The sequence below is a fragment of the Tursiops truncatus genome, chromosome 20, assembly GCF_011762595.2.
Source record: "Tursiops truncatus isolate mTurTru1 chromosome 20, mTurTru1.mat.Y, whole genome shotgun sequence".
In the NCBI taxonomy this organism is placed as follows: domain Eukaryota; kingdom Metazoa; phylum Chordata; class Mammalia; order Artiodactyla; family Delphinidae; genus Tursiops; species Tursiops truncatus.
Window position 1 is genome coordinate 30439353 of NC_047053.1, and position 1057876 is coordinate 31497228.

The 1057876-nt window shown below is 40.1% G+C and overlaps 6 protein-coding genes, 1 long non-coding RNA gene, 2 other non-coding genes and 1 pseudogene across 24 annotated transcripts; 4 read left to right on the forward strand and 6 right to left on the reverse strand.

Annotated features, from left to right (window-relative positions):
• Nucleotides 1-5417: 5417 nt before the first annotated feature.
• Nucleotides 5418-576939, reverse strand: BCAS3 (BCAS3 microtubule associated cell migration factor). 13 transcript variants are annotated; one of them, XM_073797376.1, is made up of 26 exons: nt 576786-576938; nt 574991-575078; nt 570545-570599; nt 564769-564844; nt 556607-556713; nt 529664-529745; nt 490707-490779; nt 450749-450856; nt 448674-448750; nt 432660-432736; nt 427400-427483; nt 417450-417620; nt 404961-405054; nt 384561-384694; nt 367649-367913; nt 340986-341136; nt 330938-330982; nt 323054-323178; nt 320897-321062; nt 318841-318941; nt 294267-294367; nt 291344-291540; nt 285050-285147; nt 129968-130024; nt 28063-28230; nt 5418-6219 (listed from the first exon to the last, which is right to left on the reverse strand). In XM_073797376.1, exons 2-26 carry the CDS (start codon nt 575059-575061, stop codon nt 6071-6073), a joined length of 2832 nt encoding a protein of 943 aa, XP_073653477.1. In that variant the 5' UTR covers nt 575062-575078; nt 576786-576938; the 3' UTR covers nt 5418-6070. The 13 variants fall into 13 exon arrangements, with proteins under 13 accessions (XP_073653477.1, XP_073653478.1, XP_073653479.1 ...); XM_073797377.1 differs by having other exon boundaries at nt 576770-576920; XM_073797378.1 differs by lacking the exon at nt 330938-330982.
• On the forward strand, nt 122417-135417 carry LOC141277327 (uncharacterized). The gene is made up of 3 exons (XR_012328509.1): nt 122417-122458; nt 125408-125512; nt 135253-135417. It is a non-coding gene; the product is annotated as an uncharacterized lncRNA (long non-coding RNA).
• A 3244-nt stretch (nt 576940-580183) lies between the features above and the next one.
• On the reverse strand, nt 580184-580289 carry LOC117309824 (U6 spliceosomal RNA). The gene has a single exon (XR_004524115.1). It is a non-coding gene; the product is annotated as a U6 spliceosomal RNA (small nuclear RNA).
• Nucleotides 580290-587022: 6733 nt separating this feature from the next.
• On the reverse strand, nt 587023-641307 carry PPM1D (protein phosphatase, Mg2+/Mn2+ dependent 1D). 2 transcript variants are annotated; one of them, XM_033847079.2, is made up of 6 exons: nt 640635-641307; nt 623616-623841; nt 612701-612825; nt 599257-599447; nt 592977-593219; nt 587023-588509 (listed from the first exon to the last, which is right to left on the reverse strand). In XM_033847079.2, exons 1-6 carry the CDS (start codon nt 641104-641106, stop codon nt 587952-587954), a joined length of 1815 nt encoding a protein of 604 aa, XP_033702970.1. In that variant the 5' UTR covers nt 641107-641307; the 3' UTR covers nt 587023-587951. The 2 variants fall into 2 exon arrangements, with proteins under 2 accessions (XP_033702970.1, XP_019801041.1); XM_019945482.2 differs by having other exon boundaries at nt 623616-623844; nt 640635-641306.
• A 50086-nt stretch (nt 641308-691393) lies between these two features.
• Nucleotides 691394-761532, forward strand: APPBP2 (amyloid beta precursor protein binding protein 2). Its single transcript, XM_019945450.3, has 13 exons — nt 691394-691747; nt 718562-718650; nt 722569-722720; nt 727530-727653; nt 741915-742083; nt 745828-745917; nt 747155-747222; nt 747303-747408; nt 748110-748234; nt 750874-750959; nt 752627-752817; nt 754147-754312; nt 756537-761532. Exons 1-13 carry the CDS (start codon nt 691610-691612, stop codon nt 756788-756790), a joined length of 1758 nt encoding a protein of 585 aa, XP_019801009.1. The 5' UTR covers nt 691394-691609; the 3' UTR covers nt 756791-761532.
• On the reverse strand, nt 728294-728366 carry TRNAW-CCA (transfer RNA tryptophan (anticodon CCA)). The gene has a single exon. It is a non-coding gene; the product is annotated as a tRNA-Trp (tRNA).
• Nucleotides 761533-768273: 6741 nt separating the features above from the next.
• CHCT1 (CHD1 helical C-terminal domain containing 1) lies at nt 768274-777375 on the reverse strand. The gene is given in 7 exon segments (XM_004325682.4): nt 768274-768527; nt 771786-771981; nt 775060-775159; nt 775593-775768; nt 776035-776105; nt 776699-776722; nt 777239-777375. Coding segments are annotated over 7 exon segments (792 nt in total). The 5' UTR covers nt 777300-777375; the 3' UTR covers nt 768274-768363.
• A 77756-nt stretch (nt 777376-855131) lies between these two features.
• Nucleotides 855132-1005923, forward strand: USP32 (ubiquitin specific peptidase 32). Of its 2 annotated transcripts, none has more exons than XM_073797726.1 (34): nt 855132-855381; nt 870032-870159; nt 907847-907952; nt 912125-912243; nt 918382-918541; nt 931033-931164; nt 932802-932909; nt 934748-934863; nt 935462-935524; nt 936728-936811; nt 942382-942443; nt 958313-958415; nt 962134-962329; nt 963857-964032; nt 964671-964811; nt 969739-969898; nt 973016-973170; nt 974361-974442; nt 975464-975538; nt 976013-976151; nt 976415-976520; nt 977592-977765; nt 978562-978736; nt 979270-979421; nt 980702-980813; nt 982072-982283; nt 987516-987700; nt 991733-991819; nt 993269-993389; nt 998007-998198; nt 999854-1000142; nt 1002060-1002484; nt 1002942-1003034; nt 1003649-1005923. In XM_073797726.1, exons 1-34 carry the CDS (start codon nt 855147-855149, stop codon nt 1003820-1003822), a joined length of 5037 nt encoding a protein of 1678 aa, XP_073653827.1. In that variant the 5' UTR covers nt 855132-855146; the 3' UTR covers nt 1003823-1005923. The 2 variants fall into 2 exon arrangements, with proteins under 2 accessions (XP_073653827.1, XP_073653828.1); XM_073797727.1 differs by having other exon boundaries at nt 969739-969856.
• Nucleotides 1005924-1020621: 14698 nt separating this feature from the next.
• On the reverse strand, nt 1020622-1029217 carry CA4 (carbonic anhydrase 4). 2 transcript variants are annotated; one of them, XM_033848041.2, is made up of 8 exons: nt 1028996-1029215; nt 1024695-1024748; nt 1023564-1023719; nt 1022708-1022853; nt 1022490-1022588; nt 1022159-1022222; nt 1021873-1022039; nt 1020622-1021479 (listed from the first exon to the last, which is right to left on the reverse strand). In XM_033848041.2, exons 1-8 carry the CDS (start codon nt 1029051-1029053, stop codon nt 1021285-1021287), a joined length of 939 nt encoding a protein of 312 aa, XP_033703932.1. In that variant the 5' UTR covers nt 1029054-1029215; the 3' UTR covers nt 1020622-1021284. The 2 variants fall into 2 exon arrangements, with proteins under 2 accessions (XP_033703932.1, XP_073654467.1); XM_073798366.1 differs by lacking the exon at nt 1024695-1024748 and having other exon boundaries at nt 1028996-1029217.
• Nucleotides 1029050-1042361, forward strand: LOC101323476 (large ribosomal subunit protein eL31-like; annotated as a pseudogene).
• The last annotated feature ends 15515 nt before the right edge of the window (nt 1042362-1057876 follow it).

Consider the following 1057876-nt stretch of genomic DNA (forward strand, 5'->3'; position numbering starts at 1 on the left):
CGCTACCCCCCTACCCAGCGTGCAACAGGGCGCCGCCCCCAAAGGGTTTTTCTTCACGACCTCACTCTCTACTGGGTCGCTCCTCTCTTAGTGCCTCCTCTCTGTCCAGAACGAATCTTCGACTCCGCGCTGCGCAGTCTATGCAGCCGGGGCAGGATCCGTTGCAGCTTTGCACAGGCGAAGTCCTGCCGGCTCCGTCTTAGGCGAGATGTTGCCCCTGGGGATGGATGTGTGTGGACAGGTTTGAGCAGTTGGTGAGGTGACCAGATAATAGCCAGGGCAGCGTTCCGGAGCCAGGAATCCGGGCACAGGCCTGGGAATCCGTGCATGCACTCGCAAAGTCGTGTGTGTACACGTACTTTCGAACTTGCAAGAATGGCGTGTAGTACACCTAAGTGTGTGCGATTTGGACATTTTCCTGGAGAAGGTCTGTAGCTGGTCCGGGGTCCAAGGCCCAGGCAGTCTGAAACACGCTGGTACGGGTTGTTCGCCCAAGAAACCCCGCGGAGACGATGCAGCGGCTGCATTTGGGGACCACAATCCCACCTGGCCACAAGCACTGGGCCACGGACCTGCCCTCCGGCGGCCACAGGCTCTTTCCCGGCCCGGACCCCATCATCTGCCCTGCCCCGTCGTCCCGCAACCAACCCGAGGTCGCTACAGCCGCTCTTAATATTCCGAATTTCCATCCCCCTATACCCCTACCCCCAACACCTCCAGCCAAACTCTCCAGCGAGGAATATCCTTGGCTCAACGAAAACCCGCGAAGGGGAGGCCCGGGAGGCCCTGGTGCTGTGCCGTGCGGCGCCCATGTCCCGCTCGGCCCCTCCCCCACCACCCCCCGGGTCTGACCCTCCTCTTCCCGGGGACAGGCGCCTCTGGGGGGTCCCCGGGGGCTGAGAGTGCGTGTCTCTTTAAGAGGCCCTGGGGGGCGCCTCGCGAGCCGCCCGGGGCTGGAGGGGGAGGGCACGAGCGGGGGCGGCTGGCGCCAGGCGGCCGAGGCTCCACAGCAAAGCTCCGGCCCCTGTCACTTCGCATCGGCCGGGCCCCGCAGACAGGCGGGGGACGCGCGCTCAGCCGCCCCTCCCTCTCCTAGGCCGTCCAGGGCCCGGGCGTCGGGCGGGCTCGGGCCTCGGGCCTCCGGCCCGTTGCACGCGCTCAATTAGCTCTGTGCTTCCCGCAACCCGGAAATCGGGCGGGGGCGGCCTGGGCCGGGTGTGGCCGTGGTCCCGAGCCTGGCCGGGCTGCTGTCCGTCCTTGGCCCCCCGTAACCTTTCGCGGGGTCAAGGGCCAGTGCTGGGACCTTCCCGGAATTGGTCCCCGCCCGGTGTCTTGGTCTGTGTGACTGGGCGTGGATCTGCGTGCTCCTGCGTGGAGTGATGGCTTGGTGTGTACGGTCCTGTGGCAGAGGGGACGTGCGTCCGGGCAGCGGGGCGCTGGCGTGAGACTGGTACTGAGTGCGCGGTGGTTCATGAGTGTGCCCGGGCTAAGCTCGGGTGCCGTGTGTGGCCCTATGCCGGTGACCAGTAGTGGAGGTGCCACTGGGCGCGTCCATCCTCGTCTTGGCCTGTGTGTGTAGGAAGAAGGGGACGGGAGAATAGACAGAGTTGCTCCCCATCCCCGGCTTCCCGGCCGGACCCGCGCCTCCCGGAGCCTTGGCGCCAGCCAGCCCCGTTTAGTGGCCGGCCCGGCTCCCCCGCAGTCCCGGGTCTGGCTGGGGTGGGGGCCGCGGCCTCGATGACCCCGGCCCGCAGCGGCCCGGCCTGTCCCGTCCACTTAGACAAATTGCGGCTGACAGGCTCGCAGTCTCTCTGGAGTCGCCGCCCGTCCGTCGCCTCCCTCCTGACCCAATTACCCCGCGCAGGGTCGGGCCAAGTGGCTGGGATGGGGCGGGGGGCTCGGGGAGAGCGGGAGGCGCGACCTCTTCCCGGCTGCGTTGTGGCCCAGGCCTTGCGCCGGGACAGGCGGCGGGGCCACTTCTTCGGATCATGTCCCTGGAAGTGCCTGGGCAGCACGGCCTCTGCGGCCCAGTCCCCAGTCTTCCAAGCTGACGCGAAAGCAAGGCCCACGCTGGCAGCTCTGGCGCGGGACAGCCCTGGCCCTTGAGGGTCGTCGCTGTGCACCTGAGGGCAAGCAAGGTCACAGGGCCCGGCAACCCAAGACTCATCCCCGCCGGATTTGGGACGACTTCCCCAGAGTTTTGGGGATTCCATAACCCTGAGAGCTCCCGACTACTCTATGCTCTGGGGTCGAGGTCCTCGGTTCGCAGCAGTCCGCTTGGGACGCAGGGGTCGGTAAAAGTGAGGTGCACATCTGTGAAGCTGCCAGTGCGTGGACGAGCACGGGTGTGAGGTCATGGGTGTGGGTGCCTGGGATCGTGGCAGAGTGAACAGGCCACGCTGCTGTGTGGCTTGAGAGGGGGGCAAAGCACAAAAAGGACCCCCCTAGGACCAGCCCACCTGCGAGAGAGGGGCGGGGCTGGCCTGCGCGCGCTCACCAGGCTCTTGATTAGCTTTCGCAGAAACGCTTTCGCCTGGAGCAGGGCCATGATTCCCTGGAGCAGCTTGGGGGTAGTCCTCGACAATCCGGGCGGGCTCCAGCGTCGCCTCACCTGCCCTCCCCCTCCCCGCCAAAGAGCTACCTGGCCTCCGGTCAGCCTCTGGGCCTCCAACCAATCTTTCGCTTTTTTGACCTGCAGCTTCCTCTTTGCCTCCTTGGACCTTGTTGCTTTTCTCCGCTGGGTGTGCTCCCCTCCCCCCACTTTACAGATGAGCCCAGAGGTGCAGTAATTTACCCGAGGCCACACAGCTACCGGTGGCAGAGCTGGGATGGGACCCAAGGACCTTAAGAAACAGCAAGGCCACTCCTTAGAAGCTGGTGATGTCATTGCTGTCCCACTAGCTACACCTGCTCCTGCAGCAATGCAGTACTGAGACTCCAGGGCCCCACCCTCAGGCTGGGCTCTGGCTTTGAATACAAGACGGTACAAGATGCTCTTCCCTTTTGCCCCCAGAGTTCCCAGCTCTAGGTCTGCAGGAGGGGGCTGCCTTCTCAGTTACACGGGGACAAAGGAGCAGCTATAAAGCTAGCCAGGGGCCAGGGCTGGACGCTCTTAGGAGTAGGGAATGGGGGTGAGTGGCCTCAGAGTCTTGGACTGTGTGCGGGCCCAGGACAGGGAGGTCAGTGCAGAATGCAGTTCCTCTAAGGGAACTGGTCTGGGCATGTGAGGCAGCATGGAGCAGACAGGGGTCAGCAGATTAGCTGTGTGACTTCTTAACCTTGGGCGAGGCTTCTTTCAGGCTCAGGCTTCTCATCTGCAAAATGAGAACCGAATAGCGCTCTTTTGGGTGCGTTCTAGTTTAGAGATTCCCTGATCTGTGAAAATCAGAAAACTCAGCAGTGAGAAACCATTTCCAGTCTTAGACCGGCAGCTGCCTGCTCTGGCCTCTGCTTGCTTCCAGAGGAGCCGACACTACTGTTTGACAGAGCGCCGTGTACCTGAATTTACCTTGGGACCACTGGGCCATTTCTCCAATCAGTCCCAGACAGTGCCCTCCCTCCCTGAGCTGCCACTCCAGCTCCCATCAGCCTCCTCGCAAACCATGAAGGTATTTTTTCCTCCATCAAGTTGAGAGAAAGTCCATAGTGATTGCCTGTTGAGCAGGTAGGGCTGTAAGAATCAGGGAGGTCACATGGCTTCCTCAAGGTCACCTGGTCAGGCCACAGTTAGATGCATGTTCCGATGGCCTCCTAGGGTGATGCCATCATGGGGGTCTGCTGGGGCTGCTCCGGGGTGAGGTGGACCTTGCCCTGGGTGTTATCTCTAGAGGACAGGAGGCTGGCTGCTCCCGGGCCAGTGGGCAGTAAAGCCCCCCACCCTGGGGCCCAGTCTCACTTCCAGCTGATTACAGGCTGTGGCAGGGTCTATAACCTCTCCAATTAGCCGGGGGCCAGACCCGAGGCCTCTCTGATAACCCCAGCTCCAGTGGCAGCCGCCATGGGGCCAGCTTATCTGGCCTCTCTTATCCTCCCCCTTCCCCCACATACTCAAAGAGTTGCCCTAGCTGTGAGCAGATGAATAACCAGATTGTCCTGCAAGCTCAGCCCTACACCCACCACTTTCCCCGACTGAAGGAGGCCACAGCTGTTTTGCACCCCCTGGAGGGAAAGGGCTGAGCCAGGGAGGACTCCTGGCTCTAAGCTGCCAGCCGGTCCCCTGTGTGGTTGGAGAGCGCTCCTGGCTGTCCATCTTTGCCCCATCCACGTGCCCTAGGGTGGGTTCAGAGGGCCTGACCCTTCCTTGAGCTCCTTCCGTGGCCAGTGTGCATAGGCAATCTGGTGGCACGCCCCTCCCTCCCTCCCTGTCCCCTTTTGACTGAAACACTGCTCTGGCTGGGGTGGGGGGTATGCCAGGCACATCAGTGTCTCCAGGTGGGCTGGAACGGGAAAAGCTGCTGTTCCTCCCGCAGCCCCGACTGGGCCCAGGCCTCCTTCCATTCCCAGCATGCCTCACTCTGGCATGTGATTCCTCACCCCGCAGGTTCCCAGGCAGGAGGGACTGGCTTCAGCCACCCTATGCAGGGCCATCTATTCAGCCTTCAGAGCCGAGTGTGATTCAGGTCCCCCTTCTGCTAGCATGCCCAGCTGGTCGGGTGGAGGGCACTGAAGATTTAATCTCTCCGCAGGCGCCAGGGTTGGATGGGGTGCGTGCGAAGAGGGCGGGGGCCCTGGAGCTCCCCCGCTCTGGCTGGACGGCTGGATGGGAAGGCCTGCTTGTTTGTGAACTCTTCTGTGGCTGTTACATTAAACTTCACCCCAAACCACACCTGGATCAGTGGGTTTCCTTCAATCCTCCCAGGCCTCTCTGGGGTCTCAGGGAAGGCGGGACTGGGGCTACCCCTTTTCACTCCCCTGGCTCCTGTCTCCTTCCTGCCATTCACTTTAGGTCCAGAATTGGGAGGTGGGAGGGGAACCACATCAGGAACTTGTCATCCAAGGTTCCAGCCAGGTTTCCTGGGAGACCCACCTTCACCTGACCACCCGTCACCTTCTGAGTCTGAGGAGAGGTAATGACAGGGAGCCTGTCCCAAAGACGAGGCCAGAGTCTTCATCAGGCTCTCCTTCCCACAGCAGCCCAGAAGCACATGCCAAGGACCTGACCAGCCCTGATGGCCACAGCCAGGGAGGGTCCGGGCCTGGGGTGCCCCCAGAACTCAATGGCTCTGGTAACAGGCAAGAAGGTCAGAGAATGGATTTAAGTCAGACCCTGCCCCAGTTCAAGAGTAAACATCCTCATTCTCCTTCCTCCCCCCTCCCTGACTCCCCCTCAGCTGCACGTGTGGAGCAGGGACACACGGTCAGGCCCACAGGACTCTGCTCAGCGCTTGGAGAGGACCCTGACCCCAGCAACTCAGGGATGGACACCAACTGCAGCGTGATTTATTGAACAAGACGTGCACTTTTTGACAGGGCCTCAGTAACCAGGGTTTCCTTCACTGAACAGTACAGGACCAGGGTAAAAGGGCTTACAGACAAGAAAGACAAATCCTTTCCATGAGCCAAAGGGGAAAGAAAAGAGGAAGGGGGGTTTCTTCTTCCTTCCTCCTTCCCTAATACGCTGGGCCTCAGTTCAACGCCAGAAGCAGGTTGGCCAAGGGAAGCTGGGCAGCGTGTGCCGAAGCCAGGAGTGAGCTGGGGCTGTCGCTCAGGGCCAAAGTGCCCGCCGGACCACCCACCCTCGCCCCACCCAGGCCCCCGAAGGGTTTGGTTAGAAAATACAAAAGCGGGTCCAATGCAGGACATCATGTGCAAACGGAGGAGGGGACGGAGCTTCTGCAGAGTCTCTCTCAGCCACGGCCCCGTTGATGGGGGGCAGAGGTCATGGTGAGCCAAGGTGCTTTGGAGAAGGGTCTCTTCTCAATCCAGGGAGGGGGGGCGGCTGTTGTCACGAAGCTTGGGGAAGGTGGTGGTAAAAGACGAGCAGAGTCCGAAGGGCAGGACCAGGGCGGGGACTTCTCCCCTCCCCCCAGCAGGTGAGTGGGCCAGCCAGTCAGAAGCAGGTTGCTGGTACCTACGGGAAGCTGGTAGGGAAGAGGCTGAGGGGCTGACTCTCATTGGTGGGCAGTGGGGATCGGTAGCCATCGAAGTTTCTCGGGATGCTGCCGCTGGTGGAACCTGAGCTGTTACTCAGAGTCTCGATGCTTCCCTCTCGCTGTAGTTCTGCAAGACAGAAGGGCGGGCCAGGCCTGGTCAGAGTGCCGTCTTGGGGAGGCGGGGGTAGCCCTGGGCCGGGCTGCCTGCCTTGAGGCACCAATCTGGGTCCATTTACATCCTTCTGCGGGGGGAAGGACGGGCCGGGTGGCAGCTCGGGGCACAGGGAGGCTCCCCCTGAGGAGGGCGAAGCCCCCTTGGCTGGCGGGCTCCAGTTACTCCCTCATTGTGGGAGCCCCTTTAGCCAGAAGTACGGCCGCCCTGATGATTTGTCAGGACCACACTGCCATACATGGGGCATGTGCTCAGCCAGCATGCTCCCCCAACTCCATGAGAGGCTCCTATCCTGGAGCTACAAGTCTGGCAGGAGGGGAGAAGCCAGGACATGGGAAGGACCGACGCTTCCCTACCTGATCTGTCTCCCTCCCCTCCCCTGCCAGGGAGCTTCAACCCTGGCTTAGCCACTCGCTCACTCGTTCTCACCCACACAGTCTGCCTGCTGGCCAGGCCCCGGTCCATCTGCGGCACCTCCTGGAAAGTGACCTGTTTCCCTTCAGGAGGGAATGCCAGGTTTGAGAGGGGCCTACGTGCCTGGAGTGCCTCCTTTCTCCCTTCCTCTGGGCTCCCAAGTGTCCTGGAGGCCCCCCAGCATTTCTATGCTCAGAGTCAACCCGGGAAGCAGGCAGGGAGGCTCCCATCTCCTCCTCTGCCCCTTCCCTGGCGTCAAAACAGCCACGCTACCATCTTGGGTATGGCACCTGGCTCCCTCTCGTTCAACTCTGGGCAGCTTACCCAGCTGCCCACCATCTCTTGATCCAAGACAAGTACTGGGGTAGGTGGGCTGGGGATAGACTTCCTGGCGTGCCGAATGCAAGGAAGAGAGAATTACTTCTTGGCTTTTTGAAAGTGGCCAGTTCCTATACCCTCTCCCTCACAGTGGGCTCTGAGATGTGGGCACACACATCCCTGGGCAAACTCTGGGCCCCAAGCCGAGATGTGGTACCCGCAACCTCTCCTTCCCCAAGGTACACCTGCCCGGGACTGAGGGGGTCTTGCGTGTCCACCCCAGGAGCCCAGGACCTCAAAGCAGTCATCTGAAACGGCAAGGTGTGCTCGAGTGTTACACTTGTCTGGTCTCTTTTATCTCCAGCCTGCACCTGCTCCCTGGCTCCCTGCCACCGTACACATGCAGCACAGCTGGCTTTGGTTAGGGAATGGGTCATGGCCTTTGCTCCTGGGCCGGCCATCACCAGTCGGCCAGGAAATAACCACCGACCCCCCCCCCCTGCGGGTGACCCCCAAAGCATCGTGGTGACCCAGCAGAGGCAGCCACAGAACGGGCTGGGGGAGTCTGTGCTGCCCTCCTTCAGAGCAGGCTCCTGGTCCTGTGTGAGGCGTGAGGGGCCCTCAGGCTGGAAGGGTGTGTGTGCCTGGACACCAGAACCCCTCAGCAGATGGGGGCTGTGGACACAAGCTACAGGCTTGGTGATGGCCCCTGATCTCCAAGAGACACTGGCTGCCCCGTTGGGCCCAACCCTGAGATAAGCCGAGAGTTATCTAGATGTGGATCGCCCTCTAGCCTCACCCTCATCTGGGAGTCCAGGCCATTGTGCCGAGAGAGGGACAGGACAGGAAAGCAAAGAACAGGCCCCGGGATTTCTGTATGGAAGCGTCGGGCCGAGGAGTCTGTGGGAGATCTCTGATTCCAGAGGCCCTGGCCCTGGTGCAGGCTGTCCCAGCACTAGGGGGCGCTGGCAGCAGGGCCAGGAGGGCAGGAGACAGGAGCAGTGGCCGCAGCAAGAGGAGCAGGGGCTTCCTGAGCCAAGGAAGAAAGCCCCACGTGGAGGAGCAGAAAAGGCCACCGGCATGGGGAAGGTCGGCACCTCTCCAGAGCTGGAAGCCATGCCTGACGTTCTGGAGACCCAGTGCCGGCACATCCCCACTAGCGAGGAAGCCGAGGGGCCGGGAGCCCAGGACCGAGCGTGGCACCCCCTCTGCCCCTCAGCACAGGCCCGCAGGGACCCCACCCCGCGAGTCTGGGCGGACGCCCGTCATCCCATCCTGTGACAGTGCAGGGACGGTTGCCAAAGGGACTTACAAGATGAGTTTGCTGCTCTCGGGGGCCAGGTAGAGCCTGAGCTGTCCTGCTCGTGTTTTCTCTTTACCAGTGAGGCCTGGGACATGAGGGAAGTGGTCCCATCTCCCAGGGCGACCGAGCTCTGGTGAATTTATGTCCCGTACGTCTCCCCGGGCCTCCTCCCTCCTCTCCATGCCCACGGCCACTGCCGGGTTAGGCCTGTGCTTCCTGCCTGGATAAATTCCAAAGTTCCCTACTGGTCTCCTGCCCTCCAGACCCCCCTCTCCAAGCCACCGCATCCCAAAGCCGGGGTGTTCTCTCTGTAGCACAAACCTCATCTTGCTTTTCCTCTGCTTAAAAATCTTCATCGACTCCTAAGCGTCCTCAGGATAAGGTCTAAACCCCTCAGCTCTATCGAACTGCCTTCCGTGACTGACCCGCCCCCCGCAAGACCTCACTAACCTCTCCTGTTATTGGATTTGAGGAACCAGTAATGAGCTTGGGCAGTCTGGGGGCCTCTCCAGGCTGCCTTAGGCCTCTGGGCCGGTGCTCATCCAACTTCCTCTGACGGAAAAGCTCTTCCCAGGCTCCCTAGGCCCCTAGGGCGCCTACTCATCTTCAAAGCTAAGGGCAAGCACGAGCCTGTGCTGGCGGAGCCGGCCAGGCCCCACTGTGCTGTGTACCCACTCCTGCCCCGGGCCCTCTAGCACACTGTGCACCGCCTGCTCACACGCGTGTCTCCATCCAGGTGGAGGGTCTCTCGGGGGCCAGTTCTGTGCTTTCTCTCTGTATTCCCTAGTGCCAACCGCAGGGCCTAGAAAACAGCTGGTGCTCAAAAAACATTTCTCGAATGAATGAGTGAACGATGTGGGAAGGAGATGTGGCGCTTTTTCTGCGCATGACTACCAGTACAAGAAGCAGGGGCCCGGCTGGGCCTGGGCACTTTCCTACATGCCTCTGTCAAGTCCCTCTCTCTTCTTCTCGCTGAGACAGGATGAGCGTGTGCAGAAGCGGATGTGGACGTGTTCGAGGGGTGCACACACGGTTGCCCCTCAGGCCACCCAGCCGCCCAGCCCTCAGAGCAAGCGGCAAACGAAGTGTGTGGCCTTACCTTCCTCCATCCTGAACACATGCTTTGTGACTGTTGGGTTGCTCATGGACGCTGGGCTGTTGGCATTGTTTTTTTTTTCCCTTGTGAAAAGAAGAGCATTGAGGAACCTTTTGGGAAAAGACCCGGACAATGATGGAGAAGTACACTGATCTCTGCAAGCAGGAGGAGAGGGTATCGGGAGGTGTGGGGAAGTCACACTGGGAGGAGGGTAAGCTTGCAGCAGAATTCTGTAGTGACATGCATGTGTAGGGGCCTGGGGACCAGTCTTGGGGGTCCCAGAGATGGAAGTGTCGTGACACAGCCGAGACCCCCTTTGGTGAGGGTGACGGGTGGTGGGGGAGAGGGAAGGAGCCTCTGGCCCATGCAGTGCCGGCTGCGCCCCATGCACGTGGGATGCCAGGAGAGGAAGAGGAGACAGACAAAGGCTGAGTTTTCGGGGACGCCTCCGGATGTTCTGACTCAGTGGCCCAGTTTCTGGCTGCCACCCTCCTCCCCCAATCCCCAGATCCCTGGGTCTGAACAGCTCTCCTGCAGCTGAGGTGGACCTGTGGGGAAAGCCCACCAGAAACCTGCCAGGGCTGCAGGAGAGAGAGCTGGGGGCTCTGTGGTGGGGGACTAAGCAAGCATCCCTGGCAGCCTCCCCACTCAGCAGAAGTAGGTGGATTCTGGCCGGTGGGAAAAAGCTAGCTCTAAAGGAGGCTGCTCTCCAGGCCTCAGAGCGAGGTAGGGGATGAAGAGTAGCTCCTAGACAATGGACTGGACTTGGACAGAAAATCCTATTATGACCTCACTTTCTCCAGCGCCTTCGTGCTCCTGGGACGTGGGTGCTGGTCTCCCCACCTTGCAGGCAGCAAAACCAAGGAAGAGCAGGAAGCCATTGGCTCTGGGTACACAACCCCCCACGAGAGAGAACTGGGCCGCTGCAGGCCCCAGGACGGTGATGTGACAACTCCAGAAACCGCTAAGACTGGCTCCAGTGCTCCCCACTGGCTGTGTCCACCCATTCCCTGCTGGCTCTTTTTGGAAAATGGGCCTGCTGCCCCTCTATGCCCTGGGCCAGGATGGGTCAGCCACAGCGGGTAGGGGGGCAGTGGAATGAGCAGCAAGCAAAAAGGAGGCGCCTTGGCTCTCATGAAGTAAGCAAAGGACAGAGAAAGCTCAGCCCTCGTGCTGCCCTCACTCTCTGTGGAGCCTGGCAAATTTCGAAGGTGTCAGAGGCGGACAAAGAGGTGGCTGGCCTTGTTAGGGAGAAGCGAGCCTGGTTCCCTGGGCGTGTGTGCCAACGGAGACCCAGGGAGCATGTGAGGAGGCAGGAGCTTAGCTGCCCCATCTTGGGCTGGGCCACGCAGGATGAGGGAGCCTGTCTTCCGTCCTTCACTCCACCATCACCCCAGCCCCTCATCTCCCAGCAGGATTACTGAGGCCCCTTTGCAAAGGCAGGAGCAGCAGCCTGGCTCCTGCGAGCCGTGGGTGGGTGCCGATGAGCAGGGCAGGGCTCCACCCAGGGAGAGGCAGAGGATGAGGCAGGAAGGGGACCTTACACGGCACAGGAGATGGCACGGGGGGCAGAGCATGAGGAAGCCCCTCTCTCTGGTCCTCCCCGCTGGACTGCTGGTCCCCAAGGCTGCTTCACCATGGAGGTTCTTCTCCCTGGGACCGTCCTCTCCCCTGGGTACAGACCCTTCACTCCCTTGAGGCCGTGCAATGCCTGGTAAGACTGGGTGCAGGTCTCTCTTCACAGGAACAGTCACTTTACTAAGCGCTATGGTCTTGGTTCCCTGATCCCTGGGGAGGGGGTGAAACGCTGAGGACACAGGGTCTATGTGAGCTTTGGGAGGAGCTGGGGGAGCCCAGGAGGGCAGGAGACCCCAGGGGGAAGGTCAGGAGTGAAGTCCTACTTTGGGCTTGACCTTCTCCAGGCCTCCTCCAGGCCGGAGGGCAGTGAGGGTGGCTGGCCAGAGACCCCGAGGTAAGCCCCTTTGGCTTCTGGTGGGTGAGGGCCCTGTGGAGAGCCCATCTCGGGACTTGGCTGAGGAAGGTCTGTTTCCGGGACCCGATGGGGTCAGTGAGGGCAGTTCTGTGTGTGTGTTTGGGCGGAGGGTCCCTGGGACCCCTGAGGTTCAGTCCCCAGGCCTCCCTGGCACTTCCCTTGCCACAAAAGGAGTAGCATTTACTGCCGGGCCCCTCTGGTGTGCTCAGAGGCTCCAGCCGGCCCAGCTCTGCACACTCAGCCTCGATGCTGCTCATTAAAGGGATGAGCAGAGCACTTCTACGGGGCCCTGGCTGCAGCCACACACCCCCGTCCCAAGCTTGCGGGGAGCAGGATTAGGCCTTGGGGTGGAGTCTTAGGTGGTACCCACCGCCCACTTCCAGCAGAGAGGAGGGAGAATGCCCCCCACCCTTACCCCTCAGCCTCAAGGGCCTGAGGAGTGGGGGGGGGGCAATGTCGGCCCAGGCTGGGGAGGCAGATGAGGGCAGTGGTTAAGAGCACAGGCCCTGGGCCCTGCTACCTGGGAGATCTGGGGCAAGTTACTCAACCTCTGTGCCTCAGTCTCCTGCGCAGGAGGGTAACAGTGTCTCTTTCATAGTGCGGTCGTAGAATTAAATTAAACAATGCATGTAGAGCGCGTCATGAAGTGCTTAAAGCTTCCCGTCAGCAAATGTGAGTTACTCTCATTGCTGCAATTGTATTAGCGCCTGTGATTATCCACAGGACCTCGGGGTCCCTCTCCATCTTCCCTCCCCAGCAGGTGTCTCTGCCATCCAGGCCCCACCGGTTCGCGCTCCCCCTTCTCCACTGGATCTTGGGAAAGAGTCTTTCTTTTTAATCAAGAAATGGCCTGAAGAGGAAGATGGCAGATATGTGTTTACAGCTTTTCATTTCCCTCCTTGCCTCTTTGAAAATACCTTCTTCCGAGCTGGAAAATAAATTTCCAACCCTGTTGACGTGCATTGATTTTTCCCTCCTGCGTCCACCTCCCAGTTCTTCCCCATCAGCGGGGCCTGTGGTTAAGCCCCGTGTCTGGGTTGGGCTCAGTGGTACCTCAGGGGAGTGGGTGGCCCCAGAGCACGGAACTGTCAGCCAAACTGCCCCATCTTGCCCAGCGCCTGGCTCAGAGGTCTGCAAACAGAAATGGCTTCCATCCCCTTCTGCCGTGAGGGTTCTCGGCTGAGGGGTTGAGGTCAGGGAGTGGGGTGGGGGGAAGGAGGTCCTCTGAGCAGGAGATTAGTGATTTTTAGCATCTTCTCCGAAAGGAATATACAGAGAGGAGACCAGGGGACCACAGGACTGCTTCAAGCTCAGCAAGTGGATCTCAACGGGGTCTGCCCCAAGCAATCGACTTTGTCAGCAAGGGGCCTGCCAACAAGGGCCTGGGACCAGCTATGCAAGCTGGGGCTCGGAGAGAGAGGCGCTCAGGAGGTGGGGGGCTTGGCTGCATCCTGCGGGTTCAGGAGGGTGGTCAGCTTCCTGGTGCTGGAACCCGAAGAGGTGATCCGGAGGCCAACTAGGGGGTGGACACGGCTAGGGGCTGCTTGTCTTACAGCAGCCCTGGGCCTGGAAACTACTGCTCTCTCTTCCAGAGAACAGGAGTGGCTCACAGAGGTGGGGGTCTCTTCAGGGAGACAGAGATGGAGTTGCCTGAGATGGCTTCTGGAAACCCTGACAGCTCTGTCACAGACCACACTCTGGGTTGGAGCCAGCCTCAGCCCCAGGGCACTTTTTAGGAGGTTAAAAGGGCAGCAGTTAAAGGAGGCAGCCTGTAGGGAGGCCTTGATTTTCCTCCCACCCTGACACACCGAACTGAGGCTGCACGGCCCCCCTGCACCTTCCCTTTTCCTGTCCTCTCAGCCCTGCCGTATCCCACCCTCAGGCACCCTCCGCAGGCTCCAGAGCCCGCAGAGAGGCCAACAGACCAGGGATCCTCTTCTTCCACCAACACCAGGTCTTGGAAGGATGGGGGCTGGGGGGTAGGGCTGAGAAGGTATCACTTTTCTCCTCCAGCAGGGGTTTTTATTCCCCTCCCGGGCACACTTGTGGAAGGAAGGAGGGCAGTTTCTCGAAGCTGAGGGGCTGAGGATGAAAAGGGCCTTCGGAGTTCAGATAATGGGAATCCTGGTCTGGGTGATGGAATGAGGGAGTGGAGAAGATAGCTAACAATGGCCTGGGTATCTCCAGGGCTTCACACCTGTGTCTGAGCACAGAGCCCTGGCCCACTGATTCCACCCGACTTCTGGTCATCTCACTGCACACCCAGCCTGGGGTCCCTAAGAGCTTGTGCCAACGGCCCGAGTCCTGCAGCCGGTGGGCAGGTACATGCCTTCCCTCCTGGCAGGAGTCTCTTCCAACCCACAGGGCTCCCACAAACACGCTTTCTTATCTCCTTGCCCAGCTCTTGTTCCTGACCCCCGCAGGTACCGAGACCCAGAACGTCACAGAATGAGGCCAAGGCTACGTGGCCTGCTTTGCCCCTCGCCAACCCCTCCCCCGCTGCCAGCTCCAAACATGAAGGGCAAATATCTGCTGCTCATGGCTCAGGCACCTGGAAGTGTGTCCCTTGGCCACTGGGGCCACGCACAGCTGCCTAATAACCTCAGGGTTTTGGGGGGAGACCTGAGGCCTCAAGGAGACCTCAGACCCTTCTGGGCATCCACTGGCCCCTCCCTGGAAGGTGAAAGTCACGATCAATACCTGGAAAGGATGGTTGAGAAAAACTGGCAAGTGGAGAGCCCTCTCTGTGCCTTAGGCCCCACCCAGAAAAACTGGGGAAAAGGCACATCACCTTTCTTCCCTCCAACAGGAAAGGTCCTCAGGCCTCTGGAAACCCTATTCGTGACAGCAGGCCAGTCTGGCATTAATACATGAGACAGGGGCACAGAGGTAGGCTAGGTCCAGGGTGTGTGTGTGTGTGTGTGTGTGTGTGTGTGTGTGTGCGCGCGTGCGTGTGTGTGTGTGTGTGTGTGTGTGTTGGGGGTGGAGAAGGGAGCAGAGCATCTGAGTTCCAGGCAGAGCAGCTCACAACCCAGCCCCGGATCCCTTCCCAGACTTAGGTGGTATTGGCCACAGGGTAGGCTGGCCTGTCTGGGGCTGGAGCCTTCCCCTGGGTCCCTCCTACAACAGCCATGATAGGGCACCAGCCCCAGCCAGGGAAAGACCAGGAAGGCTGCCACAACCCGCTCCCAGGCAGCCCATGTGACCCAAGCCCTCTCAAGTCCTGGCTTAAGGAGAAGAGAGCAGCATCACCCACCCAGGTCACCTCGACCAGCACCCCATGTGTGGGGACCCTCTTGGTGTCACTACATCTGTCTAACTTTAAATCCTGACCCAGGCAGAGTATGTCCTGTCACAGCATATTATACTTGGGGATGGCAAAGGCTGAGCTGACCTGGCTCACGGGTCCCTGCTTTTGAGTTATGTGATAAATCTGGCTGAAACCATGCTTGAGATCAGCCAGATGTAGGAGCAGCCTTGAGCTGAACCTCCCTGTGGGTGTCGAGGAGGACTCGCTCTAGCCCCAGTCCTGCCGCCAACGTGCTGAATGACCTGGGCAGGTTGCTTCACTTCTCATTTGCATCACCATCTGTCAGGCAGCAGGGGAGGGGCTGCTCTGCAGACCTCACAGGGCGTGGGAGGCTCTAAACAGAAGAGGATGTGAAGGTGCTTCAAGAAGCAGGATACGCCCGGAGCGCGTGGGAGAGACCACTCTCACTGCAGTGGGGTCCTGGGTAGAAAGCTGGGGTTGCCATCTCTGATGCTTCAGCAGGCTGAGGCCCTTGGAGAAGCGGTCCTCACCCAGGAGGGCCCAAAATGCCCCCTCTAGCTCCAGGCCAGCAGCACAACACGGGGGGCAGAGCTGCGGCAGATGCCATCTGAGGTAGATGCAGGGGGGCGGCGTGGCGGTAGAGGACGCCCAGCCAGGTGCTGGACGGGCCTCCTTTGTGTGCGTCTGCATATGGGGCCCCGCGACCATGCCCACTCAGCATGGCTCTGGGGAGGACACAGAGCTTGGAAGCTGTCCCAGGGAACCAGGTGTCCGGCAGCCAGCCTCGACTTTCCTGCCTCCTGAAGTCCAGCCTTGAAGCTCGGAAGACCCCACCGAGCTCCCGGGCGGGGTCTTCCCGAACCGCCCTCTGGGGCTGTGAGACAGCGCAGGGGCCCATGGACCACAGGAGAGATGCTGCTCCTTGAACACGGCCGGCCTGATGGGCTCAAGCCACATCCGGTTCTCATTCAAATGTCCAAATGTAATTAAATTCTCTCCGATGCAGCGGAAGGGTTTGGTAAGATGTGGCTCTCCCCCTTCCATCAAGGTTAGGAAATCGCCATCATCTCTCATTCCATGGCTGACCCAGTCTGCTCCCTGCCACTGATCTGTCCCGTTCTGTACAGTTAAGGCCTGTGCTCTGATCTGTTTTCTAGAGCTGATGGGGCTGGGGCCCATGCCGCGCCCTCTCCCCCACCATCCCACTTACCCACCTGAGAGGATGGCCAGCTGAGGCCCAAGCAGCAGGCTCGCTTTGACTGAACAAGTCAGTGCACTGTGGGCTGGGCAGGGGCGGGGAGGTGAGCGGCCCTGGGGACACGGCTGCCGAACCCAGGCTCGCCTCGGGTTGTGTCCTCCTTCCACTGCCTGGATGTGTCTCGTCACGCCCTGCTGAGGGATCTCCTCTCTGTAGTTTCTCACAACAGGATGCGCTCGAGAGCCTCTGGCCTGGTCCCAGAGCCCTCTATGGGAAATGGAGCCTCTCACAGTCCGGGCAGGGTGAGGCAGCCTGCCTGCCCCTACGCACGGAGAAGAGGAGGGAGGCGTGAAGGAAGCAGAGGAGTGGAGAAGGCCTGGGAGCCGTCTCCGGGAATCCCTGGGACCTCCACGTCTCACAGGATTGCTGGTCATTTCTGGCCTGTCAGGGCTCCGAACGGGTTAACGGGCAGCACGGTCCAAGGTGCCGGCCTCGGTGAGACGAAGGGTGGCCCACTCAATAGAAAGGAGGCGCGCTCACCCGAGGCTTCGGTGCCTCTCCCCAGCCTCCCGTTCAGGACTTCCCTGAATTCAAGCATCCCCTAGACAGGCTGCCTTTTCCAGCTTCCCTTCCCAACTGAGTATCTCCAGTTTACGGCTTATTTTTACTTAGGGATTTATGACTTTCATGGTAATGGGTTCCATTCTACTTCCTCTATGTCTATTCTTCTAATCTTTGTGGTATAGGCTTTACGAGACTTTCTTAATAAGTCGGGGTAGTATTCTTTTTGAAACAAACTGTCCTGCAAGTTAATGACTTAGAGTGGGTGTGGATGCTCCCCAGAGACAAATGGGGGCTGGGGAGGGGATAACCAGGGTGGGGGTAGATAAGACTCTTCTAGATTGAATACAGGTCCCTTTAAGGCTCTTGGTCAGCTCCTGGACCAGAATCCCCCAGGCTGCTCACCAACATCCCCATCTGAGATCTAGGACCACTTTTAGGCACACGCGGCACTTCCACACCAAAGAGTGCTCACCCTGGAGATGGGCACAGCTCACAGCAGCCCCAACACTGCTGACCTGACTCTAAATAGGAAACATTTTGTATATTTGTTTCCAAATGGTAAACATTAGTTTAGTAATGGATTTAATTTAATTGCTTGGTGGCATTACTGCCAAGGCCATAGGGCTGGTGCCTTCGTATCAGTGAAGGTTTTAAGGAAATGAACCTAGTTCTTAGTTCAGTTGTCCTAGGCCAAGCTTAGCTAGGACAGTGGTGATGGGGTCAAGGTCTCTGTTGCCTCTGTTAGGGTCCCCAGCCTATGATCTTGACCCCGTAGTCACGAGTCTCGATTAATTGCTGCGGTGCCGCCCGTCCAGATGAAAAAGCTGGGCGGATACACAAAGGCGGATGCTGCCTTTGTGCTCTGTCCACAGACTGGCTGCTGGTGCCGGGCCTCTATTCATTATTCAATTCAGCTCGCTCAGACGAGCCTTTCCATTTGCTCCTCCAGGAGAAATAACAAATCTAGAAATGCAATTCCACTTTGCTGTATTACAATATTGATTTGCCCGTCGAGTGGGAGTGCATTTGTTCTGTCAGTCCCCCTGTGGGCAGGAAGGGGTTAACCAAATGTTTATCACAAGGCTGGCTTCAGAGTTGAAAGTAATGTGATCAGTAATGAATTTTGTGTTACATTAGGTTGTATAAATGGACAGACAAGCGCAGACAACAAGTGGCCAGGAGTCGGGGCTAATCTAATGATGTAAAAATAGAGACAGCACCAATTATACTAGGGGCCAGCTCCAGGCTCCTGCAGGGACTGCAAATGAATAGGTACAAATCAAATTACTCACTAATAGACGCACTACAAGAGGGGCAGTCAATGGTAAATGCATTAGAGCCTAGTGACCTCTCTGCTCTGCACAGCAGAATCCGAAAATTTGACTTCCATCTTAAAAGTGGGGGGCAGGGAGTGAGGTTCTCAAAGAAACTCTTGTTGGGGGAAGCACGGCAGCTACTCCCCACCCCAAACCAGTCCGTCGCCAGAAGGTACCTCCTGTCTGAGCCGACCTCTTGCCCTCACTCCAATGCCTCCTGAAGCCTGAGCACCGGGGGCAGGGGCGGGGGGCCTCTTGAGGGACCAAAAGAGCAGTGGATGAAGCCCTGCACGTAGGCAAAGACAGGAAGTTACATACCAACACACTTCACAGCCATGTGCCTCTCAGGGGTGATGGTTTTGCTGCTATGTCAAGGGCTGTGTCCGTATTGAAAATAAAATATTTCTTTAAAGAGGATCACAACATGGACCTTTCAGAGAGCAGCGGTGCCAAGATCAAAGGGAGTAGATACGAAAATCTGGTTTGACCACTGAGCGCTTTGCGGGGAGTGCTAGTGCTCTGTTCCGAGGCACAGCACAGGCAGGGTTTTTTTTTTTTTTTTTTACATCTTTATTGGAGTATAATTGCTCCACAATGGTGTGCTAGTTTCTGCTTTATAACAAAGTGAATCAGCTATACATATACATATATCCCCATATCTCCTCCCCCTTGCATCTCCCTCCCACCCTCCCTATTCCAACCCTCTAGGTGGTCACAAAGCACCCAGCTGATCTCCCTGTGCTATGCGGCTGCTTCCCACTAGCTATCTGTTTTATGTTTGGTAGTGTATATACGTCCAGGCCAGTCAGGCAGGGTTTTATCTATTTCTTGCCAGCCTGAACTCGTCTGTCCTTCCCTCTGTTCCTTCTCCCAGTCCTGCCTTCGCCCTTACAAGGGAATGGGAGCAGAGAAGGATGTGGAGTTACCACTGGCACCGCAGCCCCTCAGGTTTTCTTCCTCCCTCTCGGGCTCTATGAATGTGGAAACCAGGCCTTAAGTTCCAAGCTGCTTGGCAGTGCTGCTGGGCTGCTCAGAGAAGGCTCATGGAGATGTGCTTAAACGCATGAACCATATGCTTAGATTCAGCTCCCAGTGGCTTGGGGAGGGATAAAGTATGAAACCAAAGGACCCAGGCCCATGCCTGGATGGAAGCGGGGGCGGGGGGGGGGGGTCTGGTAGGCTCGGCCCACCTGCTCCTCCCCACAACCCACCCCTAAGGCCAACACCAGTCACATACATCAAAGTGGAGATGGCAAGCTGGTCCTGGCCAACTGGAGATGATGGGAACTGGCCAGAAAAATGAGCCCCCTGGCCCCAACCTGGCGGGGGTGGGGCGGGCAGGCACAGAAGGGAAAAAATCATCCTGAACAAATGAAGCAACTGGATGTCAATTCTCCCCAAACTCAATTAAGCACACAGAGGGGTGCGACTGCAAGCTATCGGGCTACACTAAATAAAACATATGTGGGGGGAATCGGCGTACGTCTGGGAAGCCTGGTGCCGGGAGATTCTACCAGGACATTTAAGAATGCTTTCTGTGGTGGGCCTGCAGGTCCCTGGGGGCAGGGGTGGGGTTCAAAGAGAAGTGGGCAGGAAGCAATCACCAAATGTCAGAGGTTAGACAGCTGACTCTGGGGTGGGTGCTCGGAAACGCCTCCCTCTGTAAATTCAATCTGATGGGCACGGCTTGGCTTCCTTCGTCCAGGACTCTTTTGCTTCAAGAGCCCAGGCTCTGGACTCCTAAAGGGTCAGAGGGCCACTTCCAACTTTCATTTTCTGTGTGTCTGTTTGTCTTTCCTCTGTCGCCAGCCATCCCGCCTGGGGTGGGGGCAGATGGTGGTCGACACCTCAGGCCACCTTCCGGGGCAGTAGAGGGGCAGAGGCAGGGGCAGAAGGGAAAGCTGGGTATTTAACCATCCATGACTGTGTTCAACTTTGTTCAGATCTCACACCTCGCAGAAAGGTCAATGGTTAAAGGTGAATTCTCTGGCAGAAGAGGAGGAACGGAGAGAAATCCTCCCGTTTGTTAACCATTTACCCATGTTCATGTCTTCAGAGAAGGCCCCTTATCTGGGGGTCCAATGGCCCTTCTCCACCCCTTGTCCAAGCCTGTCCGTTTTCCACAGGAATTCCTGCCCATGTGGGGCAACACCTGAAAAGGGGACTCTGAAGATTCACTGATGAGGTCACATGGGCACTTCCTCCTTGTCGACAGGAATCAGTGTGCTTTGGTTAAAGAATTCAAAGAAGACTTTGGGCAACTGAGAAATGTGCAGAGGAGCTTCTCAGCCCTAAACTTCCATTACAGCTCTGCCTTTGCCTGGGGCTTCCAGCGGCCTTAGGGGAAAAGGAGAGAGGGATGGAGGAGGCAGAAACTAACTATCTAGAACTGGCCAGAAACTGACAAGTGTGTCTTTTAAACACAATTCTTCTTTCCATTGCTCCGACTGGCTTTCATTTACCTCTCAGGAGCCACGAAAACCCATCCAGTCATTCAGCAAACATTAACTGGGGCTCAGCTTGGCTCCTGTCCCAGTGCTAGATGCTGGGCAGGGAAAGGCTGGTGGTTAGAGGTAACAAAGACGAATCGGACTCAGTCCGAGGAACCGGAGTTGGGCTAAGACACACAGTATGGCTGACGGAGGGGCTGAAGAGACCACCAGAGTTGAGCCTTGCCCCAGTGGGATGGAGAAGGGAATCCGCCATTGCTAGTTAGTGGAAATGGCAACATGTACTACCTGCCCAGGGCCAAGTGTCAAGTGAGTAGGCGATGCAGAAATTCAGAGAAAGCTTCAGACAACGTGAGATTTGAGCTTGGTCTAAAAAGGTGACCGGGCAGTGGGTGAGGGCAGCAGGCCCTTGAACAGAGCCAGGTCAGCAGTGCCACGTGCTGGGGGTGATGGGTGAGGGTGTCTGCATGGAATATGAATAAGGGGCGACTGTGGAAGGGGTGTGGGGGGAGCAGGCTGGAAAGGAAGGTGAGGAAGGCCTGTAAGAGACTTGAAATATCACAGCAAGGAGCCCAGGCTGTCATGTGTGGGCCCTGGGCTCTTGTGAAGAGGGAAACAGGACAGGCAGAGGAGGCCCTGACAGTAAGGATGCCTTCCTTTTCTGGGTCTCCCTTCTCGGGAATAATATGTAGGAGTGATTGATAAACCCCTCGGACCAGGTGACAGGATCTTAAGAACTGGAAATTCTTCCTCCTTTTTTTGTTTTTTTTATAAATTTATTTTATTTTTGGCTGTGTTGGGTCTTCGTTGCTGCACATAGGCTTTCTTTAGTTGCGGCGAGCGGGGGGCTACTCTTCGTTGCGCAGGCTTCTCATTGTGGTGGCTTCTCTTGTTGCGGAGCACGGGATCTAGGCATGCGGGCTCAGTAGTTGTGGCTCACGGGCTTAGTTGCTCCGCGGCACGTGGGATCTTCCTGGACCAGGGCTTGAACCCGTGTCCCCTACACTGGCAGGAGGATTCTGAACCACTGCGCTACCACGGAAGCCCTGGATATCTCCTTTTAATCCCACATGTTTTAGTTATGATTTCATTTCAAAGCTTTAATTTTTCCTCCTTTGTACATCGCAGAGAGGAACGTCTACCCGGCGGTGGTGTGACAACTGTAGGATGCTCACATGGTTAGCATGGATTTGGAGGCGTAGAAGCCGTTTGGGAGGTGGCGGCCGTGAGGACAAAGGAGAGGAGGAAACAAGGCAACCAAAGCGCTTGGCACAGGGAACAGCGGCCAGGACATCATGGGAACAGGAGGCCAACATTTCCTGCACCTCCTGTCTTCCCTCTCCCTTGGACTTAGAGAGGAAGAAAGTGAGCTGAGAGAGGGAAAGCTTTATTCCCTGGAGGGCCAGCACCGTGCCCAGGGGTACCTCCAGAGAGCCCGCCTGCCTGCAGCGGCCCCGGAGAGAAGGTGAGGGCCTACTGAGGAGGTGGCTGACAGGAGCCCCTGAAAGCACTGAAGAAGGTGAGAAAATCCAGGGCCCGACTAGGTGAAGCAGAGGAAAGTACCTAAGGGACTGGCTAAGTTGCTTCCATGATAGTGCTTGCCTGAGAGCAGGGACGTCTAAAAGGTAAGAGAATTAATTCACTGCCCCATGCCTGCAATTACTGTCACGTGATCATGTGGCACCCTGAGATGGAAGGGGGCTGACACGGGTCCTACTGGAAATGCAGCCTTAGCACGAAAATGTTCCCAGCCCTCAGCAATGAGGCAAGCAGGAGTTCCAAGGCCCATTGGAAGAGCTAATCCTAGAGGGAGGATAGAGGGTCCAACATGGTCCAACATACTGGGTTATTTGTTTTGGGGTGCCCATCTGGTCAACTCCAGGAACAATAGCTAACATTTATTGAGATCTTAATTCTCACAGTCCTGAAATGAAAGATATTAGCGCGCATACACAAAAATAGTGCTTTTAGTTCATCTTTTTGCAAAACGTAGGTAGTCGATGGACTTTGTTAATGGATATTTGTTAATTCACTTATTGAACCCTTCCTATGACCATTTAAAAGCTGTGTCTACTGTTCAAAATGTGCTTTCCATATTAAGGAGGAAAAAAGGTACAGCCCTTTCAAAAAGTAGAAGTAGTTTCTGACAGAAATCTTTGGAAGACCTTTAGCTGAAAAGAATCTCACAGCCTTTTCTGCTGAGTAATTACTATACACACAGGAAAACTCAGAGGATTTAGCAGAGTAAACTAGAGCACTGCTTTCCAAACTGTAGGTCACAATTCATTGATGTATTGTAAAGTCAGTTTAGTGAGTCATGACTGCATTAAAAAAAAATGTAGACAGCTGATTCACATCATTGTACAGCAGAAACGAACACAGCATTGCACAGCAACTATACCCCAATTTAAAAAAAAAAGAAATAAAATAGTACTAGGGTGTACTGCCTATACTATTGTTTTCTGAAAGTTTTATATATTTGAGCAAGGAAGTAAATGTATTTCTCATGGAAGGTAAGAGGTAAAGATTGAGCCCCCAGTGTGATACCCAAGAGTAGCTGCTTCTGGACTAGGACAGAATCTGTTAAAGAGACTCTAGACAGAAAAGGATGAGCCTCTTTCCTACCCTTAGTGCTGTGATCATAAAGGAGAGTGAAACAGCATTCCCAGGACTGAAGGAAGCCACAGTCATGGGGAAGAGTCAGTCCCCCTTGACCTTGACTGCTGACTTAGTGAGCTCTTAAGAGTCAACAGCAGCAAAGGGAGGCTGCCTGCAACAGAGATGTGTCAATACTTTAAACAGCTGCTCAGGACCTGTGAACTAGGCCTAGGGCTTTTGCTATTGGATGTGGGAGAAAGCCAAAAAAAGAAAGACAAGGTTTAGCTAAATAGTGATTGAAAGAGTTAAAGTGAAAATAAACTTAATATGTGTCCAGGTGTTTATGAAAAGTTGTTTGGTTTTAGGTTATACCTTTACTTAGACACAAAACAACTGGAATAAGTAAATGTTTTGCTTATTGAAAAAAATCCTATTTTTCTAGAAAAGGCAATATTGAAAGGCTTGTCTACTAAGCAGGAATTAGTCATGTTATTTTGAGGGGCTGAGAGAGGAGGGGCTGTAGGAGACAGCATTCCCGGCAGAAGGAGAAGTTTGTGCAGAGGCCCAGCAGGCAGAGGGAACACGTGTGCTTAGGGACCCTCCGGGGACTTCAGCTCGGCTGGAGCTCGCCCAGAGCAGTGAGAGAGGAGTCCGCAGACAGGGCAGCGGCTGGTCATGAAGGGCTTTGTACGTGATGAGATGGGGTGAATCCGGGAGAAGGACAGAGCTGGCGGGAGAGGAGTTCAGTTTTTGGACATGTGGAAACATCGACAGGTGACTGGTCTGGAGATCAGGAGAGGAAGCCAACTTGGAGAATCTTTGGAAATCATCGGTTTATGGGTAGTAACTGAGGCCGCGGAAGCAGAGGGGATGGCCCTGTTCGCACTGAGGGAGAGGAAAGAGGGCTAAGAAAGGGCCTGGAGAAATACATTGAAGGCCGACAGAGAAAGCAAGCCCAGGGAAAGGACGGACAAGTAGCAGAGGCAGAAGAAAAACCATGAGAGTGTGGTGAAACAGGAACTACAGGGAAATCACTCCGAGATTACAGGGCCTGGCTCACCGGGCCAGCGCTGGGGCAAAATGGACATTCGGTGGTGACTCTGGGTACTGTGGCCGGGCAGGCTGGGGGTAGGAACTGCTCCTCCTCTGGACAGCAGGGGAGGGGACGTTGCTGCAGGGACGTTTAGGGTCTGGGTGCAGGAGGCCAAGGGATTGCTCAAATGGTGACCAGCATTTTCTGAGGGTGAGAGACAAGCTGGTGGGGTAAGAGATTTGAGGGGAACGGGAAGTTTGACATAGCGTCCATGAAGAAGGAAAGAGACTGATTTCAAGATGCCGGGTGGACAGAGCACAGGTCCCATACCGAATAAAGCGCAGACTAATTCATACCAAATAAACAGCAATAATATGGAAAAAAATAATAAAATACACACTCTTAGAGGACCAGAGATCTGGGGAATCTCTAAGAGAATGAAAACGGGCCAGAAGCCACAGCAGTAAAGCAGGGGCTGCAGCAGAGCTGCTAACACCTAGGTTAAATGTACAATCCATTCACCCAGTAGTTACTGCACACCCCCTATGTGTCAGACACTGTTCTAGGCACTGGGATCTGCTGCAAAAGATGAGTGCAAACTGAGAATCGGAAAAGGGGGCACTGGGAAAATGCAGAAGGACTGCCAGGGCTCACTGGACAGTAGAGGCCGTATGTTTGTAGAGGTACCGATCTGAACAACTTATGATTTTTCTTCAGCAACCTAAGTGTACGAGCAGAGTTGACTTGACCTGGATTTTGTTTTCTTGACTGGGGACAGGGGAAAGGTAACAGGGGCAAGAGGTGTGAGGATATTAGAAAGAAAGCAATGCAGTCAGTTATTTTTTAGCTGGACTTTCAAATTTAATTTTGATCCAATTAGAGTAACTGGTCACAGCCATCCTGGAGGACAGAGCTAATGTCCGCCTCACAGGTCAACTACGTTTTAAAACGGGCCTTCTCAAACTTTAATGTGCATAGAGATCTTGTCAAAACGCAGGTGCTGATTCAGTAGGGCTGGATGGGGCCTGAGATTCTGCATGTTTAATCAGCTCCTGGATACAGACAGCGTTGCTGGTTCACAGACCACTCTGCGAATAGTAAGGTTTTGAAAGGTTTTGCTTTACTCTGGGGGAGAGTTGTTTTGCACTATGGTACGGCTTACCGGTGGGGTGCTGGGGCTGGCTGACTGCTACATTTTCAGGAATTCTGCTAGGTTGACTGACATCATGCTGATAGCTTGAAATTAGCTGCAATGGGAGGTTCTGTCCTATGGCAATGCCCAACTGCTATAAATCAGGGTTTTCCTGCTTCCCTTTGGAGAGCTGGTTGTTAAACATTTACCGGCATATCACTAGGTAAACCTGTATAATAGTGAAGCACGGATACAATGGGCTTTGGTGTCAGGGGTCATGGAGCACCCGTCCCGGGTACTACACTAAACAAAGAGCCTGCTGCAAGCATTACAGAAACTGATCATCTCTGGTGCCTCGGAGGAACCAACAGAGGCACATGCTTGGGTCACCCTATCCCATGAGCACCTAGAGGAGCAGGTTGTGGAAAGCGAGAGCGGGACTGACAGGCTGCTCTGAGCAAAGGGTGACTTGCTGGAAATTCTCACCCACGTTGCCTGGCTATCTCTGGGCAGCAGGCTGACTCTGGTGTGGGTGTGTCAGGCTGCCCTTTCAAGGCCCTGGGCTGCACGACCAGGCTGATACTTTATCTGGAGCTGCAAAATGCGAAAACTGATTCTCAACAAAGGCAGGGGGGAACAGGTTAACTTCCATGATATCTGCTTAACTTACTGGCCTTTAAAATCGAGGCAGAGTTTAAAAACAACAACAAAAACATATATATGTGTGCACACATACAGACTGATAGATTTAATTTGGTCAAAGGAAACCAAATGAATCCCATTTGGTGACAGTTTGGGGAGGAAAATGAAATCCCTCTGCTCAAAAAGGGCATCTCCTATTTTCTGACCTATGGGTCATGCAGTTTTAATTTCCTCTCTCTCTCTCTCTTTTTTTTTAATTTCATGAACCTGCTTAAGGCCACAAAGACTCTCCCGAATCCTTCAGCTGTCTGGCAGATGAATGGCTGCCAGCTTCGCTCAGGTTACTAATGGTCTGTGCCAGGCTGAAGTTCCCCAACTCTGCCTGAATGCGCCTTCCAATCTGTTGCTGACGACACGGAGGTGCTCTAAGCGGCTTCTGAGGAAGGCGGCTGGGGAGGAGAGCTGACCCAGAGCTGCTCTGGTCCCTGGAAGGGTGGCTCCTTGGGAGTGTGTCTGGTGCCACCGGCTCTGGTTTGTGTGAGCTGGGGCTGGCCAGGGCCCAGAGATGTAAGGGAAAGCTGTGCTACGAGCAAGGTTCAGAAAGGGAAAAGATTTTCTCCCTTCGGCCAGCTTCCAAGCAAAATGGGGTTAGAGCCCCTGTAAATGGCAGAGCTGCTTCTCATCTCCGGATCCAGGTGGGAGAACAATGGCATGATGACCTGCCATTCACTAGTTGGATGGCTTTACAATGGGGGTGGAGAGGTGGCGTGCCCATGTCTGTGCTTGTGGGAGTCGAGGGGGTGGGACATGGCTTGTTGCAGCTTCCATGGTGCACGTCTTCCTTTCCAGGGAAGAAGGGGGCACGGAGGGGGCCTGGTCCTCAGAGATGGCTGTCTCCTGTGGCCAGATAAAGCACCTCTCCATCTCTAGCCAACTCCCTCTCTTGCATCTATTCTGTTCATTTGCCAATTATCACACGAGAGCTATGGGCAGGCATGAAGCTAGTGCTGTGGAGAAAGAGATGAGGACAATGCATCTCTATCCTGTTAGTGTAGGAACAGAGGAACTGAATGGGATGGGAAAGAAGAGAGGGAAAAGGTTAACTGCTAAACCCAAATATCTAAGAGACCTGGAGGATCTGCAGGAAATTGGGACTGTGTAATAATGTCAGGCATTTTGAGCCCTGTCAAAAATGCTTTTTTTTTTTTTTTGCAGTACGCGGGCCTCTCACTGCTGCGGCCTCTCCCGTCGCGGAGCACAGGCTCCAGACGCGCAGGCTCAGCGGCCATGGCTCATGGGCCCAGCCGCTCTGCGGCATGTGGGATCTTCCCGGACTGGGGCACAAACCCGTGTCCCCTGCATCGGCAGGCGGACTCTCAACCACGGCGCCACCAGGGAAACCCTTTTTTTTTTTTCCCCAAAAATGCTTTGACTCTCGATCTTGCTTGTCCTGATTCCTGCCCCAGGGTTGTAAGTTTCTCCTCCCCGGAATCCCCTCTTCAGGTAGGCACGTGGATGGAGCAGTTCATGGTAAGGAATAACAGGCTTGAGGGGACTCAGGCAAGCAAGAGTGAGAAGGCCTGCAGCCAGGATTTGCTCCATCCCCGAACAAAGTTCCTGTTGACCTCAGAACACTGGCAAGAGGCCTGTGGGGCGGTCTTCCTCAGGGATAAAAGCCGGGCTAGAGCTGGCACTAACAGCACAGATGTCTAGAAGGAAGGGGTACTTTAGAAAAAAGGAGAGGCAGAAAAAAAAAAAAAAGAAAAAAGGAGAGGCAGGCTGTACTGTAATTCTGCAAAGATGGAAGGGTTGTGGGCTTTCCTAAGTGCATACCAGTGTGTGTGTGTGTGTGTGTGTGTGTGTGTGTGTGTGTACACCTGCTTGCCCGGGGCAGGGCTTACCCATCATCTAAGGATGTCTCTGCTCTGTGGATGTGAGAAGCTACCCCAGGCCCCAGTTGCTGCACTGTCTCAGAGACAAGAGTACAGAGGCAAAAGGCAGCGTGAGAAAAAGCTGTCTGGGGGATCACACCAGCCTTGCCTGCTGCATCCTTGCTCCCTCCCCGGCTGGCAGGGCCCACTGATACTCTCCAATCTATAAAGCCTGCAGCAGGGCAGAAGAAGGTGTGCTGCCTCAGTGTTCAGTGCTCAAGGGCTGCTGAAACCTTAGGGACACCAAGGCTGTCCCTTCCCCTGGAGAAGGTGTCCTTCTGGGAGCCACCTATACAATACAATTGTGTAACCACAGCGTGTTCGTACGCATTAGTCCATGTAGGAGGGGTCGGTTCCCTGGGAACCCCCCTCTGCACGGGGTTTCCCAATATCAGAAGCTTCCAAAATGGATGGCAATCAGAGTACTAACTAAAGAAACAAATGGTTAAAACACACACCCTCTCTCCCACCAGAGAAGCTCCATACCCACAGGAGCTATTCACAACCAAGCCAGGCTAGGAGTGTGAGGCCGCCTTTACCTGTTCCGGATCCCACCACGTCCCGGCTCGGTGACTCGGCCATGGCATCGGCCAGCCGCTCCCGCAGGCCCTCCTCCGTGTGCTCCATGGAGGCCATGTGCCGCAGCCCGAAGCCCTCCGGCCAGCTCCCACACACCTCCAGCAGGGTCACGCTCCGGTCGAAGGTACCTGCAGCGCACAAGGGACACCTGACGCTGAGTCACCTTGCAGAGAGCGGGCCGTTCTCTATGTCTGCTCACCGCCAACTCCCCTCCCTGCCCAGGGTCCATTTTAGCCCTTCCACAGGACGGATGAAGGAGGGAACGCCACGAAACACGGATGTGCAGGGCAGAACGAGACCGCTCATGCCACCAGATCAGAGCGTGTAGACCTCTGCGGCGTTGGGCTAGTGGTTTTTGAACTGTTTTCTTTTTCTGTTATTGTTGCATGGCTTGTAGGATTCTTGTTCCCCCACCAGGGATTGAAACTGGGCCCTCAGCAGTGAAAGCACAGAGTCCTAACCACTGGGCCGCCAGGGAACTCCCCCGAACTGTTTTCTGAGGACCTACAGGGTTCTCTGAAGTCTTCAGGGACTGCTTCAAGATCTAGGTCAAGGGTAGGAAACTTCTTTCCCAGGTTCAAGCAAACTGCCCTCCCCACTTTTCTCTGTTTGAGGCAATAGGGCTTCGCCTAAAGATTCTTTTTTTTTTTTTTTTTTGCGGTACGCGGGCCTCTCACTGTTGTGGCCTCTCCTGTTGCGGAGCACAGGCTCCGGACGCGCAGGCTCAGCGGCCATGGCTCATGGGCCCAGCCGCTCCGCGGCATGTGGGATCTTCCTGGACCGGGGCACGAACCCATGTCCCCTGCATCGGCAGGTGGACCCTCAACCACTGTGCCACCAGGGAAGCCCTAAAGATTCATTTTTAAAAGGGGTTACATAGCTTAAATTTTTTTTAAAAAAAGCAGTCTAAAAAAAAAAAAAAAAAAAAAAAGCATTCTAAGTCACTATATCCTATCACCTATATCAAATGTCCTCAGAAAGGTTATGTCCCAAGATCCAACGGCAAGTTTGTGGCAGGCTTGGTTCAAGAACTCAGATCTTCCGACGGCTCAGTCTAGAACTCATTCTACTCCACCGCATACAGTCCCCCAGCTGCCCCAGGACATGTGCACCACTGGGGCACCATTTTCAGGACGGCAGCACGAGACTTGGGTGATAGCATCTTCAGCAAAGACCTTTCCTCGATCTGAAGCTGCTTCCCAATTCCAAAAAGTACACGGTGCTCTGCTGAATGCCAAGATTAGATTTTACATGCAAGATCACTTCAAAGGCTAAATTTAAATTATTCTCCTTTATTATACAGCAAGTCTTCTGTGAAAGCTTATTTCATCCACTCTCTCTTGGAAGGAGATTATAGTCATGCTCTGTTGCTTTAAGCACATACCATTTCCCCAGCGATTAGGTAACTGAATCCACTGCATTTATTGGGCTTGGTTCCTGCCAGCACCAGGAAGATGGGGAAAAAATGCAAATGCCGATGTTTCCCAAAGTTAAAAGAACACCACCACACACTCTTTTTATCAGGTCTTGCTTCTTCTCTTTGATCAGCCGTCAGAAACTATCTTCCCTCGGCGGTCAGGACTGAGCAGCGTCAGGGCACACTCTCTGCCAATGACAGGTGGTAATAGAGAGGGTGCGAGCCCCAGCCCCGGCAGGCGGCCCTGCCTCTGATAATGGCCAAAGCACTGAGGTGATAACCGTTCGTAAACACTCCGACAGTCGGTGACTCCATACATCAGCAAAGAGGGCCAGATAATCCTGAGCTCTCCTGACCAGACAAAGGCCCCTGGCCAGCCCGCTGGGATTTCTATGTGTGGCAAGGGTCACTCCTGGTTCCTGGATGTCATCAGCCAAGTTTGGCTTTGATTTATCTCTTGCCTAACTGGAGGGTAGATTCCTGGTGCCGGGGTAATGGGCAGCGTCTATAAATGCATCTCCCCAAGAAGAGGCCCACCTTGGGAGTGCGTTGCTGGGGATCAGCCTGTCAGGTGGGACTCAGGGACGGGGAGCTGCCCTATACCACCTTCTCTCTCCATCAGGTAGGGTCAGGCGGTGGGTCTGGGGAGCCAGGCACTGGGCAGTGGGGGAGAGGTGCTCTGAGTGTCAGCCCTCTAAGGGCCTGGGCTGTGCCAGTGTTGCCCTAGAGCCCACACTCAACCGGCATCAGCCACGACTCAAAGGTGCCCAGTCCCCAAGGACACACAAGGAATGAAGACACACAGTGGACTGCTGATTCCAGTGCCCACTCACTAAGTGATGTGAGGCAAGTCCCTCCATCTCCTTTTTCCATCTCTGAAGTACGGTTGGTAACTCTTTGCCCTGTCTCAAAGGAGGGAAGAGATTAAGTGAGGTTCCTGCCGGGAGTCTGAGTTCTCCTCTAGCGCCACTCCACTCTTAGTTGACAAGATCAAGAGCTACAGCACCAGCGTTCCTGGTCTGCCTGGGGTCTGCCTGGGAAGTCTATGCTTAGTAATTTCCAGAACAGAAGATCAACAATAAAATGTGGGCACTCCTCCACCCTGTGCGCTCAGGGCCGGGGCGGCAACTTTTTATTTTATTTTTTTTTTATGGACAGAGATGTCCCAGAGCCTGGGGAAGGGAAGAGAATGATCTCACTTCACAGGAGCAGGGTACCTGCCTCTAGAAAGGCGCTCAGTCAAGGATTGTACGTCCTGTGTTTAGAGGTCAGGGCAGGTAAGCTGACAGCAGGGCCAAGAGGCGTACCAGAAGCCAAAGCAGGAAGAAAACGAAACAATCCAGCAAGACGTTATGGCAAGAAGCGTGCAGGTAAGAGGCCCTGTCCATGAGAGAGGGTAAAGGCCAGGGGAGCACGTAATATTGTAAGGGACAGAGTGACAGTATACAGGAGAAAAGGATCATGAGCTAGTGTTACAGTGGAGAATGGAAACAGAAACACAGGCTCTAACACATATTACTTGTATGCGTATAGCTCTGGGCAAGCCCTTTACCTTTCTGAGCCTCTGATTCCTCATCCATAAAAATGGAAAAACGATACAATCTTATAGGGGTGTTAGGGGTTTGCATTAGATAAATAGCATATAGTGAGTGCTCTGCACATAAGGGGTAATGCTCGTGTATATGTTAATAATAACAAATACGTACAACTTTATACCACTTGAAGCGTCATCATAAATGTTGACTATCACAGTGATCCTGAAAGGCAAGATGGGTACCACTCCAATTTACGGGAGAGGAGCTGGAAGCGCAGAGAGATTCAGTGGCTTGCTCAAAGTCTCCAAGTGACAGATCTGGAACACAAGCTCCTAACTGTCATCTTGGAGATCATTCTATCAGCTGCATCTGGAGCTGCATCTGGAGAACTGTTATGGGGAGAAATCACCTCTATCTTTCCTAACTTGCTCTGAGAACTCCTGTCACCTTCAACCACGGCCTTTTAAAAATCTTTCCCACACCCAACCAGCCCAAGTTTCTTGGAGTATCCTGGTAACGCCGATGAGTCATCCTGTCGGATGGCACACAGGAGAAAAGAAAAATTGATAGAAGATCTAATCTGTTCTCTCTCAGCACGGGCACTGCGAGGAAGCTGTGAGTACGAGGCTGGGGATACAAAAAGTGCTCAGCAAAGGAGCATTTGATCATTTCGACAGTCCTGAGAGGTCACAGAGAGCACACGATCAGTGGTCCTGCTTATAGTGCTAGAGGGAGTCCCAGCAGAGGCCCAGCGATGCCCCCCTTCCTGCCCATCCTTCCACCCCTGCCAGTGCAGATGAGGGCAGCAAAGGCGCTCACGCGGTCCCCTCGTCTTGGAGGGAGAAAAGGGCTGCAGGTGTGTGCGTGTGCCAGCAGGGGCTGGGGTTAGAGGCTAAGCCCTCGGAGAGTGAGGTCACCTCTGGGCTCTTAGGCAACTGCGCATCTTGTCAGCGTGATCGGCATCGCTATCATTCATCTGGCCAGCCTAGAGACACTCCATCAGATGGGCTGGCCCTTTGAGCCCCATTACAGGGGAAAGGGTCAGTTTCAAGGGGGAGAAGACACTTAGTGCAGGTTGCTTGCAAAGCACAAAGTATATGTACTTAGCAAAAAACATCTTTAGCTGAAGCAATGCTCTGCTGTTTACCAAGCCCTCTCACGTTTATGATTTCGGTTAACTCACACATTCATCAAATATGGATTAGTGTCCACTGTGATATGAGTCAGGCCCCGTGCGGAGGGATGGGAATACAAAGTGAGAAAGAAAAAAAAAAAGCTCAAGGTCCACAAAACTCTGGGAAGCAGCAATGGTCACCATTTTACAGATCTGCATTTTTCTGAGACTGAGGGACGTGAGACAACTTAAGGTCACCGGTCCTAAGTGCGACAGTCTGCCCATGATGCTCCCTGGGGACCCTTTCCTTCAGGGCTGCCTGCCACCCCACTATTCTCTGAATATATTTTCTAAGATTCAGTTCAGGTCTCATTGGCTCAACAAAACCTTGTTATAATGATAATCTAAGTTATCATGAGCACTCTTCTACAAAGTCTGACTGTACGCGAAGTTCTTCACCTCTTGGGATGAAGCTGGTGAAAGTTATAAACTTACCCCCAAAATGTGTATTGGCAAACATGAAATGATACGAACAGTTTCAGGGTGCTGAGGGATGCCTCCGAAGCCCATCCTCAGATCCCAGGTTAGTGAGATCAGTGTCCTGGTGTTCTCCCCACACTGCCTTCTATGATTCTCATGATCTGCTCTTCAACCTAGTTTAGAAGCTGCTTTAGGGCATGGATTCCTCCACAAGCCGTAAGTCTGTAATAAGCACAGGACTTTGTGCATTGTGCTTGCTCCAAACATGTTTATTGACTGATTATGAACATCTGAGAAATCTGACAGTCACTCTGGAGTCAGTACCCTTTGGGTGCATTGCCCCAGAGACTAAACATCTAGGGCCAGGGCTGGGAGGCGGAGATGGAGGAAAGCAGAAAACGGAGCTAAAATTAAATAAGAGGAAGGAGACAAATTGTAAGTGAGCAGAAAACAATGTTGCGATATCATTCTACTACCCCCTGGAGACTTATTTTACAGGTGAGATTCTGGGAATTGGAAGAACCCGAACAATCTGCCTCGGATGACACAGAGAGCCAGGTTCATACAGGTGAGCTTCCCGAATCCTGCTTCCCAGCTTGGCATCCTGCATTACACTCTCTCCCCAGAGGAGAAATGGGTCAGGTTCTCGGGTTTCACGAACGCATTAAAGGCATGCCATGACAGCTGGCGAGCCAGCAAGCTCCAGGGGGAGGTGAGTGGCACACGTGCTCTGTCTTTTGTGCACCACCGTCAAGGGGCAGGGAAGCCCAGCGGTGGAGGCAGCGTGGGGGAGGTGGGATGTTCCTCTGAGCTGATAGCGTCTAATCACACCCTCGCTATTTAGGAGATTGTGGCTCAGCCTCCGCTTTGCATCCATTAGATTCAGCCCAGGGTTTGGATGCTGATGAGAGCCTGTCGATCAGATTTCCAGCCACCAGGGAGGCCAGGTACCAAGAGCAAAACTTGTCATTAAACAACGCTCTTCAAGACAGAAGCCTTCCTGGGTGAGAGTTTGTGATGATAACGATGGCCACGGTAACTAAGAAATGATCCCAGGCACGATGAGCGCGGCCATTGGAGAGTGTCCCCACCTGATCTGCAAACTAGGTCACCAAACTGAGCTTGAGACTGGTGCTTTCTCTGTGCTTACATGAACAGGTTGCTTCATATCAGCACAGGCTGAGGACATTAGCTTTGTGGTTATTAGATGTGGCCACAGGCATGTTTCACTGTCTCAACATGTGCTATGTCATGGCTAACAGACATGGGAGAGGGAGGCTGAGAGCATATGAGGACCCCATCTGTCCCTCTCAATCCTTTACGTTGGTTCCCAAGATAACAGTAACCCACATCCACAGACGTAGTACAGAGCAAAGAGGCCTAGACCCCAGCAATCTTTTATGACTCCGACTATCTAATGCTCACCAAACTTGTGACCGTGTACCATGTTTGTCCCATAGTCATCCGTTTGGCTGCGGGGTTTAGATTCGGCGGTTAGGTAATTAAAGGATCTACTATTCCAGTTCAGAAGTAAACTTAGCAATAGAAAGGAAAGGTACCAGCGAAGTACAGAAACACCCTTAGCTAATGGTGGCAAGCGAGGAGATGCTGGCGAGCCAGATGTGGTGATGCCACATCTGTCCTCACAGGCCCTCGGGGCCACTAGTGGGAAGGGATTAGTCACTGTTCATCAGAGGTCCATGAACAGACTACCATGTGGGGCACGTCAAAGGCACCTGAGACAGGGAAGAGAAATTCAACAGTAACTGAGACACTAAGAATTTATGTGCTATTTAAAATAGTCATTTTGACAACGATTTTAACTGCAATATATGATCACAACTCATACTTTAAAGCTTAGGATATAGATTACAAATCCAGACATCCAGGCTATAATTGGAATTCTCCCATTAACTTTTCTGGTTACTCTAGGTCTTAATTTCCCCACTTACCACATGGAGAATAAATGAGCAACTCTCATTTAAGGGGTTTGCTAATATTTTCAATGTAATGAACAGTAATACACTAACAGAGCAATGGTGACATGATGTTTGAGGTTCCTAGGGTATCCAAGGGCAGCAAATTTCATTTTCTATGAACCAGTTCCATAAACAAGCAGCCACCCTGTAAAGGAGTCTTGGCTGGAAGAAGCAAGGAAGGATTCTCTCGTGGAGACTTTGGTGGAAGCGTGATGCTGCTGACACCTTGATTTTGAACTTCTGGCCCCCAGAAATATGAGAGAATAAATTTCTGTTGTTCTAAGTTACCAAGTTTGTAGTAATTTGTTACGGCAGCCCTAGGAAAATGATACACCTATAAAACAGGGAAATGAATGTTTGCCTTCCAGGGCTGTCATGAGCATCTGATCAGATAGGACATGAAAGAGTGCTTTGTAAAACTGCACGGGGCCACTCCAACATAGAGGACTACCCCAGGGCTCTGTGAGCAGCTCTTCTTAGGGGCAGTGGGATTCTGTGACAGGCTTAGAAAGTGAGTAGGGACACCTCTAGGCCAGAAGACAAGCAGCTTGAGGAGGATACTGGGTGGGAAAAAGTCACATCAGCTCCCAGTCTGGGCAACTCCATCGTGAAAGCTGAGTGGCTCTGTGTCATTACATAGCCGGAGCCTTTGATAGGGAGTTACAGCATCTACGTTGGGTATGTATCCTCCACTTCTCTGAGGATGACTGCAGAGGGCCCAGGAGCGCAGGGGAGGTGGTGTCTTAGCTCTGAGGTCAGGTCCCTCACATCCCCTGATCTCCCCACATCAGAGGGTGGGGATAGGACATTTCTGTTCCCTAAATTCTTTAATGAATAAACAGAATCGTACTCAACACAGGTAAGGATGGAATGAAATAGGCTGTTGCTAATGGGAATATTATTGTTATAAACTATCTAAAGGGCAATTTGGCAATATGTATAAAGAGCCTTTTAAAAACATGAAAGGCCACTTCTAGGAACCTAACCCAACCTAACCCTAAGCTAAGATGCCAACAACCTTCATGCATAAAGATGCTCACTGCTACTTGAATGCAGCCTTACAATAGGGTATTTGTTAAGTAAACTATGCTTCGTAGTGGCAGTAGAATATTAGGTAGTCTTGAAAAATGATACTTATAACAGGAGAAATTCTATAAGAGATGATGTTAAATTATTTGGGATTAACAGACATACACTATTATATATAAAATAGATAAACAACAAGGACCTACTGTATAGCACAGGGAACTCTACTCAAGATGTTTCAGTATCTTGTAATAACCTACGATGGAAAAGAATCTGAAAAAGAATACATATGTATGTATAAAAATATGTAAATTTATATATACATATATATATATATAACTGAATCACTTTGCTGTACACTTGAAACATTGTAAATGAGCTATACTTCAATTTTTAAAAAAATAAAACAAAATTGTACAGTTAGTATTACTGAACAATGTAAAGAAAGCATTAAAAAAAAAACATTTTAGGGCTTCCCTGGTGGCGCAGTGGTTGAGGGTCCGCCTGCCGATGCAGGGGACACGGGTTCATGCCCCGGTCCGGGAGGATGCCACATGCCGCGGAGCGGCTGGGCCCGTGAGCCATGGCCGCTGAGCCTGTGTGTCCGGAGCCTGTGCTCCGCAACGGGAGAGGCCACAACAGTGAGAGGCCCGCGTACCGCAAAAAACAAACAAACAAAAACATTTTAAAAGAGTCATGACAAAATGTTATTAACCACGGTTGCCTCTGGGCAGTTGGGTTATATGGAACTCTCCTGTTACTTTAAACCTTTCTATTTGTTTCTTATAACTTCCGTAATCAGCATAAAGCAAACCAACAAATACTAAGAAAAAATTGGAGAGAAAAAATGCCTATGGCAGAAACAGTCATGCTTGGACCTGGATCACAGGTGAGCCTGTGAAAAGCATTGGAGGGGAAGCCCTGACTCTGCTGAGTTGACTCCCTTGCCAAGCTCTGTGCTTGACTCAGCCCGGGCAGGTGAGCCTGTGGCTCCAGGGCCCATATTTGACTTTTCTCCCAGTGGCTGTGGTTGGCTACATGCGATGTTGACCCATCCCTGTGTACCTTTGGCATATTTCTTATTAATTCATATCAGGAATGTGCACCAACTTGTGTGTGAAAAATGGCAGAAACAATTCCACCTCTGTACAAATTTCATACATCAGATCAGAAAGGGCAGGTAGAGCAACTCTGGAAGGAGCCGATTTTTACATCAAGTCCCTTTACCTGTCACCTTTGTCCCCACCCTGCCCTGCCCCCCACACTCCCACTATCCTAGGAGACACCCTTCCATGACTGTCAAGGAAGGTCTGAGCCCCTCGCACATCATTAGGAGGTCACTGAGCAGGGCCCTGCCTCTTGCCTGGGAGCCCAAGAAATCAGTCATCACTGCAGGTCCCAGGGGAGTTACCACTGGCTTCACACTCAGACCAGACCCGAAGGTGCCTCAAACAGGAGAGCTTTCTGGGTCAGGTGGACATGGGCATTTCCCAGACGGGATCCCAGAGACCCTTTCCTCCTCTGCTTGAAACGTGGCCCCATCAAGATTTCTCGCCGTCTAGGTGAGAAGAGAAGAATCATTTTGCAGCTAGGCTAACCCTCGGCATGCTTGGCCTGCTTCTGAGGGTGGAGAGGAAGTTTACACACAGCCCTCTGTCACAGGATTTCTATGGTAAGGCTCAGAATACACTGCAAGACAAACGGTATCCTCGGAAACCTAACAGCTCCTTGAATGGAAAAACTTCACGGAACTGTTATCTCTCCAGACAGGTAAGCGCACAAACTAGGTTTTCCAGGACAGTCCCGATTCCACATAATTAGTTCTGTGATCAGATCAGGTATCAGGAAAGGCAAGAGAACGGACATTTGTCAAGTGTCTATTTTGATCCAGGCATAGCCACTTCACGTGCATTACCCCATAGGAATCACCCCAACAAGTCTGATGTTGGTATCAATATTCCCATTTTACGGATCAAGAAACTGAGGCAGAGAGACCTAACATTTTTGCTCAAGATGACAATATCAAGGGTATGGTCAGGATTCTGATTCTAGGTTCATCTGCCTCCAAAGCCTGTACTTTCCCTGTGAAAATCCAGGCTGAATTTTGATTTTGAAAATATGGCTGCAGGACCAGGAAGGGGGTTTTCAGCTCAGTCTTCCCAGTCTCGAATTATAAAGTGGTTCTTGCCATTCAGCTGTGGTGGGGTGGGGGCAGCAACCCAACTAAAACCCTGTGTTTGTCTTGAAAGAGATTACAGTGCTCCACAAATAGGCCAAATTTGAGGCTCTCAACTGAGGAGAACTTTGAAGTCTGAAACCTGGGGCTAAGATGTCCTGTTTTTATTAATTAAAGAAGATGTTTCAAAACCATCAGATTCATCACAACCGGATTTCAGATGTGAAACCCAGTATACACATAGACGAGCATGGCTCGCCCTTTTGGGTTGTTTTCGCTCCTCCCTGAGGATCTGCATTTCCTCAGATGAGAGTGCTCTGCTTCCCGGTCTGGCTGAGGCGAATGGAGGCCCAACTTTGCAGGCCTGGGCCCTGCTGGCCTCAGGAGTTTTCAAAGGCCAGAGAGGGATGAGTGGGCAAAGTGGGTCCTGCTGCCATTTGCTCCTCTAAGCCCCCGGGGCAGTGGCTGTGGGGAAAGGGAGGGCCACCCTGTGCCGAAGGAGGGTCCACCCTGTGCCGAAGGAGGGTCCTGGATGTGCGTACGGACCCCAGAGCTGACTGGTTTGATACCCTGCCCATTTCTGGTTTTATTACTCTGGTAGACCCCTAACTCTGTGGCCTTGAAAATGGCGCCCCCAGCTTGGGAAACAGGCATTTCCATCTGTAACGTGTGGTCAAGCCTTCTACCAGTCTCTGCCACCAAAACCCATCAGTACTGACTCCACGGGGTAAACCTGAACCAGATTTTCCGCCGCAGGCATCTTGGGATGAAGATCTGGGCCTGGCCTGCCATTCTGACGTGGGGTCTATTATATAACAGGATCTCTACTTTCCAGGCCCTTCCAAAGAAGTTGTTCGGCAGAGACTTGGCCTCAGGGCCTGCAAGGAGGAAGATGAAAACCAGCACTGTTTGGACAGTGCGGGACCCCCACTGGAGCTGGGGTGCCTGGGGATGCTTTCCATCGGGCGTGGAGGTTGAGGTTGGTGGAGGACAACGCACACTAGGGAAGGCGGCGGGCGGGGAGGTCTGAGCACAAAAATGAAAGCAAGGATGTTCCTCACGTGGGGCTGTGAGTCAACTCCACTGGAGCAGGAAGTCTCTCATGAAGAATAACAGCTCACATAATTCCGCAGAATCACTGCATATTTTCACACAGTTATTTCACTTTGATTCTAGGATCACAGCAATTTGTACCATAGGCAGGACAGACACTGTCGACTCCATTTTACAGATGAGGATACTGAGGGTCAGGGAGGGTCTATGACTTGCCTCAGTCACCTTAGTTTCTTGCCTCACAGGGTAGCTGTGGAACCATCTGTGAAGGTCCTCAGTGGACAGACCAACACACTTCAGAAATATCATCGTGGCTGCCTGCGGTGGGCACAGAAGTGGGATCACAGCGTGGACTGGTGACCCACCTTGCTGAAAGCCTGGCTAGTGCTTTGCTTGGGTCCCTTGTCCTACAGGGACCTCCTTGACTTCTGGCCTCATTTCCTGGCCTGGCAGCCATGGGGGAGGGGGTGGGGCTCAGCTTGGTATCACTTGAATTTATCACACAAGGTGTGTTTGGGGATTGTTCTGCACCTGAAACAGTGGGGTGCCCGGGAACTGTCATTTCCTGCCTTGACATGTCCAAGTATTTGTTTAGCCCTGGCTGGTGACACTGACTAGCCGCCCAGGCATGGAAACAAAGGAGGATGTAGGGAAAAGTTGAACCGCTGCAGGAACACACAGGGGGGAGCACCGAGGCATACAAATCTTCACAATGAAAATAATCCCTTACACTCACACTGCCTTACCCTTCACAAGGTGCTTTCACAGGCCTTTCTCCCCTTAATCCTCACAACACCCCTAGGGAGGAAGGCAAGGCAACTATTGCTAGTCCCTGTTTCACAGCTGACGAAATAAGTGCAGGGAGTTAAGTGGGGGGCAGAGCGTAGACAGGGGAAGCCCATCCTGTGCTCCACACCTGTGCTACTCAAAGTGCGGGCCCCCAACCAGCAGCAGCAGGAAGCCCATTAGAAATGGAGCCTCTCAGGCCCCACCCGAGAGGTGAATGAATCGAGATCTGCGTTTAAGTCGGATCCGCAGGGGATCCGTGTGCGCAATAAAGCCGGAGACTGCTGCTGACGCCGCCCTCCCCTCCCCTTGCCCTGTCCCACCAAACGTTCTTAGAGCATGCTTAGAGAAGCACCTTAAGAGATGCTTCTATCTACTCATTTCAGACAAGGAAATTGGTCCAGGGAGGGGACGGGTCCTGGCCCCCGACGGCAGCAGGAATAGACAGAACCTTGATCTTGCTAATCAGTCCTGGGTCCCTTACATCCAGCTGACATTCAACTGGTACCTCCTTTGCCTTTCCATCCCCCTCCACACCCCACAGGTCAACCCTCAGACCACCCTCATCTGCCAGTCACTCAGCCTCTCCCCTTGGTTCCAGCCTTGTGCTAAGTGTTGACACAAGTTCTAAGGTCCAGGGTTAAAGCAAACAGAGAAGTTCATACCTCGTGCTAAGTCTAGGAGCCGAGTAGAGGTGTGTGTCTGTGTGTGTGTGTCCTTGTTTGTGTGGTGTGTGTGTGTGTGTGTGTGTCCTTGTTTGTGTGTGGTGTGTGTGTGTGTGTGTGTCGATGTTTGTGTGGTGTGTGTGTGTGTGTGTGTGTGTCAGGTGGGGAGGGCCAGGGCTTGGGTTGTCTCTGCCCTTTCCCCTCCAGCCTTCTTGCCTACAGGAGAAGGCTGGGGAACTCTTGCTTGCCTGTGAAGGAGATTCTGCTTAGGCTTTGTAAAATGCCCACTTCATTAGTTAAGTGTGAAAATGTCCAAAAACTGTGTTAATCTGCTTATGATTTCCCCTCCACTCACTGGTCACACTCTGTGCCAAGTCTGGCACCTGGGTAAAGTGATTCGTATGCCGTGGCTGGAGCTTGGGGCCAGGATTTCCCCTCCTTTTCCTCTGCTTCTGCTCCACTGGGGCCAATCAGGATGTTATTCATTTCCCTAGTTGAGAAGCAAGTTCAAAAAGGCCAGCACAGCCTCCTCTACCCCTTCCCTGTGTAAGCGATGCCAATCCCTCCCACGAGGAGGAAGCGACATATTTTGTTTCTGCTACACTCACGCAAAGAGCAGGTTTACAGAGTTAGCCCAGAACGAGTGTGTTCGCGTGTTTGCTGAAACCTATCTTTTTATCTTTGGACCTAGGGTACACAATGAACTAGAGGAAGAGCAGAGTCATCCATAAGGGGAGAGAGAGAGAGAGAGAGAGAGAGAGAGAGAGAGAGAGAGAGAGAGAGAGAGAGAGAGAGCCAAGGCGCCAAGAGGCCCTTAGGAGGGGCCTGGATACCTCCTGTTGCCGTGTCAGACAGACACGGCCCTGTCATCTAACCGTGAGTTAGAGCTAACAGCTGAACGGAAGAATTAATTTCTCATTGTGCTTCATTTGAGTTTTAGAAATGCCTTCAGGGTAGAAAAGTTACTAGAATAGCTTTCTCATATGTCTCAGACTGTTAAAAAAAAAAAAAGGTAAATAAATAAAAACGAAGTCATCTTTCTTATATAAATACCTACCAAACAACTCAATGAACTTGCAAACTCACCAAAACCCTCCCGGGCAAGTCATTAATGAAGAGGCCTGGATATGAGCTCTATCATCATCTTCTAATGTAGGAGGTGACTCTCCTGCTCTCGAGTCAAGATGGGTGGTGGTACATCCCAGACTGGGTGAACCACCCCTCCTTCTCCTACCCCTGCCCGCGGTGTCTATCTTCAAGGCCCGAGTTGCTTGTACCCTTTGAATCTAGCTGCAATCTCTTCTCTTCACCTTATATCTTATTTTTTAAAGCATTGTGAGATGGGGCTGGGGGTCAGATCCTTTAGACAGACAAGGTGCTTATAAGGTCGACGAATTCTGCTGGTAGAAAGAGTACGTGGTAAGAGTGGGAAACTAAATACTAGCTTTGGCTCTGGTCTGTTCTGTGTGACCTTGTGCAGGTCACTCAGCCTCCAGGCACCTCAGTTTTCTCTACTGGAAAAGAGCAATAATAATGCTAGCTATTCTGGCTAGTTATTCGTAATTCTCAAAGTTATGTGAAGATTCAAATGACAGGGTACGAGATAGAACCTTCAAGATTACGATGTGTAATCTGCATGCAAAGTACTGATTTTGCCCTGAGAAGCCAGATGGCCCTAGGCTGGTGCTTTCACCACTTCCCTCCAGCTCCTTTGAGACATAAGGAGGATGTCTAAACGGTGTGGCTTCCTGCGGCATGGGAACATCCACATAGCTTAGCTCGCTGCTCATTTCTAAACCGGGAATGTGAAAGTCACCAGTAACGTCTTTACTGTAGCTTTCGTGTTGCACAAGATCCTCCACTGCTGCCCTCCAGGATCAAACAGGCTCCCCCTGAAGTTGTTCTGATGTCCCAGAGATACCTGAGAGCCAAGAGCCTGCAGCACAGATCTTGCCATATAATAGGTGCCCAGTAAATATTTATTGAATGAATGGATGAAAGAACAAGACTTCATTATCTTTCAGTCTGAAGTATGTACGTGTCATGGGTATGAAGGGAGCTCCTAAGGGCATTTCTCAGCCACCCTCCTACCTCCAGGCAGCATCAGTCTTTCATTTTAAAATAACTACAAAAAGAAGAGGTCCCCACGCTCCTTAGAGGGACACTCCCGAGTTCTCTACCTCAGCAGGTACCTTCTGCCTGCAATATTAGCATAAGTCTAATTAATATCTCTATTTATCCTGGAAAGATAATGTCCCAAAGCCAATTGCTTAGGAAAGATGATCTATCTTGACTGTTCATTAAAGACAATGTTTGAATTTTATAGATTTGCAATTTCACACAAGGGGTGCAGGCCCTCTGAACAACTTCTATGCCTAATAAATACCTATGGTAGAGTCAAAGGCCTTATTTACAAAGACGCTCCAGAGAATAGACGTTTTAAACATACCTCATGAATTTCACTGCTGGGACAGTGAGTGGTCTTAGCTCCTAAACATACAAATGGGTAGAGTCAGCTCCTGCCATGGCAGTAACTTTAAAATCTCTTCTTTGTCTACATGTGGTGTCTCTTCCAAACTACTTTAATAGTCAGCTTTTTAACATATGGTGGGTTTTTTTGTTTTTTTTTTTCATGCTGGATTACATTCAGTTCCATTATTCCACAAAGTGGAATAGGCAATGAGACTGTCTACACCAGAGGGCAGTGAGGGTGTTCCAGTCTAAATGCTTTCAGAGAAGTAGCGCTAGATCAATTATCTGTCTAAACGCACGATTTCCACTGGATTCCCGAATACTCAGACAGTTGTTCAAAAACTCTCCATTAGATCAGTGGGTTAGCATTTCCATTTCCACACATTTGAGGAGTTCTACCAGTCACAGTGGCTCATAACTAACTCCAGGGGTTCTCCAGAGCCTTAGGTTAGAATTTGTGTGTAGGGTGGGAGGGTGGAGGTATGGCTGGTGGAGTCACAAAGAGCCCCCAGGTTATGACGGAAGAACCTTCGGCCTGGAGCATCATTCTCAGACTTCCCTAATGAGAAGAATCACCAGGGTGCTTATTGAAAAACAGATTCTCAGGCCCGTCTCCAAGGTGTCCTAATAATAGAGTGGTTCTGGGATAGCGTCTGATTCTGACCTGGGAATTTTGGGAACCACGGTTCTAGAGCAGCCGGTGCTCAAATCTAGTCTTAAGAATCTCTCAAGATTGAAAAAGCATGCGACTGTCCCCCCATGACCGTGGTAGGTCAGTTACAACCATGTGGCAACTCAGATGCTATAAAGGAAAGCTGAGTGCGTCGGGAAGTTGCAGACTGCTCCCACTCTTTCCCAGTTTCCTCTGATTCTCCTCCTCCCTCTCTGACCACCCCCAAAGCCTCTCCCAAGGCCTTGCTCGGCCCCTTCTGCTTCTCAAATTTTGGCGCTTCTAAGGGTTTCACCCTTAACCCTCTTCCTTCTCTGCACACTGCACCTGGGTGAGCTTATCAGCTCTTAGTCACAACTATCATGGACATGTGACTTGACTTCCAAACTGCACTTCTAACTCGGTTCTCTCTTGGCCTCCAGGGCCATTTGTGTCAGACTAAACACGTTCCCCAGGCACCTCCAAGTCATGTCCAAAACCAATCCATTACCTTACAGCTCCAAAGTGTGTTCCTCCTTCTCTAGTCCCTAAACCAATGGCCACACTGTCTTCTTGGTGCCCTCTGCCAGACCCCTCCTTTCCCTCATCCCATTCTCAGAGCCAGCTGGTCAGGAAGTCCGGTGGATCTGACTTCTCAAACTCTTTTTAAAAAATAAATAAGTAAATAAATAAATAATTTTGGGGGGCTGCACCGCGAGGCTTGCGGGATCTTGGTTCCCTGACCAGGGATTGAACCTGGGCCCCAACAGCGAAAGCACCAAGTCCTAACCACTGGATCGCCAGGGAATTCCCTTCTTAAACCCTCTTGAATCCGTCTCCTCCTCCATAGCCACTGAGTTCAGTTCTCACAGGGTCATTCCAACAACTTGACACTGGTCTTCCTGCTGCTCAGTAGACCTTCCCCCTTCTCTTCATTCTTCTTAGTGCCACCAGAGTGATCTTCTCTACAATGCAAATCTGAGTATCTGCCTCATCTAGCCTCAGGATAAAGCCCAATCTCCTTAGCACCACTGTCATCACCTGGCCCTGGCCGGCTCTCCACACCCTCCACACCATACTCGCCCTGGCGCTTTGCCCCCTGTGCCACTGAAGCTGCGGCTCCCTCTGCCTGGGATGTGCTTCCCTGGCTAAGTCCTATTTATCCTTGAAGACTCAGATCAGCTGGGGAGTCCAGCGCTCTCCTTCTGGGGCTGATTCAGGTTTTCCAGCAGGCACCACAGCACCCTGGGCTTCCCTTCCCGAGAGCCCACATGTAGTCAATTCCACAACAGACCCTTACCGGGGGTCTATTACGGTCCAGCTACTGTGCTGAGCGCTGGGAGTTTTGGTAAAGGTGACAGGCTACAAAAAAGAACAATAAAGTATTTTCTGGTCTATCTTCTCACTAGACTGTACGTTCCTGGAGGGCAGCATCTGCTTCTTCTTCTTCTTTTTTGGCTGTGTTGGGACTTCGTTGCTGCACGTGGGCTTTCTCTAGTTGTGGCATGCGGGCTTCTTATTGCAGTGGCTTCTATTGTTGCGGAGCACAGGCTCTAGGCGCACGGGCTTCAGTAGTTGTGGCTCGTGGGCTCTAGAGCGCAGGTTCAGTAGTTGTGGCGCACGGGCTTAGTTGCTCCGCGGCATGTGGGATCTTCCTGGACCAGGGCTCGAACCCGTGTCCCCTGTGTTGGCAGGTGGATTCTTAACCATTGCGCCACCAGGGAAGCCATTCTTTTTAAAAAAGATCTCTGTATCCTAAACGCACAGCACGGTGCCTCAGTTCCTGGCACCCAGCAGGAAGGAAAGAGGGAGGGAAGAAACTGAGGCTGTTTAACCTGGAGAAGAGGTTCAGAGAGCTGAGATTCTAGAACTCAAACATTTGAAGAGCAGTTTTACAGAAAAGGGAATAGACGTGTGTGTGGTGTGTGTGTGTGTGTCTCACCAGGGGGCAACACAGGACACAGAGGGAGAAGACAATATGCTGCCACGTCTCAGACCAACACGAGAAGAGGTGCCAGCCAACACACAAGCTGCCGCCTGCAGCTGACACGACACGAGGCTCGACCCCAGCCTGAGCTCCTCCGGGAAGCCCTCCTGGAGTCACCTGCAGGGAACGGTCCTCCTGCTGCATCCCCACAGCACACGCACACCCTCCGTGGTGGGACTGTGGTCAAGTGAGCTGTTTCCATGTCTTTCAACAGCACTGTGAGTGTTTTGTCTTATTTTTGTATTCAGAGCCCAACAGAGGTAGAATGGGAAATGGTGAAAGGCTCAGACTTCTAGGGCCCTTCTTCTGTCATTTATAATAGTTGTATAAGTTGGGGAACTTAGTTATCTCTCCTGGTTCAACTTATACATCTATAAAATGGGAATAATTAAAAACAGTAAGGCTTAAACAAACGTGCCTTATACACAATACATGCTTAAAGGGACCACTATCCCACCGATTGTCACAACGACCCTGCATTATTCCGTTCTTCTGAGAAGTTCTTCTGTTTCAGAAAGAAGCTGAGGTATAAAGACACTCTGTACTAGGCCACAGAGCTGGACCTCGGGGCCAGGATTTGAGACATCTCATACAGTATTCCTTTCAGGCACTACAAAAACACTTTCTCCCTGATTTTTCAATCATACTAAAATGATCTGACAATAAAAGGAAGCACTGTCTTCTCCAAGGGAATGCAAATATTCTTTGTGAATGACATCACCTCTTCCAAAGGAATTATCTTACCAAGCAGGGGAGAAGCTCAGAGCTCACACAGCCTCTAGCATAGGGCTCCACATCCCCGTCACTGGACTCTACAGACCAAAGCAACGATCCCTCGACTTCAAAGAGGACTGTGGTGTTACAGCCCTGTCACCTTCTCAATTCCTGCCAAATGCTGAGAAAGCGTGGCGCTCAGGTGCCCGATCAAACCACCCCCCTTGGCCTCACGATTCACCAACCTCCACACACCAGTGACCTTCCCCTTCATTCCAGCCATTCGCTCACCTGGATCTTGCAATTGGCACTTGTAGTATTTGAAGCAAGAAACCCCACATTTTGATCGTGAAACTTCCTATTTGTCTCTCCCTCACACTTCCTCATTTCTACCAATGATGATTTTCAACTTCACCGAGACTGCCAGCCTCTGGAGCCCTCCACAATATTCCAAGCCACCAGCTCCCTCCTGCTGGCAGTTCTTCACCATCCATCCCAGCTCACAGGTCCAAGAACACTCTCGCCGAGCCCCCGTCACCCCCCTTCCTGGTCTATACGCCCCCCCGCTTTGCCAGACGCATCCGGGATGGTCCAGGCAACCATCGAACTTCTCTGCTCCTGGGCTGCTGAGCTGTGCTGGAGAAAAACCACACACTTGTGTCATCTGGCGCCACGACAAATTTATCAGCCAGGCCCTCCTTGTTCCTCAATCTTTTTTTTTTTTTTCCTATTTGTTCCTGGTCAGTTTCCTCCTGTATTTTCCCCCTCTTCTCAAGCTCCCCAAACCTGTCACAGCTCTCTCCCTCATTCTCAGCAGATGACCTGCCAACTCACTGCCTTTGGGATTTCCTTTTTAGTTCTTTCTTTTAAAGATTCAAAAGTCCATGCATCTTAAAAGCAACCTGGTATGGAGTGACAAGCCCAAAACACAGCCCCTGAAGAATCGTCCAGCCAGCCAGTCAGGCAGAGCAGAAGCGGAGTCTCCTCCGGAACGAGAAAGCGGGAGCGGGGGGTGGCGGCTGGGAACAAGAGAACCGCTCTTCCCGCCTTTCCTTTCCCACTGAATACGTTCTGGAGAGTTTTTCATTTTGCCCTTGTCACTTCTATTCTTCATCAGCAGGCTGGTGCTGTGTGAGGCTGAGTGCCATCCTAAGGTGGAAGGAAAGATGATGACAGCAGGCGGGTGAGCCCCTGCCCCAGGCGGACGGTTTATAATCCAGATTACCCTGTGGCGCCTCCAAATGAGAAGGGACACAGCAGTAATCATTCCTGAGAGATTTGTGTGCACATGCGCGCGCACGCGCGTGTGTGTATCCATTTCAGAGTCATCCCAGGAGTCAGAAAATACCTGTCCACAGTGGCAGACAAGGGGCTAGAATGTTGCCTCAACTGCTCGCCATGGTGGCCAAGTTCCTTGATGACCCGGCCCTGCTCACTCCTCCAGACTCATCGCTCCCCCCGCTCCCTTGTCCCTTGTCCCTTGTGTTAAGCATAATGAACTTCTTCTTCTTCCTCCAGTGGATTGCTCCCTCTCACCTCTGGGCCTTCACATCTTCCCCCTGATGACAGCTTAAACAGAGCTTCTTCTGAGCCTTCCCTGACCCTCTATAGGTTAGCTCCAATGCCCCTCCTGTGTGCTTCCCACAGCAGAGACCCCTGAACCTACCTTATCACACACACTCCATGGGCACTGCTGGTTTGTCTGTTTTCCCTTCTACAATATAAGCCCATGAGGGTGGAGAGATCATCCGTCTTGCTCTTTACCGTATCCTCAAAACTTAGGGCCCACATTCCTAACGTCTTGATACCGATCCCTGAGAATCAAGGGTTCTAGAGGATAACAGAACACTAATATCAGTGCACAGAGGGAAGAAAGTCCCAGTGGAAATAACGCTGGGCCTAAAGGGGGAACCAGTCTCAACCAGAAGACCCAGAGTCGACCGTTGCTCGTTTCATGGTGCAATGGCTCCAACTTTCAGCTCAGGGTCTTGGATGAACAGGCCCATGTCTCTGACAAAGCAGAATAAACTGGTGAGAGGTTGGCCCTTTAAGACCCAGGGGATTTGATGTCAAAGGATGACGTAGGCAGGTGAACTCAGGTTCCTCTGTGTAAAGAGGGTTCCTGTGTTCCAGCTCCTTGTGGGTTATCGATGAGCCTCTCTCAGACTGGATCGCGGGGCTCTTTGGGATCAGAGTTGGGTGCTGGTCTGGTCTGCACCCTCAGCCTGCTCTCCAGGCCCCTGGCCCCCGTCTCCTGATCTCTGATTTGTCTTAGCCCACCCAGGACCTTCTTGCCAACCAGATTTCACCAGGCCATCTATACCCGAGTCTGTATCCAGCCAGGCGCCCCGTCCTGCTAGAACGACCTGACTTCACCAACCAGGCACCAAACGAAGCACTGGACTTTGTGGCAGGAAGAGAAAGCGGGGAGGGGTACGAACAGAGAGGGTGCCCCGTGGCGCTGCAGAGCTGAGTCGAGCGAAGAACACCGCCACAGATTTGCTTCTCTCGTTCCAGGCAAAATGCCCGACTGGCGCTGTTTTCAGAGAAATTAAGCTGCTTTTGCCTTAGACTGAGGATAATCACAAGTTCCTGGAGGATCACGCTGAGGAGGGAACTGTCAGGAGAGACATGTGATCACGCTGAGACCTGGGAGAGGAACGGCAGTGGGATGTCTGTTGTCCTGCCGCCCAGCTGTCTGGCACAAACCCCTGCATACGCTTCCTCTAACAGTGCTTCTCACCTGGGGCGACACATCAGAATCCACTGCGGAGCTTTTCAGATATACGGAGGTGCGAGCCCCGTCCCAGATCATAATCTGAATCTCTGGGGCATAAGATTGGGGCCTGGGCATCTTTATCTTTGAAAAGCTCCCCTAACCCTGACCCTCACCTTCACCCTAACCCTAACCCAGGTGACTCTGAGGCACTCCCTGTTGCCATAAACCACGGCCAGGTCTCTACTGCTGTCTAAGTCAGTGCGTCTGCCTGAGACCATTACTACGTAGAGAGCAGGGCACACACCTGCATAATTCTCTCTGCTCAGACGCCACCCTGGTGCCATTTCCAACATGAAGCTCCATGAAGGGGCTGTGCTTCTGCTCCAGATGACATTTGTAGAAACACTACCGTCCCCACCCTGCATGGCAACAGGCTTGGCCAATGTGCCCATGAAGGCACACATGGACTGACGGAGGGATCTGGTGCCAACCCTCCACAAACCAACCCTCCTCCGTGGCCCAGCAAGCTGGGAAACTAGGGTGGGGTGGCTCAGAAGAGGTCACTTACTAGAGTATGAAGGAATATTCTCCTTTTCCTTCAGAAGAAAAATTTCTTCATACAGTGCATGGAGGAGAACCTCTAGCCCTCCACGGCATTCATTTCTGTAGTGTGCTGTTGACTGCTGTATGCCCAGAACTGCAACAGAGGTGATCAACACACGCTTGCTAAGTGAATGAGCAACAGAGACCCCTTCATCTTGGGCTCTCTGGCCCAGTGAGGGAGGAGGCACGGGGTAACTCGGCAGTTGGGAGATTCCTCAGCGGCGATACTGCCCCACTCACTCTGCCTGAGAATCGAGAACGAAACATTTTTAAGAACCAAGCTCTGAACCACCACCCTAAGTTCATGATTTCCATCACGGCCAACTGCCTGTCTACACGTCATAATAACTTTTCTGTCCATTGCTGCTAAAAAGGCACTTTCTAGGACACCTACATTCCTTAACACTAAAATATTGTGTTATTCCTATTTGGAAATTGTTTTCCAAATCATCCCTGAAAGGGAATGTCCACTTGTGTCTCACTGGTGGCTGCTAAGTTTAAGATATTTGGGGTACTACGGAGAATGGTCCTTAATATCTAGGTGGATCTGAGAGGGCAGAGTATAGGCCAAATGATCACCACTTCCCAGAACCTGTCTCTGGGTGCTGAATCTCAGGCTACGGGGGCAGCACGGGAAGAACAGTCATGACTCTGGATCAAGTGTGATTTCCTGGGTTCAGTGATAGGACTGCTGGCCTCCTGAAGGAAGGCAGAACCGTGTGGTAAAAAGAGCACTGGACTTGGAGTCAGGAGGCCTTGGGTCCATCACCAACTAGCTGAGTGTCACTGCACAAACCTTTCACCCCTGTAAGCTTCAGTGTCCTCCGGTGTGAAATACCTGCCCTCCCTACTTGAAGCGTTGTTGAAAGGATCAAATAAAATAGGAAGTGTATATACACTCGTTCTCTCTGTAAATTCTAAAGTGGTATATTTTGAGAAATGCCAGGCTCTCATCTGAGGACCCTGCCCGCCCAGCAATCCTCTCCTGATTCTCTCCCACGTCCCTTAGCCCCCGGGGTGGAGCTGGCGTCCTTCCGGCTCCTCACAGAGGCAGACGTCTCTTCTTCGTTTCATAAAAGCTCCAGCTTTGACTCTGGTGCCATGAGACTAAACGGCCCCTCACCCCTCCTTCTCCAATTCCTGTCCCTCCATCACACCCCCCACTCCTCAAAGATTTTAGCTCCTGGTTGGTTCACTGCCACTCTCTCCATCACGAATCCTGTCATAAGTCACACAGATGGTCCTTCCAACAACTTGGCCTCTCAGTTCCTGAACTTCACTTGTAGTTTACCTCCGTCACTCAGTCTCAGCCGTTTCTTTGATATAATTAACAGCAACTGCGAACACTGTCACACTCTCAAAATCAAATATCCCACTCTGACCATCACCTCCTGTCTTTCTGGGTCTCTCCCTCTAGTACCCCAGCTCCAACAATCCTTCAACACCCCTCCAAGGTCCATAATCTGCTGGTTCCACTTGCTTTTCATCGCCCCTTGGTCCCCTCTGTCCTCTCCTCCCACATGTGCGCTGTATACTCACCCCCTCGGATGAGTATAAGAGTGCCCCTCTCTCCCTCTGCTATACTCGCCTGGTGAAACCACGATCTTGTTAAACCCACTCTCCACTTACTCCCTGGCCCCATGCAATTACTCATAGCTGGAAAAAAAAGCTCACTGTGCTAACCAGTCTTACTTTTAACTTGATGATCACTACCTTCAAACGGGCCTTTAACGCTGCCCTCTAATCATATTTCCTCAGTCCATCTGCTCTCCACTCTCTTGACTGATGCCTTCATATTTGCTCCTCTAGCCTCAAACCTCCAATACCTTCTCCATCCTTCTCACCTTCAGCTGAGGACGTATTATGACTTTGCCAAGAAAACGGAAGCAATGAGAAGGGAACTGAAAGTCCCTCTGCTGTATCTATCCACCTACCTCCATCTGAGTGTATGTGCTCACTCATCAAGGCCAATCCCCCCACCTGTGCGCTAGAGCCCGTATCCTCTTGCCATCATTCTGCTAGTTTTTCTTCCATTAAGAGAAAGGAAGACCCGGGCTTCCCTGGTGGTGCAGTGGTTAAGAATCCACCTGCCGGTGCAGGGGACATGGGTTTGAGCCCTGGTCCGGGAAGATCCCACATGCCACGGAGCAACTAAGCCCGTGCACCACGACTACTGAGCCTGTGCTCTAGAGCCCGCGAGACACAACTACTGAGCCCGCGTGCTACAACTACTGAAGCCCGTGTGCCTAGAGCCCACGCTCCGCGACAAGAGAAACCGGAGACGAGAGAAACCTCAGTGAGAAGCCCGCGCACCGCAACGAAGAGCAGCCCCCGCTCGCCGCAACTAGAGAAAAGCCCGCACGCAGCAACAAAGACCCAATGCAGCCAAAAATAAATTAATTAAATAAATTAATTAATTAAATTTAAAAAAAAGGAAGACCCTGTTGACCCTCCTCCCTCCTCTAGCTGCCTCCCCATTTCTGTCCTTCCCTTAAAACTCCTTGAAAGAGAGGTCTGGACTTGCTGTCTACAAGATCCTTCCTCCCGTTCTCTCTTCGAACCCACTCCAATCAGGGTGTTGCCCCCACCTCTCCACTGAAAAGGCTCTTCCACAGGCGCAACCTTCACGTTAGCATCCCACGGCTGCCTCTCAGTTATCATCCGACCTGACCGCTCAGCAGGTCAGGTGTGCATTTGGTGCAGCTGATCCTTCTCTCCCCTCGGCTTTGACAGCACACTCACCTAGTTTTCCTCCCATCTTTCTAGCAGCTACTTTCAGTCGCTTTTGCTGACTCTTTTACTCTCCCCCTCAACCTCTAAATGTTGAAATGCCCAAGTTTACATGCAAAGCCACGGTCTGGTCAAGGAAGGATTACAGGGCAAGGGAGGCCCTCGTTTGAGCTCCTTCCCCGTCTTCCCACTGTGTCCTTATCACGGGGGCTGAAGGGTGCCAGTGCCTGAGCGCTCTCCCTCACTGCACCAAAACCTCTTCTTCGTTAGCGCTGCAGGTGTGACCTGGGGATGAAGGGGAGGCGGACACTGGAGGTGAGGCAGTAAAACAGACCGAGGGCAAGGGCAGCGGCCACTGTTGAATCAGTATTCAGGCTGAGAGCTGCGGCCCACGACGGTTGCCAGCCATCAGTTTCTGCAACCTCCACCGAACAACCTTCCCAGGAGGTCACGTGTTGCTTCTTGAATAGGCTGATTGAGTAACAGAGTCCAAGAGAACATGAGAAAATGGGAGAATCAGACAGGTTTTTGCAACCTTTCTTTTTTAAACCAAGATGTTAAGCTGTGGCTCACTGAGAAACTGAATACGAAGAGGGACGTGACTGCCATGAAGGAGAGAAACAAGGGTTCATTTTGTTATTTTTCCTTTTTTGGGGTGTGTGTGTGGGTAAGGGCACCAGACAGGCTTCCCATTTGAGGACTGGTAAGGATTTGCTTTGGGACACTGAAAAAAAAATAACTTTTCTCAGTGTCACAGGGGAAAAGGCATTCTTCCTGGGAAATGGAAAAGGCATTAGTCAGGGTGAGGGCAGAAGGATCTACTCCCACACGGGCCTGATTTGCCAGAGCCAATGGTGTCGGGCTGCCTCCTACCCCTGGGAGGGGCCTTCTCCTTTCAGGCTGGGCTTAGCTTGACTCACAGCTCAAAAGCCCCTACCTCCACTCAACAACAATGCCAGAAAAACATCTGCTACCCCTAACTCTCCACTTCCCAAAAGAAATGATTAAAAAGTTAGAGAAACACTTCCATATGGAAGAATCCACTCCCAACAGGTCACCACAAAGATACTTCAAACACAATAAGACAGGAAGGGCTAAAAAAAGCAGAGAAGTTCACAGAACCCACACAATCTTTTATACAGGAAAAAAAAAAAAGCCACCCTGGTAACTTTACACAGTTCAGAACACCATTTGGCAGTTAAGTATGTCCTTAATCTGCTCAATTTGCTTATTATAGTAAAGGGTTAGAAGAATTTGAGAGTGGTGGCCAAAAATACTGCCATAATCTCTATTCCTAAAGTAAACTCACAAAGTGAATTAACTTCTTCAACTGAAATATTTCAAAGGTGAAAGTCTCTCCCCTCCCCCGCCCCACCTTCCGACATAGAGACTGGCCACAGGGAAGACACGGTCACTTAAAATCAGAAGCACGTTATTCATCCAACAAACATTCATTGGGCATCTAAATCAAACAAGGTCCAGGACTAGTCACCGGGATACAAAATGAAGCATGACATTCAACCTACCTTTGAGATGCTTACACCACAGAAGGGATGCTGCAGTTTCCAAATCAGAACTCAGACCTTCCAGAGGAGAAGGGATCGAATGCAAGCAGCAGGGGGAGAAGGTAGACAGCCCTGGCTTTGGAGTCACACTGATCTAGCTGCTAAAACCTTAGCCCCGCTGTGGCTGTGTGATACTGGACGGGCCCTCACTGAGCCTCGGCTTCCTTCACTATAAAACAGGGTTAGAACTAGTTTCCTTGCAGGGATGATATAATGATTAACAGAAACATACACAGGCACGCCACTGACTGTTGATACGAGGGAGACTTTTTCTGTCTCTAAAGCCCTGTGACGCGCCAAAAGGCTTCGGCTAAGAACCTTGTGGATCTATAAGGCCAGAGGAGAAGGAGTGGACAAAGAATGACTTTTAACGAGTGAAAGCAAAAAAGAAAAAGGAAAAAAATAACACCACAACCACCAAACAAAAAAGAAATTCCACCGATACTCAGTTTAGGTGGACTAGAGATGGTCATTTTCTTTGGAGAGAAACAAAACCAGAGGCAGCTCACGCGGAGCTTGGCAGGACGACGAGGGGGCACTCTGCTGCTCTGAAGGGAAGACGGGGACGGGAGGCGCTGGGCAGAGCCGGGCCTCCTTTCCAGGAGGCTGCGAGCTGACTTCTTTGACCACCTCCCCTGGGCCTTAAATTGCTTCCTGAGGCGAGGACCTGGCTAATGGTTTATTTACAACGGGAAGAAGCAATTACCTTGGAGAACACGGAGTCATATACCCCCCATCAGCCAGGAACACGGGCACTCTCCACCAATAACCCCGAAGATATACGGAGCAGCGACTGCCCCCATTTAAAGACACGGCCACCGCTCTCCTCCCCACGCCACCCCGGTGAGGTGACTGAGAATCAAGTATGAGAAGGGGAGCCCGGGGAAGCAGGACCAGGCTTTGAGGTGGGGAAGTATAAAGTCATTTTTGGTTCTGCCGCTGCCTTTTTGTGTGATGTTGGGCTTTTTTGGTGAGACCCTTGCCCTCTCTGGGCAAAAAGACATGACACATTCATGCCCCAAATCTAGCTTCCCCCAAAGAATGCCATCGGTAACGTTAAAACAAACAAAAAATCCTTGTGGGTGAGTGGAACGAAGCACTAGGACGAAGTCCTCAGGCCTGGGAGCGTGGGCAAGCCAGGCTTGGAATGAACGCATTGCACCTTGAAACTAGAAGGCGAGATGACCTGCTAGGGAAAAACTGGCAAGGCTGCCGCCAGGGTAGCTTACCTGCGGGGTGGGCATAGGCGGGTAGGGTTTCTAGCAAGCCCCAGAGAGAACAGGAGGAAAGCTGGAAGCTCTCTACGGGAGGAGGCTGACAAAGACAATGAGAAAGAAGCCTAAGGGAATGCAGGTTGTCTGTTCTGATATTTAATAACCAAGGACGAAAAAGGCAGAAGAGGTGCAAAAAGCTTAATAGTATTTGTAGTTCAAATTAAAGTGTTCAAAGCCCCATTATAGAGCAGGGTAACGTATGCAATGACATCTGGGACTGTAATCAGCAAAGTGCTTTCAGGAGCTGCCAAAGCAAACAGCCAAATAACAAATCCACTTTACAGATCATCAATCTGGTCCTGGACTTGCCAAGGTAAATAGTACAAGGCTGAAGTTTGCTTTGCAAACCAGGGAGCTGGGAGTTTAGCGAGGCCTTGATCCAGAGCAGCATCGTTGGGGCAGGGCCTCTGGAGCTTCCCTCCCTCGCGTCAGGGAAGTTCTCCAAGCCCTGCATCTGAGCAGAAGGCAGTCAGGAGGCCGGCAGAGCCCTCTGGGCCGGATGTGAACACCTCCGTGGTCTGCAGGCCGCTACAGCTGCCAGGCTGGGCTGTGCCCTCTCAGGTGCCCACTCTCCAGCCCAGACTCTGACCAGACTGAAGTTTGTAGATTTCTGAGAGAAAATCCAGCCTAGAGATGCTTTTGCTCCTGTTTCCCCTGTCACTGTGAACGGCCCTGAATTCCCAACGTGAGTTAATATAAATGAATGAATTGATGCATGTGTGCTGACCTCATCTCTCAACTAGGGAAACAACGACCAGAAAGGTTCAGGAACTTGATAAAGCTGTATAGCTAGTCTAGCGGGCACAAAAGGGGCTCTTGGGCTTGGAGAGGAAGCAACAGCTGGCATGATTGCATGGTATGCACGGGGTTGGTGAGAGCTGGGGGCAGCAGAGTGTGGGCCGAAAGGAAGGTATGCTATTGGTGATGGTGAAGCAGAGGCCCACCTGGCTCACAAAATGCCTCCATTCTGACCAGGGTCTGGCTTGAGGTCATGGCCAACTATGGCCTCATGAGAACTGGTGCCCGCTGAAGATTACAGGTGGAGATTAGCAGTCGGGCACAAACCCCTTTGCAGATGGAGCTTCCCTAAGATCAGCAACCACAGCAGCAGTGGCTGACACAGTCTGAGGCCCTGGGCAGTAACTGTACTTGTTTTCACAGGGATTTCATCTTTCTGCCCACACGGGCTTCTCTCCTGGCCCACATGCCAACCAAGGTCCAGAGACAGGCCTGAGGTGGCACCAGGGAGACAGGAAGAGCCTTGAAAGAGCCCTTGATGGGGTCTGTGCAGAAGGGGTAAGGAGCCACTAGGCTGCAGCCTGTAGGTCTGGGGAGGGCAGAATTCTAGAAGAGAACTCTGAACCTGGAGTTAGGAGGCCGGGGTTTGGTCCTGGCCCTGCCTCTTACCGGCAGCAAGACTTCTCTGAACCTGCGGGAGGTTAATTCCCACTTCAGAGGGTGGCTGTAGGGATTAATACAGGTAATGACTTTGAAAGAACTTTGGAGAATTGCAACATTACCCTTCACATGAGGTTTCTTTTTCTGCTGTCAAACTGCTTCCCTCCTTTCAATCTGCAGCCATAAATCCTATGGATCTATTTGCCTTTCAGAAACATGGTGAGCAGGGGCTCCATCCAGCGGGGGAGGGAAGCTGATTTCTAGGATGGCGAAGGGAAGCGAGAAGAGGACGTTGGTAGTCAGTGCAGGGAGTTCAAGGCCTCGAGGACTCCTCACCTGAGAGCCACACAAGGTCTGGCCAACAGCCGGGCACACCTTAGGCCCACTGTCCTGGCGACACTCTGCTCTGGCTGGGTCACCAGGCAGTAGCTGTTCAAAGGATGCCTTCTTCTCATGCCCCACTCAACCCAAAAGAGAAGCCCATCTGGGTGCCTCTCCACAGAGCCTTTCCAGAGAGAAGAGGCCTAAGGGGGGCTGCCCTCTTCAGAGAGCCAGACAGTGGCCGAGCTCCAGAGCCTGGCGGGCTGGGCAGCAACTCTCCGCGTTTGTCTGAGGCAGCCTCGCCGTCTCATGGGAGGTCGAGATGCACATGCCAAACCAGACACACATATGGAGAAGATTAGCCCAACGTGCAAAAGAGACAGACCAGCACAGGATGATCCATGGAAAAGGCTGGTTTGGTGCAAACCCAAAAAAGTACACCACCCAAGCTCATCGTAGGCTCGGGTATGGACAACGCTCTTGTCAGCCCCAGTGATGGGCTGAGGGTTCAGAACGGTAGTCGTTTCGGGCTAATAAGCACAAGTCGTACACCTGCCGTGTGCTGAGTATACACTGACAAGCCCACACGGGAAAAAATGACAGAAATGGCACTGAAATGTGTTCCTTGTTCATGGTTCTCTTGACAGGAATTCCCCTTTCATTTTCCCTTAGGACTAAGAAGGGTTATATTAACTGGACCTTTTCTTTCTGCCAAGGTGGGCAGGCAGGGCATTCTAGAACAAAGGGAGAGGGGCGTCTCACTGCTTTCCAGCCCTCCTTCACCCCTAAGGAAATTTCAAAAGCTCCAGCGTGCGTTCCCCGTCACAAAGTGATTCAGAGAGTAGGATGTTCTGGAATAAAACAAGACAATGGGATTGCCACATACCTTAAAAAGGGGCAATTTCTCTGGAGATCAGTAGGAACCTTTGAAAACTGACCAAAGAACCCACCTCTCACTCCCAGCCTCCACCATTTCCACCCCTCCAGCCCTTTGTCCTGAGGGTTCTAGGGGTTGCTACTGTTCCACGGATACTTCTCTTGCCTTTCAGAAAGACTGGAAGCTCCTAGAAGGCAGGATAAAGTCTTACAGGCTTCTCTCACCTCTACCACACCTAGCACCCGTAGTAGGCTGGCAACAACAAACACGTGTGGAATACCTACTGCGTGCCTGACACTGTGGCTTCATGTGACCCATCGGGGAGATGGCAGAATTGTTTCACCATGATTGCAGGATGTCAAAGTTAGCAGGGACCACTCAGCCCCAGCTGCTGAGCTTGCAAATGAGGAAACCGAGGCCCAGAGAGGGAACGTCATCTGTCCCCGGTCACGCAATCAGCAGAGTGAGAGTGCCGTCCTTGCACTGTGCGTCCCCGAGGGTCCTTGTGCACATTAGGTGTTCCCCTGGGTGCTCACCAGCGTGTGTTGCTGATGGACGAGCAGGCAGGCTGGGGGACGCTCCTTGGGCCTGAGGTCTGAGAGGCTGTCAGGTCATCCACTCAGCCAACTGGCCACTGACTCGTGCGTCTGCCTCCCACACCAGGCCTTGTGCTGAGGGCAAGAGCCTGCTGCCCAGTGAATGAAGGCCCGCATCTGGGGGCCCAGGACAATTCAGGGATGAACACTGCTCACAGCACATTCCTCCCAGCCTGTGAGAAGAAGCCAGAAATTTTGGGGACTTTCTTCATTGAATTGCAGGCTTTTCAACTTGGAAGAGACCCCAGGGCCTCTGGACTCAATTCTGTACTGCAATCGTTCGTTTCCTTGGCAATCTCTGCCCCTCCGGAGAAAGTTTCTTAAAGGCAGAGACTATCTTATTCACTCTTCTCCATTAGGCATCTCCAGTGCCTCATGAGGGCTGATAAAAGGAAATTCTCAATAAATGCTCATTAAACCGACACCCTGAATTTGATTAGCAGGAACAGAATCCTGGAAGAGCTGGCATTTGCGCATGGTCTTGCAGGATCCATGAGCAAGTGCAGCTGAGTCACACAGGTAAGCCCCGAGAAGGAGAAAGTAAAGAGCCCTTCCCCCACCTCATCACCATCGTCCAGGAGAGCTTGTTCCCAGCCAGTAGCTATTCCTGCCCCCTTACTTGTGTTCTCTTGGTAAAAGTCTTTACTGTTATTTCTGATTAGAAAAGTAACATATGTTAATTGCAAAATATATTAACTATAAAAGACCATGTAAGAGTGAGAATTCCCTTTTTTAACTTCCCCAGATAGCTACTATTCACTGAGTTTTGTTTTTATGCTAGCAATAGAATTATATTATACACATTGCTTTTCAACTGCTTTTTTTTAATCTAAAAATGTTCTTTTTAATACCTACATGCTATTGCTATGATATGGACATACCAAAATTTACTGTTACCCGTGCCTCTATTGATTGACAGTGGTGTTACTTATTATTAGTTTTTCTTTGCTATTACAACAGTGCTTTTCCCTATACCTTAGAAATTTTACCTATATTTTTATAGAATAAAGTCCTAGAAGATAAATTACTGGATCAAAAAGAATGAATTATTAATATATAATGGTTACTACCAAACTGCCTTCTAGAAAGGGTTACCCAGTTGACACTCCACTGCCAGTGTCTGAACAAGCACTACAAGCATTAAATAAAGTCAATGCCTACCGCTGACCTGCCGTGAACTGAACCGCTGCCCTCATCTGCACAAGTCCTTGGTCAGTTCCCTCATTTTCTACGGGTTCCACCTCTTCATTGCTACACACGACACACTTGGCTGTCATCTAACTCTCAACACAGTCTCATCACACTTCTAAAAAATCATGAACATTTACACTTATTATATTCATTTGTAAATGTCTCCTTGCCTCTCAAAATAGATCTGAGGATGCCTCAAGGGAGAGGGGTATCTATTCTACCTTTCTGTCATCTCCCTTCCCTCTCTCCCCATCCCTCTCTGAGGAAACACCTAACCCAAACATCTCTTCTGTGCCGAAGACCCATAGATTCAACCCCACAGATGTGGAGTTTGCATCCTGACATCTCAATGGAAACTCAACGTGTCCAAGCCGCCTTCTCCACAACTGGCGACTCTCCGTGAATGAAGTGAATAGAGAAAAATAGGTCAGAAACCTGGGGACCACCCTCAACATCTCCTCCTCTCTCGCACCCATATTGATTCCATCACAAAATCCTTTGATTGTACCTCCTAAACATCATTGGCATCTGTCCGCTTCTGTTGGTTATTGATACCAACCTAATCCATTCCATCACCTCCTACTGGACTTCTGTAAAAGTCTGTCTTCCAGAGTGATCTTTTCAAATCTCAAATATGATCCTATCATTCTCTGCTGGAAATAGATTTCCCACTGCTTTTAGGATGAGACTAAAATCCTTCACAGGAGCAGCAAGTCCCCACAGCCTCACCCGTGCTATTCACCGCCCCTTCCTCCCCTTGGGCACTGAGCTGCAGCCATGCAGGCCCTCTTTCACCTTGACCACTCCCCTGACCTCTTGCACCCCTGCCCCCCTGGCTGACTTAACTCACCCCCTAGGGCTTAGCTTCAATGTGACTTCTCAGGAAAACTCTCCCCAAATAGCCCTTTCAGATGCTCTCATACCACGTGGAATTCTTCCTTCATAAGACTTCACACAATTTGTAATCATGTTTATTTGTGAGACTATTTGATTAATGTCTTTCCCCCTCCCTACACCATAGACTCACAAGCCCCACTGTGTTCAAGCACAGTGCATGTAACAGTACCCACAGCAGCACTGAACAGCTATTTGATGGACGCTGAACTAACGAATGGCGGGCGGGTGCTCAGGAATGTATGACAACACGATTTCTCAATTATTCTCTGTCAAGGTTTCCTTGCTGGATATTTTAGCCAGATTCAATCACACATAGTGAGTCTTTTGGTGGGAGAAGCCTTCAGCACGACTGGTTCCCAGCTGACAGTCCCTAGGGACCACCCTATACTGTTTATCCTGCCACAGAGACCAGCAGAAATGGAGACACTCTTTTCAAAAACACGTCCTTTAAAGAGCCCCAGCTTTGGAGAGCTGGCCCATCTCTGTCTCTCTCTCTCTCTCTCTGTCTCTCTCTGTCTCTCTCTCTCTCTCTCTCTCTCTCTCTCTCTCTCTCTCGCCAGTCAGGCCTGTTACTCCTGGAATCCAGCCAGTCATTTTTTGAAAAAGAACCCCTGTCACTTTAGGATTTGAGTCCCTTGCTTGGGCCATATATCAATGTTCCTCGCTGCAGTGGCTCTGCGGCCTGCTGTTCAAATTTGTCCAATTAGACACAGCCCCATGGGGTGGAATTCAGTGTGAAATCTGCCTGCCACTGACCAGCAATGAATTGGTCTGTAGCTCCTCTGCTTTGCAAGGCCTTCGGGGAGCGCCAGCACAGGTCTTCCCGGAGACGGCTCACCACCCCCCAGGCAGTGCCCAGTGCCTTGAGGCTGAGGGTCACCCTTCCCACCCCAGCGGGGCCTGAGGACTGCACAGGGCAGGGCAGGGCAGCACGAGGCTGCCCAAGCAGGTTTGGGATGGGGTGGAGGTTGGGAGTCAGTTCCCACAGACGTGAAAGGGTCAGGGCACCGCTGGTTCTGCTCAGAGTTCCTTGTCATGGTCGCTATTCAAACAGCACAGAAACCAGGATTCTCTCGCTCCCTAAATGCAACTAAGCTAAAGCCTGTGTCCTGTGCTGTGGGCCGCGGAGACACAGTCAAACACTCAAGCTCTCCGACCGGTAACTCAGCTGGCGACGGGAAGAGGGCCGGGTGCGTCTAAAGCACAGGCGAAGTGCTCATGATGGGACCCTCGTGGAAATGGGTCTTAAGGAAAGAATTTTTAACCAAAACCCTCCTTTGTAGTGACTCTCTGATTTTTAAAAATGTTTTAAAATTTCTCCTCAAGAAGCTAAAACTTTTAGAAACTCGTGCAATTCTTAGAGCATTAGACTTCTGAACATGGAGAGACTCAAGAGGTCATCTGGTCTACATCCTTATTTGATAAACTAGGCGACTCATGTGAGGGAGAGGAAGTGACGTCATACAACGTCCAAGGTCATACAACCAGTCACTGGCAGGGCGGTAAGCCAGGCTGGTGACTCCAAGCGTGGCTCTTGCCTTCCTATTCGGTGCTGCCTTCCTTTCTGGGCTATTTCAGTTTGCTTTTTAAACACATGGCCAACTCTGAGTCAGGACATACATAGATATACTAGAGTCAGGCTATGGTACAACTGAGATTACTTACGGGTATCATACACAATATATAAATATATGTATTTGTTATAAATACATATTTAATCCCAGTTCTAGTTTTCTCTGCATGATCAATTCACATAGGAGCCGTGGGCTTTGGTTTCAACAGTGTGTACAGGGAAGGAAGCTGGGGGCTGTAAGTACTCCAAGGTCTCCTATTCATTCATTCATTCATTCATTCATTCCCTGAAACATTTACTGTGTGCTTAGCATGTGTTGGGCACTGGGAACACAGAGGTAGAGAAAGGAGGAGTCCTGACAGGAAGAGAGAGCCACAAAAGTGCTCTAGCAGACGCTTGCGAGGAGTGCCCTGGGAACACAGAGGAAGGAGGCCCGAGCTGAAGCAGTGTGAGGATTCCAGCTGGAAGCTAGGGTGAGCGTGATGAAGGGACCCCAAACACCGCACAGACACTAGCAGCTCGAATCCTGTCTCCCACCCAAGCTCTGACAGTGAGTTATCATTCTCCCCCAGGAAGAATGTACAAACGGGAAGGGAACAGGTAGTCTAGGAAAGAGGGGAAACAAAGAGGCAGCTAACCCGCACGGGGACCAGGGGGCCCAAGGAAAAGTAGGGCTGCCTTCTTCTGCCGGATAGCTTACGAGCAGTGGAGCACAGCAGATGGGCCGCCTGCTTCCTGGGGATTCTGCACCGTGGTGATGAATGGTCTCTGGGTCCTCGGAGGGAAGTGGGGGCTACTAAGGAAACAGAGACCCAACTTTTGACTGAGATGCCATATGGAGGAAGGAAATGGGAAGCGTGTTCACCATTCTCTCCCCAAGTTCACCCCCACCACACACCTTCAAGTGTGTAATTTTAAGATTTTTTTTTTTGCCACGCCACGTCGCTTGTGGGATTTTAGTTCCCCAACCAGGGATTGAACCCAGGCCCACGGAAGTGAAAGCACAGAGTCTTAACCACTGGACCGCCAGGGAATTACCTAAGATATTTCTTTTTTTTTTTCCCCAAGATATTTCTGAAAGCACTTTACATTATCAACTAATTTTCTCCTTCAAACCAATCCTCAAGGTAGGAAGGATTTGTTTTATTGCTTCATTTTACAGAACAGAAAACCCAAGGCAGCTCAGGGCCATTCCTATGGCTACACAGCTTTCTAGGGAGTGTCAGAGCTGAGACTGGGACCCAGGGCTAGAACTCCCTGAGGCCAAATTCTCACTGCATTACTTATTTTCATGTTGCAGCAGAGTGCTCCACATATATTCATATTTAACCAGTGAGATTTCATAGGAAAAAATAATCAGAATGGGTTATAAATGAGTCCTTCCCCCTGGGGAAGTTTGGGCTCTAGACAAAAGTCTTCTCATCTTTAAAAGACTCCCTTTTGTGAAATGAACAATCTGGCCCGTGGTCATCAGCTGTCTAAAAGACCGCTGGGTTACAGCGAATTTCCCCATGTGATGCTAAATCCATGTGACCATTATCCTTTTTCTTTTTCTTTCTTAATTCCTTTCTTTCTTTCTTTCCTTCCTTCCTTCTTTCTTTCTCTTTGTTTATTTGTTTCTTTCTTTCCCTGTCTCTCCCTTTTTCCTTCCTTCCTTCTTTCTTTCTTTTTTAAACCAACTGCTTAGCAGCTCAATCAAATTAACTGTGGTGCTTTCAAAAGGCATCAAAATAGCCACGACTCTCCCTGAGAAAAAAAGGAAGGCGCCTTGTTTTCAGGAAAAGATGTAAAGTCCTCACTCTAGAGTACTCAAACAGATATTCATTCCATGACAAATCCTCCCTTTCTCCCAGAGCCTTTTTTTAAAATTTTTTATTTTAAAGAGAGACTTAAAAATATCAACACCAATAATGAGACTATATTCTCAGCTTACTTCTGGCCAAATTTTATTTTCAGCTTTGAGTAACTGGGAGTTCTTTATGGTCAAGGACAAAAAAACAAGAGGCTGGAAAAACCTCATTAAAGAGCTGAGCAACACAACTCACTTGTTCGAAATGAAGTGGAGGCCGGAGAGGGGGAGGAGGAAGGGAAGAAGAGGGGGAGGCACGGGGAGGCCATGCACTCGGCCAAGCCTCGGGCCTGAAGAAACGTCCCAGCTGAATCGTGGCTGAGTTACAACCTCACTCCCAAGAGGCTGGCGGAAGGCTTGCAGGGATGGGTACAACCCCAGGAGGCAGTCCTGGCCCTCACCAAGAATGAGGAGAGGAAAGAATTCTTTCTGTTCCTATGAACTGCTCAGTTCGGCAGCTCCCCTAAAACAGAACGTTCCAGAGACTAGCACCTTCCCTCAGAGTGAGACCCTTTCATTTGGGTGGGCTTTACAATGAGCAAGGTGCCTTTACACGTGAGCTCATTCATTTTTTTTACATATTGGAGTATCGTTGATGAACAGTGTTGTGTTAGTTTCAGCAAAGTGAATCAGTCATACATATGCATGTATCTATTCTTTTTCCAATTATTTTCCCATTTAGGTTATTACAGAATATTGAGCAGCGTTTCCTGTGCTATGCAGTAGGTCCTTGTTGGTTATCTATTTTAAATACAGCAGTGTGTCAATCCCAAACTCCCAGTCTAACTCTTCCCCCACCCCTTCCCCCCGAGTAACCGTAAGTTTGTTCTCTAACTCTACACATGAGCTCATTTTTGCCTCATCACTGTAACCTGAGGAAATAAGCGGGAATTCACGTTATCATCCATGTTTTACTGATGAAGAAACAAAGCTGAAACTTAGAGAGGTTGCCTAAGGTCACACAGGCTGCAAAGCCTAAATTCCAGCCGTCCGGGGTTCTTCATGCTACTCTCCCTTGTCTCCCAACCAAATCATAGGCCAGAGTGGAGAACACCAGGCCAGGCTGGTTCTCATAGTCTAGAGCGGCCACAAGGACAACTCGCTGGTCGTTCTTCCTAGGGCTTGCTCCAGCATGAAGAATTTCTGATGACAAAGGCCCAAAAGCCAACCTAAGTGACAGCAGCGTGAGGTTCCCCAAAAGCACAGGGAGCCTAGTGGTCCACAGGGCTACCCGGATGCCCGTCAGGAGGAGAGGGCTTCCTGGCCAGAGCCTCACACCGCCCTAGGCCAAATGGCCTCTTCTTGGGGGTCATCAGCCATGCACCATCACTGAGTTTGCCCGTGTGCTTCCTCCTGGCCTAGGACCACCACAAAGCTCTTTGAAAATGGAGGTCATGAGCTGCCCAAGAAGCCAAAGGATGGATGGGTACAGGGAGAGGGGGTGGGAGAGGAGGGGTGTGAGTCCATCTCTTAGTCAATTATTTGTTTTTTTTTTTTTTGCGGTAGGCGAGCCTCTCACTGCCGCGGCCTCTCCTGTTGCGGAGCACAGGCTCCGGACGCGCAGGGCTCAGCGGCCATGGCTCACGGGCCCAGCCGCTCCGCGGCATGTGGGATCTTCCCGGACCGGGGCACGAACCCGTGTCCCCTGCATTGGCAGGCGGACTCTCAACCACTGCGCCACCAGGGAAGCCCTCTCAGTCAATTATAACCAGCATCTTGCTTCTTCTGCTACTGCTCTGTCCTTCCTTGGGTTAGTAAAGGGTGACCATTTAATTTCATGCCACATCTTTCCAAAGCACTGGATGCTACAAGGAACTGAGAGCCTACTTTAAACAAATAAGCCAAAAAGGGAAATCGGAGATTTTTAGTTATGTTTGTAAAGCTCATAAGAAAACAAAGCTAGATTAAGGATTCAGAAGACTTGAATTCTAGTCTCTACGACTTACTAATTATATGATATGGGAAAATCTTAAATTCTTGAGGCCTCTTTTTTAAAAATCTGTAGTATGAACTGATAGCAATAATCCCTGCCTATATCACCGCATACTTAAAGGTTCACCTGGGATAAGGTATACGACAGCTATTTGTAAATGTTCCAGTATTATACACCTGTGATGTATTATTATTTTTATTACGACTGAAGAGCTTATTACACATGTTTCAGGCAGATTGAAGAAGTCCTCTTTGCCTGTTAAGAAAACATATGGAACATCCAAAGCAAATATTAGAGAAAGTCTAATTATATCCTCTGGGTCCTGTCACTAAAGCAGGTGAGTGTTTTGTGACGTTAGAAAAGTAAAAGAACTGCGCTGAAAAAAGAGCTTGCAGTCAAATACCTTCTTTCACCTGTGTCGCCTGGCTGAGAGTCCAGGGACAAGTGAGGAACCCAAGTCTTTTTGGCTTGAAGCGTAGCTCTCTAGGAAGAAATTGCTTGGTGCAGAAGAAAAAACTGGGTTTTAGAGTCAAAGCGACCTGAGTTCAAATTCTAGCTCTGCCAAAGTCTAGCCATGCACCTGGAGCAATTTATTTAACCTCTTTGGGCTTCAGCTGCTGACCTGAAAAATGGGGATGAGAATCTCTATTCGTGCAGAGTTGCCATAAGGATTTGGAATTATGTATGTAAAGTGACTGGCCTGTAGCAGATGTTCACTGTAAGTGATCTTATACCTTATCTCCTTATCTCCTAAAATGTTATAAAATTCTAGTGACTCGCTGAAGTAGCTAGATATGAGAGAAACAATGTAAAGACAATAGCATGGTAGCATGGAAAACCCAAGCTTTGAAGACCTGGGTTACTAGCTGTGAGACCACGGGCAGGGAACAGCCCAAATGTCCTCATCTGTAACAAAGGAAAAATACTGTACCGTCAATGTAAAGACTACAAGATGCAAACTAGGAAGAACTCTAGAATGTCAAGCATATAATAAGAGATCAATAAATATCAATTACAGGGCACAATTCATTTTCTCAATTTACCCCTTTTCAGTTCACTATGTCTGAACTTTCCCTGGGCAGGTATCATCATAACATATTACATGGACTTCTAAATTTCATTTGCTAATTGTTTCTCTAGATCTATACGGAAAAGCATATATGTACAAAAGTGGCCAATTTTTTTTCCGGGCCCACCACGTAGAAAATGTCTTGGTTTTTCCTTCTTTTGGCAAACATCTGGGGTCTTGGACTTAAAATAATGGATAGCTTTATAGGACAACAAGAGTGTAACAAGCATTTGAGGATGATTCTAGAGAGTAAACATCAGAGATATAGGTGTATCTTGTGTACCTCAGACGTTTTCCCGTCTCTCATTTCCTATTCCTCCTGTTGCCATCCTTGGCCTCTTGTGCTCTTGGACAGCATTACATACACCTTTGCTGCCATATCTGTTCTCATAAATCTAATCCAGAAATGCCTCTTGTCTCTCAATTCCCATCTTGCCTACTTATCATCTTATTAGAATCCATCTCCTTAGCTGGACCAGGTCTCATTTCTAGTATTCTTAGAAATATAGTAGTTGACAAATAAACGTATGCTTATTTGCTATTTCTGTATTGGAAGAATGGAACTAAGGTCTAGAGAACCAGTAAAAATACACTTTTCCCTATGGAAAATTTCTCATAATAAATGCATAGAAAAAACAGACTTCTTTTCTGAAAACTATGAGTTCACACTGAAAAAGACATTTGAAATCCACCTTCAAAGATACACACTACTTTTCATTTTAATGGAATTATAGCTATTAATCTGATTAACGGCTAACAGAGATAACAATACTGCACAAGAGAGGAAAAAGAAATTACTTTAGTCAATGTCAAAATGACAAGCCATCAAAAATTTGTGGTTTATTAAGAAAAAAAGAGAAGATCTCTTAAACAGACCTAGATGGCCTGGCAAACTTTTTAATTTAATCTTGTGATATACTGTAACAACAAAAGGCCTCTATAGCATATCAGGCAAATTTATAAGAATATGATCAATACATCTGACATATTATTTAATTATAATCTCTAGTGACAGAGACAATATGAAAACCTAGCATCAATATTCTGACAGTGGAATAAATAAATAGATATAATTATTCCTCATACCAATCCCAGCAGAATTGTAAATTATCAGGCCAGACTGTAGATCTGAGTTCTAAGGTTTCCTTAATATGATAGAGTTTGATGTAGGGGGTGTCATATCTCCAATATCATGCCTTTTTATTAGAATGTAAGGGTCTCTGAGGATTTCAAATTCAAACGGTCAGAACGACCCCAGGTTCTCTACATATTACTAGTATTCCCAGATCGTGGCTTCCTACTGGGATACGCAGATGGGGGAGAATTCTGGGGAGGGAAGAAGGTCACAGGCAGGGGCAGAAGCAGGAGTTGAGAATCACTGTGCACCCTCTGAATCTTGGAATCTAGACTCAGAGGCAGGAGCCCTTACCCATCATTTCACGGAGCATGACAGTGAGAACCAGAGAAGAGAATGGACTTGCTCAAGGTCACACGGCCTCCTGGCAGGACCAGGTCCAAACCCAAGTTTCACGATGCACAGTACAAAGCTCTTTCTATGTCACCATGGGAGAGAAAGCAATTGCTGAGGTGGTCAGCTAGAACACGGCCAATATAGCCATGGCTATTATCATACCGACAGAAGGAATGCACTCTTCAGCGAGAGCCAAGAGAAATTATAGTTAACATTTAACATTATGGGACCAACTTCAAAGGTACTCCAGCTGGACTCTAATAATGGGAGATGAAACTGCTAACACTAGCAGAAAGTTGCAGGTGGACAACTTGGGCTGGAAATAGCGCACGTCCTTGGAACAGGAGTGCTCTGCAGAAACCCCACACGAGGCTGTCGCCTCACCGCAGGGCGGGGAGAAATACGGGAATAAACTTTTGTCTGTTTGTGGTTCAAAATGTTATTAAGCTGTTCATTCCTTGTTAATGCTACAGGACACTTAGAAATGGCCACACTTGCCGTTTGGGGGAGCAGGGCATGGCTGCTGATGGCAATGGGAAAGGGAGATGGTGCTGCCTGGTGGGCGTCAAGAAAGACTACATTTTGCTACAACTAGAGGAGAGGAGGAGAGGAGACAGCTGCTGCTTGGATGCCCCCAAGGAGTAGAGATTGGACACTGCAAATCCTGGAGGCTGAGAAGGGAGGTTCCAATGTAGAAAAGTCAGTTAATTCTGGCACCTCTACTCCTGCCTCAAAAAAAGGGCAGAGTTCACCTGCGGAACCCTTACTAACTTTTGGCCACAGACAGTCTCTTAAATGAAGGGTTGATTCCACCTGGCAGGGAAACTGTCCATTCTTTTTCCAGCAGGTTCTAGTCCCTTCTAGCCAGGGGTTTGGTCCCCAGTGTGATGATGGAAGGGGAGGATGGGAAGGGTGGGACAGAGCTCTGGCAGCAGAGGAGGTCTCTGCCCCAGCGTCCTGTACATCCTGGGACGCCCAAAGCACAAACACTGCCCTTGTTGCCCCTCCACCACTTGGTTTGACTTGTCAGGCCTGCAGAGCCATGTCGGTCAGGGCAACCTGGCACGTTCTACCTGGTTCCTCCCACCCTCAGGTCTCACCCAGGTTCTTGGTCCAAGTCTGCCATCAGGTGGGTGGAGGGGAAGAGATCAGCATCTGGCCCCCCATGGCAGGCTGTGCCTCTGCTCTAATAACTACGCTTCTGTTCCCTCCCTGAGGATGAGTCCCAGGGGTATCTGTGCACTGGATCCCTGCCCCGAGCAGCGTCAGCTGTCTAGGAATAAGACCGTGCCTTACCCTGCCAGCCACCATTCTCCCGCCCCACCTAGGAGAGTCTTGCTGGAGTCTCAGCCTGCTACAGGGCTCCACTGCCAGCTGTCCCTGCTGCTGTTACCAGCCCACCAGGTCAGGCCTAACTCTCAGCACAGGCCCACAAACAAGCAGGTGTTTGAGAAAGGCTGTTTGCTGATAAGGAAAATAACATCATCTGTAGATGAATGAATGAAAGCATAAAAGCATCTGACCTGGGCTTCCCTGGTGGCGCAGTGGTTGAGAGTCCACCTGACGATGCAGGGGACATGGGTTCGTGCCCCGGTCCGGGAGGATCCCACACGTCGCGGAGCGGCTGGGCCCATGAGCCATGGCCGCTGAGCCTGCGCGTCCGGAGCCTGTGCTCCGCAACGGGAGAGGCCCGCGTACCGCAAAAAAAAAAAAAAAAAAAAAAAGCCTGGCAATGGAATGCGCATATCAATCGAATACCTGGGAGGAAACAGCTAAATATAATATAATGGATATAATACATACGTATATTAAGTTTAGAGAGAAGAGACTACTCTTTGGAAACCTGAACTTTTTAGGAAAATAAAGCAACGAAAGCAACTTTTATACCTGCTGTACCCAGCTCAGACTTGCATAGGGAGTCTCCCTAAGTCTGATGGCATCTTCAGTGTCTGCTGTGAGGAAGGAATTTTGGTTCCCCCAGTAGCAGTTCCACGGAAGGACTGGCAATGGCCGGAGTTTGCTTCTTACACCAGCCGATCGAATGCATGAGGAATTCCTTAGGGGAAAACAGCTAAACGTAATTTAAGTTGGAACTGTTAATTCAATAAACCCAAATGGCAGGAATTGGTGGCTATTACCCTGAGGAATCGAGCACAGCATACAGAGTCTTGGTGAGCGTGAGTAGGTGTCGGGCTTGAGAAGAGGGCCACGCCATTCAGAGGGCCTGGGTTTCTTTTCTGAAGAATCTGCCTCTTCTTTCTATTTATTTCCTCTCCCTCCCTCCTTCCCTCCCTCCCTCCTTCCTTTATTTCTTGGATCAAACACTAAGTATATACACAGCTCCATGACCCTATCTTTGTTGCTCTGAGAATGACATCTTAGGCTCCCCTCCCAAACAGCCCCCATTCAGTACACATTTGCTGAGTTCCTGCTGTAGATCAGACATGATTCTAAGCACCAGAGAATCCCAGATGGAAAGATCAAGTCCCATCCCTGAAGAAGTACAGTAACAGACGAGGGGGGACGATGAAACAGATGGGGGGACGATGGAGGTAGAGTTGAGATACTGGCCATGGGAACCACTGAGCTTACTTAGGGGTGAAGGACAAGGTTGTGCAAAGGTGCTGCCACTTGAGGGGGCTCCTGAAGGAGGAGCAGGTGGCATCTGGCAGATGGGAGGGAAGAGGAGGTGAGGCGAGGGGACATCCCAGGGACCGGCAGGAGCAAAGGCAAAGGGGCATGAGACGGGGGTCAGGGAACGACAAGCCATCTGGCCTGTTCAGAATCCAGGTCCCACGTGGGGGAGAAGTTAGGGGTGTGGGTGGAGAGACTCGAGGTCAGAGAGGATCGCTGGAGCTCACTGGCCTGTAATCCTGGGGCTGTTATTAACCTGCGACACTGTGCTGCCCCTTCCATGGGCTTCCCTGCTCTGAGGTGAGAGCACAGGCGCCAAGGCTGAGGGTCAGGTTCGCAGTTGTTCTTCAGGTTCTCCTGGGCCTCGGTACAGGGAGTGCAGGCTGAGATGGGCAGGGGTGCAGAAGGGCACGCCACTGGAATGTTTGGGAGAGGATTAAAGGCATTTTCTAAGCAAACAGTTGCTCAGATGGGTGAAGGGGAGCTCCAACATCAGACAAATGCGGTGCTTGCTAAGAGCATTCAAATCTGGAATTCCCTCTGGTGGCTGAAATCAACATCTCTAACAAAGGCAACCTGGACAAGCCGGATCTGTAAAGAGCATTATCCACTCCCTGGGTACGATTTATTGGCCCAGAATATCAGGTTAGCGAGCTCAAATAATTAAACATCAGGCCAGCTGTTTTAGGCAATTAGGTAACATTTTTCATTTAGGAGACCACACAACAGAGAGGAGAGAATCGAGAGATAAGACCTGCGTTTTGATTTACGGAGTCTCTGCTGCAGATAGAGCCCAGATTTTTGGAATCCTTCAGGCAATTACTATTTCAGGCCTGGCAAGAAATGGAGGCTGAAAGTAACTATTGGGCTTGTCTTGGCAAGACTCAAAGTCACTGTAGTTGTACGGTTGTCCCGGGCAGCGGCGGAAGGGAAAGTCAGTGGCAAGAGGAAGCCAGGAACCGTAGGGCCATTAGGAGGGTTGTTGCAGGCTGGGAGCTCAGGGGAGGCCAAATCTAGCCTCCCACAACACGTTCTTAGAGAGGGAATGTGGTCAGATGGAGAAGGCCCAGCCCTGCTAGTCGGGACCCTGTGGTTCCCTTTCTGGCATCTGCTCTTGTCAGTTCTGTGGGTACTGCTGACACTCCCTGCCTTAGCATCCTCTGCTGTAAAAGAAGAGGAGGGCTGAGCGCACTTGTGTTTCGGGGGGGAGAAGGAAAGAAGTGTGACTGGCAGGTTGCCCAATGGTGCTGGCTTGGGACACTTGGAGGAGGAGGGGCGGGGGTGGATACAGACATCAGAAGACCTAGACTTTAATCTCCTCTCTACCCCCCACCTCGCTGGCAAAGAGACTTTGCTCAAGTCACTTCCCCTGTCTGGACCTCAGTTTCCACAGCATTAATCCAGCAGCTGGATTCGACGACACTCCTTGTTCTCACAGCCTACTCTTCTAAGACGCCAAAGAAGATAAATGGCTGGGCTGAAGGCATGCAAGTTTTTCTCTGAATGGAAAAGAGAAAAGGCCTGTGTGCTCCAGCTGACGTTCCCCACAAAATCCTGGAGCCAACGCTAAGTATGGGGCGGGGAGCGCGGGGCCGTCTGAGGAGACAGTGGGCCCGCGTGTGGTCACTGGCGACACTGGGCTGAAACGTCTCTTGCGCGAGCTCTTCCACTTAATTGGGAGCTTGCCTTTCCAGTTGTATATTTTTATCCTGCACCCTGGAACCCAAACCATGAGGTCTGCTGCCAAGGGCTGCTTCTTGTTTAATCGTTAACTGCCTCGGCCCCGCCGAGCTCTACCCCAGCCGGAAAGGCCGCCTCCAGAGGCCGCACCTCCTCGGCAAGCGGGACTCGAGGGAGGATGCAGCGCTGGACCAGAATCCCAGCTCTGTCCTGCAGCTCTGGAAGTAAACCCCCTACACTGTCTGGCCCACACAAATCCCAGTTCAGCCGGGCCTCTCCGGTGGGGTTATTCTGGTAACAAAATGCTGGAGATCAGCAATTCTTTTCTACTCTTACCCACTCTCAGCAAGGAGCCAACTGGGCTATTCCTCAGGCTCCACTTTCCGTGTCTGAAATGTGGTTGAAAACTAATATTCCAGATGTTTCCTCGTATTTTAAGTGGAGCCACAGATTACGCTTCCTGCAGGAAGGCAGTGTGGCACGGTGGGAGGAGGACAGGCTTTGGAGTCAGACAGGCATCCGAATTGGGGCTCTGGCCTGTAGAGCTGTATGGCCCTGAGAACCTCTTGATTCTTTGAACCTCGGTTTCCTCTTAATATGGAAATAACAGGATTCCTGTCGACTCGGTGGCAACCTCCATGAGCACAAAGGCTTGTCTGATTTGTTCATCATTACGTAGTCTATGCCTCACACAGAGTAGGTTTCTCGATTAGTACATAGCAAGTCTGTGATTAAAAACCTCACAGGATTTGGAGGAACCCAACAGGATTAAAGATATGAAGTGCCTAACCTAGTACCTGGGCTTGGAAAGTGCTTATTCACTAGTCTGCAGTGCCTGGAGACATATTCCTTCTACTGAGTGAAGTGGATGCTCAAAGAAGAAGACAAGTCCTTGGTTATGCTCATCGAAGTAATAATGAAGAGGCCACCTTCCCTTGTGGGAGAAAAGACAGGCACTTAGAAGCCTGTAGATTTGGGGATCTTTTGCTAAAGCTCACTCTCTGACCATGGAAAAAGAAGCCAATCTGATGCAAAGCCACTGATGTCACGGATGGCGGTAGGAAGGCATCGGTAATACCAATGGCTTCCTGGCCTTAGGGTCTTCCAAGGAGATTCACACAGGCATGGAAACCAGATTTTCAAGGGCCCTGGGTACACTAGACTATTGTTCCAGGACAGAAACGACTCAGAACAAAATGATGAGTGGGATTTTCCTTGCATTGGCCACAATACATATGTTTGTTCAAGAAAAAAAAGTTGGAGTGAGAAGACACGAACGTCTGCTGCTAAAGAAAAGCCTGTTTGTGCCAGCCACAGTGGTGAGATTGTTCAGGGAGTTCATCTTGAAAGTCCAATTACCCCAACAGCATGGCCAAGGTCAGTGCCATTTTGGGGTGTGGCAACACTCCAGCCTCTTCAGTATCAGATGTGAATTACACAGGGTATCTGCCTTGTGGGAGAACTGGCATCTGCTAGACGGTCCAGCCTATCTGGCTGATACCACGGTTCTCCTTGCTCCATTCCGTTTCCTTGGACAGACCTGTCTAATGGATATGCCACAGATTCTGTAACATGTAGGATCCTGGACTGGGATTTGGAGCTACTGTTCCTAGGGGGTAAATCAGGGAGAACTCTCCCAAGGGCCAGCTCCTCTTAATGATGACCCAGGGCTCACATTTAAGGAGCAAGAGATCAAAAGATCTTCCAGGGCTTCCCTGGTGGCGCAGTGGTTGAGAGTCCGCCTGCCGATGCAGGGGACATGGGTTCGTGCCCTGGTCCAGGAAGATCCCGCATGCCGCGGAGCGGCTGGGCCCGTGAGCCATGGCCGCTGAGCCTGCATGTCCGGAGCCTGTGCTCTGCCACGGGAGGGGCCACAACAGTGAGAGGCCCGCGTATCGCAAAAAAAAAAAAAAAAAAGAAAAAAAAGAAAAAGATCCTCCGGCTTCATTTCTAACTGCCAGAAACCACGTCAGTTTGGAGAAGTACAAGTCTCAGGAGGCTGAGATGTGAAATGACCTATGTGCCCTAACAGCTGACTTAAAAATGTATCTTTTCGATACAGGATGCCAAGGTCCCTTCTGCCCTATATTTCAGGGGGATATAAAAGCAACAATTTACCTACAAATTCTTCAAGCAGCCTAGGAATTAGTATACGGTGACTCCTTCAAATAGTGGATAATGTGTCCTGATGTGGATTTAAAAAACAAATATCTAAAATTTTCACAGACCAAACAGTTTGAATAGAGATCTCAAATTTGATCACTGAAGAATATAATTCCATCAACCAGAAGAAGACCCGATCTTAGAGAGGTGCCACCTCGTAGAATCTCCAATCTCTGAGGGGTTAGTTATAAAATTTCCCCAAAGAAAGTTAATTTTAAATCAATGTCATAAGATAAATCTGTATGTGCTGATATGGAAAGCAAGTTAGGCTCTCTGTAGAGTAGGAGCTTAAAGAAGAAAAAAGGATAGGTATACATATATCACATTTATATACATTCACACAAAATATGTGAAAATAGTAATAACAGCTAATAATTATATACAGCATTTACTGTCAGGCAGTATTTTCTGTGTGGTGGGCAGGCAGTATTTTAAGTGTTCTGCACATATTAACTCACTGAATCCTCACAACAACCCTCGGATGTAGGTATACTATTTTATGGATGAAGAAATGAGGCCCAGAGAGGTTAAGTAACTTGCCCAAGGTGACACAGCTAGTAAGAGGCAGAGCTGGGAACTGAAGTCAGAGCAGACTGCTCCAGAGCCCATGTTCTAATCCACTGAACTGCCACTAACGTCCTGGAAGATTCTCAGAAGCCATCTGGAACACAGTCTTCCCTCTTCTGCATTCTAGCTTCCTGCCAGCTGCCTCCCCAAACACACACAGGGCAACAGAATTGGGAGTCCTTTTTCTCTCACAGTATTTGCCACTAGAATGATCTGTTTATACAGAACAAGACGGGGAGCTCTCGGAGGGCAGGGCGTGGAGGCAGGATCCTCATTATGTCTCTCACACCTCTAATTTTTTGTTCATAGCTTGGTTCGGTACCTGGGCTCGGGGGAAATACTGGTTTCTGAGAGATGGTTCACATGCGGGCCAATGAGAGAGATTTGGGAGTTCTTTCAATGGTCTCATTTCTGATTATTCAAAAGACCCATCAAAACAGAGATGGGTGAGTGGGTCAAAGAGATGGGAGCCCAATACATATATGCATAACAGGGAAGAAGGGCTGGAAATCTGGAAGCTGGGAGAAGGAAGAAATGTGATCTCTTTTGGTCCATCCACCCGGCAAACCTCTGGCAATCTCCACTGATAACTGAGAGCCAGGACCATGTTCATTAACCCCTGAATTCTTATATTTATTACTATGAACCATATGGACGGCAATGACTAATTCCCACCACATGGCTGGGATTCGGCTTCCTTACTAAGGAAACACAAGGTGGTAGCCTAAATGCTGTAGGTTTTTATAAGGAAAACTGCATTAAGCATAAGCCTTTCCTTTAACTTTATACCTTCGTCTTGAACCACCAACGTTCTCATTTGCCAGTGTTCACGGCTTACTTTTACAAATTACCATTTGACCTCATGAGCTGCTTCTTACAAGGGCGTGTAGATACATGGGAGCCTCCTGGTCTCCCTCTTGTCATCCTGTCCTTCCTCCTTAACCCATGAACCCATAAACAGGCCACTGCTTTCCCACAGAAGCTACTTCACAATCCAAAAGCGCCTGGGTCACCTCTCCAGCTCCAGACGTTGCTCAGTGTGCCTCACATATGGGTTTTTCTTGGGAAGGATGCAGCTCAGGGAGAGGAGGCGAAGCCTATCTGAGATGGGACTCGTTTTTTCTCAGGGAGAACAAACACACGAAAGTGTTTTTTCATTCTATGATGAAGCTGGGATGCAGAGGGGTAACTGAGGCAGGGAAGGGTCAGGGCAACACTGGCCACGCCACGGCCCATCTGACACCCACTTCGGGTCCACTGATGCCCCTGTAAGTGGCTCCCTGCTATGTCTCCTACAAAAGGGCAATTTGGGGAGTAATGCTCTAGAGTGTAGTACCCCTGAGTTCTCCCCACACCAGTTCCCTCAAAAAATTTCTATTACCTCTACCTAATCCCTCATTATCAGAGAATGAATGGGGAGGAAAAAGGAGGCTCTGGATATCTCTTCCATCTTGCAAAATTTGAGATGTTTGCAAATCGGTGGAGAATTATCTAATTCCCCTATAAACATTCTCACACAGGCTAAGGTTCTTTTCTTTCCCCCCTATTACTAAACCCAGGGCTGAAAGGAACATTACTCCTTGTGGGGGAAAAATATTAACCCTTGTTTGGGGCAAGCATCATGGAATCCAAAAGGAAACAGGATTCCGTGCTTAAAACACTCAGAGGATGGGACAGATAGGTCCTCAGCATCTCTGCCGGAGGAGTCCATGTGGCCGGATGGAGGGGACACATATAATACTCCCCCAACCTACTCATACTTTGGTACGTAAACTTTATAAGTACAATGTTGCCAGATTCCGGTGCATAAAAAAGTAGCTGAAAAAACTCAAACCATAAATAATGCCAAGTAATAAAGGAGGTGAATGTTTCTGTTATTAGATTCTTTCATTGTATAAATCTGTTTAATAAGCTGGCTAGGAATCACTGATAGAAAACAGACTCAGTATGGTGTTACAGACCAACCCGTTCCAAAAGGCCAGCATGGAAACTCGTGCCAAGTTATATTTTTCTGTTCTTAACCAATGCAACTTAAAATGTAATTGTTGTTTCCTTGTTCAAAAATGGAAAATGTCTTATGAGGCTGTGTTTGGAGGGAGCAGATGGCACGCGTGCGTCGTGTCACACACACAGTGCTGGCTCCCCCCCCCCCCAAGAATACTCAGCATTTGAAGGCACTTTACCGTATTTATAGATCGTGCTGCCTTTTGTCTTACTCACTGAGAGGGACTGGGGTCTGTGTATAACTCCTACTTTTTAGAGTCCTATTTCTCAACATTTATATGTGTGTGTTTAGAAAAAATCCCTCCAAATATCCTCCTTTTGACCCAAGAACCATGGCAACCACTTTGGCTAAAGAAATTCACTGAACACTGAAGGGGGTGGGATGGGATGGGGGTGGTGGATAGAATGGAGGTCTCTGAGGTCACATTCATCTTCCAACACGATGGTTTCTAACGGCTTGATGTTTTTCTGGGGTTGGTTACTATCATCACGATGGGCTGTAAAATGAAATGTTATAAACTAGCTGAGGGCTTGAGGGGAAATATTTGCCAAATGGCATAGATGACAACACCGGGAGTCCCCACGCACTCAGCCACGCTCACAGGGCTGGGCCACCTGTACCCCCTCCACCGCTGGCCTGTCTACTTTCTGACCCTCATTCCCAGGTCCCTTTTCAGGAGGTCCACATACAGCTAACTAGATAAAACAGAAGGTAATTGGATGAAATAGGTATTTATCTGCCCCACTTAATTAGTGTTTGGAAAATTTGAGTCTCAACGGTATAAAGGTACATCATCTGAAGATGCTCATAAAACGGTGTTACATTTGTAACTCTGTATCGGATGTTTTGCTGTTAATTTTACACAGGTCATATGGAAGTGCCTAAAGAAGGTGTTCCCAGCAGTTAGTTAAAAGTTAGAGTTAAACACTTTTAATTTGGTTATTTCCCAATGAGTTGGCCATTACGTTCTTAGTCAGGAATGTAACTCCTTCTAGAACACTGTTTACGTGGGAAACAGTAATTCAGTGTAGAGCACTCGGACTGGAAATTAGCTAGAGCCTTCTCTGTAGTTTCTGGGATTTGTATAGTTCTTTTTGTTCTGAACACTATTTGGTGGGGGGTGGCAAATCCCATTGAGGAAGATTGGGATTATTGCTGTTTTACACAGGTAGATGCCAAACACAGAAAATAAAGTTTAAAGGGGCCACTTAGTAATGTACAACATGACAACTATAGTTAACAATGCTGTATTGTGTATTTGAAAGTTGATGGAAGAGTAGACCTTAAGAGTTCTCATACAAGAAAAAAAAAATTGTAACTATGTGAGGTGATGAATGTTAACATGTATCAAATCTTTATGTTGTACACCTTAAACGTATACAATGTTATGTGTCAATTATATTGCAATAAAACTGGAAAAAAAAAATGAAAGGGGCTGCTCGCATGTTGGCTAGAGGCTAAAGAAAGATAATTCCCTGCTTATTATGCTTACAGTGTGGGAAATGCAATGGGAAAAAGAAAGGGTGGGTACGATGCTCCTCTGAGATTACTCTCAAAGAACCTGAGTCAAACTCTAGTAAATGCTAGTGACAGTAAGGGAGAAATGGGGAAAATGACAGGTAGTATTCACTGTTCTCCAAAGAGCAAACTAAAAACTGACAGAAAAATTTCCTTCTGGGAATAGTCCCAGAGGAATTACGTGGCTGAGGAAGACTGGAGTGTACTCTTCAGACAGATGGGAACCAACATTAGGTGCCAACCCAAGCGCAACAGTAGGCTGGGCTCTTAGCTTCATCCCTCCTTTTCTAATTCTGTGGCTCATGGGGAAGAAAAACCACAAGGACTCAGCAGAAATGACTCTCTGACGAACACTGTCAGACCTTTGAGAAAATCACAGAAGCTGAGGAAACTGGCCCAGAAGCTCTGATGCCAAATTGGCCAAGAGACCCAGAGCTGTTCCTAGAAAGATCTGACGCCAGGAAATAGCAGACTTAGAAATAACCATTCTACTTAAGCCTGGGGAAAAATCCAAAGTTCCGTTACGGAACGATTAATAAAAGTGAAGATCTACGGGCTTATTTTCCAAGAAATGTTTTAAAGAAAAGAGCTTCTTGAATTATCTTTGAAAATTAATACTTGGTGATACTGATTATGTTCTACTTCTCAAGGTGAGTTTTGTTTTCATTTGAAGACAAAGCAAAGCCTGCTCATCTCTAATAGCTAAATATAAGGCTGAAGTCTGGCTCCTGTATAGTTATAACCAAACCACTATTACAGTGCTGAAGTACTTTGACTGTGAGCAAAGTGTCCACAAGGACGTTAAAAAAGCACATCCAACAACAGAAAGTTCCATGTACACTTTAACCTCATGGGATCTTTACAACTCAGGGGCAGAGACTCTAAGGGTTCTGTCCAAGATCACACAGCTCCCAAGTAGAGAAACCAGGGCCAGGACCTGAGTGTACCTCCTTTTTTATACCACACTGCTTTCCCACATATAGGATTTGGGGCTGTATGATGCTCTCACCAACTGTTTGAAAACTGGAAACACATACTAGGGTGTTTGAATCGAAAGCCACCCAATGACGTGGAATTGGAAGTTAAGCCTCAGGGCCAAGTTAAGTGAAACAAGAGGAAACACACATAGAGCTCAGAGATTATGGCGTTCTCATTACACAACAACCTCTGTCTGGCAGGAGTGAGACAGGGAAAGTAACAACAAAGGCAGCCATCATTATTGATCACCTACTATGTGCTAGTGACTCTTCAAAGCATATAACATATATTTACTCACTTAATCCTTATCGCAATTCAGTGTGTACGCATGTTCAACAGAGGAGGAGGGGGTTTAAGGAACTTGCTCAATTTTCCACTGTTACGTGGCAAACAATGGATTTGAACCCAGGCTTGTCAATCTTTCAGAGACCATGCCGTTTCTACAATGCCAGGCTTTTTTCTGGTTGGGCTCAGCACTGCTTTTGGCTCACGGCCCCCCTTCGCGGTATGTGACTGGCGCTCCACTGCATTCTCCATTCCTCACTCTGTAGTGAGTGCAAAGGCAAGTGTTAACCCAACTGAGCAGGCGGGTCAGAGTTCAACGGATTCGCCATTTTCCTGGGATCATCTGGCAACCCCAAGAGATGCCTCCTCATTCACTAAGGCCAGTATCCCACCTGTAGAGGAGTAGGGCTCTATAGAAATGGCAATCCTCCTAAGAAAGGTCACACATACCTGTCACTTTGATCCTAATGTGAATAAAAACTTTAGAAAAGGATTGGGAAGGAAAATGGAGAGAATTTGAGGGTATTAAGCAATTGGAAGAGGCATGTTGGAAGTTCAATACCCTATGGAAGTGACTTCCTGTGCCTGGGACATTGAGGTGTATGTACAGAGTTCTGTAAAAGCCCCAGAGGAGATGCCCACTCTCTCCCTCTCCCTCACTCCCTTCCTTCCACGGGGAGACAGGATCAGACGAGCAAGTGGCATATGTCCTGAGCTTCACAGTATGACTGAGAATGGAAAAAGCAAAAGTGAGAGAGGCATCCTAGGCAGCAAACAGTATGACTCATATGGGGAACCATAAGAATTCAGGTGCCGCTGAAACATAAAATTCAAGGCAGGAAGTGGTCGGAGCCGTGGATGTAGAGGCAGGCAGAAGCCAGAGCAAGGAAAGGCTCTGCAGACGATGCTAAGAGCCGCTGTGGGCAAACAGGGAGCCTCAGACAGACCTCAGGCAGGACAGTGACAAGGTCAGAGCAGCAGTGTCACAGGACAGATAAATGGAAGCCAAAGTGAAGGTAGGAAGAGCAGACAATGACAATACTGAGGAAATAACCAGGCGGTGGTAATAGGAATGAAAAGGAGAAAGGACAAATTAGAGCAATTTTAGGGAAAAAGAAAATCAGCAGGAATTGGTGATTTATTTGTGTGGAGAAGGAGGCAGCAGTGAGGATGACCCCATATATTTCTAGTTCTGTTGACATGATGGGTGGTGGGGCTACCCGCCCCGACTGGAAAATAATGACAATGGTACTGTTGGAAGTGGAGCAGGGGTAGGACGGGTTAGGCTAGGAGAATGATGCCCACCCTTCATCCAGCCAGCCAACAAGTATTACGGAATACCTCTTTAGTGCCGGGCACAGAACTCGGTGCTGGGATCACAGAGATGACTTTTCAACCTCGACTGTTCAGGAGCTTACAATCCAGAAAGGAGTCAGAAATGTTAGCAGAAAACTACAGCACGTTGTGATACATGCTCAATACGGACGGAACAAAAGAGGATAGGGAAACACGGATTCCACCTCAATCCACGCAGAGCCAGACACAGGCGGCGGAAAAAGGGAAGCACCGTCCCGTACCTGGGCCCTCTTCCTGCGGGCTGGTCACTCCCCATTGCCCCCATACCCCTAAAACGAAGTCAAGGACAGAAATGAGAAATGACAGCAGGAGGAGAAAGCACCAAAGTCCAATTAACAACAGGTGGTAAGGCTGTCAGCTCAAATCACGGTCCTGGAAGCCAAGCAGAGTTGGGGCTGAATCAGACCAGGGCTAGATCAGAATTCAAACTCTATAGAAACCGACGGCACCGATCACTCAGTGAAGCCCATGTGTTCCTTCTCACACACTGTACGTTTCTCTGGCAGCTCAGAAGTTCCGGGCGGCTGCTGTGTGCCCACACACAGGCGCTTGTTTACATTTTTTCCCCCACTCTCATACATGAGGGACTATTTCTTTCCTTTTTTATTTTTAGGCCTCCTGCAGCAGTGTGTGGCTCTGCGTCCCCATACATTCTTTTCATTTTGTCTCAATAAGATGATATTCAAATACTATTTGAAAAATCAATAATATCCCCTGCTTTGCTGTATCAGTAGAGCTGTTCAGCACACAGGACGGTGGCTACGGTGCTTACGAATCCATCTCTGAGGTCCCACTGCTGGACCAGCCTTTGCCTTTAATGACCCACCTGAAAGGCAGGCTGGGAACTCATCACAAGCTGGGCTTCCTCAACATCCTTTGCACTGAATATCCTAGAACACAGATGGTTAGATGACACTGGAAGGGGCCTTAAAGATGGTCTCCCTCAAAGCCCTGAGCGCCCAGATGAGAAAACTGGGAAATGATCTACAGCCTAGATCCCGAGTCTACAGTCAGAACTATTCCATTTCACTGTCTTTCTCTACAGTGTTTGAACTACTACAGGATTCTCTTAGATAAAAACACACCCAGGGGCCACAGCTGATCCTGAAAGTGAAGGGTCATATAAAGTAACGTCTTTTCTCTCCAAGTTGGAAAAAGAAATACAAGAATTCTGGAATTCTGTCACTTACCAGTGTAACCTAAACTCTCTCTATATTAGTTTTCTTCACAGTAAAATGGGAGTAACAATGACATGGACTTTCTGGGTCTGTTTATGTGTGGAACCTAATTTATGGCACAAATGAACCTATCTACAAAACAGAAACAGACACAGAGAACAGACTTGTGGTTGCCAAGGCGGCGGGGGTGGGTGGAGGGAGAGGAACGGACTGGGAGCTTGGGGTTAGTAGATGGAAACTATTACATGTAGAATGGGTAAACAAGAAGGTCCTACTGTACAGCACAGGGAACTACATCCAATCTCCCGGGATAAAACATAATGGAAAAGAATATAAAAAAAGAATGTGTACATGTGTATAACTGAGTCACTTTGCTGTACAGCAGAGATTAGCACGTTGTAAATCAACTATACTTTGATTTAAAAATATTAAATTAAATGAAGTGTAAGAAACTCTGTACCTTTATTTCTAGTTTTCAATTCATAATAAAGAGGATATTCCATTCCTCAAGAGTCTAAAAATGACCATACCAGAAAAAAAAAAAAAAGAAAAAAGAAACAACCCAGAAAAATTTGCATTTCATTATTGGAATGGTGTGGTTAGCATGTTGAAGATTCTATTAGATGGTACCAATTTTCACATTAAGTGGACATGAGTTATTGCTGAATACTTGACGCTATCTCTGGAGAATAAGACATCATAGCCACACAAATGGTAAAGTCAGATCCCATGGCGTGTCTTGATGTGACATTAAAAGACAAGATGAGAAAAGTCAAGGTATGCACCAGAGAGGACGGAAGAAGCATAGGAGTGGGGGAGGGGAAGATTCTGGCTCTTTCTCCTGTCAGGGTGGGATGGGGCAGGGGTAATGAGCTGATTGTGCAGAGGATCTCAAATTTTTCTTAGCATGAGCTGACAGAAATAACCTTTCCTCAGCAAGACACTGGGTCTTTACAGAATGGTAATGAGAGTCCAAGGTGGCGCTGGAGTCCAAGGAGTCACCTAATTCTAGGGATGATCTAGCTTCTTTTTCATTTATCCCTTAAAAACCCCTTATATGAAAATATGAAATTACAATACACAAATTTGTGAGAGGGGGTAGAAAGGGAGAAGATTTTTCACACTGCAAAAGACTGATTTCCTTCTGATGAAAGGTCTTTTAAATTTTAATCCCATCCAGAGGTTACCAACGTGGGGTCCACAGGTTCCCAAGGGATCCATGGTTAACATTCAGGTGGTCTGTGGAGTTGGAAGGAAAAAAAGTTCCACCTATATTTTCAGTAACCTCTAACTGAAATTTAGCACTTACATCAATTATGAATGTAGGCAGCAAACATTAGTAGCGCCTACGACTGTCGTCAACAGAAATCACATTTTTATTGCACATTACTATTATTGCAATTTACACAAGGGATTGGGAAACTTTTTCTGTAAAGAACCAGATGCCCAATATTTTAGACTTTGAGGGCTATATGATCTCTCTCCAGCTGTTTGACTCTGCTATTGCAGCATGAAAGCAGGCAGAGATGACATGTAAATGAATGAGCATAGCTGTCTTGCAATAAAACTTTATTTACAAAAACAGTCTGTGGGCTGTAGTTTGCTAATCCCTGGTGTACACACATTATGACTTTATAGTAGCGATTAGTTCTGGTTATTTAGTATGCTAAAATATAAGTATTACTATATCATAAATGTGTAGGCATATAAAATATGTTAATAATTATGTTCCTATACATTTTATGCATTGAAAAATATCCTGTGAAGGGGTCCACAGGCTTTACTAAATTACCAATAGTCCATGGCAGAAAGATTTAGATGCCTTGTCGTAGATATATGTGCTTGTTGACAAATGACTGCTGGGCAGACTAGAGGTACTGGGGAAGAGGAAAGCTGGAGGAACAAAGTCAGCGTGGTAGAAGACACTGTCAACTTGAAGCTAATCAGATATGAAATAAAAACCTCCCTGGTCTTTCCATGGTAGGTGATGAGAAAAAAAGGAATTCTTTTCCGATTTTCAGTGACTACATAAAGTGAGTTCCACTTTCTGTACATTTCTTCTCTCTCAGTTTAAGAAGCACTCACGGACTTCCCTGGTGGCGCAGTGGTTAAGAATCCACCTGCCAATGCAGGGGACACGGGTTCGAGCCCTGGTCCGGGAAGATCCCACATACCGCAGAGCAACTAAGCCCGTGAGCCACAACTACTGAGCCTGTGCTCTAAAGCCCACGAGCCACAACTACTGAGGCTGCGTGCCACAACTACTGAAGCCCGCGTGCCTAGAGCCTGTGCTCCACAACAAGAGAAGCCACCTCAATGAGAAGCCCGTGCACCGCAACAAAGAGCAGCCCCCGCTCGCCACAACTAGAGAAAGCCCGCACAAACCAACAAAGATCCAACGCAACCAAAAATAAAATAAATAAATTTATAAGAAAAAAAAAAAGAAGCACTCACTATTCCCATCTTGCCTCCCCACGCCATCACTTCTTGCTGCCATGAATTTTTCTGAAGAGTTTACAGTGAAAATCTGTTCCTTAAGCACAATGGGTTTATACACCTCAGGTTGAAACTTGCTTTCTGATGATTTCTTTCCTCAAATGTCACCAGAACAATACCTTCTGGATATTAGGGAGCACGTGTTCTCTTAAGCTTTTTTTTGGCCATGCAGCGTGGCTTGTGGAATTCCCGGACCAGGGATCCAACCCTGGCTCTGGCAGTGAGAGCACCGACTCCTAACCACTGGACCACTAGAGAATTCCCTAGAATTTTTGATTTAGAAACTTGAGGTTGAAGGGACAGGGAAGCTGAAGGGAAAAAGGGGACAAGAGGACAAGGCCTCTCTGTGCCTGATCAAGGTCAAAGCTCTAGGAAAATATCCTTAGAGTCTCAGAACAGTGAAACCGACTGGGAATACACATGGCAAGTTACATACTTCTCATAAAAGACAGGCTGTTTTGTCCTTCAAGTATAAGCCGTATTTACTTCTAATAATGCAACAGCAAAATATAATGTGAGTAGAAAGCACCTTCTGCTTAGTACTGTACTAAACAGCTCTGGGTTACATTTACAATTTTAATAAACTGATTTGTCAAAACTGTCAGAATCAAGGGAGATCATCTGGATACCAGATGAACAAAAATATCTGTAATTATAAGCTGTCCATTTTTCTCTTTCATCTTCTATATACGTATCTGTGAGCAGCTACATATTTTCATGCACATACATACACATAAATTTTAAATCATTTTTAAAAACCTGTCATAATAGAATTCAGGAGAGTAGAAAATACAGTTCTCCTGGGAGAGCAATGGGACTTGAAGGCTGAGCTACACTCCCCATTTTAGGACTAACATCCTTTTGCTGAACTATTCTGTCAGAGCCCAAACATTTCAGTTTCATTACCACCTGGATTGTTCCTCATCTTTCCTGAGCACTCACTGTGTGACCACACGCAAGTAACTAAACCTCTCTGGCTCTCTGATATCTGCATGTGAAATAAACATTTTGATAGATGTTAACTGCCCTACAAAAGTGGCATGAGTACTAATGAGATTCTTTTGGTAAAGAAGCCCAAACCCTCTGAAGAATGCTATGAAATTGCCACGAATTTGTTATGACATCATTAATTCATACAGATACTTAACCCAAGTTAAATCAGAATCCCATCTTTTGCCATGTGATTGTTAAATTATATGTGACTACTGGGCTTCCCTGGTGGCGCAATGGTTAAAAATCCACCTGCCAATGCAGGGGACATGGGTGCGAGCCCTAGTCCGGGAAGATCCCACATGCCGTGGAGCAACTAAGCCCGTGCGCCACAACTACTGAGCCTGCACTCTAGAGCCCAGGAGCCACAACTACTGAGCCCACGTGACACAACTACCGAAGCCCGCACACCTAGAACCCATGCTCCACAACGGGAGAAGCCACCGCAATGAGAAGCCCACGCACCGCAACGAAGAGTAGCCCCTACTCGCCGCAACTAGAGAAAGCCTGCGCACAGCAACGAAGACCCAACACACCCCCAAAAAAAATTAAAAATAAATAAATAAAATTATACGTGACTACTCTCAACTGGAAGGTAGCCTGTATTTGAGGGCACTGAAATCTCTATTCCCATAGGAGAGGTGAGATGGATGAGTGGAAAGATGGAAGGATGCAGCCTGAGACACAAAAATTGGAGGAGCCTGAGTGCCATTCCCTGTGGGGGCTTGGATCTGACTCCCTTTTGGAAGTAGTTTGGAAAGACAGTGGGATAGTCATCAATGATCTTTTTCATCATTATTCTCGGGGCAGAGGATTTGAGCTGGAGAGTCAACTCACATGGAGAACGAAGTTGCTGAAAAGAGCCAGTGTTAACAGGGACAGAAAGATCAGGACATTTGGGAGAGCTTCCACATATTACAGCTCAACTTCCTTTTCATTTTAGTTTGCTTTTATTTGAAGATCAATAAGGAATGCAGCCTCTAGATGAGGCCAGCTAGGAAGCTGACTTTTTTAGGGAGAGGGACGCATGGATAGTGGATTTTTAAACGTGACATTCTAAATCACCCCTGCTGGGTTAAGGACTACAGTGAGTGTCTCTGTGGCAATTTTCCAGCCTTGCTACACATCAGGCACAGAATGTGCTGGGAAGTACCATTTACTGAAGTATTTTGCTGATGTCCAAGCCTGTGTCTTCGGTGAGTGAGAAGAACGTGCCATTCTAAGCAAGACGTGTGGCCTTTCCAAATCAGAAATGGACACAGATATAGAATGCTAATGCTGGAAGGGACCCTAGAAACAAGCTGGGATACGATACTTAACTTTCTGAAGGCAAAGGCTAAGGTCCAGAGAGGGTGAGTGATGGGCTCGATGCTCTGCAGTGGGCTGCTGACGAAGCTGGAGACGGGGACCCGAGTCAGTCTCCAGCTGCTGGTCCAGCGCACAGGCAATGGCAAAACGTGAACCAATGGTCCTTCTCTGAAACTATTCTCTCTGGATTATTTAGAAACAGTCTTTTTGAGGGCTGAAACACTTGACTATAGAGAAAAGTGGAATGTATTACCAACAATGGATAGAATAAAACATTTTTGAAAGCCTAGCCGTTGGGCAGAAGTTTCTCAGAATGAACGCAAACATCTGTACTTTTTCTAGACCGCCTGTTTTACCCTCTCCATCAGACTCGGGTCGCCTTGTTCTCTCTGTCCACCAACCCCTGGGGACCCACATCACACCGATCTTTCTGGCAAGAACACCTGGGCTTGGCTTTCTCCGTAGCCTTTGCTCCCTTGCCTATCCCTACAGGGGTCTAGGTGTCTGCCGACTGCCGCTTTAATCATTTGTTTGTTCATTTGCTTAAACATCTGGTCAAATTTTGGAAATAATCTCAACAGGAGGGTTTATGCTGACTTCTCTTGGATGTTGAGAGCTTCTACATGCCCCCCTCTCCCCTTCCTCCCGCCCCAAGCCAATCACCAAGGGCAGTGAGACAGTCTGAGCCAAGAAAGAGAAAGTCAAGGAGTATGACTTGCCCCTATTTCTCCTGGCTGTTTCTTAGGTTCCTTAAACTCAGTGTTACAAAGTAGATGTATCTTCTCTCCTCCCTCCCCACCCTCAATCTCTATGAGTAGTATTGCTTTCTACTCAGTTGCCCAACCAGACCTTGAGTATCACCCTGGACACTTCCCTCTTTATTACATCCTGGGCGCAAGATGGCATTTAACCCTCATAAAGCCCTCTAACTGTCTCTCATGTTTTGCATCTCCTCTCTACTCCCACTCCCACTACCTTACTTCAGGCATTCCTCTCTTATCATTTAGATTAATACAGTTACACTTGATGGTCTTCCTGGATCCAGCCTCACCCCACTTGAATCCATTTTCCACACTGTAGTCAAAGTGGTTTTTCGGAAACACATATCTGATCATACTGCCTTGCTTAAACTTCCACGGGAGCTCCCCAAAGCCTTCCGCCTCTCTACCGTGACACACCTCAACTCCTCATGTTCAGCCTTCTATTTCTCCCACCTCATCTCTCGTTTATGCCCTACAGCCTGGCCTTCCTGAACTAAATGAAGCTTGTGCTCTGGCCTCTCTTGTCAATGGACTTTGTCCCTCTTCACTGCTGCATGGCTAATTCCAACTTGTTCTTCAAGACTTGGTTCAAGCAATCATTCCTCCAGAAAGCTTCCCCTGGCACCTGGTGGGTGCTTAATAAATTTGTTGAATAAATGAATAAACTGAACAGACGGTAGGAAGATGTTCTGGTAAACACACCTCTCTCCTACAGAAGCCCAGTAATAACTGCAAAGGGAAAGGAAGGAATGTAGGCTGGGGAATAAGAACTTTGGCTAAATGTGATGTCATTATCATGGCTGGGGCAGAAGCATCCTGTTTCAGGTACCTTTGTCAGAATTGCCTTTTCAAAAGTGAGATGGAATCCTAAGGAACAGTCTCTCCTCAGAAGACCTGGAACTTAGAACAGTAACATAACTGCCTGCCTTGGAAGCATTAGGAACCATCGAATCAGAGTGATCATGTTATTTGCCTTCACTGACTTTGCCAGCAATTGTCCTATTAAACTGTCACTAAGTCTAACTCAAGGTAACCACGAAGAACTTGGAGTATCCAAATGACCTCTGGGTCGAGGCTATATAATCTGATTGGGGGGATGAGGGAGTGGTGGAGGCAGATACGGTGATGATACACATCTAGATTCTGTTTCCCTAGGAAATATTTTTGGGAATATTTTACTAAATAACATCAGCAAGACAAAACTCATGTTCAAAGAAGAAAGGGAAACTTTTCAGGATCCCCTTGGGCCAGTGCAGGAGCTGTCTGAGCAACTGTTAGTGTTTAAAATTGTAATGATCTTTGGAAATTTCCAATGCAACAGACATCTCAGTAAGACTGGTCTTGACCTGCGTGGTAGCAGAAACAGGCTTTACCGTAAGCACGGAAAGAACTGGACAAAAGAACCTTCACCTGGGAGCCACTGCCTTGGCTCCTGGAGGAAACTCACAGAAAAGCAGCTCCCCCATGGCCTCAGAGACAGAGAGGCAGCTACTCTTCTAAAAGACACTCTCAGTCTGCCCTTGTGCCTTGGGGATAATGCTGGGCACGGTTTGTCTCGGAGATAGAGGTTCTCTAGCCCTTCGTTCCCCCCAGGAGCCAGACTGCTCTCTGGTAGAAGTCTCCATCACCAACACCTCCTTGCCGCCATCACCTGCTCGTTGTAAACCACTTCACTTGAGAATTCAGTTTCAGGAAAGGAGAAAGGGGTTGCTGGCTAGGCTGCCTAGTAATCCAGCACGACCATTCCAGATGTTGTGACTCATTGAAAGGGAGTTCCTTGTCTGCATTGCCCATCTCAGGCAGCTTATTAGGGAGCGTGCCCTCCAAAGGTTTAGAGATAAGTCTCAGGGGGAGCACATTCCCCGATCAAGACTTCATCACCCAGCAGGGGCTATTTAGAAGCTGGGCTTCTCAGCTTGTCTCCTCCATAAAGTGACACCAAGACCTTCCTGTCAGCCACAGTCTTGAGTAGTGATGTCATCAAAGGCTTTGGTCATGTGGGTGGAGGCGGTCTTGGTTTTCTAAATTAGTGAGGGGGCTAAATGCTTAACTGACCTGCCCCACTCATAGCACCGCAGAACCAGAGAGAACTGTCTTAGGGGCAAAGACCTCAAGGGTAAGAAACGAACCAGAAGTCTCAAGAGAAACTGTTTGTGAAAGACTGAGCTTATCCCCAAGCCCAGCTGTATCAAATGCAGGCTAGATCCCAGTGACGGCAGCTGGATGGAGCCTGGCAGAAAGGAAAGGAGCTGCCCAACTGCGTTTAAGTAACAACACTGTCTTGAAAAATCTGACAAATATAGGGACAGGAGAGATGGAGCAGAAGAGTTCCCAACGGGATCAGGCATCTCTGCCACTGAGCCTAGGCCTGAAATCTCTTCTATACATTTATTTCATCACTTTGGATTTCTCTATTTCGTTCGTCTCTGGGTATCCTTCAGTCTCCATTCTAAAACTCTGGAGGGGCTTCCCCGGTGGCACAGTGGTTAAGAATCCGCCTGTCAATGCAGGGGACACGGGTGTGAGCCCTGGTCCGGGAAGATCCTACGTGCCGCAGAGCAACTAAGCCCATGTACCACAACTACTGAGCCCGAGCTCTAGAGCCCGTGAGCCACAACTACTGAAGCCCACGTGCCTAAAACCCGTGCTCCGCAACAAGGGAAGCCACCGCAATAAGAGGCCTGCACACTGCAACGAAGAGTAGCCTCCGCTCGCCGCAACTAAAGAAAGCCCGCGCGCAGCAAGGAAGACCCAATGCAGCCAAAAATAAATAAATAAAATAAAATAAAATAAAATTCTGGAAGAGGATTTCTCGGACTCAGGCATTTCTGCCCACCAGTACCTGAAGGAGTACATTAAAACAGCCCTAGACAAAAGCTCTCTATTTCTTATCCCTCCTCAGGCTTCCTGAACTCATACTACCAGTGTGGAATTTTTTAATAACAAAAGGAATTCCAAATACATGCTGTAGGTAGCATAACTCTGCTTGTTCCTTGTATGGCTTAATCAGATACTTAAAGATACTCAGGATGGGTGATTCTTCCTGGGCTGGTGAGAAGTTCTGTGCCCCTCAAATACAGAAGCACAGGACCAGTGAGCATGGGGACATGACAGCGCTACTATCCAGCTGGGGGCCTGGAATAAAAACATAGGCTATTCCATTCCAGTCTCTTTTCAAACGTAATAAGTAACTCTTTTATGAGTTTAACTATAGTAGCTGGGCATCTCTTCTATACATTTATTTTCTTTTTTAATAACCACTTATGTTGGTGACTGCAAGATGTAAGAATGAAATGCTGTAATCTATCACTCAACTCCGTGGACTGCAAACACAATGTACTTTCTAGCAAAATGGTTTGCTACTTCCAGTAGCTCTCTTGAATCCTGCTGCACATAATGGAATTTGAGCTTATGACCATACATAGTTCCTCACCAGCATCTCACCAGCAACATGGTCTTTTCTCTTTCCTACTTGACCATTGTGGATCCCCGGTTACCTGGTAACTGCACGAGGGTTGTGACGATGTCTTAGAAATGCCCGATTTGAGTTATGACAGAATACGAAGACCTTGTTCTCTTTTTTTCTATAGGAGTTTTCTGAGTCCTAGTTTTCTGATCTTAAAAATGAGTCAGTCTGGGACTTCCCTGGTGGCACAGTGGTTATGAATCCACCTGCCAATGCAAGGGGCACAGGTTTGAGCCCTGGTCCGGGAAGATCCCACATGCTGCAGAGCAACTAAGCCCATGTGCCACAACTACTGAGTCTGCGCTCTAGAGCCCACGAGCCACAACTACTGAGGCCACGTGCTGCAACTACTGAGCCTGTGTGCTACAGCTACTACAGCCCGTGCGCCTAGAGCCTGTGCTCCGCCACAAGAGAAGCCACTGCAGTGAGAAGCCCGCGCACCGCAACGAAGAGCCAACGCAGCCAAAGATAAATAAATAAATAAATAAATAAAATTAAAACAAAATATGAGTCAGTCACAGACATAAAAAACAAACTTACGGTTAACAGATACACACTACATAAAACAGATAAACAACAAGGTCCTACTGTATAGCACAGGGAACTATATTAATATCTAATAATAACCTATAATGGAAAAGAATCTGAAAAGGAATATATATAGGTATATAACTGAATCACGTTGCTGTACACCGGAAATTAACACAACATTGTAAATCAACTATACTTCAGTAAGAAAAAAGAAGCCATGAAGCTTCAATTAGTGGTTCTTAATTTGTTTGTCTCCATCTCAACATATCTGAGAGACATGCATATCTCAGAGGAAGAGAGGGAATGATTTTTAAATTGGGGTGAGGAAGGTAAGAAACAAAAGTTACCAGACTGGAGGGGCAGGGGAATTTTCTCAAACTGTAAGTGAGATTTTCAGCTTAAAGGATTTCTAATATCCCTTCTCATTTTAAAACTTTGACTACCTCCACATCCCCTAATTTTCTCTTCACTGGGTCCCCAATGAGGTGAGGGTCACATCTCTTTCAAAATTGCATCAGTAATATTTTTTGCTAACATACTAGTGATCCCTGAACTTGCCCACAAAACACGAGTTCAAAGAAACTCTTCTGGTTGCCAAATTTTAGCCGTAATTGACATTTACACTTTGAGAAATCTTTATCAAAAATCTCATAAAAAAATCTTATACATATATCAAAAAATGCATTTGTCAAAAATAACTCCCCATAAATGATTTTTTTCCTGGCGTATACACTCATAGGTTATTGCTAAAGTTTATATGATTTAATTGGAGATTTTTAATCACCAACGGTTCAACTTTGCAAATATTCTGTACGTACTGATGAAAAACAGACATCCCGAGGCTGATTTTTAGAAATGAAATCCACATACTTTGTTACTCGCATGACATCATGTAAGTGATAGTTTGCAAGCCTATGGTAACTCATTCATCAAGGACAAATACTGGGCGCGTGACTAAGAGACCCTCTGTCTTCTCCCACCCTGGCCTCACCTACCCAGTCCCCAAGCATGCGGGACCAGCCCCACCCCCGCCGATCTCTTTTCAAACTAGGGAACTGTCTTTTTCTTTTAATTCTCTGCAAACCTACCTGAAAAAAAAAAACAAAGGGAAATACAAGAACTGCTGTGAGAAGGTTCAGTGGCAAAGAAGGCAAGTGGGGGTAGGTGGGATTGGAACTCATCTAAAGAAAACATTGGGGTGATCCTCGAATCCTTTCTCCCGGAGGGGTCAGTGGGTGCCAAGTTCTGCATTTCTCCTAAATGATCCCAGCAGCTGCAGCACATTATATGTGGCAACTCTTTTAGGATCTGAAAGGGTTTTCAAAGTCATGCTGGCAGCTGCCTCCTGTCGCCCCACTCTGTAATCATTGGACCTCTTGTTCCTTTTATAGAGTTGTTCTCTCCTAATAAAACACTAAATGCTGGTCTGAGCAACTGTTCCCGGATCACTAGCTGCACTCCTCCCTCCCTCTTCCTCCTCGCCCGACGTGCCTTTTCTTCTCTGGCCACAGTGGAGCCCTGTGTAAATTGCTCCAGCGCGGACCTGTGGCGGCACTGGCACTTGCATGGCTCACACAAGCACCACCAAGCCCAACTCCACCGGGCCTGAACTCACATCCATTTCCAGCTATTTTCTGAGCTGCTACTTTGAAACTGGGCAACCATCCTAAATATATGAAGGCACACGAGAAGCACAAACTGCCGTAAGCGAAGAGCCGCAATTCACTGTGTCAGGAGCCTGGGGAGGTGACAACTCCAAGCTGTTCGTCAGAACCCAAAGCTGCGACCTCTCAGCTTTTGGATGACAAGCACTACAAAATAAACTGGTTTTGTTGTTGTTGTTCTTGTTGTTTTCCTGGCCAATATGAACCATATTTTAAAGGTGTGAACTCCTTCCAGACTTCAAAATGCGGGTGGAAACAACACCGTCCCAATCTAGGAATCAGCTCAAAGAGGGTTCTCTGCTCATCTCCAACCTCACAGTCCTCCCAGCTGTGACCTGGGAGCCACAGAAAGCAAGCACGACTCCCTTTCCCACATCAAGTACAGCGACATTTAAAAGTGGCCTTGGTTTTCAAGGTTTCATGCCTACTTTACATTTGATCTGGGTTTTTACATTCCCGTTTAAGGTCGTAAGCTTCTCAAGAGTGGGAACCCAGGTTATTCAGCTTTTTAGCACTGCCTGGGATGTAGCAGTTGTTCAGGAAATGTTTGCTGAATAAACAAGTGAAACCCTGAAAACAAAATTGACTTGGCTTGTGGGTGCTTGGTTAAAATAGGCAAACCGAAAAAGTCCCTTGATCACATTTGTTCCCAAGATTCTGAAGGCTTTTGGCTGAGCTTTTAAGTGAGGAAATCCCACCTTCTTGAAATAATTCTATTTAAGGAAGGGCCATTTGACTATAAATGAATATAACAGAATGAATCTTCAATCCCTAATGAGTAGTAAACAAATTACAGGCGCCCAGATTCTCTGTGCAGCTTTTCTTTATCTTAAGATCTCTCTGAAAGTATAAATAAAAAGGCTGTAATTGGTGATTTAATGCTTTAGCTCATACTGGTTAGCACTTTTTTATTCTTTACATTGAGTGCTGAGCATTTTATTTAAACTGATTTATTTGTTTTCTATTATGAAAAATTTTTTTAATATATAAGCAGAGAAAATGGTGTAATGAACCCTACATACTCATCACCAACTTTAATGACTATCAGTTCATGGCCTCTTATTTCACTTATATAAATTAGTTTTTAACGTAAGTTTTTTGACAATCAGACTTTTGCCTAGAGCTCCCCAATTAGTTTATAATTACTACCAACTTTTTAGTTTTGAGAAACCTCCCACTCAGAAGGTGGAAGTTTTGAGCCAAAATATGACATTTGACTTGGGTGCAGCTGCTTAAAATATGTCTTCATTAAAGTCAGATGAAGGAGATAAGCTTAGTCTTGGCCTCCAATGGAACGTAGTCAAAGTTTGCATTTTTTCTTTTAAGTATAAAAGTAGAACTGTTTCCACCACCACACTCCCTCCCATGCTCCCTTCACACACACACACACACACACACACACACACACACGCACGCACACACGCACACGCACACACACACACACACACAACTAATACCCTACGTTCTGAACAATTCCATGAAGAGCGCGTTCCCAGACCTCTGGGTCATGAGCACACATGTCTCCAGTTCCCAGGTTCTGTGCTCACACTTTGAAAGAACCTGAAGGCAAGGACACGGGGCAAAATAAATGCTCAAACAAATTGATTTTAAGGAACAGACCTTTATACATCTTTTCATTTTTATGGCTTAAGATGGTGCAAAAATGTTACTTACTCCCTAAACAGTTATTAGTCTCTGTAATGTAACATAGCAGATACTTTCTAAATCCTTTTAGCCTTCTCCCCCTTACTGGAAAGATCATCATTTTTTTTTTTTTATTTCAAAGTGGATTTAATAAAGAAAAGGAGTGTGCTGTTAAAGTAATACGTGAGGCTTTGACATTAAGCAGTGCAACCCCAGAGAGTCGGCAAGAACAGGGTCTCTAATCTCCAGTGATTTATAGAGGCTCTTCCTTCATCTCTGTACTTGGGGAGGGCCAAAAAGTTTAGAGACAGCCTGGCGTCCCTCTTACTCCACACCACTAACTCCTGCTGGCCAGTCGGCCTGCTAAAACTTTTAACCCTTTAGCTGCCAGCTGCCAGCGCATGCATTAAAGCCAGTTTATTTGCTTTCAGAGGATGGAGGGGTTTCATATTGCAGTAATGCACATGGAGGTAAACATCGATGTCTGATACTGAGACATGATAAGCCAAGAGCAGGAAAAGAAGCTAAAAAACAAATTTGGTTCATCTTAAGATGTTTGGAAAAGGTCCGAAGAGGAGCCCCTTTTCGTGGGTGAATGAGAATTTACTGGGTCACATCCACACCCCAATCCCACCACTCTGAGTGAGCCCACAGAGTCATGGCGGCTGCATCCTCTCCTATGTAATGCTTAGTACTTGGAAACATAACTCAAGGTCAAAGTTCTAGAACACGATTAGAAGGAGACAACATGAAGAGTCTGAAACAAGTTGTTCCAACAAGTGGACTAAGGGGTGGGAAGGAAGGGAGACTCCTTGGCCCTTTCGGAGGCCATATTCGGTGGCTGCCTCAGGCTTGGTTCCTAGTCTCTGTCACTCAGACAAGGAAGCAATCATCCTAACCCACCAGAAGTATAGGAGAAGTCAAGGTCTTGGGCTGAACTGCATCTTTTAAAAGATCAGAGCACAGCGTTTGCCAACAAGGCCTGACAGGGATCTGTGGTAGAAAGCACATGCCGATCTAAAGCCAGGACCGTCTGCAGCAGAGACGGCCCTGGGACAAAGCCCTTGCACTCCCTAACCTTGGGACCCTGCCGCCCGGGCCACTCCTGACAAAGGAAAAGAGACTGAGCCCTACTTTAAGGGGCTCTCGGGAATCAAGTACCCAGGTCAAGAAGACTAACAGAGATCAATATCACTTACTCGAGGGCTGGCAGATGGCAAGTCGAGGCCACAAAATTCACAACTGACGGCAGCAACAGCAAGCAGCAAAAGACCTTCCTCTCTCCCTGGCCACAGCCCACGTGTTTTCTGTGACTCAAGAAGCTGGTTGAGCATCTCCCTTGATGGTGAGGCTCGGGAGGGAACTGAGGCAGAGACAGGAAGCAACTCGCTCACGAGCTGGCAGCCAGAGGGGGAGAGTCAGGACCGGAGCCCAGAGTTCCCGACTCTGATGAAGAGGAACAGGGGTCAGCGGGCTGTAGAGACGTCACACCCGAGTTCAAGTCCTGCTTCCTATCTTTGGCATCATCTCAAGCTTCAGTTTACTCCTCTTAAAATAGGAATAATAACTGTATCTATCCAATGCTGTGAAGATTCAACTGAGAGCGTGAACTAAAAGCCCTGAAATGGTACCTGGTATATGGTGCACCCTGAAAACGTGTTCTTAATTATTGGAGTTGTTGTTATTACTGGTTTTTTCCTTCAGAAATTCATGTGCTGGTCCCACTCAAGTGAAAAGGATAAGAAATGCATTTCTGTGGGACAGCACGTGGCCCAAGTTGCTCTGAACCAATGCAGTGTGGCCGACAATCTCCCCCATGACAGCCGTCACCATATGCTTCCTTACTGCTGCCATGACACACACCACATTTGGTTGTAATTTAGCTCTGTGCGGATCTGCTCCCCAACTAGATGGAGTTCTCCTGGGGTAGAGTCCATAGCTTATTCCTAGTCACATCTCTAGGGTCTGGCTCCGTAGGTGGCCCACAAATGTTTATCGAATGAATAAATGAATGAATGTAGTTTAAAGGGCCTAGAAACCCTTCTGTCTTTCTTTGCTCTGGCCAGAGTGTAGCCTGTCTAAATGGTCTGCCTTCTCACTCAAGTGGGCCCAGGGCAGAGCTCAGATACCACATGTCTTTGCAGTCCAACCTTCTCTGAAGGTGACACGTTCAAGGAGTCCCTCTGTGACTCTTTCATCAGGCCGGGAAGTGAGCGTTGAACACATCACGCCTCTTAACAGCATCTCTCGGATCCTAGCTCACTGTTAGAGGTTAGTGTGGAAGTCCCTATTTTGTCATATTAGTTTCTGGTCCCACACCAAGTAGCAGCATGCTAATGTGAGAAAATCTGGAGAAACCCCTTCTAGGTTGAACTGTCGATGGCCTGCAGGGTCATATACACCACATCACAGTCCTTTTCTGTACTCGCCAGACACTTCACCAGCCCAGGAGTAGGTGCCGACATCAAGACAAACCCAACCACTGTTGCTCCATCTCATATGATGACTTTCAAATGCAGATTCAGCGGATTTATGAGCAAGAAGGAATTTGTCACACTCCCCATCCAGGCTCACCAAGGGCCAATGGCAAAGACCTTCCCTTCAAATATTGCAAAGCAATCCAGGAGGAAGATGTGTGTAGAGTTAAGCTGCTCTGTAAGCAGTCTTTTGACTCACACCCACACACTGGGAACTCTTTGGAGACAACTTCCCACCAGGTGTTTCCTTTCATGAAACATTTCTGGTCAACGAGTAGCCAAGGTGTCACAATATTCTGACAGCCACAGCCTGGCGCTGGTTTTAGGTCTAAGATTCCACAAGGCAAACTCCAATAGTCACTTGCCTTTTTATTTTTTAGACAAGCTTCCCAAGTTTTGAAAATCAAAAAGTTAAGTGGTGGAGCTCTAGAATTCGGAGGACTAAGCTGATTCGCCCAAAGTAGGGCCCAGAAACGGGGAAGTAGGTGGCAGAACTCGGCATGGGGGTGGAGGGAGTCTCGGCCGCAGGCTCTTTACCTCTGGAAAACTGCAGATCCCCAGCTCCGAGCACTCTGGCACCCTGAATAAACAGCCTGCTTTATCGGCCACCCACACTCCTTCAGTGAGTAAAAGGGCTTAGGAATGTAAATCACACCGGAGTGAAGTGTGATCCTAATTTGCACTTAATCAAAGCCAATTAGAGGGACATTATTTACACAAAGCCCATGCATCTCAATTATGCCTAGCACAGCCCAAGACAGTTTTGAGTCCAGACCTTAATTTTGCTTAATTAGAGATGTAAACATTTTCACTGAGTCAATCCCCCAGTCTCGTCTACAGCCTATGGGTAAACCGAACCAAACACGCGGAGCTCCGCACTTTAGGGCCAAGAAAATATAACTGACACCTGTTGGAAATCAGCAGAAAACAAAGACAAGTATTCAGACCTGGGGGCTCCTCTGGGCCGGACAATGGCACTGGGTTCTCTCTTTAACATACACGTTTTAGCACCTACTCGGCCAGGTACCAAGTAGCATAATTGTGTCCCTTCGTTTCTGCATTTTAGCAAGATAAACCACAACCCAGGAGGATGGGAAAGCAAAGGACCCCAATTCAACTCTCAGCTGATACTTTTTTTCTTTTCTCTGGTTCTTGTGGTCCCTGGTCTACTGTGGTGGAGGCAGATTCAGGGTAGTTGGTTTGAGTCACCAGGGGACAGAAGAGGCCCCAAGGTCAGAGCCAGGCAGTAGGTCAGGAGAGAGCAGCTTCGTCTGAGTAGAGAGTGAAGAGAGGAATTTAGGACAACAAGCCTTCCAGAAGCCTACAGACCAGATGGCCTGGAGAGGGCCATGGTGACAACTGCTTGGGAACATCACTCACCCATCCATTCTACAAATAGGTGCTGGGGAAGCTTCTACTGCTCTTTCTGAGGAGGCCTCTCTGTGGTCACTGTGCTATGCCCTGTCCTATCTGGGCAAATCCCCCTCACTTTTTGGTGAGCGGGGCATGGGGACTCTCCCAGCAGAGGCCCTGGCAGCTCATCTGAGGGTCCCTTCTCTCTGTGTTTACAGCCATCAGCACGGCCTTAAGGGAACAAATCAACGCCCAGGCAGGTTGAAAAGCCGGTAGAGCTGAAGTCTAAACGGCATCCTCCGAAGCTCAGTTGGAGAAAGCAAAAAAGAAATGCAGCGAGAAAAGAAATGCAGCTGCATACTGCACTGCTGCTTCCAAGGAGCCCAGAGGCAGCAGGGGTCAACAGATCATAATACCAAAGGTATGATTAAAGCTGCCCAGGTGAGGGAGTTCAAGTTCCAACTTGAACTACAGTTCTCAAGTTCTAACCGCTGAAAGCCAACTTACTTTTTTTGAACCTCATTTTGGTACAAATCCCCTCTAAATTCACCTGGCCATCCCTTTGCCACCTCTGCCTCCTTCCAAATAGGGACAGAGAAGGAGTGAAATACATATAAAGTACCTGGCATGAAGTGGGTGCTTAATAAAGATCTGGTGGATCAACTGTAGGAGACCAAGACTAATTAGATTCATGGGTACTTTTCCAACACTAATGGTCATATTAGTCCTAAAAAAAAAATAAAATAAAACGGTAAAATCTCTAAAGGGACTGGGCAGCATCACTGAACATCCCAGCAGCCCAACTGTTTCCACCACATAAAAGAGCAAAGTGAAATAGCCATCACAACTTCCAGTGTTATAACATCACAACATTATAGTATTACGTAGATATAAGATGTCATGAGTTGCTTTATTTTAAATTTTAAAGAGGGAAAAATCATAGTCAAATCTACGTACATAAAATTTACCTCAATATAAATGTTTTAAAAATTCACATTTTAGGTAGATAAAGGGATAACATAATTTGTCCAATTCGTTAAGCCAGGATAGAACCAAAAATAATAGTGTTTAATTCTTCTCAAACTGAAGTATAGCAACTTTGGGAAGAGTTTGGTCCACAGCTCTCTGTGTTCACAGGCTTCCTTCTTTTTCATTCAACCCAACTCTTCTATTTTATTAACAGGGACCAATCTAAACACAACTCTCTATAACTTAGGCATTTAACATGTCCTTGGAGCCTTCATAGGTCAAGCAAGGGAATTTTCCCTTGCTGACACAGGAAGTCACATCTAAGAGTAAACCAACTTTAGTTCTCCAAAGACTTTGCCTTTGAACTCTTTGAGCACGATCCCAGTGACCTGCATTCTCTGTCCTTGCATATTAACCAAATGCCCCACCCACTTTTTCTAACCATCCAACTCTTAGAAGTTACCAGTTTGGACACTTGGGGAGAACCTCTTACCAAGGGCTCAGTCCTCCCCCTCCTTTGTCAGCTCCCAACCAGGAGGCTCAGGAAAGACTTCAGTTTGGTAAGATATTCCCAAAGAAGCACTAAAGGAAATTTCAGATTTATGAGGTTTGCTTTCTCCTAGAGACAAGTTTTATTTCAAACCTGAGACCAATTAGGGAGAAAAATAGCAAAAGCATGTATGGACGTGTTCACTGAAATTAACCCAAATGATTCCTTTACGGTTTAAAAAGTGCTTTCTCACATATGACTTCATTTGATCTTATTAGATATTTACAAAAATCTGAGAGGCAGGTACACAGTAGATAACTGGTATGTGTATGTTACAGTGAGGCAATGAGGTATTCTGAATCCAAATTCAGTGTTTCTTCCACTAGATACAACAGCCTAAATGCAAATAGGTGTTTAGGAAAAATGTTCCTGAGCATCTATTATGTGTGCAACCTTCTTGCAGAAAGGGAGTGACAGAGAGAAGAATGTGAAGATTTATCATGAAAACATAAGAGAATTTTGTAATCAACAGAGAAGGGGAGAAAGTTATTCTAAGTATAATGCAAATTCCCGAAACTGTTAAAAATTACTGATAAATTCAAACACATAAAAACTTAAAATATTATATGGCAAAAAGTATCAAAAACATGTTAAAAGATATTGACAAAATAAGAAAAATATTTACAATACACTCACAAAATGCTAATTTGCTTAATATGTAGAAAGCTTCACCAAATCAATATGAATAAAACCAATCCCAATAACCAAAGAAAAATGAGCAAAGAACATGAACAGAGAATGCACAAAATATAGAATGTAAATATGTGAAAAGATACTCAATGCCAATCTAAGAGAAGTTCAAATTAAAATTACAATGAGGGCTTCCCTGGTGGTGCAGGGGTTGAGAGTCCGCCTGCCGATGCAGGGGACACAGGTTCGTGCCCCGGTCCGGGAAGATCCCACATGCCGCGGAGCGGCTGGGCCCGTGAGCCATGGCCGCTAAGCCTGCGCGTCCGGAGCCTGTGCTCCGCAACGGGAGAGGCCACAACAGTGAGAGGCCCGCGTAACGCAAAAAAAAAAAAAAAAAAAAAAATTACAATGAAATATCAATCTGAATCTATCTGATTAGCAAAACTCAAAAAATTTAATAACATGCTGTTTTGAAAAGGTATAGAGAAGCAAGCACTCTCATATATTGTTAGTGGGAGTATAAGTTAGTATAGCAACTATGATGGAAAATTAGGCATTAGGAAATAAAATTGCTCACAACACTGAAACTAACACAATATTGTAAATCAACTATACTTCAATAGATATTTTAAAAAGAAGAAAAACAAACAAAATAACCCAAATGCACATACCCTCTGATTTGGGAATTTTATTTCTAGGAACTAACTGTGTAGCTACAATTATACAAATGCTCAAAGATGTAAAAGGATATTTACTTTAGCTTTAGTTTATAATGAAAAAAGACTGAAAACCATCTATATGTCCAACAATAGAGGTTCTAGGTAAATTATGGTACATCATTACAATGGAAAACTATGTAGTCTAAAAATAATAAGGAAATTCCATAAATACTAAAAAGAGAAAGGAAAAATATCTGAGATATATTGACATATAAAACTAATGTACAAAAGAGTGTGCATACTAGGGTGTCCTTTTGATGTAAAGAAAAAAGGATGTTTGTATGTGCACAGAATATCCTTGGAATGACACACAGGAAACTGGTAACAGTGATTACCTCTGGGGAAACGCTAGAAGATAGGGGTGCGAGACTTTTCACTACATACCATTTAGTGCCTAATATCACGTGGTACATAATACTGTTCAGAGCTGTGACTGGGCTTCCCTGGTGGCACAGTGTTTAAGAATCCGCCTGCCAATGTAGGGGACACGGGTTTGAGCCCTGGTCCGGGAAGATCCCACATGCCGCGGAGCAACTAAGCCCGTGCACCACAACTACTGAGCCTGTGCTCTAGAGCCCGTGAGCCACAACTACTGAGCCCGTGGGCCACAACTACTGAAGCCTGCACGTCTAGAGCCCGTGCTCTGCAACAAGAGAAGCCACCACAATGAGAAGCCCGCGCACCACAACGAAGAGTAGCCCCCGCTTGCCGCAACTAGAGAAAGCCCACAGCAGCAACCAATACCCAACGCAGCCAAAAATAAAATAAATAAATAAATTTATTAAAAAGAAAAAAAGCTGAGGTACCACGTGAATAAAGTAGGCCAATGAGTTGAGACTTGCTGGAAAAAGGCTTTGACCTGTTAAAAGTCCAGAGATACACATATGGCTCCATCTTTGCTGCCCAAATGAGCAGGCATGTGTGAGAATAGCTGGCAGAGCCCTCGGCACTGGTGCTGCCCAAGTAAACACTACTCTGTCATAAGAACGTACTTGGAGGGGCCGCGTCTTAACTGGGCACAGACCCACAGACCCACAGACCCCCTACCCCCGCCCCCCACCCTCGAATGATATCAGTCTTTTCATGTGAATATACCTTTCCTTTCAAGTTACAAGAAGCTTGTATACCCATCATTTCATCAAATCTTTACCCATTCCAAGGAAGGGACATTTTTTTTTTTATACAGCAGGTTCTTATTAGTTATCTATTTTATACATTTTAGTGCCCTCCTGATATACAGATCTGTACACTGAAGCTCAAAAAATTTAAGTCATTCACCCAAGTTGCAAAATCTAAGTGGCAGAACTGTGACTCAAACCTAGATCCCCTGATCCAAATTAGATGTTCTTTCTACCTGGTCAACTACTTCACATTCCCTTCTGAAAAGAAATCAGTGACGACTCCTCCATGCTAAAGCTGTGGAAATTAAAAGCTATGAAGTAATTATTTTGCCTATACAACTTCCTGGATCCTGAGGCATCCAATAGCCTCCTGGACTTTAACAAACTATAATTGCCTTTCTCTGGGCATCCACGGTGCTCCAGGGTAAAGTAAGGAGATTGGACTATAAGAATTCTGAGATCCCTTACAACTCTACCCTTCAGTGAAATGGAGGATTTCCTGAGTTCTGCTGACAGTGGGGAGAGAATTACCCCAGGGGTGAGCGTTTAACTACAAAAAAAAGTACTCAGAGCTCTGGAGCTAAGGTAAACAAAGAGTTAACATAGAGAGAGACTGGGGGAGGGAGAAAGAGGGAGCCATATAGGTGCTTTAGCAAAACTCACACCGTCTCAGACATCCAGCCGGTCTGAAGAAGCCAAGTACAATGTGGCTTGTGGTTACCTGGCTGGCTTTTTTTACTCAAGCAGAGGAATCAGGGCCACCTCACCATGGAAGCCCAATGGCTTGGCCCACTATTTTAAACATGGTTTGTGGTCTATACCAGGATAGACTGAACAAGTCTGTGTCCTCCAAGGGATTAAGACTGAATGTAACATGTGCTTACCCCAATGGCAGTGATGGGGACAAGTGAAGAGACATTGGGCAACATCAACATTAGACACAAATTTTTGCTAAAAATATCATCTGCAAGGCCTCAGGGAGAAGTCTGCAACATACAAACAATGCCTAGTGAATCGTTAGCCACGACAGGCTAGGCAGAAGCTGCCATTCAAGAAGAAACCAAATGATAAGGAACAGAATGGAATTCCCCATCTGCTCACATACCTGCCCACAAAGGGAATCATTGAGAAAGAGAGAAGAAATAAGCAAGAGCTTCTATTCTGTTAAGAGTGTCAGTCCTAGGCCGCACACATTTTAAAAACAACACAGCTTTACTGAGATATAATTCACCTACCATACATTCCATCCATTTAAAGGGTACAGTTCAACAGCTGTTAGTATATTCATAGAACATGTAACCATCTATTTTAGAACAGTTTCATTACTTCAAAAACAAACCCTGTACCTCTTAGCCATTACCTCCCAAACTCCCCATCCCCCAGCCCCAGGCAACAAGGAATCTACTTTCTGTCTCTCTAGATTGGCCTATTCTGGACATTTCATATAAATGGAAACATACAATTGGTGGTCCTTTGTGACTGGCTTCTTTCAGTCACAAATGTTTTCAAGGTTCATTTATGTTGTAGCACAGATAAGAACTTCATTCCTTTTTATGGCTGAATAATAACCCATTGTACGGACATACTACATTATGTTTATCCATTAATCTGTTCATGACACTTGGGTTGTTTCCTCTTTTAGCTATTGTGAATAGTGTACAAGCATCTGTCTGAGTTCCTGCTTTCAAGTACTTTGGGTATATCCATTAATCAGTTGATAGACAGTTGTTTCTACTTCTTGGCTATTAATGGTTATTAATTACTACTTGAGATTAATGTTGCCATGAACATTCGTGTACAAATTTCCATTTCTGTTGGTTTCATTCCCTTTTACCTAGGTGTGATATTGCTGGATCATATGGCAACTCTATGTTGAAAAATCTGAGGAACTGGCAGACAGTTTGCCAAAGAAGCTGCACCACTTTACATTCCCAAGGGCAGTTCCAATTTCTCTACATCCTCAGCATCGCTTATTATCTTTTTGATTACAGCCATGCTAGTGGGTGCAGAGTGGTATCTCATTGTGGGTTTTTTTAAAAAAATTTTATTTATTTAGTTATGACTGTGTTGGGTCTTCGCTGCTGCGTGCGGACTTTCTCTACAAGCAGCGAGTGGGGGTTACTCTTCGTTGTGGCGCACAGGCTTCTCATTGCGGTGGCTTCTCTTCTTGTGGAGCACGGGCTCTAGGCACACAGGCTTCAGTAGTTGTGGCATGCGGGCTCAATAGCTGTGGCATGCGGGCTCAGTAGTTGTGGCTCATGGGCTTAGTTGCTCCGAGGCATGTGGGCTCTTCCCAGACTAGGGATCAAGCCTAGGTCCCCTGCATTGGCAGGTGGATTCTTAACCACTGCACCACCAGGGAAGTCCTCATTGTGGTTTTGAGTTGCGTTTCCCTGATGGTTAATAATGTTGAGCATCTTTTCACATGATTATTGGCCATTTGTATATCTTCTTTGGAGACCTGTCTATTCAGAACCTTTGCCCATTGTTATATTGGGTTATCTGTCATTTTATTGTCGAGTTGTAATAGCTATTTACGTTGTATAAATAAAAGTTCCTTTTTGGATATATGATTTGCAAAAATTTTCTCGTATTCTGTAGGTTGTCTTTTCACTTTGTGATATTATCCTTCAAGGCACAAAAGTTTTTAATTCTGATGAGGTCCAGCTTATCTATTTTTTATTATGTTTCTGCTTTTGGTATCATATCTAAGAAACCATTGCCTAATCCAAGGTCACAAAGATTTACACCAATGTCTTCTAAGAGTTTTATGGCTTCAGCTCTTGTATTTAAGTCTTTGATCCATTTTGAGTTAAGTTTTGTATATGACATAAGGTAGGGGTACAACTTCATTCTTTTGCATGTGAACCTGTAACAGTCCCATCACCATTTGTTAAAAAGACTATTCTTTTCCCAAAGAATTGTCTTGGCACCCTTGTTGAAAATCAATTGACCATAAATGAGGGTTTATTTCTAGGCTCTCAATTCTATTCCATTGATTTATGTGTCTGTCTTTATGCCAGTACTACAGTGCTTTGATTACTGTAACTTAGCAGTAAATTCTGAAATTGGGAAGTTGATGCCTATAACTTTGTTCTTCTTTTTCAAAATTGTTTTGACTATTCTGCATCCTTTGAATTTATATATGAATTTTAGGACCAGCTTGTTGATTTCTGCAAAATCAGTTGGGATTTTTAAAGGGACTTAGTCGAATACAAAGATCAATTTGGGGAATACTGTCATCTTAACAATATTGTCTTCCAATCAGTAACATAAGATGTCTTTCCATTTATTTAGGCCTTCTGTAATTTCTTTCAACACTTTGTAGTTTTCAGAGTATAAAGTTTATACTTCCTTTGTTAAATTTATTCCTAAATATTTTAATCTTTTTGGTGCTATTATAAGTAGAATTGTTTTCTTAGTTTCATTTTCGATTTGCTCATTACTACTGTATAGACATACAAGGTCTGGTCCCTACAATGAGACCCTTATTCTATAAAAGTGGTTCTGCTTCTATGATCAAAACCTATTTATGTTATTATAAACAATACCACTCTGTGTGGGATCTTGAACATTTGTTGGGACTGGGGTGTACGGGAACTCTCTGTACTGTCCACTCAATTTTTCTGTGAACCTAAAATGGCTCTAAAAAATTGTCTATTAAAAAACAAATTAAAAAAATTTTTAAAGGATAAATACTGCATGATTTTACTTACATGAGGTAGGTAAAGTAGTCAAACTCGGAAACAGAAAGTAGAATGTGGTTACCAGGGGCCGGGGATAAGGGGAAAATGGAGAGTTGTTCAACGGGTAAAGAGTTACAGTTTTTTTTTTTTTTTTTAAGAGTTACAGTTTTGCCAGATGAAAATTTCTAGACATCCGTTGTACAACAATATGCATAAAGTCCACACTACTGTACTATACACTTAAAAACAGTTAAATTGGGGGGAAATTGGATGAAGGTGGTCAAAGGTACAAACTTCCAGTTATAAGATAAGTAAGTACTGGGGATGTAATATATAACGTGATTAGTATAATGAACACTGTATGTTATATGTGAAAGTTAAGAGAGTAAATTCTGAGTTTTCATCACAAGGAAAAAACATTTTTTTGTTTTTCTATTATTTTGTATCCATATGAGATGATGGATATTTACTAAACTTATTGTGGTAATAATTTCACGAGGTATGTAAATCAAATCATTATGCTGTATATCTTACACTTATCCATTGCTGTATGTCAATGATATCTCAGTAAAATGAAGAAAAAAGGGGAAAAAAATTGTAATGGTTAAAATGGCAAATTATATATATATATATATATATATATATATATTTTTTTTTTAACCATGCACACAAAAATAATTTGAATCTGGTAAAGGGAAAGCAAAAGAAAACTTTAAAATGTGGTGGGGTGAGAGAGTTGGTGGTGGAGATACTATCATTTACTATATAATTCTGTCTTTCCATCTAGAATGAGGATATACCTTGATGATAGAGTTCATGGCTTATTCATTTTCATGTCTGAGTAGTCAAGATTACCTTTAGTTAGGAAAAGTACTTGAATGAATGAATGAATAAATAAATGCAGAACAGGCAGGGATGGAACAAGTAAAGGTGTAAACAGTGCCCAAGGTCATAAATGACTGGGGAGACTGACTCTTTAGTGAGTGACAGAAGATCTGCGGCCTGAGGGACATCTACAAGTGAGTAACGGTTTCTCTCCAGGCACAAAATGTAGGACATGATATTAAATATTCAAGAGATACATGACCTAGTTTTTTGGGGGGCTGGGGGTATTGGGTTTTCAGTGAGCTCTGAGCATACACAGACCTATGTAGGACAGGTCCGTGGACACAGAGGAGAACAAAGCAAAGGAGAGCAGCCTTTTACCCCGTGGTCATGTTTCAGGTCAAGCAGTCCTCTCTTACATAACACTTCCTGGCTATGCTCTGGAAAATTCCATGTTTCATTCACCTCCTTGCCACCTCCCTCTTTGAACTCAGAATCAGACTGTAAGCCTGTGGGCATCTCATGCTTCTTGACAAGGATAATACATTTTGGCAGCATGGCATTCATTCATTTATTCACTCACTCACTCACCCACCCACCAACCACGGCTAAGATAATTCCTACCACTGTAGCTGTTGGTCAGGCCCCTGAATATTTTTGAGGGACTGGTCAATCTCTTGTTTAAGTTTCCAAAGAAATAAAAGCCTTGACATCACTACTTATTATCTCTGAAGGTACCAACCACCGTGGAAATTTAAAAACTAACTTTGCTATCCTAGTAGAGATGAGACAAGAAGAAAAGAACCTTACTCTTGGAATTCTGGCTTTATAAAGAAAATATGGAATGTCCCCATTTGAATGCATCCCTGGTGGGAGATAGTTAATCTCTGGCAATGGACGATATGCGTGTGTGAGGACACTGTTTATTCTAGACTTTCTGCAATTTACAAACTGAAACAAATAATGGTGGAGACATTTGCAACTATGGGAAAAAGGGTGTTTACAAAGTGGGAGAAAATAGACTAAATAGGCTTCAATTACAGAAAATTTCTAACACGGCAAGGGATGGACTCCATAACAGCAGAAGGTGCAAAGGGTTATGAGTCATACTTGTTGCAGCAAGTATGTCAGTTTCAGAAATGAGCATCTACATGCAAGGTCATGTTGGTAAACCCTGGGGACACCAGACAGGAAAATTTTCCTAGGCCTCTTGTTTTATCTCTCCAGCCTTAGATAGAGCTTCTCAAATACCAGGTCTTAGTTTAGTGTTAAATCATTCAAGCTCAAGGGGCTTCTCACACTTTCCTTTGGAAACTAATTCTCCTTTCCTAAATCTTTCCTTAAATGGCATTGCTCACAGCAAGTCTCCTTGTGAGAAGCCTGCAACAAAGAAGATCTCCTTTCAAAATTCCCACACAGGTCATTTTCTTTGTCCACTTAGGCTTAGGTCTCTCTGTCTCCCTCTTTTTAAAGCCATCTGTCTCCTTTGCCTATTGCACTGCTTCCATTTTTAGCACTGAATGTCATATCTAACTCCCCAAATACTAGAGTCAAAATGAGGTCCAACTCCAAAGCACAATCCCTAATTTGCTATCTTGGTTGTTACAGAAGTGTTCACATGAAAAACATCAAATTGCTTGTTAATGGTCAAAAGGGGTCTGCCTAGAATAGAGAAATTTTAATGAAAGTGAGGACAAGTTTCCCCCATGTAGAAACTGATGTTGACTACACGGGCTTTCAAATGGATTTCATGTCTTTATAAAAACAATAATCAAACAGCAATTCATTAGAGATGAGGAAGGGAAACAGTTTAGTATCCATACTGGTTTTCACGAGAAAAAGACACTTATCTGTTATGGGGGGAAAGAATAACTATTCTCCAGCTCAGTTAGCAAGAGAAGGTGTAAGTTCACAAGTGCATAATAGTCGAAGATTTTTTTAGGATAAAGGGAAGGACCATGGTCATTTGCTCTTTTTTATATAAAGCTCAAGACAGCAGTGCACACCCAAACACTGGGAAATATACCACTTGATGGGAAAAAAAAAAAAAGAATGATGATTTTATGCAGTGAGATTCTGCAGTTCATTTCTTTATCAAATGAGCTTGTTTCACTAAGTTTGGTTATGACTTGGCAATCCTTACTTAAAGTCAACATGAATTTGAGCCAAGAAAAGATTGTAGAAACCAGGCCCACGGAAGCAGAAATTTGGTCTAGAATATTTTCCAAGGAAAATACTGATTGGACATTTTTCTTCCTTGTACAAAAGTAAAAAGAATGGAACAATTATTGAATATTATGTATCAGGTCCTATGCTATATTATATACAGTATCTCATTTAATCCTCAAAATAGCCCAGTGAGATAACTAATGTTAAGTTGCTCTACGAAGTTACACAGCTAATTAAAAAAAAAAAAAAAGTGGAATGGAACCCAGGGCTCTCTGCCACCAAAAACTAGATCCCTCTACAAGGTGGTTTCTTTCTATCATATTTCTAATAGCCCTTTTATATTTTTAAAACCTGACCATAACTCACCACATAGCTCTCTCTCCCTCTTGTTGATTCAGATTTTTAAAAGTGTTTTAAAAGATAAAAATATTACAGATACAGCTGAAATCTCTGTGTACCTTAACCCAGTCCCATTTCTCCTTCTATCCCAAGTGTCATACTATTCTTATTCCTCTGCAGTGTTTTTCCCCCACGTTTTTAAGATTTATCTATGTTGCTACATACAGCTTTAGTTCATTCATTTTTACTCTATATAAGGAACATATCATGATTTTTTAAAAGATCGATTCTTTTGCTCATCTGCAATGAACATTATTGTAGGAGTCTTCTTTTACATGAGTCAGAACTTTCCCTGGATTACATACCTAGGGATGGAACTGTAGGATCCTAGAAATAATAATGATAATAACTGACCCTTAGTGCTTATTTTGTGCCAAACATTGTTCTAAATGGCTTATATATACTAAGTCATTTAATTTTCACAATAACCTTATGAGGATTCTGTTATTATCTCTATTTTACAGACAGGAAGTAGTTTGACTCTAGAATCTATGCAACTTTACTAGACATTGCCTAATCTACTCATTACCTCCTAAAATGATTACATCAATTCATACTTCCACCATCAGTGTATGAGTTTCAACATCCTTGCCAACACTTTTGGTCAAAGTTTTTAATTTCTGCTATCCAAATATGAAGTACTAAGTTTTTCCTATATGGAAAACCATTTGTCCTGGCACAATTTATTGACTAGTCCATCTTACAGCACTGATTTGTAGTGGTATCTCTATGATATTTCAAGTTTCCACACACATGTGGATTCTGTTCTACTGGTTGCCTCTGTAACGATACCATTCTACCTTAATGATTATAGTTTATAATACATTTTAATATCTGGTAGGACAGAAATTAATTGAGATTCGAATGAAAATCATAATAGTCTGTTGTTCTCCAAAATTGCTCTTTGATGATTTCAACCCTTTGGTCTTCCACGTGAAGTTCAACACCACCTTGAAAATTTTCATGGAAAGAAATCTGTGCTGGATGTTCTGATTTCTCCTTCAGATCCCCTTTCTACTCTTCACCTTGCTCCATCCCCATGAGGCTGTCCTCCAGATGGACAGCATCAACTGGGTCCCTTCATCCAGGATTCAGCCACTGAGAGTCAATGACAGGAGAATGAAGAACAAGAAGGAAAACAGGTCAAGGCATTTTCCCCCACTGGCTTTCTTGCCACAGGGCCCAATCAGCAGTGGCTGTTCCTCTACCCAAGGCCTGGCAGATTTCTCCTAGATCTACAGCTACAGCACTCTCTGGGGTCTGACAACTGCTCCACCTCTTGCTGTTTCAGGCCGGGGGATGCTAAGGACTTCTTGCCTTTGATAGCTTAGGATGCTTCACCTTCCTCTGTTGGTTTCTTGGTTGTCCAGACCTTTGTAAATAAGCCCTTTATTGCCTCTTTTCAGTAAACGCTTTGGTGTGTGCCATTGGTGTCCTGCCAGGCCTTTGACTAATTTAAAATCTATTACGACTTTGATTAAAATTTTATTTAATTTCTCAATTAATTTGAGGATAATGGACAACTTTTATATACTGAGTCTTCTTATCCATGAACATGCTATATCCATTTATTTAGGTCTTCTTTCATCCCTTCAATTTCCTTTTTTTTTTTTTTTGCGGTACGCGGGCCTCTCACTGTTGTGGCCTCTCCCGTTGCGGAGCACAGGCTCCGGACGCGCAGGCTCAGCGCCCATGGCTCACAGGCTTAGTTGCTCCGCGGCATGTGGGATCTTCCCCAACCAGGGCACGAACCCATGTCCACTGCATCGGCAGGCGGACTCTCAACCACTGCGCCACCAGGGAAGCCCCTTTCAATTTCCTTTTATAAATTTTCTGTAAACATTCTGCATATCTTTTCTAAGGATTATTCCTAGCTTCTTTGTGCTTCACTGCTTTGGCAAAAAGGGTTGTTTCTTTAATTGGTTATTGCTGGCCTGTAGCAACACCATCAATTTCTGTATCCAGCAACAATTCTAATAGTTTGTTGATTCTCCTGGACTTTCTATGCAGCAAATCCTATCATCTACAAATAAGGTCAGCTATGTCTCTTTCCTTCCAAATCTTACATTTCTTATTGCTTGTTCTTACTTCATTGCATTGGCTAGTACTTCCATACAATGCTGAATAGAAACGGTGTTAATGGGCATCCTTGTCTCATCTCTCTTAGCTCTCTCTCCACTGAGTAAAACCACCATAAATCCTAAAGCTATGCCTCCCAGCTTCCATTTGCCTTTAAATAATTATATTCAAATTAAATAAGTCATATTAGCCAAAAAGTCATGTGACTACCATATGCCCTGGAGCATACGATGTAACATTCTAATATAGAAATGACAGTCGCAGTCTACACTGAAATAGCCTTATGTGAGTTGTAAGCCTTGGCTTGGGTATAGCTAATTTAAACAATAGGGTTCAACCAATTCCTGTATAAGCCACCATCAATTCATATACTAGAAATTGCAGAGGTGATCACACCAAACATCACATGATTTACCATGTTAGCTTTTGAAACTGGGGGGAAAACATGCAGAAAAGAAATAAACAGCTCTCTCTCTCTCTTTTAATGGATGTAATAACAGAAGAGTAATGAGGTTGGAAAACAGATGTGGACAAAAGAAAAGCCCATGCTACAGTGTGGCCCACACAATCTGGAAAGGAATTATAAAAAAAAAAAAAAAAAAAAACTTTACAAGCTGTTTTGAGTCTTGAATTAAAAGGAGTAATCAAGCAAGGCTGACTTATAAAGGGTCAGAGGGTAGCATCCTGCAGCAGAGAATAAGCAGAACCCCTTTTCCTGAGCCGTCCCCTGCCCAGCTGAGCCCAGGAAGGAGGATTTTCCCGTGTAGCAGCCTCTCTGAACACATTCTAGATTCCGGGTTTAATAGCTGCCATCTAACCTCTTTCCCCTGCCCACCCGCTCCCCAGGGAGGTACTTCCTAATGGGTTGGCCCTTTTCAGTCTGGTTTTAGTCTCTGGCTCTTTATATTCTGAATGGGGACACCTCAGTCTCTTTCTATGACTTCCAGGCAAATTGTGTCAAATTAGATAAATGTGTTTGATGCTGCTTTGGGAGCTCTCATTCTCTGATTCCTTCCCACACCCTGTTCACCACGTTTGCCTCCTAGAGTCAATTAGAATGTGTATAATCAAAGAATTCCAGCTCAAATAGAGGGTTTTTAAAAAAAGAAAACAAAACTTTACCAGTATACATATAGTAAAGCAATATCAAGAGGCAGATGCAGCATATTGATAAAAGGAAGATAAAGCCTCATCCTGTTTCCAAGGAGATTAACCACACGAAGATAATTTTTTTTTCTGCTCCTATGGACACTGTTATTAATGGTGTTTTATGGAAGAATTGTCAGACGCTCATCAGTTTACCAAACTATGTTAGTCTGTACAAAGCGTCTCTCAAAATGGTCCTGTGAGAAAGCAGTCTGCTGCAGTTGTCTGACTGGGCCTCTGAAAGCTTTCAAACTCAGCTACTGAAGTCCAGCCAGCATCTAATTTTACCCGTGAGTTCCAGGAGAGAGGAAAGCTGGTGGGAAGATTACAGAGTTCCTTGAAGCTCTGACCTACAACAGGAAGAGAGTTGTCAGCCTTCATGTCTCTCACCCTAAATCCCAAGGCAAACAACAGTGGCGGGGCGTTTTATAACACGTTCCCATTGTAAAATTGCATATTTCAGAAACACGATGCTGGCTCCCTCATTTTCCATAGACCTCGTGTCAGTATAAATAGATGACCTTCAAATGAATATTTTTACTTAAGCTTTTCAATTTGAGTTTTTCTAATGTACTTGGGCTTCTCTGGGTTTTCTTATAAAACGGTAGACATCTACTGCTTTTGAACTGGCTAATGCCCCTACAGATTCAAGTCTGATCACTACATTAACGTCCCGGGAATTTCTGGTAATGTTAGTGTGAAATGCCACAGTGATTTCAGAGTTTCAGGGGCATTTTGAGCTTTTTGTAAACAGAGTGGAAAAATGGGGCTTTGAAGTTAAGTCTCGGCTTCTGCAGTTAGTAATTTGACCGAGTTACCTAACTTCCCCAATACATATCTGTAAAATGGGTGTAATAATACCTTCCTTAAAAGGCTGTATGGGGGACTCGTGACAATCAAGGTTAAGCAACCTGCCCAGTGCTTAAGTCACACAGTTCAATAAACGGTAGCTACTGCCAACCCGAAGTGATAGACGGCAAATCCACAGTTATCTACAGTAAAGATGGCACAGAGTGACACCTCCTAAGGAAAAAGATGACCTCAGGCGCCCCTAAGAGCACGTGGAGGATCAGCCAACAGGAGAGCAGAAGCGATAGCCAGTGTCTGGTGTCAGGGAGATCTCCAATATGATTGTCCCAGGCCAGTAATGGACAGCTGCCTGCTCCAGGACTGGTGCCCTGGGAAAGAACATGAGCCTCTTCTTGCTGGTAGGCTGATGAAAGGGAAATAAACAAGAGAACCAGCTCCCATGGGTAGAAAACTTAAATGGCTTCATTAAAATTCTTATGCTGATAACTTGTCTTCTGGAGCAGCAGTTCACACAGTAGCCAGTAACCTAAGGATGGACCATGACTTAGGCCACCCTCAGCTTCTCCACAGTTAAACAGATGATCTGATGTTCTCAGCTTCTGTGGATAGGAACTGACAATTGCTATGCTATTAAAGTCAGAGCTGGACTCTAATCAGAACAAAGCACAAACCATACCGGAACGCTGACCATAACTCTGGGTCACTATCTGGCTGAATTTCAGTGTTCTCAAATTCTACGTGCCCTTGAGAAGAAGAGATATCAACACAGATTAGTTCTGTGAGTTCTGCTTACTGCCCCCAGCCTCTTCCGATGTAAATAAAAAGTAAAGATCGTACTACTGTTAACTAAGCAACTACAAAGTACCAGGAACTACTGCTAATCTACCCCCATACCACTCTTCTGTCTGCTAGAAAGAAACATTTTAGAAGGGGCTCAGCTACCAGAAATCTTCTTCAGTGTCCAATAGACAATAACAAGGTTACTCCTGACATTCAAATAAGCTGTTTAGGAGAGAAGGGCAGTGTATACTTAGACCCTTGGGTTTAAGAAGGAAACATCTTTTAATCAGAAATGAAATAAGAATCCCCAAGAGCTCAAGGCTTGCTGCAACATCTGTCAGTTTAGAATGGATTAATAAAATTAAGAGGGACGGCAAAATCTTATCTAGAGGGAATTACAAATACAAATCCATATGCTGGAAGGGGACGGAAGAGTCAGTTAATATTTAGCTAGTGTTCTGTGATTCTTCCAAGAGTAACACTTGGCTTCCCAAATAAACTAAAGAGAGCGTATACCAATCCTCGTTACATTAGATGAGCCAACTAAAATTATTATCAATAAATCCCGTTTAGAAAATCATGGCAGAAAGGGTGAGCAGCAGAAAAGGCTACGAGGAGGAATGGTATTTGATCTAAAATTGGAAAGATGAGTAGCGCTTCTATAGGTGTGTACAAAGGGATACTGATGACAGAAGGGCTTTTCAGAGGAAGGAGACAATGTGCACAGAAATATGAAGGTGGCAAGGTGGAAGGCATGCTCAAGAGATGATAAATATTGGGTTGGCCAGAAAGTTCACATGAACTTTCTGGCCAACCCATTAATTAAATTCGGCACAAGCAAAGGGTTCATCTAAGCAAGGAGCAGGAGGTCAGGTAGAAAAGATCGGTTTGAACCAAAGTGAAAATGGGAAGGGAGCCTCCAGTTTCTCATTGTGAATATGAGGCACTGTGCTGTCATTTCATCTAGATTCATAGACTCCTTTGAGGTGGTTTGCTATTCACATTTGTATAGAAGAAGAAACAGGCTAAGTGAAAGTCCCACATTCACAGCAGAATAGAGTCATATTTTTGAATTATTTGATTGCTCCCCAATTCCATGTTCCCCCCACTACACTGTGTTACCTGCAACAAGAAATTAATGAATCTGGATTTCTATTATTTGAAGGTGACAACACTCAGTAAAGTTTTTGAGGGGAAAAATATTTTGACATGATCAAACTATTTGCTATTTGGGGATACATAAAGACTCTCCTGGGGCCACTGAAGTCTTCCATTCAAAGGAAGGTAACTTGGTAAAAAGTTTTCTTGAAGGAATGACTGAGAATATGGGTTGAAGGCCAGGGTTCTGGCCTTTTTTAGCAATGTGATTTTAGATGAGTTTCTTTCTCTAAGCCTTATCGGCAAAATGGGGATGAAAACATCCATCTCACAGGTTTAGATTTAAAAGGGGGAAATGCTCTATAACTAGAGCATAATGTAAAATTTTTAAAAATCCAAAATTCTTGAGTTGGTAGAGAAAATACCTAAACAGAATTTGAGTTCACCCCCAGAAACGGTTCAGAGACACACATAAGTGCAGTAGTAAGGCCTACTCCTTACTTGTAGGCTGTTCAAAGACCATCTGCAGGGGTTTCCCTGGTGGCGCAGTGGTTAAGAATCCGCCTGCCAGTGCAGGGGACATGGGTTCGAGCCCTGGTCCGGGAAGATCCCACATGCCACGGAGCAACTAAGCCCGTGCGCCACAACTACTGAGCCCACGTGCCACAGCTACTGAAGCCCACGCACCTAGACCCTGTGCTCTGCAACAAAAGAAGCCACTGCAACGAGAAGCCTGTGCACCACAACAAAGAGTAGCCCCCGCTCGCCGCAACTAGAGAAAGCCCGCACGCAGCAACGAAGACCCAACACAGCCAAAAATAAATAAATTTATTAAAACAAAAACAAAGACCACCTGTAGCGTTTGGGGGTTGGGTTTAAGGCTAAGGAAATTACTTTGGGTTCCTGTGCCACAGGATACAAATAACCCTAAAAACCCTTAGGTCCCTTTTTTTTCTCTTTAACATTTTTCTTTTTTTTAATTGGAGTATAGTTGATTTACAATGTTGTGTTAGCTTCTACTGTACAGCAAAGTGAATCAATTACACATATACTGTTGTTTTAGGTTCTTTTCCCATATAGGTCATTACAGAGTATTGAGAAGAGTCCCTTTTGTAATGGTTATTTTTGTGTGGCCCTGTCTCTTGTTCACCTTTGTATCCTACTCATCTCTCTCCGGGCCCCAGACTCAATGGTTTTAAAGGCAAGAAGTGGGCATCAACCTCAAATGCATAGCACTCCATGGACAAAGACATTGTGTTTAAAGAAATCATGAAAAAAGAAACTACCTCTTGGCTTGAAGAAGGAAGGCTTAATGACCCCATGTCGTCTGGTCCAGCTCAGGGTCACTTTGAAGGCACTTTGAAACACAGCACTTCCATGTTAAAAAAGAAGCCTCAATTATGAGCCATTAGCCCGTTTAGCCTATGACTATGAGTTAGAGGTTGACAATGGGCGGGAAACATTTTATTAAGTGTAAAAAGTAAAGATTAAAGTCAGAAAATAAATATGATATACTTGTGACTTGGAGTTTCAGAAAATAAGCTTCTGGTTTGATCAGACTCAATTTTCAGGGGAAAATGGATAATGTGGCAACTCCCATCCCTCAAGTCCAGGAGCAAAGTTGCATGTAAGTAGCTTGGCAAGGAAACTAGCAAGGCCCCCAAATTCCTGAGAGCCAAACGCCATCCACTTATTATTTTATTAGGTGTTTTTCGCTGAACGTATAAACAAATTGCCAGGACTTTACTATAAATAGCTCAGGGAAAGAAAGCTGTGGTAAGGTTCTCCACGTGAGCAGGTCAATCAGGAAATCTTTAGTCCCCAAACTCTACACACGGTGTGGTCAAGCAAACACGTGTTTAGAAAAGTCTTCCCCAAAAATGATCATTCTGATGGAAAAGCTTCACTCAATACATGCAGTTGGCACTTAAGCCAACTACCAAGAAGCACAAAGTCAAGTCTACTCTGATTCCAGGGCCCTCACTCACACCACAGGGTGCAATGATATGCCCACTGGGGTTCTAGAGAAGGATGGGAAGGCTTACGGGTGCTGATGATATTCAAAATCTCTGACCACTGGAAGTCACCACCAGTTTCCCACGATGATTTCCAGACGTTGTCAAACTAAGAAGAAACGTAGGAAAGTGGGATGTGGAAACTAAAGAAAGTGTATCATGGATGTCTTTTGGAGGCTATAAGGGAAAGAAACTTGGGCGCACTCATCCAAACTCTCTTCTTACCTTGTCAGATGACCTTGAGATGAAGAGTTACCTCTTGAGATTTGCTTTTGCTCTTTGGAAAATTAGGAACGTGATTAGCTGCTGGGAAGGGTATGTTCGACAAGCATCAGAGAAGGGAAAGCTTTGATATTTTCATCCAACTCTGGGGCAGAGATGAGGATGGAGAATCGGTTCCAATCTATGGTAGCTCCAAACAGAGCAAAATCTGAAACTTCAATAAGTCTTTGTGCTCTTTCTGTGACAATTACAGCTCTTAGAAAAGCTGCTTCAGTGCCGTCAGAACAAATTTAGATTAATGAAACTAAAAAGAGTCCCAAAGAGGAAGGTACCAGGTGTTTCAATGTAGCCAGGCAATCCCAGAGCTTAAAACCTTAAAAGCGAAAAGCTAAAATATTCTTACTGAGAGTTGGGATGAATTTATGGTTGATTTTTCTAGGTAAATAATAATCAGTGTTGTTGTAGTATTGTTGTTGCTAAGTATGCAAGACCTTTCCAGCAATCAAATACTATACTTACCTGCTATTTAAGCAGTGTAGTTAAATTTTCTAATCTTACCAACTACTTGGTCAATCATTTTAGAAAAACAGGAAAACTGATTTGACACAAGGGCGAAGGAGAGATAAAAGCTCAAGGAGGGCTTCCCTGGTGGTGCAGTGTTTAAGAATCCGCCTGCCAATGCAGGGGACAGGGTTCAAGCCCTGGTCCGGGAAGATCCCACATGCCGCAGAGAAACTAAGTCCATGTGCCACAACTACTGAGCCTGCGCTCTAGAGCCCATGAGCCACAACTACTGAGCCCACATGCCACAGCTACTGAGCCTGCACTCTAGAGCCTGTGCTCTGCAACAAGAGAAGCCACCACAATGAGAAGCCCGCGCACCACAAGGAAGAGTAGCCCCCACTCGCGGCAACTAGAGAAAGCCCGCGCACAGCAACAAAGACCCAATGCTGCCAAAAATAAATAAATAAAATAAATAAATTTATATTTTAAAAAAAGCTCAAGGAAAAGACAATTGATGCATAAACTAAGAAAGTAATTTTACTTTTAAACCAGTGAGCCTATGTTAAGGACAGAAATGTGCTTCTCACAGTTTTTAAAGCAACTGGGAAAGTAAGTCTTCTTTCAGGTAGTACCATATGAGGCCTCAAAGGACAATGCTTGGGGTGAGGCAGTAGCAGCCCAACAGGGTTAAGTCTCTTCAAGGTTTTAAATAAAAAACAAACATCCAAAAAATAAAAGCATGAAGCACAAAAAATAAAACACCTCCCCCCCAAAAAAATCCACTTAATTTTTATAGGGATTGTTCTCTAATACCTAAGGAAGGGGTTGGTTCTCTTGAATTTTTCTTTAGGGTTGTCTCTGTGCTAAGGAATAAGGTCACAACTGGGGTTTTAATAGGGTCTCCGTGGGCCTAATGTAGAAGAAGAGCTAAAGGACTGAGGTCTTGTGGGTATTATCCTCAGGCTCTTTCTCCTCCAGTTTTCTTTTATATATAAATAAGACAAGAGTTCCAGGCAATTGTGAAGTTAGGGCAGCAAAACGTAAGGCAAATTTTATCTCTCTGAGCCTCAGTTTTCCCACATGTAAATTGAGGAGACTGAACTGTAATATATAATCACTCAATCATCCCCAAAGTCCCTTTCAACTGAAAGTACATAACAAAGATAAAAATGCAAAACAAAAACAAACATCAACAACAATCAAAGAAAAAAAAAACAACCCACTTCTAAACCTCTACTCCTCAGCTGGAATCTGATGGTAGGACTTCATGAAACACCAGCCCAGAGGTATTCATGACCCCTCAATCCTGGGTCTGACAGCCTCCTAGTGATAGAGCTCATGTTCCATCCCCCCCAGGTTCAAATTCCTGAGGGTGACCGTCGAAACAATAGGGGTAACAATGACATCACAATGATAGTATTGATAATAAGGCCAATAAATGCTATTATTAATGATAATAACAGCTAACATTATTGAGCTCTTATTAAGGGCCAGCCACTAGAAACGTCACATCTATTTACTCAGTCAATCCTCGTAACAACTCTATGAGGAATTAACCCTGATATTATCTCCATTTTGCAGATTAAGAAACTGAGGCTGAGGCACAGAGCAGTTAGGCAAGTAGCAGGAGCAAATGATGCAGCAACAAATCACTGAATCGCCAAGATCCAAGGGGGAGGGGGTCCACAGGGCTCCTACACAGCACCGCAGGACGCTAAGGACAGGACAGAGCTCCCAAGAGAGAAGACTTAGCCCACCGAGGTGGAGCCAGTGGGGTTAGCCGACTGAGAACTGAGAGCTACGGGTTGCATCTTGACTCTGCCACTGCAGTTAATCCAAGTCAATTTCCTTGTCTGTAAGACAAGGGCAGAGGATGAGATAACCTTTAAGGCCCTTTTCAGCTCTGACATTCTCCATGAGGGACCATGTTCCATAAGGACTCAGCAACTGTTTGATTCCCAGGCTTTTTTTTTTTTAAGTTCTTCATTTCTATTTTAAAAAATTGCATGTTCCCGTGGCCCTGGAATGCCTGCCTCTGGCCCCTCTGGAGCCCTGGGTTATGTGAAAGCAGCCGTGCCAAGCTGGCCCATGGGCGGGGCCGAGTCTTCCTGGCTGGCCTGTGACATGTTCCTGACGTACTGTGTGGTCAAGGAGCTGGAACTGGGGGGGGCTGAACAAGGGCCAAGCCTTGCACTTCAGCTTCCTGACCTGGCAGCCATTCAGAGAGACCCTGCTAAGTGCTATTTCCTAAATACACTCTCTTTTCATAACAATCTTACCACATTGCTTTCCTTTACAAGCGCTCTTAAAAAAGGGAACTGGACTCCTTCTGCTTAATCTACACAGACTACATTTGGAAACCATCAGAAACTGAACTCTAAACAAAACGTTATTAATGTGTTGTAATCTGCCCTCTATGTTGCAGATGAAAAGAAAATGTTTTATAGTTTCAGAGCATACGTTTTAATTGCCTTTTAAGAGTGCATATACTTTTAGTACTTAGTGTTATAAAACTGTAGTATCTGTTTCTTGATAACTGTTGAGTGATCTCAGCTATTTTTATTAGTTTTTTTTCCTTATCCTTTTCTCCCTTTTTCTCCTAAACTGCCACCCATCAAAGTTCCTCTAGATCAAGCTTGATAGAGGGCTCACATATTTGAGATCTTCCATTATAAATAGCTTCTTAACAACATCCACCTCACTATAAAACACTTGTTCCTGAAAATGAGTTCTATAAACAAAGATGGAGTGGGTGGCTTTGTCTAATAAGCCAGTATAGCTGGGAACTGTGCAGTCTAGCCTTTTCCCAGTTTGCTATTGCTTTTTTATGGGGGCCAGATGACCCACGGAGATCTGATGCTCTTGCTACTTTTCTCAACTGTACAGGCCTGTCCCAAGAGACTAACATATCAGTCATCAGCCCAGAGGTTTCAAGGGCAGAGTCTTGGACATACCAAGATCCAGTTTGCTTTTCAGCAAGGAATCCCAAATTCATTAGAATTAGGCCTGAAGTTAACAGAGGATTGGGCTCTCCACCAGCTTGTCACCAGGCTGACAACTCCCCGGAAGGCTGGGTCACTTGACAGAGTCTGAGGGGCTGAGGTCTCCATTGTCCCACCCTCCAGATGGACAAATGATGCCCAGCTCTTGGACCAGTGATATAAACCTGAATCACAGGCTCACAGGAAATGAAATGACCTTTCTGAGCGAAGGGTTTCTTGGGGCAGGGCCGGGGGATGGGAGCATTTGGCCATCTGGATTCCTGGCCAGGAGGAAACTGTCTCTTGAGTGGTCCAAGTATTAAGTACTCCCAGTGACACAAAGCACCACAATGGCAGCCACAAATGATAAAACCTTTCCAGGAACATCTAATATAACACAATGTTCAAAAACCAGATTTACAGAGACTCCTTCGACCAGAAGGATCCATGGAGATGATGTAGTCCATCACTCATTTTCAGGTGAGGAGCTGAAGCCAACACGGGCAAGTTATTTACCCAAGGTCTCATGGCCTACGGGAGCTCAGAAACCTGGTTTCTAGTTCTCCACCTGGCTCTTCACCACCTACAGGATGACCATCGGTGAGTAAAGGAAGCGTCACTGGAAGGAATTCCCTTTAGTCATCTGAAAATGGGACCATGTGCCCTTTAATTTCAGTTTCTTTTCAGAGATAGCCATCTTCCTTATCTCAAACATTAACTCAAATGTTTCTTATGATGTCTCCAGTGTTTCCCTAATGTCTTCATGACTCACTGGATATTATGGCTTGATACAGTACAGAGCAGTGCTCAGTTACAACCTTAGTTTCTAAAGCAATTTTTTTTTATGAAAAACAAGCCTTCCTCTCAGTTCCCTTGCCATCAAAACTTGCACAATATATTGAGAATTCTTGCAATGGCTCAGCAGGGCCGATTTTCATAATGTGTCAGAATCCACAATGTGAAGGAGCAGTTGTTTATAAATCTATCAAAACTGAATTTTTTTTTTTTTTGTCTGCATTGGGTCTTTGTTGGCCGTGTGTGGGCTTTCTCTAGTTGCAGTGAGTGGGGGCTACTCTTCATCGCAGTGCTCAGGCTTCTCATTGCGGTGGCTTCTCTTGTTGCGGAGCACGGGCTCTAGGCGCGCAGGCTTCAGTAGTTGTGGCATGCGGGCTCAGTAGTTGTGGCTCGCAGGCTCTGGAGCGCAGGCTCAGTAGTTGTGGCACACGGGCTTAGTTGTCCTGTGGCATGTGGGATCTTCCCGGACCAGAGCTCGAACCCGTGTCCTCTGCATTGGCAGGTGGATTCTTAACCACTGTGCCACCAAGGAAGTCCCCAATTTGTGATTCGTAATCTCTGGGGCAGGTGACATTTTAATAACCGAAAAAAATCGGCTCAAAAGAAAGCTTTGAAAAATTGGGTCATCCTATTTTCATACTCCAGGGGTCTACAAGCTAGATATGGCAAGTCTTTCTCTTTTTTGACAGATCATAGGTCAAGTGGTTATAATTATAAAAAGATTGGACAGAGAACAGCTACTTAAACATCCTGGAAATAACTTCTTCTTATAAAATAACCACCATTTTATAACCACTTCTAAAGAATTCTCTTCTGGGATGAAACACTGTGAAACCAAGAGTTTCCCTTAGACAGGTTAAGGGAAAGCCCTTCCATTCAGTCATTTTTGCATTCATTGGTGCTCCTAAAACAAACTGCGTTTTTTTTGTTTGTTTTTTTTCCACCGTGCCATGAGGCATGCGGGATCTTACTTCCCCGACCAGGGATCAAACCCGTGCCCCCCGCAATGGAAGTGCTGAGTCTTAACCACTGGACCGACAGGGAAGTCTAAAACAAACTGTTTCTCCACCCAGGGAAATAATTCTGTGTTGGGATACTGGAGTCCATCTCTGCTGCTGAGATCTCTCTCCTTAAGATCTCAGCAATATAGTTTTTGGGTGTGTTTCATGACCTTTTGTGCTAGCAAATAAGCCTTTGGAGGATTAAAATTAACTTTCTCATCCTAGTTTAAAGAGTGCTCTGCTCTGGGAACATGAAAAAAAAAAAGCCCAAGTCCTGTGCCAAATACCCAGTCTAGCAGTGCTGATATTGCTTTCAAGGCTCTTACTTTAAAAATAAATTTTTACAGGAGTAGCAGAGAAAGTAGCAAAAGAATATACAAAAGCTCCTCTTTTTAAGACCAAAGAAGAATCAAGTTTTGTGTTACAAGTATTTGAGAATATACTACTACTTTAAACTACTCCAAGTGGTCTAAAGCATTAAATGTGCCTCAAACTTCCTGACCTATAGATCTAAAAGTAATCACTCACCTTGACCTATGTATCCTAATATGGACTAAATAGAATATTCAATGAAGTCCTGGTATCATATGTGTTAGGAGCCTTAAAATCAGGCTATCAGAACTGGTCATCTGCCCACAGAGCTGGCTAGATAAATTTCCACAATGACACACTCCTGGAATGAACATTGAGGGACTCAGGTCAGGGCCACTTCCTGTTACGAAAGCACAAGGCAGACAAATTCTCACCATATGGCCTTTACCCTCTGATCTTATATCTTACCTGTCCTCCCTTCAGCTTCAACTCAAAAATCTATTCCTTTACCTCTGGACAAGCAACACAGGGAAACTGTATTAAATCAGCCAAAGCAAAATACAGGCCTTTAAAGCGCTTCAACTTTCAAACTCAAACAGGGTGCCACCCTTGATACGTACAATCAGAAGAAGTTCCTTTGGCTGCCTTCGTGGGGCAAGGATTCAAGAAGTGTTCAGGAAGGCAGAAAGCTCTCCAAAAGAAGCTAATTCAAAAGAGATTTCCAAGTCAACATCCAAACCGAAGAGATGTGGAAAAATTCAGAAAAGCATCCTAACAAAACATCCCAACAAAGTACCCTAACTCCTTTTTGCAAACCCACAGCTGGTAGGAGCAAAGTTCTAATGTGACAGCCTTTTAAAGCAGCAAGTTGCAACCACAAGTGTGGTTGCTCTTCCAACATTATTTTCTTTGGGAAAATTACATGGGTGGGTAGGGAAGCAAACCCAAGAGGACTGCAGTTTACAAGTCCCCAGGCCTGGGAAGTAGGATGCACAGAACCTGGGAGTGGGGACCTCATGGTAGGGAGGGGAAATCTAACCTTCTTGTACAAGGTGGCTAAGATCTCTGGCCGCTCTTCAGGCAGAGTATACTGCTCTCTATGTGCAAAACTGATCAATAAAATTTTACTGGCAAGGCAAAAGGAGAAACATCTGCTCTAGTCAAGAGCAGCTGTGGTCAGCAATAAGGCAGCTGGCACAGGGTCAAGGCTGTTCTTGCTGGTAGGTGGTATTGTGGTCACCAGTAATTACTTTGGAGAATTTCACGGAGTCAAGGATAACTAAACAGACAAAGAACATTTTATTTTATTTTCTATCTTTAGCCCAGGAGCAACAATCGTGACATGTTGTATAGAATTCAGAAGCCCGATGCAGTCCATATTTTTCATGGCAGAACTTTTTACCTCGAAGACTGGAAACCCTTAAATGTAAGTATTTCAAAAAATATGTTCTTGACAAGTGACCTCTCCACTCATTATTTCTGATTGAACAGTTCCTGTAGATTGCATTACTCTTTAAGTGTTTCCTTCTGAAAGATATAGTATAGAATACTTTAAAGAAAATGTGAAAATTATATTTAGCAAATCAATAAATGGTACAAGTTTTTAAAAACCTCATCTTTATCAAATTTCCATGATATCTTCAAAGTTAAATAAACCCTACAGTGAATGGGAATTTGGAATGTAAATATAAATCTGTTCAATGCATGCAGTTGATAATTTTTCATGGAATGATGAATGTGAGAAAGTAGCAGTTACATTAATATACACTGTACTTAAAAAATTAAACACTTGGGAAATAACCTCTTCAGCTGCTGGAAAATGACAAAGTCTAAGACATTTCAATCAAGTTAATTTCAGTAGGAAAGCAATGCATTTTTCCCACCAGAAACTATATGAAAAAACAAATTAACCAAAATGGGTCTCTGAATGATGGGATAACATCAGCCTCAAGGAGAACTTCATGACTGCTTGTCAATTAAGTTATTCTACACACATATTCATAGGCAAAACTAGCCACATTCATTTTAAATCATGTCAAGGCTGAATGGTCGATATTATATTAAAACGAAAGCATGATTTGCATTAAAAAAGAAAAGGAAATTCTCTTGCCAACCAAGAGAGCTCACCTGCAGCAGCTGGTATAATTCAGGTATTCAATCTCCAATCAGGCCATGCCAGGTAGGTCATGTCCAAAATATTACTGGATATACAATACTACCCCTAGTGTACCCTCTGACGGCTGGGGCTCCTCGAAATCCTTAGACAGTTTTGGAAGTGGAGGGAGAGACCCAGGGACCAATTTCAACCTACTTTAGACCTATTCCTAACTCAACCATCTCTAGAATGCCACCTTAGACCAGGTCTGGGGTCATGATAGGTCCAGGGTTCTCCCAGGACAGAAAACAATCCTTGATCAGTATGTAAGGAAGGCCAAATCCAGGTGCTAGAAGGCTGGGATTGTAAGTATCAGCCCTGTCAATCGCTGTACATAGATCACTTGAACCCTCAGAGTGTCAGGTTTTTCACATGTCAGAGTAGGAAGCCTTCCAGCTTTGACATTACATTGAGTCCACAAAGAACAGGTCTCTAGACCTAAAGAGGTGTCCCATCAGCTCCATATCCCTCAAGACTAGGCAGTAAGAGATCCCCTAACAATCTCCTGTTGTTTTTTCTTTCAATGAGACTTTCACTACCATTAAAAAGAAGTACTAAATTTAGGTGTTCCCTGAGGAACTGGTTTTTATGATAGCCCAACATCTCACAGTTGTTACGTTAAAGCCTACCATCTGAAACCACTGAATAGTAGGCAGAGGACTTCTATGACTTTGAGTTTTACATATAAAATTTCGACCAGAGAGAAAAACTGATTGACATCAGATAATATGGGAACAACTTTTACATCTTCTAAAATAAGCAACTTTAGGACTTCCCTGGTGATGCAGTGGTTAAGAATCCACCTGCCAATGCAGGGGACACGGGTTCGATCCCTGGTCCAGAAAGACCCCACATGTTGCGGAGCAATTAAGCCCATGCACCGCAACTACTGAGCCTGCGCTCTAGAGCCCACGAGCCACAACTACTGAAGCCCGTGAGCCTAGAGTCCATGCTCCGCAACAAGAGAAGTCACTGTAATGAGAAGCCCGCGCATCGCAACGAAGAGTAAGCCCCCGCTCGCCACAACTAGAGAAAGCCCACAGCAGCAACGAAGACCCAATGCAGCCTAAATAAATAAATAAATAAAATAAGCAACTTTATTAATTTATCAGTAATATTTGCTTAAATACTGCCTAAAATTATAGTCTATTACACTGCGTTTAGGAGGATGAATAGTGAAATCACAAATCCTATGGAGTTTCAGTTAAGTCTTAAAAAACATTGCTCCTTCCCTGTATATCCCATTTTGTAAAATGTAGAATAAATGAAGTCTGTGAGCATCAGGCAATTTTAATAATAAAGTAAAAATCTTCTGAATTTTACCTATTGTTTTTCTTTTATGACACATTTTTGCTAACTTCTAGTCACACTGTTTTCAAACTGATGCCTTTGCCGATGCTATTTCCACAGACTGAATGGACTTTCCTTAGTTTTTTTTTTGCTTTTTTTAGCGTGTTGAAAACCTACTTATTTGTCTTGTAAAGACACTATCTTCTAAAGAACTGGCAAAATAAATCCTGATATATCCAATAATGAGATAGTATGCACCCCATTATATGAGATTATAAAGTTCTCAATCTGTTTGGAAGAAACTGGGATTAGGGATTAGTTCATAAAGGCAGCGCGGGACATGACAATCTTTGGAAAACTGATCAACACTATTCCTTCTCCTAAACATCGGCTCAGAAGTGGGATAAACCTCTGTAAAAAAGCAGGTTGACTGGCAGAAGTGAGGCTCTGAAGGTGAATTTTTCCTTTAGCTTCCTGAATTCCAGGTTCTTTTCATCTCAGGAGATTGTTAACTGCAGGTTCTGTACAGCAGCTCTTTGCTATAGCTTGCAGTCAGTGATGTCTTTCTCATCGGAGGAAGGGTCTAAGCGTCACGGGCTAGTCAGTGAAGAAGTTCTCATCATGTCTAAAGCATCAGATATAAAGGGAGGATAGCTAGAATCTGGGTCTGGCAACATTAACCAAATATGGACTGAGTCCAAAATAGACATGAAAGTTATTAAAACACCACTCTAAACGTCTTTATGTGTTTTAGGTATAGTGACTTAGGGCTCATCGGGACATATCTAAGAGTCTCTTTTGGGTTCTGATATTTATACTGTCTTCTTCATGTTCTTGGCTTCTTCATCTTGAATAACAAGAGCCATTCTGGTCCTAGATATACTTATCACCGAGAAACCATTCCCCTTTAATTAAAACATACACACACACACACACACACACACACACACACACACTGAATCTTATTCTATTATCCTGAAGGCTCTTAGCCTTCTCAGAAAACTTAAGCATTTACTCAACAAACCTTGTTTCAACCCCTATGTGTCATATGCTATGAGTAGGGGAGAAAGTACAATTTTAAACTGGTTTTATCTCAAAATTATTATTTTATTAGGCTTATTTACTTTCTCTTCTCTTCTGTTATTAGCATAAGGAGATGGCTAAGTCATTTGGGGTGTGTGTGTGTGTGTGTGTGTGTGTGTGTGTGTGTGTGTATTAAATCCTGGCACAAGACAACAAGTAGAGAACAGCAGAGCCAAAGGGAGATACAGGCGCTCGGTGGTCAAACAGGCTGGTTCACTGGCTTTGCCACTCTCTCCTGTATACCAACCTACAAATCGGTAGAAAGAGCAAACTCCTTATTGACTTCCGGAATCACCTTCAAATAGTCAAACCTGTAATGTCAAATCTACCTAATTCAGTGTGTCTATCGTATTGAGGGTCCCCCAAAGAAAGCCTAATTGGATTGTAATTTCAGGTTGGCCTCTTCCGAAGGGTGAGAGACAGGGAGTGAGAGTTGTCGGGGAGGGAGCAGACAGTTTCTCATGGCAAGAGTCCTCTCCTGTCCAAACAGAGGAAAGTTCCCAAGTAAGGGTGGCATATTGAAATCTAATCAAATGGCTAGACTATTTTTACCCTTGAATTCATCAAAATCCTCTCAAGAACAACCACCCTTGGTACTATTTAAGAATGCTTCTTTTGGGGGAAGGTTTTAGTTAAGACTTACTTCAGTGTTTTTGAATTTAATTTAAAAGAAATGAGCCCTTTATAGTCAGTCACAGGGCTGAAAGACACAGGTAAATGAATCCAGTCTACTGAGTAAGATAAGATCGGTCTTGAACTTCTTAGAGTATGTGTGCTAAAATGGATAAGTTTTAAACGAGCATCAACTACAACTCATTCCATTGTAATATCATGGTGCAGTGGAAAGAATATGGACTTTGGGGTCAGATAATCCTGGGTTCAAAGCCTGTCCCTATCACTTATCTTAGGCTCAGTTCTCTTAAAAATATAAATACTATTCTATCTGGCAGGATAGTTGTGAGGATAAGAAAATATGCACATAAAGTGTTTATCACACACACGCAAAAAAAGTGTCCATCACAGAGTAGGCATTCAATAAATGGTAGTTACTGCTATTATTATTATTATTATATGAGGTGACATGCTTACAGTTCCCAAACATCCAAATACCCACACCAAAATGCAGGTCACAAGGAGAATGTAACTGCCCTCACAGAAAATCCCAATCAAAATATTTTTATCATATACATATTTAAAACTCAAGTATAAGACTTTTAGGCCTGCGAACTTCCAATACAACAGTATGGCTTCACACACCTGAGTGTTCTTTTAAAAAAATATATTCACATTTAAAAGGTCAAGTTGTAAAGCCATTTGATTAAAATAGTAATAAAAGAGTAAACATTAACTCACAACTTCTCCTTTGGTCTTTACTATTCCAAGCGGTATCACCTCCCGAATAAGTTGCACCTTAAGACATTGTAAGATTATCTTGATTAAAATCTTTAAGTTCTTAATTTTAAGTAGGGAAAACCTAATCTCCAAAAGCTAAGTTTAATACTTTTAGCATGATCTAGATCTTAACAGTAGCATGTTATCCTCTGCTACTCCTGAAACATGACTGCCCAAAATAAATGAAGTTCCCTTTTTATATTAATTTTAGAGCCACTGATAAAAATACAAATGATTAACATCAGAAAGGAAGAATTGCTCATCGTTAGGCCACCCAAATTTCCAAAAGCATCATAAGTTATAGAAAGCTTGTCTCTGGAATTTCAACAGTTTTCTCAAAGGTGTCAGAGCTATCTACTAGAGGCCTTGCAAATTGAATTAAATAACAAAATAAAGCAAACAAATACCCACCCCCCTAATCTGTCAGTATTTCAAACCTAGGCTTTCCTCTTGGGTATGTAACTATCCTTGATGATAATTCTGTTCAAGCTAGTATTTCCTCTCCAAATTCACTTTTAACCCAAGCTAAATAAGGATGTTGGTGCCAATCAACTCCCACTATCTACAGTATGGTAACCCATTTTATTCACTCTTGCTTTTGCTTCTCAAAAATAAACTCACTAAATCAGCACCTGATCTTCCCCTAAGAACTGTAAACCCATCCTATACGTAGGAAAAATTGACACAAAGATAGGTTATATTGCTTCCGTTGTTAAAAATATCCACTAGTAAAGTTAAAAATCTGAAGCATTCAAGCATTTCGATTTCTTATTTGCTTGTCTGGACTATCTGCAATACGCATTTCGATTTTTGCTATTTCTAGCCACAAAGCCATCACAGGAGTTGGCCTCAGGGCCCGGAGAGGAAATCTGGCTTCCACCTCTGGGACACACGTTTCAGCGCTTATGTCTGACTGACCCTGCCAATCACCCCTGCCAGAAGCCACAAGCCTGGCTTACAATAACAGAGTATATCAAAGAGGACAGGAAAGAAAACAAGACAGTGGCAGGGTCAGCAGAGGATAAGAACACGGTGAAGATGCCCTGTGGAAGCAGGGAACAGGGAGCCATATATTCATCGTATCGACTGTGTTTCTCAGAAAAGGCAAAGTCATAAATGCTTTGGACCTTGACTGCCAAAGTCGGCCCTGTACTACCATAAAATTACTGCCAGATGTAACTAGGAGAGCAGATTGTCTCGTTATGTTGGGATGGGTCAAGAAGAAACACTCTTGTTCACACGAACTTGTAATTACAACCCATATGCTTAAACCAACTCAGAGTGGTGATCGTGGTAACTGTATATTGACCTCTGATATAAAGATCATCCATGTAAAGTGACTCTTTTCACTAGAACCATCCAGTTCAAGAACAGTGGTAATCCATGCTTGCCTCCATAGAAGAACATGCCTAATCCACTGTGCACTGTGATCATAAAGTCAGCAAATTTAAAAGGCGTAGAGAGGAGAACAGAAAAGTCGTTAAGAGTCGGGGAGAGGGTTTATAGTCAGTCTGGGTTTGACCTTGACTCTGCTACTTATGAGCTGTGTGATCTTGGGGAAGTTACTAGTTTCTCTGAATCGCAGTTTTCTCAGAGAATTATTATGAGCACTCAATGTCCAAAAAAAAAAGATAAACTTTCAATATATGTTAACTTATTATTAAAGACAGCTATGTATTATAAAAACAGAAGATAACTTTTAAAGGCCGCTCTCTTAGGCCTGACATTCCCAGTCTACTTTTAGTCTCAATCAACTTTTTCAGCCTTCGCTTCTACTACTTCCCTTCACATCCACTATCCAACCTTCCTGCCTCTACTACTTTATTTGTGTCGTGCCCTCTGCATAAAATCACCATTAGAGTCACCTTTGAAGATTCAAGCCTACTGTTCAAATAACACCTTCTTCAAAAAGCCTTTTTTTTATCTTCCCCATCTCTCTCCACTAAATTACTCATAATATCTTGTAACCTTCTGACAACTATTTTATGCTGTCTGTTATAGGCATTTGTACATAAACAGAGTACCTAGCACAGGGCTTTGTCCACAGTAGCACTTAGTAAAGGTTAATTAGAGGAATAAACAAATAACAACAATTCTCTCTCTAATAAGAAAATGAGCAACTTGCCTTCACACTCCCACTTCCCTACAGAACCCCACGAAAACGCCGATGCCTCATTAACTCCGGCGGGACGGGAGAGACAGAGGTTGCCAGGAGCCCAAGCTGTGAGAGTTGGCACTTCTCTCTTTGCATCCAAGGAGTTAAACTGAGTCCCGGGGAGATAAAAATCTCCGGTTTTATTGTTTAGTGAGGCTGCCTGACAAACGAAGATCCAGCTGCAATTGTAACATTCCAAGCTCAGAAGGCGCCAAGTTTTACTAACTATAATTTGACTGGTCCGACTGCTGCAGTCCAAATTCTTGTTTGGATAATCAGTCTTTGTTTGAATATGTTCAAAAACAGCACAGACTAGCATTAGCCTCTGGGTATGTCATGTGAGCTGACTACCCTGTGGCTCCCAGTAGCAGAAACTCATACACAAGAGGAGGATTATTTTCCTAGTATTACTGTTACGCTAACATATAATCAGTCCTTTTCTCCCAGTCTCCACATCTCGTCCACAGCCTCCCCCAGCCTTTTTTTTTTCCTCCTTTCTTTTTTCTTCTCTTTTTTCTCCCTCTCTCTCTTTTTTTTTTTATAATTCAAAAGTCTTCTTTCCAAGTTCAACCAAAGTTTAAAGGTGAAAAGGTCAAGAAAGTTTCATGGCTGTGGCTGTTTAGAAAAGGGTAGGACTAACTGTGGTCTCTAGCTCAGCCTCTACTAAAGGCTCAAGAAGCTCATATTTCACTGTACTTCTGCAGCGCCCAGTTGCCTTGACACAATCTGTTTGGAATGAAATTAAGCCCTTGTTAATCATTTTTAACATAATAGAATAATAATAACTTCACCTGCCAAACAATCATTTCATACTTAAGCAACTCAAGTGGCTCATTTGTTTGTTAAAAAAAAAAAAAATCCAAATTCTCCAAGTTGTACGTTTTAACTGGAGGACACTCGTTTGGGATCTACCCACCCTGCCCGTCTGCAAGTCATTCGGCTCTCTCTAACAAGCCAAGAAGGATTCTGGAAACTCTGCACCTATCCTGTCACTTGGGCCTTGCTCTGGCCATTCTCAAAGAGCCCAAATGAGTTGACAGTGCCTGGCTGACAGAAAATGCTAGACAGTATTTGCCATTAGTATTTTGGAGGGGAAATCCTGACTCAGAGGTACAGTTCTAGCAATCAGTGGAAAAACTGCTGGTGGGGAAAAACCATGGCTCGGAAAAGGCTGGAATGATTAGCCATTGGTACATGGGTTGGCGAAATGCTGCAAACTGGGAAATTGAAGTGGGAGCTCTCAACTGGTCTGGAATTGTAGGTGTAAATCTGGTCCCAGCAGCTCCTGTATTGCTAGAGGGAAGGCCACCAAAGGAGAAGGAAACTCTGCTCCCTGGGAGGGATACCTGTTTATTTTACAATTAACAACAGCAAGGGAACGCTTTCTGAAATTCTTCCTGGAAGGCACAGAATTTAATCCTATACAACAGTTTGAATCTGCAAGGTCTTAGCTGAGATGACAGGTAGAAATCAGAGTACTTCAGGGCTGGCTCCAGTTACAGAGAGAGACATAAGGAACCAAGAAAAGCCCCTTCTGGGGCCAAAATTCTAAACTGTGCAGTGATCTAGGATTTGAGAGAGGAGGAGAAGAAAAAAGACGGCGCTGTGCATTAGGGCGCAGTGGGAAATGGATAGGAAGTGAGGTCTAATGGTTGAAGGTTTATCATTTATCTACTCCTCTGCATCCTTGCTCCATGCATTCTGGGGCAAAGGAAGAAGGTTTCTATTGTGAATTTCCACAACTTCTAATAGTCGTATGTTAGACATATACTCATCTTTAATATCAATGAATTACACCTTCTACTAACTTAAGTCATGCTGAAATTTAAGACCATGTTTTTCCTCCCTTCTGTGGGTACTGAGTGAAAAAAAAACCCAGGCCCACTGATGTTCATAGTGTTCAATTCACATTAATTAGAATTATAGAATGCCACAGCCGGAAGAGCTCTTAAAGAAAGGTTAACGTAGAAGTGTCTCAGGGGCCAGAACTGAGGCCACACAGGGATTTCCCCTGTACCCTCCATTAACAAAACATCTCCACCTGTATCTGTTTTATATATTGGGGTCCTGCAAAAATTTCACTAGAAGAAAAGGCTCTGCTGTTGGGGAGGAACGGGTAAGAGGGAGGTTTGAAAACCAAAGAGCTGGTCCAATCTTTCATTTTAAAGTTAACGAAACACGGGTCTGTGAGGCTGTGACTTGGCCAAGGTCCCCCAGTGAGTAGAGAACAGGGTTAAGACAAGAATTCCTCTGCAGCCCCCAGTTCAGTATGTGCTCCATCTCCAAACCATGTCTGTCTGCTCCACCTTTCAGGGAAGCCCTGCCTCCATTTACTGTGTTTGCATCAGAAGACTGCAACCTAAAAAGAAACACTTTTTAGAAATATTTAACTGGCACAAGAAGTCAAATTAACGATCATTTTTTAGATCTGGACAATGAACTACGGCAAGCCTGGTTGATGGCCATCTTTAGTTGTAAAATCACTTCTGCTAAAGCCATTAGCCACGAAGTGTTCTGGGCAGCTCGGATTTTACAACAAAACCTGTAAAAGCTAGGGGTCAAAACTTTTCCCTGGGGCTTAAAGGTGTGAAGCTTCTGAAATGAAGCTTGGGTACTCAGAACCTTCCCAATCAGCTCTAATCTTCACCACCTCCTTTTGATTATCCCTTGAAGAGTGTTGCTAGATAATATGGAGGGGGAAAGAAAAAAAGCCCAATAAAAAAAGGAAGTATTTTTAGCCTCTTTTTAAGCGGTGACAAAGTTTATCACACTCCTACTCAAATTAGTCACACAGGTTAGTCCCAAGGGAGAGCAGTCTGGCTACAGATCATTGCAAAGGAATGACTTCTTGGAGGCCTAAAACAAACACTTAGGCACATGGTTCCATCTGGAAATATAGTCAAATAGAAGCAAATTCCACGAAATTCCCAACTGATGCAAGCAACATGATTTTGTATCTTACAATACTAGCTTGGACTAGCTGCTGTGGTCTGCTAAATAGATACATGACTCTAAAATGAGGATAAAGACAATAGTTACTTTAATAATGATAATAATAATAATAATTATTTCCAATATGCTTATTCACAAGGGTTGAAGATGTCAATACAGCAGCAATGGAGAAGAGAGAGAACAACTGAGGAGAAAACAAGACTTGCAAAGAATTTCCCACCATTTTGGTTCTTTCTCCTTTTAAGAAAGAGAAAATTGGTCCTGAATCCTCACGATGAAACTCAGGGACTTGAGGTTTTTTAAAGTTTTTCTTCACAAGCAAGAGGGTTTTCAGGGAAGGACTAGCACGTGGGCCATGCAATTGGTTATCTTCAAGGGTCTGTCAAAGTGCCATAAATGCAGCAAAGATTCCCACATGAGTCTCTGTTTCTCTGTTCAAATATGAAAACCACCCCTTCTTACCCTGCCAGATAAAGCCCCCTATTCTTTTTTGCCAAAATGCATTAGTTATGAAGCATTACTGCCAGTAGGTACAGTTACATAAAACATGCATGCTTACCCAAAATTAATTGTTTCCAAGCTATGTGGGAAACTAAGCACCCGGTACATGAATAACTCATAGTCACTAACTTTGTGGAATATTTTAAAACTTACCTTCTTATTTCTTTTGAAGACAGGGTTGCCTTAATACCCAGCATGGTTTTGTATTATAGATTTGTACCTCGAGAAATTTCTAACACGGGTTAGAAATGGCTTTGCCACTCATGAACTTCATGAGTTTACGACCTTGAACAAGTAGCTGAACTTTATAAAACCTGTTTCTTATCTGTAAAATGGGAACAGAAGAGAGCAATAAAAAAATATAACCTTTATCAATGTTTGTGTTATTGTAGAATTTCTGGGGTTATCTCGTGGTGGGCCAGGGAGAGCTGCATTGCTTAAAATTTTTAGGGGAAAAAGTTAAGTAATTTGACAGACAAATAATTCATATGTTAAAACAAACATATACATTGTGGAAGAGAATACAATATCAACACTCATTTTAAGATAAAACCCTAGCTTCAAGAAAAATTTTAAGCCAGTAGCAGTCAAGGTTGTGGGTCCAGAGTTGGGGAATGAGCAAAGGGGACACATAAGCATCCCTCTTCTGCTATTCGAGGTACTTCAATGGAAAAGTTTTAGAAGCACAAGAAGGTGGTTCCCCAACTCAGACTGGGGCTGCTGAGGAGAAAAATTACTAAATTTAGACAGAAAATTGATGTGTGACTTAAAAGGTGACAGCTTTCATCCTTTAGGATAACATGCAATGATTTGGGAAAATACTGTAATTATTGGACCTATTACTTTAGTGCTTTTAAATCCTTTTAAAATACACTATGGGGGGACTTCCCTGGCAGTCCAGTGGTTAAGACTTTGCCTTCCAAAGCACGGGGGGCAGGTTCGATCCCTCATCAGGGAGCTAAGATCCCACATGCCTCGCGGCCAAAAAAACAAAACATAAAACAGAAGCAATATCGTAGCAAATTCAATAGAGACTTAAAAATATATATACATTATAGGGCTTCCCTGATGGCGCAGTGGTTAAGAATCTGCCTGCCAATGCAGGGGACATGGGTTTGAGCCCTGGTCCGGGAAGATCCTACATGCCATGGAGCAACTAAGCCCGCAGGCCACAACTACTGAGCCCGTGTGCCACAACTACTGAAGCTTGAGTATCTAGAGCCCGTGCTCCGCAACAAGAGAAGCCACCGCAATGAGAAGCCCGCGCACCACAACGAAGGGTAGCCCCCGCTGGCCGCAACTAAAGAAAGCCCAGGCAGCAACGAAGACCCAACACAGCCAAAAATAAAATAACTAAGATAAATAAATTTAAAAAAATACACTATAAAGTATGCTTTCTTGTTAAAGGCAGCTTCTCTGGTTAAAGAGTTCAACGTGTCTAGTCTCCTTCACAATTTCTCAACACTATTGGGGCTTAAAGGAATCTCAAAGCAAGATAATAAAGTGCTCCTGAAGCCGTTCAAGGCTTCTTTAGCGAAGAGCCAGGTGACTGGTCCCACACACATGAGTCTCACTTGCCAAAATGAGGAATTTCCTACTGCTGGATTCTACTGGGCCTGGGGGCATGATGTAAGAATTTGTGGGAATGAGCGTAAAAGAACAGGTAGAACAAGATGCAAAAATCTTTAGGGCTAAAAATCTAAAAGGAGAGTCTCCAGGTGGGAAGGGAGTCTGTGTCTACACCTGTGGCTGAGGCTTTGCACTTTATCTCCCTGGGGTTCACTCTCAAGGAAGAGGGAAAGTACTGCTAACGCCACTGCACGAGCTGTTATTCCCTTTATAAAGGCTCAAGGATTTATTTGCAAAACTCCCTTTCTATATTGACCTCAGTGCAAATTTTACATAAAGCCAGGGAGAGAGAGAAAAAAATCATTAGAGAAAAAATGAGCAGCATAAAAAGCTATGTTTCCCAAGGTTTCTTTTTTTCTTTTTTTTAACATCTTTATTGAAGTAGAATTGCTTCACAATGGTGTGTTAGTTTCTGCTTTATAACAAAGTGAATCAGTTATACATATACATATGTTCCCATATCTCTTCCCTCTTGCGTCTCCCTCCCTCCCACCCTCCCTATCCCACCCCTCTAGGTGGTCACAAAGCACCCAGCTGATCTCCCTGTGCTATGCGGCTGCTTCCCACTAGCTATCTGTTTTACGTTTCCCAAGGTTTCTGATCCTGAAAATCTCTCCTCAGAGCAGCAAGGGCTTTCCTGACATGGCGCCAGGTGCTCCGCCCTGCTGGACCCGTATATCCGTACAGGACCTTTGCCTGGTTTCTTCTCTTCTGGGTGCTGGCCCTTCTCTCAGCCAGGTGACCTCAGGCACACAAGGTCTCACCAGTATCCAGGACTGGCTCTACTGTCCACCTGCTCATCTCACCTTGTAATATTCAAGGGCAAACACAAATTCTCCCCTTTTCTGTTTCAAATCTCCCACAGTCCCAAGGGTTTCTCTGCCATCATATCGTTTCGGGTCTGAGGGACATGTTCAGGTTATAACAGCATCAGTGACAACCACCCACCTGCAGAGGCCAAATCAATTATCTTAATCTGGGGTCCAGGAATGGATGTCAGAGGATCCCCAAATCCCTGAAAACATACAAGATTGTGTGTCTGAGAGTGTCTGCACATTTCTTCTGGACCAGACTCACAAATTTCACTAGCTTCTCAGTGCTATGACCCCAAAATATTAGGAACCACTGACTTAGCTTTTCCATATTTAGGTGGTGGAACTTGTGCCCCTCTGGAACAGTCTGTGAGGACTCATTCATGTCATTCCACTACCCCTAGACAAAAGACAGTCTAGTCAAAATGTATCCATCCTGGCTAACAGTGTAACATTAGCTTAACATAGAGCAACCATAACCTATATGAAAGGGGCATTAGCACCCACATAAAACACCTCATAAATAGCCAACCTGGAACCCCTCTCCCAGTCTTCATCATTCTTTCCCTGAAGGAAAGCATATTCTATTTTATGCATAATCTAGTTACCTGGATTTCTGGTCCTCAGAAGTAGAAGCAACACATTTAAAAAGGAAAGGGATGATATAAGTAGATGCACGGATAGCAACAAGAAAAACTTGGTCTCTCTAAGACTCAGTTCCCTCACCTGTAAAATGGATACAGTGAGAGCTCTCTCAGAGGGTCACTGTGAAGATTAAATGAAGTATCCAATGTAACACTATGTGCACCTGGCATATATTAATTACACAGTCAGTAAAAGATTTCTGTCTTTCTCCTAAGGTTGTCAGTCTTGATGGCAGAAAAATAAAAGTTACAGTTAATATACATCAGTGCTGGAGCTATTTTGCATCTGAGCAAAGAATATGACATAAAAAACCCTCAACCTTTAATATGCAAGACCCAGTACAACATTGTACGCTTATAACAATGAGTCATTCAATAACATACACGCAAATGTAGAAAAAGTATGAAATCATGAATAAATAGGATGATACATACCAAATTGAGGCTAATGATTACCTCTCGTAGCAGTAATGAGTTAGGAGGCTCTAGCTGTTTATTTCTTTTGGGAAAAATATAAGAACAAATATTAAATTGTTATTAAGTTTTAAAATTTGCACAATGGGTCCATGGGATGGTGGATACACTGCTGTTGTTACCATTATGTTCTGTACTTTTCTGTATGTTTGGAGTATTTCATAATTAAAAATTAAAAACAGATAAAAAGAAAAAATATGAGTCATTCAACAACTAAGAACTGCATGTCTAGGCCCTGTACTAGATCAAAGGGTACTCAAGAAGTAAGCAAGCATGAATCCACTTGAGAAAGAGCTCCATACAAAGGGTTAAAACATTAAAATAATTATCTGAACACTTTCTTCTCCAACTATGCACAAAAAGACAGTGTTAATATAAATGCTTCAGATATTGCCCTTTTTTTCTGACATGCTGGAGTCACCCGAAAAGTTGATATCACAGGACAAATTTTCCCAAATTCTCTATAGAAAGTATTATGGACGTAAACGCAAGAATGTTAAAACGCATATGATTGACACTCTTGTGGTCAGCAGGCGTTTTAGAAATCACGCTGTATTTCTGAATGTATAAATATTAACTCAAAATGAGCATGTGATAGAGAAAAAGGTGAACCTTAATTTGCAAAAGGACAATCATATATTCTGTAGCTGAAAATATATGAGTAGTCTCCGTAATACCATATGTAAAGAAAACAGACCCTCTGAACAATCACTAATAATTAAGCTCTCACCCTCCCTTCCTTGGCTGTGCCCACTGGAAACAGGAATAAATATCCCCTTCACCACTACACTAGATCATGCTAAGGTCTTAGGTGGAAAAGAAGCGGGGAGAGTAAACTGATTACACTGCATCAAGTACCAGCACATATAAGTGTTTCTGGATTGTAGGGATAAGATGCTCTGGGCTTATTACTGCTCCTTGATCCAGAGAAATTTAAGGATCTGGTTTCAATTAGATGCTTTAAGCCAGTAAAACTATATCCATAAAGACACACTTATAGAAGAACTTTAAGATAATTAGGATGCTGAGGAAACTGACGAATTCCATTCCTTTTCCTTCTCCTCCTTTATTTGCCATCCAGTTGAAAGAAGAAAAAAAATAGCCGTATGATTTTATGAATTAACCAATGGTGGCAAAATTAAATAAACGAATCCAGAGGGATCTTAACAAACTGAGCACTGATACAGCGAAATCTTTGGGGAGGAAGTGTACAAGTTCATGACCTTTGACACAGTGTCCACTGGCTAAAACCAGCACAAGTGTAAAAGGTAAACTTTAGGAGCAATTGGAATTAGATCAGTGCTGGGAATTCAGACGGCCACTTATTAAGTGAAAAAGGGTAACTATTATATTTAGCAAATAATCTGTGTTCTTCTAAGGTTGTTAGACCTGAATACAAAGGCAGGCTGAGTCAAGAAAGAATAAAAGGAGAGATGAGTCTTATTTCTTTAAACAAATGCCTGAGCAAAACTCACATGTCGGGACTTCCCTGGTGGCTCAGTGGCTAAGAATCCGCCTGCCAATGCAAGGACACGGTTCAATCCCTGGTCCAGGAGGATCCCACATGCCGCGGAGCAACCAAGCCCGTGTGCCACAACTACTGAGCCTGCGCTCTAGTGCTCGCGACCCACAACTACTGAGCCCGCGGGCCACAACTACTGAAGCCCGCACGCCTACAGCCCGTGGTCTGCAACAAGAGAAGCCCCCACTCGCCACAACTAGAGAAAGCCCGCGTGCAGCAACAAAGACCCAACGCAGCCAAAAATAAATGAATAAATAAATTAATTTAAAAAAATAAACAAACAAAAAAACTCACATGTCCACCAGAATGGACTTGCTACCAGTGATTACTTTCATTCTAATCATCATTGCCAAATCTCCTGTGGCCAGCTAAGAACAAAATTTATTTGGATTAACTTCAGTCATGTCAAAAACATCTGTAAGTGGTAGCTATGGATATCAGCATGGCATGACTTTTGAGTTCAATTCAAATGTTTCACTCTTTGTGTTCATAAAACCCAAGGTGGTGGAGTAGAAGAAGGGGTTCTACATGTTGCAGATCTGTGCTGACAAGGTGTGACTGTCGAGCACGGGAAAGACGGCTACTCCGAATCAAAATGTGCTGTAAGGATGAAATATACAGCAGATTTCCAAGACTAAGCATGGGAAAAAAGAATGTCAAATACTCTGTTAATCATTTTTATACTGATTAAACCTTGAAATGGTATTTTAGATATACTGGGTTAAATAAAGCATATTATTAAAATTCGTTTTAGCTGTTAGTTTTTACACACCAGGAAACCGAAGTGCAGAGAGGATAAGGAATTGCCCAGGGTCACAGAGGTTAAGAAGTGGTGGAAGCAAGATTCAAATCCGACTGGCCAACTGACTCCAGAGGTAACATTCAAAACCCTATACTCTCTAGTCTAATTTACTTTTCAAACATTCTCTCCTTCTCCTCTCCTTGTCACACCATGTCCTACAGGCAAACCAAACCATCTACTTTCCCTGTATGTACATCATGTTTTCTGAGCATTGTTCTCCCTGCCAGGAACGACTTCCCTTTCCTATTTCCATATAACGAAACTCATCTCAAATGATACCTCTTCCAGGAAGCCTTCCCTGAACTTCCAGTAGAAACTTACTTCCCTTTCTTCTGAATGTCCCCCCCTATTTCACTTGTACTTCTGGTATTACTTGATAGTTACACGTGTACTTATAGTTTATCTTCCTGCTAAGAGGAACTTGGCATTGTGCATCTTTAAATCGCCTATGGTTCCTAGCACAGAGATGCACATGATAGGTACTCAAAAATTCCTTTTATAAATGAATGAGTAAATAATAAATATATAGGATGAAAATTAAAACCGCTTTCTATCCTCAATAGGTTTATGATTGAGTACAGAAGGAAAGATGGACTGCCCAAGTGATATAAAGCAAATGCCTTTTTTGCCCCCAATTAGAGGTGGCTGAAGGGAATTGAAGAATGGCAACTTCACTGTCCCCTACGTCCTTCTATTCAAATCCTAGCACGTGATGATGCTTGGCAGACATCCATCAGACATGATCAGGCTATAACTGAGTTCTAGCTATAATGCCTGGTTGACATCTGTAGAAACAACTTTACACACCACAAAGAACCCAGGCTTAGGAAATCAGCTGTTCTGAAAATACCTGCGCTAACTCTTTCATCATCACGTGGCCACCTCACCAAAGGCTCTCAGAGATTCAAATATAAATTACTCCATATCGTGTTCTAAGAAATCAAGATATTCCTCCTTTCAAGTGTATCCTAATTGCTAGGTTTTTAAAAAATTTAATTAATTAATTAATTTATTTTTGGCTGCGTTGGGTCTTCGTTGCTGCGCGCGGGCTTTCTCTAGTTGTGGCGAGTGGGGGCTACTCTTCGTTGGGGTGCTCAGGCTTCTCACTGAGGTGGCTTCTCTTGTTGTGGAGCACGGGCTCTAGGTGTGCGGGCTTCAGTAGTTGCAGCACGCGGGCTCAGTAGTTGTGGCTCACGGGCTCTAGAGCTCAGGTTCAGTAGTTGTGGAGCATGGGCTTAGCTGCTCCGTGGCATGTGGGATCTTCCTGGACCAGGGATTGAACCCGTGTCCCCTGCACTGGCAGGCGGATTCTTAACCACTGTGCCACCAGGGAAGTCCCTAATTGCTAGTTTTAAATTTTTAAAAACTTGACATCATGAAAAGACACTATGCAGCCCTTCATAATGACTCACGGTTAAAGACATCTTTTAGCTAGATGTTGGCAGGTGGTATATAAAATAAGGAAATGCATGAGCATGTAGAGAGACAGTACCCAAGGCAGAGAGGAGAATGACTAGATCAGGCAGCTTGCAAGCCATCCAGGACCTTATTAGAGGTGTCTCTACTAAGTGACATTTTAAATATCTATAAAAAACAGCTCTGAATACTGTCACATATGGAAAGCAAAATAAATATTTCTAAGAAATCTATTCCACAATTACCATCTGCAGTTGTGATTAAGGAAAGGGAGATACTGCATTGGCATTCTTCAAATGTGGAGGATTAAACTACTGAATTTGAGACCAACCAAACTGGGAAATGAGAAAAGCTCAAGGTGGAGTACTACTATCACTGGGGGAAACCTAAAGGGCTAGTTTTAGGTTATGCAGCCCACAAGTTACATTCCCATCTTTCAGAGAGGGCACAAACATGAAAGTAGAGGAAGCACAGGGAGCAGCAAATGGTTCTACTCAAGGCAGCCGAGTGAGGCAAAAGGGAGCTTCAAAGTAAACGTCAAAGCCAACAGGCATAGGAATCAACCTGGACTTGTGGACCGGCCAATGGCCCACCTTGACCAAGACCACTCATCGCATGATGTAACTTACAAAATCAGCCATAAAACAATAAGTTAACCACGTTGCCTACTGGTAAGCTATAGACATAAGGCAGGAGTCTGAAATTTCACAGAAAGATCTATCAGGGCGGATCCACAAAACATCTTTACCTCAGGGAAAATACAATTGAGCAACTGTGAAAAGAGGAATGCCACTATTCTTTCTTTTTCAACAAACCTATAAAATTTTAGACCAGAAAATTCTCTGGAGACCATCTATTCCAATCTCCCACTTTAGAGAAAACTGAGGCCTTAAAGAAAGGAAAAACCATCCTAAGACCACAGTAGGTAGTCAAGCCTAATCTTGATTTTAGACTATAAAAGAGAATACAGAGTCTCAAAATTGAAATCTGTACTTTGACAAGTCGAGGGGTGCTCTTTCTTTCAAAGGTTTGTGCTGAGTCTTTATTTTTATCATTTATTTACAGCTCCCCACCATTCTTTCGTATCTTGGTTAACTGATTTCATTCTGCCATTCTATGTCCTCTACCCCTGTATCTATATCTGATTGTATCTATGACTGCTAATAAATTCCCTAAATTAGGCACTTTGAACATATGCAGGGATTATTTATTGAGTACATTTATTGAGTACCAGGCATGTGTATTCTTAATAGAAATAGTAATATCAACGCCTGTTAACCAAGCACTTACCTATGTGCCAGGCACTGTGCATTTTCTTATTTAATCCCTAACAGTCTTATAAGTAGGTTACAATTCTCATTATAATTTTTATTTTATAAATGAGGAGGCTGAGGCAGAGGGAGGTAAATCCACTAGTTAGTTAGTGATGTGGTTAGCTTTCTCCCCGACTCTAGAACTTATACTCTTCATAATTACACTCTCCCATAGGCCATATTCTTGTGGTTTTTCCCTTTATATTATGTAGCCTCCTGCAGTTTTCTTTATTCAGGGCCTCGCAGAAGATCCCAAACACAGGCACATCGAATAAAGCCTTTTTTATGATCTTAGTTGGAGGAGCAGTCCCAATAGCAACATATCCAACGGCAGCTTTAGGAAAGGTAGCCAGCTGTAAGAAAGCAAATGGTAGACAGGCTTGGGCCTTCCCAAGAATCCATTTCTGAATGTGTCCCAGAGGTGTACTTTTTTTTCCTCTTACAACCTTGATAATCAAATTTATCCCTTAATAGCTAAAATCATGCCTCTGCTGGTGACAAGAAGAATCTTAAATCTCTGAAGGACAGATGATAACCTAGTACTATCAATTTGATTTGGGAAGAGAAGGCTGTGAAATGGCCTTAAGTGTCTGATAGGAGATTTTTCTCAGGCAGCCTGAAAAAAATCTGTGGAGGGTGATAATGATAAAAACCAATTCTAAGCAGGTAGAGCTTGAAGTGAAGGCAGTCTCTCTGTGACATTAGAAGGAAGTATTCTTAGATCTCCTTTAGAAAGAGCCAGGCAAACTGTTTCTATGTCCCTGAGAAGGGAAATGATGGAGAGAAACAATCACAGCCGCTGATGTCTGTACTGATACTTCCAGACCTCGGGATTCTACCAGGAACCACACTTTTAAAATGAAACACAGACATATTTTCCCCAGGGGTGGGGACTGGGGGTGGAGGGAGGAGTAGGACACGTGCCCTCCTGATTAGACTGAGTTCTTGTATCCCCCTAAAAACTTTATTATTTCGGCCACTCTATTTTTTCTTCCATTTTTATCACCAGTTCCCTTTTGGGTACCCTGTTGACCTTGGGCACAGATATCAAGAACTTTCTTTGGTACCACAGCTGGGAGGTCAATGTCATATCATGTTTTCACCTCACTGTCTCTGTAAAGAGAATTCTTGGAAGGGTCGTTTTCCATTCCCTTTCACCCTAAGATTTGAGGTTTTAAGTTACTAGTTGGGAATTCAGTCACTTTGTTGCACCTAAAGGTCAAGTAATAGAACCCAAGCTGATATGTCATTAATTCACTCTGGAGATGTATTTCATAAAAGCCCAGAGTATCATGAAATAGTCAAAAATTGTCTTCATGTGTGGAAAGGTGTTTTCCTCTTTCGTGTGCCTGTCAGCCATTAAATAAAACTCTAAAATGTGGGAAAGCTAAGAAACAGGGGCTCTGGGCATGGCATTCTCCAAATAGATTCTTGTGACTCCATCAAATGAGGACACTTTAGTTTTAACGATGCACCAGGAATTTTCTCTGAAAGGTTCTGGGAATGGCAGACTCATTCCTGGTTAGACCCCCTCTCTCCCTGACTCCCACAACCCGCCCTGTTTCTCCCTGCTCCCAACAGGATGGGAAGAAAACGTCCTTAGGAGACCTTTCCTTTTTTATATTACACAATCTCATCTCTGGAATTCAAGTCCTAGTACTGCTCAGACCAAATAAGAAGTGCTTGTCACCAGGAAGGCGGCCATCTAAACAAGCAGCAGCTAGATGAGAAAAGAGGGCATGTCAGCCCAGAGCAGCAGAGAGGGTTTCTCACGGCAGCTATTTGCAACCCTCCAAGGAGCTTCAGAGGCTGCCCATTAAAACCCTGTTAAAACACTTCTGATGTTGTCAGCAGCAGAGAGCTGAAATAGCACAGTGATCACTGAGATGCTATCTGCCTTGAGCAATTCAATGGTACTGTCAATACTATGAGCAAGGAGGTACAACATAAAGCAACAACCTAATTTCTACATCAAAATTTCATAAGCTCCCTCAGCTGGCAGCACTCGTCATGGGGGCACATAGAGACCAAGCCAGTGGACCACCCTAGGAAGAGAAAGACCTCTATGTTCAGATCTGGCCCCAAAGTCCTGAACCTGCACACGACTACTGAACCTGCAATACTCCCTAGGAACTTTGCCCAGAAAGGAATTACTGGAATGAATGTTCCTCTCCAGGGCACCACTGGGCACCAGTTAAGGCATGGGATTTCTGGATCAGGTTCCTTTCTTGGAGGTTGTATGTTCAGAAGACAGTTTGTTCCACCGACATCTACCCATGTTTGTTCCTCACGAGAAAAGTCCAATTGTATTGAAAAGGCTATAGAATTTGCCTGATTTCATACTTCACTGCTCTGTTTCTGATTTCCGATGACAATAGTAGTTACAGAGACCAGAACCCTAATTCTAGAGCACCTTCCCTTGTCAGCAAACGTAAAGAAGAAGGTATCTTACGACTGTTTTGGATGCAAGTTGAAAACAGCAGGTAATACAGGCGAATTCCCCTGCTTTAGAAGCACACAGCCTGGTATCGTTCCATTTGATGGCTCTTTCTTTTGGCTAACATAGGGTGATAAATAGGGAGGCTGTCACCCACATCAGTGCACTTTTAAGGGTGAAATGAGCACCGCTAATTAAACTGACACGTGCAAGCAGGAGCTGGGTAGACTGGGACCTATGCTTAGCCGAGCTAAGTCCTCACAGTAAATTGAGACTTGAAAAGTTATGTGATGGGATAGGAAATGAATAAGTGGCTATTTCCTCACAGAATGAACAGCAGGATGGAATGAAGATGCTCAGCCCACCAGCTGGATGTCTTACTTGCCTAATAACAAACGTCAGGCTGTTTGATCCACGGTGTCCATGCAGACAACTGTGCCGACTCAGCCCTGACCCCCGCTTCCCCGGCCCCCACCCCACCCCACCCCACCCCCAGGTGAGAGGAAGGAGGCGTTACCATGTGACTACAACGCAGTTACAATTATCCACTGCAACTTCACACGCAGGGTGCTGGGACAGCTAGCGAGCCGTCTCCAGGAAATTTACCTGAAGCCAAGAGCAGGCTGGTCTCAGGGTCCTTTTCTCTGGCCCCAAGGACAGACCCAAGAGGACAGGCAGAATGGGGTTTGGGCATTTTCCACTGTGATAGAAGTTAAGGTAATCCCAACACACTAAGGAGAATTCAGACTGTAGTCTTTCGGGTAGAGTCTTTGAGGGAAAGGAGTATTACCTAACCTTCTGGATGCTTCTAATCACTGTGATAATGGGCTCACAGGGTAATGGGGTAGGAGGGGGAGACTTCAGACGGAGAAAGCCAGTAAAGCAAGCTCCACAAGGAACGAGAGATGGGTGCTCGATTCAATTTCCCATGACGCAACACTTCGCATTTCTTCTTTTAACCATCTCAGTGGGTGTTCTGCCTGAAGACCATGATAGCATAACCAGACGATAAGCAAAGCAATATTAAGTGAAGAACTACTCGGAAAAGATCAGATAATCCCAAGAATTCTGGCAGTAACTAGTCGACTTAAATTATCAGTGGCCAATTATAATTGTTCATTCAAAACACGAAGGCCTCTCAGAGCAATAAACTCAGTAACCAAGACTTTTCAGAGGAAGTCTGACAGTTTTCTTGTATAGTTTATTTTGTGCCTGGCATTAACGCTTTTTTTAAAAAAAGCATTAGGCTTTTTTTAAAAGGCATTTTGAGGAAGGGAGAAAAAAAGGCTTCAAGGAGTTTAAGCAAAGCAATATGGGTCGCTACATGATGAAGAAAAATATTTCTCAAGCAAATTGACAAGTCAGAGGAATCTGCCTAATGATATCAGATGTGCAAAAGTGAACTTGGGATAAAAGGGGGGTAATTTTGGAGGGTGCCTAGGTCCTGGGAATATGCCCTTCATTTATTTGTCCATTCTTTCAATAGCTCCAAATAACCACGACAGGAGGAAAAGCACTTCTGCTCTCAGTTCCTGTTTATCTTTTTCAGGAAAGATTTCCTATAATTTACATTACTAAGGCAAGCCAAACTAAGCCACAATGATTCCTGGGTCACAATATCCTCACCAAACACTTCCAAACCATTGTAAGGACTGGAAATCACCCAGGTGGGAAAAGAATCTATTCTTTTCAGGAATCCAGATTTTTCACTATCACAAAAGGCAGAGGACACTTTAAAACTAGCGTTAACTTTAAACTCTACAAGGTAGGCAAACAACTTTGCAGACTGAGGACTTGATATTTAGATAAAGGAAAACCTGCACAAGACTGTACAGACTAGGGACTTCCCTGGTGGCACAGTGGTTAAGAATCTGCCTGCCAATGCAGGGAACACGGGTTCGAGCCCTGGTCCAGGAAGATCCCATATGCCGTGGAGCAACTAAGCCCGTGAGCCACAACTACTGAGCCTGAGTTCTAGAGCCTGCGAGCCACAACTACTGAGCTCACGTGCCACAACTACTGAAGCCCGCATGCCTAGAGCCCGTGCTCCACAACAAGAGAAGCCACCGCAATGAGAAGCCTGTGCACCGCAACAAAGAGTAGCCCCTGCTCGCTGCAACTAGCGAAAGCCCGCATGCAGCAACAAAGACCCAATGCAGCCAAAAATAAATAAAATAAATAAAATTTTTAAAAAAGAGTGTACAGACTCACTGTTAACAAATGCACATTTTAAATTCTGTATCTTAGAAGAGTGTGTTGGAAAATTATCTTTTTAAAAAAATTTTTTATTGAAGTATAATGGATTTACAATGTTGTGTTAATTTCTGTACAGCAGAAATTAACTTTGCTATACAGCAAAGTGCCTCAGTTATACATATATATATTCTTTTTCATATTCTTTTCCACTATGTGAGAATTCTCTTACTTCATACAAAATCAACAAGTATTTATTGAACTGCCTAGTTCATAGATACGATGACACAGGCTAGAATCCTACATGTGTTTCAATTTGGTATCTCCTTTCTGAACTGTTTTGTTTTGTTTTGCTTTGTGCTTTAAACTTCTGTTAAGCGTAGAGTCAATTCTGGAAGAAAAAAGCTTCTCCCTCAATACTTTGTAAACCTGAGTTAAGGCAAATCTGACAAAACAGTGACATAAATCCCAATAGTGGTATCTTCTGTAGTACATAAACACATATCGACACCACTCTAAATCCACTCATATGTCCCAGACTATGCTCAATTTCTTGACATCCCATGATACACTAAGGAATCTCCCTCCTCACTTACTTAGAGTTTATTCCTAGGAAATGGGAATAGACAATTTATGTCATGCTGCCTAATCTGAAACGATGCTATACCTCCAAAGGAAGGGAAATGGCTATCAGAGAGATTAGTATGGAATAAAATATACAGTAAGATATTCAGCAAAATGTTCTGGAATATAAAAGACCTACTACTGGGGAAACCAACATAAATATATATTTTAATAAATTAGAAAAGTGAACTTATATATTACACTCTGAAAAGCAAAAGAGATCCAACGAAGACAGAGGTTTTCAAGTTCGGCCGTACACTGGAATCATCCAGAGAGTTTAAAAAATACTGATGTCTGTGCTTCAATCTCAACTGATCTGAGCGTGGTCTGGAGATAGGAATTTTTGGAAAGGTCCCCAAGGAATTCTAATGTGCAGCCAAGGTTGAGAACCACTGCACAAGAGCTGCTGGTGTCCACACCTAATGGAGCCTGGATATGGTGTGCTGGGGGGGCTAGCAAATTAAGGAGGTGAATTGGAAAGAGATGGAAATTGGGAGAGGCTAATGTTAAACTTTCACTCTTCTTGTAAAAGATTACAGTTTACTCTGCAATTAAGTAGCTTTAAAAAATATGTCAAGGGCTTCCCTGGTGGCGCAGTGGTTGGGAGTCCGCCTGCCGGTGCGGGGGACACGGGTTCGGGCCCTTGTCCGGGGAGATCCCACATGCCGCGGAGCGACTAGGCCCGTGTGCCACAACTTCTGAGCCTGCGCTCTAGAGCCCGTGAGCCACAACTACTGAAGCCCACGCGCCTAGAGCCCGTGCTCCGCAGCAAGAGAGGCCACCGCAATGAGAAGCCCTGGCTCAGCAACGAATAGTAGCCCCCGCTCGCTGCAACTAGAGAAAGCCTGCATGCAGCAACAAAGACCCAACTCAGCCAAAAGTAAATAAAATAAATCTAAAAAAATATGTCAAAAGATATTCCTCTGTATTCTAGAGTCTGCAGTGTAATGGACATTGGTTCCCACTTTATGCAGGGGGAGCAATGCATACACGTTTGGAGACATATTCAAGTGTCTGCATGTCTCAAGTGATGAAGCAACAGAATCACTACAAATCTGGGGGGAGGTCAGGAATCATCTAGTTTAGATGTTTCACAAAATACCAAACTGAAGTATAGAAAGGTAAAGTATCAGAAGAGATAACTAAAAACCAAAGACATCCAGATTCCCCATCCAGAGAAAGAATCAGCCAAGCAAGTTCTTTTCTCTTGTACTATGATGCCTGAAATATTTTCTCTAACCAATGGGTTTCAAGAGACTTTTGTTTCCCTCTCAAAAGGTTTAAAAGCATTAGACATTGGTGAAATGTATCCTTGTCCATTCTTTTTTTTTTTTTTAGCGGTCCGCGGGCCTCTCACTGTTGTGGCCTCTCCCGTTGCGGAGCACAGGCTCCAGACATGCAGGCTCAGCGGCCATGGCTCAAGGGCCCAGCCGCTCCGTGGCATGTGGGATCTTCCTGGACCGGGGCACGAACCTGTGTCCCCTGCATCGGCAGGTGGACTCTCAACCACTGCACCACCAGGGAAGCCCCTTGTCCATTCTTAAGAAGCTAGCTCCCTGAACTGAAAAATATTAGACCAAGCCAAGGAGTAGACTAAGAAAAATCATAATAATAGACAATATGTGAAATTAATCCTGGTTAGTTATATTTCCTGCTTATCTGCTCCAGCTATCAAAAGGGAGAGCCTGATTGGTTCCTTAAATTTTATCAGGTGGATGTAAGAGAAATGTAGGTTGTATTTACAGGGTAATCCTGTGCATTAAGTATATGCAAGTGGTTAATTTTCTGAGACGAAACCCCCAACAAACTTGTTATCACTAAATACTGCTCAGCGTCTGTATGGTACATTCATAGCCAGAGAATACCCTTTTGAATAGTTATCTTTCAGTATTTTCCAGGAAAGCCACAGTTAATTCCAAGGAGTAGTTCCATTAGTATATTCCTTTACTTGGAATGACCTTTGAAACCGGCCCTACAAGGAGTCCTGTGAGGTTAGTTAGCATCTCCAGCCCACTTTAAATCAAGCAACAGCTCTCAACAATCATTCTCTTGCCTTTCACTTTAGGAGGCATTCGGCTGCCAGAATTCCTCACTCACCCCTTTGCACTACATTACCATAGACCTTTCTCTGCCATCCTGGGACAATTGCAAAAGGGCAGAAGGCAGAGTTTAATATCTCATTCAGTTCCTCCTTGCCTGCCTCACATGCTGGGAGCTGCCATGGTTTGGAATTCATGATGGACTAAACCACATCCAGAAGACTCAAAACCTGTGAGTTCTAAACAGCGACCTAGGGACTTCCCTGGTGGTCCAGTGGTTAAGACTCCACGCTCTCAGTGCAGGGGTTCCAGGTTTGATCCCTGGTCAGGGAACTAGATCCCACATGCATGCCACAGCTAAGAGTTCTCATGCCACAACTAAGGAGATGGAGAGCTGCAACTAAGGAGCCTGGCTGCTGCAACTAAGACCCAGTACAACCAAATAAATAATAATAAACAGCTGCCTAGCACAAATGTCTGTCTGTCCATCTGTCTATCTATTCATCCTCCATCTTTCTTTCACAACTTTCAAAACAACTGTATTTTTCAAAAAGGAAAACATGTGAATATAAGACAGTTAAAGGTCAGGAAGAGAGATGAGCTACAATGTAGGGGTGGCAAAAGAAGATCATCCTTCTTGGAACTTGAGGTAAGATGGTTATTGTACTACTTTTGCTTTAAATTCTCATCATGCCTTACTTTTCTCATACGAAAAATTTATGGATAAGAATTAAACAAGGGAAGGAAACTTACACTTACTGAGGCACTGAACAGTTGGCTAGGTTCTGAGGAACACAGAAAAAGTATTACATAGGTCCTGCCTCAAAGAAGTTAACTACCTTGTTGGAATTCAATTCTAAAACATAAAAGCACTTGCACACAGTATAATAATAAAAAAAAAAGGTATTAACTAAATAAAGGAGGAACTCTCAAGAAAGACTTTTAGAAGAAAGGACCAGAAGGACATATAGATATAGGCAAAATTTGCCAAGGGAGCCCATAGATACAATGCTAATCAAATGCCATTGCCCAAAAATGGGACCTCCACAAAGGCCACTTCATTTTCTAGTGTGGTTTCTAAGAGAGGCTGAAAAACGGAAACTGGAAACTAACACCAGTGAGTCTAATAATCGCCCTGGTTATAATTAAGGCTGGCATAGTCTCTGCCTAAAGCAAAGCAAATATGAAGGCATCTTGGCTAAATCCACTGATTTGCATAGACACACATACTTATATTTTATATACTTATATTTATTTATACATATATTATTATATATAATTTTTATATATTCAAGTGTACATATAAAAATAAAGTGGTAATGTGTGTGTATGTATATATAAAAATTTTATTCCATGCCTTGTCTTTTGCTGATATAGCAGACTTCAGATACCTCTTTGAAGGTATAGACAAATTCTTTGCTATAAACAAAGAATTTAGGGGGTTAGTACACATATCCTCTTATTTTTAAACTTGTTGATCTTCAAAATAGGATATCCTTCCAATGGAACAGATCTTTTCGCAGGTAGGCTTTTTGTAAACAGGATATGTATACTCTTTAAGGAGCAACAAGTTGAGGATATAAATCTGTCAAGTCTAGAATATTCCTACTGAGTTTTACAAATGGCAGAAAACAATAGTGTACCAGTTCTTTCTAACATTAGCTGCTTTGTTCCTCTCACAGCCTTACAGAAAAGTTGTTTGCAACTCTTCACATCCTTACAAAGTATTCAGATTCTTCAATGAAATGAGGTTCCCACATTGTGGATACACCCACACAGCAAACTGCTACAGTGAATGAAACGGATTATAGTCAGATCTTTGACGATACTAACTTTACGCTAAGGCCCTACTCTGGTGGGCAGCCTTCCCTCCAAATCTATGCCTGAAAAATGTTACCCAAGAAACAGACCCTAGACCTTCAGAAGAGCTGTCGAGTGGTTATTTGAGTTGAAACATTTCCTGTGTGGGAATAGACTGGTATAAATACAATGATGGTTCCCTGGCTGAAATGTCAGACGCATTTTTTTTTTTTTTGGATGGAGAAACGACCTGGATACAAAGAAAAGATCCTGAGTCTAATGATGCATAATTCCTACTAGACCAATGCACATCTGCAAAACCAACCTCAGGAGAGCCTGCCTGCCTTATGCAGCCACCTCTGCTGCTCTAGATAGCACTCTTTTCAGCCAACAGCTCTTCCACGGAGCAACACTCACTTTAAATCAGCTTCCAAACAGCTATTCATCCAAGGGAGGACAATTCAAAGGGATCAAATTGGGCAGCTCAGAAATCTGTGGCTAGAGACATGACAAAAGAGGTCAGAAGGGACCCAGAGGGAGGGTGGCTCTCAAAAAGGGAGGAGAGTCTCTGGATGTTTACATTCTTGTTTGAAAAGTCTTCCAGGGCACAAGTACAGTCAGTAAGGAAGCACAACCACCTGGTGGCCAACTGGGCTGTCGTATGAACTAACCAGGCAATGATTACTGATGACAGAGGGGAAAAGTGAAGGGGGGCTGGTTCCAGCAATTTTGAGGGGAGTGGGGAGAATGTTAATGTCATTCCATTTCTTCTGAAGAAGTGAGAATACTCTCCAGAACAGTTCCTCCCACCCCCACCCCAGGCTTTTTCTCCTTTCCTCCACCCAGGGCAGAGATCCTGGCTCAGAGAAGGCTGTGGGCAGCTAAGACTCTGGCTCACTTCCACCATCTCTGGGGGTGTGGGTCAAGCTTGGCCTGGGATAGACTGGAGGGAGAATCCTTTCAGTTCTGCTGAAGGAGGCTTACACAGGCCTTCATCTCCCCATGATAACCTACACCAACCTGTGGAGAGTAGATTCCCTGCTTCTTCTGCACGATTCCTGACTCCCTGAGATGGGAGAGTGAGTTAGCAGCTGGAAGAGTCCCTTCCCTTTCGCTCTCTGTTCATGTCTGTTATAACTCAGAGTTAGGCAACCACTTTGTGATCCTATTTAAAAGCTATCCCTGAAATTGCCTCTGCTAAGTAGTTTACTACTACTATCACCACACAGGGAGGATTCTATGCTTAGCATCTGGTCACAGAGCAATTTCAGCAATAGGTCCTATATTAGAACTTGGTGAACCTGAGGCTTTCACTGGTATTATTCCTAGCCACCAGGTATGAATCAGGGAAGAAATTCAGAACCCTGGCCCTATCTTTCAAGACTTTACTTCAACATTCACTCCCTTAGGATTTCTGGATATCATCTAACAGACCATAAAGGTAAATCTCTAAACGGCTCCAAAGGGAGCTTTCAGAGTTAAAAAGCCACTCCGCCACAAAAGCTACACATGTCCTTATTATACAACAGGAGCAAATCCACTGGGTTACTTCACCTGCCAAGGGGTAAATTCGTCCTCTGCCTGATGGGAATGACATTAACTTCCACGGCGGTGACGTTGTAGTCACCTATCAAGTCATAGGTGCCAATATTCCTGATGAGAGCTGGCTCAGTTTTAACCTTCCTCACATTCTATCCTTTTGTGAACCCTGACACTTCCTCTCTGCAACTGATGGAATCAACTTCCAAACCTGGTGGATTTCATGTCTAATCAGAGCATTCTCCTGACCTTTTTCCTGTATAGGGGTGAAGGCTGGACCACTGTTCAAGTGGCTTTCTGTTCAGCCTCTTTAAGAAGCAGTGGCAGCAGCTCTCCTACAAAATGGTCTAGGGCAGCCACCTAAAAGGGTGGGTGATCTTCATAAATGGACAGGAAACAGAAAAGACGAATATTTGGGTGGATGACAGATGCCTTAACTGGCCTTCAAGATACGAGCTGTTCTATTAAACATAGGGCCATTATGCTGGCCGGCCATCCACTTTAAACCCCAGAGTGATTAAAATGCTGGCAGGAAATGAAAGCTCTCTATTGAAGGTCCTTCCCTGAGGTCCTAATTTCAAACCAAATTTTACAGCACCGCACAGGAACAAAGGAAGCCCAGTCTTCCAAGTCTTCTTTTTGTCACTTTGGACAAAGACACCCCCTCATACTCTTCAAAGAACAATGGCCTCTGCAGAGCCACAGCCATGCCAAGAATGGGCACAAACCATACAGAAACACATTTTAAAAATACATTTTACACTGCCCTTGACATTTCGGATAAATAGAAACCACTGCACTGAAATTCCAAATATTTCATCCTTTCCCTCCTCCCTTTGCCTCTATAATGAGAATTTTCCTATTCTCCCAATCTACTTGATCTTTGACATTTTGGCCTCTGTGAATGGAGGACACAGTCGAGTAGCCAAATAAATTAATTATTCAGATAATTGCGTTTTATTAAAATAATCACTGTCACTGAGGCAATCGCATGATTTTCACCGTCAGAAGACAACATGGATGGCTACAAATCTTTTTTAATTGAAACATCGCCAGAGCCTTTCCTGTTCCACAGTCCACTACAAGCAAGCCAGGGAAAATATGTTATCAGGACAGGATTTCTTATTTCTTTACTAGCTGTTGTTTCGGGGTGGCCTTTTTTTTTTTCCTCCTTCTTCTTCTTCAGCAAAAATAGCTTTTATGTTTTTACTGAACCACTTCAGATTCACTCTTCCACACAGTGGATGTTTACTTGGATTTGGCAGGCTGAGAACAGCTGGTTGTTTCCTAACGAATGGAACACGAGACCATATGTTTCAACATTTAAGCAATTTTGAACCAGAGGTATAATTCTGAGTGCCCTTTGTTGAAACTGTACATTAAATACCCAAAGGATCCAAGCTATACAAGAGATATGGCACCCCCCTCCCCTTCCTTTTTTAGCACATTTCCCTTAGCAACAACACCACTCCACACCACTTATATCACACACCCGCACCACAAGTTTGCAGGAGCGCTGGTGAGCTGACGACGGCTCTGCTTCAGGGGCAGCTGTATTTTAAACAGGGAAAGACAGCTAAGCAGACGTTTTCCTTCTAATTCTGTTTGGGAACGAAATGTGTCTGAGCCCCTCTGAGGGCACATCAACAATATGGATACCTATTTTTCTTCACAGAAGCATGGACCTAACAGATGTATAAAAGAGGAGGCTCTGATATTCGCATTTAGGATGACCAGACGCTTTGTCTCTCCCCTTTCCGTTTTAGAACATCCTCACGTGAAGCTGGGCTAGTGAGATTCAAGTTAAACTCACACCGAGGATGAGAAATGTCCTAAACAGAAGAACTTCTCATGAAACTTACTATCTCAGCTCTCTAATGAAACTTACTATATTTTTTTAAAAATTTGGTGCTTCAATATTAATCATTAAGAATGTTAGAAAACGAAACTATGGCTTTAAAGTCAGGCTGAGTCAGAGCATTAGCAAGGCATTAGCGGTGCACCAAAAACAAGATTCTCTTGTTCCTGGAAGATGAGAGCTCAGCTTCAGAAAAAAATGAAATACTGTGAGAAGTCAAATATATGTAAATAGGCAACACAATAAGTAAAATAGCAAGTGCAGGGGAGTGGGACAGGAAGCCACCAGCCTCTTGAAAGTCTGAGAGTTCATGCAACCTCCCTATTTTGAATTTAGATTTTGAAATAATAAATTGAAGTCAACACATTTTTAGACACCATTTTCTAAAATACTAAATGAGTTATTTATTAAGATATAATAGGTAAGAGGTAAAACTAAGTGAAAACAGGTTATTTCTACCCTAGATTCAGAGAGGCATTTCTTTAACTTCTTTCTGAGTTCCTAAATGTCCCAGTCTCTGTAAGTTTCTGCACATGTGGTTGGATGTATTTTTCGAAGGGGATTTTTAAAATAGCCCTACTTACTATCATTACTATACACTTTAAAGATAACTTAAAGAGGTGATCAATATTACCTCCTAAGATTTTTCTTCTCCATCCAGGTTCTTATATGAAAGGAAGATTAGTAATACTAACAATACTTTTCTTCCTCTGATTCCACTTAAGTGCAAGAATCCTACTGAGAGTTTTACAAAGCCATGTTACTAATAAAATCTCAGCAAAACCAAAAACATTATCCCGCCCCACCACTTTCACCAAACAAGACACAAATATGCATATGCATTGTTTCTACCTTAGTTTAAATCTCACAGCTCCAAGAAAACTTGGGAAAATGGACCCTTTGACAGCTGAATTTCCTTGAGCCTTGTGACAGGGCAGATTTTCTCCTCTCCTGGGTTTTGAAGCAACACAGGGATTGCTTGGGGTAGGAGTGGTTGGAGAGGGCAGTTATATCCATGCTTTTAAGATGCTACTCAGTACACAAGGAAATAGGTACAAAGATGTTCACTGCAGCTTTGTTCATAGAAGCAAACATTTTTAAACCACTGCCACAGGGAGGCAGTTAAATCGATTATAATACCGCCATACAGCAGAATGCTATTGGAAAGAGCCCAATGAACAGGAACACAGGCCAATGAGCCAGAATATCTTGGTTTGAATCCAGCCTTGGCTTTTGCTGTCTCTGTAACCTTGGGCACATCTATAACCTTTTTAAAACTCAATTTCCTCATCTATCAATACTTGTATCCTAAAGTTATAGTGAAGATTAAATGAATTAATACACAGCTGCCTCTAGAAATATTATCCATTATTATTAATATACAGACAGTAAAAAGAATGAGGTAGATCTATAAGTACAATATATACTGACAGGGAGACGGTATCTACCACATAAATTGGTGAGAGGAAAAACACAGGCTGGAGAGCAGTAGATATAGCAGTATGAGAACAGGGAAGAAAATTGAATTTCTATGCTTTTACGCATGTACAGATAAAAGGTTAAGAAACATCCCTGCTCCACTGACAGATGAATAGATAAGGAAGATGTGGTAAACATATACAATGGAATACTATTCAGCCATAAAAAAGAATGAAATAATGCCATTTGCACCAACATGGATGGACTCAGAGATTATCATACTAAGTGTAGAAAGTCAGACAAATATCACATGATATCATATGTGGAATGTTAAAAAATGAACTTATTTACAAAACAGAAACAGACTCACAGACATAGAAAACAAACTTATGGTTATCAAAGGGGAAAGTGGGGTGGGAAGGGATAAATTAGGAGTTTGGGATTAACAGATACATACTACTATGTATAAAATACATAAACAACAAGGACCTATGATATAGCACAGGGAACTATACTCAATATCTTTTAATAACCTATAATGGAAGAGAATCTGTAAAAGAATACACACACACACATTACTGAATCACTCTGTTGTACATCTGAAACTAACACAACATTGTAAATCGACTACTCTTCTGTTAAAAATTTTTTAATAAAATAAAATAATTAAAAAATAAGAAGAAACATCTCTGCTATCTTTGGCATACTGCAAGAGTTTATATGCAGAAAACTTGAAAAAGGTCTAAGAACAAATATTAATATTGTGTCTTCATATAAAAAGATACTTGAAAAACATACTCCTTTGTAGCTTTCATGTCAGTTGTTCCCCTAATACCCCTGTTCTTTCAAAACAAAATTATTTTGGATCTACATTGAATTCTTCAAGTTAAAAAAAGAACTAGATAGGGACTTCCCTGGTGGTCCAGTGGCTAAGGCTCCACGCTCCCAATGCAGCAGACCCGGGTTCCATCCCTGGTCAGGGAACTAGATCCCGCCTGGCGCAACTAAGACCCGGCGAAGCCAAATAAATAAATATTAAAAAAAAAAAGAAAAGAACTAGATAGAGCCAAAGTAAAACCTGCTACATTCATAGGGAAAAACCACCTCATGACTTTCTAACATTAAAAAGTAGTTTTAGTTAATATTGTAGTTATTCGTAGTGCCACAAAAGAACTAGTATAATGTATAGATCTATATATACAGATATACATACACACACAAAGGAAGATAAAATATGCCTACTTTTTGTAAAAATAAGTTGTTCCCAGAGCTCAAGAATCATCCAGACAGCTCTGATTCAGAATATGGGGAAGGCTGTGCATGCGATGCCCAAAAAATGCCCCAGGGTGCCACGAGCATCCCAGCTATTCCGACAGACAGTCACTCCAGTGTATGTGTCAAGGCATACGGCACTGCAAAAGCTAATGGATCGGTCTTAAGCTAAAAATCAAAGGTGTGATTTGATTTTAAGGTCCTGTTTCAAAGGTGATGATTTGATGGTACTAGGTAAGGCTTTTGCCTAGATTATGACTTACCCGACACATCCTGAATTGTGCAAGACTCACTCATTCAGCAACATTTATCAAGTGCCTATAACTAGAGTGCTAGAAACAGTCCTCTAAAACTTAGGCTAAAACCTATGTTACCCAGATACATGAAAAACCTACAGAAGTAAAAGAGAAGTATAATTCAGGAATATGCTCATCTCGCCCTTTAGGTGGGAAGAGATATCATTGTTTTTCCTTTAAAAGCTCAAATTCTACTGATCTGATGGACACAAATAGCATAAAGGCCTTTGGGGCAAAAATTATCTTCCTAATTGATAAAAAAAGCTGTCCTTCTGATTGTGTCTGCCTGAAACTCTGCTCCTGACACAGTTCACACCCTAAGAATACCAAGACTACTCGTCTGTTAAGTACTCGGGTAAAACTAGGTACACTCCACAGGTCCTACAAAGCTTAGGCCACTTTATTTATTTATTAATTAATAAATTTATTTATTAATTATTTATTTTTGGCTGCATTGGGTCTTCGTTGCTGTGCGCAGGCTTTCTCGCAGCGAGGGGGGGCTACACTTCCTTGCGGTGCGCGGGCTTCTCATTGCGGTGGCTTCTCTTGTCGTGGAGCACGGGCTCTAGGCGCACGGGCTTCAGTGGTTGCGGCACGTGGGTTCAGTAGTTGTGGCTCACAGGCTCTAGAGTGCAGGCTCAGCAGTTGTGGCACATGGGCTTAGTTGCTCTGTAGCATGTGGAATCTTCACGGGCCAGAGCTCGAACCCGTGTCCCCTGCATTGGCAGGCGTATTCTTAACCACTGCGCCACCAGGGAAGTTGCTTAGGCCACTTTAAATTAGCCATTTTCAGACTAACCAGAGTGGGAAAAGCAGCTGAACAAGGGTCTAGAGAACATAAAAGAAGCACATTCTCTGATGAGCAGCTCTCTTTCCTGCCCACTTCCCTTTAGACCAATGGCGGTGTAAGAAAGCACGACAGCATGTGGTAGCAATCACAAAGCCCAATTTGTTCTGAGCATGTCAAGGTCAATGACATTATGGCTGAGGAGACTGTCTTGAGCATTGGAAGTCTGCAACAGTTCCTGAATGTCACACAGGATCACCTACGGTGTTTGTTTGCCATTTCCTCCATACTAGCTCTCTTAACAGCTATCTTTCCTGTAGACTTAGAAATACGCAGAAATGGAAATACCTCATTCTGGTGGTCTTCTGTTGGTCAACAGATAAATGCTATTGATGTTGACAAGGTGGGAGGCCCACCAGGAAGTCCAGCTGGATTTGTTGAAATAAAACAAATTTTCCTTCCTAAAACACATTTTATCAGGAAACTGGTCTCTGCCTGTATCCCTCTTAGGATATACTGTCTGTTCTGGCTCTAGAAGACCGAAAAGGAGGAAAGAAATGATAGATGTTTGGTTTTTTTTCTTTCACTTTCAACCTTTTTTTTTTTTGACAGGTAGAAAAGAGAAAAATAATACTTCTTGTATTTCCCAGACAGGTAAGTTCCAAAGAAAGTCACTTTTTTTATAACAAGAGAGTCTTAAAATTCTCTCAATTTTAACAGTGGACTGGAAAAATGAGCAGAGTAGGAGTAACCCATTGCATATTTGTCAGAAATTGCTACTTACTTAATTTCTTCTTAGTGTGAATCAGAAGTTAGCCTTTGATTTCAGATGGAATTGGACTTCCTAATTTTTTATCCTATTACTCTTTAATTTTTCTTCCAACTATTCTTGATGTTTAATAAGTTCCAAGACATTTTTCCATTCTCAGCCAACGCAAAGATTGAATAATACAATGGGAATCAGATTTAAAGAAAAAAGCCCTGGTACTGTGTTTTCAAAGGTAATCGTATTCCAGAAATACTTAATGTAAGGGCTATAAACTCTGTTTTAAAGAAAGTTACAGTGACGAAGCAACAACAATTTTTGTTATTTTTAACATGGGTATTTTAGTTTAAAAAAGATTCCACTCAATGTTTCCCAAATTCAGTGTTTCACATAATGGTCAGTCCAATATGAATGTGGGAAAAAAAGACAAATCCAAACATGGAATATTATTTTCAAAAAATAGTTAACTAAATGTAAAGGTCCAGTAAAATGTGATATTCAGATTTTTCTGAACTCGTTCACATGACCTTCATTCTATTTATAGAAATGCAGCAATTCCCATTTGAATATAGAGCAATACCTTGTAGGAGAACTTGGTTTAGCCAAATAAACTTGGGGAAAGTGTTGACTTAAAAATAAAACACTGGAAGAGGAGGGAGGGGCTTCCCCCACCCCCACCCCTCCGCCCCTGTGAAAATTTCCGGAAAAGTTGTAAACAAAGGCAGGTTTGGCTCAGACCCTGAGTGACTCTGGTGAGCTGAGGAGGATGAAGAGTATATCAAACCTCCCAGAGTGAGGAAATGTTTGTAAAACAGTTAGTAAATCACAGGCAGCCAGGGTCACCATGCTGAACAAGCCAAGGGACACGCAGCCAAAACCCCAGCTGTGAAAGAAGGGGGCCGGCATCCTTCACAACTTGAACCCCACTTTAAATGATCTCTTGGTTCCATTCTCTGCCCTTTCCCCTCTGTCACTTCAGAGCTTGGAGGGCTCTGCGATTAATTAGCTCAGGGCCAAGGGCAGGGCTGACTATCCCCTACTGACTGCCAAGGTGAGGAGACTAGTACATTGAAAACGGAGTGATACTGATGGAGCCTTTGGTCCTAGGGACAAAGCTGAAAGTTCCAGCTGGAAAAAAAGAATCACACTCAACCTGGAAAAAAAAAAGTTTACAAAGATGAACAGAAAGCAAAATATGTAGCTGGAAGTTTCCATGTATTTCGAAATATCTTTTCAAGCCCTTTTGATCACTATTCTCCCTAACTATTCTGTGGTACATCTGTTAATTATTCTTTCCCTGATTTTACACAGATGACAATGTGGAAATTGTTAAGTTCTTCATAAACTGTCTTTTTTGTGCCCCATTGTCCCCCAGAAGTCAGGAAGACAAAAATAAAATAAAAATAGTAATGAAGGGAGAGAGAGAAAGGAAAATACACTCTGCAGGACTCTTCTCAACTACTCAGGGCAGAAGCTTCTTCCTGGCTGGACTGACATTTAGTTCTCTTCATTAATCTCTACTCTCTAAAAATGACTCTTTAAAGACTGCCTATTCTTTCTCTACACCAAACTCAATCTGCCCACGCAGAAACTGTTACTATGCACTTAAACTATGGAATGATTGAAGGATAGTTATTAATGGTTTTTAAAAATTCTTAAAGTGAAAAGTGTGATGATAGATGAAAATGTTTATTTTTCGAATACTGAATGAAAAGAAGGTGGAACAGACAAAAGCATGTACCCCTGATCACAACCAGCAGAGACCAAAGATGGACAGAGAAAGGTGCTTACATTTAAAAAATAACTCAAAAAAAAAAGAAGTCTTGAAATTGTAAGAAAACTGTTCCCTTTTAGATTTAGCAGGCACCAAAAAAATTTTTTTTGAAACGAGAGGTAATAAGCACAGGCATTAGAAAACTTCTCCAGCAATTATACATAATTTAATATGAGCCCTAATTCACAACAGAGGGCTAAGACCACCTTCGTCATGATGCTGATACTATAAATATAAACCTGCTCAGAGAAAATTCAGTATCTTGATTACCTAAATTGAAACAAGACAGATACAAAAGAGTCAGCTTTACTGTTGAAAAGCTACCGACTTGGTATAAGTTATTCAGGCTGTTTATTTCTACTTCTGATGCATTACTTTTACTCCTTTTTTTTTTTTTTGCGGTACGCGGGCCTCTCACTGTTGTGGCCTCTCCCGTTGCGGAGCACAGGCTCTGGACGCACGGGCTCAGCGGCCATGGCTCATGGGCCCAGCCGCTCCGCGGCATGTGGGATCTTCGCGGACCAGGGCACAAACCCGCATCCCCTGCATCGGCAGGCGGACTCTCAACCACTTGCACCACCAGGGAAGCCCTCTTTTCCTCCTTTTAAATAGTCAGACCCTGTGAGAGCAACAGGACATGTGCTTTTGAGTTGCTTTTCTGGGTTGCCATTGAGTCAGACACACTCTCAGCTCATCTCTCACACTTTTGTCACAACAGCAGCCCAATGGTGATGCTATAAAATCCTCAGCTTTGCTTTATAAAAAATTCATTTGGCCCATCCAGAGATCAAACAAGATTTGGGGCCCGATGTATTCTTATTCTAACTAATGGAGTGATTAGCCCAGATAGCCTAGGGCAGAAAAACAAGGAAAATCAGAAGGAAAGTAAACTCGCTGTTGAGAGTTCTAGTGAATGCTTTGAATAATATTTCCAGGCAACTGAGAAAAGTATGGGTTTCGGAGCCAGATCTGGGATCAAATCCTGACCCCCAAACTTAATAGCTCTGTTGGACTGGGCAAGTCATTTCACGTATCATGTTTCCTCCTCTGCAAAATGGTGGTAAAAATCACTACCTACTAAGAGTGTTAATAGAACTAAATGTGACACTTCTGGAATGGCATCCAACACATAAAAAGTACTCAAAAATGTGAGCTTCCTTTCCCCTACCACTCTCCTACCTCTCCCCTGCCTCTCCCCTCATTTCTTCGGAGTCTACAGAAAGCCTTTACAAGTCCCTGGCTTTTTTTGGATTGCACATGGACTGTACGTCATGTACGTGGAGCTGCACCATTCTCTCTCACCATCCACCACAACCTGGGCAAACTCTTTAGGCTTTCAGTCCCTCACCTCCTCCAGCACCACATCTGTTATACTCTAAGTCAAAGGGACTCCTTTAAGCCTCAAAGAAGAGAGTGTACCCCCCAAAATAAATGGACTTGACTCAAACTTTGGATATTTAGCGATTTAAACATGTTGCTCACAGCTCATGTTCTCAGCTTGAGGAATTCCTCTTGGATCCGTTCACAGTGGCAATGGATAGTTTCCACATTACATTCTTTGCCCCCTATTCAGCTGGCAAGCCAGATAAAACAAAAATAAATTCAGAATACACACACACACTTCAGGGCTATTGTGAGACAGACCAGTAGGTGATTAACACAGTTTGGAGGTATGATTATTATTCACAGGCCTCCTGGTTCTGATTTTGCTACTAGTAGATATTTGCCAATGTTAGGTAGTCTGCATTTGAGAAGAAATATTGCTGTCATTGTTTGATTTTAGGTTTGAGTTACAATATATCTTAATGTTTTTTAAAAGCAAGATCTCATTTTTTTTTTTTTGTGGTACGCGGGCCTCTCACTGTTGTGGCCTCTCCTGTTGCGGAGCACAGGCTCCGGACGCGCAGGCTCAGCGGCCATGGCTCACGGGCCCAGACGCTCCACGGCATGTGGGATCTTCCCGGACTGGAGGACGAATCCGTGTCCCCTGCATCGGCAGGCGGCCTCTCAACCACTGAGCCACCAGGGAAGCCCCAAGATCTCATAATTTTAATGGGACTGAAAGACAACTGAATAATGACCTATAAGTTTACTATTTGTCCTCTTTTGCTCTGTCTGGTGGATGGGTGAACAATACTTCCTAAGGATCAAAGACAAACATCTGTCCTGCTAAAAATGTCTCAGAGCTTCTAACTTGGCCTCAAAATCCTTTGTGAGGGTTCCTTCCTCCCTCCCTTCCTTCCTTCCTTCCTTCCTTCCTTCCTTCCTTCCTCCTTCCCTCCCTCCCTCCCTCCCTCCCCTCTCCTAACCTTTCCATTCCTTTCCTTTCTTTCTTTTTTTTTTGGTGGTACGTGAGCCTCTCACTGTTGTGGCCTCTCGTTGCAGAGCACAGGCTCCGGATGCGCAGGCTCAGCGGCCATGACTCACGGGCCCAGCCGCACGGCGGCACGTGGGATCTTCCCAGACCGGGGCACGAACCCGTGTCCCCTGCATCGGCAGGCGGACTCTCAACCACTGCACCACCAGGGAAGCCCTCCTTTCCTTTCTAATGGGGATATTACTGGGCTCAGGCAGGGGTGGAGAGAGGTATCCCATCAAAAAAGTGCATTTTCCAATTCTATTTGTAGTTTCAGTACTTGGTTATTAGGCTCAAAGAAGTTTCTTCATTTGGAGAATTAAAAATTCAGTCCAATCGTACCTGGCACCATGGGTGTGGCAAAGAAACAAAACCCAAATATTGGTTGGAACAAAAGCAAGATAATATAATAGTAAATAAAAACATATTAACAAAATGAGAGAGCCAGCTGGGCAGCCAAACAACTGAAGATATCTTACCACCACCCTAGGTGAGAATCAAAAGAAATTTGCTCCACTCCTAAAGCCTCTCCAATAGGAACGTTTGGTTGGCTGCAAAGGATGAGGATCCAGGAGGCTAACATTCCATACCAGCTTTGCCATTTATTTTCTATCTGGCTTTGGGCAGGTCAAGGACCTTTTCTGAAGCTCAAGTTCCTTTACTGTGAAATGAAGATAATCTCTCTCTCTCACTAAATTGATATGGCTATAAAATAATAAATGTGATAATGCTCTGTCAACAGTAAGTACCATATTGATGTTAGTTATTACTATTATCAAACAGCATACTGACCAGTAGGGCAAGAATATTAAGTTAACCAACCAATTTTATTAATCTACTTCTTAGTCACTCAAACCTTTCTGAATCTCTCTGATGTCTCAAGCAAGTTGTGTTGTGACCTAAATAAAAATTTTACCTACTAAGTCAACAGTAAATTCTAAGTTGTTGTTGCTGGTTTTTTGTTGTTGTTTTGGAGGACAAGAAATGAAGGGGCCAATTCAAACTGGCTTAGACAGGATGCTGTAGTTAGTTTTGTTAAGTTTTTTCCCAAGCATGTTTCTATTTAAAATCATCTTTTTGCATTATTCTGGAAGAGAGGGTAACTCTTATCTCATCCAAAATTGGTGTTTCCAATTTCCTTATATAACAAGGCTTGAATGTTGTGGAGGAAGTAGGCAAAAACTAAGGAACCAAGAAAGATCAAAAAGCAAGAGACCTCTAACCTGTAAGGTTAAGAGGTTATGACCCTAGGGCCCTGAAGTAAGGTGGAAGTCTAGAGAGATGTTTTCAGGTCCTTTTGGGCAACTAACTTTACGGGGCTTTTTGAAAAGTGATAGAGATAGAATCTAATGCTTAGGACAAGATTACAGGCATGAATACACTTTACAAAGATCATAGGGATCCATTCAAAATCAACCAGTCACTGTTTGAGAAAGGAGCTTCCCCTTCTGTGTATGCTGTTTAAAAATCAACATTTGTTCACCCTGAAAGTCCTTCTTTTGACTTGTTCGTCATTGTCCTAAACCTTTGATAAGGCACAGTCAGACCACAAATTACAAGGAAAAGTATATATGATTAGATAACCACACTGAATCACATACACACCTAAACTGGTATTAATCGCATCCTAAATTTGGTTGTGATAGCTAGTATTCACCTTTAAACTAAGAGAGGAAAGTTCAGTCAATATATTGTCATTCATGTAACACCACACGCTGGTTTCCTCCCTCTGTTTTTCTAATGTTTGGTAGAGAAGGGCTGGTAGCTTCTCCACAGGCAGCTTGGAGAGGAAAGAGTAAGGCCGGCAGGTTGCACATATATTCTATACAATAGAATAGATATAAACACATGTATTATGTGGTTGTACATGGTATACAAATGGCTAAAAGAGGGAAAGAAAATGGAAGGAAGAAATATCTTTCTTACATATCCCAGGAAGGCTGCAATGTATTAGAGATTGGGAAAGTTTTAAGAAACATAAAAATAAGATGCAGAGCTGCATTAACTAAATTCAGGAAGGATAGCCTCCACCAAATACTTTCATTCACTAAGAATTACAAGATATAGAAAATGTTTGTTTCAGTTGTATATTACTAGTAATCAGAGTATGGTAGAATATATTAAAAGTCTTTGGAGCTTGTAAACATCTATTAAAGACATTAGTCATCAGGGAAGAATCAGTGATTTCTAAGCATCATTATCTTAAAAGCTTTAGAAACATGCACCTTTCAAACCTCCAATTAGGTTAAACTAATCTGCACCAATCTAAGGAAACATTTAGACTCTCAGACTCAGGAAATTAAGCCACTAGTTCTTGAATTCTGAGCAACCTCTAAGCCTGTCTTGCTTTTGTACTTAATGTTTGTAGATAAATGCTAAGAAAATGTTCGAGACAAATTGAACAGTATATTAAAATCAAATAGAAGATTAACCAAAAGTAAGTGCACAGGAACTAAAAAAGGGCCAGGTTAATGGAACTGAAGGTGGCAGGAACAGCAATGATAACTTGTCAAAAACAAATTTTCCATACTCTCTCTCCTGCAAAACATAACTAATTGATCTACTATATAAATTAAGGTAATAAATAGTGCCTATCCTCCCCCCAAAAATTTAGCATAACATGGATGCAGATATTACAGGAGAAAACATTTAAATGACTGAATGATTTGGAAATCAGCATTTCCTACACTTTAATTTCACAGCAGCAAACATCTACTGGGTACTTTCATACGTGCAAGACTCAGTGGATACAAACGTGAATAAGACCTAGTTTTCTTGCCCTCAAAATGCTTAAAAGCTAGAACTACCCAGACAGAGAAGACAGACTCCTAACACACGCCTAACACACCTAACTCACTCACCTTATTAGTTCTCCAAGGAAATAGGACTAAAACAATCTAGAAACCGTCAAAATATCTAATAAAATGTTGATGCGTCAGTGACACTTGCTTTGACACTATAAGGCTGTAGTAAAGTAAGAAGTAAGGACAATTACACAGCAGATGTGGGTAAATCTGGGATCAACAGATAGAGCTGATAATTCAGGTCTTCTGCAGGCCTTTGTCCAGCCTGGCTTAGCACTATTCTTCCTCAGAACAGGGTCCTCTGTATAACTGCAGCTGGGAAATGCATAGCTGATGAGGGGTCCACATCACCCTCCAGTCTCACATTCTACCCTTGAGATTTCTACTACTCTGGCAGTAAGATGAGAGGAGGTATCTGAGATGATCACTGAAGTTCCTTCTAGTTATGACATTCTATGAGTAAAGCTAAAATGTTTATTTTAGGCCGATCATTACAAGAAGAAAAATACATTATTTAACTTCTGTGTCGGACCAGCACATTCTCTAAGACGATGCCTCAATTTTGGCAAAAGACCCTAATTTATGTCTCTTTATGGATTCCAATATCATGAGTTCATCCTACACCTAAAAAATGTATTCATTATGTAAGCTTTCTCTTAAGCAAACATAAGGCTGGAGAGGAGGAAAGTGCTGCTTGCCATTCAATTTGGCTTCAGCAGAACTTTCCATTATCAGGAGGAAGCTGCCCATTTCTAGATAATGAGGACAAATTTTTCATCATCACTGTGGTGTCTTTTATTTCACTATGTCCCTCTGGAAGAGTTCGAAAGTCATATACTCTCCACCTTTGCCTCTTGTAGCATCAACAGGTTATAAAAATAATACTTTGTCTCATGGTATGCAACCTTAAGATGAACTCAGGAAAATGGTATTCGTTATTGTGTAGGATATATTAGATGTGCAATAACGATGTATTATAAAGTAAATCAAATTACAAAAATGAACCCCATCCCTTGGATAAAGTTCTGGGAGTGAGCCAACACCACAATTATTATCTTCTCTAGCACTGAATGTTCTACGTAAGTGTTTGGAAGATGTAAACAGGACATAAATCTGAGATCGGTTCTTCAATCTGTCTACAAATAACCATGACATTATATATAAACTATGCTTTAGAGCATATATGCTTTCTGTTTAAGCAGTTAAGAAGTGTATTAGACACTATGATAAACAGAAAAAACGGAGCGTGAATACCGATAAATGCAAGCCTTCCGTCTCGGAAAGTCTTCACTTATTTGATTAAGTTAGGTGAAAAACAGAGCAGTCATGCTTGTAGCCTTTCTTCCTTTTCCCTTTCCTCTCCTCTTTTCATTTCTAATGCGAATCGGAAGTCTATGTGGAGCAGTCTGGCTAGCCCCAGTCTAACCTCCCCATCTGGAAGGGGACTAACCAGCCTTGGGGCTACTTCCAACCCTTCCCAGCTGTTGGGTTGGGGTTTTTTGTTTTTGTGGGCTTGAGAAAGCATATTTATATAAATGATTGCCATATCCTTTGCCAGCTGTTGACCCTGCTCTTGTCCCGGCTGGGGCATGGTTTTCATTTTTAGCGGCCACAGACTGGAACTGACCCTGATAGAGTTAGCACGCTACACAAACAGCTTTACGCGCTATTGCTGTGACAGTTCAGACAATGGATGCACAGTGTAATCCAAGGGACCGGTGTTTCCCTTTGGGCAAATGTCACAGAATCCAGAGCTGGAAGTATCAGTTGAAAAAATAAATTCTGAGATTCACTGTGTTATGGAATAGCTTCTCTTTAGTTATTCAGACTGCAGTGATTTCAGCTATAGTCACAGCAAGGATGTATCAGCAGCAACAAATGAGTTTTCTCATTTACATGTATGAATCTGAAAAGTGCCCTAGATGGATCTGCAGAGGTAACTGTCCCTACAGTTATGTGAAAGGTTAAAAAAAAAAGCTGTATTTTCAGTTTCAAAACTATGTATAAATACTTCTGAGGCTAATGTCCATAAATTTTAAAAAATGAGATCCTTGTACCTTAATAGGACAAAAAGATAAAAATCAGTTTGGGCTTTTGATCATTATTACAGCCTGCAAATAAAATCATTCCTAAAGATCCAATCAGATCATTTCTTATGCACATTACCAACCAGAAAAAAAAAATCTATGTTTAATCTGTGGATAACTGTAGTCACAGCAAACTAGAAAGTTTAGAAATATTATTAGGGAGAGTACAGTTGGGGGAGGGGCCCCACAGGGATGGGAGGGAAGAATATTCCATTAAGGATAATTCATCCTGAACAACCAATTTTCATCTGTAGTTAAATGGGAATAAGAGCGTAAACAGCAAATTTTTACAACTTTCATAAATTTTAAGTCCTTCTGTCCATAAGCACAAACGCATATGTGAAGAATAAAGAAATTTAATTGAAAAGAAATAGATTGCTAATGCTTAAAGTGATACACTTCCAAAAAATGAAGATTTCTAATATTTGATAATTTACAGGGTCAGTCACTGCAACAGATTATTATTTAGAGAGTCTAATTGTAAAGGGAAACCAGCAAGATATCTAGCTTGTCAGAAAGAAGTCCTGTATTACATTCTCTCTTTCTCTCTCTGCAAGCCTGCACGCTGACTGGCTATGGCAGATGGAGACTGCCATACACATAACTGTAATTAAAATGTGAACCCCATCTTAGAGGTCAGAATAGAAGAGTTGACAAACAGGGAAGCCGGGAGATGGAAAGAGAAAATATTTCCTGACATAAGCATTTTCAGTCTTTGAAAAGTAATCCAAAAGGAAATTTAGCCTATGAATTTAAGCGTCACATACTTAGTATAACTTTAAAAAAATCCTCAGAAGCTTGAGGTCTGGAATTGCTGTAAAGGCAGCTCAGAATTTCAATCAGCTTTAGCACAATGAAAATTTCAAGTGCTGGGGGAATTAACTGATGGGATATTTGAAGCTTCTGTGAACTCTGATTGATGACAAAATTTGTGAAATTACAAGGCGATTTTTTTTTCTCTCACGCAAATATATTTGTAATAATGAGGAAAAGAAAATAAAGCCATTTGTTGCTAACAGTAGATTCTGACTGAAAATTTCACACCATTGGTAAAGCTAACAGCACAATCTCCAGATGTACTTTTTTTTGGTAAGCAGAATATGATTAGATTTTTAAGTTTAATATTATATCCCCTTTTATATTTATTTTGATCATTGATGTATTGGGGCTTATTTCTACCATCTTATTTTGTAAGATCTGTTCTCTCTTGCCTTCTATGGCACTGATAGTTTTCTATAATCATTTTTCTCTATATGTTTGGAAGCTATAGATTATGTTTCTGTTAATGGTTTACCCTTAATTTTTATCCTAATATATACAACTATAAAAATCCCTAAGTTACTCAATATCACAATATTTGTCCTAAATATGCTTTAATTGCCACCGAACATCCTCACAGCTTCTTTGTCATTATTGTCTAGGATTTAAGTTCCATGAAACGTATTGTTATTATAACATTCAAAGCTAATTGCCAAAATAATTCTGTATCTTGCATATCACTCTTTCCCTCTGCACTCACATTTTTATGGTGAAGTACATCTTTAAAAGATTTTTTTTCCAGCAAGAAAAAGTTGGTAGTAAACTCTTACTACCCCATGAAAGTACTGAATGATAATTTTAGCTGGGTATAGAATGGTAATTTAAGAGTTATTTTTGCTCAGCACTTTGGTGTATTACTCCATTGTCTTCTAGCATCTAATGTGACCAAACAGAAGTCTGCTAGCTATCTAATTTTCATACCTGTGTAGGTAATATAGCTTTTCTCTCTGCTAACTTTTAAAAATCAGGGATCTTCAATTTTACAATAAAATATGCAGATATGAATTTATTTATATATTCAGCTCAATACTCAAGTTATACTTTCAATCTGAGGACTAAATCTCTTCAATTCTAGAAAACTCTTAGTTATTATGTGAGCATCACTTCTTGGTCATTTTCTCTATTTTATTTTGGAACTCTTACTAGATATATATTGAAGTTTCTGAACTCCTTATTTCTTAACTATTATTTCTCTTTTTTATATCTCTGTACTGTTTTCTGAGAACTACTACCAAAAATACAGTCTAAAATTGTTACTGAGTTTTAAGTTTTCAATGTCTTTATTATTTTATTGTTACTACTATTGTTCTTTAGCTTTACCACGTCTCCTAAATTTTCTTTTCTTTTTTTTTCCTTTTATTTTTCCAGTAGTTTGTGATCAAAGTATAGACTTACAACATCATCTTTACTGAAAGAATTCTCCCAACCAACTTGTTAGTAATCTCTAAGTCATTCACCTTTTGATTTTCCTTGAAGCCAAACCGGCCTTATTATTGCTATGTCACAGATACTTACATACGCAGGCCATGCTGAAAATTTCTTATACTCAAAACATTTCTTATAATTCATAATTATAATTGTAATTAATTTCTTATACGCTTAATTATTCAAGTAATGAGTGAAAGTACTCAAAAATATTCACTTAAATGATCAAAACAAATGAAAAATAATCAGCATCAAAGAAATGCAAACCTAAAGAGAAAGATACCTAACTTTTGCATATTGTATTATCAAATTCTCGCTTTAAAAGTTGAGAGTAAGAAGAAATCATTCTCTTATATGGCAGTGCAAACCTGACAATCTGAAATGTGATTAGGCAAATATACATCAAAGCCCAAAGAGAACCCCTACTCAATAGACAGCATTTCTACTTCTAGAAATTTATTGTGAGGAAATGAACAAAAATATATGAAAATGTACAAGGAATTCATTGTTTATAAAAGCAAAAAAACAAACCAACAATATCATAACAAACAAAAGCAAAGGAATAAACAAAATATTCATTAACATGAGACTGGTTAAATAAATTATGGAATACTACATAGTCACTGTAAAAATGCACCCATATACACAAAAGAGAGGTGAAAGTTTATACCAAAATGTTACCTCTGGAAGTATGTTAATGGGTAACCTATATTTTCTTTTCTTTCTTATTTTTTTTTTTTGGTAGTTATGGTATTATTGCCACAGGACTATGTACGTATCTCTCTGTAAAAAGTAAAAATTAAGTAGAGATGGGGGGAATAATTACTCTTAAATGCATAGAAGGCAAGAAAAGAGTGATAATATGAGCTTGAGACCAAGGAACTTAATCCCTCAGCTGATTGTCTATAAATGCAAATATATCCCCACATGCCTAGAGCTATTTCTTCTTATTACACAAATCTGAGCTCTCCTTCCTTCTTTTCAAGGCCTCCAAACCAATCTTCTCCTCCTTGTTTGGGATCTTGCTCTGTCAGGCATCCAATCTCTCTTCCATTTCTAACTCATTCCTTATTTCTGCATTTTCCCCTTCAGACCATGAGTATGCTCAAGTCTTTTTAAAGGAAAATAAAAAATCCGCTCTTTAAAATGACATCAAAACAGACACACCCCATGTCCTGTTTTCTCACCTCCTACTAATTCCTATTCACTCCATAATTTGTGGTAGTGTGGTTCTCACGTTTACTGCTATGTTCAAATTGCTCTTGCTAACACCTCTCGTGATTTGCCAATTGCTCAATTCAATATATACTTCTATTCTTGTCATCCAGGACGATTGCACGATCCTATATTTAATGACACTGCTGATCGAAACCCCCACGCCCACCGCGCCACGACTTCTGGTGGCACTGCACTTTGCGGGTTCTAGTCTTGATTCTTTCTCAGTTCTTTCTGAACAAAGCATCCTTTGTAGGCCTATGGTATTTTGCTGATTTTCGGGGTCTGCCCTTGACCCACCATTTTTCTCACTCCATACACTTTCTCTTTCGTCTGCACTGATAACTCCCAAATTTTTACTCAGGGCCAGGTGGTCTGCCTTGGTTGTCTCAAAAGTACATCAATTTCAACATTTCTAAAACTACAAGTATTAAGTTCCCCATTAAACTGCTTTTCTCCATTCAGTTAGCACAGGTAGAAACCTGGGATTCATATTAAACTCCTCCCTCTTCCTCATGCCTAATATCCAATCACCATATGCCTGACAATTTTTACTGTCAAACACTTCTCAACTTTCTATCCTACATCTCTCCATTCTTCTCCTTTCATTTGCATTTACCACTGCCCTAGGTCAGGTCAACACTCTAAGTAGTTTCCCTGACTCTGGTCTTAACATTTCTTCAAATCTGCTTTCTCTGCAGCTACCAAATTGCATTTGAAATGCAAGCCTGACTATGTCACTCCTCTTCTGCTTAAAATCTGTGTTCATACCTTATAAGATAAACTCCAAAATCCTCAACTAACACACACACTGCTCTGGATTCATCTCTTACAACTCCCTGCCTAGGAATTTATATTATGGTGACCTCTGTATGAGCCCATGGAACGTACCATGGGTTTTCTTGCCTCTATACCTTCACTTAGGCCATACTGTCTACCTGGATTGCTAACGACTCAACTCATCCTCATCCTGGGTGTCATATCTTTAGAAAGCTTTCCTTAAATATTCTTTCCCTTCCTCAACTCCAAGCACAGAAAGGAACTTAGCAACAAAGACCATACCCTTTGAAGTTTGCTGTTCTTTAGAGTATAATATTATTAGAAATCCAGTTGATTTTCATCTCTCCCTTATCAAAGGTTTCATATGTTTGAAATTTTATGTATATACTTTACTTTCCTCTCCTTCTTTTACCCACTAAGCTCAATACTGCACTCTGAGAAGTCTGCACTAAGGACTTTTCCCTGATTGTTTTACATTGTACCCATAGGGTATTCATTATATACTTATTCACAGGCTAAGGCCGACTGAGAAGGTTAGAGACAAAAAGAAAGCGAACCACCGACAGACAGCAATTGTTTGTTTGTTTGTTTTTTAAAGGTTTTTGTTTGTTTGTTTGTTTCGGCTGTCTTGGGTCTTCGTTGCTGAATGCAGGCTTTCGTTGAGGTGTGCGGGCTTCTCATTGCAGTGGCTTCTCTTGCTGTGGAGCACGGGCTCTAGGGCGCATGGGCTCCAGTAGCTGTGGCACGTGGGCTCAGTGGTTGGGGTGCATGGGCTTAGTTGCTCCGTGGCATGTGGAATCTTCCTGGACCAGGGCTCAAACCCGTGTCCCCTGAATTGGCAGGTGGATTCTTAACCACTGCGCCATCAGGGAAGTCCCAGCAATAGTTTTTTAAAGTTAAGTAAAATCTCCTTCTAGTAATTGAATGAGAAACAATTTTGGTATAAAAGACCTAACATCGACTTAGCTTCTAGAGAGGGCTTGTGGTTCATACCAGAATAAAAACTAGGAATTGTGTGGAAATTCTCATGGAGACATTCCACAGGGAACACTTGCTACTGATACATGATGACTAATGAAACTACATTATAACAGGTGATTCTTTTTGCTGAAGAGTGGAGAGAAAAAGAATGTTTCAGATATCATGGCACCAACTAAATAGATACCTAAAGTTAAACAGCAACAAGAAAACTTGCTGGTTTAGGAGTTAGGTGTTGTTTATTAGCAAGATAGCAAAAGAAAATCAACCAACCAACCAACCAAACAAAAAAAAAAACGGTTTAGGGAAGAATCCAGCCCTGAAATCCTAAAATTCTGCTGTGTATTGGTTTGTGTATTTTGGGTTTTTTGGTATGTATATATGTGGGGGGAAAAAACCTTAAGACTTCAAAAATAGAAGAAATAGCTGTATTTGTACATTGGGAAATGGATCTTAAATATCTGAAAAATTTTAAATCTTAGAAAAAGTTCACATTGCTTCATGGACAAGGAAAAGGGACTAGAAAGAGATCTGAATGCAGAAAAATATCTTTAATAAAATTTAAGAAAAAACTCAGATCAGAAAGGAGAAATTCTAAAAGTGGGCAAGATTAATTCGGCATGTTATACAAATAGGAGGAAATCTGCTAAAAAGAAAAAAAAAAGAAAAAAAACTTCGCTGCTAATCTTAGGTTAATAGTAAATGACCCCATCCACTCTTAACCTCAAAGACTGACCTCTTGACCCACAGCCAGTGGCCCTGTTCAGAAACATGTTGCCGCCAGAATAAATAAAAAGAGAACATAATGTGCTGAAATTGTTACTGCTAATGACAAGTGACACACACTTTATACTGCCAATGAGCAAGCCACCAATAAATAACCCTAAACATGTTTACAAATATTCTTCTAGGTTTTAGTTTCCTGTCCTGAATTTTTACACATTTATTTATTCATTTATTTATTACGGAAGAAGGATGGTAAAATTATTATTCTTTTATTATTATAAAAGTAAGGGAAGGGCTTCCATGGTGGCGCAGTGGTTGAGAGTCCGCCTGCTGATGCAGGGGACGTGGGTTCGTGCCCCGGTCCGGGAAGATCCCACATGCCGCGGAGCGGCTGGGCCCGTGAGCCATGGCGGCTGAGCCTGCGCATCCAGAGCCTGTGCTCCGCAACGGGAGAGGCCACAACAGAGAGAGGCCCGCGTACAGCAAAAAAAAAAAAAAAGTAAGGGAAATACCACATGGGTAGATGTGTCGTTGATCAGCGTTACACAATAATTCATATCCATGCTCTTTCTAACTGCCATGGTCCATGCTAAAAGACAAGTGGTAAAAGATGTATTTCAGACATTCCAGAATTCTAGCCTAGAACACAGGTCATAGACATAAAGTCTAGAGATAGGAAACTCTAAAAGCCTGATATTCAGAATATTTTGAATAAGTTCTTAAAATCTCTTAGTGAAAGGTCTGTCATGATGTCCCTGATAACATTTAAGTCCCTGAGAGTTGGGACTTCCCTGGTGGCACAGTGGTTAAGAATCTGTCTGCCAATGCAGGGGACATGGGTTTGAGCCCTGGTCCGGGAAGATCCCACATGCCACGGAGCAACTAAGCCTGTGTGCCACAACTACTGAGCCTGTGCTCTAGAGCCCACACGCCACAACTACTGAGCCCGCGTGCCACAACTACTGAAGCCCACGTGCCTAGAGCCCACTGCAACAAAGAGTAGCCCCCACTCGCCACAACTAGAGAAAGCCTGCGCACAGCAACGAAGACCCAACGCAGCCAAAAAATAAAATTAAAAAAAAAAAAACCAAAAATCTGAGAGTTGATTGATGTTGGCAAGTTGATTGTATAAAAGCCAACATGTGGGGCCTCCCTGGTGGCGCAGTGGTTGAGAGTCCGCCTGCTGATGCAGGGGACACGGGTTCGTGCCCCCGTCCGGGAAGATTCCCACATGCCGCGGAGCGGCTGGGCCCGTGAGCCATGGCCGCTGGGCCTGCGCGTCCGGAGCCTGTGCTCCGCAGCGGGAGAGGCCACAACAGTGAGAGGCCCGCATACCGCAAAGAAAAAAAAAAACAAACAAAAAGAACCCCCAACATGTGGAAAGTGACAGCACTTCAATAGTTTTGAAATTTTGAACCCCCCAATTTATAAATAAATTTTGCTTCAGTTTTTTTTTTTTCCTCCACCCAAACAGATATTGTGTAAAACACTTCTGGAAGGATAAAGAAACTGATAATATTGTTGGCCTCCAAAGAGAGGAATTAGGTGACTAAGGGACAGGGGTAGGAGAAAGATTTTTCAATTTTGTATCTTTTGAATTTTGAACCTATTAAAAATTTAGAAATATTAAAAGTAAAACAAAAATGCAAATGGACAAATAACACAAATTATGAGCATAACTATGGCCAAATTCAGAAAGCAGGAAAAAACATATTCAAGTGTAAAAAGATATGAATTACGAATGGGAAGTAGGCTCTAAGTTAAGCAGTATAAATTTGCATGTGTATACTAGTGAAAATAGAGGTAAGTGTAGGGACAGATAACTAATATTAATAAAATAAACCTTAATACACAGGTTAAAAATGATTGTATAGAATGTGTATGAATCCACACATAAGATACAGTACAAATAAATAATAATTTAAGGGAGTAGAAAGAGCCGGAAAACTACATTTTTCAAAGTAGTTGGATATTAGCTGGAGAAATAAAAATTATACTTCATCCTACATCCCACTCCCACACCTCTCCCCAAGACATACTATTTAGTAAGTGTACAGATAAAACCAAATTGTGTACACACAACTGTGAATTGTATATTTTCTTACATTTTGTACTTTCTTGTTATTAGGAATTTTCAACTTGAAGATGAAATGAAAAATTAAGGCTTTTTAGCACAAAGTTATAATCTGTAGCCAAACAAGAGCATATAAAATAATATAATCCACAATTCTCATAAATAAAATTAAACTGTATTTAACTGTAAAAGGTAACCAGTTTCTCTCAATTTCTCACTCAAATTTTTTATTTCTATAAAATGTTTTCTGCTTTAAAGTTGTTCAGGAGTAAAAGATGCTTTGACATGCTTTTAATTGATTCGTTTTACACTCAGAGGGAGGATAACAGTGATTTGTGAAAGGATTTTTTTCTGTCTTGCACACATCTCTCATTTGTCCATCTTAATTCAATTAAAGGAAATAAGGACAGTTTGACCGATGAATGAACCATATTTTAACCGAGGACACTTCTATTTAAACTGGAGTGTATCAACCACTGTAATTGTCAGTTAGTTACATCCGATCTCTAACTTTTGTTTTGAGAGGTCACAGCATGGTCATGAAAGAAGAACATATTAGAATATGGATAAGCATTTAAACCATTAGTCCATTAGCCATTTTAAGAAAGAGCATTTTTAATTCTTACTGGCTTATATGGTGATAACTCAACCCCACTAGTAGCTTTTGTTGTGCTGAAGGTCTACGAATACAAATACAATAAACTTTTATACTTGTAAGTTGAAAAATTAGGCACAAGTTTTATTATGCTAGGCCTTATAGGTTTTGGTAAGGGGTTTTGCTGTTGTTTTAATTAGCTTTACAGGGGCATTAATTTACCTTTAATTAAGCCTACCCATTTTAAGTGTTGCCTTTGAGGAGATTTTTGTTTGTTTGTTTCTGTCTTTAATGTATATAGTATGTAATCATCACCACAATCAAGATATAGAACATTTCCATCACTCCAAAAGGTCCATTCACACATTTCCTTGGAAATCAATCTCTTTCTTCCAACTCCTGGTCCCCGGCAATCACTGATCTGCATTCTAGCTCTATAGTTTTGCCTTTCCTAGAATTTCATGTAAATAGAATCATGCAGTATGTGGTGTTTTATGTCTGTCCTTTTTCACTAAGCACAATGCTTTTGTAATTCATCCATGTTGCTATGTGTATCAATCAGTAGCCCCTTTCTTTTTATCGCTAAGTAGTGATACAACGCAATTTTTTTTTTCTCTCTTCACAAACAGATGAACGTTTGGTTTGTTTAAAGATTTTGGCTATTATGAATGAAGCTGCAATAAACATTTGAGTACAAGTCTTTGTATAAACATATGTCTCCATTTCTCTTGGGTAAATACGTATGAGTAGAATGATGGAACCATATGGTAGGTATATGTTTTAACTTTATAAGAAACTACCAAACTATATTACAAAGTGGTTATGCCATTCTGCATTTCTAACAATAATGTTTAAGGGTTCCACAGTTTTTCCACATCCTCATCAACACCTGGTATTATTAGTCTTTTAAATTTTAGCCATTCTAGTAGTTCTAGTATCATTTCCCTAAGGACAAATGTCAGAGCATCTTTTCACATACTTGTCACTTTTTTATCTTCTTTGGTGAAGTCTCTGTTCAAATGCCCATTGTTTAATTGAGTTGTTTTTCTCTTTACTGAGTTATAAGAGTTCTTTACATATTTTGCACATGATTCCTTTATTAAATAGAGTCAATTCTTGTTATCTGTGGTACTTATGTTCTATAAAGTCACCATGAACACTGAATTAATGAATACTGAAATTTCCTATGGGAGAAACAGAGTGAGGGACCTGTGAGCCTCTGGTTACAACATTTCCAACAAATAAATGAGAAGAGGCCTGTAGTGACCCTTCCCCATCTCGAACAGGCAAGGGAACTGAGTTCCTTTTGTAGCTATGCCACTGTGGAGAGTGTCTCCTGGCCCCATATGGCCAGAAGGGATAGAAGAACACCTGGAAGTTGCATAAGTCCAGCAACGCTGGAGCTGAGAAATGGCCAGGCAGAGCTGATAGTCTGCAGAGCTAACCCAGTGGCCCTGTTCAGACAGGAAACTTGGGGTGCAGGTCAGCTTGAGTTAAGACAACAAATAAACAGATTTACCGGCTTTAGAGCTGCTTCTCCCACCACATCTGGGCAGGGAAACTAATTCATAGCCCTGCTCGTTGCTGAAGATAGTCTTCAGCCCGCCCAACCAAGGAACCTAACCAGAGTACACGGGAAACTGCGTAGCCCATCGAAAAGCCCCGCTTAACAGTGGCACTTGAAAAGAGAACATAACCCATGGCTTTCCCCATCTGCAGGGCAAAACTGGTGGCCTCACCTGACCAGGGAATTCAGTGCACACTCTTGCCTGATTCCAGTCCCCAAACAATGAGCCATATAGGCCCTGGGTCCCATCCTGTTGTCCTGCCAGAGCAGGGAAGCTCACTCATAGCCCCATCTACTACTGAATATAGTACCCAGTCCTGACCATCTAGTAATCCTGACCAGAGAAGCCAGGCAAACATTGAGCCTCTTACAGCCTCACTTGAATAGGAAACCAAGCCAGCAGTCCTATCCAACAGTTCTCAGACAGCAGAACACCTGCCCCCCCATCCCTGACCTCAGCGCTCAAACGGCCGCTGCCCCCAAAACAGACCATAACAGCAGGCCCCACCTGCCCAAGAACATTACCAGCAGACACACCCAGAAACCCAAACTGAGCTGACTAGTAAAGATCTGTCTCTGCCAAAGTTAACCTGTAAAGTCTAGAAGAGGAGACTGATTACTCCAATGTGCAGATATCAACATAAGGAATGAAGGACAACAAGAAACAAAGTACATATGAGACTGCCAAAGGAAACTAATAAAGTTCTGATAATTGAGCCTATACAAACAGAAATCTACGAACTGTTAGACAAAGAATTCAGAATAATTCTCTTAAGGAAGTTTAGTGAGCTTCAAGAACACACAGACAACTAAACAAAATTAGGAAAACAGAGGATGAACAAAATGAGAAGTGTGACAAAGAAACAGAAACCACCAAAAACAAACAACAAACAAACAAAAAACCCAAATAAACAGAAATCAGAAATCTTAGAGTTGAAAAATACAATAACTGAACTGAAGAATTCAGTTTTTGAAACTCTCTAGAGTTTCAAAAGTGGACTCAACCACACAAAAGACAGAAACAGCAACCTGGAGGATAAGACATTAGAAATTATCCAGTCAGAGAAGCAAAAAGAAAAGAGAATGAAAATGAGTGAAGAAAGTCTGTGGGACTTACGGGACACAATGAAAAGAAGCAATTATGGGAATTTTAGAAGGAAAAGAGAAAGAGAAGAGACAGAAAGTATATTTAAAGCAATAATGGCTGAAGACTTCCCAAACCTAGAAAGAGAAATGGACATCCAGAGCCATAAGGCCCAAAGGACCCCATGTAGGTTGAACCCAAATAGGGCTACACTGAGACATATGATAATTAAGTTCTTAAAAGTCAAAGGCAAAAAATGAATTTTAAAAGCATCAAGAGAAAACAGAGAAGTTATATACAAGGGAACTCCACAAGACCATCAGTAGATTTCTCAACAAAAACTTTTCAGGCAAGGAGAGAATGGGATAAACATCCTCAAAATATTGGGGGAGAGAACTGCCAACCAAGAATTCTATACCTGGCAAAGCTGTCCTTCAGAGCTGAAGGAGGAATAAAGACTTTCTCAAACAAACATGGCAAATCCATACTTTGTCCTGATCTTCTTAGAATCCTTCATTTGACCACAACCAATGGGCCTGCAATGTTTCAGGTCTTACCATAGAAGCATAGGCTCAGGTTAGGATCAAATCATCTCTTGCCCCTCACCAGTCATGCCAATTAATTAATTAAAATTTTATATCAAACTGCCATTTTCTGCCAGGCACTGTTCCAACTTCTGGAAATTCAATGACAGAAGATAAGGCCTGGCCTCATGGAGCTTAAATTCTACCCTTGGGCTCTACATGGCTATGTTATTTCCCCCTCATTTCAAGGGCTGCATGGCTAGGATGACTTTATCCTGTGCCTAAAGCACAAAGTCTCCTGCAGGCAATGCTGTCTGTGAGGTTGAACTGCTGCTTTCTGTTCCACTGCAGAGACACACAGAATGGGGCCAACGCCCCCTGGTAAAGGCAGCAAGTATGAGCCCCCATTTGCTATCAAGGCCCATCACTTGCTATAACAGTCCCTCTGAGTTGTTTCCTCACAGGTGTAAGGCACACCAGTTCTCCAAGTGACCTGACAATCAACTCCTGAATACCCTGGAGGCAAGTGACAACTTTCACTAATTCTTTGACATCCTCTGACACCACGGGGTCAAACTTTAAGCCAAATTATTTCTACCCAGTGGCTCCCAGTTTAATAGTATATGGGCTCAGTATTTATCACAGGCTTATTGGCTGAATAGCTTAATCGCTTATCCGTGGCCATAATCATTTTCTGTCTTGGCTTATCTGCCAAGATATTTTTAATGAAATGATATATCATCTCCTCAAACCACTCATTATAAAGAGAAAAGGGAATATGGTAAAGCTCTTGGGATTAATATAAAAACGTACAAGGGCTTCTCTGAGCTTTTAATCAGTCCTTCATAACAAGTCCCCAAAGCTAATGACTTAATGACGTTTGGCAAAACGAGGAGCTCTGAATCTGGTCTCAGACACTAGAATATCTTTAATACTGAAAATTAATTACATAGCAACTCTTTGCTAGTATCTATCTCTTAAAAAATCCCCAAGAGCAAGAGCTTGCAAACATATTTTTACAAAACATCATAGCAAACACAAAGGGCTCTCCATGATATACGACTGAATATCCTGCTGAAAGTATCTAAAGGGAGTTTTTCTAGAAGATAGATGCTGCCAGGCCTTGAACAAGTTGGGCTACATGAAAAGAACAGTATCATTTCACCTGCAAATTTCTAGTAAGTACAGACATTCCCGGCTGCCCTCTGGAGCTCATAAGGATGTTCTTGTGTTAATGACCTCACACAGCAGACAGATCCAGTCTTTCTGCTTTTCTTTCTTGTAGAATGATTTCCCTAAAGCCAGTGTTGGGCAAAATGCCACTAATACTGCCATAAAGCTCCCACAGTGCTTGAAGGGGGAGGCAAGAGATAGAGGGGTTAGGAGGTAATCAAGCTTACAGATTAAAGCTTACTAAAGCTACAAGATGAGCACAGCTCTTGGTGTTTATTAACTCTTCTAGTACTGAGGACTCCTCCCCCACCCTCATGGCACAAAACACAAAGATCTTTTCATCAATGGACCTCAAAGGCAGGTCTGCTTTAACTTTCAGCTTCCAAGTACAGCATCTCTACTGAAGTGTTCTTTGGTATCCATCAGTCAGGCAACAGTTCCTGCTTTTCCATGTAATATTGGAGTTATTCACACCTGAAGATGGTGAGATTTTTCTATACATACACTGACATCTGTGAGGGCTAAGTATTATAAGCAGTATATTCTAGACTTCTTTTGAAAAAGGCCTTTTTCTAGACACACAGACACACAAAAAGCCTTTTTCTGTGACAACAGGAGGCTGCAATAGGAAGAAGTTAAAATAACAAAAAACAAAAATAGTTCAGAGCAAAAAAAAGGACTAAATTTGATTATAATTCAATGGTCAGGACCTGCTCTACTAATCCACTCAGGTGGAGGTGTTCTCAAGATTAATTCTTTTTTTTCATAAAACATCCTGACGTTAGGCAGATCAGCCCACTTTACCAGTGTCCCATCTCAGTCTCTGAGTGCGTTAAAACAAAAGGCAACAACTCCTTTCTCCCTCCAATTCCACAACCTGAGCCCAAGAAAAACAGTCACATAATTTTTAGAATTTAATCAACTATGGGATTTCTGTAATAAGCTAATGCTTCTTATTTTGCAAACCTCCAGCATCTTCATGTAGGGTATATAAACTTCATTTATTATTTCCACTTGTGACATCTTGAGGGCTATACCCAGGTTGTTGAATTTGGGGGTACTAATTCCTGAGGGATATTTATTTGATTTGAAGCCATGAAAAATCTCCCACCTCTATTTGATAAATTATATGCCTTCATCCTCCCAACTAACTTAAAAGTTATGTAAATTATCCAGACGAACAAAAACAATTTACGATTATAACATTGTTAAATGAATTAGATAACAATGACTACAGCTTCCCAATTATAGTTTGAGACAGATAAATTTATACTTTATTGATAGCAGGAGCAGAAAGCCCTAATCACTAAACACCAGCACAGCCTGGTTTCTGTAAGGTAATGACCCATCTCTATATTCATAACAAGAATCTCATTCATCATAATTCACATTAAAAAAAAAAAGAAAAAGAACTCTAGTCAAGCTAATGGAGGAAACGTGTGAAAAGTGATTGGCTGGGAAAAACTCTGTATGCAGCTGGAGGGTCCTAATTGATTATATTGTGCTGCAACTAAGCCTTCTGCTAGTACAACAGATCTTTATCTAACCGCATTTCAATTGATTTTCACTGATAGCCTTCTTTCTTATGTCTAAGGCTTAAAGTACTAAACTAATAAAAGGATAAAAGACTTTGTAATACAGATTTCAAAATATAATGTCCAAGCAGGACTTCCATGGAGTAAGATGGCAGACAGGGTGTGTATAACCCACCAAACATCTAAGAGCCAGAACCTGTGAATTTGGGAGGTAATTAAAAAAAGAATGTTTAGGATTTTAGTCTGTATTTCAGAGTCCAAAAGCAAAACACTACCCTAAACATTCAAAGATACAGCAAGTGTCTAATGTTCACTTTATTTTAGGATGTAGACATGTAGGACATTTAGTAGCTGTTATACGTGTTCTCATGTAATATATCCTTTCTGTTGGTTTAGTACGGTATCAAGAGTTGGTTTCCTCATTAAACAGTGGTCAGTTTGGAAACAAGTCAGGTACAATGACTAGACAATGTTCATCTTTCAGATGAAAGACCTACTGGTTAACTGGAACGCTAAACCAAAAATCTCAAAATAGCATTGCTGTACAGAATTTAGAATGAGAGTGTAAACTGTCATCCTTGAGAATTTAACATTTTAACTGACATGCAATAAACTGTGTATGTTAAAGTGTACAGTTAGATGTTCTGACATATGTATAAACCTATGAAACCATCACCACAATTATCAAGATAATGATCACGTCCTTCCCTGCCAAAGGTTTCCTCCTGCGGTAATCCATCTCTCACTTTGCCCGACCTCTAAATCCAGGAAGCTGTTTATTGACTTTCTATTACACAGATCTGTTAGCATTTTCTAGCATCTTATGTAAATGAAACTATATAGTATGTATTTGTTTGGTCTGGTTCCATTGACTTATTTTGAGATCCACCCATGTTACTGCATTTATCAAAACTTCCTTCATTTTTGGGGACTTCCCTGGCAGTCCAGTGGTTAAGACTCTGCACTTCCAACGCATGGGGTGCGGGTTCGATCCCTGGTCAGCTGGTCAGGGAACTAAAATCCCACATGCGGCACAGCCCACCAAAAAAAAAAATTTTTTTAATTCATTTTAACTGCCGAGTAGTATTCAATTTTACAGATAAATGCCAATTTGTCCACTCATTTGCAGATGGACATTTGAGTTGTTTCCAGGTCTTGACTACTACAAATATGGCTTTTATTGAATTCTGATACATGAAAAAATTAAGGAACTGCCAAATTGTTTTTCAAAGTGTTTTGTAAGATTCTATATTTCCAACAGTAGTGTATGAGAGTTCCAGTTGCTCTATGTCCTTGCCAAGACTTGGTATGGTCAGTATTTTTAATATGAGACAATCTAATAAGTATGTAGTAGTATCTCATTATGGTTTTATTGCAATTCCCTAACGAATAATGATGTTGAACATCTTTGCATGTCCTTATTTGCCATCTGTGTTTCTTCTTCAGTGAAATCTGTTCAAATCGCCCCAATTTTTATTTGGTTGTCTTATTACTGAGTTTGAGTTTTTACATATTCACATATTCTGGATACAAGTCTTTTATCAGTTATGTAAATTGAAAATATTTTCTCTCAATGTGTGGCATTCCAGTATCAGCATCAGTAAAAGAACACATGTTCCTGATTTTGATGACGTCAAATTTTAATTTGTCAATTTTTTCTTTTACGGAAAACACTTCTGTTACCAAAACTAAGAAATTATAGTTTCATTGATTTTCTCTATTGTTTTCTGTTTTTATTTGCTTTCTACTTTGATCCTTACTCTAGTCTAGGATGGGAGCTGAAGTCATGGATCTGAGACCTTCCTTCATTTCCAGTTAGGCATTTAGCACTATAAATTTCCTTCTAAGTACCACTTTAGTGCATCCTACAAATTTGTATATTCTGTGTCTTAATTTTTATTCAGTTCAAAATAATTTCCAAAAACAAAAAATTCTTCTTAGAACCATGAGTTTTTTTTAAATGTTAGTTTCCAAATATTTGGGGATTTTTCCAAATATCTTGTGGTAATTGATTTCTAATTTAATTGCATTGTGGTCAGAGAACAAAACTGTGTATGATTCAACCCTTAAATTTATTGAGGCTTGCTTTATGGTGCAGAATATGGATCATCATAAGAAATGTTTTCTGTGCACTTAAAAAGGATGTGGTTCTGGGGACTTCCCTCATGGCACAGTGGTTAAGAATCTGCCAGCCAATGCAGGGGACACGGGTTTGAGCCCTAGTCCAGGAAGATCCTACATGTCACGGAGCAACTAAGCCTGTGCACCACAACTACTGAGCCTGTGTGCCACAACTACTGAAGCCTGCGTGCCTAGAGCCCGTGCTCCACAACAAGAAAAGCCACCACAATGAGAAACCCACGCATAGCAAGGAAGAGTAGCCCCTGCTCACCAAAACTAGAGAAAGCCCACGCCCAGCAACGAAGACCCAAAGTAGCCAAAAATAAATAAAAATTAATTAATTAATTTTAAAAAAGTGAAGGTGGTTCTGGACTTCTCTGGTGGCTCACTGGTTAAGAATCCGCCTGCCAATGCAGGGAACACGAGTTCGAACCCTGGTCCAGGAAGATCCCACATGCCGCAGAGCAACTAAGCCTGTGTGCCACAACTACTGAGCCTGTGCTCTAGAGCCCGCGAGCCACAACTACTGAGTCTACGTACCACAACTACTGAAGCCCGCACACCTAGAGCCCATGCTCTGCTACAAGAGAAGCCACCACAATGAGAAGCCTGTGCACCACGACAAAGAGTAGCCCCCGCTCACCACAACTAGAGAAAGGCTGCGTGCAGCAACGAAGACCCAGTGCAGTCAAAAATAAATAAATAAATTTATTAAAAAAAAAAAAAAAGAAGGTGGTTCTGCTGTTGGTGTTGTTTTTTTTTTTTTAAATAAACGTATGTTAGGTTAAGTTGGTTATTAGTGTTATTCAAGTCTTCAGTATCCTTGCTGATTCTCTGTCTATTGGTTTATCAATTATTGAGAAAGGAATGTGGAAATCTCCAACTATGTGTTTGCCTAATTCTGCTTGTAGTCAGTTTTGTCTCATGTGGCTTGAAACTCCATAATCAGGAATATAAACCTTTAGAATTGATATGTACTCTTTATGAATTAATACCCTTAACATTATGAATGTCTCCTTATTCTGTAATATTTCTTCTGATGTCTATTTTGTCTATTAATATAAGAGTTACTGCTTTTTTCAATCTTATACAGTATATTATTTCCATCCTTTAACTCTTTTTAAAATATAATTTATTTTTTATACAGCAGGTTCTTATTAGTTATCTATTTTATACATATTAGCATATATATGTCAATCCCAATCCATCCCTTTACTTTTATTCTATTTGTATGCTTATATTTAATTGGATTTCTTGTAGACATCCTATGGTTGAATCTTCCCTTTTTATCCAATTAGACAACTTCTGTCTAATTTTAATTGAGTCTTTTGGCCATTTACATTTAATATGATTTTTGTTATGTTGGGTTTAAATGCACCATTTTGCTATATGTTTACTATTTGCCTATATATATATTTTTTTGGGGGGCGGGGTTCCTTTTTTTTCTCCCTGACTTCTTTGTCATTGAATATTTTTAGGATTCCATTTTATCTCATTTGTTGGCTTATCAGCTATATAATTTGTTATTTTAGAAGTGGCTTTAGGGTTAATAGCATATATTTGTTACTCATCAAAGCCTATCTTTTAGGAATATTATACCACTTCATGAGTAGTATAAAAACCTTATAACTTTTAAACACTGGCTTAAAGCAATTTAATTATGACATGGGTCATGCTTTTAAGTTATGTTAGGCAGAACTGGAACAGTATAGTGTAAGAGAAATTTTGCCCCACTGTGGAGGAAAAAACTTTCTGCATATTATCCCCATTTGCCTGTAAATTATGAGATTTTCCACTCTTGCTACTGGGAACAGAAACTATTCCCAGCCCTGTGTGAGTTCTAGTGAATGTCTGCTCTAACCCTTGTTGGTGGTTCTTTCCTGGGCCTTGGGTAGTTTCTCATGTGCTGATCAGTACTCAGCTGAAGGCTTACAGGATATCCTCTGCAGATCTCTAGAGCTATTTATCTGGACAGCTCTCTCCTCTCTGGTACTGTGCCCTGTGACTACGAGACACCTTGGCCTCCCCAAACTCTCAGCTTCGTCTTTTCCACTCAGAGAGAGTGCTGTGCTCTATGTGGATTCCCCTTCCCTACAATATGTCCTGGTAATGAGCCAGGACAATTGTAGGACTCACTTCATTTGTTTCCCATCTCTCAGGGATCACTGTCCTTGCTGCCTGATACCCAATACCTTGAAAACCACTGTATCATACAATTGTCTTGCTTATTTTTTTCAGGTGGAAGGGTAAGTCTGATGCCTGTATTTACTGAAGGCCTTGTAAAACTCCATGGATGGAGTATCCAATTAATGTTTATAAAATGAATGTTAATTATTTCACCTTTATGAAAATCAATTTACAGAAATTGAAAGGAACAAAATCTATTTTAAGTTAAGTTAGTGAAGGGACTTCCCTGGTGGTCCAGTGGCTAAGACTCCACGCTCCCAATGCAGGGGGCCTGGGTTGGATCCCTGGTCAGGAAACTAGGTCCCACATGCCGCAACTAAGAGTTCGCATGCAGCAACTAAAGATCCTGTATGCCGCAACTAAAGATTCTGCATGCCACAAATGAAAGATCCTACATGCCACAACTAAGAGCCGGTGCAGCCATATAAATAAATAAATATTACAAAAAATTAAAGGAGTAAACAATGATCCAACGTCCACAAATATCCTTAGCTTAAACTCTAATTCATTATCTTATCACTAACACCAATTTCTGCTTCTCAAATGGTCTTTAACGTCTATGTAACAAATGAAAAAGTAGATTGATTTTTCTGATTTTGTGTCTATTTATGAAGATTGGTGTTGAGAGTTTCTAACGTATACTGAGGAATCCTTAAACAAAAGAATCATCTTATAGCAGTTAGGTTATCCATGTGCAAAACCCCAAACCAAGTTATTTCACTTCTGTGCAAAGGACTGGGTACACAAGATGTTATCTTCATTCTAGACTTCACAAAAAAATCTGCTAAGCTTAAAATGATTTGCTATTCTGCTTCAAGTAAAATACTTTAAAAGTCACTTAAAAGGAGGCTTGGGCTTCCTTGGTGGCACAGTGGTTAAGAATCCGCCTGTCAATGCAGGGGACACGGGTTCGAGCCCTGGTCCGGGAATACCCCACATGCTGTGGGGCAGCTAAGCCCATGCTCCACAACTACTGAGCCTGCACTCTAGAGCCCGCGAGCCACAACTACTGAAGTCCACGCGCCTAGAGCTTGTGCTCCGCAACAGGAGAAGCCACCGCAATGAGAAGCCCACGCACCGCAACGAAGAGTAGCCCCCGCTCGCTGCAACTAGAGAAAGCCCGCGTGCAGCAACAAAGACCCAAAGCAGCCAAAAATAAATAAATTTACAAAAAAAAAAGTAGGCTTATTAGCAATTTATGGTCAAAACAATATATGGTACTGTCTAAACACAGAAATGAAATTGGGTATTAGAATTGTTGAAAAGACACATATCTTGATTGTGAGGTCTTAAAAATTATCATGAAATACATTCCAGGGACTTGCCTGGCGGTCCAGTGGTTAAGAATCCACTCTTCCACTGCAGGGGACACAGGTTTGATCCCTTGTCGGGAAACTAAGATCTCACATGCCCCGAGGCGCGGCCAAAAAAAAAAAGAAAAGAAAATACATTCCAATTTTCAATGATGTGTTAGCTGAAAGCACAATAAGAATCCCTTATATTGCTCTTTAATATAGATGATGGTTTTAGATGATTAGGTTAAGAACAGGCTCCTGCCTATTGTGCTCAAGGATGGGAGCATATTTATCCACACTAATATCTTAAGAGGTGAGATTTTCTGTTGTGGGCACTAAGAAACTAGGCAAAATGACCAGAAATCAGCTTACACTACTCTGGATCTTTCAACATTCTATATTACTCTAGGACATTACTGAAGTGAACATAAGTCATTGCAAAACCATACTATATTGTAATTAGAATATAAGGTATAGGCAGTTATATGTATAATGACTATAAGCCCTCAAAAGAAGTTAATGAACTGAGGCTGACCTTGATCACTGACTCAGATCTTGCAGCACAGGGCATTACCTGCTCCCTCTCCCACATTGGCCAACCTTTGCTACAGCACTAATCAATTTGCTGTCTTGATCTCTCAAGCATATCATACATTTTTTGATCCATCATTAAGCCTCAAACTTGTGGCCTAATTAAATTACTGAGGAAAGACACTTTGGAATTCTAGACTTTGGCAGGAGAAAAAGTAGAGATAAGATATTTGAATACAGTGAGAAAATTATGACCTAATCTCCATGCAGTTATTAATATTCAAAGTTGCTGTTCAAAATAAGCTTTTATTTGACTGCATTTTTTAAACACAAAATGATGTCAAACCATTTGTAGCATGGTAATTAAATGCCAAATATAAAACGTAGGAGAAGGAAGAAATAGAAAAGGCTCAAGGGACAAGGCAGCTCCACATGATAGGTGTGAACAGATACGGAGGGGCCGTCTGAGAGTCATCAAGGTGATTTCCAGAGTGTAGAAGTTACATGGGAGAAACTGTGGAGGGACAGAAAAAAGCCTAGAGATAGAGAAATGAAAGACAGAAAGACAGAGACAGATCGGAAGAAAGAAAAGTCAAGCTTGACCCAGCAAATAAAATAAGCTAATGATGAATTTTGTCAATAGGCATTAATTTCAATTGTTTCCAATGAATGATAAAAGCCAATGGGGAAGTCAAATTACTTCTAGAATCAAAAGACAGGCAGTGCCATTTTATGCCAGAGAGGAGAGAAAACAAACCTGTAGTTACGGCAAATATCAAAAAGTAGGTTTTAGCAGCAAGGTAAAACCCCACGTAGACGTGGCTAAGATGGTGAAAAACAGGTATGGGGAACAGAGATGAAATTAGAAAGAGTAAAGGGGGGATTCCCTGGCAGTCTGGTGTTTAGGGCTCTGCACTTTCACTGCAGGGGGCACGGGTTCCATCCCTAGTCGGGGAACTAAGATCCTGCATGCCCCAAAAATAAATAAATAAAAGAAAGAGTAAAGGAAAATAGGAACTAATTGTGAAAGCACTAAAAAACAGAAAATAAACCCTAGCATTTCCCTTTGCACCTAATGCCCTTCCAAACACTGTCGCACATTCAAATACATCCCCTACAAGAAGCCCTAGTCCCCATTAACCCGATTTCTGCCCCCACCGCTGGGCACCCACAACATTATATTCATGTAAGGCTCTTCTGTGGCACTTAAGTTTATCTTGTAGTCCAGTTAACTGTATATATTCCTGCCCCAGTAGACTGTAAACTACTTGAGTCAAGGACCTTTTTTATAGGACCAGTACCTCCATGCCCAGGACACAGCAGGGTGCTGGATAAATATCCACTATATCATGTTGGAAACTTAAAAATACTGAGGGTGAGGTTTCACTTCTATCTCAAAAAATCTAAGTGATTACAGGTCAGGGAGGGAGTATACTTCCGGCAAGAGACTGGCAATGAAAAGATATGAATTTGAATTCCAGATATGACAATATCTTGCTGTATAAATTTATGCCTGTATATTAATCTTGCTGAGTTCTACCTTCTCTTAAGGTGGTAGGATTACACGTTCTAAGACTATGATTCTCTCTTCCCTGAATGCAAAGCATTTACTATCTGTACTATTAATTTTGCAATTGATCATAGAATGTATTTCTTCATCTTTTAAGTAATTCAAGTGCTATGTCTCATCTTTCCCAACTACAGCTCCGTGAATTGAGAAAAGGAACAAAGTTTTCTCATCTCCCACACTGCTAAGAACAGAAAGACAGAGAGAGACAGAGAGCATTCAATAAATACCAACCTATTTCACAAAATGAATCGATTCTTTAAGAAAATGCTCAGAGTGCTGTCACCTAGCATTTGGAGGCTCTATTGCAAGTTGCCTTTTAACTGGAAGGAGTTGGGAGGCAAGACTAATGAAGCCATCAGTTACAGAAGCTTCTTTATAGGACAAAAATATGCTAGGAAGGAATTCAAGGCTTTTTGCTTGTTGATAACCTGCCAAAAGGAGCTCCTGGGAAAGGTGTTTTGTTTTGCAAGGATGAAAAGGAACTGAGCAGGGACATCTCCTGAACCAGTAATAATAGGGGAAAACTTATCATGAGACTTAGTTTCCTTTGTTCATTGATAAGCCCAAGTAGCAATTACCTACTTTAGCAATGATCATTACCATCACAAAGAATTAGGCAGTGTCACGTGGTGGCAGTATTTGGATTTACAGGACCTCAGTTTGACTCTCAGCTCTAACACTTGGTCACTATGCTGAAATTACTTAACATCTCTAAGCCTCAGTTTGCTCATTTATAAAATATAAAATAATAATTCCTGCCTGAGTCCATTCAAGCATCGAGGATGCAGCAACATGGATGGACCTAGAGATTATCATACTAAGTAAAGTAAGTCAAACAGAGAAAGGCAAATACCATATGATATTGCTTACATGGGGAATCTAAAAAAATGATACAAATGAATTTATTTACAAAACAGAAACAGACTCACAGACATAGAAAACAAACTTATGGTTATCAAAGGGGAAAGGTGGGGAAGGATCAGTTAGGAATTTGGGATTAACAGACACACCACTATATATAAAATAAACAACAAGGACATACTGTATAGCACAGGGAACTACTGTAATAACCTATAATAGAAAATAATCTGAAAAAGAATATAGATATATCTATAGATATATATGTATCTGTATAACTGAATCACTTTGCTGTACACCTGAAACATTGCAAATCAACTATACTTCAATTTATAAAAAATGAAGGAAATGTAAGTGATGTAAGTGAAGAGTTCTCTATAAATTACAATGTTTTTTTAAAAATCACACAAATGCCCTCAGAGTGCCTGACACTCTTGAAGTAGGTGTGGCCAAGCTAAAGAATGGTGGGCAGTAGGCTGCTACTTTCTAGAGAGCATCTGGGTGCTTAGGTGGGTTTGTTCTAATTCCTTCGTATCCCGGGGCTCCCTTTGAGACAAAAGTCTCTAAGTACTCAGGGCCCTAACAAGGCTTCCTTTGCAACAAAACAGATAACTAAAGAAACTCTAAGAGACAAGGGCAATGAAAGTGAACAGGTAGAAACTGTCACTGCAGGCACTCTCCTGGGAGTTCTGCTCTGCACTCTGCTTCCTGGATGACACCTAAATGGAGAACCAACTAGGGTTCAATACCTTTCAATCTGAATGCCGCTGGCTGTGGGGTCTCTTTGGTTCAGCTTTCTCATAACCGACAAAGAGAGTGGTCTAACCAGGAAATTCCACGTTGGGGTTAACAGAACATTCTTCTTAATGAAGAGGTATCATAGCTATCATATACTATCAGTAAGATATTAACTTGTAAGGAACTAGAAAATTATGAAGCATGTTTAATACAAAACTATACTGAGCATAATTTTTCTTTGATGATTTAGAAGACAGTTCAATATCTTGCCACTGTTTCAGAATCACTATATACACATGATTCCACGGTACTTTTGTTTGTTTATTTATTTATTTTTAATTTTATTTATTGATTGATTTTTGGCTGCATTGGGTCTTTGTTTCTGTGTGCAGGCTTTCTCTAGTTGCAGCCAGCGGGGGCTACACTTCATTGCGGTGCGTGGGCTTCTTATTGCTGTGGCTTCTCTTGTTGCGGAGCACGGGCTCTAGGTGCGGGGGCTTCAGCAGTTGCAGCACGTGGGCTCAGTAGTTGTGGCTCACAGGCTCTAGAGCGCAGGCTCAGTAGTTGTGGAGCATGGGCTTAGTTGCTCCGCGGCATGTGGGATCTTTCCGGACCAGGGATCGAACCCGTGACCCCTGCATTGGCAGGCAGATTCTTAACCACTGCGCCACCAGGGAAGTCCCGACTTTTATTGCTTTCTCTTAAGGGTTTTATAAATTTTCCAATACCAACATCTCCCCCACCCCCTTCCCCAAAAAGTCACGTCTTTATCACTGATTTCTGTGACTAACTGAAATATGATCACTTCAATTAAGTCTTTGGTTTATTTGAGTTTTGTTTGTTTATTTTGTTGACTCCTGGACAAATGGAATATGACCACTCCTTAAGCTATATTCCAGAAAGATTATGGAATGAAAACTTTAAACTGCTGAAGAATCTGAGCAATTCTGCATTGGAAGAACATACCATAGTTATTCCTTCATACATAAAATACCTTGGCGTCAAGTGTTAAAAGAAACTATCCCATTTCTTGAGAGTTTAGAAATGTTGACCCCCTACATTTTAGTAAGAAATGTCTTAGTCAGCAATATTTATCATGTGTGCTGCAGTGCTTTGCTCTTATAATAGAAACACCACCACCTACTCTGGCAGTAAACACATTCTAAGTATTCACTATTGTATTGCCCAATAGGTGTTCAACCAAAATTTGTTGAATGTGAATAAAATGTTGCCCTGATCTTTCACAAAGTAAGACTAAACTTACAGACCTATGACTACAACTTGAACAAGACATGTATGTATATAATTTTTTATACCATGTTGATCCTCTTGAATGTCTCAAATAATAAGACCTTAAGAATGTAAGTAATACCGTCTTTTCTCTCACATTCCAACATGAGTGGCTCCTTAGGCTCCAGCCTTGGCTAGAGAGACAGCTCCTCCCCAAGGAGGGCACTATGACAGGGAATCAGTTTCAGAAAGAGAAATATATCCCTAAACTGGTTTACTTATTATTTTTGTTTTCAACAACAAAAAGCTGAAAACTGCAAAAAGCTATCGGAGAAGTCTACTAAAATAAATGCAGAGTCCAAAAAAATCAGTGAACCATACCCATAAGGTTTATTACTGGGATCATCTTGGTCTTGCTGCTGTATAACAGACTGTAACATGGAAAAAGGCAGGGAGGAATTCTGTCAGGACATCTCCAAATAAAATATGGTGTGTGTATCTGTCTAGAAAAATGGTACAGATGAACCGGTTTGCAAGGCAGAAATAGAGACACAGATGTAGAGAACAAACGTATGGACACCAAGGGGGGAAGCAGGGGATGGGGGGTAGGGGTGGGGTGAACTGGGAGATCGGGATTGACGTATATACACTAATATGTATAAAATAGATAAGTAATTGAAAAAAAATGAAGTTGCTAAGAGAGCAGATCTTAGAAGTTCTCAACACAAGAACAAAAATTTGTAACTGCGTGGTAATGGATGTTAGCTAGACTTACTCTGGTGATCATTTTGCAACATATACAAATATCAAATCATTTTATTGAACACCTGAATCTAATATAATGTGGTATGTCAATTATATCTCAATAAAAAGTGGTAAATTAAAAAAAATTAAAAAAAATATGGTGTGTGTATCTGTCCTTTCTCTATAACCATATAATAGGAGAAAATTATCTTTCTGTGGAGGCAAATGCATTTGAAACATCTCCTTCTTGGGAATTAAAAAAAAAAAAACAACAGGTGTCAGGAACACTTCCACAATTCCATTGCAAGCCCTCCCTCACAAAATGATTCTCACCTACCCCCATCCCACAGAGAAATCAAAATCTTCCTGAACCAGCCTCTTCAATAAGTGGTGCTGGGAAAACTGGACAGGTACATGTAAAAGTATGAAATTAGAACACTCCCTAACACCATACACAAAAATAAACTCAAAATGGATTAAAGACCTAAATGTAAGGCCAGACACTATCAAACTCTTAGAGGAAAACATAGGCGGAACACACTATGACATAAATCGCAGCAAGATCCTTTTTGACCCATCTCCTAGAAAATGGAAATAAAAACAAAAATAAACAAATGGGACCTAATGAAACTTAAAAGCTTTTGCACAGCAAAGGAAACCATAAACAAGACCAAAAGACAACCCTCAGAATGGGAGAAAATATTTGCAAATGAAGCAACTGACAAAGGATTAATCTCCAAAATTTACAAGCAGCTCATGCAGCTCAATATCAAAAAAACAAACAACCCAATCCAAAAATGGGCAGAAGACCTAAATGGACGTTTCTCCAAAGAAGACATACAGATGGCCAGCAAGCACATGAAAGAATGCTCAACATCATTAGAGAAATGCAAATCAAAACTACAATGAGATATCATCTCACACTGGTCAGAATGACCATCATCAAAAAATCTAGAAACAATAAATGCTGGAGAGGGTGTGGGGAAAAGGGAACACTCTTGCACTGCTGGTGGGAATGTAAATTGATACAGCCACTATGGAAAACAATATGGAGGTTCCCTAAAAAACTAAAAATAGAACTACCATATGACCCAGCAATCCCACTACTGGGCATATACCCTGAGAAAACCATAATTCAGAAGAGTCATGTACCACAATGTTCCTTGCAGCACTATTTACAATAGCCAGGACATGGAAGCAACCTAAGTGTCCATCGACAGATGAATGGATAAAGAAGATGTGGCACATATATACAATGGAATATTACTCAGCCATAGAAAGAAACGAAATTGAGTTATTTGTAGTAAGGTGGGTGGACCCAGAGTCTGTCATACAGAGTAAAGTAAGTCAGAAAGAGAAAAACAAATACCGTATGCTAACACATATATATGGAATCTAAGGAAAAAAAAAAAAGGTCATGAAGTTCCTAGGGGTAAGATGGGAATAAAGACACAGACCTATTAGAGAATGGACTTGAGGATATGGGGAGGGGGAAGGGTAAGCTGTGACAAAGTGAGAGAGTGGCATGGACATATATACACTACCAAATGTAAAATAGATAGCTAGTGGGAAGCAGCCACATAGCACAGGTACATCAGTTAGGTGGTTTGTGACCACCTACAGGGGTGGGATAGGGAGGGTGGGAGGGAGGGAGATGCAAGAGGGAAGAGATATGGGAATATATGTATATGTATAACTGATTCACTTTGTTATAAAGCAGAAACTAACACACCATTGTAAAGCAATTATACTCCAATAAAGATGTTAAAAAAAAAACAAAAAAAAAGGTGTCAGGAACACTTCCACAATTCCATTGCAAGCCCTCCCTCACAAAATGATTCTCACCTACCCCCATCCCACAGAGAAATCAAAATCTTCCTGAACCATACATACTCCTATAAGAATGGCAGCTCCATACACATTGCAGTCACTGTCAGTTTACTTACCCAAGATATTTTCCAATGAGAGGTCTTTAATTTTTACTTAAGAAAAAAATACTGCACGACCAGGATACATACATATCATTTGGGGGAGTAAAACCATCTACATACCAACCAAATTTTATATTCTGTGAACCAAATCTACAATCAGCCTGTAAATGTAAATCAGCTCTACATTTATCTGGCTATTAAGCACAAATTTAGGATTTCTTACTAGAAGGAATCCAATTTGGTTATGGCATTAAATGTGTGCTTTTTTCCTCTCTGAGAGACAGTAATATAATTGAATTCTGTCCATCACAGCAGATCAGGACTGCTCATCTTTGTGCAGCAATCATGTCTGTAAAGGCCAGAGAAGGCAGTACTGATACTTTTCCAGCACAAACTACTAGTTAAATATCAGCTGAGGAGAATGAGTTCAACCAACCAAACAGCAACTCAGGCACCATGAAACTGGATTTGCGGAGGCTGGTGTGTGTGTTGTAGGCGAAGGAGCAGATGACTACCCTCAACCAGCAAACACCCTTGCCCTCAGCTGACATCACCTTTCCAGATGGCTGGCTCAACCAGTGCTAGATTGTTTAAAATAAAGACATCGTCTGTGTTTTCACTTAGAAATGTGTACACTGAGGTGCAGAAGGAAAGAAAAAAAAAAAAAGTCACGGATATAATCACGTGATCGATCAAATACTGCTTAAACCTATAGCCACATTTGGTAGCACTGTCTCTGTCTTTTAAAGAATTGAAAAGCACTGTGCTCTGGGATAATGATATAAGAACAACTGCTTTAAATTAAATGCAACAAGTAGACCTTGTAACATGACCAAAATCCATCCCAGGCTTTTTCTAAATTCCAAAGGCACCAAATTCCTCTTTAACAGTATTTGATAAGAAATGCTTAACACTTTTCTTTTCATATATTTCCTGTAATTACACATTTATAACAAAATGTGGATTTACTTGGCAGCCAAACCAAAGTGTTTCATATTGCTCTTAGATTGCAACCCTTGCTGCTGAAATACAGTATACTAAAAATGAAATAACTTTTCCATTTTAATGTGGTTATAAGCTTCCTGCTAGGCAGCAACCTAATTGATACTTTTGATGTTAGCTTTTTTTAAGACACGCTATCCTTCATCATCTACAGAGTATTTTAACTATAGATCTCTTGCAGTCTTCCCAAAGTTGACAGAGAGAAGGGGGAAGGGGTGGGAGGAGGAAGGCCACTTTATCAAAGTCATTGGAAATACAAGGTATTAATTATGTTAAATGAAGAAATATGGGCATTTGGTTACTTTTGTGGGTCAGAAATATTTTAATCTGACACTGCCAGCCAGCTGCCTCTCCCTGAACAGCCCCCCCTGCATTTATATCAGTTGCAGGGACACATCAAAGCTCCAAAAAGTGAGGAAAGCCACCACCAGTGGGGCTTTTCTCCCTCCCCCCACCAAGGTCACAGTTTTAACTAGAGCGACCGCAGTGTTATCCACTACAATGAGTAATAAGGCCATGACCTTTTTTTACATTTTGGAAGTATGTATAGATGTTAGAAAAATTGGTAAACCCTTAGCCCAAAGGGTGGGGGGGAAGCCCCAGTGGATGGAAAATAAAACTTTTGTGATATTTAGAAAAGAAAACAAATGGTGTTCTCAATTGCTCCCAGTCAAAGCAGAGTTGGCTCACACAGATGCAGCTGACTTCTAAGCTTTGCTAAATCGGCCAAGCACACGGTCCAGGAGCAGAGTTACAGGGAGGGGAAACATAGCCCCGGTGCCCGAACGCGCTTTATTAAAGCGACGCATGGAAACTTTGGATATGAACAATCAAAGAAGCCAATAGCAATTACGTAAATGCAACATATCTCTTGTATGACCAGGGCAGGGACTTCTACAAGGTCACCTAGTAACATTTTAAAAATCCATTCTGACTATTTCATAAAAGTCTTCTGATCGAGGGATCAGATAATGTGGTAAGAAGTCAGGTCACTACAACGTGTAATAATTGTGCAAAACAAAACAAAAAACAACAACCCTGCTTTAGACGATAAAAAACCACCTTTTCGTGAACTGTCCTTTATTTCTATTTTTGATTCCAGTAGCATATAAACATTTTGGGCAAATGTATTCATAGATGATTCTACTTTCAATAAATTTTTTATTTGAATCATAGATAAGTACCACATTTTTTCTTCTTTGACTTCAACTGCAGAAAATTCTCAAAGGAATTAATTGAACTACGGGTACTAATTTTAAGAAACTAACCCTTTGCATGTAATATTCAGGCAAACAGAACTTATCTGTTCTAGGATTGGGTTTTGAGAGTCCTTATGGTAGAATTTTTTAAAAATAGGAATTAATCAGCATAAAACAAGAATACACCATGCTTGTCTTGAACCTTATACATCACAGGTAGAGAGTGCGGCATCTTTTAGGTAAAAACACAACAAACAAAACACAATAACTAAACCCCACAAGAGACAAGTGAAAAGATAAAGGCCCTCCCTTTCCCTGCCTCTGAAAAGGAACGGATGAAGCCAAGGGCCTTTTCACTCTTGTTGACTCATTTCAACCTTACCCACATGTTTGTGTTTCACTGTAGCTCTCCCACCTCCTCAAGGATGTTAAAAGTGCACAAGATCTCTGTATAAAGATATTCATTACGGAGCTGCCTGTACTTTTTCTAATCTTAATTCGATAAAAATCCACATATCATGAGTCAGGCTTACCAACTAATTTTAGGTCAGGAATAAAAGGATTTAGAAATACATTTGCCTGCAATCACTTTACAGTTTTCTTCCTTATTTCAGATACTACTTCTTGGAATAAAAATGGAGTGATAAGAAATTTCACTTCTTTTGATAGTTCATTGCTGTTAGAGGTGACAGCTATCAGCACAAGGAATTTAAAACTAAACCGAACAGAACCTCTCTCAGCTGACGCTGGGTATACCTTCTCTGAAATTAGTACAGAGCAACGTTCAATTTTGAAAATAAGCAGAAGTAAACATATTGATTTTCTGTTCCTATGTGTAATTCTTATTAAGTAATCAAAGGCAGCAAAAAAAAAAAAAATCCTAGCTGAGACAGTGAGGACTGTAACGTTATTCTCAGGCTTTTAAAGGAGAAAATGTATTAATACGTATGGATTCATAAGTTTGTGCTTTAAATGAGAAAAATTATGGACATATATTTGATTTGTTGATGTCACATTGTGTCAAGAAAATATGCAAGCTGATATAGAAATAATTTTCCCTTATATACATACAAGAAAATACATTTCTGACAGTGAAACCTGTGAACTTCATATCAATTTTCTGAGCTTTTAGCATTTTCATTATTTGCTAACTTCTACATTTTGTAAATACGTAAGACCTTTATTTTAAAGAAATGTAGTCAGACTAGTCTGGTTTTTCCACTGATGTCTAAATAAAATTCCTTTACTAGAGTTTCCTACTGCCTCATGTACTATGCCTCTCTCTCTTTAAGCAAATATCAGAATCAGGCTATTACTGCAACTTGAATTTCATTGTTAAGACATGAATGTGGAAATTATTCAAAAGTCTGGATGAAGACAGCCTGATATCTGATGCAGTATTAATGCAATCTGTCTAATCTCAGCTAAAGATTCACTACCAAAATTACCAACAATTATAATAGCTACATGAATTCAGTAAAATACTTTTGAAAAAGTTACCAGCCTTGTCGGTCTAATCTGATTTTTCAAAATGACTCAGAGATTTAGCTTAATTACATGAAAGCAGTCGATGTTGGATTAAAACAAATACCAACCACAAAAAGTCATGTACATATTCTAGCACGCTTTCTAAAAAATGACCGAAACGCTTCAAAAACTTGGCATAAAGGTGCAGGTACTAACGTTACAAGAGATTTGACGGGTCACGTAACGAATAAGAAATCATCTCCCAGAAATTTGAAGGACGAGAAAATAAAGCTTTCTGTGAATGTAGAAAAAAATATCTGACTATAAGCAAAATATCCATGATTAAACAAATTGTAGGTGATTGAAATTGACTAGCATTTTACAATATTAATGCTAATGGTTCTTCATAGTCTTGTTTGCACGTTTAACAGCTCCCATTAAAAAGAAAAAAAAAAGACTTGTGTGCAGGGAGAAGCGAAGGGAAAACTAAAGCCATACATGGTAAGGATGGAGATAGAAGAAATATCGAATCAGCTAGAAATATACAATAGCAGTTTCCAATGTTGAGTCAGGAAATAAGGTAGTTAGAGAAAAGTTGCAATCCAAAGAGAAAACACTTTTAGGAAATGGCAAAATTAAAACAGAAGTAGATATGTAAAATAGATGAATGAAGACAAGGTCTTCCTGCACCAAGGGAGTTGTTTAGGAGAAACAGTGTCCGTTTGTGGCCAGCGATAATACTTTCCATTCAATAGAGTTTGCAGCTTGCTGATTCATATGATTGCAGGCTGGCGCCCTGCTGGCGAGCCTCTCCACTGAAATTAAATCCACTCTCTTCAGTTATAAATTATAATGCTCTATAAACAACACTCCCATTGGGAATGGGGAGAGAGAGAAAGAGAAGAAGAGAAGGAGAGGGAAGAGTGGAAAAAAAAGAGGAAGAGAGGAAGGCAGAGAGAAAAAAAAAGAGCCGGAGAGGGAGAGCGTTTCTGCACAGTCCACTCACTGTTTAATGTTCTGCTCTTCTGCAACAAACAAGGGGAGTAGCTCTTCCCCAGATATCACTCCTGCTGTAATTCCTACACTGTTTGATGTAGAGCCCAGGGAGGAACGTGGGACAGTAATGTGAGTCTATAAGGAAAAGCACTTAGGAATCAATGAGTATGCAAGAAGATAAAACCATAAAATAGATTTTATACATGGATTTTTCAAATCCATTATTGAATATATCTTTGGAGTCCCAGGGGAGAACCAAAATAAAATAAAGTTCTTGATTCTATTTAGATAAATTAGATCTACACGTGGCACATCTTTTGATATCCAAATCAATCAGAGATATTCCCTCAAAATGCCCGGGCAGGCAAAGGAAACGTAGGAAAGCAAAGATAAAAAGAATCATGCCCAAACGGCCACAGACAAGGAGTCCAGGACGAAAAGAAAGTTCAATGATTTGATCACCCACAGCACGTAGAGATTAAACACATTTTTTAAAATGAATATCTATCTCAGAATTCAATGTTAAATTTATAGGAAAGTGAAACCTCAATTGTTTAATGCTGAAGAGTTTCTTCGTTTTTTTTTTTTTAATAAAGGTGGTTTCAGAAGGAAAAAATTAGAAAATATTCAGTTTTGTCAATTTCCTAAATAACTCTTGAAAGAGTCCATCGTAGAGTTGGTTTGTATGCATCAGTTTCAGGGCATTAAATTATATCTATATTCCACATTTCTTTTGTGTGTCAGTCTTTCTTAGGACTGATTTATGCCCCAAAGTGGGGTAGAAACAATTATTGTCATATGCCAATTAGTATTCCAAAGGATCACGTCCACAGGTTACTCATCAACTACAAAAGGACACAGTTCCATATGAAAAAACACCTTTGAAATTTCTTACTAAACGATGAACCTGCACATAAAAAATGTCAGGGGAGGCAGGGGTTGGAGGGGATGAGAGAGAGAGGGACGGAAGAGGCGGGGAGAGAAGCAAACCCGGTCAAACCTAGGTTTGAATGTGATTTAGGAAAGCAGCAAACCTGCAAACCCAAGATGCGTTTCCAGTGAGGAAACTCAAGGCAAACAGAATCCTCCACAAACCCCAGATTCCCATTTCTCTTTTATTTACGCAGACCCAGTATTACTCCCATTTTCCTTCCAAAGTAACAAGATGAAAGACAACTCCAGTTTCCTACTTTAGTCACAGAGAGAAGAAAGAAAGGAAAGGGGACTGAGATTTCAGTTTTAGACCTGAAGGAACTGTACCAAGCTAAATTCCAAACTGTGAAAAAACCCAAAAACCAAAACTTTAAAACTGAAACATTGACCCAAACCTTAACCAGAGAATTAGGTTTAGGAACAACTCTGATTTTGCTCGCGCTCTCTCTCCTTTTTTTTTTTTCAAACGTGTCTGGCTGACTGTCTCTCTCTGTCTCTCTGCTTTTGGTTGTGGTGCATACCAAGTAAATTATTTGCTGATAGGTGAATCTCAGCAAATGCTTTTCTTCCTTTGAATGCCTGGTGAGCTTGTTGGGAAAAGTCATTTAAGTCACTTAAAACAATCCCATGAAAAGTAAAACTCAATTCTGAAATAAGAGTATAACTTAGAGCTTAAAAATAAATTAAATAAAGGAAACATTAAAAGATAAATGGAGCAGGATGCTCTGTGGCTGAGGTAATCTGAGTGGAAAGGGAAGAAGGAGGGTTACGTTAATAAATGATTAAAAGGCCTTAACAAGGGCCTATCAGGTTGACCAGGAAAGCATTCTTCTCTTGGGCTCCTCCTCGAGACCACCTTTTTTACATTTGTTCTCAATGGTGATCAATATGGTTTTCATTTGCTGATTTCCATAATGCCATATGTGATCTGCCAGCCTGACATAATGAAGCTAGAAAGAGCTGAAGTCATTTGAGCATTCTCGCTTGCATGACTGTCGCCAGTTCACCAAATGCCTGTTATCTGAAAGTAAGTATTTTTCTTTTGCTTATTGACAAATACCAGCAGTGTTTGCCCCTAGACAGATGTAAAACCTCAGCATTGGGTGACAAATTCAAGTTAAGATTCAAGTTAAATAATACACTTTTTCTGGAGGGTTTTTTTTTTCTTTTTTTTGCCACCACTCAACCTGTAATTTAAGTTGGATTAAACACAGAAAAACAAGATTTAAGTGTGAATTATCCATTTCTGAACACAAATGCTCACTTCTGTTGATAAAGCAATAAATCACGAAGAATAAAGCACACATACTTGATGATGCCACCAAAGCCTCAGGACATATTTATTGCCCCAATTCAAGCTTTCCTATAAAGATACCAATTTAGTTGGCCCACTACTACTTGTCTCTGATAACGTTCACAGAAATTCATATCGAACGATGTTTATTAAATTTTTACTCCCTGTTAAAGTTTCTTTAATCTATGCTCTAGGATGGAGAAACATTTTTTTTTTTTTTTTTTTTTTTTTTTTGCGGTACGCGGGCCTCTCACTGTTGTGGCCTCTCCCGTTGTGGAGCACAGGCTCTGGACGCGCAGGCTCAGCGGCCATGGCTCACGGGCCCAGCCGCTCCGCGGCACGTGGGATCTTCCCGGACCGGGGCACGCACCCGTGTCCCCTGAATCGGCAGGCGGACTCTCAACCACTGTGCCACCTGGGAAGCCCCCTGGAGAAACATTTTTATCACATGTAAGCCTCTCACGCCTTTTTTTTTCATTGTACAGCAAAATGAGTTTGTTGAGGTCATCTCACATGAGGGAGCTATGCAAGAACCTTCCATGATGCCTGAAATGTCTCATTACAAATTCTCTGTATTGTGCATTGGTCACTTTCCCATATTCAAAAGACAATTTCAAGGAAAAGTGCCGACAGGAACACATTTCTGAAATGATTTCTTTTGTCTTTTGCAAGCCAAAAAAACCCCCCACAAAAAACAGTTGCATTCAATCAAAAGAACACTTCAAGTTTACATTTTAAAAACAAAACTATATTTAGTGACAGTAACTTCATTCACAATAGATTTTATTCCTTTTTACATTAAACACATTAAATAATGAATAATCTGGTGATTAACTGATAAAGTCATGTTTTAGTTCTCAAGAATGTGAAAGTCTGTGGTGGTAGTTTTGTCCCGGAACTATGAAAACAAAGTTACGGAGTTTTGCCAAAAAAATCTCCCTGAGTTTTCCCAAAAAGGTGAATGTGTCATGGCTGAGTCAGCGCCCAAAGTTTTATAAATAGTTCTATCTCCAAATATTGCATTTGCTACAACACGCAGTTCAAAATCTCTGCTTTATTACATGGGTTTTCTTTTTCCTTCCTTCCTTCCTTCCTTCGCTCCTTCGTTCCTTCCTTCCTTCCTCCCTCTCTTCTGTCTGTCCTTCCTCCCTTTCCTTCCTTCGTTCCTTCCCTCCATCCTTCCTCCCTCCCTCCCTCCATCTCTTTTCTTCCTTCCTTCCTTCCTTCCTTCCTCCCTCCCTCCCTCCCTTTCTTCCTTCCACCCTCCCTCCCTTCCCTTTTTATACATGCTTTTCCAGCAAAGGACATAACTGGCTCAAAACAAAACAAAACTGAAGGAAGGCAGTGTGACATATATCTATAGGAAAAATCCTTCGAGAGAACCAAGCAGTCCCAGGGGATGAACACCAAGCTTACTTACTCAGCCCTTGCTTCCTTTCTTTAAAATGGATTGCTGTCTGTTTATTCTCCTTTCTCATAATTCCTTTATCACCAGTAAAGGGATACTTAAACGATGAGATCTTTAAAATGGCTAGTTGCAGAACATGGACTGTTCTGAAATGTTTGTTGTTGTTGGTGGTTGTTTGTTAATTCCTTTGGAAAACACTAGCAGATTCTACCCACAAATGGGAAGATAGGAGTTCAGATATCACCATGTTACTAAAGAATCTTATAAATGCCGTTGCGTTCTGATAAAGTTGATAATGAAGTTAAATAGTGAAGTTTAGCAAAAAATTCAGAAAACAACAAGCCAATACAAGGATTCTAAAGGCATACAGAGGTGGAAAGAATGCATTTCAGGGACCTTTCCCTGGGACTCTGAGATTTGGGGCTAATGAAAAAAGCAAAGGCTAAAGAACACGTGGTCTGTCTAAAAGTACCAAGCTACCTTCTCTTGTGAATTCCAAATTAAGTAAATAGGAGCTGTCACATTACAATGGGGGGGTTGGTGAGGTCAGATCTTTTAAGCACATTGAGTCATCTCTTTCCTTACGATAGTCATAGTAAAAACCGTAACCAATAGAAAACCAAGAGAAAAGGTAATTTTGCCTAGATGTGAACCAGGGTGAAAGGCAGGAGTGATATTCTTAAAGTCTAGTGGAACTGGTGGCAGACTACCCTATGGGGTATTTGGCCACTAACCTTTACGCTTTCCTTGAACATGGCCTCAGTTGCCTTAACTCTAAAATATCAGCCACCAAATCCAATTATGAGAAGTTATACAAGTAACTGCCACACTGAGAGGTCAGATTAACACTCCTACCTCATAACACGATGATAGCAAATTAGTCAGAATAGTTGAAAAGACTCACAAAAGATGGAATCATAATCAGAAGAGACTTCTAACGTGAGGTAATGAGGTGGAGGGCATGGCAGGAAAGGGCCACTCTTATTTGCAGAAGCAACAAGAAGACAAAGAAAGTTCTATGGACAAATGGACAGATGAGAAAACTATCAAGGTTCTTCCGAGCTCTAGTGAACTCAGGAGGATTAGGAGAAAAACTGTTAGAGTAAGATGATGGAAGAAAAAAAATTTTTTTATAACTGTATATTGGTTTTTAATTAATTAATTAATTAATTTTATTTTTGGCTGCATTGGGTCTTAGTTGCTGTGCGTGGGCTTTCTCTGGTTGCGGCGAGCAGGAGCTACTCTTTGTTGTGGTGCGCGGGCTTCTCACTGCGGTGGCTTCTCTTGCTGCGGAGCACGGGCTCTAGGTGTGCGGGCTTCAGTAGTTGAAGCACGCGGGCTCAGTAGCTGTGGCTCGCGGGCTCTAGAGTGCAGGCTCAGTAGTTGTGGCGCACGGGCTTAGTTGCTCCACGGCATGTGGGATCTTCCTGGACCAGGGCTTGAACCCGTGTCCCCTGCATTGGCAGGTGGATTCTTAACCACTGCACCACCAGGGATGTCCAGGAAGAAAATTTTTAAAAGAAGGACCAAGGAAAGGCATTATCTCCTGCAATGTCAAGACAGCATAAATAAGAAAGTTCAATAATAAGTGGTTCACATATAGAAAAAACTCTGTGAGGCTGTTGGTAGTTCCTCTGCCATGTGGGGCAATCCTATCTTTCACTGCTTTGTAGAGGGAGGTGTACCCACCAAACTCAAGGGCACCTTTCTCTCCAAAAGGAAAATGACCAGGAATCTGCAGTACTGGGATAGTTTTGGTTGTTTTTTTTTTTTTTTTTAATGTAACCTCAAGATTTTACACTCTTCATAATAAAATGAAACATGAAGTTTAGAACTGGATCACTTGATTCTCTTATGTCCTTCCAGTTCAAGGAAAGGATAACCTAGTCTGCCTACTATAGCCTCTGCTTCTTGTCATAATGCTGCTCTCTGTGGGCAGAGGATCCTTGCCCTTCTTGTACTGGGTCACATAGTGGGGTTGGTGCTTGCCACACTTCTTACAGGAAGTTCGCTGGGTTTTAGCAACGTTCGCCACACTCGGGGTAGCATGATCAGCTCGGAAAGCTGTGGTCTACTGTCATCGCCACTGTATCCACAGTACTTGCAAGAGCCCCCGAAATGGGGCAGTCATTCAAAACGTGGATGCTGAATGATGGAGATCTTCAGAAGCAACGAGAGGATCTGCAGAAGTCCTTAACGTGTTTTGTATTTTTTTAATAGCAGTAGCAAAATTAAAGAAGCAGGAGAAACAGGAGGCAGTAGTAGCAGCAGCAGTAGCAGCAGCAGTAGCTGTGGTCATCACGGCCTGAAGTGACAAGCTGGCAGTGCAGGTGAAATCTGGTCGTCTAGATGTGGCTCCCCAGAAATCTGTGGCTCCCCAGAAATCTGTGGCTCCCCAGAAATCTGTGGCTCAGGGCCTTATCATCAGTAGAGATTTATGCCCCTTCAACCGGGCTCCCAGGAAACTCTGAACTACAAAAGAAGGTTTGAGCGAGGGTGGAAAACCAAGATCTTGAGTAACGGAAGGATTTATAGTCAAGTTTAGCAAGTGAGAAATGAAATGATGAGGTTAAGTACCTTATTAGTGATGCTCGGGTCAGGACCAGGTCAGGATGGGTTAAGACAGAAGAGCCATGCCACAAGCTCCAGAAGCAGTCTGGATGGTGCAAGTCATTTTTAAACATGGCCTCAGTTTCCTGAACTCTAAAACAGCAGCCACCAAATCCAATTATTAAAAGGTCTACAAGAGCAAATCCAAGTGTAATCAAGGAAGGCAAAGGAACGGGGAGAGTTGAGAAACCTGTCTGTGGAAGGCAGATAAAAGAGAGGACTGCATTATTTTATCTCGTGATCAATGGGAATTCTACGCCGGGAGCAGAATTTCTATTTCTAGAGCAGGTAGGGCTCTATCACACAGCTTGTCCAATGGTTCCCACTTTTCAGTCCACGCGGGTGGTGGTGATTATTTTTAATGTATTCCTCCTTCAATAAGTCATAAATAAGCTTACCTATTCAAATGACCACAATAAATGATGAGAAATAGCACACTGACCCATAAGCAGCAAAGACCCAGAAGGCAACACTTAAAACATAAACTGCCAAGAGCAACTTGATCGGGTTTCATAAATCAGAGCGACCACGGCCCTAAAAAGTGGGAATGAGAGCTCCAGTAATTGCAGCCTTCTCTCTGGAAGCATACAGTAAAAATAGCCACAGTAAGCACTCCTCCTGACCAATCAATAGACTCCTATTAGCCTCCCGGCCAATTACAGGATGATTGGCTAAGCAAACAAAGAATTATTGGCTGTTTAGCTGGGACTTTATTCAGGCCTCCCTCTTCCCCTGTTTCTCATTCTGTTCCTCTCCTCCCCACCCCCTTTCCTGTGAGGAAAAAAACTTCTGCAAACACCTGATATTCATCTAAGTCTCTGCAGTTGTACAGTCTTGTTAAATTGTTACCACCTTTTCCACAAGCAGTTTTGGCAATTAACCTCATGGCCAGGGACTTCAAAGAAAACAACTGTTGAGTTTAACCTCTCTGAGCTACCATAGATTCTTTTATGATTTTTCCTGAAACACTTTCATCCAGAGAGGAAAAAATGCAGACTGATAAAATGAATGTTTATTTTAATATTTGGTTAATTAAGGAGATGAACGCCTCAGACATGTGCCATAAAGTGGTGTGCTCGCTTCTCAAAGTCTCCACAAAGTGAGGTTTTATTTTAATTTACATTCCCAACACATGTGTGCTTCTCTGCTTGTCCACAAATCCTACATTTGCTGGAATCCAAGGATTTGATACATTTGACCCTCTCTTGCCCCTGTTCACAAATCTCTCATATGTTTCTCCAAACTGTTTATAAGTTCAGAATGAAAAAGGCATGTAAAATTAATGCTAAGAACCAAAGTTGCCATTAAAAATCTATTTTCATTTTATATTTTTACCCTCATAGATACACTTTTTACATTAAAAGCAAGGCTAATCCCCAACTCTCAGGAGAATAAACTACTAGCAATAAAGATCAAAATATATGACTGAACAAGCAATACAATTCTTCTTGAGTAATCTTGTGGCCTAAGTGTTTCAATGCAATTTATGCTATGTAACCAGCTTTTTACAGCTGTATATAATAATAATCACGGGCCTGATCTTACCAGCTGAAGGCAGGTTTGTGGAGGTGTGTTAACTCCTTCAGGCCACAAAGTTCATATTAGAATTTTAACAAAAGTGATTGAATATTTAGTAGATCCTGAGAACTACAGATTTCTCCTCTGTCTCTGTCAAGGTCAGGCCTTGTAAAATTGCCACTAACACTTTTGCCACTCTGTGAAATGAAGAACTCTACAAACGGTTTAGAGTATTTGTGTAGCTCTTCTAGAAGTACAATGAGGTTGAAATAATAAATCTGCAGCAAAGGCAACAGAGCTTTTGTTTGATATTTATAGTCACCAATACCTTCTTGTTATAATTAACTCCCCTCAAGCCATACATAACTGTTCTCTGGAAGATGACACTCTACGGTACAGTAATACAAGATGTGATAATTTTGTTAAGGGCCTGGCTTTAACCAAACAGCACTTTTCTGCCAAAACTATCCCCAGCTCCATCCCCACAAATCTAGGGGAGAAAGGAGAGAGCCCAGTAACACCGTAGTTTTTGGAGATAGGCCTGGGGGTAAAGCTCTACTTTTGCTACTTATTGGCTATACTGAAAGTGGCCAGATACAAATAACTATCCCTATCTTGTAGGGATGTCGTGAGGATACAACGGGGTTGAGTATATAATGCAAAAGTCACAAACTTTTATTTGGCCTGTACTGGTTTAAAAATCAGGAAATATCCATAAAAATGTGAATTTCCTGTCTCTCTTGACTAAATGGAAGGTCTGGCAACAGCAACATGGAACGGAGTAGCGACAGAACCTTAAATGCAGGTAATTTGCTATATACAGTTCCCCGGCTTAAACCTGGCCATCGGAGCATCTGAGTTTTTGAACCCTCCATGGATAGCTTAAAACAGAGTTTGGAACTGTGTTTGGCGCACAGTGTTTGGTACATAGTAAGTACTCAATAAAAGAACTACTACACCAAATAAAATCCGTTGACTCCAAAATGGAGAGAGGTTTCACAGGTATCAGCTAAACATTTTACGTGGCACAGAATACATCAAGTGCTGGAAATAATTTTTTAAAACGTCCATGTATTTTGTTTTTATATATATATTTGGAAAGTTTTTTGAAAGCAGCATATATATGTATATGTGCTGTCTTCAGACCTTCCAAATATCTCTACGATCTAAAGCTCCTATAGCACTTACTTTTTATCAAGCTTCTTCTGGAATTTAGCACATACGATTTTGTATTGGTATTTGCATCCCTAACCAACTTGTAAGCTCAAGTGTGTATTCCCAAAGCATTGTTGAGAACCTAAAAATACCTCTAATTCAGGCAACTCAGGAAACCACTAGTCTCAAACAAGGAAACAGGTGAGTGCTACTTCAGAAGAATACTTGCTGAGAGGTAGAAGTCTGTTAGATCTACGCTGATAAAAGAAACACCTGTAATTAGGAATGCTGTACACAGCTAACTGTATCAGCAGAAGTGTTTGAAAAGTTTTCGTTTCTTCAGTAAACTAATATTTAAGATACCAATTTGTATAACAAAATTTACTTCCAGATAGTTCAATTCTGCATCAGCATACATTTGGAATTAGCGGGATCCAAATTAGGGACTTGATGGTGTTATCACCCTTTCACTGGGATCACGAGGATTACAAGGAAAAAAATTGAAGAACATAGTGGAAGAGCGAAGCCTAGAATTCAAATCTGTCTCTCTAGCGGCAGGATTCTCTCATTTTTACTTTAATTACAGTCCCATACTCAAAGCCAGGCAAACAACCTACCATTTTGATTAGGTTGTCTCAGACAGCTGGGGAGGGAGTGGGTAGAAATAGGCCTATGAGGTCAGTCATTATAAACAATCTGTGTTCAAAAGCAATTTTCAGACCGACCCAAACTGGTTCACAAGTACATAAGTGATCCTGTGCTACAAACAGTAACGCACCAGCTGTCTGTCTGGGGTAGACTGTGCAGAGAGGGATGAGTCCTCTGTAGAAGAGCTGAGGGGCTGCAGGGAAAAAGACAAAAATATGTCTCTACCAAGAAGAAGACAAAAGGCAACCTCAAATTTCAGGAGCATCTTAGCAGCAGCCAGGGAAGGCTTGGCAGTTTCTGCAAACAAGTGGCCTGGGTTGAAATTTGTGAAGGAAGAAAAAAAATGAAATCTGTCATGAACATGAAGTTCAGATCAAACCTAAAACTTCCTCTGTCCACTCTTGTTAAGAGGACTTTCCTATTCAGCAGAACTCTCCAGAGAGCCAAGTGATTTCTGGTCATTCTCACGGCGATAGTTCGCCTTTTCTTCCTTTTTAATTTTTATATTCTTTGTCAACTTGAGTCAAAGGGGGAGGGATATTTTTGCTGAACATTTAAGAACGATTTTAAGAAGGAACATTAAATGACACGAGGCTCTGGTGCTATGCTGTACAGTTCAATGAACTCCCGCGCAGATCAGCAAGATGGTTGGAAATGCCTCTCTCCGTCTGTTTTTCATCTCCAAAGTCTGTGTACTCAGTAGAGTGTGAAGAGAGCCTCTCTTTTCTTCAGAACATTCTCCCAACGGTCCTGCCCCCACCCCCACTCCCTCTCCGAAGCCCCTGCAGCAGAGAACAGGAACTAGAGCAAATGCTTTTGTGAATTAAGAGATCTTGTGAGCGTAAATTTGGTCAGGCTGCTCCTTTCTGCAGGCCAGACCCCGCTGCTGCCCCAGGATGTGAACTGTCAGTTTGCATAGCTGGTGATGAGTTGCAGAACCATCAGCAAAGGTGAAGACGGCAGAAACAAGAAAGATTCAAGACTGGTGGAAATCATTTCACAAGGAAAATTTCAGCCATCAGTGGGAGGAAGCTTTGAAAAATGCTGCCATTTCCGAGTCAGAATGAAGGAAAAATTAAATTACTGCCGGTGAGGCGAGCCAAAGTTGCATCTCCCTCCAGGGAGAGTTTTGATAATGGTAAACATTTGACAGCTGGCCTGGAGTTGTTATCTTGTTCTAACAGTTGTTATGGTCTAAATGAATATTTCTGATAAGGAAAGAGAAAGAAAAATTTAAACACTTTTATATTTTTTCTGTTTTAAACCTTAGGGGGTAAGCCAAACAAGTTTAGAGCCACCGAGAACGTACTCCAAATGCTGGAATGATCCTGGTCTGGAAATCTCACCAGTATCATTATTTCCATTAATCTAGATGATGTAATTCTTTGATGTAAATCAACTTACTAAGAAATTATCTTTAACCTTTAGCTTCCTCCGCCACTCAAAAACCATTCCAATTGTTGACTTGAAGTCAAGAAAATAAAGCGTTAATAAAAGCAAATGTAAAAGTCCAAGAACGGAAGCTCAAGACCATGCAGAGAAATGCTGTATTGTTACAGAATCGATTTTTTAGCTACTGAGGATCAATCATCAGAAAATTTTAATCTCTCACAGATTTTATTATTTTATGAAAACTATTGGGCCAAATATTTCAGAAAGGTAACAGAAATAAAGCAGCCAAAAGAAAGAATTTTAAACTTAAAAAGGACTGTTTACTGGGTGTCTGAGGGTTTTGCATCACCAGGAGATGCAGAGTGCCTGGAGGGATATTTCATTATAAAACACTTGCTCAATTCCTATATATAGCATAAGAAAACAAGTCTGAGTTATTGTCTGAAATGTTCCAGGTCTTCACAGGCACTGGATCTATCACGGTATCTAGACATGAGCGCAGAAGGCTCGGAGGAGATGGGAAGCAGTCCGGCTACCTTATATGGATCTGCTGATAGTTGTGTCCTCAGAGAAAGCATTGAAGTCCTGAGAATACTATAACCCTCTCCATCTACGTTAAAAAAGAACATCTACACTCCTAAATTTATTCTGCCTCTGACATGCTACCAGATGGGAGTTTATCCCGGGTCAAGAAAAGAGGGACCATGGCAAAAAGCAAAGAGAAGGAAGGAATCAGAACACTGTCCTCCTCTGGAATGAACAGAAACGTAGAAGTTATTTTCAGCAAATTTTATAAAATTGGTACTTTACTTGCCTAAAGTATAACTGGCGTGAAGTCTGGGAAATTTAGTATAATATTTAGCATTCAGAAACAAATTCTTCGAGCATCTGCTTGGGGCTACAAATTGAGCATTTGGTCTCCCATCTTCACACACCACGGGAATCAGCCCACCTAATCTGTAGGTATCCTATATTTCTGTCGCTTGTATACTCAGAATGCATTTTTGCAAACATCATGCCCTAACCAAAGGAAACCTTTACCCAAAGTCTTTCCCTATTTTTCTTTAAAAAACAAAACCAGAAAAATCTACCTTGATTCTTGTATTTGTGGGAAGTAAGAGTTTCATTATTTTTTTCCCCAGGGACCCTGCCCTGCCTTAGTAGGAAAGTATATAAATCGATATTAAAGTATGGTATTTTGAGAATGTTTCAAAGTAAGGTCAAACTGGTGTTAAAAACCTTACTAGTGAAGGCTAAAATAACAGTCTGGCTGAACAGTCTTAAGTGCAGCTGACTCCAATTACTAAGTACATCCTAGCGATTTTTTTTTTACTAACAAGAACAATGCAAGCAAGTCTTTGAGTTCAAAAATAATGTCAAAGAGAAGTTACTCATAAGAGAAATTAGATGAATTATCCCAACACTGCAGCCATATAGGCAGCTGACAGTTAGCTTCAGCACTGGAAAAGTTGAGTCCTTTCTTTAACAAATATTCAGAAAAAAGAGAGGAAGGAGATTCTAAGAGGGAATAAACGCGAGGAAAAAATGCTTCTCTTGACTAAAACATCCAAGAGACTTTTGGATAAGAAAACATATACATAATCTAACCACTACAAAATCATGAAAACAGGGCTTTCAAATTAAATTTCTAAAACATTTTATTATGAAGGATTTTGAACATACACCAAAATAGACAGAAAAATATAATAAAACCCAAGCATCCTTCACACCACCCAACAACCATCAAGCCATGGCCAATCCTGCCCCATCCACATCCACCTCTCTCCTCCTGTATTATTTTGAGGCAAATTCCAGATGTCATCAAATCAGACACAGTACATGTAAAAGCAGAGACCCTTCAAGTACACTATTCCACAGTGACGGCCTCTTTCGGCCTTCACGTCCACCCAAAAATCATTTTTTTCTGATGATAAACTTCTCCCCTTCCCCATAGGTCGTTGTTACTAGTACTAACTACCCAGGGCACTACCTGAATCTAGTTTGTTTTTTGTTTTTGCCATGTGGCATGCGGGATCTTAGTCCCCTGACCAGGGATTGAACCCCTGACCCCTTCAATGGAAGCATGGAGTCCTAACCACTGGACCGCCAGGGATTTCCCTACATGAATCTAGATAAACCTAGCATGTCTCAGATACACAGGACTTTTGTTTGACATGAGGGCTGATGACCTCCATATACCCTTCCATTCTTAAAAGTCTATGACTCCTCTATGCAAACAGATATTTTGGACCAGTGTTCCTCCATTACCAAAACTGGGGTCACATCGTCTGGCACCAAGGAAGACACTCTACAGTGGTCAAGGAAGTACAGAGGTGAAGACATCAGCTTCAGTCATACAGACCTGGTTGTAAATTTGGCTCTGCCAATTACTAACTTTGTATCCTTGGGCAAGTTCCCTGTCTCCTCATCTCTAAAACTGGAATAATAATTCCCTCATAGAATTGTTGAGAAGATTAAATGAAATAATATGTGTAGAGTGCTTAGCCAAGAATAATAAATGGTAGCTTACTTTTAAGAATTAAGTAAGAGAATCTTACATGTGATAAATACCAATAAAGAGAGGAGGTATGTATAAGGTGGAAAGGAGGAAGTGAAGGAAGAAATGGGGGTAAAAATATTCCATTTTTGTAAATCATAACCCTCAACAAACTTCTTTTAAGAACTTAAGTATTTCAGTATAATTGTTTAATGGGAACTTTCAATAAGCTCATAATCTAAAACAAAGGTGCTTCAACCTGTTTATAACTGTCGATCCTTAAAAAATCGAATGTCACATACACAAATGTAAGGAGCCTTGGTTGAAGAATGTAATATTAGGGCTTCCCTGGTGGCGCAGTGGTTGAGAGTCCGCCTGCTGATGCAGGGGACATGGGTTCGTGCCCCGGTCCGGGAAGATCCCACATGCCGCGGAGCAGCTGGGCCCGTGAGCCATGGCCACTGAGCCTGCGCGTCCGGAGCCTGTGCTCCGCAACGGGAGAGGCCACAACAGTGAGAGGCCCGCGTACCGCAAAAAAAAAAAAAAAAAAAAAAAAAAGAATGTAATATTAATATATTACATTATATTACATATAATTATATAATTAATTATATTAGTATTAATATATCGGGGTAAGGACTCAGGATAGAGGATGAATGCTTGCTGCCTGATCTAAATGAACCAGCCCAGTGCATCTGTACAGGTGAGCCACAGCAAAGCCAAGAAGTGACAGTACTGATAATGGAAAGTAGCAGTGGCGGCAATGGTCTCTCACTTGGCTTCAGCCTGCACCGTTTCAGTATTATACTTTTGAAAAAAATCACTCAGATGAACAAAGGGCATGGGGAGGCATGCTTTTCGTTCACTTAACATTTGCCAGGACACTTGCAGATTGGGACAAAATGTATCTTAAATCATGCACTACCAAATAACTACATTACAATCTGTAATGTGCCCAATGTCATACAGTCATTTAATAAGGAAAAGAACGGACATCCACATTTTATGTAAGAACAGTCTACCTACTTATTAATTAAAAAATCACAAACTAGAAGCTTTTTGCTGACTTTATAATGAGTATTCTTTTCTTTCTCTCTCTCTCTCTCTATTTTGCATTCCAAAGTTGTACAAAAGTTATCCTAAGATGGCCAAATGCCAGAGCACTGTTTCTTGGGGTCGAGGGGCGGGGATGGAGAGGAAAGATTAGCAACCTTTTTTTCCGAATTTTATTTATTTTTATACAGCAGGTTCTTATTATTTATCTATTTTAAAAATTTTTATTTATTTACTTTTGGCTGTGTGGGGTCTTTGTTGCTGGGTGCGGGCTTTCTCTAGTTGTGGCGAGCGGGGGCTACTCTTCGTTGTGGTGCTCGGGCTTCTCACTGCAGTGGCTTCTCCTGTTGCGGAGCACAGGCTCTATGCGTGCGGGCTTCAGTAGTTGTGGCACGTGGGCTCAGTAGTTGTGTCTCGCGGGCTCTAGAGCGCAGGCTCAGTAGTTGTGGTGCACGGGCTTAGTTGCTCTGAGGCATGCGGGATCTTCCCGGACCAGGGCTCGAACCCATGTCCCCTGCATTGGCAGGTGGATTCTTAACCACTGTGCCACCAGGGAAGTCCTAGTTACCTATTTTATACATATTAGTGTATATATGTCAATCCCTATCTCCCAATTCATCCCACCACCACCACTACCACCCCCCACTGCCCCACTTTCCCTCCTTGGTGTCCATACATTTGTTCTCTACATCTGTGTCTCTATTTCTGCCTTGCAGACCAGTTCATCTGCACCATTTTTCTAGATTCCACATATATGCGTTATGTGGCTTTACAAATCAAGCCTCTCTTGGTGTGATTACCAGGTAAATGGCTGACTGTGATAACCACTTAACAAGGTTACTTTTCTTTAGCCTTTACCACACCTATTCAATCCTGCTGCTAGGACAGTCTTCCTAAACAGATCACTCATCACCTCAAACACTTTTCATTCCTTGTCCTCTATTCCAACTCTTCTACCAGCACTTTCCTTTCACTGTCTGGTCATAACCTCCCTAGACAGCTGAAGCTCCCAAACTTCCCCGCACATATCCCCTCCTATATATTCAAAGCAGACTCCAGGTTGTCCTCAAATTATTATGTGTCTGACTTGGTGCCTTTGCTTCTTGCCAATAGGAGTCCATTTCTTGAATCTTTACCTATCAAAATTCTACCTATTTCTCAAAATTTAGCTCAAATGGCTTTTTTTTTTTTTTTTCACACAACTGTCTCTCATCGCCCCAGTTAGAACTCATCTTTCCCTTATTTGTACTCTGAGAGGACTTGATTGGTCTTGTACTATGGTCACTAGAGTTTGATTTTTATCCCCTGAATTGCAAGTTTCTAAGGGTCAGGGAGCATACCCTTTTCATTTTTTGTACCCCTTAGAGCATGGAGCACAGTGACTTTTAATCACACTGAACTGTGCTGCATATTTGATATCTAGGAAACCATCAGTAATAACATTTACATCTTTTCTGATAAGCAGTCCACACAAGGAATTCTTTGAGGGAAATTTCCTAACTGGCTCACCAACTCCTGGACTTTATGGTTTCTGCTACAAAGCCCCCACTGAGCCCATCTGATATACGCACAGTACACAGAAAGAGCAGCCAATTCTCTCCTGACAGAGTGAGTAAGAAACTGAAGAAGGAAGACACATGTGTAGGAGGAAATACCAAAACCACAAATATGGAAACAGTGTTTGTGAACCTCTTTCAGCCAGATCACAGACATCTTTAATTTCATCACACTTCCTTAAAAGGAGCAAGTCGGGAAATGGGGAAGGGAAAAAAATATCTTTATGCTTTTTTTTTCTTTTAAAGTCTTCCAAATTTTTAGATTAGGTCATCTGTAACTCTAAGGAGAATAATGTATAATCTTTGAGAATGCACCTTACGTTTCTTGGCCTTTTGGCTAAGATCAAGTGAAGAATGCACCTAGACTTCAGAATTTCAACCACTAGCAATTAATACAAGGTACATGCCAGGGCAAAATAAACATAAATAAAAAATTAACAGGAACTCTTGTTGGTTATCCATTTTAAATGCAGCACGAAATGCACATACTATTACTTTTAAAATATAACCACGGGACTTCCCTGGTGGCTCCGTGGTTAAGAATCCACCTGCCAATGCAGGGGACATGGGTTTGAGTCTGGGAAGATCCCACATGCTGCGGAGCAATTAAGCCCGTGTGCCACAACTACTGAGCCTGTGTGCCACAACTACCGAGCCTGTGTGCCACAACTACTGAGCCTGCACACCACAACTACTGAAGCCCTCATGCCTAGAGCCTGTGCTCCACAACATGAGAAGCCACCGCAACGAGAAGCCCGTGCACTGCAACGAAGAGTAGCCCCCACTCGCCGCAACGAGAGAGAGCCCACGCACAGCAACGAAGACCCAACGCAGCCAAAAATAAATAAATAAATGAAATAAAACTACCCTCGGGGGAAATCTAAGAGTTAGTACTACAAACACACATATGCCAAAGCACACGTGCAGGCCCCAGTCCTTCCAACACCACGGACCCCTTTCTGTCCCCACCTCCCAGTTATATTTCTAAAATGGCACTTGGGATTGACATATACACAGTGCTATATTTAAAATAGACAACTATGGGACTTCCCTGGCAGTCCAGTGGTTAAGACTTCATCTTCCAATGCAGGGGGTGCAGGTTTGATCCCTGGTTGGGGAGCTAAGATCCCACATGCCTCGTGGCCAAAAACCCAAAACAAAACAGAAGCAATATTGTAACAAATAAAGACTTAAAAAATGGTCCACATCAAAAAAGAAATAGTAATACAAATAAAAAAAATAACATAGATAACCATCAGGACTTACTGTATAGCACAGGGCACTCTGCTCAATATTAACAATAGTAACAATCTATTACTAGGGAAAAGAATTTGAAAAAGAATAGATACAAGTATATGTATAACTGAATCACTTTGCTGTACACCTGAAACTAACACAACATTGCTAATCAGCTATACTCCAATATAAAATAAAAAGTCAAAAAGAAAACAGTAACTCTTGAAAATCCAAAAATAAAACTCATCTCTGTCTCCTTATAATTGAGTTGTTTTTTTCCTAGATCTAATAGACGTAATGAACACACAAGCAAAGGCAAAAAATGAGTTTAAATATAACTTGTCAAAGATAATAGCTAATTTAGGGTGGCATTTGAAATAAAGTGTTTCTCTCCTTTTTATGAATGTGTTGCTGATGAAAATTTTACAACTTAATATTTTTATACTCATCATAATTAAAATATTATGAATACGAAAAGTATTCCAAAACACTACATCTTCTTTTCTTTTTTTTAAAAATTTTTACTGCATTGGGTCTGTTGCTGTGCGTGGGCTTTCTCTAGTTGTGGTGAGCAGGGGCTACTCTTTGTTGTGGTGCACAGGCTTCTCATTGTGGTGGCTTCTCCCGTTGCAGAGCACGGGCTCTAGGTGTGCGGGCTTCAGTAGTTGTGGCACGTGGGCTCAGTAGTTTTGGCACACGGGCTTAGTTGCTCCGTGGCATGTGGGATCTTCCTAGATCAGGGCTCGAACCTGTGTCCCCTGCATTGGCAGGTGGATTCTTAACCACTGTGCCACCAGGGAAGTCCCCCAAAACACTACATCTTCTGAAAGCAATATCCCCAAAGAAGAAAAATTTTGTTAGTTTTCTGCTGAATTCCTAAATATAGCTGTCATTTGGACCAAGAGCCAAAAATCAAATGTTATGGTAAGAATTCCTAGCATTTCAACAAAGTAAGACTCTTACTCCAACAACAATTCTTAAACACCTAAAACAATCAAATACACTACATTCTCCATTTTATTTCTCAATGTCTCAACATTGCCCCTGGATGGATAATTTATTTTATCACTATAATAATCAAGTCAACAGAAAAATGCAAAATTGCTTACTAGAAAATGTTTATAATTGTTGAAGTATATCCCCTACAGAGTAAGTTTGTCCTTCTACAAGTCACATAGCTGTAGTATAACAATAACTTATTCAACTGTGCTGTGAAAGTAGATATTCCTACACTCTCCATATGTATTCAACACTGGTCATTTATTCAATCTAAGACTGGGCTCCCTTTACTCAATCTGAAACTGGGGCCTCTGACCCCTAAGATATTTTCTGGGGTTAAGCTTAGATTTGTGGTTTTATCAAAGTGAAGACTTCTAAAGCTATGCTGTCCAATCTGATTGTCAGTAGACGCAAATGGCTATTTAAATTTCAATGAATCATAATTAAATTTGAACTATAGTTCCTTAGTTACATTCATCACCCCTCCAGTGCTCAAAGGCTACACGTGGCTCTCATATTGGACAGCAAAGATCTAGCACTTTTCCATCATCACTGAACGTTCTATTGCACAGTGCCATTCTAAGGCTGACCGGTCTCATAGGTCATATTTGCTTTAGTGCCATGGCTTCAAGACAAAGTGAAAGATAGAACTGATAATGCCACCTATCAAGTTTGTTCTTTTATTTCTAGGCTGAGAATCAAATCGTTATGATGTTTCAGACTAGAGTCCCCACCACCTCAGGATCTAAAAACATGAAAAAAAAAAGTGGTCCCTTGGCAGACTCAAAGAAAACAAACCAACCAAAACAACTACAACTACAACAAAACAAAAACTCCACCATGGTCCATAGAGCATATGGGCTGTTCTACCAATGAGAAACTCAGTGCTAAGCATTTTGGACAAAAATAGTGTTCCCCTTATTTAAAAAATCCTCACATCTGCTATATACACATATTGTCCTTAGTAGGTATGTGCATTTTCGCCTAACCAAGAAGATAGGCTTCCTCTGGCTAATAACTGGCTTGCGGAAGCAACATGGTCAAATGATACAAACAAAGGTTTTGAAACCAGACAGGAGCTAAGTCCTGTATCCCTTCATACATGCTCACTAGTTACATGACTTTTGAGCAAGTTACTGAATCTCTCTACATCTGAATTTGCCAAAAAAGAAAGAAGCAAAACTCAGGTCAACTTCCCAGGCTTGTTCAGTATTAAGAAGATAATGTATGTTTGGCATCAACTAGCACAGTATGTGACACAAGGAGTTGCACCAGCAACTATTCTACAAGACAAAAAAAACACAAAACACTCATTCACAGTACACAATAACAGTGCCACTGGTAACAGCTATTAGTAAACCAAATCTTTTTATTTAAAAACAGCTTTATTGAGCTATATCTGACTCATCAAACAAATCACCCTTTTGAAGTGGAAAACTTCCCTAACATGGGAAAGGAAATAGTCACCCAAGTCCAGGAAGCACAGAGAGTCCCATACAAGATAAACCCTAGGAAAAACACACCAAGACACATGTTAATCAAACTAACAAAAATTAAATTCAAAGAAAAATTATTAAAAGCAGCAAGGGAAAAACAAAAAATAACATACAAGGAATCCCCATAAGGTTATCAGCTGATTTTTCAGTGGAAACACTGCAGCCCAGAAGGGAGTGGCAGGAGGTACTTAAAATGATGAAAGAGAAAAACCTACAACCAAGATTACTCTACCCAGCAAGGATCATATTCAAATTCGAGGGAGATGTCAAAAGCTTTTCAGACAAACAAAAGCTAAGAGAATTCAGAACCACCAAACCAGCTTTACAACACATGCTAAAGAAACTTCTCTAAGCAGAAAACACAACAGAAGAAAAAGACACACACAAAAAAACCCCAAAACAATTAAGAAAATGGTCATAGGAACATAGATATCAATAACAACTTTGAATGTAAATGGATTAAATGCCCCAACCAAAAGACACAGACTCGCTGAATGGACACAAAAACAAGACAGCATATATATATATGCTGTCTACAAGAGACCCACTTCAGAACTAGGGACATGTACAGACTGAAAGTGAAGGGATGAAAAAAGATATTCCATGCAAATGGAAATCAAATGAAAGCTGAAGCAGCAATACTTGTATCAGGTAAAACAGACTTTAAAATAAAGACTGTTACAAGAGATAAGGAGGGACACTACATAATGACCAAAGGATCAATCCAAGAAGAAGATATAACAATTATAAATGTTTATGCACCCAACACAGGAGCACCTTAACACATAAGGCAAATGCTAACAACCATGAAAGGAGAAATCGACAGTAACCCAATAATATTAGGGGACTTTAACACACCACTTACACCAACGGACAGATCATCCAAACAGAAAATAAATAAGGAAACACAAGCTTTAAATGACACAATAGACCAGATAGATCTAATTGGTATTTATAGAACATTCCACCCAAAAGTGGCAGAATACACTTTCCTCTCAAGTGCACATGGAACATTCTCCTGGATAGATCACATCTTGGGTCACAAATCAAGCCTCAGAAAATTTAAGAAAACTGAAATCGTGTCAAGCATCCTTTCTGACCACAACGCTATGAGATTGGAAATCAATTACAGGAAAAAATCTGTAAAAAAAAAACAAACACACACATGGAGGCTAAACAGTACGCTACTAAATAACCAAGAGATCACTGAAGAACTCAAAGAAGAAATAAAAAAATACATAGAAACAAATGACAACAAAAACATGATGACCCAAAACCTATGGGATGCAGCAAAAGCAGTTCTAAGAGGGAAGTTTATAGCAATTCAATCGCATCTCAAGAAACAAGAAAAATCTCAAGTAAACAATCTAACCCTACACTTAAAACAACTAGAGAAAGAAGAACAAAGAAAACCCAAAGTCAGTGGAAGGAAAGAAATCATAAAGATCAGAGCAGAAATAAATGAAATAGAAACAAAGAAAATAATAGCAAAGGTCAATAAAACTAAAAGCTGGCTCTTTGAGAAGATAAACAAAATTGATAAACACTTAGCCAGACTCCTCAAGAAAAGAGGGAGAGGATGCAAATCAATAATGTTAGAAATGAAAAAGAAGAAATCACAACCAACACTGCAGAAATACAAAGGATTATAAGAGACTACTACAAACAACTATATGCCAATAAAATGGACAACCACGAAGAAATGGACAAATTCTTGGAAAGGTACAATTTTCCAAGACTGAACCAGGAAGAATTAGAAAATATAAACAGACCAATCACAAGTAATGAAATTGAAACCATAAGTAAAAATCTTCCAACAAACAAAAGTCCAGGACCGGATGGCTTCACAGGCGAGTTCTATCAAACATTTAGAGATGAGCTAACACGGATCCTTCTCAAACTCTTCCAAACAATGGCAGAGGGAGAAACACTCCCAAATTCATTCTACAAAGCCACCATCACCCTGATAACAAAACCAGAAAAAGATATCACAAAAAAGAAAATTATAAACCAGTATCACTGATGAACATAGATGCAAAAATCCTGAACAAAAAACAAGCAAACAGAATCCAACAGCACATTAAAAGAATCATACACCACGATCAAGTGGGATTTATCCCAGGGATGTAAGGATTCTTCAATATATGCAAATCAATCAATATGATACACCACATTAACAAATTAAGAAATAAAAACCATATGATCATCTCAGTAGATGCAGAAAAAGCTTTTGACAAAATTCAACACCATTTATGATAAAAACTCTCCACAAAATGGGCATAGAGGGAACCTACCTCAACATAATAAAGGCCATATATGACAAACCCACAGCAAGCATCATACTCAATGGTGAAACACTGAAAACATTTCTACTAGGATCAGGAACAAGACAAGGATGTCCATTCTCGCCACTCTTATTCACCATAGTTTTGGAAGTCCTAGCCACGGCAATCAGAGAAGAAAAAGAAATAAAAGGAATACAAATTGGAAAAGAAGAAGTAAAACTGTCACTATTTGCCAATGACATGATATTATACATAGAAAATCCTAAATATGCCACCAGATAACTACTAGAACTAATCAGTGAATTTGGTAAGGTTGCAGGATACAACATTAATGCACACAAATCTCTGGCATTCCCGTACACCAACAATGAAAAATCAGAAAGAGAAATTAAGGAAACACTCCCATTTACCCCTGCAACAAAAAGAATAAAATACCTAGGAATAAACCTGCCTAAGGAGGCAAAAGATTTGTACTCAGAAAACTGTAAAACACTGATGATAGAAATTAAAGATGACATAAACAGATGGAGAAATATACCATGTTCTTGGATTGGAAGAATCAATATTGTGAAAATGACTATACTGCCCAAAGCAATCTACAGATTCAATGCAATCCCTATCAAACTACCAATGGCATTCTTCACAGAATTAGAAGAAAAAATCTTACTATTTGTATGGAAACACAAAAGACCCCGAATAGCCAAAGCAATCTTGAGAAAGAAAAATGGAGTTGGAGGAATCAGGCTCCCCAACTTCAAACTATACCACAAAGCTACAGTAATCAAGACAGTATGGTACAGGCACAAAAACATAAATATAGACCAATGGTACAGGATAGAATGCCCAGAGATAAACCCACGCACATATGGGCACCTAATTTATGACAAAGGAGGCAAGAACATACAATGGAGAAAAGACAGCCTCTTCAGTAAGTGGTGTGGGGAAAACTGGACAGCTACATGTAAAAGAATGAAATTAGAACACTACTTAACACCATACACAAAAATAAACTCCAAATGGATTAAAGACTTAAATGTAAGACCAGACACTATAAAACTTTTAGAGGAAAACATAGGAAAATCACTCTTTGACATAAACCACAGCAAGATCTTTTTTGACCCACTTCCTAGAGTAACAGAAATAAAAACAAAAATAGACAAATGGGACTTAATTAAACTTAAAAGCTTTTGCACAGCAAAGGAAACCAGAAACAGGACAAAAAGACAACTCTCAGAATGGCAGAAAGTATTTGCAAGTGAAACAATAGACAAAGGATTAATCTACAGAATATACAAACAGTTCATGGGGCTCAATATCAAAAAAACAAACAATCCAGCTAAAAAATGGGCGGAAGATCTAAATAGACATTTCACCAGGGAAGACATACAGATGGCCAAGAGGCACATGAAAAGATGCTCATCATCACTAATTATTAGAGAAATGCAAATCAAAACTACAATGAGGGGCTTCCCTGGTGGCGCCGTGTTTGAGAGTCCGCCGGCCGATGCAGGGGACACGGGTTCGTGCCCTGGTCTGGGAAGATCCCACATGCCGCGGAGCGGCTGGGCCCGTGAGCCATGGCTGCTGAGCCTGCACGTCCAGTGCCTGTTCTCCGCAACGGGAGAGGTCACAACAGTGAGAGGCCTGTGTACCCAAAAAAAAAAAAAAAAAAAACTACAATGAGGTGTCACTTCACGCTGGTCAGAATAGCCATTATCAAAAAACCTAGAAACAAAAAATGCTGGAAAGGGTGTGGTGAAAAGGCAACCCTCCTACACTGTTGTTGGGAATGTAAGTTGATACAACCAGTATTGAAAACAGTATGGAGGTTCCTTAAAAAACTAAAAATAGAACTACCATATGGGGAGCTCCCTGGTGGCGCAGTGGTTAAGAATCCACCTGCCAATGCAGGGGACACGGGTTTGAGCCCTGGTCCGGGAAAATCTCACATGCCGCAGAACAACTAAGCCCATGTGCCACAACTACTGAGCCTGTGCTCTAGAGCCCGTGAGCCACAACTACTGAGCCTGAATGCCACAAATACTGAAGCCCATGTGCCACAACTACTGAAGCCCGCACGCCTAGAGCCCGTGCTCCATAACAAAGAGCAGCCTCCGCTGACCACAACCAGAGGAAGCTGGTGCGTGGCAACGAAGACCGAACACAGCCAAAAATTAATTAAAAATTATATTAAAAAAAAAAAAGAACTATCATATGACCCAGTAATCCCACTACTGGGCATATACCCTGAGAAAACCATAATTCAAAAAGAGACATGCACCGCAATGTTCACTGCAGCACTATTTACCATAGCCAGGACATGGAACCAACCTAAATGTCCATCAACAGATGAATGGATAAAGAAAATGTGGCACATATATACAATGGAATATTACTCAGCCATAAAAAACAAAATTGAGTTATTTGTAGTGAGGTGGATGGACCTAGAGTCTGTCATATGGAGTGAACTAGGTCAGAAAGAGAAAAACAAATACCGTATGCTAATGTGTTCATATGGAATCTAAAAATATATACGTATATATATGTAGGTTATATTCTGTTGGACAATATATCCTTATAGCTTATTTTTTTTTGAATTTTAGAATTTTATTTATTTTTTTATACAGCAGGTTCTTATTAGTTATCCATTTTATACCTATTAGTGTATATATGTCAATATAGCCAATATTTTATAAAAACTATAAATGGAGCATAACCTTTAAAAATTGTGAATCACTATATTGTATACCTGTAACTTATATAATATTGCACAGCAACTATACTAATAAAAATTTTTATCCCAGAAAAAGAAATGGTACTGATGAACCTAGTTGCAGGGCAGTAATAAAGAGGTAGATGTGGAGAATGGACTTGATGACATGGGGTGGGAGGGCGAAGCTGGGGCGAAGTGAGAGTAGCATCGACATATATACACTACCAAATGTAAAACAGTTGGCTGGTGGGAAGCAGCCGCATAGCACAGGGAGATCGGCTCGGTGCTTTGCGATGACCTAGAGGGGTGGGATAGGGAGGTTGGGAGGCAGACTCAAGAGGGAGGGGATATGGGGACATGTGTATGCATATGGGCAATTCGTTTTGTTGTGCAACAGAAAGTAACACGGTATTGTGGAGCAATTATACTCCAATAAAGATCTATTTAAAAAAAAAAACAGCTTTATTGAGCAATATCTGACACATCATACAAATCATCCTTTTGAAGTGTACAATTAATTCAATGTGAATCAAGCCTTTTTTAAAAATTGAAAACTTTTGGCTGTGTTGGGTCTTCGTTGCTGCGCGTGGGCTTTCTCTAGTTGAGGTGAGCGGGGACTCCTGTTCGTTGCAGTGCGCGGGCTTCTTATTGTGGTGGCTTCTCTTGTTGTGGAGCACAGGCTCTAGGCATGCGGGCTTCAGTAGTTGTGGCATGCAGGCTCAGTAGTTGTGCTTCGTGGGCTCTAGAGTGCAGGCTCAGTAGTCGTGGCCCATGGGCTTATTTGCTCCGCGGCACATGGGATCTTCCCGGACCACGGCTTGAACCCGTGTCCCCTGCATTGGCAGGCGGTTTCTTAACCACTGACCCACACAGAGAAGCCCCTGAATCAAGTCTTTTAACACATAATTCAACATTACCCAGTACCCAGTATGGGCTACTGACTCTGTAAGGTTCTAGAGCAGTGGCTCTCAAATGGGGACAATTTTGCCCACCAGGACACATTTGGCAACGTTTGGAGACATTTTTGATTTTCATGATGGGTGGAAGCTATTAGTATTTAGTGGATAGAGGCCGGGGATACTGCTAAACATCCTACAATGCACAGGACAGCCCCACAACAAAGAATTATCCAGTCCAAAATGCCAGTAGTGCTTAGGTTAAGAAACTTGTTCTTGGCATACAAAGATGAACAAGAGACAATATCTGTCTGCCCAAAGCTTACTGTCTGGTGAAAGAGTGCAAGGTGGAGACAGCACAGGATGCTAGGGTTGCAGAGAGAAGAGGACGCTTAAGCCAAAAAATATTGGAAGACAAACAGGAATTTGCCAGGGGTACTCAGGATGGAAAGGAGTGATTTCATGCAGAGGGACTAACGTGGAAAAATACTGATATGCAGAAAGCATGTTGGAGTCTAAGAAGTTCCAGGAGTTCAGAATAGTTACAGCTCAGGAGAGAACAAGAAAATAGAAGATTACACAGGAGCCCGATCATCATGGTTTTGTATGTCATGCTAGGAAAGAACTTGGACTTGATCTTATAATCAGTGGTCAACAAACATTTTCTGTAATGAACCAGATAGGAATATCTTTAGGCCATATGGTCTCTGTTACAACTACTCAACTCTGGGATCATAGTGAGGAGAAAGCAGCCATCGACAATCCGTAAGTGCATAATGAATGTGGCTATGTTCCATTAAAACTTTACTTATGGGCACTAAAATTTGAATTGCATGTAATTTTCAGGGTTAATAAAATACTCTTGTCCTTTTGATTTTTTTCTTCCGTATAAAACTGTGAAAACCTTTCTGTACCTGTGGGCTGTAGCTGTACATAAGCAGATGGTGACAGTAGTTTGCCAAGCCCTGCTATAGTGAATACACAGGACTTCAAGGTGACAAGTCAGCTGATCAGATAAAAAATGAAGCGGGGCATTTTTCTTGAGATCTCTGGAGGGACGGACCATCTTCTAGCCATTCCTGCTAAAGAACAAATGGACTTGGGCCTAAATTTTGTCAATACCTTGCCTGTAATACTTACAATGAGGTGGTATGCTAACTAAAGGAAAGGAAAGCTCATTTTAGGCTACTCTGGTGAAATGACATTTACCTAATGCAGATATAAATTTCTTCATAATTAGTGGGCACTTGACACTAATGTAATCTGATTACTGCAGCAAAGTCATCTTTAAACTAAATCCCCAGTACTGACAGAGTATGTCCTTGAATTAAGCAAATGAGGGCTAAGTGACAAAAAGTACCAGCTATTAAGAAACAACTCCATATTTATAATCATCTGTTATACTGAAGAGAAGACCAAATACCTCATAGTATCAATATGAGAAGTATGACACAGACCGCTTGACACATAGGTAAGGTGTCCTCACTATCTTAGCCCTGATATTATCCCAATTCAAATTCTAGAAACTTCAAGCTACTGGAAACCTCTTACTTTTAATTTGGAACTATTTTCAAGAGAGAGGTCTGATAACATGGATTCAAATTGTGAAGACAGTATGTCACTTTTACTCAATTTAAAAATGTTTTATTAAAAAATAAACTGTGTAAGAGAAAAGTACAAGAATACTGATCTAGAGAAACATTTCTTTAAAAAACTTGTTTCTTCCTGATTCCAATTTTGTATGATTTGTAATAGCCACAATGGTGTACTATTATAACTAAAGCCATTTCAAATCTAAACAACTGTCTTTTACATCTTTGATGTGGCTGACTCTTTATGAATAATTATGATCTTTCTTAGGGACAATAAACATACGTCAAAGGGATTGTTTTGAGGATTAATTGATCTGTTTGTAATTTAATTACATAGTGTCTGGTATAGAGTATATGCTCCATCGAGGTTAGGTATCATTAAACACGAAATGTATTACAATCACTACTTCAACTTCTCTCTAAATGTGTCACCACGACAGAGTTCTCACGACTTTAAAATACTTTTCAAAGAATTCAAGAATCGAAAGAACCTAGAAATTGCACGGTCCAGCTCTCATATTATATAAATGGATTGACTGACCGAAGTCACACAGGGAGATGATGTATCTTGGTATAAAGAGCAAGGGCTCTGTAGTTGAACGTGCCTGATTTTGAGTCCTGGCTCCACCAGCTGAGTTAACTCAGCCAAAACCTCAATTTTCTAATTTATAAAAATGTGGATTAAATGAGATGATGCTCACAAAGTACTGAAGACAGTGACTAACATATTTTTTTAAATCAATAAATGTTCACTATTATTTTGATCTTAATTTCCTACCATGAAATTATATTTCCTCTGTCCATCTTTTGAAGAAATGTGTGTAAATTGCTCCTGTATTTGTTCTGAACTTGACTCCTAGCTAACTATACTGACAGGCCACACCAGACTAAGGCAAATTATTTAAAATATTTATTTTCCAAATCCAGCAAACGCTACCTCTCCCTTTCTTTGTACAATTCCTTCGTTAGTATATACCTCAACTTCAAATTATTTTAGTAAGTCTTCCAATGCTTCAATTTCTCCAACTCTGCTCCATGGGTCCTGGGAACACATATGTAAAAACTGTGCTAAATATATCTGTGGAATGCCTTGTTAAAGATTACACAATAAGGAACAAAAGATGGTGTTTCTGGAGATTCCAAGCAGTTGTGGGCCAATGAACATCACAGAAAGTATCCTTCCAATTCATTTGCTTAAAAGGCTAAGGAAATAATCTATTTCCTTTTCTCTGTTTTCTATCTGGTTTCTCTGATGTGTTCCCAGATACTCAAAGAAAGATTCAGATATCCATGAAATCTTAATATGCCTGTTTGAAGCCAGGAAAAATAAAGAATAGTACGCCAATATTGAAGACCAGAAAAAGTCCATCAGTACTTGAGGGGGAATTTTGTTCAGTCTTGGAAATTACTGAAAGAGTCTACTTCCATGGTAACTGGGGAAGAAAATGCCAAACGGTTTAAATTTACACGGCATTCCACGACCCTGAAGCATGCTCCTGAAGTGATCCTACAAACTTGGCAATTACTCTAACAGCCTAAGTCTTCATCTGTTGCCAGATGAGCTGCAGCAATTTTTGGCCTTGCCTTACAGCCCTTGCACTTGACATCATTTAGCCTAGACTCAGCCCTTGACCTTGCCTTTATAGTTGGGGAAGAGTTCAGAGGGACCAAACCTCGATAGAAACAACCTAAGTGTGAAAGGTTTTACCCCAAGGCTTCTCTCAATGAGTGCTCTTTAATATTTAACGTTGATCTTTAATCTCATATGTTCATCAGAATGGGATAAGTGCAAACTCTCCCTTCTATCTAAGAAACATTAAGCTCATAATTTGTTGTTCTTATTTGTTTCTTTGTTTTTGTTTTGCCTTAAGGCAGAAGTAGAAGGCCATAATGGTAACTTGAAAGGCTCCTCTCACACTAAGGATTGTATCTTTTTTTTTTTTTTTTTTTTTTTTGCGGTATGCGGGCCTCTCACTGTTGTGGCCTCTCCCGTTGCGGAGCATAGGCTCCAGACGCGCAGGCTCAGCGGCCATGGCTCAGCGGCCCACATGCTCCGCGGCATGTGGGATCTTCCCAGACCAGGGCTCCAACCCGTGTCCCCTGCATTGGCAGGCGGACTCTCAACCACTGCGCCACCAGGGAAGCCCGGATTGTATCTTTTTATCAGCTTTGTTCATCTGATTGGATTCTATTTAAATTTTCCTTTAACCTTGGATGTTTGAGAGGTTCTTGAGCACACTGAGACTTTCTCCACAAAAAGGAAACCCCTTGATTGGATTAGAAACCACTACCTGCCTCTGGAAATCAAACCTTTCAGTAGGGTCAGATCAATCTGAACTTAAATTCTTTGATGTTTTCCTGTTAACCCAAGTAGATCTGCTCAGGAGCTTCTTATTAAGAAGGGCAGGGCTGGGGCTATATCTCCTACTTTTTGTCTTTCCTTCTCTCCATCTTGCCTTCTCAACATTGAACAAAGTATTGTGGGCGCCATGAAGTATTCTGGTGAACGAGAGCAGACTGTTACGCATGTACCTGGTTAAAGTGCTGCGTACTTTCTTCAATGTTGAGAAGGCAAGATGGAGACAAGGAAAGACAAAAAGTAGGAGATACAGCCCCAGCCCTGCCCTTCTTAATAACACTAGATTTGGAACTTTCGACCTAGTTGTGATTAAAATTACCAAGGGAGTAGGAATTTGTTCTTTCTACTGGCATTCTGTCTTGTAAAAAGAAGAAGAAGGGAAGGTGATTATAGGTACCTAACATCAAATTTAGTAAAAATCACTGAATAGAAAACCAGAAGTGTGATTTAATGACCTAAGAAATTAGGCAAAAGTGTCAAGTCTAAAGAATTTTAAAATGGTTATAGGTCAAAGCATTAAAAACTTCTCTGGGGATGGAGTGGCTATAAGGCGAACCCGGTTAGGAATCTGCCAGGGGTTAATTGCAACCCTGCATGAAAAGCAGTTAACAAGTGAGAATTAGAACACCCAGGAGGAAAAGAAAAATGTTTCCAGTGCCATAAGAAATAAACAACAAAGGAGAAATATTTCCTTTGGCTACCACTGCCTCCTTTTCAAAAGCTCAGAGGAGCTATGGGGAATGCCAAGGACTGGTTTTCTCTCAACTCCCTCTGAAACATTTGTCTTCATTACCACTCTTTTTAATCAGGGCTCCTTCATGAGTGTTTCTGCTCAGCCCCTAAGGGGCAGCTCTGGTCTGCGATAAATCAGAGTCCACACCGCAAGTCACTAATCAGCACTCCCAGGGAAAGAAAAACAGAGAAGTGCAGACCACTACACTGAAAAGGACTGGCGGCTCACAGGCCTCAAGGAAGAAAGGCCTTTATGTAGAAATAATAAATTAGTGGAGGTGGAATAGCACTCCAATGTCTAGGACTTATTTTAAAATCTCAAACGCAAATTGTTCACACTTAATCATAAGAGTTTAGAAGATAATTTCGTTTTAGCAATGTAAGGCAGATTATGAGTTTGCTTAATGAATCGAATTTGTACCCCCAGCTCAATGATTTTGATACCTAACTCAAAACTTAGTAAGACTCAGAGATGTCATTGAGAAATAAAACAAAAAATTCCAGGTGAGGACTCTAATGTCTATAATATGACTGTTACTTTGCTTAAATGGAACTAGGATCATAAAATTACGAACATATTGTATTTTTTCTCTGGAAAGGATCTTAGAAATAATCTAAGAAAAAGACTAAATGGAGTGGCTAGAAGTCAGCAGAGCTTGTTAGTAGCACAGTTTACTCTAGAAACTAGGATTCCAAACATCTTACACAACTATAGATCTCATGCATGAGTCAATACTGAAAAATCACCACTTAACAGAGAAAAGTGAAGAGTAGAATATGAATCAGGAAATGTGGGCTACAGTCCTATGTCCACCACTTACTCGCTTACCTTGGCTAAATCACTGAACACTCTGAGTCTCAATTTCTTCACCTGTAAGACGGGGTTTACATATTTCCTGCATATATTATAGGGCTGCTGCAATATATATACAAGGTATTATTAAATTATTATAAATGACTTTTCTGAGAGGTAGAATGGGCTGAAGAGCTAACGGGATTCAGGTGAAGTAGAGAAAATTCACTTTTCAGAGGAAGACAGATACAGATTGTAGCAAATACTACTAGAATCCTAGGATACAAGCTTAGGTATGAAATCACCCCTGAGACACAAAATCAGACCATAGTGTGGAATGCAAATTAGCAAGCCAAGAGTTGAGTCCATGGCTTCCAAAATAGATGCTAACTTTTCTAATGGCAAACCTAAGACCTACTTTATATCTATCTGCCTATGACAAAGTGAGGATGGCATGGACTCCAGAAAGAAATCATAGGAGACACTTAGCCAAATACATGATGCCGTGTGGCAGTAAAGGCAACACGCCTGCCTAGGAGCCAGGACGTACTGCTGTTCCAGCTTTGTTGGTATGTTATTGCTTGTTGTCTGTGAAAGCTGAAGCATGATAATGTCACCTCACCATGGCCTGACAGATATGGATATTGTCCTTACACAGAGCACAGAGGAGCCCCCCTCTGAGGCAGAGTCATAGGTATGCAAAAATGCTAGTTTTCCTACACTCCAATATTATTAAAATATAACTAAGGAACTAGCATCCGTCAAAGTGATGAACACTTCCTGAATCTAACTGCATAAAACAGCCTCCTGTTTTTCCTAATGTAACCAGAACCTTTGTCTGTCATTAACTTTATGAAGAAAAACTCTCATAAGACCTCAGGAGAAACACTGTTTGATACTGATCTTAGGAGCCAGGATCTGACCTGCTTGGAGCCCAACTGAACTAAAAAGAAGGACAATTTGATTAGACTGCAGGTGTTTATAGAAGGGATATACAAGAAGCATGGCTAGAATTTTGAATCTTCATTCAAAATACTAGACTTCATATTGTAAAACGGGAGCAATGAAATGATGAAAGCAGTATTTGAGGAAGAAGTTTCTATCAGCATTATGTAGGATAAACTCGGGGAAGTGGCAGGTTCAGACAGACTGACATTTGGGGGACCAAGGTTGACACTGCTGCAGTGCTCCAGGCAAGAGGTAATTAAGAATCAGTTTTGTGGTCATTCTGATGAATGGGGGCAAGGGGTTTCCTTGGCTTGTACTGACTATTCTCTTGGATATAAGAGAATTAATCACACTGTAATAGGGAAGAACAAATCCAACTCCACATTAGATCTGTTTCTTTTACTTTAACCTCTGTATTCTATTGCTTTAAGAGTGTTGCCTATAGCCTGAAATATACAGAATAGCCCATTCTCAAGGCTCTGATCTTTAAGAGTATAACACTTTTTCATTCACATAGAGATAAAAAGTTGCAGAACAGAGAATAACATTTGTCTTGTTGGAGTTTTACAGGAACATTGAGACCTGACCTACCTAGACAGCTGCAAGAACAAAGGATTCCAACACCAAGAAGTGTGCAATAACCAACCATGCCCCTTCCCTCATCTTGCCTTTAAAAATACTTTGCTGAAACCCTTTAGGGAGTTCAGGGATGTTTAGGGCATAAGCCACCCATTCTCCCTGCATGGCCCTGAAATAAACCTTTTTCTGTTCCAAATGTTGACGTTGTTTCGGTATTGCTTTGTACAGACTAATTGCTCATAGTTAACTGGGAAGATATTTTATATTTGTTGGTTTTTAAGGAGCTCTGAAAGTTAGAACTAAGAGGAATACTTATGCAATTATTATTAAATACTATTAAGAATTTGAAAGAGCTTTAGATTAAAAAGTATTGACAGTAAATTTAGAGTTAGTCATATAAGCTCAGTAAAGTTGAATGTGGGTCTTTCAGCTGTCTACCAAATATGTGATTAGAACAGCTGGGCAGATGCCATTAGGGAATCATCCATATGCTCTCGGGGACCTGCCAACTGTCTGAGCCACAGAAGCAGAGTGTGGGTGATAACGCTGAGAATCCAAAATGGCCTTTACAAACAACAACACACCAAGAATCACTCACGGTCTAAAGAAAAGCACCAGCAGATTTGTCAAGTACAGATACGGATTTTATTTTGCTTTTAAATGTTGGAATTAAACCAGATACAATTTCATGATGTGCTATGAGAAATGAATAAGTCTACCTTATACACAAAAATGGCTTCCGTAGACCCTGAAGAACAGCTCAGCAGAAGAAATAAATCGAGGTGTAGTTCCTAAATATGGGCAGAGAAGAACATAGAGAAGTTCATGGGACAATGAAAGGTGTCCAACAAAGGCGCTAAAACTGAGGATCTGCACCTCCCTGCACAGGACCTCGGGGTCTCCTCAACCTCACACATGAGAGCAAAGCTCCTCCTCTCTGTTTTCCTGAGTACTGTAAGGAAAGGAGGCTCAAAGTCTTGGAGGTTGAAAATCAAGTCTGGCTGCTATAAAGCAACCCCTCTCAGATATATTCTCATTCCTGACAAATACCCACCCACCGGCAGGCCTGGGAGACACATGGCGACCAGAGCAAGTTGTCAAAACTTATCATTATAAAACGTCCATCTTCCCAAAGTACAACCTTTGCTCAACGCAGTGTTTTCCTTGGAAGACAGCTCTTCTGAGAGCTATAAAAAGGTGGTTAGAATTGATGAGGTAAGCTCTTGTAGTCAAGCTAACCATCATGTTAAAAATGTAAAGGTGAATAATGATGGTGGAATGCTTAACCAAAACCAAAAACTAATAACAACAACAAAATTCATTAATTATGTCCCTCTACTTCAAAGAATTTCATAATTCTTAGCATTCCTCTTTTGAGAAAAGAAAACTGCGTGCAAATTTTATGGCCCTCCTACTTTAATTTCCTTTCTTACGCCATACCCTCAGATGGCTAGCCTGGTGCTACGTGGCCTAGGCTACATACAAAGTTCACAGCTCTTTGCCTGATCTCATGATCCTCTATCAAAAAACAGCACTTTCAAAAGTGTTTCCTGTCTAGTTCTGCCATTGCGTGAGTATTGCCTTGGCTGGATCCGCTGCCAAATTGAGTCCCTTTGGTAAAAAAAACTGCAGGGAACTCAATACAGCCCTGTCCCCCCTCTACCTTAGGTTTGACATCCAGAAGTGACTTAGGAAGTACTCTAATGGTTACCAAATTTTTGGAAACTGATTTAACTTTCCTGAGCTAAACATGTGTTTAGGAGAGACTACATCACTAATCATCACTTGACCCTGTGACAGACCAAAAGTTGCTGATTTTTTTTTCCCTTAAAAAAAAAAGAAAGAAAGAAAAAAACAACTTTTATCAGCTAGCACAATGATGTAAATGCAAAATCATGTTGTGAGATGACTGCAAACATGCTGATTTCCAGATGTTGGACAAGATAGTGCAGAAACACCGAAAAGGACGGTTAACAGTTTCTGTCACAAACTCTGCTGGGTTACTTGCTTTCTGGGGACTTTACACAGCTGTCAAACCATTTAGGATAGAGAAGAACTGAAGGTTTCTTGTCAGTTGGCAAATTCTAATCCATCGACTCTGGGTAAAAAGAACTTTGTCTCTGAAAACACAGACAATTTTCCAAATCTATTATTATTACTGTGATCAGAAATAACTACAGTGTGTAATTTACTCAAATATATATTTATTGTTGCCATACGTTTTATTTAAATAAGCTTGTACACCAATCATAGAAGGTACAAATCTAGAGCAAAGCTCTGCACATTCCACTAAATATCCCCTCCATATATCAGCCATAGATAAAATCATGTCAAAACAGAATAGCTCAGGCTGTCCCTGCTGCATGGGCTTCTTTTTTATGGACTCATCCTTGACTCACACTATTCCTGGTGGGAGTCTTCCCCAAAAAATCCAGATTTAGTTGTCAGATTTACACTATCAAAAAATCTCTAAAATGAGTGGGTTCCTTAAAAGAAAAGCCAAACTCTGGGTAATTACATTCAAATTCCTTAATCACATTTTCTGAGCTCAATGGGAATTGTGGTGTTTCTTTCCTGAATATCTTCTCCAAAGCCACATAAATGCAATACAGATTCTTCCTCCAAAGGGATATGGAACATAAGGAGTCCCCCTTGGCAAAATGTTAGTTTCAAGTGTATGCTTCTTGTCTTTTTCATGCAGCTAGAAACAGTATATGTGTATGTATATATTCATGTAGGTGTGCATTTTTATCACCCTCCTCACATTTCACCCCCCCCAAAAAGAAACAAGGGGGAAAAAAAGGATACAGAGCATCTCAGGAATATTTGCAAGCATATAGTTTACCAACAGTGTTAGACATTATTGCAAGTCAGTAATATTTGCTTCTTTCCCACCTCTGGGTTAGTAAGAGGATTGTACTTCCCCATCCCCTTAAAGCTCTAGTCCATTAGTCTCAAACACAACTTTCTGTGATAATGGAAATGTTCTGTATTTTGTGTTGTCCAGGATGGTAGATTTATAATGCAGCTAGTGCCACTGAGGAACTGAAGGACAAATTTTGTTTAATTTTCATTAGATAGAATTTAGATAAGCAAATGCAGCTAGTGGCTACTGCACTGGACAGCACAGTTCTAACCCATGAATTGTGAGCAGAAGTGACCAGTGTGAGACCTCCAGTGTCCCCCTCCCCTTGCCATGGTCACCTGCAATAATTTGATGATGACGCTTTAGTTAATTGAGGTCCAAGAGTGGAGACAGCATGGAGCAGAGACTCCTGCAACCTCTGATGGACAATAATTTAGCCAGAAAAGTCACAAAATATACAAGAAAAAGCGTAGAGCAAGTACTGATCTTTGTTAAAACCCTATGGGTCAAATATTACCCACGAAAAGGTCAAGAAGCTCCTACTTCGCATGTGCAGGTGGTGGTGGAATGAGGAGGAAATGTAGCTGCTCAAGCAAACTAAAACTATTCCTTAAGATGTAACATAATATAAAACCTGTGATATAAAGGTAGAGATGATCTTTTGTACCTTACTATATTTTCATAATATGATGCCTGGGATAAAGGGTGGCTGATTTACGACATCGTACTAACTGCTCAGAAAAACAACCCAAGAAGAAATCTTAACACATTTTATGTTATTGTTGCCATGGAAGACATTTTTGTATTCCAAGTAGTAAAAATATGTTTGTGAGTAATATTTTTCCCACAAAGAGAAAAATCCCCTAGTCATGGAAGAGTTAAAAGAGACCAAAATTAGACACAGTTCATGTTAAAGGTTAGAAGAATAATCAGTCATTTGAAAAACACTACATAAACATTTTTCCGGATGCAATTTTCAGTCCAAGGATACATTTCCCAGTAGAAATCAGCAGCTAAAAAGGAAATCATTTCGTCTCCATAAGTGCCAAATTGTATCCTGATTTTTCCTGGTCTGGCTCAACTTTCAAAACTAGTGGTTCAACTTCTGCAATCTTTCACCCAATGACTATGTAAACACATCTTTATAAGACAGACATAATCCTTGGGTGGGCCAATTTATGTTGGATTATGAAAATACTTAAAATACAAAATCATATAATGACTGTTGTCCTTTGGTTTTTCACGAAAAGGAAAGGAAAATCCAGTTAACATAGGCAGCGGTTACTGTGAAGATAATATGACACATATACGTTGCTTTCTCTTTTTCCAATATCTTTGAAAATAAATATTACTGACAAATCAGTAAAGGACTGCATCATATTTTGGGAAGGTGGTATGTAAATTAAGAAGCTGCAAACATACCTCTGATGTGCTCCATCACATGCCACACTGTACCACACAATTGGAATGAATTAAACTACTCACACGAGGCCAGGAAAAATTCTCACCCTTGGAAGTACTTTGGATCTTCTGTATTCGGTCAGAGGTTATAGAAACATTAGTTTTAAGGATAAAGTAATCTTAAGTAAAAACCAAAGATTCATTCAGAATTTATTACTGCCTCTGATTCATATATATCTCGGATTATTCAGAACTCTCCACAACACAATTCAAGCAGAATATCAAGCCTATAGCTCGGAAAAATCATAAATTTAAAATCTGCATAGAAAGATAAACTCTGCTTTTTCACTTCCCCCTTGAAATTCTAGAGCTTTTATAGTCAACTACAAAATGCATCATGAAAAGCCTATCTTCAATATTTAGCATGTGGTGGGGAAGAATTTTAACTTTTCCTCCAATGAATAAAGTTATGTAAAAGAAGACATTTGGGGAGTCTTCGGAGAGTGCAGAATAAATTATTGCTGTAAGATCTGGAAAAGTTTGGTAGGATGTTAAGAGATTTCCACATCTGTGTCTATACATTCATGTCTTGGGAATAATGTATCTTCAAAACCATTCACAGAAAAATGTTGTAAAGTACTCCTCCCTTCAGTAAGCAAAGCTTATGAGTTGCAATCACAAAGATTTCATTTCACCATACGTTATTGAGAATTAATCAAATATCCATGATTATACTCACAAAAATGATTTCTGTAAATATTGTTAAAAGTTATAACAAAGCAAAGAATTTTAAGTAGCTTAATTCTACAAATTTTTGACAATTTATAGTATAACTCTATGAATAATCTTCTAACGGCTATATTAGCCCTTCATCTTTGCTCCTGAGAAAACAAATAAATATGTCACTGAAGCAGCATGAACAGACTATAGAAATGAACACAGCACAATGCACATTTTCTTTCCTGTGCTAGGAGAGGCTGATGAATGATATAATTTTTTAATTCACAAAATTTTAACTGAATGTAAGAACATATTAGAGTTGCATTTTCCTGTTCAAATGACTCATTCTGTCCAAACCAGCATGAAGCATTTAATTAAATATTTTCATTTAACTCTAATTTGAAAGACACAAAAATTTTAACTTGTTTGCCAAAATTAGAAAATCCTTAGTTCTTCTGAAAAGAATATACATATATAAACGTTCAAAACTAAAAATTAAAGGTTGATTATTTAAATCTTGCTTTTAAATTAAAATATTTTGCATTCCTTTCTGATTTAAAACACTCTCCAATGAAAGCCACCATTATTTATAAGTGAAGAAAGAAAAGGGAATTTGTCTTACTTCTCCCCACTCCTCACTTTGCCATTGTCACCTGTATCTATTTCCAGGAAGCCAATATTCATTAGGGTTAATCTGCCTACTAAATGAATAAACAAAGGATTTCTCTGTCACTAAGAGGCCAGGTGAGCCGATAGCATCTTCTAACACAGAAAATCATCTGTACCATACAGCTCAGGAAATTACCTGCTGCAATCCCACACCTGGGATCATTTGGCAGGTAGATCTCTAATGTTGAGTAATACATGGAAAATTGACTATAACGATTTTTTCAAAGGACTGAAAATCTTACATATTTTAGAACAGAAGAACATTTTTATGGAATTAACTTTATAAGTCACCAAGGAAAACTAGTAAAAAAAAAAAAAAAAAAAGAAAAGTTTTCCATGATTTTCCCCTAAATACTAACAGTGGATATAAGAACTAATGCCAAAGTGCCAACATGCAATGAAATAAGAACCGATACAACACCAATATTTTCATGAATCACATGATCTTAAAAATATATATACATAATAATTCTAGAATAGAATGCAGTCAACAAACTAAATTTAAAAAATACATTATCATAATCCCTACCTGTACAAACTGATAAATTCAGACCAAATAAAGCTACATGAATGCAGTGGTTCATCAAGATGCCAGGAAAAGAACCCAAGGCCAATTATTTGTTAATACATTAAATTGATAACATTGCCTCTCCATGTTTCCCTTTATGGAGTAGAATCCCAGGTCTTACTTCCGTAAAGAAATCATTTTTCCAGCTAAATAATCCAACAGGAAACCATTGGTAATAAATAAGCAAAACAAAAGTAAAAGAAATGAGGTCAAAGACACGTGACCTCTCTCCAAATGTTGGGGGTGGGAGAAGAAATATATCCTAGATATTACTTTTAAATAATATTTGATAGCTTAAAAACCATGTGGTATAAGCAGATAGAAGAACCAGAGGACTGATTTGATTAGGTACAAGACACTGCAGCAACAAAACTCATTTACAAAACATGAAAACAAATAGTGGTTAGGGATTATTACCCTCTCACATAGGTTCAATCCTACAAGTGGGCCTAGCTGTGATATAGAATGAAATAAGACTAAATCTATCAGCTTTTGTGCCAGTGAGAATCAACCAATGTGCGACCCTTGGCACAAGAGGCCATTACGTAGCTGAAACTGGTGCTATATTTACTCAAGTTTTAATAATACACTCGCTGAGAAAAGGAGCCAAACTACTAGGCAGATAATATATCATTCTCTAGAGGGAGTAGAGACTGAAGAATGAAAAGACTTAGGAAAAGGGTCAGTCAACATTTAATGAGTACTTACTGTTTGTCAAACCCCATAGGAAACAGGAGTGGGTTTGCTCAAGGGTGATAAAAAACAGATACAGTCTTTGTACACAGTATGTGTTATCAATATTATTATCAATGCATTTGAATTTCTTAGCTTCACAAGCGTTCCCTGGTTGTTTTTTATACTGTATGTGTCCGGAGAGGTGTCCATATAGGCTAGCAGTGCTATCAGTGGGAAACAGTGACAATGAAGACTGAGCCCCATGCACACTGCACCTAAGGAAGTGCAGAGTGGAAAAAAAGAAAAAGGACTTACTCAAAATGTGGGATCTTTCATAGTTTTTTATCTGTTGGGCCAGGTTTTCTGAAATCAGCCATTTAAACATAAGTCAAAGTAAATGCAAACTGTCTGCGACTCCCAATAGCCATCAGCTTATACTGTTGTATTGACAACAGCTGCAAAATATATGAATGTCATATATACATATTCCTGAATTTATTTTTGCTGAGAGGGTTTTTTGGTGTATGTGGGAAAATTCAGCATGTCAGTTTAAGGAAATGTATATGATTTCCCTTTCAAGATCCTACAAAAACATATGGGAGCAAGATAATGTTTGTCCTGACCTGCCAAAATCCTGGGGAGATCATCTCAAATCCACATCACATTCCTGAGTACTAATGCTCACACTGGGGCTTTTGCATTAGCAGATGTGTGAAAATGCATGTACTCAGAGAACTCCCTCATGGCTTCACATCTAAAGAAGCTCTTCTACAACAGCTATTCCAGCCAAAAGCTGAAATGATATTTCCAAGTTAAGTATACCTTCATTTAAGCCAGTGTCTGGACAGAAAAATTCAACTGAAGGGTTTGTTATTTGGCTCAGAACCAAGAGGAGCCCGAGCGAATGTTAGACAGATTTTCAGGAGGCCTCCCCCGCTCCATTCCCAGTCCTTGAGTTGCATCAAAGACTCTGGGAATTTTCCTTCACTCATGTAACAATTTCCCATTTCAAACCCATGCCTGAAAGAGGCATGCACTAGATTTTCGTTGTGATTAAAATAGGGGGCAGGGTCTGTTCGATACTGTCACTAGTTCATTATTTAGGCTGTGGCCAAAAACATACTAAGAACATTAACAAAACCAAACTACCTTTGCATACTTTCTTTAAAATTTTCCCTTGTAAAAAAATAACAGATTTTTAAGCCTTATATAAGTAACACAAGCTCACTGTAGAAAACTTTGGAAAAACTTTAAAGAAGAAAGTTAAAAATGCCCCATATCCCACCACTCAGAGGTTAAATACTATTTATATTTTGCTCTGTTTCCTTCTAGTTTCTCAAATGTATAAAATACAGTTCTGTTATCCTTCTACACGTTTATAATGGCAAAATGAAAAGCAGTGGTCACAATCTGAGTTAGAGAAAAAGCATTAAACAACAAAAAAAGCATTAAATCTAGAAATGTTAAAAAGGACACCTAGTACATTACATTCTACAATGAAGCCTTAGCAGTTACGCATATTTGTATATCACATAACATGGACATTATATGGCAAAACTACAGAAGTAGAAGGAGAAATAAAGAGAAAAGTGTTAGTAGCATGAGAGTTTAATTCACCTTTCTAAGCCCAGGATAGGATACATACGGCATCAGAAGACACAAAAACATAATTAATGAGGTAAATCTAACTGATATAAACACAACTTTATATCTTGAAAACAGAGAATATATCCTTTTTTCAAGTGCGCATAATAAATATAAATTCACAGAAAGTAAGCATTTTCGCCACAAAATAAAATCTGATCTAAACAATCTTCCAGATCTAATTAACAATTTACAGGAAATTTCAGGGACAAAAGAACACCATGGGGATATAGTCAGCAAAATCCTATTTGTGGGAAGGGAAACACTACAGGATACATGTTTCTTTAAAAACTGATGGACTAGAACCCTATATTTTAAGATACTCTTATGAGAGATATCAACCAATTGGAATGTATGGGTCTTATTTGGAACATGATTTTTAAAAATGAGATAATCAGGGAAATTTAACATGAATTGGAAATTTGATATTAAAGCATTATTGTTATTTTTTTCAGGAGTGATAGTATTTTGCTTTAAAAGAAGTTTATTTTTTGGAGATACGTGTGGATATATTTACAGATGAAATAATGTCTGAAATTTGCTTCAAAATAATCTGGTGGGGTAGTGGGGTAAGATATGAAACTAGTCTGGCCATGAGTTCTTACTTGCTGAAGCTACCTGATTGTTAGGGGGTTTGTAATGTTATTCCTTCTATGTTTGCGTATGTTTGAAATTTTGTATAATAAGGTGTTAAAGGAAGAGAGCGTGTATGTGCGCATGAACGCATGCATGCGCACACATGCGCAGACCCACAGAAACTGATGATAGCAAGTGTAGATAATTCTTTTGAGGAGTTATACTTTAAACGAAAGAAATGGGTCTGTAGTTGATATTGCTTTTAAAATGGACCTCATGGTTCATTCATTTTTATTTAAAGTTCTACTTTGTGTAGAGAGATATCAAAAATAATTATCACTTCTTGAAATCTAGTGACTGTTTAGATATTTGCTATATTATATATTTATTTAAATTTTTTCTATAAGTTAGAAAATTTTCACAATAAAAAGTTATGAATTAAACTTCCTACTCATTGCCAAGACAAAAAATTATCTTAGCAATTCTTGCCTGCTGATACTTGTTTCAAATGCAGTGTTAAGAGTCAAATAAAATCCACTGCTAGGGCTTCCCTGGTGGCGCAGTGGTTGAGAGTCCGCCTGCCGATGCAGGGGAGATGGGTTCGTGCCCCGGTCCGGGAAGATCCCACATGCCATGGAGCGGCTGGGCCCGTGAGCCATGGCCGCTGAGCCTGTGTGTCCGGAGCCTGTGCTCTGCAACGGGAGAGGCCACAACAGTGAGAGGTCCGCATACTGGGGGAAAAAAAAAAAAAAAAAAAATCCACTGCTATTTTGACTGGGATTGTAAAAAAGTTCAGAACTAATTTTGGAATAACTGCAATTTTTACAATACTCAGTTTCCTTCTTCAGAAACCTGATATATTGTTAGTTTATGCAAATTATATTACTCTGAAGAGTTTCACCCTTTTTTTTTTTTTTTGGTACACTTTCTATATTTCTTCTTAGGGTTATTCCTAAGTACTTTATGTTTTCTGGTATTATTATGAGTACATTTTTTAAAGAATTAGATTACTTAATTAGTTTTCACTGTTTTACAGAAAGAGTATGGATGTTTTACATATGAACCAAGTATCTGATCAGTGTAATAAGTTCATTAAAACTTGATGCTCTTGAATTCTCTGTCAAAAAAAATTATATTGTCTGAAAACATAATTCAAAATCAATCTGTAAATGATTTTGTAACTATATCTCTTCCTTATGTTTTATATATTACTGCATTGTCTGGAATTTTCAGAGTAATTATATAAAAATGGTCATGGCATGATTGCCTTTTTCATGATTTTAGAAGGAATGCCGATAATATTCCACATTAAATATGATGCTGCTGTTTGGTTTAAGATTTGGTTTACGATTCCTTATTATTTACAGAATTTACCTCTCTATTCCTAGTTATCTCAAGAGTAAATCTCATAAATAACTGCTGAATTTTATCAAATGCTCTTTCCGCAACTAGTGAGATTATTATGTTCTCTTATTGGACCAATTAATATTATATATTACAACAACAGATTTTTTAATATGGGAATAAATAATATTTGGTCATTGCAGATGACTCTTTTATCGTAGTGTTCAATTTTTTTTTTTTTTTTTTTTTGCGGTAGGCGGGCCTCTCACTGTTGTGGCCTCTCCCGTTGCGGAGCACAGGCTCCGGACGCGCAGGCTCAGCGGCCATGGCTCACGGGCCCAGCCGCTCCGTGGCATGTGGGATCTTCCCGGACCGGGGCACGAACCCGTGTCCCCTGCATTGGCAGGCGGACTCTCAACCACTGCGCCACCAGGGAAGCCCCGTAATGTTCAATTTGGTTGGTTGGTATTTTACTTGATATTTATGAATCTAAATTCAAATGTAAGAATGATGCTTAGTTCTCTTTATTTTAATGCTATGTTTGTTAGGTTTTACTCATTCATTTTTAAAATGCTCTCTTATAGGGGATTAGAAAACTCCTGTCCTCAATAGGTGTTAAAAAGTTCCTGAATGCTAATGCTACTTATTATGAAATAGGAAAAGGCAAGAGGCCACAGTCTACAAGCACAAAGATGAGATAATGGCTTCCACATCACTTAACTGTCAGCCTTCCTTAGTGTGAAGTGTTGTATCTAGAGACTCCCAACCAAGCAACTGTTTAAAAATATTAAAGTAATTGACAAACAAAAGAGCTGTCAACTTTTTGGAAGATAACTTAAAAACTTTTTTTTTTTGGCAAGGTCACTAAGGAATAAGAAACGAGAAAGCCAGATTAGAAACAAACAATATTCATTTCAAATTGTAGCACCAAAATCTTGAGAAGTTAGTGCTGATTTTGGTAAATGTTACTGAACATTTCTATAACTCACTGGAGTCCTTAGTACTAGTTTGCTACAGTTTATGATAGAATCTACATAGTGACCTGGAGAAAGGATAGGTTCTTTATTTTATAAGGTGCATTACATCCCTGAGTAATGACATTTCAATTGCAAGATATTCAGAACACAAAGGAACTAAATGGAGGCAGTAAGTCAAGTCACCTACCATATGAGAGACAACAGTAGCTTATTGAGCTATGTGCTCATCTCTGCCTCTCTCTGTAGAGAAGCCTAAGTTTGAGGTCTCTGCAGATTTACTAGTAAGGTCTTTAGCAGAGAAGAGATTGGTCTACAAATTCTATTTGTAAATGAATGAAGCCAGGTAAAAGAGATGGAGGGGAAGCAAAGCTGTGCTCCTACTTAGCAAGACTCAAGATTCCAAAGCCCATTTCATATTCAGTCAAGGCATATTCTATGTCCATCAATGTTTCAGTGTTTTTCCCTCCCAGATTTTTGCAACATGTTTCAAAAAGAGAAACAATGTTGACAAATTTTAGTTTAATGTACATGAAATGTCTAGCTTGGCTTTAAACTTGTGTCATATTGAACATGATGCTCTAAAAATACTGGTAAAGTAAAAGCAAGCAAGGAAGAAATGAAAAATTCAAATGTACCTACCATTACAGTATGGTCTTCAAAGTCTAAAATATTTACTGCAGAGGAAAAGCTTATTGACTCCTGATACTGACCAAATCGGGGACAAATTGTTCACATAAGATATATTTTCATACACATACAGACAGAAAAATGCATGTATATTTTTGCTGAAAGATTTGAGTAAATTGCACAAACTGATTCCACTTAGTGGAAAATAGAGTAGATGTATGTTTCTCTACCTAAGTACAACTAAAAACCCTGGACATTAATTACAGCTGACCCTTGAATAACAGGAGTTTGAACTGGGTGGGTCCACTTACAGAGGAATTTTTTTTTCAACAATAAATACTATAATACTACGCAATCTGCTATGCAAAACCATGGGCATTAATTGCAGCTGACCCTTGAATAACATGGGCTTCAATTAGGTGGGTCCACTTATACGGGGATTTTTTTTTTCAACAGTAACTACTACAATACTATGCAACTTGCAGATGCAGAACCGGAACCGGGGGTATGGAGGGCCAATTTTAAGTCATACATGGATTTCCGACTCCGCAGAGAGTAAGCACCCCTAATGCCCACGATGTTCAATGGTCAGTTGTACGTACAAAATAAACATAAGACTCTGGAGGGTGAAGAAGAGGCGGCAGGACAGCTAGGATCTTCAGGACACGAAGAATAACACAAGGAACGTGAGGTCCTTGGGGTTTGTTTTTGCCTCAAATATCCCAGCTTTGGAGGTGAAGAGGCCAGCAACCTGAAAATGCCAATGGAAAAGGACAAAAAGAAGTCTGAACAAAAGCCTGATCTCTCTAGCCAAAGGAATAGGAAAGGGGCAGCCTTGCAAGGAAGAGACTTTTAGAAAATAACTGCTTTACTCTAGACAAACACCCAAGGAAAAAACTGTGGCTCCACCACCACCCATGCCAGCAAAAGCCAAGTGGGGAGGCTGGACTTCCGCCCTCCTGAGACTATAACGAGATGCCCAACACCCAACTGAGGCGGTGCCAGAAAAGGCTAAGTAGGTTGTCAGGACTTGAATTCCTTCCAGCCATTAACCAGAACTAGCCCCCAATCCATGCAGTGGTGGTACAGAACAAACAGGGAACTTGGACTGCCCTCACTCGCTGCTCCCAGCAGTAGAGAGGCGCCCCTGCTCCTTCCCACTCGTGAGCTGTGAGTACAGGCCTAGAAGAGGGTCAGGAGGACTTCTGTCATCATTCAGCAGTAATGAAGCCACATGGTGAGCTGAACTACCATTTCTGCCCAATAGTCCCCTGACCTTGAAGAGTAACGTTGGCCAAGCAAGACTTCTACCTCCACTTGGCAGAGCGAGGCGCAGTGCTCAACTTCCCCTGCCACGGTGGTGTCAAGAAACCAGTTAAAACAAAAGCTTTAAATAAGATCCAAATCTTAGGAAAATGCCTAGGTTCAAACTGAAAATCACCGGACATACGAAGAACCTGGAAGATGTCAAACTGAATGAAAAAAAGACAATCAATAGACACTAACACCAAGATGACCAAGATGTTTAAATTATCTGTGAAAGGTTTTTCAAATGCCGTGATAAAAATGTTTCAAAGAGCACCTAAGAACATGCTAGAAACAAATGTAAAAATAGAAAGCTTCAGCAAAGAAAAAGAAACTCTCAGCAAAGAATTAGAAGATGTAAAGAAAAATCAAATGGAAATTCTGTAACTTCAACATACAATAAAATCAAAAGTTCAGTGGATAGATTCAATAGCAGAATGGAGGGACAGTAAAAAAGAATCAGTAAACTGTAAAAGAACAGTAGAAATTACCCAATCTGACAAAGACAGGAAAAACAGACTGAAAAATTAACAGAATCCCAGGGATTTGTGGGATTATTTTAAAAGATCTAACATGTGGGTCATAATGGGCCCAGAAGGGAAAGGGAAAGGAGATGGGGCTGGAAAAGTATTTGAAAAAACAATGGCTGAAAACTAACTAAATTTTGCAAGAGACATAAATCTACAAAATAAAGAAGCTGGGTGAACCCATAACAGGACACTCTCAAAGACACCCATGAAAAGACATATCATAATGCAACTTCTGAAAACTGAAGACAGAAAGATACCTGAAGGCAGACAGAGAAAAGTGACAGTTTACCTATAGGGGAAACACACCTCAAATGATAGCAGATTCCTCATCAAAAATACACAGAGGCTGGAAGAAATGGACACGGTATTTTTTTGAGTATTGAAAGAAAAGAACTGTCAACCCTGAATCCTGTACCCAGAGAAAATATATTTCATGAATGAAGGGGAAATCCAGACTTTCTCAGATGAACAAAAACAAAGAGAATTTGTTGTCAGCAGACTTACTCTAAAAGAATGGCTAAAGGAAGTTCTCCTAACAGAAAGAAAACAATAAAAGAAGGAACTTTAGAACATTGGATGGAAGAAAAAACATAGTAAACAAAAATATGAGTAAATATAATAGGTTGCGCTTCTCCTCTTGAGTTTTCTATATTATGTTTAAGAGTTGAAGAAAAAAGTAACACTCATGGATGTGGCTCTAAATATATAAGATAATTATATTACAAATAGGGAGTGTAAAGGGACATAAAGGGAGGAAAGGCTTCACTCAATCTGGTAAAATGACACCAGTAGACTGTGATAAGTTATGCATAGTTAAGGTAATACACCTACAGCAACCACTAATAAAGCTATATAAAGTGGTATAATAAAAACAGGAAGGCAAGGGAAAGAAAACAAAAAACAAACAAACAAAAACAGAATAGAGAATAAAAAATAAAAGAGCAGACTTATGCCCTAACATATAAATAATTACATTCAATATAAATTGTCCACAAACATGAAATAAAAGACAGAGGTTGGCAGAGAGAATTAAAAACATAAACTGTATGCTGTCTATAAGAAACTCATTGTAAGACATAATGATATACACAGACTGAAAGTAAAATTTGGAAAAAGGTATATGATCTTAAAATCAATGAGAACAGGAAAACTCCAGAAGGTAACAATGAATGGCTAATTAACATTTTCTCAAAGTCCAACATCAAAAGTAATCAAATGAGTATAAGTTAAACTTACTTCCCCCCCCCCCCCAAAATAGAATGTGTTTACTTTTGATCTTTTAAGCATTAAATCATTTTTTAAAACTGAGGTGGTCAAAAGGTACAAACCTCCAGTTATAAGATAAATACGTACTACAGATATAATGCACAACATAATTAATATAAGTAACACTGCTGTATGTTATGTATGAAAGTTGTTAAGAGAGTAAATCCTAAGACTTCTCATCACAAGGAAAAACATTTTTTTTTCATTTTCTTCTATTTTGTATCTATATGAGATGATGGATGTTCACTAAACATATTATGATAATCATTTCATGTAAGTCAATTATGCTGTACACCTTAAGCCTATACAGTGCTGCATGTCAATGATATCTCAATAAAATGAGAAGAAAAAATATTTTAATTGAAATATAATTGACATATAACATTACTTTCAGATGTACAACATAATGTTTTGATATATGTATATATTGGGAAATGATCACAATAGTCTAGTTAACATCCAACACCAACTTATAGTTACAATTTTTTTCTATGATGAGAACTTGTAAGATCTACTCTCTCAGCAACTTTCAAATACACAATGTAGTATTTTAACTATAGCCACCATGTTTTAACATTCCCAAGCCTCACTTATTTTTAAATTAGAATTTTGTACCTTTTGACCACCTTCACCCATTTCATCCATTTCCCTCCATCTATCAATACATCCCCCCACCAGCAACCACCAGCCTGTTACCTGCATGTATGAGTTTTTGTTATTGTTTTTGTTTTTACTTAGATTCCACTTATAAAGTAAGGTCATATGGTATTTGTCTTTCTCTGTCTGACTGGCATAATACCCTCAAGGTCTATCCATGTTGTCACAAGGGGCAGGATTTTCTTCTTTTTATGTCTGAATATTACAGTGTGTGTGTGTGTGTGTGTGTGTGTGTGTGTGTGTGTGTGTGTGTGTGTATCATATTTTCTTTATCCATTTATCCATCAACAGACACTTAGGTTGTATACATGTCTTGCCTACTGTAAATAATTCTGCAATGAACATGGGGATGCAGATATCTTTGTGAGTTAATGTGTTCCCCAGAGTGGACATTGCTGGATCATATGGCAGTTCTATTTTTAATTTTTTGAGGAACCTCCATACTGTTTTCCATAGTAGCTGCACCAGCTTACACTCCGTAATCCTAGTTTACAGTACACAAGGATTCCCTTTTCTCCACATTCTTGCCAACACTTGTTATCTCTTGTCTTTTTCATGACAGCCATTCTAACAGGCGTGAGATGATATCTCATTGTGCTTTTGATTTGTATTTCCCTGATAATTAGTGTGCTGAGCATATTTTCATGTACCTATTGGCCATTTGTATGTATTCTATGGGATTTCTCTTCAGATCCTCTGCCCATTTTTTAATCAGACATTTTTTTCTATTGAGTTGTATGAGATCTTTATATATTTTGGATATTATTCCTTATCAGATACATGATTTGCAAATACTTTCTCTCATTCTGCAGGATACCTGTCTTTTGTGGGGGGGTGGGGGGGAGGGTTCTTTTGCTGTATAGAAACTTTTTAGTTTGATGTAGTCCCACTTGTTTGTTTTGCTTTTGTTGCCTTTGCTTTTGGTATCAAATAAAAAACCCAGTGTCAAGGAGCTTACCACCTATGTATTCATGAGTTCAGGTCTCATTCTGAGGTCTTTAAACCATTCTCAGTTGATTTTTGTGCATAGGATAAGATAGTGGTCCATATTCTTGGCTTCTTTGTTGTAAATTAATTGACCATATATGCGAGGGTTTATTTCTAGGCTATCTATTCTGTTCCATTGATCTATTTTTTATGTCAATACTATATTTTTTTGATTACTATAGCTCTGTAATATAGTTTGAAATCAGGAAGCATGGTGCCTCCAACTTTGTTCTCCTTTCTCAAGATTGCTTTTGCTATTTGGGGCCTCTTGCAGCTCCATACAGATTTTAAGATTGTTCTCTTTCTGTGAAAAATGCCATTGGAATTTTGATAGGGATTTCATTAAATCTGTAGATTGCTTTTGGTAGTATGGACATTTTAACAATATTAAATCTTCCAATCCATGATCATGGTATATCTTTCCATTTATAGGCACACCTCGTTTTATTGTACTTCACTTTATTGCACTTTGAAGATACTTTATTGCACTTTGAAGATACTGCATTTTTTACAAATTGAAGGTTTCTGGCAAACCTGTGTCAAGCAAGTTTACCAGCACAATTTTTCCAATAGCATTTGCTCCCTTCATATCTCTGTGTCACATTTTAATAATTCTCACATTATTTTAAACTCTTCACCAGCAAAAAGATTACTATTCCTTGAAGGCTCAGGTGAGGGTTAGCATTTTTTAGCAATACTTAAAAATTAAGGTACATACATTGTTTTTTTGGACATAATGTTAGTGCACACTTAACAGACTACAGTATATTGTAAACATAACTTTTATATGTACTAGGAAACCAAAAAGCTCATGTGAAACACTTTATTTTGATATTCACTTTATTGCAGTGGTCTGGAACTGAAGAAGGTATGCCTGTATTTATGTCTTCTTCAGTTTCTTTCATCAATGTCTTAAGGTTTTCAGTGTACAGGTCTTTCACCTCCCTGACTAAATTTATACTTAGGTATTTCATTCTTTTTCATTTAATTTTAAGTGGGATTGTTTTATTAATTTCTCTTCTGATAGTTCAGTATAGTGTATGTAGTATATAGAAATGCAACTGATTTTTGTACGCTGCAACTTTACTGAATTTGTTTATTAATTCTCACAGTGTTTTGGTGGAGTTTTTAGAGCTTTCTATATATAATGTCATGTCATCTGTAAATAGTGACAGTTTTGCTTCTTCATTTCCAATTTGGATGCTTTTTATTTCTTTGCCTTGCCTAATAAATGGCAAGAGTGGGCATCCTTGTCTTATTCCTGACCTTGGAAGAAAATCTTTCAGCTTTTCACCATGTTGTTAGCTGTGGGCTTGTCATATATGGGCTTTATTAGGTTGAGGTATGTTCCCTGTATACCTCCTTTGTTGAGAGTTTTTATCATAAATGAATGTTGAATTTTGTCAAATGCTTTTTCTGCATCTATTGAGATGATCATATGATTTTTATCCTTCATTCTGTTAATGTGGTGTACCATACTGATTAATTTGTAGATGTTGACTCATCCTAGCATCCCTGGAATAAATCCCACTTAATCATGGTGGGTGCTCCTTTTTGTGTACTATTGAATTTGGTTTGCTAAATTTTGTTAAGGATCTCTACCTCTTGTTCATTAGGGATACTGGCCTGATTTTCTTTTCCTGTTGTGTCCTTGACTGGCTTTGGTATCAGGATAATGCTGACATCATGAAATGAGTTTAGAAGGGTTCTCTCTGCTTCTGTTTTTTGGAATGGTTGAAAAGTATTGGTATTAATTCTTCTTTAAGTGTTTGGAAACATATAAACCAAAGATCTCTATATAGGAATTTTATTTATTCTTAATTAGTAGGGCAAAAAAAAATTAGAAATCGAAAAGTTTAAGGATAGAAGACTAGACAAATAAATGATTCAGAGAATATAACCATTAAAATATCTATGCCTTGAAAAATATTTAATGATGTGAAGGAAATATGCTGATGATAATAAATGAGGTAAGTTACAAAATATCATTTAATATTTTGTCAATTTAAAAAATATTACAGTTTTTAAATTTTATTCTTAATACTTTTCTGTATTTCCAAAAATTTCTAAGTCTAGGACAAAATAAAACACCAAATGAACTCAACCAAGCTTCCCTCATCTCCTTTCTTTCCCAAAGCGGACCACTACTAAAGCTCTTCCATCTTCCTTGTTTTTTCTTTTCTCCCCAACACTGAAAGCAGGAAGTATAAGAATTCTGTAAGTTTTTCCTCTAGTGTCAGCATAAGCATGGCTTTTCATGGGTCTGGTTTTCTAGCCACACTCAACTTTTACTGAAAACCTCACAAACGAAACTAGGTTCATCCTAAGTTTTTGTGTGATCATTTGGTTTAAAGAAATTAAAGGTCTGAGGAAAGGAAAGTCCAGGTTTTTGGGTAAACCACGTCGGTGGAAAACTGGGCTGGTGCAAGGCAGTTTTCAAAGTGCCATGCCCTGTGGCAGCATAGTTTTCAATAAACGTAAGTAGGAAATATTTAAATAGCACCCAATTTACATTTTAGTCTCATAAAGAGAGAGGGTTGAAAGAGTAGAGGTGCAGATATAGCTCCAATAAAAGCCCTAGCTGAGCCAAGAGCAGGGAGGAAACCCATGGAGGCTGCCTGGAGTTTGTGTTATTCAACTTGTGATGATAAATGATTCACAACTTTTCATCTTCTCAGCTATGTCTAGGTTTATGATAATCTGGTAGCCTACTGAAGGACACTGCTTGCTTTGGACAGGAAATCCTTAAGTTTCTTCAGTGGTTCCTTGTAGAACCATCAGAAGCTAAGATTCACTGGCTCACATTTAAGAATGCTCAGGTCCAGGTATGGGCAAAGCTACTCTGATAAGCAAAACTTAAGATAAAAGTTTTAAGTATTGGGCTTCCCTGGTGGCGCAGCGGTTAAGAACCCGCCTGCCAATGCAGGGGACATGGGTTTCAGCCCGGGTCCGGGAAGATCTCCACATGCTGCGGAGCAACTAAGCCCATGCACCACAACTACTGAGCCTGCACTCTAGAGCCTGCGAGCCACAGCTACTGAGCCTGCGTGCCACAACTACTGAAGCCCGCGTGCCTAGAGCCTGTGCTCCTCGACAAGAGAAGCCACTGCAATGAGAAGCCCGTGCACAGCAATGAAGAGTAGCCCCCGCTCGCTGCAACTAGAGAAAGCCCGTATGCAGCAACAAAGACCCAACACAGGGACTTCCCTGGTGGCACAGTGGTTAAGAATCCGCCTGCCAATGCAGGGGACACAGGTTCGAGCCCTGGCCCAGGAAGATCCCACATGCCACAGAGCAACTAAGCCCGTGCACCACAACTACTGAGCCTGCACTCTAGAGCCCGCGAGCCACAACTACTGAAGCTCGCGTGCTGCAACTACTGAAGCCCGTGTGCCGCAACTACTGAAGCCCGCGTGCCTAGAGCCCGTGCTCCGCAACAAGAGAAGCCACAGCAATGAGAAGCCCACACACCGTAATGAAGAGTAGCCCCCGCTCACCGCAACTAGAGAAAGCCCGTGTGCAGCAACGAAGACCCCATGCAGCTAAAAAATTTAAAAATTAATAAATAAATAAATTTATAGAATAAAAAAAAGACCCAACACAGCCAAATATAAGTAAATAAGTTTATTTTAAAAAAAGTTGCAAGCCTCAGAAGAGGCACACACTTAAAAAAAAAAGTTTTAAGTATTATTTTTATGAAGAGGGCAAACATTTTTCATTACAATGAAACCCTCAGATACCCAGCAAAAATGAAGATGCTTAAATAAAGTCCTGTAAGGAAGGAGGGCTGGAGAGGGGCAATGCAGAGAATCTCTTACAAGGTGACATATAACAGATAATTTGGATTTCAAGGTGCTGACATGGATCCTAAGTAAATGAGACTGCTATTTGATCCAATAAATGATGAAATGCAAGATTAAAATAACAGCAGGAAAGTGTGTCTTGCTTGCTCCTTGGTAAATGATTTGTCTCCTAGAAGACTGGAATTATGCTTCAAGCTCTTGGCATCTCTACCAACATGAGTGTGTGGGTGGGGAGGTGGAGTGGGAGAGAGGACATCAAGCCCACCCAACTCCTGGAAATTTTAAAGAAAAGACAAAACTTTCCAAGAGTAATAGTCATTTTGGTAAGTGAAACCATTTGTAACTTTAGAGGAGTTTTTTCTTTCCCTCCAACATCATAAAAAAAAAATCCACACTGTGCTGTAATAGGCTATAAAGCTTTGGTTTAAAGAAGGGTCAACAAGAGCTAAAACCACTAATGTCATACTTGAAGAAGGAAGAGTGGAGGGCAGTGATGCCTCAACACTTTCATGATCCCAATGAAAAGTCTCACCGAGGTTAAAAACTATCTGCCAAATTTATGCCAAGGACAAATTTTACAGCCAAGCTAAATTCTTCTGTGCATATAAGGAGTGTTATAAAAAGAATGAACTATTCAGCATCCCTGGGAGAGACTTGCATTTAGAGAAAAAAAGGGGGGGCGGGATTATCAAAACAAGAAGATAGAACCTAGGAGGGAGAAACTGAAACACAAGACAAACTGAAACAGAGACATAGGGAAAAAAGAGTGAAAGGGAGACAATGACAGATCAGGACAGAGCCAAAAACGTTTAGGAGAGTGACTTCTCCTCTGGCAAACAGAACGGCTCCGTGTCTTCATCTTCTGTAGGCAGAACAAAATGTATTCACATGCAAAAACTAATATGACCAAAGTCAAATCCAACTGGGCAGAATTATTTTAAGGAGATGAAGAGGCTTGAGGAGGTAACTTGCATTCTGTTGTTCCCACCAAAAACCCCATGAAATGGTTAATTTCAGTTCACTATTGAAGTCAACATCTTCCCTATTTGGCCACGGTGATGAATACCTTTCCCTTAAAGGACTGTCAGAGCTGCCTCAGAATACTGCAAATGTATCCAAACAGTATAGCATCACAGATTTTAGAATCAGAAGGGTCTTTGTGAACATCTAATCAAACAAACTTATGGTAGGAATCAACTGAGGATCAGGAAAAGAATTGTCACACTGTCACATCTAAACCTGGAAGACGTGGATGAGGGAGAAGGAGGGGGTGGGAGAATAATTTCTAGGATTAAGACCTAAAATATCAGAATCTCATCTATTGTTATTGGAACATATCCTCCAAGAAACTCATATATTAGTTAAGAAGGCAAGCTCTTTTATAAATCAACTATACTTCAATTAAAAAAAAACAGGGGAGGAGTCAAGATGGCAGTATGGGAAGACACAGAGTTAGCATCTCCCCACAACTAGGGTACCTGCAGGCTACTGGTGGGGGACTCTGACCCCAAAGGAGACGGTAGGAACCCTAGAGTGAACCGGTGGGACGCAGGGAGACCGAGGGGGGAGGAGAAGTGGAGGTCAGACAAGACTGGCACCCTGCTGAGCTCCCAGGCCGGTCCCCTGCCCTCCAAGGCACCCCATTCCCCACCATCAGCTGCATTGGTCCTGGGGGCATAGGAGGGAGGCCCGGGAGATCAGGAGAGGCAGGCAGGAGAGGCCCTCCCAGACCACAGACTGGAGGAGCAGGAGAGGAGAAGAGGGCATTTGCCGTGTCCACTCGATCCCAGGAAGCCTGCTGGGCTCCCAGGTGAGGTCCTGTGCCCTCTGAGACCACGGATGGGGGGCATGCCTGGGCCCCTTCTGTTCCTTGATCCTACACCCCACCCCCCCGCAGACCCTAGGGCCTTTTCCAGTCCTGTGGGTCCTGAGCATTGGACCCTCCCACTGCCCAAACCTCACCATTGCTTAGGCCCCGTCCTCCACAGTCAAGGCCTTCCCCCGCTCCGCCCCCCCGCTTTTTTTCCCCTCCTCCTCTTTTTCACTACTGTGGTACTGATGCACCTTCCGGTTGTTGATTCATATATATATATATTTTTTTATTATTTATTAATTAATTAATTTATTTATTTTTGGCTGTGTTGGGTCTTCGTTTCTGTGTGAGGGCTTTCTCTAGTTGTGGCGAGCAGGGCCCACTCTTCATCGTGGTGCGCGGGCCTCTCACTGTCGCGGCCTCTCTTGTTGCGGAGCACAGGCTCCAGATGTGCAGGCTCAGTAGTTGTGGCTCACGGGCCTAGGTGCTCCGTGGCATGTGGGATCTTCCCAGACCAGGGCTCAGACCCATGTCTCCTGTACTGGCAGGCAGATTCTCAACCACTGCGCCACCAGGGAAGCCCCCCGTCTATATATTTATTTTTTACATTCTTTCTAAAATATCTGTTAGTTTCCAAGTTTAATTTTATTTTTTACTTTGTTATTGTTCTCCCTTTTTTTTTTGCTGCCCCACGCAGCTTGTGGGATCTTGATTCGCAAGCCTGGGTCGGGGGGAAGCTCCTGCAGTGGGAGCTCCAAGTCCAAACCACTGGACTAACAGAGAGGCTCAGACCCCAGGGAACATTCATCAGAGTGAGGTCTCACAGAGTTCCTCATCTCAGCACCAAGACCCAGCTCTACCCAACAGCCTACAAACTCCAGTGCTGGAAGCCTCAGGCCAAACAACCAGTAACACCAGAACACAATGCCACTCATAAAAAAACAAAAATGAGACACCAAAAAACTATGTCACAGATGAAGGAGCAAGGTAAAAACCTACAAGACCAAATAAATGAAGAGGAAATAGGCAATCTACCTGAAAAAGAATTCAGAGTAATGATAGTGAAGATGATCCAGAATCTCGGAAATAGAACGGAAGCACAGATTGAGAAAATACAAGAAATGTTTAACAAAGATCTAGAAGAACTAAAGAACAAACAAACAAAGATGAACAACGCATCTGAAATGAAAAATACACTAGAAGGAAACAATAACAGAATAATGGAGGCAGAAGAACGAATAAGTGAGCTGGAAGACAAAATGGTGGAAACAACTGCCAAGGAGCAGAATAAAGAAAGAAGAATGAAAAGAATTGAAGACAATCTCAGAGACCTCTGGGACAACACTAAAGGCACTAACATTCGAATTATAGGGGTCCCAGAAGAAGAAAGAAAAAGAAAGGATCTGAGAAAATATATGAAGAGATTATAGTGGAAAACTTCCCTAACATGGGAAAAGAGATAGTCACCCAGGTCCAGGAAGCACAGAGAGTTCCATACAGGATAAACCCTAAGAAAAACACAACAAGGCTCATGTTAATCAAACTAACAAAAATTAAATTCAAAGAAAAATTATTAAAAGCAGCAAGGGAAAAACAAAAAATAACATACAAGGAATCCCCATAAGGTTATCAGCTGATTTTTCAGTGGAAACTCTGCAGGACAAAAGGGAGTGGCAGGATACACTTAAAGTGATGAAAGAGAAAAACCTACAATCAAGATTACTCTACCCAGCAAGGATCGCATTCAAATTCGATGGAGAAGTCAAAAGCTTTTCAGACAAACAAAAGCTAAGAGAATTCAGAAACACCAAACCAGCTTTACAATACATGCTAAAGAAACTTCTCTAAGCAGAAAACACAACAGAAGAAAAAGACACACAAAAACAAACCCAAAACAATTAAGAAAATAGTCATAGGAACATAGATATCAATAACAACCTTGAATGTAAATGGCTTAAATGCTCCAACCAAAAGACACGAACTGGCTGAATGGATACAAAAACAAGACCCATATATATGCTGTCTACAAGAGACCCACTTCAGAACTAGGGACACGTACAGACTGAAAGTGAAGGGATGAAAAAAATTATTCCATGCAAATGGAAATCAAAAGAAAGCTGGAGTAGCAACACTTGCATCAGATAAAACAGACTTTAAAATAAAGACTGTTACAAGAGATAAGGAGGGACACTACATAATGACCAAAGGATCAATCCAAGAAGAAGATATAACAATTATAAATGTTTATGCACCCAACACAGGAGCACCTCAACACATAAGGCAAATGCTAACAACCATGAAAGGAGAAATCGACAGTAACCCAATAATACTAGGGGACTTTAACACACCACTTGCACCAATGGACAGATCAACCAAACAGAAAATAAATAAGGAAACACAAGCTTTAAATGACACAATAGACCAGATAGAGATCTAATTGGTATTTATAGAACATTCCACCCAAAAGTGGCAGAATACACTTTCTTCTCAAGTGCACATGGAACATTCTCCTGGATAGATCACATCTTGGGTCATAAATCAAGCCTCGGAAAATTTAAGAAAATTGAAATCGCATCAAGCATCCTTTCTGACCACAATGCTATGAGATTGGAAATTAATTACAGGAAAAAAAACTGTAAAAGAAAAAAAACAACCCAAATACATAGAGGCTAAACAGTGTGCTACTAAATAATGAAGAGATCACTGAAGAAAACAAAGAAGAAATAAAAAAATACACAGAAACAAATGACAACAAAAACATGATGACTTTAAAACCCTATGGGATGCAGCAAAAGCAGTTCTAAGAGGGAAGTTTATAGCAATTCAATTGCATCTCAAGAAACAAGAAAAATCTCAAGTAAACAATCTGACCCTACACTTAAAACAACTAGAGAAAGAAGAACAAAGAAAACCCAAAGTCAGTGGAAGGAAAGAAATCATAAAGATCAGAGCAGAAATAAATGAAATAGAAACAAAGAAAATAATAGCAAAGGTCAATAAAACTAAAAGCTGGCTCTTTGAGAAGATAAACAAAATTGACAAACACTTAGCCAGACTCCTCAAGAAAAGAGGGAGAGGATGCAAATCAATAAAATTAGAAATGAAAAAGGAGAAATCACAACCAACACTGCAGAAATACAAAGGATTACAAGAGACTACTACAAACAACTATATGCCAATAAAATGGACAACCACGAAGAAATGGACAAATTCCTGGAAAGGTGCAATTTTCCAAGACTGAACCAGAAAGAATTAGAAAATATAAACACACCTATCACAAGTAATGAAATTGAAACCGTAAGTAAAAATCTTCCAACAAACAAAAGTCCAGGACCGGATGGCTTCACAGGTGAGTTCTATCAAACATTTAGAGATGAGCTAACACGGATCCTTCTCAAACTCTTCCAAACAACAGCAGAGGGAGAAACACTCCCAAATTCATTCTACGAAGCCAACATCACGCTGATACCAAAACCAGAAAAGATATCACAAAAAAAGAAAATTATAGACCAACATCACTGATGAACATAGATGCAAAAATCCTGAACAAAACACTAGCACACAGAATCCACCAGCACATTAAAAGGATCATACACCACGATCAAGTGGGATTTATCCCAGGGATGCAAGGATTCTTCAATATATGCAAATCAATCAATATGATACACCACATTAACAAATTAAGAAATAAAAACCATATGATTATCTCAGTAGATGCAGAAAAAGCTTTTGACAAAATTCAACACTGATTTATGATAAAAACTCTCCACAAAATGGGCATAGAGGGAACCTACCTCAACATAATAAAGGCCATATATGACAAACCCACAGCAAGCATCATACTCAATGGTGAAAAACTGTGCATTTCCACTAGGATCAGGAACAAGACAAGGATGTCCACTCTCACCACTCTTATTCACCATAGTTTTGGAAGTCCTAGCCACGGCAATCAGAGAAGAAAAAGAAATAAAAGGAATACAAATTGGAAAAGAAGAAGTAAAACTGTCACTATTTGCCAATGACATGATGTTATACATAGAAAATTCTAAATATGCCACCAGAAAACTATTAGAACTAATCAGTGAATTTGGTAAGGTTGCAGGATACAACATTAATGCACACAAATCTCTGGCATTCCTATACACCAACAACGAAAAATCAGAAAGAGAAATTAAGGAAACACTCCCATTTACCCCGCAACAAAAAGAATAAAATACCTAGGAATAAACCTGCCTAAGGAGGCAAAAGACTTGTATTCAGAAAACTATAAAACACTGATGAAAGGAATCAAAGATGACATAAACAGATGGAGAAATATACCATGTTCTTGTTTTGGAAGAATCAATATTGTGAAAATGACTATACTACCCAAAGCAATCTATAGAAATCTACAGATTCAATGCCATCCCTATCAAACTACCAATGGCATCCTTCACAGATTTAGAAGAAAAAATTTTACAATTCGTATGGAAACACAAAAGACCCCAAATGGCCAAAGCAATCTTGAGAAAGAAAAATGGAGTTGGAGGAATCAGGCTCCCCAACTTCAAACTATACCACAAAACTACAGTAATCAAGACAGTATGGTACTGGCACAAAAACATAAATATAGATCAATGGTACAGGATAGAATGCCCAGAGATAAACCCACGCACATATGGGCATCTAATTTATGACAAAGGAGGCAAGAACATACAATGGAGAAAAGACAGCCTCTTCAGTAAGTGGTGTGGGGAAAACTGGACAGCTACCTGTAAAAGAATGAAATTAGAACACTACTTAACACCGTACACAAAAATAAACTCCAAATGGATTAAAGACTTAAATATAAGACCAGATACTATAAAACTTTTAGAGGAAAACATAGGAAAATCACTCTTTGACATAAACCACAGCAAGATCTTTTTTGACCCACCTCCTAGAGTAACAGAAATAAAAGCAAAAGTAAACAAATGGGACTTAAGTAAATTTAAAAGCTTTTGCACAGCAAAGGAAACCATAAACAAGACAAAAAGACAACCCTCAGAATGGGAGAAAATATTTGCAAGTGAAACAACAGAGGATTCCTCTCCAAAATATACAAACAGTTCATTGGGCTCAATATCAAAAAAACAAACAATCCAGTTAAAAAATGGGCAGAAGACCTAAATAGACATTTCACCAAGGAAGACACACAGTTGGCCAAGAGGCACATGAAAAGATGCTCAACATCACTAATTATTAGAGAAATTTAAATCAAAACCACAATGAGGCATCACCTCACACGGGTCAGAATGGCCATTATCAAAAAACCTAGAAACAATAAATGCTGGAAAGGTTGTGGTGAAAAGGCAACCCTCCTACACTGTTGGTGGGAATGTAAATTGATCCAACCACTATGGAAAACAGTATGGAGGTTCCTTAAAAAACTAAAAATAGAACTACCATATGACCAAGCAATCCCACTACTTGCATATACCCTGAGAAAATCATAATTCAAAATGAGACATGCACCACAATGTTCATTGCAGCACTATTTACAATAGCCAGGACGTGGAACCAACCTAAATGTCCATCGACAGATGAACAGATAAAGAAAGTGTGGCACATATATACAATGGAATATACTCAGCCATAAAAAGAAACAAAATTGAGTTATTTGTAGTGAGGTGGATGGACCTAGAGTCTGTCATACAGAGTGAAGTAGTCAGAAAGAGAAAAACAAATGCCGTATGCTAACACATATATATGGAGTAATAATTTTTAAAAAATGGTGGGCTTCCCTGGTGGCGCAGTGGTTGGGAGTCTGCCTGCCGATGCAGGGGACGCGGGTTTGTGCCCCGGTTCGGGAAGATCCCACTTGCCGCGGAGCGGCTGGGCCCATGAGCCATGGCCGCTGAGCCTGCGCGTCCGGAGCCTGTGCTCCGCAACGGGAGAGGCCACGACAGTGAGAGGCCCGCGTACCGCAAAAAAAAAAAAAAAAAAAAAAAAGGTACTGATGAACCTAGTTGCAGGGCAGTAATAAAGAGGTAGGCGTAGAGAATCGACTTGATGACATGGGGTGGGAGGGCGAAGCTGGGGCGAAGTGAGAGTAGCATCGACATATATACACTACTGAATGTAAAATAGTTGGCTGGTGGGAAGCAGCCGCATAGCACAGGGAGATCAGCTCGGTGCTTTGCGATGACCTAGAGGGGTGGGATAGGGAAGTTGGGAGGGAGAGTCAAGAGGGAGGGGATATGGGAACACGTGTATGCAGATGGCCGATTCGTTTTGTTGTGCAACAGAAAGTAACACAGTATTGTGAAGCAATTATAGTCCAATGTATTAAAAAAGAAAAAAAATAAGCTCCGGAATTAGACTACCAGGCCTCCAACCTGGCATCTACCACTTCTCTTTTTCGTCAGTTATAAAATAAGGACAATAGTATGATCATTCTCCATAGGGAGACTGAGGAATAAACATAATATACTAAAGAGCAAAACAAAAACATTGGGACGTAGTAAAAATTACCCCTCCTCCCCCTCCTGCTCCTCCTCTTACTGAAATAAAGTAACAAGGAGAGAACTAACATTTAATGAGTCCTTGTTATGTATCCAAACAGTGGCCAGAAGATATACAAATGTTACGCCTATTAATTCTCACAACAGTAGACAGGTATTTTCATACTATTCTTAAGGACAAAGAGACTGGAGGTAATAGAGCTGGCTGGCTACAGAAATGGAAATCAAACCTACATTTCATCACAAAGTTCATACACTACACACCTGTCTATCCCAAAAATGCATTTTAATAAATATCTGTGTAAAACATGTTCATGATAAAGAAATTCAGATGGCACTGTCAAAATGGGAAGTAGTATAGTGTCCACAATTTCTCTTGAGCCATAGCTCCTTATTCTGAAAAAAGGAAATTATAACAATATGTTTATCTCACAGGATTTCTGTGAAGAATACAGAAGGTAATGCATGTGAAACTCCTAGCACAGTATGTTAAGCAACGAACTGTTACCAAAAACCACTATTATTCATTATATATGGAATTTAATATGCAGCACAGAAACTATATGGGCTGCATGTAACTCAAGATTTAAGTAGAGATGTTAAATATCCTATTTATTTCCCTTTACTTCTATAACTTTCCTAGAATAGTGTAGTTTGGTTTTCTTCAGAAGTAAGGAAGTGCGTAATTCAAAATTATATTAATTTACATTGATTTTGATGATCACAACCTCAAAATAATTTTGTCTCAGCTAAGTACATCTACTAATTTACAGAGAGCTATTTTTGTGAATGTAAATGGTACTATATTCATTGAGATATTTTAGTAATTTTTTATTCTTAAAACCATATTATTAAAATTAAACCATAATGAACCACTGTTTATTCTTGACACCATAGTATTAAAGCAAACTACAGTGAAAATTCCACCATCAATAGCAGGAACTGATAGAAGTATCATCTTAGTACCTTTCAATTTATCAGTATTTCGATCATATTAATGAAACAGAAGGCAAAATTTAGTTACCATTTTGCACACGAAAATACAGAGGGATAGAATCGGTCAGTTTAAGACCCTGTAGTCCCTAAACATTAATGGACAAGAAAAGCAAAGCAAAAACATTTTTCTCTCTGGTATACTTTCATATCTGAGCTCTACTTTTTAAGTTTATTGAAAAGCCTAATATTATTATTCAGAATTTGACCAGTGTGGTACTTCTGAATGAACTATACTAAACAAACCAGAATAACTTTAACATGTAAAAACACAAGTCCAGTGGATGGGATCTGAACAGCTCTTAGCAAGTTTCAAAGCGACTAAAAACTCTTAAATCTTTATAGGAATAAATATTGTAGTGTGGAAAGGTCCATTGGGAACCTCCACTCATATGTTATGCCATGATAGAAGATCAAGGTGTCAGGTCCATTAGAACCAGAGGGGTTTTTTTGGCTTCTTTTATGCTTTTACCCATATTTTGAAAATGTAATTCACAATATTTCCAAGAGAAATATAATCACTCTGCCTCTCCCACCCCTCCCCCGCAAATACAGAATAAATTGTGAGTTTCAAACACTAGTATTCCTTTAGTTTGTGTTTTCCCACAAGTAGATGGGTAACGAAATGTGACCTTGGGCCATCACCATTCTTCAGTGAAAGCCTTTTTCAGCTTGAGAAAACATTACCTGATTGATGGTGGCTTTCCTAGCTGAAAATAAATGTTTACTGCTTGAAGGGTAAGAGTCTGTGAGCTGCAGGGATACCTAGGTGAGTCATGAGCACAACAGTCTTCAATCATCAAAACCTCATCAAAGAGGTTGGGCCAATGGCCTCTTAAAATAGAGGTGCCACTCAAAGAGTGGAGCTGCTGTATTTTGTGGTTTCTGTGATGTACACAGTCCATGTATAAGAAGTAAGTAAGGATAGTTCCTAGGTCAGACACCTACCCTGCTCCCTGCTGATTGTATGAACAAAATCAAGGTAGGCTATTGTGGCCGAGAATGGTATTCAATATCCTGGAGAAAGTAAAGATCGTACTGATTCATACTTTGCTCTATCACCTACTAACTAGGTAACAATACACAAGTTATTGAACACCCTTTAATCTCAGCTTCTTTATTTGTATAAATAAATAAACAATAATATCTTGTTGTTGATGGTAACCTGTCAAATTCTGGAAAATATGTCAGGTGTTAAGAAGAGCTTCATTTATGTTTTGCAAGAATACTGCACCTTCATGTTCTAAAAGGCTACAATGAAAAGAAAGTCTTCTTTTCACTTCTGTTCCCTAGCCATTCAGTTCCCCTCCTAGGAGGCAACTACTGTGCCCACTCAAATTCAAAAGTTTGGTTTCAATATTCCATGCTAAAACGCTGAATTCACTAAAATTTATTGAGTGCCTATTATGTGTCTGAATGATTCAGGGTGCTCCAGGGAGTTCAAAGATGAGCTCACAGTTTTGAAAGGGAAATGGTTCCCAACGAACTTTAATATGAGATGATAAACACAATAGTAAAAGTTTAAGAACAGAGGAGAAAGTAATTAATTTAATCAATGAGGTGGACTGGAAGAAAAAGTAAAATTAAGAACATGTTTCAAGGCAAATGAAAAGTTTCAGCCACCTCACCAACATTTTTCTAAAGTCTCTCTGGCGTAGGCCCTCTGATTCAGGAACTGGGAACCTACCACAGGGATAAAAACTCTGATTAGAGGTATTCACTTATGGCTCAAAATGTCTGACATAGGAAAAGTCAGCCTGACAGGAGAATTTCAAAGGGATTATTGTGGATGTTCTAAGTGTCCTCTTTAGGTAGAGAGAAGCAGAAGGGTGAAGGAGTCTTTTCTCTTCCCAATCATACAAACATTCTTTACTTGAAAACTATATAAACTCATCTAAAAAATGGATGACTAAGTGGAGAGTTCAAGTTTCAAGTGCATCTTTTGGTATTCTCTACAATCATAACACTGAGCATTTATAGTATAAATACCATCTCTCCAGTATTCTTAGAAACCAAAGTAAAACAGGTTTAAGACTCAAGATGGCGTGTTGCATAGGACTGCCTAGAACATAAGTACAAGCCACTGGACTGTAATGGCATTACCAAAATGGTAGCAATTCAAAACAAAACTTTTTCGTTTAATGGAATTTAGGTCAGATCCCTATATGCCAATATCCTGGGCCCATGTATAAGATGGGCTAGACTTAAAAGACAGTCCCAAATATCCACAACACCATTTCTGGAAGCTAGCCTAGTATGACCAGAAGACAAAAGCAAGTCCATTCCTTTCAGTGGATGTTTGTCAGGCTTGACAACAGATCCCAGGAAGCAGGAATTTGCCAATTATTGCTTTATGAAGATAACCTTCAAACACAAATTTCCATGCCAGCCTAATAAGACTAAAGCATGACTGAGTTGAGGGCCATAATTTCTTTATTTTTATTGTCCAGTTATGTAAAAGTATCAAAGGTGAGAAACATATCACTCACACATAATGCTGCTTTTAAAAAAAATGACACGAAAGATCATTTGAAACGCTCTACAAAATATTTCAACTGATTACACAGTTTACCAAGGACCCAAACAAAGGAATAGTGACCATAAACATAATAGCAACCTAATAACAACCTTAATAATGGACTCTAGGTCAAGATTACATATTCTAGGTTTAAGTGAGGTAATGTATACACAAAGATGTAACATTATTAAATTTAAAACATTCTGTGGTATATTTAAAGACTTAGGGACTTCCCTAGTGGTGCAGTGGTTAAGAATCTGCCTGCCAATGCAGGGGACACGGGTTCAATCCCTGGTCCGGGAAGATCCCACATGCCAAAGAGCAACTAAGCTCGTGCACCATGACTACTGAGCCTGCATTCTAGAGCCTGCGAGCCACAGTTACTGAGCCCATGTGCCACAACTACTGAAGCCCGTGTGCCTAGAGCCCGTGCTCTGCAACAAGAGAAGCCACTGCAATGAGAAGCCCCCGCTCGCTGCAACTAGAGAAAGCCCGCGCACAGCAACGAAGACCCAATGCAGCCAAAAATAAATTAATTAATTAAAAAAAAAAGACGTTTTATCAGAAATCAACAATGTGACAAATACTGATTATCTGCTCTGTGGCAGACACCAATACCAGGCATGTGGAAATACAAAGACAGCCCTTGTTTTCAAATAGCCCTCTATTACAAGGCATTACTTTTCCCCTCTTTTTCAAGGCATCCTACGCATAAGGTAATCTAATAATAACGCCAGCCAGAGATATCTTAAGCCAAGCAGTGACAGAGAAATCAGGATCCACATTGACTGTTAAATGCTTTTATAACTCCACTTCTACTATTTTCTCATGGCAAGTTAATCTCTATCACAATATACTTAAACACATTGGAACGTAAAGTAACTTAAGATTTGCTACCAGTGTCACAGCCTTCTACTCACTCCCACCCATGGATCATGGATGCCATAACATCTGCTTACCCAATTTCTTTTTTCAGCATACACTTAGCTTCAGGAAAAGATCAAACTCAAATGTGTTATTATTTAAGCTGCACTTCAAATCCAAGTATTTGTTTTGTTTTTTAATAAATTTATTTATTTATTTACTTTTTGGGGGGCTGTGTTGGGTCTTCGTTGCTGCGCGTGGGCTTTTTTTAGTTGCGGCGAGCAGGGGCTACTCTTCATTGCAGTGCACAGGCTTCTCATTGTGGTGGCTTCTCTTGTTGCGGATCGCGGGCTCTAGGTGCGCAGGCTTCAGTAGTTGTGGCACACAGCTCAGGAGTTGTGGCACACGGGCTTAGTTGCTCCACAGCATGTGGGATCTTCCCGGACCAGGGCTCGAACCGGTGTCCCCTGCATTAGCAGGCAGATTCTCAACCACTGCGCCACCAGGGAAGTCTCTCAAATCCAAGTATTTAAATCAATGAGAAGAAATTCTACTTTGGAATTTGAAAAATCACAATCACAAGCTGCAAACACTGAAGACACGACTTTCGCATCAGAGGTAAAATTTAAACTTCAGCACCCAAAATCCTAAAGATACAATGTTCTAATCCTTTAAGAATACCCTGATCTGTGATTATTATGATAGCCTCTTAAATACTAGGAAGTAGAAAGAGAGGGACAAAGCCTCTATTTTTCTTCACTTCATTCACAACTTAGTCCCAAAGTTCTGAATATAAGCATTTTCTTTAACAATAAGCCACCTTTACAACATACAGATAATTACAGGTTCAGGTCAAGAACTCTAGACCATATTGATTACATCTCTATGCAATAAGGACCCTCCAGCACTGTCTGTATCCACTCTAACAGGGACAGCTTTTAAGTATCTGTGACACTAAGAATTTTCAGTCCTATCAATGCCAGAAATGGAAAGCCAATGACCAGTCAGGCCTGTCAGTCGTTGCCTGAAGCAATAAGGACAAGCTGGGAATTCATCACGCTGGAACTTCATCTGCCAGCTGCATTCACACATTTTCACCACCTGAATGGTTGATTCTCTTCAACTCCCACGTGGCTCATTTCAGCATACAGTGTTTTGAAATGAATATTTGATCAGGCAGGGTAAAAAGAGGTCTGGACTTATCTGAGGTGTCACCATAATGCACTTTAAGTATTTCTAAGTATCAGGAACTAGGTGTCTCGAAGCCCACTCTTTGCATATTTCTGAAATGGACCTGTGATCCTGATTAAATGAGATAAGCCATGTGAAAACACCTACCACAATGTTGGGCACATAGCTGTTTATAAGTAAATACTGGTTCCCCATTTCTTTTACTTCTGTCTAATGGCAAATATCCTGAAGATTCCTCACAGAGCACTGGGAGACAGGGATCTCATACTGTCAAAGAAACTTAAAATCACCCTAATTTTGTCAAAACTTTAGATCCTCACCCAAATATGAACCTAAGAAATAAAGAAACATGGTAGGCTTGTTAAAATTGCTTCAAGATTTTGGCTCTGATATGCTAAGGTATGGTTTTCTTTATATTTATCCTACTTGGGGCATGCTAAGCTTCTTGAAATTTGAGTTGATGTCTTTAATTTTAGAAAATTCTCAGCCCTTCATTTATTTCTTTTGCCTTATCCTCTCCTTCTTTCCATCCATGTGTAACAACTGCACATATGATAGACAGTTAAACATGACCCCACACACTTCTCACACTGAGTTCTGTTGCATTTCATTATTTTCTTCTTTCTCTACTTCAGTTTTGATAAGTTCTGACTTGTTTTTGAGTTTCTAATTCTTTCTTCCTATGCATCCAGTCAGCTGTTAAGCCCATTCAATAAATTATTTATTTAATAAATTATATTTTTCAGTTTTAGAATGTCAGATTGGTTCTTTTATGGATTTTGTCCATCTTTTTGCCATTCCAATGAAGGAAAGATATAAGAATGTAGGAGTTCCAATATAGGAATAATACAGTAGAGGAATGTAGGTTTTCATTTGTAAAAAAAACACCCAAAACAACTACATCTAACATTACATTTAATAGTGAAATATTAAACACTTCTCTCTAGGATTAAGAAGACAAGAATGTTCAATATCATCATTTCTACTCAGCATTGTACTAGAGATCTAAGCAAGTACAATAAGGGAGGAAAAGAAATAAAAGGTATAAAGATTGGAAAGAAATAAAACCATCTTTATTTGCAGATGACATGACTGCATAGCAGAAAATCCAAATGAATCTATTAGAATTAATACATGAACTTATAAAGGATTCTGGATACAATTTAAACATACCAAAAAAAAATCATTGTATTCTATATACTATGGAAAAATCCTGAAAAATAAAACATGCTATTTATAATAGCATCAAAACATCAAATAATTGAAATAAATTTTACAAAATATGTATGACTTTTACATTAAAAGTTAACAAATATTAGGAGAAATTAAAGAAGGGCTAAATAAATGGATAGCTAAAGAAGATTCATGTATTGAAAGATTCAATATGGTTACGATGTCAAATCGCCCAAATTTGATCCACAGATTCAATGAAATGTGAATCAAATCTCATCTAAATTTCTGTAGAGATGAATATACATTTAATATGCGTGTGTGGGGCACATATATATATACACACACATATAATCTGTCTCTCTGTCAATAGTTTTCAAACATTTTTGGGAATCAAGACCCCTTTGTGCTCTTAAAGATTTAGGATGCTGGGCTTCTCTGGTGGCGCAGTGGTTGAGACTCCGCCTGCCAGTGCAGGCGACATGGATTCGTGCCCCAGTCCGGGAGGATCCCACATGCCGCGGAGCGGCTGGGCCCGTGAGCCGTGGCCGCTGAGCCTGCGCTCCGCAACGGGAGAGGCCACAACAGTGAGAGGCCCGCGTACCGCAAAAAAAAAAAAAAAAAAAAAAGATTGAGGACTCCAAAGAACTTTGGTTTATGTGATTATATCTATCAATATTGAAAATATTTATGTATTAACTCATTAAAAAACAAGAATCACTTTATGTATTAAACTAAGTGACATTTTAATTTTAAGCCATTACAAATAATGACATTCTTTCTTTCTTTCTTTGATGGTATATTACGTAAAATTTTATCAAAGTATAGATGATTTACAATATTATACTAGTTTCGGGTATACAACATAGAGATTCAGTATTTTTATACTCCATTTAAATTTATTACAAAATAATGACTATATACTTGTTGCTTATTTTATACACAGTAGTTTGTGCCTCTTAATCCCCTACCTACCTCTATCTTGCCCCTTCTTCTTTCCCTCTTCCCACTGGTAACCAGTAGTTTGATCTCTATATCTGTTAGTCTGTTTTTGTTTTGTTATATACATTCATTTGCCTTATTTTTTTGATTCCACATATAAGTGATAACATGGAGTATTTGTCTTTCTCTGTCTGACTTACTTCACTAAGCATAATACTCTCCAAGTTCATCTACATTGTTGCAAATGGCAGAATATCATTCTTTATTATGGCTGAGTCATATTCCATTGTACATATATACCACATCTTCTTTATCCATTCATCTGTTGATGGGCACTTAGGTTGCTTCTATATCTTGACTATTGTGCATAATGCTACTATGAACATTGGGGTTCATATGCCTTTTTGAATTAGTGCTTTTATTTCTTCAGATATATACCCACGAGTGAAATTGCTGGATCATATGGAAGTTCTATTTTTAGTTTTCTGAGGAATATCAATACTGTTTCCCATAGTAGCTGCACCAAATTACAATCCCACCAACAGTGTACTAGGGTGCCCTTTTCTCCAACATCTGTTATTTGTAGACTTTTCGATGATAGCCTTTCTGACAGGTGTGAGGTGATATCTCATTGTGGTTTTGATTTGCATTTCTCCTTTGATTAGCAATGCTGAGCTTCTTTTCATGTGGTTTTTGGCCATCTGTATGTCTTCTTTGGGAAAATGTCTATTCAGGTCTTCTGCCCATTTTTTAATTGGTTTTTTTTTTTTTGGATGAGCTATGTATATATTTTGGATATTAACTCCTATGGTCATATCATTGGTTAAGTTTATTTTATTCTTTTTAATCCAATTCTAAATTAACTGTTTCCTTAATTTCTCTTTCCGATAGTTCATTATTAGTGTATAGCTAAGCAACATATTTCTGTATATTAATCTTGTATCCTGCAACCTTGCTGAATTCATTTATTAGCTCTAATAGATTTTTGGTGGAAACTTTAGTATTTTCCATACATAATATCATGTAATCTGCAAATAGTGACAGTTTTATGTCTTCCCTTCTAATTTGAATGCATATTTATTTCTTTTTCTTGTCTAATTTCCGTAGCTAGGACTTCCAATACTATGTTAAATAGAAGTGATGAGAGTGGGGATCCTTGTCTTGTTCCTGATGTTAGAGGGAAAGCTTTCAGCTTTTCACAGTTGAGTATAATGTTAGCTGTGGGTCTGTCATAAATGGTCTTTATTATGTTGAGATATGCTCCGCTGTACCCACTTTGATGAGAGTTTTTATCATGAATGGACATTGGATTTTGTCATGTGCTTTTTCTGCATCTATTGAGATGATCATATGGTTTTCATCCTTCCTTTTGTTAATATGGTGTATCACATTGATTGATTTGCAGATACTGAGCCATTCTTGCATCCCTGGAATAAATATCAGTTGGTCATGGTGTATGATCCTTTTTATATACTGCTGAATTTAATTTGCTAATAATTTTTTGAGACTTTTTTGCATCTATATTTATCAGAGATATTGGCTTCTATTTTTCTTTTTTTGTAGTGTCATTGTCTGGTTTTGGTAATGATGGCCCTATAGAATGAGTTTGGGGGTGTTCCATCCTCTTCAGTTTTTTAGACTAGCTTGAGGATAGCCCTTATATGTTTGGGAGAATTTCCCTGGGAAACTGTCCATTCCTGGACTTTTGTTTGCTAGGATTTTTTTAAAAAATACAAATTAATTTCACTACTAGTGACTGGTCTGGTTCAGTTTATTTCTTCCTGATTCAGTTTTGGAAGGTTATATGTTTCTAGAAATTTTTCCATTTCTCCTAGGTTGCCTAATTCGCTGGAATAGAACTGTTCATAGTATTCTCTTACGATTTTTTGTATCTCTGTGGCACTGGCTGTTTAAATAGTATTTTTATTAAAAATAATTTCCAAACTAATAGTGAGAAGAGTGACATTTTTATTTTTTGGAGAGAAATCTTTATAATAGATAACAGGTAGATTCTCCTATCAGCTTATGTATTTGATCTGTTGTGATATGTTGTTTTGGTTGAAGTATGTGAAGACAAGTTGGCCTCGCTGAGAAATGTGATTGGAAAAGGATGTAGCATATTCATATTCTGAGCCTTTTCAGAGTCTGGGGATATTCGTCTTTGATATTACACTTAACAAATTAGTTACAATGATATCTGAAACCATACCAATTAACTTTTGTACTCTGTCATATTAAAATCCTTTGTCCTATCTTGCACTTGGAATGAATCCATTACCCAGACATAATTTTATCATATCATAAGATTGGTCATTTGGAATATATATCAGACCTTCCAAATGTTGATTTATTTTATGATATAAAATATCACACTAGTCAATATCACCACCTATCTCATCAGAAATGTGTTTAAGTATTGGGAACGTGTTAAGCAGACTGGTTGGTACATGGTTTCCAAATTTCCAATCTTCAGTTGAAGACTAGAATTTCTACCATTGGTAGTAAATACTGTAAGTTGTCTTCTTTGAAATGACAGGCTTACTTTATTTTTGAGAAAATTTCTGCCAAATACCAATGTCTGAATAAACATAGTTTGTCAGCTGTTCTTTCAAGTAAAATTGCATTCCATGAAAACAGTTGCTAGTTCAGTGCACAACAAACACCCAAGTGCATTTCCTCAAGACAACATTGTGCATTAATTTGACTGTGATATATAGAACATTAAAAAGAAGTATACAAGCATGAAAATTTAATAAAATGTATTAGATTTTAAAATTTAGTAAAATTAATAATGTTTACTATATCAAAGACAGCCTTAAGTAATTATATCTTTTTTTTTTTTAACTGTGAGTGAGTTGCATTGGCTACAAGCATAGTTTGGTGCCACTGCTTTTAAGTATGCTAAGATGCCATCAGTTTTATCTACCATTGCTTCAGCACAATCTATACTAAATGTCAAGACAGTATAAAAAAGACAAATAATGACTTCAAATTTATAAAAATAGTTTTCACGCACTGACCCCTTGGAAGTGTACTGGGGACTTCCAGATGTCCGTGGACCATACCATCCACCAGTATGTATGTACATATGCATGTGTGTGGAAATGCAAAGATAAACTGATACATGAATTTATATTCTATATTCTAGAATAGCCAAGATATATTTGAAAAAAAAAGTAGAGGGCTTCCCTGGTGGTGCAGTGGTTGAGAGTCTGCCTGCCTGCCGATGCAGGGGACACGGGTTTGTGCCCCGGTCTGGGAAGATCCCACATGCCGCGGAGCGGCTGGGCCTGTGAGCCATGGCCGCTGAGCCTGTGCATCTGGAGCCTGTGCTCTGCAACGGGAGAGGCCAAAACAGTGAGAGGCCCGCGTACCGCAAAAAAAAAAAAAGTAGAGACATTAATCTGCTACATTTCAAAACTTACTAAACAGCTCCAGTTTTCAAGATAGTATGATAGTGGTATAAAGACATATATATATATATATATATATATACACACACACACACATACACACACATATGTGGAAGAAAATAGAGAACCCAGGAAAAATATGATTATTTTAAAAGGCATCATCGGGACTTCCCTGGTGGTGTAATGGTTAAGAATCCGCTTGCCAATTAAGGGGACACGGGTTCGAGTCCTGGTCCAGGAAGATCCCACATGCCGCTGAGCAACTAAGCCCGTGCACCACAACTACTGAGCCTGCGCTCTAGAGCCCGTGAACCACAACTACTGAAGCCCACACGCCCTAGAGCCCATGCTCTGCAACAGGAGAGGCCACTGCAATGAGAAGCCCACGCACCACAGCGAAGAGTAGCACCCGCTCGCCGCAACTAGAGAAAGCCGACGCAGCAACAAAGACCCAACACAGCCAAAAATAAATTCAAAAAAAAAAAAGAAAAGGTAGGCTTCCCTGGTGGCGCAGTGGTTGAGAGTCCGCCTGCCGATGCAGGGGACGCGGGTTTGTGCCCGGGTCCGGGAAGATCCCACATGCCGCGGAGTGGCTAGGCCCATGAGCCATGGCCGCTGAGCCTGCGCGTCCGGAGCCTGTGCTCCGCAATGGGAGAGGCCACGATACTGAGAGGCCCGCGTACCGCAAAAAAAAAAAAAAAAAAAAAAAAAAAAGAAAAAAGGAAAGGCATCATCAAAAGGCATATATTTTCAATGAACAGTGCAGGAACAACGAGACATTTGTACGGAAGAAAGTGAACCTTGAACTTGCCTCATATCGTAATAAAAAATAATTTGAAAAGGATAATAGACCTAAATGCAAAGGCCAAAACCATATAATTACTAGAGAAAAGCATCAGAAAACATAAAAGGGAAAACAATGGAAAGTTTGGGTTTCTGCTTTGTCAAAAAACACCAATAAGAAAGTGAAAAGGCAATGAACTGAAAGAACATACTGGCAAAATATCCAATGAAAGACCTTACCCAGAATAGTTAAAGAACGCTTGAAATTCAATAAAGACAGCAGACCCAACAAAAACTGGTGAAAGACTTCACAAATACATTGCAAAAGAAGATATCCAAATCGCCAGTAAGTATATTCAAGGTGCACAACATCAGTATTCATCAGAGAAAAGCAAATTAAAACCACAGTTTACATTCACTAGAACAGCTCCTACATTGCTGTTCAGAATGAAAAAATGGTATAGTCATTTAGGGATACTTTCTTGGCAGATCCTAATAAAGCTAAACACATGCCTACCTTGTGAGCCAGCACTTCCAATCCTAGGTATAGGCCCCAAAGATATGAACGTATATGCACCCCCCCCAAAAAAAACAGACTTATACAGAAAAGTTTATAGACGCTTTATTAATAATATGCCAAAAGCTAAAAACAACAGGGTAATGGATATATAAACTGTGTTACATTCAAACCACACTGCAATGTAGAAAAAAATGAACTAGTGACACATGTAATACCTGGATGAATCTCGAAAACATTAAGTTGAGTAAAAGAAGCCAGACACAAAAGAGTATGTACAGAATGATTCCATTTACACGAAGTTCAATATAGGCAAAGCTAACTTATGATGATAAAAGTCATAGTCTAGGCCAAAGGTAGTCTTGACTGGAAGAGAAATAAAGGAACTTTCTGGCGTGATGGAAATATTCGAACTTGATCTGCCTGGTGATTACACGGGCATAAAAATTGATCAAGCTGTATGCTTAAGATATGTGCATTTTTGCTATATGTAAACTGTACCCTAATTTTAAAAAATTCTTCAAAGGTGATCTGAAGTACGGATGTATCAATTTTTCAAGCTGGAAGGGACTTTGCAAATAACCTGCTTCAATTCTTTTCTTCATTTTATAGAAGCAAGCCTTGGGTTTTGAAGCAAATTCTTAAAGAGGTAGTTCCAAGCAGAGCTGAGACTAGAACCAAAGATTCGTAAGTGACTAGCCACTATTCCTTCCACTGCACCAAGCTTTGAAAACAAAACTGTTCCCGGGAACAATTATTTCCACTTTGATTATTTGCTTTAGTTTTTCTCTGACAGTTTTCAACAATATCCAGGGGAATATCAAGAGCTCTGGTTCCGACTAGTTGTCCGGGTGAGGTCCCAGGCTGCTTTTTAATTGCTCACTGGGCTTTCATATTCAATGGAGAGAGGCTCTTTTGTTTGTTTCTAAGTTTATAGATGGCACCTATAAGCATAAGCCTCAGGCTCTTGGACACAATTTAAAATAGTGTGGCACTAACAGTTTGACACTAATGTCACTAAGACAGATGGAATTCCCGGTTCAGACTTAAACAAATTCTAATACTGCCCCCAATATTGTCCCTCTGCCACCACAGTCTCAGGCAACAGACTACATAAACAGTCCAGCCTTCTGTTAAAGATGTAGTAATAAAGGTACAAAAAAGAGATGTTGGGTTTTTTGGCCCAAAAGTCCCATGTAAATATGTGGTAACCTGGTATATCAACAGTAGGGAGAATTCCATCAATTCCTTCTCAAAATGCTTAGGAAAGACTTAAAGTCATGTCAAGGACTTGGTGCTTGCAACAGAGAAAGCAAAGGCGAGGTTTCAGTTGACACAAAGATTTATTCAAAGAAGTAATGTGTCATCAGAAAAAACTTTCCCGGCAGCTTCTTCTACTTCTGTTTACAGTTTCTTCATTTTCAAGTGGGGCAATGATTTTTTCCTTAATTATGCTGAGCTAAAATTTTCCACATTGTTAACTTGAATTTCATCTTCTAACATCCTATAAATATTAGAAAGAAGAATGAGAGGAATATTTAAATCAGAAGGAGAGAGATGTGACTGAGCACTTTTCTGATGAGAAATCTAGGTCTTTTCCCTATATTCTTAATCTCTAAAATTTATTTTTGATTCTCTACAGGCAGTAGGTGTTCATTAGATTAGAGCTGAAATAATGCACAGACTTCCTCATTTCTAATTAAAAAGCCAATCTTAGTATCTTAGTTTGAATATTTACTGTTTAAAGTATAAATAGTGTCAAAGTAAAAGTACTGACCTCTTTCTTCCCCTCTGAGGGACTCTGTTCACAGGTCAGGACTAAGCCTTCTTTTAATTTCACCCTCATCCATAATCCTCTTACTGATCCCACATAGGCTTTGAATACCCAAGGTACAAGTATGCCTGGAGTTTTCGTCACCTTATAATCACAAAGAATATCTGGAACTCTATTAAATGAAAACCATATTGTTTATTCAAAGAAATATCTCAACATTTCAAAAGAACTTTATATCCTTTATATCTGGGAATTATTTTAGGAAATAATTTGAACACATTCCTGCCAAAAGAGGTGAAACAAATTTTTACATAGGGAAACTTAAATTCTTTTTACAGATGCAGAGAAGAATGGATAGGTAGGAAACATGACTTGTTGAAGGTTTCAGCAAAAGTTCAAGACCATGATTATAACATCATGGCTTCTGTCACTCAGTTCTAGTTTTAAAATCATGGAGCTGGATTAATCTCCCAAATATATAAGCAGCTCATGCAGCTCAATATCAAATAAACCAAACAACCCAATCCCAAAATGGTCAAAAGACCTAAATAGACATTTCTCCAAAGAAGATATAGATTGCCAACAAATACATGAAAGGATGCTCAACATCACTAATCATTAGAGAAATTCAAATCAAAACTACAATGAGGGGCTTCCCTGGTGGCGCAGTGGTTGAGAGTCCGCCTGCCAATGCAGGGGACATGGGTTCGTGCCCTGGTCCGGGAAGATCCCACATGCCGTGGAGCGGCTGGGCCCGTGAGCCATGGCCACTAAGCCTGCGCGTCCGGAGCCTGTGCTCCCCAATGGGAGAGGCCATAACAGTGAGAGGCCCACGTACCACAAAAAAAAAAAAAAAAAAAAAAAAACTACAATGAGTAATCACCTCACACTGGTCAGAATGGCCATCATCAAAAAGTCTACAAACAATAAATGCTGGAGAGGGTGTGGAGACAAGGGAACCCTCTTGCACTGTTGGTGGGAATGTAAATTGGTACAGCCACTATGGAGAACAGTATGGAGGTTCCTTAAAAAACTAAAAATAGAATTACCATATGACCCAGCAATCCCACTACTGGGCATACACCCAGAGAAAACCATAATTCAAAAAGAGTCATGTACCACAATGTTCACTGCAGCGCTATTTACGATAGCCAGGACATGGAAGCAACCTAAGTGTCCATCGACAGATGAATGGATAAAGATGTCGCACATATATACAATGGAATATTACTCAGCCATAGAAAGAAATGATACTGAGTTACTTGTAGTGAGGTGGATGGACCTAGAGTCTGTCATACAGAGTGAAGTAAGTCAGAAAGAGAAAAACAAATACCGTATGCTAATGCATATATATGGAATCTAAAAAAAAAAAAAAAATCATTCTGAAGAACCTAGGAGCAGAACAGGAATAAAGACGCAGACATAGAGAATGGACTTGAGGACATGGGGAGGGGGAAGGGTAAGCTGGGACGAAGTGAGAGAGTGGCGTGGACACATATACACTACCAAATGTGAAACAGATAGCCAGTGGAAAGCAGCCGCATAGCACAGGGCAATCAGCTCGGAGCTTTGTGACCACCTAGAGGGATGGGATAGGGAGGGTGGGAGGGAAACGCAAGAAAGAGGGGATATGGGGATATATGTATACATAGAGCTGATTCACTTTGTTACACAGCAGAAACTAACACACCATTGTAAAGCAGTTATACTCCAATAATGATGGTTAAAAAAAAGAAGTCACGGAGCTAAGTGGCCTCACCATGGTAGACCAAATGGTGTTTCTTATAAATCTCTTGCTTCTTACCACCAGCAGCTCTTGTGCCTCTGATGGCTTTAAGATGCAATAACTAAGTTTGTCTGCCTCAGATTGAAATGGCAACTGTAGATACAGTGAAATACAGTCCTTAGAAATATGCTTCCCCCAGCGCATCAGAAAAATCTCTGTAAGATAAAAGCATGCCTCTATCAGAATGTCCCTCCAGCAGAAATTTGACTCCTCAAATAATATCCTTGTTGCCTACCCAACCATACTCTTCTAATGAGTATTATTTGTTCTATTAAGGGTCTGATGCACCAAATGCCAAAGACACAAAGTAGGCACAGGTGATCATTATAAAGTCAATCAAATCAAACCAGTTTCCATTTTCTTCAAGCAAACATATTATTTCGCTTTCCAGAAGAATTGGTGCTGGAAGGCTGAATTAATTAATTCCTTAGAAATCATTTAGATGACTGCAATTGTACAACAAAAATAACATTTCTCTTGAGTCAAGAACAACAAATACCAGGTCTGCAACCCTGTCCCTATTTAGTGGAATGCTTGAAGTAGCACCAATACCTTATGTACCAAAAAGCCTGCTCTAAAGAATAAGAACTCATTTTACTTATCTGTCACAATTTTCCCTCTCCTACTGTCATCTGCCTCAGGAATGTACATCAATGCTGCTCTTACCACTTCTAATAACATTTTCTCTATAAAATGTTTACTTTGGTAGAGTTTGACAAAGATGTCTGCTCTTCATACAAGTCAGGCATAAGTTTGTCTTTAAATCTCAGTTGCTTTGAGTTCTTTCTTGGTAAACACCAATTTCCATAGTAAAACTACAAACGAGGACAAACAAACTTAGGATGAACCAGATCTTTCTAGGCTCTTTGTGTGGATGACTCAAAAGCAATTAGGGTTGTTATTAAGTTATCCAACAAGTACAGCCTGCAAGGCCTGGAACAAGTACTTCAGTCACCAATGTGGGAAACAAGTTTGAACTGGACATTGACAGTATTTTTTTTTTCTCTTCAGGTCCTACACTTTTATCAAAAGAAGGGCACATGTTATAAAGGACAAAGGGAAGAAATTCTTAGTTACCTAACCAGGAATGTTAGGGAAAAAAGGAATGTACAGAGGGAAAAAAAAAAAAAAAGTAAGTAATCCATGCATTGCTTTGTCTAGATTCCAACACTGATGTCAATCAGTTGGACCGGAAAGATGGAGTTCATTCAAATCCCATTTGTTCTGGGTAGCCCTTGTGTATGGATAAATTCTATAAAGTCCATTTCCAGAATGGTCTTCTCCTCAGTCAAGAAGGGAACCTCATACAATTATCTAAACTCAAAACCTGAGGTAGGGCAGTATCTTTTGAAACTCCAAAGATCAGATGAAACATGTCATGGGAAGCAACATCTACATATAAAGCAGTATAGATCTGCTGAGTCTAAAATACACATATAGAGAGAGAGACAGCAAGAAGCTGGTTCATAGGTATCTAAAGGCATGGAATTTACACTGTGCCTAAATTATCAAAGTTAATAAGTGAAAAACATGTAGTTTAGGTAATATATTTCCATGTGAAGGAGTGAAGCACAAACATATTAGATGATCAAGAAAAAAAAAATTTGCTAGCAAGAGTGGCACAATGCCCTGCTGATCTCTTTTAGTTTCAGTAGAATAACACTGCAAGATACACATATACCTAAAACAGAACATACAGACCCAAGGTTTAAATAATATTTTCACGTTGAAAATTGTCACGGCCATCAAAAGATGTGATAGTGTCACATTAAACTTTTAAATACTATGCCTCTGAAAAGTAATTAGATGAAAAATAATTATACTACCACTGGTTTAGACAGACAGAGCAAGAGCTGCCACTAAAATAAAGGTAACCAGAATAAGGGTTACCTTTCACAATTGAAAGGGATTATAAACACATGAAAGTCTTTTCCCAGGAAGGTGATGTTGTTAAAAGAGAGATTCAAGAATATTTCAGATAACTTAATTGATGGCGGATGCATGTCAGGCTGTCAAAGGAAGATCTTCAGTGTTAAGATTTTGAGACAACACTTACTGGAATGCTTAAATGATTGAGCTGCTCCAGGGTGACATTTTTCTCATATTTTTTACACTTTTACTGGTAATGGAGAAAAAAAATATGCCATAGGAACAATTAAAAAGACAATACATTTAGTTGTATAAATTGCTTGACGGTAAGACAAAGCAATGAACCCTGATAAGAGGAGATGCCACACTAGTCATATCCCTCTAAGCAAAGGCAATCAAAACTCCAGATTAGCATCTTCATAATACGCAGCTGCCTCCAATGCATGGGTCATAATCAGAGACGCACTTCCTGGTTTAGGAGCAATTATAAAAATATGTTATACTCTTTTTAGTAGAAGAATCTAAAACGGAATTTTCCCATAAACTTCCTTTCATAAAGAACCCAAATCAGAGTTTGAGATTAGCAGATGCAAACTATTATATACAGAATGGATAAACAATAAAGTCCTACTGTATACCACAGGGAACTATATTCAATATCCTGTGATAAACCACAATGGAAAAGAATATGAAAAAGAATGTATATATGTATAACTGAGTCACTTTGCTGTACAGCAGATATTAACACAACATTGTAAATCAACTATACTTCAATAAAATAAATTTCAAAAAGAGAACCCAAATCATCTAACCTCTATCTTGTTATCTCTATCTTTTCTCAATAGAAAGTAAGACTGTTAAATAAGTGGTCCTACTAGATAGAAGTAGATGAAGTTTCCCCAACAAAACATCATTCACCCACTTAAAAAACATGTTCAACAAAAGGGATGCAAACCATTTGAGAGGTAGAAGATAATTCATAGAAGTCTAATCCCTCATTTATGGGGTTTCTTTAGCTCAGCTAGAGAACGTAGCACGCACATTTCATTTCTCTGCCTGTCATTCTGAAAGGAGCTATAGTTTTCTGGAATGAAAAGAGGCTGAGAAAAATAATACAGCTTGGTCACCAAGAAGTCCTTCTCTACTCCAAAGATTAGTACTGTCAGGCAGAGGCTCAGAGTTGGAGAACAATATCCTAGAAACTCCTACATGTTTTTCTGATGGAAATCTGAGTAAATCAAAGGCAAAGACTGAATCCCCTGCTCAAACATCAACTTAAAAACTCTTCTTGCAACAGAGTAAAACAAAACTATGGTTGCAATAGTTCACTGAAGTTCCTTTCTGTGGCATGAGAGAACTTTACAAAGAGCTAAAATTGAGATAATGATATGTGATAAATACAAGTCTTAACCCAGAATTGTGCACTGAATATGGCACATTTAATAACACACATGGGAACTGCTTTAGTGACATGTGTTTCACTTGACCAATAGCTAGTTACCTGATGCTAAAACATTAATAATATGGCAGTTTAATAACGTAAAAAAACAAAAAACCAATACCCCCAAACCAACAAAGCCTACTACTGAAATCTTGAATAAAATACTTCAGGTTAAAGTACCTCATTTCCAGGATTCACAATTGTAAATGATAATTTCATATGAGCAGGATCTGTTAGCATTGACAGACTGAAACTATCAAAAAGATTTATTGTTTAAGTCACCTATCTCAATATCTCATTCAGTGCAAGGCTAGAGACCTTAGATATGTCTGTGCTTGTTTCCAGGGGACTACCCTGGTTGCCAAGTTAAAGCAGAGGAACAAGTACGAGTTCTCCAAAGTAAGAGTTTACATTAAGAATGAAAGCACAGCCCTGGAAGCGGATAGCTCAATCAGACACAAGGTACAATCCACTGACAAATAGTTCAGAAAGCCAAGAAAACGTACGAAACCCATGAGCTTTCGAACTTCGAAACACATCCAGAGACAGAATCAGAAACAGAAGCTTTGGTCTTTTAAAAGAGACCTTCACAAATCAGGTTTGTGTTTGTTTCTTTTTTCTTTCACATTTTAAGCCTCAATCAAGTCAGCTGTCTCTAGGGATTTTGAAATTGCTATAGATTAAAATCCTCTCTGACTCAACTGTCTGACTAATGCCGAGGGTTTAATAATTCTACTTATAAGAGACTTTTTTGATGAAACCCTGCCGTATGCTGTCTTCAGATGCGCCACAGATGCACCATATATAAAGCATCACTGTCCTTATTTTCTTTATGACTGCATTTAGAGATGAGAAAATGTATTATTACGAGCAGTTCTATTATTTGGCAGACCTGGCAGAAAACAGTTTTACAATACTAATGTAGCAACTATCACCTATAGAGACAAAGACCTACTTCCAGGTACTGATGACACATATTCATGGCTTGCTTCCAAGGATAGGAAGTTAATCATTGTGATAGATAGAGTTAAGTTAATGAATTTCTAAACTTTATGCTTTCAATAATAAAACCATTTAAGCTATAGCATTTGGACTCTCTACTTCCACAGATCAGGCACTTTGATACTCAACAGGTTGAGTAAATTGAATCCATATATTGTATTTACGTTCTCTGTCAAGGTTGCTTCTCCACATTTGAGAGATCAAAGGCAAAACAGTCATCAACCTGTAGCCTTCAATACTGTGTTCATGACATTTAATCAAGTGCCAACTCCACCGCATCATTCACCAACCTTAACAATATTTAAATGCATGGCGTCGTTTAGCAGCAAATGTAGGCACAGTACTGTTTTAATACACACACACACCCCCCTCACACGCACACGTGCACACACAACTGCATGTGCACACGCAGCCATCCCTCCCCACCACCCCCGAAAAAAGAAGAGGAAGATGGCAAAAAATATATACTCGCTACATTGTGCGAGAAAAGAAATTAAAAATGCACAGAAATACCCAGTAAACACTTTGGAGGTAGTTTTCTACCTGAGGCAGCATCAATCACGGTGGAAATTCCCCTTCGATCAGACACTGGACGGGATGACCCTGGCATGCTGACTGGGTCAGAGCGGACTGGCTGGATCCTGCAATGCAATTTAATTTAATTCACGTATGTTACTGGCATCAAAACTGTCGCTGGCTACAACAGATCTTAAATCAGGAACGCTGGAATAGCCCAATCCATTAAAGAACCATTCATTCTAAAACAAGGCAAACAGGGGAGCTGCAGTCCCTTATTCTCACAGAAGGCTAAAGCACAGCATTCTCTACACTCTAGACCTCTTCTTCTCTTTGTATGTTTTCAATAGGTTTTAAGCAAGGGACTGAAAAACTGAAATTAATTTAAAGGGATAAATTAAGCAGCATGGGAGAGGACACAAAACACATTATACTGAAAACTTTGGCATTTGCAAAGGAGATGAAAAGTTTTGAGAATCTTCAAATTCATGAATAGAACCATGCCTTCCTTAAAAGATAGCATTAATAGATACAAATTTTGAGTCACTCCCTTAAAATCCTTAATGAAAGTTACTTTATATATGACAACAAGCATAGGATAACAAAGCTGTGCTGGGATCTGGCTGCCAGGGGGTTAGCTAGGATTACTACTATCTAACTGAGTTACCTCCATAAAATCATCAATTAGCATTGAAGAATCAATTAGAGTCTCAGCAAAATTGCAATTTACTACATACAATTTCAAGTTGCTTGGGAATGGCAAATCTATAAATGCCAAGAGTCTATTTCCAGTTGTATTAGATTAATACTGTTCACACAAAAATTTCTGTATGGCTAAAAGATTGGAGAGGCCCAGGCAACTTAAAGGACTAAAGACTTGTTATAACAATATAAGCATGCATTTTTGGCGATTCGTTCATTCAGTAAGTATTTGCTGAATATTAATCATGTGTCAGTATTATTCTAGGAACAAGCAGAAACAAAACACGAAATACAAAGTCTGTGTGCAGATATATAGTACAGCATATGGACTTTCAGGACTGATGCAAAAGAAAACTGGAGTGTGAAAATGAATGAAATAGGTAATGAAAGCTCAGAATGAAGAAATGGGGGGAGGAATGTACAGTCCATAGCAGACTGAGATGATCTTATGGCGCTACAACAGAAATTGGCCTGGAGGGGTGGGATAGGGAGGGTGGGGGGGAGGGAGACACAAGGGGGAAGAGATATGGGAACATATGTATATGTATAACTGATTCACTTTGTTATAAAGCAGAAACTAACACACCATTGTAAAGCAATTATACTCCAATAAAGATGTAAAAAAAAAAAAAAGAAATTGGACCTATATACAGTCTTAGGATGTGTATATATGCAAAGGGGCAAGAAGTGCCCTTTAAACATAGAACTAGAACAAGTGAACCCTTGGAATTGTGACCAAGCATGATAAATGGAGGGCATCTTGAGGAGCATGATTAGGCTTAAGCATAGGGTTTATAGTGGATACTGGTGGAAGATAAGAATCGATAAGCACCATGGGACAGATTATAGAAGCCTGACATACCAATTATGGACTACAGAAAAAGAGTCCTTTTTTTTTTTAAATTTTGCTTTTTACATTTAGATCCGTGATCCACTGAGTTAATCTTTGTGAAGAGGTATTTTTGTATGTTTTTTAAATAAATTTATTTATTTATTTTTGGCTGCACTGGGTCTTCGCTGCTGTGCGGGGGCTTTTTCTAGTTGCAGAGAGTGGGGGCTCCTCTTCGTTGAGGTGCGCGGGCTTCTCATTGTGGTGGCTTCTCTTGTTGCGGAGCACGGGCTCTAGGCGCACGGGCTTCAGTAGTTGTGGCACATGGGCTCAGTACTTGTGGCTCACGGGCTCAGTAGTTGTGGCTCACAGGCTCTAGAGCGCGGGCTCAGTAGTTGTGGCACATGGGCTTGGTTGCTCTGTGGCATGTGGGAATTGACAGGCGGATTCTTAACCACTGCGCCACCAGGGAAGTCCCAAAAGAGTCCTTATTGAAAGCACAGCTCGAATGTATATGCATTTGTTGTATGAAAGAAAGAAATGGGGCGGGGGGGATGAAAAATGATGCATTTGATCTAGTCCTGGAAGTTGGAAATGTTGATGATCACTGCTGTAGTGGACGATAATGGTGCCCTAACCAGTATGCCTTCTGCCCCAGGTCATTTTCCCAAGCCAGTCATGGTAATCCCATCATCTCATGGTGAGATTAATTAGCTCAGGGATGGGCAGGCCGAAGCAAATGAGGGCCAGTGAGAAGAGAGGAAGAGTTTATTTGAAGTTTCTAGAAGAGATGTTTTCTGGGTCTTATAAGAAACAAGAAGCTAGCCTGTTAGACATGCCCAGTGCATGCAAATCAAAGCTCCTTCCCGATCTAAATAATTTATGTGGCCTAATAATTTTCCTATTATTAATCCACTTTATAGCACTGGAGTTTCTGAATCATCCAGAGTTGTGGGTGGGGTATGGACTGGGCTATAGATGAAAGAAGATTGGCCAAGAACTGATGTGTTGAAGCTGGGCAACGGATACACAGGGGTTAATTCTATTATTCTCTTTAACTTTACATATTTTTATATATGCTTGAAATTTTTCCATAATAATAATTTTAAAAAGACCAAAAAAAAACTGGTGGGGGTGATGGAAATGTCCTAGAATTAGACTGTAATAAAGCCACTGAATTGTACAGTGAATTTTATGTTATGTGAATTATATATCAATTAAAATAATATGATTAAGGTGTGAAGATCTAATGTATCACACGGTGACTACGGTTAATAAAACTATATTATATAATTGAAGTTTGCTAAAAGAGTAGAAGTTAAATGTTCTCACACACAGAAAATTCACAACATACATATATAAAATACATCAGTTGATGGATGTATTAATTAACTAGATGAAAAAATAAAATGATAAAATGAAACTGATTTCTTAGGAGCTAATCTTGAATGGAAAACTAGGTTTTATATTTCACTTTCTTTTACATTATCTATTTCTTAGGTCTATTAATAAATATTTCATTGACCTTTTTAATGAATTAAATCCCTATTCCAAATAAGGAACTGGTATGAAGTTAGCCATGCCTAACAGCCATGCCTGTTATAGATATGACAGCCACCAATACACCTGACTGTTGCCATTTTGGTTAGGATACAGGGAGGCAGAATACCACAGCATCAAGTAATCCTTAGCAATATGAGGTATAGGACAAGGTACCAGGTGTAAAGGGTCAGTTGAGCCAAAAAATCTAAACAAGTCTTCACAATTTAAAGGAGAAGGTACGGGGCCGCTTCCCTGGTGGCGCAGTTGTTAAGAATCCGCCTGCCAGTGCAGGGGACACGGGTTCGAGCCCTGGCCCGGGAAGATCCCACATGCCGCGGAGCAACTAAGCCCATGCGCCACAACTACTGAGCCTGCGCTCTAGAGCCCACGAGCCACAACTACTGAGCCCATGTGCCACAACTACTGAAGCCCGTGTGCCTAAAGCCCACGCTCGGCAACAAGAGAAGCCACCACAACGAAGTGTAGCCTCCGCTCACCACAACTAGGGAAAGCCCGTGCGCAGCAAGGAAGACCCAACGCAGCCAAAAATAAATTAATAAAAATAAAATAAATAAATAAAGAAGAAGGTAAAGTCAACAGACATACTGCCATTGTGCATAAGCCTAAAGAAATGTAGAACCAGAGGTGAGGAGCTGGGATAAAGTGATAGTGGACAGGAGTGAGGAGAATATAAAGAGTGGGATTTCTAACTGGATGCTGGGCAGGAAATGGTACTAAACAGGACACATAATTGAAATGATGTGAGGTAAATCTGAATTTTCCACCCAAACTGTGTTCTAATGGGGTTAAGGTCATAACCAAGGGCCTATATGCTTAAATGTTTAAATATAAACTACAAGTGAAATAAAAAAAAAATTATAGGGCTTCCCTTGTGGCGCAGTGGTTGAGAGTCCGCCTGCCGATGCAGGGGACACGGGTTCGTGCCCCGGTCTGGGAAGATCCCACATGCCGCGGAGCGGCTGGTCCCGTGAGCCATGGCCGCTGAGCCTGCGCGTCCGGAGCCTGTGCTCCGCAACGGGAGAGGCCACAACAGTGAGAGGCCCGCATACCTCACAAAAAAAAAAAAAAAAAAAAAATTATAAACCTGGGACTAACATAAAGGTTTCTAATATTTATTTATTTATTATTATTATTTTTTTTTGCTGTACGTGGGCCTCTCACTGTTGTGGCCTCTCCCGTTGCGGAGCACAGGCTCCGGACGCGCAGGCTCAGCGGCCATGGCTCACGGGCCCAGCCGCTCCGCGGCATGTGGGATCTTCCCAGACCGGGGCACGAACCCGTGTCCCCTGCATCGGCAGGCGGACTCTCAACCACTGCGCCACAAGGGAAGCCCGGTTTCTAATATTTATATGTTCCCAACAAATAGGACAGAAACAATTTAAATACCGGGAGCTCTTTAGTATAAGAAAAAGAAAAGTCCCTGAGGAAATTTCTGGAAGGATTTCAGGAATAAAGCTCTGTCTGAAAAAGCAAGTTAGAGAGCTTTTAAATGAATAACTGTATCTGAAATAAGGGGTAAGAAAGCTAGGGGAGGTCAAAAACAAAGGAACAGGGGACTTCCCTGGCAGTCCAGTGGTTAGGACTTCACCTTCCAGTGCAGGGGGTGCGTGTTCGACTCCTGGTCGGGGAGCTAAGATCCCACGTGTCTTGTGGCCAAAAAACCAAAACAGAAAACAGAAGCAATATTGTAATAAATTCAATAAAGACTTTAAAAATGGTCTACATCAAAAAAAAAACCTTTAGAAACAAACAAAAAACCCAAAGGAACAGAGCTGTGTATACAGGAGCTGAGGATGTCCTCCAAAGAAAAGGGACAGGGTCTTATCAGAGTAGCGGGTGACAATCAACAGAAAGAAAAAAAGGTGGGGGGAGAATCTTGTGAATACTTTAGTAAAGAGAATAAACATAGTTTTATGGGTCTATTTTATTAACATTTAAGTAACAAAATAACCTATAAAAACATTTGAATATGCACTTATTCATTAAGCTGAGGACTGACTCTACTTGACTTTCTGAAACTGGATCATATTTTATAATTAGTACCTATGAAAAATGGTCTAGCACCCACTGTATTGTCACTATTGCCTCACATCTTAGGGAGAAGTGCCACTTCTAGAAAGCTGAAGAAAATATACTGAACCAAAAAAACCAAAAATGTATGGAAGAAATAAAATACAAAGAATACTAAAATAAAAAACTAAAATAGTGGGCTTCCCTGGTGGAGCAGTGGTTGAGAGTCCGCCTGCCGATGCAGGGGACGTGGGTTCGTGCCCCAGTCCGGGAAGATCCCACATGCCACGGAGTGGCTGGGCCTGTGAGCCATGGCCGCTGCGCCTGCGCATCCGGAGCCTGTGCTCCGCAACGAGAGAGGCCACAACAGTGAGAGGCCCACGTACCGCAATAATAAAAAAAAAACAACACAAAACTAAAATACTTAGAAAGGTATTACAGGAGACATGCTTCATTATATGAGTTATTCTTAAAGAAGAAATATCTAGGCCTAATCCACCTCTGCAACAGCTTTTGCACTGTTATAAAGATTTGTTATTAATGTTGACAAAGAAGTAGAATAAAAACATATTTCCAACATAGGATTGGGACACATTTTTCCACAATTTCTAAAAAAGAGATGCAAGAAAAAGGTCAGAGGGCTATTTTAGATTCAAATAAAAATACACTGTAGAATTCTTTTTTAAAAGAACACAAGGAAAGGGAGATTATATTGCATTAGACTGAGCCCTTCACTGTCTGTTGTGTCCTAATGTGTCAAGTCTTGGTGTAACAAATTAAACTGCTAAGCAAACAGAAGAGCACAAAAGTCAAAAAGTTCTCAATTACATTAAAAAAATGCTAATAATAAAAAGCATACTCTGTAAACTACTGTGATTCTTACAAGTAAGAATCGAGAATATATATGATGAAAATATAGCAAGACAGATAAAGAGATAGATATTAGAAATATGAGAGAGGCATCATAAAATAAGACGGCTTTAAAAAGTACACTGAATATTAGATTTAGGGAAGTACAATCCAGAACACAAATATTTATTGGATGTGATAAGATCTCACATAAGATCCCCAGTGATAATGATGAACCACAAGTTACACTGCATGTATTCTGCAACGTGATACAGCGTCAAAAGGGGAAATGCAAATATTATCTAAGATGTTAATGACAAATGAACATATTAATGTGTTCAAATCACTATCTAGTTCTTATTTCTTACCTGAGACTGTTGAGATCAAGATCATCTGTATCAAAATCCGAAAGGGGCTGTGGAGTATCACTTGGACCATGAGACTGCAACACAGATGAACTGGATGATATGACTGTGGTTTGGCCTGAGGGATGGATGGTTTTGAACTGGAACTGTGGACCCATCCACAGACGTCTGTGGGGTCCGGTGTGCGTTACAATTTCTACCTGGAACAGATTAGGAATCATGATTGAAATGTATTAGGCTCTCCCTTTGAGAGCCTTTCATGATCCACCCCCTCACCCCAGTCTCAGCTCTGAACACTCACATTCTCCAAGAAGCCCATCTTAACCAAGTGGAAGAGGGACAGGGCATCTACAATCAAAAGGTGATGACAGGGACTTCCCTGATGGTCCAGTGGTTAAGAATCTGTCTTGCAATGCAGGAGACACTGGTTCAATCCCTGGTCGGGGAACTAAGATCCCACATGCTGCAGGGCAACTAAGCCCACATGCCGCAACTGGAGAGCCTGTGTGCTGCAACTACAGAGCCCATGTGCTCTGGAGCCTGCACACCGTAACAAAAGATCCCGTGTGCTGCAACTAAGACTAGGCACAGCCAAAAAATAATAATAATAAATAAATAAATATATATTTTTTAAAAAGGTGATGACAATAGCAACCTATAGAGACATTCACTACATCCCTCTACAGGTTCTCACCAAAATATATCAATACCAGAAACTCGTTTTGTGTATGTGTAAATATATGTGTGTATATGTAAACATAAATACACACACACACACACACATGCACCCCACATATATAACACAAAAATCACATGAGAATAAAAGGATCAGTTGCCTGCCTCATATACCGAGCACTGGCTCCCTAGGGACTACGTTTTTCACTCATTCTAGACAGTACTTACCACTTTGTGGGCATGCAGTGAATACTACACCTATCAATCCACAGATTAAAAGTAATTCCTTCATTGAGGACCAAGCTCATGACAAATGTGAAGTTGTTCTTGAACTATCCAAGGAAAAGAAAAGGTCTGAAATAATTTAATACCCAAAGCCAGTTTCTTTCCACAATTAAACACTATAATATTTACTGTCCTCAAAATCCTCCAAATTTCATTTTTAATGTAAGAGAGGACTATATATTTTCCCTCAAACTAGATTTGTCTTCAAAATACCATTTCTTAATTAGATTGTTTTCTCAACTACCATGAACATTCACATAGGTATTTTAAATGCTGCAAAACAGTAATAACAGAATGCTTTATGAATTTCATGCTCTAAGGAGGGGGTATGGAATGTTGCCAATACTAGACAATGCAGAGAGTAAGACACAGGGTAAAACCTAAAAATAAACATGTGATTTTACAAATGAGCGACTTGAATAAGAGACTAAATATGCAAACCTTTGGTAAAACACTATTTCTCAATGTCTTGTAATTGCTACATCCACGTCTGTATACATACTTTATGGAACTGACTTGCCATGTGCCTTAGTTTTGCCCTGAGTTCTTTTATATTTAATCACATTTCTCTGATTGCAGTGATTAATTCTTAACAAAATGTAACTGAAAAGGTTCACGGAGTGCAGCTCTGTGTTTGCAAGTCCTAAAGGGCAAAAGCATCACGGTCTTGGAACAATATTCACATTCCCACTAAACACAGGGAGAAAACTACTCAGATTTAGGACAGTGATTTCTCATTCAAGAAGTTGTATTCAGCAATGTAAATGAGGCCACAGATAAAGCATTCTGTGTATTTTAAGCTCAAAACCATCAGTGTCACAGAGCCGAGAGGTAAACAGATGCCTGTGCAATTTCACTGAGGCAATGGCCAGATGTTCCTGCTCACTCTCCTGTTGTATGCAGTACAAACATATTGTAGATACTTTCACACTGACAGCACACATTACCCCTTTTTCTAATTGAAAAGTGGAAGTGAAGGACAGTGGTTTCTTTGCCAGCATTCTTTTTTTTTTTTTAAATTTATCCTGGTATCCTCAAGAAATGATGTATCTCCATATGCATCAAGATCCTTCAAGGATCTTCCTGGGAGTATTTTTGGTGTGATGAAATGTATGTCACCTAGAAACAATTTGATTCTCCAGTTCCCAGATTCCCTTTAGTTTTTCGGGCTCCCTTCCCTGAGAAAGCAATGAAACTGCACCCGGCCTCCACTGAGGCACCTGTCTGATGAAAAGCCGCTGGATTGGTAATCTGAGACCAGTCATTAACTTCACCAAATGATGTCAGACTTGAGACAGACATAACAGCATTTGTAATGAAGTCACTTGTAATCTCATCATTTTGAAATCTGCCTGAGTATCTTTTATGTCAAAGCCCTTGAGATGAAGACAGCTTCACCTAGCACGGAGAGGAAGGGTCAGTCGAAGCTGTTACAGGACTGGTTTTGAGACCGCTAGAAGCGGCATTACAGGAGCTTAGGAAAGGAAAGCCAGGCGGGCACTTGTGTAGATTAGAATGCCTAACTTTCCTAATCAAAGTATGGGCCCAATCTTCAGAAATTGTTGCCTCCACAAAAAAAAAGCCCAAAGACTGTTGAAAGGCTTCACTGTTTTAACAAGGCCCATTCTTATTTTAATCCAAACAGTCCATCTGAAATCCAAGGTCCTGGGGGATATGAATGGATTGTTTGAAAGGTAGCATATTTTATGCTCTCTGTGTGAACGCTAATGTACACACATATATACATATGTATATGTGTGTGTATAAAATATATGTATCCCTGCAGCAGTATTTATGAGAAATTCTTAATATGGAAAGACAATTGATTATTTCTTGGGGAACCTAAAAAAATCCCAATTCTGCCCATTTTCCTCTAAGGAAAATAATTTTTAAAATTCAAGAAAAAAAGAGCTAATGGATCTCTGTTTTCTGTCACTTTAATAGACCCAGTGTTTCAGAGTCTTACCTGAGACAGCCACTCTTCATCTTCCTGTCCACTATGGTCAGAAGCTAAACTGTCATAGGACCCATGCCGAGTAATGGGCCCAGGACTTCCAGGGGGAACCACTGCAGGAGAAAGAAAATGTATTTAAACAACTTTAATCCATTCAGTGAAAAAAATGAATGTGGGCATGACCATCCTGAATACTGTGGTAATTTATAAGCTAAAATAAGACATTCAATGCACAATTCAAATAATTAACGAACAAGAAAGACTGAGTTTCTGAGGAATAAGAAAAATCTCCAAATAAGAGTACACTTTAAAAAACATCTGCAGGAATTTAGTCATTACATATATCACTGTTAAAGAAATACACAACTAATTGCATCTTAACAGCACAAGTACATTAAGGAATAGTGACAATTCGATTGCCCATGCACCAATATAATTCCTAGCCTTTAGGACACTTCAGTTCTCTCCATCTAACAATGAAATTAATTTAATGCAGTTCCTATAATTCAGGAAGGGGTTTTTAAAACAAATATCAAATAAGATTCTTTAAGAGTTTATTTAATAGTTCATATAAAGGGAAGGCATTAAAATATTTTTAATTTTAAAACACTTTTAGTTCCTAAAACATTTCATTTATCCAAAGAAATGTTTCATTTTTTCTGGATACTTCAGTAGTTTCCCTGATTCTTAGGTGGTAGGATATAGGCTTTAAAACACAAAGAGGCTGCTTTCTCATAAAAAGAAGAACCTTTGCTTAGTCAAAGCAATAAAATGATTCAGCAAACATTTATTGAGTTCCTAATGAACCAAATACCATCCCAACAGAAACTTATTTAAAGTCCCATACTATTTTTTTAAATTTAATTTAATTTATTTATTTTTGGCTGCACTGGGGTCTTTGTTGCTGAGTGCAGGCTCACTCTAGCTGTGGCTTTCAGGGACCACTCCTCGCCACGGTGTGCGGGCTTCTTATTGCGGTGGCCTCTCTTGTTGCGGAGCACGGGCTCTAGGGCGCGCAGGCTTCAGTAGCTGCGGCACTAGGGCTCAGTAGTTGTGGCTCCTGGGCTCCAGAGCGCAGGCTCAGTACCTGTGGCACACTGGCCCCGCAGCTCCGCGGCATGTGGGATCTTCCCAGACCAGGGCTCAAACCCATGTCCCCTGCACTGGCAGGCGGACTCCCAACCACTGTGCCACCCAGGGAAATCCCTAAAATCCCATACTATTTATTTGCTTATTTTTATTATAAAATAGACTTCATTTTTAAGGACAATTTTAGGTTCAAAACAAAATGGATGAGAAGACAGAGATTCCCCATATATTCTCTCCCTCTGTATACACTTTAATACTAAGAGAAATAAAGCAATAAAGTACTGAGGGGAAATAGAGAAAAGAAAAGGAAGAGGACAGAAGAGGATGGAAAGTTGGTGAGTATTAAAGAAATCTAGAAGAAACAGAAAAGAATGAGAAAAAGAAAATAATCTCAGAATTTCTACCACCCAGAGATAGGTATATACTTCAGTATGTGCATTTTCCTTAGGCTACATTCCTAAAAATGAAATCAAAGGATATGAACATGTCTAAATTTCTTAATGCATATTCTCAGAAAGAGTTACACTTCCATGAGCAGTGACTGAGAATGCTAATCTCACAGCACTCTTGCCAGAACAAGGTATTTTGAAGAACTAAATCTCAGTGAAACAGATATTAGTGAAGTAGACAGAGCAGAACACAGGACAAGATTTTAAAGAAGAGGTACTCACAAAAACCTTATCTTAACTATCTGGGAGAGGAGAAATGATACCAGTCAGTTACTCATCAGAGGGAGATAAACAGTATTAAAATACAAGATTTGCAGTGGTTAAAACTATTAGCTATCAGTTCTTCAGATTCATAGTTCTACAGCTGAGAGGCATGCTGGCATCTGGCACAAAACACAAGTTATCACCAAAGCATAACACCTAATTTCTTAGGATTTTGAATATCATGAAGAAAAGAATACCATAATAATCAATTATTATTTAAGCATCCTTAATAATTTTGGTGTATATTGCAAAGATGATAAGTAAATTTATGTTTGCAAAGGCTGAGTTATTCCCTAACCATTTGTATTCTTTTTAATAAATAAATTTGATATTAAATTCTTAATACAGAACAGAGCAAGAGTATGCCTCAAAACCCCACTCCCTAAATACTAGTCAAGAAGGCAACTATGGACAAATATCTAGAGGTCAGGACACACTTTGGAACGCAGTTGAGGTGAGAGAAGATTTTAAAGAGGTGAGGTATGAATAGGCCATGCAGATATCTGAGGGGAAAGTGTTACAGAGAGAATATCAATTACAAACATTTTGAAGTGGGAACATAAAGGAAATGTTTCGGTAATGTCAGGAGGCCAGTGTGGTTGGGTGTGATGAGGCAAGTTGGGAGTGGAAGAAGAATCAGGAAGGCAAACGGGGCAGGGATCAGCAGATGGTTTACGGCTTTCTTTTTTTAAAAAAAATAAAGCTAGGGTAGACAGAAAGATATTGGAAAAACTTAAGAAGAAGTGAGAAATTATACCCTTGTGTTACCAACTAGTACCTAATGTGAATTTTTTCCAGGAGTTTACAATGTACTCTACATATGCTGAGCCTAGGCTACTACCTGTTGCAGAATAAGCATTCCATAAGTATTACGTGAATAAATGGAGTTTTGCATTCTGGAATAAGTAATGATATCAGAATGGTAGAACACTTATTCATCCATCATCAAAATGGGATAAACCTGGGAATTCCCTGGAGGTCCAGTGGTTAGGACTCCATGCTTTCACTGCCGAGGGCCTGGGTTCAATCCCTGGTGGGGTAGCTAAGACCCTGAAAGCTGCAAGGCACAGCCAAAAAAAAGAAAAAGGCAAGGGGTGGGGTGGGAGGGGGGATAAACTTAAAAATAATCCAGGGCTTCCCTGGTGTCGCAGTGGTGGAGAGTCCGCCTGCCGATGCTACTCTTTGTTGTGGTGCGTGGGCTTCTCATTGCGGTGGCTTCTGTTATTGCAGAGCACGGGCTCTAGGCGCACGGGCTTCAGTAGCTGTGGCTCACGGCTCTAGAGCCCAGGCTCAGCAGTGTGGCGCACGGGCTTAGTTGCTCTGCAGCATGTGAGATCTTCCTGGGCCAGGGCTTGAACCCGTGTCCCCTGCATTGGCAGGTGGATTCTTAACCGCTGCGCCACCAGGGAAGTCCCATTGGATTATTATTATTATTTTTTTTTTTTTGCGGTACGTGGGCCTCTCACTGTTGTGGCCTCTCCTGTTGCGGAGCACAGGCTCCAGACGCGCAGGCTCAGCGGCCATGGCTCACGGGCCCAGCCGCTCCGCGGCATGTGGGATCCTCCCGGACCGGGGCACGAACCCGTGTGCCCCGCATTGGCAGGCGGACCCTCAACCACTGCGCCCCCAGGGAAGTCCTTTATATTCATTCTTGGGTAGAGTTCAAGGAAGTAGCAGGAGATTCCACATGTGCAACAGTAGAGAAGCTGTGCACATAGTGGGTCTGCACAGCTGAGCCTGTAACAACCTCTCTAAGTCCCCTATGGATGGGATGATGACTATTTACTATGTGTCCAAGAGTAATATGGACAAGGTCCAGGGAACTGTCAGACTTTGAAAAGGCTTTGAAACAAGGACGGATGTTGCAGAGATCTATATGAACCAATAGCCAATGATCGGGCAGGGAACTGGGACATCTCAGTGGTGAAAATAAAGAAAAAATGATCCCTGGTCAGGGAACTAAGATCCCGCATGTCACGTGGCCAAATAAATACCAGCTATTATTTAAAAAAAGGTTATAGTTGATGAGATTAATTTTTCTGTACTTGTCAGGATGGAGGCACAAAAGAGGACTTAAGAGAGTTTATTTATAAAAAAAAAGTTACATATATTGCAAGCCTGAGTTTAATGGACCAGTATACCTACCTTCTATCTAAAGAAAAATGGTTAGTATCTTTTACTTTTACCAACTGTTTTAGATAGTTAATAATCTTGGGTTAGGAAAAGGATATGGAATTTTGAAATAAAAATCTCTGCCATGTTCTATCCCTACCTTTAGTACAGTAATTTAAAACAAGCCTATCCATCTAACTAAAAAGGAAACACTGTCAATTTTCTTTAGAGAATACAACTTCAAAAGTACTGCCTGTACACACAGGCATTTGATAAGTATAGATCAACAACCAAGGGCAGGATGAGCAGATCGTTATGAGGTAACTGTGAGGTAGACTTTGTTTATATTGTGTTCTCAGGAAAGCAGATCATGCTTCTAGTGAGTAAATAAAAGCTAAGAAAAAAATCACTAAGTGTATTTTGCTGTCTTACAGTGATATATGAGTGTGTGTGTAGGTATGTGTGTATTCCTATGAATATATTTATATATTTTATATGTGTTTATGTACAAAGCAAACAAAAACAAATCTGCTTCAGCACTGACCTTTGCAAATCAGTCCTGTTAATCAAAACTCCCAAAAAACTTCCAAGTCAGTAGAACAACCTAAGTAAAATTATGAACAAAAAGATTAAATGGTCCTCTGATAATACCCCTACGTCTGAATCCCACGTAACAAAATTCTCAATTTGAAAATGGAAAATGTCAATTCATAATATAACATCTCAAATCCATAAGTAGTCAGGAAGAGGATCAATGAGTATAGAATTTTTACAAATTACCCACATAAAATATAGTAATTAAATAGAGTTTTATAAACATTGTATTAACAGGTATCTAAAGTGACACGCTGAAATCTCCTTTTTTTTAAAATTTTATTTGTGGTATGTGGGCCTCTCACTGTTGTGGCCTCTCCCATTGTGGAGCACAGGCTCCGGACACGCAGGTTCAACGGCCATGGCTAACGGGCCCAGCCACTCCGCGGCATGTGGGATCCTCCCGGACCGGGGCACGAACCCATGTCCCCTGCATCGGCAGGCAGACTCTCAACCACTGCGTCACCAGGGAAGCCCAGAAATCTCCTTTTTAACACTAGTTAATGGAATATTTGAAGGTTAGGATATGTAGGTTTGAATCAAGGTTCCAAGAATGAGTTATTACTAGTCCTGGAGAAATGTAAAACTCTCGACATTTCAGGGTGTTTTACCCGAAGTAATAACAGTGTACCCTCAATTCCAGGGAATCAAATTCTTTCGAAAATCCCCAGAAAGTAACAGCTAGATCTCAATAGCCTAAGTTCATCCACAACAAATCTAACCTTCTAGTTGAAAGAGAGAGATACATTTTTACCATTAATATATTGAATACACTTTATATTAGAGCAGGTAATTACTTTTCTCAGTGTATTGGGCATGGTTTAGATACTCCAGAAAAAATCAGATCTCCTAACTATGGAGTTTATAACAGGGCACACAGGATCTAGATATTCCATTAAGATGAAAGAATAAAAGGAATAATTATTTGCTCCCAGCACCATCTGTCCTTAAAACAATGAAAGAAAAGAGTTGACAATGCATATGAAAGTTAAAAGACTAACCACATACATGTTATAAGCATCCTTTTTATATAAACTGACACAAAGCATAATGCTGAACAATGAGCAGTGCTTATTTATGAACCCAATGAAGGGAAAATCTATTTGGTTCTGTTATGTTCTTGTTCTAGTCTTCCCTGCATCTCTTGAACTCCCAGTAATAAATTCTCTTAGCTTCAGAGGACACAGCTGCTAGTCAAGCACAGGCTCTCCTGGAGCGAACTCCATGCTCCCAACTTTAGGAGATGCTAAAAAGCTGCTCTACTCCCTGAAATGAATCTTGGTAGTACTGGAATCAGGGAAATCTATTTCTCAAATAAGGGGGCAAATGTTGATCCAAACAGTATCTCATTTTTTATGTGAGATGTAGCTCTCTGCTTTAGCTTCTATTGCAAAACCTAAAATATGTTCATATGCTGAATAAACAGCTCTAGAAAGAAACGTAGAGAGTCTTTTAATATGAAGAAACAAAAATGGATCCAAAGGTTTTTATTGGGAGAAGTGAGTGAGAGCTGGGTCATACCGACAGCAGAGTGGGCGGTAGAATAAAATATTCTTCAGATTCAGGACCAGACACAGCTTTTGTTTTCTCCTACTCCATACCATATCCCCACCAATCCTCTGTGAACAATAAAACCCTTACCATGCTGAAGTCTTTAGTGGAGACCTGAGAGGTGAATAATGTTGTGCCAGCATTATTCAGTCCTTTAAGTCATTTAGGGGAACAACATTCCTTTTTCTAGCAACAGAGAAATTTGTGAGTTAAATGACATCATGCTGCCTTGAATGAAACAGCTCAGGCTCAAAGTTCACCCAAAGGCCAACAGTGATAAACTCTCATCCAAGGACAAACTTCAATATATTTTTGGTACTTATTAAAAACAGCATTTATATAGCAGCCATACAGTAAGAGAGGGTTCTTTACCAAACTCTGTTTCTGATCAGAAAGCACTCAGGATCTTAGGAAGAAATTCTGCTTGGGAATGTAGTTTCTTAGTACAGAAAATAAAATTTGCCTTTTAAGAAGAAAGGCTCAAATAGAAATAATCCGAAAGCAAAATAGTCTAAGGCATTTCCTAACGAACAAGCAATTCACAAAAGAGGAAATACAACAGCCGACAAACACACATAAATAGTAGTAATCAGAGATTTGCAAAATTTAAGAAGTTATGCTTTCATACTATCAAACTGACAAAAATTAAACCCTGGTCTTTTTAAAAATAATTTTTTAAAAAGGGAGAAGGCTCTCAGGTCAAAAATACCACACCTAACTACCTTAAGATAAAGGTACCTACTTATATTTATTGAGGGAGTGACTCTTACCTCTACTGAACTCTGTAAGTTTTCTCTGTAATTTATAAATGTTTCCATTTAAATGTAAAGGAATTCACTGGATTTCACACACAGAGTAATCAAGCAATAGCACGATATATTACTGGCTGATCTGTTTATTAGGAGCCATCTCCTGTATCCGTGCAACAACAACTGAAGTGTTACAATACATAAAAGGGAACAGGCTTTACCTATGTTATATATTAAACGGATCAATGATCTTCCTTGCACCCTGACCCTGCGGTACCATAGATGTTCTCTAATTAATTATTAAAGTTTTCTAACAGTCAGTCATTGTACATCTCTGGTTTCACTTTCCTTTCATTCTACATTCCCAGAAGAACAGTCACAAGCAATATATAATTAGAAAAATGACATACCCTCATTGTTTATGAGATAATAGATTTCACTGGATAACTGACAACCCAAGGTGCATCTCCTCCCTACCGTGCTCTGTCTCCCTTGCCCTACCCCTAAAGCATCATATAATATTCCCACAGAAGACATAAACTAAGGAGCTTTCATTTGTTATTCTTCCTACCATAACGGTCATTTGCCATTTCGTATCTGGACAAGTTGTACCTGGGGATAGACTGGAAGGGGTCACAATTTAGTTTTGCTCCTCAGTGTAACTCTACATATCATAAAATGAACAGAAGGAATAAAACACAATGGCTTCAGGCTGTCAGCAAGATCAGCTACTCCCCTGAAAATTTCGAACTGTCCCAACTTAATAGGCTGCGACAGTCCCTTCAAAACATCTGCAATTAAAGTCACCTGGAAAGATGTACAAAATTTAATGTGTATTATGGCAACTCAATTCATAGTACAACTATATTATATATACATTAAACCAGTAGCAGGATAACCAGAAAAGTGAGTCCACCCTGACTATTTTAAAGGATGGTACTATGTCTGTATAATACCTTGCTTGCAGCTTAGAGATAACAACTTTGTCTTACCAAGGGTTAGATAATCTATCCAGAAAAATAAGTCTAAATAACAACAAAACCATTCTTATCAAAGCTCACCTTTACATAACTGTTACCTCACGGGAGGAAATGAACATGGCTGGGGACAGGGGTGACTCAGTTTCCACTAAATATTTCTTGGTACCTTTTAAATTGTGTATACCATGTACCTATTTAAAAATTTATAATTATAAAGTTGTGGAATAAGCACACTACAGTTAATATGGTTAGCGAAGTCAATCCAAGAAGTTAAGAAAGGAAAACAAAGAAATAAAATGTGTAACAATAAATGATGGAAACCAATGCATGAAACAAAAGTTGAGCTTATAGCATATCGAGTCATACATTTCCCCCGTTTTCTTGGGTTTTGTGGCGTTTTCTCTAAAAAGGGAAGTAGAAGTGCTTATATACACTCTTTCTCACACTCACTCTACATGTATCTGTTTATCATTATCTCTATATTTACACACACATATCAAATATAGGACCAGCTTTTAGCAACTGCTCAAGTACACATGGTAGTGTATGTTTCTGTTGAGGGAAATGACTGTTTGCTGGAAGCTAGAAGCTCTTTGGTGCTAATTCTCTGTAGAATTATGAGCTGTAATCTTTCAATAGTGGCAACTGTATTCTCACAGCTAACCCTGTACGTTAGAGGCAGCTCTTTCAGGAATAATCAATTCTCTAAATTCAAGGAACACTCTAAAATATAATATCCTCTATGAGATTGAGATGAGTAGAGGTTAGGCAGAAAGTATTGCAAATTGATGTCTTGAAGGTAAAAAATCACTGTTTTGGATCATTAAACCACATTCAGTCATCAATGTACCAATCTGTACAAGTAGGCAATAGGCCAGTTATTGCAAACGTATTGTTACCGATCTAACCTACAATGGCACAGTTGAAGGGCAAAGAGTCTAATGTACTCAGTCCAGCCTCCACAACAAGGTCTTACAAAACGAATATAAAGGGGAGGGAGTCGTTTGGAAATGTAAAAACGGCAAAGATCATTTTTTGCAAAGAGTTAATGCAGCTTCTTCCATGCTTCCCTTATTTATTATCTAGTTGCATACCAGATAAGGCCAGATCATTATACAGCAGGAAGAATTAAGTACAGATTTTCTCTTGCCTAAGCAAAAGAGGCAAAGTTCTCTTGGCATGGAGAGTTAAAAGCTTTTAGTTGTGGAAGACATCAACATTTTCAACCTATACTTAAGAACATAATTTAAAATCTTTCCAAACAATCATTAAGGATCCTTGATATGTTCCATAAAATAGAGAAATTGAATGTTTAAGATTTTTACCTCTAAATAAATCAGAAAAATCATAGAGCCAAGAGGACTGCAAAAAGAATGAGATGGAGAATACTACCTTACAACCACCGTATGTTTTTCTCTCTTTCCAAATGCAGGAGAACATTTTCCAAGGCTTGCTCTTCCCTCTACTGCTGCACAATGTACAACTACTAGAAAGAGGTATCTCCTTATTATTAAGTCCTTGTCATTAGATACATACTAAAGTATTAATAGGTAAAAAGACACAAGAGTGGGTGGCTTTCTCACAATACTTTTATCCACCATACGTTAAAAAAAAAATGATTTTAAGAGAATGTAAGAAACAAGAGTGGCAGAATGTTGTTAATTCTTCAAGCTGAGTAATAGGCAGACTCATTATACTATTCACTGTACTTCTGTGAATGTTTCAACATTTCCATAATAAAAAAATTTTTTTAAGTCTGTTGCATGAATGAAAAAAACAGCAAACATTTCTTGACCCGCAGTTGGACACAGAGCCATCTTGATTCTTTTCTTGGCAAGACTAGGAGATCTATGAAGTATTCAGGACTATGTTGTTTTCCCACAGCACCATACGTGTGAGGATCATCCATGTTAATACCTTTAGCCTTAGTATAACATTTAATTTCTATGCTCTATAACAAATTGCAATATAGTCTGTCCTTCTGTCTCCCCTTCTTTCCCTCTTTCTTTTTTTTTAAAGATTTTTTTTTTTGGTTGCGTTGGGTCTTCGTTGCTGTGCGCGGGTTTTCCCTAGTTGCGGCGAGCGGGGGCTACTCTTCGTTGTGGTGCACGGGCTTCTCATTGCAGTGGCTTCTCTTGTTGTGGAGCACGGGCTCTAGGCATGCAGGCTTCAGTAGTTGTGGCACGTGGGCTCAGTAGCTGTGGCTCGCAGGCTCAGCAGTCGTAGCTCGCAGGCTCTAGAGCGCAGGCTTAGTAGTTGTGGCGCACAGGCTTATTTGCTCTGCTGCATGTGGGATCTCCCCGGACCAGGGCTCAAACCCGTGTCCCCTGCATTGGCAAGCAGATTCTTAACCACTGCGCCACCAGGGAAGTCCCCTCTCCTTTCATTCTTTTCCTTTCTTCCTTTTCCCCTCCCTCCCTCTCTTCCTCTCTCATTGCCTTTAAAAAAAAAAAATCACCTAAATAATATTATATGAACACATGTTCACTATAAACTTCAAAAAATATGGAGTAAAAAACAAAAGGCTCACTGGAATAGTGAACAATGATTCTAATGACAAACTCAGAAAATCAAATGCCCTTCTGGCATTTCAGAAGTCTGGGGGTTGAGAATCTTACCTTTTATGTAAAAGTTTCAGAGTTTTAAGGCAATTATCCAGAGTAAAGCCTTTCAGAATGCAGTGGACACCAAGAAAAATCCCAATTCCTATAAATTACTAAGGTATTGAAGATGCTCAAAACAAATAGATCTAAGAGAAATTTTCATTTGCATCAATAAATTAAAATTGCTAAGAAAAATTTCTTTCTGTAGGTTTGAAAATGCTCAGGTTAGAGCCATACTTGTCCAGATGACCACTTAAAAACAGAAGAGATAGGATTTACCACAAATGTTTTCTCTTCACTGTTGTTTGTTAACAACAAAGCTGTGCCGACTAATAGTATCTCAGTCATAAAGCTCTTGGAATGGATAGAGGCAAGAAAGACCTCAAAGGAGAACAAGAATACTATTTCTGTTAACACCACCTACAAACAAAAGCTAATCTTTGCTAAGTTTTTATTCTATCCAAGATAATGTGTAAAGCTTTTTGGATGAATTAGCTCATTTAATCTAACACAATCTTGTAAGGTAAGTATTATTCCCATTCTAATGGCAGGTAAACTAAAGCCCAGAGAGGTTATCTGCCCAATGTCACCCAGCCAGCAAACAGCAGAAATGGAATTTAGAACTGCAAACTCCAAAGACCATGTTCTTAACCTGAAGTATAAACTGTTTCAATTCATGATGTCTCTACCTGGTAAGTTCATTATTTTAAATTAAAATTTTCATGTGAAACATCTGAGAATTATTTATCCCCAAATATAAACTATATCACCGATTTAGTCTCCATGATTCCTTTATTTCATGTCTTAATATAATCATTTTTCTCATCTTAATAAACATCTATGTATACTGATCAGAGATACCATATAAAGCTATGGAATAATGGGAAAAAATGACTGTGAACAGAAGTCCCAACACAAAGAAGTTACAGACATTCAAGGAAGCCTTACATGTAGTAACAGAAAAGAAAGTACTTTGAACCACACTTTACATTCTCTATAATACCCCTGAGGAATTAGAAGATTTCATTTTAGAAAATATTGGTTTGGTTTTATACTTAAAGTATAAGTGACATAACCATGGGAGGACCACTGGTACCTAGGAACAGCCTTGGAAGGCAGCAGAGTGCCCAAGAGAAGAAAAAAACAGTAAACGCAAAATATTCTTAAAAATCTCAGCTCTGGAGCTTCCCTGGTGGCGCAGTGGTTGAGAGTCCGCCTGCCGATGCAGGGTACACGGGTTTATGCCCCGGTTCGGGAAGATCCCACATGCCACTGAGCGGCTAGGCCCGTGAGCCATGGCCACTGAGCCTGAGCGTCCAGAGCCTGTGCTCTGCAACAGGAGAGGCCACAGCAGTGAGAGGCCCTCGTACGGCAAAAAAAAAAAAAAAAAAAATCTCAGCTCTGACCCAGACTTGACACCATGTAAGGGAGGTTCTGATGCTCTTCATGTGGTCATAAAATACAAAGAAAGCATAGTAGAAAAGGCAAGAAACTAATGGTATAAAGGCACTCCAGTGTTTCTCGTCTCTCCACCAACTTCCACAAAATCACATGGCAGAAAGCCTCCTGTCATATGTCAACAATAAGGAGAACAGAGTCAAACTGGAGAGAGACAATCCACGGCATTCACCCACCTCCCTTCTGCCTTGGTCATTCGGTTGGTTACCTTCAGAAAGAAAGACCATGAGAAAAGGAAGAAATTGAGTGATGATAAAAGCTTATACACCATCAAAGCAAAAAGTAAAGCTTCTGACTTAAATGAGACTCCAAGGGCAAGATGGACAGACAGGGGTGCAGCTGAGAACCAAGCAGAAAGGCTGAGTTTCCCTGGTATTTTCTACTTTTCTGGAATAAGAACTAAAAACTATTATGCAGTCAGGAGGGCCTGAAACATATAACAGAGCAGAAATTATTATTTTTTTATGATTATGTAAAGGGCAGTGGCCAAGAGCAGCCCTTCTGTTAACAACAAAGAGGTGTAGGTAAACACATAAGCAATGCTACCATAAAGTGGAGATTTTTGTTTTAACAAAATCTATATTTATATGATTATATTTCCCATGGTTGAGAGCGGCTATAATTAATGGATTTCCCTCGTTCTCCTAATGCAGCCATTTGTCAATTCAAATACAGAATGTCCAATCAATTTTGATGTATTTAGTAAGCAATTTGTCAAATGGTGCTATAATCCAGTTAATATATTAATTCTTGTCATGGAGAGAGTTCTGACAACTACATGGTTTTCCATAACTGGTTTGGAGAGAAAAATCTGAGCTGGAACTCAACGGTCATTCTTTGGAGGTGACACCTCTGTGTCCCGGGATCCGAGAGCATGCCACAGTACATCATTTAATAGGAAAACTGCTTTGCTGAACTAGACATCTGGGGTCTACTGGACGGTGTGGCTGCCAGTTCATTGTAATACTGGTTTTCTTTGAATGCCTGTGTGTTTCATATATTTTAAATAAATTGATCAAGCCAATATATGTGACACAAAAAATGCAAAGTATGTAAGCTTCCAAGAGAGGAACAAGGCTTTACCAATGAAATGTATGCATCTTAAACTTAAAAAGTACTCTTATAAACACTTTCCCCTATTCTTAATGTTTCTTCATATGAACTGCTAAAGAAGTGGCTCTCAATCTTTTATTTTCCTATCCCAACATCCTTCAGGTAAATGACTGACTCCTAGCAGTACTTAACAGGGCACTGTACTGTTAAGGCCACATAGTTAGTAACCATTAGACAAGACTCTTAGAAGGCCACCTTCAGCTTACACAGTGCAAAGCTCCGGACATGACAGTTTTCTTACTTTATATTTCATCCAATAATCACTATGTTATCTCCATCTTTTCCCCAAGTCTATCTACGCACTGGGGGCTGGAGAGAGAACCACGGAGATTTCAAGTAGGTGGCCTAAATTTATATCACAGAAGAAATCTGGACTATAGTGATCAAGGAAGTATCAAGTTCTTTCTCAAACTTTTCAGTGGGATATTTAATCACTACCAGTTTGGGCACAGCAGGAAACAGAAGATAGGTTTTTAGTGTACCACAGATAACCTCCATGGGTGTATTTCGCAAATACTTTCCAAAGATGATGGCTCTATCCATTCACTATGTCCAAATCTTTCCATATTTCTCTATCAGGAAATGCGAAAGCAGACATGAAGGCAAATCCTTTCTAGAAAACAATACTGAAAAACATGGCAAAAAAAATTTGTTTTAAACAGAAGAAAAAGAAAGAAAGAAAAGAGGAAAGGAATATTACATTCATCTTCCAGACATTAGGCTCCCCTTAGTACATTTATGAACCATGCAAGAGCAAACTGTCAGAGTGATTTGGCACAAGGCTGTGTATTTAAAAACCTGCCATGTGCACTAGTCCTCCAGACTACCAGACGTCCCATTGTTTGATGTGTCTGCTGAGAAAGGTGCCCTATGTGTCAGAAGAGCACACTGAATATTTTTCAATGACCCAGGGGGCAGAGGTCGCTTATTATAAATGGATAATGAGACCTAATGCAGTGCTCTGAGTATGGACAATGAAAGGGTCTATCCATAGCCCCTGGTGGATTGGTCATTCAGGCTTTTATTTCCTCTGCACACTTAATGGAGTCAAACAATTGACAGAAATTCTATAGAGAAGGCTGAAACTGAGAGAAACAACTGTATTCTAACTCTGATAGACAGATACAAATAGTGACCCTGAAATGGCGCCAGAACTCCCATCACCACTAACATAGCAGACAGCTGTAGCATTCCCCCTAAATTCCCATTTAGTCATTTGTTAGCAATTAACCTTACTGATGGAAGTGATGGCACATCAAACCACAAGCTCCTGCCAATATCAACCCATTACATTATTGCAGGTAAGCAGACACAGACCATTCTTTTAGTTCCTTATTTTTGGAGAAAAAGGCAAACAGATATCCCTGTACCCTCCATCCTATATCCCCACTACTCAACTGACAAAATGCATATTCAGGGGTATCAGTATCTGAATATAAGAACCTTAAACTCTGGTGGGTTAGAGTAAATGACAGCAGAAGCAGAGGTACTCATGGACTAGAGGCTTTATGACCAATAGATTATTTTTCTTTAATCTATCAGAATCAATGTTCTATCCCAGCCAAATCTGCCAATCTGATGGCAATGAATATTAATAGCATAAATGGAAAAGAATATACTGTCAACTGTACCTGAAAAAAAAGCAGGTCATAAAGCAACCTACAGGGCTTCCCGGTGGCACAATGGTTAAGAATCCGCCTGCCAATGCAGGGGACATGGTCCCGGAAGATCCCACATGCCACGGAGCAACTAAGCCCATGTGCCACAACTACTGAGCCTGCACTCTAGTGCTTGCGACCCACAACTACTGAGACTGCGACCCACAACTACTGAAGCCCACATGCCTAGAGCCCGTGCTGCGCAACAAGAGAAGCCACTGCAATGAGAAGCCCGCTCACCACAATGAAGAGCAGCCCCCACTCACCACAACTAGAGAAAGTCTGCACACAGCAACGGAGACCCAACGCAGCCAAAAATAAATAAATAAATTTATTAAAAATAAAGCAACCAACAGGTACAGTAAGTTGTGATGTCACACAGTTGTGTAAAATAAAGTAAGCAAGATATTTAAAAGTACCAAAAAACCCTCTATAAAAATGTTTTTGTTTCATTTCAATTCTAAGAACAATTATGACAGGAAGGTGGTTTGACATGTAATTATGACAGGAAGGTGGTTTGACATCATTTCTCCAAATGATAAATACTAAAGCAAATGACAGAAATGCCAAGACTTACTTCAGAATGGAGTATAGGTCATTATGTTGTAAAAGAGAGGACTTTTGATGGTGAAACATCTCAACAATAAATCAACGATGACAGAGAAACCCAATGAACTATTCCATAGGTGTGAAGATCTATGTAAAGATACGGGTATCAATAAAAAGCATGTATCCCATTAAACACAAAGGGAAAGAAGAAGGAAAAGAGGGTACTCTAATCTAAATTTTTTGATTAACTATATGATATTTTTTCATTGAGGAAGACAATGTATTCAATTTCATAATGTTCCCCAAATTATACAACATATATATGGCTAAATTCAGGGTCAGTATGTCTCAAACTTCTAGTCTCCTGAAGAAAAACACCATTCATTTCACTAAAATCATTTCTCTATGGAAGGACATGTCAGTGGATAAAATTAACTATAAATAAGAGAATCCATCAAATATAACTCAATATGAAGTGGTTTCTTAAGTACCTCAGATATTCAGACCTAGATAGAGCAGTATGACACACCCAATGACCAACAATGGACTATAAATACTCTATAAATAAGTCCTACATTACAAGTTTCCTCTACAGGAGAAAAACATTTCTTTCTTTCCCCTTCCACCCTACCCAATCTTGGGCAAATATTTATTATGGACAATGCAAGGAAATAGTGTTGAGTACCTCCACCATACTTGGTACATACCACAACAACGATGCAATCCAGGATGTTAGGTTAAATCTAATGTGACACTCCAAAGAGAGCAGCTCAGAAAACTGCTGCACATTTAACTGCTTTGCCAGGGTACTGATAATGACCCTGGTAGAGGAGAGCAATACTTTTTTCTTCCTTTTTGTATCAGTATGTTCAAAATAGATCACCACTGTATTGTAAAACCAATGAAACAAGACAGTAAAATAGGCTAAAAATGTCTTCAACTCTAAACCCCAAAGTGTGACTTTATATTACAAGGAAAAATATTTCCTATTTTTACACTCACAGTTGTAGCCGGTAGGCCAGCAGCACAAAATTTAGTTGGGAATTAAGATCTCTAGAATCTAACCTTAAATATGCTGCCTACTTGTGTTTTTCATACTTCTATGGGTAAGACAAATTCAATACTAGCTTTAGGTATTATCTACTTCATTATAGATACAGATTTAAACAAAAGTGCTAGTAAAGTCCAAGTGATCAGTAAAGCAAAAACATTTTTAAAAAGCCGATACTTCAATAGATAGCCCAGCTATTGAAAAGTAAGGTTTCAGGTGGAGCTTTTAGAATGATTAACACTGCCTTCTTACATGTTATGCTGTCTGTACCATAATGGAACCTCATCTCTTCTCTCTAAATTGTCTCTAGGATAAAATTATTTCAGAGAAAGCTTACATCAATTACTAATTACATATCCAAACAATCTCAGAAAGGAGCTCAAATCTATAAATACACACATGGAAGGTTCTGAGTTATTTCCAAGAACCTACTGAATATTACCACCAGGATATATACTGCATGCACCAAAACAGATGCAACACTGCAATCAGCAATTCTCTCTCCTACTCTAGGCAACATATTTCTCTTTAATGTTTCAATGAATGGCATAACCTAGTGTTAAGCTAGTTATCCATTCCTCCTCACTTTTCTTCAGTAACCTCATATAGTCCCAAATCCTACAGAGGCAACTTGCTCAATTTCTCTGAAATTCAGCCACTTCTCTCCATCCCACTAACAATTAACTTCTTCCTTCTTTGAATTTCTTTTTTTTAAACTTTTTATATTGGAATATAGCCGATTAAAAATGTTGTGATAGTTTCAGGTGCACAGCAAAGCGACTCAGCCATACATATACATGTATCCAGTCTCCCCAAGACTCCCCTCCCATCCAGGCTGCCACATAACACTGTGTGTACATGTCAATCCCAAACTCCCTAACTATCCCTTCCCTCTACCCTCCCACCGCTGGTAACCATAAGTTCATTCTCTAAGTCTGTGAGTCCATTTCTGCTTTATAAATACGTTCATTTGTATCACTTCTTTTTAGATTCCACATATAAGTGATATACGATATTTCTCTTTCTCTGTGTGACTTACTTCACTCAGTATGACAATCTCTAGATCCATCCATGTTGCTGCAAATGGCATTATTTCATTCTTTTTTATGGTTGAATAATATTCCATTGTATATATTACCACATCTTCTTTATCCATTCCTCTTTCGATGGACATTTAGGTTGCTTCCATGCCTTGTCTATTGTAAATAGTGCTTCAATGAACACTGGGGTGCATGTATCTTTTCAAATTATGGTTTCCTAAGTCATTTCTGTCCCAGCAGCTATGGCTTGAATTCTCTGTACCTCCTTCATCCTTCACCATCCTTTCTATACCAATTAATTCATGCTATTAACAAGCACTCATCACAATGTGTTATAGATACTCATATACATGTTTTTTATTTCTATTTATGTTAGGGAAGGTAATGAGTCAAAAGTAAAGGCAGCAGAACTGGTATAATGTAATATCAAGATAATACATAGGATTTAAGGACAAGAAATGTAAAAATCAATTAGGGTCACCCATATTTACTACTGGCCACATAAAAGAGACTAGATTTACATTATCTCCTAAAATAATTAAATTAGTCCTAAGCAAAAGGTTATTTTGAACCCTCCATAACAAAGCTTAAAAATAAACAAAGAAAGAATCAAATTTTTTCCAAGTAATTTGACTACATCCTAGGAAAACAGAATAATCCACCACTCAAGAACATGAAACCAAAAATGCCCAGCATCCTATCAAAAATCATTAGGCACATAAAGAAGCAGGAAAGCACACCAAGAAGAAAAATCAATCAATAGAAAAAAAACCCAAGCAATACCAGGGTGAAAAGAATTAGCACACAAGGACTCTAAAACAACAATTACAAAATATATGTCTCGTATGTTCAAACAGGTATGTGATGTGGAAAGAAATGAAAGATATAAAAGAACATCCAAATGGAACTTATAGATGAAAAATATGGTATCTGGAATGAAGAATGTGTAGAATAAAACAGCAGATTAGACAGCAGAAGACAATATATATAAATACATAGAAATATAAACTATACAAAATCAAACAGAGTGAAGGAAAGAGAATTTTTTAACTGAACCAAGAATCAGTGAGCTGGGAAAATATCAAGTTGTCGACAGACATATAATTGGAGTCACAAAAGGAGAGAAGCAGAGTGACAGAAAAAAATGTGAAGATGTAACTGTATTAAAATTTTCAAATCTGATGAAAATTAAAACTTCACAGATTGAAGAATCTCACAGACTCCAAGCAGAAGAAAACCACACCACAGCGTTATGGTTTAAATACTTTTTCCTATTTTTCTATATTATTTCTATTGTTTTTATGTTTTCTATTTCCTTGATTTCACTCATCTTTATTATTACCTTTTTTGTGTTTTAATTCCCTCTACTTTACTAGTTTCTGAATGTGAAAGCTGAGTCATTGATTTCATTTTATAACATGGGCATTTAGTCCTATAAATTTCACCTTGAGTAGTAATTTAATGCCATCCCACAAATGTTTCATTTTTCTATGAAGTTTTTATTTTGAAAGAATTACAGATTCATAAGAATTTGCTAAAATAGTAATCAAGATACAGAACGGTTCCATCACCATAAAGATCTACCGAACCCTTTATGGTCATATTCAAAACTCTCTGTCGTACTCTGTCTCTCCGCACGATGTTCTTAAGAATCATCCAACTTGTTGCATGTATTTATACTTCAATCTACTATTTTTTTCCCTGAATAGTAGTCTAAGATAGGGATGTGTTCTGTTTTCATTTTCATTCAGCTAAAAATAATCCTAATTTCCCTTTTGACTTTTCCTGTGAACCATGTATCATGTAGAAGTGTATTGTTTAGTTTCCAAATATTTGTAGATTTCTCAGAGACCTGTTAATCATTTCTTATTTAATTCCACCGTGGTCAGAGAATATACATACTTTGTATAACCTGAAAGCTTTTAAACTTATTGAGACTTGTTTTATGGCCCAGAAGAAGGTCTCTATTTGTCAATGTTCCCTGTGCACTTGAAAAGAATGTACGTTCTACTGTTGTTGGGTGGAGTGTTCTACTTAGTCTTATATTAATGTAGCAAGCGAGGGTTTAAAGCGGGTTTCTCCAGACTGGTGGTTGCCACCACCAGTGGCAAGGGGGAGGAGGTTGGGGTTAGCAGATATAAGCTTTTAGATATAGAACAGATAAACAACAAGGTCCTACTGTAGAGCACAGAGAACTATATTCCATATCCTATGATAAACCATAATGGAAAAGAATATATAACTTAATCACTTTGCTGTACAGCAGAAATTAACACAACATTTTAAGTCAACTATACTTCAATTAAAAAATGCTGATTAAAAAAAAGTGGGGGTTTCCCTGGTGGCGCAGTGGTTGAGAGTCCGCCTGCCGATGCAGGGGACACAGGTTCGTACCCCGGTCCGGGAAGATCCCACATGCTGCGGAGCGGCTGGGCCCGTGAGCCATGGCCACTGAGCCTGCGTGTCTGGAGTCTGTGCTCCTCAACAGGAGAGGCCACAACAGTGAGAGGCCCGCGTACCGCAAAAAAAAAAAAAAAAAAAAAAAAAGTGGGTTTCTCCTAAGCAGCATATAGCTGGGGTTTATTTTTTGATCCATGACTTGTTTAGATGTTTAGACCATTTATAACTAATGTGAGCACTGACATGCTTAGGGTTACATCAACTTGCTTATTTGTTAACATTTTATTTCCTTTTTGAGCACTTAGGTTTTTTTAAATTTCATTATATACATCTTTAACAACCTTCAAATGATGCTGAAGTCACATATACTATAAAAACTTACAATAGTATAGTTCCATTTCCCACACTCCTGGCCTTTATGCTACTGTTGTCTCACACAGACACACACACACACGTATGTATGTGTTTTAAAGACCACAATACATTGATACTATTTTTGTGTTAACAGTGAATTATATTTGAAAGAGTTAAATAATTAACAAAAACCCACATATATGCTTTAACCATTTTCAGTGTTCTTCATTCTCTTCCATCTAGTGTCAAAGGCTTTCCCCACCTTTCCTATAATGCCTTTATAAGTAGAGAAAAACAATTATATCCCCAATAAAACATTGGGAGGGGGTTCTATGGATCCCAGTCACCTTTCTATTGTGTATCAAAGCTATATTTCTGTTGAGTGATCCTTTGTTACCATTTAACAAAGAAAATTCAGTAAGCTTAGGGAGGAACTTCTCACAAACCCATGGATTATCTCGGAAGTTCAAAGTCTGACCTACCCCCAACAAAGCTAGTTAATGTCAGCAACTTAAAAAATACTGCTGCTGCCAAATTACCTGAAAGAAAAGGAGGAAACATTATTTTTGCCCTAAATAAAACGTTCCCAAGTAAGCCCTGTTTCTAATTTACAATTTGGGAAGCTCTGAAGCAGACTAAAGAAAAAGCATTGTCTACTCTGGATCACATTCAAAGCTGGTTGATATTTGTTAGTCTCGTCTAATGTTTATCTTTGTTTTTGGCAAAGAAATACACTGAAATAAAAAGCCTATTTTAGAAAAGGTAACTATAGCATGCGTTTTTTTTTTTTTTCAGAAGGAAGAAAATATACCGTTAGCACAAAAATCACTAATCACCACTACTATAATCTTTTTATAAACGATTCCCAAGATTTCGACCCAGGCAAAACTTTTTTTTTTATATTAGATTCTTGACTTTTACCTTTACTGAGCTATATAGCAAGATTAGATTACCATCTGCATATCCACTTTGCACACATAAACTAGTCAATCTACTCAAACCATATGACGTTTTTTGCTTATTCTAAACAGCAGTTTCTTATGGCTTATCCTCCTAATGACAAAGGAGTGATTTCTATCTCCATAGTGAGGAGCTCTTGTAAGGAGCAGGCTACTATAAGTCAATTTATGATACATCCAAATTGCTCAATTTTGTATCATTCCATTCATTTAATATGGGTAGGAAGTGTGACTACAGTTAATACAAAATTTGGAGTTTTAACTTACTTCACTAAATTTAGGTAAGAAGTCTTTAGCGTTCAGGCAGGTTTCCCTTTCCCTTACCACCAGTCACCCTTTTGCCACATGTGCAGAACTTTGTTTACAACTAGTGGTGTATTTATTATGATTACAGGGCTGAAAGGGGAGTGGGGATTCCTTGCTAAACATCCTGCTCTCCTACTCTCCTCTCCCTGAGACAAAGTCTCTTTCGCATTTCCATTTACATCATTCTTTGTCCACTATTATTATAATTTCCGGAGTTTGAACAAGTCTGCTTCACTTGATCCACAGATCCAGATACAACCAAAGAAAATACTGACAACGTTTGTGAAGGTTGCATTACAGTTTTACTCCAAATGGTTATATTTGAAAATACCTTCAGTAATATATTTATCAACAGTTTGCAGGTTGGGAAGTAAGAAGTGATTTTCAATATGGTTGAATAAAACAAAAAACTTCCTGCCACCAGGTACAGTATACACGTCATCTTTTCAAATGGCTTCAGTAAGGGAAACCGGAGAGAAAGTCAAGCAAGAAGGTAATAAGAAAGTTTTCTTAATGAGGCTCTAACTTACAGAGGGCTCAACAGATGGGTAGGCAAAGGCATTCTCTCTAAACTGGCTCCAGCATTGCTTTTACCAATCATATTTCAGCTCTTACTCCTCTGATGCAGATGCCCATGTTTTGCATATTTAATTGCTTCAGTCATGAAATATACTACCTTGTTGAGGACTCTCAATCAAATAGCCTTTCTTTTTTTCTTTTTTTTTTTTTGCGGTACACGGGGCTCTCACTGCTGTGGCCTCTCCCATTGCGGAGCACAGGCTCTGGACGCGCAGGCTCAGCGGCCATGGCTCACGGGCCTAGCTGCTCTGCGGCATGTGGGATCTTCCCGGACCAGGGCACAAACCTGGGTCCCCTACATCGGCAGGCGGACTCTCAACCACTGCGCCACCAGGGAAGCCCCATATAGCCTTTCTTTATGTTGAAAACATGACTTTAAAAATTCAGGCTAAATCTGTGTCTCTACTGTCAATGTAAAGAAGCAATATAATAATTATTACAGAATTACCTGCCTCTTAGGTATTTTTTAACTTATTAAATTATATCTATACTAACATTTCACTAGATAAGAGGAAACATAATAATTATGTCAGTTAGATATATCACAGACATATTAAGTCTATCACTTAGATGACAGATCTGGCAACATCGTCAAAATCACATATTCAGAATAGGGATTCCATTGTTAAGTCCCTGAAGTCTATTATTTGAAGATACGCACTTCTGAGATAAGAAACAAAGGTTCAGAATGATGCTTAAATGTATAGATTATTTTAAAGTTTTTAAAGGACTTTAGCATCACTTCACTGACCATAGTAACACCTTCGTAAGAGCAAGTATCATTACTGATACTTTACATTTTCCAAGTTATTGAGAGGTGGTCTAGAACTGGAAACTAGGCCTTTTCATCCTTATCCCAATGCTAGTCCATCGGGAATTCAAAAGGTCTCACATAAAATGCATTATATTATGTATTTTATTTAGAAACCACAGAATCATCAGTGACTACCTTTCTTTCAAATTGTCTAATTCTGTTCTAGTCCGACTGTGCAACATCTCACAGGTTTGTCCTGTCTTCTCTGTAAACAGCCTTAACTAAAGCCCTCTCATCTTGCTCCAGGATCACTGTGACTCCACTCCCCCCACCACCCCCACCGAACCTCTTATTACAACACTGCCAGGGTGATCTTTCTAAGATGCAGTTCTGATGGTGCCGTTCCAATGCTTGAAAACAACTGATGGCTTGCTACTGCCTACAGTGGCGGTTCTTCAACCGTGCAAGTAGAGCTGCTAAAATAAAGTCATATCCATCAGCTCAATTCACTGGAACAAAAAAATTAAGGAATAGAGACAGTTGCTTTTTTATTATTTTTCCCCCCATATCTTTTTCTCACATATTTGGGACTTGCTACTGTTTGTCTACTGAGCAGACCTATCAAAATAACTAAAAAAAGAAAACCAATATCAATTCTGAAAAAGTTACCTACACTTAATCCAACAATTAGTTATTTTCACCCCTATTGAGAAGTAGGGGGAAATGTTCTCGTGAACATCGATATTACATAAATGTCATGTATTTTCCAAGTCATATGATAGAGTTAAATATATGCTTAGATGACCTAGACCCTAACAATTTTTATGTACTCTGCTTCTTGGAACCAGAAAACCACTTACCTATTATCCCCCTGTGAAAGCTCATAATTCAATGAATAACCCTTCACTGATGCACCTGCCTCATTTCCTTTTATCTTTTAAAACCTGTCTCCTGAATTAGATACTGAATTCATTGAGGACAGAAGCAACATACTATTCTCATTTAAACCACAAGTTCCTGACACATAGAAGTCACTCAATAAATACATGAAGAAGAAGAATCAGTGAGTTCTATTATACAAGAGAATGAGACTGCCAACTATTTGTTACAATTATAGAGTTTCGTAACTTTAGAGCAAAGTCAATATACTGTCTCTGTTTCCAGTATAACATATAACACACTATAAACATAAAATAAAATTGTTTCACAAATATTTTACTTCATGCTGCATAATACAGCTAGGCAAGAAATGAAGTCTGATTCAACAAAACTCCATTAAAAACATGTCTGTTGATTTTTAGAAAGTTTCTTAAAAACATGCAGTACTCAGAGCCATCAAGTAAAATTAAGGATCCAGTGAATTCTACAAAACTGAATTATAATTGTAAAGAATTTTTAACTCTATGACCATAAACTGGATAATAAATATTAAATTATCTTTTCAGGCCTCACCTACAAAGAAGGCTGTTTCTAGTTCAATCTACATTTTTTCTCCTTAAGTAAAAAAAGAATCGAGATCAATCTCTACAAATGTTAGGGCTTAGGTATAGAAGTAAACAAACAAAATCCTGATGGAGCTGGAATCACTACTTCATTATTGCAAGTAAAATTCTACAAAGCGAAAAGCCTGCTGATACAATTTTCACAATGAAAAGTGCTTAACTTTTTTCATGTCAGAAACAAATTCCAATTTCATGAAACTTTATTATATCCTAGTATCCTCATTTTTTAAAAGAAATTTTGAGCCCACCAGATATCTCATGGCCAGGGAATGTGAACAGCTAGAGGCATACTTAATGTGTGCTAAAGCTTATGGTATACATTTGTATTAAATATCTTACTTGCCTCAGTCTGATTACTTATGGCCTCTGGCCTATGGACCAGTGGTAATATGCATGGTTGCATTAAAAGTCAGCATTTTAAAATGAAAGCTCAAAATACTCTATGGAAGGAAAAAAAATGAGAACTACTCACGGCCAGCAAGCAGAAACTGATAATACTGTACTGCATCTGCAGCGAGGAGCAGAGGGTGGTTTGCGTTAAATGGTGGTTGCAATTCATTCCATTGAGGAGTTCTAAGGAAACAGCAGAAGAATATTAATATTCAGGCTTAATAGATGGGATGTAAATCACCATCACTGTCACCACTTACAGACATTGATATAAACTCACACTATCTTTGTAATCATTAAAATGAACTTGTTGGAGTGCTGAAACCTGAAACACAAGGCCATCTGCTTAGAAAGAATAAAAGGTGGCAGTGAGTCATACAAATTACATACAGCCAATATTAGTTTAAAGCAGACGACCCTTCAATACGATAGACAAGACATTCAAAACACTGAACAGAGAGGAAGTGTGGAATTCAAATGTCACAACTAATTTTTACCTAATTTCTGACACTTGTTAGAGCTCTCTATTCTTAGAATATGTATACATTTTAAAATAAAATAAAAGCAGATAAAAATGGCTTAAAAAAACACAGTTAATGGTTGGCTTATTAAAGACCTAATTAGCATCTGAATGCCAAAATAAGCCACTTATTTCAATGATGGTGCAGTAATTTTAATTAGATCTGCCCATTCCTAAATAGCTTGATAAATAAGATATTGATCAGATCAATCCAGTGCAGTAAAGTACTAGTAAAGAATGGTAGAGCCTCCAAAAATCAATATAAGAATATTTTAAAATGTCATAAGAAGAGAGATCATTTTCATATCCATTTTTGTCTGTTTCCTTCCATACATGTCAGGACCAATTTTTTCTGTCTCTCCTATACTACTGTACACTATATTGAACGGATTTTATCCTAGATCTTATTTCTCCATCTTTATACTAGATTACAAAGGTTCTAATGATTATGTTCTTTTGAGAAGGACTCCAATTGTTAATAAACATTTTTATAGTGATAAGCCATTATATCTTGGGGAATCACTTTAAAGGAAACCTTCCAATCTATATATATTAGTTTCCATTCCCCATAATGGCTATCTCAATGTACTTTCTACTTGCAGTGAGCATGAGACTGGAAATAGGGGAAGCACTAAAGCTCTTTATGTGGGATAGGAAAAAAAAAACAAGTCCTAGAAAAGGTAACTCAAAGATGTGAGGAGAAAGAAGTTCAAAGGGAGGTCTTCTCCAAGGCATATACCAAAGACAACTGAATACATAGGACCACACAAAAATTTGTACATGAATATTCTCAGGAGCATAATTCATGACAACTAAACTGTGGAAATGCCCATCAACTGATGAATGGATAAACAAAATGTGGTATATCCATGCAATGGAATATTATTTGGCCATAAAAAAGGAATGAAGTTCTGCTACATGCTGCAACATGGATGGACCTTAAAAACATTATACTAAGTAAAGGAAATCAGATGCAACAGGTCACATTTTGCATGATTCCAATTATATGAGATGTCCAGAGTAGGCAAATCCAGAGACAGGAGATAAACTGGTGGTTGCCTAGGGCTGAAGGGTTGAAGAAAAATGGGGGCAGGGAGGGGATGACTGCTAATGGGTACGGGATTTCTTTGGGGGGTGATGAAAATTGATTGTGGTGATGGATGCACGACCTAGTGAAAATTCACTTTAAGTGGGTGAATTGTATTATATGTATTACATGTAAATTATATCTCAATTAGAAAAGGAATGGATTATAAAAAAACACAACAGGGATAAATCAAAATAATTTTGCTGGGAGAAAAAAGACAAAAAGACTATGCACTCTGATTCCATTTATATAAAATTCTAGAAATTATAAACTGATCTATAGTGACAGAGAACAGACCAGTGGTTGCCTGGGGCTCAGTGGGTGAAGTAGGGATAAAGGGGGGCAGGTGAGAGATTACAAAGAGGCATAAGAAAACATTTGAGGTGATGGATATATATATAATGTTACTTATGGGGATGATTTCACAGCTGTATACATACGTCATCAAACCTTACCAAATTGTACACTTTTAATATTTTATATCTCAACAAAGCTGTTAAAAAAACCCCAAAAAACAAAAAGAGATACTACCTAACCAGAGTCCAGCTGGCTCGGGGAGATGTCATCATTTCCAGTGGGGTGTCATCGCTGATCTTGGGTGCAGTGCTAAGCGGTCGTGGCTCCATCATGTGCTCCACTAAGTTCCCGTAGCAGCTAATAATGTAGAGGGATTCAACTACAACTTGTTTGGACTGATCTACAAAACAGGAAAACAGATCCTGGATATGTGATATTGGCATAAAAGGAGCACAGCATCATTTTTACAAGTTATTGACCCTTCAGTCCGTTCCTGAGGTTGCTGAGAGAAAATAAGAAGGCAGGGACTTTTTCACATGGTGCCTGCTCCTTGCCTAAAAATTGTCTCTTATAAGTAGACGCTAACGAATATGAAAAGTTCTATGCTATCAAAATATTTTTAAATTTAAGCAATTTATTTCAAGAACGACATAAATATACTCAAAATTCTAGTATGCTCAAACAATATTATAGTCTTTTGTATTTGCCTGAAGTGTAGTAATTTGTCCCACATTACGAAAAATGAATGGTATCAGGTGGGACAGGGAAGGACTGACAGAAAAGGAACCCTGTATGGACTAAGATTTAGTTACACTGGATGCACCAACTCAACTGCAGGAGAGACCCTTTGCCTAAATCAGCCTAACTTCTCATCTACTCTCTCTCAGAAAACTTCCTCCTTTAAACTTCTGGATTAAAACAAACAGACAAATGAAAAACACACACATGTCCTCCTCCCCCAAATCCTTGTCCTTCTTTCCTCTCAATCCTCTTCCTTCTTTCCTCCCACGGCAAATGAAGACCAGTCATACTTTGAGGTCAGGTGCTGAATATGGATCTAATCAAATGACTTTATAAGGAGTACACATGTCCTCACTACCAAACCAGGTTTAGTCCTCTATCTTGGGTTTTACAGTAAACCTAGGAGCATATAAAATCCCTCATGAATGCTGGGTGGGTTACCTTATCTCTATGCCAGAGGACTGGATTACAGCTGCTTTGAGAAAATGGCTAATGACCAGTAGTGGGACATAAAGGGGTAGCAAGTTAAAAGGGTAATTAGAACAGAAGCGAGAAGCATTTGAAATCGAGCTTCACAGAGGGTTTTAACTAGTAACAAAAAGTCATTTCGATAGCATCATTAAAGCTGAGGAGGTAACAAAAAAATAAAGATGGGATAAGAAAATGGAAGGCTTGCATACTTTACTATATCCTCTCCCACTTAGGTAAAGAGCCTGCTGTGCCTGGGATCCTATTTCCAAGGAAAGGGCCACTGAAAGGCGATAACAAGGGAAAGGGCTGACGTCTGACTGCCAGTATTAAGCGTAAGGGAGAGCCATTTTGCCAAGAACAATACAGCCTGTGGAACCTGTCAGAAAAGTGCCTCACTAACAACTCAGTTTCTGACCTACTTTAATAGTATCACAATAATAAGAGGAAATTTTTAACACTCAAAATTAAACACTTGGTCCACGAATGCAGGCACTCTTTTCTAAACAGAAACAATGAGGAATCACATACTAAAAGAGTAATTATACAAGTTGACTCTGGTGGTCAAAGGAGAGATTTAAAAAAAAACAACAACAACACTATATAAATTCAAAGGGACAACGGTCACCATAAAAGATGATTCTTATTTCTGAGTGGGAGCCTGTTTTTATCTTTTAATTTATAACATGGCAGAGCTGTTGTAGATTATTTTTTAAGGACAGATTTAGCATTAGAAAACCTGGGTTCAAACTCTGATACCATAACCTACTAACTAGTGATCTTAGCTAAATTATTTAAACTTACTGATCTCAAATTCTTCATCTCTAAAATAGGGATAACAACGTTTTTCCTCTCCACACTTTATAGACAATGGCATGAAATTAGTTTGAGAAAAATGTAAAAGTTACATATAATGGTATGGAATTGACAGCACTGAGAACACCTGTATATTGTCACCAGCAAAACAAAATAAAAACACTCAGTGGCCAATTTATTCCACATTTACAGTGAGAGGATAGCCTGTCTTCTTGAGACTTGAATAGTTGAGGAGAGACATGCTAACTGAGTGGGAAAATTTTTTTCTATTGTTGGGCTCAAGATTATTCAAAGAGAACTGCTCTGAATTTTCCTCAAGAAACAAAAATTACAAATGGCAAGTTTAACTTCAATAAAAATACGTACCTTTTTCTCTTTTCAGACCTGCATTATTTGCAAACCACGATCGGGATGTCCCAAACGTCGCAGCCACGCAAAATTCTCCGCCCATTGATTTGCTGGGTGAAATTTGTGGAGGTGGTTTAACTTTGCTTAAAAAATAAAATGATAGTAAAAAAAGAAAAATTACCATGATAAAATCATGGTCCTTGATAAAATGACATATTTCCCTTAAAATTTGCCCCTAGGTATTCAAACGTTCCCACGTGGACATGCATTTTGCCGTAAGTATAACTGGTGGTTGTGAGACTGTGATCTGCAGTAAAAGTAAAACTAGTTCAAAGCTCCAGAGTATTATCGGAATAGCAACTTAGACCAAGAAAAATTAGCTTCTTTTTGAAGAATGTGCTGGCAAAATCCAAGTCAACCCATTTGAGATAGATAACATTTCCCTGGATATTTCAAAGTGGAACAGTAGAACCAGCAAAAACATCTCACGATAATAGAATAGTTTATCAGTTCACTTCAATATGTAAAATGTGGGACTGACAATACAGTTGAATGGAGACAGCATGTATGAAAACACGAGATGATACAGAATGGAATCCTGACAATGCTCTCAGACATATATGTATGGTTAGACAATGTCTGGTGAGTAGACCTAAAGATCTAGGGCGATTACAGTCACTGATCTTCCTATTTCTTGTTTATTTTTTCTTTGTGGATTTGTGAAGATGATAGGTCAATTTTTATTCTGCTTCTCCTATGTTTGAAGACACATTAAGTAACTCCTGCTACTTCACATAATTACCATAAAAAAGTACTTGCTGTCCTCTTTGTTTTCCCCAAATCAGCTTTCAGCTTCTAATACCATTGACTTCTGATATCAACCTTTCATCTTCTTGCAAATCCTATATCTCTCTTCTCTCCCAATTTGTCAAAGACTGCCCCAAAGTTCCTTAGCAATTTTGTCAGGCACCTTAGAGAAATGGTGTATTATTGTCTCTGACTCGTAGACCAGGAAATAGCCCCACTGTACACTGGTCAAGATCACAGCCCAGTCGGAGCACAAGAATAATGTTTCGCCGCTGCTAGTCAGTCTCCAATGTCAAATAACATTATTTCTACCTTCGTTTGCTCACTATCCTTTATCTCTTTATCTTTTAATGAAGTACGGTTAGACAGAGAAAGACTGGGTTTTGGAGTCAGGTGGAAACACAAATCCGAATCCCAGTGCTGCCACTTTTTTATCTGTGTGAATTTTGATTAGGTTATTTAACCTCTCAGTGCTCAGACAACTAATATATAAAATATATAAAACAGAAAGACAGCAATGCCTACCTCTTAGGGTTATTTTACGGTTTACAGCATTTTATTTGTTCTCAAAGTGTGGTCCCTGGCTAGTAGCACTGAGAACCTCTTAGACATGCAAATATTCATCAGGCCACACCTCGCTCTGGAGGTGGGGCATGACAATCTGTGTTTTTAATAGCCCTCCAGGAGATTCTGGCACACGTTCAGGTTTACGAACCACTGTATTAGGTAACGTGTAGAAAGCGCTGTGAATTCCCGTATCACAGAACTCAACGCTATCTCCTGTATAGCACACAGCCTTCAACTAATTTTCAAAAAATCAGACTTCACTTCGGCAATCTCATTTTCCAGGTGTTATGACACCTGAAATAGTCTCTCACATATTTTATTTCCTGAGCCTTCTGTTTTGATGTCTTCCTTGTAGGGAAAGCAAAAAGTCTGGATCAGAAACCACTCTGCTTGGTCTCTCTGCCTTTGACCAAATTCATGTAATGCACATTGCCGTATATGCAAAGGCCTCGTCTTTCCATCATTAACATTTCTTAAACACAACAAGTTATTACCCATAAAAATCACATCCATGCCTAAATCACCAACACTAGTCACAGTCAGACTTCCACTGATAGGGAATAAAATGACAGTTTTTTTATTTTTAAGTTCTGTAAGAAAATGTATCTGTTTCTACCAACAATTTCACGTTTTCCTTGCTGCATTTGCCACAGCTGCAATAACCTTTGCAAAACCAACAGAAGAGAAGACTCCCCTCCACCTACACCTGAACAAACAAGCACCTTCCCTTGGTTTCTGGGTAACCGGCACCAGAATTGTTCTTTCTGGTTATGATGCTCTCTGTTGTACTACCTTAGAATGTAAATTTTGCTTCAAAGCCTTTATTTCCATCACTGAAATGCTGTAAGTTCCTGTAACTAGCATCTTTTAACTTCCATTGGTCAGTTTTTGGAGGCTGGAAGGCAGAGGAGAGAGGAAAAAAACATTCCAAAATTTTTTGAAAGGTGTTTCAACTGTGTGACTACGTTTTTACTAGAATCACCATCAAGCAACAATGATCCCACAAAATGTACGAGTTCAAAGTTCTTTGCAAATTAATGAATGCTATTTTTGTTTTTGTTTTTAAATCACGTGGTAAAAGCAACAAGACAGAAAACAAGTAGCATGCCACTTCTTAAGAGAGTCTATGGTGCATCTACGGAATGCATCCTAAATAGATTTTAAAAGTTGCTACTGGGCCACTTAGCTACCTTTGTAATATAATAATCAATTTAGTCTTTAGCCAAGCAAATATATATATTTTGTATGTTTATTAGCTTACAGTCTAATCAGTTAATGTCAAAAGCTAAAGTCTTTTAGGCTTCTTTAATGTTATACATAACTCAGCTTCTGAACACACAACTAAAAAGCACCAACACAGTATCAATTTACATAAACTCATTATCTCCTGCAGAGAATAAGTATCTTAGGTTAAAAGTATTCTTAAAATTATGAAAAAATGTTCATTTTTATTCTTATACTTCATTATTTCTTCTTGTTCTTCTGATAGGGCCTTCATAAATCACATTAGTACAAGTTTGTGTTTAATAAGTAGTTAAAAGGTTTTTATCCCTGAAAATAACTTGCTACCTCCTGCATGACACAGTGCTGTGTATTGGGTATTTAGCATATTTGGTGAACATATTCATAACAAGTTATTTCTATCATCAACCTACCTTTGGAATGACTGTGGTATTTAAGCAAAATAGAAATTTAAAATATGTGCTATGTGTACAAGATTTTCAGAAAAATAAAAAGGAGAAATAATCTAAAGATTATTATTATTAAAGTATTTTCTATACAAAATACCCAAAGGGAGAAAATTTAACATTGATTCAATTTGCCCTTTATCCTAAAATTTTAAAAGACCAAGACCAGGAATGTTGGGTGGAAGCAGAACTGAACTTTTTCCACAATGACCCAGAATATTTCTATTGCAAAATCACCTTTTGTCGGCAGAAAGATAAAACATTGAAAAATGATACATACGTGAAAGGAACAAAAGAGAAAAGTGCTAGCCTTGCAAATCATGCTCACTTATAGACTGGTGACCCAACCATTTTAGGAAAGCATTCCAGTACTAGCCTTTTTTTCTTTCTTCCTCTCAATATCTCCCTTTATCCTCTGAAAGAGACAATAAATCCTATTACAAGACATTTGCAAGTATAAACGAATACCTCTGGGTGTTTATTAATTTATTAAATTAATAATTGATATAAAAAATAAAAATTTTCAATGTATATGGGGGTCCAGAAATTCAATTGTGTTGTGGTTATAAATGAGTACAAAACATACTGATAGTGCTGGTGGACTCCTTTCCACTGAGAACTCCTGCTCTTTACCCTCCTGAGCCATACATAACCCCATGTTCAAAAATTAAAAGAAAAATTTGCCTTAACTTGTGAGCAAAACATAAAGAACTATGGAATGAATTCAACCTTCACCACATCAGAAAACATCACATTTACTAAACTTGAGACAAGAGACAACATAATCAAAAGTAAAATTAATGTACGATGAAAAAAACAACAGCAAATAAGGTGCTGAATTAAAACTCAGGAGTTTAACATTTTGTCATTTCTTCTGGGAGACCTAACCATCTAACCATAGAATGAGAATCATTTTTAATGCCATCAGATGTTCTACGGACATTAACATGATGACATCTTTAAAAATATTTACGAAGACTATTGAAGTTACCCATTGGCTTTTTCTGTATTATATAATTCAGTCAGAGAAACATATTGAATTTCTCTTGCCTGTTTTCTTTTCCTCCACACTCTACTGCAAACAGAAAAGAAAAAAAAAAAAAGCAAAACTCTAATGATATCGGCTTTAAAATTATAGCAAAATTATGTCTATCTGGATAATTTTACTATGTTCTATAAAATAGGATACAAGTGGTGAATCTGTGGATGGCATGAAAAGCAACAATGAGGTCCAGTGCCTTGTTTAGGACACAAGCATGGAAAAGAGCTAAACTGAGATAGAAGCACCGTTTTCTTTCCTTCTCTAAAACATAAGGGTACAGTCAATATTTCAGTTTAAATCTTAGACACAATATTGATGTAAGAATTACAAGTGGTATTACGTCTTTGTGTTAAGGAAGAAAAACTTTTCTTTATGCTCCTCACTATGACTGGGCTTTCAAAAGGAATTCAGCAGTTTTCTCTCATTCTCAACTGTGTATTCTAAAATAAAAACTAAGAGGGAAAATGAAAGTATTTATTTTTAAAAAAGATATTGATAATATATCTAAAATTATTCTATCACAAATTATTCTTAAAGATATGAGATTTCTGTAAACCTGCCAGATAAGATTCTCCTCTCCATATAAGTCTTTGCTTCTAAAAAGGAAATTATATTATTTTTTTCAATATTCTCAGAATAACAAGATTAATTTAAATTAGCTATTTATAAACAGATTGAAGACTCGGTGCTAATTAAAACTTTAAACATAATTTGACATGTAAGTTTTAACTCTTCTTTAAAATTAACCTTATACACTACAAAGATATATTCAAATGGACTACCTCTTGTCTACACTGTTGTGCATATATTTTTTCTTTTGCTAAGAAAATCAAAAATAGCAATAGTTTAAACATGATACTACATGCCAACTAGGAGCTCGATAAAAACTTGTTACTTATTTGTAATATTGAAAGCAAAATTCATTTTTAAAATTTCACAATGGCTATTTCTCTTAAAATTTCTGCATTAAAAACTGTATCATGTGTGTGATTCTTACATCATTTTATGCCATTATTTAAATTCATAAATCTTAGAGAATACATAATCTCCAGAATGTAGAAAATGGCTAAAGTGTCGAAGATGGTCTGCATAGTTAACTTTCCAACAAGCTTATTTGGTTGTCAAAGGAAAAGATATTATTATAAACTGACTCATCTGAAACTGCCTGAATTTAAATAATTAAAACAGTTTATCAAAGAATGAAGAATTAGTAGAAACTGTGATCAAACAAAAGTAAAATCTTAGCTAAATATAAATGTTTCAAATGAAAATTTATAAAAAAAATTTGTATGAAACTTACATAACATTTTAAGAGGAACTATAAAATTTTCATATTCTTCCAAAATACAAATATTATCCTATATTGGAAGTCCTATAACCTGATGAAATAAATAACTTTATTTAGCATAATGTTTTATTTCAAAACAGTAAATAAAAACATTCTCAGGTTGAATGCTAAATAGCATGAAAAAATAGTAAAAACTCTTAAAACAAAGAAGCTCTTATAAACAACATGGAAGAAGTTGTCAAATTTATATTCATTTTGCTGCCTTAATTTGAGGTTTCATTAAGATCTTAATGGGAAAAACATGCACCACCAGTAAAGGAACGTATTTTAAAGGAGGCTCTTTTAGGCTAGTATAAGTGACTAAAAACGAGTTTCTTGTGAGCTAACGATGGCATCAAACAAACCACAAAGCAGTCTTCTAAAAGACAAGCAATGATTTAAAAGTCTACTATATTTCATATATCCCTTTCTTTAATCTGGCTCTTTTAATCTTGTTTCAACCTCAAATCATTTCTGGTTGACAAGTACTTTTGCTTAAATTTGAGGAGCACATAAGCTGTTGAAGGCATGGGCTTTTCTTATTTCACATACAATGTTCGTCATTCTATCTTTACTTCTACGCTAAAACTTCAATCTTTATTAACATACTAAAACTTTTTTCTTTGTACTTAGAATGAGAAATTTATCGGAAGATGGAATTTAATTCTAAATTGAGTCTACAAAGAAATGTTGTCATATGTTGAATCTGGCATTTAAAAATCAACTGTTCACTACGAGCTCCTGAGTAAGATCCATGTATTTTATTTGTTTTGGAAGAAATTCGGTTAACACAAAGAATGAAGGTTGACTTTCAGGGAATTTTTATTCCTGTATACCCTGATTTTGTTTACAATAGTTTCACAATCTATATCCTAATTTTGATGCTGCATTTCAAAGAGGAAATTTTTATGATGATTTATCACCCTATTCTAATATGACAATGAAATTTTCAGATGTTCCTGTGGCATATGAACACTGAAATTAGTTTGTGTCAAATTTTTAAGTTTCTTTTTGTCCGAGAGAAAAATGATTGGAAGGTTTTCTCCTAGTATAATGGGACAGTATGAGCAAGTCCCAGGAGCAGTTATGAGAGCTGCACATACATGTATTCTGACTAAATTTATAAAATTGATATAACTTACATTAACCAAAACTTCTTTTTGGGCTCACTCACTCTTAAAAGCAAAACAGACAAAAACAAAAACGAAAAACAAAACCATGATCTAACTTAAAGAAACTAATTTTCAAAAATGGAATTTTCCCCTTAAAGCAGAAAAGAAATCATAGCAGTAGCAGCGAGCATTTACTGAGCTCTTATTATGTGCCAGGCACTGTTCTAAGCAATTTATATTGTCGGTTCATTAACTCCTCATAATAAATCTAGGAGGTAGGTGCTACTGGTAACTCCATTTAATGGAGATAAGGAAACTAAGATAAAGAGAGGTTTTAGAAAATTGCCCAAGATCATATAGGCAGTAAGTGTGTAAGCTGGGATTTAAGACCTAGGCAGTCTGATTCTGGAGCCCTCTTTTTTTTTTTTTTTTTTTAAGTTTTTTTTGATGTGGACCATTTTTAAAGTCTTTATTGAATTTGTTACAATATTCTGTTTTATGTTTTGGTATTTTGGCCACGAGGCATGTGGGATCTTAGCTTCCCGACCAGGGATCGAACCTGCACCCCCTGCACGGGAAGGTGAAGTCTTAACCACTGGACCACCAGGGAAGTCCCCTGACTCTTAACTATTGTGCTAAACATATTATACCAGGTTCTAAATATATTCTATTTCATACCTTTACATAAAAGTATTAAACATACTGTTTCTTTTCTATGATCACCATGTCTAAGACTGACAAAAGTTGTATTTTATGCAGTCTTACATAAGAGTTTACTAAATAAGTTATGGTGGGGAGGTGCTAATAACTCGAAATAATAAGTTACGTAGGAGGTTTTATACGAAATACAAATTTCCTCATGTAGCTCCATAACTACCTAAACTACTCAAAACAGAACTGACTCTTGTTCCTTTGGCACCAAATAAAATGCAGTAAAAATTTATAGGGTATTTTTAGTATACCTTAAATATATTTACATTTCAAAATAAATCTTGTCTGCAAATGTTCAGCATGTCATGTAGGGAATTTCTATCACTAAAATACTCAAAGCTTTAAACTTGGGTGTTAGCCTTTGTCTTATGACATATACTAGCATTATTATGAGAATTCTTCTAATTTCTATTTTTTTAAATATTAATCTATGATTTTTATGTGACTTTTCAAGAAATGAAGTGAAACCAAGAAAACTAATCTTTGAAAGCTTAAACACCAACATTCACATCCCATCTACAAATTACTCAGTAATTCGGTGCATCTATCTGTGATCAGGCCATGCAACTGAAAACAAAGTACAAAACAGAGTTACTTTCTGAGAGTACAGCAAATGAATTAGGCATGCTGGACTGAACTGGGACTCACCATGGAGCTTTTATGGAAAAACACCCCGCTCCAAACAGATAAGGCCTTCATGGAAAAGGGGGGAAAATGCACAAAAAATTAGAGGAAAACTCATGTAACATTAACAAATACATGTTTATTATACTGTTAAAGAGTATGGATAAAATAACTTTAAAAATTAGTAATCGTTTGCAATCCTGCCATAGATACTAACAAGTCTGATATAACCAATAAATAGAATGATGTGCAGTAACAAGGCCCTTAATTTTCATAGGGTTAGAGATTTCAAAATGCTCTATTTCTCCCCCTTTTCTGGAGCACCCCTGTAGGGTTCCTAAGGTAAAATAAAATAAAATCCACTTCAGAGGCCCTTTAAAACAAAGTACAAGTTAAATGGAATAATTGGATGGAGAAAAGAGTGGGACCAGTAGCGATAGATGTGTGGTTGTGTGACACGAAATGTTTAAAACTAGCGAAAGGGGACTCAATAAAAATTTGATAAGCATTGTTTGCTGTTCACCAGTTGTAGTCTCAGAGCCACAGAAAGAAAGTACATATTTTCTAAGCTGCTTAATTACAGTAAGTTGAACTGCATATTGCTGGTCAAAGGAGCTAACACTAAAACCAAGTCTGTGGTATGATTTACTTCCATTTTAGGGTCACATTCCAGGAAATTAGCATTACTCTTAATAATGATAGAAGAGGTTAGCTTCCTCTATCTGGCCTACACTGGGCTAGGTTGGAATACAGGAAACTAAAGCTACAACTGCTTGCTTTAAATACGGCTGGGGATACAAAGGCAGACTTCAATGTTACACATACTTCTTAATATTCTGTTCCCAGCATTTAAGACATGCTATGCATATTTGCACACAGAACAAAATATTGCTGTTGCATCTGACATTTGGAAGGAAGACATAATAAACTGAGAAGGAAAGAGCACTGCATAACTTGGTAATTTTCTTCTTCAACTTTGGTGCTAGGAACATTAAAAAAGAAAAATCATGCTTATTAGCACCAATCTCCCAGTGAACTGAGCATATTCACAAAACTGAGTACAATTCTGAGGACTGAAGAACAGAAGATATGAAAAAGGGAACAGAAAAGCAAGATACTATTAGAAGAAAGAGTGAGTTGGAAGACAGAAATATTGGAAAAGAAAACTTTAGAGATGATGTCAATACAAAGCAAGGAAATCTCTCCCACAGTTAATGATAAGACCACAATCAGAGAAATGTCATCATTCAGATGTCATCATCCACATCTAAAACAATGTATTTCAAAAATTTTTTGACTATGACCCACAGAAATATACAGTTGGCCCTCCATATCCATAGGGCCCACATCCACAAACAACTATAGATCAAAAAAAAAAGAAAGTTCCAAAACGCAAAACTTGCTGTGCACCAGCAACTATTTACAATTTAGAAATGATTTAAAATATATGGGTAGATGTGTGTAGGTTATATGCAAATACTAAGCCATTTCATATAAGGAACTTGAGCATCCACGATTTTGGCACGGGGTGGGAACCAACCCCCTTTGGATACTGAGAGACAAATGTATTAACGTGTAAGCTGGTATGTACATGAACACACGCAAATTGAAACAATTTAATGAATGTGGGTTTTTTTGGTGTGTAATCAACTTTATTATTCTCTATTTCAACGTTTTGTAAACATTAATGTTGGGATTTAGTTACAGTGAAGATTGTTGCATATAATGACAGGGTAGGTAGGTCTGAGTGGGGCCTTGGATTCTATATTTCTAACAAGCTCCTAGATAATGCCAAGGCTGTTAGTTTGCAGAACCAGTAGCGAAATTACATTCTATTATATTCTATTTCATTAATGAAAAAAAAGTTAGCCATGATCCCCTTGTCTTGATTTCATGATTCACTAATTACATCAGAAACAAAATGTTACTGGAGCTCACCCGGAACTTTGAGAAACACCATTTTAAATAAGTGTGACCACGTGAAGACTCCAATGTCTCAACAGCACCGTGACGCCATAAAAAAAGGATCAGAAAATGGAAAGTTCAACACGTTTCCGTATGCCCACAAATACCACCAAAATGAAGAAGTTATTGTTGGCACATACTACCCAACTCCCTTTCATTTTCTTCCTTAGGCAGACACCTGAATTAATCAAATAGTTCAAACGATTCTGACAGAAGCACTTGTCTGGAACGTCTGGGCATGAGTTGCTCTTTAGCATATATTGCATAGAAGCTAGACAGTCTCCCACCTCATTCCAAACATCAGAATACAACTGATTCACTGTAAAGAATTTGAAAGTTTTATCTTAATCCTTTACGACTTAAAAGGCTTCTGATTGACCCCCAAAATCAAACAAAAATGAAACAAAATTAAGTTTCTACATTTCGAAAGACCAGCTGATGTTCCCACCTACAGAGCTAGTAAATACCTTTTTCCAACTTTAATAAATTTCCTTATATATAAAAAAGAAACATATTAGCCAAACAAATTAAACACAAGTTTTTGGTGTTTTTTTTTTTTTTTTTTTTTTTAAATATCCTAGATTTTCCTTCCCGGACAGTAGCAGCATGTTCCCAACAAGATTTCTACAACCCCACAATCTCAAAATGCACTGTTAACCCTCCAGACACTGTAGCAAACAGGCCTGCACTAAACAGCAGTGTGGTCAAGTTTAAAGACAACACAGTCCTCACTGTTCACAACATAACTCGGTTGTGTGAGTTACAAGCCATCCTTCTTTAGCCAAATAAGGATCTACAGGCTGACGCAGCTCAAGGAGAAAACAGGGGTTGGGGAAACAGGGTGAGGACCCGTTTCAGCACGTACATTTGGCATGGTCCCAATCTGTACTCACCCGCTTCTTACTCGTTCCGACAAACTGGACCTCTGCCACATACATGTAAAAGAAGAGCCACAAACTCCAACGAATTAGAGGGACTGACGTAACTACTGACTTTGCATGGGTGGTGTCAGCTGTTCTTTTGAAATGTGCCCGCTTCATCTTTCCTCAGTAGGGAAAGAATGAAAATATAAAGTCACAAAGGCCCAGTCCATGATCCAGCTGTCTTCACCTATGACTTTCCGCTCCTCTCCAAAATCTCGCAGCTGTAGTTTTACAGGGCGTGACTCAAAGGAGGAAGAGAGCGTGTGAGTGAGAGTGTATAGGGAATTTAAATGGTCTGAATTAACAAATGCAACTCAAATTATCATATTCAGGTATTAAGAATTTGTGTGTTTTCCAAACACTATTAAGTTTCAGCAGGTTGAACAATCCATATAAAACCTATCCACTTAAGTCATGATTATGTCCTTTTTAAGCTGAATTCTGATTGAAAAACATCAGGGCTGGCCAAGAGACTAAAAATACAGAAATGCTAGTCCAGCACAGAGTGACTTTGCCTTTGGCTCTCAAACGGTTTCTTCTGGAGACTGTCAGAAGACAGTTAGGAATTGTGCTTTATATCAAATCATTAATGCTATGTAACTCTTTAAACTCTGATTCATTTTTTCAAAGGCCACACAGTACCACAAAAGCTTTGGTCTTACTAGCTAAAAACAAGACAAATGTGAAGACTTTTTTTTTTATATGTAAGGGAAAAGTAAATCTAGATTTGATTTGAACATGGTAAAATCTTTTATAACTTGACTCTAGTGCTGAAAGGCATTAATAATGATTAGATTTCATCATCTTCAGAGTTATGGAAACTAAAAAAATCTCTGAAAGTCCTATTTTCCAATTGATCATGTCCTATGAGAATTCAAGCACTATCACTTAACAGACATCAGAAAGAGCCCATATAAATATTAAACATAATGAACAGAGAAAGGGCTATACAACATTATGTGTAAATTGTAAAGTAAAGCCGTATTCTCTAACAAAATATTCCAGGAACCCTAATGACTCTGCTACACTCTCTATGCCCCCTGTTAAGCAGCATCTTTGATAGACACACATTTCCTACGTGGATGCAAGCAGATCAGTCCTCACATCATTTTCAAGTATTACTTTAAATTTTTCATTAATTTAATTTTAACCACTCACTATTACAGAGAACTATGGCATTACTGGCTCTCAAATTATTGATCTGAAGGCAAATTCAAGCTGAAATATACAGATAAATTGTCTAATCTGAGGTACGTTCAACATGCAAATTTAAATTACAAGGTCAAGATTTTCATTAGAAAAACACTAATGCTCAAATTCTGCCAGATGTGGCAGAAGAGAGACTAGAATAGTACACACAGATTGTCAAATTTCTATAGAAAGTAATGCTTACTGACTTGTATTACAGTATATAGGAGACTTAATCCCCTCACCGCTCCCATCCCCCCCAAATCCACAGATTTATGGTAAAAGGGAACAAACTATGGAGTGGTTTAAGGATTCTACTGATTTAGTACAAAAACTGAAAACTCAAACTATACATGTATATTGCACATGTAGACATATCCACCCTAATGAAAATACATTATCAATTACTTTATATCTGGAACCAAACATACACAGCTTAGCTATCAAGAAATAACACATAGGGCTTCCCTGGTGGCACAGTGGTTGAGAGTCCGCCTGCTGATGCAGGGGACACGGGTTCCTGCCCCGGTCCGGGAGGATCCCATATGCCGCGGAGCGGCTGGGCCCGTGGGCCATGGCCGCTGAGCCTGCGCTCCACAACGGGAGAGGCCACAACAGTGAGAGGACCGCGTGCCACCAAAAAAAAAAAAAAAAAAAAAAAAAAAAGAAATAACACATAGATAAGACAGGGCTGGGAGGTGGAGAATTACCATTTGCTACTGTATCTGGGGAATCTTTCTCCAAATCTTACCCATTTAACTCTTAGAACTTCACCTATAACATTTGGGGCTCAGGTCAAAGCATCTAAATAAGCCAAGGCAGACCTAACTGAATTAGGAGGAATAGACCTTCCTCAAGGACTATATGCCAATGTCATTTATTCACTTAGCAAGCTCTGACGGCAGATTTAGTCTACAAATTTCAATTACAGATAATCAAATAAATGCTATTAAATGCTTCCATTTCTAAATAAGAATAATCATCTATGTCTTCTAAATGGAGCTCTTGCGAAGCACTGGCCTAGGGCACAGCAATGAATGAGGCTTAGAAAGTAGGTAACAGGATCAAACACCTGGTGGGAATTCATACACTGTAAGTAAGACAGATAATAATCCATACATACAAACTTTCATTTTTCAGATGAAGAAATTTACCTAGGACAACCAAGATGTGAAACCAGAGCTTCAGACTCCTAAGTCAGTATTCTTTTCCTACATTATCTACTTCTACAGGGTCAGGCCAAAAGTTCCTAATACCTAGCTCGAATTGCTCACACAGAAATGAATAAATACAAAAATGGGGGGGAGGGAAGAAGGAGCAAAAAGCTGCTCGATTTAAGAAAAAGGAAACCTACGAAAGACAACAAGTCATACCAGGTTTACTTCACCAAAAACCTCAGCTAGTTAAGGGCAAGGAAGTAACTTCATTCCCAATTTCTATATTTTTATTCCCATGAAATTACTCTGACCACTCTTTTTTTGCACATTCCACATATACTGTTCTTTTTATTAATTAAGTAATTATTTATTTATATTTATGTATGTATGTATGGCTGTGTTGGCTCTCGAACCCATGTCCCCTGCATTGGCAGGTGGATTCTTAACCACTGCACCACCAAGGAAGTCCCCTGACCACTTTTTGAAATGTACTGTTCCCTGCTTGTGCCCACAAAATGATGTGTATATGTTAATAATTTTAGATTTGATGTACAAAAAATTAAGCATATTGATGAAAATTATCTATTTAGTAAGTTTTTACATAGGAAGCATTAAAAATTAACGCAACCAAACATCTATGGACTATTGCTTAGTAAATCCCTACTACAAAAACTTTACACTCCAAAACAATGAGCAATCCCTGAGCACCCAGTTTCACTTTTAATAGATGAAAACTACACTTATTCACACATGATAAAAACATGATGGAGGTCCTTCCAATCCTCCAGTCTCAGACTGGAAGAAATGGGTTTTGTTTGAATGAGTGACTGTTAAACCAAAAGATTCTTAGCACGTCTTTTGCCTTCACCAGTGTGTACTACAGTCGGGTTAAGCAACAGCTGTTGCCAAAACAGGCCTTATTTCCTCCCAGTGCTGCTTCAAGGTACAGAATGTGAAGGTGCAAATACATCTGTCTTTTGCCATTTGTAGTTCTACTGGCCTTGCAAATGTCTTCGAATAAGACAGATGGTCCCTGACACCGCACAGGCTTTCAGGGATCTATATTTCCAAAAATTAGAGGGCAGACATGAAACACGGTAAGTACACGTCTATCCCCTGAAGGTCTGAGTTAAGGCTTCCATCTAAATTTGGTTATTTAAATATAGGATCCTAAGCAATCCTTGGAAATCTCTATGCTAGAGATATGATTTTTAATGTTTATTTCATGCCATTATGCCAAATATCTAGGACATGGAACAAATAATATATATTTTACTAGATATATTATCAGGTATATTTGAACTTACATGTCTATAAATGAGTCAGCTCTGTGTTCTCTTTCTACATAATTCATGTCAAATACTTCTGTTAATTTTATCTTTAAAATGTTAGGAAAGGCATTTCACTGAAGCACAGAGTAAATCAGGATTTCCACAATGACCTGGAAAATTAAAAGCCTGTTTGCTCCTCACTCTGGTGACCTTAATGTGGCAATCAAAATTCTCAGTGAATATATAAAATTTGATGGAAATAACGCAAGTGAGCTAAGGGCAGCTTGCGAACTGGTCACAGTAAAAAAAAATTTGTTTTCTTAATAAAAATGACATAAATATAACCTTACTATCTAATGGGAGAAATCTAATGATATAAAAATATCTGGGATGTGCTTCAAATCTCAGCATATGTCAAAAATGGAAATTTAGGGAATATATCTTACTCTCCCCCAAAAAATATTACTTTTGGTTAGGCAAAATACATGTATTTCAATGAAAATGCTAAATGTTAAGATAATAAAACCACAAACTATATTCTAAAAATTCTATGACCAAATGTTTGGGTGACTTACAGTAGTACTATAAGAATTATAAGTAAAGTCACAATAGCAATTTCTAAATATAATCAACAAACCCTTCAGAAAATGGCTTAAGGGTATTAAGTCTTGTAACCTAGCCATAGGCAAGCATAAGTTATGAATACTATCATCAAGGTGTTTTTGGTCACTGTAATCTTTGTTAATAGGAAGGGGAAAAAAGAATAGTAGGAGGGGAGGGAAAAAAAGAAGAGTGGGTGGGGTAATTTATGGAGCACTAAAGCTCTGCCATAGTAGAGAATTCATTACAGAAAACAACCATATAGAAGAAAAAAATACTAATAAAATGAGCTTTTGGTGGATGTGTGTGTGCATGTGTGTATGTGTGTGCCGAGTGAGAAAAGATAAATGATAAGGCAAATATGTTAAACTGCTAACATTTGGGAAATGTGGGTATACAGGAATTCCTTTTACTGGTCTTGTAACTTTTTTTGGTAAGTTTGAATGAATCTCTATCAAAATGTTTAAACTTTTAAAGCCAAGCTTGTCACTGTGGGACAAGCAGTAATTATTCCTTCTAAACACTCCAAGATAGGGGACATGCCAAAAAGAATTCAAAAATTTGGAAAAAATAAAATGGTATGAGATCTGAGATAAAAAGCCCAGTAAAGAGGGAGGAGATATGGGGATATATGTATATGTATAGCTGATTCACTTTGTTATAAAGCTGAAACTAACACACCATTGTAAAGCAATTATACTCTAATAAAGATGTTAAAAAAAAAAAAGCCCAGTAACTAATAAGATACATGTATCTTGAACTAATATTAATTTCAAAGCACACAATTCAAATTCCTATCACTTAATTCATTAATAAATAATTATTAAACTGTCTAGAATATAAGGGAACATAATACACGTGCTCTGAAAATCTAGGAATTGTGACCAAGTTTTTTTTTTTTTTGCCTCTCCTGCTGCGGAGCACAGGCTCCGGACGCGCAGGCTCTGCAACCATGGCTCACTGGCCCAGCCACTCCGTGGCATGTGGGATCCTCCCAGACCGGGGCACGAACCCGCGTCCCCTGCATCGGCAGGCAGACTCTCAACCACTGCGCCACCAGGGAAGCCCTGTGACCAAGTTTTTAACAAGAAAAGGAAACACAGAAGTTATCTAAGTTCATAAAGTATGGTAGTACAGGAAGACACCAGATGATTAATAGTTTCTACCCAACTAAAGACAGAGAGAAAGAGTAGCAAGAGAGACAGTGAAAGAGTGTGTGATACAGTTTATCTTTTTATTATGGAAAGTTTCAAATATATATAGAAGTAAACTCACTTTTCAACCTCCCCACAAATATTTTGAATTAAACTCTAAGATCACGTGATTTCAGGCATAGAACTTCATTTAGGATCTTAGTGGTAAAATTAAAATCAAGAGGAACAATTTTGAGGTTAGATTCTTAGATTCAGGAAAGACTGACAAACACTTCGTAGAATTCTACAATGCTGGGTTGGATCAAGAAGGTATATTTATGTACTGACTGACTTCTGTGAGTGAAAAAATAACTTTTAAGATTATGATTCAAGATTTAGTCTCATTTTTATTTGATTCTACATCCCAGAAATGTATCATTACACAAAGAAAACAATGAGCCACCTGTAAATATAAGTTCATAACCCCTTTACTATCCATAGCCACTCTTATTTAACTTATTTTAAAATAAAGAAACTAAATAAGAGGAAAGGGAGGTAAAAATTCTATTTAAATTACACTACTAATGAAGAGTTAAAAAGCTGATATCAATTTTTAAAAATACAGGCAAATGATATGTATCATAAGATGTCTGATTTGGGAGCTCGGTTTGCTGTATTTTTCCCTTAATACACCACAACCTCAATTTCTGCATTCAGAAACAGGAATTTATAGGCAAACACAACTCCACTATGTAGAGGGTCAATTTCAGTGTAATGGTGAAATCTGGAGCTAAAAGGCCTCATCCTGGAGAATGAGTATTTCTTCTTACAAAAGCAGCTTCTGTAAACACTTCACCACCTAGCACAACAATATTAAAACATAATGATACAGCAGCCACATAATTAAGTCTATTCCTCTTATTGGAAAGACCTTGAAGACTATTTGAAGCCAAGATGGAGTTTTCTCTTGACTACCAAATACAGAATTTTAAGACAGTTGTTCCATTTCAAATTAGGCTAAACCTCAGGATTGCTTATTGATGAAAATAGGTAATTTGGCTATAGACATATATATTTTGGGGAACATAATGGAGTTTCACAGTTGTTATACAATTGAATATCTAATAATCTTATATCTTAGACACAGCACTTTATTTTCAGGAACCCAAAGAAGTGATAATTTTATATTCCTAACAGGTAGGAATTTGAAAAATTTTTAAATAGCTAAAATAAGCACAAAGATATCAAGTGAGTCATCAAGAGTCTCTGAGGATGTTAAGGACCAATCTGAGTAAAGCCTAAACCCTAGGACTCTGGATTTTGAAAACTATCCATAATATCACATTGTCCTGATACTAACAATAGATTATTATATGTAAATTGTACCTCAATGTAGATGATTTTTTTTTAAAGTATTAGAAACATGGTTGTCATATTAAGTTCTCTCCCTAGTATTGGTGTCAGTCAAAATTTGGGGGTCATTATAAATCCAGATCATGTCCACAAAAGCAAGAAAATGCAACTGCACTACTTTCAGACAAAGCCACAAGGCAGCAACTATAAGCCTGAGTAAATGGATCTGGTTTTTATTAGCCAATACTAGTTTTCACAACTTGTCACTGCTTTGTTTTTTCTGTGAATGTGTGTGTACATGGCTATGTATGAATGTGTTTGTGTACGTTCTATATTTTGTATTTAATCTGCTGCCATTAAGTCTCATGTGGGCTGTAAATGAAGAACATAATCAAAACCACCCAAAGAAAAAGTATGTTTTATTTTTGTGTATTTAATCCTCTAAAACAGCTACTAAAAAAGCATCAAGCCTGAGGCCTTACCCTGTTCGTTTGGTGATGGTTCCCAATGTCATTGGCTGCTTGATTTGTGCAAGAGGCATCAATACCATCAGGCTGGGGAGAGGAGAAAGCCGGGGGTTGCCAGGGTTGTTGTTGGCAAAATTATTGTAGGAGTCTTGGCTGTTGAGTTTCCCTACAAAGAGAAAAAAGAAAAGAAAAGCATCACCAAGCGAAGTTTCCTTCTCTGATAGGATTTGCACTGACTCCACTAATCTTTTAAGAAAGTTATTAAAGGCAGAAGGGATTCTAAAAGAATCATGGCTATATGGATGGAAGAAAAACAAAGGACTCTGGTAATACCAAATGTGCATTGATTATAAACAGAGACTGTAGTGTTTGAGGATGGAGGATTGGAGGATACAGAATTGGATAGATGTTACATGGTTATACAAATAATTGGTATAAAACTTAATTATAATTTTATGGTGCTATAAAGAAATATAGGATAGTAAAAGAAAATAAAATGGCAAGATCTAAATTAGTCTAGAGGAAGCATGGAACATTTCCCTAAACAAGCTTGAGAGTAAGTGGGGAGAATATTCCAGCCATGGCGACCTGCAAAGGCTCAGAGAGCAGAAGAAACATGAGTCATAAGGATGTGTATCCATAGAATGCACCACAGTAGACATAGGGTGAGACTGACAAAAGTCAATAGGCAAAAACATTGCCTTACTCCCAAAATGTACCACTCCCCACCATAAAATTAAAAAACATAAATCAACCCTTTATTTTATGATGGTATTAATACCAAAAAAAAAAAAAAGAATAGGCATTATGGCTCATTAACAACCAGGAAAAACAAGCTCTGTGAAATAAAATCCAATCTGCAGTGAGAGTAATTACTCTGCTCTCACCAATAAGCCAAATTCCTCTCATGCACTTATCTTTTCTCCCTCTCCATGGCTTTGCATTTTCCGGAACATCCTATAAATGAAATCACAAAGTATGTACAGTATTGTCTTGCTTCTTTCACTTGCCAATAAGCATCTGAGATTCATCCACTCTACATTTTCCTACATGTATCAATTCTTTCCTTTTTATTCCTGAGTATGATCACATTGTATGGAAGTACTTCAGTTTGTTTACCCAGTCATTGGAGAAAGGACATTTGACTTGTTTCCAACTTTTAGTTATTACAAATAGAGCTGCTATAAACATTTTTGAACAGGTTTTTGTATGAATGTAAGTTTTTAAAAAACATATAAATAATCTAGGAATGGAGTTGCTGATCATAGTAAATGAATGTTTGCATAGACATAATAATTGTATGTTTAAGGTTATGAGAAAATGCCAAACAATTTGACAAAGTAGCTGATTTCATACTCCCACCAGCAAAGTATGACAGTTCCAGTTCTTCTGCATCCACACCAGAATTTGGTATTGTTACTCTTTTTGATTTTAGCTATTCTGGCTTTTATTTGGATTTCTCTAATGGTCAAAAATGTTTAGCTTGTTGTTGTTATTGTTCATGTACTTATTTGTCATCCATATATTTTCTTTGGTAAAGTACCTATGTAAAGCTTTTGCCAATTTTAAAAACTGGGTTAATATTTTTGCTGAGATATAATTCATATACCATAAAATTCACCCTTTTAAAATGTACAATTCCATGGTGTTTAGTATATTCTACAGAGTAGAATCATATACTATGATCACTATCTAATTTCAGAACATTTTCATCACCCAAAAAGAAAGCCCATACCCATTAGTAGTCACTCTTCCTTTGCCCCACCTATCGGCTTTTGATACAGGAATCTTTTCTGTTTCTGTAGATTTGCCTATTCTGGATGTTACATATAAATGAAATCATACAGTGTAGCCTTTTGTGAGTGTTTCTTTCACTTATTATGTTTTCAAGGTTCATCCATGTTACCAAGTATCAATAGTTCAGTCCTTTAACTGGTTGAGTAATATTCCAATGTATGGATATACCACATTTATACCAGTTGATGACTATTTGGGTTGTTTTAACAGGCTACTATGAATAATGATTCTATGAACATTAGTGCACAGGTTTTTATGTGGACTTGTGCTTTCAATTTTCTTGGGTATATACACCTAGGAGTGGAACTGTTGGGTCTATATTTAACCTTTTGAGGAACTGCTAAACTGTGGCTGCACCAGTGTATGAACGCTCCAAATTCTCCACATCCTCAACAATATTTGTTATGGTCTATCTTTTTTATTTTATCTATCCTAGTGGGTGTGAAGTGGTATCTCACTGTATTTTTGATTTGCATTTTACTAATGACTAATGATGTTGAACATCTTTTTCATGTGCATTTTGGTAATTTGTATACCTTCTTTGGAGAAATGTCTATCCAAAATGTTTACCCAAAATTGAGTTATCTTTTTATTGTTCAGTTGTAACAGCTAATTATATTCTCAGAATGTAAGTCCCTTATCAAATACATGATTTATAAATATTTTCTCCCATTCCATGTGTCATCTTTCACTTTCTTCATGGTATGCTTTGAAACATAAAAGTTTTTAATTTTGATGAACTCTTTATATTTTCTTTAGTTGCTTATTCTTTTGTTGTCATATCTAAGAAACCACTGCCCAGTCCAAGGACACAAAGATTTAGAGCTATGTTTTCTTCTAAGAGTTTTATATATTTTTAGCTCTAACATTTAGGTCTCTGACCAATTTTTTTTTTTTTTTTTTTTTTGCGGTACGTGGGCCTCTCACTGTTGTGGCCCCTCCCATTGTGGAGCACAGGCTCCAGACACGCAGGTCCAGTGGCCACGGCTCACGGGCCCAGCCGCTCCGTGGCATGTGAGATCCTCCCGGACCGGGGCACAAACCCGCGTCCCCTGCATCGGCAGGTGGACTCTCAACCACTGCGTCACCAGGGAAGCCCTCTCTGACCAATTTTGAATTAATTTTTATAGATGGTGTGAGGTAGGGGTTCAACTTCATTCTTTTGAATGTTGAATATCCACTTGTTCCAGCATCATTTGTTGAAAAGATATTCTTTCCCACACCAATGGACTGGCCTGGTACCCTTGCTGAAAATCTAACGACTATAAATGTAAGAAATCATTTATGGATCTTACTCCCATATTTCAAAAGTTCTTTATATATTCTGGATATAAACCTTTTATAAGATACATGATTCTTAAATATTTTCTACCCTGCTGCGACTTGTCTTTTTCTTCTCTTACAGATCTTTTAACAAGCAAAATATTTTTTCATAAATTCCACTTTATGAATTTGTTTCTTTTGTACATTTTTTGCTTCAAAAATTCAATCTAGGGGCTTCCCTGGTGGCGCAGCGGTTGGGAATCTGCCTGCCAATGCAGGGGACACGGGTTCGAGCCCTGGTCTGGGAAGATCCCACATGCTGCGGAGCAACTGGTCCCGTGAGCCACAACTACTGAGCCTGCGCATCTGGAGCCTGTGCCCCACAAGAGAGGCCACGATAGTGAAAGGCCCATGCACTGCAATAAAGAGTGGTCCCTGCTTGCTGCAACTGGAGAAAGCCCTCACACAGAAACGAAGACCCAACACAGCCATAAATAAATAAATAAATTTAATCTAAAAACTTTTTAACTTTTATATTTTACACTTATTTACCACAACCTTACAAATACGCATTTCGAATTTTTTTGTTTTTTAACCAGTGTCCTCAAAATAGTACCTATAATGTCTATTACTTCAATACTCTGACACTTGAAATCTGAGGCAAGTCAGGATCCATGATCTCTTTTGCTTTTTCCATTTAATGATATCCTGGCCTAATGACAAACTTAAAGCTAAATTTTGTTAAGCAGACATGTTATGTCAATTTGTACTGCTATCTGAAAATAAATAGAAAACACATATAGTCACTGAAAAGAAAGAAAGGAGAATAGCAGAAGGGAACACACTATACTGTAGAGCAGAAGCACCCATTTGGACATTTACTATTTCTATATTATTTGATGTCACCAGCTTGTAAGCCTACCACTACAAAATTCAAATAAGTTACACATCTCCCAGAGAGAAGGTTATGAAATATAAAGACAGAAGTTGGGATTACATTATCAATGTCCTCTTCAGATACAAGCCACATGGAATTAGAAAATTTAGATCAGTGTGTTTGTTGTTTTTCATTTCCAAATTGTTTTGAAATTCTGCCATATCAGGATGACTTCTAAAATAGCCATTACATAAACCCTTACCCAAATACACACATACAGAACTCACTGAAGACAATACTTTCAAAACTCCTATAACACTTATTCACTTTTTTCCAGGAAGAATAAGGACTGTGAAGCATCTCTGTCACTGCAAATAACGGTTTTTCAGAGGAACTTAAGATAGAAAAAAAAACAGAAAAATCATGCTGAATTCCTTTTCTTTCTAAGACAGTCAGTGGTCTGTTACGCTTCTTTGATGGATCATTATATCCAACAAAACTTGCTGCTTCCACCTATATTTTGTCATTATCTGCAAAAATGCCAGCTGGGATTTTGACAGGGATTGCACTGAATCTGTTGATCAGTATAGGGAGCACTGACATCTTAAGAATATTAATTCTTCCAAGCCAAGAACATTGGATGTCTTTCCACTTATGTAGGTATCCTTTAATTTCATTGAATACTGTTTGGATCTGAATCTAATTTGGATCTGAAATCAGACCACAACCAAGCCAAGAACATGGGATGTCTTTCCACTTATGTAGGTATCCTTTAATTTCTTTGAATATTGTTTGGATCTGAATCTAATTTGGATCTGAAATCAGACCGCAACACGAAATATGTCACAAGCTAATGAAATTCAAGGACTATGTTTAACACACACATTTCACAATGAGCAGTCAAATATTTGTTGAGTGCCTTAGCCTAAGATCACACACTGTGAGGACTGCATTCTTCGCTGTCACAAAGCTTACAGTCTAATATGCATGAAACAGGAATAATTAAGTGCTAATTGCCTAGCACTAAAGATAAGTACACACGGGATCAATTATTTGGAGAAGAGATCATAGAGCAGATGAGACATAACCTAGGCTTTGAAAGATGGGTATAATATGGATAAGAGCAGAAGAGTAGAAATATTCTGAGGATAAGGATAACATGAAGAGGAGAGCATGTAAAGTGATGCCACAGATGTGAGCAATAGTAAGAAATCTCTAACTAGGAGAGAATTATAATGGAAAGCAATGGGAAGATAATATATTTCAGTTTTAGAAGAATATTTCAATTGAGGCAGAGGAGTAGGAACTTAGGTACCTAAATTATTCAGCAAGGGAACAGAACAGATTTTGAGATCACTGAACTTTACGGATAGGATGCTTAGTCTAGAAAAAGGAAGTGATTTCACTGAGAAGCTCCAAATCTTGTGGTTTAGTTAGCCATAACTTAAAACCCTTCGCTGGTTCACCAAGATAAAACCACCTAAAGGGAGCATACAAAGTACATCACATCTATCCCTCGCAGCCTTCTATCTTATTGTCAAGCAACACTCAAGTATTTATGAGCTTTTATTCTTGGTGTCTGTGTTCATGGTGTAGCCTGTGAAACCCAGTGCATCTGAAAGAGTAAAATAAGTTGGGTATATTTCATAAGAATTCATAAGTGTCTGACATATTTTACTATGTGGTAAGCAATTTATAAAAATAGCTTTAATTAAAGAATAAATAAAATGGCCAACAATGACAAGGTTCAGAAAGGCAAACATAGAGAGAAAACTAGTAACTCTGGTAATCTTCAATAGGGTAGCTTCACTAAAGAGGTGACAAATCATATGGAAAGGGATAAGTAAAGGGAGCGTTGATAGGAAATGATTCCGGTAATGGATACAGAACACAAATTTAAGGACTTTGGAGCTGAAAAGAAGCCGTTAACAAGATGAGATACTGTACCAGGCAAAGGTTTCATTCAACATTCATTCTTTCAACTCACACTTTTTGAGCCTTATTGGTATGAGGCCCTGTTCCAGTCCTGGATAAATAAGTCCAACGGACTCCTAAAGAGGTCATAACATAATGAGACAGAAATACTACAGGTCTTTAAAGAATTTAATGGGAGAAAAAGTGCTAATAAAGATATCTGCAAAATGTCTCAGGAACAAAAAGGAAGGAGACGTTTTTCATTGTTGTTTTAAAGGGACGATATGCAAATTTTGAGTATAGAGGAAGGAACTTGGATCTTCTCATCTTCACTCTTCTAGTAGAAAATAAAGGATGAGAGCTGTGTGAACAATTAATTCAGGAATTAGTAAAATGAGGGAACTAGCTTAGACAAGACATCTCATTAACTCACACGTAATGATCTACGTATAAAAATATATGTTAAAAGCACAAAATTTAAAAATGAATACACAAAAATAGTATAATGATCCTTTCTTCCCTTTTCAATTGTTCAAAGTCTTTGTTTAAAGACAATTTTCACTATCTCTTTCTTGTGTCATGGATTTTCTTTGAAAATGAAGTTAGAATCTAACAAACCCCCAGATTTACCCTCCACAAAAACTGTTAAGACTCCTCCAGAGTAGGAGCAGTATCTTACTAGTTGTTGACGGCTCAGTAAATGCTGAATGAAGGGAGGAAATATATTTTTTCTCATATCCAGGAAGTATAGGAAAATACAGCCCTATGATCTATAGAAAAAAAATTAATTTTGGAGGGGACACCCAAAGTCCTTCAAAAGATAGCCAGGTGCTGGAACCCATGGCTTTCACTAGTCTCCTTAGTCTTAGGTTGACTCGGCCAGGAGCCTAGACTTGGTAACTTTAAGAATAGATCCTCAGGGCTTCCCTGGTGGTACAGTGGTTGGGAGTCTGCCTGCCGATGCAGGGGACACGGGTTCGTGCCCCGGTCCGGTCGTAGTATCCTAAGTCTTGGACGCGGATTAAGCCTGTCCCTCCATTTTACACTTCAATTTCCCTTTGGACAGACAGGGAGAGCAGCACTTTCTTTGCTCCACCTTCTAGGCATATATATGATTGTAACAGTAAAATTAAAAATTTCTGAGATCAGTGAAGAGTCACTACATCAATTCTAAATGTCACCTTCAGCAACCATTCTTTACTATGCTTTTCTCTTTATTGTATGAGTGAAAACAGTAGAGGCTGTTTAATTGCAATTTCATTAGTGGGCTTCATAAAACCTTAAAATACATATAATATTTCACACAGCATTATACTTACAAATTCCAGCTGGGAAAAGACCTGTAAGTGACAAATGCCATGAGAATGGATATTCTCACAGTATTTCTGGCACATCCAAACAGAGGAAGTCTCAAAAATCTCATGAGAAAATAAGCTCTTCTAAAACTCTCATCCCAGTTTTTTGGACTTACTCTATATAGATAAACTTCCATAAGCCTTCAGGCTTTTGGGTCTTTAACCAAATCCACCAGAGCTTTGATCCTTTAGAGGTTTACCAGTCCCCAAGATAGACAGAGCTCTCTTGGGGTGGGGGAAAAATCCCAAGTTCCAATAAAATGCTTTCTCAATAAATTAAAGCAGGAATTCTATTTGGGAATAGAAAATAATTTAAAAATCAGAATTTTCAAAACATCCTTTGATGTTTAAAGCGATATTTTGTTTTCAGTTGTTTATTTGTTTACAGTTATTATTGTTTTTAATGTCACAATACAAAGCCCGAAGCCAGAACAGTTCACATCGGGGTTTAACCACTGACTTTTTGTATTTACTTGTACAAGTTTGCATTTTTGAAAAAGGAATTATGAAAACAATCTCATGTGCTCCTTTTTTCTCCCCCGTTCTGCCTTTTGGATGAAGAATACCTGCAGGTACGTTGGGGAAAGAAACTTTCAATCTCCACATTAACACACAGCACCTCTGTCTGTGTGTGAGGCTGATGTGATGTAATCTCTGCTTACTAAAAATGTTTCTAACTTCAAAATGCCACCTTATCATGTATGCACTGTCCCAAAGTATGTTTTCCCAGACTTTCTATACTATAAACACACAGGGGGAAAATGGATGAAGTTGAGGATAAAAGAGAGAAAATAACAATGGGCTTTGTTGCTGTGCTGGAGGAACAGCCTGTCAGGTCAGCTTTGCAGAGGCATATTCCCAAACCAGTCATCATTAACGGACTCACTTCCACAGGAAAAAAAAAAAAAAAGACAGAGTCTGAAAACTCCGGACAAAAGAAATCCCTGCAGACAAAGTAAAAACAAATTAAAAGACCCATTATAAAACACAGATGCTACAAGGAAAATAAACTTTCCAAGATTTACTGGGCTTTGACAAACTTGAACATTTGTGGAAAAGACATCAGCAACAACTCCCAGGTAATGTGGCTGCAAAGCTAGACTCCTTTCTGTTTTATCTTTACCCTCCCTGCAGAAGCTGCCAGGTTGGTATTCTTAGCTTCTGAATGCATGATGTGAGAACATGTGAATGCGGCAAAGTGCCAGCCACAAGAAATCTCTAAAAGCCAGCAAGGTCCTGAGATTACTGCCCATTTCAGATTATGCTAAATATTAAAGTTAATACCAGTGTATCTGTGTGTACACCTTCATTTCTTCTTAAATGCAAACCAGAAGAGGAAAAATAAGACGTAAATGCAATTATAGGCCTCCTCCCTCCCCTTTAAAAAATTTCCCTATCTTACCATACAGCGAAGTAAGATGAATGAGTTCAGTTAAAATAACATTAAGCAATCAAGGGATCAGAGTTGTAGGTGAGAAAGTACCTTAAAACGGTATCACTTCAGTGAAAAAGAGAAAACTTTTTGTTATAGGATTCTAGAGGCACAAGCTACAAATTACTGCTAATGAGGGTCTGAGGAAGATTCTAGGAACAGAGGTGTAAGAAAGTAAGAACTACAATGGAATCAAGGGGACCAAATGGAGAGTGTGGAGGATAAAGAAGCATTGTCTTTTATTGTCATTAGGGATGCAGGGATAAACATAAAAATGGCAAAGGTTCATGTGGAAAAAAGCAAAATGACACTAGGCAGTGTTGATGGTGTCCTAAGGGAGAGCACAGCTTTTAGGAGGTCTGCATTATCTTCTCACTTTTTTTTTTTTTTTTGTGGTACGCGGGCCTCTCACTGCTGTGGCCTCTCCCACCGCGGAGCACAGGCTCCGGACGCGCAGGCCCAGTGGCCATGGCTCACGGGCCCAGCCGCTCCACGGCATGTGGGATCCCCCGGACCGGGGCATGAACCCATGTCCCCTGCATCGGCAGGCGGACTCTCAGCCACTGCACCACCAGGGAAGCCCATCTTCTCACTTTTTGACCCTTAACATGGACACAGACTTCATTCCTTTGGGCACTCCATTTTTTCTGAAGGTTTACTAAAGAAACATATAGAAACGAGACTCCTACAATAGTTTCAAATTCTGTTCTCATCACCCTTCCACACACCTGTCCACAAGATCCACTCTTGTTCTAGGATATAAACCTCTCAGTCAGTGTCCTTGGTCTGCTAATATTTTGAACCCTTACATTTTGAAATTGGAGTAACGAGGCACACTAAGAGGCAATGTGGATGTGACAACCTGGCACCCCTGAGAAGATAAATATATAGGAAGAACCCTATTCCCAAATATCCCATTATTATCCTACTTCAACCAACTTCTTTACTCTAAGACCTCATGTAGATGGTCTACTCCCAACATCATGTCTTTCCAAAATAAAAATCAGGTAACAAGTTCATATGGGGCTTTTTTGGTGCTTTTTGCTTTCCACAGAACACCAAAACGTTCGGTCTGCTTTTAGTATCCTGCTGTGGAATTGACAGGGATAAAAATCCAAAATATACCAATGAGTTTAACTAAGTTAACTCTGTAGTTGAACAGCTCCCGACTTCTTGACTCTGTCAAAAAGGGTACAATGGTAGCTTGTTTTGTAACAATCCCTGGAAATGTAGGCTCTGAAAACCTAAAAACACTGCTTAGCACTTGCTTGCCATCTAATTTAACATTAAAGCTTTCTCAGCCAAACACTCGATAATTATTTAATCAAAACCAAATAGAGTCCTTTTGGAATATATAAAAAGTATCCTGTGCAAACAGGAATTTCTTGAATGTGGGTTGTTTGGGGTTGACATTGGAGTCTCTGTTTCTCTTTTTCTTTCTTTCTCTCTTTTTTTCTCCTTTCCTAGATGAGAATGACAAGCTTCCCAGCTGCAGTTCCAGGACTTTCACCCTCCTTTTTGACCTTTTCTCAGGCGTATTCCAGTATAATCTGTAATCTACTCAAGTAGGAAGAGGAAACAGCAGCGCCCTGGTGAGAAACAGTGCCTTCTGACCCACATACCAAACTGGGCGGAAGCAATGCTTGTTCACAGAAGCCAAGGAGAGCAGAACACACACAATTAAAAGAAAATGAATAATACATCCCTATTTTTTGAAAGACTGTTAACAGAACAACCAAACAGTTTTGGTGACAAAGTACAAGATAGGAAGCGTTCAAGGACAATTCTGACTAGGCACTGACTTGTTTCTCCCTGTAAAATTTTTGGAGAGTAATAGGTGGTGAAGCAAAGATACTGCAAAAACATATATGCATTTCAAGCGAAACATTTGTTGCTTTTTCAAGTAAACAGTTCACAACACAACAGACAGGTACTTTGGGGGAGGGATGCGAAGGTAGAAAGATAAGAAATATTCCCCACAAAATTAACTTGAAAACAAGAACCCAATTTTTTTTTTTCTTTGCAAGATGGGGTTGAGGTTTTTAATGATACTGTCATTACTCTTCCCACTACATACAAAGTAGCTGCATGGAACTTTGCACTAGTACTAACTAAATGTCAGTAGAATTAAAACTTCACATTCTGGAGACTTGAAACTGTACTATTTTTCAGATATTAATCAATATATAAATTTATAGGGGCTCCCTGGTGGCACAGTGGTTAAGAATCCGCCTGCCAATGCAGGGGACACGGGTTTGAGCCCTGGTCCGGGAAGATCCCACATGCCACAGAGCAACTAAGCCCGTGCGCCACAACTACTGAGCCTGCACTCTAGAGCCCACAAGCCACAACTACTGAGCCTGCGTTCCACAACTACTGAAGCCCGCGTGCCTAGAGCCCGTGTTCTGCAACAAGAGAAGCCATAGCAATAAGAAGCCCGCGAACCGCAACAAAGAGTAGCCCCCACTCGCTGCAACTAGAGAAAGCCCGTGTGCAGCAACGAAGACCCAACGCAGCCATTAATTAATTAATTAATTAAAAGTATATATATAAATTTATAAATATTCAAATACACAATGTGCTAGGTAGTTTCCTTTTCTAGTCTGAATACTTTTTTACCAGTTTATTATCTTAATGTGTTCACGACTGTTACATGTAAATGTGTTTTTCTTTCCTTAATCCAAAACTAAATAAATTTAGAAAATTTACACATAAAAATTAAAAGTCAAAAGGAACTAACTAACTGTTGCTAAAACTATATGTAGAACAAGATTAGTCTACACTACTCCAAAAAGATACTAAAGCTGTCTGAGAACAAGGATCCTTGGACTGCAAAAATAAGCCTAGAAGGGGAGATAAGTCAGAAACAACATTCAAAAAAATACAAATAAGAGGAAATAGGAAATATTTCCAAAAAGTTTCAGAGATAAAAAGTGTATGGGGACAAGCACTGAAATAAACTGCATGAAAATCTTCTGTCTGCATCTCCTCTCCACTATACTTTTGGCACCATTTGTTCACACAGCCAACCCAAATTTACAAGATGAATTTTAAAAATCTCCTCCCATAAGTGGGAAGTTCATTACCTTAGTTTATTATTCTTGCAGCATTCCAAGATTTGGGATGAAGACAATTTGTAAGAGCTGGTGCTCTTAATATTTAAGAAGTTTCAGCAATTTTTAATTCATTTTAAACCTTAGGATTGTAGTTTACCACTCTTTCCACAATGAAAAATCAAGGAAGACAGTCAATGGACTATATTTAACAGTAGAGGGAACAATGCAAACTGTTTGTATAAAGAAGGAGAATAAATGAAAAAGATCTTGGGATTTTACTTTAAGAATCAAGTTATTAAAAAAAAAAAAGAATCAAGTTATTCCTAAAGACGTAAGCAACCTCAAAATTCCCCACTCTTCTGAATCGAAGAGTAGAGTTTTGGGACTAAGTGCTCAGAAGTGAAGACATTTAATAACCCTAGTGCAAAATCCCCAGAATTAAAAATCCCATAATCTAGCAGCACTTAGACCAAATCTGTGATTAAATGAGTTCCCCAAAGTATAAATAAATCCTCATTAAAATTATTTTTTGAAAATATTCCACACCCATATCTCCCATGCTTATCTCGCAATGAATTCTGTATCATGTCAACAGATCAAACAGAAGCACTTCACTGTTCAAGGAAAAAAAAAGGAAACTTATCTGCATCATTCAATAAACATAATGCTATTAAAACTGTTGAACCTATAAGATATGGAAAAATGGGAGCTGGTACTGAAATAAAAAGAAACACTGTAACAAGATAAAATACTGAATAAGTTGCAAGATTTAAGGTGTAACGTTTTTAGACTTGGAGGACTCAAAATAATTTAACATTTGCAGAACTGGTCTTTTTCCAGTACATTAAACACTGTATACTAAGGAAAAATTAAATATTAAAATCAAAGTATTTTCTGCTGAATAACAACGATCGTAGTAAAATGTAAGCAACTTTCATAATAATCAAAAAGATATAATTCAAAATAGCAAAGATGCTCCCCACAACCTCCTTCCCGCTCCCTTACCCCCACTCCACAGAAGCCTTCCTTCTTTTTACTTATGACTGTTAAGGATATTTTCTGGCTCTATTTCAGCATCATGACTCAGGTCATGAGAAGTGTCAAAGATGCATTTCCTTCAGATGGGAAAGAGCAACAGATTTTAACAACCATACAAAGATGGGAGTACTGTGCAAAAGAGCCAAATCAGCATTTTTGACAGCAGGGAAGATAAAACCTTTTATACTCACATATATTTTATTTCCAGCTTAAAAACATTTAAATATCATTCTATCAAAATATGCTCACATGTTCTGCTCAAGAAGAAAACAGGAAACCCATTCTCAATATAGCTGCCTAAATTATCAACAATTTGTGAGAGTATTGTTCACCGACAAAAAAAGAAAAAGAAAGAAATCAAAGTACACATATGAACATTAATAAATAGTTCGAGTCCTTGTCTTCCAAACTTATTTTTCCAAAGGCAAAACCATGAATTTACCTGTATGCATAAAAACTCCTTTGACAGAAAGTCCTTGAGAATGAAAATCACAAAGAGGAGTGATACCATGACCATATCTGGGCACCTGAGAATGACGACTCTACTTCTTTCCCTGTAATTCTTCTGCCTTAGCAGAAACACTTATTCTTAATCAGCTGGGTTATTGCCAGAAAACCATAATCATTTATCAGTACTGTTGTTTTATATTTTCTTTCATCCATGATTTTTTCAAAAGCGTACACATTTCAATCCATTCCAAATTGGACAGGAGTGAAATATTATTGAACATTTGTTAAGAATTCCCTACTCATGATGCTTCTCAACACTGAAAAGGGAATGGCCTGTCTCTTCTGAAGCTGCCAACAACAACAATGCCCACACTAAATCCACTCTATCCATTTTGAAGTAGTTTCACTCTTGTGCCTCATTCTAGCTTCAATATTCTCACCTGCAAAAACACATCATCCAATGTTAATACCTCTTTCAATGAACCTTAAATCCCTTTCCTTTTCTCATCCTCTTCCAAATTCTAAATGTCATTTTATGCTAAGAACCTATTATGCTAAGAACCATAACGGTTTCTATTTCTCAGTATGTGTAATGCTGGCACAGCAGCGACTTCACTCTCCGTACCCTTTCGTAGTTTACAAACTATAAGCCAGCAGTCATATTTTTACTTCCTGCTCAGATTTTTAAGTTCAAGACTGCTCATGGCTGCTACTCCCAAGTCTCATAATTTCTAAATCTGTTTATTTGGGTCACTCATGAAGACACTGGTCATTGTGTATCCTAACAAGCCCAATTCCTTCTCTCTTCTCCCCCTCCAATTTTTCTAAAACCAAATTTTGAAAAAATATTTCAATGGAACCTGACCAGAATTTTCTTACTTAATCGTCTTCCTCACTGGAAAAGTAAGGCTAACTTAACATGCAAATAGGTAAGCCAAATCCTCTTGTAATTAGTTATTCTAATCACCAGACTAAAACAATGTTGAAGGGTCAACTCCCTGAAAATTAACTTGTAATTCTATTGCCAGAACGTTTCTAGAGAATTCCTTCGTGGGGAAACTGACCAGTCAAAGTGAAAAGATCTACAAATACTATTGATTGGGGGGTACCCTAATAAAACTGATAGACCAGTTGGACCTATAAACTGGTATGAGCTACTTGTGCTCAAAGAGCTTCCAATCAGTTCTTTAGTATGAATGTGTTGATTAGGTGAATAAATATGAAATAACAAAATAAATCAAATAATAATAAATTTTTTTAAATAAAATAAAAAATAAGAATGATCAGCCAAGGATTCCTACACATTCCGGCCAGTATTTTAGTTTAATCAGTCTGAGATTGGGCCTAGGCATCAGTACTTTTTTAATCTATCCAGGTAAATTATAATGTACAATCAGGGTTGAGAGTCCAAGATGAAAGATAATGATGACCACAAAAAAAATTGAAAAAGGAACTCAGAGGAAACAGAGATACTACCAGGAGCAAATAAGTGCATCCAAAATTATAACTATCTTTTAAAGAGATAAACAATTTTACATCTGTGAAATAAGAAAAGGATGTGAAAATAAGAGAAACATTCATAGGAAAGGTTATTAAAAACATACTGCACAAATAAAAATCTAATAAGAAGGTTAGGAGATAAAGTTGGGGATATTCTCTTAAAGTAAAACAAAAAGACAAAGAGACAGGAAATAGAAAAGAAAGTTAGGGGTTCAGTGTAGGTGATCCATTATCCAACCAAAATGATTTCCAGAAAGGGGCAAAAAAAAGAAAACAGCAAGAAATAAATTATGAAGAACTGAAAGAAGCAGACTCTGAGTGGGAGAAGTGGGTGCAGGAGAGTGCAATTTTTCTTTATAAAATTGTGGCATTATTTGACTTCTATAATAAATGTATGTATTGCTTTGATACAAAAATTATATATTGAATAGGTAAACAAAAACAATAAAACTACAATGAATGTTAACAGAAAAGAGAAGCAGAGATTAAGTATAAGGCCTAATGATGCCTCAGTAGTAGAGTGTAATCACTCTGGTCCCATAAAATACAGAGATAGGTCCTTGAATAGCAATGTATAGAGAAACAAAGAAAGGATCTTTTAGAACATACAGAAACCACTTACTCAGATGATTAACTAAAAGAGTTCCCTCCATTCATTCATAGGAGCTAGGTACCTGGACGGGGTACTAAAACTAGATAATAATTGATAGTAATATATTTCAAAAGTCCAATTCTCTAATAAGACTTTGAGGAATAAATCATAGAAAACATCATGAAAAGGAAGCTAGGTTATTATAAAATCTTAGACAACATCAACAACCATAGTACACCAAGTTCATGCCAGGGTTGCCATGATTGCCATCACAGGAAAGTTTAGAAAAGATCGCCCTCTAGAGGCATGTCTCATTAACCATTTAAAAACAAAACAAGAAACCTGGAGTCTATGATGTGCCAGTGTTAAAAATACAGAGAAAACACAAAATATTTCACGAACAGTAAAGAGGAAAACAAAACATGACAGTTTAGCTCCAACTGCTAACTACCTGAGCCAGCATTTATTTTAAGGAATAAAAACGAGAGAAAAAAGTGTAGCATATTCCAAATAATAGACAAGAGATAAAGTATTCAAATAGACTTTAATCAGTTTTTATAGTATTAAATTTAACATAAAGTATAATTTAGAGACAATATAAGAGTGTTAGAAGATACTCCACAGGTAATTTTATTTTCCTCAAAAACTATGTTATCTGAAACTTCCTCTCAATTTTGCTGTGAACCTATAACTGCTCTATAAAACCGTCTATTAAAAAATGATGCTATCTTTACTTAGTAGATGGTTTCTCCAATTAGGCCTTCTGAAATAAAAGAACTTTTCAGGATGGTATTAATTATAAGGCTTCTCTTTTCAATCCACTTTCCCTAAAGAACTCATCTGTTCTGAGAAACAATAGGAAGTGACATGAAAATATTTTAAATATGCATGATTTTGGTGTATAGATGTAAAGACACAAATTCACTAGGAAAACTTTAATAGACTTCAAAACAATAGATTAAAAACTTCATCTGAACTACAAGAAAGTACATGCAACCAGTAAAAAACCCAGGTACTAAACTAAGATAGCCTAAAAGAAGATTTTTATCCATTTACATGTATATACTGTATATATATATATATATATACGCTGTGTCATATGAGGCATAAAATTTAAAGCAGAGCTACAGTGCACATGATTGATTTTTCTTGGCAAAAATTAAAACATACAAATGGAAACTTCAATCCACAAGTAAACAGTGATGTGGAAAGAGAAGTCAAAAAACATCACATTATTATTGATTGTCTTAAGTAGGTGAAACTATATAAGGCTGAAATGGGCGGTTGCTTTGTATTTACAGTTGTGATGTGGTCTGTATCAAGAAAACTACTGATCAACAAAAGTAATTACAATAAACCAGCAAATGAAAGCTATAAACACAGTTTCTGAGTGGTAAAAAAAAAAAAAAAAAAGAATGCCTCATACAGATGCTAGGAAGAAAAGTGATGCTACCAGTTACTTAGAAGCAGTTTATTAAAATAGTGAGGCTTCAAGCCCAAGAAATCAGAGGCCCCCTCTACAGGACCCAGAGTCTCATCCATTCCTTCCATTTAGAAGAAGTAGAATCTGGAATTCAGATGCCTAAAGCTGTGACTCAATGATGACTCCTTCCTTCAGGACCAATGAGTTAATGGGAAGGCGACACTTCCAAGAACTGCTGAAGTAAATCCAGAATCCCTCTGTTAACGCAATGGAAATAGGAAAAAAACAAATTCCTTAAAAGCCCTATCACATAGTGACTGTCATATTCTTGAACCTAAACTGGAAAACTAATTTGCAAAATAAAGAAATGCAAAGGCTAGAGAATGGGTAGATTAATTTATACAACTATATTTCCTAATGTATGGTATTACAATGAGTAAAAACAGATGAAAAAGAAAAAATAATACTACCTTCACTTTCAATTTTGCGTTGGGTGTACCTTCATTTCAGAAACAATGTCAGACGTCAACTCATCAATACTGAGTCTAATAATGCTACAAAAGCCTATGCACAATAAGGTCACGATTATATTTCAGTCACTTATTATTTGGTGAATTCTTCATTTATTCTCTTTTCTGCATAAGAGCCACTATACAAAAATATGAACAATGAATCAGTCCTACATACCTCCTTAGTAATAATCAGTATCAATAATGAAATTAATCATAGCAGCTAATCTTTTCCTGAGTTATTTCATGTGTGTCAGACACTATTCAAAATGCTTTGATCCTCACAGTAACTCTCTAAGGTAGGTAATTTTATTATCCCCATTTTACTGACAGAAAATTAAGGCACAGGTAGATTAAGTAATCTGTCTAAATTTACGGAGCCAGAAAGTCACAGAGGTTCTACCACAGGAAGTCAGACTCCAGGTCCTCCAACTGCCTCCCCAAGGAAGTTACAGTTAAAAATGGAGATCATCGAAAATAATAGGTAGAAGGCAGGAAGTGATAAGTATGGATAAATAGCTTACAGAAGAAACAAATACCAAAGTTAGACACTTTATGTTAAGAGGGAGAAAAGCACACTGTGAGCTGAGCTGAGCTGAGCTTCAAAGATTCATTCCACGTTTACCTGAAGAAATAAGCGGAAAACAATTCAGACGCAGGAACAAGGTGTTGATTGAAGCTGAAAAGCAAAAGCAAGTAATTAAATTTGCTTGGAGCATAAACAATAGTGGCAGAAATGGTTTCTTCATTCAGCAAAAATTTACTAACTGGTAAAGGGAATGCCTCATCTCCTAGAGGACTATTCGCCTGCAAACATGCTCACCTCCTATTTCTATGAGAAACAGAGGCAATCTCCTCTTTGCCCTCTAACTTTTCCCCATTTTCCTGTTCCCCTTTACATCAATGCTCATTGAAAGGCCTGTCAATACTGGCCTCCAATTTCTCTCTTCCCGTCCTTAATAAAATCCTCTCTTATCAGGCCCCTACCGCTTCAACAAAACTTGCTCTTATCAAAGCTACATGTCCTCTACATGACTAAATTTGATGGTATTCTATCTTTTTCTCAGTCCTTATCTTAATTGACCTATCAGCAGAATTTAACACATTAATCATTCCCTTTTCTCAGGGAAAAAAAACCAATGTCTTCATTTGGCTTATAGGATTTCTCATGTGTGGTTTTCCTTCTATGTCACAGGCTCAGTCCTGGGACATCTTCATCTTCTTTTCATACTCATTCACTTACTAGGTGATCTCATCCTGCTTTGGCTTTTTTTATCTATGCCTCCCCAACATTTATTCTCAGCCTATTCCTTCCCACTGAACTCCAGATTCATAAAACCAACTACCTACCTAACATCACTAGGAGGTCAAGACACATCTTAAACTAAACATGTCCAAAAGTCCTGATCTGTCTCTATCCCCAGAGCTGCTTTATCCTCGTGGTCCTCATTTCATGTGATGGCAGTCGCACCCTTCCAGCTGTTCGGAACGAAAGCCTTACTGGTCACCCTGACTCCTCTCTTTTCTCTCCTGGATTTCTGCAATGCTCTCCTAACTGGTCTCACTAGACTTCTACTCTTGTCAGACTGCAGATGGTGCGTTCTCAATACAGATCACCATTCTGCTCCTGTCAAACCACAATCTGACCCCGTCACCCAAAACCCTCCACAGCTTTTCCACTTTACTCTGAGTAAAAGTCAAAGGCTGACATGATCTGGCCGCATTCCCTCTCCGACCTCATCTTCTACTCTGCACCTTGTACACTGTTCCTTGGCCACATGGGCCTCCTTGCCTCTCCATGAACACTCCAGACACATTCCCAGCTCAGGGATTTTACACTGACTGTTTCTTCTGCCTGGAACATGTTCCGCAGACATCTGCATGACTTTCTCCCACACTTCCATCAGATCTTTATTCAAATGTCATCAACTCAGTAAGGCCTGCCAGGAGCATCCTAATTTCAAACTGCAATCTTCTCTAGGCATGCCCTATTCCTCTTCCTTTACTTTTCTCCATAGCATATAAAACTACCTGTTTATCCATCCATTTGTCCATCCATCCATCCATGAATCCATGAATCCATCCATCCATTCACCTATCATCTATTCTATGCATCACATATCCCGCCACTGGAAAGTCAGCTCCATGGGAACAGGGATGTTTTCCTCTTTTATTCACTGCTGTATCCTAGAGCTCAGGAACAGTGCCTGGACATAGTAACACTAATTAATAGTTCTTGAATAAAATGAAAGAATCTTACAGATGTTAAAATGAAAAGCAATGTTACCATGAATGAAAATCTCTTCATTCTGACAAGTAATAAACTGTTTTTATTAGAACTTCTAAGTTCTAATAACTTTGAAAACTTTGGTTTGAAGCCTTAGAATCTACATTTTACCAAATACTATATGAGGTGCCAAGATACAAATATAAACAAGAAAAAGACCCTCTCTTCATGGAGGTAAATCTACTGGGAGACACAGGCATGTCAATGAACATATTAACATATGTTAATATGAACAACTAACATTAAAATATAATAAAATCACATTCATAGTGCCAATACCAAGACTGATACAGAACATACAACATAAAGAGGTGTTTAAAAGAGGCTGAAGAGGAACTTCCCTGGTAGCACAATTAAGAATACACCTGCCAATGCAGGGGACACAGGTTCGATCCCTGGTCTGGAAAGACCCCCACATGCTGCAGAGCAACTGAGCCCATGCGCCACAACTACTGAGCCCGCGGTCTAGAGCCCACAAGCCACAACTACTGAGCTCGCACACCATAACTACTGAAGCCCACACACCTAGAGCCCATGCTCTGCAACAAGAGAAGCCACCACAATGAGAAGCCTGAGCACCGCAACGAAGAGTAATATCTGCTCACCACAACTAGAGAAAGCCCACGTGCAGCAACGAAGACCCAACGTGGCCAAAAATAAATAAATAAAAAACAAACCAAAAAAAGAGGCTGAAGAGATGAAGTGATACTTTTAGCTAGATCATAATGAAGTAGGGTTTCAGCAGGCATCCAAGGGAATAAAAATTATTTTGAGAAGAGTATGCAAACTTAAAAGGTGCCAAGAAATGAATACATGTGGCATTTTCAGGGAAGGGTACAGAAATGTAGGTGTGGTGGAACAAGAAGCTGAGAGTGAGATGGAACCTTCCCTAACATCCTAAAAGCATGGTGAGACACTGAAAGACTGAAAGCAGAAAAGTGGAATACTATCCTACTTACGGTTAACAAAGAAAATGCTTGCGATAGTTAAAAGAAAAAAAGAAGGCTGGAGGCTACAGAAACAGATGAGGTAAGAAATGATGATAAGAGGTTCTTAATCACTTTTGTCATGGACTACTTGGACAACCTGGAAAAGCCTGTGGACTCTTTCTCAGAATGATAATTTAAATGCATGGGATACAATACACAGAATTACAAAGAAAACCATATTATTATACTGAAGTATAGCTATCAGTTTATTTTAAAAATTAAGTTCTGCTATAGTAATATATGTAATATTAAAATCAGTAATATTATTACATTATATATATATATAAAATTTCCAAGCAATGGTGAGCATAAACAATATTTCAAAATACATCTCGACAAAACACTTCAAGATTTCTTTGTATATAATGTGATACAAAAACATCTGTGTTTTTATTGGTGACAATGTCACAAGTACTGCTGCTATAACTGTCATGTGTTGTCTATATTCATAATGAAAGAAAACATTTACTTTTGGGTAGAGGATAGTAATCCTAAAGATGAAATATTTTCCTATCCATGTTCACGGATCTTAAGAACCCCTTAAGACTACGGTCCAGGCAACAAGACCAGAAATGAAAGAGATATTTAGAGAAAGTATATTTCAAATAAATAAACATCCTCTGTTAAGTAAAAATGGCAAATAGATAAAATAATCCTAACCTAAACTGGATTGCATCCAGAGAGTAAAAAGGAAATATCCTTATATCAACTGTTATTTAACAGTTTCCTTTACTTTGCTAAAAAGAGCACAGACAAACAACAGCAATAACCGCCAAACGATGATTCATTTTCAAGATGAATCCCTCCCTGTTCAAACGTTTACATTGTTTTTGACTAGCATCAGATTGTTTATCCACACAAACTGTAAATACATCATTTTTAGAACTAACCAACAACAATGCCCATTTTGTTTTGACATGTAAGGTACAAAAAGAACATAAAGAAAAATGACCATCACTCTAATGTCTGCACTTTAAAAATGAAAAAACTACAGAAAAAGCGGGTGAAATTCCAACATAATAAAAATTTAGCATGTGTTATCAGGAGGAAAACGTCTCCTGAAATTCCTTGCTTTCAAAAGGGAATTTAAGAACTGCAGTACTGCTAAACTGTCTATAATCTCCTCTCTGAGATGCCTTCTCTTAGCTTTATGGAAAAATATGAAGAAAGCTGTGAAAACAATAATGCTGAGAGAAAATAATATATTTTGACAATATTACTCTTCAACTGTTTGATCTTTTACAAATGACAAATCCTTAACTGACTGGCACTTTGCACCCTTCAGCAAAAATATATTGAAAGGTATTCATTCAGTCATTCAATATCCGTTTTGTTCCCTTAGACAAGGGCAGAGATGACCTTAATTTCTGTGCACAGTATGCCCAAAGCCTAGCACAGAACCTGGTATGTGGTATGCTTATTAGAGAAGGAAGAAGAGGAAGAAAAAAGGAACTCAAAAGAATGCTCTCTGAAGATGTATAAAGACTATAAATTCTTCCAAATTCTTCTACTAATACAGCTGGTTCTCTGGCCAACCTAGCTGCCCAATGTGCACACTAAATCTCGCTCCATAAACTGTATGGTGAAATTCAAGTTAAGAAAAATATTTAACACAAAAAGCAAGGCCCTCAAAGAACCTATACTACCATTTAGTTATATGACAAAACAGTCACACCTAAGAATGTAAGTAATTATTTCTGAAGTAAAATTTCTTGCAAATGGCTGAAAACATGAATATCTCATAGCTTTCTAAACTTTTTTTTTAAATTTTAAATACTTTTTTATGATTTTTATTTGTAAAAATATTTATTTATTTATTATTTATTTCTTTTGTCTGCACCGGGTCTTAGTTGCGGCACACGGCATCTATGTTACGGCCATGGTATCTTTGTCGTGGCATGCATACTCTTAGTTGCGTCATGCAAACTCTTAGTTACAGCGTGCATGCAGGATCTAGTTCCCCGATCAGGGATCGAACCCAGGCCCCCTGCAATGGGAGCGTGAAGTCTTACCCGCTGGACCACCAGGGAAGTCCCAATACTTTTTTAAATGACAGTTTTCACCCAGGACTTATTTCAACCTCAAAGATCATGGATCACTAGTTAAATATACATGAATAATAACTGTTCTTATAAAAATAATAGGGCCAGGGACTTCCCTGGTGGCGCAGTGGTTAAGAATCCACCTATCGGGCTTCCCTGGTGGCACAGTGGTTGAGAGTCTGCCTGCCGATGCAGGGGACACGGGTTCATGCCCCAGTCCGGGAAGATCCCACATGCCGTGGAGTGGCTAGGCCCGTGAGCCGTGGCTGCTGGGCCTGCACGTCCGGAGCCTGTGCTCCACAACGGGAGAGGCCACAACAGTGAGAGGCCCACGTACTGCAAAAAAAAGAAAGAAAAAAAAGAATCCACCTACCAATGCAGGGGACACGGGTTTGATCCCTGGTCTGGGAAGATCTCACATGCCACAGAGCAACTAAGCCCGTTTACCACAACTACTAAGCCTGCACTCTAGATCCCGCGAGCCACAACTACTGAGCCCGTGTACCACAACTACTGAAGCCTGTACACCTAGAACCCATGCTCCGCAACAAGAGAAGCCACCGCAATGAGAAGCCTGTGCACTGCAACAAGGAGTAGCCTCCGCTTGCCGTAACTAGAGAAAGCCCACGAGCAGCAACAAAGACCCAACACAGCCAAAAACAAATAAATTAATTAATAAAAAAAAATACTTCTAAATAAATAAATAATAGGGCCAGGGACTTCCCTGGTGGTCCAATAGTTAAGAATCTGTCTTCCAATGCAGGGGATGCGGGTTTGATCCCTGGTCGGGGAACTAAGATCCCACACGCTGGGGGGCAACTAAGCCCATGTGACACAACTAGAGAGCCCAAGCGCCACAACTAGACAGCCTGCGTGCCGCAACTAGAAAGCCTGCACACAGCAACTACAGAGCCAACGTGCTCTGGAGCCTGTGCGCCACAATGAAAGATCCTGAATGCTGCAACTAAGACTCAATGCAGCCAAACACAAATAAAAATAAATATTAAAAAAATTATAATAGGGCCAAAGCACAAAATATCATCTAAGCAGAAAACAAAGGTCCCAAACTGTTTTGAGTTGCAGAATTTCTCCCCAGGATTCTATTTACCAATATATTTTTTCAGTCTATCTTAAAACTTCCTCCAGAAAAAATACATATGTTGAATTGATTAGGTATTACAAAAGGATGTGTGTTCAAGCAGAAGCATTTTAGCTTCTTTAACTTCTTAGGGATATAGCCAGAAGAACTGCAAAGATGTACTCAAACAAGTACTTGTACACACATGTTCATAACAGCACTATCCACAAAATCAAAAGGTGGAAACAACTCAAATATCCATCAATGGATGAACGGATAAAAAACTGTGGTACATACATGTAATGGAATATTATTCAACCATAAAAAGTAATGAAATACTGACACATACTACAATGTGGCTATACTTTTAAAACATTATGCTATGCAAAAGAAGCCAGAAACAAAAGGTCACATATTTTATGACTGCAGTTATATGAAATACCCATAACAGGTATAGATTGAGATGGAAAGCAGACTGGTGGTTGCTACGGGCTTGGGGACAGAGGGGTGGGGAGGAACTGCTTAAAGAATATGCAGTTTGGGGGATTTCCCTGGCGGTCCAGCAGTTAAGACTCCGCCCTTCCAATGCAGGGGACACAGACTAGATCCCTGATTGGGGAACTAAGAGCCCACAGGCCATGCTGTGCAGCCCAAAAAAAAGAAAAAGAATATGCAGTTTTCATCTGGGGTGAAGACAATATATTTGGAACTAGACAGAAGCGGTAGTTGCATAATATTGTGATGTAATAAATCCCACTGAATTGTTAACATCTAAATGGTTAATTTTATGTCATGTGAATGTCAAATCAATTAAATAAGGGTTGTTTTCTGTAGGAACCATAATCTCGCTCTATAAAATTCCCTATACTTAAAAATCTAAATTGGTCATCTGTCAAGGAGAAACTGCAATACTCCAAAAAACAAAGTGTCATCTAATGTCAATGAATATCTTCTCTCATTCTGGTGGGTACAACCATTCTGGTATTATCAAGGCCAAGATTCACATACGTTGTTATCCAGCACTTCAATTCAAAAATAAAACAAAGTGAGAGAGTGGCATGGACATATATACACTACCAAATACAAAACCAATAGCTAGTGGGAAGCAGCCGCGTAGCACAGGGAGATCAGCTCGGGGCTTTGTGACCACCTAGAGGGGTGGGATAGGGAGGGTGGGAGGGAGACGCAGGAAGGAGGAGATATGGGGATATATGTAGATGTATAGCTGATTCACTTTGTTATACAGCAGAAACTAACACACCACTGTAAAGCAATTATACTCCAATAAAGATGTTAAAAAACAAAAACAAGACAAAAATAAGCACACATCTGCACTAAGAAACAAGGACAAAAATTTTCATCTCTTCATTATACATAATAGCTCCACATCAGAAACCACCCAAATATACATCAACAGTAGGAGAAAGGATAAATAAGTAAAAATATATTTGTACAATGGAATATGTAAGAGCAATGGAAATAAATGAATTAAACCTACATAAAAATACATGAATTAATCTCACAAACATGTTAAAGAAGTTGAATATATGAATATATACACACTCTGTTTTTAAAAAAAAGTGAACATTTCACTTTTTTAAAAAGTAAGGAAGTGATTACCCTGAAAGTCAGAATCACAGCTTACTTTTATGGAAAAGGGGCACAAATATGGAGTTCTAGTAATGTTTCCTTTATTGGTTGGAGTGACGGTTACACAACTATTTGCTCTAGATAAAATACTGACTGATACGTGGGTTTTTTAGAAATCCCCCAAAGATGTATTGGGTTGGCCAAAAAGTTCGTTCGGATTTGTCCGTAACATCTTACGAAAACCCAAATAAACTTTTTGGCCAACCTAGTATTTTAAAATAAAATGCAAATGCTGCTCTAAAATACATACGACTCAAGATTATTCCTCTCCAACAATAAATATTTCTTAATGAACTACAGCACTGATTCTGGTTAAAGCCAGAGTTTTCTGGAAAAGATCTATAGATATAAGATTCAATCTCCAAATTTATGAAAATAGTCTTGAACATCATATTCCATACATATGACATCAAGTAATTCTTATATACTGAAAAAGTTAGGGAGTTAGCTGAGTGCGGCAAGTGAGCTGAAGAGATCTGGTGCTTCCCCTGGGGCCAAGGAGAGTGGTGTGGCCTCTGCTAGGGTGGGGGAAGGGGGCAGTCATTGGGGAAGAAGGAGAGAACTTATCAAAAAATGCAAGGCAGAGTTCCCAGCACAACGGGAATGTTGAAGCCTGGGGACTACTGTTTCCATATTCGCTCACTCACACACTCTTCCATCCATCCATCCATCCATCCATCCGTTCATTCATTCAACAGATCTCCATTTACTCTGCGCCTGGCAGGCACTGTAATAAGTTCTGTTCATACAGAATGGGCATTTAATAGAACTAATAGCCTGGTGGCAGAGACATATTTAAAACATAATCACATAAATAAATATTTAATTTAAAGTTGAAAAAAAAAGTTAGGGAGCTAATGTAGTATGGTAATGGTCACCATTACTATATTAACTTCAATTTATTAAATGATTTAATAAATTAAGAATGTTCCCGGGCTTCCCTGGTGGCGCAGTGGTTAATGACAATGCACGAGACATGGGTTCGATCCCTGGTCCGGGAAGATCCCACATGCCGTGAAGCAACTATGCCCGTGCACCAGAACTACTGAGCCTGTGATCTAGAGCCCGTGAGCCACAACTACTGAGCCCGCACAACACAACTACTGAAGCTCGTGCACCTAGAGCCTGTGCTCTGCAACAAGAGAGGCCACCGCAATGAGAAGCCTGTGCACCACAACGAAGAGAAGCCCCCACTCGCTGCAACTAGAGAAAGCCCAGGCACAGCAATGAAGACCCAACACAGCCAAAAATAAACAAACAAAATAAATAAATTAAAAAAAAAAGAAGGTCCCCAAATGAGCCCAAGATCTTATCTTCATATGAATGAATTAGAAAAATGGGTTAATTTTATTCCAGATCTCGAAAATGAAAGATAAAGGGAAGAAGTACTGTTGGGAATAGTGGAGAGAGAGAAAACTGGGTTTACCATGCAGAGGAGATCCAGAAGGGCTGCTGGATAGACCTGGAACAGGGCTACAGCGACCTCCTTGCTTAGACGTCAGTTCCTGTTCAATCTCTTCCAGCCCAGCACTCTTCTGGAAACGGCTCATACGATTTACCACTCGTGGTGACATATGTGTTCGAACACAAGGCTGGCCACCATAAGGGTTGATTGGGAAAACGTGGGAAGTCCCCCGGAGTGTACTGACCACAACCCAGCGACAGTCATGGCTGAAGCATATGTCTTGTACCTAGAAATGAAACAAGGAAAAACAAAAAAAAGATTGAAACTATTTGGGTTTACCTAGGAATATCACAAACATATTACTAAATATGAACAGAAATGCCTGCCTGGGGACTTCCCTGGTGGTGCAGTGGTTAAGAATCTGCCAAAAAAGACCCAAAGCAGCCAAAACCAACCAAATAAATAATAATAAATAATATAATTAATTAACTAATTATTTTTAGAAAAGAAATGCCTGCCTGGTTACCAAATTTACCTAACACCAGATTATATTTTCAAAATGTTTCGTCTAAAGATCAGATTCATGGTGAATACTGATCAAAACTCCACATAAGGGATTTGATAAGATTTACAAGAGGGAATTCTGTCCCTTGCTGTATACAGTGCCAAGTCAGAAAATAGGACCTAGGTGGTTTTACCCTATAGAGCTATATTAAAAAAAAAAGATATATGGATAATGTTCATTTCTTTAAAGGAATTTACCTTCCAAAAAAGCATAGAAGAGTAAAAATTAAAACATACATTATACAAAGCAGGTGAAGTTATTAATCCAATCATTCACTCAACGAATACTCACTGGGTACCCTGCTAATAAACACTAGGAAAAGAGGTGGGTAAGAAATCGTCCTTGGGCTCACAGCCTACCAGGAAGAAAAGACATAAGAAATTTGCAAAAATATAACATATAAAAATGAAATAACTGTCTTACATTTGAGGCACAGTGGTAACAAAAAGGAAGGAAAATATGAAATCTGCTTCTGAGAGGTGAAAAGGAGATGTTCAAGAAGGTAGAGGGTTAGGAGTGGCACCAAAAACACATGATCTGAATAGCTCTGGGTTCTGGAACTGAGTTTTGAAGTAAGATATACTTACAAAGAAAGGAGCGATGGACATTCTAATTTAGATATATGCAGATATTCTACTTTTGATATAGATGCATAGACATAAGATGGAAATGATGAGCAAGTAGTTCAGTATGTCAGAAACAACATGAGAGTGAGCAAAAGCCAGAGCAAGAGGTGTCTGGATTTTATTTAAGAAATAAGGAGTCAAGATTTCAATTCTGGAAGGATGATTGTGGGAGTGAATGCAGGGGAATGGATGTGCAGTGGAGATGAGGGTAACTGAAGGAAAGTTAAGTAGAAGTTTCTTCAACAGACACAGATATAGGACCCTAAAGAGAGGTGGGAAGAGAAAATGTCTCAAAAACACCCAAATGACAATCCAAATGTCCATCAACAGATGAATGGAGAAAAAAGATGTGGCATGTATATATACACAACAGAATATTTCAGCCATGAGAAAAATGGATATCCTCCTAACTGTGACAGCATGGATGGACCTTGAACACATAATGCTAAACGTGGTAAGTCAGACAAAGAAATAACTTTACAGTATCACTTATATGTGAAATCTAAGAAAAGCAAACCTGTAAAAAACAGAGTAAAATATGGTGGTTACCAGGGGATGTGAGGCGGGGATAAGACTGACAGTGTTTAAGAGTACAAATTTATAACGAGTAGTAAATAAGCCATAGGGATCTAATGCACAGTATACTGATATAGACAATAATATTGTACAGTTATATAATGTGATAAATATGGGTACAATGGCAATCACATTGCAATGTATAAATGTATCAAAGTAACAAGTTGTACACCTTAAATTTACACAATGTTACATGTTAAACTTATTCAATTTAAAAAAAACCACTCTGATAACAATGAAAAAAAAAAAGAAAAAACTTACGTATTTGCAGTGGTTGGCAAACACTACAGGCCATACGGTCTCGCTCAGCTATTTCCCTGCCCTTCCAGTGACAAAGTAGCCATAGAAAATATATGTAAATCAATGAATGCAGCTATGTTTGTAGAAAAAAATTTTACAGAAAAACTGACTGGCCACAAACTTGATCTAGGTAAAGTTAGTCACCAAATTGTATGACATTTATCAGGTACTGAAATACAGAAGTCCCAGTATTTTCAAATTAGCAAACTGAATTTATTACTTTCATCTTCATATCAATCTAATGATGACAACTTGAACAAAAATGTCTCTGTAGGGCTTCCCTGGTGGCACAGTGGTTGAGAGTCCGCCTGCCGATGCAGAGGACACGGGTTCGTGTCCCGGTCTGGGAAGATCCCACATGCCGCGGAGCGACTAGGCCCGTGAGCCACGGCCACTGAGCCTGCGCATCCGGAGCCTGTGCTCCGCAACGGGAGAGGCCACAACAGTGAGAGGCCCGCGTACCGCAAAGAAAAAAAAAAAGTCTGTTTACTTTTATACTTAAAAAAGACAGCTAAGGGCTTCCCTGGTGGCGCAGTGGTTGGGAGTCCGCCTGCCGATGCAGGAGGCGCAGATTCGTGCCCCTGTCCGGGAAGATCCCACAGGCCGTGGAGCGGCTAGGCCCGTGAGCCACGGCCGCTGACCCTGCGCGTCCGGAGCCTGTGCTCCGCAATAGGAGAGGGCACAACAGTGAGAGGCCGGCGTACCGCAAAAAAAAAAATAAATAAAAATAAATACATAACCCAGACAAAAAAGTATAGTAAAATAAGATAAGATGTTTGTGAATAGGATTTAAAACTTGTGAGTAAAACTCCTCAAGCAGTCAAAGAAGCCGATTTTCAGTGTATTAAATCTTCAAATAAGCCTAAATTCTGCTTAAAATCTTGACTAATACTTCAGAAATATTCTACAAGCAAAAGCTATACGTATTCATCAAAGTACAAGAGCCTGGAATCTTTGAAATAAAAAAGAAATTTTAGTCTTACATCAAAACAGGATATTTAATTGCTAGACAATTGACAGACCAAAATTATCAATACATGGATAAACCCCAAACTGAGCCCCATGCCTGCCCATTTCAATTACTGTGACACATCCAAATGACACATTAATGTTATAATTAAAGAATCTCCTGATTCTTTACACTGAGAAATTTAACTCCCAGCAATTCTAGAATTACGAATAAAAAGTCATTCCTCAAGTGCTTCACCTCTCTACTTCACTTACACTGACTTTCAGCTAAACGACTTACAGAAAAGCAGGAGAAAAGGAAGGGGTAGGACAAAGGAAAGTGTAAACAGCAGAAGCAAGAGAAAAGAAACACAGTACCAGACAAATTTAATATTATAGTATCAAATGCATTAACACAAGCCAGAATCAAACATCTAAAGAAAACTATCTTTAGGCTTACTGAGTAACTTATGTTCCACCCACAGCGGAACTAAACCATGTCATCTAAAACCTTTTTCCAAAACACTTATAATCAAGATGACTTCCTGGTCTGTCAATGAAAAGAAGTTTCCTAATTTCATTTTAAGAATACTTCTGATATGAGGTGGTACTAACAAACAGTATCAAGGCAAGAAGACAGAATTCTACCTAAAAGCTTACTTAGAAAACTGCTATTAGAGAAGTAATTCTGCTCTGTGACCTTAAAGACACATCAGGATACATAAACGAGCAGAGAAGAGTTGCTAAACACATCAGCTGTCAAGAAACTAGAGAAAGTTTAATCCTTTAAATAACATTACGAAGGATAACAAGTTGCCTATCCACAAAATGCAAAATGATACAACTGTTCCTGTTATCAAACAAGTTGGGTGGTTTTTCATACATTATTAAAAATAAGAAAGACTGGGAACCCTCATTAGGACACTCATTATTATCAATTTAGAGCTTTTAAACAAGCAAATGTCAGAATTCTTAACTAATGAGATATAAATAAGAAATACAGAGTGCTTAATTAAATGTTTTGCAAATTTCTATTCAGTTATATAATTTATTGCTCTTTAAATGTATTATTTGGCATATTTATAACATCTCACACTTGCTTCTTATTGTAATGATGTAAAATTTGGCTATGAGAAACCAATTAGGCCTGTAGAAAGCTGAAGTATTTTTCCTTAAAACATACTGCAGCTATGTCAGTAATTCTAGTTTATACAAGTATTTTTTTCAGCAATCTAAAGCAATTTCATTGATTTACTCATCCAAACAATATTTGGGGCAACCAAAATCTAATATAGCAGACATATATGGCATAATTACGTCCAACATTTTATCAAAACAAACAACCAAAAAAAAAAAAAAAAAAAACGTCGAGTGTATATTTCATTCACAGAACAGGCTGAATTCAAATTACATATAAAACAAGAGTAATTGAGCACTAGAATTAAGTGTTACTACATTTAAGCATCTAAGATACAGAAATGAGCATCGCACAAGCCTCCAAATTTATGCCGCAAATTTACCCCCAATCCCAATTAACTAATAATAGCAATTTTAAAATTCACTGTTATTTTAACATACTAAAATCTAAAGCAGAGATTCTCTAACTTTTAGTAGACTAAGAAGCACCTAGATTATTTGTAGGAAATACAGATCCTTTGGTCCCACCTTCAGAATTACGATTCAGGAGGTGTTGGGAGGTCTTGGGGGAGACGTGACCAAGAAATCTGCAGTTTTAGAACTCAGATAATGACTCTGATACTGGCCTGAAGTCTTTAATATGGAGCTAGAAAAAAAAATAAACTTACCAGAAATAGCAGTCCCCCAGCCCCACACCAAACCTTAGAAATTACATAAAAGATACTCTTTTTTAAAAATGAAGTAATGGCAATGATTTCCTAGGGTGTGAGTGGGGCAGAAGACTGACTGAAGAGGGCAGGAGGAAACTTTCTGAGATAATGAAAATGTTCTATACCTTGATTTGTGGTTGTACAGATGTAACTAGTGGATGGCAAATAGAACACCCAGCCTCCAACCTTCACTCCCTCACCTGCCACCACTACAGATACTTCCTATGTGCTTCCCAAAGCCTCTCTTACAGCAGGTGTTGAAAAGTATCCACTTTCTTGACAAAAGGAATTAACATCACTGAAGCTGTCCTTACTCCTTGAATTCACCTTACTGCTTTGAATTCAGAAATGATGCCCACTGGAGTGGCAATTATAAAGCGATCACAAGAAAAAGAACAAAAAAAGTCACTGAGACACTGTACCAAAACTGGCAGCAGCCTTCTTGTAAAGTGAGAAAAATAAACCCTGGGTTGTTTTTTTTTTAAACCATTGTTTTTGGTTCTGTAGGCAAATACATGCCTAATGATTCAATTACTAATTCCCTTTCCAACTCTCTTTTAAAAAGAAAGAAAACCCGAAAGCAGAGAGTACTTGGATAAAAAGTCTCAAATCCCAGAGTACTATTCTTTCACAAGCCTGTAAGAATGGCAATTAAAACCGTACAGACAAGTCCCATATCACAAAAACTAACTAGCCAAGGTCCTAGCCTTCAGATGAGGTTATGTTAATGGCAATAAGTTTGCTTGAGAATAAGATGCTTAGAATGGAGATGTGGTAAAGACAGATAATCCACACACACCCTCTATCTCATCTGTCTACTCCCTCCCCATATCAATTCTTCAGATTCATTTATTTATCCAATAATGCATTCATGGGAACCCTATTACATGTTTTGCACTCTTCTAGTTGCTAGAAATTTGAAAATGAGCTATCAAATAAACAGCATGCTGAACTCTTGGGCATCTATGCCAGAGAAATGAAAACTATGCTCACGTAACATGCTCATAATATCCCCAAACTGTAAATAGTCTGGGTGGATGTTTAAACAAACTGTAAAAGTTAGGTTACTTATAAAAGGGTAACATGAGGGAACTGTCCAGTATCTTGACAGCAGTGGTGGATACACAAACTGACACGTGATTAAATTATAAACACCTAAACACACACACATACACAAACACACACACACAAGCACATCTGGTAAAATCTGAAAAAATCAGTGCATTGCGCCCATGTCAATATGCTGGTTGCCATATACTCTAGTTTTTCAAAATGTTACCATTGGGATAAACTGGGTAAAGTGTACATGGGATCTCTTAGTACAATTTCTTAAAAGTGCCTATGAACCTATGATTATTTCAATAAAAATCTAAAAGTACAATTTCTTACAAGTGCCTATGAACCTACAATTATTTCAATAAAAATCTAAACAACAAAAAAAGCGAATGTGACACTTTGTAAACACCACAGAGCCAGCAGTGCTAGTGCAGCCGGCTCCTGCTGCAGCCTGAACTTGAGTGGAGACAAGGATGATGGGTGGCCCAAAATGCCAAGGAGTGCAGTGTGAACCGTGGCAGTGGGGGCAGAAAGGGGCTGTGATGCCTGGACACTCGCTGGAAGCCGGTGAGCAGCACCACTGCTCATCGGGAAATAACTGGCACCAACACTTGGCCAAGTGAGGAAAAACGGCTAACGCTCCTGGCTGCCCCCATAGTATCTACAGACTAGCCTCCCCTGCCACCAGGACAGGGGATAATGAGATCCCCTGGCAGCCGTCACTGGAAAAACTGGCATGTGCACCTTAAACACATTCGTCCATGTTCTTGTGTAGGGGGAAACAGCCCATGCCCTCGTAGGAGGAAAAATACCCTGGAACGAAGTGTAAGCACAGTTCACAGTAGGGAAGAGGAGCTAAGATGACCTTGCGGGTGTACTATTGTTGTCGTTTATGTTGATAAATGTATAACTAGTATTAATGGCTTAATTGATTGTACTTACATGGTTTTAAGTCAGGGGGTATCCTCTGCCATGCAGATCGAGGTGACAATGCGACAAGCCCACAACAGCTCACCTACTAGGCTTCCAGTTCCTTCCCATGTTATGTAATAGAAACAACAGAATCCCAGTAGGAAAAAGTTGAGGTAGAGACTTAATGGCTGCTGAAGTTCACAGCGGTGTTATCCCAGTACAACATCGCCACCTGCCTGATCCAGCAACCAAGTACGCTCCCTTTTTTTAGTTGGCAGCTACTAACCTGCTACCAGGTTCTTGTAACTGAACTGACCCATGGAGGCTGTGTGATTTTCCAGACCCACACTGGGATGAGTCAACTCAAATCTGATGATGAGCACGGTGGGAAGGGCCCGACAGGGCTTGCTAGTCAAGTGGGAATGGTATATTCCAGAATATGTTCCAGAATGGCCCTAGGAACACCTTGTTTTTACCACTACTTTATCACCCACTCTACTGCTTGAAGCAATGCCACTGGTTCTATAAGCCCCTGAATCACAGAGTTTCCTTTAAATGCCTGATTGATGGTTTGGCTAAAATAAAAAGTGATGGTGTCCGCTGGCCCAGGGCAGCTGCACAGCACCAACAAAAACTGTGGATGGACAAATCTAAGTACCAGTCAACACAGCAGGATAAAGGAAAGCTGTCACCTCTACTTTGAGGGGTCACTATAACTGTGGACCAATCATGCCCATTCATTAATGTATTATCTATGGATGTTTTTGCACTACAATGACAGAGGTAATACATGTAGAATGCAGAGTTATTTTACAATCTGGCCTTTTAAAGAAAACTCCTACTCCAAAGGACTAAAACTGTTATATTTATACCGAAACTTGTCATCTGCCGATGGCCTTGCCAATGGTCTGTTTGCCATGAAGTAGACTACATACTGGCAGATTGCAGATGTCCCTGTTGTAGGGCCATGAGCTGTGCAAGCAAATCATGGCTGGTAACTGAAGAATCTGGGTCACTAATGCCCAAGGTAAGAATCCACCCACTGATGAGAATGACTGGAATCAAGCCACTGATCAGGCCTGCTTTTTGCCCTGCCTTGTACAGTGATTTCCATCTAAATCCATCAATTATAAATCTTTGCCCCATCTATTATCCATTGTTTCATATCACTCAAAGTATACACGATGTCATAATTTAAAAGCATAAATATACTACAGGTGCTGGGGTTAGTTGCTGAACTTATCTATTAGGACAACATAGTTGACAGGATTGCTCAGATATTTGCCCTTTTTTCCTTATTTGTTCTATCAAATGTTGAGAAAGTGTTATTAAACTCAGTTTTAGGTGCATAGACATTGAAATCCTCCTGATAATTTGACTCGAACATTATGAAATAGCTCTGGTAACAGTCTTTGTCTTAACCTCTATTTTACTTGATATTAATATAGTCAAATCTTTAATATTCTTATGTTTATTATTTGCATCACATACCTTTTAACATGCTTTTACTACCATCATATTAAAGATTCAAAGAAAATCTTTAATAGATAACTTGTTCCTTTAGTTTGAAGTTCTTTAGATTGGAATATATTAAAATTTAATATAATTATTTATATGATTCAACTTTGATGTACCATTTAATGTTGTTTTCTGTTTATCCCCTCTGTTTCTTGTGCCTCTGCTCCTCCCTTTCTGCCTACTTTTGAATTAATTGAACATTTTTTAGAATTCCATTTTATATGAAGTTTTGTCTTTTTAGGTGTAGCACATTGAACCTTGAAATAGTAATAGTTCCTTGCTCCCACAAAGCACCAATGGTCCATTATGCTACAGTTATATGCATTACATGTATACAATATAAACCTGAGAAAATGTTAAAATTTCTTACATATAAAAATTATTTTAACATTAAATTTAAAATTTTAACATTCCTACATATTTTAAATGAATTAAAAGAAAGAGAGAAAAAATGCTCTCTAATAAGAAATTGATCATTTCTCACATACTTCATTACTTCCAAGATATCTAAGTTTGCTCTGGTATCATTTCCCTGTGCATGATTTCTAGTGTGGATGTGCAAGGTTTATTGCTCACTCCTTCATTCTTAAATGATACTTGTGCTGGATGGAGAATTTTTGATTACCAGTACTTTTTTCTCTCAGTCCTGTAAACATGTTATTCCACTGCCTTCTGACTTCCATAGTTTCTGATGAGAAGTCAACAGTTTGTTCAAATGTTATTTCTCTGTATGTAATGTGTTATTTTCCGCTGGCTACTTTCAAGATTTGCTTTGGTTTGCAGAAAGTTTACTATGACATTTTTGTTAAACTTGTGTTTTGTCATATTCAATATTTTTTTTCAATAAATTTGGAAAGTTTTCCATCTTTATTTCTTCTTTTTTTTTTTTTTTTTCCTGCCTCATTCTCTCTGTATCCTCTCCTTCTACACAGATTGAGAGGAATTTTGCTCCAGGATGGATCATACGCAGAGTCTCAACCATACCTGATTTGTATGATTTTGATGAGGAGATCTGAACTTTGGAGCTGATGATATTTTAAAGAAATTTGAGAGTTAGAGGAGATGTTGTAATGTGCTGAGATCTTCAGGGATGTTTGTATGGAGTAAATACATTTTACACATGAAGTAATCCTGAATTTGAAGGGTCAGAGGGTGGACTGTAGTGAGGCAAAGAGTGGCTCTAAAAAAGACACATCCAGATCCTAATCCCTGGAACCTACATACAGTACATTATAGACCCAAAGAGTGACTATTACATTATATGACAAAATATGTGATTGATTTCTAGATCTGGAGAAGTTATCCTGGATTATCAGTGTTGACATTAAAAGGAATCACAGGTACCCTTATAAGATACAAGGAGGAAAAGACAAAGAGAAGAGGAGGAGGAAATGAGATCATAGAGGCAGATACTGGAGTGACGCAGCCAAAAGGCAAGAAATGCTGAGGGTCACCAGAAGCTGGAAAAGGCAAAGAACAGATCTTTGTTAGAATTCTAGAGGGAGTGCAGCCTCACCAGCACCTTAATTTTGGACCTTTGCCTTCCAGGACTGTGAAAAAATAAATTTCTGTTATTTTAAGGCAATTTGGTTTTGTTCTGTTATTTTAAGGTAATTTGTTATGACTACCACAGGAAAGAAATGTGGAGTAAATTTGTATATCGTCCAGAACAATGTGAATTTAATGTTGTGGACTGCCTGTAACTGAGGTTGCTGGGTGGAATGGCAAGCTTATGTTAAGATTTTCATAAACTGCCAAACTATTTTCCAGAGTGGCAGCACCATTGTACATTCCCAACAGCACTGTGCGGAAGATCGAGTTCCTCCACTCATTGACTTTTTGAGAGTTCCTTAAAATGTGTTGTAGATACCAGACAACTTGTATCTAATCCAAAGGGTTCCTCCTATGTTTTCTTCTAAAAGCTTTATAATTGTAGATTTTATATTTAAATGTGATCCAATTTCAGTTTATTTTTATATATGGGATGAGATATGGATTAACACTTTTTTTTTTTTGGCACATCAATACCCAGACAGACAGTCTATTACCATTGTTGACTAACTTGTCTCCACTTTGCACCTTTGTCAAAAATCAATTGTACATATGTATGGAAATGTTCCTGAATGTTATTTAGCTTTAATAAGTCTTATTATCAGGTAGTGGTAACCCTCCAACTTTGTCTTTCTTTTTCAATATTATTTTGCCCAGTATAAGTCCTATGTACTTCCATATGAATTTGAGAACTAGCTTGTCAATATCTATCCAAAAATTTTTTTAAAAATCCTGCTGGGATTCTGATGGAGATTTCAATGAATATATAGATCAGTTTGGACAGAAATGATATTCTAATAATATTAAGTATTCCAGCCCAAGAATATGGTTTAACTCTTTTATTTATTCAGGTCTTTACTCTCAGCAATGTTTTATAGTTTTAGAATATAGTCTTGCACATGGTATAGTCACTATTTTAAAATTTTAACTAATTTTTTTAAAATCACCAATTATTTTTTCCTAGTATGTAGTACCCTGAAGTCTTATTAAAATCACTTATTAGTTCTAACTTTTTTGTAGTATCCATTAGATTTTCTATATGTCATCTTTAAATAAACATAATTTTACTTCTTCCTTACTAGTATGATGTCATCCTTCCTGTGGCTGCAGATTTCTCTGCAGATCTCAGGGGTTCTTTCTTTGCAGCTTTCATCTCTCTGGTGCTCTGTCCTGAGAACTCGATGATGTTTGTCTCCCTGGACTCTCATCAACAAAGGGAGTCTACTAGGCTCCATCTGGGTTCCCCCTTCCTGCATCATGGACTCTTTTTTCCTGAACTGAACATCAGCTACTATCAATTAATAATATTAAATAGCTAGATACTTTCCCCCTTGAGTATTAAACATACTAATCATACCATTTTGCAGAACTGCTCTGATAAAGTAAAAGTAACACGTATGCAGAGGTTTCAAAGGCAAGTTTACCATTTATCAAAATTAGCATGTTAAGTACAAAAACTACTTGTGTCTGCTTCAGTAAGACTTTACAGAAGTATATTTTTTAAATATTGTAAGGTCTTACTATATACAACTTCATTGATGAAAACTAAGAATATTTTTCTAACTGCATATGTACTTTATGAGGAAAATTACTGTCAGATGCAGAAGATATCCTAAGTCACAGATCACAAAACAAGTTAATTCAACATAATTAGATCCACATATTTGATTTTTTTTCTTGCCTGATGAAAGTGCCCTCAGAATCCTTGGAAGATTCCAGAAGGACATGATTTTAAAATACTCAAAGACAGATAGATCACTTGCCATACAGATTTCAACATCGGTGTTAAATTTTATATATCATTTCAAAATTACTTTCAGTAGAAGTTTATAAAAATTAATTTTATGGTCATTAATTGAGTTTCCTTAGATCTTGATGTTTGATGTTTAAAATTTCCAGTCTCCTAAATTACAGGGTGTGAAATAGAACAACATAATTTTAATAATGTCTATTTGGTTTTCCTACCTGTTAAACAGGAATAGCATTGTCACTAGCAAACATGATTACCTACAAACGTTTGTCCATGTGCAGGGCACTGTTCTACAGATGAGAGACACCAAGAAGCTTAAGCAAGATCTCTATTTCTGGTTGGATGTAAAGGTGAATTAAGTGACAAATAATTCTAATGCAAAAGAGGTATCAAAAATAGGTGTAAATTTTTTTTAAAGGTGTGGGTGCTTAAAATAATTCTAGTAGATTGTAGCTGAGGTACAGCATATCAGTAAGTAGGGAGGGCAGGACAGGGATTAAAAAACCAGAATTAAGAAATAAAATGTGCCCTGTATTGTACAACACAGGGAATATACCCAGTATTTTTAGTAACTATAAATGGAACATAATCTTCAAAAATTGTGAATCACTGTGTTGTAACATATAATATTGTACATCAACCATACTTCAACGAAAAAAAATTTTTTAAAAAGAAATAAAATGTGCCCAGCAGCATGTAGAAATAGTAAATCTTTACCTAAAATGCTCACCTAATTAAAAACTTCCATGCAAAAGAAGCAAAAACAAATGGTTACTAAATAAGAGTAAGCAAGTTCATTGTACCAGAAAGTTAAGGACAATGTCAAAGAATAATGGAGATAGGTCAAAAGTACATAGATGTCAAGCTAATAGGCTCCAACTGGTCAAATCTGGGATATTTTGAGTATTAAAATAATTATTGAATGACTATAACTCATTTAATAAAGAATCTATTCAATCAAATGATATATGTAAATAAAAGAAGTAATACAAAGCTTGATGAGGAATGGGATATTTACATAGTTTTAACTGACTTCCCTTAACCCGCTATCCGCCCAGGGCACAGCATAGAGGCAGCAGACTAAAATGTCCTTCTCCCAATCTTCCCCTGAAAGAAGTACATTTGCGTACTTTAAAGACCACTGCCAGCTTCCTATCCGTCTGCATCTAGGTGCTGAGACACACACCACATTAACAAAATGAAATATGATCATCCCAATAGATGCAGAAAAAACATTTGACACAATTCAACATCCATTCATAATAAAAACTCAATAACGTGGGTATAGAGAGAATGTACCTCAACATAATAAAGGCCATATATGACAAGCCCACACCTAACATCATACTCAATGGTGAAAAGCTGAAAGTTTTTGTTTTAAGATGTGGAGCAAGACAAGGGTGCCCATTTGTGATTCTTTTATTAAACACAGTACTGGAAGTACTAGCCAGAGCGCTTAGGCAAGAAAAAAATAAACAAATAAAAGGCATTCAAACTGGAATGGAAGAAATAAAACTGTCTCTATTTGAAGATGACATGATCTTATATATACAAAAACCCTAAACACTACACCAAAAAACTGATAAAACTAATAAACAAATTCAGTAAAACTACAGGATACAAAATCAGTTCTGGTTCTTCACACTAATAACAAACTATCAGAAAGAGAAATTAAGAAAGTAATCCCATTTACAATTGCATCAAAAAGAATAAAATACGTAGGAAAATTTAACCAATGAGGTAAAAGACCTGCACACTGCAAACTATAAGACATTGATGAAACAAACTGAAGACACAAATAAATGAAAAAATAATCCATGCTCATGAATTAGAAGAGTACTGTTAAAATGTCCATACTACCCAAAGCAATCTACAGATCCAATGCAATCTCTATCAAAATTCAAATGGCATTTTTCACAGAACTAGAACAAAAAATCCTAAAATTTGTAGGAACTACCAAAGACCCCAAATAACAAAAGTGATCATGACAAAGAAGAACAAAGTTGGAAGCATCAAGTTTCTTGATTTCAAACTATATTATAAAGCTAAAGTAATAAAAACATCATGGTATTGGGGTAAAAACAGAAGCTAGCAGTACAGCAAAATAAGAAGTAAAAAAAAAGGAGGTATTATTAACAAAGAAAAGACTACAACTATCACTTGTATAGGTATACATTGTTTTAGAGTTCTGATCTAATGTAACAAGAAAAATAAAATTGAAAACAGTCAAAAGTTATCATAATTGTCAGAAAGTATGTTCTACTTATAAAATCCAAGAAAATGGTACAGAAGAAGTATTGGGTCTTACAGTAGAGTCTAGCAAAGCAGGAAGATACAAATTACAAATCTAATACAAAACAATCTATAGTTTATGATACCTCAGCATTAAATAACATTGGATGCAAAAATTCTACATTTAATGATGTGAATTCTAACTGTATTAAAATGTAATTTCAATGCAATCCAAATAAAAAACTTCAAAATATTCTTTATATAACTCAATAGGGTTACTCTAAAATGCATTTCAATGAGAAAATGCCAAAGAATAGCTGGGAAAGTTTTTGAAAATGAACAATAAATCTGCTAAAGTAAGTAAAACAGCATAAAGTTGGTAAAAGGTACTGATTTATTTTTACTTTCTATTTGAGGAATTTTTTTGTTTTTTGGCCACGCTGCACAACTTATGGAATCTTAGTTCCCCAACCAGGGATCGAACCCAATCCCCCCGTGGTGAAAGTGCTGAGTCCTAATTACTGGACCGCCAGGGAATTCCCTAGAAGAATTTCCTGATATACACTAAGTGCAGAGATTGCTTTAATGAACCACCAATATCAGCATCACCCAGCTTTGCATATTGTGTTCAATCTATCTCTTAGTTTGTTTTGTTTTACCGGAATATTCAAAGGCAAACTAGAGATATCATATCATATCGTTTCAACAATAACTACTTCAGCATGACTTCAGGTTATATGCCTAACAGATTAAGGCTTTAAAAAAAAAAGTAACACAATTACAGACCCAGCAAAATAAACTGGTTAAAATCATGTAACTCCCAGTTCAAGGTCAATTTTCTCTGTCTCAAAAATGTCTTTTTTATACCTTGTTTAAATCAGCCTCTAAACAAAGTTCACATATTGAATTTAGTTGGTAAATTGATATGTCTTTTAAGACTCTTGTAATCAATATAACCACATCCCTACTTGTCATGTATTTGTTCTTTTATCTAACCAACACTCCCTTATGTCTAGATTATTTTAAAGCAAATTCCACACTCTTGTATGAATCACAAAAAAATAAGGATATTAAATTCCTTAATGGTATCTACTAAGCCAAATGTTCAAATCTCACCATTTGTATGAAAAATGTATTTTCATACTTGATTTGTATGAAACAGGATTCAAACAAGGTCCACACCTTCTACTTAGACATTATTCTCTAAAATTACTTCTAAGCCCTGCCACACAGCCTGGTTTTTGTAATGAACTTCCCACATTTTAGATTTCACTAGTTGCACTCTCATGGTATTTAACTTGTCCCTCTATCTATGTATTTTGTTTAATGTGCTAATTAACAAAATTAATTAGCCGGTTTGCAAGGCAGAAATAGAGACACAGATGTAGAGAATGAACGTATGGACACCAAGGGGAGAAAGTGGGATGGGGTGGTGGTGGGATGAATTGGGAGATTGGGATTGACATATATACACTAATATGTATCAAATAGATAACTAATAAGAACCTGCTGTATAAATAAATAAATAAATTTTTTTTAAGAAGTGCTCATTGTATCTAGTGGCTGAATTAAATTCAGGTTTAATTTCATAGATGATGTCATATACATCCTAATTACATCATATTGGGAAGCACATGATATAGGTAGGACTGATCCACATTGCTAACATTAAGACTCATTAGCCAAAACCACAGAGATGTTTGTTGCCTAGGTACATTGTTTCATTAGAAATAGCAACACAGTGATTCTTATATTTCTACGTTTTTTAAAAACTGAGGTACAACTGACAGTGACATTAGTTTCAGGTGCATACCATAATGTATATATTATAAAATGACCAACAAAATAAGTCTAATTTCCAACATCTTTTATTCTGAAATGCTTCAATAAGGAAAAACCTTCCCTCATCAACTACTTGGTCATCTTATTAAATTGATACAAGAAAGGCAGGGTACTTTCTCTTTAATTATCAATTTTTAGAATAATGAGTTTGCAAACAAGCAACATACAGTAATGTCCAATACCTTGTTTTTAAGTATCATTATAAATCATGGGTTTACATATATTAAAGATGTTTCATTCTATTATAGAAAATTTAATGCAAAGTCATGAAAAACAACATTTTAGACTACTGGGAAAGAATGGACTAGTCAATAAATGTTGCTGGGTCAATGAGCTATCTTTCAGAATAAACTATATACAGAAGTGTACTGGTATATGCATACCCACAGGCTCTGTGAAAGAGTATTTGGGATTTAAGGCTATTAAAAAACATCTCAGTATCTACCAAGTGATACTAAGAGTATTAAATACATGTAATACACTCGGCATGGTGCTTAATTCAAATGCTCATTAAATTATATATATGGATGTGTGTGTATGCGTGTGCGTGCGCATGCACGCGCATGCATATGTGAGCAGTGATGTGCTAGTAAATGTTAAAAACTGGCTCCCTAAAGAAAAAACAGCCCTGATTTTTAGTGTTGCTGATTTCCATTGTGTAACCACTCCTAACGTGGATGATTTCAATCTACCAATATAATGTCACTACATCCAGAACTGGGGCTAGATGTGCATAACTGATCCTCACTAGCAACTGTGAGCTGGCTCCAGCATACCACTGAATATTATGCATATAAGTTATATACATTATAAAACTCGATTATTTTCTGGTATATGTGAATATGTATGTATTTACATGTATGTGTGTGTGTATGTATGCATGTATAGAATCAAAATGCCTAGGAGAAGGTCTGGAGAGATGGCTATCATATGGATGACAGCGTTTCCTCTGAGGCTAGAAATGGTATTATGGTAGGGGGAGAAGGATAAATGGAACTTCTGTCTTATCAACATTCATTGAATTGTTTACCTACTGCTTATATATTTACTGGATCAAAATAGGATAAAAACTCTTAATTATCTGACCCAGTCCAAAGAACAATATGAACTCACTAACATTAACGTTAAGCTCCTATATGATACAAATAACCAGCTGGATTAGATGTCGTATTACACAAAGAAAACATCTTCTGAAAAATATAAAACTTACTTTGGCTTCAGTTTCCCCCCTGTGAAGAGTATACAGATGATGGACAGCACTTTGTGATGAGGACCAAGGATGAGTCAAAATTTGGAAGACGTGGAAGTCATGGCCAAGGGTATCTGTCGTGACTAGAAGCATTCCTAAAGGACACACCAAAAAAGGGTAAAAATATAAACCATTATGTATGTGGATGAAATATTTTCACAAAGCATTAATCATGATTTAAAATATTACCAAAGGGAAAAAAATGACCAAATATATAAGAAACTTCCCAAAATAAAAAAATTAAAATGCAGGGTCTTTTTCCTACAGGAATACAAAACCTAGCACCACATCAGTATACAAGCATAGTGACATACTACATATCCAGGTTTTGTGATGTTCTCATATAACTGGTAGAGAAAAGTTTAAATGCCTGAATTTACAGAGTTCACAAGCATTTTCAGATAGCAAATCTGATAACAAAGAATGCAAAAGACTTTCCTCCATGGAATTAAACCCACTTCCACTTTTTCCATTTCTCAAAACCTGAATTATAAGTTCCAATTTATCTACTACTACAACTAGTAATATCCTACTCAATTCACCAGTTTAAAACTTGTTTCTACTCTAGCATAATATTTACCTAAATTCCCAACAGTGTCTTTCACAAAGCAAATTTTGATGAGATGTCATAGCTAAGAATTCTGTGCCCAACACAAGGTCACAAAAATTTTGTTTTCCTGTCCAATTTCTCAGTTTTGTATTTAACCTTTAGGTCTATCATCCATTTTGCGTTAATTTTTGTATAAAGTGTGAGGTATAAGACAAATTAAATTTTTTGCAAATAATGTCCAATTGTTTCAGCAGGATTACTTGAAGAGACTATTCTTTATCCATTAAATGTTTAATCTACTCTAAATCCACTGTCAACATGCCAAAGATCAACTGGCTATATTTGTGTAGTTCTTTTTCCGGAAGTTCTACTCTGTTGCATTGATTTCTATGTTTATACTTTCATTAATACCACATTTTCTTAATTTACGGTAACTTTGAGGGAAACTTTGAAATCAAGTAAAGCAAGTCCTCGTTTTCTGACCTTTTTCCAGATTGTTTTAGCTATTCCAATTCCTTTGCCTTTCCAAACACCGATTCAGCTTTTTGATATCTACAATGGCGATAATGGACATCTTAACAATATTGATTTTTCTGATATATGAACACCTCATATTTCTCTAATTTTTAAAAAATTTATTTTATTTATTTTTGGCTGTGTTGGGTCTTTGTTGCTGTGCATGGGCTTTCTCTAGTTGTGGCAAGCAGGAGCCACTCTTCGTTGAGGTATGCAGGCTTCTCATTGCAGTGGCTTCTCTTGTTACAGAGCACGGGCTCTAGGCATGTAAGCTTCAGTAGTTGTGGCATGTGGGTTCAGTAGTTGTGGCTCGCAGGCTCTAGAACGCAGGCTCAGTAGTTGTGGTGCACGGGCTTCATTGCTCCATGGCATGTGGGATCTTCCCAGACCAGGACTCGAACCCATGTCCCCTGCATTGGCAGGCGAATTCTTAACCACTGCACCACCAGGGAAGCCCCAGCACCTCATTTTCTTGATATGTGTGTTCTCTGACTTTTTTTTTTCTTGTTCAGCACATTGATTACAAATATATTTTCTTAGAGCTACTATAAATGGTACTCTATTTCAATTATCAATTTTTCCTTGTTAGTATATAGAGATATAATTGACATTTATATATACATGTGTGCATACCTATATAGTCTGCCAATTCTAGAAGTTTTTATGTAGATTACATGGAATTTTCTTTCCAAACATATAGTATGTGAATAGACATAGTTTGATTTTTTTCCTTTCCAAACCGTACTCCTTTTTTTTCTTTTTCTTGACTTACTACATTTGCTGAGGTAAACAGGAATGGTGAGAAGCAATATTCATGCCTTGTTTCATATTTTAGGAGAAAGTATTCAATCTTTAAGTATGATGCCAGCTGTAGATTTTTTGTAAATGCCCTGTATCAAGTTAAGGACATTCCTTTCTACTTGTAATTTGTCGAGAGTTTTAAATAATGAACAGATGTCAAATTTTTCTAATGCTTTTCTGCACCTATGAGATGATTACCTGGTTTTTCTTCTTTGGTCAATTAATATGGTAACTTTTAATAATGAAAAGTTATCAAATGTGGAACAATCTTGCATTCCTGGGATAAACTCCACTTGGTCAAAATCCTTTATTATATGCTGCTGCATTGAATTAGCTAAAATTTTGTTGAAGATTTTCGTGACTGTGTTCCTGAGGGATATTGATTTGTAGTTTTCTTTTCTAATAATGTGTTCGTCTATTTCTGGTATCAGGGTAAAGCTGGTCTTGTTGCAGAATGTTCCTTTAATTTTCTAGAAGAAATACTTAAATAAATTTCCAGTAGAATTTGCCAGTAAAACTATTTGGGCCTTTGTGTGTGTGTGTGAAGATTTTTAGATATTTATAATAATTTAATTTCTCTTTAATTTAAATTTTGTTAATGTAAAATGTAATTTTTCTTCTTGGAGGAATTACTCTCTATAACTCAAGGATACCGTCTGTAGGGTCTTTAGCACACTTTTTCATTCACGATAACCGAAAATTTGTGTCCTTTCTCTTCTTTTCTTGACAGTCTAGCTAGATCTTTTCAATGAAACCATTTTGGTGTCATTGGTTTTCTCTTTTCCATTTCACTGATTTCTCTTATCTTCCTCCTTTTGCTATAAAGACCTTCTACTACTATATCCTTCATTTTACTTGCTTTAGTTATATTTCCTCTTTCTTTTTTCAAGTTTCTTAAGGTTGAAGCTTAGATTACTGTGTCAGGAAGATATGTTTTTTAGTTTCCAAATGTTTGGGTATCTTCCAGGTATCATTCATATATTGATTTCTAGTTTAATTCCATTACGACAAGAAATTAGTTTTATGTCTCAGAATGATATATCTTGGTAACTGTTCAATGTACACTTGAACACCTGGTGTGTCTTATCAGTGTCAATTTAATTTAATTGATAGTGTTATTTGGATCTTCAACATCCTTACTTATTGATTGTCTGCTTTCGTGTTCTATTACTGCGTAGAAGTCAACATCTCCAAGCATAATCATAAATATGCTTTTTTCCCAGTTATATAAGCTCCCTAAATACCAGACCTTTTTTTTTTTTAATATAAATTTACTTATTTATTTATTTATGGCTGTGTTGGGTCTTTGTTGCTGAGCGCAGGCTTTCTCTAGTTGCAGTGAGCGGGGGCTACTCTTGGTTGTGGTGCGTGGGCTTCTCATCGTGGTGGCTTCTCTTGTTGTGGAGCACTAGGCTCTAGGCATGCAGGCTTCAGTAGTTGTGGCACGTGGGCTCAGTAGTTGTGGCTCGTGGGCTCTAGAGCACAGGCTCAGTAGTTGTGGCGCACAGGCTTAGTTGCTCCGCGGCACGTGGGATCTTCCCGGACCAGGGCTCAAACCTGTGTCCCCTGCATTGGCAGGCAGATTCTTAACCACTGTGCCACCAGGGAAGCCCCAGACCTACTTTTTTTTAAGTCCATACACACTTAGGATTATTATGAGTTCTTGGTGAATTACCTCTTTTATCATAATGTCCCATTTTAACCCTAATATTTCCCTTGTTCCAAAGTAAACTTTTTCTGATATTGATATCACCACTTCTGTTTTGCTTTGATTGGTATATGCATGGTATACACTTTTTTATTATTTTGCTTTCACAATCAATATATTATAAAATGACTGTGTTTTGGACAATCATCGGGATCTAGTTCTGGGGTTTTTTATTCCAATCTCAGACTTTTAATTGCTGTTTGTACATCATTCACATTTAGTGTGACTTATGGGTAGGGTTGAATTTACATCTATCATTTTGTTATTTTTTTATTGTACCCTTTTTTCTGATTATACCCTTGGGTTTCTTTCCTTTTTTTAAAATTTTTGTTTTATATTGGAGTACTGTTGATTCACAATGTTGTGTTAGTTTCAGGTGTACAGCAAAGTCATTCAGTTATACCTATACATGTATCTATTCTTTTTCAAGTTATTTTCCCATTTAAGTTATTACTGAATATCTAGCAGAGTTCCCTGTGCAATATATAGGTCCTTGTTGGTTATATATTTTAAGTTGTACCCTTGTTTTTGTTTATTTATCTGCTCTTGCTTCCTTCCCATTTTTGGATAATTTCACTGTTTTTCATATCCAATTTTAATTTGTCTATTGGTTTTTACTAGTTGTTCCAGAGATTATAATACACATATTTAAATTTGTGTGTGTTTGTTAATATTTTGTCCAGAATTTTTATTTGTTTTCTGTGGGAAACAGAAGCAGAATCATATTTTTTAATTCCTAAAACTTTTCTTTGCTGAAAGAAAAGATTATGAAAGAATATTAAGCACCTGTGGAAAGATAAAATAGGCATTTATATGGGAAGATGAAGTATATTTGAGTTTGCTATTTATTGGCTAATATAAGGTATAGCTCTAGTCATTACATTAGATTAAAACATAGCAATATTAGATGACAGTGTCTTGGCTATTTCCAAGAGAATACATTTGAGATGATGAAAGTGTCATTTATTGAGATCTCCTTCAAATCTCTAACATTTTATATAACACTGCCACCCACTCTATGCCTAGCTATCATCATGAGGTCACTGACATACTTAATATTCTTTCCATATTGTTGTTGTTATTCAAACAATAAATTTCTAAGATGGGACATGTTCTTTCTTGTGGACAGTATTTGACTCCTACTTTTTGCTTAGTTATGGTAAGTTTGTATTATCACAATTCTACTTCTATGTTCCAATTCCACATTCCCACAAAATTATTTTCTGCATATGACAAACAATTCAGTGGAAACATTCTAACAGCAAATGTGATGAACTTATATTTATATATTACTCATCTACTGAACATAAACTTCACTTGGTTTCTTTTATTAGCATATCAATATTTTACTCATAATTAGCATTCAAATAGTAGTCCCTATTAAGCAAATCAAAACTATTATTGTTTTGCATATGAAAAATCATGACAGATGGAAACTTTTCAACGTACTCCTAGTTTTTCAAACTGACATCAATATCTGTTTGGTTTCTAATATGCAAAACAAACTGAAATTTTTAGAGAATTAGTCCTTTGAAAATTTATCCTTATTATTGTCTGTGTATCCTGTCTGAAAAGTTTTCTTTTTCCACTTCTCCATGCAAATGTGGCTTCTATAATCCAACAATGAGCTCACTTTTTTGACAAAACTTTAAAACAATTTTTTTTTAATTTTTAAAAAGTAGAGAGAAAAGGAAGAAATAGCTAGTATAGTACTATACCAATAACATGCTTTCTTTTAATTTATAATTTCCTCTTTTGCACATCTGCTGGGAGAAATGACAAGCTCCTTTTTTCTAGAAAACAAGTTAAAAAGCAGATATACATAAAAGGAAAGACTTGTACAGAGTAGACTGTGGCTTGAGAACTATTTATGCAGCATCAGAAGACTAAACCAGACTCTAGCCTGGCCATAAACTAAACCCACGCCCCAGATGAGGTGCCAAGCCACAAAAAGCATTTGCGTCATCTGGGAATACAAGGAAAAGAAGGACTTCTAATTATAGGGCCTGGAAGCGGAAGCCTAGAGTGATTAGCTGTTTAGGCGCTGCTGTATGTTTATCTGGAAGCTTCCTCTCCTTCACTCTCAGCCTTAAGTTTGATAGATGAGCGTTAGCATTAGAGGGTGGGGACTAAAGCTGCTGATGGTACATGGTGTTCTCCAAAATCTGAGGTAGCTGGAGACTGAACATTAAGGCTTTTGCGGCCTCATAAGAACATAAGTCTTTTCAACTGGGCGTCAGCTGGTTAACCCAAAAGGCAAAATTAAAGAGTAGCAAACCTTGACTGGGCATATGCTATAAAATCTTGGAAACATGAGTAGGGAAGCCTTTTTTGCTATATACTATTTATAACACCTACCTAATTGTACGGTTCTTTATCAAATACACACATATGAACTGGAAGACAAATTACCAGCTATTCACACTCTCTCCAAAAAGAGACATATGCTGGGTCATATAGAAATCTTTACAGGAATTCAGATTATTATCACTCATAAAATAATTGTATGTTTTAGTATTAACTCTTGTGAATTTAATACTTCCCCTTCAATATTTATACAGATGGAAACTTAAAAATTATTAAAGTTTGTAATCTTTAAATGTCCTAACATCTTCATTTAAACAATTATTTTCTTCCTTTCATTTTGCATCATGAAATTGTTAAGCTTCTAAAGACATCTTTGGCCATATCCAATAGGTAAATATTCTAGTATTCATTACTTTCAACAGTTTATTCATCCAACAGACATAGAGGAAAAGTGGTAAATGTCTATGTATATCCTTATTGTTCCAAGTGGCTGGATATATTTCTTGTCACAAGCCAGAATAATTTTTAAACTGTATTAACCTTTATTAATGTGTAATTTATATAAAACACACTCATTTAAAGTGTACAGTTTGATGACTATGACAAGTATGTATACCTCTGCAGCTACTACCATAATCAAGATAGAGAACATGTGAAAAAATTCCCTTGTGTCCACTTGCAGTCCATCCCCTCCCCATTGCCTGGCCCCAGGCTACCACTGATTGGCTTTCTGTCATTATGAATTAATATTGCCTACTTGAGCATTTCATGTAATGGAATCATGTAATATTTTGCTAAACCTATTCACTACAGGTAAGAGTAGTCCGTGCACTTATTTATATTATTGAGTAGTGTTCCATTATATGGATATATGACAATTATATATCCATTAAGCAGTTGATTCTTGTTTTTGGCTGTTGTGGAGATTCAAGTACAAGTCTCTCTGTGGACATATGTTTTCATTTCTATTAGGTGAATATTTAGGAGGGGAATTGCTGGGTCATATGTACACTTAACTGTATAAGAAACTGGGAAAACGTTTTCCCAAAGTGGCTGTATCATCTTACCTTCCCGTGAACTCCATAATTTTGCAACATTTGGTATTGCCACTCTTTTTAAATTTAATCACTTCAGTGAGCACTTGGTGGTTTCTTGTGGTTTACATATGTCATGTTCCTTGGTGATCAGTGATGTTGGGGTGCTAAGTGGCTATTTACATATTTTCTTTTGTGACATGATTGTTCAAATCTTTTGCCCATTTTAAACTGTTTGGTCTTTATTTTATATACATTTAAAGTATATTTATATTACATTATAAAATACATATAAACTTATATATGTGTATATTTATCTCAAATATTTTCTCCCAGTTTATGGCACCCCACTTCATTTGCTTAACCGTATGTATCCCAAAAGGTTTAATGAAGACCAATCTGACGGTTTGTTTTTTTGGCGTCCTATCTAAGAAACCTTCCCCTATCCCTCCTGGCACAATAATATAATCCTTCTGTTTTCTTTTTGAAGGTTTATAGTTTCAGGTTTTAAATTAAGTCTATGATTGATTTTGAGTTAAATTTTTGTGTATGGTGTTAAAGAAAAGTTTATTTTTTCCTAAATGGATATGCCAGCTGCTCTAGCACCATTTGTTGAGAAAACTATGCTATCCCTAACAAATTACGTGACACTTCGGTCTAAACTCAAGTGACCATAAGTGTTTGATCAATTCCTGGATTCTATTCCATCCATCTATGACTATATTTACCCAAAACCATCTTTTCTACATTACTGTAGCTTTATCAAGTAAGTGAGAAATTTAGGTAGTTTCAGTTTTTAAAATTTACTCATCTTTTTCAAGATTGATTTGACTATTTTAGATCCTCTGAATCTCGATATTATTTTAGAATAAGCTTCCGTTGATTATTTTTGGTTTAAACATTCGCTTTTAATAAAGCTAACTATTAGTGAACAATATTAACACAAAACACTCACAGGATATCAAAGCACAACAGTGATAAAACATTTTTATGAAAACATGGTTTTCTACCATAATTGAATTAATGAGTTTTCTCACCATATAATTAATTGTAACATCACAACATAGAAGGTCACTAGGATGGCAAAAATGTAAAATTTTTAGATAAAGCAGTTACCTTGAGAACATTCTTATGTACCAACACAATGCTACCATCCTCAAAGAAAAATTGTATACACAGATACAGATAAACACACACGCACACACACACACACAGCAATACTAAATTAATGTCACAGACAATCATTGCTACAAGTTCATAATAAAATACATTGCGAACTGAGGTTAATAGGATTTTGGTAGACAGATCAGTCTGCTTAGAAGACATATTTTATGTATTAAGCCTGTAAGATATAAATTGAAAGGTAAATTTGGAAATTTAGGAATTTCCAAAGGAATGCCATTTGATGTACTTCACAGATGTATGAAACAGAACTTTAAAATTTTCTGGTTGGAGTTTATGTGTGTGTGTGTGTGTGTGTGTGTGTGTGTGTGTGTGTGTGTGTGTGTGTAGATATATATATAGTTATAAAATCACCAAGCTATACACTTAAGATTTGTACAATCTGTACCATATAACTACAGTTCAATAAAAATGAAGACGAACCAAAACAATAACAAGGGTGAGGAAACAAGATAACATTGGTGGTTTTATCTACAGTGAAAGAGAGGGAAAAGACAAAGATGCTAAAGAGAGAAGTTAGAGAGTTAAAACACTAGCCCTATGGGGGAAAAAAAAACACCAAAAAATAAAGAAAGAACATAGCAGTCACAGAGAGATGTATAAGAAATACAGATACATAGTGAGGAGTCAAGAAAGAGGTCTACAAGTCTCAGATGTTCAGCATGGCCAAATGAGTGGTCAAAGCACCATTATTCATGAATTCCACTGTGTATATATGAAAATATAACAGATTTCATTCAGGGTTCTAACAGGGGAGATCAGAAACGATGTAACACATAATGATTAGATGGAAGATAAAATCTGGTCATCACTTAACACTTTTATTTTGGGTATATTTGCAAACGTAGCAAATATTAGAAAATAGGTCTATATCTACATAGACAAATACAATGGCTTCTTAGCCCATCAAAAAGATATGACTTAAAAAGAAAAAAAAGATATGACTTGAAAAAAAGAGAGACCAATAACAAGAACAATCAAAAACCTCCCATGAAATAATGGAGGTATGGGGTTGAGGGGAGTGAACTTAGTTCATTTTTAATTAAATAATAATTTTATTTTTTCTATGCTATTGGTAAGACTTTGTTAAGATTTATTAATTTTGAATAGACTGCTGCTTTCACGTTTTCCTTCTCTTCCTCCATTCCTGCACCCACTCCCATCCTTTCCCACAATAGGCACCCACCATACTGAATTTAATATATGTCCTTTGAAATATGCTTATCCTTGAAAAATACTTAAACCGTTTTCAGAGTACTGTTCAAAATGTTGAATAAAAAAATATTTAATATATGGCAAGAATACAGACCAATCTGAAAGAGGAAACTGAAACAAGCCTGAAGCTAGGGGAGGGCCAGAGCATTCTAGAAGAGTGGAAAGGAGAAGGGACAACAATATTCAAGTACTTTACTGTTTTAAAGTTGTCCTTTAAAAAGTTTAATTCAACCTTGGCTACTTTGCCTGTATGTACTTGGTTACAGATATCCTTCTTTACCTTCTTCAAAATTTAATACTGGGTCTATATTGTTGTTGTAGCTATAGTGTTACAGGCATATATATTTACTTCATGTTTTTACACAGTATGCCACTGTATGCATTCACATCTTTCATTAGTTCATTCAGTATTAATTGAGCATCTTTGCTGTGGCAGTGGTGGCAGTGAAGGAGCAGGGCCCCTCCTTACTAATGGACATTCAGGATTCCAAAGCTGGATTAGCACTTTCGTGGGCTCTGGACAATTTTGCCTTCGTTGACCCCCCCCAACCCCTCCAGGAAAAAAATATTTTATGACTACTGTTGTTGGTTTTAAACGTGTATTAAGGCATTCTATCAACCTAAAAGTTTATATATATATATATATATATATATATATACATATTTTTTTGGCATTTAAAAGGAATGAAACGTTTTGGTGGGACCCTAAAATTATTGTGGGCCCTAGGCATGGTGCCTACTGTACTTTATGGCACATCAAACCTGAAAAGTTTGACTCTCATACAAGCCTAGCACCACAATGAACAGAGCGAAGACAACAAATTCTCCAAGGAGCAATCCATTACATGAGTAAAAGACATCACTTCACAAGATGAAAAAACAGGAGAGTAACTACAGACCTCTAATGGAAACATCCCCTTGTTGGTGGGGGGGAGGGGTTGGCAATAAACTCTTCAAGCTGCTTTTGCATTGTTAATGATATAGTATGACTGACTAACAGTAATAAACCAAAGCTGTCACATGAGAGGAAAAATCTAAAGCCACATAATTCTATAAATCTACAAGGCATACTCGTTAACAAAAAATCAAGACAAGGTATTTTTCTGACAACTTGCTATGATCAATGGGGAAAACTGCGCAAAAAAGAAAAATCCAACTTTTTAAATGATTAACCCAAGACCACCATCACCTTTCGATATATAGCATTTAAGTAACCAGAAAAATTTCAAGTCTGTTAAAGATGCAGTCAAGCATCCAAAGGGGTACATGTTTAATCTACTTTACTAGAGACCCAATGTTCATTTTCCTCTTATTAATGGATGGAAAAGCAATTTCCCTGCCAAGGAAGGGTAATTATTTTAAATGTAGATGTGGGGGCTTCCCTGGTGGCGCAGTGGTTGAGAGTCCGCCTGCCGATGCAGGGGACACGGGTTTGTGCCCCAGTCTGGGAAGATCCCACATGCCGCGGAGCGGCTGGGCCCGTGAGCCATGGCCGCTGGGCCTGCGCGTCTGGAGCCTGTGCTCCGCAACGGGAGAGGCTGCAACAGTGAGAGGCCCACGTACCACAAAAACAAAATAAAATAAATAAAATAAAATAAAATAAAATAAAATGTAGATGTGTTGCCCTTCACAGCTCTAGGCTACTCAGTTGGCAGAAGTAACGCCTCTGGAAGGCAGATCAATTATTTGCCGAATTAAAGACAATAGGTCTGTTTGAGAAACGTCAGGCTGACTGCAAGGAGTTGACAATTTCTTCCTTACATCTCTAATTTCCAATTTAATTAATAAAGAAATACATATCTTCTTTGGTGTCAAATGCCATACAATTAATAATATGCCAATCTAGCGTACCAAGTCACACAAATATGATGTAGTTTCCGCAAGATATTTTAAATTTAATTTCAATATTAATTACATGTGATATGCATCTGCATTTAATATAACTGGCATCATGGAATAATCCCACAATTGAGGGAGGGAGACAATTCTTGATCAAATCACAAATTGGAAGTAAGTTGGTTTTATTCAACAAATGACTAATTACATTAAATTAATGCCTTATCTCTGCCCTGCCAGAGTTTTCCCATAATTACTATGATAGAAAAAGACAATTAATTAATGTAATTATTCAATGTGCACTTACTCACTATCAACTATGTGAAAATTACCAGGCTAATAATACCTGGGGACGAAATAAAAGTTTACCTCTAACAGAAAACATGTTGAAAGGATACTCTTGATGGATATAAATAAAAACTAGGATGAGGGAGGTTAATAATAATGAAAACAACAACAACTGAGACTTCAATAAATGTCTCAGTATATTTTAAGTATTGTTTAAGATGCCAGTATAGCCCTCATTTTACTTATGAGGAAACGGAAGTACTGTGAGTGATCCAAGCAGATTAAGTAGCTTGCCTTATTAAGTAGCAGGATGAAGGGGAGACATGATATTTTACATAGGGTCAGGTAAGTCTTCCCAAAATGATACTTAAGATGGGATTCAACAGATAAATAAGAGCCAGGGAGAAGAAGCTTCCAGGCAGAGGTAAAATGATGTAACATGTTTAAGGAGCTGAAAAATAACTAGAATGGCCAAATATGGGAAGAAAAATGTTGATCAGGTTGAAGCAGTAAACTTGTACCAGGCTGTAATACTTTTCGACAATACACTCAATAATAAGGAAGTTGCTGAAAGACGGAAGTATCATTAACATTTAACATTTCTTACAAAATATGTGAATATCTTAAAATGGAAGTAAACATGGAGTATGATACAACAATCACAGTTGAACAGAATAACCTAGAATTGGGCTGTGATCAAACAAGACTTTCTAAAAACAAGAATAACTGAACGATTCTCATACATACTGTTATAGACTAAATGTCTGTACAGCCCCAAAATTCCTATATTGAAATGCTAAAAACGCAGTGTGGCTATATGTGGAATGGGGGGTGTGGGGGTGTGGTCTCTGTGGAAGTAACTAAGTTTAAATGAGGTCATAAGGGTGAGGCCCTGATCTGACAGTATTAGTATCCTGGTAAGAAGAGACACCACAGAGATCGCACTCTCTCTCTCTCTCTCTCTCTCTCTCTCTTTCTGTCTGTCTGTCTCTCTCCCTGTTCCCTTGTACCAAGGAAAGGCCATGTGATGACACATCGAGAAGGTGGCTATTTCTTAGCCAGGAAGAAACACCTCAGTAGAAACCATCAGTTGGAAACTTGATCTTGGACTTCCTGCCTCAATCACTGTGGGAAAAGAAATTTCTGTTGTTTAAGCCACCGAGCCTACGGTATTGCATTCTGGCAGCCTGAGATGACTAATACATGTACACAGGCTATTGTCTAAACCTAGTATCATAGAGAACATTTTACATGTCAAATGACCAGTGAGCAGGATTTGGGGATGGCTTTATAACACCAAAAGAGGCTATTGTTCTTGCTCTATAACAAACCGATGAAGAACATAATAAAGTTGTAAAAAATACTATTTGAAAGTTCAATAAGTAGAACTAGCTGCTCTCACCTTGAGCAGAACAGCAGGAGAAGAGGGGTCCAAGATAGGTGAGGATAAGGAGAACTCAGCAACCTTTTGAAAAATTTTCAAGGGCTCAATTTGAGCTGACACGACAGATTAGAATACCACCCCCACAAAAGTACAACTCTGTACCCAACTAATCAAGAGGATTAAGATTAATAATGTCAAAAGCTGTGAATAAAGAAAGAGAGCTGACAGTTGCTGAAAGAAAAAATAACCACTGAACTAAACTATCATATCTAGTTGACATATTCCTCAAAATTATGAGCAAAATACAGATACTTTCAATCAAAAAAATGCTTTAAAAAAGTAATCTTTATCAGAGAAAGCAGAAATAGCCAACAGAAGTATGTTATTGAGGAAAGTACAAAAGCAATTCAATGGGCTTCCCTGGTGGCGCAGTGTTTGAGAGTCCGCCTGCCGATGTGGGGGACACGAGTTCGTGCCCCAGTCTGGGAAGATCCCACATGCCGTGGAGCGGCTGGGCCCGTGAGCCATGGCCGCTGAGCCTGTGCTCCACAACAGGAGAGGCCACAACAGTGAGAGGCCCGCGTACCGCAAAAAAAAAAAAAAAAAAAAAAAGGGAAAAAAGAAAACAGCGATTCAATAGAGGAAGGATAGTATCTTGAAAAAATTATGAAGTAGCAAAGAATAGGGGAAAATCATGACCTAAACCTGGTCATAAACCTAAAATAACACAAAGGGGATCATAAATTTAAATATAAATACAGAGACTTCCCTGGTGGTCCAGTGGTTAAGAATCCGCCTTCCAATGCAGGAGACACGGGTTCGATCCCTGGTCAGGGAACTAAGATCCCACATGCCACAGGGCAACTAAGCCCATGTGCCACAACTACTGAGCCCATGCACCACAACTAGAGAGGCTGCATGCCCCAACTACTGAGCACGCACGCTCTGGAGCCCACAAACCACAATTAGAGAGAGCCCTCACCACAACAAAGCCCCCATCCCACATGCTGCAACAAAGATCTTGAGTGCTACAACTAAGACCCGACACAGCCAGGTAAATAAAATTAAAAAAAAAAAAAAAAAAAAGAATGGGCTTCCCTGGTGGCGCAGTGGTTGAGAGTCCGCCTGCCGATGCAGGGGACACAGGTTTGTGCCCTGGTCCGGGAAGATCCCACATGATGCGGAGCGGCTGGGCCCGTGAGCCATGGCCGCTGAGCCTGCACGTCCGGAGCCTGTGCTCCGCAACGGGAGAGGTCACAGCAGTGAGAGGCCCACGTACCGAAAAAATAATAATAATAATAATAAAAAAGTTCACAAATGTATAGCACAATCCCAAATTTACGAATAAAAAATTATTTTAAAAATTGGGCTTCCCTGATTGTGCAATGGTTAAGAATCCACCTGCCAATGCAAAGGACACGGGTTCAAGCCCTGGTCCGGGAAGATCCCACATGCCGCGGAGCAACTAAGCCCATGCACCACAACTACTGAGCCTACGCTCTAGAGCCCGCGAGACACAACTACTGAGCCCGTGTGCCACAACTACTGAAGCCCACGTGCCCTAGAGCCCATGCTCCGCAACAAGAGAAGCCACCGCAATGAGAGGCCCACACACCACATTGAAGAGTAGCCCCCACTCGCCACAACTAGAGAAAGCCCGTGCTCAGCAATGAAGACCCAACACAGTCATAAATAAATAAATAAATAGATAAATAGATAGGAAAAAATGGATTTCACAAAAAGTAAAGAATTTTGCTCTGCAAAGGACCCTATTAAAAATACAAAAGGAAAAACTTCTTACTGGGAAAAAAGATTTCCATATCACATATCTTACAGAGGGCCTATATCTAGTGTATATATATACAAAATAGAAAATGATGAGACTACCAAATCCTAGCAAGGATACAGAGAAACCATGTCTAGAGGATTAAAGGGAAGTATGAGAATGTCTCACCAAGTAGGGAAAATCAATAAAGAGATAACATTATAAAAAGAAACAAATAGAAATCTGGAGTAGAAAAGTATTTACAATAACTGAAATGAAAAATTCAATAGAGGGGCTGGCTTGAAAAGCAGCTTTAAACAGCAGAAGAAATCAATTGAGAGTATCCAGCTTAACAAAAAAAGAACGAGGAAAAATGAAGAGCCTCTGAGATCTGTGGGATACTATCGAGGAGGTGAATCTACAGGAGTCCAAGAAGGAAAGAAGAGGGGAAAAGAGGCAGAAATAATGACTGAGAAGTCTCAAATTTCATGAAAAACATTAAGGACAGTGAAACTACTTTGTATGATACTATAATGGTGAGTACATGTTCATATTAATTTGTTAAAACCCATAGAAATTACACCACCAAGAGTGAACCCTAACGTAAACTGTGGACTTTGGATGATAATAATGTGTCAACATGGGTTCATCAACTGTAAGAAAATGATAAATGTGGTGTGGAATGCTGTTAGCGTGGGAGGTTGTTGGTGTGGGCCTGAGGGGTGGGGGGGATGGGAGAAAGGTGGAATATGAGAGCTCTCTGCACTTTCCATTCACTTTTGCTGTGGACCTAAAACTGCTCTAAAAAATAGTTTATTAATTTTAAAAGAAGTTCCCTAGAAAAGGTTGAAAATACAATATAAAATATACTCATCGTGTATCTAAATAATTGAAAGCAACAAACTTGCACCACCCATATTGAATCTGCCTAGATCTAAGCATGATGCGTCTCCGGTTCTTCTAACCAAATCATAAATGTTGCCATTAAAATATTTATTTTAATTCAGGACTCACTCATAGCTAATAAACAAGAATGGGAAGGAGAAACTGAAAAACAAACTGAATGCAGCTGCTGAACTGAAGGTTTCACGGCTCTATTTAATGGTACCCCTTAATTTCTTTTCTGAATAGGTCCCATACAAGGCTGAACTGCATGCCACCCAGTCAAACAACCTACATTTTCTCCTTAATTCACTTTGCAGTGTTATTCCATCATGTACATTGTTTTTAAAATTTCTCAGGAGATGGACAGCATTCCTGGTTTGTTCTTGAATTTTGATACACAGGACATGGTAATAATTCTGGCAGTTAAAAATAGGCCTCTCTAAATAAAAGTAAAACAGTGATACATATATACAGGGAAACCAGTTAGAGAAAATCAGGTTTAAAAACAAAAAACAGGCAATCAACTTTTCTTATATGTTTTGTTAAACTTATTTTTTTAAGTGAACTTCCCTATGCCCATTAAGAGTACTTCAACAAGCACTACTGTTATTATTGGCCACATTACATACCAAATGAAAATGCCTTTAACCAAATAGAGATTAGAGGGTTAGTTAAAACTTGAATATAAATAAATTTTGAAATATATATTGGATACATGTAAGGAAAAACTGGGGTATTACTAGAGGATTTACAAAGTTACATTTTGAAAAGCTACTATTTAAACAACAACAAAACAAGTGCTATGGCAAGGGCCTTTTAAATTAGATGCCTTTGTACAAAATAGCAATTAATGAAAGTTCAGAAGCTAACAGAAATAACTTAGCCAGAGAACAGAAAAGTGCCTCATCTTATAAGTAAATTCATAGAGAACTTAAATTTTGATAGAAAATACATTTGATCTCCCCAAAATATTTTTAAGTATTACATAAAAAATTACAAGGAAAAAAAATAACTACTACGGTATTCATGCATTTACAAATGGCAAAGAAGCCTCTTGCCTCAAATATTTCATATGTCTGTGTGTATGTCTGAATCCAAGAATGTTAGGATAAAACGAGAAACGTGATACAGAAACTAGACAAGCAAAATAAAATGTCCCCTAGTGATAGGAGCTGATAATAGTTAGCAGCCATAGCTGAGCGCAATACCTTTCTCTAAGACGTTGTGCAGCTACTGAATAGCTAAAATAAAATCAAGGTTTTCAAATCATTGAGAATTGAATATTTTATGTACATACTTGTTCATACTCAAACAATAAAAGTCATATTCTGAATGGCAAAAATACTCAGAGATGAACAGTAAATAACTAAGATGAATTGTAAGCAACTGCACTAAATCTGTGTCTACCAGCTTCTATAAAAGATTTTGCAAACCAATTTTGTGAGTGCTTGCTGAATTATGAACCTTCCATTTAATTCAAATTTTTACAGAGATACAAAGCATTTTATAAAATTTTGCAGAAATGTTGACACATTGAAAAATAAATCTGCCACATAACAAACTGATGAGTCCACTGTATAGCCTCTGCTTCAAAATCTATGTCAAATGTGCCATATTTTTTTTGCCTCATTCATGCAACTAATATTAATTTATATACCAGGCACTGAATCATTATTTCCTAATCATCTTTTGGTTCCAATTTAGAACTGGCTTCCTTTTTAAGAACTTTCTCCAAAAGCAGAAGACCAAGTTAACATTCACCTCCTAGCACTCTGTCCTTACTCCCCAAAGGATTTATCTTCCTTTTTTAAAAAAAGTCCCTATGCCACCAGCAGACTCCATGGGTAGGGACTGAACCAGGCACTGTGAATGAAGTCTAGCTTCCAATGTGTTTAGTTTAAACAGGTGAAATCACACCAAGCATGAATAGGCTCATAAACATTTTAGTGCCATGAACCTTTTCGGCAACATGGTGAAGCCTAGGAACCTCTTTCTCAGAATAATATTTTTTTAAAGACAAAGTAAGATACTTAGGGTTATAAAAATTGATATGTGGTAGAATATGTTTTTATTAATATATTAAAATATAGGCTCTACCATGATTTTGAACCATAAGCATTATTTAGAGAATTATATAAATAACATCAAAATGATATGAAAATATCCATTATTTCTATTACTCACAAACTCACCAGCAAGCTAGTATTTCAGTGGTTTATTGTACATATTCATAAGTGAAAGAAATTTTCATTACAGGTTAAAGAAAATAAAGATGAATTTTTTTCTTTCTAGGTTCACATACTGTCTAAATATTACCCATGGACCTCTCAGACCCAGGTTAAGAAGCTCTATTTTAGATTCAAGAAGAACTGTAAGAGATCCTAAAACTCATAAAATAGTTCTCATAAAATTCTCTTCCCTCCAAGAAATTATAAGATTTGGTGTGAGACCAAATTAAGAATACAACAGTACAAGAATGTCAATTTATATGTATTGAACTGTTACATAACACACCAAAGGAAAGATCCATCAAAGAAATAATTGATAAGTTGGATTTCATTAAAATTAAATACTTTGATTTTCAGAAATTTTCAAGAGAATGAGAAGACAAATCACAGACTGGGAGAAAATATGTACAAAACACATATTTGATACAGGAGTGTTATCCAAAATATACAAAGAACTCTTAAAACTCAACAATCAAAAAATGAACAAACCAATTAAAAAGCAGATGAAAGATACAGACAGCTCAATAAATAATATATACAGATGGTAAATAATGTATGATACATCCATACAATAGAATATTATTCAGTGCTAAAAAGAAATGAGCAATCAAGGCATGAAAAGACACAGAGGAGATTTAAATATCTGCATATTAGTAAGTGAAAGAAGCCAATCTGAAATGCCTACATACTGTAATATTCCAACTATATGACATTCTGAAACTATGAAAACTGGTACACAATGACACGATGATAGAAGTAACTAAAACATTCTTTAAGTTATATAAGATGTTCTGGTAACAATGGAAATTCATAGACAGGAGAAAATACAGCTTCAGACTTCTGCAGCACCCTAACTACGGCAATATGAAATATACATTAATACAAAGGAAATCTGACATAACAGATGGACTATCAAAATGAGTCATGCTGGTTACTCCAAGTAGAGTGCTATAAGTGACATAACTTCCAGACTGTTTCTTCAAATTTAACTAAATTCCCACAACATTCAGATCATTTCAATAAATCTTTGTCTTCATTAATTAAATCAACCCTAATGATCAACAATTACTACAAAATCTTCCTCTCTATTGAAAATACCTAAGATAATCAGAGGAAAAGTATTCAAAATACTTTATATTATCCTCTTACCATCATTCTTTATCTGAAAAGATGAAAAGAAGGGGGAAAAGATGGGCCTTTCCATCAATTTTACCTAATATTCTGCAGAATAAGATAAAAATGGCAGTCTCTTCAGACTCACCAAGCAAGGAAAAGATTGCAAACTTACGTAGATTGTTTCAGCTCTGAAAGCATAAGAGCAATTTTATCTTCTATTCATAATCAAAGTATTTTAAAAATAAGTCCACTGAAGTGGAATTCCACCACTGGACGTATTAAACCAATTCCTAACTATGAAAATTGGTAAAGAGAAAGTATTACATTTTTGCCCTGTTTTTTGCATACAGGAGAACTATGGTTCATTTATGGTTGATGAGAGAAAAATCTTTTTTAAAATACAGCAGTTAATCAATACAGAAAATATGATAGAATTAGAAAAACCACCATTCTATAGCCTTCAATGTAACAAAACTATTTAGTAAAAAGTTGTTTCAGAAATGAGGCCAAAATAACATTCTGCACTTGCTAATCTCCACAAGACAACCTATTTGCAAAATGTAGATGTATGATGGGTCACTAACTTATTCTTGTGATCAAACATAGTATCATAACTTGCAAGAGAGCCTGATATAATGTGTCTCCTGCTGGGATGAAATGATGTAGACAGCAATACTTAGGAAGTTTAAAAAAAAATCTTTAGGCCTGAATGTATTTAAAAGCCTTTTAGGGAATAAGGAAAACATTATTATAATGAAAAAAATATGTGACAAATGCAGAGTTTGGATAAGATAACTGCTCTGGACACTGAAATTTAGGGGGAAAAAGGTGAAAGTAATAAATTGGATTAAAAGGAGCTAAAGAGACATAAAATGTAAGGAGTAAACTTTAATTAGACCTTGATTTGAAGCAGTTAGAGAACCCATTTTTGAGACAATTGGGAAATTTTAAATTATGACTTGGGTATTAGATAACATAATGTGTTACTTTTCTGAATATAATATTTGCCTATAAAGTACAAGAAGGGCCTTACTCTTAGAAAATGCATGCTTAATTCGTAATGGGTGAAATGTCATCACGTATGTAACTTACATTCAAACAGTTCAGCAAAATACAAACACACACACACACACACTACATTAAAATGTGAAGACCTGTTTAATCAGGGTGACAGTACATCTGTCACTGTATTGTTAAAAAGAAACTTGAAGTTACAGAGAAAATGCCATTCACATACATATGTAGTTTCGAATATTGAAGTCCTTACCTTACTAATAATACAGAAATTAATGCAGTTCAACAGCACTGTTTATCTACTATTATTTATCTACTGCTACTACTTAATCACAACTTTGCTCAGAGTAAAACTAATCTTTAGGGAGTTTCTAAATTTTTATTATAAATTCATTCATTCAATAATCACTTACTGAAAACTATTTACTTATCTCACATACACTAACACATATATTTCATATTTTCCATTTCCAAAAAATTGGTTGGAAAACCCATAACATAAATGGGGGGTGAAGGGGAGGGAAGGACATACCGCTTGTATTAAAAGCCATACAGCACACTGGTTTTTCATGAGCAGGGAAATGGGCCACGATGCCATCACTGTCAGAATCCTCACTCACAAGCACCTTTACAAAAAGGAAGAAGGCAAATGGAAGTTAACCAACTACTGAGCCTGAAGATATACACAGATACACCACTGCATCCCTGACCAAATAACATGAGAATGTCACTTCAGAAATAGGAAAAGATGTAACATGTCCCCAGCAGATCAATCATATAACCTCTAAAAACAGTTGGTTGACTTGACTGTACATGACAGAGACAATAATTTCTTGACACGTAGATTCAGAAAAAAACGAAAAGCATAAAATCAGCTATGCAGAGCTTCATCTAAGAACAGGAGCAAGAGTTCTTATTGTGTTATGGCCTGCTGAAAAACTCTTGGCCATGACTGGAACAGAACAGTGAAAAACAACATAAGTTAAATACAAACAAACAGCCATATATTAGAGGAATTATCGAAATATTTTTTACTTAAAGTACAAAAGTTATGGTCTTTTGTACTTTAATCTAACTCCTAGATTTTAGATGGACACATCACTTCTTTGAAAATATCACCAAGCAAAAGTATATTGGAACAGGCAGTTTTGTATCTCAAATTTTTTCCCCTTAATTTTCTTACTAAGCATATTGAAATACAATTTACATTCCATAAAATTTGCCCATTGTGAGTACACTGTTCAATGATCCCTAAGGAAAAAAGTTTTAAAATAACATGTATTCATTTTACAAAGCAAGTAATTAACTCAAGAAACAAAAAAGTTTCACATATCTAATGTTGCAAAGGAAAAACCTACTGTACCAATATTGGATCATGATCGACATAAAGAATTTAATCTGAAGTAATCCAGGAAGCAGTCCTACACTGGCAAAGTTAATTTTTCTTTTAGAGTAAAAAGCTTTACAGAGGTGTAATTTACATTCCATAAAAGTCACTTATTTTATGTTTACAATTCAATGATTTTATACAGTACTACAACCATTACAACAATCCATTATATAGAAACATCTGATTTGTCACCCTTTCCTATCTTAATGCTTTAATCTTCTTGCCTTATTGTTCTGGCTAGAACCTGCAATTCAGTTAAGCTGCAGACTGATCATTTTTCTGTCTGTAGATTTTTTTCATTACCACTTAAACCATTTTTAAGTATTCACTTCAGTTCTGTTAAGTATACTCATATTGTTATCTAACAGATTTCTAGAACTTTTTCATCTTGCAAAACTTAAATTCTATACACACTAAACACTAATTCTTCCTCTTCCCTCCTCCCACCCTTAGTAACCACCTTTTAATTTTGTTTCCATGATTTTGACTACTTAAGATATTCAAAATAAAAGGAAGAATTTAGTATTTGTACTTTTGTGACTGGCTATTCCCTTAGCACAATGTCCTCAAGGTTCATCCACATTGTAACATGTAAAAAGATTTCCTTCTTTCCTAAGCTTGTGTAATATTATTACATTGTACGTATATACCACATTTCTCTTTATCCATTTATCTGGCAATGGACATTTGGACTGCTTCCACCTCCCGGGTACCGTGAATAACACTGCAAAGAACAGGAGTGTGTAAATATCTCTTCAAGATCCTGATTTGAATTATTCTGCATATAAATGCCGAAGTGGGATTACTGGATCACATGGTAATTCTATTTTTAATATTTTGAGAAACTTTCATACTGATTTCCATAATGGCTGCATCATTTTACACTCCCACCAAAAGTTCACAAGGGTTCCAACTTCTCCCCATCTTCTGTCAACACTGTTAAATTCTGTTCTGTTGATAGTGGTCATCCTGATAGGTAGGAGGTGGTATTTCACTGTGGTTTTGATTTGCTAATGATTAGTGATGTTGAGCATCTTTTCATATGCTTATTGGACATCCCTACATCTTCTTTGGAGAAGTTTCTATTCAAGTCCTATGCCCATTTGTTAATCGGGTTTTTTTTTTATTATTATTATTGTTGAGTTGTAGAAACTCCTTATTCATACTATATATTAATTCCTTATGAGCCATATGATTTACAACGATCTTCTCCCACTCCATAGGGTGCCTTTTCACTTGGTTGATTTATTCCATTTAGACACAGAAGTTTTAAAGTCTGATGTAGCTCCATTTGTCTATTTTTTATTTTGTTACCTGTGCTTTTGGTTTAATATCTAAGAAATCATTGCCTGATCCAATGTCCTAAAGATTTTCTCCTATGTTTTCTTGTAGGAGTTTAATAGTTTCCAGTCTAATGGCTGGGTCTATAATCTATAATCATTTTTGTATATGGAATAAGGTAAGGGTCCAACTTCATTCTTTTCGCATGTAGCTATCCAGTTTTCCAAACCTCATTTGTTGAAGAGACTGCTGTTTCCCCACTGTGAGCTTTTTCCAACCTTGTCAAAAATCTTTTGGATGCATATGCATGGTGTTATTTCTGCACTCTCTATTCTGTTCCATTGGTCTACATATCTATCTTTACACCAGTAGCACATCATCTTAATTACCATTGCTTTGCAATATGATTTGAAATGAGGCAGAGTTGTGTTTTTCTTTTTCCAAGATTATTTCAGCTTTTCAGGGTCCCTTCAGATTCCATAAGAAAATTAGGATGGTTTTTTCTATTACTGCCACAAAATGTCATAGAGATTTTCATAGATATTGTATTTAATATCACATTAGGTGCTATGGATATTTTAACAACATTGTCTTCAAATCCACAAGTACGAGATGTTTTTCCCATATTTTGTATCTTCTTTCACTTCTTTTAACAATGTATTATAGTTTTCAGTGTACAAGTCTTTCATCTCCTTGTTTTTGTTTATCCCTAAGAGTTTGTTTTTTTAAAAAAATAATCAACAAAATTGACAGCCCTTAATTAGACTAACAAAAAAAGAGAGAAAATTCAAATAGCTAAAATTAGAAATGATTATTTAGTAACGTATTGTTTAGCTTCCATGTGTTTGCGTTTTTTACATTTTTTTCCCCTGTAACTGATTTCTAATCTCATAGCATTGTCGTCAGAAAAGATGCTTGATATGACTTCAATTTTCTTAAATTTACTGAGGCTTGATTTGTGAACCAAGAAGTGATCTATCCTGGAGAATGTTCCATGCGCACTTGAGAAGAAAGTGTAATCTGCTGTTTTTTGGATTGAATGTCCTATAAATATCAATTATATCTATCTGGTCTATTGTGTCATTTAAAGCTTGTGTATCCTTATTAATTTTCTGTTCGGATGATCTGTCCATTGGTGTAAGTGAGGTTTTAAAGTCCCCCACTATTATTGTGTTACTGTAGATTTCCTCTTTTAGAGCTGTTAGCGGTTGCCTTATGTATTGAGGCGCTCCTATGTTGGGCGCATATATATTTATAATTGTTATATCTTCTTCTTGGATTGATCCCTTGATCATTATGTAGTGTCCTTCCTTGTCTCTTGTAACATTCTTTATTTTAAAGTCTATTTTACCTGATATGAGTATTGCTACTCCAGCTTTCTTTTGATTTCCATTTGCATGGAATATCTTTTTCCATCCCCTCCCCTTCAGAATGGCCATCATCAAAAAATCTACAAACAATAAATGCTGGAGAGAGTGTGGAGAAAAGGGAACCCTCCTGAACTGTTGGTGGGAATGTAAATTGATTCAGCTATGGAGAACAGTACGGAGGTTCCTTAAAAAACTAAAAATAGAATTACCATATGGCACAGCAATCCCACTACTGGGCATATACCCAGAGAAAACCATAATTCAAAAAAGACACATGCACCCCAATGTTCACTGCAGCGTTATTTACAATAGCCAGGTCATGGAAGCAACCTAAATGCCCATCAACAGACGAATGGATAAAAATGTGGTACATATATACAATGGAATATTACTCAGTCATAAAAAGGAACGAAATTGGGTCATTTGTAGAGACGTGGATGGATCTAGAGACTGTCATACAGAGTGAAGTAAGTCAGAAAGAGAAAAACAAATATCATATATTAATGCATATATGTGGAACCTAGAAAAATGGTACAGATGAACCGGTTTGCAGGGCAGAAATAGAGACACAGATGTAGAGAACGTATGGACACCAAGGGGGGAAAGTGGCGGGGGTGTGTGCGATGAATTGGGAGATTGGGATTGACATATATACACTAATATATATAAAATGGATAACTAATAAGAACCTGCTGTATAAAAAATAAATAAAATTCAAAAATTCAAATAAAATAAAAATAAAATTAGAAATGAAACAAGAGCCATTAAAACTGATGTCACAGAAATAAAAAGGATTATAACATATAATAAGACCCTCATTGTCCTGAGACCAAAACAAGAGAAAGACAAAAAGAAAACTACAAATCAATATCCCTGATGAATAATGATGCAAAAATCTAAAAGAAAACAGGATCAAACAAAATTCAACACATTAAAAGGATCATACACCAAGAAAAGTGAGACTTACACTTGGAATGTAAGGATGGTTCAACATACAAAAATCAATTAATATAATATACCACATTAACAAACTGAAGAACAAAAGATGATTGATTGATCATCTCAATCAATGCAGAAAAATTATTTGACAAAATTCAACCACTTTCATGATAAAAACACTCAATAAACTAGGAATACATGGAAACTACCTCAATACATTAAAAGTTACATATGCAGAGTCCAAAGCTAATATTACATACAATGGGCAAGACTGAAAGATTTTCCTCTAAGATCAGTAAAAAGGCAAGGATGCCAACTTTCAGTACTACTATTCAACATAGTACTATAAGGTCTAGCCATAGCAACTAGACCAAAAGGGGGGGGAAAAAGAAAAAGAAAGAAATACAAGGCATACAAATTGGAAAAGAAAGAAAATTACCTCTGTAATAGATTTTGCAGATTACACACACACACACACACACACACACACACACACACACACACACACACAATTCAACAAAGTTGCAGGATATAAAATTAGCACTCACAATCAGTTTCATTTCTATACACTAACAAAGACCAAATTAAAAAGGAAATTAAGAAAACAATCCCATTTGCTATATCATCAGATTTATCAACTTTGTTAATCTTTTCAAAGAACCAGTTTTGGATTTTCCCCATCATTTCACTGTTTGTTTGTTATTTTGTTGACTGCTGGTCATATTTCTATTATTTACTTCATTTGTCTTGCTTTGGTTATAATTTGCTGTTTTTGAAATCTCTTAATGGAGAGCTAAGATTATTAATTTAGGACCACTTTTCTACTATAACCATTTAAAGTTGTAATTTTCCCATTATTCAATAATATAGTTGCAATTATAATTTCTGATATGTTCTATTTCTATGTTCATTGCATTCAAAATATTTTCTAATTTACTTGAGACTCTTTCATTTCATAATTTCATTCTATTATTGATTTCCATTCTTTAGATTTGTTTTATGGTCAATCATATGGTCTATCTTGGAAAATGTTCCAGATGTTCTTGAAAACAATCTTACGTTTGTAGGTTTTGGGGGAAGATTTAGGTCATGTTGGTTGACAGTCTTAATCAAGTCTTCTGAATCTTTAAAAATTTTCTGTATAGTTTTTCCATCAATTATTGAAAGCACAGTATTTAAATCTCAAACTGTAAATGTTAGTTAGAATTTCTTCTTTCAATCTGTCAGATTTTGTTTAATGCTTGCTGCACTATGTTGTTAGGTGTTTACACATTATTAATTGTTTTATCTAGCTATTACATTGACTCTCTTATCATTATGAAACATCCCTCTTTTCCTCTGGCAATATTTCTTGACTTAAAGTCTTTTATCAGATATTAATATAGCCATTCCAATTCTATTATGGTTATTGTTTGCATGGTACATTTCTTCCATCCTTTTACTTGAAACAATTATGTCTTTGAATCTAAAGTGATTCTGGTCTGACAATCACTGTCTTTTAACTTGAGTCCATTTATAGTTAATATAATTACACATATAATTGGATTTAGGTCTGCCATTTTCCATTTATTTTTATGTCTCAGGTGTTTGTTGTTGCTCTGATCCTCTTCCTTTGTGTTAAACAATTATTTTTAATGTTTACTATTTTTATCTTCTGTTAATTCTTTGGATTAATTTCTTAAGTGGTTACTGTACAGGCTATATAAGGTGCTGTATAGACAACAAGATTACATGTTAATTCCACACTTAATTGCAATAAATTATAGCTCCTTGCTCCAGTATAGCTCCATTTCCTCCCCATTCCTTTGTGCTATTATTATCATGGGAATTATCAACTGAGAAACATCATTATTCCCTAAAACAATCTTCCAATTACATATATGTTGACATGTTTAATGTTGCCCCAAAGGCCTCTGAGACTCTATTTTTTTTTTAACTTTTTATTTTCTATTGGATATAGCAGATTAACAATGTTGTATTAGTTTCAGGTGTACAGCAAAGTGATTCAGTTATACATATACATGTATCTATTATTTTTCAAATTCTTCTCCCATTTAGGTTGTTACATAATATTAAACAGAGCTCCCTGTGCTATACAGTAGGTCCTGTTGGTTATCCATATTAAATATAGCAGTATGTACAGGTCAATCCCAAACTCCCTAACTATCCCTCCCCCTGACACTTCCCCCGTGGTAACCATAAGTTCACCATAAGTTCGTTCTCTAAGTCTGCGAGTCTGTGTCTGTTTTGTAAATAAGTTCATCTGTATCATTTTTTTTTTTAGCTTCCACATATAAGCTATATCATACGATGTTTCTCCTTCTCTGACTTACTTCACTCAGTATGACAATTCCGTCCAGTAATGTACTTATTTTCTGGGGAAAAGATTTGCTTATCTCTTCACTTCATCATAGCTGGGAGTCATTCCCCAATGACCACAAAATTCATACATACAAATCACCCCATATAAGTGGATAATGCTTAGTAAATTTATACAGTTGTATAACCATTACCACATTCTAGATTTAGAATACTTCCAACACCCCCCAAATTTCTTCATGATGACTTTAGAACACCAACCACAAGCCCCAGACAATCCCTAGTGTATATTTCATCTCATCTGCCTTTTCTAAAATTTTTCAAAATATTTCAAATAAATAGAGCCATGCGATTTATCTTCCATTTCTTTCTAAACATATAATTTTTTTGTTCAATCATATTGTTTCAGGTATCATTCATTTCTTTGTATTGCTTATGTGTATTCCACTGGATGGAGGGACCACAACATGTGGGTTCACCAAAAAATTCTTGGCAATTTGGATTATTTCCAATTGATTGCTATTATGCATAACGCTGTTATGAATATCTGCACACACATCTTTTTTGTGAAACATGTTTTTATTTCTCTTGGGGAGATACCTAGAAGTGGATTTTCTCAGTCATATGGTAAATATATACTGAACTTTTTAAGAAATAGGAAAAACTGTTTTCCAAAGTATAGATACTTTCATATGTCCACCAATAGAGTGTAAGGTTTCATCTCTCCACATCCTTTCAACAGTTTATACTGTATGTCTTTTTAAGGAAGGGCAATCTATTGGAGACAGAAATTAGAATGGTGGTCAACAGGGAGTGTGAGAACAGGGGGATGGGGAGTTACTGTTTAATGGGTACAGATGATGAAAAGTTCTGGACATGGATAATGGCAATGGTTGTACAACATTGTGAATGTACTTAGTATCACTGAATTGTAAACTTAAAAATGGCTGAATGGCAAATTTTATGTTATATATATTTTACCACAAGTGGGGGAAACATGGGTTATAAATTATTTCTCTCATCTCTCTTTTCCATTCTTCCATTTGACTTTCAAAAATGTTAGGTAAGGAAAACAAGAAAGAGAGAAGAAACTTATAGGAGCAGTCTCCAGGAAAGTGTGTTAAACTTAGTCTGCTAAATAACTGATAGATTGCTTTAGGAAATATGGTATACATACAGAGTTGTGCAACCATTATGACAATCCAATTTAGAACACTTTCTTCACCCAAAAGAAACTTCATAACCATTAACAGTCACTCCCCACCTGATTCCCTCCAAACTCCAAGCCCTAGGCAACCAATCTATTTCCTCTCTATGTAGATTTCCCTATTCTGGACATTTCATATAAATAGATTCATACAATATGTATTCATTTGCGACTGGCTTCTTCCACTAAGCGTAAGATTTTCAAGGTTCATTCATTTTGTAGCATGAATCACTACTTCACTTCTTCTTATTGCTAAACAATATTACACTGTATGTATATACCACATTTTATTTAACCATCCATCAATCAGTTGATGTACATTTGGGCTGCTCCTATTTTTTGGCTATTACAAATTATGCTGCTACGAACATTCATGTACAAGTTTTTACATGAAAATATATTTTCATTTCTTTTGGTAATATATCTCCTAAGAGCAAATCTCTTCAGAGACAAATTGCTGAGTCAAATGGTAATAACTCCTTTCCGAAGCGGCTGTACAATTTTATGTCCCCACCAGCAGTGTACCAGGGCTCTCATTTCTGCTTACTGGCCCCTGGCATATCATATTTGGAAAGATGGCTATTCAAATCCTTTGCTCATTTTAAAATAAGGCTATTTATCTTTTTATTATTCAGTTATAGGAGTTCTTTCAATAGTCTGGATACACACACAAATGAATGCAAGTAAAACAAATGGTGAGAGCTGAATATGGTCTGTAGCCTAGTTAACAGTAAAGCGTCATTGTCAATATCCTGGTTTTGATATTTTACGACAGTTATATAAGATGTCACAGTTTGGGGAAACTATCTTCAACTTACTGTGAGTCTACAATTATTTCAAAATTAAAAGTGAAAAATGTAGAGCAGGGACTTCCCCGGTGATCCAATGGCTAAGACTCCATGCTCCCAATGCAGGGGGGGCTGGGTTTGATCCCTGGTCAGGGAACTAGATCCCACATGCTGCAACTAAAGATCCCGTGTGCCACAACTAAAACAAGATCCTGCATGCCGCAACTAATAAAAGATCCCACATGCCACAACTAAAAAGATCCCGCATGCCAGGCACAGCCAAATAAATAAATATATTCTTTTAAAAGAGTATTAAAAAAATGTAGAGTATACTGCAAGCTTTTTGATTTCTTTCATGCTGATAGGTGACAAGTGGTATCTTAGGGTAGTTTTGTCTTTCTCTCATAACAAGTCAAGTCTAAAGATTTTACACCATTTGTAAGTATTTTATTTTTTCACTGAAATATTTTGTCCTTTGCCCACTTCTCTATTTTAACTCAATCTTATGATTCCCTTTCCTTTCATATATTATAACCCTATACCTCTCCTTCCAATACAATTAGCACTGAGTACTCTACTTGATGGTACTAATACAGAAGCCATCCAGCAAAAAGGCTCATTAATCTTGGTGAATACCAAAACCTCATGCCACTATATAGGATTCTTCGAATGTTCTCTTTATGAACTTCACAAATATAACAACCAGATACGTTTGTAGAGATTGTCTCCACTGCATCATCATCTTGCCTAAAATATCAATATCAAATCAATACCAGCGATATCCCAATACAGTTGTCCTGAGACATTTAATTTTTACTCACTACTTAACTAAACAGTCTAAACCCCCAAGTATATGTAGCAACAACTTGCGTTTGTTAAAACAAAGCAAAGCAAGGTGGATACAAGGTGGATAAGGCTTTATCATATGAACAAAAAGATAGACAAACACCATAGGAACCATCAAATTACTATGAATAACACTTGTATTTGCAACCAGGGCAAGAAATAGCTCTAGTTTATGTTATCATTCTGGAGCGTTTTTCTTTGATTAGAGACTTTGCCACCTTGTTAAACTAAAATTATATAAATTTATAAAGGCAAATTTTATCGCTTAACTTATCCTAGCCACGAAATGCTTTTAAATAAAACATGAAAGTAACACAGATAAAAATGGACAAAGTCAAGCAAATACATTCCCCTTTAATGCAGGCACCATACAGTGATCCTGTCACCATCAAATCAAACTAATCAATTCAGCATCAGAAAGATGGTGAATCAAATTTTATACACTATCCCTGTAAACATGAAAATATATTTATTAAAGGCTCAATGGCTTTAAACAGCAAAAGTGCACATAATGTCAGCTTTAGTTCCTGATATGTATAGGGACAAGAAGAAACACTACAGCTAAGGTCAAACATCAGTGGGAAAGGGCTAAAAGTGATAAATCCATGACATTAACCACTGCAGTCTTTCTAATACAATCCAGCATAACCTAAAAACAGCTTTGTACTTCAACTGAACTATTTATTAGAGACAAAAATGTCTTCCTGACAAAAAACAGATTCACATTAATAAAAGAAGACAGTATTATATTGAGGAAATTTTATTGCTTAAAAAAATATTTATAATTCCTTAAAAATGCACATAGCAACTTATTATTTATTTCCTGTCTTTTAATAGAATTTTTAAATCAATCAAAACTGCAGAATATGTTGTAAGTAGGAATGAAAAGAGATTATGCTCCCAACAAATAATAGAAAAGATAAAACTTTTCAGGTTGAGCAACACTTTCACTTTTTTAACTTTTAAAAGCTAACATTTCTATGATTCTTATTTCCTAATGAACAACTTTACTTGTTTCCAGGGTTAACAATGCACTTATACAGAAAAATGAACTTTTGTACAATCTGCTGTTCACTTCCATATTCCAAATGTGAGAATTCCAATTTAAAGTTATAAAAAGTTAACAAAGAACTAGGGGGAAAAAAACCCCAAAGAAACCACATGTGAAAACACAAGACCAAATTCTATGCTTTTCGTATAAATTAAATTTTTCTTTTTACTCATTACATAAATTAATGAGTTATAGCTCTATTTCATCAAAAATAATGAGATAACATTTTCAACTTTTAAATTACCACAAATCAGTCTGTCAACAAATGCTAGATTCTTAACAGATTTCAATCCACTCACCAAACTAGACAGTGTTGAGGAGGGTTGTTACTACTTAGTAAATGTGGGTGGCCTTGGAGGTGAATTAATTAAGAATCGAAGGACAAAAGAAAATATTTTTTACTTTAACACTCATAAAACACTAAGGGTTTATATATTTAATTCCAATTTAAAAAGAGAACATCTGTATGTGTCTATCAACTTGAGCTAATTAACACAACTTAAAAAAAAAAGTCATTACAGTCAACTGAAAAGTTTGCTAGCACTTCATTAAAATGAGTTTTAAACAGGAATACAAGTCTGTAACATATCTGATTAACCACAAAGTTAAGATGGGAAAGGCAGAGAATTGTATTATTCAGATTTTAAATAAAATATAATAGCCAGATTCAATAACCCAGAAATTCAAAGATTTTTGGGGGTGTTTTAATTGCAGCACAGTCCATATTTTTTTGAAATGCCACTTGATCTTACTATAGGAATTAGTATATGAGTACCAGCCAAATGTAATCTTTCATCAAGATGTAGAACCACATATACTGGAAGCAGATATTCTCAAAAGAACATGCAATATTTAGGGTTAATATTTTAATGGCTCACATACTTATGTTCTGAAAATGGAATTAAATATAAATTCTATATAAAATTAAAATAATTTCTATTTCCAAATCTTGCTCTACTCCTATCTCATTCTAGTAATCAGGTTTACATTGTGTATTTATAGCAAGGATCACAAACCATGAAAATTACCTTCCTTTCAGAAATGTATTTTAAAATTCATGACCATGATTCAAAAGAAAATACTGTCTATGAATGTATGAGGGAGAAAAACAAAACCCAACTGGTTTCTTTCTAGCAAGACTTACATAAGCATAACGTATTTCTCCATGTTTATAATCACTCCTAAATGTTTCTGAACATAGGCTGTAAAAATCTATTTTATGTGAAGATATAAGATCTTATAATAAGTTATTACCATTTATATATTCTAATACACTCTTTGAGATTTTTTTATATTTTTCCATATTTATAAGGAGGTACCTGTAATAAAATTTGTAATACAATTTATTAATATTATTGTCATTTATTACCATCATAATTAGTCATAATTAGTCTAAGTTATAACAAGTGTCATTAAAAAAAAGAAACAGTACTAAACAGTATAAATGAGATATATAATTATTTATTTATGGAACAAATGTCCTGATGAAGAGATAGCAAGAGATTTCTATAGAACCTCAATTTTACCTTCAGGTTTGATACATTAACAATGTCTGAAATAATAGGTTTTAACAAGTTACTCATCATTTTTTAAAAGGGTCTACACCATTTATAGTTTTTATAAAATATTGGCTATATTCCCTGTGTTGTACAATAATTACTCATCATTTTTTGAAAAAAACAAAATTCTAATCTGAGATAACCTTAATTTTCTACAATTCCAAATTAACACATCTCCAAATACATTTTGTATGATCTTGATCCCAAATGATATTGTTAGTTACTCCATCCTCTGCACAAAATGAACATTACATGCATCACATGTTCTTACCTGGCCCTCTCCAACTGTCTCAGTGTCGATTACTGTGATGATGCCTGGGACCAGAGGACTCCGCCTTGAATTACTATGGATGGCGACATCATCTTCTGTCACACCTGAAGGCAGCGTGCCTGTCAGCTGAGTCACCACCTTCCCAACCATTGTCAGGCCAGTTTTCAATGTCTATACAATGAAAGGTAAAATGTATGACTTCACATCAGTATTTGGATTCTAAATAGTAATACATGTTTTGTTAATTCACATTAAATTCTTTATTCTCTAACAAGCTTATATGTAGCAGTGCACTGTCACAGAAATTCAGTCTGATTTTTTTTTTTTTTTTTTTTTTTTTTTGCGTTATGTGGGCCTCTCACTGTCGTGGCCTCTCTCGTTGCGGAGCACAGGCTCCGGACATGCTGGCTCAGCGGCCATGGCTTATGGGCCTAGCCACTCTGCGGCATGTGGGATCTTCCTGGACCAGGGCATGAACCCGTGTCCCCTGCATCGGCAGGTGGACTCTCAACCACTGCGCCACCAGGGAAGCCCCAGTCTGATTTTTATACGATCTTAAATTTTAGTTAGAAAATTGGTATTAGATTGAGTGAATCAGTAGATTCCCCAAAGCCAGCATGGTGAGAATAAAGCTATCCAAAGAGTTTGTTTCACATGAGGATACAATTATACTTTTATTAACAATATTTATTTTTCCCCTCTCCTCAATGCATATAACTTAAAATATGTGAAATATTAAGAAGTAGCAACTATGTGATGTTCTATTTTTTAAACAGTATAAATCTAATACTGAGTCAACTTTTTAGCAGGAAAAAGACTGAGATACTGGTAGAATTCATATGTGAAAACAACTTTGATTCCAAAGTAAATCTATAATATGATGTTATATAATATTGTACACCAAGATTTGGCATGTAGAAAATACAGTCTCCATCTAAGATACTTTTTACTAGATGAATGAAATGTCATATAAAATTAACCAAGAAGGTTCTTTTCTCCCTGCTAACAGAAAACAATTTAATGTAATGGTCCTAATATATTATTTCAATTAAAGACAACTTAAGACGTTTCAGAATTACATTTTAGTTCCATTTCGTTGAAAACAAAGAGATGAAACTAACTCATGTGCATGTTTTCTTTTATGTGAATCTCATCTGATTATTCTCATAACCACTAACAAACAATCATGTTAAGTAACGGGGTTTTCTCTTTTTGTCCGAAAGGGAAGAAAGTGAAAACAAAGAGAAAATTATGTGATTCATAAGCACATTAACATATCTAATCATTAGAGCCAAAATAAGTTGTTTAGATTACATGGACATATCAGAAATTATGTATGATACAATAGACACATATCCTCATACTGTGAGGAAAAGTTTTTATTAAAATACTTCAAATTAATCTTCAATACCATGACTTGCTCTTTTTAAAATAATTATGGACCTATATTCTAGCATATGCTACAGCTAAATTTTAAAATGTATATTATATATACAGCATTTCAAATATTAATTTATAAATGCTACTAGGCAAAAAAAGGTTGTTTATAAAGGCCTAAATGTAATTTAAACAACAACCAGATGGAACTAAAAAAAAAAACGAAACAGGGCTTCCCTGGTGGCGCAGTAGTTGAGAGTCTGCCTGCCGATGCAGGGGACACGGGTTCGTGCCCCAATCCAGGAAGATCCCACATGCCGCGGAGCGGCTGGGCCCGTGAGCCATGGCCGCTGAGCCTGCGCGTCCGGAGCCTGTGCTCCGCAACGGGAGAGGCCACAACAGTGACAGGCCCACGTACCGCAAAAAAAAAAAAAAAGAAACATACATAATATATGTATTATTTTACTGTAGCTACGTTCCACGGAAACTTGATTATGAACTCAGAAATGGTTAAGGCTCTTTAACAAAAATGATTTGGATAGATATCCTCAAACACCTCTACTCTTTAAAGAAGAGAAAATTGAGGCTACAGAAGTTAAAGAAAATGGCAGCTCAAACAGCCAGCCAACGACAAAGCCAGAACTCAAAACCAGGACTATCTCCAAACCACTATCCAGTATTGCCTTGTAATCTATTCCTGTTACTACCTGTGATCTCACACACTTCATGAATTCAGTACACAAATGCATACTGGGAAGGAGAAATGAAAACCGTAATAGTGTATCCTAATAAATACTTAAATAAAATAATCAGCAAAGCCATTTGCTGAATTCAAGCAAAATGATATAACTTACAGCTGACTGAAACCAAGAAAAAGCCACAAATCAATTGTAACTGTTTTGTTTAGTGCTAAAAACTCAAACTGCAGTGATTATAAAACACATTAGTGCTCCTCAATTAGCAGCCAAACATTTATTTCAATAATTCACAAGAAATGACTTACACAAAGTCTGTTAGAGTGTTGTCAAGAAAGCCTCTGAAGGACCAACAAAACCAGGCGCCACAGTATATTGATGTCAAAGCGGGCCAGGAAGCCTGATTAACCTCTGAGATGCTTCAGCTGATGTACTTACTCCATTAATGCTAATGGAGATGCTCCCACTTAAACGGAGCTATCCCTTTATCAAAGGAATGCCTTTCAGGTTTAAAGTCTTTAATTGTTTATCCTCCCTGTTTGCCCTTGAGCTAATTATTTCATGCTCTTATACCAATGAAAAGGAATAAAACTAAAATAACTGGAGCACACAGAAAGTGGAAGTAACATACCAAAGCAAACCACAAGATAAAGGGAAAAGTTAATAGAAGAGAACTAGGAAAAAAACTCCAGAAAGAGGGGAAAAAGAGTAGTATATTTCAGCATTAAAGGCTAATATTACAGAAAGAGTTAATGATGCTTCTAAAAACAAAAAACAACAACTTAGGACTATTGGTTGGGTCTTCTTATCAGTGGACAAAAAATTAAACCCAAAATTTAACAGTCATCAAATCTTTACTTTGTATAGTAAGTAACATGACGGTACTATCTATCATAGCTCATTAACTTTCAAATAAGGTCTAATGCAGGGTGTGAGAGAGGGGTGCTGGAAGCTTTCTACATTAGTAAAGACCTTTGCCTCTAGGAGAAATTTGTTTCCATGTTAGAGTCATATCAGCGAGCACTAGTGTCCTCACAATCTGAAGAATATTACAAGAATATTCACATAACTAATCTGTACTGTAAAGTGCTGAACATAAGACTATAACGAATGTGTCAGATAATCTACTGTGACCAAGAATTCAAATGAGCATGGTTCTTATTCTGTTCTGTTGCAGACAGATTTGCCAAAGGGTCACTAGTCATCTTTAACCTTTCTCAGGCCATATCAGTTGTCCTCCCTATCCATTAGGACTAATGGTGCTGCTTTCACAAAAGCTGTTAGTTGTCATTAAGAAGTTATCAGATAACAGGAGAAAACAGAGGCATTTTTATTAAATCAATTTACAACGCTGGGGTTAAAACACATTAAAAGGAAAAATCAAATAAAACAGTTATAAGGTAACTAGAATATATGGACCAAGATTTAATAAATATTTCAAAATAATCCAATTTGAACAATTTCAATATTAAACTTCTTCCTTCAATACGACCTCAGAGAATTTTTCACTATTATATTCTTTATAAGGAAAGCCAAATTATTTGGAAAGATGAATTTTAAGTGCTATTTGAAAATCCAGGAAAAAAAAAAGATTATTTCCTCTGAAGAGATCCAAACACATATACAATTAATATAATTTATACTTACAATTGTAATGTAAGACATAAAAGAGAATTAAAAATTTAATAATTATTCCTTCTATATAACAATGTGGTTAACCTATATGAAGCCACATGAGAAGCTATCAGAGAGAGAATATTAATGATTACTCTGTCAAAGGAAGTGTAGCATTCTTTTTTTTCCCAAATTCATTATTACATTTATTCCATTATTGAATTCATTTATTGACTGCTACATATTGGGTTTACAGAAATGAACAAAATATAGTCCCCGACCTCAAGGAATTCACCATCTAGTGGGAGAGACTAATAAACTGACAATCATAAACAATTATACACACACACATATGTTACCAAACCAGGTTCATCTTGCCCAACACACAGCAAGCCAAAAAGCTGAGACATCGAGGTTTGTAGCAAAGAGAAGTTTTCTTCACAATATAGCCAAGCAAGAAGACAGGAGAACAAATCTCAAATGCACCTCCCTGAAGGCAAGGGGCTCAGGGTATTTATGTGATAAAGAATAAAGAAGCAGGGCGGTCTGAGGTGTGGGGAGTGTGGGAAGCGTGGGGGAAAATGATTGGGAAAAAATGTACAGGCATAACAAAGCTACAGGTCTCTGCACATTCAAAAGATCATGGAGCAGACCCTTGCAAAGGCCCAGGTGAAGGGTAGGTGGCCCCATCCAGTCTCTTTTTCTTTTTCAATAAAAGTGTTTGTTTCATTTTTTTTAACTTTACTTTTTTTATACAGCTGGTTCTTATTAGTTATCTACTTTATACATATTAGTGTATACATGTCAATCCCAATCTCCCAATTCACACCACCACCTCCCCACCCCACTATCCCTGTGTGGTGTCCATCCGTTTTTTCTCTACATCGGTGTCTCTATTGCTGCCTTGCAAACCGGTTCATTTGTACCATTTTTCTAGATTCCACATATATGCATTATTTGTTTTCCTCTTTCTGACTTCACTCTGTATGACAGTCTCTGGATCCATCCACGTCTCTACAAATGATCCAATTTCGTTCCTTTTTATGGCTGAGTAATATTCCATTGTGTATATGTACCACATCTTCTTTATCTATTCATCTGTCGATGGACACTTATGTTGCTTCCATGACCTGGGTATTGTAAACAGTGCTGCAATGTACATTGAGGTGCATGTGTCTTTTTGAATTATGGTTTTCTCTGGGTATATGCCCAGTAGTGGGATTGCTGGGTCATATGGTAATTCTATTTTTAGTTTTTTAAGGAACCTCCATACTGTTCTCCATAGTGGCTATATCAATTTACATTCCCACCAACAGTGCAAGAGGGTTCCCTTTTCTCCACACCCTCTCCAGCATTTGTTGTTTGTAGATTTTCTGATGATGGCCGTTCTGACCGGTGTGAGGTGATACCTCATTGTAGTTTTGATTTGCATTTCTCTAATAATTAGTGATGTTGAGCAGCTTTTCATGTGCTTCTTGGCCATCTGTATGTCTTCTTTGGAGAAATGTCTATTTAGGTCTTCTGCCCATTTTTTGACTGGGTTGTTTGTTTTTTTAATATTGAGCTGCATGAGCTGTTTATACATTTTAGAGATTAATCCTTTGTCCACTGATTCATTTGCAAATATTTTCTCACATTCTGAGGGTTGTTTTTTCATATTGTTTATAGTTTCCTTTGCTGCGCAAAAACTTTTAAGTTTCATTAGGTCCGTTTGTCCATTTCCATTGTTTATTTTTGTTTTTATTTCCATTACTCAAGGAGGTGGATCAAAAAAGATCTTGCTGTGATTTATGCCAAAGAGTGTTCTTCCTATGCTTTCCTTTAAGAGTTTTATAGTGTCTGGTCTTACATTTAGGTCTTTAATCCATTTGGAGTTTATTTTTGTGTATGGTGTTAGGAAGTGTTCTAATTTCATTCTTTTACATGTAGCTGTCCAGATTTCCCAGCACCACTTATTGAAGAGGCTGTCTTTTGTCTATTGTATATCCTTGCCTCCTTTACTGAATGTAAGGTGACCATACGTGTGTAGGTTTATCTCTGGGCTTTCTATCCTGTTCCATCAATCTGTATTTATGTTTTTATGCCAGTACCATATTGTCTTGCTTACTGTGGCTTTGTAGTATAGTCTGAAGTCAGGGAGTCTGATTCCTCCAGCTCCGTTTTTTTTCCCGCAAAATTACTTTGGCTATTCAGGGTCTTTTGAGTCTCCATACAAATTTTAAGATTTTTTGTTCTAGTTCTGTAAAAAATGCCATTGGTAATTTGATAGGGATTGCACTGACTCCGTAGATTGCTTTGGGTAGAACAGTCATTTTCACAATATTGATTCTTCCAATCCAAGAACATGGTATATCTCTCCACCTGTTTGTATCATCTTTGATTTCTTTCACCAGTGTCTTATAGTTTTCTGAGTACAGGTCTTTTACCTCCTTAGGTAGGTTTATTCCTAGGTATTTTATTCTTTTTGTTGCAATGGTGAATGGGATTGTCTCCTTAATTTCTCTTTCTGATCTTTCGTTGTCAGTGTATAGGAATGCAAGAGATCTCTGTGCATTAATTCTGTATCCTGCAACTTTACCAAATTCATTGATTAGCTCTAGTAGCTTTCTGGTGGCATCTTTAGGATTCTCTATGTATAGTATCATGTAATCGGCAAATAGTGACAGTTTTACTTCTTCTTTTCCAATTTGTAGTCCTTTTCTTTCTTTTTCTTCTCTAATTGCCATGGCTAGGACTTCTAAAACTATGTTGAATAACAGTGGCAAGAGTGGACATCTTTGTCTTGTTCCTGATCTTAGAAGAAATGCTTTCAGTTTTTCACCACTGAGAATGATGTTTGCTGTGGGTTTGTCGTATATGGGCCTTCATTATGTTGAGGTAGGTTCCCTCTGTGCCCCCTTTCTGGAGAATTTTTATCATAAATAGGTGTTGAACTTTGTCAAAAGCTTTTTCTGCATCTATTGAGATGATCATATGGCTCTTATTCTTCAATTTATTAATATGGTATATCACACTGATTGATTTGCATATATTTAAGAATCCTTGCATCCCTGGGATAAATCCCACTTGACCATGGTGTATGATCCTTTTAATGTGTTGTTGGATTCTGTTTGCTGGTATTTTGTTGAGGATTTTTGCACCTATATTCATCCGTGATATTGGTCTGTAATTTTTTTTGTTGTATCTTTTTCTGCTTTTGGTATCAGGGTGATGGTGGCCTAGTAGAATGAGTTTGGGAGTGTTTTAATAAATGTTTCAAAATAATCCAATTTGAACAATTTCAATATTAAAATTCTTCCTTCAATACGACCTCAGAGAATTTTCCGCTATTATATTCTTCATAAGGAAAGCCAAATTATTTGGAAAGATGAATTTTAAGTGCTATTTGAAAATCCGGGGTGGGCAAAAAAGATTATTTCCTTGAAGGAGATCCAAGCACATATATAATTAATATAATTTATACTTACAATTGTAATGTGAGACATAAAGAAGAATTAAAAATTTAATAATTAATCCTTCTATATAACAAAGTGGTTAACCTACATGAAGCCACATGAGAAGCAGTCGTCAGAGAGAGAAAAATATTAATGATTACTCTGTCAAAGAAAGTGTAGTATTCTCTTAAGGAGCACATACTACATGGCTTTTCAAATATTCTCCATGTTATATATCTCATGGTAATATATCATATTACCTAGAAATTATTAAAATCGTAAGAAATAATAAGAAGAAATTTTATTTTCTATTTTCAGTAATGACAGGCTAGGTAAATCAGATCAATCCTACCAATGAAAACAAGTAGGAAAACCGGGGAGTTTATTTTTCTTTAATTCTGCTTGAAGTTACTGAATATTGAACAAAATAGTGATGAGTTACTAGGTCAAAATCCAAGAGAACAAAGAAATCCAGACATGTGAGCTGGTATTTAGGCCTAAATGCACAGGATGATTCTAGAGGGGGCTTCTAAGAGACTGAGTAGTGCTTTTGATAGACTTGTGGAACTAGGTAGTCATGTTCAAGGGGGTCTACTTTCCCTGCATGCTTTGGGTTGAAACATAAAGGGACATACAATAGAAATAAGAGTGAACCTGTAGTAATCAGGATCTTACAGCTATTTCAGGTGACCTTTATTTAAATAATTTAAGTAATTCTCAATCTGTGAAATTGGATTAAGATGATCCAAGCCTAGATCTCAAACTCACATCTGTTTCTACAAATCTTTTTTAAAAATTCTAGCAAACAAGGAGTCAAGACATCATAAATGAGAACTAACAGTAAACAACAAAAACACAACTAAAAGGGAGCCAGATAGTGAAATGATCAGAAACAGACCATGTCTACTATGTTTAAATAGTTTGGCAATTTGAGAAAAACTGAATTCTAGAGAACCAGAAACTATCACTATTTACTAAAATGTTTTATCAATGCATATATGTTCGATTTTATCAAACGCTTTTGGTGCATATATTGAGATAATTTGTATCATTTTCTCCTTTATTCTGCTAATGTGGCAAATTACACTCACTGATTTTGAGTAGTAAACCAGCCTTAATTGTGGAATTATCCCAAATGGATTATGACACATCATCCCTCTGTGTATTTTTTTTTTCTGCTAGTATTTTGTTTAGGATTTTTCCTATCTATGTTAATGAGCAAGACAGGACTATAGCTTTCCTTTTTCATAATGCTCTTGTTAAGTTTCAATATCAAGGTGATCTTAAATCATGAAACAAGATGAGGCATAACCTGACCTTTTTATTCTATAGAAGAGTTTTCATAATATTGCCATTGTTTATTTTTTTTTAACTGAATTATAGTTGATTTACAAGATTGTGTTAGTTTCAGGTGTATGGGAAAGTGATTCCACTACATATTTTTTTTCAGATTATTTTCCATTATAGGTTATTACAAGATATTGAATATAGTTCCCTGTGCTATACAGTAAATCCTTATTGTTTATCTATGCCATTGTTTATTCATAAACATTAGATAGAATTCTCTGGAGAAGGTATCTAAATATGACAGTATCTTTGTGAGATTTTTCTTTCCTTAGCAAAGTTCTATATCCACTTAGACAACAAAGTACAGGAATTATAAGTGTACACCATGATAAATTTTCACAAGTGAACATACTAATATAACAGGAGTGTAATCTATAATATAACAGTAAAAATTATAAAGTAATATATTTATAACTACACTACTTAATTATGGAAGTCATTTTTATGTTCTTATCATGGAAAACTGGAACTAAGTCGGCTAAATAACACTGATGCTGCCTAATTACTCTGTTTCAGATTTCTCTTCACTGAAATAACCATAATTTTTTCATACAGAGGAGAAAAGTAAACCATTCTTATAAAGATTCTGAAATCTAAAATATATAGGGCTGTAAGCAAAAAGCCATTCAATAATTCCCTTTGAGTGAAAAATATGTAATGCTTCTCTCATCAAACCACATCATGTAAGCATTTGTGATCAGTCTTGAAGTATTTTTGTATTTGTTTTACATAAAACAGTGTGACCTTTGATTCCCTCCCTGTGGTTTGTTTTAAACTGTTGTTCTTTTCTGAATAGTTGTGCTTTCTATTACATGCTGTCATTTAGATTCACTATGTCATCCCTATTATTAGAATTGTTTTGTTGTATACTTCACAATTCAAAAGGATGGTGATTATAAGGATACCTTATAATCAGCATAAAGTTTACGAGCCATCATCATAATTAACCCTCGCACATACACAAAAAGAACTCACTTGACAAACATGCAGGGGGCAGCTCTGTGACATGAAAGGATCTTTGAATGCGCCAGGGATTTCGCTCAAAGTTTTGTTAAGGAATAATATTTTTTTTTATGTCAAGAAGATTCATAAATGTTCAAAAATGCAAAGGGATGTCAGTATAGGTAGAATGATGCAAATCACACACACACACACACACACGCACACACACACAAATCCAGAAGTTACTACTTAAAACATGTAAAGCTTCTTTCCAAAGTAATTAGATTACAGACTTTGACCTAGCTAACAGACTTAAATATTTTAAATTGGATAAATACAAACCTTATAATCATTACAATAGAATATAAAGTATGATTTAGGAAACTTAAGAGATTAAATACCTAATCATTTTAAGTCACCAGTTCTCTTGAGTGACAAAATAATTCTGACTTACTTAAGTTTGTTCGACCTTTGCAAATGAAAAGGGAACGTGATAATTACTCCACAAAATCGTACCTCCTAGAGACTACTGGATACTTACTTTAGCAGCACTAATGACTGTGGCAGTATAAGACTGAATGTTGTCTCCACAGGCTCCACCACGGGACTGATGACATCGAATCAACTGGAAAGAGAGAGAATGACCAGAAAGTTATTTCTATTAAACTGTTTAACTCTACAGGCTCTTAAGATAGAGCTTATTTACCATGCAGAATGATGGTGGTGGGTGGGAATGTTTGCATGAGTGTTTTCCAGACAAACAGCTAAAAGCCCTGCTGAGACACTTTTACCCCTTTTTATAATCTACTGGTGCCACTCAAGCAGTTTCATGCTCAAATACGATTTTTAATTACAAGATGAATAGTCTTTAAGAATTCATAAACTCTGAAATGGTAGGATTTGAGATCTGGCAGGCTTTCCACAAATAAATTTTAGAAACATAATCAAAGGACTTAGCCATGACTTCCTAACATTAAATATTTAACATGCTAACAAACTGGAGGTTTTGTCCTCTTAATTCCTACATAAAGATTGTAAAAGGAAACTTTAAAAAACAGACAAAAGAATGTGCCGTATTTCCATTTTCAATTGTGTTTGTGGGGAAGTGGCACAAATTATGCATAAATCAACTATGACACATAATAGCTGTCCACTTCAGAGGGCTCACCAGTTTTAACATTAGAATGAAAAAGACATGCCCTTATTCATAAATAAGTAAATCAAACTGTCAATTTCCAAAGTGAATCAGTAGTTTGACATGCATGATTCTCTCATGAGCTGAGCAATTAACCAAGACTAAATTCTCCACTGCTCCTACACTTCTAAATTTAAAGAAAAAATAGAAAGAAAAAGAAAGAAAAGAAGAAAGAGACAGAACGAAAGGGAAATAAAAAATCATTAGCCAGATTTTTACACTTAAAATTTTCAATAAAACGGCAATAGTAGACTATTAGAACAGCTCCACATTGTGATATGAATATGAATTCAGAACAAATCTTCCTCTCCCAAAATATAAAAACAAAAAAAATGTTCTATATAATTTAAAACCAGGTCACTTGATAAAGATTAATATGTGAAACTTTTATTCTTTTATTATAAAATCAAACTTTTCTTCATCACTGATTTGTATTTAAAAAAAAAAATCCCTTAAGACAATAGTGCTGTGGAATTTTCCAAATCGCAGGTGACTGGCAAATGTAGTTTCACACGGGAAAAGAGGGAGCTTGAAAAGTGATCACTTTAGCTAATAAAAAGAATCTCTCTCACTTACTCACCCAGTCACTCATTCATTCATTCACAAATACACATTTGAAGAATTATGAAAATTATCCCCTCTGCTGCCTTCTGAAGCATGTGCAAGGAAAGACATATCCTAGAAACACTATCTTTTCCCTGCTTCAGGTAATTAAAATAACCAAGGAAAACAAGCAATACTATCACCTTTTCAATTCATCTAAATCTGAGTCAGCATTTCTACATAAACATAACTAAGCCAGAAATTTCTTTAAAACTTAGACTCATTACAAAAGTTATATTTGCATCTCAGTACATCAAAATAAAAGATAAACCAGAAATTTCCGTAGTGCAAAAATCTATCATGCCCAAATCCCAGGAAATAATGGTAAGTGAAAAAAGCGACGTATAAAAGACCATGTATATAATGTTATCTTTGGGGAAATAAAGGGAAATATAAATATATCTATATAACATATGAGAAAATATATACGCATATAAATAAATATAAAGACAAATGTATACAATTATGTATCAGATGAAAACTGTAACAATGAAGGAAGGCAGAAAAAGGGGGATAAAGGACAAACTAACTAAAATAACCTATGAACACAGTATTTGATTGCATACCTTCCATTTTAGGCAGTAATGAAAGCAGAGAAAATTGCAAGAAAATCCTGAACTCTTTGTAGTTGGTTTGATTTTTGCAGTGGTATGAGCAAGCAACTCTGTAATTACTTTTTGGCATTATAGGATTGAAGAAATGAAGAAAACGTGCTGATGTCATGGTCTCCTATCCAAAACAAAGGACATACAAATAGGAAACGGGGGACAAAAAGAGAGAATCCTGTGGAAATGCCAATATGACCTCTTCATTTCCAAAATGTACATGTGTATATGGGTATACATGGGTGCACAAATATGCATATATGTATATTTGCCTCTTTATGTGTATAATAAGTGTGTGTGGATATATAACATGCATATTTCTAAACTTTGTCCACTGAAAGAGTCTAGAAGCAAAAATACGCCAGTAACAATGAACACATCTACTGGACAACAGCTTAGTATCTAATACCATTGCCCATTAAAAAGAAACAGTAAAATCAGAAGAAGATGATTCCAGGGCTGGGACAAGGCAAGTACAAGATGGACCTGGACTTATTCTTATGATAGCAAGTAAGGAAATTATTTTTTTTTAATTTTGATGAAGCCACAACACAATGTCACAAGAAGCAGACTAAAGGGGCTCTCATTGGTCAACTCTGGCATAATTTGAAAACCAAAATAATTAAAGACAGAAAAAAATTAAAAACTACTTAAAAAATAGGAATCATTAACCCCTATCAAAAATATAGAAACAGGAAGATTTAAAAAGAAGGGAAAGTTCTTGATTATGATAGAAAGCCAAATGCCTACAGGTAAATGTGTAGTGGGAAGTGGAAAACCATTAATTTGAAATCCTCATAGTAAAGACTGGTTCAGGCAGGAATCATCAATGGATGCTAAAATTAGGTAGGCTAAGATTTTGATAAAATGCAGGATATAAGCATGCTCTTTCCACATTATTAGTTACAAGAGGAAAAAATAGTACTTATTCAGTACAGAAACTGGACAAGACCTTGACAAAATTAGCATCACCAATGAAGGACAGACATATACCATGTGCCTCCAGATGTGACGCTGTGGGAAGTCCAGACCAGCACTCATACAATACTATAGTATTCCAGACAGAAATACATAACCCGAATATAATCAAGAGAAAACATCAAAACACTGAAAATAAAAAGCATTCTACTTAAAAGAATAAGGGGTAGATGTAGGGGGCTGTAGTCTTCAAAATTACCAATCCTGTAAAAGATAAAAAAAGAAGGGACACTCTTACAAGATATAATACCTGATCCTAGACTGGATCTGCACTATAGGAAAAAATTTTCTACAGATGATATGATAGGGTTAATTGACAAAATTGGAACATGGATGCTATAATAGATAAAAGTAGCTTATCAATATTAAATTGGCAGACTTCCCTGGTGGTGCAGTGGTTAAGAATCCGCCTGCCAATGCACGGGACACAGGTTCAAGCCCTGGTCCGGGAAGACCCCACATGCTGTGGAGCAACTACGTCCATGCACCACAACTACTGAGCCTGTGCTTTAGAGCCCGCGAGCCACAACTACTGAGCCCACATGCCACAACTACTGAAGTCCACGTGCCTAGAGCCTGTGCTCTGCAACAAGAGAAGCCACTGCAATAAGAAGCCCACACACCACAACGAAGAGTAGTCCCTGCTCACAACTAGAGAAAGCCCGCGCGCAGCAACGAAGACCCAACGCAGCCAAAAATAAAATAAATAAATTTTTTAAAAATTAAATTGGCTGATAACTTAAGTATTCTGGGGTAATGTGATATATGCAACTTACTCTGAGATTGTTCAGAGGTCAACCTAAGTAAAGAGTACATGGGTGTACTTTATAACATTTGTACTCTATTAATTCTTGCAGGTTTTCTGCAAGTCTTCCAAGTTAAAAGTACACTTAAAAATAGGCACTGAAAAACAAACACAATCAAGATAATATGGCCTCTTGGTTAAAACTGTAGTCAAAGAGCATTTTCACTGAAAGAAACTGTTGCTCCAAAATTTAATTTCTGCAGTTCCACACTCAGCCCAAATGCTACTACAATCAGAAACTGTTAACAAATACTAGCTCTTATGTAAATACCATGGAAACACATTTATCTGGAAATATTTCTTCCAAAGGATGGTACAACCATCTGATTAGTAAACTCCTTGTGAATGCCACTACACGTCCTGGTCTCCGTATATAACACTAGATATTACTGACACGTATCTCTACAAAGGCAAAGGCAAGACAAAGGCAAGACAACTGGCACACTTTGATGCTATGCATCTATGAAGGAAGTTTTTTCCATAAGAAAATAATATGTAACTCTTTGCATAATACCTACAATCCTAAATGAGTAGTTTCCCACACATCACAATAAATCTGCAAGAGCCAAGGGACAATGTATTTATCTTCCTCTTGGAAGTCTTGGATGTCTCCGGCACTCAAAGAAATTTCCTACAGACATAATCATTAGAAGATACCATGATGTCAGCACACTGAATTGTATGCCTCTTGTCTTATTTGAAAAGAATGAATTTGAAAAGTGATATACTGGATAATCCAGAGAAAGAAGAGGGTAGAGTATAAATACAGCATTCACTAAAATGCAAAATACCTATATGTAGCGGACAGAATTCTGGAAAAAGCATCAAGGGATTCATCCAGAAAAATAAATTCCTCCAGTAGTTTCTTGATTTTGTGAATTCCAGAGGCTAGAGATATACTGTGGTTTCACCAAATAATTGTTGTACTTACCATATCCAGACTTGTGTCAAGAACTCTTCAATACATATTATTTCATATTATTCTCAATATACAGTAACCATACAAACAAGCAAAAAGGGAACAAAAAAATGATCTTCTTTGAAGTCTGTAATATTTTTTTAGGTTTCGTTCTATATTCATATGCAGGGCACTAAATGGCATAAAAAGGGATTTGCCCTTTGCTTTGAACTAGACATAAAAAAAGTTTCAATGTATAAATATAATATCTTCATTTACTATGATGACCTTAAGAGATAAGTGAGATTGATAAATAACAACAAATGGCAGAATGTTTGTTTAGATTTAAATGTACACATACAGTTGAAGTCCATTAAATTATTCTATGCCTCAGGTTCCCAACCTACTACTAAAGACAGAAGTCATTCCTGCCTCCTGATTTCTAGCTCCACAGAAACTCCTGTGATGATATCAATGCTGTGATTTAAAATTAATGGAGTAAAGTTCTCTATATAAAACTAAGCCTGGAAAAGTAAGGCTGAGTCCAAATATTGATCCTGAGCAATAAGATCAGACAACTGGGTGCCCAATTAAAACAAAAACCAAACCAGAGAAAACAAACTAGTAAGTTAAACATTCATTATTGGTTGTTAATTACCTTTGGAAAACTCTTCAACACTTGCTCCATTACAAACATTCCAACACGGCCCTGCTTACCTTGTTTTCTGCATAAGCAAGCCAGCGGCTCCCAAGAGCAATAGGATTCATGTTGGGCCCGGGACAAGGGTAGCAGCCTGAAAATTTTTAAATGGCAATGTAAGAAATTTAATAATTTCCGTTGGTGCATCATATTTTGATGCCATAAAAACAGAATAATCAAATGCTTTTATTTTTTCAAGTCTCACATAAAATTCCCATAACCTAGTCATTATTTTAATAGCTAAAAGAGGTTCATTTTTTTCTCCTCTCCAGTTTCCTTTGGGTTTTGACTCTGTTCCAATAAGAAATAAATCTGGGAAGAACTGGTATTCACTTTTCGCAAAAATTGGGCATTTTATACAGTTATTCCTGGAACAAGAGAGAGAAGCCAAGAAGAATCATTTAAAAATCATAAGCCTACAATTTCATAAGTCTAGCAAAACTGTTTAGAGAAGAAAGAGAAAGGATACAATTGGCTCAGGAATTTAAGGGCAAAGATAAGAAAGACATAACCCTAAAATAAAATGACAATAACAGGGGCAGGGTAGAACAAGTAACTTAGGTGTGGAGCTAATGGGGAGAAGTAATCCACAAAGGGTGCATCAGGAGATGATGGGGAACTAATTTACATAATCCTATGCATTTACATTAAGCATTCAATTTCATTCTTCTTACTTTCAGCCCAGCCAAAAACAATCTAGTAGGTAGGATTATTTTGTGGTTCTCCAATTTCAAAAAAAAAAATCACACATTCCTGACAGTGGTCACCAACACCATGGAAACACCAATGCCATCTTCCCGAACTCCACTAAACAAGACACAACACAGTTCAGTCAAGTAAGTGATATCTGTCATCCGTGAGGGTCTCATCTCCCCTTCTGACTATACCAATAAGGTCTCTGAGTATAATGTCCTCATCTGTCAGCTACACAAAATAATATTACAGGGTTTCACAAAACTGCTTTTAAGGGACTACTCAAAGGAGACTGCAGAATCAAAGAACACAAAAAGCCTAACCTACAGAATTCCTTGTTTATCATTCCACAAGTATCTGGTTAATATTTTCACAAATGTTTTTCCCTAAAATGTACACTAGCGGATCAAACTGAGGTTATCTATTTCATAGTTTAGGTCTCAATTTGGAATCTAAACTTATACGAGACAGGTTTTTATAAAAATAACCTTTTCTTCCCATGACAAAAAAACAAAACAATACAAACAAAGAAAAACAGCCAAACTGCATGAAACACATGAGCGTACCAGGAAAAAATAGCTAATCTGAATAGCATGAACAGCACACCTGAAAATACCTTACCCAGCAGAAAGTCTCAGTCTAGGGCTGATCCTAACAGGAATAGAGTTATCAATGAATGAATAACTACTTTGACAAGTACTGTCAAAAATAAAAATAGGCTTCCCTGGTGGCGCAGTGGTTGAGTGTCCGCCTGCCGATGCAGGGGACACAGGTTCGAGCCCTGGTCCGGGAAGATCCCACATGCCGCGGAGTGGCTAGGCCCGTGAGCCATGGTCGCTGAGCCTGCACGTCCGGGAGAGGCCACAACAGTGAGAGGCCCGCGTACCGCAAAAATAAATAAATGAATAAAATAAATAAAAAATAAAAAAAATTTATATGTTCTGTAATATATTTATTTATCTTTTTGCTTCTTTATTTTCTGTCTTCCTCCCACTTGATTAAGGTCGTGTTTGTGTCTTTTGTTCACAGTTAAATCTATACTGCTTAGAATAATACCTGAAAAATAGCTTAATAAATGTTTGAATAAATTAAACAATGCACCTAAATTAATCAAAGCATATGTATAAGACACACTTGCAAAAAAAAAAGTCATCTACAGAAGAAAAATTTTCAAATATTTTTCAAATATTGTGCTTGCCTATTCTTTACGTTAGGCTTTTTGTGTTCATTTTAAAGCCATTTTTTAATAGAAATCTTCCTTAATTGTACATACATGCTTGCCTGAATTCAGAAAGCCTTTGAGTAGCAATCGTGGTGATTCTGAAATAGTAATGCCGTTGTGTTCACAGCCACTAGAGAAGCGCAAGTCGCTGTTGCTTTTGTTACTACTAGTTTTCATTTCAGCTCCTTCAACTCCATCTACTTTGAGTTTTCTTTTTTCTTTTTTTTTTCGCCACACCGAGCAACCTGTGGGATCTTGGTTCCCTGACCAGGGACTGAACCCGGGCCCTCGGCACGGAGTCCTAACCACTAGACCACCAGGGAATTCCCTGAGTGTTCATTTTTAAAGAAGATGAAGATAATAATCCTAAGAGAAAATCCATATGTCATACAAAATATAAGATGTAAGTTTTCTAATGTTTCACTCATTGTTTAAAAACTTTTTTTGTATTTCAGGGTTTAAAGTGGTGTGTTTGGAATGTTTGGATTTCTGGAAAATCAGCTTCTGGGTAACTGTGATGTTACTATAATCACTGAAGGCATATTATGGACACATATTATGGACATATACATAGAAAAAAAAGGTCCACTAATATAATACAAAGACAACACACTCTAATGTATATATCACACAGTATTTACATAATAGATTTCATTATGACACCCACACCTAAATGTACTTTTTTCACACCAAAATGTACTTTTATATAAGTGTATATACATAGACCATATATACTTTCAGAACTGGAGAAATGAGCATAAACACTGTCTATAAGAAAATTTCCCCTTTTAAAATGTCATAAAAAAATAACCAAATAAAAAACAGAAATAAATACCTGTGAATTGTGGCATTACATTAGAGGCAGCTAATCTCCTGAACTTTAAAGTCAACATAATCTAACTCAACCAACTCCGATAACTATTTTGCCTCAACAGATCCTAATAATATATAAGTATACCTGCCTTCCAAATACTAAAGAATACTAAGAAAAGATGTAGTTTACAATTCTCCATTTCACTTTTTGAGTCAATGTTTTTAGAAAGCTAGTGGATCTCAAGAATTATAGTGTATTGGAATGAAAGCAAATTGTTTTTCTGCTCTCCAAAAAACATTTTACAGCTGGAATCAGCAGACCATCAGCCTCTCAGCACTATCCCAACTTTATAAGCATGACTCCTTTAAAGATTAACCATTGCCTCCAGCTAAACTCTGAAAACAAGTGAAGAAAAAAGAAACAAAAAACAACAAAAAAAACACAACCCAAACCTCTATAATACTGGGACTAATTCTAACAAGGTTACAATGTTTGTGAACAAAGTAAAAGAGAGCTGGATATTTTAAAATATCAGGTTTCCAAATTTAAATAAAGGTAAAATCCACAAAAAGCATGCTACATGAAGATGATTCTATAACTAAAAGATTCTTGAGACTGATGCAATTTTACATGGCATCCGCCCAGAATGTTGGTCCTAGTGGGGAGAAGACCTGAACTCATTTTGAAAAACAAAGGATTTAACTACTCTCTGTAACACCCTGCCTTATTTTTCTTGGAAAAGACAACTCAAAAGATTTCAGACCTTTTTCGAAAAAAAAGATGTCTGCATTTATGGTCAATTGGCTTTCAACAACGCTACCAAGACAAGTCAATGGGGAAAGAATAATCCTTTCAGCGAATGATGATAAGTCAACTGATATCCGCATGCAAACGAATGAAACTGAACCCTGGCCTCACACTACATACAAAGTCGAAATGAATCAAAGACTAAAGCTAATGTATTAACCTCCTGGAACAAACCATGGTAAATCTTCATAACCACAGGCAATGCTTTCTTAGATATGACACCAAAAGTACAAGTGATAAAAGAAAAAAATAGATAAATTAAACTTCATCAAAACTAAAATCTTTGTGCTTCAAACGACACCACCAAGAAACAGAAAAGACAACTCAGAGAATGGGAGTTGGGCAAAACATATATCTGATAACTGACTTGTATCTAAAATATAAACAGAACTAGTATAACTCAATAAAGACAAATAAATCAATGTAAAATTTGACAAAGAAGATAGAAGATGAGCATACGAAAAGATACTCAGCATCATTAGCCATAAGGAAATGCGAATCAAAAAAAAAATGGTACTGATGAACCTAGTTGCAGGGCAGGAATAAAGAGGTAGATGTAGAGAATGGACTTGAGGACACGGGGTGGGAGGGCTAAGCTGGGGCGAAGTGAGAGTAGCATCGACATATATACACTACCGAATGTAGAACAGTTGGTTGGTGGGAAGCAGCAGCATAGCACAGGAAAATCGGCTAGGTGCTGTGCGATGACCTAGAGGGGTGGGATAGGGAGGATGAGAGGGAGGCTCAAGAGGGAGGGGATATGGGGACACGTGTATGTGGCCGATTCGCTTTGTTGTGCAACAGAAGCTAACACAGTATTGTGAAGCAATTATACTCCAATAAAGATCTATCAAAACAAAGTATAAGGGACACTCTTGCACTGCTGGTGGGAATGTAAATTGATACAGCCACTATGGAGAACAGTATGGAGGTTCCTTAAAAAACTACAAATAGAGCTACCATATGACCCAGCAATCCCACTACTGGGCATATACCCTGAGAAAACCATAATTCAAAAAGAGTCATGTACCAAAATGTTCATTGCAGCTCTATTTACCACAGCCAGGACATGGAAGCAACCTAAGTGTCCATCATCAGATGAATGGATAAAGAAGATGTGGCACATATATACAATGGAATATTACTCAGCCATAAAAATAAACGAAATTGAGTTATTTGTAGTGAGATTGATGGACCTAGAGTCTGTCATACAGAGTGAAGTCAGAAAGAGAAAAACAAATATTGTATGCTAACACATATATATGGAATCTAAGGGAAAAAAAAAGGGCATGAAGAACCTAGCGGTACGACAGGAATAAAGACACAGACCTACTAGAGAATGGACTTGAGGATATGGGGAGGGGGAAGGGTAAGCTGTGACAAAGTGAGAGAGTAGCATGGACATATATACACTACCAAACGTAAAATAGCTAGCTAGTGGGAAGCAGCCGCATAGCACAGGGAGATCAGCTCGGTGCTTTGTGACCCACCTAGAGGGGCGGGATAGGGAGGGTGGGAGGGAGACGCAAGAGGCAAGAGATATGGCAACATATGTATATGTATAACTGATTCACTTTGTTATAAAGCAGAAACTAACATACCATTGTAAAGCAATTATACTCCAATAAAGATTTAAAAAAAAGTATAATCAGATACTACTTTGTGAGATACCAACAGGATGTATATAACCTTATTAACAATCATTGGTGAGAAACTGGAACCCTCATACACTGCTGGTAGGAATGTAAAATGTGCAGTCACTGTGCCCAACAGCTCTTCAAATAGTTAAGGATAGAATTACCATATGACCCAGTAATTCGACTCCTGGGTACATACCCAAGAGAAACGAAAACATATCCACACAAATACTTATATCCAAGAGAATCAAAAATAGATGTCCCTATAAAAACCTTTCATTTATGAAAGCATTATTCATAAAACCCCCAAAATGGAAACAAACTAAATGGCCAGCAATAAAAAGAAATGACGTATAATATTCCACTGTCAGGATACACCACAGTTTATCCATTCACACACTGAAGGACACTTTGGTTGCTTCCACTTTTGGCAATGTGAATAAAGCTGCTATAAATATCTGTGTGAAGGCTGTGTGAACATAGTTTTCAACTCATTTGGTTAAATAACAAGAAGTGAGATTGCTGGATTGTATACTAAGAGTAGGTCTAGTTTTGTAAGAAACTATCAAATTGTATTCCAAAAGTGGCTGCACCATTTTGCCTGCCCACCAGCAATGAGAGTTCCTGTTGTTCCACAACTCTGACAGCACTGGTGTTCTCAGTGTTTTGGATTTTAGACGTGTGATGATTATCTCATTGTTTTAATTTGCATTTCTCTGATGACATATAATATGGAGTATCATATCATATGCTTATTATTCTTTGGTGAGGTGCCTGTCAAGAGTCACTGGCCCATTTTTTAATCAGGTTGTTTATTTTGTTCTTGCTGAATTTTAAGAGTTCTTTGTATATTTTGGATAACAGCCCATTATTAGGTTTGTCCTTTTTTTTTTTTTTTTTCTTTGTGGAGTATAGTTGATTTACAATGTTGTGTTAGTTTCAGGTGTACAGCAAAGTGAGTCAGTTATACATACATATAACCACTCTTTTTTTAGATTCTTTTACCATATAGGCCATTACAGAGTATTGAGTAGAGTTCCCTGTTCTACTGTGTTGTACAGTAGGTTCTTATTAGCTACCTATTTTATCTTATTTTTGGCTGCGTTGGGTCTTGGTTGCTGTGCATGGGCTTCCTCTAGTTGAGGCAAGCAGGGGCTACTCTTCGTTGCAGTGCGCGGGCTTCTCATTGCGGTGGCTTCTCTTGTTGCAGAACACGGGCCCTAGATGTGCGGGCTTCAGTAGTTGTGGCTCACGGACTCTAGAGCGCAAGCTCAGTAGTTGTGGCACATGGGCCCAGTTGCTCCGTGACATGTGGGATCTTCCCGGACCAGGGCTCGAACCCATGTCCCCTACATTGGCAGGAGGATTCTTAACCACTGCACCACTAGGGAAGTCCTAGTTATCTATTTTATATATAGTAGTGTATATATGTCAATTCCTATCTCCCAATTTATCCCTCCCCACCTTATCCCGTTAACCATATGTCTGTCTTCTACATCTGTGACTCTACTTCTGTTTTGTAGAGAAGGTAAGTTCATCTGTACCCCTTTTTTCAGATTCCACACATAAGCAATATCATGATATTTGTCTTTCTGTGTCTGACTTAACTTCACTCAGTATGATAATCTCCAGGTCCATCCATGTTGCTGCAAATGGTATTATTTTGTTCTTTTTTTATGGCTGAGTGATACTCCATTGTATATATGTACCACATCTTCTTTATCCATTCCTCCGTTGATGGACATTTAGGTTGCTTCCATGTCCTGCCTATTGTAAATACTGCTGCAGTGAACACTGGGGTGCCTGTATCTTTTCAAATTATGGTTTTCTCCAGGTATATCCTAGGAGTGGGATTCCTGGGTCATATGTTAGTTCAATTTTTAGTTTTTTAAGGAACCTCCATACTGTTCTCCATAGTGGCTGTACCAGTTTACATTCCCACCAAGAGTGTAGGAGGGTTCCCTTTTCTCCACACCCTCTCCAGCATTTATTGTTTGTAGATTTTTTTGATGATGGCCATCGTGACTGGTGTGAGGTGACACCTCATTGTAGTTTTGATTTGCATTTCTCTAATAATTAGCAATGTTGAGCATCTTTTCATGTGCTTTTTGGCATTCTGTACGTCTTCTTTGGAGAAATGTCTATTTAGATCTTCCACCCATTTTTTGATTGGTTTGTTTTTGATATTGAGCTGCATGAGCTGTTTGTATATTTTGGAGATCAATCCCTTGTCAGTTGCTTCGTTGGCAAATATTGATTTGTCTATTACAAATATTTTCTCTCAGTCTGTGGCCTTTCTTCTCATTTTCTTGACATTGTCTTTTGCAGAGCATAAGTTTTTAATTTTAGTGAAGCCCACTTTATCAGTTATTTCTTTTGTGCCTTTGGTGTTGTATCTAAAAAGTCATCACCATACCCAAGGTCATCTAGGTTTACACCTATGTTATCTTCTATAAATCTTATACTTTATGTATTACATTTAGGCCTGTGATATTTTTTGAGTTAATTTTTGTGAAGGATGTATAGTCTGTGTCTAAATTCAGTTTTATGCCCGTGAATGTCCAGTTGTTCAGTACCATTTGTTAAAGAGACTATCTCTGCTCCATCGTGCTACCTCTGCTTCTTCATCAAAGATTTATTTCTGGGCTCTCTATTCTGCTTGTCTATTCTTTTGCCAATGTCACACTGTCTTGATTACTGTAGCTTTATAGTAAATCTTGAAGTTGGGTAACAACATGGAGGAAACATGATATTATTCATTGAAAGAAGCCAATCAGAAAAGGCTACGTACTATGATTCCAACTATATGACATTCTAGGAAATGCCATGGTTGCTGGGGGGAATGGGAGGGCAGAGATGAACAGGCAAAGCACAGAGGATTTTTAGGGCAGTGAAAATACTCTGTATGATATTACAATGATGGATATATGTCATTATACATTTACCCAAGCCCACTGATGTACACCACCAAGAGGGAATCCTAAGATAAACAATGGACTCTGAGTGATAATTATGTGTCAGTGTAGGTTCATCAAGTGTAACAAATGTACTACTCTGGTGAGGGATGCTGATAATGGGGGAGAGGGAGACTATGTATGTGTGGGGCTGGGGTTATATGGGAAATTTCTGTGTCTTCTGATTAATTTTGCTGTGAACCTAAAACTGCTCTAAAAAATATAATCTTCTACTATGTTCAGTGAAAGACACAAGTCACAAAAGACCACACACTGAATGAAGTTCAAAAAGGACTATGAAACCCTCTCCAGAAAGAATAAGCACATAAAATATTAAATATCATTTCAGAGATTTATTTGACCATCTGATTAATGACCCTCTTAAGGTTCCATGAGCTTTGAATTTAAAACTTGATTTTATTTTTGCTTTATTTTTTATGTATATGAAACAGAGTAATGCCATTCAAAGGCTCAACGGGTTCAATGGGTGGGAATTATGTGCAGAAAATATGAAAATCACGTTAGTTCATGGCATACATGTTATTTAGAGTCCACTTTATACTGAACACCTGCCTGGGCTCTGAAAACACCATGGCAGCCTAGTCTGTTGTATACAGATGGGAAACCAAAAGAACAGGGTTTTAACTTGAACTGGTCTTAGATGCCACATTAACCTGCCAATCTCTTCTTATCAATGTTACAAGCTTGCTTAGAAACATAAAAAGAAAGGTTCCTCTTCCCAAAATTAAAACTAATTTTACATTTTAAAGATCCTTAAAATACATTCCTTATTTGTAATTCACCATTAACATAAATGAAAAATACACATTCTAACCCTAAGAAATAACATTAGGATTGTAAGGAATAAATTTTCCTCCTCAAAGTAAAAACAGAAGCCAGTGGAAAGAGTTACTTCCTATACAATCCTTTGGTCTCTCTGGAGACTTCATATCTGCATTTAAACTTAAGCACACTGGAAATGACTGCTAATGACATCTATCAGTCTTGGTCTTTTGTTTTCTTAATCATACGTGGGTTTTGGATTTCCACATCAGACAGCTGCTCAAGGCCACCTTTTCTGTACAGCCAAATACGAAGGTGTCTCCTTTCTCATCATATTGGCTGTGTTCCCTTTCCAGTTCTCTATCAGCTCTCTTTACCTGCCCTTCCACCCTTTGGCACAAATTCCCATGGTGCTTTCTCTGATGGACACAGCTGTCTCTACTTATTTTACAGTCTCATCATTGTATTCATACACAACTTAGGCAATCATGATTGTATTACACAAGAGCTTTTCAAACTCTTTTAGAAATTAAATGCTTGCATGAACAAAACAATATCCTCATTAAGAATCTGTCATTCTACATGGGCTTTAGTACTAATTCTTTAATAACTAGAAACCGCAAGAGGGAAGAGATATGGGAACATATGTATATGTATAACTGATTCACTTTGTTATAAAGCAGAAACTAACACACCATTGTAAAGTAATTATACCCCAATAAAGATGTTAAAAAAAAAAAAAAAAAAAAAATAACTAGAAACCAATCAATGGGGGAAAAAAACTAAATGGGCTACCACGAATGCTATTCTCAGTATGCCTATAAGCTCCCCTGTCCTCCAATCCCTATATCCTGTACTTCTCACTGTCCCAAGCAAAACTGGCTTACAAGCATGGAATAACCCAAATTCAGAGAAACACACATAACTTATACGATGCTTCTTTCCACCTGCCAAAAGTTTCAGTCTGTTTAAAGGAATGGGGATGGGGGTGGGGGTTGCAAAAATTAGGGGAAAATAAGCTTATTTAAAGTTAGGAAATGGCTCCATGTGTTCCTTGATTTTAAATATTAAGTCTTGCTCAATTTTGTTCAAAATGTTGATAAAAATCCCTTAAGGTGAAGTTGTATTTCAAAGAAAAGAAGCTAAATTTCTTCATACAAGCATGCGTTAAATATCATCAATATCACGAACCTAACAACCCTTGAATAAATCTGGTTTATAGGGTTTTCAAGTAAAGTAAAATAATATGTAACTAAGAATGGTGAGAAAATGGAAGTATGAAATGAGATATATAACTACTATTGGCCAGAGTATTATAGATGAAGGGTTTGGGGAGATCTGCTGTGAAATGCTACAATGAACGGCATTCAGAGTGTGAGGAGAGAAATCACAACTTTTGTTGTTCTTGATGCTTTCTGGACTCTTTTTTTAATGTAAACTATGTATTTAAATATAATATAGATAAAGAAGTACCCAAGTCAACAAAGTAAACATATGCGTGCATAAAAGCAGCATCCAAAACAAAAAACAGGACATTATAGAATCCCAAAAGCCCCTTCTCATACCCCCTTCCAGGTTACGCAGGTGTGTTCTGACAACGATACTAGACATCTATCTTCAAAAGATATCACTGGATTTTAACACATAGTTTATTACACTTATTTCCATCATTTATCACCAAGAAATGACAGTTGTACTTTTATACTACCTCATTTTTCAACATTTAACATACATTTCAGACTTAAAGAAATCCATACTAAACAGACTTCATGGCATCCTCAAGCCACGAGACCCATTTTACAAGCAGTACAGTCACAGAATAAGTGATAATCCTAATGAATCAGAAATTACTGAAAATTCACTATTGTGGGCTCCACTCCACTTGACCAGGACTTGCTGCATGCCACTTATAAAGCACCTGACTGCAACACTAGACACACTAGTGATCCTTCCAGATCTCTTCTTCCTATCATGAACAATTCACACAATATGAGACTAATATTTTAATAATACTTGTTTCAACTGTTCAGTAGTCCAGCAATACAGAGGGAAGCATTTGGGACTATATGGCAAAGATCCTAAAACAATATTAACGTGTAAAAAAAAAAAAGAACACTCATTTTTATCAAACTCAATTGATATTTTGTGCTTCCTAAAGGCTTAAAAAACAGAAGCTCCTGCTCCTGAAAGGGGAAACAATACTCCAGATACTGGAGAGATACTCAAGAGCTAATCACTACAAAGGTATAATTTTCAAATAAACTCACACTTCAGAGAAGCTGTGTACTTAACTCCAACATGAAAAAGAAACTTTGTTCATATATGCATTCATATATTCATTTCTTTAAATACCCACCAAATTTATAATTCCCAGTTTAAACCTATATCACTTTCTCTAGAGATGACTACTGATCCTATATGAATAACGTTCTTCCTTATCTGATAACTTTTGATACAGTTGTACTACATTCTCAACGCTTTTGGCTAGCTAAACATCTTGGAAAAGAACCACTGATGCTTTGAAAGTAGAAATAGTTGTGATAAATGTTTTCATCTTTAGCAAATTGAGTTTTATTATTGTAAGAACCAAAAATAAGCATCAGAAATATTTTTAAGTTAGCTAGAACAAATGGATATATTATACCTTGCATGACGGACCTACTTCCTTAATCCAAGTCAAGATGAATAACTTCGCTCTCAAGGAAATTACTATATAGCGGCAAAGACAGAACAAGTAGACAGAAGACACATACAATAACATAGAAATTAAGTGTCTTAACAGAGGGAAAAATTACACTATAAAAGCATTCCCAAAGGGTATTCGGTACTGTAATCTAATAAATCTAGGAAATATTGAAATATAGTAAATAAATTTAAACAGATTAAAATGCTAATCACCACTGGCATCCTCCAATAGAAGGCAGCATTTCCTAAGTTTATTTGACCAGGGCATCCTGATTTACACAGCATGTTGAAGGTCTACTGTTCTGTGGATAGATTTTGGGAATTGCTATCTTTGGGGATTTAGAAGAAGGAGAGGCTTCCTTAAACTAAGGGGATCAGGAAATACATCATATAAGAACTAACATCTACACTGGGGCTAGAAAGACGTGTAGGATTAAGTCACTGTGGAAAGAGAGACTACTAGTGAAAAGGCCATTTCAGGCAGGAAAACAGAGCACTTGCAAAGAACTGAGATTTATGAGTGGCTCAAAGAAAATGCAGCATAAGCAGCATGAAAATGGGTTGTAGAGATAAAGATTTAGCAAGGACACTGGATTTTGATAAAGAAGGTTTTGTATGCCAAAAACCTTGAGAGTTCAGTTGGAAGGAATGTACAAGTTTACACTTGTTGACCACAGTTACATCAAGTAAGGCCTTTGTTCCAATCAAAAGACCTCAGAGTTTAGACGATAAATTATTTGATCAATTGGTAATACAGAAATAATGATTTTGTAAGTTCTTATCATTTAAATATAGATAATAGATTAAATTATATGTCAGGGATATGCTTCAAAATAATTTGGGAAGGGTATAAATGAAAAAGATTGTCCACGAGTTGGTACTTATTGAAACTAGATGATAAATACATGGTGGTTCATTATACTACCGTCTTTAAATAATTGTATATATTTCCCCAAATAAATTTTTTTAAAAAAATAACATTTAGGGACTGTCCTGGTGGCACAGTGGTTAAGAATCCGCCTGTCAATGCGGGAGACACGGGTTCGAGCCCTGGTCCAGGAAGCTCCCACATGCCGTGGAGCAACTAAGCCCACGAGCCAAAACTACTGAGCCCACGTGCCACAACTACTGAAGCCCGCGCGCCTAGAACCTATGCTCCACAACAAGGGTAGACCCCGCCTGCCGCAAACAGAGAAAGCCCGTGCGCAGAAACAAAGACCCAACACAGCCAATAAATAAATAATTTTTTTTAAAAAAAGAAAAAAGGCATCAAAAAAATAACACTCATAGGAAATGAAATGGTATATCTATGGCTTTAGTAATTTAATAAAATGCAATATTTTTGCCATATCACTAAATGACTAATGTTTATCAAATAAGCAAAATGACTGAAAATCAAAGGTTCATTTCACCATTTTAACGTGACTAAAAATTCACCTTTCTACAAGAACTTCATGATTTCAAGTAAGACTGAAAAGTAAGAAGAATACATACTATAGTCTCTCATCTTCTGCTTAAAGGTATTTTCACTCTTATTTCCACTATAAATGGTTTAATTGAGAAAATACAGTAAAATCCCATGAAAATATGAAATTTCTGTAATGTGCCAGTTTCTATATTGATCCTGCCAATTGACTCAAGGCCTTTAGGTACTTTCTGTAAGTTAACCCAAGTCAGGACATTCCAAAAACAAATTCTTCTATCGCAAAATCTCAGACTGCAAAATACTCTCCCAGAAAAGCTGCAAAATCATCAATGTGCAAAAACAAAACTCTCTTAAAAAATAAATTGTAATTATAGCCTACAGTGCATAGGGTTTTGTTTAAATCTTCTTATTTGTAGGTCCTTATTTGAAACAAATACATTTCTATCACCCATTAGTTAAATAACAGACATGCTGGTTGAGACAAATTTCACTCATACATAGATATAAACAATTAAAGATACAGGTTATATCTACATGATTTTATGTAAAATTTAATTAGATCATCTAAGCTTAAAAATTACTATTATAATATAAATATAATATTTACTATTATAATATAAATAATACATTGCCCATTTTCTCCAACAAAACAGAGTATTGTGAAAAGCCTATTCTGATTCCAATGTATCAAAATTATTACAAAGCCTATGTCCTTTGACTCTAACTATGAAATACACAAATCTAATTATTTTAATTCTTTCTTTATAATAAAGTTTAATTTTTTCTTTTAAAATTCTATAGTGGGTATTAATCAATGAAAAATCTATAAGGTTTATTTATCCACTAAAAAAAACTAGCATTATTATTTATGCTAGTTTTTTTTTAGTGGATAAAGAATAATAATAATATTATTAACTCTCCATTAGTAACTTACTTACATATATTAACTTCTCTTTAGTAACTGTGACAACTGACTTTATACCCTACCATTTATTACAGAGAAGAAAACTGAAATCTATTAGCAAGTGTAATATTACTTTCAACATGCACAGCGCAGTAGAGCCCAGTGTTTAAATAAGGTTTAAATTTCAAAACATATATTGTCATTTAAATAAACTATCTTAACAAATAATGATTTGAGAGTTCTCCCCAATTTAACACTCAGCTGAGGCAGCAAGAGCTATCTGTGAGTATAAAATTAAAATGGACCTGCAACAGAGATGTCTAACTTTGCAGAAGCCAACACACACATATCTTTGATTAACGATAAACAACAGAAGACTACTGATAAGATGTAAAGAGAAATACTCAGGAAAAACTGGCATCTAAATCTGGCTGAAATATTCATACTCTGTTCTAATTCACTCCTCTGTAGCTCACACACCTGGAAGAAATGGAAAGACTCATACATGATTCCTCTATTTCTCTACTTGTTTCAATTTTAATAGTGAGTGATATAATTATAAGGTAATATATTAACGCATAAGATCTGTAAGAATTAATATGCTAAAACAGGCCATGTAATTTTCAAAGCTTACTATATTATATATATACTACATTTTTGAATGAAGATGTTATTAACAAATGTATGCTCCCCCAAAACTTTTAATTTATAGATAAAACAATAAAAGATCCTTCCTGGTAATCTATATTTAATCATTATTAAAACATCAGTAAAAAAAAAAAAAAAAAAAAAAAAACAAAAAAAAAAATCAGTAAATTTCTGATCAGTATGAAATAACTGACTGATAAGTGGGTTAATGTACTCAGTCATTCAAGAAATAGCTAATGAGAGCCTACATTGTGCCAGCCAATGTCCTAGGTGCTAGAGATACTAATGTAAATTTGTAAATGGTGTAAACTTGTGATAAAACAAAAATATGTCAATGAACATGATCTCCATTATTATCTCTGTAGATCTCTGAGAGAAAAGATTACAAGATCAAGGAGGTGAGTTGTATTCTTCTTCATAGGCTACAAAATGATAAACTATATATTACAATGAATTATTCATGTGTTATATATAGTATAGTATATATTATATAATGTATGCAATAACATATAGATTGCAAGATATTAACAAGAACATGAGCTCTAACCAGAAAGGAATAATGTCTCCTACTCAGAACTTAATACATGGATTAACATCTGATGAGTAAGTGTGTAAATAGTTCTGATATTTCAGGAGATGCAACAGTATGATTGGGATTCCCTACACATAACAAAAATGAGCTCTGTTCCAACAGAACTATTTCTGCAGCATACACATAACAGATTCTCTGAAAAAACAGCTATAGCTTTGATGGTGAGTGTTAAGAGTTAAAATACGAAAGAGTGAAAACTATTGTTTTACTAGGCTGTAGTAAAAAAAAAAAAAAAAAAAAAAAAAAATGTAACTCCAGACAAGGCCCCTGTTGGAATTTCCAGCTTGCTGGACTGCCTTGCAAATCTTGGACTTGCCAGCTCCCACAACTGCACGGGCCAATTTTTTAAAAAATAGATCAACTGATCAAACAATCACTCTCTCTGTATGACTGTGTGTGTGTGTGTGTGTGTGTGTGTGTGTGTGTGTTTGGATCCAGAATCTAGGCTTATTTCTGCAAATCCAGGCAGAGTTGTGACAGGTGGGGGAAAGAAGGAGTGAAAGACTGACACATTTCCCTCATGAATGATAATCCAGTTATGTCCACAAGTATGTTATGTTAATTAAGTAATTTAACAACGTAGTTACACAAATCTAAATTAATCACAATGACTCAAGGAAAATATATAAGGAAAAGCTGAGGTATACAACAAGGCTTCCTCAGTAATATGAAGAAAATGCACTGTGGGTTGAACACACATACCATAAAATTATATTACTAAATAAGACATCACAGAAACATAAAAATACAGTAACTGAATAAGCATGAAATACTGATGTTATGATTCCAATTAGTCTGCTGATTCTATCAAGTAAGTAGTATAAACTCAATGCATATGATAGGAAATAAATCAAGTTGATACGTACTTGTGACAAAAAATTTTTTTGTGAAAGTACAGCTATCAAAGGCAGCAATTTTCTCCTGCAATACTACGACAAGGATCCTAAAATTAGAGGGAAAAAACCACAAAAGAAAATGTTAATGTGAAATTCTATAAACTGAACTATAAATAAGTTAAATCATCTAGATTTAAGTAAGTATATACCAAAGGAATTTTTAAAAATCAAACGCTTCTTAAAGCATATAGGCTAGAAACATCTGCTTATTAAATGTCAAAATACAGTCACAAAATCCTTAATATGATCAAGAGAGACAAGATGAAAGGAAGAAAAGTCACAGGAGAACTACACCTCAAAATAAAATTTCATTTTCATTCATTATAAATCAAATGAACCTATCTTCATTAAGAATGTATGAGATCAATAAACTGCTGGCTATTTACTAAAAGTGTTTTTCCAGTGCTGGCTCAAAGTCATGGAATTAAACATAAAATGGATTTATACAACCTGGCACTTAAAATGATTGCTGAATTTCCCAACACAAGAGCCAAAATGAGAGCAGGAGGAAGGGAGAAAGGGAGGGAGGGAGGGAGGGAGGGAGAAAGGAAGCTCAGATAACTATTATTCAGTGTAAATGAGACATTTCTGATTATTGAAATATTAAAATTAATCAGAATCTGTATTTCTCCCAAAGTTCAAGATTTATAAATAATTAGGGAAAAGTTATAAATTTTCAGAATTAAAATGTATCTGAAATGAAGTTGTTTTATAAACTGCATTTTAGAGTATTGCTCCTTACAACTGTTGTTAAATCTTTAACTACTAGATCCACCCATTTAAAAATGTTGATTTTTTAAATTTATTTTATTTATTTATTTATTTATTTTTGGCTACAGTGGGTCTTCGTTGCTACACATGGCTTTCTCTAGTTGCGGCGAGCCGGGGCTACTCTTCATTGCGGTGCTCGGGCTTCTCACTGCGGTGGCTTCTATTTTTGCAGAGCAAGGGCTCTAGGCACACGGGCTTAAGTAGTTGTGGCTCGTGGGCTCTAGAGCACAGGCTCAGTAGTGGCACACGGGCTTAGTTGCTCCGCGGCATGTGGATCTTCCCGGACCAGGGCTCAAACCCATGTCTGCTGCACTGGCAGGCGGATTCTTAACCACTGTGCCACCAGGGAAGCCCCAAAATGTTAACTTTTAATAATTTAATATATCACTGAATAATTACATTATCCCAGAAATAACATGAGTATACCTCCTATGTCATATATAATTTTGTTTGATGTTATTTTAAGTTTAAATATACATAATAACTAGTTCTTCATTATGAATTACACACTATCACTGAACTTTGCTTTGTTTTATTTCATATTTTTGTACTGAATTCAAATATTTTTATCATTAATATCAAAGTCTTGGTCTTTTAGTTTGTATTTGTCAGGTATGTGTTTACCCTTCCTTTTACATTCAAACTTTCTGAGTCACTTTTGAAATATCTCTTTAAAATCTAACCTGAGAGTCTTTTATTATAAAATTTATTTTTTGTTTTCCATGTTCCATGTGTTTGCTCTTTAATGAGATTCATAATTTGCAGCCATGACCTTGATAAGACATTTAGCATCATGGGGCTAGGAAAAATCTAGCTGGTCCCTCTTTTAGCTCCATTGTGAAGTGCAAAAAAATAAGAATATTTAAAAGCCTTTTTTACATTTCAGAAATAAGCTTTGTTTTGATGAATGCTAACAGGAAAATTACATTTCCCATCATAAACCAGTAAACATATAGAAGTACATATATTAAACAAAAAGTTATATATAAAATGTTATGTTATACATATAAAAAGGTTCCTCAAAGCAATATTTAACCTTCATATGTTTGCTCAGGCACTTTTATTCTTTTCCATTTCATTATTTCACTAATGGGTCAAGACAAAAAGTTTGAAAACATTAAGAAATCTTAAGAGCTACTTATATTTGGCAGAATTCCGAAGACATATTTGTGACTTTTTTATTATTATTATATCAAAGTCAATGATAATGGAAATGCACTACGTGCACAGGAGGTATGTTATCTTGCACAAGAAACACCTGAAAAATTGCTTACCTTTTGTTGCAATGGAGATCATAGATAGGTGTTTTAAACTGAATGGACTTGACCATCTCCCCAGTACGAAGTGAATATAAATCCACACAACAGTAAGGTGGACTTGTGCTAAAAAATAAATAAATAAATACATACATACATACATACATAAATAAATAAAGACAAAAGCCATTATGTTTTAACAGGTGGGAGGGGCAATAAATTTTCTTACTAACATAATACAAGCAATTGATTTGGACTTTAATCAACAAAATTAGCAATTGCATAATGATGAAATACTGAAAGCTTTCACCCTAAAATCAGGGATTAGAGAAGAACACTTGAAGAATATGGCCACTCTACTCAACACAGTATAGAAGGTATGTGCATAAGAAATTACTACAAGAAAGAAATAAAGCTGCAGTTATTTGTGAGAATTTGATTGTATAAGTATAAAACCTAGTAACACAAATTGCAATATATACACAGACAAACCCATAATAAAAGACAAACCATTAATATAAGGGTTAATATGTAGATTGATACAGTTCAACCCTAATCAAGAATCTATCAGAAACGAGACCTCTTTCTAAAATGTACATAAATACGCATTCTAAATGATAAGATTTAAATTATAAAGACGTGTTCCTTCATACTAGAACAGATGAAGAGATCAATGTTTTCACCTTAAGAAAGTAGGAAAAGAGCAAGTTAAATCAAATGAAAGTGGAATGAGGGAATGAATAAAATACAACAAATCAATGAAACAAAACTTGAGTAAGCAAAGAAAAAAGTAAACCCAATTCTTTGAAATAGATAATTTGAATATTCCAGTATCTATAAAAGAAACCAAACTCATAATTTAAAACTTCTTACAAAGAAATCCTTAAAAATGGCTTCATTTGTAAATTCTACTAATCATTTAAACAAAAAAGTTTAGATATTCTACACAAACTCTTATAAGATAGGAGTCACCAACTTATTTTATGAGGCCAGTAACACATGATCCCAAAAATAAATACCTCACAAGAAACTACCGATATATTTATATGTCTCATGAATATACATAAAAAATCCTCAACAAAAACATTAACAAGTTGGGACTGCCCTGGTGGCGCAGTGGTTAAGAATCCACCTGCCGATGCAAGGGACACGGGTTTGAGCCCTGGACCAGGAAGATCCCACGTGCCACAGAGCAACTAAGCCCGTGCACCACAGCTACTGAGCCTGCGCTCTAGAGCCTGCAAGCCACAACTACTGAAGCCTGCGCACCTAGAGCCTGAGCTCCGCCACAAGAGAAGCCACCACAATGAGAAGCCCGTGCACCGCAAAGAAGAATATAGCCCTCGCTCGCCGCAACTAGAGAAGAAAGCCCGCGCGCAGCAATGAAGACCCAACGCAGCCAAAAAAAGTAAATAGGAAGCAGATCAGTGGTTGCCAGGGACCAGAAAAGGAGAGAAGCTACAGAGTACAAAGTGGCATGATGGGTGCCACTTTTAGGGCGACAGAAATGTTGCTGTGTCTTGATTGTGCTAGGGACTTACACAAGTGCATACAATTGGTGAAAGTGGAGATGGGAGAGAATCTAGTAAAACTTGAACTTCAACCTCTAAAATTGACACAAGGCAAAAATTCTTTTCTTAATGTTCCCAACTAATTAATCCAGTCCTCTGCTGAGAAGCAATGAGTTAATAATGAACGAAATCTAACATTTTGCCAGACCAACTGGGAAGGAAAAAACAGCTTGTCACCTTCAATTAGCAGCTCATTATAGCCACGGTACACTAGAAACTTGAATTCTGATCATTTCACTGGCATCCATACAATGTCACAACTGAGATTCTTCCTGCAGAGAGCCTTCAATAGAAGTAGACAAAACAAATGCTGTGAAGGCTCAGTTTAGAGTTGAATGAACAAGATTTGGTAGATCTAAAAATTCTATTTATATATGGAAAAAACCTCTTATTCAATGCCTAATAGAAAAAGATAATTCTTTTAAAATCAGAATTTTCAGAAAGTCACACATTCATAAAGGAGTCATGCTATCTGCCAATTACACAGTTGTCTACACGCCTGACATATCCTTTTGTTCTCTATTTTCTCTCTTTTTAAAAGCCTTGACTATTTCCCTGGGACACAGCAAGACAATCTTAATTTTCCTCATGGGTAGGCTGATGAGAAAGCTTTCTATAACATCAGCAGAATGCATGCCCCATAACAGAAAGGACGTGTGTTATTCTAAAATATAGAAACGAGCTTTTACTTTGTACTCTAGTATACACCAAGCAGTGTCAAAAGCTGTATACAGAAGTCTTCATTAGATTTCTAGAGCTCAAATGGGTTAACATTTTTACAGGTTTGCGCCTGACATTTAAACCTAAAATTGTGACTTCACTTTAAGATAAAACCTAATTAATACTTTAAGGAAAAAAAGTTCGCATAGAAATGCAGAGAATCTAATTTAGAATGTAACTGAATCTATTGCAAGCAAAACCAGAGTTGGAAAGAAAAGCAGAAATGACGTAATTTGTATTATTAAATCGTTGGTTAAAGGACTCTAAACTGTGCCCAGGCACCACTGCCTTTCCAACACATAAATATCAACAGGGGTAATATAAAGTTATTTAGTACTTTTAACGATAAATATATAATAGAAATGAATGCAAATTCTCCTTAACTGACCTTCCCTTTACCTATGTAACTTGTTTTATAGTGAGGAACCAGGACATATATTGAAAATTTTTGCATTGCAGCAATCTGTTACCTGCTGTATACATAACCTATACACATAAAGGAAGTTATAAAGCTTTTATTAGCAAAGGACTAGTCCTCCCAGAGCCAAAGGTATGGAATTTACAGTTCATTTCCGTGAAGAGAGTTGACTACAATTATTTAAAGAGTAAAATTTTTTAAAACTTCCATTACTGAAAGTGAAAAGGTTAAATTAAATATAAAACACAATAGTTAAACTGGATTTCCTAAAAGCAAATCCTGAAACTATAGCATAGAAGATAAACCCAAGAAGAAAACACTAAATGTTTTCATCTAGGTACGTTGCCTATTTCATTATTTCTTACTTTCTCTGTAATCCTTCCCATCACATTTTTTTAAAAGTTTTAATATGCTTTATTTTTTAGAGCAGTTTTTGGTTCACAACAAAATTGAGAGGAAGGTACAAAGATTTTCCATATAGCCTCTGCCCCCATTCATGCATAGTCTACCCCATTATCAACGTCCCCTACCAAAGTGGAACATTTGCTACAACCTATAATGACACAATATAATCACCCAAACTCCATAGTTTTCATTATGGTTCACTCTTGGTGTTGTACATCGTATGGGTTTTGGACAAATTTATAACGACATATATCCAACATTACAGTAGCATACAGAATAGTCTCACTGCCCTAAAAATCCTTTGTTCTCTGCCTGTGCATCCCTCCTGGCGAACTCTGATCTTCTTACTGTCTTACTGTATTGCCTTTTCCAGAATGTTGTTTGGTTGGAATCATACAGTATGTATACTTTTCAGATTGGCTTCTTTCACTTAGTAATACACGGTTTTTTGGGGGTTTTTTGGGTTTTTTTTTTGCGGTACGCGGGCCTCTCACTGTTGTGGCCTCTCCCGTTGCGGAGCACAGGCTCCGGACGTGCAGGCTCAGCGGCCACGGCTCACGGGCCCAGCCGCTCTGCGGCATGTGGGATCCTCCCAGACCGGGGCACGAACCCGCGTCCCCTCCACCAGCGGGTGGACTCCCAACCACTGCACCACCAGGGAAGCCCAGTAATACACTTTTAAAGTTTCCCCCCTTTCTTTTCATGGCTTGATAGCTTTTAGTCCAGAATAGCATTCCATTATCTGGATGTACCACATTTTATTTACCCATTCACCTACTGAAGGACATCTTGGTTACTTCCAAATTCTGGCAATTATGGATAAAGCTGATATAAACACCTGTGTGCAGTTTTTTGGGCAGACGTAACTCCTTCGGGTAAATACTATGCAGGACAATTGTTTGACTATGGTAAAAGTATGTTTAGTTTTGAACAAAACTGCCAAACTGTCTTCCAAAGTGGTTTTACCATTTTGCATTCCTACCAGAAATTAATGAGAGCTCCTGTTGCTCCACTTTACCAGCATTTGATATATTCAGTGAACTGAATTTTGGCCAGGTGTGTAGTAGTATGTCCTTGTTGTTTCCCTGATGACATATGATATGGAGCACCTTTTCATATGTTTACTTGACATCTGTATATTGTCTTTGAGGTGAGGTCTTTTGCCCAATTTTTAATCAGGTTGTTCATTTTCTTATTTTTGATTTTTAAGAGCTTTGTGTATTTTGGATAACAGTCCTTTATCAGATATGTGTTTTGCAAGTGTTTTCTCCCATCCCAGTCTGTGTTTTTGAAGAGTGGGAGTATGTAATTTTAATGAAGTCCAAGTTTTATTCAGAAAATTGAAACTGTATAGGACAAACCTCGAAAAATTTCCAGAATGAAGAAGAAATAAGAGATGAAATGAAAGATAGCAGATTATAAAACTGAATATAGAGATTCAATTTATAAAAATTCATAATCCTGAAGAAATTCTACGTCAAGACTGCAGTATCAGTCTCTACCTGACAGTTTCCAGCCTGCTAGCCTACTCTACTTCTTACCTGCCAGCCCAGTCACATAAGCCAATTCCTTGAAATGAAAATCACATGTGTGTTTCTGTATATGCGTGTGTGTACACTGAATGATATACCAGGGAATCTAGAATACAGCACACATGCCCAGAGCCAATGCCGGCTCAACAAAGAACTGTGAAGACATTAGTCTTGCATCTCTGGCTGAGCTTTTGACTGCACAAGCCAGAGGTAAAGGCTACAGCAGAGCTGTAGATGGTATCACTACACACTCAAAGTAGTGTCCCAAACACAGTCTTTACAAAAAGAGTTTGAAAAAGTCAATAAACAGTGTGTGGCTGCAGACCTCAACAAGCAAAACAGCAAACCCTGGGGAGGGGAGGACAATATGACGTTCAAAGTTGCCACATTATGATATTCAAAATGTCCACCAGGGCTTCCCTGGTGGCGCAGTGGTTGGGGGTCCGCCTGCCGATGTAGGGGACACGGGTTCGTGCCCTGGTCTGGGAAGATCCCATATGCCGTGGAGCGGCTGGGCCCGTGAGCCATGTCCGCTGAGCCTGCGCGTCCGGAGCCTGTGCTCCGCAACAGGAGAGGCCACAACAGTGAGAGGCCCGCGTACCGCAAAAAAAAAAAAAAAAAAAAGTCCACCATTCAACAAAAAATCGCAAGGCACACAAAGAAACAGGAAGGTATAGCCCATACAAAGAACAAAAATAAACTGAGAGGAACTGACACTGAAGAACCTATATAAAGAATTTAAATCAACTTGTCTTATATATGCTCAAAAAGCTAAAAGAAATTATAGACAAAGAAATAAGGGAGAAAGATGAATTCACAAATTGAAAATATCAATAAAGATACTGGTTCGTTATGAAAAAGGAACCACATAGAATTAATAAAACAGAACAGTACAATAACTAAAATAAAAAAGGCACTAAAGGTTTCAAAAGCCTATCTGAATATCAGAATAGACCAAAGAAAGAATTCACAAACTTGAAAATAAGATGAGTGAAATTACACATCAAAGTAGCAGAATGAAAAAAATGAAAGAAAAAAAAATGAACACAGCTTAAGATTAACAATATAAATCAACTAAACTCAACAAACCTATAGAAGACTCTACCCAATAATGGCAGAATACACATTCTTCTTCTACGTTAGCCACAAAACAAGTCTCACTAAATTTAAAAACAATGAAGACAATCTCTCTAACCAAGCTGGAATGACATTACAAATCAAAAGCAGGAGGAAAACTGTAAATTCATGAATATGTGATATTAAACATAGCATATCAAATAATCACCATGTCACAAATATGTGGAATTAAATAATAAACTCTTAACAGTCAACATCACATTAACAGAATGAAAGGGGGAAAAAACAACATGATCATCTCAACCAATACAGAAAAAGCATCTGCCAAAATTCAACACCCTTTCATAATTAAAAAAAAAAAAAAACCACAGCAACAACAAAAAAAATACAGGAAACTAGGAACAGAAGGGAACTTCCAAATATGATAAAGGGCATTTGCAAAACACTATACTAAGTGACAAAAGACTGAATGTTTTTCCGCTAATATCTGAAACAAGACAAGGATGCCTACAGTCAACACTGTGTTGAAAGATCTAACCAAAGCAATTAGGCAAGAAACTGAAAACTTCTAAATTGGAAAAGAAATAAAACTATCTCTATTCACAGACAACATGATGCTATATATAGAAAATTCCAAAGAATTCATAAAATAGTACTAGAACTGATAAATTCAGGAAAATTTCAGGGTACAAGATCAACATACATAAACCAGCAATTATCAATCCAAAATAAAAAGTTAAGAAAGCAGTTCTAGTTACAATAGCAATGCAATCTCTATCAACATTCCAATGGCTCTTGCAGAAGTGAAAAGCCAACCTAAAAACAAATGAAGTTGTAAGAGGTCCCAAATAAAAAAGAATTGGAGGACTCACGTTACCTGATTTCAAAAATTACAACAAAGCTACATTAATCAAAATACTGTGTTACTGACATCAGACATATAAACCAATGGAATAAAATTCAGAGTCCAGAAATAAACCCATACATCTATGATCAATTAATTTTTGAAAAAGGTACCAAATATCTTCAACAAATGGTACTGGGAAAACTGAAGTCCACATGCAAAAAAGTTGGACTACTATCTTAAATCATATATAAAAATTAACTCAAAATGTATTAAAGACCTAAGTATAAGAGCTAAAACTATACAAGACGAACATATAGGGGTAAATCTTCATGATCTTGGATTTGACAATATTTTCAGATGTGACACCAAAAGCACAAGCAACAGAAGAAAAAAAATTATATTACATCAATATTTAAAACTGCTGTGTACCAAAGGGCATTATTTTAAAAAGTTAAAAGACAATAGAAAATATTTGTAAATCATATATCAGATAAGGGTCTAGTATCCAAAGTATATTGAGAACTCTTACTATTCAACATCTAGAAGATAAACAACCCAATTACAAAATGAGCACAGGATGTGAATAGACATTTCTCCAAAGAAGATATACAGATGGCCAACAAGTATATGAAAAGATTATCAAAATCATTGATCAGTGGTGAAATGCAAATCAAAACCACAGTGAGATACTACTTCACACCCACTAGGTTTGTTATAACAAAACAATTGAAAAGGAGCATGTATTTGCAAGGATACAGAAAAAGTAAAACCCTGATCCATTACTGGTGGGAATGTAAAATGGTGCAGCTACTGTGAAAAACAGTCTGGCAGTTCCTCAAAAAGCTAAAGATAGAATTACCATATGATCCAGCAATTCCACTCCTAGATGTATACCAAGAAATGAAAGCATGGGGCTTCCCTGGTGGCACAGTGGTTGAGAGTCCGTCTGCCGATGCAGGGGACACGGGTTCGTGCCCCGGTCGGGAAGATCCCACATGCCGCCGAGCGGTTAGGCCCGTGAGCCGTGGCCGCTGAGCCTGTGCTCCGCAACGGGAGAGGCTACAATGGTGAGAGGCCCATGTACCGCCAAAAAAAAAAAGAAATGAAAGCATATGTCGACAGAAAAACATGTACATGAATATTCATATCAGCATTATTCATAATAACCACAAAGTGGAAACAACCCTATGTCCTTTTTTTTTTTTTTTTTGCGGCACGCGGGACCCTCACCACTGCGGCCCCTCCCGCCGCGGAGCACAGGCTCCGGACACACAGGCCCAGCAGCCATGGCCCACGGGCCCAGCCGCTCCGCGGCACGCGGGACCCTCCCGGACCGGGGTACGAACCCGCGTCCCCCGCATCGGCAGGCGGACCCCCAACCACTGCGCCACCAGGGAAGCCCCATATGTCCTTTTAAATGATGAATGCATAAACAAACTGTCGTATACACATACAATGTAATATTATTTTGCCTTAAAAAGAAATAAGTTCCAACGATATGACGTCTGGAAAAGCAAATCTACAGAGACAGTAAAAAGATCTACTACTACCTTCAATAACATTCAGTTGCCTTTTCACTTACTTATTTGAATATTAAATTTCAGCAGTGTATGCTAGAGTCATGATTTACTGTTTACTCTTTCAATCTATCAAATTAATATCTTTCCTTTAAGTACTATATAGACAATTATGTTAAACTAATACACTTTTAAATAAATTTTTACTATTATAAACTATTCTGAAACAAATCTGAGTGGGCTTCCATTTCTCAGGTTCTTCTGTAACACACTAAAATTGTTGATAACCTTTTATTAAGCCAACATACTTTTATTAGGACAACAGAGAGTCTCCAAATAATAAAACTTCTAAAATGCTAAGCATTAAGTACTTTTAATCAAAAAGTTATTTTAATTTTCATTAGTTATACCAGTAATTTTTTCTTAATCGGGGTTACACAGTGAAAAGATTTGACCAACAATACATAACCACATAATTTGGTTGAGTGACTGTCGGAACTCTCAATCCATGACTTCAGTTAGTTTTATACACAGATAATACTATACATGTTGTAAACATTGGGAAATATTCTGACAGTGTGTTTCAGATCCAACAATTACTATTTAAGGGAAAAGTCAGCAATACAGTGAGACCTAATCAAATGAACCACTAAATGGAGCAAGGAGCATGAAATGGTCAAAGAATAGAAATTAAATAAGATCTTTAGGTATGTGCAGTTAAGTATTCCTATTGAAGTACATATTTCCATAGAACATTCAATAATCCCTTTTCTAATGTCAAATGCTAGGTTATTAGCATGTAGAAAATGAGGAATGACCTAGGTATCTTGGGCTTTTTGTGAAGACTTAGAATAATGGAAGAATGATAATGGTGACCTTACACTTTATCTTTGAAATTTAAACACTGATTGAAAATGTTGTATTAGATAGATGCAAACTATCTTTTATGCCTGATAGAAAACAAGAATCACAAATAATATATATTAATCCCCTAAACTTATAACTTTCTATCACAGAGTCACAGAGTCTACTTTTAATTTTTATACTAATTTTTTTCTTAATAGTCATATATTTTTTTAGAATCATAGCCATTTCTTACCCTGGACAATGTTTTCAAAATAGTTTTGGGGGGGACTTTCCTGGTGGCACAGTGGTTAAGAATCCACCTGCCAATGCAGGGGACACAGGTTTGATCCCTGGTCCGGAAGATCCCATATGCCATGGAGCAACTAAGCCCGTGCACCACAACTACTGAGCCTGTGCACCACAACTACTGAAGCCCACAAGCCTAGAGTCCGTGCTCCGCAACATGAGAAGCCACCACAGTGAGAAGCCCGTGCACCACAGCAAAGAGTAGCCCCCGATCACCACAACTAGAAAGACTGCACGCAGCAACGAAGACCCAACACAGTCATAAATAAATAAATAAATTGAAAAAAAAAGTTTTTTTCTAATGCAATACAATAAGCATCACATTAAAGCAACGTGAGATATGGCTTTTATGACTTGAAAATTCTGAACATTAATAACATTTTCCTTTACAAAGACTTTTATTATTTTTATTCATGATATTTAACAGATTGAACCAAAATTAGGAAAAGCGGAACAAAGTATTTGAGAAAGTGACATTTTCCAAGAATATGCATGTATAAGTGAAACACAAAATAGCAAAGACATCTTAAATCTACCACAAATTGCAAGAAGCATGGAAACACTTATTTTTAAATGGGAAAAAGCTGCACAACCTTCAACATGTGTTACTGAAGCTAATCCTTTAAATATAAGAGGAAACTTTTTGATAGTATTACATTATTTGTATTCTTATCCAGCTGCTAAAGAACAAAAGCCAGTTGGTGGCGTTTTTTTATTAAGTAATTAAAAAGAAAAAGCCAAGAAAATGGAAACTTAACCATATTAAAGACTAAATTTGTGATTAGCCTAGTTAATAATAACATTTTTCTTTTGCAAAGTTCAGAATAAACACTGGGTATTTAAACCCTCCAACACCACTACAAGTTGAGAGAGTGGTACTAACAATGCTTTTACATGGGGAGGTAACCAGGCAAGAAGAAGTAAAGTCTCCACATGAAAACAGGAGGTAATGTAAAATTGAGGTTGGAATCAGGTGTTCTTCAATAGGGTCATATACTACATAAGAAGCAAAGAGGTAATACACTGTATTTTTTAAATGTAAGATTCTATTATTTTCAATTAAATATGAAGATGACTTAGAAATAGTCTACCTTCATGGAGATATCAAAAAATATTAGTTTTTTTTTTTTAAGGATAGAGAATAAATTTATAATACAAGTATGTTTAATATACCACAGTGAAGGGCTTCCCTAGTGGCGCAGTGGTTCAGAGTCTGCCTGCCGATGCAGGGCACACGGGTTCGTGCCCCGGTCCGGGAAGATCCCACATGCCGCGGAGCGGCTAGACCCGTAAGCCATGGCCGCTGAGCCTGCGCGTCCAGAGCCTGTGCTCCACAACGGGAGAGGCCACAACAGTGAGAGGCCCGTGTAAACCAAAAAAAAAAAAAAAAAAAAAAAAACACCACAGCGAAAAACAAATGCAATGGAAATTCAAATTATGGAAGACATGTTACAGGGAACAAAAAAAGTCTGCAGGTTAGTTCATATATCCATATATAAACAATATAAACATTACACAGTTTATACATTTATGATACTGTTTTTCATTTATGCCTAAATAATCTTTGTCCACTAAAAACTATTCCTAAATACAATACTTAAAATTTTAAGGGACTTCCCTGGTGGGGCAGTGGTTAAGAATCCGCCTGCCAATGCAGGGGACACGGGTTTGAGCCCTGATCCGGGAAGATCCCACATGCCACGGAGCAACTAAGCCCGTGCACCACAACTACTGAGCCTGCACTCTAGAGCCTGCCAGCCACAACTACTGAAGCCCGCACACCTAGAGCCTATGCTCCCAACAAGAGAAGCCACCACAATGAGAAGCCTGCCCACCACTACAAAGAGTAGCCCCCACTCACCGCAACCAGAGAAAAGCCCACGGTGCAGCAACGAAGACCCAACGCAGCCAAAAATAAAATAAATAAACTTATTAAAAAAAAATTTTCAAAAACTTTAGGGTATGGTAGAGATCAGCAAACTATGTCCCAAATCCAACACCAACTGCCAGTTTCACTGGAATATAGCCACACCCACTTATTTATTTTCTATGGTTGAGTTGAGTAGTTGCCAACTCAACCACAGAGACCACATAGTCCGCTGAGCACTTCATACATGGCAAAAACAAAACAAAACAAAACACCTTTGGGGCTTCCCTGGCGGCGCAGTGGTTGAGAGTCCGCCTGCCGATGCAGGGGACACGGGTTCATGCCCCGGTCCAGGAAGATCCCACATGCCGCAAAGCGGCTGGGCCCGTGAGCCATAGCCGCTGAGCCTGTGCGTCCGGAGCCTGTGCTCCGCAACGGGAGAGGCCACAACAGTGAGAGGCCCGCGTACCGGAAAAAAAAAAAACACCTTTACGTGTTGAGGAAAGTACAAAAGTAATTCAACGGATTAAGGCTAATATCTTGAAAAAATGATGAAGTAGCAAAGAACAGGGAAAAACCATGACCTAAACCTGATACATTATACAAAAAATAACACAAAGGGGATCATAAATTTAAATATAAATGTAGGGACGTCCCTGCTGGTTCAGTGGTTAAGAATCCGCCTTCCAACGCAGGTGACATGGGTACGATCCCTGGTCGGGGAACTAAGATCCCACATGCCGTGAGGCAACTAAGCCCACGCGTCACAACTAGAGAGCCCACATGCCGCAACTACTGAGTCGACATGCCACAACTAGAGAGAAGCCTGCATGCTGCAACGAAGAGTCCACGTGCCACAACTAAGACCCGACACAGCCAAATTAATCAATTTAAAATGGGGCGGGGGGAGACACCTTTACTGACCCCTGAAATATAGTTCTCCATTTCTAGTGTAACTGGGTTGCTTTACACTTTCTCAGGGGTCTTTTAGGTATGTGCTTCAGTTGAGGGGGATATGAAGTGAGCCTGAGTTCCTGAAATATAGGAACTCTACAATAATATATCTTGGGATTAAACATTCTGATGTTTGGCATTTCCTCCATTGCATTACTTTGCTTCTCTTATTTGGGAAATATGCAAATGTTCTAATTTTCTTCCCATTTTGCTCAAGCTCTCATTTTATTCAGTTTTCTGTCTAGTCTTCCTTCTCCACCTTCTAATTTCTTTGTCAGTTCTACGATGAATTTGTGGAGCTATGTCCTTCTGGTTCTTCCCACAGGTCATGTCTCTCATATTATCTCACCCTGTCTTCCCTAAGTTCTTGTATGTCTGTTTTGTACTCTTTCTTTATAGAAATAATTGTGAAATATCTATTTACAATTATGAACTACTCCATGGCAATATTATTCTACTGACTGGTCTTTACTTACCAATAACTTTTCACTAAGTTATTTTCCATTTGTCCATTTCATGTAAGCTTTCAAAGATAAAGGTGATCCTGATATTGCTTACTATCTTTAATGACCATAAGATCTGTAGTAATGCCCACTCTTAATATTGGTGATTTGTGTGGTTTTCAATCAGTCCTACTAATGATGTTTTCAAAGAACTAGTTTTTGACGTAACTGATTTTCTCTGTTGTTTGTCCATTTCCTTTCATTAATTTCCATTTATTATTTTCTTCCTTTTACTTATTTTAGGTAAACTTGCTCCTCTTTTTTAGATGCTTAAGGTGAAAGGTTTTAGACCTTCCTTCTTCCAAACATGAGCATTTAGCACTATAAACATCCCCTGTCTCTGCTTTAGTTACATTCCATTTTTCATATGCTGTGTTTTTTCAGTCTTTCAATTCAAAATCTGCTCTATTTTCTCTTGATCTCTGCTTTACCCATTGTTTAATTTCCAAACACTGTACAGGTTTTACAGAGAGATGTTTATTACTGAATTCTAACTTAACTGCACTGTGATTATAAAACATACTCTGTTTTTGAGACTTGCTTTATCACCCAGCATATGGTCAGTCTTGGTCAATGCTGTATGTACAGTATGTGGATATAGTATTCTATAAATATCAGGTGAGTCAAAATGATGTTGTAGTTGATATCTTCTATATCCTGACTGATTTCCTATCTCCTAGTTGCATCATTTACTAAAAGAGGATTCCTCATCTCTAACTTTAATTGTTGATTTCTCTATTTTCCTTTCAGCTGTAATAGTGCTTCATGTATTTTTAAAATTCATATTTTTTCAACATATTTGAATAGTCATTTTTTAAAAGACTGAACATATTCAAGGAAGAACAAATGTCTGTCAGTCATCTCCCCTAAAGAAATAAATATTAAATAATAAAATACTCATTACACATGAGTAGGTATTTTTATAATATATAAGTATGGTTATCTAAGGCAATTCCAAATAAATTGGATTAAAGTTCCAGTGAAGTAGGAGGTATGGTACTCTGCTGGAAATAAAAGAGCTTTAAACAAAGTTATGAATGTTTGGAACAGCTAATCTGTCATCTTCTACTCCGTCTGTTTATTAAATATATACGCCTTCTAATACGAGTTTACCATCCAAATCTAAATAGTTCAACTATTCTGACTTCTGCTAAGAAAAGTAAAATTTTCAGTAGATAAAAGGTCAAAGTGCAATCGTTCAAGAATAGAGCAAAATCCTCTGAATCTCCAAGAGATGAGATGATCAAGCCTCATTTCCCAATAACACAAAGGACAAGTTTGCCAACCTGTCAAATATCTCTTCAAAATGCAAAATCTAAGGATCTACCTCCCCCAAAAATAAATATCAATAAGAATTAGAACATTTTAAAACCTCTCAACTGGTTTTAACTAGACTAATGAGGTACAAGTGAAATATATTCTAACAAATAAATCTGCCTCTGCTATTCACAAAGTAAATATTATAATTAGCCATAATTGCAGTACAACTATTATACTGTATTCTTTGAAATTAATACTTCAGGATACTAAAATGTTACTTTGGGATTGGGGGAGGGAAAGATTGGGAGTTTGGGATTAGCAGATACAAACTGTTATATTTGGATGGATAAACAAGGTCCTGCTATACAGCACAGGGAACTAGATTCAATATCCTGTGATAAATCATGATGAAAAAGAAATATGTATAACTGAATAACTTTGCTGTACAGCAGAAATTAACACAACATTGTAAATCACTACACTTCAATAAAATTTTTAAAAAATAAATAAAATCTTACTTTGTAATTCCCAATGTAAAAGAAGATTAGTTTTTCTTAATAGCAGAAAATTAATAAATTGTTCATTATTTTATAATTTTTGAAGATATATGAATTTAGGGAGTCTAAATTCTACTACAACCTGTTGTTTCCTTTTCAGGGACAACATACTCCTCCATAAGGGAAACCACTGGCAGAGGGATACCGAAAAACAGAGGCAAAAAAGTTAAGTTAAAAATTAAAATTTTACTTAATGGTTAAGAAATGGATCATAAATACAGTTCCCTAAAAAAAAAAGTTAATTTTGAGTCATGATATTGTAAAGAAACTTTGAAAACTAAAATAATATACTAAGAAAAATTTGTATATTCTTTAAGGCAGAAGCAATAACACTCCAAACAAAAACAAAGCAAAATCTTGCTTGAATTTATTTCCCTAGAAAGCAAGGTAATTTGTGAAATGCTCATCTGTCATGATAAACAAAGTATATACAGAATCATTTGCATATTAACAGATAAATATAACCATAGTTTAACTGAAAAATACGGGATACTGGAAATGAGAGCACTAAGTCTGGTTCAATTCACAAAAAAGATGTTAATTATACCAACTTCTGCCAAGCAAGCACAGACATCAAATATGCTCTACTGCATAAAAGCGTACCTGGTTTTATTATTCCAGTGTTACCCTAAAACTTCACCAATGTGCATGAAGTTTGCGTATGAAATCAATACAAACCAACATAATAAACAGGTCAAAGAAGCCAACAGATCATTACAGCATTTGAGACACACTGAGAAATTTAAACAAGCTAAAGCTAATAGATTATATGCAATCTATTTCTCAAAATCAAGGAATACCAAAACTTACCAAAAGATATTTTAGAAAAGGATATGTGTAAAAACTTATTACTTCTGATATTTCCCTTCTTCATACTTAAAATGACAACAGAAAATCTGAGCGCTTGCATTTATATATATTTTTAGAAGGTGCCTATATTGTTCTAAATCAATTCTTCTAATTTGACTTACTAAAGCACAAGAAAATCATTATTTGTACACTGTAGAGTATGTCTGTTTGAAACTTGTGAGGAATATTTACATTCCATAATACCTGATAAAGCCACATGATTGTCCTTTCTTTTTCCTGTGGTATCAGGTTTAGAAAAAAAAGCAGATGACCCTTTAAATACTTATAATAATATGCAAGGTTATTTTATAGTGAAGTATAAACTGAACTGCAACAACTCCAAATGCCATATAGATATGGTTAAAACTTAAAAGTCATTTTCCAGTTTGAACAGTATCATTACTATGAAAGATTACTTTTCTTAGTAGTTAAAACAAAAACGTTTTTCTAATTTGACTGCTCTTATAAAGGTAGGTGGAATGGGGCAGGGGGTGGGGGGATGAGAGGAATCAAACAACAAACAAAAGTTGTGAAATACACATATTACATCCAAAGTGGCTAATTATAATTTTGAAACAATATGTTAGAAGTGAAATGTATAACTGCCTTCCACTAATTAAAAAGTTTTTATAAAAATATATAGGGGAAGAAAGTGAAAATAAATTATTTGTAACATAATTTTGAAACGTTGGTAATTCAAAGAAATAATCCTCATTCACAATTTACAAATAAAACTACTATATGAATGGTCACAGAGGCAGATATACAAAATGCAAAATACTAAGGTTATACTGGAGCAATCTGTAACCACAGCTTAACCACAGCAAGATGTGAATTTTTGATCCAAACTTGTAAGAAATTTTATATTTCATTATGAGGAATAAAAATTCTCTTTCTTGCCCAGGATCAAGAAAACTAACAACATACTAATTAAAGCTATCTATTCAATACCTAAATAAAAGACTGCCTAAATAAATTTCTTCCCAAGTGAAACCATGAGTATATTTGCCTTACAAAACAATAGTGCATAATTGTGTTTTTCAAGAACTATATAAAAGGTTTTAAGAAGATTAGTAAAGGGCTGGAACTGGAGATACAAGTTAGTACAGACGTTCATATGACACAAGGGCAGACTAATTGAAATTCAGATTGTTTTAGAATACATAAAATGCAAGGTCAAAGTATTTATCCTATATATAGTATAGAAACACTAACTTTAAAAGAAAAGGATGAAAAGCAGGTGGTGACAGATGAATGGAAAGAAGTTTCAGAGAAATTAAAGGGAAATGTCTCTAAGGTTCTGGTCCCTGTGGGATGGAGAGTTAAAAATGGAAACTGGAAATTCCCATTTCAACTTCCAGGATTAAGCAGTTTAATAGTTATCAGTCTGATGCTCCTAAAGTGGTTAGGCTTTATTTTGAAAAGCATACTTTAAGATCTAAATTCTCCTCAGAAATGGGCAGAATGTTTCTTCTCCCTCACCAAAAATAACTTCTTTACATTTTGAACTTAGATTTTTAAATAAAGGAGAGACTTAAAAAAAAAAAAAAGCATATCTCAGGCAAGGCTCAGTTCACTGGATCTATGTCACATTGATTTATAACAGTTATTTCTTAGGGGGAAAAAAGCACACACAGATGCAAACAATTACTCTATTTTTGTAGGCAACAAGTGAGGTGGGTGGTAACTGAGAAATTTTTTTAAAATCCTGTCACAACATTCTGCTTTTTCTTAAGAAACCCTCCTCACACAACAAACGTTTGCCACATCAGAGAATTTCCAGGGCCCGAAGCACCACTTTGATTCCAGACCGCTGCAGGCATTAGCAGGAGGTAATTAGGGTAAAAAGTTCAGCCACAGTTCCATGTCTAGAGTCCTGCCAGAAATAAATTTCCTCTCTGTTCACTGGTTTCTACTGTACCCTCCCTAAGAATCATATTGAAAACACATTTATCTTTGTGGAGTTTGTTCCTCTTCTAATTAACGTTATGGCGTTTACAGTGTTTAATAATTTAAAACGTCCCCCATCGCGGCAGTTTTGTCTTTAACAGTGGAGGGGTGCATTATCATTTTTCCTATACTGCTGCTTCATTTGACAAGTGACTCACAGAAGTATGCAGTGCAGCTGTTCTCATCAAGCTCTCTGGTCATCATAAACTTTACTTTTATTTCCTTGTTTGAAAAAGGTGCATGGACGAAACTGACAAACAGATGCATTCAGTATGTGCTCGCTGAAATTTTTTAGGGAAATGAAGACTAACAAGTAAACAGTTAGAATAAAATAGGAAATGTTACTTTAACACATACAAATTTATTATATTTCATATTTCCACAGAGCTAAATACAAACTGTATATTTAAATAAGTGATAAAACCTAAATACACCACATGTTTAAGCACTTAAAAGTTTTTTTAAAAAACTCCAAAGGGACACTCAAAATACTGTCTCTTGTTCATTCCCCTCCACAAGCACATTTACCCACCCCACATCAGGAGGCTCTAATTAATATGCCAGTTATTGTAAAATAACTGTTTTAACCTTCCTTGGATATTGTGTTTGAAAAACAAGATGTTAGTAAAATTACTTGAATGCCAAGAAAAAAGACTCGTTATACCAAAAGTTACTGACAAAGAACAAAATCAGTTAACATTAAGATATAACATACTCAAAAGACTAAAAAACAAAAACAAAAACAAAATCTTGCTTCTAGGGTATTACATTGGTTGTGACAACCACCTTGAGGCCAGGAAATTTAGTTTTAAAATAACAATCTGTTTCTAAACATAAAACAATAATTCAAGTCATTTGTAATTTTTTTGAAGTTTTTCAGCACAGTGTAAGTCCAAAGGAGTTTTTGTGTATTGTGCCTCTGTATCCTAAGGTATATTCATCTTTACAAACTGAAATAAACAAGAAAATTGTGGCCCTCTGTAACATCCTGCACAGAATAAAAAACCAGGATCTTATCGCCTTAAAAAAAACAACCAATCTCCTCTACCATTGCACTTTCCCACCAAGTAATTATTCAGGACTTCCTACTTGTCCTTTCCCCCCCCTTCATGATCTGGATGGCTTCAAGAATTTCTGCCATCTTTGAGGGGAATTTTCCAACTAGACTTATAGAGCAATATCATGTTTTGTACCATTATAGTTGGATTTACATTTCTCGAACATTAAAAAAAAAAAAAAGAAGCTATTTAAAGGTATGCTAGGGCTTCCCTGGTGGCGCAGTGGTTGAGAGTCCGCCTGCCGATGCAGGGGACACGGGTTCATGCCCCGGTCCGGGAAGATCCCACATGCCGCGGAGCGGCTGGGCCCGTGAGCCATGGCTGCTGAGCCTGTGCGTCCGGAGCCTGTGCTCCGCAACGGGAGAGGCCACAACAGTGAGAGGTCCGCGTACCGCAAAAAAAAAAAAAAAAAAAAAGGTATTCTATCATTGGAATTAAACTAGGAAGAGAGACTGGGATTGACATATATACACTAATATGTATAAAATGGATAACTAATAAGAACCTGCTGTATAGAAAAATAAATAAAATAAAATTCAAAAAAACTAGGAAAAGAAATTAAGAAACGAAATAATATTTAAATGACTACAAAAGGAGAAAAAGCAAACCTAAGATTTCAAATCCTAATTTTTTAAGGCAGCCTTTATAAAACCCACGGTATCATCAACAAAGGAAATGATACACAGTTACTATATTGTTCCAATTATATGATAATTCCATATACTGACATTAAAGGCTCACAAAATAGTAAAATCCTGGTTTTCATTACATGTACATAACAGAATATCATATATAAGTCATACACCACCAAATCAAGCAATTTTCTACATAATATTGAAGCCAAAAGAATACAAATGTTTTTCTTTACAGTGAGTACATATTATGTTTTGTTTAGGGAATACCTGTCTACCTTAAAGTCATGAGGGGGACTTCCCTGGTGGTCCAGTGGTTAAGAATCTGCCTTCCAATGCAGGGAATGCGGGTTTGATCCCTGGCCAGAGAAGTAAGATCCCACATGTCACGGGGCAACTAAGCCCGCAAGCTGCAACTACTGAGCCCCCACGCCACAACTAGAGAGAAGCCTGCATGCCACAATGAAAGATCCCTGGCTCCACAACTAAGACCCCATGTAGCCAAATAAATAAAAAAATAAATAAATAAAATTTTTTTAAGCCATGAGATATTTTCTTCATCTTCAAAATATTTTGTTTTTTCTCTCACCTTTAGGTCTACATCTTAAGTTGATTTTTGCATGATATGCAACAGGAAACAAGTTTCTTCATTTTCCATATGAATACCCAAATGACCCAGAACCATACATGAATTGCCTTTGTACTGCAGTGCCATTTTTATCATAAAAATATGTGAATCTGTTTCTGGACGCCCTACGTATTCCACTAATCTAATGGTCTCTCCTTATGCCAATGCAACTTTGACTATTGTTTTATAAATATCAAGTAGTATAACCCTACCAACTTTGTTCTTCAAAACTGTCTTGGCTATTCTTGGGCCTCTGTATTGATAACCATATACATTTTGGAGTCAGCTTCATGACCTTGAGGTAAACAGGATATAAAAAGCACTAATCAGGGACTTCCCTGGTGGTACAGTGGTTAAGAATCTGCCTGCCAATGCAAGGGACACGAGTACGATCCCCGGTCCGGGAAGATCCCACATGCCATGGGATCTTCAACGAAGCCTGAGCACCACAACTACTGAGTCTGTGCTCTAGAGCCCGTGTGCCACAACTACTGAGCCCACGTGCCACAACTACTGAAGCCCATGCACCTAGAGCCCGTGCTCTGCAACAAGAGAAGACATCACAATGAGAAGCCCGTGCATCACAACGAAGAGTAACCCCCGCTCGCCGCAACTAGAGAAAGCCCGCATGCAGCAATGGAGACCCAACACAGCCATAAATAAAAATAAATAAATAAATATTAAAAAAAACCAAGCACTAATCATAAAAGCATTGATAGGGGGCTCATATTAAAACTACTCCAACAAATGAATAAGAAAAGGACATTTAAAACAAAAGAAAGCGCTTCCCTGGTGGCACAGTGGTTGAGAGTCCACCTGCCAATGCAGGGGACATGGGTCCGCGCTCTGGTCCAGGAAGATCTCACATGCCATGGAGCGGCTGGGCCCGTGAGCCATGGCCGCTGAGCCTGCGCGTCCGGAGCCTGTGCTCCGCAACGGGAGAGGCCACAACAGTGAGAGGCCCACGTACCGCAAAAATAAATAAATAAATAAATAAAACAAAAGAAAAATGGGCTTAAGACTTGGTCATGCACTTCAGAGGATGTTGAAATAGATTAAAATATATATAAAAGTATTTAAATTCATTAGCTGTCAGTAAAATGAAAACAAAAACCACATGAGATACCAATGCATGTTCACCAGAATGGCTAAAATGAAGACTATCAATGCCAAACTTTCACACAAAGTACTGCAACTGGAAGCCTTATGAACTGCCGGTAGGAAGGCAACTGGTAGAACCACTTTAGAAAACTGCTTGGTAATATCAAGCAAAGCATAACTTATGGCCTTGCAATTCCACTACTAGGTACATATACCAAACAGAAATGCACACCAAAAAATGTACTCCCATGTATACAAATGTTCATATCAGCACTGTTCACTATAGTCCAAAACAGCCAATTATCCAAATGTCCACCAACACCACATAGCATTGCCTTGTCCAACATTCTCTAACCACCTTCCCTAGTATTTTTTACACATCACTTGTTAACATACTATATATTTTACTTATTTGTTTCTCTCTCCCTGCTAGAAAGTCAGCTCAATCAATGCATAGATTCTTTGTCTCCTTAGATCCGAGTGTCTCAACCTTGGCCCTATGGGCATTTTAGGCTGGAAAATTCTTTGTTGTCAGGAGCTGATCTGCACATTATAGGACGTTTAGCATCATCTTTGACTCTGCTACAACACTAGCACCTCCCAGTCCCCAGATGTGACATCCAAAAATGTCGCCAGGCACTGCCAAGTGTCTCCTGGGGGTCAAAACCACCTCTCTCATCTCCCTCTCAGCTAAAAGCCACTGCCTTGGATTACTACTGAATTCCCACATACTATGAGAGCAGCTGAAATATAGCAGGTACCCATAAATAATACTGGTAGCTATAAACATTTCTTGAAAGAATATAAAATTCTTTCTTACAACAAAAGGAAGAAAAACATTAAAATAAAGCATTTTTTGAGATAGTAGCATAGGTAACCTATAGCAAACATTTTAAAATCATACACACAGGTATGATTTACCCAGTAGCAAACGAGGATTCCTTACTTCTCACAGAGGTGTATAGTAATTAATTTCCTATCAATTAATTAACATACTCTTTGACTATAACATACTTAAGTCTTAGTTAAAGCAAATTACCTTTCTCAATTCCCAATACTTTTTTTTTTTTTCCTGCTATGCAGGCCTCTCACTGCTGCAGCCTCTCCTGTTGTGGAGCACAGGCTCCGGACACGCAGGCCCAGCGGCCATGGCTCACGGGCCCAGCCGCTCCGCGACATGTGGGACCTTCCCTGACTGGGGCACGAATCCACGACCCCTGCAGGCGGACTCTCAACCACTGCGCCACCAGGGAAGCCCTCCCAATACTTTAGATTCAAGAAAATCATCAAGTAACACAACTAGTGAGATTTAGCAAGATTTTTATTCTGGCTAAATACCCTACAGCTACATCATGAAAATATTTCCCCCAAAAAATTGTGGAATAATACATGATTTGGAAACTGACGTGGTTCTTCATAATGAATTCCCTAATTTTCATCATCAATTTTGTCTTTGGGATAGGAAGAACATAACAGTGATCTCTTCTTAAGGCTTATTCACTGTGTACATGCCCTGTTGCACCAGCAGTAGAATAAGCATGCCTGTACGGAATTCCACAAAGTCAGAATCTATACAGATGTTCTTGCCCTTTTGGTTTTCTTTAATTTGCAAATCTTGTAATCTAAGCCTGAAGTTGACTGAACCAACATTTAAACCAGTTTAGCAGTATCAGCCAAAAACTCAATCTGTTTTCTATTTATATGTCAAGACTGCATCCTTTTGGTGGCTGAAAAAAATTGTTGTTTTGAAATGATTACACAGAAAACTGCAACCCCTTTAGCTGTTTTCTGAACTGGTTCTAGAGGGAAAATGTTTCTTTTAAAGGGCCTTTAGTTTAAGATACAGAGCAGAAGAAAAAACAACTTTGAATTAAAGACTGCCACCTTTTGTTTCTGTTTTTTAAATTTATTTATTTACTTATTTATTTACTGGCTGTGTTGGGTCTTTGTTGCTGTGCGCAGGCTTTCTGTACTTGGAGCAAGTGGGGAATACTCTTCGTTGCAGTGCGCGGGCTTCTCATTGCACTGGCTTCTCTTATTGCGGAGCACAGGCTCTAGGTGGGCGGGCTTCAGTAGCTGTGGCTCACAGACTCTATAGAGCGTAGGCTCAGTAGTTGTGGCACACGGGCTTAGGTGCTCCGTGGCACGTGGGATCTTCCCGGACCAGGGCTCGAACCTGTGTCCCCTGAATTGGCAGGCAGATTCTTAACCACTGCGCCACCAGGGAAGCCCCCACCTTTTGTTTTTAGCTATATAATATAAAGTCATATTAAACTACATGACAGCAAAGTATCTCCCCTCAAAAAAGATCTCAGTGATACTGAGAGAGACTTATTACGTAGAAATGTGCTTTTATGGAGCACTGGGAGGGGCAGCAGAGGTGCATTATAAAGGGGCATGAGAAAACTATTGTGCGTGGTGGACATGCTCATTATCTTGACTGGAACGATGGTCTCATGGGTGTGCACATACGTCAAAATTTATCATACTGTACACTTGAAATATGTGCCATTTGTCATGTTTCAATTATACCTCAATAAAGATATAAATAAACATAACATGGGCTTTCTTGGGGAATATAAACAAATTACCATTTTCCAATGAAAGTAAAGGGCTCCAGTTCATCAGAGACAATATAAATACAGCACTAGGCTAGGGCATGAAGTCAGACAAACCTGTAGCGTGGATACTGGATAAACTGGGCATAGCCACACTCTTCCAAGAGTCATACAGGCAACACTTCAATTTACCTATACATTTACAGATAAATATATATTATATATATATAGTTCTTCATATATATATACACGAAAAGAAATTCCTAGTAAAGAGTGTTCCCTGGATACCCTTCGTATCTTTCTGACCAAATAATATGAGGTGCACCTAATATGGGCTTGACATTGTACTAAATATCTGAAAATACTGTCATATTCAATCCCCACAAGGACCTAGCACGAAGCTGTGTATGAGCACCACATTACAAATAAGGAAACTGAGCCTGAGAATTGTTGGATAATTTCACTCTAGTAATTCATATCTAGGTCTGTGTGACCCCCAAATCTCTGTTCTTTCCAGGGTTCTATACTTCTATCCATGGATTCAGGAGTGTCAATGAACACTACAGAGTACCTACCTTAGGCTAAATGCATTCAGAAAGGAAATGAGAGAACCCAAAATGAAAACCAGATCCATTAAATGTAAATATCACTATAGGTAGAGTTTCTTTTAGATTAACACAACAAAAGCTGCCACTGAAGGCCCACCATCATCCAGAATATCATAATGTCAAAATTTCTTTTTAATAAAGGCCTCCTTCTTCAACTATACATTACAGACTACTATTCTCTGGCAATCTTTGCTTTGTTAGATTTTTAGGAATTCCTGTAAAATTTCCTGGCTAATAGCGAAGGATTGATGAATCTATAGATCTGTACATGTAATAACAAATCATGATAGTTTTCCACAAAGAGGTAATCAGAAAGAGTCCAAATGTATACCCCTAGCCAAAAGCAAGGTGAGAGCAACATAGTCCAAAAGAAAGACAAAATGAGCTACACGTGTAATTTTTAATTTTCTAGTAGCCACGTTAGTAGCCACGTTAAAATATATTAATTTTAATATATTTAACTTAATATATCCACAGTATCAGCATTCCATCGGCACCAACCATGTTTCAAGTGTTTAATAGCCAAATCTGCTTAAACAGTACATGAAGAGAATTTCTAGCCAGCTAATAACTTAGGTGTACAGATCCTAAGGAAAAGTGATAACACATATAACACATCCCAAGAAAAGAGACATCATCATCCTCCCAGGTCACTGTAATGATGGGATTTCAATACTTACTTTCTGAATAAAGGTTCAAAAATTGATGTGGATTCATTCCCTAAGAACCTCTATTAAAATCAGGTAAAACCATACAACAAGAATTAGATGTACCTCTTGGAAAACACACCTCTTTGCAACGTGGCCACAGGAAACACATGCAGTAGTTAAATGGCGGGAGAGATGGTCCCGTTTTAATAAAATCTGTGGCTAATTTCTGTTCTCAACAAGTTTTGAATCAGACAGTATAGGAAACAAACCTTTCACAAGTGTTTTTTTCTTCTTTGCTTACCAGCATTCTCTGACACAAAATCTTAAAAAGCTGAACAAGAAATTCTTAGATATGGTGGCAGCACATGATGGCCTATTTTAAGCTTTAAGTTCTTTCCATTTATAACTAATATTTTAAAATATGTATATTAATGGAATATGTATTAAATGGGATAGTATACATAATAAGGTAGCACCAGTATTCACCATTAAATTAAAATATGCCATAATATATTAGTAAGAGGTAAAAACAAGCAAGGTGCAGATAAGAACAATGCAACTCAAATATCTTTACAAATGTGTTTGTGCATGTATATAAGGCCACCTAACTCTGAATCTCCAAATGCCTTTGAAAAACACCACCTATCGACAAGAAAAGCAAATGAAATCACCCTGAAATCACACTACATCATAACTATGAGAGGGAGGAGAGAGAAAAGCCAAGAACTTTAAATAACATTTACGGGGCGGGGCGGGGCCACGGGGGCCGCAGGGATCATGATTCAAAACTGGCAAAGCCTTCTCTGCTGGCTGGCAGCAAAGCAGAGATTACTTGGAAAACAAGGAGAGAATGCAATAGTCCTATTAGTGGTGGGGCATAGATAAAATCACCTAAGATTTACTCCCAGAAGCAAGTGGGTCTCACCCTGAGTAGGGAAATGCTACAAACAGGTCTAAGATCAGTTGGCTCAAAGCCTTGGCTACTAATGAATCAAAAGTAGGAGGATGAGGGTGTGTGCAGGACCAGAGATGCTTGTCAGAGGGAAAGCATCTGAGAGGAATCACATCAGACATGGGATGTATCTGTGGGAACTTAGCAGTGAAGGAAAAATAGAAGAAATGAGCTGAAAGTAAGGGTATTACAAGAAAACCACAGGAAGGACTGAAGCCATTGCACCAAGATGCCACTTATTAAAGAAACCCTGTACTTCCCTATACCTACAGAAAAAGACGCACTCCCACTAGGAAACCAGGTAAAGACCCAAATCCCTCCAACCACAACCCTTAACCTCTATGAAAATGATTATTAATACTGACCCAGAAAAGTCATACTGAATATATCATGAAGGAAAAAAAAAGTAACAGCAACATTCACACAAAACTACCAGAAGAAAAACCAGAATTTCATCTTAATGAAAATATTCCCCCCAAGCCCCACAAAATAGAAAACTATAACCCAAATATGCAAGCCTCACTTAGTGACTTTAATTTGTTCCTGAAAGCTCTGCCACTAAATGAAAAGGCATTAAGTGTAAAATCATTTCCATTACTTTTAATGGGAAAAACTGGAATGAGTTCTATCTCAAACCGTATCTTTACAGAGAGAGAAAAATATATTAATTGAATATGAAAGTGTGTTTACATGAGAAACACTAATTTGAAAATATAGATTTTCAAATCTATATTTAATTAAAATTTATATTTTAATTAAAAAATAATGAAAGTTTATCACACTAGTCAAAGTAGAAAGACTTTATCATAAGTGGCTGTTGATAAAGAAGGGTGCCAGAGGGTTTTTTCTTTCTTTCTTTCTTTCTTTCTTTTTTAACATCTTTATTGGAGTATAACTCCTTTACAATGGTGTGTTAGTTTCTGCGGTATAACGAAGTGAATCAGCTATACGTGTACATATATCTCCATATCCCCTCCCTCTTGCGTCTCCCTCCCACCCTCCCTATCCCACTCCTCTAGGTGGTCACAAAGCACCAAGCTGACCTCCCTGTGCAATGCAGCTGCTTCCCACTAGCTATCTATTTTATATTTGGTAGTGTACATATGTCCATGCTACTCTCTCACTTCGTCCCAGCTTACCCTTCCCCCTCCCCGTGTCCTCAAGTCCACTCGTTACATCTGTGTCTTTATTCCTGTCCTGCCCCTAGGTTCTTCAGAACCTTTTTTTTTGGATTCCATATATATGTGTTAGCATACGGTATTTGTTTTTCTCTTTCTGACTAACTTCACTCTGTATGACAGACTCTAGGTCCATCCACCTCACAACAAATCACTCAATTTCATTTATTTTTATGGCTGAGTAATATTCCATTGTATATATGTGCCACATCTTCTTTATCCATTCATCTGTCAATGGGCACTTAGGTTGCTTCCATGTCCTGGCTATTGTAAATAGTGCTGCAATGAACATTCTGGTACATGACCCTTTTTGAATTATGGCTTTCTCAGCATATATGCCCAGTAGTGGGATTGCTGGGTCGTACTGTAGTTCTATTTTTAGTTATTTAACGAACCTCCATACTGTTCTCCATACTGAGAAGATCTTTTCTTGAAAGGCGAATCTACTTTCAGGTGATCTACGTTCAGATGGATATTCAATATCAGAATCTGACATGTTTGACAGGAAGTATCTTTTCCTTGACACTATAACTCTATAAAGTTTTTAACAGACAATCTGATCTAGCCATAAAAGAAGGATCTTTTAAAGGAGGCAAGAATATACAATGGAGAAAAGACAGCCTCTTAAATAAGTGGTGCTGGGAAAACTGGACAGCTACATGTAAAAGAATGAAATTAGAACACTCCCTAACACCATACACAAAAATAAACTCAAAATGGATTAAAGACCTAAATGTAACGCCAGACACTATAAAATTCTTAAAGGAAAACATAGGCAAAACACCCTATGACATAAATCACATCAAGATCCTTTTTGACCCACCTCCTAGAGAAATGGAATTAAAAACAAAAATAAACAAATGGGACCTAATGAAACCTAGAAGCTTTTGCACAGCAAAGGAAACCACAAACAAGATGAAGAGACAACCCTCAGAATGGGAGAAAATATTTGCCAACAAAGCAACTGACAAAGGATTAATCTCCAAAATTTAAAGTAGCTCATGCAGCTCAATATCAAAAAAACAAACAACCCAGAAGCAAGAGGGAAGAGATATGGGAACATATGTATATGTATAACTGATTCACTTTGTTATAAAGCAGAAACTAACACACCATTGTAAAGCAATTATACTCCAATAAAGATGTAAAAAAAAAAAACAACCAAACAACCCAATCCAAAAATAGGCAGAAGACCTAAATAGACATTTCTCCAAAGAAGATAGACAGATTGCCAACAAACACATGAAAAGATGCTCAACATCACTAATCATTAGAGAAATGCAGATCAAAACTACAATGAGGTATCACCTCCCACCGGTCAGAATGGCCATCATCAAAAAATCCACAAACAATAAATGCTGGAGAGAGTGTGGAGAAAAGGGTACCCTCTTGCACTGTTGGTGGGAATGTAAATTGGTACAGCCACTATGGAGAACTGTATGGAGGTTCCTTAAAAAACTAAAAATAGAACTACCATATGACCCAGCAATCCCACTACTGGGCATATACCCTGAGAAAACCATAATTCAAAAAGATTCATGTACCAAAATGTTCATTGCAGCTCTATTTACAGTAGCCCGGAGATGGAAACAGCCTAAGTGTCCATCATCGGATGAATAGATAAAGAAGATGTGGCACATATATACAATGGAATATTACTCAGCCATAAAAAGAAATGAAACTGAGTTATTTGTAATGAGGTGGATGGACCTAGAGTTTGTCATGTCTTACAGAGCGTAGTAAGTCAGAAAGAGAAAAACAAATACCGTATGCTAACACATATATATGGAATCTAAAAAAAAAAAAAAAAGGTTCTGATGAACCTAGGGGCAGGACAGGAATAAAGACACAGACGTAGAGAATGGACTTGAGGACATGGGGATACAGAAGGGTAAGCTGGGACAAAGTGAGAGAGTAGCATGGACATATATACACTACCAAAAGTAAAACAGATAGCTAGTGGGATGCAGCTGCATAGCACAGAGAGATGAGCTCCGTGCTTTGCGGCCACCTAGAGGGCTGGGATAGGGAGGATGGGAGGGAGGGAGACACAAGAGGGAGGGGATATGGGGATATATGTATACGTTTGGCTGATTTACTTTGTTTACAACAGAAACTAACACACCATTGCAAAGCAATTATACTCCAATAAAGATGTTAAAAAAAATGCTTTGTGGCTTCGTACACAAAATCTGTATATGCAAAAATAAATGGAGCACCTTGTCCACAAACAAAAGAAAAAAAAAAACAGAAGAAGAAGAAGAAGAAGGATCTTTGAAAAAATGTCCAAGGTGGAAGACTGGCAGCTGCCTCATAGTTTGATAATGTTAATCCACCATTGGTTTCATTCTCCATTTAATGTATTATATACATTTATTTTTAAGTTTCTCAAAAAACATGACTCCTTCTCACAACACAATGCAATTTTCTAGAACATACAACCAGTTCAGTAGAGTGAGCTAATTCTAAAGAAAATATACTTTTTAAATTCTATGTCCATTTTCAATCCTCTTTATAAGACCGTCTTTTGCTTAATTATTAAAGCTTTTTTCCTTTGCTTCCCTTGTACCTGCACCATCTCTTCACCAATTTTTCAACCTTTTGGGGACTCATAAAGCTCTTGCTCTCAAAACACACATTAAAAGTTGTAGCAGAAGGCTTCCCTGGTGGCACAGTGGTTAAGAATCCGCCTGCCTATGCAAGGGACATGGGTTCAAGACCCGGTCCGGGAAGATCCCATATGCCACGGAGCAAGTAAGCCCATGCTCCACTACTACTGAGGCTGTGCTCTAGAGCCCGCGAGCCGCAACTACTGAGCCCATGTTCCACAACTACTGAAGCCCACACACCTAGAGCCCATGCTCCACAACAAGAGAAGCCACAGCAATGAGAAGCCCATGCACTGCAATGAAGAGTAGCCCCTGCTCGCCGCAACCAGAGAAAGCCCGCATGAAGCAACAAAGACCCAATGCAGCCAAAAAAATTTTTTTAAGTTGTAGCAGAGAAAAACTGATTGGGACAAAATAAAAACTAAAATCAAGAATTCTCCAAAAGGGACTTCCCGGGCAGTCCAGTGGTTAAGACTCCACACTTCCACTGCAGGGGGCATGGGTTCCATCCCAGGTCGGGGAACTAGGATCCTGAATGCTGCGCAGCATGGTACGGCCAAAAATAAATAAATAAAATAAAAAAGAATGCTCCAAAACACATGGAAGTAGTAACCATAAACAACAGACTACAGTCATTAGGTGCTACTACATCCTTCTCACTAGGTATACAAAGGAAGAGATAATATGGTTCATGCATCTAATGATGTATGCCAAGCCACTAGAAATCATACTGGCTTAGGACAATAACCTATTTCTCATGAAAGAAGAGTTAACTGAATTGAGGGTTGAGAATAACAAAAAATGGGGGACGTACAAATAGAAACCATAATGAGAATCCATTACATATTTATTAGAATGGTTAAAATTTAAAAGGCTGATAAAGTCAAGGGCTGGTGAGGAAGTAGAGGAATTAGAAACCTCCTATATTGATGGTAGGAATGTAAAATGGGACAACCACTTTGAAAAACATACATCTAACATGTGATTCAGTCATTCTACTTGTATATATTTGACCAAGAGAAAAGAAAGCATATGTCTATACAAAGACTTGAACATTAGGTTCAAAGCAGCATTACCTGTAAAAGCCAAAACCTAGAAACAACCAAAATACCCATCAACAGGTGAACAGATAACCAAATTATGGTACACTCATATAGTACGATACTACTCAGCAATAAAGGTGAATGAGCTAATGATAAATGCAACAACATGAATGAATCTCAAAATAAATATGCTTCGTAAGAGAAGCCAGACCAAAAAAAGTACATACTATATGATTCCACTTACATAAAACTCCGGAAAATGCAAATTAATTTACAGTGACCGAAACCAGATCAGTAGTTATTTGAAAAAAAGGAGTTGGGAGGGAAAAATTATAAGGAGACATGAGGAATCTTTGGGGGTGATAGTTATATTCATTATCTTGTTTGTGGCAATGGCTTCATAGGTGTATACATATGCCAAACATATAAAACTGTACACTTTTAGGGGCTTCCCTGGTGGCGCAGTGGTTAAGAATCCACCTGCCAATGCAGGTGACACAGGTTCGAGCCCTGGTCTGGGAAGATCCCACATGCTGCAGAGCAACTAAGCCCATGGGCCACAACTACTGAGCCTGCGCTCTAGAGCCTGCGGGCCACAACTACTGAAGTCTGCATGCCTAGAGCCTGTGCTCCGCAGTGAGAGAAGCCACCGCAATGAGAAGCCCACGCACAGCAACAAAGCGTAGTCCCTGCTCGCCGCAACTAAAGAAAGCCTGCACACAGCAATGAAGACCCAATGCAGCCAAAAATAAATAAATTTATTTTTTAAAAAAGAATATATAGTTTATTGCATATCAATTACACCTCGTAAATCTGTTAAAAGTGTATACAAACACATCAGAGTCTGCTAAAATTTATGATTCTGAATGAGGAGTGACATCAGTAGTATTAATAAAGGAAGTGATATTAATAAAATTGACAGCACTTAGTCGTTCGTGTTACAATACAACATACAAAGTATATTTTGAACACAGAGTTCACTAGCTCAGTTGAATACAGAAAACCAGAAGGGACCAGGTTTGTCATGGCTCAGTTTGACCATGTGCTTAGGCAACAAGAAATGTTATAGCTTATTTCCACCTGGTCTTCGTCCATTTTGTTCTTACCGCTCTAACTTAACAGTCTCAACCCCTTCTTATACCCCCATTCCATCAAGGCTCCTTGGCCTTCTTTTTAAGGTAAAATTCCATATTTACTAGTAATTTTTAAATTAATATTAACATTCCTTTTTAAATTTTAATCAGGACTACTGCTCTGATTACACCATTGTATAAACTTTCTCCATATCTGTTTTCCCCATAATCTCAGTTTTAGGGTGCAATTTTGCAGAATATAATAAGCATGCTGCCCCTGTAAATACTCTGCTTTCAAGGGACCCAGCTCCCTGCCTTGGGAGACTGGCACATATCAAACGGATTGCATCCATGGGCTCCCTGAACTTTCAGAACCTCCAGCTTCTGGCTGGGCTCAGCCTGAGAGAGTCATCTGGAGAAATGACAGTAAGGCGGGGACACCCTGGCTGCTCCGCTGTCAGGTTATTGCAGATGGACCGAATCTCTCCACCAGAGGCCACAGCTCCTGTCAGGTAAACATCTTGAAAGGGCTCTCATTGGAGGTTCTGCTAATGGCTCTCACCCCTTGCTTAGAAATGGTAAAGGGTCTCAGCTCCTATTCACTTTATTTAAACTCTCCTCAAATTACCCAATTTGAGTATATCTTCTGTTTCTAGCTAGGACCCTAACAGGACAGGTTTTCAGGAATACAAATATCACGTAATAGCAAGAAAAAAAAAAGTTCTTCAAAAAATTAAAGCAGGATTCCTTTGGTTTAGTCACCTACATATAACCATTTTGGTGGGCCATTTGAAATTTGTACCAATTTCAGGCTCACAAGGAAATATACAACAATGTCTATAAAAACAATCTTACAACAACCACTAACTGGTGTCCATAGTTTAGATACTATATTTTTAAATAAATACATAAAAAAACAACTTTTACCTGTTACAGTAATGTCATCTTATTTCCTTAAGGTTTTATTACATCCATAATCAGATAAACAGGGTGTGCTCTATCATGCTCTGAGGGCTCTGGTGGTTCTAAGACAACACTAAAGTCAAGAGGTCTATGAACAATCCATGATATTGGATACCCCACTATCCTGACCCATCTCATTAAAAACCTCTGTGCCAGGGTGGTAGCTTTCAGCATAAATGGTATATCAAAGATGTAAAAGCCCAGTCTTTGAAAGCAGTAAAGAGAGTCACAAGGCCATGCAGAGAGCTAGAAGAAAACGCAGAACACCCACAGAAATGTAAAAGACCAGTGAGATGAACAAGCGAAAGACTGGGTACTTGAAGGAAGGCCAAGGAATTACTCAAAAAGCTCATGTGTTAGAGCACCAAAGACTGGAAGAATGGCATAAACCTCTTTTTTGTATCTGCACAAGTAATGCCAGCCCAAACTGTGATTCCATCAGACCTCACAACACAACAGGATGAAAATCAGTTAAAACAAGGGCATCGTATGTAACGGCTCTGTGACGTTTCATTACAAGAAGAAATGTCAGATACTTAGTATCCCAAGCAACCTACCTTCTAGTTCTATTTAACATAACCCTTATTTATTTTAGACACAAGTTGAAATAAACTCTCTTCAGCAACACTTCAGGACAGTGAAACTGTGCTTAACCTCCACCTAAATAACTGCTGCTTTAGATCAGTGTCTACCAAACACCAGCCCTAGTAATGTCTCTATGTGTATAACTGAGTCACTGTGCTGTACAGCAGAGAATGGCACAACACTGTACATCAACTATACTTCAAGAAAATTAAATATATAAATAAATAAATAAAAACCACTCCCACAGAATTCTGTCAATCCAAAATGACCTTTTTTAGCAATTGGTAACAAACTGCAAAACTATTAATACTGTGAACTAACTGTATCATATTTAATGAACAGTCCTTAATTTTGAAATTAAGTCTTCATTCCTATGCACCTATTAAAATTAATCAGCTTTTTTCAAGGTAAATTTAAGATGTCTTTGGTTGCCAAAATCTTAATCTCTCTGATTATTAAAATTCAATCTTGGAAATATGGCCATAGAGCGCTTATTTAATAAGAGATAAGGGATTCCTATCAAATTGAAATAAAGAAATTTTCTCACACTTTCATTTTATTTTATTTTAATATTTATTTATTTATTTGGCTGCGTCAGGTCGTAGTTGTGGCACGCGGGATCTTCGTTGCCACGTGTGGGATCTTCGTTGCCATGTGTGGGATCTTCGTTGCCATGTGTGGGATCTTCGTTGCAGCATGCAGGATCTTTTCTGTTGCAATGTGCAGAATCTTTAGTTGAGGCAGGCAAACTCTTAGTTGCGGCATGTGGGATCTAGTTCCCTGACCAGGAATTGAACCTGGGCCCCCTGCATTGGGAGTCTTAGCCACTGGACCACCAGGGAAGTCCCTCTCACTCTTTTAATTGAAGCATAGTTGACTTTCAATATTCGTTTCAGGTGTACAACACAGTGGTTCAATACTTTTATAGATTATACACCATACAAAGTTATTATAAAATTTGGACTTTATTCTGTGTTGTATATTACATCCCTGTATATATGATGTGATATATGATGTGAGTCTCTGGATAAGACTTCCTTTATCTGTAGCACATATCTTACGTGGTTTCAAGGTTCTTTCCACTACCAGCATTCTATGATTCTCTCTATGTAAAGATCACATCTTCACTCCAATAACGTGATGATATTATATTGGATTAAACATTCTTCAAGGTCTGTAGTCAGCTGTTGAATAACGTTACTCTTTTGCAATTATTCATAATACCCAACAAAATCCTAACCACAAAAAACTGCATTACTGGAACAGTTTAGCATGTAATACACAATGAGCTTTCATTTCCTAAGAAAGTGTATATTCCTTAGTATACTGTCCATACTTCTCCTCCCTCCCTCAAATTATTACACAAGGCACTGACTTAATCCCTGGATCAGTAGCACAATAAACATTATGTCCCACCAAGCACTTAAATGGCTTATCTGGAATGATTATGAAACAGTGTATCTGTCTCTCTCTCTCCCCTTCTCCCTCTCCCTCTCTCTTTCTCTCTACATAGACACATACACACAAAAAAAGACAACAACACTAGAATATAAAAAAAAATGAAAAAAATGAAAAAAAAAATTTAAAAACAAAAAAATGGCATTTTAATGACTGTCATGAATGCAGTAACAGCCAGTATTAAAAATTGTGGGCTAAGTGTAATGTGTGTATACCTAAAGGATAAAAAATGAGGAAGGACTGCGATTATTTCCATAGTAATTCCCCCCCTTTCTTTGAAAAGTTATTATAAATTTAATATAAATATGAAAATTTATACATCAAAAGGAAATTTTACTGAACTTTCCTAAGAAGAACTAAGTGGCATTAATTGTGAATATAAGCAACTGACAGTGTCCAAAGCACCTTGTGCTCAATAAAGCATTTGCCACGGAAATGAACAGCAACAGACATGTCTTGTACGTCTCCAAAGGGTGAAGGGGGTCCTAAAATTTTGTTCACCACAGGCTCTGAAGAAGACATCAACACCCAGGTTCAGGAGATGTGGTTCCTCAGATTAAGACATTTTCTCAACCATAAAAAAGTGTTACTAAGCAAGCTTACTAAAATTCATTTAGCAAAAAATAAATATTTTTGAGAGCCTGCTAGTTAGAAGGCACTGTGCTTAAAACCAAGGAGGACTTCCCTGGTGGCACAGTGGTTAAGAATTAGCCTGCCAATGCAGGGGACACAGGTTCGAACCCAGGAAGATCCCACATGCTGCAAAGCAACCAAGCCGTGTGCCACAACTACTGAGCCTGCGCTCTAGAGCCCATGAGCCACAACTACTGAGCCTGCACACCACAACTGAAGTCCACGTGACCCAGAGCCGTGGAGCCACAACTACTCAAGCCCACACACCATGGGGCCCACGTGCCGCAACTACTGAAGCTTGCGCTCCTAGAGCCTGTGTTCCACAACAAGAGAGGCCACTGCAATGAGAAGTCTGCACACCACAACGAAGAGTAGCCCCTGCTCACCACAGCTAGAGAAAGCCCATGCAGCAACAAAGACCCAACGCAGCCAAAAGAAAAAAGCAAACAAACAAAAACAACAAAAAGAAAATATCTTTGCATTTATTTATCAATAACCATTCTTTTTTTTTATAAGACTTTTTTTTTTAAGATGCTGGTAGGAGTTTATTAATTAATGTATTTATTTTTGCTGTGTTGGGTCTTCGTTTCTGTGCGAGGGCATTCTCTAGTTGTGGCAAGTGGGGGCCACTCTTCATCACGGTGCGCGGGCCTCTTACTATCGCGGCCTCTCGTTGTGTAGCACAGGCTCCAGACACGCAGGCTCAGTAGTTGTGGCTCACGGGCCTAGTTGCTCCGCGGCATGTGGGATCCTCCCAGACCAGGGCTCGAACCCGTGTCCCCTGCATTAGCAGGCAGATTCTCAACCACTGAGCCACCAGGGAAGCCCAATAACCATTCTTAAAACAACCCAGCAAATGATACAGACATATAGCAGTCTCTTTCCAGAATGATTCTCCTACTAGAAATAAATTAATGAGCAGAAATGGGACAGGGGAAATGAGTGCCTACAATAGACTTTTTTGAAATAGGTAAATGCTATTTTTTTTAATAAATTTATTTTTGGCTGTGTTGGGTCTTCGTTGCTGTTCACGGGCTTTCTTTAGTTGCAGAGAGCTGGGGCCACTCTTCATTGCAGTGCATGGGCTTCAGTAGTTGTGGCACATGGGCCCAGAAGTTGTGGCTCGTGGGCTCTAGAGCACAGGCTCAGCAGTTGTGGTGCACGGGCTTAGTTGCTCCACGGCATGTGGCATCTTCCCAGACCAGGGCTCAAACCCGTGTCCCCTGCCTTGGCAGGCGGATTCCCAACCACTACGCCACCAGGGAAGCCCAGCAAATGCTATTTTTTTGGGGGGGGGGGGTGCTGCATTGGGTCTTCATTGCTGCCCATGGGCTTTCTCTAGTTGTGGTGAGCAGGGGCTACTCTTCGTTGTGGTGTGCAGGCTTCTCATTGCGGTGGCTTCTCTTGTTGTGGAGCACGGGCTCTAGGCACGCGGGCTCAGCAGTTGTGGCTCGCAGGCTCTAGAGTGCAGGTTCAGTAGTTTCGGCACAGGGGCCTTGCTGCTCCACGGCATGTGGGAATCTTCCCAGACCAGGGCTCAAACCCGTGTCCCCTGCATTGGCAGGCGGATTCTTAACCACTGCGCCACCAGGGAAGTTCCGCAAATGCTATTTTAATCAGAACTATATTCATCGCCCCTGTGGTCATTAATGTGTCAACTTGGCTAAGTCACAATAACCAGATTTGGTCAAATATTATTCTAGATGTTTCTCTGAAGGTATTTTTTATATAAGACTAACATTTCAATCAGCAGTTTGAGTAAAGCAGATTATGCTTCATAATGTGAGTGGGACTCATCCAATCAGTTCAAAGTTCTAATAAAATTTTAAAACATTGACTTCCTTGGAGGAAGAGGGAATTCTGTCTTTGGATTGAAATTGTAACTCTTCCTTCAGTCTCCAGATTTTGGATCTGCAGCCCTCACAATCATGTGAGACAATTTCTTAAAATCAATCCCCCACTCCCTCCCTCCCCACACACAAACATCCCACATCCCACTAGTTCTGATTCTCCGGAGAACCCTGACTAATATAACCTGCATAACATCATGGTCATCCCTCAATAAATCATCTCATCACCTACTATATACAACCCTTCCTTTCGTGTCTTATTTTTTGATAAAGTGATACCTCAATAAATGAATCCTGTAAAAATAAAAACAATCTCCTTAATCATACAGTTAAGCAGGGTTGCTAAGGAATGGAAAATCTTTCAAAACCTGCAAAGCAAACTCAGTAGGTAGCTGAGCACCTTCCGTAAACACATCTTTTCGTGGGGCTTCAACAGGACTGGGTGCGCCTGAATTACAGGGACCTAAACACCAGGAAGAGTGAAATCAACAAGGTTTTCTTTCACCACAGGTGTTTCCCCTCTTCTGCTTGGTTCCCTTTCCCTTTCAGCTCACTTGTCAACACACCAGTTCCCTGATACTTGTGCTGACTTGAATATGGTGTTGCGTTCTTCCGGAGAGTTTATTTCACCTTTCTTCTCTTCAACTCCAGAATTTCCATTTGGTTTTTCTACAATTTCTAATTTCTTATTGAGATTCTCTATTTGTTCAGTCACTGTTATCATACATTCCTATCATTCCAGAAACGGTTCATTTAGTTCTTAGAACATATGTAGAATAATGGCTTTAAAGGCCCTGTCTACAAATTTTAACATTGGAAACAATCAGGAACACTTTCTATTGCCTACTTTTCTCAATATATCACACTTTCCTATTTCTTGGTATGTATCATAATTTTATGTTGAAAACTAGACATGTTATATAAAATAGTATAAGAATTCTGGAAATCTCTCTTCCTCCACAATGTGCAGTTACTAATGCCTCTGTTGAGTTTTACTTTTCTTTAATTCTTGTTTTCATTTTAAAGCCTGCTTGCCTGGGGGTTGCCCCTGTGTCTAAGTAGCTTAGTGATTTAGCCAAAGATTCGACAGGGAATTTGCTCAAATACCCTAAGTCAATAAAGGTTGTCATCCTTTCCAAAAGGATCTATGTGTGGGTAGAGGAACACGTTCAACAGGCAGACATTTTCAAGTCTTCCAGATTTTAGCTTTCCCTGGATGCTTTCATGGCTCCTCTGCCCCTACATGAAGCCTCAGCTAACCATGACTTTAGGCTAAAAGAGCCATGGGCCTGCACAAATCTCATGACCCCAAGACCATAACTTCCAGGGACAATGCTGCTGGGCATCATCATGACATTGCACACCCTGGAAAATCAAGCAAGTTGGAAGGGAAAAGGGTGGAGTGTGATGGGAGCAGCTTCCGGGCATGAATGTGACAGATTGCCACTGTTATGGCTTAATATTTACCGGTTTCTCAAACATAAACACTTTCCACATTGTTGGAAGCCTTTGGTTGAGTTCTAGAGCACTGAAATGGTTGTTATTACCTGTTTTGCAGACGGACTTCATTCTAAGTCACAAACCTCCATCTTTCCTAAGTATATTTATACCAGTGTCTGTTCCCCTTTTATAGCTTTATAACGTACTTTGGAAGTCCTTAGTCGTCTTCATGTACTGCCAAACTTTCTTATTCCTTTAGATCCAGCATAAGCTGTGCCTTCCTAATGAGGCCATCTCCCATTAATCCATGCACACTGATCTCTACCTTCTTTGAATTCCTATTACACATCATTATATCACAATCATTTTCTGTGTGCTATGTTTTTGTTTTCAGCAACATCCTTAAGTCTTTGGGACAAGGAATTCGGTTTTCATGCTTTGTATCCTCATCCCATACCTGGCAGAGTGATGAGCACAAAGTAAATTTTTGCCCACTTCAACCCAAAAATTTACACCGGAAGAAAACTGCCTTGTAATGCATGTATGTAGCCCAACCATTTCCCCAGAAAGCAACGATTAAGATTCCAAGACCTAATCATGTAACACCACTAGCACATTCTTCCCTTCTGCACTGCATCCATGACCTAGAGTGTACACTATCAGCTGAAAGTACAAGGCAGGGACTACTGGTTGCCAAGCCTAATATTCATTTTGATCCTCTACCTTACTAACAAAACCATAATCATATCCCTGCTTATCTTGTAGCTAGGAGTTCAAGTGGAGGAGAGGCACTAACTGAAAAGACAGTAGCCTTCTTGAGATCATTAGGGGAAGGGGTCAGATCCTAAAAGATGTCAAAACTAGAAATGGAAAGAACCTAGGTCATTAATGACATATCACAGAAACACTTCACTAGCCCTGGACTGCCTACCCAGTAACTTTCAATTACATGGTTTGTATAGGCCATTGAAATTTTACCAGCAGCTGAATTGGAATTACATAGTGAAAAGGTCACGACAAACCTGATAACTAAATCACCACAAGCCATTAAGAAGCACATATTCTCATTTATCATATAGAGAAAGTAGGGGAAAATCTGACTTCCTGAGTAATAACCATTAATCATCTTTGTCCATAGTCCTCTCATGGTCACAAATGTAACCAGCATGGAATTAAGAGAATGCTTGCTTGGGTTTGAATCCACAGCTCCACTGTGTGAATTCAGCGCCTGAGTGTTTCTAAACTGCAAAATGGGACTAAGAACAGTATCTATTTCATAGTATTGCTGAAAGAAATGAAAGAGAAAATTCACGGAATGCCTTTAGAACAGTGTCAGGCACATGCTAGCTACAACAACAGTAAATGTTAATGGTGGTGGTGGCAGTGGTGGTGGTGGTGATGATGACTGATGATGACGACGATGGCGACCTAATAGTAAGTTCTAATCCACGGTAGAAGGCCACTATAAATAGTAAATAAACACATAAACTGAAACACATTTTTCTTAACGATGCTAATCTTTTATTTCAAGACTGAAGTCTGAGGTACTGCTGGCTTGCTTTCATGTTTTGCTATCACCCTACATTTGAGAAAACAGTGAGCAGAAAAATCCCAAGGACTGAGTGACAAAAACCCTAAATATGTTTTTATTTCCTTTCCCATCTGTCTTGTAAGAGCATACTCTTATGGTAAACAAAGATTTGAAGACATCAAAGTTCCCCCTCTGAAATAATACAAAATTTTAATAGTGGTTCAAAGAAATTTTTTTAATTCCTTACCCAGAAGATCCAGTGCTCTTACAAACACCAAGGAGGGGCCTTTTTTCAGCAAAGTTGTCACACTTTTGAGCACCTGATGAGGAACATGAAATAAAATGTAAAATAAAACTTTGAGAAGTATTCTTGTATATTTCCCATTATTTCCATTCTCTCAAAACATTTACAGCTAAAGAGATAGCAAAACATTCATTTAAATTGATATATTTATACAGTTGACTGAACAAAAACTAGAAGAGCTATAAATAAACTTATAACTATTTTCAAAATTGAACCAACATTTAAAAACCTTTTTTTAAAATTAGCAACGTCAACCTTATACACATTCACCATGAAATCAGAAAACCACCCCCAATTCCACCAACTAATTACCTAAGAGTTGTATAACCTTGATTTCAAAACTAAATAAAGGAAGGTCACAACAGAAACTTTAAAAACTTCAAAATTTCAGGCCATTCTCAATACACAACAATGCAAAATCCTGAGAAAAGACTAGTAAAATGAATAGCAATGTATTAGAAAAAAAATTAAATCAGTCAGTCTGTGAAGAAAGACTGAAAGACATTGTCAACCAGAGAGCTCCAAGAAACAGCACACCAAAGCACCCTCAATAAAGTTAGAGGTTGGCAAACACATACACATTGCTTGCAATCAGCTTTTTAGTTTGCTGCTTACAAACAGGTACAAGCACCTGGAAAAGTGGTTAACTCTGTACAGGAAGAAAGTATCAAAAATTTTGAAACTATCATTAATAATTTTAAAAATATGAGAAGATATTTCAGGCATGAAGCAATATAAGAATGCAATGAAAAACTGACGCTTAGAAAATAAAAGAGCTCTGGGAAGTTAAAAACAAGGTAGATATTATTTAAAAACTCAACACAAGCATCAGAGAAAGTTTCCTACAGAACACAGCAAAAACACCGAAAAAAAAAAAAAAGAAAAACAGCATTAATTTATACACACACACAAACACATACACAAGAGAAATGTTAAAGGACAGCCTCAAAGTTCCAGTACGTAGGTAGGAATTCCAAAAAGAGAGAAAAGAGAAAAACAGAGGAGGAAAGAATCCATGAAATGTTTCAAAATTTTTCACAGAACAAACAAGGACAAACAAGAATTTTGCAAGAACGAGGCAAGGACTCCACTCTCACCAGTACTATTCAGTATAGTACTGGAAGTTCTAGACAAGGCAATGAAGCAGAAGAGAAAGGGGGAAAAAGTCATACAGATAAGAAAGGAAGAAATAAAACTCCCTATTTTCAGATAACATAATTGATACATTGAAAATCCCAAGGAATCAACAACAGCAAAAACTTCTACAGCTAGTGAGTTAGCTCAGCAAGGTCACCAGAGTCAAGATCAACATACAAAATATCAACCGTATTTCTATATACTAGCAACAAGCACACAGAATTCCAGATTAAAAATACAATACTGTTAATAACTTCTCAAAAGAACATTAAATACTCAGGTATAAATCTAAAATATATATTCAGGACTTAGAGACTGAAAACTACAAAATGCTGATGCAGGAAATGAAAGACAATTTAAGTAAACGGATATATAAAGTTGACAGAAGATGCACAGATTAATGGAACTGAAGACAATCCAGAAACAGACCCAAACAAATATGGTCAACTGATTTTTGAAAGACGTGTAAAGGCAATTAAGTGGAATAAGACCGTTTAACCATTTCAACAAATGGTCCTGAGGCAGCTGCATACCCATAGGAAAAGAATAAAACTGGAAATAAAACACCTTACCTAAAATTAACTCAACATGGATCAGAGATTAAAATGTAAGACTATATAACTTTTAGAAGAAAACAAAAGAAAATCGTAGGACCTAGGGCTTGGTGAAGAGGTCTCAGACATGACACAGAAAATATGATCCATGAGACCGAAAAAAGCAATAAGTTGGCTATAATTAAAATTAAAAACAAGCTACACATTGGAAAAAATACTTGTAAAACACATATTTAACAAAGGACCCATCTAGAATATATGAAATAATCTCAACATACTCAAAACTAAAAAACAAAAATCCAACTTTAAATGGGCAAAAGACATGAGATATTTCACTGAAAATAAGATATGGAAAGCAGATATGCAAATGAAAAGATTTTCAACAACAGTAGCTACCAGGGAAATGTAAAAAGCAAATGCTGACAAAAAGTGCAGAGAACTTAGATCTTTCACACATTCCTGGTGGAAATATAAAATAGTACAGCCCCTTTAGAAAAGAGTGTGGCAGTTTCTTTAAAAGAGCAGAAACAAAAAACCTAAACATACACTTACCATATATCCCAGCAATCATACTACTGGGCATTTATCCCAGAAAAATAAAAACTACACCCACACAAACTTGTACACAAATTTCACAGTAGATTTATTTTAAACAGCAAAATAAGTGAAATCATCCCTGATGTCCTTCAGCAGATGAATTTTACCTCCACACCATGAAATATTAATCAGTAGTAAGAAGGAACTAATTATTGATACACTAAACAACTTGGATACACCTCAACAAACTTGTACTAAGTGAAAAAGCAATACTGTGTAAATCCACTTATGTAATACTCTTGAAATGACAAAATTAGTACAGAGATGGAAAACAGACTGATAAATTCCCAAAAGTTAGGGATGGTGGACGGAGATGGTGTCAGGGAGATTACTGTAGTGATGAAATAGATCTGTATCTTGATTATGGTAGTGGTTACATGAATGTACACATGTGATAAAATGACATGGAACTATGTGCACACATCCCACCAATGTCAGTTTCCTGGTTTTTATATTGTATATAAGATGTAACCAGCTGGGCAGAGGGTGCACAAGACCTGTCTGTAGTATTTTTGCAACTTTCTGGTAAATATGTAATATCTCAGAAGGCAGGTTATTTTTAAATGGAAGGTAGAATAAAGAGGATAAATATTTTCTTTTAATATTATGTAATTTAGTTTATGCTCTTTAAAAAGGTACATATGTCAAGAGTGAGACGAAAAGCCACAGACTTGGAGAAATACTTGCAAAAGACACATCTGATAAAGGAGTGTTATCCCAAATATAACAAAATACTTTTAAAACTAAACAGTAAGAATACGAACAGCCCAATTTAAAACTGAGAAAAAGATCTGAACAGACACTTAACCAAAGTAAATATACAGATGGCCAATAAGCATATGAAAAGATGCTCCACATCACAGGTCATCAGGGAAATTCAAATCAAAACAACAATAAGATACCACTCCACACATACTAGACCAGCCAAAATGTAAAACAATGACAACACCGGATGCTGACAAGGATGCAGACCAACAAGAACTCTCAATCATCGCTAGAGGGAATGCAAAACGGTACAGCCACATCGTAAGACAGTGTGGCAGTTTCTTACTAAACTAAACATGCTCTTACTACAAGATCCAGCAATCATGCTCCTTGGTATTTACCCAAAGGAGTTGAAAACTGTTTATACAAAAACCTGCACATGGACATTTATATCAGCTTTGTTCCCAGTTGCCAAAACTTGGAAGCAATCAAGATGCCCTTCAGTAGATGAGTGGATAAATAAACTGTGGTACCACCAGACAACGGAATATGACTCAGGACTAAAATGAAATGAGCTATCAAGCCATGAAAAAACACGGCGGAAACTTAAATACATACTGAATGGCTCTGGAAAAGGCAAAAGACAGTTACTGAGACAGTAAAAATACTGAGACAGTAAAAAGATGAGTGGTGGGCTTCCCTGGTGGCGCAGTGGTTGAGAGTCCGCCTGCCGATGCAGGGGACACGGGTTCATGCCCCAGTCCGGGAAGATCCCACATGCCGCAGAGCGGCTGGCCATGGCCAGCTCAGCCATGGCCGCTAAGCCTGCACGTCCGGAGCCTGTGCTCCGCAACGGAAGAGGCCACAACAGTGAGAGGCCCGCGTACTGCCAAAAAAAAAAAAAAAAAAGATGAGTGGTCTTCAGGGGTTAAGAAGGAGGGAGGCATGAGTAAGTAAAGCACAGAGGATGCTTAGGGCAGGAAAACTATTCTGTTCAGACACTACAATGGTGGATACATGTCCTTATGCATTTGTCAAAACCTACTGAATGTACAACACCAATAGGGAACCCTAATGAGAATTATGGACTTTGGGTGATAATGATGTCAGTGTGGGTACCTCTGTGGTGCAGGGTATGAATAGTGGGGGAAGTTGTGAGATGTGAGGGGTCAGGAGATATACAGCAACTCTGTACTTTCTGCTCAATTCTGGTATCTATAAAATGCTCTTAGGGCTTCCCTGGTGGCACAGTGGTTGAGAGTCCGCCTGTCAATGCAGGGGACATGGGTTCGTGCCCCGGTCCAGGAAGATCCCACATGCCGCGGAGCGGCTGGGCCCGTGGGCCATGGCCGCTGAGCCTGTGCGTCCGGAGCCTGTGCTCCGCAACGGGAGAGGCCACAACAGTGAGAGGCCCGCGTACCGCAAAAAAAAAAGAAATGCTCTTAAAATATTAACTTTAAAAAGATGTAGCAAGCTCTTGAACACCCATGTTCACTAAAGAATCATTCACAATAGCAAAAGGTGGCAGCAACACAAATGTCCATCAAATGATGACTGGATAAAGAAAATGTATATATTAAAAAGGAAATCTTGTCACATGCTACACACAGATGAATCTTGAGGACATTATGCTAAATGAAATACACTATTCATGAAAAGACAAATACTCTATTATTCCACTTGTATGGGGAATCTAAAGTAGTCCAATTCCTAGAAACAGAAAGAAAAATGTGATGGGGACTAGTGATGGAGAGAGAAATGGAGAGCTGGTGTTCAATGGGTACAGAGTTCTTTGAATGCACTTAACACTGCCAAGCGGTACAATTAAAAGTTTGCCGGGAATTCCCTGGCAGTCCAATGGTTAGGGCTCTGTGCCTCCACTTCATGGGACCACGGGACACGGGTTCAATCCCTGGTCAGGGAACTAAGATCTCGCATGCTGCGCGGCACAGCTGGGCAGGAAAAAAAAAGTTTGTAAAGATTTAAAGATGGTAATTTTTTTTTTCTTTATGTTTGGCTGCCTTGGGTCTTTGCTGCTGCATGCAGGCTTTCTTTAGTTGCGGTGCGCGGGCTTCTTACTGTGGTGGCTTCTCCTGTTGCAGAGCACAGGCTCCAAGCACACAGGCTTCAGTAATTGTGGCTCGCGGGCTCTAGAGCGCAGGCTCAGTAGTTTTGGCGCACGGGCTTAGCTGCTCCACAGCACGTGGAATCTTCCCAGACCAGAGCTCGAACCCATGTCCCCTGCATTGGCAAGCGGACTCTTAACCACTGCGTCACCAAGGAAGCCCTAACGACGGTAAATTTTATGTTATGTGATTTTTACCACAATTTTGAAAAAGGTACAAGTTGTGTGCTTGAACAAGTGTGTGCCCACATGAGTGTGTGTAGTTAGATGTATAGACAGATATTTAGTTATCTTAAGTGCTAAACACATAAACACCAATTTCAGGATAGGAATAGTCCTCTTAGGGGTTTAGGATGAAGACAATATTTGGGGGAGGTAGCCAGGGGACTTCAGCTCTCTTTTAATAATGTTTCATTTCTTTGCTAGATGGTAAACAGCAACTGTAATGTTAATGTTAATAATCCTCGTTAATGGATCCCTCCAAAAATAATGAAGTTTAATCCAGAGGAGGACAGGTTAATGGTTACACATTTAGATTGTGATCTGACATAATATACTTTTAAATTGTTATAGTAATTATACTAAATAGGTTAAGACAAGTTCTATGATCCACTAACAGACTGTATTATCACACGTTAAAAAGAGCAAAACTATTAAAAAAAAAGGATCCAAAACTATAAACAGTGTTGATGAATAAAGTTCTCCATAACTAATTTAAATTTTGAGAAGCTTATAAAGATCAGTGACTACATCTTCACCAAACATTAATTTACTACGGATTGTGTGCTCCTACCCCTGCTAAACAAATAAATCAGATTTCAGAATTAACAATATGACTTTCGAGCAAAGCACAAGTTAAAAATTAACTGGTCCAAAGCCCATAACATTTATTTTCCAAATTAATTATAATTGAACTTCAGCTATACAAGGCCAATTCTTCACTCCTCCATATTTCACCTTCACCTTTAACAATACCTATTTTCCCTCTGCATCCTGGTGTTCTGACAAGGTCTTTATGGTTTGTACCTGTATTATACATACCAATTTGATATTTTGATGAATGATACATCATGTCTTTAAAATGCAAATAATACTGGCAAGAATGGTTTGATTGTTTTTGTGTTTCTCAAACCTGAATTGAAGAATTCCATTGGTTTCCGCTGACCTACTGGGTTACAACAGTCCTACTGAATCTGTTCTCTAGGTCAGTCACCTGACGCTTACTAAAGATAAGCGTCATGGATATTCAGAAAAGGTAACCAAGCAAAAAATTTAAACTACAAAATAATGCCCTCACTTAAGAACAACATAAAGCCAAAAGCCCCCACTGTACTACCAAAACCTTGTAACTAGAAAAGACGAATCTTCAGTAAGCAAACAAACCATAACAAATCCTTCAAATATCTTTGAGGCACACTCTATATTAAATTTTTTCAAAGTTGGAAAACCATGTAACAAAACCTTAACTCTGCCTTAAATAATTTCTTTGTGGATGGTTTGAATAAATACAATTTTTTAAAGTGTTGGTATAAAAATTCTATAATCTCATGAACACCGTAGCTATTAACCTGATTTTTCTTGCAATATAAATAGCATGTACTCTCCAAGATGCCTAACGGAGTCATCACCCTCCCATAATGTAATCCTCCAAATTGTAGAGGATTAACTTTTTATACATAAAATTGTGTTTATTTGCATGTACAATAGAGAGAATGACGTTACACACACCTGTTCTACAGCATTTAACAGAATGTAGCATGATGATTGAAATGAAAAGCCGTTAGCTAAATCCATCAAATATAAAAACTATTGCAATCCTGTTGCAAAGTCCTTTTGTTAAACTCCTTTTATTCTAAATCCTTTTAATTCTGTCCTGTAACACTAAAACATTTATAAAAAGCTTAAAATCCTAATAAATCGCACAATTAAAGTAATGAAAATGTGCTTGCCCGCCAAGTCACCAACTCCTCTCCCCCTCAACAAAATTCAAGACAGTTTGCATGTCAGAAAATGTTGAATAACACCCCCCATCATACACACTATTGTAAACTCATTAACTAAAGAGTTTAAGTTCATGGATCAGCCTTAAGGATTTCAAGATATCAAATAGAAACCACTCCTGTATGGATCCAAATCATATCCAGAGGCAAATAAACATCCAACTGATAATAAGATATTCCAGCTCTACTCTTTTGATGTTGAGGATGACTGGAAAACAGAGATTTTACACAAAAGTGTATTAAGTAGGTACTAATTTTAACTGAGAGTGCCTTCTGCAGAAAGATTCCATTGAACAATTTAATTCATTTTATCAGTTAAACTGTTTCCAAGTCTTCCATTCCATTTGTTATTTTATTGAAATAATTCTTTTAGAAAATATTTAATTCAATGAGGTTGTCCAAACCCATTTTCATCATAGATTCTCTCAATGTGAGCTTCAAGTTGTAGTCATATCTGCAGATCTAAATTTTAGCTAGAAAGTATGATTCCACCGTTAGTTTGTAGTCAATACATTTTATTGTGTGTAATTTTAGATTCTGTGTGGATATTTTCCCACTAAAAAGTTCTATTTTATTACGCAATGTTCTATTTTGTGCTACAAAACAATCACCATTATGAACTGAATACTCTTCAGGTTTATTTCTCACCTAAACAGAGAAAAATGTGAGGAATTTTTTTAGGACAAAGAAGACAGAGATAAAGTGGAAGATGAGATGAAGAGAGAGAAATGGGAAACAGACACATAGGCTGCGGGTGCCATCAACCAACCCCAAGAAAAACAGGACAGAAATCTTATTGCCTTGAACAGTTTTATCAAAACATAATCACCAGGTGGCGCACTGGTTAAGAATCCACCTGCCAATGCAAGGAACACGGGTTCGAGCCCTACTCTGGGAAAATCCCACACGCCACGGAGCAACTAAGCCTGTGCGCCACAACTACTGAGTCTGTACTCTAGAGCCCGTGAGCCAGAACTACTGAGCCCGCGTGCCACAACTACTGAAGCCCGCACACCTAGAGCCCATGCTCTGCAACAAGAGAAGCCACTGCAATGAGAAGCCCGAGCACCACAACGAAGAGTAGCCCCAGCTCGCCGCAACCAGAGAAAAGCCTGCGCACAGCAACAAAGACCCAACGCAGCAAAAAAAAAAAAAAAAAAAAAAAAAAAAACCATGAACATCAAGTACATCTTTGCATCTGCCTCAAGTATCCAAAACATGAGTATACATTTTAGACTCCACCGTGACTTCAGAAAGTTTAAAATGTCAAACACACCATTTTTAAGTTATTGCTCGCTTTATTATCTTCCTCCATAAGTTAAAATGTTCAGCATGTGAGGTATCCCTTAATATTTAGTGGCATCACATTATTTCTCTTCAAGGATCAGGCCTCTTGTGCTCTTTCACAGATTTGACTCACCAGACCTTAACAAACACAAAGTACAAATCATACATTTGACAAAGGAGTAAAATGAGACTTTGAGAGGCTAAATAATTCTCCCAAGTTATTGTGGTACTAAACCACGTGCGAACCAGAATTTGTTCCTCTGTTACCCTGGCTCACTGAAAAATCTACTGTCAGAAAGTTATGACCAAGAAGAACTCTGTTGGAAAATAAATAAATGTACTGATAAAGGCTAATGTATCTAATTCCTTAGTGCTTTAATTCTCTCATCTGTAAAGTGGAGATAAGTACCAATACCTCACATAGTATTGTTGTGAAGTTTAAAAAATATAAGATATGGATTGGACTAAACAAGGTGCTGCAACATGTAAGAACTCAATAAACTTTATGCAGTTATTATTGTTGCTGGCAACCATCGTATTGTGAATCCATTCATTTACTTTCCTCGTAAGAAAAAAACACTGTTCATGTCCTTAACTCCTTTCTTGCTCTTCTATCATGGTATCAATATCTCTCTGACCTAGCCCTCTACCCTGCTCACCCACATTGGAATATGCCAAGCACACTACTGCCTCAGGAACGCTCCATTTTCTGCTATCTCCTTGGAATTATCAAGTTATACCCTAGTTATCTCCATAGTTCTCTTACATACTTTTTTTAGGTCACTGCTAAAATATTTTCCGATCAGAAAGATCACCCTCTATCATGCTTCCGCTCCTTTTTTTTTTCTTTAAATCACTTAACAGAGCCTCATATTATACACATTCGATTGACTATCTGTCTCAGCTCACCCAAATGGTGACTCAAACTCCATGACACATAAAAACTTGTATTACAAAGTTCACAACAGCTTATTCATAATAGCTCAAAAATATATATTCAACCCAACAGGAAAATGAATAATTAAATATATTCATAAAATGGAACACTACTCAGCAATAAAAAGGAAAGATACACTGATACATGTAACATCGTCAAGAACAGGGAAGACTACTCCTCTGAAGTGAAAGAAGTTGGAACAGTATATGCTTCCGAGGGGGTAAGGATGACTGGGAAAGGGCATGTAAGAACGTTCTGGGGTAACAGAAATAATCTTTAAGGAGGTATGGGTTACATAAGTGTATGTATTTGTCAAAACCCAAAACTGTAACAGGTAAATCTCTGCATTTCTCCACTGCAAATTACACCTGCATTAAAAAATTGAAGCAAATAAGAAAGTTGTTCAGTGGCAAAGGAAATAAACTGTGTGCATGACATTAATAGTGGTTGATTAGAGTGATTAGAAGCGGGCTAAAATGTGACCAAAATATTAGTAATTAGTCTAGGGCAAAGGTATACAGGAGTTTATTGTCCTACTCATTTCACCATTCTGGGGTTTTATGCTTTTGGCAAAAACAAGTTGGAATATGCATTCTAATATGCATTAGAATAAAAAGGATAATGGGATAAACATGAAGATGTAAAATATGATATCAAAAACACAAAGTGTGGGGGAGAGGAGTTAAAATACAGATCTTTTAGAATGTGTTAGAACTTAAACGATTACCAGTTTAAAACAGGAGAGACAATTAAAGATCAACATATATGAACCCAATAGTAATAACAAATCAAAAACGTACAATAAATACACAAAAAAGTAGAGAGAGGGCTTCCCTGGTGGCGCAGTGGTTCAGAGTCCACCTGCCGATGCAGGGGACGCGGATTCGTGCCCCGGTTCAGGAGGATCCCGCATGCCACAGAGCGGCTGGGCCCGTGAGCCACGGCTGCTGAGCCTGCGCGTCCGGGGCCTGTGCTCCACAACGGGAGAGGCCACAGCAGTGAGAGGCCCGCATACCGCAAAAAAAAAAAAAAAAAAAGTAGAGAGCAAGGAACACAAGCATACCACTAAAAAAAAAAAAATCATCAAACCATAGGGAAGAAACTAAAAGAAGAGGAAAAGTACAGAGAAGAACTACAGAAACAACCAGAATACAGGGAACAAGATGGCAATAAGTACATACAAATCAAAAATCACTGGGTCTTCCCTGGTGGCACAATGGTTAAGAATCCGCCTGCCAATGCAGGGGATGTGGGTTTGAGCCCTGGTCCAGGAAGATCCAACATGCTGTGGAGCAACTAAGTCTGTGCGCCATAACTACTGAGCCTGTGCTCTAGAGCCTGCAAGCCACAACTACTGAGCCCACGTGCCACAACTACTGAAGCCCGAGCACCTAGAGCCCATGCTCTGCAACAAGAGAAGCCACCACAGTGAGAAGCCCGCGCACTGCAATGAAGAGTAGCCCCCACTCGCTGCAGCTAGAGGAAGCCCGTGTGCAGCAACGAAGACCCAATGCAGCCAAAAATAAAATAATAAATTTTTTTAAACATCACTTTAAATGTCAATGGAATAAATGCTTCAATCAAAAGACACAAGGAGGATGACTGGATTAAAAAAAACCAAGACCCATCTATATTCTGCTTAAAAGAGCTAAAGACACACACACAAACTGAAAGCAAAGAGACGTAAAAAGAAATTTCTTGCAAATGTGGGGGGGAGCAATACTCATATCAGACAAAATAGACTTAATAACAAAGTCTATAACAAATGACAAAGAGGGCATTATTTAATGATAAAGTGATACAAGAAGAGGATATAATACTCACCAACATATATGCACCTAATACAGAAGCACCTAAATACATAAAGCAAATATTAACAGACATAAAGGGAGAAACTGGCAATAATACATTAATAGTAGGGGACTTTACGCCTCACTTACATCAATGGACGAAGCATCCATACAGAAAATCAAGAAGGAAACAATGGTCTTAAATGACGCATTAGACCGGTTAATCTTAATAGATATCTACAGGACATTCCATCCCAAAAGATCAGAATACACATTCTTATCAAGTACACATGGTATGTTCTCCAGAATAGATCATATGTTAGGCCAAAAATAACTCTCAACAAATTTCAGAGAATAGGAGTTGTTTCAAGCATTTCTTCCAACCACAATGGTATAAAACTAGAAAGCAATTACAGGAAGAAAAATGGGAAAAATGAAACAATATGCTACTAAAAAACCAATGGGTCAATGAAGAAATTGAAAAGGAGATCAGAAAATACTTCAAGACAAATGAACATGGAAACATAGCTTTCTAATACCTATGGGATGCAGCATTTGACAAAATTCAACATTCGTTCATGATAAAAACTTTCATCAAAGTGGGTATAGAGGGAACATATCTGAACATAATAAAGCCCATTTATGACAAACCCACAGCTAACATCATGCTCAATGGTGAAAAGCTGAAAGTTTTTCCTCTAACATCAGGAACAAGACAATGATGCCCATTCTTGCCGCTTTGGTTTAATATAGCATTGGAAGTCCTAGCCACAGCAAACAGACAAAGAAAAAAAATTAAAGGCATCCAAATTTGGAAGGGAAGGAGTAAAACTGCCACTATTTGAAATGACATGATACCATATATAGAAAACCCTAAAGTCTCCACTATTAGAACTAATAAATGACTTAGGTAAAGTGGCAGGATACAAGATTAATACATTTAAAAAATCTATTGGGACTTCTCTGGTGGTCCAGTGGGTAAGACTCTTTGCTCCCAATGCAGGGGGCCCAAGTTCCATCCCTGGTTGGGGAACTAAATCCTGAATGCATGCCACAACTAAGAGTCTGCATGCCGCAACTAAGAGGTCCGCATGCCGCAACTAAGAAGTCCGCATGCCACAACAAAGATCCAGCATGTCGCAACTAAGACCCAGCACAGCCAAAATAAATAAGTAAATAAATAAGTTTTTTTAGATCTATTGTTTTTCATACACTAATAATAAGCTATCAAAAAGAGAAAGCAAGAAGACAATCCCATTTAAAATCGCATCAAGGGCTTCCCTGGTGGTGCAGTGGTTAAGAATCCTCCTGCCAATGCAGGGAACATGGGTTCGAGCCCTGGTCTGGGAAGATCCCACATGCCGCAGAGCAACTAAGCTCGTGCACCACAACTACTGAGCCTGCGCTCTAGAACCTGCGAGCCACACTGCTGAGCCCGTGCACCACAACTACTGAGCCTATGTACCACAACTACTGAAGCCCGCATGCATAGAGCCCCTGCTCCGCAACAAGAGAAGCCACTGCAACGAGAAGCCTGCACACCATAATGAAGAGTAGTAGCCCCTGCTCGCCAAAACTAGAGAAAGCCCGCGTGCAGCAACAATAAATAAAATATAAATTAAAAATAAGTAAAAATAAAAGCAACTGCTGGAGGGGCAGGGCACAGCAGAATCTCCTCTTGGAGAGAAAGGCACTGGTGGATGCCATTACTGCACTCGCCTGGTACCCTGCTAGCATAGCTGGGCTAGATCAGAGGCAGCACCCTCCCTCCAATCTTGCTAAGACAATCAGGAGAAAGTGGTGGCAACCATTGCCTTGATGAAGCAGGAAAGCTCAGGGGGTTGCAGCACTTCCTCACTACTGGTTGGAGTGGATAAGCAGGAACAGACATTCTATCGCTGACATTCTATTGCTCCCTAGCTAAATTCCGGGGCCACATTCAGCCACTCCCTGGCTGAGGCTGACAAGCATGAGCAGTGTGGCATTCTCCCACTCCGAGACCAAAGCTGGTAGGGGTACAAAGGCAAGGCACTGTCCTGCGGCACTGCTGAAACCATGGGCATGTGTGGTAAAGACATTTTCCCACTGTGTTTGGAAAGCCGGGGGGCCAGCCTCACCGCTTACACTCTCCAGCTGACCTGCTAAAGCCAGCAGGCATGTGCAATACACACAAGGGCCACCCCTTGATTGCCCTCTCTGTTGGACAAGGAGGCTGACATTACTGAGCTCTAGGGGACTGTAACAATTGAAAAGACAGTTCTTGGCAGGCCACCATCCCCAGGGCATTGCACAGAAAACCAGAAGAAATTCAACCCCAGTCTTCCTGTGAAAGGGGCCTATTTACTTAGCCTGGAGCTTCAGCCTGAGGGACAGGTCTCAGGTTTCCCACACACCCAGGAGCTAAGGAGGTGCTCCCAGGGAGACACCCATCCCTGTTTTCCTTTGACCTTGCTACAGCTCTAAAAGACCTTCCAGAAAGGAGCTTGTACAACTGTCTAGAGCCCCAATTTTTGTAACTGTCACCCAGGGAACACCTACAGATCTCCTGGACTGGAGGCCAGTAGGAATTACAAATGTGACCCACAGGACTGTATATATTTCTATACAGATCCTGCCTGGGGGTCTGGCTTCCAATCAGCCTGAAACTAGGTGCTAAATGAGATTCCTCCTATTAACACACTGATAGGTCTTGGCACACCCTCAGCAAGCCTACAAGAATAAATCAAGAATAAATCAAGCAGTTTAGGGACTTCCCTGGTGGTCCAGTGGTTAAGAATCCGCCTTCCAATGCAGGGGATGCGGGTTCAATCTCTGGTCAAGGAACTAAGATCCCACATGCCGTGGGGCAACTAAGCCCACACGTCACAACTACTGAGCCCGTGCACCACAACTACAGAGACCACACACCACAACTAGAGAGAAGCCCACGCACCGTAAAGAGCCCACACACCACAATGAAAGATCCCGTGTGCCTCAACTAAGACCCGACGCAGCCAAAAATAAATAAATAATTTTTTTTTAAAAAAAGGAAGCATTAAGACATTAAAAACACTAATAATGTATTAACCAAAAGGTATACTACAAAAATTATACTTAGATGTTTTTTCAATATCTGCCTAGAAAAAACTACTTTGGACACAAGGCAGTTTTACAATAAATAAGTGTTAACATGTACATAACCTATAGTTTATCTGCTCACACAACCGTATGCTACTTACAGCACACACTCAACAGGCATGCATAAACCACTCAATTCTATCCAAGAGAATCCTACTGCCTGGTAAAATGCTAGAGTTAGTGTTTTTACATGATAGGTAATTATATCCTCTTATAAAGAGATGTAAAACCTTTATGCCACCCAGGGATCAACTATATCAACTAGTAAACTTCGGGGATTTGTCCAGTTCCTCAAAAGATTTACAGACCGCAGGGAAATAAATCTTGCTGAAGAACACAAAGTTCTTGCTCAGTAAGCACCAACTTCCCCACATAATAATATCTGAAAAATGAGAACCAAAAACACAGAGTATGAAAATTAATAATGTGTAGATGGATCTCTATTAATTTGTGGCAAAATATTCACGAGGAAATAATCCTTTCATTTGAAAATAAAGTGATTAATTGGAATTCATTTAAATTGAGGTGATGAAGAGATAAGCCATGGACAGAAAAAAAATTTTTCAAAACATATATCCTACAAATGACTCAAAGCCAAAATATGTAAAAAACTCTCCAAATTCAACAGTAATTGGCAAAAGACATGAATAGACATATCACCAAAGAGGATATAGGGAAAAGAAAAGAACATTCCAAAAGAGACTGAGGATATAGGGAATTTTGCAGATGACAGGGACTTCCAGAGGGCCCAGTCAAAAGGCTTCAGGAGTTGGGGTGAGTAGTGGAGGGAGTAGGGGAATCCACAGAGAGATTTCAAAAGTTTGACAACTGAATGCTATTTGGAGGAGAGTGTGAGGATGAGAGATGGTCTTTGGCTTCCTATGGTGACTGAGGTCAACAAGGATAAAAGTCCCCATGGTCTTAGACGGTGATGGCAACACTGTGAGTGTACCATGAGAGGGGGAAAGGCAGATGGTGATGGGGTAGACACCCAGAATTCTAGAGCCACTTACTCCCTCCTGCCGGTGGTGGAGTGGAGGCCATGGGGCGCCCTCTTGACATCTGCTCATTTTAGTCACTTTTGCAGGGAAATTTTCCAAAAAAAAATTATAGTTTACTTCATTTGTCCTCATGATAGCTCTGTGAAGTAGGATATAGAGGGATATTATTACACACCTCCAATCAATTAATCTTTGACAAAGGAGGCAAGAATATACGATGGAGAAAAAACAGTCTCTTCAGCAAGTGGTACTGGGCAAGTTGGAGAGTCATCGGTAAACCAATGAAGTTAGAACACTCCCTCACACCATACACCAGATTTGGCATGTACACTATGGAAAACAGTATGGAGGTTCCTCAAAAAACTAAAAATAGAGTTGCTGTATGATCCAGCAATCCCACTCCTGGGCATATATCCAGACAAAATTAAAATTCAGAAAGAAAGATGCACCCCATGCTCATAGCAGCACTATTTTACAATAGCCAAGACATGGAAGCAACCTAAGTGTCCATCAACAGATGAATAGACAAAGAAGATGTGGCATATGTGTGTGTGTGTGTGTGTGTGTGTGTGTGTGTGTGTGTGTGTGTGTGTACCATGGAATGTTATTCGGCCATAAAAAGAATGAAATAATGCCATTTGCAGCAATATGGATGGACCTAGAGATTATCATACTAAGTTAAGTCAGACAGAGAAAGACAAATATTATATGATATCATCTATATGTGGAATCTCAAAAAATGATACAAATGAACTTATATACAAAACAGAAACAGACTTACAGACATAGAAAACAAACTTTGGTTACCAAAGGAGAAAGGGTGGGGGTACAATTAGGAGTTTCGGATTAGCAGGTACAAATTACTATATATAAAATAGATAAACAACAAGATCCTACTGTACAGCACAGGGAACTATATTCAATATCTTATAATAAACTATAATGGAAAAGAATCTGAAAAGAAGAATATGTATATATACAAATATATATAACTGAATCACTTTGCTGTATACCAGAAACTAACACAACATTGTAAATCAACTATGCCTCAATTTTAAAAAAATTTTAGGGGACTTCCCTGGCAGCGCAGTGGTTAAGAATCCGCCTGCCAATGCAGGGGACACGAGTTCGAGCCCTGGTCCGGGAAGATCCCACATGCCGTGGAGCAACTAAACCCGTGCGCCACAACTACTAAGCCTGCGCTCTAGAGCCCACAGGCCACAACTACTGAGCCCGCATGCCACAACGACTGAAGCCTGCATGCCTAGAGCCCATGCTCTGCAACAAGAGAAGCCACTACAATGAGAAGCCTGCGCACCACAACGAAGAGTAGCCCCCGCTCGTCGCAACTAGAGAAAGCCCGCACCCAGCCAACGAAAACCCAAAGCGGCCAAAAAATAAAGAAATTTAATAAATAAATAAATATTAATAAAAATTTTAAAAGAAGGATATTATTTACATTTGCAAGAGTATAAAACTATAGTATAAAAACTATAGTAGGTTAGATGATTAACTTGAGATCATACTACAGTAGCCCGTTCAATATATGAATAAAAATACCAAGAGCACATGTTAGCTGCAGTCATGTTCTGGTTAGAGAAAATATATAAGTACAGTACTTTGAAAATGCAGAACTGATTTAATACTGTTAAATTTAAAATATTAGCATCTTTAAGTAACACATCTTTATATAAGAAAATCTCCCAAGCCAAAATACATACAAAGAGAAATATCCCTCTCTTTTATTTCTTCACTATAAACTTTTAATTCTCATTTCTGATTTCCACTTCTGACCCCGTAAAGACTGCTGAATATGGTTTCTCTTGCTTGCATCTTTCTCCTCTCCACCTAAGGTCCCAAATACAAAGAACTAGACCATTAATAATTCTTGGCTCACTTCAACGTTGAATGCTTGGACCTCTTCTTTATATTTTAATAATATAATAAATACCTATGAACCCATCACCCAAGATGAGAAGTATAACATTACCAGTAATTTCCATTTACTAACATAGACTCATACATCCTAAACCCTGTCAGCCACCCACTGCTGGGTAGCCATTCTCCTAAATTTTGTGCTTCTCACTCCTTTGCAGACACACACACACAGAGTTGTAGTTTTTATTTTTGTATTATACAATTTGAGAGTTTTGATTAGTTCATGTGTCTGGCTGTTGCTGTAAACTATGAAGCTATATAAATTCACCTGGCCTCAGATTCTTTCCATGTTCCACAGGTGAAATAATGGAAATTCCAAAATACTTCCAAAGTGAACACATATATACATAAAAACTGGAAGACACAATAAAAGCAACAAGAGGTAAAATTTCAGTGAAAACTAGGTTAAACAGTAGGTGCCAAGAAGATATTCAAATGATAACAACTGAGGCCCAGTCCTCTTGTTTTTTAAGATTAAAAGCATCACAGGCAAAGAAAAAAGAAAAAAAGAAAAGCCATTCTCTATAAGGCAAGAATCATAGTAGTCCCTTGATAATAGTAAGAGGAGAGAGAAAGTTCAAGCCTCCTTTAACTATTCACAAAATCAAAAGAAAAAAAGAATCCCTTGGTGTTTTTATCATTTTCTTTTTCTACTACATCTAGCACCAGAGAGAAGAAAGCACAATTAAAACTACAATAACTCTAAAAATGCTTGCACCTTTTAAAGGATCTAAGATTCAGCTTCCCCGAAGACACATTAAAATTTAAACTATCTTGCAAACAAAATCCAAACCCAGTTTATTTTTCTTCATCGACAAATAAAAACCCCACAAGCCTAAAATATTTCCTAGCTGACCCTTTAAGAAAATGTTAGCACACTCCTGCCCTAGGCTAAAGACTGTCCCAGACATACAAAACAAAAACGGAGTAATCTGACTATATCCCAGAACCAAGTCCAAAAATATTTAAAGGAATACAAAATACCAGCCCTGAGCAACATAAAATTCACAAAGTGTGTCATCCAAAGAAATGTTTCAAAGCATGCAAATAAGCAAGAAATTCTGACCCACAATTAGAAGATCAATCAATTGATAAAACAGATCGACTTTTTTTTTATTGAGGTAATCTTGATTTACAACATTATATAAGTTTCAGGGGTACAACACAGCGATTCATAATATAGTGATTCACAATATAATTATAAAATATTGGCTATATTCCCCATGCTGTACAATATATCCTTGTAGCTTAATTTTTTTAAATTGAAGTAGAGTTGATTTACTATGTTGTGTTAGTTTCTAGTGTGCAGCAAAGTGATTCAGTTATATATACATATATATACATATTCTTTTTCAGATTCTTTTCCATTATAGTTTATTACAAGATATTGAATATAATAGTTCCCTGTGCTATACAGTAGAACCTTGTTGTTTATCTATTTTATATACAGTAGTTTGTATCTCCTTGCAGCTTATTTTATACCTACTAGCTTGTAACTCTTAATACCCTAACCCTATCTTGCCCCTCCCCACCGGTAACCACTAGTTTGTTCTCTATATCTGTAAGTCTGCTTTTTTTTGTTATATTCACTATTGTATTTTTTACATTCCAGATAGAAGTGGTTTTGTATAGCATTTGTCTTTCTCTGTCTGACTTATTTCACTAAGCATAATACCCTCTAAGTCCAATCATGTTGCTGCAAATGGCAAAATTGCATTGTGTGTGTGCGTGTATGTGTGTACATGTAAATCCACATCCTCCTTATCCATTCATCTGTTGATGGACACTTAGGCTGCTTCTATATCTTGGCTACTATAAATAGTGCTGCTGTGAACACTGCACTGGGGTGCATGAATCTTTTTGAATTAGTGTTTTTGTTTTATTTTCTTTTTCTGGATATATACCTAGGAGTGGAATTGCTGGATCATATGGTAGTTCCATTTTTAGTTTTTTGAGGAACCTCCATACTGTTCTCCATAGTGGCTGCACCAACTTACATTCCCACCAACAGTGTACAAGGATTCCCTTTTCTCACCAACATTTGTTATTTGTGGCATTTTTTATGGCAGCCATTCTGAGAGGCATGAGGTTTTGTGGTTTTGATTTGCATTTCTCTGATGACTGATGATGTTGAGCAACTTTTCATGTGCCTGTTGGCCATCTGTACATCTTCTTTGAGAAAATGTCTATTCAGGTCTTCTGTCCATTTTTTAATGGGGTTGTTTGCTTTTTTTATGTTGAGTTGTATGAGCTGTTTATATATTTTAGATATTAACCCCTTATCAGTCATATCATTGCATATCATTTCTCCCATTCAGTAGGTTTTCTTTCATTCCGTCAATGGTTTCCTTTGCTGTGCAAAAGTCTTTAAGTTTAATTAGGTCCCATTTGTTTATTTTTGCTTCTATTTCCTTTACTTTAGGAGACAGATACAAAAAAATATTGCTACAATTTATGTCAAGGAGTGTTTATGGTTTTGAGTCTTACATTTAGGTCTTTAATCCATTTTGAGCTTACTTTTGCATATGATGTGAGAAAATGTTCTAATTTCATTCTGTTACATGTAGCTGTCCAGTTTTCCCAGTGCCACTTATTGAAGAGACTATCTTTACTCCACTGTATATACTTGCCTCCTCTGCCACTGATCAATTGACCAAAAACGCATGGGTTTATTTCTCGGCTCTTTATTCTGTTCCACTGATCTATGTCTGTTTTTGTGCCAGTACCATACTGTTTGGATTACTGAAGTTTTGTAGTATAGTCTGAAGTCAGCAAGTGTGATACCTCCAGCTCTGTTCTTCTTTCTCAAGACTGTTTTGGCTGTTCAAGGTCGTTTGTGTTTCTATACATATTTTAAAATTATTTGTCATAGTTCTGTGAAAAATGTCATTGGTATTGTGACAGGTATTGCACTGAATCTATAGATTGCTTTGGGTAGCATGGTCATTTTACCAATTTTAATTCTTCCAATCCACAAACACAGTATATCTTTCCATAGAATAGGCTGACATTTAAACTCTCTGATAAACATACTCCATTTACTCAAGAAGGTAGAAGAGAATGTGAACATATTAAAAAGACATGGGAGGGACTTCCTTGGTGGTCCAGTGGCTGACTCTATGCTCCCAATGCAGGGGGCCTGAGTTCAATCCCTGGTCAGGGAACTAGATCCTGCACGCATGCTGCAACTAAGAGTCTGCATGCTGCAACTAAAGATCCCGCATGCCACAACTAAGGCCTGGCACAGCCTAAATAAACATTTTTTAAACAAAATACATGGGAGATCTCTCCATACAGAAACACACACACACACAACTTCTAAAAATGAAAAATGCAGTGTCTGAAATGAAAAATACACTGGATAGGTTAATGATATATTAGATACTGCAAAAAAGAAAAAGATCAGGAAATATGCAGAGACAGCAATAGAAACTACTGGAAACACAAAAGGAAAAAAAAGACGGAAAAAAAAAGATTAGGAAACAGGCAGAGGCAGCAATAGAAACTACTGGAAACACAAAAGGGGAAAAAAAACAGGAAAATAATGAACACAGCATCAGTGAGTTGTGAGACAGCATCAAGTAAGCTAAAATACATGTAGGGAAGAGGAAAAAAACATTTTAATATGTTCTACAAGAGACACTGTGAGGAGAATAAGACAAGCCATGGACTGGGAAAAATATTATACACATGCACAGTTATCTGAAATATACAAAGAGCTCTTAGAACTCAACAACAAGAAAAGAAACAACCTGGGCTAAAGATCTGACAGATACCTCACCAAAGAAGACATATAGATGGCAAATAAGCATATGAAAAGATGTGTCCCATTAACCTCCAAAATATATAAACAGCTCATGCAGCTCAATATAAAAAAAACAAACAACCCAATCCAAAAATGGGCAGAAGACCTAAATAGACATTTCTCCAAAGAAGACATACAGATGGCCAAGAAGCACATGAAAAGCTGCTCAACATCACTAATTATTAGAGAAATGCAAATCAAAACTACAATAAGATATCACCTCACACCAGTTAGAATGGGCATCATCAGAAAATCTACAAACAACAAATGCTGGAGAGGGTGTGGAGAAAAGGGAACCCTCTTGCACTGTTGGTGGGAATGTAAATTGATATAGCCACTATGGAGAACAGTATGGAGGTTCCTTAAAAAACTAAAAATAGAATTACCATATGATCCAGCAATCCCACTACTGGGCATATACCCAGAGAAAACCACAATTCAAAAAGACACATGCACCCCAATGTTGACTGCAGCACTATTTACAATAGCCAGGTCATGGAAGCAACCTAAATGACCATCAACAGACGAATGGATAAAGAAGATGTGGTACATATATACAATGGAATATTACTCAGCCATAAAAAGGAACGAAACTGGGTCATTTGTAGAGACGTGGATGGATCTAGAGACTGTCATACAGAGCGTAGTAAGTCAGAAAGAGAAAAACAAATATTGTATATTAATGCATATATGTGGATCTAGAAAAATGGTACAGATGAACCGGTTTGCAGGGCAGAAATTGAGACACAGATGTAGAGAACAAATGTATGGAGACCAAGGGGGGAAAGCCGTGGGGGGGTGGGGGGGGTGGTGTGATGGATTGGCCGATTGGGATTGACATGTATATACTGATGTGTATAAAATTGATGACTAATAAGAACCTGCTGTATAAAAAAATTAAATTAAAAAATTTTTAAAAAAAGAGAACAGATGAAAAGCCAAAACTGATTATTTTATTCCTAGTGACATTTTATATGTTAACTGAAAAAAAAAAAAGATGTGTCCCATCATATGTTATCATGGAAAACAAATTCAAACAATGAAATACCATAACACAGGTAGTAGAACAATGATTGATATAATCAATGCTCATGAGGATGTGGAGCAACAGGAACTCTCATTTCAGGGAATATATGGGAACTCTATATTTTCTGCTCAATATTTCTGTGAGCTTAAAACTATTCTAAAAATAAAATCTATTAGGGCTTCCCTGGTGGCGCAGCGGTTGAGAATCCGCCTGCCAATTCAGGGGACACGGGTTCGAGCCCTGGTCCGGGAAGATCCCACATGCCACGGAGCAACTAGGCCCGTGAGCCACAGCTACTGAGCCTGCGCGTCTGGAGCCTGTGCTCCGCAACAAGAGAGGCCACGACAGTGAGAGGCCTGCGCACCGCGATGAAGAGTGGCCCCCGCTCGCCACAACTAGAGAAAGCCCACGCACAGAAACGAAGACCCAACACAGCCAAAAATAAATAAATAAATAAATAAAAAAATTAAAAAAAAAAAAAAAAATCTATTAAAAGATATATCTATATATCCTATTTTAGAGTATCTATATATTCTAAATAAATAACCAATTTTTTTCACAAATCCACATTTTTGAGAAACCACCATTCCACTTTTCACAGTGGCTACACTACCAAAGCACATGGATTCCAATTTTTCCACATCCTCACCAACATTTCATTTTCTGTGGAGTTCTTTTCTTTTCTTTTCTTTTATTCTAGCCATTCTAATGGATGTGAAGTGGTATCTCTTTGTGGTTTTGATTTGCATTTCCCTAATGATGATGTTGAGCATCTTTTCACGTGCTTATGGGCCATTTGCATATCCTCTTTGGAGAAATGTCTACTCAAGTTCTTTGCCCATTCTTCAATCACATTTTTTTATTGTTGTTATGTAGTTCAGATTTTTATACAATATATGAAATGGTATAATACTACTTGAAGGTAGGTTGTGATGAATTATAGATATATATTTTAAATCCTAAATTACCACTAAAAACAAAACGAGACAGTTAATAGAATACAGGAGATAAAGCGGAATCATTCTATAATTTAAATCCTGTAATACAAACGTTACACGTAAATGGTCTAAAACACAATTATAATCAGAGTGCAATGTTGGATAAAAAAGCAAGACACAATTATATGCTGCCTACAAGAAATGCATTTCACATATAAAGAAAATCAAAGGTTAAAAGTAAAAAAGATCACAAGAGATACATCATACCAGCACTAGTCAAAAGAAAGCAACAGTGTCTACATTAATAACAGGAAAAGTGGGTTTCAGAGCAAGGAATATTACCAGGGATTTCACTAAAAACAAACAGATCAACACATAAAGAAGATTTTACCATCCTAAATGTTTTTGCTCCCAGTAACAGAGTGGTAAAACACATAAAGCAAAAACTGATAAAATTAAAAGAATTCACTAACTATTATTATGGAAGATCTCAACAACCATCTCCTATAACTGATAGAAGAAGCAGAAAGACAACCAGTAAGGATACAGAAGAAGGGAACAAGATAGACCATATTCAGGGACATAAAACAAATCGCAAAACACTTAACAGGACTGGAATCATATAAACTATGCCTTCTGATAAAAATGGGATTAAATTAGAAATTAATAATAGAAAGATATAGAAAATGGTACAGATGAATCAGTTTGCAGGGCAGAAATAGAGACACAGATGTAGAGAACAAACATATGGACACCAAGGGGGGAAAGTGGTGGGGGTGAGAGTGGTGGTGGGACGAATTGGAAGATCAGCCATCTATTATTTTTTTGTTGTTTGCTTTTCGTTTTGGGGTTTTCCAGGTTTTTTTATTGTTATTATTGGAGTATAATTGCTTTACAATGTTGTGTTAGTTTCTACTGTACAGCAAAGTGAACCAGCTATACATATATATACATCCCCTCTTTTTTTGGATTTCCTTCCCATTTAGGTCACCACAGAGCATTGAGTAGAGTTCCTTGTGCTGTACAGTAGGTTCTCATTAGTTATCTATTTTATACATAGTATCAATAGTGTATATATCTCAATCTCAATCTCCCAATTCATCTCACCCCCGCTTTCCCCTTTGGTATCCATACATTTGTTCTCTACATCTGTGTTTCTATTTCTGCTTTGTAAATAAAATTGTCTATACCAATTTTTTTCAGATTCTGTAGTACGATATCTTAGTCAAATCACTATAAAATGTTATCCCATCTTAACCTGTTCAATCCACATCCCATACATGGACCAGTGAACATGGGGTACCGAGCGTCAGCCCCAAGCCTCCCTCCTCAGCCTGGCCACCTAATCAACCTGGGGGAGGAAAAGCATGGATGTTGATAATGGGAGGTAAGGAGGGCATAGAGAAATCTATGTACCTTCTGCTCTATTTTGCTATGAACCTAAGGCTGCTCAAAAAAGTCTTTTTTTTTTCCAAAGCCCCTTAAGGTGAGCCACGTGAAGGAACACATCTTTGTACATATTTTACATTTATCTAAAATATATATAGAACTTCTACCTAAAATATATATAGAACTCTTATAACTCAGTAATAAAAAAAAACATTAAAATGGGCAATATTTTAAGAGCAATTTTATAAAAAAATAATAAAATGGTAAATAAGCAGAAGAAAACATGATCAGTATCATTTATCATTAGGGAAAATGGAACACTGCTGGTGGGAATGCAAATCAGAATAGCTACTTTAGAATTGCAATTTGGCATTTGCTTATAAAATTAAGCCTAACTTACTATAGGACCCAGTAATCTCACTCCTAAATACTGACCCAAGAGACATGAAAACATATATACACAAGCAACTATTCAGAGGAGCTTTATGCATAAGAGACAAAACTGGAAATAATCCAAATAACCATTCACTGATGAAAGGAAAAACAAGTTAGAGTATATCCAGACAATGGAATACTACTCAGAAATTTTAAAAAGGAATGAACAACTAAACTGAAACACACAACAACAGCTATGATTCTCAAAAGCATTATGTGAAATGAAAGAAACCAACCACATATAAATGTTATATATCCCATTTTTTTCAAATTCCAAAAAGGCAGAAACAATAGAGACATAAATCATATTAGTGGTTTTGGGACCCCAAGTTGGGGCCAGTTACAAGGATACAAGGGGACTTTTACATTAAGCAGATTACAATATGTACAGTTCAATAGTTCCTAGCATATTTACAGAGTTGTGCAGCTATTACCATAATTAATTTTAGAACATTTTTATCAGCTCAAAAAATTAAAAACCTTTATACATTACCAGTCATTCCCCAACCTCTCAATCTCCCAACCCCAGGCAAACACTAATCTGCTTTCATTCTCTATGAATCTGCCTATTCTGGATATTTCATATAAAATGAAATCAATAATTTGTGGCCTTTTATAGCTGAGTTTTTTTAATTAGCATAATGTTTTCAAGATTCATCATGTTATAGCATTTATCAGAACTTCAATTCTATACGGTCAAGTAATATTCCATTGTATGGTTATACCACATTCTCTTTATCAGTTAACAGACATCTGGATTGTTTCTACCTTTTGACTAATATGAATAATGCTGCTATAAATATTCATGCACAAGTTTTTGTATAGGTGTTTGTTTTCATTTTTATTGGCTATACATCTAGGAGTGGAATTACTGGGACATACGGTAACTCTGTATTTAACATTTTAAGGAATTGTCAAGCTATTTTCCAGTGGCTGTACTATCTTACATTTGCATAAGCCATGTATGAAAGTCCCAAATTAGTCCACATCTCACCAACACTTGTTATTATCTCTCTTTTGGATATAGCCATTTTACTGGATGTAAAGTAGAAAAGGGGACTTCTTACAGTGATAAATGGCTTTGTGTTTTGATTGTGGTAGTAGTTACATAACGGTATCCATCTGGCAAACCTCATCAAATTTTATACTTATAATTGATGAGCTTCATTGCAGGTAAATTATTTCTAATAAAGACAAATCCTTTAAAAGACTTTCATACGGACCTGGAGGAATCAGGCTCCCTGACTTCAGACTATACTACAAAGCTACATTAATCAAGACAGTATGGTACTGGCACAAAAACAGAAATATAGATCAATGGAACAGGATAGAAAGCCCAGAGATAAACACATGCACATATGGTCACCTTATCTTTGATAAAGGAGGCAAGAATATACAGTGGAGAAAAGACAGCCTCTTCAATAAGTGGTGCTGGGAAAACTGGACAAGTACATGTAAAAGTATGAAATTAGAACACTCCCTAACACCATACACAAAAATGAACTCAAAATGGATTAAAGACCTAAATGTAAGGCCAGACACTATCAAACTCTTAGAGGAAAATATAGGCAGAACACTCTATGACAGAAATCACAGCAAGAACCTTTTTGACCCACCTCCTAGAGAAATGGAAATAAAAACAAAAATAAACAAATGGGATCTAATGAAACTTAAAAGCTTTTCCACAGCAAAGGAAACCATAAATAAGATGAAAAGACAACCCTCAGAATGGGAGAAAATATTTGCAAATGAAGCAACTGACAAAGGATTAATCTCCAAAATTTATAAGCAGCTTTATGCAGCTCAATATCAAAAAAACAAACAACCCAATCCAAATATGGGCAGAAGACCTAAATAGACATTTCTCCAAAGAAAATACACAGATTGCCAACAAATACATGAAAGAATGCTCAACATCATTAATCATTAGAGAAATGCAAATCAAAACTACAATGAGGGCTTCCCTGGTGGCGCAGCGGTTGAGAGTCCACCTGCCGATGCAGGGGACACAGGTTCGTGCCACCGTCTGGGAAGATCCCACATGCCATAGAGCGGCTGGGCCCGTGAGCCATGGCCGCTGAGCCTGCACGTCCGGAGCCTGTGCTCCGCAACGGGAGAGGCCACAACAGTGAGAGGCCTGCGTACCGAAAAAAAAACAAAAAAACTACAATGAGATATCATCTCACACCGGTCAGAATGGCCATCATCAAAATATCTACAAACAATAAATGCTGGAGAGAGTGTGGAGAAAAGGGAACCCTCTTGCACTGTTGGTGGGAATGTAAATTGGTACAGCCACTATGGAGAACAGTATGGAGGTTCCTTAAAAAACTAAAAATAGAACTACCATATGACCCAGCAATCCCACTACTGGGCATATACCCTGAGAAGACCATAATTCAAAAAGAGTCATGTACCAAAATGTTCATTGCAGCTCTATTTACAATAGCCAGGACATGGAAGCAACCTACGTGTCCATCAACAGATGAATGGATAAAGAAGATGTGGCACATATATACAATGGAATATTACTCAGCCATAAAAAGAAACGAAATTGAGTTATTTGTAGTGAGGTGGATGGACCCAGAGTCTGTCATACAACATGAAGTAAGTCAGAAAGAGAAAAACAAATACCGTATGCTAACACATATATATGGAATCTAAGAAAAAAAAAAGGGCATGAAGAACCTAGGGGCAAGACGGGAATAAAGACACAGACCTACTGGAGAATGGACTTGAGGATATGGGAAGGGGGAAGGGTAAGCTGTGACTAAGTGAGAGAGTGGCATGGACATATATACACTACCAAAGGTAAAACAGATAGCTAGTGGGAAGCAGCCGCACAGCACAGGGAGATCAGCTTGGTGCTTTGTGACCACCTAGAGGGGTGGGATAGGGAGGGTGGGAGGGAGGGAGATGCAAGAGGGAAGAGATATGGGAACATATGTATATGTATAACTGATTCACTTTGTTATAAAGCAGAAATTAACACACAACTGTAAAGCAATTATACTCCAATAAAGATGTTAAAAAAAAAAGACTTTCATATATATTATTTATTTAACCGTGTCGGGTTTTAATTGCAGCACGCAGGATGTTTAGCTGCGGCATACAAATTCTTAGTTGCAGCATGTGGGATCTAGTTCCCTGACCAGGGATCAAACCCAGGCCCCCTGCATTGGGAGCATGGAGTCTTAGCCACTGGACCACCAGGGAAGTCCCTAAAAGACTTACTTTAAAATAACTATTATTTAGAAAATTATGAGTTTTCACTTTCACACCTAGGAATGTGTTGTGATAAATAAACACAGATTTCCAAGACCATAATTTGTCCAATTCACTAAGACTCCTACAATCTTCTTTACAGTTCTAAAGTAAAAAAGCATTTAAGCTGTACCGATAATAATCAGCATCTCCATTACAAGTCTGTTTATTTGGGTCAGAATCATTAAGCTCACATGTAATTTAGTTGCTTCATGTTACACCTTTGTTTTTATCTGATTCGAGATATCCGTCACTAATCCTTTTGATGTACTTTTAATAGTTTATACCAAGTCCTGTAAAGGGAACCAACGTTTCTTTTAAAGGGCTGATTTAATTTAGGGTGAATGTAACTTAAATACATTACAGCTGTCTCTGTGACATACTTTATCCCAACAGCTTAAAATTTTAACTACACTAATGTAGGATAATAGCTTTCCTATATATTGGTCCCGATATTGACTATTTTCAATGCTCTTCACCACTAGACTAAACAACCAAGGGCTCCAAATATAATGAAGACACAACTGAAGATATTTTAGACCTTCAAAAGTGGATGAAAACACAGAGAAAACAGAGCTACTTTTTACACATTTCAACTGATACACAACTGTTTGATTCCTGCTGTCAGAGACACAGCCTAGAAACACCTGAATTTGGTAAAAGTGCTTCCCTGTAATAATGGAAAAATCATATAATGGGACACAGTGAGGCCTAAATTATTAAGGAGCGAGCTTTAAAGTTCAATTTCCAGCTGGATCACTTATCAACTATGTGTCATGGCATTCACCTTGCAGAATAGCGGTAAAGTGGTGATAATGTTTATTATCAACCTAGAATTTTATCTGAAAAATACTAAGCAATATTATACACTTGATTTATCAATTTACTTCCTCTCTTTTCTGTTCAGTATACTTCCCACGCACTATAGCCCTCATATGAAAAGTCCCTAACTACAAGGATCAAATATTTAGGTATAAACTGAGAATACTCTTAAATCAATTTCTCTAATACCATGACATCACCAAAAACTAAAAAAAAATTTTAAACTAAAAAAGCAGCACTTCTAAAGCAAATATTCTCTATTAGAAACACTGTTCTATGACCAAAAATATTAAATAAATTGATAGTGAACAGAACAAATGTTCCCAAGTTATAATTTATCTGAATAATGGGCTTAGCAAAATTTTGTAAAAATCTAAATGATCCCAAGTGATAAAGGCTCCACTGATAAGGACTAGGTGTTATGAAAAACATACACAAAGCAAACTGAGAAGTAATTAGAGCAGAAAACATTAGGGAAGCCCTAAATCCCATATATTCCACATATTATGCAAGGCACTGAAGAGAATGCAATGATTAATAAATCACTGTTCCTGTGATTCCAAAGGAACATATTATAGTAAGGGAAAGACCATAATAAAGGAGAAATTTCCCCCAAAAGCTATGAAAATCAGAGGTTGGCAAGAAACAATCAAGAAAATATAATAGAAAAAGAAAACAAATTAAAAAAAGAAAAAAAATACAACACTCAAAGAGAGTCATGATTTGAAATGACATGGTAAAATATGCAAAGTTTTTCTTTTTGTGAAACTAAAGATATACAACATAAAAAACTGATAGATTTCACCAAATAACAAGATAGGTTGCAAACTACACAGGAAGTCTACAGGACACATATCCATGATAATATTTCACTAAGAATAATCTAGTAGAGAGCTGAAATCAATAAGAGAAAAGAGTACAAACAAGCACGGTATTATGAGAATAAACAGCAAAAATATGAAGATTTTTCCAATCTTCCTAGCACTCAAAGACAGAAAAATTGCAAGAATAGGATTTTCCTGCATCACACAGGCCAAGACTGAAAAGATTCATAAGAGCCAGTAGAGGACAGAATTGGGGGAAAAAAAGGAATTCTCATATATAAATGACAACATATTCTCTCTGAGAAGCAATTTTACAACATGTATCAAAATTTTACATGTATACATTCTTTTACCCAGTAATTCCCCTTCTAGGAATTATCCTGAAAATATTTATACTTCCTTGTGTATTTTTTAAATGTACATATACAGAAGCATATAACTATATAACCTGTTATAGGGAAAAGGTTAAAATTAATATAAATGTTTATACAATGGAATGACATAATTTTTAGCAATGTTGAAAGTTTTGAAATGGAAAGACATTCATAATATAAACTGTTATGAAAAAACCTACATATACACATCAATAGCAAATAAATATAATACATGTAAAGAACTTGAATCAGGTCCTGTTCATACTACTACAAGTTACTTTCATGCATGTATGAATAGCTTAGGGGGAAAAAAAACAGGAAATACATACTCTAAGCTGTCAATACATGCTCAGTATCTAAAGAGAGAAAAGAAGGAAAGTAAAGAGGTAACCTGGGTTTATCTCTAATAACAGAATCATGTGAATTTTCACTTTCTACATTTCAGTATTCCTTGAATTTTTATAATGAATACTTTAGCTGGTTAGAATTAATTGTATGGTCTTTATATTAAGGAATTTAAAACATATTAAAATGTATATGTCCTCTGATCCCATTCCTTGGAAATAAGCATTATTAGCACAAAATCTATAGTCATATAAAATTTTTAACTTATATTAAATTTAACTTATATATTAAATCACACATATTGCTATATTCTATTTCACAAGTGAGGTACTGAGTTACTAAAAACCATTATGGCTCCTAAGAGTAACAAGGAAGAAGAATTTACTTGGAATTAAGTTCTAAAAAGACAGATTTGAAAGATAGTAACAGCTTTTATCTGACATGAGAATATCAATTCATTGGTCATAGCTTCCTGGAAGACTGCACTGAAAAAAATTCTAAAGCAAGTGTAGGTTCATTAAAAACATAATCAATGATTGTTAGTGACCATGAAAATATAGGGAAATACAAACTGTGTCGTTGGGAGTAAATGCCCATTAAATACAATAATGACCTTCTACAGTGTAAAAGAACATCCAAATCCTTCAGTTTTTCTGCTTTTAGTTAAGAGACAGGCTTTGCACAGAATCACCTACAGAAAGGAAACTTGCTTTTCTTCTAGATCATAACCTTCAAAACATTATACCATGCAGCAACATTCAAATATTTATTAACACCTTGTACCAAGTACTCTGTTAGGTACTGAAAATATGAAAACAGCCTATAAACCTAGCAATTAAGAGGCAACTGAGTAACTAAAATAAAAAACCAGTAAATCCCATGGAAGCACATACTACTGACATCGGAAAACAAGAAAGAAGGGTTAGGACATGAGTATTCTAGAAGAGGAAACAGCAAATGAAAAGGTCTGAAAGAAAGAAGATGGATCGCTTGAGGAAACGAAAGTTCAAAAAAACTATCACACACACACACACAGAAAAAACTATTCCAAAGGAGTGAGCGTTGTTGGGGAGAGGAAGGCTTAGATAGGGGATACTGGTGACAGCTGAAAATAATGCTGGAAAAATACACTGTAAGGGAATCAGTTCACCAAAGATCTAATGACTCTGGTATGCAACAGCTCTATTTTTTTAAAAACATCTTTATTGGAGTATAATTGCTTCACAGTGGTGTGTTAGTTTCTGCTGTATAACAAAGTGAATTAGCTATATGCATAAGTATATCCCTATACACCCTCCCTCTTGCGTCTCCCTCCCACCCTCCCTATCCCACCCCTCTAGGTGGTCACAAAGCACCAAGCTGATCTCCCTGTGCCATGCAGCTGCTTCCCACTAGCTGTTTTACATTTGGTAGTGTATATATGTCCAAGCCACTCTCTCACTTTGTCACAGCTTACCCTTCCCCCTCCCCATATCCTCAAGTCCATTCTCCAGTAGGTCTGTGTCTTTATTCCCATCTTGCCCCTAGGTTCTTCATGCCCTTTTTTTTTTCTTAGATTCCATATATATGTTAGCATACGGTATTTGTTTTTCTCTTTCTGACTTACTTCACTCTGTATGACAGACTCTAGGTCCATCCACCTCACTACAAATAACTCAATTTCCTTTCTTTTTATGGCTGAGTAATATTCCATTGTATATATGTGCCACATCTTCTGTATCCATTCATCTGTCAGTGGGCACTTAGGTTGCTTCCATGTCCTGGCTATTGTAAATAGTGCTGCAATGAACATTGTGGTGCATGACTCTTTTCGAATTATGGTTTTCTCAGGGTATATGCCCAGTAGTGGGATTGCTGGGTCATATGGTAGTTCTAGTTTTAGTTATTTAAGGAACCTCCATACTGTTCTCCATAGTGGCTGTACCAATTTACATTCCCACCAACAGTGCAAGAGGTTACCCTTTTCTCCACACTCTCTCCAGCATTTATTGTTTGTAAATTTTTTGATGATGGCCATTCTGACCGGTGTGAGGTGATACCTCATTGTACTTTTGATCTGCATTTCTCTAATGATTAGTGATGTTGAACATCTTTTCATGTGTTTGTTGGCAATCTGTCTATCTTCTTTGGAGAAATGTCTATTTAGGTCTTCTGCCTATTTTTGGATTGGGTTGTTTGTTTTTTTCATATTGAGCTGCATGAGCTGCTTGTAAATTTTGGAGATTAATCCTTTGTCAGTTGTTTCATTTGCAAATATTTTCTCCCATTCTGAGGGTTGTCTTTTCGTCTTGTTTGTGGTTTCCTTTGCTGTGCAAAAGCTTCTAGGTTTCATTAGGTCCCATTTGTTTATTTTTGTTTTTATTTCCATTTCTCTAGGAGGTGGGTCAAAAAGGATCTTGCTGTGATTTATGTCATACGGTGTTCTGCCTGTTTTCCTCTAAGAGTTTGATAGTGTCTGGCCTTACATGTAGGTCTTTAATCCATTTTTAGTTTATTTTTATGTACGGTGCTAGGGAGTGTTCTAATTTCATCTTTTACATGTAGCTGTCCACTTTTCCTAGCACCACTTATTGAAGAGGCTGACTTTTCTCCATTGTATAGTCTTGCCTCCTTTATCAAAGATAACGTGACCATATGTGCATGGGTTTATCTCTGGGCTTCCTATCCTGTTCCATTGATCTATACTTCTGTTTTTGTGCCAGTGCCATACTGTCTTGATTACTGTAGCTTTGTAGTACACTCTGAAGTCTGGGAGCCTGATTCCTCCAGCTCCTTTTTTCTTTCTCAAGATTGCTTTGGCTATTCGGGGTCTTTTCTGTTTCCATACAAATTGTGCAATTTTTTGTTCTAGGTCTGTGAAAAATACCATTGGTAGTTTCATAGGGATTGCAATGAATCTGTATATTGCTTTGGGTGGTATAGTCATTTTCACAATGTTGATTCTTCCAATCCAAGAACATGGTATATCTCTCCATCTGTTTGTATCACCTTTAATTTCTTTCATTGGTGTCTTATACTCTTCTGCATACAGATCTTTTGTCTCCTTAAGTAGGTTTATTCCTAGGTATTTTATTCTTTTTGTTGCAATGGTAACTGGTAGTGTTTCCTTAATTTCCCGTTCAGATTTTTCATCATTAGTGTATAAGAATGCAAGAGATTTCCGTGCAGTAATTTTGTATCCTGCTACTCTACCAAATTCATTGATTAGCTCTAGTAGTTTTCTAGTAGCATCTTTAGGATTCTTTATGTATAGTATCATGTCATCTGCAAACAGTGACAGTTTTACTTCTTCTTTTCCAGTTTGGATTCCTTTTATTTCTTTTTCTTCTCTGATTGCTGTGGCTAACACTTCCAAAACTATGTTGAATAACAGTGGTGAGAATGCGCACCCTTGTTTTGTTCCTGATCTTAGAGGAAATGGTCTCAGTTTTTCACCATTGAGAACAATGTTGGCTGTGTGTTTGTCATATATGGCCTTTATTATGTTGAGGTAGGTTCCCTCTATGCCTACTTTCTTGAGAGTTCTTATCATAAATGGATGTTGAATTTTGTCAAAAGCTTTTCCTGCAACTACTGAGATTATCATATGGTTTTTATCCTCCAATTTGTTAGTATGGTGTATCACATTGATTGATTTGTGTATATTGAAGAATCCTTGCATTCCTGGGATAAATCCCACTTGATCATGGTGTATGATCCTTTTAATGTGCTATTGGATTCTGTTTGCTAGTATTTTCCTGAGGATTTTTGCAACAGCTCTTATTAATGACTTATTAATTGGGGCTTCCCTGGTGGGGCAGTGGTTAAGAATCCACCTGCCAATGCAGGGGACACGGGTTCAAGCCCTGGTCCGTGACGATCCCACATGCTGCGGAGCAACTAAGCCCGTGAGCCGCAGCTACTCAGCCTGCACTCTAGAGCCCACAAGCCACAACTACTGAAGCCCACGCACCTAGAGCCTGTGCTCCACAACAAGAGAAGCCACTGCAATGAGAAGTCCGCACACCACAACAAAGAGCAGCCCCCACTCACCGCAACTAGAGAAAGGCCGCACACAGCAACGAAGACCCAACCCAGCCAAAAATAAATTAATTTTTTTGAAAAATCACTTCTTAATTCTAACAGTTTGTAGATTGTTTTGTATTTTCTACATATACAATCAAATTATCTATGAATAAGATGATTTTATACCTTTCCTTCTAATATTTGCATCTCTTATTCATTTTTCTTGCCTTATTGTAATGGCTAAGACTTGAATTCAATGGTGAATAGAAGTAGTGATAGGATCCATCCCAAACTCAGTAGGAAAGTACAATATTTAATATATCATTATTGATTATAATGTTGGCTATAGATTTTTTTATGGATTATCTTTAGCATACTGAGGATGTTTCTTTCTACTTCTAATTTGCTAAAAGCTTTTTTTTAATCCTAAATGGCTATTAAATTTTGCCAAAGTTTTTTCCACTTCTATTGAGATGATCAACTGTGTTTTCTTCTTCATTCTACTCATATGGTGAATTACACTGATTTATTTTCAAAATGTTAACCGACCTTGTATTCCTGGAATATCTTTTACTTGGTCCTGATGTATAAATTTTTTATGGATCACTGGATTCTATTTGGTAATATTTACATGTAAATTACACCAAGAAAGAAAAACAGGAAGGGAGGGAAGGAGGGAGGAGGGAAAGTGGGGGGAGGGAGGGAAGTAGGGAGGAAGAAAGAAAAGGAAGGAAGGAAGAAGGGAGGGAGAGAGAAGGGGAGGGAAAGAGGGAGAGGGAAGGAGGAAGGGAGGGAGGGAAAGAGAGAGGAAGGGAGGGAGGGAGGTGTTGGGCATGAGGAGAGGTTAAGAAAAAAAGACAGCAGAAAAGAATCATTTTGTGGGGCGGGTGGGGCACACCACAAGGCATGTGGGATCTTAGTTCCCCGACCAGGGATTGAACCCGTACCCCCTGCATTGAAAGCACAGAGTTTTAACCACTGGACCACCAGGGACATCCCAGCAAAGAATTATTCAAGAAGAGTTAGTAATCCATATTGAGACAATCTCCCAAACAGAACAGGGATGAAATTATTTTTTAATTAATCATTCTAGGGGATATAACAGCCAAATAATACAAGTACCAGAAAGAGAGAACATGGAAAACTTAAGAGAAGAAACCATCAAAAAAGTAGTTTAAAGAATTTTCTCCCTTGACGCTTTGTGACGACCTAGAGGGGTGGGATAGGGAAGGTGGGAGGGAGGCTCAAGAGGGAGGGCATATGGGGATCTAGGTATACATATAGCTGATTCACTTTGTTGTACAGCAGAAACTAACCCAACATTGTAAAGCAATTATACTTAAATAAAGATATTAAAAAAAAGTAAAAGAATTTTCTCATAACTATACTACTTGCATTTCTACATCGAAGAGGCCCAGAAAAACATAAGAACCAAGAAACAACAGTGCAAAATTTTGGAACACTGGGAACAAAGCCAACATTCTATTAGCTCCTGAGGAAAAAATAAGCCATATACAAAGAAAAAGGTGTCAAAATGTCTTAAGATTCTTCAACCATAACACCAGATCAATACCTTCAAATTTCTGAAGTAACATTACTTACAAACAAGTATTTCTTACCCAGACAAATTAACAATCAAGAATTAAAGAAAAATAAAGACATCTTCAGATGAACAAGATCTACCACACATCCTTTTCCAGGAAGCTACCAAAGGACTTATTCCACCAAAGTGAGCGCAAAAGCAAAACGGGCAGAAGAGAGGAAAGGGGTATTCTATTTTCCATTACAAATTTTATCTGATCAGTTGCATGTTTGATGAAAATAAATCTAAAAAATTAAATACAATAAAAGCAACATGTAATTTCTGCAAGTCATATAACATTTTGTGAAATTACATCTTAAATCTAAAAAACAGTGTATTTAAAGTATCTTATAGTGCATGTAAAAGTATATTATAGTTGGATTTCCCTGGTGGTACAGTGGTTAAGGATATGCCCGCCAACACAGGGGACATGGGTTCAAACCCTGGTCCGGGAAGATCCCACATGCCACAGAGCAACTAAGCCCATGAGCCACAACTACTGAGCCCGCGCCCTAGAGCCCACAAGCCACAACTACAGAGCCCGTGTGCCACAAGTACTTGAGCCCGCGTGCTGCAACTACTGAAGCCCACACGCCTAGAGCCCGTGCTCCGCAACAAGAGAAGCCACCACAATGAAGAGTAGCGCCTGCTCGCCGCAACTAGAGAAAGCCCGCATGCAGCAATGAAGACCCAATACAACCAAAAAAATTTTTTTAAATAAATAAATAAATAAATGTATATTATAGTGGATGGAGAAATCTTTCTTTTAATTAGACAAAGTAAATTAAACAAATTCAAATTCTACTAGCAATATTAGCTTTTAAAGCTTTATACTCTCTCATATAGTTCTGCCCAAAGTAAAAAATTTGAGAAAAGTTGAACATTAATAACTGGCATAAAGAGGGGAATTTCTTGGCGGTCCAGTGGGTAGGACTACGTGCTTCTACCGCAGGGGGCCAAGGTCCGATCTCTGGTTGGGGAACTATGATCCCACAAGCCATGCAGTGCGGAAAAAAAAAAATTAAAATATAAAAAATAAATAGGGTTTCCCTGGTGGCACAGTGGTTAAGAATCCGCCTGCCAATGCAGGGGACACGGGTTTGAGCCCTGGTCCGGGAAGATCCCACATACCGCGGAGCAACTAACTCCGTGAGCCACAGCTACTAAGCCTGAGCTCTAGAGCCCACGATCCACAACTACTGAAGCCCACGTGCCTAAAGCCTGTGCTCCGCAACAACAGAAGCCACCGCAATGAGAAGCCCGCGCACCTCAACGAAGAGTAGCCCCCGCCCACTACTAGAGAAAGCCCTCTTGCAGCAACGAAGATCCAACACAGCCAAAAATAAATAAAATAAATTTTAGAAAAATAAATAATTGACATGAAGAAAAGAACTTCATAAATGAAATGAAAGGAGAAAAATCTGCCTCTGTGAATTACATACAAAAGAACAAAAGAAACAAAGACATGGCAGAGTCCTTTAGTAATAAAGTTCTTTTTTTTTTTTTTTTTTTTTTTTTTTTGCGGTACACGGGCCTCTCCCTGTTGTGGCCTCTCCTGATGCGGAGCACAGGCTCCGGACGTGCAGGCTCAGCAGCCATGGCTCACAGGCCTAGCTTCTCCGCAGCATGTGGGATCCTCCCCGACCGGGGCACGAACTCACGTCCCCTGCCTCGGCAGGCGGACTCTCAACCACTGCACCACCAGGGAAGCCCTAAAGTTCTTCTTGATTCCAACCATCCAGTGAGGCTGGTTATTCCAAAACAATCTTCTTTGTCAAAAATTTCACCAAAACACAAATGCAACAGAAAACAGAGAGTGTAAAGCAGAGACAAAGTTGATAACTGTAGATGCCATACAGTTCAATAACAAGGAAAAATCTCCACGTGACTGCAGGATATTGTTGCCTTATTACCTCCACCCTTACCATTTCAATTAAGTAGATTTAATAATTAAATTAATCCCTAACATTAGTTATGCAAATAGTAGTACATTTTAATAAACATCATTCTCACCAATGTAGAGAAATAACTGCATAAAGAAGTATTATCAGGAAGATTTCCCAACTTCTGTACAAACTTTAAAAATATAATAGCATTAAAATATTTTAATATCCTCTTTTTAAGTATGCAAATGATATTAATATGATTGTTTTTAGTGCACATACAAAAGCATTACTGAGTGAACATAGGCAAATTAAAGAGAAAATACAACCCTTAGAAAGCTCAGATCATTAAAGAGTTGGGAATTACGCTTCCAAATAACAGATGTAATTTAACCATATATCTGATTTTTTAATTTTAAAAATACATAATATTTAAATACAACATTAAGAAGTTTTCATTATTAAAGCAGAGATCCAAGGTCAAAAGCCCGAAACTGTACTTCTGCCATAGCTGTAAATACAGACAACAGACCCATCTACAATCGAGATAATGGTGAAAACCAAGCTCTTCAAGGCAGTAAGTATAACTAAGAGGAGCAAAGACACTGAGAACAACAGAGACTTGGGGAATACCCACAGAAGTAAGCTAAACCAGAAACATAACAAAAGCAGCACAGTCAGCAAGGAAGGGATATGGGAAGAGCACTGTCATGAAAACCAAGAGAGAAGAGGGCTTCAAGAAAGAGCCAGCAATGTCAGAAACTAAATGGAGATCAAAGAGGAGGAAGATAAATCAAAACCGCAGCAGAAAGTGAATGGCCATACTGAATTGGTTAAGATTACCTATTTCCATCTCAACTGACAGAACTAAGAGTTTATCTTGGAGGGAGGAGGGGAAGGAGTATGGACACGTGGAGGAAAACAGACTTTAGTTATCATTCTTGCTGTCTGTTGTCCAAGACCAATAAAAGAGAAACCTCTTTCTGAATGATTTGTTTCTTCTTAAGGGCTACACTCACCAAACTGTGGAGCAGGCAAGATTCTAGCTGCTCGAATTGGGCCATGTCGAACAGAAAAAAGCTCCTGTGCTTCCCCACTGATCTGCAGAAGACAGAAAAAAAATTCAGTAAATGAAAATGCAGGTCAGAACATTATTATACAAAAACAAGATCTCCTGAATTTTTATCACGATTTTTGGTCTGAAATGTAGTATATGTACATTCACACACCTATTTATGGCTGACCATACACATTAAGTATATTAATACCTTAAATTATCATAAATATTTTTAGAAAATTATAAGAGCATGCACTTAATATGAATAGGAAAATAAAAGGTCTGTTCTGAAAACCTGTAATTTTTATCTTTAATAAACTACCAGTTTGTTAAAGTCTGCTCGGTTCCTATGTGACCGCCTTCCATTTCAGAGCAAAGCAACTCTGATTTTTTTAATTAGTATTCAGTTTTCTATGTAAGAAAAACATAAATATTCTTAGCATTCTGAAAAGCAGAACTTAAATGTTGTAGTAACTTTCGCAAATTGTTATAAATGAAAAAGAGCAAAACATGTTGCAAAGAACACTGAGGTGGAGGGTAAATGACCTAGTTGCCAGTTATGGTTCTGCAACCCAACCTGTTAACTACGTTGAGTAAATCATTTAACCTCTATAAACCTTTATTACTTATTTTCTTTTCTAAATATATTTTAGTAAATATTGTATACATTTAGGTATACAACATGAAGATTTGATATACATATATATGGTGAAATGATTACCACAGTCACTTCCTCAGACTTACCTTCTGTGTGTGATAAGAGTATCTGAAATCTATTTTTCCAGTCTTCAATATAGTATTAACTGCAGTCATCATGCCTGAACATTACGTCCCCTGACTTGTACATCTTACAAAACTGCAACTTTGCACCGTTTGACCAACATCTCCACATTTCCCCTACCTCCTCTAAGCCTATATTCCTTTGCATTTATAAGCTGAGACTATAAAGGTGCTAAAGGACCTCAAGATGCTTTAAATTTCAGTATTCTATGCATAAAAAAATATGTACGCATCTTTAAATGTCATTATTCTTCTTACACACATAGATCAAACACGTATGAATGTCCGTTCATTTTCAGTAATATCAGATCTGTTCCTCAGATGTACAGCAGCCTATTAATCCCAAAGTAAAAGAGGTATTCTAATATTTGTGTCAAGTGTGAAAACAACTGCTTTTCAGAATTAGTGGTTCCAAAGAACAATTTGCTAATTGAAATACTGAACATATTAAATCACAATGTTAAGAAAGGCTTTCCAGATTACTATAAGTGGTAATGTAGTTCCCAATACATTTTCTTAATTCTCAAGTGTTTGATGGAATATGTAATATCAGATAGGGAAAATGGCAAATATTATAAAACTCATTCTAAATACCCGAAAACTTACAACAGATATAGAAATAACTCGTTCTAAATACCTAAGAACTTACAACAGATATAAAAATGATAAACATTCCATAAACACGCTGATGGTATTTTTTAAAAATAGGCCTGCCAAACAAGGAGTTTAAAATATCATCATTGTATACATTATAAAAGGCTTATCAATCTTCCAATATTAAACTATAAATCTGCAGAGCTGTCTTTTAGATTAACTACTTTTTTAGAGCTTCAGCTTCTCTTCTACCCGAATTTAAGAGCTGCAAACTGTAAATATTTTTGTCTCTTTAAGAGCCATCACATTCATTTAGCTTATAAAAATTATTACAATGTATTTATTGGCCACAATGGCAAATCCCTCTATAGCACTTGGGAAGCAGAAGATACGAGGAATGCTAGGCTCTTCCCACTAACTATGCAACAATAGCACCACCTATCACCAATTAAACACACAAAAGCTACAAACTCAGTATAGCAAACTTAAATTTACTTCTTAAATTTACCTCTCTACAAATTCCTCTGTAAACATTAATTTTCTAAATAAAATACCATTGCCATTATATACTGCAGCTCCTAAGTCCACATTTTATTCTTATAGAACAGAATTTTCAGTTTAGAAAAATCCTTAAAGGGTCACTTTGTTCAATCTCCCACCCAATGCAGTAAATCACACATTCTCTGAAATCCAAAAATTACCATCACCTCTTTGATTTTAAGAACACTTTCACCAAAAGGTAAATCACTAATACAGTCCAATTACATTATAGATGCATTACTGGCTACCTCCAAAGCTGCCAAGTCATTTACTTTTTGAAAAGAGATTGTTTGTTAGGCAATGGATAAACAGTATTCTTCAATATACATACTATTTCTACTAAGAATGCAATGAAAAATAAATTATAAAACAATACTGTAGGGCTTCCCTGGTGGCGCAGTGGTTGAGAATCTGCCTGCCAATGCAGGGGACACGGGTTCGAGCCCTGGTCTGGGAAGATCCCACATGCCGCGGAGCAACTAGGCCCATGAGCCACAACTACTGAGCCTGCGCGTCTGGAGCCTGTGCTCCACAACAAGAGAGGCCGCGATAGTGAGAGGCCCGCACGCTGCGATGAAAAGACGCCCCCACTTGCCGCAACTAGAGAAAGCCCTCGCACAGAAACGAAGACCCGGCACAGCCAAAAATTAAAAAATAAATATAAAAATAATTAAAATTAAAAAAAACAATACTGTAGAAATTGCACTGACATTATAATTCAGAGTAATGAAAACCACCTCTCACAAATAAGGTTTATACCTATAACAAATCATAGTATTCTAACACAAAATTCACTGCTCTGTACTATTATTTCCATATGCCACAAGTCTAGCATTTAGCTTTTGGTCCTATCAAATAAAGCCTTAAAGCTAAAAAGTCTAATCACATTTAACTGAGCTGCTATACTAAATTATACTAAACAATAAAGAATAAAACAAACCTGTCTTGGCATATTCACAATATGATAAACGTTCGTTATCACTGGATTTAATACCCAAGAGCTTACTTTGATATACAAAAACATTCTGAAATCTGAACAGACCATGCTTTTGAGCATAACGGCTTTTAAAACAAACCTAAATGCCCTATTCTATTCTAAGCTTCTACTCTAAATCCCTCTTTAAATGTACAGCAACAGGTAAGACAAAAAACATTAGGCGTGATTACAAAACGCATCTCCACATTCATTGCCGATCCTTCATTACCTCTAAGTTAAGGTCCTAGAATCTTTAATTATCACATCAGGGAAGGGAGGTGGGGGGAAGCACTATTACTATGTATAGAAGTTTGTGAATATGTTAAAATCAAAATTCTTAGAAGCATAATTCTAAAGTATCCTAAGTGAGTCACAAATGTCAAACTTCCCAGAGGAGAGAACTCTCCCAATAATATAGGCAAACTCTATACTGGAATACAAGTTCAGAACAGAGACAGTGCTAATAACGTGTATATAGATAAGACGTGCACATTTTAGGTAGGACACAGAGAGAATGGCTATGTCCTTATAGGCTCCGCTTTAGCTGCCGTTTTCAATTGCCTCTAATCATTTTATACAGTATGTTCACCGGCAATTTTGCTCTCAAATAAATGTCAAAACTGATGAAGTTTTTTTAAGGCTTTCAAAGTGATTTTTAGATTTCTTAGAAAGAGCTCATTGAAAACAGCAAAGAATCTCTGAGATGAGGATTTTACTGATCCTGAGAAGAATTACCAGGAGCTCTAAGTTCACTTTTAAACCAACAATAATAAATACAAGGGTAGAGCTACAAGGAAGGCGTGTATCAAGCAATGTTCCAACTTCCTGGCAACTGCAGTAACTTGGGGAGAGGAGCAAACAGGGAGGAAACCTCTCCAATAGTTCCTCATGGGTCTCTGCCTTTGTTCTTACTGGCATTTTAATTTCTGATGACAGGCTTTTGTTGTTTGGAGCATAAACCGGACGTACCAGTTTGGAGGCACAATAAGGAGAACAAAGAATGATTTGTTCACACTGTTGGAAAAAAATCTTTTCCAACCATAGAAAATAGCTTTCACATGGTGAAAATATGCAAATTACATACCAAACCAAAAAGGGGTGGGGGGGAGTACAAGTTTAGAATCTCACAGCTCAACCTAAGGCAAAAGGAAATTATAACAGCCGAGACAATCATACACACAGAGAAAAAGCTATAAAAGCTGGGGGGGGAGGGGGGCTTTATAAGTGCTTTTAGAGAATTCTGAAAGCACATGAAGGTCATCTAGCCCTCAGAACCAAACTTGTTTCTGAAATCCTGATGACTTTTCAAAGGCATCTGACTACAAAATAGAAAATTCAATCAAACACAAAGGACAATAATAATTATGCTCTACAAAGACACAGAATTAGGACAATAGTACATATTTACACCCCCAACTTCCCTTTTAGACACTGGTCAAATGGAGAATTGTGGTCTCCAATTGATTCTTTTTAGCAAACTTTACTGAAAGATAACAGACTTAGCAGTAATACATAAATCTTAGGTATATGTACAGCTTAATGAATTTTCAATGCTAATACACCTCTGTTACCAGCAGAGACATCAAGAAACAGAACATTACAGATACTCAGAAGGTCCCTCCACACCCCTTCGCACTCACAAACCCAAGGCAAGAATAACCATAACCACTATCTTGACTTCTAACACTTCTCACACATAAGTTTTACTTCTTCAAATTTATTTAAATGGAATCACGTAGTATGTACTCTCTTGTGAATGGCTTCTTTCACACATTACATGCCTGTGAAATTCATTTGTATTGTTGCATATGATCGTAGTTTTTTATTTCTGTTGCTATATAGATTCCCATTGCATGAAAAGACCACAATTTATCTGTTCTACTGTTGGTTGCTGGACTTCTAGGTTGTTTCTAGTTTTGGGCTCATAAGATGTCAGGAAAAATTGCAACAAACTTTCAAATGGGAAAAAGATTACTGTGTGTTCTTCCAGTGGATTACCAAGAGTTATATAGTGGATCCTTTGGGATTATTTGATTCTATAAGAATCTGCACCTTTGTCTTGACTGGGCTATTTTACAATACTGTAAGTTGTAGAAAACGAATAGTAAGGCAATTGACTCTTGCCCACAGAAATGCAAATGAAACTTGTTTAGTAGATATACAATTGAATTCCACTCATAAAAAAGATTCCAAGCAGTATACACTTTCCCAACAGGCTATTAGCTAGGTTTGCATCTCTTAACAGGGTCATTTCAGCATTCCTAATTCCCTATATCTGTTCGTCAGATTCTCCTTTGAACCGGCGTTAACTTGTCCAACACCTCATTAATAAGTTAAATAAAATCTATGACACATGTCCATTTTACAGTTGTATGAGTGTCATGATTTTACCATTTTTTAACTGGTAACATCATAAGGAAGATTACTATGAATATTCTTGCACATGGCATTTAGTGACCATATTTAAGTATTTCTTTTGGGTATATACTACTGAAGTTGCTTCTGTATTAGAAATATGTGCATATTTTGTAGATTTTAACAACAGTAACTGAACAATTTACCAGTGTAAAAGAGTTCTCAACCTGCTCCACATCCAACAGTTGGTGTCATTCTGGTGGATGTTCAGTGGGATTCTCACCGTCATTTTAATTTGCATTTTCTTCAAAGGAGGTTTCACCCTTTCATATTATTATTGGAATTTAGTTATACTCTCTCATGAGCAGTCTGATAAAGTCTCTTGCCCAATATATTTGCCTGATTCTAATAAATTTTGGATTTAGATCTATTATGCACAGTGAGTAAAATGCATAAATTAGCCTCCTTTGGAAAAGCAATGCTGCCTCAAACTAAATAAACAAACAGGCTTTATTATAGTGGCCCTCCATCAGGGCTCATGATGTAAGAGTTTTATCCTGGAGGACCCTTGATTTCCAGCATTATGACTGAATTCAAGAACTCATTTCAGCAGCTCTGGAAAAACTAGAGCTTTTTATACCTAACTGAATTCATATCTTAATTCCAAATCCAGTAATAAGCAATCTCTCCCCCCATATAAGGTACAATGATTGGGTTATAAAAAAATGATAGCCCTTGAAGTGGAAAAATGTTGATTTGTAAACATTCAAAGCAAATTCAGTCCCTATTAAAGATAGGAAACATACAAAAATTACTATCTTTCCCCTATAACTCAGGCAGTTCGAATACAAAAGGTATGATTAGCAGGTTTTTTCCTTGATAAATACATCAGCAAGGTTTAATCTCTAAAAAACTTAAAAAGAGGTATTAATTTACCTATTTTTCAAAATGGCTACATCACATACAGTAGGGATTTTTACACTGGAAATATAAATTAAAAGACCAAGGGCTTCCCTGGTGGCGCAGTGGTTGAGAATCTGCCTGCCAATGCAGGGGACACGGGTTCAAGCCCTGGTCTGAGAGGATCCCACATGGAGCGGAGCAACTGGGCCCGTGAGCCACAACTACTGAGCCGGCGTGTCTAGAGCCTGTGCTCCGCAACAAGAGAGGCCGCCATAGTGAGAGGCCCGTGCACCGCGATGAAGAGTGGCCCCCGCTTGCCACAACTAGAGAAAGACCTCGCACAGAAACGAAGACGCAACACAGCAAATATAAATTAATTAATTAATAAACTCCTACCCACAACATCTTCTTAAAAAAAAAAAAAAAGACCAAGCCATCAGACATAAAAGACATCGGAAAAAGAATTCTTTGTGTTTATCTCAAGCACATCCTGACTTTCAGTCAAAAATATCTTTCACACCTGAGCTTTCCAAAAAGTAATGCCTCTGATTCCACTTGGAAAATCAAAGAGAGTAAAAGCAGCCCACAGGTAAGACCCTGGAAGTTTTATTCTTTTCCCAAAATCATGCATGGCCTATGGCAACAATGCCAACTGCGTACAGTATGACAGATAATCAGTTACAAAGATCACATCAGCAACATCAACGGTTCCAACAGTTCATTACAATAGAAAATAAACTGGACTTCTGTTTATAAACTATACAAATTTGCTAAATCTGAGTTTGGCTTTAAAATACGGGTAATGACATATCTATCTAACAAAGCAAAGGTGTTAAACTGTATATTTAAAATATGAAGCAAGAGAGTTAAATCAAGAAGATGCTTGTTAAATGAATGAACTGATAAATAAACGACTAAGTCTATGTTGGCATCATTATTCAATCTTAATGGTACTTAATTTGCCTTTGCCTCCCTGTTTTCAAAACATGTTGTTAACATTTAATACCTGGAAATTTGTTATAACACCACATCATAAAACACATTTTGGTATAACTCATTATTGAACCCACTGGTATATTACTTCCTAAGCTTTTCAGCTCTCAAGAAAAGGACTACTATCAGAGTGGCAAGCAGCACCTCATCTGGGCAGCAGGTTTTATCACACTGGTCTTCACACTCCCACTCAAGATCAAGGCAGTCGCCACTCTCGCCGGCAAATATCCCACGCTCAATCCAGCCTTTCTGGGTTAATGTAATGTTTTTACCTGCAACAGGTTTTCTTACCAAGAGTGACGTAAAAACTGTCCATTTAAATAAACAAATGTAGAATTATCAATCTATTCTAATTGTCTCACATGTACCAGCCACATAGACAGAGTTGAAATGAAGTCCTTAATAAGAACAGTGCTTCATTAAAGTTAAAAAGTAATAACAAATAAAACTTTTTCGTTAAGGAGAAAAATGTAAACTATGGACTTTAGTTAATAATGTGTCAATACTGGTTCACCAATTTTAACAAATGTACCTCGGGAATTCCCTGGTGGTCCAGTGGTTAGGACTCAGCACTTTCACTGCCGTGGGCTAAGGTTCGATCCCTAGTCCAGGAACTAAGATCTTGTAAGCCACGTGGCGCATCACTAATGCAAGATGTTAATAGGGGAAAATGCAGGGGATGAGGGATACATGGGAATTCTCTGTACTTTCTGCTCAACTTTTATGTAAACCTAAAACTGCTTTAAAAATAGTATATTAGTGTTTATTTTCATATATATGAAAAATGTGAAAATTCCACAAATAAATTTTAACCTTCCTTAATACCCACCCCACCCAAAATAGGGATAAAAGGTAAAAATATAGAGAGATGGGAGGAGCGAAGAGCCGATAACATTTTACACTAATTAATTCAGTTCCCAAAGTAACAAAAGGACCTTACTTGGTCTATTTAAATAAACAAGTATATAAGTTATCACTTTGCTAATTGTTTCACATGTAGTAATCATACATACAACACAACTGAACTGATGAAGTTCTTTAAAATGAAGATTGGTTCATGACAGTTTTTGGTGTTCTTTTTTTTTAAATAAATTTACTTATTCTATTTATCTTATTTTTGGCTGCGCTGGGTATTCATTGCTATGTGTGGGCTTTCTCTAGCTGAGGCAAGCTGGGGCTACTCTTCGTTGCAGTGTGCAGGCTTCTCATTGCAGTGGCTTCTCTTGTTGCGGAGCATGGGCTCTAGGCGTGTGGGCTTCAGTAGTTGTGGCACACAGGCTCAGTAGTTGTGGCTTGCGGGTTCTACAGTGCAGGCGCAGTAGTTGTGGCGCATAGGCTTAGTTGCTCCGTGGCATGTGGGATCTTCCTGGACCAGGGCTTGAACCCGTGTCCCCTGCATTGGCAGGCGGATTCTTAACCACTGCACCACCAGGAAAGCCCTGGTCTTTTCTCTTTCTTTTTTTCCTGGGCACACTGTGCTAACCAGGGATAGAACCCGGGCCCCCTGCAGTGGAAGCCTGCGGAGTGCTAATCGCTGGACTGTCAGGGAATTCCTGCCAGTTTTTTTAACTTACAAAGTAACAACAATAATTTTTTTAAATAAGGAGAAAAGGTAAATACATATATATATATATATACACACACATATATATATATATGTATATTTTTTTTAGTTAGAAAGGGTAAAAATTAAAAAACATAAAACAAGAGATAGGGGAAGGAGAGGGAAGTATCATCTTATACTAAGGTATTTGGTTCCTAAGCAACAGAAGGACAGCACGTAGCTACATGAGTAATGATCACACTACAAAGCAAGCTCTCTCTCTAGCTCTCTCTCACCCTGTGAGCCAATCTGATGATATATTTTCATTTTAGACATAAGGAAGCAGAGAAAAATATTCCCCCTAAATGACCAGATCAAAGAGGCATCAGAATCTCCATTAATACTGTATTCAAAAACAGTTTTTAAACTCGGGGTTTTTTTCTTGAACAAGTCACTGCCAGGTGGTCATTTTATGCGTTACAGTTCTGCTCCAACAATATCAAAAACTTAAGATAGCACACATTGAAGAAAGTATTCCTAATGGTAAAAATGTAATTCTTTTGAAAGCTCCTAAAAGTAGGAGGAAGGAGGGGACAAGCTTTTTGTTTTATTTCTGCCTAGCTAACCACAAATGATTCAGTTAATGTCAGAGTGTCAGTATCTCCATAACCTACTCTGTATGCCATCAAGAAAAAAATGCAAACCACAAAAACCACCTAAAATGCATATTTGTGAGGACTAACAACTTATAGAACAGATATTTGCTAACCACATAAAGCAGACAGCAACCGAGTCTGTATTTTGGTCTTGACACTAAATTCAAAATACAAAACTTGAAGCAAGAAGGAAGTAAGTTTCAAAAACAATATGAAAACCGCAGAACATAAATAATGAATGGAATTTGTAATCATATTTTCATACTTCCAAATTTTTACACACATAGAGAGGAATATTTTAAGGCAACTTTAACCTTTCTCCTTCAGCCTGATTTTTGAAAGGAAGATCAAAGAAAAGCAGTTTAAACTCACACGTTCCTCCGGTTATGCAACGCAGATTTAGACATTACACTTCAAAACCCGAGCCATTACTTCAGCATCACCAATCCAAATACCATTCCAGAGCTTTGAAGCAGCCCTAATGGTATCTTCCATTTGCAAGTAACACTTCTGTAGTCAAAAGATCTTACTCAGGGTGGATGTTAATGTAAAACCACTCAGACTACACAGACACACACGCCTGGAGGCAGACTGGAAGGTGTTCAGAAGCCAATGTAACACCATTACAGAGAGTGTCAGCCTAGCAGCTGTCATAAACACTTCATAATCACTCAGACACACAAACTGGATTCCCTTTAACTCATTATTTTATTTCATGCTGAATACATGTCCAATTGAAAAGGGAAAGAGAGAAAACAGTGCTGCAGATAAGCCAATTTTGGCTTATAGACTTTTTCCACTTTTAAAAGAGTTTGTCATATTATACTCGTATTGTAAACCTACCCTGATATAATCTGTTGATTGAAGATAGCTTTGCAGTAGATATCTAACCAAAGAGAAACGGATTATATCAAAAAGAAGCCTAAGGTTTTTTTCTTCTGTAAAACAGATATCACACAAACTTGTAATATTGACAAGATGATAAAAAAAATGACTGACAGGGGCTTCCCTGGTGGCACAGTGGTTAAGAATCCGCCTGCCAATGGAGGGGACACAGGTTCGAGCCCTAGTCCGGGAAGATCCCACATGCCGTGGAGCAACTAAGCCCATGCACCACAACTACTGAGGTTGCGCTCTAGAGCCCACGAGCCACAACTACTGAGGCTGCGAGCCACAACTACTGAAGCCCGTGCACCTAGAGCCCGTGCTCTGCAACGAGAAGCCACTGCAACGAGAAGCCTTGCACTGCAACAAAGAGTAGTCCCCGCTCGCCACAACTAGACAAAGCCCGCACACAGCAACAAAGACCCAACGCAGCCAAAAATAAATAAATTTATTAAAAAAAAAAAAGACTGACAGAACCAATGGTCGCAGGAAATGGAGCAATTAGAACTCTCAGATATTGTGGATGTAAGTGTGTAATGGTACAACCCCTTTGGAAAGCTCCAGGTAATTTCTAATAAAGTTAAATACATGCCTAACCTATGACCCAGCAATTCTACTCCTAACGTACATAAATCTACAATTATGTTCATAGGAGCTTTATTTACTATAGCCAGAAGCCAGAAACACAAATCCTCATCAAAAGAAGAGCTAAACAAACTGTGGTACATTCGATCCATGGAATAAAATCCAGTAATGAAAAAAAATTAAAAATACAAACTACTGGTGGTAGTTTCCCTGGTGGTCCAGTGGTAAAGAATCCGCCTTCCAATGCAGGGGACGCAGGCTCGATCCCTGGTCCAGGAACTAAGATCCCACATGCCGCGGGGCAACTAAGCCCGCGTGCCACAACTATTGGGTGCACCTGCGTGCCACAAACTACAGCGCCTACACATCCTAGAGCTCGCGTGCCACAACTAGAGAGAGAAAACACGCACGCCACAACAAGAGAGAAGCGCACCCACCACAACGAAGAGACTGCGCACCACAACGAAAGATCTCGCATGCCTCAGCGAAGATCCCGTGTGCCACAACTAAGACCTGACGCAGCCAAAGAAAAAAGGAAAATAAATAAAAATTAAAAAACAACTACTGCAACATGCAACAACATGGGTGAATTTTTAAAAGACATAGTGCAAAGGACAGACACAAAGTAGCACATACTGTGTACCTCTACTTATGTGAAGTTCAATGAGGCAAAGCTAATCTATGGTCAGAATAGTGATTACCTTGAGGCTAATAGTGACTGGGGAACTTTCTGAGTAAGAAAAATGTTCTACATTTTGTTCTCAATGGTAGTTTGACTTATTTGCGTATAAACATATATAAAACACACACACAGTCATCAAACTACAGACTTGAGATTTGTACATTTTATAGTATATATATCTTAATTTTTTAAAAGTGTCTGTCATAAATAAACAGTGGTACCTCCAGACAGTGGAATATTACCCAGCACTAGAAACAAGTGCGCTATCAAGCCATGAAAAGACATGGGGAAAACTTAAATGCATATTACTAGGTGAAATAAGCCAATCTGAAATGGCTACATACTGTATGATTCCAGCTATATGACATTCTGAAAAAGGCAAAACTACATGGACAGTAAAAAGACCAGTGGTTGCCAGAGAAGGGTGCCCACAAGACTTTTAGAGCAGTGCATACATAGGCAGAACACAGAGGATATTTAGGGCAGTGAGATTATTCTGTATAACCCTATAATGGTGGGTACACGTCATTATACATTTGTCAAAACCCATAGCATGTACAACACTGGAAGTAAACCCTAATGTAAATGTAAATGTAATGGACTCTTAGTGATAATGATGTGTCAGTGTCAGTTCATCGATTCTAACAATGCCCCACTCCTGATGTGGAATGCTGATAGCAGGGAGGCTGTGTGTTTGGGGGGACAGGAGGTATACGGGAACTCTTCGTACTTTCAGCTCAATTTTACTATGAACCTAAAACTGATCTAAAAGATAGTCTTTTGGGGGACTTCCCTGGTGGCGCAGTGGTTAAGAATCTACCTGCCAATGCAGGGAACACGGGTTCGAGCCCTGGTCCAGGAATATCCCACATGCACAGAGCAACTAAGGCCATGTGCCACAACTACTGAGACTGCACTCTACAACCTGCGAGCCACAACTACTGAAGGCCGCGCACCTAGAGCCCGTGCTCCACAACAAGAGAAGCCACCACAATGAGAAGCCCGCGCACCACAACAAAGAGTAGCCCCAGCTCGCCGCAACTAGAAAAAGCCCACGCACAGCAACGAAGACCCAACACAGCCACAAATAAATAAATAAATTTATTTTTTAAAATAAATAAAAAATAGTCTCTTTTTTAAGGCATCTATTAAAGAAGCTGAGCTGGTTAAACATGAGCTTCAATTTTTTTCATCTGTAAAACAGGAATAACACTAACTAGTTAAATTGACAGGATAATGAGACAATAATGGGCAATGTGCCTAAAATAATGTGTGTGGTACATTCCAGTTATTTTTTTAAATAGTTGCCATTATTTATATTAATATTATGAAACTTCACTATGCAACACAAGTGTCAAAATTCCCCAAAGCATCCCAACACTGCTCAGCTACAGCACTCTATTCAACCCTCCAACGTAACACAAATCTCATAGACCAGGGCTTCTCAGCGCTACTGACATTTTGGACTGAACAATTTTTGTTGTGGGAGGTTGTCCTGTACATTGTAGGATGTTTAACAGCATCTCTGGCTTTTATCCACTAGATGCCAGTAGCAGCTCCTAATAGTGACAATAAAAAATGTCTGCAAACATAGACAAATGTTTCCTTGGGGGCAAAATCACTCCCATTTGGGAAGCACTGACATAGACTGCAATTATGTAGTGACATCGCGCACAAGTAAAATATGATCTCCTCAAGGCAGGGCTCAGCCCTTAGTTACATTTATACCTCCTAATACGTGGCATAGACCCTCAAGTTTCAGTATGGCTGAATGGAAAAATGAGACTTCTGTTAATTAATTTAAACAAGAAGATTTTAGGGAGAAGGGATGGATTGGGAATGGAATGGAATGAGAGCAAACAGCAGAAGATTATGAAATTTAGTTTGGATCTTTCTGATATTGAGTCTCTAGCACACTTTGATGAAAACATCCAGCAAAAGGCTGAAATCTTGAAACACATTTATTAAACATATATACATGTGCATATATACATATACACGTACATATGTAAATATATATGTAAATAGACACACACACACAAACACACACACCCTACTAACTGTTAGACAATGTACTTGGCACCAGAGATACAAAGACCATTAGACATGATCACAGTTCTAGAGAGTCTTATGAAGAATTCTCCCAACTGCTAATGTAAAATCAAGATTCCCAGAAAATACTGAAACTCACAGGTAAATTGAATCAAAAATTAGGAAATCAGAAATTCTCCATTTCATTCCTTTGGTCCTACGTCCAAAATTCAAACATTAAATTGAATATGAACAAAATTTAGAAAATAGAAATCCTAGTTCCATTTCTTTTTAAGGTCCCCAGAAAACTAATACTTTCTATTATCTCACTCTTCCCATCTGAAAAAAATGAGACAACTGATTATTGACAATCAACTTGAATGAATATTAAGGGAAAGAACAGGTTTATAATGGATAGTTTATAATACAGTTTATAATGGATAGTTTATAATGGATTTTAATATTTAAAAATACAGATATTTCAGTTCCATTTTTAAACAATTCTTACTAAAGTGGGTGTGTGGTGTGGGTGTGTACATATATATGCACAGTAACTCTTTGGTATTCTTAACTACACGCAACAACTTTTCCCATCAAATTATATGTACCTAAGCCAGTAGTTTCAATCAAAATTTTCTCTGGAGTTGTGGTTCTTAACCAGAGGATGTTTGGCAATGTCTGGAAACGTTCTTAATTGTCACAATTCAGAGAGTTGCTTTGGGCATCTAGTAGATGGAGGCCACAGATGTGGCAACTACAATGTACAGAACAGCCCCCCATAACAAAGAATCATCTGGTCCAAAACGCCAATAATGGCAAGAATGAGTCACAAACATATATAATTTGTATTTGCATACCTTCATGCATTATAATTTTAGTTAATTTCTTATTTAAAAGAGTATTAGCCTTGGGCTTCCCTGGTGGTGCAGTGGTTGAGAGTCCGTCTGCCGATGCAGGGGACACAGGTTCGTGCCCCGGTCCGGGAAGATCCCACATGCCGCGGAGCGGCTGGGCCCGTGAGCCATGGCCGCTGAGCCTGCGCGTCCGGAGCCTGTGCTCCGCAACGGGAGAGGCCACAACAGTGAGAGGCCCGCGTACCGTAAAAATAAATAAATAAATAAATAAAATAGTATTAGCCTTTTAAAACAATTATTTATTAATTTTGTTATCACTTCTGATAGTTCACATCAAGCTGACCAATACTCTTTAAACCAGAAATGTACACATAGGGAAAGAAGATAAAAAGCAAAGGCATAAATGAGAACCGTGTGATCAATGCACACTCTGTCTAGCTGCAAATAACCCCTAGGCCAGGGTTGAAGAATATTCATATGTGGTCAATCGAAAAAAAAATGGGACTTAAGTCTCAAGATTAATCATTGTGTCTGCAGATGAAAATCTGAGTTCATATCCTATGAATCCATCTAGATAAAGTTCAAAATGGGCAAAACGACCATAATTTATGGTGTTAAAAATCAATGTGGGGGCGTGGGATGAATTGGGAGATTGGGATTGACATGTACACACTAATATGTATAAAGTAGATAACTAATGAGAACCTGCTGTATAAAAAATAAATAAATAAAATTTAAAAAAAGAATCAACATAGCGACTTCCCTGATGGTCCAGTGGTTAAGACTCTGTGCTTCCGATGCAGGGGACACCGGTTTGATCCCTGGTCAGGGTACTAAGATCCCACATGATGCTCAGCACAGCGAAAATAAAAGAAAAACAATACAGTAGGTCAATTATATCTAAATAAAACTGGAAAAGACAAACTACAAAATTTTTTGAAAAATCAATGTAAATGTCTATTTCCTGGTTTTGATATTGTACTACAGGTCACATAAGATGTCACCTCTGGGGGACCCTGGGGGAAGTGTACCCTGAACTCTAATATTCTGCAACTTCCCATGAGTCTATAATTATTTCAAAGTTAAAAGGTTTTAAAAATCAATTTGAAAAGAGACCAAAAAACAAAAAAGAAAGAGCAAAAACACAGAGCTGGCAAGAATTACATGCTCATATTTGGTGGGGAAAGAACGGTCCTTTCAGGAAATGGTGCTGAGTGAGTTAGCTGTTTTTTTTTTTCTTTTTTTAATTCAAAAAAGCCTTGACCCCTATGTCATACCGTACACCAAAAATTTCAAAAGGATTATAAACCTAAAGATGATAACAACAACCTTCTAACAGAAAACACAGGAGAATATCTTCATGGCCTTAGAGTAAACAAGGATACAAAAAGCATTAAGAATAGAGTAAACCAGGCTTCCATGGTGGTGCAGTGGTTAAGAATCCGCCTGCCAATGCAGGGTACACGGGTTTGAGCCCTGGTTGGGGAAGATCCCACATGCCGCAGAGCAAATAAGCCCGTGCGCCACAACTACTGAGCCTGCGCTCTAGAGCCCGTGAGTCACAACTACTGAGCCCGCACACCAAAACTACTGAAGCCTGCGCGTCTAGAGCCCGTGCTCCACAACAAGAGAAGCCGCTGCAATGAGAAGCCCACGCACCACAACGAAGAGTATCTCCTGCTCGCCGCAACCAGAGAAAGCCCGTGCACAGCAACAAAGACCCAACGCAGCCAAAAATAAAAATAAAAAAAAATAGAGTAAACCACTTAAAATCTGATCTGGATTTCTTTCATCAAAAGACAATATTAAGAAAGTGAAAATGTAAGAAAACCTATAAAGAAGACTATTAGGACAAATGATGAAACCGGAAAATGGACTGTGGATTACAAAATAGTATTGTATCAAATTTAAATGTCCTGGTTTTGATAATAGTGCTATGGTTGTAAAAGATAATGTGCTTACTCCCAGGAAATACATACTGAATTATTTATGGAAAAGAGGGGGGGCATAAATTCTCCTACTTATAAATGGTTCCGAAAAAAATCTTCACAGGAAAAAAATAAAAATGAGAGAATGATAAAGCAAAAGGGGCAAAATGTCCTTTATTGGTAAATCTGGGTAATGAGTAACAGGAGTTCCCTGTAACAGTTATAAAATTTTCTGAAAGTTTAAAATTATCGCAAAATAAAAGCATCTTTAAAACCCCACAATGAGATACCAACACATACACAAAAAAAATTATTAAATTAGTAAGATTGACAATACTAAGAGCTAATGAAAATGTGGAGCAAATGAAACTTTCATACATTGCTGGTAGGAGTACATATCAGTAAAAACACTTTGGAAGACTGGTTGGCAATATCTACTAAAGTTAAACATACACCTACACTATGACACAGTAAATCCATTCCTAGGTCTATATCCAAGAGAAATGGGTGCAGCATATATCCACCAAGGAACACTTACAAGAACGTCAGAGCAGCTTTATCCATAATGCTCAAAAAGTAGAACCAACAAAAATGTCTATCAGGTGTATAACGAACTTTTAAAAATGCACTGTGGGACTTTCCTGGTGGTCCAGTGGTTGGGAGTCCGCCCTCCAATGAAGTGGACACGGGTTCAATCCCTGGTCAAAGAACTAGGATCCTACATGCCGGGGACAGCTGGGCCTGCGCACCTCAACTACTGAGCCCGCGTGCTCTGGAGCCTGAGCGCCACAACTCAAGAGAAGCCTGAGTGCCACAACGAAGAGCCTGCGTGCCACAACCAAGACCCAACACAGCCAAATAAATAAATAAATAAATTTTAAAAAAATAAATAAAATAAAATGCATTGTATTCATGATAAGATAGTATACAGCAAAAATGAGAACAAATTACTTCTACGTACGATAACATGAAAGAATCTCATAGTCACACTGTTGAGAGAAAGAAGCCAGACACAAAAGAATAGATTGGGTTATCTATGTCCCCCCATCCCCCCCTTTTTTTAAGTTCAAGAATAGAAAAAGCTAATCTCTGGTGATAGAAGTCAGAATAGTGGTTACGTGGAGGTATGAGGACAGTATTGACAGGAAAGTGGCATGAGAGACTCCTGAGTTGCTCCAAATGTTCTGTCTTAATCTGAGTGGTGCCCAGAAGGTTACATACACATATAAAAATTCAGTCTGCACACTTACGATCTGTGCACTTTATGATATTTAACATACGCAGTAACATTTATAAGAAAAGAAAAAGCTGTCTTCCACACACTCGTAAGTCAGCTTGTGTCCAAAGAATATCTTCCATTTTAGAGTAGAAACACATCAAAATACTTCAAACAAGAAAAATACCAATTTATAATAAAATTTCAAACTCACTTTTCGAATCAACAAAAGTCACATAAAGCCACTATTTAAACATTGGAAAGACTAAACTTCAGATACAAGACTTCTCTAAAGTGACACCTTAAGAAACATACACTACAAAAAAAATTGCCTCTACTAATATGAATGGATTCCACAAGTTACTTCAATATTATTCTTCATTTCTGCTTCTATTCACTCCATGACACCCAAAGATCTTTCATTGCCAGGTGACTAAAGAGCCATCCATTACTTCTCTTTCCAGTAATAAGACAGTGGACCAAAAAAAATAAGATACTCTCAACAAAGGCAATTTTTTGATTTGGGTCCATATTCAAACTTTCTCTGCTTGCCAGTTACCCAAATCACTGACTTTATATTGTTCCCAAATGAAACCCATAAAAATTGTTTCCTGGCTAGCAATCTTGACATGGCAAGGTCTGTTGGCATCCAACTTCTAACAAATAATAAACTAATTGGAATTCACCTCAAATATGTCCTTGCATGTTTTCTCTAAAGTTTTTTGTGTAAAGGCAACACAAAAAGTGTAAAAGCTACACTAAAAGCTTTAGGGCAAATCTTTCAAGGGAACAGCTATACTTTTCTTAGCTCAATGTGTTAGCGACACCTAGTGTTATTCCTTTGCAGTATATTCAAAAGCTCCAAGAAAACACTTCAAATCTTAACTTACTGAACCTAAAAATATACCGTTTCATACAATGCAACTCTCATCTTCTAGGTGCTGTAATGAATACATTTTCAAGATGTGTTTAAGATATTAAGCATTTCAAAAGAGGATGAGAAAGCTAAGTAACCATTTAACAGCAAAAGAGTATGGAAAAATTTCAGGACTTTTTACAAAGGTACTATCTTGAAAATTTTTAATGGCAACACTTTATTATTTAAACTATACAGTGCAATTTTGCCTTATAAAATTTTCAACATAATGTAAGTCTAATTCTAATAATCAAATTCTATTTCTTCTAAAACTATGCCATCTTACGTACCAGGCAGCACCAGCCCCAAATCAAGATCTTGGAAACATCTTTGATTCTTCTCTTCTAAATGTTTTATCAGATACCAATACAACTAACTCAGTTCAGGCTCTCAACGTCTCCCAAGTAGACAATGTGAAACTGACGGGCCTCAGCCGACAAGAAGGGCTCAGACAGCTGGGACTTGTGAGGCTCGGGCTCCGTGCCCGCATCCAACAACAGGAACAGTGACAACCATCAACGGCCTTAGTTGCTCCACGGCATGTGGGATCTTCCTGGACCAGGGCTCAAACCCGTATGCCCTGCATTGGCAGGCGAATTAACCACTGTGCCACCAGGGAAGTGAAACTGACTCCTAACTGGCCTCATATCCTTTTCTTTTCTCCTTTACTCTCTATTCATTCCAAAGCCACTGCAAAACCAACCTTTATTAAATATGGATTTTGGAATGTATCTCTGTTACTCAAAGATTCTTAATGAATTCATACTGGCTGAAATATTAATAAATCCAAATCCTCATCCTGCAATTCAAATCTCCTCCCTGAAACTTCTATATCTCATTGCATGTCCACGGAGAGCTTACAACCACTAAAATGAATATTAATGATCATAGAGATGTTACTTGTGCTAAATGAAATAATACATGACGGCACAATGTCTAAAACACACTCATTGTCATGAACAACTCCTCCTCCAACTGGTTGCCCGCTGATACTGCTTGTCAAACCATGTTATGAAGGCTCAATTACTTTTTTTTTTTTTAATTTCCATTCTGGCACAAACAGATACGTCTGTAAATGACAAACACAGGTTTGGATGATGCGCAACTGGCAAACAGCTATAGGTTTCCAAAAGCTTACTCTCAACTTCTGTACTTATCTTGTTGCAAACAGTAACAAACATTTCACTGACTATCAACAGTTCATAGACGAGCAACAGTGCATAGTCCACAAACTCACCATCTTTCCACCCAAATCTGCTCCTTATCACTCCCTATTTTTTAAAATAAATTTATTTATTTTATTTATTTATTTTTGGCTGCGTTGGGTCTCTGTTGCTTCCTCTAGTTGCAGCGAGTGGGGTCTACTCTTTGTTGTGGTACGCAGTCTCCTCACTGCGGTGGCTTTTCTTGTTGCAGAGCACGGGCTCTAGGCGCGCGGGCTTCAGTAGTTGTGGCGCGTGGGCTCAGTAGCTGTCACACCCTATTTTTATAAGAGGCATCACTGTCTACCCCTGTTCAAAGTTCTCCATTGGCTTCTACAACTCAATTTTTTTAACTGGCAAAAAAACTGTACAGATAATCCCTAAAAGATATTCAAATGGCCAACAAATATATGAAAAAGCATTCAACATTATTAGTCATCAGGGAAATGCTAACTAAAACCGCAAGGTATCACCCACCAGAATGGCTAAAATTAAAAAGATGGGACTTCCCTGGTGGTCCAGTGGCTAAGACTCCACGCTCCCAATGCAGGGGGCTCGGGTTCAATCCTTGGTCAGGGAACTAGATCCCACATGCCACAACTAAGAGTTCGCATGCCGCAACTAAAAAAAAAAAAATTAAAATGATGGACACAACACCAAATGTTGGCAAGGATATAGTACAACTCATACATTGTTGGGGGAAATGTAAAACGATACAACTACTTTGGAAAAAAGGTTTGGAAGTCTATTATAAAACTAACTATATTCCTACCCTATGAAGCAACAATTCCACTTGTAGATATTTATCTAAGAGAAATAAATGCATATGTTTACAAAAAGACTTACAGAAGAATCTTCACAGCAGCTTCATTCATAACAGGCAAAAGCTATTAACAGGCCAGCTATCCCTCATTAAGAGAAGGGATAAACTATGGTATATTCATATATTGGAATACTATTCAGCAATTAAAAGGGACAATCAACAAGAGTGAATCTCATAAACATTATGCTGAGTGAAAGGAGCCTTACACAAAAAGAGTCCATACTGTATAATAGTACAGAAAGTTCTAAAACAGGCAAAACTAATCTACAATGGAAAAAAAAATAACAGTGGTTGTTTCATGGATGGGATGGAGGAAAAATTGAGAATAGGCATGAAGGAAATGTCTTGAGTGATAATCAAGATCTACTGTATATCTTGACAGAGATTTGGGTTGCCATGCACTTGTCAAAGTTCAGGAAATTTACATATTAAGATTTGTATATTTAATTGTGTGTAACTTTTACAATAAAAAACTAATCAATGGGGCTTCCCTGGTGGCGCAGTGGTTTAGAGTCCGCCTGCCGATGCAGGGGACACAGGTTCGTGCCCTGGTCCGGGAAGATCCCACATGCCACAGAGCAGCTGGGCCCGTGAGCCATGGCCGCTGAGCCTACGCGTCCAGAGCCTGTGCTCCGCAACGGGAGAGGCCACAACAGTGAGAGGCCCGTGTACTCCAAAAATAAATAAATAAATAATTTTTTAAAAACTCATCAAATATTGAACTTTAGTTAATGCAAAAGTAGTTAGGGGAAAGTATGCTGATGTTTGCAATTCACTTTGAAATGCATCCAATAAGATCTACAGGTGGAGACTAAGTATAGTAAAAATTTTCATGGTATAATCTAGGTGGTGGGCATAGGTGTTTTCCCTGCGAAACTTCTGAAGTTCTTCCAATGGTACAAAGCTCATTTTGTAAGCTTTTACCTTACAAAACTCTAGCCCACCACCACCTCTGAGACACCATTAGCATTCTCCACCTAGTTCCACCAAATTGCCTCCTTGCTGTTCTTTAATATAGGAAACATAATCCAGACTTCCCTGGTGGCTCAGTGGTTAAGAATCCGCCTGCCAATGCAGGGGACACGGGTTCAAGCCCTGGTCCGGGAAGATCCCACAGGCCATGCAGCAACTAAGCCCGTGTGTCACAACTAATGAGCCTAAGCTCTAGAGCCCGTGAGCCACAACTACTGAAGCCCGTGTGCCACAACTACTGAGCCCGCGCACCCTAGAGCCTGCGCTCTGCAACAAAAGAAGCCACCGCAATGAGAAGCCCACACACCGCAATGAAGAGTAGCCCCCACTCGCCGCAACTAGAGAAAGCCTGCGCACAGCAACAAAGACCCAAAAATAAACAAAATTTTTAAAATAACAACATAATCCTATGAGAGAGCACTGCCTTTGAATGCCCCTCCCTCAAATACCCATAAGTATCACTCCTCCACACTTCTGCTCAGGGGGTCTTTGAGAGAGGCTTTCCAAGACCACCTCATATAATATAGCAACCCACAACAATATCAACCACCACACCGTAACACCTGGTAACTTGTTTATTATCCAAGCATGGTACATGTTTATTATCATCTTCCCCACCCTCCAACCCACCTACCTAGAATGGAAATTCCATAAGAATAATGGTTTTGTTTTGCTCATTGTTGTTTTCCCAGCACCTTGAACAGGGTCTGACATATAAAAGGCAATCAATACATCTTTTCTGAGTGAATGAATTAATAAATGAATGAGGTGAGAATAAATGGCATGGCTTTACAAGAATGCAATTTGGTAAATCTATCAAGAGTTTTGGTATATTTACTTTTAATGAACTCTCCAAATTACATGATCATAAAGATATTTATCTCAATATTCTTTAAGAAGAAAAAAACTTAAGAAATCTAAATCAATGTCCCAGTAGAGAGAAAAGAACATTTCCACCTCAGAGCCTCTGACTTCACTACTTGCTGTTCCAATCTTACTGTGGCTAAATCTTAATTAACTTTTATGCCACTTCCTTATTATATATACTCTCTTATTATTTTCTTCATATTACAATTTGTCTATTAATTTTTTTTTTTTCCATACGCAGGCCTCTCACTGTTGTGGCCTCTCCCGTTGCGGAGCACAGGCTCCGGACGTGCAGGCTCAGCGGCCATGGCTCACAGGCCGAACCGCTCCGCGGCATGTGGGATCTTCCCGAACTGGGGCATGAACCTGTGTCCCCTGCATCGGCAGGCGGACTCTCAACCACTGCGCCACCAGGGAAGCCCTATTAATTTATTTTTATTTAAATCCATTTCTCCTACTAGCTCCATTTGAGCAAAGGCCATATCTATTTTGCTCAAAATACATACTTTATCCAAGAATTGTAATGAATAAATGAACAATTTTTACGTTCTCACAGTTCATGGCATCAAGTCAATCTATGTGTAAAACTGGCCGAAAAATAAATCAAGAGTGTAAGCAAGAGAGGGTGGGAGGAAGACGCAAGAGGGAGGAGATATGGGGATATACGTTTATGTACAGCTGATTCACTCTGTTATACAGCAGAAACTAACACAGCATTGTAAAGGAATTATACTCCAATAAAGATATTAAAAAAAAAAAAAGAGAATGTAAGCAAGATATTTTAAAATAACTGAAGTCCCCGCCAGGGACTTCCCTGGTAGTCCAGTGGTTAAAATTCCTCGCTCCCAACGCAGGGGGCCCGGGTTCGATCCCTGGTCTGGGAACTAGATCCCACATGCCGCAACTAAGAGCCCACATGCCGCAACTAAAGATCCTGCATGTGGCAGCAAAGATCCCGTGTGCTGCAACTAAGACCTGGCACAGCCAAATAAATAAATAAATAAATATTTTTTTAAATAAATAAAATAAAATAACTGAAATAAATGCAAAGATAACAAGAGCTGAAAGAACTATGGGAGTTAAGAAAGGAAGGATATACAACTACTGTTTTTTTCATATGACTCCCATAAAATTACTCGGTCTTTAGTCCATGCACATGTATAACTTTGACTTTTTTTTTTTTAATTAAGAATTTTAAGCAAGAGAGCCTATATTTACATTACCAAAAAGAGGCAATGTCACTGTTAGGCACAGGTGGGAAAAGGGCCTATGTATCCAGAATATCAACATCACAAATAATCATTCTTTCTTATGTTGCATCAGATGTGTTGAAAGAAGGGGCCTGACAGCTTGGGAAAGCTATGAAAGCTGGTGTTTTCCTGCAGCCATCTCATATACAAAGTGGTAGTGATTGGGCAGTAGAGAAATTACTTCTGCACAGTTCTGCTTCTGAGCTAACTCCACTTAACTATATTCCTAGATATCATCTAAGCTTTGTTCATATTTGTGCACTTACATAAATAGACAATTTTTTTACATGTTTAGCCAGGATGTTTATTTTCTTAATCTGAGACTCACAGGTGGGACAGTTACATAAAATCAACAGAAGGGAACCCTGTGCACAAACTTGAAGAAAAAACTGAGCTGTAGTTTGGACAGGGTTTGATTTCTGGCCACCCGCACTTACTGAAAAGCAAATACAATTTATGGTCTGCGAAGATCCCTAAGAGCCAGGATTATTTCTAGGTTGACCAACATAAGCTCCCCAGTGTCTAGCACATGGTAACACTTAAATGATTACTGAATAACTGACTAGTGATAAACAAGTTTCAGAAGGGTTTAGTTAGAGTAATGGGTAACAGTCACACTAGTCTATAAAAGATGAATATATGAAGGTCCTTCGTAACCTATTACAATGAAAACTAAAACTAAGGTGCCATACTACTTGCATGGCATATCTTCTGCTATCACATAGGGGAAATAGAGCTCTTAGATCATGGGCTTTGAATCTGAAGTCAGAACTGGGTTTGAATTCCAATTCCACCTCTTATAAGTAGTGTGACCTTACCACCTGTAAAATAGGATAACTTCTCCCTCACAGTATACAACAGATGAGATAATGTGTATATAAAGTTCTCTGAACATAGTAAGAGCTCAATCAGTGCAACAGAAGGAGCTTATTTTTCCAAACTGCCTTCTAATTCTTGAACCAGTCCTCACGGGGCTATACTACTACAACAGTAAACAACTGCCAGGGACTTCCCTAGGGATCCAGTGGTTAAGAATCCACCTTCCAATGCAGGGGACTCAGGTTCGATCCTTAGTCAGGGAACTAAGATCCCACGTGTCGCGGGGCAACTAAGCCTGCATGCTCTGGAGCCCACGCACCACAACTAGAGAGAAGACCGCGAGCTGCAACAAAAGATCCCGCATGCCACAATGAAGATCCCGCATGCCACAACTAAGACCCAATGCAGCCAAATAAATAAACAAATAAATAAAAACAACTGTTAGTCAATGAAAATTCCATGAAGAAAAGATTATTTAAATCTCTCAAAATACAATCTGGGCATAAGAATTACTGTAAAGAAGTAATTTCCTCATAAGACCTTTAAGTTACTCAGAACCAGACACAAATTAACTATTAAAAGTGATACCTCTAATTATAACCAAAGCAAGTGGGTAGCCTGAGTACCACCAAAGAAATGTGCTCAATCCAGTCAACATCCCTAATCCCACAAGGCCCAAGCTTGTTAAAGCTCTAGCTTCCTCTTTGCCTTCAAGTCTGTCAACAGTGTAAAGAATCAAAATGTAGTCTCTATTAATAAGAAAAAGTTAAATTCACAAAATCCTCTCCTCTTGAACACAACCTAGAAATATTTCTCTTGGTAGGAAAAAGCAAGCAAGCAAAGACTGTCAACGCTTTTAAGTCCTTTGTCTATGCCTTTGGCGTGATACTTAAATTACAAACAACATTGCAGGGCCTTGAAAAAACGTCAACTACACACCCCCAAAGGCAAAAACACGAGGACACGCATTCCATGACATACCAACAGGATTCTTCTATCTCTGCAAAATAATGCCAATCTTTAAAAGAAAGAAATATAAAACCTAAAATCCTAAATACTAATAATATGATATATAATTATTATAAGATTAGATGGAAGACCAAAGTTCATTATAAGTGATTTATCAAAGAATAAACAATAATTTTACTTAGAATATTAAAGAATTATGCAGTTCAATGTATTCATTACTTAATAATCTTTTAGCCAAATTCTGCATTCAGGAACATCCTGAATTTCATTAAATTTGAGGTAATATATGTTCGCTTATAAATCCTTTAAGAAGTAACCATAATGTGCAAAAAAATCAAAAAGGGAAAAAAATTCTAGCTGAACCACCCACTAACAAGAGGCTTCAAACAATGTGGTAAATGCATCTATTAAAGGCACAAATTAAAATTCTATTGGCTCCAGGCCTCTAACTGCAAAAAAAAAAACACACAATAAAGGGTCCACCCGCCAACTCCCCCCCACACCCCAAAATCTGGAGGAGAGACATGATATCTAGGCCATGCCAAAGAGCAGAATATAACTAAGTACACGCCAAAGTATGCAGTCCCTACTACACTTCACTGAGCTGTGATCCTACCAAGCCTCTTCCTCTTTTAGTACATTTTATTTTTGGTCATTCCAAAGAGGAACACGTAGGATTGAAGAGGGAAACTGGGAATAGAATTTGGCAATTTAAAACATTTATTAAAATTATGACTTATCCTATATAGATACACAGACACAAAATAACCTTTGTTCAAATTCATGTATTACATCACTGTTTCTAATAGCAGAAAGGGGGTGGAGGTGGGGGGGAATTTTAAGTTTTTCCAATAAAAGGAAACAAGTTATGTAAATTAAGGAAAATCCAAAAAACAGAATTATAAGCAGTTATAAATTCCATAGAGAAGCTCTCTGAATACTGATTTATAAGTAAAAAACAGCAATGTACAGACTGAGTTGTATAATATGTTCCCTTCTGTTAAGGAAGGGCAGGCTGGGAGAATTATATGTATATATGTTCTTATTAGCATAAAATATAGCTATAAGGAAAAGAAACATAACTAGAAATCCTAGAAAACTAGAAACTGCTCAAGATAAGGGAAATTGGGGAGAGTAGTGGTAGGGAGTTTTGTTACCCACTTATACCTCCTGAATTTTGAACCATGTGAATGTTTTAACTGATTCAAAAAATGATCACTATTTTTTTTAAAAGCCTTCTGTAAGCCTCTTTACTCTTCTGTAAAAATGCAGGAAAAGATAATAATAACACCAACTAGGTAGAGTTACTATGATAAGAAATTAGATATTCCATGTAAAGTGATTCCCACAATTGCTGGCCCACTTTACAAATCATTTACAACATCTTTAATTTCCCATTTTCCCCTTAGCCCTTGGGCCTAGTATGGGGTTCCACACACAGCGGTCTCTTAGCAATTGCTTGCAAAATAAATGGATGGGACCTTAGAGAAAATATCGCCAGGTTTCACACCAGCTAGCATGCTGAAAAGTATTATATTTCAGGGATTCAACCATCTTCATACTTACAGGGATGCTCCAGACCTGCATTCCATCACTGTAGCCAATCATAATCAGCAAAGGTGGCTCATTCCCTGTGCTATGTATTTCATGAAATTCCAGATTTCTTGATGTATCTACATTAGAATTAAGTAACAAAGGAGCAAATTAAAAAGACAACCCTCAGAATGGGAGAAAATATTAGCAAATGCAACAACAGACAAAGGATTAATCTCCAAAATATACAAACAGCTCATGGATCTCAATATCAAAAAAACAAAAAATCCAATTAAAAAATGAGCAGAAGACCTAAATAGACATTTCACCAAGGAAGACATACAGATGGCCAAGAGGCACATGAAAAGATGCTCAACATCACTAATTATTAGAGAAATGCAAATCAAAACTAAATGAGGTATCACCTAGTGCCGGTCAGAATGGCTATTATCAAAAAATCTAGAAACAATAAATGCTGGAAAGGGTGTGGTGAAAAGGGAACTCTCCTGCACTGCTGGTGGGAATGTAAACTGATACAACCACTATGGAAAACAGTATGGAGGTTCCTTAAAAAACTAAAAATTGAACTACCATATGACCCAGCAATCCCACTATTGGGCATATACCCTGAGAAAACCATAATTCAAAAAGAGACATGTACCACAATGTTCACTGCAGCACTATTTACAATAGCCGGGACGTGGAACCAACCTAAATGTCCATCGACAGATGAATGGATACAGAAGATGTGGCACATATATACAATGGAATATTACTCAGCCATAAAAAGAAACAAAACTGAGTTATTTGTAGTGAGCTGGATGGACCCAGAGTCTGTCATACAGAGTGAAGTAAGTCAGAGACAGAAAAACAAATACCGTATGCTAACACATATATATGGAATCTTAAAAAAAAAATGGTACTGATGAACCTAGTTGCAGGGCAGAATAAAGATGCAGACATAGAGAATGGACTTGAGGACATGGGGTGGGAGGGTTAAGCTGAGGCAAAGTAGGACTAGCACTGACATATATACACTACCAAATGTAAAATAGTTAGCTAGTGGGAAACAGCAGCATAGCACAGGGAGATCAGCTCGGTGCTTTGCGATGACCTAGAGGGGTGGGATAGAGAGGGTGGGAGGGAGGTTCAAGAGGGAGGGGACATGGGGACAGATGTATGCATACGGCTGATTCACTTTGGTGTACAACAGAAACTAACACAGTATCGTGAAGCAATTATACTCCAATAAAGATCTATTAAAAAAAAAAGACAATGCCAATCAACAAAAACAAGTACACTTCTTTAATGTTACTGGCGGTAACAACTGTTTAAATTGTTTTTCAATAAGTTCTGAAGTATTTGGAAGACATTTAAAGGAAAGCAAACAGGAAGCTGAAATCACAAAACTAGTATTTTTTTTTAACAGTACCTATAATTATCAGCACAAGTAAGGTTTTAAAACTCAAACTCTCTCAGTAGAGTACAAGTACCAAGTACCACCCCACTACACACAAAAAGTAGACTACAGAACCTAACACAGTGACAGCAGTACCCAGTAGGAAACTAGTGCCAGGTAAAAGCACAGAAGGAGAAGTGCCCAGCGGAAGCACACAACATAAACTGTGTGGGTTCACAAGTTGCATCTGGACACTCTGAGAAATAACAGGCAGAGGACAGGGAAGAGCAAGATGCGGAGAGGGTTTTGCAAACAGCTAGAGGTCTTGTATAAGTAGGTAGACACAAGAGTCTGTGAAATTTAGTACTGTTAATGTTCCTCAGTTTCCTCACCTGTAAAATGAAGGTAATCATACTCATATCTCAAAGGATTGTTCTAAGAGTTAAATGGGATAATACAAAAAGCATTTAGAATAGTATCAGGCATAGGAAGCCCTATGTTGATGTTATTACTGTTGTTATAAAATCATGCTGCAGTAAAAAAAAATAAATAAAAATCAAACTCTCACTTGATATCTAGGAAATACTAATATCAGGAATAAAACCACCTGTAAATGATAAATGAAAATAAAATATTTTACCAAAGTTAACTAAATATAAATATGACATATAACCATCTAGAATTTCTAATATATGCAAATTTAGCAATAGAAGAAAAATTATATTCCTTTACATATAAGAATTAAATCCTGCTATATCTGAACACACTGGGCATATAGTTCACTATAAAAGAATTGTGCGGTTTTTGTTTTTTTAATTTATTTTTGGCTGCGTTGGGTCTTCCTTGCTGCACGTGGGCTTTCTCTAGTTGCGGTGAGTGGGCCTATTCTTCATTGAGGTGCGCAGGCTTCTCATTGCAGTGGCTTCTCTTGTTGCAGAGCATGGGCTCTAGGCACACGGGCTCAGTAATTGTGGCTTGCAGACTCTAGAGCACAGGCTCAGTAGTTGTGGCACACGGGCTTAGTTGCCCCACGGCATGTGGGATCTTCCCAGACCAGGGATCGAACCCGTGTCCCCTGCATTGGCAGGCAGATTCTCAATCACTGAGCCACCAGGAAAGTCCGGATTATGTTTCCTATATTTAAGAATAGCAAGGAGGCAATTTGGTGGCGCTCTGTTAGGTTCTGTAGTCTACTCTTTGTGTGTAGTGGGGTGGTACTTGGTACTTGTACTCTACTGAGAGAGTTTGATCTTTAAAACCTTACTTGTGCTGATAATTATAAGTACTGTTAAAAAAAATACTAGTTTTGTGATTTCAGCTTCCTGTTTGCTTTCCTTTAAATGTCTTCCAAATACTTCAGAACTTCTTATTGAAAAACAATTTTTAAAATTTCAAATAAATCAATACCAGGGAATTTTAGATGTAAATGACAAAGGTAAAGTTAATAAAATACTAGAGGAACACCGTAGAAACGTATTTTCATGATCACGGTACAGGGAACAACTTTACAACTGAACACAAAAAAACTCTTAGCATAAAAGATAGGCAAATTCTACATTAAATTTATTACATTAAAATGAAGAACTTCTGTTACTCATGAGCCACCCTTACCAGAAGAGTGAAAAGCCAAGCCACAGCATGGGAGAAGAGACAACTATAACCACACAAGGATTCATCTAATACATATAACAAACATCAGTATGAAAAAGATAAGTCAGTAGAAAAATAGGCAGGAGACATGGAAAAACACTTCAAAAATAGGATAGTCAAATCATTAGTGAACATGAAAAGTGGCTCAACCTCATCTGTAATCAAGGAAGTGCTAATTAAAACCACAATGACAAAACCAAGTGGTGGCAGGATATGGAGTGAAGAGGCTGCTTATTTATTGCTAGTAACTGTAAATCAGTACAATCACTTTGGAAAACAGTTTGACAATATATACTCAAGTTGAAGATACCATGCCCTTGACCAAGTAGTTCCACTCTAGGTATATACTCATTAGAAGCCTCAGCACATATACATCAAGAGATAAGAATACTCACAGCAGCATTACTATAAAGACCCAAAAGCTGGAATCTATCCAAATGTCCATCAAGAGGAGAATGGACAAGCACAGTGGTACACGGATACAATGGAAGACTATTCAGCACAGAAAAAAATGACCCACTACCATATACTGTAACATGGATGAACCTCACAGACATAATATGCAAAAAGCGTAATATGCTAGACACAAAAGCCTATATACCGAACAATTCTATTTACATGAAATTCAAAATCACTAGGCAATTAGGTAGCAACATTCCATTTCTTACCCTAGGTGATGTCTACACAGGTGTTGGATTTGTAAAAATTCATTCATTGATCCATATTTTTGTGTTATTTACCATGATATATTTGCATAATAAGTTTTTTAAAAAATCATAAAGCAGTAATATCCCTCCCCCTTTACTTGACTTCATTTCCTCTCCTTCTAGAAGCTAAATTCCTCATCTATTTATAACTGTCATCTGTTTTTCATCTCTCATTCACCCCGAATCCATTTCAGAATGTGTTTCTGCCCCTAACACTCCTCCCAAGTGACTTTTGCTACGGTCACCAATAACCTCCAAGTTGTTGAATCCAATATATGTTTTTCAAGCACATCTTGTTAAGATTATTCAGCAGCTATAACCGATGCTCACCATTTTCTCTGCTGGCTCATCCTTTTCTAACTACTCTTTAAATATTGGAGTTACTCAAAGCAAATTCCTAAACTCTGTTTTCTTCTCACAGTATACGCTCCCCAAGTGATCTCATTCCAACCATTGCTTCAGTCAGTATCTGCTAGTGACTTCCTCAGTGTGGGTTTTTGCATGTCTCAGTAGAAGATCAAATTCCACTCAAAGATCAGGATTTCCTCCCCAAACCTGATCTTCCAGAGCTCCCTATTTTGGTGAATAGCATGTTTATCTATGCAGATAGCAAGATCAGGAACCGCCTTCTTCCTTCCCTCTAGCAATAAATCTTGACCAAGCTCCTAAACAGCTCTCTTACATCACCACCACCCCTGTCTACAACATCTACTGCTAAAGCCTGAGTGGCTTCCTGCCTCCACCACTGCCTACCAAACTCCATATTTCAGTCAGAGCGCTCTTTTTAAAATACAAATAACGGGGAATTCCCTGGTGGCCCAGTGGTTAGGACTCTGTGCTCTCACTGCCAAGGGCCTGGGGTTCGATCCCTGGTCGGGGAACTAAAATCCCCAAACAAACAAACAGAAAAACAAAAAAAGGGACTTCCCTGGTGGCGCAGTGGTTAAGAATCCGCCTGCCAATGCAGGGGACATGGGTTCAAGCCCTTGTCTGGGAAGATCCCACATGCCGTGGAGCAACTAAGCCCGTGCATCACAACTACTGAGCCTGAGCTCTACAGCCCGCGAGCCACAACTACTGAGCCCGCATGCCACAACTGCTGAAGCCTGTGTGCCTAGAGCCCGCGCTCCGCAACAAGAGAAGCCAGCGCAATGAGAAGCCAGCGCACCGCAACAAAGAATAGCCCCCGTTCGTGGGAACTAGAGAAAGACTGTGCGCAGCAACGAAGACCCAACGCAGCCAAAACTTAATTAATTAATTAAAAATAAATAAATAAATAACCTGCTTTGGCTACTTCTTATACCTTTTTCAGTACAGTGCCTTAAGAAAAACAATCTTAGGTATAAATCAGGCTGCCTGAAAGCAAAAACAGAACAATGACCATGATACAAAGGGCCTTAATCTCACTTTCTAATAAACTCCAAAAGTAGTAGTCTCTACCTAACACCAAACCAAAGTTAGTACATTGATTAGGAATGCAGATACCTAGAAGGATCCAGGACTGGAGAATCTCAATAAGCCAGGCTCCTTAGAAGTATCCCCTGTAAAAGTTGTTACCTACTCCACCCCCAAGCACAACAAGCCCATAATCAAATGGGCTGCAGCCTGGAGGTAAGGGGCCAACTGGCACCACTTTATAATTTCAAGCAGAAAAGCAGAGCTCTCAGGCCTGCTGGAATAAACAGAAAGCAATCACCAGAGCAGAGTTCAATTCGAACACTGCAAGTTTTAAATTAATAGCAACAGAGTTTCATTAATATGATAAAATAACTTAAATCCACAGACAGGTAGAAGACTTCTAAATTGTTTTGCCAGAAAAACTCCCAGTCTAGCAAAGAGAAGCCTAAATACCTAATACAATCTCTGGGTACCCATAACTGCTCTACAAAGAAGCAGCCTGCTAAGCTAATATGGCTGCAATCAGAAGAATCCCCTCCACTGTCTCCCTTAGGATATCATGAAAGACAAAGGCAATGAACAAGGAATTGCATCCCAGCTGCAGCAGGCACAACCAGGGAAGGGCAGACTGGCTGATCAAGAATCTCTAATGCAATGGAAAAGTTAGTCCTTGTTAGCTTTATTCAAGGAGATGTTGGACTTGCAGCCAATGAACCCTACTTTTTCTTTCCCACAGCCAAATTTTCTTTCAATTATAAATATCTCCAAAGGTCTGCCACACAAACACCTAAATAAAACATTCCTGAAGAAAGAACACAAATAAGAGACAAATTCAAGAAATGTTCTAAGAGGGACTTCCCTGGAGGTCCAATGGTTAAGACTCGATGCTCCCAACGCAGCGGGCACAGGTTCGATCCCTGGTCGGGGAACCAAGATCCCACATGCCACACCGCATGACCAAAAAAAAAAGGAAATGTTATGAGAGATTGGGGCAGTTAAGGAGGATCAAATATCTTGGTAATATTTACTATTGCCTTAAAACAAACACAACCATACACATACATGTGCACACATGCACACATACCCCCTAGGGCTAGAGATAATAAAAAGTATATCCTTGAAAAACCAGGACAAAATTTCATACACTATCAATATGATATAGAAAGGAGAGACCAAAGGACAAGTGAATGTGCTAAAGTATTTAACAGGAAGATGTATAAACTTAAAAGTTTAATAAGTCAACGGGGATATGGGATACTAAATTAAGGACAACCATTATAAGTTCAACAGAACACAAAGTACCAAATAAGCAGTTTCCATCTACATTTCCAGATGCAGATGCATTTTACTTCAATAAAGCAAATGCTTTATAGAGCATTATTACACCAGCAATTCTTATTTGTTGTTTAAAAACAAAACAAAACAAAAAAAACCTTGCCTAAAGATTATTTTGATGACATTTTTTTAAAGATAACTTTGTGGTTGTTTTTTTTTTTTTTTGGCCACGCTGCATGGCTTATGGGATTTTAGTTCCCTAACCAGGGATTGAACCTAGGCCCTCAGCAGTGAGAGTGTGAAGTCCTAACCACTGGACTGCCAGGAAATTCCCCAATTTTGTGATTTTTAAATTATTTTTAGCATTTTGCATACGCTGTACAAGTTTTTGCTATTATCTGGCTAATATTTTCAAGACCATGACCACATTTTCTTTGTTATTAAATCAAGAAAGTCCTCTAATACATTCTAACATCCACAAAGCAAATATACTTCCAGGAGGGAAAAGAGTATGAATTATGAGGAAACGGTGATAGAAAACAAAAGATGACCGACACTTAAATAGTTATTAATAAAGAACGAAAAGGAAGAAAGAAAAGAAGAATATACTAGTAAACAAGGAAATTTGACAGTCATAAAAAGAAAGGAAATTTTAAATAGAATAAGCTTTCAAAGAGAAATAGTGTAGGAAAAGTTTATATATCATAAATAATCACCTATACAAATGAATGTGTTATTCTCCACAGAGGGCACAAGTTGTCATTTAAACAAACCAGCTGACAGAGAATCCAAAATTCAAAAGAAACCTATTTGCAGAAGTGACACAGCCTCCCGCATCCTGGACCGTAGCTTTTAAAGGAAAATATGGTATTTTAAAAGTCTCAGAGGAGACTAAGACTCAAGAGTATGGTATCCATCAAGGTCCAAGTGAAAACAACTCAGTGTATTCATAATTGGGAATTTAATACAGACAACTCGTTACACAGATTACAGAATTGCTAAGAAGCCAAAAAAGGAACTGTGAGGCAACCTACCGGATTAGCAATGGCAGGAAGCCACTACCACCCCTACACTAGGGAGACCGGGAGGAGGGCAGGGCGCTAGAGTCACCTGGCAGAAACTGGAACCCCAGTGGAGCTGCCGAGGTGAAGTGAAAACCACAGAGGAAATGCAGCTGCTGACAGAGAGGAAGAGGGAATAATACTCTTCCCTTTCTCCCATCCTCCCTTTCAATTACCCACCAGTGCCTCCCAAACCCTGCCAGAGGAAAACAGACATGGCAGCCTGGGAAACAGACAAGAAGCAGCCCCCTTGCAAGAGGGAGCAGGAAGGAGCAATGAAATGGAAGGTATCTGAGAACAAACAGGCCTTGAACTGGCACACATTCTGCTCAGAAAAATAATTTTAAAGTCTAAAAAGTTCAACACTAATGATTATTTTGCAGTTATAAATCCTATACAAGTAACCAAACTGGAATTACAAAAACTTCTTTTCTAAGAAATTGTTATCTCACTTGGACTTGAAGTTTAAGGCTAGGCACTACATGTTACAGTGACTCTAAGACTTGTACAATACAATATTAGTTCTAATCAAGTTTCTGTAGTTGAATATGTTACTTTTTAAATTAAAAATAAATTTATTTTGAAAACTTAAAAAGTCACTTAAAGAAAAAGTAATCTGACGAAAAGTAAGCGTTCTTTTTTTGGAATCAGGTAAACCTCAAACAAACATTTAATTCATATGCCCCCCAAAAGTTAAAACCATACCATTTAAATCTGCATTTTCAAATCTGACCCAGACTATTTTCTCCTTTTCTTCTGTTAGAGGTGTTCCACTGTAAGCCTGCATAGTAAACAGAAACACTTGAATGAAAATGTTTTACAGTTCAAATATTAACTGATGTTCAAAACAAAAAGTAACTTAAATAAGGCCAACACTATCCCCCTCCAACCTCACCAATCCTACATCTTGAGAACTAGCACATTTTGTAATATTTTTATTTTTAAAGAAACTTACCCAGGAGTCTGATAAGCTTGGTCAGAAAAGGGTTTTTAGCCTAAGAATTACAGAAACCTAAAATACAATAATCATAGTCTACTAGGAAGCATCACTCTAATTCAAAGGTACTCAAAAAACTAATCTCCTATACTGGTCAACAAATAAAACTGAAGAAATACACCAAACTACCACAGGTATCAATTTAGTTCCCAGGTGTTTATGATCAGGCAATTACACTCTACCTAGAATTGTCAAGAGCATTACTTTCTGCTAACCACCAGTTCCAGGTGGAGGGCATGGCCAGGGTTGGGGGGTAGAAAAAAACGTATTACTTTTCAGTCTCTTATCTGGCCTCTGGACCCAAACTATTAGCTTTCTTGCAAGCCTGCAAGGGTCACAAAGATAAGCATGAACTGCTGTGAAGTCACAGGAAAAGTATCAACGGTACCCATCAATATTCAAAGGGAGTCATCTCTCCTCAAATCAAATGTTTTTATTTAAAATTGTCTAGATTTTCTAGACTGTATACACTTGCAAGCACTTAAAACGTCAACAAAAAGCTGCAACGTTTTCAGTTATAAAGTGGTCTTCAGTTCACAGAACAATTATTTAATATAAGCTGGATCAAAAGCATTCAAAAACCACTATTCCATATATAATCTGTGTTATACACAACTTGCTTTAAATTTCCATGCAGTTTTACAGCCCTTTTCCTCTACCGCACAAGGTTAACGGCCATTGAAAATATTACTAAAAGACAGGGTTACTCTAATAGTAGGTTTACTATGCAAAAAGAAAAAAAAAGTTATCTTACACATCCTTATGATTTCAATTGTTTAAGAAAACAAGTTGTGTATAGGGCAGTTAATTCCTTTGGAGAAAAGGAAAACCTGCACTAGAACCAACTAATTCATCTACTTTATCTTCAACCATCTCATCCTCAACTTCTTCCTCTTCTCCCTTGGTCTTGCTCTCTTCATTCTTGAAAATTCTCCTTTTTAATATAAACTTCTTCTTTGGGAATAATTTTAGATTACTAAACAGTACAGAATTCTCATATACTCCTCAGCCAGTTTCCCCTACTGTTAACAATCTAACCTAACCAAATCTTACCCTACCATGGTACATTTGCCAAAGCTATGAGACTAACGCCAGTGCATTACCACTAATTAAAGCCCCAGACTTTATTTGGATTTCAGCAGTTTTTCCACTCATGTCCTTTCTCTGCTACAGGACCCAATCCAGGATACCACATTCATTTAGGACCACCTCTTTTTTCCTATGTCAGGCTCTCCCTTAATCTGGTAAAGCTATAACATATACAATATCTTCTTCCATTTAGCAGATTTATTACAAGGCTGCTAATCACCTGCATTACTCGACATTCTCCCAATTCCTCTGCAACATTTGCACGGTGCTCTCCTTTGATTTCTGGCCGATATGCAGCACGAAACAAGGTTAAAAGAGGCCTTTCAGTGAATTGAGATTCTTAAACTTTTTTCTTTCCCCTTCAGGGGGAAACAAAACTTTCATAATGAGGCCTGCATACTTTTGCTATGTCTTCAAGTTTTCCTCTCTCCTTAGCAGACACAGTGCTCTTTACTAAGCATTTTTTTAAAAATTCTGTGAAGTTGACTGAAGAGGGTTGCTTCTTGTGTGCCTTCCTGCAGACTGGCATCAAGAAGGCATATGACAGCATGTCATTTTGCCTCTCAGCTTTCTATGATATCCTTTGCTCATGTTTAGGTATTTTACTGTCAGTGAAGCACAGACTCACCCAGTGCCCATCCAGGTTTATTTGCTATCTTACTGGAGGGCAGTGCGCTGCCACACAAAAGTTTGTTATTTCTCCCCCCAGCACTGATTTTTAGCCCTCCTTCTCCAACCAAAATCCAACTGCTCTAGCTCTCTTATTTATGGTTGAAAACTTTCACCCCATTACTGAGTACAGGATTTATTTCTCCTTTTATTTCTTATCCGGTTTCTAACGCATATACACGTTCATAAGCACAAAGTTATTGTTCAATTTTAAAAAACACAGCAACAATCACTATAGATATGTTGTGTTTTATTTTTTCACTGGAGAGAAAGTAACTTCCATTGTGTGCTATTTGTCAAAAGTATAATTTTTAATCACAGCAAATTATTCTATAGGGGCAACATATCACAATTTGCTTGACTGCTACTGACATTTGGGCAGGCTACAATTTTTCACACTGAAACATGTCAAAATTTCTCACTGAAATGAAAAGTTCTGAGCTTTAATTTTTTTATTTGCTGAATTTTTTTAAAATAAATTTTCAGAAGTACAACTATTATATCAAACGGCACAGTTAGGGCTTCTACCAGCTGTCAATGACATCTGCATCAATGACACAGTAGGAACTCACTCTATTTATGACAGCTGAAGAAGCTGATACCAGTCTAACAACACATTTTCTCCCTTTTAGGCATATCTGGAGACCCAGAGAATAATTTCTAAGCTCCATGAATTTGATAATTCCCAGAACAGGGCAGGAGTTGGAACATAACATCAGCAAAAATATATCATTTTCCAAATGTATCACCACAAATTGCCAATGGGGGATTACAGATTAAATGTGGAAAAAAGGAGACCATGGGTCACCAAATCTGGCCACGACCTGTGTTCATAAATAAAGTTTTATTTTAACACAGCCACACCCTTTCTTTTACATAAAAAGCAGTGCTGCGTAGTTATAACAAACATTGTATGAGGGACTTCCCTGGTGGCGCCGTGGTTAAGAATCTGCCTGCCAATGCAGGGGACACAGGTTCAAGCCCTGGTCCAGGAAGATTCCACATGCCACGGAACAACTAAGCCCGTGAGCCACAACTACTGAGCCTAAACTCCGGAGCCCACGAGCCACAACTACTGAGCCCGCGTGCCACAACTACTGAAGCCTGCGTGCCTAGAGCCCATGCTCCACAACAAGAGAAGCCACTGCAATAAGAAGCCCGCGCACTGCAACAAAGAGTAGCCCCTGCTTGCTGCAAATAAAGCCCACGCACAGCAACAAAGACCCCACGCAGCCAAAAATAAAAATTAAAAAGCAGGGCTTCCTTGGTGGCGCAGTGGTTGAGAATCCGCCTGCCACTGCAGGGGACACGGGTTCGTGACCCGGTCCGGGAAGATCCCACATGCTGCGAAGCGGCTAGGCCCGTGAGCCATGGCCGCTCAGCCTGCGCATCCGGAGCCTGTGCTCCGCAACGGTAGAGGCCACAACAGTGAGAGGCCTGCATACCGAAAAAAAAAAAAAATTAAAAAGCAAAAAATAACATTGTATGAATTGCAAAGCTTCTCTGGCCCTTTACAGAGTCTGCCTGATGGCTACACTAGACCATGAAGCCTTAAGGACAGGCACTGAGTATTCCCCAACTTAAGACAGCACCTGACCAGTAGTGCCTGAATTTTTGCTTTCTTTCCACAGTCACTAGAATGACTTACCTAACATAAATTTCTTAAATGAATATTCTAATTCTTAGATCCGGGACTACAACTTTACTTCTGAAGTGACTTAACTCTGATCCCAGTCTTCACAGTCAACTGCATAGATTATCCCCTTTCTAATGTATAATCCTCATAAAAACTAAGTTAACCTTCTACCTTCTGGCATTTTTACCCTATCAGTTTTATCAGCCCCCTATTTTCAATCTATTGCTCAACCCAGTATTCTTGTTTCTCTAGCAAACTCTCCAACTATTCCCTCAAAGCCTCTGACCGCAGCCTCTCTCCTCCAGCCAACAAAAACTGCTTGCTACGCAGGGTTTCCACTAGCACAAAAGGTGCCTTTGTAAAAATCTGATAAAGGGGCACTCTATAGCAGGCAAATTACCAATATTTTTAAATGCCCCTTCCTTGGAACTAGCCTCACGTCAGGGCTCAGGGCTTAAGAGAAAGGTGCAGTTTGTAGAAGACCAAGTTGGATTTCGGCCCCTGATTGTTCTCTAAGTCTGTACTGTACAGAGTACAAGATTCTCCACAGCCACATATGGATATGCCTACCATATCCAGTTGGGCAGTTTCCTTTACCATCAGATTCCCAACCTTGCCATTCATTTCAACTAACGCTACTTCCAATGTCCTTCGGAACTTGACTCCTTCACGCTTTCTTTGCTATGCATTCCCTTAGCAATTACATATTCAGTCTGTACTATCATGTGCAACACTTAGTGATATGTTGCTATTACCTCTGACTGCTTCAAGCCATTTGACTTCCCTTCTTAACCAAGTTCCTCAAGAAAAGAAAGCATTTATTTTTCCTTACATGCCCCACAGACCTTGTCATTGTGGCCTATTTTCATTAAAGTTGACCGAACATAATAAAGGAATACCAAACATGCCTTGATACTTTCCCTTATTTCATGAATACAATTTATTAATACAACTGAAATCTGGATTTTAGACTTTTCTAGGTAGGACCTTCTCATAAAGCTGGGACACTGTATCTATGAATGTTCTTTTTTTTCTTTTTTTTTTTTTTTTTGCGGTACGCGGGCTTCTCACTGTTGTGGCCTCTCCCGTTGCGGAGCACAAGCTCCGGATGCGCAGGATCAGCGGCCATGGCTCACGGGCCTAGCCGCTCGGCGGCATGTGGGATCTTCCCAGACCGGGACACGAACCCGTGTCCCCTGCACCGGCAGGCGGACTCTCAACCGCTGCGCCACCAGGGAAGCCCTGAATGTTCTTTTTGAACAGTGCAATTACAGATACCACAGCAGTCTGAACACTGACATCATCACAGGAGAAAACACAGAAACCTTTTCCTTCAGTAGTTCCACTAAACAGTGTTTCCCAAAGATACTGTTTCACAAGAATCACCTGAGATTCTTCCTAGAGACACAAGTTATTGGATGCCACCTTAATTCCCCTGAGTCAAACTCACTGGGAGATGGGCCTGGAAATTATTATTTTTAACAAGTGTGCCAAGCGACACCTATGTTAATTTAAGTCTGAGAGACAGTGCACTAGAGGTGATCCCAGGAGGGTTCCTCTCATTCTTTATTCTCACATTTACATAGAGGGAACAGTAAAGGGCTTACTCTCTTCTAAGTTAGAGTAACAAGGCAAGCTATAATTGGCATAAAACTACTGCTCAATGGGAAAGTGATATAGATTTGACCTCAGTGTAGTATTTAGTTAATATAGTATCTAGTTAACCAGATGCAAAGCATATATTGCTTATTTCACTTCCAACAGGCAACATTTAACTAGGACAAGAGAAAGATTTTGGAAAGAGAACCCAAATAGACAGTTCCAAGCCCCATCTCTCAGCTAATATCGCACCTTGATTACTCTTAGTAAAGCAAGGGCTAAGGAATAATAATTATGCCACCGTCAGCACAAAACTAAGGCACATCTAATAATAACAGCAAGTATGGTTCTACCCTACCAACGCTTGGGATGCTAAAACATCAAAAGTCTAAAGTTGGCGATACTGGTGTCAAGTTTAGGGAACAGAATATTTCAGAGCTTCCCTGGCCAACAGTAAAGCCTACTATTTCTGAAACCACACAGACACTTACCTGGGGCACAACATCCTGCAGAAAAGTCACGACACTTTCCATGTAGGACTGCTCCCTGAAAAAGGGTGAAATGGATAAAATTTATCATGACAGCTTAATATGAAACATGGAAAAGCTCTTTCTACAAGCCTTAATAAAGTTATTCATAATACTAAAAAAAAGAAGAAACAACTCTCATCGTCTGATAATTCTGCTAACCTGCTTTCTTAATTTCTTTATATATGTTATTAAATGCAAATGAGATTTTAAAATTTTTTAACTTTATCTTTTCTTTTCTGTTTTTTTTTTTTTTTTTGGCCACACCATGGGGCTCGTGGGATCTTAGTTCCCCAGCCAGGGACTGGACTGCCAAGGAATTCCCAAACATTATCTCTTCTTAAAAGTCATGCTCCATTTTTTTTTTAGGGACTTCCCTGGTGGTACAGTGGTTAAGAATCCGCCTGCCAATGCAGGGGACACGGGTTTGAGCCCTGGTCTGGGAAGATCCCACATGCCGCGGAGCAACTAAGCCTGTGCGCCAAAACTACTGAGTCTGCGCTCTACAGCCCACGAGCCACAACTACTGAAGCCTGCACGCCTAGAGCCCGTGCTCCAAAACCAGAGAAGCCACTGCAATGAGAAGCACGTGCACCGCAACGAAGAGTATTCTCCACTCGCTGCAACTAGAGAAAAGCCCGCGCACAGCAATGAAGACCCAACGCAGCCAAAAATAAATTTAAATTTTTAAAAGTAAAATAAAAATAAATAAAAAGTCATGCTCTATTTTTTTAAATTGAAGTACAGTTGATTTCCATTATTGTGTTATTTTCAGGTGTACAGCAAAGTAATTCAGTTATACATTTTTTCAATTCTTTTCCATTATAGGTTATTACCAGATATTAAATATAGTTCCCTGTGCTATACAGTAAATTCATGTTGTTTATGTATTTTATATATAGCAGTGTGTATCTGTTAATACCATACTCTTAATTTATCCCTCTCTCTCTCTCTCCTCTTTGGTAACCGTAAGTTTGTTTTCCATGTCTGTGACTCTGTTTCTGTTTTGAAATATAAAAGTTCATTTGTATTATTCTTTAGATTCCACGTATAAGTGATATCATATGACATTTGTCTTTCTCTGCCTGGCTTACTTCACTCAGTATGATAATCTCTAGGTCCATCCATGTTGCTGCAAATAGCAATAATTGATTCTTTTTTATGGCCGCACGCTCTCTTATTTTGATACAGATAGAACTTTTAACTCATACTTGAAAGAGTGCTGACAGAAGACTTGGCTAAAGCAAGACCGTCCTCTTGAGTCAGAGCAGAAGAATGCCCTAGTTAGAGCAAGAAAAACTGTTGCTGATGACTCAGTATTTAGTGACCTTCTCTTTAAACTGGTTAAGAACCTAGTCCCTTACCTGTATCTAGCAAAATGAATCTATATTTTGCTGCAGATGCAGGCATTAGAAGGAGTTATTAAACAGTCCTCACAGAACTTTTGGTGTGGATAAGGTATGGGAAAATATCAAAATGCATAAAGGTGAAGAACTATTAAGGACACTAAGATACTTTAAATGGGAAATATATGGAGATCAGCAAATGGAGGAAAAAAATTTTTCTTCAAAATATATTCCAAATCAAATTCATTTCAGAGAAATGTGAAAAATTACATTTGAAGAAAATAATGTGAGTTACCCTAAATCCTATTTTTTAAAAAGGCAATATGCCTTAGATACCTACAAAAACTGAGTAGGCCTTAAAAAAAATTTTTGATTAGGCCTACCTCTCCAACCTCACTTTTCTCCCACTCTTGTAACTTACTCTGCTTCAGTCACATGCAACTTCAATTCTTAGGCTACACCAAGCTCTTCTTTGAATCAAGACCTTTACACCAGCTTTTTTTCTGCATGGATCCCTTCACAAATTCTTCCCTGCCTTTTAGATCTCCAGCCTAAGTGTTACCTCCTCAGAGAGGCCTTCCCTGACGGCCTTAAATCATACTCCCTAATGCTGTTCTCTAACATAGCACACTGGGCACTGATCAGAGCCTGTAATTACTTACTGTGTCCTCCACTAGAATGCAAACTCTATTACAGAAAGGAATCCATCTCTCATATTTACCTTATATCTCCAGAATCTATAAGCCAGTACTTAGCCACAGAGTAGATGCTCAAGCATTATTGTTAAAAGAATACTGAATAAAGAACTTCAAAAAACACTAAAATTATGTATTGCGTAACAAAAAGCAATATATGTGGAATACCATATGGTGAGGCAGCATAGAATAGCGCATAAGCACACAGACTCTGAAGACAAACTGCCTGGGTTTGATCCAGGTTTCCCTTCTTGGATGTTACCAAGGAAAATTTTTCTCTCTCTGCTTTGGTTTCCTCATCTGTAAAATGAAGATTACAACAGTACCTAACTCATAGCTGATAATATGCTTAGCCAGTTGCCATGGTCCACAGTTAGCAAAGAAATATATAGCCCTGGGAAATGCAGGAGGGAAAAAAAAGCAAGTATAATGGTGAAATATCATACTATACATATATTTTTTGTTAGTCTGAGAAGGCAATTTTATGTAACATGCTAAACTGCTCAAGGGAAATAATTCAAAATGCTACAATTCCCTTATTAACACTTTGAAAGACAGAAAGCAAACTTTATCTCCTTAGCCAGGTATTCAAGGGTCTTAATTGTCCACCCCAACCTCCTTTAAATAGGTCAACTTCCCTAGATTCCATTTATGAAAATAGCTTGCCTTTCCCACCTCTGCTTACTCCATTGCCTTTGCCGAAAATGTGCCCTTGATTCTAATTGCCCAAATTGTATTCAGCCGTTAAATTACACGATAAATGTCAGCTTTTTCAAAATTTATTTATTTATTTTTGGCTTCATTGGGTCTTTGTTGCTGTGTGCAGGCTTTCTCTAGTTGCGGTGAGCGGGGGCTACTCTTCGCTGTGGTGCGTGGGCTTCTCGTTGTGGTGGCTTCTCTTGTTGCGGAGCACGGGCTCTAGGCACGCAGACTTCAATATATGTGGCTCACAGGCTCTGGAGCGCAGGCTCAGTAGCTGTGGCGAACGGGCTTAGTTGCTCCACAGCATGTGGGACCTTCCCGGACCAGGGTTCGAACCCATGTCCCCTGCGTTGGCAGGCGGATTCTTAACCACTGCGCCACCAGGGAAGTCCAAATGTTAGCTTCTTAATGAAACCTTTTCAGATCTAAAATACTCCCACTAAAATATTCCCTCCAATCAAAATTTTAAAAAAATAATAAGGACTTCCCTGGTGGCGCAGTGGTTAAGAATCCGCCTGCCAATGCAGGGGACATGGGTTTGAGCACTGGTCCAGAAAAATCCCACATGCCATGGAGCAACTAAGCCCGTGAACCACAACTACCGAGCCCACGTGCCACAACTACTGAAGCCCGCGTGCCTAGAGCCCATGCTCCGCAACAGAGAAGCCACACAATGAGAAGCCCGCGCACCGCAACGAAGAGTAGCTCCCGCTCACCACAACTAGAGAAAGCCTGCACATAGCAAAGATGACCCAACGCAGCCATAAATAAATAAAATTTTTAAATAAATAAATAATTAAAAAACACAAAATATTCCCTCTAAATTCCCATGCTGTTTTGCTGGCAACTTTTTTATTCATTAGAGTGCTTGCAAGTATACACAGCTTAAAACTACATTAGGGACTTCCCTGGCGGTCCAGTGGTTAAGAATCCGCCTTCCAATGCAGGAGACGCCAGTTCGATCCCTGGTCAGGGAACTGAGATCCCACATGCCGTGGGACAACTAAGCCCGTGTGCACTCTAGAGCCCACAAGCCACAACTAGAGAGAAGCCCCCACACCACAACAAAGATCCCATGTGCCGCAATTAAGACCCGACACAGCCAAAGAAAAAAAGAAAAAAAAACTACATTAGATTATAAGCTACTGCAAAGTATAGCCATGCTTTGTCAAAAAAATGCTTAAAATATAGAAATGTACTCTTTATGACATTCACTTTGAAACTTTCTGACTGAGACCTAGAGTGATACATCACAATCCAGAAAACATATACATACATATGAATGCATATTATCTATGTGCGTGTCAGAACACAATACTAACTCCCAACTATATTTTCTACTATATTCTATTTCATTTTTTGAATAATGGTCTTGATCCACTAAACTGATTTAATGACACTAATTGTTAAACCTGAGGTTTGAAAAAGCAGTACTCAAGGACAAAATACAGTGCTTTTCAAGTACTCTATAAATGTGCTAAATACATCAAACTGACCCTCCAATTACTGCTTTTATTTGGCCTTGGCAACGATGTTTATCATCCTGTAAAGCCAAAATTAAACAGATTTTACAAAAGTAAGTACTGCTTAGAAAGGAAACCTAAATGTTAGTTACTATTCTGAGTAATCTTTCCTTTACCTATCAGGCTTATCTGAAATTTGCTTACGTGACAGCCTGAGGGCGAACCACGACTCCACCAGTACAACGACTGGGTCTTCTGGGGGAATCTGTAGCCATTGCTTCATTCACAAAACCTGTTTCCAGAACAAAAAGACAGAAAATAATGGATCATTATTGTTGGGGGTCGGGAGAAAGATACATGGTTGCTCACTAGAGATCCCTTGTCACAAATACCTAAATGTTAGGTCCTAAAATGTAGGAAAATTTCCCAGCAATTCCTATTACACCTAAAAGAGGGGAGTGCAGAAGAGGAAGAAGTAGATAAAAGATTTTTCAAACTACTATGAGGTTTTCTTATTTGGACCAAGGTTCAGAACCACAAAACTAGTTAATACCCTTGCAGGACCCTCTGACCTACTGCTTTTATATTGTTTTTGTTTGTTTATTTTTGGCTGTGTTGGGTCTTCGTTGCTGCACTCGGGCTTTCTCTAGTTGTGGCGAGCAGGGGCTACTCTTCACTACGGTGCACAGGCCTCTCATTGCGGTGGCTTCTCTTCTCCATGTCGCAGAGCACGGGCTCTAGGTGCGTGGGCTTCAGTAGTTGTGGCACACGGGCTCAGTAGTTGTGGCTTGAGGGATCTAGAACATAGGCTCAGTAGTTGCGCAGCACGGGCTTAGTTGCTCCGCGGCATGTGGGATCTTCCCGGACCAGGGCTCGAACCTGTGTCCCCTGCATTGGCAGGTGGATTCTTAACCACTGCACCACCAAGGAAGTCCCTGATCTACTATTAACATAAACTAGGAAGGGATGGAAAGTCTAGCACAGGATCACTTTATAAAAACAAATATGCTAACTTTGCGAGCCAAAATTAAAGAATTTACTGAAATCTTATATTGAGATAATAAAAATATACATGGTATAATATTTTAAGACCAAATGGAACAGTGAGGTACTACCTTCCAACTAAGAGTGTTGGGAAAATAGGAGTAAAATGGCCTACGTATCCTGATGGATGTTAACTAGTCTTATTGTGGTGATATTTTGCAGTGTATACAAATATCGAATCATTATGTTGTACACCTGAAACTCATGTAATTTATATGTCAAATATATATATATATTTTAAAAAGACTGCAGTCACAATTTAACAAGACTATCAAAATCATATTTGTAACCTCATTGGTAATCATATTTGTAACCTCTGCTATTGTAACCTAATCACCAGAGTCTAAATAAGTAATAAAAACATATATGACATTAGAAGCCCTTCCAGTCTCATCACTGAATCCTGATCCTTGAATGTCTAATAAGCATCTGAATCACTGGGGAGGTTTTCAAAGCATGGACTGTATGTGGTTAAGGTTAAAAGAGACAGCAATATTAAAGATCTCTTACACGGCTCAGGAAAGCCCACAGCCTGGAACTAATCTTGAAAGCCCTTAAAAGCATCTCCTCTAAGCAGGGAGCATTCTATCACCTTATTTGAAAACTCGCAAACTGATGAGTCCCATCTGCTACAACCAAAACACCCTGTGCCCCAACTAGCCCAGGTACCCCTTCCTCAGTGGGTATCTTCACCTCCAGCCCCTGAGCCCTCTCATTTCCATTCCACCCTTTATTTCTCGAAACACAGGCTCCCAAGAACTGTCTTTAAGGGCCCTGTCTCCTGAGGACGACCCTCGCCAGCCCCTCAGGCCCCACTCTCCTGAAAGACATCAGCACGGCGTTACCCATTTCACCTCCAACGCTGAGCCACCGCTGTCCCCGGCCGCCCTCTGGCCCCTTGCCCTTCCTCCCCTCCCCCTCCGATTTCCACAGCTCTACCTCGTCGAATTCCTACCAGCCAAGCCCTCTCCCCTCACGCTGCTCGTCCCACGTCCTCGCCAAGCCTCCTCAAAGCCGCAGCACCGCCAGCCCTCTCACCGGCCGCGCCGCCGGTAAACGCTGCTCTCCAGCTCAAGACTCACTGTTTGGAGTCTCCCCTCGTGATTGACGGTTACCACTTCCTACCACGCCTCAGCGGAACTACCTTTCTAGCCAATCCCAGAAGCAAACTGGCCGCAGCTGGGCACCGCCCTTAGAGGTCAGCTTCGCCAACCAGCAAGTAGCAAAGAGGCGGACCCGCCTCCTGAAGTGATCCAATCCGCTGGGGCTCGAAGGAAAACACAACAGTATGTGAGTTCGGGTGAAGCCGGGGTGTAAGGTTCGGTTGCGAACGCAGGCAGGTAGGGAGGAGTTACAAACATGTCTGTTTTCCTTTGGACACAGCACCTTCGTGGCCTTGTCAAAAAGCATCATGCCGCAGAAGCCTGTGCACGTCACTTGGGTGTCTCAGGCTGGGAGTCGTACCTCACGGGGACCGGTCTGTTTACATCGAATTCTCGCGACAGCTGGTTCGAAGCTCAACGCACGTGGACATGGCAGCTGCCAATCACTTTTAGCTGGCCAGTCAACCATCCCGAACGCGCCTTCTGCCCCGCCCTTTTCAATGTGTTTACCTTCCGGGAGCTTAGGCTGGCTGACGCTGATGGGCTGCCCTGCAGCCAGGGTGGTGATCTGAATGACCGGTACGGCTTGTATTGTTTTCAATTTGACATGGGTTTGTGGACCACACCTGACTCCTTCCTAACTGTTTACACTTCCCGTAAGGAACATATTGAGATCGCCCTGGTGTCATTCCGTCGGTTACATTTCTTATATAATAATATTTATTGTTCTATCGAAGGAACGCTCAACATAGACTTAAGCACTTCATAAGTACTATCAAATTTAATACTCTTGACAATCCCATGAAAATATGGCTTATTAATAGGCATGGGGTTTGTAACAAAGTGGCTGATACAGCAGTAAAAACTTTTAAAAGGTTTTAGCACTGTGAAGGAGGGAAAAGTTTAGTAGAGAAAATACCTCACCAGAAATATGCAGTTAATCAGGTGCTGGACAGACGGATGATGATATAGATATAGATATAGCCAAGAAACCACCCATTTGCTTGTGATGCTCAATTAGTGCCAATAAAAAGGACACCCAAAGTAATATTTATCAGGCTAATGTTTGGACATTCATGTTCTTTCACTACACAAATTCCCAGTACTGTCGTCCTTTTAAGATTTGCTTCCTACATTAAACCCAGTAATGAAAGAATCTTTCCAGTATTTTGAATTCCCTTTGTTCTTATTGCTTTCACTGGCTTACTTCCTTGTTGTCTTTGAAATGTTTTTTGGTTATTTCTCTAATACATGTCTCATTTTCTCCCACTAGAAAGTTAAACTCCTCCTAGACATTAATAGACTAAGGCTTTCATGTTGTTGAATCCCCCTTTATACCTAACTACCCTGAACACAACAGATATTTCAAAATTCAGACTTACTTGAATTAAATAATTATTACTCTCATGTTGTCCCTGACCCAGAGCAGGAATAAAGAGAAAATCCAGAGGAGACCAATAGGTAATACTCACAAGCGGGATAACCAGCATTTGTATAAGGTTTTTCAGTTTAAATAGCTGTTTTACATGCAGTGTTAAATTCCATAACTCTTTCACTATTCCTCTACAAAGTTGTGGAAGAAACAAGGAAACAAAAATCATAAACACAAATTCAATCATTCAATAAATATTTGAATGCCTACTAAGTGTCAGGCATGTTCTAGGCTCTGGAGATACAGCAATAAACAAATCAACCAATATACTTGTCCTCAGCCAGAGAACTTGCATTCTGGTGGGAAGACAGAAATAAACACACAAACAGAGAAATTCAAGGAGTGTAAAATGGTATGGGAAAAAAATAAGCCAAATAAACAGAGGTCAGAGCTGGCTTATTTTAGGTAATGTGGTCAGGGAAGGCCTCTCAGGAGATGGCACTTGAGCTAAGACTTCAATGAAGTAGTAAGAAAGCTGCTCTGAGGGAAAAGCAGTCAGGATAAAAGAAACAACAGGTACAAAGGCCTTAAGAAAGGAATGAATTTTGAAGAAGAATGAGAAAAACATTGTTGTTAAAGTGAATTAAATAGAAAATGATAGCAAACTAGTTAGGAGAGGTAAGCAGTGGCCAAATGGAGTATAGTGTATAGAATTATAAGGAGTTTTAGTTTTATTCTAGGGTGGGACTCTATTGGAGGACTTTCAGCTAGGAAGTGTCATGATCATACTTATATTTCTAAAAGATCGTTCTATCTACTAAACAGAGAATAAACTGTCATTAGGGAGGGGACAAGAGTGGAAATGGTCAAGTAGGGAGGCTATTTCACTAGACCAGATGGGAGAGCTGTCTAGAACTGGGCCTAGAAGTGAAGCAGCAGAGGTGAAAAGTAATCACTTTCAGAATATTTTGGAAGACAGAACTAAAAGAACTTGATAATGGGTTGGATGTGGGATAGAAGGAAATGAGAGAATCAGGGACGATGCCTGTGCTTTGGGCTTGAACAACTGAGTGATGATGTTTACAGATAGGATGAACCCTGTTGAAGTTATACATTTTTTAGTGGGGATGAATTTCTGTGCCCTGATTTCATCCTTTGTAAATTGTAAAAAAAAAAAAATTATTAGCCTGATAGGATTTTTTTTATTAATGTGATGTTTTGATAGGAGGTTGTGTTTTATTTTATGTTTATTTATTTATTTGGCCACGTCATGGCATGCAGGATCTTAGTTCCAGACCAGCCATCGAACCTGTGCCCCCTGCAGTGGAAGCACAGAGACCCAACAACTGGACCCACCAGGGAATTCCCAGGATTTTAAAAAATTAATTTATTTACTTATTTATGGCTGCATTGTGTCTCTGTTGCTGTGCAAGGGCTTTCTCTAGTTGTGGTGAGTGGGGGCTGCTCTTCGTTGCGGTGCACAGGCTTCTCGTTGCTGTGGCTTCTCTTGTTGCAGAGCACGGGCTCTAGGCGCGTGGGCTTCAGTAGTTGCGGCATGTGGGCTCAGTAGTTGTGGCTCACGGGCTCTAGAGCACAGGCTCAGGAGCTGCATCACACAGGTTTAGTTGCTCCACAGCATGTGGGATCTTTCCGGACCAGGGCTCGAACCCATGTCCCCTGCATTGGCAGGCGGACTCTTAACCACTGCACCACCAGGGAAGTCCCAGCAGGATTTTTTTTTTTTAAGTTTTAAAATTTTGCAAAGTTTAATGTTGGTACTGTTTCTTTCCATATCAGTTGGTACAATTTACATCATATTTTATACTATGTAATCTTTGCAAAGACATCATATACACAAAGATACAAATTCGATAACTGAAAAATATGGAATGTTTCATGAATTTGCATGTAATCCTGTGCAAGGGCCATGCTAATCTTCTCTGTGTCATTCCAATTTTAGTATATGTGCTGCCAAAGTGAGCACAAGCCTCACAATTCCACAAGTGGGATTCTTATGAGGTGTAAATAAATTTAAACTTCTCAGAACCAGTTAGAAATTTATACAAATTAACTCATTGTGATTACTAACTTGCCAGTCTTACCAGGTTGAGAAGTTCCGAACATTAGGACCTGCTTTCCTTTCTTATGGAAGTTTTCCTGCCAGAACACCATATATCATTACTTGCCTTGAGTTGGAAAACAGTTTGCATTCACATCTGTAAATGTATTCATCCTCTTAACTTATGTAAGGTTTTTGCACACAATTCTCAATTCTTGAAGAGATAACAACAGATTTTGGTTTTCTACTGTCATGTGAGAATATTAGGCCCCAGCAGTGTGCCATTGTGAGGAAGTAAAAGTGCTGCAGTAAACCGAAAAACAAAACAAAACAAACCCAGCTATACTCCGTTTTTTCTCCACAAAGATGGTGTTCGATTCTCTCATCAGCCTTCAAATAGAGAGAAAATAGAATTTGTGGTGATCATGTTTTGAATGGACGTGAATTGTGGGTGCTTTGTCCATATTGCCAGCTGATGAGTCACTTCAGATTATTGGGACGCGGGGAAACGTTTCACAATCTGTTCTTGGGATTGAGCAATCCCAGCTAGGAAACTCATTTTCAGTATATAAGAAAGTAAACTTCAAGCTAGAGTCCTTTTTCTTCCAGTTGCTATAATGGCCCATTGTAATAAATCACTGATTACTAAAACTGCCTCTCCGGTGGCCATGCAAATCAAAAACAAAAGTTCCCAGTTCCCAGAGATTTGTCAGAGAACTATCCAAATGTCAAGGTCAGTTTATACTTTCTCCCCTCTTTTTGTTTGGTAGGATTAGGATTCTTTTTTCAGCCTCAAACAAGCCATTGCCTCACTTGTTTTGGCCACCAAAAACACTTGGACAAGAATCACATGATTTAAGCAGTGGTGAAATAATCTGATTTCACATAGAGCTATGGTGAGCATTAATATTTTAATTGTCAGTCAAGCATAAGGAAAAACAAAGAGGGAATTCCCTGGTGGTCCAGTGGTTAGGACTCTACACTTTCACTGCTGAGGGCAGGGGTTCAATCACTGGTGGGGGAACTAAGATCCTGCAGGCCGCGCCAAAAAAAAAAAGAAAAAAGAAAAAAGGAAAACAGGTAAAAAAATCATCATCAAGTGTAAGTTCGTCAGTTGTTCAATGGTATCACTCTGGTTGGGGATGTTGTAGCAAGGGTGACTGTACGTGTGTTAAGGCAGGCCGTATATGGGAAATCTGTACCTTCTGCTCTAATTTTGCTGTGAACCTGAAACTGCTCTAGAAAATGTCTATTAAAAAATTACATTTCTCTAAAGTCCTCTAATTGTGAGGTAAAAATACATTAATTACTCACTCCATGGACATTCTCTCGTGCATTCATCAGGCTGAAACTTTTGAACACTACCATTTGTGGTAATCGCCTAAAAATTATAATTCTAAACTTCAGAATTGCAAAACCAACATAATCCAAGGTTATATAACCTCACATCTCTTTAATTACAACGCCTGCCATTTGTCTGCCCTGCATATTACTAGATAACTGTGGTTTCTGAAACACCATTTCCCACATTTCTATTTGAAATTCTAAGTATTTGTTTACTATCTTGGGTCCCTTCACCCCAACCCACAGATCTCTTTAGCCCACTCTGCTCATTCTCAGGCCCAGCAAACTTTCTGAAAATACAGTGATAATTTTTTTTTGCTTTGTTATTCTCTTGAAACTAGTATTTATAAAGTGGCCATGTAATTTGTCATCCTGCCTAGGAAACCTTCATGGAATGAGGCTCTATTAATAATTAAACCAAAAAAATAAGGTAAAGTAGGACTGTCCCCTGCAAACCATGAAGTATGGTTACCCTTTATCTTTGACACATTAGTACTACTTTGTAACTGTTTTGTGCGTGATTATATATTTCTGCATGATTATAAGTCTATTGTCTATTTAGCTAAAATGTAAACTCTTTGACAGAAGTGATTATTTGTTACATTTCTATTCTCCATAAGACTCTGCTCACTAACAGGAAAAATTTCATGTCAGAACCCCAGTAATTTATCCTACAATTTGGAGCTGGTATTTATAATTAAAGATACCAGAAAGTAAAACTATTAACAAAGACCAAAAATTAGTTTCATCAACTGTTTTAATGATGGCCATGGCATAATTTATCTTCCCCTCATATACGTAAACCTGGATAAAGATTGCTTTAAATCAGTGAAAACTGAATATGTAGTAACAGTTTTGAGAAGCTAAAATTTTAATATTAGGAAACATTTATAAACATTTATTTAGCACTATATACCTGCCATTGTAGTAGCATTATCTGCATTTTACAGGTGGGGACCAAAACTCAAAGATGTTAAGCCATTTAGTCCCAAGTTCAGGCAAAGTGACAGAAGTGCATGGTTCCTGAAGCCTCAGCTTTCTGCCTGAAAAAGAAGAACCCCAAAGAAAGGGAAGGTACCATGGAGACTGTAGAGAGGGAGGAGCTCAGGAAAGCGACCCCACTGAGTACATTAGGCATGAATCTGATCTTAATCAGCATATTAAAGACTTTGAGAACTTAACTGGCAGATAGATCACTGCCCAGGTCCCCAACTAGCTACTGGGTGATGAACACATGGGACAGATCAAATTACACAATGGCAAAGGATTTGGAAAATGAACTGATATTGAAACCACAGACCACAGAAGGTGTGTTGGAATATGTGGCATTGAGACAGGAAGGGGGCAGGGCACAACCTTTTAAAGAATGACAGCCATTGAGGATGTGACATAAACTGGTTACCACAAACTAGGTCCAAGATGGCAGATGATTGACTTCCGCTAAAACTTGAGCCTCAGTATATGCTCAATGTAATACGTCAGCAAGCTAAATGACACACCCACAGGTGCCATGACAGTTCCAAGGCCCACCATAAAAGGCCAAAAAATGGGCGGTGGCCCAATTCCTGGAAATTCCCACCCCTTCCCCAAAATAGTTGGAATAATCCTCCCACTCATTAGCCTATGAAATTACCCACCACTATAAAACCTGACAACCCCACATCCTTAAGCCTCTGGCCTTCTGAGATGACCCACATTCAGTGTGTATCTCCCTGCCTAAGCCTTCTTTCACTTTATTATGGCTCGCTCTTGAATTATTTCCTGCACGAAGCCAAGAACCCACACTCAGCAGCCGTCCCAGGGACTTGCCTGAGACCTGGGATGGGACGTGACCATCCTCTTGTGCCCCACTTTCTTTCCTGCAACAGCGTGAATTAACCAGATTGACTATCTATTAAAACAATGATCTCCATAAGAGCTAAATAAGATTGTCATAATATTCAAATGTCTAGGATAGAATCCAAAATTACATGGTATACAAAGAACCAGGAAAACCTCAATTTGCGTGACAAAAACAATTAACAGATGCCAATACCTAAATGACAAAGAATAATATCTGACACTTTAAACCAATATTATACAAATGCTCTTGCAAGCAACTGTGAACACTCGACATGAATGGAAAAACAGAAAATCTCAAAAAAGAGAAGATATAAAGAACTGTAAGCAGATAGGGTAGGGGGTCCTTGGAGAAAGAGAACCAGGCCTGGCTTTCTTGACATAAGAGAAACTATTTTGGCGTAAGCCATTTTGTGACCTGAGCCTGGTCACGAAGCTTGCCCTTGAACAGGTCTCAGTAATTAATGATATTAAGGGAAGTGAGGGAATTCAGGAACAATGGAAAAGCAGTCAAGAAACAATAGTTCAGTGATAAAAGTCCTAGTTCCTCCCCAAGGGGCGTACATATCCTCTGATACATATCTGGTACAAATCCTTTCCATGTCCCCCATTTCTTGTTTGTAGGAAATAGGCTTCATTCAGCCTCCTGACCTTCCCTGACTTCCAAAGAGCAGTTTCAAACTGCTGCTTAGCAGGGAAGGGGAGGGAAAGCAGAAACAAAGGGGGAGCAGTCAAGAAACGATAGTGCAGCTGTGGGGCAGGGTCCTGGTTTCTCCTCAAGGAAGATAACAATATCTTTGAGTTCTGTAGGAACTATGGTCCCCACTCGGGTGGAGAATGGTAACTTAAGGCTGAGCACAAGATTCCTTGAACACGGCTGTTACCTCACCATCGACCAATCAGAAGAAAGTCTGCACGTGGGAAGTCTGATCCCTCTTCCCAAAATGATTCTCCCTTTAAAACTTTCACGGTCAAGCAGAATCTTCAAAGTTGATTTTTGGACACCAGTCCATCTTCTCCCCAGATTGCTGACTTCCTGAATAAAGCAACTCTTCCTTTCCAACCAACACTCTCATCTCTTGAATATTGGTTTTCCAGCGGCGAGCAGCAGAACCTGAGTTCGGTAACACCACCACCTTCCTCCTGGGAGAAGAAGCTGGAGATTAAGTTAATAATTGATCATGCCTATATAATGAAGCCTCCATGAAAATCCCTGAACTGTGGGGTTTGGAGAGCTGCCAGACTGGTGAACAGACTCATGTGCTGGCAGGGTGGTACAACCCAAATCCATGGGGACAGAACCTCCTACACTTGGAACCCTTCTGGACTTTCCTGATGTCTCTTCATCTAGCTGTTCATCTATATCTTTATTATATGATAAACCAGTAAACGCATTTCCCTGAGTTCTGTGAGCTGTTCTAGCAAAGTATCAAACCTGAGGTGGTGATTGTGGGAATGCTGAATTATAGTCAGCCAGTCAGAAGAGTAGGTGACAACCTGGGACTTGCAATTGGCATCTGAAGTGGGGGCAGCACCATGAGACTGAGCCCTTAACTTGTGGGATCAGATGGATAGTGTCAGACTGAACTGAACTGTAGGACACCCAGTTGGTGTCTGCAGAATATTGCAGCATTGCTTCGTGTAGGAAAACCCACACATCTGGCATCTTAAGTATTTTGAGTGTGAGTAAGGGAAGAAATAGTGTTTGTTTTCCTTTCAGTGGACACGGTTAAGTAGTGGCATAGGTAAATAACATATCCAGAGTAGAATACAAAAGAAGGAGGAGGTGCTGTGATGTACTGATGTGGAAAAATCTTTAAGATATAAGATTAAGAGAGAAACAGATGTATAGTTGCATGTCTATGTACAGATTGGTTGGCTACCCTGGGGACTAAGGTGAGGGTAGTTTCATTACGTACCATTTTATAAATCATGAATTTTGCATCATGCATTATACTACTGATGTATACATTATAGGCAAATAAAATTTAATAAAAATAATATAAACATTAAAACATTATTTGTTAATTGCATAACATCTTTAACTCGTTAAAGGCCTAAAAACAGCCCTAGGTACACATACAAAAGAGAGCTAATTTTACCTTTTAGTTATGTATCTCAAACCAAAAATGTTTCCAGTATTAGACAGCTATTAGTATGGTATGGAACTGGACTCTATGGCACTATAAATGTGACCTAGGAAAGAATGCTATGACATTTACATTAAAAAATTGATCTGAAAAATAAAGATGGAAAAATTCTTCACAAAAAATTGACTCCAGAAGTATATGCTACTTGCTATATGTCACTACCTTGGAAAGATCCAAAAAACAAACTCATTAGTTTTGAAAAACTAGCCAAAATTAATGTTTCACCTGAACCACTGGTTCTCAATCTTTTTTTTTTGAAGGAAATTTTTATTTATTTATTTGGCTGCATTGGGTCTTCATTGCTGCACGCGGGCTTTCTCTAGTTGCGGCGAGCGGGGGCTACTACTCTTTTTTTTTTTTTTTTTTTTTTTTTTTGCGGTACGCGGGCCTCTCACTGTTGTGGCCTCTCCCATTGCGGAGCACAGGCTCCGGACGTGCAAGCTCAGCGGCCATGGCTCACGGGCCCAGCCGCTCCGCGGCATGTGGGATCTTCCCGGACCGGGGCACAAACCCGTGTCCCCTGCATCGGCAGGAGGACTCTCAACCACTGCGCCACCAGGGACGCCCCGGGGCTACTCTTCATTGCGGTGTGCGGGCTTCTCATTGCAGCGGCTCCTCTTGTTGTGGAGCACGGGCTCTAGGCACGCAGGCTTCAGTAGTTGTGGCACACGGGCTCAGCAGTTGTGCTCGCAGGCTCTAGAGCACAGGCTCAGTAGTTGTGGTGCACGGGCTTAGTTGTTCTGTGGCATGTGGGATCTTGCCAGACCAGGGCTTGAACTCATGTCCCCTGCACTGGCAGGCGGATTCTTAACCACTGCGCCACCAGGGAAGCCCTCAATTAATCCTCTTATGGAAAACTGGTGTGCTTCCAATTGCACAGTTCCTAGGATACTGTAGGTGCATGGTCAATGTTGAATGCATGGATTAACTCTTCAATGTCTCATTTAGAGTCCTATTCTAAATTAATAAATTTAAAAAATTTCTCTTTGTAGAACAATTTATCACACCAAAAGAACATACTCTTAGTATTTTGGTATTAGTTCCTTTTAGTTTTTTCTTATATTACCAAATAATAATTTTATTCATTTTTAATTGCTACATAATATTTCATCAAACTCTTATAAGCCACAACTGATCTAACCATATACTTATTATTGTATATTTAGCCTGATTTGATGTACTCTAAGTTAAAATTAAAAAGTCAAGATTGCAAAAATAAACATTACATGTATTTTAAGTTGTTACTCTAAAGCTTGATCATGGCCTAACAAAAAGTTAATATACACCATTTAAACAAACCACTAACAAAAATCCAGCAACATCAGTAACAGTTCACTGATTTTATTAGATGAACAAACATGTCCATATAATCAATGAAAACCATAGGATATATAAAATAATTTAAGAAATGTTGGGAATTAGCAGCACCATCCGTTATTGACATAGCAAGAAAAACTTCACGTATTTTATGCAAACACTAGAAGAGGATATAGCTACTTTTAAGACCTACTAATGCCACTGAATGCCTGGGATGATTGAGAAGGGCATCTTTTTAGGCAAACCTACCTCCTTCTACTTCAAAGATTTGGTGAGCAAATCTGATGATTAATGTTTAGAAAAAATGCTACTGAATGAAATAAGAGATACTGCATAGTATTTTAATTAGGACAAGGAGACTAAAACCCAGCTGCTTTTGCATGGCTCAACACTTCTGCTTCTATGAAAAATTTAGTCTGAATTATGAAATCAGAAATAAAGAATAATTTTTAAAAGACACTAGTTGTCTCTAAGAAACATTAAGTGGAACACAGGTCACTATGAAAATACATCACTTTTCCAGTTTGCTTCATAATTTACTTTAAAAAGTTGTGTAGTTTTCATCACAAGTGACTTATACAAATTTCTTAATAAGCATATTTAAAAGTTTAAATGTACTTCTAAGATCGAATAGATTCTTTTGATTTTTTTTTAAACCTTTAGCCCTGTTGTTACATTTACTGTGTATCAGAGTAAGAGACTGAGTTTGTGTGAAGGATACAAATTTACACACATTTTATAGCAACTTATACCCTAACATCTACAAAATTCACATTTATAATACAAGCAAGTACAAGGCCAGGATAAAACTGTTGAATTCCAAAAAGTCAAACTGTATACTATTTTTATTTTGTCCCCTTAAAAAAAGTTCAACTTCGGCACCAAATTCAAAGAGCCCTCTTAGAAGTTTGGAAAAAAAAAAAATTCCAGATATATTTCAGCAAACACAAACAGTTTTTCTGTGCTGATGAAGTAAAGGATTTCCAATTTTCTTCTGGCCCCTAAGTCTGCGTCGCATGGTAAGTTTAACGGAGTTCTTTCGCTGTGAGTTTGTGGGGAGGCTTGCAGGCTGAGCACCACTACTTCGACTTAAACCATTTCGTCTATGCTTCTTCACAAGAGGGCCAGAGTTGGATTCTTCTAATGTCCTTTTGAAGTTTGTTGGAGGGGTTCTTTCAACTTCTTGAGCTTTCATTTGACCTGGGATCGACATCTTTAAATTTTTTTGGTCCATGATGGTGTTTGTTGAATTGGTAGGCACAAGGCCAACTGACAGGCTGTTATTCAAAGAATCATGTATCCTTAAAGTCAGGGCTTTAGTGCAATTTTCTTCAAGTGGCTCTGGATCTTTCGAGGATATGACTGCAGCCTGGACATTCCCTCGAGCTATCTCAGCTGGGACTTCTAAATAATTCTCTGAGAAGGCATTACTACGCATAAGGGCAGGTATGTGGTCCTTAGAGTTCAGCCTTGGCCATGGGTCCTCCTCCAGTGACTGAAAAACAAGAAGGTAAACAAAGTAAGAAATAATTTATCCTAGAATTCAGCGTAACCATTGGGGAAATGAAAAGATTTCATTAGAATAAGTGACAAATTTGTTTATTTGGGGGGTTTATTTCCTACTTTCTATATTTTAATTTCTGAATATTCAGTAGTGTGGAAAATGTGAAGTGCAACATTAAAGCAACTCTGTCATAATGGAAATTCAGACTGTTGCTTTGCATCCATCTCCCAAACACTAGGTACTGTTCTGTTATTTGAGAAAACAGGACATATGGGAATGTACTGAGTATGGCTGGGGCAACTTTCAAAGATATAAGTGAGGGCTTCCCTGGTGGCACAGTGGTTAAGAATCCGCCTGCCAATGCAGGGGACACAGGTTCAAGCCCTGGTCCGGGAAGATCCCACATGCCACGGAGCAACTAAGCCCATGAGCCACAACTACTAAACCTGCGCTCTAGAGCCCGCAAGCCACAACCACTGAGCCCACGTGCCACACCTACTGAAGCCCGCACACCTAGAGCCTGTGCTCCGCAACAAGAGAAGCCACCACAATGAGAAGCCTGCGCACCACAACAAAGAGTAGCCCCCGCTCACTGCAAAGAGAGAAAGCCTGCGCACAGCAACAAAGACCCAACACAGCCAAAAGTAAATAAATAAAATAAATTTATTTTTTTAAAAAAGATATAAGTGAAAATCATATGGAAACTTTCAGGTATTGTTTTTTAAAAAGCTTCACAGGAGGTTCAGATATGCACCACTCCTTTAGGTGTAGTGCCTCAGATCTATATGTATTCAGAATATCCTCCCATCTCCAGACAGATAAGAACATTCTTCCTATCAAATACAAATCTTCCACTATAATATTTTAGAAAAACATTGCTTTAATACTTTCTTAAGTACAAATTTTAAGCATATATACTATCTCTTGCCCAAGTGTGTAACATTTCCCTCAATCATTTCCTCTCTCAATCAAATCAAATTTATTAAAATAGTAATATATTCTGAAGAGCCCAAGTAAACCATTTTGTAGAATGGTAAACAAAGACATATTATCTGGTCGCCCTCTGATATAAAATCCCCTAGGAATAAACGCCTTTCGAGAAAATGCTCTATAAAAAAGCATATTTATAAAACTAATGTTCCCTTTAACGTTTCTAGATTTAAAAAGAAAAAGGCAAATTGAAGCAATCAAACGCATTTCAATTTAACCATGTAACATGAACATGCTTTACTGAAAAAAAATGAACTTTAGGTCCAGTGGAGGCTAGAGATGAGAAACCCTAAAGTTCCTATTTTGGTACTGCCCCAAATAGAATGCTGCTACCTTTTTTTAAAAAAAACTAAGAATATATTCTTCCTTTCTGGGGTCATTGGCTCACTTATTTATTTTATACTACATGGTTTACTGAAAGCCCAATTCTTATCTGTTTTAACACTGACTAGATGTTGGGCAGCAACCTTATTTCAAAATACCAGTGTTGAGAACGGATAACAGGACAGTCTCTGTTCTAGAATATTTACATCTGGCTTTCAATGATATCAACAACAACTTGTCTGTGAATTTATCCCCACTGCATTAGGTTGATTCCAATGCCTACTACCCTGATCACAAGCATGTTCTGACTGACCACAGAAAACTAGTCATTAGTAATTTTTGACTAAAAGTTCATCTTGGTTTAATATAGAAAAAGGATTTGCAACAAGACCAGGCAGCAGATAAATTCTGTAGACAGAAGGCTTCCTACTACCAAACAAGCACATCACTAATTTAGGCACAAGAAGAAAGGTACTAATCAAGCCACTTACAGAAATAGAACATATTGCTCTAGTTTATGCAACAACGTTAGACATTAGATGGAATTCCTTTACAAAAGAAAAACAATGGGATGATGTCAGAGTTAACACAATTTATTGTAATTTCCGTTGTGCTGTGTCTTTTTAAATTCACAAATTATTATTCTGATACTACAGGTGCATTGGCTTTTCTTCCCCCACTTTTTCCTTGAACTTTTCCTTCTCTTTTTATTGGCATTCTGTGGAAATACATTGCATCTGTTAGCTCAGGCAACTGCCTAGACTTCCTAGACTCATCCAGATTAATGACTACTGTATTGCTAAGCCTTCTTACATGCTCATAAAACACTTGTGATATTCAGAGGTTACGTCCTAAAAACTCACACTTTAAAAGTTTCACTACTTCAGAGATCAGCTTTCTTGAGAGCTCCATATATTTTACAATGCAACAGTAAACAACTAATTACAAGTTGTGTCTAGAACACAACTGAAACTAAGTGTTAATCCTCTGGAAGAACTCTTTTCCTAATTCCTCCTTCCTATAGCTCTTGGCTTATTTAAAAAACAGCTAAATTTAGTTTTGCCCTAAAGAAAGGGTAAAGAAATCTGTGCCATAGTAATATATCACAAACAGAAGTATTTCTACTATTATCTGTCCGAAAACAAGGATTTGACTACCGATTTAGCTTAGATTCAAACAGAAGTTGAATCTTCTGTTTAGATTCAAACAGAAGTTCACATGTCTATAGATAGATAACCTAGTCTCAAGTGCCTAGTCTAAATGTGGGTAGGTCTTAAAAACCATTCAAAATCAACCAAAATGTCATTTATATCTAGATGTTACTAAACATAGGATTACTGTAACAATGAAATACATCAGAGATACTTGTGAGTAGCCATGGTTAAGATAAACAAACAAAACACAATCTTTGGGGCAGAGATTTGTCTTTATTTACTTGTTAGGCCAGAGCCAACAATACTGATTGTTCTGAACGGCTCTAAATATTCTTTCATATTTAGGTGGGGCCAGATGGTTAACAAACAAGCACGCCTACATATAAGTCAGTGCATACATAAATCTCCTAAGCTTTACTTTAGTAAAATTGTTAGATCATTATTTTTCAGAATTTTAAAGTATGTTTTAAAAATTATTTCTAGGTGCAATTTATGTTCAATTTTACTAATGCCAATCCACAGACGGCAATAAGTTTTGAGATCAATATTAAGAGTATTTATTCCTATCACAATATCTTCTATCCCCTCATCCTTACCTCCACCTTAACGCCTCCTTCTCTGTACTGCCTAAAGTTCAGTTATTCAAATACAAACACATTAGGAAACACGAAAGTAATGAATACATTCAAATACAGAAACCAGCGAATTCTCAAATGAACATAAGCTCCTTCATAACACTCAAAGAGAATGAAGAGACTTTAAAAGATTTCAATCTGCATTATTATTCAAGAGTTTTCAAAGCAAAGAAAGCTTTGACAAGAAATTCTTTTAAGAAAATAAGCATAAAATATTAATTTGTCAATTTCTAAATGAAGAGTCCATGTAAGGAAAATTAAGTTGCCATATATATAGTGAAGTAAAAGATAGGGAAGTGGTAATAGTAAACTTCCAAGTACTCCATATAGGATCACAATACCCAAAATTAAATAAATTCTTTGTACTGTGTAGCTTTGAACATCTTAAAAAACTGCCTGAATACATGACATAAAATTCCACTGTGGGGGCTTCCCTGGTGGCGCAGTGGTTGAGAGCCCGCCTGCCGATGCAGGGGACACGGGTTCGTGCCCCAGTCCGGGAAGATCTCACATGCCATGGAGCGGCTGGACCTGTAAGCCATGGCCGCTGAGCTTGCGCGTCCGGAGCCTGTGCTCCGCAACGGGAGAGGCCACAGCAGTGAGAGGCCCGCGTACCGCAAAAAAAAAAAAAAAAAAAATTCCAGTGTGTTTCCCATTTTATTGGTCATTCTTCTGAAAGCACGTTCTCAGAAGGCCAGGTATATCAAAACAGTTATCCATATTACTAATTATTAGCAGGAAAAAATTGGGATGAAATCAGAAAAAGGGAAATACAGTAGCATTTAAACTTGTTTATTTCACAGCACATCTTAAATTCATTCAATATTAACATGGATAAGAAATAGGAATGATGTTTATTATCCATGTTAATAGACAACCAGTTCTAAAGTCTTATATCCTAAGGTCCAGTTCAGTCTTGATTCTGTATGATCTTATTCAAACTGCTCAATATCTCAGTTATATTATCTATAAAATGGAATAACATCTGCACTATTTAGCTTTCAGGGTTATGAGGTTCAAATGAAATACCACATATGGAAGTGCATCATAAAAAATGCTTACAAACTTTCATACTATCAGAAGGGAGTCAATAAGTTCCAAATATTAATATTGTTAATATTCTTCAGGGGCCATATCTAATCACTTTTCTATTAGGTGCTCTACATACAGCTGGCATTCAGTATAGTACCTATGTGTAGATGGCCTACTGACAATAAGTTACATGGCAAAGATCTATCACTTTCTTGACGGTAGCTCAAATCTGAAATTCTATTATATAAAGAATCTGAAAACTGTTTTCAGGTAATACTAACAGAGAAATTCTATTACAACTTAAATTCTAGAGAACTGTGTACCTTGACTGGTGGTGTAGAACACGGAGAAGAAGTCATCACGCAGGTTTCTTGACTATTATAGGAAGGGCTATCAGTCAGGTTCAGATAGAGCTCGTCTTCATTGGTGAAATCTCCCTGAGTGCCCGCTCCTGGAGAGATGCAGATTACTATGGCACTAGTATTATCTGCTCGAAGCATACGCTGCCTCCAGCGGCCTAGAGCTCGATTCACAAGCATTTTGGCACAAGACTGTCCATGCTCACCCTGTTTTTAAAAGAATAAGAAGGAAGATAACAACTCAGACCTTGCTGCCACTACACCTGTATCAAGTGAAAAATCACGTGTTCAACATGGCCTACATAAACAATTAAAATTTCAAACTTTATCCACAAACCCCATAACTATGCTAAAACAGTATTGCTCTGAATTAAAAAAATAATAAGACAAGGTCTTATCCTGTGGTTAAATTTCACCTGTATTTTTATCTTTTTGGTAGCAAACTTGGTCTTCATTGTAAACTTACTCAGGAAAAGTTATACAGAAGTTATCTAAAAAGGGGAAGTAAATATCAAGTTATAATAGATAAACAATTCACAAATGAAATAATCACACATGGCAAAAATACTCATTGCAAAGGGCCAATTTCCTCCTAAAATAAGAGCTTCTGCAAATCAAAGACAATCCCAACATAAAAACTGTCAAAGGATATGAACAAAATTCAGAGACAAGGAAATAAAAGTGGTCATTAAATATATGTATACATATTGACATATATAATACATACATAGATATATGTATATATATTGACATATATATACACACATAGCCATTTATAGATATATAAATGGCTAATGTCACTCCTATGAAGAAAAAAGCAATACAATGAGTGGTTATAGTATAGAGATCAAATACATACAAACAGAGTAAAAAAACAAAAAAAAAATTAAATGAACTTGTGTTATACAAATAAATGTGGCTTGGAATAAAACTTACAGCATCATACATGGATTTAATAACTGCTAAGTTTCAAAGAACAGAAAAGAAAATGATGTGCTCCAGAAAAGAATTACTTATCTTAAAAAATACCTCTAGAAATAACTGAATAATGAAAATGAGTGGAAATGTTTGAAAAAGAAATGTGTCATGAACTATAAGGGGAAAAAAATTTTAATTAATATGTTATTTTATGTAATGTAATAAAATATATTAATGTCACAGGGAGCTCAGCTCGGTGCTCTGTAGAGACCTAGATGGACAGGATTGGCGGGTGGGAGGGAGGTCCAAGAGGGAGGGGATATATGTATGCATATAGCTGACTCACTTCATTGTACAGCAGAAACTAACACAACATTGTAAAGCAACTATACCCTAATTTAAAAAATGCATATATTAATGTATTGTAAGTACAAAATATTAATGTACTATAATGTATACTATGTAATAATATATAATGTACTACCATACTATAAGCACTTTATTAAAAAAATATATAACGTATATGTCATTTAACTGTCAGCTATATGCCTCAAGTTTATATATTGAAACCGGATAAAGAACTGGGCTTTTTTCATTCTTTCCTTGGGAAACAGGGAATCATTTTTATTTGGGATTGTCTGATCTTGGTCATATTACAGTATTCCAACACATTAATGATGGCAAACTGCAAAAAACTCCTCTCAGCTCCTTTAAAATCTTAATATTAAGCCATCCTTGCATTCGCAAGAAAAGTACCACTTTGTAAAGATGTTTTTAAACATTGCTTTGTTCCCCCCTTTCTAATATGAAAAAATATGCACTTCACAATTGATGAAAGGCAGCATTAATCTGTAATCCATGAATCTATTACATTCCCCAGTGTACGTGTTGCACCACTCTCCAAATACTAGCTCACTGAGAACTCACTGAAGGACTCCTTTACCTTTCCCTTTTTCAGTGTGCCTGTTTCCCTCCCAGCAAAGCTCCGTAAAAAAGAAATCTACATAAGCCATTTCTACTACCTTACTTGCATTTTCCCTCAGCCCACGGATTCTGTTGATTTGGGCCGCCCTTAACACTGTGTCCTTTTCTTCCACCCTACTGTCTCACTAGGTGATGTCATAAATTGTCACAACTTTAACTCCTGTTAACACTGAAATTAGCATTTCCAGGCATTGCCTTTCAGTAACTGCCTACTGAAAATATCTATCTAGATGAACCAAAGGCATGTCCTGTTCAACATGCCTATATGAATTATCCCTCCCTCCCCACAAAATAATGTGTTTCTTCTTGATAACAGCTTCCAGCCACCACTAAGAAGTTGGGGTGTCATAATATTCTCCCTCCTTAAAACCCAAGTTCTGTCAGTTCTACCACTTATGTATTTTTTTTAACATCTACATTTCTATTTACTTACTTACTTACTTATTTATTTATGGCTGTGTTGGGTCTTCATTGCTGCGTGCGGGCATCCTCTAGTTGCAGCGAGCGGGGGCTACTCTTCGTTGCGGTGGCTTCTTTTGTTGTGGAGCACCGGTTATAGGTGCGCGGGCTTCAGTAGTTGTGGCACAGGGGTTAATAATTGTGGCTCACAGGCTCTAGAGCTCAGGCTCAGTAGTTGTGGTGCACGGGCTTAGTTGCTCCACGGCATGTGGGATCTTCCGGGACCAGGGCTCTAACCCGTGTTCCCTGCATTGACAGACGGACTCTTAACCACTGCCCCACCAGGGGAGTCCCATATTTCTTTTTGGCTTGTATGTGCATATGTTTTCTTTTTCTTTCTTTTTTTTTTTAATCCATTGCTGCTTTAGCTCAAGCTTGCAAAAATTTTCATTTGGAACATAACAGCAGCTTCCAAAGAGGAAGCCTAATAGATCCATTAATAAAAATCAAGTCAGGGACTTCCCTTGTGGTCCAGTGGTTAAGACTCTGCACTCCCAATGCAGGGGGCCAGGGTTCTATCCCTGGTCAGGGAACTAGGTCCCACAAGCCACAACTAGACCGGGTGCAGCCAAATAAATAAATATTTTTTTAAAAATTAAAATCAGGGGACTTCCCTAGTGGTCAAGTGGTTGAGAATCTGCCTGCCAATGCAGGGGACACGGGTTCGAGCCCTGGTCTGGGAAGATCCCACATGCCGCGTAGCAACTAAGCCCGTGAGCCACAACTACCGAGCCTGCGTGTCTGGAGCCTGCGCTCCGCAACAAGAGAGGCCGCGATAGTGAGAGGCCCGCGCACCGCGATGAAGAGGGGCCCCCACTTGCCGCAACTGGAGAAAGCCCTTGCACAGAAATGAAGACCCAACACAGCCATAAACAAACAAACAAATAAATAAATAAATAAAATTAAAATCAGGACTTCCCTGGTGGTGCAGTGGTTAAGAATCCTCCTGTCAATGCAGGGGACACGGGTTTGAGCCCTGGTCTGGGAAGATCCCACATGCCGTGGAGCAACTAAGCCCATGTGCCACAACTCCTGAGCCTGAGCTCTAGAGCCCACGAGACACAACTACTGAGCCCGCATGCCACAACTACTGAAACCCTCATGCCTAGAGCCCATGCTCTGCAACAAGAGAAGCCACTGCAATGAGAAGCCCATGCACCACAATGAAGAGTAGCCCCCGCTCACTGCAACTAGAGAAAGCCCGCGTGCAGCAACAAAGACCCAAGGGAGCCATTAATTAATTAATTAATAAAACTAAAATCAAATCAGATACTGTCAATAGGAATCAACATGTGAAGAGACGCAGAGACAGACCTTATAAATATGATTCCATTCATCAAAATTCACCTTCTCTCAGGGATTCCTCACTAATCACTCACTGCTGACACCCATTCTCTTTCATTGCCAACTTTGCATCAGTTTAATTTAGTAAGGGGCAAGATGTTTTTCCTATACCTCCTAATAAATAGAATTCTCACATCCATTATCATCTGCCCTCTATTCCACCCTGCCACGAGTATGCTTTCTAAAATGCGTATCTAAAATGCAGCTTTTCAATACTTTCCACTACCTGACTATTAAGACTTAACTTCATAACAGACCATTCAAAACCTTTTTGCCTCCTGTCTTCGAATCACATCAAGTTACTTGTGAAATCTGAATGTGCTGTACTTGTCTCTTCCCTCTGACTTTACACATTCTATTCCTTTGCCTGGAAAGCTTCACTCTCCTCGCTTCATCTCTTTACCTGGTAAATTCAACTCCACCTTTAAGACCTGCTCAAATACCACTCTCATCCATGAAACTTCCTTAGGCAGTCCTCATAAGTTTCCTATCTTCTCCCTCTCAGTTCTCAACACTTGTTATAAATATTGTTAGATGAATGCTTCCTTCAATACTCATTCTAAAAACACTTAGGTGTTTATGACACTTAGGTTCTCCCAACCCAATAAAACTGGCTTTTGGCTTCATCATGCCACTGAAATGTTTCTCTCTTCCTCTCTCATCATTAAAGAATTCTAAATCCAATAGACATGGAAATTCCCTGGCAGTACAGTAGTTAGGAGTCCGCGCTTTCACTGCCAAGGGCCCAGGTTTGATCCCTGGTAGGGGAGCTAAGATCCCGCAAGCCGGCGTAGCAAACAAACAAACAAACTCCAATAGACAAAATAGTCTTTATTTTATTTAATCTTTCTTTTATATCTGACATCACTGACCAAATGCATCATGCTAGCCCCAAGTTTGTAAAATTGAATAGATACATGACTCTTATCTTTAAACAACTCACAATCAAATGGTACTGATAGCTAGCTATATATCCTATTTGTAATAATATGGTAAATGCTAAGCAAGGACCATATTCTATTCACCTTTGCTTCCTTTGTACCTAGTGCCTAACATGTTAGTTGAGGGAATGAATGGAGGCAATTTAATACAAGTTCTTTCATGTTGCCTCCTTATCACCCCAAAATATAGCTTTACCATTCCTCCCATCTTAGAAAAAGATAATCTTTTCCAAGGAGCCATTGATTCCAGTTACTTCAATGTGCTCTGGACCTTCATTCCATCAACATCCTTTATTTCTCTTGTTCTGTCAATCTTTCTTGTAAGACTATAAAACTGCTTTCAAGACCCTCACTATCTTTTCAAGCTAACAATGGCACATTCCCTTGTCTTCCTTAACACTCACTACATCTATTTCCTAGGCTCACAAAGTACTGTTTCATCATCACTCCAGTCTGCTAGCTAATGCCCTCATCACTTCAACCGAAACTCTTCATCCTTGAAGGTCACTAATAATAAAAGATCCTAAATGTAAAACCCAATACCCTGTTTTCATCCATCTGCCTCTACTTCTTTGTAGAATTTGACATTGCTGGCTACTACTCCAAAACACTCTCTTTCCTTGCCTTCAATAACATTGCACTTTCCAAATCTCCTTACTTTGTCATTGCTCAGAATGAAGATCAACTTTTAAGCAAGCCAGGAAGGAAAGAAAAGAATTTTCTCATTGATGGTTGTTTCTAGGTTTGCAATTGACTAAAACAATATAGGTGGCATAGAGTTACCACATGACCCAGGAATTCCACTCCTAGGTAGATACCTGAGAGATCTGAAAACATGTCCACACAAAAACTTGTACATGAATGTTAACAGCAGCATCATTCAAAATAGCCAAAAAGTGGAAACAACTAAAGTACCCACTGACTGATGAATGGATGGATAAATAAAATGTTATATATCCATCAATGGAAAATTATTCGGTCATAAAAAGGAATAAAGTACTGATACAAGCAACATGAATGAAGCTTGAAAACATTATGCTTAAGTGAAAGAAGTCAGACACAAAAGGCCACATATTGTATGATCTCATTTATACGCAGTATGCAAAACAGGCAAATACATAGAGACAAAAAAAATTAGTGGTTGCCAGGGAACAGGGGTGATAGTGAATGACTGCTAATGGTTATGGGGTTTGTTGGGGGCAGTGATGAAATGTTCTGGAATTAGTGGTGAGAGTTACATAACTTTGAGAATACCCTAAGAAACACTGACCTGAATACTTTAAAAAGGTAAATTTTATGGAATGTGAATTATATCTCAATTTATAAAAAGAAGGATCAGTGAGGGTTCCATAGGCCAGGAAGTCAAGGGCTGCTCATAATGAAGTCAGTGGCTGTATGTTTTGTTATCTAGTTTCATTCATCTATTTCCTGTCTTGTTCTCCTAATAAGCTTCAGAAATCTATATTTTACTTTCTTCTACAGCCAGGGCAAATGCAAAAATCTACTCAAGGTGAACATCCTTAGTTCATATTCAAGACCCCTGACAAAAGTACCAGAACAATGTGTAGATAATAATATCGAATTGAGTTATTTCTCACCATCAAGTATTTTTTCTCCTCTTGGTCCTGGCACATTGAGATGGCATCTTGAGGTGGAATCATATTCCAAAGACCATCACTCCCCAAGATAATATACTTGTGCTTCTGGGGATCAAGAGTGTGGACACTTGTGTCTGGTTCAGGTGACACCACAAACTCACCACTGAAGAAATCATAGCTCCACAAATCACCTGGGGAGCAGGAGGCAGAAAAAGCAAGAAGTATTATTTGCAAGCTAGTAGTATCGTATCAACAGATTAAAGAAGAAAATCTACATGTTCATCCCAACAGTTGCAGAAAAGCATTTGATAACATTCAAAATCCATTCATGATTTAAAATAAAAAAGACTTCTTAGCAAACTAGAAATTTGAAAAGGTAACTCCCTATGAACCTGATAAAAGTATGCCTTCTATCACCACTTCTCTTCTAATTCTATATGAGGGATCCTTCTCAACACAGTAAGATAATAAAAATAAATGATATATGTGAATTGGAAAGGAGAAAATAAAACTATCATTACTTGAAGATAATTTTATTTCTACATGGGAAACCAAAAAGAAGTTAGATAAATTATCAGAACAGGAACACTTAGCAAGGTTGTTAAATACAAACCCAATATATAAAAGTCAGCTGTATCTCTATATAATAGCAAGAAATGGAAAATGTAAAATTTTAAACAATTCCATTTATAACAGTGAACCAAATATCAGGTACTATGAAATTTAATAAAAGGTGTGCAAATCTTTTATGGACAAGATTATACAATTAGATTCCAAAGACTATCTAAATAAGTGGGGAAATAAACTATAATCAAAGATAGGAAGAGTTAACATTATGAAGATGTTAATTCTTCCAAAAATAACCTATAATGTCAATGTAATTCCATCCAAAATCCCAAAAGGACTTTTGTAGAATCTGACAAGCTGATTCTAAAACGTATAGGAAGGATCTACTCTATATACAGCACAGGGAACTCTACTCAATACTCTGTAATGACCTACGTGAGAAAAGAATCTAAAAAAGAGTGGATATATGTATAACTGATTCACTTCGCTGTAGAGCAGAAACTAACACAACATTGTAAATCAACTATACTCCAATAAAAATTTTAAAAAATATATTTAAAAGTAGAAAAAAATAAAATGTATGGGGAAGAGCGAAGGGCCAAGATTAACTAAGATAACTGTAAAAAAAGATAAAATGTGGAGACGTTGCTCTACAAATAAGAGTCCTAGTGGCTAACTGAAAACCTCCTGTTAACCCCCTAGGTCAAGAAAATACCTACATCAAAACTGAAAGGATGGGTGCCAGTCACTTGGAAGAAAATTCCAGAGATAAAAATGAGGATTTTTATGCTTTTAACCTACCTAGCCTTTGGAGATCAATGACTAGCCTTTGGAGATCAATAGTTCACCCTTTCAGTGAGCCAGTAAAAGAAGATTCTTAAATAATTATCTTCCTTCTTGATTAGCTCCACATAAAACAATGCCTAACACTTCTGCTTTTTAGACGTATTAGATGTACACCTCAAAATGTTCAACATAAAAGAAGCTTTAGTTGACTCAGGTCATCTAAAAGATCAATAAAACTGAAATAGAAAAAAAAATTTATAGAAACCATCTACTCTTTTGTGATACATAAGATAAATAAGTAGGACAATATAATCTCTTCTGCGTCCAAAAACAGGAAGGAGGAGACAAGAAGGAGAAAACATTAATTTCCGCCTCTTTTATTTGTTGTGAAATACTTTGGGGAAAGACCTAATTAAGAGCAAAAGGTTTTCAGACAAGAGGATAAATTGTTTTTGCCGCTGTTAAGCAGGTCTGACTTTTGCTAAACAAGAGGAAGCTCTTTGTCCTCTCCTTTCCTTATTTAAACGTCATCATACCTCTCATCAGAAATACTGGCCAATCCAAATATGCTCAGAGTCCAAGGAAAGAATAATTCAAATCAATTACTCTACTCTGAAATAGCAAAATTCACTGCTAAACCAGCCTCTTGAAAGGGGCAATTCATCCTTCAGAGTAACAAAAGAGAACACATATGACCACTAAAAGCTAATTATAATCCAGGTCACCTCACAAAGACACATTTATTTCTTTATACCAGTAAAACAAAACTCCCTGGTTGATGAAACTATAAAAATGAACATGGATGGAAACAGTTAAGATAAATTTTAAGATAGCAATTACAGGGTTCATATGTGATGCTAAAAGCTTTCAAAAGCAATTTGCCCCCCAATATTTGAAATTAATATTGCCACTCCAAGTAAAAACATAAATTCATATAAAGCAGAATCCTTAATATGTCTAAACTTAAAATCTAGGTTAAAAAAGAAATTCCAATTTTGAATCTAATGCAAACTATATGACCTCAAAGAAGGGTCACAATTTCTCATATATAAACTAACATTAATATTGTTATAAATTTGAAAATATTTTAAAATAAGTTACTTGTTTATTTCACATGGCACGAAAACCAAAAGATACAAAAATCTCCTTTCCCATTCATGTCCTTTCTGGTTCTCCACTTAGGGAACAACTATTGTCCTTATGTATCCTTCTAGAGATGTCTACGGATATATACCCAATATATATGTATACTCCTTCCACAAAATTGTCCTCTCAAGCTCGCAACTCCGAAATCACTAGCCCCCAATATGTTGCCAATCTCTTTTTTCTTTCTCACTAAACCTCAATACATTTCCAGAAGAAAGGCACATTTCTCCTAACTTAAATTTCTGAAACTGTTTTTTAAATTAATTATTTGTTTATTTTTAGTTTTTGGCTGGGCCACGTGGCATGGGGGATCTTAATTCCCTGTGAACCTGTGCCCCCCTGCAGTGGAAGCATGGAGTCCTAACCCCTGGACCGTCAGGGAATTCCCAAACTCTATTTTTTGTTTTTCATAATATTTACTGGAACTTCCCTGGTGTTCCAGTGTTAAGAATCGCCTTCCAATCCAGGGGACACGGGTTTGATCCCTGGTCAGGGGACTAACATCCCACATGCTGTGGGGCAACTAAGCCCATGCACCACAACTACTGAGCACGTGAGCCACAACTAGAGAGAAGCCCGTGCGCCACAACAAGGAGGCTGTGTGCCGCAACGAAAGATCCCACATGCTGCAACAAAAATCCCATGACTAAGACCTGACGCAGGCAAAAATTAAAAAAATATATTTAAAAAAATAATAATATTATTATTACCTTATTTACTTAGCCTGCACTGGGTCTTTGTTGCAACATGAGGGATCTTCAGTTGTGGCATGAGGACTTCTTAGTGGCGGCACGTGGACTCTTAGTTGCGGCATGCAAATGCTTAGTTGCAGCATGCATGCAGCATCTAGTTCCCAGACCAGGGATCAAACCTCAGCCCCCTCTTTGGGAGCGTGGAGTCTTACCCACTGGACCAGGAGGGAAGTCCCCCCAGATTCTGGGTTTTGAATGCGATTGCACTGAACCTATAGATTACTTCAGGGAGAAATGCCATCTTAACAATATTATATCTCCCAACCCAATAACATGTATCTCCTATTTAATCTCCTGAGCATAAGGATATTCTCCTATGTAGCCACAGTCAGAAAATTTCATGTTGATCCAGTATTGTGTAATATAAAATCTATGTTCAAATTTCCCCAGTTATCCCAATAATGCCTTTTTTATTTTGGCCGCACCACGTGGCTTTCAGGATCTTAATTCCCCCAACAGGGACCGAACCCAGGCCCCCTCAGTGAAAGTGCCAAGTCCTAACCCCTGGATCACCAGGGAATTCCCGCAATAATGTTTTTTTAATATCCAGGATCCACTCAGGGATCATTCATTACATTCAGTTGTCATATTTTTTAGTTGTTTTTAACCCAGAACAATTCTCTAGGTTTTGTGATTTGTTTTTGTCATTCATGACACTGACAGACAATTGTCAAAAGAGTCCAGGCCAGTTGTCTGCAGAGTGACCCTCAATTTAGATTTGTCTGACTGCTTCCTCGTGTCCGCAGGCTAGATATAAGGGTTTGTGTTCAGGTTAAACTTTTTTTTTGGCCAGAATACTACAATGCTGAAGTCATAGCCTTCTTAGTATGTCACATTAGGAGGCACAAAATGTCAGTCTGTCCTATTATTGGCAATGCCAAGCCTGATCATTCAGTTAAAGTGCTGCCTACCAGCACTGTAAAGATGCCCTAAGTAATCTATACAGTGATAGTTTGAGATTGTGTGAAATATCCTATTCCTCACCAAAATATGCCACATTTTAGCATTCATTAATGATTCTTGCACGAATCAAGTGCTATTGTCACGGTTGTAAACTGATGATAGAATTAGGACACTAACTACATTTATTAGTTGTCTTCTCTAAAGAAGAACTTTCCATTGTTCTCTCTACCTCTTTATAATCTTTTTGTACCAGTATGGACTTAGGGATTCTTTTTTTCCTCATTATACTATAACTTATTCCTGTTATCGTTTTGATGCTCAAGTTGCTTTATATTTGCCGGTAAAAGTCCCTAGAATTTGAATTTTTAATGAACTCACCATATGATCTGTATTCATAGCTAGATTTAGGAACAGAAGATAGAGCCAGTTCCCTTATTTTGCCAGTTCAGGTAATCTACATGGCTTTATCTGAGATCAAATGAGTAAGAATCAGAATTGAACTAAGAATTTTATTATTGGCCTAGTGTTTGTACACCATTATAGGATCACAGGAATGTCATTCCTCTATATATTAAAGGGAGGGGCCTTGAACATTGTGGCAGAGGTTGGTTGCCTGCTCAATGGCCATTTCCCTTTTGTTTTCAATAGGGGCACTGGAGTGATACCAGATGAGAAAGAGGCCTTTCTTCTGGTTTCAGTATGTTCTCTGCTTGCTGCTGGGGCATACTGCAGCCAGCAATGTGCAGGACACCTAGTGGTCCTTATCCTAGGGAATTTCAACATTCCTCCCCCACCCCCCTCCAGCTCTGTGAGTGGCTTCCCGTGGAGAGCTTCCCAGCAACTTTTGCCTCACCTAATCCATCCTCAAAACTGCAACCAAAATCATCTCTTTAAAACACAAATTTAAGATTGACGGTGGTGATGGTTGCACAACAATGTAAACGTTCTTAATACCACTGAACTGTATACTTAAAATGGTTAAGATGGTAAATTTTGTTATATGTATTTTGCCATAATTAAAACACACACACACACCCCTACCTAGTTATGTTTCCCACCCCAACTCTGCAATAGTTTACTCTTGCAGAACTCTTAACCACAGCCTATAAAAATGCAGTATTTTCTGACTTTATCTATGCCTCTTGTTCCCATATCTTTGTTCCACCTACCCTTCATCAGAGTCCCTTATATTCACCATGCCTCCTCCTATCACAGAGCTGTTCACAAATGCAGTTCCTATGCCTAGAACACATTTTCTTCTTCTATTAACTTTTAGTAATTCTTAAGACCTCAGCTCAAACATCACTTCTCTGGCCTCTCCGGTTAGGTAAACTACTCCCATTTTAAGTTCCCACTAACAGATATACAAATAGTTAAGAGTTGTAATGTTTCAGTTCTTTTTGTGATCATTTGATGAATGCCTCTCCCCTCTCTAAACTGTAAGCTTCCATGAGGGCAAAGACCCTGTGCTTGGCACATACTGCACTCAAATATCTGTTCAATGAATAAATGAATTGCAAGACTCACATGCAATTCCATCGGACAGCCACTAGGAGACACCTTTGCTACATTTGCACTCAGGTAATTTTGATCATCATCAGTACAAATTTTGATAAGCAAACTTCTCTCTTTCCCAAAAAACTGGAAGAAAAATGACTATTAACCATAAGAGTGGTGCTAAATTCTATAATTTAATTTACTATGGGCCAATAAGAATTACCATGCAACAAGTTAAACTTAAAAAGAAAGCTAGAGGGCTTCCCCGGTGGCGCAGTGGTTGAGAGTCCTCCTACCGCTGCAGGGGATGCAGGTTCGTGCCTCAGTCCCGGAAGGTCCCACATGCCGCAGAGCGTCTGGGCCCGTGAGCCATGGCCACTGAGCCTGCGCGTCCGGAGCCTGTGCTCCGCAGTGGGAGAGGCCACAGCAGTGAGAGGCCCGCGTACCACAAAAAAAAAAAAAAAGAAAAAAGAAAGCTAGAACTTAAATAGTTAACTTTTTTCCCCCCAAGTGCCAAAATAAAGACAGGAAAAGTAATATGACAAAGCATTTCTTTCAGCTTAAATGTTCAAATCTAAAGGATATTCTCTTTTAAATGCTGTACGCCTTAAACTTATATACAGTGCTGTATGTCAGTTATATCTCAATAAAGTTTAAAAAAATAAAAAAGATATTTGAGAAAATATGTGATAGAAAAATAAAATCAAGAGAAAAAGCAGAAGCAATTTTTTTCCATTACTAAAACAAAACCATCTCTCCCACGTCTTTTTATATGAAAATATTCATTTATTTCCATACATTTGTTTACAAAATTATGTTACAATAATGTAATTGTCATAGGAAATAACTATAGCAATTGTATTTTATCTCCTACATGGAGTTTTCCCTGGTCTAGACGATCTTTCCCATCAACTGTTATTATTTCTTCCCTTTTAAAAATAACAGTAGCAAACCCTCTCTTGACGCTATTCTTTCTACTCCAGCTAAAGCCCCATCTCTTCCTTCCCAACCTAGGAAGAGTGTCTAAAACTTGCTATATCAAAATTTCCCCTTCTCACTCTTTCTTGAACCAACTCCAGTCACGATTGTGGTCTCAATATCCACCAAAAGCTACTTTGTCAAGGTCACCAATGACTTTCACATTGTTAAACCCAAAGGTCACTTCTCAGTCTTTCCTTTACCTGAACTATCAACAGTATTTGAAATTTTTTTTTTAATTGAGGTATAACTGACATATAACGAAATACCTTCTTGAAACAGTTTCTTCTCTTAGCTTTCAGGACACTCTCCTGAACCTTCTTGTATTTTACCTGTGGCTCTTTCTCAGTCTTGTTTTCCCTGTTCTTCCATTCATGCCCCCACCTCTTAACAGTGACAGTATCTCAGGGCTCAGTCACTGGACCCTTCCCTTTTCTTTTTTCCCCCCTTTTTTACCTACACTCAATCCCTTGATTCAGCCACAGACTGATATCTCTAGCCTGGCCCTCACCTAGTCAATTTTCATAACCAGAAGCCCAATGGATATCACCACTTTAATGTCTGATTAGCACCTTGAAGGTAAGTTGTCCAAAATTGAACTGACCTCCCCCTGCTACATATACTCTGGTCTTTGCTACATCAGTTAATGGCAACTCCACCTTTCAAGCTGCTCAGTTAAAAAAAAAAAATCATAAAAAGGACACTTTATATTTGTTGTTCCTTCTGCCTAATATCTTGCCCCAAACACCCACAGACCTTGATGCCTCATCTCTTCACTCAAATGTCATCTTTTCAGACCTCCTCTGACCATCCCATTTATTTATTTGTTTGTTTTATTTTTGGTTGTGTTGGGTCTTCATTGCTTCTTGTGGGCTTTCTCTAATTGCAGAGAGAGGGGTCTACTCTTCGTTGCAGTGCACAGGCTTCTCATTGTGGTGGCTTCTCTTGTTGCAGAGCATGGGCTCTAGGCCAACGGGCTTCAGTAGTTGTGGCTCGTGGGCTCTAGAGCGCAGGCTCAGTAGTTGTGGCGCACAGGCTTAGTTGCTCCACGGCATGTGGGATCTTCTCGGACCAGGGCTCAAACCCGTGTCCCCTGCATTGGCAGGTGGATTCTTAACCACTGTGCCACTACGGAAGTCCCCTGACAATCCCATTGAAAATTACACTCCCACCCCCACAACGTTTCCTGCTTTATTTTTCACATTAGCACTTTTTACTATATACCACAATATATATTCTACTTATTTATTTTAGTTTATCATCTGTTTCCCCTCACTAGAAAGTAAGTTCCATGGGTCCAGGAATTTTCACCTGTCCATTGCAGAATCCTCAGAACCTAGAGCAATACCTGGCACACAGCAGGCATTTAATAAATATTTGGTGAATGAATAAACAATCACAAAGAAGTGAGGACTCTGTATGTGGTTTTATCCATTTTTTTTAAGTTTATTTCTTTTTTGGCTGCATTGGATCTTTGTTGCTGTGCACGGGCTTTCTCTAGTTGTGGCAAGTGGGGGCTACTCTTTGTTCTGGTGCGCAGGCTTCTCTTTGCGGTGGCTTCTTTTGTTGCTGAGCATGGGCTGTAGGCACGTGGGCTTCAGTAGTTGTGGCATGCGGGCTCAGTAGTTGTGGCTCACGGGCTTAGTTGCTCCGCGGCATGTGGGATCTTCCCAGACCAGGGATCGAACCCCTGTCCCCTGCATTCACAGGCGGATTCTTAACCACTGCGCCACCAGGGAAGTCCCTGCCAGCCTATTTTTAAAAACATTTCATCTGGAGATCATTTCAAATGTATAAAGCTATAAAAATAAAACTATGACAAAGAACACCGATCTTTACTCAGATTCATCTATTGTTGACATTTTGCCCCATTCGCTTGTTTTCAATCTACATATATATAAAGATTCTGGGGCTTCCCTGGTGGCGCAGTGGTTGAGAGTCCACCTGCCGATGCAGGGGACACGGGTTCGTGCCCCGGTCTGGGAAGATCCCACATGCCACAGAGCGGCTGGGCCCATGAGCCATGGCCGCTGACCCTGTGCATCCGGAGCCTGTGCTCCACAACGGGAGAGGCCACAACAGTGAGAGGCCCGTGTACCGAAAAAAAAAAAAAAAAAGATTCTGTGTGTATATATAAAAAATATTTTAAATAATGGTCCTTTATCCCTAAATACTTCAAAGTGTATTTTCTAAGAATAAGGACACTGCAGTTATCAGCTTCATAAATTTATATTAATATAATATTTACCTAATATACCGTCTACCATCCATATTCTGAATTATCAGATGGCCTAATAATATCCTTTATAGGATCCAGCCTAGGATCAGGAATAGCATATACTTGTAACATTTCTTTTCTTCTTCTTTTTTTCTTTACTTGTAACATTTCTTTAACCTCCTTTATCTAGATTGAGGCTATGCATTTTTGACCAGGGTACTACATAGGGGATATGTGTACCACACATCTGGAGGCATACAATGTCCAACTATTCCTCATTAGTGATGGTAACTGTCATCACCCAGTCAAAGTGTCTGATTTCTCTACTCTCTAATTACTATTTTTTCTCTCTGGCAACTAAAAGTAGTTAAACAATGCTAATATCTTGCTGCCTAAGTATTTTTGAATATTTGTATAATATACAAAATCGAGGACCACGCACATTATTTCTTTCTCTAGGTAGTTAACAAATGTTGAAACTAAGCTAAGAAGAAAAACAGCATCACATCAATCAAGATCTCTCTCTCTAAATACACACCAATCTATTAATCAGTATCTTTTGTATTGATAAATACATTTCACCAACAACTCATCTAATGCTATTATTCAGTCTCCATTTCCCCACCCTTACACCATCCCAATAAAAACCAACAGAGTACATAAAAGAGAAACTTGACCTGGTAGCAGTTCATAAGAGAAATATCTAGAGATCTGAGCTTAATAAGCCAACTAATGTGTTAAGATTACAAAAAGTTAATGACAGGATTCTTGGACTCCATTATTAGAAGTACAATGTTCAGGTAGCAGGAACTAAATATTTCCATTGTACTTCAAACTGGTCAGACCACATCTTGCAGTGTCCTCAATTCCCAAATCACGTTTATTGAAGGAAACATCTAGAGGAATACGACAAGAATAATGAAGGGTCTGAAATTAGCCTAGAGAAACATGCTAGCCAATTCTGAATAGGTAAATGACTGTCATTATGCAAAAAGAAAAGGAAGTACACTGCCCTGTCTGAAAGCTTCATGGAAGCAGATTTTAACTCACAGAACTGTCTAATAATACAAGAATTTCTACTTTGAAACATTAAGGAAAGGTTACTGAAGATATTCAAGCAGGTTGAATTACTTCTTGTCTGAATTACTCCAGAGCTATATCTGAACTAAGTAGGAATGTCTGAAACAGGAAAACCAGTTGGTTTTTCTGCTCTTTTTGCCACTCCATCACCTGTTCCTTCTCTTCCTCTCCACAATCACTTAAGGGTTTCAAGGCTTACTTGAAATGCTTGGCGCACACACACTTAACATATACAAAATAAATTGGCATCTACTTTCTAAACTGAAGGTTCACCTTACTTTTGAACCTGGAGTAAGACCTTGCCCTCAGTCCGTGTTGAGTTCCCCACAAAAATTCCCTCTATTTCTTTAGTAATATTAATTCCTTGCCTCCCATGCCTTCCTCCTAAGCTCACTAATGTTACAAATGGCAACAGTTAACTGGAAATTTACCATCTACCTGAAGTGTCAATAGCAGCTGACTATCTGTCATCCACCTTGCCCCCTTTTTCTCCTTGCTAACAATTGGAGGATCAATTATATCACATGTATACTATGAATGAATGGCTTGGGAAACGCAGACAAAAATCTGTAAAATATGTAAAGTGCTTAGAATACTGCTACAGGTCCCTAAATGGGACCCTGGCCTCCAATTTTATTACCCTATAATTTTAGCCATTATGATCTTTTAAAAACAAGCTGGATCAGCTAAAATGATCCTTTAAAAACATACTGGATCATGTCTCTGCCCTACTTCAGTACACAACAGTAATAAAAACAACTAACATTTACAGAGCACTTACTATGTGCCAGGCACTATTTTAAGCACTTTACACGTGCTAAGTTACCCAATACTCATGACAGTATGAAGCAGGCCCCACTTTACAGCTGAAAAAACTGTGCCACAATATATTAAGTAATTTGCCCAAGTTTGTACAGTAAATAACAGCACTGGGATTGGAAACTAGGAATTTTGGCTCCAAAGGCTACCTCTTAACCACTATGGCTTACTTCCTCTCCTATTCTTCAATCCCTTCCCAAAAGCATTTAAAATAAAATTCCTTATCATGGTCTAGAAAGCCTTGCAGGATTTAGTTTTTGCCTACCACTGGTAATGTCTTCACCAAACTCCTTACCTTAGCCTGCGCCACCCTCTTAATCAGGCAAGTGTCCTCATCCCCGCCTTCATCTTACACCTCTACCTCCTCTCTCTCACACTGGCTTCATTCTTGGTCCTTAAAGACAGCAAGTCCTTTCCTTTCTGCATTAGGATTCATTGCTAACAAACAACAATTTCCAGCTCAGGTTAACCTAGGCCAAAAAGGCAACTCAGAAGAAAATCAAGTAGCTCACACAGTAGACAAGAAGCTGGAGAACCAGGCAAGGAGACAGGGCAATTCCAAACAACTAGGCAGGAAAACCCAACCACATCAATGAGCACTGCCAAAGGAGGTCAGTATCACTAGGATGAATTCATTCCAACCACGTTTTTGGTTTTTAATGTTTATCCTTTCTAGATTCACAGCTCAAAATCATGGAACAGGGAATCTAACTGATCTAGCTGGGGCCATATGCCTGACCTTTTATGTTTTATAAAAGGACCCTGAATAGGAATGTCTAAACTAAAACTGCACATAGTAGGGGAGATACAGTTTCCCAAAAGGAAGTCAGGGCGTTATTCAGTAGGAAAAAAGAATATATGCTACACAACCCGCACCACCATCCCTCCAAAATCAAATGTCCACTAATTGCCTAACAGCCTTTGCAAGTGCTATGGCTTTGCTTTGACTTGGCCCCTTCTCCTCCTTTTAGGTCTTACTCACTCAAAATATCACTTTTTAAAAGAATGTTCCTTGGGCTTCCCTGATGGCACAGTGGTTAAGAATCTGCCTGCCAATGCTGGGACACGGGTTCAAGCCCTGGTCTGGGAAGATCCCGCATGCCGCAGAGCAACTAAGCCTGTGTGCCACAACTACTAAGCCTGCGTTCCAGAGCCCGTGAGACACAACTACTGAGCCTGAGTGCCACAACTACTGAAGCCCGCGCGCCTAGAGCCCGTGCTCCGCAACAAGAGGAGCCACCGCAATAAGAAGCCTGCGCACCGCAACGAAGAGTAGCCCCCGCTCACCGCAACTAGAGAAAGCCCACGCACAGCAATGAAGACCCAACGGAGTCAAAAATAAATAAATTTATTAAAAAAAAATAAATAAAAGAATGTTCCTTAATCATCCTCTCCAAAGTAGCCCTCCTCTGCTACCCACTATCCCTCCCACCAATCAGTGGCATATCATACTGTTTAATTCCTTTATAATGCTTTTTAAAATAATTTTCTCACTTGTTTATTATCTATTCTCCCCATTAGATTATAGGCTCCATGAATATTGGGACTATATGTATATGATCACCAAAGATGAACAAAGATAGTAACATGATAGGTAGCATGATCTTTTAAAAATGCAAATCAGATAATGTTACTCCTTAGCTTAATATCCTTCAATGTTTCCCAGTGCCCTTAGACTAGAATGAAAACATCTGTGGCTCATGTTTGCCTCCTTAACTCCTGCCTTTTGATAATTCCTACAACAGGCCACGCTGTTTCCCAATTCAGGAACCATGCCTAGAATATTCAACAGGCTCTTCACAAGAATAACTCCTTCTCAGCCATCAAATCTCAGATAAAATAACACTTCCTAAAAGGATCATTTCCATCACACTATCTAAAATAGCTTTTACCTTCTAAATTATTCTTTATCATAGGACTTTCATATTTCCTAACCTGTAATTATTTCATTTACAAGCTTACTTTTTAAAAAACTAAAGTATAATTGACTTGCAATGTTATATTACTTTCAGGACAAGTTTCCTTCTTTATTGCCCATCTCCCCAACTACTTAGTCTTGCTCCCTGAGGGCAGAGTCTATCTGTATAATCTCTCCAAAGCCTAAGGCAGTGCCTGGCACCAAGTCAGTTCTCAAGTATCTGTTAGAGGAAGAAGGAGAGAAAGGGAAAAGTGGTGTTTTCTAAAAGAAATTTTCCTTAGAAGAAAATTTAATTAGTACATCCAAGGTAAGGTATTTCTATAGCTATAATCCTCTAGCCTTCCTTTCAAAACCAGGTAGAACAGAAAATAAGCATGTTTATTTTGTCATGTACAATTTACTTTGCTAGCTAATGAAAAAAAAACAGCTTTGAAGGCTCTGAAGAGAAATATGAAGGGCTGAAGTAGGGAAGGACATTTAGAAATAGTTTTAAGGCTAACATCAAGCCTAGGCATACATTTACTTCCCTAGAAATAAATGGGAACTAGCAAAACATTGAACATAACTCATGATCAAAGAGCAATTGGCACTGAAACCCATACTTTAATTAGGTTTTCAATCATTTACTATAATTAGGTTTTCAATCATTTACTATAATGTCATATTTATACCTTCATTATGTGCCAAATGAGGGTTTAATTCTCAGTCTTCTCTTTTATTTTACCACCATATATTATAGAAAATCCAAGATGATTTCACCAAATATTAAGTCCTACTTACCAAGTGCTCTTGCTACTGCCAGAAATGGAATCTGGTCAATGACTGTGCTCCTTCTCACAGGTCCACTGTGAGTGAGCCGAGGTCGTTTCCAAACTACACGATTCACCCCAGACTTGTTCATCACGCTAAAAAATAGAGTTCACATAAATACTCTAAATGATTAAAATATAACAACTAAAGTAGTTTAACGTGTTAAATAGCTAATAAAATCAGATTATTGCAAAATAATGACTTATCTGTTTCAGATACAAAGATGCATAAACCAAAGCTCCTGTTCAGAAGGCAAAGACAAAATAGGGTAGATTAAGATGAAAATTTGGAGGTTATTGAGGTAGGCTAGACAGAATGGAATGGAAGCAATGGGAATAGAAATGAGTAGATATCATGTATGTAAAAAAGCAAGATAATTTTTTTTTAAGATCCAATGACAGGCACACACACACACACACACACACACAAATGGAAATACACAGAAATAGACTACTGCAATAGGACATAATACATTTTTTCCTTTTCAAATCCATTTCAGTGGGATTCAGTGGTCTTAGTAATTTCTGCCACGATATTCATTTTGTGTTTCTTTTGGATTTTTTTAAAACATCTTTATTGGAGTATAATTGCTTTACAATGTTGTATTAGTTTCTGCTGTATAACAAAGTGAATCAGCTATATGTTTACATATACCCCCATATCCTCTCCCTCTTGCGTGTCCCTCCCACCTTCCCTATCCCACCCCTCTAGGTGGTCACAAAGCACCGAGCTGACCTCCCTGTGCTATGCAGCTGCTTCCCACTAGCTATCTATTTTACATTTGGTAGTATATATATATCCATGCTACTCTCTCACTTCGTTCCAGGTTACCCTTCCCCCTCCCCGTGTCCTCAAGTCCATTCGCTACGTCTGCGTCTTTTCTCTTTTTTAAAAATAAATAAATTTATTTATGTATTTATTTATTTTGGGCTGTGTTGGGTTTTTGTTGCTGTGCACGGGCTTTCTCTAGTTGCAGCGAGAGGGGGCCACCCTTCATTGTGGTGAGCAGGTTTCTCATTGCGGTGGCCTCTCCTGTTGTGGAGCACGGGCTCTAGGCATGCAGGGTTCAGTAGTTGTGGCTCGTGGGCTCTAGAGCACAGTCTCAGTAGTTGTGGCACATGGGCTTAGCTGCACCGCAGCATGTGGGATCTTCCCAGACCAGGGATCGAACCCGTGTCTCCTGCATTGGCAGGCGGATTCTTAACCACTGCGCCATCAGGGAAGTCCTATGTCTGCGTCTTTATTCCTGTCCTGCCCCTAGGTTCTTCAGAACCTTTTTTTTTTTTTTAGATTCCATATATATGTGTTAGCATACAGTATTTGTTTTTCTCTTTCTGACTTACTCCACTCTGTACAACAGACTCTAGGTTCATCCACCTCACTACAAATAACTCAATTTCATTTCTTTTTATGGCTCAGTAATATTCCATTGTATATATGTGCCACATCTTCTTTATTCATTCAGCTGTTGATGGACACTTAGGTTGCTTCCATGTCCTGGCTATTGTAAATGGTGCTGCAATCAACATTATAGTATATGACTCTAAAAAAGCAAGAAAATTTGATAACTAAAAAAACTGAGGGGAGGAAGAAGTGGTTAAAATTGAAGAGGGATTACATAATGATAAAAGAAATTGAAAAGGTTGTATACTTTTTGAAGGATTTAGGGGTATTGAAAATAGAACTTCAATTTTAATATTTTTGATCTGAGGAATTAATAATAAATTTCTCAATAGAAGTACCTATGTATTTAGATATTTTTGTATTTAGAAGTGAGACTAGACTTTGGAAACAGATCAGCTGTAGAAATATAGATTTGGGGGTTACACAACAAGAAAACCCGCCTAGAAATTTGGTGTTGGAGCAACAGAAATCTGTAATTAATACACAAGAAGTCAGTACACTCCAGGGTGCCTAAAACATTGAGATATAGTCAAATATTGCAGCAAAAAAGTAATAAAACTCAACAGAGATGGTCTCTCAACCTATGCCTGAACGACTGAAATGGGAAACTGGCCCTTAAATCAATTTAATCATAATCTGCCTGGAATTTTAAAAAATAAATAAACAGAAGAAAAATGTTCCCCTGGAAGGCTTTAAAAAGGTGAGGGGAAGAGTGGCAAAGAGCATTCCCAAGAAACAGTATTAGCCTGCCTGATATTAGGTTCACCTGACAGATACATGCATAAGACACAAGTGGATTCTGAACTCTCAAAGATAGATGACATTAAGATAACTGAATTAAGTCTTCACACTAAGGTCCCACGTGCACACTGAAACCCTCTGATTATAATCTGAAATTTCATTTCATCTATGGCAGGCCAGCTGACAATAATATGTGGTCTTCTTGTCAGTTACTGTTCTCATTATTAATGAGTACTATGACATCCTGATGTATACTTGAGTCTCTTAATAGCTTACTATGTTGACTGTGAGTAGTATGACTCTGTCCCCGTAAACCTGATGAACACTGAAACTAAACTGGCTTCAAGATATGGAAAGCTGAAGACAGGACAGATAGTGGTGACCATCTCCACAGGAATGTCAGTATGAAATGCTGTAGACCTCAGCAGCAGCCTCCAAGTTAACCTCCATCTGTGGCTTTTCTATTTCTGCTCTAACTTCAAAGGAATGAAGATACTAGGGAGAAGAGATAACAAATGGAACACAAGTTCTAAGAGAACCAAAATAAAGGCATAAACCTTCATAAATGAGAAAAAAAATCTTCCTCTGAGCCCAGAAAAACATGAATATGACAGAAGGAGAACAGCCTCAATCATCTTTCTTAAGTAGAAAACAAGCTCATGAGACAAGGGCAGGCCAGGAGATTTGAGCAGCTCTGTCTCATGAAACTTCCTGCAGTGATGGAAATGTTCACTAGGCACAGTCTGATACAGCAGGCACTAGCCATGTCCACCAACTGAACACTGTCAATGTGACTAGTGCAAATGAGGAACTCAATTTTTAATTTAATTAATTTATATTTAAATTCAAACAGTTATATGTGGTTAGTGGCTACTATACTGGACAGAACGGGGGGAATGCAGCAAGTACAGGATGAGCAGAAAACTTTGTCAACATTAACCTAGAAGAGAAATTCAAGAGAGGTGTTCATTTACTAGCCCTTTTGGGAATTAGTTTAATTTGTAATACTGAAAGCAACATTGTTCTTGGTCATAGTAAGAGTATCGAAGGCCATCACTCTGTTATTTTATGCTTTCTTCAATGCTGATCCTCAAAAAGCAAACAGGAGAGTAAACATTGAATCTACAATTCACAAGAATCTGTGAAACATAAGAGTTCCAGGAGAAGAGACACCAACAATCTGCCTTCCTAACACCTTATGCCCTATTGTTCTTTCCTAAACCAGCTCCCTAAAAAGTAAGGCTTAATACTTAAGTAATTACAGTACCTACGCAAATTGCTTCCAACATAACTCTCCTAGGAGCTCTCTAGATACTTAATATTCAAAGATATTATGGTCTCTGTGTTTCTCAGAAACAAATGACAAAATAAGGGCACTGGCTAAAACAAAGTTTTAAATCCAGAATCAAAAAATCAAAGAAATGTTGCAAAAGATGCTGCTTTTATTGCACTTCCTGCTGTTGTCCTGCATGACTAATGGCATACACAAAGGATCAGCCTGATATGCAAAAGGCTGACTGAGCAGCAACAGAAGGCTGGAAAAACAGAGCACTGGCCAGTTGCCCAGGGTGAGGACAGAGGGAAAGGAGTAAATAACTTACAATAAAACAGTTGAGGGACTTCCCTGGTGGCACAGTGGTTAAGAATCCGCCTGCCAATGCAGGGGACATGGGTTCAAGCCCTGGTCCAGGAAGATCCCACATGCCGTGGAGCAACTAAGCCCGTGTGCCACAGCTACTGAGCCTGTGCTCTAGAGCCCACGAGCCACAACTAATGAGCCCACGTGCCACAACTACTGAAGCCTGCGTGCCCAGAGCCCGTGCTCCACAACAAGAGAAGCCACCACAATGAGAAGTCTGCGCTCGGCAACGAAGCGTAGCCCCCGCTCACCGCAACTAGAGAAAGCCCGCACACAGCAACGAAGACCCAACACAGCCAACAATAAATAAATAAATAAATATTTATTTATTTTAAAAATAAAAAAAAAAAAGTTCAATTTGTGCAAAAAGACACCTGCTTTCAAATGGCAAACAGCATCTGTCCAACTATCCAGATGCTATTTTAAGTAACAGGACAAAAAAATAAACTCTAAAAGAAGTTATTAAAATAAAAATAATTTTAATATTCATAGTGAAAAATAAAGAACAGTCAAGAAAAACATTTGTTTAAAGACTAATGAGAGGAGTCAGGCCTACCAATATTAAAAATTAAAATAAAGCCTCAATTTAAAATAATATGGGCTTCCCTGGTGGTGCAGTGGTTAAGAATCCGCCTGCCAATGCAGTGGACACGGGTTCGAGCAGCAATGAAGACCCAACGCAGCCAAAAATAAATAAATAAATTTATTAAAATAAAAATAAATAAAATAAGTATGGTACTGATGCACGAATATCCAGTATTAAAAAAAGAAAGCCCAGGGGCTTCCCTGGTGGCACAGTGGTTGAGAGTCCGCCTGCCGATGCAGAGGACGCGGGTTCGTGCCCCGTTCTGGGAGGATCCTGCATGCCACGGAGCGGCTGGGCCCGTGGGCCATGGCTGCTGGGCCTGCGCGTCCAGAGCCTGTGCTCCTCAGTGGGAGGTGCCGCAGCAGTGAGAGGTGCCGCAGCAGTGAGAGGCCTGCATACCGCAAAAAAAATAAAAATAAAAAAAATAAAGCCCAGAAAAAGACCCAAATATATATAATTGCAAAGCTCAATTTGCATAACTATCAGTATTGGTCTCAGATACATACTGACCTTCACACTCATAGGATCAAATAAACTATAGCATGAAACCAGGCTCATTTAACTTTGTAGCATACAGGACAGGAAACAGAGTATGCCAGCACTGCTGCTTCAGTCGTGCTGTCTTCAGCAGTGATCCTTACAGAAATCCAGGAGCCAATTTCTAGGCACCACAAGTGAGCTTCGTATGCCATAAGAATCAGTATCTTAACAGCCCATGACTTGCTCGTCCCTGCACAAGTCAAACTGCATGTACACATGGCAGCTAAGGTCTCTGCTTCCCAAGAGAAATTTGTGGTCCATTCAAAATCTTTCCTATCCAGATGCAGTTCCATTCAAGGGTCATTCTAAAATAAGCAATGTTGCCTTATAACAGAGCTGACATTCCATATTTATCTTAACCAGAGAAAGAGTGCTAGAAGAGGATAAACTCAAGATCATCTTCCCATTGAAGAAGGGTTTTATGCCTGGTAAGCCTTCTAATCAGTAAGGAATGGTTGTTCAAGTGGCTACCAATGGCCAATGAGAAAAAAATATTAACATATCCCTACTACTCAGCTTTAATTTTATAATTCCAGAGCTATAAGATTAAAATGTAAATGATGGGACTTCCCTGATGGCACAGTGGTTAAGAATCCACCTACCAATGCAGCGGACATGGGTTCAATCCCTGGTCCGGGAAGATCCCATGCGCCACGGAGCAACTAAGCCTGTGCACCACAACTACTGAGCCTGCGCTCTAGAGCCCACGTGCCACAACTAATGAGCCCACGTGCCACAACTACTGAAGCCTGTGTGCCTAGAGCCCATGCTCCACAACAAGAGAAGCCATTGCAATGAAAAGCCCGTGCACCACAACGACGAGTAGTCCTCGATTGCTGCAAGTAGAGAAAGCCCACGCCCAGCAACAAAGATACAATACGGACACCCCATATTTAATTAATTAATTAAAGAAAAATTTAAAAGAGGGACTGCTTAAAATGTGAATGATGAAGCCACACAAATACTAGAAAGGTGGTTCTCAAAATATGGTTCAGGGACGCCGGGAGTCCCCCAGACCATTTCAGGGAGTCTGCAAGATCAAAATTATTTTCTTTTTCTTTTTTTAAATTTTATTTATTTATTTATTTTTTGGCTGTGCTGGGTCTTTGTTGCTGTGCTCGAGCGGGGGCTACTCTTCGTTCTGGTGTGCAGATTTCTCACTGCGGTGGCTTCTCTTGCTGCAGAGCCCAGGCTCTAGGCACGAGGGCTTCAGTAGTTGTGGCACATGGGCTCTAGAGCGCAGGCTCAGTAGTTGTGGTGCACAGGCTTATTTGCTCCACGGCATGTGGGATCTTCCCAGATCAGGGCTTGAACCTGTGTCCCCTGCATTGGCAGGAGGATTCTTAACCACTGCGCCACCAGGGAAGCCCTCAAAATTATTTTCATAATAATACTACGACCATGTGTATACAGTGGACTTTTTGAGCAGTTACAGGATTTGCTATATTGTATAATAAAATGTGTCAATATTTGGATGATCTACATAACTCAGCTAACCAATACTTTATAAATGACCAATACCTAGGTTTCAAAATCATGCATGGGGGTTATATACTATAGGATTCCAACTATATGACACTTTGGAAAAGGCAAAACTATGGAGACAATAAAAAGACCAGTGGTTGCCAGGAGTAAGAAGCGAGGAAGGGGGCTTCCCTGGTGGCACAGTGGTTGAGAGTCCGCCTGCCGATGCAGGGAACAAGGGTTCGTGCCCCGGTCCAGGAAGATCCCAAATGCCGCGGAGCGGCTGGGCTCGTGAGCCATGGCCACTGAGCCTGCGCGTCCAGAGCCTGTGCTCCGCAACGGGAGAGGCCACAACAGTGAGAGGCCCGCGTACCACAAAAAAAAAAAAAAAAAAATGGAGGGAGGAAGGGATAAATAGGCAGAGCACAGAAGCTTTTTAGGGCAGTGAAACTATTCTGTATGAAACTATAATGGTAAATACATGTCATTACACATTTGTCAAACCCTAGAATGCACAACACCAAAAGCAACCCTAACGTAAACTATGGACTTTGAGTGATAATGATGTGTCAATGTAGGGTCGTCAATTGTAACAAATGTACCACTGGGGAAGGATACTGATAGTGGAAGAGACTATGCGAGTAGAAGGAGGCAGGGAGTATACAGGAACTCTCTATACTTTCTGCTCAATTTTGCTATGAATCTAAAACTGCTTTAAACAACAAAAATCTACTAATTAAAAAATCATGCATGGATAAAGATATTATTCAACCAATGGCTCTTGGTTGTAACTGATACACCTATGGCTCTCAGTGAAAGAGTATGAAAAAAGTCACTGATATGATTTCAGATACCACACTATTATTAACCTTTAAGAAACTCCCTCTTCGTGAATTTTAGAATAATATCAAAGAAGAATACCCCCAAAACATGGAAAAGCTTTTAAAATAGTCTCCATTTTCCACCTATAAATCTCTGTAAAACCAGACTTTACTTCAGATACTACAACCAAAATACCTTATCACAACAGATTGAATGTAGAAGCAAATACACGAATCTAGCAGTCGCCTATTAAGCGAGACAATAAAAAGACTTTTAAAAAATGTAAAACAATGCCAATCCTCTCAAATGTTTGTTTTGGGGAAACAGCTATTTTTTCATAAAAATTTTCTTTATATTAACAAATAATGAGCCTAACATTGTTATTTTTCAGTAAATGAACAAATATTTGAAAATGTCTCCATTTTAATTCCTAATATGGTAGAATCAATACATATAACCCATATAAACAAAAAGCTCTTTGAGGGCCTCAATTTTTAAGAGTGTAAAGGGTTCCTAAGACCAAAGTATTCATAACTGCCGTACAAGAAGAAAATATAGAAGACTTTTTAATAACCTCAGAGTGAAGGAACTGTATGTATGGCACAAAACCCAAAAGTCATAATGGTAGAGACTGATCAATTTAACTACATTAAAATAAACTGCCACATGGAAAAATATTCCAGGAGCAGAATCAAAACACAAACTGTGAAAACAACATCTGAAACTCATCAATTATATCAGTCTAATTTCTCTAATGTCTAAGTGGCTCCTACACATTAATACAAAAAAGGCTAACTACTCTCCCCCAAAATGAACAAAGAATATAAACAAAAAAAACACAGAAAAGGAAGTATAAATGGCTCTTAAATAAAAAGATATTCAACCTTTCTCAAGATAAATGCAAATGAAAACATCACCAAGATGCCTTTTTTTAACCTACAACTGGATATGATCAACTGTTGTCAGGGTCATCCACGTATCCTGATGATATAAGTATAAATTTGTACAATCTCCATGGAGACAAAGAGTTAGCAATGTAATTTTATATCCTGCTTATTGTGACCAATAAGCATTCTCCTATATTATTAAAAATTCCTGGTAGGGGAAAGGGGGAATTGGAGGAATGTGGTCAAAAGGTACAAATTTCCAGTTATAAGATAAATAAGTACTATGGATGTAATGTACAACATGATGACTATAGTTAATACTGCTACATTATATACAGGAAAGTTTTAAAGACAATAAATCCTAAGTGTTCTCATCACAAGGAGAATTTTTTTCCTTTATTCTCTCTTTTCTATTTATTGTATCTATATGAGAAGATGGATGTTAGCTGAACCTATTGTGGTAATCATTTCACAATATAAGTAAATGAAACCATCATGTGGCATGTCTTAAATTTATAGAGTGATATATGTCAATTATTTCTCAGTGAAACAGGAAATCATATATTAAAGAAAAATTCCCCATATGTATGGGAGTTCATTACACTATTCCACCTTTACTTTTTTTTTTTTTTTTTTGACTGCGCCACGCGGCTTGCAGGATCTTAGTTCCCCAACCAGGGATTGAACCCAGTCCCTCAGCAGTGAAAGTGCAGAGTCCTAACCACTGGACTGCCAGGGAATTCCCCTACCTTTACTTTTATGTTTGAAATTCTTCATAACACCATGATTTTTAAAAATTTACATATAAAAATTAATGTTCATATCATATCCAATGTTATGAATATATATTAAATGTACTTAACCATTTTCCAGCTGTTGGGCCTTCAAGTTATTTTCAGCTAAATTAACAGTCAATAAACACAGCTGCAATCAATAGCTCCATTCAGATATTTTGGTCCACATTTCATATTTCTTCTTTAGAGTAGATTCCTTAAATTACTGAGTCTATATACATTTAAAATTAGTGGTGTTATATTTTGTGTAGGTCATACCAATATATAATCCTATCAACAGGATACCCATTACAACAAAAATATTGCTAACCCAACAGCAAAAAATATAATTTCATTTCAATAATGTTAAACATTTTTTCGAATGTTTATACTATTTTTTTGAGAATCTGTTTTTGTTCAAACTTCCTCTCCATTATCCATCTATCTGAAGGCAGCAGAGTTTTAGTGTTTTTCTTACTTATCTTTTGAACTCCTGGTAGTTTAAGGATGTTAATTCTTTCCTTCAGTTTATTATTTCTCTGAAAAAGACCATTTTGATTTAATAAAAGCAAGAAAGAGGGCTTCCCTGGTGGTGCAGTGGTTGAGAGTCCACCTGCTGAAGCAGGGGACACGGGTTCGTGCCCCGGTCCGGGAAGATCCCACATGCCACGGAGCGGCTGGGCCCGTGAGCCATGGCCGCTGAGCCTGCGCGTCCAGAGCCTGTGCTCCGCAACAGGAGAGGCCACAACAGTGAGAGGCCCCAGTACCACAAAAAAAAAAAGCAAGAAAGAGAGGAGGGACTTCCCTGGTGATCCAGTGGTAAAGAATCCGCCTTCCAATGCAGGGGACACAGGTTCAATCCCTGGTCAGGGAACTAAGGTCCCACACGCTGTGGGGCAACTAAGCCTGCACGCCATAACTACTGAGCTCGCGCATCTCAACGAGAGAGGCCACGTGCTACAAACTAAAGAGCCCATCCACCGCTCTGGAGCCCGCGCCATAAATAGAGAGAAGCCTGTATATCATAATGAAAGATCCTGCATGCCGCAACTAAGACCCGATGCAGCCGAAAAGAAAAAACAACGACAAAAACCTGGGGCTTCTTAAAAAAAAAAAAAAAAAAAGCAAGAAAGAGGAGGCAAGTAATAATATCATTGTAAGACTTGAGTTAGAATGATTATTTAGAAAACACCAGACTCTGTTTAACTTGCCTTAATCCTTGATTTTTAAAAATTAGTATTGGAATAATTTTTAAATTTTCTTATGTTACTCATTCCTCTGATTTTTAGAATAATCTTACATTTTAGTTTGTAGCATAAAAATATGCTGAAGTCAAATTCAGTTCATAGTTTACAAACTATCTCGATACATATTGAGACAATAAGTTGAAACAGAGGTTTGCAGCATATATGACTCAGAAATAAAAGGGAAAAACTGAAAGCTAATTCTAACAAAATTCTATTCCCAAAGACAGATTCAAATTGTTCTACTCTGGGGGACTTCCCCAGAGTAGGTGGTCCAGTGGGTAGGACTCGAAGCTCCCAGTGCAAGGGGCCCAGGTTCGATCCCTGATCGGGGAACTAGATCCTGCATGCATGCTGCAACAAAGACGACCTAAGACCCAGCGCAGCCTAAAGAAATAAATATCAAATTGTTCTACTCTGGAACTATAAGGGCTGCTCTGTCCAGATTCTGAAGGGCATGCTGATCAGTATTTATGTAAAAGGTTTTAAATAAATCCTTGTATGTTTTGTTACTTGAGTAACAAAATTATTATTATTATTAGTTATATTATTATTATTATTTAATAATAATAATATTAAAATATTATTTCCCTTTGGAGCCATTATCAGAAATAAAACAGTCAACTCAAAATAATAAGATAAATATGAACATACATAAGTACTTCATCAGGCAAACTGAAAATCTGTAACTTCATTAAAAGGGAGGAGTAGGTCAATCTGGTAAATAAAGCAGAAAACGACTAAATAGAACCAAGAGAAGAAAGACAAAATAGGACAATAATTACCTCCCACCAAGTCCTTCAATTCGTTCTCTTTCCTTGGGAAGTTCTGGCTTATGGTCCTGTGTCACCTCCACAGCTCTGATAAAATCATCCTTTGGGTCATCCTGAATTCCAAGAACCACCCCTGAGTCACCCACATGAGCTACATACATCTTCAGGCCCCGTATGATGACCACACTGGCAGTTGTCCCTGACGTGCTGGGAAGACCTGTCATAGTCTTTGGCCATTCTGCTGTAATAAAAAATAAAACATTTTACTCTTTCAGGTGTATACATTAATCCTGTGGCAGAATAAAAATGCCAACATATGCTTAATTAGCATGTTAAATTTTGAATTAGCATAGGAAAATATTTAAGAAAAATATTTTGAAAGCTATTAAAGAAGGACTTGTATTAATCCCTTCATTCACATATTAATAAATTAATTTTATAAATAATGCAATTATATTATGACCATCAAGCTGATCCTAGGAGAAAAATGTTACAGCACAGATTTACTAATTCCACATAAGTCTTAGTCTTAATTACATTTAGTGGCAAGGATATGTTAAAAGTTTTGATACCATACTGCTAGCAGCTTATCATCTGTTTATTAATTTCACTTCAAGAAGATTTTCAGAAAAAGCTACTGGATTTGTTTTTAAAACAACTGTTGAATATTCATAATCTAATAAATAACATTTATTGAGCACTTACTGGATACCACTTTCTGTGCTAAGAGCTTTACATGTATTGTATTATCTCATATAATACACCTAAGTGATAGGTAAGATTAGTTCCATTATTTTCATTTTGCAGATGAGGAAACCAAAACTTTGAATGGTTAAGAAATTTGCTCAAAATAACTCAAGTATTTTAAGTGGCAAAGATCCCATATACCTAATTCCAAAACCTATACTGACTGACTATATTCACTATCATTTAAAATTCTGAAATATTCTGTAATATTAAACTTCAAGTTACAGTTCAAGACAGCAAACTAAGTCCAAACACTGACATATTCTCCCCACCAAAATCCTACTGAAAGGACAGAATATAAATATTAGAAAAAGTCCAGAGCAGTCATGAAACACAGAGAAGGGTCATAAGAAAATCTGAGGAATTCCTGGAATTTTAAACAAATGGAATTATATTGAGGGAAAAATCAGAATGCAAAATTTGTAATCCAACATAAGGAAAAAGCACAGTCAGTAAAGGAGGCAGTACATCAGTATTCCCCATTAACAGAGTTCCAGAAAAGTTCAAACTCAGAGGCAGTGGCAAAGGCTGAAGTCAGGAATGGATGGTAGAAGCCTGGCAGATTCATTTAAAACTGCAGGAGCTAGGTCAGTGCCTAAATTCCCTGCATGGTAAAAGGTGAAACATTTAAGTTCCTAAGATGCCAGTAACTATAATACCTCTCTTTTAAGAAAAGTGGTGCATCAGCTGATAGGGACAACAGGGTCTCAAAGGGGATGTGGTAGAAGAAATAAGCCCCCTCCCCAAATGGACAGGTGCCACACAACTTTTATAGCCACAAGCCTTCTCTAATATGTTTGGGCTAACTAGTTCTTTTCTTTTCCAATATTATATATGCTGAAAAGCCATCTCTTGAACACTACAGTGCATCTCCCCATCCCATCCCATCCCATCCCACAGATGGAACCCACCCTCCAGAGTGACCTGTCACTCACAACAGGGGTTTGCTTGCAGTATACGAAATAATGACCTTCACAAATGCTAAGGGAAACCAGAACAGCTACCAATATTGATGAAGCTAGAAATTCACACACACAGGTATGTACACATGTAAAACTATCAGCAACAGCACCAGACACATAGTTTGTGCTCAATAAACATTAGTTTTTGTTGTTATCACCATTATGTATTTAAGAAAAGCAACCAGCCTGAGAGGCACCAAGTGGAGTCGCCGAAACAAAGAAACAAAAAAAGGCCCTAAAGAAAACATTTGTGGATAGATTACTGGCATTGATAAAGTTCAATAAGGCTACTGGATATAAGTAGTTATATAAAATATGAATTCTATTTTTGTAAAACAGCAACAAAAAATTACAAAATGTAACTTAAAGAAAAAAGATCCCATTCACAATAACAGTGAAAGGTGTGATATACCTGCCAACAATGCTAACAAATCTCTAATAAGACCTGTATGGAAAAGTTGTAAGCCAGTGAACAAATACAACAGTGAGCACAGAGACAGATCCATGCATATTCAGACACTTGATATATGAACAGTGGAGAAAGGACAGTCAATAAATGGAAACGGGATAAAATTATAAAAAAACAACAACAACTTTGGGTCCCTGATGCCAAACACACACACACACACACACACACGCACACACAAAATCAATTCCAGGTACATTAAAGACCTGACGTGAAAAGCAAAGCTAAAATGCTTAGATAATGCACAAGAAAGTACATTTACGATCTCAAGGTGGGGAAGGATTTCCGAAAGACAAAGAATGCACTAGCCATATAAGAAAATGATTGTGAAGTTGTACTACCATCAAAATTAAGAATTTCTGTTCATCAAAAGATATGATTACTAGAGTGAAAAGACAACTCACAGAATGGAAGATGATATATTTATAATATATACACACCAAAAGAATGGTATCCAGAATATATAAAATGCTAAAACAAATCAAATCAAGAAGACTACTCAATAGAAAAACGGATAAAGGTCCTGAACAGGCTTTTACAAATGAGGAAATCCAAAGAGCCAAAAAGCATGCAGAGGTGTTTGGCTTCTTTAATCATCACGGAAATACAAATTAAAAGCCATAATGAGGACTTCCCTGGTGGCACAGTGGTTAAGAATCTGCCTGTCAATGGAGGGGACACGGGTTCGAGCCCTGGTCTGGGAAGATCCCACATGCCGCGGAGCAACTAAACCCGTGTGCCACAACTACTGAGCCTGCGCTCTAAATCCCGCGAGCCACAACTACTGAAGCCCGCGAGCCACAACTACTGAAGCCCGCGCCCCTAGAGCCCGTGCTCTGCAACAAGGGAAACCACCGCAATGAGAAGCCTGCGCAACACAATGAAGAGTAGCCCCTGCTCGCCGCAACTAGAGAAAAGCCCGTGCTCAGCAATGAAGACCCAACGCAGCCATAAACAAATAACTCAATAAATAAATAAATAAAAGCCATAATGAGATACCACAACATAATTATCAGATTGCTGCATAAATTAAAGTTTGACAAGAGTTAAGTTAAGAATGTGGAGTAACATGTTCTATCATCAACTACTGGTAGGAGTATAAACTGGTACAACTACTTTAGAAAACATCTAGGCATTATATGGTAAAGGTGAAGATATGTATACTCTTGACTACTCACTACCCATTGGTATATAGCATAAATTCATGACACACAATACATATGAATGTTCATACCAGCACTGTTCATATGGACTAAAAACGGGCAACAGCTCAAATGTCCTTCAACATAACAACAGACTATATTACATATAATGGGTGAGAATCTTACAAGAAGGATGAGATAAAGGAATACATTCAGCATGATTTTCTTCAGAAAAAAAAAACTATCATGTTTACAGACAAGAGGTAAAACTATTAAGAAAAATAAGTAAATCACTACAGACCTATAATCACAAAAGTCAAGCTTGTGGTTGCCTCTTGGGGGACGACAGAAATATGAGATCAGAAAGGGCATACAGGGGCTTCTGGTGTACAGGCAATGTTCTCTTTTGTAACTGGATGGTATTCATTTTATGATTATTTATTAAAGTGTACATTTATGTTTCATGGCCTTTTATGTATGCATGCTATGTTATATTTCACACCTTTTTTAAGTTAAAAGAAAAACAAGCAGCAGGAAGAAGGCTTCAATTTTACAAACATAGATCACAGCAGACAGTTCCCTAGCCCATGCAGTTTTGCAGTCTGGTTACAGACGTCATTTCCAGAAGCCCAGCATAGAATATGGTGTATGTTTCTTTAGTCCTTTCAATTATTTTATGGGTTAACTGTAGCTCTTGCTAAAACATTTTCTTTTTTCCTTTTTTTTTTAAAAAAAAAACAAACTAGAAAACATGGTTTTCTGCAGCTAAGAACCTGAAAAAAAAATCTATTATCATAATAAATGCAAACGAGGTGAACTCCCAGAAACAAGGGTTCTTAACTACATTCAGAAAATAAAATTTACCTACAGCATACAAGTAATTTAGCTGTTTGCAAAAAGCACCTAAAACAAGATGAAAAAGAGCTAAAAATAAAAAGGATATTCAAAGCAATGTTAATATTTAAATCACATTTTTTGTCAAAAGCACTAACATATTATGAAAGAAATTCCGCAATGATCTAAAAATACTGAATAATCCATGCTTTGCCTATTCATTTGAAATGTCACCTTTTATCATATGTTACATTTTGCCTCAGATCTATTTCTGGACTCATCCTACTAATCTATTTATGGTGCTTTTTAATAATAGGGAGTTTAAGTATCCGCCAATTATTCTTCTTTTTCAATATTCTCTTAAGTATTTTTCCATATGAACTTCAGAAGCAACTTGTAAAATTAAAAAACAAACCCTGTGGAGGTTCTGATTGAAACTGCAATAAATTTATATATTAAGGAACCTACCTCTTTAATTTGTCTTCCTTAGTTAGCCTTTCTTGTTTTCTACTTTACATTTTAATCTTTTAATTTAAAAAAATGACTTAAAACTAGGAGCATATTAAAAAGACAGTATCTGATAGTATATGAACTCTGACATAAGTATCCTTTAGGAAATGTGCATAAGTCATTAAAACAAAGACTAGGGGACTTCCCTGGTGGCACAGTGGTTAAGGATCTGCCTGCCAATGCATGGGACACACGTTCGTGCCCTGGTCCGGGAAGATCCCACATGCCTCGGAGCTACTAAGCCCGTGCACCACAACTACTGAGACTGCACTCTAGAGCGCGCAAACCACAACTACTGAATCCTGCACGCCTAGATCCCGTGCTCCGCAACAAGAGAAGCCACTGCAATGAGAAGCCTGCACAACACAACAAAGAGTAGTCCCCTCTCGCCACAACTAGAAAAATCCTGTGTGCAGCAATGAAGACCCAGTGTAGCCAAAAATAAATAAATAAAATAAATTGAAAAAAAATCATTGTTATAAAAAAAGTGATTTATGTACTTTTTTTCCCCCGCTTTGGCCATGCCACACGGCATGTGGCATCTTAGTTCCCCCATCAGGGATTGAACCGGTGCCCCCTGCAGTGGAAGCGCGGAGTCCTTTTTTTCCTTAATTTTTTATTATTATTATTATTATTTGCTGGGTGGGGGGGCTGCGTTGGGTCTTCGCTGCTGTGTGCGGGCATTCTCTATTTGTGGCGAGAGGGGGCTACTCTAAGTTGCGGTGCACAGCCTCCTCATTGAGGTGGCTTCTCTTGTCGTGGAGCACAGGCTCTAGATGCACAGGCTTCAGTAGTTGCGGCTCGCAGGCTCTAGAGCGCGGGCTCAGTAGTTGTGGCGCACGGGCTTAGTTGCTCCGTGGCATGTGAGATCTTCCTGGACCAGGGCTTGAACCCGTGTCTCCAGCATTGGCAGGCAGATTCTTTTTTCTTCCTAAATAGATTTTATTTATTTGTTTGTTTGTTTATTTATTGCTTGCTTGCTTGCTTGCTTGATTGGCTGTGTTGGGTCTTCGTTGCTGTGTGCGGGCTTTCTTTAGTGGCGGCGAGCCAGGGCTTCTCATTGCGAGGGCTTCTCATTGCGAGGGCTTCTCTTGTTGCAGAGCACAGCTCCAGGCGCCCAGGCTTCAGTAGTTATGGCATGTGGGCTTCAGTAGTTGTGGCTCGCGGGCTCTAGAGCGCAGGCTTAGTAGTTGTGACGCACCGGCTTAGTTGCTCCGCGGCATGTGGGATCTCCCCAGACCAGGTCTCAAACCCGTGTCCCCTGCGCTGGCAGGCGGATTCTTAACCACTGCGCCACCAAGGAAGCCTGGAAGCGCGGAGCCTTAACCACTGGACCACCAGGGAAGTCCCTGTATGTTCTTTTTTTTTATTATTATTCTTTTCCATTATAGTTATTACAAGATATTGAATATATTCCCTGTGCTATACAGTAAATCCTTATTGTTTGTCTATTTTATATATGGTACACTAAAATCTTTTAAACACATTTTACTGACTCTTCTCTCTAGGCAAGAAATACTAAGGGAAGAGGCTGCAATGAAAATGGGCTCCCTGATCTCTGTGGATAGGAGAACCTGAGGTGACAGAGATCAGATAGGAGCAGTTAATTACCCAAAGAGAATCTGGTACAGTTACCTCACTGACAACAGGGCAGAAGAAAAATTGGATCTGCAGAATGGTCTTTCACAGAAAACAAAACAAAAAACAAAAAGAAAATCTTACACGTTTAAAGAATTGTTAACCTTCTTCAAAGTGATATGTGGCCATTTTCACATGTAGCTATACACCAAGGAAAAAGAAATACCCACAACATTGAGTAACTACTGAACGATGGCTCTAAGATAATAATTCTGGGGCTACAAAACACAGCCACAGTCCACTGATAAGACATAAGGCTCATGGAGGTCAGGTACTAAATAGGACTTTCAATCCAGTCCACCTCAGAACCAATGGAATCCCAAACCTATGCCACAGCTAGTTTGGTCCCCAAATAACCTCAGCAACTAATAGCTTCCCAATATAGCTCTTCATTGATTGGTCGAAAGCCTATTAGGGTAGAAAAGGCCAAGTGCAAGACCACCAATGATACTCTCTTCCAAAACAGAAAATTAAAAGCGTTATCACACCTCTCAAAGCATAACAAAGATTGGTGTCACCATTAAAACATAAGCTGAGGTGGTGATCCGATATATTCCAGTCTATAATTTGACCACCGCAAAAGTCTGGTAGCTCTTGGAAAATGACAGGGAATTATAATCAAATGGTGATTCCAAATGCTGCTGCCAAGTTTCTGATTTAGTCTCTGTACTGAAACAAATAAATATAGCCTGGTATGCATCCAGCAGCAGGGCTCTGGTGAAACTGCTACCTAGATTCCTGGAGGTATCCAAGGTTTCTGATCCGAGACCTGCTTCTTCAGGTTTACTTTTTTTTTTTTTCCCTAGGAATAATCCAAAGAATTTTTTTCTTGAACCAACAGAAAGCAAACTGCCAACAAAATATACCGTCACTCCCAAATATTATTATAGTATCTAATTCCTACAATACACCATGAAAATCAGGAAATTAACATTAATACCATACAACCATCTAATCCATATATCTCATGCAAATTACATCAACTATCCTAACAATATTTTTTATAGTAAAAGAATAAAATTCAGGATCCCTTGTTATATTTACTTATCATGTATCTTTATTTATCTTTATTCTCTTCCAATCTGGAACAATTCCTCAGTGTTTCCTTGATGCTTTTTAGTACTTGGCCAGTCATTTCAAGAATGTCTCACAGTTTGGGTTTGTTTCATATTTCCTCCTGTTTGTAATCAGATTACACATTTTTGGCAGGAATATCACAGAAGTATTAAATATGATCTTCTCCCTGCAGGCAGTATACAATTTCAATTTGTCGCGTTAAAAGTGATGATACTCTTGATCACTCGATTAAGGTGCTGTCTACTAGGTTTCCCCCTATAATCCTTTTCCTTTTGTAATTAATAAGTGTGCATGAGGAGATTATCTGAGACGACATAAATATCCTTGGAGTGGGTTGAGTGGTGCCCCCCCAACTTCAATAAAAGATATGCTCACCCACAACCTCTGAATGTGACCTTATTTGGGAAAAGGATCTTTGCAGATGTAATTAGGTTAAAGATCTTAAGAAGAGATCACCCTGGATTAGAGTGGGCCCTAAGTCCAAAGACAAGTGTCCTTAAAAGAGAAGAGCAAGGGGGCTTCCCTGGTGGCGCAGTGGTTGGGAGTCCGCCTGCCGATGCGGGGGATGCGGGTTCGTGCCCCGGTCCGGGAGGATCCCACGTGCCACGGAGCGGCTGGGCCCGTGGGCCGTGGCCGCTGGGCCTGTGCGTCCGGAGCCTGTGCTCCGCGGCTGGAGAGGCCGCAGCAGTGAGAGGCCCGCGTACCAAAAAAAAAAAAAAAAAGAAAAAAAAAAAGAGAAGAGCAGGGGAGAAGACACAGAGGAGGCAATACAAAGACAGTGGAGACTGGGTGATGCATCTACAAGCCAAGAAATGACAAGGATTGCTGCCAGCCACCAGAAGCTAGGGGAGAGCATGGAACAGATCCTCCCTCAGAACCTCCAAAAAGGAATCAATCCTCCTGACACCTGGATTTCAGACTTCTGGCCTCCAGAACCATGAGAGAATAAATTCCTGTGGTTTTAAGCCACCCAATTTGTGCTAATTTGTTACAGCACCTCTAGGAAAGTAATATAGCTGTTCCTCAAAGTTTTACCTACTAGTTGTAACATTTATTGATGTTTCTTGGCTGAATCAACTATTATGATGGTTACCAAATGAGATTTTCGAGTTCTATCATTCCTTCTACTTTTAAAAAAATATATGGATTTGTTTATTTGGCTGCACTGGGTCTTAGTTGTGGCACGCAGGATCTTTTAGTTGCAGCATGCATGTGGGATCTAGTTCCCTGACCAGGGATCAAACCCAGGCCCCCATGCATTGGGAGCGTGGAGTCTCAACCACTCTACCACCAGGGAAGTCCCCATTCCTTCTACATTTATTAGTGGACTTCTGTAAAGAAAAGCTTTACATCACAGCTTTATTTGTAATAGCCAAAAGCTGTAGACAATCCAAATGCCCATCAATAGGTGAATGGAGGGCTTCCCTGGTGGCGCAGTGGTTAAGAATCCGCCTGTCAATGCAGGGGACACGGGTTCGAGCCCTGGTCCAGGAAGATCCCACATGCCGTGGAGCAGCTAAGCCTGTGCACCACAGCTACTAAGCCTGTGCTCTAGAGCCCGCGAGCCACAAATACTGAGCCCGTGTGCCACAACCACTGAAGCCCGTGCACCTAGAGCCTGTGCTCCACAAGAGAAGCCACCACAGTGAGAAGCCCGCACACAGCAACGAAGAGTAGGCCCCGCTCACTGCAACTAGAGAAAGCCCGTGTGGAGCAACGAAGACCCAACGCAGCCTAAATATATATATATATATATATATATATATATATATATATATATATATATATATGTATATATGTGTGTGTGTGTGTGTGTGTGTGTGTGTGTGTGTACATATATATATATAAAAAATAGGTGAATGGATAAACAAATTGTGGTACATCTAGACAACCGCATACTACTCAGTAATAAAAAAAGGAATGAACTATCGATATATGCAACAACATGTAGCAGAGATTATCTAATAATGATTGAAAGTAATGACTGATTAACAAAAATGGAAAAAACTGGTACTTGATAAATATGGCAAACTCATTCGGAACATGTGATGTGCGAGAGGGTGAAGGTCCTTGACGGTAAAAACTGAGAAATATCAAACTACAATAAAGATACAGGTTTAAAATTCTATGATTTAATAAAGGTTTTCTTCCAGTTCAGTTCTATCTGGCTTTCCCTGTCTTTCCCTTTACCCCTTCCACCCCTCTTCTGCATTTGTCTGTCTCCGTCTCTGTCTTTAAACTTAAGAGAATGAAAACTATGTGCCAAAACCAGAACCAACAATTTAGGTTAGGACCAGCTTCTTCATAATTCATTCATTTGGCCATATTCTTTTAAGTAGATGCTCTGATTTTCATTTGAACAAATTAAAAAAACAAAACGTCCCATATTTCATCTTCCTTTACAAATACTGTGGCAAATTTCCTGTAATCACATCAGAGATCACACTACATTTATTTCAAGAGTATGTCGTTATCTTTCTAATGGCTCTCTTGATAACATAAGTCAATGAACTTGGCTCTGGAATAAAAGCTGCATGTTGTTCACTATCTTCTCTGAACTATCAAAAGAAAAGGATAATAAGAACATTATTTCAAATGAATAAACATAAAGAAGCACACACAAACTTTGAAACATTATTTCTTAGAAGGCAAGCATAACACAAGAACTGTAAATCCAGACATAAGAAAATACATAAATCACACACATACTGCAACTTAAGATCAAGAAGTAATAAAAATATGAAAAAAAATACTTTAAAAAAGGATATGTTGGGAATTCCCTGGCAGTCCAGTGGTTAGGACTCCCCGCTTCCACTGCTAGGGGTCCAGGTTCTATCCCTGGTCAGGGAGCTAAGATCCCACAAGCCGCATGGCACGGCCAAAAAAAACCCCAAAAGGATATACTCACATACTCTCTCACTCCATGCTATATTTATCAAATCCCCTGGCCTCAAGACAAAAATAAGTCATATAAAAATTTTTGGATAAATTAAGTTTTCCTTTTTTATTTGGCAAGAGTACACAAGCACTAGAACAAAGCTAGAGAGGTCAAGCTCAATGTTAATTAAAAATCAAGAAGGGCTTAGGGGACTTCCCTGGTGGTCCAGTGGTTAAGACTCTGCGCTCCCCATCTCTATACATAAGGCAAATACTAACAGCCATAAAAGGGGAAATTGATGGTAACACAATCATAGTAGGCGACTTTAACACCCCACTTTCACCAATGGACAGATCATCCCAAATGAAAATAAATAAGGAAACACAAGCGTTAAATGATACATTAAACAAGATGGACTTAATTGATATTTATAGGACATTCCATCAATAAACAACAGAATATACATTTTTCTCAAGTGCTCATGGAACATTCTCCAGGAGAGATCATATCTTGGGTCACAAATCTAGCCTTGGTAAATTTAAGAAAATTGAAATCGTATCAAGGATCTTTTGCGACCACAACGCTATGAGACTAGATATCAATTACAGGAAAAGATTTGTAAAAAATACAAACACATGGAGGCTAAACAATACACTACTTAATAACGAAGTGATCACTGAAAAAAATCAAAAAATACCTAGAAACAAATGACAATGGAGATATGATGACCCAAAACCTATAGGATGCAGCAAAAGCAGTTCTAAGAGGGAAGTTTATAGCAATACAGTCCTACCTTAAAAAACAGGAAACAGCTCAAATAAAAAACCTAACCTTGCATCTAAAGCAATTAGAGAAAGAAGAACAAAAAAACCCCAAAGTTAACAGAAGGAAAGAAATCATAAAGATCAGATCAGAAATAAATGAAAAAGGAATGAAGGAAACGATAGCAAAGATCAATAAAACTAAAAGCTGGTTCTTTGAGAAGATAAACAAAATTGATAAACCATTAGCCAGACTCATCAAGAAAAAAAGGGAGAACACTCAAATCAATAGAATTAGAAATGAAAAAGGAGAAGTAACAACTGACACTGCAAAAATACAAAAGATCATGAGAGATTACCACAAGCAACGCTATGCCAATAAAATGGGCAACCTGGAAGAAATGGACAAATTCTTAGAAAAGCACAACCTGCCGAGACTGAACCAGGAAGAAACAGAAAATATGAACAGACCAATCACAAGCACTGAAATTGAAACTGTGATTAAAAATCTTCCAACAAACAAAAGCCCAGGACCAGATGGCTTCACAGGGGAATTCTATCAAACATTCAGAGAAGAGCTAACACCTATCCTTCTCAAACTCCTCCAAAGTATAGCAGAGGGAGGAACCCTCCTAAACTCATTCTACGAGGCCACCATCACTCTGATACCAAAACCAGACAAAGATGTCACAAAGAAAGAAAACTACAGGCCAATATCACTGATGAACACAGATGCAAAAATCCTCAACAAAATACTAGCCAACAGAATTCAACCGCACATTAAAAGGATCATACACCACGATCAAGTGGGGTTTATCCCAGGAATGCAAGGATTCTTCAATATACACAAATCAATCAATGTGATACACCATATTAACAAATTGAAGGAGAAAAACCATATGATCATCTCAATAGATGTAGAGAAAGCTTTCGACAAAATTCAACACCCATTTATGATAAAAACCCTGCAGAAAGTAGGCATAGAGGGAACTTTCCTCAACATAATAAAGGCCATATATGACAAACCCGCAGCCAACATCGTCCTCAATGGTGAAAAACTGAAACCATTTCCACTAAGATCAGGAACAAGACAAGGTTGCCCACTCTAACCACTCTTATTCAACATACTTTTGGACGTTCTCGCCACAGCAATCAGAGAAGAAAAAGAAATAAAAGGAATCCAATTCGGAAAAGAAGTAAAGCTGTCACTGTTTGCAGATGACATGATACTATATATACAGAATCCTAAAGCTGCCACCAGAAAACTACTAGAGCTAATCAATGAATTTGGTAAAGTAGCAGGATAAAAAATTAATGCACAGCAATCTCTGGCATTTTTATACACTAATGATGAAAAATCTGAAAGTGAAATTAAGAAAACACTCCCATTTACCACTGCAACAAAAAGAATAAAATACCTAGGAATAAACCTACCTAAGGAGACAAAAGACCTGTATGCAGAAAATTATAAGACACTGATGAAAGAAATTAAAGATGATACAAATAGATGGAGAGATATACCATGTTCTTGGATTGGAAGAATCAACATTGTGAAAATGACTCTACTACCCAAAGTAATCTACAGATTCAGTGCAATCCCTATCAAACTACCACTGGCATTTTTCACAGAACTAGAACAAAAAATTTCACAATTTGTATGGCAACACAAAAGACCCCGAATAGCCAAAGCAATCTTGAGAAAGAAAAACAGAGCTGGAGGAATCAGGCTCCCTGATTTCAGACTATACTACAAAGCTACAGTAATCAAGACAGTATGGTACTGGCACAGAAACAGAAATATAGATCAATGGGACATGATAGAAAGCCCAGAGATAAACCCACACACATATGGTCACCTTATCTTTGATAAAGGAGGCAAGAATATACAGTGGAGAAAAGACAGTCTTCAATAAGTGGTGCTGAGGTGGGGCTTCCCTGGTGGCGCAGTGGTTGAGAGTCCGCCTGCCGATGCAGGGGACACGGGTTTGTGCCCCGGTCCGGGAAGATCCCACATGCCGCAGAGCAGCTGGGCCCGTGAGAAATGGCCGCTGGGCCTGCGCATCTGGAGCCTGTGCTCCGCAACGGGAGAGGCCACAACAGTGAGTGGCCCACATACCGCAAAAAAAAAAAAAAAAAAAAAAAAAAAAGGCAAACCAGTTTAACTTAAGAATATCCTTGATGGGCTTCCCTGGTGGCACAGTGGTTGAGAATTTGCCTGCCAATGCAGGGGATACGGGTTCGAGCCCTGGTCTGGGAGGACCCCACATGCCGTGGAGCAACTGGGCCCATGAGCCACAACTACTGAGCCTGTGCCTCTGGAGTCTGTGCCCCACAACAAGAGAGGCCGCGATAGTGAAAGGCCCGTGCACTGCGATAAAGAGTGGCCCCCGCTTGCCGCAACTGGAGAAAGCCCTCGCACAGAAACGAAGACCCAACACAGCCAAAAATAAATAAATAAATAAATTTAAAAAATAATATCCTTGATGATGCAATAAAAATTAATTTTATTTAACTCCCACCCATGAATACATGTCTTTTTAACATTCTGTAAGACAAGAGAAGCATGAATAATAGACTTCTGTTACATACTAGGGCTGTATAGAGGAAAAGCACTTGTGATTGTGTGAGTTATGAAATGAAGTAGCCACAATTTTCACAGACCATCATTTTTACTTGAAAGACTGATAAAATGGGTTAATAAGACTTGGGCAGGGAGTTCCCTGATGGCCTAGTGGTTAGGATTCTGGCCTTTCACTGCCGTGTCCCTTGGTCGGGAAACTGAGATCTTGCAAGCAACATGGCGTGGCCAAAAAAAAAAAAATAAGAAGATGACTTGGCCATTTAGTGTACATTTTCTTCAAAATGAACAAAGTGAGTTTTTCATTTCAAGAGAAACAACTGACAGTATTTGTTGCCAGTGATAAATTTCTAACTGCTGCTTAAGACCTCTTATTTATTTATTTATTTAGGCCGTAGTAACATGTGGCATATGGGATCTTAGTTCCCCCACCAGGGATCAAACTCACATGCCCTGCATTGGACTGCCAGTGAAATCCCAAAACCTCGTATTTTAGAATATGTGTGTCCACTACAATGAACTTGATAACTTCCCAACCTTAAGATTTTTCTGAAGAGATTAGTGATATTAACAAATGTGGATACTTTGATATTGTATAATGAAATGCATCAATACTTGGAAGAGCCGCGTAATTCAGTGAACCATTATTTTCCAAATGACTAATGCACCATGTCACAAAATCACACATAGGTAAAAAATTGATTCAAAGTGCAAGAGAGACCAATGGCTCTTAATGTAAAAATAGAAAAGTTCATTGATGAGGTTTCAGATTCTATTTTGACTACTCTTAAGAAACTATCACTTCGGTATAGAATATCCACAACTATCTGAAAAGACAAACTATTCCTCCCTTTTCCTACTATATATGTGTGTGAGACTGCCTTTCCTTTACATACTTCACCAGAAAACATAGCATAACAGACTGAATGCAGAGGCAGAGATGAGAATATTTCTTATTTCAATATTTATTTGGGGGAAAAACTGATTTTTCACTTAAAAATGTCAACATACAATAAGTTTATTTTTAATAGATTAATAAATATTTTTTAAATTTCTCAGTTCTAACTTCTCAAACAGTAAATATGATAGATGTAGCCCACATAAACAAAAGCTGTTTAGGACCCTAAATCATTTTTGAGTACAAAGGGTTCTGAGAGCAAAAAGTTTGAGAACCACTACAATAACCAAATGAGAATTACAAAAGTGGAAACTTGACACAGGGAGTTTCCTGTGTCAAGACTTCCATATACTCAGCATACTCTTTTTTTTTTTTTAATTCAAGTTTTGATGATGGAGTACGAGGTTAACTGTGCAACAAAGCAAACTTTAACATTTGGTGTATAAATCTTGGTTCACAAAGTACATATATGTCAAAAAACATACACATTCACATTTAACAGCATGGTTTCTGCTTTATTAAAAGTATGTTCAATGGGCTTCCCTGGTGGTGCAGTGGTTAAGAATCCGCCTGCCAACGCAGGAGACATGGGCTCGAGCCCTGGTCTGGGAGGATCCCACATGCCGCGGAGCAACTAAGCCCGTGAGCCACAGCTACCAAGCCTGCGCTCTAGAGCCCGCGAGCCACAACTACAGAGCCCACGAGCCACAACTGCTGAGCCCACGTGCCACAACTACTGAAGCCCGCGCGCCTAGAGCCCGTGCTCAGCAACAAGAGACGCCACTGCTGTGAGAAGCCTGTGCACCACGACGAAGAGTAGCCCCCGCTCAGCGCAACTAGAGAAAGCCTGCGTGCAGCAACAAAGACCCAACGCAGCCAAAAATAAAAATAAATAAATTTACTTTAAAAATATATATGTTCAAGTAACAGGGTTTATACTTTATCCTCTTAGTGAAAACATATGGCAAATTCACCTTGCCCCAAGTGTGCTGCAAAATAAACAGGACTCTAAATCGTTCTTTGTGTCTAATCTTCCTCTATCTTGTCTTGCTGTCCACTCCTACTTGCCCTGCAAGCAATGAAATGACAAATTTCTGGAATATACTCCTGGTGCTTTCAGCTGTGCTCTGCCTACACAAAAACAAAACAAATCTATAATAGGGACCTCTGGGATTGGATGGAAAAACGCCTCCCACCGGTGGACTGGTTGTTCTATGAGTCAATCAAATAATTCCTGGCAGAAAGCCAGGCAAATAGAAAACAGACTTTGAAAGAAGCTACTCTACAACTCTATGACAATACCTTTTTAAAATGTTCTGTATTTGACCAACCTTTACACTCTTCTCTACGTCTCTGTCCCTCTGCTGAAAATAAAGCAACACTATTCTTCCATAAACCACAGGACTTTTAAAACGACAGAAGTAGTATTACCTTTTCTCTAAAAAAAAGATTCAGACCATTCATTCACAGCAATGGGTAAGCAATTATAACTCTGTATGATAACATATGTTGGGTACAGGAACATAGCCTGCTTTAGAGAACACTTAAATCTTAGATGAAACTACAACTACACCAAATTTTTAGAAATGAAGGTCTCTCCTTTTGGCACATCAGTAATTCCTTACCTCTTGCTACCTTGACGGGCAGCTACAATTTGCAGGTACTTTTAACTAGGAACTGTGGAGAACGACCTGACAGCAATTAGCTAAGGCAACTACCGAAGGGCGGGGTGGGGGGGGGGGGGCGGGGGCGGGGAAGCGCACTCTTATAAAGCCCTAGCTGAATTTAACACATCGCCTTAACCCGGCCAGTTTAAGCGGTAGGAACGCATTCTGCGCTTTTGTTTTTCATAAGCCGTACAAGCATAAAGATCTTAGAAACATTTCATGACCACCACAGCGAATTCCTTCCAAGACTTTAAGTCGCTAGATGATAACTTTTTAGACTTTCTGAATTATCCAACAGCTTACTCCAACTACCAGCCACCCAGGATCAATTCTGGAGGACTGACACCACCAGTAGGAGGCAACCGACAGGGACAAGTCCTTCAAGAGCAAAATTATGACAGATCGGAAGGAAACACTCTAATTTTTGCCGTCTTGTCTACAGCCATACCACCCTGAACGCACCCGATCTCGTCTAATTTTTGCCACCTCCCGCTTCCTTCGCCTGTCCCAGATAGCAACGTGTCTTCAGTGCATCTTTTGGCCAAAATCTGGCTCCAGGTTTCAAACACGTTTCCGCTGGCGGCCGCCAAAGTGAAGTCCCGAAGGGAGAGGACTGCTCCCCATTGATCCTTGGGGCGGGAGGGAAGTAAAGCGAGGAGCGTTTGAAGGGAGACAACAATCCTATCCTTCCCAAAGCCACTTTGTTCGCCCGCACCTCCACCGTGGAAAGAGCGCTGAGACCCAGAAAAGTCTTTCCTCCCATCGACTGACACTGAGAGCGCTCTCCGTGCTGGGGGACCACGGGACTGGCGCTATAAAAGGCCCCAAACTGCCTGAAAAAGAGGCGGGCGCCAAACAAGCCGAGGAACTTACCCAGTTTCTTCCACATGGCGAGATGACAAGCGAGGAAGCCTTTGCGGATGGCAGCGCACACCTTCGCCGGCTCGGAAGAGGTGAAGCCCTTCTGCTTCTTGATGAAACCCCACAAGTGCTCCCGGGCAAACTGTGCCGCCTCCCGCCCGCCGTGCCCGTCGCACACGGCGAAAAAGGCCACCGAGGAACGGCGGCGGCAGCAGCAGCCGGGAGCCGGCGAGGCCCCGGCGTTCGGCGGCGCGTCGCGAGCCTCTCGGGCTGCCACCGCCGGGCCTTTCCCCGAGATTTCGCCGCCAGGAAGAGCCAGCGGTGACCGCTGCGGAGGCAACGGCTGAGAGAGAGACCGCCGCGGCGAGGGCTCTTCTTCAGCCGTGGGCTCGGGCTCCACCACGATCTGAGTAACGTCCTCCATGTACTTCCTCCCGCCCTGGTCTGAGAAGACGCTCACTCCCAGAGAGTACAGCCCCGCCATGGCAGGCTGGCCGAGATCCCGCCGGTCCCACGCAGCCCGCCGAATGCGGCGGCGGGATACACACTCGGCGCTCGCCGGCTAACTATTGTTTATCTTCGACTACGCAGAGAAGGGGGAGGGAGCGGTCCCGGAGGTGGGGGGGCGCACGATGTCGAGACTTGTCCGCCAGAGCTGGGCAGAAGCGCCAGGGGGAAAGGAGCAGACCAGCTGCGTCTGCGCAATGCGCCTCCGCCGGCTGCCCGCGCCCACCACACAAATCAGACGTTCTTCCCGGCTTACGTCACTCGGCTCTCTGAGCCCGACCAATCCGGAGTCGAGTTGGAGCGAACCCGCCCTCCGCCCTCAACCCTCGCTCCTCCCCGCAACGGCCGCCCTCAACCCTCGCTCCTCCCCGCAACGGCCGTCCTCCCTCCTCCCGCCGTGGGCGCAGGGCCCGCGCGCGACCTGGCTGGCTTTCGCTTTGCAGTGGGTGTTTTCGCCCTCCCACTTTTCGGCGGGTGCTAAACGCTTATCTACCAATTTGATGTCACCTTTTTGCTCAATCCCGGGGATCATGATGCAGTCTGCTGCCCTGGGCGTTCCGCTGCTCGCCTCGTGTGGGCTTGGGCCTCCCACGAGTGTAGAGAATCTGGGAGGAAAGACCTTCATTTCTTGAAGTTAAATGGCGGGAAACCTCACTTCGGAAGGTGGTTTGCGAACAGGCTGGAAAAAGCATGCCACAGCTGAACTGGATTTCGGTGGGATGGATCCGACCGGGAGTTGAGAGAGCAAATCCAGTTTGTGTTAAGAAAACTTGGGAAATTTCCACTATCGGCTGCACAGTCTCGTTTCATATACCTGGGTATGTCGGAGACTTAAAAGGCTTAACTGTTTTTTTAAACATCTTTTCAGCTTTTGTTAAAAGTAGTACTTTTTCCGACGAGCACTGGGTGCAGCATTTTCCTCCTTAGGCGGGATCAGAAAATAGCTTACAAAAACTACCCAGCGCTCCAGTGCTCCAACAGTTCGGTTATCTTCTGTCTTCCTCCAGTAGGTTACAGTCTAAACCTTTGCACGGACTTCAACGGCATTAAAATAAGCCTCAGAGTGGGCAGATTGGTATGTTCTCAACAGCACACGTTCTTGTCGTGAATCAAAGTTCACTCTTCCAGTTTTGGGCCACATCACCATCAGCTCTCCTGGGTGCCCTTTCCTCTACAGCCTTGGAGTTATTTTCAAAAGGAATGATACTAGTTCTGAACTGGGAATGGGGAAAATGTTCATTTTTTCACATGTGACAAGAAATACAAATAGAAAAAAATCCTTATGCCAATAAACATATAAATAAAATCACCTGCGACTTCCCTGGTGGTGCAGTGGTTAAGAATCTGCCTGCCAATGCAGGGGACACGGGTTCGAGCCCTGATCCGGGAAGATCCCACATGCCGCGGAGCAAATAAGCCTGTGCACCACAGCTACTGAGCCTGTGCTCTAGAGCCCGCGAGCCACAACTCCGGAGCCCGCGTGCCAAAACTACTGAAGCCCGTGCGCCTAGAACCCGCACTCCGCAACAAGAGACGCCACCGCAATGAGTAGCCCGCGCACCGCAACGAAGAGTAGCCCCCACTCGCCGCAACTAAAGAAAGCCCGCGCACAGCAACAAAGACCCAACGCAGCCAAAAATAAATAAAAATAAAAATACAGTGGGTAGGGCTTCCCTAGTGGCACAATGGTTAAGAATCCGCCTGCCAACGCAGGACATGGGTTCAAACCCTGCTCCAGGAAGATCCCACATCCCGCTGAGCAACTACGCCTGTGTGCCACAATTACTGAGCCTGCGCTCTAGGGCCCGCGAGCCACAGCTACTGAACCCGCGCACCACAACAACTGTAGCCCCTGAGCCTAGAGCCCGTGCTCCGCAACAAGAGAAGCCACCGCAACGAGAAGCCCGCACAACAAAACGAGTGGGCCCTGCTCGCCGCAACTAGAGAAAGCCCACGCACAGCAACAAAGACCCAAACGCAGCCGAAAGTAAATAAATAAATTTTTAAAAATAAATTAAGTCACCTCAAAATGTAGCAAGTCTGACTAGATCAATTAAATTGAAAATGTAATCAAAGATATACCCTATGTCAAAATGCACTACTACACCAGATGGTTCCAGAGTGTAAAAACACCTAGAAAAAAATCCCAGCTTGTTTTGAAAGTTAATCATAATCCTGTTATTAAACCCTAATAATTGTAACGCTGGAAAGATATCTGTAGACCATATTTTATAACTAAATGCAAAAAACCTAAGTGAAATATTAGCAATTCTAGTTCAGTACCCTCCATAACACAAGACCTGCAAGAAACAACAGTTTGTGTAGCTCTCTATATTACTCATCTTAAACAGCTTACTCACCTTCCCTTCCACTCCTAGAGATTACAAAAAGTTAATTCCATCATGCTCTATAATCCTTTTCACTCAGTCACAACCGGTAGCCTCCAGGTTATCCACCATTACCCTGATTAGCATCTCCATGGTACTCTCTACTTCTATTAATCTGATTCAGTACTCTGCTCTTTACCAATCATCCTAACCATTTCACTCCACCCTTCAGATTTCAACATCTTTATCAGCCATTTCCTCTTTATTCTTAACCTCTTCTCTAAATGTCCCATCAACTTCCTCTTCCAACTGAAAACTGGTTTGTCGCCTAGCAAAACTACCTCCCTTACAACTTTTCAAGTACAGGAGATTGTTTTTCCTCTCACAGGTATTCTTATCTTCAAACCAACTTCTCTTGTTGCCCCCAAATCATTTCTCTTCCTTCCTCCTTCAAAAACCCAAGCTTGGGACTTCTGTGGTGGTCCAGTGGTTAAGACTCCACGCTCCCGACGCAGGGGGCCTGGGTTCGATTCCGGATTAGGGAACTAGATCCCACATGCTGCAGCTAAGACCCAGCGCAGCCAAGTAAACAAATAAATATTTTTTAAAAAACACACGAAACCCAAGTTCTTTTAACGTTAATGCCAGCTGCCACCACACCAACATGCTGTCACCTACTGATCCCTGTTAACTCCCCCTTCATTTGTTCATGCCTCACTGAAATCCTTTCTTCCACTATTTATTCTTCAAAATGTTATCTACATTTTCCATCCAATATCCTGGCTTCTCAGTTCCTCATCCTCCTCTTCATGATGCCAAGGCTTTGCTACCATTAAAGGCAACCCTTCCATTTGTATTCTAGATCCCATCTCCTCACTCCTTCTCAAGAGCTTTGCTCCACCAGTTATCCTTTCTTGCTCCTACCTCATCAATTTCTCTTTTTCTATGGGGTCATTTCCATCTTTGTACAAATATGTTCTGGTTTCTATTTTAACCAACAACAAAAAAACTACCTTGACTCCTGATTCTACCCAATTTCTCTGCTCCCTGTCCCCAAAAAAATTTTTAAGGAGTTGTCTCAGGGACTTCTCTGGTGGAGCAGTGGTTAAGAAGGCTCCTGCCAGTGCAGTGGACACGGGTTCGAGCCCTGGTCTGCAAAGATCCCACATGCCGCGGAGCAACGAAGCCTGTGCGCCACAACTACTGAGCCTGCGCTCTAGAGCCTGCGAGCCACAATTACTGAGCCTGCGTGTCACAACAACTGAAGCCTGCACACCTAGAGTCCGTGCTCCACAACAGGAGAAACCACCGCGATGAGAAGCCCGCACACTGCAAAGAAGAGTAGCCCCCGCTTGCTGCAACTAGAGAAAGCCGTGAGCAGCAACGAAGACCCAACGCAGCCAAAAATAAATTAATTAATTTAAAAAAAAAGAGTTTTGGGCTTCCCTGGTGGTGCAGTGGTTGGGAGTCCGCCTGCCGATGCAGGGGACGCGGGTTCGTGCCCCGGTCCAGGAAGATCCCACATGCCGCGGAGCGGCTGGGCCCGTGAGCCATGGCCACTGAGCCTGCGCGTCCGGAGCCTGTGCTCCGCAACGGGAGAGGCCACAACAGTGAGAGGCCCACGTACCGCAAAAAAAAAAAAAAAAAAAAAAAAAAAAAAGAGTTTTCTCTATCTAGAGTCTACTTCCAATTCAACTGCACAATTTCCCCCTAACCCATTCCAGTCAAGCAACCATCCCCGTAATGCTGCTAAGACTGTTTTTAATGACATAACCAGACCTCTCTGTTTCCAAAGCTAAATGACAACTTTTCTGATCTTACTGACTCTGTTCCAACTGAAGCAGCAAGGAAACCACTGTTTCCTTCTTGAAACTTAGTAGCAATTCAAACCATTGCTTCTTTCTGGAAACTTTGTTCTCTTGGCTTGTAAGAGACCACACTATTCTTGGTTTCTTCCTACCACATAGACTGACCACCCCTTTTCATTTTCCTTTGCTTATTTATCCCCAGCTAGACCTCAGGTTGTTGGGAGTACTCAAGGCTTTGTCATAGGATCTCTTCTTTTCCTATACACTCTTCCCAGGTAACACCATCCAGGACTATAACTCTAAAAACTATTCACTGATGACTCCCCAAAATTTTTTTTAAATGCATAGTTTTTGTTTTGTTTTGTTTTCTGTTTTTTGCGGTACACGGGCCTCTCACTGTGGGCTCTGAACCGTCCCACATTCTTCTGTATTTCAGGGCTGCTTTCATCCCATGTAGTTTGTTCTGAGATTTCTGCTTCTTTGTGCTTCCTTTTGATATGTCCTAGTTTTTGCTTATGTACTAATTCAAATTACAGTTTTCATACACTGACAGTTTATTTATTGATTTATGTGTAGCAGAAAATTGTTCTTATGTTTACTACTCCCAGAAATTCCTATTACCTCAAGACCCTTCCTTCATTCACAAACTCGTGAACTCGCTTTGAGTTTACATCTCAGGAAAGTGATATTAGAGGGAAAAAAAAAGTTAAATATTCAACTTTCTTGTTTCAAAATCCTTGGTATGCAAAAATATATAATTCAATAGAGCCAGTTTTTGTGTGTAATGAAGGTGATAAAGATTTTACAAACTTACAAGAAGACATATGCAAGGATGTTCATTGCACCATTGTTTGCAATAGCAAAAATCAAAAACGTCCATCAAAAATGGAATAGGGACTTCCCTGGTGGTGCAGTGGTTAAGACTCTGCACTCCCAATGCAGGGGGTTTGGGTTCCATCCCTGGTCAGGGAAGTAGATCCCACATGCGTGCGGCAGCTAAGGGTTTGCATGCCACAACGAAGGAGCCAGAGAGCTGCAACTAAGGGGCCCGCATGCCACAACTAAGACCAAATAAATAAAATATTTTTTAAAAAATGGAATAGAGGGAATTCCATGGTAGTCCAGTGGTTAAGAGTCTGTGCTTCCACTGCAAGGGGCATGGGTTTGACCCCTAGTTGGGGAAGTAAGATCCAACATGCCCAGTGTCATGGCAAAAAAAAAAAAAAAAAAAAGGAATAGATAAGAATATGTGGTGTATTCATGTGACTGTGATAGCAGTTGGAAGGAATGTTCTTTTAGGAATAGTGTGTCAGACATTATTTGACTGACCTACCAACCATTCATAACTCCTTTCTCCATTTGCTGTCTCCTCTGTAGAGGATTTAAAGGTTCAACACTCCCTTTCCTAAACTCTACTGCACCTGGGTCTTGAGATAATAAAGATCAATGAAATATAAATGGAAGTTTGTTGGGGGATTCTGAAGACAAATGTAGCTGGCACTGGCTTTTCCCTCAGCATACAACCATGAAGGAAATGCCAAGAGAAATATAGAGATTCTGGTCCTTACATTACTGAGCCATGGAAAAAATACCAACAGCTGTTTACCTCTAGAGTATTTGTTATGTGAGGAAAAAAATCCTTCTTTAAGTCACCCTTGGTTGGATTTTATACTATTCTCAGCCAGAAGCATCACTAACTGTTATGCTCTGTCAATATGGATGCATCTCAAAAATAATGTTACAAGATATAAGATGAATAATGTTGGGGACTTCCCTGGTGGCACAGTGGTTAAGAATCTGCCTGCCAATGCAGGGGACACGGGTTCGAGCCCTGTTCCGGGTAGATCCCACATGCCACGGAGCAACGAAGCCCGTGCACCACAACTACTGAGCCTGCGCTCTAGAGCCCACGAGCCACAACTACTGAGCCCGTGTGCCACAACGACTGAAGGCCGTGCACCTAGGGCCCATGCTCCACAACAAGAGAAGCCACCACAATGAGAAGCCCCCACACGTCAACGAAGAGTAGCCCCCGCTCACTGCAACTAGAGACAGCCAGCATGGAGCAACAAAGACTAAACGCAGCCAAAATCAAAAATAAATAAATTTATTTAAAAAAAAAAGCCAAAGGAGAAGAATGTTAAGAAGGCAAACATGGTCAGTAGTGTCAAATGCTGTAGAGAGGTCAAGTAAGTTTATGACTAAAAACCATTCACTAGATTTATCGCTAAAGGGGTTACTTGTTACTTTTGCCCCAAAAGTTCCAGTAGGTGGTAAAGGCCGAAGTTTGGCGGATATGGATTGAGTGAGTGAGAGGTGATGACCAAGAGACCCTGATTATAGTGTAGGCAAGTCATTCAAGAAGCTTGTCTGTGAATGGAAGGGGAAAGAGAAGGAGCTGAAGGGTTAAGGGAATAATTTGTTAGTTTTTTTTCTGCCAAGCCACTCAGCTTCCAGGATCTCAGTTCCCCTACCAGGGATTGAACCTGGGCCACGGCAGTGAAAGCTGGGAATCCTAACTACTAGGCCACCAGGGAACTCCCCAATAATTCGTTTTTAAATAATGAAGAGACAGGGAACTTCCCTGGCAGTCCAGTGGTGAGGACTACGTGCTTTCACTGTGGTGGACCCAGGTTCGATCCCTGGTCAGGGAACTAAAATCCCATAAGTCACATGGCATGGCCGGGAAAAAAAAAGAAGAGAAAGGTAATTTTAAAATGCCGACAGGAAAGATCCAAAAGAGAGTAAAAAGTGAAAGGGAGACGGGGAATGTGGATGGTCCCTGAGAAGAGAATGCTATCTAGAGCAGTTTCTCAAACTTTAATATACTGGGGATATTGGAGTCACCTGTGGGATTAAGCCTACATTTCTAACAAGCTCCCAGGTGATGCCAATGCTGCCAGTCATGGGCTCCACTTTGAATAGTAAGAATTTAGAGCAGTGGTTCTCAAACTTCAGTGTGCATCAGAATTACCTTGTGGGCTTGTTAAAACAGGTTCCTGGGACCTACTCCCAGAGTTTCTGCTTCAGTACTTCCCGAATGGGGCACAAGAATTTACATTTCTATAAGTTTCCAGGTACTGCTGATGCTTCCAGTCCTGGGATCACATCTGAGAACCATTGATTTAGTAAATAAATGGAGAAAAACACCTTAGAACAGAGATAGCTTCACCACTGAGGAGATAAGGAAAAGGCAGAGATTGACAGCGTTGCAGATAAGTTTGTAGATTTGTGGGGAGGTAGGATGCTGAGGAGTTTACTGCCCATTGGCCTATATCGTCTCAGCGAAGTAGGAGTGAAATCAGCTGGGAGCAAGGGAGAGACTGATGGGTTCAGGAACTATAAATATTAGGTGAAGGCTATTGCTCTATAATTAGCTATTCTCGTAACACTGCACAAAAGGTCAATTTGTTTTGTTACTTATTAAAGGAATGTTTTTCAATTAATTCATCCAGACAAGTTGACAAGGAAGTTATGCGGTGCAGTGGAAGAATTATTAAGATTTTCCTGTGGCAGGTAACTAGAAACACCTGCTTTGGGAATTGCCAAGCCCGAATCTTGTTGCTATGTGCTTTGATGAAGAAGTTTAGGAATACAATTTGTTTTATTTATTTATTTTAAAATATTTATTTTTAGTTTTGGCTGCATTGGGTCTTCGCTGCTGTGTGTGGGCTTTCCCTAGTTTGAGTTATTTTTTTTGTGTGCTAGGCATTATTTTAAGCACTTTACACATATGAATTCAGTTGATTCTCACAATAGCTCCATAAGATGGGTTCTATTATTCTCCCCATTTTGCAAATGAGGAAACTGGCACTTGAAGAAAATAATTTGCTTAAGGTCACACAAAAAATAAGTGGTAGAGTTTGATCCCACGCAGTCTAACTCCAGGACTATATACTCAAACAAACTCAGAATATAGCCTCTTTGGGGCTCTGTAATGTGAATTCACTTCAGATTATGTGTCAAATAAGTGGATCAGATGAGGTAGCTGTCATTTGGTATTAAAGAACTTAGGATTTCAGAATCTAGGATATGGTTTCAGGAACAAGCTCTTTCTTTTTTAAAATAATTTAATTAATTTTTGGCTGCTTTGGGTCTTCACTGCTGAGCGCGGGCTTTCTCTAGCTGCCGTGAACAGGGGGCTACTCTTCATTGCCATGCACAGCCTTCTCTTTGTTGCGGTGGCTTCTCTTGATGCGGAGCACGGGCTCTAGGCACGTGGGCTTCAGTAGTTGTGGCACTTGGGCTCAGTAGTTGTGGTGCACGGGCTCAGTTGCTCTGCAGTATGTGGGGTCTTCCCGGACCAGGGCTCGAACATGTGTTCCCTGCGTTGGCAGGCGGATTCTTAACCACTGCGCCACCAGGGAAGTCCAGGAACAAGCTCTTTCTGTTTTCGCTCAGATCCCAAGAAGATGACCTTGGAGTGACCACCAGGGCGTGGTACCAATTAACCAGTTATTAGCTTTAAGCATATTATTTTACACAAAATCTCGATAGTCTACTATTGAGGTAGCCAAATAATTATCCTTATTTAACTGGACTGTTATGATACTTAAGTAATATAGTTTATGTGGATTGAAAATTATAATAATGATTACTATTTGTTGAAGGCCTATTTCATGCTAGATCCCTAATATACCATAGGCTTAATACAATTGTTCTGCAAAGGTAAATATTAATACATCATTTAACAGATTAAAATCTGAAGTTAAGAATTTGTTTGAGGTCGGGAATTCCCTAGTGGTCCAGTGGTTAGGACTTGGTGCTTTCACTGCCGGGGCCCGGTTCGATCCGTGGTTGGGGAGCTAAGATCCCGCAAGATGCGTGACACAGCCAAAAAACAAAAAAAAAATTTTTTTTTTTTTTGCTTGAGGTCAACAAAGTTTTCCTATTTCCCAAATTTTAGACTGAAAATAATTATTTCAAGACAAAGTAGTGTACATTGAACTTCAGGACTTTGGGGTCTGTCAATCTCCCTAACAGAGCTTTACCTTCAATTTTTGAGGTGTTATTTCCGTCTGGTTCTGAGTAATTAATGGTAATCCTATTCAGCACCTTCTCTACTGCAGCAAAGAGAGGAGGAAACAAATCAATCAACAAATATAGTACAAAATAGTGAAATTCCCAAAGGACAAGTGACAATGTCATTGAGATTATATCTGTGAGAAAAAATTCAGAAGATGAAGTGAGATGAGGATATGTCAGAATTGTTGGGTAATTTGATGGAGATGATGGTAGGGAGTGAGGTGGGGGGCAGGAAGAGTCTCTGTTTAAAAGAAAGACTTTTTCCTCCACCTCATCTGTCAATGGATTGATTTCCCTACATTCATTTCAGAAGCTTGACTCTCATGTAGACCGTTCATTGAGTGACTTTTTTAGACATGTTCCAGGGGACAGAGTACAATGAGTTCTTCCTCCTCCAACGCCCTTTCAACAAACACACCCTCCTATCCAAGATTAAGTTCATCTGGTCAATACCCTTGCCTTTGGGCAGGACAGTCTCTCAGCCACTCTAGTTCTCTGAGGCGGCCAACTCTCAGCCCCACCCCATTTCCCAGTTTTATGACTGTCGAAATGGGAAAGGAAGGAAAAATAGCTGAGATCTTCTAGGCTTTTCAGTCCTTTGGAGACTTCACCTATTTTCTTTGGTTACACCCAGTCCCTCTTTCATTGGACAAATAATGAGTATACATTGAACACGTACTGTACACAACGGCTTGGAAATTTTTGAATGATAGAGCCAAACTAGACCTGCTCCAACATGCTCACCCCAGCTCCCTAGCCTGCATATCATGATACAGAATCCACTGAGACTTTATCTGAATATAGCTATATCAGAATATCAGACATACCTGAACAGGTCACCAGAGTTTTGTATAGAGGTCAGCTGAACTCACCTACCATTCTTGGATTTTACCCGAAATATGGGCAGCTCATCACTTAGCTTCTGTATCCCCCACTCTTTTCCTCTCCCAGACTTCCAGACCAAAGCCACTTTATTCTCTTCCCTGACTCATCTTCCCATTGCTCTCTTCCCTAAAATATTTTTCCACTGTGCCTTCTCGATATTTACTTCCATTATAAACAAACTCCTCCACATTTTCTTCTCCTCTATAATCTTCCCCCCCTCCCTTCATGTTTTATCTCAAAAATCCTGCTCCTGGGACTACTCTTTTCAAGTTAGGGGGCTCATGGTCTCCCATAATCCACACATTATAGGGGCTGGAGGGAACTTTGCATTTTTTTCATTCCCATTATTACTAAGCCAGTACTCCTCTCAGGTGGGTAAAAATTCTTCCACCGCTTTTCTTTCTCATCTACCAGTTTATGGTTCTATTCTACATTTATAAGAGCTTGTAGCACCTGGCTCCTATCTACTGCTAACCACCCCCCCCCAAGTGTGCCAGCACCCAGATAACTTCATTTTCCCTTGAAAGAACCATTAAACAAACCTCATAACCTCACACTTCAGTGGCTTATGCAACTCAAGTGACATATAGTTTCACTCCAGGTCAATCAGACTCATACATGACCATGCTAAAAACTACTCCATATTAGAAATCTTTGGGGAATTCCCTGGCGGTCCAGTGGTTAGGACTCTGTGCTTCCAGGGACCCGGGTTCGACCCCTGGTCAGGGAACTAAGATCCCTCAAGTCGCGCAGCACAGCCAAAAATAAATATAATAATAATAATAATAGAATAAAATTAAAATAGAAACCTTTGACTTCAGTGTACCTACCATTCTCTATTTCCACCTCCTCCAAGCCCTAATTGTTATTACTACCGTTCTTAGGTCATACAGAGTCCTATAGGTTCTTTTTTTCCCCAGCTTTATTGAGGTTTGACTGACAAATAAAAAAGAGACATATAGGTTTTCTTTTTTTATTGAAGTATAGTTAATTTACAATGTTGTGTAAATTTCTGGAGACATATAGGTTCTTGATCTTTCTTTCCTCAACCTATCACTGCCTCACTTCCTTCACTCTTTAGTCTGACCTCCCCGGTTTATCACCTCAACTACTCTTTCAGGAGCACTTTCACCTCCCTCACATCACTTCCTTCTTCTATCAACCTGGATATCAAACACCTTCTCGAAAACAAATCCTATGCCGGCTTCTCTGCCCCTATACCAAGAATGATGAGGAATGCTACAAGGATAAATGTTGCCTCAAATTCCTGGATCTGTACGCCTAGAGCATTACTCAAGAACCTCATTCCTTGCCCTTGATCGATTCTCTTCCTCTTCCATTCTACTCTCACACCTTTCCGAGGCTTCCCCCACTCCCCTCAAGCCCCCTTAAATCCAAAGCTACTCACTCTGCAGCTTACTCTTTTTTTTTTTTCAACCTTTGTTTTTGGCTGTGTTGGGTCTTCGTGTTGCCCGCGGGCTTTCACTCCTTGCGGTGAGCGGGGGCTACTCTTCATTGCGGTGCACGGGCTTCACATTGCGGTGGCTTCTCTTGTGGAGCACGGGCTCTAGGAGTGAGAGCTTCAGTAGTTGTGGCACGCGGGCTCAGCAGTTGTGGCTCGTGGGCTCCAGAACGCAGGCTCAGTAGTTGTGGCGCACGGGCTTAGTTGCTCCACGGCATGTGGGATCTTCCCCGACCAGGAATTGAACCAGTGTCCCCTGCATTGGCAGGCAGATTCTATTTTTTTTTGCGGTACGCGGGCCTCTTACTGTTGTGGCCTCTCCGGTTGCGGAGCACAGGCTCCGGACGCGCAGGCTCAGTGGCCATGGCTCACGGGCCCAGCCGCTCCGCGGCATGTGGGATCTTCCCAGACCGGGGCACGAATCCGTGTCCCCTGCATCGGCAGGCGGACTCTCAACCACTGCGCCACCAGGGAAGCCCTGGCAGGCAGATTTTTAACCACTGAGCCGCCAGGGAAGTCCTGCAGCTTACTCTTTAACTAGTTTTTAAACTAGCTTTTAACTAGTTTTTTTGTTGTTGTTGTTTCTGGCTGCGCCTGCGGCTTACAAGATCTTAGTTCCCCAACCAGGGATTGAACTTGGACCCCCGGCAGTGTAAGTGCCAAGTCCTAACCACTGGACCGCCAGGGAATTCCCTCTCAACTAGTTTTTAGATCACTTTCATTTTATGCATTTGTACAGATCTTTATTGGTCAGTTTTACTTTATTTTTCCCAAACCTTTTGCTTAATCCAGCTTTCCAATATAATATATTTCTTTAAATTTGCATCTGTGGATTGAAAGTGACTGAATCATAGAGAAGAGCTGAGAAAAGAGATGGAAGAAAAAGATCACATTACTTCCCCTTTTGATTCACCAGTCCTCCGTTATTTGAGCTAATAAACCTTTTCCACTTAAGATAGTTTAGATTGGATTTCTGTCACGACTGAAAGTATCTTAGCTAATATAGCTATCATGTGTATGCCATGTTTATCTTTTTCTTCTGTGATTCATAACATTCATAGATCCAGTGTTCTTCCTCATTATACATACATATATTTATAAATTGAAGTATAATTGATTACAATGTTGTGTTTCTTCTTACTCATATTTGAGTGAGGATAAGTCTAGATCAGCAAACTACAGCCCGTGAGCCGTATCTGGCCAGCCACCTGTTTTGTTTTTACAGCCCACAAGCTAAAAATGGTTTTTACTTTTTCTTTTTTTGGCTGCATTGCGTCTTCGTTGCTGCGCGCGGGCTTTCTCTACTTGCGGCAAGTGGGGGCTACTCTTCGTTGCGGTGCGTGGGCTTCTCATTGCGGTGGCTTCTCTTGTCACGGAGCACGGGCTCTAGGTGTGCGGGCTTCAGTAGTTGAAGCACGCGGGCTCAGTAGTTGTGGCACACGGGCTTAGTTGCTCCGCAGCATGTGGGATCTTCCTGGACCAGGGCTCGAACCTGTGTCCCCTGCATTAGCAGGCGGATTCTTAACCACTGCGCCAACAGGGAAGTCCCTGGTTTTTACATTTTTAAAAAATGATTACAGTTTAAAATAGTTATATAAGTACCTGCATAATAGCCTTGATTGTGTCTCTTGGCCCACAAAGCCTAAAATGTTTACTTATCTGGCCCTATAAGAAAAACCTTGCCAACCTCTGATTTGGAAAGACTTCATAATCGACTAAAAATATTATGCATTTATTTTCCTTGGGTTTCTCTATTTGCCCAGCTGCTCTTAGAGTCCTTCATTATGTGGGTTTAAATAATAAGTTCAGAGTGTCAGCTTCCTGCACAGGGTTGAGAGAAAGTTAGAGTCATGGTCATCTTATCTAGAAGTTTGTCTTGGTAGATCTTTACCTATTGTTTGTTCAAATTGCTGTTCCTGGTAATAGTTTTTTGGTATCTGAATTTTTGGCCTGGCTTCTGCTTTAGGTACAGGTGTATGGCTGTCTCCCTGGCTGTGTTGTAAGTTGAGTTGCCTCATGGGGTCAGTTGCCCCTAAAAATAACAAAACTTCTCCCAGCATTGAGATGAGCTACCTGCTTTAATGAGATGTACAGTCAGGGAAAGACCTCTCCACAGGTTCTTCTGTTTTCATGGCCTCCTTTTGTTCTCTAAACTATGTGCAACTGCCTTCGGGTGCTATTGATCTGTAGTGTCAAAAGCAATTCCAAGTATTCAATAGAAATGGCCCCATCCTTCCAAAAAACAGCTTTTTCTAGGAGATCTTATTTCTCTGATTAGTGGGGATCCGCTAGGATTCCCTCTACTCAGTTTTCATGATACTGCACTTGTCTCTTGGAAATGATACATATGGGTTTTAGTCTTACCTTGAGTCCCAGGTGACCATTATCCAGCAGAAATGATTGTGGTGTGTATCTATGTCTCCCCTCCATTGTTTCAACAGTTATGTATATTTTCATCATTGATATTAATTTTCCTTTCATTATTTAAATCAATTGCATGGAGATAGAGGAGTTGGTGTCTATTTCTTTCACTCACATTCAATCATTGGAGGACAACAAAAACTCACTAAAGACAGAAAGCTTTGGCAGATTACCAGCTGGGACCCCAAAAAGGCACAGTTCATGTCCCAGCAGTAAAGTCATGAATGACATGGACACAATATGAACTGATTCTTAGGAGAATGAATGAGAAATCCGGAGAAAAGGCATTATTGATTGGCTCCACTAATGCCAGGTGAGAGGTCCAGAGCTAAGAAGGATTAGCACCTCGTCCTAAATAGCCCATGATGCTTTCTTTTCCGCACAGGTAGCAATGATGGATCAAGGACACGTCCTGGATGACAAGACAGATGAAAAACAGAAGTAAAAGAATCTACTGGCATTTGTTCCAGCCAGGGCACTTGTACAGAGAACTTGACAGTACTCGAGTTATCACCTTCTGTCCACGGTGCTGCTGTACAGTAACTTGTACTGCACAGCAGGCTAGGGGGATGCTCCTGATGAAATATGTTCCAATGACCTCTGGGAGTTCCATTTAAGAGAACCATACACCTTAAGGATAACTGGGATATTCCACGTCAGAATAAGCTTATATCACACTGACCTTGAAGCAGGACAAACTTTAAATAAAGACTGCTGAGAGACGTAGGATACGTGAGAAGAGCCACGATTAGGAATGAGCTTGCCTGGAAGTCAGCTTCCAGAATAGCAGACTGAGGAGCTCAGTGAACTCACTTTCCCACAAAAACAATAAAAATGCGGGCAAAACAATGAAAATCAACCATTTTAGAACTTTGGAAACCAATCAAAGCCACAGAAAAACTGAAAATCATCTATCCAAGCAAAACAACTGAAGTTTGGTTACAAAATGGGATCTGTGATATTTTAACTTATGAATGGAATACTATTCCCATTCACCCTCCCTCTCCAGCTCAGTTTCACGGTAGCCACAAAAAGCCAGCAGTCTCACAGCCAATGGAGAGGACTGACCTCTTGCGGAGCTCAGTTAAAAGCAACATCCCCAGAGCACAGTCAATATTTTGTCTGAGCTTGCAGCTCCCTGGAAAATCTCTATTCTTAGGTAGTTTTGACTATTTGATTTGACTCAGAGTTCAGCTGAGCAGAAAAAAAATACTCTGCTCCCAGGGCATTATCAAAACAATAGCCATCTGCTGGCAACCTAGGAGTTGCCTAAGGCTATGCTTTCAGTTGGGGTTAGCGAGAGACAGGCTGGGAATCTGAGTACACCTTGGAGAACTAGATAACCAGAAGGAGCTCTGAAAATCTCTAGCATATTCCAGCAGTTCTAAGAGGCTGTTTGAATGCACAACGCTTTGCACATGCACAGGAGAGACAAGGGAAGGGAGAAGGTCCTAGTTACTCATTTCTGGCTGACTTTAAGGCTCTTTGCAAACAGAAAGTGAAAGCTAAGGCTGTCTGGCAAACTGCCTAAAGTTTGAAGGCACACCTTCTCACACAGATTCCCTTGGCAAAGCTGGAAGCCATAAAGATATCCATAGTGGGACTTCCCTGGTGGTACAGTGGTTAAGAACCCGCCTGCCAATGCAGGGGACTCGGGTTCGAACCCTGGTCCACGAAGATCCCACATGCCGCGGAGTGGCCCGCGTACCGCAGAAAAAAAGAAAAGAATTAGGAGGACAATAGGAAGGTGGGTAATATGTCAATATAGCCTCAGCACAGTCTTGAGCTAGCCTCCTCCCTGGAGTGAAGGTCGATATTCCCTTTTGTATGGTCCAGGATCCCCATTCACCCTCTTCCCCATTCCATCAAAGCCTTTCCTCTTCTGCCTTTTCTGGTTCTGGATTCTTTTCTCTCCTCCTTTATCTGTTCTCTGCAGAATTCTCCCCTACTCACAGCCATCAGTTTGTTCCCACATGTCCCCAGCCATAGTTCCTTAGGGGGACCGGGTGCCAAGATATCTAAGTCCCTGTACAGAGAATACCAATGATGACTACTGAGTTCACCTGAAAGCAGAGCCTAAGACAAAGAACTGAGTGAAGGTAGTTTATTTGGAAGATGATCACAGGAGGGACTGAGGAGAATGAAATAGAGAAGGAAAAGATCATATAAGGGTCATTATCTAGATTGTTGCTGTGGGCAACGGGGGCTCCAGTTATCCAGAGCCTCCTGAGAAACTAGAGAATGCCTCCCAGAACGGTCCATCTGAATGACGGGAGGCTGGATCATCATCCACTCCCATTCCCCTTTGGAGGAATTTGCCCCGGCCTACACTTGTCTATGGGTCTAGCTGATTCCTGTGGCATTGGAGAATGTCCTGGGGCAGAATATGCAAGGTGCACCGTGGATAGTCATGGGCTATCTGGTTAGTTAGTGCTAGGTGCATCTGAGCTCACATGGAACTATCCACCACAACTGTTTCTGAAAGCAGAGATGGGTCAAGGGGACCTCACGTGAGAGCCCAGCACGTCTGCCGTAGGCCCTCCTCTGATTTTTAAAACTTTCTCATCAGAAACCACTATTGATGACATAACTTGTAATGGGTGTTTATTTGTGCCACTTCCTTTAGCTGAAGTTCAAATATGAAGTTCCTGGTTGGCAGAGAGGGAGAAAATATACTCCTCCACTAAACCTAGCATAGAGCAACAAGAGGGAAGAAACAGAAAAGAGCTGTAATGGGCTGCCATGTGACTCATGAAGGTCAAGTCATACATAACTTGGAGTTTCGAGTACTTTCATAAGTTTCAGATAATTTTTCTGCCTAAACCCAGAAATTGGATTTCAGTTTTACTCTGATATTTCTCAAGATAAGATTTCAAGGATCTTATCTATAAATGTTCTATGTCTGAGGTCATGGAATGCTTCCTACATTTGTTTAAAAGATTTCCAGAGCTCTTCGTTGCTACTATTATGGATGGGGAGAAGAAGTCCTGATTTCTATTTTTTTGCAAACAATAAGGCACCTATTGAATTCTCACACGATATATGGACTTTTTGGTTTAGAGATTTTCCTGTTGGGTGTGAGTATTCTATGCTTTTGGAGAGTGAATATATTAATTACTAACTTCCCGTCGTTGCCTAGCACCTGAGCCTTTACTCCATATACTTTCCCCAAATATCTTGCTTACCACAATAGCCAACAACTTGGACAGCATGATAACATGCATTGCAACAACAAATATTTTCCTTTTAATGATTATATCATGATTAATTTGGAGGGAAGCAGAAAAGACAAGAGAAAAGGGGGTGGAGTCATCTGAGGCCCTTTAAGGCTGATCTGTGTTGTGAGTAGACCCAAGTGGAGGGTTTGTTCACCCCCTGGACCCACTCTATTATCCCCAGTGACATTTTGTAGCTGGTTGTTATACTAGTTCTGTCTACCAGGGGGCATTTGCAAAATAGAATATATATCGTAAAATTATGTTGCAAGATTCACTCTTGCCTAATTGGGGAATGATCCAAAGTTATAAAGTTGACATCTAGTTTCAGAGAGGGTGTGCCCCTTTTGAAGAAACCGGGCCCTTTGTCGATACTTGTGGGTAGACAAGAAAGATATTACATATGGTCAGGATATAAGAGAGATTTCTGTTGTCTACTGTGAACTACAGAGACACAGGTGTCATCTGAGTTCCAGGTCTCAGTACAGGAAGGACTTGATGACCCTGATTTTTCTTAGGATCGTAAGTATGTTCTGTTTGGTTAGGAGTACCTGAGCTCCCCCTTCTCTCTTGGACATTACGTATAATGCTTTGATCCCAAACAGAAAATTTGCTTATTGCCTTACAGAAATCCTCATCCACGCTGAGTGGACAGGAAAGTACCAGCATTGAACTTTTTACTTAGCTCCAGAAAATCAGTAAGAGAACAGACACCTAGATCAACCTTTGCAGACCAGATTGGCGGTTTGTTTGTACGTACTGCTTTTATCATCTTGGCATTTCTGCCATCGCTTTCTTCTGGTAGCCGACTTACTCTCTAGGCAGAGAGAAGGTCTATGGCCCAAGCTAGGCTAATCTTACAACACCTCACCCACAAGGATTAGGCCACCAGAAGCCATGGGCATATGCAGATTCTACCTCCCAGGAATTGCAGACTTGAATGGAGACACATAGAAATAGTTTAGAATGGAGATCTCTATGGCAACATCCTAAAGAGAAGTTCTGTGAGGTGATTGGGCTGCTCTAATTCTAGTTCATTCCAATCTAGAGAGAGCAAACAGGCAAGAGAAAGAAATAAAAGGTATCCAAATTGGAAAGAAAGAAGTAAAACTATCTCTGTTTGCAAATGATATGATCTTATATGTAGAACACCCTAAAGAATCCATACACACACGAAAAACTATTAGAGCTAATAAATAATTTTAATAAAATAACAGGATACAAAATAAAGACACAAAAATCAGTTGTATTTCTATACACCAGTTACAAAAAATATAAAAAGGAAATTAATAAAACAATTCCAAATAAGTCATGGGGATGTGATGTAGAGCATGGTAACTATAGTTAGTAATACTGTATTGCATAGTGGCAAGTTGCTGAGAGAATAAATCTTAAAAGTCCAAATCACAATAGCATCAAAACGGATAAAATACTTCAGAATAAATTTAACCAAGGAGGTGTAAGACTTGTATACTGAAACTATAAGACATGGCTGTATGAAATTAAAGACCTAAATAAATGGAAAGATATGCTGTGTAATGGACTGGAAGACAATACTGTTAAGATGTCAGTACTACTCAGAATGATCTACAGATTCAATGCAATCTCTAGCAAATTCTCTTTTTTTTTTTCAGAAATAGAAAAAGGCAAGATTATTTTATCTATTCTAAGTTTCCTGATATGATCACACTTAAGAACTACTTTCTAAATCACATAAAGAATCAGTAAAAAACAAATGTTGCTTAAAAATGAATTTATGGGAAACAGTATGGTGGTTTCTCAAAAAATTAAACACAGAATTAGCATATGATCAGCAAGTCCTGGGTATATACCACAAGAACTGAAAACAGGGACTCAAAGAGATACATGTACACCCATGTTCACAGCAGCATTATTCACCACAGCCAAAAATTGAAGCAGCCCAAGTGTCCACTCAAAGATAAATGGATAAACAAATGTGGCGTATATAAACAGTGGAATATTACTCAGCTAAAAAGGAATGAAGTTCTGATACATACTACAACATGGATGAACCTTGAAAGCTATGTGAAATAAGCCAGACACAAAAGGAAAAATATTGTATGATTCCAATTATATGAGTTACCTAGAGTAGTTAAATTCGTAGAAACAGAAAGTAGAATAGAGTTTACTAGGGGCTGGGAGAATGGGAGAATACGGAGCTATTGCTTAATGAGTGCAAAGTTTCTGTGTGGGGTGATGAAAAAGTTTTGGAAATAAATAGTGCTAACAGTTGCACAATATTGTGGTTGTAATTAGTGCCACTGAGTGGTACACTTAAAAATGGTCAAACAGCAACAACAAAAATAGACTGCTATTTTTTCCAAGATTTGTGAGCTACTTCAACATCAAATTCCATTTCTTGGTTTTTTTTTCTCCCTTAACATGTAGCAGTCATTTTCTGTATTTAAATTCAAAGGAATTTAACTGATACACAGCCACCACTTTCCCATTCTTTGCTGATTAGGGATCCTGAGTGGTCATTCTGTCAGTTCAACCACAGTGGATGGCAAGAATCCATGGGAACTTTGTGTGGCTTCTTGAAAAAAGGTGGGAGGAAAATGAGTGACACTTTTGGTCTTTAGGTTTATGAAATTTCATTTAAAAAGAATCTGCATTTGGAATCCTCAGCTTTATGAATTAGGTTGAAAGAGATGCAAGAAGAACCTCTGGCAGAAAGAAGAGCACCTTACAGGAAACTTTAAACAAAGAAACAAACAGCATTTTTTTTTTTCAGTACGCAGGCCTCTCACTGTTGTGGCCTCTCCCATTGCAGAGCACAGGCTCCGGACGCGCAGGCTCAGCGGCCATGGCTCACGGGCCCAGCCGCTCCACGGCATGTGGGATCTTCCCAGACCGGGGCACGAACCCGTGTCCCCTGCATCGGCAGGCAGACTCTCAACCACTGCACCACCAGGAAAGCCCTACAAACAGCACTTTTTATACAGAGTTGGCAGAGGGTAGACTAGAGGTTATCAGGATGTGAGGGAGGAGAGGGGCCTATCAGAGACAAAGGCTGTGCTCTTTCAGTGAAAGGGAAATATGAAAAAACTTTTACTCAGATATAACAGCCTTGGAAAACAGGCGTTCTATCACATGTTACTATTTCAGGGACACCAGGGATGTTTGGGACCCCAAAAGATTTAACAAACGAGTGGTCAAGTAGTAATCCCAGAAGTAGCTGAATCTTCCCCAGAAAAACCCAAAGTTCAGGAAATCATTGAAAAGTATCCTCTGAAATCAACAAACAAAGAACAGGGTTGGTACTCGGGTAAGGTGAGTGAGATACTTAGCATGCACAATTAAAAAGGTGCTCGCTCTTAGGGTCCTACAAGTGTAGGGTGTGTATAAAATAGAACTATTTTCTATGATTCAATCGTAATTTCTGACCTCAAGTCCCCATCCTTGCCAATTTAAGGCAAACAATTCAATTCAATTCTACCTCAATTCATGTTTAAAATACAGTGTGTTTAGGTTTGTTCCTACTTGGTCCTTTCTTCCCTTTGGAGTTTAAACTCCTGTGAGAAGGAGTGGGAGGGAGGAGAGATTGTCAGTTTCTCAATCTCTACCTGTCTAGTCCTCTGCCAGCTGTTTTTATCTACTTTCTTAATATTTTTTTGCTTTATGATATAGAAATAGATTTTGAGCTTACAAAGAAAAATTTATTGGAATTTCTTGATCGTCCAGTGGTTAGGGCTCTGCACTTCCACTGCGGGGGCATGGGTTTGATCCCTGGTCGGGGAACTAAGATCCTGCATGCTGGGCCATGCAGCCAAAAACAAAACAAAACAAACAAAAATTTATTGACTTTTGTTCCTGACATTGCACAGTGATGTCTCCACCCTCCACCCCCGTTTTCCCAAAGCTGTGGGAAATTCAGAACTAATTGTAGGTTGTGGAAAAATCTCTTCTGGAAGAAGAAGAAGAAAAAAAAAGATCTGGAGGATAAGGAAATATACAGTAACATCTGAAATTTTATAGCCCATCACTCACACAATGACATATATTACAAGTAGCATGCTTAGATGTGTACAAAGCTGGACTTAGGATGTATATGAAGCTAAGGGAAACCACAAGTGTTGAGATCCATGAAACAGGAGCCAGACAGCACCACAAATGGTCATGTGTGAGACTGGGTTGGATGCTGGGCTGACAGTGGAAGGCTAGTTCCTTGACTACTCTACCAAGGAGGTGCTGGGTTAAGAGGAATTTTTCAGACCTCAAACTCAAGGAATCATATCTCCCTCTTGGAAGATCCCCACAAGGCAGGAGTTAGAATAATATATTATGAAAATAATTCTATGTTCCTGTAATAGTTTCCTAGGTCTACTGTAGCAAATTACCACAAACTGAATATCTTTAAATGAGAGAAATTTATGCTCTCAAAGTTCTGGAGGCAAGAAGTCCAACGTCAGGGTGTCGACAGGGCCATGATCTCTGTGAAGGCTCTAGGAGGATTCTTCCCTGCCTCTTCCTAGCTTATGGTGGTGGCTGGCAATCCTTGGTGTTCCTTGGTTTGTAGATGCACAACTTCAATCTCAACCTCCGTTGTTATACGGTGTTCTCCTGTCTGTGTCTCTGTCCAAATTTCCTCTTCTTATTATGATAACAGTCATGGATTAGAGCCCACTCTAATCCAGTATGGTCTCATTTTGACTTGATTACATCTACAAAGACCTTGGTTCCAAATAAGGTCACATTCTGAAGTACTGGGGGATAGAACTTCAACATATCTTTTGGAGGGACACAATTCAACCTTAATAGTGCCTGAAAGCAGAGAAAAAATATAGGTGGTTCAGTGCTAACATTTTTTAAAAACTAGCTTTATTAAGGTATAATTTATATACTATAAAATGCACCCATTTTAAATACACAGTTCTGTGTGTTTAAACAAATGTATACACCCATGTAACCACTATCACAACCAGCACAAAAAAGTTCCCTTATCTTTTCGTGCAGTAAATCCCCCTATCCACAGCTCCAGGAACCCACTGATCTGTTTTCTGTCACTATCCTTTTTTTTTTTTTTTTTGGCTGCATCAGGTCTTAGTTCTGGAGTGAGGGATCTTTTGTTGTGGTGCACAGGGTTCTCACTATTTGTGGCATGCGGATTTTCTTTTCTCTAGTTGTGGCGCGTGGGCTCTGTAGTTTGCAGCACCCAGGCTCTCTAGTTGAGACACAGGTTCTCTAGTTGAGGCGCGTGAGCTCAGTAGTTGTGGCACACGGGCTTAGTTGCCCTGTGGCATGTGGGATCTTAGTTCCCTGACCAGGGATCGAACCCCCATTCCCTGCATTGGAAGGTGGATTCTTTACCACTGGATCACCAGGGAAGTCCCTGTCACTATATTTTATATTTGCCTTTCCTATAGTTACATATAAATGCAAACATACAGTATGTAGCTTTTTGTAAGTGTTTTTTTTTTTTTTTCTGGCTGTGTTGAGTATTCGTTGCTGCGCGTGGGCTTTCTCTGGTTGCGGCCAGTGGGGGCTACTCTTCCTTGCAGTGCATGGGCTTCTCATAGTGGTGGCTTCTCTTGTTGCGGAGCATGGGCTCTAGGTGCGTGGGCTTCAGTAGTTGTGGCTCACAGGCTCTAGAGTGCAGGCTCAGTAGTTGTGGCGCACGGGCTTAGTTGTTCCGCGGCGTGTGGAATCTTCCCGGACCAGGGCTTGAACCCGTGTCCCCTGCACTGGCAGGCGGATTCTTAACCACTGTGCCACCTGGGAAGCCCTGTAACTGTCTTGTAATAATAACATAATAATCTTGAGATTCATTCATGTGGTCACTTGTATCAATAGTTTGTTGCATTTAATTTCTGCATTTAATTTCATTGTAGGCATATACCACAATTTGTTTATTTATTTGGACATCTGGGTTATTTCCAGCCAGTCCAGGAATGCACACAATGGAACCACAGAACCAGGAAACACAGCTGTAAGGAACTGTGGAGCTGAAGCAGCATCAGCATCCACTGCAGCATACACAATAGCAAACGGCGGCAGAGGCCGTGGATGAAATGTGGGGAATACAAAACTGTAAACTTTGGGACTTCTCTGGTAGTCCAGTGGTTAAGACTCCGAGCTCCCAATGCAGGGGGCCCAGGTTAGATCCCTGGTCAGGGAACTAGATCCCGCATGCCACAACTAAGACCTGGCGCAGCCAAATAAATAAATAAATATTAAACAAAACAAAACTGTAAACTTTGCTTGGAGATATGCCTTTTATAAATACATGGAATCATATCCCTAAAGGAAAATGGAGGCCACACCCTAAGACTCTCTTTGGCATTGTGCCAGGAATACAGGAACCATAGATGAAATGGAAATTCATAGGTTTTAAATATGAGATAAACACAAAGGAAGCAGAAAGAAGATGTAGTAAACCGTCTGTTGCTATTTCTGGCTAACATTAATCCTCCTTTTTTAGGGGTATCCCTCACTTTGTATAGTCTTGCGATTGGCTCACAGAATCAAAGTTATACTGGAGAATCAGGCTCAGAAAACCAACAGAGGCCAAGACCGCTCAGGCCTAAGAAGCAGGAGTCACCACAGCTGTCTTTTATCAAGAAGTGTTTACTGACCCTGACATGGCAAGACACTGCCACTGTAGCCCCGCTTGTGAGTGAATTCTGGCCATCGTTTTTTCATCACTCACTCAAGACTCAAATTCCTGGGTAGGAACATTTATTTGGTCTTGTGTTCTGACTGCTGGGAAGGGGAAGAGGGTAGGAAGAATTTGCCTCTTTGGTTTCTGTAGTGGGAGGTGAGCTACTTTCTTTCACTATGGAAGAGGTTGGATGATGGATAGAAAAAAAAAAAAGCCCACTAGTCTGGGTCTTTGGAATAACCATTACAAGTTTTCTTCTTTTTTTTTGCAGGGAGACAAGTAATTCAGATGCTGTTGTCTAGGAAGTGGAAGTTTATATGCGAGGGCTATATATATATATGTGTGTGTGTGTGTGTGTGTGTGTGTACACACACACACACCTATATATGTGTTTTGGTCGCACCACGTGGCATGCGGGATCTTAGTTCCCAGACCAGGGATAAACCCTCGCCCCCTGCAGTGGAAGCATGTAGTGTTAACGACACTGGACTGCCAGGGAATTCCCAGTGTCATGACTTCTTACTGTGGATCTTCTGCCAAGAAGAGAAGATATATTATGTTGACATATTTTCCTGTGTTCTTCTAGAACTCAGGAAAAGTACAGAATTGGGTTGGGACATTCTGCGAGGGGCTGGAAGAACTGCAGTGAGTCTAGTGAAAGATGGATAGAGTTGCAGTTGTCAAAGAAAGAACTCTGACAATAAGCTGGCACCTGAATGAGACTTCTCCAGCTAGAGCCTTGAATAAGGAGAAGTGGTAAAGGGGAAATTTGGGGATTTTAATGCTTCTTTGGGTGTAAAAAAGGAGAGATTCATTGGGGGAACATGAATTTCTCTTCAATATAAGGGCTAAGCATCATTCTGTTACAGTCCAAATGTTACCATTTTAAAAAATAGCTGGCCTGGTATTATTTGGGTGGTGTCATCCAATAAACTAAATTTGAAAATATAACTCAGCAGGAAATAAGGTGTGACATCTCACGTAGTATATAATGTGGCTTTTGGACTAAAAAGTGAATGTTCTGCCTTAATCCATTTCAAAGGCTTCAGAGGCCAGGATCAAAGAAGCATTCATAAAGGCCTTGAGGAGTTAGACTGCTTGTCTTATTTGCTCCAGACCAGTGTCTGGGAGGCTGGCCCAGGATGTGTGGGCAGAATTTGTCTAATACCTTGATCTCCTCCCCTAGAACATCCCAAGGGGTACACTGTGTTCCAGGAAAAACTAGTACAAAATAGTCAACACAAGACAAATTCTGAAAAACTTGCCTACTGGACTTCAAGTCTGACAAGATACTAGAAAACGTTAAAAACAAAACAGAACACATGAAAGTTTAAACTGCTTCTTCTAAGGCCAAAAATCTCCATAAATGAAAACAAACTCCAAATGACAAACCAGGCAAAATATTTTCCACCACTTGATAAAGGGTTAGTATTCTTAACACATATATTAGTAAGTAAACCATTCTCTACGGGAAAAAGGAGGAGAAAAACATAAAAAAGCTGCTCATAAAAAATAATAAACAGGGACTTCCCTAGCAGTCCAGTGGTTAGGACTCCAGCTTCCACTGTAAGGGGGCACAGATTCCATCCCTGGTCCGGGAACTAAGATCCGGCATGCTGCGCAGTGTGGCCAAAAAAAAAAAAACCCACCAAAAAACAAAAACAACAACAAAAATTGTTAATAACGTGAAAAAGTTTTCAACTTCACCAATAATTTTAAAGGAGTAAAAGTGGCTTTTCGGCGACCGTGAAGCTGGGGAGATCCCGGTCTGGAGAAGGATGTCAGATCTCATTGTCCTCCCAGCCCTTCGACCCTCCCTGGAAGCCCCTCAATAAAATGGCTTGGTCTCTCCCCGCCCCCCACATAAATAAATAAACAAAGAAATAAAGAAATAAGCAAGTAAGTAAATAAATAAATAAGTGTACAAATGAATACAGCAATGAAGAAATGTTTTTACCTACTAGAGAGGCAGCAATTAAAAGACCAATACTACCCAGTGAATTTCCAGGTTATGGAAATTAAACAGTCATGTCCTGTTGGTGCAAATGCAAACTGGTACAGCTTTTCTGCTGGGTTATAAAACAATGCCCATCAACCTTTACGAAGTCTATTCCTTTCTTTTTGGCTGTGCCTTGGAGCTCCCCGAGCTGGGAAAGCGTGGAGTCCTAACCACTGGACCACCAGGGAATTCCCGTGCATTCCTTTTAAAGCATCATTCTTCTACTAGGAATGTATCTTACAGATATATTTATACAAATGGAAAAAGATATATTACAAAGTTGTTCATTACAACATTATAATAGGAATAAAAACCTAAGTTCAATGTGAATGTCCAATTAATAGAAAAAAATCAGTGAATTAGTAAACATTTATCCAGTGGAAGACGCTGGAGCCATTCAAAATAATAAGATCAATATATTTTTACTGCATCGGTGTTCAGCTCAATAAATTATTACAAAGCAATTACACCCATTAACAGCTCAGATGCCCCCTGATGCACCCTCCTAGTCACAAGCAACCTCTCTTGAGGTGACTACATCCTGATTTCTACCACTATACACTAGTTTTGCCTGTTTTGAACTTTATATGAATGTAATCATAGAGTATATTTTTTTTTGTGTCTGGCTTCTTTGGTTATTATTGTGAGATAGATTCATATTGAATGCTGCTATAGTTTGTTAACTTCTGTTGCTATCTGGTATTTTTATTAAACATACCAAAATTTATCTGTTCTACAACTTAGTTGTCTCTAGTTTTGAGTTATTATGAATAATGTTCTATGAATGTTTCTTTTATATATTTTCTACATATGCCTACATTTCTGTTGGATATACACCTAGGAGTAAAACTACTGTGTGTCTTTGTGTATATTATTTTAGTAGTTGCTGCCAAATAGTTTTCCAACATGGTTGTGCCACCATCAGTGTATGAGAGTTTCAGTGGCTTAGATAAAAAATTCGGAAGTATATTTATTAAGCTTAACAACAGCTACATCTGCGGAGTGGGATTAGGGAAGAATGGAGGGTTGTATAGTTTATACATTTAAGTACTTGTGGGTTTTTTTAATAACAGTGTTATTTCTTTTTAAAAAATGAATAATATTTTTCTTCTTTTCCATATTCCATTGATTTTGTAATTTAAAAAAGTAAAGTAAAATATAAGGACAGAGATCTGGTGCAAGGAAATGGAAAAGACAGTTAGGCTAGTAAGAGTTCAGTGAGTAGCCATCAAATTTAACTTTGAGCTTCCTGACAGTCCAGGCAGGATATATTCTGAGTAATTCAAGGTAAATAGGTGTTCTCAATACTGATAAGATGTGACAAGAGCATGGGGAGCATGTTTCATCATGTGTTGCCCGAATAGGCAGTGGCCAGTTTTTTGGCATAGTTGAAGACCAGATTTCAAGAAATAGGGTAGGAGGTAGGGCAGGAATAGTGAAAGGTGGAAATGTAGGTTTGGGTTAGATTGTGAAGGGCTTTAAAAGCCAAATCAGGAAGTGTAGACTTTATGATTTGTGCAATGATGAATCATCAGAGGTCTTTAATCAGGGAAGTAAAACCGCATATATACATTAAAAAAAAATTATTTATTTTTGGCTGCATCGGGTCTTAGTTGCGGCATGCGGGACCTTTCGTTGTGGCCCGTGGGCTCTCTAGTTGTGGTGCGTGGGCTTAGTTGCCCCACAGCATGTGGGATCTTAGTTCTCCAACCAGGGATCGAACCCATGTCCCCTGTACTGCAAGGCAGATTCTTAACCACTGGACCACCAGGGAAGTACCCTAAAACAATGTATTTATACTTTAGAAATATACCCTGGTATCAGTAACCACGTTAACAGTTAGTCAACACCTCACCTTTCTAGTTACTTTCCTGAAGAAATACAGCTTAATACAACCAATGGCACAGGGATCAGGTCTCTGTGGATGGGGAACATCCATACAGTGGACCAACAGACCAACAGGAAAGCAGAGATGAGCCCTTCCAATCTTCAGTCAAGTATTTTTCAAACCAGGAGAAAAAGACTTAGGTTCTCTTCCTCAACGAAAGAATCCTTCAGGACTGCCTCTTAGTAAGCCCTTCTTCATAACGAATCAAATAGAATATCTCCTTCATCTGTTACAGGGAGGAGTAATTCTACTTTGGAGGTATTTCAAAGGGGCTTCACTTTTTGGGTGGGTTAGGGTTTTGAGATTTAGCTCCTGCTGTTGGAAACCAGACTCATAACGACCAGTGGAAATTGGGGAGGATAGATTTTTGGAACTTGCATTTAGAAGAGGAAGGGAATTTCATTTTTCAACTTTTATTTCTCTGCAAGAAAGTCTGAGTGTGTGGGTCACAAGGTCTGGATTCAGGCTGGGAATAAAAGTCTTTATTTCAGTCTCAGACCTAAGCTAAATTACAGCTTAGCATTGGAGCACAGGGCTGTTGTCCATATTCATGGAACTGTACTTCAATTCTCATTTGACCAGTTTTTTTGGGGAACTGTATGTTCTTCATTAATCAGAATTGGAGTTGTAGCTGGGGAAAGGAGCATTCAAAGTCTCCAACAACACTATTCAGTGTACATTGAAGGTGTACATTGGCATGAGGTTTATTGAAGGAAATTTGGCAGTATTTATCAAGCTTTTATATGCACATAGCCTTTGACTCAGCAATTTCGTTTCTAGGAATTTATCTTAAAGATAACACACAGGTAGGCAGAGATGTAAGGAATGTTTGTTGTAATACTATTAAAAACTGGAAATAATTTAAATGTCTAAGGAAAAGACAGGTTAAATTATGGTATATCCATTTTACACTATTACGATTCTTCTGATTGCAAGCAAAAGAAAAAGGTTCTGGGTGGTTTTGGGGGGAAATGAGAATATACTAAAAATATACTATATTTCATGAAAAAGAAGGAAAAGTTGAAGCATAAATACTCAGGAATGAATGTAATCAGGGCAGTTTCAGAAATGGGGGAGCTGTCCTATTTACTTCATATAATTCTGAAGTGTCTGTGTGTGCATATGTATAATGAGAAGGACTCATAATGTTTATAATTTTAAAATCTTTAAGAAAGACTTGGTTTTAGGTTTTGTTTACACAAAAGCTAGCATAAATAATGTATTCTTAGGGCAGTAGTTTAGATTCATTAGGCCTAGTTTTACTGTTTGTGCAGACCTCAAGTAACTCTTTCAAAATTCTTCTAGACATAGTAGATTGTTATTATTATTTTTTAATTATTTATTATTTATTTTTGGTTGCATTGGGTCTTTGTTGCTGTGCGTGGGCTTTCTCTAGTTGTGGCGAGCAGGGGTTACTCTTTGCTGTGGTGCATGGGCCTCTCATTGCAGTGGCTTCTCTTGTGGAGCACGGGCTCTAGGTGCATGGGCTTCAGTAGTTGTGGCACACGGGCTCAGCAGTTGTGGCTCACAGATTCTAGAGTGCAGGCTCAGTAGTTGTGGTGCACAGGCCTAGTTGCTCTGCAGCATGTGGGATCTTCCTAGACCAGGGCTCGAACCTGTGTCCGCTGTATTGGCAGGAGGGTTCTTAACCACTGCGCCACCAGGGAAGCCCTCATAGTAGATTAGTTATTTACTACTGCATAGCAAATTATTCCAAAATTTGATGGTTTAAAATAGCAAATATATATTATTTCACAGTTTGTATTGGTCAAGCATTCAGAAGGCGCCTTGCTCGGTGGTTCTGACTTAGGGTCTGTCTTGAGATTGCAATTCAGGTGTCAACTGGGGCTGCAGTCATTTTAAGATTTGCTGGGGCTGGAGAATCCACTGCCAAGATGGTTCACTCACACGGCTGTTAGCAGGAGGCTTCAGTTTCTTGCTGGCTGTTGGCTGAGGGCTCCAGTTCCTCACTACATGGATCTCTCTATAGGGCTGCTTGAGTGTCTTCACAACATAGTAGCTGCCCTCCCACGAACCTTCCAGGGAGTGATGCAAGAGAGAGCAAGGCAAAAGCCATAATGTCTTATTATACCCTAGTCTCAGAATGAACATACCATTACTACTACAGTAGTCTACTGGTCACACAGACCAACCCTGATCCAGTGTGAGAGGGGATTATACAAGAGAGTTGTTTAGGAAGATGTACTGTTTTCCTTTACTCTCACAGTCTAATTCTGGTCACCAAATATGTGGGGGTTTTCCCACACTGACCAGTATTCCAACACCAGCTGGTTGTCCTTTAATTCAATTCAGTTCTGACACTATCTACCTAGAGCTGGTGTCAGATGCCATAAGTTAGGGGCTTAGTCCCATACGACTGTCCTCACTTCAGATGTCAGTCGCAAGTACCAGGTTGTCACCTGTATTTCTGATGACTGACAAGTTATAAATTAGGGTTCCCACAACCCCATCCTCAGGTTTGATAATTTGCTAGAATAGCTCACAGAACTCAGGGAAACACTTATGTTTGCCATTTTATTATGTAATAAAGGATACGATGAATGATACAGACGAACAGCTAGATGAAGAGATACATAGGGGGAGGTCTGGAAGCGTCCTAGACACTTCTGTCCCTGTGGAGTTGGGATGTGCCACCCTCCCGGCATGTGGATGTGTTCACCAACCCAGAAGCTCCTTGAACCCTATATATACTTCAGGGATTTTTACAGAGGCTTCATCATGTAGGCATGATTGATTATTAACTCAGTCTCCAGCCCATCTCCTCTCTTCAGGTAGGAGGTGAGGCTGAAAGCTCCAAGCTTCTAATCATAGCTTAGTCTGTATGGTGACCAGCCCCTATCTGAAGCTATCCAGGAGCTGACCAAGTGTCACGTCATTAGAGCAAAAGATGTTCCTATCATCCAAGAAATTCCAAAGGATTGAGGAACTCTGTGTCAAGAATCAGGGTCAAAGGCCAAATGCCAAAACCAAAATGGGTAATTCCCTGGCGGTCCAGTGGTTAGGACTCGGTTCTTTCACAGCCCAGGGCGCAGATTCAATCGCTGGTCAGAGAGCTAAGATTCCGCAAGCCGCGTGGCCAAAAAAAAAAAAAAGATGTTCCTAGCTCCTTTTTCACTTAGAAAATTACAAAGGTTTTCATTGCACTGGCCAAAGGTCTAGGGATGAAAACCAAAATATATACTTAGATTTTATCACAATATCAGAGGAGTCACTACCAGGAGTCAGGGGTCACTGAAGGCCAGCTTGGAGGCTTCTGGGGAGCGGAAATACATGGTTTGGGGCCAGTGCAGGAAAGGAAGCTTCTCCCTGTATATGCTTTATGTATGTATGTATGTATGTATGTATTTATTTTTGGCTGCGCTGGGTCTTCGTTGTGGCACACGGGCTTCTCTAGTTGAGGCGTGAAGGATCTAGAGTGGGCAGGGCTCAGTAGTTGTGGTGCACGTGCTTAGTCGCGATATGTGAGATCTTAGTTCCCTGACCAGGGATCAAACGTGGGCCCCCTGCATTGGGAGTGCAGAGTCTTAACCTCTGGACCACCAGGAAAGTCCCCATATGCTTTTGTATTTTAAAAATTTTGACCCATGTTGAATGTAATACCTATCTAATAGAGTAAAGGAAAAAAATTCTCCCACCAGTTCCCTGTTATTTAGACTGGTCATTCTCAAATTTAGCATGTATCAGAATCACCTGAAAGGCTTGTTAAAACACAGATTGCAGGACTGCACCATCAGAGTTTCTGATTCAGTAGGTCTGGGGCAGGGATTGAGAATTTTTATTTCTAACAAGTTTTAGGGTGATGGTGATGTTGCTGGTCCAGGGACCACACTTTGAAAACCATAGATTTAGATCCTCTTGGTCCAATATGATAGCCACTAGCCACATGTGATTATTAAGCGCTTCAAATGTGTCTAGTCCAAATTGAGATGTGCTGTGTAACATACACACTGGATTTTAAACTTAGTAAAATATCTCCTTTGTAATTTTTAAAATTGATTCTATGTTGAAATGATTTTATATATATATATATGGGGTTAAAGAAAATATATTAAAAATAATTTCACCTGTTTCTTTTTACTTTTAAAATTTTTTATTGAAATATAATATAGTTGATTTACAATGTGTTAGTTCCAGGTGTACAGCAAAGTGATATATCTATATCTATACACACATATACATATATGAATATATTCTTTTATATATATATTCTTTTTTAGATTCTTTTCCATTATAAATTATTACAGAATATTGAGTATAGTTCCCTGTGCTATAGAGTAGGTCCTTCCTTGTTGGTTTGTTTCTTTTTACTTGTTGGTTTGTTTCTTTTTACTTTTTGGTTTGTTCCTTTTTACTTGTTGGTTTGTTCCTCTTTACTTGTTGGTTACTGGAAAATTTCACGTTAACATATAAGGCTGGTACGATGTTTCTATTGTACATTGTTGATTAGATCATTCTTCTCTCCTGTTCAGTGCTTACTATTTCTGTGTCCTTCAATACCAGGAGTATGCTAAGAGATAAACTGGTAAACTAAATTGTTAATAAGTGATGATGACTTAGTAAATTCACTCCCAGTTAAACTATTTTTATTTTAACAGGAGGCTCTAATGGTCACATAAAAAAGAGTAACTAATAGGAGGATTTTTCTGACATCTTGACAGCCAGGTGAAAAAGGTACCTTTGGTCAGGCAGACCTTTTTTTTTTTTTTTTTTTTACCGGTACGCGGGCCTTTCACTGCCGTGGCCTCTCCCGTTGCAGAGCACAGGCTCCGGACGCGCAGGCTCAGCGGCCATGGCTCACGGGCCCAGCCGCTCCGCAGCATGTGGGATCCTCCCGGACCGGGGCACAAACCCGTGTCCCCTGCATCGGCAGGCGGACTCTCAACCACTGCGCCGCCAGGGAAGCCCCAGGCAGACCTTTTCAATCCTTCCCAGCTTCCACTAAACTCCAACCACTTACATGGCCTCAGTATATTGCAGGAGAGGGCCTGGAGGGCAAAGAAGAATTCACTCCTTTTTCTCAGGCTTGAAAGAAGTTTTTTCTTGTAATGCAGGCATATTAAAAAAGAAAAGCTAAATTAATGTGAACTACACAACCGTTCTTTTAAAGGCTTTTCAGTTATTACTTCATGCATGTCATGTTCTTTTCTTTAAGTGGGTCAAAAGAATTCACTGAATTCATTCAGTAGTAAACATTTTCACATTTTAACTTAATCATGTTTTAGTTACTGTATCAAGGAGAAAAATTAGCTTTTAATTTCCATATAAGAATTCCAACAAATTGAGTCGTATGAGTTAATTATTAATATAGTACCCTTAATAGAATTATGTAAAATATTTTGTAATTAGTTTTCTCAAAGTTATACATTCATTTAATTTGAGTCAAGATGTTCTATTATAGTTTTATTATGTCAGACAGCAGTCCTCCTTTCTATTTTCTGTTCTCAGATTGTTGTAGATTGGAAATAGATTTTTCCCTCAAGGTCATTCACCAAGTCTATACACTAATTAAAAGGTTTCCAACAACAGTGCTCCTATTGGGAAGTCTTATGCCTTTGTTATCTGTCCACCCTTTAATGAAATATTTTCCCAAGTGGCAACCAAATTTCACTTCTCAAGTGATTTTTTGGGAATTTACCTCCCTATCTCTAAAATAACATGCATTGCTGCTTCTTATTTTTCAAATTCAGGCATCATCTATTGTCTTCCTTTCATGAAAGATGAGGATTTAACTCTTTTGCCATCCCCTACCATGTCACATATGCACCCTTCCCATTTCCTTATCCTTCTTGTACATTTAATTTATAATTCCAATAGATCAACATATAGCATTTATTTTATTATGGCTATGTAAATGCTAGTCTTATCAAATTTAGTATTATACTATGAGTCCTTTTCATTTCTTTCACATTTTGTCTTTTGTGGGGTTATCGTGTTTTTTAGATTATTTAGCTTTCTACTTACTTATTATTAATTTAACCCCAAACTTCCTCTGGCTATATAAATCTCCCAAAACATTTAAAAACAGTAGTATTCTAGCAGTAATATTCTTTCAATTTAATCTTATTTTAGACATCTTTTCCAGAGTCTTCTTATTGGCTCTAGTCTATACTGGTTCCTCTTCAGGCCTGTACCACTGTCTTGTTGGAGCTGCCTTTGCTATCATCCTAGAGTTTTACTTTTTAGCTCTGTTTTGGTTGGACCCTCAATATTGTGTCATATTCTTTCCTCCTTCTTGGTTTATTCCTTCGTTTTGGTGGAGTCCATTCCTTAGTTGTTTTTGAGAGTAGGTAAATGAGGAGCAATTGTTTTTTGAGATGTTCTATGTCTGAAAATATTTTTACCTTACTTTCACACTTAATTCATAATTTGGCTGAGTAGAGAATTCTAGGTTGGAAATTATTTTCTCTCAAAGGAATTTCCTGAGACCATACATTAATAAATATTTTCACAGTAGTGTTGCTATTGACAAGTTTGATGTCTCTTTGATTTTTTTTGTTGTTGTTGTTGGTTTTGGTTTTGGTTTTTTTTTAACATCTTTATTGGAGTATAATTGCTTCTTTGATTGTTTTTTAAAATCTTTCTGGAAGGATTTATTCTTTGTCCTTGGTGTTCTGAAATTTCATAGTGATGAACCTTGGTAGATGTTCATCTTTCATGCATTTTGCTAGGCACTTGGTAGGCCCTTTCTGTCTGGAAACTCATGTACTGTGGTTTGGGAAAATAATTCTAAATTATGTCTAGATTATTTTCTCCTCTCTATTTTTCTCTATTCTTTTTTCTTTCCTTTTTTTCACCTCCTAATATTTGAAAATGTCATCAATTTCAGGCTGATCCCCTATATTTTTCTCTTCTATTCCCTATTAGTTTTTTTTTTTCAACTTTCTGGGAGCTTTCCTCAAAGTTAACTTCCAAAACAGCTATTGAGATTTTAACTTCTGTGATCATGTGTTTAATTTCCAAGAGCTCTTATTGCTCTCTAAAATCTAGAATTTAAGTCCCTTTTAAAATTGTATCTTATTCTTGTTTAACAGATAAAATATCTCTGAAGATATGAGACATAGTTTTTGTGTTTTCTTCTCGCTCAACATACAGGTTTCCTCCAAGTGGCTTTTTCTGTTTGCTTTGGTTACTGTATTTTATATTAGATGCATGGCTGTGTGCTCATATTTAATTGAGCTGCCTCTAGGTTCTGTCTGCAGGTGGGACTTATTCACTGTGGGCCTTTATTATTGGGTTGGCCAAAAACTTCCTTCAGTTTTTAAGTAAAAATAAAAGACACATTCATCATTTTCACCAAGAGCTTTATTGAACAACATATTCACCATTTTGTGGACTTCCCCAGTGGTCCAGTGGTTAAGACTCCGCCCTTCCACTGCAGGGGGCACAGGTTCGATCCCTGGTCGGGGAAGTTCCACATGCATGCTGCGTGGTGTTGTCAAAAAAACCAAAACAAACAAAAACATATTCACCATTTTGTGCTACTACCTTCTGCCATTGTTCAGGCAACTTCATAATTCCATCTACCCAAAACATTTTATCTTTTTGGGCAAAGAACTGTTCCATGTGCATTTTACAGCCTTCCAGGGAATTTAAATTTTTTCCATTAAGAGAATTTTGTAAAGACCAAAATAAATGGAAATCCAAAGGTGCAATGTCTGGTGAATAAGGCGGATGAATCTCAGCCAAGCTGTAACAATTTTTTCCTGGTCATCAAAGAAACATGCGGCGTTGCATTATCCTGATGGAAGATTATGTGTTTTCTGTTGACTTGTTCTGGACGCTTTTCGTTGAGTGCTGCTTTCAGTTGTTCTAACTGGGAGCAGTACTTGTTGGAATTAATTGTTTAGTTTTCCAGAAGGAGCTCATAATAGAGGACTCGCTTCCAATCCCACCATAAACACAACATTACCTCCTTCGGATGAAGACCGGACTTTGGTGTGGTTGGTGGTGGTTCATTTCGCTCGCCCCACGATCTCTTCTGTTCCACGTTATTGTACAGTATCCACTTTTCATCACCCGTCACAATTTGTTTTAAAAGCGGAACATTTTCATTACGTTTAAATAGAGAATTGCATGCAGAAATGTGGTCAAGAAGCTTTTTTTGCTTAACGTATGTGAAACCCAAACACCAAAGCGATTAACATAACCAGTCGGTGCAAATCATTTTCAGCGCTTGATTTGGATATTTTGAGTATGTCGGCAATCTCCTAAGTGGTATACGTTGATTTTTCTCAATTAATGTCCCAATGTGATCGCTTTCAACTTCAACTGGTCTACCTGACCATGGAGCACCATCCAGCGAGACTTCACAAACCACTTTTGACATGTTTGATCAGTCACAGCACCTTCTTCATACACTGCACAAATCTTTTTTTGTGTTTCGGTTGCGTTTTTACCTTTCTTGAAATAATAAAGCATAATATGCCCAAAATGTTGTTTTTTTCTTCCATCTTCAATATTAAAATGGCTACACAAAAATTCACCAGTTTTGATTTTTTTTTTTTAATGCATGCTGATATGACAGCTGTCACAATACAATCTAACAGAATTGTTTCGAATGAAGTTAAACACAACTCATCGTTATAGACCCAGCCATCAGCATTCTGGAAGCTGAGGCAGGAAGAAAGCTAGGAAGTAGGGGAAGCATCTTAACATTTATTATAAAAATTTTTTACTTACTAAACCTGTCTTTAGCATGAAACTCCTACCTTCAACTGAACCTGGTATCCCCCAGACCAGAGACCCTATGTTTTACCCTCTTGGAAGATTAAGCTTCCATTCTCCTGCCAGGATGGAAGAAGCAGAGCGGTTTGTCAGCATGTGTGAAGGTTAGCATCTAGGAGCCTAACATTTCCTAATCATATTTTCAGTCAGTCTTCCTGTTTTTAGCCACTCCTTTCTCCCCAATTCCAGAGGTACCTGGTGCCAACAATTCCTGAGTCTTCTATGAGTTCTCTGACATAAATCAGATTGATGCTCTACTTTCTCCATTGCTGGATGAAGATTGTGCTTTCTTAGGTCTTACTAAGTCAGTTAATACCCATCCATTCCATCTACATTCCAGCAGCCAAAGTATTGTTGTTGTTGCCTCCCTTCTTGTTTTCTGTATTCCTGCTGGTTTATGCCTCTTAAAAAAAAAAAAAGGGCTTCCCTGGTGTCGCAGTGGTTGAGAGTCCGCCTGCTGTTGCAGGGGACATGGGTTCGTGCCCCGGTCCGGGAAGATCCCACATGCCGTGGAGCGGCTAGGCCCGTGAGCCATGGCCGCTGAGCCTGCACGTCCGGAGCCTGTGCTCCGCAACGGGAGAGGCCACAACAGTGAGAGGTCCACGTACCGCAAAAAAAAAAAAAAGAAAGAAAAAAAAAAGAAAGAAAGAATCCACCTTCTAATGCAGGGGACATGGGTTCGATCCCTGGTGGGGGAACTGAGATCCCACATGCCACAGGGCAACTAAGCCCGCGCACCACAACTACTGAGCTCGCGTACCTCAACTAGACAGCCAGCTTGCCGCAGACTACAGCGCCCACGTGCTCTGGAGCCCGTGCACACAACTAAAGAAGAGAAAACCCGCATGCCACAACTAGGGAGAAACCTGCGTGCCGCAACGAAAAATCCTGCATGCCTCCACAAAGATCCTGCGTGCTGCAACTAAGACCCGACGCAGCAAAAAAACCAGATAAATAATAAATAAATAAATAAACATTTAAAAAATAGAGGGCATGCACACATTAAAAAAAACAGATGTTGAATTGTCCAAGGTGGTGAACAAATCACACACATTCTACCTCCTATCTCTCCAATTTCCTGATGAAATGATTCAAGAGTTGTAAAAAGGAAAAATTTTATCATGCTTCCAGAAACTAAAGAGGAACCCCTTTCACACCTTAGCCTTCAAGTAATTCTTATGGAGCTGAGTCACATGAAAGGTTTGGAGGAGTGTAGCACTTATACAGGCAATTTTTAAAAGTCTGGGATTAACTCATTTAAGGATGAAAAAGAGGGCTTTCCCACAGATTACCTTTCTTTGGGAAAAAATATAAGCTGTTATCATCTTTATTTTTGGTTACTGAAAGATAAGCCACATCTAAGTATATCCTACTCAACAACATTGCAAAATGTTGATCACAGTTGTAGCTGGATGATGTGTACATAGCAATTTATTATGCTTTTTATTTTCTACTTCTTTTCGAAAATCACATGGTAAGAATTTTTTAATCTAAGAAAATATATATCCTACTCATTATATTCAACAGATATTCATTGAGCACCTATTATGTGTTGAGTACTGTTCTAGACACTGGAGATAGAATAGTGAACACAACAGACAAAATTGCTACCCTTGTAGAAGTTATGTTCCAGCAGGAGGAGAGGTAATAAATCGTCAACATAATAATTACTGGTTTATGTGGTATGTTGGAAGATGGTAAGTGCTATGGGAAAAAATAAAGCAGAGGACGGAGAAGATCAGGAGCAAATTGGTTGGAGGACTAGTTACAGCACTATTTAGGGTGATCAGGGAGGGCCTCATTTGAAAGGCATCATTTGAGTGAAGACTTGGAGACGTGAGAAAGTTAATAGTGAAGTTATTTGTGGGAAGAGCGTTCCAGGCAGAGAGAACATTAGAGCAAGGTGACCACTGTGTCTGGAATAGAGTGAGGTGGAAAGCAGTAGGAGATTAAGTCAGGGAGGTGAGGTGGGGTGGAGGGAACTTCAAATCATATGGAGTCTTGTTGGCCATTGTAAGGACTTTTGTTTTTACTTGGAGTGAATGAAGTGAGATCATTTTAGGAGACTATCTCAGTCATCCAGATGACAACTGATAGTGGCTTAGACTGGGGTGGTCACAATAGACATGGTGAAAGGTATTTCACATCAGTGAAATTCCTTAAGCCTCCACCACCTCCCTTGTTTTCTTGCTCTGGGAGGGTCTTCACTTGCAGGCCTCTTCCATGCCCATGGCTTTACCCTGGGGGTAAAGCCAGCAGAATGCTGTAGGCTTGGAGTGAGAGGCCTTCCTCAGGGGAAGCTCAGGTCAGTGACTGATACAAGTTCTGAGGAAGTGCAAACCATCTGTCAACAGAGATTTTTTTCCTTAAGGAAGTACTGCAGCACAATAAAAAATGAATCACAATAAAGAGGACAAAAAGGGGAAGCATGATTTATTAGAAACTGTGATAAGCAAAGAAATCAACAAAGCTTACAGTTAAGTATAAATAGTTTTTGATAAAGTGATTTTGAAGTTTAATGCAATTCTTCAGAAGAGATCTTAAAATAAAAGAGAACAAATAAGAAAAATTAATAACAATCTTGAACTGAATCACGATAAAAGTGGAAGTGAGGTATAAAGTAGGGGAGAATGAAATCTTGTTAAAATATCCTGTGTAGGGTAGCAAAATTATAGATAAACTATCTTGATGCTCATAAACATATTGGCTCATATCATAATTCTTAACAAATTATGGGCAACCACAGTAAAAAAAGATTTAAACAGAAATTGCAAACCCAAATATCCACAGGGGCCAGAGAGGTAATGTACATATTTTTTCTTGAAAAAATAGTATATTATAGTTATCTTGGGCTGTCATAACAAAGTACCATAAGCTGGTTGGCTTAAACAACAGAAATTAATTTTCTCACAGTACTAGAGGCTGGAAGTCTGAGATGGGGGCGGCATGGTGGGATCTTAGTTCCCTGACCAGGGATCCAACCCATGTCCCCTGCATTGGAAGGCAGATTCTTAACCATTGGACCACCAGGAAAGTCTCCATATTCCAGACTTTTAAATGTTGACTCAAAATTTTTAAATACCCTATAAGACAAACACCCCAACCATATCTCTGGGTTGAATATAAAGCTATCAATTTGCAACCTCTGAGGTAAGACTTCAAACTTACTAAAGAATAAAGCAAAATACATAGACTGCATGAGCCAAAATAGTGAGAATAAAAACAAATATATGATTAATCACTATAAGAGCAAATATAGTAAATTCTTCCTATCAGAGGCATAGGTATGTTGAGAAAAGAAAAAACAACAAAACCCCAACTAAAGAGGCAGCTAAAACGACCTGCCAGAAAGTTTGAAAATAACGGGAGATGTTCATTTCAAAGCATATACTAACGAAAGGAAGGCTTTTGTGGCTAAAATGGTAAGGAAATGCATTGGCTCATATAACTGGAAGGCTAAAGTTAAGGTGGGGTTTATGGTTATTTGTTTCTGTAGCTCAATAATTTTATCAAGGACCCAATTTATTTGGTCTGTCTGATTTGCCACCTGCCAGATTATATTCATCCTAAAGTTGGCCTCTTTTATGACGACAGGATGGCTGCCAATTACAATATGAATATAGATTTTCATGTTTATGGGTAGTGGAAGACAGTTGCTTACCCAACTGTTTTTTAAAAAAAGAGGAAGCCCATCCCTTTTGTCCAGTTGGGACAGTTTAGTAAATTGCCTATTCCTAAATGGGTAAAGTTTACCTGGAATGCCACATTCTGATTGGCTTAGGTCTAGATTCCTAAACCAACCTGTTTTAGTTATCTATTACCATATAACAAATTACCCTAAAACTTCATGGCTTAAAGGAACAATAAACATTTAGTATCTCTCAAGGTTTCCATGGGTCAGGAGAAGCTTAGCTGAGCTGTGCTGGCTCAGGATCTCACATGAAGATTCAGCCAAGGAGTCAGGTAGAGCTGCAGTCCTCTGAAAGCTCAACTGAGGCTGGAGGATTTCTTTTCAAGGTGGCTCGCTCACATGGCTGATGCCTCAGTTCCTCTCTTCAGGGTCCTTTCCATGAGGCTGCTTGAGTATCCTCACAACATAGTGGCTGGCTTCCTGATTCATTCTATGAATGACTCAAGAAGGAAAGCGCAGAGTAGAAGTTATGTCCTTGGAAGTCACATAGCACCATTTTCATCATATTCTATGTTTTAGATGCGGGTCATAGTAGAAATGAACTTCTTTTTCCCAATATGTAATTTCAACCAAAGTTGCAGAATTGTTTCCTGTTAGCCTTTCCTGGGCCATCATTACTCTGACCAAAACTAAGTCTTGTGCTAGCCCTTAGAGCTGAGGCATTGGATCAGTCTCATCTGAAACACATGGACTGAAAGTGGGGGAGAGAGAGTTCCCCAAAGCAAAATCAGGGTATCATTTCCAGAAGAAGAAGGACTAGATACTGGACAAGCAAAAATAAAAGATGCCCACTATAGTGTCTTTGTATTATTTGAAATTGTTACAGGAAGCATGCTTTACTTTTAGTAAAAAAAAATTAATTTCAATACACAAAAAGTTTAAAGATATTAATGGTGGTTATCTCTGCATAGTGGGATTACAGTAAAATTTTTCCTAGTTTTCTGTTTATTCCAAATATTCTTTCATGGGCATGTCTTACTTTTATAATCAGAAAATAGTAATAACTACTATTTTATAAAAGATAAAATTCACCACTATAAGAATGGAAATAGAATGCAGTACTGCAAAAATAGAATGCAATACTATATTTTTAAAAAATAAATTTATTTATTTTTGGCTGCGTTGGGTCTTTGTTGCTGCACGTGGGCTTTCTCTAGTTGTGGCGAATAGGGGGTACTCTTCGTTGCGGTGCATGGACTTCTCATTGCGGTGTCTTCTTTTGTTCCGGAGCACGGGCTCTAGGTGCATGGGCTTCAGTTGTTGTGGCATGCGGGCCTCAGTAGTTGTGGCTCGCAGGCTCTAGAGCGCAGGCTCAGTAGTTGTGGTGCATGGGCTTAGCTGCTCCGTGGCAAGTGGGATCTTCCCAGACCAGGGTTCGAACCCGTGTCCCCTGCATTGGCAGGCAGATTCTTAACCACTGCACCACCAGGGAAGCCCAGTACTACGTTTTTTTAAAAAACCTATATAGCCAAAGTCACAGACAGAGAAAAGAAAGAAGGCAAGACTATACAATGGGTGGAAAATGTAAACCATGATTGCTGGAGCAAAATCAGATATACCAGTAGTTAATATATGAATTTTTTTAAAGGTAAATTCCAGCTATATGTTATATTGACCACAAAAATGATGCGGAATTGTTGAGAATTAAGTAGAAATTAAGTATAATTAAGTAGAAATCACATAATTACAAAATTGTCTTTCTGGGAACAAAGCATGTCCCTCCTTTCATTAAAATTCATGTCCCTCCCTTTATTGTTTTGTGGCTATTCTCACATAGGTCTTTCACATTTCTTATTGACTTTATCCCTTATTCTTATTCTTTATTCTATATTCTTAATCTTTTTCAGTTTTCATTGCTTTTGTAATCTTTCTTTCCATTATGTTTCCTAACTTGCTATGATTTGTATATAGGAAAATCACTGCCACTACTGTCAGGAATGTAAATTAATAGAGTACTAAATACTTTCCAAATAGTCAAATCTACAGGAAGGAAGGTAAGAGCATCAGGAGTTGTAAATAAGGAGGAAAACATAAAAGACTGCTTTCTTTCTTGTAATTCACTTGAAAGACAGTAACTGTTAAAACAAATGTAAGGAGGGGCTTATAATGGAGAAGGAAAGGATATGAACATATTCATATAAAGTATAAGAGGGTAGGTGAATTTGTTTGTAAATTTTTATTTGTTATAAAATTATTTCATTGTGAGGCAGGAAGTGTCAGGTAAGTAGGATAAGTCTTAAGTAGAAAGTGGGAAATGGGAAGAGATATATTTAGTATTGACTCTAAATAGACTCTGATAAATTAAGAATACATATTATGAGCCTTAGAGGAAACACTGAAAAAGTAATAAAAAGAGCTATAGCTAAGCAGCTGATAGGAAATAAAATGAAATATTTAGAATATTAGATTATTATTCCATTTATAAGAAATTCTAAAACAGAATTAATCAATAGTACTAGAAAATCACATTGGTGGTTGCCTGGGGTGGGGCAGCTGGGGAGATTGACTGCAAATGGGGCACCAGGGAACTTCTGGGGAGATGGAAATATATACCTTGATTGGGGTGGTGGTTACATACATGTGTACATTTGTCAAAAGTCATCAACCTGTTCACTTAAGACACATAACTTTTATTGTATATAAATTATGCCTTAATGAAGTTGATTTTTTCCAAAAATTATTATATCTTTCAAGAGTAAATCCACTTGGTGACTTCAGCTGTGGTATACATCTGTAGTTTTTGCTTGCTGGCTATCTCTGACCTCATCTTTTGGTAATATCATCTGATGTTATTTTCTTAGGTAACTACCACTTTTCTACTTGAGATAGTCTTTTTTTTTTAACTGTTTTATTTATTCCTGGATCCCCACATCCAGAATGTGGTCTGGAATACAATGTATGTTCATTAAACACATTTTTTTTAAAATAAATTTATTTGTTTTCTTTGTTTGTTTTTGGCTGTGTTGGGTCTTCGTTGCTGTGCGCGGGCCTTCCCTAGTTGCAGCGAGAGGGGGCTACTCTTCGTTGTGGTGCGCGGGCTTCTCGTTGTTGTGGCTTCTCCTGTTGCAGAGCACGGGCTCTAGGCACACGGGATTCAGTAGCTGTGGCACACGGGCTCACCTGTTGTGACTCACAGGCTCTAGAGCGCAGGCTCAGTAGTTGTGGCGCACGGGCTTAGCTGCTCCGTGGCATGTGGGATCTTCCTGGAGCAGGGATCGAACCCGTGTCCCCTGCATCGCAGGCAGATTCTTAACCACTGTGCCACCAGGGAAGCCCCACATTTTTTTTTTTAATTGGGGTATAGTTGCTTTACAATGTTGTGTTAGTTTCTGCTGTACAGCAAAGTGAATCAGCTATATGTATACATATATCCCCTCCTTTTTGGATTTCCTTCCCATTTAAGTCACCATCTACTTGATATAATCTTGGTGAATAGTCATATATATTGCCTTGTCCTCCTCTGGCCGAAGTTGGACATGTGACCCAAGCTAGCCAGTATGACCTTCTATCCTTGGAATTTGAATCTTGAGTCGTGTGATCCAAGGACCAGAAATGGTTGGAGCTGTTTTATCCTGCTAGTGATCAGCTTTTCCGAGATGGTCCATGCCCATCACTGCTTTTGGATCTCAGAGCTTCTTGAGAGACAGATTTCTCTCTCTCCTCCGTGAAGGGCCCTCTCTGTTACATGGGAATTGTCAGCCCCTGTGACAGGCTGCCAGTGGCCAGCTCTGGGAGGCTGTCTCAGGATCTTGGGTATACAGAAATCATTCTGCTGTTCTGAGCAACTCTTGGGTTGCTCAAAGCCCTTCACAAATGCCGGTTATCCCCAGGTAGTCATTATACCACTCCCATACCATGCTGGGGTGCCCTGTGACGTTGTCTAAGGCCCATCTGCCTGGGCCTATTAAGCCGCATTTCCTACTATGTGTTCTTACTCCCTTTATGGGTTCTAATACTTATGAAAGCAGACCTTCTGCATTCAACAACCCCTCTCCCCAAATCTGTTTTTCGTTCCTACTCTAGGACCCATGCAGGGCTGTGGGGGTGAGGGGTGGAGGCGGTGAAGGCACAGGGTACAGGGCACTTCCACATAATCAGTTTCCTATACTTTCCACTTTGGGCTTTCCCGCTTCTTCCTTTCTCCTTTCCAGTAAAAACAGGCTTGTGTAAGGGATGGGGAAACTGTTTTCATCAAATCTACTGTGCTGTCCATGTATATAAGTTCTTTCTATTCCCCAGCAGAGCCCAGACTTTTGAAATACACAAGCAAAGAAAAGGATCCTTGTTTCCCTCTTCTGTGTCCTGTCATTTAAAACAAATGAGCATAGAACCATTCTATCTACTGCCTCAGTGGGGGGAAGGGTTGTTGTTCATATTTTAAAATGAATATCTTACCACATAAACAAACCGTATGAACATCTTTATACATGTCAGTTTAAACATGTGAGGAAACATCTATAAATTAAGTTGGAATTTGCACATTTTTTAAGGCTCTTGATATGTATTGCCTAAATGTTTTTTCCAACATAACTTTACTGTCTTCAGCTATGTATTTAATACACTTTGTCTTCTTATTGGGCTAGCTGATCACTCTGATGTGAATTTTTGTGAAATACAAAGATATTTTAATACCACTTCGTGTTCATTACGATGGCTAATTATCAAAAAAAAAAAAGGAAAATAACAAGTGTGAGGATGTGGAGAAATTGGAACGTGTATGCATTGCTGGTGGGAATATAAAATGGTACATGTTGTGGAAAACAGTTTGGCAGTTCCTCAAGAAGTTAGAAGTAGAATTACCATATGAGCCAGCAATTCTACTTCAAGGTATACACCCAAAAGAATTGAAAACGACTCAACGGATGTTTGTATACTTTGTTCATAGCGTTATTCACAATTGCCAAAATGTGGAAACAACCCAAATGTCTATGAACAGATGAATGGATAAACAAATGTGGTATATACATACAATTGAGTATTATTTAGCCTTGAAAAGGAATGAAATTCTGATATAAGCTACAACATGGATGAACCTTGAAAACATGCTAAATGAAATAAGCCAGACACAAAAGGACAAATATTGTATGATTCTAATTAGTTGAGGCACCTAGAATAGGTGAACTCACAGAGACAGAAAGCAGATTAGAAATTACCAGGGGCTGGGAAGAGGGGGGATATGTGGAATTACTGTTTATTTATTTATTTAATTTATTTATTTTTGGCTGCTTTGGGTCTTTCGTTGCTGCGCATGGGCTTTCTCTAGTTGCAGCGAGCAGGGGCTACTCTTCATTGTGGTGCGCGAACTTCTCATTGCGGTGGCTTCTCTTGTTGTGGAGCACGGGCTCTAGACACGCGGGCTCAGTAGTTGTGGCTTGTGGGCTCTAGAGCACAGGCTCAGTAGTTGTGGCACACGGGCTTAGTTGCTCCACGGCCTGTGGGATCTTCGTGGACCAGGGCTCAAACCTGTGTCCCCTGCATTGGCAGGTGGATTCTTAACCACTGCGCCACCAGGGAAGTCCCCACAACATTTATTGTCTTGTCCTCAAGATGCTTAGAGGTCTATTGGGGAGATAAGGCAACCACACATGATGTAATTAAATTATAAGATATCATTATAAGAGATGTTACATGGAAGATTATAATGTGATCTTTTAACTTTTTCTTTTCTCTTGAATTATATGTTCTCCCTCTCTTTTGATATACTCTTTTTACTCTCTTATCTTTAACTATCCTCAAAAATTATCAAGTTTTCCACCCCCGCCCCCAGTCTTGAAACCTTTCCCAAGTCTGACTGTGTATCTCATAGAAACCTCATCCTTAAAAAATCCAAAACTGGACCCAAACTCCTCACTATGTTGTTAAGTTCAGTAAATGACCTCACCACATATTTTGTCTTCTAGGTTAAAAATCTGTATCATTTGCATATTTTGACTAAAAAGTTTGGTGGGGAGTCGGATGTGATTGGAATGCCCTTAGGTAGGATAATATCTATACAAGATGGCTCAAGAGTTATATGACTATATCACTTTGTGTATAGTTTACTTTGTTCCCTTTTTCTATCTCATTGAAAAGTTACAACTTTTCACTGTCACAAATAAAGAACCACAACTTTGTTTCACAATTTTGCATGTATGTTTTTACATTCTGAAAATTAGAAAATTTCCTAGAACGTGGAGGTATAGTGTCAAGGTGAAATGAACTCACTTATACTGTAATTGCTCAAGTAAATCTATTCGTGTTATTTTCCTATGAACTTTTTTTTTTAAGGATTTTATTTATTTATTTATTTGGCTGCGTTGGGTCTTTGTTGCTGCACGTGGGCTTTCTCTAGTTGCGGCGAGCGGGGACTACATTTTGTTGCGGAGCGCAGGCTTCTCATTGTGGTGGCTTCTCTTGTTATGGAGCATGGGCTGTAGGTGCATGGGCTTCTGTAGTTGTGGCACGTGGGCTCAGTAGTTGTGGTTTGCATGCTCTAGAGCACAGACTCAGTAGTTGTGGCTCACAGGTTTATTTGCCCTGCAGCATGTGGGATCTTCCCTGACCAGGGCTCAAACCCATGTCCCCTGTATTGGCCGGTGGATCCCCAACCACTGTACCACGAGGGAAGTCCTGAACTTTTTTTTAACTCTTATTGCCTTTATTTTTTAAAAAAATTTTATTGGAGTATAGTTGATTTACAATGTTGTGTTAGTTTCAGGTGTATATTTTCCTATGAACTTCATTGCAACTGAAAATACTTTGAGAATTGACCTATTTTGGAACTTTTCTATGACTATTACATCCAAAACCAACTCGTTATTTCCTCACTACTCTCATGATACCCTGTGCAAAGTCTATCACAGTATTTCTCACATTATACTGCGATTATTGATTACATGTTTGTCTTTCCAAGAATGACCCTTAAGCCTTTATTCCATGCACTGGACCAGCACTAGCAGCACAAATACAAAACCACTCAGACCTTCTTTGCTAATTCTCTACTTCTGATTGTCAGGGTTAGTAGACAGACTGCATACAGGGCAGGTTCCAAGTGGATTCCCTCAAACTAAGGACTGGCAAATGATAGGTTTTATTTTCCATTGCTCTTAGGGCCAAATGGGGGTGTTATGTATGTGAATGAAGACAGTAGAGATCAAGAATTGGGGGAGCATCCTAGTAGGTAGCTGTTTGGATTAACTTTGGAGACAGGAAGCCACATGTAGCAAGCAGGGTGAATTTAAAGGGGTCAAGACAAGATGGACAGTAACTATGAACATGTCCAAAAATCTCCTGAGTTTTCTGCAGATATGGGTGATGGTACTGAGGGATGAGAATTGGGCAGGATTTCCCATCTTCATTGTTTCCCTAAGTGACAAGAACTGGTTGGCAAAACCTTGCTCTGTTCTTTGATGGTTGCAAGTATCAGGACCCAGTCATTTTGCCTATGTGATGTGTGCTGCCACAGGTGTGCCTTGATGATTCTATTTATGAGGTCCATGTGATTGTTGGCCTGTGGTTGATGGGTGTTGATTATGTGGATTTAGACTTGGAGGGCTCTGAAAAAGGCTCTTCAAATTTAGGACAAGAATCATTGTTTCCATTCCGATTCTCTTTGGTTAGGCAGTTCACTCTTATAAGTAGTATAGCAGAGCCATTGTCAGAAAGTTAAGAAAACTGTCCAACACAGGTTATCAATTGTCTCATTCTCATGAATGAATTCATATGTTTAGTAATGTATGACCCTGAGAGGGAATAGGTTGACTATGGAGTCTAAAGCGATGGATTCCTGGGAACTTTAGGGGGTGTTCCAGGGACCTGCTGTGGCATAACCAACTATAACCTTAGTGATATAAATGAAGAACCATTTTATTATGCTCCTGTGGGTCAGGAATTCAGACCAGAGCAGGGATACTTGTCTCAATCAGTTCCCTGATGCTTGGATCCTCATCTGGAAAGACTGGTGTGGCTGAAGGTAACTCAAATGTCTCAGAGATGAGGAATCATCTGGAGGTTTCTTCACTGAAACAACTGATACCTGAGCTGGGATGACTCAAAGGCTGCATTCAGCTGGGATTGTTGACTGGGAGTGCTTACACGTAGCCTTTCCATGTGGCTTGGGCTTACTCAGAGCATGGTGGCCTCAATGTAGATCATCTTTTTACATGGTGGCTCAGGAATCCAAGAGTGAGTATTCCAGAGAACAGGGTAGACTCCATATGGCCTTTTCTGGCCTAGCATCACTTCTGCGGTACTCCATTTGTTGAAACAGACACAATCCAACCAGAGTCAAGAGCAAGGTATTGCTCAATACTTAGAGCCCCACATCTCAATGAAGGGAGAACCTGCAATTTAAAAATGGTCAAAATGTGTATTGCCTCTTAGGATTTTCAGGATTCCTTCTGGACCAAGTTCACATCTCATATAGCTCTGTATAGTGCAAGGCTCTCTGCCAAATTTGAGGCCACCAGTAGTCAAGGGTTAAAGGAGATCTGGTGGACTGTAGGGATTACATTGTGATACAAAGGACCTCTGTCCGCCAAAATGTATAGATGGCCATGACAGTTTAGCAGTCCTCTTCTGTATTCTATCCTTCTGTAGCTGGGAGTGCATGATTCGAGATCTTCCTCTGGCTCTGCTGGTCATAGATGATTACTGTCTTCTTGCTGACACACAAATCTGATCCTTTTGCTTCTTTACAATCCTTTAAGGATTCCCTATCATCTCCAAGATGAAGTCCAAGGTCATTAGCATCATATTAGCCCCTTCATGATCTGACCCTGACCACTGAAAACTCAGATGTTATGCTATCATTCAGAATATGAAAGGCAGTATTTATATAATTATTGAGTTCAAATACCAGCTCTGCTGGGACTCGTTAATTTTCTAGAGTATACGGGAGAAGCTTTCTTCCCTCAATTGAGGACAGTCCACAACAAAAATGGCCTAGTTTCCACTAGTTTCTCTGTTCATCCGGTTCACAAGGGCCTGGCCTGCCGATGGATTCGCATTCTGGATTTAGTGCCTTAAGGTAGGGATTCGTTGTTCATGTGAAATTAAAATGTAACTGGGCATTTGTATTTTTTTACTTGCCAATTCTGGCAACCCTACCTTAAGGCCAACCACAGCTTTCCCAGGTTCATGGACTACAGAGTAAGAACTGGTACAGACTGAGAAGAGGACTAAGTGTGTTTCCTTCTTTCTTTCTGACCAAACTATTTAACCATTTAACATTGAAATAGCAGGGTGAACTGGAAGAGCCACTTCCAATTCCTTTAGCTCTAAATGTCAGCACATTATCATCATTGTTTTCAGGTTTTACATTGCTACAGCGTGACTACTAGATTGACAGTGTCACCAATTACGGCCAGTAATTTCCTTGTTGAATTCCTAGAGCAGAAAGATGTTGCATAAAGTTCTTGAAATCACAGACTTGGAAAATTAAGTTACATAAGTAGCAGATATTCAGGCTGAGGACGGAAGGAAACAGATATTTTCATTTCTGTTTTACCACAGTCATATCACAGTTACCATTTAGCCCTTTTTCTCTCACCACTATTTGTAAATCCATAATAAGGCTAACCTTCCCAACAAATTCTTCTAAAGCAGTTCTTTTCCCTTTTTTTTTTGTAAGTTTCATTTAGAAAAAGAAACATAGTAAAGTTCAAACAGGGCAAATGGTTACACAATGCAAGTCTCCCTTCCATCCTGATCCCTAGTTCCTGGGCCGAAGGTTCCTAATTTGGCTTAGGGACTGGAGTCTAAGGGAGGGTTTCCAGAGTAATGTGAATTCTCTGAATGCATGATTTTTAATGGACTGATAACTCTGCACCCAAACTTCTACCTGAGCCTGGAAAGGGTCCGTGCCTAAGAATCCCCCAAGCAGGATCGGCAGAAAGGACTGATGCGGCCGGTGACTCGGAAGGAGCTGCTTAAAAACCTGTCATAACTTGTCGCAGTGAAAAAAGCTCACCCCCATCCACCGAACTCCAGCGCCCTCGGAAAGTATGTTCCCCGAGGGCGGGATCACGGATCTTTTCTTCCCAAGTTTTTTGCCTGCCGCATTCCTTCCCTCCAGCGCGTCGGCGTATGCTGACGCCATGACGCCGCACACGTAGTCCCGCCCCTGCAGAGAGAGGCACTGGGACGGATCCCAGGGTGCTTGCAAACACGGAATGTGAGGCCTCGGCCCGGTTGCTCCCGGATCCCCGGCCCGCTCTCTACACGGGCCTGCGCCCGCTGCCGCCGCCCCCAGCTCGCCCGGAGGAGCCAGGGCAGCCGCGCCCTTCTGCTGTGTGCCCGCGTGGCCGCCGCCGCCCCTCGGAATCCTCCGGGGCCGCCGAGGAGTTCGCTACGGAGGGAGGCGGGGGCCTTCGGGAGGAGGAGGCGGAGGAGGCGGAGGAGGAGGGAAGGAAGATGGCGGCCGTGGAACTAGAGTGGATCCCAGAGACCCTCTATAACACCGCCATCTCCGCTGTCGTGGACAACTACATCCGCTCACGCCGAGACATCCGCTCCTTACCCGAGAACATTCAGTTCGATGTTTACTATAAGGTACGGAACGTGGGCCAGCATTCTGCTCTCCTGCAGCAACCCCTGGGGCCGCACCCCCTTCCACGTCCGCGAACCCCCGCGTTTAACCCCTTACCCCTTGTAGCAGGGTCGTCTTTCGAGACATATGGGGCGGTGTCGGGGTGACCAGTATAGAAACACCCCATCTGGTAGCCTCTGTCTTGCAAGATCTTGGGCCTTGATGGATACGTCTTCCTAATGAGTCTTTTCCCCCTTTTGGTGTTCCCTCCTACATTGGGGCCCCTTTGGGGAGGCCTTTTGCGTGGACTTCCTTTATTGCGCCCTTGTCCCACTCAGTCCTTCCCTTCTAGCCTGTGTCTTCGGGATGTTTTCTGCCCTCCCTTCCCAATTAAGTGTCACCATCAGTTGGACTTTTCTTTGCTCTTTTCCCCTCCTTTCTAGTTTCTTTTCTCGCCGCCCTCCCCAAGTTTTTTTTCTTCTGCTTTTTGTTCCTTAGCTTTACCTATTTCTGCCTAATTGGGAGGGAGTTGAGGAATTATTGGAAGTAGTCATCTGTCTTATTCGCATCTCCTTTAAAGCTTTGGTTTTTGTATATACTAGGGGTTGAATAGGGGTTTTTATTAACATGGGAGTGGTGATAAACTACTTGAAAGGGGGAAAATCCTTAAAAAAAAAAAAACTTTAGAATTTAAAGTATGTTCATATATTTGCAAGTTGTAATCTTGCAGCATTCCTAAATCGCTCCCCCTCAGAAATCTGAACAAAAAGTTTCCAAGTCAGTCTCCAAGTAGTTTCAGGGGTAAGTGTCTTTAGACGTGGACAGTTTTGCAGTGTTTAGAGAGGGAGGAGAACTTTATGGACTGGGAGCCTCCCTTTTCCTCTCCCCCCACATTTGAATGTGAACAGTGGACTTATTATTCAGTCCTCTTTGCCTTGAATCGGCGTGGATAACGCCTCTTCTCCTGTAGCCACCCACGCAAAATTTGACTAGAAGTGTGATTTATTTTTTAGATCTAAACACTTCCTCTTGACGTGTGAGTTGGCTGGAACATTGTAAACTGATATTTAACAGATGTGTATGTTCTTATATATGTATGATGTTTTGTGGCAGTTGTTTCATCGGGAAGGTTGCCCACTTCTCCACCCCGAATATTTTTTCAGAAAGCAGCTGACTTGCTGCATTCTACTAAATCCAGCTGCTTTACACCAATTCTAACAATTAAATTTTTTCCCCCTAGATATTTGGGGAATATTCATTTTGGTCATTTATGTTATTATTTGGGGAGAGGGGAAGTTAGAGAAAAATCTCCCTTTGTTCCAGATCCCTTTGATACATTGATTTACTTTTGTGCATATCTAAGGAAGTTTTGTATATTTAAGATTCATTCCTCCCAAGAAGGATGAGTTGGATTTCTTTCTCAACCTGGGAAACTGCAGCTTTTCGTGTATGCTAACTCTATCTGTTTTAATAAATCGTGTGTTATCTTTTACACTTTTTAGAGAAAATCATTGGAAATTTAATCAAAGTATATTTAGTGGTTGAATTCCCTCAAAGTACTTGGATATCTTCTAGTAACTTTTATTTCTAATTGAAGCTTTTCATTTATGGATTATTAATAGTGAGTATGAACAGATGGTGCTTTTGCCACATTTTCTGTTTCACATAGTCCACAAAGGTTTAATATGGTGTCTTTTTTGGTACACTTGTACTCCTTAATAGCTGTGTGCCTGTAGGGAATATGGCACTGTGCTAAGGTGAAGGAAGGTGTTTAACATGTGCCCGGAACTGTAAGTGCTTTTACACAGTTATTTTGTTTAAGCCTCACAATTAAACTGTAAAGTGGGGTATAACCCTGTTTTATAGATGAGAAAGTTAAGTAATTTAGTCTAGGTCTCATACCTAGTATTTAGTTCCTGTGTACCTTGCTTTCTTGCTTAATGTTTACAGTTTCCACTTTTCTCCAATTTAGAGCCAAGGAGAAACTCACAGTCAGATCCCTCCCTCCAGCTGTCCCAACTTCCATCAATAGGCATAGTCATAGACGAAATAATAGTATTTGTGCAATCAAAAATTTCCCCATCCTGATTTACCATAGTCCAGTGTCACTATGTTAGTTTTTGTCAGTAGCTTCAGGTGAAGGCACACTCATAAAGCTTTAGGAAATGGGGTTATGGAATGAATGGGAGTTGAAGAAGTAGACAGGCTGACTGCTCCCTAAAAAGGGAAGGGAGAGAGGTATTGATATTTAGAAAGGGTAAAATGTGAAAGTTGTTCTTTTTTAAGAATGGAAGATGTTAGAATATATTTATTGGCTGAATGGCAGAAACCAAAACGGAATGAGAGGTTGAATATACAAGTAAGGCAGGAAATAAATTATGGAGCAGAGTCCTTGAGTAGGAGTGTTAAATTAATGAGCCTTGCCCCTTCCTTCACCCTGCATAAATTAAGGTATTAGTCTTTTTAAAAAAAATTTATTTTAATTTATTTATTTTTGGCTGCATTGGGTCTTGGTTGCTGCGCACGGGCTTTCTCTAGTTGCAGAGAGCGGGGGCTACTCTTCGTTGCGGTGGCTTCTCTTGTTGCGGAGCATGGGCTGTAGGTGCGCGGGCTTCAGTAGTTGTGGCTCGCGGGCTCTAGAGCACAGGCTTAGTAGTTGTGATGCGTGGGCTTAGTTGCTCCACGGCATGTGGGACCTTCCCGGACCAGGACTCGAACCCGTGTCCCCTGCATTGGCAGGCGGATTCTTAACCACTGCGCTACCAGGGAAGTCCAAGGTATTAGTCTTACATTGGAGTTGAGGAAGGAATACTTCTTTCTCTAAGATCAGATGCAAAGAGTTAAAGACATAAAGTGTCTACGTAACTAAGTTTGCAAAGAATGGTAGTTATGAATTAGGAGGTAAGATCATCTGCTGAGAATCAGGGATAGAAGTGGTGGCTTTTATGTAGAAAGGCTAAACAGAAGTTGGAAATGGCTACTAAGTTATATAGAAAGGGAGGCTCAGTAAAAATATGTTTTAAAAAAATGATAGGAGATATAGATGGTTCCATAAAAGAGTATCCTACAGGATAATGTCTTTGAATCAGAATGGGTTTTCTCTAAGGGTACTCAACAATTTGGGTATAGAAGTACATAAAGTGAATAGAAAGCATTGTAAAATTGTAGACAAACTGAAGGCAAATAGAGTGAAGGGCTGGGTTCTTCAAAGAGTGAAGTTTATTAACTTTTCTTTTTATTGTAACTGCTGAATGGTCTATTTTATCCTGTTCCAATTACAGAATTTTCCATAGGTTTTAAGTTTTGACCCAGTGAAGTGTTTCCATAATGTGTTCTATTTATTGTTTTCAGTCTTAAACTTAATAATTTGGGATTTTAAAAAATTATTATTGTAAGTCTCATGCTGAAAACCATACAAATTAATGCCTGATTTAGTATTAGAGTTGAATTAATTTTTTCTTTTTCTGTGTTTATTTCCATTCTTAGTTATAAACAGCCTCAACTAATATTTTTTTTTGATTGGCTTGTAACAAATTGAAAAAAAATTCTTGCAACGTATTTGACAGCCAAAGAGTTAATATTCTTTTCACATAAAAAACTCTTAAGCTTAATAAATTGAGAGCAAAAACTTTAGGGGAGGCAGGGTGTAAAAAAACATAAATAGCCAGCCATACCATGTATCTGGATGAGAAGGTAATATGTTATAAATATGTCCACTCATGTCAGTTTAAGCTGTGAATTTATTACAACTTGAATCAGAATCTCAGAATTTTATTGGGTATAGGAAACTGATTAAATATATTTATATGGAGGAATTAATTACATGAGAATAAATGAGCCAAGGAAATTTTTAAGATGTACAGTATTTAGGATAGTCAAGTGTATTAGAAGGCTATATATTTTATTTTATTTTATTTTATTTTATTTATTTATTTTTGCGGTATGCGGGCCTCTCACTGCTGCGGCCTCTCCCGCTGCGGAGCAGAGGCTGCGGATGCGCAGGCTCAGCGGCCATGGCTCACGGGCCCAGCCGCTCCGCGGCATGTGGGATCCTCCCGGACCGGAGCACGAACCCACATCCCCTGCATCTGCAGGCGGACTCTCCACCACTGCGCCACCAGGGAAGCCCAGAAGGCTATATATTTTAAAACAACATGGTATTGGCACAAGAACAGCAAAGAGGGAAATTGATTTATAGAACATAGTAGACAGAACATTACTAGAACATAGAAGACAGACTAGATAGAAACCAAAGCATATTTAAGAATATATTACATAATAAAGTTATAGGACAGTGCTGTATTTTAAATAAGTGGGGAAAAATTGGTTATTTGGGGGGAATGTTAGACTTCTACTTCACACCTTATACCAAAATGAATTCCAGGTGAATTAAAGATTTAAATATGGCAAATGAAATCATAAAAGTATCAGAATAAAGTGTTGGGTATCTTAGAGTGGGAAATGACTGAAATTCTTTTTTAAAGAAATTATTGAGGTAATTTACAAATTTAAAAAATGTCAAACTTTATAAAAATGAGTAATGTAAAACGTGAAGTCCTGTTACTCATCTTGCCAACACTAATGCTGTCTTGGCATAGAGAAGGCTTTTCTAAGCCTGAAACCAAAACCCAGGAGGAAAAAAAGAAATTGATACTTTTGAGTACATTAAAAAATAGGGGGAAAATTGTAAGCACATTTTTTAAAAAGACTATGCAAATGGCAACATTTGTCACATGAAGAGTGAATTTCCTAATACAGAAAGATCTAATACTAATTAGTATGTAAAGGACAACCAACTTGTTTTCAGAAGACCTGAACAGCTAGCTCATACAAGAAGAAAACATCGAATACTAATCATAATAAATATCAAAAGATGCTCAGATGAAATGCAAATTAAAATGCAGTGTCAAGCCAAGTCAACCATGAAGAAGAAGGAAAATCTGGAGGGCTTACACCATCAAATGTCAGGCTGTAACAAGATAAGATGGTTTTGGCACATGGGTAGACAAATAGGCCAATGGAGCAATACAGTCCAGAAACAGACTGACACATGTATACTGTCAGCTGGTTTATAATAAAAGTGACACAGCAGTACAATGGAGAAAGGAAAATCAAATAATGGTGTTGGTCAGTTAGATATCCATGTAGGGGGAGAAGGATCACGATCTTACCTTATATCATACACAGTTACCATTTTTGGGTGGATTGCTGATCTAAATGTGAAAAAACAGTTTTTTAGGAAAAAAAGTTTTCACTGTGTCAGCAAAGATTTATGAGATAGGATACAAATGAGCTAAATATAAAGATAACTTGAAAAATTGGACTACATTAAGATCAAGAATATCTATTCATAAAAAATACCATTAAAAGGGAAAAGCTGGGGCTTTCCTGGCGACGCAGTGGTTAAGAATCTGCCTGCTAGTGCAGGGTACACAGTTCGAGCCCTGGTCCAGGAAGATCCCACATGCTGCGGAGCAACTAAGCCCGTGCGCCACATCTACTGAGCCTGCGCGCCACAACTACTGAAGCCTGCGCACCTAGAGCCTGCGCTCCACAACAAGAGAAACCTCCGCAGTGAGAAGGCCGCGCACAGCAACAAAGAGTAGCCCCCGCTCACCGCAACTAAAGAAAGCCCGCATGCAGCAACGAAGACCCAACACAGCCAAAGATAAAAATAAATAAATAAATTTATTTTTGAAAAAGGGAAAAGCCATGCCACAGAGTAGAAGATATTTGTAGCACATATATCTGACAAAGGAATCATCCTGCATCTAAAGAACTAGAAATTAAGAAAATAAGAACCCATTTTTTTTAATGGAGAAATAACTTCAATAGACATCCAAAAGGGGACATTCCAAGGACCTGTCAAACATTTGGAAAAATGCTCAACCTCATTTTGTCTTCAGGGAAATCGCTGTCCTCCTGTACTTTCCTCAGAATGAGTAAATGAAAAAGAAAAAAGTGTTGGTAAGGATATGGAGCAATCAGAACTCTCATATACTGTTAGTGGGAATGTAAATTGATAAACCATTTTGGAAAACTAGCATCATCTACTAAAACTGAACATATATATACCCTATAATTCCATCTCAAGATATATACACTTAAGAACGTTCAGGGAGTCCCCTGGTGGTCTAGTGATTAGGATTTGGTGCTTTCACTGCCATGGCCCAGGTTCAATCCTTGGTTGGGGAACTGAGATTCCACAAGCTGTGCAGTGTGACCAAAAAAAAAAAAAAAGGTCATAGCAATACTATTCATGATAACCAGAAAGTGGAGACTATCCCAATGTCTATCAGTAGGAGAATTAATAAATAAATTGTGGAGTAGTCGTATAGTAGAATATTTTGCAATGAAAATGTATGAATTGCAACTGTTAGAAACCATATGGATGAATCTCACAAATGGTATTGAGTGAAAGAAATCAGTCATAGGAGTATGTATCAGAGGCTCCCAAACTCTCTCCCCTCATAGCACCCTTAGGCCAAAAGAAATACCTAACAGTTCTGTTCATTAAGTAGATATAAACAATTAATAATACTTACGTCCTAACAACTTAAGAGCCATTAAAAGAATAGTGCACAAAAATTGAAAGAACAGAGAGTAGTGTACTTCATTCTTAAATAACCACAATTACTTATTACTGGGTTGTGTGTGTTTGTCGGGCACTGTACAACTTCTCACATCTTGGAATCGGATTGGTCACCACCATTCCATTTTCTGTTCCATAATGATTTTTGCACATTACTTTTATTATAGCAACCACTGAAAATGCTGCTTCACAAAGATAAGATGTTGTTGAAAGGAATATAGCAATCTAGTATTTGGCATGGTTTAATGCAGATGTGGAATATTGTTTCTTTCAAACTTCAAATATCTTGCAATGCCCCAGGGAACCTTGGTGCAGTTTGGAAAATGTGGATATGTAGTGTGATTCCATTTGTTTAAAGTTCAAAAACAGGCAAAATTAATCATAAGTATTGTAAGTCAGGAGCAGTTATCCTTGGAGGATAGTGACTATGCAGAGGCACAAAGGGAGATGTCTGGGATTCTGATAATATTCTATTTTATGATCTGTATGTTGGTTATGGGTGTGTTCACTTTGTGAAAATTTATTGAGCTTTACATTTTATTCTTTCATTTTCTTTTTAAAATTATATACATATATATATATACACACATATATATAGTTTTTTTTTTTCGGTACGCAGGCGTCTCACTGTTGTGGCCTCCCCCGTTGCGGAGCACAGGCTCCGGACGCGCAGGCTCAGCGGCCATGGCTCACGGGCCCAGCCGCTCCGCGGCACATGGGATCCTCCCGGACTGGGGCACGAACCTGTATCCCCTGCATCAGCATGCGGACTCTCAACCACTGCGCCACCAGGGAAGCCCCATATATTTTTTAATTAATTATTTTTAGCTGCATTGGGTCTTCGTTGCTGCACGTGGGCTTTCTCTAGTTGCCGCGAGCGGGGGCTACTCTTTGTTGCGCTATGTGGGCTTCTCATTGCAGTGGTTTCTCTTGTTGTGGAACACGGGCTCTAGGTGTGTGGGCTTCATTAGTTGTGGCACGTGGGCTCAGTAGTTGTGGCTCGTGGGCTCTAGAGCACAGGCTCTGTAGCTGTGGTGCACGGGCTTCGTTGCTCCGTGCCATGTGGGATCTTCCCGGACCAGGGCTCGAACCTGTGTCCCCTGCATTGGCAGGCGGATTCTAAACCACTGCTCCACCAGGGAAGTCCTAAATTATATATATTTTTTATTGAAGTATAGTTGCTGTACAATATTATACAAATTACAGGTGTACAATATAGTGATTCACAATTTTTAAAGGTTATACTCCATTTATAGTTCATATAAAATATTGGTGATATTCCCTGTGTTGTACAATATATCCTTGTAGCTTATTTTGTACATAATAGTTTGTACCTCTTAGAGCTTTATATTTTAAATATGAATTGTGCACTCATCTATGTGTATGTTATACTTCAATAAAAAGGTTTAAAAATTAACATTCATCTTCACTTACTAGATTGTCATGGTTTAATCATTCAAATAACTCATACCCCTTAATCCACAATACCATTAAATTTTTTTTTTTTTCCTACAGGAATGCTTGTTGACTGTGCAGAAAATTCTATTTGGGAATATTAAGTACAGTATTGTTTATGATGGCAAAAATTGGAAACAACTACATGCTAATCAATCAGGAATGGAATATCATACTGCAGTTAGAAAGAATGAGGATGCTGGGACTTCCCTGGTGGTCTAGTGGTTAAGACTCCGTGCTTCCACTGCAGGGGGCACGGGTTTGATTCCTGGTTGGGGAACTAAGATCCCACATGCCACGTAGTGTGGCCAGAAAAAAAAAAAAAGAAAGAATGAGGATGCTGTGTATACTGAAGTAGAGAGCACATGGGGAGAATAAAAAGCTTGTTACAAAGTAGTGTGAATAATATAATCCTGTTGTTTTTAAATGGAGGAATATATGTGTACATTTGTATATGTGTTGAAAAAAATTAGAGGAACACAAAATTTCATACTGTTTATTCAAGGGATAGGATTATAGTCATTTTTAACTTTGTACATATATTCTCTCTTAAATAAATTATATCCATTTATTGATGTTACTATTGGCTTATTGTAATATTCTAAGTAGAATAAATTCCTCAAATTATCAATTTTATCATGCTCACTATATTACCTTTAAAAAGTTTTAAAATTAAAATAATTTAAAATGTTTCCTTAGCTTCCAAGACATTTGAGAGTAGGAAAAGAGAATCCACTCAAACATCCTTTGACAGAGTTCTTTAAAGAAACTTGGATCAACAAAATTATTTCCTAAAGTATCTTCCAAATATTCGAAAATCCAGGAGCATTATTAATATTTTAATTTAGTAGGCTGTGTTTTACACTTAATATTGATAAAGATCTCTATTTTTAAAAAAGATAACAAGCAAAGTACTTATTATGTTATGTTGTTCTTGTTTATTTTCTTTTTTTTATACTGCTTGGATTTTTATGACTGTATTATTTTGATATATAAAAGAAATAAAATTGAATTTTTAAGAATAAAATATCTGGGACATGAAGTTGTACTAAGAGGGGAATAGCCTAAAAATTGATATTCTAAAATATTAGCGTGACCAAGAAATAAGTTGAGGGACTTCCCTGGTGGCTCAGTGGTTAAGAATCCTCCTGCCAATGCAGGGGACACGGGTTTGAACCCTGGTCCAGGAAGATTCCCCATGCCACGGAGCAACTAAGCCCTTGCGCCACAACTACTGAGCCTGCGCTCTAGAGCCCGCGAGCCACAACTACTGAAGCCCGCGCTCCTAGAGCCTGTGCTCCGCAACAAGAGAAGCCACCACAATGAGAAGCCCGCACATCGCAATGAAGAGTAGCCCCTGCTTGCTGCAACTAGAGAAAGCCCACATGCAGCAATGAAGATCCAACGCAGCCAAAAATAAATAAATAAAATTAATAAATTTATTTTTTTAAAAGTCTTAAAAAAAAAGAAATAAGTTGAGGTGATTGGTTTAAAAGAAAAGTAAATAATTCAACTAACTAAGTAGTTAATTCACTAGCTAGCCAGATCAACAAGTGTGAGAGAAAGCTCACATTCTCAAAATTAGGAATGAGAAAGTAAAAACAACCATAGATACAGTGGAAAGGGGAAAAATAGTTTTTTAAGTTATAGAATAGCTTCTTTAGATGTACAGTAGCTTATGTAATTCTGTGCTAATCAGTCTGAAAACCTTACTGAAATTTTGTTTCTAAGAAGATACAAATGATCCAAGAGAGAAGTTGATAGACTAAAAACTGTAAAAGAATTGAGAAATTATACTTTTCTCTTTGTTCACATGCCTCCTCCCTCAGCAGACAAAACTCGTGCCAATTTTAGATACTTTCTTGAGTATATTCAAATAACATTTGATATTACTGGTATTTAAGTGATTTTCAGACTTATTTCTGGAGCTGTATGCTACATATTCAACATTCTTGAAGGGCTAACCAATACAGTTAGAATAAGAAAAATCCAGCAAAATCAAGTGAAAAACTACAATAAGATAATTCAGTAGGAGGATGATTACACATTTATAATTAAAAATTTGATAATTTTTTATATGCAATATAGGAAAGAATATGTTTTACTCGTTAAAAGAAAACATGCCATGGAGTAAATCCAAAAAGAGGGGTACAGAAATCTGAAGGTCTTCAATAAGTGTAGAAGAAGCATATTTTCTTCTTAGATTGGAAGATTCAGAGTTTTAAAGATATGATTTCTCTCTAACTCTTGTGTCTTGGAACCAAGTTTAATAACTTAAAAATGTGTAATGAAAAGAAAAGTTTTTAACATCCATAATGGAGAATTAAAATTTATGAAACATACTGAAAACTCCTGCAAATCACTAAGAAAAAGAGGACCAAAAAGAAACGTGTTGTCATGTTGACAGTGATTTTCTCTAGATGGTAAAATTGAATGAATGTTATTTTTTATAAATTCTTTTCTATATTTTCTAATTTAAAAATGTATATGCAGTTCTGGGATCAAAGGGAAAAATGTTTTAAAGTTGGCTATCTAGAATACAGAATGAGTTTTTTTGGTTTGTTTTTTACAATTAAAAAAAATTGCAGTATAGTTGATTTACAGTGTTTCAGTTGTAGAGAATGAGTTTTCTTATAGAGGCAGAATGTTTTGTTATAACCATACTGTCTTCTTTCTAGTGCTTCATGGATACACTCCTAATTTTCACCAAGATTGGTAGTGAAGGTTTAAGAAGAGAAGTTGAGAAACTTCTTACCCAAATGTAGAGATCACTGATACATACTGAGTTTTATGTGGCTGGTTATCACTGTTGGTTAGATTTTACATCCAACTAGTTTTTTGTTTTGACCTTCCATTTGTACCATGGTAGCATCTTCTACCATTAACACAATCATGGTATCTTGAAAATTATGCCATTGACCCATCACGCGAGAGACAGAGTTAGAGAATCTGTGTATTAGACATAAGTTCATTCTTGTAATGATTGAGGAAAAAACTCAATTTCTCTTTTAATGGATAGCAAATCTAGTATCTTTATATGTGGACAGTGTATTTAAACGTTAGGAAAGGGTTACCTTCCCATTTGAGAGTTAACTGTTTCTTGTGCTTTAAATAATGTGAACATTTCCACTTAACCTTTTGCTTACTTAACCAATAAGCAAAGCACCTTGCCCTGGAAGATACAAAAATCATGTTGGTCAGTTGTATTTTTTTTTAAAGTATGACATAGAACCAATGAGTGGAACAGCTGAGCAATTAAAATGTTATAAGAAGCAAGAAATTAAAATATTTGGTTTACCTCCAGAAGAAAGCATTTATTGGGTTGGCCTAAAGGTTCCTTTGGTTTTTAGGTAAAAATAAAAGACACATTTTTCACTTTCATCAAAAACTTTATTAAACAACATATTCACCATTTTGTTCCACTACCTTCTGCCATTTTTCAGGCAGCTTCATAATTCCTTCTTCCCAAAACATTTTATCTTTTTGTGTAAAGAACTGTTCCAGGTGCTTTTTACAGTCTTCCAGGGAATTGAAGTTGTTTTCATTAAAAAAAATTTTGTAAAGACTGAAATAAATGGAAATCTGGAGGTGCAATGTCTGGTAAATACAGTGGAAGAATCAGAACTTCCCAGCCAAGCTGTAACAGTTTTTACCTGGTCATCAGAGACATGCAGTCTTGCGTTATCCTGATGGAAGATTATGTGTTTTTTGTTGACTAATTCCGAACGCTTTTCATTGAGTGCTGCTTTCAGTTGTTCTAACTGGGAGCAGTACTTTTTGGAATTAATTGTTTGGTTTTCCGGAAGGAGCTCATAATAGAGGACTCGCTTCCAATCCCATCATATACACAACATCACCTTCTTTGGATGAAGACCGGGCTTTAATGTGGTTGGTGGTGGTTCATTTCGCTTGCCCGACGATCTCTTCTGTTCCACGTTATTGTACAGTATCCACATTTCATCACCCGTCAAAATTTGTTTTAAAAACTGAACATTTTCGTTACATCTAAATAGAGAATTGCATGTGGAAATATGGTCAGGAAGCTTTTTTCGCTTAACTTAACGTGAAACCCAAACATCAAAGCGATTAACATAACCAGGCTGGTGCAAATGATTTTCAACGCTTGATTTGGATATTTTGAGTATGTCGGCTATCTCCCGCATGGTATAATGTTGATTGTCCTCAATTAATGTCTCGATTTGATTGCTTTCAACTTCAACTGGTCTCCCCGACCGTTGAGCATCATCCAGCGAGAAATCTCCAGTACAGAACCTCGCGAACCACTTTTGACACGTTCCATCAGTCACAGCACCTTCTTCATACACTGCATAAATCTTTTTTTGTGTTTCAGTTGCGTTTTTACCTTTCTTGAAATGATAAAGCATAATATGCTGAAAATGTTGCTTTTTTCTTCCATCTTCAATATTAAAATGGCTACACAAAAATTACCCAATTTTGATAAGTTTTTTTTTAATGCTCGCTGATATGACAGCTGTCACAATACTATCTAACAAAATTGTTTCGAATGAAGTTAAAGAAAACTAAGTGCTATTAGAGCCATCTTACAGGAAAAAACGAATGAACTTTTTTGCCAACCCAATGCTTTTTAATTAAGTGTGTGTTATATTAAAATACTTCTGTGGTACTTTAATCCAAGAATGTGTAATCTGACAACACGTTAAGATTGTAATCAAACAACAGATAAAGGACATTACATGTAATATACAATGTAATATGAGAGCAAAGTAAAGGAATATCAAGTTATATGCCAAAGTTAATTTTTTCGGAGCTACATTTCAAGTGAATTTTGAGATTAGAGAACAATAATAAATGTATCTTATGTGTGTTAAACAAAACAAAATATTACTTTATTTTTATTTATTTTCTTTTGGCTGCGTTGGGTCTTCATTGCTGGGCACGAGCTTTCTCTCGTTGCAGCAGGCGGGGGCTACTCTTTGTTGCAGTGAGTGCTCTCGTTACAGTGGCTTCTTTTGTTGCGGAGCACTGGCTCTAGAGCACAGGCTCAGTAGTTGTGGCACATGACTTTAATTGCTCTGTGGCATGTGGGATCTTCCCAGACCAGGGCTCGAACCCGTGTCCCCTGCATTGGCAAGCAGATTCTTAACTACTGCGCCACCAGGGAAGTCACTAGACCATAGTTTTGAACTTGATTTCTTTTATATCTTTTTCTAAACCTTTCTGAGTTGTTTTTTGTTTGTTTGTTTGTTTTTGGTTTTTTGCGGTACGTGGGCCTGTCACTGTTGTGGCCTCTCCCGCTGCGGAGCACAGGCTCCAGACACAGAGGCTCAGTGGCCATGGCTCACGGGCCCAGCCGCTCCGCGGCACGTGGGATCCTCCCGGACTGGGGCACAAACCAGCGTCCCTCGCATTGGCAGGCGGACTCAACCACTGCGCCACCAGGGAAGCCCCTGAGTTTTTGTTTTGGGGAATAAGCCTAGATTATTTTGGGTTGGTTTTGTTTTGTTTTTTGTTTTTTTTCTTTTCCATTATTATTTATCATGGGATATTGAATATAGTTCTCTGTGCTATACAGTAGGACGTTGTTGTTTGTCCATCCTATTATATATATAATAGTTTACATCTGCTAATCCCAAACTCCCAGTCCTTCCCTCTGCCCTCCCCCTCCCCCTCGGCAACCACAAATCTGTTCTCTATGTCTGAGAGTCTGTTTCTGTTTTGTAGATAGGTTCATTTGTGCCATATTTTATATTCAACATGTAAGTGATATCCTATGGTATTTGTCTTTCTGACTGACTTCACTTAGTATGATAATCTCTAGTTCCATCCATGTTGCTGCAGATGGCATGATTTCATTCTTTTTTATGGCTGAGGAGTAGTCCATTGTGTATATATACCTCATCTTCTTTATCCATTCATCTTTTGATGCACATTTAGGTGGTTTCCATGTTTTTAGCCTAAATTATTTTGTATGCTAATTTGATATTAACACTAAACTGTTCACTCAGCCTGGTAATTTTGGATTGGCTGCAGAGCAGCCACGTCAATTCAAAATCCCTTGGGGTAAGGCAGGCTTTCATCCCTATCTTTAGCTCCCAGAGAGTTCTCCGGTTTTGGGGATGTCTTGTATTGCCATTGCAATAGCTGCCTTCAGTTTTCTGTAAAAATTTTACTTTAGGGGACTTCCCTGGTGGTGCAGTGGTTAAGAATCCGCCTGCCAATGCAGGGGACATGGGTTCGAGCCATGGTCCGGGAAGAGCCCATGTACCGCGGAGCAACTAACTCCATGCACCACAACTACTGAGCCTGCACTCTAGAGCCCGCAAGCCACAACTACTGAAGCCTGCACGCCTAGAGCCCGTGCTCTGCAACAAAGAGAAGCCACCGTAATGAGAAGCCTGCACACTGTGATGGCGAGTGGCCCCCACTCGCCGCAACTAGAGAAAGCCCGCGCGCAGCAACGAAGACCCAACGCAGCCAACAGCAAATAAATAAGTATGCTGTTGGCTGCGTTGGGTCTTCGTTGCTGCGCGCGGGCTTTCTCTAGTTGCGGCGAGTGGGGGCCACTGTTCGTCATGGTGCGCAGACCTCTCACTGTCGTGGCCTGCCTTGTTGCAGAGCACAGGCTCCAGACGCGTAGGTTCAGTAGTTGTGGCTCACGGGCCTAGTTGCTCTGCGGCATGTGGGATCTTCCCAGACCAGGGCTCGAACCCGTGTCCCCTGCATTGGCAGGCAGATTCTCAACCACTGCGCCACCAGGGAAGCCCCAAATAAATATTTTTTAAAGAAAGAAAATTTTTCTTTAGTCTCTGAAAGTCCTTGCTTCTAAAATATCACCAGGAGTTTCACCCATTTATGTATTAAAGATATTAAAACTTGCACAAATGTGTTACTAATATTTTATTTACTTTTATTGTATGTTTAATTTTTATTTACAGTATTTTATTTTATTTATTTTAAAAATTTATTTATTTGTTTCTTTTATTTTTGATTGTGTTGGGTCTTCATTGCTGCGCGCAGTCTTTCTCTAGTTGTGGTGAGCAGGGGTTACTCTTTGTTGCGGTGCACGGGCTTCTCATTGCAGTGGCTTCTCTTGTTGCAGAGCACAGGCTCTAGGCACACAGGCTTCAGTAGTTGTGGCACGTGGGCTCAGTAGTTGTGGCTTGCAGGCTCCGAGTGCAGGCTCAGTAGTTGTGGCACATGGGCTTACTTGCTCCGCGGCATGTGGGATCTTCCCAGGCCAGGGCTCGAACCCGTGTCCCTTGCATTGGCAGGCAGATTGTTAACCACTGCACCACCAGGGAAGCCCTATTTACAGTATTTTATATTCATGGACATTTTTGGTGTTTATCACGTCACATATCTTTTCCTTTATGATTTTTGCCTGTGGTATATAATGCTTAGAAAGGCAGTGTTACCAGGTAGCTTTTAACACTGCCATGATTTAATTGTTTAATATTTAAAAATTCGATAAATCTGGAATTTATTTTTGTTCTATTTTATCAGGAGGTACCTTACTTTGTTTTCCCATTTTTATGCACTCTTTATTAACTAATTTTTTGTTTCTTTCAGTGATTTTTAAAATGCTTCCTTTATCATATGTTAATTTTTTTATGTATACTAAAATCTGCTTTTGAACTTTGCGTTTTGTTCCATTGATTAGTCTACATACCTGTACAGTATTGTTGATGTTTTTACATAATATTTTTATTGTCTGTTTCATATCTTTTGGGAGATAATTACCTACTTATAAAATAAACTTGTTTTTTCTTATTTTCCTTAAGGTACCAGTAGCTAAAAGAAGTTGCTAGTCCTTTAATAGCCTCATTACCCAGTGGGTGCAAAATTTATTTATTAAAAAAATTTTTTGTATTGGAGCATAATTGCTTTACAATGTTGTGTTAGTTTTTGCTGTACAATAATGTGAATCAGCTATATGTATACATATATCCCCTCCCTCTTGAACCTCCCTCCCACCCCAATGCCCCCCACCCTGTCCCACCCCTTAGGTCATCACAGAGCACCGAGCTGAGCTCCCTGTGCTGTACAGTAGCTTCCCACTGGCTATTTTATAGATTGTAGTGAATATATGTTGGTGCTACTCTCTGTTTGTCCCACCCTCCCCTTCCCCCCACCCCGGGTCCACAAGCCCATTCTCTACATCTGAATCTCTTTTCCTGCTCAGAATTTAATATTAAAACACATGTAATAATGAACTAAAATAAGTCAAATTTTAAAAATTTGGTATAAGAATCATTACCAAAGAACCTAGAGCCTCAGTTTTCTTTCTTCTAAGCTCTACTCCATAAGATGTGTGACTCTATGAAGGGATTAATCTTCTATTATTTCTTCTTTTTTTTTTTTTTTTTTTGCCTGTGCTTTGTGGCATGAGGGATCTTAGTTCCCTGACCAGGGATCCAACCTATGCCCCCTGCATTGGGAGCATGGAGTCTTAACCACTGGACTGCCAGGGAAGTCCCTCTTCTATTATTTCTATAAAAATGTTTTAAATTGCCCATTTTATACTCTTTCTTGCTTCCTGATATAAAACCGTCTAAAAGCATTGTACTGTAAGTTATTAGGAACATGGATGTAAGGATAGACTGCTTGGAGCCAGATTGTTGCCTTGCCGCTTTTTTTTTTTTTTTGAGGGTACGTGGGCCTCTCACTGTTGTGGCCTCTCCCGTTGCGGAGCACAGGCTCCGGACGCGCAGGCTCAGCGGCCATGGCTCACAGGCCTAGCTGCTCCGCGGCACGTGGGATCCTCCCGGACCAGGGCACGAACCCGTGTCCCCTGCATCGGCAGGCGGACTCTCAACCACTGTGCCACCAGGGAAGCCCCTTTTTTTTTTTAATTGAAGTATAGTTGATGTACAATGTTGTGCCAATCTCTGCTGTACAGTAAAGTGACTCAGTTATACACATAGAGACATTCTTTTTTAATATTCTTTTCCATTATGATTTATTACAGGATATTGAATATCATTCCTTGTGCTATACAGTAGGACCTTGTTGTTTATCCATTCTCTATGTAATAGTTTGCCTCTACCAAACACAAACTCCCAGTCCATCCCTCTCCTTCCCCCGTCCTCCTTGGCAACCACAAGTCTGTTCTCTATATCTATGAATCTGTTTCTGTTTTGTAGATAGGTTCATTTGTGCCATATTTTAGATTCCACCTATAAGTGATACCATATGGTATTTGTCTTTCTCTTTCTGACTTCCTTCACTTAGTGTGATAATCTCTAGTTGCATCCATGTTGCTGCAAATGCCTTGCCACTTCTTAATTATGTGATTTAGACCAGTTTATTTAACTTTATATGCCTCAGTTTCCTCATCTGTGGAAGGACAGAGTGAGTTGCTTATGAAAAGCACTTAGAACAGTGCCTGGCACATACATATAAGATCTCTGTAAGGATTTAATGCTCTTTTTCTTCTGGATTGGTATTCAAAAATCCCATTCATAAAATTTAGAAATTTTCATTTTGGGGGATAAGCCTAGTAAGGATTTTTTTTTTGAATTATAGTTGCTGTACAGGAAAGGATGATTTGAAACAGTTAAGTCACTACTCTCTCCCCAGAATTTAAATGCAGACCCCTTTTTAGCTAGAAAAATTAAACAGCTGAGAGGAAAAAAAAAAGCTTGTGTTTGTTAATAGGCATACTTATACTTAAAATTGTAACTAAGGTTACTACTTTCCTAAATTTTAGTTTCAAATCCATTTGTTAGGAAATTTTCAGTATTAAAGGGATACTATGAGTTGTAGAACATATAAAGTTTAGTTTAATTGTCTTTATTTGACTAGTAAGTGTAGGCAAAAAAAGTTGTACAACTTTCCATTTCTTCTATCTTACAAAAGAAATTCTAAGCCTTAAGTTTGCTAATGATGAGTTACTTTGATAAGAAACTAAGGTTTTTTGGTCCTGTACTGTTTTTGGAGTATGTGTGTATATATTTTGATAAGTGCATTTGTTTTTCTCCCTCAAATCAGAAATGTATCACATTGTTAAGCCCCCAAATAGGATGTGATTATAAATTCTCAGCTTTATTTTCCCTGAGTTATTCTTCATTGGTTAACTGTGAAGGTATATGTGATGGAAGGGAATTTTATCATATACATTCCCAGAAGCTTTTTTTTTTTTTTTTTTTTTGGCCACACTGTGTGGCTTGCAGGATCCTAGTTCCCTGACCAGGGATTGAACCTGTGCCCCCTGCAGTGGGAGCGTGGAGTCCCAGCTACTGGACTGCCAGGGAAGTCCCTGTTTTTCTAACCTCAGAAAACATAATCATCTCCAAAAATAGCAAATCTTTCCTTATGAAAGTTTATGGTTAAGGTGAATATCCAATCACTGTTTGAAGATAACATTTCTGCCTCCCCTTCCTGAGCACGTGGCACTCCCTGTCCCCTCTCCCTTCCAGCAGTCATTATTGATTTGTATTCCTGTATCTACCTAATCTGACCTGGCCTCCATTATGAATAGTGATTTATGCCCAAGAGTTTGCTAAATGAGTTTGTAGTATGTTTTCCCTGTGCAAAGTTAACTGGCCCATTTGGCAGATGAATTCAGGATCATGTCCTCTTTCTGAAACCCATGTTTTTGTCAAATGAACTAAGTGTTAAGTGCTTACTAATGTAAAATGAGTTGATATAATAAAATTCCTGCCTTCTAAGGCACTGTATTTATATAGCTATATAAATTCAGTAACATTTGGTGAAGTTGAGGCAGGGGAAAGAGGGGCAGTAGTATTTTTTTTTTAACTGTGTACATGTATTTTTTGGGATAAACATTTAACACATTTATTAAAATACTATTTTAAATGGAAGTTTTAAAAAATCAGACAGATCTTGAGTTGCAGTGTCAGGGACAGTGCTTCCGCACATGGCCCGGCCCGCTGAGCTGAGGTGTCAGCGCAGCCATTTCTCACTAGGCACTCTGATCCAAAGTGCCGGGTGTGAGGCCTCTGCATGAAGCACCCTGTGAACAAGTGAAACTAGACAAAGCACAAAGGAAAAGAAAAAAAAAAAAGCAAGCTCTGCAAATCCTCTGAAAAAAATGCCTCTGCACCTCTAGCTCTTGCGGAGATTGGTGTCTTCAGTGGAGTCTCCTATTTCAGCGGGACCTTCAAGATGGCAGAGGAGTGGGATGTAGAGATCACCTTCCTCCCCACAAATACATCAAAAATACATCTACATGTGGACCAACTACAGAACACATACTGAACACTGGCAGAAGACCTCAGACGTCCCCAAAGGCAAGAAAATCCCCACGTACCTTGCAGTGTGGCTGACAGGGTCTTGGTGCTCCGGCCTGGTGTCAGGCCTGCGCCTCCAAGGTGGGAGAGCCGAGTTCAGAACATTGGACCACCGGAGACCTCCCCGCCCCACGTAATAGCAATCGGCGAGAGCTCTCCCAGAGATCTCCATCTCAACACTAAGACCCAGGTCGACCCAACAGCCAGCAAGCTCCAGTGCTGGACACCCCATGCCAAACAAACAGGAACACAACCCCACCCATTAGCAGAGAGGCTGCCTAAAATCATACTAAGTTCACAGATACCCCAAAACACACGGCCAGACGCGGCCCTGCCCACCAGAACACAGGCACCAGTCCCCTTCACCAGAAAGCCTACACAAGCCACTGAACCAATCTCACCCACTGGGGGCAGACATCAAAAACAACAGGAACTATAAACCTGCAGCCCATGAAAAGGAGACCCCAAACAAAGTAAGTTAAACAAAATGAGAACACAGAGAAATATGCAGCAGATGAAGGAGAAAGGTAAAAACCCCCCAGACCAAATGAAGAAGAAATAGGCAGTCTACCTGAAAAAGAATTCAGAGTAATGAGAGTAAAGATGATCTAAAATCTTGGAAATAGAGTAGAGAAAATACAAGAAACGTTTAACAAGGACTTAGAAGAACTAAAGAACAAACAAACAGTGATGAACAGCACAATAAATAAATTAAAAATACTCTAGAAGGAGTCAATAGCAGAATAACTGAGGCAGAAGAACGGATAAGTGACCTGGAAGATAAAATAGTGGAACTAACTACCGCAGAGCAGAATAAAGAAAAAAGAATGAAAAGAATTGAGGACAGTCTCAGAGACCTCTGGGACAATATTAAATGCACCAACATTCGAATTATAGGTGTCTCAGAAGAAGAAGAGAAGAAGAAAGGGTCTGAGAAAATATTTGAAGAGATTATAGTCGAAAACTTCCCTAACAAGGGAAAGGAAATAATCAAGTACAGGAAGTGCAGAGAGTCCCATACAGGATAAATCCAAGGAGAAACATGCCAAGACACATATTAATCAAACTATCAAAAATTATATACAAAGAAAAAAATATTAAAAGCAGCAAGGGAAAAGCAACAAATAACATAAAAGGGAGTCCCCATAAGGTTAACAGCTGATCTTTCAGCAGAAACTCTGCAAGCCAGAAGGGAGTGGCAGGACATATTTAAAGTGATGAAAGGGGGCTTCCCTGGTGGCACAGTGGTAACGAATCTGCCTACCAGTGCAGTGGACACAGATTCAGTCCCTGGTCCCGGAAGATCCCACGTGCCACAGAGCAGATAAGCCTTGTGCCAAAACTACTCAGCCTGTGCTCTAGAGCCTGCGAGCCACAACTACTGAGCCTGCGAGCCACAACTACTGAGCCTGCATGCCACAACTACTGAAGCCCACATGCCTAGAGTCCGTGCTCCGCAACAAGAGAAGCCACTGCAATGAGAACCCTATGCACCACAACGAAGAATAGCCCCTGCTCGCCACAACTAAAGAAAGCCTGTGCACAACAATGAAGACCCAGGGGCTTCCCTGGTGGCGCAGTGGTTGAGAATCCACCTGCCAATGCAGGGGACACGGGTTTGAGCCCTGGTCCAGGAAGATCCCACATGCCATGGAGCAACTAAGCCTGTGAACCACAACTACTGAGCCTGTGCTCTAGAGCCTGCGAGCCACAACTACTGAGCCCACGTGCGACAACTGCTGTAGCCCGTGCACCTAGAGCCTGTGCTCTGCAACAAGAGAAGCCACTGCAATGAAAAGCCTGTGCACTGCAAAGAAGAGTAGCCCCCTTGCGCAGCAACGAAGACCCAACACAGCCAAAAATAAATAAGCAAATATATAAATTTATTTAAAACATAAAAAAAAAGTGAAGACCCAAACATGGCCAAAAATAAATAAGGAAATATCAAAAAAAAAAAAAAAAGAGAGAAAAACCTACAACAAAGATTACTCTACCCAGCAAGGACCTCATTCAGATTTGACGGAGAAATTAAAACCTTTACAGACAAGCAAAAGTTAAGAGAATTCAACACCACCAAACAAGCTTAACAATAAGTGCTAAAGGAACTTCTCTAGGCAGGAAACACAAGAGAAGGAAAAGACCTACAATAACAAACCTAAAACAATTAAGAAAATGGTGATAGGAACATACATACTGATAATTACCTTAAATGTAAATGGATTAAATGCTCCAACCGAAGGACATAGACTAGCTAAATGGATACAAAAACAAGACCCGTACATATGCTGTCTACAAGAGACCCACTTCAGACCTTGGGACACATACAGACTGAAAGTGAGGGGATGGAAAAAGATATTGCATGCAAATGGAAATCAAAAGAAAACTGGAGTAGCAATTCTCATATCAGACAAGTAGACTTTAACATAAAGACTATTACAAGAGACAAAGAATGAATCTACATTAATGATCAAGGGATCAATCCAAGAAGAAGATATAACAATTGTAAATATTACACACCTAACATAGGAAGACCTCAGTACATAAGGCAAATGCTAACATCCATAAAAAGGGAAATCAACAGTAACACAATAATAATAGGGGACTTTAACACTCCACTCTCACCAATGGACAGATCATCCACAATGAAAATAAATAAGGAGACACAAGCTTTAAATGACACATTAGACAAGATGGACTTAATTGATATTTAGAGGACATACCATCCAAAAACAACAGAATACACTTTCTTCTCAAGTGCTGATGGAACATTCTCCAGGATAGATCATATCATGGGTCACAAATCAAGCCTTGGTAAATTTAAGAAAATTGAAATCATATCAAGTATCTTTTCTGACCACAACGCTGTGAGACTAGGTATCAATCACAGGGAAGAAAAGCTGTAAAAAATACAAACACATGGAGGCTAAACAATATACTACTAAATAACCAAGAGATCACTGAGGAAATTAAAAAATACCGAGAAACAGATGACAATAAACACATGACGACCCAAAACCTATGGGATGCAGCAAAAGCAGTTCTAAGAGGGAAGTGTATAGCAATACAATCCTACCTCAAGAAACAAGAAACATCCCAAATAAACAACCTAACCTTGCACCTAAAGCAACTAGAGAAAGAAGAACAAAAAACCCCCAAAGTTAGCAGAAGGAAAGAAATCATAAAGATCAGATCAGAAATAAATGAAAAAGAAATGAAGGAAACAGTAGCAAAGATCAATAAAACTAAAAGCTGGTTCTTTGAGAAGATAAACAAAATTGATAAACTATTAGCCAGGCTCATTAAGAAAAAAAGGGAGAAAACTCAAATCAATAGAATTAGAAATGAAAAAGAAGTAACAACTGACACTGCAGAAATACAAACGATCATGAGAGATTACTACAAGCAACTCTATGCCAATAAAATGGACAACCTGGAAGAAATGGACAAATTCTTAGAAAACCACAATCTTCTGAGACTGAACCAGGAACAAGCAGAAAATAAAAACAGACCAGTCACAAGCACTGAAATTGAGACTGTGCTTAAAAATCTTCCAACAAACAAAAGCCCAGGACCAGATGGCTTCACAGGTGAATGCTATCAAACCCTTAGAGAAGAGCTAACACCTATCCTTTTCAAACACTTCCAAAATATAGCAGAGGGGGGAACATTCCCAAACTCATTCTATGAGGCCACCATCACCCTGATACCAAAACCAGACAAAGATGTCACAAAAAAAGAAAACTACAGGCCAATATCACTGATGAACATAGATGCAAAAATCCTCAACGAAATACTAGCCAACAGAATCCAACCGCACATTAAAAGGATCATACGCCATGATCAAGTGGGGTTTATCCCAGGAATGCAGGGATTCTTCAATATACCAGATCAATCAATGTGATACACCATATTAAGAAACTGAAGGATAAAAATCATATGATAATCTCAATAGAAGCAGAAAAAGCTTTTGACAGAATTCAGCACCCATTTATGTTAAAAACTCTCCAGAAAGTGGGCATAGAGGGAACTTACCTCAACATAATAAAGGCCATAGATGACAAACCCACAGCCAACATCGTTCTCAGTGGTGATAAACTGAAACCATTTCCTCTAAGATCAGGAGCAAGACAAGGATGTCCACTCTCACCACTGTTATTCAACATGGTTTTGGAAGTTTTAGTCACGGCAATCAGAAAAGAAAAAGAAATAAAAGGAATCCAAATTGGAAAAGAAGAAGTAAAACTGTCACTGTTTGCAGATGACATGATACTATACATAGAGAATCCTAAAGATGCTACCAGAACACTACTAGAGCTAATCAACGAATTTGGTAAAGTAGCAGGATACAAAATTATTGCACACATCTCTTGCATTCCTATACACTAACGACGAAAAATCTGCAAGAAATTAGGGAAACACTCCCATTTACCATTGCAACAAAAAGAATAAAATATCTAGGAATAAACCTACCTAAGGAGACAAAAGACCTGTATGCAGAAAACTACAAGACACTGATAAAAGAAATTAAAGACGATACAAACAGATAGAGAGATATACCATGTTCTTGGATTGGAAGAATCAGCATTGTGAAAATGACTATACTACCCAAAGTGATCTACAGATTCAATGCAATCCCTATCAAACTACCAATGGCATTTTTCACAGAACTAGAACAAAAAACTTCACCATTTGTATGGCAACACAAAACACCCCGAATAGCCAAAGCAATCTTGAGGGGAAAAAAACGGAGCTGGAGGAATCAGGCTCCCGGATTTCAGACTATACTACAAAGCTACAGTAATCAAGACAGTATGGTACTGCAACAAAACAGAAATACAGATCAATGAACAGGATAGAAAGCCCAGAGATAAATCCATGCACATATGGGTCTTATCGTTGATAAAGGAGGCAAGAACATACAGTGGAGAAAAGACAGCCTCTTCAATAAGTGATGCTGGGAAAACTGGACAGTTACATGTAAAAGAATGAAATTAGAACACTTCCTAACACCATACACAGAAATAAACTCAAAATGGATTAAAGACCTAAATGTAGGGCTAGACACCATCAAACTCTTAGAGGAAAACATAGGCAGAACACTCTATGACATAAATCACAGCAAGATCCTTTTTGACCCACCTCCTAGAGTAATGGAAATAAAAACAAAAATAAACAAATGGGACCTAATGAAACAAAAGCTTTTGCACAGCAAAGGAAACCATAAACAAGACAAATAGACAACCCTCATAATGGGAGAAAATATTTGCAAATGAAGCAACTGACAAAGGATTAATCTCTAAAATGTACAAGCAGCTCAATATCAAAAAAACAAACAACCCAATCCAGAAATGGGCAGAAGACCTAAATAGACATTTCTGCATAGAAGATATACAGATTGCCAACAAACACATGAAAAGAGGCTCAGCATCACTAATCATTAGAGAAATGCAAATCAAAACTACAGTGAGGTATCACCTCACAGGGGTCAGAATGGCCATCATGAAAAGATCTACAAACAGTAAAAGCTGGCGAGGGTGTGGAGAAAAGGGAGCCCTCTTGCACTGTTGGTAGGAATGTAAATTGATACAGTCACGGAGAACAGTATGAAGGTTCTTTAAAAAACTAAAAGTAGAACTACCATATGACCCAGCAATCCCACTACTGGGCATGTACCCTGAGAAAGCCATAATTCAAAAAGAGACGTGTACCACAGTCAGTGTTCATTGCAGCACTATTTACAATAGCCGGGACATGGAAGCAACCTAAGTGTCCATCAACAAACAGATGAATGGATAAAGAAGATGTGGCACATATATACAATGTAATATTACTCAGCCATAAAAAGAAACGAAATTGAACTAGTTGTAGTGAGTTGGAAGGACTTAGAGTCTGTCATACGGAGTGAAGTAATTCAAAAAGAGAAAAACAAATACCATATGCTAACATGTATATATGGAATCTAAAAAAAAAAAGGTTCTGATGAACCTAGGGGCAGGACAGGAATAAAGATGCAGACATAGCCAATGGAGTTGAGGACACGGGGAGGGGGCGGGTAACCTGGGACGAAGTGAGAGAGTAGCATTGACATGTATACACTACCAAATGTGAAATAGATAGCTAGTGGGAAGCAGCTGCATCGCACAGGGAGATCGGCTCGGTGCTTTGTGACCACCTAGAGGGGTGAGACAGGGAGCGTGGGAAGGAGATGCAAGAGGGAGGGGATATGGTAATATATGTATACATATAGCTGATTCACTTTCGTTACACAGCAGAAATTAACAGGACATTGTAAAGCAATTACACTCCAATAAAGATGTTAAAGAAAAAAAAAAGTCAGGCAAAAGGAGTAAATGATTGTGACATGATCAGAAATCCTGCCATGCTGGATTACTTTAGATATAATTTACTGTTAGTCTGCTTGTGAAGTTTCATGCCTGGAACTGAACTGAGGTTTTTGTGGTCTGAAGAGCCCTTAGTGGGGCATAGTGACCAGTTCTGGCTTCTGGATATTATCTTTGCTATCATTTTGATAATTTTACTTTACCCAGTTTTGTTTAAGAAAAAAAGAAGTTTAAAAAAAAAAGTTTCAGACTTCCCTGGTGGCGCACTGGTTGAGAGTCTGCCTGCCAATGCAGGGAACATGGGTTCGAGCCCTGGTCTGGGAGGATCCCACATGCCGCGGAGCAGCTAGGCCCACGAGTCACAGCTACTGAGCCTGCGCGTCTGGAGCCTGTGCGCCGCAACAAGAGAGGCCGCGACAGTGAGAGGCCCACGCACCGTGATGAAGAGTGGCCCCCGCTTGCCACAACTAGAGAAAGCCCTCGCACAGAAACGAAGACCCAGCACAGCCAAAAATAAATAAATAATTAAAAAAAAAAAAGTTTCGTTTTTTGAATATAATTGTTCTTTTTTAATCAATTTATTTATTTTTTGGCTGCATTGGGTCTTCGTTGCTGTGCGTGGGCTTTTTCTAGTTGGCGGTGAGCGGCGGCTATTCTTCGTTGCGGTGCATGGGCTTCTCGTTGCGGTGGCTTCTCTTTGTCTTGGAGCATGGGCTCTAGGCACTCTTACTTTAGTAGTTGTGGCACGCGGGCTCAGTAGTTGTGGCGCACGGGCTTAGTTGCTCCGCAGCATGTGAGATATTCCCAGACCAGGGATCGAACCGTGTCCTCTGTGTTGGCAGGAGGATTCTTAACCCCTGTTCCACCAGGGAAGTCCTGAGTATAACTGATTTTAGTGTTTAATAAATAAAGTAATTATATAGCACTTTTTAGTACTTAGCATGTACCGCATACTGTTATACAAATATTAATTTCTAAATATTATGTACAACTATTAAAGTGTTCTCTATGAATTATGGAGATTTGTTAAGTTAGCGTTACATTTCTTTTAGCATAAGCATCTTCCCTGATATTACTGTGTAATGTTAACTTTGAGTAATGGTCATAAATTCATCAAATATTAACTCCATCAAATTATATTCATAAGTAAAGTAGAAATTGAAATTAAATTAAAAATTTTAAATGTTATCTTTTTTTGTTTGTTTTTAATTTCAGCTGTACCAACAGGGACGCTTATGTCAACTGGGCAGTGAATTTTGTGAATTGGAAGTTTTTGCTAAAGTATTGAGAGCTTTGGATAAAAGGTAAACTCATTTTGTAACAATTGTGGTAAACTATACATATCTGAATTTTACCACTGTGACCATATTTTAAGCGTACAGTTCAGTAGCAGTAAGTACATTCGTACTGTTTTGAAACCATCAGTACCAACCACCCTTGCTTTTTGTGTCAAGAAAGACTGAATTCATCTACCCCGTTCTGGCTATTATGTAGTAGGAGTTATATGTGGATGTAGGTGACATGGCCTTTGATTGTCCTTGCTGTTCTCTTTAGCATTCTTCCCTAAATTTGCTTGAAATGCCATTTCTTTTTCCTAACCTACATTTCTGGGAAAATAAGAATATAGTTTTACAAAATATTGTTAATCTCTAATATGAATGTTGCCAAGTTAAGTAAATACTCGTTAGAATGCGTAGTATATGTCAAGTACTATTCTAGATGCCGGGGTTACAGCAGTGAATAAGTTTTACAAGGTCTCTTCCTCATGGAGTTTGTATTTTAGAAAGAGAAGATAAAATAATCAACAAGTAACATGTTAACAAATTAACATGATTTCATTGTTTAGGGATACCTTTGGATGTGACCTGTGTACTAAGCCTAAGAGAAATTTCTTGGTTAGTTGGCTAATTAAAAATTAATCTGTTAAAAAATAATAGATGAGAGTTTCATTTTGGGACAAGAAGGCCATAGAAAAACTTTAAAAAAAATTCTTTACTCTTGGAAAAGGTTAGCTTTCTAGGATTTGAATTTCTCTGTGCAGTTCTAAAGATGGCCATTATAAAGATTTAGTGGACTACCTCTCTTTCATCTCTCAGGTTATCTTTTTACCAAGTCCAGATCCCTTGGTAAGTGTTTAATATATTTGTGAAACTAAACGCATGTAGTTTGACTTTTCTTCCCCCTTTATGCAAAGCAGTGACTTGGTTATTTACAATTTTGTTTAAAGCAGTTTTTTTATTGAGATAATTCACATACCATAAATTCATCATTTTAAACTGTACAATTCATTAGTTTTTAGTATATTCACAAATGTTTGCAACTATCACCACTATCTAATTCTAGAATACTTTCATCATCCCCAAAAGAAACCCTGTACCCATTAACAGTCACTCCCTATTTCCCCTTACCCCTGGTCTCTAGCCTACCATTAATCTACTCTCTGTTTCTGAGTTTATCTGCTCTAGACATTTCATATAAATGGAACTATACAGTATGTGGTCTTTTGTGACTGGATTCTACCTATAATGTTTTCAAGGTTCATTCATGGCTGTTGTTTGTATCAGTTTTCCATTGTGTGGATGTACTATGTTTTGGTTATCTAGTCATCTGTTGATGGACATTTGGGTTGTTTCTACCTTTTGGCCATTATGAATAATGCTGCTATGAATGCTCATGGACAAGATTCTGTGTGGATGTATGTTTTCAGTTCTCTTGTATGTATATATAACGAGGGTAAACCTACGTTTAACTTTTTGAGTAACTCCTAAATTGTTTCCCACAGCAGCTGCACCGTTTTATTGGGTTGACCAAAAAAGTGCCTTTGGTTTTTAAGTAAAGGTAAAAGACACATTTTTCATTTTCACCAAAAACTTTATTAAACAACATATTCCCCATTTTGTTCCACTATCTTCTGCCATTTTTCAGGCAACTTTATAATTCCATGTTCTCAAAACTTTTTATCTTTTTGAGCAAAGAACTGTTCCAGGTGCCTTTTACTGTCTCCCAGGGAATTGAAAGTTTTTCCATTAAGAGAATTTTGTAAAGACTGAAATAAATGGAAATCAGAAGGTGCAATGTCTGGTGAATACAGCGGACGAATCAGAACTTCCCAGCCAAGCTGTAACAGTTTTTGCCTGGTCATCAAAGAAACATGCGGTCTTGCATTATCCTGATAGAAGATTACGTGTTTTCTGTTGACTAGTTCTGGACGCTTTTCATTGAGTGCTGCTTTCAGTTGTTCTAACTGGGAGCAGTACTTGTTGGAATTAATTGTTTGGTTTTCCGGAAGGAGCTCATAATAGAGGACTCGCTTTCAATCCCACCATATACACAATATCACCTTCCTTGGGTGAAGACCGGGCTTTGGTTTGGTTGTTGGTGGTTCATTTTGCTTGCCCCGTGATCTGTTCCATTCCACGTTATTGTACAGTATCCACATTTCATCACCCGTCACAATTTGTTTTAAAAATGGAACGTTTTCATTACATTTAAGTAGAGAATCCATGCAGAAATACAGTCAAGAAGGTTTTTTTTCTTAACTGATGTGGAACCCAAACATCAAAGCAATGAACATAACATAACCAAGCTGGTGCAAATGATTTTCAACCCTTGATTTGGATGTTTTGAGTATGTTAGCTATCTCCTGCACCATATAACGTTGATTGTTCTCAGTCAATGTCTCGATTTGATTGCTTTCAGCTTCAACTGGTCTACCTAACAGTGGAACATCATCCAGTGAGAAATCTCCAGCACGAAACTTCGCAAACCACTTTTGACATGTTCAATCAGTCACAGCACCTTTTCCATATACTGCACAAATATTTTTTTGTGTTTCAGTTGCGTTTTTACTTTTCTTGAAATAATAAAGCATAATATGCTGAAAATGTTGCTTTTTCTCTTCCATCTTAAATATTAAAATGGCTACACAAAAATTCACCAATTTTGATAAGTATTTTTTTAAGTGCACGCTGATATGACAGCTGTCACATACAGTCTAACAAAATTGTTTTCAATGAAGCTAAAGACAACTAAGTGCTGCTAGAGCCATCTTTCGGAAAAAACCAAATGAACCTTTTGGCCAACCCAATATGTCCCTATTACCAACGTATGAGGGTTCCAGTTTTTCCATATCCTTGCCATCAACTGTTTTTTAAAAAGTAGTATTATAGCCCTCCTAGATAGTGTGAAGTCGTATCTCATTGTGAGTTTGATTTGCATTTCCCTAATCATTAATGATATTGAGCATCTTTTCTTGTGCTTATTGGCCTTTGTATATTTTCTTTGGAGGAATCTCTGTTCAAGTCTATTGCCCATTTTATAATTGGGTCATTGTTGAATTACAAGACAATTTGGTTTTTAAGATTGATGTTAGAAGTTGTTTTCATCCTTCACTGTCATCAGTTTACATATACAGAATCACTCAGTGATCCACTGAGTAAAAGATACTAGGCTAAATTGTGAATTATTATGACCTCATAATTCATAAGACAAACAGTTGATTTTTATCTTATTCCATCTTTGAAAATAATGGTACTGTTATTTCAGAAGAGCAAGTTAGCACTTTCTTTTTTTTTCTTTTTAGATTACAAGTTTTATTTTTGACTCCCCATTGAAATAAATATGTTAATCTTTGGAAAATATTTGGTTATATGCCACTAAAATTGTGCCTAGAGCCCCCAGTGATAGTCATGCCCCATTCTGGAAAACACTACCATAGGGAATTACTGGAGGTACCCTGGGGAGGTAGGATGAGGCCACTGTTTGTTGGGCAAAGGTCATCTGTGTCCCAGGTAAGCTGCCTGCTGCTATTCATAATTCTCTAGCCCCAGACCTACCAGCATATTTGATCTTATCTTTCCTGGCTGGCAACACTTTGGTGGCTGCCTATTCTCTTCTAGATAGAAGAGTAAATGCCTTAACATAACCTACAAGGTCCTTGGGGATCCTGGGATAGGCCTGCCGTGGCCCCATCAGGCTGGTGAAGAGAGGGAGACAGGAGACAGGGAGGATCTCCTGGCGGAAGTGACATTTGAGCTGAAGTCTAACCGATTTAGGGGAGAGAACTAGGTGATGGTGGTGAAAAGCTTTTTTAGGTAGAAGGAACAGCATGTGCAAATTTCCTGAGGCAGGAAGGAACAATGTGCATGAAAGTTAGCACTTTCTAAAAGGACAAAATATGTTACCTTTATAAAAACAAAAATGACCTTTTCCTTCTCTTTCAGACATTTGCTTCATCATTGTTTCCAGGCTTTGATGGATCATGGTGTGAAAGTTGCTTCAGTCTTAGCCTACTCATTCAGTAGACGGTGCTCTTACATAGCGGAATCAGATGCTGCAGTAAAGGAAAAAGCCATTCAGGTTGGCTTTGTTTTAGGTAAGTAATGGTAAAACAGAGGGGTGTTTTGTCCTGTGACATGACTCAGAACTAAGCCTGCTGGCATTAAAGGATTCTCACAGGACATTCCCAAAGTCAGCGTGGGAGGTTATGAGAGGAACTAGATGTGATATATTGAACATTAACTTTGTGCTGAGTACTGTACTATGTATCTAAATGCTGTCTTTCGAGAAAATCCTCATGACATTCCACTGATGTGAAGGTATTAATAGAGTTTTAGAAATGAGGAAACGGACTTAGAAAAGTTGAGTAACTTGCTCAAGTCACATAGTAATGGAGCTAAGTTTAGAATCCTGTGGCGCTGTGATTCCAAACCACTTACGTTTCTACCATGTCAAGCTGCTACCAACCTCTCTCACCAGCTTACTGTGTGTTGTGACGTGGGACTTAATCCTTTTGGGACCTCAGTTTTCCCCTCTCTAAAATGAGGGTAAATCTCCATTTCCTCATGGGTATGAGAATACGAAAAACATGAATGGAGAAGGATTCTGAAAAGGCTTTGTATGCTATACACGTAGAAAGATATCGTTTAATGTTGCATAACATTTTAGTATGGCTTTTACAAATCTACATAGATAAGTATGTCTCAGGCAATTATTTATTCAACTTATTGCTACCTTTTTACTTTGTTTGTGGAAAAATTTTTATTTTGAAATGATTGTAGATTTACAGACAATATCAAAACCAGGAAATTGATACTGGTTTAATACTGTTACCTAGACTATAGACCTTATTTAACTTTCATTGGTTTTTACATATACTCATTTGTGTGTGTGTGTTTTATTTAAATGTAGTTGACATACAGTATTATGTTGGTTTCAGGTGTACTACATAGTGATTTGGAATTTGCATACTTTATGAAATGATTGCCACGACAAGTATAGTCCCTGTACAAAGTTATTACAATATTATTGACCATGTTCCTTAGGCTGTATATTACATTCCCATGGCTTATTTATTTTCTAACTGGAGGCTCAGACCTCTTAATCCCCTTCACCTATTTCACCCCACACCCCACCTCCTTTCTCTGGCAACCAACTGTTTGGTCTCTGTATCTGCGAGTCTATTTTCATTTTGTTTTGTTTGTTTGTTTTGATTTTTAGAGTCTACGTATAAGTGAGATCATATGGTATTTGTCTTTCTCTGTCTGACTTATTTCACTTAGCATGATACCCTCTAGATCCATCTGTGTTGTCACAAGATTTCTTTTCTTTTTTTTTTTATGTTTAATTTTTGTGGTTGGGTAATGTTCCACCGTTGTGTGTGTAAATATATCTCACGCCTTCTTTATCCGTTCATTCATCTGTTGATGGACATTTAGGTTGCTTACATATCTTGGCTATTATAAATAATGCTTCACTGAACACTGAGGTGCATATATCTTTTATGAGTTAGTGTTTTTGCCGTTTTTGGATAAATACCCAGAAGTGAAATTGCTAGATCATGTGGCAGTTCTATATTAAATGTTTTGAGCAACCTCCACACGGTTCTCCATAGTGGCTGTGCCAATTTACAGCCCCACCAGTAGTGCAGGAGGGTTCCCTTGTCTCCACACCCTCGCGAACACTCGTTATTTGTTGTTTTCTGGTGATGACAGCCGCCTGACAGGTGTGAGGTGGTATCTCATTGTGGTTTTGATTTGCATTTCCCTGATTAGTGATGTGGAGCATCTTTTCGTGTATCTGTTGGCCATCTGTATGTCTTTTTTGGGAAAATGTCTATTCAGATCCTCTGCCCATTTTTTTATTTTATAAATTTTTTATTTTATTTATTTATTTTTGGCTGCATTGGGTCTTTGTTGCTGCACGCAGGCTTTCTCTAGTTGCGGGGAGTGGGGGGCTACTCTTTGTTGCGGTGCGCAGGCTTCTCATTGTGGTAGCTCCTCTCGTTGCAGAGCACAGGCTCTAGGCGCGAGGGTTTCAGTAGTTGCAGCGCACGGGCTTAGTGGCTCCGCAGCATGTAGGATCTTCCCGGACCAGGGCTCAAACCCGTGTCCCGTGCATTGGCAGGTGGATTCTTAACCACTGCGCCACCAGGGAAGCTCTACCTTTCATTTTTAACTTCTCACATTAGTGTGTGTGTGTGTGCATGTTTTCTCTCTCTCTCTCTCTCTTTGGCACATGCACATTTACTTTCTTTGCCAAGTTTTCATGATCATTTCCTTCAGTATTAGGAAAAAAATTTTTTTTTGTAGTGGTCATAGAGAGTTTGCTTGGAGGAACTTAAGAACATTCTTTTCCAAAAACAACCCTCAGCATTTATCCTTTGATAGTCCTGTGGAATATAAATTGCAACAAAGAATTGTGACTAAAGAATGTCTCTTAATAGAGTGTTCGTGACCTAGATGAATGTTAATATTGACATCCACTTAGTCCTAGGTAGTCATGTAAAAATCTATGTGGGAGATATTTAGTATCAAGGAAGATGAAAGGCAGGAAGGCTAATGTTCACTGAGGTCCTCTGTTGTCTCTTCACTTGTACCAGTCTGGCCACTGTAAGGAGCCAGATTGAACAAGTATCCTGGAGTTAGAACCAAGTCCTAACAGATTCAGTTATATTATCAGTCTTGATCCTAAAATTACCAAAACAGTGAAAACACTTCATACCAGAAGTATACATGATGGAAACTTTTAAAAAATGACAGCTTTATTGAGATATAATTCACATACCGTACAGTGCACCCATTTAAAGTATATAATTTAAAGGTCTTTAGTATTTTCACAGCGTTCAGTCCCTGGTCGGGGAACTAAGATCCCACAGGCTGCATGGCGTGGCCAAAAGAAAAAAAAAAAAAGAAGCTTGAGGAGGTACCTCGCAGAGCTGGGATGTTGCTTGGCTGGTACAGGTGCCTCAGAGTTCTGAGAAGGGAGCTTGTGGGTCTAAAATCTCGACCTCTAGGAGGGACACCTGACTGGCTGGTACTAGTGTCTCTCTGATGGGGTGCTGTGAATCAAGTTCTGTAAGTGTTGGAAAACTGCAGCTGGAATTGGCTTACTGAGATGAATTGCCACTGCCAGAGTAAAGAAACATTACCCTGGGACACTGCTGTTAGCAGGGGCGTTGCTGGCAGAAACTGGAAGCTAGCAGGGAGTGTCTCTTACTTCTCCAGCCTTACAGTCTTTCTCTCTAGTGCCTTCTTTGGTAGAGACTACTAGGGAGCCAGCTGGCAGAGGAGAAATGTGGTTATAGAGTCCTAGCCCAGTGTCATAGAACAGTCTAGAAGGGTTGGTTTGAAACTGAGAGATAATAGCCTAATAACCCAGCACAGTGCACAATATGTTGAGGTAATGAGTAGGAGGTTGCTTCATATGAATATTATAATCTCATTATTCCAGTCATTCAGTGAGGACCCTAAAATGTCATATTTGGGGGGATAAAAAAGTGTTCTAAAGCACACTTCTCTCCAGTTAAATATTTGTTTCATTTCATATAGCTTTAATTAAACATGAAACACCAGTCTGAGCAAAATACATTTTTTCTTGACCCAGATACTATTGACACTATTAAGATTAGTTGACACTATCAAAAAATGTATTAAACTATTAGGAGCGGGTCAGGAGCCTCTAAAAAATGGACAGTATCCTAAGGAAATGATGCCCACATGCCCCATTACGACTGTTGGAGGACAGCAGTTTAATTTTTTGCTAAAAAAAAATTAAGATGAGCAAGCACTACTGTCTCTTTTATCTGTCTATCTTCTATGATGTGCTGTTATGCTAAGGAGGTTAAGTTTATTCAGATGTCTTTATCCTCTTTGGGATTGGGTATGGAGAGATTGGAAAGTTACGTTTACCCTGCATGATTAAAATGTTAGACAAATCACTAAATATAGTGGTTAATTAGCTGGAAAATGTCAACTCTTAGGTGATGAAGTACATTTGGAGGGCTAAAACTTTTTTTTAAAATTTATTTATTTTATTTATTTTTGGCTGCATTGGGTCTTCATTGATGTGCTGGCTTTCTCTAGTTGGGGCGAGCGGGGGCTACCCTTCGTTGCTGTGCGCAGGCTTCTCATTGCGGTGCTTCTCTTGCTTCAGAGCACCGGCTCTAGGTGCGCAGGCTTAGTAGCTGTGGCGAGTGGGCTCAGTAGTTGTGGCTTGCAGGCTCTAGAGTGCAGGCTCAGTAGTTGTGGCACACGGGCTTAGTTGCTCCGAGGCATGTGGGATCTTCCCAGACCAGGGATCGAACCCATGTCCCCTGCATTGGCAGGCGGATTCTTAACCACTGTGCCACCAGGGAAGCCCAAGGCTAAAACTCTTGACTCCTGAGACTTCCCTGGTGGCACATTGGTTAAGAATCCGCCTGCCAGTGCAGGGGACATGGGTTTGATCCCTGGTTGGGGAAGATCCCACATGCCGCCGAGCAACTAAGCCTGTGTGCCACAGCTACTGAGCCTGTGTGCCACAACTAATGAAGCCCGTGCACCTAGAGCCTGTGCTCCACAGCAAGAGAAGCCACCGCAACAAGAAGCCCGCGCACCGCAACGAAGAGTAGCCCCTGCTCGCCGCAACTAGAGAAAGCCCGCGCGCAGCAATGAAGACCCGATACAGCCGAAAGTAAAAAAACAAAACAAAACAAAAACTCTTTACTCCTTATTCAGGATCTCAACTTTGATCTAATTTCCCTAGTTTGAGTTCCTTTTTTTTTTTTAATTTCACAATTAGTATCTTTGTTTCAGACTAAACAGAGGTTTTTTCATTTTAGGTAATAATCATTGTAAGCATGTCATTTTAGCTTTCAAGTGATTTATTAAATTATCTAAAGTTTTTGGTTTTTCTTGTCCCTTAGGTGGCTTTCTTTCAGATGCAGGCTGGTACAGTGATGCTGAGAAAGTTTTCCTGTCTTGCCTTCAGTTGTGTACTCTACATGATGAGATGCTTCATTGGTTTCGTGCAGTAGAATGTTGTGTGAGGTAAGTTGGAACAGTCCTTTAATTACATGCTGTAATGGTATTAGTGGCTTTTTTTAAAAAAATTATTTATTTATTTTAGACTGTGTTGGGTCTTTGTTGCTGCATGCAGGCTTTCTCTAGTGCAGTGAGCGGGGGCTACTCTTCGTTGTGGTGTGTGGGCTTCTCCTTGCGGCGGCTTCTCTTGTTGTGGAGCATGGGCTTCAGTAGTTGTGGCGTGCGAGCTCAGTTGTGGCACACGGGTTTGGTTGCTCCGTGGCATGTGGGATCTTCCTGGACCAGGGATCAAACCATTGTCCCCTGCATTGGCAGGCGGATTCTTAACCACTGTGCCACGAAGGAAGTCCCTTCTTGGGTTTTATGTGTGTGTGTGTGTGTGTGTTTTGTTTTGTTTTGTTTTGTTTTGTTTTTACTGTGCTCCGTTTACATTTCTGGAATTGTACATAACCTGATTAATATTTTACTATTTTACTTCTAAATAATTTTTTTTTTAAAAAATCTTCATTTATTATTTATTTGGCTGCACGGGGTCTTAGCTGCGGCACGCGGGAATCTTCGTTGCTGCTTGCGGGATCTTCGTTGAGGTGTGTGGGATCTTTAGTTGTGGGATCTTTTGTTTTTAGTTGCGGCATGTGGGATCTAGTTCCCTGACCAGGGATCGAACCTGGGCCCCCTGCATTGGGAGCGTGGAGTCTTAACCACTGGACCACCAGGGAAGTCCCTAACCTTTCTTTTTTTTTTGATGTGGACAATTTTTTTTAAAGTCTTTATTGAATTTGTTACAGTATTGCTTCTGTTTTATGTTTTGGATTTTTGGCTGCGAGGCACCTGGGTCTTAGCTCCCTGACCAGGGATTGAACCCACACCCCTGCATTGGAAGGTGAAGTCTTAACCACTGGACAGCCAGCGAAGTCCCCCTAACCTTTCTTTAAAATACATTTTTTAACAGATGTACTTAAATGAAAGGCAAGCAAATCCAGAAGCAACTCTTTGATTTTACTGTCTTTATTATTTTTGTATATGTAACATTTAGTTTTAGCTATTTTCATGTAGGTTTTCTCTCTGTCCCCCCCATTTGATTTGACATTTCTTAAAAAGAATTTTTATATGAAACTAAAGGGAAATCAAAATAAAGTTTAAAAAATAACAAAATAATTCTTTGTCCTAAGTTAACTAGAGTCTGGTCAGTTACTGAATTGATAGTCTTCTATTTTTTTGAATAAGGGGTCATATTTTTTTTGTACCTTAGAGATGAGTTAATTAAATCTGCACCTCTTCAGAACTAGAATACAGGTTCTTCTGTATAAAACCATTGTTGATTTATGCTACCATTGACTAAAGCTCTCTCTGCTCAATCTTTTGAGGCTATTACCCCGTTTTATACAGGGCTTACCTGTGTTAGACAAACATTCAAATCCTGAAGTTAATTTTATAATGTGCAAACTTAATTATAAATAATATTTTAGGAGCTTAGGATAATTTCCCACAGATATTTATGATAAATTATAGTAATACTTGTGTGCAGAAACTATAAAAGGGTTGTTATTGGGCCTGTAATTTGTAGTACTGATAATCTGTGTCATCTTTCCTCCCCACTTCTGCCTGTCCTAGGAATAGAAGACTAGACTATCTCATAGGGATTTTAGGGTCTAGCTAAATGTTTCTTTGTGTATGAACTAGTTAATTTAGAACAGAAAACCCATTTTGTATGATTTCATTGTAGATTGCTCTTTCACTGCAAGCAGTCTTTTGACCAAAAGGTAAAACATTTTCTTCTTGTAAGCGCTTGCTTTTTATGCACAAAGTCAGAAGATTTATTCCATCCAGATAACTAACATTTCTCCTATCTGTCTGATTTTAAGGCTCTTATATAAATTTTGCATTAATATAACCAAAAGATTTAGTTTTCTCAAAGAACCAGGGCTCCTCTTCTTTTTCCTATCTTGTCATCTTTAGCATGTAGCTCACGTCATTATGTTTGCAAATGCTACAGGCAAGGAGAAGGGCAAAGGGCTCATGCCCGCTGAGTCTGCTTCCTTTTCCTTTTTTTTTTTTTTTTTTCCAGTCAGAAAAAATAGCTTTCCCAGAGGCCTAGCCTTATCATCTTTACTTATTACCTCTCTTTGAAACTGGGAAACTGGGACACATTCTGCACATCCTCCAACCAGTGTAAGGTGGTCTGGAGAGCAAAACGTTTTTAACTGTGCATTTTGCTGCCCCAAATGAACTCATGGGTCTACATTAAGGAAGGAGGAGAGGGGAATATTGGACAGGTAACTGTAAATACTGTGAGTGCTCGGGCTGTTTTCAGAACAAGCACATGTGAATAGGAAAATACCTGTGCCAAGAAACAAAGCTATTTATACCCGCTTACTGCCTGTATACCTAGACATCTTGTTCTTAAGAATTTTAAATTTCAAAATAAAATTTGCTTCTACACGGCTTTGCTTGCTAAATTCTTGGCCATTACAGCCGTTAAGATAATTTTTATTATTATAGTAGTATTTTTTGAAAAAAATTAAATTATTCTTACTTAGCTTTTAACTGATTTGGGAGAGGATTATTTTGGAGAACAGATACTAATGAAATCCTTTAGCCAATCCCAGGAGCTTTGAGCCTAATGTAACAGTGTGTTTTTAACTTTAATAGCACAAAACCATTCTCTAATCTGGGACTGGCATGGAAGCAGTATAGAGCAAATGTCAGAGACTCTTCTTGTTAAACCTAGTACCATTTCTCAGTCTTTGTTTTATTCCTTGAAGACTGCCTAGTTTCGTTTACTTTACTTGCTTTCTATTTAATAGCTTTGTTTGTTCTGCTCATGTGCGTGTCTATTACCAAACAAATTGAAAACATACAGAAAACTATGAAGAAGAAAATAAATATTATCTGTAACCCTGCTGCCTAGAAATAACCACAATTATTATTTTGGTGTATTTTGGGGATTTTAAGTGAAAAATGGAACTTCCTGAACTGGAGGGAAAAGACTTGAATCTAGATTGAAAAAGAACCTTGAGCCCGAAGCAGGTGAATTTCTTGAAATCCAAGGATAAATAGGAGTTAGAAGCTAAGAGAGAAGAACAGTATCTCAATTACTGAGAAAATACTACACTTCACAAACTTTTAGGATAAAATTCAAATTTTTCAAATTTGTAGATACCAAATATACCTCCAGGTACTTTATCTGAGGAAAATAGTCAAGGAATATCTCTGACCAAATAAAAGTTCAATAGTAACAAATCTCACGACAGGGGAAGATGGTGTAGAAACAGTGGTAAGCAGTGAATATTGTAATATATAGTTAGACATAATGGAGTGGAAAGAATGAAGAACAAATGGTGAATTTGTAATATGTCTTATGTAAGGATTTTTTTTCAAACTGGAAATGAAAGGGAAATTTTAGAAATACCAAGACAGAAATTCTCAGTTACCACATACTGTTAAATGTAAGATAAGTTTGTTTGTGTTTTTTCCACCTGAAAATTGAAAAAATAGTTGCCTTACAAAATCCCTCATGTTATGTGATGTTCTTTCAAGTCTCTTGTTTTGAACAACAAAGTACTCTTTGGGAAAGAAATGTTAGCCTGAAACTCAGCCAGTGCCAATACCAGGAAGCTCATAGAGGTCACCTGGCAGAATTTTCTTTTTACGGAAGTAATGGAATTTAACATAATTTAACACAAAATTTAGAATTATTCTAGGGGTCATAACCTTATAGTTGTGTTAGATATCTTTATTAACTGGCTTCTTGAATATTACTTTGAAATGTGATGCATTAGTGGTTTGGTTGTGGAGATTATGGGTGTCTACTTATCTTAGGTGGAATGGGAAAGCCCAACTGTCTTAATGCTTTGCAAATGGTTGCTGGTACCTTTGGATAACGTTTCTAGGGACATGATACCAGACTCAAAAGTGCTGATTTTCAAGCAAGTGAAAATGTTTTACTCTGAAAAACTGTTAGATGACTCAGAAGTAGTTTGGTGATTATGAAGATAAATGTTTTAAGATGCATGTGAATAGTTTGGGTAACATTTCATAAATTACAAGAAGGAGAATTTTTGAAAATTTAGTTTAGATTTTAAATATGTATTTATAACATAACATAAAGATGATTTAAATATTATAAATTTCAAAATGTTATCATACATATCCCTAAAACCTGATGTATTCAAGTTAGCAAAAAACCTTTTTGGATGGAAAATTGAGGCTCATGTTATTATGTTCAGGTTGCTTGCTGTTGGGCATATATTATATAATAGCCTATTTTAAAAATAAACATTTGGGAAAATGTAGTAGTATAAGAAAGTATTATAAAGGTCTCATCTTGGTAAGGGGAGTATGAATGCCTATCATTTAATGTTCAAACATTGTCATTGCTAGGGAGGGGTATATAATAAATTGACTAATGGAAAAATACGATAGACGTTCCAAATTAGAATAGTGGGAATAGGAGTAAGAATGATTGGAAACTTGTCCAAGGTAGATAGATAAGCAAAGAGAATAGAGGAAATAACTAAGTATGATAACTGAAAAATGTGAAACAATTAAAACCAAATACAACTATGACCATGTAAATGGGCTCAATTCCCCTATCTAGAAACAGCGACTGCCAAGAAGGTTAAAAAATGAAACCCAGGGACTTCCCTGGTGGTCCAGTGGTTAAGAATCTGCCTTCCAATGCAGGGGACGTGGGTTCTATCCCTGGTCGGGGAACTAAGATCCCACATGCCACGGGGCAGCTAAGCCCACATTCCTCAACTAGAGAGCCCGTGTGCTGCAAACTACAGAGCCCGCATGCTCTGGAGCCCATGCACTGCAAACAAAAGATCCCACATGCTGCAAGGCAGATCCCACAACTAAGACCCGACGTAGCCAAAAATTTAAAAATAAAACAATTCTTTAAAAATAATAATAATAAAATAAATAAAAAATGAAACCCAGCTATATATTGTTAAAAGAAAATACCCCTAGACAATAATATTAACAATAAAAGCAGAATTCAGGATAAAAACCATTAGTTGATAAAAAAGGGATATTGATAATGTACAATCCACAAAAAAGTCATAAACCCATGTATGGCAAATAAGATAGTAGCCCTCTACATAAACACAGCACCCTAAAAATACAAAGAATTTGATTAAAAAGATAATCAATACAAAGTCGAGTACCTCCAGGATGGGTTAATTCAGAATTCATAGAGGTTATCAGGGAACTAGGTTTTTTCCATCTTCTGGCTCCTCTGTCCCCAGTGGTTGTAAGACTGCTGCTGTGGTTTGAGGTATCACATGCAGATTCCACATTGTCCAGCAGAAGAAAGACCATATTTTATCTCTAATGACAAAGGAGCCTTTCTCAGAAACCACCTAGCTGACGTACCCCTGAGTCTCATTAACCAGAGCTAGGTCATTTGTTGACCTCTGAATCAATCAGTGGCAATCTGAATGGGATCACCATGTTAGTATTGGCTTAAACTAATCATGATTTACTTATGAATCCTATGAGAAGGGGGTCAGCGTCTAACAAAATCAGGGTTCTGCCAACAAGCATGAGATGGGAAGGATGACTTGGTTAGGGAGCCAGCAGTATCTGCTACATCTCACAGTGCTTTGCTTCCCCACTTAAAATTAAAACCACACCAGACAGGTATTTCTTAGAAATACACAAGTTACCTAAACTGACCCAAGAAAAAAATTAAAATTCTGAACAAGCCTATAACAAAGAGATTGAATCAGTAATCAAAAACCTTCCAAAAAAGAAAAGTCCAAGACCAGAAGACTTCAGTAGTGAATTGTACCAAACATTACAAGAAGATAGGGACTTCCCTGGTGGTCCATTGGTTAAGAATCTGCCTTCCAATGCAGGGGACGCGGGTTCGATCCCTGGTCAAGGAACTAAGATCCCATGTGCTGTGGGGCAACTAAGCCTGAGCACAGCTAGAGAGAAGCCCGTGCACTGCAACAAAGACCCTTTTGCCGCGACGAAAGATCCACCGCCACAATGAAGATTGTGCGTGCTGCAACTAAGACCCGATGCAGCCAAATAAATAAATAAATATTTTTTAAAAAATAAAAGAATTAACACCAGTTCTTCTCAAAGTCTTAAAAAAAATCAAGAGGAAGGAACACTTCCTAACTTACTCTATGAGGCCAGCATTAACCTATATCAAAACCAGAAAAAAGACATGAGAAGAAAAAAGAAAATTACAGACTAATATCTCCTATCAATATAAATGCAGAAAGTCTCAACAAAATACTAGCAAATTGGATGCAATAGAATATAGAAGGATTATGCACCATTATTAAGTGGGATTTATCCCAGGAACGCAGAAGTGATTCAACCTAAGAAAATTAATGCAGTATACACCACATTAGTAGAATGAAGGGTGAAAACCATGATTATCTCAATTGACACAAAAGACATTTGACAAAATCCAGCACTTTTTCATGATAGAAACATTCAGAAAACTAGGAATAGAGGAACCTTCCTTAATATGATAAAAGGCATTTATGAAAAACCCACAGCTAACATTATATTCAAATCTTCCTCCCTGAGATCAAGAACATGACAAGGATGCCTGCTTTCACTACTACTATTCATCTTTGTCCTGAAAGTTCTAGCCAAAACAATTAGACTAAAATAAAATAAAATGCATCTGTGTTGGAAAGAAAGAAGTAAAACTATCTCTCTTCACAGGCGAATTGGAATTTGCCAATATTAAAAACGTTTGTACATCAGAGGACATTATCAAGAAAGTGAAAAGACAGCCTATGGAATAGGAGAAATATTTGTAAATCATATATCAAATAAGGGTCTAGTATTCAGAATATTTCAAGTACTACAATTCAACAACAATCAACCCAATTAAAAAATGGGTAAGGGATTTGAATAGACATTTCTCCAAAGAAGATATGTAAATGGCCAATAAGCATCATTTGTCATTAGGGAAATGCAAATCAAAAACAATGAAATACCACTTCACATCTGCCAATTTGGCTGTAATGTAAGAAAGAAAAGAAAAGAAAACGAAAGGGGGGGAGGGAAGGAAGGAAGGAGGAACAAGAGAGAGGGAGGGAGGGAGAGCAAAGAAGGAAGGGAGGGAAGGAAGAAACAAAATAAGTATTAATAAGAATGGAGAAATTGGAATCCTCATGCATTGCTAATGGGAATGTAAAATGGAGCAGCTGGTATGGAATAGTTTGGTGGTTCCTTAAAAAGCTGAGCAAAAAATATTACCATATGACCCAGCCGTTTCAGTGCTAAGTATATATATCGCAAAGAATTGAAAACTGGGACACAAACAGATACCTGTGTGTTAGGGTTCATTGCAGAATATTTCACATTAGCCAAAAGGTGGAAATGACCCAAGTATCCATCAACAAAAGAACCCTTAAACAACGTGGGTTTGAACAGCAAGTGTCCACTTAATACACGGATTTTTTTTTTCCAGTACATACATACTACAGTACTACACAGTCTACTCTTGGTTGAATCCACAGATACAAAGGGCTGACTGTAAAGTTATATGTGGATTTTTTTTTTATTGCCCTGGAGGGTCAGTGTCCCTAACCTCCCCCCGCCACGTTGTTCAAGGGTCAACCGTATATACAGTGGAATATTATTCTGCCAGTTTTGATGGCTGCTACAACATAGGTGAATTTTGAAAGTAATATTCTAAGTGAAATAAGACAGATATATAAAGACAAATACTGTATGATTTTACTTAAATACCTAGAATAGACAAATTGATAGAAACGAGAAATAGATTAAAGGTTACCAGGAGCTGGGGGGTGTAAGGAGAGAATGGGAAGCTATTGTATATTATAGTGTGTGTTTGGGGTGATGAAAAGTTATGGAAATGCATGGTGGTGATGGTTGTAAACGTGGTAAATATAATTAATACCACCAAGCTGTACATTTAAAAATGGTTAATATGACAAATTTCATGTTATATATTTCACTACAATTTTTTTAAAAGCCCACCAGTCTTTTTTTTTAATTACCCAACCCTCCCCTTTCAGTTTATCGTTTATTTCTAAAATTCTTAAGTAGTTCATAGAAAAATATGCTTGCATAGGCAGGAGAGAAATGTTTTCCTTTGGGTTTACTTTTAAGATTTTATTTTTGTCATGTCTATCTAATGAGGATCTAACTAGTCATCTTGCTCAATCTTATAGTAAATATATTTATAAACTAGTGACCTCTAGATTTGTATATTTTCCACTTCAAACAATGAATAACTTAACTAATTAAATAGTAATTGCTTTTTTAAATTTATTTTTTAAATTTACTTATTTATTTATTTTTGGCTGCATTGGGTCTTTGTTCCTGCGCACGGGCTTTCTCTAGTTGTGGCGAGCATGGGCTACTCTTTGTTGCAGTGCGCAGGCATCTCATTCAGGTGGCTTTTGTTGCGGAGCACGGGCTCTAGGCGACGGGCTTCAATAGTTGTAGCTCGTGGACTCTAGATCGCAGGCTCAGTAGCTTTGGCACATGGGCTTAGTTGCTCCGCGGCATGTGGGATCTTCCCGGACCAGGGATCGAACCCATGTTCCCTGCATTGGCAGGTGGATTCTTAACCACTGCACCACCAGGGAGGTCCCATAGTAATTGCTTTTGATAATAGCTATTGATCAAGTAGCTATGATTTTACGTTGTCATAAAGATAAAATACTATGGGGCTAGAGGCATATGGGAAATCTCTGTATCTTCTCAGTTTTGCTGTGAATCTAAAACTGCTCTAGAAAATAAAATCTATCTTTAAAAACTATTAAAATAAAATACTGTGCTTACATGGTAGTGCCACATTTGGAGAGCCTTGAGAACCTGCCTTTTTATTAGGCTGAACGTTGAGGCAAAATTAGATCCTCAGTTGGACCAAAAGTTTTTTGGATCCTGCATCCTGCTCATTGTCAGCGCAGATGGACACACAGACCCTGAAGAGTCTCCAAATGTTGAATTTGCCCTTTGTTTCAATAGATCATCAGTGGAGACTGGAGAAAATATCAAGCTGTGCTTTTCTGGCATAAAATATGTAGTCTGCTACTCCCACCAATTACTAAATAATTTCCAGAAACTAATTTTTAGGCAGAATACCTATAGCGAAGTTTGCTGGAAATGCAGTTCTTAGTATTGTAGAAATGATTGGTGAGCACTGTTCTTTTCATTCTCTAAATTTAACTTTTTTCTCATTCAGCCATTTGGATAACTATCAAATCTGTATTTCTTATACCAATCCTTTTTTTCTCAAGGGTTTTTTTTCTGGGCTGTTGTAATATCTTCTGTCCTGGTTGCCTTGCTTCCGCTCTTGGCTTTACTATAATCCATTCTCCACACTGCAACCAGAGCAATCTTTGTAGAGTTGCACTGTTCAGTATGGTAGCCATTAACCATATGTGACTATTTAAATTAACATTATGGGACTTCCCTGGTGGCACAGTGGTTAACAATCTGCTGCCAATGCTGGGGACACCAGTTCGAGCCCTGGTCCGGGAAGATCCCACATGCCACGGAGAAACTAAGCCCATGCGCCACAACTACTGAGCCCATGTGCCACAGTTACTGAAGCCCACGCACCTAGAGCCCGTGCTCCACAACAAGAGAAGCCACTGCAATGAGAAGCCCGTGCACCGCAACAAAGAGTAGACCCCGCTTGCCACAATTAAAGAAAGCCCGCACACAGCAACGAAGACACAATGCAACCAAAAATAAATAAATAAATAAATTTTAAAAATTAAAAAAAAAATTAATTAACGTTAAAAATTTAAAGTCAGTCCTCGGTCACACTAGGCAGATTTCAGATACTCAGTAGCCGCTTGTGGCTACCAAATTGAGCAGAGCAGGTATAGAACATTTCAGGAAGTTCTATTAGATAGCGTTGTTCTACAGCATAAATCAAGTAATCTCACTTTTGCAACCAAAATGACTTACCATGGCCAGTAAGACCCTATAAAAATCTTTCTTTTCTCTACTTTCTCATCTCTCTTTATATAATCTGTTATTCAAAATATTCCAGACACATTGGCCTTCTTACTGTTCTTTGATTATGCCAGAACTTTTTTCCCTTTCTCAGGGCCTTTGCACTCATTATTCCTTCTTTTTGGAACATGCTTCCCCCATGATTGCCGCTTCATCATTAAGTGTCAACTCAAATGTTACCTCTGCAAGAGAATTCTTCCCTATCTACCCTAAGCCCTTCCTTTAAGAAGGCTTTGATCATATCACCCCGTTTTTATCATCTTCGTAGCATTTATCTTTGTCTTACTTAATTGGTGTGTGTCTGCCTAATACACTTTTCCCCACTAGAATGAAGCTTTTTTTTCTTTCAGCTTTATTGAGATATAATTGACATATAGCACTGTGTAAGTTTAAGGTGTACAACAAAATGATTTGACTTAGATACATTGAGAAATGATTATCACAAGTGTAGTGAGCATCTATCATCTCATACAGATACAAAATTAAAGAAATAGAAAAAAATTTTTTCCTTGTGAGGAAAATTCTTAAGAGTTACTCTTAACAACTTTCATATATAACATACAGTAGTGTTAATTTATCATGTTATAAATTATATCCCTAGTACTTATTTATCTTATAACTGGAAGTTTGTACTTTGTCTGCCTTCATCCGATTCCCCCTCCCCCCACCTCTTACCTTTGTTAATCACAAATCTCTTTTTCAATGAGTTTGTTTTTGATGTATAATTGACCTACAACACTATGTTAGTTCCTGTTACACAACATAGTGATTCGATATTTCTGTACAACTCAAATGATCACCAGATAAGTCTAGTTACAATGTGTCACCATACAAAGATATTACAGTTATTGACTGTATTCCCCGTACTGCACATTTCATACCTGTGACTCATTTATTTTGCAGCTGGAAGTTTGCACCTCTTAATCTCCCTCACCTATTTCTTTCCCTACCCCCTTCCCCTCTGGTAACCACCTGTTCATTCTCTTTGTCTGTAACTCTGTTTCTGTTTTGTTATGTTCATTTGTTTTGTTTTTTAGATTCCACCTATAAGTGAAGTCATACAGTATTTGTCTTTCTCTGTCTGACTTATTTCACTTGGCATAATACCCTCTGGTTCCATCCATGTTGTTATAGATGGCAAGGTTTCATTCTTTTTTATGGCTAATATTCCATCGTGTATATATATCACATCTTCTTTATCCATTATCTGTTGATGGGCACTTAGGTAGCTTCCATATTTTGGCTGTTGTAAATAATGCTGCAATGAGCATAGGGGTGCGTATATCTTTTCTAATTAGTGTTTTTGTTTTCTTTGGGTAAATACCTAGGATCTTTGCCCATTTTTTAATCGGGTTGTTTGTTTTGTTGATGTTGAGTTTTATGGGTTCTTTGTATATTTTGAATATTAACCCCTTACCAGATGTATTGTTTGCAAGTATCCTCTCCCATTCAGTAGGTGGCCTTTTTGGGTTTTTGATAGTTTTCCTTGCTGTGCAAAAGCTTTGTAGTTTGATGTGGTCCCATTTGTTTACTTTTGATTTTGTTTCCCTTGCCTGAGGAGATATATCCCCAAAAAAAAATTACAAAGACTGATGTCAGAGAGCTTACTACCTATGTTTTCTTCTAGAAGTTTTGTGGTTTCAAGACTTAACACTTAAGCCTTTAATCCATTTTGAATTTATTTTTTATGGTATAAGCAAGTAGTCCAGTTTGATTCTTTTGCATGTAGCTGTACAGTTTTCTCAACACCATTTATTGAAGAGGCTGTCTTTCCCCCATTATATAGTGCCTCCGTTATTAGAATGAAGCTTCTTATGGTCATGAATTCTTTCTCTCCTGTTTACCACTAGATCCCTTGCACCTAGAGAAATAGAAATGACTGGCACATATAGGTGTTCAGTCAATACTTGACTATGAGAGTCTCTGAAAACTTTATCATCTGAAGTATATATTTCTTTTTACTATAATATTTTACTAGATTTCACTTTTTTTTCATAGTGACAGGGATCATTGCAGACTGCTTGGTCATTAGATCAGCAATTTGACTGTCAAGTGATATTGTCTCTTTATTCTGTATGAGTATACTTACTTTAGCATGAAAAGTTGCCTGTATACAAAACATATTTTTTCTACTTTTATATTTCTGCTTTAACATATAAATCTAATGAACTCACCATTCTAGAGTTGCCTGATAATTATATTTATTTCTTCTTTAAGTTGAAATTTTGTAATATGAAAGATACTCCATTCAGATTTTTTTTGGCCACACTGGGTCTTCGTTGTGGTGTGCAGATTCTTCTTCATTGCGGTATGTGGGCTTCTCTGGTTGTGGCGTGTGGGCTCAGTAGTTGTGGTGTGCGGGCTCTCTGGTTGTGGTACTCGGGCTCCAGAGTGCTCAGGCTCAGTAGTTGTGGCATGCGGGCTTAGTTACCCTGCGGCATGTGGGGTCTTAGTTCCCCGACCAGGGATCGAGCCCACGTCCCCTGCATTGGAAGTCTGATTCTTAATCACTGGGCCACCAGGGAAGTCCCCAGAACTTTTTATTAACTTCAATACTGTATTATTTTATTTGAGGGCTTTAGTCTTTTCTAAAAGCAGGTAACTGTATTGTGAGTGTTGGGAGGATACACAGTGGCATTGTGTAATATTTGCTACCTTATTGAATAGTACTGATAATTTAAAATTACTCTTTTAGAATAGACTGGTGGCTGCCAAGGGGGGAGGGGAGCGGGAGAGGGATGGATTGGGAGTTTGTGATTAGCAGATGCAAACTGGTATATATAGAATGGATAAACAACAGGTCTTACTGTATAGCACAGGGAACTATATTCAGTATCCTGTGATTAAACCATAATGGAAAAGAATATGAAAAAGAATGTGTATATATATGTATATATGTATAACAGTCACTTTGCTGTATAGCAGTAATTAACACAACATTGTAAATCAGCTGGACTTCAATTTTTAAAAAAGTAAATTAAAAGTACTCTCTTTTTTCTCACTGTACAATGGAATGATAGACATCAGAAGATTGTTAAGAGTGTTTCTCATCTTGGGTCATTGATCTGTTAATATTTTTGGAATAGATATAAAAATTAGATTTTAAGTATCTGGGTTTTATTTAATACTCCTGAAGAATGCTTCCTAACCTCTTCATACTTGGTTTTCTTTTTTTAATACTTGGTTTTCTTTTAAATTACGTTTATATTTTGTTCCATCTCAGGGCTGAGCATTTTCAGAAAATTGTCATGATACATGGACATAATGTTTAGCATGATATATGGACATAATGTTTTAGCCAACATTATAATAGATACATAAATATATGTCCAGTCCTCACTCTGTTCTCCTGTCTTGTATGGTCTGTACAGATGTATAGTCTGTTGCTATCTTGACCTCATTCTGACCTAAAGCATTTTACTACTCTTACATATCACTAGGTAGCATGGTTTTGGGACTTCCCTGGTGGTCCAGTGGGTAACATTCTGCACTTCCAGTTCGGGGTGTCCGGGTTCGATCCCTGGTTGGGGAACTAGATCCCACATGCATGCTGTAACTATGAGTTCACATGACGCAACTAAGAGTCCGCATGCTGCAACTAAAGATCCCACGTGCCACAACTAAGACCCAGTGCAGCCTAAATAAATAAATATTTTTAAAAAACCAACAACAACTAGATAGCATGGTTTTACAGATACTTTGTTAAAGAATTCTGTATTTTTCCACCATAGAGGATAAAGGTTATAAAAGAAAGAACTGGCAGTACCACTATTTTCAGTGAACTTATCTTACTGGAAAGATAAGTAAAAACAACTTTTATGAAGCAACATAAAATGAGTGGTAACTGATCAAGGGTTGCACGAATATACTAAAAAAAAGAATGGAAAGTAATGGTAGGTAATAGAATTTCATGTTGATTTTTATTGTCTTCATTGTTTTCCAAATTTTTTATAATGAAACTGCATTACTTTGGGATTTGGAACAAAAAGAATTAAGTGATAAATGTAGCACATGGTAAGTCACAAATACACAAAATATTTAGAGAAGATAAGGAATCAAAGTTGGATGAGATAACCATAGGTAGCTTTCTGGAACGAGCATATACTTTTTTCTGTGCATTAGTTGGTCCCAGCTTCAGCTGGATGGTTGTTTTCCAGTGCTGCCTCATTTCTTCTGTCTCGCGACCTTAACTCATTTGGGTGCTACATAGTGATCAGTAAGAGGTTATCGGTTCTCCCATGCTGGAAATAGCTATCAGAAATAGAGTAATGTTATTTTTGCTTCTGCAGATTGCTTCATGTGCGAAATGGAAACTGCAAATATCATTTGGGTGAAGAAACATTTAAGTTAGCTCAGACATACATGGATAAACTCTCAAAACACGGCCAGCAAGCAAACAGAGCTGCACTCTATGGAGAACTGTGTGCACTCCTATTTGCAAAAAGTCACTATGATGAGGTGAGTGTTTTGAAGAACATTTCACTGTGACCAGTAAGTATCTATAAAACAAAAGATAAATCGTATAATGTCATATTTGTTTTAATAGATCTCATTTTGACATATTAGGTTTACTTAAAGCAATATACATTTGTAATGGAATATTTTAAATTAGGCAAAAGGATTATTCTGTGAGATGGATTTTAAACATACATATACAGTTTAGAGCCTGTTTTTGTTTTTAATTTGACCAAATGTATCTCTGCATAAATTATTTTGAGGGCATGCTCTATTAAATGAACCTTTAATAGGTGCTTTTTTATTGGATGTGTAGCTCTGGGTGAATTCTCATAACTTGAAGGCATTCATTTCAGTGGGAACCTAGATTTTATTTATACTTTATTGCATTGTTTTGCTTCTGTCTCTTCATTATGAGAAAGATAGCCTCATTCTTGTCTTTATACTGTTAAATTAAGGCTTTGGAGCTAATGAATACATAGTTGAGAAGTGAGCTGTGTAAGCTTAACTCCTTTATTTATGGAAGAATATCATAATTACTTTATGCTGTCAGATAGCTGTCATTTAGCTTTCATATTTTAAAATTATCCCTATCTCAATTTTTACCCTGTAATATAAATAACGTGTATGTTCCATATTTAAAAGAAAGTCACCATTAGAAGTGAAACTGGAGAATTCTAGAATAATTGTGAAGTGATGTTTACAATCCCAGTGCTAGGATCATCCTGCTTTTAATATCTAAGAGGTATCATCAGGGAATGCATTTGTTGAATCGTATGGTGAGAGTATAAGTTTTTTAAGGAGCTGCCAAACTGTCTGTACCAGTGTACATCCCACCAGCGGTGAATGAGAGCTCCTGTTGCTCCATATCCTTGCTAGCATTTGGTGTTGTCAGTATTTTAGATATTTGCCATTCTAATAGGCATGCCTCATTGTTTACATTAACTGTTTTTGAAAGCTTAACAATTCATTATAAGATGAGTAAGTTCTGAGGATCTAACGTACAGTGTGGTGACTATAGTTAATACTGTATTGTGTATTTGAAATTTGCTAAGAGTAGATCTTAAGTGTGCTCATCACACACAAAAAAGGTAACAGGGTGAGGTGATGGATGTGTTAATTAGATTGTGATAATCATTTCACAGTGTGTATGTATATCAAGTCATCATGAACACCTTAAATATATACAATTTTTATTTGTCAGTTATACGTCAGTAAAGTTGGGGGGAAATTTTTTTAAGTCGTTAAGTGTATGTGTTAAAATCTAAAATCCTTATCAGCATGCCTCAATTTTCTCAGGAGGTTTATGTAAGTTCTTCGGTTATTTTTGATGCTGAGTTGCTGTGTCTGCTGAACTCGTTCTGTCGATGGATTATTTTGCCGCCCCTTTTATGCAGACTATTCCATAGCTTATTGACCCAGATATAGAATTTGGCCCCTTTCTATGATTTCCACACACCAAAAACAAAGAACCCCATTCACAGAGGGCCTTTGTGTGGATAGCCTTTACTAGAAATGAGAATGAAGTAAACAGCAACAGTTCAAGTATTAGAAATACCTACCTTAAAAGTTCTTCTGGGAATTGCCTGGCGGTCCCGTGGTTAGGACTCAGTGCTTTCATTGCCGGGGTCCCGGGTTCAGTCCCTGATTGAGGAGCTAAGATCCCGCAAGCCGCATGGTACACCCAAAAGAAAAAAAAATTCTTCAGGTGCCCCACCATCTTTTTATCTCTCTGCATATGTCCTCCTCATCTTGGCCATCTCTGTTTCCTCTTTCATTGTTTCTTTTCATCCTCGTTTTTCATACTGCCCTGCATCCTTCTTTCTGTTCTATAAAGTGAGTCATGTCTTGCCATTTTTTACTCATGTACTCAGCTCCAGACCCACCTTAATATGTCCAGACTCACTGATGTATTCAGTGGAAGAAAAGTACCTTTTATTCACCAGTTTCCACTTTCTTTCTTTCTTTTTTTAATATTTATTTTTATTTATTTACTTATTTTGGCTGCACTGGGTCTTCATTGCGGCACTCAGGATCCTTGCTGCAGCGTGTTTAGTTGCGGCATGCGGGCTCATAGTTACCTCATGTGGGATCTAGTTCCCCATCCAGGGATCGAACCCAGGGCTCCTGCATTGGGAGGGCAGAGTCTTACCCACTGGACCACCAAGGAAGTCCCACCAGTTTCCACTTTCTTTACTAGGCAGTTACTATTTAATTGACGGTTATTTTCTTTCTGAACATTTGAATTGGGGTGTCGTACTGTGTCCTATTCATGATCTTTGCAACTCGCACATTCATGAGGAATATTTAAGTCTATAGATGTTTCTTGGATAATCTCGATAGTTTATAAATTTGTCGTTGTATCTACAGAAAAGTACACAAATCTTGAGGATATATCAATAGTTTGATGAATTATCACCATATTCTGTTATTAGTCCATGTAGGCTAGGTTATGCTAAGGTAGTATCAACCTCTAAACAGCACTGACTTGGAATAAAGAAGTTTATTTCTTGCTCATGCTACATCCCATCTTGGGATCTCTGTGGCTCTGCTTAACATCCCCTCTATACTTTGATCAAAACCCTGCGTTGTGGAACAGCCTGTATCTAGAACATTACCAGCCTTGAGCAAAGGCAGAAGCATTATGGGGAAGGGATTACTGGTTCTTAGAGCTTTCTCCCAGAAATGCCATGTTTCAACTCTGCTTATATTTTAATTAATATTTTGGCTAAAGGAACTCACATAACCATTCTCGTCTTTAATGTGGAAGGGAACTTTATCTTTCCCCGAGGAGGGGCAGTAAATATTTTAAAAGCAGTATTACTTACAACTTACCATAGATTTTACCTTCTTATTCTGGAACAAAATCAGCTTATTTAGTATCTTACAAACAAATCAGGTTTTTTGGCCTAAATCTCATATATTTCCTTTTTGTATCAAAATTGCTTCTGAATAGCTACATCTTTTAGGTGGAATGGAAGAGATGGAAGCTTACAGAGGAAAACAAATGTTTACTTTGTAATATTTTCAATTTGTTTTCCCCACATTTTTTGTGAGCCCTTCATAATATTATTTTGTTTCTTTGAAGCAGTTCTTACTATCTATAAAGTAATTTATTTTGCTTTTTTCCCCCACTAAGCACTAGGAGACGAAGGACATTTTCTGTTGTGCTCCCCAGTAGATACCTATGTGCCAGCACATTGCCTAGTACTTAACCTCTCTGCACCTCGTTTTCCTATAATAATAGTACATATCTCAAAGGGGTGTTGTGTCAATTAAATGTGTGTGTTTGTGCACATAAAGTGCTTAGAACAATAATTGGCACAAAGTAAGCACTCAACTAAACAAGCAATTAAGATACAAAATAATAAGTGTTACAGTAGGGGAAGGAAAGTACAGGAAACCTAGTCTAGGGCTGAAACCTGAAGGACAACTTAGGTGGTTTAAGGGGTCGGAGGGCGGAGGGGAATGTATTTTAAGGCAGAGGGAACGGTATGTGCAAAGGCTTCTGGGCCACAAAGAACATGCCTCTGATTTCCTGAATATGTGTCACATATCCAAAGAAAAATGTAACAAACTTACACTTTCAAGAAGACTCAGCCTCTGAGAGAAAATTTTAAGTGTAAATATTTTATATGTGTTCTTATTCAAGTACTTGTAAGCTTGCAGGAAAAATTCATAATCACTTCATTAAATATTGTCAATTTGATATATCACAGGTTTTGCTCTTCTGTAAATATTTTTTAGGCATACAAATGGTGCATTGAGGCAATGAAAGAAATCACAACAGGCTTACCAGTCAAAGTCGTGGTGGATGTTTTAAGACAAGCTTCTAAGGTGAATATAATGTTGAAATTACTAAATGGATTATAGGATTTAGTAAGCTTTAAATTTGTGTAAATTAACCTACTATTTAACAAATCAGGTATTGCATACTCATGGATAACAAAGTCTATTTTCTAAGTTTCTCTGCTCAGTTTTAGAAGTCTGGCTTCTTTCTTAAACCTTTACAGCAACCTGAATTCCTTTTGTCATGGTTGTATAGGCTTTCGTCACTTTTCTCCTAAAAAATAGCCTGGTATTAAATCTTTTAGTCACAGTATTGGCAGTGTCACAGTGTGATAGCTTTTTTTTTCTTGAGTTGGTAGGCAATACTTATTTGATTTTTACTCTAGTTTCTTCTTACTCTGTAAAAAAAAATGCATTAAGTCTTTGAAGCCATTTAGTAATATTTAAAAATTGCTGCTTTGGTACACTGAGGCTTTGAAGCATTGATGTACTTTTCAGATATACTCTTTCTACCCAGAGGTTTTTCAGTTTTGAATATTCCATTTTGGTTGGTTTTACTTATGGAAATTTCAATTAGAAGAATTATTCTAAAATTATAGATTTAGAAGAGTTTAAGATTTCTGCGAAATTTATGAAATAAGTCATTTTAGAGCAAGTAAACAGCATAAATATTCAGGTTATTATTAGAGCTAGAAGAGACATTAATATGTTTTTAGTTAATTTAAAACATTGAATATACATTTAATATAAAGACAGCTTAATATATATGCAAGATTTACATTTCTGTATGCAAATAATATTTACAGTTAAAGACTACTGGCTGTCTCATGAATCAAAATATTTTAAGAAGTAATAGGAATACTTGGAATTCTGTGCATTTAAAAGTTATTAGATGGAAAACTACAAAATAGTTGTAAGCCACTGTAGAACGGGGATATAAATAAGTACCTTAGAAAATAATACGGTGAACCCTCCCCGCCTCTGTTTTAATAATATGTAAGGATGGGAATATACCAGCTTTTTAAGGTAACTTTGTTATAACAGGTTTGTTCTGGGCATGACTATCAAAATTTTAAGTTTTGTAATTTCCCAGGGTATGTACAGATCTGTTTATAATGGAATTTTCAAATACTTGGAAGGAAAGAAATTACAAATAGAACCATTCTGTTTATGTTTGAAGATGCTTTTTTCAACCAGTTTGACTATATCAATATAAGCCATACTTGTTTCAACACACTAATTAACTGTTTCAGAGTTATTTAACAATTTTTCACTTTATCTTTAGGCTTGTGTTGTAAAACGTGAATTTAAGAAGGCAGAACAGTTAATTAAGCATGCAGTGTATTTGGCACGGTAGGTGATTGTTATTAAAAATACCATTTCAAATTGTTCCTTTCTACTTTATATCCTAATAGTTTTGTATCTTTTTATAGGGATCATTTTGGATCCAAACACCCAAAATATTCTGATACACTGCTAGATTATGGGTTCTACTTACTCAATGTAGATAATATCTGTCAGTCTGTTGCAATTTATCAGGTATGTTAATAGTTACACTTTTTTTCTTTCAACCTAAATTGACTTGCTGACCTGTAATTTGTGATGTATAAACCACTGTCTAAAAATAACTCTTTCTGAGCCCTTCCTCATATATGGTACTCCGTTATTTTACTAAATAGTACCTAGAAGGCTTAAAACTTAATGTTTTAGGAATTAAAGAGTATCATCCAGGAAAAAAGTTCGGGGGTTGTGGGTCAGTATTTAAGAGTAGTTTTCCATTTTTCATTTACCGAGATGATGGCTTGTCTTTGTTGTTGATTTATCTCAAATCATTATAGCTGCCTTTGTAGTAGCAAGGAGGCTTGATAGCAATTATTTTAGGCCTTATCTCAGTCCGTCTCAGGAAAATGATGTGTTATGCCATCACTCTGGACAAGGTATCCTTGATTTTATAGTTTACTTCCGAAGAGGACATAGAGAAAAACACTAATGTAATTCCTAAGACATGTGAATGATTTTATTATTAAGCCATTGCCTTTTAAGTCAAACTTACTCTTTAGAAAATCAGGCTGTAGGTGAATTTTATGTTCTGTTGTGATTTAAATACAGCAGGACTTTTTTCAAAACTGATGGGATTGAGTATATAGAATCTATATTTAAATTACTAGGATGCTTAATTTAACTGGGTAGTGTCTTTTAAGGATTCACAGTATTACCAGTTATTCTCATGACTCTTTCAGGCAGCCCTTGACATTCGGCAGTCAGTGTTTGGTGGCAAAAATATCCATGTAGCAACAGCTCATGAAGACTTGGCTTATTCTTCTTATGTTCACCAGTATAGCTCTGGGAAATTTGACAATGCACTGTAAGTTCCACTTTCCTTTTCAGTGAGGGATTAAATACTGTTGCTATATTTTGTTTTGTTTTTTCCCAATGCAATACTTTTCAGTGTATCTTATGGATTAAATTTGTCCTCCTGGAACTTGAACAAGATACCTAAAATGTTCTTGAAGTCATTTAAAATCATATCAATTTATAAGCCATTTGTTTAGATCTTATGTGGTTTAATGTTGAGACATAGATCTCCATATAGAATATGACTTATTTTTTAAGTGTCTCCTTCAGTAATTTTTCTTTGACTAATACAGTAGTGTCTGGTTAAATGACAGACTTAACCTAAAAACTTGCTCATAACATGCAGAAATACTGAATAATGTAACAATCATCTTTTTAAATGCATAACTGAGCTTGTAAGATAGAGAAGAAATCCCCAAGGGCCAGTAATGGACTAAAATCCAAAAAGGGTAGGCATGAACTACAGTATGAGTGTTGTGGGGTGGAAAGGCTTAGAAGGCTTAGAAGTTTCTGTAACCTTGGTTGAACAGCAATCCTGGGTTTAAGAGACAAGGCATTTAGCCCATAGGAAGCTGTGGCTTAGAAGTGAAACCCTCACATGAAGCCAAGATCAAGGCTACACCCTCGGAGAAAGAGCAGACTAGGGGAAAAAACTGCCCGCTGGCAAGAGAGGTGACATGGAAATTTGTCCAACTAAAGTTGGGCCCTCAGTTGAAAAAAAAAGGAGCCTCACAGGGGAATTTATAATTTATAGATGTCCACGTTGTGTTTGGGCATCATGCATGCAGGAACCCCCAAACTGAGGAAAACATTAAGAAGCACTTTGGGACTGCTAGTTCTCCTGGGATGCTTTTCAGGAGAAAATGCAAAACTCTTGGAAATAATTAACCTTCTGTCCAAGCCATACAGACTTCCCATAGATCTAGCTGTACCTGAGATGAACTCATCATAAAAAATATTTAAATAAGGGAACATTTCCCCCATGGGTGAGTCAGCAGACATAATGATCAAGATTAGAACACTAAAAATATCAGTTAGCAGAACTTTATGGCTGATACTATAAAGTAAGGTTTCTTAAATGTTTAAAGATATAAAACGGGTTGGCAAACTATGGCCTGAAGGCAAAATAAAGGTTTATTGGAACATAGCAGTGCTCATGCACTCATGTATTGTCTATGGTTGCTTTTATGCTGTAACAGCAGAGTTGAGTAGTTGGGACAGAGTGTAGCCGCATAATCTGAGATATTTACTATGTGGCCCTTTACAGAAAAAAATGTGCTGGCGCTGATATAAAAGAAGGAATCAGTAATATTTTGGAGGGAAAATGAAGGAAAGAAGGCAGATATAAAAATAAAACAACTGAGGGAACTATACTCAGTATTTTGTAATAACCTGTAAGGGAAAAGGAATCTGAAAAAAAAATAGATATATATGTATGTATAACCGAATCACTTGGCCATACACCTGAAACTAACACAACATTGTAAATCAACTATAGTTCAATTAAAAAAATAAAACAACTGATACATCCTACAGCATGAATGAACCTTTAAAACATTGTGCTAAGTGAAAGCAGCCAGTTACAAAGGACCACATATTGTATAATTTCATTTATATGAACTATCTAGATACAGGCAAACAAGTAGAAACAGAAAGTAAGTTGGTGGTTGCCTAGGGCTGGTGGAGTTGGAGGAAAATGAAATGACTCCTAAAGGGCACAAGGTTTCTTTCTGAGGTGATGAAAATATTCTGAAATTAATTGTGATGGGTACGTAACTCTGTAATATACTAAAAACCTTCAATTGTACACTTTAAATGGGTGAATTGTGTTGGTATGAATTGTCTTAATAAGCACTTTTATTACAAAAAACATTATAATAGCTGGAATTGGAAAATAGTCATTGACATTAAAAGTAGACAAGTTAAACAGCAGATTAGACACAACTAAAGAGACAGTGAACTGAAAGACAGATCTGAGAAAACTAATGATTACCTGGAAGCTGGGAATAGAAGGCGTGGAGTTGTTTGAGATTATCTGGCAGATAAAATAGACAAACAGCTTGCTTTCTGTTTGACGAGATGGGCCATGAACAAATAACCAAACATGTCAGGTGAGAATACATGCTATGAAGGAGAATAAAGTAAGCTAAGAGTTTAAAGAGTGATGGTAGATTTTTTAGGGTCTTTTGTACAGGCTGGTCTGGAAAAACTTCAGTGTGGGTAAGCCATGTGGATATTTAGGGGACAGCCATTACAGAGAGACAGTAAAGCGAGTGCAAGAGTCATAGGTGAGCACGTGCTTTACGTGTTCAGAAAACTGCAGTTCCTGTGTGTCTGGAAGGAAAAGAGGGGATTGTTTCTGAGAATGGTAGGAGATGAGGTCAGAGAGGTAGCCCAGTGAAAAATCATATTATATTGAGCCTTATAGGCTGTGATAGCAACTTCACTGTTGATTCTGAGGGAGATGGGAATCCACTGGATGTTTAAAAGTTCAGTCTACAAAAGATTGGAACTTTAAAAAAAAAAAAAAAACTGGTCCTTTTCCACAGATAGTTTTAGAAATTCAGTATTATAAATTGTGATTTTTTTTAATGCTTAAATTATTTGTAACTTAAAAGAAATGCCAGAGTATATCTATCTGTATTGCAGATTTCATGCAGAAAGAGCTATTGGTATCATTACCCACATCCTACCTGAAGATCATCTTCTTTTGGCTTCTTCAAAGAGGGTGAAAGGTACCCTTTGTAATCTAGTCTCATATATATATACACACATGTATGTATGTTTTTTTTTAAGATTTCTTTCGCTATCAATTATAATAGATGTCTACTCTCTGATAACTTTAAAATCGATGGTATATGGTATAAAATAGGGGTATTTGTTTATTTCCTCAGGATTAGACTGCATATTACTAAAATAGCCAATTCACTGATTTAAAGTATTTGCCTACAACTCTAAGAATTTGCAGTGGTTCATAATGAAAGGTTGTTCACATCTCTCATATAACATTGTTAATAGGCCAGAATACATTTCTTTTGCCTCTTTCTTTACCTTTTCCTACCTTCCTTCCTCTCTTTCCTTTCACTCATTCATTCATTCAGTCAGTCCTTTCTTTTGACGAGAGGATGGAAGAATCACAAATTATTACTGTGCAGTGACAAGGGTAGGAAACTGAAGATGGGTTTTTCTCATACCTTCAGTTTTATCATTCAAGCTTCTGAAACTCAGTTTCATATCAGGTTACCCTTAATGTTGTAAGGCTCTTACCACATACCACTTTCTTCTTATTAACTCTTCTGCAAATCACTACCAAGGCTTTCATTTTGCCAACATGATTGGGTCACCCATGTGGTAATTCCATGCATGTTGGATAACTTTTACCTTAATTCTGGAACTGGGTTTTACCTCCCCTCTAGGTTTGCATTTTTAAAGTCATGCAAGTAATACACGATTAATGTCAAAAATTAAAAGTTAGAAAAGAGAAAAAATTAAGTTACCTGAAATCTCATCGATCCAGAATCAACATTTTGGTGAATATTCTTTTAAACTTTTCTTTCTTCAAATGCTGAAATGAGTGAATAATTTTTTTTAGTTCTGTAATCTGCTTTGTTCAATTAATATATTATCAACATTTTCCCATTTCAGTACATGTAGGTATATATCATTTTTTCTAATGTTCTTAACCTCACCTGTCTTATTGGACCTTTAAATTGTTTTTTAACCTTTTGTTCTTTAAAAATGCTACAGTGAACTAAATCTCTTTTTACTTTTGTGCATATGGACAATTTTCCTAGAAATAAAATTGCCTGGTAAAAGAATATGTGTTTTTAAGACTTTAAATGGAATTTGAGGGTCTTGAATGGGACTTTGAAGTTAAATTATCTTCTTGACTGGTTTGATTGGTCAAGTGAGTTAGGAGGAAACCAGTTCTTTTAGCTGTATTTGGTTAAAGGTTATATAATTTACAAAGTGTGGTTTCAAAATTTTCAGCAGTGCTTAGGTACTCCTTGACAACTTTTTCACAACTTTAAAAAATTTGCCTCTTTATTCTTGTCTTCCTTGTATTTGCTTAAACAACAAATTCACATCAGCAAAGCATAACAGGTCTGGTAAAATAGAGAGTAATTCTACAAAATAATTTGTTGTATACCATTGTTTTTCTTAAATTTGAAATTCATTATACTGTGCAAAATAGAATGACCAAAAGTGTATTTTTTCATTAAAATGGAATACTTTCATCTTTACCAGTTCTGTGGCATGGGATATGGTTTATGGTTCTAAACCATAAGCATATATAAGTATATACAACTAACATCTGTAAAATTTAGTTTTAAATTTTATGTTCTGATTAGCTTTGATACATGGTTTGGAAATGCACTAATTTTATTGCCTTCTTATTCAGCACTTATTTTAGAGGAGATTGCAATTGACTGTCATAATAAAGAAACTGAACAGAGGTTGCTTCAAGAAGCTCATGATTTGCACCTGTCTTCACTCCAGCTAGCTAAAAAAGCTTTTGGGGAATTTAATGTACAGACTGCAAAACACTATGGAAACCTTGGAAGACTTTATCAGTCAATGAGAAAATTTAAGGTTAGAAGCACATTTTACTATATATTTCTCTCTCTAAATAATCTTAGGTAATAAAGTATAATCTTACATAATAAGTAAATCTTAAATAATGCTTCTTTAGTAATCTTAAATAATAAGGTATACATTTATTATACTCCTACATTATTTCACATAAGAATTGAGAAAATGGCTAGTATAAAACAACAGGGGCTTCCCTGGTGGTGCAGTGGTTAAGAATCCACCTGCCAATGCAGGGGACGCGGGTTCGAGCCCTGGTCTGGGAAAATCCCACATGCCGCGGAGCAGCTAAGCCGGTGCACCACAACTACTGAAGCCTGCGAGCCTAGAGCCCATGCTCCGCAACAGGAGCGGCCACTGCAATGAGAAGCCCGCACACTGCAACGAAGAGTAGCCCCCTCTCGCCTCAACTAGAGAAAGCCCGCGCGCAGCAACGAAGGCCCACCGCAGCCAAAATTCATAAATAAATAAAAATAAATAAATTTTTTAAAAAAGACAGTCAAAATATAAGTAAAATTCAAAAATACAGACCCTAGAAAAATAAATATATCAAACCATAAAGGCTAAAACAGTTATTATAGACTTAAAACATAGCTCTTAGCTAGTAGTTTAAGTTAGACTTAAAACATAGCTCTTAGCTAGTAGTTTAAGTACAGCACTTAGCAGAATGCCTGCCACATAATAGGTATGTAAGAAATATAAGATATTGCAAGTGTTATTAATTGTAGTGATGATAAAAATTTACTGAATTTAGTTCCCTTTTAGAATTTTGGGTCATAGATTCTTATTGTCCATTACAGGGTCACAATAAGGACGGGATGAGAGTTGCTGCTTAAGACATTCATTTTTATCTAAAAATCAGTTTACACATTTCTCAATTAACCTGAATTTGGTTTGTTGGAATAAAAATTGTCAAAACTCCAAAAAATAAAATAAAGTGTACTTCTATGTAAAATAACATACTATAGTGTAGAGTTTCTTAACAAGGTTCAGTTAAATTTTAGAGTGTATTAACTGAAAGAAGAAATTTTCATTTTAGAATATTTTGATGTTAATTTCTTCTAACAATTTTTTGTTACAAGGACAGGTTTTCTTTTGTCATTTTGGTATACGACACTATTACTTTCATCAGCTTTTGTGCACAGCTTCCCCAAACCAGTAAGGCTTCCCGTAGGCAACTTTTGGAAGAATATAGTGTGTTCTCTGATCAGATTGCCTTATGCCATCCATAAGACGTCTTTGGCATTTAGAAGAATCTTACTCATGGGGTAAGAATTGTTGACATAAGAAAAAGTATAATCTAATAGTTAATACACCTTAATTGTTTTTCAGGAAGCGGAAGAAATGCACATCAAAGCAATTCAGATTAAAGAGCAACTTCTTGGTCAAGAAGATTATGAAGTAGCCCTTTCAGTGGGACATCTGGCTTCTTTATATAATTATGATATGAATCAGTATGAAAATGCTGAGAAACTTTATCTGCGATCTATAGCAATTGGTATGTTACTTTAAAATTTTCTTAGTCAATTGATTAGAGATCAACATGTCTTATATGTTGTATAGGGAAGTGTTATTATTAAGACTTAAATGAGTTTAGAGCTGCTAAGGATATCCAGAAACCACTCAGAAATCATCTGAAACATTTTGCTAAAGATTATTTATTGATGTTGAAGCCACTAGTAAGAAAGATGACAGTAGAGTGTCAAGTAAAGGCAAAAGTAGTTATTTTTAAATATTTGTGTAAACACTACCCCCAGCCCATCCTCTCCCTTCTTCTGATTTTAACATAGACCCAGTTTGCCTGTTTTTTAACTTGATATAAATGAAATCATACAATGTATATTTTTATATGCCTGGTTTCTTTTGGTGAACATCAATTGTGAGATACATCTGTGTTGTTCATGTCACTGTTGCTTGTTAATTTCCAGTGCTGTGTAATATTGTATTGGATTAGTATATCATTATTTAATCCATTCTACTGTTAATGGATATTTGGAACATTTGAATTGTTTTCAGTTCAGCCCTATTACAAAATAAGATACTGTGGTCATCATCTGAATGTTGTGCCTATTAAAACTCTTCCCCATTTTTATATTGACTTGTCTGTCATTTTCTTATTGGTTTATAGAAGTTCTTTATATACTTTGGATGTATCTGTTGGTTAAATGTGTTGCAGATAACTCTCACTCTACTGCTTCTTCCTTCCTTCCTCCCTCCCTCCCTCCCTTTCTTTCTTTTTTGATTGGTTGTACCGGGACTTAGTTGCAGCAGGCGGGCTCCTTAGTTGTGATGTGCGAACTCTGTCTTTTTTTAATTTTTTAAAATTTTTATTTATTTATTTATTTTTGGCTGCATTGGGTCTTTGTTGCTGCGTGCAGGCTTTCTCTAGTTGCGGCGAGTGGGGGCTACTCTTCGTTGCGGTGCACGGGCTTCTCATCGAGGTGGCTTCTCTTGTTGCAGAGCATGGGCTGTAGGCACATGGGCTTCCGTAGTTGTGGCTCGCAGGCTCAGTAGTTGTGCATGGTTGCTAAGTTGCTCTGCGGCATGTGGGATCTTCCCGGACCAGGGCTTGAACCCATGTCCCCTACATTGGCAGGCGGATTCTTAACCAAAGCACCACCAGGGAAGTCCACGTGCGAACTCTTGTTTGCAGCATGCATGTGGGATATATTTCCCTAACCAGGAATCAAACCTGGGCCCCCTGCATTGGGAGCATGGAGTCTTAACCCACTGCACCACCAGGAAAGTCCCTACTTCTTACTTCTTGATGGTGCCTTTCAAAGACCAGAAGTTCTTAGATTTTAATGTAATCAAATATTGCTCTTTTCTTTTACGGTTAACACTTTTTATATTCTGTTTAGGAAATCTTTTCCCACCCCAAAGTCATGGAGATACTCTTTTGGAAGATTATCTTCTGGAAACTTTATTTTACCATTCACATTTAGATCCACAGCCCTGAAATTGATTTTTATTTATGGTGTAAGGTAGCAATCAAATCCCCCACCGCCCGCCTTTTTTTTCCTCCGTATGGATATACAGTTGACCAGGACCGTTTTTTCAAAGGACTGTCCTTTCCCCTCTGCTGTGCTACCTTTGCCAATAAATCATATATTCATGTATGTGAGATTGCTCATTATCCATAATATATTACCTTGGTCAATCCTGGAAGTCCCATATTTTCTGTGTATCTTTTTGCACAAATGTTCAGATACATAAATATTTTATTTTCCCTTTTATACATAAAAGGTGGCAAACTCTTGGTACTTTTTTGTACTTTGCTTTTTTTTTTAACTCAACAGTATACCCTATAAATGACTCCATGTCAGTTCCTAAAGAGCTGGGAGCTCCCTCCTCTGTTTATAGCTGCATAATATGCCTTGAATGGATGTTCCATAGTTGAGTGGATGTTCCGTAGTAGATTGAAACAAATCTTCATTTGTTTCTAATATTTCGCACTTATAAACAATGCTGTAATAAATAGCCTTGTGCATATGTATTTTTCTGCTGTTGAAGGTGCTGCCATTCTTCAGATCTCTTTTAAGTCCTAGAGGTAGATTATGGTTAGGACTATGTTGGTGAATGCTGATAAAAGAATTGAATCTATTCCTTTTAAGGGAATAAAACAAAGCCACCTTATTTTAAAGAACTGAGCTTGTGTTGTGGAAACTACTTGTTATTTCATTATTTATTTGAGTTTTCTTTCTTTTTATGTTTACTTCCAGGGAAGAAACTTTTTGGTGAAGGCTACAGTGGACTAGAATATGATTACCGAGGTCTCATTAAACTTTACAACTCCGTTGGAAATTACGAGAAAGTGTTTGAATATCACAATGTTCTGTCTAACTGGAACCGGCTGCGAGATCGGCAGTATTCGGTGACCGATGCTCTTGAAGATGTCAACACCAGCCCCCAGTCCACTGAAGAAGTGGTGCAGTCCTTCCTGATTTCTCAGAATGTTGAGGGACCGAGCTGCTGAGGGAGGACCTCAGTTAACTAATTTACCTTTTCCCAGATTCCAGGGAATTCATACTGTGAAATCAAAATCATGTTGTTTTTTCGGGGCTGGAATTTGCATTGAAACACTGGTCCAGTCCATTGACCCTATTTGGGTGATCCCTATCTTGCAGAGTGTCCATAGGAATAAGCATATATTCAGTTATATTCAGCATGTACCGCATGTGTAAGTAATCTGGCCCATATTTTCAACCTAGTAGAACAAACAACAGGAATTTTTTTTTCTTTTTAAAAAATAATTCATTTTGCAGAAAGCCTGAAAGAAAAATAGAACCCCTAAATAAAACTATTTAAGAGTTTAAAAGAGTTGCATTCTTATTATGTAAGGATGATTTTAACAACTTTTTAACATATAATTCTTCCTTGAGGAGGTATTCAATACTGTATTGTAAAGAAATTTTATGGGGAAAATCTTTATATGCAGTATAGAAAAGTTAACACAAGTACTAATAGAAGAGGGACATCCAGACTTAGGTTTGGCTACCTTACCCAGAGAAGTGGATACAACCACTCCAGAGCTCTGTTACAAGGGAAGGACTGTCAGATTCATCTGAACTGGACCAGTGTTGATCTGTAAGTAACAGGAAAGCTGATAAACCAGCAGTTCTAACTCTTTGGTTGTTTTGGTTTTGTTGTGTTTTTTGGGGGTACAAAAATGCAAGATGCTCTGATAGCGTTTGCTAACAGGACCAGGAGGATCTGAAAAGGACCAGCCTAATGTAGAAAGGGGTTATTTGGACCAGAAGCTTTAGATTATATTTTAGCCCCTGCCTATACTTTTATCAGTAGAATGATTTCATTTAGATGTATAATGAAAAGTGATCATGCAAAAGTTATATTCATGTAATAGACACCAAACTAGGGGAATTTGGCAATTTCAGTGGCATATTTTAGTCAAGGTACACAGATGGCAATGCCATAAGCAAGTCTATAAATATCTGCTGCAGCCATCTCCCTCATTTTAAATGTTACCCTAATAAGCAACACAGTTAGCAAGTATATTGGCTAAGAGTCATGAAATAGCTCATGTCCAGATGGGAATTATAGGTTACTGTGTGGTTTATGGGGATTAATGGAAAAATGAATTCCGAAAAACAGCAAGTCTTCTTAGAAATCCTTCATGTTTATGGTAAATAATAGTGCAACTAGGTCATTTTATTTGAAATTCAAGAGTCAAGTGGAAAGATTCCCCTAATGATTTATCTATTTCACTAACTTGTCTTTCTGTTTATTGGGTTTTGATTTTTTTTTTTAAGCCAGTCAGGTTATTTAATGTTGAGGTAATATTCAAATTTGAGAAGTTGTGACATGTAGCAATCCAAGAAACAAAAAAGGTCTTTTGCTGTTACCTCAGTTCTTATTATAGTGGCCTATTTGGTGCCTCTGTAGTTAAGAATCAGGGTTTTTCCCCCCTATTTTCAGGGGTTCATGACTTGGCTGTTAGAGATGTTGCTCCTGGCTAATGCTGGGAGTGGTCTGTGGGTGAGTGGATGTGTGCTGAATTTTGGTTTTCTTTTAACAGGCATGTTGGGGTGGGAGGGGGAAAAAATCTAAACTGTCCACCACATTGACTACAGAAAAAGTAATTGGAGATTCCAGATAAATTTGATTTTAAACACTTTTTTGGACTTCCTAAATACAACCTTGTTTAAAACTGTTATTTGCCGTCTTGTTAGTTATGAGCCGGTGTTTTTAAGTCCCCAGGTGGGCATTGACTAGGGGAGGTACCTAAAGAGATGAAGCAAGCCCAGACCCTAAGATTATAGCTATGTGATTTTGAAACCTGGGTTTAATCCTCAAATTGAATTATTTTTAATTTTGAAAAGAGTACATTGGCACACCTGCACCTCCCCCTTCCAGTTTATTACAATCTAATGCCAAGAGGCACCTCTTTATTAATTACCAAATAGTCTGTGTGACCAAGGACTAACATTTTTAAGTTACTCAGCTCTATCCTCATGGGCCTATATATTTAATACCTCCAAAGATACTTTAAGGATAGGCTTTGTACACTTTTGTTGGTTATTTAGAGTCCTGTGGTATGTTTGTGGTATAGGAATGTCATGGTAAATTGTTTTTCAATAAATATTTTGAAACTTATGTTTTCATATGAAGTTTTTTTTTTAATCTATATTTTTGGTTTTGTGCACATATAGCATTTCCTAGGATAAAATCAAGCAAATGACTTAAGGCCTCATCTTCTCTAATTCAGTCTGAACTCAGCTTAGCTCACTCAGTGATAAAGCAACATGATATTTAGAAGCCTAGGATCACAGGGTGATAATATTAAACAGCTGCCAGTTTTTCTTAAAAAAAAAAGTCATTATTGGTAGTTCCCCCTTATTGCCACTGCTTTAATGTAGTTTTCTGTAAATCCATATACTTTGACTTAATGCAGACACTCTAGGTTGAGAAGAGAAATTGCCAGTTTCTGTTAGTGATATAACTTAATGTGCTATTATTTCTGGTTTTAATGAAGAATAATACCCTAATTATTTTTAAGTGTGTGATTTATCCTTTCAGTAGGGATGTTTAGGATAAGTTAGGGAGGTAAATATCATCATGATTTTTGGGGTTAGACAAAATCTCAAAGCAAAGAATAAAATTACCTCACAATAGCCAGTTGCTTGAACAAACTTTTTATATATGGTGGGGTTGTGTGTCAGAAATCCTAGACCAACTTAAAAGATTTTTCTGGAAGTTCAGCAAAGTAATATTAAATAAGGGGCCTTTGGTCTCATCCTTTCCTGGCTTTCATTTTTTCTCTCTTACCCAGTCTTTTGGCTAAAGTTTGGTGCTACTCAAGTTGGGTGCATCAGGGAGCCCCGTAACATTCGTGAGCCACACAGGTGGTCGGTCACTCCTACGTTCAGTTTAGGAGAGCCAGTTGGGTTTTTTAGACCATAATTTTTATGGGTCCCCAAAGCTGACTTTGCCTGAAGCATTAAGACCCTTATTATCATCAAATTTTGCCTCTGTTCGGCAAAAAATGAACTCATTATTGCTTTGGGGTAATCCCCACACAGGTGTGCTTTCACTTGTGAAAATGAAAGATTTGACAAAGACCTTTGTTCTTAGCCTGTTAGAGAAGGGTTCATAATATTGTGAAAACCAGGTCCAGCGGCTGCAATCATAAATAATGAGAGTGCCATCTGGCTGCGCCTTATAGTGCAGACAGAATGCTGAACAGTAAACACATGCCTAGAACATGATTGAAGCTTTTGGCCATACTTTACAGATTGAAAGAATGGTTTGCTGAGTAGCAGGTAGAGGCTTTCACCGCTATCCAAAAGTAGAGCGTTCCCATGAAACCTCTTTAAGTCAAAACAGGTGAACAGCAGAGAGGCAGTTACCTTAGGACATGTCTTGCTAATGGATGCACAAAATAAATTGAGATAATGCACAGAAACTCGCACAGTTGTGGCTTGAAGCTGAGATACTGAGCGTAGTTCTAGGGGAGGAGCTTGGCAGTGCCACTCTCGCTCAGGGTGCCACTGCCTCTATAACAGCTGTCTGCAAAACAAGCGCTGCATGCTAATTTTGCTTTTCACCTTTTTTCGTAAGAGTGAAGATCCTTTTGGATTTTTTTCGGTTAGCAAAAACAGGTGCTAATGTAGGTCTTTCATAAAAGCAGAGTAGCATAAAGTGAACTTTCAGAAAGCAGAGGATACCTGTATTAACTGCTACTCAGTTTTGTTGGGTTTTTCCCCCTGAATTTGTAGCCTCGCTGCTTCCAAACTGTTCTTTTTCTGGATGGCAAAGTTACTACTGGAAAAATACTTATTTATAAGTAAAAACGTTTTTAAGAGTTTTATTTTTGCTTTAAGAATTAACATGTATATTTCACCTCTTGGCTTTGGAGGACCTCAGTTCTTGCTAGAAAATTCCTTTTTTTATCTGACATTTGAATTAATCTCCAGCTTGAACACTAGTAGTTGTATTGTCCACAGATCTCAGGAATGTTTTAGGCAGAAAACTGGTTTTACCCTGTTGGTGATCTGAAGGAGTGTGCTTTGGCATTTTTTAAAATAATGCTATTCTTTAATTACAGTCCTAGGCATCTATAGCATGAGTGGCCTTAGTGAGTTTTTTGAAGTGCACATTTTTTTTTCAAAAGTAAAATTTAAGATTAAAAATATATGCTATATATAGGTATCTAGAAAACTTGGTTTGTGGTGCACAAGTGTTGGATCACTAAATAACTTTGCAGGTACCATTTGTGTAACATTACTCATTTCTGTAGATTTCTTTTATGGGAAGATATGTTGCCATGGTAACTAAAACTTTTCAATTTAGTTCCACTTTTATGATGTGAATGAATGCTATGTTTTATTAAATATTACCAGGTCAGTACTATTTTTATACTTTACTAAGCAACAGGGGATTTTAGTTTAATAGACTCAAAAATCTCTTAATGAAACAAAAGCAAATCACTGTCAATTCTTTACATGAAAATCCCCACTAATAGTGCCACAGTAATTTCTATAGAAATACCTAAGGTCATTGATAGATTTTTTAAAGGCAGTTAATTCTTCATTGTGTCAGAATGACCTTTCATGTCATCCTTATCACAAACTTGTAGTGCCCACCATTATTTGTAACCATTAAACCATACTAAGTATGTTTGTAATCAGCATTGTGATATATTCTGTACTTGTATTGCTAAAAATGAATTATTGACTTAATAAATATAGTGTTCCTGCATTCATAGTGTATCTGTTTCCAATTTAGTTGTGCTCACTTTTGGTTGGGACTTGGGATTGTTGAAACATCACAGACTTTTTATTAGAGAACAGTGTGAGAGAAACTGTTGGAACTAGAACAACAGTGTTCTTGCTCAACAAAAGTGAGCTGTGTGGCAGAGAAGACACATGGTAACAGCATCTGGAGATGGTGCTCGTGAAAGTACTTTGGAAACGATAAGCACTGCATTAATGCAGGGGACTTTCTGATCTTTACAGAATTAATCACACCACTCTTTTCCCTAGTCTTCTGACTCTAAAAGGCTGAGAATGGGTGATGAGACCTGGTGAAGTTCTGCTGGTGACAATGGAGAAAACCCTGGATGTGGGTTAGGGTTCAAGCCCTGCCTGTCAACAGTAGGAATTTGAGATATGTCATTATAAGCCTCTTTGTGTTTTATTTCCTCCTATGAATGGCGGGGTCACATTAGGTCTTTTTAAAAATCCACCATGAAACAGCATGAATCTAAAGCACTCAGGAAATGAAACGCGATTTTAAAAGATTACAAAGAAAATTGATCAACATTTAGACAAAATCCCACCTGCACTTGGAATAGTCAGCACTGACTTCGTCACCTGCCACCTTTGGTGATAATGAACTTTTTTTTTTTGTCTGCTCTGTGCGGCTTGCAGGATCTTAGTTCCCCGACCAGGGATTGAACCCAGCCCTCCACAGTGAAAGCATGGAGTCCTAACCGCTGGACCACCAGGGAGTTCCCTGGTGATACTGAATTTAAATTTTTTTCCTTTTACATCTCCATGACTTTGAACATGCTATTTCTTCTGTTGTATGGAATGCCATTTCTTGTATAAAATCTCCCTCATCGAGCTGAAAGGACAAGGGAAGCTTTCCCTTAAAGCTTGAGTTGCCACTTCTTGGTACTTATGCAGCATTTTATTTAAAGCTTTGTTAAAGCCATTGTCATGATCATATGTACACCCACGTTCATAGCAGCATTATTCGCAATAGCCAAAAGGTGGAAGTAATCCAAATGTCCATCAATGGATGAACGCATAAAAAATGGATAAAAATGTGGTACATACATACAATGGAATGTTCTTCAGCCTTAAACAGGAAGGGAATTCTGATGCATACTACAACATGGATGAACTTTGAGGGCATTATGCTAACTGATATAAGCCAGTCACAAAAGGGAGAGGAGAGCGAGTAAATACTGGATGGTTCCACTTACATGAGCTATCTAGAGGAGTCAGAAAGTAGAAGAGTGGTTGTCAAGGCTGGAGGGGAGGAAAATGGGGAGAGGCTGCTTAATGGGTGTAATAGAGTTTCAGTTTTGCAAGATGAGAGTTCCGGAGATCAGTTGCACAACAATGAATATAATTAACAGTACTGTGCACTTAAAAATAGTTAAGATGGTTAAGTTTTATGAGTTCCCACAATTTTAAAAAATTTCTGGACAACTGCATAAAATAGTTAAGCCGGACAGGATATATAAAGTTTGAAAAGAATGTGATCACTTCCAGACAGTACCTTATTTTTTTTTTAAAGGAGGGTTTTTTAAATATATAAATTTATTTATTTATTTATGGCTGCATTGGGTCTTCGTTGCGGTGCACGAGCTTCTCATTGCGGTGGCTTCTCTTGTTGCAGAGCACGGGCTCTAGGCGCACGGGCTTCAGTAGCTGTGGCTCGTGGGCTCTAGAGTCCAGGCTCAGTAGTTGTGGTGCATGGGCTTAGTTGCTCCGCGGCATGTGGGATCTTCCTGGACCAGGGCTCCAACTCGTGTCCCCTGCATTGGCAGGCAGATTCTTAAACACTACACCACAGGGAAGTCCTGGATTATTTTAAATCAAATCCAAGAATCATTGTTTTGTCTAGATTATCTTTAAAATATAAAGACTTTAAAAATATGTAGGGCTTCCCTGGTGGCGCAGTGGTTGAGAGTCCGCCTGCCGATGCAGGGGACACGGGTTCGTGCCCTGGTCCGAGAAGATCCCACATGCCACGGAGCGGCTGGGCCTGTGAGCCATGGCCGCTGAGCCTGCGCGTCCGGAGCCTGTGCTCCACAACGGGAGAGGCCACAGCAGTGAGAAGCCCGCGTACTGCAAAAAAAAAAAATATATATATATATATATATATATATATATATATATATAACTCCAGGGACTTCCCTGGTGGTCCAGTGATTAAGACTCCATGCTTCCACTGTAGCGGGCAGGGGTTCAAACTCTGGTCGGGGAACTAAGATCCCTCATGCCATGCAGCATGGCCAAAAAAAATTAAAAACCTTATATATATATCTCCAAAATACTATTACCGCACTTAAGAAATATTAACTTATCCTTTTATATCATCAAATTTGTCAGCCCATGTTCAATTTCCCTGAATGTTTCAGAAACGTTTTTGTAGAACTGGTTTGTTCCAATCAGGGTGCAAACATGGTCCTCTTATGTCCTTTGGTCATAGTTCTTCAATCTCTTTTAATTTTTAGATTTTCTCTTCCTCTTTTTTCCCCCCTTTGAAGTTTATATATTAAAGTAACTGGTTTGTTTGTTCTGTGAATTTTCACATCTTCAAGAGTTTGCTGATTCTGTCCCCATGGTATCATTTAATGTGCTCCTCAGTCCCTTGTATTCCTATGAGCTGGTAATAGAGCTAGAAATCTAATCAGATTCAGTTTCAAATTTTTTGCAAACATACTGCTTAGCTGGAGGCCCATAATGTCTGGTTACAGTATTTTGCTTTATGATGTCAAGATTAATCTGTGAATTCAGATGTTGTCTTCTGTTTAACTTGACTATTAAGTTTTTAATATCAATAATTATTTTTCATTTTAAAATTTTCATTTGGTTCTTTTTAGAATCTGTATACTCTTTTCCTATCATATCCTGTTTGGTTATTGTATATCTTTTTCTCCTTTTTCATTAAAACCCAACTCTACATGAACAGACAGATCAACAGACCAGAACAGAAAGTTCAGAAATAGACCCAAGTAAGTCAGGAACTTAATATATAAGGATGACATTTCAAAACAGTGTAGAAAAGGTGGATTTTTCCCTTATATGTTATATCCTATAAATACATTCCCACATGCGCAAGGATAACCATTTAGCCACCTGAAAAATATATATATTGGAATCCTATTACACAACTTAAATCAAAATAAATTTCAGATAGACCAAAGATTTAAATGTAAAAACTGAAATCCTAGTGCTAGAAGAAGGAAAGATAGAATTTTAAATATTCTCTGAGTGAGGAAGACCTTTCGAAGTCATAAAGAAGCCTTAAAAGAAAAGACTGATAATTTAACTATATAAAAATAGGAAATGTCTGCCTGCACAAAGGAAAAAAATTGTAAAGTCAAAACCCAGGAGTACTGGATGTGGAGTCAGGAGACCTGGAAAGCCCATCTCTCAATTCAGCTGTGGTAGCCCCTAAGCCCCTCCTTCCTTCTCTGTAATGGGGCAGAATCTCCCTCACAAGTTTGACATGAAGGTCCGAGGAGAATGGATGCAAAGCACTTTGCCATCTCTCCTGAGTCATAGCATTTGCCGCAGTGTTATTACGAAGAGAAGACGGGCAGGAGACTCTGGTAGCCTGGGGTGGGTGTGGGTCAGGTAGCAGTTAATCATTACATCTGTGGTCAGGAGACTCTTCTGTTTGAGACTTTAGGGAAAGTATCCATTATTCACTAGGACAGGAGCCATCAGTGAGGCATGTTCCTCAGGGTGAGCCTATCCACAGGCAGCTTAGGTCAAGGTGTGGTTTGGGGTTTCCACCAAGGCTCCCCACCCCCAAATAACCTCCCCCACCCACTATTTCTGGTGTCCCCAAGTCCACCTTAGAGATATCGTTACTAAGAAAATACAGCCGATCCTAGGAGAAGTCATACATTGGGTCTTGTGTGTTACTGACATTTTGTGGGAAGTGAGCATGTTGGCTGAGAGCAGGTGGAACGTGTGTCCTTGGTGTGTGGTATGTGTACTGGCCTGGGGTCATCAGGTCTGAATTCTCGTCCCCCTTCTGGCATTGACTTCCTTCTCAACCTTGGAGAAGTAACCTTTCCTCTTGGGCCTCTTTTATCCCCTCTGAACCAGGTGGTGTTTGGGTGAAAGGTCTATTTTGGTTCATTTATTCATTAAATCATTCATTCATCAAATGTGTGTTAAGTGCCTGCTACATGCTGGGTACTATTGTAATTACTTGGGAAGAACATTCCAGACAGAGGAAACAGCCAGTGAAAAAGCCCTCAGGCCGGAGTATGCTTGACAGGTATGAGAAAAGCAAGGATGAGGGCAGAGAGGCAACAGAATGGACAGGGATAGATCATCGAGGGCCTTGCAGGCCCTCGCAAAGACTGGCTTTTAACATGCATGAGGGAAAAAGCTTTTGGAAGGTTTTGCTTGCTTGTTTGTTTTAATACATTATTTTCAGAGAAGTTTTAGGTTCACAGAAAAATTGAGCAGGAGGTACACAGATTTCCTGTATACTGCCATCCCCACACGTGCACAGCCTTTCCCATTACCCACATCCCCCATCAGGGGGTAGATTGATTACAACTGATGAAACCTGCATGGCTACAACATAATCACCCAGCGTCCATAATTTACATTAGGGTTCACTCTTGGTGTTGCACATTCTATGGGTCTGGACAAATGTATAAATGACATGTATCCACGATTCTAGAATCGTATAGGGTATTTTCACTGCCCTAAAAAGCCTCTGTGCTGTTGGAGGGTTTTGAGCAGAGCAATGTCATGTGATCTGCCTTTTTAGAATTCTGAGATCCTACTGAATTTGAGGAAGGAGTTAAGGAGCCTCCAAAACGAAGCCTCACCTGTTGCCCATTTTGCTTTCAGGCCTCCTGATTGTCCTCAAGGCTGGTAGGAAGCTCCCCCATTTCCTCCTGGTCTCCATCTCTTTCCACGGGAAGAAGAAGGCTGTAGAGTTCCATATTTCCTCTAGGTGGCGGTGCTGCCTCGCACACAGGGTTCACCTTCTTCTGTTCCGTTCCCCAGACAGCCAGCCCTTTCCCTGGGACTTGTCAGTGAAATCTCTCAGAGTGGAGAAAATTGGAGAGCCCCCAGTCGTCAGGGTTACCCTCCAGCCTGCTTGCCCTTCTCTCACAAATCCTCCCTGCTTTTTTTAAAAAACTTAATTCTTATTTTATGTTGGAGTATAGTTGATTTACAATGTTGTGTTTGTTTCAGGTGTACAGCAAAGTGATTCAATTATACATATGCATATACCCATTCTTTTTCAGATTCTTTTCCCATATAAAATCCTCCCTGCTTTGTCAGGACTGTCAGGAACACCCAGTAAGGCTGATCCCAGGCCCCTGCCTTAGCCTCTCATTTTGCTTCTGGGAGGCAATGGGTACCAGGAACAAAGAAGCAGCTGGGGCTGCCACCTCCTTCCCTATTTATGCTTCCCTGTACTTGGTCTTCAAGTCTAGACTGATATTCATTTTAACATTTTAAATCTTTGATGATATTCACTCCTGAGTACAAATTGAGAGAGGAAAGGAAAAAGGGTCACACACATTTGTTCTGGTCCCATCCGCTCCAGCCCATACTGGGCACTGTATGTTGCTGCCGCTAGCAGAGTCCTGATTCTTCTGTGTTCTTGGAATATAATTGGACGGGCTTCTCCTCCTGGAATTGACCTCCATCCACATGGCCTTTCTAGCTAGAAACAATGTACCACCTTCACTTCCTCCCCTTCCCTTCCTTTCTCATCTCCCACTTCTGTCACCAAAAACTGTCAACTTTACCTTAGTCTCACAAATTCACTCCTCCCCCATTCATGCACAGCTTCATTGCATTTGTATATACCCTAAGGGTAACAAATACTAAAGGCTAAAAGGATCAAAAGGTGATAGAAAGGAAGTGAAGAAGGCCAGTGTGTAAGGCAACCGGGAGGGTGGGGACTGTGGTGAACTGGAAAGAGTATCAGTGAAACCTGAGCCCCATGTGTGTCTCAGCCCCAGCCAGGTGTGGTCATTTGAGAAGACAGGTCCAAGTGTGGCCGGTTTTTTAAACTGCTGTTGTTTATAATGTGAAATGTACCAAGTTAATATTGGCAACTGACTTTCTTTATAAAAATGTTTTAAACAGGTAGACCACCACAAGGGGCAAACAAAACACATCAGTGGTCTGAATTCAGCACATGGGCTGCCAATTTTGCACCACAGGTTTGAACCAACATCCTAGCTAAGACTTTTTTTTTAATTTTTAAAAATTGAAATACAGTTGATTTACAATATCATGTTAGTTTCAGGTATACAGCACAGTGGTTCAGTTATACATATGTATGCTATTCTTCAGATTCTCTTCCCTTATAGCTTATTACATAATATTGAGTATAGTTCCTAGCTAAGACTATTAATATGGTTACTTCTTTGGTCTCCTGCCTCTACTCTCTCTCACTTTTGTGCACTTTGCCTGATAACCGAGTCACACCAGCTCATTCCTGGCATCTCCCTTCTCACTGTCCCCCAGCTAACTTTCCCACGAGATCAAGGGCAGACGATTTAGGCAGGCGCCAGAGTTATCACTCTCTGACTTACCCCAGGCCCGTTCCACTCCCACCTGTGCTCTTCCCTGGCAAACACATCAGTGCCTGTGTTACCTCCCCTGAGGTCTTCCCCAGGCACCTGTGTCACCCCGTTGTAATGTCTATTTACATGTATCTCCACCCAGACTGATGGTCCTTGACACAGTGACCACCTTAGCCGAGTCAAACTGTATTAAGGATGTTTATTTCCTTGCCCCATTTATACATAATTAAGACCTGAGCATCCTTTTGACAGAGACAATTTCTTCCTTCCCCTCATTGGTCCCCCATGCCCTCAGGTACAAGTGCTCTGGGATCCAGGGCGAGCCGGCCCTCTGCCCCAGCTGGGTATTCTTGTGGGCAGCTCTCTGGAGTTTCTGGGGCTTCCTTAATCCTCTTTCTCTTGAGTTTTGGTTGTTGAGGAAGTTTCCTTAAAGAACCTGAAAAAGGGAAAGTCAGAGACAGTGCTGATGACATCACAAATAGTTAGAGAATCTCAGTCTGTAACATGTGGGGGGCATGGTAAGGACTCAAAGGAAGGACAACAAAATCTTATCTTGCTTCCAACCTATGTCCCTTACTCTTTTCTCACAGAAACACTGTGGGGTAGGGAGATGGTATCCCTCCAATTTACAGTTGGGGGATCTCACACAGGCACAGAGTAAGGAAATGGGCTGCTGTTCAAAGCCTAATCCAAGCTAGGGGTACAGTCGGGACTAGACCTCTGGCTTCCGACTCTGATTCCTCCCCACTCCTCTCTCTAGTTTCACAGCCCAATTCCCAGTACTTTGTTGCTGGGTTGTTTGCAAACACCGTTGCCATCTTTTTCCTTAAGAACTGACTCATGAACATGGTGCCCAAGAAACACCGTGCAGGTCACTTTTAACTGCACGATAGACTTGGTGATTCACTCAGTCATGGTGGCTCTACCAGGTGATATGTGTTCTCTCATGTAACACAATGTGAAAAACACAGCCTCGTCTGTAACATATCCCAGCCAAAAACATGTTTAACATGAATTCATCGAGACTCATGACCTACAATCCTGCTCCTGGATAGAAGAACAAGCTTCAAAGATACCAAAAGGAAGTAATAAGAAAAAAGCAGAAATCGGAACATTCTGCAAAATAGCCTGATCTCTTCAACAGGCCAGGGTGTAAAAAAGGGGACTCGGTTAGGTTAAAAGAGGCTTAAGAGACATAACCAGGTGAAACACAGGGTTTGGGAAACCAGTGCAAAAGATGTCTTTGCTGGGAAAATTTGAAAGTGGAGTATTTAATTCAACAATTAGATGAAATGAAGATGTTAACATGGAAGGTTTCTATAACTGAAAAAAGCAAGTTCAAATCAAAATCCTATATACGGCATGGTCTCATTTTTGTTTAATACAGGTATTTATATACATAAAAAAATCTGGAAAGTGCTAACTGGATGACAATGTTTATATTTTCTTATTTTTTGCTGATCTGAATTATCTAATTTTCTAGGATATGCTTATGCCTGTAATAAAATGTTATTTTAAGAGTTACAATTTCAAGCCCAATTTCTTATCCCGCCATCCAAGCCTTTTTCCTGTTACACGCCAGCCTGCACCTCTGCAATGTGCCCGGCCATTCACCCCTGAGCCCAGCCTGTCTACTCACTGCCCCCTCACCTCCACACACACGTCCCTCCCACCTCTTTCCCCTTCCCCCTCCCTCTCCTTATTCCTTTCTTTAAATCCTGTCCCAAACCTACCTCCTCCAGACCTACGCTTTACCCTGTATTCTGAGATTGTGCATTTGTAGGAGGGGGATAATAATGCCCATCTCATCAGGATGCTGCAGGGTTTGGGTGAAATTAAGAGATACAAAGCTCTTGGTACAGGGAGACGCTGGCCCAAAAGCCTGCATCTCACTATCCTCACCTGATTCATGGACAGCTTGGCCTAGATCATTTTTTAAAATCAAGTAATTAATTTTATTTATTTGGTTGTATCAGGTCTTAGTTGCGGCAGGCAGGCTTCTTAGTTGCGGCTCTCTGGCTCCTTAGTTGTGGCACGTGAACTCTTAGTTGTGGCATGCATGTGGGATCTAGTTCCCTGACCAGGGATCGAACCTGGGCCCCCTGCATTGGGAGCACGGAGTCTTAACCACTGCGCCACGAGGGAAGTCCCTGACCTACATCATATTAATAATGGACTGGCCTTCATTCCACTGTATGTTTTACTTCCTCAATTTAAACAGTAGGCACTGGGACCACGGGCCCCTGCAGAGCCCAGGCAGAGTTCTGGGTCTCGGTAGCTGCCTGACCTGGGCCCTCTGTACCTGACCCATCCTCATTCCTGCCCTCCCACTTGGTCCAAGTGACTGGTGGACTGTGACTGGTGAAGATGCCCTGAGGGCTGCCCCAGCCAGCCTGGCCTTCAGAGGAACACCTGGGTCCAGTTTAGGACCATGCTCTGCGGTCCTAGGCTACCATTTGCCTTCATCTTCTCCCCCAGGAGCTAAGCAAAAAGCCAGTTCCAGAAGGGTGAGAGGTAGGTGGCCCAACACCTCTCTGCACCTCAGTGCACAGGAGGGGCCTTCATAGGTTCCAACCTTGGCTGGGGTCCCTCTCACTGAAGAGTCTCTGTCCCCTAATCCCACACCCTCTGTCCAGAGAGCCAGGCCACGCAGTCACTGCAGAGGCCAAGGCTGCCGGGAAGTCGGTTCCCAGGCCAGCTGGCTGGACGGCCTCCTCCCTGGTGGAATGAACCCCTCCTCTGCCCATACCCTGCCCAAAGCTGAGGGGACATTCTGCTGCTGCTTGGACACTTCCCGGGAGTCCCTGCTCTTAGCCTCTAGAAACATCTCTGCTCTGCTTCTGGTTGTATGGGAAAGTGCTTTGTTTACATGTTAACTGAAAAAGGCATGTTTCCTGAGACCTCCGGGTTGGGGGGTTGGGATGAAACAGAACAGTGAAGGGAACACACCTAAATGTTAATAGTCATACCTGTGGGTGATGGGTAATTTTCCTCTCTTCTATTTTATACTATCTGTACATTTCAAACTTTCTATAATGAGCATACCTGCGGGGAAAGGGGGAAAAAGAGAAAAGAAAGAGCGGAGAGGGGGAAGGAAAATGGACAGAAAGAGAAATGCAGGGATGGGACTTCCCTGGTGGCACAGTGGTTAAGAATCCGCCTGCCAGTGCAGGAGACACGGGTTCGAGCCCTGGTCCAGGAAGATCCCACATGCCACGGAGCAGCTAAGCCCGTGTGCCACAACTACTGAGCCTGCACCCTAAAGCCCATGAGCCACAACTACTGAGCCCACGTGCCACAACTACTGAAGCCCACACGCACCTAGAGCCCATGCTCCACAGCAAGAGAAGCCATCGCAATGAGAAGTCCGTGCGCGGCAACGAAGACCCAACACAGCCAACAATAAATAAATAAATAAATGTAAATAAATAAATTTATTAAAAAAAAAGAAAACAGAAATGCAGGGATGGGGACTCCCCTGGTAGTCTAGTGGTTAAGACTCTGCGCTGTGAATGCAAGGGGCGCGGTTCGACCCCTGCTCTGGGAACTAGATCCCACATGCCACGTGGTGCGGCCAATAAATAAATAAATGAATAAGTAAAATAAATGAAGGGATGAAGAGAAGATGGGGAGGAGGGATGAAGACTATGTCAGGTGTTCCACGGGACACACAGGCCCCTCCTCCAGGCATTACCTCTCCTGCTGTGGCCCTCAGCTCTCAGCTCCCCGAGCAGGGAGACCTGGCGGCCCGGGGCATGCATCTTGGACAGCCTCTCCTTCATGGCACTGAGGTGACTGTGCAGCCCCCAGGCAGTGCAGAGCTTGGGCAGACTGTCCTCCTTGTTGGCAGGCAAGGAGCTCTCCGGGATGTCCAAAGGGTAGGCGGCTACCTGCAAGGGGGCCACAGTGTTGAGCAGAAGAGAGGGGCCCATGTGCCAGAGCCCCAGCCCTGCCCTTGTTAGGCAACAGCTTCGGCCGGACTGCACCTCACACCTGTGTAGCCAGAAGGATGGAGGGCCACAGATGGGGACCATGGGGACATTGAGACCAGGCTGCCAACTGTCCCTTCTTGGGTGTCTCTTTCCGTTGGGATATGTCCTTCATCTCTTTTTTGAGTATAGTGTGTTACGTGTTTATAATGAAACAGTGGTACTTGTTTTAAAGTCCTTTGCAAAATTAAAATTGAGAGCCTGAAAACATCTTTTGAAATTTTCCTGCTGCTGAAATCCAAGAATCACCAAAATGGCAGCTCCTTATATTCAGAAGGGGAATCACTGAATCCACTCATTCATGTTCAGAGGTAGAAATAAAGACCCAGAGAAAGAGAGGATTTGGTTAAGGCTGCACAGCTAGAGCAGTGGGTGGGGTGAGGTCAGGGCGGGGCTTTCCTTTGAACTAGATTATGTTTGAATCCAGTTCTTCCCTCCCACTTGCTATGTGGCTTGGGTCAAGTTACTTTACCTCATCACCTTCATTTACACACTGCGGACAATAATTCTAATTACCACTTAGGGTTACTTTTTTTTTTTTTTTTTTTTTTGCGGTACGCAGGCCTCTCACTGTTGTGGCCTCTCCCGCTGCGGAGCAACAGGTTCCGGACGCGCAGGCCCAGCGGCCACGGCTCACGGGCGCAGCCGCCCCGCGGCATGTGGGATCCTCCCCGACCGGGGCACGAACCCGCGTCCCCTACATCGGCAGGCGGACTCCCAACCATTGCGCCACCAGGGAAGCCCTAGTGTTACTTTTGAAGATGACATGAGGGAACATAATGTGCCTGGTACCTAAAAACTGTTATCTGTGATTATTCTTTTGGATCAGTGGTTCCCAGAGTGTGCTCTATGAAATACTCTAACCTCACAGACCCCCTGAAAAGTGGGGTCCACTCAAAGTGCAAGAGAGAAACCAATGGATTCTAATGTAACCTAGTGAAAAGTTCATTGCTACAAATCTGAAAAGGCTACATACTGTATGATGCCAACTACATGGATATTCCAGAAAAGGAAAAACTATGGAGACAATAAAAAGATGAGTGATTGCCAGGCGTCTGGGGGAAGGAGGGAGGAATGAATAGGTGGAGCACGGGGGATTTTTAGGGCAATGAAACTATTCTGTTTGCTACTGTAATGGTGGATACATGTTATTGTACATTTGTCAAAACCTATAGAATGTGCAAAACAAAGAGTGCACCCTAATGTAAACTATGGACATTATTTTTTTAGTTAATAGTGTATCAATATTGGCTCATCAAAGATACAAATGTACCCCTCTAATGCAAGGTGCTAATAATAAGGAAGACAGAAAAGGGTGGGATATGGGAACTCTGTATTGGGTTGGCCAAAATGTTGGTTCGGGTTTTTCCATAACATTATATGGAAAAAACCGAACTAACTTTTTGGCTAACCCTATACCTTATACTCAATTTTTCTGTAAACCTAAAACTGGTTTAAAAAAAAAAATGTCTGGGACTTCCCTGGTGGCACAGTGGTTAAGAATCCGCCTACCAATGCAGGGGACACAGGTTCCGGGAAGATCCCACATGCCGCGGAGCAACTAAGCCTGTGCACCACAACTACTGAGCACACGTGCCACAAGTACTGAAGCCCGTGCGCCTAGAGCCTGAGCTCTGAAACAAGAGAAGCCACTGCAATGAGAAGCCCTCGCACCACAACAAAGAGTAGCCCCCGCTCGCAGCAACTGGAGAAAGCCCAAGCACAGGAGCGAACACCCAACAATGACGACCCGACGCAGCCAAAAATAAAATTAATTTAAAAAAATTTTTTTAATTCTATTTTAAAACATTCATCAATATGGTTTCAGATTCCACACTGCATTAAGTAACTGCCACTTTCTGAGTTTTGGTGTGGTAGCAAAGAGAACTATCCACGATTATCGGAAAACAGTAATAAAATGCTCCTCTCTTTTAACTATATATCTGTATGAGGCTGGGTTTTCTTCATGCACTTTAACCAAATCACTATATCATAAGAGATTGAGCAGAAGCAGATATGAGAATCCAACTGTCTTCTATTAAGCCAGACACTAAAGAGATCTGCAAAAATGTCAAACAATGCCACTCTTCTCTCTAAATCTTTTTGTTTTGTAAAATACAGTTAACGCTCATAAAAATTATGTTAATATATAATGGACTCCTTGTTTTTATTTTTAAATGAATCAGTAAATACATATTTTGAATTATTTCTTTAGTTTTAATTTTTAGTAGGGCAAATAAATATCAATAGATGTAACCTACAGGAATACAGGTTTTGGGGGGTTCCCAATGATTTTTAAGAGGGTAGAAGTGACCCAAGACCAAAATGTTTGAGAAGCACTGTTTTTGGACAAAGCCTGCCCAGGATCTTTTTTTTTTTTTTTTTAATTTTTTGGCCATGCCTCATGGCACGTGAGATCTTAGTTCCCCGACCAAGGATCGAACCACACCCCCTGCATTGGAAGCTCGGAGTCTTAACAACTGGACCACCAGGGAAGTCCCTGCCCAGGAAGTTGTCCTCTGTCCTCTGTCCTCTGCAACAATCTCCAGTCTCCCCCAAGCTGGCTGTGCCTTTCTGCCTGGCCTCAATCATCCCTGCCCATGGCTCTCCAAGGACTGTGAACAGTCCCTGCCCCTGTTCACATCAGGGTGTGGGTGTGGAGGATGAATAAATATCTAGAACTTGAAGCTGAGTCTCTGCCCTCTTCAGCCCCTCTCTGTGCCCACCGCAGGGGCAGTGGCGTCTTCCTCAGGCAGTGAGTGTGGAAGGGACTGAGGGGTGCTGGCTATATCAGAGGGCCCTTCAGGGAATTCCCTGGTGGTCCCATGGTTAGGATTCCTGGCTTTCACTGCAGGGGGCGCCGGTTTGATCCCTGGTTGGGGAATTACGATCCCAAATGCCGCCCTTCAGTTGCAGGCCTCCCCTCACAATTTAAGAACACACCAACCAGCCCTCAGCTGGACCCTGGAGGAACCTCACCGGGAACTTGGCCGTCTGGCTGTTCTTGGTATACTTGTAGAGCCTGTAAAGCTGCTTCGCCTCCAGTTCTGAGAAGAGGGAGACAAATCTCCAGAGCTTCCTGCAGGGGAGAAGTCCAAGCCCAAGGCTGAGGGGGGCGGAGCACAGCCCCGCTCCCTCAGCGTTTGTCCTGTGGCCAGAACCACCCAGGGGGAAATGTTGCCTCCTCAGTGTTTGGTTGGGGACATGGAGTAATGGGGATTTGCCAGACCTTGGATACCCTGTATCAGTGAGGAGTCCCCCACACCACACAGCAGTTATTCGATCAGAGGCCATTCCCTCCGGGGTCAGGCGAGTCCTCTGTCCACTCAGTGCTGCCCAGAGTCGCAAGCAGACCCTGTTCTCCCCATCCCCCTTCACCATGCTCACTCCAGGATCCTGACTCTTTCACACTAAGATAAAGAACTAGGAGATTTTCACTAAGGTGTGACCTTGATTCTAGAGGGGTCGGCCCAGGAGTGAGTGTAGTGGTAAGGGTAGGGAGGCTGCCCTACTTCCTCCAGTGCTTGATTTCCCAGGCTCGGCAGTAGTGCTGCAGAAAGGTGTTGATGTGGTCCCCTAGGACCACCAGGCTCTGCTTCATGTACTTTAGCTTCTTCTCCTGGGGAAGGTCCCTCGGCGGGTGCAACCTTCGCAGGAACTTCTTCAGCGGCCTTAGACATTCTTTACACTTAGGAGGCAACAGGTGAAGTGAGGGGCCACAGGAAAAACAAGAGGCAGCTGGGCAGCCCCACAGAGCCAGCAGGTTGGCCCAGCTGCAACCCTTATGGCCCAGGAAGTGTTGAGGAGGCTCCCGTCAACCTCTTACCCCACTTCCTTCCCAAGAGTGTGTCAAGCGGGGCTGTGAACTATGAGTCTGAGGCCTGCCAACTACTGACCCAGGTCTCCTGACCTGTGGGGAACGGGGACAGGGTCCTGGGCTGGCCCCTTACTCACAATTTTGAAGGTGTCCTTGTCCAGGCCCTTGGCCTGGCACACAAGTGAGTCTCTGGCAGGGATGGTGCTCTCTAAGCGGGGTCCATCCGTCCCCTGCGAGGAGGCAGGGGCAGGAGTCAGCTGGGGGGCTTGGGCTACTGCTCCTGAGGGGCAGTGCTGGGCAACCACTGGTCCAGATGCCAGCCAAAGCCCTTCTCCGTTTTCCCAGTGACCTCGTCCTTGAGCCAGCACTCAGGTGAGTGAGCCCCAGGCAAAGAAAACCATCTCTGAGAATCCCAGCTTAGAAAACCTAGAACGCCCAACCCATTTCTTTTATAGTAACTGTAGCACGGTATACTAGCTAACTTTGCAAAGCACTTGATAAACATTAACCCATTCTATTCTCCCACAGACTCTGTGAGGCTAGAAATCATTATTCCTGGTTACAGATGAGAGCACTAACGGCACCAAGAAGTTTAAGTAACTCCTTGGAGGGAATGATTAGGGATTCATTTACTCATTCATTCAGCACTTATTGAGTGCCTAAAAATCCCAGGCCCATGGGCTAATGGGCACTCAGAAAGCATATGACGGTGATGGTGATGATGAGAAGGAACTTTCTGACAGCAAGCTGGTGCAAAAAAAGCTGAAAATTAATAACGACGAAGTGACTGTGGAATAATACTTGAAGTCATAGCACAGGATTAGACTGACACGAGATTCACACCTGACCTTTCAAAAGCCTCTCAGAAAAGTGAGCATTAATTCCTGCCTGTGTTCAGGGGGCACAAGGAAGATCCAGGCCCAGACTCTGAAGGGATAGACCAGGGAAAGGGAGGGAGAAAGATGGAGAGGGAACGGGACACAGGCTCCTCCAGACCCGAGAGAGAGGGGACTCTGGCTGATCAATTCCATAAACACACCACACAAATCAGACAGACCTCACAGACCATAACGCACGTGCACACACACACACACCCGAGCCTGTGTATCTTCATAAACAGCAATCATCTTGCCGAGAACCTTCCCATCATCTTGCCAGATATATATGTCCTCGATAAACATCTGTCTGAATGAATTAACCTTCTCTTGTTCTTTCAGTCTCTTGCCAACTCGTGTACCTCACCCTTTTTCTTTCTTCTCTCCTTCCTTGAGTTCATACTCTCTGCCTTCCCAAACCAGCCCCTCCAGGGCCCTCCTTTCCTCACTCCCTCACATCCCCAACCCCACTGCACCTTCTCTAGTGGCTGGTGCCCTTCACCCCCGTGTCCATCTAAGGCTTCCATCTCAACAGGTGTGCCGATGGGCTCCAGAGGTAGCACTCCTCAGCCCCCTCGGGCTTCTGACCTACTGCTTCTGGAACCTGAGTGTCTCAGGGAGTGGGCAGGTTGACACTCAGAACTCGGAGCAAAACCATGGCAACTGCCAACACAGAGTGCCGTGCCCCTCCCCCTCCCCGACCCTCCCCCACCCCTTCCCCGGGTGACCAGCCTCTCCTTCAACTGGGACTGGCCTAGGGAAGTGAGCAGGTTGTGCCAGGTAGATCCCAGACTTTGTCAGAGTGCACAGCTGGACAGGAGGGGCTGGCACCCCTTCTCCCAAGAGAACTGTCAGATGCTGTCCATTTTGAACCCGGTTAAGGCATTTGAAGTCATTTTCCTGCGTGTGTACCATTCATGCCCCTTCAGTTTCAGCGTAGGCTTCCCGAGAGTGAGGACCAGGTTTTGTAACATCCCTTTCCCGACTGGGGACGATGGACTAGAGGGTATAGGGAGAAGGGAACACTGTAAATCTGTCCTGGGATAGATCTTCTCTTCCATCCACCGTAATCTCCAGGAAGGGAAGGAGCCCGTTGTGTTGGGTGGTGGTGGTGTTTCTAGAGAGGTGTACAGAAATACTAGCCACCGTATATTATCTCAATTAACGCTCACAACAGTGTTCCCCGGGGTAGGTCCCAGCAGTGATCCGTATTCATAGAAGACTAGCTGAGACGCACAGAGGTCCCGTAAATTGCCTTGGGTCCGCTGCCAGTAGGTGGGGCGCGAGGGTCTGGGTCAGATTCCGACCGCCCTGGCTTTTCCCTCCTGCGTCGCCCTCGGGAGGATCAAAGGTCGCGGGGAGGTCCTCGGAGGCTCTCGGGGGCGCGGGTCCAAGCCGCCCCCTCATCCCTACCGCGGTCCCGGTGGCCGCTCAGGGCGCACAGCGGGTCGGGGCGCTGGTAAGACCGTGCGGCCTCAGTTCCCTCACCTGACCCGCATCTTCTTCCTTGGATCGCGGAACTTCCTCTTCTGGCCCTTGCCTTTCTGTCCTCTGGGTCCGGGTCCTGTTTTCCCCACTCCGTTTGGCCCTCTACCTCCCCTGCCTTCGCGGGCACTGGGTCGGACGGCCGTCGGCCAACCCAGCCCGGGCTGAGGCTGCGGCACGGTCCTCCCACGTCTCCCTCTCGCCATCTGGCAGCAGTAGCCGCGTTTGACAGGGGCATTTAGCTCCTGACGTTCCTAGGGGACAAGGTGGCTTTGCCTCCAAACTGGAGCACCAATTCAAGATTATTTTGCGGCTGTTAAGAAGGATAATTACACTGGCAAGAGTGAGGGGAAAGGAGCTCTTTTACAAACTTCTATAGGGAGTAATAATTAGTAAAAAAAAATAATAATAATTTAAAATGTTAAATATGCATTCCCTTTTTTTTTTTTTTTTTTTTTTTTTGGCGGTACGCGGGCCTCTCACTGTTGTGGCCTCGCCCGTTGCGGAGCAACAGGCTCCGGAGGAGTAGGCTCAGCGGCCATGGCTCACGGGCCCAGCCGCTCCGCGGCATGTGGGATCTTCCTGGACCAGGGCACGAACCCATGTCCCTTAGCATCTGCAGGCGGACTCTCAACCACTGCGCCACCAGGGAAGCTCTGCATTCCCTTTGACTCACAAATTCTACTTCTAGGAATTAGCCCTACGGAGAGATATATGTATGAGGACTGTTACAGTGGTGACAATTTGTAAACAACTGAAGTGTAATCCATAGGAAAGGGTAAATACAGTGTGGCACACACATACTTAAAAATACTACTCTAGGGCTTCCCTGGTGGCGCAGTGGTTGAGAATCCGCCTGCCGATGCAGGGGACACGGATTCGTGCCCCGGTCTGGGAAGATCCCACATGCCGCGGAGCGGCTGGGCCCGTGAGCCATGGCCGCCGAGCCTGCGCGTCCAGAGCCTGTGCTCCGCAACGGGAGAGGCTACAACAGTGAGAGGCCCGCGTACCGCAAAAAAAAAAAAAAAATACTACTCTAATATTAAGGTTAAGATTAATTTAAAAAATACTTTACTGGGCTTCCCTGGTGGCGCAGTGGTTAAGAATCCGCCTGCCAATGCAGGGGACATGGGAAGATCCCACATGCCGCGGAGAGACTAAGCCCGTGCGCCACAATTACTGAGCCTGTGCTCTAGAGCCCAAGAACCACAACTGTGGAGCCTGCGAGCCACAACTTCTGAAGCCCGTGCGCGCCTAGAGCCTTTGCTCCATAAGGAGAGAAGCCACCACAATGAGAAGCCTGGGCACCTCAATGAAGAGTAGCCCTGGCTCACAGCAACAAGAGAAAGCCTGCACACAGCAACAAAGACCCAACACAGCCAAAAAAAAAAAAACAAAAAAACTTTACTACTAAAATACTACTAATTATTAAAATACTACCCTACCAAATTAAATTTATAAGAATAAATTTAAATTAAATATGAATTGAAATTTAAAAATTTTAAATTGCTTATCTATATCTGTATTTAATGACATGGAAAACAGGAACTGGAACAGCATGTATGGTATGATCCCATTTATTTTAAAATTTATTTTATTGAAGTATAGTTGATTTACAATGTTGTGTTAATTTCTGCTGTACAGCAAAGTGATTCAGTTATACATATATTTACATTCTTTTCCATTATGGTTTATCATGGGATATTGAATATTGTATTGTGCACCTTGTTGTTTATCCATTCTCTATGTAATAGTTTGCATCTACTAATCCCATACCCCGAATCCATCCCTCTCCCACACCCCCTCCCTCTTGGCAACCACAAGTCTGTTCTCTATGTCTGTGAGTCTGCTTCTGTTTCATAGATAAGTTCATTTGTGTCATACTTTATTTATTTTAAATTTATTTATTATTTATTTTTGGCTGCATTGGGTCTTCACTGCTGCACGCGGGCTTTCTCTAGTTGTGGCGAGCAAGGGCTACTCTTCGTTGCAATGCGTGGGCTTCTCATTGCAGTGGCTTCTCTTGTTGTGGAGCATGGGCTCTAGGCGTGCAGGCTTCAGTAGTTGTGGCTCATGGGCTCTAGAGTGCAGGCTCAGTAGTTGTGGCACAGGGGCTTAGTTGCTCCAAGGCATGTGGGATCTTCCTGAACTAGGGCTCAAACCCATGTCTCCTGCATTGGCAGGCAGATTCTTAACCACTCCACCACCAGGGAAGTCCCTGTGTCATATTTTAGATTCCACATATAAGTGATATCATATGGTATTTGCCTTTCTCTTTCTGACTTACTTCACTTAGTATGATAATCTCTAGGTCCATCTGTGTTGCTGCAAATAGCATTATTATTATTATTTATGGCTGAGTAATATTCCATCGTATATCCATTGTATACCACATCTTCTTTATCCATTCATCTGTTGATGGACATTTAGGTTGTTTCCATGTTTTGGCTATTGTGAGTAGTGCTGCTATGAACATAGGGGTGCATGTATCTTTTTGGATTATAGTTTTATCCAGATATGTGCCCAGGAGTGGGATTGCTGGATCATATGGCAACTCTATTTTTAGTTTTTTGAGGAACGTCCGTACCATTTTCCATTTATACCAATTTACATTCCCACCAACAGTGTAGGAGTGTTCCCTTTTCTCCACACCATCTCCAGCGTTTGTTATTTGTAGATTATTTTGTAATGGCCATTTTGACTGGTGTGAAGTGATACCTCATTGTGGTTTTGATTTGCATTTCTCTATTGATTAGTGATGTTGAGCATCTTTTCACATGCCTGTTGGCCATCTATATGTCTTCTTTGGAGAAATGTCTATTTAGACCTTCTGCCCATTTTTTGATTGGGTTGTTTGTTATTTTGTTGTTGAGTTGTACAAGCTGTTTGTATATTTTGGAAATTAAGCCCTTGTTGGTCGCCTCATTTGCAAATGTTTTCTCCCAGTCCATAGGCTGTCTTTTTGTTTTGTTTATGGTTTCCTTTGCTGTGCAAAATTTGTAAGTTTGATTAGTTCCCATTTGTTTATTTTTGCTTTTATTTCTATTGCCTTGGGAGACTGACATAAGAAAATATTAGTATGATTTATGTCAGAGAATGTTTTGCCTGTGTTCTCTTCTAGGAGTTTTATGGTGTCATGTCTCATATTTAAGTCTTTAAGCCATTTTGAGTTTATTTTTCTGTATTGTGTGAGGGTGTGTTCTAACTTCATTGATTTACATGCAGTTGTCCAACTTTCCTAACACCACTTGCTGAAGAGACTGTCTTTTTTCCATTGTATGTTCTTGCCTCCTTTGTCAAAGGTTAATTGACCATAGGTGTGTGGGTCTATTTCTGAGTTCTCTATTCTGTTCCATTGATCTGTATGTCTCTTTTTGTGCCAATACCATGCTCTTTTGATTACTGTAGCTTTGTAGTATTGTCTGAAGTCAAAGCAGGAGGGTTATGCTTCCTGCTTTGTTCTTTTTACTCAGGATTGCTTTGGCAATTCTGGATCTTTTATGGTTCTGTATACATTTTAGGATTATTTGTTCTAGTTCTGTGAAAACTTTCATGGGTAATTTGATAGGGTGGTATGATCCCTTTTTTTTTTTTTTTTTTTTTTGCGGTACTGAGGCCTCTCACTGTTGTGGCCTCTCCCGTTGCGGAGCACAGGCTCCGGATGCTTAGGCTCAGTGGCCATGGCTCACAGGCCCAGCCGCTCCACGGCATATGGGATCTTCCCGGACTGGGGCACGAACCCGTGTCCCCTGTATCAGCAGGCAGACTCTCAACCACTGTGCCACCAGGGAAGCCCTGATTCCATTTTTTTTTTTTTTTAAATTTTTTGTGGTAAGCGGGCCTCTCACTGTTGTGGCCTCTCCCGTTGCGGAGCACAGGCTCCGGACGACACGCAGGCTCAGCGGCCATGGCTCATGGGCCCAGCTGCTCTGCGGCATGTGGGATCTTCCCGGACCGGGGCACGAACCCGTGTCCCCTGCATAGGCAGGCGGACTCTCAACCACTGCGCCACCAGGGAAGCCCTGATTCCATTTTTGTAGGTATTTATATGCACATAGAAAAAAGTTTTGAAGGCTACACTTCAAAATATTGAGGGTGATTTTTCACTTTCTTTGCATATTATCAGCATTTTAAAAAATAATGAATATGGGGTTTCCCTGGTGGCACAGTGGTTAAGAATCCGCCTGCCAATGCAGGGGACATGGGTTCAAGCCCTGGTCCAGGAAGATCCCACATGCTGCAGAGCAACAATGCCCGTGTGCCACAGATACCGACCCTGCACTCTAGAGCCCACGAACCACAACTACTGAGCCCATGTGCCACAACTACTGAAATCCACACGCCTAGAGCCTGTGCTCTGCAAAAAGAGAAGCCACCTCAATGAGAAGCCTGCGCACTGCAATGAAGAGTAGCCCCCGCTCGCCGCAACTAGAGAAAGCCCGCACGTAGCAGTGAAGACCCAACACAGCCAAAAATAAAATAAATAAATAAAAATAAATTATTTAAAAAAAAACATAGTGCTAAAAATAATGAATATGCTTTAGATTTACAGTCAGAAAGAAAGGAGAGCTCTGTTTTTAAAAGCTGTTTAAGGAATAAATAACATCATTAAAGATGTAATATAATGCTAAGTTTAAGAACATAATGCAAAAGAGTATTAGGGCTTCCCTGGTGGCGCAGTGGTTGAGAGTCCACCTGCCGATTCAGGGCACACGGGTCATGACCCGGTCCGGGAAAATCCCACGTGCCGCGGGAGCGGCTGGGCCCGTGAGCCATGGCCACTGAGCCTGCGCGCGTCCGGAGCCTGTACTCCGCAACGGGAGAGGCCACAACAGTGAGAGGCCAGCGTACCGCAAAAAAAAAAGAGTATTACATTATAACTCATACTTAGGTAAGTGGATGTGAATATGGACCAAGACTGGATGAAAACAGAAAAAAAAGAGAAGAAACAAAGAATATATGTACATTTATTCCTCCACCAGCCCCAAACAATATCTAAAATTCAGAAGGGGGAATTAAGTATCAGAACCCCAAAGCTTATCTGTCTCTGCCTGCTCCCTCACCGCACTCCACCCCTCCTTTTCTCTCCCATAGCCTCCGGCAAATCCTAGACTCTGGATGTCTGCCCTATTCCCATAATGGTTGTATTATAAACCATAGGAAGTAGCCTGAAGAGACAATTAAATCTAACAGCAGTCACGAATAATGGCTCAAAGCTCAACCTTAACTAAGACAAAATGAAAATCCATTGCCTTTGGGAAACACTCTTCAAAGTCCAATTGGTCAGGGTTCCCTGGTGGTGCAGTGGTTAAGAATCTGCCTGCCAATGAAGGGGACACGGGTTCGAGCCCTGGCAGGAAGATTGCACATGCCACGAAGCAATTAAGCCCGTGCACTACAACTACTGAGCCTGCACTCTAGAGCCCGCGTGCCACAACTACTGAAGCCTGCGCACCTAGAGCCCGTGCTCCGCAACAAGGGAAGCCACCGCAATGAGAAGCTCGCACACCGCAACGAAGAGTAGCCCCTGCTCACCGCAACTAGAGAAAGCCCATACGCAGCAATGAAGACCCAACAGAGCCCAAAATAAATTAATTAATTAATTTTTAAAAATCCAGTTGGTCAGCATAAAATGACTCTATAGGGCAAGACAACTCTTTCAACAGTCATTCCTCCAATATTTAATTTAAAAAATAATCCTGTGTGCCACATACTTTAGGCAGGAGGAGATGGGGGTAGAAAGGTGTGTGAATTTGTCCACCCTCCACTTTCTGCAGGCTGGCATGTTCCTTGATAGTATGGACCAATTTCATAATCATCACATCTCACCCCCACTGTAACCTGAAAACTGGGTTCACCTCTTGGTGGGTGTCGAGCCAAAAAACACAACCAAGCCAAAGATTGGGAGAAGGAAGGATTTATTACTTGCAGCAAGGAAGGAGAACACCGGGGATCTGTCCCAAAACAGTGTCTCCCAACGGCATAAGTGGGGAAGTTTTAAGCTAAGGGTACATGCATCTTCGTGAAGGGGCTTGGGCAAAGAATTCAGCATAAAATTGGGGCAAAGATTGAGAGTCCAAGCTTCAGTTGATTGACATCATAGGGTCAGAAAAGGTCAACATCATCATTCCAACCCCTTAGATCCTGCAGAACTCAAAGATAAGTATCAGATTTTTATGTGTATCCCTTGAGGAGGAACTAGGACTCTGTTTTATCACTGAACTATTGTTTCTTTTTCTTTCTTTTTTTTTAATACTTTCTTCTTTTTAAAAAAATAATTTTTATAGATTTATTTATTTTTATTTATTTATTTTTGGCTGCATTGGGTCTTCGTTGCTGCTCGCAGGCTTTCTCTAGTTGTGGTGAATGGGGCCTACTCTTCCTTCCGGTGCGCCGGCTTCTCATTGCGGTGGATTCTCTTGTTGCGGAGCACGAACTCTAGGCGCACGGGCTTCAGTTGTGGCTCGCAGGCTTAGTTGCTCCGCGGAATGTGGGGTCTTCGCGGACCACGGCTCTGAACCCATGTTCCCTGTATTGGCAGGCAGATTCTTAACCACTGCGCCACCAGGGAAGTCCCTGAACTATTGTTTCTTGACTGCTTTTCCTTTGTTCCTGCTTTCTCTCACTTTCCTTAAGATCATTAATTACTGAGACCTGTTGAAGGGCAAGCATTGCAGCCAGGCTTAGATGACAAAATGGCCTGGGCTAAGCATCCTTTTTTTTTTTTTTTTTTTTTTTTTTTTTAGCGGTACGCGGGCTCTCACTGCTGCGGCCTCTCCCGCTGCGGAGCACAGGCTCCGGACGCGCAGGCCCAGCGTCCACGGCTCACGGGCCCAGCCGCTCCGCGGCACGCGGGACCCTCCCGGACCGGGGCACGAACCCGTGCCCCCCCGCATCAGCAGGCGGACTCCCAACCACTGCGCCACCAGGGAAGCCCTAAACTGGCTTCTTTTATGTCAAGAAAGCCATGACTGGTTATTTTGTCCGGGGATCTCCTACTCTGTCTGCTTATACCACCCCCCAGTGCACATGGTAGAGCTCACAAAATTCTATGCTCTGGATTCAGTGGACATGGAAAATGACTTGAGCATCTACTGCCTACGCTTCCTCTCATAGATTTGAAGATTTTCCCATCTCTCTTTCTCTCTGGGTTAAACAGTGACTTAGAGACCTTTTATTCCCCAAAAGAACTCTGCTCTATTCCTCTTGATGATAAGAAACCCCAGGGAATTCTAGCATTGATCTTACTTTGAATTATCCAATTATCCAAATAGAATTATATCAAGACTTCAAGAAAAAGAGGGTCATTCAATTTCCTGTCATGGCTGGAGTGCTGGATCTTCAGGGCTTGAGACAGTTCCCAGTGGAGGGCCAAGGTATCCCTACTCCAAAGCTACCAGGGTCTGAATCACTACCTAATGCACAGTCTCTTTCTCTCTCTCTCTCTCTCTTTTTTTTTTTTTTAATTTGTACTGAAGTATAGTTGATTTACAATGTTGTGTTAGTTTCAGTTGTACGCAAAGTGATTCAGTTATGCATATAAATATATATATTCTTTTTTTCATTCTCTTCCATTATAGGTTATTACAAGATATTGAGTATAGTTCCCTGTGCTATATAGTAGGTCCTTGTTGGTTATCTAATTTATATATAGTAGTGTGTATATTTTAATCCCCAAAAGAGTCTCTGAATATGGATCCACTGACGGGCTTGAGGAAGTCAACAAGCCCTTTGAAACTCTAACTAGCAAATTGTATGTGGGGACCCACAGCCTTCATCAGGCAATCAGAGAAGTCTATAGCCCCCAGAAAGTTAGGAACCAGTGATCTAAGAGGTTGCACCTAAGAGTGTGAACCTTCTCAGCCGTAGTTTTCCAGACGGGTCTTTAAATCTGAGCTTGTGGAAGCAAATAGAGACACTGAGAAATGCCAGAAACACAGGTAGTCTGGAGAGAAACAGGATGGAGGAAGAAGGCAAGGGGTTTTAAGGCCTAACTAACCATATTCCAGATCCAACCGAAGAAACCAGGGACTAAGCAGAAGGCCAGTGAGGTCCTTGACCATGTCCAGTAAAGCTAAAGCACTGTGTCCCCTGCCAGGGACCTACAGCCAGCCCTTACCAGTGGGAAGGAAGTACCTCTTGTACTAATACAAGGGTGAGAGCCTGTCAGGACAGGGCTGTCTGCGTGAGGCTTTTCCCTCCGTCGCTGGCAGGACCCGGGCACATCTGTGCATGCTGATCAGCCACCGCAATGGGAAGCCCGCGCACCGCAGTGAAGAGTAGCCCCCTCTCGCCGCAACTAGAGAAAGCCCACACGGCAACAAAGACACAACGCAGCCAAAACTAATTAATTTTAAAAAAGTCATCTCTAAAAAATAAATAAATAAAATAAAAATAAAAATTTATGTATCAGAATTTAGGCATTAAAATGAGTACTGGTATTCAAAGTATTCTCTGTTAAAAAAAGAAAAGTCCCAAAGGACTTATGCTCACCTCCCCTCTTCCAAGGCACCATATTTGTACCCCCTGCCTTCAGGCCTAGGTTTGTTGGTACTGGAGGCTCATATCAGGTTTTCCAGACTGAGACAAATTCTGATGAGTAAAATCACTTCACCTCAAAGCTTCGGAATCAGAATCTCCCACGAGGGCCTGGGAATCACTATTTTAATGGATGTCCCAGGCAATTCTTATCATCAGGCACATTTGAAAGATGCTGGAGTTGCATCCCAAATTGGCCCTTGTTGGGTCTAATTTACTAAATAAGGCACTCTCCAGCGTTGTGCTAGAGCTAGCTCTGACAGGCTCTAACAGGCTCACCAGAGCTGATTGGTAAATTTTCAGGGATTTTGTCAGCTGTTTGTTAAACACAGACATTAAATGATATTGAAACTCCACATACTTGTACACTAATGTGCATAGCAACATTATTATCAATAGCTAAAAGGTGGAAATAACCCAAGTGTCCATCAACAGATGAATGGATAAACAAAATGTTGTATATACATACAATAGAATTTTATTCAGCCATAAAAAGGAATGAAAAAACAATTTTAATTTTATTGAAGTATAGTTGATTTACAATGTTGTGTTAATTTCTGCTGTACAGCAAAGTGATTCAGTTATACACATATATATTTTATTTTTTTATTGAAGTATAGTTGATTTACAATATCATGCCAACCTCTTCTGTACAGCAAAGTGACTCAGTTATACACATATACACATTCTTTTTTTATATTCTTTTCCATTTTGGTTTATCCCAGGAGATTGGTTATAGTTCCCTGTGCTATACAGTAGGACCTTGTTGTTTATCCATCCTATATATTAACAGTTTGCATCTGCTAATCCCAGACTCCAATCCTTTCTTTCCCCTTGGCAACCACAAGTCTGTTCTCCATATCTGTGAGTTTGCTTGTTTTGTAGCTATGTTCATTTGTGTCATATTTTAGATTCCACATATAAGTGGTATCATATGGTATTTGTCTTTCTGACTTTCTTTGCTTAGTACGATAATCTCTAGGTCCATCCATGTTGCTGCAAATGGCATTATTTTATAAGGAATGAAATTTTTATATATGGATTTTACAATATGGATGAACCTTGAAAACATTATGCTAAGTGAAATAAGCCAGATACAAAAGAACAAATATTGTATGATTCCACTTATATTAAAAAGACCGAAAGGAAAATAAAAGTTACCAGCATCTGGGAGAAAGAAGGAATAGTTACAGTTTCTTCTGGGGATGATGGAAAAGTTTATTGTTGGAAATAGATAATGGTGATAGCGATACAACATTGTGAATATACTTAATGCCACTGAATTGTACACTTAAAAATGGTTAAGGGCTTCCCTGGCGGCGCAGTGGTTGAGAATCTGCCTGCCAATGCAAGGGACATGGGTTCGATCCCTGGCCCGCATACCCAGAGCCCATGCTTCGTAACAAGAGAAGCCACCACAATGAGAAGCCCGCTCACTGCAACAGGGAGTGGCCCCCGCTCGCCGCAGCTAGGGAGAACCCACACACCGCAACGAAGACCCAGTGCAGGCAAAAAAATAAATTAATTAAAAAAATTTTTTTAAATGGTTAAAATGGTAAATTTTGTGTAATGTATATTTTACCACAATAAAGAAGTTAATTCTGGGACTTCCCTAGCGGTCCAGTGGTTAGGACTGCCCTTCCAATGCTGGGGACGTGGGTTCGATCCCTGGTTGGGGAACTAAGATCCCATATGCCATGCAGCGCAGCCAAAAAAAAAGAGGTTAATTCTGTAAAAATAAAATTATAAACTTAGTTAAATAAATTATATCGGAAAGAAAATAATAGTCAAAACTCAGCACTTCTTGATTATTTTTGTACATTTTACAATGATCTTTGCCTGGGAGGTTTTTATGTCTATTGTATCTGTTTAGTGGAGATAATATATCACGGTATCCTGTTAAGCATCTCTTCCCATCTCCAAATTCAGTGATGTCATATTGGTAGCTGGATGTTGGCTGCAGTAGGAGTATTTGCACAGCAGAAACCAAAAACACTACAAATCAGGGTCTTCCCACCAAATTGTTGGTTAAGCATTTACCAGCACCCCACTGTCTCTAAGCCATAATTTCCTCAATGGTCAAAAGGAGATAACAAAACCTACCTTACAGAGTTTCTCTGAGGATTAAATAAAGATAATTCTTTATGTGAGGTGAGGGATGTTAATTAAACTTACTGTGGTGATCGTTTCTCAGTATATACATATGTCAAATCATTATGTTGTACACATTAATACAATGTTAGAGAGCAATAAAAAATTAGAACGAACAAATAAAGTTTGTTCAGGTAAAGGGGCCCATTCACATGCCTGCTGCACAGGAAGTGCTTGGTTGGCGTCCCCTTCTCTAGAGACCGTGAGCTCCTCCAGGAACTTTATAACTCTGGGGGCAGAAGGTGATACCTGCAGGCAAGGAGCCTTATCACCAAAAAGAGATAGCTAAGATGGTGTGAAAGAGAAAATGAGAAGAATTTGGCCTTTGTTCTTACTTTCAGTCTAGAATGCCAGGGGAATTCCCTGGCGGTCCAGAGGTTAAGACTCCACACTTCCACTACCTTGGCCTTTGTTTGATCCCTGGTCGGGGAGCTAAGATCCCGCAAGCTGCAGTGCAGCAATCCATCAAGGCATGCCAGAAGGGAGAGGAAGAAAGAGGGGACACTGCAGAGCGAGAAGCCAGCAAAACAGCTAATGAGAAGCTGGCTCACTGTGGGGTGAGTTGGAAGTTGGGTCAGACAGAGACTACACTTCCCATAAGACATTCCTGGGAAAGGGTGGCCAAAGGGATTAATATGGATTGTATTCACTGGCTGTAAGGTCCAAGATGCAACCCTTCACTAAAACCCTTCATGTCTACTCTACTCAACAGCCTCGGATTCGTGTTTCTTTGGGAATGAGATGAATCAAAAAGAATCTAAACTATCTTATTTTGGGCCCTGGTTGCCAGTGAGAGATAAAGGGACAGCTAAAAGATAAGGTACAGAGGGAAAAATTCAATCAGAAGGTATCACCATGGTGACATAAATTCCTGGGAATTTGGAGAAACCTTGAAAAACACTTTGAACTTCTGTCCTCTACAGATTGGAGATCTGCATAAATTTTCTCTATATTTTAAGAAGCTGGGAGATCTCAGCTGTCAATAGATTGCATTCAATTTTGTTAAAATTTTTAGAGCTATGTAATGTTGCATTGCTTGACAAGTGAGCATTAATACATTTTGGTTTATTTCTATAGTTCAGAAGGTCAGACTTCCAGAACATTCTTTGTCTTTTTGGACTCCTTTTGGAATTAGGAATATTTTGAGTAAATCCATAAAACCTAAGGCCATTATAGTGTCAAATTACCCTGCTCTCTTTACAAAATGGTATTTGATGCCCATCAAGATCCGAGCTATCCAAAGAATAGAGTAGGAACAGGGAATGTTAGTAACTTTACGGTGGAGAAGACTGGTAACACTAAATCAACCTAATGATGAAGGTTAATATTACCAATGATGTCATGTGGTTTTCATGTATGCATTCCCAAATATGATGTGTGATGAGAAGGGCAGTTCAGCTTCACAGTATTTTTCAAAAAACCCATAACCCCAGTCTAATCATGAGAAAAACATCAGAAAAAACAAGACTGGGAGACATTCTACAAGATATCTGGCCGGTCTTCCTCAAGACTGTTAAGGCCATGAAAAATAAGGAAAGACCAATAAACTGTCATGGACTAGAGAGGACAAGGGAAACATGAAAACTAAATGCAAAATGGTACTCTGCGTTGGATCCTGGAACAGAAAGTGAACATTAATGGAAAAACTGGTGAAATCCAAATAAAGCCTGGAGTTTAGATAATAATAATATACCAATGTCTATTTCTTGGCTTTGACAAATATATCATGATAATATAAGATGTTAACAATGGTGGAAGTTGAGTAAGGACTATATAGAAACTCTCTATAAAACCTTTGCAACTTTTCTGTAAATTAAAAAAAATTATTTTATTGAAGTATAGCTGATTTACAATGTTGTGTTAATTTCTGTACAGCAAATTGATTCAGTTATACACATATATACATTCTTTTCGTATTCTTTTCCATTATGGTTTATCACAGGATATTGAATATAGTTCCCTGTGCTATACAGTAGGACCTTGTTGTTAAAAAGTTTATTTTTAAAAATCTGGGACTTCCCTGGCGGTCCATTGGTTAAGACTCTGCGCCTGCAATGCAGGGGGTGCGGGTTTGATCCCTGGTCGGGGAACTAAGATCCCACATGCTGTGTGGCGTGGCAAAAATAAATAAATAAATAAATAAAGTAGGGGTGGAAGTGACCAGCTCTCCACTTAAAAATTTAAAAAATAAATAAATAATCTGAATTACATGGCCTTTGGTCTAACCCAGGGAACCCACATATCCTTATGTTCTGGGCTTTTCTGTTTAAGGAAATATAATTATATGGTTTATTTGTGCCACCTGGCAGAGTATGTTTCAAGGAATCTTCATTTATCCCCACTGGCAAAGAAAATGGGAGTCTCCTATCCCACAAAAAAGAGATGCATTTGGGAACCTGGTCTCACAAAAGACATTCTCCGTTAAGCTGTTTCAGTAGGATCAAACCTGGCTTCCTTTCCAGGCCTGCACTTGGGATGAATTACCCATTGATGTTTCACTTGTACAACTGTAATATATTGAGATTGAGTGCAACTCTGTGCAGAATTCTGTCCTGAGTAGTTGCATGAGATACAACTACAAGGGATCAACTTGTAGTTGATCAGCTACAACTACAACTACAAGATACAACAGATACAAGGGAAAGAAGCAAGCAGGTACCATTTGGAAGGAGTTCATAGTTAGTGGAAAGCACATAACTTCATACAAATCCATCACGATGATACAAGTGGGTAACGTCTCCATAAGTGCAAAGTCCCCATGTTTCAGGTTGAATCCAAAGGGCTGGTGAGAAGCAGAGCATAGAGATTGAGAAATGTTAGGTAAGAATGATTTCCTAAAATAAATAATTTATAGGCCAAATCTGATGGATTGGCAAGAAGGGATTAGGATTTCTCTGTGGAAGGAATAGCATAGGCAAAGTCACGGAGATGGTAAAAGAGGAAGAATTGTGTGCAGGAAAGGGATCGCATTAGCTTGACTGGAGTGGAGAAGCCAGATTAGAGTGAAGAGATGAGAATGTCAAGGAGGATAGCCACCCAAACCAAGGGCAGCATCTCTGATGTCATCTACAGGTGGAGAAGTGAGCCAGTTAAAGAAGAGAGATGGGCTAGGAATGGGAAATGGGAAGAGAAGGGGAAGGGAGAGAGAACACTCACAAAGGGCATGGCCGAGTGAGGTATCTGAGGCCATAGTTTCTCCACCTGTTGGACAGAAGGGACTCAATTTCTTTCTTTCTTTTTTTTTTTATTGGAGTATAGTTGATTTACAATGTTGTGTTAGTTTCTGTTGTACAGCAAAGTGAATCAGTTATACATACACATAGATCCACTTTTTTTTAGATTCTTTTCCCACATAGGTCATTACAGAGTTCCCTGTGTTATACAGTAGTGGGACTCAATTTCTTATCTGTGAAGGATTTTGTATTTATAGGACTAGCTTGTGTACGTTGAATGATGTAGAGAATTCATTTACCAGATACGTATATTTACACTGTGCCAACCACTGTGCTAGACTCTGGGGATATAGAAGTGAGTGAAACAAGCCCAGTCTCTGCCCTTGGGGAGCTTTATTGTCTACTGGAAGAGAAAGATGTCAGTCAAGTACTCCCAGAAATTTGTAATTGGAGTGACAAGAATGACATCAGGTATCATGAGAGCTATAACAAAAGGACCTGCTGACCAAACAATTTTCAGATTATTAATTTAGTTTCCCAGGTTCCTTGATGCTGGAAAGGGGAAATTCTTTGTTTATTTATTTATTTTTGCTGTGCCACGTGGCTCGTGGGATCTTAGTTCCCTGACCAGGGATTGAACCCAGGCCATCGGGAGCGAGAGCACGGAATCTTAACCACTGAACAGACAGGGAAGTCCTGGGAAATTCTTTTTTTGTCTTTTTTTTTAATTTAATTAATTTTTTTGGCTGTGTTGGGTCTTCTGTTGCTGTGCGCGGGCTTTCCCTAGTTGCGATGAGCGGGGGCTACTCTTCGTTGCGGTGCGCGGGCTTCTCATTGTGGTGGCTTCTCTTGTTGCGGAGCACAGGCTCTAGGCACCCAGGGTTTGGTAGCTGTGGCACGTGGGCTTAGTTGCTACGTGGCATGTGGGATCTTCCCGGACCAGGGATTGATCCTGTGTCCCCTGCATTGGCAGGCGGATTCTTAACCACTGCACCACCAGGGAAGTCCCTGGTAAATTCTTAATAGAGACTAGTATTATCATATATCCTGGAAGAAATTTCTCCTATATAAAAGGCACTAACCATTTAGGTATGTATATTTGTTTCATGGGATTTTTTTTTTTCAGTTTAAAATTCAACTTTACTGAGGTAAAGTGAACCCATTTCAAGCACAGAGTTCCGTATTATCAAATACACCCTTATAACCTATAGAGCTACAATCAAGATATAGAACATTTCCATCACACCAAAATTTCCCTTCTCCTTTCCCATCCAACCTTCACTCCTCCCTCCTCCCTCCTCCTTCTGCCCTCACCCCCAGGCCCAGGCAACTATTGGTCTGCTTTCCATCATCATCAATTGTCTCTTCTACAGTTTCATATGAATAAATCATACAGGATGTACTTTTCACACCTGATTTCTTTTGCTCAGCAGAATGTTTTTGAGATTCTTCCATGTTGTCACATGGATGTATAGTCTGTTCCTTTTTATTGCTGAGTTGTATTCTATTGTATGAATATATCAGTTTGGAGGGAGTTTTGTTTGTTTGTTTGTTTTCTAAATGGCTACCCAGTTGTTCCAGTACTATTTGTTGAAGAGGTTCTTGCATGAGTTATCTGCTGCTGCTGGAAAATACATTGTTTTAAATTTTAATGGCTTAAGACAATCAATACTTATTATCTGACACAATTTCTGTGGGTCAAGAATCTAGCAGTGGCTTAGTTTGGTGAGTCTGACAATGTTTCTCAGGAAGTTGCAGTCAAGATGTCAGCCAGGGCTGCGTCATCTGAAGACTTGACAGGGGCTGGAGCATCCACTTCCAAGGTGACTTGCTTGTGTGCCTGGCAGCTTAGTGCTGGTTGTTGGTGGGAGGCCTCAGTTCCTCATTAGCTGGACCTCTCCATAAGGCTTTTCGAGTCTCCTCAAGATGACAGTCACGTCAGACTTCTAGCCTACAGAACTGTAAGAGAATAAATTTTGTGTTGTTTTCAGACACCAAGTTTGTGTTAAATTATTACTGCAATAGAAAAGGAATATACTAGGTCATAAAAGGCATGTGCCTTCTTCCTTGCAGCCTCTGTTTTTTCTCTCCGAACACTTGCTTTGGGGGAAGCTAGCTGCCATGTTGAACTTTTCGTTTCAGGTATTATATTTTTCACCTTTAGAAGTTTTATTTGGTTCTTATATCTTCCATTTCTTTCCTCATTATGTTTGTGTTTTCCTTTAAATACCCCAGTGTAGTTATAATAGCTGTTTTATCATTCTTGTCTGCTCATTCCATCATCTCTGTCATTTCTGGGTCTGTTTCTGTTGATTGGTTTTTCTCCTGGTTAGGCTATTCTTTTTCCTGCTTCTTGGCATATATGGTAATTTTTTATCAGATGCTAGGATATTAACATTGTCGAGTGCCTGAATTTTGTAGTCTTCCCTTAAACACCATAGGCCTTTGTTTTACCAGACATTTAGGTTACTTTCAGATTAATATGATGTTTTCGAGGTTTGTTTTAAAGTTTTGTTAAAGCAGGTCTAGAGTATAATTTACTCTAGAAGTAGTTTAGACCAACTGGTAATGTTTGACACTTCTGAGGTCTCTCTTGAACGTCTTGGGTAGTCAGTGAGGTCTTTCTACTCAGACAGGTCAGAATGTTTCTTAGCCCTGTATGAGCTCTGGGAATTGTTCAGTTATATCTCTTTGATTATTCCATGCTCACTCTCCTGGAATTTAACTCTACATATGGCCACATTAGTATCCAGCAAAGACTCAAGGCCCTCAGCAGATTTTTGGAGCTCTTATTATATAACTTCTTCCATTTTGCTATTTTGTCTAGCAACTTCCAGCTGCCACAGAGACCCTGAACTCCAATCTCTGTCTTCTCAACTCAGTGAGACTGCTGTGTTCTGCCGTGTTGTGAATTTATGATCCAGAATGTGCTTCTAGGCATAAAGCCAGGGCAATTGTAGAACTCAGCTCATTTGTTTTTCTTCTCTCAGCGATGTCAGTTCTGGACTCCCTATTGTCCAATGTCTAAAAAGAATTGTTTTATATATTTTGTTTAGTTTCCTAGTTGTTATGGCAGAGGGTTAGGTCCCTTTAACTGCATCATGGTCAGAAACAAAGGTCCTCTGTTTCATGGTCATTTTATTAGCATAATCCAGTCTGTGAGAAATGATCAGTCTGATAAAATGGAGTTTGTAAACCTAAAAGTTCCTCAAGTGAGGTGACTGCACTAAGATTAGTGTCAACCTGGGAAGCCTTTTATGGGCAGCTAACAAATCTGTCCAGGTGGCATCTCACCCCAATTTCTTACCCCATATGGTTATTTGACAAACGTTTGTTGAATAAATGAATTACTAAATGAACATAATTACATTTAAGCGAGGTCATTCTAGGATCCAAAAGAACGGCCAGACTGATTTGCTCTATCCTAAGAATTTACTAACTCCTTGATCTATGAGTCTAATGGCAAAGAAGTTATCTAAGCATACTCATCATGAGAAACAATGCTAATTTACCAAAGAATGAATGTTCAGCATACGTGTGGGCAAAACTCATCAATGTTCTCACAAAGGAAAAATAACTCACAAAGTAGCAACATGCTTAAGTTCATACTTTATTTTATTTTATAATCCATAGTGTAAGTATAGGTTATGAGCATGATTCTGGATCTAGATTGCCTGGGTTCAAATCCTAGTTCCATTAACTAGTTGTATGACTCTGGGCAAATTATTTAAACCTGTTAAACTTCAATTTTCTTCATCTGTAAAATGGAGATAATGATAATATATACCTCATAGGGCTGTTGTGAAGATTAATGATTTGGGACTTCCCTGGTGGTTCAGTGGATAAGAATCTGCCTGCCAATGCAGGGGACACAGGTTCGATCCCTGGTCCAGGAAGATCCCACATTCTGCAGAGCAACTAAATCCATGCGCCACAACTAATGAGCCTGTGCTCTAGAGCCTGCGTGCCCTGGAGCCCATGCTCCATAATAAGAGAAGCCACCGCAGTTAGAAGCCCATGCACCAGCGTACCACAATAAAGAGTAGCCCCTGCTCGCTGCAACTAGAGAAAGCCCGCGTGTAGCAACAAAGACTCAACGCAACCAAAAAAAAAAAAAAAAGATTAAATGATTTAACAATATATATAAAAGACCTTAATCCAGTGTCTGACACATATAAGAAGAGCTCAATAAGTGCTAACAATTATTATTAAATTGTTTAAGAGGATGATCCTTGATTACATATCTCGCAAATGAACTCTTTATACATCTTCGGTATAGCTAATACTAATTTTTAGGTGATAACACATCTGGTGTTGATGCAAGGATTTCAGAATAATCAGTTTTGAATAAATAAAATTGTATATATGATGGCCGTGAATAAATTTATTAAATGGCCAGCATGTGCTTGTAGAGGTACTAACAGTTCCTAAACTGGGGCTTTTACTAGTGATTATTCTTTGCTTGTTTGGGGATTGTGACACTGACTAAAAAGACTCGCCTTCTCTAGTTTGAAAAGTGTCCTTTTCAAACTAGAAACATGAGAAAGTTGTTTCTGGGCAGCCACTATTTTTAGAGTTTGTGTCTGGGAGCACAGTGATGGTTCTTCAAGAGAGTTAATTCCAGTCTCTTTTTGTTACAAGGAGGCTGATGTGCAACTCTCTGTAATTTCTCCAAAAGCCGAGCCACTCTTACAGATGCCTTTAGTGTGTAGGTAATGCAAAGACCATGGAAAAGCTGAGTCTCAGCGAGGCCAAATGTCCCCTCTCAGACAGGGATCTTTCTAAGACTAGCTCTTTAAGGAAATGGGATGTGGAGGAATGTAGGCTAAAGTATGGGAGGTGATGGTGTCTTCTTGAAGACATCTGGGAAAAGGGAGAATTAAAGGGTCTTAATGTCCAAAAGTTAATAGAAAGGTCAAGTCAGGACTTGCCCCTTGAATGAAATATATCAAAATATTAATGCTCAGAGCCTATTTCATTTTTTTGAATTTTGACTGTTTCACTTTTTTATTTGGAATTAATTTCAAGCTTACAGGAAAGTTGCAAAAATAAGAATAGTACAAATAATACTTGTATGCCCTTTACTCAGATTCATGTATTGTTAATATTTTACTGAATTTGCTTTATCATTTGCATTCTCCCTCTCTCCCATTCTCTTTATATATTTATATATAAATACATATGTACATATATATACACACACTACATATATATGTGCCTACAATACATACATATATATATATATATATATATATATATATATTCTATCCTCAGATGTAACACAGTGCCATTTCTGCTACATTCTATTCATTGAAGCAATCACGAATTTCTGCTCAGGCTCAAGGAGTGGGGAAATTGTTTCCAGAAATTGTGTGTGTATAAAAATAGTCTTTTCCTGAACCATTTAAAAGTAAGTTCCGAGCTTCCCTGGTGGCGCAGTGGTTGAGAGTCCGCATGCCGATGCAGGGGACACGGGTTCGTGCCCCGGTCCAGGAAGATCCCACATGCCGCGGAGCGGCTGGGCCCGTGAGCCATGGCCGCTGAGCCTGCGCGTCCGGAGCCTGTGCTCCGCAACGGGAGAGGCCACAACAGCGAGAGGCCCGCGTACCGCAAAAAAAAAAAAAAAAAAAAAAAAAGATTGTTCCATACATCATGGTCCCTTTTCCCTGAATAACCTCAGTGTATATTTACAAAGAACAGGTGATCAAGTCAAAAGATACTGTATTCAAAACACAACCGAGGAGCCTCACTCACAACTGGACCTGATCTAGATGATGAGATCCCAGACTCCATGTCTGATCCTGATGTCATGACAGGAATTTTGGAGAAAAGGGTGAAGGTATATTGCATATGGGAAGAATGTAAATTCTTGTGACCAGAGGGCAGACTGTGGCACAGCACTGTTTCTGGAGACTATTTCCCCTCCCTTTGAACCTGGGCAGAACTCTGTGACTGTTTCAATGATTAGAATGCTGCAGAAGTGACACTGCATTATACATAAGGCTACGTCATAAAAGGCGATATAGCTTAGGCTAATCCTCCCCCGCCCTGCTCATCTTTGGAAGCTAGCCACAACATTGTGAGGAAAGAAGAAACACATTACACGTGTAATCATTCCACTTGACAGTTCCAGCTACGGTCTCAGCCAAAACCAGGATCAACTGCCAGGCACGTGAGTGATCAAACCCTCAGAGGATTCCTACTTCCTAGCTTTCAAGCTGTTGCAGCTGACACTAAATGGACCAGAGGTTAGTTATCCCCACTGAACCTTGCCCAAATTGCAGCTTCATGAGCAAAATCAATGTTGTCATTGTTTTAAGCCACTAAGTTTTGGGGGGTAATTTCTTGTGCAGCAGTAATAACCAGAATCACATACAGTAGCATAGGCATACTGACTCATGCAAGCAAAGACATACGTACTAGAATGTAATTACAATGAGTGCTCTAGCACTTCAGAAGAGTGAAAAAGTTGAAGATCAATGAGGGATGGAGTATTGAGGATAGAGAAAATCCTTACACTAGTGTTTGTATAATGCTAAGTTGGGTGCCGTTAAATAAATGCACACAGGGGCCTATTAACTAGAATTTAACTCTGCCCATCTTTGTTTTTGTTCCATAGCCACAGAAACTGGAAGATTTAGGTTAATTCAACACCCTTTTTTTCAGAAGGTTGCCCATGAGTCCAGGACGTGGTCTGAGCTACTAATTAAACGATAGTTTGACTGAGTGGAGGAAATTTGAACCATTTCCCTATGGATTTTCTGGGAACAATCTTTGTATTTATTGGCTACTCTCTTAGATTTTTGTATGAATTAATTGGGATGTCAGTATTATTTACTAATGTACACAAAAGTATGGGTCTCAACAATCTCTTCTGAGTGACATCCAGGCTAAAGTTCATGCATTTGTAGAGATCTACTTTCAACCATTAATTTTTTTTTTTTGGCTACGCTGCTCGCAGGGTCTTAGTTCCCCGACCAGGGATTGAACCCTCAGCAGTGAAAGCGCAGAGTTCTAACCACTGGACCACAGGGGAATTCCCTCAACCATTAATTATTATACTTTAGCCTAATTCATTCTTTTAGATCAAATTTCAATGGTGCCTCTTGTCCCGAGAACCTCCTGTCCAGTATTGCCCATTGACAAGCTCAAAGACATCACAGCAAAATAGAAATCTCACAAAAACAAAGTTCTAAAAAAATCTACCTGAAAGCATTCCTCAAATGCTTATAATTCTTACCGAGTGGTAAAAGTGAGCACTGTTGCCTTGCTAGTTAATAATGGATTTTGATTTTTCAGTTGTTTTAGCAGCTAGCTTTGATTTTGTTGGTACAAAAGGCATTTCTTTTTTTTTTAATTTATTTTTGCCTGTGTTGGGTCTTCATTGCTGCGTGCAGGCTTTCTCTAGTTGCAGTGAGCTGGGCTACTCTTCGTTGTGGTGCGGGGACTTCTCATTGCGGTGGCTTCTCTTACAGTGAATCACAGGCTCTAGGCGTGCAGGCTTCGGTAGTTGCAGCACACGGGCTCAGTAGTTGTGTTGCATGGGCTTAGTTGCTTTGCGGTGTGTGGGATCTTCCCGACCCAGGGATAGAACCCGTGTCCTTTGCACTGGCAGGTGGATTCTCAACCACTGCACCACCAGGGAAGCCCTGGTACAAAAGGCATTTCTGATGAAGCAGAACTTCTTTGGAGTTCTACTTTGTATCTCTGTGCCTTTATGCACACTCTTCTTCTTTCTTGGCACGCCCCCTCCCCTTATTTGCTTTCCTACCTCCCTGACTTCACCTTCTCACTAAGTCTTCTTGCTTGTTCCCCATCTCTGAACTTCTAATGTTGGAAGCCCTTTGGGAGTGGAACATGTCCTTGGAGATCTTACCCAGTCTCCTGACTTTAAATGCCATCAATCTCTAATGACTCTTCAATTTATGTCTCCAGCCTGGACTCTTTCTAACGTCAGACAAGTATTTAACTCTATTCACCTGGGGGTCTAACAGGCATCTCAAACATAACAGGTCCAAAGCTGAGCTCCTGATCTTGCCCCACAAACCGCTCTTCCAATTGCCTTTCTCATCTCGGTGAATTGCAATTCTATCCTTCTAGTTACCTGGGCCACCAACCTGGGAGTCACTCTTGAATATTCTCTCAGACATCACAATCCAATCTGTCAATAAGTCCTGTTGGCTGTTCCTTCAAATTATTATCTTGGACTCAGCCTCTCACCCCTCAACCTCGCTGCTTGGATATCTGTAATTGCCTCTTAACTGGTCTCCCTGTGTTTACCCTGTTTTTATCTCTCCTCTCACCTGCCCATTTTCAACAGAGCAATTTAAGAAATCGTTTAAAAATAGGGAGTTCCCTAGTAGTCGATTAGGACTTGGTGTTTTCACTGCTGTGGCCCAGGTTCAATCCCTGGTTGGGGAACTAAGATCTCACATGCCGTGCCAAAAAGTTTAAAAAAAAAAAAAAAAAAAGAGTGAATGAATGGCTGATTTCTTATTCATCCTTCAAGACTCCCATCGCCCAAGACTTCCCTCCCTCCCTACTTCTTCAGTTTGGACTAACACCTCTCCCTACTTTCGGTTCCCATAACATACTGTGTTTATCCTGATCATAGTTCTTCCCACAGGATTTAAAAAGTTCATCTTTGATTCAGCACAGTCCTTTGCACACAGAAAAATGCTTAATGTTAAAATGAACTATTTGCAACATTCATACCAAATGTAGGGGCAGTGGGAAGATGTTAAATAGGAAGGAGTGAGGAACTTGTCAACTTCCTGTTTTATTATGAGAATTTCCTTCCTCTTTCAAAGAAATCCAGATTTGATTCTAATCCCCAACCCCTGGGGGGCCAGTAATTGAACATAACTGCCAGAAAACTTTTGACCAAATGCTATTGTATAGCTTTCCAATCTTTTTAGAAGAAAATACTGGGATTTTTTAAAAAAATTAATTAATTAATTTATTTTTGGCTGCATTGGGTCTTCGTTGCTGCGCGTGGGCTTTCTCTAGTTGCGGCGAGAGGGGGCTACTCTTCGAGGCAGTGCGCGGGCTTCTCATCACCGTGGCTTGACTTGTTGTGGAGCACGGGCTCTGGGTGCACAGGCTTCAGTAGTGTGGCTCGATTCTTAACCACTGCGCCACCAGGGAAGCCCAATACTGGGACTTTAAACGATGTTAGTTTTTGGATCAGTAACATCAAACAAGCGTTTCACCTAAACCTACAATCACAACTTACACATACTGTATAGCTAGCTTCACCTCCTAACTCCTTTTAAGACTCCAATGATTTACTCCATCCTCACTTCCACTGTAAACCCCTGAGTTTTCAAAGTATAGCGCAATTACTAACTATTAAAAACTGATATGTAGGCAGGCGTATCTCTGTATCAGAATTTTTGAGTATCAGACTTTATTTTTTTGAGCAGTTTTAGGTTCACAGCAGAATTAAGCAGAAGGCACAGAGATTTCCCACTTACCCCCTGCCACCACACATGCATAGACTCCTCCATCAAAATAATAGTTATTGATCAAAAGGAAGCCTCAAGAGATGCAGGACAGTTAGACAAACAGCAGACTGGGAGTTCAGTAAAAGGTGGGAAACAGAATAGAAACATTGCATTAATTAGCCATGTGAGAAAAAAAACTCAGCCTGAACTAAAAATAAAAACAGATTTGAGGATTTCCCTGGTGGCGCACAGGTTCGAGCCCTGGTCCGGGAAGATCCCACATGCAGCAGAGCAACTAAGCCCGTGCACCACAACTACTGAGACTGTGAGCCACAACTACTGAAGCCCGCGTGCCTAGAGCCTGTGCTCCGCAACAAGAGAAGCCACTGCAATGAGAAGCCCGCGCACCGCAACGAAGAGTAGCCACAACTAGAGAGAGCCTACACGCAGCAACGAAGCCCCAGCACAGCCAAAAACAAATAAATAAATAAATTAAAAAACCGAACAAACAACCCCCCGAAAGACCAGATCTGAGCTGGCAAGAGAATATACATTTCAAGAGATAGTAAGATCATAGAATTTAAGACCTGAGAAAAGGCTGAGTTTAAATTGCTCATCTACTAGATGAAGAAATCAAAGTCAAAGGTACATTTGGCATTTCTCAGATATCTAAGAAAGCATATTAGACTGATAAACTGGACTTTGGATGACTTGACAAAGCTATTTAGAACCTAGAAGCTGAAGTAAGTTATATCCCATCTGTTCAGAGCTGGATTCTGTATTATTCTATGTTTTAATTGCTGTGTGGAATTCAATTAATGGACTTATTCTCAAACTTGTAGTTCCAATTTTGCTGGAAAAGACTGGCCTAAGAGTACAATGAAATTGCCATATCGGAAGGAATTAGGAGATCAGAGGAGGACTAAAAGGAAGCTGATTGATTTTTCAGTAGCTGACAAGAAAAAGCAGCCACTGATGGTCCTGTCCTTCAGATCCATTGCCTAACATTTGTAAACTATTAATTTAAAAAAGACACAAATACAAGTTAATTGCAGGTGGGGTGGAGGAGGGCAACAGAGGAGCATTATAAAGGCAAAACTTCTACTCACAGGTTCAGTGGGTAGTGTAAAATGTTTGCCAAGCATGGACTGTGGTTAAGACAGAAGAAAACTTCTAAAGTAGGTCTAAGTTAAAGGCCCTCACTCTGAACGTTGTACTTCTTTCCCATTCTTAGTTTTAGCTTAGGTATCTTGTGAGTTGGAAGCTCTTAGGGGATGGGCCCTGTTGAAATCTTGCCAATTTTAGGCACCTTTTTTTAAAAAAATTATTTATTTATTCATTTATTTAATTTTTGGCTGCATTGGGTCTTCACTGCTGCACGCAGGTTTTTCTCTAGTTGCTGAGAGCAGGGGCTACTCTTTGTTGCGGTGCGCGGGCTTCTCATTGTGGTGGCTTCTCTTGTTGCGGAGCACGGGCTCTAGGCTCACAGGCTTCAGTAGTTGTGGCACACCGGCTTAGTTGCTCCGCAGCATGTGAGATCTTCCCGGCCCAGGGCTCGAACCCATGTCTCCTGCATTGGCAGGTGGATTCTTAACCACTGTGCCACCAGGGAAGCCCCTAGGCACCTTTTTAAGAATGATAAATAGGAAAGAGAAACATCTCTAATTGCTGATTAGAGAATGACATCTCTTTAGTCATTCTTCAAATATTTTGTCCAGGTTTAAAATGAAAATGAATTTCATGTCTAGAAAAGCAGGGGTTCAATTCTTTGTTCATAGGATTTGTAATAGGTAAACGATAATAACAAAAATCAGCTTAACTTGATATTAATGTTAGCAAGGGTGAGGGGAAACTGGCTTTCTCAGATACTCTTGATTAGAATGTAAATTTTATTTTTATTTTAGCTTTTTAGATTAGAATGTAAATTGATCCAACTTTTTAGGCAGGCAACTTGGCAACATCTATTAAAACTTAAAAGGTGCATACTCCCAGACTCTGCTATTCCACTTCTGGAAATTCCATCTACAGATACACTCACATATGTAAAGAAGGATATATATACTAGGATGTTTATTGCAACAGTATTTGTCATACTGAAACACTTGAAACAATCTAGTGTTCATCAATAGGTAATTGGTCAATTACACATTAAATACAGCATACTATGCTTCTGTTAAAAAGAATAAGATAGATCTGTATGCTGAGATGAAAAGCAGTCTGGGATATTCTATTAAGTGAAGAAAGAAACTGCAGATCAGTAGGTAGACTGAAAAATATGTCTAAAAATAAAGGGAGTATAGATGCATATCTTATATTCATGAAAAATATGGTGGGTATAGTCACAGAAAAGTGGAAAGATACACACTCCTAAGGAATGAGACTGGGTGAAGCAGGGAGTGTGATCTTTTGTTTTAGATACATCAGTTTTGTACTGATGGAAAAATTTTTTTACAATGAGTGGTATTATTTTCATTAAAAAATAGCTTATGGGACTTCCCTGGTGGCACAGTGGTTAGGAATCTCCCTGCCAATGCAGGAGACACAGGTTCGATCCCTGGTCAGGGAAGATCCCACATGCCGCGGAGCAACTAAGCCCGTGTGCCACAACTGCTGAGCCTGTGCTCTAGAGCTCGTGAGCCACAACTACTGAGTGCGTGTGCCACAACTGTTGAGGCCCGCGTGCCTAGAGTCCATGCTCCATAACAAGAGAAGCCACAGCAATGAGAAGCCCACACACCACAACGTAGAGTGGCCCCCGCTCGCTGCAACTAGAGGAAGCCCGCGCACAGAAACGAAGACCCAACGCAGCCAAAAATAAATTAATAAATTTATTTTAAAAAAAACCAAAAAACTTAAAATGCTTTAAATAAAAATATAATACAAGTAGAGAATTCCCTGGCAGTCCAGTGGTTAGGATTTGGTGCTTTCACTGACGTGGCCCTGGGGAACTAAGATCCTGCAAGCCACGAAGCACGGCCCCCCAAAAAATGTATATATGGTGACCACAACTTCACATTGTGTCGCCATAAGGTAACAAGTCCCTAATTCTGGAAAATCAGTTCTCTTATTGTAGAGTCATACTTCCTACAGTGTTGGCCTCACTTTGTGGCAATCCAATTATACAAAAGTCAGGTGCTGTTCTGCCCCTTCTTTGTTGTAGTGACCTCCCTGTCTGTGACTTAAGTTTCTTTGGTAAGTACTAAAATGACTCTATCCTATTCCTATGTCAATTCTCTGGGAATATAAACTGAGGAACACTGTCATTTGGATTGCCCAACTGGAAGTAGAAATTACATACCAATCTCCCATGCTTTACATCTTCGTATGGATAACTCTTTCACAGACATGTAATCATAGTTAAAGCAATGGTTGCCCAAGTGCGACCTAAAGCTTAAAGTCAGGGGGCTGGTCAACTCTTCAATGGATGAAGTGAAAGATGATGAAACTGAACAAACGAAATGATTAATAGAATTCCTTTCAGCATGACAGGTAGGCTTTAGATTTTCTACATCATCAAACTTAAGTGCTATATCAATTTTAAGTTATAGAGGGATGTTTAACATTTGACTGCCTGATACCGTGTAATACAAACCGAAAGGCAGGTTTTAATCCCAGCTTAACATTTAAAATTCTCATCAGACATAACTATCTGCTTCACTGCCTTCAATAATATGCTTAATTTAACTTAGACAAGGGAGAAATAGTATTTCCTAGTTTTCTACCTCAACCCATAATTTTGAGTTGTGCTTAATCCATGGTAAACTCTGTGATGGGGTGAATTTTTTTATGGCTTTAGGGGAAGCTGGGCCTAAAACCAAGGAGGAAATCTTAAAAGTTCCTGTGTATTAGTACTGCTCTTAAATCTTTCATTATATAGTTTATCTTCTATTCTTTCCTGAGTACTTTGTAATGATTTACTATTTCATGAGATAGATTAATTCCAACCCAATCCCACCTTTCAAGCGGGGCAAGTACTACAAAGAGATAAAACAATTTGCTTCCAATTCTACTGTAAATCAAGAGGGTAGATCATCACCCAGGTCTGTCCTTCGTACAGCAAGGTCGCCTCTAGGTACTGATTATTTAGGACAGTAATAATGCCAAGGCATTTTGCAATTAAACTCTTGAGGGTCCTTTCTCCACAGCTGAGCCCTTTCGTAAGATTCACTTCCCATTAATTACTATAATCTAACTGCAGGCTGAAGATGACTGAGTTGTTTTGTCTGGAGACTTATGTCTATGCCGAACTAATCACCCGGAAATTAAAGGCTTTGAAGTACATTCCCAACCCCCTTATTCATGGCCTTTTAGTAGTGAAACTAATCTGAGGCCTTAAAATTAACTACCTCACTGTGAACTGGAAAGGGCAGCACTGTGACTAATGCCACGCCGCTGATCTAGTCTGCCAGGAAAGATGAGTAGAGAAAAGAGTTATTACCTTCTCTCTCTAGCAGGACATATAGTTGGCTTTAGGACATATGTTGGCTTTAGGAACTAAAAATCCTTTTGCTGCCCCTCAATTACCTAAGTAGCACCCTGAGTCTAATCTAATCCAAATGCTTATTTTTCAAATAAATGGTTGTGTTTCCTTATCCAGAAGTTTGATGCTGTGGCTTTCAGGGTGAAGACTAATGAAAGCAAACTGAATTAAAAAAAGCAAGGAACTGAATGTATTCCATTGTACGCATATACTGTATTTATTTATTCATCTGTCGATGGACGAACTGCTTCTACCTTTTGCTTACTGTGAATCATATTCTATCAACACAGATGTATAAATATCTGTTCCTGTCCCTGTTTTCAATTCTTTTGGGTATAATTTCACAAGTGGAATTGCTGGGTCATATGGTAAACCTGGGAAATTCTGATATTGTGCTGCAACACGGACAAAACTTGAGGACATTATGCTAAGTGAAATAAGCCATTCACAAAAAGGGAAGTACTGTATAATTCTGCCCTTGAGATATTTAAAAATGGTTGGCATGGCCAATTCTCTTATACCTTACCACAATTAAAAAAATAATAATTAAAAAAAGCGTAAGAAACGCTGTTATCAGTCTTGTAACTCCCACATTTCTGGCAGGGAGCAACTCTTGCAGATCAGCAAGCTAAGCCTTTGCATTAACAGCTTCCAAAGTCTGTGTACACGAAGCAGGCTCAGAGCAGGAGGTGCGCCCAGGGCAGGCTGGCTGGGCGTATGTGAAAGGAAATCTAGCGTCAACTGGGATGGGGGATGGGGTAACGCGAAAAGGAAGATCTCAACTTTGTCACAACATTCGCTTTCCTTAAGGATCGCCCCACTAGGATAAAGAATTCTCTGGTGACATGAAATCCTTGAGAGTCTCCTTTCCTTTCACAGCTCCCTCCCAATCAAAAATGCCCTTAACGTTAGGAATGCACCGTCTGCCCGCTCCTTTCTCTCATGAACCGCACCACTAGGACCTCGGCACCCTAAGCTTTCATTTCTCTTTTAAGATGCGTCTGGGCCCAGGCAAGGGCTCCGACCCCGCCCAGCGAGCGCCAGAACGTGTGGGCGGGAGGACTGCCTCGACCGCCCCGGAAGTCCCTGCCCCCCAGGCGGGCGGAGGCTCCTGGGCCTCGCGGCTTCGGATTGGCCGGAAGGTGGCGATGATGCGTTACGCGCGAGGTCTGGCTCCGCCCCTTCGCCCCTGCGCGCGGCGGGGCGGGGTGGGTGGTCCCTGGCGGCCATTACCCGGAACAATCCCCGGCCATTGGGTCAGGTGACCCTCGGCGGGGCAGGCGGGAGGCGGGGGAGGGAAGAGGGCGTGAGGAGGGAAAGAAAGGGAGGGGAGGAGAGAGGAGAAGGGCGGAGTAAGAGGGAGGGGAAGGGGGCGGGGTGGGAGCGGGTCACGTGATTCGGCATGGAGGCGGTGGCGGCGGCCGGGAGGAGCCGCCGGGGCAGAAGCCGCACTTGTTAGTGTGGGGGGAGGAGGAGGCCGGGGGACGCCAACACCGTCTGCCCGGGACGCCGAGGAGAAGGCGGGAGGGGGGTGGGGGCGAGATCGGGCTCCGACCCCCAGCCGAGGGGATGAGGGGAGCATGGGCGCCAAGGAGTCACGGATCGGATTCCTCAGCTACGAGGAGGCGCTGAGGAGAGGTGAGGGGGGAGGGGTCTGGGCGAGCTGCCGGGGAGGCCGGCGACGGGCTGCCCTGAGGGTGGGTGACCGGGGAAGGGGAGGGGAGCTTGAGGGCGTGGGGCCTGAGGCGGAAGGGAAAGGAGGCCACGATGGGGATAGCGTGGGGGAGAAGGGTCGGGTGGGAGCAGTGTTTGGGGATTGGGATCGTGTGGACGGGGGCGAAGCTTTCCCAGAGAGAGGGGTGTCAGGCGCTAGCAGGGCACTGCCCTTGCTCTGTGGTGGCGTTGTTATCCTGGATGTGTCCAGGGAAGTCCCTCCTCCCACCTTTTCTTGGGTGGCACCAGCCCTTCCAGCCCCCCTCATCCTTTACTGCCATTTTCTCCTATCACTCCTTCATAAACCCTCCAGCAACATCCTAACCTCCTACCTAACAACCCCGGCTGGAAAGGGAGAGGGGAGGCGCCTGCAAAGCCCTCCTTTTGCGAAGTAGAAGCCCCTTCAAGCCCCTTCCAATTGTAGTGTCTCTGCCTTTTCCAAGGGCTTTTGGCAGTCTCTTGGGGGCTGTCACCATCCCCTGCCTGCCACCCCCTCACCCTTTGAGCAGCTGACTTTGATAAGAACGACCTGAAATTGAGTTGTGTTTGAGGTGAGATGAGACTGGACAGCTGGTGTTGCCAGAAGACCTTGTCTTCGGTTTCATCGCCTCAAACATTGGTCAGAGCCTTTCATTGCACTTGATCCCCAGTTCTCATCCCCTCCTTCCCCATAAAATGGCATTCGGAAATCCAGCATTCTGATATTGTGTTATAGCTCCCTTTAGAGACCGGCCTTGCTGTCAGTCCTAGCCTGCTGCTTATTGGCTCTGATGCACTGTATGTTGTCAACCACCTCCAACCCCCTATCACTTACTCTGATACCGCTGTCCGTGATCACTAAGGCACACGCTAACTCGAAGTGTCAATTGCACGGTTTATGGCCAGAATTGACTTAATTTTTCATGACTGGGATTTCTGTGTGTGTGTGTGTGTGTGTGTGTGTGTGTGCGTGTGTGTGCGTGTGTGCGCGCGCGTGCGCGCGCGCTTGTATTTATTTCTTTTCGACATTTAATGGATTTTCTTGGTAAGAAGTGAAAAACATTAAGCAGCTTAGGTGCTAGGCATTATTGGTAACAGGTTTCTAAGTCAAGAAACCAGCCGTGCTCCAGGTGATGGTTTTAGTAGCTGAAGATATAAAATAAAAAATCTAGATTACAAGACAGGCATTCAAAATGAGAATTTAATAGTGAACTCTTGTTCATGTGTAGGAAGGAAAGGGGTAAGTTCAGTGGGCCATCACCTGAAAATAGATACAGAATTTTGATATATTCTTGTGGACTGACCAGAATAACAAAAATATGCTTTTTAGGTCTTTTTTTTTTTTTTCCATGTGGAACAGAATGCTGATTGTTCTTAGGGACAATCTCACTTGAACTTTTTTCCTTTCTTCAATATGAGAAATATTCCAAATTCTTGATGTGTTTCCAGCTCTAGAAGGCTAGTCATTTCTGGGATGCTGTTGAACCTGACAGGTCTGGCCTCAATTAGACAATGGCTTACATGGCATGAAAGAGGACATCAGTCAAACTGATTTCAGCTTCAAGGTTTAGAAGTGTTTAGTTTCTTAAGTTTGAGGGTGTTTTAGCTGGCATTAAGGAATTCTGAAATTAAACTTTTATCCAACTCTAGCCTGCCTACTTTCATATAAAACTAATATTCTACCTTTGTAAATATAAACGAAATTAATAGTTGGTGTATTTTAAAGTGATTTGACCGAAGGTATTTGTTCAATTTGTAGCAAGTGTCTGCTTGTTGAATTTTAAAGCATATATTTGAAGAGGTAGCAAAATATTTGTTAAAACCTTATTTAACTGTTGTTTGAATGAATTTGTTTTATCATTTTTGCTGCAGAGGAAAACTAAGGCAAGAAAGAGAAGCAAGTTGATAACATAGCATTTCTAAATGTAAACCAGCAGCTTTTTCTTTTATAAAGTGGGTAGTTCTTTTGAATATGATACTGTTTACGCTAGTAAATGTCAGATTTTGATATAGAATTTTTTTTAGTAAGGTTATAGAAGGAATTAATAAAGCTTTTGATAGAGCTAGAAAATAGTTTGAGAACTTTTTTGGGGCATGTGAATAATGTAAATAGGTACTGGACCTTCCATCCTTAGTTTTAGCTGCTTGCTTATATTGTATAAGGTGAATGGGAAGGAGCAAAGGATTGGACAAATACACATTGTGTGTTATATGAATCATTGTACAAGTAAAAAGCAAGCTTGATAAACTACTGAAATACCTACTTGCTTGGAATACCTACTTAAAAGTACTGAAGTATACCTACTTAAATACCTGCTTAAGAAATACCTACTTAAAAGTACTTAAAAGTACTTAAAAATACTGAAATACCTACTTAAAAGTACTGAGCACTAAATAATGCCTAACCACAATTAGACAGTATTAAAAAAATATCAAGTACGTATTGCCACCTACAAATATGGAGTTACAAGCAGTTTATCTTGCAAAATGGGGCCTTGGAAATGGAGTGTTATGTGACAGATAACTCCTACTGAAAGGGCAGGCTAGTGACTTCTCATTTACATTTCAGAAGCTCTAGAAATTAGAAAGATTGGTTTTGCATACTATTTTAGCTACACTGTATATATATCAGTTTAATAAAAATAATTTCCTTAAAATATACCTTAACTTTTTTTTTTTTCTTTAAGGGAGATGTATTAGTGGTAGCTTTTACTTTTGGCTTGTATCTATCTTTCTTAAATAGAACACAAGCTTTCCTTTGAAGGCTTGACTCTGGTTCAATTGCATGTATTTTCTAAAGTACAGTATTACTGTACTTTATGGATAGTGAGAATTTTAGCATCTAAGTTCTTCATCTCTTTACTTCATTTCCTTATTGCATCTTAAGTTTGTGGCTGTGTATTTCTAAAAATGTATTCTAAGTGCTTGGAACATAGCAATAAAAAAACATTGAATGAAAGGAATTGCAGTTTAGAGCATTTCAGAACTCTCAAGAAACCTTAAAAAATCTTCTCCAGTTCTTTAATTCTTTCTTCCTGCTCCTCTCTTCCTTCCTTGCATCATTCTGGAAACAGAATTATAAGGCTTTTTTTTTTAAATTAAGAATTAGCTGAATTAAAATTGTCCTTAGCTTTTAAATTGTAGTAATAAAATACAGTAGGTAAATTTCTTCTAATCCCTTTCTTTAAGTAGAATTTGGCACTTGTATTAGACTAAGCAGCTGGCTGATGTCAAAAAGTTATGTTGTGGATTCACTTTTTCAAGTGTCTGTTTGCTCATACATTCAGCAAATTTTTACTGAGCTGTCTATGACTTAGACACTGAAGAAACAGAGATGACTAAGACCCCTCTCCTATAGCCTGGGTCGATGATCTCCACTGAAGTGTACAGTATATATTGTAAGGTGTGTGTAGGACTGTCCATGGCAAGTGGGAATAAAATATTAGAACTTCTATGTTAAGATTCTTTTTTTGTGTTTTTTTGATTAATGGGCATAATATTTTCAAAATGTAGTATATATGTATTTAATTTATAAATGATTAACATGCAGTATATTAAGTGCTCCAGTGCTATAGAAGGGAGTACTGTAGGAATGCGGAGTGTGTGTGGGAGTATTTGGTGATCTGGAAGTGCCCTATCACCATATTTATTTCATAGTATGTGCTCAATTAATTGTTTATTAAAGAATTTAATTTCCTAGTCACTTAAAGGTTGTTGTGTTTGCTAGTGGAATAATTAGGCATGTAATAGTTGAGGATTTCAGAACTTTTCATTTTGCTTATCCACCAACCCTAACATGCTCTAAAACATTGACTCCCCAACCAAGATTTTATTCTCCATGTTTTGTAGTATTAATATTAAAATTTCATTAGTATTATACTACCTATGATGTGATGTTAGCTGGTTTAGTATAAAATATCATTGTATAAATGGAAATTGAATTTCACAGTTGGTACCTTCTGGGATGCACTATTCTCTTTTATTAAAGCACTGATTTGCCTTCATCTAAATTTGCTAAATTTACGAGTGAACGCTCTAGCATTAGTGTGGAATGGTAGGTTTGGGTCAAGCCTTTTTCAAGTATGCCTCGCCAGCTGTTATTATATGTAAAGGAGGAAAACAGGGCAATTTTAAATTAGTCTGCTTATATGTAGTCACCTAAGTAGTTACAAAGGTTCTATTCTTCATAATCTCCAGTTTGACACTCCATATGAAGTGTCAGTGACAAAGAGGAGATAAATACACCAATGAACCCTGGATATGGGGGGGAATGAGCAGAATGAGGTGACATCACTTGATGGTTAATGGCCTCCCCATTTACCAAACTGGACAGCTGTTGTTTGTTGTTCATTGTTTGTCTTTGTGCTTGGTTAGTGAGACTTCACAGTGACAGCATTCAGGGTTGCCTTCCAGAAAGATGTGTAAGTCACTTAGACTTGGGAATGTGGTGAGCAACCAACAGCCAGGTGTTTTCTCAGGAGACAGGGAAGAATTTTGGCACTTGATTTTATGATAGGTCCCAGGAAAAGTTAGGGAAATGATTATTATTGTTGCTGTAGCTATAGAAAATCTGTTTTTGGAGCACTAGAGATTAATGCTGAGAGTTTAGAAGCTCCAATGTTAAACAGCTGCAGAGGTGAAGAGGTTTTTATTTATAAATTAAAAGTTGGTGGTTTGATAGTAGTACTGAGAAGGCTAAGATGGGACTGACAGTTGTTTTTTTTTTAAATATCTTTAAACTTTTAAAAAAATTATTAAAAAATTTTTATTTTTTATTGGAGTATAGTTGATTTACAATGTGTTAGTTTCAGGTGTACAGCAAAGTGATTCAGTTATACATATACATATATCTGTTCTTTTTCAGATTCTTTTCCCATTAAGGTTATTACAGAATATTGAGTAGAGTTCCCTGTGCTATACAATAGGTCCTTGTTGATGACAGTTCTTTCAATACTGTTTCCAGAAAGCATTGCTTCTCTTTTCAGGGCTTGTTTATGCTTCTGCTTTTACCTTTTGGGCTTCATGATATTTATGTTTAAATTGAGCCACCCACTCAGCCTCTTTCCTTTCTTCTAATAATAAAGAGCTCTTGGAGGTCAGAGGTGGATAGTTAATTACTGACCCAAAAGCCTGATAAAACTAGCTTTATGGTATTTACTGTTATAGTCAGAGACCTGTCTGTTAGAAGACCCATCTGTTCAAAGATAAAGGCTTTCCCTTGTCACCCCTTTTCATTAGGGATTTAATATTAACATAAGGCTCTTTTTACTTTAGAGGAATCCCAAGTTCATCACTATCTTGTGAACAAGGTTCAGGAAAATTGATGGTTGTTGGAGTCCTTGATACTGGACTGCATTAAGAGCAAATCTATGCTAAAATGAGGTTTTACTATACTATCTTTGCTAAAATGAAGTTCTCCTCTTTCATTTCTGTAAAGTTAGAATGTCTTAGCATCTTACCCCTTGCAGAAAAAACTTTCAAGGTTTGCTGTGGTGTCTTGCCTTTTCCTAATGACTTGTAAAAGAGTTTATAGAGATTGCATCGTGAAAAGGCCCTTCTATCAAGGTAGGCCTCTCCTAGTCTTTCCCGTGACAGTAAATGGCACCACTATTCCAACACAGTGGGTAAAGCCAAAAATCTATAGACATCCTTAGTTCCTCTCTTTCACTATCTGACCTAACCTCTTATCCCCAGTTTGAGTCTGTTGCGTAGTCATGTAGTTTGGTATCCAGTCCAGTCTGTTGACTTCTCATCTTCACTGCTACTACTCTAGTCCCAGCTGCCATCATCTCTTGCTAAGATACCATGCAGTGGTTTCCCAGTTTCACACAGCGGCCAGTGTAATCTTAAAATTCAAATCAGATCCTGTCATTCCTTTCTTCTCGGGCTGTTTTCCTCTCAGTTGGGAAAGGCTGTTTACAAATTTTCACATATCTGGCTCATTCTTCGTACCTGAAGTCCTAACTCTGGTTGCCTCAGCTTGGCCTTTTCTTATCATCTTATATGAAGTGGTCTTCTGTCAGTATTGCACTATTCTGTATAGTTCATAATTTGTGATTATCATGTTTATCATCAGTCATGATGCTGAATCCCCAGTGCCAAGATAGGTTCAGTGCCTGGTGTATTTTGTGTTCAGCAAATATTGCATGACTGGGTGAATATACAAATGATGGAGAGAAGATTTGGAGAACTGCATAATGTTTGTGAGGTTGGGGGGTAAAGAGTGGAGTATTGACAGGGATTGAGTATACTGAGCAATCCATCTCAGAATTTCTTTTCCTTTCATCAGCTTTAAAAATCTTTGAAAAAAATTGCTAAAGGTTTTGAATCATAGTTAAGAACCTGGGAGCCTTAAAAGTAATATGTAATTTTGTCTGTTTAGTTCAGATATTTAAGTTCATACCTAATAATGTAAAGTCCTGAGTAGTCATTGAGAGACTAGTATGGAGGTAAGTATTATGTTTATGAACTCTTAAGAATGTCTTTCAGTAATATATAATATTTAATAATTTTGCTCATGAAGTGATTTTTTTGAAGCGATTTATTTTTTTTATTTTTTAAAAAATTAAAAAATTTATTTATTTTTGGCTGCATTGGGTCTTCGTTGCTGCACGGGGGCTTTCTCTAGTTGCGACGAGCGGGGGCTATTCTTCATTGCTGTGCGTGGGCTTCTCATTGTCGTGGCTTCTCTTGTTGAGGAGCATGGGCTCTAGACACGCGGGCTTCAGTGGTTATGGCACGCGGGCTCAGTAGTTGTGTCTCGCAGGCTCTAGGTTGAGGGCTCAGCAGTTGTGGTTCAGGGGCTTAGTTGCTCAGGGGCTTAGTTGCTCCGCAACATGTGCGATCTTCCCAGACCAGGGATCGAAACTGTGTCGCCTGCATTGGCAGGTGGATTCTCAACCACTGCGCCACCAGGGAAGTCCCTACTCCATATGTTAATATACATCAGGTGTTCACTCAGTTCACCATATTAGAAAAAACTTTATCTGGAACTTTCTGGCCTGCTCCAATCTGTACCTTTTGCCTTTGTGCTTAAAGCATGGCTGCCATCCTGGGATCTTCCTCACCATTATTCTGGGGATTTCCTTCGCTGTCCTGTGTTGGATCCTGTTGTCTGTATTCTTTGTTTCCTCTTTCTTGATTTACTCTTCCATTTTGGTGGGACACCACTGCGCAGCTTGCGGGATCTTGGTTCCCTGACCAGGGATCGAACCCGCCCTCCGGGCAGTGGACAGGGATCGAACCTGTGCCCCCTGCAGTGGAAGCACAGAGTCTTAACCACTGGACCATCAGGGAAGTCCCCAGTCTGGTGCTTTTTTAAAAATAATTCTTATATCTCTACTTTTTAATTTCCGAGAGGCCTTCTATGTTTTTACCAACTAATTATTTTGAAGTTCCTTTTTAATAATCCTTATACTTAATCTTCAGTCATGTGGATCTTAATTTAAGGCTCAGGGCAGATTCACTGCAGTGTTCACTTAGAGACTGGGGTAGGAGGAAGACATTGCCCCAGAATACAGTTTTCAGGATCATATACCACTAGGGTATAAAACTCCATGAGGGTGGGGGCCTGTCTTACTCACTGCTGTATTCCTAGCACTTGCACAGTGCCTGTCACACATTAGCTAATCAATACATATTTGTTGAATGAGTGAATTACATATCAAAGCAATCTTTTCTAAAAACCAGATTGAATTTTTAGAGGAAAATTGGTTCGGATATGTGTGTGTGCTCATGTGTGTGTGCCCAGAGGCTTAAAACTCATGTTTTTTTATCTATAGTATATATGTATTTAAATGCATCTTTTGCTTTTAAAAAGTTAGTTGTATTAGGCATGTTATTATGTCATTTTTGGCTCTGCTTTAAAGTTGGTTTTGGAATCTGTTGGTGAGTAGCTGTGGTAGGAAGCTGTGGTGGGTTTGGAACAGTTGTTTGATTAATAAATTTGGTTTAGAGATTCTTTAGTTTATGTAAGCATCTATAAATGAAATCCTTCACTGTATAGAATTTTATAGATCAGAAGTTATTCATTTTGTCAGAGATGCTGACTTGAGAATACTTCTTTACAGCTGATTATGGAGGGACAAATTGCTTATTCTTTGTAGGCTTAGAGGTGTAGTAAGGAGCAATTACCTAATGGTGGAAACATTTTATATTGTCACATCACTGGTACCATGGAGATTCAAATTGAAGTTGACAGATGATTGCCAAGCAAATATATTTATTTTTTAAAATTTTTATTTATAGCTGTGTTGGGTCTTTGTTGCTGCGCGTGGGCCCTCTCTAGTTGTGGCGAGTGGGGGCTAGTGTGCGGGCTTCTCATTGCACTGGTCTCTCCCGTTGCGGAGCACGGGCTCTAGGTGCATGGACCTCAGTAGTTGTGGCTCTTAGGCTTCAGAGTGCAGGCTCAGTAGTTGTGGCGCACGGGCTTAGTTGCGCCGCGGCATGTGGGATCTTCCAGGACCAGGGCTCGAACCCGTGTCCCCTGCATTGGCAGGCAGATTTCTAACCACTGCACCACCCAGGGAAGTCCCAAGCAAATATATTTAAATAATAAAGGAAAATAGGACATCAACTGAATGAACACTTGGCAATGAATAACATCTCATAGAAAAATGTTCCATTTTGAGTGGAGCATGTTTCTTATATTATTTAAGTAGAGTCCAAAACTAAATGCAACTTCGGGCCCAAGCCAGAAACCTAGTCATCAGTTGAGACTCTTTCTTTCCTCTGTTCACATTTAATCAGTCACAGTGTCCTTTTGGTGCTACCTTCTTATTATCTTCTGTTTCTTCTCCACCTTTAAAGTTATTGCTTTAGAAAAGGGCTTCATGTGTCCCCTGGACTATTAGTCTCGTACCCCTCCAATCCATTATACATCTGGAATAGTCTTTCTGAAATGTACATCTGGTCATTTTACTCAAGTGCCTTTCAGTGGAAGGTACACATGGTTTGAAGTCAGTCTTTTTAGCATGGCAAGCCCTGGTAGCTTCTGTGATTTGGTCCTTGTCTGAATACTCTGTGCCTTTGAAAATGCTGCTTCCTAGATCCGGGAATGCCTCCCTTCATTACTTACATACAACAAAATCTCACTGTACAGCTTGATGAAATTTTAGGTATGTACCCAAGTAACCACCATGCAAATCCAAGATAAAGAACATTCCCACTGCCCCAGTAGGTTCCCTCCTAACCTCTCCCAGTTGATACTGCCCTTCAGAGGTAACCATTGTTTTGACTTCTATCACTGTAGATTAGTTTTGCTTATTTTTGAGTCTCGTATGAATAGAATCATGCAATATTTACTTTTTTGTGCACAGTGAACTCATTAAAAAAATTGAATGTGAACTCATTTTTAAGACCAAATTTTAAGCCTTTTCTCTATGAAGTAAATTCTTGAGAAGATTACTAGTATCTTGAATTAGCGTCAATGTATTATTTTCATTTCTAGAAGCTGACATAGAGGCTGGCATGAAGTACATGCTTATCAATGAATTTACATGCATCTTTCTCCCTGAACTATCTGCCTTACTAGATCCTCATCCATCAAAACTAAACGCAGGCATCAAGTCCTTTTAGAAGCCTTCCCTGATATTGCTCCTACTTTCTCTCCTGCTGTAATATACTTTTATTATAGTAGTTATTCTGCTGCATTATAGCTGCTGGTTTAATTGGCTGTCTCCTCTACTTTATGTTGAGTTCTGAAATCCTTCAGAATGAGAGCTCTGGGGTCTAGAAGGTGCCTGGTAGGGCTTATTAAAATGTTGACTGAATGAATGGGACAACTTAGTGCCTTTTGAATAAAGGAGAAAGCTCACAGAATAAAGCTAGTAGTAATAATCTGGTAAATTGTATTTTTACAGGATAAATTATGGTTGTTTCAGGACATTTATGCAACTATTTAAATGTTCCAGGAATATAAACATTTAAAATTGGGTTAAAAACTGGCCTAAACTAAAATTACATGAATCCACAAAGCACTCTGTAGAAGATACGAAGGAAAACAGAAACATGACCTTATATGCAAGGAGTAGTAGATTTCTTTTAAAAATATTTATTTATTTAATTTATTCGGTTGCGCCAGGTCTTAGCTGTGGCAGGTGGCTCATTCGTTGCAGCTTGCGGGCTCCTTGGTTGCGGTTCGCTGGTTCCTTAGTGGGGGCTCGTGGGCTCCTTAGTTGTGGCATGCGAACTTTTTTTTTTTTAATTTTCTAAAAAAACTTTATTGGAGTATAATTGCTTTACAATGGTGTGTTAGTTTCTGCTTCATAACAAAGTGAATCAGCTATATATATATATATACATATATCCCCATATCTCCTCCCTCTTGCATCTCCCTCCCACCCTCCCTATCCCACCCCTCTAGGTGGTCACAAAGCACCGAGCTGATCTCCCTGTGCTATGCGGCTGGTTCCCAAGAGCTATCTATTTTACATTTGGTAGTGTATATACGTCCATGCCATTTTTTCACTTCATCCCAGCTTACCCTTGCCCCTCCCTGTGTCCTCAAGTCCATTCTCTACATCTGTGTCTTTATTCCTGTCCCGATCCTAGGTTCATCAGAACCTTTTTGTTTGTTTGTTTTTTAGGTTTCATATATATGTGTTGGCATATGGTATTTGTTTTTCTCTTTCTGACTTACTTCACTCTGTATGACAGACTCTAGGTCCATCCACCTCACTACAAATAACTCAATTTCATTTCTTTATGGTTGAGTAATATTCCATTGTATATATATGTGCCACATCTTCTTTATCCATTCATCTGTCGATGGACACTTAGGTTGCTTCCCTGTCCTGGCTGTTGTAAATAGAGCTGCAATGAACATTGTGGTCCATGTCTCTTTCTGAATTATGGTTTTCTCAGGGTATATGCCCAGTAGTGGGATTGCTGGGTCGTATGGTAGTTCTATTTTTAGTTTTTTAAGGAACCTCCATACTGTTTTCCATAGTGGCTGTATCAATTTACATTCCCACCAACAGTGCAAGAGGGTTCTCTTTTCTCCACACCCTCTCCAGCATTTATTGTTTGTAGATTTTTTGATGATGGCCATTCTGACCGGTGTGAGATGATATCTCATTGTAGTTTTGATTTGCATTTCTCTAATAATTAATGATGTTGAGCATTCTTTCATGTGTTTGTTGGCAATTTGTATATCTTCTTTGGAGAAATGTCTATTTAGGTCTTCTGCCCATTTTTGGAATGGGTTGTTTCTTTTTTTGATATTGAGCTGTATGAATTGCTTGTATGTTTTGGAGATTAATCCTTTGTCACTTGCTTAATTTGCAAATATTTTCTCCCATTCTGAGGGTTGTCTTTCGTCTTGTTTATGGTTTCCTTTTTATTTTTGTTTTTATTTCCATTTCTCTAGGAGGTGGGTCAAAAAGGATCTTGCTGTGATTTATGTCATAGAGAGTTCTACCTATGTTTTCCTCTAAAAGCTTTATAGTGTCTGGCCTAACATTTAGGTCTTTAATCCATTTTGAGTTTATTTTTGTGTATGGTGTTAGGGAGTGTTCTAATTTCATTCTTTTACATGTAGTGTCCAGTTTTCCCAGCACTACTTATTGAAGAGGCTGTCTTTTCTCCATTGTATATTCTTGCCTCCTTTATCAAAAATAAGGTGACCATATGTGTGTGGGTTTATCTCAGGGCTTTCTATCCTGTTCCATTGATCTATATTTCTGATTTTGTTCCAGTACCATACTGTCTTGATTACTGTAGCTTTGTAGTATAGTCAGGAGTCCGGGAGCCTGATTCCTCCAGCTCCGTTTTTCTTTCTCAAGATTGCTTTGGCTCTTCGGAATCTTTTGTGTTTCCATACAAATTGTGAAATTTTTTGTTGTAGTTCTGTAATAAATGCCATTGGTAGTTTGATAGGGATTGCATTGAATCTGTAGTTTGCTTTGGGTGGTATAGTCATTTTCACAATGTTGATTCTTCCAATCCAAGAACATGGTATATCTCTCCATCTGTTTGTATTATCTTTAATTTCTTTCATCAGTGTCTTATAGTTTTCTGCATACAGGTCTTTTGTCTCCTTAGGTAGGTTTATTCCTAGGTATTTTATTCTTTTTGTTGCAGTGGTAAATGGGAGTGTTTTCTTAATTTCTCTTTCAGATTTTTCATCATTATAGCAATGCAAGAGATTTCTGTGCATTAATTTTGTATCCTGCTACTTTACCAAATTCGTTGATTAGCTGTAGTAGTTTTCTGGTAGCATCTTTAGGATTCTCTATGTATATTATCATGTCATCTGCAAACAGTGACAGCTTTACTTCTTCTTTTCTGATGTGGATTCCTTTCATTTCTTTTTCTTTTCTGATTGCTGTGGCTAAAATTTCCAACTATGTTGAATAATAGTGAGAGTGGACAACCTTGTCTTGTTCCTGATCTTAGTGGAAATGTTTTCAGTTTTTCACCATTGAGGATGATGTTGACTGTGGGTTTGTCATATATGGCCTTTATTATGCTGAGGTAGGTTCCCTCTATGCCTACTTTCTGGAGGGTTTTTATCATAAATGGGTGTTGAATTTTGTCAAAAGCTTTTTCTGCATCTATTGATATGATCGTATGGTTTTTCTCCTTCAGTTTGTTAATATGGTGTATCACATTGATTGATTTGCGTATATTGAAGAATCCTTGCATTCCTGGGATAAACCCCGCTTGATCATGGTGTATGATCCTTTTAATGTGCTGTTGGGTTCTGTTTGCTAATATTTTGTTGAGGATTTTTGCATTTATGTTCATCAGTGATATTGGCCTTTAGTTTTCTTTCTTTGTGACATCTTTGTCTGGTTTTGGTATCAGGGTGACGGTGGCCTTGTAGAATGAGTTTGGGAGTGTTCCTCTGCTATATTTTGGAAGAGTTTGAGAAGGATAGGTGTTAGCTCTTCTCTACATATTTGATAGAAATCACCTGTGAAGCCGTCTGGTCCTGGACTTCTGTTTGTTAAAAGATTTAAAATCACAGTTTCTATTTCATTACTTGTGATTGGTCTGTTCATATTTTCTGTTTCTTCCTGGTTCAGTCTTGGCAGGTTGTGCATTTCTAAGAATTTGTCCATTTCTTCCAGGTTGTCCATTTTATTGGCATAGAGTTGCTTGTAGTAATCTCTCATGATCCTTTGTATTTCTGCAGTGTCAGTTGTTACTTCTCCTTTTCCATTTCTAATTCTATTGATTTGAGTCTTCCCCCTTTTTTTCTTGTTGTGTCTGGCTAATGGTTTATCAATTTTTGTTTATCTTCTCAAAGATTCAGCTTTTAGTTTTTTTGATCTTTGCTATTGTTTCCTCATTCCTTTTTCATTTATTTCTGATCTGATCTTTATGATTTCTTTCCTTCTGCTAACTTTGGGGTTTTTTTTGTTCTTCTTTCTCTAATTGCATTAGGTGTAAGGTTAGGTTTTTTATTTGAGTTGTTTCTTGTTTCTTGAGGTAGGACTGTATTGCTATAAACTTCCCTCTTAGAACTGCTTTTGCTGCATCCCATATCTTTTGGGTCGTCGTGTTTCATTGTCATTTGTTTCTAGGTGTATTTTGATTTGCTGTTTGATTTCTTCAGTGGTGTTTTGGTTATTTAGTAGTGTATTGTTTAGCCTCCATGTGTTGGTATTTTTTTACAGATTTTTTTCCTGTAATTGATATCTAGTCTCATAGCGTTGTGGTCACAAAAGATACTTGATACGATTTCAATTTTCTTAAATTTACCAAGGCTTGATTTGTGACCCAAGATATGATCTGTCCTGGAGAATGTTCCATAAGCACTTGAGAAGAAAGTGTGTTCTGGGTTTTTTTGGATGGAATGTCCTATAAATATCAATTAAGTCCATCTTGTTTAATGTATCATTTAAAGCTTGTGTTTCCTTATTTATTTTAATTTTGGATGATCTGTCCATTGGTGAAAGTGATGTGTTAAAGTCCCCTACTGTGATTGTGTTACTGTCGATTTCCCCTTTTATGGCTGTTAGCATTTGCCTTATGTATTGAGGTGCTCCTATGTTGGGTGCGTAAATATTTACAATTGTTATATCTTCTTCTTGGATTGATCCCTTGATCATTATGTAGCGTCCTTCTTTGTCTCTTTTAACAGTCTTTATTTTAAAGTCTATTTTGTCTGATATGAGAAGTGCTGCTCCAGCTTTCCTTTGATTTCCATTTGCATGGAATATCTCTTTCCATCCCCTCACTTTCAGTTTGTATGTGTCCCTAGGTTGAAATGGGTCTCTTGTAGGCAGCATATATATGGGTCTTGTTTTTGTATCCATTCAGCCAGTCTGTGTCTTTTGGTTGGAGCGTTTAATCCATTTATATTTAAGGTAATTGTCGACATGTATGTTCCTATTACCATTTTCTTAATTGTTTAGGGTTTGTTATTGCAGATCTTTTCCTTCTCTTGTGTTTCCTGCCTAGAGAAATTCCTTTAGCATTTGTTGTAAAGCTGCTTTGGTGGTGCTGAATTCTCTTAGCTTTTGCTTGTCTGTAAAGGTTTTAATTTCTCCAATGAATTTGAATGAGATCCTTGCTGGGTAGAGTAATCTTGGTTGTAGTTTTTTCCCTTTCATCACTTTAAATATGTCCTGCCACTCCCTTCTGGCTTGCAGAGTTTCTGCTGAAAGATCAGCTGTTAACCTTATGGGGATATATTAGTATGTTATTTGTTGTTTTTTCCTTGCTGCTTTTAATATTTTTTCTTTGTATTTAATTTTTGATAGTTTGATTAATATTTGTCTTGGCTTGTTTCTCCTTGGATTTATCCTCTATGGGACTTTCTGCACTTCCTGGACTTGATTGACTATTTCCTTTCCCATATTAGGGAAATTTTCAACTATAATCTCTTCAAATATTTTCTCAGTCCCTTTCTTTTTCTCTTCTTCTTCTGGGACCCATATAATTCGAATGTTGGTGCATTTAATGTTGTCCCAGAGGTCTCTGAGACTGTGCTCAATTCTTTTCATTCTTTTTTCTTTATTCTGTTCTGCTGTAGTTATATCCAGTATTTTATCTTCCAGGTCACTTATCCATTCTTCTGCCTCAGTTATTCTGCTATTGATTCCTTCTAGAGAATTTTAATTTCATTTATTGTGTTGTTGATCATTGTTTGTTTTTTCTTTAGTTCTTCTAGGTCCTTGTTAAACATTTCTTGTGTTTTCTCCTTTCTATTTCCAAGATTTTGGATCATGTTTACTATCATTATTCTGAATTCTTTTTCAGGTAGACTGCCTATTTCCTCTTCATTTGTTTGGTCTGGTGGGTTTTAACCTTGCTCCTTCATCTGCTGTGTGTTTCTCTGTCTTCTCATTTTGCTTCACTCACTGTGTTTGGGGCCTCCTTTTCGCAGGCTGCAGGTTCATAGTTCCTGTTGTTTTTGGTGTCTGACCCCAGTGGCTAAGGTTGGTTCAGGGGGTTGTGTAGGCTTCCTGGTGGAGAGGACTAGTGCCTGTGTTCTGGTGGGTGAGGCTGGATCTTGTCTTTCTGGTGGGCAGGACTGTGTCCAGTAGTATGTTTTGGGGTGTCTGTGAACTTATTATGATTTTAGGCAGCCTCTCTGCTAATAGGTGGGGTTGTGTTCCTGTCTTGCTAGTTGTTTGGCATCGGGTGTCCAGCACAGTAGCTTGCTGGTCGTTGAGTGGAGCTGGGTCTTAGCATTGAGATGGAGATCTCTAGGAGAGCTTTCGCCATTTGATATTACATGGAGCCAGGAGCTCTCTGCTGGACCAATGTCCTGAACTCGGCTCTCCCACCTCAGAGGCACAGGCCTGACACCCGGCCGGAGCAACAAGACCCTGTCAGCCACACGGCTCAGAAGAAAAGGGAGAAAAAAAGGAAGAAAGAAAGAAAAAATAAATAAAATAAAATAAAGTTATTAAAATAAAAAATAATTTTTAAAAATAAAAAAATTAAAAAGTAAGAAAAAAAAGAAAGAAAGAAGAGAGCAACCAAACCAAAAAACAAATCCACCAGTGGTAACAAGCGCTAAAACTATACTAAAAAAAACAAAAACAAAACCAAAAAAAACGGACGGACAAAACCCTAGGACAAATGGTAAAAGCAAAGCTATACAGACAGAATCACAGAAAGAAACATACACACTCACAAAAAGAGAAAAATAAAAAAATATATATCTATATATAAAAAAAAAAGGAGGAAGAGAGCAACCAAATCAATAAATCTACCAATGATAATAAACTCTAAATACTAAACTAAGATGAACATTAAGCCAGGAACAAATTAGATGCAGAAAGCAGACCCCAAGTCTACAGTTGCTTGCAAAGTCCACCGCCTCAATTTTGGGATGATTTGTTGTCTATTCAGGTATTCCACAGATGCAGGGTACATCAAGTTGATTGTGGAGATTTAATCCACTGCTCTCGAGGCTGCTGGGAGAGATTTCCCTTTCTCTTCTTTGTTCGCGGAGTTCCTGGGGTTCAGCTTTGGATTTGGCCCCACCTCTGCGTGTAGGTTGCCTGAGGGCAACTGTTCTTCGCTGAGACAGGATGGGGTTAAAGGAGTAGCTGATTCGGGGGCTCTGGCTCACTCAGGCCATGGGGAGGGAGGGGTACAGACTGCGGGGCGAGCCTGCGGCGGCAGAGGCAGACATGACGTTGCAACAGCCTGAGGTGTGCCGTGTGTTCTCCCGGGGAAGTTGTCCGTGGATCACGGGACCCTGGCAGTGGCAGGCTGCGCGGGCTGCACAGGCTTCCCGGAGGGGAGGTGTGGATAGTGACCTGTGCTTGCACACCGGCTTCTTGGTGGTTGCAGGAGCAGCCTTAGCATTTCATGTCCGTCTCTGGGGTCTGCGCTGATAGCCGCGGTTTGCGCCCGTCTCTGGAGCTCATTTAGGCGTTGCTCTGAATCCCCTCTCTTCACTCTCCCCAAAACAATGATCTCTTGCCCCTTAGGCAGGTCCAGACTTTTTCCTGGACTCCCTCCCAGCTAGCTGTGGCGCACTATCCCCCTTCAGGCTGTGTACACGCAGCCAACTCTAGTCCTCTCCCTGGGATCTGACCTCTGAAGCCAGAGCCTCAGCTCCCAGCCCCCACCCGCCCCGGAGCGTAAGCAGACAAGCCTCTCAGGCTGGTGAGTGCTGGTCCTGGTCGGCCCGGATCCTCTGTGCGGGAATCTCTCCACTTTGCCCTCTGAACCTCTGTTGTTGAGCTCTCCTCCGTGGCTCCGAAGCTTGCCCCTCCCCTCCCGCCACCCACCATCTCCGCCAGTGAAGGGGCTTCCTAGTGTGTGGAAACTTTTCCTCCTTCACAGCTACCTCCCAGAGGTCCCTATTCTTTTGTCTCTGGTTTTTCTTTTTTCCTTTGCCCTACCCAGGTACGTGGGGAATTTCTTGCCTTTTGGGAAGTCTGAGGTCTTCTGCTAGCGTTCAGTAGCTGTTCTGTAGGGGTTGTTCTACATGTAGATGTATTTCTGATGTATTTGTGGGGAGGAAGGTGATCTCCAGGTCTTACTCCTCTGCCATCTTGAAGGTCTCGGCCTCCGAACTCTTAGTTGCGGCATGCCTGTGGGATCTAGTTTCCTGACCAGGGATTGAATCCTGACCCACTGCATTGGGATCTCAGAGTCTTTTTGTTTGTTTGTTTTCTTAATTTATTTTTTTGGCTTCGTTGCTCTGCTAGGGCTTTCTCTAGTTGCGGCAAGTGTGGGCTACCCTTCGTTGCGGTGCGTGGGCTTCTCATTGCAGTGGCTTCTCTTGTTGTGGAGCATGGGCTCTAGTTGTGTGGGCTTCAGTAGTTGCAGCATGTGGACTCAGTAGTTGTGGCACATGGGCCCTAGAGCACGCGGGCATCAGTAGTTGTGGCGCGTGGGCTCAGTAGTTGAGGCTCACGGGCCCTAGGGCACACAAGCTTCAGTAGTTGGGCCGTGTGGGCTCAGTATGTGGCGCACAGGCTCAGTAGTTGTGGTGCATGGACTTAGTTGCTCCGTGGCTTGTGGGATCTTCCCGGACCAGGGCTCGAACCTGTGTCCCCTGCATTGGCAGGCAGATTCTTAACCACTGCACCACCAGGGAAGTCCCAGGACTAGTAGATTTCTAATTTGTGTTATAATTAGTACCTTTGATTAAGTTTGAGTGCCACTTTTTTCAGGTGAGCATTGGTTTGATTGGTTCTGAGACACGTTTCTCATAAACGGTAAATACTTACTGATATGAATAGAAAATAAGGGAAAGTCATGTCAAAAGTCCATGCAATTTTTGGAAACTTTTTTTCATATAATTTACCACACTTTGATATATACTCCTACTTAAAAAAATTTAACTTCTCTACAGTATGCATTATGTGGGCTAATTGGTTGGTACTCCTCATTTCATATTTCTGTCATTTGTCTGGGTGACATTTTCTCTGCTTTCATTTATTCTAATAATTTTATATTGTACAGAGTGTTGGACAGGCAAGATGAGGCTAGAATATGAAGGGTTTGTTCTCATTTGATTCTACCCATCTTTCTGGACTTCTAGACTTTGCCTAAATTGTACCACCTTCTCTGGAATGTTCTTGGACTATCCAGCACTTACCACTTTTGAATTCCTGTGACTCTTAATTTGTATCCTTGTTATTTTAATATTTTTACATACATATGGTATTGTTTTATGTTTATTAATTTAATCTTCCCGCTAGATTGCAAATTTCTTGAGGAGGAATTTTTTTTTTTTTTTTTTTTTTTTGCTGTACGTGGATTTCTCACTGCTGTGGCCTCTTGCGCTGCGGAGCACAGGCTCCGGACGCGCAGGCTCAGCGGCCACGCCTCACGGGCCCAGCTGCTCTGCAGCACGTGGGATCCTCCCGGACTGGGGCATGAACCCGTGTCCCCTGCATCAGCAGGCGGACTGTCAACCACTGTGCCACCAGGGAAGCCCAGGAGGAATCTTTAAAAAAATAAAACATTGGGGGGTTGGGATGAATTGGGAGATCGGAATTGATATATATACACTAATATGTATAAAATAGATAATTAATGAGAACCTGCTCTATAGCACAGGGAACTCTATTTCACTCACTATATAGTAGAAACTAACACAACATTGTGAAACAACTGTACCCCAATAAAAAACAACAACAACAAAAACCCACTTTGTACTGTTTTAAGCGCAGATAGATGTTCAGCATTTGTTTGGTGATCAAGAGAAGCAGATGGTTACAGTCATTGGTGTCTTTATACGATGATGTGTTGCATTTTAAAATCAGTAGTTATTTCTTATTTAGTTTTATTTTAAGATATACGGTTGGCCTTCTGTCCTCCTTGGGTTTTGCATCTGCGGATAAGGAGGGCTGACTGTATTCATTGTACTGCACCATTTAATGTAAAGGACTTGAGCATCTGTGGATTTTGGTATCCACAGGGGCTCCTGGAACTAGTCCCCCACAGATACCAAGGGACAACTGCACCTTGTAAATTTCATTTCCATGTCTTCATCTGAATGTTTAAATAACATGTGGCTCATACCTCAAACTCCCAATTTGCAAGTTTATAGAAATGTGACTGAAGGTTACAATTATAGGTCCAAGAGAACTGCACTGCATGGCAGTTCTGTATGTGTTAGAAGAATTTATTAGAAGATAGACAATTGTAGGTTGCACTGCAATTTAGAAGACTTTTCTCATCTTATATATTTGTGTCAGTTTGAGGATTTGAAAATGCACCCAGAATGTCTACTTCTCACCAGTGCTTTTGTGATCCTGGCAGGGGTAAGCTAAGTTGAAAGGGTAGATTTTTATGTTTATCTTAGTATCCTGAGTCCTTATACCTGGAATGATAGATGTTTACATATTTCCCTATGCAAGTGGAAACACTGCAAGTGGATTTTTCAGCCTTTTAAAGTTTTCACATTTATTAAGTCCTTCACAGTTATTTCCAATAGTTTAAAAAAAAAATCTAATTTGACATTTGCACTTCTGTAAAACCCTTTCTAAAAGCTGTGTGTGTATTCCTAACAAGTAAAATAATATACTTTTCTCATACATATGAGATAGAAAGCAAAAATTATACTCAGTTATGTAATTGCAGTAGGAACATAGCCTTTTTTTTTTTTTTTTTTTTTTGCGGTACGCGGGCCTCTCACTGTCGCGACCTCTCTTGCTGCGGAGCACAAGCTACAGACGCGCAGGCTCAGTAGTTGTGGTTCACGGGCCTAGCCGCTCCACGGCATGTGGGATCTTCCTGGACCGGGGCACGAACCCATGTCCCCTGCATCGGCAGGCAGACTCTCAACCGCTGCGCCACCAGGGAAGCCTGGAACATAGCCTTTTGACCAGTATTGTATTTTCAACTGTCTTAGCATTGTTGTAAGGGACTTCTGAAATGTTTCATGTGAATTTTTGTCTCATCTTCACAGACTCAGGTATGTACATAATTTTGTTTTTTTTCTGACTTCAGTCATTTATTATTACTATGGTAAACTATACATAATATTAACTTTACTCTTTGAACCATTTAAAAATGCATAATTCACTGGCATTAAGTACATTCATAATGTTGTGCAACCATCACCAGTATCTATTTCTAGAACTTATTCATCATCCCAAACAGAAACTCTATAATTGTTAAATAATAACCCCTCCTCCGCCACCCCCTAGCCCCTGGTAATTACCTCTGTTCTACTTTCTGTCTCTGAATTTGCGTATTCTAGGTACCTCTAATAAGTGGAATCATGCAGTGTTTATCCTTTCATGTCTTATTTCACTTAACATAATATTTTCAGGGTTCATCCATGTTGTAGCATGTAGCAGATTTCATTCCTTTTTATGGCTGAATAATATGTATATTATTAATAATAATGAGTATACTACATTTTGTTTATCCATTCATCTGGACATTTGAATTGTTTCTACCTTTTTGTTATTGTGAATAATGCTGCTATGAACATGGGTGTACAAAGGTCTGTTTGAGTCCCTGCTTTCAGTTCTTTTGAGTATATACCTAGGAGTGGAATTTCTGGGTCATATGGTACCTCGATACTTAACAGTTTGAGGAACTGCCAATCTGTTTTCCAAAGTGGCTGCACTATTTTACACTCCCACCAGCAATGTATGAGGGTTACGGTTTTTCCACGTCCTTGTCTACACTTGTTATCTGTCTTATTTTAGTCATCCTAGTGGATATGAAGTAGCATCTCCTTGTAGTTTTTTTTTTTTTTTAAGATTTAATTTTATTTATTTTTGGCTGTGTTGGGTCTTCATTGCTGCACGCAGGCTTTCTCTAGTTGTGGAGAACAGGGGCTACTCTTTGTTGCGGTGCATGGGCTTCTCGTTGCGGTGGCTTCTCTTGTTGCGGAGCACGGGCTCTAGGCCGTGGGCTTCAGTAGTTGTGGCATGTGGGCTCAGTAATTGTAGCACGTGGGCTCTAGAGCGCAGGCTCAGTAGTCATGGCGCACAGGCTTAGTTGCTCCATGACATGTGGGATCTTCCTGGACCAGGGCTCGAACCCATGTCCCCTGCCTTGGCAGGTAGATTCTTAACCACTGTGCCACCAGGGAAGTCCCAAATTTTCTTCATTTTAAAAAAGTTGTTCCTTTTCATAAAATTAAAAATCAGAGTATAATTGGCAAAAAAAACTGAGTGATAATGAAAATGCAGTGCATATTCTGAGTTACTGCTTTTTGATTATGTATGTTGGAAGATATGAATTATCCTTTCTTTCCGAATTAGTTTAGAAGTTAAAGATTTGTTGGGAAAATTAAAAATGACAGGTCAAAATTATTATTTACTTTTTTCACTTTCCTCCTACTGTCATTTTTGTGCTTAGAATTCACATCTCAATTCTGATTGTCATGTTAGACTTACTTCTGCAGCTTTCTGTCAGATTACCTCTACCAGTGTTGATGGGATAAGGGTAATCATAACTCTGGCCTTATACATGGAATGTACTCAGCTCTACTGCATTTAAAATAGGAAAAGGAAAAACAGTATTAACCAAAGACATAATTTAGTATGTGTTATTTATACACTTTATGGGTGTGTATATATGTGTTTGGTCCTAGAATGCAAATTCTGGCATTGGGCTGTATAATTTATGGTACATTATAGATATTTCTTTAAATGCTCAATAATACTGTTTATTTAGTACACTATAACTTAAATGATCAGAACTTTAAAAAATTTCTTTGTAAAAAACCTGTCAGGAGTAGTTTCAAGCTTCCTTCTTGTTGTATAACTTAAAATATGGAGTGGGCATCTTTTCTTTGATGAATTGTCATAGTCCTTTCTAAGTATGGGTTACTTCCAACACTTTTTCTCTTTTCAATGTTGTGAAAGTACCTCTGAGGGCTACTTAAAAGTTTTTTTGTTTTTGTTTTTTTGCCATTGCTGCTTCCTCTGGGACATCTTCATCCCTTTCAACACGACTACTTTCTTTATTTACCTTTCACTAAGTTCCTCTAAATGCATATCTAGTGTCTCTTGAAAGGTAGCAATGTCAATATTTCCATGGTCAGCTGTTTCTTCTAAAACTCCATTTATGTTCAATTTGAATTTAGCATTATCAGTTCATTTATTTTCTACATTTTAATCTTTGTTGGAGAGTTCCCTCTTTTGATTCTCCATTTTCATAAACTGTAATGTGGATTTATTATGTAACTACCTTTGCTCTTCACATGAGAACTAAATAACAGATGCTGAGTGACCAGTTATGGACAGACATTTAAAGAAGTGACACTGCTGGTCACTGATCATGATGTCTATCTTTTGTTTACATAGGGATTTGTGCACTGAGGAGATAGCACTGAAATTTGTGCTTTATGCAATTATTTATAGTTAATATAATGTAATGACTGAAATTTGAGCTGTGTTTTGGGGGGACTTGGGTTATTCAGCTAAGCTGTAGTAACTGAAATTCATGCGTGTGGAATTTCTTCGATTTTTCAAGAAAGGAATAAATGTGTATGCGGTTTGTAGAGAAAAGGACGGGAGGCTTACCTATATAACCTCAGTCTTTTCTTAAACCTAAAAATTCTACGAGCTTACTGCCTTTTAAAAAAATTAATTTATTTTTGGCTGTGCTGGGTCTTTGTAGATGCGCGCGGGCTTTCTCTAGTTGCGGCCAGCAGGGGCTGTTCGTCGCAGTGCGCAGACTTCTCATTGCTGTGGCTTTTCTTGTTGCAGAGCATGGGCTCTAGGCGTGCGGGCTTTAGTAGTTGCAGCATGCGGGCTCTAGAGTGTGCGGGCTTCAGTACTTGTGGCTTGCGGGCTCAGTAGTTGTGGCGTGCGGGCTCTAGAGCACAGGCTCAGTAGTTGTGGCTCACGGGCTTAGTTGCACCATGGCATGTGGGATCTTCCCAGACCAGGGATCAAACCCGTGTTCCCTGCATTGGCAGGCAGATTCTTAACCACTGGACTACCAGGGAAGTCCCAAGCTTACTGTTTTTAATGTAGACAATGTATGATGTGCTTACGTTCTGTGGGTAGTTTTTTAGATGCTTTTCATTTCTTACCTACCTTGTGGAACTGATTAACAAAGATATTCTTTTTTCACCAAAAAGATTTAGTAACAATTATTTGTTTTAGATTGTTTATAATTAAAAAAAAATTATGGGGGCTTCCCTGGTGGCGCAGTGGTTGAGAGTCCGCCTGCCGATGCAGGGGACACGAGTTCGTGCCCTGGACCGGGAAGATCCCACATGCCGCGGAGTGGCTAGGCCCGTGAGCCATGGTGGCTGAGCCTGCGCGTCCGGAGCCTGTGCTCCGCAACGGGAGAGGTCACAACAGTGAGAGGCCCGCATACCAAAAAAAAAAAAAAAAAAAAATTATGAACAGCTTAAGTATCCACCAGTAGATTAGAATTATGTTATATCCACACAATGAATATCATATGCCCATTAAAACTGATACTGTAGAAGAATACTTAATAACATGGAATGCTGTTCACAGTATGGTATAGTGAGGAAAACATGAAGTAATATAATGTATGATCTCATTTTTGTAAAAATTATATACATGTAAAGGAAAACAAATTTGAAGAATATATTGCAAAACATTAACAGATTGACAGGTTATCATTGTGTTGTGAGGTTGAAGGTGATTTTTATTGTCTCCTTGTATATCTGTGTTTTTCAAAAAAGTTTAAGTTGTATTTTAAAAATTATTTTTCTTATTACCAAAAAAAAAGAATAAAAAAGGCAGCATCACGTTTTAGTCCACTTCATAAGTGACCTATGTTTGTTTCATATTTAGCTGTAATAAGGAGTTCCATTTCTTTTGGTATTCCAATGGGATTAAAGTCCCGTTGTAAAGTTTTTTGTGACTTTTTTTTAAGGTTAAATTTTCAGGTTAATATGTAAATGCTTTTTGTGTGTTTTCTAGCCAGTTGTTTCATAAAAATAGATTTGTGTTTTATGAAGCTTTCAACAGCTCTCATTAATTTATATCCTTTGCCATTAATAGCTTTTTAAAGTTTTTTTTGTAGCAGAAAAATTGAGGCTATTTGTTGGCATCACCATTCAAAGTGTTTGTGTTGAGAGAATCTGATCAGGTTAAGAGCTTGTTGTTGATCAATATAATTGAAAAAAATTTTCTAATACATTGTCTTCAACATCAAAGTTTAGAGAATCATCTGATATCTGCCTCTTTCATTAGCTTATGAAGAATTTAAGACATTTTGAGTTTATCCTTAAGGTAATCTAGGTAAGTTCCTATTAAAGATTTGAATAATACGTTGTCAACCTGAGTTATATAGAGAAGTAAAAGGTAGATTATTTTAAAAATGTTAAAGTAGAAAAAATGAAATTTAATAGTAAGAAATTATATTTCCCATTTAAAAGTCTCTTCTGTGTGTAATTTATTAGCTCCTTTTGCCTTTTTCCCCTCTTTTTAAAAATTTTATGGTCTGTTTGATTTGACAAAAGCACTTAGATTTCTTATTGAAATAAATAAATAATTGAATGATTATTTATTAAATGCCTACCAACTGTTCTAGGCTCTGTGCTGAGTGCTAGGTGTATCAAGACAAATAAGACATGATAGGACCTTCAGGAGCTTATTATTCATACAAGATAAAGCAGGGTCATGAAGGAGAGAGTAGTTTGGGGATGAAAGGAAAGAGGAAGGTGATGTTTTAACTAAGTCACAGAAGATGATTAGGCATTCAGGTGTCATTGTAAAAAGTAGGGTGGTAGCTATAGAGAAGGACGGAGCATTGTAAATAAAGGCAAACAGGGATGTCACCTAACAGCCAATAGCACTTTTGTAAAATTTGCTTAAAAATTATAAAAGCAATACAGTAGTATTACTGAAAGACTGGACAAGGGAGAGAATTTCACTAATGATCCTGTCACCTAACACAGCTAATTATTTGCTTTTACTCTTTTTTCAAATAAATGTTTTATATTATTTAAATCATAACACATGCAGTTTTATATCTTTTAGGTTTTTCTGAGATGTCTATTTTTATCGGTGCTATACATGCATATAGCTTAAAGCGTTAAGTAGTTTGTATAAGATTTGTTGAATAATAAGCCGTTGCCTAATCTTCCTTGGTATTTTCTTCTCAGAAGAGACTACTTTATATTCTAGGCATTATCTATTGACTTCCCACTTTTGAGCATGTAAATTTAGCTTTCTTCCCCCCGCCCCTTTCCCCTTAGTCACTTCCTCTTCACCTCTCCCTATTACTTCATCCTACACTATAGCTATATGGCAATCTTGGTTAGATAAATATTCAGTGTTTACCTTATGACCACGTACGTATGATGCACAGCCGAAGTCATGTAGTGAGCTATGATTACTTTTCTAGCACAATTTTTTGTTTTCCCTAGAGCTAATAATTGTGGTTTTATTTGTGTTTGTTTAGTATTCTAAGTATCACTAATTCAACCCTACACTCACCTCTCAAGATTATCAAATGTTGTCAGTTACTTCTAATGTTTTTTGTGTAGCCTTTGGACTGGCTTCAAACTAGATTGGCTACTTTTTTTTTTTTTTGCAGAGCGCAGGCTCTGGACACGCAGGCTCAGCGGCCATGGCTCATGGGCCTAGCCGCTCCGCGGCATGTCGGATCTTCCCGGACCAGGGCACGAACCTGTGTCCCCTGCATCAGCAGGCGGACTCTCAACCACTGCGCCACCAGGGAAGCCCTAGATTGGCTACTCTTTGAACCTTGTCCATGGTTATGATCCTGGCTACTCCCTTCACCCTTATCCTGGGGTTTCTCCTGTACTACTAGATCTTTGTTACTTCTCTCCCATATCTTCTGCTTTTTGGATTTTTTCTTGTTTTGGTTTTCTCCAAGAACTTTTTGAGCAAGAGTTTATTAGAGGTAAATTATTAAAATTTGTAAATCTGAAAATATCTTAAATCTGTCCTCATACTTAAAGTTTGTCTGAGTTAGAATTCTAAGTTAGAAATCATTTTTCTTTCTTTTTTTCTTTAATGTTTAATTATTTGCCTGTGCTGGGTCTTAGTTGTGGCACGCGGGATCTTCGTTGCAGTGTGTGGGATCTTTTAGTTGCAGCACTTGGGATCTTTAGTTGTGCCATGAGGGCTCTTAGTTGCAGCATGCAGGATCTAGTTCCCTGACCAGGGATCAAACCCTGGCCCCCTGCACTGGGAGTGCAGAGTCCCAACTGCTGGACCACCAAGGAAGTCCCTGGAAATCATTTTCCTTCAGAATTTTGAAAAACTATTGCTTCATTTTTAGCCGGGCTTCCCATTTGCTGTTGAGATATCCAGTGCCATTCTAATTCTTGTACCGTTGTATTTGTTTCTGTTTCTGGGAGATTATAGGATTTTTATCTAAAATGTTCTGAATTTTCACAGTGATATCCTTTAATATGGCTCTGTTTTCACCTATTTATTGCTAAAAATGGGCTCCTTTAATCTGAAGGCTAATCTCTTTCAGTTCTGGGAAATGAAAAAAATTATCTCATAGATGATTTCCTCTCTTAGATTTTCTTTCTTCTTGCAACTCTTATTTGGATATTGGACCTCCCGGACTGATCCTCTAATTTTCTTAGCTTTTTCCATCTTTGTCTTTTTACTGCTTTGGGGGAGATTTCTTTAAAGTTACCTTACAGTTTTTCTATTGATCTTTGTCTTTCTGCTCTCATTTTTTGAAAATTTTAATTTATTTTGTTTATTTCATTTTTGGCTGCGTTGGGTCTTTGTTGTGTGCGGGCTTTCTCTAGTTGTGGCGGGCGGGGGCTACTCTTCGTTGCGGTGTGTGGGCTTCTCATTGCGGTGACTTCTCTTGTTGCAGAGCATGGGCTCTAGGCGCGTGGACTTCAGTAGTTGTGGCACGTGGGATCAGTAGTTGTGGCTCGCAGGCTCTAGAGTGCAAGCTTAGTAGTTGTGATGCATGGGCTTAGTTGCTCCGTGGCATGTGGAATCTTCCCGGACCAGAGCTCGAACCCGTGTCTCCTTCATTGGCAGGCACCACCAGGAAAGCCCTCATTTTTTAATTTTTAAAAGCTCTCAAATTTTTTCTTTACTGAAAATTTTCATTTGATAAAATTATGTGGTAAAATGCACAAATCTTAAGTGTATACTTCAAAGAGTTTAAAAAACATGCACTCATGTAATCTACATTCCTAGCAAGATGTAGATCTTAAATGTTTAGTTCAGTGATTTCTGACAAATGCTTTACAATTATGTTATTACCCAATTCAAGACATGGAACATTTCCATCACCCCAGAAAGGCGTTTCATGCCTCTTTCCAATCAATCATTCTCTACCCACCAGAGGCATCCACTTTTCTGATTTCTATCATGATATATTAGTTTTGTTTGTTTTTACACTTAATATAAATGGCATCGTATAGTATCCTTTTGCATCTGGCTTTTTTTTTTTTGCTCAAAAAATGTCTGAGAGATGTGATATTCATCCAAGTTGTTGCTGAGTAGTATTCTACTGTATGAATTGAACATAATCATTTATTCTTCAGTTGGAAATTTGAGTTTCCTAGTTTTGGCTATTATGAATAAAACTGCTATAAACATTTTTGTGCAAGTCTTTCTGGACATAAGCTTTCATATATCTTATATACCTAGGAGCATAGTGGAATGGTTGAGACATAGAGTAGGTATATGTTTAGCTTTATTAGAAACCATCAAATAGTTTTTCAAAGTGGTTATACAGTTTTTTTACTTTCACCAGTTTTAGTTGCTCTGCCTCCTTACCAATGCTTGGTATTGTGAGTCTTTTTAATTTTCACACATTCAAATTAGTGGAAAGTAGTATCTCAGTGTGGTTTTAATTTGTATTTCCTTAAAGTCTAAGAATGTTGAACATTTTTAATTGTGCATGTTGACCCTTTGTATGTCCTTAAGAGCCCTTTTTTGTTCTATGAATTTTGTTTAAATAGTATCTTGTTCTTTTTTTTTCATCTTCTATCTCTTTGAAGATATTAATGGTACTTTTTTTTAGTAGATCTTTATTGGAGTATAATTGCTTCACAATACTGTGTTAGTTTCTGTTGCACAACAAAGCAAATCAGACATATGCATACACATGTCCCCATATCCCCCTCCCTCTTAAGCCTCCCTCCCATCCTCCCTATCCCACCCTTCTAGGTCATCGCAGAGCACTGAGCCAATCTCCCTGTGCTATGCTGCTGCTTCCCACCAGCCAACTATTTTACATTCGGTAGTGTATATATGTCGATGTTACTTTCACTTCGCCCCAGCTTCGCCCTCCCACCCCATGTCCTCACATCCATTATCTGTGTCTACCTCTTTATTCCTGCCCTGCAACTAGGTTCATCAGTACCATTTTTTCTTTTTAGATTCCATATGTATGTGTTAGCATATGGTATTTGTTTTTCTGACTTACTTCACTCTGTATGACAGACTCTAGGTCCATCCACCTCACTACAAATAACTGAATTTCGTTTCTTTTTATGGCTGAGTGATATTCCATTGTATATATGTGCCACATCTTCTTTATCCATTCATCCATCTCTTGATGGACATTTAGGTTGGTTCCATGTCCTGGCTATTGTAAATAGTGCTGCAGTGAACATTGGGGTACGTGTCTCTTTTTGAATTATGGTTTTCTCAGGGTATATGCCCAGCAGTGGGATTGCTGGGTAATATGGTAGTTCTATTTTTAGTTTTTTAAGGAACCTCCATACTGTTTTCCATAGTGGTTGTATCAATTTACATTGCCACCAACAGTGTAGGAGGGTTCCCTTTTCACCACACCCTTTCCAGCATTTATTGTTTCTAGATTTTTTGATAATGGCCATTCTGACTGGTGTGAGGTGATACCTCATTGTAGTTTTTTTTGTTTGTTTTTTTTGCAGTACGTGGGCCTCTCACTGTTGTGGCCTCTCCCGTTGCGGAGCACAGGCTCCGGACACGCAGGCTCAGGGGCCATGGCTCATGGGCCCAGCTGCTCTGCGGCATGTGGGCTCTTCCCAGACCAGGGCACGAATCCGTGTCCCCTGCATCAGCAGGCGGACTCTCAACCACTGTACCACCAGGGAAGCCCTCACTGTAGTTTTGATTTGCATTTCTCTAATAATTAGTGATGTTGAGCATCTTTTCATATGCTTCTTGGCCATCTGTATGTCTTCCTTGGTGAAATGTCTATTTAGGTCTTCTGCCCATTTTTTAACTGGATAATTTGTTTTTTTGATATTGAGCTCCATGAGCTGTTTGTATATGTTGGAGATTAATCCTTTGTCTGTTGTTTCATTTGCAAATATTTTCTCCTTTTCTGAGAGTTGTCTTTTTGTCTTGTTTATGGTTTCCTTTGCTGTGCAAAAGCTTTTAAGTTTAATTAAGTCCCATTTGTTTATTTTTGTTTTTATTTGTATTGCTTTAGGAGGTGGGTCAAAAAAGATCTTGCTGTGGTTTATGTCAAAGAGTGTTTTTCCTATGTTTTCCTCTAAGAGTTTTATAGTGTCTGGTCTTCCATTTAAGTCTTTAATCCATTTGGAGTTTATTTTTGTGTATGGTGTTAGGTAGTGTTCTAATTTCATTCTTTTACGTGTAGCTGTCCAGTTTTCCCAGCACCACTTATTGAAGAGGCTGTCTTTTCTGCATTGTATGTTCTTGCCTCCTGTGGCATAAATTAGCTGCCCATATGTGCATAGGTTTATCTCTGGGCATTCTATGTTGTACCACTGATCTATATTTCTGTTTTTGTGCCAGTCTCATACTGTCTTGATTACTGTAGCTTTGTGGTATAGTTTGAAGTCAGGGAGCCTGATTCCTCCAGCTCCGTTTTTCTTTCTCAAGATTGCTTTGGCTATTCGGGGTCTTTTGTGTTTCCATACAAATTGTAAAATTTTTTGTTCTAATTCTGTGAAGAATGCCATTGGTAGTTTGATAGGGATTGCACTGAATTTGTAGATTGCTTTGGGTAGTGTAGTCATTTTTACAATATTGATTCTTCCAATCCAAGAACATGGTATATTTCTCCATCTGTCTATGTCATCTTTGATTTCTTTCATCAGTGTTTTATAGTTTTCTGAGTACAAGTCTTTCGCCTCTTTAGGCAGGTTTATTCCTAGGTATTTTATTCTTTTTGTTGCAGTGGTAAATGGGAGTGTTTCCTTAATTTCTCTTTCTGATTTTTCATTGTTGGTATATAGGAATGCCAGAGATTTCTGTGCATTAATGTTGTATCCTGCAACCCTACCAAATTCACTGATTAGTTCTAGTAGTTTTCTGGTGGCATCTTTAGGATTTTCTATGTATAGTATCATGTCATCGGCAAACAGTGGCAGTTTTATTTCTTCTTTTCCAATTCATATTCCTTTTATTTCTTTTTCTTCTGATTGCTGTGGGTAGGACTTCCAAAGCTATGTTGAATAAGAGTGGTGAGAGTGGGCATCCTTGTGTTGTTCCTGATCTTAGTGGAAATGTTTTCAGTTTTTCACCATTGAGTATGATGCTTGCTTTGGGCTTGTCATATATGGCCTTTATTATGTTGAGGTACGTTCCCTCTTTGCCCATTTTCTGGAGAGTTTTTATCATAAATGTGTGTTGAATTTTGTCAAAAGCTTTTTCTGCATCTATTGAGATGATCATATGGTTTTTATTCCTTAATTTGTTAATGGGGTGTATCACATTGATTGATTTGCGTATATTGAAGAATCTTTGCATCCCTGGGATAAATCCCATGTGATCATGGTGTATGATCCTTTTAATATGCTGTTGGATTCTGTTTGCTACTATTTCGTTCAGGATTTTTGCATCTATGTTCATCAGTGATACTGGTGTATAATTTTTTTGTGTGTGTGATATCTTTTTATGGTTTTGGTGTCAGGGTGATGGTGGCTTCGTAGAATGAATTTGGGAGTGTTTCTCCCTCTGCAGTTTTTTGGAAGCGTTTGAGAAGGATAGGTGTTAGGTCTTCTCTAAATGTTTGATAGAATTCACCTGTGAAGCCATCTGGTCCTGGACTTTTGTTTGTTGGAAGATTTTAAATTATGGTTTCAATTTCATTACTTGTGATAGGTCTGTTTATATTTTCTAATTCTTCTGGTTCAGTCTTGGAAATTTATACCTTTCTAAGAATTTGTCCATTTCTTCCAGGTTGTCCGTTTTATTGGCATATAGTTGTTTGTAGTAGTCTCTTATAGTCCTCTGTTTTTCTGCAGTGTCAGTTGTGATTTCTCCTTTTTCATTTCTAATTTTATTGATTTGCATCCTCTCCCTTTTTTTCTTGATGAGTCTGGCTAAGGTTTTATCAATTTTCTTTATCTTCTCCAAGAACCAGCTTTTAGTTTTATTGATCTTTGCTATTGTTTTCTTTGTTTCTATTTCATTTACTTCTGCTCTGATCTTTATGATTTCTTTCCTTCTACTGACTTTGGGTTTTCTTTGTTCTTCTTTCTCTAGTTTTTTTAATTTAATTTTATTATTATTATTTTTAACATCTTTATTGGAGTATAATTTCTTTACAATGGTGTGTTAGTTTTTCTCTAGATGTTTTAAGTGTAGGGGTTAGATTGTTTATTTGATATTCTTTTTGTTTCTTGAGGTGAGACTGTATAAGTCAGTATATTTAGGTCTTTACTCAGAGAAGTCCTCTGTCTGGAGGGTGAATGTCTGATTGCCAGACTCCGGAAGCTCAGAAGAGGAAGAGGGGAGATATCTCTACATTCCCATTCATGTGTTTATTTAATACTCGTGTTTCTAGAATGGCTTATCTAACTTCATTTTTGTCTGATGTCCATAAAATTGTTTCATATCTTCTAGACAATAAACTTCTAGTCTTTTGCCATAGTTGGGGAAGCTTAGTGGCTAGGCTTGTGAAATGGAGTTGGGTATCTCTGTAATGTCACTGTTTCTTAGTTAGCTTTGAGCCAATAGCACAACTACCTTCTTTACTCCCACCTTCTAGAGGTACCCTGGTCCCACTAATTCTGAGCCTTTATAGGATTCTGCATATGAAAAGCTCACCTTCTCCTATTGTCAGCTTAGGGATTCAGCTTTATTATATCTACTAAGCCCTGTATTTAATATTGAATATACATCCATCTGCTTTACAGCTTCCAAAACTTTCTTAATTTTATCTCCAACCTGATTTCTTTGTCTTTGGGTTTATGCATTTAAAGAAGCAAACAGTCCCTTTATTGAGTTTTAGTGGGCTTTAAGAAGGGAGTGAAATTAAATGTATTTCAATCCAGTGTTCTTTATTAGAATTCTGTATTTTTTGTTACATAGTGTATCATATATTATTTTTTTAAATTGTTATATTTTCATAATTATAATGATTCTTGGTTGCTTGATATTGCATTGCCTAGATTGCCCATAATTTACTGTTGCCTTATTACTAGATATTTAAGTTTCTTCCAGTTTTTCACTTATTACATTATGCTGAAGTGAACATCTTCATTAATTTAAGATTCCCCCAAATTTAGGATTATTCCCTTAGAATAGAATTCGAGAAATAACATCTTTTTGAATTTTATTTCTTTTTTAAAATTAATTTTATTGAAGTATAGTTGATTTACAATGTTGTGCTTTTCTGCTGTATAGAAAAGTGATTCATTTATACATATATATTCTTTTTCATTACATTTATTACAGGATATTGAATATAGTTCCCTGTGCTATATAGTAAGACCTTGTTATTTTGTAATTATTTTCTGAAAGTGATATATGAGTGTTGATTTTACTAAACATTTATCAGAATTTGGTATTATAATTTGCCAAAAAAATTATTTGCTAATTGAATAGTCTAAAATGGCAGCTTGTTTTAATTTGTATTTTTTTGTATTAGTTGTCAAGGTAGAAACTTTCCCCACATTTTTGATAGTTGTATTTACTCACTATCTTTTTGTCCTTTGTTCTTATCAACATTTTTAGTTCCTAAAACATAAAAAAAATCAATTTGAGAACCTCTTTATAATAAATGCCTTAAATGTAAACTGTCAGACAGATTTGCTATAAATATTTTCTCTAGTTGGTTTACCATTTTTTGATTTTTTTTTGCTATTTTTTAATGTGCGTGAGTTTAAAATTTGTATATAGTCAAACCTGTGAACAGTTGTATTTTGTATCATTTTTGAAGTTTCACATTTTTACTCAAACAGATCTCTGAAAAATAATCGATTCTAATTTATGACTTTATGTTTTTAGTATTGAACTTAAAAAGAAATTACCTGAAATTTATTTTCGAGTGTAGTAAAAGTTAGTATATAAATTTATGTTTTGTTTTTGTTTTTGTTTTTAAAGCTGCTAAGCAGCTAATCCAATATGAGCCAGGGAATCATTTCCATTCTTAGTTTTTAAAAAATCTTTAAACAAAGAATTTGAATATGTGTAGTAACTCCTATTTTACCTCATAAATTCTGTTCTAATTATTCCTCCATATAGTTTTGCATCAGAAACTTGTGTATTCCCTCACAGAAACTTGCATTGCATCATGTGTAATCTAGACTTCCTTATTTTAAATTAAGTTGTTCTGCTTTGGTTGTTTGGGAAGTGTTGGTACACTTTTGCTTTTATGTAATAAAACTTCAGAATGTTGCCATCTTGAGGTTGTTTATAAAGCCATGTATGGTTATCAGGAAATTGCTGACAATTATGAAGTGCTTATTGTGTGCAATAGGGAAAAGAAACTCCTAGACATATTTTATGTTTATTTTTTGATGGCCAGATTCAATTCTTGGTTTTAATAGTTTGTTTTGTTTTTGTTTTTGAACTAGGGCCTTAGTTTAGAATATATTTTCCCTATAGCGTTTTTCCCCCCACTACAACTAGTAGTTGGCCCTACAACTAGTAGCCTTGTTTCTTTTGAACCAGGGCTGTTAGGTGAAAAGATTTTCTTCTAGTAGCAAAGATCCTTTAGATCTTTATATCAGGATTTCTTATTAACAATAGAACTTCTCTTTTCCTTGATTACTAGAAAGTAAAAAAATGGCAAAAAACCCACTACATATTGAAATGAAATTTAGTGTTTATATAACTCTGTCAAATTTTAAAAAATTTTACATTAAAATAAATAAACAGCAAGTGGAACACTATCCAGTGCTGTAGTACAGCATGAAATGCTTCATTATCTCTAAATACTTTATTTTTCTTGCCGCAGGAAGGATGAAATTGTTTTTTATGAAATAGGGTGAACTTGGTTATATGGAATTTTTACTTCCTGTCCACATTTTCTTTTTATTTATTTGTTGGTTTGTTTGTTTATTGCCTGTTAGCTTATATGGCTCTTTGAGTTATATGGGTTTCTTTTAAAAAGTGGGCTTAACAGGGAGATCAGCTCGGTGCTTTGTGACCACCTAGAGTGGTGGGATAGGGTGAGTGGGAGGGAGATGAGACGCAAGAGGGAGGAGATATGGGGATATAGGTATATGTATAGCTGATTCACTTTGTTATAAAGCAGAAACTAGCACACCATTGTAAAGCAATTACACTCCAATAAAGATGTTAAAAAATAAAAATTGGGCTTAAGATTCTTATCCACTTTAATAATAGCAGTGTGTTTCTGTTACTGGGAGAAAAAAACAGCACCACAATTTTCAAAAATAAACTTAAATTAGAATATTTTTAGAATTATAAAAATCAAGAATCAATAGCAAACTCTTACCAAATCTAATTATAGTCATTTTTCCTAAATGTGCAGTGAAATATTCATTTCAGTTTTAAATGTCAGAGTAGTAAAACTATTACTATAAATATATGAGTTAATTTCCTCAAAAGGCAGAAGTTTGTATTCAAGGCCAAACTCTCTTTGGTACTTTCGTTTTAATTTTTCCTCTTATATATTTATTCTGTGGCATTATTTTTGATATTTTAATAAAATTACATATAAAATTTTATTTGTAAAAATGCCTTCTCTGAATGAATCCTTTTAGTAATTACTTTGTTTCCTGACAACTTAATAACCACTGCCATGAAGTCACAGTGTAATGAAAAAAATAATAAAATTTTTGTACATAACTAGGGCAGGAATTCCTTGGGGAAATATTGAGTGAATGATTACAGGAAAGGTAATTCTTTAGTTACAGATTGTCTTGAAAGTTAAATTCAACTTTAAAACAGAGTCATTTTTAAAGCAATAAACTTATTTATAAAACTAGATTAACTGAATAATTAGAGCTTGGTTGACAAGAAAAACTGGAAAACAATGACCATTTTCTTCATTTAAACAAAATTAACTTTCACTAGTTGAAATAACTTTCTTTTTATTTTTCTTCAAACCATAAACTGGTAATGCTGTTGTCTGTTCCTCTACCTGAATGTTTCATAGAACAGTAATGATTTTTCCCTCCAATGCTTGTTGGTAATCATTGCTGTAGAAAATCTGAGATAAGAGAACTGGTAACGGACAATATCTAAAATGCTCATGAAAATTAAGTATCTATGGTACATGAATTTTTTCTATAAAAATTTGAAGCTGTTAGATTTTCTTATAATTTTAATTAAAAATTTTCAGATTAAAACATTTGTCATTACCAGGTTGGTATGCACCATCTTATTATAATGTATCGGTAAGCACTGTTGAGAAAATATAAAGTAAGAACTCAGTTTGACAATGTAAATATGTGAATTTCTTTAAAGAATTCAGAATTGTCCACATCTGACTCTTATCCATTTAAATAATTTTGTTCTGAATTGCTTTTGGTAACAGAAGGAATAACATATGAAGGTTTTCAGATGTTATATGTTGTTATCATCAGTAGTACTGAAAATGACATTTTTTCCTGTCACTTATTAGGTGTAGTGGCTGCCAAGGCATCAGTTGATTTTCAGCAGTTCTTCCTAAATGACAGCAGAGGCACTATATGTGTTCTTTTTCACCAGTTTGTCAGGAAAGATGTTAAAAATTTAGTAATTTCCACTCTGTATGGAAAGTAGAAGAACAGTTCCAAATTTCATTAATGTTTTCTTCTGACTAATACATTGGGTTTTTTTTGTTTCCAAATTTCATTAATTTGTTCTCTTCTAAGGTGTTTTTTTTTATAGTGCCTTTCAGCAAGGATCTTAATGACACATAAGGATGAGTGAATTCTCATAGAATTGTGGGAAATTTTTCTTGGTTTCTTAATTGAAAGGTGTAAGAAAATGACTTCCAAGTTGAATATTATGGATTTAGCTAGTACTAGTAGTAGAATGTAGAATATCTGACTTAATTCTGTAATCATTTGATAAAGATGTACACCTGTGTTGTTATTTGTGGCTTTCTTTACAAATGGGAGCCTAAAATATAAAATTTGACTGTTACTTGGAAGGTGAATCTTACTGGAGGATTGAGCTTTCTTTTCTTTGCAGCCATCATAGTGAATAATAAAGTTTCTGGAAAGGGGAGATTTAGGATATATTATGTTATAAAAGACTGCTCTTAAAGGGAAAGAGAATGGAAGTAATAACTAATTTTAAATTCATGGATATTAAATGTGATTGGCTTAGCAGGTTTTGGGGGATGGCGGTGAATGAAACATCATTGGTTTTCTTAGGGAACCTGAAAACTTGTAGGTGTGTGGGCTGGCCTTCTTTTCCTCCCATCTCCCCATCCTTCCTCCTTGCCCTTCTCCCTTCTTCCCTCCCTCCCTTCCTTTTTTCTTGCCTTTCTGCCTCCTTCCCTCCCCTCCCTCCTTGCCTTCAGTCTTTTTCTCTTTCTCTCCTCTCTTCAATACAAAAGAACCAGTACAGAGAAATATGTTATCCTTATCTGATGAGCCTATTGCAAAAAAATTTTTTTTTGGCCACGATGTGCGGCTTTCGGGATCTTAGTTCCCGGGCCAGGGATTGAATCCAGGCCCTTGGCAGTGGAAGTTCAGAGTCCTAAGCACTGGACCGCCAGGGAATTCCCCCTTTTTTTCTTTTTTTAAAGAATCTTATGAGATAGTGTCTTTGAGTGTGCTTTTTAAAGAGTAAAATGCTAGGTTAGAAATAACACTTATTATTAATCTTTTTTTTTTCAAGGTTAAAGGCACTAATGACAACTTGTCATTACATTTTGGTTAGACTTGCAGAGGGATTTGGGCTACTAGATGTCTTCTGACTAAGTTTTTTTCCTCTCTGGGGGAAAGGAGGGTACTTGGAAACATACATTTTAATGTAGTTGAACTGATGAGTGCCATGTTGCTGATAGCTCAGAAGTTTATGAACCAGGAGAATGATAAATTGTGTGTTTGATTTGAGAAACTGCTGGAAGCAAGTGAATGAACTAGAAAACTTGTCATCAACATATGTTAAATAGTCATTTTGTTTTATTATGGAGAATAAAAAAAGCCAAGGAATACTTAAAGGCATTCTTTCCATGACTTTTTTTTTTTTTTTTTTTTTTTTCTGCGGTACGCGGGCCTCTCACTGTTGTGGCCTCTCCCGTTGCGGAGCACAGGCTCCGGACGCGCAGGCTCAGCGGCCATGGCTCATGGGCCCGCATGTGGGATCTTCCCGGACCGGGGCATGAACCCATGTCCCCTGCATCGGCAGGCGGACTCTCAACCACTGCGCCACCAGGGAAGCCCTCCGTGACGTTTTTAAGACTCTCCTGCAGCGTTTAAGTATACAACAGATTTCCTGTGACCATAAACTAAGTGGTGTCCTTTTTGATTTATGTTCTTATGGGCAGTTTCCAAAGACATATTCGTCCCCAGAAATTATTTGAATTTGTTAACTGTAAAGTGGCATATTTGGCATGTTTCAGAATGTGAGCTGCTATTCTTAGTAGAAGAAAGCTTGTACAACTTGCCTATTTCCCCATTTGTGCTCTAGGCTGATAAGTTGTTACTGGTTCACTCATTGATAAACTAGCTTAGCTGTCTAGCACACATATTCCATTCTATATTATTTTTCCTTCACATTTTTATGCTTGTTAATAAAAACTAATAGAAAGGAAGAAGCAGAATTTTCTCTTAGACTACTTCAATTTTTTATGCAGTGCAGCAAAGCTCAGGGACTCTGGGGAACAGAAGTAGTGGCAGATGGTCCAACTTGATGCTCTGCAAAGATAGGGTGGTTCCTTTTGATTACAGACACTGGCAGTCTGTGAAGTGAAGATATGGAGCCACAGTCTGTTTTACAGCATGCACTAACCATGTGTGTTGTGGTAAAGCCAAGAACAACTTTGTATGGGCATAGTAGAAGAGATGACTGCATTCACTTCTAGTTTCCACACATCCACACGTAACAATGCTGTCAACCTTGTATCTTTGAGCGCTAAGGCTAAATGGTATATACATTGCCACACTGTTTTCTGCTTTGAATTACAGATGATGTGCTCAGGGATAAAACTAGGACATAATAGTAGGGAGCTAGATTTATACCTTCTCAATAACAAGAGAAGTGGAGATTTATTTTCTTCATTATTTAAACAGCTACCCATACAGGGCCATACAGGATAGATTCTTTTAGAAATTTTTGTTCGTTTGAATTACAGGGACTGTATAAACAACAGTGAATAAAAGGCTAGGAAAAGCACAATTGTAGGAATGTAAATTGGTAGAGCCACTTGGAAGTTTGGTGGTATTTATTAAATGAAAAAAATGTGACTGGCCTAGTTCTTACTAGAGAAGCATATGTATATATTTTTCTAAGGAGACATGTACATGATTTTTCATGGCAATTGTATGAAAGAAAAAATGAGAAACAGGCTAAATGTCAACAATAAGTGACATCTAGATGATCTATAGGATTGTTATGTGATGGAATATACTAATACTATGCAAAGGAATGAGCTACATTTCTATGGGTACTTCATATGAAAGCATGCAAAAAGATCTGAAAGGAGGTAGACCAAACATGATTATCTCTTGGGGAAGGGTGAGGGATCAAGACCACTGGGAGTCAGTGACTAGGGTTTAGTAGTGGTGATGCCTTTAGCCTTATCTGTATGCACTGTTTGACCTTAAAAAAATACTTTTACTTATTGTGTAATAAAAAATTAATCAAAAAATGATCCCAAAGTACCACGCAATACAACAACCACTGTTTTGCATAATGTCATTCATTTTTGTGTATATTCTGTACACTTTTAATAATCTTTGGTTAATTTATTATATTACAAACATGTTTTCATGTTTCTATAAAATCTTTCTTTTACCGTCTTTTCTGATACTCTTAAATTATTCGTTTAAATGAAATTCCCAGGAATGAATCACATGATGGAAGGATATGAACATTTCCTGCTCTTAAGTATTGCCATATTACTTTACAAAAGGATTTTGCCAGTGTATAATGCTACCAGCAATGGTGAAGTGCACTAACTTCATGAACTCAGTGTTCAAATTTTTTTTTTAATTAATTAATTTTTGGCTTGTTGAGTCTTCGTTGCTGCACACGGGCTTTCTCTAGTTGTGGCGAGCGGGGGCTTCTCACTGTGGTGGCTTCTCTTGTTGCGGAGCACAGGTTCTAGGCACGCAGGCTTCAGTAGTTGTGGCATGCGGGCTCAGTAGCTGTGGCTCACAGGCTCTAGAGCGCAGGCTCAGTTGTTGTGGCGCATGGGCTTAGTTGCTCTGCGGCATGTGGGATCTTCCTGGACCAGGACTCGAACCTGGGTCCCCTGCACTGGCAGGTGGATTCTTAACCACTGTGCCTCCAGGGAAGCCCTTAAGTTTCTTCTTAAAAGCATAATGTAGAGATTAAGAGTATGGACCCTGGAAACTGAGTCCTTGGGTGCAAATCATGCTTCTGTCACTCAACTGTGTGCCCTTGGGCAAGTGACTTACCTTTTGTGCTTCAATTTCCTCATTTATAAAATGGGAATAATAACAGTGTCTACTCTGTAGGGAAATTACAAGGATTATATGAAATAATATTTGTAAAACACCTGGAATACCTGACATAGGTCAAATGTTAGATAAAAAATTTTTAAAAAAAAGATAGTTTGGAGGTGATTTGGAGCAAGACTGGGTCATATCCAGTTTGTATCTTATCTGCCTTGTTTGATATTGTGTGATTATTTTTCTTCTAAAATTTGTCACTTTTTATCTTTTGAAGGAAGAACATACCACAAAAATGTATAAATAGTAATTTTTCAGTACATGGTATTGTAAGGTCGGATCTTAACAAACGGCACCGCGAAACAGAGGAAAGCTTCAAGTGAGCTTTATTAGGGAGCGCTCCCGGGCGAGGTTCACTGGTCCGAGAGAAAGGAGCCAGAGAAGTCGCACCCGGGCGAGGGTTCGGCAAGATTTTATAGGGGAAGAAGGGAAAGGGGTGTGGTGAATCTGGGAGGGCGCAGGGTATTCCTTATTTGGTGGTCTTTTCGGGTATCCTGGGGGACCGTTAGTCCCGCCCCTCGAAAGACGGGAAGGCTGGGCCGAGTGCAAAGTCCCCAGGTCAGTTCCTGGAACTGGGTGGTGTGGAATGTCTCCAGGTCAGTTTCTGGAACTGGGTGGTCCGGAGAGTTTCCGTCTGATGCAACCTGTGAATCTGATTGTGTTCCCCTGCCTCGGGCCAGTTGGCCTTACAGGTATCTGTTTTAATGATAAGGAAAAAATGCATTTATCAGAGTTAAGAGATTTTGAGTCATTATTTGATTTTCTGCCTTTGCGCAGGTAAATGTCTAAATTATACCTATTCCACAGCACTTTTAGAATTAACGTACTATATTTCCCACCTGGGTTTCATTCAGTAGGTTACTAAATGAACTCGATTTAAAACTGGTTTTAGGCTGAGGAAAGATGTGAGCAGGAGATGCATTTAGTGATGACAAACATCAGGCACAAGATAATGAAAAAACATTTTTATTGAGCCCTTACTGTGAGTCAGTACAGTTTTAGATGCTGTGGTTCAGTAATAAGTGAAAGGCTGTGAATAGAAGAACAGATAGGACATTCATTTGATCGTCAAAAAATCTAAATCTTTATCCAAAAATTTATTGAACATCAGTAGTATTTAAGATTCTTTCATAGGTGTTGGGATACAGATTAGTAAGACCATTTCTTTGCTCTCAATTAAATTAACAAATACAGTATAAGTTGTGTTATTTAAAGGTTAAAGCATCGAAAGTTTGATACTGAGTAAATGGTGGTAAGGAAGGTCATTCTGTGGGAGGGACACCTACCTTTAGGTAATGGGGCATGGAAGCCTTTAGAATATGCTTCAAAAAAAAAAGTAAAAGAGAGACATTAAGCCTTGAAGGATGTTGGACCAATTGGAGTAATTGGGGATAAGAGGCAGAGGACAGTGCAAGGATGATGGCAGTGAGTATTAATATCATTAGGGAAAGGTAAGTACAGTTGACTCTTAACTCAGGTTTGAACTGTGCAGGTCCACTTGTAGTCAGATTTTTTTCAATAGTAAATACATATAGTACTGTATGATCGTGGTTGGATAAGTCTGAGGATATGGACCTGAGGATACAGGGGAACCATGGATATGGAAGAACTGCAGATATGGAGGACCAACTATAAGTTATATGTGGATTTTTCGACTGCATGGAGGGTTGATACTCCTAGCCTCCTGCATTATTCAAGGGTCAACTATAGTTTGGGATAGTTGGAGGCTTTGTATCTCTACTTCTCATTCTAAGGTTTACAATCAAATTTTTCAAGAAAAAAGAAAGCAGACTTCCCTGGTGGTCCAGTGGTTGGGACTCTATGCTTCCACTTCAGGGGGCAGAGTTTCAATCCTTGGTCTGGGAACTAGGATCCCACATGCCGTGCAGCCAAAAAAAAAAAAAAAAAAGATAAAATTTTTCATCTATTTATTGCATGCTAGAATATTTTAGATCTTTTTGTTCTAAGACAAGGATCCTCATCATCAATATTCTGGTCTTGGCTAGTTTCTCCAAATTTAATCTATAATAAACTCCATCTGTAAAAATTACTTTCATTTTAAATCTAATTTTCAGTTGTAAAAACTCTTGCTTGGGACTCCTGTTTTCAAAGTGGTCTTTTATATTCTTGATGTACAGAGTAACATTATCTTTATTAAACCTTGCCTTTACTGGTTTTCTGATCCTTTGAATTTTGCATTATCTACATTTTTCTAGTACTATTTCTCATTGTGAGGTTCTGACCTATAGTAGATTTGTTTCTGATTGCCCCCTTATACATTTTATATATTCAAGTGGCCATTAATTGTATTTAATATGCTCTCCTTATTGTATTAGATATCAAGGTCTACTTCAGAAGTTGTTCTTTTCTACTAGGTTAATGTATGTCGTAGTTACCTTTGCAATCTATTCGTGCCAGGCATAATTTATTCATCACTAGTTTGCTTTTTGCGATTTTTCCATGTCATATTTGTAGAAATTTCTTTGTTTCTATTGTGGGATTTCTTCTATATTACTTCTGCTTTTATGTTTAGTTAACCATTTATATATTGTTCTTTTCCTCTCTAATAGATACTTTGAAAACATTGAAGGAATGGTTATTTTGGCTTTTCCTTCAAAATGCTATATTTCTGTTTTAGATTAGAGTCATAAAACAAAGTACTGTGAATGCTTAAAGGGAGTTGTGAAAATTTATTTTGGTAGGCATGTTAACTACCAAAAATTAGATTTGTACTATTGAGTGATTTAATGATGTCAGAGAAACATATTGAATTACCTGAGCTATTGAAATGTGTTTTTTTTTTTTTTTTTTCTTTGCGGTACGCGGGCCTCTCACTGTTGTGGCCTCTCCCGTCGCGGAGCACAGGCTCCGGACGCGCAGGCTCCGGACGCGCAGGCTCAGCGGCCATGGCTCACGGGCCCAGCCGCTCCGCGGCATGTGGGATCTTCCCGGACCGGGACACGAACCCTGTCCCCTGCATCGGCAGGCGGACTCTCAACCACTGCGCCACCAGGGAAGCCCTGAAATGTGTTTTTTTAATCTAAGAGAGAGTACGCTAGTTTTAAAGTACTCTATACATTGACTTCCAAAAGTTTATTTGGAATTTAAAATTTATTTCTCCATAGAAACAGTGTTATAAATGATGATTAGATTCATAGGGTGGTGACTTACAGAAATTTAAGTCGCTATGTAGCTGAAATACTGTACATTTGCAATAAAAAAATAACAGAAACAATTCTGTGGGAATACTAGATGAAGCACAATAACAATAAAATTGAAAAGTCATTTAAAAATGTATCTAAATGCTAATATTTGAAGATGTGGAATACTATTTCCTGCTAGGTCAGTGAGTCTTTTTCAGATGCAACTTCAGAGTGTTTATCAACTACTGTTAGTCACATAGAGGGATAAGAGTATTCTTAGGGAATTTTTGTCCATTTGTAAGTAGCTGGGGAGTTGTCAGTACATTAGGTATTTGTATTTGTAGGACTGTTCCTATGCATCTGGGATAGGTTTATTAGTTTTTCACATAAGTAGAATCTACTCTTTTTTTATCAGCCTTCTTTTGTTCAGTATAATAACTGTGAGCTTCATCCATGTTACTTGGTTGAGTAGCTTTTGCCTCTTCAGTGCTGAATAGTATTCTGTAATATTAATATATCATAATTTTTTGTTAACTTGTTCAATGAACGTTTGGGTCATTTCCAGTTTTTTGCTATTATCAATGAAGTTACTGTGAACATTTTGTACAAGTCTTCTGGGATCATCATATGTTTTTATTTCTCTTAGGTAAATACTTAGTGAAATTGCTAGGTCATAGGATAGGTATGTGTTAACTTAATAAAAAACTGCTAAGCCTTTTCACAAAGTAGATATACCATTTTATTATATTCCCACTAGCAATGAGTAAGAGTTTCAGTTCCTCTATATCCTTGCCAACATTTGGTGTTCTCAGGCTTTTAAATTATAGCCATTTTAATGGTTGTGTAGTAGTATCTCATCATGGTTTTAATTTGTATTTCCTTGATTGCTAACGAAATTGAACACCTTTTCTAATGTTCTACTGAATACCTTAGCTATCCTCTTTTATGAAATGCTCATTTAAGTCTTTTCTTCCAACTTTCAGTTGGGCTCTCTGTCCTTCTAATGTTTGTTTTAAAGGACGATAATAAAAGGAGTCTGATAGTTAAAGATCATTCCCTGTGACGTGAAGTTGTAGATATTCAGAAGCAGTGTAGTTAATACTCTTAAATCTGGCGATGACTGTTTTGTGGGTTGATGAGGGGTCTTGGCATTGGACTTTTAATGATCTCATTTGCGTTTTGTATTTTGATAGATGGAATTCAGAATAAGTAGAAAGCTTATTAATTTAGACTGTAATAATAGAGTTTATACTTTGGGTTCACAGGTACAGCCATAACTGCCATGATCTGCCACAGAAACAGTTTGTATAAGCATTGTTGTAACTCCTATGAGCCATTACTTTTTTTGAGGGCAATATTGCTTAGAGATCAAAATCAGCACTTATAGTTTTAGCATTGTCCTTGATTAGCCAAATCAATCTTTTTTTTGCCTCACTTATAAAAATTGGGAACTTTTTTCCTGTTTTATGGTGGTATTGTGGAAAATTGTGACACTCAGAAGTCCTTTAATCTTTTTAGAAGAATAAATACATAATCATTAAAATTAGTTTTTTATATTATCTTATTTAGAGCTGATTTCCTGTATCAAAACGAATTGATCATTTATATTAGAAACTCTAGTTTAGAACAAATGTTAGGCCAGTTTCAGAATTTCTAATTTTGTTCCACTTGATTAAAGATTATGAATATGTGTGTGAGTTTAATCATTCAGCCTTGCTTTGCCCCTTTTTAATTTAATTTTATTTGTTTATTTTTTTAAAAAATATTTATTTGGTTGCATTGGGTCTTAGTTGCAGCAGGCGGGCTCCTTAGTTGTGGCATGCAAACTCTTAGTTGCGGCATGCATGTGGGATCTAGTTCCCTGATGAGGGATCAAACCCTGGCCTCCTGCATTGGGAGCATGGAGTCTTAATCACTGTGCCACCAGGGAAGTCCCTGCCCCTTCTTATGAGGGAAAAAACTCTTATGACACCATTTGGCCCTAGATATATTCTGAAACTCTTGTTTTCTGAAGTCACTAGTGGCAAAAAACGTGCTGGTTGTGGGCTGCCTCTTACCTAAGATGTTCCATTTAGGTTGGCCTTTATTGTCTACTTGAAGTGGCTTTGCAATAGTTTTTGCTATAGGTAGTCTGCTAGAGAGACTTTTGGTAGGTAAATTCATTTTAGATCAGCTGCACCAAGCACATTTATAATTTAATATTGGTTGTGATTTCTTTGCTACACTGGGCATTTTCCTTCTTCTGTATTTGGAAATTCTTACTCTAGTTTGGCAGTGAAAGGCATATTTCCCAGTGTTTGTTTACTTCTGTGGTTATCTTCTGATTCAAATGTTGTTAAATTTTCATCCATGCCTTTGGAACTAAACTGTTAAAACAGCAATTCCTATCTTTCAGCAAAAATCTGAATGCATGACAAGCTTTGGCTCTATGAGAAAGATGAAGAAATAGATTACTTGGTCCCTGCTTTCCAGAGACTTAAAATCTACTTGGAGAGATAAGACTTAACCATTACCTTTGAAAAAAAGTTGTGATATAAGGCAGTATATAATAGGAGTATAGAACACCAATATTGTGGTCTAACGTGAAATATTTTATAACCACGTAATGAGTAATAGTGAAGTACTGAACTTTGTTTAAAAAAAAGCTTACCTTTACAAAAGTGGATTAAAGTTCATATACTTCACATATGTATATGATTTATTTATTTTTTAAAAATTATTTATTTATTTGGCTGCACCAGGTCTTAGTTGCGGCATGCGGGATCTTTAGTTGCGACATGTGAACTCTTAGTTGTGGCATGTGGGATCTAGTTCCCTGACCAGGGCCCGGCCCCCCACATTGGGAGTGCAGAGTCTTAGCCACTGATCCACCAGGGAAGTCCCCTATATGATTTAAATGGAAGTAAAAAGAGTGTTGTTACAGCTAGTGTTCAGGGAATGCATGTGGAAATGAAAACATCCATCCTGCGTCATTGCAGAAAAAGTTTGATAACTACTGGTATAGATAAAAAAAAAATTTTTAAGAGTTTAGAGATGAGCATTGTGCTGTTCTTTCTTTCACACTGAAGTTTTTTTGGTGAGATCACTAAAGTACAGACTTTTATTTTCCTTTCAAAGACAGTGAGTTCTAATCCCTTCCTCTGATCCTGCAAAAGCCATTTAAATAGCTTTTTTATCTAAACTAGAAAGGAGGAGTCGGCCTATTTATTATTGGTACTGTAAATATTGTATTGGTCTGCTGTAACAAAATACCATAGACTAGGTGGCTTAAAAAAGAGAAACTAATTTTCTCACATTTGTGGAAGCTGAAAAGTCCAAGATCAAGGTTCTGGCAGGGTTTGATTTCTGGTGATGGCTCTTTTCCTGGCTTGCAGATGGCTGCCTTATCTCTGTGCCTTCAAGTGGCTTTTCTCCTGTGTGCTTGAAGGGAGAGAAAGAGAGTTCTCAAGCTCTCTGGTGCTAATCTTATTTTTAAACAATCAGGACCCCACCCTTCTGACCTCATTTAACCTTAATTACTTTCTAGTCTAAATATAGCTACACTGGGTTTAGGGTTTCAACATATGAATTTTGGGGGACATATCAGTTTATAACATTCTGCCCGCTGGCCCCCCCAAATTAATGTCCTCCTTGCATTGAAAATACATTCATTCCATCCCAGCAGCCTCCAAAGTCTTAACTCATTCCAGCACGAACTGTAAAGTCTGAAGTCTATAGTCTCATCTGAATATCATCTAAATCCAGGTGTGGATGAGACTGGAGATAAGCTTGCAAAAATACAATGCTGGGACAGAATAGAATATACATTCTCATTCCAAAAGGGAGAAGTCGAAAGAAGAAAGGAGTGACAGTTCTCAAGCAAGTCTGAAATTTACAAAGGGAAATTCCATTAGATTTTTTTAAAATATTTATTTATTTGGTTGCACTGGGTCTTAGTTGTGGCAGGTGGGCCTCTTGATTGCAGCTTGCCGGCTTCTTAGTTGTGGCATGTGAACTCTTAGTTGCGGCATGCATGTGGGATCTAGTTCCCTGACCAGGGATTGAACCCGCGCCCCTGAATTGGGAGCACAGAGTCTTAACCACTGCGCTACCAGGGAAGTCCCTCTGTTAGATGTTAAGACTTGAATACTCCTCTTTGGTTTCATGCACTGCCCTCCAGGTGCATTGGGGAAGCAGCGTCACCCCCAAGGCTCTGTGGGGAAGCCTTGCCCCCAGCCCCTGGGCCATGACCTTGCTCTTGAGGCACTAGGTGGTGGCATCTTGGTCCCCCACCCGCAAACCAAGGAGGCCGCACCTTTTGAAGATGAGGAAGAGCCAGCACTACACCCTGGACCAGTGGCGGGAGTGGCAGCCCTGCCCTCTCAGAATCGCCTTTGGGGTCAGTCTTCCCTTTTCTTGAAGGATGATGCATGTTTGTAGCTGGTAACTATTGTTCCATCCTGTAGAATCCCAGACAGCCTTCTTTCATTCTGTCCCATTTGTTTTCTATTCCTTTTAGTCCCAGCTAGCAGTGTTTCTGCTCCTATAATCCCATCTTTATTCCTGACTTCTGCTGAAGTGGTTGATTAAGTTTGTGGTTCACCTCCTTATCAAATAGATGTTAGCCACATCTATTGTTAGTGTTCTCTTCAGATCAAGCCTTTATCATTTTTTGCAGCAGTATGGATAGGCTGAGAATTTTCCAAACCTTCAAGTTCCGGGTCCTTTTTGTTTAACAATTCCTTCAATTTATCTCTTTCCTCACATTTTACTAAAAAGAAGTACGAGAAAAACAAGTCTTCAACACTTTGCTTAGAAATCTCTTCACCCAAATATCCAATTTCATCACTTGAAAGTTCTGTATTCTACAGAACACTAGAACATGACAACAGTTCAACCAAGTTCTTTGTCACTTTTTAGCAAGGATCACCTCTCCTCCAGTTTTTTGTTCCTCATTTCTGTCTGAGATTTTTTTTTTTTAATTTTTAATTTTTATTTATTTTTGGCTGTGTTGGGTCTTTGTTGCGGCGAGTGGTGCTACTCTTTGTTGCGGTGCGCAGACTTCTCACTGCGGTGGCTTCTCTTGTTGTGGAGTACAGGCTCTAGGTGCGCAGGCTTCAGTAATTGTGGCACACAGGCTCAGTAGTTGTGGCTTGCAGGCTCTAGAACACAGGCTCAGTAGTTGTGGTGCAAGGGCTTAGTTGCTCTGGGGCATGTGGGATCTTCCCAGACCAGGGCTCAAAACTGTGTCCCCTGCGTTGGCAGGTGGATTCTTAACCACTGTGCCACCAGGGAAGTCCCTAAGATCTTTTTACCCAACCGAACTTGGGTTCACTTGCCCATCACGCAGTAAAGCCAATCTACTGACACCGGATTGTGGTGAAAGAAAGTATGGCCTTTATTTGTAGGTCACCAAGCAAGGAGAGTGGGCAGCTAATGATCAAAAAACCTGAACTCTCCCGTGGCTTTCAGGCAGGGGTTTTAAAAGGCAGCACTAGGGATGAGGGTCACAGAGTACATGATCAACTAGTGGACATTTTTCTGATTGGTTGGTGGTAATGTTCAGGAATCTTAATCAACAACTTTCTGGTTCCAACCAGTTTAGGGTCTATGTGCTTATGGTCATGCTTGTGGTCAGCTTGTAGTTACCATCCTCCACTGGGTTGGGGGTCTTAGTTTCAGCAGAACAACTGAAAGATACACGTCAGACTGTTATCTGTATCCCTTCAGTGACTTAGTCCTGTGACTCCATTGTTCAAGCTATTATTACTTCTCTTGCTTGACTGCTTTCCTTTGTTTCTGCATTTTCCACTTCTCTAATCATTAACTGCTTGAGTCTGCTCTTTGGCCAAACAAGCGGAGGACACAGAGGGCCTAGTACCCAGGAAGGCTCTGCAGGGTCCCACTTGGTTTCAGTCCCCCCTTTTCTTTGATATTCCTCAGTCCTGAGGGGAAAGGGGTGGGACAAGAAAGGGAATAAATTTTGGATAGAGAGGTTAATCATAAACTCTGCAGGGGAACTTGGTTTTAGGGGGACTTGGTTTCAGTCTCACCAGAATGGCCTTAAGCATTCATATTCCTAACCTACATTCTGTTCATGATGTGTTCTTTGAGATAACAGAGACTCTCTCCATAGCCCTCCTCTTTCTAAACTCTCCCCAGAATTGCCTTTGATGTCCATATTTTTGCCAACAGTTCCTTAACAGCAGTCTAAGCCTTTTCTATCAAGTGCCTCAAAACTCCCCCCGCCTCTACCCATTACCCAGTTCCAAAGCTGCTTCCACATTTTTAGGCATTTGTTATAGCAGCAGCTCACTTCTCAATACCAAATTCTGTATTAATCAGCTTGGGCTACCATAACAAATATCACAGACTGGGTGGCTTAAACAACAGAAATTTATTTTCTCATAGTTCTGGAGGCTGGAAAATCTAAGATCAGGGTTCTGGCAGGATTTGGTTTCTGATGGGGACTCTGGTGGCTTGCAGATGGCTGCCTTCTCTCTGGCTTCTCACATGGCCTTTTGTGTGTATGTGGGGAGCGGGGGGAGAGGTGGTGAGTGCAAGCACTCTGGTGTTTTTTCTTAGGTGGACACTAATCCAATGGCCCCACCCTTATAATCTCATTTAACAGTAGTTACTTCTTAACTCCAAATGCAGCCACACTGGGGGTCAGGGCTTCAGCATATGAATTTTGTTAGTGACGTTCATTTAGTCCATAACAGAAATGTAAATACAGTTGACCTTTGAATAACTTAGGAGTTCTGGGTGCTGACCCATAGTTGAAAATCTGTGTATGATTTACAGTCGGCCTTCTGTATACAACGTTCCTCCATATCTGTGGTTCTGCATCTGAGGATTCAACCAACCTCGGATGGCGGATGGCGTAGTCCTCTGTGTTTACTTTTGGAAAAAAATCTGCGTATAAGTGTACCTGAGTAGTTTAAACCCACGTTGTTCAAAGGTCAGCTGTACAATGTGAAATATTCAAGTTTTTCTATAGACTTGGTCTTCATCAAGTCTGAGTATAACTTAGAACCAAGCAGACATCTAGAACTCACCATAGATCCTTTTTTCTTTCTTGTTTTTTTCACAGCTAATTATTCATTGAACTCTGTTCAGTCAACTCTCACATCTCTTGAGTCTGCCTTACCTTACCTCCCTTTTATAGTTTAAGTCCTCAACTCTTGTCTGAACTAACACAGTAGCCTCTAAACTGCTCTTTATGCTGCTTATCTGGTCTTTTCCCAGTCTTTTAAACACATTAATATGAGTGTGAACATAAATCTGATTGTTATTTCTTTGTTTAAAACTCAGGAATAGCTTAGAGTGTCCTTTCATGCAGTTGCATCTGATATCTCTATCTATCTAGGATTAAGTTTGGATGAATATTAAACAGAAAATATGTGATATAGTTCTTTATTTTTCTTATACGTAAATCTGGAGATAGAATATCCAGAGGTTGTATGGCAATTCCATGGTTGTTAAGCTTTTTCTGTCTCTTTGACTTCACCATCTTTAGTGTATGGTTTTTAACTTGAAGTTCACTTACAGGGTAAAATGGCTTCTGGAGAGGCAGCCATCCCATCTTGAGATCCAGGTGAGAAGAAGAGATAATAGCAAAAGGACATTGCTAGCTATCTGGAGCTTTTAAGGTGTCTTCTTGGAGCAATTTCTATTACATTTCATTGGCTATTTCTAGTTCCATAGCAAGGGAAGCTGGAAAGTATAGTCTTTTACCTGGGAACATTATCACCTCGAAAAAAGGATTCTGTTTATCTGCCAGTTATCATTCCAACCTCATTTCCTGCGGCTCTGTTTCTTGTACCCTGTACTTCATTTATATCAAACTACCTGCAATCCCCTGATTATCCATGCTACTTTATTCTTTTATATATGTTTTCCTTACATGGATTACACTTCTGCCCTTTTTGGCCATGTGAACTCCTATCCTGCAAGGGTCAACATCTCTTGGAAGCCTTTCTTAATTACCAGCTGGGACAATTAATCACTGGCTATTTGGGGACTCCATTTTAATACCTCCTCTTTAACATTTCCTGTCTGGCATTGCAGTTATTTTGGTTGTGCCTTTTTTCCCTACTAAATTTTGAAGTATTAGAATGCAGGGACTATGTCTTATTCATTTTGACTGTGCCTGACACATAGTAGATCATTTAATAAGTGATTGTTGAAAAAAATCAGCTAAAAGTACAATTTAATAACAGCTAGGTGGAATGATATTCTTGTTTGCCACATGCAATTAGGAACTGCCTCTAAGAACTACAGATAATGAATATATAGGGTATGTGGGCTGTAACATTAAAATGATGGAATTAGAGAAAGTTGTGAAATCCCTGGTTGAATGATTTGAACATGCTTATTGCTTAAAACAAGGTGAAATAGAATTAGTGTTGATAGCTCTGCTTTGTAAATGAATTTTTGTAAATGAATTTTTTTTTTGGCAGATTATGCTTCCCCCTCCTCTTTTAAAACAGTTATAACAAACTAACAGTTATAACAAACTAGGTCTGTTTCATCTTTGATTTTCTTTCCCAAGGACAGTGTGTCCATTGCCTTGCTAAGTTGTACTTCATTATACAAGTCAAGTTGACTATGAGAAAAGAGAAAATATTCATTTAAACTTTCAGAAAGGAAGGCTCTCAATGGTCTTAGAACCTCAGATCAGGAAGTAAAGCTAACCTAATTTTTTTTATCCTTTTGACTTGGAATATATTTTCCCTCCCTCCCTTCCTTCCTTCCCCCCGCCACCCTTCTTTCTACAGATTTTAGATACCAAAGTTCTTTGTGAAGAAATAGATCACAGTCTTCTCTCCCTGCCTCCCCTTTTTTTCTCTAAGGCTAGGTTACTCCTGATTTCTGAAATGGTGCCCTTAGATGTAGTACAGATGGGATTTTGATCTCTCCCAGTGGGGTTGAAAGTTTAAATCTTCAGTTTAGCTCTCTTTGGCTAGAGGTAATGGTTTAGTATTCCTGAAGGAGAGTTGTATGGTTGACTATTTTAGGGCCAACTTCTTTAGTAACACTTTTGATGGAAGTACCATTTTCTTTAGTACTTACGTATCTAACTTGTGTTACAGAGATTTGTAAATATTTAGAAGAGTAGTATAATATGTGAAATTCTTCAGATGCCTATGGAGAAAAGAAAACCAGTACAGATGTAATACTTAGTATTCGTGTTTATGGCAGATTATATTTCCAAAAGATAACTATGACAAATATCTCCCATCCCACAAGCTGGTTACAATGTGACTTTGACACATTGGAATCTGTGCTTGCTTCTCTTGAACCTGGGCAGGTTTATGACTGCAGCAGAAGTGACAGTCTTGTTATTTCAGCTTTTAAAATTTGGGATACCAGTGGAATGTATGTTGATTTCCTGTGCCTCTTTGTCTAATATTTTCTCTCTAATCTTTCTGTTTTCACTTTGTTAACTTTCTTGTTCTATTTGCCTTCTTTTCCTTAATCTTGTTCTCTTTCTGTTTCCTGCATCATTTCTTTCTTTGGCCAGGGAGCGAATGATGGGCATTTTGGTAGACATTTTTCCATAATACTGGAGATCTCAAACTGAGATCTCCTTCTTCTCTGTTATCAGAAAATGAAATAAAATGAGGGATGGATTTGTATGAGGGCTGATGTATGTCTCTCTGGCTTTCTTTTTCAAATTGTAAACTTTTTCAGTGTGGAGTATGTTGTGTCTATATGAACACTGAGCACTTAATAGAAGTCTTAGATTTAGTTTTTCATTAGCTTCTAGATTTGCATTCCTAATTTAAAAAATTTACGCCTTATTATATACTTCTTTCACACTCTTACCAGAATAACTCCTGAAAAAGTAAAAACTCATTAGCATATTTATCACCCTAGATATTCCTTCCATTTCTCTTGCCATACTTTTCTGTTTTGCAGTCCCCACACTTTACATTCCAGCCTCTCAAACTGTCCTGTAAACATTCCTAACATCTTCTGACTTCTGTGTCATTGCTCACTCCCTTCCTGATACTCGACATATTCTTCCTGTCTCCCTGTCTTGTACTCATTCTTAACTTTCTAGTATGGGAACTGACCCCCTTTTATGAAACTTTCCTAGATTCCTCCCTTGTAATCTTTTCTTCTGTACTTCAGTATCACTTGTTTATACCCTTTAGGGTATTTATTACAGTCTACTTTGTGTTATTGGTATGTTACTTATGTATTCATTAATTTAGCAAACATTTGAATCCCTGGGTCCTACTTCTGGAGACTTCAATTTATTGGTTTGGGATGGAGCCTGGGCATCAGAATTCTTTAAATGCTCCTCAGTTGATTCCAGGTTTAAGAACTAATAGAATAAAGACATAACACAGTGCCCACCTGGCCTGTGATAAACACTCAAATATTTGTTGACAGATTTTAAGCTTTTAAATCCAAGGACCATAGTTTATTTTTGTATCCCCCATAACACCCAACACACTATTGCCTACTATTGTATACAGGTTTTCCCTATTATCTGAAAGTAGAGCATTCCTGTGAAACGTTTTGTAAGCTGAAATGGCATAAAGCAAAGAGGCAGTCACCTTAGGGCACATCTTGCTAACAATGTACAAAATAAATTGAGATAAAACATAAATGCTCACAGACATAGTTCAGAGCTATGGCAGCTTGATGCTGAGATGCTAGTGTAGTTCCCAGGGAAGGAGCTTGGCAATGCCACTCTTGCTGCTTGGGGTGCATGATGCCTCTATAATAGCTCTCTGCAAAACAAATGCTAAAAGCTATTTTCGCCTTCTTTTGTAAAAGCAAAAATCCTCTTTAGATTTCTTTTGATTAGCGAAAACAGGTGCTAACGTAGGTTTCTCATAAAAGCGAAGAGGCATAAAGTGAACTTTTGAAAAGTGGGGGATACCTGTATATAATTAGGTGAAATACATAGTTCTTTTCAGTTTTCATGATATTTCATGTTGTTGCAGGGGCCATTCAGAATATGCTTGGATAACTATGTAACTAGAAACTGCTAGACAACCGTAAAATGTTTTTTCTGCTCTTTGGCTGTGCCTGCGGGGCAAGTGGGATCTTAGTTCCCCAACCAGGGATTGAACCTGCGCCCCCTGCATTGGAAGTGCGGAGTCTTAACCACTGGATCTACAGGGAAGTCCCTGTTTTTTCTGCTCTTGTTTGTATTTTTAAAATAAATTTTAAAATACCCTCTAGAGAAGTCTTGGATTTACTGAACTCTAAACTAGTCTTGTGTTTGATCTATGGGTTAAATATAGAATATGAGCTCCATTCTTTAATCTGATACAACGTAGTCTTCATAAAATGTGACTTTAGTTCAAGTATGTTTAGGAGCCTTTATAGATAAATATAGTAAATATAGCAAATGAGTGTACCCATGCTTCGAGTAAATATAATATTTAGCCCAACCTATAGCCAGTGCATGCAGCAGAATTATCAGATTGAACCTTTGACCTATTCAGACCATATGGCTCCTGACTTGCGTCTTTTATGTGATGTTGATAGCAAAATTTGTTTCACAAAGGGAGGTTTTATTTTGTTCATAATTTTTGGGAATGTTAATAACCTTTTAATTAAAAGTGCTTATGATACTTATGTGACTAACCTGGCTTTGAGTAAGACAGCACTCATGGTCAAATCTAATGCAGTTGGCCCTCTGTATCCACAGGTTCCTCATCTGTGGATTCAACCAAGTGTGGATCAAAAATATTTGGGGGAAAAAATTCCAGAAAGTTCCAAAAAGCAAAACTTCAATTTGCCACTCCTGCTACACACAGACAACTATTTATACAGCATTTACATTGTATTTACAACAATTTATTGATACTTAGCATTTACACTGTATTAGGTATTATAAGGAATATAGAGATGATTAAAAGTATAGAGGAGGACTTTTGTAGGTTACATGCAAATACTACACCATTTTATATAAGGGACTTTGATCGTCTGTGGATTTTGGTATCAGGGTGGGGGTGGGGTGGGATTGCTGGTCCTGGAACCAATGCCCGGAAGGTACTAAGGGTTGACTTGAGTACGTTCTTTACAATTAATGACAATACTTTCTGTATGCTTGTCTGTCAAACCTACAGAAATTGCCTTCCTCTTCTTGATATCTCCCTTCTTCTTCTGCTTGCTCTCTTTTCCTTCCCTCCCCTTTGTTCCAGTGTTAGGTGGCAGCTGGATCTGCTGGGATGGTAACATTAGTCTATAGGTAAGGAGGAAAAGGATAGGGGAAGAAAAATTTGTTGTTGTTTGTTGGACTTTTACCTCCTTTCTCCAGTCCTCATTTTCACAACTTTCCTCCAGAGTCAGGAGTAGAAAGTAAACAGGGGCTGCTCTCATTACTGCTAGAAATCTCCTCCTCCCCACAGACTGTCATTATTGGGCATCCATTGTTTTTCTGTCTTTGTTTTATACATATATATATATATATATATATATATATATATATATATATATATAAGTGACCGTGTTGGATTCGAACATACATATGTTTTGTTTGTGCCCTTAACCATTTGGCCAGAGGTTGCCAAACTTGGCAGCTGGTGGGCCATATTTAGACTGCATGTTGATTAATTTTTTTTTTAATATTAGCTGCTAACACTTTTAATATGGAGAGATTTCACAAAAAATTTATATTCCTGGTTTCCTCATTGCCACATTGCAGCATAGGCCTGGAACTTAGTAGCAGCTTCACGCTGTAGGAGGAATATGTGCTCTCTAGGGTTCCACAGACCCCACCTGGCCCACTTCATCATTTATAGTACCCTCCTGCTCCCTGTAGGTATTTCCGTTTTTGAGGTTTGCATCATCAGTCTTTACTACCACCAGTAATTCCTTTTATGCTTGAACTTGTGTTCCAGAGCAGAGGAGCTACAGAATATTTTTATTCATACAGCTTTTCTTCCCAGTGTGAGGTCTGAGAATAGTCAAGTGTAAGGGAGATGCCTTATGTTTCTGGCCTTTTGAGTTGGAATTACACATATATTTTCATTTATTTGGACAATATTTATTGATAGTGATGGTAAAGGATCAGATGAAATGTGGTTCAGAAATAGCGGAGAGTATTAAAGAAGCACAGGTTTCTTGTCAGCGCCCATGGCCCTGAATATGTAGTCCTTCAGCGAGACATAGACTGCCTGGAGTGAATTCAGTGTCCTCGCCTTAGCTCACCACAGTACACTGTTGCCTTTCACCCTGCTCCGAAAGCCAAGTGATAAGAAAGGGTGGGAAAGTCTTGGATGAGAAGGTGTCCAGGAAGCACTAATTCGTGGCTACAATTAACTCAAATCAGCCATGTTAGTCACAGTTGTATCAACTGATATAACCTGTAAATCTTACTTAGCTCGGAAGACTACCATTTTCTCTTAAAAACTGGTGATTAGGTTGTTTATGCTGATAAGTTGCTATATTAGGTTTATTATAGATCAAATAGGTCTTGAGAATGTCATGCTATAGATGATCAAATGTAAAAAGAATTCACAAGGAGATCTTTATAGAAAGTATATATGCAAATAATCACTAGATGCACCTAGCTATCTGTTTTGCTCTAACTTGTGCTTAGTAATATAGTTTTAGAGCACTCTTCCCCCTTTTTAGATGTTCTTCCTCTGTGCACAACTATGTCTTTTATGTTTACTATATTGTCATTGTTTATTCATGAATCTGTCTCTTAGCTGTGAGTTCCTTGAAAGCAGACTTGGAGGTCTTATTAGTTTTGTGTTCCTCATGGCCTAGCACAGTGTTTGGGCATATGATCAGTAAGGGCACAGTAGCCTTTAATTAATTAATGATTTGTTGATTGATTGATTGCATTTCAGGAACGTCTTACTGGAAGGATTCTGTTTCTGTGGTGAGAACCATAATCTTTGTTTTATCTCTGTTTCAGTATTTGCCCTTTCTGTGTAATTGCTTTTACTTTTGTGCTATAATCATTACGTGATTATCAAGTACTCTCTTTTTCTTACCATATCTTGGTATTTGAGTGTGAGTTGCTAATTCTCACTAATGGAATATTTTGAAAACTGAGATGTCTTGAAATCACCATGGCTTTTTGTTGGATGAGATTTGTGTTAAATTTTCTTGAAAATCTGTTTTGATATGAGAAAAGAAAACTTTCTCCCTTTGTTCTTTGCCTTGGGTGTTCCCTTGTCTTTCATTCACACTTACTTCCTGTTTGAGGAAGGATTTTAGTTCTGTTTCTGTAGTTTTCAATAAGATTCTGGTTAGTTTCTTGACTCTTATGACGGTGTTATAGGTGGACTTGAAATGTTTCTACAGTTCCTTAGATTAAGAAAAACCTAAAGTAAAACCAGCCCTTGAGATTTATTTTTTGAAGGTGAAATACCTCTTTAAGCTATTCCCATTGTGGTCAAATATATTAGTTTACTGTCCAAATATATTAGTTTACTGTCATTCTTTCCTTTTTTATTCTGGAATCCTTCATTTCTAATCTAGTCTTGTTCTCTAGGCTTATGCATAGCTGTCCTGCTGGGATATCATATCATAATCATCTTAGAAATTCCCTTTACCTATCTTATGCTACAGTCAGTGTTTCCTGGATCCTTTTTCTTTCCTTTGTTTACCCCCTCATTTTGTTGTAGGACATTCTCCTGTAGCTTTCTGGAAAAGGTATAGGAGAGATTGTTTGTACTTTTTCCTTGTTATATTTTTCTAGTACCCTATTCTTATTTGGATGCAATTTTCTTTTTCTCCTTTTCTGAGAATATTTGGAGGTTTTCATATTTTTTTCTTCTTTATTCATTATTTCTGTTCACCCCTCCCCCTTCCCCCATTTGTTTGTTTTGGTACCTTTCTTTTTGGAATCTTCCTCAATTTTTGGTGTTCTTTGGCAGTTCATTCATTTTTTCAGTCTATTGATATATAATTTACATACAATAAAATGCACAGATTTTAAGTATTCAGTTTAGTAAGTTTTGACAATCATATTCACTTTTGTAGCCACCACCCCAATCAAATATATAAGACATTTCCATCAACTCAGAAGAGTTCCCTCCTATCTCTTTGCAGTGTCTGTTCCCTGCAATTCCAGCCACATACTCCCCACTTCACCACCTGTCAACCACTGTCTTTGACATCACAGCTAGTTTTGCCTCTTTAAGTCTTTTGTATAATGCAGTCGTATGGTATATGTTCTTTTGTGTCTGGCTTATTTTGCTCAGCATAGTTTTTGAGATCCACTTATGTTGGTGCATGAATCAGTGGTTTCTTCATTTTTATTGCAGAATACTGTTCCATTGTATGGATATACCACATTTATTTATTCATCTGTTCAAGGATCAAGGGGTTGTTGTTTCTAGTGTTTTTGCTATTGTTAATAAAGCTCCTTTGTATGTTTCTGTACAGTATTTTCTTGGGTAAATAGCAAGGAGTGGAATTATTGGGTCATAAGGTAAGTATATGCTTAACTTTATAATAACTGCCAAACTGCCTTTTTATTTTAAAGAGTGATGCATTAGAAGATTGACTGGAACACTTACATGTTTGAGTATATCACTTGTTGACTTGTGGATTTTCCTTTTGGGAACCCAGCCATTTCTAAAGGGGGAATGGAGACATTCCCCTCACCCCATGTCAGTAACAGTAGGTCTTTGTTCTAGAATCATTTACTTTCTTCAGAGAAGAATCCTCATTGATTCTGCCCAGGTGATATATATGTGAGAATAAGGCAAGGGAGGACAGCTGGATGCAAATGCTCACTTAATCTTCACCTTTTTTCATACCTCATTGTCCTTCCTATAGCTCTTAGCTAAATCTGGTGTTTCCATGTATGGAGCCTTTCTGTGTCAGTGTCTCCAGAGAATGTATCTCTGGTTTTTGATATATATCTACATCTAAAAGTGATGTGCAGGGGTGGGTAGATGGTAGATTGGTGCGTGACTGTGTTGTGCTGCAAGGGACCCGAGAGTCTAAGCACTCCTCATATAATTTTCAACCAATTTCTCTTCAATCCCACCTTTTACCCTCACCCCTTTTTTTTTGTGGTAACTGGTACAATGAATTCGAGTCTTTTTTGGGTGCTCTAGACAGAGTAAGTTAGTTCACTTTCTTGTTCACATTTCTCAACTGCTGGTGCTTAGGTTTCAATTTTATTTTATCTGCTCAGGTCAGTCACTCCTCCAGACACTAATGTTCCCCAGAAAAAATTGACTGCCTCTTAGATCCTCAGTTCTTTTTTCTCCTATTCTCTTTGTCCTTGTGAGTTTATGTCCTTTTTTATTCTTGCTGTAATTTTAGTGAAGTCTTTGGAGAGAGAGGAGATAGAAAAACCACTTGTGTTCAGTTTTCTATTTTTTCCAGAAATTGCTTTTTCTTTCTAAAACTAAAATAACTGCATTAATATTATGTTTTCCTACCCTAAAATTTTACTAGGCTTGATTCTCTTTTGTTTTCCATCTTGCCTGAATCTTTATTTTTAAAGTTTTCAAAGTTTCACTTGTACAATGAATGCTTTTATGTATTCCTTATCTACAGATGAACTAATTGTTAGCTTGTTTATATTGAATAAAAATACTATTTATTTTCAGTAAATATGGATCTCTGGCAGTATTTTAGTGTCTGATAGTTTCTTTTGTGCATATACAATAACTTATTCAATCTGTCTTCTGCTGATGGACATTGTTTGCTTTTACAAATGCTTTAAAAAGCTTATATGTACATTTTCTCCTGTTATTAGGGAATAAATTCATTAGTCATCTGGTTGCTATTTTTTAACATATTACCAAACAGTCCTTCAAATATCTGTAACCAACAGTGTATAAGATTATCATTTTATATCACAATGATTGATTTTTCTTGCCTCCTCCACTAGACTATGAGCATCCTAATTTGTTAGTAAAACCATTAATGAAAATTAGGCATATTGAAGAAATAGGTATTCTGGTAGCTGAAGTAATTTCTTCTTTTTTATTGTAATTTATAAAATGAGCTTTGTTCTGTTTCTCACTTTTGCATTCTAAAAAGGAAACAAAATTAGTAACTTGGGGCTATTAATATTATGAATTCATTTTTTAATGAATTAAGCATCTAGTGTTCATACTTTTTCTAGCTACTTATTCAAGTATTAGTTCTTATTGTTTTATCATTGCCCTACAGGTTGTTGAACTCATGAACTTTCCCTCCCTACCACAGACTTTCATTGAATGATAATCTATGTGCCAGGGCACTCTTTAGTCTTTATCTTGCTGGCCCTTTCTGCCTTACTTGAGACTGTAGACCAGCCCTTTTTCTTGTCCTTTGGAGACTATACTCTTGTTTTTCCTGTTCTAACTATTCCTTGTCAATCTTGTTTGAGTATTTTTTCTTTCTCCACAGGTACTGTAAGCTTTGGTTTCTCCCAGTTTTGTCTCTGTCTCATTTGTACTCTTCATTCATGGCTTTAATTGCCGCCTATAGGTTGATGACTCTCATCAAACCTCTCCTAAGCTTTACACTCATAATTGTAAAAACCCAATGGATCTCCCCAAGGTTCCTCATTTTCAGTATGTCCTTATCAGAATTTGTCATTGTTTTTCTTCCTCACGATTTTTAAAAAAAAATATTTTTAAAATTTATTTATTTGGCTCTGCTGGTTGTTAGTTGTGGCATGCAGGATCTTTGTTGCTGTGTGCAGGATCTTCGTTGCAGCATGCAGAATCTTTAGTTGTGGCATGCAAACCCTTAGTTGCAGCATGTGGGCTCTAATCTAGTTCCCTGACTAGGGAGTGAACCTAGGCCCCCTGCATTGGGAGTGTGGAGTCTTAGCCACTGGACCACCAGGGAAGTCCCCATTTCCTCACTTACTCTTTTTCATACATTCCCTTTCTACATGCTAATACCATCCTTCAAGTTTCCCAGGATAGAATCCTGAGTGTTATTCTAGATTGCTTCTACTTTTAGTCCAGCTTCAGATTCTACAGACTTTTCCTTCTAAATATTTCCAGATTTAGCTCCTCCTTTTCTTCTCTTAGTAGCAGTCTATCTTTTGCTTCCACATTTGTTCCACTCTCTATAGAACTGGTAAACTATCTGAATTTTATCTGACTGTGTCCTGTTTCCTGTCTGCCTGGAGTTTGTATCTGAATTGTGTCTGACGGAATCCCTTCCTTATAATGACAGAACCGAATTTCTCTGAATTGGTCAATGACTGCTTTAGGTTTATCACTTGTTACTCCCTGCCTTATTCATTTTGTTCTAGTAACATACAGTTCTCCATACGCTCTATACATCATGCTCTATGCATTATACTTTGAAACAAACTATTATGTCTGCCTGGCATGCCCTTGTCCATTTTGCCTGGATTAGCCTTTAAAAGTTTAAGTAATCATCCTCTCTGTCCAGAAGTCTTGTCTTTCTTCTCTAGCATGGGATAAAGGTACTAATTCTGTGCCTCCATAGTGACGATTGTACTGACCACATAATACTAAAGAGTATTTATTTTTCTGTCCTTGTAGACAGAGATTGTTCTATTCAGTGGAAAAAAGGCTTCAATGCCTAAAATAAAGTAATGGCTCAGTAATTTTTTTTTTGAGAGTGGGTGTCTAAAAATTTAAGTTTATTAGAATCATCTATTTATAGGTTGCTTTCTTTGTAGATGATGACACGGTCTAAACTAAACTTAGGGGGTGTCTTCTGCATGGATAGATACGTGCTCAAAGAGTAGAAATAATATAATTTTTATCCCAGAGGCAATGAGTGCATTGCTGCTAAAAACATATTAATGCCAGCGTCTAAGGCCATTTAGCTTACTTGCTAATTCGAAGTACTTGTTACCTCTTCCTTACCCCTGCCTAAAACTTGTATGCATAATTTAATGTTCTGTCATTTGAAAATAGTGGGTCAGGAATTTGCATATTTATTCTCTAGATTAGATTTGAAGATATTAGAATTATGAAAAATATCTTTGGGTTTATTTGACTTATTTGGAAAGAGAAATAATATTTGCCAATTTTTATTAGGAATTGGGTTGAAAAAATGTAAAGATTTTGAGAGATGACTTTTCTCCTCTAGTTTCTTACCCATCTTCTCTTTCTGAATTTCAGTTACAGATGTAGAGCTGAAACGACTGAAAGATGCCTTCAAGAGGACCTGTGGACTCTCATATTACATGGGCCAGCACTGCTTCATCAGAGAAGTGCTTGGGGATGGAGTGCCTCCAAAAGTTGCTGAGGTAATCTTTATGTTCTAGGTTTTCCTGTGAGATAGTTACCACCAGCCTGAATTCTTGAGGGTTCTCCTGATCTTGACAGATGTAATCTTCCCTACAGTTATTTTTCTTGCTGAGTAGGTTAACAGATCTTGTTTTAGATGTCAATATGGCTGTGTTCTTAGAGGCCAAATGGGAGTACTGCAGAGCTGCAATTCTGCTTCTGTGTGCTTCTGAGCTTTAATAGCCACTGATTATTATCATGGGACCATTTATATGACTAGCTTCTTATTCTTATAAACTTCATCACCCTGACATATAATTTTTATGTTGGGAGTATTTTTATAAATTTTGAATTTAAAACCTTTCTATATAGTAAAACCTAATTAAATTAATTCTGTAAAATTAAATGTTGTACATGAAACACTAGCTTTTTGGAATTTGTAAAGGCTTATTTAAATTCTACTAAAAATTTTTAGGTAGAGATAAAATGAGCTAAGTTGATATAAATATCCCCTTTCTAACATTAAGTTCACTATTTTATAGGTATATACACAGATATGTATTATGTCATTCGAAAGGTGAAATGATAAAAAAATTAATAAAACAGTGAAAATTATAATAAGAATTTTAAGCTTGGTGTATTTCATAAAACCTTGATTCACCATTCCTAATTAGTGACAGTTGATATTTCTAACCCGTGCTGTGTGCTTTTGAATCTTATGGTTTACATAATATAGAAATTACATTTATTGCTTTTTTGTGTGTTTTAATCTTTTTTTTTTTTTTGGTGGGGATATATGTTGCATTAATTCTGTTACATGTATTCTTGTGTAAAATTACGTACTTTCTTGCTCTGTCATTATTTTGGATTTATGACAGGATTAGTTTTTTTCCTGATACTATTTATTGGTTCTCTTTTTCAGTATGAATTCATCTTCCTATTTTCTTGTGTGTTTTTTTTTTTTTTTTTTTTGGCGGTATGCGGGCCTCTTACTGTTGTGGCCTCTCCCATTGCGGAGCACAGGCTCCGGACGCGTAGGCTCAGCGGCCATGGCTCACGGGCCCAGCCGTTCTGCGGCATGTGGGATCTTCCCAGACCGGGGCATGAACCCGTGTCCCCTGCATTGGCAGGTGGACTCTCAACCACTGCGCCACCAGGGAAGCCCTTCCTATTTTCTTTTAATTTATTTGTCTTAAATGCTAGTATAATATAAAAATTTGGAATTCAGAATTTTTCATTTTAGGATATAACTAGCAATTTAATGAGATAATATAACTTGCCCATTAGAGGAAGGGATTTAAACTGAATCCATAGTATTTAAAACAAGATGCTTCCAAATTCAAATGTATACTAACTTGAGCCTTTCTTTCCCTTAGCTTCTTCCTTAAAGTCAAAACTGTCAGTCTCTGTAAATTCATGATGCTGGGAAAACTTAGGTCAGAATATCTGATTTATCTCTTTGGATCATGTATAAAGATTTACTTGTGTACATCTACATACCTATAAACAGATGTCCATTCAGGTCCTTGTCCATTTTTTAATTGGCAAGCTCCTACTGCTTGCCACATAACAGCTCAATAAATTGAGAGACGTGTTGTGGGGGCAAGGAATAACGACTTTATTCCTAAAGCCAGCAGACCGAGAAGATGGTGGACTAGTGTCCCAAAGAACCATCTTCCCTGAGTTAGAATTCAGGCTTCTTTTATAGTAAAAGGGGAGAGGGTATGGCTGGTTGTTGCAGACTTCTTGGTGCCTTTGTTCTTGCAGCTGTCCACGGAGGTCTGATCACAATGTTCCTAGACCTCCTGCAAGACAAATCTTATTCTCTGTTTGGCAACATTTTATCTCTATATGAATGAAAAAGTGTTATACCTTTAAGAAGTCAGAGCCTTGAGAATGGGCTATCTTGTATATTTTAGGCTATAGGCAACATTCTTTTATGAAAGGTGCAAAACCTGCATGACTAAGCACGGGCAACAGAGCGCAAAGGTTAGAGCTAAAGGAATAGATTCAATATGGAGTCAGGTTTTTTCTTCTCTGTTATAGTCCGAGCAACTGTTTGTTGAAAAGATTATTCTTTCCCATTGAATCGTCTTATCACTGTTGTTGAAAATCAACTGATCATAAGCATAAGGTTTTACTTCTGGATTCTCAATTCTATTCCATTGCTTTCTGTGTCTATCCTTGCATCAGTATCATATTGTCTTGATTACTCTAGGTTTATAGTAAGTGTTGAAATCAGAAAGTGTCATTTCCCCATCTTTCTAATTTTTCAAGTTGTTGTGTCTATTCTGGGTCCCTTGCATTTACATATGAATTTTTGTATCAGTTTTTCAATTTCTGCAAAAGAAGCAGCTGAGATTTTGATAGGGGTTGCATTGAATCAGTAGATTGATTTGGGGTGTATTGCCATTTTAACAATATTTAAGTCTTCTGACTCACAAAATTAGAATGCCTTTCCATTGATTTAGATTTTTAATTTCTTTCAGCAATGTTTTATAGTTTTCAGTGTACAAGTCAAATGTCCATCAATAGAACAAAATGTGGTATATCTAATCTATAGAATGGAATATTGTTAATAAAAAAGGAATGAAGTTTTCTGATACATGCATGGATGAACCTTCAAAACATTCTAAGTCAAAGAAGCCAAATACAAAACACCATGTATTTTTTTATTCTATTTGTATGAAATGGCCAGAATAGCCAAATCTATGGGGACAGGAAATAGATTAGTGGCACTTTGTTAAAATTGTCGCTGATTTTTTTCTTACTCGCTTGCATGGTAGCTGCCTCTTCCTGCTGTTGTTTTGGAGGAATCTATCTTTCTTGAAATGTCAGATACAGGTTGCCCTGTTAACTCAGTTCTCCGATATGCTCAAGAAATGTAATATGATAGTTAAATGACTTTTTCTTGTTTTTAGGTTAGGAGTGACACTCAGGCTTTCTACATCTAAGGTGGAAGTGGAACTCCCTGGAACGTCATTTTTATGTCAATATTTCATAAATTTCATTTCACCCAAAATTATTTCAAGAGTCTCTGTCCTTTGGACTATCTTTTAAGAATCATCACTGGCTAGAATAATTAAAGTATTGAATAATTGTTTTCCAAGAATGATCTTAATTTTAAATTGTAAAATCCATAATGATAGTTTCAAATTTCAGTTTCATTGTAGTTAACACTTTTTTGTGTGTAAACTCTACCACAGTATTAAACACAAATAGAAATTTTATAAATGCTTTTAGTGATGATGGTGAACTTAATTTATCCTATTATTTACAGATCTAGGTTTATTTTAAGTGAGGAGGAGTACTATTAGCATGTGAATATTGATTAGTACATATAACACTGTGTAGGTTTTAAAGTACTATAAGGAACTAAGTACTTCTGTCTTTTTTTAATTTATTTTTTTGTTTATTTTTATTTTTGGCTGTGTTGGGTCTTCGTTTCTGTGCAAGGGCTTTCTCTAGTTGCTGCAAGCGGGGGCCACTCTTCATCGCGGTGCGTGGGCCTCTCACTATTGTGGGCTCTCTTACTATTGTGGGCTCTCTTGTCGGAGCGCAGGCTCAGTAGTTGTGGCTCACGGGCCTAGTTGCTCCACGGCACGTGGGATCTTCCTAGACCAGGGCCCGAACCCGTGTCCCCTGCATTGGCAGGCAGATTCTCAACCACTGCGCCACTAGGGAAGCCCGGTACTTCTGTCTTTAATCTCTCGTATTTTCTCATGAAAGGATGTCTTTATAGTGTCTCATACAATAATCTCAAAGGATGAGTGAACCCCATTAAGCTCAGTTCTGGAATAGTTCCAGCATTTATATAAAATGAGCTTGTAGCTTATTTCAGGCATCTCTCCAAGACAGGCAGGTTAGTAAATAGACTTCAACTTTTGTGTGTATTTGGGAAAGGGAGTATGCTTCATCTTGCAGAGTATAAAGTTATTTGCTAAAGAGGAAATAGTACATTTTAAGTAAAATGGAAGTATAGATCTGGGCAGATAGTTTTGAAGTTTGAATTTAGATGTAGTGGGTAGGCAGACTCATAGAATGGAGGATCTGTATTCAGTAGTTGCAGCAAAATCTTGTTAAATGATGGGATTTCTAAACAAAGTGATTAGTTGCAAAGCTAAGGAAGTAATCATTCGACTGTAGATGGCTCTTCTGCGATCTTTCTTAAAATCCTTCTAAGAGTTTCCTATATAAATTCCAAGACAGGCTATTTTGGATAAGGAAAAATAACTCAAAGTAGTCTAAAATTTTTAGAATCAAAGCATTGATTTCATTTGACTCATTATTTTCTAGGATAGATTAGTGTAGTTAATATTTTGATGTAATTCTGATCTTGCTTATAATAATAACTATGTGTTATTTGAACAAAATATTAAATGAATGGAATTTGAGGGAATTAAGAAAACAAGGTCAAAACAAGGTGAATGGAAAACTGTTCTACTGGAAATTGGACTTTTCTGAACCAAGGCCACTAACTCTTAATTATTCAGTGTTTTTTCTTTAGTGTGTCACCCATCTCCCAACCCCTATTCCCCCAAAGAAATCTAATGACAAAACATTTCCATGTAGTATTAATTTGTAATCATTTCCTCTTGTTTTCACATTCACTTAAAACTGGTTTTCACCATTTACAAAATATGCGATGCAAGTGAATTGATAGTTGCTACTCCTTAACTATTTCTTTTGACTGGAAACTCTTAAATCTCTATCCCAGGATTGATTTCAATTCTGGATGGCTGTCTAGGATAAAAATTCCACTCCACCTTCCTCCATAAAGCTGTCTCTGACAATTTTAGCCTGCACTGTTTTTCTCCCATCCTTAAACTCTTAACAGGCATTAAAGCCTGCCTCTGTACTATGTAGTACAATGTTTTTATTAGATAATGACTAATTGTTCATTTAAATCTTGTCTCAACTAAGTTATGATTCTTGACGGGCAGACTTTATGACTTTTAAAAAATTGGCCCCAGAGTGTTGTGCATATAATATAAACTCAATGAGTATTTTGATGTTTCTGTTTTGTTTTGTTTGTAAGTAATTGTATATTCTGCAAAACCCTATTGTAAGAATGACCAGGACAATGACCAGGAAACCATACTCCTAAAGTCAGTTAGCTTTGCTAGCTTTGCAGTCTTTGAACATTTAACCTTTTCCAAATTTGAGGAAAATACACATTTTAAGCAAAAGCAATCATGGAGACTGGAGTGTTTTTAGATATAGTGGTCAACATGTGAAAACAAGCAGCTGATTAGTAGGATATTTTTCCATTAGTGTTGGTAAATTTATGCTGAGATATTCATAATGCATTTAGGTGCCCCTTGGGGCTAGGGACATGCATTTATTGAGTTGGCCAAAACGTTTGTTCCAGTTTTTCAGTAAGATGTTATGGAAAAACCCAAATGAACTTTTTGTCCAATTCAATACTAGACAGTCTAGGTTTAGGGGGACTATCTGACCATAGAATAATGATTTGTGATTGTTTTTTTGTTTTGATGTTAGTTGATCAGTATTATTGATTACATCCCTTTATGTTGGATTTACTAGCATCATGGATAACAACTTTCTTGACAGCTCTAGCCATTGTCAGCTCTTGATGCTGTTGATCATTGACTGTTGTAATATACTAAAATAATATGTTTATATCAACCAGAGAAAAGCAGCTAATGTTTTCATGTTACATTAAATCCTAGTCTTGACATTATGGCTAACAGTAGAACACTAAGCAGGATACTGGTTTAAAATCTTTCTCTGGAACTGGAATCTGTAAAATATCCACTAGTCTTTATCTTAACTGCATCACTTTCGTTCAGTGTAATATTCATGCTAGTTCTCAAATTGCATTGTTGTTTTTTTCTTTTTGTATTTCTCTTTGTAAGACCAGACAAAAAAGATTCCAGGGGCTCTCTTAGATGAAGATAATAACAGCATATATCACTCCCTTCTTGTAAAATTACATATGGACTTTTAAAAAAAATATGCATTATTGTCTTGATGGTTCTTAACTGCCACATTTTATCCTAGAGCGATATTTAAACTGTTTCATAAGCTATTGAAAAACAAAGTTTATAGGAGAAGAGCTGATATGTCATTAAGCATAATGGGACTAGGGAATTCCTTGTATAAAACATTACATCAAATACATTACATAAATTATAAGTGTTCTAAGTGGTATGCCGTATGTCAAAGAAGTTACTTATATTGGTACTAAAAAATACTCTTATAGAAAATAACTTATGCATAATCACTTATTTTGAATCCTTGGTGTATTAAGTGAGCCACTGACATGACTAGTGTAGTAGATGATAAAAATAATTGACATCCTTTTCAAGTCAGTCTTGATAAGACACTTCTATCCAATAGCATATTCCTTAATTGGTATTATAAGGTAAAATAAAGTTGATTTAATTTATAATCGAGAGTGTTAAAAACCTCTGCCTAGGGCTTCCCTGGTGGCGCAGTGGTTGAGAGTCCACCTGCCGATGCAGGGGACATGGGTTCGTGCCCTGGTCCAGGAGGATCCCACATGCCGCAGAGCGGCTGGGCCCATAAGCCATGGCCGCTGAGCCAGCATGTCCGGAGCCTGTGCTCCGCAACGAGAGAGGCCACGACAGTGAGAGGCCCACATAACGCAAAAAAAAAAAAAAAAAAAAAAAAAAAAAAAAAAAAACCTCTGCCTAAATTTAGCTGATAAAATTCAGCTGAATTTGACTACAGAAGTTGGAAATTTTATATAAAAAGAATTCTAAATGGTGGGAAAAGCAACTAACGTTATCTAAAGTTGGGTGAATGTAAAAGGAATGCATATTCATTCTTATCCTTTTCTCCCTTTCTGCATGCCCATGGAATACATATAGCTGTATTTTATTGAGCACCTACCTAATAAATTTCTTTTCTTTTTATAATTTATTCATTTTTGGCTGCGTTGGGTCTTCGTTGCTGTGCGTGGGCTTTCTCTAGTTGCAGAGAGCGGGGGCTACTCTTCCTTGCAGTGCATGGACTTCTTATTGCAGTGGCTTCTCTTGTTGTGGAGCGTAGGCTCTAGGCACGCAGGCTTCAGTAGTTGTGGTGCGTGGGCTCAGTAGTGTGGCTCGCGGGCTCTAGAGTGCAGGCTCAGTAGTTGTGGTGCACGGGCTTTGTTGCTTGGCAGCATTTGGGATCTTACTGGACCAGGAATCGAACCCATGACTCCTGCATTGACAGGCGGATTCTTAACCACTGTGCCACCAGGGAAGTCCCTAATAAATTTCTATTTGTAGCAGTAATGGAATGATTTTTATGTTTGCCTTGCATATGGTAGTTATTATCTTTTAAGACTATCATCTTTGAGTAATATTAATTGTTACATTCAATACTTAGATTAAAATATAGGGAGAAGAGTTGTAAAATACAGTTGAACTTTCTGTATTTCCATAATTTTGTCATTAAGTGATAAATATGAGAATCCTTCGTTAATGTACTTCTAAATGTAATTTCTGTTTTTAAAAATAATTTTGTTTATTTATTTTTGGCTACGTTGGGTCTTTGTTGCTGCACACGGGCTTTCTCTAGTTGCGGCGAGTGGGGGCTACTCTTCGTTGCAGTGCACAGGCTTCTCAGTGTAGTGGCTTCTCTTGTTGCAGGGCAAGGGCTCTAGGTGTTTGGGTTTCAGTAGTTGCAGCATGCAGACTCTAGGGCGTGCAGGCTTCAGTAGTTGTGGCTCACGGGCTCTATAGCTCAGGCTCAGTAGTTGTGGCGCACAGGCTTAGTTGCCCCGCTCCATGTGGGATCTTCCCAGACCAGGGATCGAACCAATGTCCCCTGCATTGGCAGGCGGATTCTTAACCACTGTGCCACCAGGGAAGTCCCTAAATGTAATTTCTTGATGCTTTATTTTTTATGAGTAGCTGATTGAAAATATGAAGAGGAAAGAATTTATGTTCAGAGTCATTTATTTATTTATTCTTTTAAAATTTATTTATTTTATTTATTTTTGGCTGTGTTGGATCTTCATTGTTGTGCGCGGGCTTTCTCTAGTTACGGTGCACAGGCTTCTCATTGCGGTGGCTTCTCTTGTTGCAGAGCACAGGCTCTAGGCACATGGGGTTCAGTAATTGTGGCACACCGTCTCAGTAGTTGTGGCGCATGGGCTTAGTTGCTCCGCGGCATGTGGGGTCTTCCTGGACCAGGGCTCAAACCCCTGTCCCCTGCGTTGGCAGGCGGATTCTTAACCACTGCGCCACCAAGGAAGTCTCCAGAGTCATTTATACTTACAGCTTTAGGGTACACTTTTTCCTGCCTAGTTCTCTATTAAGTTATAAGAACATCCTGAAGCACCTTTCTGAGAATCTGAGGTGTTGTCCCAAATATGCTATTATAAAAAATGATGGACTTAAAGAAATTATTAGCTGTGTAATGGTAACATTTCATACTATATACATCATTGTAGTTTTGAATGCAAATACGTACAGTATATAAACAATATAACCACATATATTGTAGTTTCAAATATATGTAACACTTTATAGTCATCAAAAATTGTGATTTTAGGATTAATTTTGTAATTAAGGAACATTGCAGTCAACTGTGGGATTTTCAAGGGTGTATTCTCAGGAAACAAATGGCATGAAGAAACAGCAATATATCCTCCTATGTTCACACAAACTAATACAGGATAGCAAGTCATTTACTGAAAAATGTTTATATATTATGGCTAAAAAGGAAGTCCTTAGTATAGTCTATCCTTTTTTCTTTTTTTTTACAGTATTGTTCTTTAGTACGCGTCTCGTTTATTCCCATTTAAAATAAATATTTGTTGTAAAATGTCTCTGGTTTTTTGTGAATGAATAAAAATTTTTTGAACTGAACTCAAAATAATAGTATATAATAAATGATTTGTAATACATACAGTAATACCTATCATTGTATTTTCTCCTATATTAGTTAACTTTTCTCAGCAACATACATTTAATAACTAGTCCACTGGAACGGGAATATGTTTTAAAGAAGTCTTGTCCTGTATTTTTAGCTGCTAAAGCTAGATTATTGAAGTCTTTAATTTATTTTTCCTGAGAGTTTGATACTAATAAAATATACTTCTTCACTGGGCAGTGTTTCTTTGACCTTCTTCCTTCTAAAATAGAAGCATATTAAAAATGTTCATTCTGCTTATTATAAATATAGTAAGATGTTTTTCATGAGGATTTTCTTTTTACTACTTTGTAAAATTATATTCAGTGACTTAGCAGTAAAAAGGAAGACCTGTTGGTACACACACAACATAAGTGAATCTCCCAATCACTATGCTAAACGAAAGAATCCAATTAAAAATAGAGCACATGCTTATGATTCTATTCATATAAAATTCTAGAAAATGCAAAATCTATCATGAAACAAAGCTTACCTAGAGCCTGGTACTGGTGTTGGTGCAGGAGGAAGGAGAGGCAGGGATAAATTACACAGGGACATGAAACTAGAGGTGATAGAAATGTTTGTTACTCGTTTTTTTTTTGGCTGTGCTGGGTCTTCGTTTCTGCGCGCGGGCTTTCTCTAATTGCGGTGAGTGGGGGCTACTTTTTGTTGCGGCGAGTGTGCTTCTCATTGCAGTGGCTTCTCTTGTTGTGGAGTGCAGGCTCTAGGCGTGCAGGCTTCAGCGATTGCAGCATGTGGGCTCAGTAGTTGCAGCACGTGGGCCCCGGAGCACGCGGGCTTCAGTGGTTGCGGTGCGTGGGTTCAGTAGTTGCCGCGTGTGGGCTCTAGTGCATGTGAGCTTCAGTAGTTGTGGTGTGTAGGCTCAGTAGTTGCAGCATGCGGGCTTCAGTAGATGCAGCATGCAGGCTCAGTAGTTGTGGTGCGCAGGCTTAGTTGCCCCACGGCATGTGGGATCGAACTCCTGTCCCCCTGCATTGGCAGGCAGATTCTTAACCACTGGACCACCAGGGAAGTCCTGTTACTTGTTTTCTTGATTGTGATTATGGTTTCAGTGGTATGACATGAAGTGTGACAAAATGGATCAATTGTACACTTTAAATATATGCAGTTTATTGTACTTCAGTTATTCCTCTAAAACTTGGTAGAACATTTAATTAGATGTACTTTTTGAGCTTTTCAGGAAGAATACTTGTTCTACTTGGAAAAGTGAGCTGGAAATATAAAAATTGACTATTGACAGACATATGATTTCCTTTTCGTTCTTCATTAAGATATTTGGATTTTAGTTCTAACTTTGTTATTTACTTCATGATCTTTTCCTAGTCACTTAAGTTCTGAGGCAAAAGAACCTCCAAACCTTCCATCAGAATTATTGTAGGAATTTAGGTATATGACCAGCTTGACTATAATTAGAAGAGTTTGAAGTGTAGTTAAATTGTTTTATTCATTTATTTATTTATTTGGTTGCACTGTGTCTTAGTTGCAACCTGGCGGGCTCCTTAGTTGTGGCTTGCTGGCTCCTTTAGTTGTGGCATGTGGGCTTCTTAGTTGTGGCACGTGGGCTCCTTAGTTGTGGCTTGCCAGCTCCTGAGTTGTGGCATGCGAACTCTTAGTTGTGGCATGCACGTGGGATCTAGTTCCCTGATCAGGGATCGAACCTGGGACCCCTGCATTGGGAGCACCGAGTGTTAGCCACTGTGCCACCAGGGAAGTCCCATGAAGTGCAGTTAAATTGTAATGTTCTACTGTTGACTTTGAGATCTGCCTGGATTGGAGGAGAGAAGGATATCGGTGGGTTAGTCTGGGAAAGTTGGGGCAGTGAAAGGAAAGAATTCCCAGTGATAAATTTGGAACTCTGCCTTTTTCTCCTGATTTAAGTTATGGATTAAATTAAGCTTTTAGAGGGGCTTCCCTGGTGGCGCAGTGGTTGAGAGTCCACCTGCCGATGCAGGGGACATGGGTTCGTGCCCCGGTCCGGGAAGATCCCACATGCCGCGGAGCGGCTGGGCCCGTGAGCCATGGCCGCTGAGCCTGCGCGGCCGGAGCCTGTGCTCCGCAGCGGGAGAGGCCACAACAGTGAGAGACCTGCGTACCGCAAAAAAAAAAAAAAAAAAAAAAATTAAAAATTAAGCTTTTAGAAAATAAAAGTGAAAGCAAGGCAATTCTAGAATGAGATCATTAATCGTAGAAGATCCAGGATAATTAGCTTCCAAGAAAAGTATGGATAATAAAGTAGGATAAGAACAGACAAGGGGAGTCAGTTGTGAGGACAAGGATCCAATCTTAGGATCATGGATTAAGATGTGGAACAGCAAAGAAAAAAGCTAGCCAGGAAATCTCACTAGGCAGAATTCAGGGATACTAACTCCAAGGAGAATAATTTTGACTTGAAACTTAGTAGTTGAACCTGCAGCATTAACAGGTTTCTTTCTTCAAGCATCAATGAGTTTAAGGAAAATTCATTTTCTTCCTTGGGATGGGAATAGATCAGCTGTAAGGGACAAATATTTGCTTTAAAGGAAGCTAGTGAGTAGAAGGGGAGTTACAACCCAGAACTTCAAAGACATTATTTAATAATGTTAAATAAACCAAGGCCAAGTTAATTGAGAGAGTATACTAAAAATTTACCTCATCGATGTCTAGTGACACTGTAGTTTATGCTCTGAGCCTTTTTTGTAGTTGTGTATTTGAACAGACTTAAGTAGACAAGGTATCTTCAGAGATGAGAAAAGAGGGTACAGACTGAATCTTAGGACTTGCTATCCAGTGTGGTGGCAGCAGGAAGTTACCTAAGACAGAGGTAATAATCTGGTTTGTTCAGTCGGTCCTGGGATTAGTTTACTGGTCTGACAGTCTGTCAGATATTAAGTAATTAATGTACAGAGGTATTCTGAACATTTTGTTTAGGCAAGGCTCCTTTGCTGTTGGGCTGGAGGAAGGGAGAGAAGTAATAAGGAATGTTCTATTCTCTAAATTTAAGAAGAGTATTTGTTAGTAACTTACTTTCTGACTCTTATATAAACATTTAATGCCATGGATTCATGACTACCATATAACAGTCAACAATTCTGTGGGATATATACCTGACACAGGCCTAGGATAATTCTTAATATGAAAAATAATGGATTGTAGGACAAATATTAATGAAATATACCAAGAATATGGAGCAACTAACATGTTTTAGTTTTTTTCTGAAAATAGTATTTAATATTTTCCCTTCAACAATAAATTTCACAATTTATTCTTTAACAATAAAGTAAGTTGACAGGATAGTAATCTATATAAATAAAATTAATTTCTATCTCTTAGAACGTCCTGTGAAAATAACCAGACTTATTTTCATAAAACTTGGTAAAGTTTGTTTGGGGAGATAGGACTTATAGCCTATTCTATACTATGTTATAGACTGTTCTATACTCTGTGCATGAACTTTTCTTTGGTGATTCTTTAGGGGAATTTCAAGGAGAGAGGCATCTTACATAGTATCTCATACTGAGGTCCAAGGATTCTATGTGACTTACCACAAGTATTAAGTCCCAATAGAATGAGAAAATAAACCATGGTGTCAAATATGGACCTCAAATCAAGTTACCAGGTTAGATGGTCTGACATGCAGGCTTTGATTTATTATTGATCTATGTACCAGTGGGAAATGCAACACCACTCTCCCCCACCTAAAATCCACAGTGACTAAATATATTAGTTTTGTTTCTCTTTTATGTAAAAGAATTTCAAAGGTAGATATTCTAGGGCTTGAATGGCAGCTGCCCTATCATCAGGGACCCAGGTCCTATTTGATCAGAGTCTTTTCGGAAGTCCACCCATTGACTTTCAGTTTTATCTCATTGGCAATCCCCAGTTGCAAGAGACTCTAGAAAATGTAAAAAATGTAAGTTTGAACAGGTATAATAATACCTTAGAAAAAATTGGGGTTCTATTACAAGAAGAAAAGAAAAATGGTTATTGTATAAATAGCTAACAGTTTCTGCCACAAGCTATATCATACAAGGTGTATTATGATCCTGGATAAAGTAGCAACAGGAATATACTTAATATAGATTGGACAGTTGAACATTTTATTTAATAAAATTGCCTTTTAAAAAATGTATACAGTAGGGCTCCCTGGTGGCGCAGTGGTTGGGAGTCCGCCTGCCGATGCAGGAGACACAGGTTCGTGCCCCGGTCCAGGAAGATCACACATGCCGCGGAGCGGCTGGGCCCGTGAGCCATGGCCGCTGAGCCTGCGCTCTGAAACGGGAGAGGCCACAGCAGTGAGAGGCCCGCGTACCGCCAAAAAAAAAAAAAAAAAAAATGTATGCAATAAATGTTTTTATTTATATTTTTATTTAGTTATATATTTATTTATATTGAATTACAGTGCTTTTTTGTTTTTAATTGCTCTGTATTTCATGTTTTATAATCCTGTGAACTGTTTTCAATTGATTTAAAAGAAATAGGTAATGTGTGTGTGTGGCACACTATTTAAAACTTACAGAAGGGATTCCCTGGTGGCGCAGTGGTTGGGAATCCACCTGCCAATGCAGGGAACATGGGTTCGAGCCCTGGTCTGGGAAGATCCCACATGCCGCAGAGCAGCTACTGAGCCTGCACTCTAGAGCCCGGGTGCCACAACTACTGAGCCCACGTGCCTGGAGCTCGTGCTCCACAGCAGGAGAAGCCACCGCAGTGAGAAGCCCGCGCATGGCAGGCAGGAGTGGCCCCCGCTTGCCGCAACTAGAGAGAGCCCGCGCGCAGCAACAAAGACCCAATGCAACCAAAAATAAAAATAAATTTTTAAAAGATTAAAAAAATAAAACTTACAGAAGAGTTTTAAGTGAAAAGTTAAGACTTCTCCATTTTATCCCCATTATCTAGAGTCCTTCCCCAGCAGCAACCAGTTACTTGTTTTGCAAATAAAAATTTTAAATTATTTTTATCATAGTGATATATGCATATAGTTAAAGTAGAATCAGAAAGAGAGTGAAAAACAAGAATCCTTGTCCCCGCGTACCTAAATCTCATCCCGGTTCCAGAGGCAACCACTTTCTAGTAATAGTTTCTTGTATATACCTACATTTTCTAAATACTGTTCTTTACTGCTAATTCTTAGTTAATTTTAGATTTTATCCTTTGCTTTCCAGTTGTAGAAGATATTTAGTGTTCTTACACACTCCACACCACATCATCCCAATGCAATTGTATCACAATCTTTGGTTAAATTGGTATTTGTTATTTATAGTGTTATGACTATGTAAATATTCTCTGCAACATGGTGTACTGTTATTTAGTTTTCTTTCTTATTCAATTTTTTGTTTTTTCCTGGAATTATAACAGTTTCCTTATTTCTTAAAAATTGAGGTATACTCGATTTACAGTATTTTATAAGTTTCAGGTGTTCAACAGCGTGATTCACAATTTTAAAAGATTATACTCCATTTATAGTTGTTGTAAAATATTGCTTTATTTTTTCATTTGCTTAGTTTTCATACCTGTGGCTAAATTGTTCTATACCTTCCAACTTTTTAGTATGATTTTCTGTGAGACAATGGTTACTTTTTTATACTGATCTTCTAAATGTATTTTTAGCTTAAGTATTTTAGTTGTGGTAGATACATATATACATATCATATATTTCTTTCTTTCTATCTATCTGTCTGTCTATCTATCTATCTCAGGCTGTCTTTGTTTCCTCTGATAATCCATAATTTTTATGCTTTTTGGCCTTCTTTGTCCCAACCATGAATAAAAAAAAAACAATGTAAGATTTAATTAGTGAGTTTTCCTTATTTGCTATTGAAGTAATGTGGGACATCAAGACAAAATATAGGGGCTTCCCTGGTGGAGCAGTGGTTAAGAATCCACCTGCCAATGCATGGTACACGGGTTCGAGCCCTGGTCCGGGAAGATCCCACGTGCTGCGGAGCAACTGAGCCTGTGCACTGCAATGAAGAGTAGCCCTTGCTCACCGCAACTAGAGAAAGCCCGCGCACAGCAACGAAGACCAAATGCATCCATAAAATAAATAAATAAAATAAATAAATTTATATAAAAAAAGATAAAATATAGGAGGTGAATTGAGGATGAATTTTAATTACATCATTTGCATGTTGTTAAATTACCATTAATAACAATGGAAATGTACTAGATATAAAATTCCATCTGTACAAAGAAGCTGACCTCAGAGGAAGGAGAAATCAGGCTTAAGAATTGTTTTAGTTATTTTTTCCCTCTCATGTGAAAGAAGCTGAGATATTCTTTAAAATCAAGTTAGTAGCATCTATGAAAATGTGTTTTCTTTTTTTACAGATTCTGGCTAGAGTTTAGCTTTTTAAATAGTTTATAGTTTAAAAATCAGTTTATAATTGGCACTGTTCACAAAAATTAGTAATAGGCAAAAAGTTTTAAGTTATTTTGTGTATGGTTGGCAATTTTAATAGTATTCTAGCTCTGAAGAATAATTTCTTCATTAATTTCCAAATGACAGAGCAGTAAAGGTATTTTGACAATTATACAGAAAACTATACTGGCATATAATACCTCACATTAAGATTCATCCGAAGTATTTTTCCCATCTTTCTTGTAGTTATATTTGATTTTCAAAAATTTCAGATTAGGAATAAAAATACTTACAGAAGCAATCTTCAAAAAAAGTGTATTAGGGCTTCCCTGGTGGTGCAGTGGTTGAGTCCGCCTGCCGATGCAGGGGACACAGGTTCGTGCCCCGGTCTGGGAAGATCTCACATGCCGCGGAGCGACTGGGCTTGTAAGCCATGGCCGCTGAGCTTGCGCGTCCGGAGCCTGTGCTCCGCAACGGGGGAGGCCACAACAGTGAGAGGCCCGCGTACCGCCAAAAAAAAAAGTATATTAAACCAACTTTGCTGTGAATACCACTTCTTTGCTTTAAATGAAATAGTGCTGTTTTTTCCCTAGCAGCTTTTTCCTTAACAGTTCTGTAATTATTGAGATATAGTACATGCTATTCAATTCACCCATTTAAAGTATATAGTTAATGGCTTTTAGTTTGTTCACAGAGTTGTGCAGCTACCACCACAATCAGTTTTATCACCCCTAAAAGAAACCTTATTCTCTCCATCCCCTTCTCTGCTAGCCCTAAGCTAACTAATATACTAGTTACTTTCCATCTCTATAGATTTACCTATTCTGGACATTTCATATAAATGGAATCACATTGTATATGGTCTTCTGTGACTGGCTTCTTTGACTTAGATGAATCTCAAAAACATTATGCTATCTTGCAGCATGTATCACTTCTTCATTCCTTTTTAATAGGACAATATGCTATCATATGGATATATCACATTTAGTTTATTCATTAATCAATCAATGGATATTTGAGTTATTTTCACTTCTGGGCTATTATAAATAATGATGCTCTGAACATTAATGTGCATTTATGTTTTCATCTCTCTTGGATATACACCTTGGATGGAATTTCTAGATCTTATGGTAACTCTGTGTTTAACCTTTTGAGGAGCTGTCAGACTGTTCTCCAAAGTGGCTGCACCCTTTTACATTACCACCAACAGTGTGCGATTCCAATATTGCTCTACATCCTTGCCAACCTTGTTATTAACTGTGTTTGATTATAGTCATCCCAGTGGGTGTGAAGTGGTATCTCATTGTGGGTTTTTTTTTAGTTAATTAATTAATTTTTGGCTGCGTTGGGTCTTCGTTGCTGCCTGTGGGCTTTCTCTAGTTGCGGCGGGCGGGGGCTAATCTTCGTTGCAGTGAGTGAGCTTCTCATTGCAGTGGCTTCTCTTGTTGTGGAGCACAGGCTCTAGGCATGCCAGCTTCGGGAGTTGTGGCACGCAGGCTCAGCAGTTGTGGCTTGTGGGCTCTAGAGCACAAGCTCAGTAGTTGTGGTGCATGGGCTTAGTTGCTCCATGGCCTGTGGGATCTTCCCAGACCAGGGCTCGAACCCTTGTCGCCTGCATTGGCAGGTGGATTCTTAACCACTGTGCCACCAGGGAAGTCCCGCTCATTGTGGTTTTGATTTGCATTTCCCTCAATAGTGGTATCCTGAAATAAAGTTTTTAATTTTTAAGGAAGAATATTTGAAAAGAATCTCTGTTCAGATATCTTGATTAAATATGTTAGTGGATCTGAACTGTATAGTAAAGATTTATACATTCTGTGGTGTACATGTATATGGGAGTTTGTGTTTGGCTTCATTGACTCAAGCCATTTCAGGGCACTGAAGAATTTGAGGTTTTTTGTATTTCAGCAATAGATATTTTTGAAAATATAAAATAATAATCATTCTTCAAATTTAATGTTGATATAAAAGACTTAATCTATATTGTATATGGTGGCTCTATAGAGTCCAGGTCTAGAACTATCTCCTCTTTTTTGAACCCCAACTCAGTTAATTTTGATGTTTTCCAATCTTGATCCTTTTCTGAATTTCTACTTTTTAAAATCCATTTTTAACAATATCTATATATCTGTTAATTTTGTATAAATAAAATTTTGTGAAGATTTACTAATATAGGGAGCCAAGATGAAATGCCATTGGCTTTTAAATCACTTATACATTTTCTTGGTTTGTAGTATAATACTTACTAAATTCATCTAAGAACAATATTTTAAACACATAAATAAATATGATTTAGTTCTGCAGAGCTACTACCCATCTCACTCTAAAGGAACAGCATGTTGAGTCTCAAGATATATTAAACATCTTGTATAAAACAGTGGACCTGTTTTGTACCCAGTAGTCACATTTTACTTTTTTTTTTTTTTGCGGTACGCGGGCCTCTCACTGTTATGGCCTCTCCCATTGCGGAGCACAGGCTCACGGGCCCAGCCGCTCCGCGGCATGTGGGATCTTCCCAGACTGGGGCATGAACCTGTGTCCCCTGCATCGACAGGCGGACTCTCAACCACTGCGCCACCAGGGAAGCCCTTTACTTATTTTTTTTCTTAGTCTCATAAGGACTTATATTTTGATACTATTTATTTTTGTTCATTAACTTTATTCAGTAGTCATTGAGTGCCAACTATAGGCCCTTTATCAAAAAGGGGTGACTAAAGTTGTGACAAAGTTGAAATACACTGCCTCGTAATCTCATTAGAGTTATGAAGAAAGTCACCTGATTAAAATAATGAACACTGAGGTGTTAATGACTAGTATAGTTGGCCTTCACAAGGAGTTTTCACTCTTAAAAGTTGAGCTTGTTTTCCCAGATTTCCAATTAGTAGACCTAAGGAAGTGATTTTTTTTTTTTTTTTGGTTGTTGTATTCTTCAATTCTAAAATTTCCATTTGGTTTCTATGCTGAGACTTTCCATCTTTCCATTCAAAAGTGTTCTCATTTCTTTGGGCATTTTTATCATGGCTGCTCCATATCTGTCTCGTGTAATTGTTGATGCCTGTTGATTGTAGTTCCCTAATTGAATTGAGATTTTACTGGTTCTTTATATGCTGAGTAATTTTGGATTGTATTCTAGACATTTTTAAAATTAATTAATTAATTAATTTATTTATTTATTTTTGGCTGCATTGGGTCTTCGTTGCTGCTCACGGGCTTTCTCTAGTTGCGGCAAGCAGGGGTTACTCTTTGTTGCAGTGCACAGGCTTCTCATTGTGGTGGCTTCTCTTGTTGCGGAGCATGGGCTCTAGGAGCGTGGGCTTCAGTAGTTGTGGCACACGGGCTCAGTAGTTGTGGCTCGCAGGTTCTAGCGTGCAGGCTCAGTAGTTGTGGTGCATGGGCTTAGCTGCTCCATGGCATGTGGGATCTTCCCAGAACAGGGCTCGAACCCTTGTCTCCTGCATTGGCAGGCGGATTCTTATCCAGTGAGACACCAGGGAAGTCCCTATTCTAGACATTTAAAATTTTTTTTTTATTTTTGGCCACGACGTGCAGCTTGCAGGATCTCAGTTCCCCTACCAGGGATCAAACCTGTGCCATGGCAGTGAAAGCGCCAAATCCTAACTACTAGACCACCAGGGAACTCCCTCTAGACATTTTTAGTATCATGTTATGAGATGCTGAGTCTCTTTAAATCCTATGGAGATGTTGATACAGTTGGCCTTCCAGATCTCCTGGGTCCCCCAACCGAGGATTCAACCAACTGCGGATGAAAAAAACTTGGGGAAAAAATTCCAGGAAGTTCCAAAAAGCAAAACTTGAATTTGCCACAGGCTGGCAACTATTTATATAGCATTTACAACTATTTACATAACATTTACATTGTATTAGATATTATAAGTAATCTAGAGTTGATTTAAAGTATAGGAGAGAATTACGTAGGTTATAGGCAAATACTACTCCATTTTATATAAGGGACTTGAGCATCCGCAGATTTTGGTATCTGCCAAGGGCTTGGAACTAATTTTCTGTGGACACCAAGGGACAGCTGTACATTTGTTTTTTGTCACATCATGGGTATTGATGGGTTCAGGCTGCAAGTTCCAACCAGTCTTCTTTTGGTTGTGTCAGTGAAGTTTTCACAGCCTTTGCAGTGCTATTTGGACCTGTTCCACACGTGCAACCACCCAGTGGCCAGTCTGGAACCTGGGCATTGACCTATCCTCAATTTGTACTTCTGTTTAGGATCAGATCCATGCATGTGCAGTTATGTGACAAACCCAGGAGTTCAAAAACAACTTTCCTGAGCTCCTTCCTCCTCTCAATATCCGTAATACTTCCCTTTCGCTGAGCTCCCATTTTTAGTCCTCCTATCAGGTGCCTTAGTTACTCTGCTATGCCATGTACTTCCACTACTGTGTCTGTGTCCAGAGCCAAGCTGGAGGACAACAGAGAGATGACAAAAGCAATGGGAGTTTGTCTCACCCTCTAGGGATCGTAGCTACTCTGATTGGAGAGTGTGGCAGGCTGAATAATGGACCCCCAAATCTCCAGGTCGTAATCCCTGGAGCCTGCATGTGGCATGTGTCTGTGGAATTGTGGTAGTAAATGTGCATGTTCTAAAATGCCAGGTTTATTACTTTACCTGAAAATATTTTTATTTATTTAATTGAAGAAATCTGCCTTGACTACTGGAAATAGGTTTATATAATTATGTATTCTTGGTTGTTTAAGTCTCAGTTTGAGATTTCCAAGAGTGATTACTCTCTGAAAATTTATTGTGCGGGTGGTATTGTTCTAATGATGATATTGAAGATATTTATAACCTGTCCTCTTTTGTTTTGTAGTGAGTATTCTAGTTGCCCTTGTGATTTAATAAAATAAAATTCATCTTTGACACAGTGTTTATCACACCCTATATGTTGAGTTGGGTCTTGATTTTACTGTTTCTCATAGAGTTATGTAGTATTTACCTAACAGGTGAGTGGTACAGTGTTTAGGCCAGTATAAGCTACCAAAGGTTGTAGGTAAGGGCAGGAACTGGCATGAGTTTTGGAAGACCGTGCTCTGAGCATTCCTGGCTCTTAGTTGGAGGGGCAGGTCAAACTAATAACCATATATTACTGTAGTTTGCTCATTTCTTGTCTAGGTGAGAGACTGACTATGAAGGTGGTTCTCAGAAGAGCCCTCCTTACTGCAACTTTTACATTTAAGAAATAGGTATGATATACCGCTAGATCAAACAAATCTTTTTCCATCTCAAAGGACTTTTAAAAAATTTATGAGAATAAGTCTTCTTTCAAAACCAAGACACTTTTAATGAGTTGAAGACTATGAGTAAGGAAGCAAATTAAGCACATGTAACAGAAGATGTATACATCAATTTTTGGTGCCAAGAAAGAAATTAAGTTGTTCCTTCTTCATTGTCTCCCTTACCCCATTTGATGCCCGACACAGAGATAATATTTATTATGTGGGGTATAATTTTTATTACTTAATTTGACTTTACGAATAATTTGTTTCTTCCTCTTTTTTTTTTTGGCTGCGCTGTGTGGCATGCAGGATCTTAGTTCCCTGACCAGGGATCGAACCCGTGCCCCCCGCATTGGGAGCGCAGAGTCTTAACCTCTGGACTACCAGGGAAGTCCCAATTTGTTTCTTCTTTTTTAACTTGAAAAGTGTTTTGTTATTTTTTGTTTTCAGAAAAGTTCATGTTGTAAATGTGTGGATCTTTGTGGAATTTTTTCCCTTGGTCATGTGCCCTTAGGAGAAGAACTGCCTGTTACAGCTAGTGGTAGGGAGAAAATATTATTTAGAATACATTTAATATAAAATTTTTCCTAAAAAATTCTTTCTAGGGTACATTTACTCAAATATTCTGAAGATCTGTTCATCCTAAATTTTTTTTTAAGGTTGGTGGGATTCTCACTTTATTTTTTTTTAATTAATTAATTAGGCTGCGTTGGGTCTTAGTTGTGGCACGCAGGCCCTTCATTGCAGTGCATGGGCTTCTCTAGTTGTGGCACGTGGGCTCAATAGTTGCAGCGCTCGTACTTAGTTGCCCCGCATCATGTGGGATCTTAGTTCCCCGACCAGGGATCAAATCCGTGTCCCCTGTGTTGAGGGTGGATTCTTAACCACGGAACCACCAGGGAAGTCCCCATCCTAAATTTTTTCAACTGAAATTTTTATTAAGATAAATACAGATTCACGTGCAGTTAATAAGGAAGAAAACAGAGATCCTTTTTATATTTTTCCAGTTTCTCCTTGAAGATAACATTTTACAAATGCATAAAATCACAATCAGTATATTGTCACTGATGTTATCCACTGATCTTATTTCGCTTTACCCAGTTTTACTCTGTGTGTGTGTGTGTGTGTGTGTGTGTGTGTGTGTGTAAAATTCTGTACAATTTTATAACTGTGTGAGTGCATGTATCTACCACCACAGTCAAGATACTAAATAGTTGGTAAAGTCACCAAAGCTTGATAGTTCGATGAGCTTTGAGTTTTCTGGTGTTATAGGTCTTCTGTTGGTAGAAGTCACAGAATGGAACCCAAGTGCAATATGATTTGCCACTGTCCATTTATCAGTCTTCTTCCAGCAAAGTTCCTTTGGTTTCTGGTTCCGATTGAGTCGATTGAGTTTGGTTTGGGGCACTTCTCATGATACTCTCTAGTTCCTGAGAATTGGAGCCCCTCATTCAAGAATGTTTGAGGATCCTTTTGTTTGTCCGAGAGAACCCTGAAAAAGGATCAGCAGCTTAATTTTACTGGTATTTTGAAAGCTATGTATTGAAGATTTTTGGACTGAAAAATAGTCCCCATTACTGATTTTCATTGTCTTTTTTTTTTCCTCATTAGGGTCGGGAATATTTTTTCAGTAACCCCTGGGAACCACATTAAGCCCTCACCAGCCTATTTATTTGAAGCATAATAGCATGTTTATTTCATATCCTTGAACTCCAAAGAGATACTACCTGAACTTATTATTAGACTGTTTCTCTGTTAGGTCATTTGAGAGCATCATGCTATAATAGCCAAAGTTGTTAGTTTTATCCTTCTATGGGTAATTTCAACTGAACCCAAAATTGGCAATATCGTAGTTATACATAATAACATGGTTTGCAAATGTTACAGGAGGTATAAATAAAAGTAATTTGTTTATTTGAAACCAAACCTTTCCCTCAGGGATACTGTATGACTGTGAGAGACTTTGGTTGTTGTTTATTAATATTATATGCTAGCTGCTTTATTAGCTGCTTTACAAATATGTCGTTTAGTACTTTGAACAACCACATTATGCTGTTAATGGGCATGGTAACTTTGAATACTTGGTAAAGCTTGTGTTTTCCTAGTGAATTCACAAATTTTTATCTATTTATTTAAGTTATATGACATTTGTCATGATACAGGTACTAATGTTGCTATCATTTTTTAAAATAAAGATAAGTACTTTTTTAAAAAGTTAATTAATTTTTAGCTGTGTTGGGTCTTTGTTGCTACATGCAGGCTTCCTCTAGCTGCGGCGAGCGGGGGCTACTCTTCATTGAGGTGCAGAGACTTCTCATTGTGGTGGCTTCTTTTGTTGCAGAGCACGGGCTCTAACTACACAGGCTTCCGCAGTTGTGGCACGTGGGCTTCAGTAGTTGTGGTGCGCGGGCTCTAGAGCACAGGCTCAGTAGTTGTGGTGCACGGGCTTAGTTGTTCTGTGGCATGTGGGATCTTCCTAGACCAGGGCTCGAACCCGTGTGCCCTGCATTGGCAGTGGATTGTTTTTTTTTTTTTAAATGGTGTGTCAGTTTACAGTTGGTAAAGTCACCAAAGCTTTACAATGGTGTGTCAGTTTCTGCTTTATAACAAACTGAATCAGTTATACATATACATATGTCCCCATGTTTCTTCCCTCTTGCATCTCCCTCCCTCCCACCCTCCCTATCCCACCCCTCTAGGTGGTCACAAAGCATCGAGCTGATCTCCCTGTGCTATGCAGCTGCTTCCCACTAGCTATCTGTTTTACGTTTGGTAGTATATATATGTCCATGCCACTCTCTCACTTTGTCCCAGCTTACCCTTCCCCCTCCCCGTATCCTCAAGTCCATTCTCTAGTAGGTCTGCATCTTTATTCCCATCTTGCCCCTAGGTTCTTCTGACCATTTCCTTTTTTTTTTTTTTTTTAGATTCCATATATATGTGTTAGCATATGATATTTGTTTTTCTCTTTCTGACTTACTTCACTCTGTATGACAGTCTCTAGGTCCATCCACCTCACTACAAATAACTCAGTTTTGTTCCTTTTTATGGCTGAGTAATATTCAATTGTATATGTGTGCCACATCTTCTTTATTCATTCATCTGTTGATGGACACTTAGGTTGCTTCCGTGTCCTGGCTATTGTAAATAGAGCTGCAATGAACATTTTGGTACATGACTCTTTTTGAATTATGGTTTTCTCAGGGTATATGCCCAGTAGTGGGATTGCTGGGTCGTATGGTAGTTCTATTTTTAGTTTTTTAAGGAACCTCCATACTGTTCTCCATAGTGGCTGTATCAATTTACATTCCCACCAACAGTGCAAGAGGGTTCCCTTTTCTCCACACCCTCTCCAGCATTTATTGTTTGTACATTTTTTGATGATGGCCATTCTGACTGGTGTGAGATAATATCTCATTGTAGTTTTGATTTGCATTTCTCTAATGATTAATGATGTTGAGCATCCTTTCATGTGTTTGTTGGCAATCTGTATATCTTCTTTGGAGAAATGTCTATTTAGGTCTTCTGCCCATTTTTGGATTGCGTTGTTTGTTTTTTTGATATTGAGCTTCATGAGTTGCTTGTATGTTTTGGAGATTAATCCTTTGTCAGTTGCTTCATTTGCAAATATTTTCTCCAATTCTGAGGGCTGTCTTTTCGTCTTGTTTATGGTTTCCTTTGCTGTGCAAAAGCTTTTAAGTTTCATTAGGTCCCATTTGTTTATTTTTGTTTTTATTTCCATTACTCTAGGAGGTGGGTCAAAAAGGATCTTGCTGTGATTTATGTCATAGAGTGTTCTGCCTATGTTTTCCTCTAAGAGTTTGATGGTGTCTAGCCCTACATTTAGGTCTTTAATCCATTTTCAATTTATTTTTGTGTATGGTGTTAGAGAGTGTTCTAATTTCATTCTTTTACATGTAGCTGTCCACTTTTCCCAGCACCACTGAAGAGGCTGTCTTTTCTGCACTGTATATTCTTGCCTACTTCATCAAAGATAAGGTGACCATATGTGCGTGGGTTTATCCCTGGGCTTTCTATTCTGTTCCATTGATCTATATTTCTGTTTTTGTGCCAGTACCATACTGTCTTGATTACTGTAGCTTTGTAGTATAGTCTGAAGTCCAGGAGCCTGATTCCTCCAGCTCCGTTTTTCTTTCTCAAGATTGCTTTGGCAATTTGGAGTCTTTTGTGTTTCTATACAAATTGTGAAATTTTTTGTTCTAGTTTTGTGAAAAATGCCAGTGGTAGTTTGATAGGGATTGCATTGAATCTGTAGATTGCTTTGGGTAGTAGAGTCATTTTCACAATGTTGATTCTTCCAGTCCAAGAACATGGTATATCTCTCCATCTATTTGTATCATCTTTAATTTCTTTCATCAGCATCTTATAATTTTCTGCATACAGGTCTTTTGTCTCCTTAGGTAGGTTTATTCCTAGATATTTTATTCTTTTTGTTGCAGTGGTAAATGGGGGTGTTTTCTTAATTTCACTTTCAGATTTTTCATCATTAGTGTATAGGGATGCAAGAGATTTCTGTGCATTAATTTTTTATCCTGCTACTTTACCAAATTCGTTGATTAGCTCCAGTAGTTTTCTGGTAGCATCTTTAGGATTCTCTATGTATAGTATTATGTCATCTGCAAACAGTGACAGCTTTACTTCTTCTTTTCCAATTTGGATTCCTTTTATTTCTTTTTCTTCTCTGATTGCTGTGGCTAAAACTTCCAAAACTATGTTGAAGAATAGTGGTGAGAGTGGGCAACCTTGTCTTGTTCCTGATCTTAGTGGAAATGCTTTCAGTTTTTCACCATTGAGGACGATGTTGGCTGTGCGTTTGTCATATATGGCCTTTATTGTGTTGAGGAAAGTTCCTTCTATGCCTACTTTCTAGAGGTTTTTATCATAAATGGGTGTTGAATTTTGTCCAAAGCTTTTTCTGCATCTATTGAGATGATCATATGGCTTTTCTCCTTCAGTTTGTTAATATGGTGTATCACATTGATTGATTTGCGTATATTGAACAATCCCTGCATTCCTGGGATAAACGCCACTTGATCATAGTGTATGATCCTTTTAATGTGCTGTTGGATTCTTTTGCTAGTATTTTGTTGAGGATTTTTGCATCTATGTTCATTAGTGATATTGGCCTGTCGTTTTCTTTCTTTGTGGCATCTTTGTCTGGTTTTGGTATCAGAGTGATGGTGGCCTCGTAGAATGAGTTTGGGAGTATTCCTCCCTTTGCTATATTTTGGAAGTGTTTGAGAAGGATAGGTGTTACCTCTTCTCTAAGTGTTTTATAGAATTTGTGGCAGGCGGATTCTTAACCACTGCGCCACCAGGGAAGCCCCCTGTTCCTACCATTTTATGAATGAGAAAAAGATACTGAATCTTAAGGATGTTTGGTTACTTGCTCAAGTATTAAAGCTAATGAGCAGATCCAGGATTCAAGTCCAGGTATCCAAATCCTTATTAGCTACTGTTCTGTGTTGCCTCCCCTGGATGATGATAATAACTAAAATTTATGGAGTTATTTACCATGCACCTGGCTTAGGGTAAATATTTTATGTAAATTATCTCATTTAATTTTCACCACACCATGTGAATGTTGCTATTATTAATAGCACCATGGAGGTGCTCTTATTACTAATCCCATTTTCTAGACTAGCAAATTGAAGTTATGTAATTTATTCAAGACCATACAGCTCCTAATTAGAAGAGCTAGGATTTGACCCCAGGTCTTTTTGGTTCCAGAGTTGTTAACAGTTATGTTTCACTGAAAACCCAGGTGCAGTTGCAAGGTCATACATTTATTTGTCATGTTGATTCTTTTACATTTTTTTTTTTTATGCGGTACGCAGGCCTCTCACTGTTGTGGCCTCTCCGGTTGCGGAGCACAGGCTCCGGATGCGCGGACTCAGCGGCCATGTGGCTCACGGGCCCAGCTGCTCCGCGGCATGTGGGATCTTCCTGGACTGGGGCATGAACCTGTGTCCCCTGCATCGGCAGGCGGACTCTCAACCACTTTGCCACCAGGGAAGCCCTGATTCTTTCACTTTTATATAAGATGCACAACATTGTCTTATTTGGTCTACTGAAAATCTGTCTTGTCTGGTGACTATGGCTTCATTTTTTACCTGGTTTAGATCTCTGTCAGTATGATATGGCTTGTGAGGACAATTAGGAAATACATGTCTTTTTTTCTTTCTTATTTTCTTTCTGTACTTTTTAACAAATGATACATTCTCATGGTTCAAAATTTTAAAAAAGAACAGACCATGAAAAAATCTCCTTTCCACCCAGTCCACCAGGCATCTAATTTCCCTCCCAGAAGGAAGGACCTTTCTTACCATTTTTTTCTTTTTTAGATTTTTTTTTTTTTTTTCTGGCTGTGCCACTTGACTTGTGAGATCTTAGCTCCCCAACCAGGGATCAAACCCAGGCCGCTGGCAGTGGAAGCACAGAGTCCTAACCACTGGACCTCCAGGGAATTCCCTCTTATGAGTTTTTGATGTATCCTATTAAAGATGTATCTTAAAGGTATGAATTAGGATATTTACTCTATTTTTAAAAAATTGCCCTCACAGCAGTTTCTTCAGATTCCTAAAACATTTTGTTGTCCTGGAGTTTACAGAATGTAACTCCTGGGCTTTTTTTTTTTTTTGGTAAGTACATTTAAGTTCTCTTAACAAATTTGAATTAGTGGCATATAATATAGTGTTATCAACTGTAGTCACCATGTTGTGCATTAGATCCTCAGATCTCCTTATTCATCTTACAGCTGAGAAGTTTGTGCCTTTTTACCAACCTGTCCCTGTTTCCCCCAGGCCTTGGCAGCTACTTTTCTACTCAGTTTCTAAGAGTTTGACCTTTTTTTTCTTTTAAAGAGATTCCACATATGAGTGATACCATGCAGAATTTTTATTTCTCTTTCCGGCTTATTTCTTATAACATAATGCCCTCAAGGTTTATCCATGTTGTTGCAAATGGCAGGATTTTCTTTTTTCTCATGGCTAAATAATACTCCATTGTATATGTATACCACATCTTTATTCATTCATCCATTGATGAATACTTAATTTGTTTCCATATCTTGGCTATTGTGAATAATATCTGTTGCATTGAAAATGGGAGTATATGTATGTCTTCGACATCCTGTTTTCATTTCCTTTGGATATATTCCCAGAAGTGGAGTTGCTGGATCATATGGTAATTCTATTTTTAATTTTTGGGGGCACCTCCATACTGTTTTCCATAATGGCTGCACCAATGTACATTCCTACCAACAGTGCACCAGTGTTCCCTTTTCTCCATATCCTCACCAACAGTTTATTTTTTTCTTCCAATTTTATTGAGATATAAATTGACATACAGCATTGACGTTTAAGGTGTACAGCATAATGCTTTTATTTACATATTTCTTGAAATGTTACCACAGTAAGTTTCATTAACATCTGTCATCATACATAGATATAAAAAAGAAAAAAAATTTTTTTACTTGTGATAAGAACTCTTTCGATTTACTCTCCTAACAACTTTCATATATGCCATACAACAGTGTCTCTTGTCTTTTTGATGATAGCCATTCTAACAGGTGTGAGGTAATACCTCCTTGTGATTTTGATTTTCCTGATGATTAGTGATGTTGAGCACCTTTTCATGTACCTGTTGATCATTTGTATGTCTTTGGGAAAATGTCTATATTCAGTTCCTCTGTCCTTTTAAAAACCAGGTTGTTTGATTTTTTTTTCTTTGCTATTGAGTTGTATGAGTTCTTTACATATTTTGGATATTAACCCCTTATATATAATCTACAAATATTTTTTTCCCATTGTATAGGTTGCCTTTTCATTTTGTTGTTGACTTCATTTGCTGTGCAGAAGCTTTGTAGCTCGATGTAGTCCTACTTTTTTGTCTTTGTTGCCTAGAATGAATGTGTGTTTGGGTTTGTGTGGTGTTTCTGATTTGCCTGATCATAAGATATCCCAGAATGATATTTATTTGTTAACTGTGTATTTTTGGTTACTGAGAGAAATAGGAAGATAAGAGTATCTTGGTACAAAGATCTCCATTCTTTAAAATGGCATTTTAGAGCCCACATACTCTTTTTTTCTTAAACATGTTACATTTATTTTATTTATTTATTTTTTTGGCTGCGTCAAGTCTTAGTTGTGGCACTCAGGATCTTCGTTGCAGCACGTGGGATCTTTCGTTGTGGCATGTGGGCTTCTCTCTAGTTTTGGCACGTGGGCTCCAGAGCACGTGGGCTCAGTAGTTGTGGCATGCGGGCTCTGTAGTTTGGGGCACACAGGTTCTCCATTTGAGGTGCACGGGCTCAGTAGTTGTGGTGTGTGGGCCTAGCAGTCCCATAGCATGCGGGATCCTAGTTCCCTGACCAGGGATTGAACCACGTTCCACACATTGGAAGGCAGACTCTCAACCATTGGAGCACCAGGGAAGTCTCCAGAACCAACATATTCTTAAATGTAGCTACAAAGCAGCATCTGCATATGACAGCAACTTGCTGGTATTCTCTTAGTTTCACTGTTGACTTCCCTCCAGGTTTATTATTACCAGTAGCCAATGTATATATGTGCAGAAAGAGTGCTCTATGCTCATTACTTCTTTTTTTTTTTAATTTATTTTATTGACTTATAGTTGCTTCACTATGTTGTGTTAGTTTCTGGTGTGCAGCAAAGTGATTCAGTTATGCATATAGATAATAGTTTCATGCTTATTACTTCTTGACTTGAACTGGATTCATGAGAATAAGGCACGAACAAAGGATAGCCAAACATGTTATTACCCTCCTTGATCGATCCATCTTTAGAGGAATGGTGGTCTCGGTTCTGGGAATGCGATTTTGGGTAGATGTATTATCAAGGACATTTCTGGCATGTAGGGACTTGATAATGTGCACTGCCCCTACTCCAGTTGCTCATTCTTTCTTTAGTTTACTTTTGTCTGCTTAATAATCTCAGCAGTGGGGACTGCATGGGACCAGGAAAGAGAGGAGAGATGGACTGAGACGTTCATATTGCCTTTTTATTTCCTTCTTACCACATAGTGTACACATTTCCCTGGAAATAATATTTGTAAATAACGACTGCATTCCTGTACTAGCCCCTAAGCTTATTTAGTTCATAATACAGATGAATACATTCACAGTTGTATACTTTTAAAGTCTTCTTTAAATTATTGTTGTTAATTACTCAGTATTTTAACCACATTATAATTTAGATAGAATTCGTGGGGTTAGCCAGGGAAATCTGATCATTGATTATGAGAGAAAATGCATTCTGTATTCAAACAGTTCTTTCCACAAGGTATAGTTTGTGAGTGGGGAATGATTTCCTTGTTTCTTAATAACTAAACTGCTTGTGAGTTATTTTAAGGGCTGCTTTTGGGTTAGGGTTTTGTTTGATTTTGCTAGTCAATCTTTGAATTTTCTAGGTAATTCCATGACATCATAGATTTGGACTGGATGAGTGAAGTAGGTCAGGCCTCAAATAAGTCACTTTACTGGATCTTACTGAGCTGAGAGAGAGCAAATAGTGTTTGTGTTAAAATATATATAACATAATTTGCTGTTTTAACTATTTTCAAGTATACATTTAAGTGGCATTAATTACATTCACAATGTTATGGAACTATCACTACTATCTTTATCTAAAATGTCTTCATCACCCCAAACAGAAATTCTGTGCTTATTAAGTGATAATAACGCCACCTACTCCCCCCCACTTCAGCCACTTTCTGTCTCTATTAATTTGCCTATTCTAAATATTTCATATATGTGAAATCATACAATATTTGTCTTTTTGTGTGTAGCTTATTTCCTTTGCATAATGTTTTCAAGACTCATCCATGTTGTATTACATGTTACAACTTCATTTCTTTTTATGGCTGAATAATATCCCATTGTAACTATTAACTTTTAAAAGTGGTCAGTTTTATCTTAAACATCCATCTCTGTAACATTTCTCTTACATTGTTGAAGTTTTTGTGTCTTGCTAATATATTTTAATGTCTTGAAAATATAAGATATCATGAATTCAGTGAAATTTTTGTTTTTCATTCTACCCCCTTTAAATTTGGGGGCATTGAAACAGTTCTGTATATTCACCTGACCTAGTCCCAGCCTCATTTTATGGTTTTAGAGATAAGGGTGGAGCTAGAAGCCACTGGGGATTTTGGCACGGTATCATGGTCCCAAAATTTTTGCTGTCACTACTAGAACTCCCATTGGAAATCTGCTACCCCTCAGAGCTGGAATTAAGCTATTTGAATTGGGAAATGGGAACCTTCCCTTCTAGGCACATGAACAAGTCCTTTTCCCCTGCTGCTCCTTAACCATAGTTAATATGCATACTGGTTAATCCCATGCTGCTCTCTAGATGGAATTAGATTAGTGAACTGTAGGAGAATATTTAAGTCTTTAATCACTACCATGCAGCATAAAATTGCATTAGCTTAAGCAGAAAGGTCATAGCTTTGTTAGCTAAAATTTCCAAGCTTGATCATGTTCTTCTATCCTTATGTATAATACTGAGTTTTTAAAAAATTCTGAATATATTACATTTAATCTTGTTGCATTTAGCCTAGTGTCCCTGCCTAAGATGAATTTGATTCTATATTCTGCTACCTATTTTATTAGCCATTCCTCCCATCTTTGTCATTTACACAATTAACACACATGGCTTCTATGTCATAATCCAAATCACTGGTAAAAAGTGTTTAATAGTTACGATAAAATATAAAGTCCAGGTTGGCACTTCTTTATAGCCTTTTTTTCCAAAGAAGGTATAGAATTTTTAATCAACACTCTTTGTGTTTATAATTTTCAATCAGATTTGCATGACCCTAACTATAATTATTCAGTCCACAATTTACTATATTATCTAAAATGTGTTATTATGAGACCTTGTCAAATACGTTCCTAAATAAAGTCACCATGTTTATCTTAATTCTTATTAGTTAATTTGATCACTTTACCATTTTAAATTTCTGGAACATGATCTTTGTCGTAACATGGAAGCTAATTAACTTTTTGTAACTTCTAGGCTAGCTTTATAGTTAGGCATATGAGGAAATTGGTCTACTTCTTAAGTGATCTCTTAAAGGGAAAGGTATATTTTTTAAAAATGCACTTTTCAGCACTTATTTTATTTTATTTTCATTTTTGGCCACAACGTGCTGCTTGCAGGATCTTAGTTCCCCACCAGGGTCTTAGTTCCCCATCAAACCCAGGCCCCCTGCAGTGGAAGCTAGGAGTCTTAACCACTGGACCGCCAGGAAATACCCATAAAAATTTACTTTTCTAGAGATTTGAATTGAGTCCTTTTTGAAAATAGTAGTAGAAAAATGTGAGAATTGATATATTCAATGATTAAAGGATTGTTTCATTCACTTGAAAATAGTTATTTACTATATTATTGTAAAACAAAAGGTATGTCAAGTTGACCTTTTGCCAGTTCCTATAGACTGTTTGTTTTTCCAAAACTAAACATTCATCACATCCTTGTAGGAGAATCTGAAGCATAAGATTAATCCAAGTCTAAAATTAATTTTGCTAAGATTTCTATATAAGATTCAAAATCATTTAAGTAAAAACAAGCGATATCTGTATAAATTTGATCTAAAATGCTCTACTTAAGGAGTAAACAAATGATTATCTATTATAATTATCTTTAAAAATGTATTTTTCTAATACCATTTATATAAAAAGGAATAGTGAGTGCTGAAAAGCAGTAAACAGTCAGATAAAATCCCTGTCCCTCATGTGGCTTACATTTTTGTCAGGAGAGGCAGATAATAAGCAAAACATACAAAATGAAAAAATTGCCCATCTTTTAAAACTCTCAAATGACTGTACTTTGTATAATTTATTCTCTTCAGCTTTCCTTTAAGATAACATTAACAGAAGGGTATATGTTATTAGTTCTTTTGATCCTAAGAAGCAGAGAGTCACTTAAGTTTCCTTAAATAAATGGTTGGTTATAAGGAATACAAGAAAATAGGAATCTTAGACTACTACTGTGTCTGGTTTTAACATTACAATGGGCTCACATTCAGAAGAATGAAATGGAGTTCAGGAACTTCAGAATTGTCTAGGATCCTGTGTATTTTAATCATTAATGTGTCCCATGAATCTACTCCTAATTTCTTACGGTTGATAGCATTTAATGGGGAAGATTGCTGGTAGGTTGGTCAGAATGGGACTCTAGCTGCCAACAAACGTGGATGGTGGAGTGAAATGTCTATTTTCTTTTTTATTATTTTAATTAATTAATTTGGCTGCATTGGGTCTTAGTTGTGGCACATGGGGTCTTTCATTGCGGTGCTTGGGCTCTTTGTTGCAGAGCATGGGCTTCTCTCTAGTTGTGGCACAGGCTCCAGAGCACGCTGGCTCAGTAGTTGCAGCACGTGGGCTCTCTAGTTATGGCGTACGGGCTCTAGAGCGCGCCCCCTGCATTGGAAGGCAGATTCTTAACCACTGGACCACCAGGGAGGTCCCTGAAATGTCTATTTTCTTAAGTGCACTCAATAATTCAAAAAATATTTGCTGTCTGTAACGTATGAGGCACTAAAGGATTTATTGCAGTATTTAAGATCTACCAAAAATGTAAAGAAATAAAGCAGAATAAAAGCATTTTCTATACAGATGAAATCCTCTCTACCTTTCTCCCCACAATATTCATTTCCCCACAGAAATCATAATTGTTTTCCTAAAATTGATGTTTCAGAAAAGTGGTGTTTCCACTTTTGGTGTTTTAATCTTTGGGGTTGGAACAAGACAGGTGTTTTAAAGTGGGAAACAAAATTCAAAGCTGCTTTCTAACAATAACTTAATAGGTTAAGGCACTAATTGTCTATTTTAAAAATCTTTTCTAAACAAACAAGGAGAACATTTGTGCTGAACAATCAGGTATAATCAGGTGTTTATTATTAGTTGATAGTGATAAACAGGTTCTAAGTAGAAGTTCTCCCATGTTTGTTTGTTTATTTTTAGTATGTTTTAATTGTGGTAAAATATTTATAACATAAAATTTACCATTTTAACTATTTTTAAGTACACGTTTCAGTGGCAATAATTTCATTCACCATGTTATGTTGTGTCCAGTCATCACCACTATCTATTTCCAAAGTTTTTCATCACTCCAAATAACATAAGGTTATTTTTCAGTCATAAAAATCCTGTTGATGGAGTTGGGTGACTCTCCATGACAGCTCTTTTTGTTGGTTCAGCTTTACAGGCAGTGTCAATTTTCCCCCCTTTTTTCTTTTTTCCCTGCACTGAAGCCAAAATGTTTATTTTCAATTTGTTACTCATTCATAAGACAATAGTGCACATTTTAGTGGGTCTTTTTCTTTTAATGAATTTTTTTTGTGTGTGGTATAGTTGATGTACATATATATATATGTTTCAGGTGTACAAAATAGTGATTCACAATTTTTAAAGGTTTTATTCCATTTATAGTTATTATAAAATATTGGCTGTATTCCCTGTATTGTACAATATATCCTTGTAGCTTATTTATTTTATACATAGTAGTTTTCATCTCTTAATCCTTTACCCCTGTCTTGCCCCTCCCCTCTTTCTCCTCCTTGCTGGTAACCACTAGTTTGTTCTCTATATCTGTGAGTCTGTTTCTTTTTTGTTGTATTCACTACGTATTTGTTTGTTTGTTTGTTTTAGATTCCACATATGATATTGTACCATATTTGTCTTTCTCTTACTTATTTCACTTAGCATAATACCCTCCAAGTCCATCCGTGTTGTTGCAGATGGCAAAATTTCGTTCTACTTTATGACCGAGTAGTATTCTGTTGTGTATATGTATGTGTACACACACGCACCCCACATCTTCTTTATGCATTCATCTGTTAATGGATACTTAGGTTGCTTCCATATCTTGGCTATTGTAAATAATGCTATGAACATTGGGGTACATGTATCTTTTTGAATTAGTGTTTTTGTTTGGCAGTGTCAAATCTTTGGCACTTACATATCAGAAAGAGCATCTATAAATCAGTAGTGAAGTAATGGAAGTCATGCTAGGGAGAGGTCTTGTGCAATTAGGTGCATGGCTCAGAAGTGGTGTCTGTCATTTCTATCCATAACCTTTTGGCCAGAAGTAGTCATACAGCCCTATTCAGCCGCAAGAAGCATGAGGAAATGTCTCCATGCCTTATGTCCCCAAAGAAAGGAGAACTACCTTTGTGAGAGCATCAGAAGTCTTTTCTACAAATATCTAGGCCTAGTATTCTCATGCTTTATGCTCTCAGATTCCCTTTTGAAGTTACTGCTTAGAATTATCTTCTTGTTATCCTACTTCCATGTTACCTTAGTTCAGTGATGTCCTCTAGAAAGGAACATAGAAACATTATTAATATTGAAACATTCAATCGATATCAAAATGTAATGATTAGCTGGAGATGAAATGGAAAAGATTGCATGTATATGGGAGTATTAGTATAAATTCATGATGTGTTTTACTTTCCTAGATCTGTCCACTGAAAAGTTTGAGAAACAGTCACTAATACCCAGGCAATAAGCACCACTAGTATCCTGATTGTGATCTCTAAATACAACTTCCCATTTGAAAGAACAAGGCTGTTTGGAAAAATGTCTGATTCTAGGTCTGGGTCAGGGAATTTATAAAATGAGCTTAGACCATCTTGTCATACCAGAAAGTAAGGAAGGTGTAAGACACTACTTAGAGTCATATAGAAGGGATTCAGGAGCCAATTCGAAGAGTCTCTCTCTACAAAGGGATGGGCAAAAATGGGGAAATTGATCATCACTAAGGATAATTGTAAGGAGATTGAAACATATCAAATATATATTTTATTTATTTATTTATTTATTTATTTTTTGCGGTACGGGGGCCTCTCACTGTTGTGGCCTCTCCCGTTGCGGAGCACAGGCTCCAGACACGCAGGCTCAGTGGCCATGGCTCATGGGACCAGCCGCTCCACGGCACGTGGGATCTTCCCTGACCGGGGCACGAACCCGTGTCTCCTGCATCGGCAGGTGGACTCTCAACCACTGCGCCACCAGGGAAGCCCCTCTATCTTTAACTTTTGATTTTATTTTCTCTTTGTTACTGTACCACAGAGAAGATCTCTCTCCATACTCTTCCCTCTCCTTCGGCAGTAGACTGCTGTTATTTATTCCTCAGTGTTTGCTAGCACAGTGGCGGAGGTGGGTGAGGGGTACCAGGGGCTGGCGGACATTCTCTGTTGTCCTATTTCTGTCTCAGTTCTAGGGGGTCATTATGTCTCTGGATCTTGGAGGGCAAGACTTTCTCAGTGATTCTGCCTTTCCCCCAATTGTAGGGGATTTTTAAAGGTCTGGGGCTTTAAAAATCAGGGATAGAGGGGGTTTTCTGTTACCTTCCTCTGGTTATGCAGGGGCTAACTAAAAATAGTTATTCTATGAAGTATACTTCTTATGTTCTTTTTATGTTTTATATATTCTGATTTGAGGCCATCTCCCTATGCTAGTTTTTGCTCTCAGTGGCACTAAACACACAGTTTTTGGCATCAGCTGTCAGAGTATTATTAAATATATTTATAAATATCATTTAATGAATATGTATTTTCATATGTTGACCATTTAAGTTTTATTCCTTGAATTATCTTTAATCGTGTATTTCAATGACAAATTCTGCATGGCAGATACTAGGTCGGGTTTTTTTCCTTTTTCTTTTTTAAACAACACAGCACTTGCCGATGCCAAATGTGTGGAGTTTTTTCCCCACATCAATCAGTTCTCCAACTCTCTGAACACCAACTGGGTGTCCTACAATTCAATTCAGTTCTGATACTAACTATCCAGAGTTAGTGCAGACCCCACAGGTCTGCCCCCCACTTCAGAAGTTGCCAGTCGCAGGTCCCCGACGTCCTGTACTTCTGACCAATCAGCTATAAGTCGAGGGTTCCCATGTTCCCCTTCTGGGATTCAGTAATTTGCTAGAATGGCCCACAGAACTCAGGAAGGCACTTTATTTAATATCACCAGTTTATTATAAAGGATATAACTCAGGAACAGCCAAATGCAAAAAGATGCATGGGATGGCGGGGGGCAGTTAGGAGGGCGATGGTGCACAGTACTTTCTTGTCCTTTCTGGATGTTCCAACCTTCTTGCACCTTGATGTGTTCACCAATAAACCCGTAGTTTAGGGGTTCTTATAGAAGTTCCATTACATAGGCATGAATGATTAAATCACTTGCCATTGGTGATTAGCTCAATCTTCAGCTCCTCTCCCTTTCCCTGACTTTGGGAAGTGGGGCTGAAAGTTCTAATCCTCTAATCACATCATTAGTTCCTCTGACTACCAGCTCCCATTGTGAGGCTTTGTAAGGACTCACCAAGAGTCACCTTATTAGCATAAATTCAGGTATGGTTTAAAGGGGTATTATCAATAACAAAAGATGCTCCTTTCACCTGTATCACTCTGGGAATTCCAAAGATTTTAGAAGCTCTTGTGTCAGGAACCTGGAGGAAGACCAAACATATGTTTGTTGTATCACACTATCACACTAGGCACTCAACACAGAATTGTTGAATAAATGAATTTATGTGATTGCTGTTACTGTCCCTTTCTTATGAATAGCTTTTCTTCTTTATTTCTGATTACCATAATACTCAATTCTAAGAGTATAAAAATGTCTTTCTGTATTTTCTTCTTTTTTTTACTTAAAATCTAAATATATTTGACATATAACTTTGTATAAATTTAAGGTGTACAACATGTTAATTAGGTACATTTATATACTGCAGTATAATTGCCACTGTATTTCTGAACATTCACTTAGAGAATGTTGATCTTTCAAATCAAAATTATGTATATATGTTTAACAGAGGTTGAAGGAAGTTGTCTAATTGCATGAAATCCTTATCACATTATTGGGACTATTGAAGGGGAGGAACTTATCTTTTTGGACCTTGATGAGGACTCCCAAGAAAAAGAAAATTCAGTGTGTGAGCCAGTGATATATGTCCTTTAGGATAAGTACAGTATATTCTTGGCTGAGTGCCATAACAAGGTGTAAGGGAGGAAGAAGAGGGAGAAACAACATCATTGCACTAAAATTTACCAGGACCTTGTTTGGAGATGGAGATAAGATTTATTAAAGGTGATGTCAGCCTCACATTCCTCGACAACTGAAATGTCTATAGTTGACTGTATCATTCATTTTCTCCTAGGTGATTTATTGTTCTTTTGGTGGAACATCCAAAGGCCTGCACTTCAATAACTTAATAGTTGGACTTGTCCTTCTTACAAGAGGCAGAGATGAAGAGAAAGCAAAATGTGAGTACTTTTATTATCTCAAAATGTTAAAATACTACATCTGTGTACAGAATAATCTACCGCAAAATTTTGATGACAAAGGATTTGAAGTGATGTTTCTCCAAAGGAGATATACAAGTAGCCAGTAAGCACTTGAAAAAATGTTAAACATAAGTAGTTATTTGGGAAGTGTAAATTCAAATTACAATTAGATACCACGTAAGTGTAAGATAGATAATGAAGCCACTTTGGAAAACTGGCAGTTTCTCAAACTGTTAATCACTGAGTTTTCATATGATCCCACAATTTCATTCCTAGGTATATACCCAAGAAAACTAAAAACATATATTCATTAAAAAAAAAAAAGTTCCTAACAGCACTGTTCATAATGGTTACAAAATGGTAACAACCCTAATGCCCATCAACTGATGCATTCAGCATAAACAAAACGTGATATAACCAACAATAGAATATTACTCAACAATAAGAAGGAATAAAGTACTGCGTAGGAGCGGGAAAAATTTCCCTAATTAAGTTGATATAAGACAGATTAACAGGAGAAAACCAAACAAATTTTGTATGTACGTACAGGAGCCCCATAAAAATATGAAACCCAAAGGGCAGCCAGGTAATTGAGGCTTATATAACATTCTGAGCTAAGGAAAGGGATAGGGATCTGAGGGTACAAGAGGAAGGGAGTCCATTCACAGGAAGGCAGAGATGTTTGGAGAACAAAGGTTGCCCTGTTATACTAGTTTCTTAGGTAAAAAAGTATCTCTGATAACAACTCTCTTTCCGGTATAGGCCTTTTTTCCAATGTAAATTTAGGCTGTTGATGGGGAGGTAATGAGCATTTCTGAATCTGCTGGGTTTTGATTGCCTTTAAGCTCAAAATAATTGTCAAGCCAAAGTGACGTATTTGGGGGCAACAAATTCTGCTCTCCTCCAACAGATACATGCTACCACATAGATGAACCTGAAAACGTTATGCTAAGTGATAAATGCCAGTCAAAATAGAACACACATTATGTGGTTCCAATCATATGACATGTCCAGATTAGGCAAATTTATAGAGACAGAATATAGATTAGTGGTTGCCAGACGCTAGGGGGAAAGGGAAATGGAGAGCTTACTGCCAATGAGTATGGGGGTTTCTTTTGGGTGAAAATGTTCTGTAATTAGATAGTGGTGATGATTGCACAGCTGTGTAAATATATTAAAAAACACTGAATTGCACACTTTAAAAGAGTGAATTTTATGGAACGTGCCTTATATCTTAGTAAAGCTGATTTTTAAAAAGTAATTCTGAATACATAGATTTAGCAATCTATTCTTGCCTTACTTCACAAATACAACCAGAAGTTCACTTGATAATACTTTATACAAATTCTTGGTAAAAGGTTTAATTATTTATCATGGTTTTACTTTTAACTTCAGAGATGAATTTTATTAGGTGAATTACGTAAGCCCAGAAGAGGATGGCACCTTTAAGTTCTACTAAGCAGGGAAATTTTATGTTACAATGAGACGGCATCATTTACCCTCTAAATATGAAAGGGAAGACAACCTTAGTTGATCATTCATTGTCCATCTGTGTTTCCTAGGATATGCATTTATTTACTTAATTTTTAATTCATTCATTTGATTACTTATAATGTCTTATGTTTCCTCATTCTTTTCTTTGAGCTCCCCCAAGGCAAATCTGCTCTTAACAAGAATATTAGTAAACAATGTAAATTTTATTGAAAATTTTCCAGGGGAGATGAGAGGGAAATGTCAGATGACAGTTAAAATTTAAGTGACAGCATGGGAGGACTCAGCTAGAATTGCTCTATCTCTGACACTCTGACCCCAATGTCTGGCACATCGTAGGAATTCAGTAGTATAATTTGACTATTATCATAATTAATGATTCTCAGAGCAAAACATGGGAGAAAGACCAAGAGCAAAAAAGCTAGCTTGACCAATTACTATATGTATGACTCTGGGCCTCTTCCTTGAACTTCTGAGCCCCTGTTTTTCATCAATACAAGGATGAAAGCGACATCCACCAAAATCTTTCATTGTAAAACTCAGAAGAAAAAATGTATGTAAAGCACCTGGCAAGTATCAAGAACTAGCGGGCAATCAATAAATTGTTAACTTTTACTGTTTTCTCAAAGTGATTGTTTATATACACACATATGTACCTACAGTTAAACGTGTGAAAAACATTGAGGCCAAAATAAACTTTCAAAGAAAAAAAAAAAGAAGAAAATTTTCCAGGGGGAGTTTAGGAAGGTGTTTATATTAAAGAGTATGACGTTTTGCTCTAAAAATCCCTAGAATTTTACCCTTGCCCACTGGATGCTGGTCTTTCTCTCTTCTTTCTTCCTTTTCTAAGCTGCCCTCTTACTTCTTCTAAATCTCTCAGAATCTTCTTTCTCATTTCTGAATTTAGACTGTTGTTCTTCAGCTGTTTCCTTTTTTACAGTTTTGCTGAGGTATAATTGATATACAATAAAATGTACATATTTAAAGAGTGTACATTTTGATGTTTTCAGACATGTATATATCCACATTATCACAATCAAGATAATGAACATATCCCTAAACCCAATTTTATGTATTGGAATTTAACTGAGATCCTGATTTTTTCAAATTAACATCCCTCTACCAACAAACACATACTCTGGCTTCAGGTAGCCAATAAATAAAAATAACCAATTTGAGGGTCATAAACACATATATTTAAAATTTTAAATCATTTTTATTATACAATTGTATTAGTTTCCTAGGGCAGCTGTAGCAAAGTACCACAAACTGGGTGGCTCAAAACAACAGAAATTTATTATCTCACAGTCTGGAGGCTAGAAGTCCAAAATTAAGATGTTAGCAGGGCCTTACTCCCTCTGAAATCTACAGGAAGGAATCCTTCTTTTTACCTAACTTCTGGTGGTAGCCCTCAATCCTTGGTATTCCTTGGCTTGCAGTTGCATCACTCCAATCTCTTTCCATCTCATCATGTGGCTTTCTTCCCACTGTTTCTGTCTTGTCTTCTTATAATTAATCATATTGGGTTAAGACCCACCCTAATGACCTCATCTTAACTTGATTATATCTGCAGAGACCCTGTTTCAAATAAGGTCACAATCATGGGTACTGAGGTTAAGACTTCAACATCTTTTGGAGCGGGGGAATATAATTTAACCCATAACAGATGGTCAGAGGCTTCTAGCAAATATTCCCCTTAAGAGAATCAGCCATGACATGTGGGAGGGCAGTTCAACTCATAACAGTAATATTTCAAACATACATGTAGTATATACTTCCACCCAGCTTTATTATTTCTTACCATTGTGTCATATTTGTCCCAGAACTTGTTTTTTAAGAAATAAAAGATTATAGCCAAGGTGAGGCTCTTTCTCAGTATCCCTCCATATTCCCATCCACATTCTTCCCTTGACAGAAGTAACCACTCTCATGAAATTGGTGATCTTTCATTCCTCATGCAGGTCTTTATACATTTATGACATTTGTATGTATCCTTAAACATATCTTCAACTGTTTTACGGGTTTAAAACTTTTAAAATAGATAGTATACTATACAGGTTTTGCAATTTGCTTTTTCCCCTGAATATTATTGATATTTACCCATGTGGAAACACTTAGTTCCTTTATTCTAACTGCTATATAGTATTTCATTGTGTGTGTGTGTCTCAGGTTACCTATTTTTTTTGTTGATGGACATTTATCTTTTCTTTCCTAAATTTTGCTATTACAAAGAATACTTCAGTGTATGTTGTACCTTATGCATGTATGTATGAGAGTTTCTCACAAGTGGAGGTAGAGTTGCCTAGAAATTGAATTTCTAGCATAAATATTCATCTTTACTAGATTTTGGCAAGGTGTTCTCTGAAGTGTTACAGTAATCTATACTCATTAACAGTATATAAGAGTTCCTGTTTATCCCAGTTTATTGCTAACACTTGGTATTGTCACACCCAAACGTTTTTGCAAATTTGGTATTTGAAAAGATACCACATTCCTGTTTTAATTAGCATTGTTTTTTTAAGGAATAAATTAAATTATATATTTATAAAGTGCTTGGCACTAGTAATCACTCAATAATTGTTACCTATCTCTTCCCTCCCTACTTCCACCAGAGTACGTTTAATCTATGATAAAATTACTTTATTCTTTCTTTCTCCTAGACATTTTTAGTCTTTTTGCAAGTGAATCCGGGAGCTATGTTATACGGGAAGAAATGGAAAGAATGCTCCATGTGGTGGATGGTAAAGTCCCAGATACACTCAGGAAGTGTTTCTCAGAGGTATATTTAAAGATTTACATTTCATCCCTCCCTGTGGACAAAGTATTAACTCTTAGTTGTATAATGAATTTAGCTGTGATGAATAGATGTTTATGTGTAGTATATTCTTGACATTTTTCTATTTAATGTTTGATGCTTTAACGATTTGTGTGCTATGCTCGAAGGTGCATGACACTACTGCTGTGTTTGTGAATCTGAAAATTCCCAATTCCCAATAAAGGCAACTGTCTATACTTAACGGTATAATGAAACATACTCCTCCACTGTCACACCAGCACACATACAGACACACACACAGGTGATCCTGCAGAAACAGCATTGCTTAGGTTGTGGTGCTCATTGCTTTTCATCATGAGCATGTAGATATATCACTCACTGGCCTTGAGCCATAGGTGACCTCTATGATCCATCAATGCCTATTTTATCATTTATTTTACTTAATTGATTTGCATAGTGAAATATTTGGGTTTTAAAAATTTGTCATTTTCCTGTTTTCATAAATAATATATTTTCATTGTAAAAAAACTTTAACAACAGAAAATGTGTATCTTTAACAGAGAAAATTCTTTTATTTCTTTTCAGAGGTCTGCTAATATGGGAAAAGTCCCAAGAGATGGCAGAGTAAAGTCCTTTTACAAGTTTCTGATTCTTTCCTGCAGCACTCAGTGCTGTATGATTTCTTATGGGTGACTATTTGACCCACTTCCATTTCACTTTCACTGCTCTTGGTTTTATTCAGAGAGTTTTAATTCAATTTAGTTTAGTCACCTTCCTAACTATATAAGCATTGATTGTTAATACCCCAGCCATATGTGGTTCTTTTTTTTTTAATATAAATTTATTTTATTTATTCATTTATTCTGGCTGTGTTGGGTCTTCGTTGCTGTGCGCGCGCTTTCTCTAGTTGCAGCGAGCGGGGGGCTACTCTTCCGTGCAGTGCGTGGGCTTCTCATTGTGGTGGCTTCTCTCATTGTGGAGCACAGGCTCTAGGCACACGGGCTTCAGTAGTTGCGGCATGCAGGCTCAGTAGTTGTGGCTCACAGGCTCTAGAGCACAGGCTCAGTAGTTGTGGCTCACGGGCTTAGTTGCTCTGCAGCATGTGGGATCTTCCCGGACCAGGGATCGAACCCATGTCCCCTGCATTGGCAGACGGATTCTCAACCACTGCGCCACCAGGGGAGCCCATGTGTGTGGTTCTTATATCTCTTTGGACTCTCTGGCTTTACCTTTAGCTTTTCATCACTCTGGCTTTAAGTTTCCTCTGTGTTGATAGCACCTGGAGATTTCCCTTTCTTGCTTTTGAGCTTGGCTAAGCAGTTTTTGGTAGTAGTTATGGTGTTACATTTTACTAAACATTTCTGTGTGTTTGGTGCAGAAGGATTGTCCTCCTGCATTTTTGGTTCTTACTTATTGACTGGAAGTTGCTGTGATGGTATTTCAGTACCTCAAGACAAACTAGATCATTTTTTTTTCCCCTAATAAAATTTGCTGACCAGAAAAAAAAACTGATCTCATCTTTACAGGCCTGATTACTTGAATTTTTCACAGAGATGTTAAGTGCTTGCTCATTTCTGGGGAGAATTATATATACATATATATATATATTTTTTTTAATATTTTATTTGTTTATTTTGCCATGTTGGGTCTTAGTTGCGGCATGCGGGATCTTTTGTTGAGGCATGCGGGCTTCTCTCTAGTTGTGGTGTGAGGGTTTTCTCTCTCTAGTTGTGGCACGCAGGCTCCAGGGCACGTGGGCTCTGTAGTTTGTGGCACACGGCCTCTAGATGAGACGCGCAGCCTTAGTTGCCCCGTGGCATATGGGGTCTTAGTTCCCTGACCAAGGATTGAACGGGTATCCCCTGCATTGGAAGGTGGATTCTTTACCACTGGATACCAGGGAAGTTCCTATTTTTTTTCATTTTAATAAGGTTTATGCAGACATTACCATTTTATAGATGGGGATTAAATGTGGTTAGCCACCCAGTTCTCTTATAATTTAGGCACAATAGCAGGTACATATATTAGATAATAATTAGTGCTATAGGGAAAAATAAAGTAGACTACAGGGCATAGGTGGTGATGGAGAGGAGGTAGCCAAGTGTAGGTATTTTGTATAGTATAGTTAGGAGAGGCTTATCAGAGAAAGTGACATTTGAACAAAGAATTTTAAGGAAGTGAGAGAGAAAACCCACGCGGATATCTAAGGAAAGCATTTTTCATGAAGAGAATATAGCAAAAGCCCTCAGGGGAAGTATGCTTGACTTGTTCAAGGAACAAGAAGAGGTCAATTTAGCTGGAATGGAATGAGCAAGGGAATAGTAGGAAATGAAGCTACAGAGGTTGGGGGACGGGGTGGGATGGGGTAGGGAGATTACACATGGCCCTGTAGGACAGTGTGAGTTCTTCAGCTTTCACCCTGAGTGAGACAGAAATCTTTAGAGGTATTTGAGCAGGAAAATATATGAGTTTTTGTTGCTGTTGTTTAATTACTTTTTTTTTTTTTTTTGGCTGCGTTAGGTCTTCGTTGCTGTGCGCGGGCTTTCTCTAGTTGCAGCGAGCAAAGGCTACTCTTTGTTGCGATGCATGGGCTTCTGATTGTGGTGGCTTCTCTTGTTGCGGAGCACAGGCTCTAGGGCGCACAGGCTTCAGTAGTTGTGGCTCGCGGACTCTAGAACACAGGCTCAGTAGTTGTGAAACATGCACTTAGTTGCTCCGCAGCATGTGGAATCTTCCTGGACCAGGGCTCGAACCCGTGTCCCCTGCATTGGCAGGTGGATTCTTAACCACTGCACCACCAGGGAAGTCCTGATTACATTTTAAACGTCATCATTTTGGCTCTCATGTAGAAAGTACACTGAACAGAGTCTGATTAAGGTATCTGAATAATCCAGGGAAGAGGTCATGGTGTAACAGTGAGGTGATGAGACTTTTCAGATTCTGCATTTATTTTGAAGGTGGAGTTGACAGGACCATTTCTTGTATTGATGATGGGCTGTGAGTGAAAGAGAAAAGGATGATTAAGGTGTTTCGCTTGATTTAGTAAATGAATGGAGTTGCCATTAACTGAGCTGGCTAACGCTATAGGAGAGGGAAGTTGGAGGTTTCAAAAGCAAGAGAAGTTTAAGAAATAATTAGAGAATCATATTAGACATTCGGGTGGAGTGGTAACTGTGCTTTTTGACATATAAGTTGGAGTTCAGAGGAAAGGATTTGTTGGCTTATAGATGTGGATGAGGTCATCTAGGAGTGAATTAAGATAGAAAATGGATTGGAAGACTGAGTCCTGTACTCTGACGTATGGCGAGATGATGAAGAATCAAAACAGGAGCCTAAGGAATAGCTTGTGAGGAGGAACGAAAGAGAATGGTGTCCTAGAAGCCAAGAGATAAAAATGTTTCAAGAGGAAGGAGTATTTAACTACATCAAATAAGCCGAAAGATCAAGTGAGTTGTCCTTTGATCACTGAGAAGTGATCATTAGATTTGACAACGTGAAGTGTAGGTGATTGGTGTAGGTCCTGTGGAGTTAAAAAATCACTGGAGTCAGGATACTAGAAGGAGTGTGCTCATAAGAGGAAATTGTGACAGGGAAAGTGGAATGCTTAAAATTGCATTTATTGGAAAGGGAATGGATTTATAATAAAAATATCAATATAAGACTATGGTAATAAATGGTTGGGTTAGTCTTGTATGAAGGACAAGACCTATGGAAGAGGGAGGATCAAAGAAATGAGAGGCCTAGGTTTTGGGATACTCGTGTATAGCTGTTTAAATCATTAGGTACTCAAGGTTGATTTTAAAAAAACAAAAAAACAAGACTGTAAATGGGCTAATTTTACCTAATTCAACTATTTGATGTATTTATCTGCTGTAATTTCTGAGTAATGTGTGTGATGTGATCCAGACCCTTGCTTTTCAAGTTACCATGTTTCAGTAACTTGAAATGAAGGAAATCCATATAGGACTTATATTGTTTTTTTCTTACTGAATTTTTTTGGTTGTTGATTCTCAAGGTGGAAATTCGTATTTTACATTGTTCTTCAAAGATGTATCAGTTTCAGAAGTTTGTTTATTTTTATTTTTTTTTTGCGGTACGCGGACCTCTCACTGTTGTGGCCTCTCCCGTTGCGGAGCACAGGCTCCGGATGCGCAGGCTCAGCGGCCACGGCTCACGGGCCTAGCTGCTCCGCAGCATGTGGGATTTTCCCGGACCGGGGCACGAACCCGTGTCCCCTGCATCGGCAGACGGACTCTCAAACACTGCGCCACCAGGGAAGCCCAAGTCTGTTTATTTTTAGTTGCCTTTTATAGTACTGGAAAATTTTTTTTCTAGACTGCTATTATGACAGTTTATAAAAGGAGACTTCCCCTTTACTTCCCTTATTTAGAGCCATGATTCAAAAACATAAAAAGTCAGGTTTGGCAGATGGAATTTTGGTGCTACCAGTTATATGGAGTGATCCCAATGGGCAAGTGGATTTCAGAGATTGCTTTATATTTCACTAAGTCGGCCAGGCAGCGAAGTGTATAGTTTAGGCACAGAGACTTTGGAGCCTTGACTACCTGGGTTCAATCCTATCTCTGCCACGGTATAACCTTGAATGCATAACTTTTTGGAGCCTCAGTTTTCTCGTGTGTAAAATGGGGATAATAGTATCTCCTATAGAGGGTTGCTTGAGGATTAAATGAATATAAAAATATTTAGAATGGTGCTTAGGGCATTGTAAATACTCAATAAATATTACCTATATGTGAAGGTGGTAGAATAATAGGCAGCTTCTTTCTTTCTTAATGGTACATGAAGGTGCATCTTATAACATCATCTTAGTTTCACTGAAACCATTGAAACTACCACGTTCAACTGAATCTAAGATGCCATCGATTAATAACGTGCACCTTTATGTATTATAAAGAACAAAAAACCTGCGAGTTACAATTGAAGGGTATTATTGATTTTAAGACTTTTCCCAATGTCAGAGATGTTAACTTGTAAAAATTAGTAGACTACAGGGCATAGGTGGTGCCCTTGCATCAGCTTGTAGGGTTTATACTGCAAACCCTCTTTCTAGACTAAATGTAGGGTAGAGAAAGAATATGGCTATGATTCTCTAAACATGTTGGCAATGTCCTCACATCCCTGCGGCAAGTCTGAATGCCATATTCTTCCATGTAGAAAAACAAGACTTCCAATGTTGTCTTGATCGCTTGGATTGCACTGTTAAGTGTTCTGAAACCATGAGGCTTAAGCATGTTGCTATACTTAATAGGATGCTACTAACAATATAGAAATTATTTCTACCATAACTCTTTTAGGTTCTAAGTTAATCCCTTAATATCTCCATCAGGATTAGAGCTGCTAGGCTCCTGAGTGTCATTAGAGCTGCTAGGCTCCTGAGTGTCATTCTTCATTGTATTTCTATGTGGGTTGCTTCTGCCTTTTTTCTCATAGAAACATCTGGCCCTCCCTCTACCTGGGTCCTCTTGTCTTCCAGTCAAAGAGATTGACTTACACAGCCATATGACGTTCTTTCTCAGCCTGGATACTTTTTTTCTCCAGAGATTTAGGAAGACAAATACTTGGAAAGAAAACAAAGAAATAGAAATCTCCTTGCTTCTTTTTGTATTCTAGTTGACTTGTGAATACATGTTTTCAGTGATGTCTTTTGGAGGAGGACTCCTGGATAGATTTTAATTCGCCAATGAAATTTAAAAGAATATTTAAATTCCATACATATTTAATTAAAATATGCTAATTCTGACCAATTGAAGTACTGAAGAAGAGGGATGAAGCAAGTGAAAAGTTGGTTTTATTAAATATTGAAAGAAATTCAGTTTACTGATTTCAGGATATACCTTAGCAAATAAAATGTGACTTATTAGTAGAAATGCACTGCTTTAATGAATTGATGAAATAATTTGCAATTAACATATAGATTTTATGCAAATGAAAGTTCTGAAGTACAATTATATTTGAAAAATTTTATTTCCAGGTATATAGCCTATAGTGATATTTAGATAATTCTTCCTTTATAGATAGTAGAAGGGTAAATGTCAATTAAATGCAAATTTCAAGTTGTATAAGTTCCAAGTAGGTACCTTAAAATTTGACTAAACCTATGTTTTCTTGTTTTAATTTTAGGGCGAAAAGGTAAACTATGAAAAGTTTAGAAATTGGCTTCTTCTAAACAAAGATGCTTTTACCTTCTCTCGTTGGCTACTGTCTGGAGGTGTATATGTGACCCTCACTGATGATAGTGATACTCCCACTTTCTACCAAACTCTGGCTGGAGTCACACATTGTAAGTAATGGCATTTCATTGTGTTCTGTTCACTTTTTAATACAATTGCCTGGTAATACGAGAAAATGAGAATTTGCCTTTTATCAGTGGGTTTTTTCTTCCAAAGTATAGTAAAATGGAATACTGGAGGCTTGAGTACATAGCTGAAAAGGAAAACTCTCTTTTTTGTCTACTCACTGAATACTTTTGTACTCCAAATGTGTGGGGTATTTTTTTTTCCCCACACCAAGCAATTCTCCAGTGCTCTATGGATACCAACTGGGTGTCCTGCATCTCAGTTCAGTCTGACACTGTCTACCTGGGGTTAGCACAGACCCCACAGTTTTAGGGCTCAGTCTCGAAAGACTGACCCTCTGCTCCCCACTTCAGACGCCAAGTCCAGATTGTGACCTGTGCTTCTGACCAACCACCTATAAATGAGACTTCCCATGACCCCCTCCTTGGGTTTGGTAATTTACTAGAACAGTTCACAGAACTTCAGGAAACAGTTACATTTACTGATTCATTATATAATAAAGGATATGTTGAAGGATACAGATGAACAGATACATAGGGCAGGATCTGGAAGGGCCCCAAACACAGGAACTTCTGTCCCCGTGGAGCTGTGATGCCCCAATTCTTCTGGCATGTAGATGTGTTTACCAGTCTAGAAGCCCTCCAGACCCTGTGCTTTGGGGATTTTTGTGCAGGCTTATTACATAAGTATGCCCGATTATTAACTACATTCTAGTTCATCTTCCCTCTCCAGAGAATGGGAATGGGGCTGAAAGTTCCGAGTTTCTAATTATGGCTTGGTCTTTCTAGCGACCAGACCCTTTCTAAGAGCTTACCAAAAGTCATCTCAGACATTAAAACAAAAGATTCCTATCACCCAGAAAATTGCAAGGAATTTAGGAGCTCTGTGTCAGAGATTCCTATCACTCAGGAAATTACAGGAATTTGGTCAAAGACCAAATATTAGCAGGAACCAGGGTCAATATTACTATTTCACAATAGCCCTCTACTAATTGTCCTTAACCAAGCTGTATTAGTTTCCTAGAGCAGCTGTAACAAATTACTACAATCTGTAAACTGAAAAAACAGAAATCTATTCTCTCACAGTTCTGGAAGCTGAAATCAAAGTGTTAACAGAGCCTTGTTCCTCCTGAAGGCCCTAGGGAAGAATCTTTCCTTGTCTCTCCCAGCTTCTGGTGACCCCAGGCTTTGCTTGGCCTGTAGCAGCCTCCGTCTTCCCATGGCCTTCTCTCTGTGTGTGTCTATGTCCTCTCCTCTTCTTTTAAGCACACCAGTCATTGGATTTAGGGCCCAGTCTATATTCAGGATGATTTTAACTCGAGGGCCTTAATTCATTACATCAGCAAAGACCCTATTTCCAATAAGGTCACATTCTGTGATTGCAGGTGATAATGAATTTTTGAGGGACAGTATTTAGTCCTCCACAACACAGGCCTAAGTGTTAACTTCTACTGTTCTTCTTTCCTGTGGTTACAGAATTGTACCTACACTGGGCTTTTGCTTATGCTACTCCTTAACACTAGAATGAATGCCTTTCCCTTTTATTCTCCCTATAAACCTTAGTCATCTTTGAAGACTTAAATCACATGCTGCTTGGTTTTCATAAAACATTTTCTTGCCTTCCTGTGAGAAATCATCTCTCCTTCCTCTGAACTCTCATAACACCATTTTTGTACCCTTCTTGAATGAACTTATCACTTTTGTCCTTGTATTATAATTATTTATAGCATTCCATTTATTTGTACATGTCATCTCTCTTAAATCATAGAGTCTGTATTATTTTTCTATTCACCTTGTGTCAAGCCTTAAATAAGTATTTGTTGACTGAGTAGAGGACCTTGGGTATCAAGTGCTATTTGTATCTATTTGTTCATATAATTTATGAGTTGGCTACTAGTTATACACCAGCTACTTTCCCCCTCATTTTCATTCCATTGTCACCAGAAGTTCTGACAGATAAATTCTGGCATGAATAGGCAATGAATTTGATGTTCCTACTTTTCAGTGCCCCCGCCTGAATATATATATATATTTTTTTTTTTGAGAAATAATACTCATGTGGTATTTAGGAGTTCTTCGGACTGAGTCAGACACTCTAGCCCTGCTACTTATTATTCATGTAGCTGCGGGAAATTTAATCTCTATGAACTTCTTTTTTCATCTGGAAAACAGGGATAATGATACAACTGTACCTCATAGATATGTTGTAAGGAGTGTGGGGAAGGAAAAGTATTTTCCTCTACTTATCTTGGTTTCATTGGGTGGGGCCCTTTAAATTAGACTAACAAAGATAACAAGAAAAAAACATAAGCTTACTTTGTTACTATTGATACTTAACTAACTTACTTATGTACCAGAACTTTCAGTGATGAGTAACTCAAAGGGGTGGTTATAGCTTGAGCTTATATAGCATCTTAGCAAAGAGCAATAATTTTATGGAGATGTGACAAGACAAAAGAAAAGGACTTTGAGCTGCTAGGGATGGCATATTGTGGGAAGGCAAATACATGGAGGAACTGTTGATTGATATGGCTGGTTAATAAGGTTTATTATGTAGATTCTTTCCTTTGGTGCTATCTCCAGGTTGATAAGTATCTAGAGTGGTCTCTGTTGATTAACTTCTTCCTGGTAGAAGGGCAGGTAAGACATCTTTATAAATTAGGCTAATAGGGGGAGCTGGAGAGCTTTTTTTTTTGTATCAGCTTCTTCTCAATTGCCTTCAACTCAAAATAACCCTTATGCTAAAGTGGCATGTTTGGGGTGGTATATGGTGCTACCCTTCAGGAATACATGAGATAGTACCTTTTTTAAGGGACTCAGCATTATGCCTGGTATAGAACAGGTAGGTGCTTTACAATGAATATGCATCCTCTTTTTTTTTTTTTTTTGGCTGGGCCCTGCGTGCGCTGCATGAGGGATCTTAGTTCCCTGACCAGGGATCAAACCCGTGCCCCCTGCAGTGGAAGCATGGAGTGCTAACCACTGGATCATCAAGGAATTCCCTGCATCCTTTTGTATTAGTGAACACTTGGCTTGGGAATGTCAGTGAGCTTCATCCCACTTTCTCCAGAGAGTAATTGTTTTGGGAGCAAGCAGTTTTCTAAGAGAGGACTGTAGATCAGTACAAAAATTAACTCATCCATGTCTGTGGGAAGAAAGTGTTTTCTTACCAGTTTGCTTTCTTTTATTTTAGAATTTATAAAAATAAAGAACAAAAATAAACTAGTACAACAGACAACTCATTTGCTGCTGGCTTCAGCAAATGGCTCCTTTCTCAGTGGGCTTTCCTATGAAAGCATTATGACAAAGTCAGAATTACTGCTAAATTTCTTACAGAAATTCTGACATGGGTAGGTTTACATTCTGATGTCTGTGATTTATCATATTATTTATAAATTCTCAGCTTCTGTGGATGTCTTTGCAGGCTCTTTCACTCAAAGAATATTTGGTACATTGAACTTTTCAAATAATGTGTCAGGAATGTGGAAACACGGGATAAAAATAGAGAATGTTATTAACTGATTTATAAGTAAACAGAAAATATTTATTTTAAAGCATCACTGACTCCATTTAAATTTGTGTAATGACCCAAGGTATCTAGGAAACAAAAAGGAGTTACAATTTTTCACTTGTAAATAACATTTATGTTAGAGTGCAGATGCCTTTAATTACTTTTTCACATACGATTATAAAGTAAAATTTGAAGTCACAGTAAGTTGAACATACTGCCACTTTTAATCAAATTTTTTCTCTTTCGTGTAAATCACAAATGAAACTGGGGCGCTATTTGCATTCAATACAGAGTTAGAATAACTAACTGATTTGATTTAGACAAGATTTTAGACTTTGTCATGGCCAGTACAGTTTTTAGAACTTCAGATTCCAAACTATTGTTACCTTACCTTTTATTTAAGTTTAAGAAATTGAATTAGAACTTCTTTTGGCTGCACCGCCTTGCAGGATTTTAGTTCTCCAACCAGGGATTGAACCTGGGTCCTCAGTAGTGAAAGCACTGAGTTCTAACCACTGGACTGCCAGGGAATTCCCTGAATTAGAACTTTAGCCAAAAGTCCAAGTTTTTATGCTTGAGTAGATCTTAACTAGATTTTTATCAAGACTGATATATTTTTCTTTTATAATTTGCTGTTTAAATACCTAAGGTTAGATTTCCTAAAAAGATTTTTTTCGTCAAATATATAGTGTTTTTAATGACAAGTTAATTTTTAAACATTTTGATATTCAGAATCAGAGAACATATATAGAGAACATAAACATGTTCTATATAGTTAAATGTTTGAAATAGTTTGGTACAAGTTTATTATTATTATTATTGATATCTGAAAGAAGATCCTACTTTCTAAGACTAACTAGTCATTTGGCTTTTTCTTGTAATAGCCTTTCCCCACCCATTTTGTTCATGGTTATTTAGCACTACATAGTGTTGGAATTTGGAGCCACAGACTATAAACTCAAAATGTAATTTGTTTTAATCAGCTTTTTACAAATTTAGTTCAGTGTATCAAATCCCCTACTATTGTACATGCATAGTCCTATCCAATCACAGTCTGGCATCTCTCTGCTTGAGTTTGAAGGCTCATCCTTTAGATGCTAACCTTTGAAACGTCTACATTCTAACCGAACTGTCTACTAATTCTAGGTTGAACTGCCATCTTTAACACTCTTTTTTTGTCACTCACTGGAAAGTAAAGTTCTCTCTTGTTTTTTGTCTTTTATCTTGTGTCCATAGCATAAATCCTTCTATAGGTTATCTATCCTCTTCCTTATTTTTGAATTATAGCAGAATACAACGGTTATTCTTTTTGTTTTTCTGTCCTATCACTACCTGTTTTTCCTAGAGACTTTTACACATGCTTTTTTACTTCTGCTTGCAATATCCTTCTTCTGTCACACTAGTTTTCCTTTCCCTGGTCAACCCTAAGATGTTCTGTGTGTACCTCTTTAAATATCAAGACTTCTAGGGCCTCACTGCTTATGTGCTCCCTGAAAACCCTGTGTCTCTGTTCCTTCATTGTACTTTCCACACTGGATTAAAATGACCCATTTTCTCTTCTATTAGAATCTAAACATAATTATTTTGTTCACTGTCATGTCTATAATTTTTAGTGCAATGTCAGGTACATAAAATGTTTTTATTGAATGTTTGTAGAATATTAAATGATCTTGACATATAGCTCCTGTACTTTTTTTTCCCCAAAAATGCTTTGGAAGGTTCCAACTTACCACATACAGATTGAGCCCTTACTAAAGGAGGCACTATACTCCTTGTACATTATCTCATTTAATCCTTGTGCCACCTCTGAAGTTCATTTTATCGCCATTCTAAAAATGAGGAAACCACAGCTACAAGAAGTTAAAGAAACTTTCTCAAGATCAAATGGCTAATAGGTGCCAAAATTGGGATGTTTGAACCCCAGAGTGCATGCTTAGTATCATTTTAGGATTTGAAGACAGTTTATTGACACACAGTCATTTTTTTCTTTAATCTTTCGTAAGCAGCTTGTAATTGCAGGTAAAAGGAGGTGGTCATGTGATAGCTGTGGTTGTGGTGAGCCATCTTCCTCAGACTCACTTCAGACAATCTTGCAGCTTCACTTTTCTAATTTCCTTTTTTTCCCCTTGGGATACCTTCAAATGATTATTATTTTAAATTTCTCTTTAATAATTAACTTCATTTGATCCAGGCAAGGTCACTGAATGTTTCCCCATTTACCAACAGTGAAATAGGTAATTGGAAGAACTAAGATTTTAAGAACTATGTTTTAAGAACTAATCGAGAGTTTTTTCCTTAATGATGATCATCTTTTCATAGAGTTTAGTTATATTATTTGGAAGAAAATATGTGTGCTAACTCTTTCTTGTAAATATGTTTTTTAGAGTTTCCCTAAAATGTATCATAAGCGTGATTTCTTTTAAGTAGTAGAATCTGGATACTGAGGTAATTAATGTAGTATTTTGGGCTAATTTTAGGGCCATTGAACTCATTTTGATTGGTTTTCTTTTCTTATCTAACTCAAATTTATATAACTCAAATGCTTTATTTTAGCATTTATTATCTCAACTAAAAATATGCATATTATTATATTCCCTTGCCACATTTTAGTTTGCAATGTTAAAGCCTCCTTTCTGTAAGAGAAAAATACTTCAGTGATTCTTAGGCCATAAACTGCCTAGTAAATCTGCATGTCCCTCCTTCATTATCCTCTTATCTGGTTGTAAATGATGTAAGGCTTAAATAGATTGCAGAAGGTCATTGCTTTTGAGAACAGGTTGCTTCCTCAGAAATGTTAAAGAACTGTGTTACTGTTTGAAAATACTTGGATATTTTGCTTGGCTTTGTTTTTGTTTTTGTTTTTAAATAAGAATCCAATTCTGGCATTAAAGAGCAATTTCTGTAGCTGGAGCCTCCGGTAAGGTGGGACTTGATTAGGATGGCCCAAAGGGCAGGCCAGGAACTATTTAGAATGTTGTAGTATGCTACTGTTGTGAACCAGAAAAAATTATATCAATAGGTGGGTGATAAATTCATTCCCATTTAGCTAGTAAAGTATAAGTTTTGATATTTATTTATGAATTGCAAATAGAGTAACTACTGCAGTCGTTAACCTCTAACTTCTTTAAGTGAAAATAAGGTTAGTTATCTTTCCTCTCCTCAGCAATTCAGCTGCCAACTCATGTAAAATATTTGGGTGATGATAATATATATAATTTACTTTAGCATGCTTTTACAAATACTTGATTAACAAATTACAGTCTGTAACTATAAATGAACAGATTGCATAAACTTAAAAGGGAGCTGTAGCCATAACCAATCTGATCATTTTTGTCTTCCAAATATGTTCTACTTACTTGTCTTTCCACATTTCTACTTCAACAAGAAAAATTGTGTTTTTTAAGGAGATTAATGAACTTAGTTTTCAAAGGTAAAAATATTTGGGAGGAAGTTGATATGAATTTTCTGTGTTCTAATTTAATGTATAAACTAAACACCAACTGATCAGAAGTACTCATTGAATACCCATTATATGCTCAGTACCTAGATGTATAAAAATGAGAACATAGTTTCTGTCTTCCACCTTTGGTTTCAGTGTCAGATTTTTTTAATCTGAAGATCTACTACTGGGAAGAAAATTTAGAATTTGAGAAAACTGTTTCTCTGGAGGAACAGATTTCTCTTTCTTTCTTCCTTTCACATAATAAATGGAGTAAACAGACATCTTATTTAGGAAAATGAGGCAGTAATGCTCAATTTATATATCAAACTCCTGTAATTACTCTCCCTATTGCTAAAATTTTAAATTATTCCTTTTAAATAAATTCAGTCATCTGGGTATTTGAAGTAGATGCTTCTGTTAAAAAAAAAAAAAAAAGAAAACTGTGGAAATTCCCTGGTGGTCCAGTGGTTAAGACTTGGCACTTTCACTACAGTGGCCCGGGTTCAAACCCTGGTCGGGGAACTAAAATCCCTCAAGCTGCGCAGCACAGCCAAAAAAACTTTAAGAAAAAAAAAAAAAAGAAAAACCAAAACTGCTAAGGAACAGAGTAAGAATGAATACTTTGAAATCACTGGAAATTTAAAATACATTGTTCTTGTCTTGCCAGGTAACTTGTAAGCTACTTGTCCATTAAATATTTCTGGAGTGCTCAAAATGTACCAGATATTATTCTAAGTTTTAGAATATAACAATGAATAAAATAGACCAAAAAGCCTGCCTACAAGGAGCATATGTTCTAGTTGGAGGAAACAACAAAGAAAACAAATAAGTCTTAGAGAACAAAGTAAAGCAGGGAAGAGGGATGAAGGAGCATCATTGGATGGGGTGCAGTTTAGAAGATCCGAGAATATGACATCGAGTAAAGATCTGAAAGAGTTGTAATAGCCATGCAGGTATCTTGCAAGAAGAGTGTTAAAAAAGTTTTGAAGCAGCATGATTCTGCTTAAATTTTTCTTCTGAAATGATGTTTTTATTCTTAGTGAAATTAACTTCCCCCCCGCTTTTTATGAATTGTCTGTCTTGTACTTGTTAATTTATTGTAGTCTTAATGCTTTTTAATTCCGTATATTGATGATTTAAACTCACTTCTGTTCTTAGCTGCCCACTAGGCTATTCTTTTTTTTTTTTTTTTTTTTTGCGGTACACGGGCCTCTCACTGTTGTGGCCTCTCCCACTGCGGAGCACAGGCTCCGGACGTGCAGGCTCAGAGGCCATGGCTCACGGGCCCAGACACTCTGCAGCATGTGGGATCTTCCCAGACCAGGGCACGAACTTGCGTCCCCTGCATCGGCAGGCGGACTCTCAACCACTGCGCCACCAGGGAAGCCCTAGGCTATTCTTAACTCAGCAGTCAAGAGTGATCCTGTGGGTTGGATCATGTCACTCCTCTGCATTAGATCCTCCAGTGGTTCACAATTTCACTTAAAATCAAAGTCCTTACAGTGGCCTATATAATCTGACCCCCATTTTCTTACTGACTTTTATTTTTGGATATTTGTTTCTTGTGGGGAAATTGCTATTATTGTTATGCTTTTTCTCTTTTATATTTTCTTACATGTATTAATGAGATATAGGAAAAGCATTGATTTTTCTATATTTATTTTATATCCCTACAGGTTTTTAAACTCAATTATAATTTTTAAATGTTTTCTCTTTGAGTTTTTTTGGAATGCATTCTACTTATATGCAAATAATAACCTTGCTTATTTTCTAACATTATACTTCATATTCGTATCTTATTGCATTGGTGAGAATTTTCAGAATCATGTTAAATAACAGGGGAAGGGTTCTACTTTAGGTTGGGAAGTAGAAAGACATGAAGGATCTTCATTCCCATTTTAATAACATGAAATCACTACATAAACCAAACAATCATAATCTTTAAAGCCACTGAAGACATATCAATACAAAGAAATCTTAAAAAAAAAAACAAAACTGAATTCCAGAGGGACAAGTGCTTCCTAGGTAATCAAAGGATATAAAGGTGCTTTCATTTCTGAGGCCAGAGGCTGAGATTGGGGCTAAGGCTGCCAGAAGAGTGAGCCTGCCTGAGGACAGTCTTTGCTGGGATAAGGAGAAGCCAGCCAAACTTTGAAAAACCTGTTTCAGATTTAAATCTGAAGGAACCGCAAGTGCAAAGATAATCATCTCTGCCCTGTAATTCTGTCCTGTGGAAATTTTGCTGAGACTGGGGTTAGGCAGTTTCATGAGCTCATAATTTTGAAGTCTCAAAATCTTGAAGGTTGCAGTCTCAAGGCTCTGTGGTCCTGAGCTGCTGTCATTTTATGGAGTTGCAGTCTTGAAGTCCTGTGGTTATGCAGTTTCAACACAGGGATTGACAAACATTTTCTTTAAAAGGCAAATAGTTAATATTTCAGACTTGTAGGCCATATGGCTCTTTGTTACAATTACTCAACTCTGCCACTGTAACACATTAGCAACCATAAACTAAATGTAAGTACATGGCATTGTTGTGTTCTGATAAAACATTATTTATACAAACATGTATGCAGCCTTCAGGCTGGAGTTTATAGATCTCCAGGTTCAAAAACTAGCAGTTTCTGAGCTCTCCTGAATAGAAATCTGAGCTCACCTTCAGAACATTTGAACTAGAGGTAAACTTAGTCTAACCAAAGCTGCAACTAAACTTCTATCCAAAATCTGTCATGATTAATGATATCAGATGGACATTATGGACTGGGTGTTTCCTGTTTTCATCATTGCTCTGTGTAGATATACTGATTTCCATCTGGTATCATTTAATTTAGTCTGAAGAACATCCTTTAACATTCCTTTTGGTACCGTTCTGCTATTGATGAATTCTCTCAGCTTTTGTTTGTCCAAAAAATACTTTATTTTGCCTTTGTTTTTGAAGGATATTTTCATAGGATATAGAATTTGAGATTAACAGGTTTTTTTTTTTCTCCTTTCAAACCCTTTTTTACCCCATTAATCTTCTGGCTCCCTTGTTTCCGAAGAGAAATCATTGCTTATCTTAGTTCCTGTGTTTGTAATGTATTTTTTCTCCCCTCTCATAATGCTTTTAAGATTTTTACTTTATCAGCAGTTGGATCGTGTCTTGCCTTGGTTTGGTTTTCCTTGAATTTTTCTTGCACAAGTTTCACTGAACTTCTGGATCTATGGGATTATGGTTTTAATCAAATTTGAAATTTTTTCAGCTGTTATTTGTTTTAAATATTTTCTGCCCACTCTTTTCTGGGACCCCAGTAACATGTATGCTATACTTTTGGTATTGTCTTACAGGTCACTAAGAGTCTACTAATTTTTTCAGACTTTTTTTTCTCCTTATGCTTCCATTTGGATAGTTTCTATTGCTCAGTCTTCAGGTTCACTGACCTTTTCTCTGTATTTTTTAATCTGCAGTTAATCTCCCATGAATTTTTAAAATTTCAAGTACAGTTGACCCTCCATATCCACAGATTTAGCATCCACAGATTCAACCAATTGGGGATTGAAAATATTTGAAAAAAAGTTTTTTCCAGAAAGTTCCAAAAAATAAAACTTGAATTTGCCACGCACCAGCAACTGTTTATATAGCATTTACATTTTATTAGGTATTATAAGTAATCTAGAGATGATTTAAAGTATACAGGAGGATGTGCGTTGGTTATATGCAAATACTATACCATTTTATATGAGGGCCTTGAGCATCCTTGGATTTTGGTATCCACGGGGGTCCTGGAACCAATCTCCTATGGATACCAAGGGATGATTGTATTGTACTCTTCATCTCTAGTAGTTTCATTTGGTACTTTTTTTTTTAATAGTTTCCGTTTCTCTTTTCAATATAGTCATGGTTTTCCTTAAATTCTGTAGATATTTATAATGGATGTTTTAAAGCCTTGTCTACTAATTCCATCATCTCTGTTATTTCTATGTTATTTCTATTTTCTATTGACTGGTTTTTATCCTGGTTTTGGATAGCTTTTTCCTGCTGTTTTATGTACATATATATATTTGGATGCTAGACATTATGAATGTTATATGGCTAATGGATTCTGTTGTCATCCTTTAAATTAGGAAGTTTGTTTTGTTTTGATAGGCAGTTATTTGTGGATCAGGTTGATATTTTCCAGAATTTTTTTTAAAGTTTTTTGGGGGCAAGTCTGGAGTAGCCTTTACTCTAAGAGTTAGTTTTTCCCCTACTGATTAAGTGACCCTCTGAGTCTGTGAATGCTCCCAGTGTTCAACAAGGTATCTCCGCTCTGGCTGGTCAGAACTTAGGCATTTCCTAGCCCAGCCTCAATGAATTTCACTCTATGCATACATAGCTTAGTACTCTGCTAAAACTCAGTAAGACTCCTGTTCATATTTCTGGAGCTCTTTCTCTACATAACTCTTTCCTCTCCAGTATTCTGCCCTGTAAACTTGAGCTACCTCAACCTACCTGAACTACAAGTTCTATTCTTAACTCAGTGAAATTTCACTGCTTAGGTTCCTCATACCTTGCCAAGGTCTGGGAAGAGGCTGCAGGCAGAAAGCCAGGGTAATGGAAAGACTCACCTTGTTTGTTTTCCAAATCTTACTTTAGTTCCTTGGAGGGAAAAAAAACAACAGCAACAACAATGCACATATAGAATGTAACCATAGTTGGAGTTTACCTGTGATTTTTTTTTTAAATACATCTTCTGATGAATGAGGAGAAAAAGATGTTCATGTTTTCATGATGCCCCTATTACCTATCACATTATAAATCCTGTTCTACCCTGTCTTATGTATTGACTTTATTACTTATAACATCTTTTGTCATGTTCATTTTCATTTATTTAATAAGTATTGAATGTGTGTAGTTACCATATCGACAGGATGGATCAGACATGGTATCCTGCTATTAGGATGTTTATAGTGTAGCCAGGAGAGAATATGTATATAGAATCACTAAATCCAAGATACAGATTGAAAATTACCAAAAATGAGTACAGATAAAAATGGTGTGGGGGGCTTCCCTGGTGGCGCAGTGGTTGAGAGTCCGCCTGCCGATGCAGGGGACACGGGTTCGTGCCCCGGTCCGGGAAGATCCCACATGCCGCGGAGCGGCTGGGCCCGTGAGCCATGGCCGCTGAGCCTGTGCGTCTGGAGCCTGTGCCCTGCAACGGGAAAGGCCACAGCAGTGAGGGGCCCGCGTACTGCAAAAAAAAAAAAAAAAATGGTGTGGGAAGCCATAAAGGTCTCAGTTGTTTCCTGTTTTACATATTGGATTTAAATGGGGAACTGCAAAAAAAAATTTTTTTCCATTTTAAAGCTTCTTATATGTTAATTTGAATTTAATTTTCATTCCATTTTAAATATAATGTATTTGTCTTTCAGAGTTTTGTTTTAGGTAATTTTTAGCAATTTAACTGGGAAATTAAAATATATCCTTAGAAGTTACATTATCAGGATAAACTAACTGCCCAGAAGAGAAGCCTGAGGTTTTATAATCTTGTTTCATTTGACTCTCAGTGGAGGAATCAGACATCATTGATCTGGAGAAACGCTATTGGTTGCTGAAGGCTCAATCCCGAACTGGACGATTTGATTTAGAGACGTTTGGCCCATTGGTTTCACCACCAATTCGTCCATCTCTAAGTGAAGGTAGGAACATTCTATTTCTACAGTGTTCCTTGCTAAACACACATAAGACCATCTTTTATTTCTAACCAATACATCTTAACTCTAAAAGGCTATAATGTTACAAGTTTGCAAGTTTCTTGCAAATAGTGTAGTTTAGTGGGAAAAAAAACTAAATTGGGAATTATAGTCTTGAGCTTCCTATTCTACCTATGTAGCCTTGCATAAGTCAGTTTTGCTCTCTCACCTGTACATTCTCATATATATAAAACATTTTGACCGAGACAGTGGTTACAAAACAGTACTCCAGTGAGGTGCCTCAGCATCTGGTGCAGGGATTAGGGAGGTGGCCACTGAGCAGGCAAAGCTCTAGGTTTCCACACATAGCCCCACCTGTTCCCTCACCGCAAGAGCCTCCACTGTTTTTATTTTGCATAAGAAAGTTCCACTGGGGAATTACCTGGCGGTCCAGTGGTTAGGACTCTGCACTTTCACTGCTGAGGGCCCGGGTTCAGTCTCTGGTTGGGGAACTAAGATCCTGCAAGCCGTGTGGCGTGGCACCAAAAAAAAAGGAAGAAGGTTCCACTGTTCTATCCCTCCCTCCCTCCCCTGCCCCAAAAAGATTAAGAAACCACTGGACTGGACCATCTCTATGCTCCCCACTTAGCCCTAAACTTTTCATTGCTATAACTTAAAAAAAAAAAAGTTAGTAATGCAAAGGGTAGTTGTTGGTGATATCACAAAAACCATATTTGGAATCTGAATACTTGGGTTCTGCTTCTGGTTCAGACCTTTTTAAACTTTTCTAACTTTTGGCAAGTCATGTAACTACTTCTAGCTTTGATTTTCTACTTTTTAAACTGAGGGCACAGAAGTAGAGTCTTACAGACAATCTGTATTCTTCACATTCCCAGTGTATTTCAGAAATACCTGTTTGGGGAGCCAGAACAGATAGGGCTTGTACCTACTTCAAAGGTGCAGTTGTGTTTTTACCTTTCTAGAATTGGAGAGTGATAAGTCATTTTATTTGAAAACAAAATTATTCCATTTCTATTTTTTACAAAAGGTTTGAAAACCACAGGATTATATTATAAATTCCCTTTTATTTCTGAATTTTAAAATATTTATAAATATTAAGTAATACAAAGAAGACTGCAGTACAGAATTTCTTTCTTTGGTAATATAGTGTGTTATTTTTCTTTGCTTCATGAAAGAGCTTAATGGAGCTTATTAATAACAACACAGTATATCTTTGATATGCAGTTCAACTTTTCTTCTTTTTTCCTTTTTCTTCTTAGTCTTTCCAAATAAGGATAATTGTGGTCTCTGACATTTTTTTTCAGTTCTTGATTTTTTAAACTGATTTTTATTTTTTACAGCTAAAGTCATTTTGAGCTATAGGAATTGATATAAAATAGAGACAGGCAGGCAAACAAAACCAAATACTAAATGATAGTAATGTATTTTCTGCTAGAAAGTTAAGTTTTATAATTATACCAGGAAAAAGAGAAATACTTCCTAGGACAATGGGAACTACTGATAAACTTTTTTTTTTTTTAATTCAGGCAGTTTATGGGAGTCATGCCTCCTTTCATAAACATGTCCTTATTACCATTAGGAAGTTTGTTTGTTGTGATTTACATTGTCTTCCTATTTTACAGGTTTGTTTAATGCTTTTGATGAAAATCGTGACAATCACATAGATTTTAAGGAGATATCCTGTGGGTTATCAGCCTGTTGCAGAGGACCCCTGGCTGAAAGACAAAAATGTAAGTGTGTTAAACACTATCACAAAATTTGCAAACTATACAGCGAAAAAAATCAGCATTCATTCATATAAAAATCATCTGTGGATTGAGGCTTGAATTTTCATTACTCTGGCAAATAGCAGTCTCATGTTGAGCTTTTACTGAGGTCTCTGTAAGGATTCAGTCACCTATTTTCTGTGGAGTGATTTGGGATTTGTCATTAGTAACGGGGTTGATTTTTCCAGATGAATGTGCAGCTCATGATAAATGAACTACATCAGTCATGATGTATTTGAAAATGTTAAGCATTTAGAAAATATTTTCTGGTAGTCTATAGAGAATTTTGTGTCTTGCATGACTTGAAGTATAACTTACTTTCTGTCACTTGAATACATTAGTATTTTATTAGCAAAGTGAAATTTATGATCAAAACACAGTTTTATTAAATACTAAAATGGTCTTTTAAGCCTAACTAAAATGTTATAGTGTAATTTATAAGCATATTGAATTAATAAATCTTAACTATATTTGATAAAATGCAACAGTTTAGGTTCCAACATTTAATTGGAACCTAATTCTAATATATTTACAAGTGTCATTATCTCTGTGTCTTTCTAAAATACAGCTTCACAAATGTTGCCTATGTGGGGTATGCTACTTGTTATTTGATGTTCTTCAGTAATGTGCTGTGATGCACTCCATTGATTTAATAGCATAATTATTATGGGAGTATATGAAATAGATAAGTATGTAATCTAAAAAATGTATATTCCTTTTTTCTTCCCTGATATGGTATACCATTATTCCAACCTGGCTTTACGATAGATTATTTGTTCCCATTAAAGTTCAAATATTAAATAAAGAGGCCAAAATCTTTGCTTTTCAATTGAGGTTTATTATTGCCTTAAAAAAATTTTAATTTCTTTTTTGCTAGTGGAAGTTAATAAACTAGAGTGATTCATTTGATGTTAATTAGCAAAGTGCTGCTATTTCTAATTCTTAGTCTGTTGTATATAAACAAAGAATTGAAGAGTTAAAATTGTTCTTTGGCAAAAAATGAGTGTGCCTTAATTACATTGGAGAGGCAAAATCTTTATACAGTTATCCCTCAGTATCTGCTGGGGATTGGTTCTGGGACCTCCTCGGATACCAAAATCCATGTATACTCAAGTCCTTGTATAAAATGGCATAGTATTTGCATATAACCTATGCACATCTTGTGTAGTTTAAATCATCTCTAGGTTACTTATAATACCTAATATAATGTAAATAGTTGTAAATACAATGTAGATGCTATGTAAATAGTTGCCAGTGTGGCAAATTCAAGTTTTGCTCTTGGGGACTTTATGGAAAATTTTTTTCTTAATTTTTATATATTTTCGATCTGTGGTTGTTTGAATCTGCAAATGTGGAACCTGTGGATACAGAGGGCCAACTGTACCACCTTGTTATTGTTGATTCTTAATGTAGATGGAACATTTTCAACATTGTGAGAATCAACTCTGAAGTGATCAGTTTTAAATAGTACAAATTAATTTAAAGGCTTGAATTACCTCCTCAAAATCTGTGAGGTATTGTACAGTAATTTGGCTCTTATTTTTCAGTTTGCAAGGAATTTAACTCTAGATTTGGGGGAAGGATAGGGTTCTCCAACCTGGCTAATGATGTAGATAGAGAGACTTAGCAAGTATGTGCAGGAAGTTCTACAAGTTCAGAGGACTTTAATGACATAGTCTGCTCCAGATAAGCAGACTTAATCCAGAATATACTTGCTTAAGAAACTAAGTAATTTTACTAAGGCAGCTTCCAGTAAAACGTATTGTACTTCAGAATACTTCATAAGAGTTTCTTTTGTTTAGTTTGCTTCAAGGTGTTTGATGTTGACCGTGATGGAGTTCTCTCCAGGGTTGAACTGAGAGACATGGTGGTTGCACTCTTAGAGGTCTGGAAGGACAACCGCACCGATGACATCCCGGTAAATTCTGGTTGTATACATCTTGTTGCATGTAAATTTCCAACAGGAAAATGGAGTGAAAAATTTTAAAAAGAGATCAAGAGAAAGGGATTTGTTATTACCTCTAGTTGCTATATTATGCTACTCAAAATATCCATAGCTGAAGGTACAAAATTGGAAAAAGAATTTGCCTTAGAAAATTTCATAAACTGAATGTATTGTGTAAAGTAAAAATGAAACCAGAGGGAAATTGGCTTAATTTTTTAAAGCAAGTGTAACAATCTATTAATGATAATTTAAAAAAATACTTGACCTGGGCTTCCCTGGTGGCGCAGTGGTTGGGAATCCGCCTGCCGATGCAGGGCACACGGGTTCGTGCCCTCGTCCGGGAAGATCCCACATGCCGCGGAGTGGCTGGGCCTGTGAGCCATGGCCGCTGAGCCTGCGCGTCCGGAGCCTGTGCTCCGCAACGGGAGAGGCCACAACAGTGAGAGGCCCGGGTACCGCAAAAAAAAAAAAAAAAAAAAACTTGACCAAAATGTCGTATACCTTAGTCACTGACTAATAAAGATGATATCTACTCTTTTCTAATTACTTCTTTGGGTTTCTGTTTTTAAAGGAATTACACATGGATCTATCTGACATTGTAGAAGGCATATTGAATGCACATGACACCACAAAGGTGAGTCTCGCTGGGACTAATCCTTTTCTAAAAATACCTTGTACTCTGAATTGGTTTATATAGTTTATATATATATTTAAATCTCTTCTACCTCATCCCCACCAAGTGCTTATTTGGATCTGTTGTTACAACACCTCCAAGTTGTCTCTAAAGATAGCCCATTCCATCTTTAAACAACTCCATTAAGTGTTATATACATAAAAACATTTATTATATTTTATAAGCTAGGCATTTTATAAAAATTAAGTAGACACAGCCGTTGCCATCATTTATAATCTTTATTTCTCCCATTTTAATAAGTTATGGTAGGGCTAGCCTTATACTGAGTGAAAGAATGCACAGAAAAAAAGAACACATATTGTATGATTCCATTTATATGAAGTTCGAGAACAGAGGCAAAACTTAAAAATGGTAACAGGTGTTACAACAGTGATTTCGGGGATGAGTGATTTAACTGAGGAGGACCATAAGGATATTTGGGATGATGGAAATGACCTTTTATCTCAGTCTGGGTGGTACATATGTTCTTTTACAAAATTTAAAAAGTAATATTGGTAAAGATCTCTTCTGAGTTCTTTAATGGCAGCCAGAATAAGCATGTAATCAATAGCTTATATATATTTTGCCTTCTGTATGAAAATGTAATTTTTGGTACACTTTGACACCAAGAAAATATTGCTTTACTCAACTTATAAGAGTAATGTTAAATTGTATTTTGGGGAAATGTAATGTAGATACTCATTTTTTATATTTATTAAATTCTTTTAAATCTCTAAGAATTCTGATAAAATTACCAGATATTTCTAAGAAGGTCTTAGAAAATTGTTAGGATCAAAGGGCATAATCCAAAGAGTCTGCAAAAATGCTTTCAAAATTAGTAAATGCTTCATTTTCCCTACTCAGGGCCTTTTGTGGGTTCCGTAAGTGACCTTTGAACCAGAAGATACTGTGAGTTATTTCCCAGGTCTTATTGGAGGAAGAAGATTGTTGGGGATAAATTGTCCTCATTGCCATTGACTATTTCAACAAAATTTGGTTACTTTTAAACTTATCCTAGCTGGCCTACTTCTCAGATGAACACATAGCATCTACCTTAAATTATTGGTTTTCTTTCAGACATATGACAATTAGAAGTCTAATAAACCAGATTTTATTCAAATAGTATAAAAAATGAGATCTTTTAAAATACTGTTTCACTTTCAGATGGGCCATCTTACTCTAGAAGACTATCAAATCTGGAGTGTGAAAAATGTTCTTGCCAATGAATTTTTGAATCTACTTTTCCAGGTATGTTTAAGGTAAATGACAGGTACAGAGGACAGTGGTACCAGTAGTTCTGCATCTTTTCCATATGTAATAGTTATTACAACTAGGCTACAAAACCATATATTATAAAAAGAACTACATTATCCCATACACGACCTGAAGGATGGTGAGAGAGCATGAGTGCCTACTGAAGTTTCTCAAAGTCATGAGACGATAGGAGGGTAGAATAGAGCTGATTATGTTTATCTTACAAGTAATGACAGGAGAATGTAGACACATAGAGAATAATTTGCTATTTTTCTTCATTGTTGTCTTGTTTAAAGGCCCCTCCTAACAAGTAAGGCTGTGTGAACAGAGAGATGGATCATAAGTAGGCAGCTGTAAATTTTTCACAAAATATACAATCTTCCCAGTTAGGAGATTATCTTAGATGCAAGACTGTTTCTCAGTTCTGTTTTTTTTTTTCTAATTCTTTAGAAGGTCCAAAAAAGATTGAAGGAGAAGGAGGAAAGAATAGCTGCTAGGAGTGAGCAGCCATATTTTAACTGTTTTCCCAGTTAAAATACTTCTCTTGCTCCAATTAAAAAAAATAACTTATGGTTTCCCATTTTTCATGGTTCTTTATAAATATTTGTTGATTTAATAGTGATATTTTAGATTCTCCTTATTATATTTTCCTTTCCTTGTAAAAGCATCCCTGTGAAAGTCAGAAAGGTTTAGTATCTTTGTATCATGATCTTCCATTGCAAATAAAGAGTAACTTGTCTGTGACACAACCATGTTAGAATACATGGAAATTGAACTCTTCCTTATAGCTAATGACTAATTAATGTATATTTAAAGCATATGCAATCTGATAAGCCTATAATATCCATATAAATCACTCAGCTGCTCCACTATCAGTTTTCAGCAGGGATTTAAGTTGATGGCTTTGTAAAATAAAAAATGTACAAAAATAATATAAATCACTACTATAAACAGAAATGACTTGCTTGGTAATATGAAAATTGATCAGCTGTTTTTTTATCTCATTTAAAATAATATTCTCAACTACTTTAAGTCATAATTAGTTATACAAACATTTTGACCACTTAAGTAAACTTTGTGTTCACTTAATATATGAGTAAGCAGACTGTTATGCTAATTAGTTTTATTTTCTATCTGTGTCTTAAAATAGAGTTAGCTGGTAAGTTCAGTGATAAAAGCTTGAATTATGCTCTTATTTTATTTGCCAAGATCCCACTCTTGCCTGAGTATTTAAGTGTAACATAAGTATCAGTAGAATTAGTAAACCATTCCTGTGGTAATACTTTATTTTCAATCCTTTTTAATAAACTCAGTGCCCAATATTTTGCAGAGGAAGCATGCTAAACATGAGCAGGATCTTCTATCTTATACATTTGTCAGAAAGTATCAAATGTTAAATAATGTGGTAAGCAGAATAACTCAGCCTACCCCCACCCCCACCAATATCCATGCCCTAATCCTTGGAACCTGTGAATATGTTATTTTACATGGCAAAGGGGATTTTGCAGATGTATGAGTTTAAGGACTCTGAGATGGGGAGATTGGCCTGTATTATTCAGATGGGTCCAGTCTAATCACATGAGTCCTTAAAAGTGGAAAATCTTTCTCAACTGTGGTCAGAGAGAAAGAAATGACGTTGGAAGAAGAGTGAGAGAGGTGCAAGTGGCTAGCTTTGAAGAAAGAGGAAGGGGCCGCGAGCAAAGGAATGTGGGTGAACTCTAGAAGCTGGAAAAGGCAAGGAAGCATATTCTTCCTTTGACCTCCGGAAAGGAATACAGACAGCCCTGTTGCCGTCTTAATTTTTAGCCTAGTGAGATCCATGCCTTACTTTTGACCTACATAACAGTAAGATAATGAATTTGTGCTGTTTTAAGCTGCAAATTTTGTGATAATTTGTTACAGCAGTAATAAAAAAAAACCGATACAGAGGGAGGTAATCCGTATTTATGGATTGGAAGGCTCAATACTTTAATGATGTCAATTCCCCTTCAGTTGATTTAAAGATTTGTGCACTCACAATCAGAATCCCAAAAAGTTCATTGTTGTCATTGTGTTTTTGCAGAACTTGACAAGCTGATTCTAAATACACAGAGAAGTATGAAGGGCCAAAAATAAAAATAGCAAAGGTGATATTAAAGAACAGTGGACTTGTATTACCAGATATTAGAACTTGTTATAAAATAACAGTATTGGGCTTCCCTGGTGGCGCAGTGGTTGAGAGTCCACCTGCCGATGCAGGGGACACGGGTTCGTGCCCCGGTCCGGGAGGATCCTACATGCCGTGGCGCGGCTGGGCCCGTGAGCCATGGCCGCTGAACCTGCGCGTCCAGAGCCTGTGCTCCGCAACGGGAGAGGCCACAACAGTGAGAGGCCCGCGTACCGCAAAAAAAAAATAAATAACAGTATTAAGACAATGTGATATCTGCATAAAGTTAGACAAACCAGTGGAACAGTATTGAGAGTTCTTAAACAGACCTACATAGGTGTGATCACTTGATTTATAACAAAGAAGACATTGCATTGCAGATGCAAAGGGGTGGTCTTTTCAGTAAGTGGTACTGAATTAATTAGTATTCATATGGTGAAAACATGCCTCATTATTCCCACCCCATTATAATACATGAAAAGTAATTTAGGTAGATTATAAATCTAATAAATTTGAACGGTAAACAATAAAATGTCTAGAAAATAATATAGGAGATATTTTAATGACTTTGAGGTGGCAAAGAGTTCTTAAACAGGACGCATGCAGCAATGAAGACCCAATGCAGCCAAAATACTTCCAGAGAGCACTAAGCATAAAGAAAAGTTTTAAGTTGGACTTCAGTAAAATTAAGAATTCTTTTTATCAAGAGATACCATTAAGAAAATGAAAAGAGGGACTTCCCTGACGGTCCAGTGGTTACGATGCCACGCTTCCAATGCAGGGGACACGGGTTCGATCTCTGGTTGGGGAACTAGGATTCCCCATGCCACGTGGTGTGGCCAAAAAAAAAAAATGAAAAGATAAGAATATATTTGCTTTATCTGTATCCAACAAAAGACTTGTATATAGGGCATACAAAGAGCAAAAATCAATGAAAAAAAGGCAGAAGCTCAATATCAAAGTGTACAAAAAACTTGAACAGGTGCTTCACAAACGAGAATATCCAAATAGCTAATAATTATGAAAGGGGGCTAACTTCTTTAGTCATAATGGAAATACATTTTAAAATCACTCTTGGAGTACCATTAGACATCCATTAGAATGGTTAGCTTTGAGGTGATATGAAGCATTGTTGAGGATAGCAAGAAACTGGAACTCTTACACATTGCCAGTAGGAATATAAATTCTTACAAGTATTTTGGAAATTGTTTGGCTGTTTTTATGTATACTCTATGACTCAGCAAATCTACCCCATGTATGTACCCTACAGAAACTTGTATATCTGAGCACCAAGAAACATAGAATAAGTTCTTATAAGCATTTTTTGTTACAGCCCCAAACAGAAAATGACCCGAGTACCTATCAACAATAAATACATAAACAGAAATGGTGGCACATGCATACATATGGTTTACTTTAAAACAATAAAAATAAATATACTGGTGCTACACACAACCACATGGATGAATCTTACATAATTTTGAGTGGAAAATACTGGACCAGAAAATTCAAAAGCAGACAAAACCAATCCATGGTGGTAGAATTTAGTAGAGTGAACACATTAAAGGGGTACAGTGGTGTCTGGGAAAGAACTCAAAGTGGAACTTTGGGAGAGGTAGCAATGTTCTGTTTCTTGACTGGATGAAGGTTACATAGGTGTGTTTACTTTGTGAAAAGTCAATAAACTGTACACTTAAGATTTGTTCACTTTTAACACTTTGCTGTACATGTGAAACTAACACAATATTGTAAATCAGCTATACTTCAATTAAAAAATCTTTTTAAAATATTGTTCACTTTTAAGCATGTATATTATATTTCCTTTTCATTAAGTTTGCTTACAAAAACCCAGATACCTGTGCTTCCCTCGTGGCGCAGTGGTTAAGAATCCACCTGCCAATGCAGGAGACACGGGTTTGAGTCCTCGTCCAGGAAGATCCCACATGCCGCGGAGCCACTAAGCCCGTGCACCACAACTACTGAGCCTGTGCTCTAGAGCCCATGAGCGACAACTACTGAGCCCATGTGCCACAACTACTGAAACCTGCATGCCCTAGAGCCCGTGCTCTGCAACAAGAGAAGCCACCACAATGAGAAGCCTGCGCACCGAAACCAAGAGTAGCCCGCGCTCACCACAACTAGAGAAAGCCCGCGCGCAGCAACGAAGACACAACGCAGCCAAAAATAAATTTAAAAAAAAAACAAAACCCAAAGCCCAAGTATGCATCAGTAGGAGAATGGATAAAATGGTATTGTCAAACAGTGGACTGTTACTCAGCAATAAAAAAGAATGAACTACTGATACATGCCTGAATCTTGTAAACCTAATTTGTGTACTGTTAATTGTACCTCAAAATGTAAACAAAACTATAAACAGGCATGCTGATGTATTTACAGGGAGCTGTACTAATAGCTATAATTTACTTTGAAATGCATGTAAAAATTAAGATGATGAATTGAGGGATGAATAGATTAAGTATAATAAAAATGTTAATGTTAGACTTAGGTGATGGGAATGAGGTGTTCAGTGTAAAATTCTTTCAACTTTTCTGTATTTTTGAAAATTTTCATGTTAAATGTTGGGGGAAGAATCATATCTTTTGTGATGATATTTAGAGAAGGCAAATAAGTTGAGGAGAAAATGAGCCTTAAAAAGCATATTTAGGGCTTCCCTGGTGACGCAGTGGTTGAGAGTCCGCCTGCCGCTGCAGGGGACACGGATTCGTGCCCTGGTCTGGGAAGATCCCACATTCCGCGGAACGGCTGGGCCCATGAGCCATGGCTGCTGAGCCTGCGCGTCCAGAGCCTGTGCTCCGCAATGGGAGAGGCCACAACAGTGAGAGGCCCGCGTACCAAAAAAAAAAAAAAAAAAAAAAAAGCATATTTAGCACTAGTGGCAATAATGTTTTTCTTAGAGTTGTTCAAATTGAAATGCCACCATTATCCTTCATTTTCTGTGTCCTTTTCATCTCCCCTTCACCTCTCTGCCCAGGTGCCATGGTATACTCTTCAGATTTCACGAAAGGAAGTAATATTCTCTATGTGAGATAATTAAGATATATAGTGTTAATGAAATATTCTGAAAAGTAGTTTCTTCCTTTCTTTCTCCTTTTCTTCCTTTCTTCCTTTCTCTGTCTCTGTCTCTGTCTCTGTCTCTCTCTCTCTGTCTCTTTTTTATCACGCAGAGATTTGGAAATTGCCTTCCATTGCAATGGTTTGTTTAAAAAGAAACAACAGAACAGAAAATTTAAGTTTAAAGTTCAGATTTGCTTAAGTGGATCATTGATAATTCATCAATTGAAAGCCATTGCTGATTTAGATTCCCATCTAGAATATGGATCTCATACAGAGAATGTGAAATAGTCTATAGTCCAGTCATTGGCACCAAAGAAGTTTAATTTACCACTTTTATCTCTAGGTATGTCACATAGTTCTGGGGTTAAGACCAGCTACTCCAGAAGAGGAAGGACAAATTATTAGGTAAGTTTGTAGTTTCAATCTGTACATTTTTCATTATATAGTTGAAATTTCTGACACCTGAAATATATTGTTACTGAGTAACAGCATGTCCCATTTTAACGTTATCATTGCAATAGCACTTTGTTTCTCCAAAACAGTTACATAATGAAATTTTTTGTTAAACTAACTTCCTAACCAAGGGATTGGGTTAAGATATTTAAAGTGTACAATGTGGTGACTTGATATATTGTATACATTATGAAAGGATTCCACCCATTGAGTTAATTAACACACCATCATCATCAGCTCACATATTTATTTACCTTTTGGGGGTGGGGGTGAGAACATTTAAGTTCTGCTGTCTTAGCAGGTTTCATTTATATAATAGATTGTTATCAACTATATCACATTGGATTTGAAGACCTTATATATCTTATAATGGAAATTTGTACCTTTTTACCGACCTCTGTTTCTCCCAGCCCCTGGCAGCCACTTTCCTCTTCAGTTTCTGAATTTGACTTTTTTTTTTTTTATATCATGCAGTATTTGTCTTTCTCTGTCTGGCTTATTTCACCTAGCTTAATGCCCTCCAGCTTCATCCATGTTTTTGTAAATGACATGATTTCCTTCTCTTTTAAGGCTGAATAAAATTCCATTTTATATATATAAAAACACCACATTTTCTTTATCCATTCATCCGTTTTGGGACACTTAAGATTGTTTCCATACCTTGGCTAGTGTGAATAATACTGCAATGAACTTGGGAATAGAGCTGTCTCCTCAAGATAATGATTTCGTTTCCTTTGGATATATACCCGGGAGTGGGATTGCTGGATCATATGGTAGTTCCATTTTTAATTTCCTGAGAAACCTCCACACTGTTTTCCGTGATGGCTGTATCAGTTTACATTCCCACCAACAATGTACAAGGGTTTCTTTTCTCTACATCCTTGCCAGCATTTGTTATCTCTTATCTTTTTTATAATAGCCATCCTAAAAGATGTGAGATGATATCTCATTGTGGTTTTGATTTGTATTTCCCTCATTTTTAGTGATGTTGAGCACCTTTTCATGTAGCCATTGGCCATTAGTATGTTTTCTTTAGAAAAATGTCTATTCAGGTCCGTTGCCCATTTTTTTTTTCTTTGCCCATTTTTTTAATTGGATTGTTTTGGTTTTTTGCTAGTGAATTATATGAGTTCTTTGTATATTTTGGATATTAACCCCTTATCAAATATGTGGTTTGCAAATATTTGCTCCCATTTTATAGGCTGCCTTTTCATTTTGTTGATGGTTGCACTATTGACACTCTATCACATATGCACATACGTATATACCTCTGACGGAATTTGTAAATTTTTTACAAAAATGAGAGTATTCTGAAATATAGTTTTACTTTCTGCTTACATTTCCACTGCAGATAATATAAAATGACACTTGTATTTATCAATAAAATCCTCTTATAATTTAAATGATTGTCTAATAGGTCCTATTCATCCCCTAATTTTATCTCTATTTTTCTTTAACATAAGTATATTGGAACAATTTAGTAATAAAGTCTATAAGCCTTTGATTAGGGATTTACTTAGGCAGAATTATTGAAGTCATATACCTGGGTTAATGAGCCTGTATATTTTTATAGTTATAATTCAATTTTTAATACCTTAAGTATCTTTCATTGCTTTAGGATTACTATTATACTACATGTTTATATAGAAAGTTTTAGAAATATGACTGAATCTCTACTAAACTTTGCTTTTAGAATAAAGTCTCAACATATAGTTTGTCACTTGACTTTTTCCTAAAGTAGTGTGTATAACTACTTTTTTAGTAGTTTCTTTTGGCTTTGGACTAATGGATAAAAGAGATTTTACTGAAACAGTTGTTGGGAACACCAGAGAACAAGATTACATAGTCACATTTAAATAGGCAGTGCCAATTGAGATTTAGGTTAGTTGAAGTAGTAAATATATTTTGTTTTTAAAATGGATTTTTAAAAATAGTTCTTAAAGAAGGTTAGGCAAAATCCATTTTTTTAAAATGTTGTTTTCATAAAAACTGTAGTCTTGTGTAGTCTTTTTAATTTTCATACTCAGAAGACTTCTTCTTATTTACAGTTTACAGATGTTGACAGTGTTGCTTGATTTTCTCTAATGTTTAACTCTCGTAAAATAAAAATTAAAAATACATTGAAGTGTACAAATGAGATAGTGTAAGGAAATACTAAAAGGCTTTTATGTAGCTGCAGTAGCTTTTTTTTCTGACAGCACTGCAATATAATTTCATATTATACTAGTATCTTCTTAAGTCATTATGACTTAGCATAGATATTAAGAATGCTGTGTAAACTGTATATATATTTCTTGGCTTAATTATTTTGCAAATGTTCATAGCAACCCTATTTAAAAATATAATGTTGAGATAATCTTATATTTTTATAAAACGTTGTCCTTTGCAAAATACTTCCACTTGGGTTATTTCATCTAGTCCTCAGAATAACTGCATGAAATTAATTTCATCATCCCATTTTGTAAAAGAGAAAACTGAGATTCACAAAAGTTGAGGAACTTACCTAAAATTACATGGAGGTGGCAGAATCAAGTCTAGGACTTTTTTCATTAAAAACACTACTGCTTTCTGTATTTTTCAATAAATCTGAATTTTAAATCCTAGGTTCCAAATTTTTTATTTCATTTGGATTTCTGAGTTTTGTTTTATTTTGCCTCCATTTTTCACGTCAAAAATTCATTTTACTGTGATGGTTTTTGATGGATGAGTCAGGGAATCACACCTCTAGTTGCTAGACGGGATGCTACCTGATTCATGAATCATTGAATAAACTGAACTAGATCTTCAAAAAAAAATTTTTTTTTAATAAAAAGTAAAGGATGAGGAACTTCCTTGGTGGTCCAGTGGGTAGGACTCCACACTCCCAATGCAAGAGGCCCGGATTCAATCCCTGATTGGGGAAATAGATCCTGCACGCATGCCACAACTAAAGAGTTCGCATGCCACAACTAAGAGCCGCATGCCGCAACTACGGAGTCTGCCTGCTACAACTAAAGATCCCACGTGCTGCAACTAAGACCCAGCACAGCTAAAATAAATAATAAATAAATAAATATTTTAAAATAAATAAAGGATGAGTCAGGTTGTTACATAGGCAATGAAGTGAAAGAAATATTTGTCTCAAAAAAAAAAAGAAAGAAAGAAATATTTGTCGCTAACTTAAAGAATCAGTACTTTTTTTAAAGATCAGTATCATGGACTTCCCTGGTGGTGCAGTGGTTAAGAATCCGCTTGCCAATGCAGGGGACACAGGTTCAATCCCTGGTCTGGGAAGATCCCACATGCTGCAGAGCAGCTAAGCCCATGTGCCACAACTACTGAGCCTGTGTTCTAGAACCCATGTGCCACAACTACTGAGCCTACGTGCTTAGAGCCCCTGCTCTGCAACAAGAGAAGCCACCGTAATGAGAAGCCTCCGTACCGCACTGCAACAAAGAGCAGCCCCCGCTCGCTGCAACCAGAGAAAGCCCACACGCAGCAATGAAGACCCAAAACAGTAAAAAAAAATTAATTAATTAATTAATTTAAAAATCAGTATCATGATTTCTGCAATGGCTGAGTGAAGATCTCAGCAAATTCTCTCCCCGAAAAGCAACTGGGCAAAATTGTCAGCCAACCATTTCAGGACTCTGAAAACTGAACAGAGTTATTCAACAAATTGAGAAGCATTTATTCAAGAAAAACTACTAAACCTTGGTAAGAATAATGGGATTCTGTAGTATTTCTACCTGAGACTGTTCCCATGCCCTCCCATCCAACAGATCTGCATGATAGTTTTACCAGGGCAGGCCAGAGAGGGCTGACTTGATTTGCAGTAGAGCAGGGCTGAGTGCCTGGCCAAGAGAATTATAAAAAAAAAAATGGGGGTGGGGGGTGGAATTAGAAGTTTGGGATTAACATATACACACTACTGTATATAAAATAGATAAACAACAAGGGCCTGCTGTATAGGGAACTATATTTGATATCTTGTAATAATCTATGATGGAAAAGAATCTGAAAGGTGTATATATATATATATATATATATATATCTCTGAATCACTTTGCTGTACATCTAAAACTAACACAACATTGTAAATTGACTATACTTCAATTAAAAAATGAAAGCAAAAAAAGAAAATAAGAATATAAACAATCTTATAAAAATATTGTAAAAAACAGTAGAGATTACATGGTGGCAAACAATCAGGGAACATCGCTAGCTTGGGGTTGAGGTACTGGTTAAGGGAAGCAGCAGACGGACAGCCCAGTCAAAATTTTAACAAAGACATCCAGAGAACAAAATAACCATAGTGAGTAAACTTCCCCATATTCTAAATGATTTGGAAGGCTGCTAGTATATACAAGACTACATGCAAGCTCAGAAGACACCAAAGCGAGCCTTAGATGTCTATTCATTCCTGGTTTAATGGGAATCCTTGCACATGCAGAAAGTAAAAGCCTTCCCTTGCACAGAGAAGGTTTGTAACCTTTCTGAACTTTGCATGTGTTTCTCAAATGGTGAACACAGATCCATCAGAGAAAAGGTGCAAGTGGCTCCAGATGTTTAAGCACAGCCTCTCACCAGTCATTGGCTGGCAAGTAAGTTATGCTCTTCCCAAGAAATCCAGGCTTAAAAATAAATATAAGAAATAATAATAAAACTGGGACTTCCCTGGTGGTCCAGTGGTTAAGTCTGCCTTCCAATGCAGGGGACGTGGGTTTGATCCCTGGTCGGGGAACTAAGATCCCACATGCCGTGGGGCAACTAAGCACGCGTGCCACAACTACTGAGCACACGGGCCACAATTAGAGAGCCCAGGCACCACAACTAGAGAGTCCATGCGTTCTGGAGCCCATGCGCCACAGCTAGAGAGAAGCCCACATGCCTAAACGAAGATCCTGCATGCCACAACTAATACCCAATGCAGCCAAAAATAAAATAAATAAATAAATATTTAAAAATAATAATAAAACTGAGCAGCCTTATACTTGCAGAAGAGACAGACTCTACAGAATTAGTTCTGGAAGTCACAAGGAAGAACACACGGGGGGGCGGTCAGAATCCAGAGTTGCTGAAATATATTATCAAATATGTCTGATTTTCGATAACAAAAAATTACAAGACATTCAACAAAATAGGAAAATATGACCCATATACGGAGGGAAAACTAGTTGATAGAAACTGTCTCTGAGGTGGCCACTGATGTTAGACTTAGTACGCAGACTTCAAAGCAGTATTTGAATGTAAGTGTTTTCAAAGAACTAAAGTAAGCTTTGTTTAAAGAATTAAAGTATCATGACAATGACTGCTTAAATACAAAATATCAGTAAAGAGACAGAAATTTTAAAAGAGAAGCCAATAGAAATTCCGGAGTTGAAAAGTACAGTAAGTGAAACAAAAATTCACAGCAGATTTGAACCGACAGAGAAATAACCAGCAAAATATAATATAAACCAATAAATTTTTCGAATATGAAGAACAGAAACAAAAGAATAAATAAAAGTGAACAGCACTTCAGAGACATATGGAATGCCAGAAATAAGTATACCAACATAAACGTAATGGAAGTTCCAGAAGGAAAGGAGGGAGAGAGAAAAGAGCAGAGAAAAATATTTGACAAATTAGTGGCTGAACCTTCCAAAATGTGTTGAAAATCAGTAATTCAAGAATTCCAGTGAACTGCAAGTAAGTGAAACATAAAGAGATTCATATCTAGACACATGGTCAAACTGTTCAAAGCTATAGGCAAAGAGAAGATCTTCAAAGCAGGAAGAGAAGAATGACTTCTTTTGTAGACAGCAACCCCAAGTCAACAGCTGACGTTCTTAAAAGATGGAGGTCAGTAGCCAGTGGGATGGCATTTAAAATGCTGAAAGGGGGCTTCCCTGGTGGCGCAGTGGTTGAGAGTCCGCCTGCCAATGCAGGGGACACGGGTTCGCGCCCCGGTCCAGGAAGATCCCACATGCCGTGGAGCGGCTAGGCCCGTAAGCCATGGCCGCTGAGCCTGCGCACCCGGAGCCTGTGCTCTGCAACGGGAGAGGCCACAACAGTGAGAGGCCTGCATACCACAAAAAATAAAAATAATAAAAAATAAATAAAAATAAAATAAAATGCTGAAAGGGGAAAAACTGTCAATCCAGAATTCTTTATCCAGCAGAACTATCTTTCAGAAATGAAGGTAAATATAAATACTGAATTTGTTGCTAGTAAACATGTCCTAAGATAAATGCTAAAGAAACTTCTTCAGGCTGAAAGGAAATGACACCAGGCACTTGGTAATTTGACTCCACACAAAGAAATATAGAGCACCAGTAAACATAATTACATAGTTAATAAAAGACAGTATAAATATATATTTTCTGTTTCTTTTTACTAATTTAAAATTAATGAGATAGTGATTTAAAAATTGTTTTTGTAACAGAAAATGTGTGACAATAATAATACAAAAAGAGTAGGAGGCAGAGCTATATTTGAGTAAGGTTTCTATATTTCACTGCAATAATTTAGAGTTAATCTGAAGTAGAATATGTTAAGATCCATATTGTAACTCTAGAGCAGCAACTAAGAAAATAATCCCAAAATATGGTTTCTTAAAAAAAATTAAAGTGATATACTAGAAAATATCTATTTAATGCAAAAAAGGAAGTAAAGGAGGAATAGAGGAACAAATAAAAATACTTGAGGGCTTCCCTGGTGGCGCAGTGGTTGAGAGTCTGCCTGCCGATGCAGGGAACACGGGTTCGTGCCCCGGTCCGGGAAGATCCCACATGCTGCGGAGCGGCTGGGCCCGTGAGCCATGGCCGCTGAGCCTGTGCGTCCGGAGCCTGTGCTCCGCAACGGGAGAGGCCACAACAGTGAGAGGCCCACGTACCGCAAAAAAAAAAAAAAAAAAATTGAAATAAATAGAAAACAAATAACTAAATAGTAGGCATAAATCCAAACCAATAATTACCTTAAATAATAATGAATTAAACGCTCTAATCAAAAGCTAAAGATAGACTGAATCTTTTTAAATCCAACTACAGACAGTCCCTGAGTTATGATTTTTTGACTTTATCATGGTTCAAAAGCAATAACATGTTTAGTAGAAACCATATTTTGAATTTTGATCTTTTTCTGAGCTACTGATATATGGTACAATACTCTCTTGTAATGCTGGGCAACAGCAGTGAGCTGCAGCTTCCAGTCCGCCACTTAATCACAAGGGTAAGCAACCAGTACACTTACAACCATTCTATACTAATGCAACCATTGTGTTTTTCACTTCCAGTATAATATTCAATAAATTGCATGAGATATTCAATACTGAATTATAAAATGGGTTTTGTGTTAGATGATTTTGCTCAACTGTAAGCTAATATAAGTGTTCTGAGCACGTTTAAGGTAGCCGAAACTAATCAATCTATGATGTTCAGCAGATTATGTGTATTAAATACATTTTCAACTCAAGATATTTTCAACTTATGATGAGTTTATCGTGCCATAACCCCATCATAAATTGTGGATGATTTGTACTTGAGATTTAAAGACACAAATAGATTGAAAATAAAAGGATGAAAAAGATGCAACCATGCAGATAGTAATCATAAGAGAGCTGGAGTGGCTATACTGATATTACAATTAAAATGGCTTTTATGCAAAAAAATGTTACTACAGACAGACATTTTATAATGATAAAAGTTTCAATTCATCAGGAAGATTGTAAATATATATGCACCCAGTAACAGAACAGTCTACCCAGCAAACAGCAGAATACATATTCAAGTGCACATGGAATACAGTCTAGGACAGACTGTATTCTAGGCCATGGGTTTTCATACTCTGGCCCTTTGGCTAACTTGGGAATGCTACCTGATTTTTATACAGCCTGCAAGCTAAAAATGTTACTTTACATTTTTAAATGTTTGAAAACCATCAAATGGGGATTAATAATTTGGGACACTTTACAATTAAATGAAACTCTAATCTCAGGGTACACAAACAAAGTTTTATTGGAACACAACTATGCACATTCAAAGAAACCTTTGGGGAATGGAAATTTGTTAACCTGATAAAGATTTCTGGAAAAACCTACAACTGATATATCTAATGGTTGGAACACTGAAGACTTCCCATAAGATCAGGACAAAGGCAAGGATGCTTGCTCTCACCACATCTATCACCTTTGTATTAGAGGTTCTAGCCAGTGAAATCAGGTAAGATTAAATAAATAAATTTTTTAAAGTCATCCAGATTATAAAGGAAGAAGTAAAACCGTTTCTATTTGCAGACATAGATTCTAACTCTTAAAGAATTCACGGAAAATCTATTAGAATTAATAATTAGTTCAACAAGGTTGTAGGATACAAAACCAATATAAAAAATCAATTGAATTGCTATTTACTAACACTGAATAATTTGAAAGTAAAGTTAAAATTAAGACTCTAGTTCCTTTCTCAATAGAATCAAAATAAATAAAATCCTAGGAAGCAAATTTAACAAAAGAAGTGTGAGACTTGTGCACTGAAAACTAACTACAAAGCCAGGCTGAGGGAAATTAAAATCTTTGTAAATGAAGAGACTTTCCGTGTTCATGTGTTTGAAAACTCAGTACTGTCAAGATAATTCTTCCAAACTGATTTATAGATTCAACACAATACCAATCAAAATCCTAGCTTTTTTGTAGAAACTGACAAGATATTCCTAATTTTCATATAGAAACACAAAGAAATCAGATTAGCCTAAACAACTTGGAGAACTTCCTGAACTTCCTGAATTCAAACTTACTATAAGGCTGCATTAATCAAGGTAGTGTGGTACTGGCACATGGACAGACACACAGGTCAATCAAGCTGAACTGACAGTTTAGAAATAAACCTTTATATATTTGGTCAATTAATTTCCTACAAATTTGCCAACAAAATGTAATGGAGAAAGGGTTGTCTTTTCAACAGATTGTGTGGGAATAGTTGGATATCCACCTTGAAAAGATTTAGATCCTTACCTATACCATGCAAAAACAATGTAGTCCAAATGGATCCCATAGACCTAAACATAAAAACTAAAACTATAACACTTCTGGAGAAAAACAATAGAAAGTCTTTGTGATTGGTATTGCCAAGGATTTCTTAGATATAACACCAAAAGCACAATCCATAAATGAATTTGTTTTGATAAATTGGACATAGTCAAAATTAAAAACTTTCAAGTTTCAAGAGACACCATTAACACAGAGACTGGGAGAAAATATTTGCATATCATTTATTCAGTAAAGGACTTGTTTCCAGGTTATATAAGTGAGTGTTACAACATTTTTAAATCCAAGTAAAATATGCAAAAGGCTTGAATAGGCATTTCACTAAATATATATGAATGAATGGTTAGTACACCCATGCATTTTCAGGGAAGGCAAATTAAAAGCACAATGATAGCAGTGACTCAGTGAAACTGGTATAGTTCCAAGAGCCTGTCTCTCCATAGAAACAGTGAAAAATAAAGGAAAAACTGTCAAAACAAACTTTGTTAGAACTCTCAAAAAGAGTTGAAGGTTTATAGCAACTAAGCAAATGCTGGATTTTAAAAAAAGGCCACTGAAAAAGCAATAGGAAAACTCTGGCAATTATATTTGCCCTTATCTGGTTCATTGTCAGTCTTGAAGATGGCAACCCATGTTCCTGGTTTAGGCACCTGTGCTTGGTTTCACATGGAACAGAGCACACCATGTTCACAAAGATTTGTGTGTGTTTGTTCTAACCTGTCTGGGTTTATTTGAAGAACGGACACAAGGAGTTCATCTCTGGTATGCCTAACTGAGAACTTAACCAGGCTGGAAAAGCAGTGGGCATTCCTCAAAAATATTGTAAAGCAAATGAACAAACCGTAACCACCTGGGGCAAAAGATTATAGTTGAGCTGTACAACAGAGTGCCAAAAGTCTAGGAGGAGAAGCTGGAGAGAGTTTCCTTGGAAAATTAGAGCATTTGAAAGCACACTTATGTATACTAGCAAATTTAGAAAGCCTTGCACATACTTGTGGCAAGATGCATGCTCAGAATAGACCTGAGAATACCCCTATGTTTTCACCTCTGGCTAATCTCTAGACTGAGGGCATGTATAAAATGAAGGCTAAGGCAGCTGTAAAGAGCCTGGATAAGCATTGAAGAATTCCCCAGCACAGAGCTATTCTGTAAAGACAGGAGTGGTTTTTGTTTCCTCCTCATCTTCTTCCTCTCCTCACCCTGCCCTCCTCCATCCCCTCCTCCCTATTCTTCCTCTCCTCCTCCCTCTTTTTTTTCCCCCTACTATTCCTTTTCTCTCCCTCTCCCCTCGCTCCTGCCATTCAAGGAAATCTCTATCAAAACACTAGCTGAACACAAGTGAAGTGAAGAGAGACTTCAGAGACAACATATAACAGACTTTACAAAAAATAGTTTAGGAATGTCACTGAACAAACACTATAGCAAGCAACAAAAACCAGCGGGGGCGGGGGGAGGATCAGATTTCCAGAGTTGCCACATTATAATATTCAAAAGGTCTAGTTTTCAACAAAAATTATGAACCATGCAGCAAAACAAGAAAGTCCATTGCACATTCATAAAAGAAATTAACAGAAACTGTCTCTAAGGGAGCACAGACATTGGACTTTGTAGACAAAGATTTTAATCAACTATCTTAAATATGTTCAGAAAGCTGCTGGAAACCATGAACAAAGAGGTTAAAATAACGAGGAGAATGATGTATGGACAAACAGATAATATCAGTAAAGAGAAAGTATAAAAAGGAACCAAGCACAAATTCTGGAGCTGAAAAGTACAATAAGCAAAATGAAAAATTCAGTAGAGAGGTTCACCACCAGATTTGAGTAGATAGAAGAAAGAATCAGCAAATTTAAAGGTAGTTCAATTGAACTATCCCAGACTGAGGGGTAGAAAGGAAAAAGAATGAAGGAAGATGAACAGAGCCTAGGAGACCTGTGAAATAGCAGCAAGCATTCACGTGATGGGAATCCCAGAAGGAGAGGAGAGGAAGTGACAGAATACTTGAAGAAAAAACTTACCAAATTTGATAAAAGACAAGAACCTAAACATTCAAAAAGCTCATTGAACTGCAGGGTTAAACTCTAAGAGATCCACATGAAGACACATTATCATCAAGTTGTCAGAAGCCAGGGACAGAATTTTGAAAGCAGCAAGAGAGAAGCTACTTATCACATACAATGGATCCTCAATAAGATTTAAAGTGCTGAAAGAAAAAACAAGAATTCTATATCCTGCAAAAATATTTCTCCAAGAATGATTTCGATTTTGAAATTAATTCTTATACATGACCCCCAAAGCATAAGCAACCAAAGAAAAAAAATGGATAAATTTGGCTTCATCAAAATTAAAAAACTGTTCATCAAAGGGCATTGTCAAGAAAGTGAAAAGAAAGCCTACAGAATGAGACATAATATTTGTAAATCATAGATCTGACAAGGGTCAAGTAAGTAGAATATTTAAAGAACTCCTACAGCTCACCAACCAAAAGATAACTCAATTTTAAAATGGGCAAGGGACTTGAATACACATTTCTTCAGAGTTGATATACAAGTGGTTATCCAGCAGTTGAAAAGATGCTCAAAAACATTAGTCATTAAGGAAATTTTGCAGTTCAAAACCACATGAAATTCCACTTTGCACCTACTAGGGTATTTTTAATTTTTAAAATGGAAAATAAATTTTTTGATGATGTGGAGAATTTGGGATCCTCATTGCATCACTGGTAGAATTGTAAAATGGTGTAGCTGCTTTAGAAGATAAGTTGGTACTTCTTCAATGTGGAATTACCACATAATCGAGCAATTCCACTTCTAGGTATATACCTAAAACAATTGAAAATAGACACTCAAATACTTGTAGCCAAATGTTTATATCAGCACTATTCACAATAGCCATAAGGTGGAAACAGCCCAAATATCAACCAGTAGATGAATGAATAAACAAAATGTATATCTATGCCATGAAATATTAGCCATAAAAAGGAATGATGTACTCATACATGCTACATCATGGATGAACCTCACAAATGAAGAAGCCAGACACAATAGGTCACATATTATATGATTCCATTTATATCCGTGGTCCCCAACCTTTTCGGCACCAGGGGCTGGTTTCGTGGAAGACAATTTTTGCACAGACTCGGGGGGTGGGGTGGGGGGAGAGTGCTTCAGGCAGTAATGTGAGTGATGGTTCAGACGGTAATGCGAGCGATGGGGAGCGGCAGATGAAGCATTGCTCGCTTACCCGCCACTCACCTCCTGCTGTGTGGCCGGTTCCTAACAGGCCATGGACCAATACTGGTCCACGGCCTGGGGGTTGGGGCCCCCTGATTTATATGAAATATATGAAATATCCAGAATAGGTAATCTATTGGTACAGAAAGCAGATTGGTGATTGTCAAGGGCTGGGGGAAGAGGGTAATAGAAAATAACTGCTTAGTTGGGATGTATGAAAATGTTTTGGAGAAGTTCACATAGCATAAAATTAACAATTGTAGCACTGTTGGTGGGAATGTAAATTGATACAGCCACTATGGAGAACCGTATGGAGGTTCCTTAAAAAACTAAAAATAGAACTACCATATGACCTAGCAATCCCACTACTGGGCATATACCTTAAGAAAACCATAATTCAAAAAGAGTCATGGGGCTTCCCTGGTGGCGCAGTGGTTGAGAGTCCGCCTGCCGATGCAAGGGACACGGGTTTGTGCCCCAGTCCGGGAAGATCCCACATGCCGCAGAGCGGCTGGGCCCGTGAGCCATGGCCGCTGAGCCTGCCCGTCCAGAGCCTGTGCTCTGCAACAGGAGAGGCCACAACAGTGAGAGGCCCGCGTACCGCAAAAAAAAAAAAAAAAAAGTCATGTACCACAATGTTCATTGCAGCACTATTTACAATAGCCAGGACATGGAAGCAACCTAAGTGTCCATTGACAGATGAATGGATAAAGAAGATGTGGCACACGTATACAATGGAATATTACTCAGCCATAAAAAGAAATTAAATTGAGTTATTTGTAATGAGGTGGATGGACCTAGAGACTGTCATACAGAGTGAAGTGAGTCAGAAAGAGAAAAACAAATACCGTATGCTAACACATATATATGGATCTAAACCAAAAAAAATGGTTCTGAGGAACCTAGGGGCAGGACAGGAATAAAGACGCAAATGTAGAGAATGGACTTGAGGACATGGGGAGAGGGAAGGGTAAGCTGTGATGAAGTGAGAGAGTGGCATGGACATATGTACACTACCAAATGTAAAATAGATAGCTAGTGGGAAGCAGCCAAATGTCACAGGGAGATCAGCTCGGTGCTTTGTGTCCACCTAGAGGGGTGGGATAGGGAGGGTAGGAGGGAGACGCAAGAGGGAGGAGAAATGGGGATAAATGTATATGTATAGCTGATTCACTTTGTTACACAGTAGAAACTAACACACAATTGTAAAGCAATTATACTCCAATAAAGATGTTTAAAAAAAACACGATTGTTAAGTATACAATTCAGTGGCATTTAGTACATTTAAAATGTGCAACAAACAACCATCTTATGTTATATGAATTTCTCCTCAATAAGAATAGTGTCTTAAAAATCACAGTGTGGGGACTTCCCTGGTGGTCCAGTGGTAAAGAATCAGCCTTACAATGCAGAGGACGTGAGTTTGATCCCTGGTCAGGGAACGAAGATCCCACATGCCATGGGGCAACTAAGCCCACATGCCGCAACTACAGAGCCCACTCACCACAACTACAGAGCCCATGCACCTTAGAGCCTGCATGCCACAACTAGAGAAGAGAAAACCCACAGGCCACAACTAGAGAGAAGCCCGAGCACTGCAACAAAGATCCCACGTGCTATAACTAAGACCTGATGCAGCCAAAAATAAATAAAGGAAACCATAAACAAGACGAAAAGACAACCCTCAGAATGGGAGAAAATATTTGCAAATGAAGCAATAAACAAAGGATTAATCTCCAAAATATACAAACAGCTCATGGAGCTCAATATCCAAAAAACAAACAACCCTATTAAAAAATGGGCAGAAGACCTAAATAGACATTTTACCAAAGAAGACATACAGATGAAGAGGCACACGAAAAGATTCTCAACATCACTAATTATTAGAGAAATGCAAATCAAAACTACAGTGAGGTATCACTTCACACTGGTCAGAATGGCCATCACCAAAACAATAAATGCTGGAGAGGGTGTGGAAAAAAGGGAACCCTTTTGCACTGTTGGTGGGAATGTAAATTGATTCAGCCACTATGGAGAACAGTATGGAGGTCCCTTAAAAAACTAAAAATAGAGCTACCATATGACCCAGCAATCCCACTACTGGGCATATATCCTGAGAAAGCCATAATTCAAAAGGACACATGTACCACAATGTTCATTGTAGCACTGTTTACAACAGCCAGGACATGGAAACAACCAATGACAGATGAATGGATAAAGAAGATGTGGTACATATATGCAATGGAATAGTACTCAGCCAGAAAAAGGGATGAAATTGGGTCATTTGTAGAGATGTGGCTGGACCTATAGGCTGTCATACAGAGTGAAGTAAGCTAGAAAGAGAAAAACAAATGTCATATATTCATGTATATATGTGGAATCTAGAAAAATGGTAGATGAACCTATTTGCAGGGCAGGAATAGAGACATAGACATAGAGAATGGACATGTGGACACAGCAGGGGAAGGGGGGAGGGTGGAACCAACTGGGAGATGAAGTTTGACATAAATACACTACCATGTGTAAAATAGATAGCTAGTGGGAACCTGCTGTGTAGCACAGGGAGCTCAGCTCTGTGCTCTGTGATGACCTAGATGGGTGGGATGGGAGCATGGGAGGGAGGTCCAAGAGGGAGGGGATATAGATATGCATATAGCTGATTCACTTCATTGTACAGCAGAAACTAACACATTGTAAAGCAATTATACTACAATAAAAATAAATAAATAATAAATTAATCTTAAAAATAAAATCACAGTGTGACACCACTTCACACCCATTAGGACATTTGTGATAGAAAAGACAGACAATAACAAGTGTTGGTGAGAATGTGGAGCAACTAGAACCCTCATACAGTAACTGATGGGGATGTTAAATGGTGCAGCCACTTTGGAAAACAGCTGGCCAGTTTCAAATTATCAGGTGTTAGATAGATAAACAAAATATGGTGTATATATGTATATATATAAGAATATACCTATGGAATATTATTCAGTAATAAAAAAGCACAAACTAGTGATATGTACTCCAACATAGATGAACCTCAGAAACATGCTAAGTAAAAGAGGCCAGATATAAAAGACAATGTGATAACATTCCATTTATTTAAGTTCCTTGCCCATTTAAAAATTGCAAAATGTTCATAAAAAGGAAATTTATAAGAGATAGAAAATAGACTAGTGGTATCTTGTGGCTGAGGGCAGTAATTTGACTAAAAAATGACTAAAAATAGGCATAAAGTATCTTTTGGGGGTATCTGAAATGTTCTAAAATTGGATTGTGGTGATGTTTGCACATGACTGTAAGTTTACCAAAATCATTGAGTTCTTTACTTAATTCAGGTAACTAGTATGTTACTAAATTATTCCTCATTTAAGCTGTATTTGAAACATCAGTTGGAGGCTTAATAGTGGTGTTATGACTCCAGAAATTGGCTTATCAGTGTTTCACTAATTTAAAATGTGGCCATCTCCCTAGTATATCTGTTTCATGTTTTTCCTTTGAAAAATTTCTAATGATAATTTGTAGGTGCATGGTCATATGTTTTATACACCATTTGTTGTACTGAATTTCTTTTGTATGTACAGAGGATGGTTAGAACGAGAGAGCAGGTATGGTCTGCAACCCGGACACAATTGGTTTATCATCTCCATGCAGTGGTGGCAGCAGTGGAAAGAATATGTCAAATATGTGAGTAAGATTCCTGTTTATCTACATTTTTCATAGGATTATTAACTCCATCAGACTTTGTGTGACTAGTGGCCAGTAATAAAATGCTCCAACCTCGATAAAGATTTGAAGGGGAAAGAAATGAATACCTATATGATGCTACCAACTTGCTTTTCTAAAAAGCAAGTTCCAGAGCAAGTAATAGATTCATTAAGGAATTAGTTACTCTACTCAGCATTTGGAGCACATTATGAAAACAAAAGTAGGAGACTATAATCCTCACTTGGGCAGTGGTTGCATAGCAAAATCACATAGAAAGCTTAAAAAAAAAAAAAAGAAATGCCTATGCTCCACTCCAGACCAAATAAATCAGAAAGCATAATTGAAGAAAAAGTTTGAATTAATTTAAAAAAGTCATTTTTGTTTACTGAAAATTTTCTTTTGAAATCTGACTTAAATGGAATATATTTTGTTGGTAGGGACTCAATATCAGAAAAGCTGTGAGAAGATCAATATTATCTTTAATAAATTGCTATGAAGTCTACAAACTGAAGTCCAAACATATTAATAATATAAACTAACTACTCAGGCCTACTTCACAGGCCATAGGTCAGTGTGATTCTGTTGTTCCATTGTCCATATACAATTTTGACTTCTTTGGTGGATAGTTGAATTTAAAATATTGATGGCCCCAAATCCATACTTAATGTAGACTCCCAGTTTTTATCATTTGTGTACTATGGTCACCATTTTTTTACCATATAGTTCCCATACTATTATTTTCTTAGTATGTTTATATAAATAACTTTATCATTTTTACATAAATATATTTTATTTTAAAAGGAAACTTTATATCACTATCTTAAATAGAAAATCAGTGTCACATTCCAGAAATAGAGGATCAAAATAAAATCAATGAAAATAAAATATATTATTAAAGTCTAGCCAAGTAGTGTTGTCTTTTGAAGACTGATACTGAGACCTGTTCTCTGTCAAAAATAGAAATTGTCAAGTATTAGATTAGCAGATCAAGCATTAGATTAGCACATTAGTACCAAACTGAGACCCTGTCCTTGAAGTAATCAGAGGATTGAAAGAGAATTGAATAGGGAATAATTTTTTCATTGTGAACTAGGGTTATTTAATACCCAAAATAATCTGGTACCTTTCCCATATTTTAAGAAAGTTAATAATTAATAGAAGATGCTAACACTTGGATCTGTAATAAAGAATGTGAATCTGTGTGCTTCTGAACTATTTGAAGTTTTAACAATAAGGCTATTAAAAATTTTTTAGTCCAATAAAGTTAATTGGTATGTAGAAAGAAATCTAGGTTTCATTCTCATTCTTATTGCCACTCTTGATTAAAGGCACTGGAATTTCTTCAGAGCTGGCTTCTGAAGGATTTACAAATTGATAATATTCCCCTGCCTTACAGATCAAAGAGGGAAAAAAATCTAATAAAATATTGACACAATGTCTCCTTGTTTTGGCTAAAATTAGGGATGCTGTAATTTCATTAAAAGAATCTAAAGCATCCATTATGCTGTTGCTATGCTGTGACTTGGAGTTTGTCTTTTAAATTTGATGTTTTTCTTGGATTTCAACTAGTTACTTTATAAGCTGTGCCTTCAAGACCCACAGCCATTGATCAGTTTCATCTACTAAAATTTATGTCATTATTTATTGAATGCCACTTAAGATCCTTTACCCATGCTACTGTCTATCATTCTCAGATGCCTGTGGGATCTTGTTCTACTGGTTAGCCCCGTTAGTCTTTCTCTTTACCTCTCACTTAAAAATATCCTGATCTTTTTTTTAAAAATTTTGTATTTATTTATTTATGGCTGTGTTGGGTCTTCGTTTCTGTGCGAGGGCTTTCTCTAGTTGCGGCAAATGGGGGCCACTCTTCATCACGGTGCACGGGCCTCTCACTATCGCGGCCTCTCTTGTTGCGGAGCACAGGCTCCAGACGCGCAGGCTCAGTAATTGTGGCTCCCGGGCCTAGTTGCTCCGTGGCATGTGGGATCCTCCCAGACCAGGGCTCGAACCCGTGTCCCCCGCATTGGCAGGCAGATTCTCAACCACTGCGCCACCAGGGAAGCCCTATCCTGATCTTTTTAAAACACTCACAGATATACATTCTCATAGCACCTTCCCTCCACCTTCTCCTCAATTCTTAGCTCTCTCTCTTTTTTTTTTGTTTTTTTTCCACAAGTAAACTTAGTAGAGAATAGTTCTATGCTAGCGGCCTCTGCTTCTGGTACTCTGCATCTCCTCATTTTTCTCTGGTCATTCAGACTCAGTGTCCTTCCCAGATTCTTCTGCTACCTATCCTGTAAATGCTGTACTCTCCTTATTCTACATACACCATTTTCTTGTCCTTCCAGAAGTCTGTTGAGCTTCACTTTTTTTTTTTTTCCTGGAATCTCTTTTTTTTTTTTTTTTAACATCTTTATTGGGGTATAATTGCTTTACAATCGTGTGTTAGTTTCTGCTTTGTAACAAAGTGAATCAGTTATACATATACATATGTTCCCATATCTCTTCCCTCTTGCCTCCCTCCCTCCCAGAGCTTCACATTTTTATATCTAGTCTCTTTCTCTGTCCTGAGCACTAGACTCAATGTCCACATATCTCAAACCAGAATATCCCAAAATAAGGTTATTCCCAAAACGATTCCAGTCACCAATACACCTTATCTTATGAAGGTGTCAACTCCCATCCAGTCAGCTAAGCCAGCACCTCATGTCCGACCTTGGAATTATCTGTGCCCCTCTTTCATACACAATTAGTTGTCAAGTTTTTTTTTATCTCCTAAATCCATGCTCTTCTCTCTATCTCCTTACTTATGGATCTAGCTTTTTATGGTTTAGTGCCTCATCATCTCTTGCCTGAATTATTATAGAAGTCTTCTAATTTGTGTCTCAATTTTCAGTTTCTGCCTCAAATCCTTTCTACACACTAGAGTTATTTTTAAAGCAAAAATTGGGTTATGCTATTCCCCTATTTAAAAGCCTCTCACAGAAAAATCCTATCAATATAATGTTAAGGGAAAGAAAAATTAGCAATATGCTGTATTTAAAATGTGATATCTAACAACAACCAGAATGATAGTTCACATTTACTAAATGCCAGGCATAAAACTCTGAGGTAGATATTAATACTAATATTATCCTAGTTTTTACCCATGAAGGAGCTGAGGCTTATAAGTTTACTTATTGTAAAAGGTCACAGAGCTGGGAAGTCAGTGCCCTGCCCTTAATTGTAACTGTATTCTCCACATTTATTTTTTACATATATGTATATGTTTTCAGTCACAAAAAATAAATGATGGCATCTGAGTACTTGTGATATTTATTTTCTTCATATTTTTCCATATTTTCTATAATAACAATGTAATCTTTAATAGTAAAAAGAATAAATATTATTTAATTTTTTAGTATCAATAAAAGCCTTCCATGATTTCCAACTTTCAACAGAATAAAGTCTAAATTATTTTATGTGGCACAGAGTCCCTTGCAGTCTGTTCCCATTCTGCCTTACCAATTTTATTTATATACACTATTCCCCTTTGAAGAAATTAAAATTTAGTTATCCATCAAAATGTTTTTAAGTGGCTGTAGCCAACCACAGGAAGATTAGAAACAATAGACCATTTGCGGATTCATTTTTGAAGGCTGCATAATTGGCAGATTATTAAATTTTACCTCTTAATTTCTGACTTCATAATTTTTAGGATGCCAGCCCTGTTGCAATTGAGCCGTCATCTGTTCTGAATGGAGGAAAATATTTATTTGGAACAGCAGTACATCCTATAGAGCAGAGTGAAGATAGAATCGGAGGAGGCAGCCCCAGTTATGTGAACACCACAGAAGAGAAATTTTCAGACAATATTTCTACTGCATCTGAAGCCTCGGAAACTGCTGGCAGTGGTAAGCATAGTTTGTTTTCCAAGAGGTTTAGGCAGGGTCATTTCTTAAAGGGGTACACTCAGAGAGTGTGCTTGGTAGGATATGGGGCATCAGGTTTCCATTCACAGAAATAAGTTTCGAATGAAATGGTCAATTAATAGATTCTTGAATGTATTAGTATCTTTACAAAGAGGAGCTCTTCTATATTCTACCTCATTAATCTCTCAATTTGAAAATATTTTCACAGTTTTCATTGATTAAGTCAATCTTTCCATATTGTTATTAAATCATTTTGTCAATAAATTTAAATTTGAGAAGACATAATAAAATCTAAATTTTTATCTCCAGAACTCTCTCTAACCATAAGCATACATTCATTGGATTAAATGCACCCTCATATCAGATTCTACAGACATTTCAGGATGGAATTTGGGAGTTATTTTGTTAAAATATTTAGAAAGACTTCATAATGTTCCCCATAATCCCCTTCCATTGTTGATACCTACATAAAACTTAGTGGTTCTACACTTATGGGGAAGATGCTTTGGTGTATTTTGGCCCAAATGAATTTAGTTGATCCCTATTATTCTGCTGATACAGTGGCAGAACTCTCAACCTTATTCTGTTGTTGTTTCATCTTTGAGTTTTTTTTCTCCTTTTCTGTGGAGGGAGAAGGCAAATTGGACAGAGTTAGCATTTTCTCTACAAAACTCTTTGTAGAATCTACTGCTTCTTTTTCACCATCTGACGTTACAGAGATCACTTAGCAGTCCTAGAAGTGCTCTCTCTGATCAGCTTCCACACTAAGATTGTTTCTTGACCCTCCCTAAGATCCTTTTTGATATATGCTCACTCTGTATAATCTGTGCTATACACATGCTGAGCCATACCACAGATACAAGTTTCAAAGTAAATGATGGCTAGAAGGTTTACCTGAGATTAATATGTGGTTGAGAGTTGAAATACCTTAAGATACCACTGGGGTTCACAACTCTAAGTTATCATCAGTCATTTTCCTGTGTGTATTTTTCTATCGTGACATTCATGCCTTCCTTTCAAATAGATTTATTAGGGAACAGTTTCTTCCGTCCCAGCACTCTCTGTTGGGGTTCTTGTTTTAGCTCCTTCCCTTTGGTTTAGAGACTTGTTATCACCATTATCTACCAAGAACCTTTGCAGGTGGAAGAGAAGAATTAAGGGAAGATATGTGAGAGCCCAGCTACTTGACTGTATTTCTTCCTTTCCTATCAGAGGAAAGGAAGAGGACATATAATTCTCGTGAATTATTAGATATTCTAGGAGTCTAGCCAAACGTTCATTTGGTAACAATTTTCAAAGCTTTTATTCTACCTAGTGTTATACTAGGTATTGTCCAGAAAGGAATACCTCTCTAATTCCTATCTTCTACAGAATTCATCAGAATCTAACCCTGTACTGACCTGACCACAGAATAATAGCATTAACCTAATACATGGACATTGAGTTTGTATATTCAAGCCTATTTATGTATAATAAAATAAAGAGATTCCATCTTCTTTTTCCTTACAGGCTTTCTGTATTCTGCCACACCAGGGGCAGATATGTGCTTTGCTCGACAACATAACACTTCTGACAATAACAACCAGTGTTTACTAGGAACCAGTGGGAATATTTTGTTGCACCTCAATCCTCAGAAACCAGGGGCTATTGATAACCAGCCACTAGTAACTCAAGAACCAGTAAAGGTAAGTAATTTGACATCTCTTTCAAGTTGCTAATAAATTTCATTCTACGGATTTTAGCACATAGAAAATGTCTGTGATTCATTTTATTAACCTGTTGTAGATGGAAATGTTTCTGTGAGAATATTTCATGACTTAGTACTTGTGTAGAAGCAGTTTAGTGATCCTTAGAAATGTTTTTCTTACTTAGGACAGCTACTGTAAAAATGTAGTTTCACGTGTATGTGAATTTTTTTTTTCAAAATAATATTTTTTACTGTTGGAAAGAAGTCTGTGAAAACTTTTATTATTCCCAAATGTTCCAGTGACTTTTTTCAAATGATTTGCCTTGAGTTTCATTTCTTAGTTTATTTTGAAAGTTCAAAATAAAAATCTTTTAGAAAATTCATTTTTTTCTAGTGACATGAAACTGAGTAGTGATGCATTTATTCTCCTGTGTCTAGGTTTTGTTAAAACACAAGAGACTGCAATTTTAAAAATCAAAATTTGGGGGAATTCCCTGACAGTCCAGTGGTTAGGACTGTACACTTTCACTGCCGTGGGCCCGGGTTCCATCCCTGGTCTGGGAACTAAGATCCTGAAAGCTGCAAGGTGCAGCCAAAAAAAAAAAAAATCAACATTTACATTCCATTCTTTCTAAGGCTACATCATTAACACTAGAAGGAGGACGATTAAAACGAACCCCACAGCTGATTCATGGAAGAGATTATGAAATGGTTCCAGAACCTGTATGGAGAGCACTTTATCATTGGTATGGAGCAAACCTGGCCTTACCTAGACCTGTAAGTATAGCCAATATTGCCTTATATAAGGAGCAATTATAGATGGGGTCGTCTATTAATTTTTTATGTAAACCTCACTATCCACAAATTAGTTCTTACCCATGGTAGCAGAGTATTCAGTACCTGTTCAAATTAGCTGAATGAATTTTAGGTTCTTTCATATTCATTCATTCATTTACTCATACATTTATTGAGCACTACATTAGGTACCAACCATACAATGATGTTCCTTTGGGAGTGAGTGACTTATATGGAGTGGAGGAAATAGTCACTAGACTAAATAGAGTCAAGGAATTATGAGGCTAGTCTATTAAATAAGTCATCCACATAAACATAGCCATTAAGATAATGCAGAACTCAGACTGGAGCAGAAGTCTGAGAGCCAGTGCCAAAAAGTTCAGTGAATGTAGAGGAAGTGGTACAGAGGTTACTTCTAAAACTGTTACTCCCATTAACCACACAGGCATCCACTTAGGGATTGGATTCATCTTGTAGCTGTTGGTGGATTTTTGTGGTTTGTCTTTTTGAAGGAGGAACATATAAAAGATCACAACATATAATAAAAAGAATTCAAAGCTAGTGAATTCTGATTGTTGCCATTACTAGAATGAGTCATTTAGAGCATAAGTAAAATGCTCTACAGTAATTTAAAGGGCTTGGAGTGTGTAATATCAAAATATTAGTGAGTTAACTGTTCAACATTATTTGTTCTGCTTATACAGTAAACAGCAGTACTCATTGCCCTGAATACTCTTCACATTACTGACGCAGTAAAATACTTTATAAGAAGACTCTTTTACTGTATCAAGAAACACTCTCCCTGTATAATGTCCAAGAACGCTTTTATACCAGAAAGGATTTCCATGAATAAGATATAGTAACTTAGGTCATGTCCAAAAAGAGTAAAAGTCTGCTATATGTCCGTACTCTTAATTTTGATAATGATTTTGAGTTATTAATAATTATGTTTATTAAAAATTATGTTTAAATCACAATCAGGAATTTAGGGTTTGTGTTTGTTGGCTCCAAAAGATTTCTACTGTATTTGTCAACAGAACTCCTAGGTAGATACATATAAATATGAATATACGTAGATACATTTACATACATATTATATTCTTTATTTATTGGGAAGTGGGATAGTCCTTGAGTTAATCACTTAATTTCTGGTGGGACTTTCCTGCTCTAATATTCTTCTTTTTTTTAAAAAAATAAATTTATTTATTTATTTGTTTGTTTATTTATGGCTGCGTTGGGTCTTCGTTGCTGGACGTGGGCTTTCTTTAGTTGTGGCGAGCAGGAGCTACTCTTCTTTGTGGTGCGCGGGCTTCTCATTGCAGTGGCTTCTCTTGTTGCAGAGCATGGGCTCTAGGGACGCAGGCTTCAGTAGTTGCAGGGCGTGGGCCCAGTAGTTGTAGCTCATGGGCTCTAGAGCACAGGCTCAATAGTTGTGGCACACAGGCTTAGTTGCTCCGAGGCATGTGGAATCTTCCTGGACCAGGGATCGAACCCATGTCCCCTGCATTGACAAAGGCAGATCTAATATTCTATGTCTGTAGGAGAATCATGGTGATAATTGTGTTGGATGGATAGGTAGGTAGGTAGGTAGGTAGGTAGATAGATAGATAGATAGATAGATAGATAGATAGATAGATAGAGTTAGTGAGTGAGTGAGTGAGTGAGTGAGTTTGATGTTTTGGAGTCTGCCTGAATTCAGATTACCAGTGCTAATCTCTAAACCTTAGTTTCCTCATCTGTAAAATGGTGATAACAATAATATCTACCTCATTATAGTTGTTTTGATAAGTAAATAATACATATGATTAGCACAGCACCTGATTTATAGTAAATGGTCAATAAATTTTGCCTGTTGCTACTATCATCACCATCATCATTATAATTATTAAACAAGTTTTTTTGGAGCCTCACAAAAGATCATGTTTTTTAACATTGATGTCAGATAAATATTAGTTTAATAAGTAGTAATTTTACTACATAAAAGCTTCAGTTGCAGGCTTGATAATATTTTTTTACCTCTAAATAAGATAAATTTAACCTGATTCAGGAAAAATTGCTGTAAAAACATTTAGAATATGGTGTTTCAAGTTAAAGAATACTAAATATATTTGCTACAGCAAGGTTAAAAGTAAATACTTTCATTTTTACATAAATCATACCATTAAAAAAATAGCTTTATTTAATTTGCACATGTACAAGCTCAATGATAACAAATTAAGCAATATAGAAAAAATAAAGAAGAAAATAAAAAGCATACCATATCTACCATATCCTACTACTTAAGAGATAATTACTATTAACATTTTGGTTTTCATCTTTCCAAACATTCCTCTGTGCCTATTCATATACATATACAAATATGTATAGATAATTTAATGAAATTGAGTCATATTATACTTGATGTCTTGTGATCTGCTATTTTCAGTCTAAGATAGATGCTATTGATATCTTTCTAAGCTAATAAATTTAGATCTATACCATTATTTTTAATAATTGCATAGTGTTCCTTAATTTATTACATACACATGCATATGTACATAAATCACAATTAACCAATCACCACTGATGGACTTTTAGTTTGCTTCTAGATCTTAGTTGTTTAAAGCAATTTTCTGGGACTTCCCTGACAGTCCAGTGGTTGAGACTCTGTGCTCCCAATGCAGGGGGCACAGGTTCAATCCCTGGTCGGGGAACTAAGATCTTGTGTGCTGCACCACACGACTGAAAAAAAAAAACAATTTTCTGGTGAATAGTCTCTTTCTAAACATTGTGATGATCTCTTTAAGGTAAATTCCTGTAAATGGAATTGCATCTATTGTTTGCCGGTTATGGTTGAAGTTAATAAGTTCATATACAAGAATAATTAAAATGTAAATAAATATGTATTTATGTATGATTGTGCCTGTATGTATAAGAATTTGTTAATCTGTAATTTGCTCACAAAATCACTTATCTTGGAAAGCAAGCTACAGATTATAAAAATTACTTCTTTGTCATTTCAGATTCTGCCAAAAGTATGTTTTTTATGTAGCCTGATGACTATAGATGCAGAATTATTGATCTTTCCCAAAATCACAGTTAAACTGAAATCATAAGAGAATTTTACTGTTGGCTTTGCAGCTATCAGTGACCCTCTAGAAGTGGACAGACTTTGTTTTCCTCCAGTGTCAGGGAGAGCTCCTTTTACTGCTTTAAATAGGAGTTGAAAAAGCTCCTAAGTGGAGCTTTCCTAGTACCATACTATAGCATATCAGAACATGTAGAATAATTTTAAGAAATAGTCCTAAAGGTTTGGTTTGTAACATTGTTTTTATCTGGTTCTTTACTGCCCCCTCTTGATATTAAAAATTGCTCTGTTGCAGAATATATTGGTTACTAAGGCAAAAGGAAATGAAACAAAGCCCAATCACTTGAGACTATTAAAGGTTCTGTAAGATTTTATGTTTTAAAGAGTTTGACTGTTGACCCTGCTATCCTTTTGGAATGCTAAATTGATAAGGTGCTACTCTTAAAACTCTTAAAGCACTATTTTGGTAATATGTTTTCCTGTGTTTTGGGACTAGCAAGCAAGTTATTAGAGAGATTACTGAAAAATCCTGTTTGAACCGTGTGACTTCCAGTTTTGTACATCCAATTTAGTTGTTTTAATCATAGACAAAAAATATATGAACAGTCCAGTTACATAAAACACAGATAGTAAATTTTTACGTGGAAACATTTTTGTTCTCACTACAAATACAAGAAATAAAATTTTAAGCAAATTTATAATATTTTTTATATGTATTAAAGAAATGGGGTTTGTTTTTTAATTTTTTTTTGTTTGTTTTTTAATTTTATTATTTATTTTTGGTTGCATTGAGTCTTGGTTGCTGCACACGGGCTTTCTCTGGTTGTGGCGAGCAGGGGCTACTCTTTGTTGCGGTGCATGGGCTTCTCATTGCGGTGGCTTCTCTTGTTGCGGAGCATGGGCTCTAGGTGCGTGGGCTTCAGTAGTTGTGGCACGTGGGTTCAGTAGTTGTGGCTTGTAGGCTCCGTAGTTGTGGCACATGGGCTTAGTTGCTCCACGGCATGTGGGATCTTCCTGGACCAGGGCTCGAACCTGTGTCCCCTGCATTGGCAGGCAGGTTCTTAACCACTGCACCACCAGGGAAGCCCAGAAATGGGGTATCTTTAAATGATATCCAGTGATAAGTTTTTGTGAAAGTAATACATTCATACATTTCCGGGAATACTGCTGCATTTTGGGTGTCACTATGACTTATGTAGTTAATGACATGAATACTTTCGTACTTTTTTATTAACTCCATTCCTAAGAATTTGTCCTTTAAAATACCATCATTTATATGTATGAAATATGTAAAAGTGAAAAGAGTTATGGTGTGAGAGTGCTAGAATTGTAGATAATATTTAAGATTTTTTCCCCTTAATTTTGATATTACTTGCTTTTAAATGAAAGGGGAGAAAATACCCACCAGGAATCCTAATCCTGGAAAATGGACTAAGGTGCAGGAGGCTGAGGGTCTTTAAACCCATGTAATTTAAACCTGTGAATTTCTATAATCTAACTGAAATATAGGCAGTGAACCTATTGAACATTTTAGTTTAAAAATAAATCTAAGAAATTAGGTTAAAAATGGCAAGTTTTGGGCTTCCCTGGTGACGCAGTGGTTGAGAGTCCGCCTGCCGATGCAGGGAACATGGGTTCGTGCCCTGGTCCGGGAAGATCCCACATGCCGCGGAGCGGCTGGGCCCGTGAGCCATGGCCGCTGAGCCTGCGTGTCCGGAGCCTGTGCTCTGCAACGGGAGAGGCCACAACAATGAGAGGCCCGCGTACCGCAAAAAAAAAACCAAAAAAAAGGCAAGTTTTGTTTCTTTTATAGTGATCACTTTATGTCTTTTAAAACAATAGGTAATCAAGAATAGCAAGACAGAAATCCCAGAGCTGGAATTATTTCCTCGCTATCTTCTCTTCCTGAGACAGCAGCCTGCCACTCGGACACAGCAGTCTAACATCTGGGTGAATATGGGTATGATGAGCCTGAGAATGTTTCCTCAGCATTTACCAAGAGGTAACTTAAGAATGCAGCAAGAATACCATGCATCTCCTTAAAAAAATAAAAACCAATTTGCTCATAGTCTGGTGCCACTGTACTAATACACATTTTCATCTGTTTTCATACAGAATCAGTAAATCACTTGTGGGGCTTAGATCTACGGTCATGCGCAAGAACTAGATGGGGTAGAGGCAAAATCTCAGCAGCAAACTGAGAAATGTTGTTCCCTTTTTTGGCTTGTAAACATACAAAGATAATACGTAGAAGTAAATTTTATTTATTTTGTTTCTTTGAGAACAAGACATTGTAAATTATGTGCTGGACCTAAATTAGAGTCTGCCAGTCAATGACTGGTCTTTTCAACTCCACTCAAATTTCTAAGCAGTAATTTCTTTGGCAATATCATCTTTTTTTGTTTGTTTTTTGTTTTTTTTTTAACAAAACATGATACATTTCTCATACTAGGTCCAAGGAGCCTTTATAACAGACAGATAATACAAAGGAAAAGATACATTTTTGAAAATGAAATTGACACATTTTCTTTCAAAAACATCAAGCCTATCAAAATGACATATAAGTTCTCGTTTTAATGTAATACATGCAAAAAGTTCCCTTTTGATTTCTCTGTGAGGTTAAATTTTATTTTATTTTTCTAACATCTTTATTGGAGTATAATTGCTTTACAATGGTGTGTTACTTTCTGCTTTCTAACAAAGTGAATCAGCTGTACATATACATATCCCCATATCTTCTCCCTCTTGCATCTCACTCTCACCGTCCCTATCCCACCCCTCTAGGTGGTCACAAAGCACCGAGCTGATCTATGAGGTTACATTTTATTGATGGCCTGGACTTGCTCAATGCTTTTGCCTTGCAAATATTTGAAATAGTTCTTCTTCAGCAAAAATAATGAGTTCATCCATTTACACATAGTCCCACACTGTGTTAACAATGCCAGAATGATGTTATAATTAATATAACTTAATATGAAAGAACTACCTTTGAATCCAAACCAACCCTATAAAGTATCATCCCTCCTTTGAAATGTAATAGAGTAGTTTTATATCTTCATTAAAGGTTGTATTCAGATAATATATGGAGATTCTTACACATACTGTTTGGTAAGAATTATAGCAAAGCAGTGGCCTCTGCCTAACCAAACTTTGTCTTGGAACACATTAAAATCAAGGAACAGTGAAATAAGAATCTCTCTGAAACACTCTTAATTTAATTTTCCATTGAATAATAATAGTATTTGCCTTGCTCCCATGGCACCCTTAGTACATATCTTTTTCAATTCTCTTTGAAAGATAACATGAGAGGCAAGATGTGTTGTTGCGCTTTTAGTAAGTATTCTTTGTAACTCTTGTGCTGATCCTAGATTTTTGCTGCTTCTGTAAATTCCACTAGATTTGTTGGTGCTATTCAAAAGCACAAAATTATGTATAATAAGTGGCTGCCTGCTTAATGAGCTATGCTACAAAAACTGTCTAGAATTCAAATAAATTTCTTATGTGGCTTAAGGACAATAGAAGTTGACTTGGACACTGCACTAGCAAATGCTTCTGAATCCTAGAACTGGGTAGTTATTATGCTCCAAATTTGTTCTTAATTTGAAATTTTATTTCTTACTAATTAGTTGTGAAATCAATCATTAATCACTTTGAAGTTTATAAAAATATGCTTTCTTGCTGTAATCTTATAACTAATCCTCTGATGTGTTTTTGGAGAAATTTGCTCTTTTGTTTTCTTCTAGGGATTATCCTTTGCTTGCTGATAGTAAATGATTTGCCTTGCTAGATGTTTAAAAATTGATCATGGTTGGGTTTGTTCTCCATAACGTGGTTTTCATCTTTCTCATTACTCAATTTATCACAGCTGTTTACTAGGCTCTTCTATTCCTTTTGGAATGACAGGTATACAAACCTTGCCACAGTTAACAATGACTTAATTGTAGCCTTTTCAACAGACAAGAAGTCATTGTTAGATGATTTTTCAGCTTATTTTAGGTGAGTTAATTCTTGGAAACTCTGAAAAAGTGGATGATGCCAGTACTTTTCTCCTCTGTTTAGTAGGTAAAGACTCAAAGCACATTTAATGGGAGGAAAAAAGCTAAGTCACCATTGAATGGATGGAAAACTACCTCGAGTGTATAATTGTACCCTTCATGGATTATATTGATATGTTAAGTGTATTTTAGTTTTGGGTTGCTCAGTAAACTATAACCTCCCATAGGCAGAGATGACCATTTTAAGCTACAGCTTTTGTCTAGATTTTTGGCTGAGTAGTTACCCAGGGTTTAGCATATTGTTTTAGCAACCTGTTTTTGATTTCCATAATCTCTTGTCATTTTATCACCCTTTTCTTTTAAAATATGTGGTTAGACTTGATATATTCTTCCTTCAGTATTCACTCTTTCCTCTTATTGCCTCTTTTTGTTTCCACCTTGAGCCCTTCAAGAATTCAAGGTCATGTCTGCTTTTCTCTTTTCGGGTGGGCAGGCCATATGATTCCCCCCTTACTACCTTTCAGTAGGGCAATTTTTTTGTCATGGGAAGTTTCTTGGCTTCACTTTAAAGCTTTGTTTGGCCAAGTAACATCTATGCCTACTTAGAATTCTAAGTACAAGTAACAATTCTTGTGTAATTGTACCAGTGTGCTAGGTAATTGGGCTACTTAATGAGAGTGATGTGATTAGTAACTCAAAGACAGTTTAAGAAAGTAGATCAGGTAAATCCAATTATCTATCTGTGGAATTCAAATCCAGCCCCATTTTATCTTCCCCATTTTTACACTGAGTTTTGATTTTGCTATTGAGTGTGACTCAGCTGAGGGCAGCCTAGATACAGATGCCCGTTGATATTTGCCAGTCTTCTTGGGATCCAGATACTGCCAATTATTTGGGCCTCTAATTTTGTTGTTCTTCCTTTCAAAGTTAAGGCTTACTCTAAGACACTTAGTTCTCCTATCTTCATTTTAAAGCTTTCTCTTAAAGCGTCTTAATTTATAAAATTATTAAATCTGTAACTCTCATTTCTCATCATGTCCAAAAATAGTATGGTCCCCATTGCTGAGAGGGGTGTTTTTTTTTTACATCTGCGTTTTTCCTTACTGTGACTACTGTGACCATAGGAAATGTACCTTCTCCGAATGCACCATTAAAGCGGGTCTTAGCCTATACAGGCTGTTTTAGTCGAATGCAGACCATCAAGGAAATTCATGAATATCTATCTCAGAGGCTGCGCATCAAAGAGGAGGATATGCGCCTGTGGCTATACAACAGTGAGGTAAGAGACATGTCGGAGTCAAGGAAAGTCCTGATTAAGTGTTAAATCCATGTTTCATAAGTATGGGTTATTTTTATCTACACTAATTGTTCTGAAAGCCATGTCTCGGAATCGCAGTGGAAACTTCAACTTTTAAATTACTGGATGCATACATATAGATATTTGTCATCTGAAACCCATAATAACAGTCATGGACAGTACCATCTTGTAAAGATTATTATTATAAAGTAACGGCAAATATCACTTTTTAACAAATAGTTTATTTTTGATTTGTCTTAAAGTAACTTATATAGATGTTAAAAAAATTCAAACAATACAAAAGTATGTAGTGAAAATTCTTCCTTTCCATCCTCTGACCCCTATCTTCCATTCTCCTCAGAGGCAGTGCTGTTAATTGCTTATATATTCTTCCTAACACATGCAATATATTTCCATTAATACTCTGAAATTGGATCATAAGTAGTTTTAACCAGTTCTTTATTCCCTAGTTCCTTCTTTCTTACATTCTCCTTTGGTCACCATTGAGAGGTGACCAGTTGTATAATAAGTTAAGAGCAGAGGTCCTGGAGCTACACTGCCACGGATTAAATCTTGGCCCTCACACCTGTTAGTCGAATAACCAAGGGCGAGTCCCTTGACTCTGTGTCACAGTTTTCTCATGAGTAAATGGGGAAAATAATAGTATTTCCCTTAGGATAGTTGTAAGAATTAAATGAATTAATTTTCTGAGCACTTTAGACAGGGTGAGCATCAACAAAAATGTATAATTCTATTGCATGACATTTGGTTTTACATTTTCAATTCCTAGTAAATAATCAAGTTCCATCTTGACCACAAGCACATTTACTGAATTTCATACTAGATACTAAAAAAACTTCTTTTCTATCAGCTGTTCAGAAAATCTAAATCTCAATGAATTCTGGTTTGATATGTGATGAGTCTTTTCTGGTGTCCCCCAAATCCTATATAACTTTTTTAGACACATAAAGTATGTGTTTACAAAGTATACATTGTCTTTCCCTCATTTTGCCACCAAAATTATAAGCATTTCTGAATAACTATAATATGCTAAATATCTGTCACGAGTTATGTAACTACAAGGATGTTTTTAATTGTCATTCATTTTTATTTCCATATTTGTTTCATGTTTAGTAATTAAATTAACAAAACATTTCCTCCTCCATATACAGAATTACCTCACTCTTCTGGATGATGAGGATCATAGATTGGAATATTTGAAAATCCAGGATGAGCAGCACTTGGTAATTGAAGGTACAAGATGGAAGCATGCATTTGTATTAGATTTTTAGGGGAAGAATTTAAAGATTGAATTACTCACTGATAATTGATTTTATAGTTTTTCCAACTGGTATTTGATCACTATATTCTATATAGTAAAGAAAACCCATTAAACCCTTATGTAATCCTACTGTAATGTAATACTATTTATATTGCTTTAAGAGAAAAACATGTCTGCATTCATTGGCTGGAAAGGGTGGAAACAGTGGGTAAAAACAAGTGAATTCAGTTATAAGTTTATAGCTCCTTAAAATTTTCAAGCTGCCTCTTTGTCAGGAGACTTTCTTGCAACAGTTAGTGGTGCAGGCTTTTCATTAGTCAACACTAGTCATTCACCAACATAAGCATAGATTTACACACTGGCAAGCACACATCATTGAAAACTTAGTGTGTCTTTTCTCATCAAGATTCATGAAACAGGGCTTCCCTGGTGGCGCAGTGGTTGAGAGTCCGCCTGCCGATGCAGGGGACACGGGTTCGTGCCCCGGTCCGGGAAGATCCCACATGCCGCGGGGCGGCTGGGCCCGTGAGCCATGGCCGCTGAGCCTGCGCGTCCGGAGCCTGTGCTCCACAACGGGAGAGGCCGCAACAGTGAGAGGCCCGCGTACCGCCAAAAAAAAAAAAAAGATTCATGAAACATTCCTAGCTGCCTTTGTATTAAAATGAATAGATTACTCTGGCAGTTGTCACAATTTAAGAAAGCATTGTAATAGTTCCAATGTATTAAGTTTAAGAACTTTAATTCCTTCTATAGATGGTTGAGTATAATTTTACTTCATGTATGTAATTTAGAGATTAGCTTACTAATTAATTCTAACCAATAAAGTCTCCAGTGTAAAGAATTGGAATGGTTTCAGAGGCAATTACTAAAATTAACTTGATTTTTTTTTTCAGTTTCTGATTTAGAAATAAGAACTTTTTTTTTAACAGAAGCAATTTAGTGGGTGTGATTTGAATAGATAAGAAATTAACACATTGCTGTCTGTTTTTCCAGTTCGCAACAAAGATATGAGTTGGCCTGAAGAAATGTCCTTTATAGCAAACAGTAGTAAAATAGATAGACACAAGGGTAAGTCTACAGTGTATTATTTTTAAACAATCTTAAAATTATTCTTTTATTTTTCCTTCTCTCAACTGTTGAAGTGTTAACGACTTGTAGCTTTCTAGCTCAAAAGCGATTAGGCCCCCTCTTATTTTTCTTTTTCCTGAAGCATCAAATTTCTTTCTAACCATGCAATTAAATAATTTATATATTTTGAAAGACATAATTCTAGGAGAGAATTGTTTGAACTCTAAAAAACGATCATAACAATTAAAGAGAATCACTGCTGCTTCTAGATTACAAATGAACATAGATTATCATGATTGCCGATGATGCTCCATTAAAAAGCCTCTACTTAGCATTGCAAGACCCAATAGAGAAATATTAACTCCATTTAATTGATTAGAAGAGTTATAAAAATCATTGCATTGAATACAAATAACTGTTTGGTCATGACATCTTGCTACAGCTAGGCTTCCGTTCTCATGTTGTTTGTTCCAGTTCCGACAGAAAAGGGGGCCACAGGTCTGAGTAACCTGGGAAACACATGCTTCATGAACTCAAGCATCCAGTGTGTTAGTAACACACAGCCACTGACACAGTATTTTATCTCAGGGAGACATCTTTATGAACTCAACAGGTAATCTTCCTTGAGTCATTGGCTCTTAACTTTTATAACTTTGCTATGAACACAATATTACCTAAATCTCCTCTCTCTTCACCCTGGGGGAGCAAAGTCTTAATCTCATTTGCCCTATTAAGCATGAAGTAAGGACCAAATGCTACTTCTCTTATTTTGAAAAGATATTTTGATGTGAGGAAACAGACTCTAGGCATTTCTGTGTCAACATGATTGTGATTTATAAGAATCTTTGGCAACGAATTTTCCTCTCAAACTTCTAGGACAAATCCCATTGGTATGAAGGGGCATATGGCTAAATGCTATGGGGATTTAGTACAGGAACTTTGGAGTGGAACTCAGAAGAATGTTGCCCCATTAAAGCTTCGGGTAAGCATGTTAAAATAATATAAAGGTATTTAAGTCCTAAGCAGTTATTTAAGTAATTATTTTTCTCTATATGTTATTTATATTTAGCTTTTTAGTTTTAGTGTAATGTTTTTGGGTCCTTCACAAGGCATAAACTGGATGTCAGATACTTTTACTTCTTCACATATATGCAAAATACTACTATAGACATACTGGGTAGAAAAAGATCAAAAGTATAGTCTAAATTTGGGATGTCATTCATTTTACTAATTTATCAGGTATCTTACTTATATATACAGTAAGCCTTTCTTTCTTAATCCTTCACTATTAGCAGTATTCTAACTGCAAGGTAGACTTGAGTCTAATTAATGATACTCCATACATTTTTAACATTACTAAGATAATTACTTCTATCTGTAGAATTTTAAAAAGTAGCAGAAAGAAAGAATGTAATTAAATGGATACAAATTTGACATTAATATCATATGCAGTGAATTCTAGTTGATGTTAGGATTACCAGCCACTGTAATAATTATGTATTAACTCATTTAATCTTCTAAATGGCCCTACAGTATAAAGCAACATTATTATCCGCATTTTATGGCTCAGGAAACTAAGACTCATAGCAGTCAAATAGCTTGTCCAAGGTTGCAAGCTAGTTACTAAGTCCTCACAGTTGAACATGAGGCTATTCTGCCTCTAATAATAAAAGCTAGGATACAACAAGACCAGAAAAGCTAACTGTAAAAGAAAACATTATAAAAGGGAATCTTCCAATGTGAGCAAATGCCATTTTAATATTTCCATCTTGTATCTTAAATAGCTATGTACCTTAAGAACTGTTTGCTTATATGATGCTAAACCAGGACATAGGATTGGCCATAATACTTTTTGGGGCTGGGGGAGGGAGCATCATTTGAGATTAAGATTAGAAAGATTTCATGATTATCCAAAATATGTTTGCTGAAATAGAGACAGACTAAATACTATACTATGTATCTTCTTCTAATGCCTCTGATAGAATTATGGGCATGTTCTTTCTAAACTTTATGAGATAGCAAATAATGAGTTTGATTCCTCTTATATTTATAGTGGACCATAGCAAAATATGCTCCCAGGTTTAATGGGTTCCAGCAACAAGACTCCCAAGAACTTCTGGCTTTTCTCTTGGATGGTCTTCATGAAGATCTCAACCGAGTCCATGAGAAGCCATATGTGGAACTAAAGGACAGTGATGGCCGACCAGACTGGGAAGTAGCTGCAGAGGTTTGTCAGTTTTGAGTTTCTAATGTAAGCAATAGATAAAATATTCTGACCACAAATACGTGTTGCACAACTTAATGATAACTAAACTATTCTGCGGTCAGAATTTTACTGCGAAAATGAAGGAATTTACGTTTCTCTGCTTATTTCTTGTGCAATAATCCTAAAACAAAGCATCTTTAATGAAAATAGAAAAGTGTTTCCTCTTCAATGTAAATTTGGGGGAGAAGATGTAGGAATAATCATTCAGTAGAAATTTAGGAGTCCCCATAATTGCTAAAGTAATGTGTACAGTGACCAATAGGCATATTTTATCCGCTTTTTAATGGACAAAGAACTCATCATTGTTACTATGGTAAGAAGAAAGAAAAAAATAGGGTTTTCCGTCTGAGTTTAATACGTTATAGATTGAGCAGAAAGAATCACATTCTATTGTGGACCGCCAGGGAAGTCCCGATGGTGGTATTTTTAAAGAAGGGAAATATGTAAGCCCAAAGCTGCCGACGCAGAGTGATCTGGCTATGTCACTACAGTCTAGATTTACCCCAGTGAGTGCTGCTGCTACACTTGGCAGCTCTTCTGTGTTACCACTGTTGCCAGAATTCTTGAAGTATTTTATGTATTTCTCTACTATCTCAGTAGACAGTATATTTTAAATTACATATCTGACTTGTAAATTTGTAGGCATGAAGCTTTTATTTTTTAAGGATTATATTCTTGACATTTAGATCTAATATATTTAACCATTTTCTTTGAATTTGGGGAGATAAAAAATTTCTCTAATCATTTTTCTTGCTAGGCCTGGGACAACCATCTGAGGAGAAATAGATCAATAGTTGTGGATTTGTTCCATGGGCAGCTAAGGTCCCAAGTCAAATGCAAGACATGTGGGCATATAAGTGTCCGATTTGACCCTTTCAATTTTTTGTCTTTGCCACTACCGATGGACAGTTATATGCACTTAGAAATAACAGGTGGGTCGCAAAGTTATGAAAAATTATTTAATTCCATTGTCTTTTACCTTATTCAAGCAGCCTGAATTTGTAAGTATAGTCATTTGTGTATAATGCATTCTCATAAAGATTGGTAGTCAGCGTGTTATAATTTTTTTTTTTAATTTTATTGGTGTTAGTTGGTTTACAGTGTTGTGAGCATGTTACAATTTAACAGTCTAATTTCAGGCATGATTTGAGGTTTGAAAGACTTGGAATATGGGTCCATTTTTGTGCCCATTGAGTCTTCTGTCAGTTTCAAATGTGCCAGGAACTCTCTTTAAAATCTTGCAAAGCCACTCACACTTCTGTATCAGATGAATATTCAAAAAATAATGATTTTACTTAAGATTATCTTTAAGCACCATCTGTCGTAGTGTTTACATATAAAATTAAAATTCTAGACTGAAATGTTTGCTATTTCCAAGTCTCTCTCTCACACACACACACACACAGTGTAAAGCTTTCAATGAAACCTGAATTTTACTCGTAAAAAAATCTTTTCTCTTTACTAGTTATTACGTTGGATGGTACTACCCCTGTACGGTATGGACTAAGACTGAATATGGATGAAAAGTACACAGGTTTAAAAAAACAGCTGAGCGATCTCTGTGGACTTAAATCAGAACAAATCCTTCTTGCAGAAGTACATGGTTCCAACATAAAGGTGATATTAGCTGTTCTTTTTAGGAAACTCTTGATTCCATCCTTCAAAGATCACAGTTTTCTCAATTAATTATTGTGTCAAATGACCAAGGGAGATAATAAAACACAACAAAAACTGGAAAAAAATTTGTGAAGTTTTTCGTTCTGGAAGAAGCTTAAAAGAGTTGTCTACCAGGGGCTTCCCTGGTGGTGCAGTGGTTGAGAGTCCGCATGCCGATGCAGGGGATGCGGGTTCGTGCCCCGGTCCGGGAGGATCCCACATTCCGCGGAGCGGCTGGGCCCGTGAGCCATGGCCGCTGAGCCTGCGCGTCCGGAGCCTGTGCTCCACAACAGGAGAGGCCACAACAGTGAGAGGCCCGCGTACCGCAAAAAAAAAAAAAAAAAAAAAAGAGTTGTCTACGAGAATAAAAGAGTAATAATGACAGTGGTATTTTTTTTTATTTATTTATTTTTGGCCACATTGCATGGCATGCAGGATCTTAGTTCCCCTACAAGGGATCGAACCCGTGTCCCCTGCGGTGGAAGCACAGAGTCTTAACCATTGGACCACCAGGGAAGTCCCAATGGTGGTATTTTTAAAGAAGGGAAATATGTAAGCCCAAAGCTACCTATATGGAGTGATCTAGCTGTGTCACTACAGTCTAGATTTACCCCCAGTGACTGCTGCTGCTACATCTAACAGCTCTTCTGTATTACCACTATTGCTAGAATTCTTAAAGTATTTTATATATGTACAAATGTGTTCTTTTAGTACTTATTTATGAATATATATACCTGGCCTTTCAACACACTAAGAAATTAAAGAGTAAAGACAAAGTGACACAAATCACTTCTTGCATACCAGCTGGAGAAACAAGAAATTTAATAAATATATTGCCTACCCTAAATTGAGCTCCTACCACTGGTATTATTTATATTCATCTTTGGGATTTCTGAACAAACTCCCACCTCTTTGACATTTTTTTTCATACGTAATGCGGAGGTGAGATCTCTCTGGGGATTTTGGGTTTAGATTCTTGAAATGATGGACAAAACTTAAGAAGTCAGTTATACACATCATACTGCCCTCCTATGAAAGGGGATAATGGTTTTGTCAGGAAGGTTAGTTTTCACTTAGTTTATCAAGCTTTCATTTATAGTTATTTTAGAAAAATTATTCGGACATCTTATTTGTTTTACTGATAAAAGGATCTAAGACATTTGCTTCAGATCTATCAGAGGGATGATTCTCCATTTTATCTGAAACATCTCCCCCTTCTCATCTTGCCTCTTTTTCTATAGAATTTCCCTCAGGACAACCAGAAAGTACGACTCTCAGTGAGTGGATTTTTGTGTGCATTTGAAATTCCCGTCCCTGGATCTCCAATTTCAGCTTCTAGTCCAGTACAGACAGGTAAGATAGAACTAGAGCTCCTTCTCATGATTTTAGCTTTGAATAACAGTCTAAGGGTTGTCATCCTTTTTAGGCTTTTGTTTAGGCTAAAAATATTAGCGCAAAAGAATTTTGGAGCCTGAAGGAAACCTTGGTGATCATTTATCTCAAATCCTCATTTTATAGGTGAGGAACCTAAAATTCAGAGAACCTAAGTTAGATAGGTAGTTACTAGCTAAATCTACCACTGGAATTCAGATGTCCTTTAACTCTTTTATCTAATATTAACATGGTAACAGATGGTATGAGAGAAATGTACTATCAGAAAACAAAATAATAAATTTGACTAAAAAGGAATCTGTTTATCTAATATTGCCTGTGATTTAATATGGTCATCCAATGAGTCTTTTTGGCCATTAGTGGGGTTTGTCTCCTCTTTATACTGTTGCCAGTTAGATTCGTTCCCCAACTATAACATGCTTCAGAGAGAATGAGGCTCCTCTCATTGGCACTCAGTAGATAGTACTGATGGTTGATAGTACTGATTTAACATTGCTTTTTGGTTATCATCACTGTCCAATAGAACTCTCTGCAATGAGGAAAACTTCCTGTAATCTTTGCCATCCAATAGAGTTATCTACTAGTCACATGGACTGTTTAGCACTTGAAATGTGGCTAGTCAAAGGGAGGAAATGCACTTTTAATTTAATTTTAATTTAAAAAGCAGCGACTTTCATCAGTTGTAACAAATGTTTCACTCTGGTGGGGCAGGTTGCTACTGGGGGAGGCTGTGCTGGGTGGGGGCAGGCAGCAGGTGGGAAATCTCTACCTTGCTCTTTATTTTACTGAGTCTAAAACTGCCCTAAAAAATAGTCTTTTTTAAAAGTTAAACAATTTTTTAAAAACCCATCATCTGGCTTGGGACTACCGTCTTAGAACATTTCTAGAAGAATGGAGAAATGAATTTTTAGAGGAGAGGAAAAAGAAAAGCAGTAGAACTGTTTTCGTGCCACAACACGGTACTAATAAAGATTGTTGGAAAAATTCTACTTACTCTTTCTGTCAGCTACTCATGCTTTGTCATTTAGTCAGAAGTGTGAGTTATCGAGGTAAAATCTGAAGTTAAAATCTTCCAGTTAATCTAGAATTATCATTTGACCTATGATTCCTCCCTGTCCTCTGTTAAAAGAGAGTGTCAGTGGTCTGGGCTCCAGCGATATTTGAGAAAAGATAAAGGTACCACAGACTTGTAATGCTATACTTATCTTTGAATTTGTAGATTTCTCCTCTTCCCCATCTACAAATGGAATGTTCACCCTAACCACCAATGGGGACCTGCCTCGATCCATATTCATCCCCAATGGAATGCCAAACACTGTTGTGCCATGTGGAACTGAGAAAAACTTCACAAATGGAATGGTGAATGGTCATATGCCATCTCTTCCTGACAGTTCCTTTACAGGCTACATCATTGCAGTCCACCGAAAAATGGTTAGTTTAATGTTAGGCAAGTTACTGCTGGTCTTGCCAGTGTTATTTATGAAACAGCCATTTTCTGTCTTTGCAACATCTTCAGTGTGTGCACTTTCAATGTGTTATGTTCTAAGTGATTGCAGCCAGGATTTAATATCACACATGATGGCCTACGTATGAAATGACATTCCTCACTCATGTATCAAGCAGCAACAGGAGAGCTGGTGCATCTGAATATAGTACTACTGTCTTTAAAAAGTTTGTGGCTCCTATATGTTCATGTAGCCATGTACATCTTCTCCGCCATATAAGTGTAGATGCCTTTGGGGAGAAGGTTTTGTTTGTTTGTTTTGGAGGGAGAAACAAGAAGATTCTTGGGCAAGACAAGTTGTTTCCTAGGACTGCTGTAACAAATTACCACAAACTTGGTGGCTTAAAACAACAGAAATTAATTCTTTCACAGTTCTGAAGGCCAGAAGTCTGAAATCAAGGCATCAACAGGGTTGTGCCCCCTCCATAGGTTTTAGGAGAGAATCCTTCTTGCCTCTTCCAACTTGTACAGGCATTCCTTAGCTTGTGGCTGTATAACTCCAATCTCTGCATCTGTTTTGGCCTTCTTCTCCTTCTTCCTCTGGCTTTCACTGATAAGAACAATTGTCATAGGATTTAGGGGCCATCCAAATAATCCAGGATGATATCTCAATTAATTACATATGCAAAAACCCTTTTGCCATATAAGGTCATATTCGTAAGTTCTTGGAGTTAGGATGTGGACATATCTTTTTGGGGACCACCAAAATTCACTACAGAAATCATTTATCATAAAATTATCATTTATTCAAAAAACTAAGTACCAAGAAAAAAATTAAATACCTGGAAATAAACTTTACAAAAAATATACAAGGTATCTGTATAGAAAACAATAAAATATTATTGCTAGAAATTAAAGAAGACTCAGATGTTTGAAGGAACAGACTGTGTTCATGGATTAGAAGACTCAGTATTTCAAACATATCCATTCTCCACAAACAAATCTACAGATTCAATGCACAATCCCAATAAAAATGCATACTCTGTATGTGTATGCTTGTGTGTGTATAAATTGATAAGCTGATTCTAATATATGGAAGCACAAAGCACTAAAATAACCAAGACAGTCTTGAAGAAGAACAAAACATGAAGAATTGAGCTACCAGATATAATGATTTTATAAAGCGATGATACTTGAGACATTGTGATATTGGTGTGAGAAAAGGCAAATAGACCAATGAAATAAAATAGAGAGCCCAGAAACAGGGCTCTGTTATGTATGAACACTTGATTTATAACAAAGATGACATTACAGAGCAGTGGAAGACAGTTTTCTCAGTAAATTGTGCTGGGATAATTGAATAGCCATATGAAACTTGACACACCTACCTCTCACCACATAAAAATCAATTCCAGGTGGACTGCAGAATTAAATATGAAGGAAAAGCAGACCCTAGAAGATAATAAACGTGAATATATTCATGACCTTGGTTTAGAGAAAAAGATTCTTGAACAGGACACAGAAAGCACTAACCATAAAAGAAAAGATAAATTGTACATCATTAAAATTATGAACTTCGGTTTCATCAAAAGACATCACTAAGAAAGTAAAAGGCAAGCCTAGGAGTAGAAGATGTTTGTAACTCATATAACCAACAAAAAGGCTCAATCCAGAAAATATAAAGGACTCCTATAAGTCACTAAGAAAAAACAATTCAATAAAAAAATGGCTAATACTTAAATAGGCACATCACAGAAAGGATATCTAAATCGCCAATAATCATATGAAAAAGTGATCAGCCACACTGCTAATTAGGGAAATGCAAATTAAAATCACATTATGAAGACTTCTCTGGTGGCGCAGTGGTTAAGAATCCGCCTGCCAACGCAGGGGACATGGGTTTGAGCCCTGGTCCGGGAAGATCCCACATGCCATGGAGCAACTAAGCCCGTGCGCCACAACTACTGAGCCTGAGCTCTAGAACCCATGCACCACAACTACTGAGCCCACGTGCCACAACTACTGAAGCCCACGGCCTAGAGCCTTTGCTCCACAACAAGAGAAGCCACCACAATGAGAAGCCCGCGCACCACAATGAAGAGTAGCCTGCACTCTCCGCAACTAGAGAAGACCACGTGCAGCAACGAAGACCCAAGGCAACCAAAAATAAATATTTTTTTTAAAAAACCCACATTACAATATCACTGCACACCCACCAGAATAGCTATCATTATTAAACAGGTTGACAGTGTTGGTAAGAATAATTGAGCAACAGGAAATCTCATACACTGCTGATGAGAGTGTACATTAATACGGCTACTTGTAAAAATAGTTTTCTAATTAAAGATAAGTAATTTCACTATTCCATTTTGTGTTTTTATGAAAACACAAAATAAAACCACTAAATGTCCATTAGTAGTAGAAAGGATAAGGAAATTGAGACATGGTCATATAATAGAATATTATACAGCAATGAAAATAAATGAATTTTTAGTTATACCCAACATAAATGAATCTCATAAACATCATGTGGGAAAGAAACCAGACACAAAAGAAATACCAATAATATGATTCTATTTATAAATAAAAACTTTAAAGACAGGGAAAATGAAATTTTCTGTTTATGCGTAGGGTATAAAATGATAAAGAAAAGCAAAGAATTGATTACCATAAAATTGAGAAAAACTGTTACCGTTAGGAGGAAGGAAGAATTTGTGATTGGGAGGAAGCAAGAGGAAGGCTCTGGAGTGCTGGCTGAATTGTTTCTTGACCTGACTGGTGATTACACAACTATTTGCTTTGTGATAATTCTTTGAAATGTATATTTTCCCTCCTTTGAATCAGTAACTCCCGAGTTAAAGTGATTTTCTGACCATGTGAATGATGTTCTATGGAACATATTCTAAACAGGATTGTATGAGTGGACATCCTAGAGAATTAAGGGATATATTTGTGTCTTGGAATTTTGTTTAAGCACAGCTCCAACGGGTCCCATCAGCTAAAATAATTGGGGTGATTCATTTATTTCCCCATGTCTTTTTTAACGGAGCATTATCAGATTATATATTAAGAACACTGACGTATTTTTAATCTTTCTTAGAAAACAGCTCTCTTCATTTATCATGTATATGTTACATAAAGTGCTTGTAAGTGCTAAAGCATTATATATAGGTTTTTGTAATCATTGGACCATAAAGCCATATTGTCAGCTCGAAATTTTCACCTTTTAACCAGTTCCCTGTTTCCAGTTTCCTTCATGATCTAGCAGCTTCTTTGGGGAATGCCTAAAATTGATTTTACCATCTGTCCCAAGTCAACTCCCTTTTCCCATTATTGATGTGAAAGGCAACACCGTTCTTCCATGCTAAAGGCTAAAGCCTAGAAGTGTTCTTAGATTTTTTTCCCCTTTTCTTCTAAAACCCTATATTCAGTGTATCATTATGCCTTTTAATTTCTTCTTTCAAAATACTACTTGAATTTACCATTTTTCGTCATTTTCATTGCCACCTTCTTCTTTCAGACCCTTTGATCTCATGGTTGACTTACTTTGAAAGTATTTTTCTTCTACTCCCTTCTACAAGATAGAAAAAGAAGGGGAATAAGGCAAGGTAACATAGGCAAGAATATTCAGAGACTAAAGGGAGAAATAGTGTTGTGTTGACACAACAACTAAAGGGAAGTCAGTTTCAAAAAAAAATTAAGAAAGAAAGACGTGGTTACATAGGCCAGAGACATCAAAAAGAATGAAAACTGAGAAGTTGGGCTGTGTAACCAAGTAAAGAAATAGGGCAAGAACTTAGCACAGTTAGGTCAAGTGAGTTTTTTCAGATTAGAGAAAAAGTTGTTAGGAGAGGACAAAAGGAAAATTCCTGATGCAGTAAAGCTGGGAGCATTATCCCATTAGGAACTGAGCAGGTATGGGCCACAGGGCCCTGGGAGAAGTTACCTTCAAGAGGATGAAAATTGTGTGGGTTTAGAAGAGAAATACAGGGACTTCCCTGGTGACACAACGGTTAAGAATCCACCTGACAAGGCAGGGGACACGGGTTCGAACCCTGGTCCAGGAAGACCCCACATGCAGCAGAGCAATTAAGCCCGTACACCACAACTACTGAGTCCACGTGCCACAGCTACTGAAGCCCACGCACCTAGAGCCCATGCTCTGCAACAAGAGAAGCCACCACAATGAGAAGCCTGCACACCGCAATGAAGAGTAGCCCCCACTCGCTGCAACTAGAGAAAGCCTGCGCGCGGCAACGAAGACCCAACGCAGCCAAAAATAAATAAATTAATTTTTAAAAAAAAGAAGAGAAATACACTGAGAAGAGTAAAGAAATAGTTGCTTAAATGACCTCATTTATTTAGTAAAATAAGTCATCTACCAGGAGTTGGAGTGGAAGAAAAGTAGAAGTTTTAGAAGAGAAAAACTCATCTAAGTTTTTTGATTTTTAAAAAATAGTTCTGAACTCTGTCCACATTTCTGTGGGTCTTATAATAATATAACTACCAACACATGAAATGGGGTCTTAAAATCATGTACTTAGCTAATCTTAAGTGAATAATGGCAAAACAAAATACTTGAGGATCTGAAATAAGAGAGTCTTTTCACTTAGAAACTAGTGGGTTTATAAGTTGTTGGCTTAGCTTCTCTACTATATAAAGACCAAACTTAAAGAATTAAATGTCCAAGCGCTCATCAGCTTTTTTGAGTAATCCTGCAACTCCCAGCAACCTTTCTATTATACTGAACTTTTGTTTTAAGCCATCATTTCCAAGCTAATTCTGTGCAGTATCTCCATGTTAAGAAATGATAAAAATCTCCTTTAACGTACTCAAAGCAAACGTTTTAAAAGTTTACCTTACTTTTATTCTATCATGTAATTAAGAATATGATTTTTAATTTTTTTACATATGATTCAGTGTGTGTGAGAAATATTTATCAGAGAAAAACTACGCAGTTTGAAAATATTAAATGCTGAAAACCCAAGTTTGATAGAGAGCAACTCTGAAATTGGCAATACCTCAACCTTTTAGTGATTCCACTTTGAATAACCATTCTCTTCATATTAATAAAAGATGGTCCTATAAATAAAGAGAAGTGTGATAGCGACTAAGTTGAAAATGGTAGTGATGCCTGTTTTTGGCAGTCTTAGAAGAATGAAAGGGAGGAATCAGAGGCCTATCTTCTCCGCTCTTCCTTCTCTTGTTTGTACATACAGATGAGGACAGAACTGTATTTCCTGTCATCTCAGAAGAATCGCCCCAGCCTTTTCGGAATGCCTCTGATTGTTCCATGTACTGCGCATACCCGGAAGAAAGACCTGTATGATGCAGTTTGGATTCAAGTATCTCGATTAGCCAGCCCACTCCCACCTCAGGAAGCTAGTAATCATGCGCAAGATTGGTGAGTTTCAGGGCATCTTCCTAGATCTTTGGTTTCCGAATGTAGAAGAAGAATTTATGTGAATTCTGTGTGATTTATAGGACCCATTCCATGTCAGGTTAATCACTCCTTGAAGAACCATCCAGAGAACATACAGTTCAACCATTTGGTTTGGTCTTTTGAGTAGGAGAGACTGTACGCCTTCCTTTCATCACCTAGACATTCCAGTGTCTAATAATTGTTGTATTCTCTGATCTCTTACCTAAATTTTTTCAGCTAGTATTTTATATGCTTCAGGTAATATCCTTGGCTTCTGTTCCTACAAAAGTAGAGAGTATGAATTCACCAGGAAATTTGCATCATCTCAACCCTCTGAAATTCCAAATGGGAGCAGTATCTATACGTGCATATCTATACATGAACTCTGAAAAAGTCTCATGCCATAACAATGATTCAGTTGGATTATCTCCCTACCATGTCATTTTAACATGGAGTAATTTCATAAGTCTTGGTAAAGAAAATAAGCATCTTCTGGTTTTTTTTCCATTCCTCTTACCACTGTTCTATTGGATTAGTAAATGTATTTACTTCTAATAATCTTTGGGATTGTGTTGCCTTTTATATCTCATTTGAATTGAAGATCATTTTCTTGTTATCATGGTACAAGTGGAAGTTTTGCTTCTGTGTTAACTGAGTAAAGAAATTATTTTTGCAGATAGGTTATTTGTTATGGTATGAGGGTCTTTTGATAATTAGGATACGGCTTAAGGTAAATAAATTTTAAAGGAAAAGTACAAATAATAGATAAGTGATTTAATTGATGAATGTTGTGTTTAGTAAAAATGACAATAGGGCAAGATTAAATTTGAAGTGAAAATCTAATCTAGCTTCTAGATGAGGACTTTTCCCAGGGCTTGCTAATGAATCAGATATAGAGTATGAGGGGAGGAGGAATCCAAGCTAGATTTTTCAGCCTGAACAATTGTTTGTGAATGCTGATACCATTTAATGAAATGAGGAAGACTGGAGAAGGAGTAGGTTTTGGCAAGCAATGATAGGAATCAAGCTAATTTCAAGATCTGTGTTATATTTTCAAGTGGGAGATAGACTTAAGGTCTTTCCAGGAGGTATAAATATAGGTTTCATCAGCAAATAGTTGGTATTTAAAGCCCTGAGACCAGTTGATATTATTTAGATAGTAAGAGAAAAGATGCCTAAGATCTAATTCCTGATGCATTCCAGCATTTAGAGGCTGAATAATGGAGGGAGAGACAACAAAGGAGATTCAGAAGGAACAGCCAGTGAAGTAAGAAGAAAACCAGGAGTGAGTAGTGTCCCAGAAGTTAAGTGAAGATAGTGTTTAAGGGAGGACTGGTCAGATTAAGAGAAGGACTGGGAATTGACCACTGGATTTGATAAAATGGCAGTCTTTGGTGACCTTGCAAAAGCTGTCTTAATGGAGCGGTGTAGATGAAGACACAGAGGTTAGGGCTTCCCTGGTGGTGCAGTGGTTGAGAGTCTGCCTGCCGATGCAGGGGACACGGGTTCGTGACCCGGTCTGGGAGGATCCCACATGCCGCGGAGCAGCTGGGCCCGTGGGCCATGGCCGCTGAGCCTGGGCATCCGGAGCCTGTGCTCCACAGCGGGAGAGGCCACAACAGTGAGAGGCCCACATACCGCCAAAAAAAAAAAAAAAAAAGACACAGAGGTTAGAGTAGGTTAAAGAGAAGATGGTCCTACAGACATTAAAAGAATAATAAGAGCTTATCTTTTAGAGATAACACAGTGAAATATTTATGGATGAAAATGATAAAATGCCTCTGATTTTCTTCGAAAGTATCTAGTGAGTCACAGTAGCCAAGAGGTAGAAACAACCCAGAAGTCCATCAAGAGATGAATGGATAAACAAAATGTGGTATATACATACAGTGGAGTATTATTCAGCCATAAAAAGGAATGGAGTTCTGATACATACTACAACATGGATGAGCCTTGAAGACATTACACTCAGTGAAATAAGCTAGACACAAAAGGACAAATATTTGTATGATTCCACTTTTATGAGGTGTATCTCGAATAGGCAAGTTTATAGACAGAAAGTAGATTAGAGGTTAACAAGGTCTGAGGGGAGGGGAATTTATTATTGCTTAATGGATAGAGTTTCTGTTTGAGAAGATAAAAAGGTTCTGGAGCTGGGTGGTAGTGATAATTGCACAACATTGTGAATGTACCTAATGCCTCTGAGTTGTACACTTAAAATGATTAAATAGTAAATTTTATGTATATTGTACCACATTTTTAAAAAATGGAATAAAAGAATCTAGTGGGGCTAGGTAAGGGTATAGATGAAATAAGAGTGGCCAAGAGTCGATGATTAATTGTAGTTGGGTGCTGTTCATTGTACAGTTCTCTACTTTTCTGAGTATTCATGTCAATAAATTTGAAAATTTAGATTAAATGGACAAATTCCTGGAATTGAGGATCCATGCAGAAGATGATTAGTTTGAGGGACAGTGGATAAGGAGGAAAGTGAGGATTTGAGGGCAGTGATTGGAGGTTTATGTTGGGTCAAAGAATTGTTAGAGTAGTGATACTTGAATAAGTGATCCAAGAAGATAGGAAATGTTTGTTTCAAAGTAGGATGTTTGGAATTGAGATTTTTGGAGATGGTAAAGTCCTTATCATGGCTTCATTACCTTCAGCAGCCATGTAATAGCCACCATCAATTGACAAGATCTAGAATATGACCATTGGAGAGGGTAGATCAATATAGAATGGAGATTATTGTTGGAAGAGAGAAGGCCAAGGAGTTGTTAGGTAAGTTACATTGAAAGTCACCAAGAGTATGATGGAAGTGACAGAGAGAAAAACAGTGAACTGCGTTCTAAAATCTTTAGTGAATAAAGAAAAAATGTCCCTACCAAGGAGGAATAGCAAGCAGGTGGTATAATTCAGTAGCAGATGCTACATAGGAACCAGAATTTTACCAGAAGTGGTAAAGAGGAGTAAGGAGGAGACCCATATCACCTTCAGGTTCTGGGGTGTATGAGAAGAAAGCTAGCACTTAAGAGGTGAACTGGAAGCGGAGTCCTCAGGAAAGCCAGGTTTTCATTAGAGCAACAAAGTAAAGAGACTTTTTAGAAGAGGGTGCTGCACAGTTCTCTGCCAGAGTGCTGCCTGGTTGTTTTGTCCCTTTATCTTTCTTTGGATTCCTTACTTACCATTGACCTGGTTTTCATTGACATGATACTGGGCAGCATGGGCTATCAATAGTCATTCAATCAACAAGTTATGCAGAAAGCTGGGAACTGCTGTGACAGGCATGATACTCACTGTTGCCCTTACAGTGAGTCCTTATCATGGTTTTATTACCTTGAGCAGCCATGCAATAGCCACTACAAATTGCCAAATGATCCATAAAGTATATTGCTCTTATGTTATAGTCATTGCATTGCTTCTTATTGGGGCAAGGATGAATAAATTTTTTTAAAGTTGGAGAACTCGCAAAGCTATCTTGCAGTTAAGACATTACCCTAAAAATGTTACGTAGCTTATAGCTTTAGATAGTTAAGGCAAGGAAAGGGGGTATCTGTCATGTACCACATCAGGGATTCTCATTAAAGAAGCTTCTAAATATATAGTCAGTCAACTCCTCTAATACCATTATGACCTTTCAGCTTTCTGTGGTCTGTCAGTGTTCTTGTCATGGAAGAGGTCTGGTTTAATGTGAATTAAATCTCTTGATAGAATTAGGGCTGAAGGATAATTAGCATTTGATTTCATGATTAGCTTATTTTTATGAAATTTACGTGGACCACATGGACTCGCTCAGAGACATCTGGCAGTCTGCTGTGTCTCCCCCTCTATAAGCAGGGAGCCCTGAGTGTGGTTGCACAGGGCTGCAGTTAATGGGTTAGGATAACCAGCATTGAGCTGTCAATGTGAACATACTGCTCTGACAGATGCCTCTTTCTAGGGTTAGTTCAAGAGAAGATGAAAGAGACCTCAACTAAGAAATGTTTCTTATACTCTTTGGTTTATGTTCTGTTTCAGTGATGACAGTATGGGTTATCAGTATCCATTCACTCTACGAGTTGTGCAGAAAGATGGGAACTCCTGTGCTTGGTGCCCATGGTATAGGTAAAGTGACCTTCTGCAAAAGAAAAATTTTAGAATTGCAGCTTCAGATATTATACCCTTTTCATAACGTTTCCAGTTTCTAGAAGTAATAATGAATAATGAAAAGCTTGAAATAAACTTAGGAATTCTTCATTCATCTCTTCCGTGAGGTCTATAGCTAAGTTTTGCTCTTGACATTCAGCTGGTTTTGTAAACTCTACAATCCTCATCAAATTCATAGTTTATGACTAACATTTATCATTCTATACCTTCTGCTCCTTAGATATAAATCAGTTTAGCAATTCTGAGCCCAGTAAGACATAGTCTATTTACTAGACCTTGCTGGGAGTCTATTTTTGGTTTTTAGAAGAGTTATGGAGTTTGATTGGCCATTACTGTCCCAGCTTGGAAAATGCCTGAGTACTGAAGTCAGCCTTCAGAGAACTGTAATAGGCTTTAGCAAACTGAGTCTGTATAGGCCTTGGAACCATGGCCTTTGTCATGGTTCCCTCCCCGCCCCCATAAATTTTTATATATATTTATTTAATGTGCCACTTTACAAACAAGGAAATAGGCATGGTTATGCCAGATAAATTGTCCTACCTCCAAGCATTTAATAACTGAATTTAGAATTTCTTGAGGGTGTATGGTCTCAGATAGCCAATTCCCATATCATTTATTTGCCATAAAGTCCGCATATTCATGTGGATTTACAAATGGTTATCAAGTACCTTGAAAAACCAAAGATTTGAGAAGTGATAAGCAGGATTCCCTGAAATAATAATAATTACTAGTACATATTCATGCATTTATCAGTCTGAAGTTAGAAGCCCATGACAAATTGGGATGCCCAAGAAGGAAAGTAGAGAAGTAGAAAGGGGGACTTCCCTGGTGGCGTAGTGGTTAGGAGTTCGCCTGCCAATGCAGGGGACATGGGTTTGAGCCCTGGTCCTAGAAGATCCCACATGCCGCACGGCAGCTAAGTCTGTGCGCCACAACTACTGAGTCTGCGCGCTCTAGAGCCCGCGAGCCACAACTACTGAGCCCATGTGCCACAACTACTGAAGCCCGTGCACCTAGGACCCATGCTCCACAACAAGAGACGCCACTGCAGTAAGAAGCCCGCGCATTGCAGTGAAGAGTAGCCCCCCCCAACGCAATTAGAGAAAGCCCGCAGGCAGCAACAAAGACCCAACGCAGCCATAAATAAATAAACAAATTTATTTTTAAAAAAAAGAAAAGAAGTAGAAAGGGAGAGTTTGGGGGGTTTTTTGTGTTGTTTGGCCACGCCCCACAGCTTGCAGGATCTTAGTTCCCCTACCAGGGATTCAACCCAGGCCGTGGCAGTGAAAGCGACAAGTCCTAACCACTGGACCTCCAGGGAATTCCCGGGGAGAATATTTCTGATAAAGAAAATTTAGATCCCTTCATAATTACTCTTTCCTCAGTAGATCTTTTTTCCCCCTTTAGATTTTGCAGGGGCTGTAAAATTGATTGTGGGGAAGACAGAGCTTTCATTGGAAATGCCTATATCGCTGTGGATTGGGACCCCACGGCCCTTCACCTCCGCTATCAAACATCACAGGAAAGGGTAAGTACTCAAAGCCATCGTAAGATGGTGGTTTTCTTATGTAAAATTTTTCCCAGCTTAACTGTATCATGCCATTTCTATTTTCAGACAGTTTAAAAACAGCTAGAAAAACATTCATTGGCATTCTCTGTGGCACTTAAATATATTAACATGATTATGTGGATGTTTCAGTTTTCCCACTTGTAGAGTTAATTGTATTGGGGCATTGAATTTCAAAAATGTTAATAATAAGTAAATCTTGAAACAAAACTTTGGACGTAATTAAGAAGTTATATTCTCTGGCCATGACATATCAAGCGTGCCAGTCTCTCTGCCTGTTTATTAATTATTATTGAAGCTGCAGCATTTGGTAACCACTATTACTTAGCCCAAGTGCATTCCAGGGCTATAGCTGCTACCTTTAATGGGCACAGTGATCAGAAAATTAGAGAAAGAACTGAATGTTTCAAGACACCTAAGAGTACATCTCCATGCCTGTTCTTCACACTTAGCCTTCCTCTACTGCCACTCTGGCTGGAGCAGTCATTAAACTTTGAAAATGTAACTTCCAAAAGAATACTACCTCCATATCTAAAAATGTTTGCTAAATATTGTTTGAAGAGTAGATTGACTAGATAGCTTGTGTGTAGAGATATGAAGAATCTGGTGGAGATGTAAAAGCAACAGAATCAAAGGAGTTGTTTTAGTCACAGGAAGAGTAGTAGTGGCTTTTGCATTTATATGATTCTTTTTGCTGTACGCGGGCCTCTCACTGTTGTGGCCTCTCCCATTGCGGAGCACAGGCTCCGGCCCGTGCAGGCTCAGCGGCCATGGCTCACGGGTCCAGCCGCTCTGCGGCATGTGGGATCCTCCCGGACCGGGGCACGAACCCGTGTCCCCTGCATCGGCAGGCGGACTCTCAACCACTGCGCCGCCACCAGAGAAGCCCATTTATATGATTCTTGATGGAAATTTCCTTCACTGTTTCTTAAGGCATTCCCTTTAGATAAGTTAGTAACGAAAATTAACTTTTCTGTCTTTTTCTTCTTTTTAAGTATAATTGACTTATAATGTTGTGTTTCTGGTGTACAGCAAAGTGATTCTGTTATACATAAGTATATATTCTTTTTTATATTCTTTTCCATTATGGTTTATTACAGGTTACTGATTATAGTTCCCTGTGCTATATAATAGGATCTTGTTGTTTATCCATTCGCATATATAATGCACATATAATAGTTCTCGTCTGCTAATCCCAAACTCCCAATCCAACCCTCCCCGACCCCTTGGCAACCACAAGTCTGTTCTCTATGGACTTTTCTGTCTTTTTGTGCTATTGAGGAGTGGGGGAACTCCCAGTTCCAGACCAAATTCCCTATTTGGATCCCTAAATACGCCCCCACACACCGTAAGGCTCTCTCTAGCCAAGGATGAGTACTATTTGTGGATACTTGGCCAAATGAAGGATCATTGGGCTAAAGGTAGCTGAAGAGAAGTAGATGTTTTGGCAGATTATGCTCACTGTAGCAAGGTAATTCAATAACCTCAACCATGGTTACTTTAAAGAGGGAAAATTTTAGCAATTGAAAGAAAGATTCTTAAATCTTCATCAGCACAAAATCCAACAGGACATTATTGTGACAAGATACTCCTGTCAAAGATGAAAAATTATTTGGCTGTAAATCTCTTTCCCTTTTTAACAAACCCAGTGTGCAATCTGAAAAACTCTGGAGGACATCCTGCTTTATAGGAAGAGGGACCTACGTGACCTGTTAAATCTCATCCCACTTCCATTTTCAGTGATGCTCTTAGGATACCATGGAAACCAAGCTGCTATTGCGATATCCTTCCTTTCTGGGGAATGGGGCCACATGACTAATTTCTTCCTACATGTGGTTTCTGCATGTGCTTGGAGAGTCACGTAGACAAAGGAGATTCAAAATTGAGATTGTTGCCTGTATGTTTTATGGTTTTTATTCCAGTAATTCCCCTTTTAAGAATTTATCCTAGGGAAATACTCTGTGATTTGTTGACAGATTTCATCTTAGCATTTGTTAGAATAGTAAAAAATTAGAAGCAACTTGTATTTGTCCCACATTAGAGGCATGTGGTATAGAAATTGGATAAAATATTATGCAGCCATTGAAAATGCTGACTACCAGGAGTTTTTCCCGACATACATAGAGATGCTTATGATGTCTTGTAAAGTTTTTTATAAAGCAAGATATAAAATTGAAAAAAAAGACATAAAATTGCATACACTGAAAAATCTCTTCGTATAAAAAAAAGGGCAGAAGAAAATCTGCCAATATTTTGACAGTTTGCCTTTATATTAAGAGTATAAAAGGTTTCCTGCCTTTTTACATTTTTCACTGCTTTCCAGAATTTCTACATGAATGTTTTATTTGGTAAGGAGGGAAAAATATAGGCAATTGTGCTTATTCTTTTTACTTTTCCCGTTTGGACCTCATATTCCTTAGTAAAAAATTAAACTAGATAACTTCTCAGATCTCCCTCTTTTTCTAATAGTCTTATAATGTATGAAAGCTTATTATTTCATTCCTTTATGTTTTGGGCTAAGGATGAGCTTTCAAGCAACTTAGATTTAAAAAAAAAAAGGAAGAGGGTGCCAATAATAATTTAGACTATTTGAATAATTGTAGAGGATCTGGGAATGGATCCCAAGAGGTAAAGGGAATCTTTGTCATTTAGGGAAATTTTATTAATAAATAAAAATTATTTTTGTCCACAGATATGTTTTTCATCCATCTCCTTCCTCCCTGTCTCCATCCAGCTCTATAGCCTGTGTGTTCTATAGAAAATATAGTCAATAAAAATCAACATTCTTTACTTAGTTACTATAATTTGTGGTTGGCCATAAGGCATCCCTGGTAGAGGTAATAATACAGATAATGTTTAACTGGCTGTGAGAAAAGAGACAGTACTATATTTAATACACCTCTTTTTCTACTCTGATTCTAACCACCATGATACAGCATGTTTCCTTTTGAAGCATGTCAGTTTTTCCCTTGGATGACCAGCCCTAAAAATGATGAGAGTTAATATCAGAAAAGAAGTCAAGGTCAAGCCAGATTTTCCTTCCGAAAAAAAAGAGATTTCCTCTAAGTTCCCCTTTTTAAATAAGCTCCTTAGAAATGGATGGTGATGCAATGCTAAAACTCTTCATTGCATAATCAACCCCAACCTTGATAGTTTATAAAAACATTTGACAGCCTGTGACTCAGCCATCTTCTCACGTAGGGAAAAAGTCACACCTGAAAATCTGTTCTAAACTGTGAGCTCAGGAAGGAAAACTTGAGGGAAATTGCCTCAGGCAGAGAGAACCAATTCACCTCCGGAAGGAAGGAGTAATAAGTGGAGTGAGGGACCTGTATGTGACCTTTGTCAAAAAGAGAGGCATTCATTGTCGTCCATGTCCTCCCGGCCCCACCCTGCGATTTGATCCCTGTGGAGTCTCTCACGGTCATTCGTAGTCATGCTATGTATGCCTCACCTGCCGTGGTTCTTGATTGCTTAGTAAGTGGCAGCCAAGAATTGGAGAGGGAAAAATCCTTCCTTTCTGTTGCATTCTAGGCCCCTCCTTGTCTCCTTCCTCCTGATTCCCACGCCACTTCCAACATACATCCTTGCACATCTACCCCCCTTTGCTCTCTCCTTCCTCATATTTACCTCCTCCTTGCTTCAAAGCCTAGCATGCTGGTTAACAGGAACCACAGAGGTTTGGGCAGGTATTAGGGGTCTTCTCAGCAAAATCAGGCTTTTTTGAGCTTGCTGTTCCTTTTATTGCCATCTCAGATAGAAAGGCGCCAAGAGGCAGGAGACAGATAACAATACACATGGTATTTTGATAACTCTGTGTTACGTGGCACCAATATGCAAATGAGCCTGTGAGTTTTAATGCCCTGGGGGTTGTCCTCTTAAGGTGAGCTTTTCTGTATCCTTTCTTATTTAATCCAGATCTGGCATCTGTGTTTCAGTGATATTATTTCTCCTAGCCTCTGTAAAGCCTGCAGCATACTAATAATGTTCTGTGTCCCTGTTAAAAAATAAATGGCCTGGGCTTCCCTGGTGTTGCAGTGGTTGAGAGTCCGCCTGCCGATGCAGGGGACACGGGTTCGTGCCCCGGTCCGGGAGGATCCCACATGCTGTGGAGCGGCTGGCCCGTGGGCCATGGCCGCTGGGCCTGCGCGTCCGGAGCATGTGCTCCGCAACGGGAGAGGCCACAGCAGTGAGAGGCCCACGTACCGCAAATACATAAATAAATAAATGGCCTAATCTCAACACCCTGCCTTGAGAGCCAGTCCACATGTAAGCTGTTTTAGGATTTCAAATTGTAAAACAAACAGGCAATTCCTTGTTTGTTTTTGTCATTTGGAAGCATGCAGAAATTTTTCCCCAAAAAGCTGTGGTCATATAAATAGAAATTTGATCAAGGATGTTATTGATGTTATATTTGTGAATAAATGTACAAATGCCCTATTTGCTCAGACTCTAGTTTGGGTTGTATTTTTTTCCTCATGTAAAGTAAATGAGGATGATGCATAGCAGGTGACCATTTTAAACCCCCTCCCTCCCACCCACCCCTTCTCCCGTTCCTCCTGTCCCCTCCACCTGCAGGTTGTAGATGAGCACGAGAGTGTGGAGCAGAGTCGGCGAGCACAAGCTGAGCCCATCAACCTGGACAGCTGCCTGCGTGCTTTCACCAGTGAGGAGGAGCTGGGGGAAAATGAGATGTACTACTGCTCCAAGTGTAAGACCCACTGCTTGGCAACCAAGAAACTAGATCTCTGGAGGCTCCCCCCCATTCTGGTATGTTACAGTCCCACCTCTGAGAGAGCAAGAGTCTAGCTTGAAGGAAAGAAGTGGGGAACAAATAAGAGTTTTTGAGAATAAGACCCTTCCTGCAGCAGTGTTTAAAACACATTTGCTGTTGCACACAGAGATGAATTGTACTACAGATATTTGCTAGTTTTGTATCCTAAAGAGCATACAGCCTAGAAGGGGAGAGAAGTCATATAGACCAGTAACTGCATTAAGTGCAATATATGAGAAGTGCCACGAGTGGTACAACCTGGTGAATTTGAACTTCAGGAAAAGGTGAAAGCACTCCTGGCTCTAGGGAGAGAGGAAGCTTTAGGCTTGTGCTTTATGGACTACAGAAGAGAACAGAGGCTGAACCTCCAATCCTGCTGTGCTTCATCACATGGCCACAACACGCTGCTGAATTAAATGTGAAGGCACAAGTGCACTGGGGCTTACATATTCTTTCTGATTTGATGTACTTCTGCCTTCTCCATTCATGGATTAGGAGACTCACCTGTTGCTTGTCAAGAAAGTTTGAGGTGTCAGTTCTTCCTATTCATTTAAGAAAGTTTTTTCCTTAAGGGAGGAAATCATATCAAATGTGAGGCACTGGTGTATTTTAACCAGACCTTGTGTGTATTTTTTTATTCATATCTTCTTCCTACTACTCTGTGAGACTGTGAATGTAGACCAGAACAACTTTCCAGGGAAGGATGCACAAGAAATTACTAATGCTGATTAGCTAGCTCGAGGGATGGGAAGCAGAGCACAGGGACAGGCTTGGGAACAGGTAGGTGGGAAGGGGGAAGTTTTTTTTTTTTTAATTGAGGTATAGTTAACATGGAATTAAATTCATAGATTTTAAATGTCTAGTTTGATGAGTTTGACAGTTATATATACTCATGTAACCATCACATAAAACATATCATGAAGTATTGGCATTTGTAAAACTATGTTTTTGAGGTCTTTAAAGAATAATGAGGAATAGATGTTATATTGAGAGCTTGGTGGGCTTCTGTTAAATCCACACACCAGCATCCCCCTTAGAAAGGGGTTCTCTTTATATAAACAGTAAATTATTAAGCATTTAGGGTAGAGGGAGCCACCCAAATATCTGTGCCCACAGTAGAGAGCATAATACTGCGTAAGGCTAGAGGAATTCATTGCTCTTGAAAAGAAAAAGAGAAGGGAGATTCTTATGCTCTTCAGGACAGTGAAACTCCGTGGTAGCAACCAAAGGATGTGGTAAGAAGGAAGAGGCCTCCTATTGGAGACTCGGTAAGTTTCATCTGTAAAAAACGCCTCCATTTTTCTTCAAAACATTCAGTATATAGTATTCTATCCTCATGAGTGTGTTTATGAATGGATCTTCTGTGATATTGGAGAGAAGTAAAGGTCAGCATGTGTCACAAGCCCAGAGAACATGCAAGTATAGGCTCCTAGGATATTGAAGGAAATTAGGAGGATTACCATGTTAGTCATATAGCTAAAGGGCAGCGGCCTGACCGTTAACTATGTTACATAATAAAATATATTCTTCTGGGGGAAAAAAAGTTATGTTATATTTTTGGAACATTTACGTGTACTAGACTTCGGGATTTTTAATGTGTATTTTGTATCTTCAGAACTCTTTAATGCAAGTGTTTTCTATTCTTCTCCAGATTATTCATCTTAAACGATTTCAATTTGTAAATGGGCGATGGATAAAATCACAGAAAATTGTTAAATTTCCTCGTGAGAGTTTTGACCCTAGTGCTTTTTTGGTGCCGAGAGACCCAGCTCTCTGTCAGCGTAAACCACTCACACCCCAGGGGGACGACCTCTCTGAGCCCAGGGTTCTGGCAGGAGAGGTGAAGAAAATGGATGCTCAGAACTCAGCTGGGGAAGCCAACATGCTCCTGAGCAAGAGCCCATCCTCACTCAGCGCGAACGTCATCTGTAGCCCTAAAGGTGAGGAGGCCTGGGGGACTTCACAGAGCCCAGACATCACTCTGCAAGGGCTCTCCAGGGATCCCTCTAGGCTGCATGTTTCCCTGTTTTCCACTCTGGAGCAACAGCTTGGTTGTACAGGAACCTGTCTGAAATGTGACTTTTAGCAAGAAGTACAGCCTCGTTAAATCTATTTTCTCATTCATATAATGAAGATAATACTAAGTTCACAGAGTGAGAAATTGATACATCAAGAGTAATGCACTTTAGGACTTCCCTGGGTCCAGTTGTTAAGACTTAGTGCTTCCAGTGCAGCGGGCACGGGTTCAGTCCCTGGTCAGGGAACTAAGATCCCACATGCCGTACTGCATAGCCAAAAAAAACCCAAAAAACAAACAAAACATTTAAAAAAAGAAAAAGAGTAAAGAACTTTACATAGAGCCTGACATTTGGTGATCACAAATGATAGTTGTCATCCTTGTTCCCTTACAGCAGGGGTTCTCAATATATAGTCTGAGAACCCCTAGAGAGTCCCTGAGACCCCTTCTGGAGGATCAGAACTGTTTTCATAAAAATACTAAGTATTTGGGGGTTCCCTTGTGATCCAGTTGTTAGGACTCAGCGCTTTCTCTGCTGTGGCCCAAGTTTCAATCCCTGGTCAGGAAACTAAGATTCCACAAGCCACGCAGCAAGGCAACAAAAAAAGAAAAAGGAAGGGGCTTTCCTGGTGGCGCAGTGGTTGAGAGTCCGCCTGCCGATGCAGGGGACACGGGTTCATGCCCTGGTCCAGGAGGAGCCTACATGCCGCGGAGCGGCTGGGCCCGTGAGCCATGGCCGCTGAGCCTGCACGTCCGCAGCCTCTGCTCCGCAGCGGGAGAGGCCACAACGGTGAGAGGCCCGCATATCACAAAAAAAAAAAAGAAAAAGGAAAAAATATTAAGTATTTGCCTTTCCACTCTCATTCTCTCATAAGCGGAGTCAGAGCCAACAATACGTGTGATATTGTCAGTGAAATATATGCTTGTGTGGGGCTTCCCTGGTGGTGCAGGGGACACGGGTTTGAGCCCTGGTCCGGGAAGATCCCACATGCCAAGGAGCAACTAAGCCCGTGCACCACAACTACTGAACCTGCAATCTAGAGCCCGAGAGCCACAATTACTGAGCCCGCATGCCACAACTACTGAAGCCCGCATGCCTAGAGCCTGTGCTCCGCAACAAGAGAAGCCACCGCAATAAGATGCCAGCACACTGCAAAGAAGAGTAGCTCCCGCTTACCGCAACTAGAGAAAGCCTGCGTGCAGCAACAAAGACCCAATGCAACCAAAAATTAATTAATTAATTTAAAAAAGAAAGAAAAATATATGCTTGTATATTGTGTTTTTCAAATTCCTCAGTTTTAATTTCTAGTATGGTAAATATTGATAGATAGAACTTACATGAACAAAAGTTCTAGAGGTCCTCAACAATTTTTAAGGGTATATAAGGGGGTGGGGAGCTATTTATGGCCCACTACTTTACAGGATTGTTGTGAGAGGTAGAGATAATAGAGTTCCCAATATCATGCCTAGCAATAGTAAGTGCTTAATAATTGGTGATCGTATTTTTTAATCTAATTTTACAAAGAAGAATATGTATTTGTAAGACTCCTTAGTCTAATATTGTTTTGAACTGAATCTGTCCTAAATCATCTTTCTGCTATTTGCTAAGTCTGTACTTAGTTGTACTTCACAGTTTCAGGACATTGCTGCCTTGAGGGGTTTGGTGTTGAGGAAGACAAGAATGTAACTTACTGTCCACATAATAGGAATAAAGAGTAGCCAGTCAGGACGCCCCTGTCTTTCCCTTTATGTGTACGCTTGTGAAGTTGACTTCATAGTTAGCATTTGGTGGCTGGTTTAACTTGTGGCATTTGGATTTATCTTTTCTTCCCGTTCACAGGTTCACCTTCTTTATCAAGAAAAAGTGGAACCAGCTGTCCCTCCAGCAAAAACAGCAGCCCTAACAGCAGCCCTCGGACTATAGGGAGGAGCAAAGGGAGGCTCCGGCTACCCCAGATCGGCAGCAAAAATAAACTGTCAAGTAGCAAGGAGAACTTGGATGCCAGCAAAGAGAACGGGGCTGGGCAAGTTTGTGAGCTGGCTGATGCCTTGAGCCGAGGGCACATGCTGGGGGGCAGCCAGCCTGAGCTGGTCACCCCACAGGACCATGAAGTAGCTTTGGCCAATGGCTTCCTTTATGAGCATGAGGCATGTGGCAATGGCTACAGCAATGGTCAGTTTGAAAACCACAGTGAAGAAGACAGCACCGATGACCAAAGAGAAGATATTCATGTTAAGCCTATTTATAATCTATATGCAATTTCGGTAAGTGGTTTGTTGTATGTATTCAGAATGATCTGCACTTTCAGGAGTTTGTTTGCTCATCTTCATTCATTCATTCATTCATCATTTTTTCAGGGCCTGCTTATTTGCTGGTCATTGAGCTTGGTGATAGACAAAGTTAGCAGTAGATATCTTGGCCTTTTGGGTAGAATCCAAGATGCTCGCAGTGTAATAAAGGGAACAGTCGTGTAATCATTATAACCGGAATCACAGGTTCAAGTCATTCACAATTGTGTGTTTCTAAGGAATTTTTGCTTTCCAAAAATAATTACAACAATAAAATGGTAAGATTCAGAGTTTTAAAATTTTCAGTTTTCCTCTTTGATTTGTTTTTGGAAGAAGGAAAACACTTTTTTTTCCCAAAAGTGTTTTCCTGATTGGATCCTAGTACTGTGCCCTGTCAACTACTAATATACCTCCACTTTCTTCTCTCTTATAGTGCCATTCAGGAATTCTAGGCGGGGGTCATTACGTCACTTATGCCAAAAACCCAAACAGCAGATGGTACTGTTACAATGACAGCAGCTGTAAGGTAAATATCCCCAATCTTTGAATAAAAGAAACAAATGTCAACAGAACTGGAGGACATTTGTTGAAATAATGAACTTTCTCCTGAATAGAAAATAGTTATTGCTATTAGAATCAGGAAAAAAGAAAAAAAAAATTCCTCTAAGGGGGAATCAGTATATAGATGCCTTCAGTATAAAGGAATAAAAGTGATACGCAGGGAATTCCCTGGCACTCCAGTGGTTGGGACTCGACGCCTTCACTGCGAGGCCCCGGGTTTGATCCCTGGTTGGGGTGGGGGGTTATGCAGAGCAGAGAATGAAAACAATGAAGAGGAAGAAGGTATTGGTTATAAGAAAAATTTCTTATCTTTTGAGCTAGTAGAATTTGATGGGTTGTTTTGTTTCATTTTTGTCATTCTTTTGACTTGTCTATGGTATGAATATTTTCCCCAAAAAATCAAACATTGAAAATAATGGGCCTTATTTTTTAGGGGCAGGTATGAGACAGCCAAAATATTAAGCTGATTGGAAGCAATCAGGTTTAGTAATTAAAGAGGGTTGGTCCTCCCTTCCCTGGTGAGGATTAAGAGCCAGCATAGTGATGGCTTTTTAGTTAAAGCCTTTCTTGCTCCTTCAGGAACTTCACCCTGATGAAATTGACACCGACTCTGCCTACATTCTTTTCTATGAGCAGCAGGGGATAGACTATGCACAATTTCTGCCAAAGATTGACGGCAAAAAGATGGCAGACACAAGCAGCATGGACGAAGACTTTGAGTCTGATTACAAAAAGTACTGTGTGTTACAGTAAAGCTACCACTCTGGCTGCTAGACAGGCTAGTGATGAGGGAGAGGACTCCCTGTAGCTGACATAGGGCAAAAGCGCCACTGAAAGGCAAGCTAAATGTGTAGTTATTTTATCCTGTGACCCTGAAGCACAAAATAAAAATCCTAATTAAAATAGCAGTTAACATAACAGTAGTAATAATTTTGTTTGGAAGTGTCTCACTCGAGCTCCCTGGTAGAGAACTTTCAGGCAGAGCCCACCATTAGCCTGTAAACAAAAGGGTTTGGCACCAGCCACCTGGGACCAAATAAGAACTAAGTTGTGCTTGTCCAGATATGAACAAACATGTAGCAAGTATAGTTTACCAATAATCATAACAAAATACTAAGAATTTCCTTGGAGTCAAAGTAAAACAAAAAATTGTAGTGTTGTCTGGGGACGACATGACATGCTACCTCCTTTTTCCTGAAGTTTTATTCCACTGTAGTGACTGACACAATGGAGAAAGCAAGATCACAAAGGCGTGCGAAGGATTCTTACAGCATGGACACAGATTTTTCGATTTACTTTTTAAACCATTTTCCCACTCTTTCTATGTCTTTATTGCTTTTTGTTTTTGTTGTTGTGTTTGTGTTTGAGACACAACCAATCACTGGTGGTAGCAGAGGCATATATAAGTGGTAAGTCTGAAAGGGAGACTCTCTTAAGAGTTGTGTGCCTTCCACCCAGGGCCTTGGTTGGGAGACCCTGCAGGAAAAAAAAAAAAAAAGCGTCCTGGGAGATCCAGCTAAAATAAAATAACCCTCCAGATAGAGACGGCCTACTTTGAGGATACTTCAAGAGCCCTCAAAAATGTTTACCACCACTGCTGAGTGTGGGAGGGGAGTTGCCAAAATTTGCACCATCTTTACATGCACTGTTGCACAGAGAGCTTCTGAGAGGGAAAGTGGCAACAAAGCTAGATGGTATTTTACAATTAGTGGTTGTTTGTTCGTTTCTTTGTTTTGCACTTTAAAGAAAGAATACGTGCAAATGAACTTTTCAGAACTTGTTCATATTTGATGGCTATAAGGGCTATAAGTTAACGTAATTGGGGTATTTTCCCTCATCATATTAAATTTAACAACAAAACACATCCCAAACATTGATAGTGTATAAGTATTTTTAATGAAATTGGTGGTTTTAGGAAGTAAACTTTTGTTTGCATGTCCATATACTTTTTTTATTTTGGTGTTTGTCCTTTTTATTTTATTTTTTTTTACATTTCACAGTAGTGGTCATCAAAAGTTATGTTTCTTTGCTCACTTCATTTTTTCCTTCAATAATTCAAGACTGGAACAAAAGTATATAAATGTTATTTATTTCAGGCAACATTTTTTTCCTGTGTTGTTTTTAAATATGTATTCGAAGTAAATATTTCACTTTTTTTTCAGTCTTTTTTTATTCATCTGGACCTTGGAAGCTGATTCTCATTAATTGTCAGATTCCATTATCCTTCCTTCCTCATAGATAGTAGGTACCAATGTAATTAAGCATTTGTGTTCTGATATCTGAGGTCGGTTGCTATCCAGTTCTCCTCAGAGCATTTGGAAAAGTTGTCATAAATGGCTATCTAAGTTGAAACCCTATTCAGAAGAAGCCTATAATTGCAGGTAGGAAGGAGTGGCCTAAATGGTATAATGTGATAAAGTCAAACAAAATACAGACTTTATAGTTTCATGATTTTCAGTGTATAAAATCTGTCCATTCCTAACTGGACAAGTCCCACGAAAAAGTGGAAGATTTTAAAGAATTTCCTTACAGATGTTTTATTTAAGCAGGTAGCACAATCTACTAATGTTGTTTGATCTGTGTTGGTTATATTGGTTGTAATTAATTTTTTTAATTCATGATTAGCAGAAAATTTATTAAATTAACTAACTACATTCACTTTGTAAATTACTGTATAAAACTTGTTGACAATGCACTGACTTTAGAAAGATGTTAATGTACATAAATAGAGTGTAAATAAAATAGTGTTGATGTACTGAAATATGAACTGTATAAAAAAGTATTGGTAATTGTATATGGAGTGTAACTGTTTATCTGTAACTATTATCCAAACAAATTAAATACTGTGGATGCATCTATGTGCTGTTTTTCCTCTATACAAGTAAACACAAAAAAGTCAAATTCTTTAGCCTTCCTCTCTGTGACCCTGTTTTAATTCTCCTAACTTGAATAATACCTACCTGATTTACAGAGTTGGAGGTTCTGTCTCTGAGGGAATGCAAGCTGTGTTGAAGGTAGAACAAGATACCTGCAGTGACCGGATAAATTGAATTAAATTTGGCCCACATCCCTGTTAGGAAATTGCTTCGAAGGCGTTGAAGGGGTTGGGGAGAAGGGTGGCTTGCTGGTTTGGAACTGAGAATTGATGAAGGAGGTTTCTCAATAGTTTCCCTGCAGATTAAGAGATAAGGTGAAGAAGAGGCCAACTTCTTATTTGTATAATGCCTTGAGATGATCCTGGATTTCTAGGGGGCTCTGAGAAACCAGGGATATCCCTGGTTGTCGTTCTGGGAGATCTCCAGGGAGGCAGTTGACAGTGTTGAGAAGAGTCGAAGATTTAGAGTTGTGGGTCCTTCACATTCAATCCTATCTATTTACCTTTAAAATCAGAATACCTACCTCTGGGGCTTATATTAAGTAAATGAAGTATATAAATGCCTGACACAGTTTCTTGGGAAGTGCTCAATGAATGTGAAATCCTACCCCCATGAGATCAGTCCTATACAAGGAGGTTTTTGTATTTCCTTGCCATACTGACACTAAAAGAATTTGATAGCTCACTGCTTACATTCTCCAAAAAACAGGAATACACATTAAAAATGTATAGAATGAAACATGTTGAATCAGCAGCAATAGTAGCTTGTTTAAGGAAACGAACAAACAGAAAAAGGATCAGAAAAGTCATCAGAAATGAAGCACGGCTTCCAAAGTGCAGTCTGTGTCTCTGGCTTTTTAAAAGACAGCCTTGAATATCTTCATCTTTGTATCTCAGACATTGTTCCTGGCACATGGAAGGTAAATAATATATAAAATAAATAATATTTTAATGAAAAAAAAAAGACAATCTTGAAAAGAAACAACATGTAGAGATGGGCAGGCATTTTATTTCTGGTTCCTGAATGGCCCTGTAAATTGAGAGTGGTCATCAGCCTCTCTGGCTAAGGCAGTTCAACATGGAATCTCCCTTCCACTTGGTGGCATTGCTCACTTATGGGTTCTTTTCTTAGTTGTAGATACCATTGAATTGGAGCAAGTAGATGAATTGCCACATTTTCTCCAACTATTTTAAAGGTTGACTATAGAATTTTACTAGGCTAGAGCCAGAATGTGCAGCTTAGGGAACAGAGATCCCAGCTTTCCTTGATGATGTACCACCAGGTTTCTTAGTATTGAAATCAGAAGGTCAGAAACATGCCTACGTCTGTGATCAGAGACCCATACGTGATAGAGCAATAAAAAGAGGCTGACTTCAGGTTTGCCAAACTTCCTACCAGTGGAAAGCAAGGTAGTAAATAAGAGTGCAGGAGTTGCAAACTCAGAGACCTATAGGGACCAGGTTGGGAACAGAGTGTAAGAGAAGCTGGTCCAGCTGTGGATGAGAATGGGGAATAGTGGTGAGTTGTAGGGCACACATCCTTCTAAAGGCTCCATTTGTTGCCATGCAGGAATGCGGGCCCCAGTGTTAGACCAAACCTTTTTTTTCCCCCTAAGGAGAAGCGGGAATCCAGATATACAAAATATCCAATTTAGACATGTTGGCAGGTTTGTTTTTTCATTTTTAAACATTGTACTGTCCAAGTAAAACATATTTGCAAGCCAGATACTAGCCACCACTTTTATGCCCTCTGGTAAGTAGAAAGGTCATGGATTTGGAGAGATTCTAGGTCTTGCTATATTACAGCAACCGTGCACTAAAACAAGTTCCTTAGACCCTCAGATTTCTCATGCCCAATGAGAATATCACTTTACTTCAAAGGATTATTATAAGGAATAGATAAATGAATGTAAATAGGCACAGGCCCTGACACCTATTGGGTACTCAAATAGTAGTATTCTTTCCCCACTTAGAGAAGCAGAACACAGGTATAACATAACAATAATGTTATGTTCAAGTTCATTACCAGTCAAGAAGCATACAGCTAATGACATATGAGCACATTCTAGGTACAGAGCTCTGTGCTAGATTCTCTGGGGGCAGCTGTTCCCAACCTGGCAATTCATGAGCACCATCAAAATCAACTAGGAGCTTGTTAAATGTGCTGATTCCAGAGTCCCACCCACATTGTCATATTACATCTGTGCTCTGTGCCTATTGACACCCGGATTTATGAGATCATCTTCTCCCAAGCAGTCCAAGAATCTGCGTTTTTTAATATAAATTTATTTATTTTTGGCTGTGTTGGGTCCTCTTTGCTGTGCGTGGGCTATCTCTAGTTGGGGCGAGCAGGGGCTACTCTTGGTTGCAGTGTGCAGGCTTCTCATTGTGGTGGCTTCTCTTGTTGCAGAGCGCAGGCTCTAGGCGCATGGGCTTCAGTAGTTGTGGCTCGCAGGCTCAGTAGTTGTGGCTTGTGGGCTCTAGAGCACAGGCTCAGTAGTTGTGGCGCATGGGTTTAGTTGCTCCGCGGCATGTGGGATCTTCCTGGACCAGGGCTCGAACCTGTGTCCCCTGCATTGGCAGGTGGATTCTTAACCACTGCGCCACCAGGGAAGCCCCAGAATCTGCATTTTGATAAGTTCCTCAGGGGAGATTCTTTTGTAGCCAGTTGGCACTGTCCTGCAGATTGGTCATTTATGGAAACCACTGCTCCAGGGAATGAATCATTACTTCCGGTCTAATTAGGGAAAGATGATATGCATATGCATACACCTAAGGAGGATTGGTAGGTATAATTGTCTCTGATGACGTGCTGACTGAGGACGTTAGACAGTAGCTGTTGGCAGAGTACTTAGGGAAAACCATACGGGAAAGGGAAGTGAGCAGCGCCATGAAGCAAGACCAGGATTTTCTTGTCAGAAGTGTGCAGAGCAGTGTAGTGGTCTGAACAGCAAAAGGAGCCGAGGTGGTGCGTTCCAGAGGCTGTGGAGGCCGTTTGAGGTGAGCTGAAGGTGCACGAGGGGCATATAGTAGAAGATAACAAGCAGGAGAAGCATGTTGGGAAGGCCTGAGAAGGTCAGACCTGCTCTCATAAAAGTGTTTCACATTGCCAAGTATTTTGGTATGGTTGCAAAACATTTTCCCATGGTTTTCATTAAGTACACACTAATCTGAGACCACTTAGTTATAAACAAATTTGTGCTTTCTGTAACTTAACTTTCTCTTTTTCAAATACACAATCCACTTCTGAAATTTCTCTTGATAATGAACTTTGGACTTTACCACAAGCCCAAGAGGAATGCAGGTGGAAACTAGGCTTCAAGTGCTCCAAGAAGATCAAAGGAAGTAGAGGAAAAAGAAAGAAGGAAACAGGCAGGAAATGGGAGGAAAACTAGAAGGGCTGTGGAAAAAAGAGAAGGAAGGCAAGCCAGAGAAAGGAGCCCGCCTAGTGTGGCCCCGAGAACGGAGGAGAGGAGGGCCAGGAGGGAGAGTGGGCTGGTGGCCGTGTGCAAGATCCTTGGAGGCCTGCGCCACCAGCGAAGCTCCCTCCAACTGTATTTTATCTGAAGGACCTATAGCTGAAGCAGGTGAGGTTGGAGTTGCTCAGGCTGAAGTGAGGGTGGGGGATGGGGTGCTGCTTGAGCAGCCTCTGGGAACTCTGGATCAGATGTTCAGTAAAGCACCTGGGGGCTTCCCTGGTGGTGCAGTGGTTAAGAATCCACCTGCCAATGCCCGGGACACGGGTTTGAGCCCTGGTCCAGGAAGATCCCACATGACATGGAGCAACTAAGCCCATGCGCACAACTACTGGGCCTGCGCTCTAGAGCCCGCGAGCCACAACTACTGAAGACCCGCGCGCCCAGAACCCATTTTCCACAGCAAGAGAAGCCACCGCAATGAGAAGCCCACGCAGTCTAACGAACAGTAGCCCCCGCTCGCTGCAACTAGAGAAAGCCCACGTGCAACAATGAAGACCCAACGCAGCCAAATATAGATAAATGAATAAATTTTTTAAAAATTTGTTTATAAAAATTAAGCACCTTGGACACTAAAGCATTCAGAAAGTCGATCATGGGGAATTCCCTGGCAGTCCAGTGGTTAGGACTTGGGGCTTTCCAAGTTCAAGTACCCGGTGCTGAGGCCAAACAAACCGAAATACCGGAGTTTGGTGCAGAGGAAGGTTTATTGATAGAGAGGGTGGCAACCGAGAAGATGGAGACGTAAGTTTGTCTCAAATCCGCTTTACCGGCTGGCCTGGGCGCAAGGTTTTTCGGGATAAAGGGGCGGGGTCTTGGGGTGCGTGATCAGCTGACGCTCAGTCCTCCGGTGCGTGGTAACAGGGTGAAGCTTTTCGTGACAACGTCAACCCCCTGGGGTCTACATGCTTGTGGTCAGCATGCAGTCGCCTTCCTCCACCACATGTGGGTCTTAGTTTCTGCAGAACAATTCAAAGGTATGTGTCAGATTTTTATGTATATCCCTTCAGGAGGAATTAGGACTGTTTCATAGCTGAACTATTGTTTCTTGACTGCCTTTCCTTTGTTTCTGTATTCCCTCTCTTCCTTAATTGGTCATTGCTTGAATCTGCTCTTTGGAACTCAGGGAAGGCCTAGGAGACCACAGCTTGCTTCTACAAACAAGAAACAGGGGGCACAGGGAATTCCCTGGCGGTCCAGTGGTTAGGACTTGGCACCTTCACTGCTGAGGGCCCAGGTTCAATCCCCAGTGGGGGAACTGAGGTTCCACAAGCCGCGTGGCACAGCCAAAAAAAGAAAGAAAAAGAAACGGTGGGCATGGAGGGGCTTTTGTACCCAGGAGGGCCCATGGGGTCTTGCTCGATTTCAACAGGAGAGCATTATCATTTTCTGCTGGAAATCGCCGTGCCAGCAGGGTGGGCCTTTCCAAAGCCATTTTGCTACTCTCAGTACATCTGGCTGGGCAGGGAGGAAAAGCCAGCCAACTAGAGTGAAGGCCAGTCAACTTCCCTCCCCCGCTGCAGAGACTACTGGAGCAGCCTGTGGCAGGGCAACTGTAGGGACCCAGCCCCAGGGCCTGTGGCCTTTCACCTTGTTGGCTGGAGAAAGTCACTGCTGCCACTCCTTGTTTGCAGAACTCCCTGCGGCTTGGATTTGCAAATAAACATCCTCTCACTTTGGGAGATATGGGAAAAGGAGAGGGCAGAGTTTATCATTCATACATCAAATGTTTATTGAGCACTTACTATGTGGCATAAAGGATAGTTCTGCCCTTGGAATCGGGAGAAAAGTTGAAGAGGGCACTTGACCATTAAATGGACATTTACTGTTTGCCAGACCCCAAGCTATGCATGTTTCATTCATTCTTTAATGCTCACCACAGCTCTGTGAGGGATGCATTATCATCTCTTTTTATAAACGAGGAAACAGAATCAGTGAGGTTATCGTATTGTGATAATCACTGAATGAGAAAGTGAACGTGAACCCCTTTTACAACCAATAACGCTTATGCAAATGCAAAGTATTATTGTTATGTAAGGAGAGGAAGTAGGTGTCCTGAAAGCAGCCTCCTCTCCCTCTTCCTGGAAGATGAAAAACTCTTGGGAGCAAATAGCCATTCAGTGACTCTTGAGGGAGACCCACTTCGTAGGTTTGTTCTCTTCACCTCTGGAGGCCCAGGGACTTTAGGAGCCAGACGGAGGGAGGAGGGGTGTTGAAGGGAAAGTGGGAGCAGGGAGGGAGAAAGAAAGGACTCTGGGACTGGGGCAGGTCAAGGCCACTAGCTCCAAACTGGACTTTGGAGTGCCTGGTAGTATCAGGGATTTAGCAGGGAGGTGATTGTGCCAGAGGCAGGATGGGAAAGACCAGGATTGAATGAACTGGTTTTGGGAAGGCAGCCACCAGCCACGGAAGCCGTGAGAATCCCATGTTCCCCACGGGCCCCCTGCCAGGCGGGCTACCTGAGATGCCTGACCTACCAAGTACAATGCCTCCCCCCTTCAGCTGAGGCCTTTTCCTTCCTGGCCTTTCCTGGGAAGGGAGGGAGAACAATCGAGCCTGACCATTTATAACTAGGTGTTTGCGCCCATAAGCCTGGGCTTCTAAACTAGATACCACATGTCCATCCAGCCCGCATAGTGGGCCAATCACGCAGCAGGCTGACTCCTCAGCGGCCTTCCATTCAATTCTGACTGTGCTGAGCCCCAAAGAGGCAGCCCGTTGTCTTTTTCCCCAGGGTTTATGAGCCCAGCTTTGGTTTTCTCATCTCTCCCCTTTGATGATAATGAAATGTCAAGCCTCAATCCAAAACTCATATACGTCAGGAGAGAGAAAGTATGCCTAATCTGGACTCTGGGAACATAAGCAGTATAAATGTAGAGGGAAATCTAAACTCCCTGACTGATTAGAAAAGAAAGGGAACGTCCTGGAAGTGGCAGCATGGCCACAGCGCCCGGCAAAGGCTTGAACGAAACGTTTCATCTAATCCCGTTTGCATGGGTATTTGTTGAGTCAGCCGTTTCCTCATCTAGAGCACAGACCAGCCATATCCTGCTCCCTGAACTTGAACTGTCACCAAATTCCACGCGACAGCGTCTGTGAACCAGCTTCTGTGCCGACTGTGCTGGCCTGGCCAAAGCAACCTTGGGCTCAAGTGAAGGTCACTCTCTGAATACGCAGGTTTCAATGGATCTCACTATTATTCCTGCAGAAATCCCACTCTCAGGGCTTCCCTGGTGGCGCAGTGGTTGGGAGTCTGCCTGCCGATGCAGGGGACGCGGGTTCATGCCCCAGTTCGGGAGGATCCCACATGCCGCAGAGCGCCTGGGCCCGTGAGCCATGGCCGCTGAGCCTGCGCGTCCGGAGCCTGTGCTCCGCAGCGGGAGAAGCCACCACAGTGAGAGGCCCGCGTACCGGAAAAAAAAAAAAAAAAAAATCCCACTCTCCGTCTACACAGTGATGCAGCCTCTGGAGGGTATCTAAATGTGTCTTGAACCAGTCCTTTCAGCTGTCATGTGGTGTCTGCTGGGTGGGACCTCCTGATATTTTAGGCGCCCCTAATCCAGCACCACCACTGCTTCCCCTCACAGACTGGGCACCAGGATCGGAGTCCCCCACTGGGCCCTTCTACTCTGCTAGAGTGTTCCCACAGCAGAGCTGCCATCCCCTACCTTAGTATTTGGGTAAAATTGCTCTTCCGGTTTTTATAAGCCACTTCCATTCCCCTTACGACCCCGGTGAATCCCAGAGGCTGACTGACAGGCCACAACAAACTCCGCATCCCTTCACCCCTACAACTCTGAGGCTTCACGTGGACCCAGCATGTCACACCCAATGCCTCTCCCTTAGGAGAGGTGCCTCCCAGGAGGCCACTCAGGCAATAGACCCAGCACCCGTGGAGGGTCCTATGACCCTCCAAGCAGCTCCAGTGTGACTCAACCCTTGACTGCACGTGAAGCCACAGCTGAAACTAGAGTGAAACCCCAATTTGACCTGCAGCCTTGTGGAGCCTGGCCAGGCCTGCAGGATGGAGGGGCAAAGGGACTTAGGGCCCAAGGATGGGGAAGCGGATTCACTGGGGAGAACACGTGATGCTGGGGAACAGCAGAAGCCGAGGATCAAGCACCTCGTACAGGGCTTCCCTGGTGGCGCAGTGGACACGGGTTCGAGGCCTGGTCCGGGAAGATCCCACATGCCGTGGAGCAGCTAAGCCCATGCGCCACAACTACTGAAGCCTGCATGCCTAGAGGCCGTGCTCCGTAACAAGAGAAGCCACCTCAATGAGAAGCCCATGCGCCCCAACAAAGAGTAGCCCCCACTCGCCGCAACTAGAGAAAACCCACACACAGCAACGAAGACCCAACGCAGCCAAAAATAAATGAATAAAATAAATAAAGCCCCTCGTATGCCCTAGCCCCACATGTGGAAACAGCTGTTCAAACTATAACAAAACCAGGTTGATTGTGTCAGTTACTGAAGGAAAGTCTGCATAGATAGAGCTCAGAAAACCAGGATTATCTCTCAGGATTGCCCGATGGGCAAGGTAAATATTTAATCCCAGCGCTGGAATGGTGCCTGCTAATTCTCTGCTTTACTATCATCTTTCCCTTTATTCACTCACGCTGACAACATTTGTTGCCTGCCTCCCTCCCGCCGCCCCCCCCCCACCGCCTCCGCGTGACCAACCCTGGCCTGACACTTCCGTCCTCCGATGGCTCAGAGGGTATCCTCCAGTCTTCCCTTAGGGGATCTTGGTGGAGAAGGAGGGGAGCAGGGATCGGGGAAGGCTTCACAAAGGAGTTAACTTTCAAGCCAGGTTTTGGCTGCTGTGTGGACCTCATGAGACAAGCCACAAGCAGGGAAGGGCAGGGAGAGCATTGAAGATCTAGGGAACAGCATGTGTCCCCAGCATCTCTGGCCAGACCGGTGGTTTCTAAATCCAAGCTTCCCTCTGAGGACTCCTTAGAAGCACTTTCAGGCCAGCAGCACTCAGTTCAAGCAGGGACTGTGGGGCTTGTAGATCGCGTGGCCACTCATGGGCTAGCAAGGGGCGAGATCCTTTACCTTGCTAAGCCTTGGTTTCCTTCCAAAAAGGGATGGTAAGAGGGTAGGCTTGAGTATCAGATGGTCTGGGTCCAAATCCTACTACTGCTCTCCTACTTGTCAGCTCTGGGTCCCGTGTCTCATCTCTTCATCTGAAAGTGGAGAACATGCCCATCTCAGAAGCTCTTTCTAAGGACTGAGATAGAGAGCATGTCAAATAGTTTCACCTGAGTAAACGTTAGCTGCTCTGATTATACTGTTATTTGTGTAGAGTCAGGAGCAGCAATGCCTGCCCCAGCGTTCTTCCAAGTAAGTATTGATTGAGAGCTCACCGTGTGCTCTGTACTGTTTGGACACTTGATGTCCTTGGGGCTGGCTTCCTGGGAAGCCGATGGCGTTGCGTGTGCAGGATGTTTATTAAGGAGTACCTCGAGGATCAACACCTGTGGGAGGGAAGAGAGAGAAATGGAGCACCCACGAGGGCCCAGTGCTAACCTCAACTGGCCCCACCGAGAGCTCTGATGCTGGAATGGCCCTTTGGGGTCACCCTAAATGGGGCCGGCCCTTTAACCCACTTTTTCCCCTGTTGGTCAGTCAATGGCTGGGGGTCTGCAGAGAGGAGTGTGGCCTTGAGCAAGGAAGCCTCCCCTTCCTGGAGAGGCCAACAGATGAAGAGGTCCACACGCCACAGCACCCAGAGCTGGGACGCACCATTCCTTGAAGGGGGCTCTGAGCCATGCATCACAGTGCCCACCTCGAGCAGGAAACAAAACAGGTGAACATCCCCACTGTCCTGAAGCAGCTGTTCCAGTGGGAGTTTACCTTCTAAAGGTTGCTGTCACGATGAGATGAGATAGTAGGTGTAAATTACCTTACAAAGGGCCTTTCATAACAGTGCAGGAGTGCAAAGAGTGAGAGCTAAAGGTCGTTAAACAGATGGGGAGATTACAAAGTGATAGGAGTTAGAGGAAGAGCATCTGATTTGAACAGACCAGACTCAGTTATCTGCAGGTGTCTCCATCCTTCTCTGCCTGCACCCCAGGCTGTCACGTGGACGGGCTTTTCAACCCCGTCGGGGTCCTGCACCTCTTGAGACTCAGTTTATAAATAAAATCCTGGCATCAGGCCCCTTCAGACCCCTCCTGGGACAGCAGCCAGGCTCTCCCTGAGGGCTTCCTTCCGCGAGAGGTGGCTGGCATGATGGGCGGGAGCCCGACTGCAGGAAGGGAGCCCCGGCACATCCAGCTCAGCGAGGGCGGCTCGGGCAGAGACCAGGAAAGGGAGATAAAGAGATTTCCTTGGCACTGGCCTCTCCCATTTCTTTGGAAAACAGTGGGGAGGAAATCCACTGGCAGAAGGGCCTGCTCCAGCTCCCTTCTGAGGTGGGCCCAGCTGCCCTCCCCACAGGGAGCCCAAAACACCAGAGGGAAAACCAGTCTGCTAGCAGTTCCTGGGAGGTGTGGCCAGCCGGAGGGAGAAGGAGAAGGGCCAGGAGGAGGCAGGGGCGGTGGTCTCAGCCTCTTGTCCCTTCTTTTGCCCACCCTTCTCTCTTGGCCTCAGTTTCCATGGCGTAGGTGGGATGAGGGTAGGGCCATCAGATTCAGTAAATCCAAATACAGGACACTCGGTGCAATGTAAATCTCAGATAACCAGCAGGTAATGTTTTCGTGTAAGTGTGCCCCATGCTACTTGGGAGGGATATATTTATACTAAAATGTCCTTGTTTATCTGTTTATTTGCTGTTTATACTGTCCGGCCACCCAGACCATGTGCTGGGGGAAGCCTGCAGCCAATGCGAATAGGAGAGGCCCGCTGGCAGACAGCAGGGACAGAGCCCATGCTGGAGACAAGGACGGATCAGAGGGCGCATGCGTGCGTGAGTTCGCGGCTCCTTGGGAAGAGGGAGGGGAAGGGCTGGAGGAAGGTGAAATAGGAGCCCAGTCCCCAGCGCAGTCAATCCCGCAGCAGCAGAGCAGGCTCCCACCCTGACCCCACCTAACAAAGCAGGGACAGGAGAGCTGCAGGCAGCCTGGGCCTCCACTGGCCCCCTTGGCTCCTCCTGGTGATGTCCTGAGTGACCCTAGGCAACGCTGGGCCAGGGTTGGGCTGGGAGGTCTGGCTCATGGGCTGCTCTGTGCGTGGGTGGGGTGGAGGGCTGGGGGGACGTCCCTGCATGTCTGAGCAGAGCAGCAGTCCCCGTGAGTGTGCTGGGGATGGGAGGGTCCCCCCCTTGGGTAGGAGCAGCACTGCTACCCCACCAGACATCAGCTACTGACCCCAGCGGCGAACCAATGCATCGCCCCTCTGCCCACCCTTCCCTAGCTCCATCCCTGGAAGCAGCCAGTGTTTCCCCATCTGTAGGCCTTACCCATCCTTCAGTGCTCTCTCTCTAATAAGAAGAACCGTAATAGTAACTACAAATTATTGAATACATCCTCCTGGCCAGGCATCTTGTTTCATCTTTACAGCAACCCTATGAGGTAAATACCGTCCCCGTCCCCATTTTACAGATGAGGAAACAGGCTCAGAATGGTGAATTAAATTACCAAAGTCACCTCACCGAGCTAGGCAGCAGGGGAAAGGGACTCAAACCCCAGGTCTGGGGCCCCTGCGCCCCCCTCACGGCCTATGTTTTGTAGGCCCTCCGGTTGGGAGTCCTGGGGGAAAGAAAGGCACAGATGGGCCTTTCTCTCCCTGAATCATCAGTCTCTGGCACAGAGGAAATAATAGTGTTTGTTGAAAGACTCAATGTTGTTGAAAGAAAAATCTTGTTCCGTGTACCCACGTCCCTTCCCTGCCCCTGTGCCTATCCCCACCCTCCCAGGCTTTTCAGCAGCCAGCACTTGGAATATGAGTCCAGTCTCATCTGCGACGAGGGCTCTGAGGAAGGAACTGGCTTGTGACTTGTCTGTCCTGTCACTCCCTCCAAAGGAAGCCCCTCCCTGGGCGCAGGGGTCCAGGAACATGTCCTTGGTCCCTAGAGGAGATAATGCCTTTGTCCCTATTCAGATAAACAAGCAAAGCCGCTAGAACTCGTGTAATGCAAGGTGCAGGAGCAGAGTCCCACCCACAGACACGGGCCTGGACTTCCTCCCAAGGTCACCAGCAGGAGCCTGAGGACAGCTAGTCCCCATTAGACAGAAGGGCCAACCTTAGCCCATTTTGCAGGGGGATAAAGAGGCCCGTAGCAGGGAAGCCACGTTTCCATCCCTGCAAGGTTACCAGCTTCCCTGCCTCTTTCCACCCCTAACCCACTCAGAAGCACGGAGCCTCAGGGCCCATGACACCGGGGCAGCGCTCACAATGCAGTCTCGGTACAGGCAGCCCCTGGAGTTTTGTGACACAGCAGCCTTTACACTTACGTGTGCGCCTGGGCACGTCCACCACCACCACCCTTGACTCTGGGCCCCTACAGACCCTAGTACTCCCCCCACCCCCTGCTTCCCTTATCCCCCTCCCAACACTGGCAGATCAGAGCCACAGGAACCGGGGCCAGCAAGTGTGCACGCTGAGAGCCAAGATGGGGAAGTTTATTTTCTAAGAATCATCTAAACACATGGGGAGTATTTTTAGCCCCTGGCTCCCTCCCAGGTGCCAAATCTAAACAGGGGGCCAGAGAGACAGCCCATCAGGGATACAGAGCAGCATGTGGAGACAGGGTGGGACAGCGCGCTGCAGACCCCACCCTGCCCCTGTTCCAGAGGTTGGATGACTGTCAGAGAGAAAGCTGGCCGTGGAGCCCAAGAGGCAGAGAGGTGACCCCGGGTTCTGACAGGTCCCCTAACCCCTCTCTGTGCCTCAGCAACCTCATCCGAGCAACGGGAGAAATACCCCCTTATAGGATTGTCGTGTGGCCCACGGCGGCTCCTGCAGGCATTCAGTGAACGCGCATATGGTCTGTGCTAAGGGACCTAGAAGTCAGATGGTGACCCAAACCTTCAGCCATGGAGCCTTCCCCAGCCCTGGTCGGCAGCAGTGAAGTGTGTGTGCTCGTGTGTGTGTGTGTGTGTGTGTGTGTGTGTGTGTGTACGTTGTTGTACCCAATGCAGGGACTCAGGAGTGAATGAAAGTAGGGCTGGGGGCTGCTGGTAGCCCCCATCGTCTCTGGGGGAGCTGTGTCAGGAGCCAGGCTGGCTGGGCACAGGGAGCTTAGAGCACCTTCTCCAGAGAAGGGGTCTGCAGAGGGTGGGGGGCGGGGGCTGGCGGGGGCAGGGGAGTGAAACCGCTCAGAAGAGGAGGCTCTCAGGGGCACACACACAGCTCACTGGCCTCAGCCTCCAGGGCGCAGGGGCCAATTCCAGGGGAGGGGCTGCCCACTCCCGGGGTGACTGGCCAGCAGTGACCTTGCTGTAAGTCGAGCGCTGACAGCACCTGCTCTGGCCTCCAGTTGCAGGGGACAAGCTGTGCCCGTTGTGGCCCCCACTGGCCAGGTTTATTACTGCGGGGTCAGAGGGACGGCGGCGGGGGGCCGGGGGGAGGGTCGTGTGCCTGCAGTCGGGGGTTGGAGAGGCCCAGAGTCCCCTACTCGCTAGAAAAGAGCTGGGACTTCCTGGTTCTGCTGCCACATTATTCACTGAACGTTGCCTTGAGGGTGTAGTTGGGGGGGAGGGGCAGTTCAGACTTCTGAGAGCCCTGAGCCTGAAAGGGGGAGGGGAGGAGGAGGGTGCAGCTTGGAGCTTAGACCCCCCAGCCTGCCGGCGTGGGAACCAAAGAGAACAGGTTCGTGTCCACACACCCCCTGCTGACACAAGCTGCCTGCTGTTGCCATAGTGACAGTAATACCAACACCCCCACCAAGGCTGGCTGTGTGGTCAGCAGTGAAGGGAGGGGTGCTTATTCTTGGTCACGAAGGAGGAAAGGGAGAGGGAGGCTGCTATGGAGGGGAGCAGCCCTTGTCCCTCAGCCTAGCTGCGGGTGGTCAGGGACTCTGAGGGTATCTGAGTGGGAGAAAGCTTAGAGGTCACCTCCTCCAACCAGCCCCCCTCCAGAGACCAACGGCAAGCCAGGGCTTCCAGCATCGGTAGTGGAATCCCATGTGTGCTGACCTAGCTCTGTGTCTTCCTGTGGGAATCTATCTCATCACCTCCAGACGGGAAGCCTGTTACAGAGAGGTTGTCCCTGCACCAGCTGACCTGGCCCCGGCCCTAGGGCCCCTCACCACCCAGCAAGGCCCATTCTTGGCCTCTTCCCCTCTTCTCATGCTCCTCCAAAATCCATTCTTCTTTTTTTTTTTAAGTTTATTTATTTTATTTATTTATTTTTGGCTGCGTTGGGTCCTTGCTGTGCACCGGCTTCCTCTAGTTGCGGCTACTCTTGGTTGCGGTAAGCGGGCTTCTCATTGCTGTGGCTTCTCTTGTTGCGGAGCACGGGCTCTAGGCACGCAGACTTCAGTAGTTGCGGCACGTGGGCTCAGTAGTTGTGGCACGTGGGCTCTAGAGCTCAGGCTCGGTAGTTGTGGCGCACGGGCCTAGTTGCTCTGCGGCATGTGGGATCTTCCCGGACCAGGGCTCGAACCCATGTCCCCTGCATCAGCATGCAGATTCTTAACCACTGTGCCACCAGGGAAGCCCCCAAAATCCATTCTTAAAATCCATCTCACGGTCCTCCAAAACTCCAGCCCTGCCCTAGATGATGAGGTCCCGGAGCCTGAGGCCCCTCAACCCCTGGCCCCCTGGGCCCAGCCTGGCCTGGGACCTACCTGTGGGGCCCTTATTTCTTTCTCCCTGTTTTCTGGACCCTCCTCTCTGCACCTGCTGCCTCCTAGTCTCACTCCCTTCTTGGGCCCCAGAAAGGAAAAAGCCATTAGAGACAGGATCTTGGGGTGGGGGAGGTATGCCTTCATTGAAAGCTCCTAAGTTCAAGGGCCAAAGACCCTTGGATTCACCTGTGACCCAGTAGCTCCTGGATGAGGCATCAGTCCTAACTGCTCCCCGTACGCCTCACCCCTGCAGCCCCTGCACCACGGCCCCCGCTCCCCTCTCCCCCTTCCCCCTCCCCACCCTCCTCACTTGCCCACTGTCTCTCTCCCCCTCCCTCCCTCCCTCCCTCCCTCCCTCCCTCCATGCATGAACACTTGCTGGCCTCCAGGTGGCCTCCCCCCATTGGCTCCTGCAAGTCTTCTGATGGATGCCCCTTCCCACTGATTGACCACAGCCATCTGATACGGTATACAATGTGTCTCTTTATTTATAGTGTCTCCTGCTAGACTGTGAACTCCAGGAGGACAGGCATTTTGTCTGTCTCATTCCCCGCCACAGCCCCAGTGCCTAGAACATAGATGCTCAAGAAACACTGGGGCAAATAAATGAACCCCACTACCCACCCCACCTAGGCTGTACCCACACAGGACCCACACTCTCCACCACTAGTACAGGGCGGAAGGTGCTGGCCGGCTCTCAGCTGGCTCTGCCGTGGCCTCACTCTGTGGCCTCCACCCAGCCTCCTTTCCTTTCTGGGCCTCAGCTTCCCGCATTATATAATGAAAGGCTGGATTGGAACTTCTCCAGCTGTGGCTGTGTTGGAGCTCTGAGGTCCCTTCGGCATCTCTCCAATTGGGGTGTCAACGGGGAATTCACAAAGGTGGGAGGGGTGCCGGCTCAGAAGAAACCTCCAGGCCCTAAGGCCCCACCCTGGCACGCTGGGGTGGGTTGAGGGGAGCAGGGCAGCAGTAGTTGTGGGAACTAAAAACAGACGTAAGGGAGGTTTCCCAAAAAACATGCCCCTGTTTTAATCGTCACCAAAGTCCAACCCAGGAAGCCTGAGGAACAGAGGCTCAAGCCCTCTTAAGGGCTGAGACCAGAGGTCAGGTGTCCAAACATGAGTCGTCATCGGAGGAAGCCTGCTGTCAGGCAGGTGAGCACGGGGGCCAGCAGGGCGGGCAGCGGCAAGGGCAGCAGCCGTCCCGGGGCCTGGGACCTGAGAACCTGGCGCTGCCCCCGGGGCTGCAGGGGCCTGACATTGTCTGTCATTTTCAGTTTCTTCTCGTTGTCATAATACAGCTTCTGAGAGAATGCCAGGATCTGTGGAAGGCACAGGGCTCAGCAGGGAGGGATGAAGCTGGCGGAGCTACACTCCTCACTGTGTGACCTCAGGCCAGTCGCCTGGCCTCTCTGAGCCCCCTCAGGTTCTTGTGCAGAGGAAAAGAATCAGGGATGTAAAGTGCTTTGCATCCATGGGGGCTCAGCTCCCATGCGTGTCCTAAGCAGAGGGGACTCGCAGCTCTGGGCTTTGAGGGCCTGTGATTACTATCACTATCATCACTGTTACCAGAGAACAGTGGTTCTCAAGCTTGAGCTTGCATTAGCCTCGCCTGGGGGCTTGTTGAGCCCCAGACTGCCTGGGGCCCCCCGCAAAGGGACAGTTTCCAGGAGCTGACGCAGGGGAGGCTGCACCCTCAGCCGGGCCCCGTGTACCTGGTCCTTGTGGAGCTGAATGGGCTCCTGGAACACGGTCCAGACCACCTTCTCATCGCAGCCTGGTGTGGTGAGCGAGCCCAGGTAGCGGAAGTAGTGCCTCAGTTTCTCCTTCTTGGGGAGCAGGTCGAAGAGGCTGATGTTGTCTTTCAGCATGGTGTTCATATCTGGGGAGACTCACACACCTCACTCTGAGAGTACAGGCTCCTCCACCATCCAGACCTCATTCTGTAGGAAGAAGTCTTCTCCCCTCCCCCAGCCCCCCGCCTCCCGGGTCCTGACTCACTGGGATTGGGGATGTCAGACAGCGCCTGCACCAGGGGCTGGAAGTTAACATTCTCGGATCCGGCCTGGAACAGGAGGGAAAGGGGCTTGAGAGAGGCTTGTGGGGAGCCGGTGGAGACCACCAGTTCACTCTCCCAGTCTGGGGTGGGGCAGGCACGCAGCTTCTGGGACTGAGGCCCTCAAAGGCCCTGGGCTCCCCACATGGGGAGGTACAAGTCACTGAGAAACAGAGGGGAAGTCGGAGCTTCTCCAGCCCCTCCCGCCTTGCTGGGATCCCAGGTCTCTGGATCCTAAGAAGCAGCGCCTCGAGCCCTGAGGGACGGCAGCCCCACCTCCACCATGAAGGCCAGCACCGCGATCTCATCTTTGGGGTCCTGGTTCTGGTTCGTGTTCCTTGATGTCCCCTTTTCTTTCTCATGTACCACGTGCATCTGGTAAGGGGTGAGAGGGATGGAGAGAGAACCCGTCAGGGTGCTGGACCCTCCTTCTTGCCCAAGGCAAGTATACCCAGAGCCCAGCCAAGGCATCCACCTGGGAAGAGGTCCCTCACCTCCATGGCAAAGCGATCCCCGTCGAAGCTGTGCTCCGAGCCCCAGTCCAGCACCTTGGACCAGTGCAGGTGCAGCTGCTTGGCCCGGTACCGGGCGGCCAGTCCTCCTCCAGCAATCGAGGCCTCGGCCCCCAGCAACACCATCACTGGAGGGCACAGGAGGGGGCAGAGTCTTCGCACCCACCTCCCCCAGCCCCTCCCAGCCCCTCATCCCAGCTCCAGCCAAGCAGGACCTTCTCTCCTACCTCGCACCCTTCATGGGCTACGGTCCCGGGCCTGAAGGGACAGGAACAGTGGTACAGCCTGGACCTTCCCCTGGCCCCCTCCTCGGCCTCCCTGTCTGCCTCTCCCTCTGTACACCCCTCACTGCCCAAACATGCAACTCAGCCCGGTCCTGCCCGTGCTTCAACCCCCTCCACGCGTGGTGCCCCAGTGTTCCCAGGGCCACATCCAAACTCCTCAGCCCTGGGCAACCTGCCCCAGGCCCAGCTGGACTGACCCTGGGCTGGCTCTGTCCTCCATGCACGTGGGGCCACATGCAGCCCTTTGAACACCCCAAGCTGTTTCACGCCTCTGTGCCATGCTGTCCCTTCTTCCTAGAACCTGTCCCCTCCCCCACTACAGATTGCTCTGATACAGGATTGAAAATACTGATAGAATGTTCCCTCCTTTCCAAAGTCCACCCTGCTTTCCCCACCCCACCCTCCCAGGGATTTTCAGCCTCTCCTCAGCAAAAGTGGACAACCTGGTGTGCCCTGCCAGGAGGAGCCCAACCCTCCAGTCCCTGGGGAACTTGGGTCCCAGGATCCCGTGCCCCTGCGGTCCGGGGCCTGCATCCAGCCCATCTGAGACCTACCTGAGTGGCCATTGTTTTGCACGGCCCACTTTTGCTTCTTGTCATAGCCGGAGAAGGAGAAGGGTCCCAGGTTTGGGTCCAGCAGTGTCTTGGCAGTGGCGATGTTGATGGGGGACTGGCGGTCATTCTGGCAGCTATCGCCCCACTGGTCCGGCCCTGAGCAGGGAGGGAGGGTGGACTGGGAGTCAGGGGCGCCTGGCACCGAGGTGTGGCATCCTCCACCCCACTCAGGTCAGGCCCAGCTCAAGGCAGCAAGGTCTTTGGATGGCTGGCAGGCTGTGCTGGGGGGATGCCCAGCACAGAACTCCACCCTCACCCCTCTCCCTCCTCAGACACTCACACTCACACAAAACCAGCAAGGCGTGGTGTGGACAGGGTAGGACTAGGGTGTGAGCTCTGGGGTAGGGGACCACCTCAGATGCTGGGCTGTGAAAGGAAAGCTCCGTGATAACCTGCTTCCTAGGGGTTCCGAAGTTCAAAGGAGGTTGATGGGAGAGTGCGTGGAAGCAGTGGAGTCCCCTGGAAGGGCCGCTTGTGAAAGGACCCCGTGACTTGACACTAAGCTTTATCTGAGCCCTGGGAGGCAGGGAAGGAGCCCCAGGGGAGCCCAGCCCCCTGCACCCAGGACCTCCCACACCAGTGAGCGGGGCCGGGGGGTTGGGGAGCACTGTCCAGTCACCAAAACAGCAACGGTGGGAGGAAAGCAGATTGCAGGAAACTGGGCAGCGCTTGAAAAAGTACAAAGAACCGCCACGCAGGCCCACACGCAGGGGTGTCACTGGAACAGAATCAACTCTCCATTTTGTTATGAGAGGAGCAAAATGAATTTCTCGCTTTGATGCTGCTCCTGATTTATTTCAGAGGACCAGAGGGCTGACTCTCTTGGTGTCAGAGACGATGACAGGAGGTCCCAGTAAAAACTCAGGTCACTCTATGTTCCCTGTGCCCTGAGCACCAGGAGAGAGAGAGAGGGAGAGAGAGAGAGAGAGTGTGTGTGTGTGTGTGTGTGTGTGTGTGTGTGCGCGTGTGTGTGTGTGTGTTAGGAGCTGATATCTGACTGGGGCCACCATCACCTCATCCTTCCCACCTTCCCTGGGTCTCCATTTCAACCTGGAGACTCGCTGCACTTACCCAAGCAGGTGTAGTTGGAGGGTTTGACTTGATTCTGGTAGCACCAGTGTGACCCTGGAACAGAGAGAGGAAGGATGTGAGGCCTGTGCAGAAGCATGTCAGTGTATCTGTGTACACACACATCTGTCCCTATGAGTGCCAGTGAACTGTGTGCACACAAGCAACTGTGTGTGTGTGTGTGTGTGTGTACACAGTGGGCCAGAGGCTGGGAATATCCCTGGAGTCAGAACCTGGCCTGAGATGGGATAGAGCATTCCTGGGGTGGCATCCTGGGGGACAGAGGGCCCAGGGGAAGGAGTCTTAAGAAGAAACTGTAGGGATGGAGAAGGAGGCAGTCGAAACAGCCAGGCTCCAGGCGTCCCTGACCCACAGCCAATCCACTGGTCCCCTTGCCCAGGGCACTGTCCTCAGAGAAGGCAGACCAGACAGCCAGCAGCCCTTGAGGGGCCCTCCAAGGCGGGTCAGCTCTCCCCAGGGGCTAGCCTGGACACTCTCTACCTGTTGCTCCTCAGCCTCCCCCTCCCTCCTTGCATCCCCTCCCTCAAACCTGGAAGGGAGGCTGGTGAGAGGGGAAGAGGAGGCCCCCCAGGACAATACAGCCAAGTTCAGCCTGGCTGCTTTCCCAGAGTTGATGGGATGATGAGGGAGATTAGGCTAGTCCCTCCCTGGAACACACCCTCTTGTGCTATTAAGACCCATTCTTGTCTAAACTCTCACAGTCCTGCAGGGAGGAAGGCGGCTAGGTCTTTTCCCCTGTCCCTCCAACCTGCAGTCCTGGTGTTTGGGACCAGACAGACTTGCCTTCCAATCCCCCACTCGCCTCCGGACAGGAGAACCAGCATCTCTGAAAAAAGGCTGCATCATGGATGTAGCTCACTAATGCAAGATGTTGACAACAGGGCAAACCGTGCACATGGGAACCCTCTCCTCTGTGCTCTCTGCTTGATGTTTCCGTAAACCTGAAACGCCTCTAAAATTACTCTATTGATTTTTAAAAGAAAGTCTGTGTCAGCAGGGTGGACAAAGCATTTGATCAGAGCTGGAATTCTAGCTGGGCCACTTAGGAGCTGTGGGTTTGGGGACAAGTCACTTAATCTCTCTGAGCCTTAGTTTTGCTGTCTATAAAATGGAACTAATACCATCCACCTCATAGGACTGTGGGGAGGATTAAATGAGAGACGGTAGAGAGTGCTCCAGGCAGTTGGAATTTAGTCAAGTCCCTGACGAGTCCTTCCCTTCTCCTTGGCTTCCTCCCTCCCTCCCCTCCTCAACCTCCTGTCAGGGCACAGATGGCCAAAGTCAAGGAGAGAAATGAAGTGATCTGGAAAGAACTCAGGGATGAGGAAATTCCTAAGAAAAGCAGAGCTTCCTGCTCAGCCTGAGCTAAGGCCTCTGAGCACATCCATCCCCACCCAAGCCCACCTCCTCTGGGGTCCCTGCAATGGGCATGGGGTGGAGAGGGGGCAGGTTCTCGGCAGGGGCTGGGAGGAAGGCCAGGAGACTGAGCACCTATAGGAAATTGGCCACCCCGCACTCTGGGCCCTTCAGAGCCACCTGGGGTTTCCCAGTCTCCCAGGTCTGGATCAAATGCTGTGCCTACTTTGCTGACACAGCCTCTTTCAGAGATGAACAATGCCTGCAGTGTCTTCCCCTGGCCAGTCCACCCCCTGCCCGGGACAGGGTTCTGCTGACCCTGGGACTTGCTGCATCTGGGCAAGCCTGACGAGGGTCAGCTCTGCAAAGGGCAGTGGCCACTTCCCATCCAGGCCCGTCTCTGCGTGTTGGCAGACTCTGATGCCGGAGCCCACCACCCGGCCTCCAGTCCTGGCTCTGACTCTTGCTTATTCTCTGCAAGAGAGTTCATTAACTTTTCTGAGCCCACTTTCTTCCTTCCTTCCTCAGGCAGAAGGAGCTGCCACTGATCTCCCAGAGGCAGTGTCTAAGGACACACTGGATGGGAGGTCATTTGCATCCGTGAAAGGCTTCCTGTTATGATTCTCCTGGGTCTCAGAGGTCCTGAAAGGCAGAAGGCGCATCTGAGGTAGAGCTGGCCCCTCCTGGTGACTGATACCCAGGGGGAAGCTGTTTTCAGGGGAAGCCTGGCTTGAGCCGGAACCCTCAGGAGCCAGCTCTGATGGGTGGAACCCCTGTCAGCCTCCCTGGAGCCCAGCTGGTCCAGGCTGAGCTTTTCTGAGGAATTTGCTCCTTCCTGCTTCTGGCTACAGCTCCTAGGGTTGTCATGGTGACCTCTGATCCACTGTCTTAATCACAGAGACTTTTGACCCACTTGGTTGAATGCTCTTGAAACTACCCTCTTTAGGAAGCAGAAGCCAGGAAAATGTGATGTTGATGAGGCCAAGGCTGGGGGTCAGGTCTGTATCTAAAGGCTGAAGGTAGGGGCTGGTTTTTAGGCAAGTGGTGGCAGGGTCACGGAGCAGCTCAGACTCCTGTACTGGTTCATGAGGGAGCAGCCCTTACAGATAATTACCAGCCAGTTCTCTCAGGCCACTTCCTAGAGGACCTGGGAAGGAGAGGAGCTACCCACAGGTCTTGGCTCCAAGCTCAGATGCTGCCTAGTCCATCTGCCCTGACCAGAGATGGAGTGAGAGAACTAACGACCATCGCCAGTCACCCAGTCACTGTCCCCCACCCTTGACGTACCCACCACCCCAGCCCCCTGCTTTAGAGCTGATTGAAGAAGTTCTCTCGGGTGGACCTTGCTCACCGCACCCTCCCACTCCAGGGGGAGGGAGGAATCCTGAAAACCAGCTCAGCGAAACCCGAAGATGCCCTGGGCAAAGTCTCAGCAGCTCCTGGCTAGGTCTGGGACTCTGAAGGGGCCTATGACCCTCTCCCCTCCTCTCTCCCTGGCAGAAGATGGTCTGAGGACGTCGATGTACAGCCTGGTCACTCTCCAGCCTCAGGTCCCCTAGGAGATGAAATGGGGCGGGGTGGGGGGGGAAGGCAGGACCCTCGGCAGCTCCCAGTCAGAAAGCCCCCGCGCTTAAGGGGAGCACAGCTTGTGAGAGGGGGCGGCTGAGAGAGAGCCCTGGCTGGCGGAGTCCAGGCCATGTGGCTACAAGTGCCTGCTATGTGCCACACAGGCACGGCACTAAGCACCTACTCCCACCGTCTTATTTGAATCCTCAGAACAATACCTGAGTCAGATTACTCTCTGTTTTGTAAGCGAGGAAACTGACTTACCCAAGGAGGAAACTGACTTACCCAGGAGGGAAGTGACCCAAAGCCACACAGCTACAAAGCAGCCTCATTAATTGCAAAGCATTTCTCTTTCTACAAGCCCAGCAGCTTAAGTAGGTTTCAAACCTCCAACCCTACATGTTAAAATGTTCACATCCCGCCTTTTCTGTTTCCTCCTCTCCTAGGAAGAGGCCGGGAGTTGCTGCAGGATGCCCCTCATACCCCACCATGGGCCAGCTGAGGGTCTCCTTCTCTGCTGCTGAGGGCACCCTCAGCCCTCACCCATGACTCCAAGAGAGGAGCATCTAGCTTTAGAGAGGAGATTCGGCCAGGTGGACCCCAAGGACCATCCGAGGGGTAGCTGAGATGGGGACTGGCAGATGGGGGCCTCCTTCCAAGGAGATGGGGACCCCCGTGGGGTCGTAGAAAAGGTGCCAGATTGGATCCCTGTGCCCGGATGCTGGAGGCGCCTTCAGCTCCTTATCAAATATTAACACCCCTCTCCTGCCACGTTCCACATAGGCGAATAATTAAGAGCTCGGCCTCACCATTAATCTTTAAACGAAAATCACCCTGGCCGGAAAGACCGGCTTGGCTCGGGTCTCCGGATGTCCCCCTCCAGGCTCCCTACACAGTTCTGGAGGTGAAGGGTGCTGGCAGCGTCCGGGGACAAGGCACCCAGGGTGGGAAGCGGGGATGAGCGGGCCCCACTGCACCCAGTTTGTTGTCCTTGCCCCGGGCCGGGGGCAGCCACCAAGCACTGAGGCCCCGCCGGACGGACAGCGACCCACGACAGACGGAGGAACACCAGAAAGGGTAAGAAACGGAGGCGCGCGCCGCGGCGGCTCAGAGACGCATCCTTGCCCCGGACCCGCACGGCGCCCAGCGAAGGGCCCCGGGCCCCGCACACCGCAGTCGCGCACACGCTTTGCACCCGCTGCCCCGCGCCCGCCGCGCCCGGCCGCCCGCGCCTCTCCGCTCCCGCCGCCCGCGCCGCCCCATCGCCCGCGGGCGCAGCCTTGGCGGGGGGCGCGGGGCCCCAGCACCGAGGGGCCACGGAAGGGCCACCGAGGGGTCCCGGGGCCGAAGCCCTCGTTCACCTGCGCGGGCCCAGGGCCGGGCGGCGGCGAGGACCAGGAGCGCCGGCAGCAGCCGCATCCTGCGCAGGAGTGGCGACGCCGCCGAGCCGGGGACCGCGCGCTGAAGAGGCCGCCGGGGGTCCGCGGTCCTGCCGACCCAGGTTTTATAGCGGAGCCGCGACGGGAGGGAGCCCCGACAGCAGGACGCGGGTAGCGGCTCCTCCCCCTGGCGGGTCCTCCCCTCACCTGTCCCTGATCTAAGAGCCTCCACGCCCCCACTTGCGCTCCGTACCCACCCCCACCGCCTGGTCACCTTCCGACCGGTGCGCGAGGGCCCCTCACCCACCCGCGTCCTTCAGCGCAGAGGCGGCGCCCTCCTGCCTCGCTCCTCCCCTGTCCCACACCTGGTCTCTGGTTTGGGACCAGGGTAGCGACATTGCAACATACTCGATCCACACAAGGGTGGGGACCCCGAATTCCTGCCTTGGTTCGTTTTGGCGTGGACCGCTGCGCAGCCCTCTCGCCTCCGAAGCAGCCCGCGGGGGCCTTGGAATGGGCTGGGGCTGGAGGTTCGGGGAATGGAGATAGCGTCGGAGGGATGACGGAGTTGAGGGATGTGCGATGGTGTTTCTTGAATCCGGTGTCCCCAGAAAGAGGGCTTGCTTTTCTGTCTCAGGCAGTGACGGCTGATTCTCTGGGTCTTATCTCTTTTTCTGTTCCCTCCCAGGCTGCTCCAAACTTAATTTCTAAGCAACCCAGGTACTGCCCCGTGGTCCAATGGCTAAGATTCTGTGCTCCCAATGCAGGGGGCTGGGGTTCGAGCCCTAGTCAGGGAACTAGATCTCACATGCCGTAACTAAAGATCCCACATGCCGCAACTAAGACGCGGCGCAGTCAAATAAATATTTGAATTATATTTAAAAAAAAAAGACCCAAAGACTGTTCTTCTAACCCAGAGTGAGGACACTTATGAATTTCTGTGCAAGTGTGTATGTGATGGCCAGCGCTGGGGATGCTGAGGGGGCGGAACTGAGTAATGGATTGCAAAGAGGCTCAGTGAGAGAGGAACTAATGGGGTCAGAGGAGAGGGGCTGGTCCTGCTGAGCGCACCCCCCCCCCCCCGACTGCAGAGATAAGATGGGAAGAGAAGAGACTGGGGTCTGAATGGATCTCTCCTTTTCTCATCTGCCAGAATCTTCAGAGGAGTTCAGGGAAAGAAAACTTGCCTTGGAGGAGGCCCTAGCATTTAGGGAAATGGGGCTGGGGGCCTCCATGAGAGGAAGCTGCCTCTTGTCTCAGGAAGGATGCTCCCTCTCCTGGACTTGGCTCGCCTGCTACAATGCCTCTATAGACCCCTTCATGGCTCTAGGTACTGTGTGTCCCACATGGGGTGGGGACTTCCGTGGCAGTTTGAGAAGTTCACTCAGACTTGAGTGGGGAATATGGACTTGGGTGGGCCTGGGTCCCCTCCTTCAACAGGAAGCCCCAGTTTTCTGGCCTAGTCACTTCCCCATCCTCTGCCAACCTCTCAGCACCCACGGGCCTCTGAACTTAGGCAAGAGACCTCCGAGGAGGGATTGCCTCCTCCAGAACTATCTGGGCAAAGGGGCTTCCTCCCTGCTTAGAGTCCTGGCTGACTGCCCCCCACCTTCTGGCCCAGGATCACACAGCCGCAAGGAGCAGCTTTGATCCTCCAGAGGGGAGAGCGGGGGAGCCACATCAGGCTTAGGGTCCTATTGTCTGTGCTGCGTTAGAATTGCATCAACAGCCTGGGGCTTGGACAGTCAGGGGAGGGATTCCACACCCCGGGATCTTTTCTGGTGGAGTCGATTTGTGTTCACAAGGCTGTAAAAATATATCTTTTAGGACTGGGGAATTGAGTGGGGAGGAAGCCCGTTCCTGGGAATGAAGTCTACTTCAGGGGTCCCTGTAACCCCAAGCCAGCCCCCCTTACAGGCAGGAGAGAGACTTAGAAACCTTTGGTGGGGCTAAGGGGCTATTGACTGGTGACCTTAGAGTCACTTCAAAGTCCCTTTGGGAAGAGGAAGAGGAAGCTGGTTTCTAAGTAATCCTCTCCCTTCCCATCAGCGCAGCCCCTACTATGTTTTGGGCCAATGAGCTGGGGGAGGAGAACCAGGCCCCTGTGTGGTGTTCCTTCTGAGGCATGGGGAGGGGGAGGAGGTTAAGAACGGGCGCTTCCTCAAGGATGCGTCTTAATCACGGGCACCACCGAGACCGCACATTTGCGACGCGGGAAGTCAAGGGGGGTGGCTCCTGCTCTATCCATCCTCTCTGATTCCAAGGTTACACAAGGCAGGTTACTTTGTGTTACCAAGGTCACCCAGCCTTATCTCCCAGCCTGGACCCCTGTCCTGCCTGCCGTAAACTTGTCGCCTGTCACTATCTAGTCACCCTGGGCCTAGTTTCCCTGGAGGGGACATGACCCCTCATTACAGCAGGGATCATTAGATCAGGGATGGGCCCTGCTATGTCTCGATGGGGCCCATAAAGCTGCCAGCCCAGGCCCAGCTGTCCCAGCCCTGCTACAGCCTCCTCCCTCTTACTCCACACAGGGTCCCTGAGCTTCCTGTGTTCAAGTCCCTGCTCTTCCTTTGACTCAGGGATGACCTAGGGCAACTTTCTTACTCCTCTCTGATGGCAACTTCCCCATCTATAAAGTGGTGATGATAACCCTGCCCTGCTGACCTCTGCCAATAAACAGTTATTGGGCCAGAGGCTGCCCAGCCCAGACTTTCACAACCAGCCTCCTGGTGCCTTGGGTGTAGCCACTGGGCCATTGTGGAGGCAGAAATGAATCACAGTTCTCCTCCTCTGAGGCTTTTCACGCCATGGCCCTGTCCGGAACAGGAGGGAGGCGCTCGGGGAGCGACAGGGCTTTGAGCTCAGACAACCCTGGATCACTTGTGGCTCTGCCCACTTGCTTTGTGACATCAGCCAGACCTTGGTTTTCTTCATCTGCGAAATAAAAATCATACCCCTGTCTTCCTCATATGTTTCTTTCTATTCTTTTCTTTTCTTTTTGACGTGGACCATTTTTAAAGTCTTCATTGAATTTATTACAATATTGCTTCTGTTTTATATTTTGTTTTTTTTGGCTGTGAGGCACATGGGATCTTAGTTCCCCAACCAGGGATCGAACCCGCACCCCCTGCATTGGAAGGCGAAGTCTTAACCACTGGACCACCAGGGAAGTCCCCCTTATAGGTTTCTGATTCTCATGATTCATTGTGAGAACTCAAGTGACTAAAGCCTGAGGAGGGCTGACCAGGGGCCTGGGCACATGAGCACACTTCATCATGACCTCTATCTAAGTAGACGTCCTTTCACCTGATTGCACATGACCCTAGGCAGGCATGGATGTGACATTGAGTGGAAGCGGTCACTGAGCTAGGCCCAGGGAGGGGCCCTGGCACATCCAGGCTCCTCTTGGTCTCCCAAGACCTAGGGAGGGGTGAGGAAGGCTGAGGGACAAGGAGGGAAACCCCAACTGCAGGGACCCAAAAAGCTGAGATTCGGATTCAGCCTCTCCTGGGACTCTGATGGGCTTGGGGTGGAGACACAGGGGAGCAAGACGCTGCATTCCTGGTGTTCATAGGTCAGAGGAAGGCCTAGGACATATCCCTTAACAGGAGACTACCAGGTCTGTGATCAGGGGGTGAGGTGGGCAGGTGGAGAGAAGGCAGAAGCTTAGAATAGGTTTTGGAGCAACACTGCCCTGGATTCACATCCCCACCTCACACTCACCCTTCCCTCCTTCAAGCTCAGTGTCCTGATCAGGAAAATGGGGATGAAGACAGCGCCTCCCTCACATGTATGGTTAGGATTCAGCTAGATAATGCTGGGTAAAGGGCCTGGTAAAGGGCCTGGTAAAGGGCCTGGTAAAGGGCCTGGTAAAGGCCCTGGTAAAGGGCCTGGTAAAAGGAGGTCCAGGCACTTAGCAAGTGCTCAATAAACCTCAGCTGTTAAGTATAACTGTTACGGGTAGGAATAGCAGATGCCCATGATGTTACAGGAGCCCAGAGGACTGGCACCTGGCCCAGCCAGTGGGTGGGGAGCTGAGGGCGGGGGGAGGGGGAGGCTTCCTGGAGAAAATGAGTCTCAAGCTGAGTATTGGAAGACACACAGATGTTAACATGAAAAGGGAAGGGAAATCCAGGCAAAGGAAACAGACTGAGAGAAGGCATAGAGGTGAGGTGAGAGGGAGAGTGCTCAGGGATGAGGTACTTGGAGAGGTACTTGGCCCCAGAGAGAGCAGACTGGTATGTTGGGATTAGAAAGTTGGACTGACCTTTCCTTTTTTTTTTTTTAACAAATTTATTTATTTTTCGCTGCATTGGGTCTTCGTTGCTGCGCGCGGGCTTTCTCTAGTTGTGGTGAGTGGAGGCTACTCTTCGTTGCGGTGCACAGGCTTATTATTTCAGGCTTCTCTTGAGGCTTCTCTTGTCGCAGAGCATGGGCTTCTAGGCACACGGGCTTCAGTAGTTGTGGTGCACAGGCTTACTAGTTGTGGCTCACGGGCTAAGAGTGCAGGCTTAGTAGTTGTGGCGCACGGGCTTAGTTGCTCTGCAGCATGTGGGATCTTCCCGGACCAGGGCTCGAACGTGTCCCCTGCATTGGCAGGTGGATTCTTAACCACTGTGCCACCAGGGAAGTCCCCTGATCTTTCCTTTGATAAGGGGTAGATATCAAGATCCTGATTTTTTTTTTTTTTTTTTTTTTTGGTGATACGCGGGCCTCTCACTGTTGTGGCCTCTCCCATTGTGGAGCACAGGCTCTGGATGCGCAGGCTCAGCGGCCATGGCTCACGGGCCCAGCCGCTCTGCAGCATGTGGGATCTTCCCGGACCGGGGCACGAACCCGTGTCGCCTGCATCGACAGGCGGACTCTCAACCACTGCGCCACCAGGGAAGCCCAAGATCCTGATTTTATAGGCCAGGAAATATTCTCAGAGTAACTCGGCCATAGAAAGAGACAGGGATCCTCAGCTACCTTGAGTTATGGAAGAGGGAGCTGAGGCTCAGAGAGCGTAGTGACTCATCCATGTTACCCAGCAAGGAAAGAGCAGAGCTGGGATTGGAACCCTAGTCTCCTGCCCCGCCCCCATTCTCTTTCCATGCCATCTCATCCCCCCACCACACACACCTTCCTCCCATTGGAGCCCCCAGCCTCCATCTCCCCTTGCTTTCTGCACCTGCAGAGTCCCCTTCAATTAACAGGGAAACGTTTGCAGAGACTCCAGCTTTCGTGTCCCTGGATATTGAGATTAAACCTACATGCAAAGGGAGCACATGCAGGGGCTTCCCTGGTGGCACAGTGGTTAGGAATCCACCTGCCAATGCAGGGGACACGGGTTCGATCCCTGGTCCTGGAATATCCTATATGCTGCAGAGCAGCTAAGCCCGTGCGCCACAACTACTGAGCCTGCGCTCTAGAGCCCGTGCTCTGCAGCAAGAGTAGCCACCGCAATGAGAAGCCTGTGCACTGCAATGTAGAGTAGCCCCTGCTCGCCGCAACTAGAGAAAGGCAGTGCACAGCAACGAAGACCCAACGCAGCCAAAAATAAATAAATAAAATAAATAAATTTTTTAAAAAAATGGGGGGAGCACGTGCAAAGTGGGCTCCACCATTCCGGAACCTGGATCTCTGCCATAATCTAGCAGAGACAAGAAAGCACCTCTCCAGCCAGCATCTGTGGAAGCTGCAGTCCCTCTTCCCTGGTCGTCACACCCACCCTATTTCTCTGGCCTGTAGAGAAAACCCCGGGGGAGCAGGAAGGGGGGAACAGAGAGGAGCTATCGTGGGGGCAGGATTGGGGCCTCCTTAGTAGAGAGGTTTGTGGAAACTTCTACCCCTGAAAATTTTGAAATAATAGTAGCAGCAAGAAGCATGGAATAATCCAGCAATGGAGATGCCATAGGTCTGTTCCCGCCCCTTAGAGAGTTCAGGAAAACTCCCCCACGGCTGTCCCTCCCCTCTCAGCCACAGGAGCTGGATCACACCAGCAGGAGGCCGGGGTCAGAGCTGCTTTGGGTTTTCCAATGTAGTATTTATATATATTCTGGTTTGTGGTGGAAGGAGCTCTAAAGAGGGTGATGAGGGTGGAACCAGGTGGGGAGAAAAGGTAAGAGCCACATAGGCTGCCTTGGGGGGCGGGGGGGGGAAAGCGAAAATTCCCTCCTCAGTTAAATGGTATGGGAACACGGAGAGAACAGGCTCTTTTAAGGGTTTGTGTGTCTGTTAACTTCTTTTTCTCTGGTTATCCAGATAATACCTATTCATTGTAGAATATTTGGAAAGAAGCAGGGGGAAAAATTGCAGATAACCTTATCTCCCAGAGGTAACCATTTTACAGTTTGACATATTTTTTTAAAAATTTATTTATTTTGTTTATTTATTTTTGGCTGCATTGGGTCTCCGTTGCTGTGCACGGGCTTTCTCTAGTTTCGACGAGCAGGAGCTACTCTTCATTGCGGTGCACAGGCTTCTCACTGTGGAGGCTTCTCTTGTTGAGGAGCACAGGCGCTAGGCACACGGGCTTCAGTAGTTGTGGCACAAGGGCTCAGTAGTTGTGGCTCCCAGGCTCTAGAGCGCAGGCTCAATAGTTGTGGTGCACGGGCTTAGTTGCTCTGCGGCATGTGGGATCTTCCCCGACCAGGGCTCGAACCTGTGTCCCCTACATTGGCAGGCGGATTCTTAACCACTGCGCCACCAGGGAAGCCCATTTTAATGTATTTTTAAGAAAAAGTATTTTAAAGAAAATAGTCAATCACCCCCACCTTAATCCATCTGTTTCATTTTTCCAACTTCTCTTTCAAACTTAATCTATATGCAAAACACTATTGACATAGTCCTGCTTTTTAACCTTCACCTTCCAGTGTGAACATGAGTCCATGTTACCTCACAGCCTCTGCAACTGTCATTTTGTGGTTCCGCAATGTACACGGCTTGTGCCATCAGCTTACTTGCCATTGTAAATAACACTGAAGAGAATATCTCCCCGCTGGAGAGGCAGGACCACAGACTGGGGAAGGAAACCAGGGGTCCCAGATCCTTTCCCCAGCTCCTCATTGAGAAAAACTACCTTCAGTTTATGAAAATAGTTTGGAGGTGGGGTGAGGGTCCAAGGGACCCCCAGAGGCCAGTTAAAGAATCTGAGTCAGGGCTTCCCTGTGGCGCAGTGGTTAAGAATCCGCCTGCCAATGCAGGGGACACGGGCTCGAGCCCTGGTCCGGGAAGATCCCACATGCCGCGGAGCAACTAAGCCCGGGTGCCACAAGTACAGAGCCTGTGTTCTAGAGCCCACGCTCTAGAGCCCACGAGCCATAACTACTGAACCCGCGTGCCACAACTACTGAAGCCCGCGCGCCTAGAGCCCGTGCTCTGCAATAAGAGAAGCCACTGCCTACACACCTCAACGAAGAGTAGCCCCCGCTCTCTGCAACTAGAGAAAGCCCGCGCGCAGCAATGAAGACCCAGCGCAGCCCAAAATAAATATATTTAAAAAAAAAAAAAGAATCTGAGTCAGGAGTTCTAACTCTTTGATCTCTGAAGTACCTGTAAGATAGGGAATATGGGGGGAGGCACGGTTCAGGGGGTAAGGAGTGTGTTTCTGTGTAGATTTGCGGGGTAGAGACGGTGTGAGAAAAAGTGTGTGCCTGCGGGCGCCTCCTCTTACGGGTGTGTTTGCACAGCAGCGCCCTCTGCTGTCCCTGCTCCCCCAACAGTCCTGTACCGTTTACAGTTTGAAAGTCCTTCCCCCTAACTTTAGTCTGTCTTTCCCCATATTTCTTTTCAGTTGTGCGGAGCACAATAAAATCGCATTCAAAGAGTTGAAAAACAATTCTTTAGGTCCACCCTATACCCATTGCCCAGACCTTTAGCTCTGATAAAAAAAACAAATTCACCTGAGTAAATTTTAAAGATCTTATTGGCTTTATTCAATGATTCATGAATTGGGCAGCATCCAACCTAGCAGATGGAAAGGAGCTCCGAGGAGCTGTACAAAATGAAAGACTTGTATAGGCAGAGGGAGTGGGAACAAGGAAGTTACACTAGACAGAAAAGCAGATTGGCTGTGGCAAGGGCACTTTCCTTTAGAGAACGGTAGGGGTCGTTCAGAATGAGGCAGATTACTTAAACTAGTGCTGGTTAGGCAATTCCTGACTGACTTTAAGATTCCGTTTTGGGGAGAGATGAATCTAAGTTAAGTCTCAGTTGGGCGATGTGGGGTTAAGCATAAGTGACTCCATTTGTCTTGTTTTTAACAGTCCCCTTCAGGAGACTTCCAGGACACTACTGTCATGTGCAACCTCATTTAATCTGAACTACTCTTAGGTGTCATAGGGAAACTGAGACAAGAAATTGAGAATGTGTCAGCAAGTCCCCTAAAGACCCCATCCTAACCACTTCCTTCAGGAAGTGACTCCCTGGCCCTGGCTCACCCATGCCCTGGGAACAGATGAGGGTGTCAGAGCTACAGATAGAAGCTGAGACTGAGCAAAGCTGCATAGATAGCTCACCTCCCCACCTCTGATAACAGCTCCCCATGGATGCCTGTGGGATGGGTAGATCAATCTGCCCTGACTCTTCTCTTATTGTGGCAACAGAGGACGGGGGTGGCCGTGGTTCTGCTGTAGTAAGTAACCCCAAAGTTAACCTTGAAGGGTAAAGTTTATTTAATGAATCCCATGTGGGATGGGTAGGGGCAGGGCCGCCTTCAAGGGCATGGGACTTGTATAGTTGCACAGGGGCAGCACTTGGTTTAATGTTCTGCTGTCGCCGTCTTGAAATTCTTAATTTTTCAACAAGAGGCTCTGCATTTTCATTTTGTAGCAGATCAGAGTTGGGGCGGTGACGTGCAAGTCTTCTCACTGGATTTCGACACTCCCAGAGCTGTCCGGGAAGCAGCTGCACAATGGCGCCTCGGAGAACCTGTGGACCAGCGGCCGCTTGTGGAGTCCTCGGCTGGCTTCGGTTCTGCTTTCTCGCAGGAAACGTTCCACACTCGCTTGCCGGAAACCCACGGCGCCACGCTGCTGCCGCCCCTGCCCTCGAAGCCGGCGGTTCTACGTGCCGGTTCCCGCCTAGGCCTCCGGAGCGCTGCCGGCTCCGTGCAGAGCTGCGTGACTCTGGGGCGCGCGCCACTCCCAGCCCGAGCGCCGGCAACCCGGGTCAGCCTCCGCTGGGAGGTAGTGCCGGGCGCTTTCCGCAGGCTCGGCTCCCCTGGAACGTGCTGGACAGCACCCGCAGGCCCTGCGCTGCAGACTTCTGCCTCCACTATCTGGTTTCACACCGTGCCCTGGGCTGAAGATCAGAAGGTGTAAGAAGGCCCCGAGCTGCGTGCGGTCCTGGAAGACCGTGCAGGGGCACAGCGGAAACGCAGGTGCGGCAGGGCCCTCCCAGGGCTCGCTGGAGTGCACGAGCCCGGCGTGCTGGCTCTTCATTGAACCGTCTGAGCCCTCATTTCTGAACTAGCCCCAGCTTCTTTGGGCTTCCCAGAATTACCACCATGGCGACCTACACCCTCAAGGGCAAAAAGTCTGGACCGGGAGATACGGTACTCTACATTGGGAACAGCTGGCACCTTCCTCCTTGCCCAGTCTTTGGGAGGCACGGAATGGGGACGCCCACACGAGCTGGGGGTCACCCAGAGTCGAAGGAGGGCATATTCACTGTGTGAAAGGTACATGCGAGGAATTCTAGGGATTTTTCTCTCCTGCCTTGCAGGTAGCAGAGTCTGCACAGCTTGGATGCTTGTAAGGGGGCTGAGTCCGTGAAAACTGAGGGAGCCTTCCCAGTCTCACCAAACAATTCACAAGACAGGTTTGGAATGGGCAGGGACTATGTCCATAATGTGTGAGTTCCTACCAGCCCCAGGACGGAGTATGAGATTCGAGTTTTGCCCACCTCTCCCGCGGTCCCTGGGTCTGGTCAGGTCATGGACATTCTCTCAGGCAAGCTCGGAGCTCCTGCGTGCCTCCAGTTCAAACCGGTGATGGTCTGAATTGTTGAGGCAGACGACGACCCATGCGGGTTATTGGACCAGTGTGAACATGCCCTGGAGTTCGGGTCGGATCCTGAACAGGGGACGCGTCTTCTCCTAGGGGGCGGAGGCCTTGGGGAACTTCAGCACCATGGGGTGGACAGCACCCTGGAGGTGCAGGCCTAAGCCCAGTAGGGGCTGTGAGCGCCCAACTCCCCCATCGCGAGCTTTAGGGTGGGAAGCCAGGCGGAGGGACGATCCGGACGGAGCCGAGCTCCTGGACCCGGGCCTCAAGCCCCAGAGGCTGTGTGGGGCTTGGGGCCAGTGCTCAGAGGATAGGGCCCGAGTTTGAGTTCCCTGCTGAGGGGGAAGGAGACGGGGAGGGAGCCAGAGCCGAGCTAGCCTGGGAAAGCTGGTGTTCCAGAACCGCGGAGCCGACGGCTGAAGGCGAGTCCTGGTCAACCCTCCTTGAGCCTCCATCCGGTTCGCTTGGAATTCCAGTGTAGACGCTGACTCCGGTGTTCTCTGCGACAGATGTCTGGCATTCGCAGGCTCAGGTATGCAGCCTCCACTACCCGCCCCCGATTAGAAAGAAAGATAAGGGCATCTCTTGAAGGGAAATGGAGATGTGGAAGGGCTGTTCCAGGGGAGGGAGGCAAGGCACTTGGCAGAGCTGACCTGGTGACCGCGAGGAAAGTTACAGACTTCGAGGAACCGTATAAATGACCCTTCATAGGGTTCAGATTACACACCTCACGGGAGCAGAGCCGCCTCCCTGAAGCCGAACCGTCCCCAGCGCCTCCGGGGGCCGGTCGTAGGGCGTGCCTGTCGGACTGCAGCCCCCGGACTGAGCGGACAAAGGCGGAGGGGAGGCGCTTGGGATGGGCGGCAACTTGTGGCTCTGGGAGGGCTAGCGTGCAGGTGGTGCGGGAACCCTGACAGGTGCCCCCCTCCCCATCCCAGGGCCAGGATGAAACCCAGGGATCCCACTAAACATGACTCCATCTAGACACAAGGCCCCATCCCCTGAACTTGCATTTAAGGCACCTGTCACACCCCACTAATTCATCTCTGGCCACATCCACTCCGCAGGCAGTCCCAGGGTTCCACCTCCTCACTGTTTTGGCCTCCTCGAATTTCTGATTCCACCCACCTGGAACACCCCTTCCTAGTCAGGCTTGAAGATCCCCTTTCTCCTGAAATGTCTCCAGCCGGGCAGCATGTGCCGGGTCCTCTCCTCTGCCCAGGCTCCCTGGTCTTGTGGCAGATGTCACTCTGCGGGTCTCTCCTCTCTACCTTGGTCTGTCTCTCTCAACCCCAAGGCCCTGAGTTTTCTCAGGTCAGGAACCGGCTTGGCTTCTCCTACAGTAGTACTACACAGTAGGAGCTCCACAAATATTTGTCAGTGAAGGAGGCTTGTCTTGCTTTACTCAGCGTGGGTAGCATGGACTGAGGAAAGGCGGGCTCCTGAGGGCCAGTGGCTCAGGATCGCCCCGGGAGAGTCTCGGTGAAATGACTGCCCCCCTGATCCAGCCACTGGTCCCAATCTCGGCTTATCCAGTTGTAGGATGTATTGGCAGTGTTATGAAAATGACATGATGGGGGAGAACCTTAGGGTCTCGGGCGTTCTGAATTTATTTTACAGATAGGGCTACAGGCCCAGAGACGGGGCTGTAATTTGTCCCAGGTCACATAGCAAGGTAAGGGAGGGCCAATGTCAGAGGTTTTTTAAAGATGAACAGATGGGGAAAAGCAATTTCCAGCCCCAGAAAACTGAACTGGGGAAAACCTGGCTGCAGTGTGTGTTACTGCTCAAAAAGCTTCAGCTTTCCAACCCTGGCCTGGCAGGATGGCTCCTGCAAAGAAGGGTGGGGAGAAGAAGGGCTGGTCCTCCATCAACTAGGTGGTGGCCAGAGAATACACTATCAACATTCACAAGCACATCCATGGAGCGGGTTTCAAGAAGTGTGCCCCTCAGGCACTCAAAGAAATCCGGACATTTGCCATGAAGGAGATGGGGGCTCCAGATGTACGCACTGACACTAGGCTCAACAAAGCTGTCTGCGCCCAAGGAATAAGGAAGGCCCCATACCGTACCCGTGTGTGGTTGTCCAGAAAACATAATGAAGATGAAGATTCACCAAACAAGCTCTATACATTGGTTACCTATGTACCTGTTCCCACGTTCAAAAATCTACAGACAGTTAATGTGGATGAGAACTAACTGTGCTTGTTCAATAAAGTTATAGACACCCGCCCCCCCCACCCCAAAAAAAGCTTCAGATGTCCCTGGCCAGGGTGAGACCACTGACATCATCCAGAAACACACAGGCGCTGATCCCGGGTTTGCTGGGCCAGGATAAACGAGGGACTGTAGAGACCGTTTTTGTCCCACTCATACATTTTATAAGACCCAGAGAGAATAGATCAGCGGCCCCAAGCCACACCGCGAGGTAGGGAGAGGGCCTGGGATAGTGTTCTTCTCGGATCTGAACTGTTCATGGACAATTTCCTTCCACGCGAAGGAACCTCGACCTCCCAGACACGCATGAGGCAACCACCTAGCAAGGTCCTCCAACTTAGCAAGGTCTCTGCCTCGGGCCAGGGACCTGCCACCGATCGAGTGCACGACGCTCTACTTCTAGTAAAAAGCAGGAGTAATCGATTGGTTTCCCTGCCCGGCGTCGCCGAGCACTGATTGGCTCCGGTTTGGAACTGGGACCAAGGCGGGGGCGGAGGGGTGGGAGGGGCTTGACGCCGAGCCTGAAGCTTCTGGAGCAGTAGGAGAGCAGTCCTGTGCAACAGGTACTCGGATCCCAAAAGCGCTGTCCCGTCGCCAGGTGCTCAGTGAGTGCAGGAGGCCGGGCAGGGGCCGGGGGTCCCATTCCTCCTCACCGCCATGGGGTCTAAGTCCCATTTAGTCCTTTTAAATCGCCCTCAATCTGGCGCCTCCTTGCCGCGCTCAGAGGCCCTTCCGAGGCTCGCAGACTCTATTGGCTCCTTCGTTAAAACTCACCCGTCTTATAACGAATCCTTCAGTCTCGATTTTAAAGTAGTTGTTTTCGAAAGAAGTTATTTGCAAGCGGCCCTCCCGTGCTGAAAGCAGGGCTGGGGATCTAAGTTCGCGAACCCCTCTCTACCCCCCTGGCCTCTGGGGTTCTGCCTTCAAGCACATTCCCGTTCTTTCTTGGTTGCCCGTAATACACAAAACAGTGGTCTTGGAACATTTACTCACCTGGTCACCATTTCCTCAGCTGGGAAGGGAGACAAGTTAGAGTAATAAGATTTGGAATAACAGCGACAACAAAAATCACAACAGCCAAAAGTGTTACTAAATGCAATGCCATTTGAGAGAACAAGCTGTCAACAAAATACACTCAATTCTCTGGAAGGGGTGGGGGGCGGGGAGGGGGAAGGAAGGTGACTCTGGAAAATTCCTAGCTGTACTGATACAAATAATCCAAACCTAGATCCAAGAAGTGCAGGCCCAGCCGGTTTAGGGACAGCCGTTTTCCCAGCTTCCCCTGGGGATTCCTGGGCTTTGCTGCCTGCCCTTTACAGTGGAGTCACAATCACACACAAGCTGCCTGAGGCAGTGCTCTGATGGATGTGACCCCAGCCCAGCTGTGTCCTACCATATGGATAGTGTAATCACTGAGGCTGCCCCAGGGAAGCTGGAAGCAGGCCAGAAGCATCAGGTTCCTTTGAAGGCCCCTCATATTCATGGAGGTGTGGTCCAGGGCCAGCCCCAGAGGCCAGAGGCAGATTATTGCCCCCAGGAGCCTGGTCTGCACTGGGGGCAGTGGCAAGGACCTCACGGAACAGAGGTCCTGGAAGAAGGGATTCTCCTTCACTCCTTCAGTCCTTTGACCTTAAAAAAATTCTCTATACTCCAATAATTTTTGTTTTTGTTTTGCGGTACGCGGGCCTCTCACTGTTGTGGCCTCTCCCGTTGCGGAGCACAGGCTCCGGACGCGCAGGCTCAGCGGCCATGGCTCACGGGCCCAGCCGCTCCGCGGCATGTGGGATCCTCCCGGACCGGGGCACGAACCCGTGTCCCCTGCATCGGCAGGCGGACTCTCAACCACTGCGCCACCAGGGAAGCCCTCCAATAAAAATTTTTAAAAATTCTCTATAACTTTAGATTTTCCAGCCCTCTAAATAGAAACTTGGAAGCAAAACTCTGTTTTAACATTTTCCAGCACCTGACTGCAAACAGCTGGAGTCCTTTAACTGGACTGACTCAGTGTGACTGCACTGGCCTTATACTACCAGTGTCACTTTTTCACTCTTACAACCTTGCAGTGTGGGTGGAATCACCCCATTTTATACATGAGGAATGCAAGGCTCAGAGAGGTTCAGCTGAGAAGCCACTCAGCTAGCAGTGGCAGAGCCAGTATTCTGACTCAGGTCTGTCTGATGTCAAAGTCTCTCCGTTGCCCCCCATCCCTTCCCAGGCCAGACAGTTAGATGCTCACTTTCCGCGTCCAGCCTCTGGTGTGTTTTCAAGTTAACCAGGAACCAGTGGCTAATAATTTCCTCCTGAAACTGAAAAGGTGGAATAATGAAAGTATCATTAGAGCAATCACTGTTGCTGCATTGATGCTGCAGCTTTGCTTAAAAGTTTGAAATGTGGGAGTTCCCTGGCAGTCCAGTGGTTAGGACTCGGCGCTCTCATTGCCGAGGGTATGGGTTCAATCCCTGGTCGGGGAACTAAGATCCCACAAGCCATGTGGCACGGTGAAAGTTTGAAATGTATTTTACTTTTTTATGAGAGCTGTATCATGCTTCTTCATAAAGGTTAAGTTCTACACTCAGCACAAATAAAAAAGTTATTTAAAAAAATCCCTCAAACTGCCCTCAAGCTTGGAGAAATACCTACACTTTGAAGAGGCAGATGGGAGCTGAGACTTGCTGAAGGGCTGAGGGCCCAGGAGAATCATGCCTCCCGCCTCAGGCTCAGTCCTGGAGAGGAAAGGAGTGAACTACCTGCACCTTTTGAAATGCTTTCTTCCTCGTTTATTTTATTTTTAAAAAATTTATTTATTTGTGGCTGCTTTGGTCTTTGTTGCTGCACGCAGGCTTTCTCTAGTTGCGGCGAGCGGGGGCTACTCTTCATTGTGGTGCGCGGGCTTCTCATTGCAGTGGCTTCTCTTGTTGTGCAGCACGGACTCTAGGTGCGCGGGCTTCAGTAGTTGCAGCACACAGGCTCAGTAGTTGTGGCTCGCGGGCTCTAGAGCGCAGGCTCAGTAGTTGGCGCACAGGCTTGGTTGCTCCACAGTGTGTGTGGGATCTTCCCGGACCAGGGATCGAACCTGTGTCCCCTGCATTGGCAGGCAGATTCTTAACCACTGCGCCACCAGGGAAGTCCGGAATTAGTTCATTCTTAGAAGTAGAATTACTGGGGTCCAAGTTATGAAGATTAAGCTTCTTGGTGCATACTGCCACAGAAGTAATAGGAGAGATTATGCCCAATATATATACACACCCCAGTCAAGTTGACATATAAAATTAGGCATTGCAGGGGTGAATAACTGATACATGCTACAACATGTATGAAACTTGAAAACATTATGCTAATTGAAAGAAGACAGTCACAAAGGACCACATATTGTATGTTTCCATTTATATGAAATGTCCAGAATAGGCAAATCTATATAGATAGAAAGTCTCTGTAGTGGTTGCCTAGGGCAAGGAGGATGGATGGATTTGGAGGTGAGGACTGAGGGGTGTAGGGTTTCTTTCTGGGGCAATGGGAATGTTCTAAATTTACCATGGTGGCGGTTGCACAGCTCTGTGAGTATAATTAAAGGCATTGAATAGTACACTTTAAATGGATGAATTGTATGTTATGTGAATTATATCTCCATAAAGCTGCTAAAAATATAGCAGTCATTCATTTTAGCCAAAAGAGGGGTATTTTGATATTTTATGGGTGGCAGCACAGTGACCTTATTTTTGTCCGTGCTTAGACAAAATTATGAAGGAGCCTTATTTTGTCTCATTTTATCATGGTCTCAGAATAGCCTTGACTGAGGTTGGTATTCTGTGATTGTTTATGTCTGACAGAAAGAGGAAATGACCTGGCTCTGAGTGTCTGAGGTCTAACTGTGAACGTCCGATCAGTTCTGGATGTCAGGGGCTGCTTTTTCTTTTCCTCAGCAGACACTGGGAACCTCAGCTGGTCCCCCAGGGGCCCACAGGAATGTGAATAAACATACTTGGAAGGTCCACAGAAGCTCTGGTCCCAGCCTCCTGCTGGTGTGAGCCTGGGCTCCCGTGCCTGGGATCTGGGAGGTGGGGACACCAGGCCTGAAGAGAACATGTGCCACCTGATTTTTTGTGCTTGTTATGTTTGTTGCTATTTCAAAATATTTAAAGGCAGAAGTTTCCCCCACTGGCTTTGCCGAGGAGGCCCCCCAACATACTCCAGCTCCATCCCTGCTCTGTTTCCTCCCCCAGGACTCCCTCAGTAGCTCAGGGAGGACTTGTAGGGTCGGAGTGAAGGGGATGGGAGAGGGGCTGCAGCTTTTCCAGGCTCGGCAAGAAGGGGACTTGTCCTGTCTCTGCCTGCTCTCCGTTGCAGAGATCCAGACTGAGAGTTCAGGCTATTGACTAAACTTTATTTGTGTTGGGTTTATCTCAAAAGACACCAAGGGGTATCCAGAGTCCCTGCAGACCCTTGCTGGTATCAGCAGCCCATCAGAGGTTGCAGAGGACAGGATCCAGTAGGGGCTGGGTTCCCAGTGAGAAGAAGGCAGCGGAATGGCATGGAAGGAGCACTAGCTGGGGGCAGAAGCCTAGGGTTTGAATTCCAGCCCTGCTCCCTTCCTGCAGGAGACGGAAGGGCTTATTCCTAAGGAGAGCCACTCTTGTCTGGGCTTTCTCTCCTATTAACTCAAAGAGGTGGTTGAGCTCCATCGTTTAGGGTCCAGTGACCCCTAACCTGTTTCCTCCCCTATAAAATCAGTGATCCCAACAGATAAGCTCACCCCTCTGGCTCCGCGGGCCTCCCCTCCAGTCTCACCTCTCAATGTTCCAGCCTCTCACCACATGCTCTGTACACCCTACCTCTGTGCCTTCTCTCATTCTGGTCCCTGTGCTTGGATTGCCCTTCTTTCCTCCTTTGGTTAAGGTCTGCTCATTTCGAAAGACTGAGGTCAGTCGTCACCTCCTCCAGGAAGCCTTCCCCAATCTCCTGCCTACTGGCTGGGTTAGAAGCCTGATTGATACTCTTCTGCTCAATACCTCTGGGCCTAAGGTTCTGCTTTGGAGTGTGTGTTGTTGGCCTTTCCCTGAGCTGTCAGGACCAGGAATACAGGGCCTCATTCCCCTGTGTTTCTACCCCATGTCCAGTATGGGTCCAGGCAGAAATGAATTTAAATCTTACATTATCTGGGAAGGGGGAGGGATAAATTAGGAACTTGGGGTTAACATATACATGCTATTATATGTAAAATAGATAAACAAGGTCCTACTATATAGCACAGGGAAATATATTCAATATCTTTTTTTTTTTTTTGGCCAAGCTGCGTGGCTTGCGGGATCTTAGTTCCCTAACCAGGGATTGAACCCAGGCCCTGGCAGTGAATGTGCCGAGTCCTAACCAGTGGACTACCAGGAATTCCCTCAAGATCTTGTATAACCCATAATGGAAAAGAATCTGAAAAAGAATATATATATATTATATATATAACTGAATCACTTTGCTATACACCTGAAACACTATAAATCAACCATACTTCAATTTTAAAAAATCTTACATTATTTGGTCTGTATATATCCTCCCCATTGTAACCTTCCTCTCACTGCTTCCCATTCCCATTACTGGGTCTTGGTGGTCCAGGAATACCCTGCCCTGTACCTGGGGCCCCAGGGACAACAGGGTGATTGAGCTCTTGTATTGGGGACCACACAGATCGACTATCCCCTACTGACTCGACCCAAGGGCTCTTTTTCTAGAAATGCTGGGTCCCTGCCCATGAGGGACAGGTTTCTGACTTGAGGTTGTGAGTTAACACCTGGGTTTGGCCCAAGGCATAGTGCAGGAGACAGAGCCTGGCACACCTACGCTGAGGCCCAAGCCTTCAGTGACCTCTCTGTAAAATGGCCTCTGAGCAGGTTAAAAAGCCAGTGCATATAAAGCACTTGGTACCATGCCTGACACGGGCTCAGGGTTACCCCAGAAGTTAACTGGATTACTTGTGGGAAGGGGTTTACTGGGGTAGCCTGCGTGCCCCTCACTGGCATCACTGGCTTCTGTTCCCACAGGGGCAGGTGCAGTGTTGAAGACCGGCAGGGGGAGGACAGAGGCTCCTGGGGTGACCACAGGGCCACTGAGTGGCAGCACCACAGTTGGTACAAGAACATATTGTAGATCCTGATGAAGAGTGGCAAACTGGTCAAAGGGAACCACCTGCTGGGGCCACTCATGACTTAGCACGTTTACTTTCATAAGACCTTCTTTGTCCATGAACCTGGGCTGCCAACATCCATGCCTAACAGCGTTGAGCTTTTGTAGTGTGCCAGCCCTGGGCCAGGCACTGGAGGTGGGAGGGTGGGAGAGAGCGATGAACAGTGCATCTTTCACGCTTTCTGGGAGCTCTCAGTCCCCTGGAAGAGACAGTCAAAGAGACAGATGGGGACAGGAGCGTGAGAAGTGCAGTGCTGGGGGTGGTGGGGACACAGGGGGGTGCCAAGCATGGGAAACAGGAGAGTGCATCTCTTGAGATCTGTGTCAAGCAGTGGAGTGGCCCAGGCCTCCGCTCCTGGACAAAACCTGAACTTCCCCAGAATGCAGAGCACATGGGCTGTGCCGACTGTGATCACCTCCCACGATCCGCTCACCAGACCAGGGCTGGACTTGGCCTGAGGCCCACACAGCTAGTTTCAGTGGCTCTCTGGTGGCTTTAAATTTAATTTATTTGAGGAATTCCCTGACAGTCCAGTGGTTAGGACTCTGCCCTTTCATTGCCAAGGGCACGGGTTCAATCCTTAGTCAGGGAACTAAGATCCCACAAGCCCCGCCTGGCACAGCCAAAAAAAACCAACAACTTTGTTTGTGTCTAAGTAATACAGCCAGGTGATTGAAAAGAAAAAGAGTACTGTGAGGCTTATAACAGCGTCCTCCTCCCACATGTTCCAGAGCAGCTCCCTACTTTGACAGGCAGCTGCTTTCAGATTGTTCTGTGGTTTTTGGAGCATGTATGTCCATATCTTTAAATCATATGCTTCTGTTGTTACTCACCGAGTTTAAAATTTTAGATATCTGTTCACTTCCTACTTTGATGAGGATTTAGCCTTTAATTTCTTTTCCTACAGTCTTGATATTATTGTATCACAATTTCTAATTAAGTTAATTTGCAATGTCTTTATTATTATTATTATTTTGGCTGTGCCGTGCAGCTTGCAGGATCTTAGTTCTCTGACCAGGGATCAAACCTGGGTCCCAGCAGTGAGAGTGCCAAGTCCTAACCACTGGACCACCAGGGAATTCCCTTCATTGTTATGATCATGTAAATGTTGTTCACAGCAGAGCCTCATAATGCAATAGAACTGAATTTCCTATGTTGTAAAATGTTTTGTTTTTTCCTGTAGTTAATAGTTAACTTATTTTTCACTTGCTTAGTTTCTTTTATAGCTCATGTCATATTTAAGAACTCTTTCCCAAACGCTTTATCACTCCTTTGTTTTCTTCTAGAATTTTATAGTTTACCTTCTTGCGTTTATTTTTATTTATTTATTTTTTAATATTTATTTATTTATTTTTGGCTGCGCTGGGTCTTAGTTGCGTCACACCGGATCTTTGTTGCGACGTGCAGGATCTTTTAGTTGCGGCATGCGAGCTCATAGTTGTGGCATGCAGCCTTCTTATTTACGGCATGCGGACTTCTTAGTTGCGGCATGTGGACTCTTAATTGCGGCATGCAGACTCTTAGTTGCGGGATGCATGGGGGATCTAGTTTCCCAACCAGGGATCGAAGCCGGGACCCCTGCATTGGGAGTGCAGTCTTACCCACTGGACCACCAGGGAAGTCCCCCTCCTTACATTTAGGTCCATGATCCATTTTGAGTTAATTTTTCTATGTAGCATAAGATTGTAGTTTAATTTTTTTTTTTTGTAGTGCATATGGCAAGTTGTTGAAAAGCTTGTTCTCCCCCCCTATTGAATTGCTTTGGCACATTTGTCAAAAATCAGTTGACTGGGAATTCTCTGGTGGTCCAGTGGTTCGGACTCCATGCTTGCACTGCAGGGGGCATGGGTTCGATCCCTGGTCGAGGAACAAAGATCTGCAAGCCGCACGGTGTGGCCAAAAAAAAGAAAAAAAAAAAGGAAAAAAACTCAGTTGACCACATGGTATAGGCCTATTTCTGGATTCTCTATTCTGTTTCTATACACCTATCGTTAATTCATTCCCGACCTGACCACAGGAGCCAGCAAACATCCACTGATCATGCTGGCAATCGCGGCAGGTCGCTCCAGCTCCCTTTCCCCTACAGGCACCCTGGAGACTCTCAGACCTCATGCTGCTGTTTGGACTGGGAGCTGCCTAGTGCTGCTGCCGTGTAACTGTCCCCCAAGAGCATCTCTACGCCTTCATCTGGGGATCCCCAGGCCCCTCTCCTATAACAGGTCCTCTTTTTCTGGATCTGGATCCCATGGCTTCCTCTCCTCATTCTTTTTTTTTTTTTTTTTTTTTTTTAAGATCTTTTGGCCGGACACGGTTATTTCCCGACCAGGGATCGAACCCGTGCCTCCTGCATTGGAACCGCGGAGTCTTAACCACTGGACCACCAGGGAAGTCCCGGCTTCCTCATTGTTAGTTCACTTCTTTCTGCTTGTTGTGGAGCATATTCTCTGGCAGTTTCCTGGTAGAGGCACACGGAAGGTAAATTTTTGAGACCTTGAACATCTAATGATACTTTCTTTCTACCTTCACGTTTGGTTGGTATTTGAATGGATAGATAATTCTATGTTGGAGATAATTTTCCCTCCAAAGTTGGAAGTTTTCTTCTGTATTCTTCTAGTGTGCTGTAACAAGTCATAGTCCCTAGCGTGTGGCTACTTGTTTTGCAGAAAGTTTTAGGATCTCTTTATCTACAAGTACTGTTAAAACTGTCAGCGCTGTGCCTTGTTGGATATTTCTCATCCACTGTGTGGGTATGTGGTATGAGTCCCTTCAGCCTGTCAACTCATGCTCTTCCATTATGGGGATTAAAAAAATAGTTCTAAAAATTTCCTCCCTACCATTTTCTCTTTCTAGAACTCCTACTAGTATGAAGTTTAATCATAGTTTCTTATCTGTTTTTAAAAAATCCATTCTGTAACTCTCTGGGAAATTTTTCTTAACCTTAGCCTCCGATTCTGCCTGTTTTGAGGGGATGAGAGTATACAGAATTGGGGATGGGGGCAGAAGAGGGGATGGGGACCACCCTGGAGATGTGTATGGGGCGTTGTTACTGCTCTGTACACTGCCCAGTGTGATGTTCCCAACCTCGCCCCCGGTAATCCAGGCTGTGGAATTCTAGTTCACATGGATGCCCAGTCATTCAATTTGGCAGGATCCCTGCCACACTGGCCTTTAGAGAAACTTTCTTGGTGGTCCCCTGCAGTGGCCCCTCTGCTGTCCTCACTCTGCCAGGCTTGCTGGATGTGTTTGGACTCACATTCTTCCCCAACAAGAGCCTGGCCCAGCTGTGGCTCTCCTACTGCAATAAGAAGCTTAGGCAGCACTCTGGCTCACCACCTGAGGGCCCAGCACGTGCGGAAGGTGTCAGCACTTGCACCAGGCCCCCTACGCTTTTCCCAGAGTTTGCCCAGCAGCCCCCTTCCTTCTTTGGATGCTGTCCATGCCCTTGCCATGGCTGTGGGGCCAGCCAAGGTCAGGCATGTTGACCCTCAGGCCACAGGAGCCCTCCTCACGTCCTCCTAGGATTCTGTTGTTGAGAGTCTGGAGTGGTTGTTTGTTACTTACCGTGGTAACCAGGGCTGTTTGGCTTTGAAGGAGGGGACCGCCATTAGCATCGGCTCCTTGACGGATGAAGTGGAGAGCACGTGACAGGAAGGAGGGTGTTGCAATAAGCTGAACATCGGATAGTTGGGGGAATTACCTAGGAGACCAGGGTTAGGACTCGGAGCTTACACTGCTATGGCTTCAGGTTCAATCCCTGATCTGAGAGCTAGATCCAAAAAGAAAAAGTTGGACTTTCTCTGGGGCTTTGGTGACTGTCCCATGCCTTCTCTGCCCCTGTTTTCCCATCTGCCTAATGGGTTTGCTAATATCCACTTTGCTCTCCTGGGGTCACTGTGATGCCCAGGGCAACGTTAGTTATTAATCCATTGCCATGGGGGCTACAGTATGGGGCCCATGTGTTGGGGGATGGGGTTAGACCTTCTTATTCTGTGGTTGACTGTCCACTGCTGTCCCACACAGGTATGTCCCTTCAAGGAGCTAAGTGGCACTGGCCATCTTCAGGCACTCATCCAGGGTGCACCAGCAGGCACCCTGAATAAGGAGAGGGGTCAAGCAACTTGATTCACCATGCAGCACAATTTTAAGAATCCTCATTCTGGGATGATTCAGCAATCCTGAGGCTACCGCCTGCTCTTCCTCATGGTGTGAACTCAACCCTGCCACCGTGCATTGTCCCCTGGGGCTCTTCGAGCCACATCCAGCCAGAATGCACTATATACCCCGGAGAACCTTAAACTGGAGTTGCCTGGCGGTCACGGGCACTGAACTTGGGTACTTTCACGCATCTGAGGAGACCAGGCCATGACATTTACTTTTGCCAAATGCGTGCTGGCCACAGAGTCCGCTCCTCGGGAGCACCCTCTTAAAACTCTCTTGCCTAGACTCGTACTTCTCTCTCCAGGCCTGAACGGAGGCTCGGCTGATGCTAAGGAGGTATGACCGGGTCCTGGGCTGCCACGATAGCTCTGTGGGCTCCAGTGTGGGTTTGGTCCTGGACACCAGTGGCTACTCCTTCTGGCATCTTACCAGCCCTCTTTTCTGGTCTGATTTCTGCCCTGTACCCAGCTTCTTCATGCTGCCCAGTATCACTGCCATCACAATTATGCTCAAGTCACTGGGCAACCGTGTCATTTACTCCTTCGAGGGCAAGATTCTAGACTCCAAGTTGCAGAGCCCTTCATGGGGACACCTGATCTCCCCTGCCTGCCTGGACATTGGGTTGGGGGGAAGGGTTGTGAACATCCACGGAAGTTGAGGGTCATCCAGAATGGAGGGAGAGGCATCTTCACTACAGGGAATGTGTATGGGAGGAATTCCTGGGATGGTCTCACCCCACCCCCTTCAGGTAGCAGGGCCTGCTGGGTTTGGATGCAAGTGGGAAGAATTGAGCTCCTGGAAGGTAAATGGACCCTCCTCTGGGCCCAGTCTCCCCATATGACTCATAGGATAAGTCAGGAGGGGTCAGTGGAGATGCCCATAGTTCTACTGGTTTCAGGATGGAGCACAGGAATTGACTACTGTCCACTCTCCCTGGGCCTCCTCATGAAAGCTCGGGCCCCTGAGGCGATTCCAGTTTAAGCCTGCTAGGCAGACAAGGCTCCTTGTGGATTATTAGGCCAGTATGGACGAGGCCTGGAGCCTGCCAGGTTGGGAATGATCTCTGTTCTCAGTTGTCAGGGCCCGGGACGCTTCAGCACCGTGGGCTGGACAGCGCCTTCGGAGCAAGCGAGCGGCGCCCTATGCGAATGACTGTCCACTCTGTCAGAACTTCTCACCGAGGGGACACGGCGGAGTTTCTGGGGCGGGCCCCGAGGGGGGAGGGGGAGGGAGGGGACAAGGCATCCTCGACCGCGCGCGGGCCCAGGATTTGACCAAAGAAGGGAAGGCAAAGAGGGTGGCGAATTAAGGCTCTGGAAGGGCGAGCGCACGTGGCACGAGAAACCCTAACAGGTTGGGATCCCCTCTGGGGCTGAGATGAGGTGCAGGGCTCCTGTTAAAGCGCGATTCAGTCTATACGTAACGCCCAGTCTCCTAAGCCTGTCTGCTCTAGGCCGGTCACAACCCGCCTGCAGGGACTAATTTCTGACCAGTCCACTCCCGAAGGCTCCTGGACCCAGAACTTCCTGGGCATGTTCTGCCCGGCTGGGGCCCCTCATCCTGAACTTCACTCCCTTGGTGCAGAGGTCACGGGGCAGGTCACTGGTTTGCTCCCTGCTCAGTCTCCCCACCCCATCCCCACCCCCAGGAAAGGCACCCGGTCGGCTTCTGTCCACGGCCCCAGCGCCCCCTTCGTGCCGGGCAGAAAGTAAAGGCAGCTCCATAATTATTTGTCAGGCGACGAGCCTCGCCTTTCTTTCTTCGGCGAGGATGGCGGGCGCTGGAAAACAAGCTCGAAGTGCAGATTCCTGCGAAACCGTGTAGGCGGCGCTGTGAGGCATGTCACCTGACCTAGCCTGAGTCGCAGAGTCGCGTTAAGCCCGCGCCGGGACTTGTTATGCAAATGACGTAGGCGGGGAGAACCCGGCTCCGCAGGCACGTGTGCTGCCTGTCGCCCCAGCCGCCAGGTCTTACGTACCGCAGGGTGTGCAGTCGGGCTACTGGCCCAGAGAGGGTCTGCGAATCGTTCCAAGCCACACAGCGAGGCAGGGGAAGGGTTCTCCTGGGTAGGACCTGCAGCACTGGGGAAACGTCATTCCAGCTCAGATCTATGCGGGAAAACCGCTGAACAGCAGCTCCGAACTTAGCCTCTCGCTATGGACTTGTGGACCCTCAGTCTGTGTGACCACTTCTCGCCTTTATCAAGGCAACACATACAGCTGTGCTAGATACTCCAGACAAGCTCTCAAGGTTCTGGCAGCATCAAGTGTTGTGTTTTGGGGTTTTTTTGTAATTTAAATTTATTTATTTATTTATATTTTTGGCTGCATTGGGTCTTCCTTGCTGCGCGGGGCTTTCTCTAGTTGCCACAAGCGGGGGCTACTCTTCGTTGCCTTTGCGGGCTTCTCATTGCGGTGGCTTCTCTTGGTGCAGAGCAGGGGCTCTAGGCTCGTCGGCTTCAGTAGGTGCGGCGCATGGGCTCTTAGAGCACACGCTCAGTAGTTGTGGGTTATGGGGCTCGAACCCCTGTCCCCTACATTGGCAGGCGGATTCTTAACCACTGCGCCACCGGGGAAGTCCCAGCCTTGCGTTTTGGACACTGTTCTGGGGTTTGTTGTGGCTGTGAGGCAGTGGGACTGGTTCTCAGGTCACAGCTGTCCCCTCCAGTCCCCGTAAGCGGAGAATGTGACTGAAGGAGAGCTCACTTGCCAGCTGCCAGGAGAACCAGAGCTGTTTGGACCTAATTGGGAAGACGAAGTGCAGATGTCAGCTGTCTCCAGGTGTTCTCTTGAAGAAGAGCAACCGGGTAGAGGTGGAGGGTGCTGTGCTATCAGAAAAGGCCTATGAGCAGCACGGCTCCAGCGTGTCTGTATGATAAGAAAGCTCCAGGGGAGACCCCAATGCAGGAGCGGCCACTTTTTTAAAGCTATGTTCATTTTTAAACTTCTTACTTTGAAATACTGCTTTGAAATGTACAGAAGAAGGTGGTACAAAGAACTTCAGTAAACCCATCGTTCATTTAATTATCCTTAATATTTTGCCAACTTTTCACGATTCCCTGCTTCCTCTCTCTGTGTCTCTCTCGCTCTCTCGCTGTCTTTGTCTCTCTGGCAGACACACACATTTGTTATTATCACTATTGTTTTCGAAGCATTTGTAAATAAGTTGTATATTTCTTACCCATAAGGGGTCTTTGTGAAGGAGCCAGGTCTTTGGGCATTGCTGGGAGCAACAGCCCGGTGGGGAATCAGCCTATGCGAGCTGGAGAGACTTAGGAGGGGGTAGGTAGGGATCTAGGTAGAGTGGTAAGTTCAGTGGAGACACTGAGGGAGCCTGAATCTCATGGTTCTCATCTCTTTAATGAGCCTGTGGGGCAGGTTGTTGCCTTCCTCAAAAGGAGGCAGGCAAGGTCCCAGCCTCTGTCAGGGGAAGTGCCCAACCAGGGGAGGAAGCCAATTCTAGTCCCTAAATCGGTGTGCAAGCTCCCATTGCGGGGCTGAAGTTGGGGAGGGGACTGAATTATCCCCCTACCACTTCCTGACCACCATCTACCATATTCAGCTACGTGCCGTCCCTTTAGTGGGAGCAGGATCTTGGTGGGAGAGGACAGGTGGGGCATTGGGAACAGGAAATGGGTCCTGTCGAAACAGAGTGGGACACCCATACAGCCTTACCTGGGGCCCAGTGGGCCCTGTTGAGACAGCTCTGCTCTGTTTTCCTCCTGTCTTGGGCACAGTTTTGTCACTTTCCTTTCACTCTCTCTTCTCCCCTCTCTCCCCCTCTCTCCATAGTGTGCTCTCCTGTTCTGTGTCTCTTGCCCAAAGTCCCCGGGCCCCTGGTTGATCTTGCTGCTGTTTCTCATCTGCTGTGTATCCAGGGAGGCACTGGACAGCTGAAGGTGATCAGAGCTGTCAGGTAAATTCCAAGTCCACGGGAGTGGGCCCCATGAATGCAGGAGGACAGGCAGTGGGACCCACTCGGGCTTCACAGTGCTGGGAGGTCTCATCTACCTTTTACTCCTGCACACGGGGCGGTGAGAGGGCTGGGAGAGGCTGCCCTCCTGGGCACTCACTGGGAGGCTTGGGACTCCAAGTTGGAAGGAGCCACCCTGCTGGCCACCAAGCAGTCTTTGCCCCCTGCCCAGGGAGACCCACAGGAATAGAGGTCACAGGCCAGTCCAGGGTAGCCTCAAGTGAGATTACAAGACTCCTCGGGATGGCCGGATCCCTGAACTCCTCAGAAGACTGGGAGCCACCTCTGGCTTTCCCCTTCCCAAAGGGACAGACGTAAATTAGAGGCAGAAACAGCAGGAGAGGCCGGTGGAGTGTTGAGGGGGCAGAGGCATCCTTGAGGCTGGGGACGGGGATGCAGACAGCAGTGCACTGAGGGGCTCTAGTCTCTTGCCCTTGGGATGGCCCCCAAGTCCCAAGGGTGTCAAGCTGCAGCCTCTCTTCCAGAACATTCTCTAACTAGAGCAGTAGCCACATCTGCCACCCAGATGAAACCACTCCTGCCCCAGTGCACTGTGACACCACCCGGGAGTTCACCAGTGTCTGTGTGGGAAATGTCTGAGTCACCCGGGAAGCAGAGGAGCATGAGGACAGCTGCGGGCTCAGGCACAGCACTCCCGGGGCCCGGGGATGGGGACAGGGGCTCGGGGGTGTGGGGCTGTGGCCCCCGGGGGTGCTGCCTTGCTGCCCACTGGGGCCGCGAGAGGTTAAGGACAAACTCAACCAGGGGCTTTGAAAGTAAATAGAAACAAAGAAGAGATGTGGGAAGAGAGACAGAGAGAAGGAAAGAGAGACAGAGACTGAAGAAGGAATTTCAAAAGGCTCAGGGGAAGGGTAAGCTGTGACAAAGTGAGAGAGTGGCATGGACATATATACACTACCAAACGTAAAATAGCTAGCTAGTGGGAAGCAGCCGCACAGCACAGGGAGATCAGCTCAGTGCTTTGTGACCACCTAGAGGGGGGGGATAGGGAGGGTGGTAGGGAGGGAGATGCAAGAGGGAAGAGATATGGGAACATGTGTATATGTATAACTGATTCACTTTGTTATAAAGCAGAAACTAACACACCATTGTAAAGCAATTATACTCCAATAAAGATGTAAAAAAAAAAAAAAAAGGCGCAGGTAAATCGGACTCCCTGACTCCCTTGTGCTCCCTGGGTGAGTGTCCTTAACGGAGACTGAGAGGGGGCTGGGGCCTCAGACAGTCTCAGCTCCCGCTGCCTCTTAAAAGCTTAGGGATTTCTCCCGGCTGTGGGTTGTTCCAGGGTTGTTCTTACAAGTAATTTCTGACTTTTGTGCTTACTTGAGGACCTAACCTTTATGAAGGAGTCTAATATATTCAAACGTTTACAGCAATGCTGGCATCCCTGCAGGAACAGGTTGCTAATAGCTCTAATGACACTTTTGTTTTTCTCCTTTTTCTGTTGAGGCTGAAATTATTAGCAACTAGCTCTTGGTCAGCTCAGAAACATGCCCGGAGGCTGCAGGTAACTGCTTCCCTCACCAAGTGGCATGGCGGAGTGGGGAGTGTCTGACTGTCCGGCCTGAGGGGACGAGGAGGGCAGAGGAGGGTGACCAGGCACCAGACAGAGCTGGGTTGGAAGGCCGGCTCTGCCGCTGCTGCATGGGTGGCTCGGGCAAGTCATGAAACGCTTTTGGGCCTCGGGTTCCTCGTGTGTGAGGTGTGGGTGACACCACCCACACTGCAGCTTTCCCTCTGGGAGGTATCTCAGGCCCTGGTGCTCCCAGACCAGGGCTAAGGCTGCATCTCTTTCTTCCTAGCCTCTGTCCATTATAGGACATGTCCACATGGTCACCCACACTGTCCCTGAGCTCAAGGCTTAAGGTGTGGCTGGATTTACTCAAATGAAATCCTGCTTGTAAAACACAGGCCCATTCAACCATGATCCCTCCTAGCCAAAGACTTCTTATGGGGGCATTTAAATTAGAATTTCTGGGACTTCCCCGGTGGCACAGTGGTTAAGAATCCACCTGCCAATGTACGGGACATGGGTTCGAGCCGTGGTCCAGGAGGATCCCACATGCCACGGAGCAACTAAGCCCGTGCTCCACAACTACTAAGACTGCGCTCTAGAGCCAGCATGCCACAACTACTGAGCCCGCGTGCTGCAACTACTGAAGCCCGGGTGCCTAGAGCCCATGCTCTGCAACAAGAGAAGCCACCACAATGAGAAGCCCGTGCACCGCAACCAAGAGTAGCCCCTGCTCGCTGCAACTAGAGAAAGCCCGTGCGCAGCAACGAAGACCCAGTGCAGCCAAAAATAAAAAAATAAAATAAAGCAAAAATTAAAAA

What these genes read in the sequence shown, in the direction of transcription:
- BCAS3 (XM_073797376.1), bottom strand. Translation starts at nt 575,061, where the DNA reads ATGGCTACAGATTCCCCCAGAAGACCCAGTCGTTGTACTGGTGGAGTC. An exon ending in GGGGGGAAACTGAAGCCAAA is followed by an intron (nt 367,914 to 384,560) that starts GTAAGTTTTATA and finishes TTTCATTTCTAG; the next exon opens with GTACAAGACATATGCTTCAG. An exon ending in CTTGATCTCAACAGTCTCAG is followed by an intron (nt 285,148 to 291,343) that starts GTAAGAAATAAG and finishes ATTGCATTGCAG; the next exon opens with GATCCAGCCAGTCCGCTCTG.
- PPM1D (XM_019945482.2), bottom strand. Translation starts at nt 641,106, where the DNA reads ATGGCGGGGCTGTACTCTCTGGGAGTGAGCGTCTTCTCAGACCAGGGC. An exon ending in GGCAGTAGCAAGAGCACTTG is followed by an intron (nt 599,448 to 612,700) that starts GTAAGTAGGACT and finishes CCTGCTCCCCAG; the next exon opens with GTGATTTGTGGAGCTATGAT. An exon ending in GTTCTACACCACCAGTCAAG is followed by an intron (nt 588,510 to 592,976) that starts GTACACAGTTCT and finishes CTTGTTTTTCAG; the next exon opens with TCACTGGAGGAGGACCCATG.
- APPBP2 (XM_019945450.3), top strand. Translation starts at nt 691,610, where the DNA reads ATGGCGGCCGTGGAACTAGAGTGGATCCCAGAGACCCTCTATAACACC. An exon ending in GCAGTAGAATGTTGTGTGAG is followed by an intron (nt 727,654 to 741,914) that starts GTAAGTTGGAAC and finishes TTGCTTCTGCAG; the next exon opens with ATTGCTTCATGTGCGAAATG. An exon ending in CATGCAGTGTATTTGGCACG is followed by an intron (nt 747,223 to 747,302) that starts GTAGGTGATTGT and finishes ATCTTTTTATAG; the next exon opens with GGATCATTTTGGATCCAAAC.
- USP32 (XM_073797726.1), top strand. Translation starts at nt 855,147, where the DNA reads ATGCACTGCCCTCCAGGTGCATTGGGGAAGCAGCGTCACCCCCAAGGC. An exon ending in TCTGGCTGGAGTCACACATT is followed by an intron (nt 918,542 to 931,032) that starts GTAAGTAATGGC and finishes TTTGACTCTCAG; the next exon opens with TGGAGGAATCAGACATCATT. An exon ending in TCCTCAGCATTTACCAAGAG is followed by an intron (nt 969,899 to 973,015) that starts GTAACTTAAGAA and finishes CTGTGACCATAG; the next exon opens with GAAATGTACCTTCTCCGAAT.
- CA4 (XM_033848041.2), bottom strand. Translation starts at nt 1,029,053, where the DNA reads ATGCGGCTGCTGCCGGCGCTCCTGGTCCTCGCCGCCGCCCGGCCCTGG. An exon ending in GGGATCGCTTTGCCATGGAG is followed by an intron (nt 1,022,589 to 1,022,707) that starts GTGAGGGACCTC and finishes ACCCCTTACCAG; the next exon opens with ATGCACGTGGTACATGAGAA. An exon ending in TGCTGGCCTTCATGGTGGAG is followed by an intron (nt 1,022,223 to 1,022,489) that starts GTGGGGCTGCCG and finishes CTCCTGTTCCAG; the next exon opens with GCCGGATCCGAGAATGTTAA.